This window comes from Lagopus muta, chromosome 1, assembly GCF_023343835.1.
Source record: "Lagopus muta isolate bLagMut1 chromosome 1, bLagMut1 primary, whole genome shotgun sequence".
NCBI lineage: Eukaryota > Metazoa > Chordata > Aves > Galliformes > Phasianidae > Lagopus > Lagopus muta.
In genome coordinates this window covers 3,223,988-4,329,098 of record NC_064433.1, presented here as the reverse complement: position 1 = coordinate 4,329,098, position 1,105,111 = coordinate 3,223,988, and the positions used below count along the sequence as shown (strand labels likewise).

Below are 1,105,111 nucleotides of genomic sequence, written 5' to 3'. Positions count from 1 at the left end.
CTCTTGAACACTTCCATGGATGATGATTCCTGCACTGCCCTGGGCAACCTGTTCCAATACCTCATCACTCTCTGATAAGAAATTGTTTCTAATATTCAACCTATCTGTTTGTGCAATCCTCTGGGACTCAGCAATTGCTTAATCAAGTTGCTGGCTTTGACAGCCAATAAATTCTGTGCTTTATTAATACTTCACGTAGTTTTAGTTCCATGATTATACACTTCTAGTTGAGCATTTAATGTGTGAAGTGGGTATCTGGTGTCCCATTCTTCTGCCTAGAAGAACAAAGAACTGGAAATCTTTCATCTAAAAATCTGTACATCATAGCACAGAGTTAATGACTAAATGTGTCTGCAATCTGGTTTCCTCAGCTTCAGTCTGGAGCCTGGGTTACCCTTTCTCCTGATCTAAAAGGCACCAATATTTTCTTTAACTTCAGCAACTTCCTACAGGGTTTATTTAACTACTGGTATGGTGACAATGAAGAAGACCAGTCCTGTCTATGAGCACTGTGTGGAAAAATGGGGATGCAGATACGTGAAGGCAGAGCAACATCAAGGTTTATGTGTTTGTATGTCAACACAGAGAGATTCCTTGACACAACATGATCCATCACAGGTGAACTGTGCAGTGAAGCTCACCTGCCAGCTTGTGTCTTTCCCCCATCTCTGAACGTGCTGTCTGGAGGTATGCCAGGCAATTTAATTTGGTGAGCTCCCACCCAAAGAACAGCTGCTCATCTTGCTAAGCTGGCAAAAGTCAGAATCAAATATGTCTAATGCAAACAGGCACACCTGAGTAATTGCTTATCTCCATCTCCAACAGTATCCCTGGAAAAGTGACTTCCATGTTCCCCCTCAAAATCAGGAGATCATATTCCAGAGGTGGAAGAAGGGATAATGTAAGCAATTAATTAGGACCTCAGGCATAATATTCACATGCAAACCTAACAGCATCTGAACCATGATTAATAAAACACAGCTTGGTCTTATTAAGCTATGTGCCGTGTCCTTACGTGCACTTACTGGGAGCCTGAGTAGAACTGGCTTCTTCTAATCGTTTTAGGGAGGGCAATGTTTTCCCCACCTCATTCCCTCAAACAATTGGTTATCCCATGCCTATTCTGAACTTTTTCCTTTCACCAAACATGCCCAGGATAAGCTACTAACTGATGCTACAGTTCCTCACCTGTGCAATGGGAGAAGCAGAGTGAGGGCTAGAAACAAGCTGAATTCCAATCAGGAGACCAAGAGTGATAGCTGGTGGGTTCTGGACAGCTTTTCCCAAATGTGTCCTGGCTGTTTGCTCAGAGATTATTTCAAACTGGCAAACACCTCTAGGTATTTTTTGACTTGCTTTTATGGAAGTGACTTGTTTTTTTCTAAGTTTTCCAAAACAACAGGAAATTAACCTTTACGTATTATTGCAAATGCCTGTTTTGAGATCTGAGTACATGCTGGAGAGCTGCAAGTTCAGCCATGGATCTTGGTCAATGAAACTTGGAGAAGGGAGGCTTAGAAGCATCCCTAATGTTAGTAGTGAGGGTACAGAATGTCACAGTCCTGATTTTCACCCTACTCCTGTGCTCAGCTCTTCCATGTCTGAACTGGATAAGACAAAAAGAAGCTGAATACCAGCTGCAAATTGCTTCAATTGTTTCTCTGGTCTTCACAGAAGGTCTCAGAGAGAAGCACCGCCCTCTTGAGCGTAGTATGGTGTCAGCTTAAAGATGGTCATCCTGGGGTTATATTTTTTTCTTACCACTGTGCTATATGCATACCAATTTGCTAAAGAAGAGCTCCAAAGGCATTGGCACTGCCGTTCCTTCCTTTTAGCCCATCTCCAGCTCCCCTCATCCCTTCTGAATGGGGTCCATGTGCCTTCCTGCCCTCCAATTACACATAAGGGATTTTAAGGATATAAGGTTCACAGGTTATATGTTCTCAGAGGACATAGGCTTTCAGATAGGTACACATGTGTCTGTTCAGAAGAAACTCTAGAAGGAAAAACTTTTGGGTTCCAGTGATCCAATGGTGTGTTTACAGCTTCCGACAGGGCTGGGAGGACATTTTGGCATCAGGCTGGCAATATCATAGAATCATTAAGGTTGGAAAAGATGACTAAGATCATCCAGTCCAACCACCAACCCATCCCCACCATGCCCACTAACCACATCCCTCAGTGCCACATCTCCACGGTTACTGAGCACCTCCAGGGACTGTGATTCCACCACATCCCTGGGCAGGCTGTGCCAGTGCCCAACCATTCCTTTTGAGTAGAATTCTTTCCTAATATCCAACCTGAACTTCCCCTGGCACACCGTGAAGCCATTCTCTCTCATTCTTTTGCTGTTTCCTCGGAGAAGAAACTGACACCCCCCTCACTACCACCTCCTTTGAAGGAGATGTAGACCGCAATAAGACCTTCTCTGAGCCTCTTCTTCTTCAGACTGAACAATCCCAGTTCCCTCAGGCACTCCCCACAAGGTCTGTGCTCCAGAACCTTCACAGCTTCATTGCCCTTCTCTGGACACATCCTAGGACTTCAATGTCTCTGTTGTAGCGAGGGGCCCAGAACTAAGAAGAGTACTGAGATGTGGCCTCACCAAAGAAAGGTGCCAAGCCTGTGGTACCGAGCCACCCACTGGACATTCACCACATTGGGCTGGAGCTGAAGCAAAACAGCCTCAGTCTCTGATGGCCTAGAGCTGGAAAGTGAGAACACAATGGTTTGAATCTTGAAAGGACTGCGTGTGAAAGAAAAGAGAGGAAAACTGGGTCTGCTGGAGCTGAGAAACTACCAAGGAGACAATGAGAGAGAGGGATGAAAGCACAGCTCTGGGGCACGATGTGCCAAGATAAGGTGCCAGGCCAACACCATGCTGACAGCTTTCCCGGGCTGCCTGCAGCCTGGTGGGGAGGCAGCAGGCGGGGTGCCAAGGTGAGGGTGCGGAGGGAGCCCTGCCCTGTGCTGAGAAACCAGGCCCTGGGGCTGCTTTCACCAATGAGACAGAGATCTTGGCAACAAGAAGGAGGAAGTGTTGCTGCTGCCATGGGCTAAGTGAGGTGAGGCTCAGCCCATCTCATGGCTGCCCTCACGCTGTGCTTCGCCTGTACCTCCCTCAGCACCCTACTGCCTGTTCTCTTCAGTAGAGGCTGAAGGGGAAGGGGGAACATAAAAATCCCTTCAGAGAGGGTGAAAATGTACAGTTGTACCCCTCCTGGGCAAACCTTCAAGTATGCACTTGGATCACGCTCCCAAAAGGGTGGGCAGAAGAATGCTTTTATATACTAACTGTGGCATAAGTCACTCAGGGCTGCCCAACATAATGGTGAATAGCATAAGGAGACACACAGAGGCTCTTTCAGCTGCCACCAGCAGCTGAAAAGAGTGCCCTGCTGGTCCCTGAGGCACCAGCACCTCAGGCAGCAGCCATCTTGTGTCCTGCCCCAGCAAAAGAAACGCACTTCACAGAGGGCCACTGCAGGGTTGGGGTGCTGCTGACACTGAAATCATAGAGTTGTTAAGGTTGGAAAAAGACTTCTAAGATCATCTAGTCCAACTATCAACTCATCCCCACCATGCTCACTAAATCACGTTCCTCGCTGCCCTATTTCCATGTTTTTTGAACACCTCCAGGGACGGTGACCCCACCACTTCCCTGGGCAGCCTGTTCCTATGCCTTACCAAGTCCCCCAACCCTGAATCCAAGCTGCCCATCCCTGTATCTCCATGCAGCATTCCCTTGGCAAGTTCTTCCTTTTGACTCCAGGCTGCTTGGGAGGACCTCCTCGGCTGTCCTCCTGGTTGGGGTGACATGAGGACATGTGGCTGCAGCTCAGGGACCCCCAGCTCTGATCCCCTCTGTCTGTCTACCCATAGGAGGTGAGAAGGGGGCTGTGGGCAGCACTGAGAAGGGCACGAGGACTGTGCCTGTAATCCCAGGCTGAGGGGAAGTGACTGCAGGATAGAAAACCCTGGCAGCCTGAGAAACTCTGAGTGGAAAAGGGGCTGGTCCCAAGCTGGGAAGGAGGAGAAGAGGGTGGATCGTCTCGCCTCCTGTCAGCCTGCTCACAGCCTGTCCGCAGCACAAGCAGCAGTGGAGGCAGTGAGGCTTTCCTCCTACCTGCTGCCCCTCCACCATGATCCTTTGGCTATGGCTCTGCTGCTGCTTCCCTGCTGCTGTAGGGCAGCCCGACTCGGAGCTGATGGCAAGGTACCTGGAGGAAAAGCTGATGGCAGACTACAGCGTTGCGGAGCAAGTAGGTGTTACGACAGTTGTTATTTGGGGACATCTGGTGGCTTGTGCCCCGTTAATTGGTGTGGATTAATTGAAAGTAGCCAGCTGGAGAACTCTTGGATTGGTGTGTGTCCAGGGCTGTCAGGTGAACAAACTGCCTGGATAGCCCCTGTGGTGAGAGAGAGCTGACAGTAAGAAAAATGCGCTGAATTTGTCACTCATTTGCAGTCACTTTCTTCAGGGTTTGGCATTAACATGCACAGCAGGCTGGTAAAAGTGAATTTCTTGCATCTCTCTGTGCAGCATGCCTCTCTGCTGTCCCCATGGCTGAGAGCTCAGGTGGTTCTTTGAGGTAAAGCCCCAGCACACTCCTGTGCTGCCAAGGGTTGTGGTCTTAGTGCCTCTGGAGAGCTAGCATCCCGATAGCTGTGTTAAACAGTGTGTGCTGCAGGGACAAGAGAGTTAATGCAGTCCCCTGGCCTTGCGCCAGTCTGAGTAATTCAGAGTATTTCAGGCCTGGAGGAAGGCTTTTCTGCCCTGTCCTCTGGTCTCAGTTTTACCGTACTTGATTTTTAACTGAAGCTGGATGAAAGGAACTTCCATGTATTTCAGCTAGTAAAATGCCTCTTGACTAGGGGAGAAAAAAAATAAATTCTGCAAGTGATGACTGTTGTATTGTGCCATTGTGCAGCTTAGATTTTCTGGAAAAATGGGCCTGAAAGGGCAATGAACTTTTTGCACATTAGGAATGACATTGCAATAGTAGTTTAGAGGCTGCGGTTTAAAAGACTGAATGCTAAACCTGTGCTCACATCCTTCAGGTCTATAGTGGATATCATGGGTGACTTTACTTAAGTTACCTAAATACCCAGTTACCTTAACTTGATGAGATCTGAGAGGCTCTGTAATATCTAAGACCTGTAGATGTGATGCAGGATCTACGAATCCTGATGGATGCCAAGGGGGATACTCTACAGTGCCATAGGCAGCACTAGATGTCTGTATTTGGCATCTTCTGTCACACATAGGAAGACTCAAACTTTTCATACGTATCTGTACCTGTTTTAGAGTTAGTCATTCCTCCCATACTAGCATGGGAAGAATCACTCTACAAGTGTTCATCTCTCTGCTCTGGGAGGTCCTTAGCAACTTTTTTGCCAATCCTGTTTACTGCAGACATATATTTCTTGTTGGGGAATTTAGCAACAATCCAGGACTGTCTTGCACACCAAGCTGTACAAGTGGTAAACCATCTTCAACACTGTCCTGCTAGTTGAATGGTATCTGGGAGCACTCATTCATCTGCTTATGGGGAGAACTGTTAGGGGACTAGGGCAGATGACAAGAGGCTCTTTATCACCATTACACTAGATGCAGTTCTGGTCAGGTCTTCAGTGGTTGTTATTTGCTACTGCCCAGCTTATTCTTTGTATGCCATGCTAAGGTGTCAGGAGCAATGGAATCAGTACTAGCAGTTGTTGGGCTTTAGAGTGCTTCAGAAGGCTTTAAAGATAAAAATCGGTGGAAAGTTGGAAATTGTTCTATTAGATGATGTTAGTGAAGTAGGATGTTTTAAAAATACTCCGATGGACTGATTGGTGTCATAAACCCTGCAGCAGTGCTTTGGTAGTAGTCATAAAGTCCTAACAAGCAGAATTTACTTTTACTGACCAATATCTACCAGTTATTCTCAAGACTTCAGAAGCTATCTTTCTGAGAGAATCACGTCATCCTCTCCTCTCCTCTCCTCTCCTCTCCTCTCCTCTCCTCTCCTCTCCTCTCCTCTCCTCTCCTCTCCTCTCCTCTCCTCTCCTCTCCTCTCCTCTCCTCTCCTCTCCTCTCCTCTCCTCTCCTCTCCTCTCCTCCCCTCTCCTCTCCTCTCCTCTCCTCTCCTCTCCTCTCCTCTCCTCTCCTCTCCTCTCCTCTCCTCTCCTCTCCTCTCCTCTCCTCTCCTCTCCTCTCCTCTCCTCTCCTCTCCTCTCCTCTCCTCTCCTTTCCTCTCCTCTCCTCTCCTTTCCTCTCCTCTCCTCTCCTCTCCTCTCCTCTCCTCTCCTCTCCTCTCCTCTCCTCTCCTCTCCTCTCCTCTCCTCTCCTCTCCTCTCCTCTCCTCTCCTCTCCTCTCTTTTGAGAATTTCCTGAGAGAAATGCTTTTCCTAGGTTCTAATTTTACAAGATGTTGGCTAAAATAAAGATGAAAAATAGGATTCTAACAGAGAAAACATTTAATTTCTCCACTAGGCATTTCTGAGCTTCGCAATGCATGAATAAAGAGAAAAAAATTATATATTTGGCAAGGGGTGACTTTGTTTTCAGTGTAAATCAAGAGAAAGGGCAAATCAGGTAAAAAATTATCATTGCATTCCTCTGTTCTCTAGAGTTTCACCAACATTTTAGAAAGTCACTTGGCTTCCCTCATTGTTCCTCACTGACAAGAGACTTCTACTATGTATTGAGGAGGGATTGGATTTGGACATGTTAAGCCAAGACTTACATGTATGTGGAAAAAAGTCAGAGGAGTTGTAGTGAAGGGTGATGAAATGAGTAGGACTGCGTTGTCATAGGTGAAATACTTTGTCTAATAATAAAATTCAAGTAAGGACGAGGAATGGGCTTTGACTTTTATTTGATGATTTAATTGGGCTCAAAATGACATTTAATAAGCAAATGAAACTAGTGCAGGGCTCAGTTTGTCCTGCTCTAGTCTGATCAATTGCTAGGCCTCCAGAGGTCCTAAGGCAGAAAGGATTGAAGTAAGGATGCCCAACACTGGGTTGATAGATGTGTTTCACCTATGAAGTTATTTCATCTGATCTATGGTTAACTTCCAGCTTTCCCTTCCTAACAGAGACTAGGAGATGGGGGCTGGGAAAATTCTAACAAAAAAATTGCATTTGTAGCATCCAACATAAAAATAGATGGACATTATTTTCCTGGGAAACCATTTAGAAGAGTTCATCATGCATTGCACACCATGCCACTGGAAAAACAGTAGTATAGAGCCTTTGTGTAACTCCATAGGGAGCTGTCAGAGAACATGCTTGAGGATGAAGACGCAGCACGGACAGCCACTGCTGATGTCCTTGCCTTCAAGTAGAGACATTCTGGACAGGTAGCATTTGTAAAATACACAACACTTTCTCATTCATGAGAGCTGCATTCCTGAGCTTTGATGAATGGGTATGCTAATAGAGAAGAGATTTAGGTTTTGGTTTAAACCTAAGGAACATTTGAACCTGGCCATTGTGTTCAGCCAGAAAAGCTCACATCTGGATTTAAACAAATGACAAGCTTTCCAAGGCTCCATTAACTCCTTTAATTCTTTGCAGGTTGTACGGCGTGTCCCAAGACAGACCAGATTTTTGCAGAGGCTGGTATGTATCACCCTGTCTTTTACTTCATGAGAATTACACTTGCTCTGAGCATCTATATGTATGTGCATCCCTGTGCCCAAGAGTAAACTGTATCAGTCAGTGATGGTAGGGGTGTGATTCTGGGGAAAAAAAATCTTAATTTTGAGTCATCCAACAGGTACAAGTTCTTCTAACTCTTCCCAATCCATCTTCTCAGCCACAGATTTGGGTAGTATCCAGTGCTATCATCATCAACCATGCAATGAACGTGAATGAGACTGATGAAATCTCATTGAATTTCAAGAGAAAAAGAGAGTTCATTTTGAAATTTGAAGATCTGTTGTTCTCTGTTTATACAGAAGCCAGAATTTATTGAAGAAAGAGAGCAAAGAAGCCAGTATCTTCCTTTTGGTGGGGGAATCTAAGCTTTAAGATGTACAGAAAATTTGTCAGATCTGGCTATGTTGCTGCACTGAGATTTGCATGGCTTAGATAAGAATATGGCTAAAGCCAGTGATATCGCTATTCATGGCCAGTTATTTTCCTGGTTTCTTTTCTCTGGAAAAGAACAGGAAGAACTCATTTCACACACTGAACAGCCATCAGTAGATTCTGGCTCCTTTGATCTTTGACACTTGAATCAGCACCCTAAGGGAGAGCAATCCTCAATCTTATTACTAGTTTACAATTTCTAATCTGACATGCAGTCAGTATATTTTGATGAAAGCAACTGATAGAGGCAAAAATGTGGAGTGAATTTCATTTATCTTCAGCTCTTTTCTGTCTTTCCAAAGATTTCTTATAAACAAACACAAAATAATATGTTTGGCAGAAAATTTTCAGCTCCCACTTCATCATAATAACTGGGACATCTTCAAAAAGCCTCCAGCCAACCTTTATTGTAGCAAAGTGTTAATCCACTGCCTTGGCACTCCCTGGCTTTATTTTTAATAGGAATAATAAATCACAGCAATAATAATATTAAACAAATGGTTTGTTTTGTTTTGTTTCTCCTTTGTGCTGTCTCTCTTCTTCTGAAGACCTTAATAAAAAGTGGGGAAAACAAGCAGGCGTTTGTGCAGCTGTAAGTCAGAGAATCAAGCACTGACGGATTGTGTAAAGGCTCCAGGGAACATGCGAGAATCACAGACTGGAACTTGGGCTGCCCGCCAAGCCCGACCTAGCAACCTGTTTTGAAACCGCCTCTGCCCCCAGCATTTATATTTTCTATACACAAGAAATGGCAGATCCCTTCCAGGGCCGTAAGGCTCTTTCATCCCCAGTTGTATATGATGCCCTGGCACAGTGTTTGCTTTCTCCAGCAGCAACATCTACCCGCCACAAGGAGGAAGAAGTGCTGAATGTATTTATTTTCCGTTTGTTTTTGCCATTTGACTGTGAATATATTAGAACTGGAGCTTGTTTCAAGGGATGCAGAGTTTAGCAGAGATCAGTTGAAACTAGTAGATAATAGACTTGGTAGAAAACATCTAAAGGATGTGGTTCTTCATATAAAACAGAATCATAGAATTGTTCAGGTTGGAAAAGCCCTAAGATCATCTAGTCCAACCATCTACCTGCCACCACTATTGCCTACTAAACCATGTCCCTAAGAACAACATCTTCACATTTCCTGAACATCTTCAGGAATGATGTTTATAAAATGCCACACTGGGTATAGGAATTCCTCCAGCCACTAATTAGAGGAATCTGAGAGAAAGTTCTTGAGCTTTAGTACCAGGTTGGCCAGATCTTAACACTCTTCTCTGAGCATGTACTATTGATCCCTGCCAGTGGCAGGCTACGTTCTTGTTTTGACAAGTCAAGATCTGCCACTGCAAAACCAGTCTGTATCTCAGCTATTTGCTGTTGAGCTTTCAGCCTGGTTTGCACCCACAGATTGTGATGAAATGCAGAAAATGAGAGTGAATGCAGGACTTTTGGATCTAAGGAATTCGCTGCATTTTCAGGTTCTCTCTTTCGCTTCTGCAAATCCTTTTTAACACCTGATAGGCCACAGGCAGTTGATGGTACAAAAGAGTGAATGGAACATCATCTCATTAGATCTTGAAATGTGCCTGCAACATCACTCCAGATTAAAACTCCCCATCCTCTCCACTTTCAGCAGATAGAAACTGAAAATTCATGCCTATGTGTGCAGGAAAATCCTAAGAACATGCTGCCCCATATTTTGGGAATATTGTTCCAGTCACCACCAACTGACTAAAAGCCCCTTGTGGCCTAAGGGTGGACATCTACATTAAGTAGATATATTCTAGTCTAGATATGTCTCATTGAGCTGTCTACAATTAGTGAACCAGCTCACACTGTAAATGAGTTTTTGCCATTGTGCTCCATGGGAGCTGAACCTGTGCTGAGGAGGATGTACATGGAGACAGAACAAATCAGATATTCTCCAGCTGTTAAAGACTTCTCTTGTGATTAGGTCCATTTCAGACATATCCAAGCCTTGAAAGTGTAGGCAGATGAGGCCTTATTTCCAGCTGTTGATAGTTTCATCTTTGTTTCTAGTGGATTCTCATCCTTTCATTTGCCTGGAAGCCACTAGCCCAGCAGCTTTATTAGCTGGATGCTCATTTATTGCTATTCTGATGCCATCAGCTACCACAGAATATTTTCTTTTTCATACTTATTCATACAACAATTGATCCCTTTGTTAAGCCATTTGGGAAAATTGTTTTTATTGGGAGAAAAAGGCTGGTAGTGCAGCTGAAGAACATGTTTGTGTTTTCACAAGTCTCAGGGGGCTATGATTTTTTAGTAGCCTCAGTAGGAATAAATTCTTGATGTACTTGGTTTAGCAAAATTGCTCTTTATTTGCAACATATTTTACTGTTTAGCTCCCTTCTGCTTTTGAAGTTTCAGACTTCAATGGTTTAAAGCAGCAAATAGATTATTTTCTAACGGGCTACTTACAGTTAAACACACTGAAGTCTTCTAGGATGAAAACTGTTGAGTTCCATGGAGACGTTGCTGTCAAAAATCATCTTAGACTGAAGAAATGCTCCAACCCCAGACACATTCCCATGCAGCAGAAATTGGCTTCCAGCTTCCATTGCTACATCATGTGTCATTCTCTGAAATTTCTGCTACTTCTTTGCTGGAAGAAATCCAATATGGGCTAAAAGGCTTAAAATATTTTGTTTGAGATGTCACTGTGTCAGTGTTTCTTATTAAGTCTCTTCCACCCATTGGCTGAGACCTCCAGCATTGATTCTCAGCAGAGGAGGACTCAACTCACTCCAGTGACAGCAGTTTTTCTGTTTACAAAACTTACGGATCTGACTGTGTCAGTTTTAAGATGCTGCTCCATGCGCAGTGATCTCAGTCTTTCAAGAAATCTTACATCTGCTCTTGTGACATCAGTTCTGGACCCTATGGGGAGATATTTTGGGCTTCTCTTCCAGGCCAAAATGGGCTAATCCTCACTGTCTCGAATAGTCAGAGTTGAAGAGTGCGACTTAGGATACAGATGGATTTTATCAGTGTATTTCACAACACAGATGCTGGCAAAATCAGAGCTCTTGTGCTGCCCAGACCCTTCCTGAGAATTGGAGAATGACTGTAGCTTTTTGACCTTGTGTACAAACAAAGACACTGCCATGTCTTTTTAAGTTTAACTTTTGCATCTCACCTGATATTTTGGAGGCAATCCTCACCTTGCTTGCTGTGTTCCTCACAGGGAGTCAAAGACTCACTGTAAAAGGGTTCATTCTTTGAGAATATTAAATATTAAACCCACTGTAAAATTGAAGGGGAGAGTTACCTAACTCACTGTTAATGGGTAACCTTTGATATCTACAGGAAACTAGGCCTCGGATGTCTGAATTCTCAGTGAAATCCACAATCATTTCTCGCTATGCTTTCACCACGGTGTCCTGTACAATGGTGAACAGTGGATCCGAGGCACGAGAAGCCGTGTTTGAGATGCAGATCCCAGCTGCAGCTTTCATCTCCAACTTTACCATGTACGTAAGTAGTTCTGACAGCTAGGTGAATGTTTTTTCCATCTCACAAACAGGTCTCTGAGATTTTAAACACTGGCTAGCCTGCAGTTGGACTGTATCAATGCTTTTTTGCATTTAGAATAGTTGCACTTGGAAAATACACCCATGGTATACTTCATCCAAGAATATCATGGCTTCACAGCACAGAACAAATGCTTGGAGGACAGGATACTAAGATTCAAGCCCTCATTGTACATGTGGAAGAGCATTCTTCTATTTCCCATGTGAGTGCACTTTAATAAATTCCTTCTCCTCTTTCTCAGATTTGGACCAGAACAACTCTTCTAACCTTTCCAATTAAAATTTCAGCAACACTAGCACAGCATATTTATGTCTCCTAACTGTGGTGCCTCAAAAGCTTCTTATTTTTCTACGTTTTCACAATCTCAATGGAGGACAAGGGTCAAATCACAAAATCATAGAATCATAGAATCACAGAATCACTCAGGTTGGAAAATACCTTAAAGATCATTGAGTCCAACCACAACCTAGCCATAATACTCTAACAACCCTCTGCTAAATCACATCTCTGAGCACCACAACAATCAAAACAGAAGACAGGCTGACCTGTTGCTGGAGGTGCTAGTCATTCTCTGGGTAGCAGGGCAGGCAAAGGGCAATCAACACACACTCAACTAACTCACTAAGGAATAAATGAGGCACTTGGTTTTAAAATGTGTTTAGTTTGGTCATGCTAAGATTCCTCCCTATGGGTAGAAATTACTGCCACAACTTTGTCCCTCGCTATAGCAGATGAGGGGTAAGCTTTTTTTAGGAAAACTTCTTCTTGGGTTGAGTAGAAGGAAAATTAGCCTTTTGCCATTGCCCATCCAGGTCTGTAACTCATTCCCAGAGAGATGTATTTTTGTCAGCAAAGCAGCTACTTGAGAGAAGCAATTCTGAATATCGCCACATGCACTGACACAGATGGTGGATCTGGGACCATACACGAAACAGTGCTTGTTGGGAGTCTGGCAATTGCTTTGCTTTCAGGCTAATGTCTTTGTGCTCTGAAGATTACATTTTATACTGGCATTTAAGAGGAGTTAAGTTCTGGGGTAAAAATGTGCTCTTCCAGCGAAAGCAACCAGGGCACTTCTGAGTCAGCTTCTATCCCACTGATCTGAGTGAACTCAATAAGAGTTGTGCTACTAACTGTCCACATGTGCACAGTCCATGTGCCCTTCTGCAGAGAGTTGCACAGAGAGCTGCATGCTGTTTGTAGGTGCGGATCAGTCATGCTGACATCTCTGATCTCTCTAGGAGCATTGGCAACAAGACTTACTATGGGGAGGTCACAGGGAAAGAAAAGAAGCACAGCAACGATGACAAAGCAAAGACGAAGAAACCTCCAAGTCCTGTGAACGGAAGGCAAGTGTCATGCATTCAACTATGTTCTGAGAAGTAATGTACTCTCCTCCCATATTTATTTCTGGTTGCTTTGGTATACACATGTATGGATCTGTAGGAAGAGGAAGGAGCTGAACAAAACATTGTCTTCACTGCCTAGTGTCAATCCCATGCTCCAAGTAACCTAGCTGTGTGCGTGACCTTTTCTGGCTCTGTTACACAACTTTTTCACTTCCAAGGAGGTCCAGGATGTCGAACTGATATACTTGAGAGGAAAAGAAATCTTGTTACCTCCTGAATAACTGGCAGTAAAATTAAGACACACTGCGCTTCAGTAAGTTACAACTTCAAGACTGCAAAGATATTCAGTAGCAGAACCACAGGTACCCTTTTGCAGTCTTGTCTATTTGCCCTGTTCTCAGTGCTTGACCATGTGTAGTCTTTTTTTGCCACATGCTGTCAGAAAGTCCCATCTCTTTAACAATCTGAAATCCTATGTTCATCTGAAGGCACTTTCAGTTCTGCAGGCTATTCTCCTCCTATAATTTGACAAATGCCCAGGTTCTCCTATATAACTTTCAAAGAATTGCAAGTCTGAATGGATTTTTCTGCTTTAGAAAATCCTGCATGACTCTTTGTTGCCTGTGATAGTAAAGCTACTCCAATATGAAACACATGATCAAGAACACATAACTAGACCATTACTTCTCATATTAGAAAAATGATGAACTGTACAGAGGGAGAAATCTGACAGAGATCTGAACTCGTGTGAAAAGAGAATAGGTATCTTTATTTTCTGCCTTTCATAGAAAATCTAGAGAGAAAAAGAATAATTATGTGTCAAGTTCTAAACAGACAAAATAATGTGTTCTTCCTATAAATCATGTTTCTTGCCACTAAGAATTATGGATGTCAAGCTCACTGTGGATTCAAAATGTGACTAGTCTGGTAAAAAAAAAGTCACAAGCTTTTAACAAAGGACAGTCTCTCAGGATCCAGACATAAAAGGGAACCTGTCACACTGTAGTCACTTGGAAGAGAAGAGCCCTTTCAGAGAGGTGTCCAGAGATGGAAATGTCTTTGTGGTCCTGTTTTTCCCTTCTGAGTATGTAGTGATAAACAGCTAATAATAGGGAAGAGAAAATAATTTGTACTTTGCTTAAGGTACCGCAGTGAGTCACTGAGGCAAAGGAAAGAATTAAATATGGGTCTTACAAATCCTTGTGTTTAGAAACCAAAAGGTAGTCTTTCTTCTGGTCCTGCTCTATGCTATATATGCTTGACATATTCCTCTTTTCTTCCAGAGAGAATGGCTATGAGACATTCAAAGCTTCAGTTTTCATTCCTCGGAAGATGCAAGCCAACTTCCTACTGCATTATGAAGAGCTCTTGCAAAGGCGATTGGGAAAATATGAGTATACGGTCAGCATCCGGCCCCAGCAGCTGGTGGGGAGGTTACGAGTGGAGGTGAACATTCTGGAGAACTCAGGTATCATTTCACTGGAAGTGCCTCCCCTTCGAAACAGCAAGCATAAAGGCAATGGAAAAGCTGAAGGTAAGGTGAGATTTTGTGATCCATGATTTTGTTATTCGTGACATCCTAATAATTTCTTAGGAACTGGATTGGAACTGTTGGGAGTTCTCTGGGACATTCTTGAATAACTGCATAGACTTGGTTTTCATTCATTTACCTTCTGCTCCAAATGAGTCAATAAACAAAACCCCAACATTGTATTAAAGCCTCATTGCCCAGGATCAAGGCTACTGTCACAAAATAAAGGAAACAAAGATAACATGGAAAATAAACACTAGGAATTCATTAGGTGTGAGTTACTCTGAAAAATTCCAGCTATAACTAATTTTTAGAATACTTATTTTAAAATTATTATTATTAATAATAATTTTATTATTATTATTATTATTATTTTCCTTTATGAACACTTACAGTAGTCACTGTATGGCAGGTACACTGCACCCAGGGGTGGCTGCACTTATGTGATAAGCAAGTCTCCAAACACTGTGGGCTGTCAGCAATTTCTGTTTAGAGACCTTTTTCACTCACTGGCAGGGCAAACTCCAGTTTCAAGAAAGTTGGTGTAGCGAATATGACAGGAAAACGTTTTCAGGATTATCAACTCTGTGAAGCTGGATGGTGGGAATTCAGTCTTAGTGCAAAGGCTGATGGCATTTGTCATAATTTCTAGAGACAACTGTCTGCGTGGTGTCTGTGCATAAGCTCATAAGAACTTTGAAGGTTATTAGGCTGATCCCATTCAATTCAATACGGCTGTTTTCTATTGTCTTTAGAAGCTTGGAACTGGGCCTTCAGGCCTTGTGCTCAGTATTTGAGCAGCTTCTTCTCTGGCTCTACATCTACTGGGAACTGCTTAGTTGAAGTGAATTGTTTTTTCCATCCACCCATGCCAAGGCAAGGATCGGAAATCCTGCTTTTTAGAACATGGGAAATTCCATGAGGAAAAACCACTTTCCAAGTGTCTACTTTTATCCCAGCCATCCTTGGACTTGTCCAAACATCAAGCATAAATTAACGATTTTTAGTGTAAACTAACAGCGAGAAGCACAGGATACTGTGACTGATACATGTTGGCAAAAAAGAAATGGTAAAGTTAAAAGGGTGAGTCTGACGTGGAAGCAGGATGTAGAAGCTTGTGAGACTTGACCTTCGTTACTCTAGCTGACATAATACCAGTGAAATCAGTGAAGCTGTTTGTGAAGTGTCTGTGTCTGTCAAGTGAAGACTGTGATCAGGGAGTTAAACTGATCACTCAGTCTGGTACTACTGATTTCATCCAAATAGCACTGAAATAAGTGCTTAGACAATGCTCTCAGAAATGTAGTTTGAATTTCGGGTACTCCTGTGTGGAGCCAGGAGTTGGACTTGATGCCCCTTATGGATCCCTTCCAGCTTGGGATATTCTATTATTCTATGACTCTACAAAGTCAATGGCCCTGCTGACTTGAACTAACCTCAGGTCAAGCCACATACAGCTAATTAGTCTCCCTGCTACACATTCATGCACTGTGTAGTAAGCGTGCTCTGTACCTCATCAGGAGGACAGGAATCCTTTTCCTCCTATCAGGGACTATCACAGTGCATTGTGGCATATGGTTTCCTGCAAAACATCTGCCACTGATCAGTGTTGGAGGTGGAGCAGAGCAGACACACGGTTGGTCTAGTACAGTGTGGAAATTCTTGTGTAAATGCTATACAGGGAAAAATCCTGTAACCTGCTCTCCAAATGACAATCTGTTAGCACTGATAATTCTTGGCACTGTGTCTGAGATTCAAAACAATACTTTTAAAATGGACCCAAGCTCTATGATTCTAAAATCCACCCTATCTAGCAAAATGTAGATAAATAGATGTGACATTACAGTGGGTGAAGCAACTGAAATTCACATTCCTTTGCTTAATCCTTATTTAGAATTGCTGCTACAAACTCTTTCTATTTTCAATGAGTATATACAATTTGTGGAATATGTTTTCTGAGGTGAAATCACTGCTGTGGAAGTTATTGAAGTGCTAAACATGCTTTTGGGGTCCACTATTAGCAGGCAGGAGTGTGTTATGTGTCTTTTAGACCAAGGCTTCATTGGTACTCAGGTGACCAATGCTCTGATGAATATGTAAAGTTAAGAAAATCAGTTGGGTTTGTAGAGCTCCTTTCTGATCTGAAGGAAAATGAGGAAATAAGGACTAATGGGCAGAAAAAAAAAAAAAAAAAAACCCACAAAAAAAAGAAAAATAAATCAAAAAGACTTGACAGAGGATCTCAGAAGGTTCTCATACAGGTCTCGGAGAACAACTAGTTTCAAATAGGAGAGATTTATTGTGTGTGACCTTTTCTGACCAACAAGATCAACCACAGTTGGAATAGACAATAGGAACTTCCTGCTTCCTGAATGTAAGTGGGAATCACAAAAATACTCCCAGAGAGAGCAAGTTCAAGGCACTTTGAAATCCATCATACTCCAATCTATTTTCATCTCTTTACCTTGATCCAGAAAGCAAATCATCTGAGCCATTAGTCTCTGCAAAGCCTTCTTGCTCATAGGACATCCAAAGACCCAAGACCATTAGTAAAACTAATGTGAAAAAAAACCTTTAGGTGCTCCAAAGTTGAGAAATGGCTGATCTGTACTTTGTGGACCAATTGTCCTACATTTGTTGTGCTTTTCTACGTGCTGTCAGTAGATCCAACACCCCATGCAGGAAGCTTAATTGAAAAAAAGTTTTCTGTTTAATGTTCATTCACAATTTGCACTTTTGACCCTAGCCAAACTGCTAATATCCATACAGTCTGTGACAAATAGAAGAGAAAACCTTAAGACTTACTGGCAGAAGATGCCCCTTGATGTGACAGAGTGACTGACACTTTTTTGACATTTAAGGGCATAGCACAGAAATTGTAGCAGTTGACACAGAATAGTTCATTTCTGCCCATTTTTAGTTGGGCAACAGATACAAAGATACAAAGATTGGACTTGATTCCAAATTTTCCAGGTATTCTTGCAACGTCAGCTGTGCTTTGGTCTAGGAAAGCACTCTGTACATCCTCTCTGAATATGGAATAGAGACAAAGTGATAACAGGATACTTCTTTTGTCAATGACTTCTTCACACACAGCTTCATCTGGGAGTTGTATTTTTCCCAAAGGAAGATAACAGACACGTGAGTTTTGGAAAGTAATCCTTTGGCTTGTGCAGGTGTTTGCTTCTGTTACATACAAAGCCCAAAACAGGAGATGCTGAGGTCAGTGATGCTGGACATTTCTGGTGACCTCAGAGTGAAGCCATTTTCTGGATGGTGTCCCACTCAGCATGTTCAGGGCTGACTGTTCTCATCCTTTTCCTCCAGAGCAGTGATTTGAGAACTAGCCATCGTCTCGGGTAGGGAGACACCATGTTGTTTGAAAATGACTCTATTTCTCTTTAAAGTCAGTTGGACTAGATTATCATAGAAATCTTTTCCAACTTAATCATTGTACAGTTCTATGAAGGATCTAGATTGCAGGAAGGTTTTTATTTCTTATCACAGCTGTTTGAAAGCTACCACTTGTTAGCAGAGGATGAACTTTGCATTTGAGTTCTATTCATCATTCTGCCAATTTCCAAAATAATTTGGGCTTAACTTTTCATCATGTGGAGACTGTATTCTCACATGAAAAAATGCTTTTACTTGCTTAGCTTACTTAGCTGAATTTGGTGGAAAATTTATCTGAAGACTATTAATTACCTCAACACGAGCATGGGTCAGCGTAGGTCTCTGGAGCTCATCCATGCTTTGAACTCTGCAATATTTCATAGATTTACCCCTCCCAGTCACTTATCTGAAAAGAATTTGGCCTGTAAACAGGGGAGAGTAATTGTGATTCAGATACTAAGTGCTGTCTAAAAGAGAAAGCTGGGGGATGACATAGTAGTTGTATTCAAAGACATACAAGGCTGCTCCAAGCAGAAAAGAAATACTATTCTTACTATGCCAACAAAAGACAAAAAAAACCCACAAGTTTGTGATACAGAAATAAAAATGTAAATTTGACATTGAAAATATCTTCCTAAGAGTGAAAAGTTGAGGTTCTAGCAAGGGCTGGTAAGGGCAGGTATTGAGCTTTCATTACTGGAGGTCTGTAGTATTTCCAGATAACGTGATAAAAGTAAATAGGAAGAAATTGGGACTGGGAGAATGGAATGGATTAAATAGCCTGTATTCCAAAGCTGATTTCTATTGTTCTATTCCAGAATGGGAAAAAAAAAAAAAACCAACAAAAAACAACCAAAACATTTTGGATCTTTTTTAATCAGTCCATATATAGAGATATATCCCAGAGATAAGAAAAGAGTGATGGTCAAGATGGTAAAATGGTGGGAGATGCTTCCCCAGATATTCCTGTCACTGTGTGAGGCAGCCTTGGCAAGCTCCTCTCTGAATGTTCCTAAAGACCTGTCTGTGTTAGAAGGAATGACACTTCTCACCTTCACACACAGTGTTTTGAGAGTAGTTGAGGAAAGCAGTGTGATCCACATAATCCCATCTAGATTCCATTGTGCTTTACAAACCTGGATACATATGATAATGGCCATTTAAAAGATGAGGAAGTGTAGAGCACAGAGCTAGTTTCATATGGTCAAAGAACACAGAAATGCTGGAACAGTAACTCATATTGTCATAATATGCTGTTGAGCACAGCATAGTATGCTCAACCCACCAACATACATATGGCAGGGAAACACAGAAGTGAAGTCCAAAGGTCACAGCCTGGTAAAAGGAAAGAACTTCTGTTTTCAGTCTGAGACTGCTTTTCACTAATCCTGATGTGGTCAGGCAACCCAACCAGTGGCAATGCTTGCTTTTCAGTTATTGAGAAGTAATGTGAAACCCTCAAATAAATAAGAAAATGTAAATGAATAGTTAAGTCATTTTTATGAATTCTGGACATGTCCTGCACTCTGTCACTTAAATGGGACTTTGGAAGACAGGCTGAAAATCCAGGAAGGCCAACACAAGCAAACTGGATGCACTGTGTGTTACAAACATATTACATACATTGCTTCATTAGATGAGAGGGCAGCTACAATAATAAAACCAAATCCAGGAAGATAAAATCATACAGAGCTAGTGATTTATGAATTTTCTCTGTCTGGAGAAATCTGAACTGCACACAGACTGTAGAGTAAATGTCAAAGTTCTGGGCAGTCACAACATAAGCCTCCTTTAAGATCTGACAATTGTGTCCTGAACTGATTTACATGCCTTAGGTGAGAAAACTCAGTTACTGTTGGGATGTGTGAATTAGAAGTGGCTTAGTCAGAGAAGCCATAGAATCATATGATCATAGAATGATTTGGGTTGGAAGGGACCTTTAAGATCATCCAGTTCCAACCCCCCTGCTACAGGCAGGGACACCTCCCTCTAGACCAGGTTGCTCAAAGTCCCACCCAGCCTGGCCTTGAGTGCTTCCAGGGAGGGGGCATCCACAACCTCACTGGGCAACCTGTTCCAGTGTCTCACCACTCTCACAGTAAAGAATTTCTTTCTAATATTTAGTCTAAATCTATCCTCATGATGCAGAAATAATTGCTGGCTTTACTGAAGCCATGCAGCTTCCTTTTGTCAAGATGAGTTTTTTCCAAATCGTAGTCCTCCAACTATTTTTGTGTCTTAAGAGGAAATCCCTTCCTGCCCAAGTAGTATGCTCTTGTATGCTCCCAAACAGACTCACAAGACAGCTATAAAACAAAAGCCAAATGAAGGTGGAAAAGAAGTCTTAGAGTGCTATTCATTTATGACTTTTAATTTCATATCTTTGCCTGGAGAAGTCTAGATTATACATAACGCTTTAGGGTAAACAACACAGCTTTAGCTAACCACAAGAACCCTGTTCTTGTCATTTCTATAAACTTCAACCAGTGAGAAGTCAGGAGAGTTGTGTAACTACTTCATGCCTCCATTTTCCCACTAGTTAAATGGACATGATCATATGTATCCGATTTTTTAAATCGCTGTGGGATCTGGATGCGAGGTGGATGATGTTCAGTCTTGCATACAGCTGTCATGTTGTGTTCTTCTAATGCTGCTCAAGGCACTTTAAAAAGGTGGAGAAGTGCCACTACTCATTACAATGACAGTATTATAGGAACCCCTGGAGAGGAATACTGGATACAGAACTTAAAGATACACTTAGTAGGTTTGTGCATAGCAAAAAGACAGGAAGGACCACCCAAAGAGGCAGCAAAGAATCTTCATATCACTGTAGAAAATGATACTGTCTTTCTCTGAGATGCCCTCTGAAAGGCATGTCTGTCTCCATTGACCCTGGGAGGGCTCTAAGATATAAGCTTGAGCTATATCTCTGGGATGCAGTTTGCATGACTGCACTAGTTGTTGGATCAGTAAGTCAGACTGAAATTACAGTGACTATACTCTCAGCTCTTTGCTGAACATAAAGAGATCCAAGGTGACTTGCTCAGATGCAGACATGACACAGACACTTATAATCAGCCATATCAATCCCACCTCAGAAGTTTATAGAATATCTGAACAAGTCACCTCAAGATCTCTTTATAATCTGTCGAGACAAATCTGCAGTATGATTCATGTCCTAGAAGAAATGTTTGAATAAGTCAAATGAATCATATATTGCCTGGAAGGAGCTCAGGTATAGGATCTGCATGCTAAATGCACTGAGTTGGTTGGTATTAAGATCTGTACGTGTCTGAAGCTGGATTTGTATTATTCACAGGAAGTGATTAGAAGTCATACAGAGAATATCTGGCCTTTGAGTTCAGTGACTTCCAGAAAGCAGTGAGCATAGGAATACTGGATAAACATTTCTATCCCTGATAACATGGCAATCTTGGGGTAGGGGTTATTAAGTTCTTATTTTATCATTGGTAAGATGAATCTTTAATCTTAGCACATAACTAGTGCTAGTAGACCTAACTTCATGGTAATACACTGTGTGTGGTGCTTAGACATATGTAAGAAAATAGGAAAAACTTGTAATACTGTGGTTTTATCTCAACAGGTGATGTCTCTCCTCCTCCTTCTACTGTGATTGGACAAACCAAAACCTTAGCTAAAGTTACATTCAGTCCCAATGTTGTCGAGCAAACCAAGATTGCCCGAAATGGCATCCTGGGAGACTTCATAGTCAGATACGATGTCAACCGGGAGCTGAGTGTCGGAGATGTTCAGGTACTTCACATGGCTGATCTTTTCCATCTTATTAGCTATGCCTGAGAAGGCTTGACTGCCTTGCACACTCTGTATATCCTAGCAAATGTTTTCCAAGTGAAGGCTTGAAAAAACTGTCCAAAATAAAGTAAGTTTGCAACCACAAGATAGACTTAAAAGAAAGGACATGCTTCACTGAGTTTCTGTTTTGTATTTGCTTTTCAATATATAGACTGCATGCATCTGGATATAGGGCCAGGTACCCACATGCATGTGGTGATTCTGATCCCTGGGTATACATGTTATATCCCTACTACATTTGGAAGAAAACCACTGTCCACCATGCAAGGAGATGCAGAGACTTCAGTAGGCCCCCCACTGTGAATGAACGGAGGACAAGAATCAAGAGGGAAATTGAAGGGAGCTCATCCACCAATGTAGACACACAGATTGAAAGCAAGATCAGGTGTGCTCATCCAGTAATGATGTGTCTGGGATACTGAATCACAATCTTCCCTTCATTCCTAAATTCATTTTTCTTCTACAGATTCTTAATGGGTATTTTGTACACTACTTTGCACCCATGGATCTACCTCCCTTACCAAAGAACGTTGTCTTTGTCCTTGACAGCAGTGCATCCATGGTGGGGACAAAACTAAAGCAGGTGAGTCCTTGCATGTGTTATAGACTGGTTGACTTTAAGGTTGCAGAGAACTTGTTTCAGGCTTCATCTTAGCAGGATTCTTCATTACTCTGCATAAAAGGTCAGTGCTGTCAAAACTGAACAGATAAGATTGTACTGGGCAGTTCTATCCTGTTCATTTTGAAGAGAGGCAGATTAGGGAGAATTCTCAGAAAAGTGCATTCAGCAAACCATTGTGTCCATCTTAGCAGAGAGAATACAATTCTGTCTTTACATTACAAAACTCTTGGAAAAACGGTGTATGACTCGATGAGTTCTTCTGAAAGAAAAGTCAGTTTGCCCTGTTTGAGAATCTGATTCTTTCACTGCAAATCTCAGACATTTTCCCAGGACACAGATATTGACATGAATCAACATATCAAACTGAAGGCCATATTACCAGTGCTGGAAACTAGCTCCAGTCCACAGATCCAACTAGTTGGCTTGGAAGGAGTACTGTGTCTGGGGGAATATAGTCTTTTTCTCAACATGATATTATCAGTACAAACTAGAATCATAGAATCATAAAATCCCTAATGTTCAAAATCACTAAGATCAAACCTAATCAAACCATCAACCCATCAGATCTAATCTAATTGGAATCTGAAACACTTAAATCTGGAACAAAAAATATAGTGTTACAGAAGTTATAGGTACACCTGTCTGGATTCTGTGGTTCTGTGACTATGTAAGGTTGTTAGGTTATTTAGTTCCTAAATGCTTAATAGATTAAATTAGAAAAAAATATATATTTAAATGCTTTAAATATTTTAAATCTTAATAAATCTTTCATCTGTAGTTTCTAGCATTCCTGTTACCAGTCAGTCATCAGAATTCTTATAACACAAAATAAATTCTTGCATTTCAGCAAAGAATTTAAGTGACAAAGAAGCAGAGAGAAATCAATACTTCAATTCTGGTCTGACAGATACATCTCATCTCTGTACTCACACTTCAGACATAAGCCAAGCTTACATCTTATAAATGTGCAAAAGCCCTGGTAGAGGTAGTTCCTTTCCACTTCCTTTCCGCTTGAAGACTTGCTCCACAGTTATGAGATATGGAAATGTTGAGTGGCTTCTTTCTGTTGAAAGGCCCACATCTTTGCCTTCTACTTTGTTATCTACTAATGACAGTGGAAACTGTCACTTCTCACATACATTAAGGTGTCTAAAGTTGCTCGAGGAGATGTTTAGATTACTTATTAGGAAGAATTTCTTCACAGAGAGAGTAGTCAAGCAGGCTGCCAAGGGAAATAGTGGAGTCCTCATGCCTGGAAGTATTTAAGAGATGTGTGGACGGGGCATAAAAGACATGGTTTAGTGATAGGACTTGGCAGGTCAGGTTGATGGTTGGAATTAATAATCTTGAAGGTCTATTCCAAACTAAATGATTCCATGATTCTATGATACTAAGACACCAGTATAAGGCAGTTGCAGCATGCATGGATGACATGTTATAACCCCACTAGAACGACTGAAGTCTAATGGCGTAGACTTATGTCAGATTCAGTTAAGGAGCTCTAATTAGTCCACTCAGGCTTCTTTGTCACCTGCCTAGAACATGGAATGATAGGAGAAATAAGGAAATTGGGGTTATTTGAAAGTGTTGTGGTTTTTGTTTGTTTGTTTGTTTGTTTTTTCCGTTGGCCACTAACACTAATCTAAATGTCCTTCATGGACACAAATGATGGTAATTCCCTGGCAGTTTTCTGTCTTTGATCAAGGACATTGTGGGTGTTTATGCCTTTCTATTTCTGCTAAAATCTTTACCATCTGGTTTCAACGGTGGTCATAAATCTTCATTTAGAAGCTGTAGCTTCTATCAAATTAAATTATCTCCACTTTAAGCTAAAATGACTTTTATGGCTCCTAATTACTTTCCCCAGTGCCTGAAGTAGCAGAGAGCTGTTAACAAACACACCTAGCACTGTACTGAAGCAGGTCTTGAATGAAGATGCCTTTGAATCACTACAAATTCCTCTGGACAGAACCTGGTTTTTGGTTTTCTGTTATCCTGCTGAAAAATGTCAAGCCTTCCCTTGCTGAATAAACAGATATTACCCAAATGCACCCAGCTCTGCATGCTGTAAGCAGTCAGGAGTACAGCACTGAACCATGGAGATTAGGACTCTGAAGGGCTTGGTGCTGGGGTGAGCTGAACAAAGTTGTTCCTTGGGTCAGCAGATTAACCCTGTACTATGAAAACTTTTATTTTCCTCCTGAGCTAATTAGCTTTTCTTTTCATATACTTACTAGAAACAGCATGACCAGGGATTAACCCTTGAAGGCCTGCTTCATAGCCTAGCTAGCTTCTACTGCTAAAATTACATAAATCTCAGGCTAATTAAGTGGAAATAAATGCCTCCTAAGCCCAAAGCAAGAGATGTATCTAGCCAGGTCTTTTGTCAAGGGTGTATTCAACTTTGTGCCTGTTGCCTCAGTTACACTCTTTTAATGGAGAACTATGGGTAAGTTATCTAGGAGTGCTATGTTCAGTAAACATTTATCTTCCTCTGATTTTAACTGCTCCAAAACCCAAAACTTCACTGAGTTATGGCCTGAATCATAAACAGACAATCAAAGAAAACAAAGCAAACAAAACCTAAACAAATACTCCAACTCAAACTGCAGATTAGCTAAGGAATACTCAAGATCTGGGAGTGACTGAACAATAGGTCTCTTTTGGTAAACCAGTCACAGCCATGATTTCTGTTTGCTCAGTGGCCTTTTTACCCAATTGTTGCTATCAAGATGTTTGTTATATTATCGACATGTTCCCTGGTGGCAAGATACATCTGAGCAGAGGAAATGCCTCCTTTTCTCTCAGACTCCTGCAGCTGTGGTGGTAATCCGTGGTAGAGTACAGAGCGCTGGGAATTCCTGTGGGATGGTGTTCCCTCATTTCTGTCTGCTGAGTCACATGCATGATCAGCTAAAAATACACTGGGCTCTTGTAAAGAGAAGTTGTTCAGGTCAGCTATGGTAACTGTCGCAAAGTTTTTAGGGCTGGAAAAGCATGGGTGAGAAACATCAGCTTTGCACTCTTATACACTCAGGATACTGTAATCTTCAGCTATCTCCCTTCATAACATTGACAGCAACATGACTCAAATGGGGTCAGTATTTCATGCTTCCTACAGTTCTACAAACAAAATTACTTTCATTTTTCATCTCCCAAGCCTTTCTAGTTCCTATGTGATCTTTTATGTGTTTGCACCATCCTTTTATTTCTCAGATATTTCATCCTTTGAAGCAACAAGGCATCCAGACCTAGTTGCAAACACACATAGTGGGACTGGTTGATCACCTTAAATGAAGACATTGAGACTCCTGAGACATCCCCCTCATATCATAGAATCATAGAATCATGGAGACATAGAATCATAGAGTCATAGAATGGCCTGGGTTGAAAAGGACCACAATGATCATCTACTTTCAACCCCCCTGCTATGTGCAGGGTCGCTAACCACCATACCAGACTGCCCAGAGCCACATCCAGCCTGGACTTGAATGCCACCACGGATGGGGCATCCACAACCTCCTTGGGCAACCTGTTCCAGTGCATCACCACCCCGTGTGAAAAACTTCCTTCTAATATCTAACCTAAACGTCCCCTGTCTCAGTTTAAAACCATTCCCCCCTGTCCTATCACTATCCACTCCTTGTAAACAGCTGTTCCCTTTCCTGTTTATATGCTCCCTTCAAGTACTGGAAGGCTGCAATGAAGTCTCCCCGGTGCCTTCTCTTCTCCAAGCTAAACAAGCCCAGTTCCCTCAACCTTTCCATAGGAGAGGTGCTCCAGCCCTCTGATCATCTTAGTGGCCCTCCTCTGGACCTGCTCCAAGAGCTCCATATCCTTCCTGTACTGGGAGCCCTGGGCCTGGAAGCAGTACTCCAGATGGGGCCTCACAAGAGCTGAGCTGGTTTTCACAGCCCCTGAGCTGGTAATGCCTAGTGAATTCAGCTGTGTTACAGCTCCTCTACTGAGAATCTGTGACTTCATGACACTCACCTTATAGCACTGGTAAGGACATGAAGTTCAGGAAGAGAAAACCCTTGAATATGATGATGAAAAAAATGTTAATGTGTTCAAGACTGAATGTCATTATTGTTACCCCACTGAAAAGGAAAACAGAATTAGAATCATAGAATAAAATCACAGAATTGCTCAGGTTGTAGAAGACCTCAAAGATCACTGTGTCCAACCACAACCTAACCATACTACCCTAACTGTAACAACCCTCCACTAAATCATGTCCCTGAGCACCACATCCAAATGGTTTTTAACACATCCAGGGATGGTGACTCAACCACCTCCCTGGGGAGCCTATTCCAGTGCTTAACAACCCGTTTGGTAAAGAAGTGTTTCCTGATATCCAACCTAAACTTACCCTGGCACAACTTGAGTCCATTTCCCCTCGTCCTGTCACCTACCACCAGTGAGAAGAGACCAATCCCATTCTTGCTGTAAGCACCTTTCAGATATTGGAAGAGAGCAATAAAGTCTCCCCTCAGCCTCCTTTTCCCAAGACTAAGCAGCTCCAGTTCCTTCAGTCTCTCCTCATAGGGCATATTCCTCAAGCCCTCCACCAGTCTTGTTGCTCTTCTTTGGATCTGCTCCAACACCTCAATGTCCTTTCTGTGCTGAGGTGCCCAAAACTGAAAGCAGTACTTGAGGTGAGGCCTCACCAATGCTGAATACAGGGGCAGGATTACTTCCCTAGTTTTGGTTACCACACTATTCCTGATACAAGCAACGATGCCATTGGCATCCTGTTTCTGTCCTCAAGATCTTCATTCCTTCCTTTGCAGAGAGGAAGTAAGCTCTGTGTGGAATAGTTGCTTATAACACGAGTCAGAAGAGCCTGGGGAACAGGTGGTATCTGCAGGTTTCATCAGGAAGCAAAATGGTTTTATCCTTTGAACAATCTGACCTAATTTTTATGGGCACCATTTGTTTTAGAGCTTTTGTTTGTTTGCTTGCTTGTTTTGTTCTAGAGGACATTTCACTTTTCTAATGGTATAATTAGGAGAAAGATGGGCCAGACATGTGTTCACTACATTGTGACTGACATGATTATCCTCAGCTTCAGACAGCATGGTGAGAAAGGACTTACCAGCCTGAGTTCCAGAGCTACACATCAGGCATGTTCTAAGCTATGAATGTGCCCACAAGAGGATGGGTTTGCAGATGTTTTGCAGACTTGGTAAAATGAAGCTGTTTGAACCATGGCTTAATTTCACCTTATTTTTCCCACAGGCAACAAATGCCCACACACTTAGTTGAGCAGTTGGCTACATCACAAGCCTGGCAGCTTGTCAGTGGTAGTGTGCCAGGCTGTAACTCTCTTTGAGGTTAATTGTGCTAGGAGGAACTCAACTGAAACTGGGACCTGCTGTGTGTTTGCAGCTGCTTCAGTTTATTTGCTTGCATCCAACCAAGGAACACTGTTGGCACCCCTGATTCATGACCCACACCATGTGAGCTGCTTTGGAGCCCTAAATGCCTTCTGTGCCTCTGACTCAACACCCAGGCTCTCTCTGAGCAGTTTCAGGGTGTAAAGAGAGCAGACAAGCACCTCAACGCCTAATATTCTCACTTCAGGCTCTACTTATTTCTGCTGGTTGCTGCAGAGGTGGCTGTGAGCCTGTTGACTACTAGTCCAAATAATGGCTGCTGTCCAGGAGAACAACCTTAAACCACCAGGGAACTCTGGAAAAAATGCTAATCCTAATTAAAACCTTTAGTGATTCTAAAGCTCTGCAAAGAGAAAAGATTTGTCAGCTTTCCCACTTCCATTAGAAAGTAACTATCTGAGTTAACACAGAGGAACTTTATGCACTGTATCCAGCACAGACTAAATTGATGCAGCTGCCACTTACTCAGGAATGTACAACAGCAGTGTTATCTCACTCCTCTCTTTAGATGTGGATATGTATTTTGACAACCACTACACTAAATAGGTTGTCAGCTCCACATAGCCCTTGACTCCCCAGCTTCCAAAAATGTGCAAACACTTGTCATGCTACAGAATAATCTACTTTTCCAAAACTCTAAAATTTATAAATAGTGACAGGGTCACAGAAAGAAACAAGCAAGCTTCAGAGAAAGATGTCCTCAGATATATTCATGATTGAAAACATCATTTTCTGGTCTTAGAACTAACAGCTGATTTGCTCCACATTGAGGCAGCAGAAGTAGGGACAGCATTTTCTAAGAAAACCTCAGCCCACCTGTAAAAAGTAAGTCCTTGAATTGGGTTCAGAGCAAATAGGAAGCAAAGGCAAGTGCAGAGTTTGACATGGAGGTGCTGCTATGGCTTGACCTGAAACCCTGTGAAGACAGTGAGAGTTCTCCAAAAGGTTTCCACAGAGCCTTTGCTGAATTCATCAAAGAATAGGCCAAACCCACCAAAGTGACCCCACACAGCCCAGTGGCCACCAGGCAAATCTATATAGCAAGCCAGGGGGAAAATCAAGCTGGGAAATTAGTCTATGAGTCAAGATCAATGGGGTCCATGACCAGGCACAAGAGTAGCTGTGACAGAGCAAGAGACAGGTACCTGAGGCTCAGACTAGGACTGAAAGCCCAGGCTGGAGCCACCTGGCCCATGGATAGAACCCCCAAAGGAGGCTGATCAGGACCATGGCCTGGCATACACATGCTGTGAAGCTCTAGATCTCTTTTTCACAGTCTTTTCAGGCCAGAACTGTGTTTTCTGTTAGCTGGAGCAATACATGCGAGTCAGAGCTGGCATCTATTCATGTTTTCATCATAAATTTGCTGTTTGAAGTTAGGTGGGTTATCTTCCTTGCCTCTGCTTGTCTCCTTGCAGAATTTTGTATAGACTGGGCTTATGGCTGTACAAGAGCCTCAGAGTCTAAAAGACATTAGATCTTGGCCAAGAGCTATTAGTCCAACATTGCTTGCAGTAACACTGCTATTTCCAAGTTAATACCCCTTCACCTTATTACGGGGTACATACTGTAGGCATTGCCCAACTGGGACAATTTGTCTCAAACTGTAAAGAACAGTCAAGGCTCTGAATTAACTGCCTGGGATATTCTGGGGAAGCCTGCAATAAGGAGGTCTTCCTTATGCTACTGTATTAAGAAGTACTACAGTCGTCAAGCAGTATTCATAGGCAGATTCTGATTCAGGAGGTGGGTGCTACAATCTGTGTTATATAAAGAGAGAGCTTTTGTTTGGATAGTTACTACCTGATGTAGTGACTTGATACTCTTTGATGTATCTGCTCTTTTCTCAGCTCTTCAGAGTTTTGGGCAAAGATTTGGCCTGAAGTCAAGTCTGTTGCAGTGGCTTGGGATGGAGGTGGGCAGAGGAAGGGCTGGAAACAGAGATTTTCAGGACTTAGGAGAGTGGGGAGATGGAGCTGCTGAGATTTGGAAATGGAAAAGTGAGAGAGCAAGTGATGATGGACTGTGAGGGCTGTATGGCACATTCTCAGGTGGGAACAGGCTAATTTACTATTTTTATAACAACTGTTTAGTGCTTTTACATTGTTCAGTGTTGACTCTCAGCAAAAGTACAGAGATTGTTCCAACCAACCACTCTCCAAGCAATCACTGTCATTTGAGATGAAAATGAGCAAGTTGCATTACAAAATAAGAAGTTTCCAGCTGAAGAAAAAAGGGCAAACTCTATAAGTGGTTGCAGAGTTAGGATCTCTTTGGAGGAATAACTTCATCTTTGTGGAAGTACAGCATTCCCTTTCATGGATAAATGAAAGGTAGCAGCTAATTGTTGCAGAAACACAGGGCCTGTGCTGTTGTCAACCTCTACTTGGACATACAGTTCTTCCCAGCACAGCTAATCTCTGTGACAGGGGCAGAGAATGGAAGTCCCAAGTTCTTGAAACGATTTTAATGCACTAATTCCATCTTCTGAGGACAGAGGCAGAGGGAGAGGCGTCCAACTGTATTGAGGGCATGGGGTACTGTCCCCTTGGCATTGACCTTTTTGCTTCTGGCTCCATGGAGATTGCTTGTCAAGCTGATGGGGGAGTGTTTGAGTGTCCAACTGCAGCATTACATGATGTGACACTACTTAAAATGAGCTAAATGCAAAACAAGACTGTGGACTTCATACACTGCTGTGTCAGTCTGGCTGGCTGTCTGGGTACCCCCATTGCTTCCCATGGAATTTTTTCAGCACGGTACTGTGGGGCAGCCTTCAAACATTTCTCATTGATTAATTTTACAGGAACATATACTGCTCCAGAGGTAATCCATACTGCATTGTTGATAAGGGCTTGAAGTAATAATGCATGGTAGTGATAGGAGCTCGCCTCCTTAAATCTTTGTACAGACATTTATTTATATCCTCAACACTGCTGCCAGGTTGCAAAGACTTAGCAACTGGTCTGCCTTCCGTATGCATGAAACCCCAATTGCTGAGAAATCAGATCATCTTGCAGTTTTTCATGTATTTATCCTCACCATGCTATTGGGTGCTGGAGAAATGCAGAACCTCCAAATGATAGCTAAATTTGTCCACACCCTAGAGCTCAGTTCCCACTGAACAGGAATTTACTACTTCAGTACTTTAAGCAGAAGTTCTGCAATATGATTTCCTCGATAGAATAGGCAGTAGAGACAGTTCCTGCTAATGATGGAGAAATTCTTTTGCAGAGAGAAACTGCTGTGCACCTTTTCTATGGCCAGACAGGGGGTCAGCATCATTCAGTTGATTTGCAAGGGATCTACGATGATTTGGGGTGAGAGACTGGTACATACACTAGAGACAGTCATTTATTGTCCAGAGCTCTATAACCAAACTCCCTCTCTTTACATGCTAGCATCAGCATAAAACAAAATGCTTGTTGTCTAGAATTGTGAAGGAGTTTTCCTTGGTTACGCCGTCAATGTCTGCCAGGAAGAAAGCACAAAGATACATTGTTGGGGAGGGGGTGAGACTAAGTCCCTGAACTGTAGGACACTCCCTGCAGAGGAAGAAAGGGCAGATTGTCCCCCCCTATGAGGGGTACAGAGGAGGGCAAAATAATCCGATGATACACTTCTGGGTTAAAACCCATTTTTGGTTCAAAAATCCTTGTTGCTGAGAACTGGAACATGGTTTGCAATATGTAGGCAGAAAGAAAATGGGCCATAGAGGAAAGAAATCATCCTAAGAAGTGGCATCAAACCTCAGTAGGAATGACACTGCCAAAATGACTTTGCTCACTCGGCAAATCAGCTCCTCCCTGTAAAATGGCAGTGGTGCTCCCACTGCCTTCCCCTTGGCTACTGGGATCGCAGACAGGATCCCAGACTGTATGTAGCAGTACCTTCTCTGGCCTCAACAGTACTACTTCAGACGTATCTTGAATGCTGGCCTTTCCTGACCTCGCATGAATCTCACGTGAATCTCTCCGATAGATCATGGGCAAATGGATCAGGTATTTGTTTTAGAAACATCTTGGAAAAGCCACCACTGGAGCTTGTCATCGGCTGCCTGTTCATGTTTGGAAAGGGAACATTATGAACCAAAGCATGAAGGATGCTGGGGAGGGGAAGACCAGATCTGTTTTCTTTCCCTGTGCTTCCTTACTGTGCATTGCCAAACAACATATTTACTTGTACTTTTCTCCTCCTCACTGTAGGAGATCTGGTTTCTGAGCCCTACTCTCATCTGTTGCACTCTGAGACAATTTACTGGGCAGAGCTGTGGCTTTCTAAATCCCTTTATGCTTATGTCTTGTGCCATATCTTTCTTGTCAAATACGGCCTCTCTCAGGAGATCCGGAAGGACAACATAAAGGTTATGATGCACCCAGATCCCAAAGTAATGGGTAGATAGGCCTCAGAAGTAGCTAGGTAGTTGCTTTTTCTTTAGCTAAATACAGGATACTACTGTCAAATCTTGTATTCTACTTTTCTTTCAATACATGGTTGCAGATCATAGAGACATAAAATCATTAAGGTTGAAAAAGACCACTAAAATCATCAAGTCCAACCATCAACCTATCCCCACCATACCTACTAACCATGTCCCTCAGTGCCACATCTGTCCTCTTCTTGAACACATCCAGGTGTGGTGACTGCACCACCTTCCTGGGCAGCCTGTGCCAGTGCCTCTCTGCTCCTTCTGTGAAAAATTATTTCCTAATATCCAACCTGAACCTCCCCTGGCACAACTTGAGGCTCTTCCTGTCACTTATCTGGGAGAAGAGGCCAACCCCCACCTCACCACAACCTCCTTTCAGGGAGCTGTAGAGAACATTAAGGTCTCCCTCGAGCCTCCTCTTCTCCAGACTGAGCAATCTGTTTCCTCAGCCACTCCCCATAAGATTCATGCTCCAGACCCTTCACAGCTTCATTGCTCTTCTGTGAACACACACCAGAGCCTCAGTTAATGCCTTCCTCTCTGCTGTCTATGTTCTTCAACCTCCTTGATCTCAAGCCCATGTGGTTCCCTAGAGCTGGCTGGAAATCTGGAAAAGGGCAATCACTGGTTCTGATGTTGCATTGTCGTGCCACTGTGAGGACAGATGCCAGCTGTGTTTGGGCATGCAGGGCATAACTGAGTGTTGCCAAGTGATCTCGGAGGCAGTGGCTTGGTGGGTGCTAAGAACAGCTTTCTCTGTCTGGAAGTCATTTCCAAAAGGGTCTGAGTTAGTGCTGTGCCAGAGACACCCATTATTTGTACAGACTTGGACTCAGCAAGGACTGAAAGTCTTTTGATTTTTATGAGCTGGCATGAGACTTTGCATAGGGGATGCAGGACTGGGATGGAACACTTACAAATGCTCCTAGGCAATGGAAAATTTAAATATGTGGGCCTGGGACATGCATTATAATGAGGTGCTTGAACTGTGTGCTTGCTCCATTGCAGAGCCAGTGTCTGTCAATGCTGTGGCATCAAACAACTATACATTGTCTCCCTTTGAACTGCAAGTTTCCAGGGTAGCCAGACTTCACCCTCACCCTGCTCCTCAAACAACCAACGGACTGTGGTAGAAATGTCACCAAGGCTCAGATTCCTCCTAAAAGGTGCCCAGATGGTCTGACATCATCCCAGATGTCTCTGAGGCTGCTCTTTATCCCAAAAAAGGGCTGAGGGCGTTCAGCTGCCCCAATGGAGCGTGTCTTTTCCCATACTTTGTTCTACCATTGTTTAGCTAAGTGGAGCTGGCTTCAGGGGCTAGACAGAAAGGTAACAAGTGGCAGCTGAACTGGAGTGTAGCTCAGGGAGTTCTCTACTCTGCTGATGTTGAGAGTAATAGAATCAGAAGCGCTTGAGTTGGAAGGAATCTTTAAAGGTCATGTAGTCCAGCTCCCCTGCACCGAACAGGCATGCCTACAGCTCGATCAAGTTGCTCAGAGGCTCATTCAGCCTGACTTTGGATGTCTCCAGGAAAGGGGCATTTACCACATCTCTGGGCTACCTGTGACGGTCCTGAGTCATCTCAGCCCCAAACACTCTCTTACCCATAGCAAGAATGAACTAGAAGAGGAGTAGCTGCATTGCATGCCCAATTATCAGAATGATCTTCAAGGCAAGGATGGTGGCTGGGAGCTGGCTCATCTCTGACCTCATATGCTTGAGAGGACATTACCTACACATACAATGCATAAGTGCAAACCCATATTCAGGTTCTCATCATTTCTGAAGCACAGACTAACTGTGATCATTTTCCAGCGACTCACTGTCACCCAACCTTACACCATCATTTTTTCTGGTCCAGCTCTGGACCAGATATAGCCCTGGAGATGGCTATTTCAAGCCCAAGGTTCCAGCTGTATTAACAGATCACTCAGCATCATCATTTCTTGACTCAAATGCACTGGTATGGCAGTTCAGTCTCCACCTCCCTGCTCAGTTTCATCTATGCTAATTGGGGGCTTGGGAGGAGAGGAATAAGAGGAAACTCTCCTTTTTAAATACTGTTTCAAAACATGTTGCTGATAGCTACAAACAATTCCCAGTTGGCCAAAAGTGATTTTTTTTTTTTCCAGCTGGTCAGTATTGCTATTTTCTGTCACTCATTAATTCCTGCTCCGTCCTCCACATAAATATACATGTAGCCAGGCAAACGCTTTGGGAGAAGTGTTATGCTTTACAGCACCTGGTACAAAAATGTTGGACTCTTAAACTGGACCTCCCCATTGTGAGTGGGCTGGATCTATGCTCAGCTTATCCCCAAAATGAGATCAGCATCATCTGCTCAGCTGTAGGGGAATGATCTGACCCTCACCAGGGAAGAAACAGTTAATTTTCTGCCTCACAGAAGAGTGTCTTCGGAATGCATTTCAGTGCAGTGACTCACTGGGGCCAGGCGGGAGTAGAAGTGCAAAGACCCCATCCACCGAGCAGCTTGGGAATCCCACTTCTTGGCTGCTCAGAAACAGGAGAGATTCCAGCTGTGGCCATACAAGGCCAGAACAAGAAACCTGCTGCTTTGTCCAGAGTGAAGTCGCTGCCAAGCACTCCTTGCACGAAGAGCTCTAAATCCTCTCTTGGAGGCTGAGGAGACTGGAGCAAAGGGCTGAGCCTCTAGAGCACTCAGTCATTGCGATGTATTTAAAGATTTCAAGCAATTTTACCAAGAAATTCTCTCTGTTGAAAGTTTGATTTGCCTGCCAGCTCCTGAACTGCATCCAGCCCTCCAGAAGGAAGTCACGTCTCTCTTGCAGTGCATTAATGGAAGCGAAGCCATAATGAGATTTCAGGATAAATCTGGAGACTCATACCTAAAGGTGTTCAGGGCCACATTGGTTCAGGCCCTGGGCAGCCTGATCTGGGGGGTGACAACCCTATCCACAGCAGAGGCTTGGAGCTTGATAATCTTTAAGGTCCCTTCCAAGCCAAGCCATTCCATGATTCTATGATTCTATGATCCTTATGGGCTGGGAGGAGAGATGGAAGCAAACAGCATGAGGCAGGCAATTCAGAGCACTTTGGGAAAGATGGAGAACCAGTTCAGCTCCTTTTAGCTCCATGGTGCTCAGAACTGGACAGGATTAGGTCTTGAGGTAAGTTTCATCTTCTCTATAGCTGCACTGCCTCTTGGATGCAGTGCTGGTGGACAGGCACTTCCAGATAGTGACTCAGCCCATGCTAAAACCTATCCAAAACAGATGGGATGAATTACTCTCTGGAGGTATCTCTCTCTGCCTTAGAGAGGGATTAGATGATGTGCCCAGCTTTCTGATGACCAAGTTGGGAACATTGAATCCCACCCTTCATTTTTACTGAGGATGAGGTAACAGCTACATGAGAATGAACCATTTGGCCTCATTCATATTCTCCTTGCTTTGAAGCAAAACCATGTGCATAAACACTTGTACATATATGTTTGTGTATATATGCCTACTTATATTACATGAAATCAAATAGTTACAGAAGTTACAGAAACAAATGCTCAAGATGCCAGAATCTGGGTTGCCTGTTTGTCTGCATTAATGGACGTTAGAATGTTTTGCTGGTAAAAACTGGCTCAAATTCCATGGAAACAGCTTAACTACCACCAAAAAAAACAACAAAAAAAAAAACAACAAAAAAAAAGTATTGAAAAGGAGAGAGAGTATGAAAGGAGAGAGAGATGGTCCCAGCCCCACATTTGGATCCTGTGTGAGGATGTGGAGGAGAAATACTGCATTTTCTAGGAAAATCTGTTTCAGTTCAGCAGTTCTAGCTTGGGTGATGTGCACACACAGGCTGCACTGCTGCTCTGCATTGTTTCTGCCTTTCTTCAGCCTGATTGCAGACAAGAATGTCAAAAGGAATTTCTGTGCATGCTGGAGGTGAGATGCAGTCTCTCAGTGACAAGGCCAGAGCAAGATTATTTTCCTCTTGGTTTGTTCTCGGGGGGGAAAAGCAGAGCTTTTTGGGCCCAGTAAAACCCTCTGAGGAAAGTGCAATTTGACAGATTTGAAAACAACCAACAAAAGGCTTTTTGAAACGGGAAATATCAAGTGATGTTAGTTATAATCAGAGCTACAGTATGGCTAATGAGATTTGTGGGGTTTCATACTAAATTATTCCTTCTAGGTCTGTTTCCCTCCCCAGTCCACACTGTGAAGTTGTATGCGGGGAGCTGTTGTGGTCGCATTTTTTCCCCGTCCTGTCCAAGCTTTTCCTCAGCAGAAGTTGAGATGAAGACCTGATCATACCTATGTAGGATAGAATCTTCTCCATTTTTACTTTCTTCTTACCTTGTTTCCAGTTTTTGAGGGACAGATGAATAGATCACAGTCATTATAATGTAATAAACACAAATGTCCTTTTCTCCACTGTGTGATGGCTGCTTTGCCCTTTTATGCATAAGTGAGAGATGAGTTTGGCTACTGGGAGGATGAATCCTGCAATCCCTAGAGGGAAAAAAGCATACATGGAGGACAGAAGCAGGCAGTGAGGAATCCAGACCTGGCTCCAAAATGCTGGAAGCTAAGGGAAATATTTCCTTGAACTTCAGATGGACCTCAGGCTGGAAGCCAAGTCACCAGTTTGGAGGATTAGAGATTCCTCTGTTGTGGGTAATTTGTTTGCAGTTGCATCATCAGCTTCCATGCAGAATCCAGAGGGATACTGATGGCACAGCCTGATCAGTTCCTTGAGAACTTCTCCAAACTGTCTTTGCATAGCAACATCAGGCCTAGAAACATCTGGTTTCCAGCAATACTGATTATCCTTTCTATTAATTCTGGACAAATCCTTCATTTTTCTGATAGGCATGAGAGAAACCTTTAAATGCCAATGGGTCCACCATATTATTCCTCACAGAGCTTTCCTTGGAATTTCAAAGACTTAGTGATGGCCAAAAATGGGCAGAGCTGAGAAGCTGCTGATCCCTCTGCTTACAGTTGTTGCCTCGCTCCTCTCGTGTGTTTTGCATATAAATGCAGGGTATGTTTGAAAAGACAGGGAGCATCTTCTCTCAGCTGGTCTTAACAAGCTGAAGTTTGTCTCCATGTGGGCACAGGATAATACACCAAAGTTGGTCATACTGGGAAGGATGAACACATCTGCACTCTTCCTATTGGCTAATCCACCGTGGTCTGTCATTTCTATCACACAAGAACCTTAACTTCTTCCACTATGAACTCAGCTCAATACCAGCTTTGCTCTATCTGAATGCCTATATTTGCATGGGATGACAAATAGCAGAACTATATAATGCTGGTATATTGCTGTAAAAACAATATGCCTGAGACGAATCCAACTAGCAGGTAGAATCAGCAATAATTAGTCAGGATGCATTTGTTTTTCTTATTCATTTGAATGTATTTGCTTATGCATTTGCTAATTTCTAAAACTATTCACTGGAGTGTATACAAGCCAATCAGTATCCTAATTATGAACAAGGCATTTGCATCCTTGATATATATAGAGGTGTTTCAACTTTTAAGTAACCCTTTTAGCCATATGTTTCTTACAACTTAATTCAAGTCTAGAGGGCTTTAGAAGATCTCTAGCAGTCTTTTGGTATTACTTAATATTATTCAATATTCATTATTCCAGAGGTCATGTTTTCATGAGCCAACAGTAACACAGAAACATCTGTAAGCTTAAGCACTGATTCTTGCCTGCCAGAGCACTGGCCATTAACCTGCTGATCTTCTTTCTCTTCTCTTTTCAGACCAAAGAAGCTCTCTTCACAATCCTCCAGGACCTAAGGCCTGAAGACCACTTCAATATCATTGGCTTTTCCAACCGAATAAAGGTCTGGCAGCAGGATCGGCTGGTGCCAGTTACCCCAAATAATATAAGAGATGCCAAAAAGTACATTCATAACATGTCACCTACTGGAGGTAGGAATGAGATTAATTTTGATATTCAGAATTCAGTGGCCTTGTAGCATGTAGTAGTAAAAAAAAAATATTAGTATTTATTCATGGGACAAGGGAGCCTCTTCCCTGCCTTCGCTCAGGGTTAGGTGGCAGAAGGATATGTGTTCTGTACAAGCTTATATGATGGGCAGCTGTCCCCAGAGCTCGTTATAAGACCTGATAATAATTCTTAAAAACAAATTGTGCCCATTCTCTCAAATGTGGAAGAGAGAAAACTCGCAACATCTTTTCTTAAGGGCACAGGAAAAAGAAAACATATTGCCATCAAGGACATACAGGACTGGTACTCGTACAGTTTCTGAAAACCTGTATGTAAGTAGGCACATGATTCTACCTGATATGCGAACCCCAAGGAGTAGCCAATCTGGCCTATCAGATTACCTTCTGCAGGAGATAGTTCCTTACCTAGTATTTTCTCCTTCTTGTCTCTCTATGTTCTAACAAACAGTAAGGAGTAGCCCTAATAACATTCAAGAAGTTTTTGTCCCTTTTTGCTTGTGCCTTCCTGTCAGGAGTGGAGAGAAGAGAACAGAAAGGCTCAGTGATGGCGGAATGCAGGCATGATTTTGAATTAGAATCAGTGGTCTCCTCAGCCTATGGACAGCAGTATTAAAAAAAAACAAAACAAACAAATAAAGAACATACAAAAAAACCTAAACAAACCAAAAAATGAAAGGTTGAGGGAGCTGAGCTTGTTCATCTTGGAGAATAGAAGACTCCAGGGAGATCTCATTGTGCCCTTCCAATACATGAAAGGAACTTACAAGCAGAAAGAAGACCAACTTTTCATACAGTCTAATAGTGATAGACGAGGGGGAATGGTTTTAAACTAAAGGAGGAGAGATTTAGATTAGATACTAGGAGGAAATATTTTATTCAGACAGTGGTAAGGCACTGGCACAGGCTGCCAGGAGAAGCTGTGGGTGCCCCATCTCTGCAGGTGCTCAAGGCCAAGTTGGATGGGGTCCTTGGCAGCCTGGGCTGTTGGGTGGCAACGCTGTCCAGGGCAGGGAGGTTGGAACTAGATGATCTTTAAGTTCCGCTCCAACCCAAGCCACGTTAAGTTTCTGTGAAACATACCAAGGTTTATAATCAAGAATACTTCGGCAGCTGTGCCCATCCTGGCTGAGGACTCTGCAGGTAGACAAAGAGATGCAAATTGCTCTTCCTGCAAAGGACCACAGCTGGCTGAAGGTCGAACAGGGTCTTCCTATACTTGCCCTTGAACAGTGACCACTCCTAGCAAAGGAAACACTCTGATGGATAAACAGAAAACAGGATGGTTGGCCACACTGTTTGTATTAAGAGGGAAAGAGTTTAGGAAGTGCTCAAGGGACCTGCCCAGTTAAACAATTGCCAATAGTGGAACTAAATTCAGAGTACAAAGCTTTCTACTACTGAAATGCCAAAGTGCAGGGGCAGCTGAGTTTGCCCGTGAACCTAACAGAGAACAAAAGCAAAAGGAAATGATTAACTCCAAGGTTCAACAGGAATGTGCAGCGATAGTCCACTGCAGGCCAGCAATACTTCGGTTTTGGCTAACTCTGCATTTTCCTTATAAATATGCTTATGGCTTGAATATCTTCCTGTGAACATGAATGCACTTTGGCTCACAGATCAAAGACACAAAACGTGTACTGTGCTTACACTGCTGTCATACTCACACGCCAGAGAAGTAGAAACAGTACAGTGGCACACTATTTGTGCATATGGCAAAATGCAGTCCTCTGTAGCTCTGTGGTTGCCTTTGAAATAAAACTCTTTCTTTTTTTCTGAACATGCATTAGGCTCAAATTCTTTTCACAGCTATTCTTCTACTGTACCTGTACATTCTCATATATTTTCTCTCCTCAGGCACCTCCATTTATCATAGGAAATGGTTTGGTGAAAATATACTCCTTGACTAACAAAGCCATTTCTCTTCTCTTTAAACTTTGAGGATCACTCACATTTGAGTTGTACTGACCACTTGTTTTGCATTTCCATTTGAAGGGTTATTCTGTCTCTCCAAATCCTGTGCCCTGCAGATAAAGTGGGCAGAACTTGTTTTCCTAGTTCAGATACCATCTAAGAGAGACCCATAATTAAGTTTAACTATTTTTTGTATGCACTGGCAGGGCATGGTATGTACTATGCCTCTGGTTACCAGGGCTGATTGATCGTTGTACACTGAGACACCCAAGGATTCAACAATTTCACATAATAAGCTGCAACTTGTAAATTAATTTATAAGAGTATAAGCAGTTAACCCAAAGTGGTGCTAGCAGAGTGGAGCTGAGTTAAAGAGCTAGAGCAACCTCATGCAGAGAAAAAGAGCATCCTGATGAATAGAGGTGCTCCTATTCTGCTAAAGGGAGAATAGGGAAGTGATTTGCAATGTCCTTAGAATGTGAAATGAGCTAATCTTTTTGGTGCCTTCTTAGGGACTAATATTAACAGTGCTCTCCAGACGGGTGCAAAGCTGTTAAATGATTACATTGCTCAGAACAACATCGATGCCAGAAGCGTCTCTCTGATCATCTTCCTCACGGATGGGAGGCCCACTGTTGGGGAAACACAGTCATCCAAAATCCTCAGCAATACCAAGGATGCCATCCGTGATAAATTCTGCCTCTTCACCATTGGCATTGGCAATGATGTGGACTACAAGCTGCTGGAGAGGATGGCACTGGAGAACTGTGGCATGATGAGGCATTTCCAGGAGGATGAGGATGCAGCCAACCACCTGAAAGGGTTTGTTCTGTTTTATCTGTCCTTCATGATGATCCAAGGGATGGAACACCTCCCCTACGAGGACAGGCTGAGAGCTGGGGCGGTTCAGCCTGGACAGGAGAGAGTTCTGGGGCAAGCTGAGAGCAGCCTTCCAGCATCTAAAGGGAGGCTACAGGAAAGAAAAGGACAGACTCTTTAGCAGTGTCTGCTGAGACAGGACAAGGGGAGATGGTTTCAAATTAAAGGAGAGGAGATTCAGATTGGATATAAAGTAGTTTTTTTATGATAGGGTGGTGAGGCAGTGGAATAGTTTGACAAGAGAGATGGTTGATGCCTCGTCCCTGGAGACATCTAAGATCAGGCTGCACCAGGCTCTGAGCAGTCTGATCTAGCTGTAGGTGTCCCTGTTCAGTGCAGGGGAGTTGGACTAGATGACCTTTAAAGGTCCCTTCGAACGCAAATGATTCTATGACTCATTGATATCTGCATCATTTTTTAGGGCCATTCTGGGAGGGAAATCCTCTAAGGAGACATAGCAAGATACAGGAATTTGTCTGAGGCTCAATTCTGGGTGAAAGATGCAGAGTATACTTAGAAATTGAGATTGCAAGTTTCTTTCTATCCAGAAATTGTTTTTTTCCTAGCAGAAACTCTGAGGTGTACTGGAGCTTCCTAGCCCCATAGAATGTTCCCTTTATTTAGAACACTCCTTTAGACATGTAGACCTGGAGAGACAGAAGACAAGTGTCATCTCTCCTCAGATGGATAGAAGGAGAAAAGGAAGCACTGATCACTTTACACTAACAACATAAACAGCACAGAGAGGCTTAGGAATGAAGATACCAATTTGGTGTGGAAAATTATTTCTTTATATTTTAAAAAGCTAACCTCATGCCCAAACTCCAGAATATATTTCTTTGAAAGAAAAAAATGTAAGGGTCATTCTTGATGTGATCATGTAGTCATTTCTTACCCTCATTTTTCTTTGTGACTCTAACTCCTGACAGGTTTCTTGTAATCCTCAACATTTAGTAGTACTAAAGATCATGTTTCTCTTGTGCCATCAGTTGTAGTCCAAGGGAAGACCCTAGTGGGGAATTGCACAAAGGTACCGTGGCTTTTTCTTAAACATCAGGCAACACAGACCCATCTGCCACTCCACCCATGTCATTTGCTTCTCCAAACATGTATTTTGGATAGCAAGTGGCATTCCCTGGCAAATGAAGGATCTGCTGATTGACTGGGCTACAGAAACTCGGCATAGCAAGTACTTGTTCAAACACCTCCATCTGATAAACTGCTTACTGTTTATCAACAGTATGTGATGGTAAAGCCATTTGGTACCAAATTTATAAGAAAAAGTAGAATTATTTACTGGAGGCCAATTCAAATCACTGGTGGAGGGGAAATCGACGTGGGTAACATAGATGTGGGTAACATTTCTGATTTGTGCGCTCTGATTTTTGTGGCTTGTATTTTCATGCAGATACTTCCTTGTGCTATATTATCAGACAGGTTGTATCCTTCACTCCACCATTTTTTTAATACTCTAGGAGCTATTGCACGGCATGTTTTAAGATTTAATTCAGTCATGTTTTAAAGCATGTCAAGGTTTCTACAGTGAAGACACTGTGTGTTCAGAGAGACTTTAAAAGAAAGCCAGCTGATTCAGGCTTTGGGTTTCTTTTGAGAGAGAATAAAATATAAAGTGGAACTCAGCCTCCCAACAATCTGTATGAGCAGATGTGAAAAAAAAAAAGCTAAACTAAACTAAAGGGCTGAAGCCAGCTCCTTGTTTGTTTACAAAATCAGGCTGAAATGATTTGCCAAGAGATATAGAGGCTAGCATTTAAATAGGAAATTGAGCATTCCTGGAGCAGCCTGGGAAGATCCATCAAAAGCATACTGCTGCAGGAAAAACACAGTACTGTAAATCTGGGCCTTGACCCCTTGTAAAAGCTTTCTGGCCTGTACAACAGAGAGTATTCTTAGAAGCGGGGTAGGACACATTAAAAAAGCATTATAGGATTAAACTCTCTGGTTCCATGGAGGCTATTGCTTGCTCCAAAAGAAAGTTAACAATAAGGTAGCACTGATTTCCAGGCCTCCTTTATTTAGTGTTTAAAATTCCTATAGTCCTTTGAAACATTCTTGATTTTTATTTTCCTTTGGCTTCCCAGAAGATGACAGACTCTTTAGCAGGGTTTGTGGTGATAGAACAAGGGGAAATGGTTTCAAGCTTAAAGAGGGTAGATTTAAGTTGGATACAAGGAAAAAGTCTTTTACAGTGAGGGTTGAGGCATTGGAACAGGTTGCTCAGAGATGAGTTGATGCTGTGTTCCTGAAGACTTTCAAGGTGAGGCTGGATCAGGCCCTGGGCAACCTGATCCAGCTGTGATGTCCCTGTTCATTGCAGGGGAGTTGGACTGGATGACCTTTAAAGGTCCCTTCCAACTGCAAGGATTCTATGATTCTACGATAGTATTCCTGTTTATCCCACATCAATCATCCCAAACTGTAGTAACTAGGACTCTTTCCAGAAATGCAGGAGTTTTGGTTCAGATACTCTACAGCTTTGGGGGATTAGCATCTGCGTCTTATAATTTCTGGTTCTGGAATAACACACATAATATAACCACTAGAAAGTTACAGACAACAGCATGTTTTCTGTGTATGCTTTGAAACAAATGTGGGACTTTCTGTGAGTCTGAGAAACCAAGAATTATTTTTAATAAGCATATGTAAGTGGACAGAGGTATCTCCTTGCAAAGCTCTTGAATTTTAGAGGAAGTTAGGTGACTGCCAGATCATGCTGGGATGCTTCTGAACAAAATGCAGTAAGTCTGCTTAGATGTCTGCTCAACACTGAAAACTAAAAAAGGGTAGAGAATAACTTTGGCTGAAAGGCACCTGTGGAAGTAATGTAACCCAGGCTCCTGCTCAGGAACTAATTTCAAATTTAGGTGAGGTTTCTTGAGGCCTTGTCTATCAAGTTTTGAAAACCTCCAAAGTTACAGACTCCCCTGCCTCTGGGAGCCCAGTGACACAGGTGACTGTAAAATTTGGGGTCTGGTAGATCTAACTGTTCCTGAAAGAATGGGAGATGTGTTAGTCTGACTGTAAGTGCAAGAGCGTATGCATACAGTCGCATGCAGTACTTGCAGTGAAAAATGTATCTTTATTTCAGATTCTATGATGAGATAGGAACACCCCTCCTCTCTGACATCCGTATTGATTACCCTGAAGACAATGTGGAGCAAGTCACTCAGAACTTCTTCCCCAACTACTTCAATGGCTCTGAAATTATAATAGCTGGCAAACTCATCAACCGCACCTCAGATAGCCTCCATGTGGAGGTGACTGCTAGCAACTCCAAGAAGTACATCCTCCTCAAAACAGATGTGGCTATTGACTTGCCAAGCACGAATGACATCAGAGCTGTCCCTGGTCTGGAAGATGGCAGAGCTGATCAAAATTACATTGAGAGGGCATGGAGTTACCTCACCATCAAGGAACTGCTAAACTCTCGGCTAAAGAGTAATGACAATCAGGAGAAAGAATATTTAACAGAGAAAGCGAAGTCAATGGCCCTGGCTTACAATTTTGTGACTCCCTTCACCTATCTGAAGATGAGAGAGGCTGGGCTCCATTCAGAACCACCTCACGAGGAGCTTATCAGCCCTTCTACTGATGGCATTGGTGAAAAGTTGCAGAGCTTGCAAGGACACAAGGCACCACCAGGTACGAGGTGAAAATAATCATGTGCTGGTAAGAGGTTTTTATTCACGTGGTTAATCTCTCATGGCTGACTTTGGTAACAGGGATGATCCAGACAATGAACTGAAGAGTGGTAAACAGAAAACTGGGGTTTTCATATCGATTTTGTTAATTGTGTGCTGGACAACATTGAGCAAGACCTTATAGACACAACTCACCTCATGAAAGCACATACTGCTTTTTAGAAGCTACAAAAGAAAATCTGGTGTTCTGAATGAAGCTTGAAGTAGCTACAGGAATATGTTCCATAATTTCTTTGAGTAAATGTTTGGGAGCATTAGTATACTATGGCTTTTTCTGCTGCTCAGTAACAGCCTTCTCTTCTCACTCTTAGGTATACGCAGACATCAAGATAAGCAAAGAATTAAAATCTCCAAAACTTCAGGTTAGTGCCAATTTTCCTGATCTTTGTAATGCACAATAACAGCAGCTGATTTATAGAGAATTCAATTGCATGGCACCACGGTGTAACCATTCCAATAAAATCAGCCAAAACCCAATTTACTATACTGCAGAGTAGAGAGGAAAATGAAAACAAAAACAAAAAACAAAGGGCATAAGAAATGAGGATAAGTGTTGGGAAACACAGCAGGGTAGTTCATCGACAGTATTTGATCCTTGTGTTTGCAAATACTGTAAATTAGTGAACGGGAAGAGTGTTCTCACTCTGTAACAGAACTGGTCAAAAAATGTTAGATATTTGCAACCTAATACTGTTGAAACATAACAATATTGTTGGAGAATTAAAAACAAGAAAATTCTATAGTGTTCTACTATTTTCCTGTTGCTTCTGTAGCTCTACTTAACATTCTTGTCATAATTAAATGCTGGAGAATAAGCCCAGATCAATAATTTAGACTTGAATTTCACTGGAAAAGATCAAATTTACCTTATAAAGTAAGGTTTTGACTTGTCTTACAACCACACCTATTTGGTACTTTATGGCCAGTAAAGGATTTAAAAAAAAAATACAGTCATGGGATTGTTTAAAATCTGTTATCAATAGCTCCAATATGATCTTGGCCAGGAAGGTTCAGTGGGACATGTGCCCACACAGCGATCTTTGGTTAGAAGATATATTTATATATGCTGTCAGGGATGTTGCCCATGAACAGACTATGAAAAACAGGAATATTAGACACTTGCATGGTAAATCCCATATGAAATAGTATTTCAGGCAGAAAACACCCAAATTTTCTCCTGGGCTACTTTGGGTTTCAATTTTTCATTGAAAACACAATGCCTTCTGTGAGAAAAACAAAACAATCTTTGTGAAAAACAAAGCAAAGCTTGGTGCTTCCTGGCAAAATGTCTAAAAACAATAAACAATCAGGCCTTAGGAAAAAAAAGAAAAAACAGTGAAAAATACTCTTTGAAAAGCAATTTTGTTACATTCTTAAACTCTGGAATTTTGTGTATGTCTCTCACATCTGTCTCCATTCCATGTCTTCCCAGCGGATGGAGACCCTCACTTTGTCATCGATTTTCCCTCCAGCAAGTTCTCTGTCTGCTTCAATATTGATGGAGAACCAGGAGACATTCTTCGACTGGTCTCTGACCATAAGGAATCTGGTGAGCAGTTAAGGAAGTTGAGGTCTTCACTGACTAGAAGCAAGGGAGTGGCAGTCACGTACAAAGGCTGAGTGTGCCTTTCAAGTGTGTGTGCTGCTTCATTCCAGCTAGACTGGAGAGCTCAGGTCCTGCTGACGAGAGTCCAGTATGGGCTGGGAGTTGTACTTGAGCAGAATTGGAACAAGCAGAGGAGGCACAGCTGAGTAAACAGCCACGCTGAGAGATCCCACAGGGGATTCACCCATTTGGTTCGGAGGTGATGCATTTCTTTGGTAGCACAGCTTCACTAGCGCTCTAGTTGCAAGGTCACAACATAAAAGTGAGAGATTTAGCAGCATAGATTCATCAAGATTCCTTGTGTATTCGAACTTCACTCTCTACTTACAGCATTGATTGATTGCTCCAGGACAGAGCAAAGTATTCAAACGTGTTAACCAAGCAGTGAGGCTTTTTCACTGAAGTCATGATAGCCTTGAGAAAACCCCCACAATTCAGGATCTATTTTGCACAAGCCAGTCTGATAACCAGAGGCCCAAACTGTGGTCTGATCTGATCTGGAATTCTAAGCAGGGCAACTAATAAGCAGATTATGTCCTAAGCAGGAAAATGGTGGGAGGCAGGGGGTGTCAAAACCGGAGATAACTCACACACTTGTTTTACAAAGAAGATAAACAACTGCAACAATTATTATTAAAGTCACAAGAATTATTTTCTGTGGTCAACTCTCCATGTTTCACATGCATTCATGCCTGCCTTGGTAAATAAAATCCAGACCCTGGCAGTGTTTCCCTGCATTTCTTACAGTGACTACGTATGTGTTGCTACTTGTGCGACTCCATGGCTGAAATGCAGAATGAGTTTAAGGAAAGCAGACTGTAAAACTAGCCTGTTAAGTCTATGAAGATGGAAACTATAAAATCCCTTATGAATGGTGAGGGTAGAGAAATTTCACTTGTGTGTTGATGTCTTGGGTCTAGATTGGATTTGCCACAAGCTTCCTCCCTTACTGTCCCCTGAGAGAGAGTTGGACTAGATGACCTTTAATGGTCCCTTTCAATGATTCCACAATTCTGTATAGTAGCTGTGCAAAGACCTGTGGGAAATAAGCCACTTTTTACAGGCAGGAAGTCACAAAGGTAATTAAAGTTATTGGGAATCTTGCTGTGGACCTGAAGGCTTCAGGTGGCTCAGTGGGATCTGCACTTGAAAGTGTTTCTTTTGGGTCAAATGTGAGGGAAGCTGAAAGGACACTGCTGGTAAAACTGAAAATAATTCAATCAGAGTGCAGGGTCAGGGTATTCCTCTGCAGCCACACAAAGTGAGCCTGGATTTCTTACGCTGATACCTGAAAAGGTTTAGCACATCACACTGTTGTGGTTCAGGCTATTTCCTCTATGGGTCTTACATCATCTTTAAAGCTGTGGCTGAGGTAGTAGAAATTACTTTGCAGCTAGCCAGGTTATATCTCTTCTTAAGAATCAAGTAATGAGGAACACGGTCTCAAAATGTGAACTGCCATGAGATCCTCTGGTGCAGCAACTTTTGGATACTTTCAGGTCCTGTTCCTGGAAGAAGTTCAGTCTGTATGCCAGCTGGTGATTTGAGGAAAAACAGGCCTGCCAGCAGCTTGCCTTACTTCTCTAGGATCTGTGTTTGCCCTATGTTTGCCCAAATCTTAGCAACAAATAAATAGTTTAGTTAAATCATACCATGGCTGGTGGAGTTATAGTAGTCAGCAAGGTAAATATTTCTCTTATATAGCCCAAAAAACCCCATGTAAGTGTACTGATTATAAGTTGTCCTGACGTTGGATAGAGCTTAGGAAGTGGCTGTGCCAAGAAGCAATTGATTCTATCCTGGGTATTATGTACACATGGTCGGGACTAAAGAGGCTAAAGCCATTTGCCTCCAGAGCAAGCCAGTGTTTCCTAGCTTGGATAAATTTAGATACTCTACGTAAGTTTATCAGTTTGTAACACACTGGTAGAACTGTTTTGAATACTGATTAGTAAAATAATTCAAGCATGAGGTGGTAAATCTGCATGTAGTTGGTTGCAAAGCTCGTATCTTTGAGACAATAGACCTGTTCTTGGTTCCAGTCTTCACTTACTGGTTCTATTCCTGCAAGGTGTAACTGTGAATGGACAATTAATTGGAGCTCCTGCACCACCCAATGGCCACAAGAAACATCGGACTTACTTCAACACAATCACTATCCTCAGCAATAAGCCAGAGAGATCTTACCTGGAGATCACACCCACCAGAATTATCCTGGATGATGGAGAACGACTTATTCTGTCCTGTGACCGGAATGCTGTTGTGAGGAGCAGCAGCCTAGAGGTGTCCATCTCTGCCAATTCCAACATCACTGTGACAATTCGAGACACAATCAGCTTTGTCATCCTCATCCACCGCTACAAGAAGCCAGCCCCGTATCAGAAGGATCACCTGGGGTTCTACATCTCCAACAGTAAAGGTCTCTCTTCTGACTCCCACGGGTTACTGGGTAAGTAACGGGTTCTCAGGTTTGGAGCTGTAAACCATGGAAAAATTATCCTTCCAAACAGTTTCGAAGGACAGAGACAGGAGGTGATGAAAAGGGTACGTGGAGGTGAAGTTACCAGGTGTAACTTCTGCTTCCTTTTGTAAATGACTTCTGTTGCCAGCATTCCCAACTCCTCTCCCATCTTGCTTTGTATGAGCTCTCTCTCACTATCCGAGCTACGTCTGTGCCTGTGTTACCCATTACCACTATTTTAATGATTGTTTAATGCAGCTGTCATTTGAATGCACATACTAGAAGCTCACAAAGATAAATAATACAGAGAGAGAATGCAAATATTTCACAAGAACCCCTAATAAGGCATCAATAAAATGTTCTCCAATAACAGTCCTAAATTAGAATAGATCAGCAGCTACGTGCTCTCAGGATGTAACAGAATTGGGTCCGACCCTCTCTAAGCAGAAAGGAGAGTCAGCTGAGGTCTTGCAGATCCCAAAAGAGACTTCTGGTCACAGAGCTAGTGCATTGCCAGAGATCATTGGCTTACAGCCTTCAAATTCTGTACTTCCATACATATGAAGGTCTGTCTTAGTAGGAATGAGTTGTTTACATTTGAGCCTGATTGAGATTAAGAAACATTAGTATTTCTTGTTACCCTTTTCTTTCAATTTTTTTTAATATGAACCATCCCCACATTCGGAGAGCAGCTGGGCTTTAGGAAGGTTCAGAGAACGTCTGAACAGTTAGGCTCTTTTGGATGACAAGAAGTGATGTTTATGGACATACACATATACAGAACTAAGGCTGAAGCCAGTTTCCATGACGTTCAGGCATTCTCAGGCTGAGCAGGAGATGATCCTTCAAGTTTGGAGTTTTGGATTCAGGCCCTTTGCATCTGCCTAAAAGAGATTAAGAGGTTTAGAGAGGAGAACTTGGTGTTATAGGCCTAGACAGTCTTTCCACTTGCTGATAGGCTTTGGGCTATCATCCTCTAGTAACCATGGCCTACAGAGGGGAACTTACTACCTACTAGCAGATCAAGAAGCTCTTTAGCTCAGTCAGTGGACAAGAAATAAGGTCTTATTCTAATCTCTGTCTTCACAAGTTTTATTAAAGTATCTCAGGACCTAGACTCGTCCTGCTATTGCAGAGAAGCTGTAAACAACTCTGCACTCTGAGAACCCTCAAAATATAACCTATTTAACAAATTACTTATACGTAGGCACAAAGCAACCATTAAAGTGATGTGTTTTATATTGTGTTGCAGGTCAGTTCTTGAGCCATGAAGTTAAACTTCTTCGGGAATCTTTAAACATAAATCAACAGCAAGTTGGCCAAAACCAAACCGAAGCATTACAGCCAAACCTTACAAACACTCTGAAAGTGAAGGGCCGGCTTGTTCCTGTTGTGTGGAAGCAAAGGAGGATCTACAATGGCCAGCAGCAAGTTGACTGCTGGTTTGCCAAAAACAACGCAGACAAACTGATTGATGGCAGCTATAAAGACTATTTGGCTTCTCATCCTTTTGACACTGGGACCAGCCCTGGGACGAGAAACAGCCTTTAAGACTGATCATAGCAATGCATTGCAGCAGCATGTGTGACAGCGGGTCCCTTCTGAAGCCTCTAGAGATAGGCAATTTATGAATATTTCTATACTTTTTGGTGCCAAAGAAACCAAGTCTTGTTGCCCTTGGAAATCCACTGTCTCTAATTCATGCTACATGAACAGGGTTCATCAAATTCCTGAAGACAAGGAGGTGGGAGGAAAGGATTGAGGATACAGTTAAAGTTGTGATTGGTGTTCTCCTAGTGGGTCAGGAGGGAGAAAGGGGCTGGCAGTCCTATAAATGCAGAGAGCTGCCTGCCTTAAATCCATTCAGGGATCTGTGCAATAACCCCAGGGTCTGTGAGTCACCCATGAAAGGCGTGAATCATACATCACAGTGCCTATCTAGGGAGGCAACCTTGGGTGAAAATACTTTGCAAGGAAGTGACGTGGAGTACATGCTCCAGCCATGGTCCCTGGGAAGAGAAGAGGGAGAGGAGAGATGGGTGGATACTCATCTGCAGAGAGCCATTAGCATCAAAAAGGTAAGAAAGAAATAAAAACTTTAAGGCCACAACAAGGTATTGATTTCTTGGCTGCTGGGATAGGGTCTGGATTTGCCACTAAACATGCTGCGCCCTGAATACTACAGACTCTTAATATAGTGGTGAAAACCCTTATAGAGCTTATTGCTGTCTTAGAGCACAGGCTGCATGCATAAAAGCACCTGTGGTCCTCTGCAGAAATAGGATCGGTGCCAGCAGTCATTCCTCAAGCTGTCCCATTTAAATGACATTATAAATGTCGTGATTTCATCCTGATTCGTTACTCCCTCAGAGAGGAGCAAAGTTCCATGGTGAGCTTCCAGCAAACCTCCCATTTCCTTGAGCAGAGCATTTCTGCTTTGCAGAGATTTAAATTTGCTGAAACATAATGAACATGCACTCTCCATAGCTTGTGAACCTACAAGAAGTGTCTCAATTTTGACTTTAGACTGGACAGTTGTAGCTGCTTTTCTAATCAGAGAAGTATTTATTTATTCCAAATCTTCAAAAAATTTCATCCCAGTTTCCCTGGCTGCTTCTCCTTCCTTGCCCTGCAGGAATTTGTACACAGCAGGAATTTGGCAGCAGAAGCTTTTGCCAGCCACCCCCACTGCAGGTGGTTCTGCTCTGCAAAGAAACCTCCAAACCCAAACAGCAAAGCTGTGGTCTATTTTAAAATGAGGCACCACTGAATAATGCTATACATCAGCCACAGGGGAGTTTGCTGGTAGAGAACTTGGCCAAAGAGGACTCTGACAACCACAAAGTCCAAGTCTTTGCGGCCAAATTGAACTCCTGCATGCTCTGCCTCTTCTAGAGAAAGGAAGGCGGGTAGATAATGGAAGCATCTCCAGAGCTAAATGATATCCATGTGTGAGCAGAAAAATAAGAAGTTGCCAGAGGCATACAGAAATAGGTTCAATTTTGACTAATTTTTTGCATATTTAAGAACAAAGTCATACTGCTGCTGTCAGAACTCCAGCTGCTGGAGTTGGGTTGGGTGGAGTTGTTTTCTAGTTGCTTGATCATTGAGTTAGCACTGCAGCAGCAGAACAGGTAGTGAGCACGGTTGCTTTTTTTACACTGTATTCTATGGGGAGAGGGAAACAGCCCAGTGCAACCAACTAGAACTGTGCTCTGCAAGGTCCTTCCAGAGAGCTTGGCCAGTGCAAAACATCTGCCAAGGCTCATGATTTTGTCTCCATGTTTTTTCCAAACTACTGCTTTGAGCCTGGCTATCTTGGAAAACAGCTCTCCCGCAAGGAGAAGCAAAGGCAAGACCTTTGGCAGTTCTGATCACACAATAACTAAAGAGACTTCACAGTATGCTCACAAGACAGGAATAAAAGGAGAGTCTGTGAGGTTGACTTTTCTACCCAAGAAGACAGTAGGAACATCACCTCATCCATTGCAAAGTAACATCCCGCTCCTCTAGCACAGGATGAGGGTAGTGACAGAAAACTTCTAGATGGTGGGTGTCCTCGTGCAGTCTTCACAGTAATATTTTCACTCTCCCCCCACATTTTGCTGTTGAAGTGTATTGCTAGTGGGAGCTGTTTGGTTAGCTCTCATCTCTCCTGTACATAGGTATGTATATGCAGACACATGTATTGCTAACGCTTCAGGTGCATCATTGGTCCTCCTCCCTAGCCAAGAAAACATATTTCTTTCAGGGTCTGAAAAGAATAATGATCAAGTCCAGCTGCCCAACCATGTGAAGCACCTGGAGCAATGTACTCAAGTTCTCCTTAAGGTTCCAGTTATCCATTTCACAATAAACATTTTACAGTGAACGCTACCATGAAGTTCTCATTTACCAAAGATGAAATGCACTTTGAAGCTAAGGGTAGGTATGCTTCACGCTCCTGGACAAACTTATGCTACCAAATGACTGAAAGAACCACTCTGAAGTTAAGAGAGTTCATGTTCTTGCTGGTCCAAGATCACTGGACAAAAGCAGGTTGTGGACTAAAAACTTCATGATTCAACTTCCATGGAATCATGAGTTGGAAGGGACCTCCATAAAGGCCATTTAATCCAACTCCCCTCCAATAAGCAGGGATACCTACAGCTCAATCAGATTGCCCAGAGCCTGACCCAGCCTAACCTTGAACATCTCCGGGCAACCTGTTCCAATAGCTAAAAAAAGGGGTGTTAATGCTTTTCCTCCCTCAGGATTGTCCAGGCTTCATCTTTACACCCCTTTTTGATAACCCAGAGATGCCCCAGGTAAAACATTGTGCTAAGTGCATGACAAGCACACATCTGTTCTCATCTTCACGAGCGTCACAGAACACTTTGCATCAATGTGGTTTATGATCACAAACTGCTCAGATACAAAGGCTGAGCAATCACACCAGAGCACGGTGGAAGTGACTGTTTTCAGTATCTCCAGTGGAGGAGACTCTCCCACCTCTCTTGGCAGCCTGTTCTGAGGCTCTGTCCCCCTCAAAGTAAGAAGGTTTTTTCCTAGTGATTATGATGGCCCACTGTGAACCACCTCACCCAGCACTGAGCACCACCAGGTTTATTCCCCAACTGAGATCACATCACTCACCTTCCATTTTAGAACAAGGACTGTACTTTTGCATAGTATCACATTACGCAGCTTACAGCAAGAAGAAAACTGAAATACCATTTCACCTAGGCAAGTCTCTAACAGGAAGCTGTTTTCAACTCTTTTTACTCAATATCTTTAGCAGCACAGGGGTTGCTTCAGCCCTCACCAGCAGAGGACTCCTCAACTTCTGCTTGTTTGGCAACGAGTGATGTCATGAAGCAGTATAAATGAGCTGTTCAGAGAGCTGTGTGTCATTTGTTCCAACGGCCATTTGGCATGCCAGCACAAGTAGGATTTTGACCGTTAAATAAAGAACAAACAAAAAGGGACTTAACTTCTAGAAATACATCATAGGGCTACACAGCTGCAAGTGTAGCCAAGCATGTCCAGTTCACTCAGAGGCATACAAGACTTATTTGCATCTAACACTTCTGAACTGCTTTGAAGTTGGAAAGAACAGCTACCCGAGGAAATTCACATCCTCTCAGCTTTGTTTTTGAAGGACTAGAGCCCTCTAAAGTCAGAAAATCCAAACCCTTTATTTACATGCCCGATTAAGGAACAATTTTTCTATGAAAACACAAGGGAGAGAAGACCCACAAAAAACCAACCCCACCCAAAAAAACATCAAAACAACTCCTGCCCAACACTTCTTGAGACTTCTACAGTATGCGAAGCTTGCCTAGGTCTACCTGCTCAGACCCGAACCAGACCATGTTCTGTTGGACTCTGAGTTTCAGCACAGCTGTCTGCAAGCACATTAAGCAGCTGTTCTCTCCTCTAAGAGCTGCAGAATGTTTTGCATTTTTGCTGTTTGTAGATTATCAGAGCCTGTTAACAAGAAAGAATAGGAACTTCTAACCTATAACAGAAGATGCCAGGATCTGGGATGACCCAACAGCTCAACCCCTTCCTTTTGGCAGGGCTAGTGTCTCACAAAACAAGGCACTGCAAAATAATTCACATATGAAGCAGTTTTGAGTCAAATATTTATTGCAATCCTTATAAAACAGTAAAAAAAAAAAAAAAAAAAAAAAAAGCATCAGATCCACTGAGACAATCTTCCCAATTCAAGGCATTTAAATATATAATCACAAACCAGTTCTGTAGAGCATCTGTGCATATAAAAGTGTTACAGTTCAGACAGTATAGGATTTTTCTATAAAAAGAAGAGAACTTTTTGATTTCAGTCTCTAGCCTGACAAAGTTACACCCAGCTGGCCAGCCAGAGGAAGCACACATCCTTACCCTAACCTCAACATGCCTGCAATGTGCCTATGGTAGGGTTGGGTAGATAAAGCAGATACTGCTTAGATACAGGCTGCACGGACACCATCCCAAAGAGATAACTGCAGAAGGAGAGGTGTACATGAGGCAGGGCTCCACAGATCCCCAGGGATCAGCTGCATTCTGCATCCTTCCTCAGCCAGCTCAGGAATCACAGTACTGCTTCCTTCCTCCACCTCCCTTGTCTCAGTGCTGTCAGATGACCACGTGGTAGCTGGGCTGCTTCATCTTCTGGTTTGTTCCCTGGAGTCCTGAGATATCCTGGTCACTTTCAGACTGGTCAAAATCCATGTCCGGAGAGAGCAGCACCTGGTGAGGAGAACAGACAGATGCTCATGGAATCAGAGTCCTCAATCAGATGGCAGCTGGAATTTTGTTCTCTCATCTTAATACCACAGGCACTATCCCCTAGCAAGGGACCGCTAGAGGGGTCAAGCACATAAAAGGATCTACTGCCAATGGGGTTAGATCTTGCAGAGCAGGGAGGTCTTAAGGTCACCTTGACCATTCCGAAGACAGCCAGGAACATATGGACCCAAACACAGATGCTTTGGTACCCGCAAAGCCCTCTTGGGAGTGGAACAGGCAGCTGAAAGCTCTGTTCACCAGGGGACAGGATTCGCAAACATTCACATTAAGGCCAGGCTGCAGCCTCTGAGGAGATGCACAAAAACTAGGCCACAATTTGCAAACAGCTGTAACAAAGAGACATTTTCCCAGGCCCCCAGCTGCTTGTGATCTCTAAAGCTCAGACAGGGAAACAAGCAGCTCAGGGTTGCTTTAGCCACAGTCAGCAGGCTCAGAATTGCTGAGCTAGCCTGGCACCTTCTTATTTCTACCCAGCAGAGACTGAACTGTAGAAGCCAGAACAGAGCATCGACACCTCCCACCAGTAGCTCCCTTGATAAGAACACTTTGCTGCACAACCACAAGGCTGCCCGTTGCCTCCAGAACACCTATGCTTTCAGCTGCTAACCTCAGACTTGAAGCTATCAAGAGGCAGTTCTGAGCTAAGTGGCTGCCACCGGCCCGGAGCATTCGCTCGATGCAGACAGAACCATCCTGATGGGACATCCTCCAGCCATATCATCTGGAAGAGGAAAAAGGCTAAATTTTACTCAGGCTATGGCTGCACAGCCCCGCAGAAGAGCTGCAACCTAATGCCAGCCAGCAGGCTGGACTGACAAACTGTTTGCATGGGTAGTATTCTATGATTCTATTTACAGCTTGACAGATTGTTTGTTCAACCCCATCTGACTCCTTTAAAGCTCAGCTTTGAGCAAAAGCAGCCCTACTGTCTTTAGCCCCAGCAGTAGCAAGATCTCAGCACAGATGATGTGCAGTCACTCCAGCACCAGCTAGGAGCCAAGGGTTTCTGCTCAGCAGTGATCCCCCACATCAGTAGCACGACCAAGTCTTTGACACTCAGGGTCTAACTCTATGCTATAGATGGGCACAAGTTTAGCAGCACAGCTGAGGGCTTTCAGTTCTTTTTCTCTAGATGACTGATGTCAGAAGTCACTCCCCTCTCCTCCGTTTGCCTCACAACACCCAGTCAGCATCATTAGTTTATGGCCAATAAGGGGAAAAAGAGCCAATAAGCACTCTCCCCTATGCCAAATGAAAAAGAAAAGCAGCAGCTTCACCCAGCTAAGACTTCCCACTCAAGTCTCAGCCCCATCTGACCCTAAATTCACAGAACCATAAAGGCTGGAAAAGCAACTAAGATCCTCTAGTCCAATCATCAACCCATCCCTACCATGTCCATTAAAACCTCAGTACCATACCTACCTTTTTTTTCCCCCCAACACCTCCAGAGATGGTGACTCCACCACCTCCCTGGGCAGCCTGTTCCAGTGCCTCATCAATTTGTGATGCAACTGGAACCACTGAACTGTGAAGCCTTGTGTCCATCCCACAAAACCCTTCCACCTCCAAGACACCAGTTACAGAACAGCTGATAAGCTTTCAGCCCAACAGGCCCACATCAGCTCAACTAGACCCAGAGCCCAGCATTCCTTGGTGAAAACACCACAACCAGAGCAGGAGTACAGCCTTATTCATGGCCATCTCCAGACACAGTTGTGAATGAACATATCCTCCACTTGTTTATTTAAGACAGCATCACCAAGCCAGTCACCACAGCAACAAAGCAACTAAACAGGAAAAACAAACTGCAATGAGTCAATGACTTCAAAGAAGCCGAACAGCCACAGAACAAGACATTCTCCCCACTCTCACACACACTCCATCTGATTTTGTTATCCTCACAGCAGCACATCAGATACTCAAAGGATAGCAATAGATCAGATTAAGATCTCATTCCCCTCCATCCCCTTAAGTTAACCTACACAACCCCATTCCTTTTTTTGTTCTAGACATCACAGGAAAGTTTCCATCTCTTCCCCTCCATCCCCTTAAGTTAACCTACACAACCCCATTCCTTTTTTTGTTCTAGACATCACAGGAAAGTTTCCATCTCTTCCAAGTGAAGATTTCCTGTTTGGCATATAAATATTATGATGCTGGAGGACCTGAAAAAAATGGGTGATTAATTACACATGGCATTATATAAAAAAAAAAAAAAATCACTGAACTCTGACAGGCTGCACCAGGTCATCTTTGGAGTCTAATGAACCGATTATTTAGGTGGGTTTCATGCTGTAAACTCAGACCTTCTCACAGCCAGCCATGGCTGACATAGAAAGGGCTGTGCATCCAGACCCCTTTGGGCTGCTATCTGCCTGCTCTAGAGCTCATACAAAGCCACTCAAGCCAACAGTCCTCCAGTAACCCTTCCATAGCTCCATGGTGAGCTTCATCATGAGAAAGCACCTTACTGCTATGAGAGCCATGGTACAGGCCCTCATTTTTTTGCCCAGACAGAATTGTTTGGGATGTTTCAGCATAGCTTGGTCAAGGCACTTCCTCTACAGATGTTTCCAGGTCAAAATCACAACAGATCAGTGGTACAGCTGGAAATGGACCGTAGCTTCCCAGTCTCAGGACAATGTGCTGCTGTTCCACTCAGTCCCTAAATACTTCACACATTCCTCCCCACGCCAGGAAGAATGAGTTGAAAACAGAGAAGCTCAAGGGCTATTTCCATGCAAGACATGGAATTTTGTCTGAAACTACCAGTTACATGTAGAGACAGGAACCATCCTACCTTCCTCCCACATCTGAGTTCAGGTGAGTTCCCATACCTCAGTAGGACTGACAGGTGGGACAGTCTCCTACCAGAGACCATACCTATCTTCATTCAACTTTCCCCTAATGAGCAGGCACTCCATTTCACCTTGAGCTATTAAAAAAGATCAGCTCAGCTAACCAATTAGCAAGTCAAACTTGCTCTTGGAGTGCTCTTCAACTCTTAAAGCAAGCAGTAGAGGTATCACCATTCACCATCGCCTTCAATCTAGCAAATTTGCCAGAAGTTATAATCCCTATGGAAGGGATTAGAATTGGTGCTGAACTCCATGAGAACCAAAGGCAGGTCCGTGTAGTACGTTAGCTTTCCTCTCAACCTTAAACTAACCTCCAGTTTCTCTGCAAATACTTTGAGAAGTACCACTGTTATTAGACCAAACGTTGCTGTAATTTGCTTCTGAAAGTGCAAGCCTTCAAAGAGAGGAGAAAAGAAGTAGAAGCTCACTTATTCCCTGAGGAAAAACTAAAACAAGTCCAAAAAGATCAAATACAACATTATTAAAACTGACTTGTTTTCCTAAGTGATGAAAACAAAGAAACCACTGATAAGATCTGAAGTTTATCAACACTTACAAGAACAAGGGAAAAGAGACACAGGTCAAGGGCAGGACACAAGCAAAGCAGAAATCAGGGCCAAGCAGATGAATGCACTTCCCTACCCTGAATAGCACCAGATTCAGACAGACACTCTGAAGTTCCCTATCCATCCCACACAAAGGCAGAAATGGACTGAACATTTACCAAGGTAGGACACGTGTGACAGAGGGAAGATTTAAGGCTGACTTGGAAGCAAGAGTGAAATTCTTCTGCGCCAAAACTGAAAAGCAGAGTTTCAATATGAAAAAGAAAATAAATCACAGAACTGCAGGGGTTGGAAAGGACCTCAAGAGATTGAATTTAACTCTCCTGCCAAAGCAGGTTCCCTACAATAGGTCTCAAAGGTAGGCATCCAGACCTTGAGTATCTCCATAGAAGGAGACTCCACAACCTCTCTGGGCAGCCTGAGCCAGTGCTCCATCACCCGTACTATGAAGAAGTTCTTCTGCACCTTAACATGGAACATCCTACGTTCAAATTTCAAGCCATCACTCCTTGTCCTATTCCTAAGCATCACAGCAGTTTCATTATAAACAAGAGCCCAGTGGCACATCAATGGCTCACAGAAGAGCTTTGAAACCCAGGAGATGGGCATTTATTTGGTTTGCATTACAGCTGTGGAGTCAGCAAACAACATCAGTGGCAGAATAGCTAGGTTTCCTCTTATTGCTCATCTGAACTGCCAAGGACAAAACCAACATCTCATAGAATCATTAAGTTTGGAAAAGATCACTAAGCTCATCTAGTCCAACCATCAACCCATCCCCACCATGCCTGCTAAATCACGTCCCTCAGTGCCTTATCTACTCTCTTCCTGAACACCTCCAGGGACAGTGACTCCTCTACCTTGGTGGGCAGCCTGTTCCAATGCACTACTACTCTGAAAGTAAGTTTTCCCTAATATCCAACCTGTTGTTATTGCTGCTATCCCTATAGTAAGTGCTGAGTATAGTTTTTTAGCAGGTTAACTTCAGACCACTCCTTTCCTTCCTCCCCCTTCTTTTCCAGAGAAACTGCAAGTTCAAGTGAAAATAATGACACTACTGGTGAGATAGGCAGAGGGCTGAAATTCAAGAAGGCAGCATGATGGGGAGCTGTTGGCGCCTGCTGCTAGACAGTGCTGATGAACCCTGATAAACCACAGGACACATTAGCCCCAGCCAGCCCTGCCCTGTACAGAGATGCTTCTCAGCTCTCTCTCTCCTCCTGTCTAGGTAGGCAGCAGGGAGGGAAGAATAACCTGTTCACATGGAGAAAGCTTAACCAAAACAAGCCCTAAAAACCCTCATTATCTGATTTTGAGCCTAAATCCCAGCTGACCCAGCTGCAGCACTCAACCATCCAACACTGTATGTAATAGCATAAAATTAAAAAGTGACAAAGCAGGAGTCTACTTCAAGGCCCGATGCCAAGAAGCAGAATTGGGAAAAAAAGATCACTCATGTCTGACTCTCCTTTTAATTAACATCCTTCCCTACCCAAATTATTTGTATAGTGCTGGAGACACAGGAGCTTCTCTGAGCAGTCTCTACAGACAGTTCCAGGTACAAACCTATCACCTTAGTATCTAAACTGTGGTGATGGATCAGACAGTTTCAAGGCGGACAGACAGACTGCACACAGATTTCAGAGCAAGTTCTCATGAGAAAAGGAGCCAAATACTTGGTGGATATGAAAAGGACACTGACAGAAAGATTCAGCCTGCAGAAGTCCATATCCACCACATGAAGCGCCCTACCTAGGTGAAGCTATCAGAAGAAGCTTTCCAGCTTGCAGAGATTAACAGGTATCTTCTTTTTAGGTTATCCAAAAACTGAGCTAGAGGGCATAGAACACTTGTCCCCTCCAATGCAGTGAGGGAGGAGACGACTCCATCTTTATGGAGATCCAGTAACTTCAACACCATCTGTGTGTCTACAGCAGCCTGAAGCTTATGATAACGTCTGTGAGGTTAAGTGACCCAAGCTTAGGTTGCAACAGGTTGGAAAAGAGCTTGTAGCATCTGAGTTGCTGTCTAGTCAAAACAAGAGCAAGGAGGCAGCATAATATTAGCTGAATTTAAACCTCAGGAACACTCCAGCACATCTAATCAGTAAAGCAGATATTCACCATCAGTTTTACATTTTGAGTGGAGCTAGATTGGAGGCCTGCCCAGTAAGCACCACTGTAGAACACATCAAGCAACCAGGACTGTGCTATAACCAGGGCACAGTGTCTATCTAGAGTTAGTTCAGCTTTATGTCCTAGGCAGCAGCCCTTAGCTTCAGTGTACAACTATTAAGACATCTTGGTACTGCTCAGCTCCTCTTCCCTCTCCAGATCAATACAGATTTCTTCAGGATGCCCCACAGCTCAGGAAACTCCCTGGGAAATATTGCTCACGTGTTCTCAGTAACCTAGCCAAGCCACAGCTGTTTATCTGAATGTTGGGCCAAGAAGAATGATTCATTTGTCTCACTCGCTTGCATCTGCCTGCCCTTCCTGCCTCCTGAACCCTCAGGCCATCAAGAACACCTCTGAACACCACTACCTATGCATACAGTGCAGTATTGATAGTACTAATGAGCATGATGGCCAGTTACAAGAACGGAGTTACTCTGTAAAATACCTCTTGCTTTCTCAGTGTTATTTCTGTCCGTCCTAAATCCCTCAGCTATTCCAGGAGCCAGCCTATGACTGCCAGAAGTGATTTAACCTTAACTCTTGCCAGTGAGCTGCAGGATACAATCACAGCGTCTCCTGATACCTGGAGTCAGGCACTCAGCATTCAAACAAGGGCTGGGAGCCAAGGGGAAGGAAAGGAATTCGACCCAGTGAATCAGGTTGTGGCTTCTGCAAGAAATCTGATGGGAAACTCAGGCAGTACCTGCCTGGCAGTCCATGTGTCATTAACTACAGGAACAAAGCCTGCTGATACTGGAGCATTCCACTCCCACCCCAGTCTCCTTAACTTCAGTAGTCAGGCTCAGATGATGCAAAGCACAGCATTCTGCAGCTACAAGACCATTATTAGATTGAATAATTCAAAATACTGACAAAAAACCAGGATTCCTAGCTGGGCCTTGTGCTTCCCCTCCCCCCCCCCCCCCCACGCCCCCCAAAAAAGGAGACTAATTGCAGCCAGAAAAGCAAGATTTGAGCCAAGATCAACTAAAATTACTAATAGCAAAGTTGATAGTACTAAGGCAGATCTGCCCACCAGCTTCAGCCTGCCACTCTTGTGATCCCCCTCCTCAAGATGCTGTCAACCTAGAGAGCAGTATTTCAGCTCTACTTTATAGATTGTGATACTACATCAAATCCTCCCAGGGACCCTCTGTGACCTCAGCTATAAGCATCAGAAGTTATTTGGACTTCCAAGGTCACCCCCATATTCATCAAACATCAGTCCAGGTGCAACATGATGGCACACTGCATAGTTCTGGTAAAACAAAAGCCATACCCAAGTGCACAATTTGGTCTTTGACTTAGAACATCTTTGGTCTTACCCGAGATTCCTCACTCCTCCTAGCTTGTGGGGTCTCTGTGGATCCATTGATGTTCAACATATCCTTCTGCTTGTGTTTCCTCATGATCAAGCTGTCCACAACCCAGAACATAACGGCCTTGGGGAGAAAGGAGATTCATGAATAGACTGCAGAGACCAAAATATAAAGTCATGCAAGCTGAGCTACTTCTTTCTTCACTTTTTGGATCCGCCAAACCTCCATCTTCCAGCAGCCCAATATCCAAATTAATCCTGTGTTAAGTGTATCTGTTAGGGTGGATGAGACAAGTTGCTAAGGTCTCTCCCTCACAAATTCTGAGGATTCCCTTTTCACTGGAGACCAAGTGAAAACAGATCACAACAGACCAAGTTTCTTCCAGAATGAATCACTGAGCCAACGGCATCCCATATTCATTCACTTGTTCTGCCTGCATCAGCCACTTTAAGAACCAGAATTTCAAGCAAGTGCACCATGGGGTGAGGTTGGGAAGAGAGGTTGGAATAGCACAGGCAGGTAAACCCATCGTTGCCAACACTCTATCTATTGTAAGTATAAAAGTTCACCCCTTTTTCAGTGAGATCTCAATGCTAAGATCTTTTTCTCACTTGCCATATCAGGGTAGTAATTGATCTGTTAGTAAAACTCTGCATAGAATCCAGAAAACCAGAAAACAGCTTTTGCTAAACTAAGTTTGCAATATGAGTTTGAATATCAGTAGTTTTGGGTAGTCCGAACTAATCTAGACAGATGGCTGATACAGAATAAGTTACTTTATAGTATCTTTAATTTAGAACTGCTGCTCCTCAGCCCCCATCACTGCATTCATTGCAAGAGCTTTAGCACTTCTGCTCATGTTCCCACGACTGCTTGCAAATTTAAGTCTCAGTGACATCACAGCTTTAAATGATGCAGATGGACAAAAACCATGTCTGGCAGAAGGTCTACTGCTGACAATACCCAACACCTGTCAAAAGGACCCAAGCCTCTTGTTTTAACAGTGCTTTCTACCCATGTTACACTGCAAAACAAACAAACAAAAAAAAGCACAGCACATTGTCAAACCAGTGCCCTCATACCAAATACATGTCACTACACTTGCAGAGAGATCTGCCGTGCTCTTCAATGGGACTTATGTACTCCTGGGACAACCAGATCATGACTCTAATGGGAAACTAGCCTGTATTTCTGCTGAAAGCATGCTTTTTTGGCCACTCTGTAGCCTTGGTGAATATAAGCAAGAAATAGTATTGTTTTTTTCTCTTCAAGGTTGGAGTACAAATAAGACATTTGAGACATTTGCAGCTTTGTGCTGTCTGTAGGGACTCTTTACTTGGCATATACACAGGATACAAAGTTGTTTTTTCATTCCTCAGCTACAGTACACTTAAAAAAAAAAAGCTTCCTTGATCAAGGACAGCTTTCTTGTGATAGATCACAGTAAGAGGACTTATTTGCCCTGAAAGTCCACTGAATTATCTTGTCTTTTACACCTCTCTTCTCATACACCCTTTCTCCACTTTTATTCGCAATTGAAAGCACAGCAAGTTCCCACTGAAAAGCCATTCCTATAAGAACTTCAACAGGCTTTGGAGCACCTTTGTTCCTTCCACATTGCTGTTTAGACACAGCTCCCAGCTGATGTGTTTCAACTGTCCTCAAAAAAGTAAACAATCAGCCATACAGCAGCTTGGACAAGGGAGTGGGGGTTAGGAGCAGAGCCCTTGGTAGGCAGCAGATACAGATTTGTGCTTGTAGCAAAGATCTTTGCTTCCACTCCCCTTAACCTTCCATCCACTTTGATTACTCAAGGCTGCCAAGCCACGTCCTGTACGTTCTTCCCATTGGAAAGGACCCATTTCCAAACCACCCCATTTTGTACTTGCCATGGCATCACTTACATTTACAATAAAAGGCACAACTAGCATGACCAGGATGAGCTCCAACTGGGGGTTTGGGATGTAACTCAGGAGGATCTGCTGAAGCTGCAGAGAAGAAAAAGCATTTAGAAGCATTACTCAAATAGCTGTTTGCTGCAAACAGGATGCATTCTTAAGCTATGTCCTATCTAGGGCCCTGCATACCTTGCTTTAGCAGAGCTCTTTGAGATGGCTTAGGCTATTTCTTTAGCCCAGCTGCCAAGTGTTTTGTTTTCAGCAATAAAATGAGTGAAGACAGACTTTAACTACCTGCGACAACAGCTGGTAGGACTGTTCTTGGCTTCTTGAGCCTATCTGCAAAATACAGCCAACGTATTTGCACAGCCATGTGCCAGATCAATACTCACAGCCAAGTCAGAGCACTGTAGGCTTCTACATTTGAAAGAGAAGCTCTAACCAGGAACAGATAAATGCTCCCAGACTGCTGCAAGTAACACTGCAATTAGGTCACATCAGCCCTTTTGGGTACAAGGCACCAAGTGCAAATGCACTCAGTACTAGGATGGCCCCTTAATTCCTTAAATAGCTTTTGTACCAGTGAATTACCCACAATGCCTACCTTCCTCCATAAAAACAGCTACAATTCCCAAAAGAACGTATGTATTTTAATTAAAAACAACCCCAACAAACTAATGTCCCCCTACTTACCATACAAAAGCATAAGGAGAAGGGTAGGGCAGTACTCTATAGGGGTCAATTTGGAACAATCTAACAGTTTCCCTAGTTTAGGCACAAGACCACAAGTGTATTGACTTGACAAGATAATGTGGAAACCCCCTGGCAGAACTGAAGTAGCTCAGCCACCAATCAGCCCAGCCCATTTTATTCTTCTGAGAGCAGAAAACTGAAGAAAAATCATATTCCACTAGTTCTTGACAAGCAGGAGAACATATCACAAGCCAAGCTGTTACGAAAGTCATGTTTCCTCAGACTTCAGTAATAGCTAATTATCACAGAGAGCTATCAACAACTCAAAAGGATTAAAGACCTATGATGATGTGGACCATTAACAGGGCAAAAATGACAAGAAAAAAAACACAACAGCTGTAGCTAGGAAAATAAAAAACAGCTTAGGAGCCTACCTTTGTCCAACCAGGGATCAGCAGGACAAGGCTAATCAGGATCTTCTCCACAGCCATAATCAGCAGGTAGAGGATACACTGGCCAATCCAAGCAGCAGCTTGCGGAGGGTCACCTGGAAGAAGAGCACAGTTCATAGACTCAGGACAAGACAGCCTTGCAGGTAAATGACCTCAGGCTTGACATGTGTCCTACAATGCTCACGTTCACCTTATGCATATGGGGAGAGAGACAGCCCAGGCTCTGCCCAATGCTTATCCAGCAGCCCTCATATACTCAAGAACCACTGAAAGCTGAAAGAAACATTCCCAGCAACTTCAAGGAGATTAGCTAAACAGATGGATCTTGGTTTGGGAAACATTCTCCTCCTCTTGGGGAGAGCCCTGAATGTACAGAGCCTTACGGATGCATCTTTTCCTCCTCCTTCAGCTACCAACAGGCATTGCAGGTATCCAGCCTATGGTACTGAGCTGTTTTGAGCTAAATAAATACAAGGATAAGGGGAAGAAACCCTGTTTGTACAAAGTGGCCAGTACCCCATCTGAAAGCACAGATCACTGTATACCTTCATATAGAGAGTAAGCTTGTGTGTATGGACTCTGTTTAGTGGGCACAGTGGTGATGGGCTGACACTTGGACTAGATAATCTTAGCAGTCTTTTTCAACCTTAGTGATTCTAGAATTCTAAGCTGCTGAGAATCCTGAGCTTTCAAATGGCTCCTTACAAGCAAGCATTGCTTTTGGAACATTAGTAGCTTGGTTTGCCCCTCTTGCCAAGGTACCACAGACTTCATTTCTCTTCATCTTAGCAAACCTAGAGTATTCTATAAAGAAAAGTTTCACCCCATCACCATTTTTTCCTCCCCATTATTTCTATGGAATAATAAGCTCATAGGAACACTTCACAAAAAACCTGTTCCATATGGACCAGAGTTTCAGACTGATAATCTTTCCTGAATTAAAATCCACTCCAACCCCCCAAACAAAGCACTGCACAACAGATCCTTTTCTACACCTCCAAGCTACTCCCCTGCCAAATCTTACCTGCCTAATTTCCAAAAGTTTCTGGTCACTGATTTCAATGTAAGACAAAAGCTTTCAGTCCTCAACTAAATTATGCTTTTGCTGATTGAGTGAACAAATGGTTATGTGACACTGAGCAAGAGACAGTGGCTCCATCCCCCTAGGTTTTACAGCAACCCACTAAAAAAAAAATAAAAATCAATGCTAATTAAATATGAATGCTTCCAATGAAGTACTTACCAAGTAATAATAAAAAAGCATATTTGTATTGCTAGCAGTGATAATGGCACTGTATCTATTACATGTGCTTGCTTCAGCCATCTGAAAGTACCCTCCCGGCAAGTTATCATTTTCCCAGGTCATCAGAATACCTTGGGCCTGCAGAACTGAGCTGCTGTATCTGGCTTAGGAAAAAATGCAGCACTTCCTCTTACCATCCAAAGATAAAGATAATTGCTGGCAGACTTTACTTCCAGAGGAATTGGGCCAGAACTTGGAATTGCATTTGTGCAAGATGTTCAAGCTGCTTTTGGATGGCAACAGACAGGGAGCTCTGCCCAGCTTTTCTCTGCACGGTGCTGCTGAGACACAGCAAGGGAAGCCCACACAAGTAGTTTGCAAACATCAATCCAAATCATCATGCATACCTTTGGTCACAGAAACCAGCAGCACGGGCCAGGATTTACTAAGAGCTGCTATCTGACCAAGTCCAGCGCTGGGAGAATCTGCTTAGCAGGGAGTGCAAAAACAGGTCTGCGTGCATGTTTGTCCTTCCTGTTATTTGTTAGCAATGTACCAAAATATTTGCAAAGCCACTGCTAAGAACAGAGGCATCCAGCTTGTCTCTCTATGCCAGAGAGCTCCATGTGATCACCTTGCATTCCAGCTTTGTAACTGCCCAAGCCACAACTGAAGAGGGGAGAGAAGGAAGTGGAAGCTGTGGTTTCAAGATGCTGAGAGCCAGACCAGCAGGAACTACATGGAGAAGGAGCTGGGAAGTTACATGCAAATGCAACCAGCACTGAGGATTTTGGAAAGCACACATCTGCACTCCCTGGCAGGCAGCAGCTGGATGGGTGGTCTGTGCAGCATCGTTGGCAGTCTGCAGTTAAAGGCTGGGGTCAAAGAGGTTTTACTGCTCCTGGAGCCTCTCCTGATAAGTTCTGGTATCTACTCTTCTTCAGCACTGGCTGAGCCTAGTGGGGCTTTTTGCCTGACATCCCCAGACCAACCAATCCTTTCATAAGCCCTTAGGCTACCATCATCTATCAGAGCACACACAGACACAACAGGAAAACAAACATACCCATGGTCTCCCTCCTGAACTCTTTGCCTTTTGCTCCGTGTCATCAGCTGTTGTGGTCAATCCCCCATGGGGAAACAGGGGCTGACAGCACAGCTTTGCACGTCAGCTGTCCCACAGTGGTAGCAGTGACACCTGCAGCACACTTCTCTCCGATGTTTCAGCCCTCTCCAAAAGCATCAGCAAGCTGGAGATACCTCCAAAATGCCTGCTCCCTCACACCCTTTTGGCAGTAGGTCACTACCATTCATTATCACAAGCAGCTATAGATCTTACTTCTGCATACTGTGCACCTAACAGCCCTAACCCTCCATCATTCAGATAAGCTTTGGCTAACATGGCTGAGATGTACACAGTAAGAGAAACAATCTGCTGCCTAATCCAGCATGGGGCAGATTCACCCCTATCTTTAATGCTTTCCTCACCTAAATCATTCCTCCCTCACTCTCAGTCTTAAAGAAACCCTTCTTTTTCCTTACTACCCACCAGACCTCACCTTGTCAGAGGTGCCTCCACCTCTGGAGCATCAAATATCCAGCTTCTCACTCTGATCCTTCCTGCATCACCTAAAGCAGCAGCTGCATATCTCTTCTGCAGTAAGAGTTTCCAATAGCCCAGATTAAACAACAGAAGGATTTGCAAAGAGACCTGCAGACCTATGGGTCAGATGTGGCCATCGGCTCTATCACCTTCAGCAGCCTCAAGTTGCTACTGTCTTGGAACCTTGTTCTCCTCTTAAGACTCCAAGCTTTGTTTTCAGAACATGGGATGTTTCTGTACAGGAATGCATCCCAAACCACAGAATTACATGCCTTTACTGCCATTACCTAGCAGAAAGATCACAGGGTGTCTGCGCAGTTATTCTCCAGCATCCAGGTATCCCAGTGACACAAGGGTGCTCATTTAGATGCTGGCTTCCTACAGCCAGCATTGGGTTAGATGGCGGGGATGGGGAAAGTCAGGCCAGGAGTATCCTTAGATGCCACTTAATGTCTTCAGTGAGCCAAGCACTGCCCAGAAATCCCTCAGTCCATGGATGTGAGAGATTCTCCTGATATGGTGGTGATGGGTTGACAGCTGGACTAGATGATCTTAGATTCATTATGGTTGGAAAGACCACTATGATTTTGTATCAGGTGTTTCCACTAGCAGATTTGGGTGAGTGCCTCCAAAGCTGTTTCTGCCATACAGGATAGCCAATCAACAAAACCTAGTTTGCTCCTTGGAGGCAGAAACCAATTCAATGCCCTCCCTCTGCTGCAAGCAAAACTTCCCTTTCTATGTAAGGAACAGAACAGGCACAAAAGATCTCTGCAGATGTGCTACAGAAAGCCACATCATGCTCCCTCTGAGTGGCTCCCTGCACCAAGGACAAATCTTTGCCCTGCAAGTCCTAGTGGAAAGGATGCACGCTTTGCATTTTGACCATTCTCCTCCAGCACCCTATCCCACCATCAGCATCACCCCTTTAAAACAGACCTAGGATCCCCAGTGCCTGCAGCAACCTCACAGACACAGCTCATGTTCTGCTTGTGTGTGGGAGCCCAACTGCTTACAGAGCAAAAGCAGCACTCCTTGAGGTATTTGACATGTTACCATACAACAGGATTAATTTTAATCCAAGCTGTCTAATGTACCAAGCTGTCAAGGTCCACGTGTTAGTGCCAGACAGCTTTATTTGTAGGCTTCCAGGGACTATACATGTACTGAGCAGGTGGGAAAATATTTAACCATAGCCAGGGCAGAGAGTTCAGGGAGGCTGAGGAAAAGTGAGCGTTTGAAAATACTGGAAGTTGTATTGGGTTAGATGGTGGGGATGGGGAAAGTCGATAGGAACTCAGTGAAGAATATTTAAATTGTACCTCCAGGACAAAAGTATCTGTGTAATTCTCGATGCTATGTAAAGAAAGCAAGAAATATTGGTAAAGCATCTGAATTGCATGCTAAGGACAAAACAGTCCCCTAGGTTAGAGCTATTTTCAGCAGTATTTCCTCAGTCATTAGCAGCCAGCTCCCTTGGCTGCTTCGGTTCATGGGAATATTTACTATGGAAATTTTGTAGGCCACCGCAGCAGGGCCAAAAGCAGCCTACACAGGTCCTCAGTTAAACTCAGCAGCTGGCACAAAGCACATTCTGCTGTAACTGAGTTTGACCAGTGGAGTTCAACAGACCATTAAACAGACTTCAGAGGGCTCCAAGCAAAGCGCCTTTCCATTTCTGGACAGCAAATGAACACAAGGCATCAAACAGAACAGTTAGCAAACACAGCCATGCTCCTATATAAGCCTGCCTCCCTGAATAACTTTTCAAGCCAAGATATCCACTTCTTCTCACCATTTCATGATGCTGCTCTTCAGCATTTGACTCACTCACTGCAAAAATGCCTTAATATGAGTTGACAGAGTTTGTTTCCTTAAAGTATTATTTTAGAAGTACTTCAGTATTTGAGTTGGTACACACACAGAGCAGGGATGCTGCAGCCATCAAGAGGTTTCCCCCCAGCAAGCTTCTTATAGCCACAAGAACTGGGAAGAGGCTGAAGGACTTGAAGTTTGGAGGCTGAAGTTTATCAACCACCATTTTTCAAAACCTACTTGAACCAGCATGAAGAGTGAACTTTGCTAGTCTTCATTCTCAGGAGCCAAGCACCTCCAGAAGAGCCAGCAGCCTTTCCAAATTTACCTTCCTATGCTTAAAGACAATCCAAAGAGCTTCTGGGCAAAGATGGAGGAACATAAAGGTATAGGAACTTTTGACTCTCCACTAGCTAAAAACAGGTCACTTCTGGCCTCAGCAGCCTCTGGCTAAGACACAAGAGACTGATCTCAGAATGGGTGTCTCCCACTTTTTTTTGGAAATATGAGAATAATCTATTTTAAACAGCCAGTTCTGGACAGCTGGTTGCCTGAGAGAACAGCGTAGGTTCTGTCTGCATCATGGATTTGGTGTTTATGTGGTATACTGCCCACCTTCCTCTGCAGAACAGCAGGAGAAACTTTTCCTCTTTAGGATAACTGAAGAAAACAATGCAAGTCTGGTACATCAATCAGTCCAGAAACTGAATCTGAAGCTTGTATTAAACTGTGGAGAGTTTGCCAGCATCTTCCAAATCACTCTGGAGGTTACTTGACAGCAGAGATGAGGATAGAGTTCTTAGCTCTGCAGCAAGATTTCATTTGACGTGCCATTTGACTACCATTTGACTTTTCCATCACAGTGGTTCTGGCCAAGAATGGTGCTGGGTGGATGAGATTTAATCACCAGTTCAAAAACTAAATTCAAACAGCAGCAGAAACATTTTTGTTAACAAAATCAAGATTTCCTTGGAGGAGCAAGTTGTTTCCCTCCTCAAAGGTTGGCTTAGTCTACAGAAACTTCAGCTCAAGAAGTTCATTACTGCTCTGCAAGGCTAAAGCTGTCAATATGCATTAACATTTTCTTGCTTCCATTCAGCTGCAGACGTGGCATGTGTAGCAGTGCTCTGGGATGACTGCAGTTGGGCTTTGAGTACTCACTGCTCATAAAGTGAAAATGCACCAATGCCTGAACCAGGAATATTTATTCCTCTGCTGCCTCATTTGAATGACTTTAGAACACTGCAGCCTTTAAAACTACTCTCAGCTTTAGCCACAAGTCACCTCACAAACCCAACCACCCCCTCCACCTTGTGCTGAAACCTATTCAGGCAGGTGTAGCACTCCCTCTCTTATGCACCAAAGAAGTCTCAGCTAAAACTCAGAATTCAGTGTTGTCTCCACACTAATTCCACTTTGGTCTAAGTTTCACCCGCTTCAAAGAATACAGAGGAACGTCACTACCCTTAGAATAGACTTAATGACATAAAGACTTAAAGTTATTCGTGTGAATGTGTACTTCCTAAATAAGACTAACACAAAATAGCCTAATGGGTTAACTCCTGCCTTCACTGCAGAGAAGCAGAGAAGCACTGCTCTCCTCCTGAAGAGAAGTGCTACCCTCTAGTGGGACTTTTGGAGAAAGGCTTTTCTTGAAACAGGAACCAAAGCAGAGGCTGACAAGCTTATGTGCACTTTTAAGAGGTTTTTTTTTTTTTTTAAATGAAAAAATTACGTTTTAAAACTTAATTTGGGGAAAACATGTCACTTGATAACCCAGTTTTGTTGGTCTGTCGATGCCTACCATAGCTCAAGACAACTGAAAGAACATTTCAAGAAGCGGCTGGAGGAAGTCAATAACAAAACCCCCACAACAGAGCCCTACAGAAAACCACTATGACATCCAAACACCATAATCTGTCATATCGTCATCGTGGGATCATATACCTCAGGACATGTTCAACCTTTTATCACCAATCTTCTGTGCCCAAGCATGACTAACACAACAGCAGTTACCACAACGTAGTGATGCCCCCAAAATATAACATAATTAACATTCAGGGGAGGTTCAGGTTGGATAACAGGAAAAATTTCTTCTCGGGAAGAGTGGTGAGGCATTAGAACAGGTTCCCTGGGGATGTGGTGGAATCACCACCCCTGGGTGTGTTCAGGAGAAGGGCAGATGTGGCACTAAGGGCATGGCAGGGATGGGTTGATAATTGGACTAGATGATCTTAGTGTTTCTTTTCCCCCCCCAGCCTTAATGATTCAGTAGTGCTGATTATTGACAGATAACAGAAGTAGAAGTTCATGTGTAATAGAATAGAAGTTCATGTTTTTCTCCTTAGCCAGCCATTTTCTTCTTTCACAGAGGAGAAAAAACAAGTCACCTTTGTGCAGAGCTGTAGACACGTACCATATTCTCCAAAGACAAGATATGTGTACTTCTGACGCTGCACAGCCCAGGAGACCACCTTCACACCAAGCCAAATCAGCAGCATCCCCAGCGTGGCATCGAGGATGAAATTAATAAGGTAGCTAGGAACAGAGGAAAAGATCTCTTTGTGAGGCTTCCAAATGCAAATTCAAGTTGTATGTGTTCAAGTCTATATGACACAAGCTTCACTATGTATCTTCAAAATATGGAAATCTATCAAAAACTATGATTTTCAAATCCTTACTTAGTGGTCCAAGCTTTCCTTCCTTGCCAACATTACTGAATTTACCAATAGCCTTACCAGCTTAAGAGCCTGATCAGCAGTGGAAGGAGGCTCCACCATCTCCCTGGCACCACTCATTTATTCACACAGCATTAAATACTACTTGAGTTACTGTAGCTTAGGGTTTACTCCCTAAAAAAGAGAGGGTTCTATTTACAACACCTTTTGTTCTTAAATTAAAACCAAAGTTTCATAGAAGCATAACTACACAGGTACAGTGGCCTTAAATTACACCAGTGGAGACTCAAGTTGGATATTAGGAAAAGTTTACTCTCAGAAAGAGTGATGAGGTATTGGCACAGGCTGCCCAGGGAGGCAGTGGAGTTCACCATCCTTAGAGGTGTTCAACAAAAGAGTAGATATGGTACTGAGAGATATGGTTTAGTAGGTATGGAGGTAACAGGTTGGCAATTGGATTAAATGATCTCAGTGGTCTTTCCAATGTTAATGATTCTAAACATTTTCAGAATTCTATACCAGAAAACTGAAACTTGTTGGACAACATAAGTGTTCCACAGGAAAGGCTAAAACTCACTTCTGTAGAGCAGGTGTAAAATGCTATATGAGCAGGGAAGCAAAGCAAGAGGCAGAAGAATTTAGGAGAGGTAACAATCCCTGGCTCAACAGCAGACACTCTGGGGTTCTGGAAAGCCTCCAGTTTGGGGTTTCTGCTGCAGGTCCAGCAGCAAAATCCATCCCCATCAGGAGATTCAGGCCTGATGAACTTGCTCTGCAACTTTGGAGGTTTAAGCCTCACTGGAAAGTGTGCGAGAGACAGGAGATCTGCAGGAGCCTTCTTGGGATTGCAAAGTTCAATCTCTAATCCAGGGCTCAGTATTTTAATGAGCCTCACAGAAAAATCTCTCATATGTTTTTGGCCAATTTTGTGCTATTGGAATCTTGTCCTGCAGCGATAGGTCAGATACTTCTACAGTGTGAAAACACCACCAAGCACAGGAACAAATGTTTCCTTTCCCTAGCTTGATATCACTTCTGAATAAAGATATTGGAAAAAAACAAAAAAAAAAACCAATCTGCTTTTGATGTCTACTTAAAGAAAAGGCATTAAGATTCCCCAAACTAGCTTCTTAGAGTTCCCAGAGCACTCCCAATAAAACAGGGGACTCTAGCAGTTTATACTGGGCAGGATGCATAGCGTAAGAGCAGCAGAACCGAAGGGCATGATTTTAGAGCTCTGCCCAGTTCAGTATTCAAGGCAGGCAGACCAGGAAAATGGCAAGCACGTTAGGAGAAACTGAAGGGCACAGCATAAGCATAAACGGGGTTGTTTTCAAACAACATCAGTTTAAAAGCAATCATGAATCATTTTAGAGGTTACATTTAGTCCCAGCCAAACTTGTGGCTGTTTAAAGAAACACTGAAGTGCAGCATTCTAACATAAACAAAGGAGATAGGCCAGGAAGTTTTGAGCAGCATTTTGGAGTTCAAAGGGGATACATAAAAATCAACTTTACCTAGTTCTGAAATGAATTGTAGCTGCAAATTGTCTGGTCTGGATTACTCCAGATACATTTCTGTTAAATTCCAAGCCTAATTTACATAGCCTCAAAATAGGACAACATGAATGCATGTGGTAGGTAAAACTGAAGTTCCAAGAAAAACATCCTTTTTCTTGGAGCTTTTTTATCCAGGCTGGATAAGGGCCTTCAACCACACTGAGCAAAGCATACTTCTCTAGTATCCATCCAGTACTTTAAATAGCCAGCCATATATGGTGGAAACCAAACATTCTCCGGTTGGTTTCCTCCCTCTTTTTCAAGATGTGGGATGTGAATGGAAGTGCCTTTGGTACTTACAGAGAGCAAGGGTCCTCCTCAGTGAGATCAGACAGAAAAATATTGGCAAAGTGGATGAAGAGGGCACCAATTGCTTGCTTGGAGGTATCATAAAACCTGGAAAGAAAAAAGCAAGATCTGTTTCCTAGAGCATCAGCAGAGGTCAGCCAAAGGCTGGGCATAGGCCCATTTTCCTTTAAGAAGCATTTCTGATACCCAAGAAGGGAAGTCCATTCATTTCCAAATTACTTTAAGGGAAGAACCAAAGCCAGGGGACAGAGGCTTTTCTTTGCTAACACTGGCAAGCCAGCCTGGCCGTACATATGATTCTTCAACCTATCAGATGTAATTATCTGTTTAATTGAATTTAAGACCAAAACTTGACCTGGTCTGAAAGACAGCCCATGTGCAGCTGTGTTAGCAGATCTGAGAGGACCATAACCTCTTGGATCAACCACTTTCAGTGAAACCAAGCTTTCTTAGAGGAGCTAGGGAGGGAATTTACTTCTAGGGAGTACCAGCTGCTTTAGGAAATTTGTCTTGGGAAGTAGCAGCAGAGCATTTTATTTAAAGACTAAATACCAATAGAATAGTCACAGAGCCATGAAGATTGTTGGTAGAAGAAATACTGGAGGTACATGGGCTTTTTAACATCCAAATTTAAAATCTTACCATATCCTCCAGGGACGCCTCTCTTCTTTTGGTTCTTTAAATCGTTTTACTGCAAAGAAAATTAAAGATTATGTTAACCATCAGGGCTGAATAGATGTGTATTTCCATTCCCTATCAAGTGGCCAGAGGGAAGCTGGGGAGGTTTCATCACTATCTGCCAGCCCTGATAATTCTTCCAGGCAAATCAGAATTATGGTAGTGATATTCAAACCATGTACCCCAGTAGTCCATCATGCTTTTGGACTCCAGAGGCACAGTAAAGCCATCACCTCTTTGCAGCTCACAGGAACAGCAGTCAGTAAGCACCCCTACCATAAAGGTGCCAGGACCAAACTGCAAACAGATAAGGCTCCAAGCTCATGCCAACAAACTGGAGACACTATTAGAACACTGATTTATTACACGTTTTGCATGTTCACTGGCTGTGTCTGGGATGTGGTTTCTGTACCACCAACCACGAGATATTAAGAGATACACGAATACTTTAAATGAAGTCCCTCTGCATATAGATTAGTTCAGTCTCTGCAGACACTCCAGTCCTCCATTCCAGGACCCTCCAGAGCTCTCTATCACAGTTACTACTTGCAGATAATTACTACTTGCAGATAACACTAAGTTTGTTTTTCATTTTTAAACTCTGTTCTGCTCACAGTGTTCTGAGCATTGCAGAAGCATCTCCAAGGGTCCCACGTTGCTTGTTCCACAGATTTATGTTCTCCCTGGATTCAGGTGGCTTTTATGTGCCCAAATAGGAGCTGCTAATAGCTTCCTAGTGCTATCGTGCACACAGAAGTTGTTTTTACTGCTTTGCTGTCAATCCAACTAGGAATTTGTTTTACAGAGCTCCACCTACCTGGCCAAGTCTTCTTCCCTTAAACCTAAGATATCAGTGCCCTGCAACAAGGAGACCTGGGAGAGATTTTCCTCACTATATTTTTCCCCCAACCTAATTAATAAAAGGGCATTCAGTAGCATCATTTTGCTTTGTGAGATAGCTGCTAGCATCTACATCCAAGTCTAGAGGCTCTGCAATTACAGCTGCTGCCTCAAAACCCCATGTAAACGGGGAATTGACCTTTCACAATCAGTTCCTGGAAGACTACCAGCTTGAACAGGATTCAGAGTTAAAACTACTGATCTGTGACTTCTTTTTTCGGAGGCAAAAAGAAACTAATTCAATGCTACTCCTGACGCTCCATCCTAGGACATGAGCACAGCAGCTGCTTGATGGTGCCATCTAGGGGAACCTAGAGCCTGAAAGCTACAGAACACACAAGTATGAATCAGCGTATAGCCTCCCCAGACAAGCTATCTCAAGGGTATGCATTAGAAGCATGAGTCCCTACGCCCTTCATCACCGCCCAGATTTGCCCAGTACTGAGCAGGTCATTGTGATGAGTGCTCTAAAAGGCTGCTGAAGCCCAAACAGACCACCAGCTATCTACTTTATCATCACCAAGTCTTCGCTCCTGGAGCTCTGTAGCTTACTCTGTCACTTCAAGAGTTAACCAAACACCAGAACAAACACATATTTGGTATCCAGCTCTAGATTACACTTCTTCACAGACCCATTAACTGAAAGATCAACCAACAGAGCAACAAGCTCAGTAAAGGCTGGGAAGAAAAAAATTAATACACTAGCTGGAAGCAGCTACTCCCAATAAACTGCTCTTTTCTGTCTTGCATCTATACAGTAATTAAATGATGCACTGGGTGAGTCTCACTGTACTCGAGTACTCAGCCTGCCAACTGGAGCCCAACCATCTGCCCCAAGAAACAGTTCTGGGCTGCTTTCCCAGGGAAATTCCTGCCTGATCCAGCCTGAAAAGATCTAGGAATTCCCCTGCTTGGATGCTCAATTAAGTGGAACTTTGTACCTTTTACTGGCACAATGACAAGGTGACACATGGAAAGAAAAAAGTCCTTCAACTCTAGGACTTCAGGCACATCTAAACAAGCACTTACATCTCACTTTCCACAATAAATAAATAAAAAATAAATCCATGGACTAACAAAGCTGAGAGGCCAGAATTCTTTAAGCTGAAACTAACAAACTTGGAGCAAAGAGTACAAAAACTTCCCTATGGCATAGAATGGCTCTACAGGCCACCAAGCTGACCACCAGCCGAATCACAAGAGCATCAGGGATGATTTTTACTGTTGTCCTAATGAGAAGTGACATACATGTATCCACAGCCACACAGGCTAGAAATAGTAATTCAGTGTGATAAGATGACAAGAGGTAAGAAGTTAATGGCGTGGTGCCTTGTTGAACATGGCTTGTCATGCCTCATTAGATTTAAGAGAATTATCTGGGTCTGTGCAATTATCAGAGACAGTAAAACTGTTGTATTAAAGATAAAAGCTAGTATTATAGAGAAATAATTAACTGCTTAATAGGGCATTAACTGCACAGAGCTGCATCAGGCTGTCTCTGAATTAAGCCAGAAAGCCAGCCAAGATCACCGGAGCTTGAACAGGCAGCAGAGTGGTTCAGTGGCCATGACCCAGAGGTTAAGGGTGAGTTCAAATCCACGTAAAAATGGCTCCAGGTCTCTGAAATGTCAAGAAACTGATAAAACTCCTCTCCTCCACGTCTCCCTGCAGGGGATCTGAGCCAGGGCATGCACAGATCCCTGGGCGGATACTCAAGCTCAGCTGGCTTGGGAAACAGCTCAAGTCTCTTCTTGCTCTTCTCAAAGGAAATCTCTATTCACTGAGGCCACTCAGCTTTCCATCAGCTGTAGGCATGGATCTGCAACCATGGCTCTGGCAAATCTTGATAGCGGACTGATCTACCACAGGACAAGCTGTGCTTGCAAATGCATGGTAATGAAAACAGAAATTGTGATCTGAATTTTAGCACCTGTAACCTATTAAGATTGTTTAGCGCAAGAGGCCAGGCTGGACCAGGATATTCTGAATATTCTGAAGTTGCTCAGGTACAGATTTCCCTGTTCACTGTAGAGGAGCTGGACTGGGTGGTCTGCCTTTTAATGTCCCTTCCAACTCAAATGATTCTATGTCTCTAGGTGCACAAGACAGAAGGGAGAAAATCCCCAACCATCTGAAGACAATACTAAATCAAGAACTCCCCATGCTCACAGCTAAAGATCTGTGTAATAGAGCTAAATGGAGGAAGATGAAGACTGCTTGTGCAGGCTCTTTCTGTGTGACTTGCCCCTTCACTGATAGGTATTTCAACCACATTCCTAGTGATGTCTTCTAAGTTTCAATTGAATGGTAAAGTGAGAGGATGTCAGCTGTGAAATCGCTCACTGGAGAAACATTTCCTTCAGAGAGGCTTCAAAGACAATCCTCTAGAGCAGGAAGCCTCACACCTAACTCTGAAGATGCTCCAAGGAACTCAGCCACACTGTGGTAGAGTTCAATCCATACGGACAAAAACATCCCAGGAAAAGACAGGTTGGAAATGAACAAACACATATATCCCATTAAAGAGATCAAGCTGATAATCTCAGGTGTCAGCCTGAATTGGTGTCCTTACAAGTTAACACTAATTCCTACTTGGCTCCAGTTACAGCAGACAAAAAGCCCTGAAGTTCAGCAGAAGGGAAGGAACATGAACGGCAACTTGAGAGAAATGCCTTTTGCTCATGGCCAAGAAAGGGCAAGGCAGGAAACGAAATGCTCCCAAACCCTTCCTCTTCAGTCAAGACAATGAAGATCACAGACACTTTAAATTTGTTGAGGATCTCCAGACTAGGATGAATTTGGCCATCTGAATAGAAACCCATGTAAAAAAAGAAAAAAAAAAGAATATATCCACTTGGCAGAAGAGTACTTATAGATCTGCAAGGAGTCAGAAAATGACAAGGTATGACCTCAGTGAGATCCAGCCCCCCTCCCTTTTAATTTTTTCCCAACTTTTGTTTTGCAGGGTAACAGAAAGTGTATGTTTGTGGTGTTTTCCAGATGCAGTGAGATGGAAACAGCTTTGTCTGCCCTAGATATGTATAGCTCCTTGGAGTTATGGAACTCCAGCTGTACTGCCCTACAGCCTACTTTTGTAGTAATTAATTTCCAAATTATAATTAATACTTGCATAACTCCAGATTCTCTTCCATTGTTCCTCACATCTTGCCCATGCAGTGGAGCAGTTCCTTATGCAGCATCTTCTCAGCACCCCCACTGATGATGCACTGCGTTCAGACATCAGTGCACATGTACATTTGCCTGTTATTCTTCATGGAAATAAACCCCTGATTTAGGCAGAATTAGCTAGAATAGCAGCAAAACAGATTAGCAAAACAGACTCCTAAGTAAAATTTCTGTAAAACCATGGGGAAGCTTATTTCCCCAGTAGAAATGCCCTACTATGAAATCAGGAAGATTATTTTTGTAATAAGAAATTCAGAAACCACCTGATTTCTGGCCTTACTGAATAGGATTCAGAGCTACTGTCCTATGGAGGAAATGCTCTTCCTCTGCCACCCTCCACTTTATTTATAGTGAGTAGGGTCTCCAGTAACACATTTCAACCTATTTTGCAGGACACACCCTTTCTCAGGCTTTTTCTAAGCCCCAGACAGGAAGAAAGCAACATGCAGAGACCAAAGCTGTGGAGGCTACACTATTTTTAGCGTGAGCTCACAGCAACTCAGACTGGAGACACAATGGGAGGAAGCAGCAGTCACTGCTCACAGGCAGCAGCCAGCACACTGCCAGCAAGACAGAAAAGCTCAGAACACCACCACCTCAACACAGAGCAGTGCTCAGCAGCACATCTATCATTAGTTTGAGGAGGAGGACACTACAAACCTGTATTCTTGCACTTGCACGATACACGTTTGGAGCTTCCTTCCCAAACACTGCTGTATCAAGACTTCAAAAATGTACATCTTTAACAAAACAGGCTAAATACTCTATATACAACAAAGGGCAAACATGCTCTGGATTATCTCTGAGTCTGGAAGACCTGAGGCAGCAGGGAAATACAAAATGGCACCAGCTCCTACTGAATGTATCTGGATATTGCCAGGCTACTTTGCAGTATCTTCTAGAGGAGAAAAGCTTCTCTTGGCACAGAGTGCTCCAAATTGCAGGAGAAATGTGTATCAGTAGCAGGTTCAGGCACTCAAAGCAGCAGACTTCTGCAAAACCTCCAAATCCTGCACAATGCCACATACCAGAGCTTTTAGATTTATGCAAATAAACCTTACAGAAAGGAATAATTCCACTGTTTCCAAAGCAAAATTACTTGAGTACCTTTCCTCTCCAGGATCTTTTGGCCATCTATTCCCACTCCTCATCCAAATCCAGTTACCCACAAGCCCACCGCAAGACAGGCTTTGAAACTCTCAAAGCAACAGTATCAGCCCATCACCCACCTTGCTCAGCTAAAGCATCCTACTAGCAGGGAACGTGAATTGCTCAGGTAAAGGTCATGCAGTATTCAGTTTCAAGCTCCACCTCATGCAATTAGTGTAGTACCCATGTCTTATTTCTACACAAATTTTTATGTCTGCCATTACAGCATGGGTGTCCGACCTTTCAGCTTGCTTGCTTCACACTGAGTGAAGAGGAATTGCCTCAGGTCACATAAGTATGGTTACTGTATATAAGTAACAAAGCTTCTACTTTTATATGGTCATTAAAACAAAGCTTGACACATACATAAGCCTTCAAGTACCAAGTGATCATAAACCACTTTGTGATGAAACCATTAGTCATATGCACTTAATGAGAATAGGCTCCATTTGACCAGGAGGTGTTGGAGACCTGGACTGGGCTCTAAGTGAAAGGTTGTTCTAACTCCATCTGGGAAAGGCAACAGAGGCTCTACACACAACACATCTCCAGATTCCAGATCAGTGCCTTGGAATATAAAGCATACCCATGTTTGAAGCATAGATCTTAAAGCCAATACATGATGTAATTAAGAGAACATCTAACAAATGAAGTTACGCAATTGAGGTTTTTTTTTCCAAACATGAAGTTTGTCAGTTCTCTCACAAATGCCAAATAATAAACCAACTGGAAATTTAACAGACTCCTCCCTAAAGGCTTATTTTCTCCACCCTTTGAAATGACAAAATTCCCCTGTAAACCTACTTGCACAAGAGTTAAGAATCACCTATAATATCAATCATCCACCAGATGCAGCAGAACTCATCCAACAATGCATGAGGTGCTTCACAGCCCATAGGTTTCACATAACTTCTGGCAGCTCAAGCTTTGCCTGGTTGTTTCTCAGCCTAACCAACCCATTTGTTCCTCCAGCAAGCAGGAACATCCTCAGCTTTTATTCCTCCCAATCATCATTTAGCATACAGTTTTCACCACTTGGTTTAGCAGCTCAGAAGGTGACATCCAAGAGGAGGTCAACATAATCAACAACTCAGATTCAAAAGCTCCATAGAAAGCTGTGCTTTGCTTAATGAAGCACATTAAATGCCACATGGTCCTTCCAGCTTACAAAGCACAACGCATGTTTTCAAGCTCAGCCAGTTTTCACATGTATTGAAGCGGAAGGAAAGAAGTCATAGGAGTCCTGCCATATGTAGCTTCTTGCTTAACTTGCAAACCTACATGCAGACCCAAACTACCAGAGTCACAGCCCTGTGCTTCACACCTCTTCCAGGCTGTAAATCTTTGTGGTTTTATTTTTCCCCACAAGAGAGAGTGGTAAAGTCCCTATTTCAGTATAATGAATCAAATCAAACACAGCCATGTTCCCATGTTAAAGGAAGCAAAGTCAGCATAGCCCATCCCAGGCATGGCAGTGTAGTACTCTCATGCCCTGGACAGCTTTATTAAAATCAACAGAATGCAAGTCTGCACAGATCCAGTGATCTATCATTTAGTTCTCTTTCCTGATGTACACGCACACTTCAACCCACTTTTTTTCCTAGATCTACTCAGCGTAAAAGCTGGAACACCACATGGGAAGCATGTAAGATAGTTCTGAAGCACAGAACAGTGCAGCAACCTAAAGCATGTGCAGCAACAGATTTGAGTTGCAATAGGGCAGAACCCTTCTGAGTTAAGTTCTATTCCTTCCACCTACCCCTCAGTATAAGGAAATCCAAGCCCTTCCACACAGAGGATTGTGAGCCACTCGCACAGACTGCCCAGAGAAGCTGTGGATGTCCCATGCCTGGAAGTGACCGTGGACAGATTGGATGAGGCCCTGGGCAGCCCAATCCGGTGGGTGACAACCCTGCCCAAGGCAGAGTTGTCCAAGTTGGAACGAGATGATCTTTGGGATCCCATCCAACCCAAGCCATTCTATGATTTTACCAATATTTCCTTCCACAGCTGAGAGCTACTGTTTGTTTTTATGGTCGAGCTGCTATTCCACAGTCCTACCTCAGGACCAACCACTTGAGCCAAACCACAAAACACTGCCATAGCACAGATGCTCCTAAGCCTCATTCAAGAGCTCAGAAGGCTGCTTAAAAAGCTTTAGGAGGAGAGGTAAACAGAAAAGAAATGTTTTTAAATGACTCCCCAGATCTGTTTCACTTGCCCCCTGTTAATCTAAAAGGAAAAACATGACTAAGATACCTATTCAAGACTCTGTCTTCTCTTTCTAAGGGATTTGGTGTCCACGTGACAAGTTCCAGCAACCCTCACATCACATGCAGCAACTGCAAAATTCACTCAAAAGCTACGCATTGACAACTACTTCAGATGGGATTGCTGAATTATCCACATCACAGCTTCCCCAAGGACAAGTTCTTGCCCAGGAAGCTAGATTGCCAACCACAGCTGTAAGGAAAAAAGAGGCAGCAGAACCAAGTGTTCACAACTTAATTCTCTTAGCAAGTGTCCTTCTGGAAGGAGCAGGCAGCTGGGAAGGATCACATCTGATTCTCATTTGATTACTAAATTAGAGCAAGCCCTGCACAACACTGCAGAGGAGCTTGACTACAGCCTTAAAGACAGGATAGAGTCGTTTAGAGTATTTGTAAGCTCCAACAAATACTTTCCTCAGTGCTGTGATAGTGGTGATCCTAACCATAGAATGGCTTGGGTTGGAAGTGAGCTTAAAGACCATCCAGTTTCAACCCCCTGCCACGCATAGGGTCACCAACCACCAGATCAGACTGCCCAGGATCCCATCCAACCTGGCCTTGAGCCCTTTGAAGGATGAGCACACACAGCTTCTCTGAGTAACCCATGCTGGTGCCTGACCACTTTCCAAATAACGAATTTCTTCCTAACATCTAGCCTGAGTTTCTCCTCTTTCCATTTAAAGCCATTCCCTGTTGTCCTGTCACTACCAGGCCATATAAAAAGTTGCTCCCCCTCCTGCTCATAAGCTCCCTTCAAGCACTGCAAGGACACAGCAATGTTTCCCTAGAGCTTTCTCTTCTCCAAGTTAAACCATATTAGGCTGGGCATCATCTACCTGTGGATCCTGCTTACACCACATGGAGGACCCATTTAAAACACAGAGTGGAGCAGTGGGGAGCAATCACTCCCTTCATCCTATAACGAAGCACTATTTCTTCCTCATGAACCTTTGATCTAAAGGGCTTTCTAATACCCTTTGCAAGAGGTGAAATTGGCCTCAAAGAACATAGTGGGTTGTTCTACTAAAACTTCACACTCCATGTCACAGATCCACATCGAATCACTAAGGCCATCTATTCCAATCACCCACCCATCCCCACCATGCCCACTAAACCATGTCCCTCAGTGCCACAGCTCCATGTTTCCTGCACACCTCCAGGGATGGTGACTCCACCACCTCTCTGGGCAGCCTGTTTGAGTGCATTACCACTTTCCCTGAGATTTGCATATTCTTTTTCAGGCTTCCTGTAGCCCCAAGTGAAAGAAACATGAAGTCACAAACTCTTCTTATAACAACATAAAAATATCCATCCTGCTGTAGACCATGCTCTTGCGAGCACATTCCATGGCTAAGCACCTGCAAAGCCTTATCCAACACCACATCAGCATTAGTTTGATTTCCCCTACATACACTGTTTGCAAACCACCACTATCCAGGTACTGCAGCCTTTTCTTCCCCAGGAGGCTTCTTTCAGCTGAATAGGCCACTCCCAAAAGAAGCCTTAAAGCATGTTATATCCTAACAAAATCTTTGTTAAACCAATTACAGCTACAGTGGGCTAAAGAGGCTGCACACAGCCAGCCCTAACAGAAAACCTGAGAGTATGCAAAGGAGGTGTAGATAAAGAACACCTGATGGGAATTAGGGGCAGCCAGGGGATGATCTACCATCAGGAGTCTAGGGCTGGAAACCTATTCACATCTAGGGGTTCATCTTCAGCCACTGAGCAGGTTCACAAGGAAACCACTCAAGAAGAGCTTTTGGATTTTTCCCTAATTAACCAAGAGCATGCTCAGCTGCTCTTCATATCCTTGGACATGAGCATCCTCATTCTCCAGCTGAGGTCCCTGGGTTCATTCAGCCTAGAACAGGAAGCTGAGGGGAGGCCTCACGGTTGCCCACAGCTCCTCACGGGGAGCAGAGGGGCAGCACTGAGCTCTGCTCTCCGTGACAGCAACAGGGCCTGAGGGAACAGCATGGAGCTGTGTCAGGGAAGGGGCAGGGGGAGTTAGGAAAAGCTTTGCATCAGAGGGCAGTCGGCATGGAACAGGCTGCCCAGGGCAGTGGGCACGGCACTGAGCTGCCCGTGCGGTCCTGTGTGAAGCCAGGAGTTGGACTTGATGGGTCCCTTCCAACTCAGGAAGTTCTGCAAGACTATATTAGTTCTTGCATCAGGGGGAGAACAACATTCTTAGCTACTGCTGGCAAATAATTGAGCCCATGCTTTCATCTGTGGGAGTATTTTGATAATTAATACCCTTTATTTCACAAGGTATCCCCTGTGGTTTATGGGTCAATTAACACATAGCCTCCCCCACTACAGGAACAGAAAGAAAAAAAAAAAAAACACAACAGAAACAACAAAGTAGGCTGCTCTTACAGTTAATGTTCAGTGAAATACAGGCCGTGAAGTGTTGCAATGTCATTACTCCCACTGGAAAAAGCTATCAGCTGCCACAGGAAGAACTTGTTGCAGCTTTCACAAGCTGACCGGCATTAAACACTGGAGTCCAGGCAGCACAGAGATTCAAGACATGTGGCTTCTCAACTCAACTGGAAGCTTTAATTACTGCAGGCTTTTAAAAAAAGGAGAACAGATTGAGGCTTCTGTTAGATCACTTAACCCCAAGGAGAAGCACCCACGGTGCTCCAAGCACTGCACAGCTGGGGCAGAGCAGCAATGATTTTTTCAAGTCTTGCAGCATCAGTGCCCTCACCTCTTCTCACTGCTTTCTCTTATTACCATCCCTCCCCAGCAAACAGCACTCAACCCAAAAAACGTTTTAAGGGAAAGTTAAGCAAAACAACATCACAGTGCAATTAGAGGAGCTATTATTCTAACCAAGCAGCACCGTACCTGATGCCCATCCTATTTTTTGTCACATTCTTCCTGCCTACACCGTTGGCTTCCACCCTTCATTAAAATTTTCTAAGCCACTGAGCTCGCACATCAGAGCCGCGACTCCGCGGTGCCTCATTACCATCAGATAAAGGCTCGGAACAACAGTTTTACGAGAGAGCATCTGGCGCCCTAACTGCCGGCTGCGAGCTGCTGCCATCCCTTCTCCTACAGGTCTGGAGAAAAAAAAAAAAATAATCATTAAAAGCAACGTGAAGCTCCAAGCAGTGCCGGCAAACGGGCTGCGATACCCAACTAGAAGGGTTATCTGGCAGAATAGTTTGAGTTGTTAAGGAATATCCGCTTCCAACCCCCCAGCTGCAGCCTAACGGTAAGTCGCCGAACCCCCGTGCAGCTCGGCCTCGAGCACCTCCAGGGACGGAGCATCCACAACTTCTCCGGGCTGCCCGTGCCGGTGCCTCGCCACTCTCTAAGCAAAGAGCTTCCCCCGAAACCTCGCCCTAATAACAGCCCGGAGGTACGGAGGTACTCACACATTAGCGTGCAGAAGGCGCACAGTGCCAGCAATGCCTGCAGCAGCACTCCGAAGCGGCCCAGCAGCGCTCCGCTGCTGCAGCCTTGAGTCGGACGGGACGCGGCCATGACCGGGCGGAGCGCAGCGCAGCGAGGAACGGAACACGACCGCCCCGCTGCCTACAAAGCGGCTCCGCGCCCCCGCCCCTCTGCCGGCGGCCACACCCGGGGGTGGGATGGGGAGGGACGCGGGTGAGCGTGGGAATGGGAGTGGTGATGGGGATAAGGATGGAGATGGGCATAGGGATCGGTACCGGAATAGTACTGAGTGTGAATGTGGGTGTGGAATGGATTTAGGGTTGGGAATGGGAAGGGCTCGAGGGATGTCCAGTAGGGGTGGGGCTGGAGGGGACTTGGTGGTGGCTGGGGTGCCGGGATAGAAAATTTATGCTTGTGTCTTGGCAGAATCTAGAGTGTTGGGATGGGGAAGATGGGTAGATGTCCCAGTAGAAGTTGAGGTATCAGATATTGGGGGTTCCACTAGGGCTTGGGGTGCCAGGATGGGGAATATGGATTGTGGTCCTTGGGGGCTTAGGGTGCTGGGATGGGAGGGCATCCCAGTGAGAATTGTAGTGCTGGGTTGTGGCAGTCCTGGCAGGGTTTAAGGTGCTGGCATGGGGAGTTTGGACTTGGGTCCCGTTGAGGTCTGAAGTGCCAGGTTGAGGGGTTCTTGGTGGGGTTTGAGAGACTAAGATGGAGTGAGTTGTTTGGGGAATGCTGTTAGGGATCAGGGTGCCAGGCTGGAGGAGGTCCTGGTAGGGTTTGGGGTGCCAGGATAGGGAATGGTACAGGTATCCCTTTGGGGATTGAGGTTGGAGGGTCCCGGTGAAGTTTGTGGTGCAGTGATGGGGAGTTTGGGCTGCAGTCCCAGTGGGGTTTGGGGTGCTGAGCTGGGGATTCTGTTGAGGATGGGGAGTGCCAAACTGGGGACATCCCAGGAGAGCTTGATGTGCTGAGATGGGGAGAGTGAATGAGGGTCCTGATGGGTTTGGAGGTACAGGGATGGAAAGGACATGGAGCATTCTTGAGGCTTTTTGGGTGCCAAGTCAGGGAGGAAGGTGGGGGTCCCAGGAGGAATCAGGGGGGATTCTATCTGTGACAGAATGATCAGGGTCTACCGATGGGGTCAGTATCTTAAACTGCTGCCTCAAACTTGCTGCTCTGCCTAATACCATTCCCCTCCCCCTCCACAGCCTCCTCCCCAGAGGGCAGGTTTCATTTTCTATTTCTTTTCAGTACACTTATCTTCTGAGAGAACTGAGGTCATGCGGCTGAGTTTTCCTCCTTGACTTCAAGACACAGGAACTTGCATTCAGCTACAAAACCAAGCGGACTGCAAATCTCATCATATGACTCCAAGCAATAGCCTTAAAGTCAGTGGTAAACATTACAAGGCACTAAAGAAAATCATGGGAACTGTTCCTCATCTGAGTCCACACATCTCCTGGTACCAACGTGATGAAATAGCCCCTGCCAGAAATAGTCCCTCCTTTTTTCAAGGGGGGACCAAACTGTGGACTGGCAGATGCTCAAGTCACCAGCTTTAATCATGATTTAATCATGAGTTCAGTCAGCAAGCTGGAAGCTAGTTCTTGCTAAGTCATTTTCAGCTGATTTCATGTGTGCAACATAGTTTCATAAAAAGATTAATTCCTTTAGATTGGTGGATCTGTTTGTGTCTTGCAATCAGTTGCCTTTATATTAAATTCTAAATGAAATATTACGGCTGATATTATTACATAAGCCAGCTGAACACCTTGCTAGCATCTATAAAGCAATGTGTATCTTAACACAGATTTACTTTGGCTCCAACATTTTACTTTTTCTCACATTTCCTCAGCAGCTTTTGAAGAACCATTTCCAAGAACTGGTTGCTGGATGACCATTTTTCACCTGGGAATTGCCTCAGGCTCTTTTTGCCCAAGTATTACACACTCAAGACATTTGAACTAGATGGATATTTCTTAAAATTTCATCTTCTATGGATATCCTGCAAATTATTCATCAAAGACAGTATTTGGGATGCATCAGCAGACTGTGTGTGTGTGTACAAAGGAAGGCTTTCCCAAGGCTCCCTCTCGCCAGTTGTGCATTCTGCACTCCTGCCAGCCAGCAGTGATGGTTTCTCCCCGCTGCTCCACTCAGCAATGGAAAGTTATCTGAAGCCTTATTTTCAAATGCTGAAACTTTTACAAGAGAGCCCAGTATGTGTGAAAACACACAGGCTATAAAAGGGATGAAGAGAAAAATCCTGATTTCACCCCTTCCTGCCCCTCATTGCAGAGAGGGGCAGCAATCCCTTAGTGGTTATTTGTACTTGACACTTTACTGTGAAACCACAGCCTTGGTTTACCAAAAGCATGATTTGCACTTCAAAATACTTGGACTTTTAAAACCTGTGCAAATAGCTCTTAAGGCTTGGCTGCGTTGGTGGTAGAGTCTGTGGGCTCTGACTCCTAAATTCTGTTACATTATTATGGCAACTAAGATGTCCCACAGCTGTCCCCATACCTTTTGCCCCCCAAGGATTTCTATCTCTCTACAGAGGTAAAGAGGTGCAGGAACCCATTTGAATCTGGAAAGGGAGAGGAAAAGGTAGAGGGAGAGCGATTGGGAGAGGGAGGGGGAAAGGATCACTTGTTTTTCCCAAAGCCTTGGTTGGATAAAAGTCTGGAGAGGTCTGTCTTTGTGATCTTACAGAAATATGGATGATGGTTGTATACTTACAATCAAAAAAGCCAAGACACTCCAGTAGTTTCAGGTAGTAAGGGATGCAAAAAGCAATCCTGGCAATTTTGTGCATGTGAAAGGAAGGATGGAGTAAATCTCTGAATTCTCAGAGGGAAAAAAATCAAATACTGGAAACCACAGAAAATACTTACTATATTTTTTTTCTCTTTAAAGAAGGATTAGCCAGGCCGCACTGGCAAGTAAAATTGGTTTATGAAGAGTAGAGCAGAGACAGAACAGGACAAGAATGTGTCAGAAGATGAGATGAGGTAAATCTGAGGTATGCCAGAGCCTGAAGAAACCTGTGCAGGAGGAGCTATGAAGTGAGGCCAGGGCAGCTGACCTAAACCCATACTGTAGGGTGTTATACTCAGCAGTAAAAATGAGGAAAGAGGAAGAAGGGGGGCTGTCGTAATAAAAATGTTAATTCTGCTAAACAATTGTTACTTGCATTGAAACCTTGTTCTCCAAGACATAGCTGCCCATCAGAGTGAAAACACCACAGCAAGGAAGAACATTTCCTTGCTCAATGAAAACCAACCTTGATGAAGGAAGTGACAATTGGAATATCAAAGAAATGCTGGTGCAGGCTGCCCAGAGAAGTTTCCCCTGGAGGTGTTCAAAGCCAGGTTGGATGGGGCCCTGGGCAGCCTGCCCTGGTATGTAATCTAGTGGTTGGCAACTCTACTCATGGCAGGGGGGGTTGGAACTAGATGATCTTTGAGGTCCCTTCCAACCCAAACTATTCTATGACTCTGCCAGGGCATCTTCCATGCCATTTCCATGCTACATGAGCATAACACGTGGACTGAGCACATTTACACTCACAGCAGTGATGAGCAGCATCAACAAAAGGAGAACTTAGCAGCATGGATCAGTTAAGTGTTATGGACTGCCAGATTTCAAGATACATAAAATAAGTGCATGGTGTTGAACTAAATTAAGGTCTTTATTATTATTGTTATTATTTTCTGTTTCTCAGTGATCCTGCTCTATTTTACCCTATGCTTACTGAGAACCCATTCATTTTTTTCTTGACTTTGGGCTCTTACCTGTATGGGAACTGCTGAGTCACGGCCTGAACCTCTGATTGATCACCTGAGGTGAGCCATGAGTCAGCCAGAGGAGCACAGGTGAAGGCAATTCAGCTGTGCTGCCGAAAGGGGTGGAGCCTGGCTGCACCCCTCTTAGACCTATTTAAGAGCTGGCTACCAGTGGGGAAGGATCTCATCTGTTGATCCCTCCTTCTGGTGTTTTGTGGTGAGCCCAGTGTAAGGGTAAGCCTTCCATTTGTTCTCTGTTGTTATCATAGTCCACTTCGCCTAACTCTCTTATTTATTTTGTGATTGTAGCATCTTGATATCCATCAATTATACATTTCCATCTATCATCTCTTGAAAAAGGTTCTTCATATTCCTTGAAGACAGTGTTGGGTTTTTTTTCCTCTGCTTGAAAATGCAAGTAAACTCTTTTGTTACAAAACAAACAAACGAAAAAAAGGGTGTCTTGGAGCACTAGGAGTTTTCCAGCCCATTGCAATGCCTACTGGCGACTGTCACCTTGTCTCATGCACAGCTGGCCAAAATGCTCAGTGTGCAACGTGGCACTGGATAACGCCACAGTCATCACTGTGTTTGGGCTCCAATTCCCAAACACTTCAGGGCAAGGCTGTGTGTTGCAAGGCTTCCTCAATTCAAGGGCACGGAGCTCGGAGCCCTGGGGAGCTGCTGGCTCAGGATCAGGTGGGATACTTGGTTCTGGGCCAAGAGCTCCATCTGATTTGCATCTGCTTCTCCTTGCCCTGAGCTGAGAAGGAAATTTGAGTGCAGGAAATAGTGTTCGTTTCCATATCCCATGCCTCTTTTATGTATTTATTTTCTTTTTTTTTTTTTTTTTTTTTTTTAGGTCTGTTACATTTTTGAAAAGTTGCCATGGCCTTGGATGCCTTTACAGCAGTGCTGTACAATCACTGGTTGAAAAAGCCAAGCTTTGCTTTGTAGCAGCTGCTGTTGGGTGGGATCCGTCTCACTTATCTTTAGTTGAGATGTCTTTTGTCTCCTGTTATAGTCAGTGGAGGAAAATAGCCTGTTGGAGGACACATTCCTCTGATCTAGTCTGGTCATCTCTGAGATGAAATGAGTCCTCTCCGTCTCTAGCTGTAGGTGTCCCTGTTCACTGCAGGGGAATGGACCAAATGAAGATCAAATAGTCAAATTCCTCTGCAATGAACACGACATCTACATGAACAGAGACTTGCATAGGTCCCTTCCAACTCAAATGATTCTATGATTTTATGATTCTATGATGACAAGCATTCAGTGGCAGTCCTGTGCATCAGAAAAGTCATGTGAACATGTCTGCTAATTTTTACAGCAACACAACATGGGTTTCTTCCACTGACTTGCCCCTTAAGGCGTTTTGTATCCCCAAGTCCCCAGTGTAATGCAGAGGATAAGGAATGTCTGCAGACAGATACTGTGACATGAGTGGGAGGAGGATGCAGAGATCTGCCCTTTTCAGGATGACACGTACATTTTTTATTTGAATTTATTTCTCATCTGATAGAGGAATTATTTCTGAAAACAAGAGCCCTTGAGAAAATTTTCTTCAACTGATGCTTCAAACAGGTTTCATTCATACTGCCATCAGAATGGATCTCTGCTGATTAAAGAGTAACTGGTCCTTATTCTTGCCAAATTATCCCCCCCTTTTTTTTTTTTTCCTTTTTAATTGTTTTTAAAAGATCTGTCATATTTAACATTCACTTCTAGGTTATGTTCACAAGCAAGTGGCCAGCACCAATTTTAGAAACAACCAAGACTTTGTATTGCTTAATTAATTAATTAATTTTATTAATTATTATTATTTTTATTAAATAATAATAATAAATTAATTAATTATTATTAACTCTGAGGAGCTGTTGTCAGGGTAATAACTTTATATTTTTAGTAAGCACCTTAGCTATGTTATCATGAGATGTTCAGTTTCCAGCTCTGAATGAATGGGAACAACCTTATACCTTACAGGGCCTGTGCTATTATTTGCATGCTGTGTTTGGCTTGGAGCTGGGGCTCTCAGACAGCGTTTGCTCAGCTCATATCTGGCCACGTGAGCCAGTGAGGCAGGCAGGTAAGGCTTCCAGGGCTGTGTCAGGCTGTGTGGATGTGCAGGAAGAGGCATGTCTCAGCCTCCCTTCCTCTCTCCTCCCCCTTAGAACACCTGAGCTGTGCAAATCAGTCCATTAGTGAACATCTTCATCCTGCAAGGCCATTCCTTCTTCTGCAGTATGAGGCAAATGTAAAGGAACCTCCTGTAGGTCCCACTATCCCTACAGAAATGGTCATCCTACATCAGGATGTAGGATGATCAAGAATCCCTCTTGACATCCTATATCACCCTACATCCCTACAGGGATGATGGTTATACGTCACCCTGGATTCCTGCAGTGCCCACAGATTTCACTGATGATATGGTGGCTCATTTTTACCAGTGCAAGAAATTAGAGGCCAGACCCTGCTCTCTAGTCATGCAAAGAGTTCAACAGCTGAAAAATCACTTTCCTACTCTGTTGGTAGAGTAAAAAGCCCATCCCAGACCAATTAGTTCACAGACTGTTTGTGGAACTCCATCCTGACTGGAGAATGATTTGATGATTAAGAGAGGACAGAAACTCCTGTTTTAGTGACTGGCTTTGCTACAGTCTTGGTACATTATCTTGGGAGTTCTGCAAGTAATTCGTAGAATTATGGAATCAGTAAGATTGGAAAAGACCACTAAGATCATTTAGTCCCACCATCAACCCATCACCACCATGCCCACTGAACAATGTCCCTAAATTACCAATGTGATGGGGTGTGCCTTTAATTCAGACCATTTTGCTGATTATGTGTATAAAAAAGCTTCTAAAACACAGTGCAACTGATGAGGGTGGTGAAGTGCAGAGAGGCTGGGATTTTTTGAATTGACTTTACCACTGAAATGAGAGGGGACAGCCAAAGATTGCCTATCTGGAGAACTAGTAACTACATAAGCATAGCCAGAGGCTGTGCTTTGGATTTCCTGGGAGTGTTCCTTTCAGTGGGATATTGGCAACACTGCAGCACATACAAAACTCTACGATAGTGAGGCCGTGACTGCTGGGGCAAGAGGAGAAAGCAATGGGGAAATTCAGGGAAAACAGCTAGAAGGCACTAAGGAGTTATCCTTTATGGAAGCAACAAGATCAGCTGCCTCTACGCCAGTGCATGCAGCCTGGGAAACAAACAGAAGGAACTAGAAGCTACTGTGCTGCTTGAAAGCTATGATTTAGTTGTCATCACCAAAACCTTTTGGGATGATTCCCACAACTGGAGTGTGGCTATCAATGGCTACAAGATGTTCAGAAGGAACAGGCAAGGAAGGAGGAGTGGGGGTGTTCCTGTCTACATCAGGAAAGGAATAAAATGCGAAGTTATCCCACAGTCATGAGCAAGTCAAGAGCCAATGGGTAACAATTAGAGACTGAGTCAGCAAAGGGAGCCTTGTGATCGTTGTCTACTACAGGCCACCAGATCAGTGACACCCTGTCAATGAGGCTTTCACCCTCCAGCTATGTGAGATTTTGGGATTGCAAGTGCTCATCCTGCTGGGGGACTTTATATCATAGAATCATAGAATGGCTTGGGTTGGAAGAGACCTCGGGTCATCAAGCTCCAATCCCCCTGCTGCAGGCAAGTCTGCCAACCTCCATATCTAATGCTGGACTTCAACCACCATCTGCTGGAAAAGTAGCACAGTGAGCTGGAGGCAATCCAAGAGGCTCCTGGAATGCACTGAGGATAACTTCCTGAGTCAAGTAACTGACGGCCCCACCAAAGGGAATGCAGTACTGGACCTGTTGCTCACCAATGCAAATGAACTGATTGGTGATATCAAGATTGGAGGCTTTCTGGCCTGTAGTGACCATGCTATGGTTGAGTTCATGCTCCAGAGGGACACAAGAAAGATGAAGAGTAAAATTAAGAAACTAAACTTTAGGAAAGCTGACTTCCAGCTCTCCAGAGAATTAGTCAACAAAACGTCCTGGGACTGTCCTCATGGGCAAGGGTGCAGAGCAGAGCTGGTAGATCTTTCAGGGGGGTTTCTTTAGGGCGCAAGAGCTTTCCATCCTGAGGTGAAGCAAGTCAGGAAAGGAAGGCAAGAGACTAGCATGGCTGAACTGGGACCTGGTGGTCAAGCTGAAGAGCAAGGAGAAAATGCACAGACAGTGGAAACAGGGACAGGTACTGTGGAAAGACTGTAAGGAAGCTGCTAGGCTGTGGAGGGATGGGGTCAGGCCAATGCTCAGCTTGAACTGAACTTTGACTAGGGATGCCAAAAAGAACAAGAAAAGCTTCTACAGGTACCTTAACCAGAAAAGAAAAGTCCAGAAGGCTGTACCCTCCCCTAGTGAGTGACACAAGCAGGCTGGTAACAACAGACAAGGAAAAGGCTGAGGTAATTTTGTTATTTTTTTACTATGGTCTTCCCTGATAACTTCTCACCACACAGCCCCCAGACATTTTGTTTGTTAGGAGGAGATCAGGGAAGCAAGGTCCCTTCCAGTTTAAGTGAAGATCAGGTTCATGACCACCTAAGAAGCCTGAAAATCCACAAGTCTACAATGGATGATGTCTGCTGATGAGATGCATCCCAGAGTCCTGAGGAAATTGGCTGATGCAGTTGCCAAGCCACTCTCTATGATATTTGAAAAGTTTGTGTCAATCAGGTGATGTCCCTGGTGACTGGAAAAAAGGAAACATCATATCCACTTTTAAAAAGAGTAAAAAGGAAGATCCTGGGAACTACTGACCTGTCAGTCTCTGCTCTGTGCCAGGGAAGATCATGGAAAAGATCCTCCTGGAAGCAATGCTAAGACACATAGAAGGCAGGGAGGTTATATGGGAGAACCAGACTGAATTCACCAAGGGCAAATCCTGCTTGATCGACCTAGTAGCCTTCTATGACACCTTCTATGCAGGTGTCACGGTGTCACTGCATCAGTGGACAGGGGAGAGTCACTGATGTCATCAATCTGGACTTCAATAAGACCTTCGACACGTGTCCCTCCTCTGAACACGCTCCAACAGGTCCACATGTGTTCTGTACTGAGGACTCCACATCTGGGTGCAGTACTCCAGGTGAGGCATACCAGCACAAAGAAGTGCGTTAAGGACTCCAAATTTGCTTTTCTGAGAAATCTCTTCCTTGAAAATGAAACTTTATTCTTAGACAGTAAAAGAAAAGTTGAAGTACAACTTCAGCTTACTCTCTGTATTTCTGCATAGGGCTGAACTTCGGGAGCACATTATGTGCAGATTTGTGGCTTGGACACATGCTGTGTAAGAACAGTATGGCCATATCCAACTGCCTCCAGGCTCGAGAGAAGATTTGAATTTTTGGCCATTGTGGCCTGGGAAGAATGCCCGAGGTCTGAATTGAAACAGTGGATTTAGCTTTGCAACAAGAATCCTTTTCCAGGAATAATGCTGATTAAGAGGTACTTGCTGATGTTTCTTATACCTTTCCCCTTTGGGAAGTCCTGACCAGACAAAAAAAGGGGTGAAGAAAAAAAAGAATAAAATACAATTTCATTCTTTACAGTTCTTCTGTCTCCCTGACAGGTCTGAGATTTCCCCAGAGGAAATTAAGTCTTTTTCTCTTCATGACAGCGGTTTTGGATGAGCCCTTTCAGATTTTTTGCTGGGTGTGAGAGCCTGATTTCTGGGTAACTATGAGAAAAAGATCAGTTTGGAAATGGGGACTTAACCAACTGACAAAATGTTAAATATTCACAAAAATCATGTAGCATGAATCAGAGACAACCTTAATTATTTTTTTCCCTGAGTTCTATAACTCACTGAGTCTTGAAATAAAATGCTAATTTGCCAAAACCTGGCAAATATGCACCACTTTCAAGCCTTTCTTCAATTAGCACTTGAAAACCACACATTCCTTCACAAGCCATCCTTGATGTTTTATAAATGTTATCGTTAAGATATTTCTACTTCCTTTAGTGAATTTTTTACAGCTTCAGTAAAGATATTATTTCAGTTCAGGCTGCAGACTCTCATCCTAAGAAGAGACCTCAGTTACCTCTCATAGGATATTTCTAAAACAACAAATGCTACCTCACTTTAAGCTAATAGCCTGCAAGAAGGCTCCATCTGTATTTACAGTGCAATCTTAGCTGCAGAAGTATGGGTTAGGAGCATGGTATAAGTGTACGTATACAGCAAATCTTTCAGAAGAAGGCTTGATCCCCTTGCTGGGTTTCACCCTTTGGATTAGTGGGGGTGCTTCCTTCCAGGAAAACACTCAAGCGTGCAGGAAGTGAGGTGGTCATGGTCTTGGGATTGAAAATCATAGAATCATATAATCATTAAGGTTGGAAAATACCACTAAGGTCATCTAGTCCAACTGCCAACCCATGCCTATGACTTTTCCAGACCATGTCCCTCAGAGTCCTATCTACCCTTTTTTTGAAAACCTCCAGGGATGGTGACTCCACCACATCCCTGGGCAGTCAGTTCCAGGCTAATGCAATAAGCACTGCAACTTAGGAATCAGGAAGAAGCCTGACTTCAGCCTGGAAACATCCATGAAATCTACTCCATGCTAACTTCCGGGGTTTCTTCCCATGGATTGCTAAAAACCCATCAATTCTCTCAGAAGTTGTGTATGTTACACCCCTGCCCCATCTCTGATGAGAAACACGCATACACATTCTGAAGAGTAAAAATTACATGTGGGGACAGACACATTCTTGGTAGCCATAAGAGAAGCACAAAGGAGTCCATAATGGTCATATTAGAAGTGAAGTGAGTGGGAGGAACAGATACAATAAGAATTGCATTACATTTCTTAGAACCTTTATGAGTCCCAGGCCAGTAAAACAACATCCAACATCCAACAAATGAACTTTAGTTCTGTACACTATAAGACAAATGCTGCAAAAGACAGAAGAATGGGTTCACCCATGTCATGGTTTTACGATTTCTGTTATCAGTATTCCACATCATGATATCATGTAGTGCACTGGGAGTTAGAGAATTAACACCCCAGTCCCATGGATTGTTATCCGTTCCAGGGTACTTTTCACAGAAAAGAAGAACTACTCTCAGAAGACTTCACTGTCCCGTTTCTATTTTCTGTTCAGAGGGAAAGATAAAACTGCTTGGGAGACACAAGACTCCCTTCAAGCACTGCAAGGACACAGAAATATTTCCGTAGAGCTTTCATTACTCCAAGCTAAACCACAATAAGCTGGGCATCATCTACGTGTGGATCCCACTTACACCACATGGAGGACCCATTTAAAACGCAGAGCAGAGCAGTGGGGAGCAATCACTCCCTTCATCCTACAATGAAGCACTATTTCTTCCTCGTGAACCTTTGATCTAAAGGGCTTTCTAATAAAAATGGCCAGAAGGGCACTGCAGTGAAGAAGCACCAAAGGAAGAGAACTTTCAGCTGAGCTTATCTGCAGTCACGAAAGCTCAAGCTGTGCTGGAAGGAACGTGCTTGGGCAGTCCGCAGTTCATAAACAATCAATCTGGGGGTTTTCTTTCTCTTGTTTCAAGTAAGCTTTGTACTGAATCACCTATGTGTCTGCAAGTGTGAAAGACTTTTACTTTGTAGCTAAGGTATGATGCACACCATTAATGCTTTCCCTACTGCACGCAGCACAGAAGTAGATTGGAGGAGCCGTGCTCTTGGGACAAACACTGAAGATAAGACGCTCAGCTCATGGCAACGGTACTACGGCAGAGATGGTTGCCACAGAATCACAGGAAAGCTTGGTGTGGAGGCAACCTTACAAGCTGAACTAGATCCAACCGCTTGCTACAATATAAGGTTAGAATAGGACGCCATCCATCAGGGGCTTGAATGCCTCCAGGATGGAGCATCCACAGCTTCTCTGGGCAATCAAAGATGCACAAGTTTGGAGCTCATTGAGCTCTTACAGCAGAAGAGGCTGTGACTCCTGGGCATCAGGTATACTGCTCTTGACCAGCTTAAGCTCCCCGAAAAGCTGACTGATGTCAAAGGTGGCTTTCTGAGCTCTCCCAAGTTTTGTCTCCTTGTCCCCTGAATTTAGCATCCGGAGTGAACACAAGGATCTTCTCAGCTGTCTAACAGGACCCCCAGTGCTCAGCTAGGTAAGCAGAGTTCACAAACCAGGCTCTGATTCTCAGTCCCTGCCGCACATGGATGCAAAGCTATTGGAAATGCATGGCAGCTGCCCAGAGAAGCTTTATCCCAAGGCAGTCAGGGTTTTGGTGTTTTTTTCCTCTTTTTTGTTTCCTTTTGTTTCCTTGCATTTCAGTTTTTAGAGATGGAAGACAAAATACGTACAGGAGCAGGGGCAGCCCAGCAGCAGCTATAGAAAAGTGTGCAAACTCATCCCCTTCTACAGCCCTGCTCTTGCTTCCCATGACTGCCGGAAATACTTTCCGGGGTTTGTTGCAGGCTGTATTTTAAAGCTTTGATTTCTTGTTCTGTGTGACTATTTTTTTAACCTTGCCAGTGAAAATCTTTACAGGGAGGGCTGCCCTGTACTTGGACAAAGGAAGATAAAAGAAAAAAAACAAATTTTCCAGTGGGAAGAGTATTATTCCAAAGCATACGTCGTGATAACAAAATGTTGGTTGTGCTGAGAATTTGGTGACAAATCAAAGCTGGCAAAATGCAGTGACCCAATGGGGAGCTACGCTGTAGTAGCAGTTAGCAAAAGAAGGTGATGGATGAAGAATGAGAGATTCAAAGTTCATAAGTTCACACATCCACACATTGCCGCTAAAGAGGCTGCAGTACAGAATCACAGAACATGAGGGGTTGGAAGGGAACTCTGGTGACCATTGTGTCCACCCCCCTGCCAGGGCAGTCTCAGCAGCCTGCACAGGTAGGCATCCAGACGGGTCATCCCCACCATGCCAACCAAACCGTGTCCCTCAGTGCTGCACCTTCATGTTTCCTGCATGCCTCCAGGGACGCTGACCCCTCTGCCTCCCTGGGCAATTCCAGTGCATTTCCACTCACAAACCTCTGAGTAAAACATTTCCTCTAAGAGTTAATCTAATCTCCTTTTTCAGATTAAAACTGTTCCACCTTGTCCTGTGCCTATCAAACCACATAGAAAGTCACCCACCACACTCGCTAGATACCAAATATGCTGTTGACTTGCAAATGTTGACTAGATTCTCTAGAAACCGAGACTGGACTCAGACAAGAAATGCTAATGTGACTCCAGGGCTGCAGCCTTGGCCAAGGGACAGCTCTGCTCCTGGCTCTGGCCGGGGGAGCAGTTTGCTAGCAGGTTGAGGGAGGACATAATTCCTGAGGCCTGCCAGAGCCTCTGCTCTCTTGCCTGGGGACCCAGGCCCACAGCCCCAGTGAGGCGGTGGCCGTGATGTCACAGTGGGTGTCACAGGGCGGCCATTGTGACGCGTGAAGCTTGGAGCAGAGCAAAGGCTGCCGGGCTCAGGCCGAGCACCAGTGCGGCCTGGTGAGGCGCGGAGAGAGCAGGGACTCTCACAGTGCTCACTGTTGACGCACATCATGTCCGATAGGAAGAGGAAGGCCTCCAGCTCGGAGGAACCAGGTGAGATCAAAGCATCCCTGAGCACAGCTCCTGCCAACAGGAGTGCTGAGGGTCTGCCTGCGGACGGGAGGTGAGGAAGGGACAGGCAGGGACTCCGCAACTGCTGCAAGGCAGGGCCCCTCTGCTCTTTGGCACGTGGGTTCCAGCTTGGGCTGTGATTGCCTGCGGGCACTATTGGGCCTGCCGTGGCCCCTTCCAATCCACCACCTCCAGCCAGCATGGCAGGCACAGAGCAGGACCCTGGGGACAGCCCTCAGGGACACCTGGCCCCACCAGGTGCTCACATTTGTTCTCTCCTCTGCAGTGTGTGTGCTGTGTCGCCGAGTGGATGTTGACCCAAACATCTGCGGGGACACACTTTCTGCAAGTGGGATTTACGTCCATAAGTTCTGCTTGGTGAGTTCCCCCATGGGCTCCTTCCAGATTCCTGCCAGGGCTGCTCACTTCCATTCTGTCCTAATGGTATCCTGCTCTTTTCAGACCTTTGCCAACATCGTTCCTCATGGGATGAGAATTGAGGATGTCCCCCCTGCTGTCATCACACGTGCAGTCAAGCAGGCAAACCAGAAGGTGAGGACCTGAGTGGAGCGAGGTGTTTTGTGCCAGGACTGGTTCGTACCATCTTAGTGTGGACCCAAAGAGAGCAGTCGTGGCCCTTCCAAACAGCTCCAGAACAAAGTCCTGCCGTAGGAGATGAGCCCTGTCTACCAGGCATCTTTGTAGAGTGTGACCCAGCAGTGCCCACATCCTGTGTCTTGCCCAGAGGTGTGGGGCTAGCCACAGAGGCCCTGAGCCTGCCGCTGATGGTTCAGTTCTTCTCTTTCTTTCCAGCAATGCTTTGTTTGTGGCGAGAGGGGGGCTGCCATCAGCTGCGCAGAGAGCGGTTGTGAACGAAGCTTCCATCTGCCCTGCGCCATGGATGGGGAATGTGTCACCCAGTACTTCAATCAACACAGGTAAGGGCTGTCAGCAGTAGGCAAGCCAGTGAGAAACCCACAGTGACACCTGCCAGCAGGCTGCCAGAGCCAGAGCCAAGGCATGGGACTGCTTCCTGGTCCTCTGCCCTCCTCGCAGCACTTCTCACCGTGCCTATCCCTTTTTCCATCTTCCCCCAGGTCCTACTGCTGGGAACACCGCCCTTCACAGGAAATTGAGGAAGCTCCTGCAGAAGGCACCAACTGCCTCATCTGCTTTGAGCCTGTGGGGGATACCTTGTCCTACCACACCATGCTGTGCTCAGCATGCACGCATGCCTGGTTCCACCGGGGCTGTATCCAGGTAGGAGCCCTCTCCTCACCCTGCAGGCACGCTTGGCGCCCATCTGCACAAGGCCCTGCTCACGCTCACCCTGCTTGTGCTTCTCCTGCAGCAACTGGCCTTGAATGCTGGCGCTTTGAGCTTCCAGTGCCCCAACTGTCGAAACATCGAGCGGTTTTTCAGACAAATGATCATCCATGGGATCCACATCCCACTCAGGTTGGTGTCCTTCTGCACAGTTCTGCTGACATTAAGGCTGCGGTGCTAGGCCTGCCCAGGCTGTCTCATGAGCATGTGCCCCAGCTTCACGGAGAAGCGAGAAATGGAGTTGGGGCGGATGTGTTGGGATAACCTTGGAACTTATGCTGGGGACAGTGGAGGATCATCACTTTCTCTCCCTTCTCCGGCAGACCACCATCATGGGAGGCCAATAATGCGTATGCATCGCTGCAAGAGAGGCACAGGCGCTGCGATGTCAGCAACTGCCTTAACCCAGGAGGAAGGGAGCAGGTGGAGACACGGGGGTGAGTTACCTCAGCAGTTCTCTTGGGCACTACAGAGGATCTCAGCCTCAGCACAGCCTGGGGGTTTTCCCCTGACTGAGCACTGAAGACTGAGCACCAGAGATGCGCTGGGCACTCCCTGGCTTGGCTCCTCCCTTTGTGCTCACAGGCACAACCCCTTTTGCTTCCCCAGGCCCTGGCAGCTGCTCCTCTGCAGTTCCTGTGCTGCTGAAGGCACTCACCGGCGCTGCTCCTCCGTGATATACAACACAAACAGCTGGGAGTGCGACGGCTGTGCTGGCGTGGGCACCGGTAAGATGCAGTCACATGTCCCTGGAATGGCTCCAGGCAAGGGCTGGCAGGCTGGCATGGGGAGCTCAGGGCGGCCTTGCCTGAGTCTCTGTGCTCCATGAGGGAGGGATAAGAGCCTGTCCCAGCTTGGGGCTGCAGGTTCATCCTGCTGACTTTCCTGCCTTCCTTACAGCCTCCAGCACAAACACGGAGCTCGCTGGCCCCAGCAGTGCCAGCCAGGAGGGACTGAGGCCATCCCACAGCTCCTCAGTGCCTGACAATGTCAACACCGGATCCACCAGCCAGGCAGCAGTGGGCCCGTCACACAGTTCCCAGCTGCCTGAGCACAGTGGCCCACCCAGTGAGCCCGAGTCGGACCTCTACCCGCAAGAGGATCAGGATTCCTCTGGGCAGCACCGAGGGCGCCAAAGAAGCAGACGGACGCCAGCCCCAGGTGCTGAGAGCAGCTTGCAGACCTCCACCAGATGGAGGGCGTCAGGGTCCGGCACAGAGTCCCCAGCAGCTGCTCCCACTGAGCGTCCCAGGCGGCGGCGGTCTGGCCGGACGCGAAGCCGCTCCCCGTTACACCATCGGGCCTCTAGTCCACAAAGCCGGCCCAGAGGACAACGTGGCCGCAGGCAGATGCCCTCGAGGGAGTCCTCGCTGCCTGAAGACAGGCAACAGCCCAGACAGCAAGGACGGTCCCGCACACGAAGCCATCTCCCAGCGAGTCATTGGGCTTCAAATTCCCACAGCCGGCCCTGAAGAGACCATGAGCAGGAGCCATTCCAAACAGCGAGACACTTCCGAGCCCATCTTCGGAACAAACATCACCACAGCCAGCATCAAAGATCTGCGTAGGAGAAGCTGTGTTCCATTCCCAACTGCTGGCTCTGGTCCCCAGCAGCCAACACCAATAAAGCTGGGTGACCTCATGCTCATTTGTCGGCTTCATTTGTTGCTGCTTTTCCTGAGGTGGGCAGAGGTAGAGACCTCAACCACAGGGTTCCTTCCTCCCCCTGGCCTTCCCAGACCTTCCTCCACGTGGGCCAATGCAGGCTGTGCTGGGATCTGCCCCATGTGTGGGGAGACAGAGTGTACAAAATCCTCATGGACAATCGCTGCTCTGGCAGGGGCAGCCCAGCTCTGGGGTTGTATCTGGGCTTGGGGGTGCCACCATGATCAGGGTTCATGTCAGCCTTGAGGCTGCTTCCAGCTGCCTCAGAGCTTGGGTTTTCCTCCTGCATGTGGGCAGTGCTATCAGGTCTGAGGGCTGGTTCTGTACAGCATCAGTCACTCATAGACGCAAGACTGGAGAGCTGGGCTGAAGCCAATGGGATGAGTTTCAACAAGGCCAAATGCCGGGTCCTGCACTTCGGCTACAGCAACCCCAGGCAACGCTACAGGCTTGGGGCGGTGTGGCTGGAGGACTGCGTAGAGGAAATGGACCTGGGGGTATTGATTGATGCTCGGCTGAACATGAGCCGACATTGTGTCCAGGTGGCCAAGAAGGCCAATGGCATCCTGGCTTGCATCAGAAACAGTGTTGCAAGCAGGAGCAGAGAGGTGATTGTTCCCCTATATTCAGCACTAGTGAGGCCACACCTCGAGTACTGTGTCCAGTTTTGGGCCCCTCACTGCAAGAAAGATATTGAGGCCCTGGAATGTGTTCAAAGGAGGGCGACAAAGCTGGTGAGGGGTCTGGAGCACAGGCCATATGAGGAGAGGCTGAAGGAGCTGGGAATGTTCAGCCTGGAGAAGAGGAGGCTCAGGGGAGACCTCATTGCTCTCTATAACTTCCTGAAGGGAGGTTGTAGTGAGCTGGGGGTCGGCCTTTTCTCTCGTGTCATTAGTGATAGGACCAGAGGGCATGGCTTCGAGCTACGGCAGGGGAGATTCAGGCTGGACATGAGGAAGTATTACTTTTCAAAAAGGGTGGTCAGGCACTGGAATGGACTGCCCAGGGAGGTGGTGGAGTCACCGACCCTGGGGGTGTTCAAGGAAAGGCTGGATGTTGTGTTGAGGGACATGGTTTAGTGGGAGCTATTGGGAATAGGTGAACGGTTGGACCGGATGATCTTTTAGGTCTTTTCCAACCTTGGTGATTCTATGATTCTATGACTAATAAAATGGCTGCAAAAGTCGTTTTGTTTAGTAAGGAAAGGAACTGCTAAGGTGGAGATGGAAGAAGGGGATGAGAACAAAGCCAGGCTGCTATGAGAAATCTGTGCGAATGAAGCAGGAAGAAGTGCAGGGAGATTTAGGGAGCTCCCGCTGTCCCACCGCACAGTGGAAGCCCCGCGTCTCTCTGAGGTGCTTTCATTGGAGCTGGAAGTGATGGCGGCCAAACCCCAAGGTACAAAGGCTGTTCTCAGGGAGCACAGTTCTCAGTAGTGTGGGTGAGCAGAGCTGGGCAAAATGTGGTCCTAGGTATCAGGTATACTGCTCTTGACCTGCTTAAGATCTCTGAAAAGCTGACTGATATAGCTGGTTTCCTAAACTGTCTTGAATTTTGTGTCTTTGTCCCTTGAATTTAGCTTCTGGAATTAACACCAAGATCTCTAAGTTTTCTAACAGGAAGCCCAGTGCTCAGCTAAGTTAGGATTGGCTCTGATTATTGCTAGCCAGGTACTGATTTTCTGATCCTGTGTTTGATCCCTGGGGTGGCTGTACAAATGTTGTGTTTAGGAACTCATCTGACACATGGATAATTGAAGCTGAAAGTTGTCAGTTGATAAATGAGGTCTTATTTCCTGAATGTGTCATTTAGTAAATGTGATTAAGTGTGCATGCTTATTCACACCTGTGGAAAGATGTCCATAAATGTTTCATAATATATTTAAGAATCTTTCATAAGGCATTTTTTTCCCATAGATATTTCAGATGGGAAATTCTGACTATGCTTTAGCAATGCTCCACAGTGGATTACAGCATGAAGTCTTGTGTGCCATCACAAGAGAAAACTTCACCACATAGGCACTGCAGAGACTCGGTTGGATTCTTACTGGGAATCAGCAAGGAGGTGCTGAGCAGCTACCTTTAGCTTGTTGCCTAGAGTGCATTCCCAGGCAATGACATTCGTGCCTCTGCCATGAAATTCCTCTTGCGTGAGTCGTATCTAGAAGTCCTTGGGGTCAAGGAACACGAGGTGCCTGTTTATCCATAATTGCCTTAAGGACAGCCTATATCAACCACTTAGATGCAGAAGGGCAGGCTGCTACAGTGAATTTGGGTGTGAACTTGTGGATGAGACAGTCCTTATTAGTCAGAAAGTCTCTGCATTATCAGAGAGCATTATTTCTGACTAGAACAGGTGTTAACAGTCTCTCTTCATTTCAGCCTGCGGGCTCATTTTATTCTGTTTTCAGGGAACATATTACATCAATTATATAGTTTCTATATAACGTAGTATAATATAGTGCACGTCTGTATCAGACTGTAGTGTAGACAGGAGTGTGAGTTGGGAACCCATACCAAACCAAAGAAGTGAAACAGAGAGTGGTGGCTGAAGGATGTAGGGCATGAAAAAGGGAAGAGAAGTGACAGCAGTGGGGAGTCCCATAAGGAGATCAGGGTGGCTTTCCCAGGGAAGCCAGCACAGCCACATTCCATAAAGGTACAAAGTGGGTTTGTCTCTCATATGAGTGGGTATTTCCTCTCTGTAAACAAAGAGCATACTGTGCGCTTGCTGCATCTGTGCTAAACATACAAGAAAATATTTCAGTTTTCTTTTTTATTCATCAGAATGCTATTGGCTAAGGCAAAAATAATTTTAACAATCATTTATTTCTTCAGAAAATGTGGGAGTGCTTGTCCTTGTTTCTGGCCGTTCCCATCCATCCCTTTATTGGGCAGTATAAACATATATTTTTCTAGCGAGGTCTGTTTAGTGGCATGCAGTAAAAATTGATTTATTGCTCATTTTCTTCGTATTGTTGTTCAGTTGCTGCAGCACTTGATACCACTTGCAGTGGATGTAACCTCTTGGTAACCACTGTGCACCACTATGTGACAATTCTTTTTGGAGAGAATGCTCTTCCTCCAAGCTTTCATTACACCATGTGCCTTTCTCATGAAATTCTTATAATCCCTTTGGGCTCTTCTTGGAGAAAAACTCCCCATGGACACACATTTAGGGCATGGTTTAAAAAGACTGAAAGCAGTGTAGATCCAATACAGAGAAACTGATACATACAGGAATTAATTTTATCATGTGAGTCATGACCCTATGGAGGAACTTCTGCTCCCAAGACTTAGTTTTTGTTTGAATTTAGGAAGCTTCTCACATTTTCTGTGTTTCTTGCATTTAAGATGCTTCTCACCTGAGGGTCAAAACCAAGGGATCTGAAGAGTATTATTTTTCCAGGGAACAGGTTTCCTTGCATGGAGGCAGGGAATACTCAGATGTTGAAGCTATGAAGTCTCAGGCACATACATAACATTTGCTATGTACCCAGGAGTGAATAATCCTTCCAGCCAACTCCCCTACAGTGATTTTCTCCACTGATTGTAAAGGGGATTGATACTTCAAAGGCAGATATCTAAGTATATCCTAGTTCATACAGATTAATATAGCCTAAAACATTTTCCAGATTTCTTTTAAGGAACCTTTAGTGTCTCAATAATTTTAAAAATCATATTTACCGTTACATTATTTAGGATTCTCTTGGGAAAACAGTATCCTACTACAATGTTATTTGGCTTCGATCTCCTATCTCTTGTCACACTTAACAAAGTGCTGTAGGAAAGAACACTACTGTATTGCTTTCATGTTCTCCATCATCTCTGATACAGCTGGTTGTTCTAAAGCCTCATACATAATATATATCATGTCTTAAAGAGCCCTGTAAACAACTGTACAAATGTAGAGGTTTTTGAACTCTACTAGCCTTCAGCTACTGGCTAGAAAAAGGCATTTAAGAAGATTAGCATTAAAACTACCAGGTGAAATGAAAAATGAGGAGGCAGAATGATCCAGCAATGAGTTATTGGGCTGTGACCAGTCACATGGCAAAGTCATCTCTCTGTGCCTTAAACCTGCAAGTGCTGATGCTAATCTTTTTTTGAAATTGTACTGTAAAGGTGTGGTTTGCCCTCACAATGGCCACCTTTCTAAGAACTTTCCAAGCAGTCCAAGGGAAATACTACTCCTTTCCCACTAGGTATAAATTTGCACAGTCTCCTTTGAAAATTACAAGTTTGCTGCACAAACACCTTTGAATGACTTTGCATGTCTTTCCAGTCATCATAGTGTATTCTGCCTTTTGCTCTAGCAGAATGCTCCAAAACAATTGGAGGAGTATCTGCCAGGAGGTGGGGTCCTATCTGTAGATAGAAAGTATTCCTTGTGGATTTTTTTTAAATGTTTGTGCTGAAAATCAAGTTCATTTTAAAGCCTGTCATGTAGAAAAGAAAATTAATTATCTACCTCTCTTCTTTGTGCTGTCATGTTGATCAGGTTGCTCTGTGTCTCCATGGATATAGCTCACCTATCTCATCATGCTGCTTGACTGAGCACAAGTCATAGAATCATAGAATTATAGAATATCCCTAGTTGGAAGGGACTCAGAAGCATCACTGAGTCCAAATCCTGGCTTCACAAAAGGCCAGCCAAAACCCAATCCCTCTGAGAGCACTGTGCAGAGGCTTTTTGAACTCTGGCAGCTTGGGGATGTGACCACTGTCCTGGGGAGCCTGTTCTGTGCCTACCACTCTCTGGTGAAGAATATCTTCCTGCTGTTCAACCTGAACCTTCCCTAGTCATTTCATAGGAACAGAAGAGCATAAGAGTCATTTGTCCAGACTCAGAAGGAGACTGACAGTGCAGACTGACCTGCTCATAGAATCACAGAATGACTTGGTTGGAAGTGACCTCAAAGGTCATCCAGTTCCAGCTCTCTTGCTGTGGACAGGATTGCCAACCACTAATTCAGGCAACTAGATCAGGTAGGCCAGGATCCCATCCCATCCAATTTGGCCTTGAACAACCCAACAACCTCTCTCCCTCTCTGTCTGCTCTGTCTTACTGTCCAGAAGGTTTTCCTAGTGTCATGCTAAAAAAAACCCCTTTCTCCATTGGTTTTAAATGTGTGAAACTTGTTGCTTATCACATAATTATGCTTTGATTAACCTTGCTAAAAGACATCATTAAAAATCCTGGTAAAGTTAGTAGGTATACTTCTTGTAAAGCCAAATGGGAGCCAAGAGCAATGTCAATAAAGACTGCATGGTGCTGATGAAGGAATCACAGAATCACCAAGATTGGAAAAGACCTTCAAGATCATCCACTCCAGCCATCCACCTATCAGCAATAGTTCCCACTAAACCATGTCCCTCAACACAAAATCCAAACGTTCCTTGAACACCTCCAGGCTCGGTGACTCCACCACCTCCCTGGGCAGCCCATTCCACTGCCTGACCATTCTTTCAGAAAAGTACTGTTTCCTAACACCCAGCTTAAATCTCCCCTGCCGTAGCTTGAAGTCATTCCCTCTAGTTCTGTCACTGTTACACGAGAGAAGAGGCCGACCCCCAGCTCACTACAACCTCCCTTCAGGTAGTTGTAGAGAGCAATGAGGTCTCCCCTGAGCCTCCTCTTCTCCAGGCTGAACATTCCCAGCTCCTTCAGCCTCTCCTCATAAGACCTGTGCCCCAGACCCCTCACCAGCTTTGTCACCCTTCTTTGAACCCGCTCCAGAGCCTCAATGTCTTTCTTGCAGTGAGGGGCCCAAAACTGGACACAGTACTCGAGGTGCGGCCTCACCAGAGCTGAGTACAGGGGGACAATCACTGCCCTGTTCCTGCTGGCAGCACTGTTTCTGATGTAAGCCAGGATGCCATTGGCCTTCTTGGCCACCTGGGCACACTGTTGGCTCATGTTCAGCTGAGCATCAGTCAATACCCCCAGGTCCATTTCTTCTACTTAGTCTTCCAGTCACTCTGTCCCAAGCCTGTAGTGTTGCCTGGGGCTGTTGCGGCCGAAGTGCAGGATCTGGCATTTGGCCTTGTGGAACCTCATCCCATTGGCTTCAGCCCAGATCCCTCTGTATGGTCTCGCTACGCCCAGGCAGATCCACACTTCCAGCCAACTTGGTGTCATCTGCAAACTTACTGAAGGTGCACTCAGTGCCCTCATCGAGGTCATCATTAAGATATTGAAGAGGACAGGCCCCAGCACCAACCCCTGGGGAACACCACTCGTGAGCAATCGCTAGCTGGATTTAGCTCCATTCACCACCACTCTCTGGACCTGGCCTTCCAACCAGTTCCTTACCCAGCCATGGGCTGCCAGCTTCTGCCGGAGAATACTGTGGGAGACAGTGTCAAAGGCTTTGCTGAAGTCTAGCTAGACTACATCAGCAGCCTTTCCCTCGTCTACCAGGTGGGTCACAAGATCATAGAAGGAGATCAGGTTGGTCAAGCAGGACCTGCCCTTCGTGAACCCATGCTGGCTAGGCCTGATCCCCTGGTTGTTCCGCACATGCCACGTGATCTCCCTCAAGACAATCCACTCCATAGCCTTCCCTGGCACCAAGGTGAGGCTAACAGGCCTGTAGTTCCCCAGATCCTCCTTACAATAGCTGGAAGTAGATGGGAGTCACGTTGGCAAACTCCAGTCTTCTTGGACCTCAGCAGTCAACAGTACATATCAGCTGATAGATAATGGCGAGCAGCTCTGTTATCACCTCTGCCAGTTCCCTCAGCACTCTTGGGTGAATCCCATCTGTCCCCATGCACTTGTGACAGTCCAGCTGGAGCAGTAGGTCTCTGTGTCCTCCCAAATCGCAGGGGGTTCAGTCCGCACCCCAGCCAAGATTACCAGGTCAGAGAGTGGAGTTCCCTGAGGATACCTGGTCTGACAGGTAGTACAGACGTAAAGAAGGCATTCAGAACCTCTGCTTTTCCTTATCCTCAGTGGTCACATCCCAGCCTCATCCAGTAAAGAATGAAGATTCTCCTTAGTCCTCCTCTTACCACTGATGTTTTTGTATCTTGTTCCTTTTTACCCCAGCAGCCAGGTTGAGTTCAAGCTGGGGAAATTGCAATGCACCCAAATAAACCCTTCAAATGCCAGGAAACAGCACAACCCAATTATATGACAGTGACCTTACATTTGGCAGTTTAAGAAGGCACTATTACATGAGCTTTCATCCCTGACATTTCCAACTTCCCACTTCTCAAATAGAAGATGTTCACTCCTGTCTTGTCCTGTTGGCATCTCTCCCAGCATCCCCCTTTGCCACAGTTTCTGCTTTCACTTTGTGTTTGTGCTAACATGTTAAGCTGTTGATTTTTTTTTTTTTTTTTTGTGGATCCTGAAGAATTAGGATATTTCATAAGCAGTAGCACAATTAATTATGGACTATGTTCATTATTTGTTTACTGAAAGACCCAATGCTTCTCAGCTGACACTCCTCTTGATGGGACAGGGTTATATCCTTTTATTTGCAAGGAGGCAAATTAAAGGACTCTGAGACAAGCACTAAGATTTGTCAGACTAAAACCTCTTTTTTAGAATATGCAATTATAGATGCAAACATGAATAGAGAAGATGTTTGTGCTGTGTAAAGAGATGTGTTCCTTTAGAGAAAACCTTTTCACAGCACTAAAACCTACTTTTTTCTTGAAAGAACTTCCACATCTGTACCTCACATCTATAATGAGAGGTGGTCAAAAAGTGGGGATGGAGAAGAAGTTTTTCGTATTAATGCTTTTGGTAGTGGACCTTTCCTGCAAATGACCCCAAAAGACCGCTCCAGTGCTGGTGAAATCTTCACTGTATATTATATACCTTTCTAGTGTCATCTGATATAAGGAGAGATCTCCAGCCTCCAGGTGAAATCATGTACATCTAACTTATGGCTGGCCTCTTCCCAGGGCTGCTGGTCATATTGGTATTTGATATTGGTATTTGATATTGGTATTTGACTGTGGTCTACTCTGGGATTCACATGGTATTTCTTTGGTGCTAAGATAATAATTAATTTTCAGAAAACAATGTCTGAAATGTCTGAAAATACAGAGTGTTTGTAGCACAATCTTTCCATAGAGTACTGGCAGAGTATTCTAAGGACACTTGTGGCATGGATCGTGATGGAGTAGACTTAGAGGACTGTGAAGGACAGGGGGGAGAGAAATGTATAGCCTACAAAGGGAAATCCTTCAAGTGACCCATGAACTCACCAGGTTTCATCTCATAGGAAAATGGTTGGTTCAATCTGAAAGAAAACCCAGGAGGGAATTAATATTTATGATGGGTAGCTGATCACAGAGTGATGGGAATAAGCCTTGCAGGTAGCTTATTTCACAGTTCAGCTGAACACACTGAAAAGCAGGGCTAGCATGGATGCCAGAAGTTGCTTGTGTACTGTTCCTTGGCTTTGAGGCAGGATTTAGGAGATGGCCTACATTTGGAGCTAAAGTTGTATCTACAGTGGAGTTTTGAGGTTGTTAAAGTTATTTCTGGTGGCCAGGATGCCTTTTTTTTTTTTTTTTTTTTGGAATCATAGAATGGTTCATGTTGGAAAAAAAATAATCTAATCCAATAATCAACCAGTCACCACCATACCCACTAAACCATGGCCCTGAGTGTCACATATGCTCTTTACTTGAACATCTCCAGGGATGGTGACTCTACTACTTCTCTTGGCAGCTGTTCCAATGTTTCACCACTCTTTCTGAGAAGAATTTTTTCCCTAACATCCAGCCTGACCCCCCTTTGGCACAACTTGTGGCCATTCCCTCTCATCCTATCGCTGTTACCTGGGAAGAGGGACCAACTCCTCACTACAACTTCAGGCTTGAATTTTTCAGTTTTGGCTGCAGCTTTGTGGCAGAAGTAGGACTTGAGGCTTTTGCAGGATTTCAACGTAAATGTGAATTTCAAATAGACAAGATGCTGCTACTTGAACAAATTGTTTGCTTGTGCAAGATTGGAGTAACATCACAAGATGTGTCCAGGATAGCCTTATTAATTAAGAGTTAGAAAATGGAGAAAAGAGTATCAAAATCATAATAAAAGTTGGGATTTTGGAGATCTTGCTGTAAATATCCTCTACTATGTTTGTCATCAAAGCTGTATCCATGTGGTTCGATTCCCCAACAGTCCATAGAGCTCAGAGCACCATGAAAGGGAAGTCCCAAGCTGTCAACTCAGCGTAGGGACTTGCAGAGGAGCCCTATGGAGCACTGGGCTGGATGCCACCCATTCTGCTGTGCATCTCCTAGCTTCAAATGAGGAGAAAGCATCTCATTCAACAGGGATGTATTTTATTTTACGTTAAAAGTAAAAATATATCTAATGCAGTTGTGGGCCTAACAGGGTGAAGATGACTGCAGAGCTTGAACGAAGAAGAACATAGCACTGGTGGTTTTCAGCCATGAATCTCAAGGCAATGTATGAAGTCAGAGCACTATTTCTATATAATAGAGATGGAGAAAAGGAGACATTGAGACCATCTCTTGTCAAAAAGACCAGAAAATCTACTTTTTGAGATAGAACTCCCTTTGAAAAGCTTTCACAAGAAATCTCCTTTTTATTTATTAACCAACAGCCATACCTTGCACAACAGAATCCTAATAAGAAAAGTATTCATACATCTTCTCTCCCGATCCCTGGACTGAGTACTTAGTTCCAAGCTCATTATGACCTTAAATATGTTACCTATTACTTTTAATAGCATATTGTAGACTCCCCTGCTTGTATGCATTCTTATTAAATGTGCTTAGCAACCTGGCAGTGAAGAAATAGAAGTGTCAGCTTCTTCAAATTAAAATAAAAAATCAATTATGCTCTTAGGGGCAGATGGAGATTAAGCTGGATACTATGTACACTTACCCGTCTGTGGAAACTGATGCCTTTATGAGCAATTAGTGGCATTTTATACTTAATCTTTCTCTTTAATACAGAAGGATCTGTTAAAACAATGAGAGCCATTGACATGCCTGCTTCACAGTCAGCGTCAGAGAGATGCTTCTAAATGTATCATTTTCAACTTACTGTTGCAGATCGAAAACATCACTAGCACACACCTTCAGTGTTATTTTAGGGGTGGCAGCAAACAGAGACTGGAAAGAGGGAAGAGAACACCAGCTGTGTAATTGCAAAATGAATTTTTGTTACACTTGAGTGTGATTTCTGACATAATGCTCTGAATGCTTTGTCCTCTCCTCCAGGTTTTGTCCAGCTCGTTGAAAACTGGACAAGGGAGGTGCTCACTGGAAAAACTTCAGCATGAAACATGTCATGAGTGGGACCCTAATCACAACTGGAAAGTTCATAAACTTGATTTGGTACTAAAACTGAGCGCACAGAGCTAGGACACCTCATGCACTGTGATACAGAATGCGCTCAGCTTGCAGCAAAGGCTCTGATCCCCACTGTGGTACAGCAGAAATGATGAGAAATGCAGATGTGAGGTAGAATTTAGCTTTGTTTATAGGCCATAAGCTCCTGGTCATGCTTGTCAATCAGAGAATTTGGCCTCAGTTTTCCCAGAGTCACTTACCAACACCATGTCTTGGAGGTTAAACACACTGTGAGGTGTTTTCTTGCTATGTAAATAATGAATCTGTTATAAATGGTACAAATGAGCAAGACCTTGGTGTGGGAGTGGATCTCTTCTGCAGTGCAAGTATGATCAATAAGACATAGTTATGAACCTCAGTATTGAACCTCAGTGCTGTGATTTATTGGATATAACATGTGCTTCCTTTTCATTTACTGCTGAGGTGGAAGAGCTGTTGTTCAGCACATTTTCTAAGCACTTTTGAGCTGCAGACATGATGCACTGGCTCAGCTTTTCCAGTTAATGTTAAAACCAGTCTTTGTCCCTCTGCTGAACAGCCACAACCCCTACACAGCAATACAAAAATAAATAAAATTCAGCCAGTAAGCTGCAAGGAAGGCTGCTTTTGCTTTGAAGTAGAGACTAGATGTGTAGTTTTGCAACCACCACAGACAGGGCTGATGCTGTCAATGAAGTGAAGAAAAGTGATGGGAGATGTAAACCACATTCTTTCCTGTTCCAAGGAGAACATATTACAAATTCCCAGCCAGGAATCTCATTGTAGCTCATGGTGTCTGAGACTTCTGCTGTGAAGCATAAAGAGACAGTTTAAATTTTGGATTAACCACTTTTATGCTAATCTCTTCCTTAGATGATGCCAGGTTTGGTGATCTGAAGTGATTTCACTTTCCTTCAAAGCATCCTATGTTCAGCAGTAAATCAGGAGAAAAAGGTGTCTGCAAAATGCGTTTGAAATGTAGTATTATTCTCCAGAAGATGGCACTGCGAAACTAGGCTTAGAGCATCCCGGCGTCAGCTAACAGGGATCACTTCTCCGAATTGAAGCCAATGAATGAAATGGAGACAAAGGTGTAGGTAAGACATAGCAATCCCCGACACAACATTGACATCAGCTGGCATGAAGTGACAGCCTTGAGATGCCTTCTGCTCGTGAAGAGATAGAGCGTATGGTGGGTTGGAAGCTGTAAAACTTAAATCTGAAGGCATGGAGGGGAGGAAATCACAGAATCATAGAATGGCTTAGATCGGAAGAGACCTTAGGAACCATCCAGTTCCAACCCCCAACAGAGAGCTGCTCCATCATGAACCCAACAGCAGTCCTGCAGAAAGGTGATATCTATGGCAGAAGATGCAGCTGCTGATGAGGATGGGCTGAACAGATGTGGATCTCCACTGACCAAGATCCTGCTGGGCAGTCTCCATGCTTCATAGAATCATAGAATCATTAAAGTTCAAAAAGACCACTAAGACCATCTAGTCCAACAGCTCAGGTTTGACACCGCTAATCATCCCCAATTATTTCATCACTGGGGGCTACACATCTTTGCCCTTCCTCACTGTGACTCAATAGCAGCATTCCAAAGCAGTCCACCACCTCCCTAAACTCCTCCAGACACAAACCTGGCTACTGCTAAATAACTTCTGCCCTATATGATGGCGTATATCACAACTGAACTTCTAAAGCTGGAGATTTTCTATTTTATGTGGTATCACACTCCACAATTTGTACCACCTACCAGACTAATGCACTGATTTATAGTATCATAGAATCATTAAGGTTGGAAAAAAATCACTCAAATCATCTAGTCCAACCATTATGTTTGTGAAAAGCCTACACACTGTGCACAATACATGCATCATCTCAGCATTCTGTTAAGATTGTGGGACAGTCCAAGTCCTTCAGGCACCTGGTGAAATCAGGGACAGGAAAGGATGCCAAGATGCACATCCCTCTATAAATTCTACTGATTTATAAAATCAGTATAAATCCTGCTCTCTTCCAGGGCACTTAGCTTTCCCAAAGAGAGAAATTGGGAGTGCTAATGCCATAACATTTGTATGCCCATGTTCTAGTATCTGTTTTTGTAGGGGAGTCTCTTTACATCCCCACCTGTCCCCTAAAGCCTAGACCTGCTAAAGATTCCAGATTTGGAAGTGGATGCATTTTTCTTGTATTGATAACCTATTCTGGAACTCAGAAACCACTGATTCCTAATCTAGAACAATGAGATTGTGAATTCCACTGGGTTGTACATGTTTCTCTTCTTCAGCTATGGACAACGTGGAGTGTGAATATTCTGGGGAGGTGAATATCAGAAATGAGCAGTTGGATGATAATCATAATTTGAGTACTCGGTGCTCAGGTAAATCTTTTATCAATCCTATTTACATTAAAGCATTTTTCTTAAAAACATAAAAAGTAAAAAAATATTGAGAAACTTCTTTTCTCAACTTGAAATACAAGTTTTGGTGGTAAGTGGCTGCCAACAGGTGTGACACTGCAGCATCAACAGCAGCAAAATGTATGTAACTTAATAATTGAAGGTATACCCCTGAGAACACAGTACTACAGAGACTAAAACTGCAGCTAAGCTTGGTATGATTTTTCACCAGGGATTAAACCTATTTTAAATCTTGGGATACTTGGGATCACAGAATCATGGAGTACGAGGCTGGGACAACTCAGTATTTCTCTGAGAAGTTTCTCTTTCCCAGTAATTCTCTAAAAGGTAGAACTAAAATGAAATCAGAGATTGCTGTACTTCATGTCCACTAAACAAATTTGTATTCCCAGCTATGAGCAAGACCCAACGTCTCAGCAACCAGCAGGAGTCGTTACAGCCATCTACAGATGAGACCTGACATTTGTATCTATAAGTTTTACAGAAACAGCCCCTTGGAAAAAAAAATTGGAGTGATTTTCTCCCTCAGCCTTCATTTTATTTTAGACAGCTTCCACCGAGCTAATTTAGATAATAAATTCCTTGCACAAGGATAATGCTTTCTTTTACATCTCTACATACATGGCCAAACATGCTGTCAGCTGCTCAGAAATGGTCTCTAAGTGAAAATAAGAGAGGGCCAAGAGGGAGGAAGAAACTCCAGGGAGATCAGAGGAACAAAAGAGCCTTTAAATGAGATGTAGTGGTTGCCCCACTCTTGGAGACATGCAGGATCAGGCTGGATGGGATTCTGAGCAACCTGATGTAACTGGAGGTGTCCCTGTTCATTGCAGGGGAGATGGACCAGATGACCTTTAAAGGGCTCCTTCCAACTCAAACAATTCTATGATTCTGTGACTCTAAATGGGTATGAAAATGAAGCACACATTCCAGCTCCCTTCCTTCTAATGGAAGGGAGCTGGAAAAGAACTTCATGCAGTGAGAACTGCTGGTTTGTCCCTAGCTTGGGTGACAGCAGTGTCAGAACATGGCATGACCTTAGCCACACTGAAATATGCCACAGTGAAAGAAGCCTCAGGGTAACCTAATTTAGAGCAGGTTAAAAGGAGCAAGAACACAGGTATCATGTTTGCAGGGCATCTTCCACTCACAAATATGTTGAAAATATGAAATGTCACCGTGCTGAAAATGTCAACCACTTCCACGATCATCTGGAGAAATAGGACTTCAGTGCTTTCCTGGCATCTGTTGGAGTTTTCGTCTTATCTTGAAGCTTTGACAGCATTTCCTTTCTATTTTGAACCAACCTGAAAGCCTGAAAAATATGAATTGCTTGAAGTGTTTGTTTCACAGTAACTCTGCTGGAGCAAGAGGAGCCAAACCATGACCTTTTGGAGATGGACCAGAAATGGCAAGAAGGTGGTGAAGAAACGCACAGTCTGAAGCATTTGTTCTTTTCTCCATGAATGTATCCCCTTCATCTCTATTGCCTCACTTGTTCTGAGGCACAAACACATCATGGTGTGCTGGTGTACCTATGAGAGGTGTGAGAAAAAGGGTATGGAATGGTGAAAGGGAAAGGAGATGGATTGATGGAGGAGGAAGGGGATGGGGAGCCTCAGCATTGAGTTCTGGGCAAGGATAGGTGAAAGGATGATGGTGATTGCAAAGGGACAGAGGAGAGCTGGGGTTAACTATGGGAAAAGTGGATGCCCCATCCCTGGAGGCATTGAAGGCCAGGCTGGATGTGGCTCTGGGCAGCCTGGTCTGGTGGTTGGCGACCCTGCACATAGCAGGGGGTTGAAGCTAGATGATCATTGTGGTCCTTTTCAACCCAGGCCATTCTATGACTCTACAATTCCAAATCACCGCCACCTCTCTGACATGTCCTCACCATGTGAGGGTGTCAGAACACCCTCACTGCAGAAAGAACAAAGCCCAGAAGCAAGGAAACCCCTTCCTTCTGCTCGCCTGCTGAATGCGTACACTGAATCCAGGAAATGCTCCAAAGGTGTCCTGCATCCTCAGCCTCATATCAGGAATGCTGCGGGGAAAAGGGTTACAAACAGTCCAAAAATCCCCAGCAAATGAGCATTGCTCAGCTTTTAGGCAGGGCTGCCAGGCAGGTAGTAAAATTCCTGCAAAACACATCAGCTGCTGAGCAAACTTGTGTAGGGGAAGCTCTGGAGCTGGCTGGGTACCACCAACTGGGGCATCCCAAATAATGCAGAGGAGGGTTTTAATTCCCCCTGGGGATTTTTCAAGCACCCCACAGGGAAGCGAAACCAACCGGTGCGAGGGACACGGGGCGGTTTCCAGCGCTGCGTCAGGGACGATTTCAGCAGCCTGAAAGAAAGCAAAGCAAAGAAAAAAGCCTAAATTCTAAAAAAATCCGCAATGTGGCTAAAGGCGCAAACACCCCCCTCACCAGAGCATCCGCACGACGCGATACAGCCGTTCATCCCCTGCAGGCACTAAAGGAAAAATAAAAGAGAATGATCTGAGATGCAAACGATAGCGGGAAAGTTGTGCGTGTGCTGCGCGCTGGGAGGGTACGCACCAGTTGATTTCGCATCTTGTCTTGTTCCTCGCTTGCTCTAGTGTTGTTTCGTGCCTTTTTTTTCTTTCCAACAATGGGGAATAACCAGGTAATACGGCAATACAAGAGCCAGGGGGTGCCAGGACAGGGGCTGAAGGAGCCGCGGTGCTTTTTCCCCTATCGCTGTATCCCCATGCTCCCCGAAAGTTTCTTTGCCACACAAAATCAGCCACCAAACCCAAGCGAAAAGATTGCGGGGAGGAGCGGGGAGGGAAAAATCAGAGCAGATTTCCCTCTACGCTGAAGGCTCCGATGGCTTTTCGGCATTTTCTCGCTCAAAATTGCGCGCACGGAGAGACCGCGCTGCCCCGCACCGCTGCCCCGGCGGCACCGCACTGACGCTGACTGCCATAGGGGGAGGATGCGCGGATTTATTTTTAAGTTCTATTTTCTTTTGTTTTTTTTTTTTTTGAAACTGCTGAAAAAGGTCACTGAAGGAGTTGGCTGCTAAAAAAAAAAAAAAAAAAAAAAAAAGCCCTAAAAAGAGCGGCAGGCATGCGCACTGCGCGGATGCCATATTGGAATGAGTCTGCCGCGGGTGCGGGCGGAGGGACGGGTCGGCTCCGCGCAGCGGAAAAAAAAATAACTAAAAAAATAAATCCCAAACTTGCTCAGGTAAGCGCCGCACCCTGCGGCTCCCTTGTGGTCTCCCTGCTGGCATTTTTCTTTATTTTATTTATTATTATTTTTGTGGGGGAGGAGGAGGAGGGAGCCGCTTCTTATCCAAGGTTTATTAATTTTTTTTTTTTTTTTTTGAGGAAAAAAAAAAAAAAAGCGGAGGGGAGATGGCAGCGGGGCTGGGAATTGTGCTCGCGGTGGAGTTGTTGTGAAGTGTTTGCGGGGCCGCTGGAGCGCAGCCCCGGCCGTGCCGCTCGGTACCTGCGCTCGGGGCTGCGGCTGCCGCTCCCCGCCGCCGTCCTTCCGCGGCTCCGCGAGCGCGATTTACCGCGGGCGTGCGGAGCTTTCTTTCTTTCTTTCTTTTCTTTTTTTTTTTTTTCCTTTTCTTTTTCTTTTTTTTTTTTCCTTGTCTTGCTGTAGATGCGCTCAGTTTTTTCTCTTTCTTCTTCTTCTTTTTTTTTTTTTCCTTTCTTTTTCCTTTCTTTTGCTTTTCCTCTCTCTCGTTTTGTTTTTCCTCTTTAAACTACCATCTGTCTTCATGGTGCTTCCCTGCTACGTTCTCACGCGACCTCCTTTTACATTCACTAGGCTGATGATTGCATGCCTCGGAAAGAGTTATTTTGGGTGTGCGAGTGCCTTTCTTCTGAATCTGCAAAAGGGGGGGGGGGGGGGGGGGGGGGAGGGAGAGAGAACCAAGCTGCCTCAAATAACGGGGAAGAAAGAAAAGAAAGAAAAGAAAGCAATCGGCTGTGCCAAAACGTGCAGCCCTGATCGCTACATATTTCCCCGTAGCGCTCCCGAACTGCGGTAAATGAATATTTATAAAGCTTGTCGGCTCAACATGGCGGATTAAGGTGTCTTTTAAAAGCTGAAAATAAACATTTTGGGGGGGTTGGGGGGGTGAAGGAGAGAAGCGAGGTGCCACACGTCTGGTTCAACTCTCTTTTGTTGCTCGGAGAGGTGCGCTGGAGAATTCAATGCGGAGGCAGAGGGATGGGCTCCGTCCTCGGGTCTCCCCCCCCCCCCCTCCGCAGGACTTAGGGGTGGGAAAAGTACGGGGGTTTGTGTGTGCTGGGAGGAAACCACGAGAAGGAGCACCCAGACTTCGGAGCGTGGCCGGTTTGCTTTCGGATGCCAAAATTGCAGAAATGCCATGAAAGAGGGAGGGAAAAAAGAAAATGCCGAGAGATGTAGCGATGATTTATTTTGCATTAGCAGTAGACATGTCGTGGGATGAGATGTCCTGGTGGAGCTGTCAAACCTTTCCTAGACAATCAACGGGGGTGTGCTTCTTTCCCCCTCTGCTATTGTGCAAAAATGCTCAGAAATTGCTGTGCACTGAAATTTGGGCTGACAAGTAAGTGTTGCAGCGAGCATCTCTTCTACAGAAAGACCCTAAAAAGCCCGCAGTGATGGAGGGGAGGCGAATCGCAGCTTTTGCAAAGCAAAACGAGAGTTGGCGAGGAGTTTGCAGGGAGTTGTTTGTGCCCTTTCCTCTGCCTTTTGCAAAAGCATTTTTCAGGGGAGCGGAGGAGTGAGGCTGACTCGGGAGAAACTTCCTTGTTCCAGTGCAGGGAGTGTTTTACTGCTGCTCAGGGATTGCTGTTTCGTCGCTGCAAGATGTTCACTTTGGAACATCGATGTTTTGCAGCTGTGGGAGGTGATGGGAAGCTCCAGCATCTCAGTGCCCAGGCAGGGGTGGAGGAACAGGGAAGACCCAGGGAGGAAGATGCCCTTGCACCTTTTGGGGATGTTCTTCAGAAACCCATCATGCTGGAGAGTGGAGGTGGTGTTTGCCCACCTTATTGTGCAGGTTGAGTTTTTGGCTTCCCACAGGGCTCTGCTCCATCTCCCATCCCATTTTCCCCCTCTTTCCAGCCTCCATTCCCTGCCTGGACCAGGTTGCGCTGCTCAGGGAAGCACTGAGCTCATAGGGCAGGGATGGCAAAGGGGAAGAGGAGGGAGAAAGATTGTTACCTGTTATCAAACTGAAAATATCTTTCATATAGGCAGAGGGACTGAGGTTGCAAAATCCAGGAGCACTGGTGGAGTAGTGGGATTTTCTGTGCGGTGGGAAGGGATGGAGCCATTGCAAAATGGAAAGCAGTTCTTTCATCTTCCTTCTCTGCTCTCCCCATCCCCATGGGCACTGCTTTTTGGGTGAGATGACTCAGCTCTATCCTGGGGTGTTGCTGGATTCAATCCCCTCCTCCCTCCCCCCCCCCCCCCCCCCCCCCCCTTTTTTTTTTAATGTATTTGCATTGCAGGATTCTGCTTATAAAAGGAAAAGAAACAAAACTAAAGAAAAAACAGCTTAAAATGGCATTTCCCTTTGCAAACTGCACTTTCTGAGGGGAACACTTTGCTTTGCATAGCATTGCTCTGGTGCAGCCTGCACCCCATCTGTGTTGGTGTACAACCTCCACTCTCAGCTCCTTGCCAGGGCAGTGGATAAGGGAGGTTTGCTCCTTGGGTTTAGGACCGTAGATCAGGGGAGCAAGGATGCAAGTGGCTTCCCCCCCACCTTTTTTTTCCCATCTACAACAGATTATGGAAGGAAGGAAGGAAGGAAGGAAGGGAGGAAAATAGTCTCACAACTCTAATAACTTCAGTGCTTATAAGGGATTAGATCCCGATAACTCCTCTGATAAGATGGAGGCTCAGTGTAATCTGTTACTAAGAGAAAAATCTAAAAGCTATTTGAATAGATACAGCAAAAAGCCATCAGGCAACTAGTAGATTGTAAGTCATGAGGAAATACATCTTTGCTGATTTTAGGGAACAGAATAGTAGATGCATTATAAGCAAGCTGAGAAAACACAGATATTCAACAGATGTTCTAAAGGATTCTGCAGAGGTGGAGTGTAACACAGCTGTAAGACCATCTGTAGAAGGCAGTACGTAGCTGTGATTATAAGTGATAATTGGCTGGACAGACAGCTGATGTTTTAATGCAGCATTTATTAAAACTTTATGCTGGTATTACTGGAAATAGAATAAATATTGCAAGTGTCAACTGTTTAGTCTATGGATACTTCTCCCTGCTGGGCTTGTGCTATTCCAAGTGCGCTTCTGAGCCACTCAGTACACATATGTATTTTGAGTCACTTTTTCAGGTCACTGCAGCCATAGCATAATAGGAGAGTGCAGCAGGGGGTGTGTGTGGTGGTATGCTGATGGCAGAGAAGGTGCTGTCTTGTTTATTCAGGGGCTTTTTGCTGGCTAAATTCATGTTGATGTGGGAAGAGGGGATCTCAGGTGGTGCTGGTGGCTGAAGGATTTGGCTGGTGTCTGCTTGTGTCCGAGTGACAAAGGAAAGCATTTGAGAAAGCAGTAGGAATTGAGGCACATAGCTAGAATGTAGAGAAGGAGCTGGAAGTGCATTTCTGAAGCTGCACAGAGAATCATAGAACCATTAAGGTTGGAAAAGACCGCAAGGGTCATCTAGTCCACCATCAACCCATCACCGCCGTGCCCACTGAACCATGTCCCTCAGTGCCACATCTGCCCTCTTCGTGAGAAAATGATGTGAGAACCAGGGGGGCACATTTCAGATCACCTGAGGCCGATGGAGATGTTGGAGTCTTCTATTACTGTGTGTGTGAACAGTGCAGACGGTGTCATCACTCAGTGCTGAAAACGGAGCACTGCTGCTGTTATTAACAGTTACGCTATTTGCAATATAGCAGAGGAAGAGTGGTCAGAAGCTGGAATGGGCTGCCCAGGGAGATGGTAGAGTCACTGTCCCTGAAACATTGAGCATTCAAGAAACATTTGGACGTGGTTTTGTGAGGGAATGCTGGTGGTAGCTGGACGGTTGGACCGGATGATCTTGGTGATGCTACGATTTGATGAAACACTGAGTTTGTTTTATTGCTGTAACGTACTGGTCCTTGGAAGCAGTTATTTTGGGATTAGAGTGGCTGACGGTACCTTGTCAGTATTTGAATCTCATTGTTTCAAATGTTCTGTTGATCTTTGCATGATAGTCATCTCTGATGAAATCGCTTCAATCCATCCAACAGGTTTTCTGCCAGAAGATTTATATTAGATTTGTTTTCTGTATGTTATGTATCACTCTTACCGGGATTAAAAATGCTTGGGTTGTAGTGCAGAGGGTTGAAGTGATGCGAGCAGGAGACTATCTGACATTTAAAAACTCACAAAAAAGTTTATTTTGAGATTGGCCTCTTGCAAACAAAGCATTCTAGAGAAGGTTTGGAGAGCGTGTTCACAGTTACTCCGCTTTTATGAATCAGAAGCGTTTGTTCTAAAATTAAGTAGCAATAAAAAGGCACACAAAAATCCCCAAACGAAGCGGTTCTTGACAACTGATCAAGAGATTGTTCTGAGTAGGTGTGAAGCTTAAAAAAAAGCTATGTGCAGAACCTGTGCTATTTTTACTTGCATTCATGATTCTTGCCTTCATGATTAATGCTCTTAACATCACTGGGCAGCTACCATGAGGAACTTCTAATTGCTTGGGCCAAGTCCTGAGATCCAGTTCGAATAAGAATTAAGGAAAAGGTTTGTGTTTATTCCTCTTTTCTTGGAGAAGAGGGCTGCAGTTAGCCAGTGTAAGTGTGACTTGCAGGGCTCTAGGTTATAATGTGTGGTGGAATTTGGTTCTGGATAGATTTTGGCAGGGGCTGCTGGCTGCCCTCCGGTCCCCTGGGGGAAAGGAAGGAGGTGTCAAGAGATGTTTGTGAGGGATGCAGCTTATTTTTTGGCAGATCCTCCCAGCTGATGAAGCTTCTTTCTGGATGTTGAATGTTGAGAAGGGCGTAAACACCTGTAGGACCAAAACCAAGCACTGGTCAGCTCTGCAGTGTAAATGAACAAAGCAGGATCTGACCTAAAGTGTCATTTTTACTATGTGGTGTTAGAGTCAGATGGTGGATGTTTCTTGGATTCCAGTTTTTGTCGCAGTTTTCTTTGGAAAATGGCTCTGACTGCTGTGTGGCACTGCAGTATAAAGGCAGAACTCACTGCCCTCAGTGATGGGAGTTTGGGCTGGTGGGAGATTTGAGTTTGGCCCTAAATTAAGTCCATAAATCAACATGTTATGTGACTCTGGTGACGTGGCTGATCCACAGATCCTTTGTGAAGGTCTGAGTGGTGCCAAATGAGAAATTCTGATATGATAAACAGCTGTAAGCACTCAAGTTGCCCATCTAAAAGGCTTCCTTATTTCAAGCAAGAAGGTAGAAGGGGCATTGCAGACAGCTGACTGTATTCTTCCCTGCAGATTTTTTTTTTTTTTTTCCTGTTGTGAAGGTTAGATATTAGGAGGAAGTTTTTCACACACAGTGGTGACACACTGGAACGGGTTGCTCAAGGAGGTTGTGGGTGCCCCATCCCTGGAGGCATTCAAGGCCGGGTTGATGTGGCTCTGGGCAGCCTGGTCTGGTGGTTGGTGACCCTGCACATAGCAGGGCTTTGAAACTAAATGATCTTTGAGGTCCTTTTCAACCTAGGACATTTTATGATTCTATGAAAGGACGCTGGGGGTATCAACTGTCTTCTTCAGGGCACTTATTCAGCTTTATCTTAAAACAGGCCATGCTCCCAAAGCCACTAGTTTTCACTGGGTCTTTAGCATGTGTGGAAACGCACACCATAGGAGGACCAAATTAATGAGTCAGGGAGATGATGAAAACTCCCTAGCAGGTGACAGAGCAGCTCAAAGTGACAAAGGCGAGTACGTGGTGACCTCCCTCTCCTTGCCCTGGCACCTTATGCTGACATTATGATCCATGCAAAGAAAGTATAAAATATCAGTGCTCTGGCAGGAAGGAATTTTGCTTCTGCTTGGAATGAGCATAAATAATGTAAGCCCAGTGCAGGGGAAAGGCATATGCTCAACTTTCTGGCTGTTGGCAGCAGTGCAGTGGGATGGTTTGAGGACAGATCCTGTCATCAACACCTGAAGTTGGGGTGATCCCCACCAGAGTCTAATGCGGAATAATTCCATCTCAGAAAGACTGGTGAGGCATTGGCACAGGGTGCCCAGGGAGGTGGTGAAGTCAGTGTCCCTGGAAGTGTTCGAGAACAGGGTAGTTGTGATGCTGAGGGATGTGGTTTAGTGGGTGTGGTGGGGATGGGTTAATGGTTAGACTGGATGATCTGAGTGGTCTTTTCCAACTCTAATGATTCTGTGATAATTTTACAAGTTTGGTTTAGTCTTTGCGGAAGTCCATGGCAGGGGTTTGCTTTAAGTCTTCTCTGTATCTTTAGCTGCACTTGAGTGTAGGGTAGCTAAGAGTGCGATGAGTACCTAAGCCAGACATTGGTGTGCTTGCCTGTCACTTTTTTTTTCTTGCCTAATGCTGCAGGGCTTTTCATTGTAAACAACTTACTTGCTCTAATTAGGTTTATTTTACTTTCTGCTGCCTTATCTCACTGCCATTTATCTTTGCGTGTCTCCTGGATTCTGTTATGTGCCGGGTGGAGGGATGAGAAAATTGCTTTGTGAAACAGGTCTTCGTCTGTTGCCTTGAAAGCATGAGGCATTTGGCACCAGGGCAAGTAGGAAGGAGTGCAGTGACCTGCTGAGTTACAGAGGGAAGTCACCTCCTCGCGTAATCCCTTTCCACACAGTCATAGAATCATTAAGGTTGGGAAAGATGACTTAAGATCACCTAGTCCAACCATCGACTCACCTCCACCGTGCCTACTAAACCATGACTCTCATTGCCACATCTCCCCTTTTCTTGAGCACGTCCAGGGGTGGTAGCTTTGCACCAGGTGTCTTCAGAGCTTAGCCTCCACCCTTTTTCCCCTTCAGGATGGTTGACCAGACCAGATGATTCCGTTCTCTGTTTTTTGGCTTGTTTTCCCTCCAGAGGGAAAAGTTTATTTTCTGTGGTGCTAGACAGGTGATAAATCTATAAAGAAACATGCTCAAGTTCAAGAGCAGAAGGATTGACCCTATTGAGTGGTTGGAGTGGAAGGGACCTACAGGGCTTGTGCAAACCATCTTTTACCCAGGGACAGGGGTTAGCTGTACTGGGATGTTCTTCTGGACAGGTATCATCCTGGCCCCTCCAGACAGAGATGTTTTGTGCCCTTCCTGCATTCATTGGATTCATTATTAGTGATTTTCTTCCTGGTACCCTCCTGCAGTTTAAATCCAAATCTTCCCATTCTATCCGCCAAAAAATGTGGAAAACAGATTATTTTCATTCTCATTTTCAACTTTTTTTTTTTTTTTTTTTAAATGTATTTGAATATTGTGAACGCTTTTTGCTTCTCTGGGTTAGTTAGAGTTTGTTTCTTCCACTCCAGAATACATCCGCACTGATACAGCACTGTTCAAAACAGTGAGCTGCCCCTAATAAAGTCCTGTGGGGTATTCAGTATGAAGGAGAAATTGTCACTTCATATAAATGAAAACATTTGGTGAGGGAACCCCTCAAATAAGTAAAGGGACAGGAATTTGGAAGAAGTGATCCTTAAAAGGATTCCAACTGGTACTTTGTCTGAGAAGGGAGACAGGCTCTTTCTCTGGGAGGTGAAAGCTGTTCCTTGATGTGTTCAATAGCCTTTCTGAACGAGCCTCCGTTTGCATTGTGCAGATGCTCAGGGGGTGTAAATATTGTGGCAGGCTGCCACTATCCATCCTTCATGAAGTGTGGTTTCATTTGGGAACCTCTGCCTGAAGGAGCAGCCTTTCTTCTCTGCCACAGCTTTAGTCCTGAGCATCCTCATGTTAAAGGAGTTGGGTGATGGGCAGCACTGCCTGTCAGCTAGCTTTTTGGGGAAGCTGAAGACTGAATGTACTGTCTTGTGTTGCCTACGTGCTTTTGGGGGATGGTCTCTGAGCATTGAAAAAGGTCACCTGCATTGTTTAAAGCAAAGACTGGAGATTGGGACTTTTAGACCTGAGAGAAAATGCTGTTGACTTGACCTGAGTTGTAAGAATTGGAGGTTGTGTGTTGTGATTTGCAGTGGGGTTACCAGGAGTCTAGCATTTGCTGAGGCTGGGATGCTCTGGGATGTACCTATCTCCACACTAAAGGCAATGATGGCAACCAGAAGAGCCACAGGAGTGTTCAAACAGACACCCAATGAGGAGTGAATCCCGAAGAGGGAAGTGATGCTTTGGAGAAGAATCTTTTAGGGCAGGAGTTGATTCCTGTATGCTTTGACTGTTCAGTGATGCCTGATTGTGTATTGTGACCCGTGGGTGAGAAGATGCCTCGATGAATCACCTGAGTGGGGAGAGCCTAATTCAAGATGAGTTTTGAAGTGTCTGGACTGAGAGGCTCAGCACCAAATGCTGCAGTTTCTTGATGGCTGGTCTGGTCTCAGTTCTTGTTCAAACTAGTTTTCTTGATTGCTTTGCAGTGGGTTTTTCCACTCGTAGCGTGCAAAAAGCTTGAAGGCTGGAAAGGCTGCATGAAGTCATAGGATCATTTGAGTTGAAAGGGACTCTTAAAGGTCATCTAGTCCAACTCCTCTGCAGTGAACAGGAACACCTACAGCTCAGTCAGTTTACTCAGAGCTCCATCCAGCTTGATCTTGAATGTCCCCAGGAATTGGACATCTACCATCTCTTTGGGCAACCTGTTCCTTTCGTCGCCCTGTTGTAGGAAAAACATCTTCCTTATATCCAATCTAAATCTCCTGTGTTAGTTTGAAACCATTTCTTCTTGTCCTATCACAATAGACTCTGCTGAAGAGTCTAAAATGACACACGATGGTGGTTAGCTTTGAGAGGTCATTCACTAGCAGTTATTTTGGATCTCCCCTATATTCCACTTCAGTCAACTCAAATGGGAAAAGAGATGCAGATTCCTTACATCCTGATGTACCTAGGGGTGAAGCCAGTGTTACTGAACATTGGAGGAGGCAGGAGCCAGATCCATGGGAAAACAGTGGTATTTGTACTTTTCTACCTTTCAGGCCTCCACAGTACACTGACATAATTGATGCACATAAATTATCCAGATAGGGAACTTCAAGGATATAGGGTTTTTTTGTGTTTTTTTTTTTTTTTGCATCCTCTGTTCTGATAGCTTGCCTTTTTAGTATGTCAGTCCCTATTAATTAACCTTGTTTTGGAGGAAGTTCAATTTTTAAGGAGACACTCCAAGGGATGATCCTGGGGTGCTGGATTTGTGTGTGCATGGGGTCCCTCTCCCTGCAGGAGCTTATTCCAAAGGAAAGAAAAAGAAGGAGGAGTGTACAGGAGATGAGAACTGTAGAATGATGTGACAAAGCCAACGCAGGCAGTTACTCAAAGAGCCAATATTGATAGAGATGACAAGGCAGCATGTTTGAGATAATGATGCAGCTAAGACTGACAGCTGTGGGAAGAAGCAAATAAAAGAGATTCTTTTCTTTTATATTGGCTGCCTTTTTCTGCCTGTGAGTTAGAAGTCTGGATGTGAATTAAGTACCAGGGGAATGGGAGCTGCGTGGGGAAAGCATCAGACCGGTTTGAACCACCAAATGAACAAGGGATCTGAAAGCAGGGGATTTTTTCTTCCTTCTTTCAATTGCATTTCATAATCAATTTCTTTTTGCTGCTGCTCCATTGTAGTGTCACCTTCAGTGGTTTTTGCTGCTTTTTCCCATTCCCTAGTTGACAGGCTGGCCACGTGGCTCGTGGTCCTTAATTTGAGATGCACAGACATACAGAAATGAGGGAATTGCACTGTATGTTGCTTGTTTAGTGTTGTTGATGCAGGCCAGTCAGCATGCTGCTGTTAACAATATGGCTGGAGACTTTGTTTGAAGTGTTAATTAGCAGCAATTAGTAGGGTATTAGTTTCTCCCTTCTTATGTCAGCTTTCTTTGCTAGTTAGTTGTATCAACAGGAGGCTCAGTTATCTGAAAGCTTATGTTTGCATAGGAGTTTTGTCAACTTGTTGCGTTGTGTTGGGAAGATACTTAAGTGCTTTCCTACCATAAATTGTGAAGTAGATATTCCAAATATAAGAAGACATGTAGCTCAAAACAGAGTTGTCCATAGCTGAAACAGCAAACCTGAGATCATAGAATCACCAAAGTTGGAAAAGGTCAACAAGATCATCCAGTCCAACCATCCACCTATCGCCAGTAGCTCTCACTAAATCATATCCCAGCACAGCATCTAGACGTTCCCTGAACACCTCCAGGGTTGGTGACTCCACCACCTCCCTGGGCAGCCCATTCCAGCTCCTGATCACTCTTTTGGAAAAGTAGTATTTCCTAACATCCAGCCTCAGTCTCCCCTGGGACAACCTGAGGCCGTTCCCTCTTGTCCTAGTTACACGAGAGCAGAGGCTGACCCTCAGCTCACTGCAACCTGCAGGTGGTGCGTTTCTCCCTTTCAGTCTAAGTGGACTTGAGCTCAGTCCCAGATGTGGCTGTTGGCAGGTTCATGCTGATTTTCTCATCTATTTCCCATTTCTGACAGGCAATTCCCAGTCTCAGGGGAATGGGCCCTTCTTGTGGATCTGATGGCAGATCTGGGGTTTAGCTGCATAAGAAATGGCATTGTTTGAATGGACATCTTCAGCTTCCTATCAGTTTGTGACTTTACCCAGTCAGCATCGTGGGAACATTACAAAGTTTAACTAAGATACCAAGTAGCTTATCTTTCCTCTCAGTGTTTGTATTGTTGCCCCTGAGTTTTGTTTAAAATGATAAATTGTTGTGCTTAAATTGATTTCTCTCTGTTCTTTAAAATTCTTTTTCAGTAGATCCAGATTACCATTCATTGCTGTTTGATCTTAGACAGAAATGAAAACAGCTAAATCTCCCCAAAACTTAGCTTCAGCTGACACTTCCACTTCTCTCACATTGAAGAAGCTTGACGTAAAATCCTGATGCTTAGCCAATTAATTATTAATGGTGTTTATTGAAGTATTCTCTACTGAAAGATAAGTGTGTTTTTGACTTACAATAGACTGATTGCTTCTAGTTTCATGGTTAATTGAAAGTTAATATACACTGAGGATGAGTGATACATATGTTATTAGGTTATCTGCACTTTAAGTACTCATAGTATATAATATACTTAATTCGTTAGCAAGTCTCGCATCAACGAAGAATAAAGATGAAGTGGTTAGTGTCCATTGCAGTGAGGAAGTGATCACTATTATTTATTGTGTGTTCCAAGAATACTGAGCACTTTGCAAATATACTGCACTGAATCAATTTACAATCTCCTCTTTGGAGAAAAAAAAAAAATAATAATAATAATTAAAAAGTAGGTATATATTTACTTTGTTAGAAGGTTCTTTGGGAGTGAGGAACACAAACCACTGGTGGAGGTCTAACTTTGCTCAAACCATCTTCTGCTGAGTGCTGTACCACCTTCCAGGGTCATGTGCTTCTACCAGCGATGCTTTGTGAAGTGTGCATGGTTTTAGCATAGCTTAATTGCCACCACAACAGTGCTGTTGTGATTGCTCCAGCATACAGTCCTATCATGACTCAGTGAATGGAAATCACCCTTATGCTTTATGTGTTCTTTATCTTTTTCAGTTCCTTCTGTACCTTCTCATGTGTCTGTTTTTCCCTCAAGTTTCGTTGGAACAACCTTAAAAACTGAGGATGAAAAATCTATGACAAAGCACTCTCCCTCTTTCTATTTTATGACCACTGTATTTGGTCTTCCTGAATATCTTCCTGAGTAGTAAAAGTCGAAAAAAATCCCATAATATTTTTACACTCTTATTACCTCCTGCTTTGCATGGACTCTGGCAGTAAGAGTATTATTATTTCCTACTTTTAGTCATGCTTCTTGCAGAGCATTTGGTGTTGATGCTGCCAGCAGAGTCCTCTCTGACATCTGAGTCTTGGAGGCATCCACTGATAAGCAGGACCAGTCCTCTGTATCCTATGTTCTGGACACACGCCTTCCTCACCATCTGTCTTCACTGCAGCATCTCTAGTATGACTAGCTGGTTCCCTCTGTGCCTGTAAGCCGAGCTCTTAGTTTCTCTTTTGCAGTCCTCCCTTGACACCTTGCAATTCATCGTCACCGTGAGTTTTACTGAAAAGTTCACTTTTTTTAAAATCTACTTTTAAATGTGTATCTCTGGGTATTGCTTGTCCGATGGCTTACTCTGGCTAGAGATACAGTTCTCAATCTCATGTCTGATTCAAGATCTAGTCAGTCTTGTGTTCCCTTTCTCACACATTTTGTGGTTTTATTATGCTGCTTTTGAAACAGTTTTAAAGCAGAAGAGTCTCCTCTGCCATCACAACCCGATCTACACCTGACTTAATGTTTTCTACTCTAGGTGGCACTAAATGGCGCAGTTACCTTAAATTTGCCTTCAGAAAGCAGTTGCAGCACTATTGTATTTCACTATCTACGTTATAAATGCTTAACTTCATTTTCTAGAGGTTCTTCCAGTCTCTCCTAAGTATTCTCCTTTAGAAACCTGGAAAATATTTCTGAAATGAGGTATTTCGATTGCTAACACTGTGTGAGTTACGTTGGAAGTCAAAGACTGGACTTGGAAGGTGACTGAGTTGGCCTTTCTTTGATGCCTTTCTTTGTCAAGGATTGTGTCACCTTTGTTTCGGCGACCCTGACTGATGGAGACTGCCACAGCCCATTCAGTTAACTACAGGATTGTGCATCTCTATCAGTTGTTCTCATTTCTCAGCTGGTAACACAGGGCTCTGGTCTGAACTTTGGGATGTGGATTCTTTGTGTTGAATATTGTGGATGTTATTACCACATTGTCATCTCTCTGTTGTTATTATTGTGATACAATCTAGTATGAAATAATATTGACATAAAGTGTAATATCTTATGATAGCATTGCCACTTAGAGGTGATATCCTCTGTTGTGTTCTTTCTTCCAAAAGTGGCTTCACTTTGGAAGAGAGAGCAAGGTTAAAGAGCTGTGATCAAATACTATAACGTGAAACCTACAAGAAGTGGCTGAGTGTTGGCATAAGCACAACAAATCACTCATTTTTTTCTTTTTCATTTAGTTTGTGCCCTAGGAACTCTCTGCTGCAGGATGAATTAGGAAAGGAAGGACTCTTTCTCTGAACCATGGACGCAAGAGCATCTTTCATCACTACCATGCAAGAGAGCCAGCATCTATCCCCAGAGAAGGGGCAGGGACTGGCCAATGGTGATGGGGAGCAATTTGATTCAGGTGAGCTCTCCTTTTCTCTTGTAGGTTTCCTACATGTCACAGCCTTCCAGATGACTGCTTTAGGGAAGGTGGCAGCTGTTTACTGGGTGGCGTTAGGGTTGGATGCCTTGATGGCCATTTTTTGAGTCTTGTGGATTGGGGAAGGGTGTGTGTCCCATATTGTGGAGCACCCAGGTGGATCCGTAATTGATAAGTTGGGGAAATTTTGACTTCTGGAGCTTTTCTAAGGTATGTTCTAACTACTTTAAATGAAAAGCAGTGGAAAACCTTTCCCAGGGCATCATATTGTGTTCTTCCTGTCCACCCACACACTCTGTATTTTATTTTACTCTCTTTTGATTAAAGAAAGGAAATGAATGTTCAGAAATTACGGTATTTCTCCTTTGTTTTGACCTTTATATTTGTTCCTTCAGATTATTATTTTTTGTATTATTTCAGATGAGAGGGCATCACAAATGTTATCCCAGCCAGCAGAGAGCTGGTTGCATGTTGTCCTTGTGCACATGAGTATGACTGCTCTGAGATGGGCACTGAATGATATGGATTTGCTGGGTAAAATTAGCTCAGTAACTTCACCCTTATTCCGTGTTTATTCAGGAAAGCTCAGCTGAGGAACTTGTGAAGCACAAAGCTGAGCCACCTGTCAGTTACTCTGTACAAAATGTTTCATTTTTGCCTTGTGGTAATGATGTTGTTGCTAATGTGCTTTAATGCTTTTCCAGAAATCTTGTGCATTTCTGTAACAGCAGTTCTTCATCAAAGGATCCTGAGGTGTAATGGCAAATGAAAGTCTACTCTTGCATGCAAGCATTCTAAAGGGCTGCCTGAAGTCTGCTTCCATAGAAGTAGGCCGTCTCACCAGGGGTGAATCACTGATCCAACTTCAAAAATGCAGTGGTAACAGTGTTGGGGTGAATGCTTGAAAACAGCTTGCTTTGGCTTCAGCGTCCTTTGCTTTGACTTCTATGTTCTTTGCATCTGTTCTCTCAGATGGTGCTGTGTTGTGCTGGAAGGTGTCCCTGCCTGTGTCAGGTGACTGAGCTAGATCTTTAAGGTGCCTTTCAACCCAAACAATTCTATGATTCCATGTTGTGTTAAAGTCATTTGCAAAGCTTTATCATTGGTCCACTTCTTACTGTTTCCCACTGAGCACCCCAGAAATTGTGTGTGTTAAGAAACTTCGATTCATCCCACCTAAAGGAAGTGGGAAACTTTTATGTTCCCTTAGTTAAAAACATAATAGTTATCCTGGGCTCTGCTGTAGATGTGAAAAAGCTTCTCTTTCATAGGGTTTCGCATAGAGAGCTAAGGATCATCTAGAGTTAACCAGCTGAATATGGAACTGTAATGCCTTAAGACACTTGGAAAAAAAAGTCATCATAGAATATCCCGAGTTGGAAGAGACTCATAAGGATCATACAGTCCAACTCCTGGCTCCAGCTCAAGTTCTGTATCTGAAAATGTTGTCCAAATGCTTCTAGAACTCTGGCAGCTTGTGGCCGTGCCCACTGCCCTAGGGAGCTTGTTCCAGGCCTCAAATCACCCTATCAATGAAGAACCTTTCCCAGACACTCAACCTGACCCTTCCATCACACAGTTCCATGCTGCTGTCACCATTAAAGAGACTTGTAGCTCTATAAAACAAGTCATCCCATTTTAACATCAGCACTGGGTTGTCTTTGAGTTGAAAAATCACCTGGCTGGAATAGAGAGGGACATCAGGATCCTGATTGACTGTGTTAGGTGGATCCTTATCTTGAGATGGCATTTCCAGAGTGGGAAGCCTTATCTAGACACTGCTGGATCCATTTATGTCTATGAGAGAGCTGTAGGAGCCTCTGGGATAAGGTGCAGGTGATCAGTTGTAGCCATTGGGTTTGAAACAACAGAAACCGGCCTGTGGACCCTAAATGTCTTTGAGAATATGTGACTTGGTGACTCTCCCAAGGCTGTGCAGGAGGCTTGTTGATCAGGATTTCCCCTTTACCCCAAGCCCTCCCCTGTGTGTTAATCCTAAATCATTTTGCCTTTCAGTTCTTTGTGAGTGAACAAAGTCATGAATATATTTATATGCCTGTAAATAAGATAGCTTAGCAATTTCCACAAATACTGTAATTTCCAAAGATGTTCTCCTTCAGGTAAGCCTGGGAAAAATCTAAGCTTCTGTAGCCACAGGTTTTGGGTCTTTTATCTCATCCTGCGAGGCTGATAACATCTGGAATAGTTGCATTTTTATAGTGTCAATGCATGAAGGACTGCAGAGCACTTTAAAGCCATTCAGGGGCTCAGAGATAATGACTTGTTGATTTTATTTGCCATCCTAGACTTGTTTATACATCACCGTATTGTAGGCTAGCCAGCCTTGACTCTTTCATTAAAAAAGAGCACTGAGCCTAAGCACCAATAATTGGAAAGGGAGCTGATATGTAAAGTAGGCCTAATGCCAAATTTGTCATCTCACAGGGAGCTCTGCAAAACGCTGGCACCTGGGGCTCTGTGTCTCTCCAGCAGAGCCAGGACTTTGTTGTGGGAGTGTGTGGCTTGAGGACTGACAAACAGATTGCCTTTAGGATCATCGCTTCCTGAGTGGGCACAGTTGTCTTTGTATGTTCAGAGAGACTTTGCCTTTTGATTGGGGACCAGCAGATACTCAAGGAAGGCTGGCAAAGGGTATCCTGTGTTCCTCATCAGTGGGGGTTTTGCAATGGGCAAGAAGATTTGTGTGCAGTCCAACTACTGTACTTGTGGATGTAAGTAGGAGTGTACCCCCTGACTCTGGGTCGCCCTGAGTCTGCACACGATGTCCCCTTGCCAGGTTTTCTAGAAGGGAACAGAATCCATTTAAAAACAGATTTGGAAGCTTACATTCGCTTCACTATCTTTGGTGATAAAATGAAGCAAAATAAAACACTGATGCCATGATAAATGAGTACTCCAACATTATTTTTACAGACCTTGTAAAAGTAATTTCCTGATAAAGTCTGCAGATAAAACACCATAGAGGAGTCAGACTATTGATGTGTCAGAGAGAAATGAATTGACTGGGAAGGAAAGCTGTAGCTCACGCTGCTGTGGAAAGAATACTTGTAACGCTTTCCCCTGGCCTCTTGGACTTCCCTATTTGGCTTTAGAAAGGAGAGATCAGGGTCGTTATTAAAACAAGTGCTTTTGGGAGTTCTGTTGGACTGCATGTGAATGAATCTGTTGGCAAGGCTGTGGGAACAGTGTGACTGGTGGCTGTGGGTTGGCACATAGCAGAGTAGGTCGTGGGCAATAATACATTAGGAAGGAGAGGAGGGCTTGCTGCATCTGTAACTAGCATCTTTAATGCTAACGTAATTAACTTAGTGTTGCCACATCCTGTCTCTCTGGAGATACTGCTCCTTGCATGGATGGTATGTACTGAACTGCTTAAAAGCCCTTCTACCACTCCATGGAAATTAGGTTGCCTGCAGAGATGGTGGATTCCCCGTCCTTGGACACATTCACGGTCAGGCTGGATGGGGCTCTGAGCACCCAGATCTAGCTGTGGATGTCCCTGTTCATTGCAGGGAAGTTGGACAGATGGCCTTTAATGTCCCTTCCAACTCAAATGATTCTTTGATATTACTCCTTCCCATAAGAATGCTGAGGAAGGATGAAGAGAAGGAGAAACGTGCATGGACTAACCATGAAAGCTGGAGCAAGAAAAAGGAATGACAGCTGAGAAGATACAGAGAGCACTGTGGGCTGAGAGAAGTGTCTCATGCTTTGAAACAGAAATAGCTGAGCAGAGGGGAAAGACGTGGGGGTATGTTCGGGTGGAGATGACCTTGGGGTTGTTGAGTAGCCCATCCCAGCACCAGAAGCACAAGCAGGTAATAGAATGGGAGACAACCAGGCAGAGGGGTGTGCCTTTAGCTTTTTGCCTCTTGCTTTTCACATCAGAAGTTACTGGCTTATAGTAGGACTGTGATTGATGGTGCCTGGGATAGAAAGTTGCTTAAACATAGGAGTAATTGTAAGTCTGATGGATAGCCATATCTGCCCATATACTCATGAACTTGCATACATTTAAAAAAAAATTAATAACCCTTGAAATCTCTGAACCTGACTCCTCTAAAAAATAACTCCAGGCGGTTGCTGATTTTGAGATTGAAGTTTTCCCTGATCATCAAAGTTGCTTGCTTGCATGATATAGCTAAGTCTTAGCAATTTGTGCACAAAGTTCTTACTTTTGGCTAAGCTGTCCTTGTCTTTCAGCCAAGAATGAGCAAAGTCCTCATTTTGTGCCTGGAGTTCTTTTTGGTAGCCAGGAGGCAGCCGTCTTCAAGCCACCTTGCCACTTTACATGGGAGTAAGAGTTGATTTACATCTCCATATTTAATTGAGTTGGTGGTATGGAGCCAGACGTTAGGCTTGATGCAGCGGTTTGCAGTGTTTAATGGTGATGACAGCTCAGTGCTGCTCTTTGAACTCCCAGACAAATCTTTACCCTCTTCCAACTCTGTCTCAAAAACCCTCCTCTGAGACTTTTTTTTTTCCCCTTCACATACATATGTCTGCAAATAAAGCCTATTTCTTCCCCTTTTAATGATGAGAGATTCCCATTACACAGTATAATTTTCTAGTCTTGAATACTGGAGACCTGTAGCAACAATTTCAATAAATTAACCCTGCCATTTTCTTCATAAAACTATCTGGGGAGGCTCCTTAATTCAGTTTGTCATGAGTCACTTTAATTACATCATGACCACACTGATAAATGTGTGTGCAGGTAAGGGTCTCTTGTAGTTTTCCTTGATAAATGCTTATTGCAAACAGCTCATTGCTAGACTGTAAATATTTTTGCTCTGGGGATGTAACTGAGTTTGTGAGATTGCCTGGGAACAAAATGAAAACAATCAGATGTGGCTGATTTTCTGTAAGTGAAAGACAGTTTGTTCTTAATTATTGCTCTGTGTGTTTCAGCGATGGTTTCAGGCCTCAACTCTGCTCTGCTCAGTGGGGATATATTAAAAAAAAAAAAGAAAAAAGAGTAATGTCAACTCCTTCCCTATGGGGAAAGAAGGATTGTGAGGGGGCATTGGTGTGAGTGGGGAAGGGTGATGCAGAGCCTCAAATCTGATATGGGGCAAGGATAAATGCAGGCAACGAGAATGCAGCAGTGGCCTGGGGATTTGGAAAAGCAGCTTTGGTGCTGGTGGAAGGATTCCATTGGGGTTCTTGGGTGTTGGAGGGCAGAGGAAGGCTGAGCAGGGAGAAATAGAATAGCAGAGCTGAAACTGTGTCTCCTCAGCCCCAAGGGCTGGGTTGCTTGTTTTTCATGCTGCTCAGCCAACAAGAACAGCATCCATTGTTATCACCAGTACACTGTTGCAATTAGCAGTCTGGGGGAACCCAAGGCTGGGACATGGGAATGGCCACTGTATCCCTGTGATAGCGGGCTGACAACCAACTCTTGTAGCACAGTCCCTGTTGCAGTATAATGAGTTTGTTCCCCTGTTGTGATGATTGCAGGGTCAATTTTGGTCTCACAGTGTTGGCTGATAAAGTCCCAAAATCTGCTGAAAGTGTTTTAAGAGCCAGTCAAGCTGGCTAAGAACAGATCTTCAAGGAGGCTTTTTCTCTCACATTGATGTTTGTATCAGTTGCTATTTTTCCCCTGAACTGTTTGATACAGCTTTTGCCTTCTTTGGCTGCATTTTGGGCTGTTTTCCTTTCTTTCTACTACTTTTTTTTTTTTCTTGTTTTCCTTTTGAACAGATGAGGGCTCCAGCATTGAGGATGCAGACTTCAACTGGGATGAGTTCCTGGAGGAAACAGGAGCCAGTGCTGCTCCCCACACCTCCTTCAAACATGTATGTGCATTGTCTACCTTGCTAGTATTGAATGTGTTCCCTCTTATGGTGTTCCTGACCAACTGAAATGGAATCTGTCTGTTCTGTGGGGAGTTTGGCCTTCTGTGGCAATGTGTGTGAAAATAAGATGAAGTACTTCCTGCTGTCCATGCAGCTCCAGGCCCTCTTGCTGCTGTTAGGTGACATCAGCTCTGTGCACTCAGAGTACAGTGTCTATGCCACTGGGTTCAGATATCATCTATGAGGTTTCATTCTGCTCTCCTCACATACTCATCTTTTTTTTTTTTTTTTTTCCTTCTTAATTTGTTGGTATCCTTTCCAACTTGTAGAGATTCATCTCACCAGAGCATCTTATTTCTCTGAAGGTGCTCTCTCAGTGCATGATTTGCTGACTAGCAGGGTTGCTCACCACCAGAGCCCATCATGGTCCCTAGGAATCCATCAACCCCCTTCCTAAACATCCTGCCTCAGCAATGTGGGAACCAAACAGTGGGGTTGGTGATAACTTTCCTAGATGCTATGTTATATGCAGATGTTAGAGAGTCCTATATGTGTCACATTAGTTAGGACATGGTGGCTCCAGCCCACGTTAGCAGTAGTATACAGAGCCTCTGAAATTCTGAATGATGGAGAAGATCGGAGAATGCTTTGAGGAGGGATCCTGTCAAGGAGCAGAGCCTGTCAAGGATATTGTATGGACCCATTTTTCCATCTGCAAACAGTTGTTTAATGTCTTTTATTTGGCCCACGTGTGTGCTGTCCATAGTCTGCCTTTACACGAGGACTTGAGATGGAGCTTAAACTAGTGCACAGATTCTTCATCATCATCAAAGACGTACACGTATGGTGTAATCGATATATTTTTCCAGGTCCTTGTTTTCAGTCAGCTGAAGAATTGTTCTTTCAGATGCTATGATGCATTTACCTGTATCAAGCTATGCCCAATCATGGTGGTTCTCTGTCCTCAACTGTGAGTCATGTGCAGATGATTCTGTTCATCCCCTGACCCGGCCCATCAGCTGCAGGTAGCAGCTACATCTGGTAATAGGACTCACCAGCCCCTTTTCTCTCATCTTCATTCACCTGACCTGAATGCTCTGGATGATGTGAATATCTCAATCAGGAAGAGAAGTGTTTCACATGTGATGCTCTCATTTGCCTTCCATTGAGTCTGGTTGCTGACAGAAATCCTTGGGAACATATAGTTGTACCGCAGTGAAGGGAAAGTTTCCTGAAGAATTTGTTGCTGCTTTGAGATAAGTCTCTATTTGGATAGCTGCCTTCATGCCATCAAACCACCTTTGCCTCCAGATGGTTTCTTGATTTGTTTTAAGGAGATAAAGAGCAGTAGTGATGAAAAATCTGTCTCTACAACTGGATAAAATAAATAATACCAGCCTCCGTTACCTATTCTATGCATGTAGATAGAGTATTGCAAGATGAAGGATCCTAATTTTCTGTACTGGAGAACTACAGTACAGTGGTAAAATTTTGTTGGAGTTTATCCTTGGCCCAGTAGCTGTCTGGAAAGAACATCTTGTCCCAGGGTGTTAACTCTGGTTCTTGTCTCAAATAGAGGATCCTGCTGGGAGCTGTGTGCTTCACAAAGTCCTTCTATTCCCCCTCTTCATGATTTTCATTTAAAGTCTCTTGCCTCAAGTGTTCCACTTTGGTCTTTATTCATGGTGAGAGCAAGAACAGAAGCTACAAATGATCATGTATCCTGGATTATTCATGAGGACCCTTAGCATCACAAAAGCCAAGATCCTATTTTAGGACTAAACTAGTAAACGTTGTGGTTTTTCCTCCATCTTAAATGATCTCCAGAGGTCTCTTCCAATCTCTGTTAGTCACAGTCCCAGCATTGATGCTGATGGAAGTGCCTGCATATCTGAAAGTATGTGGAGTGTTGTAATCTGCAAATAACATATGCCTTTGGCTGGACACTGCTCACATTGTAAGCTGGAGTGGGATAAGGGGAACAGGGCATACCCAAGGAGCTCTGTTTTTTCCCAGCAACTTGGCATTGTGAAGTTGGCCACATAGACCATGATATATCACAGCGAGCAGAGGAGGTGTTTTATTGCTTCTCTGTAAGCGAGAACTAAATCAGAGACAACCTTAAACCAGATTTCAAAATCTCTCTGGCTTCAGTAGGACACAAAGTACATGGAAACCTTTAAGAATCTCTCCTTAAAATTACATGGGGAGTCATGGCTGCATTTTGGATGGTAATCTGAAGACAAAGCTGTACTATGAATGGGCTGGCATTCACCTCTTGTGTATCAGCAGTACCTGGAGACATCCCGCTGGCCCTTGGGAGATGTGTTATGATGTGTCTGCAACAGTCTCTGCAGTGTCCTAGAAGAGCATGGCATCTCCAGTGTCCTTGAACAAGTTGCTTGTGACTTTCTGAGATAAAAACAAGTGACTCCTCCATCAGATTGCAGAACAGTGACCCAAGGCCTTTATTTCTCTCTGCCATGTATCCTACACCGTCTTTATGAGAATACCAGGAGAGCAAATTGGGTATGCCTTAAAATTCTGCTTGTGGATATGGTGGAAATACTCTCGTTGGTCTGCTTGGTACAATATTCATCCTTCGGTGCTTTACAAGCCTCAAGAGGTGTACAAGTATTGTTGTATGACCAATTGTAATAGCTGGGCCTAACTCCCAGAGTGCCTTCCTGTTCTACCTTGCATGTGTCCTGGGATTTGCCTGATGGAGCTGTGTGAAGGGCAGTTACACCACCTTTCTCCTGGGCATTGTTGAGATTTATGAAGCTCAGATGGCTACAGTCCCTCTCAGATTTAGTTCACCTGAGTTTATCACAGCTGATGGATCCCTTTGGAGTACATGGGACCTTGTATGATGGGGATGTACTAGTGAAGTAGGAATGGTCCTGCACAGGCAGGTTGTGAGGAAGGTGGTTGGTATTAATAGCAGAATATTTTGGGTTGGAAGGGATGTTAAGTGTCATCCAGTTCCAACCCCTGCCATGGGTTGGTTGCCGTCCACAATGCCCCATCCAATCTGGTCTTGAATGCCTCCAGGGATGGGGCATCTATAGCTTCTGTGAGGAACCTGTTCTAGTGCCTTATCACACTCTAAGTAAAGTATTTCTTCCTAACATCTGAAGTAAATCTCCCTCCTTTTAGCTTAAGTCTGTACCTCCTTGTATTATTGCTATTAAGGAGCATGGTCAGCTAACGTCTTACTCCTGATCATCTCTTTAATGGCTTGCTTAGTTAAATGGGGAGCCTCCCTGTAAAGAAGGAAAAGTAACACTATGCCTTTCTCATTTTGTAAGGTTGAAATCAGCCTCCAAAGCAGTTTTCAGCCAGGGATGAAATTGGAAGTGGCCAACAAGAGTAATCCAGACACATACTGGGTGGCTACAATCATCACAACCTGCGGACAACTCTTACTGCTTCGTTACTGTGGCTATGGGGATGACCGGAGGGCAGATTTTTGGTGTGATGTAATGACAGCAGACCTTCACCCTGTTGGCTGGTGTACGCAGAACAACAAGGTCCTGATGCCTCCAGATGGTAAGTTACACGTGTTTTGCTGGAGTCATGCCCTAGTCTTGGTCTGACTGTTAATCTCTAGGCTTTCAGTTGGTACGGAATGAATACTCCAGATGCTCAGCTGATGTCGAGTGGTGCAGTTTCACTGAAGTTGTTGTGTAACAGCTTAGAGTCAGGTTTCTGTAGATCTATGGGTTATTCAGTTTGCCTCCAGGAAAGGCATTTTGACCTAGGTCTTAAGAACAAAAGCTTATGGATGAGGCTGTCTTAAGGAAATGCTGAATTGCCAGCCCGTGAGTTCCAGTGAGGGGAAGCAAGTTGTTTCACACTTTTCGAAAGAAAGGACCGAATTTAGAGTGAGAAAAGAGTAAACAAAATCTGATCTTGATTACACTTTAACAAATTTAACTTGGCTGTGTATTCAGATGCTTTGCTCTCCATTGTCAGACTTCTGCAGCTTTTAATTCCAAAAGTAGACCCACATGAATAAAGATGGGAAAATCTGATCATTATAGGTTAGGGTATGTCCCAGTCCTCAGCTCTTGGGTGTGCCAAAGCGGAATGTGAGAACTGTAGATTTATGGCACTTGGAATAGCTTTTTAATAACATGTTTGTTCCTCAATTGATTCTGAGTGTGTAAGGAAAATGCTTGATTTTTGTTGGTTTTTTTTTTGTTTGTTTGTTTTTGTTGGTGTTCTTTTTTTCTGTCATTATACAGGAACAGAACAGCTGTGCATCCTTACCTCTGCGTAGCTCCAGGCAGAGGCACACTTGTCACGTGTATTCCCTCTATATATTCAGTTTTGGGTCGTGGGAAGAAGAGATGAATGCTTGGCCTCCAGCACATGGATGTGTTTGAGAAAAGTCTCATTTAAGAACTCATTCTTTTGTTCATGTGGCTGCTGAAGAAGCGGATGTGCTTTTTGTGTGCCATGCATGACTTCTGGTGTAGATGTTGCCTTGCTTCCCACTAAACTGGATCGTAGATACAGTCTTTGAAACAGCAGAAATGGTCTCATTCTTGCCTTGTCTATGCTGAACACTAGAGTTAAACAGTGATGTTTTTGTTCTGGTCTGACTGTCTTTAGAACAACGGAGGATTGATTGCTTAAAAAAGTCTTAAAGACAAATATGGCTGAGAAATCTGTTGGCTTAGGAATAATACATCAAGCTGATGTGAGAAGGGTTATTTTTTTTTTCTTATTTTATTGGTCTCTTAAACTATCTTTTATTATGTGGATTATAATCAATGTTACTGGAAAAGGTGTACAGTGCCATAAACTAAATCTCAAAATGCCAGGTTCAAGGGGTGAAAGATTTCGTCGACTGGTGTAATAGAAAATAATGATTGTTTTATAGCTGGAGGCAACTGCTTTTCATGAAAATGTTGCTGGAATCTGCTCTTTTTTTGTGGTTACTTCACGTAAGCTGTCTTGCTTGAGTGAATGCAAATGTGCAATGCATTTTTTCTTCTCTGTCCAGGTGATATGGTTGTATGCCAAACTCTTATGTCTGGGCAACTGTAGGTACTGTTTTATTGGACATGTGGTTGTTTTTTGTTTGGTTGGTTTTTTATTTCCTTTCTCTGTTGTAAGATTTAAGTGTTTAAAAGGTTGAGTTGTATTTTGGAATGAGACATCTAAAATGCCCAGGAGCATTTGAGCCTTTGGAACTTCTCTTCGTTGAAAAGAGAGAGGTCCTAAATGCATTTATAAACCACAGAACTATTCTGGGGGTTGATCTGAGGTGTTCAGCCCACGATCAGGGTGGGATTTTAAGAGGTGGTTGCTCCCATGAGGGCACTGCAAGGAAGAGGTTGGGTTTTCAGGAGTGCTGTAGGAAGAACTTGGCTCTGATGAGCTTTTGAAAGCAGTGAGTAGTGCCCTCATTGTATGCAAATATCTGAAGTTCGTCCTGTGTTTAATTGTTTTCTCAGTCTGGATGAGCTGAACTTCACAGTGGTCCTAAGAGTTTCATCTGGTGAAACCTGCAGGATCAAACCTTGTATTGGTACATAGTAAACTGTTCTCTGTGAACTCCAAGGAGATTTTTTGCCATTTTAGCTTTGCACACTATTTTGTTGTCAAGCGCTCTGTGGAAAGGAAAGCCCGCTCCAAGTTGCATGGATTCATTTTCTAAGGGCCTGATTCTGCACGTATGGATCACAGTGAGGATATCTGCTGGCAAGATCTGCTGGCAAACAGCATGGCCAGTTATCTGTCATTAAGATTCGTTCCCTGTCAGGAACTGAGGGCTCTGTTTAAAAAGCAGATCTGCTAAGGACTGGCTTAGTGGGCAGAATACCAGCAGTGGGACAATGCTTTGTTTCTGCTTAGTAATCAGATAGGACTGATTGGCTCTACTCTTGCAAATGTGATCCCAGGCAATGCTGTACAGAGTGATAGGATGAAGAATATCATTAAATGAAAGAGAGATGAAAAACGGGGCTGGTTCTGTTTACCAAATCAATAGAGCTTGATTTAATGTTCAGCACATACAGAGATTTTAAGGGGCAGCTGCCAAATACTTATTGCTTATGATCCCAATAGAAGGAAGTCATTTAGTTTACAGACTGTTGCATTATTATTTACTGGGTTAGTTTTGCATCGTGGTGCCTGCAAGTATAATGTCAAGTCATGTCATGTCTTCCCCTGACGTTGTGGTGCACTGCTCTGGACTGAGGGCCAAATGCTCCAGTTTGCAGTAAGTTGTATTGACATATGAAAGGATGGTGTGAGTGTGTGTCTGCCCATAATCTTTACCCTCTGCCACCCTCTTCCCTTCAGGAAATCAGAGGAGTAAAATTGTAGTTACTTCAAGCTTTGCCATTAATTATATTTTCCTCATTACAAATCGGTGTGTAATTTGAATTGCAAACTCAAATATCCTGGCAGAATAGATCTGTTTACCATTCAAAGCAAAATGAAAATTATTTAAATTAGTTAATATAGAACTCATTTGAATGAATTGAATGTTTATTCATGAACTAGCTGAGGCAAGTGTGAAGCTGTCCGTATGGTCTCTAGCTTTGGCACTGATCAGCTCTGAAGTCACGTCCTGGGACAGAGATTTCTTCTTTATTGCATATTAACTGTGGTGTAGACCAATGGATAGCTTCTGCCTGATTGAGCTGAGTATGAAATTTACATCCTTTCTGCCAGGGCCCCCCAGCAACTGTAAAATTCATATGGGGAAGTAGTTCGTAAGGAGAGGTGCTTCAGAGTTCATCGACAGTGGCTGGGATGGAGCAACAGAATGGCATTTAGCTTTTGTGCTGTAGTTGTGGGATGTAACATAGGCCTTCCATTCTTTGGTTAAATCTGCCCTATTATATTGCCGTGCATGAAGGCAGGGATAGCCTTCATCACCTCATATACCTCACCAAATGCTATCCTCCTCAGCACAAAGCTGTAGTGGTTGTTCTTCAGCGTCTTTCATCCTGTAAGATCTCTTACTCATAAAGCATTAAAAATTTAAGTCTAACTTAACTTTGCCATAGTTGTGTTTCCCTTAACTGTGAAAGGAAAATAGGTTTCTCGCCTCCTTTAGCCTGTTTTTTCCATGTGCTGTTTTCCTTTGTTGATGACAGTTGGGTTCATGAGCACATTTACCATCATGTAGAGGAGCAGCGTGGAGAACCTGACAAAGATAGTAGCTAAATTATGCATTGTGAAACACGCACGGAGCAGGCACGTCTTTTGATTGACACTTGGGTGGTTTTGTACAGATTGCAGGTTTACAGCTGAGCCAACAGAGCTGAATCTCTCCTGGCACTGTCTTAAGGCATTCTGTGATGCACTAGAGATGCTGGACAACAAGATGATTGTGTCACCTGTGATTGTGGCAGTGCTTTTGCTTCAGTGTTATTGACAGATGGAAATTCAAATAAAACATTTCTGAGAGTGGATTTGTATGGTGATCTTGAGTCTGCTCTCACTGTAAACCAGGAGGAGGAAGAGGCTGGAGATCTAAAGGAATAGAGGAACACAGTGGGGAGACAACCAGGTCTGTGCTCTGGTTTTACCATAAGCCACTACAGATGGGAAACGTCAAAACACTGTCCGGCCATGGATTTGGTGATCACAGTGATCATTATACTGTGAGTATGTGTAGGAAAGCAGCCTTTGTAGAATCATTAAGGTTGGAAAAGACCGCTAAGATCATCCAGTTCAACCATCAACCCACCCCCACCATACCCACTAACCACGTCCCTCAGTGCCAAATCTCCAATTTCTTAAACACCTCCATGGCTGGTGACTCCACCACCTCCCTGCACAGCCTCACCACTGTGCCAATGCCTCACCACTCCTCCTGAGAATAAATTTTTCCTAATGTCCAATGTGAATCTCCTCTCCTGCAACTTAAGGCCTTTCCTTTCATCCTATCACTGTTAATCTGGGAGAAGAGGCTGGCCCCCACCTCATCACAACTTCCTTTCAGGTAGTGTAACCAGAATTAAAGCTCCGAAGCCTGATCCTAGGATGTAATGAATCCCTCTTGCAAGGTGCTGAGCTTGGCAGGTAAAATATGCCACTAAGAGTGTTGAGTATAAAGCATTTTGCCCATCCAGGCTTTCTGTGAAAGCAACCATCACTAAATGGTTCACTCAGATTCTGAAGTAGTGGGTAGAGTGTGGGTGAAAAAAATAGATAAAAACTTGTGCCACGGTAAACTAGGCTGCCATTCAAATCATAGAATGCCTTGGGTTGGAAGGGACCTGAAAGATCATCCTGTTCTGACTCCCCCACTGCTGGCAGGGTTAATGACAATTGTATTCCCATCTAGATTGGCATTTCTCTGACATGTAGTCTGTGATTTTTGTTAGAGAGTGGATATAAATGCTAGAACAGAGGCGAGGTCTGCACTATAGTGTAAAAGAATGGAATTGAAGCAATATATGGTGCAGGGTGTGGGGATAAGAACAGCAAGGGGGAATGGTGAGGAAAGAAAAGAAGAGCAAGCTTTGAGCAGTCATTTTGGATTTGGGATTCGGGATGAATGTCATTCAAGAAGCCCTGGGAGTGCAGAAGGCTTTTCTTGGAGCAGTGCTGCGGGTGGTGATGATGAATCCCAGTCCTTTGCCTTTTAACTCCATTCTCAGACATCACGTATATGTGGAAAGCTTGACCATGGTGTTCTTCAGGTGCCACTGAGATGACATTCCTGAAAATAGGTGAGGGCCTCCAGAGCTCCAGAGAGAAAAGGTGATTATGAGTGGTTTTTTTGGTTGTTCTTTTCTTTTTGTTGTTTTGTTTTGTTCTGTTTCTTTCTTTTTTTAACAGAAGCCAAGTTTCCCCTGATAATCTCAGAGGAAAGAGAACTTAAACTATGCCTGCAGCTCAGCGATTATAATGCAGGTAGAAGGATCAGATGGGCAAGATGAACTTCTTTTATCTTTGTGAGGAGTTGGCTTACCTTCTCTGAATGATCTGAGATAAATTTGCTTTTCAGCTGGTATAATTGAGAGTAGATCTGGCCCTGCTTTAGCTCTTTTACAGAAGGCTCACCTGAAATATTATTTCCTAAGAGCTCGAGGCTGGGGAAGATCAGTAGGCATTCACTGAGCTTATGCTATTTTACATCAGCTAAGAACTGGGCCCTTGAGCCAAGTAAAATGAAACTCGGAAATCTTCTTTGGCAGGTTGTTCTGTGAAGGACCGTGGATGTTTCTAAAGTAGTATATAGATATTTTTTTTTAAATCTTTTTTTGCTTAATCCTTATCCTATTATTCCATCAAAGCCAAATTTAGACTAACCTAGTGTAAATAAATTGCAGGATTTCTTTATTTTAAACACTGCAGATGACTCTTAGTGCAGTGTTTTATGTATGTTTTTCAAGTCAACTTCACAGAGTATTAATTATGCAGGAGTGACGTTAGCATAAATAACTAGTCAGCAAATAAATGTCAATTAAATATTCTATTAGCATAGTAGGCAGTTTTATGCACTGCCATAGAACATTTAGCAGATTATGCTTAACGAGCATATAAAAAATAGCATTGTTTTTTTTTTTTCCTTTACTCTCCTAATGATGGCAGAAGGGAGGAGAGGATGAAAGGCAAATGTAATGCTGTCTCTGGCTGAAGATTTGGGTTGAACTTTGCCCTGGTGGGAGTGCATCAGTTGACAACATTGCCTTTTGGGTCTTCGAGCAGCTGGAGATCACTGGAGCACATCCTGGGTTCAGCATCTCCCCCTCGCCCTGTGGGGTCCCTTCATTCTCTTTCCTGAGAAGAAAAGATTACATTACAGCGCCCATGGGAGATTTTCCTTCCTTCCCTTGATGTGACTCAGATGTCCGAGGTTTGGAAATTCGAAAGTTGGCCCATTTCCTGCACAGTGTCAGGATGGTGCTTTCATGATCGTGGAAGTGGCCTTTTTGCTACTTTTGCTTTTTGTGTGGAAATGCAGGTCTTTTGTAAAATAGAATTGGCTTTAGTTACTTTCAGAAGACTTCATGTTGCCAAATGAAGCCTTTCTGGGGGTAAACTGAGAGTAATATTCCCCCGTCTGTCTTTTGGGAACACAAGCAAACATTGAGTTACTGTGCAAATATGGTGTAGCGTGGCCAGTGGGAAAGGCCTTGCAAATTGTTTGAGTTATACATTTCATCAGATGCATTGCTTCTGAGCATCTCCTGCTCCTCTGGGCTCAGACATCCTATTTTTTTTTCCTGTGTAATCTGATTTTCTTTTTAGTATGTCTTTTTGGGTCAAGAGGTATAGTTGAAGAGAACCTTGCATGGAGAGCCTTGTGTAGACAGGGTGTTAGTTGGCTTGTAAGGTGGTCTTGCGAGTAACTGCCTTGTCCTGGTATTACTGTCATGAGACTCTGACAAAGAAACACTGAAGGGAATTGAGGTGTGTACTGCTCTGGCCTTAGTTCTGGGTTGTGTCCATAAGTCAGGTGCTTTGGGAATGCAGTAGTAGAGGTCCTTAAGGAAGGTACCCATCATGAGGCGTCCAGCCTTCACCCTGGCTCCGCAATGACCCTGTGGTTTAGGTATGTGTAGGTAGGAACTCTGGCCCTGCTGTTGATCAGGTGTTTGAAAAACTCAAGCCATGGGGGATGGTTTAGGTTTCCAGCCAAAAAGCTGAAGTTGGTACATTAAGGAGGCTCTGTTTTGCTAAAGGCAAGAAAAGAGCAAACTACAGTCAAAACATAATTTTTCAGCAAGAAGCTTCTTCAGCAGAAATATTTCTAGCTGGCCTGGCTTCTAGGGACAACACCATCTTATGTTGTATCTATATTTATTTATTCTCACAAATTATAAATACATTAAACAAAATGGGAGCAGCCCTGACTGGGCAGCCTATGGACCGATGGGGAAAAGTTGCACATATGGCTGCTAGAACTGCGCAGTGCACACAGTACCTGTTCCACATTTTGAGGTGCTTTTTTTTTTTTTTTTCCCAATTGTTTTTTTTCCAAATATGAGGAAAATAAGCTTGGTCCACACCTGCACTAAGTATCAGTACAATTTCTTAAGTGATAGATTGATTGATGCAAAGTATCATTGCGCTGTCCTAGTGCATATTCTGTAAAGTACTTTCATTTGTACTTCTAAATTTATCCTATCATTATTCTTTGACTGGACTGAACTGTATGACTGGTGGAACTGTAGTAAGATGGTATCTTTAGCTGTGGAACTTTGTGATGAGGATACTATAGTTCTGTTTATTTTACTGTGTTACTCCCAACTTGGAGCATGGATTTAATCTGCAGGTTGGCTGGCATCCAAGGAAGGGTTCAAGAAGGGGTTCTGCTAATGAAGTGAGGCTTTCTAACAGTGACTTAGACACGATGAAAAATGAATGTACTTTCTGATGTCTGTTCCTTGCTTGGGTGGACCATCTGTCCTGGGACTCTCAGGGTCTGGGAGAAAAAAAAAGAAATACCTTTTTCAGTGTCCTTATGGTTGATGGAAAACAAATGGTGTTTTTTGTCAGTACTTTCTGCCTGACACTAGTGGGTTTGTCAGGCAATTCCTGCACAGATTTGTTTGTTTCCTTGGTAATTTCCTACTCAACCTATCACCTGTATGATGCTGAGCTGTGCAGGCTTCACCCCTCCTTGCATCGCAAACTGTGCATGCCTCACATTGGAGGGGAGTTTGCATGCACATCTCTCCTAGCTGTCCTGGCTTTTGTTTTCACTTATTACTGAGTTAGAATTGTTTGAGTTGGAAGGGACCCTTAAAAGGTCATCTGACCCAACTCCCCTGCACCAAACAAGAACATCTACAGCTTGATCAGGTGCTCAGAGTGCTGTCCAGCCTGATCTTAAATATCTCCAGGAACAGGGCATGCACCATATCTTTGGGCAACCTGTTCCAGTGCCTCACTGCTTTTATGGTAATAAATAAATAAATAAATAAAATCTTCTTCCTTACATTCAATTTAAATCTCCTCACTTTTAGTTTGAAACAATTTCCCCCTGTCCTATCACAGCAGACCCTGCTAAAGAGTCTGACCCCATCTTTCTCATAAGCCCCCTTTAGATGCTTCATTCATAGTGCCTGCATTCATAAATGAATGCCATTGCTATTTTCACAGCAGGAACATGGTAAAGCAGCAGTGTGGTTTGCAGCATGTATGCAGTGATGATCCCTTTTGGACGGCTTGGGAGAGGCTGAATTATTTTAACTGCAACTGTCCAGTTACAATTAAAGAATCAGTACCTTGTGTACAAGCAGCAGCAGAGCTGTGGATCGCGCTTACTGCAGACTGAAAGCCGAATCTCTTTATAAACAGTCTGGAGGGGGATGGAGATGGAGGGGAAAGAAAAGCAGTGATTTTTGTGGACTTCGACAAGTTTTAAATGTATTCTGAGTGAAACTGATAGTGTGGAGCTTTATGAAAGATTTAATGAATAAATATTTCATACCCGCATGGTAGTTCTTCAGTAACTCATGCTGCTGGTGAAAAGCAATAAAGAAAGAACCTCCTTCAGGGGTTGTTTGGGCTTTCAAATTAAACTAATTCAATCAACTTTTTCAGTCAAGCTTGATATTAGTTCATTTCTGTACATGGATCTGCTTGTTTTCTCCTGATACCTGTTTTCCTATTTGGAAGGTGTTTGAATATCAAAGAATGTCTCCTTTCATCCTGCCACTATGGTGTGTGTTTGGGTTTTCAAGGCAACAGCACAGCCTGATTTTTCTCCCTGTCCTCCAGGTTGAGGAATCAGCCATCCTCCACAACTATGGCCATTCAACCACAGGTTGTAGAATCAGAATTGTTTGAGTTGGAAGGGGCCCTTAAAGGCCTCCTCCAACTCCCCTTCAATGAACAGGGCATCGACAGCTATATCAGGTTGCTCAGAGCCTGGTCCAGCCTGAGGTACCCTTGTGAAGTTTTTGTTATCCAGCAGGGAAATCACCTGCACTTGGTGGTCAGTTCTGAATGTGAGTGGATGTCATTTGGGTTTTGGAAGCCATTAACATCCAGTTTATTACTTGTGCTATACAAAAATGCTCAGGAGCCTGGCCCCATGGGGGCAGCAAGGCTTGCATGCATCTGCACTGGCTTTGTTGCTGTACAGATTTATGCAGGGAGGTTGAAGTCCATCTCTAGCTCTAGCTGTTGGCAGAACTGGGACATGGGCATGCTGGAGCCATTGCTTAATGGTTAACTGTCATGACAAGGAGAGCAGGTTACGTGTGTTAGCACTGCGTTCCATGTCTTTGCAATGCTTTTTAGGAAAAAATCATGGAGACCTGATTTTTTTTGTTGAGAAGAGCAGGGCTGTAGCTGAGGGGATCATGCAAGTAAGACACAGTAGGGAGGTAAAAGCAAGTGTGCTTGGAAGAGTGGAGCTCACTTCGTAAAGGCATCCATGGACAGTGCTGCTCAGTGAGCTGAGGATGTGCTCAAACTTGGACCTCATACACCTTCATGTGGGGTGGTGGATTTTTTTAGATTTTATTAGGTACAGGTGCATAGAGTGAGATACTTCTCAGCTTTTTTTCCCCTAGAAAAGAATACAAATGCATTATGTTGTCTATTCCTACTAATTGGGGACCACATTTATTTTTAGTGGGTATCTCCTTGGAGCTAGATGGAGTAGATTCCCATGAAGTTTGTGCCACATTGTGGGTGTTATAGGATCATAGGGTGGTTTGAGTTGGAAGGGACCTTAAAGATGACCAATTTCAAACCCCTTGCTTTGGTTTCTGTATGCTAGACCAGGTTGCTCAGGGCCCCATTCCATCTGGCCTTGAATGCCTCTAGGGGTGGGACATCCACAAGTGCTCTGGGCAACCTGTTCCAGTGAACAGTGGTAGTAACAAAAACAAAAAAAAACAAAAGAAAGAAAGAGGCTTTGGTTGTCCAAACCCACATAGACTTGTATTTTTTTTTTCAATATTGTCTAGGGAACTTGTTTGGTTACATTTATCTATTTCAAAATCCAAGCCCTTTGCACAGCACAAAGCTTCAACTTTTGCTAAGATTGGTGACTTCCTACAGTAGTGCTGCAATAATAGACTGATTTATCTGAAAGTGTTGGCAGAACCAAATTCTGTTGTGCCTCCTGACTTCTTGCAAGGAAAACAGATTTCTGTGGGACTCAAACTCCATTCAGGATGCTCAGAGAGAGAGATCAAGATGAGTAGCTGAGATCCTGTGGCTTTTCCTCCGCTGCTCACAATTCTGATCACAGTCTATGAGATAAAGCTGCAGCCAGTGCTGTGACAAAACCATTGGTTCTGGACCTGGTACTTAATGCAGGTAGTGCTGGAGGAACAAAGATAGGGGAGGAAGAGAGTAATTGCAGAATGAATCAGGGACTGTGAATGAGTGTATTTCTAAGGAAGTTTATTGAAGGGAAAGCTGACATCAGGCTTCTGTGTGAATACAGATTTCCTGAGTGACCTTGCTTTTTAACAGTGGGTAAAACAAGCTGAATGTTTGGAAGGTACTTTTGAGACGTTTCAGGGAAGATCTCCCATTGATTGGTCCAAAAAACCCAAGCAAAAAACAGTAAAACAAACCAAAAAAACTTCCATCCATTGCATAGAACAGTAAAATCCTCCTCTCATGACATTTATATGCCAAAGGATTGAAGGATGTAAATTGTTTTATGACTAAGGTCCTGATGAGGCTCCTAAATAAAAATTTGGTTGAGGAGACAGTTTTAGGAGCACTGGGCCTTTATGTTGAAGCCATCATTTGACATCATCCAACTGTTTGTTGCAAACTGTACAACTACAGAAGAAAACGTTGAATGGCTGGGAATCTGCTGCCAAACATCCCTGCTTATAGATGTGATGAGTTATCACTGAAGGAACTGAAATGTCTGTATTGAAGAAATGAAGTGTGTGCCTCTGAGATGTGTGCCTCACTCGTAGGCTCTGATGTGTAGCTCTGCATGCCTTGAATATCCATCAGTGTCTATTTTGGGTTATCTTCTACTGTCATGCATCTTTCTGCATGGGCTATCAGACTGTGGAGCTAGAAAGCCCCAAAACCATTAAAAAAATCAAGAGATTGACCCAGAAAAAACAACACAGGATGCAAAGCACATGACACAGTCAACTGAATGTCCAGCTGAAAGCATTTTTATAGAGTCATCTTTAAAAATGGCAATTGAAAGACTTTAAGTGGCTACTCTGGGTAATTGTGCCTAATTTCCCTTCCCCAGTCTCCTGCAATTTCCCCCAGAGGAATTATGGGGTGGAAACATCATCTCAGACTAAGCAGGACTAAGTGTAGATAGTTAACGTGTTGATGTAAGATGTAAAACATCAACAGGCTTAAATAGCTACCCTTGGAGATGTCTGTGAAGACTTAAAAGCAAGCAAACAAACCAAAACAAGCAAATTAAAAACTATAATTTATAGTCCAAGCATGGCACAGCCTTTTGTCCTTTGTATCAGAGAAGGAGGTGACTTTCTGCACACTGCTGTAGGAGCAGGGAAGGGTAAATAGGACAAGGGATTTGAGCCGTAGCACACTTAAGTGAGCGAGCACATTTCCTTCAATGGATCTTTTTGATCAGGTTGAAGGTTAATTTATGTCTGCTAGAACTGAGAAGACTTCAGGGGTTTTCTGTATGATCATTTAGGGCAAGGACAAACCAACGTATCCAGTGTCACATCTTCAGCAGAGCATCCCTTCATATGCTCCGCTAATGCTGTCATTGAGTTTGCTTATAAGGAACATGCATATAGCAAGCTTGGGAAGCTGCTAGGAGCAGATGTGAGCACCAGCATGATCCCAAACCAGCTGTGACTTGCATGTAATTTTTCTCTCATTGCACATGATAATGTGGGCTCCCAGTCAACACGGAAGGGGCTTTCTTCTTGAAGCAGACCATATGCTCCTGCATCCTGTGCAGGTAGCTGTTAAGTGCTGCAGAGATTTAAGTGATGGTCCTATAAAATATTTTTCTGATGGGGAATTTAAGAGCATTTCATCAAACCCAGAATCCAGTTTCTGGGTCAGTTCTGTTGCTATTACATGATACTGGAAAGCTCTTTTTCAGAATTCCCGTCTTTTTTTCTGTCTGTGTTCTCCTTCCTGTTTCATTTTGATCACAAAAGAATAATAATAATAATAATTAAAAAAAAAAAAGCCAAAATGAAACAAGTACATTGGCCTCAGGATGTGCTAACACACTTTCTGATTGATGGTTTATTTTGTGATGTGAAGCAGAGAATCTGCCTCCTGTGTTTGTATTGAAGAAAAAAAAACAAACCCACACTTTTTTTCTCTGCACTGTCACTTTTGGGAATGTTTGAAGAAATGTGGGAAATACAGTGTTTTAGGGTTATGGCATAAAAATGCTGGCACTTTCCAGCATGCTGGAGTTGATAGAGAAAATGGATCCAGAGAAAGCTTTGCTGAACTCAGGAAGCTGTTCTGCTGTGCACTGTGTATTGTGCCAGGAGAGGTTCAGGTTATTAATATATAATCAGATATTAAGAAAAGTTTATTCTCCAGAAGAGCGGTGAGGTATTCACACAAGCTGCACAGGGAGGTGGTGGAGTCACCATTCGGAGGAGTTTGAGAAATGTGGAGATGTGGCATTGAGGGACATGGTTAGTGGGCATGGTGGGGATGGGTTGACAGGTGGCTGAGGTGATCTGAGTGGTTTTTCCAACCTTAATGATTCTGTGATTTGCAGAAAACTGCAAGCAAGTCCTTAAATTCATTCTAGCGCCTCCTTGTTTTCTGTTTCTACCTTGTAGCACTGTTCCTTGCTGATTTGAACACAGCATCACCAGCCTCCTGCATGAGTCCAGAAAATTTTTATTCAAGGTTTTGCTCTGCTTCTTGTCTCTGATGTGTTCATTGGGTTGTGGTCCAGGCTGCAAACAGTCTTTAAGGGAAGGTACAATTTGAAGACTGCTAGTCTGTGGCCATCCAGTCAGGGATATGTTTCACCTGTCTGTAGCCTCAGCACCTGGTAATCTCAGACAGCATGAGTCTAGATACTTAAATTTCAGGTAAATATTGTAGATTTTTTTTTTTTTGTATCTAAAGATAGGTGTAGGGTGAGACAAATTGAGGTTTGTAACATCTAAAGGCAGAAAGGCTAAGTAAGAAACAGTCTTTTGGCTATTTTCCTGCTTTCATGCATTTCTTGTGAATTTGGTAAGAGAGAAGTAAATTCAGCAGTCTCCTCATAGTCTATTGCTGTAACCAGTAAACAAAGCTTTTTTTTTTTTAAGGGATGTTTCTCACTTAAGATAATCAAGGCATCTCTCTTTTTTTGTTTGTTTCTGTTTTTGTTTTAACCAATACAATCACTGAATCACGGGGGTTGGAAGGGACCTCAAGAGATCATCGAGTCCAACCCCTCTGCTAAAGCAGGTTCCCTGCAGTAGGTCACACAGGTAGGTGTCCTGATGGGTCTTGAATGTCTTCATAGAAGGAGACTTCACAATCTCTCTGGGCAGCAATGCATATAGTGAACTGCAAATGTTATCTCTGTTAATTCCCATCTTTCTGTAGCAAATTGGAAATGAGAAAAAAAAATAAATGTAGAATAGATTTTTTGGACATGGGGGTCTGTGTATATATGTGCTTCTGTGTTTTGATGCCTTCTTCATAGTGGATATTTGCTGTAGGCTGTTGGTGTTGCTGGAGAAGAAGAGGTGATCATGCACCACACTGATTTGTTTTTTATTTAAGAACATTGTACTGCTGTAAATTTGTTTCATTTTACAGAGCTGTCTCCAAAGAATAGCCTTCAGAACGCAGCTGCAGGACTAGGGAGTGAGAAAAGGCACTTAGTACATGAGATAATTGGGCAGAGTTTGAAGGCGTAAGGTCAGAGCCTTGGGTGCAATATTTACATTGCAATGTCATCCACTTACAGAATGACCCATAACTTTCAGGTTACCCGTTTGAGACTGGAGTATAAGATCCTGAAGGGACAGGACAGGATGTAAAAATGCCTCGTGTTCACTTGCAAAGACAAGTCAAGGAGGTAGTATTTACCATCTAGAACAGGTGGCCCCCAAATCTCCCTTCCTCCACAAGCTTCACTTTCTAACATCAGAGTGAACTTGTGTAATTATGTGAGAGTCCCATTATAACTTGTAGTACTGATGACATGGTCCACTGCATGCCTCATGGTGGACAGAGATGCTAACTGGGTGTGAAGCAAGCTGATGACTTCATGGCTGTTGGTTCCGGATCTAACTTGGTTGGGGATGAATCCAAAAACTACAACAGTTAGCTTTGTGAATTAATGTTTCTTCTCTTTCCTTGTTCTTCTTCTGGAATGAATGCACAGAAAGAATACAAAGTTCTGTATGCATGCTTAATCAGTGTTGATGGGCAAGCAACAGGAATGTTGTTCTCCCCAGTGACTGCTGGAACTTAGAAATCCGGACTTTAGAAATTATCTGTGCAAAGATGACTTCACGTCCTACTTCTCACTCAGATAAAGCTTAGAAGAAACGAACAGCTGAGCATCTGCTTTGGGCCACTTGTGTGCACCGTTGTTAAGGTGCTGATTTTGCCTGGAAAACAGAGTTCTTATCTTTTTTTTTTTTTTTTTTTTTTTTAATCTCTGTGGGATAAAAATGGATTTCAAAATTACAATCAACATACCAGGTTCCCCATGACCCTGGATGCTCCCAAACTCCTGATTTGACAAAGCATTCATTAAGACTCCTAGGTCTGAAGATTGGGAGTTGGAGCTCTCATCTTGCATGAAACATCTCTTCTGTGCATTGAGCACAGCACTTAATGCAAGCAGAGGAAAAAGTAATCAAGGAACGCGTGTGGAGGCTTGGGGTTAAGTGGCAAGAATCATGGAGTTTGGATGCTTATTTTCACAGTGAGCTGTCACCCTAATGGACATTGATACTAATGATGAGGAACCCCCATGGTTATATGGTTTGTTCAGAGCTTTCAAATTCTGGGCTTTGCCTGGCTTTCAAAAATGCTTCGCAGCAGCTCTATCTGTGTATATACACGTATGAGACCATTTAAGTGAGCCATTCCTGGTTAATTTCTAAATGAGATTAGTTACCTTCTACCCGGAATTGAATTGAGCAGAGAGCAGTGTTACTGCTGTGCATAAAAAGGGCACAAAGGCACTGTTTAGATAAGAGCAAAGGCAAGAAATTTTGCAGAAGCCTGTGTAACTTTTGTGGTCATAAAGCAGGTTTCCTCCTAATTATTACATAGGTATTCAAAAGGTAAAACATTCTTCTTCTAATCTGTTGGGTCCTGTGGCAAAATCAGAATAATCAGCCTTTGTACCTGCAGATACAAGAGAACAGGTAAGTGACCCAAATTAAAATGTTCCTCTGAAGGAACTTCGGTGTTCCCAAGGAAGTTGCCAGGCAGCTGCCTTTCCTGATTTGTGGCAGTGTAATGGAGCTGTTTCTGTTGTTTGGTGCCTAACCTAGATGACAAGGTTTCAGAACAGCATTCCAGATGAAGTTAATGTAAAAATACTATAAAAATAAGTTTACTCACTGCAAATGAGTGAAAAAGCTGAATCATTGAATACCAACCTATTGATGCTGGATGGCAGTAGTTCCCATTTTCCCAAGGGAGAGCCATGCTGCTTCCCAGTGGTCTTTGGTAGTGCATTGCTATTCATGTGAAGTCATGTTACAGAGAAGGGCTGTTGCTGTTCATTGCAGGGGAGCTGGACTAGATGACCTTTAGGGATCCCTTCCAAATCAAATGGTCCTATGATTTTAGTACAAACAGAATTGATGAATTGACAGAAATTTATTTCTGTCCTTAATGTACTTAATCTCATTGGAATTGATGGATAATGCCACTTTCAGAGAGCAGAGCCACTTCTCATTATCAACATGCTCCTCCTTTTTATTCCTTTTTTTTTTTTTTTAATTTTATTTTAAGCAATCCAGAGCAAGGGGGATATTGACTTTTTAAGTAAGGGAGAGTAATTAATCACAGTACTTAGAGTAGATCATTTACTTGCTTGCATGCAGGATGGGTAGCTGAGACCATTCAGTCAATCAAGGCAAGCTGTACAGGTTAATGACACAAGGGTGACCATGTTGTTGTTGGGATTTATTAGGCAAGTCTTCTGATCTTGAACACTGTAAGCAGAAAGCCATCACTGTTGGTTCTGAAGAAGAATGTTTGTAGTGTTGTATTTGAAGTTGAGGCAACTGAGCTTGCTGCATGGAAATGCCTCAGCAGTGGCTGGCGGCAACCCTTCTGCCAGCTTTTTCTTAGAATTAAGGTTGGAAAAGACCACTAAGACCATCTAGTCTACCATCAACCCATCCCCACCATGTCCACTAACCCATGTCCTTCAGTGCAATGTCTACCTTTTTCTTGAATGCCTCCAGAAATGGTGACTCCACCGTCTCCTGCATGGCAAAACCACAGTGTGCTGAACAGCACATTTCTGAGGCTGCAGTGAGTAAATGGAATGATTTCTGTAAGATCTTGGTGTCATTCAGAAAAATAACTTCAGAGTGATAGCATTCACTTGCCCCATCTGCGCATGCACACTTTTCTCCTGTAGCATCCTACATCCACTTCTTCTCCCTCTGATAGTTCCCACAGCTGAATTGGGCACATAGCACAGACCAGAGCGAGCTACAAAAATGAGCAGCAACTCCCAAGCCACCCGTTGCTTTTTTTTATTGTTATAAAGAGAATAGTTAATTAAGGATTAGAGAAACCCAACGGGAATGCTATGTCTGTGAAGGACTGAAATATGATGTTACGAATTAAAGTCTTCTGTGAAGAATGAGATGTTTTTTTTCCGTAAGATTTTTCTTGCTTTGACTAACAGAGTGCAAGTGGATCATTTCTGGATGCCTTGAATGGTAGCAAGAAAGATAGCCGTTGCAGTGTACTGAAATTCAGTATAACTGCGTGGTAAGGGTGAGAGTGTAAAGCACATGAAATGTTCATGCCTTTCTTCATTTTTACTTCTTTTTCTAATTGAAGAATGCTCTTGCATGCAGAATTGTGTAAACAAAGGTTAAAGTCTGCACGTTGACCTCTTCTTGGGTCAAAATCATAAAAAGTGCAGCGTGGATATTAGAAATGGGAATTGTGTAGTTTTCAGTAGCGTGAAAAATGGAGCTTGCCAGAGGTTTGGGAGAGAATTAGAAAGTGAATACAAAATATTGTCACCACATGAAATAGCTCACGCAGTCTAAACAAGGAAGATTAATTTGAAATGTATACCTTTTCAAAGTTTTATTTTTAAAGGGTGATTAGATAACTGAGAGCTGTAAGAGCTAGGAGATCAATCGGTAGCTTAAACCATCATCCTTCAGCAGTGCACAAGAGTGACTCATTCCATTGTAGTTATCACCCTTTCATCCATGGGCCTGCTATGAATGCGTATGAATGGGACCATGATGTACTGCTGATTCCAGGAATGTATTTTGAACATGTGTGTTGTTTGATACAGTTGCTTGTAGCTTCCTTTTTTTCCATGAAAATCCCCTATGTAATATTTTCTTTGAAGGCTTTCGTTTTTTGAGACAGGTGTCTAGAAGGAGGTGTCTGAGCTCTGAAGTTTTTATCCCTTGAAATGTAAGGCTGCATCATTAAGAAATGAGATCAACAGCTTTTCATGTGTGGTTTCTTTTTTCTTTTCGGGCCCTGCAGTTTCATCATTTTGTGATTTGATTCAAACCACAGAACTCTGCCGTTGGGAGAACAGTAGATTGTTTAAAGCTTTAAATGAGAAAGCTTTTTGAAGGCATCTCCAGCCACATTTGATTTTTTCCAGGGAGCCCACGAAGGAACAAAAAATGGAAAATGTCACAAAACCACTACTAGCTTTTGAAATTTTACTTTATTTCAGAGGGAGCCTTGTGCTGGGCTTTGTAGGATACAGCTGAGGATGTTGCTTACCATGAAGGACTTGGAGATGGGTCAGGAAGAGTAGACACAACCTGAGCCTTTTGCTTGGAGGCACAGGAAGATGCTTGGGCAGGGCAACCATCCCCACCCATTTCCACCTCCAGTTTGGTTCTCAGGGATGTGTAGTTCAGCAAGCTGACTGAAAATGTTAGGATTCAGCTGTTTTCTGTCAAAATACTGTTTTATCAAAATGATAATATTTTGTAGGAACGTGTCAGTTTTGACAAATTGTTTTGATGGGTGAAGTCTAAACAAATTGTTTGAGTGTTCTATGTTGTTTTGATATAATGACATCTCATTTTGACTCTATCATTTAGACCTTTGTAACGTGCTTACAACTTCTGTGTTCAGACCTTTATAAAAAAATAAATATTTCATCAAATATATTACAGTAATTTTTAAAATATCAAGATGACAAGTTTCTTTTTTCTTTCTTTTTTGCAGCGTGCTCTTTTTTGAAAACTGCAGTTCTGTATTATCTATGTGTAAACTTTTGAATGTCTTGAAATACTTGTTTGAGAAATTTACTGTTCATGAAATGCTGATGTTTTAGCTGGCTTTGTACTGGGGTGATAAGAATTGCCTGGTTCTTGTCTGATTATAGTTCCTCTTGTTAACCAGTTTTTTTCATTCAATTCCTCAGAAGGATGTAAATTTTTAATGATAGTTACCACAATGACAGTGGTGTCACTTAGCAGATTTATCCTGAAGATTTAAAACCATTCTATAAAGCTGTTTAAGACTCTCTTCCTTCTTCAGAAAACTGAAACTCAGATGTTTAGATGTTAATGGGGACCAGTGGGGATTCTCTAGGGGAGATATTGACACGCTGCTTGTGATTCTGGGTAAGGAAAATAAAAATAATGCACAAATTTTATTTATTTATTTACTTAATTGTTGTTGTATAAAGATTTTTTTCTTAGTTAGAACAAAACATAAGCATAATTTGATGCTACTACTTGTCTTGTACCATGTTACTGGTGGCAGAAGCCCAGGTCCTCTCAGGTAGGTTGGTAGGTTTTCTCTTTACTTCCATGTACCTACTCAACGTGTAGGTTTGGCATAAGTATTTACCTTGTTCCTTAACATATAGAATTGCTGATTCAGATTTGAACGTGTCTTTGGCCCATTATTCCAGCATCTTACCCAGTGCTGTGGGTCCTCTGCCATTTACTGGCTACCATGTTTGTAGGAATGGTCAAGGTGCAGGTGTACTGAATGCGAAAATTATTTTGAAGTAATGACATTCTGTATTCTCAGTGATCCCTGGTTAGTGGAAGCACACTGCTTCTGCTTCTTATGTCTTCCCTTGGAGCTGAGAAGAGTAAAAATGTCCATGGGATGTGTAAAGGTTGTTGGAGAGCTAGCTTATATTGGTGGTGTAATCCAGCGAGGTATTTGTTCAACAATGTGTCAATTCAAATTCTTGCTCCTGCCAGTCTTTCTGATTTCAGTTTTGTTTTTTTTTTTCCCCCATGTTCTGCAGTGCTTTGTTCTTAGAGGAAAAGAAAAAAAAAGAAAAAAAGAAAAAAAGAAAAAAAAAAAAAAGGAAAGTAGAAAATGAAGATTTTGTATGATCCCGTGACTGTAGGAGAAGTGGCTTTATGAAAAAGAGCAACTATTACAGACTAGACAAAATCCCTAGAGTTGGTAATGCGATAACAGTATCTCATACACATTGTATGGAGTGCCTATGGCTCAGTGCTTTCATGGGACTGTAAATGTTCTTTTAATCTCTTATTTCTCTAGAGAGACAGATAAATCTGAACCCATTATACACTGTGGCTATAGCAGGGCACAGACATTACGTGCTTGAATGAGCAGAGGATGGAAGCAGCCGTCTTGGTTCTCGGGTGCATGGTTAGCACAATTATGGGGAAGGTGGTGATGCAGGGTTTGCAGTGCTGTGCACTTTTTGCCCTCTGTTTGTGTGGCTTTTGAGGTCAACATGCACAATACAAAGGGAAGGGGCCATTTTTGAGCTGCTAATAGTGAAAAACGGGGAGAATCTAGTGCTTGGCATGTGGTCCTGAATGTCCTTTGCACATTAAGTAATGAGCGTGTTGCAGCAGTGTTGAGGTTGGCTTTTGGGTTGGCGACCTACAGTCATTTGGTCAGGAAAATGAGATGAATGAGTAAAAGTGAGAAAATGGCAGGGAGCTGAAAGGTGAGGAGAGGAATGGACATAAGAAATGAGGTTGGGGACAAGATGAATCAAGCAGGGAACGCAATGGAATGAATGATTGATGGGAAGAATATTTGTTGGATATTGGGTGCAGTCCTTTTTTTATGGAGTTCAGTCCCGAGGAAGGGAGCTTGGTTTTATAACCTGTACTGTTGCTTCATCACAAATAAATAGAATCTTAATGTGGAAGGGTCCTTCTTCTTTCTAATTTAAGAATCTTCTGTAATACAGACCAAACTAGAAGCTGGTCTCTTAAATGAGTATTTTTCATTGAGGGAGGCAGGATGGTTTTGTATTTGTCTCCAGCGTGCTACAGAGACTGAAGCAGAGCAGGAATATGCCTCAGCCAAGCAGTGTGCAGATCTGGCCTTGATTTTGGGGCTGCATTGCTTTAAGGCATGTGGTTCTGTATCTTTTTGATTGCAGGAAGATGTTTTTTAAAGCCTTTGGCTTTGGAACCACAGAGATGTGAAAGCATCCACCCGCACACCCATGCTGGCTCCAAGATGAACTGGGCCCAACCCAAAGGGAGCAGGCACATCTGCGTGCACAAGATGCTGTTCCGAAGAGGGTTGTGATGTCACCTCCTAAACCTGGAAAGAACAGCAGTTAGGAGAGCACTGTCGTTTTTGGAATGTCACTTGGTATCATGCTTGCCTGGCATTTGGGCTGTACTGTGTCTGACATCATGCAAACTCTTGAGCTTTTCCCATGACAAGAGCATTGCCTGGCTCCTCTCTGATGTATATTGTTTAATCTTTCAGTTTAGCCCATGCTGAAGCCTTTGCATCAGTGGGAACACTAAGTCAAGTCTTTTTTCTGCTATCCTCTCTCTGCTTCTTTTGAATCATTTCCCTAGTGATACATTTGATGGCACTTGGTCCCTGGGGCCTCAGACCATTGCACAGCTTCATCTTCCTTGTTTCTCTTCTCAAACAACCCCACACAGGACCGTGGGACTGGCACTAAGATGGGTCTGTTTCTCGTAGTATTATTGGAACTCTTGGTCAATCTCTGTCCTCATAGAGCACCAAAGCCTTAAGCTCTGTGGACTACCCAGTTGTGACTATTACGTGTGCCTTAATCAAGGAAGCTATTGCTGCTTAGACTATCACTTCCAAAGTTACCCCAATACAATTAAGATATCTCAAATGTTTTCTTGTCATTGGGCGTATTGGGTTTCCTGTGGTGATGTGGACAGCAGTCACTTTCCAAGGTGCCATCATGACAAACGAGCTGTGCCTTGTGAGGGGGAGGGATGGATGTGCAAAGAGTACTCATCTCTGCTTGGAAGGAATTTAATTCACTGATAAAATCCTTACAGATTCATGGTCTCCTCTGATTGCAAAAATGTTTAAACCCATATCATCCACATAGAAGTACCAAAGACTTTATAACAACTATGAGGATTTCTGGTCAACTTTCGAGTCTGCACAGCTCTGTAAGAACCAGAGTGGAATGAATTAGCATGAGGACAACTGCGCAGTTATAAATTGCTGCAATTTCAGCAACCGTGTTGTTCTTTGTGGCTTTTGGTGTTGGTACAACAGCTTGCCTCTCTGCATGAAATGAATCCATTTGAAGGTATTTAATGATGAGGTTTCTTTTGCTTTATTTAATTTGTTTTTCCCTCTCCTCAGAAGGTCCTCCAAAGAGGTCTTCTTGGAAGATGGATCCATTGAAAAGAAGAGAAAATACAGATGTCTGAGCCCAGTGGACCACTCCTGACTATTTTTATAAAAAAGGAAAAAAATATTTTTGCCTCGGGCAGCCTGATCTGGTGATTGGGTAACCCTGTCCATGGCAGGGGGCTGGAGCTCAATGATCTTTAAGATCCCTTCCAACCTAAATCATTCTATGGTCCTTTGTCCCATCCACCATCCTGTCTCACCAACTGGCCAGCTAGCTGAAGATAGGCTCTAAAAGCAGAGTTCTTCCAGCACATCTGCAGTAGGAGAGATTTTGTTGGGTATTTTTCCTATAGCTAATAAGCTGAAGTGTGAATTAGCAATTTAAAATCAGTGCTCCAGTTGACAGGTGCTGGGATAGATGCACCAGAGAAGCACCATTGTTTCCTGAGATGGATGCTCAGGGTGGGCACCCGTGCATTATACTGCCAGCTATTCTCATTTACCCTGTAGATTTTGTTTGTTTGAATATTCTTGTTTAACATTTTGCTTGCTCCTCAAAGGCTTTTGCAGAACTCATGATGATTCAGATTCACTTCATTACTACTAGATATTAGTATTTGCATTGTAGTGATTTTCACTGCAGAACTGAGAATCCTGATCATGCTCTACAGGCACAGAAAATATGTGCAGAGCCCTCTTTCTGAAACTTCCAGTGCAGTCTGTTAGTCTGTTCTTTTTACATTTATTTGCAATGCAAAAGAAGATTAAAATGAAGCAAAGCACTGCACACTGGTTCTGCAACCACTTAGAAACTGGGGGTAGCATGTTTTTCAGCTGAGTCTGTTTTGTCTGAATACACAGATCATCTTGTTGCTTTCGAACTTCAGAAACCTGTAATTGAGATTCAAAGGTTGATAGGGTCCCCATTTTATTTAGGCCTCCAAAAGCTGTGAGGTTCAAGTCTTAGAGAGGACAAAGTGTTTCTCTCAGAGGTGTTGGCAGGCAGCAAGATCTGTGAATCCGACATTGCTGAGACATCTCGAATTGGGCATCTGGAAAATGGAGGCTTCTGAAATCTGCTGTCAACTTTTAAAATGCTGACTATTTTTCTTCCCTTCTGCCAGCTTTGAAACTTTGAACTGAAGTTGCAGGGTTTTTTTTTTAATTTTTTTTTTTACTTTTTTTATCACGTTTGCCATGCCTTAGTAATGATGCTCTGGCATTAAAAATTCGGCTGACAACTTTGTGGGCAGGAGCCAAAATGAAGTTCAGTTTTGCACCCTTCTCTGATGCACCCAGTGCATTTTGCATAAGTCTGAATGAAGAACTCCAGTCCCATTCATTATGGCAATTACTGTTTTCTCACTGATGCCAACATTAAGCTTGTTTATTGTTGTAATTTAGGTGAACAGGAACTGATGAGGTGTGTGCAGTGTGAGTGTTGAGAGTGAAAGCACCATGTAAAAACCATTTGTTCTCAGGCTATTCCTTCATCTTAGATAATATAAAGGTAAAAAAATCTCCTGGAAATCGTACAGAATTGGTGCTGCAAAAGATTTAGAGCAGTTCCAGACTGGCTTAATTGTTATTTTGTAGATGCTTGTGACCAGCACGTTAAAGTTTGCTGACTTTAAATATATCTAAATGCACATATAAATACGTGGTTTGAGTTACATTAGGAGAACTGGCTTTTGGGGAAGGAGCACAGTTCAGTAAGTAAGATTTGCTGGGCATGGATTCTACCATTTGCCATAGCCAGCTGTGTGGATTGCATAAGGTATTTAGGCTATGATTTGAATCTTAGACTAAATTCAGGTGTGCCAAATACCCAAACAAGAAACATGCTCAAGCATGAAGCATTTTTTCTCCTTTTGTGGCAATATCATGTAAATGAAGGTGATGTCTGTAGGAGCCTTGCAAGGATCAGTGTGAGTATTGCCAGCCTTGGTGTGTGCTGGATTATAATTGAATCTCATTCTCATTTCGAGGTCTCTGGAATGTGTTTGTGGAAGGGAATAGCTACTTTTTGGGGGATATTTGCTGCTAGACAGCTTGGGGTTGTGTTTTACTTCTCTCCCAAAGGCAGTGAGTATTTGCTAGGTGCTCACGGATTGAATACCACCGATGAACACCTGTGTGCTGGGTGCACATCTGCAGAATGGTACCGAGCTTCATCAGCTCGGTATGAGATCTCAGCTCAGGTTCATGCCCGGGCTGTGATCCATGTGATCTAAAGGAGCAATTTTTGTGGGAGTGTTGGGGCTTCCTGAGGAGTTGAGTTACTTGAAGCACTCCTGTACCTGCTCATACTTCACGTGGAGTCCGTAACCTCAGACTGTGTGTTGCTGGAGCATTGACATCTTTGAGAAGAGCTGAGAAGTCACTGTATTTAACTGTTCAGGAATCTTGTCCTGATTTGTGTGCAGGGTGCTTTAATTGGGTTGCTCTTGCTTGACTAACACAGCATTTCTCTAAAGTGTTAAGCAAGGACTCAAGTTTTTCCTGAGCAAAATGCAAGGGCTGCTGTAATGTAATTATTTTGGAGCTGTGCAGGTTGATGTACAGCCCTTCCTGGTCTCCCCTATGGAATAGCAGTCTTTAAACCAGTTGTTTGTTCAGAACTAATATCATAATTTTCAAATGGTTGTGATTTTTCCCTTCTGTTGCTGTAGGTATGATTAACATATCTATATCACTGTTACTTGTATAAACATGTAGATAAGTTTTTAGGGGGGAAATCAAAATGTTTTTGATGTAATTTAATTCCCATTTATAGACAGGTGGAATTAAAATCTGATCGCTGGGTTTGCAAATGTACAATGTATTCAAAGAGATGTCTGAATCTCTGAAGCTGAGATTTGCTGAATTGCTTTTGAGTATTCAATGTTCCACTGATTTCAACAATAATTGACCCAAAATCTGAATCCAGATCTAAACCAGAGGCAGCATTTGTATGTTTTTAGTTAAATCTTATGTAACTCTGTTGACACAGATCCTGAAGTAGCACACTTACAGCATTTAGCTGAAAAATGACTGAAAATATTTTTAAAATGAAATAGAAGTTCGTGGTCAATAATTTAAGGCTTCTTACAAGTGTGTGGACTCGATGACTAATGTACAGTAATCTCAGGCTTGAGTTTTCTGCTTTCAGGGGGAAAGAGCCTATCAAGGCCTGTCAAGGAACTGAAAAGTTTGAGCAGTTTTTTTTTCTCTCAGATCACCATTGAAAAAAAAAAAAGAGACATTATAAAGCATTTCTAAGCCTACATGGGAAGCAGGAAACTAGTATATAGTCATAGTAGTTACACAAGCTGTGGCCATTTTGGATTGGGAGACTTGGAGATGCTAAGACACACCGTAGTAAATCCCTGTTGCTGCAGCAGAGCACGACCTTCCCACATTTTAGAGGTATAACCACATGGCTGTGTCTGGGTTGCTCAAGCAGCTTGGACAATGAACCATCCTTTTACCTGATCAGGATTGCAACTGTACCTGAAACTTCACAGCTGATAAGTCTCTGTAGATGATAAGTCTCTCTCACATGTATACAAAAAGTCCATTGCAGTCTTCTTCTCTGAGTGTTTCTTTTCTTCCCTCATCCTTTGCAGCAATCAAAGAGAAATATGTGGACTGGACAGAGTTTCTTATCCATGATCTGACTGGCGCCCGGACTGCACCTGCAAATTTACTGGAAGGCGTATGTATTAGATTGCAGTTTCTCTCTGATACTGTCTTGTGGTGTGCATGCTGCACCAGTGCTTGTGCTCCCCGTGTGTAGGGCTGTGCGCTTGCAATATCTGTGTGTCCAACAGCTGTGCAAAAGTTAGGAGCGACGTTGCCTTGATTCTGCTGGCTCTGCTTCTGACTGAGTTGTGGGGTATTTTATTTGCCTTCAGGTTGAAAGGTGCTTAGAAATTTGGGTATTCATATACCAAGAGGTGAAGGAGAATGCCCACAGATTGGAGATGGGTGTTGGCAGGTTGATGGAGAGCACTGTCAGATTTATGTGTATATAGAATTATATTAATATTCCAAGGCTGGAAAAGAGTTCCAGGATCATCCAGTCCAACCATCCATGTAGGGATAGCTCCCTGAAAGACAGCAGTCAGGTTTAGCAGGGAAGTTGAGTGTGGTGGGCTCGCTCATTGATGACTGGATAAGAAAAAGGAGCTGTTGTGTCAGATGCATCCATTTAGCAAAGAAGCTGGTTTGTGTAGCATGTTTGCAAGGAGATGTGCTCCTGGGACATGCTTGAGATCTTAGTATTTCACAGCTTCAGCTTCCGATGGGGGAGCAGGGCTCATCCTACTTTCCATTGGGAAGGCAGCCATCTCTGGTGCATGCCAGTGCTATTAGGAACTTCTCTGTTCCCATCCAAGGTCAGGTTGGAGGGGGCTTTTTATAACCTGATTGAGCTGTAGGTGCTCCTGCAGTTGGACCTCCCTGCAGAGAGTTGGGATAGATGGCCCTCAAGAGTCCCTTCCAACTCAATTCTGTGATTCTAGAGGCAGCAAAAATAGGAGGTCCCAGGCAGAAATGCAGAGAGAAGTCACTGCCTTGACTTGAAACAGTTTCTCACCCTCTTCTGGTGTTGTATGTGATATATGTGCTTAGTGCTGTCTGTGTCATGCAATGTATGTTACCCCCCTGTCGACAGATTTGCTGTTTGTGAGTGCTGCAGATTGTTCTTATACCGTTAAATCAATATGCAGTGATAAATTTTTTTTAACATGCTAGCTATGCATATAAAGAGCTCTTGAATTATGGTAAATGTTAATATTTCAAGCAAGCCAATTATTAATCTTAGCCATTGAGTTGTCAGGAGTAAGCGACAGCCCTTTGGCTTAGAATTTAGCACACAAATCTGGGAAGCGATATTCACATTTTTGTGGCCAGGGTTTTGTAGTAATAAGGTAAATCATTACACCACCGTTTGATGTTAAAGAATGTTTTGTTGGAATGAAGCAGTGTGCGAGAGAAAAAAAAAAAGAAAAAAGAATTTAAGTAGATTTCTATTACATTATTACATTTTGAGAGTGCATTTTTCCATGAAATAATATTTGAAGAGGTTGTGCAGGTGTAGAGGAGTTGCTTGTAATGGTGAATACATTATTTTGAGAAATATCTGATAATCATAGGTCTGGTTAAACATGTGATAAGGTTTTAGTCAATTTAAATATTTTTTTTTTTCTTACCAAATTCTCATTTTGATGCCTGTATTTTTGGCTTAAAGGAGGTGTAGTCAAATTTGGGTATGCTTCAAAATTTGAATATTTTTATAAGTCAATACAAGAGAGATTTTTTGTGAAGGAAAATAAGGCTTATTCCTCCTTTTATTTTTTTTCTAGCCACCCATAGAAGGAACTGACCTGGGCTGACACTGATTTGCAGAATTAATATGAAAAAAAAAAAAAAAAAAATGTGAAAGGTACATATTGTTGAATTACAAAGAAGTGGAACAATCACACGAGAAGAAAGATTGTGCTTTTTTTTTTCATATATTTTGCCTGTGCTTAACATTTCCTTTGAGGAGCAATGCTTGCAACTTGTGGAGTGATTGTTAGTGCTGTTCTTAAAATTCTAGAAGTGAGAAATTGAGTAAGAATTGGAACTTGCTTTAAAAAAAATGGAAAGAAAAATAAAAAGCTCTAACCCTAACATTTGCAAGAAAAAGCCTGACAACTCAGAGTTGCTCACAATCACAAAAGAAAATCACTGAGCCCCAGAGGTATTGTTCTGAAAAATACCACACATTTGTTTTAATGCCTGTGGTTGGCAACTTCGAAGGTGTAAAGTTAAACACATACGAACGGTTGCAAAACCACCATAGATATTTCCATCCATGACAGTGGGAATAATTTGCTCTACATTCTGGTAGGAGCAAGGCAAATTGTTTTGATGGGAAAGATCAGTGCCCAGAAGGCAATTTCAGTGTCATGCCCAAAGTAGTTAGCTTTTAGATAAACAGCAGGGTCTGATCCTGTGGTTGGTTCCTATCAGCTGCTATCAATGAGAATTTGGTTTGAAATCTTTCAGTATAACTGAGCTCTGCATTGTTCAGGAGCTTCCCAAGTGGATATGCCTTAAGGGCTGTTTCACCTCTGACTATTCTTTTGTTGTTGTTGTTGTTGATGATGTCGGTTTAGAAATTAGCACAACTGTTGTTTTCTGTTTTACTTCTGAATTTGCACTTGGAAGACATTGGGTAAAATAGAAGAAGAACAGACTGTTTGCTGATCGCTTGGATGATGGTGTGAAAAACAAAAATAATCTTCTGCTGTCATCTGTTTCCTTGAGAAGTCTTCAAATAAAGTTTAAAATAAGGAGTTTTGCTTCTATTCAAACAGCCTCTGCGAGGAAAAAACCCTGTAGACCTCATTACAGTTGATTCCTTAATAGAGCTGCAGGATTCCCAGAATCCCTTTCAGTACTGGATAGTTAGTGTGGTTGAAAATGTTGGAGGAAGATTACGCCTTCGCTATGTGGGATTGGAGGAGACTGAATCCTATGACCAGTGGTTGTTTTACTTGGATTGCAGACTTCGACCAGTCGGTTGGTGTCAAGAGAATAAATACAGAATGGACCCACCTGCAGGTAAAAAAACCAAAACAAACAAAAAACAAAAAACCAAACAACCTTGTAAAAATGCTGTTCTCTTTTGTGATGTTTTTTATGATCGTGATATGTTTTAAGATTCTTGTGCAACCCATTTCTTTTCCAGCATTCACATTGCTTGGTCAGCAGGTTTTAACTGGAACACAAATTGTGAGCAAGAGCCGTCTGATTTGGGCTCAAAGTAGTGGGTCAGGTAAACTGTATTAAATGTATTTAATAAACCGAGCTTGGTGTTGCTCTCTCCTCCAAGGAAACTGTGTGCAGTAAGAGTAGCTTTGTGTATCAAGAAGCAGAGCTGATAGAAGTGGTCCAAGGATGTGCCTACTTGCCCGTCCCCTTGCAGTAGTGTTTTGGTGTCCAGGTCTTCTTGGTCTTTCTCTAGGCATCCTAGTGTAGGACTCACTAGAATTCTATTTACTGTTCTCCAAATCAAAATTTAGGTGACATCTCTCAGCATATTTTATGCTCCGTTTGCTCTCCCTTCACCCAAGCACCTCTTGCCAATCTGTTTTCTATGGCCATGCTCTTGGATAGCAGTGTACTTCCATGGAATTTCTTTGGGCTGGAGAAAGTGTTCTGGGATATTTATGGTCCCTTCATTGTAGGTCTTTCTCATCCAGATGTAACTTGGCTATTCAGGATCTAAGTAAGACCTGCCTTGTGTGTAACCAACTCAGAAGATGGCACAGCAGGCCTACACCACATTTTCCTGTGTAGATGGGCAGATTGTCCAGGTCCGTGCTTCATTCTTCTTGTGCAATAGATGAAGTTTTTCCATGGGAATTAACGATGGAAGAAAGATGGCTCTCCTTGGGATGAATGTTCCTGAGGTGACTTTTATCCCTTGAACTTTATTTAGAGAAGTTACTATGATATGTGCTGTTTTACAAATCTGCATGGGTCTTGGGTCTAACTTGGGGTCTTGAATGCTTTTTGGAAGTGTGTGTTTTCCTTCTCAGAGAGGTGGGAATCGATATTCTCCATCACTTCTAAATTAGATGTGAATGCTGGAGGGCATGAATATCACTCACTCAGTTATTTCCCAGAGCATCTGTGTTACACAGAAACACCTTTTCATTGACCATCTCTGAAACCTCTTGGCCTGTATAGGTTTGGTTAATCAATACAGAAGTGGCCTAAACTGCATTTGTACTTCTTTGTCCATTCCATCTTCCTTTTCCTTTTATCTGTTTGTGTTTCCTTCTATACTCCCTTCAATTTTTTTCTTCCAATTGTCTTATCTTTAAAACTGTTATTGGACTCGATTTGATGAAATTATGTATTTTTCTCCTCCCCTCTCCTAGACTTAACTGCTTTTTACATTTCTTTCATGTCTTCATTTAGAATCTCTTTCCCCTCCTTGGCATTTCTCTGGCTATTCCCCTTTTAGTGAGCACTGTTACTGAGTTTGGGGATATATATCTTCTTGCTGACATTGACTTAAAAAAAAATTACACATCCTAGGATGTTGTCTTGCTGGAGTTTGTTGAGAAAAGACCCTTTGGGTGCGAGTCTTTCCATTTTCTTTTTGAGTCCTGACCTCCTGAAGTCTTACCCCAGGGATCTTTCTTTGACCCATCCTTGCCCTTCTGAGTTCTGCATTCCAGGGAGTAACCAGTCATGGTTATGTCCATGGGATATATGGGAATCTGATAGATCTTGAGAGGCAGGAATGCTGGTTGTTCAACTTCTGACATCACGGATAAAATTGGCCATTTGATGCCCACTACCATCAGCATATTCATAAACTACAGTGGATGAATAATGCTTGTTATGAGACTTGAGGTATAGCAGGCAGACAGGAAGCAGTAGTGAGTTGTCAGAATGAGGTGCTGGGCAGCGGAGAGCTCTGAAGAAACTTAAGGGTGAAGATACTAAATGATAGTCTGTCACAGGATGTGATTTCCTGAGGATGCCAGACCAGGAGATTGTGCCAGGGATTTGTCCCTACCTGCTTCCCTCCTTTCTGCTGACTTCTGTTGTAAATGAGATTTAGTTGGGGAAAGATCTTTGGTGTCACTGGTATATACTGTCTTAGGAAAGAGAAGATTTGTGGGTAGTATGTTGGGTTTTTTACATGTTAGTTCAGATTCATTTGGCATTGTATGGGCATTGAAATGATGCTTCAGCATCATCTGTTGCTTTTTCTTTATGATCGGTGGAGAGAAGAGGATGTCTAAATCATTCTGTCATAGGCCAGATGAAGTGACATCTTCATAAGCCTGTTTTCTTCCACTCAGAGGGTTGAGAGGAATGAACACAGAGCTGGTTTCTAACTGAGAGGACTGCTTGACTGATAAAAGGAGCAACCTTAGACTCTTTATAAAAGCTACTGTGAATATCCTCTGAAGAGATGCTGAGAACTTCCAAACCAGGCTGTGTGCCTAATTGGTATCAAAAGAGGATGTTCAGTTGCACATCTTCTCTGCAGGTTATTACAGTGTTTTACCAACCCCTGACTTGGAAGCTGTTTATGCACCATTAGCTTTATTTCCCAACGTGTCTGGGTTGTGGTTTTGCTATGCTGATCTGCCTCTGGCACCTGGCAAGTTGTCTGTCACACTGCACAGCAGTCTGAGGTTAGTCTTTCAAGATACAGGACATTCTCCTCTGAAGGAGATCCCATTGTTCTGAATGTCTACAGCATCTTGGGTGGAGAGGTCTCTTTCTTGAAGCCAACTGCAACCTTGCACCAACGTAAGGTATAAGAATGTGCAGAGAAAGTTCTTAGGAAATGGCATCCCTGCTGTGTTCACAACTGGGAACTTTTCAACAGCTTTATACGTCCTCTGTGGTAAAGAGAGTATAGCACTTCTTGCTTTTTCACTTGGATCTGAATCCAAGATAAGCCTCCTAGCTACCTCGAATTGGCAGAGGCAGCTTGACACAGGGTAGTCTTTGCCTCAACTGTTTATGCAGGAAGAGGTAGTCTCATTTTATGTTACTTTCTATTAAAAGACAAATTGGCAATGATTTTAATTCCTCACTCCTTGTTAACCTAAATACAGATTGACACAGTACACTTTGTTCAATTACCTGCAACACTATCACTTAAACAAAATACTTTATGCTCTTTTAACCATGCGATTTAGTGTCCATAAACTTGCCAGCATAAGCTAACTGCCACTGCCTGACGAAATGTCCATGTAATACTGCTTGCTGGTTATTGAAACAATTGAGTTTGTATTAATCTTTCAAGGCTTGTTGGCACCAAAGAAGTTGCTGCTTGTTTTCACTGCTGTTGCACAGAGTTACTCCCAAAGGCCACATTAGAATTGCAGAGTCACAAAATCATTAAGGTTGGAAAAGACCACTAAGATCATCTAGTCCAACCATCCCTCCCTCAGTGGGGGGACCTCAGTCCCTCAGTGCTACATCTGCCCTTTTCTTGAACACATTCAGGGATGGTAACTCCCCAGGCAGCCTGTTCCAGTGCCTCACCACTTTTTCTGAGCAGAAATTTTTCCAGATATCCAACCTAAACTTCCCCTGACACAACTTGAGGCCGTTCCCTCTCATCCTACAACTGGTTATCTGGGAGCCAAGGCCAACCCCCACCTCACCGCAGCCTCCTTTCAGGCAGTTGTAGAGGGTGATAAGGTCTCCCCTGAGCCTCCTCTTCTCCAGACTGAACAATCCCAGTTCCCTTAGCTGCTCACTGTAAGATTTATGCTCCAGACCTTTCACAGCATTGTTGCCCTTCTTTCTCTCCCATGTTCCACTGCCATTATGATGGCAAATGAAGTTCTGTTTTCATCCTGCTCTGTTTGGCAAGCGTCTGTGTGGGTTTTCTGAAACTCAGAATTTATATAGGTAGAAGCAGCAGGTTGGGGTGAAATCATGACTTATTGACTATTTCTGACTTTTTTTTTCTTTTTTGCATCATTTCAGCTGAAAAGGGAGAAACAAAGTGAATCATTTCCCTTCCTATATTTCAGCCATTCAAGACTCCTGCAAGTGGGTGAGGTATTGGAGCAGGCTGCCCAGTGAGGTGGTAGAGTCACCATCCCTGGAGGTTTTCAAGAAAGGAGCAGACGTGGCACTGAGTGGCACGGTCTAGAGTGGTCATGGACATGGGTTAATGGTTGGACTAGATGATCTTAGTGATCCTTCCAACCTCAACAATTCTGTGATTCTAAGTAAGGGGAAAACTGGTGCAGTAGGCACTATGAAATAGTGAACAGTTTGATGAAGAGCTCCTTTCTTAACTCTTGTGACCACCACGCATGCTGTAAACAAAGACTTGAAATGTATGTTCCCATTAATAACCAGACAGTTGAGGAATTCACACTGCAGCCCTGAAAGGTTAACCTTTCCCTTTAAGTGTGTTTAAATTCACGTGCATACCCGTGATGTCTGTCTGAAGTAGCAAAGCTTGATATAGTGGAAGTATAAATACATCCTCTTCCAGTGAGTGATTCTGCAAATCCTGTTTTGATAAGGTCTTAAATCTATTGAAATCAGAGCATAAAATTCTCTTGTACTGTCAGTGCTAGGTGACAGTGCCTGCCAATTCCTTTTTTTATATATGTTTCTTTTATTTCCTCCTTCAGAATTGTAAGATACCACAGTAAATCTTTGGTAGCTTGCAAATATATATGGTTCCTAGATGTACAAAATTTAAATGCAAATTAGACCAACTTGAACTGTGGTGGAAGTGAGTGAAGCCCTGCTGACAAAAGCAAATCTTTGCACTGCTCAGTCTTTATCAAAGTTCGAGTTTATTGTTAAGTAAATGTTCATTTCCATTTCAGTAATTGTTACTAGTCTCTCTACTTATCTTGTCTCTTGGAGACCTTGATATGAATGCTCTGCAGTAACTTGTTATGTATGGGATAGCAATATGTTTTCCAGGACAGAAGTAAATCCAATATAATGTTCTTTGTCATAGCATTGTTTCCTATGTTTTTTTTTTCCCTTTGGTGATTCATAGGCATTTTACTGCTCTGAACTGTAAACGACTTGCTAATATAATGATTTAATAATATTAAACCAATTTAAAGAAACCCATTGCCTAGAAGTGTAATGATTGCAATTCTTTAGTGTAAGTGTGAATTGATGTGATGCTCAGTCATGTACCAAAGATAGGTTTGTGTAGATACCAGCTGAAATGTTCTTTCCCACACCTTCCCTCCTGCAAAAAACTTCTGCAGTAGTGAATTTTCAATGAACAAAAGAATTGTTAAGGGTATTTCTGTTTTTGTTCAAATATAAATAATGTTAACCCGAGGCTTCTCAAACTGGAAAATATTTGGTATTTTTGTTATTTTCAAATAATGAGATAATATAGTTCTTTTTTCTTCAACAGAAAATGGAATGTGTGTATTTTCTTGGGTTTTACTCTAGGATATAGAACACATTTCTTCCCTAAATGTGCCTTTGCTCCTTGCTTTTGTTGAATTTATCCACACTGTACAGCTTGGGATATACATGCTGCTGATTACAATTGAACCTTCCATTTTTATGACACAGTAACTTAAGACTTTCAGAAGTCTTCAATTCCCAAACATTTACTTCTTGGGCTTGTATTTTTTTTTTTAATTGATTTTTGTGTTTTGTTGTTGTTGTTGTTGTTGTTATGATTGCTTTAGATATCTATTCTCTGAAGACAATATCTGAGTGGAAATGCGCCCTGGAAAAATCCCTAAATGATGCAGCAAATTTTCCTCTTCCAATGGAAGTATTCAAGGTAAAAAGTGTACATTTTCCTTCAGTTATTCGATAGAGTAAATTCTCAGCTACAAAACACTATTTTTCATCATAATCACCACCACCATTAGCTATGCATTTTTGCCAGTAATGAACAGCAGCCTGCATGCCACGTTCAGAAAAACTTGCACCAATGGACATAACCCACTGTTTCACAGTGTTTCATCACCCACCACCTCACTGTGCACACATCCACTGTTTGGTCTCCATAGATATTCAGCAAGGGTTGATGAATGTCAGTGGGTGCAGTTTTTCTGCGTAGAGGAGTTCAGTTCTACCCCTTTGCTTCATGTGCAGTTCCATGTCAGATGCCATTTTGTCAGACTGCCCCTCTGCTGCCATCTGTCACATGAAAACAAGATGTAACGAAGTTCTGGTTGGAAAGTTGAACCTCTGCTGCCATACTGCCGACATCCACTTCTGTTGTAATAGGCCAACTTAATAAAACAGGAGGCATTACTGTCAGAGCAGCCCTTCTATGTTGCTATCAAAGGTCATAAGTGGGATGTTTGTATAAAATGCAGTTTTGTGTGAACTCTGCTCTCAGACCTGATTTCTTGCTGTTACTGTTTTATAGATGATGTAGGGGTATGACCAACGCTGATTTCTCCAACATCAGCATTTCTCCAACACCATTTCTAACATCTTTAATTATGCAGACCTGACTTCTCACAGCCTGTGACAGCACAGTGCTATGATTATGAGAGTACTTGTAAACTCAGCTTTCTGTGAGCCCTGTGCTCAAATTTTCATCTCATTCAGAGCTGGTCCTCCTCCAGGGACCTGTAGTGGAAGTAGGAGATAATTTTCTCCTGTGTCTTTTTTTCTTCACTCAATCTGATTTTTAATAGTTAGAGATGTGCTTCAGCCCTGAGGCACCAGCTTTAATATCCCATCCAAATCCACACTGCTGTTCATCGTGGCTGCTCCAGATCATAATCCAGATTTCTAGCTGTGCCAGCCTTTTTAATGTTGCAGCCTTGCAGTGGTGTGCTGTAGCAGTGTGGGGGGATGAGTTGTAGCATAGTGCTGCACCACTGTCTCCAGTGGAGTGGACCAGGTCATAGAATAATGGAATCATTAAGGTTGGAAAAGACCACTAACATCATCAAGTCCAACCATCAAACCATTTTCATCATGCCCACTAACCGTGTCCCTCAGTGCCACATCTGCTCTTTTCTTGAACATCTCCAGGGCTGGTGACTCCACCACCTCCCTGGGCGGCCTGTGCCCGTGCTTCACCATTCCTAATGAGAAGAAATTTTTGCTAATATCCAACCTGAAATCCATCTGATAACCACCAGATCCTCCTACTCAACCACAGTGGTTACCACTGCTCCTGGCTCATCCAGTGTGGACACCTAGGTTCCTTCCCATTAGCAGCATGATATTGGGGCACCCCAAAACACCCATGTGATTGGGAGAAGGCACCCAGCATGCCGCATTCTGGCTCATCACAGGGACCTGGTGCCACCTAGTGAAAGCCCTGCTAGGCTGAGAGAAATATAGAAAATGTATGCATTGGCTTTTTTCACAGACAAGGGTTTGAGATGTCCCATAAAATCATAGAATTGCCCGGGTTGGAAAAGACCTTAAAGATCATTGAGTCCAAGCAAAGCCTAACCATACTGCCCTAACTCTAACAACCCTCCACTAAATCATGTCCCTGAGCATCGCATCCAAACGGTTTTTAACACATCCAGGGATGGTGACTCAACCACCTCCCTGGGGAGCCTATTCCAGCACTTAACAACCCTTTCTGTAAGAAGTGTTTCCTGATATCCAACCTAAACTTACCCTGGCACAACTTGAGTCCATTTCCCCTCGTCCTGTTACCTTAAAAAATAAAATCTCATGTTGTTGCAGGAGTGGTTTTGATTCTCTGCCACCTTTTTTTGTACAGTGCTTCAGTCCAGAAGCTATTAAACTTTGCAGTTTCAAGATGAAGAGCATATTGTATGGGGCAGGGATTAAACTGGGAAAGCCTAATGTGTAAATTTTATTCCTGCCTATATGAAAGAGCAAAGAATCTTTCTGATGAGGCTCATAAAGCATCCTTTTTTTTTCTTTAGTTTATAAGTAACAGCTGTTTTGCAGCCTTTTCTCAGCATGCTAGACTTATACCCACTTATTTTAATTATTGCATGACGGTCATAAATTTAAACTCAGCAAGTCCCAGTGGCCACACTGTGTGGTTAGAGCTTGCAAGGGTGTTCCTCTTAGACAATGCAGTGCCTTGGAATGCTTGAATGGCCCAAAAGGAGAAATTTTGGGGGCCATACATGACAAAAAGGCAGGATTAGGGCAATACAGCTTCTTTATTTGAACTGTGGAAGCCAAGCACAAGGATTCAGTGTCTGGTGTTGTTTGGGTCCCTGCCTGGTGATGAGGAGGCTGGAGGCTAAATGAATGGATGTCCTTTTTTTCTCTGCCTTTAGAAGGACTCAACCCCATCTTCTACCATTTGATCGAGGGGTAAAATACAAGAGATTGTCTGTGCTTGTGAGCATGCCTTCCTCTAATAGTGATTTAAATGTAAGTTAAGTAGAGGCTTTCTGTATGAGAATGTAGTTGTCTGATCTTTCAAGGCAAGCCAAAATTCACTCTTGGGAACTTCAGTAAGAATCTCACAAGAGCCCAGCAAAAAATGTTGAATCCAAAGGCTTTTTTTTTAATTCCTAGTACCAGCACAGAAATAATGTCTCTACAGGGTGCCAGGGGACTTGGTGCTGCTATAATTGTTGTCTTACATGAGGTATAAAACACAGAGTTTGGCAGCTTGCAACTGTTAAGATCTTGGTCTTCTGGAAAGCTGGAAATGTTTACTTTGGCAAACATGATAAACTGCCCAGTTGATAAACTGAGCAATTAATTTCTACATTTCCCTATAGAAATCCATACAGGTATGAACACTCCCTAGAGTGAACACACACACATTTGTTTGGCTTGATTGCAGATTAAATTGCTGTTGTTGTTTGAGATGTGCATGGTGGTGGGCAGTGTCAGGAATGCAGTGTCAAACTGGTCCCAGGTGGTAGTGCTGGAAAGTCAGGTCTGCACTTGTAGAATCATAGAATTGTTAAGGTTGGAAAAGACCACCAGGGTCCTGTAGTCCAACCATAACCATCTGTAGTGGGAAAAGTGGTTTCTGTTATGAATTTATGAGCCCAACATTACTGGTGGTGGTGGAGCAATTTGGTTTGGTGACAAAGGGTTGGGTTCTGCCTGGTAACTCATACGCCATGAATTTGAGCCTGTATTATCACTGCTCAGCAGCATAGCAGAACAGAACTTTTGTGTAGTGGTCTTCAGCGGGAAAACACTAAAATGTCTTGCAAAAACACAGCCCTGATGGTAGAATGGATTGGGTTGGAAGGGACTTCAGAGATCATCTAGTTCCAACCCCCTGTTGATGCAGGCAGGATTGCTGACCACTGAATCAGGCACTATATCAGATTGTCCAGCACCCCATCCATCCTGCCCGAATTATTCCCCTCTTTTGCATCCAAGGAATCAGAATTGTTAAGGTTGGTTAAATACGACTAAGATCATCTCGTCCAACTGTCAGCCCATCACCACCATGCCCACTAGATCATGGCACCATTAATGAGGCCTTATGAGCTGCTTACAAAAATCAGAGGGAAGGATGAGAGGAAGATCTTCCTTTTTTTTTTTTTTTTCTGGTGCTGTTTTACACTTGGCCATATGTTGAAAGCATTTGTAAAACACTTTAGGATCCTTTGAGAAGGAACGTGATATTCAACTGCTAGAAAATGTCACTGTTATATAGCTACTAAACATAGTGTTTTGCAAACTACACCTCCTGGAGAAAGTTTTTCTTTAAAAAGCTTTTTGCAACACATCCACTATATTGTCATTCTGTTCTTCTTAGAAAACAAATTGATTCTCAAAAAAAAAATAAATAAATGCAGACTGTTTTTTCAAGTGTGTTTAAATAGTTTGGGAGCTTAAATCCTTCCAGAAAGCCACAAGGAAACCCAAGGAAACCTGTCCTTTACAGTTTCTGCTCTGATTTTGAGATGCAACATTTGGCTGAATGCCTGCAATAAGCGATGGCTCAGAGCACACCTAAGAAAATGACCAAATCTTTGGGTATAAATAAAGGTGGCTGGATTTACTAAGGCCAGCTTTAAAGCTGTGTAACATCAGTGGTTCAGCAGTGCCATGCTGATGCTTTCTGAGAGGCAGCCTGGCATCAGGAAACCAAACTTAAGACACAGAACCTTTTAGCCCAAATATTTATTTCCCCCTGAACACACATTTGTAATTATTCTCTCTAGCTGAGGAACAACTGTTTCTCTTCTCTGGAACCAGCCCAGTGAGATCCTATTTCTAGATCATAGATCATAGAATCATTCAGGTTAGAAAATACCTTCAGGATCATCAGGTCCAGCCATTAACCTGACCAAGTCTCATCACTAGACCATAGCCATTAGTGATGTATCACACATCCCTTAAATACCTCTAGAGATGGGTTACCATCACCTCCCCTGGCAGACAGTGCCTAACAACCCTCTCTGTAATGAGATTCTTAACTGATATCTGAACTAAATCTCCCCTGGTACAACTTGTGACTCTACTAATTTGGAGTATTTGGGTGTTTCCTGTGATTTGTAATAATACCATTAATTGATGCTAAGATAAAAGGGATGGAAGGAATCTCCTATGGAGAATGATGAAGGGACCATCCATCAGTGAGTTCAGAGCTGCCTCCTAAAATTCAGTACTGGGTGCTTTTTTTGTTCCACAGTCAAAAATACAGTAAACAAATATTACAATAAATATTAAAAAGAACTTCTTTCTCTCCCAGATGTTTTTTTTTTTTCCACCAGCTGAAATGCGCTTTTAAAATATGAGATTAAATTGAAGTATTTATTTACGATTGTAACTTATTTTTTGAAGAAAAAGATAACATCTCTCAGAAGTTAATGCATTCTGTAGGTGTTTTAGTGTGTTTTCTTCCATTATTTGGTCATCTGGAGGAGTTTCAGTGTAAGGAAGAGAATCTCAAGGGCTACTTTTCTGCCCTTAAGCCTCTACCCAGACAGTTCTGATCTGAATAGATGCACAGCCTTGAAATCTAACAGGGTTTTTCTGTTGTCAACCCCTATAGTGGATAAGGACGTGCTGATACAGCAGGTTAAAGCATCCGTGCTTTTAATTTTGCATGGAAGCCAAACTCGAATGTTAGCAATCCCAGGCCTCTTCATGCACTGATGGCTTGGCTGGCCCTTGTTGTGCATGCTGTGCTTTAATAACCCGTGAGTCGCCATGCAATTTGCTGGCTGCCAGATTATTTATACTCCATCTGTTCTTTCCCATCCATAGCACTCGCCATCCCTTTTCCTTGGCTGCTTTTTACCTGGCTGGACTACATGCATGGCCTCCTGTCCCCTCCACTCTTCATCTGCCTTTTGACCCACTCCAGTCTCAGCTCATTAAAGCCATTTATCTTTATAAAACTTAATAACCATCATTAAGAGTATCCTGAAAACATCTTTACTTACATAACTGCCTTTACAGCTCTTGAAAGCAGGGATGTTTCCAATACTAAAGATGGAATCTGGTGGAAAGACCATATGAGAAAAGTCTTCACTTCTCTACAGCTCCCTCCTAATTTTGGGCATTGCAAAGGGGTGGGTAAGGCAAAGCGATCCATGAGGGTGTATGAAGTTAATCCAGAGACCCAGAGTTTGGTCTCACTGCGTGAATGTTAGGATGGGAAGAGAAATGCTAGAGAGAGTTCAAGCAAAGCAGATGGGCTGAGTAGGAAACAGCTCCATCACTCTGCTCTATTCCACATTCCTCTGGCTGCACGATTAGCATGTGTGGTTTTCTTTCTCCATTAGTATGACTAGAGGTCTCTCAGAATGGTGAAAGGTTAGGAAAAGGGCCCAATCCAATTCATATATGGCATTCAAGCTCTGTATGAGATAGCTTGTACCTGAAGTATCACAGAGTCGTAGAGGGGACCTTATTTACTCTTGCCTCCTATGCAGTAATCAGGGTTGCCACCCAACAGACAAGTTGCCCAAGGCTCCATCCAGACTGGACTTGGATGCCACAGCTTTTCCATGGCAGCGTTTTCTCCTTTACTGAAATGAGTCAGTGTGCTGGCCCGGGCTCCCTGCACCCTGTTCTAGCTATAGGTGTCCCTGTTCATTGCAGGGGAGTCGGACCAGGTGACTTTTCAGCATCCATTCCAACTCACACAATTCTGTGATTCTTGGACAACAGGTACTCCTAGTTAGGGGATGGGTGATACCCAAAAGCCATCTGTCCAATAATGCTTTTTGTTTTTTTTTTGAGAGAGAAAACAGTAGTCAGCTGTGATCTGTTTTCACTGCATAGAATTTGTTCGGATCTTCTCTCTTTTAACCAATTTCCATGGATTTTTCAGTAGTGAGATGTTACTGAGGGCAGAATCTGTCCAGGCACGTCTCTGTGAAACTCAGTCCCTCATCACAACCAAGGTAGTTATTTAGAAATGTGAGAAGAGGCACCAATGGCTTCATTTTGAGCACTTGGATTAGTGTTCCCACTTGTGAAATGAGAGCAATGTATGACACAGCAAGGATTCACTAGCAAACACTTGTGAAATGGGGTGGCAATCCTAGATACTGTAATTCTGCTGTGAGATAATAAAAAAAAAAGATGCGTTTTGCTTCTGCAATCCGTGCTTCCACCAGCCTGGCAAATCAAAGCCTGCAGTGTGTAGGAGGGGATCTTTACCCCGGTGCCATCTGCAGCAGGCCGAACCATACGAAGAAGGTGTGTTCAGATTTAGACCGGCTACTCTGCAATGTTGCTGTTTCTATGGTAACTGTTTTTATTCAACAAGAGAAGCTTAAAATCTGTTGGGCTAAATTTGATCCTAGGCAGAAGCATCTGCAGTGTTTAAGGGGCTCTTCGGTAGGTGCAGCTGTGATAGCTGGCTGCCATGCTCCTTGCTTCAGGGTCTCAGGACTTTCAAAGCCTCCTTCCCATCACCTTTTCCTCTTCATCCCACCTCACATCTCTACATTTTGGTCTCTCTGTGTTTCTGCACTCACATTTTGCTTGCAGATTTGCTTATGTTATGTCTTACAGGAGAATTTCTGTGTCCCTGCAGAGTGTGTCTTCAGGGAAAATTGCACAGCGTTTAGCAAGGAGAGCTGATGAATCACGACAAGACCGATTCCTCTGCAAATAATGCAGAGGATTGCAGTTGGGAGGGTTTCTTTCTTTATTTTTTTTTCTTTTTGCTCAATTGAAAACCAAATGCCAGATTCCTGTAGAGGCAATTTAACCACGGCTATTACTGTGCTTGTGACTGGTTACCACCTAAGAGCTTTGTGATTAAAATTAGGCTATCAGAAGCAGCCAGTGTCTGGGAGAATTAGGGAAAACACTGGCGGAAGCAATTTCTTTCAAAACAAAACTGAATTAAATAATTTGTTTCCAGTCATACCTGATGGAACCTACTTCTCCTCTGTCACTAGTAGGGTAAACCAGGAGAGATGTGATTGAAGGCAATATCATTTCACACAGTTGCAGCTGGTGAGGATTAAGGGAAGCTCAGGTCAAACATTTATTAATTGCTGTTAATGATCAGCCTCTCAACTTTGCAACTTCTCAGACTTAGTTCTGAGTTTCGTACAAAGCCGTAATCATGTAAGTGGTGTGCATGAACTATCCTGGACCTAAAGAACTCTGAGTTTTGGGGTATTTGAAAATCAGGGTTCAAATTAGAGCCTTTTCTGCTTATCTATACACTATGCATGCTTTTGGGTTTGAAATTAGATGACTCATTTTGTATGTTGAGGAGAGTGGGCTAAGAGTGAGCATTTCAGAACCTGGAAGAGATGCCCGTTTGGATTTGTAGACACAGCTAGAGCAACCGTCCATTGCATGGCTGCCCTAAATGCCATGGGCAAAAGCCATTTAGGTTAACTTAGTTAGGTCCCAGTACTACCTGCTTTGCCCAGTGGAGTGTAGAAAGGCTTGAGCAAAAGGGCAGATGACTATGATGATTTTGCAGTGTATCTTTCTGAGTTCAAGACCAGTGCTTAGAGGAAATTGGTGACTTTTTTAAGATTTAACTGTGTCACCCACACCTGTGCATTCTTAAAGACTGACCACATGCTTAAGTCTAAAAACTTCTAAGATAGCAAGAGTGAGGCTGACTTTAATTGCTTCTTGGGATTTGTAGTCAGAGTTGTGACAGCCTTGGCTTTGCCTGTGGGTTTGGGCTGCAAGTGGCAGACGTTCATTCAGTGGAGGGTTCTGCAGTTTTCCATTCATTACTTGTAAGCACCCTTGTGGGCTGTAATCCATCATGTTAGAGATTTTGACCCTTTGAATGAGTGAGCGTGGTTCTTGTACCACATTAATTCATTGTACGTTCCTCAGTATGATTTTCACTTTTCTGTAAGGGTTTTCTCAGCATCAGACTGGTTTTCTTGGCTGCTCTCCAGCAGGGAGGACTGGAAGGTTGTTTCTGTTGCCCACACAGAGCTTGTGAGCCTTGTGAGGCAGGCTCGTTGATGGTGTAAATGTGTGTGGCAGTGGAGCTGCTCCTGTGAAGCACTGAGTTGTAGAACCATTCAGGTTGAGAAAGACCACTAAGATCATCTAGTAAAACTGTCAGCCCATCCCCACATGCCAGCTAACTATGTCTCTCAGTGCCACATCTACCCTTTTCTTGAACACTTCCAGGGATGGTGACTCCATGCCCTCCCCAAGCACCTGTTCCAGTGCCTCACAACTCTTCCTGAGAATAAGCTCTTCCTAATATCCAACCTGAACCTCTCCTGGTGCAACTTGAAGCCATTCCCTCTTGTTTTGTCACAGTTACCTCAGAGCACCTCTCCACAACCTCCTTTCATTTTTTTATGGAGAGCAGTAAGGCTTCCCTGAGCCTCCTCTTCTCCAGACCAGACAATCCCAGTTTCCTCAGTTACTGCCCATAAGATTTGTGCTCCAGACTCTTCACAGCTTTGTTGCCCTTCTCTGTACACATCCAAGGGCTTCAAAGTCTCTGTTGTAGAGAGGGGCCCAAAACTGGACGCAGTGCTCGAGGTGCAGCCTCACCAGGAGCCAGCCAGCAGGAGCAGAGATCCACCACACACAAAGCTATAAAATGCTCCAAATGACTGTACAACTCCATTTGAAATCAAATTCAAACTCGCTTGGAATAGTGGCTGGAAATAAATGTCTGGTGACATCCTGATAGGTGGCTTTGAACGCTGTGTGCAGTGTGGAAAGGTTGGTTTCTGCCACCCAACAACATTTCAGGTGTTGCTTTTGCTGTGCAGCAGATTCTGGAGGGAGCGAAGGGAAAGCTTCAGCCCTTCAGTCCTCATCTTGCAGCTGCTTTTATTTAACAGGCGTCTTTCCTGTCAATGTGAATAACAGGAGCCAAGTGCAGTTCATTATCCAGTGTATCACTTTGAGTCTAATACTAATTAAAAGCTTTGCCTTCGCTTCTGTAGAACCTATTCTTAGGAATTATGTAAATTAATTAGAATTTTGAAGAAGAGCGTATGCCAAATCCTCAGCAATTCCCTGCTGGCTGAGGGGAATGGCATTGGGATCAGTTTTTTTTTTTCTTTTTGCAGCTGCAAAAATCTAAGGCTCTTAAAGTCAATTTTAATGCTTCACTTTTACAAATATGTGAAAGAGATCAAATATCCAGATCCTGACCATTTGCCATGGCGGTACAATATCAAGGCTTTTTCTCCATGAAAGCTTTTCCGTCTCAAAAATGACATTTAACACAGACAAGCTTTTTACTTCCACAGCCCTTCTCCAAACAAAAGTATGTTCCTGAGTCAAAGAGAATTTTCTCCCTCAAAAGGGAGACATACCGAAGATCCCATGGGTTCTCTGCAGGAGTTTACTCTTGCTATTAATTTAATGAGAAAGATGTTTACATGGTATGCTGAATGGGAAGGGAGATTTGATCCTGAGATACACAGCACATGGACAAAAAGTGATAGGCTTTTCAAGTAAAATAAACAATGTTAAATGTTGTTAGCTTTATGATTTTTCCCACTTGATTATTTTTTCCCTTTGAAAAAAGCCGTAGTAAAAAGGAGCCCAGCCAAAGAAACCGTCTCAAATGAAAATAAGAAGTAATACTGTTTTAAGTATTTTGATCTCAATCAACAAATCACATATGAAGTTGATGAAACTACTCGCATGTTTAAGGATAAACATGATTAAGTACTTTGGTAGATCTGGGCATATTATGTATTGAAGCCGGATGCGAGCGTGAATTGAATCCTGGATCTTTTGATGGGAAGATGCTGCAGTGTAAGCTTGCTTCCAGATGTATGATTTGCAAAGTTGCCTTTTCTTTACAACCTCACCCCAAGGATTGGGAGATGCTGGGTGTGGATCCTTGTGTAGGGAAGAGATATCCTACAGTCTAGATGCTGTCTGCCTTTGAAGGTTGGAAGTTCAGTTGGTGAGGCCTGATTTTTGCAGCCATTATCTTTTCCTAGTGGTAACAATGGCAATTTTGATAACCTTTCCTTAATGCAGTGCTTACACTGAGCAGCTTCACTGTACAAGGAGCCAAATTCAATTCCCTGAATCAAGCTCTTATTCAGCAAAACATTGTGAAACTGCCAGAAATCAGTCTCCTGGTTTGCTGGGACTTTGGTAATGTGGAAATAATTGCCAGCAACTGGAAGTACAGCTGATGCTGCACTGCAGGACACCCAAACTCCTGAATGTCTGCTCCTTCCTCAGCCATTAGTTCATCGTGGTGTTTTGGCCCATTATTGCTAAGTCTTCCTCAGTTTCCCCATTGGAATATACTTCCCTTGCTGTGAAACTGAAGACATTATGAAAGCTTTTTTGACTGCTTTTTGGTTCTCAAATAAAAGACACAGTAATGTCGCGAAGATAAGGTAAGGTGAAGACAACTATTCCTTTAGCTTTGATTGGAGCTAGTAAAAATCCTTATCTCTAATGGCACCGGGAACGTAAGATCCCAAAATAGAAGTCATTAAGTCTACAAGTGAGAACAGTTCTTAGGAAAGAAAGTGTAATGACATACAACTTCAGATCAATAGAAAATCATTTTAGAACAAGAATACAACATGTAGCAACGAATGTAGATGGGAGTGACATTGCTAGCCTCTTATTAGATACTAAGCTTTCTGCATATATTTTGGAGTTCAGTGTGTGTGTGCTTTAAATATAACAGCTCTTCTTTTTTGGTTGTGTTGGCTAACGCATGGGTCATTTAGACAACATTGGACTAAATGATGTAAATGTTGTTTTACATTGGTTCAGTGTGAAATAAAATTGTTACTTTGGTTGCTAGCCTGTATGCTAGTTAGACAAGGACATGAGGATGGGGTCATTTGATAGATGTAACACATTTGTGGCAAGTGAGGGAGTTGAACCTGTGTTGTTTCTGAGGTTAGGTGCTGCATCCTCCTAATCGCCCAAGGTTATTGCATGTAGACATGTTTGATCCTGGATGAAGGTATTGTGACAGGCATGTACCTGAACACAGCTGTGTATTTTTCCACTGACGGGTTCTCTCACTGCTCACCTTTTGGGTTCAAGTTCATTTTCCTGGGCCTTATTCCACCTTTATTCCCCCAGTTGGACAGAAGACCTTTCCATCTTATGGCACATGAAAACCAGCCCAGGTTTTTATTTGATGCTGTAGAGGAGCCCAACGTTCATTAGGACAAATCAGGGGCAATTAGGTCTGCTTCCACCCACTGCAAGCACAGGAGCATGCAGTCGGAGACAGTGGACAATCTGCTAATCACCTGGGTGACAGATCCATCTGAACACCTTTCAAATAGATTCTCCAATGTGTTGAGCCTTCCTTCGTGGCTGGTGCTGACACACCACCTATCCCTCTTCCCTATTCTTTCCCCCAGGACCATGCTGATTTGAGAAACCACTTTTTCACTGTGGGGATGAAGCTGGAGGCGGTGAATATGAGGGAACCGTTTCATATCTGTCCTGCATCAGTGACTAAGGTAGGGTCCCAAAAATGAATGAGGGCTGAAAAGATGTTTTAGAACCTCTTGACTGATTTCTACCACGTTTAGGAAAATATCCATGAATGTTCCCCTCTTCATCAGTTGTTTCTGTTGTACGAGCATCACTAGTTGACTTTGTGTGCACTTATCACTGGGTAACGCATGCACTCATCCTATGAATTTCATCTGCCAGTTTCATGCAGATAAAGGGAATCCCTTTTATCCCAGTCTTCTTTCCATGCCTACATATTTTTCCTGCACATCTGTGATTCTATCTGAAATGAACCAACTGGTTTGAGGGCATACTTGTGTGTCTTATCCACACCCTCAAAAGCAAGAGAAGGGAAGGCTGTAGGGTCTCCAGTACTGTCTACAGTCCTTGCCCAGCTATAAGCACACTGAATGACTCTGAACTGTGGTGCTTTCTCTTGCCTCAGTTTACCCATCTATGCCTTGATATCTTTGGTGGAAACACAGATGTAAAGCGTTAGGTGAGAGTGGGTTGTTTCAGATGCACTTTGATTCCAATTTGTTTCAGCTTTATATGTTTGCAGGTGTTACAGCAAATTTAACATCAGATTTTTTTCTTCTTTTTCATCTCTTAGGTTTTTAACAATCATTATTTGCAAGTGACCATTGATGACTTGAGATCTGAACCCAGCAAAATCTCAATGCTTTGCCATGCGGATTCCTTAGGGATCTTGCCAATACAGTGGTGCCTTAAAAATGGAGTCAATCTCACACCGCCCAAGGGTTTGTATTACTTCTCAATGGCTTGCAGCTTTTTTACTGCCTTTAAAACCATTCTGCTCTTTGCTGCAGAGCACCACACTAAGCATCTTCAGCCAGAGCATCTTTGTTGAGCCACCGAGGCTCATAACAGCCTGTGAACATCTCTGCAAATGTGTTGTTGATGGATTAATGTCTGTCTGAAGCAAACTGCACTGAGGCATAGGAAATTCCTGTAAAACACATCTCGGTGATGTTTTGTGGTGCAGATTGCTGAAGGAGCATTAAGAGTCATATTATGTTTGAGACAAACCAGGCAGCTTCGCTTATAGCATCCCCATTGGTACAACCCTGAGCTGCAGAGAACACGGAAATCTCAACATCTCCTGGATTCAGATTGTTTCTTACCAGTTAGCTCTCAGCTGCCTGCCCAGAAGCACATAGGCATTTTTACTTACCTGTCTCGAAAAAATCCCAGACGAGGGCAAATTGAGAGCAGTGCTCAGGTCAGAGCCAGGAGGAACAGCGTCCGACCGTGCTATTTCCCATCTCTGTAGCAGTGCAGTTAATTAACTGCAATTTCAGGCAACCACCTGCAGTGTGTTAGCAATATTTCTTCACTTGCAAAATGTGTTGGCTTTCTGGAATGTTAATTTTTTTTTATTCTGGTCAGGGTGTCAAACTTCTGCCAAAAAATGACATTGCTTGAGAGAAGAAATGCTTCACAAAAATATCCTGTGAAGTCGTGTACATGCATATTTGTCTTCATTTTGGAAGGAAATATGCTGCTGCTGGTCCCAAGGAAGTGAAGGGCTATTCCCTGCCAGATTTAAAGGCCTCTTATATTTATATAAGATATATACATATATATCTAGCATGTGCAGTTTGAAATTCCCACCAAAGTCTGGGAGCCCTCTATGTGCAGCTGCATATAGTGCTTCTGTGATTAATCTGTTGCTTTTACTGAAAGAAATTTACTCTGTGGATGTTTATCTTCCTCTTGCTTAAATCCAAGTGTAAAGATTGTGACTATGTAAGTGCTCAGTGGTCAGCATTTTGTTTTTTCCACCATGAGTTCCCATGCAGCTTCCCCCGGGCCACCTTATTAACTCAAATAGACCATAGACCAGGCGTTTCTTTATAAAGGGCCATGGCTTAATAGTTTCCACTCCATGCTGGTACAAAACTTGTTTTATGGGGCAAGCACATGCAAGCTCTATTTAAATGCCTGCATAATTAGAAGTATCTGTAGCATCCTTCCACCTGTCATTACAGATATTTTCAACTTGTCCTGGAAAGGCTAAGCAGCTAGCAGGTATCTGGTGTGATATTCAGTGCCTGGGGTCCACCTTGGTTCCTCAAAAGGGGCAGGAAGCCTTTGCTTTCTGCTGTCAGATCAGAAATCATGGACAGAAGCTATTAAAAGAGGTTTAAATCAAGTAGCAGATAGAGGCTTAAAATATATTGTGCTTCTTCCAGAGTATATGAGGGCTGCATGCCTAAACTGCATCTTAGGATCTTTTGGGTCAAAAAACTCCTCCAGCAGCAAACATGCACTTTGAGTCATGAAAGTGGTTAAACATTGGAATGATGTCTGAAAAAACAACCAGCAAGCAAAAAAGCACACCAAAAAATGCAGATGGAAAAAGAAATGCATCAGAACCACACTGAGGTCTTCTCTGACAAGAGTCACATCAGCTTGCAATAAAGAAGCAGTCAGGACTGACAGGAGAGGGCTGCAACATGCCTACAAGTGGGACCAGAAAGAAGGAGGGCATTCCCCCATTTCCAATCATAACTGCTCTGAGGTGTCCAGATTTGCTCCTTCTTTTAAATGTGCAGATTTGGCCATTCTCCTCCATGACTATATTGACAATATTTAGTGCTGCAAACATAGCTTTCCCTTTTGAAAGGCGAGAAATTCCCATGGAGAATCAGATGACGTGGGGAAAAATACATAAGTCCTTTTTGTCTTCATGGATAGTCTTTGCTGTATTCTAGTATTTTTTGGGGGGGGGAGGGGTTAAATAATGGTTGGCAGGGAGTTGTCTGATTTTACAATTAATTGATTTTATTTCATCAGAATAGTATTGCAAATTGGGATATTTGGGTTCAAAGTCCTTTATTTCTTTAATATCTCTTCTTTTGCCTTTTTGCCTGTCAAGCCTTTGTTGAAACCAAACATGCAGTAGATGAGTCATGAACAGGAGGTGCAAACATTTGCTGCTAGAAACAGAGAGCAATTTTTCCTGCGTGGTGCCAAAAATGAATACCCATTTACTGCTGCTGTATAAACATTGAACAAGCACTGTTTATATTTATTGGGTTTGGGTTTATTGACCACTTCCCTTTAGAGTAGTAGTTGTTCCTTTTCATGAACCGTTGAGGGGGAAAAATACCACAGTAGCACTCTTAAATACAAGGCTTACTAAAGAAATGCTGTTTCTAAACCTCCAATGCATTTGTATTGTTATATTTGACTCTGATTACACTGCTGGTTTTAACAGCTCTTCAATGCTGAGAGTCAAGACAGCAGACACAGTGAAGTTCTGTGTATTTGGGGAGCAGTAGGTAATTCATAGAACCATCATAGAGTGGTGTGGGTTGAAAAGGACCACAATGAGCATCGACTTTCAACCCCTCTGCTTTGTGCAGGGTCACCAACCACCAGACCAGGCTGCCCAGAGCCACATCCAGCCCAGCCTTGAATGCCTGCAGGGATGGGGCATCCACAACCTCCTTGGACAACCTGTTCCAATGTGTCACCACCCTCTGTGTGAAAAACTTCCTCTTAATAATCTAATCTAAACCTCCTCTGTCTTAGTTTAAAACCATTCCCCCTGTCTATCACTATCAGCCCATTTAAATGATTGTGCAGATTTGTGCAGGCTTTGACCATTATTACTAGGGTTGAGCTTTAGAGGATGACAATGTGTGAATATCATGTGCTAATGAGAGCATCTATTTACTTCTCATCATGAGGCTCCATGATGAGGTACACACAAGGCCAGGCTTGTTTGATGGCAGTTCTTGAGTATGGCCTTCTTTGAGCAATCCTTGTTGCGCTGCTGAAGTTCTGGTAAACTGCACTGCTGCCTTTCCAGGCTTTGTTCCCACAGAAGTCTACAAAGAACCTCACACCTTGAATAGTGCAGGGCCAAGCCAGCAGCTGGTTTTATGGTGACACGTGAGTCAGATTTTTATACCTCATTGAAACGTGCCTTTTCCATCCACTCTGCCAAGATTTTGCACAGCTCTAAATCAAGATTGAGGAGCTGTCCATGAGGGGTTTACATCAGAGACCTGAGAACATGCAAAGTGTGGGCAGGGTTTAGGGTCCCTGTGAGCAATGTACTCTGGCAGCTGAGACGTGCCCAGGTTTGTTTAATGCAGACATCTGCATTGTGGCTGCCTCCATGTGAGTTCATTACCAAAGCTGCTTCCAGAGTCAACGGAAAGCAAGTGAGACTTGTAGAGGGATTCTGCTCCTTCTGAAGGAGGGTGTGCAAATCACCTGTAGATCTTTCTCCATTGATGCTTCAGGGAAGCCAGCTCAAGGCGTCTACACTGCCAACACCTGTGTGCGATCAGATGGATCCCCTTCTGATGCAATGTGCACTTCGCCTCCTGTTTTCCATTTCATTTTCTGAAGCCTGAAAGTATCTGGCAAGGAAATAACAAGAGAGAAAAAAAAGTAGACAGAGAAGAAACAAGACAGTACTGTTGAAAAAATCAGTTGTTAATTTATGTAAAAAGATGCTAGGTATTTTTCATGTGAAAAATGAAGATTCTCTCAGTTATGGCCCTTTGTCACTTCTCTGTGCGTGTTTATTTCTAGCTTTGCAAACAGTATTATGTTTTGTTACTGCGTAAATGCCCTGCAGAGACATTTTAGGACCCTCTCTATCTTGCTCATTTGTGAGTGCAGCTGTTAAGAGTAGAGTTCGTTTTATCCTGGATACTTGCATCTTAGCAGGATGCTCAAGACTTCATGTTCAAAATGTTTGCTCTTTTTTGGATCTGGATGATGGATAAGTGATTCCACTCAGTGCGCCGTCCTTTCTTGCCTACAAAAAAATTCACAGTTTCCACTGTCACAAATGACTAATTCCCATCTGATCTTGACTGTCCCTTTTTGACTGCCAATGAAAAAGACATTAAGGGATGTTCTGTAAGATTGAGTCCAGTCTGAGATATCAGGCAGGGAGATTAAGGGGAGAATTTGTCCTTTAGATGACTCCTGAAACTTTCCAGTGAGAGTAGTTCTACAATAATGTTATTACAGCATCATCCCAGGGCTATGGATAGGGAATAGCACTCATTGGTATGAAGCACTGGGAAATCCTAAAAACCAGATTAAAATCAGTCAAGCAATGAAACCATACAGCCAAATAAAACCCTTTGCCCGAAGAGTTTATTGCTAGGTAAGAAATATAGAGGAGTAGGGGTTTGGATCTCTGTGATAGGACTGTTTGAGTGACCCCCCTATCAATCACTGCCTCTTCCATTTTTCCTTAGAACAAGAGGCTGAAAGGATTATCTGATTGAATCATAGAGTCATTAAGGTTGGAAAAAGGCCTCTAAGGTCATCTTGTCCAACTGTCCAGCTACCACCAATATGGCCCACTAAACCGTGTTCCTAAGTACCACATCATTCTAAAGCCTTTAGGAACTGGCAATTCTGTGTTCATTTTCCCATTCTGCTCCAGGTCTCTATATGACCTCGTGTGACATGCTTAGAGTGGGATTCAGCTTATGTTCTCTGAGCCATTGGAAAGTCATTCATGCAGAGTACAGCTGTTGCAGTGAAAAGAGAGATGAATTTATCTCATGGTACAAGGGAAGGGATGGATCAGCTTCTGGTTGTGCTGATTCTCTTTCTGATGACCCAGGAGTCCCAGTTGAAGTCCCAGTTTTTAGGTACTTAAAGAATGGAGAAAGAGGTCCATGAATCCACCCAGAAAATGGGGACAGTAGTGCTTCTAGGTAATTAAAGGTTTATTAAAGCCTGAGAGATGCTCACTGGAAAGGGAAAATGAGGAAAATATCTGTGTTTTATTACTTCACGGTGAAGATCCAGAGATTTCAAAGGGAAATGCAGAAGTTGTGTGAGTGAGTGCTGGAGAATTGCCAGCAGTGGTGACCTTGCATGCTGGCACTGCACATAGCGCTCATTTGGGATGGGATGCTGAGACACCACTGGTTGTCTGCTTGGGGCCCATTTGCACTCTCTCTGTGACAGTGGCTGATGACACTTTGTTTTGTTGTCCTGCAGGTTACTCTGGCCAGGACTTTGACTGGGCAGATTACCAGAAGCAATGTGGAGCGGAGGCAGCACCTCACCTGTGCTTTAGAAACGTAAGCTCTCTTTTTGCCTTTGCATTGCTCCTGTCAAGACCTGATTGCTTGCACAGAAAAGCTGCAAGCCTTTGGGAGCTTTCCCCAGACCAGCAAGAGTTTGTTTTAGGAAGGAAGCCAGAAAGATGTTACAGATTTCTGTTTCTGAAATAGAAAAAATATTATCTTACTCTTTTCCTCATTGAAATCAGTTGGATTTCTTGCTCTCCATCTCTCTCTGGTTTTGTACAGCACTTAGTCCAGGAGGGATCTGCACTGACCATTAAAAATAATTGTAATGCTATTAAAAAAATCCCATAAGCTGGGTTAAAAAAACCAGTCTCTTGATGTTCTACCTTGCCAATAGCCTCGTTTTCATGCTTCTATCAGCTGAGGCAAATTGAGATGGAATCATCAATTTCAACCGTAAAGATTGGAAAAGACCTGTAAGATCAGTCCAACTGCATATCTACCACCAATACTGCCCACTAAACCACGTCCCTAAGTACCACATCACCACATTTCTTGAACACCTCCAGAGACAGTGATTCCCCCACCTCCCTGCCAGCTCATTCCAGTGCCCAACCACTGTTTCAAAGAAGTTATTCCTAATATCCAAATTGAGGTCTTGTCAACAACTAAAACATTGAAAATTCAGTGGCATCTGAAGTGAACACAGGAGGATTTGCAGAAGAAAGCAGTGTTGTGAATTGTGGAAGCAGGTTCTTTGGGGAGCTGCATACTCCTTCGTTACTACTCAGCAGTCGTGAGACTGAATGTCTCATGTATTTAGAAAAAGCAGAATGAAGACAGTCCAGCAAGACTCCAGCTGTGTTATTGCATGGTTTCTTGGAGGTGTCAAGTGGATTTCCTCATCCGTGGCAGCCCAAGGGCAGCCTGGTCTGGAATAAACCATTGATTCTGTATTGGTGGATTTGAACACTTTTAGCAGAATTCAGAAGAGTGGTACCATCAACAGAGTTTTGCCCAAATCACAGTTCAGATTTCTTTACCCCATTTATTGTGCAAAACCCTGTGGAGTTCAAGCTGAGATTGCTGAAAGTGCAGAAGGAAATTGAGAAGTGCTGCATCGTACCTATGCAGTGGAACAACTGCTGCATTTCTTCCCTTGTGCAAGCACTCTTTATTTCCTTCTCTCTGTCAAGTAATGGATCTCAGCGCTGGCAGCCTTGAAAGCAGACTCTGTGTAATATTCTCCAAAGATTAAATCAGGTCTAAGTGCTGTTTATTTTAAGGAAACGTTAATCAGATGAACGCATGTCTGTTATTCTTTCAGTGTTGATAACAAAGTTCTCTGCAGAGAGCTGTAATCTTACTGTTGTCCAGTAAGTTCAGTTTGGTCCATTTGTTTCATGCCTATGAACAGCTCTTGAACAGAAACCTCTTTGCAGGCACATTTTCCACCTACTGGTGCTGGAAGTGGATATGCTGTAGCTGTTTCCCTAGGGGGGATGTTTAACAAGGAGAGTCAGTTATGAAATGGATTGACACGAACAAATGCTTAGTAAAATAAACTCCCAGCTAACTGTTTTGTCATTGATTCTGTATAAATTAGCCTCCAGCAATGAACTGCACTGAAAGGAGCCTGTGCGATGATAAATGATGTTTCTTTGTTAGGCAGTGTAGCAGGCATTTAAACAAACTCACCCTGCTTTTCTTTAGTGCTGGCCAGTTGCAGTTTTTACTGCAGAGTGAGGACTGGGACAGTCCAAGCAATGCTGGAGCTTAAGAGAGAAATGAAAGGGCACTGGAAGGGATGGAGGGCAAGGATGGAAATTAATGAAGAGTAGCTTGGGGAACCTCAGTCTGAAACAGGTTTCCAGGGCATTTTTTCTTACAGCAGTGGTACCTAAATGGTTGGAACTGCAGATTCTCTGGCTGCTGAAGTCTTCATTCAGTGGGGGCTGTTGCATTCTTGCAAGCTCATTACTTCAGCTTTTTATCATTTTTTTCATATTTGGAGAGATGACTACTCATTTGGGAACCATTGCAGCAACATCTAACCTGATTTTGCCTTTGTTGAGGAAGAGGGGGAGGACAGTGGGGACCTCAGATAACCCATGGAAGACTTTCTTTGGTGCTGTATATTTAAGCATACAGATTACTGCAGTGGCAGTGAGTATATCTGGCACCATCTATATCCACCAACCTCCTGCATTGGTTCCTGATTTGTCATTATCCCTGACTTTCCATGTGTGTGATCAGGGCATCTCCATTTTGAACCTGGATGCTTTCGGGTTCTTCACTTAGAGTGAAAAAAGCATGCTGAAGTTGTTCTTCCCAGCAGATAGTCTGTTTAAAGCCATGTTTCGTTGTTGGTCCTTGGCTCTTTCAGACATCCTTCAGTCGTGGTTTTACAAAGAACATGAAGCTGGAGGCAGTGAACCCTAGGAACCCTGCAGAGATATGTGTTGCTTCTATCACTTCAGTTAAAGGACGGTTAATGTGGCTTCACCTCGAAGGTATGTGCTACAAATGCTTCTTGTATTTTGTGTAGTTCACTCAAACCCTCTCAACTCTGTCCTTCATACTCTGTCCAGTGTTGCTTACTCTGGCTTTACCTGTTTACACATACTGACTAGTAGTTGTTTGAGAATTAACATCCCCTGATCCCTCCAGGAGAGAGCTTCCACCCTCCCAACCCATATGGATGTTATCAGGGATTTCTGTAATGATGGATCTCTGTCCTGCTTTGTTTATGTGACTGAGACTTCCACTCACATTTCCAATACACTCTTGTGGGATCACAGAATCACAGAATATCCTAAGTTGGAATTGACCCATAAGATTCATTGAGTCCAACTCTCAGCTTCACGCAGGATCAACAAAATATCTGACCATAAAGAGATTTTCTGTTCTCTTGCAGCCTCCTTCCTTCCTGCTCCTTTCACTCATTTTTGTCACCTGGATTCCTAAAACCTCAGCAACATGTGCTGCTCCTTACTGCAGCCATTTCCTGCTCACAGCCTTCTACTCTCTCTCTTCTGAGTCTGCAGAGAGTAATTCTGTATTATAGAGTTTAGAAAGCACGCAGGGATCTTTCTTAGTATTGTTTTAAGAACAGTGTTATTTCTAAAGAGTAGAAAGCCATAGTAATTGAAGTGTTCAGATGAGTGCTGTGATAAGCCATAAAGCTGCCGTATCCTTGTCACAACATATTTTAATTTTTACTCATCAAGCTAACATAGTGTTGTTAGAAGCTGCTGGCTTCATCTGCAGTCAATATAAGAACTTCATTTTCCGTATGAAATCAATGGTTATTGGGTCACCATCGGCTACAAATGCCATATGTTTCTTTTATTTCTTTTGGAGAACCATGAAAATACCAAAGGCAATTCACGTGGCCTATAGCTCATCACCAGGCTCTAAGATCTGTGCTTCTGAATGAATGCCTAAGGAAGATGTGCTGTTCCTTATGGTGCCAGCCAAAAAGGAAAATCGTGCTGTAGCCCTTAATGCAAGTTTATTTTGGCTTTTCCAGGGCAAAACAGCCAGGAAGATGTTAATGGAGTTACAAATCCTAGTCAAGCACATGATACTAAGAGAGGAGAGTACTACAGGGGCTGGGACAAGGGGTTCTTGCAGAGATCCCACTGGAGATGAAGTCTTGTGCCTGTTCTGCCTGTTCACCTCCTTTCCTATGCAAGATGCTGAACTCTCAGTGTTTTGGATCTGGGAAGATATAGGAAGCCAGACCGACCAGAACAGCTTAATCTTTGCCCGATACAGAATTACTTATTCCTTCAGTATGTTCATTGTAATTACCCAGAAGTATTTTAGTGTCTGACAATGTGCAGTGCAGTTTGTATGAGAGGAAAGGTCTGTGATCAAAGCCTGTAAAGTTGGTAATAACATTGACATGTAACTCAAAGTGCCTCATCTATGCTCGGAGCTTGCTCTAAAATATAACAAAGGCAGATGTGCTGTGGCCTTTAGCTCTGCAGAAGTAGCATTATATGGTAGACAAGGCTCTCCCAGCACCTCTGCGATAAATCCCTTTCTCAGAGATTTATACCTCAATTACTACCCGAAGAGAGATTCCTCCTGATCTAAAGCTTGGCAGGCAAAATCGCTTGTACTTTTCATGTCTTTCCTAAGCCCCATAGTTTGGGCTGTCTAAAATCTGAGGAGATCTTCCTTTTGTATTTCCAGCATGTAGCTTTGTCTCCTCTGCATTTGTCTCTAGTGTACAGTGCAGGTATAACTTCACATCTTTGCTTTTGATAGAGCTTTGTACAGTCACAGTTGCGGGGTTTTTTTGTTTGTTTGTTTTTAATCTGTACTAACTGGAACCAGTTGCCCAAAGCAGTTGTGGATCACCCATCCCTGGAGATGTTCGAGTCCAGATTGGATGGGGCCCTGAGCAGCCTGATCTGAGTGTCAGCCCTCAGCCCAGTGTGTGGAAGGGAACTGGATGATCTTTAAGGTCCCTTCTGAACCAAGCCATTCTATGATTCTGTGTTTCTGTGATAACTGATTGCCTTCAGACACAAGGTGGCTAAAGCTTATCTGTAGCCTGGTCTGGACACTTGAGAAATATTTTAGTTAAAGAGCTGAAATTAATGGATGTTTGCAATTCATGTCACTAATACTGATGTGGAATTTACACCCATGCAGTCCAGGATCCTGGCCCCATTTCACAACACCCACTCTTAAATCACAGAATCATAGAATGCCTCAGACTGAAAAGGACCTTAAAGATCATCCACTTCCCACCCCATAGCTGCCACCCACCAGTTCGTACTACCCAGAGCCCCGTCCAGCTTGGCCTTGAATGTCTCCAAGGACAGGACAAAATGGAGAGGTGCCTTCATTTTTTGGGTTTGGGAATCCATTGTATTTTTTTTTCAAGCTCTAATGATGGACTCAGCATTCACTAAACTTGCCCAGCATAGTAAACAAGGAGCGCTGTTTCTTGGGTCTTCAAATCAAGATGTCCCCCAAGACCAAAGAGAAAGCCACATGTTTCACACTGCTCCCTTCCCTTCTCTCTTTCTCTCTGTCTTTTACTCCTTTAATTTCTTAAAGGATGTTTCTTTGAGAGCTTGTAATAAAAAACCTGTGTGCATCTCCTTGCCTTACGGATATTCTTACAGATAGATGTTTTACACTTCCTTTATGTCTCAATGCCAGGAGTAGAATGATCTGTAGTAAAAGAAAAAGATGCAGAGGGCTGCAAAAATAAAAAGGCTTTGCTGCTGTTGAAATTCCTGTCTACAGTATACACAGCGTTAGCCTAAAACCAGGCATTAAAAACCCCACAAAACGCTGCTTGCAGAGTTGTAAAGTAAATGTGGCTTGGACGATGGCATCCTTTTTTCAGCTCCATTAATACACTATTGTTTCTAACTGGTTATTTATATTCTGGTAGCAGCAAGACTCCCAGCTGCCATAGGAGCCCATCACTGGAGACCTCGGGTCCCACCGTTTATCACGGGCACATCTGAAGCTTTCATTGTTGCCCTCAGAGTTTCACCGTTTGACAGTCCAAACTGCAGCCATAAAACAGGACGTAGTATTTAAGCAGTGTCGAGTTAGACGTGAGGGAACATTGCTTAATAAATCATGCTTTGTACAGTAGCAAAACTGTAAACTTCAGGGCAATCATTTAATGAGCAGCAGTATAGTTCCCCTGCAGACAAGAAGTAGTGCAGGGCTGATTTGAGGCTATGCACATCCCATCACTTTCTGCTACTTTATTACTCATCATCTGCATTGTTAATTTTTACGGGTTCATTTTAGATTTTAAAGCTGAAACTTGCTGGTGTGAATTTTTACAAGTGATAATGTACATTCTCTGCACAGAGCAGGAATTTAAGGAAAATTCTTTTGTTAACCACTTCTCCAGAGAGGTTTTCCATAACTTTCCCTTTGAATTTTCCAGAGTTGCTGCTCCATACAATAAGATCTGTAGTAGAAGATGGAAATTCTCACTCTATTTCCCGTCTTTCTGTTCTCTGCTTTTCCATTGAACCTCTCCAGTCTTGTGGACATCTCTTGGTGTGGGAAGATGGCAGCATAAAACACACCAAATGAAACTAATGAGTTTCAAACAAGCTGGTTTCTATTTACATGAATGAGTCCAAATGAAGCAATAAGATGTTGGAAGTGAAAGACAGGATTGCTGGTTGCCAAAGGGAAGATGCAGTGTGAGTGAGGCCAGAATAGCTGTGATCATGTCTTACAAGAATAGTGGTGCTGCAGGAGAACAGACATTATGCTTTTTTCTTGTTCTTCAAGGCACTGCAGCTGTTAAAAACAAAAAGTTCATGTCACATCTGTTGTTGTTTGTGAGCAAGAAGGTACATTTCATCTGTTTATTCGGTCAGAATAACGTGATAGAACAGTTGCAGTGATGAAAATATTGAATTTTCCCAGATCTTGTGAAATTCTAGTGGGGACCATTGATCTCTTGTTGTGTTTAGGGCTCAATCCGTTGCTTACTCATTTTGTTGGATTCAAACTGCGCAGTGACCATTTGTTATTTCCTGATGGAGGTAAGTGGTTGTCCAGGGAGTGCCAACTGCTGAGACCTCACACTGCAGCTTAGTTACTCATGGAAGCAACTAAGTATAAATACTCAGAGGAATACCATGAAAGTCATAGAACTATTACAGTTGGATGAGACACCTAAGGCCATCAAGTCCAACCATCAACTCATCCCCACCATGCCCACTAACCATGTCTCTCAGTGCCACATCTGCTCTGTTCTTGAAGATCTCCTGGGACAGTGGCTCTGTGACCTCCCTAGGTAGCCTGTTCCAACACCTCACCATTCTTTCCAAGAAGTTTTTCCTTATATCCAACCTGAACTTCTCCCTAGAAGATATCCATGCATCTGTGCAGACAGCAAGGGTTTTTATTTATTTATTTCTTATTTATTTATTTAAATGCTGTTCTGTTGTTCTTTTTTTTTTTTCTTTTTTTTTTTCTTCTTTTTTTATTTTCTCCTCGGTCACTATAAGCACTGTTTTTTTTCTTCCTTTGGGCTTTCACACAACCTCACGCAGTCAAGTGCTGCAGCTCAGTCTCGATGCCATTCCCATCACAAAGTTCATTTACTGTTTCAATTACACTACAGGCCGTTGATGAACTTTCATAAGTGGGATGGTCTCTGTAGTCATCTAGCTGAGCTCAGTCAAACACTGCTGCTTCAAGCAGAAGGCAGAGATGCTTTAACAGATGCAAAGATGAGGATGCTTGCAGGAGAAGCTTCTGATCCTGTGGTCTCTTTTATTAAGAGATTGCCTCATGCTGGCACTGGAGCTGTAGATCCTAGTGTGGATGTGGGAGAGCAGGAGGCATTTACTGATGAGGCTGTGCTAGTGCAGATGGACTTGAAATGGAATAATTAAATAGGATCTTGACTCAGGACCCAAAGTTGTTTCCAGAACACCTCAGAATCATTGAGAATATTTCCGGTTGGCTTTGAGTGAGATACATACAAACCAAGGCAGGCTAGGGTCTCCTGGAGGAGACATCATAACTGAAGTGGATGAAATTGGTTTTAGGTAGAAATTTTCTTTGGGAACTTGGAGTCAGTGTTATGACAAAGATCGTAGTGCATCTGTACTGCTCAGGACTTTCATACTGCCTGTCCCTTATTGGGTGATCAGCTCAAGTTTCATGTGCTGTGGGGAACATTGGGAGAATTCATGGTGTCTTAGACCTTTAAAAATGGTGGCTCATGGACAGAACTACACAGAAAAGCTTCAGGGGATCATTAGGAAGTAAAGGCTGATCACTTTACCTACAGTTATATTATAGCCACTGTGCATGCTTTTAGCAAGAACAAATATCAAACTGTCCTGCTGCTGCTTTGCATGTGCAACTCTACGTGAGAACCTGTGGGTCAATCAAGCAGTCTTGTTGGGGAAAGTCATGCATGCTTAACATCACATTTGAAGCTTTTGCCTGCTCCACTGCACACGCTTAGTGTGTTCTTATTTTTGGTTTTTGCTGGAATCACGTTGCACTGTAAATGCAGCAGCCATATCATTCCTGTCTTTGCAAAATTGAAGATGAAATGATTCCTGATTTTGATGCAAGTAAGCAGATTTATTTTCACATGTTCCATCATTTGCTTCCCTCAGTTCGTGATGAATGCTCGAATGGCTCTGAGCGCGTGTCTAAATGGTGTTATAAATTTGTGTTTATAGGTTTACAGATGCCCTCTCCAGAGTACATAGTTGATGTGGAGTCTATGGACATTTTCCCAGTTGGTTGGTGTGAAGCGAATGCTTATAACCTTACTCCACCACACAAAGCTGTCTGTAAGTGCATGGAATCCTCAAGCAGAACATATACTATATCCTATTATATCAACAGATTTATCAGGGAGTTTTTCTGATGTCTGTAATCCAGTTCTTAAAACTACTGACCTAGCTAGCAGACCAGTAACCAGGCTGTGAGCATACTGCAAAAAACAGTAATAAATCTAATTAGTGACCGGATGCCACAGCACTGCTGTTACAGGGTTTGTACTTGCCTGTGTGATCAATCTCTCTAAAAATGGGATTGTTTGCACTGGGAAAGGCCATTAGTGGTTTGGGATTGCACAGGGTGGCTTGTGGGTTTGCAGTGGGGTTGTCAGAGTGAAACAGCTGAGTTCAGTGAGGCAGTGGAATGAATCAGGGACACAGGACCTTGAATCAGGAAAAAATTGAGAACAACACCCGTAAAATACAGAACCTGAAGGGACATAAAGAGGTCATGTCTCCCCTAGACAGGATTTACTTTACCTAATGTGAGGAATGTTTGCTGGCCTCTTACAGCTGAGTTTCTGCACCTTCCTAGGATATCAGTTCTGTTGTTTCCCTTCCGTTATCAGTACAGGGCTTTTCCTAGCATCTAGCTTAAATCCCTCTTGGCACAATTAAGTCTTGCCCTACATCCAGAGCATACTAAGCTTGCTTTCTTTTTCATTCCCCCCATCTGAGGGTAGTTCATGAGCACTCAGTGGCTTGGTGTTGTTCTGTTCCTTGTAGTGACTGTTCAACCCTGATCTCAAGCCACCAGATGAAGAATTAGCCTTACTGTTTGTATTAATTAACATCTGAAAGGCAAATTCTAAAATGTGTCATTCTTTCGAAGAGTTAAATATGCTTAAGTTAAAAATCAAGCAGCCAGGGCCTAATTTGGGAGAACACTGCTATGGCAACATTATGCAGCCTTGTCGCAATTTATGGCTAAGGATAAATTATGCTGGAGGTAATCATGCTTGTAAAATGTAATCTTATCCATATGTGTTTCTGTATGGAAAAATATTTGTGTTTTTATTAATTTTTTTTTATGTTGATCCCATAAAACGCAATATTAGCATTCCAGAGGAAAGATTAAATGTATTATTACATCTTTAAAGCAGGTTTTAATGATGTAGTGACTTACTTAAAAATACCAAGAAAAGATGGCAATGGTAATTAAGTACCATTTCATTGTGTTAGGAGTCATTTTATAGTCAGTGCATTTTTATAGCTTTTTATGCATTATGGATGTATTTTATAGGACAAAAGAGTACAAAACTGTTCCTTCGTTTTTGCAGTGCGAAGGAAGAGAAGAATTGCTGTTGTGCAACCAGAAAAGAAGTAAGTTGCTATTATTTAAGGAGATATTTTTATAGTGATATATCAGGTCTTCCAGGGGAAGTAATACACAGCAGCTTAGGGACTTTGTCAGCCCCATTTGACACTGTTAAATACTCCAGATTTCTCTGTGACAGGTTACCATCCTCAGTGCCTGTTGAGAAAATACCTCATGACCTCTGCCCAGTTCCTCAGCCAGACACAACAGGTAAGGCTGCTTGGCACCAGCACGTCCTGATGTTAAGGATGAATTGCCTGTTGGAGGGGGACAGCCCTACAAAGGGAGAAAGCGTGTCATGTGTATGGGGAGATACAGACTCATCCTCAGGGGACGTATGACTCACAGAGTAGGGGCTCTGATGTAAGGGTTTCTCCTCTGCATGGAAATGCAGTACTTAGCTGGGCTTCCCTTGAAGGAAAAAGTACCCCAGTCCCCATAGTGTTGAAGGGTAGCTGAACAGTCCTTCTCCTGAATTTTGTCTCTGAGCTGATGCCATACCAAGTGAGAAGCAGCTAACATGTTCCCTTTCTGGCAAGCCATAATGGCGTTGCTCGTGTCCATCTGTGACATGAGTTATGATATAGCTTCAGGTCATGTCATGAATGAAGTCCATGAAGTCCTTCCTCAGTTCTTCATTCAGTCAAGCATGCAACCATATTGGGTGCTATTAAAAATGTAGTTTTTCCCATGTTGGACAAATTTGAGAAACAAAGGCTTCTCTGTCTTCTATCTTAGGGAAGACATTTTGTAGAATGGCCTGGGTTGGAGGGGAGCTCAAAGATCATCGTTCACTCTTTTCCCATTCTTCCCCTTCTAGGAGAAAGAAAGGCACTTGATTCATTGCACAAAAGTGGTGCAACATACACATCATTGCTACTTTCTTCTTGCAGGCACCATCAATGGGAGATACTGCTGCCCCCAGCTCTACATCAACCACCGCTGCTTCTCAGGTCCATATTTAAACAAAGGCAGAATAGCAGAGCTACCTCAGTCTGTCGGGCCTGGCAAGTGCGTGCTGGTCCTTAAAGAGGTATGAGCCAGCTATTTTGGGGGGAATTTTGAGGGGGAAACATGAATCATGGGTTGCTGGGCCTAGAATTTGATAAGAGATACCTAGAATTGTCTTAGAGCTCTGTGGCAGCTTCCATAGGTGGAATAGCTTCCAAGACAGCAAGCATGGAAGGGAAGATATGTATATGCATTGGGATTTGTAGGGGGAGAAGAGTTATTTTTGAAACATGGAGAGTTTTGCTGTTTGCTGTTGCAAGTTTCATCTATCTATGTCTTCTATGCAAGAGAGTATTCTGGACAAAGCTATGCCACAAGAGGATCTCTGTGACTGCACCCATCAGACTGTTTCTCCTGGCACAAGCCAGTAGATTTGTAATGGGTGAAAGTATTATTTGAGTGACCGTGGGCCAATGGGGCCCAAACTGTTGGGTTCCAAAGTGACCAGGACAGAAAGCCAAGCACAGGTGTGTGTGCTAAGCAGAAGCTGAATGCCGTGGAGTTAATCCTGCACACCAGGTGTGGCAGAGCACCAGCATCTATGTACTTCATCCCAAACAAATCAGTGCTTGCAATTGCAGAGCCAAATCTAGAGAGTTGAGTGCTTGCTGTTGACCTCAGACAAAAACTATCTTGTTTGAAAAAAAATACATAAAGATTTTTTGCACAGTTCTGTATACAGTCCATGTACAGCTGAGAGGCAAGGTGACTTCAGGTGGGAGAGGACAAGGTGGTTTTGTTGGATAAGTAGGGTGCCGTTGATGCCATGGTCAGTGGAATGGCCCAAGTTGGAAGAGACTCACAACGATTTTTGAGTCCAACTCCTGGCTCCACACAGGACTACAACAGTTTCAACTTGAGTTGGGTCTTCTAGAAATCCAGCTTTTCCAGCTTTCTGGTCTGTACCTTTATGAACCCTACCAATTGCTGATGCAGGGCCATACCTGAGCTCCCTCTGCATAGGGTGAAACAGCAGGGGAACTTTTAGGGCTCCATTTGTCTGACGCATTTGCAAGCCCCTCAGAGCTCAGCTCAGTGAGGTTGTTTGAAGTTGCCTAAAGTGAGATGGATTAAGTTCGAAATGTGAGATTCCTCTCAAATCACCCATGCTTCCTAAATGTGCTTCTTTTGGAATGTAGAGTGAGTCCTGTGTTCTTTAATAACCTGTACATACTGCTTTACATACAGTGACACTGCCAGTTGTTTCACATGTTTAAAAGCTGGGCCATGAAGAGAACCCCATAATTCAGCTGCCTGTGCAGGTGGATACTTGGATTTGAAAGAAGCAAATCAAAAACAGCCATCAGCAGAAAGCAGGATAAAGTGGTTGCGGTGCAAAAGTTGGCAGCTGCCAAATTGGAAAGTCAGTCTGCAGTGGCTTGCTGATGGGGAGCATTAGCAATCTGCTGCTGCTTGAAAAACAGGCAGTGAAAAAGCAACATGGGGGAAACATGAGGCATGCACAGTCAGTAGTTAAGCTAACTACTCTTCTCCTTCCTGGAATTTGGGTTTTTAAAACATACGTAGTGCAAAGCTTCTGTGAGGTCCTTCCCTCATGTCTCGTGCTTTGTTTGCCTATGTATTGTTGCATTGGCTGCCACCAGCTTCTCCAGATTCCTCAAGAATGGACCCTGTTATTCACCATGCAAACCAGCTGAAGTTTCCTACAGGAATCCAATTTTCCCTTGCTCCGACTCCTTGCAGGATTCTGTGCTGAAAGAGCAAAGAGCAGTGTCAGAAAGACACAGACATCTTGTTTTTGGAGCCATGAGTGACTTCCAAAGGAGCAGAGCCATGGCAATGGCCCAGTGTTTTGTAGCAGTATTTTGAAGATAAATCCAGGCTCGTAGATCCATGGGGACCATTCCCAAATCCTGGAAGGGCTGAAGAGAACACAATTCAGGGTTTAGCTGTGGAGGAAACACATGTTTCCTATCAGCTGCTGCTAAGATGCAAGACTTTATGCAGCTCAGAGAACCACGGGCAGTGGTAAGGATGGGTCCCCATTCCTCTGGCCCTTATTCAGTACCAAGTTTGGTGGCTCTGTCTCACATTATATCCACTGATGATGTAGCCCAGAGAATGCAAATTGCAAGCTGTTGTAAATTATGCACGAGCATAACTTGTCTGGAATAAATAAATTATACATGGGCTTTACTTTGGCAACACACAGGGGAAAGACAACCTGAAACAACAGTTACGAAGGAAGAACAGATTCAGCAGTTGTCTGATCACCCTGGTCTCTAGCTGTAGCTCTCTGCCTTTAGAGTTGTTCTAGTTAAAATTTAAACCTGTGCCAGTTGTGAGCAACTCCAGTGGGCAGCTGTCTCTATGATGGAGATGTTACCGTGTTTGGCACTGATGGGTTCATGCTGCTCCTCGGCTGTCTTTTACCCCAAAGTCTTGTCCCTTCCCTGCGTCTGTCTCTGATGCAGTGACACATTCTGCATCCAGCTCCGAACAAACTGGTGGTACCAGCCTGCATACTGCAGTGAAATATCTGATGGTCAGTACCACTTGGCTCTGGACTAAAGAAGGCTGGGAGGTAATTTTGTAGTGTGGAGTAGTGCGTCCCCTTCCAGATGAGTAGTCTGGGCCATTCTCAAAGGGATTTGGGGAGTGCAGTAGCATGAATATGCTTGTTTTTTTGCAGCACGTCTTCTCCAGCAAAAAAAGAATCCCCCAGTTTCTGTCCAGTTTGCTTTGCTCCAGTGTGTTGGGTGAAGAGGTTGTGAGCTCTGCAGTGAGGAAACTGAGGTACCTCCCAGAATTATCCTCCTCGAGCAAGATGTATGTGTAAAATTGTGAGAGCAATTACAGTTTATTTGGTGGTGTGATCAAAAATACTGGCTGCAGTTCTGCAGTTTGCTTGTGTGTATGCATCCTTCCATCCATGTAGAGCCTTAGGTGAGAAACAAAGAATTATTCTCATACCTGCTGCCAAACTTATTCTTAAAGCCAGGAGGTTCATTATTCCTGGTGCCAGCACAAGTCTCTGGTTTACTGTGGCTTCTTTCACCTCAAGGGGCAAGTGAGGATGATAACAACTGTTGCTTAACATCAGCTTCAGAGTTTATCTCATTCCTGAGATGCTTGTTTGGAAAAGAAGTTGAGATTTGGAGCCAAAAGACAGTGGAGATAGCAGCTATCAACAGCTGGGCTGGAAATTAGTGGCTGTATAGTAGCTAAGATATCTAAGAAATACTAGCTTTAAGTTAGATTAAAAGAAACACATTGTCAGCTAAAAGTTTCATTCTTGGGTCAGAATATCAGAAAGACTTAGCGGTTCTTTCATCTATGTCAGCAATTTAACCACTAAAACATTATAAAACGAGATGCCTTTTTAAGATTTAAGATGATCTATAACCCACCAAATCTTAAGGAAATATGCTGTAAAGATTAATTAGATTCTTTGTTTACTGCTGTTGCTATTTTAAGACACTTTGCTGTTTTCCTATCTAGATGAAAATAGACTTGCAGATATCATGACTGTTACTGTTTTCAACTGATGCAAGCAGGAAAAATGAGCCACTGTTTGTGAAGGAAAGCTATTGCATTCTGCAACTTGATTTTTTTTTTTTTGCAGCACAGCATGACTTCTTAGGAGAAATTTGCATAATTAAATCAAAATGCTCAGAAAACCATGTAGCTTGTACTGAGCCTTAGCTGTATAATTGAGCCATGTTGGTGGTGTTATCATTAGCGATCAGATCTTGTGCTAGGATGGCAGAAATCTGTCATAGTTCAGAAAGATATAAGCTGCATTTCTGCAAGCATTGGGTTCATTAGCGTTGTCCTCAAGAGTGCCTCATGGGCACAACTCACTGATAATGGATCTTCCAACTTGGATCTGGCTGTATTTTTGAAATTTCATAGGCTGTCATAAGCACATCAGCACTCATTTGCTACTCCTCGTGTGTAGCAAAAGCGCAGTTCTAGGTGCTTGATCAACTTAAAAATCCCAAATAGTTCTTCTTTCCTTCTTTGCCACACAGCTATGTCTTTATTTCAAGTAGAATAAAACAACTTTAGCTATTTCGTCTGAGGTTAGTGTGGGAGTTAGTGTCTCTCCTGTTAGTTAGGAGAAGTGGGATCACATCTTAGAGGAAGGAAACTGACTTTCTCCTCATAAGGATGATGGCCAACGGGCTCTTGAACAGGAGGAGAGGCTTAGTGCTGTTTTGTGATATCATCTCATGGTGCTGTTTCCTGAAAAGCTTCATCCAGGATTGGGATCATTAATGAAGAGGGGTTGAGTGATGAGTAATGTGAAAATCACAGCCAGTCCATGATGCAAAGAAAGGTGCTGAGTACCCAGTAGCAGCAGGCACTTCTAGATATCATTAGTAAAGGCACTTGTGCTCTTGGTGTGGGAAAGCTGAGAACTAAGATTCAGGTACTTACAAGATTTGGCAGAGACTTGAGATGTTGCTGTGTGATCGTGCTCACCAGTGTGGCTTCAGTCTGACTCTGAAAATTCAAAGAAAATTCAGCAGTAACAAAATAAAACTTGTTAGGTATACAGCAGCAAAGCTGGTGTTGTCTCATCCACCCTTCTGCTCCAAGGCACTGCTGGCTCTATCCAAACCATTCCTGATGGAGAGGGCTGAAAATAAATGGAAAAATCTCAGACTCTTCACACTCCAGCCAAAGGGAATTTGGTGAATCAGATTCAAATTTGACCCTTCTGACCTATGTGGAGGGACTTTCCATCTCCAGAGAGAACTGGAAATTGGTCTAGGTTTCGTTGCTGTTTTTGCTTTAATCCTAGTTCATTTCTCTGCAATAAATAAAGTGTTCTTGGATTATTTTTTTTTCTGGCTTTGTCTGTGTGTTTTTTCTTCCCAGTGTTTAATAGTGTGTAATATTAAGAAATAATATTATTAGAAAGTAACATATTCAACATGGTAGTGGACTCCTGTCACACTGTGAAGTGCCAGACTCAGTGACTTATTTGAGAGTAAAAGCTAAAGCTTTTTTTTAATTAAAAAAAAAAAAAACTTTTTTCTTGTCTTAAAGGGAAATGGCTGCTCTTATAAACACTCTTTTAAAAACTTCTTTTGAAGTTTACTGAGGGTTCTGTCGATGACAAGCCAATTCCTGGAGAAGTACTGGCATTGTGAGGCTGCAGTCAATGATGCTCAAGCAGTGCCAAGCAGTTATTTGCAAGGTTGGGTCTTCCTGATTTGCAGATCAGGACAAGACATCTGTTGAGTTATATATGAACATGGGAGCCAACCAAGGACTTTGTGGCTTTTGAAAACCTACCTTTGGCTTGTGTGCATTGGATATATGTGTTGGATGTCAGTGCTGTATCTGTATGGTGAGTAGCAGACAAGAAAAGATGTAGATGAGCAGCTGGATGGAGCCACTCGGAAGCTTTCATTTGTTCTCTTGGGAATTTTGGGTCGTGACAAGATAAAAACCATCTCAAAAGCTGTGTGTAAATCTGTATTTGTATGTGGAAGGTAAGGATGTGCTTTTGCCCTTCTTCGTAGAATGCTTTGAGATATACAGGTGATCAGAACTGCATAAGCCATTGGATGCTGTCATTACAGGCATTGTTTTTAATATCTCCAATTGCACTTTTTTTCCAGCAGATTTCCAACTATCTCTCCCATATCTCTCAATGATAAATCAAATTTTGCTGCTAGCAAATAATCTAGCCAGGCCACTCAAACCACTTCCATTTTATCTGGTACTATGCAACATCAAGTGAAACCCTCATTAGAAAATGTTCCACCCGACAAGATTTTCAAAAGCCATCAAATCATCATGGTTGCTGCATTGTTTAGTAAAAAATAAAAATAAACTAGTTGCTCCTTGCAATATAATGTAGTTAAATTGTCATTGCTGATGCAGCGTGTTCTTCGGTATGTTGGGGAAACTTAATGCTCATCATACTGAAATCATTTGAAGATGCCTGCAGCCCCTCAAGGAATTAAGAGCAGACATTAGGTAAAGAGCTAAATTATACCAAAACCAATCCAGACTCACTGTGGGATCATTCATTGACATACAGTGCAGAGTGTTCAAACACATGGTCTGGTGCTATTAAGAGATTTGTTTTTCTTGTACTTATCTCCTTAGGCCAAGTGTAGGCCATTAAAGCTTAGATTCTCTGTAGGAACTATTTTTATTCTCAAAAACTTTGGATTAAATGGATTAGCACATGTGTTTTATTGTACAGAGTGGACACACACTGGTTTTTAGGCTCACCTCCTGCCAACTCTTTTTATGTATACTTTATTAATATTCTGTTAGTACTGTCAGGGCATGCAGCACTCAGATTCTGAAGTACATTGCCAACCTTAAATGCATGAATTTCCCCTTTAGTGTTCATTATATAACAACACATGTGACATTGTCCTTGGCTGAGCCATCAGAGGTATTTTCATTTTCTTATTATGTTGAGCCCTGTGGGTGCAGGGAATGGAATCTTTTTTTGGGTGAGGTCTGTCTCAAGGCACAGCACCTGGGTTCATTTAATGGGACATCTCTGGGGTTAGCCAGCAGCATTTAAAGCAGTTGTGGCACAGTACTGAGGCATTGTCAACAATATACTTCTCATGTTGATTGAATCTGGGACCTCTTCTTGTTGCGTCTAGCTCTTGCCTTGTGCATCCTTGAGCCTACTAGGCATCTGTAAGCTTCTCCTCCTTATACAGCACCAGAGATCATATTTGTTGTTGTTGAGGACTGTTTTTAGATCCATCCATGTTGTTGATTTTATCTCACTAGGTTCTGAGCATGGTGATCAATGCAGCTTACAAGCCAGGGAGCGTTTTACGAGAACTGCAGCTGGTGGAAGATCCTCAGTGGAATTTCCAAGAAGAAACGCTCAAAGCAAAGTAAGTCTTCAGTGTGTGCCCTTTTGTTATGGGAGGCTTCAGAAATGGGGCTGGCTGGGAAAAGAAATAACTGTATTGTAAGAGTTTTTTAAATTATCATTTTGCTTCACTGAGTTGCTTGACTTGTTCCATAGCAACTTAACAAGTGAAATTTTCACCTGAATGGTTCAGTTCTATTGTCTTTCTCCAAGCAGCCATCAAATTTTGCAGAAATAGGACATATTTTTTCTGCAAAATCTTGACTTATACGATAAGGGGCTCCTATAAACTCAGCTATTACTAATTTCACTCAATCCCCAGCTTTTTAAATATAGTGGCATTACTACTTTTAATACAGAGCCTGTCACTCAAATGCAGAAAAACCTGGCAAGAGTTGATGGCACCAAAACGTGCAAACAAAATAGCAGGGACTTATTTTTAAGCCAGTGAGTTTCTGGGACAAAATATTAGCAGATCTGAGTTTCACATTATGGTTTAATGTCTTTTTGGAATGTATGCTTCAATTCTTGTCTAAATAATATTTAAGAAAATTTTGTATCTAGAAAATACTCGTGTTTTCCCTTCCTACTTCAAAATGTAACCATTTATGTATTCTTTATGTAGTGGGCACTGTATTTAGTATGCATCTCAATAATTAACTGTTCAACAGCAGGAAAAGCACGTTAGCTCTCTTCAGATACTTCCAAAAAGCAGTTCATCTCATTTTAAGGCAAACTCAGCAAATAGTTCCTTCTAGGTAGCAATCTGTTTCTAACCAAGCTTCATCACTTTGACTTTTTGAGTACTGATGCTAAATGGAGTGAATTTCACACTCTGTACTGAACTTGTACTCCTTTTTAATAAAAGCAATTTTATTTTGTGTATTTACAATGATTGGCATCAAATATGGAATTATTGATTGCTATTGTATTTGTTCTTTGGCCATGCAGACACTGCAGAAATCCCATATCTGCTCTTACTGAGGGAGAGAATTGAGAACCTTTTATCCTTCCTAGTCAGAAACTTTTTCTAAAGGAGAATTGCAATTAGAAATGAAAAGCTACCGTTTTCATTTGCTTCTCCCACTCATGTGGAAGGTCATGCTTTTGTGTTCATCGAACAAAGCTTTGTGGATTGGAATCCAAAAGTCGTATTTGTGCCTGCAGATTTCCATTAAAAAAACAGTGGACAATGATTTCACTGATTGCAGGATCCTGTCAAAAGACAGATAATGCACTGTAGCAGGTTCTAAGCAGCTGTGAAGTCAAGTCTTAGTGCCCCAACTTTACGTTCTGTCCTGTTTATGGGTAGCTTTTCTAGAAGCAGTGTTCAGAATATAACAATAATATAATTGTGGGGGTTTCTTATTTGAGTGTGAGTATCTGCCTTGTGCAAAAGCAGTGTTACGTAGTTTGTAACTTTTGCAACCTTTGTTTCTATCAGGAGACAGCCTGACAAACGTTTAATTTTCCAACAAGCACAGAGGTGTTTTGTCCTTAGTAGTCAGCTATAGTATAGTATAGCTATAGTAGTCAGCTACTGCCAATCCACTGAGATCCCAGGCAGTCTGTGGGCTCTGGGCATGCTTATACCAGGAAGACCAACCTAATCAGGAATATGTGGTCCGCCAGAGCTCATCACCCACCTGTTCCATATCAGCCATTTATCCTCCCTCATGTTACCTGGTGTGCTAACTATACTGTAGTGAGCACCTCCATCTCTTCTGCCTTCCCCCGTGGTATTTCCGCTCATCTTTTCAGGTAGCAGTCTCAGCTCTCAACAAGTCAAATAGCATTTTTCGACTTTATCAAGCCACAGAATGGATCTTCACAGACTCAGAGCTAGGACATCAAGTTTTGGTGTCACTTCTAAGCACTGAAAGATATTCAGTATTGCCTTGTTCTCTGCCTCCTGAGCTCTAATGGAACTGGAGAAAACTGTATGGGTGCATCTGTCTGGTTTCTGGAGTGGTGCTGGCTGATGAAACCAACTTGCCTGCAAGTAGCTGGGATACTTTTATTGATTGTCAGAAGATAGACTTACCCTACCTGAATACCCTTGGACTTCTCTTTTCCTTCCGGAGTTTACTTGAGCTGCTTCATCAAGAAGCCTGCTGGGGCTTTAATTGCATCTTGTGCAGAAGTGGGAAAGAAAACATGCTGATGAAATCAGATACCCTGGGATGTGCAAACTGCACATGACATGCTACATCAGGTATGACAGTCGGTTGTGCTCCAGAATCTTAAACAGAGCCCTATAACGAGCAAACGCCTGTCTACACAGACTTCCAGCTATGCTGGCTCCCAATGGTGTCTTGCTGCTAATGATGACAGCTCTACAGCCAGCTGCAGCATCTGTGCTGTAATGTGACATGTCATGTCACCTCCTTCCTTCTGATATAAACTGACAAGTCCTTAGATCTTGATAATGTTGTTGTTTGTTTGCAGCGATGGCTGCAGTAAAGAAGAGAGATGGTGAGGGAGGAGGATGGTGAGAAGGCATCATTTTTTCCCACTGACCCAAATGCTAAATTATTCAGTGCTGGGAAGGCATTATCTCAGTCCTAGTGCAAAGTGCATTTAGTTTACTCTGCTGTCACAAGTGACCAGTACAGAATCAATTATGCTAGCCTTGCAAAGAAGATAAACAATTTAGATTGTCCAAAGAGATGGGTCTGCAATGTGTGATGGCATTCACTTCCCATCAGCACTACTGGCTTTCTGTGAAAATAGTCGAACTTGATTTATTGGTGATGATGAGTTAGAAATGTCAAGCCTAATCCACTGAATTCCCATGAGGACAGACAGACAAAGATATGGACATTCAGCCCTTATGGTTTTGATGCTTACTTTCAGTGCCCTCATCTAGATTTGGCTTCCCAATTTTAAAAAGACATGAGGGCCTTTATGCTTTGTAAGAGCCTTTACTTATAAGAGCTGTAAGTGGAGTTGAATGGACTTACCCATTCTTTTAGGACTTAGTACACAAAAAATACCAGTCTATGTGAATTATCTGGGGTCTAATTTGAAGTCCAGTTGAACTGGACTTAGTCAAACTAAGAAAGATGGGTATTCCTGGACTACTTATTAAATGAAATTCTTAGACCTGCTCAAATCCACTAGCTGTAGTCTAGAAATATTGACCCCAAATCGCAGACACGGTGACTTATTTATGAAGCTGTATTTCCAATGAAGTCTTTACAACATGAACACTTTACAAAACTGCCTTTCACTTGTGTTGAGGTATTTGATGTTTTCTTTGCCTTGCTTTTGCCTTAACAGCTGTTAGGGGTTGTGCTTCAGCCTCTCAGGTCCCTATCACTCTTTGAAGGAGCGAAGGAGTGAAGCATTTATTAAACATGGAAGACAGAAATAACCTCGGGATGACATAAGCAAACTGAATGTAGTGAACTGCATGTAGCCAGATGGGATGCATCCAGTTCTGCTTGAGGGAACTTGCTTGATGTCATTGTAAGGCCACTCTGTCACGTTTGAAATTTCATATGATAAGGAAAGTTCCCTCATTTTTGGAAAAAAGGTAAACGTCAGATTCTTCCTCAAGATGGGCAAGAAGGAGAATCCAAGTAACTACAGGCTGGTCAGCATAACCTCAGTCTTTGGAAAGATTATTAAGCAACGTCCTCCTGGAAGCCATTTTCAGGAATATGCAGGACAAGAAAGTGACTGGGAAGAGCCAGTGTGGACTTAAAAAGGACAAGTTGCACCTCACGTGATGAGATGACTGCTTTGGTGGTTGCGGGAAAAGCAATGGAACTTATTTGTGTTTAATTTAGCAAGGATTTGACAGTCTCCCATAGTGTCCTTATAGCCAAGCTACGGAGATGTGAATTGGATGTGTGCCTGGTGGGTGGAAAACTGGCTGGACAGCTGATCCCAAAGGGTTGTGATCAGTGATATGAAGTCCAAGTGGCAGCCAGTTATTAATGGTTGTCCTCAAATGTTAGTACAAAGCTACAACTCTCATGATGTGATTTGTCTTCTGCGTCAGCTCTGCCACGTACTTCTTGAGGCGTTGCAAGGGTGAATTAGTGTAATCATTTGGCCTTTTGTGCCAATTACTGGAGATGGAATACACTACCAGCAGTGGAGTGACTTAAACCTTGTCATAATGAGGAAACTTACCAAGACATGTATTTTCAATAAGAATAATTTCAGTATCCTCTTCAAATCACATTTTCAATATTACAAAATATCACTGGGTGATCAGATAGCTCTGGAAGAAGAAACTACCACATTTCTGTTTTTTTTTCCCAGATTAGGAGAATTTGTAAAATCCCCATATTCAGAATACACTGAGTAGCTTTGGGGTGCCAGTTTTGATGAAAACTTTGGTGTTTTTTTCTCTGTGGCAGTTGCAGTGCTGCCTGAAGGCAGGGTCTCATTCCAACATTGTGAAATGGATGTTAGTTTCTGCTGCCGTCACGGTAAATTGCTTCAAGTAGATGAGATGGAGAGAGACTTTGGTTGTCTTCTGTGGGTAGCCAGTGTTCCTAGGGGATTTCTCATTTTTGGTGGACTTCGGCTTTTTAAAGCAAATTCTTGCAAAAGAAGAGATAGAAGTTTTTGATCCCTGAAAGCAATGGAAGCTTTTAGCCATTGAGTTATTCAAAATAGTCTCAAAAATTGTCAGAACTGTGGGCTGTTATCCTTGTGATGAAACCTTTGAAAATGAGGGTAGTCTCAATGCTCTTGCTGTTTGATGTGTCTTCAGCATGAGGCTTTTCACAATATCACACAATGGACCCCAGCTGGAGCTCTTAGAAGATAGTTTATTCTCATGAATCTCAAATTCCAAAAGAAGAATAAGTATGACACAGCCAGCAAATTGCTATTAGCTCAGTATTGTTGCTCATGGATCAACAAAGATCCTGAGAACATTTTTTCCTGAAAATAACTGCAGCCAAAATACTTTCTCCAAGTTTTGGGATCTGAAGGTGGGGCAGTGGGACAGGAAAGGGAGATTCATTTACCTGTAGCTGAAAAATCTTTTATAAAGACCAGTGACTTCCAAAAAACCTAAAAATATTATGCTTGACACAGCTGTTTTCCATGTCTGCAGTGCTGCCATGCTGTGCATGCAGTTCACTTAGTGCTTAAAAGTCTTAATGAAAGTGGGAGTCCTTGGATGAGAGCATCAATAGGAATATCAGCAGTAGGTGATTTTTTGAATGATACTAATGGAAAAGTTTTCTGATACCCAGAGGCACTCTTTCCACATAGCTGTCCTAAACCACTTTTGGTGGTGTTTGTGTTACAAATCTTTAGTATGAGGAAAATGGAAAATACTAGTAGAACCTGGTTTATGATTGAAAGAGGTGCTGCCAAGGCCAAAATCTTGTAAAAATATTTTACTATTGCCAGCACTAACATGTTGGATTATTGAGGCTGATGGGTGCAGTTATGTTAAGCTGCATTTTGCCGCCCGTTCTGTTAATTGCTGTGTGCATTGCATTCAGACCAGACTGTGAAATCAGACAGCTGTTCATTTGCCTAGTTTCATCTTTTTCTTTTACCAGGCTCTGTAGTACAATGAGTCTTTTCTGGATAGCCAAACACAATAGGAAGTACATGGTTAGAAGAAGTCAGCCATCCTTGAATAATGCCCATCAGGCAGCTCTCTTAGCTTGCAAGAAAGAAGATCAAGAAGCAATTTGATTACAGTGCATTTGCAGGGAAACAAAGCCAGATGCAGTCTTCTCATCCTAGTGGTGAAAGTCAGAACAAGGACAAATTAAAAGTAAGTTAAATCCACATGCTTCCATACACAAAATGAAACACAGGCTTATGGGTACAGATGCTCCTGCTGCCAGGATTCTTCCAGCATGAAGAGGAAGCTGGTGCTTTGCTGGAAGTGATGCTCTAGTTCAACCAAAGTTGTTGAGGGTTCAGGTGAATGTAACTGAAATTCCTAAGCCTGTCACTGGATTCAGATTCAGTGACCTAACAATCTAAGCTGGCCTTAAACTTAATGGCTCCTGGAGAAGTAATAAGGGCAGGAGTCTTTTCAATCATGTTGAAAATAAATAGAAAACATTTGTAGGTAGATATATTTAAATGTAGGTAGATATATTTAAATGCCAAAAGGTAGAGTGGAGACTACAACCTTCACTACATCCTAAAGACATTCTTTAAATAATTAAATAAATTTAATGGCATTTAAATACATCTACCTACAAGTAGATAACAAAGTCCAAAGAAGGACTTTGTTCTTTTTATATTATGTACTGCCAAACCTCCTTTAGCTAACCAGTGCTTTATAGGGAAGCTGGAATAACAGTGCTCTCTATCAGGAGGAAGAACTTTTTTCCATTTTATATCATCTATCTGCCAAGGTCTGTCAGGGTGCATGAAGGGTTGGCTAATAAAATAATTTATTCATGCATTCATTCCAGCATTGTCTCTATAGCTAGGGGTCCTTGTTTGAACACCAAATAGGCTGTCAGAGCCTGCTGCCTTGCAGAGATGCTATTTTAGATTCTGGAAGAGAGAGTTGTATTGAGGTGATAGTTTGGATCAAGTCTTCTGCAACATGAGGATGGCTGAGTTGAGCTGTTTTCAGACCCAAGTTTTATTTGACATAGTTTAATTAGCATGGTGGTGGTGGGTTGATGGTTGGACTAGATGATTTCAGTGGTCTTTTCCCACCTTTATGATTCTGTGATTGAGTACCCTGTATGACTTTGTATACCATGGGGTTGAACCTTCTTCCCATATCCCCGTGCTTCCAGAAAGGGTTGCTGGGAGGTAGAGCTGGAAGAGTTGGTTTCTCACTTACTTTGCACATCTCAATAGAAACTTCAGAGAGAGGGAATTGGGTCTGGGCATATGCTGTGTATTTTGATTCTCCAGCCACATCTTCTTTGCTTCTCCTTCTGTTCGCCTTTCATATTTGACTGTCAGGAGCTGCTCCCTTACTAGTGAGCTGTAGATCTTAGTACTTTCACAAATCCTTTGTCTTGTTTTTCCTGATGACTTCCAAACCAGTAATCTGTGTCTTTCACTCTGTCTCCCTCTTTCAGTTTTGTGTGTGTTACTTTTTTCTCTTCTAAACACATTAGTAATGCCTAAGCACCAGACGTTTGCATGATTGTCTCTTATGTTGCTCCTTAGGATGTGTAAGAGATGTTTTAAAAACCTTATCTCACAGTTTACAATAGCTCAGTGCTGCTGTTCAATAAATTGTGGGGATAATTAGTTTTTCAGAGTTCACATCTACAGTGTTTTACAGCAGGGATGTAACTGTATCTTTCTTAGCCATTTATCGCTCAGAAACACTTTGTGTAAAACAGTGGAATAAATGGTTTAGTACCACATGGATAACGAATTTCAGGCAAATGTTTCATTGCAGATTTCTGCTCTAAGCATTCCCTGTAGGAATCACTGGTTTTAGGGCCTGTTCTTGTAGCCCTATTAAACCACTCAGTAGACTCCTTATTAGTTCCTCAGGTTGTGTGCTACCCAGATCTCATAGCAGTGAAGTCATCTGGTCTCCATATGGCACGCAATCCCATTTCACCTTGATACTTCTGCATTGTGTATGTGTGCAGTGACTGAAGTTGGCACAACAACAGTGTGAGCGTGTTGTGGTATGGAGCATGAGGCGAGAACTGCTTTGAGAAAGGCAGCAATAGAGAAGACAAAAGGTAGAGTGGAGACTACAACCTTCACTACATCCTAAAGACAAAGTGGTAACCAGGAGGTTTTGCAAGGCATATAAGCTTATAAGCTTCTCTCAGGTCCATATGTGAGAAAGGTCACCTGTCTCTTCAGTACATTGTATCAGCTCAAAGGATGATATCCACACCAACTGGATATGAATTTTTTGTCTTGCCGTATCTCCAGTTTGCACATGCATTCCTTTCTAAACCATGTCCTTGCCTCAGCTTCTAGGATCATTCTACCCTTCTTTTCTATTTTCAAGCATTCCACGATCAGTCTACCCTACTTATTTTTCAAGTCAATCTGAAAGAGAGTCATGTAGGCAAACAGAACTATTCAGCCTGCCTGCCCACGAGACTCTCCCAAAAGGTGTTAGGGAATGTATCTCCCTAAAAGAGGGCAGAGTCTGCTGTGTAGCATCAAAAGACAACACTTGATTGGTAACATTGGATCTCCTTGTACTCATTTCTAGATACAGAGGGAAGACATACAGGGCGACTGTTAAGATTGTGCGAACGTCGGATCAGGTAGCAGATTTCTGCAGAAGAGTCTGTGCAAAGTTGGAGTGCTGTCCCAATTTGTTCAGTCCTGTGCTGGTGGCTGAAGTCTGCCCAGAGAACTGCTCCATTCATACTAAAACCAAGTACAGTGAGTATTGACTGGAAGGCTTGTTGCTAGCCAGGATTCAGGGCAGTGGGATGCTATGTGTGAGCTAGTTACGAAGAAAAAGAGTTGTGTGATACATTAGTATTGAGCGGGACTCACCTCTTGTAGTTAGAGTAGAGTAGGTACAGTACTTGTAGTTACTTGGTTCTGACCAAATCACTGCGAGCTTCCTTGTTATTCTCTACAAATAAATGGGCATCTCCAGAAAACAGTCCATTTCACTCCATCCAAATACATCTCTTTGAAACTCACTGCTCTTTGGAAGCTTTGACTTTTCTTTATATGTAAAGTTAATATAAGGAACATAAAAAGAAGTCCAAAATACTGAAAGTTAGAAAACAAAAGCAAAACATATTCCTTTGTGTGTCAAAGAAACATACATAATTCAGGTTACCTGGCCCTTTCCACCATCCACCGAAACCATTAGCAATTGAAAGTGTGTGTTAACTCATGCAGAAGGGCATTAGATCAAATCTGAAGCATGCTGTCCTCTCATTTCAAGTTGGTCTAAGTGCAGAGTGTGGGGTTAAATTTTGAACTCATCACTCATCACCAATAAAAATGTAAACATAAGAGTTGTATCACTTTGTGCTAGTCCACAATGGTATCTTTTATTTATACTGGACATTTTTTTTCCAAATCAGGGTATTTTAGAGTTCCTTGTAAAAGTGCACCTAGAGTGTAACACTGAATCAGTAGCAAAAAGCAAGCTGAAGCTCTCTTCTTTTGGTGGTTAAAGGTTTTAACAAGCATTTTGATTTCCTTCCTCCAGCTTATTATTATGGAAAGAGGAAAAAAATCATTAAGCCACCAATTGGGGAAAATAATAACATGAAAAGTGGGCATGTCAAGCCCACCAGACGCAGAAAAAGGCGGAAATCCATCTTTGTGCAGAAGAAAAGAAGGTCATCAGCTGTTGATCTGAATGCTGCAGGCTCTGCAGAGGTATGCATTACACTGGGAAAAATCAGCAGGTGCCCCCGGTGCTTTCCCCTCTGTCCTCATCTCCTTTTCAAGGGACTTCTCAGCAAACCCCATCACTTCTATCCCTCATTTTGAAACCCTCCTTACCACCTTCCTCATCTAACATTAAATTAATTACATTGGGACACTTTAGGGACTTTCGCCCTTGACCATTCTAGAATTAGAAGATTGTTTTTCTTTCCGCCTTCATAAGGTTTGGTAGCTATTGCACTGTCAAATACTGTATCTGTTTTCTTTTGCTTCCTTATAGCCCTGTGGGCGGACAGATGGGACTGTTTGGTGTTTGGTTCAGCATCTAAGATCTCAAAATATTCTAGTAAATAATAATAACTCTTGGGCATTATAGTTTCAAGGGCTTTTAATTTTTCATTAACCCTTTGTAGTATTTTTGGTTCAACACTGCTAACAGCATAAGTGTGAGAGGCCTTAGAAATCAAGTAAATAGTTTGTGTCCCAAATATGTGGTATCTGAGGCCTCAGTCTTTTCAGGATGTGGTGTGATACAGGATCCTGAATTTTTCAGTGATTTGTGTCCATCTGGAACCTGTAGCCATTGTGGTTAAATACCTTCTGTGTGAACCCTTTTCCAGGTGATTTTCTTGTGATAGTGATGACAAAACACATGTTTTTGTTCTGTTTCCTTTCCTCAGCTGAGCACCATTTATTGTTGCTTCATGCAGTGAGAAAGCAAACTGATTTGGTTAAATTCCCTCTAATTCATATGGTGGAGAGCAGCTTAAGCCACTGTCACTTGATGGCTTACATCTTCATGGCTCAGTCCTCCTTTAGATGGGGTTCAGGCTTATTTCCTTAAATTATACTGCCTAAAAGGAATTTAAACTGAAATAAACACATTTTGAGCTGAAATCAATCATTAACCAAGTTTTTCAGCCTTTCAACCAATATAACTGGTTTGGGCTAGAATTCAGCTAAAACCTATGCATATGCATTGGATGCATGCTCACACTTCATTCAAAACTAAGATATCAAAGCCATTTTGGCTACTTATGTATAAAGTTCAAGATACACAGTTTCCACCAGTTGATTTATATTTGCAAACTGTGTTACAGAAATCCCAAGAATTTAGTGTGGTTTCCTTTACCTGAAAATTTGTGCTGCTCTGTCAGTACTTAAATGTTGGGCTGAAAGCAGGCAATCTAAGAGAAGTCCTTTGTACTGAATTTTACAGAAATGCCAGCTGAGCAATAAGACCTATGCATTGGTACATCTAGATATTTTAAAAAGACACCAGCATTTCTTTCTGTTTAGTACCAGTGACACCCATGGCCATTTGAAGTAAGGTGAAATGTTGAAGTAAGGCAAAATTTTCAGTTCCCCTGGTTATTGCAGGGAAGTTGGAATAAATGTACTTCAAGGCTCCGTTCCAACTCAAATAATTCTATGATTCCATGATTCTTTGAAAGCCTATTTAAGATTTTGCTTCGTTTCAAGCAACCTGTGTTTCACTCTGTGCTTTAAGTATTTTCCATTTCCCCTTCTCATGCACATCTGCAGTGCCGTAAGGTTTGAGATGCCAACACAGCAGCGGAATGTTTCGTGCCAAATGAGTTATTACCATTGACCTTTTGTTAGAAACAAAAAAAGAACTTGTTCACTAGCTGTTTTTCAATTCTGTATTTTGTTATGAATCTAAATTGAAGGTTAATCGACTTGGCACTATAATGAAAATGAAATATTTGGTTAAAATAAATGTTACTCTAGGCCACCATGGAACACATGAGTGCAACTGTGGGAAGCGACTGAGGGAACTGGGATTGTTCAGTCTGGAGGAGGCTCAGGGGAGACCATATTGCTCTCTACAGCTGCCTGAAACGAGGTTGTAGTAAGGAGGAGGTTGGCTTCTTCTCACAGGAACTGATAGGATAAGAAGGAATGGCCTTAAATTGCAACAGAGGAGGTTTGGTTGGATATTAGGAAAAATTTCTTCTCAGAAAAAGTGATGAGGTATTGAAACAGGCTGCCCAATAAGGTGGTTGAGTCACCATCCTTGGAGGTGTTCAGGAAATGTGGAGATGTGGCACTGAGGGACGTGATTTAGTGTTGTGGTCATGATGGATTGATGGCTGGATGAGACGACCTTAGAGTTCTTTCCAGCCTTAGTGGTTCTGTGGTTCTATGACATGGGCCCTGCAGTTTAGCCTCGTGTCTTTTGATCTGCTGCTGTATCAATCTCTGAGCCCAGGTGCCCTTTTCCTGCTGGTCTTTGTGCAGGAGAGTGAAGAAGACGAGCCGGATGCAGTTGAGGATGAGACGGGAAGCGAGGAGACGAGCTCAGAGCTCCGTGATGATCAGACAGATACCTCCTCTGCTGAGGTCCCTTCTGCAAGGCCCCGCAGAGCAGTTACCTTGCGCAGCAGCACTGAGTCGGACAGACCTCCTCCTATGGAGAGGGCCCGGCGGAGCCGCCGGCCACAAGCCGTGTCTTGCAGTGAGGTGGAGAAGTCACCACAGCTCAAGGAAGTGAGTATGACCCCAGGCTACCGATATTTTCCCTGCACCGTCCTTCAGTGCCTAACCTTTCTCATCTGAGGAGGGCATCCCTACAGTGCAGCTGCATGGCTTCCCACACCATGTGGCTTTCTTTAAGGTAACTATTTTTTTGTAGGAAATTAAGCACGAAGAAGAAGAGAAGCTCATCCTGGACAGTAATCCCTTGGAGTGGACTGTGACTGATGTTGTGAGGTTTATTAAACTGACTGACTGTGCACCCCTTGCCAAAATATTTCAGGAGCAGGTAGAGATCTTTATGTAACTCTTCTTATGTCTGTGGTGCTTATTCACAGTAAAAATAAATAATAAATAAAGCAATGCATGTTGCTAGCCTTGGACCCAGGGCTTCCACAAAGAGCTTGTAAGCAAATTTCAAATCCCTTGAGGCCAAGCTATGGCAAACAGCTGGACAAGGCATGAGTACCCTCAGAAATTCAAGTCAAAGCCTTGTCAGATACTCAGAAAGCAGAAACCCGCTCTTCACCCCCTAGTCAGTGTCCTTGTCAAAAGCACAACGTTTACATCTTTCATACCAGTGGTTCTGTGGCAAGACCCACAGTACAATTCCAGTGTTGCAAAGGCACTCTGGTGTACCAACAGATAGTGGTTACTTGTTACACAGCTAGCCATCTCTCCCTAGCCCCCTTGAGTTCCACTTTGTTTTAAAATATTGGCCTGCAGAGTAGAAATTTCCCAACTGAACCCCAGATTGGCTGCATGAATTTTGATGCCAATACCTGGATGCTCCAAGTGTGTAGACACTTCCCATCTACATCCCTTGAAAGATCTGACAGGCAGGCCGTTTGGTGACCTAATCTTAGCAGATGCCGGACATCTCTGATTAAATAGATAAGTTTGGAGGAGTAGAAGCCAATGTTCTGCATCTGAAGTTAGTGAACATGTAAAATTTATATAGAACAGACATTCCGTGGCTAATAAGTAACAGCCTCTGGTAAAAGTGAAGGGCAGCTCTAGGAAATCATGGTTAGAAAGAAGCAAGTGTGGTTCATTAGTCCATAGCCCTTGGTTGTATGGCTAACTGCATATTTTATTATTTCTGATTCTTCACTGTGAATAGCTCTGTTCCAGATTACAATAGGTTTGATAGGAAGAAATTGAAGTGTGTGTAGAGCAAGGCTGAAACGCTCTCATAAGAAGATCCTGTAGTTGCTGCACTGCAGCATGCTACAACCATTTTTTAATCAGCCTGGAGTAACTCCAAGGTTTGAAAGCCAACCCTGTCCCTCCTGGGCCATAGAGTTTTATGGTAACCGTAATCAAACACAGATGACTGCAGATTTTCCTTGCTATTTGCTGTACCATTCAATTATACCATCAAGCTTTGGTGTAGGGAGGACCCGAGCAATGGTCAGTCCTGATCAAAGCAGCGTTTAAGGGGTCCAAATCCTCCCTCTGTTTAGCACTACCCAATCAGGGCTTTCCTGGGGAGTTCATGGTGCCTGTGAGTTACTATGCTTTTTCTGCATTTCCAATCTGATCTTCCCTAAGAGTTAAAAAGCAGTTTTGTAGCCAAGTCATCTGCTTCTTAGTCTATTAAAGAATAAACATAACTTGAGCACTTAATTAAAGAAGGATCAGAAAGCTAATAGAAATCCCTAATAAAATGTCTTCAGTCTGGGGTGCTAGTTTAGAGAGTTTGGTGCATGAGTGCACCTGAAGGAAGGACATGACCTCCAGAGGACCCTTCACTGTGAGATTCTGTGACGTTAGAGTTGGAAATCCAGGTCCATTCTTCTTGATTATTCAGCAGATTATGTTGAACAGGGCAGATCCTAGGTGGCTTGGGAGACTTGGCATGGGATAAGGCAGACATAAACCTGTGCTGAACAAAAGAGAGGAAGAAAAGGTCTTGTTTGGTGCTGTGAAGCTAACTTAAGTTTTTCTGTTCAGCACTGCAGCCTTGTTCTTGCTTCATTTCCTCAACCACAGAATGGAGTTTGTCTGATCTCTGTAGTCCTCTGCAGAGTTTCTTTAAAAGGTGATCTGCTAGACTTTCCTTATATGATGGATGAGAGCCTGTGAGGTCACAATAGATAACTTCTAAAGAAGTATCATGTATTCCAGAAAAAAGAGATGAGCTGCATTGAAGTGTGAGAATAGGGCAGAGAACAAAGTTGTCTTCAGTTTTGAGGGCAGATTTCCTTTCTTGTTTCTCAAAACATCTCTGCCTTCAAGAGTCCACAAACAAAACCATTATCACTGTTTTTCTTCCTCAGGACATTGATGGCCAAGCCCTTCTGTTGCTGACGCTGCCCACGGTGCAAGAATGCATGGAGCTGAAGCTTGGTCCAGCCATCAAACTGTGCCACCAGATCGAGCGAGTAAAAGTCGCGTTCTATGCACAATATGCCAACTGACTGCACTTCTCTCTTTCTTTCTGTTCACCTTCTCATTCCCTCTATTTTTTAACATCACAACTTGTTCACCTTTTTTTCCTCTTCCTCTTTTCTTAAAAAAACAAAAAACAAAAAACAAAAATCATGGAATTGGAAGCGCTGGGAATTAATCTGTAGGGGGAAAAAATAACACAACAAAAAATCTAGCAACAAATTGAACTAACTGTTGTAAAGCACAGCGCTGGTATCTCTCCTCATGAGCTTTGCCAGCATGTTTTGCTGCAGTGCAAGGCCAGCATGGATCAGATGGATTGTCGTCCTTTAAAGCAAAGCTACCTATGGCAGATACGTTTCCACGGTGAATAGTCAGACATTTTCAGTAATGATGGTTTGTCTTCGTCAATTTCTGGACATGAACAATCCTTTTAGTCAACTCTGACACACTTCTTTCATATTGAAATGGAAGTGAGAATTTGTAACATTACCTGGGCTTTACTGCAAATTTGATCTTAGTGATCATTAGGCTTTCTTTCACCTCCTCCCCAGTCATACAAAAGGAAGAAGTGTTATACCAGTCATATGCTGTTTGCTATTGAGTGAATTATAAAGCAGGACTCAACCCACTGTCTTTGAATGGTATCACACAAAGCTGCAGCCAATTGACAGACCTTAGGCATAATAATGTTTTCTGAGCAATGGTGGCCACAGTGAGCTGAATGTCTCACTGATGGGACCTGTGCAGTACTGCATTCATGTGAAGGACCATACATGAAAACCTCCAGTCAAGCCTATCCAGTTATATTTGGGTCACTAAACATAGGCCAGACGTTGCAACTCAAGGGGTGAAAAAAATAGGGGGAGGGGAGTCCAGATTTAATGGCAAGACTGTTCAGCACATGCTGATTTAACTTGCACCTTTGTCAGTCTGGTTACTAGGTGGGAATAAAAACCATCAATATTTTCAGGCTGTGTACACCGTGGTGCTTTAGTCCAACTGACACATCCAACCCAGTGCATCTTCTGTCAGTAATCTGTATAAAGCCCCAACTGTGTCCCAGTGGCAGACTGGCCAGTGAAACTGGGGCCTTGCTTCGTGCCAAGTAGGGTGAGCACCACAGGGAGTGAAGAAGTGGGACAGACATTTTGGGCTTGCCTCAATTGTGCATACAAGATGAGTATTTTCTACTTACTTTACAGGGATATATGGCCCTGTGAGTGCCACATGTTGACCTCAGCAGTGGTTGGTGGCATCACATTGGTGTAAAATTCTCTTGAAAGCAAGAACCAAACTGGTTCTTCAGACCAAGTCTGAATTTTGCTCTGACTTTAGGTGCAGGTGAATTCTTCCCTCAAAAAGTGAATGGGGTAGTTTGGGCTGATTTGATCAGAAACTACTGACTTCAGTAGACTTTTTTTCTACAAACTGGAAACAGACCCCAGTTCCCTGTTCTCAGGGAACACAGCCTAGAAATATAGTACAATCACATCACTGTGTTGTGATGCCAAAGCCTGCTCAACTATGACCTCTTCAAAAATAAATGTCATTTCTAACTCTGAATCTGAAGAGATTTCTTAGGGCCAATAACCCCATCTCAAACAGTTAACATATGGTGACAACAGACTTGGATCACATGGTCCTGCAGGCCTCATTGTGTTCAGGAGAAGCTACTGACCAACATCAGGCTATAGCTGATGCTTTCTCCTTCATCAGTTTCCTCCTTAAAATCTTTGGTTTAGAGGTGGAAAGCCTCAGAAATAGAGATTCTGAATTATGTCCAGATTTGGTCTGGGGCATGGATTAGGTAAGAAGTATGGCCATGCATTGTGAAGACATTCTAGTCCATCTTTAAGGGGGATTCCTGATTTGCCATTGGGGAGTGTGATGTGTGCAAGGTGGGCCAATTCCTGCCAGCTCATGAGACTTCACAGAAAATTTTCTTCTACTGAAGATCTTGTTCAAGTTTTAATTAAATGAAGGAGCACATAGTCATTGCTGTGCCAAAATGCTTCCTTTTGTTTCTAAGAAATCTAGGAATAGGGTTCCACAGTATTGCAGACATTCAAAAACTTGGCTTCAGACTGGATTTCCTTCTGAGAGTAGCACTGAACTCTGTCCACGCAATTAGTTTGATGAATTCTTTGGATTCCTCTAAATATGCCCTAAAAACATCGTACCGCTTTTCATCTCTGAAGACAAAAGGATTCCACCCAGCAAGAAGAGAGTAGAATCATAGCATCGTTAAGGTTGGAAAAGACCTCCAAGGTCATCTAGTCCAACCATTCAGCTACCCCAATATTCCCCACTAAACCATGTCCCTAAGTACCGCATCCATACATTTCTTGAACACCTCCATGGTGGGTGACTGCTTGACCTGCCTGGGCAACCTGTTCCAGAGCCCAACCAGTCATTTGAAGAAGAAATTCTTCCTAATATCCAACCTGAATGCTTCTCCCAGCTCCACACTGCTTCAGCCCAGTCACATATCTGCCAGCAGAGGATAGCCCCCAAAAGTTCAGTGTCACAACAACCAGCATGTAAGGATGTTTCAAAGAAAGAGAGTGACTGTTCACAAAACAGCATCCTAGCACCAGTCCTTTACTTACTGTGTCCACCTTCTGAGCATCCTTTGTTGCTATAATATTCCTTGGACTTTGTGGTTGCAGGGACTTGTTGAAGACATTTAATTCTTGTGGGGATACATTGGAAAAAAAAATCAGGCTTTTTCCATCAATTTAGTAACTATACATTTTCCAATGGCAGCTAACTGTTATGGAGGCTGGGCCAGGGAGCAGCCTGTTCTAGTGTTGGCCAGTCTGGGGATGGGTAGAGCATTGAGCCCATCATGTGGGAGTCTTCACTGATTTTTCAGGGAAGTTAAATTGTATTTTAAACTCACCTGATAAGCAAAGACAACAAAAAAAGTTTAATTTTGGCTCACACCAGCTCTTTTATTTCCTCAGGATTTTTGCTTCTCACCATTTGTCTTTCAGTCTAATGTTCTTCAGTGTCCTCTCAGTTATCTCTGTCTATCCTTTTGGAGAAGATGATAGCTTGAAATCTCGAGCCTAAAATTACCTTGCATTGAATGGGTGGTAGATGCTTTATTGTGTTGTTTTGTTGTTTTTTTTTTAAAGTATGCAGAATGGAAAGGAAAAGAGAATTGGGCTTCTGTTGTCTGTTGAATTGATTGCCCCTCAGAGAAGCTGGAGCCCTCTTAGTTTCTTAAACGTAGGAAGTGGGCTCCTCATGCTTTAATTTAACATTATATTCAGATTGTCACTCGAAGCTTGGGCAGCGATCAGAGAGAACTGCATACTCTTTCCTGCACTTCATTTCAATTCCTGAAAATTAGCCAGGGTTTGCAGTAATTTATTTCAAAAGAGCAGTCTTCCTAGGGTAAAATGGCACCTTTGCTAAGTAGAAGCACTTTTGCAAGATAGTCACCTGGAAGACCTGGGGAATCCACACTCTTTGACTGACTTAACCATCTCTGGATCAAGCCTTTCTGTATTCAGTCAGGTGATTTTAAATCTCCCATAGCTAATTCTAGATGCTCTTCAGCATTCAATTAAACCATCTGTTACTAAGCATTGCAATGTTAGCATTTATATGAAGGTAGCAGATCACAGAAGACCTGTGGAATAGAGATTGCTGTATTTATGTCTCTTCCCTCTTTTATTTCATTTTGTTCAGACCGATTTCCACCTGACACTTTTAACTAAATTGTCTTGTAATATGGTGACTTAGATTTTTTATTTTTTTTTGAACACTGGAGGTGTTTTTGGTTCTTCATAGATTCTGGGCCTAGTTCAGAGTTGGTGCAACTTAATAGATATACTGGTGACACTGATGAAGGCACATCTTCTCATTCTGAATTCGATACACAGGGCTGAAGTATATCACATTATCAGTTAAAATGATGAATTCATGGTTAACCAAGGCCATTACCGAGGGCTGAGGAGCAACCCCACGGTTGCTTTGGGCTTTTGGATGCTGAATTTCAGCACACTCACACTGACCACCTTTCTTCTACAAAAAGGGTGATCAGGCAGCTGTTGTTGATCTCTATTCAGGCATAGGACTAAAGATGGACATTTCCGAAGCTTTGTGCTCTGGAACGCAATGAGTAGGACGGTGTAGTACCTGCCCATCTCCATTTGGCTTCTTTTGAGCTAGATCAAGTTTAGAAGCGTACCTGCTTCCTTTCCATCAGCTTGTACAGAATCCAACCAGTCTGTAGTCCTACGCTGGTTTCTGAGGGTGGATTAAAGCAGTAACTTACAGGAATGTCTTATGACTCCCAGCTGGTAGACCTGCTTGCTTCCTGCTGTCATGGATGCTCCTCTCCCACCCCAAAGGAAGATGATCTCTTTGATTTCAGAGCTCTTCTTCCCTTTCCAGATTGAAAACACAGCTCCATCCACACCCCCTGTTCTTTCCTCAGTGCTAGAATGACTGCAGCTCTGAGAAGGGTTTCAAGGTCTCCAGCTCTGCCATGTTAGCCATATGCAATAGATCTCAAGAGTTTGGTTTTGCAGGATGCAGAAAACGCAGAAATGCAGTGTTGACTTACAAAATCAGGACAAGTGCTTACACACCCTGTCCTTGATGAAGCATCTCGCAGATTCGTGTCCTAGAAGAAATAGCCTGATCCACATTTACAGAGGTATTCAAATGTCTGATGGGATGTACAGAGTTTCTCAGTAAAAGATTCATAATGCCCAGTAAGATTTTTCACCTTGGCTAAACAGCTGATCTGCCTTAAACTGGAATGTTGCCATTCCTTGGCTTTAACTTGCAAGCTTTTGCAGCCCATAGATGTGGACTGAAGCAAACACCATCTCAGCTCTCCAAAGGCCAGCCAGACATCGAGTTGCCATAATCAATTGCTGATTGCCTGTGCCCTGATCATGTTGGGGCACAAAATTGATTTTGATGGAGCTGCAGTGTAACTGCAGTGCTTTTTAGAAGCTCAGTACCGTCACGGTATTTCAAATGATTTTTTGTTTTCTGCTGCACAGTGTCTGGAACAATAATGCAGCTCATACTGTTCCTCCTATTTCAAAATTCAAGTGCCAAAAGGGAAGAACGTGCTGCAACTGAACACCATTAAAACCAGCTTTATTACTTGTGGATAATTATGGTCTCAAGGGCTCCATTTTGGTGCTAGAATATGCCATGCTGTATTTTCCATTGCTTGGAATTACAAAGTTGATTCCTTTCTTCAGGAAATATTTTCTGTAATCAAAAACATCTTAAATATTAGGATTGTAGGATTGTGTTTATTTCTTGTTCTTTAATTCAGATACACTCAACACATTTGTTGAGTTTTGAATTCCCCTCCCTGCAGTCATGTGAGTTTTTGAGAAATTTTGTAAGGTATATATGTATATGTATATTTAAAAACTCTTTACAAATTGCAGTGCATGCCTATTTTTTCCCTTGAAAATATTTTCTCATATCAGCTGGCCTATGATTAAGGGAATTTGTTACTCAGGATTTAATCCAGAAGTGACCGAGGTTAGAAGTGTCCTCACATGTGTGGGCTTTGGGACAGGGTCTCCATCAAATTCTTTCACTTAGAAGTCAAAAAGTGTGCAGTGAATTAATACAAAATTTAAAATCCACCCTCCTCCAGCAGGCAGATATCCTGCTGAAATCTGCCAGACTTAATGAGAAGAGGGCTCATGTCTTTAGGTACTCATGAACTCCAAATGAAAGGAGCAGAAACATTTAATGTTCTCATTTATTATTTGGTACGATACTCCAGCAACAAGTGCAAATTATCTGATGTCTGCATTTAGAATATGAGTCAGTCATCAAAGAATGAGAGTTTTACAGCCCAGTAGTCCTTTAAATGTCATCTGTCCTGGAGGAGAAGAATAATTTTACAATGATTTGGTGCCATGCACTGGAATTCTCTTGCAGAAGACAGATGAACTGCACAAAAACATATTGGGTCATCATTTTAAGTATGCCCTTTTAATTGCTTTAGTCTTTCATGGGAAAAAGGTTTTCATGTTGCTGGTTTAAAACTCCCACTTTTGTAATGGCTCATGGCACAGCATACTAGCAGAATGCATTTGCGTCTGTTGTCACGTTATGTGTGAGTGTGGAGGTGTTTGTGGACAAGCAGATACTTCAGATAGGACAAGGAGATCTCCCTTCCTTGTACCTTGTTTTAATAGTGTCCTCTGTGGAACATGGAGGGCACGTGCTCCCCAGAACATTTCCCATGGAGGGAAATGTTTCCAGCAATGCTGTTGTTGCATGGCCATGTTGCCCAATTAGCCTAATGCAGCAAGATAATTGCAGCTTACCAACAGATATTCCTGACCTTGATATCTACCTAAGGTAGATGTAGGAGTAGGCAGGGAGGGTTTTCAGGGAAGAGAGGGTTGGAGTTCTGGGTTTGAGGGTCTTCTCATGTGAGGAAAGGGCAGCTGTGGTCTATCAGCATAAATTCCTCAAGACATCTCTGTCTTTCTCATAGTAAATAAAGATGCTCTGAGCCCTTGCAGGGGCCAGGTGTGAGGGAGGAAAAAAGCAGGCAGTATATTCACAGCTAGAAAGCTGGAAGTTTTCTTTCTTGTTTTGCTTATGGAGATGTAGGGATTTGGCTCTGAAGGGTGGATTGGAGGGCAGTAGGGAAGATCTGTCTTTCTTCCTTGTACTCAGCTCCTGTACATCTCCTGGTTTCTGGAGGCAACTTTCAGACTTCCAAGGGAAATGTCAGGGACTGAAACTTGAGCTCTCTCCCATAGAAATAGGTGATACTGCCTTAAGCTCAGGTGGTGGATCTACAAAATGCTGTTGCGTGTTATGATGTGAGAAGACAAAAATCAGCATTCCCAAGTCACCAATCTGCTTGTTGCTGCTCCAGCCTCACTGAAGTTTATGACCATTATATCTGCTTATAAATGCATACAGGGATATAATGTACAGGCAGGCATGTGATGTGGTCCAAAAGTGGTGAAAGATCTCAAATGCAGGCTTTGGAAGGTTGAGTTGAGTCTTCTCTTGTGCCAGGGTGAGGCAAGGCAAACACTCAGACCCATCTGACACTTAGGGAACAGCAGAAATGAGCTCAACAACCAGCAGACACAGTCCATTCGTGGTGATGCACGTTGGAAATCTTTGAATTGTTTTGCATTCCAGTTTGTATGGAAGATTTGATTCAAACAGTGTATATATAATCCCTTTGGTGTGTTACAAATATATATGTGTGTGTGTATATATATGTATATATGTGTGTGTGTGTGTATATATGTATGTGTATATATATATATACATATAAACCAATCAATGCTGGTGTTTTTACTTTTTAAAGTTCATGGGGCAAAGGGCATGTTGTTAGTTTGCTGTAAGATTCTATTCTGTATATATGTTTTCATGTAAATAAGTGAAAATCTATATTCAGAGTTATATTTTAATTTTTATTCGAAATGAAATAAATCCCCTTTTTACTTGAGCAATTGTAAGCTACGTTGTTAATAAAGTAACAATAAATCACATTTCTCTCAAGGTTGGTATTTTATTTCATTGGACAGTAAGGGTTGTGTCTTGGTGTATTTGATGTATTTGTTCTACATGAGGAGTTAAGGTGAGAAAAGTCTCTTGGCTTTGCTGCCAGTGGCTTTGTTTTGAGTGACCCCATGCACTTTCCGGGAAGGGACAGTCAGGACTTGTCCTTTGCAGAGTTGGACACTTAAAGGCACGTCTGGGGTCTCTAGAGAGAAGCACAGCAGCACGACTTCTGCCGGCCAAATTGAATTGCCCGAAGGAGATGCCTTTTGTCACTGCCTTTGGATGGGCTCTTCATTTAGGTGAACACCAAAGAGGATGAACGTAAGCCATGAGCCAGTTCCTGCAGATGGTCATAACCAGGTGTTGGCTGTGGTCCCTCAGAATGCCATGCTCTTGAAACAATATGGCATCCAGGCAGCACACTTCCCATCCAAGCAGAGGTGTGCCTCAACATACATGAGCTCTTCACTCCCCAGCCTTGACAAGTGTGTCGAATGTACTTTGACTTAATTCCTGCCCTTGATAAACCCATTGGCCTCCAGGAAGGCCCAGTGCAGCTTTGCTGGTTCATCTTTTCACACTGTAGCATTTGTTTGTAGAGGCTGGGTTTACGTACCTACTAATTCTCCCCAGTAGCAGAAGAACATGAAACAAGAAAAATGGTGGGTTGGTAAGGTAAAACTAGGGCAGCTTTTAAAGATGCTTTGGGAGAGCAACAGGGAGAAGGGTGGAAGAAGGGAGTAAAGGTAATACTATGAGCAACAGTCAAGGGAGTATGGAGTAAGAGAGGTGCTGATGGTGGCAGGACAAAACTTACAGCCAGGTCACAGCCCACAATGCAGAAATGCAGTAATCACAACTTCTTAAGCTGCACAGCAGTTCTTGAACATGGAAGCAGCCATCCTGTAGTGCTGGAAGAAAGCTATTTGATGGTCAAAAAGAACCATAGCATCACAGAATCATTAGGGTTGCAGGATACTACTGATGTCATCTAGTCCAACTGTCAATCCATCCCTACCATGCTCATGAATCATGTCTCTCAGTGCCACACCTGCACAGTTCTTGAACACTTCCAGGGACGGTGACTCCACGACCTCCATGCCTGTTCCAATGCCTGACCACTCTTTCTGAGAAGAAGTCTTTGCTAATATCCAACTTAAAGTGGGCATGCTTTGCAATATAAAACATTGTATTTCTTACATGTCTACATCTTACACTGTTGTATGCCTGGGAGGAAGTAAGCACAGGGCCTACAAAATTAGCTAACGAGGATTTAGATGGCCCTCATTTTGATGTTGCTCAGTCAATCCCATTCAGTTGTCTCTCATGGATGCAGCAAGAGGAAAGAAACAAAACGTCTCTGTGCATGGGCCACTATTTCTCTTAGCTCAGCAGAACTGACCATTCTTTTTCAGGCAAAAATAACAACCATGTACAAGGTTTGGGGTGATTTAGAAAGCAGTGAAACCACAGGAAATTTCTTTACGATGTCACCAAATCTTGAAATGAAAATCCTCCTGTGCAACTCATGATGATGCAGCAGTCACAGTCAGTTCTTAGAGAAGTACACCACCACAGATAATCAGAGAAGTGACCTGTCCAAAGAGTCTTAAAAATGAAGTACTGGGCAGTGAATAGTGACGTGTTTTGACTCACGACCTGCTAGATCACAGACGTCCTCACTGAAAGGTGATGTAGAGAATGAGAAGGATTTATACAAGGAAATAATTCTGAGCCAAATCAGACAGTGACATAAAACTAAAAGAGCAGAAGGTTGGATGTTTTATAATATTCTTCAGAATCCAGGGGTGAAAATAAATCCATATATCTTCCTGCAGCTTATTATACAGTCATTTAAAAGTAATGCAAAGGTCAGACCTCAGTTTTTACATTTCTGCCCCATCTTAGGGAAGACATGCTCAGAGCTCTGCAAAGAGCTAAGTTTTGAAAAATAGAAGGCAAAGTGATTTTAGTAAAACACTGGCAATATATTCCAACTGAGCTCCTGAAATTAATTTCCAACACATGAAACACAGTTGTCATATGTGGTTCCCTCAGGAAAAATATCTACCAGCCTTGCGTCTGACCTCATAGGCCAAGATGTTCAAGGCTGGCCTCCATTTTTAGTGTTGCAGTTTTTCATGTGCAATTAATTTGGGAAAGATACTTCCCCTGATTTGTGGAGAAGATCAAGCATTCAAGTAAGCAGCAGTGTGAACACCAATGCATAGTTACCTACCCCATGAAAAACACACAGAAAATCAGTTAAGTTGGATTTCCAGGTCTCTGAGGAAATACCATATTTCTTTTCATATATATACAGAATACAGAATTAATACAAAAATATAGGTAATTCTACTTAAGTCCCAGAATTTTTAGACAGGTTTTCAAGACTAATAATAATAATTAACAATATCCATATTGTTGCTGCTACTGCTAATGTTGTTAGTATTGTTATTGCTTTTTTTAATTTCAAGATTCACGCCTTTCAGTGAAATTTAATGACGATTCTCCCTCCCTCTGCAGCTACAATATTTACCTAAGCACGATACACCTCTTGCTACAGTCTGTACTCAATTATCATAAGTTGATTTTATAACTGCATCTCAGCTGAAGATGTAATTACACTGTCTTCTCTAATAAGTCATAAAATCTTAGAGAAAATAGTGCTGCAAGACACCTTGAGGTGTCAGCTTGACTGTTTCCCCTTCACAAGGCAGGAGCAATTAGAGAAATCTTACTTGTATCTGGCATTTGTTTAACTTGACCTCTGGATGGGTGTCAAAATAAGACCTCCAGCAACAAGCGAATCCCCAGCACTTCTACAGCATAAAAAAGAAGTGATGGCATTTGGATGATGAAGTGTAATATTCGCAGGCACAGCTACCACGTTGACGTTGGCGCTGAACGGCCATCTCGTTTTGAAAAGCTTAATAAGACTGGAGATTAATGTAGCAATTAATAAATGTAACAGTGGAAGATTCACAGTGAAGAGTGATTAAATTTCAAGCAAACAGCTATGATAATAATTTTCTTCACGAGTCCTTAGTTGGGGACATAGAGCATATGATCTGGCGGTTACAACAGATGATGTTACTGCAGGCAGCTTCCCTATGGCATCTAGTGATAGCATCATTGTGCTCGTCTCTGGATAAGTATCTTTTGGAATAAAGCTTCGTAATGCAAATCTCCCAGTTTGCACCTAGGCAATGGCTCTCAATGGCTCTCTTCTCAGCCATGCTGCATGAAGCAGAAGGGCAGATCTGAAGTTGCAAGGGCAGCTGCAAACAGTAGGGTTTGTCCAGCCATGCCTGAAGGTAGTTCAAGCAAGAGCTTCTAGCAACAAAAAACCATGAAGGGTCTTGATCAGCTGTTCATCTCAAATGTTTCTGAATCAACTGGACACTCTGCCATGCCACTTCAGGGCAATATCTGTGATGGATGTGGGATTGGCAATCCTTGAGCACGTATTTGTTCCAGAAATGATAATTCACTCTGTAGGCTAAAGAGAGAGCTGGGACGGAACCTTAGTTCCTGCAAGAGCTGCTAGCACTTTGTAAGCCTTCTCTGGATGAAAATGCCAAAGTAATGGACATTTATTCTGAGGAGAAAGAGAAGTAGGGGAGAAGAAAGCACTCAGGTCCAAATTCAACAGCAGGAACCTTGATTCCACTCACCACAAAACATAATACATATATTTCTTCTAATTTTATTCCTATGAGGTAGTGAAGTTTTCTCACTGTGTATGAATGTGTAGGCATCGTTTAAATTAATTTTCCCAAATGCCATTTTTTTTGCTCCATAAATGTACAAGTGGCTCTTGCTCTCACACTCCAAAGCAATACACCTGACAGCTTTATTTTACTGGGGCGTTGTTGAGGTCCTGCTGTTTTAGGTGCAGATTGCTCTCTTATACAACTGTACTTCCCCACACACAAGGGTAAAGGACCTCATTCTGGTCCTTCTGCTGACAACACATCAGAGAGTCCATAGGATCTTTTCATGTGTACCAGCAGGTTGAATAGAATGTACAACCTTTCTCAGGCAAGCGTGCACACAGAGAGAGTGCTAGGGAGATATTCTCTCCAAGGCAATTTGCATTATCTCCACCAACAGATGAGTACTTTTACAGGAGGTGAAAGTGTTACTACCACCCTTGCAGACTCATCATTGAGATGTGGAGAGCCTGCAGAAGTCAGAAGCTGTGTTTCCACTGCTGCAGGGTGAAATCACACATATTGCTGGGGAAGAGTGTGTTGGATGAGATCACCTCAAAATGCAATGCTCATCTCAGGTTGCATGTAAAAGTTACGTTTCAGTTAATAGTTGGAATGACCATCGAATATCTGAACTGTGGCACTGAGGGACGTGGTTAGTGGGCACAGTGGTGATGGGTTGATGGCTTGACTAGATGATCTTGGAGATCTTTTCCAATCTTAACGATTCTGTGATTCTGTGTTAATCTTTAAGGTTCTCAAGGCCAGGTTGGATGGGGGCCCTGAGCAGCCTGAGCTGGTGGGTGGCAAACCTGCCCATGAGCAGAAGTTGGAGCTCTAGGACCTTTAAGGACCTAAGCCATTCCATGATTCTATGAATTTAGGAGCTTGGAGCCAGCCCAGCTGTCTGGTGTCCCCTGGGATAAGCAATTGGAGGGGAAGAAGAGGCATGGAAAGTGGAGAAGAATCTGGAAATTTAACCACAATCTGCTGAATGCTGCATCCAATGTTAGGGGATACAATTTTCTGTTGTGATTCCTCTGAAACCCAATACAGCATGTTTCAAAGCTTTATGTCTCTTCTGGGAATGGAGCTGCTATTGCACAGGCATCTCAGAATTGTTCTGGGGGAGCTTTTTTTTTTCCTTTTTTCTTCTTCTTTTCTTCAAGTCCTTTAATAAGAAACAGCCTTCTGTTTCAATTTACAATTGTTAAGCTTCTGTGTCTATGTGTGTGTGCATGTCTCTGTGTGAGATTCTCCAGCCCATTGTGAAACACAAAGCAGAATATCAAGTCTTTGCATTTTCTTAGATCGTTTTTATCTGATATTGAATTAAGTAAAGGGCTTAATGTTCAAAGCGGTGTTTGGGGAGTTACTCACACAAGTTCTGTCATTGGTGTTAATGGGATTTGTGCAGATTGCTTAGAAGATGAGTCCCTTAACATACAATAGGAAAAGACATTCTAAATTGTAACTTATTTCAGACAAACGTATCTTTAATTTTTACTGATAAAGCATTATAGATGCGAAGACAAAGAAGCTTCTTCTGCTTTTTTGCTTTTTTTTTTTTTTTTAATATGTTAGCATTATTGACAGGCATGCAAAGGCTACTTTGGGTCAGATAATCCAACAGACACTTGCTGAATTTTTAGAAGCTGAGAGAGAGGGAGCTTAAAGTTTGTAATAATCATGAAATTTAATGGCATTTCAGAAGATACAGAGCTGGAAAGAAAAGGTTATAAACCACTTCCTAGACACTATTTTACACTGCAAACCCAAAACTAATGAAAATCTTGGGTTGTGAATAGGTCACCTCAGCCTGCAGCTTTATAGTAATCTCACAGTGATGACCACCCTGGATTTAAGATGTGATTAGGATCAGAAAAGAGCAGTCAAACATAAGCCTGGTTAATGGTATTTAATTTTAAGGTGATTGGGCAAAGAGTATCTCACCCAGCTCTAGACAAGGATGGAGATAATCACCCCAGGTGTCCAGGACATGAATAGGATGACTGATCCAGTGGAAAACCACGTTCTCTTGGAGCTAGAGGTGTCATTTTAGCATCTCTCATAGAGCAGTAGACACCTATGTTGAGGCAAGAGACTCAAGTCCATATGGATATCTGTTTAGACAATTCCACTAACTGTCCTAGATGCAATCATAGACATAGACATGCTTGTAAACAGATGGTGGCTTCCATTAACCTTAATGGGACATCCAAGTTCCACATCCCTTTTGTTCTGTCTCCGTAAGAATGCATGGAGTGATTATCACACAGCTCCAAACAGCTCCCCTAAGATTGATGAGCAGTTTAATGTCAGTTAGTTTTCTCACTGCTGAGCTTTCAGTGAATAGCTGTGGGCTGTTTCCTTCTTAGATCTTTGTAATCTCTATCTTTCATCCTCTGATCTGGATGAGAAAATTGACATAAGCTGTATAAAATACAGTCTTCAGAGTATTAATTGCCTGTTTCTAGAAGATTAATTAGAGAATACCTCTTGCGCTCATAGATCAGTATTAGCAAGACATAATATTATTCAACAGTACCTCTTCCTGAGTCACTCAGTCTGTGCTGGATATAGACAGCTGGTAGTTTCTGAGCACAGAAATGCAAAGAAGTTCAACTAGATCAGAGTTAGCATGAACTTTGGTCCATTGCTCACTTCTCATAGCTTCCTGCATATAGGTTCATGATCCATAGTAAACATGGGGTAATTAAATTTACTTGACCAACAAATAAAGTTCACATTGTTACCTCAGTGTTAGCACACTCTACTCAAACAAGTGGTCCTATCCTCCCCTGTGTCATAGAATCATAGAATCTTTAAGGTTGGGAAAGACCACTAAGCACATGCAGTCCAACCATCAACCCGTCCCTATCGTGCCCACTAACTCATGTCCCTTAGTGCCACATCTGCATAGTTATTGAACAGCCTCAGGGATGGTGACTCCACCACCTCCCTGGGCAGCCTGTGCCAATGCCTCACCACACTTTCAGAGAAGAAATTTTTCCTAATATTCAATCTGTGTCATGTCTTCTTTCTCACCTCTGCTGCCGTCATATTTTGGCAGTTGGAGAAGTCATCTGGCTGGAGACCACGCCACATTAAAAATCCACCTTATCTCTCAGCTGGCTCACTTTCCAGGCTATCTGCCTGGATGAATGAACATCAGTGAAGTGACCTTTGCCTCATTCTTTCCAAAAATCATAGGAAGTTCCTCAGCTCAGCCCTGTAACCAACTAATCACAAAATAAGCATGTAGTTATATCTGAGCAGCCAAAAAAATCAGAACACTGATATTTTGGAGGGGGTTTTCTGCAAGGCAGTAGAAAGTGTCTTTAGGTGACTCTGACACTACCAATTATGTCAAGAAGCTGCTTTATTAGTGACTTCTGCTTCTGATGATATCTATGCATATTCTGATGTGTGTACATACATTACAGATGTTTCGGAAATTGCCACCTGAGATATAACCATTCTTACCCAGTTACACTTGTGACCTTGAGATGTTGTTTTCCTTGGTAATTAATACTTTAATTCCTCACTTCCACCTACCTTTTCAGGGTGCCAATTTCCTCCCAAAAGGGTTCATCAGCATTTCCTAATTTCAGCTTTTCAGGAGTACTTACTTAGGGAAATTCTTTCCCTATTAAGAAAGCAAGCACCTCCAGAGAGCAGTTTATCCCACCTATTTAAGACATTTACACAGGACAGGATCAATTGTCTTCTTTAACAGGGAGAGACAGATGTCTCCAGAGGACAACTAACATAATCAATGTATCTAAATTTCAGAAAGCTGAAGTCAGAAGTCTCACCACAAGGGTGCTCTGGGGATAAAAATTGATTTAGTTGCCTGAGTTATTTATTTATTTCCACTGCATTCCCATCCCAAGTACTTCTCACATAACTATCAAACCTCAGGCCCTTTGAAATCAAGAATCACCATGGCAGACCAGTTTTGATGTACCCTTCTGCTTAATTCAGACTTGTTTTTACCTCAGGCTCTTCTAAAATTTGCTCATCGTTCATAGACAGCCTCATTGCTTTCAGTCCAGATGACCATCGCATCAAAGATTCCTGGAACAACTCTGAAAAGCAGCAGTTTGCCTCCCAGACTGCAAGTAGGATGTTTAGGTTAATGCCACTGTTAGGAGTACTTTTTTTCCTCCAGAGTCCCACTACCCAGTCCTGAAGACTTCAGTTAAAGGTTTCCTCTGTTCTCCCATTAGGATTCTGCTGCCCTTTTTTACCCACTCAGTTCCTCAGTCTCTTTGTGCTAAGCTCTGTAATTTGTTTTCTTAGCTTATGTCTATATGATCAAGATTCACGTATCCCAGATCTACTGCAGGAACTGCTCAGATAAATGCTGTCTGAGGGAAGTGCTCAGCCAAGCACAGAAGCACTCCTGCAAAGTTGGGTTCATCCCATAGAGCACTGCATTACTTCATAAACAACACAAAGAACAGAGTCACATCCCAAGCACATTAACCGTGAGCTCCACCTGTAAGAGACTGGACAGATTTAAGCTTGACAAGCAACCCTAGCTCCATGTTGCTCATTAAATGTATCTCCTTCCCTTACTCCTTTGTCTACTCTCGTTATCTGCTTTCCCTGTGGCATGACTTAATAGATTACTGTGTCCCAATTTCCTTGTTCTTCCCTATCTCATGCATCAAGACCAATTACATGCATATTTATATTATGCAGAAAAATACCTTGTGAGTTTTCAGAGGGAAGTGCCCAGCTGTGTCTTCAGGCATCTCCAAATACCTGTCCCTAAGGCAGTAAGAATTTACAGCAAGTAAAGGCAGGTACTTAGCTAAATGAAATAAAACCCCGAAAATGTAATTCCCAAGACAGAAACGGCAGGGCAGGGAAAGGGTAAGAGATTTTAATTGTCTCCCTTTTCCAGCAGGAAGCAAGCAGAAGGAATAATTGTTAATTGTTGCTAATTGTTAATTGCTGGCTACGCTCTCTGCACTGCTTTCATTAGGAGCCTAATGGAAACTTAGGAGAACTTGAATGGGTGTATTGCTGTCTGGCTCTGTAAATTCTCTTCCTCTCTTTCTCTGTATCAGAAAAGGAGGAAGTTCTCCATTGATTTTTGTTCAAAAAAATGCTTGGATTCTCTAGCCAGAGGAATTGTTGTGATCATTTTAATGGTTTTCAAATCAGAGTGAGTGTTTTGCTATTGTTTTGTCTCTTATTTGTACTGTTTCACTTGTGAGATAGACAGCTGTCCTCCAGAAGAGCATAATTCATGGTTTTCTTCAAAGAAGAGTCTTTTGCTGCCAGCACTAGGAAGCACACAAGAAGCGTGGCTCAAGAACCCTGCTTCCAGGCTATGAGAAAAGTATATTTGTCAGGTTATAGAATCATAGAATTGCTCAGTTTTTTACCTCATCCAGGCCTTGTTAGTTCATTCCCCTGCTAATCAAATCTGGAGGCACTGAACTGCATACAGGATGGGAGGACAGTGGGCCTGAGCTGTACTTCAGGAGCTGCCACTGTGTGTTTTTCAGACATTTTCCATCCCCCTGTCTGTGAAACGTACAAAGTACTGCTTACTGCACTCCAAAAATTCCATGAGTTACACAGTAGTAGATAACAAAATATTCTGACATACGAAAACACAGGATATGGATTTACCATAGACTTCACATTTGTATTTCACACGCTGTATTAATGTGGCCCTTCATGGTGACACGATATTTACCAAAAACTTCCAGGGATCAGACGTGAAATTGTATTTATTTTTCCAAGGCTGAAATCTATTAAGGTCAGTGTTTATCTGCAATAAAAAGGAACGGTGCTCAATGAATGGCAATGATAGGTTGTGGTTATAACAGTAGCCTTTCCTATGTTGAGCTAAAAAAAAAAAAAAGAAGATACCCTCTGAGATTTTTCTGGCATTGATTGAGTCAAACTGTCTTTTAAATAGTGTGAAAATTGACAGATTATAAATAATAGACTGAACAGTCACTGAAAACTGTACAATAATCTGGCACTGTGGAAATCACAGAAGTAGTATTTCCCCCTGAGTCAATGAAATATGCAAAGGAACAACAGTATAATACTGTCGGCTTTGTGTAATCCCCAGGAAGCTTGGGTTAGTAAGAGACTCCATCCCTGTTGTTTATTGCTTGGTTAATAAAAGATCCACCAAATTACTTTAATGGTGAAGGATGAAAAAACCCTCTCTGAAGTTCAATTGTTACACAAAGCTGCTCTATCAAATGCCCAAAATTGAATGATGCACTTGTAGTTTCTGATCAAGCTGAATCCTTATTGAAACACAAAAAATCAGTTGCCCTGAATTTGTACAGCTGCCATCAGCATTCGTTTGCCATAATGGATTTTCTTGGTGATCCATCAAACCCAGTTTTTTCCCCAACAGAAGCTAGCAAGCCATCTGAAGCAGAGGAAATCTGCTCCCAGAGCCATGTTCACCAGCTTGTGACTTGTCTCCTTTTTAAATCAAAACACACTGTCTTGTAAATGTGGAAGAAATCTGAATGGATATCAAATCCAGTGTTCTTACCCTTTTGGTAATGGGAATAAAATATAATTCCCTTCTTAAAGAGCACAAAATATTTTGTTAATTGATGTCTGTCGTAAAATGACAATGGTGTCATCTCTGTGCAGTGAGCAAGATTTGCTAGACAAACAGCAACAGCAAACTTGCCGAGCAGGCAGCTGTCTCTAAAACGTGACCGAATGAAGTGTGCCTTTTGTTTAACAGCTGCTTTTTCCAAGAGGTTGTGTTTGGTTTCAGTGCCCAAGCTGCACTCAGAATAATGGATTGTGGCAGTTTCCAAATACAGCAGAAAACGCCCTGAATTTGTTGGGGCTTCTGACTGAGAAGAGCACTTCAGCATTTACTTAATTTAAGGGTCTAAAGGACTGAACAACACACTTCTGTTCCTCTAATTAGAGATTATTCAAACCGTGCTTCAAAACAGCCTGGCACTGACCCAGCTGATCCCCCCTTAATTCAGTGCCAAAGGCAGGCTCCTATGGGTGAAGAAAAGAAGGCTCGGAGGAGACCTGAGAGTGGCCTTTCAATATCCAAAGGGGGAAACAAATGAAAGAAGGGGACAGCATCTTCAGGAAGATTTGTTGTGACAAGAGAACAGGAAATGGTTTAAACCTGAAAGAGGGGAGATTTAGATTAGATGTAACGAAGAAGTTTTTTACAGTAGGGGTGGTGGGGGCACTAGAACAGGTTGACCAGAGATGTGGTGGATGCCCCAGCCTCGGAGACATTCAAGATCAGGCTGGACAGGGCTCTGAGCAACCTGAAGAGCTGTAGTTCTGTAGTTGTCCCAGTTCAGTGTAGAGGAGTTGGACTAGAGGTCTCTTCCTACTGAAATGATTCTATGATTCTACGAAAAACTACCCATAACTCAGAAACATAACTCAGGGGGTTGTCTATGCTTAGAGCTAATAAGCTCTATATTCTGGGCTAAATTAGACAGAGGGCATTGGCAGGACTGAATGGGGAAGTAACACTGCATGCAGAAAAAGCTGAAATCACACCTGGAAGAGGAATTGAATAAAATGGTAGCACAGAATGAAGTTGCACTGTGAAATAACACTTGTTGCTGCAGAAGGAGATGATGTTGGCAGCTCAGGAGTGACCCACCTGAAAATTAAATGTGGTAGGGGTTTTACAGTGAGCTGAGACCAGGGGTTGGGCTGTGCTCCACATATTGCTGAGGGAAGGCAAGCTCCAGACAGCACCATAGGCAGATGGGCTCTGCAGCAATGGAGAGTAGCTGAGCTCCAGTGAGGTTTTCAGCAAGAGGATCTGATTCGTTCAGTTCTAATACAGGCTTGCTAGTCTCAAGGGAACTTGTAAGGAGACTTAGGTATTCTCAAGACGTTTTCAACAAATATGGGGTTCAAAAGTACCTGTTAGATTTTGTCCTTCAAAGTTTCATTGAAAAATTTATTTTTTCCTCAGTAGCTCTGCCTACAGTTCTCTCAAATACAGATGTTTCAGATGGAAAATCCCCTTCGCATGTGCTCCTTTTTAACAGTGAGCTCTTGCATTTCTTGTGCTTAGAAGCTTTCAATACTGGCTCTGAAACAGGTTTATCACCTTTCTTTCTCTTCTCTACAAGCTATACTTCCTTGTTAAATGTGACACAGTTACCACCAGATCAACAGGCTAGAACAAATACAACCCCCAGTGATGAGAGAGCAGTCCTTTCAGAGTGATCAATCCTTTATGGTGGCACGTGCCTAATGGCTATGTCTCTTTCGTTAGCTCTGGGCTTTTAATAACCATCCTCTTTGCCAAATGAGGGATGTGTTACTTTGGCCTCCTCTCCCTTTTTCTCCTCCCTTCTCTGCCTTGTCAACTGCATGCTAATTTATGTAATCAATTCATAGTGCTGCTTAATGAATAGCTTTGAAGTTGTTAGATTTGTCTGCTGGTAAAGGGGCTGATTGGTCAGCCTCTGAATCGCTTCTATTTTCTGAAGCTTGACAGTGTCAGCCAACATAATTGCTTTAGAAACACCCCTGGGAGACACTTGGGAAGTAGCTGCATACTCCCCCTTTATACTTGAGCGGAAGACAAAGTAGAACAATAATAATACTTGGCATTTTTGCCATATTTTACATCATTAAAACACTCCTCAAGCATTAACTAATTTTTGCAGTGTGCCAGAAAGGTGAATTGTTATTTCCGTTATACTGATGAGAGTTAGCAATGCATACAACAGGTCCCATGTTCCCTGGGTCTTGTAGGTGATAGATAACTTTACGCATAGGAAGACCAATGGAAAAGCCAGGTTCAAAATGGCCCTGCAATACTCAGCTCCTAAGGAAATCCCTGGGGAATGTGAACTCAAGGCCAGTGAATATTAGACAAAAAAAAAAGTATCAGAAATACCCATTAGGTGGTAAATAATAGAAAAACATTCAAAGACATGATGAGCGTTATTATTTGAGGATCCTGGAGACTTTCAAAGCAAGGCTGGATCAGGCCCTGGGCAACCTGGTTTAGCTCTGGATGTATCCATTCACTGCAGGGGAGTTGGACTGGATGATCTTTAAAGGTTCCTTCCAACTCTAAGGACTCTGATTCTATGGAGGTAAGAGCACAGGCAGTCACTTACATACAGCTCTTGTGTTTTGGGGCAGCACAATTTTTTATCTTGGCTGACAGCTCTGTGTATGCCTCCTTCTCATCATCCAAACACCCTTTAGTCTTCACATCTGAGTCCTGACCTCCTAACCATGGGCAGGGTGGTGTACAGCTGAGCCCAGCTTTCGTAAAGATGTGCAGATGGCATAAGAAAAGGCACTTGGGTGCCTGCAGAGCCATCCTACCAAAGTCTATGTAGATGAAGCCTGGACTAAACCACAACACATTGATTTAGCTGAGAGCTGGTAAGGAAAAGGTGAGCTTTTCCCTTCAGCTTCACTGTCTGTTGCCAACAGAGACAAGTACTACTTTAATTACTCTAGCATTCAAATGCAAACAGTTTTGCTGTACCTTATAATGTTTATTTAAGTGTTTCAGACTCTGCATCGGGCTGTGATGCAGGGTGCCCTCTGGCCACACCATTTCAGTAATCACTCTGGCATTCCAGACAGTGACTAATAGCAGAAATTGTTATCAATGTATTTGGCAAAATACTGCAAGCTAGAAATTGGATTTCCCCCCCTCCTGCATCCTCCTTCACTCGTTAATGAGCTACTTTTTCATGGTGCCAGTGTAAAGCTGTAAAGAAAGACGGGCAATTTATTTTCTGGGCTTGAGGCCCTTAGACACAGTAACATACAGTTATTTATTTGAATGCGTCATTCACATAAAATTACATGATGCTTTACAGGTACAGGAGGAAGACAAGTTTCCTTATCCTGGGGAACGGTAAGATGAGATGCTGATGAGATGCTGGAGCAAGACAAACACGAGACTGAAATGGGCAGGATGGTGACAGCTCCTTTTGTCACATGCCCTTTTAGACTTCAAGAAGATGTGGGTGGAAGGGTGTTTATTTCTCAAGAGGGGTATGTGAACTCCTTTAACAACACTGCAGAGATGAAGTCTTTTCAATTGAGTGATTTGTCCTTCCCTACTTCAGATTAGTTGCTGTGGTTGCTTCTGGATACTGTACACTAACATGTGCCTCAGAAGGCCTGCAACATGGTCTTGATTTTCATGTAGTCAGGGATGAAGACAAAGACAAATGGGTTCCATAGTGGGAGCAACTCAGACACAGCCTTTCTGTAGGCAGGGACAGTGATCCTAAGTGACTTTTTTTTCCTGTATCCCTTTCTTGTTATTTCCTGTAAAGGTACAGTGACAACATACCCATTTTTGAATCCATGAGGATGGAGACCAAAAGGAACATAGAATCATTAAGGTTGGAGAAGACCTCTAAGAGAGATCATCTAGTCCAACCATCATTCTACGACCAATACTGCCCACAAAACCATGTTCCTCAGTGCAACATCTGCCCTTTTTTGAACATCTCCAGAGAAGGTGAATCCTTCACCTCCCTGGGCAGCCTGTTCCAGAGCCCAACCACTCTTTCTGAGAAGATTTTTAAATATCCAACCTGAACCCCCCCTGGCACGACTTGAGGCTATTCCTTCTCATCCTATCCAGAAATGGAGACATGACCCAGATCATATAAGGGCAATGACTGCTTTTCCAGGAAAAGACTCCAGTACTAACCTACAGTGGAGGATTAACCTTTTTAAAGGGACACGTTGTGAATTTCACACTCTGATGGAGTATGAGGTGAAACCAGGATGGACAGGTGTCACACACAGTAGGGACAGCCTGTGTGGGCCCAGGATACTGTTGATCTTCCAGCCATTCAGCTCAAAAATCTGATCATGTCTCTTTACCAGACTTTTATAAGCCCCATCTTAGTGAAGAGAAATATCCCTTGCCTCACTTTTACATCTTATTCATGTCCTCGCTTTCTGGTTGTATGTATATTTATGAACAACTGTTTTCAAAGGTGAAGTACAGGAAGAGTGAAATTTCATCAAAAATCCCTGACAAATACCCTGAGAATTCACTAAGAACTGCAAACACTGCCTTCAAACCAGGGATAGATCATTAGTATCACAAAAACAAGGTCACATCTCTCTGTTTTTATGTTTTTGCTTTCTTTTTTGTTTTAATAAAAATATTAAAATATTAGAATATTTTATTACCTATATACATTAACTATACTATATCTTTTATGAGGGTTGCTCTCAAAGTTACGTTTCCTATTTTATGATGTTGGCCCACAACATCATAAGATGGCAGATATAGGTAGTATGGCAGTAGAGGTTGAACCTTTTCACCAATATCTCATTACATTTTGTTGCCCTGCGACTGATGGCAGCAGAAGGGCAGTCTGACAGAATGGTGTCTGACACAGAAGTGTGTATGAAGGAAAGGTGTGTCACTGAATTCCTTCATGTGGAAAAAATTGTACCTATTGACATTCATCAATACTTTCTGAATATTTATAGGGACTAAACAGCGGATGTGAGCACAGTGGTGGTGTGTGAGCATAGGTGGCATTTCAATAGTGGTGACAGCAACACCGGGTCATCTCTGCTGGTGCAGGCTTTTATGAGTGCAGTATGCAGGCTCCTATCCTTTGCTGATGAAAATACATAGCTAATGCTGGTAACTATGTTGAAAAATAGTGTTTTCTAACTGTGAATTTGCTCCATCAAACAGTGTACTGTGCTCATTTTATCTGTTGGTGTTTCCATGGAAATAAATAGGAGATATTACTTTTAGAGAGACATATATGTGCCCCAAAACAATTTTTCTTCATTCAGTGTGGCCCAGGCAAGCCAAAAGGTTGGACATCCGTGCTCTAGGGCCAGACCTTGCTTATCCCATGATCTCTAGCCCATGCTATCACAGGCACTCAGCATGGTAACATTTTGCTGTCCCTCCTACATTTTTCATCCACCCCCCATTTTAATGTCGAGAAGCTGGAGCAGGCTCTGAACACCTTGATTTAGTTGTAGATGTCCCTGTTCACTGCATGGGAGTTGGACTAGATGGCCTTTAGATGCCCCTTCCAACTCAAACAATTCTATCATCCTACAAAATTTAAACAAGAAAACCACCACCAGCAACTGAAAAGCTCTGCCTTTGCCATGACAGCATTTAAATTTCTTGTCTGAAGACCAAAGCAGTCCCTTCTTTAATATCTCTTGTAATTGCTGATGGTGTAGAGAGTAAAAGCTTGTGTTGACTGCTTTTCCCCGTTTCTCAAGAGAACTCCAAGGGACCATAATGCACTGCTATTATTTTGCAAGAAGCTCTTTTTGTGCATGTTTTATTTGACTTGATTTAGAAGAGGAAACTACAAGGTAATTGTCACCTCTTCTTCCATGCAGACATCACCTCTGAGCACAGAGAAGAGGTGCATGGTTCTGAGTGACAGGTTATTGCCCAGGTTGAGATATAGAGCCTTTTTGTTTTATTCTCCATCTAAATTAGTTACTGCAAAGAGATTTCCCTAGTGGAAAATTAGTTTCAATATTTATTTTCTACCTGACACTTTATTATTCTTTTATTGAGTGGAATGTGAGCCTTTTCTTTTAAAGTAGGTTTTTATGCAGAGCTTGCTATAACCCACTTGCACTGTTTTGGTTTATGTACTCATGAGAGATGCCTGTTAGAATTGTCTGCACAGAATGGATGAGGAACTTTTTGGTGACTGACCACCTGTCTACCCTTAAAAATAAATAAAATGTAAATATCCAATTCAGCTGAATGCAACTTGGAAATAATTTGCTATTTCTTTCATAGAAAAAAAAAAAGAGGGAGGGGGCTGTGTGGAAACCTAATCCAACACTGCTATGAATTTCCAAAAATGCTTAATTCGAAGTGTTTTGTTCATGATTTGTTCATTTAAAACTGAATAAAGCTTGACTGGGGCATCCGTTATCATGTGGGGAAGAGAACAGCTCAGTGTGAGTACACTCAGGTGTTAGAGATGTAGCTCACTGCTTCTCTCTGCCTGAGAGAACCTGAATCATGGATGTCAAGCCTTTGGGCTTCTCTGGGCTTTATAGAGTGAAGAGGAATCATTTTGGGCTGCCTATAAAATACGTAACATATTTAATAAGCATAAATAACAAAACTTCTATATTTTTAATATATCTCATTAAAACATAAAAAGAGGGCAACAAAAAACATAAAACTAGCAAGTTAGACATGTGAGATCTAAATGCTCAGTAGTGTTCATCTGTTTCTTCAATTTCCTGTCCTTGCATTTCTGTTTTGTATGAAATATTAAGACATTACTCAGAGAAGGGGTGGATACATTGCCTTGAGAACAGTGACTCCTGAGTCCCAAGGGATGGCATGCTCTCCAGGAACTCCCATACACAGACTCTTCCACCACCTACCTTTGCTTAGCATGGACATCCAATATTGCTGAAGTATCAGGATTTCTTTCCATGGTGACTTGTAACTCAGGGTAATGGTTTAGTAGAATCATATAATAGAATGATATAATAGAATCATTTGAGTTGGAAGGGAATATTAAATGCCATCGAGTCCTTCTCCCTTGCAATGAATAGGGGCAGCTGCAGCTCAGGTTGCTTAGAACCTTGTCCAGCCTGTCCTTGAATGTCTCCAGAGACCAGACATCCACCACCTCTCTGGGTAAACCTGTGTCATTTTTACATTTTCTACTCTTGAACAAACTGAAAGTTTACATGCATGGTATGGAACCAAGAAGAGAGAGCAGCACCCCTTCCCTGTTTCATTTGTCAGCCTTTTCCTTTAGGAGAGGATGAATGTCATTTCAAATCCCTTCAGATCAAGGTAACTGAGTCCAGGTCTACCACATCACTGCTGGATTACAAGAATATTGATTCCATTGTGTTTGCTTTGCAAAGGATTCAAGAGTGAAACCACCTTCCAGCTAAAATGGTTCAGCAAATTCCATCATCAGAAGCAGTTTTCAGTTTGCAGTTCATATCTCATTTTGCTTATTCTTTGGCTCTTGCAGGTAGTTCATCTTTCCTGATGAACTGAATGCTGGACTTTAGCTGACCTGCTGTTTACTTTCACTACTGTCCAGTTTGGGGCAAATTATTTCTTACTTAACTCACTTTTCCCACTTTCCAATAGTCATAACATTAATATAGCCATAGAACACTTGAAAATCTAAGTATCTAATCTATTCTTATGAATTTCAGTAACCGACCTACCTTGTCCCACCTTACTTTAGGCATTGACCTTTAGGCATTCACTACATTGAATATGGTGGAGACTGAACAACTCTAATGGCACTTTCCCTCAAAATGCATCAGTGCTAACCTAAGATATACTCGGTTGCAAATAGATTTCAGACATTTATAGGGTTATAGGAAAGATTTAGCAAGGAAATATTTATAATGGAGTTATCTCACAAAATGACTGGATGCAGGCTAATATAATATTACAGAGCATATCAGAGAGGCCTTTACATTAAGAATGTAAGCTATTTTTGTAATGGAAATACAAGAGTTTCTGCTGATGTTTTGGAATCTGAAATGTATTTTCCTCCTCTGTGGGCTGATTATTTTTTCTCACTTTGGTGTCTTACTTGCATCATTTCTACTTACATGATTTTATTGTGATATCTGGCTAATAAACAAAAATGTAGCCTACAGAAAAGTCTTGAATTATGTTCCCTTCAGTCAGACAATAAAATAGCCATCTCTCGAAAATTGTGTTTAAAAAAGATATTTGTAAATAGAATGTATTCTTTTGGTTTTACATCCAAAAGAGTGCGTAGTGCCATTTTTTTCACATGGTGTAATCTGACATCCGAATGGCTCCAGCAGTTTTTGTGAGCTGAAGGTCTGGTCAGGAGAACTCTTCCTTCCTACCACTTGTTCTGGAAGCACATAACAATATGTATCTACAGGGTGTTGGTTGGTTGTGGTGAGTTTTGTTGTTTATTTTTGTTTGATTCTTTTTGAGATGGTAGTGCAACATCTTTCAATATGCTCATCCCACTGTTTCTTTTCATTCAGTGATGTACTCATCCAGATTTAAGCAACCCATTCTGAAAGCAACATTAATTTGTAAGTTGTGATTAGTGAGTAATGCTGCTAAGTGGCCAATGGAAGAAGAAATAGTGGATTAGAACGTGTTATACAATTACAGTCACAAAACATTAATATATTTATCTACTGTAGACTTAGGAAAATAATGAAAGCAATATGATTTATCTACTTGCACATTTCTTACCTCTGATTACTTCTGTATAAACAATACACAGGAAAATGCGGGCAAATCGAAATAGTTTAAGAAACAGTCTTGCTAAACAAGCTACTTCAGAGACTTGTTATGAGAGAAAAGGTAGAACGGCCTGTATGGAGACCCCGGTGCATGAAGAAGACTGGAGAAATAACTTCATAGCTCAAGAGGAATTGGTTATGGAGGAGTTTGGTTGAATATGATAACCCTGCTTTTATTACCTGATCTTGCTGGAAAGTGGATTATATTCTAATACTGTCATGCACTAAAATGTAAAATGAGCATGCAGATGAAATGGCACCTACCTCAGAGATTTCAATTAATGTCAATGGAAGAAAACAAATACTTCCCAGGTGCAACCTTTTTTGAATGGTCAGTTGGGATGAAATGAGGTGTGCATAACATCTGTGCCTCCACTTATTCAGAAAAGAAGGTAAGTGATCGCTCCAGATGCAGATATCTCCATCATTGTTCATCCAGATAGTGGAAATGATTCAAATCCAGATTTCAAGAATGGGTGACATTTCAAGGAGAGAGGATAAGATGTACAAGGATAAGAAGAGACAGAAAAACTAAACTTGCAGTTTAACTGACATGCTCTTCTGGTAGAAACAGAGAAATGGTCAGTGCAGCTCTGTTACTTCAGCAGCCTGTTGTAGAATTTGCATACCTTGAGAGAAATGGGGTGGACTTGGCTCTGGATTCCTACACGTGAAGTTTGACTTCATCAACACCATCCTGCCCCTTTAACTCACTAGACAAATGTGGTCATTGTTCTGCAACTTGTGTGGTATTAACTGCTTGGAGAGACAGAATGTTGGGGTTCGAGTTAGATTTAGATAAATACAGACTAACCCAACATGTATTTTTATTTCACTTAAAGGTGTACTTTTGTTTCTGCCCAGGCATTGAAATGAGAAACTTCATGGTTTCATAATGACTCTGAGGGCTCCACAAAGAAGACACAGGTTATCTGAAGTGCAAGACCTGGGCAAAAGTTCATTCCAACTAAAATTTCATTCCAACCAATGTTGTCTGCAGACACTGTGCAGCCCATCTCAGTTCATCTTGTCCAGGTTATGCTATTTTGACTCATATCACACACTTAAGATCATTGTGACCACAGCTGTAATGTAATTCAATTTACTGCCAGTACTTGTCTGCTAATTTAATTCTGACAGTGTGTATCAGGGTAATAGCATTAATGGCGTCAAAGTTACACAAGCCTAATCAGAGTGTCTCTCTATCTGAGATAATGTACAAAAGATCTTGATCTCTTTTACTCAGTCCACTCTTAGAGAGAACAGAGAGGATGGGTCAACTCTACTAGGCTGGAGGCAAACAAACTGACATAAAAGATGGCTTTTCCTTCCTAACTCCCATTTTAGTCTGGGAGAATTTATATGTTATTAGAGAGAAAAATGAGTAGAGGACCCAAGCAACACTTTACACAGAAAGAGGAGCTGGAAACAAGAGATAGGAAGGCAGAAACAGAGGCTACATTATTCTAGACATACATGACACTGGGGAGTTATACATGTATTTCTGAAAAGACCAGCATGTTTTCCTCAAAGGTCTCAAATCAGCTGCCTACATGTAGGCATGTTGTGCCACTGAGATGCCAGGAATACCTTGCCCAGTGCTCCAGCATCTGTTACAGAAGGATAGATATAGCACTGGCAGCCAAGTTTAGGAGTTTGTGATAAAGAAGACTTGGGTAATTACATTTAGGTAACTGAATCAGACCTTTTGTGTCTGGAAAATCTAATGTCATCGTCTGCAGATACTGCGCAGCTGATGACCTTCTTGACAGATATAATATATGGCTGGATTCAATCCAGTGCTGTATCAAAAACATTTCACCTGAGATATCAATACTTTGAGGGATGTACACAATTCTGTCAGTTTTCATGCAATGCACTTAATTGCCTCAGATCCTTATATCTTGCCAGCCACTGCCGAGATTCAGGCTCATGACTCCCTTCTTTAATGAAAGGTCTTAGAGGTAAGAAAATGGATTATTTATCAAGATATCAATCTGGAAACTAGGCATTAAACTCAAAGCAAACAGAAAGAGTCTTCACATTAAGGGCCACTGTACTGGCTGCACTTGTAAATCTGCGACAATTCCAGAAAATTGGAATAGCTAATAGCTAATATAGCTAATAACCTGTAGAGCTGTGTTTCATTAACTATTTATATCCATAGCTAAGGAATTGATCTAATCACAGAAAATCTTAAATAATGATAAACAAATAGGCTTTTGGTTACCTGCTTTCAACCATCCAGTTACTTAAGTAAGTTTATCTGCATCGTGTCTGAAAAGCCTTTGGTGGTTCTGTCAGTATGGATGCTAACAGTAGTTGCATAAGGGACCAAACTATGCCAATGAGGCTGACAGTAAGATAACTCATGGCTTTCTTGTGTTACCTTTTCTCTTCCAGACCCAAGCCTCCAAGGCTGCAACATGCAGTTGCATCAGGTGACTTGCTTGTCTGTAAAAGTAATAATAATAATAAAATAATAATAATGAAATAATAATAAAATAATAATAATAATAAACTGTTTTCTACAGTTACGGATAGCATGGATCAATTTATATGATCAAATATGATCATCTTAGATGAATTCCACTTACACAGGGTATCTTGTAGCATTGGAGCTGTTCACCCTTAGCTCCCATTAAGACCACTGAAGACAAACAGATGTTTTTAGAACACCACTCATATGACTGACTTCAGACAATTGTTTTACAAAGAGATGAATCATACTCTACAAGTGTGGTTTTTTTTCCTCCACTAATTACAAAACCAGCCTAGACAACTAGTTTGGATGTAGATAGCAGCAAAATCTTTATGTGGACTGTGTGCACAGTCCAGGCTGACTACATATTCAATGCACTAACCTGAACAATTTTTTTCAGGTCAACACAATAATTCAAGAAATGTTACAAATATATAAATAAATATTATAAAATTTTCAAATACAGTGTTTTGAGAGCACACACTGATCATATACTCGTGGGATTTTTTAGTCTGTGTATATGCTTGAACTGCAGCAGCCAGTATTTTAGCACCAAGAATTGAATTGGTATCTATCTGCAAGACGAGATGTAGTTTAGCACAGCTTATTGAGCTTGCACTGTGATAGCAGCATAAAAATCGTATCTGCCTAAAGGTATATTCATGTATGTACTTATAAATGATGCAATCTTGCCTCTTTTATGGTGCAGCTACAGCATTTAATTCAAACATTGGTACCAAAGGAAAACCTCTTCCTGCTGAGTTAAACTAATACTGTGTAATTTAATTAACCAGTAGATATAAATATAGAACAGTGCAGTCTTGGACTGTAGAATTTTTGATACTAGCAGAAATAAACTCCTGATTCTTCAGTGTCTATTTGCTAACATTTTAATTAATAAGCTTATGAATAAGGCTCATTGAAACATGTTGTCCTCTGAGACTTTTCTGTTTAGTTTTAGTGTGGATTTGGATCTTTCCATTTAGCACCATGTGAAATCCCAAGTGGCCTCCATCAAAGGGACCTTCACTTAGAAGTAAGTTGCTGCATCTTCCCGAGCTCCCTTAGAAGCCAACTTACCAAACCATGGCATTAAGTAGGGTAATGATATTTAATTTCAGGATGTTAAGAAATTGACAGTTTCATATCTTTGGTGTACAAAGTTTGCTGGTAGTTCTAATTTTAAAAGTCTTTTGGAAGATACACAAAGCCCTTGAGGAAGGAATTCAATACATTTTTCTGCTGCTAACTGAAATGCCTGAGAACTTAAACATAAAGGGAAATCTTACATTAGAATAGGCCAACAAGATAGATGATACATTAAGAATTCATCCAGCTTATCAACAAAGAGATGAAAGATATGTAACAGGAGAAATCACTGTTGCAGACCACACTTCTGATGCCTCTAAACCTGAATCTGATATAGGAAATTCACTTTTTTTTTCTTTTTTTTTTTTTTTCCAGCAAAGTATTAGGATTGCTTCACTGGACAGTAGAATTGAGAAACTGTATTTCCCAGAAGCTTGAAGTTAGATATCAAGATGCAAAAGTCATAAGCCAAAGTTCTGAGTTCAATTCTCAGGTAGCTTAGTAGTATTTGTTTGATTTTAGACAAGTCAACATTTAAAATAAGAACATTCCTTCTGTATTGCTTTTATGTTCTGTTGGAAAATGACTCACCATGATTGCTCACTGGCAAATCGACCTATTTAACTGTAGAGAGGGCTTTTGTTACACCAAGACCACCACAGCAAACTTTATTTTGTCACTTTTCAGGTGCTCCTGAACATTATTGTTATAATATTAGGGATTGATCACATCCCTTAGTGAAGAGTTGTGGGACATGCACAAATGAAATGCAAGCTGATGCTGAAGCTCAAGAACAACCAAGCAGTGCAGCAAGATCTGACTGCAAGAGTTGTTCACTCCACAAATTACACATGCCTGCTCACCAATCTCAGACAAACCCAGAAAACACTTCAGCTATTCCTACAGTTCACACAGTGCCTTTTGGCAAGGAAAGAGTCTTTCTGACTTCACAGAGAAGAAATCAGCAGCTGAATGTCACACTTGATCATCCTCCTACTGGAAAACCTCCTGCTAGTGTTCACTTGTATGATGGAAGCTACAGGCTAAGTAAATCAACTTACCCACTTCTTATATGAGCAGCAAATTAGAGAAATAATTCCTAGTCTTAAAAAAGGAAAGAGTTATCAATATATCTGTCCCCTGTGTATCTCCCCTTATCTTCCTCTCCTAGCATTTCCCTCTCTCCCCCCGAAGTATTATCCATCTTGGCAAGAGGAATGACAAATGCTCACAAAAGAGAAAAGAGACTGCATCCCTGCTGCTAACTAGCAATCCTGTAGATCACACTAACTGAAGCCTTCATGTCTTATGAACGTAACACTGGGCACTACTCACAACAGAGACCATTCTGCTGCACGATGCAGTGGGCTCAGCTGCTTGTATTAATGATTCATGCTTTACCAACACAAAATGTATCATAATCATATGGGACCAGCATACAGCGGCGCTAGAGACATATTTGTCCAGCTAATAGTTTGACTTCATCTGAAATGTTTTCTTGGGTCACTGACCTATTAATTGTAGGTAGAGTGCAGGAGATAATATATAGCTAATAGACTGAGTCAGACTCCATTCTTTGCAGTTACCAGGCAACCTCCTCCAGCTCTGCTAATACTTCTTCTCTCTTCCCACTGCAAACTTAGCGATGGCAAGCATGTGTTCCAGAGAGCGTCGGAGGATAAGAGAGGAGGCAGATCATATTTAAGTTAGATGGCTTTTTACAAGCATTAAGCAATGCACTCCTGTAATAAACAACTATGCCAGAGCTAATACTCAATAAACAGTGTGCTTTATAAGCAATTAGGGACTCACACTGTGGAACAGTCATTTCAGTGGAATGAACAATACCACCCTAACAATGCTTAGCAAGATAAGTGACTTGTTAAAAGCATCATATTTCTCCTTTAAAAATCAATTAACATTTGGTGCTTTTTTTTTTTTTTTTTTTTTTTTTTGATCTATGAATTTCTGAATGTCTTATTCAAATGCGAATGAAGTCTAGGAGCTCATTCTATTCATTGGCTGCTGTTAACTTGCAAAATAAATGCATAAAATTATACAGGCAGTCAAGTTCAGTTGTTTTTCAGCCCAAGAGAGAGCTGAAGATGTTGAGATGAATCAGATGAACACTCTGGGTGAAGGAGAAGCCAAAGCACATTGTTAAGCCTTTTTCTCAGTGAGAACGAATACTTTTGTCCTGTCTAAATATCCACAAGATTTTTTTTTTCAGTTGGCCCAATCTAATGCAAACTTCATTTCTCTCTACTATCGATTTCCTATCAGCTCTTCATAAATGCCTTTCTTCTTCCCTAACAGTCTAATAAACTATTATTTCAAAGGCTGCATTCAAGAGATTTGTTAATCAAAACACAACCTCCACCTGTCTCTCTTCAAACTCTGGGCTGTGAAGGCTACAGACATTGTTGGAGGAAAATCAGCAACTGTTAACTGGGATCCTTCCCTTCACAGCCATAAACCCACTCAGGAAATACATACAAGAAAAGGGAGTGAATATTTTGGAAAGTGATAAAGAACATAACTGGACATCAGTGCAGGATTTCTGCTCATTGTTACAGTACATACAAGACATGCATTGGAATTGTCCTGTAAAACCAAAACGATTCATTTGTACTTTCACAGAATCACAGAATCACAGAATCACCCGGGTTGGAAGGGACCCCAAGGATCATGTAGTTCCAACCCCCCTGCCTAGCAGGGCCACCAAACACACACATTCAGATCAGGTTGCCCAGGACCCCGTCCAACCTGGCCTTAAACACGTCCAAGGACGGGGCATCCACAACCTCCCTGGGCAGCCCGTTCCAGGGCCTAACCACTCTCCTAGTAAAGAACTTCCCCCTAACATCTAACCTAAATCTTCCCTCCTTCAACTTAAAACCATTTCCCCTAGTCCTGCTGTTGTCAGCCCTTTTGAAGAGTTTACTCCCCTCCTGGGTGTAGGTTCCCTTCAGGTATTGATAGGCTGCAATGAGGTCACCCCGCAGCCTTCTCTTCTCCAGGCTGAACAAGCCCAACTCCCTCAGCCTGTCCTCATAGGGGAGGTGCTCCAGCCCCCTGATCATCTTAGTCGCCCTCCTCTGGACCCTTTCCAAAATCTCAATGTCTTTCTTGTACTGAGGGCTCCACACCTGGACACAGTACTCCAGATGGGGCCTCACAAGAGCCGTGTAGAGAGGGACAATCACCTCCCTGTCCCTGCTGGCCACCCCTCTCCTGATGGAGCCCAGGATCCCATTTGCCTTTTGAGCTGCCAGAGCGCACTGCTGGCTCATATTCAGTCTCTCGTCCATCAGGACCCCCAGGTCCTTCTCTGCCGAGCTGCTCTCAAGGACCACTCCTCCCAGCCTGTACAGGTGCCTGGGGTTCTTCCGGCCCAAATGCAAAACCTTGCACTTTGCCGTGTTGAACCTCATCAGGTTCACCCGAGCCCAGCCCTCCAGCCTGTCGAGGTCCCTCTGAATGGCATCCCTTCCTTCCACTGTATCAACCGCACCACTCAGCTTGGTGTCGTCAGCAAACTTGCTGAGGGTTTCCAAGGAAGGTAATTGCAAAAGAGATTGTAGAGACTTCAAAATCCTGCTGGACTGTGCTGATATCAAAGCTAAATGTTCGTTTAGACTACAGAGCCTCAGAGCTGTCACAAAAGCATATTGTTCTGTCACAAGTTGGATGCAAAAATGGAAAGTGAAGATTTTTAGTACCAGCCCTTAGAAATCGTGGTGTAACAGTGGCTGTTTGGAGAAGTTTCCAGGGGTCATGCTTGAATTAAAGGAGTCAGTACTTTTGTCTCTTTTACTAAGGAAATCTTCATTCTTCTTGGAAACAGATTAAAAATATAGTACTTTATCTGGCTAGAAGTCAAACAGTTTTATTCCCCCACTGCCAGCACTACAGAATCATCTGGCTTTTTTCTGCCTTCTCTAACTCCAGCCTGCCCAAGAGCAAGAGGAATGCAGCTGGTTACCATATCTCTGCTTGTCAAAGACAGTTTTCCATAATTCTTTTTAACAGGTAAATAATTATCCTTAAGACTGGAAAATGGTGCAATCCAAACAGGGTGCTGCAGTAGCTCCAGCTAAAGGCATGTGTGCCCTGAGTATCTGCATATGTGTCAAAGTATGTAGGTTGCTCTGAAAGTAATGCTTCCTATGATTTCCCTGGAATCTCAACAGATACAAAGAGCACAATAACACTATTTAGGAAATCAAATTCTCAGTTACAGTATGAGCCAGCAGTGTGTGTCCTGGTGGTCAAGAAAGCCAATGGCATCCAGGTTTGTATCAGAAATAGTATAGCCAGCAGGATCAGGCATGTGATCATCCCCCATTACTCAGCCCTGATGACACCACACTTAAAGTTCGGTGTTCAGTTTTGGACCCCTCACTACGAGAAAGGCATCAAGGCCCTGGAGCATGTCCAGAAAAGTACAGTGAAGCCGTGTAGGGTCTGGTACACAAGTCTTACGGCGAGCAGCTAAAGGAACTGGGATTGTTCAATCTGGAGGAGGCTCAGGAGAGACCTTATTACTCTTTACAACTACCTGAAAAGAGTTTGTGGCAAGGTTGAAGTCGGCCTCTTCCATCAAGTAACAGTGATAGAATGAGAGGGAATGGCCTAAAGTTCTGTCAGGGGAGGTTCAGGTTGGATATCAGGAAAAACTTCTTCCCAGAAAGAACAGTGAGGCATTGGAACAGGCTGCCAAAGAAGGTGGTTGAGTCACTGTCCCTGGAGGTGTTTAAGGAAAGGGTATATGTAGTACTTAGGGACATAATTTAGTGAGTAATATTGGTGGTAGATCGATAGTTAGAATACATGATTTAGAGGTCTTTTCCAACCTTAATGATTCTATGATTCCATATACACAGGATGAGATTCTACAAACTCTGTGTGTCTACTGGAGAGGAAGAGACATTTTTAGGGCAGGATGCACTGGGCATATCTTAGCTGTTGTCTTTAAGATATCAATCTAAAAAATTACCCAAAATGTGAGATCTCACTGACATCCTGATCTGGCAGAAGAGAGATGCTGTGACACGCTTACAAACCATAGAATCCTCAGAGATAGAAGGGAGCTTTAAAGGCTATCCAGCCCAAGTCCCCTGCAGTGAATAGGTACATCCACAGCTAGATCAGGTTGCCCAGAGCCTGATCCAGCCTTGCTTTGAAAGTCTTCAGGGACGGAGCATCAACCACGTCTCAGGGCAACCTGTTTCAGTGCCTCACCACCCTCACTGTGAAAGACTTATTTTTATTTCTAACCTAAATTTACCCTCTTTGAGCTTGAAGCCATTTCGCCTTGTTCTGTCACCACAGATCCTGCTAAAGAGTCTGTCCCCCTCTTTCCTGTAATGCCGCTTTAGGTACTGACAGGCCACTATCAGGTCATCTTGCAGCCTTCTCTTCTCCAGTCTGCACAGCCCCAGCTCTCTCAGCCTGTCCTCATAGGAGGGGTGTTCCATTCCATGAATCATTTCTGTGGCCCTTCTGTGGACATGTTCCAGCAGGTCCATGTCTCTCCTCTGCTAAAGACTCCATGTTTGGATGCAGTACTCCAGGTGAGACCTCACTAGCACAGAGCAGAGGGGCAGAATCACCTGCCTCAACCTGCTGGCCACGGTTCTTTTGATGCAGACCAGGATACAGTCGGCTTTTTGGGTTGTGAGGGGACACTGCTGGCTCACGTCCAGCTTCCCATCCACCATTACCACCATCCACCATTACTAGGTCTTTTTCAGCAGGGGTACACTCATCCCCCAGCTATTATTGGTAGTAGATATTGACTTGACCCAGATGCAACAGCTTGCATTTGGATTTATTGAACCTCATGAGGTTCTCCTGGCCCCACTGCTCAATTCTGTCTGGGCACCTCTGGAAGGCATCCTGTCCCTCAGGTGTGTTGATGAATGACAATCTGCTACTCACATTTAGCTTTGTAAAAACATGTCCTTGATTTTGATAGTGAAAAATGTTAATTCTAGTATGAATGTGACTGGTCAGAGATGAATCTGGAGAAAGTAAAATTTTAATGCTGATTCAGCTGAACTCAGTCCAACCTCATAACTATAAATTCCAAAAAAAAGAAAAGAGATAAAACTAATGCTCTAAAGCCAGGGTTCAAACTAACCTAATATTTTGGGTGAGCTTCCTTTTGAGAATAATCAGCTCGGCATTTATCCCAGATAACCCTGCAGCATTTAACAGAGAAAGATAATTATCATAGTTTTCCTACCTAGCATAAGCTTGCCACCTCTAAGATTCTTCGGTGTCCCCAGAACATAACTAATGAAAGTTAGCCTAGAGTTAATAGATGGAAATGTGCTTCTCAGGGTCTTCATATCCAGTATAAAGGATTTAAAGTGCCTGAAAACTGAAAAAGGATTTGAAACCCCTACTCTGAAATGGCTGGCAAGAAACATAGTCCCTGGGTTTGATTTGGATTCCAAGGGATTAAAGTAGGCTCCTTAGAGGTTCCTTACTTCTCCAGTGACCCCAGGGGAGCAGGCTGTGACTGTGTTTTTAATTTAAAGCCTTTGCTATCTGTCCAAATAATCCAACTTTTATGTATCTAGGCTGTTACAAAGATTCAACTTTCTTTTTAAATCACTAATTACCGGAGATGACAACAAAAGTGCTCCTTTCTGCATGTCTGGCACAATGTTTTCAACTCTGAGGAATATATTGCCATATCATACTACTTGGTGAGCCTCCAATTGCTGATATTATATCATCAGAATTACCTTCTCTTTCTCCCCTTGTTTCTCTCTCCTTTTTCTTCCTTCTTACAAGAAAAATCTAACAGCATTTTGCTAGAAAGAACAAAGCCTTGTATTTCATTATTTTTAAATCAGAATTTGTGAGCTCCTTGATTTCCTTTCAGTAACTAATTGAAAAATTTTTAAGCTTCTAGTCTTGCCAGGGTTAAGACTGGTAGAAGCCACCTCAGAGATAATTTCAGGCACAAGGTCTGAAAATCAGGTACAAGCTCATGTCATCCTTAATGTGTTTTATAATATGTTGCATGGAGAATATACTGCACTGTGGTTAGGAAGTACACAAATAGGACTGTATCTTTTTCATTCTGTGAACAATCACCATAACAGTAAAACACAGCAAACCTTGCTCTGTAATACAGCTTGATAAAAAGCTCTGCCAGGTGCCTCCAATTTTGAGCCAGCAATATATATCAACCCCTCATGAAGTCTGTTATGATACCTGGAAAGCCTACGCTAAGCAAAGCTGAAATGAATGATAAACAAAACAGAGCTCATTTTTCTCCAGTTGTGTTCACGTGTATGAGAGCTGTCAAGACAAGATGCACATTAGTACTTAACTGAGAATGACTTCAGAGAGCGTTCGTAAACCTCCATTAATAACTCCCTGACAGCCTGGCAGTGCCTGTCTTGGTATTTATCTAATAGCAGGCCACTATTACACTGTGACAAGTTCTATTCCTCCAGGGACCTCTGAAATACCTGTAGGATCTGGAAACGTTCAAGAAGGGGAAAGCGTACTACTTCTCCCTTCTCCAGTCTAATTAAATTTATTATCACACTTAATCCAGCATGAATAAGACCTTATTTATCATGACAGTTATAACTGCATATATGTTAGATCACCTCAATGATAGCTTCAGTGTAAAACTGTTTCCTGGTTGAAAACAAATGGCACAGCCTAAAAAACTCTTGATGTTGGATTCCATATCTTACATGAAGCTCTGTACACATGTTGCACACGATGTTGCTTACTCAGGCTATTGCTGTCCTCTGAAGCTATTCCAGCAGTCCTCAAGCTTCCCCCAGTGGGTTGAGAGCAGCTGCATATTCTCTAGGCATGAATAACAGCAGGAAGATCTCTGTAAGTCTCCTGCTGGTAGGTAATATGGACACACCTTGTGCTCCAAGGAATACTGATACTTCAACAGTATAGATATAAAACAGCTTCTAACATAATCCTCAGGGACTGTGGTCTGTTTCTTGGACAAATCCCAAACACAGTATAGATGGAGCCTATGTAGTGTTGGCAATCACTTCTCTTCCTGGGGACAGAGACCCCATCTGCAAAATATACAGTAGAAGCATACTGGCTTTGCAAAGCTTTAATTCTTCTCATGGTTCCAACACTCTTAATAGTGGTGTATTACAGCTCTGTAAAAATGTTTTTAGTTGTCAAGACGAACATTGGCTGTTAAAAAAAAAAAAGAAGGAGAGAGAGAGAGAAAGAGAGAAACCAGGAAATTCTGATAGTTCAGTTTGATTTCAGCTTCCTTCCCAAAGCAGAACAAGCAAACTGTTATGTAACAGAGTGAACAAGCTCAGCATACATCAGAAACATTGTGGTGTATCCAACAGCATGGACATGTCAGCCAGAGAATGGTCTGCAAGACAATAAAATTAATTCTCCTGCTTGTCCCACTTGGCATTCAGTGTCTGGTTTTGAAATCACCTTTCAAGTAAAATAGTTGGGCCAATGGGAGGATAGCAAGAAGAATGTAGTGATAGCAGTCATCACTGTGATACACGCAGTCTAGAAGAAAGATTAAACGATCTGGAGTTTCTTAGCCAAAAGAGAGAACAACAAGGGAATGCTTCAACAAAGCTGATGTAAAGGAGAGGCTAAGCTTTTCTTCACAAACTGTGGTCAAGAAATGATGGACTTAAATTTCAGCAAGAAGTAATTCATTGATCTGATTCTCCCACCAGTGGTTCAACATGGGAGAGAGAAGGATGAACAGCAAAGCTCGTATCCTGTCTCGTTTTAACAGGGCCACAAACTGGAATGTAGGAATTAGTGGCTACTAGATATATCTGTGCAACCTCTTCCGCAGCAACCAAAATTATACCACTCATCTTGGTGTCATCTGCAAACATGCTGAGGGTGCACTCAATTCTACTATCTATATCATTAATGCAGTTATTAAATAGTATTAGCTCCAGACTCCTTGAAAGACACCTCTTGTTATTGATTTCCATTTGGATACTGAGCAATTAATTGACTGTAACCCTTTGAATGTGGCTAACCAGCTGATTTCTGATCTACCTAATATGGTTCATCCACCAAATCTATTATACTATATAATATAGTATATTAAAAATATATACTTATATTTTATATACATATTAATTATATATTAGATAACAGCATAAATATTGAGTAATCAAATATCAGCTGTCTGTTCTTCCTCCTTTAAGAGCTCTCAGGCTTTCTTGAATGCCTTTCTTCAACATATCCTATTACTCCCTTTGAATCTCCCTCAGTTGGGGTTTAAGTGTCATGTTTCTCTGTATCTTCAAACTACTGAAGCTCATACTGCTGCACAGCTGCTAACATCACCAAACACATCTTCCAACAGAGTTTTTTTAAAGCTTAGAAAAGAGGCTAGGATCCTTAGCTAACCATAAGCAAAGTACTGATTATTTTACATTGCTTCCAAGAAAGTGAAAATACAGAACATCAGCTGAATCCAAAATGACTTTTTGTGGTCCATTGAAGGGGAAGGAGTCTTAGATCCCAGAGATTTAGCTTCAGGAGAAGGTCTGCTTCTGTCAGAATTTGAGACATTCTTTGATGTTAGTGATATGAAAGAAAGAAATACTTTCCTCAGGGACCAAGAAAAGAAAATAAATCCAGTCTTCAGCCTGACTTGCTTTTCACTTCTCCAGCTACAGTCTCCAGAATGCATTGCAATAAGTAAATCCTCATATATCATTGGTTTAATATGACAACTGTGATGCTTAATAAGGCTGGAAGAAACATCACTGTGACTCTATTTGAGCTTCCTAAACAATCAGTTATTGCTCAGAAGGTTACACCAATTTTTATAGCTCGGGAGTTGATTTGCAATTTGTATTCATCTTTCATTTTGACTAGGCCAACTGTGTGTTCTGTCTGCGCGATCAGCTCCGTAAAAATTCATTCCTATCCATAAAAATACAAGATTTCTAATAACGCCTCCCCTACGTTGTATGGGTGTATTTGTGTTTTTATTTAAAAGAGAAAGGCAGTTAAACTGGTAACTGGATTGCCTTTCTGTCCAGTTTTGCTCTGGACTCAATCCATCTACTTTAAATCTCCCCAGTCAGATTTTAACTGAATTGTTTCTATGATGAGATGGGAGAAATCTATCTTTGCACAATTTATGATTTCTGAATAACTGAAATTATTGCACATCAAATGTCTCTCTGTACAGAGTCACTCTGGGCATGCAGGGCCCCTGACGGATATGGCTCACACTGTCTGAAAAAAGATGGTAAAGAAACAAACGATGTAATAACATAATGCTTGCATTCTGGTTGAGCAATAGGCATGCTGCATAGATAAATCTGGGCCAAAGATACCAGTTCAACAACAACAACAACAACCAAAAAAAAAAAAAAAAAAGGATTTTGGGAAGTCTCAGTGAAAGGGCAAAAATGACAGTGTAAAGAATTAAGATGATAAAGCAGTTCTGGATAAAAGGAGAAACAAACAAACTTTTCTGTAGCAGACAGATACTGTTGTGCTGCAGGGCTAGCTGGGGAAGCTGACTTCCAATAGGAGAGAAGGAAAGAGGCTCCGTGACAGTAATGAGAAGTCATGTGGCTGTGCTTTGAAAGGATCTTGAATACCACAGAGAAACCTGGCAAAAACCCAGCACTCAAAAGTGAGGAGCCTGGAGGACCTGTGGTGGCTCTATCTTCCAGGTGAGTCTGGCCTGTAAATTACCTGGGATTCCTGTAACCTGGATAGCTTACCTAGAACAAGGGAAGGATAGGAAAATACAGACATAAGGAGGTGCAAATAGAGCAGCACACTGAATATCCAGGATAATGTGTGGCACTGGAGCTTAATTATTTACCATTATTAATGATCTGGGATATTTGACTGATGCTCATGAAGAATAGAGCCATGGAAACACCAGTTCGTTCAAGACACTGGGCTGTCTCCTTCTCAACACAGGTCACACTCATGTAGCAGAGGCAGCTGGAGGAAACATATGCAGCAGTAGTTCACTGTCCAGCATCCTGAGACAACCTCACCTTCATGACCAGTCTGAGAAAAAATGCATGAAAAAGAGCAGTCAAGGTGGGGCTGGTCATCAGGCACAGTGACGTTTAGCAAAGGGAGGCACAGAGAGGTAGCATTGCCCAAAAGCAGTTCAGGGAGAATGGCAAGGGCCCTACATGTGGGCATCTGGCTACTTCAGCACTAGCAGGATTTGGGTAGTAACTCTGTCTCTCACTGCATCCATCACTTTGAATTGATGGACCACATGATCTTAGTGGTCTTTTCCAACCTTGGTGATTCTATGATTCTATAATCTCCCTCCTTTCTCTTCCTCCCTTTCTCCTTATCTCTCTTTTCTCTCCTGCTGCCTTCTAAACAACCAGAAAGTCTAAAATACTTGTACTTGTGGGTGAGATTCATTTCATGAGTCTTGCATGTAACAATATTGATCAGATAATATGCAGATCGTTAAAACAAAGGAATTATCAATGAAATGTACTGGCTAAAGTGTAGATGTGTTGCTGTTCCCGGCTATTAGATTACAACAAATGGAAGATCTTTTAAAACATTTTCTAAACTGGCTCGCTTTTGTCAAGCATGATGATAGAACAGTTCAAATTTGTGTCTGCCAAGTTTTTTATCAGGTACCAAATGACATTTTAATTAAAGTGTTAGAAGGGTACAAAACCAGCCCTGCATGTAAAAGAAACAAAAAGGCAAATGTCTGGTCTCAGTCTGTGAAGACGAAACAGGAATTTGTCTTCAGGCCAGGGCACTTCCGAGGGAGTGCCATAGAGATCTGTGTTTGGACTTGCAGCCTTCAGTGTTCCTGCAGACAATGTCTGTGAAGCCTTCTGGAACCACATCAACACTGCCAGTTACATGTAAACAACAAGCCTTCATATCGTGTCTATCTCTTCTTGCTGATTATAGAGTGACCTAGAGGAGCAGCTTCAATAGTTGACCTATTCTGCTGTGAGGTGCCACAGAATTTGTGATAAGTAACTTTGGTTACTTGGTTACTTGGACGTTGGTAGCCTAGGGCATGAAAAACACCTGCAGCCCAAGGCAATTCAGAAGGGGGATAAGGAATCAGAGAAGGGGAACTTGTTCATGCAGAGAGATTTGGCTAACTCTGTGCCAATTAAAAGGTTTGATGCTGCCCATCTCAGTGATATCACTAAAGCAGTTGCTCCAGTTCAGCTGTGGATGTGACATCTGGAAGCCCCGTCTCTCTTCTCCTGATCTTGCAGAGAAAACTTTGCTTGTGATAAAGGCAGATGGTGGACAAATATGGACAACAGAGACAACAACTGGCATCACCAGTGGTAGCAGAGGCTCTCCCTAATGGGGCTTGGGTTTTGCACCAGAAACAGGTCTCTTGACCCGCACGCACACCTAAATGATTTTCTTCTTACTTGGCCTCTCCTCATATGAAATCATTTTTGTCTCACCACTGTATACAGTGAGTGTCTTAGTGTCTTTGCTGATCTTTATAGTGGTGGGCTCTTGTCTTGGCTGAGCCTTTCTCCTTGCCTCTTCATCCCCACATCTTGCTCTCAATCCATTCCCCACTGGTCCTCACAAAATGGTGTCCTTTCATTCGCATAAACATCCCACTGTGACAAGGCATCCATCTGAATAGTTCTCCAGATGGGGAGGCAGAGTAAGATCTATAGAAGGCTGGAAGACACGCTTCCAAGAAGGCCCTGAACTCAGTGGTCTCTCTCTCTCCAGTTTTCCCTACTGGCAGACATAAAGGTAAGAGACAGGAAAACGTTCAAGACAAAACTTCAAAATGGCCTTTTTAGATTTAGTAAAACAAGGCACTTTCAGAAATACTAACTTGAACAAATTTTGTGACTCACAAATGGATTTTCCAAATTGCCACTATCTCAGACACTGTCTGAGTTAATGTGATTTTACATGCCTGGGTCTTAATGCAACTTGAAAAAAAATCTCTGACTAGCCTCCATTCTGAGTAAAGGAATTTCTGAAGTTCATTCAACTTGTGCAGCTGCAGTCTGGATGAACTGGGACACCAATACCATTTTTTTTTTCTTGGAATTTGTATCTCAGAAGCCTGCCAAAGCCTCCAAGTTACAGATATATCTCCAGAAGGTGCTACAGGAATTAGTAGGTTATAAACCACAACTGGATCTGAGTTTTAGTTCTGCTTAGTACAAACCAAGAAATTGAGGTTTACTGCCTGTTTCCATAGAAATGAAGTTCATGATCACTCTTTGAAATGTTCTAGGGGAATCCACTTATATAAAACACTATGAAAAGTCAGGCATTATTATCATTATTATTGGTTTTGTTGTTGATATTATTATCGTAGAGATTGTGCAGTGCTTTAAACCATGAATAACTGTGGACAGTGGAAAAGCATATTTACCTCTATATTTCTCACTACTGTTTAACTGTGACACCAGAGGGAGGATGAATGCAATGAAAGATATGTACCAAACAGATGAAGAAAAATGACTTCTATCGCTGTGAAGCAACATGTTGGAACAAATATTGACAACTGCTGAAAAAGTGCCTTTGGCTACAAACAGCAGAGATGTAGTTACGTCCAGCTCCCAGTGCCTTTCTCAGCTGCGCTCACTCATAGTCCTGCCCCTTCATACTCTTAAGTTCATCAGAAGAACTTGACTAATGTGCGTGGGAAGAGCATGGAGGTGTATCATGGAGGTAAGATGGGGATATTCAGCATTTTTGTCTCAGCCTCAGCTGGGAAATGATACTAACACATCCAGTGTAGCAGAAAGAATATTAGCATTGCTAGCAGAGATTTGCTCCTAAGAAATAGGGAGCAGCTTCAGACAAGATATATCAAGAAATAAGAGATGATGTACTTCCACAGCATTTATTGCTATAAGGTGTACATACACCCCGTCCATTTTCATTAGCCACAGGATTTGTTGCAGTTGTCCCTATTGGAGGACAATGTTGTTGCTTTTGTCGTCATCATTTCCAATATATCGTGAGGAACCCCTGCTTGAAGCACAGTTTCTGGGCCCACATCAAGTGAAATACAAAAGCAATCTGCCCCTAATGCCAGCCCTAATCATGGGAGTTCTCCACCACTCTGCCATTTCCCAGTGTGGGTTACAAGGCTTGTATGGCCTCCAGGAGCACATCAGAAGTAGTCTTGAGATCATCCTTGTGTAAGCAACAAACACTTCCCAAGCAACTCCTTCCAGCTTGTGTCATTTCATATCACAGCACTTCTAATGAACAATCTTATTTCTGAGCAAAAGGAGGAGAGAAAGTAAGTGACACTCTGTTAGCACTGTTGCCTTCAAGGCTTGAGTATGAAATGGACTACACAGAATGGAAAATTGTGCATTCGTAGCACAGATACATGGCACAAATGTGCCAAGGTGAGTCTTCCATTGGGAACTTTGTCTCAGTACTCTGAGAAACGAGGCTTAAATTGAGTTTACTTCTAGTGAGGTGGGCACTGAGATGAGGACACAAATGTGACTGATGGGTTTTACGGAGAGATCTATGGGTCATTAAAATCATAAAATCAAGGAATCAAGATACGTAACATTACTGTGAATTGTACATAAAAATGGCACTTGGATGACTTAGATTAAAAAAGAGATACCTATTCTTGAAATAGTTTGTTGACACCTTACTGAAAAGTTTTTTATATCTCATTGACATCCTTACCTGGCAGAAGAGAGGTGCTGTGACTCTCTTAAGAATCACAGAATCATAGAATCCTCAGAATTAGAAGGGACCTTTAAAAGCTATCCAGTCCCAGTCCCCTGCATTGAACAGGTACATCCACAGCTAGATCAGGTTGCCCAGAGCCTGATCCAGCCTTGCCTTGAAAGTCTTCAGGGACGGAGCATCAACCACATTTTGGGGCAGCCTGTTCCAATGCCTCACCACCCTCACTGTAAAAGACTTATTTTTATTTCTAACCTAAATTTACCCTCTTTGAGCTTGAAGCCATTTCCCCTTTCTATAACCACAGATCCTGCTAAAGAGTCTGTCCCCTTCTTACCTGCAGCTTCCCATTAGATATTGAAAGGCCACTTACCTTCCATACTACAAGGGGTGCCTTGAAATCTCTAAATGAATATATAAGTAATCATAGAGTCATAGAATCATAGAAATGCAAGGTTGGAAATGATCTGCAAGATCATCCAGTCCAACTGCCCTCCCATTACTCCCAGAGGAGTAGTTCTTAACCTGCCTTTGCTCTATAGCGGAATTTAGGCATTACTGGACACCTGAATGCAGAGAAATCAAGAAGCTATAGAGATGATGGCTGAGCAGATAAACACTGGTATTCCTGAAAAAGGCTCTCAGTTTCAGTAGGTGTGGGCAGTAAGGTGAGATACAGGGAGTGCAGGGAGATGGCAATTGGATGATGCTAGATGCCAGTCTTCCAGGTAGATATATAAATGAATTGTCTTAAAAAGAAAAACTGGAAATAGTAATAATAAAAACAATAAAAGGGAGCTTTGTATTGTTTTAGTCTTATATTCTCCATATGATCATAAGTCTGGATTGTACTTCCAAAAGGGCATTTGAATCTGACTGGTAGCCTGTATACTTTAGGTTAGGATCTTCATGATTTTGTTGCATGATTTTTCCTGCTTAGTACACACTGGCTATGGAAGAAAAAATATTGCAGACCCAATAGGATAGGATCATGGGCCTGTCCAGGGATGATTTCAGCAGGCTTAGACTTTTGCCATCACATCAGCCTCAGCTTCATGAAGGGGATGGAAACAGTATCAATCTGGAAGAGCAAGGCTGCCTTAGTGTGGCTTCAGGGCTGCAGCCTTGGCTGAGGGTCAGTTTTGCTCCTGCCTCTGGCACAGGGAGCAGTGCCAGTAGGTTGAGGGAGGACATCCTTCTCCACTGCTGCATGGCAACACTGGGACCTCACTCTGAGATGCCTGCCAGAGCCAGCACCCTTCTGCCTGAGGGTGATGGGGGTGTGCCTTCTGCCCACACCCCCATCAGGCAGTGATCACGATGTCACAGGGGGTGGCAGGGAGCAGCCATTGTGAACCATGGGGCTGGGAGCAAAGCAAAGGCTGCCAGGCTCAGGCTGAGCATCAGTGCGGCCTGGTGAGGTGTGGAGAGGGCAGGAACTCTCCTAGTGCTTGCCGTTGTTACGCACTATGTCCAGTGGAAAGCGGAAGGCCCCCGACTCAGGGGAGCCAGGTGAGAGCGAAGTATTCCTGCTTTCAACTCCCACCACAAGGCAGAAGGGTTCTGGGGGTCTGCCTGAGGCTGAGAGAGGAGGAAAGGGCAGGCAGGGGCTCCCCAGCCACCATGGGGCAAGTTCTCTCTGCTCCCTGGCAGGGGTCCCAGCCCCTCCACCACCTCCAGCCATGTACCTCAGCCAGCATTGCAGGCACAGAGCAGGATCCTGGGAACAGCCCTCAGGGACGCACAAAGTGCTCACTGCTGCTCACATTTGCTCTTTCCTTTTCAGTGTGTGTGTGCTGTGTGGCCGGGCAGATGTCGACCCAGACATCTGTGGGCGCACGTTTGCCAAGAGTGGGATTTGTGTCCATGAGTTCTGCTTGGTGAGTTCCTCCAAGGGCTCTTTCCAGCTTCCTGCCACGGATACTCCTTTCCTTTCTGGCCTAGTGAAATCCTGCACTTTTCTCTCCTACAGATTTTTGCAACTGGCATTTATGGTGAAAGAACCCCATGGGAGGGAATTAGTTGGCTCCCTCTTCATGCTATCAGATGCACAGCCAAGTATGCAAATCAGAAGGTAAGGACCTGAACGGAGCAGGGAGTTCTGTGCTGGGAGAGGCTCACACCAGCTTAGTCTGGACCCAAAAAAAGAAATCACGGCCCTTCTGACCTACTCCAGGACAAAGTCCTGCCATATCAGATGAGTCTTGTCCATCAGGCAGGTCTGTAGAGTGTCACCCAGCAGTACCCGCATCCTGTGCTCTGCTCAGGGGTGTGGAGACAGCTGTGGAGTTCCTGATCCTGCCGCTGATGGTTCTGCCCTGCTCTTTCTTTCCAGCAATGCTTTGTTTGTGGGGAGAGGGGGGCCACCATCAGCTGCACAGAGTTAGGCTGTATGCAAAGCTTCCATCTACCCTGCGCCATGGACGGGGAGTGTGTCACCCAGTTCTTTGGGCAGCATAGGTAAAGGCTGTCAGCAGCAGCCAAGCCAAGGAGGAGTGCGCAGCAACACCTCCCAGCAGGCTGCCAGAGCCAGAGCCAAGGCCTGGGGCTGCCTCCTGGTCCTCTGCCCTTCTCACAGCGCTTCTCAGCATGTCCATCCCATCCATCTTCCCCCAGGTCCTTTTGCGGGGAGCACCGCCCTCTACAGGCATCAGAGGGAGCTCCGGCACAGGGCATCTACTGCATCATCTGCCTGGAGCCTGTGGGGGACAGCATATCCTACCATACTATGCTGTGCCCAGTGTGCAAGCAAGCCCGGTTCCACCGTGGCTGCATCCAGGTAGAAGACTTCCCCTCTCCCTGCAGGCATGGCTGGTGCTCAACAGCACCAGGCCCAGCTCATGCTCACGCTGCTTGTGCTTCTGCTGCAGAGATATGCCATGAGTGCTGGCATTATGCACTTTCAGTGCCCTGTCTGTGCTGAAAAGACACAATTCCATTTGGAAATGAACACCATGGGGCTCCAAATCCCAGTCAGGTTGGTGTCTTTCTGACTGACTCTGCACACTAAGGCTCCAGCACTGGGCCTGCCCAGGGACTGTCCCAGCAGACATGGCCATTTTCAGTCCTGAAACGTTGGCCTCAGCTTCATGGAGAAGTGGGAACAAGCTCAAGGTGGACAAGCAGATGCCTTACTCTGGAGGTGCTGGGGGCTCATCATTTTCCCTCCCTTCTCTGGCAGACCACCATCATGGGGAAACAACGCATCTGCATTGCTGCAAGGGAGGCACAGGCACTGTGATGCCAGTGAGTGCAATTACCCAGGAGGCAGGGAACAGGCAGAAGAGGGGTGAGTTACCTCAGCAGCCCTCTGGGACTCTGGGGGGGATCTTAGCCTTGCCACATTCCACGGGAGCATGAACTGAGCACCAGAGATGTGCCAAGCACTCCCTGGCTTGGCTCCTTTTGTCCTCACAGCCATAATCCTTCTGCTTCCCCAGGCCCTGGAAGCTGCTCCTCTGCTGCTCCTGTGCTGCACAAGGCACTCACCAGCACTGCTCCTTCTTGACCAGCAACATAGACATCTGGGAGTGTGAGAGCTGTGCTGGTGTGGGCACCGGTAAGAGGCATTCAGCTTGTGTTAATCAGCTGGGGCCAGTTGAGACCTGGCAGTGGGTGCTCAGGGCAGCCTTGCCAGAGTCTCTCTGCTCCAGGAGGGATGACAGCCTGATCCAGCTTGGGGCTTCAAGTTCATCCTGTTGACCTTCCTGTCTTCCCTTACAGCCTCCAGAAGTTCCCTGGAAGCTGCACACAGACAGCATCCCAGACCAGGTGGAAGGAGCCAACTACAAAATGACTTCCCAATCGAAGAGAGTGCCTCAGGTTCCCAGAGCAGACCCCAAAGATGCTGTGATAGCAGCTCTACATCAGCCCCATATGCTCCAGGCATCACCCTTGGCTCAGCCAGAGCAGCAACTTCGAGGACCTCGGGTGGTTCCCCACATAGACAACAGTCGAGGCAGCAAGGGCAGGCTCAGACACGAAGCCGCTCCCCAGTAAAAGATCAGGCCTCATATTCCCGAAGCCGGCCAAGAAGACGTGGTGGCAGAGGCTGTACATCAGCCCGAGGTACTCAGAGCAGCACTTGCCACTCAACCAGATCAGTGACATCAAGATCTTCAAGGGGTTCCCCACTGCCTGAGTACAGGAGGAGGTCCAGGCAGAGAGGGCAGTCCTGCACAAGAAGCCGTTCTCCAGTGAGATGCCGGGCTTCCAAATCCCAAAGCCGGTCCCAAAGAGGCCGCAGGAGAAGTTCCAGGCAGCAGGGACCAGCAAGGGCACGAAGGCGCTCCTGGCTCCAACATCGGAGCCAACATCCCTACAGCCGGTCCCAAAGACAGTAGTACAGGAGCAACTGTGTGCAAGTCCCACATGCTGGCTCTGGTCCCAAGCATCCAAGACAAGCTGGGAGATCTCTCATGCATTTGTCGGCTTTATTTTTCTCTGCTTGTCCTGGGATTGTCTTCTCCTCAACACCTTCCCAGACTTTCTTCTCTATGGCCCAGTCTAGGCTGAGCTGGGTTCCAGCCCTGGGCCCACCGGGGCAAAGCATCCAAAAACCCCATGGGCCAAGGCAACACTGATAAAGGCAGCCCAGTTCTGGGGGTGTTTCTGGTCTGAAGTTGTGGGCAGCTTTGGAACTGCTGCTAGATGTGGGGTGGGTCAGAGCTCAGGGTTTGTTCCTGAGTTTGGGCTGTGCTGTGAGGTTTGAGGGGTGATTTTAGTTTGGGAAAGCTGCCAAGCTGAAAGTGCCTGGAAGTGGGTAGATGTGGGGGGAGGAGTGGATGTTGTCTGCCTTGACTTCAGCAAGGCTTTTGACACTTTCTCCTACAACATCCTTGTAATGAAGGTTAGAAAGTGTGGGACATTGAGAACTGGTTGACTGGAAGAAGGAGCTCAGAAGGTTGTTATCAGCAGCACAGTCTACTTGGAGGCCTGTAAATAGAGCATTCCCCAAGGGTGAATGCTGGGTTCAGTCTTGTTGAACATCTTTAGCAATGACCTGGATGAAGGGAGAGAATGCCCCTTCAGCAAGTTTGCTGCTAACACAAAGCTGAAAGGAATGGCTAACATACTAGAAAGCCTGTGCTGCCATTCAGCAAGACCTTACAGGCTGAGAATTAGGCAAAGAGAAACCTGATCTGGTTGAACAACAGCAAATGTCTTGCACCTGGGAAGGAATAACTGCATGCATCAGTACAAGTTAGAGACTGATTTGCTGGAAAGCAGCTCTGCAGAGAAGAGCCTGAGTGTCCTGATGTACAACAAGTTGACCATGAGCCAACAGTGTGCACCTGTGGTCAAGAAAGCCAATGGTATTCTAGGTTGCATTCAAAAGAGCGTGGCCAGCAGGTCAAGGGATGTTCTTCTCCCCCTTTACTCTGCCCTGGTGAGGCCATCTCTAGAGTACTTTATCCAATTTTGGACTCTTCAGTTCAAGAAAGACAGAAAAGAGAATCCAGCAGAGGGCTACAAAGATGATAAGGGGTCTGGAGGAGCATCTCTCTTATGAGGAAAGGTTGAGAGACCTGGCACTGTTTAGCATGGAGAAGACTGAGTAGGGATCTTATCAGCTCCATCTCTCAAGATATTCAAAAGCTGCTAGCTACTCCAGGCAATCTGTTTTAACAGAGGACTATAACTAGAATATCCCCAGAGGTCTCTTCACTTTTTGTTCACATAAAAAATTGCTCTCCATTTTGTTTATAAGCTCCCTTTACATTCTGGAAGGCTGCATTGATGTTGCACTGAAGTCTTCTCAATGCTGAACTTCCTAACTCCCTCAGCCTATCTTGTAGGAAAGGTGTTCTTGTCTTCTGACCACCTTTTCAGCTCTTCTTTTCTGCAACAACTCCTTGTCTTTTTAGTGCTACAAGTCCCCAGATCTGGATGCAGTACTCCAGATTGGACCTTACAAAGAAGAAGGGGACTTCCCTTTCCCTTCCTTTCCCTGCTGGCTGTTTTGCAAGTCTTTCTCCAAAGCATCATTTTCTCTGATGATGAAAGAAAGTGTTTAAGTTGTGAAGAGGGGTTCTGAAGCTGTAATCTAGACAAGGTTTTCCAGCTATCCGTGTGGAAAGCCTGAAAGAATCATCCTTACTCTGACCAGGGTTTGTCCTCTGGAGCATTCCAAGAGAGATTTGACAAACTACTCACAATCTGCCTTCATGAGGCAATGAAATCACAGAAAATGCTATGTTCAAAGATGGTCTTGAAGACACACATTTGCAAAGCAGAAGTCTGTACATGACTTTTGCCTAGATTTAGCTGCCCAAATAAAGGGAATGACTGACAGCTGTGGTGTACATAGTTATTTAAACTATCTACAAGGAGATGGTAGATGTCACTCAGAATCTCGGGAATACCTGCACCATCATGGATCAGCAACTGGAGGCCAGGCAGGTTTCTCAAGGACAGCTCAGACAATCTTTTTGGATTGGTCAGAATACCTGACAGCAATGCATTCGGATGCATTTTAGAGTGTCTCAAGTCACTCAAGGTGCCAGTATGTGGGGAAGTGAATCTCACCTTCAAGCCCATAGCCGTGAGAGAAGCTCTGATACCCACTTCATGTGGACATACTTTTATGTGTAAATGCTGAAATCAAGGTGGCTGAAACCTCTTCTAGCATGTTTATTCTGTCCACCAGAAAATTTAATTATCTTGTATTGAGTCATGTTTGACTTGCACTAATTGTTAAGCTCTGAACCTACCCTGATCCTGGGATCAGTTTTTGTGTATAGGCATTAATGTCATGCAACAGAGTCCAGGAATGCCTGCATTGATTCCTATGTTGTTATCAGCAAACTGTATCACCTCCTAGGCAATAATACAGTGCAGGGGTATTCCGCTAATAAATGTCTATTCTTTCCTTGTGTATTGAAAAGGTTTAATTTGTTTCAGTATTCTTAGATTGACAGAGGAAAAGGATAATTCATCAGCAATGCATTTTTTTCACTCAATTTGTTCCTTGTTATTTTTAATGAGCTTTTGAAAGCAAGCAAAAACATCAAGAATAAATGAATTTCTGTATAAAAACAAAACAAAAAAATCCAACCTCAACAGCTGAAAACTAACAACTCTTAATAACAGAATAAATACACATTAAAGAAATGATCATCCTAAACAGTAGGAATGGAAAAAGTGAAAGGAAATTGGTTGCTTGTTTCATGAAAAGAACAATCCACTTACAGCAATAACAGCAAAGGCTTGGAAATGACAAAATTACCTCACCTCTGCTCAAGGCTTTGCTGTCTAATACTTGTAACACCTCTGCTAGTATTCCAGTAGGTATTTTGTGCTATTTTGCACAAGTTTGTAATTGCAGCCCTTACAAATGACATGATGATATTTCCAACAACTCCACAGAACTGCTTAAAAAGAGTTACGGGGTGATAATCAACCTTTCTGGGGCTCCAGGAATAAAACTGCTCCTGGCTTCAGTAGTCCCTTGAATTCATTTGATAATCAAGATGGCCACAAAATTTGAACAGAAGTCATTATGGCTTTTTCTATAGATTTTCAATTTTTAAAAGAAGCTCCAAGCAGCCTGAAGACATTGTCTAAACTTTATTCATTAGCATAAAACTAGACAGATGTAGCCAGTAGGAAGTTTTCACTGGTATCTGAAATGTTTCTGTTTCCAGTATCCTTTCTGAAGTTACTGCTTTTCAGATATCCACTGTTCCAATTCTGTATGATGTAGCCAGTTTTTCATGATGGAGTCAAATTATTTGGAAGCCAAAGCACCCCAAATCAGTAATAACTAAGTGTCAAAATAGAGACTTTGAAGTCATGACTAGCCTGGTAGGGTCTGTCTGACAAATCTGAACCAAGCAGTTACTGCTATACTGGTAGTATTGTCCATGTCTGTCCACATCTGGATATGGTACTCCAGGTGAGGTCTCACCAGAGTAGAGAGGCAGAATCACCTCCCTGCTAGCCATGATTCTTCTGATGCAGCCCAGGATCCAGTCGGCTTTCTGGGCTTCAAGCTCACATTGCTTGCTCCCATTCAGCTTACCATACACCAGTACCCCAGGTCTTTTTTGGAAGGACTGCTCTCTATCCTTACTTACATCAGCTTGTATGGATAGTGAGGATTGCCATGACCCAGGTGCAAGATGTTGCACATGAGTCTGATGAATCTCACCTGGTTCCACTGCTCAAGCCTGTCTAGGTCTGGATGGCATTCCATCCCTTGGGCATAGCTTGGTGGCATCAGTGAACTTGCTGAGGGTGTATTCAATTCCACTGTTGGTGTCACTGATGAAGATATTTAAGAGTATTGGTCCCAGCACTGATCCATAAGGAACACCATTCATCACAAATCTCTATCACCATAACCCTATGGATACGCTCTCATAGCCAGTTCCTCATCCATTGAACAGTCCATCTGTCAAATTAATATCTTCCAATTTGGAGAGAAGAATGGGGGATCATGTCAGAGGCTTGATGAAGTCCAGATAGGTGACATAAGTGGCTCTTCCCATGTCTACTGATACAGTTATATCACCATAAAAGGCCACAAGGTTGGTCAGGCAGGACATGCTCTTGGTGAAGCCCTCTGTGTGAATCACCTCCTTTTCTTCCTTAGCAAAGCTTCCAGGAGGATCTCCATGATCTTACTTGTTGGCATGCAAGTCCACACAGTGAATGGAGGAAGAATCTTTTTCAGCTATATTAAAGACTGATATTTAGTATATAAGAGCAGTTAGTCCATATGGAAATAAAAAGAATGTTGTTGATATTAATAATATTCTGCTGAGTGAATACAGGAATCTGAAACCATGCTAAAAAAAAAAAAAAAAAAAAACAACTGGAAAAATGCTATTTAATCCAGACCATGGCCAACATGATGAAAATGACTAGCTTTTAAAATCTAGTTCCATATTTAACCTAAACTAGTATTTTTGTTATAGTTATGGTGTAAAATTCCCTGATTTTACACCATAGGCAAGATGGTACAGAGAAGAATACCTAGTATGAAGTAATTGAGACATCCAATGGGGTTTTTATCACAATAGCATGATGCAGATAACAAAATGTATTACTGAGACTAGATGAGACTCATGAGGCTCAGCAACTGCCCTTCTCACTCGTGGAAGATGCATCGTATTATCATGTAATTACAGACAATTTTGCAGAGTCTTATTCCTCTGCTTATTAAAGCAAAGTAAAAGCTGCTTTAAAGTGGCAAAAAAAAAAAAAAAATTGTTTTTATCTTTTCAGCAGGTGTCATCTTTTGTCTGTCTTTTCTTTTCAAGAAAAGCGTAATTTGTAGGATCATAACAACACAGAAAATTACTGACTTAAAGAATTCTACTATAAATCAGTCCTAGTCTTTGGAAAGCCGAGGAAACAAAAGAAGAGCAGTTTTTGTACTCTCAATTGATTGTATATCTTTCCTAAATTCCTTGGAAAGAGCATTTCTCTCGTGCTGGTTCCAGAAGCCTGAATGTCCCCATTGCTTCAAAACTTGAGATCTGAAATCTTAACGTTAACTCTCTTTACCATTGTCCATTCAGTGGGAATAAATACAAAATATCACATGCATCGAGCCAGGGACCAGAACTCATCTCTAAGAGAGGGCTTCAACCACTACAGTTCTGTTACCTCTTCCTCACTCTTTTTGACTTGAGAATCAGTCCTTACTGTGCAGAAGGAATGGGTACAATCTTCTAGACAAAAGATCCTAATGCATCTCTAGAAGAGGAAGAAAATGGAATTTTATATCACTACATTTGAAAGAGAATCAGTCTCAGTTCTCTGTATCCAAGTTGTAACAGAAACAACAAACACAAAAAGCAACAACAAAGCTACCACTATCAACAAAACAAACGAACCAACCAAAACCAAATAAGAGATAATAACTGCAGCATTTTATACACATCTGAGTCCTGCTAACAGGGCTAAGTGTTCTCCAATGATTCTCCATCAGGATTTGTCATAATTGGACTCGATGAACTTTTCAACATTAATGAGTCTGTGATTCTCTGATTCTTTATTCTTTGTGCACTGCCCAGCTTGGACAGTCTAGAAATCTAAAAAGACAGCATTAAGTGCAGAAACCTTTAAATCAGAGGTAGATATTCTTGTTCAGGAGTTCAGGTGTGTTTGATGTCATGTTGCAGCTGGGCAGGTGTTTTAAGGGGAGGTTTCCACAGTTGGTCAGTGTCCAAGCTGGTGTTCTAATCCACATCTCTAGAACCCACCTAAAGGTTTTTATCCCTAAACCATGTTTGAGAGCTTCAGTAGTAATTGTACTTGTAAACAGTTTCTCCCCTATTCTCTCAGCTGCAAAATCCACTCCAGAATATCCACTGAGCATTGCCATTCATGCAGAATGTCTGTTATCTTCCACCTCAATAAATGCTGAAGGATCTCTTTATTTACAGTTTATGAAGCACTTGGGATTTTATGAGGATGATTGACACCACAAAAATGTACATTATAATTAATGTCAGTCAGGCTGGAATCAGTTCTATTGTCCCTTTCCTTTCCTTTCCTTTCCTTTCCTTTCCTTTCCTTTCCTTTCCTTTCCTTTCCTTTCCTTTCCTTTCCTTTCCTTTCCTTTCCTTTCCTTTCCTTTCCTTTCCTTTCCTTTCCTTTCCTTTCCTTTCCTTTCCTTTCCTTTCCTTTCCTTTCCTTTCCTTTCCTTTCCTTTCCTTTCCTTTCCTTTCCTTTCCTTTCCTTTCCTTTCCTTTCCTTTCCTTTCCTTTCCTTTCCTTTCCTTTCCTTTCCTTTCCTTTCCTTTCCTTTCCTTTCCTTTCCTTTCCTTTCCTGTCCTGTCCTGTCCTGTCCTGTCCTGTCCTGTCCTGTCCTGTCATTACATGTTACACGTATCTTTTATTTTTCCTTTGTTTTGCTTTCTATCACTTTTAAGATTTTTTCCTTACTGACACAGAGCTTTTTTCTGCCTGCCATTTCCAGTCAAAAAACTCTTCCATATATGTAGAAAGTTTTAAGAAAGCATTGTAGGAGTTTTGCAAAATATTTACAGTTTCTTTTCAGGCTGGTGATAATATGCTTCTTCTGGAAACAGCAAATATTAGACTGTATTTTTCTGCTGGTGTATAACCAACTGGCTGAATAGGTGGAGGAAGAGCAGAGGATATTGTGTAGCTTGACTTCAGTAAAGCATTTGACACCGTCTCCCACAACATTGTTATTATGAAAATTAGTGTGGGATAAATGAGCAGACAGTGAGGTGGATTGAGGGCTGATGTGCAGAGCTCAGAGGATTGTCATCAGTGGCACAGGGTCTGGTTGGTGGCCTGTGTTCCCACTGCTAGAGGCCGCATTTAGAATATTGTGTCCAGTTCTGGGCTCCCCATTTCAAGAAAGTCAGGGATCTCCTAGAAGGAGTCCAGCGGAGGGCCAAAAAGATGATAAAAATCCTGGAGCATCTCCCATATGAGGAAAGGGAATAACCTGGGCCTGTTGAATCTGGGGAGAGAAGACTGAGAAGGGATCTGATAAATGTTTATAAATATCTAAAAGGAGGTGGGAGGCAAATGGATGAGACCAGGCTCTTCCTGGTGGTGTGTAGCAATAGGACAAGGAGTAAAACTAAAAAAACTTGAACATAGGAAGTTCCATACTAATATGCAGAAGAACTTCTCGACAGTAAGAGTGACAGCAGGATGCCCAGAGAGGTTGTGGAGTCTCTTTCTGTGGTAATAATCATGACCCATCTGGATGCTTGCCTATGTGGCATATTGTAGGGTACCTTCTTTAGCGGGAGGGTTGGATTCGATGATTTCGACGATCTTTTGAGGTCCCTTCCAATGCCTGCAATTCTGTGATTCTGTAATTAGCATGTAATTAGCATGAGCAGGAAGCCTGCTTGAGGATGATGGGGGAAATATGAATATTTCTGTTTGAACTGTAGTTCCCATAAGACCATGTGCTGCTATGAGAAAACAAAGTTGAATTTGACATGATTCAAAACAAAACCTTTCTGCAAACCAAATGGAAAGGTTTTGATTTCAGGCATGCCAGAACATTTTCTTCAACTGAAAATGTCAAAAAGAGCATTTGACATCTGTTATGTTTTGACCTTTCCAAATTGAATTTCTTTGTCATTCCCTCATCCATACTGCAAAAAAAGAAAAACAAGTGTTTCTTTGTCCTGTTGCAGAGAAAAGCACAAAACAGAAATATCCAGAGACTTGGCCTTGGAGGGAAATTTTCAAGTTTCACTTTGCTCTTTATGAGAAAATTCAGTCTGAAAAAAGCCTAAAAAACATCTTAAAATACAGTGTCCCTTTCACTTTTGAATACCTGCAGGATTCGTAACACACTGAGCCAGCTGCATTGAGCAGAGCATGAGGCGATGAGCTCCAAGCATCATCCCAGGGCACTGCATCTGTTCTTGGGCACTCCAGAGCTTCCCTGTCTCCAAGCACATGAAGTACGTGATTGGAGACACTCAAGGTCAGGTTGGACAGGGTTCTTAGTGAACCTGATCCAGCTGTAGGTATTATTGTTCATTGCAGGGGAGTTGGTTATCTTCAAGGATCACAGAATCACAGAATGGCCAGGGGTGGAAGGTACCTCAAGACTCTTGAATCTCCAACCACCCTGCCACATGCAGGGCCACCAACCTCCCCATTTAATGCTAAACCAGGCTGCCCAGGCCCCATCCAGTCTGGCCTTGAACACCTCCAGCGATGGGGGCATGAGTGGTTGGTCCCTCCCAATTCAGCTGAATCTATGCAGAGGTGAATAACTCTGCTCCTACCCTATATGTCCCTGTAGCACCTGGATAGATTATGAATGTTACTGTGGTATTTTTGTTCTTCTCAGTCCTTTCCTTGCTGTTATCTTCTGTGACACACTGTCTAGTGTATTCTTTGTATATCAAGCACAAAATCGAGTAAATGTCCTCTGAGTTACTTTAATCTCAGCATCTTCATTATTTTCATGTCAGAAGTGTCTCGGCGTCGAAATTCAAGTTTGGGAGAGCTCACAGACATTTCTTTTCACTCGTAAGACACGAACCAACCAAGTGGCACAATTAAGCCACTCAGCATGATTCTAAAACAAAGACAAATGCTGCTGATGTTGTTTCATTGTTTAAAATAGACATTTTTTGGAGCATGAAATTCTTCGGATCAAACCTCGCAGCTCTTTTCTGTCTGATCCTTATATACTGATACATTCCCCCACATATCTCATAAACCTTTAAGAAGTTATCTCATTATGAATAATGCACACTAAATATAAAGCAGCTATTTCTGCGAGATATATAATAAAGCCCATTTCAAACAGCAATGAAGCCAAGCAGGGGTCTCAGTGCCCACTGGTTTTCTACTATATGCTCAAATAAGATAGTGGCACTTCCCACACATCATCAGGTTTAGTATAGTTGTTTAAGACCTTGAGCTGTAACTGTGTGTCTGGCAAACAGGAAAGAAACAACAGGGTTGTAATTGTTTGTTTCAGTGGCTGACTCATAAACCTGTCCCATATAGTAGGGCCATATAGGTGCCTATGGAAGGCAGAGATCTGAATAGTCCTTTGAAGAAACAACTGAATCAGTGATGGCTTGGGGAAAATCTTGAACTGAGTTGTCTTATGGGCTTTTTTACTCCAACAATATTTGGTATTCTCCACTCAAACTAAAACCCAGGAGAGGAGAGGTGTGGTCTGATGTCACTATTTCTGTTTTTTGAAATCAACCTGGAGAGGGCTGTTCTCTACTTGAAATGTGTTCTGTTCAGCAGTTTACTATCCTTAAAGAACTTGCAAGGAATGGTGATTCTTATTAAACAGCGGAAACAAAGCTGGAGCTCCAGTTATGTGGATGCTCTTTTTCTAGAGAAAACTTCTAATTTATAAATGAAATCTGGGTTTCAGTGATGACAAAGCCCACCCTTCCAGACTGTACCAGTACCAGTGATAACTGGTAAAATTGGCTTGAAATACAGAAAGTTAATTTGATGTCTGTAGCTAGATTTCTTTTGAATTTTATTCTGGAATTAGGTGGATCGAGAAAAATTGATATTAAGAGAGCCTTACCTAGGCTGATATCCCCTATTGTGTCTTGTGCTATGCATTCAGTTCCATGTAACAGGGTGGCTGGTGCCCATGGAAAAGTTCTCATGAATCAGAGCTTTTACTGTCAGGCCATGACATTGATTTCTAATAATTGAAGGTGATTTTATGTTAATTCTTTCCCTCTAACACTGATAGATTCCTTTTATTAAGTCAAGGAAAATGCATGGTACAACTAAAAAATATGGGCATCTTTTCACACACGATCACGCTTGCATAACAATTACAGAAATTTCTTCTTCAATATCGTGTGGTACTGTGTGACTGGGAAAGCTCCAGAAACTGCTGGTTCAGTGGTTCCTGTGAACCCATCACAGGCTCATAATTGAATAGACTCAGCCTTTTGAATATGGCCGCTGTGTTCAATTAATAATGTGAAAAAAATCAATTAAGTTTTCCCAATCCATTCCTGGAATATATATTACATGAAAGGGTTTTATCACCTGCACTGTTCATAATGCCCTGTTCTGGATGTAATTGAATGTCTAGATGGTTTCATCCCTGCTACCTAACTACTTGACATCTCCAAGGATGCATTATCACCCATTAAAGACCTATAAGAGAAAGCATGTGGATTCAACATAAGAACATATTCCAAAGTTTTATTAACTTTTATTGCCATTGCAAAAGTCCAGGGAGCCTAGATGATATGGTTATAGATAAAAGACTCAATTATTAAATGCAAAGGATAACTTGTAACTTTATACACAGAGAATTATATAGGAGATTAAAGCTCTTCTTCTAATATTCCTCTAGGGAAATTATTTGTGTCCATGTTTTTATGGAGCAGATTCCTTCTTCTTTAGTATTAAGACTTGCTGGACTCTGCAATTGGAGTGGACTCTGGTCCATAACGGGACTTTATATGTACAGGTTGACAAGAAAAGATGGCACAATGTCTTCATGGGTGAACAAATGTCTCCCAATAAAACTCTAACGTAGAAAATAAGTGTAAAAGAGGTGGAAACAGTGTCATACCAGGACAGCTAGGAGAAATAAAGGGGCATTATTTAGCTTACCAAGTCCCTACCATTCCTACATGCCCAAAAGACACTTAGAATTGAATATAGATAGGGATAGGAATAGAAACAAGAAGGACTTTTACAGGTGCATCTGCAGCAAAAGGAAGGCTAGAAAAAATGTAAGCTTACTGCTAAAGGGGCAGAGAACCTGGTGACATGGATCAGCATACTCAACACCTTCTTTATTTCAGTCTTTATTGGTAAGACCAGCAAGCCAAAATCCCAAGCCCTCAAAATAATTAAGGAAGTCTAGAGCAGAAAAAAATTATCCCCTATGGAGGAGGACCATGTCAGAGAACATTTCAATGGAATATACACAGATCCACAAGTCCTGAAGGGAGGCAGCAATGGGCACCAAGCAGGACAGTTGATTATCTTTGAAAGATCATCGTGAGTGGAACAGATTCCAAAGGACTAGAAGACATCAAATATCGCTCATCAGAGAGAAATGCAGAGTCCTGTACCTGAGAAGAAACAGCCTTACGGACCTCTACACTTGGAGGGTTGACTGGCTTGAAATCAACCTAGCAGAGAAGGATCAGGTGGTCTTGGGTTCATCAAGCTGAAAATAAACCAGGATTTCTCCTTGTGACACAAAATAAAAACAACAGCTTCCTTGACTGCATTAGGAAGTCCATTGACAGCAGGTTGATGGATATCATCGTTCTCTCCTCTGCAGCCCTGGTGAAGCCACATGTGGGACCATGTGCCCAGTTTTGGACTTCCCAGTACAATACACATGAACATACTGGAGGGAGTGAATCAAAGGGCCATGAAGATGAATAAAAGATTACAGCCTCTGTCATATGAGAGTCTGAGATAGCTGAGACTGTTCAGAAAGAACAGATGAAGCACATGAAATTGTTTAAACATAAGAAAAGCATTTTATTGTGTGGTTGAACACTGAAAAAGATTGTTCAGAGAAATTATGGAGTCTCCATCTTTAACACTCTACAGGACATGGCCTCGGGCAGATTTGTAATGGCTGCCCCTCCTCTGAACAGTGGAAGTAGACTAGATGATCTCTAGACTTTCCTTCCAAACTCAACAATTCAGCGATTGCAGTAAACCCAGAAGTCTGAGCTTATCCCAAATGGATTGAACTATTACCAAAACAGACCATCCTGTAGCATTGATAAAAGAGGCTTCCTGAAGCATGGAAAATTTCTCTTGAAATATTAACTCTCAGGGGATACAGAAAAAGAGGTTTGGTCATTTAAAATATCCTTACAGGAAATGGAGCAACAGTTAAGGGTTCTGCTGTGACCAGTTTTGCTGTGTGTTGCTGTTCTGCTTGCCTTCATCAAGCATCTGCTCTTGTGTGATTGCATTTTTATTCTTTTTCAAAAGGGCAGATGGTATTTTTTTCCTGTGTGCATAATTAAAAGAACACAAAACAAACTCATCTAAAGATACTAATTAATTCCTTTTCCTAATAGATTGCAGGCAGCCTATTAATATTATTCACTCCTGGGACTAGGAGTCTGTTAGCACAAGCTTCTTCCTCTTTCTGCTTTTCTTTCTCCCATGGTGATGCTGGTGAAGTGAACCACCACATTGCTATGCTACATAGTCATACTAAAGTAGCTGTAGCTAATCCTAGGGCTGATCTTGATGAGAAACTGACCATCCTTTATTTTTTAAATATTGTTCTACTTGGGCTCCTCCATCACCTTTTCTATCTTTGATAATCTTCATCGGAAAGGCCACAGTGCTGCTCAGGTCAGTTACTGGCTGGGTACTGGATTGTTCCTAGATTTATACACATTTATATCTATTATGAACTGGTTTTCTTGGAAAGGGTGTGACAAAGGGGGATAAATGTAATTGTTCTTCATACATATATATATATATATATTTAAAAAGGGGAGATCAAACATGCCTTTGGATGGCACCAAGTGATTGTCAGCTCTATTATAATTACCCAATTAGAGAGGTGATAATGAACACAGACTTGAAATGCTGGAGGGAGAAAAAGAGGGTGTCACTGGGTACTCAACTTTTGTTTTATCCTAAATCCTTATTGTAAAGGAATCATCTGTCAGGAAGTCTGCTGAGAAGTGAGCAGCTACTCACCGCAGAGCTGTGATCACAGAAACACGGTGGGAACAAAAACAGCAATGACAGATTCAGGTAAGGCAATTTACAGCCTCTAGAAACTCAGACAGCCCTTCAGGTTTTTTAGGAGCCTATCTGGCCTGAGAGCAAGGAGCTGTTGCCTTAGCTGGAGAGTTTAAATGGGAGTTGTGCTTTCTCCAGATAAAAAGGATTTCAGTGCTCAGAAATTGAATGCTAATTTTCAGAGTGCTGGACAGAAGTTAATACGTGAACTGTATGTTTAGATTTTGTCATAGCAGCTCTGCTGAAAAGGACCTGGAGTAGATAGTCATTAGTGCATCCTAGAAGTCTCTGGAGTTGATAACATACTTGTCTTTACTGGCACAAGCAGTGCCAGGAAGTCATGGGAAATTATCTCCCCTTTTTACTTTGTTTGGCCAAACCTAGAACACCGCTGGGTCCTAGAATCATAAAATGGCCTGGATTGAAAAGGACCTGAAAGATCATCTAGTTTCAACCCCCCTGCTATGTGCAGGGTCACCAACCAAGACACCGGGCTGCCCAGAGCCACATCCAGCCTGGCCTTGAATGTCTCCAGGGATGGGGTATCTACAACCTCCTTGGGCAACCTGTTCCAGTGTGTCAACACCCTCTAAGTGAAAAAAATTCCTCCTGATATCTAACCCAAACCTCCCCTGTTTCAGTTTAAAACCTATCACTATCAATCCATAAGCAGTCATTTTTTTTACATGGGTCCTAAAAACTTTCACAGATGGAGACATACAGCCTCCCTGGATCTGCATTTCAATATTTCACCTTCCTCACAGCAGGGAAAAAAAGTCCTTATAATGAGTCAGAGCTTCCATTGTTTTAATTTCTGTCCATTTCTTCATCCAAACACATTTCTCCATGTAAAACCTGCCTTGGTCATGATCCCCCTATAGGTACTGGAAAGTGGCAGAGAGATCTCTCCTGAAATCCCTTCCAGGTTGAACAAGACCAACTCCCTCAGCCTATCTGACCAGAACAACTGCTCCAACCCACACTCCCAACACTGGACTTGCTTCTAGTTTATCAGTGTCTTTCTTGTAGTTGGGGATCCAAATGGATGAGGACCTGAAAAATGTGGCCAGGTCTCATACTTGACTTTGGTTTGATCAAAGTTTGGACTAGTGACCTCCTGATGCGCCTTACAACTGAGTTACCTTACTGTACAATGAAGCCCTGTCAAATCACCCCTATTGTAGATAACATTCAAGCCCTCATTGCTGTGCCTATGCCATGTACAGTTTATGTGTGACCATGCCTTTCTCTCCTTTCTCCGGGTTCAGCATGCCAACAGGTTTGTGATGGGCTGCCCAAGGTTTTATCAGCTAGGATCCTACACTACAGCTGATGGGCTTGGCTTCCTTCAAGACCTATATGTATGCCTTGGAATGGTGCTTTCCCCAATCCAGAACTTGATATACTGGACATGCCCTTTGCCTAGGTTGATATGTGCTGCTTATGCTTTAGGAAAGCATATGCTTCTGAGACTTATGTCATGATACATAGATCAAATTAAGGGCACATAAAATTTCATGAGAAAATTAGTGTACATCCCTCTTACCAGCTCTCAGGATGCCCAGCTCTCACTTCAATATTCAATCAAGCTGAGTATTGCACCTCAACAGTAGTCATATCCTCATCTTCCTCTGGCTTGATTCTTCTGGAAGTATATTTCTTTGAGAATTGTCCACCTTTGGGACTACAAATTCTGTCAGTATTCAATGCTGGCTCAATAATGAGCATGGTTGTATTGGACTTCAGAGGTCTGCATGAACAGCCGGATAAATCAGGATCAAATCCTCTGTTCTGGGAGACAGAAAGGAAGGCATCTCATTAAATTATTTCAGCTCTTAATGCGTGCAAAAATGTATTTCTTTTCATATTGCTGGATTTCAGTCATGTTCAAAGACGACAAAATGAAAAAGATCAAATGATAAATCAAAACAAGAGTAACAAAAAAGCCTGAGGGATGCAGGGAGCTGACAACAGATGATCACAGAAGAAAGTGATCAAATTCTTGCTTACTCCAGAAAAGCTGGTCTTAACTAAGAATTATTTCCTACGTATGTGTGTAAATGACACAAACATTTTAGATTGATCATTTTTAGTATATATTGTATGACCAAAATATCAATATATTAGAATTCTAGACAATCTGTTCATCATTTTCAAGGTTGATTAGTACTAATATACATATATAAATATTTAAAAATTTGTTGAACAAGACAAAGACCCAGCAACTAACAAATCAATTTCTTATTAGGTTACACCAGAAAATAGAGTGTCCAGAAGTGTGTGCCATTTGTAAATATTAAGTGCATCAATCTTGGTTCCTTCAAACAATCAATTTCCTTGTGAAAGGAAGATAAATGTTTAAAATGAAAAAAGAAAAAAAAAAGGAAATAAACTCTGAAACCAGCAACAGCTTAATAAGCATAGTAGGCTAAAAGTAAATTGTTGTTCTATTGTCAAGAAAATAGCTATCTCAATTTTTCTTTTATTTGTTCTTTTTTTTTTTTTAAGGAGTTGTTGTTCTAGCTCATTATAATGACAACTAGTTTAAAAGTGTTAAGAGAAAAAGATAAATCACTACTGAAACATTTTTTGATGAGGGTTAGCTAATACATGGAGCCTTGCAACACTCACTGCAGTTATTTCCTAGATGATTGATTGGTTTGGGCTTTTTTTCTGATCTGCTGAGGGACTTTTTCCATTCTCATGAGGACAGTGGAAGAATTTCCTGTGAGGCGAGGAGGTGTCCTCTCTGGATACCCATGGAAGGAGGCAAAGCAGATATTATGGGGGATGCAGAGACTCCACAGGAGCATGCTGCCTTCTCTTCCTAAAATCAGTGTCTTATATTAGACGGAGCACTGCACAAAAATCTTGTTCTTTTCTCTAATTTGCAATGGCAGCTTGCATAACTAGATCTGGCATAGCTATCTACAGTATATAACTTCTTACCTAGCTATCAAAGTCCTGGCACCTGGAGACAGGTGGACATCTTGCGATTAAGCATAGAACAAAGGTATCTGAGCTATCTGTTACATCCTAAAGATAAGAAACGCTGTTTTATTGCCCACTTAATAATAATCTCACTGTTGGTTCTGAGTTATTAAGCTCTATCTCAGCCTAAGGACCAACTGGCTGACAAGGATGTGCTATCTCTAGCCATAGATCTATCTAAACTGCTATTACTCCTGGAACCTCTGCACCAAGCTATTGTGTAGGCATACAAAATCCTTAGGCCTGAGTTCTCTTTTATGCATGTGCCAGTCTGAGGTCCTCAAGTCAACAGCAATTTCTGGCTTAGAATCGTACTATCATTAGGGTTGGAAAAGACCACTGAGACCACAAAGTCTACCCATTTTAGCCCATCCTCACTTTGCCCACAAACCACAACCCTCAGTGCCACATATGCCCTTCTCTTGAACACCTCCATGGATGGTGATTCCACCACCCCCTGGTCTTGTGTCCTCATGGCTAGCTAAATGCTCAAGCTTGCTCTCTTTTATTTAGCAAGGCAGACCTCCTCCTTCTCCCTGTTTGGCTTGCTTTTCTTGTGGGAAGAAACCTTTCAGCTTTAACTGCAAACATACATTGAGTCTTCTTGAGGAGTTCTCAGTGAGGGTGAAGGAAAACATGTGCTCGAAGCCACCAGTGTAGCATATCTTCTAGTCTCCCATCTCCTCATTAAAAAGCTTTGATTTGATTTTAAAATTCTGCCACTCAGCTGTTCAACTGGGACTCTGATTTTCCTTCTGCCAGCGTGATGGAAATCAGACTCCTGGGTACTGGCAATAATGAATTAGTTAAGCCCAGATCCCCAGATAAATTTAGGCATGATATCTCTGAACTTGAAGAACTTTCAAGTAGCCATATCCACATCCTAGCATAATAACTACAGCACTACGTGTATTTTAAACACTGAAGAGAAGCAGCTGGGATCACAAGAAGAGAATTCACACTGAACATGTACCCACTTAAACACAAAAGAATAATCCTTACTTGCAATGGGAGCAAACGTGTCCACTCACATGAACATAAACACATATATAGCAGTGTTATTCAATGTGACATTTAATTTATTAAAAGAGTATACATTAAAAAGCTCATCTTACAGTAGGGTCTCAGGAAGGGTCACATGCTGTTGCTTGTCTTCAGTGAAGTAAATGAAATCATACATTACAGTTAATCAGCACCATCAGTTAAGAGCAGGTACATAGTGCTGCAGTGATGAATGACTTAATATAAGTGACATAGGTGTACTAATCCAGGGATAAATCCCTAACAGTATATCAGTGATTGCATCTGACTGCTAAAGCTGAATTATCTCTCAGCTGTGGCTCCTGCTGCTTTTGCCAGTTAAGTCTTAAAATTCTTGCTCTGGAAACCCCACAAAAACATGCAACTGCTGTGGAAGGATGTTTAAATTACAGCACTGTTGTCCCAAATATGGTTGGAGGTAATGTACAGAGTTAGATGACCAGAGCTCAGATAATGGGGGCAGAAATCAAGCAGGAGTGGAGGAAGGATCTGACAATCCATGATAAGTATGATTCCAAAGGAAGAGTGGTCCCAAGGTATGTTGTTGTCTTCTCTCTCTGTTCCTCCTTAGAATTTGGACACTTGCTCAAATTCGAACTTGCTTTGCTCTGTACTCTGTTATTCCATTGGCACAGCTTTTGAAACTAGCCCTTGTGATGATGAATGTGTGAAAGCAGCACATTTACATAACCTGAGGGATGAGGTCTTGGCTGTTCAGTGCATATCCTTTGGTTAAGTTGTGGTCTCCTCTCCTTCTTTTCTCCTCTTAGCCCAGCCAAGTGACACATGCCTTTTTAAGCCTTTCTTTGCACACCAATTGTAGATGCTAGATCATTTATATTCCTTGGAGCATTTCCATTTCATTAATGGATACTTGAAAGTTTACTTCTGTTCAGAACTCAGTGGAAGTCTTTCAAAAAATAAAACATCTAGGATTTGAAAAGCTAAGGATACTGAAAGTTGGGATAGGTGTTTTCCAGTAATCCAGAGTTCAGCCTGCACATGGCAACCAGACCACTGGGCAACCACGAGAAGAGCAGTTTGACAATAGGCTAGGCCATGATGACAGCCAGAGCACACACCTGTGCCCAAGTGTGTAAAGCATCTCATTTGGTGGTTTGTCAACAACTTGCATACCAAAGCAGCCAGCAGTGGAGGAGAAATGAGTGACCAAGTGAACAGAGGGTGGATGTGAGATCTCTGGCTTTTTCTAATGGTTCACACAGTGCAACAGCTGGTAACACAAGGATCAATGGCTGAGATGGAACCCACGTCCTTTCAGTAAGCAGCTATGAAAATTCCAACTTGGATACTTGCAGCTAAACTGCTTTTATGGCAATAATGTTACATTGGTTATGCTTTAGCTAGACAAATAGGTGCTCAGGATCCCCACCACAACTGCCTCCTTCCCAGGGAAACTTAGATACCCTGAGCATCTGCTGCATCCTTTTCATATGCTCCCCTGCAGCAGGAGCCTACCCTTTGTGGTCCCAGATTTCCTCCTCTGCCTTCACTACTTCATACCATTCTTCTTCAGCTGAATCTCGCTCATTATTTCCAGATGATATTCTTAACCTCTTTCCTTTCCTCTTTGTTATTTCTGTGTTCTGCCTGCTTCTCCTGTCAGTTTGGTTATTATCAGTACCTGTTATGTTCTTTATTATCAACAGAGACCAAATCTGCTATACTCCACAGTGCTGCCATCCCCAGTATATCTGCTTTTAACTCTACTTCTAGGTGACAAATATTGTCTTTTGTTTACAGCCCCACAGCCATGACAGTGCCTCCCTTAGTGTTGATCTGAATGAGTTTTGCTTCAAGTAAAATTTCCCAAGAGATGCTAGGAACTGCAACTGTAACTGTGCCAGTGCCTATTCATCCAGATGCACACTAAGCTGTAACAACCAGGGGTATTTTGTACTCTCTCCTGGGGAAGTGTCTGCTGCAGTGAAGCAAGCAGGGTTTGAGCTGAGCTTCAGATGGAACAAGAAAACCGTGCACTAATTAGTTAATTGGCCAAAGGATCTTGCATTATATTGGCTGTGTTTAGCTTATTCACTGGACCTGGTTTGTGGAAATATATATACATACGTGCTCTGCAGAGCTGTAGGCCTTGTAAATCCCAGTTTTGCCTCCACTTGTCCCAGCATTACACTGACAACAGGATGACTGATGCTACTTTGCACTCAGGAATATTACACAAGCGTAAAATCAGGAATGAGGTCTGACTCACGTCTTTCTTTCATGCTCTGCTATGCCTTCATTTTGCTGTTCCATGAAAGGAGAGCATGAATCACTGATTTACACAGGAGAAACATGAGCATCCCTTTTCTACATTAAAAAAAAAAAAAAACAAAAACAAAAACAAAAAACAAACCAAACCAAAACAAAACAAAAACATTTTTGAAGAGAGAAATCTGCACACATTCAAGAGTCTTGTGACTTGCCTCTGTATCCCAGCCCACCCAAATACTGCTTTGCAGTCACTTTGCACTACAGTGACTTCTCGCTCTGATATTCTGGCCAAGCACTGCTCCTTTGGTTTACTCCTTCCAGCACACACAGTTCCCATAATGAATGGTTAGGAGTTATTGAGGCATACTCAAATTGCTGTTGTTTAGCTTTAAACCTTCTGTGGAAAGAAAAAAAGAAATTCTTGGAATACAGCAAGAAAAACTTTGGGACTTTCCTAGCATTTCAGGTTTCCAGATTACTTCTGATAATGAGATGTGGAGGGACAGGGCTTCTGCAGTGTGAAACAGAATAAATCTCACAGGAATAAGGGCATGAGATTAGCCTGGCAGCATGAAGTTCATGATCCCAGATAGAATTTTCAAATAAAATGAATGACACGGCTGCCAAAGTCAGAAAGCTTTTGGGGATTGAGAAGGGTAGAAGGGAAGAATAAGGTGACTCCTAAAGATACAGGAGATATTAGCTTGGAGAATATTTGTACTTAGAGTACAGTTCACTCATCTGAAAAAATGTAGAGACAATTGTAGAAATTACCTGGGAAATAAAATATGTGTATGTAGGCATGGTGAGGCTGAGCATCTAAATTGATGTCAGAGAAATTGCTGCAGAAGAATAAGTGATGATTATAGCCACTCTTATTCCACAAACCTGCCAATATTGAGTCTCCCAAAAGCACAGCAATAATTTATCCCATTGAAAAATGTAAAGGACCAGATTTCTTCTGTGTATAATGACAGGAAGGGTCAGAGAAGCCTACAAACTGCTTTTCAGAATGGACTGGTTGCTGTAATTCTGCACACAAAATTCCGGTAGTATTTAATCAGAGCATGGGATCAGGAGAATTCTGTCTCATTTTATTTACATCAATTTTCATAAATGCCATTCAAACAGATGTTGTTAAACCTGAGCTTTTGTGTGCAGCAAAACCCAAGGATTTTCCCAGAATACTGCTTCATTCATTAAGTTCAGAGTCTTGTATTTGGAGACAAAGTCTTTCAAGAGTGACACACAATTAACACCTTTGAAAAATGGAGGTTTCTAAATACCCCACCTTGCAAATATCCCAGACATCCTTCTTTTTTTTTAATGTCTTCAAATGTAAAACATGCAGAAACGCTTGAAAAACTTTGCAAGAAAAGCTTAGGCACCTCGTTCCTACAGAAGCACATTTGATGTTGAGTGCCACTCCCCTTTTGCATTTGCCCACTTTATCCTTCCTAAATAGATTATAATGAGTGATTTTAATATTCTAGTCATGCAGATCTTCCCCCAAGATTTCAATAATGCCAACAAGGTCTAATGTATACTCATAAATGAGCTATTCCAATTCCAATTCTTGTTTATTACTCAGACTCCCAGCATTGGAGTATAGGCAATTAAAGAATTTCTTCTCTTCACATCCCTTGGTGCCTTGATTAATTTTGTTCTTGACATCTTAATTTTGTGCTAAATGAATGCTCATTCATTCCTCCCTTTCTGCTTTCCACTTTTCCTAACTTAACACTCTCCTGACTGCTCAGCTTGACACCTCAAAGACTTGTTTCTCTCCTGTGAAAACTGTGATCATCTCACCAAAGTAGGTCTTTTCAGTTCTTTAACACAAATATCTACCTCATTCTATTGAAATTTGCCAAGTTTTTTTGTTTGTTTATTTTCCTCTGCTTGTTGGAAATAAGATTTCTAGACAGAAGATCCACCACTGTTTTGCAGTATGCAGGAACACTTCATCCACCTCCATGCTGTGCCTCAACTCATAAAGAGTATGGCTTTTCTTCAGGTACATCACAAGCAGTGGGAGCCCTGGGCACCATAGCAAAGGATCATAGATTCAGTAAGGTTGAAAAGACTACCAAGATCATCTATTGCACCCACCAACCCCTCAAAGCCATATGCTTGTCCACCCTTGCAGTAATACATTGTGACACAGTTCGGATGAAAATATCGTACAATTTCTTTGTCTCTGGGAAAATTCATTTCATTCTAAATAGTGTCGTTGCCACAATTGGTGGGCTTCAAGGGATTAAATGTAGGCACATCAGAAGTAAATTTCTCCATCTCAACCTGTACAGTCAGAAGAGAGAGGTAAGGACTTCTAGGGATAAATTAATATGAAATAGGGTAGATAAATCATGTCTGGAAAATGCCCCTTGCTCTCTACAGGCAAAGATGAAGAGTTCAGCTGTAGTTTTCCGTAACTGAGACTCCTGGATCTTTTCTCCCATGATAAACCACCACAAACAGCATTTCAAGCCATTGTAGTTCTATTTGGGGATTTCTGCTGAATTATGTGAAGGTTCATGGATATGCATTCAGAAAGTGCATTATGTCAAATACCATTCAGAAACACAGGCAAAGGCAGCCCACTCTCTAGAGAATTTGTAATCTAAATGAAATCTTCTGTTCCTATCCCTTTCCTGGCCTGGTATAATGCAGAATATCTTCTAAAACATTTTAAACCCTTCCAGCTTTGCAGATTGTGACTGTTTCTCTGCCTGGCCACCTGAGATATAACTGTAGACATACTATACGTGAAGCATGCTAAGTTGAAAATACACTATATTTCACCACTGGTATGCAAACAGACACAGACATGTATTTGTGCCAAACTGTTGCTCTTACAGTTGCTTTCCAAGCAAAACACTTTAAGTTTTATTGATAGAAAATGTTTGGTGGGATGTTGATGTTAATAATCATGTAGGGAATAAGAAAAGACTAGCAGTGCAGGATGTGCCCTTAATGCTGCCTGGCTGCCCACTATCACTAGCTCAAATAAAAGGAGCGAACAAGTTAAGCAACAAGTTAATGCATACAGCAGAGAATATGTGTGTGAACTGCTGGAGTCTGGGTAGTGAAGGCTCTATAGAGGGATCTGAACAGGCTTGATAGCTGGACTGAGGTCAGTGGGATAAGGTTCAACTAGATCAAGTACCAGATATGGCACTTTGGCCATGGCAACCCCAGGCAATGCTACAAGCTTGAGACAGAGTGGCTGGAAGGTTGTGTAAAGGAAATGGACCTGGGTGTATTGGTCAACACCAAGAAGGCCAATGGCATCCTGGCTTATATCAGAAATAATGTTGCCAGCAGGTGCAGGGAAGTGATCATATCTCTGTACTCCGCTCTGGTGAGCCTCAAGTACTGTGTTCTGTTTTGGGCCCCTCACTGCAAGAAAGACATCAAGGCCCTGGAGCATATTTAGAGAAGGGCAGCAAAGGTGCTGACGGGTCTGGAGCACAAGTCTTGTGAGGAGTGGATGAGGGAACTGTCTGGAGAAGAGGAGGCTCAGGAGAGACCTTATCAGTTTCTACAGCTACCTGTAGCTGAAGATTCAGGTTGGTCATTAGAAAAAACTTCTCTACAAGGTCAGGTGCTGGAACTGACCGCTCAGAGAGGTCACCTGAGGGACATGGTTTAGTAGGACATACTAGTGATATTTGGATGGTTGGGCTGAATGATCTCGGAGGTCTTTTCCAATGTTGGTGATTCTGTTATTCCATCTACAAGTCTTCTGAACGCCCCCAAGGATGGTGACTCCACCACCTCCCCGGGCAGGATGTTCCAGTGCCTCACTGCTCTTTCTGTCAATAATTTTCTTCTTAATGTGCAACCTACAAGTTGTTTCAATCTGGAATCTGTCCTTTTTCTCTGAGAAGCACAGGACTACAGATGAGTCTATGGAGACTTGAGCCAGGCTTAGCTCATAATTTTTCTTACTCATGTTCATGGTGTTGGAGATGTTAGAAGAAAACTTACTTCCATGAGGTGGGATTCATCTCATCTAGCTTGTGGTGTGGGACTCATCTTGCAGATTAAGACCTCTACATTTCTGTGTCTCCATCTATGCTTTTGTGTGCAAGCTGTGTCTCCAAATGTAGATGTGGAACCACATCCAGTTGTCTAAGCATGGGGTTTAGTATTGGTTTTAGTGGTCTGATGTATCCTACTGACCTCCAGAAGCACTCAAAGAGGGCAAGTAAGACATTGCTAAACCCCAGCTGCATATCTTGATCCCATATCACAGAATCACAGAATCACAGAATCACCCGGGTTGGAAGGGACCCCAAGGATCATGTAGTTCCAACCCCCCTGCCTAGCAGGGCCACCAAACATACACATTCAGATCAGGTTGCCCAGGACCCCGTCCAACCTGGCCTTAAACACGTCCAAGGACGGGGCATCCACAACCTCCCTGGGCAGCCCGTTCCAGGGCCTAACCACTCTCCTAGTAAAGAACTTCCCCCTAACATCTAACCTAAATCTTCCCTCCTTCAACTTAAAACCATTTCCCCTAGTCCTGCTGTTATCAGCCCTTTTGAAGAGTTTACTCCCCTCCTGGGTGTAGGTTCCCTTCAGGTACTGATAGGCTGCAATGAGGTCACCACGCAGCCTTCTCTTCTCCAGGCTGAACAAGCCCAACTCCCTCAGCCTGTCCTCATAGGGGAGGTGCTCCAGCCCCCTGATCATCTTAGTCGCCCTCCTCTGGACCCTTTCCAAAATCTCAATGTCTTTCTTGTACTGAGGGCTCCACACCTGGACACAGTACTCCAGATGGGGCCTCACAAGAGCCGAGTAGAGAGGGACAATCACCTCCCTGTCCCTGCTGGCCACCCCTCTCCTGATGGAGCCCAGGATCCCATTTGCCTTTCGAGCTGCCAGAGCGCACTGCTGGCTCATATTCAGTCTCTCGTCCATCAGGACCCCCAGGTCCTTCTCTGCCGAGCTGCTCTCAAGGACCACTCCTCCCAGCCTGTACAGGTGCCTGGGGTTCTTCTGGCCCAAATGCAAAACCTTGCACTTTGCCGTGTTGAACCTCATCAGGTTCACCCGAGCCCAGCCCTCCAGCCTGTCGAGGTCCCTCTGAATGGCATCCCTTCCTTCCACCGTATCAACCGCACCACTCAGCTTGGTGTCGTCAGCAAACTTGCTGAGGGTGCACTCAATTCCCTCATCGATGTCATTAATAAAGATGTTAAAGAGCACCGGTCCCAAGACAGACCCTTGGGGGACACCACTTGTTACCGGCCTCCACCTGGACATAGAGCCATTGACCACCACCCTCTGTCTGCGGCCTTTCAACCAATTGCTTATCCATCGGGTCGTCCACCCATCAAATCCACTTCCCTCCAATTTGGAGATGAGGATGTGGTGGGGGACCATGTCAAAGGCCTTGCTCAGGTCCAGGTAAATGACATCGGTCGCCTTCCCTTCGTCCACCAATGCCGTCACTCCATCATAGAAGGCCACAAGATTAGTTAGGCATGACCTTCCTTTGGTGAAGCCGTGCTGGCTGTCTCGGATCACATGCTCATTCTTTATGTGACCGAGCATATGGGCACCTCTTATTCCCCACAGCATTTTAAATGGCACTTCACATACATGACTTACAGTTAAATTAAAACACAACTGTTTTCCTGGAAAATACCTCTTTTGTTTGCTCTTGTTCCCTGGTTTTCAAAAAAAAGGCAGCAATAGTTCTTTACTTTTCCTCTTATGTCTTGTTTTTCTCACCTGCATGGGAGGGAGAAGTGATGCTCCCAGTGTTCAGACCTCACCTGGGGGCTGATTCTGGCTGGATCTACAAAACACACTGTAATTTTAATTCCATAATGCATAACGTCTCCATTTGCATCTGTGTTCATGGAGGAATAAACTAGCGTCATGCTCACTGCAATGCTGTCACAACCTGGAGAGGTTCAGGTTGGATATTAAGAAATAATTATTTTCAGAAAGAGTGGTGAAGCATTGAAACAGGCTACCCTAAGAGGTGGAGTCACTGTCCCAGGTGTTGTTCAAGAAAAGGCAAAATGTGGCAGTGAGGGACATGGTCTGTGGGCATGGTGGGGATATGATAACAATTGGACTAGATGAGCTTAGAGGGCTTTTCCAAAATAACGATTCTAGTATTCTATTCTAACTAAGGAGATGTTGCAGTGAAACTCAATGAGGCCAGGAGAACTCAAACCTTTTTTAAACCACAGAATCACAGAATCATTGAATTTGGAAGTGACCTCAGGACATCATCTAGTCCAGCCTATCTGCTGGAGAATTTACCCTAGAGTAGGTCACACATGAAACTGAGTCCTGTCTTCACAAGTTAGAAATGCTTTAACAGTGTAGCAATGGAAACCACAAGACTGTGTACCTTAGAAATCTGTTAAAGTGATTAAATCAGACTATGCTGTATGGTATTAATTTAGAATTTCAATTAGTGCTTATAATTTGCCATCCTCTTAGTCCAAGTCATCTTCTCAAGCCAAAGCTGCCCTTTCCCTGCCTGTTTCCTTGAACAGTATGAAGATGGAAGCAATTTGTTAACATAATCTGATTTAATATGATGACTAATCATTCTCAGAAGAAAGTATGGATTGATTTTGTCGGACTGATTATATCTGAAGCATGACTGGGAAGGGGCTGGCTGCTCCAGCTAGCACGATCAATGCAGATTTGCAGGACCTGAGCTGGTCCCTGGCATTTCCAGGGTAGGTTCAAAATAACTTAACTTTATCAACTAAGTATAAGATGGCTGTGTATACTATGACAGCTTGAGTTTCTTCCTTCCAGGGGTGATTTCTGTTCATACTGGTGATATGAACAGGATATGATGAAGAAACAGCTGCTTATTTCTTTCATTTGAATGGAGTCTGCATTCCCTGAAACCCGCCCTCTCACTTGTTTTGGTATTCATGTGATAATTGAGGAGACCCTGCACCTAATTTGTTTTGTTTTATTCTTCTGGGAGAGTTGCTGACTTTGCAAAATTGTTCATCAAGAAACAGCTTCTTTATTATCATTTTTGGGGGTTCTACTTTTTTGGATTTTCATTACATCTTTGGCTCTTATCTTGATCACTGTCTATGGCTGACCCTATGTCCCACAGTGCAAAAAAGAAAGCTGGTGATGATGTCCACAGGGTCATTTTTCTGAACACCCTTCTCTCCTCTTTAGGCTGCACAATGGACACCACAACTTGTGTAAATATTGATATTCGCCAGGGACTTTCCTTTGCACCTTCATTCCACCTTGGAAAAGCTTGATGTTTTCCTTCTGAGTTTGCCTGGATATTTTCCTACCTCTTTTCTTTAATTCAGCCTTTCTTTGAAGCACCTATATGAAAACTCCTTTTGTAAAGGCTTTATTTTTTTTTTCTTGCTGAAAAAGTGAACTCCCTGCACAGAGATTCTGGGAAGTTTTCGATGTTCTTTTGCTGTGTGACACAAGAAGCTACAAGAGGAACATTATTTCTGCAAGGCAGCAAGTCATTGTATTGCTTCTTGTTTTGTCTCAATAGATGTTTTATTCTGTTAGTGATGCACTGGAATATCCTTGTACTAGTTCAGTAGCTCCTGCTTACCTTCCTTTTAGTCTGCTTTTCCTGCAGTCAGAACTGTCTTCGCCATGAGCAAATTTGTCAGCAACTGGCCCATTAATAATGACTTGTTAGGAAATAAAAATTAAGCAAGCACTAAGATTATTGCGGAGCATTTCCCATGACTTATTATCAAGAGTGATCGTGCAGACATCTTGTTGCATGGGGGAAAACTGCAGTTTGGTTGGAATTAACTCACAACAGCTGCTTTATTATTGTAATGTATTATTATTTATGTAGAGTGAAAGAATGTGAATAGCACTTGAGAATAACAGATCTATGCACAGAAGAGTTTACAGTGTAAGGGAGAGACAAAGCTGGAGCAGATGACAATAAGAAAGGTGTGAGACTTGTGTGGCTGCAATTCAGTCTGTAAACTTCAGCAGAGGTTTATTTCATTCATCTTCTTGTTCTTCTTTATTTAAGGCACATCTATAAGCAGTGTTAATCATCCAGGTGAAGAGTCAAGGGCTTTATCTTTAATAACATTTCAGTTTTTCTTGTTTAACTTTCTCCCTGTGGACCTAGTGCCCAGATCTGGCCAAGTTTCACTCGATTGAGGAGCAAAAGCAAGCAGATAAAAAAAGGTTAAGAGGGATTTATGCCAGAAGAACAGCAAGTACATTTTGATCAGGAAAGCATAATGGCTTAATGCAAGAGTGAATCTTAAATATTTTAAAATGCTGTTAAACTGTATGTCGATCTTTGCTCTAATGCCAATTTAGTCAAAGTTACAAAGCCTGGAAGATGCTAAACACACAAAAATAGATACACATTTTAAAGAATAAATAAGAGCAAACTGATCTGCAAAGGGAGAATACAGATGATAAATAGTCAGACTTCTGTCAATTGTAACTGAAAAGGATGAATGTTGACCCTGTCCAGAAAGATGCACGTGTGGTATGACTTTTTACTTTCCTAAAGAGCAGATAGGCCTTGGGCTGAAAGGGTTAAAATGCTATTATGTGGGATTGTGACACTCTTTTTGCTGGAGAGGGAATATAGAATCATAGAATCATTAAGGTTGGAAAAGACCACTCAGATAGTCTAGTTCAACCATCAACCCATCCCGACCATGCCCACTACCATGATCCTCAGTATCACATCTCCATGTTTCTTGAACACCTCCGGGGACAGTGACTCCACCACCTCCCTAGGCAGCCTGTGCCAATGCCTCATCACTCCTTCTGAGAAGAAATTTTTGCTGATGTCCAACCTGAACCACCCCTGGTAGAACTTGAAGATGATTTCTCTCATCCTATTTCTATTAGCTAGCGGAAGAGGCTGACTACAAAATCATTTCAGGCATCTGTAGAGAGAGATGATGATGTAGAGAGCCTCCAGGCTAAACAATCCCCATTTCCTCAGCCATCAAACTTGTGCCCCAGACTCTTCCCAGCTTCTTTCTTTGGACACACTTTCAAATCACCTCCTACTTCCCACCCCAGTACGTTCTTAGTATCACCCACTACCTCCAATCCCAATGCATTCACAGCACTATCCTACCAGTGGCAATCTGTACCCTGCCCCGCTGCTTTTAATTTTCTGAATGTGTTTCAGGATAACTTTTGCCCAGGGAAATGCTGTGGAATCAGCTATCAGGTGTATCTTGCCTTTCCCCAGCTTCTAAAAACACCTTAAATCTGCCAGGAACAAAATGGAATATGAAGAACCAATTTCAATTACAGTGTGTGAAGTGGTTTCCCAGCAACAGGAGTATTTAAAAGCAACAGAAATTAACATGCCTCAAAAAAAAAAAAAAAAAAAAAAAAAAAAAAAGAGCAATAGCAGTGGCTGCTGATTTTCACAGTGTAGTGTAATATTTTGTATTCATTAAAAAGTAATTTCTGAGTATTGCTTCTACCTGAAGGCACAACCCCAACTCAGCTTAAAATCACATTCTCATTTCTTCATTGAAAATGCTTAGAACTTTACAAAGACAGAGAGGGAAAAGAAGAGGATTGAAAGAAAAGACAGAATAGACTGGAAGCATAATTATTTGGAGCTAAGATATAACTACTCTCTCACAGGAATATCAAAATGAAGTTTCTCTCTTAAGGAATAATCCTTTTTCCTTTTGGATCCAGCTCCTGTTCTGAAACACACAAAGAAATATTCCAACCTTTTCCTTCTCCTTCCTATTTTGTCATCTCCACTGTACAAATATCCTTCCTTATTCTCTCTGGACACTACAGTATTTTCTCCAAAACCTCTTGCTTGGCAGATAAATCCAGGTGAATTTATGCTTTGTGAAATGGCTGCTCTAATAGAGAGTCAATAAATCCCAGACGTTGTGCTCCAACTCATGTAACACAGTTTTAAACGCAAGGAAATGAGGAACTGGTATTAGTAGAAACGGTAAGATCCATGGCATCTTAATAAGCTCAACTGTAAGAAGAAACTGGGACAGATGAGGGATTCCTGTATGCTCATTTGACCTTAAAGGATTTTTAGTATTTGAGACACTTATTTCCCCCAACACCTTATATCTAGCAACAAGTATTCATTCTCTTTGCACAGGTCTGGCAAAGGGAGAAATCAAGGGAAAAGTGTGATATATCCTACCTAACCTTAGACACCTACTGTGTACACATGCATACTAAGGGAAGTTCCACTCCAGAAATGATGCTGGGAATACAGGATACCAAAATTACTGCTCCTCTGAGGGCACAAGGAGTTAAAAGGCGCTGCATCAAGTAGGAAGACAGGCCCAGCAAGCCAGGTCTCTGGCAGTAGGAAAAGTCCATTAATCTGGTGAAAGAAAAGAGATTCTGACCAGAAACAGAAATGAAAACAAAACTCTTCAATGTCAGAAATTTGTTTCTCAATTCTTTTTATTCCTAAAAAAAAAAAAAAAAAAACTTTCTCAAAAAAAAAAAAAAAATCATCTTCCTCAGAAATACATTACAATTTTCAACCCAAATTGAATGATAGGAGAAATCCCATGCATTTGTATGCTTAATGCTATCCAAAAAGCAACATCGAAGACATCTGTTGCTTTGCACAAAAACAGCAGGACACAGATCACTTGCACTGCAAGCATTGCCCTGACAACATCAATCTTTGGCATTTTGGGATGTGAAAAGAACATTCTGGTTAATCTGCTTTGTCTGGGATGCTAGACATCCAGAAATCCTGGCCAAATGTTCATATTCTTTATTGGATGAGCAGCATTTCTAAGTGAATATGGGAAGATTTATCAAGGAAAGCTGTTGGAGAACAAGTGCAGTTAGGGGAGTGTGAGCAATAAATATTTTGTTCCTCTAAAGGTTGCTTATTGACTGATGAAGTGGTAGGGAGAAGCTGATTTATCTTTCTGCATCAATTCCAGTTGTAGAACAAAATCACTTTTCACATACTGCGTAAACTCACTGGCTTGTACCTCTTCAAATACAGATTTTTAAAGCAGTAACGCATTGCTCCAAGTATGAGGATCCAATAAGGATTTGAGCCTCTTGCCTACATATAACAGACCCGTAGCAATTTTTTTTGCTGGTTGAGGCACTTTTCTAGGGTTGATCAAGTTGAAAGGTAGGGTTGAAACATCTTTGTAGGGTTGGCCAAACAGAAGTCCCCAGTTTTAATGTGTACTTGTGCTTGGACTACCAGTCTAAATGAAAGTACAAATCTTGTCCCAAGCTTCCGCATTTATTATAGAAGTGACCTTGGAGAAGATGAAGTGGCAGCCAAAGAAGCTACAAAGCATAATGAAATTAGAGAGATAAAAGTGGATGTAGACAGCTGCCTTTTCCCTTCCCTGCAAAGAGCAGAGAGGAGACCCCGGGGAGACCTGTGAGCTCAGATTCTCTACAGGCAAACTGTCAGCAGAAAGCCACCAGGAGCAATGTATTTGCAATTTAAATAGATTGAATTCAAAGGTAAAGGGCATGAAGTATTGGTCAGCAATAAACTCATTCTGTAAGTTTCTTGAACTACTTGAAATGACTTCTGCCATTCCTTCATTCAAACTATTCTCTTAATGAGGTCAGTCCTCTACAAAACCACCCAAATACTAATGATTCATTTACTGTGGGTGGCAAAGATCCCTGTAAGACTTTCTGCTTTCTCAACCTTTCTTGCCTACTGTCTGTATCTCTCTGCATCCTCAGCAGTAATGAATTAGAGCAGCTTTCTGTTGTAATTAGCATTTATTCTCCATTGTCTCCCAGATCATCTCTGAAGCTACCTCTGTACTTCCAGACATTCAAGCTTGGAATTGAATTTTTGCTAAGATTTTCCATACAGAAGGAATACAAGGCATCTGAATTTTCATTGGCAGTTCTGTGAAGTTGGAGTTACTGGGGTGGTGAGGGACTCATCCTGGCCCTTGATACATTCATGGCTGTGGTGAGGGTCCATAAAAACTGAGAACCACGGCCACCAAGAAATGTTTACCCGGCATTATGACTTCTTCTCCCATATATATTTATCTATAGATTTAAATAGAGATTTCAAACTAGATGTATTAAAGTTGGCCATCATCTTCCACTGCTTTCGATATGATAGATACTGTTGTTATAGATGCAATGATTGCTGTAACCATTGGGCAGCTGAGACTTGTGGAGTAAGAAATAAGAACAATGCTGTAGAAGAGAAAGTGAAGAGTGGAGAAAAAAATCTGTTGAGAAGTGGAGGAAATAAATGGGAGGACTCTTCTGAATGATTATATTTACATTCGGCTATGTTTACCTATATATGCAATTGCTGAAAAATTTAAAAGTTCTGAGTACTCAATTTCTTCGGAGATGTTTTAAATAATAATTACTTTGGTAAGGAACACTTTAAGTATTTTCAGATAACAGCAGTGTGAGGCAGTTGTAATGTTTTCTTTGCAACCATTATTCTAGCAGTCAATGTGGAAAATATATATGTATACGTATATACACACATTTAAAAAATAGCAGTTTTTGTGAAGTTTCACTGAAAAAAATAAAGAGTATCAAAGTATACTGGTATACTACCAGTATGCACAAGTGGGATGATTTTCAGGCTGAAATTATCTCATGGACCCATTCATTGAAGAGTGGTTGCGGATGCCTCATTCTTACTTGTGTTCAGATGGAATTTCTTGAAGTCCAATTTGTGCCCATTGCCCCTTGTCCTGTTGCTGAGCACCACTGATAAAAGCCTGTCCTTTAGGTATTTGTAAGCAATGATAAGATCCCTTCTCAGTCTTCTCCAGGTTGAACAGTGCCAGATCTCTCAGCCTTTCTTCCAGGCCCCTCATCATCTTTGCAGCCTTATATTTTCTTGAACTGAGGAGCCCTGATCTGGACTCCTGAGGTGGCTTATCTAGGGCAGAGTAGAGTGGAAGAATCATCTCCCTCACCTTGCTGCCCATGCTCTTTTTAATGCACCTCAGCCTACAATTGGCCTTCTTGGCTGAAAAGACACAGCAGGCTCATGGTCAACCTGTTGTCTACCAGAACACACAGGTCCTTCTCTGCAGAGTTCCCCTCCTGCAGGTCAGCCCCTCACTTGCATTGAAGCATGCGTTTTAAGTTCTTTTGTCCTCATTCACCAAGTGATAAAGCTCCTCTGCACCTGTAGTGCCAAGAAGGATTTAAAAGTACTGCAAAGCTGTCTGAAAAAAAATAATAAATAAAACACATGCAACACTAAGACTAATGTTACTGCTGTTTGATCTTGCTGCTTGAGTGGGGAACTGGGAGAGTTTTGATCTCTTGAGGTGAGACAAATGTTTCTTATCAGGTGAGGTTGGCAGTGCAGGGGAGCAAACTGCACATTCGCTGCCTTAACTGGCTGACTAGAAGGTGCAGAGCTAAATACAGCTACGTCCACAGCCTCTGGCTTCATTAGTAAATTGCTACGTAATGAACCAGTAAACAGTGACTGTCTTATTTTCCTCCCTGGCCAATGACCTGTTAGTATCTCATCTATAGACTTTTTTGAGCAAAAAAGCTGATTTACAACACAGCCAACATAACAAGGAACAGCCTGATCCCTCTTGGATCAGCTCAAACCCTAAAGGTGAAGCTGAAAAAAAGCACAGTGCTGATTATGGAGAGAAGAGTTCAATCGTTTCATTAACCCTGATAATGTTCCAAACAAAGGCCTTAATGGTGCAATCAATAATTCAGTCTGTGATCAGTTTGTTAGTCAGCCTGAAACACTTTTCTTTTAATATGGAACTCCCAGGAGGACCATGAACTTTCACAAAAACTAATTTAGGGTGTGTGCAAAGCATGAATTCTGGGTTTTACTTTGCATCTTTCTGACAAACTCAGTCATTTAGATGCTATGTGATTTCTTCCAGGTGTACTCCATCCTCCTCCCATCTCGTATTTCTCAGCAAATTATTTGGGTATTCATTCCTGTCTTTAACACTTTTGCAGGAAAAGGAAATCTCTAAGATTTACCACACTAAAGATGATGGAAGATGATGGAAGATGATGGGCCCCCACATTCAGCTCTGGTGTTTTTTCAGAGACTTCTCTAAATTTTTTTGCCTCCACTTCAACTGCATAACATCATCCGTGGTGCTTTCAGATGGCTATCCCATCCCCAACCTGAGATCCCCTCCACAGAGCTCATTAGCTGAACTCAGATGCATGTCCCTTCAGTGCAGATTCCCATCTTCCTAGAAAACCCCATGCAGGTGTCTCCAATACAGGTCCTGACCCTTTGACACTACCAGGGTCCTCTGTCCCCCTTTATTCTTCCCTTCCTTCTCTCCTTCAGTGAAGATTTCTAGTGAGCTCAGAAACAGCTCCCAGATATCATCTTAGGTGCTATGGCACACTTGAGCTAAAATAAACAAATAAAATAAAAATAAATTAAACAAAAAAGGAAAAAGAAATCAAAAAGAAAAAGAAGAAAAAGGTCTCCGTGTCTAGCAGGCACAAAACATCTCTGCGCATATGGAAGACGTGTAGCCCAGAGGGGGCTGGGCGAAGGGAACTAACATGGCAGGATTTGGTACTTGTGCTGGATGCAAAACAGGTAAGTGATTTCTTTGTGGAGTTTCAGTTGTAAGAAATAGGGGCATTTCCTTTTTGCTTTGCTGGGTAGAGTTTTATCGTCTAGTTTTGACATTTATTAATTTTCCACTTATTAGGTTGCCTGAGATTTTCACTGAGTGGTATTTTGGTTTTTTTTTTTCTTTCCTTTCCATTATTATTTAAAAGATCAGGATGTGCAGAGTTTTCATTGTCAAATTAAACAAGCTGACTAAATATAGTCCCTAAAACAGGAGATTTTATCTGAGAAAATTAGATGAAATTATGCAGCTGACAGTTGTTCAAATGAGTCCTCTCAGCTGCAGTACAATAGCAAATGATATTCTTCATTCCCTTTACCTTTTCTTCATTATGTGTTGAAGGAAAGGAACAATAGGAAGGGGCTGTCCTGGCATTACGTTTATTCCACTGTGATAACTTCGCTGCACACAAGAAACAAAGCATTTGTTGTGAGCACAACACTTAACAGTGAGATTGCACCTTGGGTATAATGCAATCTGTGACCTGCTCCAGGTTGCAATGAATTGCTAAGTCAGCTAATTTCTTTTCCTCATCTTTCCATGGTAGATGAGCACTTGAAAAGTGACTGAAGACTATACTGATTTCTACCCAGATAGTGTGAAGTTAATCTACCTGAGCACTGGGGCAGCTCTTTAAAAGAAATGCTCTATTTTCCATGGCAGATATTTTATTGTAATGGGAAAAGCATGTTCAGCCTTGACTGTTGGCCATAGTTCTCACGTGGTTCATGATGAAAGAAACCACGGTACTTTTAGGAATAGCTGAATTACAGAGAACTGTGGGTGGTTGGCATGGAGGCTGAGTAGCACACCTGAAGGTAAAAAGTGATGTCTGGCATCCTATGAAGACCATCAGGCTTTTGGCTAAGAATCAACAAGTGTATGTAAATAAGCTTAAAATATGGTGTGGGGTGGTTCTGGCCTTGGAAAAGTCTCCAGTTGGAAAAGACTTCCAAAAACACCAAGTGCAACTGTAAGTCGTTCACCAACATGACCATTAAACCACGTTTCTAAATAGAATCATAGAATCATAGAATCACCAAGGCCAGAAAAGACCTCCAGGAACATCAAGTCCAACCATCAACTCACCACCACCATGTCCACTCACAGGACCATAGAACCACAAAGGCAGGAAAAAGCGTCCAAGGTCACCAAGTCCAACCTTCAACCCATCAAGCAGAGCAGGCATCCACTTGGAGCCCCTATATCCAAACACAACATACCTGTAACTGACGGGTGCTATTCAAGTAAGAGATATGGCCCAACTGTCAATGATGCAGTGAGAGTCCCTGTACAGGATGTAAAGCTTTAATATTCAAAGAAGCTTCAACCCTCCACATCTATGTGCCTAATTCTCTTTTGTCTTATTTTGCTCTATCAGTGTCTCATTTTTCAAAACATGTCAGGTTCTCAAAGCAAGGGACATGGTTCTGACTCCTCCCCAAGAGTATTAAGTGGCTCTCACACGAAAGAGAAGAGGGTTTAGCTGATTCCCAGCACTTTGCTTTTGTGGTTTGCCAAAATCCACAACAACCCAACCAAGAGGACTAGAACTGAACCCATTCAATGACCCCTACCTGAATTTAATAAAACGTGAAGTGTTTAGATGAGAAACAAGAATATCTGTACAATCCTCACAATGTTATCAGCTTAAATACACTTCATTCAAACTGAAAGAGTGATTTAGGTTTAGGTGAGATATGAGGAAAAAGTCCTTTAATGTGAGGATGGGGAGGCACAGGAACAGGTTGCTTAAAGATGTAGTGGATTCTCCATCCTTGAAGACTTTCAAGGCAAGTCTGAATCAGGCCCTGCGCAATCTGATCTAGCTGTGCATTTTATGGTTCACTGCAGGACTGGATGACCATTGGGGTCCCTTTGAATTCTAAGGATTCTATGATTCAGTGATTCGTAAGAGTGTCACAGCATCTCTCTTCTGCCAGATAAGGATGTCAATGAGATGTAAGAACTTCTTTTCAGTAAGGTGTCAACAAACTACTTCAGAAATAGGTATCTGTTTTTTAACTTAAATCATCCAAGTGCCATCTTTACATACAGTTCACATTAATGTTATGTATCTTGTTGCCTTGATTCTATGGTTCTATGACTCTAATGACCCATGGAACTCTCCACCAAATTCATCAGTCACATTTGTGTCCTCATCTCAGTGCCCATCTCACTAGAAGTAAACTCAATTTAAGCCTCATTTCTCAGAGTACTGAGACAAAGTTCCCAATGGAAGACTCACCTTGGCAAATCTGTGCCATGTATCTGTGCTCCAGATGCACAATTTTCCATTCTGAGTAGTCCATTTCATACTCAAGCCTTGAAGGCAACAGTGCTAACAGAGTATTACTTATTTTCTCTCCTCCTTTTGCTCAGAAATGACTATTAAGATTCTATGGATTCCCTGATTCTGTGATTCTGTGATCAGAGAGGTGATGCGGTGATGGAGTAAGGGAACGGTATCAAGCACTTTTCTTTTTCTCATTTCTCATTGAACACATTTAATTGTTTTCTTAACGGGAACTGGCAGAAAAATCTCAACATATTAATTAGGTTGTAATCCGAAGCTAAAAGGCATTTAAAAAGTGGGCTAGAAAACCTGGCTCTTAGTACCCAACACAGGGGCCCACAGGAGGAAAATATTTGATTAAGACAATTGTATCTAAATTACAGATAATATCCTACAAAACAATATGAAGAAATGCCCAGGGCGAAGGGTGCAGTAAACCAAGACTTCCAGATGAACCTCCAGAGCTACTGTTTAATATCTGTGGCAGAAATCTACTTGTAGCATGACGTAAGGATGTTTGTAGTGTGGCAGAAGGACATTTGTAGCCAGCAGGATGATGCCAACAGAAGTTTCCAATCCAAATCAGAGATGGTAAAATTGTGCAGAAGACTGAGAGGGGATCTGATAAATGTTTATAAATATCTAAAAGGAAGTGAGAGGCAAATGGATGAGATCAGGCTCTTCTTGGTGGTGTGTAGCAATAGGACAAGGAGTAATGGCCAAATCTTGAACACAGGAAGTTCTGTACTAACATGCAGAAGAACTTATTTAAGGTAAGGGTGACAGAGAACTGGAACAGGCTGCCCAGACAGGTTGTGGAATCTCTTTCTATGGAGGTAGTCATGACCCATCTGGACACATACTTGTGCAACCTATTTTAGGGTACCTGCTTCAGCAGGAGGATTGGACTCGACGACCTCTTGAGGTCCTTTCCAACTCCTGCAATTCTGTGACTGTGATTTCCACCTAAAGACCCTAAAGACCTCTTGCCAGGCATTCTACCAAGTTACATGTACTTTACAGGGCTACTAGGTACCTTGCTACCTTGAGGTAGTAAGGAAGCTTGACTTACCCAAGGACTTCCAACAGGCCTAGGACAAAGGAACACAGCTGAGATCTTTTGAGTTCATTCTAATGTTCTGGAGCTGACCTCTGAAGCTCAGCATACATGGACGATTTTGTCAAAGATCAAACTCTTCATTGCAAATCTGATGGGGGACATGTTGTGTGAGTGGTGAGACATGCTTATAGTCACAGAATCACAGAAACACCAAGGTTGGAAAAGACCTACAAGATATCCAGTCCAACCTTCCACCTATCACCAATAATTCTCACTAAACCATATCCCTCAACATGAAATCCAAACGTTCCTTGAACACTTCCAGGGTCGGTGACTCCACCGCCCCCCTGGACAGCCTATTCCAGTGAGTGACCATTCTTTCAGAAAAGAAAGAATTTCCTAACGTAGTATTTCATAATCATCATTTACCTGAAAACAAACTCATGTTAATACTTATCTTTGCTGTTCTAGCTCAGATTGCATTGGTTTTTGGATGGCGGGACTGATGATTTAAAGATGAAGCACACATACTCCTTTCTTGACCTCTGCTCTCCCATTCTACTTCCCCTCACCAGCTTGGAAATGGGCTCACAAACCCTTCTGAAGGCCACTTAGGGTAGTTTTGTCACTCCTTCATCATGCCAATCTCTTTACTGTTCCCACATTTATTCTTAGATGGCTGCTGAGTGTGTTTACATTAAATTTTGCTTTTATTCTTTCCCTCAGTGCTCAGTCAGGGTAGGAGAGAGTTCTAAGCAAAAGGCGCTTTGTAACAATACTACTGTTATTTTACTTGTGAACGTTTTCTCCTTTTGCTGGATTGGATTTCACTCCAGCTACATTTCTTTTGAGTCTGAAGGATTTTTTTTTTCCTCTCCTTGCTTTTCTTTTAGTTCTATGTTCTGTTTAAAAGCAAAGTCATCAATAATTTTAGATGAAACGCGTTTGCTGTAACTCTCCAGGATAACATGGTTTGAATGTTTTGATTGATTTACGTCTATAAAAAAACAAACTGCATCAGCCGTTTGTCTGTAGAAACCTTTATTTTCTTTAAAGGTATGAGCCCTGTGCCTCATTAGTCTCCCAAGCTTTCCTTTTGGTACCTGTTGTGTTTCACACATTTTTATAAGCTGTCTGCCTCTAATAAATGAAATTATACTTCAGCTGTAAAGTGTTCCCATAAGCAATCAAAGAAACGCTGCCTCATATTCTCTGAGAATAAGCACCATCAGTACCATTGTCACATCATCAAGATACAATAGAGGTTGGTTATTAGTTTTATGCTACTCTGACAGCTCTGGTGGTGCAACATCTCTTAAAAACCCCATTCTAGAGGAATCAGAGAATTGAAAATCAGCATTTGTCAGCCAAACACACTTGCTACTATGGTATTACACCTGATTATCAGACAGAAGGAAGGCTCGCTTCACTATAATCCCTAGAAGGTCAGAAGCTGAAATCAGATGAATTAAAAGTGAAAATCACATGCAGATTCATTATCATGACTTGAAAGTATCAGAATGAGTTACAGGATTGTGGCAGCATCTTCACAGGGCTCCTGAGAAAATCAGCTAAACCTCCTTTGGTATCCACAGGCAATTAGGAACTCATTTGCTTTCACTCTGCTTTCTTGCTTCAAAGAGAGACAACTGAAATGATTATGCTTTTCTTGGAGCATCTTCAGGTCAAATGAGAAGATGAATGCAGTAGTGCATGTGCTCTGGTCTATTCTTGCCTTACACCTATGATGTAATCCAGAGGAAAAAGATGAGCTAGCTCATGACATGCAGCATTATTCAGTTGCAGAAGAACGTAGGCTACCGGCTTCCCATTTTCCTAGCATTGTACTGGCACCCACTGATGACAACATTGAATTACTGAACTTTTTACACATCCCTCCCTCCCAGGTTCATGTCAACATTTGCTCACTACAGAAAAGACATTGAAGCCCTGGAGTATGCCTTAGGCAACAGAGCTGTGAAGGGTCTGGAGCATGAGTTTTATGGGAGCAACTGAGAGAAATAGGATTTTTCAGTTAAGAGAACAGAAGGCTCAGTGGAGATGTTATCACTCTCTACAGCTCCCTGAAAGGAGATTGTGATAAGGTGGGATTTGGATTCTGCTCCCAGGTAACTATGATAATATGAGAGGGAATGGCCTTTAGTTGCACCAGAGAAGGTTTAGATATTAAGAAAAATTGTTTCTCAGAAGTAGTGGTGAGGCATTGGAATAAGCTGCCAGAGGAAACGCTGGAATCACTGTCCCTAGAGCTGGTCAAGACAAGGGTAGATGTGGTACTGAGAGGCATCAGTGATGTGCTGATGGTTGGACTAGATGATCTTAGCGGTCTTTTCCAACCTGAATGATTCTATGATCTTATGATTCTAAGATTTGGTAGCAATATTTGGAATCTTGCAGTTTCAACCCCTTTTGTTTTCAATGCTTTTCCTGAGGTTGAACTATCCAGTGTCGTATTTATAGATCTAGCTTATGCCATTAGCTGTCTTGCAGTCACTGCAACCATGAGTGCCAAATAGCCATGAGAAACACTTTCCTGCTGAGAGAGTTTAGGGCACCACTGGGTGTGAGCCACACAAGATGAGAAAAGCCATAGAGCAGTGAGGGACAGAGCATGGGTATTGCTCATGGCAAGGCTAGGCACTGCACAAAATTAACACTTAAGAAACTTTTGTCCTAGCTTTAAATTCACTGCGGTTCAGTAATCCTTGTTTACATACAAATCTTTTTGCCTTTTTCTTTTTAAACTGGAGTGAAGCAGAAGGGCAGGCAGAAAGGAAATCAGCATTCATAACTCCTCGCTGCTTGCATGCACGCTGCATTACTAAAATTAACACTGTGTCTGGTTCAGTGGGATCAATGCTGTAGTCAGATTATTTAGTAATTAAAACATAGACATATCTAGGAGGCAAAAAAAAATGAAATCCCACAAACTTCAATATGCCATGTTATAACCCACTCTTGGAAAGCAGCAAATGCTTGTGTTTATTTACAGGCACATATATATTTGGAGAGAGAAAGCAAATAGCAAATCCTTTATTGCCTCTCCACCCCACCCCAGCTATTTACAAACACACAAGCAAAATTCTATTTAGAAACCAGTGACTGCGTTCATTGTTCCAGAACACATAATAGCAAAGGGAAGCAGGAACTGCTTTAGTGAAGCAGTAATTGTTTAAGTTGCCCAAATGGGAGGGCAACAGATAATTTGGGAGCAGCAGCAGATAATTTTTGCCATCTAAAGGCTGCAGAGACCCAAAAAACACGAATCCTCTGCTGATCTACTGTAGTATTTCTGATATCATAGAATCAAAGAATGACTTAGATTGGAAGGGACTTTGAAGATCATCTAGTGCCATCTCCTGTCATAGGCTGGTTGTCACCCATCAGACCAGGCTGTCCACCCATCCAGCCTGACCTTGAACACCTCCGGACATGGGGCATCCACAGCTTCTCTGGGCAGCCTGTGCCAGAGTCTTACTGCCCTCTGAGTACAGGTTATGATACATTATCAGGACATTGGGTTTAGCCACAGCTCCTAACACATGGGCTAGATTATCCTGACTTATGAAACAAAATTCACATTGATTTTAAAGAGTCTGAATTGGCTTTCTGTGGGCCACGTGTCACTCAGATACAGAGCTCCCACTGTGCTTGAGTAAATTGTCCCAGGCAGGGATATTTTCTGGATTCTTCTATGATGGTGAAGGAAAATGCTTAGGGTAATCAGCTTCATTAAGCAGGTGCCCATTGTGTTCTCCTGCACAGACTGTGACCAACTAGGATGGGGTATAGAAGCCATGTAGAATGGTCAAAGTAGCATTTACTACAGCGGCTTGGTCAGGAGCAGTTATAGACATCTAATGTGGTATCCCTAATCAGGAGCCCCTGGGGTAGCAGGGAGTTAAACCTCCAGTCCTGTGTGTAGGCATCAGTACTGGCCAATTTTCCTCAACATAACAGTCAAAGGCCGTTTATTACAGTGATTCCCAGAAAGACATATTCTCCCATAGGTCTGAAACACACCAACCTCATGAGGATATGTCGGATGTCTCAAGGTCACCTCAAGTGACAACAAATGCCTTTGTTGGCCAATTAATTTGAGCTCCCATCTAATATTCCTATTTACACCTTATTTTGTTTTCCACGTACCAGTGGAAATGGCTCCAGCTTCAAGGAGCTGCTCTGGTTAAAGCTATTCCTGTATTTTGGTTCCATGGAGTTATTCAGGGTTTCCTGTACAAAGGAGAACCATTAGAACACATAGCTTGTACTGACCCATTCCCCCAGCAAAACAATTAAAATAATAGAAAAGAATCATGAAAGGGCAACATTATTTTAAAAACACTGCACAAGCTCTGATATAAAATGGCACTGGGAGAGGACTTGTTGAGAATTATTAGTGTCTCATTTTAATTTTCAATAAAAACAGGGAAAGAATGAGTGTTTACAAGCAGAGCAGTCTGTTCTCCAGTCAAAATACTCTGTCAGATTATGCTCCAGGACCAAGCAATTAACAACGATCAAAGAGCATTTAGTTGTTAAAAAGTTAACGGGGATAAAAATATCACTATATTGATATTTTTGCTGCTTTTATTTTTCCTCTAGAAATATGACCATGATTTGATACTATTTGATACCTGTGGGCAGTGTTAGTGGTAGGTGGACAATTGGACTAGATGATCCTAGAGGCCTTTTCCAACATTAATGATTCTATGATTCTATTTGATGATATAATCCCCATTATTGCTAGGTTGCTTTTCTATGGCTTTTTTTTTTCTTTTTTTTTTTTTTCTTTTTTTGTCTAAAAGAAAAAGAAAAAGAAAAAAAGAAAAAGAGAAAAAGAAAAAGAGAAAAAGAAAGAGAAAGAAAAAGAGAAAGAAAAAGAGAAAAAAGAGAAAGAAAAAGAGAAAAAAAGAGAAAGAAAAAGTGAAAGAGAAAGAGAAAGAAAGAGAAAAAGAAAAAGAAAAAGAAAAAGAAAAAGAAAAAGAAAAAGAAAAAGAAAAAGAAAAAGAAAAAGAAAAAGAAAAAGAAAAAGAAAAAGAAAAAGAAAAAGAAAGAGTAAGTGAACTTCCTGAATTAATCCCTTTTTTTCCAAAGCCCATCTTTTATTTTAAAAAAGTCTCGACATATTTACAGATTGCACAAGGTGCTTAGTTCAATTACAGCAGGAAAAGGGTAATTCGGAGAACTAATTAAATATGCTGGTATGCAGATGGTTAATTGGATTAATAATTACCTTGCATATGTAAAAAGAGATTTTGTGTTTGCACAGGCAATTTTACCAGGATTCTCCTGGGAGTAAAAATAATCATGCTAATAAATGATTCTTTCAAACACTAAGAGAATTCTGTCTTGGTTGTGACTCAACTTTGAAAAAAGAATCTTTCTGCTTCCATCAGAAGGAAATTCAAAGAGAAAAACGATTTTTCTTTCTCTTTTACTGTGCGCTCACCTAGAGTCGCTCTAGGGAAGAGAGAAAAGCAAAGTGTGTTGTAATCTGTAGAAATCAGAGGACAATGGAAAAATCTGTTTTTAAGCATTTTTGGGGGGTGGGAACAAATTGCCATGGCAACTCTCTAAGCGGATATGTCTTCAAGGAAATCATGCTGTTCTCTTGAAAAGTGAGATGCATAATACAACAAGCACTTGAAAGTTATCTTTGAAAGGCATGTGTACAGGAAAATCAGAAATATTTTATAAATTCAAACTTATGAAACATTCATGCTGATTCACTAATGTTTCACACAGCAATTATTCTACCCAAAGGCAGAAACTGAATAACTTTGCCTTGTACATCTGCATTTTCCAGTGTGCTTTGTGGTTGGAATTATCTGGTCTATATCAGTCCTCTTCACTTGCTTTGCAAGCACTCCGAGAGAGCCCTTTGCCATCACTGTATAAGTTGCTACTAACTCAAATTTTCATTTACTCAGATCCTAAGAAATTTAATCCGTTTCTTGTAACACTTCTTTTTCTGATGACTGTTGTCAGTCAAAATTTTCTTACCAGCAACATCAGAGCAGTGAAACTGCAGAAAAAGGGATGACAAAAGGGAGAATTTCAGCTAAAAACTTTACTAGGAAAAGCTGCTCCTCCAATTTAAACCAAGTGGGTGGTTTGAGGCATTTTGTCATACTGAGGCTTATTTTTTACTCACAAAATTCTCCTCCTGGCAGAAAAAGTAAAGGTCTAAACTCAAGATCCCCTGCCCCTGTTAAGTACAAGAAGAGTTTTTTTTCTGGTTACAGGATATTTTTCCAAAGCCTCTGACCTGAAACAGTAAATAAAATAAATTAGAACAGTACAAATACAAAAATACCATGAACACTCATCTGCACCCTTGAGAGGGAGCTGCCTTGAAGCTAATTGCCTGGCTCAGTTGTTTCTTCCAGCTATTCCTTTTTTCCACAAGACTAGACTTTTTAAAATAATTTAACCCAGAAGGCTGCATGGACATACTTGTTTATATTTAAACAAGATGAACTATCTAGCTGTAGCCAAAATCAACATCCTACCTGTAAACATGTCAACCAGTTTAAAAGTATCACATTGAATTGACATGCTACATAAACAAGTCTTGTGGATAGTGTGGATGTTGTTGGCCTTTGGTTTTTGATTTAAGGCATAAGAATCATAGAGTGGCTTAGGTTGGAAGGGACCTTAAAGATCATCACATTCCAATCACTGCTGTGGGCTGATTGCCACCCTCCAGATCAGGCTGCCCAGGGCTCCATCCAGCCTGGCCTTGAATGCCTCCAGGTCTGGGGCATCCACAACCCCTCTGGGCAGCTGTGCCACTGCCTCACCAACTTCTAAGTAAAGAATTTCTTCCTAACATCTAACGTAAATCTATTCTCTCTGACTTTAAAGTCATTCCCCCTTGTCCTACCTATCCACTATTTGTTCATGTAAAAATTCAGACCTATTATTGTGTCAAGTCAGAGTACCAAACCGTGGAACAACTCACCAAGGTCTCCTTGGGGACCATCTCCATGAGACACTGTGGCACACTTCAGAGTGCTGAGATGGCGTCCACTGTGCCAAGTCATGGCAACAAGTTACAGCTTCAAATATTAGAAACAGCCTATGAACAGCTCATTGATTTTCCCTTCTAAATTGATCTGTTACCTTTCCAGGAGCAAGCAATGGGTCAATTGTATGTTCAATGGTTTTTCCTGGAAGGAGAATAATCATGACAGTAAAAAAAAATCACCACACTTGGCAGGTAGATCTTCCCACTTGGTAGAAAAGGTTGGTAATTGAAAGAGCTGGCTACAGAACATGGACACCTTTCATCTTGGCTAAGAGAGTGCTATCTCATCATTTTTTTTTATTTTTTTTTTTTTGAGGAACAAAGAAATATTTTGACAAAGTCTAGTACAAATGGGCCCTAAGGAGATAGTGAAGTAGAAATAATTATACTGCTGACGATAGGCACAAAGACTTTAATAGCTGTTAGGTATAATAATTGTTGTATCTCAGGAAATTCTAAAGTCAGAGCCAGATTTCATGGCTTGAAAAAGGGTTCAGAAAGAAAGCCGGAGGTTTGAAAATCCATTAGCCTTGGGGGAAGACTGGTCGTGATTCAGACTTGATGTCTGGAGTTCAATGTATATCTCACAGTGTATGTGATTCTCTGACTTCTTCAAAAGATCAGATGAAGTGATTGTAATAGCCTTCAAATCTATGAATCTTAGAAGACTGTGGAACTGGGCTATAGCAGAACCAAGCACCTCAGATTCTTTTACTCCCTTTACTCCCTTTAATTCCCCTTTATTAAGAGGTTAGACAAACTCTGATTATGGGTATCTCTCCATCCTACTTCTTCACTTGGAAGCCGTTGCTACAGATGCATACCAAACAAAAGCATGAAAGTTCAGAGATCCAAAGGAAGGCTCACATAGTTCATCAGAATCTGATGCTGGAAATCACAAATGCAAATTATACAATTACTCCAGTGTCAGGTTGTTGGGAACCACTGTGAAGGCCATGAGATTTGGTTTGACGTGGTTTGGTTGAGTTGGGTTGGGTTGAGTGCAAGGAGATAGGATAGATACAACTATGGATGCTGCCTTTGGTGGTCTGACAGTGTATGAGTCAAAGAAGTAATCAGTCTACCCATTATTCTGCACGTACATGGGAGGGTTAAGGTTGTTGCTTAATGCCATGGAATAGCATAACCAAACCTAGATCAGCACAGTCCACCTGCTCTCCATCCTTCTGCATCACAGGATATTTCACAAGCTAACACAAGACAACATCTTTCTAAGCAGATTTCAGTTGCTGTGGCCATGCCCTGAGCTGACCAGAAGCTGTGCAGCTGATCTAATGCAGCCTGCCTCACAGCAGAGTGTGTCATCTACATCACTGCTCTCAGAATGGGGCTGTCTTGAAAGCTGTGTGTCCTAACAAGGAATGACCTTAAACGTGCCTCTGTGCAGTGACTGCATGATACCAGTAAGATCCCTTGACTCTGAGATGGAATCATTATTTGCACATGTGTGTGAACAGCTTAGGGAAAGAGATGCTCTGGAAGCTCTGCCCTGTTCAGGTGGGCATTCATTTCCCTTCAGCTGGACCCAGTTTATTCTGTCTTCAGGAGTAACACCTCCATCAAAATTAATGGTTTTGTATTCAATTCAAGCAGGAGGGTATCAGCTCCAAGGGGCAACTTTCGGGTACTGGAAATGAGTTTATATGAGCAAGAGTCTTAACTCACTTGTGTTTTAGAAGAAGGAGATCAGGAAAATTCAGGAGGGTTAACACATCTATGAGAAAAATGAAAGAAAGGAAATAATTATTTCATAAATTAAAATGGTTGGGCTTTTTTTGTGTGTATGTACAGATTTACATGGCCAAAACACAGCTTTCATCTATGTACTAAAGAAGTCATGTAAATAATGTCTAGAATGTCTTCTGATACATCCATTTTTGGAGTTTTGTAGGAGAATAAGGACAGGATGACTCTGTCAGTAATCCTGGTACAGGCAAGACAGAGATAAAGAAGTTAAATGGCCAAAGAAGTTTTATAATTCAGTAACATTTCTTCTGATAAAGCAGTGTTTAATCTGACAGCCACAGGAATTGGAGTGTGACATAAGCATGAGGCCAGAAAATGTAAAATGAAGTAATCACTCTGAATAAGGAAAAGTTTTGAATAAAGCACAACGCTGGAAATGTTCATTATAGCATCAAATCCTGTTGGCCAATGACTGATTCCAGCTGTAAGCCATTAATTTGAATATTGTTGAGAGAGGTTGGGGCAAAGATGTTACAGCAGTGCCTACAGCACCACGAATATATGTTCTTGTTAGAGAATCCTGCCAGCAACCCTAACTGTTAGATCTGGTGTGACACATGAGAAATGACATTGCTAGCACATACGATTTCAAAGTGGAATTAGAAGAAAGATGAAAGGAGATGAACGGATTTTCTTGGGTCAATGTCATGAATGGGATCAAAATAGATCAAAATTTTTATTAAAAGTGTTTTGCATTAAAATGATGGCTATTGGAGGGAGGACACTGATATGGTCAGAGGAAAGACAATATCTTGCATGGAGAAAGTGAAAACCAGTGGGGTATTGACCCTACAGATATTTGAAAAGTAATAATTTCTTAGTAAATAAAAGAGACAAGTTCCTACATGCTGAACCCAATTCTCAGGAGTTTTCATCTTTATTCATGAAAGTACAATAGAAATATCCCCAAAACAATACCCTCCTGTTATCCCACAGATTAAAATGTCCCAGAAAGGTTTGTGGTGACTGATAGCTGAGCCCAGCTGCCTTCCTGGTAGTCAGGTAGGAATGCTGGCTGCCCTTTGCTCAGCTTTTCTGTCTGCAAGGAGAGGGTGCAAATCTGAAGAGGAAATAAATGATGGAGCAGCGCAAGAGGGTCTATAACACTCTGCAGTTAGTAGTGTCTTTTCATCATCATCAGAGAGATATGGAGCAGTGAGCCCCAGTGAGCAGCGATGTAAGAAAACACATGTAACCTCTCCAGCAGGGTTCTCCCAAGAGATACTCCAGTGGTTTTCAATTTTCATCCTGATTTGATATTTTCCCATCCCCTCCATACCCATGGAACCTTCTCCAGGGTATTGTCATCTTTCCTTTGTAGGTTATACAATGAGCTTAACAAACAAAGCAACTCTCCCTTCCCTCATACAACCTTTTACCATGGATGAGAGAACATCTGAGACAGCAGGACATCGTGTTAGCATGAGCATGTTGTTATCCTTATCCCACAGGGAACAAACTGAGACAGAGAGAAGAATGCAGTAAATTAATATAAAAAGGACAGGCTGACACAGTCTTTACAGCTGGATTTCTTTTACCTAATGTTAACCATCTGAAAGAATTTGGCTTTGTGCAGAGCTGTGGGCTCTTTCAATACTTTTTAGAGAGGGGTAATTTCAGAGGTAATTTATCACAGAACATGAGTTTCCTGAAGAAGCTCAACCAACCAACCAACAGTCTTGGCATGGACAAGATTCCACCTGTCAAATACGTCAAGAATAATCCCTTTTTTTTTTCTTTTTTTTTTTTCCTATGATGAAAAAACATTCATCAGCACCATTATTTCACTGCATGATCTCACCAAACTTGAAGAAGGGTTATTGTTGCTGGCCACAGGTGAGGAAATGGTTGGTCCATTGTGGAACCAGGAGTTGGGCTCAATGATCCTTATGGATCCCCTCAACTTGGGATATTCTATTATTTTTAATGTGTATAGTTTTTACAGAATAATTGAAAGTTATAAGGGGAGTGTAAGTATAAAATCATAGACAGGTCAGGATGGTAGAAACTGGCCAAAGCTGAAGTCAGTGCTGCTGTATCTTTTGCACACTTGGCTATTGAAGGCAACAACACATGGATCAGTTCATCTGAGTTGCTCACAGGGGAATATGCTCCCAGTGTTCAGGATGTTCGTACAGACCAAGACTCCAGTGCTTTGTGAGCGCTTGTGGTGTGACCAGACAGCTCCAGACAAGATATGGTGAAGGTGATCTGATCTTTCTCTTAGTACCAAACTTCCCAATGGCACAGGAAACCCAAAACTCCTGATGTCCAAATCCCAGCAGCTGGTATCCAAAACCCATCAGATGATGTCCAAATGCAGCAGCTGATACTTCAAATTATTTCTCATTCCCTATGGAGAAGCTAGCACTGCAGCTCACAGCAAACTCTGTGACTCTGTGACCATGCAGATAGGATGAGGAAGGCATGGCTGTGCATGTGTATGTATGCATGTTACCCTATTCCTGGACAAAATATGTCTCTGTGAATGTGATAACTATGCATAACTTCCCTGGGGATGCAGGGAAATTGCAAAGCCCCTTGCAATGGAAATCCCTCTCTAAATCCATCAGACTTTAGATCGAGGCTATTAGCCCTACAAACATCTCTTCCTTGCCTCTAAATAAACACATTTATCCTCATCTCAAAGTGAGACAGATTACAGTTTCTTTTTTTTTTAATTTACTTTCTCCATAGACAGGTAAAAAAGTGTTCCTCCTGAAGAAAGTGTGTTTCTCTCTATTCCCCATTAAGACTCTGAACCCACTGAGTTATTCAGAAGAAAGAACAAAAAATAAATATGGAGGAAGACTTTATACCCCTGATCTCAGCTGTTTTCCTTAGCAGAAGTTCATCTTTGAATATGATGTTATTGAACCTCCCTGTTTGATGACCCTTCTAATGCACCGCTATCAGGTAGTGCCATCTGCATTTGGGCAAATGTGCTCACTCGTCTGTTTACTCAGCATAAATTATCTTTATTTAAAGTTTAATGGAAGTTACATCTATTTGGGCATCTGTACTTAACAGATTACTGGCCACACTGGGCCGCCTGGTGTTTCTGCATGAACTTGCCAGCTGCAGCAAAATGATAAGAGCCCGACATATGTTAAGAGCCAGCAACAATCATAGGCAGGGAGTACAATTTTTTTATTATTATTTCTTTTTTCATTATTTCTCAACTGGCAGATAATAGTGGAATAAAAGAACCCACCCACTTCTCCCAAATGCCATCTCCATCCCCACGCATGTCTCTGCTGTCAATCCAAACATTTTCAGGAGCTCATTAAAAATATCCCCCTCCTTAACAGAGAATGAACTTTTTTGTGCATGTCATCAAATCCATGTACAGTTTGCTACCCTTTTCATGCGATTAAATGCTTCTCTTCCTAAGAAGAAAAGAGCCTGTTTAATCAGCATCTACAACTGATTTGGAAAGGTGCTGCCATCTATAGATAGATACGAGGATTTGCTAGCACAGTCGAGAAAAAAAGTTCAAGAGACAGCTAGATAATGGAGAGAAAAGAAAGGACAATTCAGACAGAGGACAGTTGCAGATGCCTAAGAAACTGTCCCACTACACTACACCATGGGGTCCATCGGTTCCTGCCTCTGCCAATGTCCATCTGTGCAGGATGCATGAGAAAACAGCAGGAGAAAAGGAGAGAGAAAGCTTCTTCCTGACTCCAAATTGCCAGAAGTTGGCTTATGCCTTAAGAAGATGAATGAGGGACCCTAGAAAACTATAATAAGTTTTATAATCTTAAATTAAAAAAAAATAAAAAATACCAGCCTTGGAATTAAGTGCACTTCAAGCCCTTCTGTTTTGACATCTTTGTGAGATGCTTGTAACAAAAACTCGTTACGAGTTTTGTTCTCATGAAAGCTGAGCAGAGTCCTTTTCTGTAAGACAAGCAGGAAAGGCTGCTGTTATTTCCCTCTCATCCTTCAACACACCCTTCACATCCTACTCTGGTTTAGACCAATGCCCAGCTGTACAACTCTTGCCATGAATACACAGGCAAAAAGGCCCACCCTAACTGTTGCACCTGTGTCTTATGCAATAAGAAAAAATCTGTGCTATGTCTCTATGAGAGAGTAAGGTCTTGAATAGCAGGGAGAGATACTCAGCTTGGATTGCCTCTGTTTGTGATACACTGTGATTTCTGCTATGTGAGACAAAAGGATATTTTTCCTTGAAGTGTAATGGTTAGAGTGTCTTATAGACGCTGAAGCTGTCTAAATAGTAAGCAAGTGTGTTTGAGTTAATCACATCTCGACTGATGGTGCTCTTGGTGGTCTTTCTGCCAGCACAGATGGGGAACAGGAACTTCAAATAAAGTGGACATTGAGTCACACTGGGAACATTCCCTGATCCTCTACTTTGGCACACAAAACATTCTATAGTACTCTCACAAGGTTTAGCCAAGATTTAATAAAATTTACCTGTAAGTTACAAGTATTTTCTTTCATGTTTTTTTGTTTTTGGTTTTTTTTTTTTCTGCCTTCCAAGGGGGTGATCAGGCTGTAAAACACAGCCAATGATCTTTGAATTCAGGATTTTGTTCTGCACTTGTTCTTAAATGTCTAATACTTATTATACAGCAATCTGAAAAAAAAAATGCAGCCACAGCAAGAACATTATTCAGGTTACAAAGCCAGGCAGTTAGAAGTTGGGAGAATGTATGGATGGAGAATGGCTACAGGCAAAAATCTTTCTCACTTCAATCTGAATTTGAAAAGAACACGGCACTAAAGAGTTGGACTTAAAAGCCTCTTTCACAACCTGTGTAGCATGCACAATGTACAACCCGATCTTCATGCCTGTTGTAAGTCATCATGATTTGTCAAAATGTTTTGCAGCCGTGCCTTTCAGAGAATCACACAATCATTTGTATTGTTTCAGTCGGAGGGGACCCTTACGGATCATCTAGTCCAACTCCCTGCACTGCACAGGGTCAACTACAACTCAGTCAGTTTGCTCACATCTCCATCTAGCCTGATCTTGGATGCTTCCAGGGACAGGGCATCCACCACCTGTCTGGGCAATCTGTACCAGTGCCTCACCACTCTTCTCCTAAAATACTTTTTCCCTCTAGACTACTGAATCTCAGCTTGTTTGTGATACTAACCCGATATCGCCTGTGCCAGCTCTATTGAAGCCTGCAGAACTGTTTGGTCTACACAGTCTCACAAAGCCATATCCTTTGTGTAACAGTGATTAGTTTAGCCCTTGTATCCTATGAAATGATGCTTTTAGTTAGACCTCAGTTCTAGGAAGAGTCTTGTAGAGCTATCAGGGATAAAAAAAGACAGTGAAGTTTGAAGGCATTCCTATGCCTTGCCTGGCACTGAGGAAGACCAAGTGCCAAGTAAAGTCTCAGCACTGACTTGACTGGGTGCAGTTGTAGCTGATGCCCCATCCTTGGGGACATTCAAGCCTGGGCTAGATAGGGCTCTGAGCAACCTGACAGAGTTGTAGCTGTCCCTGTTCATTGCAGGGAGGTTGGCCTAGATGATCTTTAAAGTTTCCCTCCAATTCAAATGATTTTATGATTCTATGAAACCTCCCACAATTTGCATTTATTCCAGAGCAGAATGTGAAATTTACCTTTCTTTACAGCAGAGTGCACTTCTGGCACGGTAGTGACTTGAATGTGATTGAACAAATTTTCCTACTAAGGAAAACTACTGAGTATTAAAAAAGATTTTTTATGAAAAGCTTCTTTACTCTTACTCTCAGTTTTCAGGGTTACTTTAATCCTTTCATACTTGACTAATTTCTCTCAGGATGAGATGATTAGTTGCTTATGTTTCCTAAACTCTTTGGTACAAATTTAGCCCTGGAGAAAACAACTGTCAGCTTGGATTTGTTGTGGGTATCTATTGGCCTTGATGATCAAATATTATTCAGGCCCCAAAGCTGCTCCTGTTTAAATGATGATCCACGAAGCTCCCTGGAAGCAGAACCAGGCTTGGGCTGGGTTTCTGAAAATAAATTCCCAAAATCTCATAGTAAAGCTTCATAATTACTGACCCCTACCAAAGTGGATTGAGTCTCAGGGAGAACTAGCAGCAATCTCCTACTTTGAAATATCTGGGCAGTCAAATACCTAGTTAGGATGGATTTAAATTGTCTGACATAAAAGCAGAAAAGACATCAAAGCAGAGCATGTCTACCAGAAGCAAAGACTATGCTTTTCCATTGTAAAACAGCTGAAACATAGAAACCTTTGCTGTTTTGGGCATCAAACCACTCTCTTACTGCATGTGAATCCTAATAGGATGTGGGCCATGAATGAAGATGAAGTAAGGTCTTTGGAGCTGCTGAAGAAAGCATGGACCAATGTGAAATGATGGAAGAAGCTTTGCTAATTTTATCAGGGCTAAAGGGCTCTTCTATGCTTGCACAACACTATGTAGAGTGGTAGGACTTAAGGGGATCGTAGAATCACAGAACTGGGTTGAAAAGGACCTCAAAGATCACCTAGTTCCAACCCCCTGCCATTGGCAGGGTTGCTAACCACCAGACCAGGCTGCACAGAGCCACATCCAGAATGGCCTTCAATGCCTCCAGAGATGGGGCATCCACAGCCTCTCTGAGCAGCCTGGATCATTCCCACCTCTTTCTTGGCTCTCCGGGGAATGTGTCTGATGCTCAGTCATGGAAAGACTGGCCTGAGAAGAAAAGATCAAGAAATCTGACCACCTTTCCTCGATTTCTTAAATGGAAGAAGAACATTTTCCATTGGACTCTCTTGATTCAAAATAGTTCATTGCAGCTCTTTCTTCCCTAACCTTTACGGAGATAAACAAATACAGATGAAGTGTGGTGGCTTCTTTTTTTCCTACCAACACAAAAAATTACTTCTATTTACTGTTACGATTTAGTTGCCATATGTTGTGTTCTCATCACATGGCTTTATGTAGAGCTAGGTATGTTTGCACCCTGACGGCTCTGTGTCTGTAAATACACATTTTTATTCTATGTTTTATTCTATGTTTTTATGTGGCAGTCTCATGTCAACAATCTTATTGTAGTAGAACTGGTGCAACGCAAGCACAGCCTGCCATTCTGCATAGGAAAATAGTAAACAGGGATAAAAAAATGTGTGTGTGTGAGAGACAGAGAGAGACAAAGAGATACAGAGGAAGAAAAAGGTGATGTATACACACACATGTACAGACATTGCCAGATTTCTTCTATCATTTACACTGCTATAAATCCAAGTTAACCTTGCTGAAATCGTGACAATGACTTGCGAGTAAAATAAGCAAATTCACAACTGTGTTGTAATGTAATTACAGTTTTGATTACTTAAATCACAGACACACACACCTTCTCCTTCCTCCCCTGCATACTCATTCCTGCTTAATTTCTGAGCATCGTGGGAATGAAAACTGTTACTTACTGATTATTATTCTTGGAACGTATCTTTGAGTTACAGGTATTGGGTGGTGAACTGGCTTGTTTTTATTGAGCCTTTGATGGAAATAATACATAATTAAGAAAAGGTCTGTAGTTTCTAGAGGGAATAGAAAGTCAGTAGGTCCACAATGAATTTGTTCAGAGTACCTGAACTGAAGATACAACCATTTGTTGGAGTCAGTTTCAGGTCTTGCATGTCGCATGGGGCAGACTGATTAATTACTGTCAACTCATTCCTGAGTGCTGGCCTTTTGGCAGATTCATTTATTGCAGCAGGAGGAACTATATGCAAAACAAGCATGATGCTTTGTTTCTAAACTAAATATAAGGGATTAAAACTAGCTGTGTATCTGAAATATGAAACAATTCTACTTCGGTTTTAATGCTTAGTGTAAATTAAAACTCATTCTGAAAGAGCTCTGAATGAAGATTTTATTTTTGTCATTACAAATTAAATGTTTTCTCATTTGAAAAAAAAAAAAAAAGAAGTGATCTCTTCCCCCAGCACTAAATCACACAGAGCTTATGAACTGAAGCAGAAAAATGCTGTACTTTGGAGCTACTGTGAAACAACTCTACAAATAAATCTGTGTGTTAAGCCAGGGATATTTGTCAGGGAGAAAACACTTTTGCTATCACTAAAAAGAACGTATTATTATCAGTTTAACACATTCAGAAGGCATGAGCTTCTAAGTTAAAGTGGTATTTTAAAAGTATTATACACTTTGTATTTACCATCTGCTTATTATCTTTTTTTTTTTTTTTTTTTTTTTTTTTTTTGCTTCTAATGTCTGTATTCTGTCTGTTCTTCTCTCAAATATGTAAGATATAAAATATTATGTTATAAAAGGTAAACTGGGACTCTTACACAATCAGATGTCTCCAGAGGACCTAAGTAATCAGATGAAATTACCCTTATATCACCATTAGAGTCACCCTACTACCCCATGAGACTTGCAACAACAACTCAGGAAATGACAGCAACAGTTTCTGGGCCATGGATTACAAGTCATCCAGTCTCTGAAACATGCCAAGGAGTTCACCACGCTGACTAGCACTGATTCTCACTGCTCCATATGAATGCAGTGATCTGTCACTCACAGGTAATTTAACTAACAGACTTGAAGGTGCCCTTTTGATGCACAATGGCTTTCCCCAGTCTTATATCTGGTGGTACCCTCCTCACACCATTTTTTGCTGTATTTATGTGTTTTGTAAGAGCCCTGTTCAATGGGTAGATGCCAGGACATGAATTCCTTCCTAGAGATGCAGTGCCAATCTGGGCACTGAGCAAAGAATTGGGGTTGGGAACACCATGGCCAATGGTGGGCATCATCTTTTGGAGCACAAGTCTTACGAGGAGCAGCTGAGGGAACTGGGATTGCTCAGACTGGAGAAAAGGAAGCTCAGGGAAGACCTTTGCGCTCTCTACAACTGCTTGAAAGGAGATTGGATTGAGATGAGTGTCCACTCTTTCTCCCAATGATAGCAGAAATGATGTATGTAGACATGACAAGAAGCCATTGGCTTAAATGCAGGAAGACTTTAGAAAAAGTTTAGAAAAGTAAAGAAAAAGACTTCAGAAAAACATGGGAACATATGGTGTCCTAGGGACAATCCTTATTGCTGGAGGATTTAAAACTGCTGAGATCAATGTTTGCCAGGATTGGTTTAAACGCAATGGATCTTAGGCAAGAATAGATTAAATGGCCTATTAAGGTTTGTCCTTGTCCTATTTTGCATAATTTGAATTTGTTTAATAAGTTCATTGTCCCACAAAGGCCAAAACACTTTAGTATGGGTAGATGATTTTCTTTACTCAAATTCGTTTATCTCAGAGGGTGCCTTACCAGCTATTAGGTAAAATGCATTAAGGTTCCAGCTTCACGTTACACTGTGAGTAATGAGGGGGTTAATTAAAGTTTTCAAAATATTTTCAGATTTTTGGAGAAGTGCCACATCCAGCAGGAAGGTATTATTGTGATGTCATGCTATAAATAAATGAGCACTCCAGTAAAACAACAAAATATAAGCTATAAAGAAGCAAAAGCATCAGAATCTTGACAGTGTAACAAATACTGAATTTGTTGACTCTTGAAAAAGGGAATAAAAATATTATAAACATATAAAAATGTCTACATCACTGCAAAGCACTAATTTATTGTCAGTAACCCCTTTGAGAAGGACTGCCAAACAATCCAGTGGTAGTGTAAATTATTCAGAGAACAACTCTTCAGGATATGGCAGGTCCTTACCTAGCTAATAGAAATATGGAATTTAAAAAGGAACAAAACAAATAAAAAAAACACACTGTCTGGTTATTTATTATACTTCTTGAAGATTAGAAGAAAAGTATTCACCCTAAAATGTTAACTTGATAAGGAGTCATTAGGCAGTTAACCTGTCATGTAAATAATGGATTGTTTCCCTTTATGTGGCTATTTCAGTTTAGTAGCTGTTTCCATTAGACAACAGACATATCCTCAGAGATCTGTGGGGATATACTTTTAATAACAGCGGGTGCCAATCACTCTCCTACTGATGACTTGGCCTTCATCTTTTTCTTTTTTCCAATTAGATTTTGATCCAGATTTTCTTTCTCCTTGTGACACAAAGGAGCCAGGATCTGTCCTGTGGGGACAGGTCCATCTCCCACGAGAAAGTCACCACGTAGCACTGAGCTGTGCCACGTTCTAGCAACTCTTTGAGCGAATAAAGCTGCAGTCATCAGCCCCAAGTGAACTACATGGTCCTCTGTACTGAGCATACAGTGACTGTTCATATTCATTTTCCTTGCCCCTGCCCAACAAAACGTATCTCCAGAGAATATTCAACAGCTCTGGAGGAAATTCCCGTTGTCCTTGATGGAGTTTTGGCTTTAATAAGATGTGTACATAGAGAAGATGTGCCTCAACCATCTGGTTAATAATAAGCCATTTGAATGGCAATTGCTTTTAGCCAGCAGCAAAGTGAAATAGTGTGGTAAACCTGATAGAAGTGATCTATCCAGCCACTAAGAATGGTATTTTAATGAATTAACTAATGCAGTTGAGAGATGCTTAGAAAATTAAAGTGTAAAGCAGCTGAATTATGAAACAAAACACATGTTAAACAGTGATTATCTGGTTCAGTGCACAGCCTGCTGTGAGCTCCAGGTCACACAGGATCTCCAAGATGTCACTCCAGCGTCTGAGCCATAAATTCCAGCCTCTGAAGCAGGGAAATGTCATCTTTTCTTCAAATGTACTCTGAGTGCATTTGGTTTTCCCTGCATCAGGAGTGTTTTCATTCAAACTTTGTAAATACAAAGGCAGCCTCAACAGAATCCTCAAACTGCCTTTTCCAGCTGCCAGGGCAAGGGCTACATGCCACATGCAACCTGAAAGAGTTGCTTGTACCCAAAACTACAGACTGCTTTTGTTCCCAGATATTAATGCATGGAATAAAGTACCGTGCACTGGCACAGGTTGCTCAGAGAAGTAGTGGATGTCCCATCCCTGGAGACACACAAGGTCAGGCTGGATGGGGCTCTGAGCAACCTGATTGAGCTGAGGGTGTACCTGTTCATTGCAGGGGAACTGGACTAGATGACCCATTAGTGTCCCTTCCAATTGAAATGATTCAAATGATTCAATGAGTCTATGATCGTAAGAACCTCCCCACTTGCAGAGAGCCCCACTACCCTCCCAGCTCCCCCTCAGCAGTGAAGCACCTGCTCTGGAATGACTGCAGACAACTTCTGCTTAAAAAAAATAATAAAAATAAAACTCCATAAGTCATTTAGAATCATACTGCTAAGCTTATTATAAGGCATTATGACAAATTATAACATGTAGTGATGCTTAATAACATGATATTTGTAACAAGATATTATCCCCACATATATATCACCGTGACTCTTGTTAGCTAGGTGCTATGTGAATAGGTAAGGATGATTGATTGGTTTGCTTTTTTTCCTCTTCAGATTATAAAGCACAGAAGCTTGGATTCAGAATATTAAACTATGCTATAAAATACATTATTAATATGTACAGCAACCCTCTTTTACAGCCTTATGCCAGTTTATTGCTACAATATCATTCTGAATGTGACATTAATAAAACTGATGTAGTAACACAGCCTCTAAATTGGTGGTTATTGGTAATGAGGGAGCAATTTCATAGTTGGATTTGTTGGCAAAACTGAGGGACCATTATTAGTCTGATGACTGACTAATTAGTAATTATTCAATATCTGGTTTGTGACCCAGCCCACTGTTTTTAGAGATATTCTCACAAATATGCAATTTTAAAGCTATTAACCAAAACAGAACAAAAATAACAAGCTGCCATGCAGTCTGAGCATAAATTTTAGATTCAAAAACAAATAGCAAGAACTCTTATCCCCAGTACCATAACCTGATGCTATAAAATTTCAGGGATGTCCATATACCTGATTACAAGGGAAGACACAACCTGGCATTTGCGAAAATGTCAGATGCGTCCCTCTGTTCCTGATCCTGTAAGGGCTGTGATCAGCTTTCTGTTCCTGAGAAGCAGGTTTACAGCACTTCATGCACTACATGGGGAAGGTAAAGCTGGGACCATCAGATACTTTGCCCTGAGAAGCTGGTAGCATCTGAGGAGTCCTCCATCCTAGTTCAGGATGCCATGTTTCAGGAACAGCAGGTTGATGAATCACAGAACGATTGAAGTTGGCAGAAACCTCTGGGTCCATCTGGTCCAACACTTGCTCAAGCAGGGACACCCAGAGCTGTGTCCAGGACCATGTCCAGGTGAGTCTGAAGATCTCCAAGGAGACTCCACAGCCTCTCTGGGCTCTGACAGAGTCAGTGCTCTGTCACAATAAAGAAGTGCTTCATGTTGTTCAGACGGTATCCCTTGTGTTCCAATTTGTCCTTGTTCCCTCTTGTCACCGAGAACCACAGAAAAGAGCCTGGCTCCATTGTCATGGCACCCTGTCTTCAGGTACTCATAGACTTTGATGAGATCCTCCTGACCCTCATCTTCTCCAGACTAAAATGTCCCAGCGCACTCAGCCCTTCCACATGAGAGGTGCTTCAGCTCCTTCATCATCATTGTGGCTCTCTGTTGAATCCTTTCCAGTTATGTCTATGTCACTAGTCAGGGTCTCTCCACTCCCAGCCCGACATGACTCAATAATGATGTTCCTCTTACCAAGCCATTGGTAGACCAGGAGCTTCTTTAACGTGCTCCATGTTTGTACTGAGCAACTGGCAAAAAAAAGGAAAGGAGAAGCTGATATCAAAAGGTAGTTGGTTTGCTCAAGATTTTTTTAATATAAAGATGAATTTTCTGGAGACTTAATTTACTAGATGAAGTTTTCTGAAAGAGTTGCAAATACAAGGACTTCATTTTCTGCTAGGAATTTTCACCCCAATACCAATAGATCCTAAAAAATCAGGGGAAATTTTTTCGGCTTCTTACATGAAACTTTCATCTCAAGTAGAATTCATTGTGATAAATCAGAAAAATATAATTATTGCCTCAATAACATTTACATTGCATTTATGAACAGGTCATATCATCTGCTTCTTATTGACTTTTTAAAGATATATTTTCAGCAGTGCTCCTTGTCCATAGCAGCAACAGCAATTTCTACAGCATCTGGACATCTTCCCAGGCTATTTGCTCTGCTAAACTGTAAATCATGTTTCTAAGTTACTAAATGCTATTAACTGAACTTCAATCTTGTTTTTTTTAATGGGAAGGCCTTATCTTGTCAAGACTGCTATGAATGAAATAGCAAAATGATATTAACCTAGAAACTTTTGAGATAACTTTGGAGTGCTTTGCCTAACAAAAAATACCAATGTTCTTTCCTTGATGTCACTGAAGGTATGATATCATGATGATTTTTTATCTGAAAAGTGTTTCTCTAAAATGTACTAAATCTTTATAAAGAGCAGCAGAATCAGGTGTGTTTTCCTAAGTGATTCACTCATCTCACTTATATGTCTGTGCCAAGCACTTCAGGTTGAAACATTCAAGGATAAAGGAGGAACTGCAGAAGTGCCACGTGATGTGGAGTGTATGTTGGTAGAGTTAAATACTATTTTTGCCACCAGCTCTCCATTCTGGCTTTTTTCACTATAGCACAGCCAGCATTTCACAGTCACAGATCTCAATACTGCCTCTAATACTAATACTAATACTAATACTGCCTCTGCTTCTAGCTGTTGTGAAGCCCTGATGGTTCCAGTCCCATCAAAAAATGAGAAGTCTCAATGGCAAAACAGCAAAAAATTACAAATATTTACAAGTTCCCATGCATACCTTTTATGGCTGAGATTTGCTGTGATTTTATTGAACTAAATCATCTCTGAAGATATGACCAGGATTAATGTTTATCTGAGATTCACACAGTGCACTTCATGTGTGGAGCATGATAACTAGTAATCTCAGGGCTACAATTTTTTGCTGAGGCTGGTGACAGGAGGTTTGACAGGAAGTCAAGATCAAACTAAGGCTCAGTAAAACTTTGAGAAGTTTTTTTGGGAGTGGATTTGATTATGACCGGTCACGCTAAAATGAAGATGGAAATTCAAAGGCTGAATTCATCCTGTGGTCAAGAGGCCACATGAGTATACTCTCATGTGACAGTCCAAAGGGGATTCTTGCAAAGTCCAATTCAGCTAGTAATTGATGGCTCCTTTCAAACCCATAACTCCATTGGCCTGGCAGAACAAGATAAGCAGCAAACACTGAGAATTATCACCTTGTTGGGAGTTGCTCTCGATCTTTTTCTTTTAATGCTATGTTTTTCCAGTCTGCTGTTCATTTAATTGCAGTCTGTTTGTTATATTTGCTGAAATATTGCAAATAAAGAAAATGGAATTAATGAAAGCATAGGTATTTTTCCAAGTATTACACACAGAAATCCAACTATTCTATCTTGTAATCAGTGGAGTTGAGACTAAAGAACAGGATGAATTATACTACACCAGTATTTACCATTGTTCATATGCCACACAATGCATGTGCACCCCAGGGTGCAGAAAGACTTCCCTCAATCCTGTGTTTAAGTCAGTTCATTTACATTTACACCTCTTCCACAAGGACCTTACAAATCCAGAGGAACAGAAGAGTCACAGTCCATTAACATTTCAAAGCATACTCATGGTCTAGTGCCCAGATATCCATCCCATGTGACAAAGGCACTCAGGTACAACAAATGAACAGCTACCAGAATTTACTGCCTTACCAAGACATTAAAAAAAACATCACGTTTTCTTTATAAAATCAAACCATTTCACATAATAGACTTTTTCCAGTGCTGTTACATCTTGCAGCAAACTGAGTTCCTTTCTCCCCATGTAGCCAAGGCTGTCAAGAAGTCCTTACCAAGACCAGCAAATATCACAGCATTCTCAAGATACATAATTATTCAATAAATCCCAAGTATTGGGATTGCTCACACACATTTGTGAAATCTTATCATAGAGTCACACTTTCAAAGAAAGGCTTAGGTTAGAATACACCTTGAAAGTCATCTATTTCCTACACCCTACTGTGGGCAGAGTATGGGCTGTCCAAGGTCCCATCCAACCTGGCTTTGAACACCTCCAGGGATGGGGCATCCACAGTTTAGAAAGGGAGATCTTATAAATCCTAGGAAAGGCAAAGTGTTTCCATAGATACAAGTGATATCATGCAGATGATAGCACACTCAGAAGTTTTCTGCACACTGCTGTTATTCTTGTCCTCTGTTCTGTATTGAAACCATTATCTTTAGCCCTTTTTGGCTCTCTGCAAAATGCATCTCAGACGTAGGTACAGGAGAGAAGAGGCCTCCAGCCAAACAGGCAGAAATGACAAGATTTAGAGCAGAATGTGTGTTTACTGAATTTCAAAGGGTTTCTGCATGAGCTGCAAACTCAGGAAAAGGTGTTACTATTACTGTGCACTGCTGTCAAAGGAAATAGTGCCTATTTTCAGGTTGTGTTCCGAAGACATTAACAGTTGCTGAGTTGTCAAAAAAGACCAAAGTGTAACCTCACAGGTTTTGAAATCTGAGATGAGAAAGACATAGAAGGAAGTTCAAAGTGATAAGACCCAACTGATTATATCTCACTATCTGGCAGAAGCAGAGTGATTCACACTGGTAATACCTATCTGTTGATGGAGCCAAAGACATGCGTGGTTGAAACTATGTAAGTTGTATTTTAAATCCTGTTTCATCTCCTTCAGTCATGCTTTCCTCTTTCCCATTACAACACTCCTCGTGTCAGCCCTTGCAAATAGATTAGACGGACATATGTCAGGAAGGAGGCAGTTAAATCTCACCCAGACTTGAGACATGGAAAGGAGCAAAAATCCTCTGAGTATTTCTCCAGCCTTGAGCCAGCAAAGTCCCTCGCAAATATTTAATTTGAAGCACATCACAAATTCAATATAGATTAACAGAAAACAATGGGAGTTTTAAGATCCAGAACCACCGATAACCAAAACCAGAGCAAACGTTGCTCTTGTAATGAGAGACCATTGGCTTGGAAACATGCAGAAGAGCCCACAAGAATTTTTCAATTACAGATCTGGTAGGTTTGCAACAACACAAATAATTCAGGTGGTTTTGTTGTTACTGTCATCGATCATTTTCATTACTCTTTAGATTCTTCAGTGGAATGGAAAAATGGGGAGTCTGATCACAGTGGTCTCGCCACTTCATTTTGTCTTTCTCCTGTTTTCCTTGTCTACACTTGTTAGTTGATCCTTGGCTTCAATTTGGATCAATTTTTAACTGGATCAGAAAGGAATGTGCTCCCTACAGAGCACTCCACCACTTCTACTTCCTTCTCCTTTACTCTCAGATGACACCCTTATTTCCCAAATATTCCAATTTTTTCAAGGAAATACCTATAGAGACAGCATTCTGATTATTTTATAGTAATGTACTGACTTGTTCTTCACCAGGGAGAGTGCAGCCAATGCCTGCCAGGCAATTATGTAAGAAAAATAAAAATAATTCTGGGAGAAATATTGAATTGGAATCAAACAATATATTCTTTTGAAGTCCATTGTAAAGAGGTGGTTTATGTCAGCTGAATATCAATGACATTTGATTCAACAAAATTGTGTTTTAACTTGCTGTTTTTGTTCTTATGTCATTGTTCATTTGTACCCTCTGAATAAGCGACCTCATTCCCAACTCTTTAACTGAAATGATCTTATTACTTGGTACACCTCAGAGTAAAGGTGAAAATGGCAATGACCGACTTAGTGCTTTATCACTTCATAGGCTTTGATTTACTGACTTACAGCAAACTTGAGATCTCATTCAGTGTTTTCCTTTTCCAACGTCTTGTACTGAACAGAGACAATATCTTTCCAACTCAGACAGAATAGTTTGCATTCGTCCAGGATAAAAATTATTCTGTAAAAAAGGAAGTGAGGAAACAGCTTTCCAGCAGAATGAAACATATCACAAAACCATATCACAAAGTGTAGTCAATGTTGCCTTAGGAAAGATGCGTGGTCTTTGTGGCCTCTTGACTTCTCCTCTAGGTGTGCTGCTTTCTGGTGCTTACAAAATGCAGATCACTGCACCCTGGGCAGAAATAAACAACCGCAGAACTGTAAATCAGCAGATGGTGCACTAGATAAATAAGAGAAAAACAATAAAGGATAAATAAATGACATGAAACAAATCTGGTCACAGTCGGACTACAGATTGTTAGCTTCAAACTCCAATAATTAAAATCAAATTTTATGTCCTGTTACTGGTACAATCATTTTGCCTTTCTAATCAGCACCATTATCTCTTCCCTGCCCTTTACAGCATAGCGTAGAGGACCTCAACACCACTTCTGTGAGATATTTCTTTATACACATAAAAGGAATGAAATTTCCACAGGAATTAACATTGAACATTTATGAAAATGTCAGCATCTTTGGAAGGATTTATTTCATGACTAGAGACCTGCAGCCTCCTCCTAACCTGTCTGGTTCAGCCATCTCTCTCTCTGCAGGGTAAATAAAACCCGTCAAGGCACAGCCAGTAGTCAGCTTAACAGCTTCACACCTAAGCTGCTTGCATCTTTTGACAGCCAAATTTCACTTTTGCAGCTCCTATTTCATGATGCTTATTTTATTCCTTGATACAGGCTTGGCCCAACTCACCAGAAAGAAATACCTTTCAAAAGTCAGTCAGTTTAGAAAATAAGAACCAAATGGAAGTTGCTCTGATAACAGTTCTCTAGATAACCCTAGAAAGGAATGCCAAAACTCTTTGGAGTAAAGAAATAAATCTGTTGATTATTCAGAAAGAAGGCGCCATGGAACTGGAGGGTGGAGTAGTCAAAAGGGCCAAGTACTTCTGCTTCTGAGAAGAAGGGCAGTCATTACATAGCATCTCAGACTTCACCTGTTTGTCAGTTAAGGGAGTTGTGATAATACTGTGCCATCTCATAGTGTTTGCAAAGTGAATAACTCTGAGTTGACACTCAGGAAATTTCTAACCGGAACAAAAGAGCAAGTCAACTCATGTACCCACAGCAGCCTCTCATAAATGCAAGGATGCCACACTGGTGGAGCAGGATGAGTGCAGAAAAGGCTAACATTCAGAAAACGTGCAACTTTGAAGTGATCACATGCTGGAAGAGAGAAAGAACAAAAGGACATTGCGTTCAGTAAATCACCAAAGAACAGTGAAACTCTGAAGGATGGTTCAGCATCTCTCAGAGAGGCACCACTGCATTCAAAAGATGCATCTCTGTGATGGGAGCTACAATGCAGACTATGGAGTTTGGCTGAACACTAAGACATGAATACAGGAAATAATTGAAAGGTTGAAAATGAAGCTTCAGGAAAGGAGTTAAAAATCCAAATTAGTCACTCCGGGCTATCTGCCTCATACCCTCTTGTATCACACTACTCTTAGGGCAATCTCATTGAACTCAGCAGAATGATTTAGGAGTAAAAGGACACACACACACACACACACACACACACACACACACACACAAAAAAAAAAAAAACGAGGATAAGAAAATTAGAATATGTATTTTGTTGAAGAGGCAAAAAGAAAAAGGAAAATTAAAAACAACAACAACAAAAAACACCAAAAATGAAAACAGCTTGGTGATTAAATGAACTGAAGGGAAATAAAGGGATTATGAAAAGGATAAAATGAACTGCTATCCAGTACAATATGCATCTTGCTAACAACACCTACTCATCGAAAAGTCACACTTTTTTTTTCCTGTGGCTTAGTACATTTCCCGCATAAAGTACAAGAGAGATTAATAAGCATAAAACATCAACATCTCATTCAATGAAGTGAATCAAAGTTGCTTCTCCACAATTAAATTTTACCTGAATACCACACTCCTGGATTTTGTGAGCAGAGGGAAGGAAAAGAGGGAAGGAGCAAAGTGAGGGATTTATATTCCATATCTTTAGGCAGTCACGGTGCTGACTACATCCCAGCTGTGTTGTCAATGGACAGAGGCAAACTCTTACGTAAATGTTATTCATGTAATCTATTTAATATCTGCATTAGGATGAGATAACTCACGTTATAGATGACTACAAAGAGAAACATGAATCATGTGGGCAGTGATACCTAGCTTTTGGACAGTTGGAATTAGGTGAGATGAAGTTCACATCTAGAATACAACATATCAGGTACACTTGTTTCTGAGACCATCATTGCTAAGCTTTTAGCTCATAGGGCCAGGTTTCATGCTGCTGCTGCCTTTACATGGCAGCGAGACTGTGTTTAAGGACAGTAAGGTTTCTGTAAGCCCAGTAAGGTTTCTGTAAGCCTTTGGCTTTTGTCAGAAAAGTAGTTGCGAATCATGGGACCTGATTCATCTCCATCACATCAGTAATCACATCCACCATGATCAGCATCCCATAGAATAAAGCTACAATCTCTTAGAGATAGATGTACTCACACCAAACATTGTGGTTTCAGTTAAACTTCTTATTCAGTATGAAATTTTTCTGTCTAGTGTGTGGATTTTCTACAGAAATGCCTCAATTTTCTAGAAGAATACAGTGCTTGCCTTAAGCCTCAGCGCTCTATTCATGTTTTAATCTATTCAGTATTTGGGGAAAGGGGAACAGGAGATTATTCTGTATCAAGCTGTTATGCCCTCCTTGTACTAATGTTGGGAATAAAATCTGTCCCGTGCTCTGATTCCCCCAAATCCTCATTTTTCATAAGGGAAAGGGGCTGCTGAATATAAGAGAAAATCATTGAATTCATTCCTGAAATTCACCAGTTCATCTAAAGGACTCTCCTTGAATGCTATACTTCCAGCCCTTTGGATTGGAAAGTAGGCAGTCAGTTCACCTGAACATATATTACACATTTGTCTTTAACCTTCTGAAAATTATTTCCTTGGATCAGGTTCTGAGCAATCTGATCGTGCAGCAGGTCTCCCTGTCCAGTGCAGGGGAGTTGGACTAGATGATCTTTATGATCCCTTCCAACACAACTGATTCTATGAAGATCAAATGAAGGGCATTTGCTTTTTTCCTTCTCTTCTTCCTTGCAGAAGATGGAATGAGCTGTGAACTGATCGTGGACTGAGAATGGATTGTCACTGACAGCTTTTAATCTCAATGTCCTAAGAGGGCTTAAATAAGATAGCAGTACTCTAATGGGAGCAACACAGCACATACATAGCTGGATCAGACAGCCTACCCAAAGCATGTTATATTGTAATTCTTCTTGACTTTTCTTTTAAGTCAGAAAAACTCCAAATTCTTTCAAAGCTTTAGTCCTTTTTTTTTTTTAATTTCTCCTTCTTGCCAGCTGCAGGTTATTCCTAAAAGAAAAGTGCCCCAAGAATGGATCTTACTGGTCTTCAAATCTCAAAATCTTCAAATAAACTATTTTCTCCTTGCTTTAAGTTATTTCTGAGCTCAAATCTGCCAGTACAACTATTTTAGTAAGCACTCCTTAATCTGATGCTATCAAGCAGGATGTTCAGATATGTACAGTGTCCAGCCATGGAATCAACTACTACTGATGGTGGTAGTCCAACTCCAGCACACGGGTCAGCTGATAATGTTGGTGATTGTCCTGCTTCTGGAAGGAGATAGGACTCATAAGTTTCTTTCCAACCACTATTTCTGTGACTGTAATCCTCTTATTAAAGAGATAAAGAAAATTTGTGCTACAACAGTAGATGAAGAAAAGAGAGAAAGGGCAGCAACAGTTGTGTGAGCAAATTGCAATTGACAATACAAAAAGTTTGAACTTGCTAAAGGAGTTTTGGAGATCAGTAACATCCATTCTAGTTCCAATACAGTCAGGGCAGTCTATCTCTGTGCCTCTGATAAATCCTTTTTGTCTTAGATAGAAATTGCCAGTTGACATTTTAGACAAAAGTCTTAGTGTTTAAAGTGTTTAGTGTTTATTGCTTCATGTTCCTTACTTGTATTTGAAATGTGAATGTGCACAAGTGGGCCAGGGAAACAAATAGGTCACATCCTTTTCCAGGACACACATGCACCCACCCAACATATTTGTCCAGCTCTCTGCAATAGTTACTTTGCTACCTGGGGGTTAATGAACTCCCAAGAACATCTTCAGATCAGAAGAAAGGCCAGGAAGCTTCACAGCACAGAGGAAGGTTGGCGAATGGCCCAGACAATTTGCATAAGAAGATAAAGTGGGAGTCCCTCAGGGAGAGCGGAGTGTTCAGAGTTTTTATGTGTTTGCACTGCTTCATGTGCAATAACAGTGAGGTGAGGAGGACCAGTTCTCCATTATGGATTTGATTGGTCCTCAGACATTTTTTAGAATCATAGAATTGATTGAACTTGAAAGGACCTTTAGAGGTCACCTAGTCCAACTCACCTGCACTGACACCTACAGCTAGTCCAGAACCAGACCACCATTCTCCCATGGAAACACTCCGTTCTGCAGGATGTTCTATCTCCTGAAATGGACTTTCACTCTTTTTTCATGCCATCTGGAAGTGTTTTGTTCATCATAACAAAGGAACGAAGGGACAGAAGCAATGCTGATTATTTATTTATTTATTTATTAATAAATGAAATGTTTCTTATCTTTGTGGACTGCTGACAAAACCTGTGTCACAAGAGGGTGCATGACAATAATTTCCCAGAAATAAATATGAATTGTTCCTCTCTTTTTGTGTGTGTTTAAATTGTTCAGAAGACCTGAAGTTTAATTAAGCTGTGGCTGCTCTTAAGCCCTGTGAATAGCTGCCTCGTAGCGTGCGTGTGATAACTGAGATCAGAAAGCAACAAGAGGGGAAAACACTCATGAAAATTGAAATCCTCTTCCCCTTATCACTGAACAGCCATCCAATTTTGCTCCAGGCACTGCAATTTTTTGTTTCTTACCTTGTGCTTTTCTGCTACAGTTGAATAGCATATACAGGGTGTTGATCTGCTAGCTTGAAATAAAATCGTGAAATGTGACTGATTTTTCTGTACAGAACTGTATCTAGAAATGAACACCCAGCTGTAAATACTCCTTCTGGAGTATGGAAGGAAGATGCTGAGTCCATTGGTGAAATCCCATGGAGTTTCACTTGGGAGAGTTTCTACCCATGGAGTTTTAGATACTGGAGCAGAAAGTACCCAAGGTGGATGCTGAGGTTTCAGATGATGCATGAACCTGTATCCCAGATACAAAATGATTGCAGAAGGTTGGAAATAGCACCTCAGCTTGGGTCTTTCAGGAGCCATGGCTCAAAAGGAGAGAAATGGACTGGAAACACCACTTTTGTTTTCAACAAAAGAGTAGATGTGGTGCTGAGGAACATGGTTTAGTGGGCATGGTGCAGATGGGTTTATGGTTGGAGTAGATGATGGACATCACCTAAAGTTGGTCTTTTCCAACCTTAACAATTCTGTGATTCTATGATTTTATGAAATCTTTACATGTCTGACTCTCAAGCAAAGACCAATGTGCTTGGGCTAACCAATTTGTATGCATGGTATAACTCAGTAGCATTCCCAGGATTTCCTCCCCTTTCTGTGCCACTAACTCAAGGGAAAGAGCAAGGCCATTCCATGTCAATAAGGCTTTGATGTTAGCAGCATATTGTTTACAGCAAGTGAGAGGCAAGGAAGATCCTTGCAGTTGATTGCAGTTTCTTCTCCATTCAAAAACCACAGAAGTGCCCATGAAGACATCATTGTAAAGTCAGTTTTGAGAATACATAATTCAGTGCCTTCAATTTGGCCCTCAAGGCAACTGTGGTATTTTATATAATGGATTTACTCATGAGGGGGAAATTAATTGCATCTTCCTCTCTGGTTGCTCAGAGCTACAACTTCATGTTCATGAGGCTAGCTCCCCTTAGGAGTCCTGCTTTTTGTCAGAACAATCTAAAATTGTCTCTATGTCATTTATTATTACAACAACAACTGAGCAGCCTATGTAAAATACAAAACGAGGCCCATTTAAAATGGTTATGCACTATTGCTTCTATGAACAGCATGTTTTAATGAAAGTGAAGAAAGAAATGACATCCATGATATATGCCTGTTGTAATTTTGGGATATTTGGCTATAGATGAAGAAGGCTCTGAGGAAGACAATTGTCTGGCAGTTGTGGACATATTGCAAATGGCATCCTTTTGCTTATGCATTCATGCTTTCATTTGGCCTTTGGGGCTTGTAGGGAAATTAAAATGGCAAAAGCAGAACGGAATGATTCAAATAACCCCTGCTGTCCAAGCTGTCATGTATCAGTAAAGCCACTCACCTAACAAAGGATTGTTAACATGAATATTTACCGGCGTCTATACAAAGAAACATTATCTTACCTGGTGGGAAAGCTCAGTGATATGAATGTCCATCAAAGATTAGAGGATCTAAAGTCTACTAAACAAAGGTAGATAGCTTCTAGAACATACAGGCAATATGTTATTGTGAATTTATTATGTATAATCATGTACATATTATATCATCATCTCAAATAAGAGGCCTTCATTACAGCTATGTTCTCTGAATGCTAAGTGCTGTACAAGTGCAGAAAGAGTGGAATTGGTCCATTCCTCAAACCTGTAATAGGTTGCTGCCTCTGATTTTCTGGGAGGTATTGAAATGCCATAAAATGTCCCCACGCAGCCTTTCACAGTGCAGAACCCATAAGGCAGACTGCATGCTGTTCAGTAAAAAACTGCACAAACAAATGTATAAAGAAATGATAAAATACTAAATTGGCACTGCCAGTGAATAAGAAAATCAGACAAAATGCGCAACAATCAGATAACAATCTGAACTCCAGAGCTTGCCTGCTTGATTGTAAAACAGTTCCTGTGGCAATTTAAAGTTCAGATAGATAAGTCTTATGGAAGCTGGAAAGGATAGCAGCTTACTGTAACAACAAAGAATTCCATTCTCACCAGGTGAGACATACTCTCCCATCATAAAATGCATTTACTCAGAAAGGCAGCACCAGTACAATAACAAGCTAAAAGGGGTTTCCTCTTTCTGCACACTCTCACATGGGACCAAGAATGATCATTGAGCCCAACTCCTTGCTCTGCACAGAGCCACATAAAAATCAGACCAAATGAAATGCCTGTGTAAAATGATGTAGTGACCTTTCAATAGTCCTTGATATAGTTACCTAGTTTATGGAAGTTGTCTAGGGTTGTCTATAGCCTAGCAAGATATCTAGGCCATTTCTTGGTCATTTTCCAACTTATACATTTCTTGTCTCTAAGATGACATGTGGGTGTCTGAGATGGGTAAGCCAGTGTCTCCTTGTGGCACACAAGGGACTGGTGTTGCATCCATGGAACACAAGAGGTTTGCTACTTCAGAGATAGTTTCTTTGGGCAAACCAACTCTCTCTGTACTCCCACTATAGAGTGCTCTAAATTCAGTGGTCCCACACTGGAAATCATGGGTTTATAGTGTCATAGAATCGTTTGAGTTGGAAGGGACCTTTGAAGGCCATCTAGTCCAACTTCCCTACACTGAACAGGGATATCTACACCTACATCTTGATTAGGTTGCTCAGAACCCCAACCAGCCTGACTTTGAATGTCTCCAGGGATGGAGCATCCACCACCTTTCTGGACAGCCTGTTCCTGTGCTTCACCATCCTTATTGTTAAAAACATTTTCTTACATGAAATCTACATTTACCTTCCCTCTTTTAGTTTGAAACCACTTCTCTTTGTCCTATCCCAGCAAACCCAATGGCATTTATTTCTTCCAGGAATTTTGAGCCTTTTAAGGGTTTCCCAGAAGGAAAAGCCAAGGAATAAAATGCCTTGAAAAAGTATATGGAAAAAGAAGAAAGCTCAGTTCCCTACCAAGCTGAACAGTGGAAGGGCTTTCATGAAACATTCATGCTCCCTTTGAATATTATATAAGAGCTGTTAGCGAATGATTCATATCATGTGTCATTTACCCACCAAGTGCACAGATTGTTTATAAATATGTTATAGTCTATCTTTAGAAATATAAACGACTGTAATTAAAGATTCCTGTTTTTAAAGCTGGTGAAGTCAGTTAACTGTGGCATAATGGTTACTGAACGCTGTTTTAAAATACCATCTGAAAAGCCTTTGCATATTCATGGGGCTGTTTCTTATACCTTCTTGTGGAGATTGCATTTTTTTTCTCCAGATATGATGTTGAAGAAGATCTTTAAGTGAAGGATATGGCTTAAAATGCAGGCTGTCTGGAGGGATGATCTTCAGTTTCTATCAATAACAGTGTACCATATCCTCTGTTGGTGCAAATTTGCTTACTTAAATCAATGTATGGCAATAACTGGAGGAATTCATCCTAACTTTCTTGTTCCCATTTGTGTTTTGGTATTTAGTGGTGTTATATACCATTTAGCAGATGTACCTTCTGCCTCAGGGAAGGCTGCATTTTTGGGGTGGTCCAACAGCTGCATATGAAGTACACTGTACCAGAACAGCTGAGTGCATCCAGGCCAAGTCATATTTTGTGCTGTCAGACTACCTGAGATCATCATACTTTGGCTTCCTTTGATGTCTGTCATTTCTTCAATGCTTAGAGCTATAATACTTTCACTTCAGGCAAAAACAAGCAGCAAAAACGTCCTTCTAGTTTAATCCTGTTTTCCTTTTCCTTTTAGAGACGTCAACAATATGAAGTTTTGATACATTCTCTCCCTCCTCCATCCCATGCATGTTGTTGGGCACATTCATACTTGCCACAGGTTTTCCTGTGACGTTGCCAGGCACATCCCTGGTTTCAGATGTGGGAGAAGATCTGCATGAGCTTGCTTCAGCCTCCTGTCTTCCATACTTGGATTCATCTGCTGCTAAACACTCAGAAGAGAAAATCTGAATGCAACAGGTTCCTGCAGAACGCTGATCCCCTGAACACCTGTGCTAGCTCATCTGGAGCTGTTGGTGGTTTCTGAAGTTAGGTTGTTTGCTTAGAAGTATTCAACACGCTTTCAAAAGGAGTTCTTAAGAAGTCCCATAGCCTGTGTCCACAACCATGCATGGGAACAGATGAAGTTTTTGCTTCTCCTAAATGAGGGGAATGCCTGGGAGATCAAAAGCAGGTGCTAAACTAGGAAGGTGAGAAGAGGAAACATGTCTCCAATAAAAGCTTATCTTGAAAGATATCTGTCTTTGTAAATATTTAGATGCTTTTGCTCTAGTCAGGTTTCTCTAAACATTTATTCTCTTGACCATCAGTGGAGCCATCTGGGAACAGACTGACAATTCAGAGATGGAGCTGTTGATCATAGAGTCATAGAATCACAGAGTCATAGAATCACAGAATCATAGAATCATAGCAACATAAAATGGCTTGGGTTGGAAGGGACCGCAAGGATCATCAAGTTACAATGCCCCTGACATGGGCAGAGCCATCAACCTCTAGATGTGGTAGTAGACCAGACTTCCCATCCAGCTTGGTCTTGAACACTTCCAGGGATGGGGCATCTACAACCTCTCTGGGCAGCCTGTTCCAGCACCTCGCCACTCTCATAGTAAAGAACTTCCTCCTGACATCCAATCTAAAGCTTCCCTCCTTGAGCTTAAAACCATTCCCCCTTGTTCTATCACTATCTACTTGAGTAAAAAGTTGACTCTCCTCCTGTTTATAACCCTCTTTTAAATACTGGAAGGCCGCAATGAGGTCTCCTTGCAGCTTTCTCATGTCCAGACTGAACAAGCCCAGCTCCCTCAACCTGTCTTTGTAGGAAGATCATCCAGCCTTCTGATGATCTTCGTGGCTCTCCTCTGGACCCTCTTCAACAGCTCCCTGTCTTTCTTGTATGGGGTATTACTGTGATTTAACTCCACCCAGTGTAACTACTTATCAATTTGGGGATACACTACGAGTCTCTTCATTGTCCAGCGCACAATTGAGCCATCTACAGAAAGGGGTTGTGTTTTATAGGATAATGAAAAATGTCCAGTTTTCCTAGTATTTTCCTCAGTACTTTTCTTTTATTGAGTACCTATCACTAGGATGAAGAATCTGCTTTGACAGTATTTACAGCCTAGCCAGAAGCAGAGGTTCAACCTCTTTAAACTGCCAGATGAGTTCTGCAGAGTTAGCAATTCAGAAAGGTGTAAAACTAAGCCAAATTCTAAGTCTTGATCCTTCCACAGCTCTGTTCATGTTTCCAGCTTAATGCCATAGCTGCTCTTAAAATTTTGAAATAGCACTGCACCAATACGGTCCTAAGGTCAAAAGCATGGAAAAATTTTATTCTTGGTGTTCTGTTTGTAGTTACTTTTAAATCTGACATTTTTAACTGCGGAAGCTGGAATTAGCTAGGCCTCTCCTCTGCTTTAGAGGTGCTTAAAAAGAGGTTTGAACAAAATTTCCTACTTTGTTTTCAAGAGGATGAAAAGAAAATTCACTGCTATTTTTTGTTTCTTTTTTTTTTTCCAAAGTGGTTTTGATTAGAAAGAAAAGCTGAAAGGTGACAGAGGAATGGCCCTGGAGAACTTAGTTTAGCACCAGCCTTCAAACTTTTACTGAGATCCCATGCACGGGGATCACCTTTGGAGGTGTGCTCCACTTCCATCCTTTTCCCCTGGATGATGCTCATTTTGTTTGAGGTCTAATATAAAGTAGACTTATCCTTATCTTGAAAAATGCCAAGTCTACTTGTTTCATTCTTCTGTCTGTCAAACGGAGAACTTCATCATGAATGGCGATGCTGCAAACCACTGGAAAAAAAAATGTAATGGGCAGTCACCTGCTCAGCTCTGTGTTATAGACACCAGTTTCCATTCCTCCTCTACAGTTCGCGGTGTCTGATTTCCAGCTTTCTCCATCTCCCTCCCATGGCTGAGCTTTCCTAAGAGCTCAAAGATGAGCAGTAGCTGTGTACATTCCCCAAGAGCATCCAAAAAGATCAAGGTGCCACCCAACAGCTCCTGTGCCTTAGACCTAGTGGCAGATTTATACAACCACTAAAAATTACTGTTTCAAGTCTTGATGGATCATGTAAGCCACATCTGTAGCTTCATGTAACAGCGTTTCTTTAGATTTGGGTTTGATTTGGTTTTCCTTTTCTTTAAAGAGAAGAGAAAAGAATAGAGAGCACTAGGTACAAGTCTGTTTTTAAGCATCTTTTTAGAGCACAAATATTAAACAGAAAGAAACCCAAGCAGCTGACAAAATTCCACTTGCCCATGTCTGATCTTATCTGTAAAAGACATACTATGAGAGCAAATTCCAGATTTAGGCCGAGACACACGAGAGTGTAAAAAGTAGGTTTAAGAGGAAAGAGAGAGGATGAGTGGTGCAAGACCTGGTTGTTGGGAAGCGTGACTGGTGACCAGGGAAGTATGCTTCATCTTTTTGCCCAACCTACAGTTTTTAAGAGTTTGCAAATTGAACTTAAGGAAGACAGTAATGTTTTCTGGCTTCCTCCAGCCCACAAGCCCAGCTACATCATCAGCCACATCCAGGGGAGGAAATACCCCAGTAGAATTTTCCTGCAGCCCATCTCAGCAGTCACGGCGCTTCTTCACGTGCCAGCCATCCCCTGTGGGCAGCCGAGGCCAAGGATGTGCGTGCAATGGCAATCAGTCAAAGAGGAGAGATTTCAATTTAATTTCATTGCAGCCTCTCACCCAAGCTGCTAACATTTGGGAAAGGCTTTTAATAAAATAGGACAAACGGTGATCTCATTTGCCGTAACTAACACTATCTTTACAGATGCACCATCTGATTCCAGGCACAGAAAAACAGAGGATTATTGGATTAATTCTAATCTCATAATTGATTCATTCTGGGTTTAGTCTGCTTGTAAAGCAAGATAAGATCTTAATATTGTGCATTCAGCACAACAACCACTTGCCTTTCAGAGCAGCCTCTAATTGCTGTGAGTGATTAGCTCAAACTGCATTCCCACTTTGGCACGGTCCCAAACTATGGGGAAATTTGGAGCAACATCCAGACTTCACAGCTGGCTCTTATCTAAAGAGGGATGCTGGCTATTTTCATGGCTGTTCAGCATTCAGGCAACGCCAAGCTCTAGGGCAGGTCACAAACACAAGTTTGATCAAAGCAAAAAATACAAGTCCCAGTGGATCTTGTAACTACGTAGCTGATTTTCCACAAGGAAAGGGGGAAAACATTGCTTGTTGTATTCTAATGGGGAAAAAAACCTCATATTCCATGCTAGTGATGGACCTGAAAGTAAGCTATGGGCATAGACAAAAAAAAATATTTATTGCTGTCAGGTTTAGAACCTGGACATATTTATTAGTGACCTAGGTATCAATGATGACATGGAAAGTGTGGAGGGACTCCTATTTCACCTATGCTACACACACTATCCACCTGAAAGCTTTTCATTCAACCAACTTAAGACTTCTCAGGAGAAGGATGAGTAAGATCAGGTGTCTAGATGCATCCCTGTGAGGTATTTCAGTGTTTATCGTCATACCGTTCTTCTCCTCCTGTTACTACTTGTCTTTCTATGTTTCCATTAATATTTTAAGCACTTTGAGAGAAAAAGATACATGCATCAGTCTGTGTTTCTACACTTACTACAATAAACACAGGCTATCATAGAATCATTAATGTTGGAAGAGACCACAAGAACTGTGATGCTAACAGACGGGAAATGTTCAAGTTGCCCATAGAGAATTTCTCTGTTATTTTCAATGCCATGCACTTTTTATGGAGTGATGTGTCCTGAATCCTCCAGTTAATAGAATGACATGGGAACCAACCTGACTTTTTGCCTGGACAAGCAGTGACCTCCCAGCTGAGAAGGGAAGACAAGATCTTAGGAACATAGTTCTAGGGGGAATTGATTAAGTGTGTAAGATAAGCAGGCAGAGTTCTTGAATGAGTTTCAGTAAGATTCACTTCAGGCTGTTATTTACTTCCTCTCACTAAGATGTTCTCTAAATTTGATGTCTGAATCTGTGAGCTGAATCACACCTCAAACTTCCGTAGCACAGCCAATGTACCCCAAAACCCAACATATCCTATTCTCTTTTCTCCCACAGGAATAGCTTCAGGAAATCACAGCACCTAAAGAGACTCCATTCTCTAGGACCTGTGGGACAGAAGAGGATAAAGAGAAAGCAAGGGGCTTCTCTGACAATAGGAACTCAATACCTGATTATCTTCCAGAGCTTATTCTTATGACTCTCATCCCAAAAACATCATCTTTTGTCAAGCTCATTTGTCCCATGCACAACTCTATCATCACTGAGGCTTCATAATCTAAGATTACCCCAGAATGTCTGCTAGGAAATAAAGAACACTGCCAAATCTCTGACCACTTCGTGGTTATGTCTGCATTGTTCTTGTGCCCCCTCCTCCCCTCCCCTTGTCTTTGCCTGGATCTCTCTGAGCTGAATTACATTTTTTCAGCTCACTTTGGCACCAAGCTTACCACCCCATGTTTTAATAAAATGACTCTGCCCCCTCCTCCCCTTCTTCAAACAGATTACTCCAGTATTTCAATTATAGCACTGGTAATTAGAAACCTTAGCAAATGAATAGCAGCTTCATTTAAATAGAGGCCAGAGGAATATAATCTCCCTCAGACATCCCCAACCATTTCAGTCTCTCCTGTGAAGCTGCTTGAGGCTAGCAAGAAGGCTATCAGCTGTTGTGAGACAGCTTTGAAAAGATGCTCATGGGTAGGGACCAGACAACTGGGGAATCTACTGCATCTCTGTGTCTGATTGCCAGCTATAGCAACCATGGCAAAACAGAGCAGTTGAAAGGGCAACACTGCTTCCCTACGGGCCTTGCATCCCCTTGGTTGGGCACTTCACATAGCTGGGAGAAAAGTTTTGAAGGCGTCCTTTTGTCTTGCTTTGTCTGAAAAATCAGGCACATAAACCGGAGGAAGTTGCCAATTTCCACAAAATTTTATTTGAACAAGACTCATAACAAAGAGGTGTGAGATGAGATCATCTCAAAAATTAATTTTTTCATTGTATTCGACCTGGTATTTTCTTAAAAAATATTTAGTGGATATCTATGCTAAAAAATTTAAAGCAATTGCAGACGGAATGGCATGTTTCAGTATTATTGAAATTAATTATTAAAATTAATTATTTTAATTTGACTCAAATTAGACTCTGGTTCCGATTTGCTGAAGAAAGGCATTAATATAGCACAAGTTTTGTAGAATCATTTGAGGTGAAAGGGATCATTAAAGCTCATCTAGTCCAACTGCCCTGCAATGAACAGGGACACCTGCAGGTAGATCAGGTTTCCTTGACTTCAAAAGAAAAGTTTCAGAGCTTTCTTGCAAGACAAAGACATTCCTACTCCCTTGGAAATTTCCATTCCCTGGGAATCTCTTCACTCAAAATCATATTGATCATTTTCACAGCTGAGAGCTCAATACAAAGTTTAAGTGCAACCTGCAGTGCTAATGTCCCTGGTGAGGAGAACCTGATTCTTCTCGGCCTTACTCTTAGTACTCCTCTACACTTATGCAGGATGGAGATGCATCCTTACTATTGGAAGGAGCAATGGGCTGTGGTCTGTGTTTCACTTGTACTAGCTCTTGTTCTGAAAGGACCTTACCAAATGAGGAGAAAGAAGGAAAATCAACCTGATTTTATCCAAGGCATAAATGCTGATTTCTAAGAATATCTGCCTTCGTAAATTGCTGATCTCCATGAAGCTGCAGGAGCACTGTCAGAAGCTGCAGGGCGGCTAATGAAGCCTAGTGGAGAGCTTCAGCCTGAGAAATTCTCTTCCTAGTTATGATGCAACTGTATAGACTGAATCTTATAATACTTCATTAGGAGCATTTGAATCATTTGAACCTTTAAAGCGACGCACTTGGAAACAGATTCATCCCTTTGAGCATCCACACAGAATGGATCCAATAAAGACTGTTTTCAAACAGCATGACTTTAACTGTTTGTCCATCCCCAGATATCTCATTAACACATCTGCAAAGTTTTGCCTCTATTGTCCTTTGATCAGGACAATTTTTATGAGTGTTTCTCCACAGAGTCTGAATATAAGCCAAGTAATAAACACTAAGCATGTGTGACTGCAATGAGTTGGCCATTTAGATGATGCTACTTCAGACAGAAAGGCGAGGGCAAAGATAGGAAATGCATCCCAGATGACAAATATTGGCAGAAACCTTGCATCTTGGACAATGAGTATTATCTTAGTGTTCCTAGCCGTGCAGTGAATAAAAAAGCTATGGGTACAATACTAAACCTTGATCTTCCAAAGACTTCTCCACTTGAATAACTGAATACACAAATACATTCCAATTGAGTACAAGTTATTCCATGATTATCTGCAGCTCTCAGCTAGCATCAGTCTTTTATGTAGCCGCATGTTTTGTCCTACATTAACTCACCATCTACACAGACAAGAAACACAAACAGAGAAGGCAGGGGAGGGAGACACAGCGATGCCTCAGATCATATAAAAAATCAGTGTCTGAGCTACTAGGTGTCCCACATGGGTAAAAACATGCTGGGAAGAGTTATTTCCAGGAGGGCACATTTGAATTACTAACATCTCTGCATATGAGCTCCATCTGGTATGTAGCATGCAATGTATGAGTGATTGTGTTCAGCTGATCTAATAACAGAATCATAGAATGACTTAGGTTAGAAGGAACCTCAAAGACCATCAAGTTCTAATGCTCTGCCACAGGCAGGGTTGCCAACCACTAAATCAGGCAATAGATCAGGCTGCCCAGGGCCCAATACAACCCAGTATTGAGCACCTCCAGGGATGATGCTTCAAGGTGATAACACCAAGGATTGTTACTTGGACAGGCTATGGACTTATCTGTCTCCTTCGTCTTGCTGACTTCAGTGCACACATCCCTGGAGTGAGGAGCTATCATTTAAGCAATATGCAAGCACAGAAGCTCTCAGATCCTCTGCAAAACCTCTCTAGCATCAAAAGCTTCAATTCAGATTGAAACTATCACTGTTTCACTGAAGCCAGGCTTCTGGTTCATTTTCAAACTGCAGGTGTGCAGGCATTAAGCGTATATGCATGCAGGAAGGAATGATTCAAAAGGTCTCTGTTGAATGAGTCACCAGCTGGGCTTAGTATCTATGCTAATTTCAAGATAAATTTGCATTTTTAGAGGCCAAGAGCATGGTTTTAAGGATAAATTTGTTAACTTGTAGGTTAGTCCAACATCCCCAAGAGCAGTGGGGATGCTCTATTGCTACTATGGGAGATGCAGTTGAGTGGGAGGAAGGCAAATTGAAGGATTAGTGTCATGAGCTGGCGTTGACATTGCTATTTTCAAATCCCTCATTAACTACAGAGAAGTTATGGATCCCAGGAAACTCACTTAGACTCATCCTCAGAGGTGTTCACTATCCAGCTCATGCAGAAAACAATGGGTATCGGGTGTAGGGATTTATTTGTCTTGTCTTTAAAGTTCTGGGTATCTTACCTAATTGGAGTTTCAGACTTCTGGAAGACATGCTTGCAATGTTAAAATGAATAGCCAGCATTTATGTAAGTTGCAGAGCTGACATGGATAAAAAGTCTTGGAAAACATGAGATAGCCAGGCAGCAGGATAGTGGAAAACATTACTGTAACAACTGCACAGAATAGTTCATAAAAAAGATCAAACTCATAATATCCAAAATGTTTTCAAAATCCCTTGTCAAATGATTCTACTGTTCTGAATTTAGAAAACATTCACTTTGGATTCAAATGGCATTATTTCTCTGTTGTAGTCAGAACAACATAACTAAGCCTTAGCAGAAATAGCATTTCCTGAAATGAAATGGTTTGGTAAGTTTTTACTGATCATTGTGACTGATGTGCAAGGTCCCCACAAAATATTTCCATTCATCACTGGCCACAGCTGGCAACAAAATTCTGAATCATGGAAACCCCGTATGAGGGAAAGTCCATTCACCCGTGTTTTACATATCTTTGTTGTTGATATTTCTTCTATGGCACATTGCTCAACAGTGACCAGAAAGTTAGAGGTTGGTTTCATATGTAAAGATAACTCCAATAGCTTTTCATTGCAATCAGTCTCTTTCTGTTAATGGCTTTATCTACCGAAGTCTGAAGACAGAATTCACGTACAGGGTAAAAGACAATTCTGGGGACCTCTTTAGCTGTTTAGTGATGTGCTATTGGAAATGACTACTGGCTTGGTAGTCATTCAAAGTCTCTGATGTCTAGTGAAAAAGATTTAAGATATTGATCCAGTTTTCAGTGGACAAATGTCATTGCCTCTGAATTACAGGCATCGTAGCCAGCCTATCTGCTAGATGTCCAGTACTGAGAACCATCATTTAGTGACTGTGGAAATGGATTTGCCACTGACACAGTTAGAGAAGAAGAATACTGAAGTGTATCCATCTTCAATGAGGATTTCAATAAGGTGTGTAGAATGATTAGAAAGAGCCACTTAGAGAACATATTCCAAGCACATTTATGGGCTTACACATGAATCTGAGTTATTTGGCAGACACAGAGAATAGCTTTAGTCTGACTAGCAGTATTTCCTTAACTGTGGGAAACTTAAATCCTCAACACAGGCTCATGTCATAAATAATAAGATTTCTCACCTCTCAAATACCATCATCAGTTAATCCTCACACATGTAAATATTAGCTCTTTTTCTCCATTTGAATATAAACCTTATAAGGAAAAAGAAAATAGCAAATTCACTTCCTCATGGCATCCAGCAAGAATAGTTACATGAATTATTAAATGACAGCATTCAAAACATTCCCTTTCTGGGAGCAAAGAGTTGTTAAGATGGATGTTCCCTATAAAGTACATTTTGAGGTGAAAAAGCAACTAATACCCATTTAGGCACTTATCCATCAACCCATTTATTATCCATCTGTTTAGTACTCTTCAGGTTTTTGAACTCAAGGTTAAATTGTAACTCCACTACAGATAATAGGGTTGAGCCATTAGTTTCTGTAGGATTAAAATTACATCCCTAGTGATTTTCCTGCAAGTTTACACAGCTTCCCAGAGATCAGCACTTAGTACAAATACAGGGGATTCATTCTGGGAATTAACATTCTAAGTTGTAAACAGCAGGATGGAAAAGCTGCTTCATTTGCCTTAATTTTTTCTCTGCTAGGAGGTGCATAGGTATTGTTGACATTGCAGTCATATATTACACACAGTTCTAGCATAACCTACATCATAAATCCTCCTCCTTTGCCATGTCACTTTGTATGACAGACGGGGGGGGGGGGGGTGCATATTTTGGGTGATTGCAGCAATAGAGATATATAACTCTACAACTGGAAAACCCCAAGGAATATTTGTCTTCTTTGACTGACATTTAACTTAAGAAAGAATAAGAATCTCAGTGTAAGGCCTTTGATGTCAACTACAATGTACCCCTTCACTTTTTAGACTATAGATAAGCTTCATTATGTTTTATCTACACACAGCTTATGAATCTCCTCCAGTGTGAGACTGCAGTCTTTCATTTCTCCCTGCAAATTTTGCACTAAAAAATTACACACGTGAGACAAAAATGTGCTGGAGTCTTCTTCTTGCATCAGACTGTGTCCAGAACAGTGGCAGAAAACCACAGCAAGAGATGTTGCAAGGTACAGTCATAGAATCATAAAGTAATTTAAGTTGGAAGGGGCCTTTAAAGATCATCTAGTTCAACTCCCCAGCAGTGAACAGGGACACCTATAGATAGATCAGGTTTCTCAGAGCCCTGTCCAGCCTGACCTTGAAGGCATCCAAGGATGGGGATACTGCCACTTCTCTGGGTAACCGGTGCTAATGTTTCATCACCCTCACTGTAAAAAACTTGAAGGGTAGGACCTCAGGATCTCTGAAAATTCCCATGTACATTCCAATATGCACAAGTTCTGAGGACAAGTCTTATCCAAGTTTGTCAGGGAGAATCTCAAAACAGTTTAGAGCCAAGGTCTTTAATTCATCTGGAAATGGAAATCCACCCCCAAACTTGCATCTTCCCAAGACAGCCTCGTTCCACCACATGCTGGTTTCTTACTTTCTCATCTTCTGCTTATGTCCTCACTGCCTCCTCAAAACAGGACCCCTCCTTCCATCCAGCTCTAGCATTTAGTCTAATTTCCCCTAAAGTAATGGTCCTGGCAGGTCAAGTTTCCTCACAGGGCACACTGTAGAGCATGGAGCTGCCCTCCTTCACACAAGCATCTCTTACTACATCTCCGATGCTCAATGGGAATGGCTCATTCATGAATTCTTTCATGGATATGCGAGCAAGGCACAGATCCCTGTGTAAGAGCACTACCTTTTGGGCAGTTGATGCTTGGTGAAATAATGGACAGTGATGGCTCAAGTGCATGAGATGGATTTCTTTGTATCTTCGATTATTCCTGTATATGGGTGCAAGTGTGCACACCTACAAAGACACACATGCAGGCTGCAGCAATAGGAGCCTCGTATTTATCTTCTCTCTAGGAATCTCTGGTCCCACAGACACTGAATAGTGACAATACCTCAATTACAACCATATTCAGATCTTCTAGGAGATCTAGGATCCTCCCTTTGAAGCCCTGGAGGAATGAAAATCAAATTTCAGAGGTGAAAACAAGCCTCAGCCAAAGGAATTCAAACAGGCAGCTGGAAAGTTTCACTTCACCTTTGTCCCTGCAGCTCCAGCAAGAGATCTGAGTGGGAGTTATTGCTCACACAGACTTCATTTCCTCACACAAATTAGATCAGTCTTTGGTGATCTATGATCCATCTCCCCAGTATAGGACAAATCATGGAGGAGTTGCTCTTCGTTGTACTTCCTAGATTTCAGTTGTCATTCCACAGCCTCTATTATTAGGCAATTATACTTCAGCCGTGTCATCACATATACTTTTATTTGAAAATATTCTCATTTCATTTCCATGGAATCTATAACTTGCTGTCAGAAAGGAAGAAAGACTTCAAGAACATTGTTCAGCCTAAAGGAACATTTCCAAGACTTTTATAGCATGCTACAGAGTACTTCATAGGAGTATAAGTAATTGACTTATTACACCAAGTTCAATGGTAGAGGCTGTAAAAATCATTAAAATCATTTTTACTTAAAAACTGGTTATTCTTAAGAAGTTTTTTTTTCACAAAAATGTTTAACCATTTCCATCCAAGAAGGCCATTTCAGCACTTTAAACTCATTTATAATATATGTAACTCACTCATAACTCAACTGTTTCACAACTAGAATGCTACTCCACTTTAATCAGCTTTTAGAACAAGTGTGATCAATAGTGTGATTTTAAAAGATGCAGGGCAATTTTTGGTCAAAAGACTTCTAGGACATGCAGTGACAGACACTTGTGAGCTGATTTGTTGTGGTTTCTGTATTTCTTATCCTTCTGAGAGTTAATTTTCTGCCTTAGGGACAGTATCATGTGGAGCCTGGCTGAAGCTTGGCTGTTTCTGAATTCGTTGGATAAACATTTTAAAGTCAGTGGCAAGATAAAAAGAATGATATTTTAACCAGTAATTAGGCTTTTTCTTAATGTTTGGTCATTTTATGAAGTTGCTCTTGGATTCAGCCAATGTCTCCTCTTAGCATAGCTGCGAAGATGAGTTGGTAGGAGTGTGGGGGTGGGAGTCAAAGGGCAGAAGAAGTTTAATAATCTTTTTCCCAAATTTGTTCTCACTAGCCAGAGGATTTTGCAGATAGTGGATGATAAATCCCTAGCAACACAAGCCCCTTACAGATGGTGTTAAATGGTTTTGAGAATATTTCAAAATCTGCCCTACTTTTCATTCCCCAAATGTTGTTCCCTCTCTGCTCTATTCTTTATACAAAATTTTCCTACACTGTCTCCCACATTCTCACTTGTGTTATAATTTATGCTTCCTTATGCTCCAAACCAGAGTCCAAATCATCAATTTAAAAGGAGAAACAACCTGCTGAATTTTAAAGCCAGTTCTCCTCCCATTGGGCTGGGTATCCAATGTGAAAGGAAGGAGAGTATACCAGACTAATCTGAATTTGCTTCCTATTCTCCAGAAAGGATTGTCTAGGTAGAGCATCACATATGAATTAAGTGAGAATTTGCAAACAGACACTTTCTGCAGAGAAATTAGATAATTCTCCTTTCACGTGGGTTTTAGTGAGTAAAGGCTTGATGCTGTCATAGAGTTTGGGGCAAAACAATATTATGTAAGGACATGGAAATATATGAGATTAAATACTGTTGGAGAAGTCATCTTTTAGGTATTACTTAAAAAACGGTGGTTCTTAGAGGTAGAGAAAATGTCCACATCAGTCCTCCAAATGGAACATTAATGAGTTATGTTTTCCTTTTCCGACACAAATGCTACTTCCTTGCAGACAGGACCCCAAGTCCTAAACTTTGAAATTGACTTTGCACTGATAAAAGAAGCAAACAAACAAAATGGGCACCTCTTGTTGGATTGGTATGAAACATCAAGACAGAACATGCCTTTTTCCAGAGAACGATTGTATTTTCCATGGTTTTATCAGTCCTCTTTAGTGAACTCCTCCTTAAGAAAAGGAAGATCAGAGTTTAATTACTGTCCTTTTGCTAGATGTTCTGCTATCTCCTCTATGGAGACGTTTTCCAAATGTAGTTCTCAGGGCAACTGCTTTGTCTTAATAGATCCTGTAGATGACAAAGGCAGATGTAACCCTTCGTTTAAGGCCCAAGTATGTGGCATTAAGAGAAGTCCCACAACCAAAACTACACTTTCAAGGGGATAAATCCATGTCAGAAGATAAAGTTCCATGAGAAAAAGTAAGGCAGTCTCATGTATCACCTCTGCCAAAGAAGAAAGCTTCACACAACCAGATTCTTCTGTTTTTCCATCTCTAGTTAAAATCTGATGTTGTGTATATTTTGCCAACTTATCAGATGATGCTGAGTGTCAGTGCAGGTTCTTAACTTGGCAGAAAATGGACATTTCCCTCCATCTCTCTTTCTCCCAAAAGAGAGGAAATGGTTTATTTTCCAGTGGTTCAGGAAGATGAACAGGATAGAACAGACCAATGAGCAGCAGCACTGATACAAAGGAACATAAGCAGAGCAAGAGGAGAGAAGTGGAAAGAACTGACAGCAGGAAAGAGAAAGAGAATGAATGTGAAAGACCCTGCCTTCTGATAGCAGCTCAGATATCCATGTAATCACATCAAAGGTGTGACCATGAAACACATGAATGTTTCTTTGTTCCTGCTTTTAATTTGTGGCTTACACTGTTCAGTTTGGAAATCAGTTTGCTGGAACCAGGAGCTTGCACTTTTAAGGTATGCATTTCTCAATATGGGTCTGGAAGAAAATAAGTTTGCAGGTACTTGCAGTGGACATCAGGTTTCAAGGATGTCAAGACATCCTTAAGTCTAAAATAATTGCCCTTTAGGAGGAAGATGCTGAATATTTATGGATCCCCAAAGAGAAAATGTTAAAGAGCTCACAGCTAACAGGATTTTAGTAGGATGCCTGGATTATACTCCTGCCTGTTTTCTAGCAAATGACTGAGAATGCTTACTGCATAATACAAATAAATAAAATGAATAAAAATACAAACTTGCTTTCAATGTATGGATTATATTATTTAATAGCTAATTAAAAGCCAGACCTAATGATTCTTTTCTAGATCAACAATCTGTTGGCCTGGGCAGAGGTGTATTTATATCCCACTGGAAATACCTGCCCACTGACTCCCTGAGTAGCCAGGGCTGAGAGCCTTGAATGAGAGGCAACCCGAGATGCTGGCACTCCTCCTGGATTTCAGTCATAGAATCATAGAATTGCTTTAATTGGAAGGGACCTTTAAAGGTCATCCAGTCCAACTCCCCTGCAATGAACAGGGACACCTACAGCTAGATCGGGTTGCTCAAAGCCCCATCCAGCCTGACTTTGACTGTCTCCAGGGACAGGACATTCACCACCAATCTGGGCAACCTCTTCAGTGCCTCACTACCCTTATTGTAAAAAAAAAAAGTTTCTTCCTTATATCCACTCTAAATCTCCCCTCTTTCAGTTCAAAACTGTTTCCCCTTGTCCTATCACAACAGACCCTGCTAAAGAGTCTGTCTCCTTCTTTCTTATAGCTCCCTCATCTGTTTTCCTGGTTTCAATAAACAGGACGTTATAAGGGATGTGAAATAAAGAGAAATACAATCTGCAAATCAACCCAGACCTCTAAAGTTGTCTGCAAGTACCCAGACACACAGAACTTCTGTTTCTAATGGAATGAATAGTTTACTCATTGGTGCTTCATCTCCTTTTTTTTTTTTTTCTCTCTGCACAGTAGTCCTTATAAAATTATAAATTTGCTTTGCAATACCTTGGTACCATTGCCTTTACCAGTGCAATCCCTCACACACGTAAATGCCATGGAGAGAAAGGGCAGCTCTGTACGCATCAAGATACCGTTATCTGGTTACCTTGGCAACACTGGGGAGGACTTAGGGTGACCACTGTGTTGTGGAAATCATTTTATTCAAGGACCACGAGAACACCATGAGGAATGTGCTAGAAATTTATTTTTCCTGATTTCATTGCACAGGATGTTGCAAGAGATGTGAAATAAAGAGGAAGAAGCAGGAAGAGAAAGGAAACCAGTGTGATCTAATTTGTAACACAATATTAGAGTCAGTGAAAGCCTTTTCTATAGTTACCAAACACTTGTCTGGAACATAATTTGCAGAAAGCAGCAGTTTTCAAGTTGCCAACTGCTAAATATTTTTTTTTTCTCTCTGTGGGGAATGAACTTATTTCCAGATTTGTTGTTTTGGGGAATATTTTCCTTGAAAAAGAGACATAACAACAACAACAAAGCCTATGTAGGGCTGTATCTGCCAACTCATAAGTTTTACCTGATAAACGGTAGAGCCTTGATTTTGAAATCAGAACAGCGACCAAAGATCAAAAAGCCAAAGTAGAAAATAAAATAATGAGAGATTATTGAGGAAGAAAGATGTGTTTTCTGATTCCCTGGTTCTGGAGCTGTTTCGTTTCTCCCCAGCCCCTCAGTGTTCTCCAGAGACAGAGAAACACACAGAATTGTTCTTGTTCTAAATGCTAATTGTAGACTTGTTACAAATATAAAAAAAAGGTTCCAGAATTATTTAAAAAAAAAAAAGACACAAAAAATTATCCTCCAGGTCCATGCACACCTCCAAGATAATTTTTAAAATAAACTCAAAGTCCTATTGAAGATGATAGCAACAGCAGTGCAAACATGTCCCAGTGTAGCTTTAAAATTATTCTGGGCTCAACCAACCTGCTGTAGTGAGATAATGGTGCTACTTTCCTAACTCAGTTTACGATAAAGAATATCATAGAATCACAGAATGGCCAGGGCTGGAAGGGACCTCAAGGATCATGAAGCTCCAGCCCCCCTGCCACATGCAGGGCCACCAACCTCCACATTTAATACCAGACCAGGCTGCCCAGTGCCCCATCAGTCTGGCCTTGAATACCTCCAAGGACGGGGCATCCACAACCTCTCTGGGCAGCCTGTTCCAGCACCTCTCCAATCTCTCTGTAAAGAATTTCCCCCTGACATCCAACTTAAATCTTCCCTCCCTCAACTTAAAACCATTTCCCCTTGTTCTGCCATTACCTACCATGGTAAAGAGTTGACTCACCTCCTATTTGTAGGCAACATTTAGGTACTGGGACTATATACTAAGTACTATGTACTGGTACTAGGTACTATAGACTGACAGTGACTTGTATGTACAGAACCATGGAGTTTAAATTAAGTTTGAAAACATCACCCAAAACAGCCCAGCATGAGTCATTCTGGTCTTTCTTTGAAAAGAACTGCAGATTTCACTTCTGTCAAAGAGGAACACAACTCTTTGATTACAGTAAACCAAATAGAGAATTGTAGTGCAAGTTAGAGCAATGGAGCCATGAATATGTTTTGGCTGGCAATTAGAGGATGGTTCCTACCCATTTAAGGAGTGACATCTCAGAGCAGACTTCATCTTCTTCAAGAAGGAAGTGAATACTATTATGAAAGAATTATAAATTTTGAGATATATATGTCCTTATATATATATATTATATATATATGTGTGTGTGAGATATATTTTCTGTATACTATCTCCAAGGTAGATGCCCCAGCCAGCCTCTACATCCTGGTATGGAAATAGGCTTCATTGCAGAGACCATAGAATCATAAAATTGTTTGCGCTGGAAAAGATCCTCAAAGGTCATCTAGTCCAACTCCTGTGCACTGAACAGGTATGTCTATAGCTAAATCAGATTACTTAGTCCTTCTCTTTGCTGCATGGAGGTTACTCTGTTCCTGTGCAGAGCTCCCAGATGGCTCAGGGCTAAGTAAGTCCTGATGTTAGTTTTGCATGTACACTCAAATAAGTAATTACATTTGGAGGACATAAAAAAGATCTCTTCAGTGACCTTCTTACTGCATGAGATCAAGGTCAGCACAAAAATCTTTGGGCCATCATGAGAAACTAATTTCACCTTTGCCTTGCAGTTTCTGCAAAACTGCCTATTACAGATACAGGGTCATATCCATACCATTTAGTCCAAAGGCAGTACTGTATTAAGTTCTCTTTTCTCTCAGACCAGCTGCCAGGTACACATCACAGATTATTTTGATGCAGTGGAAGAAGGATAGATGAAGCACAAGAATGCTATTGCCCTACCACATAGCTGTGTTTCTCAGAAAACAAACCACGAGAACATACAGTGTTGGGGGGAGGCAGAGGGAAAAAAAATAGTGTTTACAAGAGCCTGATGAGTTACACATTTGAGTGTGCACTTCATAAGTGCTTGGAGATAGACATAACTGAGCACTTATGCAAATGCCAGACATCATGTTTGAACAAAAGGTTACTCAGCAACATAACCTGAACCTTTTATTGCTAATGAAGCATTAACTTCTACCTCAACATGGCACCGTGAGGAATTCAGCTTTTTTATAGATCAGCACATGATTGAGTGATATAAAAATAGCAATATTCTGCATCTCCCTTCATCTGAAACAGAGGATTTTGTTTCTCTGGGGACTTTCTGTTTGTTTGCCTGTGGTTTTTGTGCTCATTTTTAACATGGAATTTCTAATGGACAGGGAAAAAAAAATAAAGTACATCTTGATTTTTGTTTGTTTCTTTCTATTATGAGATGAGACATTTGGAAAACAGTGATAACAAAAGATGCGGTTCTACTGAGCGAAAATGCTACTTAGCCCATCTTACATAGGCAAAGACTTAGGACATGGACAACTTTAGGCCTGCTTTTTGCACAGATGAGAATATTGTTTTAATAGTGACACAAATAAAAGTGTATATGGGCAAGAGACAGTCAGTTTCAGAGGACCCTCCACTGAAAGTCACAACCTCAGCCCTTCCATGGTCCCTGAGACTGTCCCTTGTGGTCTGAAGCTGTTACACAAAATCAAATTGAACATCACAGTTCTAATGTGCGTGCAATATGGAGAACCACAGAGAAAAAGAGTTTGAACTTCTTTTGGGGAAGGGTATCTAGTTCTGTTGCTGAAACACTCATTTGAGCAGAGATGGATTAAAACTAGAATCTCTCTAATTTAAAGGTCATTTTCACACTCATAATGTAAGGAAACTGACATAGGTGAAAGGGAAGCTGCCTATACTGCAGTACTGGTTTCCAGCTCCCTTCGAAATTGTGCTGAAAGTCAGACTTTTGGCATGAGGTCAAGCAGGAAGGGCAAAGAAGCAGCCACTTTATACATTTTAAATAGCTAAAACCCTATAATTGTCAGAGGTTTTCTTTTAAGTATCAGAGTGCAAAACTGATGTGAGCTCAAGGAACCACAGTCAAACAAGTTAGTGCAGGGATGTTCTGTCACCTTGTTGTGGAACCCAGGTTTGGACAGCATGGAAAGCCAAGGGAGGACTGTGGGTTTGGGGAAGACCTGGGATAGAGGAAACTGAAAGCACACACTTAATAGTGGTGAAGGGAAGAAAATATTTCCACCTTTGTTCATGGCCAAATATCTCCAAGTTTGGGTCTGTAAAAAAGAAAGGGCTAATCTCTCTGCATTAAGAGTGTTTAGCTTTCAGTTAAATAGCTGGTTCATTTTCTGAATGTGATTCTTTATCACATCTAAAAGGCACTCATTGCCCTTCTTAGAGAATAAATCCACTTAGCTTCAGAAGTAACATATTTATCTGCTAAAATAAAAGTCAGTTGCATGACTACACACAGGTAGATGTCCCAGTATGCTGCTAAAGCTAGATGGGTCCCAGCTCTAGGAGAGTGGTTATAGCTGGTGAAAGCACTTTTATTATGCCCGTTCTGGGAAATGGGACAGAAATGCTGAAGCGATGACAGTGCAGTGAATTTGGAGTCAGAAATGATGTTTCTATGGTGCAAAAACAAACACAGTATTTTTAACTGCAGATAAGTGCTATAAAGCCTTCAGAAAGAGATATTTTCAGAGCCTGAATGAACAGAATAGCCTAGAATCTGCTCTTGTGAATCAGTCCAGGTCCATCAGCCATGGAAATGTTCACTTCTCTTCTGAATCTGCTCATCACTTCTACCTTCACAGCCCATCACAGCAGTAAGGTCCAGCACCTAACACAGCACTAAAGTACTTTCATCTCCTAATAATCACCCCACTTTTAGTACAGCAGAACCAGCAAATGAAACTCCAGCTTTCACTTCATTCTCCACCTTCGTGACTTTGTGACTAACTAAATACTAATTTTCTAAGCTCTTGCAGACTTTTTAGTAGGTGTTTAATACATACTTTGCATATACGTTAGCCTTGTCTAGGGATAGCTCCCCACTAAGAATGTAAATTGTAAATTCTAATTGTAAATTGAGGATGAAGACTGTGATCCACCCTTGAGAAGTCAAATGTTTTTGTTGACAGTCAATGTAGAGAGTTAGACTGTGGCCATTCTTTTAGAGCAGTAGTAAAGATATTGCCACAAAAGTCACTCTCAGGAAATATTTAGCACTTGAGAAAGATCACAGCTTGTTTTCATCTTCTCAGCAAATAGATGAAACTTGCAAATATTCCTGTTGAGATAGAGCTGGGTTGGCAATTTCACAAATTGCCAATAACAGGAGTCCATGGCCTTGATCTGAATTTAGTTTGATAAAAAAATTAGACCTCCTTCAGCATTTTTGTATCTCATAGCGTTTGGGTAGATCCTTCTTCATATCAGTTCTGTATCAAGGTAACACCTTTAACTGCAATGGAGTTACTTGATTACTGTTGAGAAGTGATTTTGTTCACTTTGACCTCTTGCCATCATGTGCTTGTTGGAAGATGTCATTTCTCTAGATGTGACTTATGTCTTGATAACAGTTGTAAAAATTATAGTAAATATTAATCTTCGTTTTCAGCTAGAGACAGGCTGTGCAATGGCAACCTAGTTAAATTCTGCTTGTGGCACTGAGGGACATGGTTTAGTGGGCATGGTGGTGATGGCTTGACAGCTGGACTTGATTCTCTTAACGGTTTTTTCCAACCTTATTGATTCTATGATTCTATTATTTTATGAAACCTTTACTGTTTTCTTTGCCAAGCTGTTGTGCAACAAAGAGAGACAGATGATGTGGACACGGGAAAGAAAAACATCTTATGCTATTAAAAAATACTCAGCTGTTTCCAAGTTCTCACTCAAACTATGAGATTATTATTTTAAAATGTGATTGTTGGCCACTAAAAGTAAGTGCTAAGTACCTGAGCACCTTGCACTGAGTACCTGGAGTGGCAGCCAGAAGGACAATAAACCTGGAAATAAGTAAGCCTTGAAATTCTGCCTCCAGGCTTTCAAATCCCAAACACCACAAGACTCTTCCATACAAGAACTTGTGTGCGAGGGGAGGCAAGGAGTTCAATCCACACTTCAGACAGATGTACAAGCTGAGAAGCACAAAAATAACACTGAAAGTGTCTCTCTTGGTAAGCAGTGCCACTTGTAGAGGGCAAGCAGCAGAGCTGATTTCTGAGAAAAGCAGAGTGCCAGGTGTGAGCTCACACCTTATGAATTCTTAAGATTATCCACAGTGAGGCTGTTTGGTTTTTTTTCTCAATTCTGATTTCTTTCAATCTTTTCTTATGCCATGTTGTTGGAAAGAACTATTAAGAAAGGGCCAGAAGTACATGAAGTGGGCATTTAGGGCTGCTACCATGTTCCATTCTGGTAAATCCAATCAAGCCAGATCATGAGAAATAACTCTCTTGGCTTATGGCTTGAGAGACTTTGCCAGCTGATTTCCACTGTGCCACCTCTTGGGCTTTAGTTCCCAGAAGACAACATGAGAAGTAAGGCTGTGTTGTCAAGGTATTCTGCAATGTATTTCACCAGGAGACCATTTTTTCCTACCCACCCTTGAAAGCCAGGCTTCCTGGTGGTACTAAATTATTCCTTCTTATCCTCCCCGTCCTGCAGAGACAAAGCTGGTCAGCAGGAAAATGATTTAGCTCAATGTACCAAAAAGCCCTGGCAAAATTTTGTCCACTTGGCATTTTAATTTGAATTTTGGACTATGATCTGCCCTGCTTATATCAGGGATTTAGTAAAGTGAGGCTGGAAAGTAGTGATTTTTCCTCTCAATTGGTCTATCTATCAATGGATGATCTTATATTTGATGATGGTGATGTACCTAGTCAGTCTCAGTACAAAAGCTATCAGTGTGAATGTGAAATAATAGAATCATAGAATTGTTTGAGCTGGAAGGGATCCTTAAAGGTCATCTAGTCCAAATTCCCTGCAATTAATTTGATCTGCATTTAGAATTAAATTGCATCTAGAGTAAGCTTAGTTGGACCCTGTTTTGATCCATTCTGACAAATCCAATATACTACAGGAACTTTTATTGTACTTTACTTGGAACTTTATCACACGCTACATGTTATCTCCTCTTTTGAGTTGTTGTTCACAGTGTGCATTACTAAAGGTCTCATTCTGTCATGTGACCTATAGAACCTATAGCAAACATTTCCCAGAAGAACTTATTTCATACTGTGGATTTTATAGGGCATAACAAACTGAGAGCTAATGCCTCCCCACAGGAGCAAAACAGTCATGCTCAGAAGTCCAACCACAGATCCTTCTTAGCTCACAAGAAATCAATGCCTAATGCTTCTATGCCTTAAATTTACATACAGCAACACAGACATACACCTTAAAATTGCTCGTATGTACTTCGTCCATCTAACTAGACAGATATATGTAACATGCATTAATGCATGTGTCACACAAGTTCATTATATCATCTGTATTTGAGACTGTAGAAACATACTGACATGTGCAGGATAAATTATATATTATAATATATAATACATAATATAATATTATAATATATAATTATATATTCTATCTGTACATACATAGACGTGTAGTCAAACCTGTAGAAATTAGGGCTTTATTCTTTCTTTGTAACCTGATGCTATTGATTTTCTTGGACTTCATTGAGAAATGAGAGGCTAAGGAAAGTTTCAAGTCTCATTTGCAGTTTCCCATATTTTAGGCTTATAGGAAATTTCAACAACCCAGCTTGGCTTCCCTCTCAAAGCATGAGGGGGTAGAAATCACTTCTCATTGTGTGCAAAATCAATGGATGTTGACACCTAGGGAGATTTTCACTGGGTGTTCATTTAGCCTGTCATTTCTGAGTTTGCCCAATCAAAGACATTATTAGCAAAAATGGCATTGATTGTGTTAATATCTGTACGGCAGTATCTCTGAAGCTGAGTTCAGTAGAAAAGGACATGCTCCTCTCATGCAATTCTCTCTCCAAAAAGTCACACAGTATGGAGATTTTTTCTAAAAGAATTACAATTAAGATCTGTTTTCTTTAGGAAGCTTATCTGTTATATAAACGAGAGTAGTTTCTCATTTCTAGAGCATCCCAAGGTGAAGTTGACACAGTAAGACTCTGCAGGCTTAGCTAGTTGTGACATATTCACTCGATGTCACAGTGCCAAAAAAGACATCGAGGAGTTTCTTTGTCTTAAGAACTAGTTGAAAAATTCCTGTTGGCACAAGCTTCTCCCTCAGGAGTCTCTTCCAGGATGACACCCATGGTAGCTACATTATAGCAGCAACAGGGTCCAGAATTCTTTTGAAAAATATGTCTAAAGACATAGCTTCGACTCTCAATTTAAATAAGTCAACAGTCATCATGCAAACTTGTTAACTGTGCCCCAAACAGATGAAACTTCAAGTTTCTGATGTACTTACAACATTAAAGCTGATTAAACTTGTGAAATCTGATACACAGGAGAGCCTGGCAGCAGAACTGCAGCACTACTGTGACAATGTTCTCATGTAGAAAAGCACTGATAATATGTTCTGTAATACTGGAGTGAACAAAAGAATCTTAAAGCATTCAAATATTTTTTAACAAAATACTTCCAAGAAAAGTTTTCCCAAATCTGCAATCATTTCACTGCCTCTGAGACCTTAAATCCCCAATCTGGTGAAAACATGTTCCAAGGAGCAATGTTTTCCACTGAGATGGGAGTGCAAGAAAACTTGCCCCAAAAGACAGCTGGGTTTGATCTCAAGAAGCAAATGTCTTCTCTCACTGTCTTCATTCAGAGACCAAGTTCATGATCCTGATACTAGTAAGATAAGATTTTTATCAATATTTGTTAATCTTTGCATGGTCAGAAGATACTTGCTCATCAAAATTCTGGAATCTGGGATGCTGAAGGTCTGCCCTGTGAATGGCTGCTCCATTGATTCATTATATTTTAAGAACACTGCTGGGCCAGAAAGGTAGAAGTGAATTTCCGCTATTCCTGCAGTTGTTGCTGATTGACACCTGTCATTTGTCTGCACAAGCACATGGGACCATATTAGCAGCTTGGCTGGATGAACTTAAGCCACTGGGCTTTCACTTGATGTCCAGCAAAGCCTAAAGCTATGGAAGGTTTCCAAGTACACAACCTGAAAAGAGTGGATGTGCCAATCTGGTGCTTTGAAGTGTGAGAAAATACACCCATAGAGAACTTATCCCAACCATTTCAGGTACCAATAACAATGAAACCACCACAGCAGAAGCACTGAGACCAGTGGATACATGCTCACAGAAATTCCTTGGTAGCCCAGATGACAACTGTGACTCTGACACTGGTATGAGATTCATCACAACTCTCTTCTTGTATCACATCCCTCTTTTTGCAGTAAATGGATCATTTACTATGACGATTATAGAATAATAGGTCAGAAGTATAGCAGAGACCTCAAGATTTAGTCCATTTCCAGATTTCCTTTGTAATACTGAGCAAAATGTTTCATCTCCTATTCAGGAATGAATTAAACCCAAATCCATTCCTGACAGATGTTTGCCTAAGCCAAAAGCTGTACTGAGTTCTCCCTCCCTCCCCACTTTTCTTAATGTCTCACATGTTCAAGCTTCCCATAATTAAGGGAGTAGTTTATTGTTCTCACCCCATTCCCTCCTTTTTGTGAACTACTTTGTGTGGAACCTAACAGATACTTTTCAGCACAACTCTGCTCACATCCTTTTTCTTTCACTAGAATGTCTTTTTCTGAGCTAAGCCCTTCCTCCAGTGTTTACCCTGAGACCACATTTTTAAGACATCTGCTGGGCACTTCTCTGGCTGTTTCACATCATTCCTGAAACAGGATCAGCCAAAGTGGACTCAGTCCATAGCTGTGACTATTCCCTTATACAAGTGAGCAGCAGGGTCAGCTCAGGGGCCTTACAGAGGACACTCTTGTGGATGCAGCCAGAACAAAACAGAGCATCTTGAGTTGGAAGGAGCCCAGAAGGATCATGTGCAGGTCCTGGAAAACCTAATTCAGTCCTGCATGGTATTTTGCTTTCTCACAATATCATGAGACATGACCACAGAAGCATACAACAATTAAGGTTGGAGAAGATCTCTAAGATCATCCAGTCCAACCATCAACCCATCCCCAACATGCCCACTCATGACGTCCCTCACTGCCACATCTCCACGGCTCTTGAATGCCTCCAGGGACGGTGACTCCACACATCCCTGGGTAGCCTGTGCCAATGCCTCACCATATTTTCTGAGGAGATCTGATAAGCATGTCAAGATCAGGATATGACAAAATACATGTCTTCTCTCTGTTAATCAGATTCCCACTGCAACAAGGATGTTGAGTGCCAATTCAGTGTCTGACACTCCAATTTGACACACTGAAATTAACATCTTCCAGCGTATTCAGGTTTGTTCCTGATCTGTGATGTTCAGGAGTGCTCTGGGTGCTTCCTTCCATCTGTAAACCCAGTGTGAAAACCTCCATCCTTGAGATAATAATACACTCTCTTGACCCCTGTGGGAGTTAGCAGAGCTCTGCAGCAGCTGTGCAAACTGGGAGCTCCTAGAGCAATTTGCAGTACGTGTGGAGTTATGAGCTGAGCTCAAGGAAGCCCTTTGAATGCCCCAGGGCTGATAACTCAGTATGTTCTAAAACTAACATTTCTTACCATTTCAGTGACTATGGCTGCTGATTTCACCTCATTCTTTTCCACCTGACAGTTCCAGCAGTTCACTGCTGGAATCCATTGATTTGTTTAATCTCTTTTATTATATCTCTTATCTTCTGTTATCTAAAATACAAGAAAGACTTGTTCTGCTAATTGCTTGTTGATTATTTAATTGGTATTTAATACCGGAGCACCAATGTCATCTCTTTGCTTCTGAATGCACTGGGTCATACATTCCACCTGTTTCCAAATTCTTGTGGCTTAAATAATCCTTCAAGCAGAAAACTCTGGGTAGTAACCAGGGTAACTATAGTAACTACACCTTTCTGATGCAGCAGAGAAATGTCTCTAAACAATTGTCCACAGTAACAAAAAATAAAAGTCGAGATGATAATAATGTGAAGCTAGTAAATTTGAACAGTCTATTAAAAAAACAAAAACAAAACTTTAAAAAGGAATCAAACTACATAAAAAAGTTTGGGAAGATAAATAAGCCAATGTGTTTATTCACAGCTGCCACAAGCTAATGGATAGAGATGCTAACAGGAATAATAGAATCACAGATTCATAAAATGGCTTGGATTGAAAAAGACCTTAAATATCATTGAGTTCCAACCCTCTGTCATGAACAGGATTGCCACCCAACAGATTAACCTGCCCAGGATTCCCATCCAACCTGGCCCTAAACGTCTCCAGGAATGGGCCATCCACAGCTTCTCTAGGCAACGTGTTCCAGTGTTTCACCACCCTCTGAATAAATATTTTTTTTATTTTTCCAAAATCTAACCTGACTTCCCCTTCTTTTCATTTCAAGCCACTCCCCCTTGTCCAATCAGGAAGGTCTGTCTGTAGGCTAAATAAAACCCGCTTCAGGAAAAAGTAGACGGCATCTAATATCAGCATTATTTGATACTTTCTCTATGTTTTATGATGATCATTATGGTTAAATTTTTACTGTCCTATGTTTTATTCATTTACCACTGTCACTGCCTAATGCAGTAGAAAAGATATACATATCAAGCAATATCTAGGAAGTAGAAAAACAAAAAAGCAAGAAAGTAAGTTAGACCCAGAAGTATTTATTTTGCAATTTTTTACCCAGCTCAAGAGATTTCAATTAAAAAGGCACAATGAATACTTACTCTATCAGTGTAAAACAATTTCTTGTCTTGTTTAATCTAGCTAAACCTCTCAATTTCAGAGATAAATAAAAAAATACAATTGAAGAAAAATCTCCAATATGAAAATGGCAAACTGAAATGGCAGAAATGGACTAACCATTTTGTCAAATGCAGGAAACCATTAATTACCTCAAATTACCTCCCCCGCTCCATTCAGACTGGAAAGTGTTGGTTATGACGTTTGTCATTATGTTGACTGAGTTTGCTTGAGCTTTGTTGGCATTCAAATCATTAGTTATCTGCTACATATAAAAAACACAAATGCCAATTTTATTGGATATTTGTGTGCTTTAAACAATACCCCAGTAGCTGTTTCACTTACTCTTTTATGTCTTTATATCATAGAATCACAGAATCATTTGAATTGGAAGAGACCTTTAAAGGCCATCTGGTCCAACTCCCCTGCAATGAACAGGAACACCTACACACAGTTCAGGTTGCTCAGAGCTCCATCCAGTCTGACCTTGAGTGTCTCAAAGGATGGGGAATCCACCACATCTCTAGGCAAGTTATATCAAACTAAGATCACTTTCCCACTTGTTATGCAAACCCAAAACGAGATAAGAGACCAGGACAGATCAAGAACAATCCATGAGAAGACAGAATTTCGAGGGATATGGATGGGGGTTCTATGGAGTCAGCTGATGGCAACCATGGTCAGTGGTGTGAGGATGAATTGTAGCTTTTCTTAGTGTTTCTTAGCAACATTTTATATACGAAGGGCATTATCCCAAAAAGGATCCCCAAGGTGCTTTGCCAAGGCTTAGCAATGCTTGAAGAAGACACACTTAGCAGAAAAGAGAAATCAATTGGAGATGTATGAAAGGATCTGCAAAGAGAAAGGATTGCATCTCTGTCAGCTTTAATTTACTCTGCCTGTGCTAGACTTGAACATTTCACTGAAACTACATCTTACTTTTCTAGCAAGTAAAATGGACAAGGGTTGATTTCTGGCTCTCAGGACAAACAGCATGGCACATGAGCTCTTTTTTCTTCAGTTCCCAGAAAGGTTGATCTGTTCTGTGCCATTCCGCCTGTTTCTGAGCACCAAAGTGAGCTAGCACAGGACCCCAGCAGTGCTGGAGCACCCAAATAATCATTCTGTCTGGCCTGAGCAAGCCCCTTTTATTTAAGTAGCCATGATGCATCCTGAGAGATACAGCATTGGGAACGTGATGGGTGCTGGGCCAATGCTTGTAATCATATTCTTCTCCTAAAACATTGCTCATACAAGAGCTGTTCTGAACATAACATTTCCTGTTTTATTATATTGGCCCACAACATCAGATGTTGGTGGTAGAACAGTGGAAGTTGAACCTCCCACCAATATTCCATTACATTTTGTTGCTGTGTGACAGATGGCAGCAGAGAGGCAGTCTGACAAAATGGTGTTGAAAAAAAGTATTTTGTAACTGAGAATTTATTCTATCAAATAGTGTAATTATACTCTTTGTATCTGTTGTGGTTTCCATGGAAATAAATAGGAGGCACTACTTTTGTAGCAACCTATATTCATCACCATGTGCTTGCTGTCTCCCATTTTCCTTAGTACATTTTCTATGCAAGAACTAAGGTCCATCTGAGGTCTTTCCTTTCCTTTCTACAGTTAAAAAAGAATAAGTTTATTCTCCCCAGTGGTGAGAATGCTTTGACATTACTCTCAGCAGTATCAGGACTGTGTATCCTGGATAATATGAAGGACAGCAATTTGGCTTTTCTGAGCTCTATTTAAATGATGAGTCTGGCCACAAATTTAAAGAGCAATTGTGTGGCAGCTTCCTTCATCCCAGACGTTGTTGCTGTCTCTGGTCTGGTTCCAATATGATGGCTGAGTGCCAGGAACATGGGAAAATGGATATTAGCATTGCTTTATAATGAGATTTTTCCTTCATAATGAAAATTAGGGACTATTCCGCAGCTCTGGTCCAAAATATTTTGGGTGAGTTCTGATCTCTGAGGTCCAGGTGGGAACCAAATTGAAGCCAGTCCATTCTACTCTGCCTTGTTTTCCTAATTAAACAAAGCTTGCTGCATATGACCAAAAGCTTCTGCATACTTTTTGTGAGGATGCAAATATCCTGAATCAGCATGGATCTCGAATTTATTCATTATCTCTGCGGTGAGAATCAGGGTCAGACACTCACCAGTCCAATCTCATCTATATGATCAGGAGAGGAGTGATGCTGGATTACCTTAACTGGAGCTACAAACATGCCGTGGAAGCAGGCAGCCTGTCATTTTGTGGAGAGAACTGACAGAAGGTGCATTTTAATATCTGATTTTACACCATTGCTCCTTGTTTAATCAGATCAGCACAAGCTGGGCCAATTGTACTGGCAAGGAAAAAAAAAAAAACAAAAAAAACCAAAAAGCACAGTATCCCTGAACAAACACGCTTGTTGAAGAGCAACTGAGCGTTTGGCAGATTATGTAATGTTGCAGTAAGTAACTGCATAGCTTAATGCTATGGTTTCCATGGAAACCATCCAAATGAAAGGTAAAGGAGTTTAGCATTCTTGGCACTGAGGAGCAAATCTCTTCACTGAGGCGTACGCTTGGGGGAGCAGGGATTTTCTCTGTCTCACTCAGCTTTGCAGTAGAGGCAACGTTTGGCAAGCTGGGGAGGAGAACTGGTTTGTAAGGTGTGGGTACTGTTCCCTGGCCAGGCTGCACAGGCACCTCACACACAGATCGAGCTGCTTGAATTTCACATACAGCACTGGAGCCAGAGACCAGTCCTGCTCACATGGAGTTGCAGTGTGACAGCGGAACGAGTGTTTTCCATAAAAACTTTTTTGCTAGTAAAAAAATCATCTACTCTTGCCTGATATGGGGAAGAAAAATAAACAACAACGAAGCAAGGAAGCTAGCAAGGGACACTGCAGAAGGAAAGGTTTGGGGCTATTTCTATTAGTTTTGAGAAAGGTTTACTCAGATTTACCTGCTCTTCTCCTGCAAGGAGGTTGTGGCGAGGTGGAGGTCAGCCTCTTCTGCTGGGTAATGGTGATAGGATGGGAGGGAATGATCTTCAGTCGTGCCAGGGGAGATTCAAGCTGGATATTAAGAAAAAATTGCTTCTCAGAAAGAGTAGTGAGGCACTGGCAAGGCTGCCCAAGGAAGTGGTGGAGTCACTGTCTCTGGAGGTGTTCAATAACAGCGGAGATGTGGCACTGAGGGGCATGGTTTAGTGGGCATGGTAGGATGGGTTGATGGTTAGACTAGATGATCTTTATGGCCTTTTCCAACTTTAACAATTCTATGATTCTTTTGCTGCAACTTAGTCCTGCAAAGCTCAGTGGTGTTAAAGCAAAGACTTCTGCTGATCTTGGTAAGTTGTGGATCTGAGGCCTTTCATGTGATGTGATGTGGTAGTACAGATCTGTGTCTATATTTAATGCCAGAGGTAGGTTTCAGAATGAGTTTAGGCAGGCCAAATTGATTGGACCTCCCATGGGTTAGCATTTAACATAGAGACTGGCAGATGGATGGGGAGGCTGTAACAAACTGACCCAACCTCACCACGCAACACAGGCAAGACCACCATCTGAGGTCCACTTTGTCTCTCTCTCCAGAGAACCACAGGATATGACCACGAACTACCTTATCACAAGGGCTTAGAATGGCTTGCTTAGAATGGCTTAGGTTTGAAGAGACCATAAAAATCACAGCCCCAGCCTCCCTGCCCTGGATTTATAGTAGAGGCAATGGGTAGGTGTGGTCTTCAGAACAAGCCTGGATCTGTATTTAGCTGGTGTAAATAGAGCTTCAACAAATCCACCTCTTCATTTGTGTACTATGAACAATGCAACATACTCAAAGAAGTATTCATTATTGTTCTAGCAACTACCCTCAGGATTGCATCAATACTAAGGCATGCCCTTATTTCAAAAAGCGGATGCAAACAATTTATAAGCAAAATGAGAGGAACAACCCATGATCAAGACAGATAAGGTTTTGTTAATGAGGAAAAGAGCTCCTTCTTTCTTGCAGAAGTCAACTTCCACTGCTTTTTTGCCTAAGTGATTATGACACACAGCTGTGATTTGCCTTGACACAGCTGAACTCCATGGTGATGCTGAGAGGCTAGTGATCTGTGATGATTTTCAAGTAGCCTGGATATTGCATGACTCTCAGATTTCAGGTGAAAATATGTATCTGGTTTCAGAGTTGCAAAGAAAAGCTGTAAAGCATGGCATGGATGAAATCAGAAGACAAATAAAGGTGGTTTGAAATGCCTCTTCTCTTTAAAATCATGTAAGTAGTTTATCAATCTCTTGAAGATGAGATTATTCTGTGATGCAGTTCTGCAACAGAAAACTGACTCAGGAAAATGAAAACTTTTGTGTGTTGTCCTGGGGACATTTCAAACATACCTCTAGTGTGCTTAGAACCTCAAAAAGGAAAAAGTTTTGCTTTATCAACTTATCTTGGGTATGTCAGTTGGAAAGCTTTTCTCTGTGGGATCTATACAAATTCTATGAGTCTTCAGAGGGTGATTAGGAACATATTTGCTGTGCTGCCGTTCTGAACACAGAAGCAAAGAAATTGAATAATGGAATCTTTAAGGTTGGAAAAAACTACTAAGATCATCTAGGCCAACCATCAACCCATCACCACTGCCTGTTAAACTGTATCCCATTCAAATGGGATCAGTACTGGCTATCATGCCAGGTAGCATGCTGTACCCCCTTCTGAACTGCTAGCAGCTTGCTCTCCTTTCTTAGGCAATCTCATGCTCTTAGCAACAAAGCTCCGTCCCCAAACCAAGTGCTTTTGTAGCACAGGTGGGATGGAGAGGGATCAGGAGTCCCTCTCAGGTGGTGATAGGGGTGGGAAGCGATAAATAGATAAAATAAATCATAGATCTTTCTAAGACTGAGTCTTAAGGGTTCACTTCTTCACTTCTAATTACTGTGTCTCTTCTCTGTGTGCATTCAGCTCATTTTCTTTCTCTGCCATGCTGTCACTAGAGGCTTGGGTCTGCAAGCAAGCTGACAGTTTAAAGAGTTGCTATAAAGCAACTTAGACATGGCAGTTGCCCACAAACTCTTTAAAACTCTAAAAAAAGAGGCAATATCTTGTGTTTACTTAATGGTAAATTTCTAAGTCAGAGAACAATATCTGTATTTCTTTTAGCTATTATGAAGCATCATACTCCTTTTTAGTTCCCTGCTCTGATGCATTTCTCTTAGAATTCAGCATGGGACTTCAGTGCCTAAAATCCTTTTGGCATCTGGGCTGTCATTAATATACTTACAGTTATTATTTGAAAAAGCTGAGAACACAAACTGAAACAGATGCAAGTGTTTTGACCCTAATTTGTATAATCAATCTACCAATCTGCCCCTATTGTAATCGTGATGACTGAGAAGTGCAAACATTTAATTCTGACATACATTTTCCTGCTCTGAGACAGCCTTGGAGATGTATTTTCTTCATCTGCAGACACATCCTCCTGCATCATTCAGCTTCTCATCTGCTGCCAGCTCCATTCTTGGCACTCTGCTGATGAGTTAAAGGTGTAAAATATGTGATCATGATCATATGATGACCTGAAATGCAGCAGTAGTGAGCAGAGATCAGTAAGTCCTACCAAGCACTAGCTGTGTCCTCCCCCAAAACAGAATGTATTGCTTATACTCTCTCCATCTGCTCTCTGCTTTATTATACTCTTTTCCTGGACTCTGCTTGAACCCACATCTCAAAGATAGATCAAGTTTTTGTTTTCACACTCTTCTTAAAGACTCAACAAAACAGCCAAAATGTAGTTTAAATCTGCAGAATTCCTGCCCTAGGAAAAACCTGCACATGTTATAGAGGGGGATCTTAAAAAGGATTTGCAATCTCTAGCAAGCTGATCTCAAGCAGATAGCTTCCTGTGCTAAGTTATGTCCAAAACAATTTCTAGAGATCATGATGGGATCCCTAAGGGACAAATCAGTTTGCTGTATATTAAAACCTAGGAGTGCTTCAGCAGGAACTTTTAGATCTGTATGGTCTTGTAGAAGAGACCAGCCCTTCACAAAGGACTGCGTTCATGAAAAACACTCTCTTTGCACTTCTTTAATTATCTCTTACTTATTGAATTTATTCCAATTTTGTTTTAAAAGCAGATGTCTTTCAGAAAAACAGTATTTTACATCAGCAACTGTTCTTGTTTCCTCATGATCAAGGTCAGCTGCATTGCTGTGAGTTGTCAAGTGCTGCTCTGCTTGAGCGTAAGTGAGCTGGGGGTTTATTTTTATCACCTCATATGTGTGGTTAATCAAACTTCCGCTTCCATTCCTGGTAAAACCAGCAAGTGTGGTGTTGGATGTCAGTAACAGAACTATTTCTAGGGGCTGGGCACTGACTTACATCTGCGTGTCAAGAACAGAAACTCCTTTCCTATTTGCATAGAAGACTGAGTTAATGGGAAAGTACACCTGATGGAAAGCTACTTACTCTCCATAACCATAGCGGTATACTTTGCTGCCAATGCAAAATGAACACCCAGAATGAATCTGCTTGGAGACTGGTGTCAGCTGGAGATGCCACCCACTGATACTGTTGAGCCATTGCTACTGGCTTCCTGCAAACCTTGCGGTAAGTCTGAAGCCTTCAGCAGATCAGGCTAGCACATCCCAGTGAGGCTTCAGTAATCAGAATCATTCACAGCATCATTAAGGTTGGAAAAGACCATTAAGATCATTTAGCCACAGAATCACAGGATTGCAGAGGTTGGAAGAGATCTCAGAAGATCAAGTCCAACCCCCTGCTAAAGCAGGTACCCTACAATAGGTTGCACAGGCAGGCATCCAGATGGGTTTTGAATATTTCCATAGGAAAAGACTCCACTACCTCTCCAAGTACTTCATCAGCCTTATTGTAAATGAATTCTTCTGCATGTAAGTACAAAATGCCCTATGTTCAAGTTTTAGGCCATTACTTCTTGTCCATTCACTACACACCACAGAGAACAGCCTGGCCTCATCTATGTGCCTCCCACCTCCTTTTAGATATTTACAGATGTTTATCAATTTGATAAGTCTTCTCAGTCTTCTCTTCCCCAGAATGAAAACAGACCGAGGTTACTCAGTCTTTCCTCATACAAGAGATGCTCCAGGCCATTTATTATCTTTATGGCTCTCCTTCAGACTCTTTCTAGGAGATCCCTATCTTTTTTGAAATGGGAAGCCCAGAACTGGAAATGATATTTTAAATGTGGCTTTACATGGGCAGAGTAGAGGGGCAGAATCACTTCCCTCAACCTGCTGGCTGCGCTCTTTTCAATGTAACCCCAGGATGCCATTGGCCTTCTTGGCTATTAGGGCACACTGTTGGATCATGGCCAACCTGTTGTCCACAAGAACACAAGTTCTTCTCTGTAGAGTTCATCCCCAGAAAGTCATCCCCAAAATTGTACTGATGCATGCTCTTATTACTCCTCAAGTGCAAGACCCTACACTTTCTCTTGTTATATGTCATCAGGTTCTTCTCTGTCCAACTCCCCAGTCTTGTTGACAGCCTTCTAGTGTGCCAGCCACTCCTCCCAGCTTTATATCATCAGCAGCTATCAATCCATTATTATCATGCCCACTAAAACTGCAACATGAAATTCTTCTCACAGCTTGTACCTAACTGTATAATCAATGGATATTAAGATGTTATAATCACAAGAGAGTTAGGCAAAATAGACTAGGATAATAAAGAGAATAAATGGAAGGCTTGCCTACAGAAAGCACCAGAAGAAAGGATCTCCAGAAGAGATCCTTCCCCACTGGTAGCCAGCTCTTAAATAGGTCTAGGAGGGGTGCAGCCAGGCTCCACCCCTTCCGGCAGCACAGGTGAATTGCCTTCACCTGTGCTCCTCTGGCTGACTCATGGCTTGCCTCAGGTGATCAGAGGTTCAGGCCATAACTCAGCAGTTCCCATACACTAACCTATGCAAGTTTTTTGTTGCAGGTGGATGTGGATGCTGTAATTTTTCATTGGTTCAGAAAGCAGCAGGACAAACTCACGGTAGGCACTGAGGGCAGTTAAATACAAAGACACTAGCTATGTCTTGCAATATAAGCAGCGATATGTGGTTCTATATCTTCCCCCTTCTCAAGTTCTGAGGAATTTGAGCAATTCCTCCAGCTGCTAGCCCATCACACCACTTCTGGTCTTCCTTCACCAATTGGCTAATGGTGATTGAGCACCTCTCAAAGACTTTGCTAAGATAGGACACAAGCACCAACAGGTGTCGTTCTGTATGTCTCTTCCACCTCCAACAGATTTCCATCTAGGAAATCCCAGAGGCCACAGACATTAATCACAGAGGTGAGTGTTTTTATGTGCCTACCTTGTGTGGCTTCACCCAACAACTTGCTTCTATGATGGGAGGTATCTTCTATGAAAAATTCAAAATTATGATAGATACTTTGCCTGAGAAAATTAAATCTCATGCTCACACAATCTCCATGGGATACATACTGCTGTTCTGAAACATTTTATTTCAGATATTAATGCTGGAGGTTTCTTTTGCCAGTGGCATTATTAAACAGCACAGGGAGAATTTTGCATCCAGAATCCACCTTAATATTGATGTGTTCATGTGAACAGATGTCTGCTTGCATCCTGCACAATGTGTTATCAGATTAGAGATTTTACAGTAACATCTTTAATTAGAATCACAATATTTTTCAGTACAAAAAGCCTCTTTCAGAGGTGTAAATCCCCTCTAGGCTGGGATCCTGACCTACCTCTCCAGTAGTGCCATCTACTGTAAACAAAAAACTCATCCATTCTGCTTTTCAGAAATTCATTTTCTTTTATTTCAAGACACCACTAGGCTCTTGGGCCAATCTTGTCTTGCCCAACATTGGGTAAAAAAAAAAAACAAAACTGCTGTATTGCAGAGCAAGGAATTCATTTGTGTGACCCCTAAGGGCTAGCAAGACCCTGAAAATCCCCATTTGTTGCATGAAGCCAACACCAGGTACGGGGTCCCAACACTGCAGGACAAGGACAGTAACAGTGCATTCTTCTTTCTTTGTGAAATTGTCCTGTCTGTAATCTATCCTAGATTTGAGTATCAAAAAGCTATTCCCCACCAGTTCAGCCCTTACACAATTCTCAGTTATCTTTCTTTGCCTATTTCCAAGGCACAGCCTCTGAAAGAAAATTTGGCAATGTAGATGATGGGGAAAATGTGTGGAGGACATCAACTAATGATATGTGGCATCAATTAATGCTGTGGAGGAAAGATGAGAGTGTATCTTAGTTTAAGAAGTCAATTTCCCCCCTCTCCACCAATTCCCCCCCCCCCCCTTGTTTTTTTTTGTTTGTTTGTTTTTTAATGGGGTGGGAGGGGGCTGGATTTTAAGAAGAAATCAGCTTTGATGTAGGTTTCTCAACACAGCCAATGTCCCTAAACCAAGGCTTCAGTGCCAGCCTCTGCCTGTCTCCACTGTCATGTCCATGCCCAATGTTCAGATATTTTGTACTGAGAGACATGGTTTAGTGGGGAAATATTGGTGGTAGGTAGTCAGTAGGACTAGATGACCTTGGAAGTTTTTTCCAACTTTGGTGATTTTTTGATTGTATGAATTGCCTTCCCACTTAATGCTTTCAGAGATGTTCAGATCCTCGTGGGGTTCTTTGCACAGGAACAAGGTACAACACTGTAATAACTCATCTACAAACTCTTGTTCATCCTACATCATGTCATTTGAAGATCTTTTTGTATCTTACACACTTCTGGTTTGTGCTGGCTGAGACATTTATCATTAATTTCTGCTACAACACATAGCACAAATGAATATAAGGAAAACAATGGAAATAAAAACTTATTTGAAAATGAAAATAAAGAATAACAAGAAAGGACTCTGAAATAAATTTCTGGATATATTCTACAAAATATCTTGACCAAACTAGATACCTGAATCATCTTGAGAGCTGCAGGCGTTATCTGAGGATTTACCACTCAAAGATTCCTTCAGTGAAAGACATTCAAAGCACTGCATGTTGTGTCTGCATGAAATTATAGTGATGTTCTTTGTGGGAAGAGCCTTGAGAAAGATTTGTATCCCGAAAGACCAAGCCATGTTTTAGAGATAAAAAGTTCTTCTATGAATGAGAAGGAGAAGAGCAGCTATGTCCATCAGTCAGAAGAGAGGCATCCTCCCCTAGGTTTACCACAAGAACGTTTTTGTGCCAGCCCATAAAGACCAAGAGCAAGGTCTGGTGGTTGACTGGGACTTCTAAACCCAACAATTGTTCTGAAAATCAACTAAAACGTCCTGATAATGGTGGGCTCTCTGTAAAGCACAGACCCACTCCCACCTGTCCTTAACATGTGACTGAAGTGGGAAGGAAGCACTTCTGGATTCTCTATTAACTAGAGACTAACACTGCCTGTCAAAATGAAGATAGTCAATAGGTCAAGCTTTATATACTCACAGTAGCTGAAAACAAACCTGTAGCTAGATGGAATTTTCTCAGGACCAGAACCTGATTTTGGCCAGCCAGCATTATGACCAGCAACACTCCATGATCCTGAATAGACTCATCCAGTTCTTCTGGCACCCAGAGCAAGGCACAGACAAAAGAAATGGCTCTGTGCAGAGTCAAGTGAGCATGAGGGGAACATCTGGGGAAGACTGAAGGCCTTACAAAAGCACATAATCTGATAGTGGGCTGAACTGGCACTGGAAAAAAAAACTTGCAGCATTTGTGTAGGTCAGCCTTGTGATAATGATTAATAGAGCAAGGTGGCATGGGCAGACCCAGCTTTCTTCTTAAGGTGTAGTTTATTTAAATAACATTTCTCCTCCTTTGATTATCACTTCAACCTGTACTTCATTTCCACCTTGGAAAATTGCCAAAGACTGTTTTTCCATTTTTTTGTTGCTTTTATTAGAAGTGCTGGGATGTGGTGCTTACTTTGGCTGAGTCCTTAGAAGAATGATATTTTGCCTCAAAGAACACTGGAGAGAGAAGGTTGGCTGTTTATTTGTTTTCTTTTTAATACAAAATCATTTCTTACCCTTTGCCTGTTGCAGCTCTGATAGCCCTGTTACAAATGTAGTGACACACTTCACGTATCCCAGGAAGAAAGCTCAGTTCACTTAGACTTTCAGAAATTGTTTGCTCTTCTGCCTAATACTTAAAATGCATTTGCAAAGGCTCTGCAATTACTGTTGACTTCACAGGTGCCAAAACAGCACTGTGTTTCAACTTCTTTCTATGTTCTATTCCTCAAGGAGAGGATAGGACTGTCCATAGTGACCAGCATCATTTCCTGTCATCCTGAGAGCAGAGCAAAACAGTAGTGTGTAATGGTTTCTCTCCTGGTGAGGTGCTGAGTGTCCTATCAGAAGAGTTGAATGGCTTCACCTCCCACCAAAGTCATGGCAAGGTGAAGCCCCTTTGCTGGATCAGCTCCCTCGTTTCCAAGGCAACTCTTCTTCATTGAGGTTTAATGGGAACATGAGGAGATCCATGAGGCCCTTTGAACAAGCAAGGGAATGGAGAGCTTACAGAAATGATAGTGCTTTTCAGGGGAAAAGGATGGGTGGCTGAAGTGGACGGACAATAAATTGTTTGACATTTTAATGGGTTAACATGATATTGCAGAAAATGACCTGAATAAAATGGCTCAATTCCCATGGAGAAAAAATAAAATAAATATGATATAATAGAGAAAGAAACCATAAAAGGCTGAAATGTGGGTTTATTCAAACTGCCTGAATGGAAGTGAAAAGAGCAAGCTACATCCCTTGTTATAGCCTCTTAGCAGCAGTTGGTCTCAAAACGAACGGGAAAAAGGAAGTGTTTGTGATAACCTGATACGGAGAAAAGCTGGTTAGGTAAGCTTCATAAAGCACACGGTATTCTTTTTGCACATTTATGTGTCCATCAATGCAACAAAAAAAACGAGGTACTTGTAGGAGATGTTACAACACAAGCAAAAGGTAGGTCTTGTTCTAACCTTAAGCACCATCATCTGCTAAGAGAAAAATGGAATTATTGCTTTTACCCAAAATGTCTCAGATTGTATTTATGCCATGCCAGTTGTTTTTGCACCATAGAATTTTCCAGGTTTACTGTAATATGAATAGACTTACCTTTTAAAAGTAAAGTATCTATTATGAAGTCCAAGACCAATCCATCCTGTGTAGGATTGATTTGCTTAACAAGAGAGCTAAGTAAATAAGAACTTCCAAAATACTTCCAAAAGAATTCTGATATTTTAAGGCTTTTCTTTTTGTAATTTGGATTTTAAAAAACCCTGAAAGTAGTTCATTAATTTTTTTCATTAGAAGGAAGTCTGAGCCTTTTGCATTTAGTATTAGCAAACATCTTATTTAAAGTCAGCATTGAATTAAAAATGTGTCTGTCCATTTTGCCTTTCCACAAGCTGTGGAAAGATCTGATTTTGCAAATTCTTTTTTGAAGGGAAAGATAGAGGGACATGTTTGTCAAATTGAAAAATTGACATGAAAAAAAAAAAAAAAAAAGAGTATTAATTTTTTTATCAATTCAGTGAGAAATATTGTAAGTTGAAATATTTTGTGTAAATGTTGGAGTATTTATAACAGTTTTTCTAACTCTTTCAAATAAGGTGCTGGCAATTTCAGACTTGAAAATTATTGTTTCATTACTGGAAAGGAAGGATAGTTGCTTTCAAAAATGCTGAAATGAAATGGTTCAACAGGTGAATCATTGAATCATAGAATCATCAAGATTGGAAAAGGCCTCCAAGATCATCTGGTCCAGCCATCCAGTTATCACCAGTAATTCCCACTAAACCACATCCCTCAGTGCAACATCTAAATATTTCCCAAACACATAGATGCTTTAGCTGGTGGAAAAAAAGGATGTTTTGACAGAAGCATATTCATGGATACCATCAAAAGTCAAAATAAACTTCAACAGTAGAATTAAGTTCCAATGGATGGAGCATTCGTTTAGCTCTGAAATAAAGAGAGGAGCTTCAATCGTGTTTGAGAAAGAAACATGAGATGATTTTAAAGGCAAATACAGACTCAGTCTGCTTGTAGTGATGTAAACCACATGCCATAGTGACCACTGCTAATTTTGCAGGGAACGGTAAATCTGTGCAACTTTGAAACCAGCTTATCTATCTATGGCTTCTGTCCAGGAGCCACTGCACAGGTTAAAGTCCCCAGTGCAGTCAGGGGGAAATAAGAGCCTGGAGAGACAAAGATACAGAAACAACTTTTCTATTGTTTTGGGTGACTCTTGTTCCACTTAGGCCCGATGAGACGTTAGCCTCCCTGTGTCACAGTTAGAGGACGGGGATTCTATATACCTGGAGGCTGATGCAGGTTTCAATGCCCTGTCATTCATCTTGAAGGTCAGGTTTTACACCGTGTTTTTAAGATGATATTTTGTATCATAGCATCATTTTTTGGAGTTCCAAAGAGAGTGTTCTGCTTTAACATAGTGGCTGTAGGGAGAGAAGTGACTTAACACTTACTCCTTCTAGTACAGTACTCAAGGTCACAATCTATGAAACATTTTGGCCTTGTCAGCACTTTTTGTTCATGCACCTTTATGTGTGACTTTAAAATGGTGTCTCCAACCATAAAGTTCTCCCAGTCTTTAATCTTATCAACTGTTGTCTTGAATGTTACAGTCAAGATCACTTGACTAATTCAGCTTACAAAGTACTACTGGGAAAGGCTATTTATGATAGTTCTATCAAGGACAACCAAATTAGCTGTAGCAAGCAGCCAGCCTGAAGAAGAAATAAAACAAGGGAGTGAGATAATTTGGAACAAAATGCAAAAGAAGCACAAATCATTTAATAAAGGTTTTCCCTGGAGGAAAGTTTCTGAGCAGCTGAACATCAGGACATCTGAAGGGAATCAGGTCAATTGTGTTTAGATGCAACATGTACATTTTTTTATTTTTTTAAATGATAATCATTTGTCAAACTTTATGGTCCATTCTTTCCTCAGTCTAACTGATGTTAGAGTTCAATTCATTAAAATACATTTTTGTCTTTAATAGACAGGAAGAGAAAATCATTTCAAGGAAAATCTTAAATATTTTCAAAGTAGAATGATGATGTCTAGGGACTAGGAAATAAAATGGAGTATAACTAGGAAGCAGAATACCACAAAGTATGACAAAACCAAACCAACACAAAACAAAAGAATCTGTAATTCTTGAGAGAGCTGCTGGTTTAGCCTGCTCTCTTGTACATAGGTTCTGCATCACACACTTAGCATTGCATTTATTGCACCCATAGATCTAAGCACAGGCACACATGCTTGTAGGCCAGAAGTCCAGAAGGACATAAGGTAGAGAGAACAAATACTATCCTCATTCCTTGACTACTTCTAGTGAAAACCTTATAGTGATCTATGAGTTCAAGAAAGAGATGATCTCCACACTCTATCAGAATTCTGCTCTCTATGTGTAAAGGAAATTGAACATTTCATGATATAGCCTACCCACAGTTGTAGACCTCAATAGATCTGGTTGCACATACACTGCTATCCCAGTGCCACAAGAAATGAAGTACTGTAGTTTGACATAGAGCAGAAAGAGGTCTACATTGCTGCTGGAGAAGCTGTCTCAACCCTTAGCCAATTACCTGTATGTGCTGGAATAATGTCCATGCACATATGTGTTGCAACAAGAGAAACGAGATTCATCTGCTGCAGTTTTGCTCCTTTTCTAGGCCACCAAGAGGCCTAGTGAGTGCCAGTGATTGTAGTTGATTCAAGAAGGCTCTGCTGACCATAAGTCAAGTGGATATTCATGGGAAGAGGTGACCTTCCTAAGCAGCTGTGGCTTCTTAAATGTGCAGACATGCCCACACACTCATACATACTGAAAAAGCTCAGTATGGTTTCATATTGGATATTAGGAAAAAATTTTTCTCAGAAAGAGTGATGAGGCATTGGCACAGGCTGCCCAGGGAGGTGGTGGTGTCATCATATCTGAAGGTGCTGTGGATGATCTGAAGGATGGCTGTGACAATGAGGGATATGGTGAATGGGCATGGTGAAGATGGATTAATGGTTGGACTAGGTGATTTTAGTGGTCTTATCCAAACTTAAAGATTCTGTTATTCGCTTGTCTGCTCTCAGAGTTCCACTGCTCAGGGACATGGTTTAGCAGTGCGTGTTAAAGTTAGGGTAGTATGGTTCGGTCGTGGTTGGACTCAATGATCTTTACAGTCTTTTTCAACCTGAGTGATCCTATGATTTTGTGTCCAAAGTGGCACTGGAGGTGAGTTTCTAAATGTTGTAAGGAATAAGAACTCTTTGGTGGAATTTGGTGCTGAAGGGAAGGTCTCAGAGGGAAGTAGAGAAAGCAAGCAGTCTCACTACAAAGACAGAGCCTCCTGTTATCCTCTTGCCTACTACACACATTGTTCGTGGGTTTTTTCTTTGAGGCCAATTTTTATTTCATGTCACAAAGAAGTGTTTATTGAAGAGAGCATGAATCCTTTGAACGTTTAATTAGTGATGAGAGGGGTACTCTCTTCTTTTCCCCCTGCTCAAAGACTCTCAATTCACATCTGGGTGTGCCAGCTTCCCCATGCACTTCTGGAGAATAAGGATGCCCTTGAGACCGTGAAATGAAACCAAAGCAATCTTGGCAGTCTCAGATCTGAACCCTCAGTAAGATGCTGAGAAACAGCAGTTTAGCTATGCTGATTTTTTTTAATTGTCAAAGCCCTCCATCCTTTGATCTTTGAAGGGCATGTTTATTCAACATTGTTCTTTGCAGCTATATTGCTTCTGGTTACAAATTGTGAGAGTCATGTTCAGTTTCAATGAAACAATAGGATTTAATTATTAGCAATCTTCAAAGACAAATGCAGGGCTCACAGCCTTCTCTGATTACAAGGTCAGAGCAGTAGATTAGTAACTGAGAAGCAACAGAGTCGAACAATCTTATTTACATTATTCTGGGGAGAAAATGTGCACTTCTTAATTTTAAATTCATTTTTTCTTCAAATTTTCTGTATTTCTAAAAAGAAAAAAGCAATCAGCATATAAATCAGGAGCTTGATTGGATTTCACTTCCTCAACCTTATTCAAGGTTGGCTGTCCTTATGAAATGAATACATTATTTTTCAGTGATAATTCAGGAGTAGATAGTAGACAATTCTATGGGCAGCTATTGTTAGGGCATCAAGAAAGTTGATCCAAATCATTCATTCCAGGCTCAAAAGATTAAAGATTAAAGGTAATTATCCATATCAGCAAAAAACATAAATTCTGCTAAACAGAAAGGTACTAAGTTAATCTACTCAGAAGACTAACTTAGTACAAAATCATGATAGGAATGGAATTGTCAGCCACATGAGTGAAGAATTCTCCATTACTGGAGGTTTTAAGGACAGTTAGGCAAATGGCTTTCAAGATCAGTTTTGGAAAAAACCTTGTTTCCACTGTAACTGTGTGGAAATGGATTTCTACAGTGAAACTTGACTTGAGATTCCTTAATAGAAAATAGCATTGCAAGTTATCACAGGCCAAGGAATAGCAGTTTCCACTGCTAATATGTGTAATTGTAGTTCCTAATCAGGCATATGCATCACTTCAAGCAAAAGACAAGCAAAGCTTATGGCACAGTGAGACCATTCAATTAATGTTAACTCATCTTAGGGATCAGTTCTCTGAAGAGATCTATGTCTTTTCTAGGCTATGTCTGTTATACAAACAGATTAGGTAAAAGCCTAACTTTTAGATAAGTAAAGAAAGTGAGATGAACTTAACCTTCAAATTGGTCAACTTTTTAAAATCATTCTTCTATTTTTTCACAGATAATCTGTAGGTATTATTGCTTTAGTTTTCCTTTTTTTCTCGTATCTCTTAACAAAATGAGTTGAAGACAATAAATGCGGGCACACAATACAAAATAAAGTCCCTTCTGAAAAAAAACAGAACTGCAAAAGACGTTCAGCTGGAAAATGAGGCTATTTTAGATTGATATTTAATTTAAATTGGTGTCATCTCTATGTAGTCATAGGTTCTGATATTAAGCAACAAGTGCAAATTCCTTTGACCACTGTGTTTCAGTATGGAGTGTGGTGACACTGGAAGTTGGAAGAGCTGATCATCCTCATTACAAGACCCAACAAGAGTTTTGGCCACTGATTCATAGATGTCATTCTAACCTGATTTTTTGTCACTGTGTAGCACTTGATGTTTCTTCACAAAGGAACGGCAAAGAGCAAGGCAAGATATTTTGGATAAACATGGAACAAAGTGTAATCAAAATAAGATCTATAGTCTCCTTGCAAAATCTGAATAGATCTATGCAAATTGTTTCAAAGGAGTTGCACCCAGAGCAAACATCACTGTCTGGAACTGGTGCCGCCTACTAAGGTGTAGAGAACTGCAAATGTGAGGTAATAGAAAGTGCTGAAGCGTGCAGTCAATCCAAGTAGTGATCTTACCAACTTCTACTTATCTCTGCGTGGAGGAGATATCTTGATTTATACAGTTTTTGTTTCTAACTGAGAGAAATAGAGAACTGAAGACTTGCTACACATCATAGAGGGATGTTTAGGGCAGAGTTGTGTTTACCCTGAAGGCTTCTGATGTCAGGTAAAATGCTTGCTTATCATGAGTGCAACAACTGATGTCTCTTCAGGTTTTCAGATGGGTAAGTGATTAGCTTAGCTGATCTGGGCTTAAATGCCTAATTTTCACCAAAATTATCACCTTTCTCAACTTCCTTTTACACCTCTGGAAATTCTTGGGCTTCTCTGTAGATCGTACTCACATAGCATATTGCTATGTGCTGGAATTAGTCCCACTGACCTAGTGGGCTAGAGGAAATCATGTTAAAGGAAATCACATAATTAAGACCCCAATCCACTGAGATTTCTTTACTCATTAACTGCCCAAAGCCTAATCCAGCATTTGACTTTATATTCCCAATGATAGCTTGAGTAAATCATGCCAGGGATTTTATTTTTAATATCAAGACTGTTCCCATATTCTGGAACTACAAACTTTTCATTTCTTTTACAAGGGGTGAACTCTTTAAATCAGAATTCATGGCTTTGTGCTGTAATTCTGTGACAAAAGGCAGAATAACACTTTCAGATAAGAAAAATCCCCAATCACATTAGTTGCTGTGAAATCACAGCTGGACGATGTTTGGGTTTTGCTTGGTCAGGCTTATTCTTTCTGTTTTGTCTTAGTGGACTTCTGTGATAAAAGTGTCTCTCATAATCCCAGTCCCCAAAGACATTATCATATTAAAGATTACAGCAATAAGCAGTGTGACTATTTCATGCAATTTTAATAGTTTTCCCACAACGGTTTTTGATGCAATTTGTTTTTGATGAGCCAGCTCTCTATTTGTTAGGGTGCTGAATCTCACGTGATGAATGTTTATTCTTAGTGGATTTGACCAAGATGCAGATCAACGTCCAGTTGTTGTCACAAGTTCACTGATTTGGTCTTGGACAGATCAACACATTCTATTTTTCTTTTAAGCACTCACGTTCCTAACTCCCATCATTTCAATGCCTCAAAACCACGTAAAATCTCATAGAATCATCATATTATTACTAAAATTGAAAAAAGCCTCTAAAATAATCTAATCCAACATTTCACCTACCACCAATATTGCTCACTGAACTATGTCCCTAAGTCCTACCCTTTCTTTAACACCTCCCGGGATGGTGACTGTGCCACCTACCCTGGGCAGTCTGTTCCAATACCTCACCACTCTTTCTCAGAAGAATTTTTCCTAATATCCATCCTGAACCTCCCCTGGCACAAAGTAAAGCCATTCCATCTAGTCCTATCACTATTACCCAGGAGAAGAGGCCAACCCTCACCTCGCCATGATCTTTTATCAGGCAATTGTAGAGGGTGATGAGGTTTTCCCTGAGCCTCCTCTTGTCCACACTGAGCAAACTCAGTTGCCTCAGCAGCTCCCCTTAAGGCTTCTGTTCCAGACCCCTCACCAGCTTCATTGCCCTTCTCCGGACACATTCCAGGGCCTTATAGAATCATAGAATCATAGAATCACAAGGTTGGAAACAACCTATAAGATAATCTAGGCCTTGATGTCTTTCCTGTAGTGAGGGACCCAAAAATTTGAGGTGCTGTCTCACCAGGGCTGAGTACAGAGAGAGAGTCACCTCCCTGCTCCTACTGGCTGAACTATTTCTGATACAAGTCAGGATGTCATTGGCCTTGTGGACCACCTGGACATATTGCTGGCTCATGTTCAGCCAGGGATTGACTGGCACACCTTCACACAGCTTTCCAGCCACTTTGCCCCAAGCCTGTAGCAACGCATGGGTTCATTGTAACCAAAGTGCAGGACCCAGCACTTTGTCTTGTTGAACTTCATCCCATTGGCCTCAGCGCATCTATCCAACTGTCCAGATCTATCCAAAGGGCCTTCCTACCCTCAGGCAGATTGACACTTCCTCCCAACTTGGTGTCATCTGCAATATTACTAAGACTGCATTCAATTCTCTCATCCAAATCATTTATAAAGATATTAAATAGGAGCAATTTGACTTTTTGGAAGCAGATTACCCTATCTAATTTTTAAGCATTTTCATAAGGTTCCTCTCCAATTCTGAAGCAAACAGCTATTTTCAGAGGGCAGTGCAAATTACCCAGGAGCTTCCTGTCTCCTTGACCTGTAGAAGTGCTTTGCAACCCAGACTTGCACCCTCAGTCCAATTTACAAAGTTAAATGGAAATAAAATGGAACTGTGTTCCTTAAATCATTTAGTCTTATTATAGATGTCTGAAACTGTGACGTACGAGTGGCTGCTTGCTCTTCTAGGCAGTGACAGGACACTGGAGGGTAATTCATTTCACCTTAGATACACACACCAGAATCTTTTTAGGCATCTGAAGGTAAACCAACAACAGATGATCAAAGAATCATAGAATGGCTTAGATTGGAAGGGACCTTAAAAATCACTGAGCTCCACTGGCTGGTTACCAACCACAAAATCAGGCTGCCCAGGTCCCCATTTAACATGACCTTGAACATATCCAGGGATGGGGCATCCACAGCTTCTCAGGGCAACCATAAATGATAAACACTTAAATTAGAATCATGCAAAGCAAGTTCATAGGCAAAATGCACTGCTATAGTTGGAAGTCATCAATCTAAGTCAGTGTAAGTAAAAATGTACAAAATTGCTTGTGCTGGAAAATGGGCAAAGTTACCAACAAATCAAAGCAGTAAGGCAGAGAGCAGCGACAAGTTGATGTGTGTATTTACAGGCTAAAGATAGTTGCTTTATTTGTACCCACTTAGAAAATAATGAGAAGCGTGGCTGAGAAACACTCTCTTGCTGAACTTTCAAACACAAAATAATGATTTTCATATTCATTGACAAGCTTCATTAACTGAAACTAGAGCATTATTTCTAAAACACTCCCATGTTCCACCATTCCTGGTACATTCTTTGTACGGAAACAAGGGGAGCAAACACATTTGAAATGCTTGTATCAGCACCTTGATGGGAAAAATACAAATTCAATTTCCCTAAGGACTGAACAACACTGCAAAAAAAAAAAAAAAAAAAACAAAAACAGAAATAGCAAACACTCTGTAAGAAGTGAATGAGGAGGAAGAAAGGACTATCCAGAGACAATCCTATGGGGGATGGACTTAGACCAACAGCAGGCAAAAACTGCAGAATCATAGAATTGTAGGGGTTCGAAGGGGCCTCTGGGGATCACCTAATTCAACCCCCCTGCCAAAGCAGATTCCCTACATTAAGCTGCAAATCTGATACAAGCTTCTTCTTAGTTGTAACAGTAAAATGTGTCTAATTACAGTCACTTTTTAGTGTATACATAAATATATATATATATATATAAATATAGATGGCCAGTTTATGCTATCCCAACATCATTTATTTAGGGCAGGTGTTAGAAAGAGACGCGATACCAACGCTGAGTGAATGTTTGCTGCCCTCCTGTGTACAACTGCAAAAAGACATCTGCGAAGACGTAAGAGCCCTGGCTTTTCTGTTTAGGATGTTCAGTTCCTGGGTCCGCAGCTGGTGTGGAGTATGTGATATGGATTTGCCCCACGAATTGAATCATCCAGGAGTTGACCAATAGTTCTTCTAATGGATCTGGGCCATTATTCTCCCACCATCTGCTTGTTGTGTCTTTTACCGGTATTATATTTAGATACCATTTGCTGCTTTGTGCATGCAGTGGGAAAAAGAGCTGGGAATGGGAGGCTGTTCCTTGATTGCACTCTGTGAGAGAGCAGTAACAAGATTTTGGGTTCCGAGCCAGTGCTGACAGCCTCCATTTTGGCCAAAGCTGCATTGTGGCTCACTGCATTTATTAACACTGGAGGAACGGACCATAAATTCAAACAGGAAACTGATACATCAAAGAAACCACCATCTAAGAGTGCCTTGGGCTCTCTATCACAGGAGAGATGCTTCTTAAAAACACCTGAAGTACACATTTTCAGCAATGGCTAAAGAGGAGTTCATTCTCCTTGCAGAATGTTCAGAACATTACTGACTCTCAACCAATGTCCATGAGATTCTTCTGTGATTTTGTTTACAACACACTCAGATATCACCAAAGATGCCCTCTCCTTGGAGACACTCAAGATCAGGCCAAGTGGTGCCCTGAGCACCTGATCAGGCTGTAGTTGGCCCTGTTCATTGCAGGGTGTTGGACTAAATGGCCTTTAAGGGTCTCTTACAACTCAAACGATTCTATGATTCTATGTTCTTTTCTGACTGTGAAATTACACAGAGCTGCATACTTACCTAAGTACAAATCAAAGTGTAGAGCCATGATAATTATTTGTCGTATTTATCTTAGTACTGTTTGGCATTAACACAACATCAGGAACACTATGACAGGGAAAATGCAAAAGCTAACTTTACGTATAACTTTTAGACTTCATTTAATTCACATTTCATATTCACTTCCAGTACTTATTCTGCACAATGATTATTAAATTTAAATGTAATTCTCACTGGCTATGCAAGTTACTTTTGTGAAGATTATAAAATCCTTTTGTGCTAAGCAAATATTAGAAAGAAATGTATTACTACACACTCACACACAAAAGAATAACTCTAAGCAGAAGGATATTGAAGCATAGCAACATGAAGTCACTATAAACTTACCAGATACCAAATGAATATTTCTGTATTGATATACTTGTAAATCATTGTAAGAAATTTCCTAGATATAGATATACCGTACCTACATTGTACCAAAATGGGAACAGGAGGGTAAACACAAAAAATATGTTCCATTACAGTATACAATGCAAATCTCTTCAGTCCACACTTCGTAGAGAATGAAACCTCTCCCTTTTGTTTACTGAACTTGTGGGGAATTTGTTTTATTCAAGCCAGCTTCTTTCTGCGAGGTTTCAGCTTTGGAAAGTGTGCAAATTTTGAAGTACTGATTCACAAGTCCTATCTTTGGGGTTGAACTCAATGATCTCTTGTGGTTCCCTCCAACCCCTGCAATTCTATGATTCTGTGATCTGGGGAGAGGGAGACCAAATATTGTTCTCAGTTGTGCCGTTCTCCTTGGCTCCAGCTGTCTGATTTCAATAGGAAATCTGGTCATACGGAAGTAATCAGGGAAAAAGAACTGCCCAGACCAAAGATTCAAAAGTCTCAAAATTACCTCATTAAGGATGATTGTTAAATAATTACTGAATCTGAGGACCTGGGCTTTCCTGCTTGTTTTTGGTTGGTTATGCTCAGTGCTAGGGATTCATCACAAATTTACCTAAAGAAAAAGAAAACTGAATCTGTATGGCTTTTGGATATTTTTTCACTGGTCTCCAAAGCCCTGAGTTTGAGGGTTTTCTTTTACAACATGATGGCAAAGACCTGTGAAATGCTAAAATCCGTTGGTTTGAATTTCCTTCACGAAAAAACACTCTGTGGAAGTAGCTAAGAACACAGCAATATGACATTGCAAAAATGTGTAGAGTTAAATAAATAATCAGGGATCTGAATAATGTTTCTCAGATAGGACTGAGCTCTAATGGCTCTGGCTGTTTTCTCATCGGGATTTTTGTAAGTTGCTGGGTAGAGAAATCAGATGACAAGGAGAAGCTTCCAGCTCCATCATATTTCACATTCAGCTGGGGAAGTTTGCAGGGTTCTGCTGGGGCACAGTTATGCCATTGACACTTTCTTGGCTGCATGTCCCTACAGAGGGAGGTAAAAAGAAAACAAGACTCCTGTGCCAAGCTTATTAGCAATCCTGTCACATCATATGGGCACCTCTGTAGAAGAGACATTGAGGATGACAGAGTGAGCAGAAGGACCTTGCCTACACTCCCCTGAGCCCCAGTATCCTATTGTCTTCAGCTTCTGCACTTACCCTGTCTCTCCACCAGGTACATAACATACCAGACAAGAGAGTTGATGGCTGCAAGTCTTCACATAAAAATCTCTTCTCTTCACTTCTCCAAAGAAGACTAAGAAAAGCATTAATCTTCAGTATGTACTAGGACTCCTAACACAGGTGACTGCTGACTGCAAACCAGCCCTATGAGCAGTCTTCTTGGAAAAACATCTGTAACAACTGCCAGCTGATGGACTGCTTTTGCTAGACAATGAATTCTGCTGGTAGTGATGTTCTAGTTGAGCCTCTGTTTGTAGCATGAGCAAAAAAAGTGGTCACACCACAGGCACACAAATAAATTAGCCTTTTCTGTAGAAGCCAGCTAAACAGTAATTGAGAGGCCTCGTGTCCTCAGAGGGCTCATTAGATTTTGGACTTGGAATTGTCTGCAGGTTGAAAAAGAATTGGAGATGCTCAGCAGATGGGTGGTAAGGGATGTGTTTGAGCTGCAGTCTTCTCTTTATGATCACAATTCTTCAGAAACTTCAATTTCACAAATCTTTATCTGATTTGCCAATTCTTTGTTTTATTATACATTAGGATCACAGACCCTGTTGGCCCTGTTCCTGCCCATGTAGGGAAAAACTTGGGATCTCTTGCCTTCAACTAGAAATCCGTTGACAGTTGATGTAATTTGGCATAAATGTAGGCTGCTGTTGAAAAGGGCCAGGGCACTCATTACTGCCACTCTTCCGTTCCTTTCCTTATTTCATCACTGCATAAAGCCATGAAGAATGGGAAAATTGGGACTGAGAGAGGCAATGTTCCAATGGTCATCTGCCATAGAGCATACAGAGAATTGGATAGAAGCTTGACCCTTTTTGGGTGATCATAGACTGTCAGGCTTCACCCTATATTCTGTGGTCTCTTCATTGTAGGCTCAGAGAAATTAAGAATTTTTCCCATGGATATGAAATACTGGGAGAAGAACAGATTCAGCAACCTTCCCTCTTAAAAGAAATGTGTCAGTCTGAGTAGGAAACACAGAAGAACATTTGGAGTGGTGAGAACAGCAAAAATTGAACTCACTCCCAGCCATAGGGAGAATTCAAATTACAACCATGAGAGGTGCAAGCCATCCAGATGGATTTTCTGCTCATGTCTACAAAAAAAGAAATGCATCAGCAAGATTTTATTGGATGTTTCTCTCTGCTTCTCAAAACTATATTCATTACACTACTTGCCATGCTTGCTCCCTGCTTTGTGAAGTGCTTTGTTCTTGGCTTTCTCTTCAAGGCACCAGTCTCCACTCTTCTGTTCAGAGGTGCTCAGCATGTCTGTATACAGCTTTAAATATATTACCAGCAGAATCTGCTTGTACTGAACAATACAAGAGAGTGAAGCATACCTGAAATTTCCAACTTGTTTTAGTGGGCAGTAGTGCTTTAATTTGAATTCTGCTTTGAGGGAACGTGTCCTTCTGCAAAACAACAATTCTGTAGTTGATGTGTAGACTTGCACAAGGAAAAAAATTAAAGCCTTGTTTTTATCATCTCAAGTATAGCAAGTCTGCTTTGGGAAATATCAGCAAATGAACTTTGGGGAATAAAATACTGTCTTCAATGTGCTAGCCCATGCAATGGAAACCAGGATTTTCATTGAGATATTAGTATTGATGGTAGGACTTGAGCCTCATCTTTCATTTGTCACAAAATTTGAGATAATTATGAATAGGACCGAGGGGAGTTGCATGAAGAATTTGTTAAATGGCTCAAAACGGTTGACATAGCAAAGGAAGCTATTTGGATCCCATAGGGATTAAATTCCATCTCTTTCTCTCCTGCCTACTCAGGAAGGAAACATCTCAGTTCTGTCTCCTTCTTTTGCCTATTCAGATAGAATAATCTTTGCTCCTCTCTCTCTCTTTCTCTTTATTTTTGGTTTGATTTTGGTTAGGTTGGGTTGGGTTGGATAGAATTCGGTTGGGATTTTTTGAATGTAGTTTAGAACCAACCATGTAAAGAAACTTTGGTCTTTTTCTATGAAAATCATCTTTAATCATGACAAAGGTTCTCAACACTTGAAGACTGGCATGGTATACCTACCTTTTACAGCAGTCTACTACATTGGGAGTGGAGCAAGGGATGATCCACTCATGGTAGGAGGAAGAGAGAAAGGCAATGACAAAAAGCCAGGATGAGCTTTGAAGAAACAGGGAAATGAGTGGCTGCTCTCTCTGCCCTTGCGTGATGGGCATGACTGTTGCTGGGAATGGCCAAACTTCATCAGTGGAACCAACGCAAAGATCCTGGCCTTGTAATCATCAGTGGCTATTCTTTTGTTTTCTTTGCCCCATACCCCAAACCCATTCTCTTAACATTTGTTACTTCCAGTTCCCTTTATTTTGATACAGTGGGAAGAAGGTGCATTGAGCTCTATCACATCCACTGGGAACATCCTTTGTGTGGAGGCAATTCTGACAAAATCAGGTCTATAGATGACCCATGAAAATAACTCCACATGTGTATTTTCTCAGGCTATTTCCTTCCTTTTTTTATTTCTTCACAGGGCTGAGTGAAAAAAAACAAAAAAACAAAAAAACCCCAGCTGAATAGGAGTTAGAGGGGGGTGATATATGCCACAGCTGATGGAAAGCAAATCCAGCAACTTCTCAGTAAATGCTTTTTCCTCCACACACAGCTCTTTCTCCCAACAACCAGTTGCAAATAGGTTTTATTGCCCAACGGCCAGATCAAGTAGACATTTAACAAACTGTAATTCTTCATCAAGCTTCAGATTTTTCACCCGGGAAATCTTCCTCCTTTTCACCCTCTCTTTTCTTTTCCTTTGTTAAAAGCAGGACATGACAGCCTGCAGGGTGATGTCTATTGTTACAAGTTGAAAGATCTAGCACACTCCGGAGTCTGAGAGAATGAATGAATTATTAACATCCTTCCCTACTGTTCCTGGTAATGTATGCAATGCTTGAAAAGGCTTTTCTTTTAGCTTAAAGAAGCACAGATATTAGCGGTTATTCAAAACAGCCTGGCAGACACTGTATTAATATTGCTTCACCAGGGCTTGCTGGGAGTGAACTTTGGATCTTTCTCGCTGAACAGAAGAAAGGCAGTAGTCTGGGAGAAGAAACAGCAGCTTTACAACAGCAACTAAACAGCTTGTCCCAGCAGCCATGGTAATTTGTTTGAGAGGAGGAAGAAGAGGAGGAAGACTACTGAGTTTTCAACCAGAAAGGCTTGCCTACTGCTATCTAAATTGTTTTGGATAACCAAGACAGTTAACTTGTAAACTGTTACCTGCAGATCATTTTGTGGCCAAAGAGGTAAGAAATATACTTAAATGATTCTTCTGTAGTATTTGCCCTATTCTCTGAATATAAGGAGGGACATTGTTGCAGTCTCTTCCTTTGTGGCATCTGGTAATAGATTTCAGTTGTGGCAGAGGAGTTCAGGTTGGATATTAGGAAATATTTCTTCTCAGATAAAGTAATGAGTTATTGAAACAGGCTGCCCAAGGAGGTGGTGGTAGAGTCATCACTCCTGGAGGTGTTCATGAGAAGGGCAGATATGGCACTGAGGGATGTGGCTTAGTGAGCATGGTGGGGTTGGGTTGATGGTTGGACTAGATGATGATACTGGTCTTTCCAACCTTAATTATTCTATAGTTCTATGATCTTTCTGCTTCATGTGCCCAGATACCTGCTAATGCATCTACCCCAAGTGTGGAGTTGTCCCTTGTGGTGGTCTTCTGCTGACCATCTCTGCTTGTCTTCCCAAACCAGTGAGACTACGTAGCACTATGTGTGAGCTATGTCCAACACACCAAGAGCAACTTCTAGCACATATTTTGAGATCATCATGTGACAACTGTCTCATACATTAAAAAAAAGAAAAATTGAGAAGGTTGTTTTGCCAGTTCAGCACAACAGTCCTGACCTGTCCCTAGATAAACAATGTGCCATGTGAAGAAGCATCTCGTGTTATTACTTGCTTCTGAATTACTATATAAATTAAAATAATAATAATAATAATAATAAAGATATCAATGAGGATCCATACAGGGATGATTACTCTGGTTAACAAAGTCTGATTTCTTATGACTTTGTCACTGGCCTCTCACACTCCACAATCACCCCAGCTTTTTGCACAATCCTCTGTAAAATCACTTAAATGTCTTTGCTCACTCTATGCTACTTTCCAGTTCTTCTAAGTCACAATATTGATTCTCTGAAATATTTATCTTTATGTCCACCAGCTATTTAGCTATAGACTGTGGAGAAGGAGTGTGTTGATGTGGGCATGCAACTGATAATCCAAAAGGCTTGGGTTTTTAGTGCTATCTGTTGGGTATTTTTTCCACATCTAACTATGAGTGCTTGCAGGGCTTGTGATGCTGCAATCCCATTGTTAAGCTTCAGTTCACCTGGCTGATGAGCTCATGTGTGAGCAGTGAAGGATGGATAGAAGATCTATGCTCAGACTGGTAGGATGTGCTCTCAATCGTATTTCTGAGTTGAATTCCTCTCATATGTGCGTTTGCAAAAGATACTGCCAGTTGATGTGCTGGACCATAAAATTCCATTCCTCAAACCTTTAGCAAGCCAAGTGGTGGAGAAAAATTTGGTTCCCCTTTTCTCGCACATGAGAAGCACTTAAACAGTTTTGTGAAGGAAGTGTCTGAGAGGAGGTAAGGAAAGAATAGTGGATCAGAAAAAAATCTCCCCAGGGTGTTTTTATTGCTGAAAACCAAGCAACACTGAACTATTTGTTTCCATGCTTTCAAATACAGCCAACTTTCAAAGCAAAGACAGAAAAACCCTCTGCTACAGCAGCTAAGTATCAACTTTGCAGGTGATTTCACCTTGATATCACCTTGAGCTCTGAAGTTTCCAGGATCCCATGAGGGCAATGCATCAGATTTAAGCTCTTGTGTTAGTGGAAGAAACATGATGATAGAATCATAGAATAATTTGAGTTGGAAGGGACCTTTAAAGATCATCTGGTCCAGTTCCCCTGCAATGAGCAGGAACATCTACAGCCTTGCTCCAGCCGGACAACAGCTGAGCAGGGGATTTATTGTGTCCACAGCTCCATGCACCGCAGACCAGACTGTCAGGCAGTGCTTTGTCTTCTCCCACAGCTTGACTGAAGGCATCCAGTGCATCCATCTGGATGGAAATAGGTCAGTATGAGCCTCAGCAAAACAAACTGGGCTTAGTCATGACCAAGCAGGGGACACCAATATAGCTACGTTTAAAAAGAGACAAAATGAATCCTGCTGCCTTCAACATTCATGGAAGCTCAGCTCCATTGTACGAAGCAGAACAACACTAGGTGGCACTGACTTCACGATGTGGAAGAGTTCAAAGGCACAAAGCTAGACAAAGCTGATGATGAAAGCAAGAACTTGGTAAACCTACTTTGGGGAGCCTTCATAGAATCACAGAGTCATTAAGGTTGGAAATACCACTAAGATCATCTAGTCCAACCACTGACCCATCCCCACCATGTCCACTAATCACGTCTCTCAGAGCCACATCTGCCCTTTTCTTGAACACCTCCAGGGACATTGACTCCATCACCTCCCTGGGCAGCCTGTTCCAATGCGCAACCACTCTTCTGGAGATGAAGTTTTTCCTAATATCTGACCTAACCTTCAACCCCCTTCAATGGGGGAGCTTCTGCACCATATAGACATTTAGATTCCCATCTTCACAGTAATGCCTTAAAGACATTAGAGCCGAGGAAAGGAAGTGTTTTCTTCATAAGTAGGACACGCAAAAAAATAAATAAATAAATAAATAAAAAATTGAGAGAACTCAGAGCTTTTGTTTTTCCAATCTGTCCACATTTGAATATTTGGTAAAGTCCCACAGATATTCCTCCTACATGCCATGTGTTGCTTAAATCTGATAATGCGCATGAGTACTTTGTGAATTAATGCCTCATCCCATCTACAGAAGTCAAATATCCTGAAGTCTTTTGGGGTTTTGCATCAATAACTTTGATGTTATCTCCTGAATGCAGCTTTCTTCCATATCATCATATTGTTGGATTAAATGACCTTAAAATGTCCCTTCCAACTCAAATGATTTTATGATTCAATTGTTTGAAAACTGCTGCTGAAGGCCATGGTAAAGCACTCTGTTGACCCCATTTCTTCAAGAGGACTCTTTCAGAGTGCATAAACATCATCTGCACTCAGGTGCTGCAGGTACAGATGTGATGAAGTAGATGAAGCTGAATGAGGTCAAAGTAAAGGTTTGTTTAGTCAAGACCTGTCTCCAGAAATGCATGAGATTCCACTTTGGACACTAAAATCTAAGTGCCTAAATGTGAAGCTGAATATCTCCCATGTTGTAGAGATGTCCATGCAGGCATTAGGTAGCTAAACTGATTTTCTAGATGAGTGATAGCTGGAGACCGTATGGAATGTGTCTAAAATGGTACTGGCCTTGTGTTGCCCATGTCATACATTTTAGGATGACTTTGAGTCATTCTTTAGGCTCTGCTGACTACCTGCACTGAACCTCCATTGACTATAGTGGACACTGAGCATCCATCAAGCTGATAGATTAGCATTTGTGCTCTAGATGCTTAACATACTGCATGGTACCAAAAAGATAGGTATTATCTCCTTTATCTCCTTTTACAACATTGATTTGATTTTCCAGTCCAAGTGATTTGATCTTATTTCATCAGGTTTTCTATGGGAAAAAAAAACAAGCAACAACAAAAAACAGTCTTCCCTAAAGCAAAAGAACTTCCTTTCTAGACACAGACACTATTCAATGCTGATGTGTGTTTTATGTCAAGCAGTAGAATTCTTGTGTGTCACTGTTTACACATCAGTGTAAAGTACAGGATTAGGCTATAAAATGAACGTGCTGATTTCAGTTCATTTGTCAACAGGAATAAATTACACCATATGTCAAGTAGTGGTAGAGCCTCGGTGCAGAGCATTAATGGAACTATCCATTAATAGATAGGTACCACAGCCAGAAGAGAGTAAACATTTGTTTCCTGATTGTAGTGCATGCTTCCAAAAAGCAACGGCTAGAAGTTATCAGAATAAATAGTGCTCGGAGTAAGAAATGTTAAAGGAAAACACAGAGACAAAATCCTGACTAATACGTTAATGGTGATTTCAGCTATTTATTTTTTACTGTAGGACGTGCAATCCTGGATCAGTCCAAGCTGACTACCCTATCAATCAATCCCTCCCTAATCCAGCCTTGAGCCACTGGCTCTTATCCATGGTCATATATACACTCCAGACTAGTTCTGACACACTTCTAATTAGGAGTTGATCAGACCCTTTCAGTACAAGGACTTTTCAACAGCTGTGAGCTACAGAGGGAAAAAACATAACTTATTTAGTGAAGTGGGGAACAATTAGTGAGGTAAATTTACTACCAAAAATATTCTTTGGAGGATGATTGGATATGAACATGAGCACTTACAGTTACTATAGATCAGGTTGCAAGTACTCATGTATTACTCACAATCTCCAGCTCCAAATGGACAGAACCACTAGGCCAAATGTTTCCTCTACTGTGCACTATTGTGAATGTACAATACTTCTACAACTAAAAGTTTAATAAAGTTGACCTGACTAGGTAAGTGATCTTACCTTATTTAATACACAAGTCCAAAATGTAGGTCTGGCTCAAGCTTCATGGATTCACTGGTGGATGGTTGTTCTAGATGATTTTAGTGGTCTATTTTAAAAAATAGGTAGCATTTAGAAATGTTTAATTTTTTTTTATTCTGAAAAGTAAGAGACTTCAGATTCTGATGGTAGAATTTTCTGATTTATGAAGTGCAGCGTACCAGATTTGAAGTACAGCTTTCCCCACAAAGTTTTCATTTTATTTGATGATCACTAATATTCCATAAGCTTGTTCATTTCATAATTGAATATATATGAATGCTAAGGGCCATCTTTAAACTTGTCACAGGCCTAGCCTGGAGCTCATGGATGCCTATCTCATGCTGTCAATTTTTGCTTCCACTCACTTCCACTCAAGAAAACATGGCAATGCATCAAGAAATTCATTTATGCTTTCTTGCCACAACATCTTTTTTTTTTTCCTCCATCAGTGAGTTCATGCAACAGAGTTGAGTATATGGAGAAAAATCAAGGAGGTTGTCTTAAATTAATAAACAAGCATTATTTTGGGAAACAAACTCTTCATGTAATGCTCACTTCAATTCCAAATTCCCCTGGGCACTCTGAGCAACTTTTTGTTTGGGAAAATCACTCAGCAACATTGCAAATACCACCACAGACAAAACAGAGGTGGTCTATATGAGGATAAAAAGAGATGTCCTTCACTGAATAATGTTACAAGAAACTGGATTCCTCTGTCGCAGGTGATGACTGAAACCACCAGCACCTTAGCTGTAGACCTGGATCCTCCACAAGTACTTTTGGTCTGAGGCTGGAGCTGCTCATACTGTTCACTCACAGCACCAAGCAATCCACATTCAACTTCAATAACAGCTGAAGCCAGGGCCCTCATGTCCACAGGAACCTCAGATAAATTGATCCCTGATGCTGCTTTCCTTTGCTTTTCTCTGTACTGTTGTAGCATCTCTTAGAATTCAGATGCTTCTATCTGACACGATCCTTTCATCTTTCAGCAGATGAGGTCCAGCTATTACAATCCTCTACATGTTGTGTAATTATTGTAACAGCTCCCTTAAGGCTCAAGTCATTATAACTGTCATTTGATCAGCTTTTTGTCACTGAGTCTTTTAAAGAAAAACTGCACCCTGCACACATATGGTAATTTATTTCCATAAACATGCAAATATCTCTCCTCAGTTTCTCAGTGACCTGATCTGATTTTGTGTTTCTTTTGCACATACTCATTTCTAATGAGTAACGGCCAGATGGATACGATGATCACCTGTCTGATCACGTTTTTATTCATAATTTGAGCTTATCAGCATATCCAGCATGAATATTTAACCCACACACCTGAATCGACATGAGTTCTTTAGAAATCTGCATGGGTTAACAATATATAGAACTTATTTGAATATTTCGTCACAGTAACATCTAACATATATAGGGTTAAAGTTAACAGCTTTCCTGGAAATTTTTCTCCCAATGAAAAATAAATCCCTCTTGTTCATTCCATGTTATTTCAATGGCCTTTTGCAGGATGCTTGTTAAATTCATCATCAACTTCAGGAAGCATCTAACTCTTTCAGCTTTGTTTATCAGCTCTGATGGAGCCACACTTGAAACATCTGGAAACAAAGCATACTTCATTCCCACACACAAGGCTTCCTCATGGTGAACTTGGCCCTTAGACTGCAGTTCCATCTGTGCTTGGTGACATGCCAGCATATCCACACTGCTCGTATGTGAGTACCATATGCTTCAGATGGGTCTGAGCCCAGGCTTGCAGATCCACAGTGCATACACAAGGGCAAGATGAAGGAGTTCAGAGGTTATCATTAGCCAGCCATGGAGATTAATCCCTATAAAAGTACCCATAACCCAAATAATAAGTAGTTTAGGGTAGCGATTCATCGAGCCATATAGAATGGGATGCATTTCTGTTATGAGATGGCTCTTCCATCACCATGAAAATAAGTTCTACCGGTTGCCATCCTGCAATAAAACATCTGTGCAGAATTGTTTTTCACTGGATTCTTTGTCTCATAGATGGCATCTGCCATGAAAATGAGTCTGCGTCACGTGACATTAAAAGAAGTCAGCATATCTGGTCATCCAAACATGGCCAACTGCAGAAATATCTGCTGGGTACAAATCAATAAAGTATTCATGGGTTATTTTCTATAGTCTTGAAGAGGTTCATATCATTAACTGAATCACAGAATGGCTTAAGCTGGAAGTAACCTTAAAGCCCATCCAGTCAGTTCCAAGACCTCCCGCTATGGGCAGGGCTGTCACCCACTAGATCAGACCGCCCAGGGCCCCATATGTTTCAGAAATGCAGATTTCTCTGACTTTATATTGGTAATAGATAACCTACTTTACTCAACATTAGGCACTTAAAAGCTGTGCAATATTCCCTAACCACTCTTTGGTCCTATTTTTTACAGAGGTGACCAGCTCATCAAAGATTTTACATTGCTCCAGGCTGCTGCCAAAAGTTTTTGCAAATTGGTTCATACTTATATCTGCACTCAATTTATTATTATCTGTAGGGGGACTGCTAGGTTACGGCTTGAGCTGATGACTGAACACCTGGTGATGGGGTGTGGCTGACCCAGGGAGCACAGGAAAATTGTTTGCACACGTGCTCCACAATGACCAGAAGGGATGGACCTAGGTGGAGTCCTTTGGGCTTACATAAGGGCCAGCCACAGAAAGGAGAGCATTTTTTTGGACCTAGGTTGCTCCCTGCATGCTGTGTATCTGGTAGGTGTGGTTCAACTTGTCTTTCTGTATGACTTTTGGCTTACCTACAAATACTGTGCCTGGTATTGCCAAGAATTTGTCAGAAGTTATTTTGCTTCTTCATATGCAAAATGCTCTCTGATTAAAAAGTCAGAAGAAAATCTCAAAAAGAGCAACAAGTAGCATTTGAATTTTCTGAGAAGCCAAGGCATTTGGCTGCTAGCTTATGGGCTGCTGAATTGGAGAATCACAGAATCGTTATGGTTGGGAAAGTGCCCTAAGATCATCTAGTCCAACTGTCAACCCACCTGCACCATATTCACTAAATTATGTCCCTCAGTGCCACATCTACCCTTTACTTCAATGTTTCCAGGGAGAGTGATTTCATGATGTCCCTGGGCAGCATATTCCAATGTCTCACTACTCTTTTGAGAAGGTGTTTTTCCTAGTGTCCAACCTGAAACAGGTGCCATTTCGCCCCACCGCCTCAGCAGTGCCAAGCAGAGCTGTGCTGTGTGATGCCCACAGACCAGGCTGAGCCTGGAAGTCTTGCATGGTGACCCATCTCCCGCCCTGTAAACATCACTGTTTCCCATAGGTCAATAACTTGTCAGGTCTAGCTTGCGTGATTTCATGATCTGTTCAGTTAAAGAACAAAAACTCTGTTTCCTGTAAAGGAACCATCTGTTGAGGCAAGATGTGATTATTTGTGCCCACTTCAAACGTAGTGTGCTCTGTCTTCCAGTTTTTGTTTCAGTGGCAGCAGTGCATATGGATGGAAATTATTTCTTTTAAAGTGTCAATTTTAGTCTTGTTGACATATTTAGGAGCAAATCTTGTCTGTGTATCAGGCATCTAGCCATTCCAAGCTCTATAAAGCAAACCTTATGGGTAAAATCTTTCCTTTCCTTTGTGTCCCAGATCATATGGTGTCACAGTAATGGAAACAAATACATGCAGTGACCTAAAAGGGGCCATTGAAAGATAAGAAGACATGCAAAGCTATAGCTGTAGCATTCAGCTAAATTTATTAGGACATATTCTCTGGTATATAAAGCAAGAAAGACACATAAAGACCCACCAACTTCTTATGTGCTAGGTCAGCGTGGAGAGGGTACATATGGGATAATCACAGGTCTACACAGAGCTGGAGGCTATGGACTGAGGTGGGAAGAATGTTCCTCTAAGTGTGGAAATAATTATGAAGAGAAAGTGGCTGTAAAAAGTGATTGTAGGTCAAAATGTGCTTATTTAACAGCACAGAGCAATTGTACTTAGCACACATTCATCAAGAAGTTGAATTTTGTGTACGGAAAGAAAAAAAAAAGAAAAATACTTTCCTTTTTATTGAAAACAAACTCTGATTTTTCAGGCAGTAGCTTTGTTCCTGTTGTCTATCTTTCTCCCCTGGAGAAGCAGGTCATGCAGTAGGAAAGGCTGCTGCTTAGTCTCTCTGCCTTGAGCAAGGAGAGACTCCTGAAACCCTTGAGGCAGAAGAGCTTGCAAGTCTGCACAGAATAAATAGCTGCATTTGGTTGTTACATTTTTCCACCTCAAACTGTTGGTGGGCTCAGCGGAGAACACAATGCCACAAGTCTGTGAAACAATTGTGTTTTTTTCTTCCGAGGTCTTGAATGCAAACGTTTGACACGTGTCTGGTTTCTTAACTACAGTGACAGCATCTTCTTCCTCAGGGCTCCATGGGGAGGCAGATGCTGGAGGGGTTCTCACTCTTATATAATTCTATCATTCTATGATTCTTACTTCCCCTCCCCTGACTCATTCACCATCAGAGGTTCTTGGGCAACAGGAATCATAGAATCATTAGAGTTGGAAGGAATCCTTAAAGACCTTCTGGTCCAACTCCCCTGCGACGATCAGGGATACCTACAGCTCGATGAGGTTGCTCAGAGCCCTGTCCAACCTGACCTTGAATGTCTTCAGGGACAGGGAATCCACCACCTCTCTGGGCAATCTCTTCCAGTGTCTCACCACTCTTCTCATAAACCAACCAACCAAACAAAAAAACCTAGAGTAAAAACCTCTTGAGCAGTTAGTCTGCTAGTCTTCCAGCCTCCTTTGGCATGTCTTGGAATCTTGATCCATGGAGGTTTTTAATTTTTCAGCCACAGTTACTACAAAACTCAGAGGATGTACATCTGGTCTCTAACCACCAGTTCCCATCTTCTTTCTCATGCCTTCACCCCATGGAAAGGTAATATAGATCAGAGAAGATTTCTGGGATCTGACAGGTGCTACTAAATCATTAAAATAGGGTAAGGAAAAACAAAACCAACAATAAAATAAAAATGTGTACCTGTACATCTTTTTTTTTTTTTTTTTCTTTCTACTTGCCACAGGAAATAGGCATCAAAAGGCTGTTCTGAGGCACCCAGACTGAAAGGTGAAACAGCACTGCTCTCATAACCAAAGCACATTGTGATTCATTATCTTTTGCTTTTCCTAGAAGGAAAATTGAAGATAATGGTACTTGTTTATGAGGAAATTGAAGAGGAACTTCCCTCTTGGAGGCCTGGAGGATTTCAAGCCTGTGTAAAACTCCATGATTTGGAGGCTCCTTGAGGTCTTGAGATCTGAGGAGATACAAATCCATTGCTCCAGAAATCTATGACAGGAACTGATCTGGTAGACTTAATCACCATGTGGGAAGATGTCCATAACTTCTTCTTGCCCCAGCAGTTGTTGGACCTCTGCACAGCATCCCATCTCAAATAGAAGAGAGAAGTAGTAGTTTAACTCCCTCTGGCTAGAAAAGAAGCACAGAGCATTTACTGCCTGGAGGGATTTCACAACCAAATCAGCTATGGGTATATCACATAACCAGATCCTGCAGACTCCTTGCACAAAGATGTCAGATATTTAGTTTGGCTCTGAAGTTAGAGAAATGGTAAGTGGTGACTGAAGCTGATGGGATGGGTAAGAGAAAGACAGAGGTACTCTGGCTGATGATCAGGAACTTGTAAGGAAGAAAATGAAAATTTGGATGGTTAGACGAACTTAGCAACTTGGGCAGAATTCAACTAAAAAACTACTTGAAAATAGAAAAATATTATGATACTGTATTTCTGCTTTTCCAAAGCAAAACAGTGGGACTTCAAGCACCCTGTCTCTTCTGAGAAATGGAGCTATGAGCATGAACAAACAGGGGGTTAAATACAGGGGAAATCAAAGAAACCACTGAACCTGGGGCTGAACAAAACACTTCAGACTGTGACCTCCTTTGGGTTACTTTGTTGATTTTCAGAGAATGTCCCTCAGTGTCATCCTCCTCTGAAATCCTCTCCTATTCTCACGTTTTTATTTTATTCTTCTGAGCCACTAAGACTAGAAATTAAATGGCTGCTCCCACTCTGTCCACACATCGTCTCAACTTGAGCTCCTTCTTCCTCACTGATGGGGCAGTCAGGATTGCATCCAAGCCTTGGTTCTCAGAGAGCACAGACAGGTGTAAGAGCCCTACAGTATCTTGATTGCTTGGGTGGAAGGAGTGGTGGTTGTTCATGGTTTTGTTGAGGTGCAGGGCCCAGAGTCCTGCTACTGAACATAGAATTACCACTGCAGGAAGTTTCTGAACAGCAAGTGTTGCTCTGACCTACTACTGGTTTGACTTGAACCCTTGTTCTGGTGCATCTTCTTTGAAGCATCTATGGATGTCCTGTGTTACTTCTTGACAGGCAGTGCTGTGATGAACTCCTCCAATTTCTGAAAAGTTCTGTGAAGGCTTGCATCCCACCTTGGTTAGATATCACTACAGAGTAATGCTCCAGTTGGTTATTCCAATGTCAGATTGTGGAGACATTGCCTCAAGTATGAGGTGATACACAGGTGTTCACCTCATCTAAAATTTCTATTCCACAGGGTTTATGAAGGCACATGCTACACTCCTCAAATCAAATAGCCTTCTGTATAAAAAACACAGTATCCTTGCACTACTACTTCGTAGTACCTGCCTGCATAGAATGTCTGAAACTGCAGGCAGGGATGGAAACATGAATTGTTACCAGTGCTAACGGCACTAGAAACCACTTGCTACATCCTGAGCAGCATCTTGGGGCTTAGAGATGTTAAGCTTGGGTGCAAATTCAGCCCTCTGTGCTCCGAGAGAACCTTCTCCCACTTCTGGTTAATGCATCCTAAGTAAGTTGTCAAGGGTTGATTCTAAATCTGTGATGTTTTCTGACCTTTTAGTTCCTGATTACCATCGCACTCTGATCTCCTATTAAGATATTTAGCTTCCTCACAAAGCAAGAATTTCTCTTCAATCTCAGACTGGTCATAAAGTCTTCTGTGTTTTCAGCTCCTTTTGATAATGGCTGTTATAAAGCATTGCTTTCATACAGCTAGTCTTGATGTGGAGTGCAGTACTCCTCCCATTCCTGCTGCACGCTTTCATAGTTAACTTCCTCTGCCTGAATTAGCTGAAAAACCTTAAAAGCATGAAGTGTTTACAGCCAGCTGTCATCAGAAATAGAGTGGCCTTCTGACCTTCTTGCCTTTTTGTGGTGATACAAAATGAAGTGGTGTCTCTGTTCTCCCTGAAGGTACAGTTCTATTAGGGTTTATAACCAGATTCATCTTTCATCTTCCAGACAGTGCTTTTTATTAGCTCAGCTCTTCATTCCCTTCATGCAGGGGTAAGGTAACCACAGCTACTTGATGTGTCATGCTGATGCCTGGTACCTTTCAGTGAACGTGATGTTGCCACATCTCTATACTCAACATAGGATACAAAGAATATTTTTTCAAAAATAATGCCTCCCACCGTGGGTGAAAAAAATGCATTGAAACCATTTGGTGTATTGATTGGTTTGTTACTATTCTGTGAAATGAGAGGCAATTGGATTTGTGTTCCTATGTATAAATACGTGTATGTAAGATTGTCACTAAATAATGTTTACAGCGGCTGTCAGTTGTCAGTCAATAAATCAAAGCCCAAAGGATTCTAAAAAGTTTGCAACGCTAAGGAGACAGCTTAATTCCTTAAGGCACCACCTAGTTTCTCAATCCCTGATTAATAAATCTTATATTTACAGGGATTTACCTTACACAAGTTGCCCCAGTGTTTTCTGAAGCTTCACATTCACTCAGGAATCTTAACAAAGCCTGATTTTCAGGGGGTGACACTCAGCGTTTCATGAAGTCGATATAATGAACTTTCCAACAGAGCATAAAAAGCCCAGGAGCACTTCCAAAGGATTGATGGAAGTCTTGTCCCAAGAGAACTGCTTGGATTCCCTTCTTCTTGGCTTGAATTTCTAGAGTTTCACTGGACGTGTTCAGCATGAATTAGTTTGACTACAGGTGAACATCTCTGAATTTAATGGCCTGTGCGTTTCCATGTGGCCTAAGCATTGGTGATCATGTCTATTAAATGTTCCTCCCTTTCTGAAACGGAAAAACACCCATTGTTTTAAGATAAAAAGAACCAATTACAATAAAAAACAATACAAAGAAGAATTATCAAGTTCTGTTTGTGAATGAATCATTTGCACAATTTAAAGGATTTTTCATTCACTGCCCCATTTCCCACTGCACTGTTGCAAATGCATATTTTAGTGAGTCCAAGGATTTTGAATTCAGGAGGAATTGCTCACAGGCTAAGCTTTGGCTAAGCTAGTCATATTTAACTTATTTCTTTTTCTACAAACAGACAGTCCACTAACACCTTGTGTTATCTATGGTGTTTTCTGGTCTATGACTCAGATGCATAATTTCCATTGAATGTAATGTGACTGAAACCCTTCATAGCCCACTGCACTGTTCTCGCCTACAGTAATTGCTCTTATTTGTGCTGTACAAAAATATTTACAGAAAAATACTAGGCTAGGTTCATTAGTGGAATAGGTCTTTGTTCAGAGAAATTAGAGTCATAGTAAAACAGGATCTCAAGAGACTGTCTCCTCCATGATCTATCCTAGGGTAGGATAGGCCCTACCTATTTCAGTTCTCTGCTACGTTGTCAAGCAACCATCAGAAATGTCATGTTTGTAGTCTGCCTTAAACTTCATGTTTCTTTAAGTTGTGCACTTCTGGATCTTGTCTACAAGAGCCAGCATCCAAAAAGTTCTAGTGAAGTTCCAAAGAATGTACACACACCCATATATGCGTACACACAGATGTAATTCTTGCTGTCTAAAAGCCAGATTCACGCACTAAAATTCTGTAATTATTTTCCTCTCTGTCATGGAAAAGATGAGTTATTCATTCACCCCGTGCTTGGGCCTGAATCTGCACTCCCCAAAGCTGGCACAATACTGCAGTAATTTAGTGTTTTATTTGGAGTTACACCAGCATGAAAATAGAGAAAAAAATAGAGCAGAGTAATGCTTCCCTAAGCATGAAACAGAAGTTTATTGTAGTTCTATTCATTCCCAGGCTTTTCAGCTGGGAACATAATTTTTTTTTTCTTTATTTCCTGTGGTGCAACATGAGACTGCTGTAAAAACTACCCTATTCTTTTGCAAGTTTTGCTTTGCAGCATCCAGAACCCCTGAAGCAGTCTCACAGAAAATGCATTCTTCAAAGTCTTCTCACAAGAGTGATTGATTTCTGGTGGGTTTTCAACTTCATTGTAAATTGTGAGATGGGAAATACAAACAACGTTGACTTAATCTTGTCACTTAAGGCATAAAAGATCAAATAAAAGTGAATGATTTGAGTTTGCTGTAAGCATCCAAGATCGATTTTATGGACTCATTGGGCCCATATCCTGCAGGATCTGGGAGCTATATCTATGTGACTCTTATGTAAACCCAGCTCTGATTTATCCAACCTGTTTGGACCCAATGCAGCTCATGGCAGCTCAATCTGCCAGCAGATACCCAGGGCAGTGCTCAATCAGAGCATTGGTTGTTGCATTAGGAATCCCAAGAATGGCCACTTTCACCTTCTTACAACTGCATCCCTTCATCATTTAAGGCTTTTCTAGTGTGGCTGAGCTGTACCTATGTTGTGAACCATATGCAGCAATAGGGGTGTCTCAGGCCTGACAAGTATCGCACAAACCTTTTCTGTGTAGCTGTAAGGACCCTCTCCAGCAATCCTATTTTGTAGGATTTATTGCTCTTGTGATTAGTTTAACATGTTTCATTCTTCTGCCTATTACTCAGCACAGTCCCCAAAGTCCACGGTTAAAATCAATCTCATCATCTCAAAACAAATGGACCAGTTGATATTAGTTGCAAAAGCAAAGTAGAAAGAGGAGTTGGAGTGTGGCCACATTCAGAGCTGCAATTCAAGCTGAAATGGTGGACAAAATTCAAACCTTTTGAATTTTCACATCTGGCAGTTGTTAATCCAAAGCCTGGTGCTCCTGGGGAGCTCACTACTGGGATGAGCATCTGACCCTGGCCAAGAGATGGGGAACTGCAGCCCTCCCACCTCATTTCAGTTCAAACACACACAGCAGGCACAGGAAATTGCTGCTCAAGAACACAAACCAAAACCTACACTGATCTTTAGTTTCATTTTCATCCCCAAAGGTGGATGATTCTCATTAGAAGTGTGAAAGGCAGAAAAGAAGGCATCACTGCAGGGGACTGAGATGGAAGGAGTCCTAGAGGTTATTCTCCCCATCCATCTTTCACAAGGCAGGATCAGCCCTATACAAGACTGCCTCAGTAAATGTTTTGTCTGAATTATTTTGAAAAGAAAAACACCCTTTTCCATGAGAGCTATGCCAACATATTGTTAGCCCTGACATTAATTAGCTTTTTCAATGTCTAAATGAACAATACAGGATGAAAAGTTGTTTTCTCAGTGAAAAAGTCTACAGATGTTTCTCTGTGAACATTCCCACAAAAAATTGCTACTACTTTTACTACTAGTAGACTAATAGCAATCTTTTACTAACCAAACAATCAAGTCAAACCATTGGTCAAAGTCATCAGTCTAACCACAGCCATCAGACTAACCTATCAATTAGGGTTTCCTGGAATACCCTATACAGCCAAAGAGAAAAACAGAGAGAGGCTACTGCCCTAATTAGAATTTCTAAGCTGAGGATCTCTTTCTTAAAGGTCAGTGATTTGAGAGGGGATTAGAAAGTACAACCAGCGTCTAACCCAGATAGATCCTCCTGAAATTTCAGGCCAAGATGTCTTGTTCTCAGCAGAAACAGAGAATTATGCGCCTTGTCTTTGTCACTACTACTGACATATTTGAAAGCTCTTGGTGTATCCTGTTTTGATTCTCATTTCTCTAGATCTAAACATCCCTAATTGCTTTCATCTTTTGCCATGGTCATGTTCTCTACACCCTGATCCTTGTTGCCATCTTCTAGGTCTCCTTCTCAAGAGATCTCAGAGACCAGCATCTCTGCAGTAAATGGGAAGATGACCTCTTGGTGGTCCAGCCTTTAAATACAGGCTTTTCAAGCTGCACTCAAGCAGCAGGCTTTCCATTTTAATGGAGTCTGTGCTCAATGGGACTTGTCCATTGTATTCAACCTGGTTGTGTTTTTACTATTTACACAACAAACGAAACTTCAGCTGAAAGTAGAAAAGTATTCCCTAATAATTTTGTTTCCTCCTCAGTTCCTTTTCCCTTCATCCCTGAAGCAGAGTTATAAAAATGCATGGTCACTCCTGGTCCCACGAAATCGGTGCTTTACACTGCTTCTGCATATTATAGCAAATTTTGCAGTGAAACTCACTGTTCAGCTGTGGGAAAGTGTGGTGAAACCAGAAGTATTCACTTTTAAAATGTTCACAGTTTGGACACGCAGTTCTAAACAGTTCCAGTGTCAGGAACCCGCTATTTCTTTTGAAGGTGTGAAGTGAAATGGGTAGAGCAAAGCTTGTTAACAAATCTTAAAATGGAAACTGTTATTGTGATGGGAGTCAATCTTCCCTTGAAAAATAAGTCCAGGGAAGTAGATTAAAAGCCAACCAAAATATACCATCTTGTCAATGGAAAGAATGCATTTTCCCAGCAATTTGTATTGACAAAGCTGTATTGGGGTAATTAGATTAGTAGTCAACAGCGCTGCAGATCTTTTAACCTTTCCTTGAGTTCCTCAGTTGTGTTTTTTTTCTCTCTTAAAAAATTGAAAACAGAAAGTTAGGGAAAGATACTAAATCTTGTAGGACTCCAGATAGCAACTGGAGAATAGGTGCTTTCTCACTCACAGAAAACCCTTCTCCAAAAACCGTTTTGAGCTCAACTTCCATTCTCATATTGGAACTGGCTGCCCAGGGAAGCGGTGCAGTCACTGTCCCTCAAGGTGCTCAAGAAAAGGGCAGATGTGGCACTGAGGGACACGATTGGTGGGGATGGGTCAATGGTTTGACTAGATGATCTTAGTGGTCTTTTTCAACCTTAACGAGTCTATAAATCTGTGATAACTTGGTCATTTTTTTTCTTCCCAAAACCTAACCATTGCTCAAGTAAAACCACCGCGTCTCTCTAAACCTTGTATTACTCATACCCTCAGAACGTCAGGGCTACAGCAACACTCCTATTAAAAAGTCAGTTGAATAATACATTAAGGAGAATTTCTTTGTATACATATCTTTCATGTCTTGTGTTTATTTGCAAAAAATAAAATGCAACAGATAATTTTGCTTTACAGCTCAAGACAAAAATGCAGAGGAGGATGACAGGGATGATCAAGAAGTGTGGAACAGCAGCCTGAGGAGTAACAAATAAATAAGCTCAGACCCATTTCCAGTCTGCAGAGGTGGCTGATAGAACGTGAGAAAGGTCTATGACACTTGTGTCTCTCTTCTAAATGGTTTTCAGTTGTTTGAAATCAAACTGGCAGACAGCAAGGATCATTCCCATTGCAATTCTCCTGTCTTTGCATATGTTGAAAAATGAAAGTGAGTAAGCTGAAAGGGTGGGCTGCTGCCTGCAGGCTTCATCTTCACCAGTACATCCTCATGCCACATTCTAAGGTTTAAAATACTGGCCCTCAGGTTCCTGCTAAGAGATATCATTCTAGTAGATAGGGGGTGGTAAAGAGAAACCCAACACAGCTTTTGTTAGACCTCAGAGAAATTTGCTCTGTGCTGCTGAAGGGAAGAAGACTCCAACTTTCCTGAGCTGGATGCTGTATCACCCACACTCTGCTGCTGTGCAACAACTTCAGGCTGTACCAGTTCCAGCTTTGCTTCATGGAACAGGTAGATGCAGGGGGTGGTTACTGAGAAGTAGTCCCAAAAACCCCTTTGACAGCTCTTGTCTGCTCTAGGTCTTGTCTTCTTGTCAACTCTCAGTCTGCCAGCATCTGGACAGCCTACAGTTTCCCCAGTCTAAAACAATTCCCCACCAACATCAAATACTTCATTTCTTTGAGGGGGAGTGAGGGCAGTCAGTGTTTTGGGGAGAGGGGGAAACCATCACTTGACTGGAATGTGGGAGGTGGCTATCATAAGAGATCACTGGTAGAAACTACCAGAGAAAGCACAAAAGAAGGTAGGATCTTATCACCACCAGACATGGTTAAGAGCATTTAAGAACACAGAATGGATCAACAGATTGTTTGTTCTCGCAGGAGGTTTGTGCAGCAGCACTTCAGTTTATATTTGAAAAATAAATCTTACTTCTCACTGCAAGTGGGAGAGGCATATTAACCCAAGCCTTATTCTGTACTTTCAATGAGCATTAGACAGTCTTTCAGTGGGGGAATATGTATGATTCCCTCACCACAGAAGGTCAACTCTGAAAACTCATGATGGCACAGTATCAGAGACTGAAGGCCAAATGTGCTGAGAAACACCTGAAGGGGAACTACCTGAAAGGAGGTTGTAGTGAGGTGGGGGTCAGCCTCTTTTCCCAGCATCGTGGTTTGACACTCAGGTAACAGTGAGGAGAACAAATGGCTTTAAGTTGCTCCAGGGGAGGTTCAGGTTGGATATTAGGAAAACATTATTCTCAAAAAGAGTGGTGAGGCATTGGCACAGGATGCCCAAGGAGGTGACGGAGTCCCTGTCCCTGGAGGTGTTCATGAACCATGGATGGAGATGTGGTAATGAGGGACATGGTTTAGTGGGCATGGAGAGATGGGTTAATAGTTGGACTAGACAATCTTAGCTGTCTTTTCCAATCTTAATTATTCTATGATTCTATTATTTCAAGAAGAACGTGGAACATGTTTTAATTTCCTTATTCATTTATGATTTTCAGGGGCTTGCTCATATCAACCATAAACTGACCAAATTCCCCTGGGAAAAAGCCAGGGCTTGTTTCATTTCTAAACATAAACACCTGGTGCCATCTGAGATATCCAATGTACCTGAGACACTCAGATAAAGTTAGCTGTACAGGATTCATGCCTTTCCAGACCTGTGACTAGAGTGTGATACTGTTATGCTCAGACACATCTAAAATGCCACTAGACACCTAAAACAGAGCGATTGCATGGCACCCTCCGAGTCCAAGCACCCTGCTACAAAATCAGCTCCATTTTCTGTAGAGAATGTGACATTTAAGTGCAATCCAGCAAGTGATAAGCCTGCAAATGCCGAGAGAAGTTAAAGAGCAGTCTGGCACTTCACAGCCAACCAGATAGTCCCCAGAATACCATATTTTACTAACTCTGATTTTAAGTTTTTCTTTAACAAATGTAGCATGTCTGAATATGGATTATCACAAAGATCAAGATGTTCAGATCTGAAAATACCTCATGGCAACTGTCTGCTTTAACCTTTACATTTTTTACATATTTTTTTCCTCATAATCATATTCTACCCACCATAGGATTTAAGCAGCAGAAGGCAATACTTCTATAAAGGATACTTTTTAGACAAAATATCTGCTCTAAAATGTAGCTGGGAATTATTAGAAGGTGTCCTGAAATAACTGTTCTTCATTAGACCCATGCTAATTCAGAATATCATAACATTTTGAAGCAAGAAAGTATGTGCAAATAACACGTGTTTCATAACCAGGAAATGGTCCCAAGTCTAAAAGCTTGAATCTGGATCTAGATCTTACATCATGCAAAGTGTCAGAAGCTCCAGGCTTGGGATCCTGCTGAATAAAACATCAGAAACAAATTAGCAGTAAGAAGAACAGCAGCACAGAAAGATCCCAGCATCCAAGGTCACTCACAAGCCTATCAGGTGTGGAGACACCAGCTAAATTCAGGCATCAGGAGGTGGTGACCATACACTAAGCCTACAGCAGATTCAAGAATTATGTGCAGATATTATGGTTACAGAACCATTCAGTGGGCCTTTGACCACATACAACCGGCATTTATCTGACAGCTGTTCATAATACTAGTCATATTTACCAGCAACAGTGCAGTACAGTGAGGAGATGTGGCATGTGGATAGTCACATCTTCACAGGAAAGTGTTTATCTGTAAAGTTGAGAGGACATTAAATCCCTCCCTTTTTTTCCTCTATTACCATGTGGGCAGAACAGATGTTCTTATCTTACATAGATTTGCATACCATAGATTTACACCAGCATGCATCTGCTTGTGAGAGATATTTATACCCAAAGGAAATAGTGCTTTGGGTTGTAGAAATGACAGCACATATTCAGAAGAAAAAAAAAAAAAAGTGAGTTAAACCTGTTGTAGCTGATGTCAGCTTGGAACCCGTGGAAAGCGTGGTTCAGTGTGCAGCTTAGTCTGCAAGAAAAGCATGGAATAGAAGAGGGTGGAAAGAAAGTTTTCAGAGGCTGAGAAGACATAATCTACAGCAAAAATTGTACTGAATTGGAGTAAATTAGCACTAAGAGAAATTCAGGGCAGACAAGTAGGAGCCCTGTTACTAGCAACTAAGGGAAAGAATAATAGGCCAAATGTGCAGCAATACATGCTCCAAAATTACCCCTCTCCAGCAATTCATATTTCCAGGGCTTCATAAGCCAGAATGGGTCTACTGGAATTTGATAATCCTCAAGGGATTTTTAGTTATAGATCATGGAATCACAGCATCATAGAACCATCAAGGTTGGAAAAGACCACTGAAATTATCTAGTCCAACTGTCAACCCATCACCACCATATCACTAAGCCGTGTCCCTCAGTGCCACATCTGCCCTTTTCTTGAACACCTCCAGGGACGGTGACTCCACCACCTCCTTGGATAGCCTGTGCCAATGCCTCACCACTCATTCCAAGAAGAAATTTTTCCTAATATCCAACATATTGCAAGGAGACATGAATGTGCATGTGTAATTGAAGCTGTGGGGATTTTTTTGTATAATTTGATGTCCCACTGTTCTTATACTTGGAAAGACTGGGCAATCCTCTCTTGCATGTTGTGTCCATGATATTTGATTTTTTCTGACTGCTGCGTGACAGGATAAGTAGTCAGAGGTTTCAGTTTCATTGTGAGGGATTTGGATTGAATATAAAAGAAAAGTTATCATTTTAGTGGTAAACACAATGAGATGTGAGATGTTGAAAATACCTTACAGAATCACAGAATCACAGAACGGCATGGGTTGGAAGGGACCTCAAGGATCAGATCAAGCTCAGTTTGAATATGTGTCAAGAAGGCAGGCAATCAGTGATAGTCATAGTGCAGACAATCCTACTCTGAAAGAGATATCCGTATTCAGTTAACTGAATTGCATTTTAAACTCACAGACTATTGACTAGAACCCCAGTGACAACCATGGAGCCTCAACAGCCTTCTCAGAGGAAAGTAACTGAAGTTAGAGGAATCCTTCTCTCTTGAGTCGATCAAGGCAAAGCAGAACTTCCATTGTTAGCAAAACTCCAGCAATCATTAGAAGATACTGAAAACCTGTGACAAAGATTTGAGCTTTCAAATACTTTATTTACCACTGTGCTTTTTGATGCTAAGCACATATAACACCAGTTCAATTCCCGTAGACTCTTCTGACTAAGTAAACAGTGTAATGAAGCTGCAAGCCAGTAGCTGTATGCTGTCTGGACATGGAATAAAAATGAAGCCACTGAACTGTGGTAGGAAAGAAGGCATCACCTAAGTTCCCCCTATGCTCAATGGAGCCCTGTAACAGATGCTTTCCTCTTCAACAGACTAATGCTGTGTTTCTGCTCACTAGGGTGCTTGCTCCCTCCTGTCCCAAACTGAAAAGAATTTGAGCAGCGAGCTTTCTGCCTCACCCATTGTCCTCAGCACCTTTTATCTGTGAGTTTTGTCCTTCAGACTTGGCCCTGAGCTTATGCAAGCCCTCAGAGTCCGTGAAAGGACAGACACTGACTTTAGGAGGACCTGACTTGCCCCAAATGACTTCCATGGTGACAGTGACTATAAAAGGACTTTGTCTTCCGAAGGCATCACCAGCTCAGCAAAGACACAACTATCCTCAGTACCAAGGACCTACCTAGATTCCCACATCCAAACAAGTAACCAGGCCCCTAAATTACAACCATATTATCATCCATTAAAATGAGTAGGAATATGAAACCTCAACAGGAGTTCAATGTCCAAGGTCCCTCATGGAGCTGATTCCTCAGTCAGTGCCACCACAATGGTTAATTTTGTCAGGAGGCTAATTTACCACTTTTCAATTCCTTCCAGGTACTTTCATTATCCTTACCTCTAATTAGCTAGGAAAGCTGAAATAAAACGTGAAGTGAATTATGGCTGCTCTTAAACCTATGTGCTGTAATAATGGCAATTAATTTGAACAGGCCATTTAAAGGCTATTGTATTGAGATCTACAAAAGCCCAATGGATATGCAAAAGCCTTTTATAACTTGGTACTATTTGCAATATGATCAATTAACTGCTAATTTAACAACAAAGTTCCCTTGCAGTGCCCCAGTTAGACATCATTACTGAACATTTTGCCATCTCTTACTGGATTAATGTGACTAATCAAACAACTTTCAGAGTGGAGTCAAGATCATGCCATGACACTTGAAAGGAGGTGTGAAAATCTCTTCATAAATTGTTTGAACTCAAAACCTACTTTGAAGAGGTTACTTTAAAGATCAGTAGCATTCTTCCACCATGTTTGGTTTTTTTCTTCTGTCTTGGGAGATCAAAACCAAAAAACTGTCCACAAATTCCAATAATAATTACTAGCAGAAACATTGGCTTTTTCATGCTCAGAGACAGCTCATTCGCTCAAAGTTGGCAAGGTGGTGGGTGAGAGTTTCACAACAAGGGTTTGTTCAAAAAATCCCCACCAAATTTTCTATCAGTGATGAAATCTGAATCGCTTAGCTTCACCCGTGCATCTAGTTAGAGGACATCTCTCCATACTGGTGCTCAACCTCACCTATAACTGGGAACTCCTGCTGGCCCTGTTCATACCCTACTGTACCCAATAGGGGTTCATAGAATCATAGAATGGTCTGGGATGAAAAGAACCATAATGATTATCAAGTTTCAACCTTCCTGCCATGGGCAGGGTCACCAATCACCAGACCAGGCTGCCCAGAGCCACATCCAGCCTGGCCTTGAATGCCTCCAGGGATGGGGCATCCACAACCTCCTTGGGAGCCTGTTCCAGTGCGTCACCACCCTCTGGGTGAAAAAATTCCTCCTAATATCCAATTTAAACCTCCCCTGTGTCAGTTTAAGACCATTCCCCCTTGTCCACCACCCTTGTAAACAGCCGTTCCCCCTCCTGTTTATAAGCTCCCTTCAAGTACTGGAAGGCTGCAATGAGTCTCCCCTCATTTCATCATAGAACGTCACGAGATTGGTCAGGCACAATCTGCCCTTGATGAAGCCATGCTGGCTGTCTTGGATCATCTCTTCATCTTGTCTGTGTCTCAACATGGTAACTGGGAGGATCTGCTCCATGATCTTTCCAGCACAGATGTGAGGCTCACAGGCCTGTAGTTCCCTGGCTCATCCTTTCTTCCTTAAAAATGGGAGTAATGTTTCTCTTTTTCCAGGCATCATGGATTTCAACCACCAGCCATGATTTTTCAAACATGAAGGAGAGCAGCTGAGCAGCCACATCAGCCATCTCTCTCAGAACCCTGGGATGAATTTCAGTTCAGCTGAAATTAATCATCTGACATTCGTGTAGACAAATTTCAGAGATAAATTTCATACAATTCACATAACCAGGCACACTGAGTTCCCAATACACAGTGAGGAGCTCATCACTAATGAAATACTAATTACTTTTAAAGAAAGGATCTCAACCTGCACAAAGTATTGCTATTTTCTATCTGCAGCAGTTGAGTATAAGCTCTACATCTGTGCATAAGTGAAAAAGCTCTTTTAGGGTGTTTAAGATTCCTCCTTGGAGTTGCACCAGGAACTGTTTGCGTGTCTAGTGACACTGCTGGCTATGCTGATGTTCAATCAAGTCCATTATAGCAAAGAATAAACCCAATTCAGTGTTCTTCTTCCCTAGAAAGCAGTAAACCAACAATGTATGGGAAACTAGATTAGAAAAACATAATTTGGCGACGCAGCAATAAATAATATTCTAGATATTCTCATGTCCTAAGTGATTTCTACCATGGTGCACAGTGTTCAGATTTGTATCCAGATAAGGTGATCACAGTGAAACTGAAACTCAGTATGATATCTAATTCTTACAAACATCAAGAATGTTGCCTGAATTATTGAAGTAGATGACACACATGGTAGAAGCTAACATGCCCACTATCATGTTTTCCAGTGACAGTCCAAGAATACCCTTACATACTGTCTGACTTACGTACTGCCCACCAGGAGGCAGTCATTAAATCTGTTTTGTTTGCAAGTGAAGACCTTGATTTTTCATTTCACTTGCCCTCTTGGTTGAGCCATAGTTGCTTTACTCAGTGGATCATAGAATACCCCAAGTTGGAAAGAACTTACAAGAGTTATCAAGTCCAAACCCTAGCTCCACACAATACCATCCAAGAATTAGATCCTGAGAACGTTGTTCAGGTCCTTCTTAAACTCTGGGAAGCTTAGTGCCATGACAACTTCCTTATGACCTTTCCCTACTCTTTTCTTTGTGTCGAATTGAGCATGTAGGGATTCAAAGTTAAAGCCATGCACACATACAAAGATGATCCCTTTGGCTATTTTGTCATCTCAGTTTTATCACTGAACTGCCTGGAAAAACTGACTGACCATCTGGCTGTGTCTTACTCCAGCAGGTTGGACAGAGCAAAACAGGTTGTCCATTTCTATTCTGCTTTGCATTCCGTGTGCTCACCACATAGGATGTCACTGCCTGAGGCCAGACTAACGTGGTCATATGTCACATAAATTAGAATAAAACCTACTTGCATACAAATAAGCACTTCCTGCCTTCTTTTCAGCTTCACACGTATTGTCACTCACTTCTTATTATAGTGCCCAGTGCCTGGCCACAAGTGATCGCTTCCCCTTTCCTCTCTGATGTTGCTCAGCATTGCTCAAATGCAGAAAACCAACCCTTCCCCAAATCAATTATATTTCAACAAAGTGGTCACATGGTTATTTGAGCAGGGGATGCAAATGCTTGATAATGGGCTCAGCAGAGCAGTCTGAGGATGAATAGGCAAATAGATCAGTGCAGTAATAAATATCCTGTGTTGATAATAAAACTTAAGACTGCAAGAGGAAGGTCAGACCCAGGCCATGGCTGGTAAGTGGACTGTAGCACCAGATAGATGCACAACTCCTCCAATATCTTGGTGACAGCCTCTTTGTGGTCAGATGGAGACTCAGTGATGTCTTCTGTCTTCTCCACAGCCCCACAATCCTCAGCAAGAACAACAAAAATCAAAATGGCATCAATTCTTTTTATGTGACAAACACATGGCCATGCAACATCAGCCAGGGCCAGCGCTGTAGTTTCCAAGTTTCTACCTTAACTGCTCCACTTATCCCAGATTATCTCCTCAAATACAGATATCCATCTTCCAAAAACTTGCCTAATTGCAAAGTCGAATCATAAAATCACTTGTAATGGAAGGAACTCTCGAAGATCATCTAGTCCAAATCCTGTGCATTAAACAGGGACAGTGGATGAGATTGCTCAGAGCCCCGTACATCCTGACCCTGAATGTCTTCACGAATGGAGGATCCACCACATCTCTGGACAACCTGTGCCAGCACCTCACCACCCTCATCATAAAAATCTGTTTCCTTATATCCAGTCTAAATCTCCCCTCTTTTAGTTTGAAACCATTTCTCCTTGTCCTATCATGACAGATCTTAGTAAAGAGTATGTCCCTTTCTTTGTTGTAGTCCCTCTTTGGATACCAAAAGGCTGCTCTCAGGTCTCCCCAGAACCTTCTCTTCTCCAGACTGAAGAGCTCCAGCTCTCTTAGCCCGTCCTCATGGAGGAGGTGTTCTATTTTGTGGCCCTCCTCAGGCTGTGCTCCATTGTCTCCTGAACAGGCACATGTATAAACACTCATACAGGCAGACAGGACACAAAACTGCTCTGTTACTGCATCATTCCTTTGTTATCTGGACATCTCTGTTTATATCTCTAAGCTGCTGACACTTCCTGTTTGCCCTGCTGACCAACTTCTTGGACACAGATGCAGAGGCCCAGGGGTACATCCTGCCTTGCCTGGGCTTGTTGTTTACATATGTCTGCTCTTTTGGTATCCTTCATAAATTATGTCCTTACTGTAGACCAGCATTTAGACATTTCTGCAGATTGCACATATGCACAGGTGTTTGAATGCATGAATACCTTTACTTTTGTTGTTTATATTCCTTCAAATTAACTCACTGCAGTTACAATTTTCAGTTTTCTAGCTTTTAGAAAACACACTTTTTTTTCCTCTTAAATTAAGATCTTAGCCTGCATTTGCATTACCTTCTTAGTAAACTCAAAGCACAAACCAGTTCATTTAACTTCTTGTTCCAACCTTCTTTCTCCTGCAGTCACGCTCCTTTCCCTAGAGACTCTGAAGCAATAATTCATTTCACTGAAACTGAGCTAAAAGCGTGAAAGCATTTTCATTGATCCAAATGTTTAAAATGATTCAAGGTGTGCCTATCATTGTTTAAATGGGCACAAGCGCCCTCAAATCAATGAATGAACTTTTTCTGATTTGCTAGGAGTTGTCACTCTAACAGTACCATCTCAACAAATAGTCTAAATTGGACTGGCATCTCTTCATTAAAGTAAAATTCTGCATGAATTTCAGAAGTCAAGATTAAAAGGCTAAAGGGAATATATTCTGATTTATAATTGCAGTTATTATTTAGCGTTCATCCTTCACTGGCATTTTAATGCATACCAAAGTGAAAAAATATCATGCTAAAACTTGTCCAGATCTATAGAGGTAACAGCTGCTGTCCAAAAGATATTAAGGATTGAATTCACAAAGAACTGGCAGGACAGAGGGCACGAGTAGAATGAAATAACAAAAGCAGCTTCATATTCTTCAGTGCTAAGTGTTTTGACATTACAAAGAATCAGGACCCTGAATACTGCATGGCCTTCCAGTCGCGATATTGAGCTGATTCCTCATTACTGACACATGCAGTGGCTTAAAAAATATCATGAATTATGAGTTTGTGCGGTGACATTTTTAAATGGGCGCTGACTTTTAGGGAAAACCCACAGTGAATAGAGAACAAGCCCCTGCATTTCCTTGGGTTGGTGTGTAGGACTTGAATTTCCTTTCTCAGACACGTGCAGTGACCTTTATGATCATTTTTAACGCCATGTGATTCCTCTGGTTCTTAAGCATTATCCATTTTGGGGCTTCAAGAGAATTAAATATTATTTGTTGCTAATAAACAGAGACCTGGATCGCCTCACCTGGAGAAGGACTCAGCAATTGAGAGCGTTCAGCAATTGCAGGAGAATATCTGTGCACAGATTAGTTGCTGGATTCAACTGCTACTTTGGAGATGCTCAGAGCAGCACCTTGATGCCTTACACAGCACTTGGTTTAAGTCCAAATCTGCAAGGCTGTACTGAAATATAAAACACAAATCCTATTTTTTATTACCTAAGTCCCACTTAAGCCCTCAGAATAGGCTTCAAGTACAGCTAGACTGCTGCATTTGCCTCCTATGTGGGAAAGATACAGTCATATAATTTCTGGGTGTGATTGAGCTTTTCCTTATATATCCTAGGGAGGTACAGTGGATATGCCCCTAAGGAAGCACGATGTGGGCACAGTGGTGATGAGTTGAGGGTTGGGCTAGGTTGTCTTAGCAATCTTTTACAAACTTAGTGATTCTAGGATTCAAAAGGAAATCACAGGCCTTGATAAACCACTTTGGATCAGACAGCAGAAAAGCAATTGTAGTTTTGCTCTTTCTGTCTTCTGTTCTTCCTTTCATTAGCAAGCACTACCAAGCAGGCTTTCAGCCATCTAATCCTTTGTAGGAACTCTCTCTAAGAAGTAAATGAATCTGTAGGTAAAAAGATTCATAAATAATCATGTCAGGAAAGCAAAGTGTTCAATGTGGCACTGAGAGACGCAATTTATTGGGTATGATGGTGATGGATTGACAGTTGGACTTCTGAGCTTAACGATTTTATGAAACCAACACCACCAGAGACAAAATAGCCCCAGCTGTTACTGTGATGATCTATTTTTAATAATAAGCAAATGCTCCGGAATTGGGTGGGTAGAATAAATGTGTAAAGCCCCTGAAGCATAACTAGGATAAACTCTAATGGAAAGGATGCTCCAGAGTTTTTTCACTCCTCAGCTCCTGAAGGCACCATTGTTTTTTCACTTCTGTAGCAACAAGGACAATCAATGAAGAAGACTGTGATCTAATGAACAGATATTGACTTCTTGGTACAATCAGTCAACACTTCCTCTCCCACATCTCTACTCTCACAGAGCAATTCCTTGAAATAGCTACAAGAGCTGGTTTCAGATGAGCTCAGGTATTTCTGCACTGAGCTACAAGGCAAGCAGCAGCCCTGACATCCTTAAAACTAACATCCTCTGTGTTAAGATCTACACAAAGCAAGCATCCTTAGAATGTGCTGCCCCAAATCACCACCACCTCAATAAGCATGCGCTATTCCTGTCCCCTCCATCACAGCCCTATCAACTTCTCACAGTTAGACAAGTTCCTGAAGGCCACCTGCAGCACTAATTTGCCCTTAATTTCTTTCTCATGTTCTCCTCTGGTGTTCTAACTTAAGTGTGGAGTTTTTGGTGCTACTCTCTACCCTGTCAGACCCCTTGAGCACATCATACACAAGGACCACAGAGAGGAATGTTTCTTATGGATTATTGGAATCCTCTTCAGTCATTCCTAGTCAAAAGCCATAGTGAACAGTGAGTACACCAAACCACAGCCATGAAATTCTTAGTGATCTCTTTCTTATTTCTTCCTTCATGAAAACCACATTTTTGCTCTTGCTAGTAGTGCTGCAGACACTTGACTATTTAAGAGGTTATTAACAAAAAGCATTGAATGTGTCCACGAATAGAAACACAGGATTATTATTGGCAAGTTCCTCCTACTAACTGATTCTATCTGAGATCTTGCTGCCATCTACCTCCAAGGATCTTTCTGCCCTGAGGGCAGTTGGTTTTCAAAGGGAGATTGACACCATAGGGTCTTGCTCTCTCCCATGCTGCATAGAATACAGCCCATCATGCCTGCTGTCACTGATGGAACAAGTACCCTGGATACTCAGTCTCCTCCAGTGAACAGAGGCCACTGTAAAAAAAATGAATAAATAAAAAAATAAAAAATCATCATTTTGAGATTTATGTGGACCTAATATAAAGGATGTGACAGCAGTTCCCTTAATCAGAGCCTGACTTGTTTCCATCAACCACCGCTGATGGTAAATGCGCTCACATTATACATTTTCACTGCACTGAGAAGAAAACGGTTTGACCTTTCACCTTAACCACTAAAAGAAAGCAAGCCAGCAAACCTTCTCCTCACCCAAAATATTCACCACAAAGAGGTCAGGTGTGCGATGTTTCTGCCAGCAGCCTCTGTTCACCCCAACTTACATTAATTGCAGTGGGGAAGACAGCTTTCTGGGAAATTTAGGAGTGTGTACACCACAGTGCTCAGCAGAATAACTCATCACTAGCCAAATTTCAACACCAGCTGCTGGCTTTCGTATTTTGAATAGGTCAATTCAAAAGAATTAGCAGGTCCACTCAGCAAGAGAAATGAGGAGTATTCAAGGAAATGAAACAAAGACTTCACAGATCATATTTGTCTCATATCTGCTCATGCATAGGTTACAGAAGTAAAAAATATGGAAAGGGCCATTTTGTTTTTTTCTTACTCCACATCAGCTATTTCCTTGTCTGATTCTTCACCATCTTGAACTACCTCTGATATTAATTAACATCATGCCTAGGAAAAGACTCTCCAATGGGACAAGTCTCTGTCTTCTTCCCTACCAGTCCTTATCCATCTGTTCTCTCCCCATGTCTTCCAGGCACAAAACACTTCCTGAGACAAGATGTTTGGGGTCTTATAAAGTTGGGATGTGTATCTGTGTATGTTCAAGCCACTCACTTGAAAAAATGTCTTTTAGACTCATATTTGGAAATAGGGTTTTGCTGTAATTTTGCATGAAACACAAACTCCCTAAGGACCAGGTCCTTTTCAGTCTTGAGATCGCTGCCAATGTAAGTAATTAGAGAAAGGGCAAAAAGAAAAGAGCTGGCAAAAAGAAAAGGGCATAGCTGAAAAGAGCTTCCCACCAGCTGGATGATGATCATAGAATCATAGAATCATAGGATCATAGAACAGCCTGGGTTGAAAAGGACCATAATGATCATCTAGTTTCAACCCCCTGCTACGTGCAGGTTTGCCAACTACCACACCAGGCTAATCTGATCTCTCCCCAGCAGTATGGGAGATCTTCATCCATGTCCTTCTCCAAATGAGAACAATTGTGCATTGGAAAATTCTCATTGAGAAGCAAAGTTATCAGGAAAAGCCTCTCAGCTGCTCATTGTTATGAGACAGCATTTGCTTAAGACCTAAATCTGTATTAAACACACAGTGTCTTATTTCTCTTTCAGATACACCATTTTATTCGAAAAAAAATGGAATTCATGACTGTCAACTGTAATTGCATAGTTAATACAAAAAGAACTTCTGGATTCCTGGAATCTGTAATGAGTCCAGGACCATTATTAGATGATATTATTAGTGGGCAAGAATCCTTACCTGCTGGGCTGCTGGAGCCCATCCATTTGAAGGAGATAACTATATTTCCAAGGAAAACATCTGTCCTCCTTGGCAGGCTTCATATCATCTTCCAGGTAGGATGCTTATTCCATATTTAATTCATGCTGTGCCTAAAATCTTGGAACAGACATCAGCCATAGGAGGACATCATGGAGTTACATTCCATGGTACATGGGATACATGGGTCCCTTCCAACTCAGGATATTCTATAGTTCTATGGCTCTATGATTCTGTGATTGAGCTGTCAGAAGCAAGGCACAAAACCCAGACTTCCAGATCTAAAAGTGGCAAAGCTTCTATGCTCGAAACAAAAAGTCCTGCACAGCAACAGCAGAAGACTGATCAGCCTCCCAGTTATCTTCTCTGCAGAATATTCTCTAGGGAGGTGTAAATTTCTAGGGTAAAACCAATGCAATTTACAAAGATAAAAGTGGGCGTACTTGAAATCCTACTCACTTCTTATTTTCTCTGACACGTCTGCATGTGGAGTTCTGCTAATTCTGCTTCATTTAAATGAGAGCTCTTTTAACTGGGAACACAATACAAAAGATATATAAATACATTGTTTGATTGTCCAGATAGGTTGTGAAGTCTCCATCCTCAGGGAAATTCAAAAGCCACATGGGCAACCAGTTCTAGGTGGCCCTGCTTGAGCACTGGTCTTGAACAAGATGATCTCCAGAGGTCATTTCCAACCTCAGCTATCCTGTGATTGTCATTTTGGAAATGACTGCTAGTGACTTCTGATTTCCACTTGCAATTACTTCATGTTATAAAAGGAGTTAGGAATGGCAGAACATATGTGCCAGCAGACCCATAAATTGCAAACTAGGAAGTTTGTCTCCAGGAGTGGACAACACTTAATGCCTAGGGAAGAGCACAGGACTATGTGCTTTCAGTGACACCCATTTCAGGGAGAATTAATAGGGATGATGCGTTTGTGCAGAAGCCAGTGAAAGGCTATTGCTTCCACACTAGCAATGGGAGAGTAATCTCTGAGAAAAGGGAACAGCTTTTGCTCCCAAATTACTTTATACTTCTAGCAGTTTCAAAGCACCACACCACTCCTGTAATGTAAACTGGAGCATGTGGTCCTGCATCATGAATCTCCTGGCTGGGAAGGTTTTCATATGCTCCTCCATCAAGCTTACCTCTACTGCATTGTTCCATGCTCTTCCTGTAGACATGCCCTGTGAAAGCAATTTCCATTAGAGGCAGAAGGTAACTCTTCTTGTTTCTTTTTTTATTTTTTTATTTCTTTTTATTTATTTATTTATTTATTTTTTCTTCCCAGTTTTAGTTTACTTGTTTTTCTTAAATTCAGACCACTTCACTATTGTGGCTCATAGCACTGCGATCAGTTGAGTCAGCAAAGTGAGGAAGCTGCAAGCTGGGGGGGCAGGACATGCGCAGGAGGAAGGCAGTGTGGGAACAAGCAAGTGAGGGCGAGCCCTTATAACACATCCTATGCATCTGCTTAAAATGTGTATTTCAAATGCTAGTAGTGCATGTGCACTGACAAACCATAATATCAACTCCAAGATAACTGAACAGGGACAAAGACAAAACTTTGAATCTTTACAAATTACAACAGAGCAACCTTCATGGGCATTGACTACATTCTCTTTCTACAGGGGCTGCTCCCCAAGGTTCCAGGGAGACCTCACTGTGGCCTTTCAGAACTCAAAGGGAAGAACTCTATAAACAGGAGGAGGAATGAATTTTTACATGGGTGGATAGTGATAGGACAAGGGGGAATGGTCTTAAACTGACACAGGGGAGATTTCAGTTAGATATTAGGAGGAACTTTTTCACCCAGAGGGTGGTGATGCACTGGAACAGGTTGTCCAACGAGGTTGTGGATGCCCTATCCCTGGAAGCGTTCAATGCCAGGCTGGATGTGGGCAGCCTGGTCTGGTGGTTGGCGACCCTGCACAAAGCAGGGGGGTTGGAACTGGATGATCATTGTGGTCCTTTTCAATCCAGGCCATTCTATAATTCAATGATTATTAATGCCTCCTATTTTATGATGTTGGCCTGCGACATCAGAGACGAATGTTGTCAATATGGCAGCAGAGGTTGAACCTTCCCACCAATATTCCATTCCATTTTGTTACCATCAAACAGATGGCATCAGAGGGGCAGACTGACAAAATGGCATCTGACACGGAAATGTATATGAAGCGAAAGTGTGTCATTGAATTCCTCTGTGCAGAAAATACTGCACTCATTCACATTCATTCATGCCTGCTGAGTGTTTATGGAGACCAAACAGTGAGCACAGTGGGGCCATGGGTGGTGCATTTCAGCAGTGGTGACAATGACAGTGGGTCACCTCTGCTGGTGCAGACTTTTATGAGCATGGCGTGCAGGCTCCTGTTCATCACTGTTGAAAATGCATAGCTAACGGTGGTGAGTGTGTTGAATAAAAGTGTTTTGTGGCTGAGAATTTGCTCTATTAAATAGTGTTAATGTACTTTTTGTATCTGGTAGGGAAAAAAAAAATAGGAGGCATTACTTTTGGAGCAAGCCTGTTTATATGTCTAGCTGGTCCTTGGTTTGAAAACAACAATTTTTGGAAACCAACACTGTAGATCCATGGATAATAATTATTATTTTTCTTTACAGCTTGTTGGGGATAATGCATATCTGCAATCAACACATGTGCAAGGAAGAAAAATCAGACTGTACCCAGCAGAAAGATTCTCCCATAATTGCCCAACCTCTTCTGGTGAAGAGCCTGGGATGTGTACTGTCACACAGCATTTTGCAAGAGGTTTGATTTGCTCACTGCATTTCCTGTCCTCTTCTGAGGAATTCAGGGAGCTCTCGGGCTGGAAATGTATGGCAGCAAGACGGGCAGATCTTGTTTGGGGTGTGCTGGACTGCACAGCAGAAGGGATGAAGTGGCCTCTCTGATCCTCTCCAAACCTGTTTCTTAGGACTGTGGCAAGAGACTGAAATGTGAACCTCATGCTAACGTGTAATGCACACCTTGAGCACAAATGGAAAACTTGAGGGAGGGGAAAAAAAATAGTTTTAGTATACTTTTCACACTGGAAATGACTTCACCTCCTATATTTTCTTCCTCTTTTTTTCTTTATTTTTTTTCTTTTTTCCCAGCATAGTACCTCATTAACAAAGTTTCAATGAATTCAAGGCAATGGAAAAGAGGAACAGTTTGCTCTCTTGCAGCAGTGATAAAATGCGTCGCCTAATTATTTTGTTTTCCCACATTTCCTTTAAATCAACAAAGAGCTTTAAATAAAAACCCTTACAAGCTAAACAACAGACACCAAATATTTTGAGAATGAAACTCATCAGAAAGGCCCATTCCCTGGGCAAAGCGCTCAATCAGTTTAATTTTTTTTTCTTACTGAAAATGTGGGTGGTTTTCAAATACAGGAAAGAAAACATGATGGCTTGTGGTGATACTTTCCACCAGAAAGATGCAGCTTTAAGGGCTTTTGGTTTCCAAATACCTACACCCACAGGAGTGGCCTTGTCTGTTGTAGAAGGCCATGCCTGATTAGTTGTACAAGTCAAATTAAATGGCAATAATAGCACACAGCAGTTGATGCGTGTTGCAGTGGAAGCTTTGTGTCAGCAGGGTAATTAATATGGCAGCTGTCTCCCAGACTGCAGCACTGTGGTTTTTAAATATGCAAAATGCTGCTGTGTAAAAGAAGGGAAAAAATCTGTTCTCTACATCCCTGGTGGATAGGGCAAGAAATAGACTTAAATCACATCAAAGATGTGAACTCAACTCTTTACAAGGGTAGATAATGGTAGAATAGGGCAGAACAAGGGGAAATGGTTTTAAGTTGAAGGAGGGAAGATTTAGGTTGGATGTCAGAGGGAAGTTCTTTACTATGAGAGCGGTGAGGTGCCAGAACAGGCTGCCCAGAGAGGTTGTGGATGTACTGTTCCTGGAGGTGTTCAAGGCCAGATTGGATGGGGCCCTGGGCAGCCTGGTCTGGTATTAAATGGGGAGGTTGGTGGCCCTTCATGTGGCAGGGGGGGTTGGAGCTTCATGATCCTTGAGGTCCCTTCCAACCCTGGCCATTCTGTGATTCTGTGATTCTGTGTGAAGGAAATTCTCTCTGGCACTGAAGGACAACTCCGGGCTATGCTGTCAGAGTCAGGAAGGACAAGATAGGGCAATGCAAGCCCATAGAAAGAGCATGTTGAATTTTTCTTGGAGCAGAGGATAGAAGATGTCCTACCAAGGACTTTATCCAGCTCTGAGATCTTGTTGCACGGCCAAATGTCTTGCTGGGAACTAAAGTCTTTTTCTGTCCCTATTTTAGAGATGGGTGGCCCAATGTATTGTGTAATGAATTTGTATTCATTGTATACAATGCCAATGTCACTCTTGTCTTCAGAAAGGTCAAGAAGGAAGATCCAGGTAATTACAGGCCAGTCAGCCTCACCTCTGTCCCTGGAAAGGTGATGGAACAGCTTGTGCTGGATGCCATCTCCAGACAACTGGAAGAGAAGGATGTTATCAGGAGTAGTCAGCATGGGTTCACCAGGGGGAGGTCGTGCTTGACCAACCTGGTAGCCTTGCAAGCTGTGCTGCCATTCAGCAAGACCTGGACAGGCTGGAGAGCTGGGCAGAAAAAAACCGGATGAGGTTCAACAAAAGCAAGTGTATAGTCTTGCATCTACAGAGGAATAATAGCATGCCCCAGTGTGGAGGGCAAAGTGGCCAGATTCTTTTCAGCAGTGTGGAGACAGGACAAGGGGAAATGGCCAGAAACTGCAGCATAGGAAGTTCCGCACAAATCTGTGCAAGAACTTCTTCAGGGTGAGGGTGGCGGAGTGCTGGAACAGGCTGCCCAGGGAGGTTGTGGAGTATCTCCTTCTCTGGAGATATTCAAGACCTGCCTGCACACCTACTTGTGCAACCTGATGTAGGGAGCCTGCTTTGGCAGGGGGGTTGGACTCAATGATCTCTGGAGGTCCCTTCCAACCCCTATGATTCTGTGATTCTGTGCTTCTGTGATTCTGTGCTTCTGTAGGATGAGGGGATTCCTGATGGTCTTCTCCAAAAGTGTTCACATTTCTGGGGTTTTCTTTCCTTCTTGTTGCTCCTCTGCCAGGTTCCCAGGCCAATTTGCAGTCTCTTGATCCACTTGTGAGCAAATCCCAGCATTGCACCTAATCTTCCACTGCAGGAGCAGGCCATAAGAATGGTGGAGTGGAGAAAGTTTCATCTCAAGTACATCTCAAGGAATGTACTGGGCAAAATTTATATCTCATATCCTCAAATACCAAAAGAGACGCACTGAATGAGTACTCTTCATCCTTAATGAGCACGTTTCATCCTCATTTCATCTAAATAACTGGTCTAATGTTGGGTCTGGAAGAGACACATCTCAAACACCCATGGCCAAGAACACAACATGATGGGATAAATGAAGAACCACAGAATCATTTGAATTGGAAGGGACCCATAAAGGTAATCTAGTCCAACTCCACTGTAGTGTACAGGGACACCCACAGCTAGATTAGGTTGCTCAGAGCCCCCATCCAGCCTGACCTTGAGTGTCTGCAGGTATGAGACATCCATCACCTCTCTGGGCAACCTGTGCCAGTGCCTCACCACCCTTATTGTAAAAAACTTTTTCCTTATATCATATCATAGAATCATAGAATGGCCTGGGTTGAAAGTGACCTCAAAGACATTCTAGTTTCAACCCCCCTTGCCAGGGGGATGGGGCATCCACAACCTCTCTGGGCAGTGTGTTCCAGCACATCACCACCCTCTAACTATCCAGCCTAAATCTTCCCTCTTTCAGTTTGAACTATTTCCCCTTGTGCTATCATGACAGATTCTGTTAAAGTCTGTCCCTTTCTTTATTGTAGACCCCTTTAGATACTCAAAGGCCACTCTCTCCAGGCTGCACAGCCCCAGCTCTCTCAGCCTGTCCTCATAGGGCAGTGTTCCATCCCTGGGATCATTTTGGTGGCCCTCTTCTGGACGCACGCCACCAGGTCCATGTCCCTTCTGTGCAGAAGACTCCACATCTGGACGCAGTGCTCCATCGGTGAGCAGCCCAGGAGGAGGCAAAGGGGTGGGGAGGCGGGTGGTACCGAGGAGGAGGAGGAAGAGGCAGCGAGGGCAGTTCCGGCAGCGGGGCGGGGGCGGCTGCGGCACAACGGAGGTGATCTGCTCTCAAGCCGTGCCAAGCCGATCTGAGCCGATCCGGGCTGAACCAGGCTGCTCGGAGCTGCGCCGATCCGATCAGCACGGAGCCGACATTCGCTGAGAGGACATCAGGTATGGGAGGCTGGGTGCTCCGGTTCCGGCCGAGACGCGGTGTCAGAGGGATGCTTGTTCTCAGCGTGCTGCTTCAGCTCTCAGTTCTCATTCTGTCGCAGGGTTTTAAAGCCGTCTTTTGCAAGTGTTTGTGGTTTCAGAATCACATTTTCCTGCCTTTAAAAAGTGTTGTTTTCTCCCTGGTGACATCGTGTGATACACAGAAGAGGGGAAAAAGAGAAAAACAATGAAAACTGATTATAACCAGAGTGTTATTCAACACCATGTAAACAAACTGGGGAAAAATAGGGGGGAAAATATTTTCCCCTGCTAGGTTCTTTGATGTATTTAGGTGTTTTGTGGCATCAGCAGTACATAGTAAGAGATAGAAGTTCAGTTTTACAACTGTTAATATATCTCATTATCTGAGTAAATAATTTTGGATCAAATGTGTAATATTCAACAGACCAACTCTGCTAAGTTTTAAAGCAGACTTGAGCAGTAAAGACTAGTGAGCCATCTCCATCCCTCCTCTGCTGCACAGTGTTGTGAGTTCTCCTGAAGAAGGGGGCTCAAAAGCTCAGCCTGACTGCCTGGCCTTGGTTCTGTTCCCTGCACGGATGCTGAATGATAATGAAGTTAAACTCTTGGGTGTAACCAGATCCTTTTTAATGAAACCTTGTAAAAGCGTTGCAGCTCACTTTCCAGCTGTACTTTTCCCTAGCCTCCAGTAATGCAATACTTTCAGGAACAGAAAGCTTTTTATGGACCCTTTTTAAAATTCTCACAAATGAAATAACAGTGGCAAAGAAAATGACTCCAGCAGCTGAAAGCCACTTAATTGAATCATGCTAATAGCAGGTTATTTAGTAAGGTTACCAGAGCAGGAAGAGAGAAAGTTTCACTGAACTTGCTATTAAAAAGAAAAAAAGAAATGTTGGGAAGGAAGAAGTAGAACTACGTGCGGTGAATAGAGCAATGTTCTGACTTTCATATTTTTAAACAGGCAAATCCTTGAGATACTGAGGTTGTCCTCCTCTCCTCTCCTCTCCTCTCCTCTCCTCTCCTCTCCTCTCCTCTCCTCTCCTCTCCTCTCCTCTCCTCTCCTCTCCTCTCCTCTCCTCTCCTCTCCTCTCCTCTTCTCTCCTCTCCTCTCCTTTTTATCCTTTCTTTTCTAGAAAAGGACTCCACATCCCAGCTGAGCCCATGCAGCATTTGGGGGTTTCCAGGAAATGCATGCTAGGAGTCCAATGGAAGGACCAAAAGGAGTACCTGCACCAAGGAGGTTCCTGTCCCCCTTGGTTGCAGTGGGACAGAGCTGCATTCAGCTGAAGGTGTCAGAGGGCCTCCTAAGGAAGCCTATTGCTGAACACAACACTTAAATCTGGATCTCAGGCCAGGCTTTGGGCCGTCACTTCTGTTACTTTTTTGGTGTCTAGGCTAATCATGAGACTTTGGTATCCACCAGTCCTCACTTTCTCTGAGCTCCTTAAGCCATGCTGCACTCATTGGTTTCCTCTCATGACTTTTTGGCCAACCCCTAGGGCACATGATGAATGAAGCAAGTCACATTTCTGAGCTGAAAGTCTGAGCACTTTAAGATGATGCCCCAGTTGCACAGACATAGGCAATGCAAAGCTTAGTAAGACTTTCTCGCCTGTTCTACACATCCATTGGGATTTTTTCCAAAGCCTTACCAGCAAGGATTTAGATCTTCCTCCTGAACCTCCATACTGCATCTCAGATCTCTCCTTCTGCTCAGACTGTTTGTAATTGCTTTGACATATTGGACAAAATTTTTCTTGTTTTTCTTTCTTTCTTTTTTTTTTTTTTCTTTTTTTTTTTTTTTTGCACAGCAAAGACTGAGATGAAGAGAGCATTGTTACAAAGCCAGGGCGGAGATAACTCTTTTTTTTCTTTCTGCCACAAGTGTGCTTCCTTTCAAAGAAAGTCATTTGGCTCTCAGCTTCTCACGGATGCACTGTGCACCTCAGCAGCACATCAGAGGTGCAGGGCCTCAAAAGAAAAGCTTAAGGGGAGAGACAAGGAAGGAGAGGTGGAAGGAAGGAAAGCCTCAGCAGCTTAGTTTCCCAGCATGGCAAGTTCTTATTTTTCCTCCTTTGGATCTTTTCCAGGTTAGTCTCTCTATATCCTTCAATTTTGTTGCAAACAAGGTGATGTGGTGAATATAACTTTTGACGGTAACTGTTTGGTTTCTTCTCTAATTATCTGGGTTTAATTACAAAGCTTAGCCAGCTCTGTAGCAGCCTGGAAAGGAGATGAAATATTAACTGGCTTCCGGGATTTTGTCAGAATAGCTGCTCTCTCAGAGCTGCACTTAGCTTCTTGCATGTATGTTCATGGATCTAAGTTTAAAAACTTAGCTGAAAAATCTCATTTTGCTTCCCATTTTACTGACCAAGATTTGCATAAGCAGAATGTTGGTCTTTGCCTAAACCTTCAAAAAATGATTACTGAAACAGAAAATGAAGCAAAAATCCATACAGTGATGTGAACCATCACTTGATGCTGCCTTCCTAGAGGTGTTCAAGGCCAGGTTGAATGGAGCCCTGTGCAACATGATCTAGTGCCTGATTTAGTGGTTGGCAGTCCTGCATAAGGCAGGGGCTTGGAACTTGATGCCCTTTGAGATCCCTTCCAACCAAAGCCATTCTATGACTTTATGAGTCTATGACTGAATTTATGATTCTACGAATATCCAAAACCTGCATTTGTAAAACTAGTCAATACCTCGATTCTGTGATCACAAGCACATACAGCTGAGAGTGGATGAACAGTTCCTTTGCAGAGCTACTCATGTGCCATCTCCAGTTCTCAGATGGAAATGAATCACATACATGATGACAACAGAAGACAGTCATTGGGTCTGCATCTGTTCTGCCATGTTATTCTCCATACTTCAAGCCTATGCTTGAATCCAAACCAGAGGGACGCCTAGTAGTAGGCATGACTGAAAGGAAGACATTGGCAATTACATAGTGATTTTTGTATTATTGCTTGTTTGTGTTCATTATGTTCATTGGATTTGTCAGGCCTAGAGGAGGTTTTTAATTTGTTATCACCTACCAGATTATATCCAGCAGTAGAGATACTTAATTAACTTTGATGATGTGTGGGGAATGAACCCAGGTTGCTTTTCAAATTAAGCACCGCTGTTTTAGCAGTGGATAATTTCTCCAGTTTGTAAAGTAACACCTTACAGCAACACCACTGCTTTGGAACAGCTTGCTGGGGTAGAATTGTGTCTTCCCATTTTGAGATATTTTTATTTCCAGCTATATGTAAAACTGCTTTCCTCCATCTACTCTTGGGGAAGAAATGCTAAATGGAAGAAGTATACAGTGGTAAAGGATGTATTCAGGGCCAGATGAAAGGGAAATTGTGTAGATTTCACAAAGCTGTGCCTTGTCTCTCTCACCCCATCAGCGAGGTGCTGTGTGGTGAAGATGTAGGGTTCACTTATCTCCAAAATGAATGTGTTGATATTCATCTGAGCTGTAAAGAGCTCTGAGATTTGCAGGTGATAAACTCCATGCAACATTTTCACAGTTTTTGTGAATGGTCTTTTCCATATCACATTTGACCTATTTGGGGATGCTTTTCAACCGCTGTATCTTTTAATTTGCATGGCTTTAATTAATAAGAAGTGTATTTCCATTTCCTTATCACTGTGAAGCACAAATGCCCTGCTTATCTTCAAAAGATACAACAATATAGTAAGAGCGTATGCATAGGAAATAACTAAAAGACCTAAAAACATGCAAATACAAAAAAAATTCCAATTGGTATATGACTGAGAATGGGGAAATTCTGCCCCATTCTGCCCAAGGCCCAGGGACTCTTCTATCAGGAGATGTCTCTACTTCTCCAGGAGCAGAGGAAAACTTTTTTTTGGAGAAATTGTGCATTTCCTTGCATAATTTTTGTGATTTATATTTCATTAGTACTGTCTGCTTGGATACCTGAGCTTAAAAAAAGCCCTGCATCTTATTTGCATTGATAATGAGCTAGAAAACAAGAAAACACAAATGTGTCAGATTTTTTTTGTAGAAAATATATATTTTACAAAAGTTATTGCTACACTGAAATCATCTCCTAGAGTAAATAAGGCAGTTACAATGGTGAAAAATTCAGATAGTTTTCATCCACGGTTGTGAGACAACAAACTGCTAAAGGAAAGAATTTGATACGGCATCACCTATAGAGATGATTGGAACATCCTACACTGGGTATTAAAGGCATTCATTTGAATGCAATGAGGCAATAACAAGATTTCTGTACTTAGCAGATCATAACTATCAACAAACATGACAGGAGAAGGGCCCTCTCCATAATTACTATTGCTCTGACCAGGAGCTGAGGATGCGATAGTGTACAGACGAATAAAAAAAAGTTATCCTGGTAAGTTTACAATGTGTATAGGAAAGAATTATAGCAGAAGTAACAAAAACATTACTGATTTGGAAGTAGAAATAGAGATAAGTTGATGTAAGGAAAAAGGAAGTCTTCCAAGTTTGTATTTATGGATAGGCCAGGGTTCTTCATGGCATAGTGACAAGCTCCCAAGTAAGATGTTAGCAGACCAGAGTCTAGATTGGAAGTTTCAGTGTTGCAATTTCAGTTATTTAGGGGTGACTGTACTTTTGCTTTTGGGACCAGAGGGACATGTGTGCCCATGCACTTCTGGTTCCAACAGTATTAGCTTCATTTCATACACTCAAACTGTTCAGCTTGTATTAACATGATCCAGCAGTGCGCTCTGGCAGCTCGAAAGGCAAATGGGATCCTGGGCTCCATCAGGAGAGGGGTGGTCAGCAGGGACAGGGAGGTGATTGTCCCTCTCTACTTGGCTCTTGTGAGGCCCCATCTGGAGTACTGTGTCCAGGTGTGGAGCCCTCAGTACAAGAAAGACATAGAGATTTTGGAAAGGGTCCAGAGGAGGGCGACTAAGATGATCAGGGGGCTGGAGCACCTCCCCTATGAGGACAGGCTGAGGGAGTTGGGCTTGTTCAGCCTGGAGAAGAGAAGGCTGCGGGGTGACCTCATTGCAGCCTATCGATACCTGAAGGGAACCTACACCCTGGAGGGGAGTAAACTCTTCAAAAGGGCTGACAATAGCAGGACTAGGGGAAATGGATCCAAGTTGAAGGAGGGAAGATTTAGGTTGGATGTTAGGGGGAAGTTCTTTACTAGGAGAGTGGTTAGGCCCTGGAACGGGCTGCCCAGGGAGGTTGTGGATGCCCCGTCCTTGGACGTGTTCAAGGCCAGGTTGGACGGGGTCCTGGGCAACCTGATCTAAATGTGTATGTTTGGTGGCCCTGCTAGGCAGGGGGGTTGGAACTACATGATCCTTGAGGTCCCTTCCAACCCGGGTGATTCTGTGATTCTGTATTTAGTAGGATCTTAATGACCTACAGTGGCCAGCCTTATAGTATATATGTCAGGGCAGAAAGAAGATAAACCCTTACTCCCAGGGGAGAATGTGGCCAGAAAGGCATAATGAAACTGATGCATTTGCTCCTGTGTAGCAAGACTGGGACCTCAGCTAGGAAAGTGAGAGAAATGGATCTTACTGGTTACCAGCTCCTCACTGATCTTCTGGGCCAGACGTTGTAGGCTAACATTTTTGTTAAACTTTCTTAACAATAAATGACAGCGAGGAAATATGAAACATACTGGATAAAATCTAGAAACATTTCCCAAAATAGGGAGAAAAATCAGATTTTTCCAACACCAAAGGTGACTCCTCATAACACTGAACCACAGATTCACTCTGCATTTGACTCACTGAAGCACACTTATTCAAGATCACTTCAACATGAAAAGTCTGGAATGAGGCATCAGTCTCTGAAATTATATTATGTGGCTTTCATTCACCTTATGCCAAGGAAAGAAGTGAACTTAAGTTTCTCACCATCAATAACAACTCCAAATTTGCAGTCTCTGTTTATTACAGCTCTTTTTATTTGGCTTTTACGTATACTTCAGAAGAAGTATATGCCTTCCTGCTAGTAATTTGAGAATCTGTAGATAGACAAGCTAAGAAGAAAATCTTACAGAACAGTGTCTATATTGGCTGAGATAGCTGACTTCAACGACAGGTGGAACTTCAGGTTTATAGTCAGGTCCTAATGTTTTATTCCCACTTGACTGCCTCAGGGTAGCTGCTCACTGAACAGGCTACACGATAGGTTTCCTGTCCAGCACACTGGCCAGTTTGAATCTCTTTCTGAACTGTTTGAGTACCATGTGCTATCTTTTTCCCCACTGAACATTTCTGGATGTCATATTCTTCCAAACAGTTGATGTGATACTGCTGTGCTGTAGTGACAGTGTCTGGCACAGGCTCTATCCCAGGAGGATTCATCTTACCTATTGAGCACATGAAATCAGAGAAAGTAGCTCCCTCTGAATAAGGAAATCATCACAAGGGTAGGCACTGACCCCCCTGGAAGAAGAATGAAAGGAAAATGGGGCAGGGGACATGATTCAATTCCTTATTGAACCCTCCACATTGTCAGGGAGAATTTTTTTTACTGAGTGGTCAGGTGTTGGAACAAGTTGCCCAGAGATGTTGTGGATGTCCCATCCCTGGAGGTGTTTAAGGCCAGTTTGGAGGGGGCCCTATGCATTCTGATCTAGTACTTGATCTAACCACTGGCAACCCTGCCTGTGGCAGGGTCACTGGAACTTGATGATCCTTGAGGTCCCTTCCAACCCAAGCCATTCTATGATTCTGTGAACACACAGACACAGCTCTATCTATAGGAATAGGGCCTTGCATGGAAACCTCTATTTCTTTCCTTGCATGAGGCATGTGAAAGAATCACAGAATTGTAGAGGCTGGAAGGGACCTCCAGAGATCATCAAGTCCAGCCCTCCTGCAAAGCAGGCCCCTACAGCAGGCTGCACACGTAGGTATCTAGGCAGGTGTTGACTATCTCCAGAGAAGAAAAATCCAGAGCCTCCCTGGGCAGTCTGTTCCAATGCCTCACTGCTCTTTCTGAGAATTTTTCCTAATATCCAAGCTGAGATCAAATAGAAGACTGTAGCAAACATAACCGAAACTGTAGCTCTAAATCAAACACAAGCACTATTCTGCCATCACATGTAGATAATTCACTCCAGAGAAAATACCCACCCAGGGCAGGAAGTGCAAGCAGGAAGTCCCCCTTATGTCACTGTACCAGATGTTTTCTGGAATAAAATAATAAACATAGCCCATCCCAGTAAGCATAAGGAATGTTTCACTATTATAAAAACACACGTGATCTGAGAAGATGTACTTAAGGCATTCGTTTCAGGAGCACAGGAATCAAGAGCAATATATTCTCAAAGCAAATTGTCTGTAGAACTTTTGTTACGTAGTTGTTTTGTGGAGTTATTCTGGTGTTCTGTGGGAGAAGAATCTCTTGAAGAAATGTACCCATAGCATTGGACTTGTAATAATGTTCTTCTTTAGTTTGGTAGATGTATGCATTGTCCTTGTTTATGTAGTAATTGAACACTTCAGTCCAAATTCTGTCCTCAGGAGCGACCAGGCAATAGCAGTAATCTCACTGTGATATTCATGTGTCTTTTTGACAGCGAAATTTAGCTAGTAACCTAAATAAACTGATCAGGTATGTGACTTGAATTCTGCTACTTTAATGAAGAAAAATATATGAGAAATGCTATTAGCAGGACTAGTTGCAAACACAAGTGTAAGGCTACAGTGACTTTATGAAGTTGGCAGACATTGCAGTTTTGCGCTGGCACAAGTATACTAATAATACATGCATAACTTCAATCTTGCTTCAAAAGTAAACTTATACTTGGATAATTTTCCACTTGGATTGAAGCCTTTAATTTTGAGGAGTCCTTTGATGTAACAGTTTGAATTTTCTGTGGAACTTCTTTGTGCTGGTGAGCTTGTAGTACACATCAGGACTGCGGTGAGGGAAGAATCCATCTGAGAGAAAAGAGCTGGCATTTTGAACTTGGTACACTGAGAAAATAAGGAGCAGCTGAGGCTTAGAGAGATTTGTTCTAGCTTGTGAATGGGATTTAGGCAAGGTTGTACCCTGCTTATCCATGGAAACAAGAGAGAAAAATGCCAATGCGGGAGTCGCTGTTATTTGTCTTGAATTGCTGTGCACATATTAAGAACTGAATTTAGCTAGATTTCCCCCTCCCACCATAGCTTTCTGCAACAGAGCTGTGACACTTGTTTTTTATGTTTTGATGTATAATACTGCTGAAATAGTAGAGAACATGCATCCTCTGGCTTCTGCTTTCAGCTCCCCCATCTCCTCCTCCCCTTCGTACAAGGGGAGGGTATTCGTTAGGGCAACTGTAGCCCATAAAACCCATAAATAAAGATATCAATGATTATTTTTTTTTTCACAGCCATTTACAAAAACATCAAGTAGATCTGGCCCTAAAATGGATCCCAACTTCTTGTTGGGACTGCTTGTTAAGGGCAAAGAGAAGAGGGAAGGGTAGCTCTAGTGCATCACAGGGTCAGTGGATGTACCCGTATTTATGTAGCCTATGTCACCATAAATTTCTACCTGAGGAATCACAGAACCATCAAATCATTAAGGTTGGAAAATGCCGTTAATATCATCCAATGGTCTACCTACCACCAACACTGCACACTAAAGCACATTGCTAGGCACCACATCTCCATGTTTCTTGAACACCTCCAGGGACAGACTCCACCACCTCCCTGGGCAGCCTGCTCCTTTGTTTGACCATTCATTCAGAGAAAAAGTTTTTCCTAATATCCACACTGAGACCAGGACCATGATACTGATGTGAGCCTAAGAGATTATTCCTTTTAGGAAATATCTACATTTCTTTTAAAAATTTCAGTGATACTGATAATGCAGTTCCTACCTGCACAACCTCTCTGAAAGATCTGGTTCTGCAGCCGTATGTATATTAAACAACAGCTATGCTTTCACCTCAGAAAAAGGGTTTATTTTACCTTTGGGACTGTGGGAAGGAAAGGGTGGTACCTGATTACTGCCTTTACCTCATCTTTTGTCATCTCTGGAGCAAAACATCTCCATGATTTTTCTGGAACTTTTCTGATCAGAGTAAAAGGGATCTCTTTTGAGTAAAGCAAACAATCACTGTTGTACCTTTGCAATTACTGCACTGGCTAATTTACTGTACAGAGGTGACATCACTTCTGAGCTAAACTCTTCTGAATTTTGAGAATGTACCAGGACTACCTCTGATTCTGCCCTTGGATATCCAAGTGCATAACTGAAATTTTTTCTGTCTGGTGAGATGTTGATGGTTTGATGGTTGGATTGGATGATCTTAGTGGTCTTTTTCAATGTTAAAGATTCTATGATTCTGTGTGTACTATCTTCTTTGCACTCTGCATGGCTCAACTTGTTTAGGAAACCTCTGCTGAGGTATGAATACTTCATGGTTCCTACTGATCATAGGCCACAGTGGTACCAAGATAAATAGTGTAGGATAGCTAATGTAAGACTGAATATTTGTTGGCTCTATGTGAGTTGCTGCACTACCTTCTGAGCTCACAAAACAATGTAATCCAATGTTAATTTGTGCTAACTACTAGGAAAAACATGAAGAGTCTGAAGGAGAAGGGAGGTGGTTTCTCTCTTCACATAGCATGAAGCCAAATCCATGAAATTTTGCTTTAGCAGCCAGGACATGTTTTATGGGAAAAAAAAAGAAAGAAAGAGAAATACAAAGAACACAATCCCTCTGATTTCAACTCTTTGGTCTAAAATGAATTTTGGCTGACCTTTGTATTGCATTCTTCCACCCACTGCATATTCCCAGTCAGAACACTGCATTCCCCCCAGTCAGGGAAATAAGTAAAGAAAGTTGCACAGAAAGAAACTGATGGATCAGCGATAAACAATGTGGGAAGATACAGAGAGAGATGGAAGGTCTCTTAGAAACAACCATGAGGTTCTGATGATGATGAAAGGACATCAGACTGTACATGGAAGAGAGCTTCCAGCCTAACTGGATTCAGAACTGCCTTGTAATATAGAAACAGTTTAAACTGGGCTCTGTTACTGTAAACTGGGCTCTGAAGAAGAGTGGATGTAACTCTGGGCAGCCTGGTCTGTTGGTTGGCAGCTCTGCCCACAGCAGGAGGGTTGAAACTAGATGATCTTTAAGGTCCTTTCCAACACAGGACATTCTATGAATAATGTGTCAAAGCTTCTATGAAAAGATCTCTGGAGTCCCAAGTCATTTAGAGTGGGAAAGGCACAGAGGTTGGTCTTGTAGTTGTCTTGACAAAAGAGGGCATAAATGTGACATCTACAGAAAAGAGTAATGAGATGGATGGAAACAAAGGACTCGGCATGATTTCAGTGAAACCATTGCGGCAGAGATTGATGGAGCAGAAAAGGAAGGCAGAAGCCGGGGAGCTGCCATGTAGGAGGTATTTCTGCTTTTAAGGTATTTAGCAGGGTAAACTTGAAAATACAAGGATGTGGAGAAGGCTGAATGGTTTGAAACACCCCTTCTGGTGCTAATTGCGAAGTGTGAGCTGTGTCGAGTGCTCAGGGGGGTAGTGCTCAAGTTGTTAGTGTGCCTGAATTTCCTAAATAAGTCTCCTAAATCCTTTGTGCCACACACTTGTAAGGTGTGGTTGTTTGACATAGATTCCATTTGCAGTCTGAGGTTCCTATGTGTCAAATTTGGCCATATTTTTGAGGAATATGTGGTAATACCAGGCACAGAGGTTGCTTCATTCCCACAGATGGCCAGAAAGATATGATAAAAATGATGTAGATATAGTCTGCCAGGAGGCAGAGGGATGAGCAAAACGCTCTTTTCCAGCCCAATATTTCCATGAATCTAGGTCCAAATGCATTTATAAGGTTTCCAGATTAAATAAAAATATTAAATGCCTCAACTGCTGAACAGGGTTAAGCCTAGGCATGAAACCACGCCTGCAGAAGGAACAATATTAATATGTCCCCTGATGGCCCTTCCCCTTCCTCTAAACTTTTTAAAGTTTTATTTTTATTTTAATGGAAAGAAAGAGAAAAAGAGCTGTAGGCTGACAGGAAGTTCATTTCAGAGCATTAGCGGCCGTGCTGGAGCAAGATGGTGAAGTATTTGAGGCAAACTCTAATTGTGTCATTTAAAAACACAAAGAGGTCTGTTAACTGGTGTCTCAAAACTGGTGTTTCTTACAGGAACTGCTGGGCAAACAAATGAGAGAGCGAAGAAAAGGAGATCTTGTGGCTATATCTCAGCTCAAGATATTTATTTCCTTCGTTACACTAACTAGCTCTGTGAAAGTGCATGGTTTGAAAAATTAGGCACTGTTGTTTCAAGTTTGGCCTGTAAGTCTTAGAAGATAATCAAAGCCTCAAAGATAATATGAATTTAGAACTAATTAAATAAATACAATGGGGATAATTATTTTTCAAGTGTTTCTTTGGAGTCTGTGTGACTCAAACATTGCAGAAATTGAGTGATGCTAGAAATGTAATTAATCAGAAGCTCCCTAGGAAAATAAGAAAGCAACACCAACAGCTTGCTTTTAATAACCTGCACCCAAAAGAAAAAATAATTCACAAAAAACCGAAAATATGTACCAAAGAGTAAAATGAATAGGTGTGTCTCTTTCCTGTGGGACAGGTGAGGGGAAAAGTTTGCTATGTTTCAAGAGCATATATGATAAATATTCACGAAAGCTGGAGTTACTCGGTTATGACCTAGCTCCAAAGACAGGAGGATATTCCCAACAGGGATTTGGCTTTTTCTTTTTGGCAAGTCTGCTCTGCTTCTCTTTCCTGTTAACAGAAATAACAAGGGTTTTAGCTTTTAAAATCTTGCCTCTCCAGAAAGAAAAAATCACACTGTCTCCTGGAGAGCAAAAGGTGTTTCTGAAAGAGACTGTTCTTTTGATGGAAGAATTTGAGTTCTTTTTAAAAAATAAAAGTAAAAAAATTAAAAGGCGATGCGGAGTGTCCCTCTCAACCCTCTTTCCAGTTTTAGTGTCACTTTCAGAGCAGTGAAAGCCAAGCAGGAAGTGTGGGGTCCCCACCCTGCTATATTTCATTGCTCTTTCAAGCTATCGTAGCTGCTAGGCATGAATACACTGCTCCTAGATTAAGCCCTAAGGTCTGGGTTCTTTTCACTGGCACCTGAACATCAGCAGTAGGACTTCTCTACTTCTCTGATTCTGAGCTTCTTTGGGGTAGATGTAGCGATTCTTGCTAGTGGGGAAATAATGATACCAGGATAGAGTCAGCCTAACTTATTTTAGATGTCTTTTCAGGGATAGCACAAAGTATGTGTAGTGCCTGATTTAGTGGTTAGCAACCCTGCCCATGGCAGGAGAGTTGGAACTAGATGATCTTTGAGGTCCCTTCCAACCCAAGACATTCTACCATTTTATGATGTCTCACAAGTACTTATACCTCTTTAATGGATAAGATGGAAGCTGGAGTGATGAACGTTGCAATTGTCTGCATATATTCATGTGGATGTAACAGAGAAGCCCAAGTTTCCCAGCCTATTTATCCCTACCAACATGCAGTTGCTGTATGACTTCCTACTATGGCATTCCTACTTCATGCATTTCCCTGCATACTGCAGATCCATGGGATTAGTCAGGCCAGGAAACGGATCCAGCTGCAAACTCATTTATCAAGTACAGAAAAAGAGAAGGGCCACTTTTAGATTAACCTGTTCCCTGGTCCCATACCCTACACAGATAGCTGACACAGTGTTAGTGGAAGTTTGAGAGCCTGCACTCCGAGATGGGTTGGAAAGCTGTACACAGCCTGCATTTAGGTGCATTTACGACAGTTGTTAAGTGGCAATGTGAGGATAACAAAGCACAAACTTCCTGTTTTTAAGGTCCATCTAGATAAGCTTGTTCTGCTTCAGGTATTGTAGATCCCATACTAGAATCTGTGGATGACTATTGGCATTACTAACATCCTCCTGTTTTGTGTGATTTCCCCAGAGGGATGAAAACCAACCTTTAAACAATTATAAATCTGTTCACCCATATTAACTCCACCTTAGCTAAATCACTTCTAAATCTGAAAATAGACCTGAGGCTCCTGTCTTGACTTGTGCACAACAAATGCAACAGGAGGAAACCACATGAGCTCAGCAGTGTCCAAACAGCCATTTCTGAATGCTATATATAGAGTAGTCACTGATACACTCAGCTTGCTCTAAATACAGCATCACAAGATGGCCCACAGACATTTAAAGGGAAATCCCCTATTCCCATGCCTACCATGGGCCCCAGAAAAATCTAGAAGCCTCATTTCTATATGGCAAATGCTTAACCTGGTTTTGCTATGTCTACAAACCATGGGGAAGGGTTATTCTGGAGAGCACCACCTCTATGCTGAAGTCAAGTAGTTCCTTGAAGTTTTGGGAGGCTTGTTTGTTGCCAGGAGTTTGCTAGTGTACCAAATCCATTAGAGACTGATTGCTTTGCCTTCCCTTACCTTCTCCCTCCACTACCTTTGTGACCCTGGCTGCAAATGGGGTAGCTGACTTTGAAAAGAGGGGAAATTCAACAGCTGCGCAAATTCCCCTCCCTTTCCTCCTCCTCCCCTAGCCTCCCACCATTGTAAAACAAAAGCATGAGAAGCTCTGAGTGCCGCCCAGAGAGTTTATGAACTTCTTTCTTTGCAAACAGGCTGTTTTTATCTTCATTGAAACAATGGGTGGTACAGGCACCCAAAAGAAAGGTCACTTGAAGGAGTTTGTTACCTTCTCAGGAGGAGTGATGGTGCACTGGCACAGGCTGCCCAGGGAGGTGGTGGAGTCACACCCTGGAGGTGTTGAAGAAAAGAGTAGATGTGGCACTGAGGGACATGGTTAGTGGGCATGGTGGGGATGGGTCGATGGTTGGACTAGATACTCTTACTGCTCTTTTCCAACCCTAATGATTCTACGCTTCTATATGCCTGTTCTTAGTTGTACATATGGGCTGTAGGACATCAGGAGGCAGGGGAGAGAAGCAGAAACCCTATCCATCTCTCTTAGCATCCAGTATTGTATCACTAATAAGGACAGTTCCTGAAAGTTGCAAGAAGGCTGTGAGGTATGTTGAGTTATGCTCATGTTCAGGTCTGCACCATCCATACAAACAGATGTTTGCAGGGTAAGGATTTGGTTGGAAGATGCCTGTCAGGAGCTGGGGGAAAGTTCATACCCTTCTTCTGTCATTCCTGATTTCTTTCTGTCTTGGGGAAACTGATCCTCAAATAATGAATTGATTTTGTATGCACAGCTGTGCCTCAAAAAGAGACGAAGTTAGGAGACTGACTTCTCAAATCTGGAGATATTAACTTTTCACTTCCAGTTGGTCCTCATTCAGTAATTTGCCATCTTTTTTCTGCATCATGTTTGCATCCATTTTCATTCAGTGAAACACGGAAGCATCAATTCAACAGGCAGTTGTCTTCAGTGCAGTTCTGCTGACTTCAAGCAGCAGCTCAGTTCTTCCTCTCTCCTTAACCACAACTGATTAAGGATACTAAGGACTTTATTACTTCCTAATATCATCCAGGAAAGATTTCCATATGTTGTGCTATTCACCAGGGTGCCAATGAAGGAGGGTATATGCTGAAAACTGAGTAAGCTGCATTTGTTTTTTTATAGGAGGAGAGGTTGCAGGTGGCCCTTTATTAAAGGATTCATTTCATCCTCAATACCTTACAGTAGTACCTTTCCACTGGGAAGTTAAGCAGACACTATCTATACCTATTGCAGCTGCTTCTTAGTGTTAAATTAAACTGTTGCTATTACAGTGAGCTGCTTCTGGAGCTGAGTGTGTTGTTCCTTAATTGTTTATGGCTGTGAATTTGAGCCAAGTAGCAGTTCCATAGTGGCAAATGTTGGAGAGATGATCTGGAAAACAGATGTTTGGGCCAAAGCCAAGGTGGTTTCAGGAAAGACAGAGAGAAGCAGGAAGCTGATTATTTGTCTGATTTATTAGACAGAGTGAAGAAATTACTCCAGGGCAGAGCACTCACACAAGGCTGGTACAACACTAAATTTTGGATTTAGACAGGTTTTAGCCAGCTTTTGCAAGGCTTATACAAGCAGCTGTTGGTTTCCTACAGCTAGCGCCGAGTGAGCCAAACCTACATGCTTTGCAGCTGGGAGGAAATGCTTGCCTGTTTCATGGTGGCTACCGAACATCTCATGTGGTAGCCTAGTTTGTGTGAAATCCTAACAAAAGTTTTGCAGATCTGATACAGTGCAGTGAAATTTTTGAAAGTTGTAACGGCTTGGGAAACATGATCAAAAATACATCTCTGCAATGGAAGTGTTACATGTGAACTGATTGTACCCAGTCAGCCCCTTTGCTCTCAAAGATGAGAAGGAGATTCAGCACATACAACAGAGGGATGTAAAATGAGTCCAGTTCACCATGGGGTGCTGGTTTCTCTCTGTTCTTTTGTCAAGAGTCCAGATAACTGTTTGCATGGAGACACCACTGCCATGGGCACCTAGGATTAAGTGAGATCTGTCCCACATATGGTTTCACAGAATTGCAGATTGTTTGAGACTGGAGCAGAGCTCTGGAGGTCATCGTGTCCAACTGCGGTGCTCAGGCAGGGCCTCCTGGACACTGTAGCCCAGGACTATGTCCAAACAATTTTTGAGTATCTCTAAGGTTGGAGGAGAAACCAGAATCTCTTCAGGAAACCTGCTCAAGAGGTGCTTAAGTGCAAAGCCAAAATGAAATATAGCACTAGGAAGCTGGGTTTCCAGCTTAGTTTTTCTTGGTTTTAAATATCACTATTTAGGGACCAGATCCACAGATTTGAACATGTACTATGTAGCACATCTAAACTTCAATTTTTGTAGCAATGCTATTAGTAGAACAATGTGTCTTCACAATTTTAACTACATAATAATGATAATATTCCTGTTATCAAGATTTTTTTCCTACCTAATTTGATCAAATTTCTGTGCTTCTGTCAATAAATGCAGAAATGTGTAAGTGTAGAGTCTTGCTCCTGGGAAAGAATAACTGCAAGTATCAGTACAGGTTGGGACACGACCTGCAGGAGAGGAATTCTGCGGAGAAGGACCTGGGGGTCCTGGTGGACGACAGGTCGGCCATGAGCCAGCAGTGTGCCCTCGTGGCCAAGGCCAATGGGATCCTGGGGTGCATTAGCAGGACTGTGGCCAGCAGATCAATGGAGGTGATCCTCTCCCTCTGCTATGCCCTGGTCGGGCACACCTGGAGTACTGTATCCAGTTCTGGGCTCCCCAGTACAAGAAGGACAGGGATCTTCTGGAGAGAGTCCAGCGCAGGGCCACAAGGATTATAAAGGGCCTGGAGCATCTCTCCTATGAGGAAAGGCTGTGTGACCTGAGTCTGTTCAGTCTTGAGCAAAGAAGACTGAGAGAGGATCTTATTGATGTTCATAAGTATCTTAAGTGTGGGAGGCTAAGGGACATGGACAACCTCTTTTCAGTGTGGACAGTGGGTAAGGGCAAGGGAAAACGGTCATAAAGTGGAGTACAGGAAGTTCTGGACCAATATGCGAAGGAAATTTGTCACAGTAAGGGTGATGGAGCACTGGAACTGGCTGCCCAGGGAGGTTATGGATTCTCCTCCTCTGGAGATATTCAAGACCCACCTGGAACCTACCTGTGCAGCCTGCTGTAGGGGCCTGCTTTGCAGGGGGATTGGACTTGATGATCACTGGAGGTCCCTTCCAGCCCCTACAGCTCTGTGATTCTGTGAAATTTCAGCCTTTATGCCATGGACTACTCGTAATGTCACTACTGTCACTACTGTGCGGTGTCACAAATGTCCCTCCTGTCAACAGTTTACGTTATGATGGGGAATACCTATAACCAAAAATCATAAAACCATGACATCTCCTTACAGAGCTACTTGTACTTGAATATCTAAATGCAAGTGTCTTCCAGAGAAAGTTCATGAGGCACTTGGATAAAATGTGTCTGCAAAACTCTTCAAAGAGATCACATAGGAAGGAGAGTCTTCATATGTTGTCAGTGCATGGATTGTCCTTATGTCAGGTAAAAAAAATTAGGGAACCACCAACAAAGCCTCCTCTTCTCAAATTGCTATCAGACAATAACTGCAGTTTGCTGCACGGGCACCTGTTTGCAAAAGTCTCACAAAGTGTGGCAGCCAGAGTGCTCAACACTTGTGATTATTCAGGACAGGATAGTTGATGGTTCAGTCCCAGTGCTAACTATAGCTGTTTGTCTTCGTTTCATAAAACAGGAAGAAGGAGAAAATCTCACCATATCCATGAGGCAAGTGGAAGAAAAACCTTCTGAGACTTGGCCATGTACTAACACAAAGTTCATAGAATCATAGAATCATCTGAGTTGGAAGGAACCTTTCGTGGTCGTTCAGTCCAACACGCCTTCGATGAACAGGGACATCTATGGCTAGGAAGTTGTTCTGAATTTCACTGTTGCCCTGGACTTTTGCACTGGTACTGATGGAAACTCGTCACTCCATGTTGCTGGGTAAGAGAGAAGGCACTCAAGGAAAAGACTACATCTTGTTTTCTCAAGTTTTCCTCTATCGTTGATGGTCCTCTTTCCTGTCTCCCTGAACAGAGAGTCAAAGATTTAAAGTCAGCCAAACTAGAAGAACTCTTACCCTCATTCTTACATACAAGAAAATCCTTTCCATGTTGTCAACAACTGTGATGACCAGAGAAGCCTCTCTAGCCAAAGACTGAATTTGTGTATCAGGAAATACCATTTACAGGTAAGAAAATGTCATTCCCAGCAATGAATGTAGATTGTCTGATATGTTATCATTGGGATGGAGCATTTTATATGTAAGAGGCTTGGGCTTGGGCTGCATCCCACCCCACATATTGTTCATTTTTTACTGTTGTAGTTGAACAAAGTATTTGGCAGGTAACAGCTGCTGGTAGTTTATTAAACTCCGGTGGTCCAAAGCTCAGACATCTACAGTGAAGTTCAAAATGTCTCTTGCACTCCAATGTCTGGAAGAGAAGCCAAGAATAATGTGCTTAGAAGTTTGCACAAAAGTTGGGTGGTAAATGCCAGTCCTTGGGTCCAGATGACACAAAGATGAGCACCATCTACAGCAGTTAGTAATTGCTGGATTCAATCAATTTTCTCAGTTGAAGCTCTCAAAGAGCCTGCAGAGAAGACGAACCCAAAGGCGTTGTGTTTCCTGGCATCTTGTTTTTTCATGTTTCTGTTTTCAGCTGCCTAAATCCTGAAATCCTTTTTTTGGCTCCACCCTCTACACAGTATGGTTCATACAAGCTGAATTTTCTCTTTATAGTTTCACTGATGAGTATGGGTCAGCACCCAGTCAGTTGGAAGCCTAAGATTATTTCCATGCTGTATATAAATAGTATGCAGTTATTTCACGGTTTCATGTTCAACTTCCAGGCTTCTGACAGCCTTATATTCCCAAAACCCCTTCTGTTCACATAGCTTACAACTTCATGAGCACATGACTCAACATAAATTACAACAAAGGTTGTCCCAGCCAAGAAAACCCTGATTTGGCTTCTGTGTATTGTTCTCATTTCTGACAGCTGATGTCGAGTCGCTAGTCCTCAGAGCTGCTATCGTGGGTCTTTCCAGGCTTGCGATGAGTTCAGCTCCGTAATTAAGCTGACAGCTACATTTCATTACACTGCACACATTCAGCAGCACTCGGTCAGTCCATCATCTCGTGGGACAGTGGAGGAAGTCAGAGAGCTTCAGCTGGGTGGATAACTAACGGCTGGTCTACTCCTGACTGGTGAAGATAAGAGGCTGGTTTAAAACCAAGGGAATTTTTAGACTCTTCCCAAATATTGCCTTGTCTTTTGTTTGACACAGGACTTGTCATGTCTCCCTTTCTGCGTATTGGTTTATCCAACTATGACAGTGGCCCTTACCTGCCATCACAAGGGGAGGTGATTAACCCTTACTGTGCTGTGATGGTTAAAGAAGCCGTGGAGTCAGGTAAGTGGGGAGGTGTTAAATGTGCACGTGAGCTTTTGTAGGAAACGTGTGCCTTACTGTGCCAATACTGGTGTGTGAGAAGCACGTGGTTGATATTTATAAGGGTTTATAAAGAGCTTTTTGTGGCTAAACATGAGGCAAGGTTGGACTTAGCACCGTGTGCAAGAAAATCTGATTTTAAGGTGGTGCTTAACAAAGTCTCTGTCTTCAATGTGAGATTTTTATCAACTGAGTTGCAAGTCCCAGTATGTGACACAGCTGATGAGCTGTGCTGTACTCAGTTTCACTTTTATACAAGCAGCTGTTGTTGTTTTGTCAGTTGAGACTTCAGGCAGATAAAATCTGGGTGTCCTAGAAATATCCTGGAAGAGCTGTCTTTGTTTATCACATTTTCTGAGGAACTGACAGATCCAACAACTTCCAACGTTAAGTAAAAGCTCTCAAACATCCCCAGGCTTTGCAGAGGGAGTTAATGTCTCTGTGTAATTGCTGTACTCTGTGAAATGTTTGAAGCTGAAACCTTATCCTAAGCTATTTTTTTCTGTCTGGATACACAGATTGTTACACACTTTTCATAATTGAGCAGTGCTGGTATGTCCTTTTCAGGAAAAGACTTCTTATATGTCTTATGCATGTCTTAGTCTTATGCATAGCATTAGTGAGAGGATGAGAAGTTCTTCACTTCTGCTTTTCAACAGCCATGGAGATCAAGACTTCAGTGTTAGGGATTTTCTTATGCTGGCCGTTATTTACATTAAATCTTTGATACATTCCTAACTTGACTTCTGTGATTCTTTTAAAAGTTAAATCAACTCAGAAATCTCTTTTTATTGTTTGAAAAACTCCGCATCTCAAACCTCAAGGGGGTGCTGAAATAGTTTAAAAAATAAACTTTAGACTTTTCAAACAATTCAGTATCTCACTGTTTTAAAAAAGTCAGCATTTGTAACACTGAACACTGGCTTTGTTGAAATTACACTTGCAATGATTTTGGAAGATGTGTCTGGTAAATTCAGAAGGAAAGAAAACGCTGCATGATAGAATGTCACTGAAGTCTCGCTTTTCACTGAAAATATGATCTATTTCAGCTCTGTGCTTGGTTTGGCTGTTTGCTTTAATGAGACCTTTGAAAGAGTCATAACTCAAACTGAAGCCTCTGCCAGTTCAAAAGTGAATAAGATCAATTTGGGCAGAAAAGACCTATATTTACTTGTCTTAGAGCTGAAAGTGCTTTCTGGCATCTAATGAAAAAAAATATGCAAACTAATGGATATAATTTCTGAGCTGTGGAGAACATTTAATAATAGTAGTAGTAATGAAAATAATAATAATACCCTACCAGTGAGAAATGAAAAAAAAAAAAAAGAAAAAGTACTTGGAAGGACTTTTTTTTCATTCGTGAGGATGAAATAAAGGAACAATGACGTCGTCCTATTAAAAGATTTCTGTTAGCTGAGGTGTAATTGCAATTTTCTGGCAGCTGCTCAGAGCACTCTGGTTCAGCCAGAGGTTTTGATTGCTAATCCTAATGGAATTGTTAAGGTTGGAAAAGACCACTAAGATCATCTAGTCCAAACGTTGACCCATCACCAGGATGCCCACTAAAGCATGTCATTCAGTGCCACTACTCATCACGTCAGTGATAGCAACAGGAACTTCCCAGGGTTAATTCATCTCAGTATCACCCGTAGGTGGTGTTGCTCTTAATTTGCTGCTGGTAGAAGGTGTCTGAATCATAGAATCACAGTATGGCTTATGCCGGGAGGAGCCTAAAGGATCATCGAGTTCCAACCCCCTGCCACAGGCATGGTTGCCAGCTGCTAGATCAAATACTAGATCAGATTGCCCACAGCCTCCTCCAGTCATGTTGATGTCTAAACTCATCTTAAGGTGACTAAGCCACAGTGAGTCCATGGTGGGACATGTCTCTCCTACTTCCAGCCTTCTACAAGGACATCAATTCCTGAACAAGTTGGCTACCCTTGCACTGTAGCCCAGGGGAGCAAACAGGGATTTTGGTGGTGGGATTCATCTCTTCTTAAGGAATACAGCTAGAATGGATCTGGTGAATCACACCTTGGAAACTCCCAGTGCTATCTGCTGACTTTGGGGACAGTTCAGTTTGCTCAGAGGTACATGTCTGATATACAGTGACATAAGCCCAGTGCTAAATGGCAGAAATTATCTCAACATGACCATCCTAAGGAGTTGATCTGTTAGGCTCAAAGAAGCAAAAGACAGTGAGGGTTGTCTCACAGGACAAATGAGAATAGAGCAGAGAATATCTGAAACAGCTGTCTCCCTTGTTTGTTGGGGTTTTTTTTGCTCACTGTTTACTCTCCAGTTCTCTGACTTCACAGCAAATCTGTGGCTCAACAGTGATGAAATTCAAAACATTTGTATTTTGATACTCTGATATGCAAATGCTTGGCAGAAGTGTCATACCCAGGGAACAGAAGTGTATCAGCTCCAAAGCTTGTACGACGTACAAACAACCCTGATACTGAGCCACGTTCTCTTCTATGTGGACAGTGAAACTCCACACCAAATGATTGCCACATAACAGAAAGGGCAGGACATGCCTATGTGCAGAGCTGGATACATAGAAAGAGCTGAATACATAGAATAGAATCACAGAATCATTAATATTGAAAAAGACCTGTAAGAGCATTTATTGTTAACTGCTCTCAGGTAATTGAGGTGTAGCATTTGAGGGTCTGTGCATTACAGCTGAACCTAATCACAAAGCACATCCAGCTTTGGTGAACGTTTTTCATTTTGCATTGCCATGAGACAGATGAAACACATAGCTGATTGTTGGTGGTGGGATACATCTGATTAGATGTGGGTATTTTATTGTATCATGGGATTTGTCTGATTAGATGTGGATATCTGCATGTGGAGTCCACATTTGGTATCCACTCAGTGGAGTTAATGCACTCAAGAACAGAAACTGTTTTTCTCTAAGGCAGATGCTTGTATTTGGGCAAATGAATACACTCTAACTCCATTGATTTATAGTGACTAAATTCCTTTCACTGGCTCTGAAGGCAGCCAATATTCAGAAAAAACAGATATAAACATACACACTGTAAACACCTTAAGTGAGATGAAACGCTTCCCAGGCTTCACTTCACACAGTAATTTCCTAAGATGCTCCAACATAATCCATCACCCTTCCTGCCTGGAGAAAGACCTTGAAATGGGTGGATAAAACAAATGTGTCTTAGGGACTATAGAATGATGGCCTTAGTGTGAATGAAAGCAAGCCCACTCAATCCAAACCACTTCTTGTTGACAGAAAATGGCCAAGTGTATGTGCAGAAGAAACCCACCATGTACCCACCTTGGAACAGCACTTTTGATGCCCACATCAACAACGGCAGGGTCATGCACATCGTTGTCAAGGATAAAAGTGCCGAAATGGTTTCAGAGACCACAGTGGAACTCAAGGTGCTGGCAGAGAGGTGCAAAAAGAGCAATGGGAAGACAGAAATATGGGTGAGCACTGTTATCTTCTCTTGCAGTGAGTGATGGGGAGCTGCTGTGGGGTGGGGGGAATGCCCTGTGTCTATATGTCAGACTGTCAACAACAGGGCAGAAGGAGACGGCTACCATCCAAGGAATAATGTTTTGAGCCTGCTTGCATTTGACTTGAAAGAAAAACTTCCGTGCGTATCAGCGAAAAGAGCACAGCACATTCATATTGTCTGCTGCTGTTATATTGAAACATGTGCTCTCTCTTAGCAAGGATTCTGTTTCACGTGAGCTGTGCCCACATATTACTTTTCACTTACCTAACTCACTCGGGAAAATTGGTAATTGAGTGGCTAAATGTGAATTATTCTAGGTGCTCTGGGGAAACAGCTTTAAAAATTTAATCTAATATCGAGGAACTGATTCACAGCTGCCTGAGTTCAGAATTATGGCAGAGGAACTCCTTCAAAATCACTGGAGTTATAGTGGAGTAAATTGGAAGTAACAGTCTTCATAAGAATGCTAACTGTAAGGTTGTATGCCCTGACAGTCCAAGCAAGAAAGCTGTTGATAAAAGTCTTTAGTGTGTTATCCTGTTGCCGTGTCATGAATAACAATAAAGTAGGAAGACATTTGGAGGTAAACTGATTTCCTGGAATTGTTTTTTGCTTTGTTTCTCCTGCTAGTTCTCAAGCTAAGCTGCTTAGGTTAAACACACAGCAGAAAAGTTAAAAATGCCTTGGCTACTTAAAAGACTTAGGGGCAAGATTTGATAGAGAATTGCACTTTTAACACGTATCTTGGAAAGAATTAAGATACTTAGGACTGAAACAGAAAACCGAAGTGTCCTGCTCAGGATCACTCCAACCCAAGGATTCAAAGATCTGAAAGGCTGTAGTTTGGTGAAGAAGAGTGGGGAGAAAATAACATCTTTCTTACTTTTCTGTGCAATGGCACTTCTTCATCTGTAAGGAGGAGAAGTAACACAGTTATGTCAGGAAGGCACTGTTGTGATTCTCAGGCTGAAGAAATCTTTGAAAGCTTTCCAGATGGGTGGATCCAGATTTAAAACAGGCAAATATGCATGAAGATTGGAATAGATGGGAATTTCTAGACTTAATAGGAAGACCCCAAAACACCTGAGAAAGTCTGTAGCATCACTCATACTGACTATAATGAATGTTGGAATTGGAGACCCAAGTTTCTAAAGATTTCAGCATTCTTTTAAGCACCTGTCTGATGATTCTGGGTTTTCAGAGCTTCTCTCACTTTCCCCTTGCATAATCCACAGGGAATAACAAAGTTGTCTCTGTATATGTGCTCGTCCTGATCTACTGTCTTAAAACTTGCCTGTTATTTCTGTGTTTTAGTCACATTAGTATTATCATACAGTTTTGATAAGAACTGATCTAACCTTGTCCCTCTACAATTGTTGCTACCTCTCCTTATTCTCCCATACCAGCATGAGCAACCAAGCAATTAGAATTCATTCATTAATTGCCATGGGAATTAGAGGTAGCTTGAGTCATATTAAGTAATTAGTTGCTTCTTCGAATAGCTCTATAATGATCACACTTGTCTTTTTTTCTTGTTTTTCACTTATCACAACCAGCTAGAACTGAAACCTCAGGGACGAATGCTGATGAATGCAAGATACTTCCTGGAAATCAGTGGCAAGTGATTTTGTTTGTTAATTGTTAGATGTGATTTCTGGTTATGCAGAGCATACATGCTGTATTCACTGTAAGCAATGATGGCTTTATTACTGATTTATTCATAGGAACTATCACTGTGTTTTGAAATGAACACTTCAGAAATGTAATTTCTGTTGTATGTTGGGGAGGAATTTTATTCCTCTGTGATTTGCAAGGCAAATTTCCAGCTGTTTTACCACTGAAATTGTATGTTTTCTCGTTATACAAAGTAGGAGTAGATATATAAGGAGCTGGTTCCCTTTGAAATCGTAATACATGTACAGATGCATAAAGTGTGTACTGTGGTGTGCATTCTAATGCAGTCATAAAGGATAGGGTACAACTTACAGTTGACAACACCTAAATAGACATGTAAGTTGTATGCCTAAAATCATGAGCAATCAAGGCAAAACAAGAACCAAGAGAGTGATTCATCTGATCAGATGCACGTGCCTGCTGTACAGTGAGCTGAGTCATTCATTCACTGGGCTCCACTGTCTGCACCAGCTAGATCTCCACAGACATGTAGAAGTGGCTTAGTCATCCTGCACAGAATGACACACATTTATTTAGATATCTTCACTGAGGACTGAGTCCCACCTGCTGAGTTCAGTGTCCATGCAAAAAGTGTTTTGTTTTGTTGAAGGAAATAGGTTGCAACCAAAATGATCAGTCATGTTCTCCTGTCTTTGATGCCAAAGTTCTTGCTGTCTTTCACAGATGTGAGATGAATCTGTGGGTTATAGACATATGGAAGGACCTTCCATTTCCATCCTACAACATCCTACAAAGCTTAGAAAACACAAGTTGTGTTTGTAATTAAAAAGAGCAGGATAACCACCAGATTGGGCAGGGGGCCAGTTTCCACAGAATATCTAGGTAACTTACTGTACAATACGCAATTAAATGGAGAAAGAAATTGAAATTGAGGTATTGTGTGTATATCTAGATTTGTAGATATGGGCATATGCATAAGTGCTCGTGTGTATACTCATGTGCAAGAGTTGGCTTGCTTTGCTTTGAGGAGTTTAAACATGAACTGCAAATAAAACATGTGAACATGGGAAACAGCAAAGCAACTGTTGGTAAGGAAAAATAATTTAGAAAAGAGTATCCTAAGAACATACATATACATATATATATATAAATGTTTCTTTAAAATATTAATTCCCATGAGTGAATCATCAGTTTCAGACATTTAGTATTTTTATCAGCTGCATTTTCTCAAAATGCCTGCTCTGGGCATTGTACCTTAACAAATCTTCTGTTTCCTTTCCTTAGATGCAAAGAACGTAGCCAACTGTGAGAATGAAGCCTTTTTCTCCTTGCATCAGCGCAGGGGAGCCATCAAACAGGCCAAAATCCATAATGTGAAGTGCCATGAGTTCACAGCCACTTTCTTTCCACAACCTACATTCTGCTCTGTCTGTCATGAATTTGTGTGGTAAGTCAAAATAGATCCATGCATTTTCCCCTTTTAACATGAGGGAGCAGCTCTGCTCCTTTGTTGAATATCTGTGCTCTTATTGTCAATAAGGGCAGCAGGACCTCAACCTTGGCATCATAAATGCAGGAATTATTGCATGATTTCCAGGATGTGGTTCAGAGTTGTAATTCCAAATGTGAAAATTCCCTTCATTTTTAGTATATTTTTTATAAATATTTTTGGCTTTGACCTAATGTGCAGGCATCTGTAATCAGCTTACTTTGCTATTTAGACGTTGCAAAATTTAGTAGGTGAATGTGTACTGGAAAGGGTGTGAAAACCACGGTTGCCAGCACTTAGAGAGAATGAAGATACTTAGATTAGAGAAACTCTCTGAAGACTGATAAAACACAAGACTGTTTTATTCCATTTCTTTCCTAAGTGTTACTCTCCTTTCTAATGTGGAAGCTTTAAGAAAACTCAGAATTAACCATTTCTGTCTTTATTTCAGGGGTCTGAATAAACAAGGCTACCAATGCAGGCGTAAGAATTTTTTTTTGTTGTTATCATCATTTACTTGATCCTTCCTTACGAGATTTTTGCATTAATGCCATAACACACTCGTTCTTTCAGAATGTAATGCTGCCATTCACAAGAAGTGCATTGATAAAGTAATAGCCAAGTGTACAGGATCAGCAGTAAATAGCAGAGAAACAATGGTATGTATTGCTACCTGGTTGCTTTTAAAACAACTGTCATTTAGATCTCTCCTACACATCTGTATAACTGCTTCAGCTGAAGTAAAGTATGTGACTGAACTACAAGTGATGTGATCTGATCTGCATCCTTTGGTTTTTGTATGCTCTGTGGTTCTATTAACTCCTATTTGTGATTTACTCAAATGCAGCCACTGAATAAGCAGACGTTGAATCAGGCCTGACATTTTCTTATGTATGAAGCATAACTCAGGGAGAGGTTATGGGCAAGAGGTGGAAAATTCCTTAGAGGAAATTCTTCACTATCCTGTGTTAGGCAGGATATCACAATGAATTTGTAGAGCAGTACTTTAATATCCCAGTATGTGTCACATGAGATTTTGAAACCATCTAGAGGAAGATCTAGCATCCCTATTATTAATTTATTTTTTCTTATATCAGTTTGTAATAAAGCTTCTTTTTGGTGGGCAAAAGCAAAACTTAAACTCTTGATAGGACCATTGCCCTCTTTCTCCTAACTGTGTTCTGCAGCTTTTTTTTTTTTTCCAGTTCCTAATACTTGTTCTCTTTCTACAGTCTTTAGAGATGAGAATCATCTCACCTGTCTTCTCATGTCTCTAGTGTAGGTAATCACATCTAGCTTTGTCCTCTACTTTAACTCTCTATATACAAAAAGAAAAAAAAAAACAAAACAGGCTTTTCCAGAGAGTGATTAATAAAAACAAATGTAGACATCTTTTTCAGGATGAGATTAATCATTTTGGGAAGCACTCTTGTTTTTCCACTGAGCACTAGGGGCATTGGGGTGAGTAGCTGAGGTGCAAACAGCTGTCTGATTGGATGAATCAAAACCAGGGATTAAACTACCCAGTCAAGAATAAAGTGGCAGTAAATTTTCCACATTCTGTGGTACAAATTTGAGGACTGTTGGCATTTCATGTAGAACTGAGGTGAACAGAAGTGATTCACCAGCATGGCTTTTCTGTTGCAGTTCCACAAGGAGAGGTTCAAGATTGACATGCCTCACCGCTTCAAAGTCTACAACTATAAGAGCCCAACGTTTTGTGATCACTGTGGCACGCTGCTCTGGGGCCTTGCACGGCAAGGACTGAAGTGTGATGGTGAGTTCCTGAGTTGAACATGGAAACAGGCTGTTGTCTTCAATCTAAAGAGCCAAATCTCATTTCTCTCTGAAATATGTTTGAGATGATAGTGGGGTGGTGAAGGAGCAGTCAAGAGGACCATCCTTGGAGGAGGATCTGTAGAAGGACATGTGGTCCACGAGGCTGAAGAGTCAGTTCTCAGAAGTACAAAAGAACAATTCAGTGTCTACTTCTCTTCACGTGGTTGGTCTCTACACTTGGCCAACAGCACTGCGTGTTCCTACCCTGCCTGATGCTGAACCCTTTACAGCTCAGCAGCCCTCTGTTGTCCTGACACCTCTGTTCTTTCTTTCAGCATGCTGCATGAATGTCCATCATAAGTGCCAGACAAAAGTAGCAAACCTTTGTGGAGTTAACCAGAAATTAATGGCAGAAGCTCTGGCATTGATAGGCAGCACTCAGCAGGTAAGTAAGCTATTGAGATCATAGAATCAGATGACTTGGAGAAGGGAAGATCAATTGCTCAATATTTAGCACAGTTCAAGAATTAAAGGCATTAAAGGGAACACTGTAGGTAGCAAGTTTTCATGAGTTCATGTGGCCTACCTCCAATATTAATGGAAGAGAAAGCCACTCAGAATTCATAGAATAATTCATAGAATGGTTTAGGTTGGAAGGGACCATAAAGGCCATCTAGTTCTAACACCCCTGCCATGGGCAGGGACACCTTCCAATAGATAATACTGTCCAAAGCCCCATCCAGCCCAGCCTTAAACACTTCCACAGATGGAGCATCCACTGTTTCTCTGGAAAACATGTTCCAGTTTCTCACCACCTTCACTGTAAAGAATTTCTTTCTAACATCTCATCTAAATTTACACTCTAGATCAGGATTCTTGGAGTGCCTCTTAGCACTTGAGTATCTTCAAACAGGGATAAAGTTTTTAGGTACCCCACCCATATTTTGGTTCCTCAGATATCCCAAGGCAACAACTTTATACACACAGCTGATGTTTTTCCATTTGTAACTTCCTGAGAGTGTATGTACCAGATTTAATTCTATATCCTCATCTTTGTGCAATAAGTAGAGTTGCCAAACTTCCAACTAGGGTTTTTTTCCTGCTTTTTCTTCTCTATTTTCTATCTGCTGGCTCTCTGCAGCTCCTTGCCCTGTACCTTTGAGTCACCACTGAGAGGTGAAGAAGGCATACACTATGTACTTTCCCTAAAATACCCCTTATTTCCAGAAGTTTAGATCATGGGAACTTCTGGAGGCATAGGTGGAGTTTTAGTATTTAAATAAACTTCAATGCTTTTCCATTTCCTGCTTCTGTTTCATCACTCCTGAATCCAGGCAAACTCTTATCCTCTACAGCACCAGAGGACAAGGAGTTTCTCAAAGTGACAGTCAGACAGTGTACAGGGATAAGCCTGCAGTACGTTCCAGCCTCCAGAGTTTTGCCAGGTTTCCATTCATGAAGAATTACTAGGAAGGAATATGTTAAAATGGCCTTTGTGTGGTTAGTTAGGGTCACAGACCACTCTGCAGAGTAAGGTATCTTTATATTAGCTTTACAAATACCTGTTAACACCCACACACAAGATGCTTTGATGAAGCTTGTGGTCATTAAACCCCTAAGCAATGGGTACAGAGATGCTCTTTTCATAAGCAAAGACCTCTTCTAGATCTTGGCTTCTATGACAGTCACACTCAAGAGGAAACTGTACAGGAACTCAGAACATAACATTTGGCTCAAAAGTCATTTGCTGTTTTCTGTCATCCAGGCTCGCTGTCAGCGTGATACTGAACAGATATCCAGGGATGGACCTCTTGAAATTGGGTTCCCGGTTCTAGTGAGGGAGGTGACACCTCTTCAGGCAGTGCCAGCATCCACAACAGGAAAAAAAGGTAATTTACCCTAGTGGTACAGTACAGCAGTCTTTATTAATCTTTTTACATAGTTAAGTGGAGGTGGCAAGGATAGAAAACGTATTAGCCAATGAATCTTTTATGTATCTTTCCCACTTAGAGCAAGATATCTATTTTCTCACCTCTGGGATCTGTAACTTCTCCCAGCCACATCACTCAGGCTAAGCAGAGACCCTAGACATCAAAGATTCCTTTCCTCCCTGTTAGTATTCACTTTCCCCAAGTCTTCTCCAGCCTTTAGTGATATGCCAACCATTTCTCATCCATCTAGTCCCTAAACTCTCATTGTGACCCAGTACTTCAGCACACCTCATACCTCCACCAGCAATAATGTGTTTATTCTTCTCCTGGGACTCATAAACCATAATATATGGGATATTTAAAGAGAAACCAACCTTGAAAGCGGAGGTTCAGAGTTCCTTTGATCGTTATGGCCAATTCTCTTTCTGATCTCAGATATTGAGGTAGGAGTTGATATCCAGTCCCTCTGTAAAACCACTGACAGATCTCCACTTTATTCACACAAAAATGATTAAGTTTTTGCAGCCCTATGTGCTACAGGAGCAGAGATTTTGCCTAAATCTCTGTAAATGAGTAACGGGGGACAAGCATTGATAAGCAGACGTTGGACAAAGCTACTGAGGGCTCAGTGACCTGGTAGGAAAACTGAAGTCCTGGAAAGACTCCTTGTTTGTCTGCTTTATGCTCACATCAGAGAACTCTGGATTTTAGGATCACAGATGTCACCGTCTTTCGTTAAACCTATGTGTCCCATACTGAAGTGAATTTCAGAAGTGCTCCACCTTCATGGTTTGTGGGGCACTGTTATGAAACTGTAACTTTTTTGCAGACTCCCACAAACTTTAAAATACACCTACCAGAAAGGGGAGGGAAAAAAAGAGAGGTACAATTGAATTAATACTTAAACCAAGTAAGGGCTGGAGCAGTAGATACTTAGCTCTAAACCTAACCGGAGATGGCCCCACCATCAATCTCCTCAGAGCAAAAAAACCCCAAACATCTATGTGTGGAGCTAATATCCTCAAACTACTCAGAAACCAACCCTAGCAAAATTCCAGATGGCTCTTGTTGAAGCAGAGCCATATTACACACCAGTGCTCTGGGTTTTATACCATACAGCACAAGCCTATCAAGCCTCAGAAGCTAATTTTTATAGGATCATAGAATCACCAAGGTTGGAAAACACTTCCAAGATCATCTAGTCCAGTCTTCCACCTACCACCAATATTTTCCCACTAAACCACATCCCTTAGTACAGCATTCAAATGTTTCTTGAACATTTTGTTCAAGATGATGATCATCTGCAGGGACAGTGACACAGCCACCTCCCTGGACAACCCATTCCAACACTAGACCATTCCTTCAGAGAAGGGATTTTTCCTAATATCCAACCTGAGATTTTGGTACTGTCTATTCCATTTGCCCCCTTAGAGAAAAATTAACAGTGCCCTCATCTATGTTCATTTTCTGCGGGCTACAAGTAGAACTGAATGAATCAGTGTGAACTAGTAAAGCCCAGATTATTCACATCTGGTTAACGTGTGAGTCTATCTGATGATTAGTGTTCTCATTCAGCAACTTAGGACAGCACAGCAAGTACAGCAACTACAGCAAGTACATGCATTTGAGTGAGTGGGATAAATCCAGTAAGGGACAAGAATTTCACAAACATCCAAGGAAATGAAGTATTGAAGAAACTGTTAATAATTCCTCTCCAGGACAGCTGGAATATTTCATTAAGTCTCCATAACCAGAGCATAGACCCAATGTGAAGATGCTGTCTCATTTGTTTCACACACTAGTTTTGCCAAGGATGTTGAAGGTCTCAGAAGAAATGGGATCCTATCATAACAGCAACGAGCAAGAAGGAATGAAGAACAAGGGCTGCCAGAAATGAAAGATTTGGTCATGTTTTGCTACCATGAAGCAGGACAGATGAAGGATTTCATGAAGTGGGAATAATGCTACTGAAGAAGATGGAGTTATGCTGGAATAAAATTTCTTCTGGAGAGAAAGCTGTATGCAAGCAGAGACAATCTACTCCCTTGATCTGTCCACCACATTTCCATATATCTGAAAAGACCTTTCTAGAACTATTCAAAATAGTGCATAAGAGTTCTGGGGATTTTCTCCTTACTTCCCAGGATTTATTTGAATGCTTTGATGTGTATTTCAGAGCCACAGGGCATCTCCTGGGAGACTCCAGTGGAGGGCACGACGAAGGGAGAGTCTCTAATAGAGACAGACCTGGGAGGAAAACAGCTCCTGGAGCAGCAAGAGGACCAAGTGCAATTAAAACTAACCATTGAAGATTTTGTCCTGCACAAGATGTTGGGAAAGGGCAGCTTTGGTAAGGTAAGCATTAAGAGGCTGAGATCTCTTTGCTGTTCCTCTTCATTCAGCAATGTCCATCAGATTGGCTTAGTCATCTTGGCAGGAGGCAGAATCTTTAGATGAAAAGGTGAGTGTGGATCACCTCCCTTCTCCAGAGCAGCAAGTCCAGCTGGGAATGCTAACTGCTTTTTCCCATCTCTGATCTGTGCTGGAGCATAAAGTAAATTTTACAACAGCCAAGAATTTGTGCTTCTGAAACAAGGGCCACCTGTTTTCAGTAGATTCATTAATCTTGATGAATGGTCAATTGTTCCTCCTTCATGCAGATGTCTCCTGGAAGTGGATTCATGTTATTCACTGCCAACACAGAACATGAAGTAATTTCAGAGGACCTCTCCATTGTGTTTTTGCAGTCAGTAGGGAGAATAATTGGGTATCACATTACTTAGATCTCAAACCTCTCCAAGGTGGAAACTGCCTGAAAGGAATCCTGCTTTTTGCTAAATGAGCTAGAGCAATTGCTGCAACCATATCTTAAACTGAGGAAATATCTGTTGTGTTGATTTTGCATATATGAAAGCACTTGGCATGTCTGCACTTTGTATGTGAAGCAGAGCTGAGACATGTGAGTCAAAACTAAGCCACAAAACTTCAAACTGCACAGCCCAGATGAGGGTTACTTAGGGGACTGTCAAGTTGAGAAGCCAAGAATCTGCATTACTCTGCCATGCATTATGTGGACATGGAGGGGAAGGACTAGTTTGTGCCTTTCTGTGGCAAACTTCTCCCACAAGTTTCCCATGCAGGTATCACTCCTGGTGCTGTCATTTATTTGGAGTGACATTCATTTGTCCACAGAGAGAACAAGATATGCAGATCTCCATGCTTGGAAGACTTCTCCACTTCTGCGTGGACCTAGGGAGACTGAGGGCCACAGGCACGAGGAATCTCCCCCTGCATCAAGTCTAACAATCCCCTACCTGTGTCTTGGAAGTCACACTTATATTGTGCTTTTTGATTTCCTTGGAAAAGCAATGCCCTGCACAGAACTGAGAGTTAAAAGGGTCCCTGCAGCATCAACACTGTTAGCATTTCTGGTCATTCACTGTAGAGACAGAAGGAGGCTCTAGGCTCTGTATAGTGCTACAGAGTGAAATAGAACAGTAGCCAAAAGGGTAAATAAAACCTTTGTCAGGGTCAAAATACATCTGAGCTAATTCAGCAAATAGTGTCTGGTAGTGAACTTCAAAGGGTTCTTTGATGAGTCATAGGTATTTATTCATGGGAATAAAAAATAGTAAAATTACTATGGGGAACGATGTTGATTGTCTGTCAACACAAAGATCACAACTGGCACTGCTTTCCAGCAGAGGTTGCTTTGCTTGATGGTCTCTAGAATTCAATTTTCTGCTGCTTTACGTCTGAGTTTCCCTACCCATAACAACAGAGGTCCTAAACTCCTTTGCAATGTGTTTTACTTTTCTCAGAGGAGTCCTGTAGAAGCACAGGGGACCTGGGCTGTCTGCTTACATGTCCTGCTGACAGGGAGGAAGGAGATGTCATCAGTCTAACTACTACTGGTGGACATCAGTTTATACCTATTGAGGATCTGGTGACATTTGCATTTCACATGCTGACAATGCAATATTCTGTGATTTGTTACTTTAAGTCAGAAAACAGGAAATGTGTTTCATGAGCATTTGCATAGTGTTGGTTTCTGTTGTCAGAAGTGCTCAGCTCTCTGACATGTCCTGTCCATATGAGCATGTAGCTCATGTTCTTGTAATTACCTGTTACTCATCTTTCCTCAGAGTTCAGCCTCGTAAAATTGTTCTGGATGTGGGGATCAAATTCAAAGTCTACACAGTCTTCATGACAGAATCAGAACTTAAACAGCAACTTCTTAAGGTCTACATTTATGAATTCCCCAGAGCCATTTTCCCATGCAAAACTTTCTGCTTGGTGCTGCATTTCAGCCCATCTTGCTCAGCTTCCATGGCTGTTGTTGCTAGCTCAGAGAGAAAAACGTTGGTTTTTCTGAGCAGCCATTTCCATTCTAGGTGTTCCTTGCTGAGCTGAAGAACACAGACCAGTATTTTGCTGTGAAAGCCCTGAAGAAGGATGTGGTCCTTATGGATGATGATGTTGAATGTACGATGGTGGAGAAGAGAGTCCTCTCTTTAGCTTGGGAGCACCCGTTCCTGACTCATGTCTTCTGTACATTTCAAACCAAGGTAAGACAAGGATCTGTTCACATTTCCTCCATAGACTGAGGGTACTTTACAGAGATCATACTCCAAACCAAAACTCAAGTCGCATTGAGTATATAAATCTGTCTGGCGATAAATGGCAGTGAACCACAAACTGATGGCATTCATGTTTTCACCCTTCAGGGACTAATTTTGAGGAGGACAGCAGGTCCTGGAAATTGATTCTTGCCTGAAGAGGGCAGGAATTAATCCCCTTTATTTTTTTAGATTTTACTGGCTTGGCTGCTGCTGACAGCCCTTACCTGCGTGGCCCATGGAACTGGGTGACACATTCCCCATCCACAGCGCAGGGCAGATGGAAATTTTATTCACAGCCGCTCTCTGCGCAGCTGAGTTTCCAGCCAGATTTCCATTTAAATGAGAGTACTGTAATTAAAAGGATCCAGCCAAAGAAATTGCACAAATTAGAGCAGAGATAAGTTATTTGAAAAGAAAAAGCACTGTGGTGCTGTTGTATTTTCTGTTTTTGTTGTTTCTTTTTAAATATCCGGCTCTTGGTTTTCTGCCAGAGATGCTTATGTTGGATTTTATAGATAAAAATCTTCATTCAAGTGTTAGAAATATAAGTCAAAAGAACTACCTCCCCCAAAATAAAATTTGTGATGGATACTAGACAACATAAGGAGGATACTCATAAACTTTTGCATAGCTTGGAGATAACTGACTACACATGTGTAATGAACAGAGAAAACGTTACATCATTCCATTTTATTTTATTCATGCATTTATACACAGAAGCTGACATTACTAAAACAGAAGTTTAAATTGGGAGCATAACTCATTGCACAGATAGACTCTTTCCAGAAAACAGGTACACTTACGTGCAGAAGGGATGTTCCATGATTTGCACTTGGGCTAAAGGCCATGGCCACCACTGATATGTGTGGTACATTCTGCTTCAAGCCAACTTGAGGAAATTGCCCTCCAGCTTTTTCATGGGTCTGGTGGTGAAGGCGGGAGGGGGATCAGTATGGTATACACCAAGAATCGGAAAGGAAACCTAAGTGCCATTTCTGCCATTTGTTCAATACGGAGATCTCCCCCATCCCTCTAAAGTACCAAGAGGAGAGTTTTCCACTACCCTTGTAAAGAAGCAAAGACTTGGCATTTTTTTCACATTTCTGTAGCATGTATGTACCCAATGATCATCAACAAATATGAGTAGGCTAGCAAGTGAAGTCCTGTGTTATTTATTGTAGCAGTTCCCAGGCTTGAAATCAAGCATGTGCTTGATTTCTCCCCACCTGGAGTACTGTGTCCAGGTGTGGAGCCCTCAGTACAAGAAGGACATTGAGATTTTGGAAAGGGTCCAGAGGAGGGCGACTAAGATGATCAGGGGGCTGGAGCACCTCCCCTATGAGGACAGGCTGAGGGAGTTGGGCTTGTTCAGCCTGGAGAAGAGAAGGCTGCGGGGTGACCTCATTGCAGCCTATCAATACCTGAAGGGAACCTACACCCAGGAGGGGAGTAAACTCTTCAAAAGGGCTGACAACAGCAGGACTAGGGGAAATGGTTTTAAGTTGAAGGAGGGAAGATTTAGGTTAGATGTTAGGGGGAAGTTCTTTACTAGGAGAGTGGTTAGGCCCTGGAACGGGCTGCCCAGGGAGGTTGTGGATGCCCCGTCCTTGGACGTGTTTAAGGCCAGGTTGGACGGGGTCCTGGGCAACCTGATCTGAATGTGTATGTTTGGTGGCCCTGCTAGGCAGGGGGGTTGGAACTACATGATCCTTGGGGTCCCTTCCAACCCGGGTGATTCTGTGATTCTGTGATTCTGTGATTCTGTGATTAGATATCTGGATTTGGCCAGTGTCTCTGGTAAGTCAAAAAGGCCAGAGCCATGTTCATCCATAAAAGCTGTGTGGGCATGCAGGTAACAGCAACTTGAGATCACTCCACTGAGTGAATGATGCATTGGTCTGGGGACCAGAGGAGATCTGAGATTTGCTTCTTTCTCTTCCATCAGCCCCCCAGGAATCTTGTCTATCTGTCCTTCCATTATACAAGCGCTGCAAAGTTACTTATCCCTTTTTAGTGATCCTTGAGTTCTACTGGTAAAAGCAATGGCACCAGCTGGTTATTATGTGGCTTCACAATGTTTGTTAATGCTGTTCATAGAAATTAAAGTAATGAGGATAAATACAGGCTTAGAGAACAAGGAGCACAAATTAGGAACTTGAAAGATAAGCTGCTTTCTACTGAAAACCCTGACACTAATATTTTCCTTCCTCTTTTTTATTTTCATCTTCTCCACCCCTAATATTTGTCTTATCTCATTCTCTAGGAAAATCTCTTTTTTGTGATGGAATATCTCAACGGAGGAGACCTCATGTTCCATATCCAGAGCTGTCATAAATTTGACCTTCCCAGAGCAACGTAAGATGTTATGATTACCTTTTGGCATGTGGTAGAAACAAAGGAGGAAGATGGGGACATTAGGGCTCTTAGTTTTCCAGTTCTACCACTGTCCTGTGATGGCAGCCCTGGGCACAACCTTTGACTTCTCTATGACTTACTTATTCTGCAAAGTTCTCTCAGCTGGCTTTTTAGCATGAAAACAGAACCACTCTCAATTCCCACTCTCTCCAAAATGAACAAAACAGATATGCAGGTCATCACCTCATCTCAGTGACAGACTTGGAGCTAGTCACTTCCTCTCCTTGTCTTTCCCCTCCCACAAAAGGCTTTTTAGAGCACATCCACGCAGTTCATTGCAGTCAGATGTGAACTTGCTTTGCATTCTTGGTCAACTAAGGAAGCTATTTCTGTCTGAAAGCATTACAGATGGTGCTACACCCTCGTCAGCATTGCGTCTGCCTGCAGTCTCATCCTTCAGCTTACAGATGAGAGGCTTCCTCACATCCTGTGACCTGGCTGTCATGCTTGTGCTAACCTCAGAATAGTCCCTCTGACATTTAAATAGTCCCTCAAACATCAAATAGTCCCTCAGTCCCAGAGCCAGGAGTTGGGTAGAAGCTGTGCCTTAGGCTGCTCTACTTTCTGAATTAGTCCACTTCACAGAGAGTAGCTCTTCGCCTGAGATATTACCTCTAAAGGTGTCTGCAAACAGCACTGAGCATGCCTGAAATCTTATTTAGATGAGGTTTGTTTTAAAGCAGCCTACAGGTGCCTGCTTTGAATTAAAAAAGCCCTGGGGTTGCTCTAGGATTGCATTGATTAAGTCCTTGAACAGTCCAAAATTGGAGGCTCTAGAAAAATGATTGTGCACCCAAACTTCACCCTGGCTTTGCCATCATCAAAGAAATCCCACAGAAACATTTTCAGCCATCTGTGAAACTAAACATCTTGTTCTTTACAACACGACTTCAGATGAGGTTCATGGTACAGTGATCAGAGGCATTATTGTTTGTTAGAAGTAATGGAATGCACTAGTTTTTCCTTCTAAGATTAGATTTAAAAAAATAATAATAGAAAAAACCTATTGAAAGTGCAAAAGGTAAATGTAGATTGAAAAAAAATGCACCAACTGATAATTAAAAATAAAGTAAGTAGGAGAATTAGATTAAATGAAAGGTGTTTTAATCCTTCTGTGAAGTAAATGATATTTCAAAAGTCAACACTGAAGCTGCTGTAGGAATTAAATTTTATTTAATAATTTAAAAAAATTGAAAAACTTCATTTAAATCTGTGTTCACTTTACTGGGCTCCTTATTTTTTACAAAACTATTTGAATGTTCATAATTAAGCCCTGAGGTCAATGCAGTAAAGATGTTTGAGCAAAGCCTTACAACAACACAAAGGAAATATGAGTTGGTGGTTACATTCCTTTCTGGGCAGAGCATTTTCATTCTGCAGTTTAGGCAGAAACTTGTTCAGAACAAAGATCTAAAACTCAAAAAGTTTCCACAGAAAGACCACCAAGTTGCTAGCTAGTTCACATCTTGGGTAAAACTTTGGAAACACGTCATTAATCTGGGCAATGAAGGGATCTGCTTGACAAGCTGAGGAATCTCTGTGTTGTTCCCAAGCCCAGATGTTCTCCAACCTGGTGCGCTTAAGGACACATCCACATAAACAATTGCACATCAAAAATTTACAGCTAGCCATACAATGTGGTTACCAAAGCCCTGAACATGACCACACATCAAATCCTTGCCATTTCCCAAAGTAGTTTCAATGGAAGATGGACTGCTAGCTATGTAGAATGGTTTTGGGAATCTCATATTGTCCTTCCTGAAGACTCCAGGCCTTCAGGGGCTTAGTGAAATTTTGGCTCCTGGGAAGGCAAACTTTCATCTTTTGGGGGTCTAGCTGAAAACAACTTTTGGGAAACATATATTCTGATTTGTTCTTTCTATCACACAGGTTTTATGCTGCTGAAATCATAAGTGGGCTGCAGTTTCTCCACTTAAAGGGCATAATATACAGGTAATTTTACTCCTTACTGTCTAATATGTTAAACTTCTGTGCTTTCCCTGGAAGTACTGATTGTAAGAGACTTTCTTGGGGATTTCTTTCAAAAATGACTGGCTGTTTTCTTTTGAAGAGGTAGTTCAGAAAAGGCAGAGTGGAGCCCTTCTTTGGAATTCATTCCTTTTCCAATTAACATTAAAGCATGATAATTGATTTATTTACTCCAAGTCATTCATATAGCACTCAGCATAAGCACTCAGCTTAAGCTTTCCATGTACTGAGATGGATAAGTTCAACCAAACCATGAGAAATTTGCAGTATCTGCTGTGCTGCTTGTTCACTTCTTAAGAGCTTGGAAGTTATGTGTGTTTTGATCTGACACACAAGGGTTGTGCTTGGAACCTATAAGAAAAGATGGGGACAAGATGGAAGCAAGAGGAACTGCAAAAATTGGGAAATGGTTGAAAGGAGAAACTGAATTTCTGGGGAGCTCTCTAACTTGTCTTCTTGGAAAAGGTTGCTTATTACACTATAAGTACACTTTATAAAAGCAGGAAGTAAATAGCTTGTCACAAGCAAATGAGAAAGATCACTGAATCAGTGATGTTTCCTGAAGCCAAAATGAGCTTATTTAAATGTTTGTTACATAGTGTGAACATTAGAAAGATGTAAAAGTGAGAGGCTTATTTACAATTCACTCTCTCATTAAAATCAAACTTTCATTCATATAAAATCTCGTTATTCATTATTAGCACTCATTGTGAGAGCTGTTTATTGACCCATGATGGCAGTTGCATAAACATGAGATCTGTTTCAATAGCAGTAAGCCAGGACGATTTCTAGAGTCTCAGCGGTTCCCGAACCACTGAGCTGTATCCATTGATTTTGCCCACACTTCTTACAAAAGTTGATCAGAAGTATTTGCAGGATGTTTTGGGTTCATGACAGGACTGATAACATTGACTTTTTGCATATCACTCATATTTTTATTTGAAACTGCTACTCCAATGGTCTGCCAGGTTCTGGGACCTGTCTTCCTGTGAAAGAAGAAAGATTGTGGGAGCCTGGAGCCTTATGCCGTGTTGGAAAGTGAGGGCAAAATGTTGGTTAGACATTAGGAAACACGTTGATATGAATAAGTAGCTCAGGAATCAGTGTGGCTTTGCTTTGGGTATCAGGCTTTGATAGAAAAAATTTGACTAGTCCTGCTTCGTTTGCCTTTTTTCACTGGAGACAATGAAAATAAGGTCTGCTGGGAACTTACATCAATCAGTATCTCGGTCAGAGCTAACTAAGCACTTAGGAAAACGGATAGAAATCATTTCTGAAACTACACAACTTGTGATGTAGTAAGAATAATGAAGCCAGCTGTTCTGTGTCCTGCACCCATGTCTGCAAATGTTGGCTTAAATTTTAATGAATGAGCAGAGGCAGTTTTGGCAGAAACTCCAATCTCTGAAGCCAATGAGTTCGAGACTCATCAAAATTGCAAAAGCAAACTGTAGGTGATGGACTTTTTGTTTTACTTCAAACTGCCAGATGAATAAAAGCAGTGCTGACAGGCAGAGATTGATCTCCATGATGTAACTAAAATAAGTCACTCCAGCTGGAAATTGTGACAACATGAACGTCTGCCACTGAAAGCAAATGTCTTGATTGTCTCTATATTTCTATTTGATTGATGACTCCTACTATTTCTTTGTCTGTTTTCTAGCAACAGCAAATAATTGCCCCATGACAACAGTTTGTTGTGTAGGCACTGCAAAGGAGTTTTGTAGAAGGAGGATGAAGAGCTATCTTTCCTGCATCTGTAGATAACCATCTCAGTAATACAGTGCATTAGAAGTGACCTTCTTTGAGAGAATCAAATAGTGTCATTCCTGATAAAAATAAAAATAAATTGAAAAACAGTGCAAAGTTAAAGTCTTCACTGGCAAATAGGTCTGTGTTTGGACAGGGAAAACGAGGAAGAAGGATATTGAAGTTCAATGGACAGCAGCTCCTCCTTCAACCCTCAGTCTCTCTTTGTAATTGCAGTACGTAGTACAGAGGAAGATAACAAATTGAAGGGTGTACACTGCTAAAACTGCATGGCTCTGTAACAGTTTAAAAATATGTGTTCCCTTCTTCTCCTCCATAGGGACTTGAAACTAGACAATGTTCTCTTGGACAGTGAAGGGCACATCAAAATTGCCGACTTTGGGATGTGTAAGGAGAATATGTTTGGAGATGCAAAGACAAGTACTTTCTGTGGGACTCCTGACTATATTGCTCCTGAGGTAGGTGTGGGGCTGAGAGATGTTGAAAATCCACCATGGGACAGAGAACTCACCTGAGTTCTCTGATGACTGTTGGTCAGTGGTGATAGAGGCTGCAAAATGCAATAGCCTACATTTGAATAGTCCCAGGCTAAAACTGCATTTCAGTTTAACTCTGCAAGCTGCACCCAGGTGAAGGAGACCCTAAAATTAGCAGTGATGTGGCTGTGTCCAGTCCTGAACGTGTTTGAGTTAACAAGGGCAGGGTAGAGCTCATAGGTTTTGTTAAGGCTGATCTCTACCCTCTTGACTTGGATATTTGTGCTATCTGTGAGGTACCGTTCTATGAGCCTGGCGCTTGCTTGGAGGCTATCTCCAGGTTGCATGCAGCATAGATGTACTAGAAAATGCTCTTTTCCTTCCCCATTTGATATCTGCTGATACATAGGTCACTCTGAAAGTAATGCCTACTATTTATTTCTATGCAAACTATGCAAACAGATTCAAAGAGCACAATAACACTATTTGATAGAACAAATTCTCAGCTACAAAACACTATTTTTTAATGTAGTCATCACCATTAGCAGTGTATTTTAACCAGCAATGTACAAGGGCCTGCATGCTGCACTCTTAAAAATCTGCACCAGCAGAGGTGACTCACTGTTTCACAGCTGCTGCGATGGCATCATGACTGAAAGGCATCACTAAGCACCTCACTGTGCTAACATCCACTATTAAGTCTTTTCTCATGTTCAGCAAGCATCAGTGAATATTAATAGGTGCAGTTTTTTCTTCACATAGGAGTTCAGTTCCACGACTTTGCTTCATATGCACTTCCATGTCAGATGCCGTTTGGTCAGACTGCCTCTCTGCTGCCATCTGTCACACAGCAACAAATTGTATCTAAATACTGGTAGGAAGATTCAACCTCTGCATGCACCTCTGATGTTATGAGTCAACATAATAAAATAGGAGATAGTACTTTCAGAGCAGCTCTCGTACATGATGTAGAAAAACTGAATTTGGCCTTCATCTGCCTATGTAGTAAATCCAGGTGGTCACAGACACTAGACTTCAGTTTGGACTAGATCCATCCAGAAAATAGGCTGCTCCCTTAAAGCAGTGAGTTCAAACAATTACAGATGTCACTGTGAAGAAATTTTGACTAATTAGGTGGCAAAATGAGGCCAAAGAAGACATTTTTCATCTCAGAGAAGAATCTAAGACTCATCCATGTGTCATGTCTGACATCACTCTGAAATCCATTTATTTCCCTTTCAGAATCCCATTTCATTATTTTAGTGTTTTCATGATGGATATCAGTGCTTTACAAATTGCTCTTAAAGCTTTTGGTTATTCTTTTTTTTTTTTTTTTTTTTTTTTTTCCTTTCTACTATAATTCATTGATCATTTACCCTCTACCAAGACCTCAGTTTTGATCTAAATTACTCCACTGCTGACTCAAGGACAAGTCTCTTCAATAACTGGATTTCTATTGCCTGAGAACAGGTGTAAATGTGCTCTGCCATCAAAATGAAATTGTCATTTATTTCATTTCAATATGCTTTCATTTTAAAAAGAAAATACATTTTTTTGATCCTAAAGGAGAGCTAAATGATAATCCATTACCTATGATTTTACTGCATGAAAGAGAGTGTCAGAAATACCTCATAAGTTTATTTCCATGCTATCATTTATTTTAGGGATCCAACAAGTGCATATAAAACATTTTACCCCCAAACTGAAAGCACTGCTAGAGTTTATGGATCAATTCTCCTGCCAGAGGTTCATAGAATCATGGAATCTTTAGAGTCGAAAGGGACTCTCAAAGGTCGTCTAGTCCAACTCCTCTGCAATGAACAGGGACACGGACAGCTGAATTTGGTTGTCCAGGACCTGATCCAGCCTTCTCTTGAAAGTCTCCACATCTCTGGGCAACCTGTTCCAGTGCCTCACCAACCTCCCTGTAAAAGATTTTTTCCTTATATCCAACCTAAATCTACCCTTCCAAAGCTTGAAGCCATTTCCCCTTGTCCTGTTACAACAGATCCTCCTAAAGAGTCTGTCCCATTCTTTCCAGCAGCTCCCCTTTAAATACTGACAGGCCACCATCAGGTCACCTCGCAGCCTTCTCTTCTCCAGGCTGAACAGCCCCAGCTCTTTCAGCCTGTCTTCATAGGAGGGGTATTTCATCCCTTGGATCATTTTGGTGTCCCTCTTCTGGACACGTTCCAACAGATATATGTCTCTCCTGTGCTGAGGACTCCACATCTGGATGCAGTACCAATTGGACCTATGGACTTCTTGTCAGTATCTCAGTGTGACTGCTAGCATTGTAATTTGTTACAGATCTAGCACTTTTCTGTAGCTGTGCAAATAAGAGGGCTTTGGGTCAATAGACGAGCAATCGTTTATCTTAAAAAATACTTGACCAAAAAGAAAAAGAATTAACCTGAAATTAAATTTCTGGACTTTACATTTCAGAGAAAACAAAACTAATAAATCTTTCTCTTAACCAGCTGAAATCAGTTAATTTAGTTTTCCAGACCCTTTATAATTTGAAAAGGCCTTATAAAAGAAATGTGTCTTTTCAGAGGGAAAGGTTTGGATGATTTTGTTTATAAACAGACCAAGGAAATGTGTTAGGGATACTTACTCCTTCCTTTTTTTTTTTTTCCACTCTGAGTGAAACATGTTGTTTATATTGTCTCATATTCAAATAGATACCTTTTTTTGTGATCATTTTTTGTGTTTATTCTTTCGGAATTATGGAGACAGGTATGTTAGTCATGAGCACTCTACATCAGCTTGGGTTTAGACATAAGATATTAAGGTCCTACTTTGCTAGATGCTACATGTACCTCAAGGGGGATATTCTCACCTAACATGAGAAAATCCATCAAAACATGAAGAATCAGGTGGCACCTTATAGCATTGTTGGAAAACAAGCATCTCAAGAAGCCAGTTCATCCCTTCCTACCACAGATGTGTAAGTTAGATAAATCAACGTTTTTCCTCCATTGACTCTAGAAAGACTCTGGAAAACTAGCTTAATAAAATACATACCCTTTAGGAAATCAAATGAATCCAGGTCCAACTGGCAAACACCTCTCTAAAGCACTTACAAGACATTCAGACAGGGTAATACAGTAGACTCAGACATGTCTACTGTACCTCAGAGCTAGAAGTAAAGATTCTCTCTCTAAATCACAACTTTCCAGTTATCAGCAAATTTATATGCACTGGTCTAGGTGATTGTTTTAACTGCTATTAAGCCATTTCCATGGTTTGCCATTGATACCTGCACTGCAGCTGTTCTATAGGAGATGGCAATGCAACCAGGTTGTGAGCATAAGATCATGGCTTATAATGAACTATTACCCTCCCCAGCTCCAAAATCCTGATAACAATTCCAGACATCATAGACTTCTTTAGAATATTTTTAGACGTTTCATTAGACATCTGTAATGTAATTACCTATATATCATAGAATCATAGAATGGTTTGGGTTTGAAGCAGCCTTTAAGATCATCTACTTCCAACTCCTTTCTATAGGCAAGGATACCTCCCACCAAACTAGGCTGCTCAAAGCCCCATCCAGCCTGGCTTTGAATATGAGCATGTTGTCTAGACTCCTTGATAACCAAAAGACAAAAACCAGGGTTGCATTTTACAGCAGGTGGATATTCAGTGTGATGCCTAAAATTTGCATAATTTTCTTATCTGCATAACCATTATCTAAAGGCTGGTGAGATTAATTCTCTGTCAGGGAAGTCTGAGAGGTTGGTGGTATCTGGGCAAGTTTGTAGGGGAAAACCGTGCCAAACTGATTAATAGGGGAGATCATTTCCCCAGCCAATCTGTCCTAGTCAATTTCTGATGAAACCAAAACCTCTTCGAAGAAGGATTTGGGATACCAGGGAAAACTCTGAGTTATGATTTCAGGATCCTCAGATGTTTTGTTCTGTGTGAAGCTAAAACGCATTTGAACTGACTAAAAGGGGTTGAACTAACATAGCCTGTGGTTTGTATTGCAGCAGCGTTGCATTTTTATGAAGGTTTTTGAGGCCACTGAGCATGTTAAACAGGCAGTTTGACCATGTTGAGTTCTTGACACGTTGAAACACTACGTTCTGTTGAAAACAAATATAAATATTTGAACAATATGGATTTTATATGGTTGCACAATGCAGATCTTGTTTGCGCAGGGACTGAAGGAGTTATTTGGGTCACTTATATAATTAAGAGTTAACTAGAAAACAAACTGTTACTCAGAGTGTCCATAGTGTGAAGTACTGTTCTGGCACACAGGTGTTGCTGTGATTAGGAGCTTCTTGAACTACAGCACCTGTCACACTGACAGGTGCTCTGGCTCATGCTTCAGGTAGGAAAAGTACCTCTGCTGTCACATTCAGAGCAAAGCAGCTGTTGAAGGATGAGAGCCTGGCCACATCTCTGAAGCTGAAATACTGACAACAGACATTATATGTCTGTCTCTGTCTTTGGGCAGATATTGCTGGGGCAGAAATACAATACCTCCGTTGACTGGTGGTCATTTGGTGTCCTCCTGTATGAGATGCTTATTGGCCAATCTCCTTTCCATGGCCAAGATGAAGAGGAGCTTTTCCAGTCTATCCGTATGGATAATCCATTCTACCCTCGCTGGCTTGACAAGGATGCAAAGGACATTTTGGTAAAGGTAAGAATTATCAGAGATCAGATGAAAGTCTTTTTGCCCCATGTTGTCTGGACTTTTTGCCCTTTTCTCCCACACAGTAATGTGTAGCATCCGTTGTGAGTGAAGCACTCTTCTGCTTCCTTCTAATGGCCATCCTTCTAGCCTGTTTGGTTCCCCATCACCAGTGCACTTCATGTTTCATTGCCTCATTCTCAGTACTATGCCAGGTAGCATTGTAGCCTTTCTGGCTTGGGATGGAAATTCGTCTTGAGTTAAGATAGATAAAAACTTAGTGACGTCATAATTAACCTAACAAATTACTTTCCCTCAGTCAGATTTTGGGCTGACTATGAACATTATTTAAGCTAAGGCCTCTTACCCCATGAATGAGCATGGTAAGAAAGCATGTACAAAGGGCTATATGATTCAGCTAATGTGAGTAAACTTGTTTATCACTAACTTTTGGTCACGTTTGACCCACAGTTCATACCTTTAATTTTGTACTTACAAAGTGACAGGGCAATGTACAGCATTCCACTGCAAAACAGTTGAGAATAAGAATTTGTTTTAGCTTCTGTTCTGTGAGTAGTGGGACTCAGTATAAAGTAATACTAATGAAAGCATTCAGAAAGCACTTGCTTCAGGAATTCATAGATATTCTGCACCTAAATTGAATTTTTTTTCTTCATTAGAAATGAGGGGTCAAATAAAGACTCAAATGATCCAAAGCTATGTGAGGTGAAAGCAATCCCATGTAGCTCAGATAATATTTACACAGATTATGTTTATATTTAAGCTGTAAGTATTTGCCTGATATAAAGAAATCATCTAGACAAAAGCTTTCAAGTGTGATATAGAGATTTCACCTATGTAGTTGTGTGCTTGTACTCTCAGACACATATGTTCTCATTACTGTAGCAAATTTGTCTTCTCTCTCTTACAAAGATAAAATATGACCTGGTCTTGGCCATCAGTTTTTGGCATGTTAAACTAAGAATCCAGACTGGTTATCCAATCAGAAATTTAGCAAGGTAGAAGAGTCTTCATGCTCTCATCAGTGTTGCTTGAGTTTAAAGTGTGAGATCCTATCTGATAGGATCCCAGTGAACATTCTGTTATTAATAAATACTAAATAGTAAGGCATTTATTTTTCTTCAAATTTTAGCTTTTTGTGAGAGAACCTGAGAGAAGACTAGGAGCAAGAGGGAATATCCGCCAGCATGCCTTTTTCAGAGAAATAAACTGGGAAGCTTTAGAAGAAAGAAGGATGGAGCCTCCTTTCAAACCAAGAGTGGTAAGGCTACATCTTCTTTCATTTCCCCAATTTCATGCCATTCTCTCCTAAATCATTCTTTCCCCAAATTTTTATACCCTCAAGAACATGCAAGCAATAAACCAAAGCCAGAACCAACAGTTCTGTTTTGATCTACTTCACTTAAGGATCAAAAGTTTTCAGACATGGGTCTGATCAAATAATCTAAACCAGATAATCTAAACAAGACAGCTCAAATCTTGTTTAGATTCATGGAGTCAGCATTGTAAAGGTGAATACGTTTTGACTTCATATTTCAACTAGCAGCTGAAGGCACCAAGGCTCTGAAAATGCCCTCAGATTTTCATGGTCATCTTCTAGAGTTCTATACATCCTACTTCTAGATATAAAAGTTGAAGGAGGACCTTGATCTTGGACAGTTGGAATGGAAAATGTTGACTCTTGCTCAAGCGTCCAAACGCTGATTAAATTGTGCAAAGGCTGTCTGTTGTGTACATCGGATATATATGTAGGGTAGATGGCTGAAACCATCTACAATTTTGATCTGCCATAGCCTCACTCATTGTACAGGAACTAGAGAATTATGAGCTATACCTACTTATTGGCTAGGATGCCTGCCTTTGTCATTGGTACTACTCCTTTCTGATGGCTAAAAGGAGCCCAGGCCTGACATGTACACAGTGGTCAGTTCAGTTAGAATAGAATCAGCCCTATTAATAACAGTAAAATAATTTACTTTGATCTGTGCATCAGACTTCTATTTTTCATTCTTTCACAAGCATTTTTTAATCAGTGGATCCAGTTTGCTGTCTTACGGTGTTGTAACATCTCTGCATGGCAGAATACATTGATCACAGGCTCAGTGCTTCTTATGTAAAATGTATTCCCATTACTACTGCAATAGGACAGTAATAAGAAAGTGATTAGCACTGATTGCTGGATATTAAAAGTTCAGGCAGTACTTCAATGCAGCCTGACAAGTTACTGTGCATTGTTTGGGCTCTAGTAGCTAACTATAGTGGAAGAAGGCAGAGACAAACACACTGTAGGTTCCTTGGTGAAACTTGAGTCTACAGGAATCAGCCTGATAGGGCCAGTAGCATTATAATGAACGTAAGAATATTAGTGATTTGACAGTGTTTTATTTTATCTTTTCTTGAAGAAATCTCCAAGTGACTGTAGCAACTTCGACAAGGAATTTCTAAGCGAAAAGCCCAGACTGTCTTGTGCTGACAGGGCACTGATTAACAGCATGGACCAAAATATGTTCCGCAACTTTTCTTTTGTGAACCCTAAAATGGAGAATATATTTTCCTGAGATCTGCCTTACTGATGGAATTCTCCATGCAATTTGAGTAGCATCTTGTCAATTGAAGACTGTGCATGGTTGTTTTTATCAAGAACCCACCAGAAAAACACATCAGCGAAACTTTGTACCATGCCTGAAGGCTTTCAGCTTGTTCCAGCCTGGATCAGATGCCAGCCTCACTTCACTAAGGATGAAGTCTCATCGTGGTATCTTTTGGCCTCTCTCCTCCATTTTCCCAGTTTTCTTGATGTTTCAAACATCTGAAGAGGAGGAGATGCCAAAACGTTTTCCTCTGTACTTGTACTCACAATCAATGGGTTTCTCCACAAGAAGCAGCAAGGACTGATGATGTTTTCAGTGCCTATTTCTGCAATTCTTATCTGTACCCAGCTCCTCATGAAAAATGAGAGTTGAGCTTAGGTCCTGAGGGCATCTGGGAAAGAGTTCAGGTTGGGTGCTTTTGCAACTTCCATTTGAACATGTGCAGAAATGAGCCTAAGTGCACAGGAATGATGAAGAAGCCAAATATCTCCCCTCAAGCCTAAGAAATAAACTTCACAGGTATTAGGATTCCTTTTTGTGCCACAAGGGATTAAGAAATTTTGTAGGTGCACTTTCCAGCATTTCTATATCTCAACTAATGGCTCAAACATAAAGGAAGAGCACTGTAATCACAAGTACCAAGATCAATATAGAAACCCAGTGGTTTTACTCTCAGTACTTGAGCAGAAAAGATGGGAGGTAACAGTCCAGAAGAAAACATTGATAATCCCTGTTCTAAAGCTTTAACTGTCCTCGGACATACCAGAATAATTGCAAAATATGGACTTGATTATCTGGAGTTTTTTCTGAAACTGAATCAGATATATGGAAGAGTTTTCCTCAAACCTTCCTTTAAGCATCATAAAATCAACTGCCAACGATTGCTGTATTTCGCTGGCATGTTAGTAATCAGTCCTTATAAAGGCTGATATACTTCCTGTCGCTGTAAATGGTGCCCCAACACTTTGACATGCATTGCAGACACAAACATCGCAGTGTGGGATGGCACACCAGTTGAGAGTGATTCTCTCCTTCAGTTCATAATATTTTACTGCATATTCTATCCTCTAGCAGGCTGTGAAATGTAGCTGGTCAGTAACAATCTCATTCCCTACCCATTCGTAACAGGATCTTTTAAAATAAAGTTGTGCTGTTTTCAGAAGTTGGAGAAAAGCAGAATCTGCCAACTACTGATTTTTACACCATTAAGTACTGTGTCAAAATTAATTCAAAGTCCAAACAGAAGATTCTTTAATAATTTAGACTTAAGTCACCCCAGCTTGCATTTGGCTCTAACTGGAATGGGTACATTTGGTGTTTTGTTGCATAAACAACTTCAACCCTTTTAGAAGATAAGTTCTAGAGGATGAATCATCTCAAAATCAGATTCTTTTTGGAGATGCCTTCCTGGCTTCACTAGAACAGACTGTTAACCTGGAGCTCCCAACAGGATGAATTCAGCCTTGCAGACTGTGCAGCCACTGCTGGGATATTGCTGGCAGCAACTGCAGGCACTGAATCCTGCAAGGCTGATAGTAAAAGGTGCCTAACATTGACAAAAAAGAAAAGCAAAACAGATTTCAGCCCTGTGGCTTTTTGAGAAATTCTTGTTTGTGCTGCATAATGTACAGGGGGATCTGTGCTTGCAGTTTGTGCAGTTGGTTTTCACGTTTAATTTGAATGGTTAAAGTGGATTTCTGAAATGCCAGTGCTGTTTGTACAGTTTAATAAAATGTTGTATACTGATGGAAAATGGGTGTGAAAGTGATTCAATGTGGAAAAAAACAGAGGTGCTATGAAAAGCTGTTAAAAAGTCTCTGTGCTTTCTGTGGGATGTTCAGACCGTAAATACACAAGGTCATCAGGCATTTGGGCAACTGTAACTCTTCCATGACTGCACGAGCAATTCAAAAGCCAAATGCACCCTGCATTTTCTGCTGATGCCACAAAATATATAGCATGGTCAATTTGTCCCTGTATGTGAATGTGTTTATTTCTACTGAAGAGCTCATAGCAATCATCAGTAACAGGTGAGCACCTAAACCAGGATTCCGTGCTGTGCAGAGGAATCCAAGAAGTAAAATGTCCCTTTTTGCTATCAGGAGGTGAGACAGCTGTAACCAGGATCTATAGACTTGCGGAGCCAGATGTGAGGAGATGGTCAGTGTTCGAGAGCAATGCTGGCCATCTTTAGGTTGGGTATTAGGAAAACATTATTCTCAGGGAGAGTGGTGAGACATTGACACAGGCTGCCCAGGGAGGTGGTGGGGTCATCGTTCCTGGAAGTGTTCAAGAAGGGCTGGATGTGGCACTGAGGAACATGGTTTAAGGGGCATGGCGAGGATGAGTTGATGATCTTAGAGGTCTTTTTCCAACCTTATGTTTTATGATTCCATGGTCTTCAACATCTCACCAGGGACTGATCAGCCAACTCGCTGGAGTGACTGACAGTCCACATGCTATGGGAAGAGTTTAGATAGCCTGACTCAGCCCAGATTCTGAATTTCTGTATTTAATGATAGTTGAGCAACACACTATTTTAAATGTCTCAGAGATTATGTTTTCTTGCAAGGGCACAGTGGTTTACACTTGGCAGCAATGCAGGGAGAGCCCAAGTACACAGCCTGAGGAAGGAAGGTGCTGAATCACCTCTTGTGGTGGAGTAACTGAAGAGCAGAAGGGTTTAACACCTCTCTGACCAGAGACAGGGTTTTCCACGCTCCAGCTGTAGTTCTTGTATAGCAAAAGCAGCCAAACATAAGAGTGACTTCTGAGGAAGTTGCATGTTTTGTTAACTGCTGGAGCAGATGCAGCGGTAAGCTTGCTGCAGGGCTTCTGATGCAAGCCACAGGAAAGAAGTGGCTGCTTCTCTCTGCAGAGCATCTTTTTTTTAAAAAAACAAGCCCACTAAGGTAGGGGGAGGGAGGCAGGAGGGATGGGTATGTGCCACCACACGTGCTGCATTTCTCACCAGGGCCACAGCCTGAAAACCTGCCCAACTGTGTCTGTGGTATGCAAGGAGAGATGTGGCAAGCAGTAAGTGTGTTCTTGTGGTGAGAGTGATCAAGAGATAGGAGCTGACATGGGCTGAAAGCCAAACACCCACACGGAAATGAACAGGAGCCCTAGCAGTCACAGAAATGTTCTTTTGCTTTGGCTTAATATGACACCTCCATAACTGTCCCTCTCCTCTCCCCTCTTCCCTTTCCACTTCCCTTTCCCCTATCCATTTCCTCTCTCCTCTCCTCTCCTCTCCTCTCCTCTCCTCTCCTCTCCTCTCCTCTCCTCTCCTCTCCTCTCCTCTCCTCTCCTCTCCTCTCCTCTCCTCTCCTCTCCTCTCCTCTCCTCTCCTCTCCTCTCCTCTCTTCTCTTTTCTCTTTTTTCTCTTTTCTTCTTCTCCAAATAATAGAATTGGCACAGTAGAGCTTGCCAGGTCTTGCCAAGTTTGATTATTCATTTGCTAGAAGTCCAGTACTGTGCCAAAACCCTGTGACCCTGTGGGGTCACAGCACTGATGTAGGAGCATGGTGCCTGCAAACATCAGATTCCAACTTCCAGAACCACCTGTTTAAACTGGAGCTTCAGGAGCTGCTTCACTGGACAGATACATAAATTCCTGCAGCTGGCTTTCATCAAACTACACCTAAGGCTAATAAATAGAACAGGAATGGAAGTCAAACCAATTGAGTCACAGGCTGGTTCACAGCTCCTATTTTGGGCTACCTGTCCCATTGGGAAGACTGAGCTCCATTCTGCATCCTATCAAGCCTTTTGATGCTCATGCTGAGGTGAAAGGCAGCTTTGCCCAGTGGTTCTAAAAGTGCCTGTGTCAGTACAGCTCCAAAAAGTGTGTACTTCAAGTAGGCATACTCTTCCCTTTACAACTGTATTTTCATAGAATCATAGAATCACCAAGGTTGGAAAAGACCTTCAAGATCATCCAGTCCAACCGTTCACCTATTCCCAGTAGCTCCCACTAAACCATGTCCCTCAACACAACATCCAGCCTTTCTTTGAACACCCCCAGGGTCAGTGATTCCACCACCTCCCTGGGCAGTCCATTCCAGTGCCTGACCACCCTTTCTGAAAAGTAATACTTCCTCATGTCCAGCCTGAATCTCCCCTGCCGTAGCTTGAAGCCATTCCCTCTGGTCCTATCACTAATGACACGAGAGAAGAGGCCGACCCCCAGCTCACTACAACCTCCCTTCAGGAAGTTGTAGAGACCTCATTGCTCTCTATAACTATAAAGAGCAATGAGGTCTCTCCTGAGCCTCCTCTTCTCCATTTTCATCTTATAAACTTAAAAACCAAGAGGTCACAGCTGCGATCTAAATTGCTCTCTCCCTCCAAGAGGTGCCAGATCAGCTAGTAAGATCATGATACGTACCCAAATTGTGCCTTGCGGTGTTGTGAAGCTACTGTAGGTCTCAGCGAAGACCACAGGAAGTTTTTCTACCTTTCCTGCTTACAAAAATGTTTTAACTTTGTTGTATCACAGCAACCAAGACAGGGTAGGCAAAGCTGGTGAAACAAGGAACTAATGTACTTCTGGCTCTTCTGTAACTGGAACTGGTTGCAAGGCAGTGGTTTTATACAGCTCAGCCACTGTACCTGAGTATGCGGGTACCTTGCCTACTGTTGTAACAGGCATGGTGGAATCCTTTATCATCTATGTCAACTAAATATTTATATATACAAGGATATAAAACAATAGGGAAATGAAAAGGAAATGGGAAAAAAGAGCAACAGCTTTGTGTTGTGAAGAAAGAAACAAGCACAGAAAAAGAAAACAGAGAAGAGAGGGATACAGGATGGTATAATTTGGATGGCATAATTTCTTGCCCCTTTCATTTCCCTTCGTTTGGTGTTTTCAACCACAACTGTACTGTTTTTCTTTCTACTTTTCAAAGCCATTAGTATCTTCCCAGAACTGTTTTTGTAGATGAAGCACAGGATTTCTGGAGATTTCAGAGTGTAGGAGAGTATGAGAATAGAACAGATGAACAGCTCTAATCTGTCCTCCTGGATGACACAGCTATATCTGCTCTTACATTTCCTTCAGAAATGAAAGTATTTCTGACACAAGCCTGGATTCAGATCTCAATTTAAACACGTGAATTCAGCTCTCTACAGCACAGAAATGCAGTTCATCTTTAGTCATGATTCTTCACCAAGACCCTCAGGTACTCTGCAGGACTTCCCTGCATCCCTCTAGTGAGCAAGGGTCTCTTTTGTTATCTGTGATGTATCTCCAAACCCTGTTACCCCAAAGCATCCTTGAGAGCAGTTGGACACCTCTATGTAAGCATGAGCACTGTGGAAGGTGGACTGGATCTGCACCCATTCAGTGGCTGCTCATGGGATGTTTGACAGCAGCAAAGTACTGAACCAGACTGACCTAAAGACTGGAAATGTCATCATGCTTTGTCCCTGTGAAGGAAGAACTTGCATCAAAAATGAGTCATAAGTGCACTGCAGTTGTTAGAGAAACTTCAGAAAGGAAATTCTCAATCATCATGGTTCTCGTTCATCCTCATTAAGGGGAACCAGAGGACACAATATCCCTGTTCCCATTGAGAAGGCTCTTCCCTTCTCCTGCACTAAAGTGCTGGTAACCACAAGGGAGGCACAAAGCTCAGCATTTATGGTCTTTTGAAACTGTCTTTAGTTTCAAACTCCTGAGCATTCAAGAACATTCCGTTTCGTTTTGAATCTGAATATATAAAATGTTAAAAATTCAAAGAAAAGTGCTGCTATAAATCTTAATCCACTTCCAAGAAGTTCTTGTAGAAACTCCTTGCAAACTCTTAACACCTCTTGAGATTTTCTCAAGAGGCCAACGAGGCCTAGCTGATCACTGACTGGGTTTAAGTTGGAGCAAAAATGTGAAATAACAACATTCAACACAGCTTTGCACTTAAATGTGACTGAGGACAAAGACAGTCTTGTGGTTAAGGTGCTATTGAGTCTCTGTAGACCTAGATTTGTTTCACAGTACTGCTATGTAAACCGCCTGGGACCTGATGTAATTTGTCTTTCAAAGTTTTAACTTTTCTTCCTCTGAATGGAAGTTTATACTCTATTGCTCTGAATTGTTCAGTTGACTTGGAATGGTGTTCAGGCTTAGCTAAGCAAAATTACCTAAGAGCCTGTTATCTTTTAAAATTTATTAACATTTATTTAGATGCATCCAAGTTAAGCTTCCTCTATTGTTAAAGAGTCTAAGAGTATAATTCATCACATTCTAAGGCAGACACCCTGAGTAGTCCACTGAACTTTCTCTTCTAGAAAGGGGACTGAGTCCTACTCTCTTTGTATTTGTGTATCACCTTCTGCATCACCTTGTGATTCAGTAGAGCCTCAATCTCTGACAAATACAGTATTGCCATTGTATAAAACTGCCCCAAATGGGTGTGAATGGTACTTACTTCTCCCAAGACTGGTGCTGAATGAATGTGCTGTGAGTAACATGGTACTGAAGTCTTTCTAGTGATGCTCTTGTTTGATAACTACATCTAGGAAAAACCAAGGAGCTGGTCCATCTCACTATCCACTTTCCTAGACTATTTGTCCATAAGGCTATATTGTGGACTGTGTTGAAAGCTTTGAATTCAAGGCACCGAGTGCTCTCCTCTTAAAGATCATCTGGTTGCAACCACTCTACCCTGCCAATGGCAGGGATGTTAGAACTAGGTGATCATTAAGGTCCCTTACAACTTAAGCCATACTGTGATTCTGTGATTCACTGAGCTAACCGTTTCTTCACAGAAGGCTTTCAGGCAGGTTGCTCAAGTACGATTACTGCTTTATAAATCCACACTGACTCTTCCTAATCAGCTTCTTGTCCTTAGAAATTTTGGAAATCACTTCCCAGAGGATTTTCTCCATCACCTTCTCAGAGACAGCAGTGATTTAGTCTTCCTTGGACTTGTGAAGATGGGAGTGATTTTTTTTTCTCTAGTCTGTACTCCATGTGAAAAGTAGGTGCGTGAGATAAAGCTTAAACACTTCAAAAGCAAGTAGCCCTTGCATCACAGAATCACAGAATCACAGAATTGTAGGGGTTGGAAGGGACCTCCAGAGATCATCGAGTCCAACCCCCCTGCCAAAGCAGGTTCCCTACAGCAGGTCGCACAGGTAGGCATCCAGGCAGGTCTTGAACATCTCCAGAGAAGGAGACTCCACCACCTCCCTGGGCAGCCTGTTCCAGTGCTCCATCACCTCACTGTAAAGAAGTTCTTGCGCACGTTTGTGCGGAACTTCCTATGCTGCAGTTTTCGGCCGTTTCCCCTTGTCCTGTCTCCACTCACCACTGAAAAGAGTCCGGCCTCGCCATTCTGCCCCCCACACCTTAGATATTTATAGACCTGGATCAGGTCCTCTCTCAGTCTTCTTTTCTCAAGGCTGAACAGACCCAGTTCACTCAGCCTTTCCTCATAGGAGAGATGCTCCAGGCCCTTCACCATCTTCGTGGCCCTCCGCTGGACTCTTTCCAAGAGATCCCTGTCTTTTTTGTACTGGGGAGCCCAGAACTGGACGCAGTACTCCAGATGAGGTCTTACCAGGGCAGAGTAGAGGGGGAGGATCACCTCCTTTGACCTTGCATGTTTGTCTATGTGTCTGGATATAGCTCAGTTGTAGCCTGCCTGCAACTTAAGTAAGAAAACCTTAGATACTAATCCACAGAAGTTCCCCGTAGTCCATGTTATAGAGAAGCTAAGTGGCTGTGAGTATTGAGTGATGCACTGTTCTTTTAAATAATCCAGGACCGCTCTCCAGTAGCACTCTTGTGTATGGTCAGTCAGTGTGAGATTTTTCATTAAAGCAACGATGTTACCTCCAAACCTCAAGTGGATTGAAATCCTGGATGAATAACAGATGGACCACTCAATGGATAAGGAAGTGGCTGGATAAAAAGGTTGTGGTCGATGGCTTGATGGCCAACTGGAGACTAGTGATGAGTAGTGTTCCACGGGGATCAGTATTGGGACTGGCACTAATTAACATCTCTGATGGTGACATGGACCAAGTGCACCCTCAGCAAGTCTGCCAGCAACACCAAGACTGGTGGTGTGGTCAACATGCTGGAGAAAAGGGATGCCATCCAGCAAGACCTTGACAGGTTTGAGAGTTAGGCCTGTGCAAACCTTATTAAGTTTAACAAGTCCAAGTGCAAGGCCCTGTACATGGTCAGGGAAATTCCAAGCACAAATGAAGTCTGGATAGAGACTGGATTGAGAGCAACCCTGAGGAGGAGGACTTGGGGGTGTTGATTGATGAGATTGTCTATGAAGCAGCAATGTGTTCTTGCAGCCCAGTGAGTTATTTGTACCCTATACTATACCCTGTACTATATCAAAAGCAGTGTAATCAGCAGGGTGAGGGAAGCAATTCTCCCCTTCTGCCCTCATGAGACCCCACCTGCAATGCTGCATTTAACTCTAAGCCCCCAATACAAGAAGGGCATGAATCTGTTAGAGTAGATTCAGAAAAGGCCATGAGGATGACCAGAGGGCTGGAGCACCTCTTCTGCTGAGACAGCTTGAGAAAGCTGGAGTTGTTCAGTCTGGAGAAAAGTAAGCTCTAGGAAGATCTCATTGCATCCTTCTAGTTCCTAAAAGGACCTACAGGAAAGCTGTACTTTTGATCAGGGAGTGTAGCTCTACACTCTCTAATGGATAATGGCCTTAAAATTAAATGATGGCAGATTTAGATTAGGTATAAGAAAAATTCATTACTGTGAGGGTGATGAGGCACTGGAACAGATTGCCCAGAGAGGCTGTTGAACCTCCGTCCCTAAAGGAGCTCAAGGCCAGGTTGGATGGGATATTCCCACCCAACTGGTAAATATTCCTGCCTACAGTGGAGGGATGAGAGGGGGGCTGGCGGTGTGGAATCCCTAAGGTCCTTTCCAATTCAAGCCATTCTGTGATTCTATGATTCTATGAAAGTCCAGCCAATAAATGGCAGTTGATGTACTGATTATAACATGATTATAGCACGATTATAACAATCACGTAGAAGAAAACATGTTGTTCAAGTGGAGAGAAAATAAAAATTAAGCACTGCATCCAATTTATGATGCGGGTCTTTATTTTAAAGGAAGCTCAACATAAAATATTCAGACATCAAAGAAAGAATCTCAGCTTTCACTTCAATATTCTTTTTTTATTATAGCTGTTAGCCTCCCAGTAGCAAAGGAAATGAGTTCTCTGGTAATCATTTCCATTTAATTTTCAGCTCCTTTCTGTTGATAGCATTGTGTATAACCTTTTTTTTTTAACAGCTACTTTAAATCGTGTACTTTGATATTCCATTCAGCTAGTAAGAAAAGAAAAATAAGTTCTAAAAAAACATTTTATCTCTGCTATACATGAACTCAGCAGGGTAATGTGATATCTCAGAGAGTATATTTATTTTAAATCATTGCTATTTTCCACCAGGGTGAAATTCTCAAGATTGCCTCCTTCCCTCATCCCCAAAATGTCATGGGGCCAAAGTAGTGGAGAAATAGGGACAAAATAGCAATGTTCTTTCAAAAGAAACAACAAAACATCCAGCAAATCAAGTCAATTCTGGTCATAGTAGGCATAATAAGAAGAGTAAAAAAACTAACAGAATAGAAAAGCGAAACACACTGTTATCATAAGGATAATAAATCCCATACCTCAGTGGCATTCGTGAGATAGTGAGGTAGGAGTCAGCAGTGGCACAAAGTGACTTTTCTTGAAAAAGATGATGTTGAAACTTAAAGGAGCATATTAGTTCTCCTGGAGGTCCAGTGACACTGGAATTCAGGTGGGAAAGTAAGCATTAGCTGTTTATTTGGGCTGATCTGCCGCCACATCAAATCATACACTGGCTTGTCTTTCTTTTGGAAAGGAAAGGAAGAAATAGAAATTGTCCACGAAAGGTGAGAGCAGATCTGACTGAAAGTCAGCCACATCTGGTCCAAAAACAGGGCTGGGACCTGCTACTACAAGCTGTCCCTTAAAATTTCAATTAAATGTCTTGATGGCAATCACCAACCATTTCAAACACTCGTGTGGACTAACTGCTTGAGGGAAACAGATGTGCCAACACCAGCCACTATTTTTAGCAGTAGCAACTGTCCTGAAACACCTCTCATCTCCAAATGAAAGGGTTTTGATTGACCAGTTGGGTGCTGTAAAGTGGCTTCTCAGCAACACAGGAGCATTTGGGAAAATAAAATCTCCTGCATCTGAAGTAAGCCAAAATTTAGGACCCAAACATAGCTGAGAAGGTGACTAGGAAAGTTCACGATATATGCTGGGACTGCAAAGGGCCACTGCAAGAGAAGAGATGGTGTCACTCTGTAACACAACATTTCTTCCTTGCCGTCACTGACCATTAAGGTTGGAAAGACCACAAAGATGGTCTAGTCCAACCATCAACCCATCCCCACTAACCACATCCCTCAGTGCCACATCTCCACATTTCTTGAAACCTCCAGGGATGGTGACTCCACCACCTCCCTGGTCAGCCTCTGCCAATGCCTCACCACTCCTGAGTAGAAATTTTTCCTAATATCCAACCCAAACCTCCCCTGGTACAACTTCAAGCCATTATCTCTTGTCCTGTCAACTCATCCTGATGCTCATTCCCCTCTTACCTTTCACTATACAGAAGGATCATTTCACTAGCAAAAATGGTTTCAGAATTTACCCTGTGCTAGAAAAAATTTTTCAAGGCAAAGTAAAAAAAAAAAAAAACAACCCAGGTGTCTCAGTAAATTAATTTTAAAGAAAATCATTGACAAAGTTTTCATGTTTATCAAAATATTATTTTTGTCAGGGATAACAATCATATTAATTTACTCCTAGGTACAGCATCTTCCTTCAGTGCTCTTAGAGGTGTCCTCAGCAAGTTCACATTTTGGGTTCAGAACTCTTAATGCCTGTCCAACTTCGAACATGGAGTTTTCATTCATGCCAATATCTTTCAGCTTCTTTTTCTCTCATTCACTCATTGAGTTTAAATTATTCTTTCCTTTTTACTTAGCGGAGAAGTGAAATTTGCTGATGTCAGGATCTCTGAACAGATGGGAAAGCAGTATTGATTATGCAGTCGAGAGTAGGACATAAATAGCTTGTTAAAAGTAAATAAAAATGGCTTAAATGCTGTGTACAAACCTTTATAAAACCCACTGAAGCAAATCAAATAATCCTTCCAGAAATCTATCTGAGTTTTTAACAAGGTGATGAAATTCAAGAGTCTTTTTCACTTACTGATGTTAGTGCTGATACAAGAGCTGATTGAATTAACAGTCTAGAACTGTCTGGATGAGCACATCTCCACCAAATGAGATGTTTGCAGCTGATGTGTGAAAGGGAAAAGGGAATTAATGAGGGAAAGAGCTGTGGGAGGACAGGGGCTGCAGAGCACAAGCCCATTCTGTTCAGAGCAGAGGGGGGAAATCTATTTTTTGTTAGAAATTCAGAGTCTGAGTCTGAGCACACTATGCTGTGCATGACACTCAGATTGGTGTCTAACGCCAATTAGTGTCAAAGGTCATTACACAGTAGGGTAAAACCACATACGAAATGTGTCCTTATTGATTTGGATTCAGCTTTATTATGTGTGCAGTCCTTCAGAACTGTGAGCATCGTGTAGTCTGTTCTCAAAATCCATCCATCCCTCAGCCCACTAAACTCACAGCACCTGCCTGCTCCTAATGGCTGTGCTAAGCAGAAATAATTCAGTATTTTAAACTACATTTTAGAATAATTAATATTTTACGGTTAGGCAATAAAGAGATTGGGAGAAATAAAATGATTTTGAGCTTGGGGTGCAATTGCTCCATCCGAACAACGAGATGATCCAGCAACACATCCGCATTTGCAGACACTCAAACAGGCACAAGGGGACACAGAACCATGCGGAGCGCTTCCATCCTATTGGCAGCTTTGGTCCTTTCCCCTAGATGCTGATCCTCTGAAGTTGCCTCCTCCTAAAGGACACTGCCTCCCTCAAGTGTTCATCGCTGCAGCTGCAGAAACATGCTGTCATCATACTGCCTTGAGACAGATACCCGAGCAGGGATTCAGACCATACAGATATCCCCTAATTGCAAAAGGACCTCAGCCCTCTGTCCTTTCTTCTTTCTCCTTTGTCCCGAGACCTGATTTTGATCCACAGTGCTATGGTTGGTCACTGTGATGTATCTCCATGCTTTCTGATGCAAGGAGCTGGGAGAAAACCCTCTCCTTTGCTCCCTCAACATTTTGAATGTTTTCAGTTTTTGCTTTCAGAGAAATTGAAATAAATGTGAAGAGAATTTGTTTTCAGAGTGGAGTATTCTGCTGATAATTCTTACAGAATCAAAGTGCTTTGGAAAAGTTCCCACTTAAAGAAAGAGTAAAAGAGATTCCCATTAGACTCTTCAAATAAATTTGTCCTTTCAATGAAGGGAAGAATTCCTGACTCTTCAGGACTTTCAGCAGTTGTCACAATTAGAAATATGGATCCATTCAGTAAAAGCAAAAGTGCCACATTCTGACAAGGGAAGGGAAGGGAAGGGAAGGGAAGGGAAGGGAAGGGAAGGGAAGGGAAGGGAAGGGAAGGGAAGGGAAGGGAAGGGAAGGGAAGGGAAGGGAAGGGAAGGGAAGGGAAGGGAAGGGAAGGGAAGGGAAGGGAAGGGAAGGGAAGGGAAGGGAAGGGAAGGGAAGGGAAGGGAAGGGAAGGGAAGGGAAGGGAAGGGAAAAGGGAGATAAGAAAGGGGAAATTGAAAAATCTATAAAAAAATTGGAATAATTTCACTTTTGACTGAACTTGCTGTGAAATGATAGTAACATGAAATGTTTCAGTCATTTTTGTTGAAATATTTGTGTAATAGGAAAGAAAGCCACAAGGACAGTCATAGCTATGTATGTCATCTATTGTCATTTTGGTGCACAAACATCTCCCCAAAACCACGGGTGCCTGTGAAAGGTAAAAGTCTGAGAACACAGTGATATTTCCTAGTTTTCTGCACTTCCATCTCCAAAGCATGAAGTAAAAAAGAATGGTCAACAGAAAAGAAAGAAAGAAAAAAAAGAAGTAGTTGTCATAATATAAAAACAATAGATCTTAACAAAGGTCAAATACTGCCCCAGCACTACATTTCTTTTCCTATGAAGTAGAGATGAGAAGTCCTCTTTAGAAAGATGCGGTAAGAATGGAGTTCTGACACTTTGTAGATGCTCAGCTAAGATGGTGATGAAAAGCACAGACCTCTAGATGAAAAGGAAAAATTGTTTAGGTCAAGGTACTCCCGTTTCACATCAAAAAAAAGGGAAGATCCCACAATAAAGAATTTCCCTTTCTAGCAGAAGGCAGCAGTGGTCTCATTACTCTTTCCTGGCTATTCGTTCCACATTTGTTGAATATTAAATCACACAGCAGCGGTGATAGCTGCGCTACTACTACAGCATCTGCCCTCTTTAAATGGAGGAGAAAAAAAAAAAAAACTTTTTTCTCTTTCTCTGTTGGCAAATTATCTGCAAAAAGCTCCGCATTGCTAGAATAATAAAAAGCTTTTACAGATGGCCACAAAAGCATTTGAAGCAAAAGCACTCTCATGAATATTTATCCTCACCGATTCTCCTGACAGCTTAACTTTCTGCAGACATTCCTATGAAGAGACACTCCGCCTGGAGGAAAAGCAAATAGAAAGGTTTTTGCACATAAACAGAAGAACACTTGCAGATTATTTATTTTGCATCACTGCCTAGAGATCTCACCCAGAAGAAAAGCCCTCTGGTGTTCAACTGTTTAGATGCACATAAGGAAAACTTACCTCCGAGGAGCTGAGTGTAAGTGCAGAAAGCAAATTACATGACACTATCCTCATTTTTCGGACAAGAAACTGATGTTCACCACAATGGAGAGATCCCAAGTAGATAGCAGGTAGCAAAATCACAGAATTAACCTCATCTATGAATTCCCATATTTTACGTGGTCTGATAGTGACAGGATAAGCAAGAACGGCTTTAAACTAAAATAGGGGAAATCTAGGTTAGACGTTGGCAAAAAATTATTTACTTGGGGGATGGTGAGGCACTGGCACAGGCTGACCAGAGAAGATGTGGGTGCCCCAGCCCTGGAGGTGCACAAGGCCAGGTTGGATGGGACCCTGGGCAGCTTGAGCTGATGTGGAGCAACCAGTCCTAAGAGGGGGGTTAGAATTGGATGGGTTTTAAGGCCCATTCCATCTCGAGCCATTCTAAGATACTATGAGTCTATGATTTTGTATTTACACACTGCTTAGATGCGGATACTTTATGTCTGTGAGTTAGGGACATTTTAGTGCATGAATTTTTGGTCTTACCCTCTTCCATAGTAGTATAATATTATGAATGGGACTAGTACTCTCATATCACAGTAAAGGCAAGAGCTGAATGAGAATGGACTATTTTGCTTCACCCTGCTCCATATATATTACATTTTTGAAACAAACAAGATCTATTTATTGATTTCCATATTAAATAGCATCTGAATGGCAGAGCACATCAGTGCAAGGCATAGAGGCTGGAGGTGCAGAGGCTGACGCATTCAGTTGGGACACTTATTCACATGGTCCTTTTACACTCTTTGAATCATTGCAGATTATGTCTGGTTGAAAAGAAACAGTATATTCTGTGGTGTTTAAAGATGTCATACTCATTACAGAGCTTTCGGAAACCAGTGAGTCAGCAGGAGGAGCACAATGCCAGTTCCAGCTATTAGGCAGTTGTTTAAAACAAAACAAAAAGAAACAAAGCAACAACAATAAAAAAAGCCTCTTGTGAATTCAACAGATGCAGTGAATTCCCTGCTTGGAAAGGGCTAACATTTACACTGAGGCAAGGGGCATTTTTATCAACACAAAAGTCACTCCAGTTCAACTATCCTCTCAAATGAATTATTCAGTATTTTCTTTTAATCTCATTAAATGTAGATGTGTGTAAGCAAATTCTGTCAAGCGAAAATCAAAGACAACCAAAAAGTATGTGCAGTGATGGAAAAGCAGCAGGACAGACACCCTGTGGATGCACCCAAGTTGACAGCCAGATTTTAACTCAGCCACAGAGAGACGTACATGAAGGCTCAAAGGATCACTTCTCTTGAACCACATCCCCTTTCACAACTCTCTTGCCTTTTTTTTTGCATGGTTTGCTCACTGCAGTGTGTTTCCAGCAAAGCTTAGTCAGTGAGTGAACCTCTGACCCACAAAACCTATCACTGAATTCTCCATATACTCAGAGCCTCACTTAAAAGCAGGATCAAAATCACACAATCCAGGAGGTATCCGATACAAAGGCAGATGTGGCACTGAGGGACATGGTTATTGGCCATGGTGGGGATGGGTTGATGGTTGGACTGGATGTTCTTAGTGGTCTTTTCCAATCTTAATGATTCTATGATTCTATGCCCAGCATCTGATCAGTTGAGACAGCTGATTAATCAAAATGCTGGGAAAGGAAAAAACAAAGAAACAACAAACAAACAAACAAACAAAAAAAAAAAGAGATCAGTATTTTCCATTTATGAATTGTCTGTGCCCAGACTCTTAACAGACAAAAACTTGTTTGACAGACAAAGTTACTCAAGGAATGCACTGTGCAGCCATTGCAGCCTTTTGATTTAGAACAGCTGTCTTCATTTTCACTTTATTAGCCTTGTTGCATGATGGTCTTGCTGTAAATCCTCCTTTCATCCACTGGCTCTGCAACTCTAACATCTTCTAGGCAGCCCTGTTTGGTCAAAGACTTGAAAAACTGATAGAAAGGAGCACTCAGGCATTCAGCACTCCCCTCACTACAGGAAAGATGTTGAGGTCCTGGAGCATGTCCAGAGAAGGGCAACAAAACTGGTGAGGAGGCTGGAGCACAAGTCTTATGAGGAGCAGCTGAGGGAGCTGGGATTGTTTAGTCTGGAGAAGAAGAGGCTCAGGGGAGACCTTATTGCACTCTACAACTTCCTGAAGGGAAGTGAAGAGGAGGAGTTTGGCCTCTTCTCCCAGGCAACAAGCAGGACAAGGGGTAATGGCTGCAAGTTGTACCGGAGAAGGTTTAGGTTGGACATAAGGAAGAACTGTTTCTCTCAGAGAGTGGTCAGGCACTGCAATGGCTGCCCAGAGAGGTGGTGGAGTCACCGTTCCTGGCAGCGTTCAAGAGGTGTCTGGATGATGTGCTGCATGATATGGTTTAGTGCTGGTGGTGGCAATGGTGATGAGGAGACGGTTGGACTGGATGATCTTATAGGTCATTTCCAACCTTGTGATTCTATGATTCTATGACTCCATTTACAGGAAAAATTATGTGTTGTATCTTCATGTACTGAATCCCCAGTATTCAGCTATTAAAACCTCATGGTTTTGCTTTCAGTCCTACCTGAGCACAGATACAATCCTGATCCTCAGCCCCATGTCCACTGTAAGTTACCCATAGTGTCCTGGTGGGTGGTGGATTGAAGCTTGGTACAAGCATACTTTTACCTATGGATATTCTCTCCTGAAGTTGTTCTCCTCAGACTTCAAGTTGAATGAAATAAAAAGCATATTAAACAAGCTAGAGTTGCAGATGTTCTCATTGGCAGTCTAAGCTTAATACTATTGGAAGTTTCAAGCAGCTCTGAAGTCTGATCATGCTGTTAACTTTTTATGAACTTTTAGAGATTTTGTGTGCCAAGAAATGTCCTCTTTTTCTCAGAACTCCTATTCCTTGCAACTACATCAGTTACTCATATGGCAATGAAACAGAAAACACAAAACACATTGCAAGTAGATCATCCTTGTGCATAGCTGAGTCAGATTCAAGAAGAAGAAAAAAACAGACGTTCAGAACTAAACAACTGCATGAAAGAAAACTCTCCAAGAAGCAGTTGGCTCATAAGCAGCCCCTTTCCAGTGCAATTTCAGAGAAAGCCTTCAGGGAGACTAATCTCAACCATATTTAGGGCTACTGTACTGGCTCTACAAGTTCCCTCCTTTTTACTTAGTCAAAGACAAATCCAGCAACGCCGTCTGTTGTCATATTATCCTCCTCAAACACTGTTAGGTCATGACAAAGGAAAGAATGGGCCAACAGACAGGGGCCAGGACTGCAGTGGTGGCTGATCTTTGCCCAGAATGCCAAATTAGATTTATTCTAGGATAGCATCATCATGATTCATCTTTTCCAAAGCCCTGTGAGTTCAACAAACCCATCTATTTTTAGGAAAAATGAGCTCCTTGCTCAGTGTGGTTACAACTTTGTTAGTTGCGATGTCCAAGTGGAGTAATTCAATGAGAAGGTAATACAAGTAATTAAAACGATGAGAGGAGGTGGCCAAGCCCAGCAGATCCCAGTGGCTGGGGAAATGCACCCACAAAAAGAAAAAAAATTGTCTCAATTTGTCCCTTTCATCCTGCACTCCTGTCACACCTTCCCAAGGAAACAAATCACATCTGCTTCCACAAGACTGCTGCTGTCTTCCTCACAAGGGCATGGAATATTTATTTTTCTTCTATTTAAAGAACTGTTTTTCTTCTCTATTAGGATGAATCTATGTGATGAAACTTTGGCAATCTGCTTTCAGCCCTTCCTAGCACAAATGTACAGCTAACATACAAGGCAGAGAAAAATAGGAAAATCATGGTTAGACATGTGACTTAAACCCATGCTGCCTTACAGGGACTCTAACTCCTGTTCAGGACAGAGCACTGATCCCAAACCTGACTTTAGTCACTTGGATAATTACATAGCTAAAGTCAAACATTGTAATGTAACTCTATGAGCATGATTATTGTACTCTCAGTGTGAAAGCACCGATAAGTGGGTAAGGCAACCTAAAATTCAGTTCTGACAGACTATCATCCTGTACAGTCAAGGTTAAAAGGAAAAAATAGCTGAAGTTCAGGTGTCTGAGCTGAATTTTGGAAGCAGTCCCTGCTAAAACATTCCTCAGATTCAATGGGATGGTTTTGCAGAAATGTTCAACAGACTGTGCGAATTGCAGCACACCCATTGGCTTACCACTCACATGCCATGCTAAAATCAATCTGAGCAAAGAAGGGACTTCAGTCTTTGTTTTTTTCCTCCTTTTCTGGCTAAATGAGACATACAGTCCAATTCCCTGATTGCTTCTCTTTTCATGTCTTTTGTCCTGTTCCATTCGCCTTCTTGGCCTATTACAACCAAAATGAATAGACAGAATGGATGCAACATAGTGTGTCTACTCATGGCACACTTTTGGTAAGGTTGCACACAAAGGTGGTGAAATCACCATCCTTGGAGGTGTTCAAGAAATGTGGAGATGTGGCACTGAGGGATATGGGCTACTGAGCATGGTGGGCATGGGTTGATGGTTGGACTAGACAATCTTAGAGGTCTTTTCCAACCTTAAAGATTCCATGATTGTATGACAAAGGCAGTAAGAGCTCAGCTGTTATGAGTGTTGCTTAGCAGCAACCATCTGACCAGTTAGCATATACGAGCTGGCAGGTCAACAAACTTATTTACATTGACTAATTATGCTTTATCTCTACTTCTGGATAATGTGAACCTTAAAGGTTCACAGAATACTGAAGAAGAGAGTTTTTTTGAAAGAACTTGATCCTTACCAAATTGCTGTAATGTGGAGAACAGTAGATACACAGAGAACACGTGACAAATAATCTCCTTGCATGGCTTTTCCCCTGTTTGGTTGTATTCTCGGCATCAGCAGATGGGGATTTTTCTTCAAATCCAAATCCAAGCTGATGGTCAGTTATCATTTAATTCTCTTGAATTCTCCTGTATTCTTCCAGAAGAAACACTTTCAAACAGTCACAAATTCAGGTTGATGGTAAATGTATGTCCTTGTGAGAATCACAGAATTATAGAACTGTTTGAATCGGAAGGAACCCTTAAAGGTCGTCTGCTCCAACTCCCCGGCAATTAACAGGGACTCCTCCAGCTCTATCAGGTGCTCAGAGCCCTGTACAGCCTGACTTCAAATGTCTCCAGGGACAGGGCTTCCACCACATCTCTGTGCAATCTGTTTCAGTGCCTCACCACTCTTATTGTAAAAATCTTTTTCCTTATATCCGGTCTAAATCCATAAGACTGTGAGCCCACCTGAGGTAGGTCCCAATGTTTTTTCTTCTTCCCTGATTGTTACACTTAGAACAAACTTCCAGCATGCATCATTTTATGCTTGCAAATTTGAAATCTCTTTTATAATGAATTACTCTCATTAGCCACTTGAGTGGTGCTTTCACCCAGCAAACTCATTTGCTAAAATGCACACAGAAGATAAATGGATATCGATTGTGATTGTGCCTCAAAATCAGAGGGAATATCTGTGGTACTTATTTGACTGTAATTGCTATGATGCAGTAAATCTATGAGGGTTTTATGCCTTGAATCATGATTCTTGTGTGCTGAAGGTGTCTGAGGTTGGTGTATGTATACACTTCACTTTCTATGGAAACTGAATCCAGTTAAAGTTGGGTTGAGCATGACAGAAAGTCATTTCTGTTTGAAATGCAGTTACTGACTTAAATAACATAATCTGGCAAACTTAGCTAATTTCCTGCTACTGAGAAACCATACCAATAACTGCCCTAACATCATTCCCTGCAGAAAAGCCTGAGCCTGGATGACTAAGGGTGACTGTTCCTCAGCTCAGCATTCTCCCAGGTCACCTCTGAGCTCAGGGGTAGCAGGATCTATTATATGTTGATGCTCTCCAATACAGAAAGGGCCACAATGGACTTTTTTATTCCCCTGGGCCTTCTCTGTGCTGTCTATGAAAGAGCTCTGAGGCTGGGGAATACTATGATTTATTTCTATTACAACTCTATTGAATAGAACCACATGCTCCCAGGCCATCAAACATTGCCTCCTCCTACTTCTCTCCAGCTGTTAATACCACAGGTGAGCATTACTCCAGGTGTCACAGTATGGGAAAAGGCTGAAGCCTCTCTCCTGCAAATTTAAAATGAAGCAGCTGGCCAGTGGTAAGACTTGTGATAAATGAGTGACACTGGGTAAGCTGGAAGCCATAACTTTGGGTTACATTACATTGCTCTAAGAGGGTCCCAGCTCCTTTCAGCATTCAGTGGTCAGATGAGTTCTTGTCTTTTAGCCCTTTCTATTCATCCTCCCCAGTTCAGTTTGACCATTGCCATAGCCTTACCTCAATGTCATTTCTACCCCCTTTATGTTTCTCCTTTACTCCCCATGATATCAAACACCTTCATGAACAGAAATTGTTTCCTTCCTGATAGATTGTCTTGATGGATATATTAGTTCAGACCAAGGCTTCAACCCTGAATTCTCTTACTGCAACGAAATACCTCCAATGACAACTTTACTTGTCCATGTTGTTCATTCTCTTACTTAAGAACTGGAATTAGACTTGACAATCCTTACAGGTCCCTTCCAACTGGTGGTATTCTACAATTCTATGAATTACTTGGTAGCAAAACTGCTTGGAAAAATATCAGCTGAAGAAGACAAAGATTTTAATTTTTTTAAAGATGTATAATCACAACCATCCACGCTAATAATCTAAATGAACAAGATCATGCTCCCACATCGTGTGATTACAGTGCATGTCATGGCTTTACCCTCTGAGCCTTCAAGCAAGTACTGAATCAGTCTAATCCTTGTTTCAAACCTTGGGCTTTAATCTCAAAATTTTCACAAACAGCACTTACCACACATGTATTTTGTGACCAGGAGCAATGGGAATCTGTCATTAATTCGAATCTAGTCAAGTATAATCTCTTGATTTTGCTTGTTTCTTTGTTTGTGGTTTTTTGTTTGTTGGCAGGTTGGTTGCTTTGGTTTGGTTGCAAATAACTAGTGTAGGTCTAGGTCAAAACCCAGGCACCTAGATAAGCACATGGTAGAAATTATGTAGAACAACATGTATCAAAACTGTTAGGAGAACTTTTTTCGTATATATGGCTTCATTGGGAAATATTTAATCTGACAGTGCTCTAGTTAAATGGCCAGTTGGTACCAGCTTGCTATTTCATGGGGATACTTTCCCAATGCAGAAGATCCTGGTATGTGACAATACTGAGCTGTGTTGTGGTCCTATCACACCACAACAGTAATGCTTTGGATGAACATAACCAAAAGAGCTTTGCACACTGAGACACCCAAAATATCACATGTTCCTTCCTTGAGATAAAGGTGAATCTCTGTCCTACCATTATCATTCCTATGATGTCCTTCGTTCTATCAGCCTGGTGATAAAAACATTTCAATCACATTGAGAACTTCTTTGGGCAAACTGATCAAATATTACACCCCAAGAAGATACTCACTCTCTTTGCTCCCTCCTGCTATGCTCCTGCTTATCTACACACTTCTAACATCTCAGTCATTCTTTTTATCTGGCAACTTTCTGTCACATAGATGTGTCTGCACCATGATTGGATGCATCAAAACTGAATCATGTTGGTGCTGCTCTGTGAATGAAAGAGATCTGATCCTTCCTATGAGGAATAAGGAGGCAGAAGAGGCAGAGTTCACCAATGTGTGGAAGGCGCTTAGAACATCTGTTCAAACACACAAATTTGAAATAATTGAAATTATTAATGAATGAATCTCATTTTATTGCATCAGTGACCTTTAGTAAAAGGGTTTGTTTGTTTGTTTGTTTTACAAAGTCTCTTTTAAAGCAGGCTGAAACTTCTGTAATTGTTCCAGGAGTTTTTTTCTGGGAGTGAATTACTAGTTAGATTCAGTAGCATGTGATAATCAGATCCAGATGTCATATAATCATAGAATAGTTTAAATTTGAATGGACCCTTAAAGATCTAAAGTCTAACCCCCCTACAGTGAACTTGATTCCAATAACACTAGATAATGCAAAGTTCCTGTACACCATCTACCTGGTGGGAAAAGCTCTCAGAAATCTTACTTTAAAGAGTAGATCTAACAGCTTGCTAGACCCTATATGGTAGGACTGACCACAAAGCTGGCTTAGCGTTTGCTAATACTTATTTCTCTCAGGAGAGCTGCCAAAGAGGTTGAAAATCCCTGTCTGTTCAGAGATGAAAATGGTCTCTATGTTCTCTCCAAAAGTGAACACAAGATGGTGCTGCCATCCACCAATAGATAGCTTAGAGTGTAGCTGTTTCTATTTCTCAGTGTGCTTAAAATAAGCCCATTTGGAATCCTTTGCTGATGAAGCTTGCCAAATAGTCTCTACAGGACAAGCCATAAGATCCCTTTGGCTCAAGACAAGCAAAGTTAAATTCATGTTGCTTGAGACCTGCAAGCAGAAATGCAGTGATGAATTTACCAAGGGATGAATTTACAAATCTCTCTCAGGAGAGGGGATGGGAGATTCTCCAGAGGACAGTAATCACCACAGGTATTTCCTATGATGAGACCCCAGGAGTCTGCACAGAAACTATACATCTATCTGCCCATTGCTCTTGCACAGGATTTCTTTGTGACAGTAAATTTTGCCTTCTCCATGTTAGGGACTCATACAAGACCTCAGAGACTCTTCACACAGCATGCAAAATCCATGGGAATGTAAATGCCTGGGAGATGTGTCCCTCTCTGCTGACTGCGATTCACACCAGCTAACAGATCCAGGAGGATCTTTTCCATGATCTTCCCTGGCACAGAGGTGAGACTGACAGGTCAGCAGTTCCCAGGGGCATCTTTTTTACTCTTCTTAAAAATGGATATGATGTTTCCTTTTTTCCAGTTGCCAGAGACTTCACCTGATTGCCACAACTTTTCACGTATCATAGAGAGTGGTGTGGCAACCACATCAGCCAGTTCCCTCAGGATTCTGGGATGCATTTCATTGGGAACCATAGACCTGTGGATGTTCAGACACCTCAGGTGGTCATCTTCAGGTCACCCTGATGGCAGTACAGCTAGGTGTCAGTGACACAGGAGATACAGGCAGTCACTTCTTGATATCACAAAACGGCTTTGGTTAGAAATAAACTTAAAGATCATCCAGTTCTGACCCCCTACTGGGGGCTGGTTGACACCCACCAGATCAGGTTGCCCAGAGTCACATCCAACCTGACCTTGAATGCCTCCAAGGATGGGGCATCCACAGCTTCTCTGGGAAGCATGTGTTGGTGCCTCACCACCTTCTGAGAAAAGATTCTCCTCCTAACATCTAATCAAAATTTCCCCTCTTTTAGTTTAAAGCCATTTTCATAGCAGTTCACAAGACTTTGGAGGTTAAAACACAGTAGGAAAGGGAAAGGACAAGAAATCAGAAAATTTACTTGCAAAACTTCATTTACCATTACTAGTTGTGAATTTATTTACTCAATTTTAGCTATTTGTTTTGTCATGCAAAACCACCTGGAGATTTAAAAAAATCTTTTAAAAATACTCTCTAAGAAGAGATGATGCTCTTTGTCACCCAGCTATGGCTTTTAGTTGCCTTATGACACAAGCAGGACAGCAAATTCAGACACAAAACCCCTTCACATCATCTATTTTCATTTCAACAAGAAACCAAACAATCCTTTGAAGTGTTTCTCATATGCAAATACAGAAATGAACCAGAACATCTTCATTGTAATTGAACCTGAACCAAACCAGTCTCCTCTCAGCCCCCACAAACTGCTTCGATGCCATTCCTAGAAGTCTTTGTTCCAGGTTCCATCCTACAAAGCAGAGACACGCATTAATAAACGTAATTTCTCCCCTGGAAGTGCATATAATTTTAGGCTAAGCTTTGAGGATTTCTTTCAACTTGACAGCATATCAAGTTAGTAGCTGAGTGGTTGGAGCTAAGTAAACCAAACGGTGGAAAATTGCAGTGTGGCTCAGATGCACTCTAATTCAGTGGGTGGACCTTGAATATGTTGGTCTAATCCTCACTTATCTTTAGATCACTGCTTGGCTATTCCTTCCCTGCAATTGTCTTGACTTCCAGCAATAGCCAACCCAATTTATTGTGTGGGTTTTTCTCCGTGTTGCTTGTTGGAGAGACCTGCTCCTTTTCAAGAGGCTGCACACAATTACCTGCTGTTTTTCCACTTTCACACAGCACCCTCCCTTCGGTCCACATTTCTGTGGCATCTTATAATTTTAAAATAAATATAGCTTGGGTGAGGGTGGGGTAGGAAGAGATTCTCACAGGCAGGCCACACAGCTGACTAGTTTTAAGCCCTGGTTAAACAGGTGAGCAGATTTTAGAAAAGAGAAAGTAGAGCAAAGTAAGCTACTGGGCTACAAATCACACCAACCTGTGTACAAGTCACACTAAGTCTGAGTGGATGAGAGAACATCTGTTTTCCAGGGCTACCTAATGGCATCACTTTAACTTGTCAGGGACAGAACAGAGGGAATAAAAGATGCTTTGAAAAACTCATTTCACTGCATTTGGGGTAAGGTCCAGGCACTGCAGGAAAACTGACACTGAAGGGTGAGATGTTCATGCAATACAGCGGTGCAAATAAGGCACTGTGTGTTTGAAACCCCATTCATGTGGCAAGTACGTGCCCAGACACCTGTGTCCCCATACACAAACTAATATTTGTTCTTGAAAAAAATAGAATAATAGAGTGATACAATCACTTGAGTTGGAAGGTACCTCAAAGGCCATCCAGTTCTAACCCCCCTGCCATGGCAGGGTTGCTAGCCATTAAATCAGGCACCAGATCACGTTTCCCAAAGTCCCATCCAACCTGGCCTTGATCACCTCCAGGGATGAGAGGTGAAAAGAGAAAAAATAGAAAAATAAAAACCCTTCCTTGTGAAGCAAGTGCAATACAAGACTGATAGGGTCAAGGCGAAGAGGGACAGGGCAGGAGTGGGATCCCAAAGAAGTGCCTGAATTTAAGATGAATTTAACAAGGTTGAAAGACAAAAACTGAGAAGAAATATGTGAGAAACTCTGAGTATGTTGTCCTCGTCTCACTGATTGTGAAGCAAACGGGTTGAAGCATATTTCCTTAAAGGTCAGCACCTCTGTTCTCCATTCCAAAAGGTCTCACATATTTGAGAATACTACCAGCAGCAAAATGATCCATCTTGTAAGTTCTCTTGATCCATAAAACTCCCGGAAAGGAGGTTGTAGCAGTTCCCAGGTAACAGTAATAGGACAAGAGGGAACAGACTTAAGTTACATTCAGGTTGGATGTTAGGGAAAATTTCTTCTCCCAAAGAGTGGTAATACATTGGCACAGGCTGCCCAGGGAGGTGGTGAAGTCACCATCTATAGGGGTGTTTAAGAAATGTGGAGATACGGCACTGGGGACCTAGTTTAGTGGGCATGGGGGTGAGAGGTTGAAGGCTGAATTAGATGATCTTAATCTTCTTTTCCAACTTTTATGATTCTATGAAGGAAGGCACAGGAAACTGACTTGGTGATGATAGGGATATTTTCTGGCCAGGACTGTGCTGAGAACTGCCAAACTCATTCATCAGCTATACAGATGGTAATAGCATTCGCCCGCCTGCAGCTTGGCAGGGGTTTGGAGCAGTGACCTAAAAGTTAAAGGCTCTTTGTTTATTACTAATCCCTGGAGCTATGCAGTCCCAAAGCCCTTCCTTTTCTGTGCAACACAAGACCAGCTTTCATAGCTGTACCCTGAGCCCAGTGATGTCAATAGAAAGACTGGCATTGTCTCTAGTAGCCAATGCACTGTCCCTGGATTCTGCAAAATTAGGCTGGCTTCTGCTTTTGTTACGATCAATACAAGTGTTAACCATTGACCCTAGCTGAATGTAACTGGGACCCTAGCATGTGTCCCTTAGAAGTCCCACTGATGCTGAAATCTGCAGACACTATTTTCTGCATATTTCAAAACATGCTAGATATAACCCTAGACCTCCAGCAGGTATTTAGTGTTTACTAAGTGCTTTTTATTCCCAGAAGACTTGAATTCTTCCAACCACTTCTGGATCGTATACTCATTCAAGTTGGACAGCAGGAAAAATTTCATCTCAGAACGAGTGGTGATGCATTGGCAAAGGCTGCCGAGGGAGGTGGTGGAGTCGCTGTCCCTGGAGATGTTCAAGAAAAGGGCAGATGTGGCACTGAGGGACATCATTAGTGGGCATGTTGTGCATGGCTTGGACTAGCTGATCTTAGACATCTTTTCCAATTTTAATGATTATGATTCATTTACTTGTTTCTGCATAACCTTTTTTCAAAACTTGCCTTGTTTTTCCTAGGAGCTGCTTCTTGTGTGACATGAAACCACAGTTGAGGTATAGGAACACTGACTGACAAAAGGAGCTGAAAAATGAGAAACTAGGCAAACAAGCATCAGCGTGTTGTTTTAAACCAGACAAGAACCTGTGTTAAAAGCAAAAGTCAATTTCTTGTTTTACATCCTTGAGCAAGATTTTTCTCCCCGACAGTTGAAAACTCCTGTATGCATCATTAATAACATCACCGGTATTAATTAGTCCTTGATAATGACTAGAATGGTAGCTGGCTTTCCTGGCCTAATGGATGTTTTCACAACCCATGTCCATCATGCTTTGCCCATTGCAAATTGTGCACGACCTACTACCTACTGCCTATGGTTTTTGCCCTTTTCCATACCCACATACATCTTTTTTCCCATCTCTGGATGTCTCCTGATCCTTCATTCAGAAACTAAGTCTCTTCAGAGAGAGGGACAGTCATGAAAGTCTGAGTCAAGCATCCCAGAAAGGAGGACAAATTGCTTTCTGGAGTTGTCTTCCTCTCCACACTGGCTACTAGCAAAGCCAAATCAATTATTTTACGTTGTCCTTTGCTTTCCAATGGCAAAAGAAAGAGGAAAATTAACCCACTGAAATCTAACTCATCCCAATGATCAAGACCAAGTCATGTCTCTTAATTTTCTTCTGCAAGGTTAAGCCACAGTGTTTTGGGCCAGATTTTCAAAGACTCTCTTGGGTATTGGTTAATTGTAGCAAGTAAAGTTGTTCTTTGTTGCACTGGATATCTGGACATCATCTTCCCTCAGAACCCCATTAGTATCATATATACTGGGGTCAGTTTGTGTGTGGCCTGTAGTGCAGTGAAGGTTTTATGCAGCATGTTGTGAAAAATCTGCTCTCTATTTTAGGCTTTTACTCTTTCCTTATCAGATGCTACTTAAATTAGAAGTTTGAATGAACAAAAATGCTGAAAAGAAAAGAATGTTTGCATACCATCAAAGTCCAGAAATGATTATTTTCACCTTAATTTTACATATTCACTCATTTTAAGCAACTGAGTTTTTTCTATGCTGAGATCGATGCATTAGCAAATGGTCCTAGAGCAGATGCTGATGGAGGACTGACATTTCCCTCTGAGGCAGTAGATGGAGCTGTATCATCAGTTATATTTCTATCCACCCCAGAGAGTCCAGAAGTTTGATGGTTCCACTGAGATTCAAGAACAGTGGTGGCCAACAGTCTTCTCCAGCAGTCGTTCACTGCGACAGCCAAGGCTCTTCATTAAATTTCAAGGATGCCTTGTATAATTGTCATTTATGCTGCTTTACTATCCTGCATCTTCAGTGCCAAATCTGCTCTCCTTTCTGCTGGTCCCTGAACTGTTCTAGCACTTCTCATTTCCCAGCTGATGAAATCCTGCAGACCTTTTTAGTTTATATGAGCTAAATCCTCCTCCAGAATCTGATCTTCTTTCATTTTAAGAACTCTGCAAATTGCTTCTGCCAATACTTCCAGACTTTCTACCTGCTAAGCTTTATGCATCCTCTCTCCAAAAGCAAAACAGATTTCATCTCTCTACGTTAGTAGAAGCCATAATTTTTAACATTACTTCCTTGAAGCAGCTCAAAATCAAAGCACTGTGCAAGCATAGCACCTTATTATTATTTGTTGGTGGGCAAATCATAAGAACCCATTTTAATTATACCAAGTTTATCACCACAAATGCACTAACAATGTTACCACAAGACTGAGCAGCTGCAACCCAGGATCAGTGAGTTACTGTGAAAGGCATCTGTGGAGCTGTGACCATCTCCACCTGTAGCTGGGTGGCTACTTCTAAATCCAGTTTATTCTAATCAGGGCTAAACGAGCTGTTCCTGGATAACAGAACCTGCCTAGGTTTGTGGTTTGAAACTTATGGCTGGACTTGCAGCATCTGTGAACTCCATTGGGGCTTTTACTCTACCTTAGGTTTTCATTTAGATTCTTTAGTGGGAACATTACTGTGTTGTCAGTCTCTGACCTATTTTCACTGGATTGCTCAGAATGAACTCTTCCACAGTCTTTACCTTCCTGTCAAGTTCAGTTTAAACTTGCTGCAACATCCCATATTTGTTGGGGTGGAAAAACACACAGGTCTGAAGGAGGACTAGGCAAGACTGCATGGTGGGAATTCCCTGCAGAATCAAGGTAAGCTGCTTGCTGTATATTAAACAGCTGGAGACAGTGACAGCAGAATGCTCAGCAGCCAGAAAATGAGAGGGTCTGGAAAAAAGTAAGATGATATATTTCAGAAATGAGGCTGTTCCCATGAACGTATTGGTGTCATCAGCCACTCAAAGTTCAGTAAAAAGTTAGATTTATGACAGCATTAGATGCCTTATCTCTGGTTTTATGTACATACATGCATAGATCTTTCCTGAGATGCCCCTAATTCATGAGTAGAGAGATGCTGGCAAAATGGATGGCCTTTTTTGAGTGCGTTTCTCATTCTTTCCTTATCCTTGCCAAGAATGCAGAGGCAAAATGATTGCTCCCTGGCAGTCTGCAAAGGAATCAAACATTTCCAGCTAAGAGACCTCCTGCTCAGAGTGGAGGTTTAGGATCCTCAAGAAGAGAGGAGCCAGGTTAGAAAGGGAAAGCATGTAATTTTTAAATCGCTCTACCCATCACCAATGGTTTTTCCCACCAAGAAAAATATGTCCCGTCTTTGTTCTCACACTCAGATAAGATCAAGGAGTTCAGGCAGAAGGGAGCCACTGACTAAAGCTATTGTAACTTATTCTGAAGCTCTCCAGTCTCAGGTGGGAGCTGTGTGAGAGCATCACAGGGGAATTAAGGCAGGTGGGGCACTGGGTTTGTTCTTGTTTATTGTTATTGTCTGAGCCTGATCCAGATACCAAGGGGTGGCTAAGAAGAACAAGATGTACCCTGTTCCCTTCCTGTATCTACCCACAGGCAATTTATTCTTAAGCTCAGCCATGGCCCCAGAGCAAAATAAATTCCAACAATGAGCTCCAGATGCCAGGTATGCTGCAATGGAGCAAAACTTCAGTGTAGAAATAGTTGATGACAAATGATTGACCAGAACTTGTCAATCTGTAGGGCTTGTACTATGGTTTACCATCAGGTTTAAGACAGTTTGTATATGGGAGAGCCTGAAGTGTGGCAGTTAGGACAGAAAGGTGGGTTTCTCCTTTGAGTTTCACGAACTTTGTGCCCACAAAGCTCCCTCTGACTGTGAATCATCTTTGAGGATCATAAGAAGGCCTGGGAGTTGGTCAGGACAGGACACAGTCTCATGTTCTTGATTTCACTTCAAATTTCCTGGACCCAATGGAAGCCTCACGTCCTACCAGGCAGCAAAGAGGTTTTTGTGGTAAAACTATCTGAAAATGACAGCTTGGCAGTGAAAGGCTCCCTGCTTAAACCTGAGGATGTTCAAAACATTTTTTTTTTTCCTCTTGGATTTGGAGTAAAAAGAAACAGATGAGAAGAATGAAGAAATTTATCACCAATTACCTAAACAGAAACATTAGGCTGGCAGGAAATGAAGTTGAGCCACTTGCCAGCACAATCTGAAGAGTGAGACAAGCATCTCTTAGTCTGTCTTCTGTAAGTTTTCCAAAATAATGCAGTAGAGATTTCTTGCTTTATAGAGACTGAGTCCTTCACACTGGAGTACCTTTTGATGGAGCTCAACAAACCAACCACCCACAGAGATCTTCTGTGTAGAAGACCATGGAGTTAAGTTTCTCTAGCAGGCAGTGAAGTCAACACTTCTGGCACACAGCTCATTCACTAGACATCTGTATTTAGAAAACTGAATAAAGCATCTAGACAACACAGTCAGTAGTTGGAGTGTCACATAACTCACTCCATGCCAGGCATCTACATACAGAATCATAGAATTGTTTGAGTTGGAAGGGACCTTTAAAGGTCACCTGGTCCAACTCTTCTGCCATGAACAGGGACACCTAAAGCTGTATTAGGTTGCTCAGAGCCCCATCAAGGCTGATTTTGCATGTCTGCAGGGATGGGGCATCCACCATCTCTCTGGGTAACCTGTTCCAGTGCCTCACTACATTTACTGTAAAGAAAACCTTTTTTTGTAAAAAGTTTTCTCTCTGATTAGCTGGTTCCCTGCCTGGACTCTATTAGCTATTTTAACAAAGTCTTCACTGGACTCCCAAATCACATGTCTATCCAGACACCTACACCTACATCATGGGTCTGTATCTGTAAGCTGATCCCTACACTGGCTTCCCAAGATGCAAGAAATAGCACAGTCCTGACCCCTGTGGGATCTGATACTCACAGAAAGGGAGAAGAAAAGGTAAATGGAAATTTCTCCTGCCTGAAAAATGTCCCTGGGATTTGCAGATCACTCAGTGCTTTTTCTGTGTACACAACAGGTGGGTTTTCATCACCACTGTGAAAATAGAAGATGTTTTTAAACCAGATTAGATTATCCACATGGTGGGTTGCATTACAGAATTCCAACACGACAACTCAAGAAACCAGAATTTCTCTTTCCTTGAAATGGCTGCACCTGGGAAAATATCAAGATATTTGTTATTTTATAGAAAAAATAACTCAGATATTATCTGGGGATTTGAAACTACTGATTTCCCAGGGGAGTTAAGTTGTCTACAAATGGGGGCTTGATTCCTATAAAGGCAGTGAGCAGAGGGCAGTTTCTCAAGGAATCCTGGAATGAAGAAAACTGTTCATACTGCTGTCACATCACATTGCTCCTCAGATCAGAGGAAAGAATCACAGAATCATAGAATCCTTGGAGTTGGAAAGGTCATCCATTCCAACTCCCTTGCAATGAACAGGGACATCCACAGCTAGATCAGGCTGCTCAGAGCCCCGTACAGCCTGAGTTTGAATGTCTCCAGGGGTGGGGCTTCCACCACCACTCAGGGCAATGCACTCCTATGCCCTCACCACACTCACTGTAAAAGACTTTTTGCTTATATTAGGCCTAAATTGACCTTCTTTAAGTTTGAAACCATTTCCCCTTGTCCTATCACCACAGACCCTGCTAAAGAGTCTGTCCTTTTCTCTCCCGTAGCTCCCTTTTAGATACCTAAAGGAGTACATGTCATTCATTTCATCCCTCTCTATCTTAGAGACCTGCCCTGCCTGACTTCACAACTTCAAGGACTTTTGTGGTCTACACTATAAAAAGAAAATTGCAGGCAGCAAGGTTTAACAAAATGTACATGTTGTAGCATAGCGAAGTACCACCCCATGGGCACCAGCTATTGAAAAGCAATTATTCTGCTTATCCGGTCTAACTCTGACCAAGTCTCCCACACCTCTTTCTCTGAAATTTGCTGACTCTACTGCAAGTGTATTCTGACTTTTCAATAATTGCCAACACAGTGCAGCATGCCTGGGTGCTGGCAGATAGGCTTTAGAGTAGGAGGGCATTGCTCCGCAAGCTTTTGCTTTGAGAAATTCCCCCAAAATTATCATCTTGGGCCCTATTCCCAAAACATGTCTAGACAGAGTAATTTAGGATAGGCCATTTTATAGCCTGCTGCCCTAAAAAATTAACTACTGCTGAATTGGTTATTATTTGTTTGTCAAAAGTATTGCAGTTACATCAAGGGAATTGGAGATCCCCCTCTCCCTGAATGCCATTCAGAAAAGAATCCAAGCATGGACACCCACACCCTGAGGAAAGAAGCAAGAGCAGAAAATGTGCAAAATGATTTATTTATTAAAGATCTTGGAACAATCACAGATACATGCAAGACAAAACCGTAATGTTTTCACCTGTATTTTCTCTACCCCAAGTTCAAGCATTTGCTTTCAGGGCAGGTGTTTGGCAAGAGGGAGAAGGGAAAAGTATGAGGATTGTTTAGGTCTTATGAATCCTTTGAACTTTCATACTTACAGGAAAACGAAGGCAGATATTTTGTGAAACTCAGGGGATCATGAATCGCTCCTCCCTGCAATTTAAGACGTTGTTTGTACAAGTGAGATGTCCTGATTGGTTTCCTTGACTTTGTAACTGAATGCGAGACTGTATTAGGCAAGCTATAATTATTCCTATTTGGAAACAATTTTCTCTTTTACTTTGAGGATTCTTTGGGGAATAAGAGTTAGCTCAAAACAGCATGGTTTGCCAATGCTAAATATAACAAAATCTTCCAAAAAGTTTAATTCTGTCCTAAGTCTGTATCATTGCAATGCTAATGAACTTTAAATTTGGCAGAAGATGATCTCTTCTTTTAACTTTCTGTGGGGTACCATGCTATGTCCAAACACTATTGCTTTAAATTGAAGCTCAGGGAGGATTTGGCATGACTGAACACTTCAGGATTTGACTCAATTTCAGAAGAATGACACCAGCTTCTCTGAAGTTGGAGAAACAAGCTTACAAACTGCAAATTTTGTAAATTTGACAAGAAAAATAAAGGGGTGAAAAATCTCAGACTGCCTGGAAATTCAACCAGAGTTCATGGAAGCATGATGACTTGCACAAATACACCCAGAGTACACAAACACCTGTATAAATCTATGGTGCCTTGAAACAGCAGCTGCTCAAGTGGCTTATCAGGTGAGACGCTTCTTTGGATCCAAGATTTTTTCTTCAGGATGAAGGTAAGCCCAGTTGCACCTTCAGGTGGTCTCCATAGTGCTTTCCCTACGGTGTGTTTCCATAGTACATGCAACATATACATACACAACCCTGCAGCCAGCCCTTGTATTTGGCCACTCTGCTCTTGGTGGCATGAGGGCAGTTTTCAAGGGAAAGCTATGGTAAATGGGAGCACTGGGAATGTCCGGAAGGTTAATAAGGTCATCTTAGATCAACCTCCTTCTGAAGTCACAGTTGTACCTATGGGCACTACACCTACAGGGAACGTCTACACCAAAGGACACAGACATTCCAAGGGAAGTTTTGCTACACCGTACAGACTGGGACAGGCACAGCACAGAGTGGACAAGGATATGACTTGTGATGGTCTGAGCCACAGTGACTTCAGGGAGGTACCCAGATGGCCATTTTGCTGCAGAGGTGCAGGAGCAAGGGCCATTGCCCACTCTCAATTCCCACCCTCCTGGGAAATGCAGATCTGTAGAGGCAATGTATGCTGACAAAGGCTTTTTAGCTGCTGAGATAATTCTGCAGTCTTTTTACAAGGATATAAACTAGGCCAACACAAGCACAGCTAGACAAGCTCAGTCTCTTGGGTTGGAACATGTTTTTTTTCATGCCTCTGTGAACATACCTGTTCTCACTAAATGGCTTTAGGCAGTTGGCCCTGTTGTTGTGGCTCACAGGGGCTCTTTTTCTCCTGGTTCAGATGGTTGCTTTCTGGGTCAAAGTCTGGCTGCAAGCATGGCCTGTGCCCCATTTCCCTCTCTTCTTTCTTGTGTGCAGAAAGGCTGTGATGCCCTGTCAACATGGTCCAGTCCTAGTGGTCTGTGGTTTAATCGGACCCAACAACTTGCACTGTGCAATTCTTTTTGATGGTTTCTCCTTCATTCCATCACATATATTGCTGCTGTATTAACTGGAGATGCCACAGCCAGAACTGTCAGAATGAATGGTGATTGCCTTCATCTCTAAATTGTCTTATGCCTGAGAGATGTTCACCATTGGGATTTGGGTGAAGCCTGCCTACAGGTGGGTGCTTGGATGGTCAAGGTTTTAGAGTTCAGTTCTTCCCTTTTTTTCCCATTTTCACATCAAATGATGCAAAACCAAACCCAATCCAGGACAAACTTTGGACTTTTCCCAGCACTACATATTGCAGACTGAGTGCCCCCTGCCAAGGGAAGACAAGGATGTCTCTGAGATGATGAGGTTCTCTATTGCAGGCAATAGTATCACATGTTGAACACAGCCCCCACCAGAACCAGCAGCAGAGGTAAAGCCCCAGTCCTCCAACTTTACTCCACTGCCTCTCCTGGAAAATCACAGCACTCTAGGCAATTTACTATTGCGAATCAATAGGATTTAACAGAGCCAAATACAACCCCAAAAGAAAGAGCTGATGCCGCTGTATCTTGTCAGCAGTGAATGGAAGCATGATCTGCCTTTGTTGGCATTTTCTGCTTTGTCTCTGACTAGCATTTGCATCTCCTAATTAAAGAAGTATGGGCAACTGTATAAATATATATATAGGATTGCATTAAAGCCCTGGGATCTATCTGACAGCCCAGCATGATACAGCAGCATTAGTGATGACTGTTGCATCGTTTCAAATGACCTCATTTGGAGTGGAATTACACTGAGCCCGTACATGTTCTAACCCAGACAGTTGCAGGCACATGAGTTTTAATAGAAATACACCTACTGACTTGCATTTGATTACCCTCTTCTTTATAAAGGCTGAGTGCTGCAAGTAGAGGTAATCTGTGCCTGCATGGTTAGGTATAAGTTATATTTTCCATCAGATAACATTCCTCAGTGGACTTTCATATTGAGAGTGTTGGGAGCTGGCAGATGTCAGGGAACTTTAATTTAGTCTCCTCAAACAACAGAACAAGGTTCTGCCATGCTAGACTCTCCTCTATGGAAGGCATTCTCAATCAGCTCCATGAGGTTTTGCATAGTATTTCTGTATCACCTGCTTCTAAGCCGCCAATGTGATTCCAGATTCATTTACACAGAGGTCACTTTGGTTTAGGGCAGTGTCAAGTGCAGGCTGGACAGGTTTTTCCACTGACGTCAAGAGTTGAACTTGGTCCAGAGGTGACTTTACAATCTCAAGCATCATCTTTCTACCCCCCTGATTGTGGACCCCTCTATTCACAAAGCAGTGTGACCTGTCACAGCTATTGCTCAACAGAATAACACAAAAGCAAGGGAAGATTTTGATTTCTTGGATACCTACAAAACTGTGTTACCTTCTTAAAGCATCAGTAAAGGTTACCACTAACCGTTCCCTTCCAGTTGCCAGTGTTTAAATATGTTTCTGAGTCTTAACAGCAGGAAGCAAGATGATAAGTTAGATTATCTAATCATTATCTCCTGTAAGAAGGGCAGCTGGGTCAGTACAACATTGCTTAGCATGACAGCCAGTATATAAATAGGATCAGTACTTACAGATCAGGAGGCTGCTGGTGACCCAGGGTAAAAGAATAACGTATAAATATTACTGAGTTGGAAAGGATCTCTGTGGATCATCAACTTCAACACACAATGATCCTGCTCAGAGCCCGGTGGTGATTCTTTGGAGAATCTATGCAGAAGGCTGAGCAGGGGCTCGTGTCCCAAAAGTCAATTAATGGCCTTATTGCATGCATCTAGGGATCACCAGGGACAGATGGGAGAGTGATGGAAATTTGCCAGCAGAGGATGGTGGATCTGCGCTCTCTGCTGCCATTGATTTCCCACGTGATGATGGAAATCAGCTTTTCCCTCCCCATGACCTAGAACAGATGCAGCACAGGACTGTCATGTGGATGCATTAGTTGATAAGACACCATCATCCCCAGGGCAGGAAAAAAGATGGATTGATGCAGCACTCAGGCTGTGCTGTGAAGGCAGGGACATCCCTGTGTGTCTGGAGGATTTTCTCTGCATTCATGCTGCAATACAACCCAAGTCAGTCTGTCTTGTAGGGCCCACAGCACCTTTCATGCAGCAAAGGGACTCCACTCAGCCACCAGAATTGCTAAAGGAGCTAAGAGACAAGGAACAAGGCACAGAATTCTCCCTGCCCAGGAGCAATGGACCTTCGCTGTCTAAGCTGAGAAAGGTTGGGAAATAAGGGTCAAAATGATCTCGATGACATCAAGAGTTAATTTTTCAGGTTGTATATTAAGAGAAACTTCTCTGAAGGAGTGGTTGGGCACTGGAGCAGATTGCCCAGGGTGGAGGCACTGTCTCTGGAGGTGTTCAGTAAAAGGGTAGATGTAGTACTTAGGGATGTGGTTTAGTGGGCAACATTGATGGCAGGTGGATGGTTGGACTAGAGGACCTTAGAGGTTGTTTCCAACCTTAATGATTCTACGAGAGGTGACTGAGGAGCCAAAGCAAGATCTCTCAGCCTGTCCCTTGTCTTCACAAGGCACTGTGCCTTGAGGGGCCAAGAACTATGTTTTCTGTTTTGAAACCCATCAGCACTTAGTGCATGTTATCACAGAGGGCTCCCGTGTATTCTGTGCATTTCCTGACAAACCTCTCTGCCTTTCCAGTGAACCACAGCCAATAAGAACAGCCCTAGCTTTTGATGGTGTTTTTCCATCCTTTACTTCCCCCTAAGAAAAAAAAAAAAGAAAAAATAAAATTATATAACCTAGCCATTTTTAGAAACAGAGTACCAGGGCTGCTCAGCAGATCAGTGTGATATTGATAGTTTCAGCTTTCGTGACTTCAGAAAGCCAAATTCTCTGCGAGCTGGGACAAGGCTGGAGCTGGAGGAAGGGGGAGAGGGCCGGAAGGGAGACTGAGAACAGAGCTTAAGGGGCACAGGCAACATTTTTCTGAGTTACAGCATGTGCCCTGGTGGAACAAAGGATGTGTTATCCTGTCTGCACGCTGTTTTTTGACCTGCGGTTGACTCAAGAAGCATTTGCATTCATAAATGCTTAAGCTGTACCCCCTGGGAGGTGAAGGAGGGAGAAGAAAGGGAAAGAGGGGGTTTATCAAATCTGAGATCGCTGCAGAACTTGGAAAACAATCTTTCTTCTCTCTTCCAACCCCACTGTAAGCCTGCCTACTTGTTTATTAGTCTTTGTAATGGACAGTGTTTGCCAAGACAGGTCCCCAGTCAGCGAGCTTGGGTTGGAAGAAACAGATTCCCAGGATCACTCCACTCCCCATCATACCCCAAGAAAAGTGACGAGTGTATGATTTAACTCTGGAAGACCTTACCCAGCACCTCTCATGCTGAAAGAAATGGTCCTGAGAAGGTTATACACCAAAAAGGACTCATCTCTTCATTTTCCTGCGTGTGAGTCTGGAGATGTGGGGAAGGAAAAATGAGGAAAGTAGGAGAAGGAAAGGAAGATTTGTGGGCAATTCTGGGGAGAAGAAGGAACATGAAGAGGAAGAAGAGGTGGACTGCAGGGAAAATCTAGCTCCAAAATTACTGAAATATAAAGGTGCAATCTGCCAGCAAGAGCTGAGTTGAAGTCTGTCATGCATTGAAGGAGAGTTGCAGAGTGACAGAGCAGATCACAGAACCTGGAAATTCAGGGGGTCAGAAAGAAAAAATCAGTTCAGGTAAACGTTGCTTATCAAAATACAAACTGACAGCAAAAGGCATCAGTGATGTCTCAACCTCCTCTTTGTTGAGACACACAATCCAAGGAGAAAAATCCACTCTTCCAGTGAGTTGTTCATCTGTCCTATCTTGAACTCCTAATTATACCTGAAAAGAGTGCTATTAGTGTTCAGGAAAATAGAACTATTGCTTACTTCTCAGCTTTGACACTTAATGTCAAAGTATGTATGAGCTATATTACAGAAATCAGCTAGAAAGGAGATGTTGTAAGTGGAGAAAGATGCCTAGAAGGTCATGAGTGACCTGAAGAATGTTAACAGCCGGTGACTGCTCACTGGTAGACCAGCTCTGATACTACTGCAGTAGAAACATGGTACTGAGATGGCATTTTGGCCTACCTTTGCACAATTATTCTTATGCTAGCTGTGATATGTGTTAAGCACATAATGTAGAGATTTTGATGCAGAAAATCTACCTGCTTTTACAGAGGGGAAGCGAAGGAGCTGTTGTAGAGATCCCTGGAAACCCCAACAGATTACTTCAAACCAGCCAAAGAGGAGTACATCAATTTAAAGAATTGATTTGGGAAAACGCAGATGAATCCAAGAGTAGTCAAAGCATGCTATTAAAAAGCAACCAGAAAGATTTAGGACATTTATTCACTATGCAAAACCAAGATCTTTAGAATCTTCCTGTTGTTATTGTGTGGAGTCCATCTCAGCCAAATTAGGGCAGTGAGCAAAAGATAGGAGGGTAGGAGGAAAACAGATGCTTTCCCTTCCATTTATGTGTTTCTCCAATAGGTTTAAGCCATCAGTGTATAACCTTTAGGCTTGCCTGGGCTGCACTGAGCAAAGAGGAATTGTTCTGGGCCACATAAATGCAGATCAGTCCAAAAGTAGTGCCTCCTCTACATTTCCATTGCTGCAGCAACAGATACAAAGAGCACAATAACACTGTTTGATAGAACAAATTCTCAGCTACAGAACACTGTTTTTAACACAGTCACCACCATTAGCTATGCATTTTTTTGCCAGCAATGAACAAGAGCCTGCATGCCATGCTTATAAATGTCTGTACCAGCAGAGGTGACCCACTGTTATTGCTGTCACTACTGAAAAGCACCACCCACTGCCTCACTGTGCTGCTACCCACTGCTTGGTCTCTACAAACATTCAGTAAGTGCTGATGAATGACAACAAGTGCAATTTTTTCCACACCGAGGGATTCAGTGACACAACTTTGTTTCACGTGCACTTCCATGTCAGACACTGTTTTGTCAGACTGCCCTTCTGCTGCCATCTGTAACACAGCAACAAAAAGTAATGGAATTTAAATGGGAAGGTTCAACTCCTACTGCCATACCATATGATGTCATGGGTCAACATCATGAAATAGGAGGCATTACATTTGGAGCAGACCTCATTAAATATATAATAAAAAGTAACAAAACTTATTTGAATTTTTAATGGTTTTTTGTCAAAACATATTGAAAAGAGAGCAACAAAACCATAAAATCTAGTGGCATATTCAACCTTGTGTTTGTGAAACCAGCAAGTCAGACTGGTTCAATGGCAGCCCCCGCAATTCTCAGTGAACTCTCAAGGTGCTCAGTAGAGACTTTTGATGAGATTTTACTCTTCCTTCATCCTTCAAAGTAGTTGTCTGGTAAAGAGACATGATCAGAGTATTGAGGAGATCTGCATGGAGCAGCTCAGAGGGGATTTTCTGCTGTCTCTTCCCAATGGTTCCCCCCATCTTTCTGGAGAGGTGATTTCCAGTCAGTGCAATAAATTATTCCAGTTACACATGGCATCAAAATCTCTTCATCTTGTTTCCCAGTCTTGGATAGGCTAAATATTTACACACAGCTCCCACTTCCACTTCAAGCAATGTCAATTCTGCTTAAAAACTCATTTATTGCTTTGAGAAGTGACTCAGATCTGGACTCATCATCCATTTTTTTTTGCTGCTGGTGGTTTAGGGTGATTTTTCTCCTTGTAAACAGATTGCACAACAAAATTTTGCTTGCACGGAAGCAAGTCATCAGCATGAGGTTTGGAAAAAAAAACTGGTTTATCACCACCTAAAGGTTCCCTCTCCTCAGTATTGCTTGCAGCTCTAGCTGAGGTGATGGGCTCTGCACAACACATTTCCCAGTGCTAGACCATGTGTAGGAAATGTGTAAGAGACACGGTCCTGTTACATTTGCAAGGCTGCTTATCAGACTTTGATCTGTACGAAGGGCACAATCCCTGCACCCCAAGGCAACCAACAGATTCCCCACGGAGTTGAATGGCACCTGAAGACGGGGACGGGACACGTTGCAAGCTTGGGGACAACCACTAGATGGGGACACGAGCACACAGGTCCATAGGGCTCCATCTGGACCCCAGGTGGTGACACATCAGCAGTCTTCTCAACTCCTTTGGCAGGGACAAGGCTTCTCCAGTGAAAAAGAGCCAACAGCTGTCTGCCAAGTCCAGCAGAGCCCAGCTATGCATGCATCCGTGACCACAGGGCTCACAGGACAAAGCTTGTCTTCATTACAGCTTTCAGGGGTCCATGAACATCAGTAGCAGACCCCATGTGGTTACTCCTTGAGATTATTAGCCACAGAGCTTTGCTTTTGAAATCTGCTCCAAATGACTGCTTTGCTCAATACTCCCAGCCAACCTAATATATCTCAAACTATAAAAGATGTCTGTCTGCTTATCTTGAGCCTTCCGCTCTTCACTACCATTGCTCGAGATAGCCTGGGAGCTTTCTGCTGTCTGACTCTTGGCAGGATGTCCCACAAATTGGGTCTGACTGCACTCAGAAGTGCTTCTTCTGAGCCCGGAAGGACCAAAGCATGTGAAAGCTCACACCCTCCCTTAACACATCTTCCATGCCCTGCTGGGGAACAAGTTCAAGAGGTTGCCAAATGTATCGGCCACAGAGCCCGAGCAATGGGCTCAATAATTCTGCAAAGCCACTGTGAACTGCATTTTGCACACACATGCATATATTCCCTGCTTCAAAAGGGAAGGGAGAGGGAACTGACCCCTTTCTGGGAATGCTAAGCCCTGTTTAGTGCTTCTGGTTTCACATAAAAAGATCTAAATAGCTTCTGCTAATGATGTGTCATCAGTTAAACAGAGGCAAGTTATACTAGGAAAGAAGCTTTGGCTGATGCGAAGTTCTGATGACAGATCTATAGAGAAGCTCCTTGAGAAGCATTATACTCATCCTGAGGGTTACAAAGAAGCCAGTGGAACTACAGTGGGGTCTGCTTGTCCTCCAGGAGCCCTTGTGTTGGTCTCCATAGGATCACAGAGTCATAGAATCATTAATGTAGGAAAAGACCACTTAGGTCATCCCTTCCAACTGTCAACTGATCACCACTATGCTGACTATATCATGTCCCAAAGTGTCATATCTGATAGAGTCATATAATCATGGCATCTATCTCCTCGCAGATAGACATATCCCATCATTTCTTATGCCCCAGCTGATTGAGATCAGCCCCGTGAGTTTTCCCTCCAATCTGAGACATGTGAATCCACATCACAGCCATTGAAACTCTCTGGAAATTTAATGACATATATAAAGAATGTATGTCACAGAGAACCTATCACAAGTCCACATCCCCTTTCATCCTCAGATATCTACCATGGTCTAGAAATATTTGATCTGGGATTTCAGAATTGCAATTCTGTCTATGTAGTTCCCAGCCTAACTCTTGGGAGCCATTGCCAGCTGAAGAAAAAGAGACTTTTTCAGATGATATTGTTTACCCCATGTGACTGAAGCTCCTTGTTCAGTGCTAGAAGAAAGTAGCTCATTGTGAAGCCTTTACCAGAAGCATGTGACCAAAATATCTTTCTCCTTTCTGTTCAGGCCCAGCTGCTCCTTTGCTGATAGAAGGGAAGTCCCTGCAAACAGAGAGCAAAGGAAACGACACACAGCTGAGCAGTTGTCTGTCTCCCATGAGTCAGCATGGAGAAGTTTTCCTCATTTCCTCTCCACCAGCCCAAAGCTGCTTAAAATTTTTTTTTGCTCATTTTGGGTGGATTTTCTGTGGGTTTTTTTTTTTCAACTCAACATTTTCTGGATTCTAACATCTGCCCTGACTTCTTCATTTATGCTTGTGCTGTCTTCATGTGCAAGCACTGATCAGGTCCAGGTCTTCTTAGCATCTGAATTTAGAAAGCAACCTGCTTTCAGCCCTGAGTGACAGAAGATCAAGAAGAAGGGAGACTTTATTGCTTATTGTAGGACTCCCTGAAAGGAGGTTGTAGAGAAGTGGGAGTCAGCCTCCACTCCCAGGTAACAGTGAGGGAATGGCCTCAAGGTGCACCAGGGAAGGTTCAGATTGGATATTAGGAAAAAAGGTATTCTCAAAAAAAGTGGTGGGGCATTGGAACAGGCTTCCTAGGGACATGGGGGAAACATCCCCAGAGGTGTTCAAGAAAAGGGTAGGTGTAGTACTGAAGGACATGGTTAATGAGCATAGTGGTGATGGGTTGATGATTGGACTAGATGATCTTAGTAGTCTTCTCTTTAATGATTCTATGATTTCTATCTGATTTTCTGATTCTAAGAGTCAGTTCTACAAGTTGGTTCATTTTACTTGGGGATGATGTTAGAAGCAACTTTTCCTGTGGAATCTTCTCTTGCTTAGAAATACCCTCTTTTCTTTCTCTTTCTTCTTTGTCTTGAGATACCATTTTTATGTCACAGTGGCTATGGCAGCAGACAATGGTTGCTTCTGCTGAAATCCTGTCTTCATTCCTCTCATAGAATCATAGAATGGTTTAGGTTTGAAGGGACCTTTAAGATCACCAAGCTCCAACCTCTTTGCAGTAGACAGGATTGCCAACCTTGGGATCAGGCCCCATCCAACCTGGCCTTGAACACCTCCAAAGAGGGGGCACCCACAACTTCTCTCAGCAGCCTGTGCCAGTGCTTCACACTCCTCTGAGTAAAGAATTTCTTTCTAACATCTAACCTAAATTTCCCCTCTTTTCATTTAAAGCCATTCCTCCTTGTCCTATCACTATTAGACCATGTAAAAAGTTGTTTTCCCTCCTGCTTACATGCTCCCTTCAAGTATTGGAAGTCCACAATGAATTCTGCTCAGAGCCTTCTCTCCTCCTAGTTAAACAAGCCCAACTCCCTCAACTTTTCATTAGAAGAGTTGCTCCAGGCCTCCAAGCATCCTCATAGCCTTCCTCCAGACCCACTCCAACAGCTCCACATCCTTCTTGTGTTGCGGGCCCCAAGCCATTCCTTTCTTGAAGGGATCCCAGAGCTTAGATCTGCATGCTTGGAAACCATTTTACCAATAGTTGGGCTAACCAGATTTTCTGCTGTAAGGTCAATGGAGAAAGACCTTCTAATTGATCTGAAGAGTTGCAGAGTGAGAGATTTATTCTACACACTTGTTTGCAGCAACAGGAGTGAAATAGGCTTGTTTGGCCAATGTTATCAGGATTTTCAGTCTCTTCTTTATATTCTGGCCAAAAAAGAAAAGGAAAAAAAAAAAAAGCTGATTCAACAGGCACGGGACCAAATATCAACGTGCAAAACAGCACATCTGCTGGCTGCAGTTCTGCCTTCTCTTCTTCTTCTGATTTCCTCTTTTACTGCACCCAACAAGTATATTTGAGAAAGTCATTTTTGCAATGAACTCTTCCTGGAGACCTGATCCTGAGCATTTTCACAGCCTCTCATTCCAAACCACTGAGAGGACAGGTAACACTGCCTGGAAACAAACTCAAACAAAGCTAGTATTTCTCAGGAAGTTTGGACTAAAGACAAAAATAGACAACAATGCCTTCTCTGAAGGTTTAAGCACTCAGAACTTTCGTATCACTTTATTTCCCTGGAAGAGAGGCTGCATCATGCAGGTCCTGAAATATCTTTCATTGGATCCATTTTGTGCTCCATCTCTAGTGACCTACTCTTGGCCCTTCTACTTGCAGATTTGTTGCTGTGTTAGTTTCCAGAATCATTCTGTGTGAGCCATCACAAGCTCATGGCAATTTTCCACTTGAAAACCTTCACCAGACATTTCTGGTAAAGTGTACGTGACTCAGACTTCAAGATGAGACTTTCAGACGTGTTTTTCATTGGATCAGTTCTCTTTCAGTCACATCTGCATACAGCAGGAATTAAATTTATTCTAAACAAGCTCAGGTACTTAGGATGGAAATCAGGTTGAAGATTGAGAATTCCACCAAGTCAGAGGGATTTGGGTAACTCATTCTCTTTAGGTGCTCTGAATAACAGTGAAAGCAAATGATAGCATAAAAGCAAAGCTAAGGATTTGTCAGTTGCTGATGATGTTCAGGATGAACTTGGAAAGTCATGGTGTTTCTACATGTCTCTGTTTCCCCATTTGCAAAATAAGTTTCCAGTTCCTCATCCTCTTGATTTCCAAAAATTTTTGAGATCGAGGGCTGAAAATATCAGATAAGATCTTGGTACCACTGTTATTTACCTGTACAACCAAGGAAACTGAATGTTGCAAAGATAACATTTGGCTTTAAGGCATTTCCTAAGCTCTACAGGAAAACTGTCTATGTGTGACACATTGTTAGCCATGTGAGGAAGGCAAACTGTGTGGCAAGAGGTTTATTTTTCTTTTTTTTACAAAAAATACACGTGTTTCCCCTAGACAGGCAAAAAAAAAAAAAAAAAAAAAAAAAAAGCTCAGACACTATTGCTACTGTTAGAGGAACACAGGAGTATATGAGAGTGTGGGAGGGAGAACGTGAATGCTGAGTTGTTCCATATTTATTGCAAAAGGTAATGAAATATTTCCATGCTCATTGTTTCATGAAAAAAAAAAAAACCACAGAAAATACTTAGAAATAGTTGACATCTTTTTTAAAATCTTCTGCAGCAGAAAAACATGCCTTGTGTATACATGACATTTTTGTCTTTGCCTCTCTCCCATGTTCCTACATAACCATGCATTTCCGCTGCCTTCTCATCCTCCCTTGTCGTCAGATGCCTGTGCCCTGCAACAAGATTTCTGCATGCACATAAGGTGATTTAAACTAATAGTGGGATTGTCCTCTGTCATCTGTGACATTTACAGCCACAGAAATGTGCCACAAGTTTTAATAGAAGGAAAGGGCAAGGATCTCATATTATAAAAAGGCAGAACTTTATGGGCTCATAGGAAAATTGTTCTCTGCTAATCCTGCTGAAAGTAAAACTGGTCTGGTGTAAAGCAGCCCAGCAATAATCTATTAATTGTTCATACTGACTTATTCCAGCATAGATTTTGGTCCAAATTCAATCACATCAGTGTTGCTGGACCTTTAGATAACAGATGCCAAACTGTCGTGTGTGAAATGTCTTCAGCTTCAAGTCTGAGGTTTAACTGAACCAAGAAAGATCAGCCTGAAGCTGGAACAAGTTAGAATACCAAATCTAATTTGAGATAGAGCAAGCAGTGAGGAAGATGACAGGGGATGCAATGTTCCTTGATGCATCTTCAGAAGGCTTTTCACGCCCATATGAATATTTGTCAGGTCAGACTGTAAATTAGATTCTGCTAAAAAAGCATCCACTCCTGGCTTCAGGCATCTGATAGAAAGGACCCCAGAAGTGTGATCGTTACATATACATCTTGTGAAATTGTCAGTGGATTTATTGAAAATTAGGCAACAACAGACAAATCACCCCTTTTCTGTGTGTTATCAGTCTGCAAGATGGGGAATAAAATTAACAAAATGCTGTATCAAAAGGCATTCATTTCATTAATACAAAAAAACATCATTACAGCCTGACGTTGTCAGGGAGCTTTACTGCAGCTACGAGCCAGCCACCATGAGTTACTTTTCACAGTCTGTTGGTGGACTGCAAAGGCAGAAGAGGGTTTTAGCCCACATTGCCCACGGCAGGTACTGCAGGGCGCAGACGAGACACTCAGGACTGTTGACTTTGCTGCAGACAGTCGGACTGGGGCAGACTCAGACAGCAACAAACCCTTTGTGAAAGCAGCTGGGAAACAGGAGCAAAGACACTCAGCATTCACCAGTTCCTGCTGAACGAATTTAACCCGTTCAGGATGCAGTCTGGTCCGACCTCAGCCTTCTCAGACAAAAAGGTTTCCTGATTTACACCCAGCTCCTGCTTTCTCTTTGCAAAGTCCTTAAATTCATTGACACTCCAGAAGCCAGGGGCTAGACTTTCAGCATGCACTCAAGGGATCAACCCAAAATGTAACCCCCATCTTAAGCTTATTCAGCATCACTTTAAAAACTCCCATGTGCAAGAGTGAGTTTTCCACTACCTTACATTGCTGAGAAACAGTCCTATGCCTCCATGCCTTGATGACAAGGAGCTGTCCTTAAGCTTTAAGGTCTTGTTGTTAACCCAGGGCATACAACATCTTGGAGAAGATGGAGGATAAGATCTGGCATTGCTTCTTTTCTCCATACCATAGTATTTTTTAAAACTGCAGTTCCAGCTGTGGGTCAGTGCTTCCATAACTCAGAAGGGTTGGAGAATCATAGAATCATACAATGGCCTGGACTGAAAAGGTCAGTAATGATCATCTAGTTTCAAGCCCCTCCTGTGTGCAGAAGACAGTAGGGAATAAAATCAGAGCTACTTTTAGGCTTGAAGCCCAGTTCCTTGGAACTCTGACTTCGAGCATGGTGCTATGAGTATAGATATTGACTCTTGAGAGGACAAAGCACAACAGGCTTTGTTCTGAACTGGGAAAGTCTGTTCATGTTGGCCCAGCTGATGGATGGACAGAAGGTGACATCTCAAACATATTCTGACTGTTCCATAGAACATCCTCAGGAAAAGAGCTGGAGCCTGCGTGAGGAGTGATAACACATTTGCGCCCATCTATTGCAAATGGTGCTATGTCCTTTCACAGCTTTATTTCACCAAGGGATTTTGGATCGTTGCAGCAAGTGGTGACCTATGGCCAGCCAGCATGCCAGGCAAAACCAACGGTGAAAGGTGGTGGAGATGGCCACTGCAATCACAGCTCGGGATGAGGTGCTGGAGGAACTGGAGGACAACCACAACATATCCATGCTCCTTGTTAACAACAAGGCATGTTTTCCTCATTTGTGGTGATAATTGCAGTCCTTGTGAAACATCCCAAGACCAACTTGTGCATAGGTTTTGGCTGGAGCTGTTGCCAGAGGCCTGGAATGTTCTCCCATCGTACTTGTGTTGGCTATAGTTTATCTCTTCCCTTTTATTATGTCTAAAATACCTCTTTCTGCCCCAGGACCACTAACATTGCATGTCATCCTGTATTCATTGTACACCCTCTGCTGAGGAAGATGCCAGTATTGCTGCATCTGCTGAAAAAAAAAAAAATGTACACAGTTTGCTCCAAAAGTAATGCGTCCTATTTATTTCCATGGAAACTACAACAGATACAAAGAACACAGTAAAGATTTGAAAGACCAAATTCTCAGCATGAAAATACTATTTTTCAACACAGTCACTACCATGAGCTGTGCATTTTCATTTTTGCCAGTGATGAGTCAAGGGTCCTGCATGCTGCATTAATAAAGGACTGCATGGCCATCTGGAACGTGGCTTGTCTTTCACATCACCATTGCTGAAATGCACTAGAATCATAGAATCATAGAATCATAGAATCACCAAGGTTGGAAAAGACCTTCAAGATCATCCAGTCCAACCGTTCACCTATTCCCAGTAGCTCCCACTAAACCATGTCCCTCAACACAACATCCAGCCTTTCCTTGAACACCCCCAGGCTCGGTGACTCCACCACCTCCCTGGGCAGTCCATTCCAGTGCCTGACCACCCTTTCTGAAAAGTAATACTTCCTAATGTCCAGCCTGAATCTCCCCTGCCGTAGCTTGAAGCCATTCCCTCTGGTCCTATCACTAATGACACGAGAGAAGAGGCCGACCCCCAGCTCACTACAACCTCCCTTCAGGAAGTTATAGAGAGCAATGAGGTCTCCCCTGAGCCTCCTCTTCTCCAGGCTGAACATTCCCAGCCCCTTCAGCCTCTCCTCATACGGCCTGTGTTCCAGACCCCTCACCAGCTTTGTTGCCCTCCTTTGAACACGTTCCAGGGCCTCAATATCTGTCTTGCAGTGAGGGGCCCAAAACTGGACACAGTACTCGAGGTGCGGCCTCACTAGTGCTGAGCATAGGGGAACAATCACCTCTCTGCTCCTGCTTGCAACGCTGTTTCTGATGCAAGCCAGGATGCCATTGGCCTTCTTGGCCACCTGGGCACACTGTTGGCTCATGTTCAGCCGAGCATCAATCAATACCCCCAGGTCCATTTCCTCTACGCAGTCCTCCAGCCACACCGCCCCAAGCCTGTAGCGTCACCTGGGGTTGTTGTAGCTGAAGTGCAGGACCCGGCATTTGGCCTTGTTGAAACTCATCCCATTATCTCCAGCCCAGTCTGCAGCCTGTCCAGATCCCTCTGTAGGGCCTCGCTACCCCCAGGCAGATCCACACTTCCAGCCAATTTGCTGTCATCTGCGAATTTACTGAGGGTGCACTCGATGCCCTCATCGAGGTCATCAATAAAGATATTGAAGAGGACAGGCCCCAGCACCGACCCCTGGGGAACACCACTCACAACCGGTCGCCAGCTGGATTTAACTCCATTCACCACCACTCTCTGTGCCCGGCCCTCCAGCCAGCTCCTCACCCAGCCAAGAGTGTACCCATCCAAGCCTCGGGCTGCCAGCTTCTGCAGGAGAATGCTGTGGGAGACAGTGTCAAAGGCTTTGCTGAAGTCTAGGTAGACCACATCAACACCCTTTCCCTCATCCACCAGATGCTGCCTCACTGTGCTCACATCCACTGTTTGGTCTCCATAAACATTCAGCAAGCGTCAATGAATGTCGAATGAATTGGTGCGATTTTTTCACATGAAAGAATTCATGACACATCTTAACTTCACACACACTTCCATGTCAGGCACCATTCTGTCAGACTGCCCCTCTGCTGCCATCTGTCACAAATCAACAAAACGTAACAGGATATCGGTGGGAAGGTTCAAATTCTACCGTAATATCTCCAGTATCTGCCTCTGATGTTCTGGGCCAACATCATAAAATAGGATAAAATCAGAGAGGTGGTGGCTGCCCCATCCTTGGAGACACTCAAGGTCAGGCTGGACTAGGTCCTGAGCACCTGATCTAGCTGTAGTGTCCCTGTCATTGCAGGGGAGTTGAGCAGGATGACTTTTTAAGTTTCCCTTCCAACTCAGGCAATGCTATGATGATTCTATGATGAAAGTCATCTTTTTACCCCCTTTTTAAGATGAGTGGATATGAAGAAGTATGCCTGCAGTCAGGATACTTAAAGTCAGTGAGCCAATCTTCTTCTGCCTGATACTGGTGCTTCAGTGTGGGGACAAGCTGTTTGTTTTCAGATTCCACATTCAAAGACATTGAATTACCAGATACTGGATTGGGGTTGGACTCGATGATCTCTGGAGGTCCCTTCCAACCCTACAATTCTGTGATTCTGTGATTCTGTAATCTTAGTGGTCTTTTCCAACCTTAATGATTCTATGATTGTAAGAACTACCAGGGCAGCTGCACACAAAAACACTTGGAGAGAGCTTTTCATTTGACTTGTTTACCTTTTCCACTTCCTTTCCAGTCAATTGGAAGACTTAACTTGCTGTCTGACAGCCACAGGAAGGTTTTGCTTAAATTCACTGGAATTAATTTGCCTGATCGGTATTAGCCAAGCAAATGGCCAGTGCATGAGGCTGCCAGTAATTTGGATATTTTTTGGCTCCGGAAGAGGTTAAATGAGGACAGTAAGCCTTGAGATTTGGCAGCCCCAAAGGGGAAGTCTGTCTCAGAGAGCACCGCCTGTTTTTCAACTGAAAGCGCATTTCCTCGGCTGCCTCTAAAAGGAAAGGTTAGACTTAATTTAAAGCGGAGCTTTAGTAGCCTGGAAAATAAAATTAGCAGAAAGAAAAGTGTTTCTCCTTTCTTCCCTTTCAAATGCCTTTTTATTTTTCTTTTCTTTCCTTTTCTTTCCTTTTTTTTTTTTTTTTTTAACTCCCATTGCCTTCTCTCTTGTCATTGAACTTCTCCCCATCTTTCCTTAACGGAGATTTATTTTTGAGTTGAAGCAAAGCCATCATCCAGAACTTCCACCCACTGAGCTTCCAGGGAAGCAATTCACCTCAATACCTCTTAAGCTTCCCAATTTTATTCACTCTTAGACTTGTTTCTTATGCACAAGAATCATGTCACAGAATCATAGAGTCACAAAATCATAGAATCATAGAGTCACAAAAAAGCCTGGGTTGAAAAGGACCTCAAAGATCATCTAGTTTCAACCCCCTGCTGTGGGCAAGGTCACCAGCCACCAGACTCAGCTGCCCAGAGTCACATCCAGAATGGCTGTTTCCACCTCATAAGGTAGTTGTGAAATAAAAAATAAAAAATAAAAAATAAAAAAATAAAAAAAAACACAACAAAACATGCAGGAAATGTAGCCTGTGGTAATTGGAAATGTGCCTGAGGTGAAGATAGGCAAGTGTTGACATGGGTAGTTAAAATTGTTATGTTTTGCTAAGGGAGTGAAAGGCAAAGAGGTTGATCTGTAACAAAACTTCATTCCTATGGCAAACAGTGGGACCTGAATCCAGCTGGAGTGGTCAGGGAAAGGGGAAAAACTGATGAGTGGAGAAAGGAGATCAGAACTCTCTTCTTGAACTTAAAACATCAAGTATTGCCAGATCCAGGACATCATGCAAGGTGTGGGTAAATCCGGCAGCCTCTGCTGGGACCAACACTGATCAAGATTATGGACTGAAGTATCATCAGTATCATTAGACACCCCACAGCACCAATGAGACCAGAAGAGGGTTTTTTAATGAATTTCTCAGTATAGAAAGGCTGACAGCAGAAATAAAATAGTACATACATGCACATACACATAAAGAGAGGCAAAAATCTTAAGAGTTAAAAAATTTTTCACCCCTCCTTATATAAATACACACAATTACTTGTTGATATGCTGTGTCTGTCACATTGCTGGCAGGTACAAATGAGGAGGATATCTTGCTGTTGTTAGTGTATATCGCTCAACCAACTACCAAATCTGACCTCAGATCAGGATGGATGTAATGCACTGCGACAGCTGGCCTTTGAGATCTGAACAAGCAATCCTCTCTGAATCCTATTAAGACAGTGCTTTTGCCACTCGACAGTGATTATTCATGGATGCAAAGGTTGGAGCCCAAGGGGGTCTCATCAGCCCGCCAGTGACTCAGCCCTGCTCTTCTGATCAAGCCGGGCCATGCTGTAGGAAAACATCTGGCTTGATTTAACATAGGAATTAGCAAATCGAGCATGAGGGGCTCTATCAGCATCCAAACTCCTTGTTCCTTTTGTCAATGCAATGGAACAACTGTATCCAGAGTGTGGGGTGTTTTACTTAAATAGGAAAAATGAATCACAGTTGCAAATGCCTGATATTTTCCTGGGATTACACTGAGTGTAAGGTATCTGCCTAAATAAAGTCACCTATAGAAAAGTAGTCCTCTAAATGTTCCTCCTTTCCAAACCATAAGTTTCATGCACAATCAGAATTATGTGGTTTAATGACTTGCAAGGGGGCACAGGGTTTGTTGGGATCACTGAAAGGTTGGAAATACACACAGGCAGGGAGCTGGACAGATCATTTTCAAGAACTGCCAAGTTGGGCTGCCATAGCTCTGCCACCCAGGGATGGTCCAGGCTGTCCTTTATTCCAGCCATTTCCTTGCCAAAACCAGCCTCCAAAACCATTGGCTTTCCAACGAAGATCCCTTGATCTGAGTAAGCACATGAATCACCTGGATACTGTGGGATGACTGGACAAAGGAGAGCACAGTTTTGTCCCTCTGCTTATTTTCTTCAAGGCAGTTTTTAGAGTCCAGAATACTTTCTCACTTCTGGGAAGTGGAAATTACTGGATTGGGGACCAGGAAATACCTTAAAAATATCTTTCTTGATCTCTCCATGCCTGTGAGCCTGGGAAGAAAGACAAAGAGGTTTCCTCTTCTAGGGCATAGGTTCAACTACCACCCCAGGGAGAGCTGACCCAAAGACCTTGCTGCAGTACTGAATATACAGAGTGCAATCATTTGGCTTCTGATATGCATGAAGGCCAGATTAGATTATCGTGATGCTCCTCTCTGACTCACAAATCTCTCTATGATTATTTAAAAACAGTGCTCCAAAGGGGTCCAGCGAGCCCATGCCTTGCCCTGCTGTCTGTTAATTACCTGCTCTGTCTTTCAGTGCTGTTGGGAAAAGACATGTCCAAGCTTGACTCACTTCACCTGCCATCTAGGAAATCATTTACAGTATTAGAACAGAAGCCATTGCCTTGCTTTGAACCAAGTTAGACACAGCATATTTCACAGAAATAAACAATTGCTATTTGACTGCATAGGAGTACCTTGACCTCACCATGCAACAATGCCAAGGGGAATTCATGTCTGTGACTGATGGAAGGAAATGAGTCACCCCTGAGAATCCCAGAGCAGGTGACTGCAGGCTGCAGGAGTGCCTTTCCAGACACATCTGCTCCTGGATATTTATTAACATTAGCTCCTGTTCTACATATACTGGGCCTGTCTTGGTCGTAGAATCATAAAAACAGTACGTTTGGAAAAGAGCTCTAAGATCATCTAGTCCAACCATCCACCTACCACCAATATTGTCCATTAAACCGTGTTCCCTATGTACCAAGTACTTGGTGGTTCAACCCAGGAACTTCAACCTGGGCAGTCTCAGGGCTGTTGCTGCACTTTTTAGGAAGATCTTCCAGATTTGTCAGAGGGTTGTGAAAGCATACCTCCAGAGTTTGTGTGATCACACTGTGCTATCAGCATGAGCTACACCAGAGAGACATAGAATGGAGGGGAAGAAGACTCAAAGCTTCCTGAGCACTGTCCATGCTTTCCTCATCTGTCTGCTGAATCTCATCTGAACCAGTTCAGTATTACTTTGTGTTCATCCCCTCCAGCTTCTTCCTGCAGCCTTTTCACTTGGAATCTCCTCTTCTTCTTCACCCTATGTTCAGTTTCCCATGGCTCTGTTCATCTGCAGGAGGTTGTTCTGCTGCTCCTGGTTGCTTTCCAAGTTGCAAGTGAAACTGAGGATCTGCTTTTCCTTCTGCATAAGCAGTCTTTCCTGACATTTCTCTGAAAATTTCATAAATTTCTCTTGAATACTCATATAATCAGGCATGTCTGAGCAAACCCATCACTCCATCAGCTCAGGGATTATGTACCCTTTCCCATCAGTTAGGTTCATGGAAAGTGCAGTTTTTGCATAACTGAAGATTTCCTTGATTTGTCCGTGGATTTGCTGTCCACATATACACAGAGTTTTACTTTTTCCCTTGAGTAAGATGAAAACAAACAACTTCATTTCTGGCAAAATAACTTGAATCTATTTGTTTTGTTTAGTTAAGCAGAAAAGAAGCTTTTCGCTTGGGTCGTGCTGACCTCATGCTCTGCCTATTTTCATTACACATGGAATTTGTAAAAATAGTTCCTGTACCTTGAACCATTTTCTTTCTTTTTTTTTTTTTTTAATTTTTTTTCAGCAACCTCACAATATGGACAACATTTTCCATTATACTCCTCGGACCTTCAATCCCACCAAGCTCACACTCATCCAGTGAGAGAAGTGAAGGCAGTGCTTGGCAAGGGAAGAAAGGAGCCTGAAACAATTAAACCAGAATACAGATAGCATCTGACAGCTAGAAAGAATCTGATTTCTTTTTTTTTTTAATGGAAAAATGACTCCCAAAAATGACATAAAAAAGAAAATAGAGAAAATTCATTAAATTCAGGACTTTGAAAATATTTACTTTGGACTAGAAGTACCAAGATAAGTTCTTTCCAGAGTCAAGCTTAAGGCGGGGGATAACTATTCTGGAAAATGCTAATATTTCATTCTGGTTTTGACTTATTTGTGAAGAAAACAACAGCATTTCTCCCAGTCTACGCTTGTTTCAACTGCAGCGCTGTAATGCAGCCCCACGTCCAGCATCCTTGGCACCTTCTGGGAGCTGAGCCAGCTGTATGTTTTACTGGAAACACATTTCTCCATGCTCAGGCTTTCTGGAGGTGGGCTTATGTCCCTGCAGAACAACAACAACAAAAAGGTGGGTTAAGAAAAGGACTGTAAAAAACATAGGAAGAAGATCTTTTCACAGCTCCCAAAGCCGAAAGAGGAAATGATGAGAAAATCTTTTTGTACAGAAGGGGAAGATATAAGGTGAAAATTATGTGCATAGCTGAACCAATGATGAATTCTCTTTTCAGGATCATATGAGAGGCATGAGTCACACGCTGCTCCTATCTCTACCTTGGAGGGACGAAGTGCAGCATCGCAGTTTGCAGTGCAGTCTACTGGAAATAATCCCTGCTGGACAAAAAGCTCTGTTGGAAGCAACTGCAACTTCCAAATGCCAGGATTTGGAAGCCTGCAAAGAATGACAGTCACAGGAATTGGTATTTGAACAGGAAAAAACAGTGCCAAGAGCTATATTTGGGCATGGTTATTGCCATGTTTGTTACTGTTATCACCACTGGAATTACAGTCCTGGTTGGAGACGGTGCCTGAGATCAGATCTCCTTTTAGCAAGGGTTGTCCACAAATATTGCAAGAGGCTGTTCCTTCTCCCCAGACAAAAATAAACGAAACTGTTAAAAAATATTCCTTTTTAACAACAAGAAGGTTGTACAGCCTAGCTGTATAAGCAAAGCTGGGCTCAGAGTATGCAGAAAAGCTGTGCCAAGCTCAGCTCGAATCATAGAATCATAGAATGGCCTGGGTTCAAAAGGACCTCAAAGATCATCTAGTTTCAACCCCCTGCCATGGACAGGGTTGCCAACCACCAGAGCAGGCAGCCCAGCCTGGTCATCTAAGGAGTGACTCCTCTTACTGAGTTTTATCTCCTAGCAGATAAAAGGAGGAAGAAATACTGTTATCTGCTCTGAAGCATAATGAGATAAAGTAACTTGCCCTCAAACCTTCAAGATCTCCTAAAACTCAGCTCTCCTTATTCAAAAAATCTAGCTTCTTCTAAATAGAAGTTCAGTGGGAGGAAGGACTGAATACAAAAGCCAGTGCCTGGGCTCCCTGATCCACAAGAAACCATTGGATTATCATCTCTTAAAATCAAGGCAAAACTCCTTAAGGTCACCTGCTTGACCTGATCTTCTGTGTCATTTTTTCTACACCACAGTTTCCCAGCAGGCTTCTCCATCTGCTGCTTCACAAGAACACATAAGTCTCCTAGGCCTGTGTTGCATCTGCCAGCCCCATGTAGAAAGACCACAAGTGACATCGGAAACTTCTGTTCAAACAACTGACCTTTCCCTATGCACAGACATCCCCATTTGAGAAGGACAACTGACTTCATGTTAAGGTCAGTGGAAACCTAGGGCTGTAGTAATTGGCATGCTTGGAGATGTCTGGAACCAGCTGAGATGCTTTTTGAGTATCTGGATTATCAGGACATCATGGACCTAGAAGACACTGGATCTTCAAGAGATGTTTTTCTCTCTGGGGTGGATGCTGGAGGCTGGGGAGGTATTGTTTAGCCTCACATGTGATACCAGGCAGCTCTGCTGGGAAACTGAATCATGTCCCTAACTTCTGAGGTAAATCCCAATTACCCAGTGTACAATTTCCTCATGGGTTTTTAAATATTTTACGTTCTTTCATACTTTGAGTTTTGCTAAATAATTGGGCTCATCTAATCTTGTGGCAGCTTTTTTTGGCAGCATCCCACCTGATTTTTCAAAGGAAAATATTTAACCTAAAAGGAAAACGTGGTACAGAGATGTGGCCTAAGATGCCTGTGGTCATCCCAAAGGCATAGCTGGAAACAAAACCCAGTTCTCTTTAGCATCAATCCAGGTCTCTAACCACGAGGTAAAACTATGCCTCCCAGCCTCTGATTCTCAGATCCAGGACAATATCTAGCAGAGTGCAGTGAAGGCTGAAGGCTGCCCTATTTCCCATTACCCTAAGTTGAAAAGCAGAGACGTTTCCAGCATTCATTTTGTCAAAGCCCAGCCTCATTTTTGAATGCATTGAGGGGCAGATGTCCATCTCAGAAATTGTTTGAGACCCTTAAGAAGAGCTTGGGGCACACGGCCATATTACATGTCTTTGATGCAAGAAGTCCCAGTTGCATTTGCTGCAATGCTCCAAAAACTTTAAACTTATCCCTTCCCATTCCCCCTCCTGGCTCCGTGCATTGATATTCTCCACCATCACACTGCACTGATGTGATTCTGTGAGCTGAATGTCAATTAGTGGGTAGGGGGTATGGTCCTCATACAGAAATCCAGTAGAAGCTGCCTGCCATTGAAGGGCAGTGAACAGATAAATGTGATTGTCTATGAGTGTGAAAACTAATGGAATGTGCTGTGATTCTATTGGAAGCAAGGTACCGCCAGTGGAAACAGGGCAGTACAAAAATGACTCTTGGCTGCTGCATGTAAATGTCTGGGAAAACTGAGTTGAATAAGGAAAGTAATTTAGCTAGGGGAAAAATAAAATAAAACAGGAGCTTTATTTTATTAAATTCCAGCTGTAGCTTGCTTTCTCTTTTTGAAAATTCATGGGATGCTTGAGAGGGGTTTGGGTTCCCAGTCTTCAAAGCTGAAGTTCAAGCCTCACGCACAGCAGTTCAGAGCAGCAGTTGCCTTTTCACATTGTGTTTCCAACCTGCTAAGCCATCCCTGGGGCCTTGAAAGCATGTTTGTAATGATTTTCTGACACAGTCTCTCAGCTTTAAGCTGGAGCAGCCACTTGTCAAAGGTGCTTCTCCTTGGGTGAAGGTGAGTCAGATTATACCCATAACGACCTGTGAGTAACTGAGTTTGAATGGAGGTCCCACAACTTGGTTTCTCTGTGGATCCAGCCCTTAAAACCTCACTGTACTGCCCTGATGACCTCAAAATCCAGTAGCAAGAGGTGTGCAGTGACAACTGACATGAACTCTGTCTGACCTATAGCATCAAATCCTAATGGCAGCTTTGTTGTCTTGCTGACCCTGTCTTGTATCTCTCAAGCCCATGTAGATGTCTTACATCTGGAGCAAGTTTAAGCAAGTGAATCAAAGTCCTGAATTGGGGTAAGATTATGGCCATCTCCAATATTAAATGTGGCGGGCATCTTCTCCTGCATGTTCCCAAAGAGGTATGTTATTCATTTGGCTTTGCACTCTTCATGATGGCTGTCAGAGATAGGAAAGCCCACTTTGCAGTCAGGGCAGGATGTGCTGCAAGCTTTATACTTCCCCAGACTCATCTCTGTTTCACTCTTCTGCATCCTCCAAGCACGAGATTTCAACTTCTCTGTACAGCAGGTCCTGTTTCACAGCCTTCCAACTACAGCCATTTCATAACATGTCTAACTGTCACGTTTATCATTTACATTTCAGCACAATACTTCAGAATCTTAGAGACCCATCCAATAGCAAGGATGACTCTCTGGTAAACGAGGATGGCATCAAACACAGACAGTGTTTTCTGTGCTGTGTCCTCCTTTGAAATTGTATTAGACTGGCAGGAAGGAAGTTTGTAATCGCAGTACTCAAACCACCCAGTCTTCTGTGGGGTCTGCTGTGCTGCCAGGAGTGTTTGAAACAAGAAACAAGTCAAATGAGGAAGCAACCACAGGACAAGTGGAGAGACCTCCTTGTTTTTCTGCCAAACCACTTCTCTCCTGCCCTTCCTTTCTGCTCTCACTAATAGTCTCCTTTACTTGCTGACTTCAGTTGCCCTTCCTTGACTCATCCACTGCCCACTGATCAGCTCTTCCAAGCAGACGCAAAAATCCCACTTCAGTTCTCTCTGCCTGGTAGAGTTGTATGGGGTCAAATTCATGAGCTCAACTGGTTTCTTCATTAACGTAGACATATCTAGTGCCATTTATCATAGAATCGTGGAATCATTAAGGTTGGAAAAGACCTCTAAGATCAAGTCCAACTCATCACTGCCATGACCATTCAAGACATTTTTTGACACCTGAAACATCTGGAAAGTACTTGTAGATGGCATACAGCCCCTGTAAAAAACCTGGAGAAGCACCTGCAAGCCACACAGGATGTAGAAGTTAAATTTGGATCAGTGCAGAACATCAGCACACAATCAGCTGTTGCTTGAAGGCCTGAAGGCTTGGTGTGCCCAGAGGAGAGGACATCTTTTCATGTTCTTCTCTCTACTTTTCCACAGAGCACAATTATAAGGGTGCCAATTTTAGTTTAAAGATCACATGATGAGAGAGATGCATATCATCTAGACTAAATAAAAACACTGCAGAGCCCCTTGAGGGTGTTTGATCCTCTTAGATGGCCAGGTGACCTCTTTGGTCAGTAAAGTCCTGGTTTCATTTTTCTACTGTGTAGTAATACATAGCATGCCACAGGCTTTGGCACTCTCAGATAACAACTAGAAATGCTGCTACTCTCTCCATGGCTTTTTTTTTTTTTCCTTCCTGTTAGGCCACAGTAATGAAAGATAAGATTGGAATTTCAGGGAGATCAAGCTATTAAAGCAATTGGAAGTCATGTGGCACTAATGCATCAAAGAACTCGATGCTGTTTAATTTATTGTTTAATCATTAACCATCTTAGGCCTCAGAGGAATTATACCACAAGAGCCTCTAATCCCAGTCTGGGGTGATTTTAAAATCATTTTCAATGTGCCAAATATAACAAAGAATCAAAGACAACTGGTTCTTCCTCTTGTTTTCACTGTGCTCCAAAATGAGCTAAAATGAGAGTTAGCCAAAAAAGGAAACTGCAAACACCTGAATTCTTTTTTTTTTTTTTAATCAAAGTTTGCATTTCCACATATGCTAATAATGCCAACCCTTCCTGCTTAATCCAGCATCAGAGACTTCCAGAGTCTACCAGAAACTCGCATGAGGTAGCAATAAGCATTGTAAGGGGTCAGAGAGAGTTTAAAAGATGACAAAAGGCAAGGACGTATGATATAAAGCAGTGCAAATGTATGGGACTAAACAGCGACGCCAGCGGGATGCAGCTGGATGCACTTCATGCCTTGTGGGAGGGCAGGCTCATTGTGCAGCTTTGGGTGTCCAGAAGGAGCCAGGCATGGAAGGGCTGCAGGAGGAGAGGGGATGGTGAGTGCAAAGTTACATGTCAAAGATGAGCACAGAATGAGTCATGCTACAAAAGGCTGCACCTGAAAGGAAGTGTAAACCAGGGACTTCCTCTTCCCTCAACCTGCAGAGCTACAAAAGAGGAGCAGAGACAGGAGAATGAAAATGCCCACTTCCTGCTCTGCAATCAGACGCAACCAGTGCTAGAACTAGAGCTGTGCAAAGGCACAGAATCCTTCCCTCCAGAAGCCTTCCATTTCCCCAGACAGGGCTGCAATTACAGGAGAAAAAAAAATAATAATTTAAAAAAAAAAAAAGAACAAATTAAATTTTGCTATGCTTCAGCACATGACGCCAAAAGCTTTGCATTGAAAAATAACTTTTGCTAGTGATGGCAATCTCAAGCCACAGACAAAGTTCCCACAGTGAAGTGAAACTTAAATGTCTTCACCAGCTCTGGCAAAAGCCTGCCAGCACTGCCAGAAGTCATCAGACAGACAGTTCCTCTTTCACTGATGCATGAGTGAAGTTTAATTCTCTTCTCGCCGGGTTCTCTGCTTCACTGTACAAAGTCCTTCATCGATGTAATCAAGCTCTCATGGGGAACCTAGTTTAAAACAGGAGAAAATATTTTTTAATCAACTTTTATTTAGTTTTTCAACATTTTATGTTCAGTTTTTCATGCCCAGGCTTAGCCCTGTGTGGTTCCAGACACGCCAACACATCACCTGGAGGCCAGAGAAAGCCAGTGCAGAGCAGTGGGTCCTCCTGGGTCTTTGGTTCCTCTTCACTGCTCCCCAAGAATATTCCTTATTTTCTGCTATCTAGAGAAGTTGTGCCCAGAGAGGCTGTGGGTGCCCCATCCCTGGAGGTGCTCAAGGCCAGGTTGAGGCCCTGGACATCCTGATCTGGTGGGTGGCAACCAGTCCATGGCAGGGGATTGAAGCTGGGTGATCTTTAAGGTCTTTTCCAACCTAAGCAATTCTATGAGTCTATGAAAATAAACTTCCACTAAGAAAGTGCGGGAAAACAAAGTAGTAAAGAAAACTGCTTAAAAAGGCAAAGACTACAAGAGGATGCCTAAATCCTAGCTTTAAAAGAATAATAATTGTTTCCAACTTATTTTCTTCATCTGCAGATACCTGCTGAACTCGAGCAGGATTCAAAACAATATTTGTCCACCCAAACCTGTGCGTCACACTAAGAGCACCCTCTCATCCCAACACCAAGCTGACACCAGCTGCCTTTAGAGCTGCTGAGAGTGCAAAGTCTTCACCATCATCCAGCCCTAATCCATAGATCAGGAGATTGGATCTGGTAGGAAAATTAACAGAGATCGAAGTGTATCCTGCTTCCCCCACAGAAGCACTTATTGCTTTTGCAATGAGCTGTGAAGAAGGACTCTTGTTTACATTCCAGGCTCCAGGGTCGTATTTGAGCACATCATCTCGCTCTTTGACATCATTAGGCAAGAAGCTCTGCCTTCATTTGTCAGCCGAGCTCAGTGCTGACATTTAACCCAAGACTACAGTCTGTTCCCAGCCTGCAGCTGGATCTCAATGCTTGTGGCTTCCTTCAGGAAGCTACTGCCAGCTTCCCATTCCTCTCACTTCAATATTTACTTTATTTACTTTATCTTTTGCCGACATTTCCTGGCTCTGTGATCCATATGACTCAGAGATTTCCCGGACCCCGACTCTGCAGTGATGTCAGCTCCAAAGGCTGAAGTTAATAAATACCACACGTTCGTGATGTCAAACTGTAATTATGAGGGAGGTGGCATGTTGTTGTTTCATTATTTTTTATGGCTGGCACATTGAGTTTCCCCTAACTCCATACTTGGACCTGAGCTGCAGCTATAGAACCTATAAAGCTTCTATACCATTTTAATGACTAGATGATAGAAAGTGAAACACTCTGCTTTATTTTGATCCTTTCAAGAGACAAGTGTGTATAAAGCTGTAAAACACCTGCTATAGACATAAGGCAAAAGTCCAGGGCTGCTTTGAGGTCGTGTGTCCCGAAGTCACCTTAGAGTGTGATTTCATCTCCATGAGACTTGGTGTATTAAAAAAAAAAAAAAGAAATAGTAGAGGTATTCAAGACATGCCTAGAATTTGCTGGCTCAAATAAATGTTAGCAACTGTATAAATACATCTGTTTTCCCTTGATGTTGTATGTTCACTTTTATATTTAAGAAGGAGCTGAAGCCAGCAGTGACACAGCATGCTGGTATCAAAGCTGTTTGAGTGGGTCTTGACACTTTGTGCTCAAGTTCTAAAATCCTCCATCCTCTTGCAGACAGCCATTTGTACTGAGGTTGACTTGTAATCACAGCTTTTCCATTGTTTGTCAAGATTTTATTTTCTAACCTCTCTGCAGAATTTTCATGTTATTGCCCTGAAATGTCAACATGGGGCCACCTGTAACTGCTTCACCTTTTGTTTTCCAGACAAGGCAATCACCCGCCTGTGGCTGGCATAGGGCCGTGACGCAGTCATGAGCTCTGGGGACTTTCCCCTTGGCTCTCAGCATCACTCATGCTGCACCACAGGTACTGGGCACTTCCACCTATAGAAGGTGAACTGTGCTACAATGAGAAGGCATGAGCCTATCAAAAACACAAGCAAGGCAATGTCCTCTGCGTCACTGCAGGAATCAACATGATTGCAGAGCAGTCTTGCTGCTGCAGGACTACACAAGGCTACAACAGGAGACTTTTAATATGGTTTATCAGCTGGTCATATGAATTTCAGCGAAGTGTTCCAGTCTACCTCATCCTTTTTTTTTTTTTTTTTTTTTTTTTTAATTTCATTTTTAGAAAATAAATCAGACTTCATAACATAGTCAAGATGTTATGAGAAACGCCCCTGAGTTCTGGTAAGGATATTTGTTTTTTCAGCCTGTATTTCTTTTTCTCTCTCCTTTTTTTTTCATTTTGGGCGTGTTTTTTAATCTTTTAATAACTCTGTCCAAAGTTATTTCTGCATGAAAATTACCACTCTGTCCACGAAAGGCAGAAATAATGCTCTGACCAGTGCAAAGGCCTGCTATTTCATCATTTTTATTCATTTTTAATAGAGGAGAACTGGGAATTGAGGGATTGAAGCAGGCAGGCTCAGGTGGAGAGTTCTTGCTCAGAAGCATTTATTTAGTGCAGGCAGATGTAATCCTGCTCTCTGCACTGATCTTTCTCGGTTCTCCTGCTTTATCCTCTCTGGTGCCTGGCATGGATAAGACCTCAACACCAGTTGCTCACGTCTCCAAGATTTTCTGCATTGCCTCCTTCTTGAAGTATGATGCTTTATGCTGGGATCCAGTGTGGAAGTTGAATTCAAAACATCCAATACCTACATATAGAACTGTTCATCTCCACTTTCCAAGCAGTTCAAGCCAAGGTGGAGGTACAGATGTGAACCACTTTCTCATCGATCTCATCCTTCCCCATATTGTTTATTTGTGTGTGTCTAGATCTCATAACCTCTATCTCCATTGTAAGGGGGATAGGAGACTGCAGAAGTGGCTTCTGGGCCTACCTAGTTTAAGGGCAATCATAGAATCATCAGATCATTAAGCTGGAAAAAGACCTCTAAGATCATCCAGTCCAACAGTCAATCCACCCCACCGAGCCCACTAAACCATGTCCCTCAGTGCCACATCTCATGTTTCTTGAAAACCTCCAGGGACGTTCTAATGCTCCAATGCAATGTTTCCACTGTGTTGTTCCAATATTTCTCCCCCCTCATTTCAGGGATGGCATTGAACTGACTCTCACCCCACTCTTGTGCTTATTTCATGCACTTTGGTCTGGAACCAGAAAGAGCAAACTCAAGAGTCATATTAATTTGCACAAAACAATGTTAAAACAACTGCACTGTGGCCTTCAAGCCCAGTATTATGGCTGACAGTGGTGACCTAAGGGAAAATATGACAAGATAAATATACTGTGACTTTTTTCCTGAACACTCTCCCAGTGAATTTGTCCAAACAATATTCAGATCCCTCAAAGCAACAGAACTGTGCCTGTGGCATATTTAGAGATGGAAAGTATGTCTCTTGCAGCAGAGAATGGAGATGCACAGCCTCGCTTTTCATCCCTTCTGCTTTTGAGAAGCTTAGTCAAAGAGGCTATGCATGCAGCATTTTGCAGGGGCAGGTGTGAAGGTCCTGGAGAAGCAGGATAGAAAGCCTGGCGAGCTACAGCTCTGCCATTTTTGTGGTCAGCTTTGAGTTATTTGGGGATGTCTACTGAGAACACTACTGTCAAATAAACAAGATTTTGCTTGAGCTGCATGATCTGGAGTTAACTGTATTAAAACCACTGAAATGTGAGAAGGGCAGGTTGAATCCAGCTGTGCTGGATAGGAATCTCTTTGCATGTTCAAATTCAGTCACATCTGTGTTGTATCTTCTCACAGGTCAATATTGGATTTTGCTGCTGGGTGTGCTGGTTATTTTAGTGTTTGGCTGCAAAAATCCCAGGAAGGAGGCTACAACATGGCTGTATCTCCCAGAAAGCTTGAGCTTTTAAAGATAACCACATCACTTTGGAATTTAGTAGGGGTGAAAAATCACAAGGAAGTGTGAAAAGGGATCATGTATAGTATAACATGATCAAATAATTGTTCTTTAAACATTAGAACTGCAAGGGGGAAAAAAAAACTTAAAATAACTGAAACTTTCCAGGCAATGGCAAGGTTTGGTTCAAACCTTCTACTCACACCACCTCACAGAAATAATCCTTCAGATGAACCATATTGAACAGCCAAGAACTCTGTGGACATCACAAAAGAGTCACTTGGAGATCTTCCTGAGCCCCAAGTTTAGCCAAGTCATGGAAACAAAACCTGTCTTGGCAATGATTTGGACCATGGAGACTCATCAGCATCTCTGTGGGCACTCCCCTTTTTCTGGAATAAGAAACATTGCATACAAGTACCAAGAAAAACTTGCTGTTTCTCATCTTACTGCTGAGGTTGGAAGGCTTTTCTCCTCAGGGAATCAGGAACCAGAGCCATCCACAAGACCACATTTCTCTTTGATATCTACCATTAGCATTGCAGGGATTGTGGTTCCTATTTAGTTTATTCATGTGCTTTCCTTCTCACACGGGGTCTTCTTTTATGCTTTTACTTAGGCAACAGCTCAAGGAATCCTTACTGGTCATGAATTCAATCTTTTTCTCAGTAACGAAAACTACTTATATTTTATTTCACCAGAAAATGAAAGTCTCAAGGACCCTCATATGTCCTCTGTCCAGGGAGAATGATTATCCCTATGGTATATCAGTCAAACCCATGTGGATGGATATCCAGGGAAACTCTTGCTCTTGCCACGTGTGTTTAAGCAACTGATTCTCACTCCTGGTGTCTCCTTTAGGGTAGGATGGATCTCTTTGTATGCACCATCGGCTCCATGGTTAGATTGATTACAAAGGGAGTTTGGACAACCAGCACTAAAACCTGCACATAGGTACATTGGTGTTGGCACCTTCCACTGATGTGAAACAGAAGTAATTACAACCCATTCCTGCACCATGTTCCTTTATATCCAGCAACCTGGAAAGATAGAACTAACAGAAACAGGACTCAACTGATCTGACATTATCATAGAATAAAAAACTTTCAACAAGTCTGACCCATTAACCCTAATCTCATAATTACTCTACTATTGATCAGGAAGTGTGCACTAATTAGCAGGGCATTCTAACAGAAACACACTATGAGCTGAATTACCAGCTCCTCCTAACTGTCCTTTTTGAGGTTGGAAGTTATCATCTCCTCATTCTGGGTGAAATAGTGAACAATAACATGAGAAAATGAGTCTCATTTTTGTCTTGCACCAGTTGCTCTTGTCAGCTGCTTAGTGACAACACAATCCCAGAAGCATTTACTTCACACAATGGTCTAAATGCCAGCCAAGGCAAGCCTAGAGTTGCTCTTTGTGGATGACACTAAATGAAAAGGAAAAGCTCATTGACTGATTTGCATTTACACTATCTCCTTTTCTTACTCAAAATGGCCTGTAGCGCTGGGATAGCCTGAGACAGACATGCAGAAATAACTTAGGAGAACCAGGCTGCAGGATCTATGTGGAATTCAAGTCTCACTTGCCTCCTCCAGTCTTTCTGTCTACTGGAAGCCCTAATGACCCAGTATTAGCTGGCTGATCTTTGAAGTGGTCTCCCATTAAAAGTGAAGTAGGGAGGAACATGGACTTCATCTGGGAATTTGCCCACCTGATGGGGATCTTTTGATGGCCTTAGGTAAAATGGGGTGAATAGTTTTGCAAGGCTGCATCTGCTCTACTCCCAGGGTTGTTCTCACCAAAATGAAAGGAGCTATTTGGAAAGAAAATCCTCCAACCTGAGTTCTTCTGGACCCAAGGCAAGGCAGGCTCATGAGAAGAGCATCCTGCTACCAATGTACAAGGTTCAAATAAGGCTTCTTGCAGCAGACACAACGTGTACAAGGCTCTCATAAAGATCTCTTCCCACGTGTCGGTTATCTCCAAGGAACGAGTTGTATCTCTGCCTGCTATCAGGAACTTTAGTCCCGTATTTCATAAAATGCAAGCAACTGGACCAATTCCAGAGCACCACGGGTTGAATGCAGAAGAGGAAATAATTTTGTACTTAGCAGCCAGTTACTTTTCATCTTAATCTGATAGTTCATTCACCACAGAAGAGGCTGGAACTGAACAATCTGATCTGTACATGCAAGGTCTTCTGCCTTGCTCAAGAGGGAGAGACAGAGGCAAATGGCTATTTAGATTCACATCACCATTCCCACTGAAAATTAAGTATTTCTACTCTTGCACTCTTATGAGCCTTTTGGTCAAGTGTCCAAGAAGGATTTACTGCAAGCAGGGAGTGCCTTTCTTCTTTCCCTGTTTCTATCTCCTAGGAATGTTACACTCACTGTTTTACCATGAGGCATGGCATTTTACAGTCACCTCTCATACCATCTCAGCTTCATAGAATCATAGAATCATTAAGGTTGGAAAAGACCACTAAGAGCATTTGTTCTAATAATCAACCCACCACCACCAGGCTCACTAAGCCTCATCCCTCAATGCCTCATCTACGCTTTCCTTAAACACCTCCAGGGATGGTGACTCCACCACCTCTCCGGGCAGTCTATGCCTAACCACTGAGAAGAAATTCATCTTCATATCCAACCTAGACCTCCCCTGGTATTTGAGGCCATTCCCTCTTGTTCTCCCACTGTTACCTGGGAGAAGAGGCCAACTCCCACCTCACCACAATCACCTTTCAGCGAGTGGTAGAGAGCTTCCTCACAAAGCACTGCACTCTCATAGTGCTTCCTACAGCACCCATTATGCAGAACTAGTCTGGAACAGCAGCTGGCACAGGGGTGACCCTGATCTCACACAAATGAATACATTTTGCAGAAATGCAGAAAATTTGTAACCTCTCTGCACCTGCTGGAAAGGACCCAGTGATGCCCGTTGCCACAGAAAGTTAATTTTTTCCCTTTTCATTAATTAATGTTGCACCAAAAGAAGTCTCTGTGTGATATGGGTGCACTTCATGGCTAAGAACATCCCTAAATTAGCACTCCAATAGTCCCTGAGCCCATGCAATAAGCTCCCGCCAAGGCAATAGGGATTGAACCTGTGCTCTACAACTGTGGGTCAGGACTGTGTGCATTCGGCCACTCACTTATCAAATGAAAAGTCAGTTTTGATTCTCATCATACCTTATTTTTTCCATACAAAGAGATTAATTTGCAAAGAATAGTGCTATTCTGCCTAGCGTCTTTGAGAACCTCTTGAAATTAAACTTCAGCCCTTTCATCCCAGGCTGACAGATAACCTACATGCTTCAAAACTCCATTTTCAGTTCTTGTGAATAACTTGTGACTGGAAATATTGACCAAGGCAGTTCAAAGTCCCCCCTCTAATTAGCAGCTCGGATCAAATTCCAGAGCTCTACACACATAGCGTGCAGCTCTGTTCTGCCCTGACCTTGAGATCCTGCTACTTCACATGCCTGGAAGGCAGAGTCTAAACTAGTAATAATGATATTCTTGCCTTTATACTCTCTTTCACCCAAGGACCTCAGTGTGATTTAGAAATATTGGAAGGCTCTGGCCAAGTTAAATATCACACCTCTCCCTGAATTGTTTTTATTCACTATTGTTTCAAGAGCCATGTTAGCATGTTCTAAATATCAACAACGGCTGAAAAAAACTGGAAACTCTATCAGATGATTTTGCACCGTGCTTGTGACTCATTTTTCTTGCCCATTCTTTTGGTGTGATTTGTTATAAAGCTGCAAGAGGCCACACCTTTGACTGTTAGATAAACAGAAACGACAAGTCCCTTCTGCTCTGACACTATTCTGAAGCCACAGTGAAAGAAACTTGGAAAACTGAGTCAGAGTCATGGTCTTCTGGCTCACTTATGGTTACATTTATGGTTCTTCACACATCAATTCGGAACTGAAAAGAACCTGCAAAAAATTTTAAAAAGTAAATAAATAAAGGAAACGAAAAAAGAAAAAAAAATGAAATAGTTGAAGCACAACTAATAGGAAAGAGTGAAGAGCAGGTATAAGAAGTCAACCTGTGGTAGATGAGAATGAGTCAACTGTGGGTAGCAGCCCTACCTATGGCAGAGGGGTCTTTACAGTCTCTTCCAAAGTATGCCGTCCACTCTATGATTCTATGAATCTGTCCCTTTTTCTCCACAAAGGAAATTTTAGCTGGTTTTAACTCATTGCTTGAAAATGTTTATATTCTTAGGTCTGAAAATCACCATGTCTCTGGAAAGGAGAGGACTGGAAGCTCCTCTCCTATGAAGAGAGGCTGAGAGAGCTGGGCTTGTTCAGCCTGGAGAAGATAAGGCTCCAGAGTGACCTCATTGTGGTCATTCAGTACTTAAGGAGAGATTATTAACAGGAGGGAAATCAACTTTTAAAACAGGTAGGTAGTGAGAGGAGAAGGGGGAATGGTTTTAGACTAAAAGAGGAGAGATCTAGATTAGATATCAGGGGAAATTTTTTCACTAAGAGGGTGGTAAGGTGCTGGAACAGGTTCCCTAGTGAAGATGTGGATGCCCCATCCCTGCAATTGTTCAAGGCAAGGTTGGGTGGGGTCCTGGGCTGAGCTGGTGGGGCTAACTGTCCAGAGCAAGGGGTCAGAACTAGATTATCTTTGATGTCCCTTCCAGCCCAACCCATTCAATGATTCTATGCTTCTATGAAGGCAGTCAGAACTGCAGTCTGACTAATTCAAACTGAGTTAAAGGGAAGCAACTTGGAGAAATGTCCTTAGGAAACTACACATGGGTAGAGTCAACATGATAGGCAATCTTAGTTCAGACCTGCAGACACATCAGGTGAACTTGATTCCTATGGTATTTTATGAAAAAAGTCTCGGTTGCCCAGAAAGATACAGTGTATAACATTACGTAGCTTTTAAAATCTCCATTTCTACATGTTTAGAATAGGAGAAAGTTGTCCAAGCATATTTTACCAGAGGTAGAATATTCCTTCTGCTCGTGCTGGTTGCTATAAGCCAAATACAAACTTGCTATCACAGGCCCCTCCAGAGCACAACATCAACGCCAAGACCACAAATGGAAGCCACAAGGAGGAAAATGATAAGCATCTTTGCATTTCCTGGCACTCAGCAAGGCTGTCTCAGCAAGGAATTCATTCCCTGCCTGAACTGCTCAGCAATATGCACACTGTTTTACATGTGAGTAATGTGAGCCATTGAGATGCTTAAGTGTCCTGGCCAAAGTCTTGGAGGAGTCGTGGCCACAGATTCAAAAACAGAGCTTGTATGTCTTGTCTCTAAATCATGCTGACTAAGCACTATGCGAAGTTTCTTGTCCCATCACCTCAGGTAGATTCCTTTGTGCTAAATCACTAGTAGTAAAAAGTCTATAACAATTAGAATAATTAACTCCTACATAACCATGTCGTGATGCACTTTGCAAAGATCTCCAAGAATCCCTTATCGCTGTTTTGCATCTGGCTCAGTTGAAGCACTGGAAAGTGAAATCATTCAGCCCCAGGCCTGTCCTTCTCAGTCCTAGGCATGTTTGATATCAGAGACACTCTAAGGTCAATATGAACCCTTGGATCTCAGCTCTCTGCTGTCCAAGGTGCAGGACTGCCAAAGGGAAGTGTAGACTTTGGCAACACCAGGACACCAAAAATGGGCAAGTTGTATTACATACCCACCAGCCAACCCAGGAAGGCTGCCTAATCTTAGTATTCATACCAATAGTAGAAGTGGTCAATGGAACTGTTCTTCAGTAGAGAGAGACAGTGTTTTGACTGGAGTTTCATTTCTGCAGAAAGCATGCTGCATTTTTAGTTCTTTTCCTTTCATTCTGTTTTGTTTTGGGGGAGGACACTTCAAATTTACCCAACCATCTGCAGCAGAAAGCTGATGTCTGATAACATCAGCGGGAGCTGAACAGAAGCATCTCTGTTGCATTTATGCTGGGCTGTGTTCTGATCCTTCGTTAATGGAAACCTCTTAATTAATATTAATCTGCCACTTTCGTTACAATACTAAAACATGCTGATCACATCCTTATCAGAAGAACATGCGAAAGTTCCTGAGGTTGTATTTAACTCACAGACCACCAGTGCTCCTATGTGCCCGTTGGTGGCACAAAGCAAAATTTTTAATGAGCTCAATCTCCAATTTTTACATTCTACTACCAAATCTCCTTTTCTTCAAGATTCAATTCTTCAAATACTAATTGCCTCTATTTTCCACTTTACAGAGGGTCTGACAGCATATATGGTCTAGTATTAGATATGAAGGTTGGCAGCCCTGCTTGTGGCAGGGGGGTTGGAACTTGATGATCCTTGAGGTCCCTTCCAACCCAAGTCATCCTATGGTTCTATGATTCTATGATATCAGACCTTGGTAAAGTCTCTTTGGTGTAGGAATGTGCTGAGATCTCTTCTAGATCTCTCAGCCAAAAATGTTATCTGAAGTCAAAGCCACCTGTAGGATTCAGTGCCCTGCTCAAGGAACAGAAGAGATATTCAAAGTTGAAAGTACACAATGCAACAAAAGCGTGATTTGGAGCCATCCCATACCCTCTCTCATTAACTTGAAATAATCTCAACCCCTAATATTCGTTTGACTACCCATAAAAATTAGATGAAACAAATGTGTCTTAGCTTCTTGGACACTGGCTAACACAGGAGCAAAAAATATTGCTGAAATAACTTTGGTTACTTATCTGTCTGGAAGACATGCTACTCCCTCAACAAGAGCAAGTTCTTCTGCAAGGAAGCTGAGGATAGGGATTTTACCTCTAATTGCATCAGGGACAGCCCAGGAGATATCCAAGTCCTACTCATTTCCTCTATGTTGTAAAACTTTTACTGCCCTACTGTAGATATACAGACAATGCTTCCTCATCATGTTTCACCTTTTCCCTTGCCTACAAGTGGACTGATGGGGCTGAAAGGTGCTGAAGCTTCTGCATGGCTCTTTGGATTCATTACAGAAGAGGCAAAGTAGGATTGATTTGACTGAGCTTCTGCAATTTATAAAGTTAATAACCTGGTTCTTGCAGAGAGAAAAGAGGACTGGAGGAGGAACGTAGCCTGCAGAGTGCTTCAGTATGATACCATCTCCCAACTGAGCTGTTTCTGCATCTGGCCATCAAAGCTCTTGTCATGTGGATGAAATCTTGAGAACATTTGAGATGATTTACTATTCTGCTCTACAAATTGGATATTTACAGGCCTGGGCTGAACATCTACATTCTTCTACCCAGAAGTAACACATTGGCCCAATTTCTGCGCTTAATACTATGCTATAAGTCCAGCCCAACTTCACAGATTTCAGCTGATTTACTTCAAGGTGACTGAGATTAGAACATGATGTAGGGAAATACGTTGCTTCAAACACAACTATCTTTTCACTTGTTGGTTTAACACCCCTGTGCTGCTTGATGAGGGGAATGCTTCAGATCTGATCTTAAACAAACCAATAAACCCAAAGCAATAACCACCCTGTCTGCTTCCCTCTGACCTTCACTGAAAGGCCTACTCAGCCTTCACCTCATAATTTTATGCTGACAGTGGGGAACATCCTAGAGCCAGAAGGAGATCAGAGAGAGCAGCAGCATATCTCCCTGTTATTACATTTGACCAGGCTTTTGCTCATTGCACTCCTCGAGTTATTTGCTTTTTCTTGCCTTTTCTATGAATTTGAAAGGCAAACAGCAGCACGTTTTGTTCCCAGACACTAACATACTTTAAAATTTGCACTCAACCCATAGGATTTGCAGGGCAACAGTCCTCATCACTATCACCATCGTCAGTGTCCTATAGAGACGGCAAGGCAGACATGGTTCCGCGTGGCAGTAGATGGCGCTGAAGACCTTGGAGCACACCAAGGAGCCTTGGATAACCCACACTCACCTTCCAGGGCCTGTCAAGGAGCCCTTTCCCCCCCCCCGAGAGACCACTACAGAGGGACCCAAGGAGTGAAATTTGGGCCACTAGGGCTCAGTGCAGAGCAGGCTAATCTTAGAGAAACTCTTAGTAGATGAAGGGTCACACACTGTGGATGAGAGTTACTGGCTCTAACAGGGAGTGTGAAAATGGCAGCAAACCATGCACCACAGAACAGCCCTCTTTCTGGGCAGGTGTAGTGCCTTCTCCAACGCTTTGCTACTCCTCCATTTTCAGAGTTCAGCATCGTTGCAGAGAGCTGATGGCCTTCTTTCTCTGATTGTAGTAATCTCCCCAGACGCAGTAACATTTATAGCTTCACAGGTGTGTCTCCAATTACAGAAGTGCTGCAAGTCAGCTCCAAGCCACCGTCTGTCACTGTTACCACGAGACTGCTGGGAACATGTGAGTACCTGTACCGTGAGATTTCAGGTCAGGAACCTTCATTCTTTCTCTTATCTGATAGAACATGTCGTATCTTATGTGTAGCTCAATGAATCTGAAAAAATATTACCTTGACCTCCCTGACTTCCTTGTCTGTTCTTCCTGGTTTCAGGGGAAAAGTAGAAGGAAGTAATTCCTTGGTCTTTTATGGAGCACAGAATGTACATACATTATATCCAGTAGATTGCTATAACTTATGGTGCATTGGCTTTGGGACTGCATGGGTTTTCTAGATAAGAAATGCAGATTTGTGTCATTCCAGTGATGGGTAGATGAGATACTCTACAGAGTTGACTGACCCCAGCTCCCTAGCCAGTCAGTGGAGTGAATGGTGTCAATGGCACAAGGCCATTCACATCACCTGCATCAAAAGTGAGGATCACATCTTCTCAGCAAGCCAGGTATCACCCAGCTTTTGTTTACACTGCAGTGGGGGCACTGAAGTATGTTGCAGGAGCTGCAATGGGAAATCTCAAATAAGGTTTGTGTCTTTTTAGTAAATTGCTGTCATAAAAACTACAAAAGCATTGATAAGGATAAAACATCTCCTTACTTATCTGTAGGTATAAGGGGCAGATAGAATTTTGCCAGAACAAAATGTTCACGCTGTGTTTAACACTTCTCTGAGTTATCAGTCCAAATTTCCTTCCTGAGTCTCGCAGGGCAATGGAGAATCATCCCAAGGGTCACTTCTGGATAAAGCCCCAGCTCCAAAAAGTTCTCCACTTGCATGAAAACTCTCCTCTCTTTTATATCCTTGAAGACTTTAAAAGAAAAAACATTTCCCTGGGGCCTATTCCCTAACCTCTGGCATCATTATTTGTCCCACCACAGGTTGTCATGGTTTAGTAGCTTATTGGGTAGTAATGGTGATAGAAGGACAGTTGGACTAGATGATCTTGTAGGTCCTTTCTGACCTTGTGATTCTATGATTCTGTGATTCTGTGATCATTTTAGATAGGAAATTAAATTTCTTACTGAACACTGTTGTCTAATCACCATAGTCAACATTGCAAACTAATTTGCCCCACTAATATTCTCCCCAGTTTCCATCAAGCTGGGACAGATCCAGAGGTGGCTGTGTCACGTGTCATGTGTGCTCACCATCAAGGAAAGCTTTTTTCCCAGGTGCCACACCTCCACATTTTCCCTGTGGCTTAATTCAATCTGTCTATGGATGAAACACATTAGTGGCCATGGAGTCAATCAGAAACTTTTCCTCTTGAGTCATACGAGGACATGGGTTTTTTTTCTTGGTAGCTATATCAGGATGATCAGGATAGATCAGGGTATCATAGTATCATTAAGGTTGGAAAAGACCACTAAGCTCATCCAGTCCACCCATCCCCACCATGCCCACTAACCCACATCCTTCAGTGCCACATCTCCCCTTTCCTTGAAACACCCCGAGGAATGGTGACTCCACCACCTCGCTGTGCAGCCTGTTCTGAAATCAATGAACACACCAGATTCATATTGACTCAGCCAAATAAACCCAGCATACAGTTTCTAATTAAATTGTTCTACTGATGTTTACTCTGACAGAGACATCCAATGCAGTGTTCTAACTTTGCCCCATTTTCATATAAGAGCATACTGATATTATATACATCTTTATATCGGCATGTTTGTAATGACACAGGCTGAGAAAAGATGTAGATGTGTGCATCATGTGCCATTTTTTCACTTCTGCAAATATCAGATTCATGCACTGCTAATGCCAAGGCATCCAGACTATCAAATCCAGCATTGTGTATTCATACGTAGGTGAACGTGGGTGGATAGAAATACGTGTATGCATAAATGCATATGCATACATGCGCACACATATACATATGTAAAAACTCGTGAGTACGTGAGGATAAATGAGTGATCCAGATGAGCACTTAGGTGGAAGTTCAGCTATCCAAGCAGAAACGTTCTTGTGCATCTGGACACCAAATTGCCAGATATCCCAGAGTGTTCATAACAACCTCACAGGCAGGAACTCCTTCCTGCCCTGCCTCAGTGGACAAAACTGTGCCTGGCTTCTTTGCAAAGGAAGGTGTCTGGCATGCTGCATGAATGTGAGTGTGTCCATGAGACAAAGAGAAACAAATATTTGAATGCTGAGTAGTGATGAACAAATAGTTGCCGGTGTTTATCCCACACCCCAGGGTGGAGCTGGCACTCAGGTTGATCAGGTGAGCCTTTCTCTTGTTTATTTTTGCAGTGATGTTGTTTTTTTCTCCATCTTTGCCAGCCCTCCAGTGGGGTTTGGTGGGGGAGGGAGGGTCAGAAGTGCTCTGTGACCACTAAGGGTGCTGGGGATGAGCTGATCAGGGAGAATTAATGAGCAGTGTGGGGAACGGGAAGGCATCTCTCTAAAATACTCACTAAATACAGTGAGTCAAACTCACCTCTGGGGAAGGTAGAATACAACCTGGAGCAGAGAAGAGGCGTTGATGAGGTACCATATGTGCGCTCAGTCACATCCACTGCTGTTTACTCAAGCTGGAAGGATGGGAGCAGGAGGAAAGCCTGATTTAGGTCACATCAGCTTTTCTCATTCCTGGAGCCAAAACATCCCTTGGGCAAGAGAAGGAGGAGATGATGAGCTGGTGCATTGCGTGGGTGATCAGATAGGACTTGATGCACAGTCCTGGACGATGCCATTTCTCCCAGCTCCAAGCAGAGGGTGGTTTCTGCATCTCTAAACATTTCTATTTTATTTTTTGTGGATCTCATAGTAGGTTGTTTTGGCTTACCTGACACATCATTTCCATAATCGTGCTGCTTTGTGTAACTGGGAACACTTGTTCTCACCATGGGTAAAACAAGCATTAGCTGGCACAGATCTCAGCAGATTATGAACTTCAAGGATGGGCATAGCTTGGTTCCCCATCTCCCTTCGCAATGCACAAGTTCTGGGCTCTGTACAAAACCTTCTTGGATTGAAGCTTGTAACCAAGCAATGAGAGAGTTATCCAATATATAACTGGCCATCAGTTAAATGTTTTGCCTAAGCCACACTGCGTGCACCGATTACTGGAAATGACTCTGCAACACGAGATTTTGTGCTCACAGCTTTGCTCTGCTCTTTCGTTTTGAGCAGCTGTGCTGTTCCCAGCAAAGATGCAACTCTCAGTCACTTCTTCCACTCACTGCACGTGAGCGAACTGCATTTACTGGCAGGGAGCTGTGACTACCCACAACTTAAACATTGACGTATGCAAAGCCTCCAGACTTTCTTAAGTAAGGGAGAAGTCAACCCTAAATGTTTTCTACAGGCTTCACTCTAAACAGATAGGTGAAATTCACTTGAAGTTGAACACATGGTCAAGAAGTTAAGATGGGGTAGCTGTCCCGTTGCCCTTGTGTTTTGTGGCTCCATCATCTGCCTAAATAGATGATATGAATTCTGCAGTTGTCTGCTGTCTAGAGATCCTGAAATGAAAGGTGTGACTGGTGTGAGGTGAGAGCACTTCTGCCCAGAGTGATGGTGACAGAGATTGATGAATGACGTGGGATCACTGCTTGGTCAAGATTACTTCATGCCAATTCTCAAGACTGCACAAATTGCCTTATCAGTCTATAACTTGGACCACAGGAGAGGAAGAGGGATGCTGGAAGGCAGGGAGGATGTTTTCACTTTGGGTTTCCTTCGGGAGATGCCTTGGGGATGTCTGAAAGCAGAATGTTCATCAGCCATGCAAGCAGGTATGTGACTTTTGCTAGAGGTTACAACAGGAATTTATCTCCAAGGTAAGGAGCTGTGAAATGTGCCTGGGATCCTGGAGATAAGAAATGAGACAAGTTGCCAGATCTGCTTCCAGACCTGTCCTGGATGGAAAGAAACCACCTAAAGGCTTTGGGCTCCAGCAGAGCTATAATGAATCCATTGTGCAGCCTGCATTCCTCTCTGACCTCCCAAGATGCTCAGCATTAGATGTGCCACTCCCAGACATAATAATAATAGAAATAGATGCAATGTTAATAGTAACTACAATAATAATAGTAATAATAGCAATAGTAAAATAAATAAATAAATGAGGGGCAGCACTGCTTGCCCACCTTCCTGCCTAACCAGAGCTGGTGAGCTGGTGGGGTAGAACCATCTTCTGCATCTGACTCAGAAGGCCAAGAAATGGTGGTTCCCCATTCCCCACACCTCTCACCGTCCACATGCAGTTGGAACACAGCTGTTGGGACTGACTTTTGCTCTGAGTGTTGGGACTTTCCCAGGGCCATGTGTGGCATGATCATGTGAATCACAGCCTGCTCTGCTCCTTACCCAGTGGCTCCCAGTCTCCTCCAGTCCAACTGTCATAGTGGTTGAGCAGAACTGCTGGTTTGCCAATATAAACACAGTCTAGCACATTCTTGCAGAAAACTTCAATTTTTGACTAAGCAATATTTTCAAACAGAAAGAAGCTCACCTGGAAGAACCCTTCCTGGCTTTCCCAGCTCTTCCAGCCCTGTTTAAAAGGAGATGACTTCTCTGAGCAGTCACAGCCCCTGCTACACTCCATTCCTGACCTAGTGAGCTCCTACAGATAGCACAACTACAGATAATCCCAGTCAGCATGAGAAACAAGCTCCTTGACAGCTTTATGACTAGTCCAATATGATTTCATTTGCTCTTTATGCATATTTGCTTTGGTTTTTTAATTAATTACTTGAAAGCAGATGCTACTGGATTTCCACCCTGGAATTGAGCTATTTTACACCAAATGCCTCAGTGTTGTGCTTTGTCTCACCCTGCCGCAAGCAGAGGTGATGATAACTGAGAGTGGCTTGGGAGCAGCTAATGGGATGCAAAGCATATCTGATCCAACAGAGGAGACAAGTCTGGATTCTGCAGTCACTCTTAGCCCTTAGTTTCCTTTGGTGCATTCATTCCTAGCAGCTGTTTATTCCTACAGAGATATCTTGACCTCTAGCATTTGTGTACTGGAGGATACACATGGATTTTGAGTAAGCATGGGTTCCCCACACAGCATCTTCCCACAAAACTGGACTCAGACCTCTTGGAACAATGGGTCCTGCAGGTATTTATCTAAAATCACCCATTCAAAACAATAGAGGAACGTAACAGCTTCTTCTGGATACTTCATCTAACGCTTATACATGGGCCAACACAGCCCCTTTTGAAGTAGATGGCCAATTTGCTTGTGACCATTAGCACTTTAAAAATTGACTTCCTGAGCAGTTTTTAATTATTAGTTGTTGCTTGCATTTCTTTTGGTGGTGACTGATTCATAACCTGTGAGAGTTGCACTCCTGTTATCGTCCTGTTATCATACAGTTGAGGAATGACCTGGACAGTGTGATTATGTGGGGTCCTACCTGCTCCTGGCAAACATCTGCAAAAACCCCAAAGCCAAGGCCAGGAAGTCCAATCCTCCCTCTCAGAATGGCACATAAACCCAATGGCACAACCCAGAGGGAAATATTATGCAATGCACTGCTTGTGCGGTCACTGGGAAATACCAGAGGGCTTCAGATTCCCGGGTTGCATGTATGCAGAAAGCAAAGAAACCCTCCCAAAGAAGCTGAGAAACTCACATTACAAGCTCAGAGTTATTGCAATAGCAATCATCCACCAAATCCCACGTGCATGCTGTCTCCCAGTGGCAGGCATGCAATCACCTAGCTTAGCTTAACCCTCCCATCACTGCTGAGTCAGCCTCTTCGCAGGCAAATCAGCTTCACAGCAATGACACAGAGCCTTCCAGGCTGTCTGACATCCTCACAGCCCCTAATCGCTGTGTCCTGTCCTTGCCAGCCCTCGGAGCAGTCATGCAGGGAGCAGCAGCTTTGCAAGGAGACAGCTCCATGCAATGGCGAGCAGCCATTTGCAGACACGTTCAGATCAGCTTAGCAGATAGGAGGGTAATTAATACCTTCACTAAAACCACTACAGACACACAGGTGGGCTTTCTGTTTGAACTTATCCTGCCAACCCTTTCAGCCTGTCTGGGTCAATGGTGGCCCTCTGTCTCTCATGGTTTCCAAGAGCATTGCAAGGAAAGATAGTGAGATGCCAAAGACACCCCTCTGAATCCTATCTGCATTCCTGAGCTCATACCTGCTTTCTGCCCAGTCTCCCAAGAGGGGCTGAAGGTGACCTGTTGTGTGGGCAAGGTGTGTGTCCATCCCTCTGTCAGATAAAGGCAGTAAACCCTGATTTCCTCTTCCTTGAGTGGTGAGGAGCAGTTCCCATTCTCTCATTAGTGGTGCTTTATCCCCGTAAGTTTATCTTGCATATTGTTTTCCAACAAAACAATGTTTTGTCAAAAATAGGCCAACAGTTTGGTCCCAATGCCATAGAATCATAGGATGTCTTGGTTTGGAAAGGACTGCAAAGACCATCTAGTTCCAATCTCCAGTTGTGGGCAGGGTTGCCAACAGGTAAGCACCACCAGATCAGGCTGCCCAGGGCCCTATCCAACCCAGCCTTGAACATCTTCAGAGATGGGGAATCCACAGGCACTCTGGAAATTCCAGTGCCTTACCACCCTCTGAGAAAAAATATTCCACCTAATATTGAACCTACATCTCCCTGTTTTTGGTTTAAAGTCATTCCCCAGGGTTAAAACCATTCCCCATGGATAGGGGACGACCAGAGTTGTTCTGCTTGGATTCCAGCTCACTGCAGCTGAGTGAGGGATGCTGGATGCTGCAGAGGGATCTTCATAGGACGTGCCACCCCTGCCACTCTGCCACCCTGCCAGGGGACAAGGATATGTCTCTTCATGACATGGAAACGAGCTCTGGGATTTTTGAAACATGTTGGTTTCCATCCCACTTGGATGGGAATATGTTTTTATTTTTATTTACGTTTGAAAGAGAAAACCTCTGGTGAACCAAAAGCCTTGGTGTTCAGCCAACTTCAACCATAAGTCTTGCAAAGCCTTTATTACAGCTCTCCTGATTTAATTCACTTTTTTTTTTTTTCCAGCCTCATCTCTCTCCAGTTTGCTGATTCTTACAAACGTTTCTATGAAATGTGTGCAGACCTACTTTTCTCACCTCTGTGCAACAGATTTAGTCAGGGGAAAATATGCCAGAAACAGCAGCTTAAAATTAGCCTCTGTGCAATGCCCGTGCTCAGGAATACTCACTGAAAGCCTGCATGCTGGTTTAGCAAGTCTGGGAAGGCATCCTAGTCATTATTACAAATTAATTACTGTGAATATTGGTGCATTATTATTTTATTATGCTTTATTTATACAGCAGCCAGTCCCTGCTGGGTAATTTGTAGCCAAATAAGAAAATGACTTCTCTAAGTAGCTTCTATGAGAGCTGGAGTCTGTCTGATCTGCTTATCCACACCGATGGGTTCTGTTGCAGTACAAGAACACCAGAATTGGTCAATAAAGAAGGTATTTGTTGTTTATTAAATAATACAAACAGGGCCTTTAGGTGCTGTTTGAGGAAGATAAGCTTGGGGGGTGCCTACATACCGTGTCAAGGCTGCAGAGCAAGAAGTGCTGCAAATGCCTAACAAATGCTAAAGGAACAGGGCAATTAAAAAGAGCGAGGATGTGTGGCAGGAGAGCACGTCTGCCTCTTGTCACAGCTGAATCAAGGCTGGGCAGAAGGAAGACTGGGTGAGTCAGGAGGCTGGCTGGTAGGGTGGCATCACCCACTGGTGACATTAATCCTGTCCGGAAGGTGAAGGAGCAGCCCTCGAACAGCCAGAGTAAGTCACAGTCCCTGCAGCATCACCAGAGGGAGAGACTGGAAGGAAATAAGCTATTAACATTTGTACCACTACCTTGAAAACTGGGTTGATGGTGTGATGTGCCTGCAAAGTCATTCTTGAGGACAGCGTGAAATTTTTCCCTTCTGTTCTTCCACTGGTGCCTGGAGTAATGGGTGGGTAGAAAAGGGCCAAGAACCAGAGAAATGCTTGGTGGCATTTGTTTCTCCATGCTGCCATATCATGGAATTCACTGCTCCCAAGGGAAGACATCAGTATTTTTAGGTACTTCTAAACCAATACAAGCCCTGCCAGCTAGCCAGCCTTCTCTCTACAAGAAACAGCATCTCTGCCCACAGGTTGGCATCCAGCTTTGGTGAAAGCATCCAGTGCAGTGCAGTGCTCTCCAGTCTGGTTTGGATGACATTTATCAAAATGCTGGGTTTTCATTCTGTTGATGCTGAGTCAGTTGTTTTGGTGAATAAAGGCAGCAAAAGACCAGATCCAGCTCTGGAAATACCTCCTCATAATGACCAAAATCACAGCTTAATTGTGGGGTTTAAGCTGCAGCTAGAAATATCTGGATTTGGGGCTGTGCTGGTTCTCAAGCCACCCTCCACAATGATAATTAGTTGTTAGGTCTTAATTACTGCTTCTCTCATAGCTCCAGTTCAGCTGTGCTTTCTGGTCACAACCTCTGCTGCCATCCACTCTTGTATAAGGCCAAAATTTTGCCAACTTGGATTTCAGTGCAAAGGCTGCTAAGATATCTGTTGCAGCAGTAGACATCTAACAATGTCTGACATGAGGTGTGGATGCAATACAAAGGACTGTGCCTTGTACTGGCGTAATAAGTAATTCACAATGCCTATATGATCTTGAACCTTAGCTCATCACAACCCCTTCAGGTCATGCTAGCTGAGGAACATTGTCAAGCCTCCTTAGATCAGACAAGAATGATCTCACCTTGCCAAAAGGTTGGCTGGCCAGCTGCATCACTTGGATTTGGTCTGCCTTGCCATCCAGGTCACCACTCTCAGCATCCCACTGGACATGCTCTTATCATGTTACAAATTAATTCCTCCATAGGATCATGGAAGATAACATTCAAGAAGACCTCTCAAGGCACTTACCTCATTGTTGGCTGGTTTTGGTCATCAAGAGGTGGTGATAGCTCATGAGGACAATGCTTCTGCTAATGCTGGATTACTAGGGAAGCTCTAGAATGACCCATTCGCCTCTGAAAAAGGGTGCAGCAGGGCATCTCCAAGGAATGGTGTAAACAGAAGCCAGCTTTGTGGCCACAGGCACTGAAGAAGAATTTCAGGGTGATAGCAATCATTTCAGTATCACTCTTACCACTGTTACTCTCTTTAGACTGTGCAATTTCTTTTAGCACTGCTGACAACTAGATCCAGTTTCAATTCTCTTTTTCTAACCTTTTTTTTTTTTTTTTTACCTAAAGAGAGGAAAAGCACATGCCTGGGGAAATGACACAACCCCTGTGACCCCACCATCTGAAAAAAAAAAAAAAAAAGAAGTATTTTAAAATGTTCATGTATTTACTCAGGATGTCACAAGGGGCTGTCACAAAGCATCTGTCACTGGAAGGCCAAAAGGGTTTCCAAGTATCTCTAATGTCTTCTTGCATAGGGTGGGATGTGGAGCTGAGAGGATGCTCTGCAGCTGCCAGGAGGGTGCTGTGCAAAATTAGATTTCTCCAGCTATACCAAGGGGCTTGGGAGCACCTGGGCAAGGGTGGCTGCTGCTGGTGGCACAGCTGGTGGCTGCTCCCTGTTTTCTCTTCTTTTCTCTGGATACATCCCTTTCTTACCTAACATTTAAATTCTGAGATGTTTTTTAAAAACACCCTATGTTTGTGGGATCTGAGAGTAGAGCAGAGCTTCAGTATTGTTGGTTTCCCTCTTACCAGAAGGACATAGGCTGGTGCAAAGCCATAGGATAAATAGCTGTGAGACCCCTTGATGGGCATTAATTGTAGGGCAGATAGAATAAGCCCTTCACTTTGCTGTACCTCCCTCCATCTGACCATCTTCCCCAAGTGGGGTTAGCACCAGGCACTGCCAATCCTGCTGGAAGGGGAGGCAGAGGGGATTGCTTTTCTTCTGTCCTTTGGGGGTTAAATAGGGGTTTCCTATTTAAGTTGTCAAGGAGAAAAAGCTCCTCCATCAGAGTCACAACCAAAGAGATTTACCAGGGGACCCTGAACCTGGGCATTCAAAGATGGGGGAGATCAAGAAGAGAAGGTTGGTATTGCCACCATCCCATCCCATCCCATCCCATCCCATCCCATCCCATCCCATCCCATCCCATCCCATCCCATCTTAGTCCAGCTCATCTCATCCCATCCTACCCAATCTCATTGTAGAAAAAGTGCACACCTGCATTTAGACACCTGGAGCTGTTGCAAACCAAGACAATCCCCATTAAAACACTCAAGCAGCAAGCAGTTCCCTTGCAAAGCAAGCACCCAACCCTGCAAAATACCCATTCCTTTTTATTCTTTATTTTTTTGCAGGGTAAAATGGAAACAAACCCCACAGCTCCCATGGTGCAGTGGCAGACATCCCCAGGCACAGGCAGGTGGACGGGTGCTGGCTGCACTTCATTCAGCACGCTGCATTGTAAAGGTTTGCCCACAGTTTACTTAATCCCTTGCACGTATCAGACACATTCCTGAGCCATCAATCAGAGCTGAGTCAGCCAGCATGACTGGTCTGTGCTTTTTTTTATAGCAATCACAAGTTCTCTTGGTTTGTTTGCTGGCAATGAGGTTGGATTTGCTTTTTTTATTTTCCTAACATAATGAAAACGGAACCCAGCGAAATGAGACGGAGTTGACCGTGAGCAGGAAATGTTCCCTGCTGTCAGGGGTAACCTTTAAATCCAGCCTGCCTCAAGGAACATCTGCCACGGTACAGAATGCATCATGCAGAAAAACAAAGAATTAAAAAAAAAAAAAAAACAAAAAAAAACAAATTAATAATAATGACAATAATTAAAAATAACAATAATAATAATAAAAAAAAATTAAAAAAAGAGATGTTGCTTGGATGACATTAACCTGTGACACACACACACCCCCCCTTAACATGACCAGATGGCACTACAAGTCCCTTCCTGTCCCTGCATGCAGAAAGAGAAGCAAAAGCATTTCCTTGCTGAACAGCCTTGACAGCGCTGCCCTGGGAGGTGAAAGCTGTTTCTAAGGTCTCCTTGCAAGGGTGAGGTTATTGTGGCTTCAAACAGCCATAACAGGGGATGCAGAAGCAGTGCTGCTGTTGTGTCTGTGCCCAGCCTCAGCCCAGCTCTGTATGGGGTGGATGCAAGGCCATGCTCCCTACCCTAAAACAAGGCAGGAATGTTTTGTCCTCACTCAGGTCAGGGAGGGTGGCAGGTTGCTAGATAGGCAAAACAAAGAAGGTGTTGTGGTTACCAACTTTCCTGGAGAGCGCGAGTCCTCCATGCCTCTGGGATGTTTGCAGGGTGAGCATCACCCCACAGCTCTCAGTGTCTGCATGCAAGCATAGAGAAATGCAGGTACAAACCCGTTTCAAAACCCTACAGAATGAGGACAAGAGAAGGCAGATGGCCCCTGAGCATCTCAAGCTCTGCTCCAAAAAGACTCCTCCTGCCCCAAAGCCCCAGGGAAGATCAGAGTGGCACTTGAAGTTGTCAACCAGCAGTAGCCAAATCCACACCTACAAGGTTTTTTTTTCTTTTTTTGCCTTCTCATTCCTATTTTGGGGCCACAACTGCCCAGAATCTGACAATTCAATTTGTGGCATCTACCATTTTCCAGCTGTGGGGCAAAGACAGCACAATCCCACAGAACAGCTCTGCTTTGACACAGCAGCACCAAAGCATCGTAAGGAGGTGTACCAGGTTTGAATAAATGGCTGCTCTCAAACAGAAACTGTCATATAGTCATTTAAGTTGGAAGTGACCCTTAAAGGTCATCTAGTTCAGCTCCCCTGCAATCAACAGGGACACCTACAGCTCAGTCAGGTTGCCCAGAGCTCCATCCAGCCTGACCTCAGGGACGGGGCAGCCACCACCTCTCTGAGCAACCTTGGATTCCTTTTACATTCATCTGGGATGTAGCAGGTACAGCAAGAAGAGTTCTTGCCATAAGTGCTTGTGAGCGCTCAGTTGGATGGATCACACCATCATTCCTACTACTGAGCTCTTCATGGACCTTCAAGAAACCTTCAAATTGCTGCCATGTGGTTAAAATGAAAGAGTTAAGCCATGGAAGCAGAAGGGCTTTTCTCAATTGATCTGCAGAAAATGCACTGTAGGGCTGAGGAGTCTACAAGGCACAGGAACAGAGTAATCCCCATATGTACACAGCAGGATTGCATGGGACACAGTCACCCTTGGGAACACCAAGCTTAAGTTAGAACATAGAACAGTTTAGGTTGAAGGAGACTTAAAAAAAAAAAATCAAGCACCAACCCCTGGCACGGGCTGGTTGCCACACACCAGATCAGGTTGCCCAGGGCCCTATCCAACCTGGCCTCCATGCTGTACCCAAGGGCACAGATTTAAAGCAAGGGAATAACCACATCAAGTCTGTATTTCAACAAGTTATTTTATTGGTCCAGCAACTGCAAAATATACAAATTACTGAAAGGCAGACCCTGTTTAAGCTGGCACAGCTTGATATCAGGCAATTATTCCAGATGTATATACAGAACAGTTAACAGCAGAAATACTGAAAAAAAAAAAAAAAAAAAACAAACCCAAGTAACTACCCTTCTCTCCAAGCTTTGCAGTATACATTAAATAAATAAACAGCACTTTGCTATTAAAAAAAAAAAATCATAAAAAAATAAATTCAAGTATCACACACACACAAAAAAAACCAACAGGAAAAACAAAGGAAACGGGGAAAAAAAAATGACTGGTGTGGTTCAACAAATCCATCTTCACACCTTCCCTCCCTTCATGGCTGCAGCATCATTGCCTGAGCTTTGGTTGTCCAGCCAAAACACAACGGAAAGCATGATGGAATGGGATGGAGATGACATCTGGCCACCCACTCCCTGCATGAGGACCACTTTGCTACTCATGGGCCAACTTCACCTCTTGAAGAAGGGAGGAAAAAAAAAAAAAAAAAGAAAAAAAAAGAAAAAGCCTACCAACTTCAAAATGTCATCTTTCTGTAGGACCAAGATTTCTATTTCCAGAGAAGAAATTAAATTTAAGGTTTGGGTTTATTGTTTTTCTTGCAGACTTTTATGTTAATGTATGTATGCATAGACACACACTCAAATACACACCAAACATCGTGTTTACAGGATTAATCACGGGCAGCCAGACAGCACGTTTGCATGTGCTGGCTTATCTTTGGGTAGCAGGAGGAGACAGATCAGCTCCCCAGGAAACGGGCTGAGAAGGCAGCAAAGTCACCTTCCCCCAATGTCTGTCCTTCTCAAAGGCAGAGAAACTAGAAGGGCTGACATCAACCGCACGCGCACAAGTCCGCGTTAATGCAGTTATTACAATTTCAAAAAAAAAAAAGGGGGGAAAATAAGTGTTTTTGTTTCATCTGTACAATATACACATATGGACACGCTCACACAGGGCACCACCAGGATGGTTGGATAGGGACCGCTGTAGTCCCTGAGCCTTCCCTGCTGTCGGTATTGCTCCGAGCCTATGCAATGTGGTTTTGTTGCATGGGACTGAAGCACTAGGCACTGTGGTTCACCTTTTTCTCACAGGACAAAGGGACCAACCCCCCCCCCCCCCCCCCCCCAGAAACCAAAATAAAATAGTAATTAGAAAAAAAAAACCAACACAACAATAGGAAAAAAAGAAAAATCAACGCTCTCCCCACAAACCTCTCCGCCCCCACCTGCAGGGATGTTGTTTCCTACCCAGGAGACAGGAGGAAGCCATAGAAAGGATTAAAGCAAAGGGCTGCCCATCTCCAACCCCTCCAGTGTTGGAGGAAGACCCTGATGACTTTGCTTCCTACCTCCACAGTTCAGCTGTGGAAGAAAGGAGAGGAGAAAAAAAAAAAAAAAGAAAGAAAAAAAAAAAAAAAAAAGGGAACGGAGAGATGCTGAATGCAGGAGGGGATTGGGGGAAAAACCACAGATTTTTGCACAACGCAGTAGTGGTTAATTGCTACGGTCAACTGCTGGCTCACAGTCTGCATCAAAAAGCTCTTATCTCCAACCTCCAAGAGTTGGCCAATGGAGCCCAAGCCAGGACTGTGTCCATTGCCCCCTGCACACACACACTCACCCCTTGGAAGCCACAGCAACTGCTTTTGCGCAGTACCAGCTTCCCAGCTTACAAAAAAAAAAAAAAAATTAAAAAACAAACAAACAAACATTGCCTGTATTCAAGCTTCCCCTTTTAAGAGGCACAAGTTTAAAAAAAAAATTATAGTCATGCTTCTGCCACAAATAAAGTGCAAAAACCAAGCGGTTTCTAAGTATAAACATATACCCACACACACACACACCTGTGTGCATGTATATATATATTAAAGAAAAAGAACAGCAACAAAAAATTCTCTTCTTGAGACTTCTCATCAACACCCTTCCTGCATTCTGGCCAAGACACCTGTGTGTCTGCAAAATGCACCCAGTGCAGCTGCCCACCTACGGCCTGCAGTGATGCACAGACCCAACCACCCATCTTCTCTTTCCTCCAATGCAGAGCATCCCCAGGAGCCAACGTCAGTGTGGTTCCCCTCAATATTACAAGCAGCTCATATAGCCAGCTTCACAGCAGCACACTGAACTTCTCTGCAACCCCCCCTTCAAGATGCATCAATTAACATGAGGGTTTTATTATTATTATTACTGGCTAAAACCAGCAGTTTTTATGTATCTCAATGAGCTGGGCTGTGCACATGGCAGGCTGTAGCTGGCGTGGGACTGCAGCACAGCATATTAAGGGCTTTCTTGCAAAAAAAAAAAAAAAAAAAAAAAAAATCAAAATTCCCCCTTTGTTCCCTCCCTCCCTTCGTGTCCCCATTACTCTGCTAACCCCGCACCATTCACATATATACACACACTCCACCCAAAGTCGGATGGGTACCATTAGTCTATACAAAAAGAGCTCAAAACCGCTTAGAAGGAAAAATTAGAACTTGGAAACTCCTGTGCGCTAGAAGCGCTTCCCAGCTTGCTACACACTAGCAGGACACCGGAGAGGAGAGCAAGGCTGCAGCCTGAAGACCTGGGAGCTCGTCTCCCTCCTCTCCATCGCTCTCCCACTTCTCTCCCCCCTCCAGCAGAGCAGTTTGCAGATGAACAGGCGTGGGTAGAAACAGCCGAGGGTCGACCTCACCACAAACGGAGGAGACCTGTTTTACAAGCAAGCTTCAGAAATGACGATGGGATGGGAGCTGGCGTCGCTGGTGGCCTCGCGACAGCACTAAGGGACTCACGACGGCTTCTGTGAGTTGTTCATGTTCTGAAACGAGAGGGGAAGGAGCACGGTTGGGGTCATGCTTGGAGCATCTTCAATTGCACACTGAGAAAGGGACGGGGGTACAACGCTACAACATGGGTCACCACTAAGAAAGCATCTATCTACCACAGAGGGAGAAGACGTTGTATACTCAAGGAGAGAGGTGAGGGAGACATGTTGACTTGCTGCCTAAGCCCCTCCTTTGAGCATCACCCATCCACAGGGCGGGAATCTGGCAAAGGTAGGCCTGAACTTTTCTTTGGTCCATGCAAGACAAGACGGCGGGACACTGTAGGAGCCCAGTTAAGCATCTCTCTTGCTTCCCTCAAGGGACGGCAGTGCCCCCACATCTGCTAGGTGGAAGTCATTCTTTGTCCATCCTCAGCAGTGCCCTGCTGCAGAACCACCTCCGGCCAGTGCAGTGACGGCCTGGAGGACCTGGCACCAGCCTGGAAACCAGCCACCATCAGTGGTGCAGCTGAAGCCAACATTCACCTGTAATTTCAAGGTATCTAGAATGGCTTCAAGCACAGCCCTGGTACCATCACAGTGTCAAGAAGAGACATCCACTAGTGCACAGCAAGCAGCAAGGACCACAAATCCAGGGACAACCAGCTGAACACTAGAAGGAACAGCTCCCAGAAAGTGATGACTATAGGAAAGCATCAGAGAAACTCAAGGAGCAATGACCACAACAAGGACATTTCTCACATCACAAAACTATACAAAAAAAGACCAGGTGGGAGGGGAGGGGACTAGGAAACAGCTAGGAAGGCTTCTCAACCTATTTTTAATCTTTTACAACCTAAACTGTCTCTTACAAGCACCAGGAACCATGGCCATGCTACAAGACAGCACTATTCTGCAGTAACTAAAGAGACAGGACAAGGGATAGGAAAAGCCACGTGCACCCACAGCTATTTACCTTGGAAATATTAGTAAAGAGAAAACTTTGAGAAAGTGACAAACAGGTCGTCTTTAAGCATGAAAAGTGAAAGGGGAGAAGAAGGGAAGGAAGAGGAGAAACTTTAAGTTGGGTTGTTGTTACAAAGTGTATTTTGGATCACAAACCAAGCAAAAGGAAAAGAAACCATCACATCAGTTCATCCCACAAACCCAAACCAGTCCAGGGGCACACAGCTATTATGTCCCTGGGCTCTCCAGGTATCCCCTGGATGCGGGGCGGGGGGAAGGGAGGTCAAGCCCCCATAGGGATGGTTGACACAGCAATGCTGCTGCTGTCAACCAACTCCAGCAGTGCAAACAAGGGAGGGAGGGAGGAAACCTCCTCCCCCTGACGCCATATGGGTTGTGGCGGGACACAGTGAGGGACTGGATGCACAAACAAAGTGAAGAGACAGAGGTGAAGGTCCCTCACAAACCAAACGCTTAGTGGCATCTTCTTGGTTCCCTCAAAAGCAAATCCTAAGTCCCACAGTAGTATGTGGAAGCAGACTCCCAGTATTGGAGAACTTTAGCTCACTGCATCCAGCCTACACATGGGATAGGAAGACATCATCACCTGTCCCAGAGCTCTTGGTGTAGCACAATCTGATGCTAACCTCCCAAATTCAAAAATCAGTGTGGTTTTTCTTTGTGTCCAGCATGCAATACTTTTTATTGTAACGTAGATGGGGAAAAAGGTAGATGGAAGGATATACAAAAAGAAAGTCACTCTCAAAGCAACCAGACCAGAAACTTCATCGAGGCAAGAGAAGGAGCACAGGCATGCACACTGTGGCGGGCAGCTCAATATTCACTCAGGAGCATCAGCGTGCTCTTCCCAACCCATCAACAAAGCCAAAATTTGACTTTTCTACCATCCATTTTGGGAAAATGGGAATAAATGTGAAGTCCACTAGCTGCTACACACAACCAAAGGCAGTTCATAACAACTCTTCCCATCTTGATCTCACAGAATGAACTGGGACAAGTATGGAGGTGGGCTGATTGCTCTATAAAGGACAGAGACAGGTAGGCATTGTCCCAGCTGAACTCCCACATCTCCCTAGTTTTTGAGAAGACATTTGAGAACTCCTTCTCTAATAACTGATGCTCTCTTTACTCAGTGAGGTAACATGAAATGAGTCCAAAGGCTTCAATTTATCCAGAACCCATATTGTCCCTATTATACAGTATTTTAATAGCACTGTTAAAACCTCAGTCAATCCTAAGTAATGCATTAAAGGCTCAAAGCATCTTGCCTATAGAGCTAGGTCAAGGCATCCTTCTGTCTAATATGCCCAAGACAAATGGGAAGATTAGTCCCAAAATTAACATCTGCAGAACTACAGACGTGGGATCATCCCACATTACATTTCAGAATTACGTTTCAGCTCCCACACAGGTGATAAAACCCTGCCGAAAGCTGAGGTCAGAACCTTATCTGGAAATCTTCAGTGGCATCGCTCAAGCATAACTCAAGAGTCCACAAGACAGGCAGACCATTTGGATCTATCACCTGTGAAGTGCTACCATGGAAAATTCAAAGAAAATCCAAGGGTATCTCCAACTACTCAATGAGAAAGCAGGAATTCAGACAGCATCCTGAATTAGTAATTTGTTCTGTTTCCCAACAGAATTTGGGCACTTAATCAAGATAGGATACTTAGGGGTTGGACAAAGCAGCATTCATAGCCTCCTCTTTGTAATTCTTAAGACGCACCCAATTCCCACCCCAACAAATATTCAGTCCAAGAAAACCATGCCTAGCAAGGTTTCACGGCAACAGAATAACCAGTGGGACAGTGAGAAACAGGGGAAGAGGGAGGGAAGAGAATAAGACGCAAGAAGGTACTTACAGGCATGCCTTTCCTAGTAAAGGCTGTAGAGAGACAGAGAGAAGGGAAAGAGAGGTGTCAGTAATGCTGCATGAGACAGGGCAGGGAACACGGAACACTTCCAGACCCTGAAGCCAGGACAGGGTTTGTTGCAAGACTTGAGCATCCCAAAGCAAAGCCCCAAAAGCCAAGAAACTGAGGAACTGACCCGCTCAGTGCTGTATGGGGTGGAAAGGTTCATGCAAAGAAATGAAGCAGAGCAGTTAACGGGGAGCCAGGGGACACATCACACTAATCCTGGCAAAGGAGGGATTGGGGACAACACAGACATGGCAAAGAAGGAGCAGACAAGACAAGATCCAACAAGCAGCACAATATGAGGCTCATGTACATATATGGCTGCTCCTCTGGTTCGAGCCATACTAAGGGATGGGGCTTTGATTTCTGGAAATCCTGTCCCAAGCAAGGGCTCTCCTTCTCCATCTTTTCAAGTGAGAGAAAGAAGAGATAACATACAAGCAACATAGCAGGGAAGGACCAGATTAGGTATTAGCAAACCCTTCTTCTCAGAAACAGTGGTGAGGTATTGGAACAGCCTGCCCAGGGAAGTGGTATAGTCACCATTCCTGTAGGGTTCCAAGAAAAGGGCAGATGTTTTACTGAGTGACATGGACAGAAACAGGTTCATGGTTGGACTAGCTGATCTTAGTGGTATTTCCAACTTTAATGATTCTATAAATCCCTCAGTCTCCACGCAGGGTTGCAGAAGGCAGCTAATGCACAGGGCATGGATGAACTCCCAAAATTGGCTTCTACTCAGTTTTGGCCCATTTTGCCTATTCCTCTGGGAATAGATAACTGCAGGCAGAAATGGGTACTGATGGTAATTTTCTCAGTGGAAGCTCAAGAATTGTGCTGTTGCAATGCCCAGGTCTACAGTGGAGCAAATGCACTGGGGGAGGAAGTAGGAATGAGACCTTTGGTTTTGCCTGCTTAGCCAACAGGCTCTCACATGGACATGGTTGTGGGGACTCTGTGCTGGATGATGCTGGCTTGACAAGGGGATAGACCAGCCCAACCCCAAGCATTCCACAATTCTGTGACACAGCAATGTCAGATGGGGGGACACAGAGTCAATTCCTAGATCAGCTGCTTGATTCAACCCACAGCACTGAGTTGATCAAAGACTGACAGCCACCTATCACTGGCTGCTCCCAAAAACCAACCTAACGTAGAGACTGGGAGAAGCGCAGACAGAGCATCTCAGAGCCAGCAGCACAGGATGCAACAAGTGCAAGCCGTTCTCAGCTTCAGGAGCGACAGGAGGAAGACGACAAACAAACAAACAAGAATGACAACCAAAAAAAAAAAACAAAACAAAAACCAAAAACAAAAAGTTCAACTAACTTGTCCCGGCAGCTGCGTGGGCACTTCCTGAGGAACACAGCCTGGCAAGGCGGAAGAAACAGCCACATGCTCCTCAAAGCTGTTGATGCGAGGCTTTTTGATGGGCTCTGGGCTTGCTAGAGGGGTAACGCTATTACGTCTCATGAGCGGGTTAGGTCCCTTCTTTGCTTCCTAAATTAGAGTGAGACAAAGAAAAAAAGTAAATAAAAATAAATTAAAAAAAAAAAAAAAATGAAAAGGGAAGAAGGCGACAGTTATAAAGAAAAAAAAAAAAAAAAAAAAGCAAGTTGTTTCTTTCCTTAAAGCAGCCTCTGCTTTTCCCCCCCACAATTGCTTTCGATGTTCAAAGGATTAGTTGGATGTAATGAAATGCTCTGGACGCCAAAAAAAGAGAAACTAACGCAAAATGATTGAGAACATAATATGATTTCCCAAGAAAGGGAGGGGAAAAAAAAAAAAAAAGAGCCCTGCACTCAGAAACAAGATAGAGTTTCTCCACACAAGCCTTCAATCACAAAAAAAGTAAAACGTGCATTACTACCAAGTATAGCAGTAACCAACAGCCACCACTTAGCACAACAGAGCGGTGCCCATCGCTCTGCTCCTCAAAGCTGGTCCCTCTGACTGTGAAAGCAAGAAGAGGAAAGACGAGCAAGCCTGAGTGGATAAGAAAGGATGGGGAAGTGGGACAGAGCAGCCAGCAAGGGTCAGCACAGCACCAAGCTCCAACTCAAGGCATGTGGGATGGATGGAGGGCAACACCCTTACAGCCAAGCAGAGGAACCCAAGCGCTTTACACATGCTTTGATCCATCCTAGCTGAGCCCCACAGCCACTCCTGGCAATGGTGATGCAAGGGCATCAATGGCCCTGATGCTATGGGAAGGTGACCAGCTTTTCCAATGTATCGAGGTCAAGGAGCAAAGAAACTATGTGGTCCACAAGGGGATGGATGAGACCATCCAAAACCCAGACAGGATCCATCACCACAAGCTGGAAAGGTTGGGACACAGGGCTCCCCTTGAGCAACCATCCAGCCCCACCACCAAGCTGGCACCCCCTTGCTTTGATGTCTCTTTGTTCTGGCCTCTGAGCTCCTGGTGGAGCACACAGACCTGACTTTATGGAGTTCTTTCCCTCCATGCAAGGGGTCTTCTCCCCTGGTAATCCACCATCCTGCATAACAGCTTTCTGGTAGCCTCATAGAGCCACCGGCACACCAGGAAAAATGACACAGGCAGATGCTGGCCAAGTTACCAAGCATGGGCTCTGCCAGCCAGCTGGGACACCAGGGAGAAGTCACCTTCTCTACCCATGGCTCTATTACGTATCGGGCAAGTGGATGAGCACAAAGGCAAAAGTCAGAGACTGGCTGACCTTTCCCTTGATCATCTTTAAACTAGGTAGCAGGCACATGCAAGAGTCTTCTTCCCTTGGAAAACCCTCAGTCAGCCACATCTATGCAGAGCAAGAACCCAACTGATGCTCCCAATTCTCCAGTGGCACTTTGAGCAGTCTCCCCAGTCATCCTCCATGCTGGGTTACCACAGGGGAAAGGAAGGAACACCCAAGGGATGGCTCAGAGGGAAAGCAGCACTTACCTCTGGCCGCTCCCTGTGAGTGTTCACAGCTTCAATATTCAGGGAGATGGATTCCACACGGCAGCCTGCATAAGGAAGCAGAGAGATACAGAGGCTGTCAGCAAACCCAACAGAAGGTATTACAAGGTGCTCCATTCCAGACCTCTGCCCATGTCCCAGAAGCTTGGATTTAGGAGGAGGTGCCAGTTGAACACCTCAGCACATCAATAAGTAACGTTCCCACTTACCATAAGCCACTGGGGTCAACTTCAGTACCGTGTGAAGAGGACATTTCAGGTAGGGCATTTCATCTGCGGAGAAACGCAAAGCAAGATTAACCCCACCTTCTCTAAAAACATCTTCTTCAGCACCTAAACCCACCCCATACCAAAGAAATGCATGCTCCAGGCCCTGCGTGGGCACAAGAACATCTCATCTCCTCCAAGCTACGTCCCCCCTCCAACAGGATCCACCTGCTGCCCAGGGACAGGGAGCTCACCTGCACTCTTGTCCAGGAAGTAAGCAAGGAGACAGCGCATGACAGCCTGGTGACAGATCACAAGGACATTCTCTTGTCTCTCCAGCTCCATGATGACTGGCTCCAGGCGCTGCACCAGATCTTGGTAGGACTGAAACAGAAGAGCAGGGAGGTGGGCATAGAGTCAAGAAGACAAGGACCTCACAAGAAACAATTATCAATGTCTTGGTCTAAGTATTGATTTCATGCTTCTATAAACCAACATGATTACTGATAAAAAAGATGAGCAAATTTAACAGTGCTTCAACTTGGCTACTCTACAACATAGCTACTAATCAGAGAAAGAAACAAACCATTTATGTCTCAATTACAGCCCTGAAGAATTTATTGAGGTAAGCTATAACTGCACAGAGGCTTTGAGATTACTGTCTCTGTTGTCTCAATTTTTTTTCCTTCTCTGTGGGTTTTTAAATTCTAAAGTATGAAGCACCCTGAAAATCTCTACGGTTTTAAAAGGTTTCATGAAAGGCTGTTTAGAGTCTATGTCAGTCACTCTCAAATACCCTCCTCTAGACTTGCTGTCATCAGACTAAATATTTATTGTTTCCAAGTATCTATGGACATGATTTTTTAATTTGGGACTAAATAAGTCAGTTCACAGCCAAAATTACCATCTAGGACTGACGTAAATTCCCACCTCCACATGTCACAACTTGAAAGCAGATAGTGTTCCTCAAGCCAGAGACAAACAGAGATATCAACATCAACCCACAGCAAGTGACGCAGAGAGCAGAGGATGAAATTACTACCTTAGAAATGAAACAAAGGGGAAAACCTGGGCAGTACAACACTGAGTGAATCTAATGGAGAGGATGGACTAGCAAAAAAAATGGTAACACTTGCTTTTCTTCTTCCTACTCTGGGTGTGAGGAAGAGCCATTAAAACAAGAAGGCCATATTCAAGTATGAGCCACGTCTCCAAAGGTCTCCTACCTCTCCAGAAGGGTAACGGTAGTAATATTTATCCTGATCACGTAAAGCAAATTCCTCTGGATGCTGGTCCCTGATTTCTTCATAAGTCATTTCTTCACACACACCCTGAAAGACGAGGATAGCCATGAGGTTACTGGCCATGCTAAAAAGAATTGGCCCACCTAACACACACTCCCTTCTCCAAGGCAACTAACTGTCTTTAATCTGCTGAGGGATCAGATATAGAGCAGTTTCATGAAAAAGACACCTTAATCTATTTATTCAAGCCAACATCTTGAACATCTTGTATAAGGTAGAGGTAAAACCACAAGCCAAAATTTGGGTGCCAGAGCAGGAAAAGTACACAATTCCCCATAGAAGGGAGAACTCCCTACTGGAGGTGAAACTTATGCAGGACTGAAAAAAAGCCAGCACTATCGTCTCCTACTGCAATTAAAGCTACTTACAGCATCTATTTCATTGAGGGCCTTCCACTGCTCATAGGGCAGCTGGAGAGCTTCTGCTGTTTGGATTGTTCTCTTTAGTTGGCTGGTCCAGACTTTGAGGTCCTTCAGGTTCTGCTCCTCAACAAATTTGTTCAGTGCCTGTGCAAACTGTAGGACAGAGAAGAGGTTGATTCCTGATCTAAGCGGGATCCCATTCAGCTTCCCAATGAGTTTTCCTCCCTGCTTCCCAGTAAGCATTCCCTTCTCCGGGTCCTGCTATGGAAGACAGAAGAGATGTATTGGCCTTCTGTTCTAAGGTGGGGGAACAACCTCACACATCTGTGATTCCCAAAAAGCTATAAAGGAGTATGAGAACAACAGAACAGAAGAAGAGAAAGCTGCAACCTTATGTAATCAAGGAACAGCAGCAACATCCAGGAAACCATGTCACAATGTGGACTCTCCTATAATGTGAAATATCCCACACCATCCTTAACCACAGCTCTGTTTATTTGTCAGAGAGTCAACTGATGTTTATGTAGTCCTTGACAAGTCACACCTTGAGTGAGTGAATCCATTTGGACTTCAAAATGGTAATGGAAAGCCAAAATAAATATTAGCCCTCCATGTACCAGCTCTCTTGACCAGTCCTTGAAGAAACAATTACTGAGTGAACAGAGCTCTTAACTATTACCTAAGAGGGTTTTTTGTGGCCATGCTTGAGCCAAAATTTGACAAGCCCTATAGATGGATCTTCAGATCATCCCAGCTGGCATTGAATACACACTCAATGCCCAACAGATGGCATCTCCTACAGCCAAATACCAGGGAAATGTTCCTCTCCTCCTTACCTTCTTGCCCCTGTTGGAGAGGCCTGAGTCACCTCCAATCTTCCCCTTGAGGTTGAACTCACTCTCACCGTGCCGACAAAGATAAATGGTGCGGGGCTGGACATGGATGTTCATTAGGTAGTAAACAATCCTGCTTTGGATGTGATCCTGAACCCTGTTGACCAGGAACCGCCGGCCAACATCGATGACTTTGATGAGAGAAAGCTCCCTGGGGAAAACACAGCAAGGATGAGTGGTGGGGCAGGTGTCAGTGGGAAAAGTAGAAAGGAAAACCGTCACTCCACAAAACAGCCTTGTAAGGTATCTCAGTCAATATAATCACTCAGCTAAAAGGATTTTCTGCAGGCTATTTTCAACAGGAAGTTGGTATGTCACAGCAATTCATGCAGGTCTAAGTGACACGAGTGTAATCAGCTTCCCTCCTTGCAGCAGTAAAGAGGATTAAGCCTAGCAAGAAGCACATCCCGCCTCGGGACAGCACTGAGCTGGACCAGAATTATCCACACAAAGCACATGGACATGTCTGTGAGCAGTGGAAAGGCTGAAAAGTTACTGACTGGCTGCCCACGTGGCCATGCAGGACAGCAAAGGGTGAGCAAGCCTTAGCTGTGTACCCTGGGTCAACCCTGAGCTTGTCTAAACAACCCCTTCTTTTAACTGGCACCATGACAAAAGCATCCCAGAAACACTCCAGCCCAACAGCCCATCCCTTTGTTTCATCTGTATTTAAGTCTGGAACTAGATAATCTTCAAGGTCTCTTCCAGTTCAAGATGTCTGTATTCCTATGAATATGGTCAAAACCAGTACACACTCCCTAACACCGGGCAGGAGAAAACAGCATTACATTTTCAAGGAAGAAGCATGATTTACAGCAAGCCTTGGCCACACACTATGCTAGCACAGTCACGTGTTTGAACACCAAGTGAAATACTGCTCCATACTTCATTACCCCGTTCCCAGGAAACAAAAGGCATTCAAAGACAGGCTCTTTATAAGGCAGGAAAGTTTCTTACCGGTCATAGTCATCAGGGTCAAGTGGCTGGTAGCTGGCCTGGTAACAATTGATTCTTTTCATGAAGTCCTCCATTGCATCGGTCGAATTACAGTCCCGGTAATCAGGACTGGACAGTTTTACTTCCTACAACAGGGGAGACAGCACACCAAAAGGAAAGGTTAGGAAGCAAGCAGAGAAGGCTGCTGCCCCACCTGGCAACTCACAGGGACTAAGTTCTGTCTAACTTGCTTTAATACGATGCCTTTCCTGGAGATTTGGGTTTGAGCAGAAGTGTTACACATCAGTTAACTTCCCAACCAATCCTGAAACCAATGGGATACCATCACAGGGCAGCAGCTCCAGCATGTACAAACGCCCCTAGACTGGTGCCTGTTGTGAAGCCAGTCCTGGGGGCAGGGCAAAGGCCCATGAAAACCCCCTCGTAGACTCTGGATATCCCGTGACACATTCTCAGACACTGTAAAACAACTTGCAAAAGGCAGGCTGGAGATAAGGCTGAAGCATAGCCCAAGGGAGGAAAGGACACTTCCATTGAAGTTAATCATGCCCAGGTAGGCCAATTAGCATTAACTCACCCTAGCCAAGCCTAACAGGCAAAAGCTCATTTCTGCTGAAGAGAAATCAAAGATCCAGTAGCTCCCAAAGGAGCTGATAAGCAATGTTTTATGTCACTCCCCCATTCAAAATGTCAGCTAGCAGCAGGAAGCCTCTAAGCTGAGTTGTTATTCCCCTCAAAACAGACCTTAATAGATACTGTGAAGCTGGATGTGGCTGAAGTCACCAAATCTAACTGGATTTAAACCACACCCACCAAGCAATCTGATGGGATACAAGCCCTTAGCCACACCTATCACTTCAAAAGGGAATTTGGGGTCACCAAGCTATTCTAAGTACTTTATACACCTCTCCTTGATACCCTTGGACATCATCAGAATTGCAAGAGCTCCCTTCTCATCCCAGGACAAATATATCATAAAAAGACAAAGAACTCCTAACCCTCAGCAGATTTTGGCAGGATGTCTTTTGAAAAGAAACCAATTGGACACAGGGGAAAAATTCTAAACAAGAGAAAACAAAAGCAAGTGGCTTTTACTCTTACCATGACATTGGTGGCAACAACATTGGGATCATTGCAGACAGATTCGATGAAGAACACCTGCAAAGCACAGCAAAGCTCAGCTAAAAGCCAGCAGCAAGGTTTAGAACATTCAGCCAGCTCTTGCTCAACCCAGACTTCCTCCCAGCTTCACCCAAGGAGCATTCCCTTCACCTCACTTCTATCCTTTCAATCCCCAGGACTCAGGACCAGGAAAGGTCTCCCATTCCAGCAGCAAAATCCCCCTTACAACAGAGCATCATGAGGACAACACATCAGTGATCAACTACACATAATGAATAATAAATAATGTAATGCGGTCTACACAATACAGGCAGCAGCAGAACACTACCAACCTTGAACCCATTTTCTTTGGCAAAATTTAGGATCATCCCTCTCCTCTCCCGTGTGGTATTTGTGGCATCAAAAACCTTTAAAAACAAAGACTCTGGTTAGCACAAGGATGCCTGGCTTCTCACTGAGCCCTTCTTCAATCTAAGTAATCTAAGTGGAACAGTGGATATTTTATAAAAGCTGAGCTCACTCTAGCCACACACTTTTCTCTCCCACTAAGGGCATTTTATAACATCCTTCCCCCATCTGCTTAATTTCAGGGAATGTTTAGGAACCTTCTCCCAGTCTCTGAGCATATGGCCCCTTTTCCTGCAGGTGACATTGCCCTGAGCTGCACAGGGCTCAGCACTTCCAGCATTAGTGCCAAGCACCACAGAGGGCATCTCTTACCGCAATCTGGCCAGCCTCCTCCGTCAGGTACAGCTTAACATCCCTCAGGGCAGCCAGAGCACACTGCCTGCAAAAGAGACCAGAGCCATGTATTTAAACATCAGTTAAAATTAAGTATTCTACACTTTGCAGATAGCTGAGCAATACCATGAAAGGATGCTTTGGATGATTTCCTGTCTGTACACTTTTGCGTGTTTCTTCTGCACAAGAAGAGCAGGGACTGAATGCCAGCACCACACCCTCCTCATTTCCTCAGAGCTTTCACTGCAGCCTCTTAACTTTTTATTTATTTATTTTAAATGATGCTCCACAACATGCTTATGCCAAACAGCACGCAGATCCCTGCTAAGCAGGTGAGTGAGGGAGGCCCCAAATCTACATTCTTCCCTCCCAGGTGACACCCTTGGCTTACTGAAAAACCAAGCTGCTCTGCAGCTTGCAAATGAAGAGGCAAAGAGCAAACACCACTGCAGAGCTCATGCCCTCCACCACTGAGCCTGCTGGTGATCTCAGAATACCAGTGATGTAGGGATGCACTGGCAATCTTGACCCACCGAGCCCCAACAGCTTCAATTTGTGCCTCTACAGCAGGGAAATTTCAAGATCCAGCCCAGCCCTTCCATCCATCACCCCAAAACCATAGAGTAACTCCACTGTGAGCTTCATAACTCATCTGGGACACCAACAGCAGGCAGGGCGCACGCTCACCTCCTGACTTTCATAGCCTCTTCGTTGTCGGGGCGAAAGAAGTCATAGGAGCTGTAATGCTTCACTGCCTCCCGGCGATACTCCCCCACATTGAAAACTGCAGGAGAAAGGTAAAAAATCATCAAAGCCAGGAGAACACATCAAATCAGCATGCAGCTCCCAGGAATACCACTTTTTAGCAACAGACTGAGAAAAGACATCTTTAGAGCAAAAGACTCTAAAAGGCTCATGGATATCTCTTTGTCCCATTTTTCTCATTCCTTTGAAACATCTCCCATCCCACGTGGGACAATGTCCCCCAGCAGTACCACTGAGGTCCAGCAGCACTTTCTGAGGACTGAAGCTGGTCCTTTTCCCAGCAGCCTGTGAACATCTCACCTTTTGTTGGGACACCAATCCAGTTGAGATAGCGAGTCAGCTTCTTAGAGATGTAAGTCTTCCCCCGGGCTGGGAGTCCAACCATCACTATCACAGTGGGAGAATTGGCAAGTTGTGGCCCACAGGCTATGAGAAAGAAGAGAAAACAAAACACAAGCAGCTGTTAATCCACCAGCTCATCTTCCTTGCTGCTGAGCCAGCCTCCTCCAGGTCCTTTTGAAGTTACAGGGAGACCAAAAAAGCCTCTGCACCATTTCCCCTGCATCTTCCACCCATAAGCCTCAGTGACCAAAACCTTGAGCAGGGAAATCCACCGACTCAGTTTCAGAATGGAATCTGCTGAATGAGCACATCAGAGCTGGAGCATATGGTGGATGGCTCTATGAGCGACGAGTGAGACCACTGCCCCAGTTAAGCCACACTGACCCAAATTCAGACCCAAAAGGACAAAGGAGTACATCTTGATGGCTGCGGAGGTACAGCTTGCAGGCATCTTGCAGGATCCTCTGTGCCTCTGTTTTCCCATGAAGGGGAACAAACACAACCCCTTATCCTTATGGTTGGCTGATCTTAGGAAATCCAGAGGACGGCCCTAATTTGATTGGAACCATCAGCATATAAAAGCAGATACGTGAGAATGATTTCTCTCTTTCTTCTAAACCTAAGCTGGTTACTTTTTGTTATAAAGAGAGTCCTGTATCAAACAGGTGCAAGTAAACCCAGAGTGATGACTGGAAAGTTAAAGATGACTCCAATTCAATAAAACTGCATGACCAAAACGCAGACAGAACGCTGACAAAGGTACCCAGGAGAGTCACTTTTCTCCATAAATCCTTTAGAAAGTAAATTCTGGGGCAATGGATTGGTCCGTAGGAAAGCACGCATGGCAGCATCTCACTGCCCTCCCACGGCACTAATGTTCACATGGCTCTACACATCAAGAGACCAAGGCAGCAAGCCAAGCGCTTTACAGGCAGGAAGGGAAGATCTTAACGATGCTTAATGGCATTTGGATTAGGCAGGCACCTTTCATACCACTCAGCATCACGTGCTGAGCCCTCCCGGCAAGGAGCAAGCCCCTCCAACGGGATTTCTCATCCACCCTTCAATCCTGGAAACCTCATGGGAAAGGAATGCGGGGAGTGAATGGCTGATGGCAGAGCCATAAAAATGTGCCTTAATTATGGGCTGTGAGCTGAGCTGCTCTCCTCGCTATGGGGCAGGTGGGATCTTGGGATGCAGCACAATTGGCAGCTGCCAGGGGATGGAGGCAGCGTGGAGGGATTGGTGTCGGGGATGGGCAAACAAACCAAGAGGTATGCAGAGAGTATGCGAAACATGTGGCATTTCCCTTCCAACAAACAAACAAAAAAAATCCTACAGCCAAATTAAAGCCACACGTTAAAATGCCAGAACTGCAGAGAGCCACTCATCATCTGCTTGGCTGCCTCAACAAAGCAGAAAGGAGATGAGAAAACTATCAAAAGGTGGGGTTTCTCCCTCTCCCCCACCCCCTTTAAGTATTCTGTGTTCCTCAGGACAGTGCACTGGGTCCCTTTGTGCAACCTGTCCCCTTGGGTGCCACGTTTCAAAAGCCCAGGGCAGCTCCCACTGATCTCAGTGGCAGGCACTGATTTTGCACACTGGGGTACCCAGGGGACTGCAGGCATCCCAAGGAAAAGGGCTTTTACTCTCTGAGTGTGAAAGTACAGAGAAAACATGTCTCATGTGCTCTAACAACTTGAGAGGGAAAGGAAAAGAATTACACCTGAATAGACCAGCTCCTCCTTTCTCTAGCTGCTAGCAGATACAAGATATCAAAGATATCAAGAGAGCTTGAGCAATTAAAATAAAGGTGCTTAACGAGGGACAGGGACAATGCTGGGTACTGGTTTGTGCCCCCTTTGGCTCCAAATAGAACTGAGGCAGTCACAGAGCTCCTGCCTGCATGGGGGCAACAAAACCAAAGAGAACAGCTGAAGGAATCTCTCCCCAGATCACTTTGCTATCAAATAGAAGACCCAGGTTCCTCCATACTGTGAAAAAGCACCTGGTTAGGAACCTAGAAACACTTCCCAAAGGTCAGTGGTGGACTCAGCACATGCACCTACTTAATCAGGAACTTGAGCCCAAATCCAGCAAAATCACAAAAGCCAGCCCTGAGCTCTAGGAAACTTTGCAGCAGGGATGAAACAGAACCTGTGTTTTGCTCCCAGTGCTTCACAAAGACCCAATTCATCATTCCTTTTCACCAGGCTGGAAAGCTATCAGGGTTTTCAATGCATATTCATTACTCATTACAGACAGCAGTCCAGGTAAGCCAAGGTCAGGGATGACTTTCAAAAGGCTCCAGCAGCGTATTTCATTGAATGGCTTTGGTCAGAAGGGACCTTAAGCCCACCCAGTTCCAAGCCTACTGCCATGGGCTGCTGCCACTCACCAGATCAGGGCCCCATCCAACCTAGCAATAAGAACCTGCATGGATGGAGCTCACACAACTTCTTTGGTCAACCCATCCCAGTGCCTCACAATCCTCTGAGCAAAGAATTTCTTCTGAACATCTGACCTAGTTTTAACAAAAAACGAAGAAATTTATTTCCCCTCATCCTGTCACTGTTAGATCATGCTCCCCCTCCTGCTTATAACTTTTTTTCCAGTACTGGAAGGCCACAACAAGGTCTCCCCAGAGCCTCCTCCAAGCTCAACAAGCCCAATTGCTCCAACCTATAAGAAAATATCACAGACCCTTGTGCCTGGGAGCTGCTGAGAGCTCACTGGAGTGCAGAAGGAAAAAGAATTAAAAAAAAAAAAAAAAAAAAAGAAAATTTTCCTCTGTAAATGGTTAAATAAAAAAGAGCCACCTCCCAAATCCATGCGCTTTTACTGCCTCTTTGTAGGCAACGCTCCCATGCGCCTCCCCCTCCCAAAAATCCCACTCCGCTTCTTCCATGCCACTCAGATTCCCTTTTTTTTTTTTTACCCAGCTTTTTTTTCCTATTCCATTCTTCTGACACCTCCAAGGGACGCGTTCCTACACCACACATCACCGCAAGGAGCCCACAGCACCCACACCCATGCAATCTCTCCGCGTCCCACATGCAGAGCCACGCGATGGACTGAGGCCCTCTGCCTTCTCTCCCCTCTGCATCCCCCTGCCCGGCCCCTTCCCAGCCCCTACGTGAGCGACGTGCAGCCGGACCCCCATTGAATGGATCGCAGTCAGAGGGCCGGATGAAGGCATCGCCGCATCCATTCGAGCTGCCATGAGGACGGGAACAATCGGGCCAATTATTCCATGCGCAGAGCATCCACTCGGCGGTTTCCCGTTGATGCTCTGCGAGTTCCTCCTGCTTTCCCCCCACCGCGACCGCAGCAGCCTCACATCGAGCCTTTGTGTCCCCGTTCTTTGTTACCGCCGAGGAATGGACGCTGCCTATGGGAAACCGCTGCTTCCAAAAGCCCAGTGGGGCTCTTTCCTTAGATCGCAATGAACGATGCCTAAGCGTGGCTCGTTTCCACCCCAAAAGAAAAATAATTAGAAGCCAAGTTCATAACGAACCGCTTAACATCTTACAGCACTAAGAAAACTCTGCCCTATCAGAAACCAGCAAAAAAAAAAAACCAACCAAAACAACTTAGGAATTTCTTTCAGAGGTGTCAGCCCTTGAGAAAAATCACATCACCGCACTCCAGCTGCAAAGCATTACACCACTCCCCACCCCCCCCCCCACACCACCAGTCCCACTAAAAGCAAAGCCCTGCAGCAATCCAGATGTTGCAGAGCTGCTGCCACAGATGTGCAAGGGCCACAGCATCCCTCACGGCACAGCCACGGGGCAACCGCCGTGCAAATGAATGCAGCTCACAATCTGTTGCTTTTGTTTTCCTTCAAACGGGCCAACTTTTCCAGCCAACCGAAAGGCAAAGCGGCTCAAAGAAAACCTCGAGAAAACCATCGGAAACACTGATTCACCCAACTGCTTCCATCCTCCTGCAGGGCTGCAAAGTGCCACCTCTTCTCTCTTCCCCCCCCCCCCCCCTTCCCCCTCCCTCCCGGCCCTATGGATTCCCACAGCCGCCCATTGGGAAATCCCACGGAGCTGCCCTAGCGGCAGCTGTCAGCTGAGGGCGAGCAAAGAGCCGTGCTCGCGATCCATGCCACAGAGGCACCCACGCGTTCGCTTTTAGTTATAAAAATAAATATTCTATTTTACTTTAAGCGCAGAGTTCACTTCCGAACAGCCACATCCATTCCGAGCTTCGGTGCAGGGCTCGGAAATGCTATTTTAAGCCCACCCCCAGTATCAATGCAGGACTTAAAAAGATTAACCTGCCTGCTCTCCTCTTACCCTCCTATCTCACCCTTAGCACAGCACGGAGATGAGCAAACCTCATTTTTCTAAACCCGCTGTTCTAACCTCCCCCCTACAAGCTTTGAATTCATTGCTATAGGCTCCGAGTTGATCACCAGTAATCCAAAGAAAAATCAAACCTCACACACGGAGTAGCGCAACCCGAAAATCCTGGCGGATTTAAACAGAGAGCCCATCTTAGCGACCTGCCCCGTAGCCTTATAATCCCATCGGCATTACGGGGCGGAGGAAGAAGGGAATGAGGCCACACGCATCTCGGAGCGCTGCGCCTTCCTCCAGCTGGGGCTGGAAATGAATCACGGGCCGGCGGAGAGCGGAGGCAGGGCTATATCGCATCGCATGGGTAGCAGATACAGCATAGCGCACGCCGCGTTGTATAGCACAGATGATAGAGACGCTACCACATGTGAATATAAAGGGGACGCGCCGATATCGCGAGGGCTCGCCTCAGCTTGCAGCATCGCGCAGGACGGATGAGGGGCTTCTCCCATCCCATCGCTGCGATGCTACGACCACCTCCCAAGACCCCCCTCCCCCCATCCCGTGCCCGTACTCACAGCGGCGGGGCAGCGCCGGGTGGTTGTCATTGGGCAGCCAGATCTTCTGGATGCGGCTCTGCGTCAGCTCCATGGGCATGGTTAAAACAAAGGTCTTTTTGCGCTGCTCCGCGGCCACCTTGGGGCGTTTGTATGGGATGGGAAGGGAGAAAAAATAAAAAAGGGAGAGGGGGAGGAAAAAAAAAAAAAGGAGGGGAAAAAGGTAAAATAAAAACGATCCGCTGCTCAGAGGGCGAAGGGTTGGGGGGTGCGGGCACTGCGCGGTCACCGCGTGCACAGGAGGAGGACGAAGTGCTGATCTTAACAGCAAAACGCAAAATAATAAGTACAATAAATTAAGAAGATCGGTTTTTCCCCTTCCGCTTTAAAGTCAAACCCTTCCAGCCGACAGCAGCAGCACGAAAGGGGTCGGAAGGAGCACCGAGCAGCAGCACCGCTTCTCTTCCTTCCTCGCACTGAAGCCGGCGAGGCTCCGGCGCCGCCTATTTGTAGCCCGGGGGGAACCGGCAGCGGCTCCCCGCCCCCGGGGGCGGAACGGGGGGGGGAGCGGCGATGCGCTGCTGCGGAGGGCGGAGCGGAGCGGAGCTGCCGCCTGGTGAGCGTCCCCAGCACTGCAGCGCGGACAAAGGCGGTGCCGCTGTGCCCCCCCGGCAGGCTTTGTTCGGGGCTGGGTGGGGTGCAGGTGGTGGGGAGGGATGGGAGAGGAGAGTGAAGGTGGGGGTGTCGGAAAGAAAGAGTGGAAGAGGGGCGTGAAGAGAGCGAAAGGAAAAATGTGGACGAGGAAAGTAAGCTGAAACGGAATGGCAGTAAGGCAAAGGAGAAAAAAAAAAAAAAAGCAGGACATAATGTGATGAAGCAGAAGTGAAATGTAAATAAATAAAGCAGAGATAAAGTGTAAAGATAAAGGCAGGAATTGAACTGAAAAGAAAAGGAGAAATAACGAGGTAACGAGGTAAAGCGGGACTCTAAAAAAGAAAGGTGAATGCAAAGGAAAAAAAGGCAAAAAAAAAAAAAAGCAGAGAATGGGGGTAAAAAAAGCAGAGAAATTGCACACAAGCACACACACACACACACAAAAAAAAAAAAAAAAAAAAAAAGGAAGAAAAAAATGAAAAAAAAGAAAAAATACAGAAAAAAATGAAATATGAAGAAAAATTACAGAAAAAAGAAGAAAAATGAAGAAAATTATACCAAAAAAAAAAAAAAGAAAAAGAAAAAGGAAGAAAATGAAAAAGCAGAAATAAAATGCAAAAAAAAAAAAAAAAAAAAAAAAAGGCAGGAATTAAATGTAAAGCAGAAATCAAATGCAAATAAAGAAGAATGCAAATAAATCAAGCGAAAGAAGAAAATGACGAAATGAAGCAGAAATAAAATGCAAATAAAGCAGAAATGAAAAGTAAAAGAAAAAAAAAAAGCCCTGAATAAATAAAAATTAAAACGTGAAATAGAGAAAAGCTAAAAAGAAGGGGGGGGGGGGGAAGACTGAAGCAGAAATTGAATTAAAAAAAAAATATTACAAAGCGAAACTGATGTGAAAGAAACGGGTTGCGAATAACGTAACGCGGAGCAGAAGGACGGGGCGCGTAAAGGCGCGCTGCCGTGCGCGCATCCCGCGCGGGGGGGGGCGGCGGCCGGCGGGGCTGAGGGCGCCGCACGTCGCTCACGTCGCACATGGCTGAGCCGGGCAGGGCCGCCTCCTCCCCCCGCGGGGATCCCCGCGCCGCTCCGCCTCTTCCCGCTCCGCTCCGCGCAGCGCTGCCGGCCCCGGAGTGAAGGAGAGAGGGGCGGTGCGCTCTGCGCTGGGTTCTTCACTACGCGATGCATCCCCGCGTCTTTACAGTCAACTTGCACGGCCGCGGGTTGACCTGTCCGCTTTAAGGAATGTCGTGTCAAGTTGTATTAGCAACTCGAAGAAATGTTCTTTCCCCCCTCCTCTCCACTCCAATAATTAAATATCCCCCCTTCGAGGGTATGCAGCCCCCGTGCAATGAGGGGGACCTAAGAGGGGTCCTGGGTGGCCAGTGTGTAAACCTGATGTATCTCGTGGCTGAAAATGCCACACGTCTGCTTGTATAGGTGTTAACAGTGCAAATATTGCATGGAGATCAAAATGCCAAGAAGTAGCATCTGGGGTTCTATCCTATTCTGGATATATATTCAGGTTGCCCAAGGAGGTTGTGGATGCCCCATCCCTGGAGGCATTCAAGGCCAGGCTGGATGTGGCTTTCAGCAGCCTGGTCTGGTGACCTGCACATAGCAGGGTGTTGAAATTGAATGATCATTGAGGTCCTTTTCAACTCAGACCATTCTATGATTCTATTGTATAAATGTATATATATATAATCCTCTCTGTATATTCTTCTCTATATAATGCTTTATGTTATTCTATATACCCATGATATTTTCATCCTCTCTATATATTCCTTTCTATATAATCCCCCATGTTATTCTGTATATACAAGATATTGTGCTATTTCCCTCCTCTCTATATATAATCCTCTATATTGTTCTATATATATAGTATTTGACATTATTATGTTTTCCTCCTCTAGAAGCAAACCTAGTGTATATTTTTGTAACAAACCCAGAAGGAATATATTTTTAGCTGCCTCCCTATATGGAACTAAGATGGATGGGGCAAAACAACGCACGGTGCCTCCCTCTGCTATGCAGGGTAAGTATATTCACAGGCAAAAAGAGGGGGGGGAGGAAAGCTGCTGTGAGGGAACTGGAGAGGATGCTGAGATTTGGGAAGGTATGAAGGTGGGGATGGCGGGGTGGCTTTTCACAGCTGATCCTAAAATCACTGCCCTGGGAACATTGAGAGGAGTGGGAGGAGAACAAACCTCCGCCTGAGCGAAAATCACCATCACTTCAAATTAGATCCACCTTGTAATTCTTGGCTAAAGACAGCCAGATAACTGGAGCGGAAAGCCAGACCATCCTTAAACTCCTAAATAAGTGGCCTGGTTTTTCAAAGGCATGAGCAGCCAGCTGCTGCCAGGGAGGTCAGCTGGAAGGAGCATCATTACTATTTATAAGGCAAGCTGATTTGAAAGGGTGGGGCAGCACGAGATGTGTGGGGAGGTGTAAAAAGGGAATGGCTTGAGATTTGCAGGTGCTGGATGCAATGGCCTTGAAGGGTCTACAGGGAGTGGGGGTGGAGGTGGGAGCATGAAATCCCAATTCCAGGAGAGCAAAACCTATGGTGATGATAGGTTGTTAGCATCTCTGCTGCCAAAGCCCAAACTCCTCCACTCCCTGCTTTGTGTCCCTGCTGATCAAGCAGCTCATCCCAACGTGATGTGACCCAAAATCAAAACCTCAAGTCCCCATCTCCTTAGGGATGGCAGCCAGCCACTCTGGCATTGCTCCCATGCCATCAAAATGCAGGGAACGGCAGCCCCAACTCTGACTAAGCTGTGATTCATCACCCTTTCCCTTTCTTTTTCTTTTATTTTCTTTTTTCCTTTAATGGAAGCTTGAAAGGAAAGTGTGAGAGCTATTCATGCCTACACTCAGTGCAGCACATCTATTTGTGATGTGGCATCGAGGCGATGGGGAGCAGTTTGTGTGATGCTCAGGAGGTCCGGGAAGACAGATGGAATCATACAGTCTTTAAGGCTGGAAAACACCACTAAGATCATCTCATCCAACCATCAAATGGAGTTACATCAGATGGAGATACCCATGAAATTGCAAGTCCCAATATCCAACCTGATCCTATGATTCTATTATTCTGCACGGTTAAAATTTGGAGATGGTGGGTCAGAGTTGGGCTGCCGTCACCCTAAGGATGCAGCTCTGTATGAGCTCGGCAGCAATTCCCAGCGCGGCCTCAGTTTACCAATCTGTGAATTGGGCACAGTTCTCTCTGATTGCAAAATTCAACCAGCAGCTGCCTAAAACATTGCCATTGCCCTAAAGACACCACATTGCAACAGAGAAAATTACTCATCTGGAATAGCAGAGGGCCATTTGTAAACAAGAGTTGCAAACAAGCTCTTTCGTTTCCAAAAAATGTCAGCAGGACCTTGGAGGAGCCAAGAAAATTGTGTTTGCAGTGTACTGGGGAAATGGGGGCTTTCATGAAGGTAGGGATCAAGAGGTTATGTCCCCCACTTGCTGCTGGCAGTGCTTTTTGGGGGGACCCTGCAAGCATTTGCAAAAGGCGAGCAGAGTGGAAGGGATTGCATTGGAACATTGCATGCTTGGGGCTGAGCTCCGGTCTCCCAGCCCCATGCAAACACCCAACGAACCCATTCCTCCGTCCAGGGACAGGCTGTCCACGTTTTAACCTATTGCACTCTTCAGTTGAACCTGGTGTGCTAAGGGAACGTCATCCTTCCCCAACAGTAAGCAATCTCCAAGCATTGAAATACACCAAGCAAATGCTCCGGGCTGCCCAGCGCACATCCGCTGCTGCAAGCAGTGGCTTTTCTTAAAATAGCTGCAAGCAGAGAAGGGAAAATAATTCAGATGGGTTCAGGCTTGAGGAGCAAGCACTAATATCGAGAGGGGGAAATCCCCACAGAGGAACAATGCATTGCCCAACCCCAGTGTACCAATACCATCTCGGTGCCGTGCTGGGAGCTGCTCTTACTTTGGAGCTGCAAAGACAGAATCATAGAATCATGGAATGGCTTAGGTTAGAAGGGACCTCAAGGATCTTGAAGCTCCAACCACCCTGCCACAGGCAGGGCCACCAACCTCCCCATTTAATATCAGACCAGGCTGCCCAGGGCCCATCCAACCTGGCCTTGAACACCTCCAGGTACAGGGCATCCACAGCCTCTCTGGGCAGCCTGTTCCAGCACCTTACCACTCTCATAGTAAAGAACTTCTCCCCGACATCCCTCCTTCAACTTAAAACCATTTAAAATGAAATACAGCTTTTAGCAGTGACCAAGCAACAAGTGCCAAAAAAAAAAGATAAATAAAAATCAGCTTTGTGCACGTGAGCTCTCTTGCAGCAATAGGTGCAGAAAAAAAAAAAAAAAAAAAAAAGAAAACTCACATGAGTGCCTTGCAGCAAAGTGATACGCCCTAAAGCTTTCTTTAAATGCTTTTTGGGGCTGTATTGAACAAGTGTTTCTGGTTGCTTCTGCTCAGCTCCTGCTCTGAGCCCTCTTGCGTGCAGTTGCCATTGCACTGGTTGTGATGCAGAAACTATTTCAGGACAGTAAATTCTGCCTGAAGTCAACCCTCCGTCGTGGAGGGCTTTTTTTGTTTTGTTTTCTTTTTTTCAGACAAAAGGATGAAGGTCCAAACCTAGTTAGCACCTGGTTTACAGCAAAGGGCTTTGCAAAGGGAGGACAGTAGAGCTGTGGATGGGGTGCTGGTGGTAACTGGGTTAAAGGCAGATAGTTTGGGAAATGGAAGTTGCAGACACATTGCCTTGATGAATGTTTAGGAAGGATGAGAGCCTGGTTTAAACCCAGTTCCCCAAGCTAGAAGCAAAATCGTCAGGGATCCTATTGTGAGGGGGGTGACAGGTCCCTTTGGAAGTCCCCATAGAGCCAGATGAGGGTGTGAGATGGACTGCAAAGGAGCCCTTCACCCCAATGTTCCTGTTTAAAATCTGAGGGATGACATTGCATTCATGGACCCATCTTGCCTAAACCAAAGAATCAGATACAACTGCATCTCTTCTTCCAAGCTACTATAATGTTTTTCCATGGAAAGCACCAGGAGGAGGTCCCTATGGCTCACCTATGAGAGCTCCCTGTGGGGCACTAACTGAGGTGAGAAAAGTTACAGTCTGAACCTCCCCTGTAATTCTCAAGAAAGAAAACTAAGTTGAACATAACATTCTGAACCTGCAATGTCTACCAGAGCAGGAACATTTCTCAACGCTGCCTGAAAGTCTGCTCAGAAATGGGTCCAAGAGGTTTGAGCAATGTCCTGTGAAAGTTCCTGACCTCACAAGGCAAGAGCAAAACAGATCTCACCCCATAAACTGCTACATCAGACAGATAACTGACTCCCTGGGCTGCAGAGACAGACACGGGGTTTTCAAATGGTTAGAGGGCAATTGCATGGCAAGCAGTTGGGAATATTCCAGTCTTGGGAATCTGATACTGTTTCTTCTTGGCATGAAATTTGTCTGCAGAACTTCAGGCTTGGTTCCAACAGAATGGGTCAAAGGGTGCAGATACACCAGAGCCAAACTCTAAGAGGTGGCAGTGCCACTGACTTCACAATATTTGTGTTAGCCTGGCACTGGGCTGCACCTCCTCCTCCCAGGGACTTCCTCCCAGTTATATCAAACCAACATCTCCCACTTTGTCCCCATGCTTTTTCCAATGGGAAATCCCTCACTGAAGCCCTGGAGTTGATTTAGTGTGTGATGCCACAAGATGGTACATCTGACTTCAGGTGACCTGGTCCCTTACCAAGATGCCACAGTCCCCTCAGACAAAGCATCCAGCACAAAATCCTGCTAGTTGGAAAGAAAAATGTTTACACTGTTATTGTATCCCAAGTGAGCCAGATCAGACAGCACCTGCCCTGCTGCCAGCATAACCCTGCCATATGCTGCCACAGTGGCATCAGCAGAAAGGGGATCACACCACATCCACACCTAATCCCAAGCGATAAAGCAAATCAAAGATCCAGCCATAACCCCACTCTTTTGGAGCAGGTTGTGTTAATTAGGAGCTTAGGAGTCGCCAGCCCAGTAGTGCATATGGGATGCAGCCCTCCAGGTGCATAGGGAACACCCTAGAGAGCAGCCCGTTCAACCCATTTAAAGTACAAGATGGTCACCCTCCGGAAATCACAGCCTCTCATTATCCTGTGGACTCTGCTATCGAATTATTTCTTAACATCTTATTTGCACCTGCCTTTCATTAAGAGCCTGGATCGTTATCTCATCGTTGCAGATTATTAAATCCAACAATGGCAAACGCTGTGGCCTTTCATTCTGGGACTGACTCACCTTGTGATGTAACAGGGACAACCTCAGCATCACCATGGCAACCGCCGGGCTTCTCAAAGAGTACTGATGTCATGAAGCCAGATGCTGGGGGATGGTGTGGAATCTCTCAAAGAAGTGGGAGAAACTTCAACACAGTCACAGAACTGCAAATATTGAAAGTTAGCCCCAGGGCAGCTGGGGTTAGGGAGATAAGAGGGAGGGGGTAAATCGAGTGGTTGCCGTTCCTGAAGCTTGAGGAGCTACTTATAGGCGCAGATTAATCGCAGCCTGGGTAAAAGGATATTCTTTTAATCTCTTCCATCAACCCCTGCTGATATCAGTATGGGTCCAGTGTTAGTTCTTTTATCAGTAGGTGATAAAACACCATTCTACTGATATAGCTTGGTTTGTTTACTACCAGGTACAGGAGGATCTGCTCCCATTGGAGCATGGCTTCTGCCCACACCCACCGTATTTGGGAAGGATTTATGTCATTTGGGTGGCTACAAGAATCTGGGTACCTTTGTCCATTTCTACCCCCCATGGAAAGAAACGGACGCTCCCAGAGCAATTCACTTGCCCTGTTGCGGATATTGGCTGTAAATCAGGCCAAACTGTGTCCTGGGGGTGTCTGCAGCCCGTGAGCATGGAGGTAGATATTAGTGCTGTCTACAGCCAAAGCTATCAGATGCAAAGCTTGGTGGGCTCCAGAATGAGGTGATCCAAAACACAATTCCTCATTCCTCAAGGCACAATTCACACAGGGAGTCAGGAAGAAGCTTTGATGAGGAGCTGCATTTCGAAACTGCGTACGTGCTGGTGATCTTTCCACACCCTTGTGAGCACATCTGCCATATCGACAACTCGCTCGTCCCTGCTTCCTTGCAGAGCTGGAGTGATACAGGTGATTGTTGCCCAACAGTGTCCCACATATCTTAGCTCCAAAAGCCACGATTGGGATCAGCACCACTGCTTGGGTTGAGCTGTTCCTTGGGTCAGCCTCCCTAAAGGTTCACCTCTCCGTTTGACTGATGGAAACCGCAGGCCATCAAGAAGCAAGGAGCTCTCAGTGTCCCACTTCTGCTTTTAAACCTGAGACCTACAGGGACTGCTTTTAGGACCTCTGTGAAAACCTGGGAGAGGGTATTGTCAATGGGTTGAAATTCAGACTAGGAAAATCCACAGCTACACTGAAAAAATGTCTAAGAACCAGCCAGCTGAAAGGCACTGTGAAATGGCAAAGATTTCTGAGTTCTCTGAGCCAACAGCAGAAATAATCAAGAGATGAAAGATTCTGGTTGAGGACGTGCTCTTCACACAATGGACATCCCAATTTTGATTTTTCCTTCATTGATATTTTCCAAACAGACACAAAAAATCTTTATCTGGAATTTTTAGATAGGCTGAAATAATATGGGGAGCTTGCTGCCAAACATATTTTCTCAAATATATTTATGTTTTTGTTTTTGTTTTTTTTCTCACAGTGACAAGCTGTTAACAAATGCTCAGGAAAAACTCAGATGGAAGCACATTGGCTACTCTATTGACCATGAGTTGTCTCTGCTAAATATGATGGAAAAGACTGGAAAATGCATTCTAACTACTTCAATGTTTCTGGTCACATTACCCATCAGAAACCCAGAGCAAAACTCCTTGCCTTAAGGAGGCTGCAATTCTACCTTCCTCCTCCTCAAAACCCAAGCAAATGAGTATAGGAGATATGTGTTTATCTCACATGTTCATCCATAACGTGTCAGTGAGCCCAGCACGTCTCCATTTGAGCCTTCAGAGACAGGAAGGTCAGAGCAAGAGTTTCACATTTCCCAGCCCGGCTGTTTACTCTGTTCAGGCGGCATTAAAACAACTGCTAGAGCATGGCCTGAGTCAACACAAGCTCCGACAGCCGCCCAGGCAGGCTCTCCTGCCAACTTCCCAATAAAGAAAGTGAGTGGTGCTCAGGCTGAAGGCATGACCTTCCTTTGCTTCCTGTCATGCTTTTGTCGCCTGGGCTTGCATAATCCAGGGCACCAAAGTGATGGGCCCTTGTGGATGCCCTGGATTATTGGACAGACCCTTGGGATGCACACTCTTGGGTCAGGCAGACTTTTGGGTCAGACGGGCTCTTGGGTTGCCCAGCCCATGCACTGAGTCAGTGGGAACCCCAGTTTCCTGCACCCACTGGGATGCTGACACGGATCATAGAGCATTTCCCACAGCTGTCAGCTGTGCAAGATAAAGATAAAGGTCATCGCTACTGAGGACCCCACCGGTGTGAGATGAAGGCAGCTAAAAAAACCTGAAAGCCCACCTCCATGCAGCCTACCAAACCCAGAAGACCATAGCTCCCTTGGTTGTGGAACACATGCTGGGTCACATGCGATAGCCTTCTGATGTAAAAATCTAGTCCTTTTGCATTCAGACAGACTCAAGTCATCGATGGAGAGGGGTGACTAAGTCCTGGCACTGGCGCACACCAGCCACATCCCACATTGCTTTGTTTTGTCTTGTTTGCTGTTAGCCACCGTGGCCATGGCACCAACCCAACCCCACGGCTGGCTGCAACCCGCAGCCCAAACCAGAAAAGGTAATTACAGATTTTCCAAAATTCGGCATTCAAACAGTAAATCCCTACCTAGGAAAGGCCAGTTTCCACCCACTGTCCTCTACCAAGGAGTTATGAAAAATGCTGTCATTGCAACAACACTTTGTTGAGCGCTTTTTAAAGTTTTATAAAATCACATTCAGATTCATAACGCTGATCTGTTTGACTTGGGTTGGTTTCTGAGCAGCTCAGCTGCTCCCAAAAATTACCAAAAAAAGAAAAAAGAAATACAGCAGCAATTAGAGGCAATTTCATGCTTAAGAGAATCAAAGACTTTGCAGACCGTGCTCCCCTGTGCACGTGTTATTCCCAGTTGCTGAGGTGGAAACCCATTGCCCACTTTTGGCAAAGAAACCTCAAAGAAACAAACAAACAAATCACTGCTGACAGGTGACTCTTCCGCCTCAACTCATCCTTCTCAGGGCACGGTTCTACAACACAGAGATTTCGGTGGCAAAGCTGCCTAAGAGTTCCTCTTCCCACCCCAAATCCTTGTCCTTAGCTGCCAGCTGCACCCAGCATTCCAGCTGGGAAATTGACATAGATTGAAAATAACTAACAGCTTTTTTTTTTTTTTTTTTTAATATTAGAAAGAATTTATTCTCAGAAAGAGTGGTGATGCACTGCTGTAGGCACAGGCTGCCCAGGGAAGTGGTGGAGTCAATGTCCCTGGAGGTTCAAGAAAAGGGCAGATGTGGCACTGAGGGACATGGTTAATGGCCATGGTGGGGATGGGTCAACTGTTGGACTGGATGATCTCAGTAGGTCTTTTCCAACCTTGATGTTTCTGTGATCCCTCAGTGCTGGAGCTCCCTTGGGCTGTTAGGGTCTCCTATTGGCATCAAGATTGGACGCTCGTCTGGCTCATGCCCTGTAAAGGGACAAGTTTCCCCTAAACAAATATATGTCGATGACTTAGGAGCTTTTATTCTCCACTCATGCAGCAGTGCCCATTTGTACTTCTAGGGGCAGGATAACTCAGTTTCCTGGGACTGCTTGCAAACAAACACCCTGTACTGCAGTTTCTCCCTGTTGTTTACCAAATGGTCCTCAAGCTTTCCTAGAATTCCCTCCTTGGCAGAAGAAACCCAAGCACCAGCAGTTGCTGTTCATGCTCCCGTCGCGTGCTGGCAGCCAGAGGGACTCGAGGTTGGGAAGCAGAGGCAGCATTTCCTCCCAGTGCACACGCGAGTGGGGCGTGCACAAGCCATGCAGCTCTGCAGGCTCACACGTGCTTGGGAGTGTTGCATTGGGCCGTCCCCCGCATGGCAGCGAGCTCTGCATGGCCAAAAAAAGAACGTGTAAACAAGTTTACCCTGCTGCCCTGCTAAAGTGCTCGCCCTGGGTCAGTTTGGGTAAGCCAGCTGCTAAGCGGAGTGCTTGGGGTTTTGGCTCAGGGAGGGGAATCAATCATTTTGGCTGGAAGGGTTTTGAGTGTTAACCTGAGCCCTGCTGCAACCCTGCCCAAAATCATGGTGCTGAGGGCAGTGCCCCCTTTTTTCAGCAAATTCATTGTCTATTCCCCATCTCCAAAGCAGCTTCATTCCTACCCAGGTCATTTTGCAAGAAGTTTGTCCATCTCACACTCTGCACCCTGATCTCAAATAATCCAGTCTGGGGCTGGATGAACAAAGCTTTCCCTGATATCCAGCCCAAACCTCTCCAGGTGGGGTTTTAACCTCTTGCTGCTACCCAAAAGGGCAAAAGTTTTGTGTCACACTGCTGTAAGCACAGAGCAGCGATGCACACCAGGACATCCCTGCCCTTGGACAGGGGACACAGTGTCGCATGCTCCAGCAGGGACAGGCTTGATGCAAAGAGTGCTGGATCTGTAGATAAGATAAGGTAAGATAAAGGATTTGGACTGCTGCCACACTGCTGTCGGAAAGGAGCTGGCAGCATGACTGCAAGCATTGCTAGGTGCATGTGATGCTGAGAAGCCAGGATTGCATGCATCTCCCAAAATTCACTGGAGATGTGCCAGGTTTCAGAGGAGGATTTCTCACCAGCTAGGTTGCCCTGTGTGTAACAATCACAATTTCCCTTTGGAGAAGCGGCATCTTAAAGGAAAAAAGGACTAGGAATTGTGGCTGAGAACCAAGCAGCTCATTGCAGGAGTGTACAACGCCAGGCTGCACCCATATGTGGCACGGAGATGGCACTCAGAGCAGTGCTCTCACCGGGATGGGATGCAGCCAGACCTATGCACAGCATTAACCCTGGAGCAGAGCCACCAGCAGAACCCCCACTGTTGTCTCATCAACCCCCCTGATGAAGCCCCACGTCACTGTGGGGCTGGGGACAGCCTGTCCAGGTACAGTAGCACTGCTGTGGGCACACACACAGTACAGTGTGCTGGACTCGCTGTCTCATGGTATCGAATTGCTGTCTTTGCAAGAAATAGCACAGGCTCGTTGCAGCTCTGTGTCTCTGCTCAGGTCCTGAAGATCTCCAAAGAGCAGCTAAAACCACAGCCACCAGCAGATTGCTGCGCCCTCCCGTGCCTCACTTTCCCCTGCCACAGGTCATATATCTGGTCATCCTGTCATCCTCAGATGAGGATTGACATGCTGGGGAAAAAGGAAAAAAAATCTCAGCATCCAAATATGAACCAATAGAATGATGTCCTTAGGGCAAAAAAAAAATAAAAATAAAAAAAAAAAAAAAAAAATCATGAAAAAGGAAGGAGGAAAAAAACTGATAGCGAGGTGGTGGAGTCACCATACCTGGAGGTGTTCAAGAAAAGGGCAGGTGTGGCACTGATGGACATGGTTGGTGGGCATGCTGGGCATGGGTTGATGATTGGCCTGGGTGATCTCAGAAGTCTTTTTCAACCTTAGTGATTCTATGATTCAGTTTCTACTTTTGGGAGGAGGTTGAATCAGGGAGAGCAATACCAAGGAGATGTTTCCTAACGGGGATTTGTGGGAAAGCACGAAGAGAATGGGTTTGTGCTCTGGGAAGGGGAAATCTTAGAGGGAGAAGCATGGGAAGAGCTTTCAGACTGGAAAAAAATAAAGGTGTTATGAAGAAAATCTAACCATTCTCAATAGTGAGGAAGATTAAAGGCAGGTATATGGTAAGTTGCCCAGCTTTAGAGGGAAAAATGGGGAAATGTTCTCATGGGAGGACAGGGAGTTGTTTGGAGCTTGATGATCCTTGATGTGCCTTCCAACCCAAGCCATTCTATGATTCCATGAGTCCCCTGGGGGAAAATATAAGAGAAACTGAAAATTGCTCATCCGGGGACCATCTGTGATGGCCTTTTCTTCAGCCTTCCTGCTGCTAAAACGTGTCTGTGTTTTAAAAAAAAGCCGGTAGCCCTACAGAGACCAAAGGCGGCTCTCGTGTGCGTGTGTGCACGCACGCAGCAGGCGAGCAGCAATCACGCCTTGCTGGCTGCTGGTTTTGAAATCCACCCACGTTCTTCTGCTAAAAGCCCGTGGTCATCTGATTTTATGTGAACACCTCCAGAGCTTTGCCTTCGCAAGAAGGGATCTCAGCAGGTTCCTGCCGCGGGCGAAGATGCGGGGATGAAACTGTGAGGCGGCTGCTGTGGCAGCGGGGAGAAGATGTAAAGGATCTGGGAATCAGACAGCCTTCAGAGGTTGTTTTTTCTTATGGCAAGATGGATTTTTGTCATAACTGAGGGTGTGTTAGGATGGGGTTAGGTTGATCTTTCCTTCCCAGGGTGACCACTGAGATTGGTCTTTTCTAGGTAGACTGGGCTTCCCATGCTGGTGGTGGCACAGGTAAAAAGCACTTAGGTTGTATTAACACCTGTTCATTGTAAATTAGGAAATATTTCTTCTCAGAAAGAGTGATAAAGCAATGGAGCAAGCTGCACAGGGAGGTGGTGGAGTCACTGTCCTTGAGGGTGTTCAGTAAGAGGGTAGATGTGGCACTGAGGGATACAGTTAGTAGGCATGGTGGGGATGGGTTGACAGTTGGAATAGATTATTTTAGAAGTATTTTCCAACCTTAATAATTCTATGATTTTATGATTCTAAATATAGCAGAGGACAGTCTTCCATCCATGCAGGAGGAAGGCAGGAGACCAGCAGCCCCAAGTAGCTTGGTCATTGCCTGGCCCTGGGAAGGCAGGCTGGAGGGATGGGTGCCTGCTCCCAGGCCAGGAGATAAAACAGTGCTATCAGGAGCTGTGTCTTTACCTGGTTTCACAGAACCACAGAATCACAGAATGGCCACGGTTGGAAGGGACCTCAAGGATCATGGATCTCCACCCCCCTTGCCACATGCAGGGCCACCAATCTCCCCATTTAATACTAGACCAGGCTAGCCAGGGCCCCATCCAGTGTGGTCTTAAACACCTCTAAGGATCCCATCCACAATCTCTCTGGGCAGCCTGTTCCAGCACCTCACTACTCTCATAGTAAAGAACTTCCTCCTGACATCCAACCTAAATCTTCCCTCCCTCAACTTAAAACCATAAAAAAAAATTTCCCCTTGTCCTGCTGTTATCTACCCTTTCAAAGAGTTGATTCCCCTCCTGTTTGTAGGAGGGGAATCAATTCCCAGACTTGGGAAGTCTGAGAGGCTGTAAAAACCCATCTCTCCCCAACAGCTGGTTTCTGTGAGCAGGGTCCCCAAAAGCACCCATAAGAATTCACAGCCTGTTGTAAGCCTCTTATCCCAATTTTGAGCAATTACAAGTGGGCTTTGCTGCTTGACTTGCCCTGGTGGTGCTCATTGCACAGCCCCATGAAAGCTGCACCAGCTCCAGTAGGAACACAACTGCTGGGCATGGTGCATCCTTCAACACATTAAAAGCTCTTAACAAATGCTAGAAAAAGCTAAGGAAAGTGTAATGTCACAGTGGAGAGATGATGCTCTTTGAGTGCTTTCTTGGAGAGCAGGGATATATTAGGATGGGTGTGATTTTGGGGACGAACACCTGTGCATTTGAGTTGTTTTGCCCAAGGGGCTGAAGTGAAACTAAGAGCCACAAGGCGCACACTCTGTTGAGAAGCACAGGCCATTGGGAAAGAGGGACACAAGGGAGTTTCCAGTCTTCCAGGAAAGGTGATTGATGAAAACAAGGTGACGCTTTAATTAAAGCACGAGTGAGTGAGTGAGGAAAGCTGGAGAAAGCTCGGCCACACATTTTCTCCCTGCCCTTTGAGTAGATGGCTTTGAGCAGGTGCCCACGTGGTCACAGACATCAAGACAGGCCCCACAGTGGAGGATGACACCCAAACCCCCCCAAGCAGCTCCTGACAACTGCTCTGCTTCTCTTCAGCTGTGTCACTAGGAGATGTAATTCATCTGTGCCCGTAAATTCCCCTTTGACACGAAGTGCTCAACACATGCACAGGACTGCCAGGAAAGCACAGAAGCAAGCAGCGGATGACGTGACCAGCAAGCACAGCAGCGTGTGCATTTGCAAGCCAGAGTGATGAAAGGTGACAAAATTAGCTGTGTAAGTACCAAATATCTGCAGAAAAGCACATCTCCACCCTTTGCTGTAATTAGTCTGGAGAATAGACAGGTTTGTGGCAGGTTGTGTTGTAATCTGAATACTTATATACAGGAGTTATGATTTCATAGAATCATAATCATAGAATGGCTTGGGTTGGAAGGGACCTTGAAACCCATCCAGTTTCAACCCCACTGCAGAGGGCTGGTTGCCACCATCTAGATAAGTTGCCCAGGGCCACATCCAACGTGACCTTGAATGCCATGATAAGACATCCACAATGTCTCAGAGCAACATATACCTATTGCACTACATGCAAGGATGCCCTCCATATTGCTTTCAGACTAAGGAGAGATGCTTAATTCAACTAGGGTGCAAAGACCACAAGGCACCACTTCCTTTCCCATCACCAGCCCAGCAAAGCTGAAGTTTCAGACACAGATCCCTCAGGAGCTCCCAAACTCCTGTGCATCCATCCTTCCTCTCCCACTTCTGCAAGCTGTCACTGCTGCTCCAGTCTATGCACGTGGTCCTGCTGCAGTGTGGTGCAGAATGGGGACATGCAGTGGCCACTCTGTGTACCATAAGGAATGCTCCATGGAGGACTTCCCCCAGACATACACAGCAACCCTGTCTGGAAATGGGACTTCTTCAAGCCTAGGGAGCAGACAGTGTGGAGGTTTATCATGTCTATGGAGTTGCAGCAGTGTTGCAAAGCTGCTGCTGACATCTCTGAGCAACCTTACCTAGCTGTAATGTCTCTTCATTGCAGGGTAGTTGGACTAGATGACTTTTAAAGCTCCCTTCCAACTCAAATGGTTCTATGGTTCTATGATTTAGGCAGCAGAGCCCCTTTCCAGGGACATGCTGTCCCCCATCACCTCTCTAAACCACAGCCCATGCCCATTCAAGCCCTCTTCTCCCATAGAATCACAGAAAGGCTTTGGCTGGAAGGGACCTTAAATACCATCAGCACTCAAGAAGTATGATTTTTGGTAGTACCAGAGAAGACCACTAATGCTCAACATCATCACCAGCCACTCCAGAATTTGTCCTCTCATAAATCAGCCCCAAGTCTTTATTCTTTCCCATTTCCCAGGTTTCCTCAACCTTTCTTCATCGGAGGGGTGCTCCAGCCCTCTCACCATCCTCATGGCCCTCTTCTGGATCACCTTCAACAGTTCTGCATCTTTCTTGTGCTAGGGGCTCCAGGCCTGGACACAATGTCAAACACTTTTTATTGTAGACCTTGCATCCATCAAGTCCTTTCATACTGGCTAATTTCTGGAGCCATACCCGTGGCAGCCCATTGGTACCAGCACCATGTGTTCAGTCTCTGCTCTCTGGCTTTCAATCTGATCTCCAGGCCCTTTCCAGTCTGTAGTACCACAGTAAATTTTTTTGTCCTTTGACAAATGTCCTACTCTCTGCCAAGATCCTGTTTGTTTATCACTTGCTCACTCCCAGCCTTCCTCCCATCATTTTTCCCTGGCATTTTTCAGGCCAGGTGAAGGCTGTTTTAGTTGAGAGCTCCCAAAACTCCCATCGGCAGAACTGCAGCATGGCCAGCATTTGTCGAGATAAGAAATGAGATTTTCTTCAGTGCTCCCAGCCGATGTGTAGTGTGTCAGAAATCAATTTCTTCTCTGAGCCCATTGCTTCTAACTGTCCTTGAGCATCCCTGCTAGAAATACCTTTCTTTATGATCTGAAACTGTCAAATGCCTTGAGGTTGGCTGAATGGCAACTGTACTGCAGGCATGAATCACAGATCCTGAGGTGATGCCACTGGCTGCAATGCCTGGAGAGAAAGGAAGCAGAACAGAGCCTACATGCGCAGGATTCAGCATGGATTTGTCAGGGAAACCCTGACAAATGCTAAAACTATATGACTGAGAAGCCAGGAAACTAGGGAGAAACATGCATTTTACTCCCAGGATACTCTGTTTCCACATGAAAACATGGCTGGAGGCCTCCAACATGAAAGCCCCAGTCTCCACACGCGTCAGGCTATTTGGGGTTTGTGGAGCCTCCAGGCAGAGCCTCCCCTGTGCAGCTGTCAGTTGCCCTGAGCAAACCCTGGAGTGAGGTGCTGCTCCCAGAAGTCTCCCAAAGGTTCAGCCTTCTTGCCAAGCTGGCTGGAGGCCCTATTTTCCCTTGGGAGGGTTGGCTTTACATCCTGACTTCAAACCCTCTGGGGCCACCACCTTCAGCTTTTCTAGTCTCAGCAAGTCTTACAGTCTTCATATGCAAGAAGAGTTCCTTGCTGGGGGGGGCTCTTTGGAATGGCTCATGAACAAAACACATCTGCAGTGCCCTCTGAGCTGTGTTGGACCTTCCCAAGGTCTTTTTGGAGGAGTTGCAAGTTGATGAGGGAGCTGCTGGCAGCTGCTCTGGCATTTCAAGGTTGACCTCGAGAAGAGGTTTGTAAAGGAGCTGTGAATGGGACAGAGACCAAGAGATGCAGAGCTGAATTCTCCATTGCAAGGTGACAAGGACATGCAGGGTAGTTGTGCCACAACAAAGCACCTTGGCCACACTTTGCTCCCTATTCTCACCAACCAGCATTTTTCATTTTCAAAGCCTGATGCATTCTGCTCTCCTCCCACTGCCTGCTGCCTGCGATCTCTCCTTCTGCTCTAAATGAATCCGTTTATCGCCTAAAATTAAACCAAGACACGCAGCCTGCTGTGCTGTCAGGATGCGAGGGTGTGAACCACATCACTTCTCATTAAGCCTTAAATGGCAACATCAATCTCTGCGCCTGAGATCACGGGCGCTGTGAACATGACTGTGGGCAAACTGCCTCACACCCCAAACATCCTTCCCACAGCAGGGAGAGGTGAGAAAACCCAATCCAGCCACCTCTTCCCAGTTTTCAGTCCATCCCTGCTGCTCTTTCACACCACACCAGCCTCAGTGTGCAGGATACCTGCAATGGTACCCCGTGCCCCTTCCCCAGCTGCACACTAGCAAGGAGACACTGCTCTGCTTCAGCAAAGAAGACGGGTTAGAGGCTGAGCAGCATCCTCTACTTATGTCCTTGCATGCCTTAATTTACCCCCACTTTTTTATCTCTTGGACAAGGCTTTTCCTCACCCAGTTTCTCCACCCAATAGAGCTCCTGGGACAAGAAGCCACCATGAGCGGATGCCAACCATGTCAACACCACCCTGATGTGAAGCAATGATAAGAAGAAGGTGACATGAAGGCCTCCATTTTTCAGCAGTTCAGGGAAGGATGGAAAGCTCCTCCACCCACCTGCAGGGCAGCAAACAAGTGCTATCAGGGCTGAGAATCATAGAATCATTAAGGTTGGAACAGACCGCTAAGATCATCTAGTCCAACCATCAGTCCATCACTACCATTCCCTCTAAGTCATATCCCTCCATGCCACACCTGCCCTCTTCTTGAACACCTCCAGGGATGATGACTCCATCACCTCTCTGGAGAGCCTGTTCCAATGCCTCAGCACTGCTCCTGGGAAGAATTTTTTCCTAATATGCAACCTGAGCTGGGTCCTCCTTGCCCCATGCTGCCAAGCTGGGTAACAGCATGAATGCTCTCCATGTAACAGAGTTACATAGGAAGAAGAGATTTGGGGGGATGAGAGAGCATGATAAGGGGCTGTGAGGTGGAATACCCCTCTCAGAAGCCTGTCTCCTCCCAGGATTCAGGCGGCGCAGTTCCTCCAGCTGAGCATCTCCCAAGGACAGACACAAATGCCTGCAGGTTGCCAGTTCTCAGCCTGCATCACCCCCAAAACCCCTCCAGCACCTCATACTCAGGCACAGAAAGCTCCTGCTAGCCTAACCCTCCTTCTCTCTTACACCACCCAGAGCAAATTTACCCCCAAAAGCAGAGAGAAACTAAAAACCCACAGCCAAGGGCACACAGTTCTGCAGTCCCCCCACATCAGCATCATAGCATCTCTGCGCCCTGGACACACAGCCAAGCTTGGTGCTCCCATCTTGCACCCCTAAAAAAGAGTCTATGGGACATCTCAACGCCTTCCCCAACCCCCCCCAACCCCATCTGGGCATGCTGCCCACCCCAAATCCCCAGTCTCTACCTTTGCGGAACGGCATGGGTGGGTGGGATGCAGGGCTGCGTTATCGGTGGTTGCCGATGTCCGGCTCTGTGTCTTAGTTTTATCTTCCTCCTTCCTCTCCTTTTTCTTTTTCTTCAGAAGGAAATGGACATATTTGGGCAAAGCCCAGCAGAAACCGGCGTCATTTGGGGGCAGGCGTTGCAGAAAGGAGGAAGTTCTTTGGATTTTGCAGCTCTTAACCCTTTGCATCCCAGAGATAGCAGGGCTGCCGAGCTGAGAGCAACAGAGCATCAATCTCATCTTTGTTTTGCAGTGCTATTGGGCCAAACTGAGAAAATGCTGCTTCTCCCAACACCAGGAACCCAGGCATTCTATTTAGCATCCTCTGGCCACCCTTGTACAAATAAGCTGGGCTGAGGCTCACTGGTGGTGCTCCCCAGGGCTCAGTACTGACTGAGTACAGGGCTGAGCTGCGATCTGAACCCAGGTTTTGAAGCACCATCATTGTGGTAACCATCCAACCTGCAGTTTGGATTGCAGCAGGAGGTGAAGGTGGAGTGTTAGTGGCTTGAAAGTCGTTCATTTTTACTACGGCTTCTGTACCACCCTCATTGGGGGTAGAAGACCTTCCTCAAAGAGGCTGTGGCAGTGGCATTGATTCTGCCCTGCTCTAGAAGGGATGGTGGCTGCATGTGGAGACATTCCCAAACCTCAACCTTGAGTGACAGAAGCATGGAAGATTTGGTAACATGGGGATGCTGAGCTTCCTGCCAGCATCTGGAACCTGTTAGTGCAGCTAGTTTCTGCCCCATCACCAGCCAATACAGCAGGAAACACTGAAGATGAGTCTCTGCACAGGCAGGTCATGCAGACAACCATTTTTTCATGGCAAATAGTCAGAAAACTATTATTACTAATTTTTTTTTTTTTTTAGGAGGGTCTTTCTTGACTCCATGCATGCCAACACCCACGTGCAGGAGGGACCCCCCAAGCACACCCAAGGCCAGGGTGCCATGACAGCCACCTGTCTTCTGTGGGATTTTCTAGCAGAAGCAGTCATTTTTTACAGTAAAGCTTTTTTTTTCTTCCATTTGTTGGATTGATTTCCACTGTTTACTGTACAGCAGCTCTGCTGATCCATCCCTAGCAAGCTTGGCTCAACATCAGTGCTGTACTCTGCTGAAATGAGTGCTGTTCCTTTAACTGACAATCTCTGGAAAACACAGAGACTTCTGTAGTTGTATTTCTTGGGATAAATGCTGATTATCAGTTCATCTCTGGAAGAATAACCCAAGAATGTGGTATAATCAGGTTTAGACCCAATTTTGAACTTGGGCACCACATTTATCAGAAGTCCGTGTTTGGATGCTTATGTCTGGATCTTTTGTCCATTATACCCTGCTCATGCTTGCATAGTCTGGAAAGTGCATAAATCCTCAGTTGTTTTTTGTTTTGCAACCTTGATCTTTCTCAGATGCTCCAAAAGCATCTCAGTTGGAACATCTCAGAGGTGACCAGGATCCATGTTAGAGGTTAAGATCCATGGGAGGACCTTGCTTCCATCAGGGAGTGAAAGAAGCTTTACCACCCCCTTTGCACATGGAGTGGTGCAAAGGGGGTGGCAAATAAGTAAAACACCTGGTTGATAATTGGGATTTGCTCCAGTTGCTGTATGTGTTGGGCCAGAAGGCTCCTGGACAGAACCGTGTCTCCGTGTGTCTATTCTGCTTTTCCATGTTTCCTCGTGGGCCATCTCTAGAAAGCAAATTGCATGTTCCAGCCAAGACCATCGTAGGAGTCAAAGCATCTTGTTGCCTCATTCTCTGTATTACATCCTACTGTTTTTCACCCACAGAAAGCACCTCGGGCATCTACGTGGTGCCAAGCAGTTTAAATAAACAGGAAAGTCTCCAAACATAGTCTGGGGATTTCTGGTACGCTAGGATTTTCATCCCTCACCCAATATTCATCATAAGAATGGCACAACATTGGGAATATTTAAAAAAAAATCTGGAAGATGATGTCAAGATGGGATTTAGATGGAATCAAAACAACATATGGCTTGGGTTGGGGAAGCAAGGATGGCTCTTCTCTTGGTGGAGCACAAACACCAGACTGCACGGGCAGAGAATGCAGCTTGGCATCACTCAGGCTTTTAGGAACAGGTTGGGCAAACATGCTGGGAGTGGTCCTAGCCAGCACTGATCCTGCCTCGGGGCTGAGGGATGGTGTAGATGGATTCTTGAGATCTTCCCAAGGCTTCCATGCTGGGAGAGACACCTACAGCAGCAGCGTTTGCCAGCACCTTTCCAGCCGTGGCCTGTAGGAAGCTGTCTCCAAAGGAAACAAAAGCATGATTTAATGGCTACTGAAATGTTGGTGGAGTTGTTCAGTTAAAATTAATTCAGTGAAGAGTTCTTTTACCTTAATACCAGGTTTTAAGCCCATGTTTGGCTGAGATGCTGACTGCAGCCAGGAAGGCAGTATTTGTGCAGAAAACGGTGGAGATACAGCCCAGACTCCTGACAGACTCCAGCTAAAAAACAAAACTACTCATTTTCATCAATATTTGCACATTTCAAGGGGCAGGGGAGATGGAGTGCTCTGCCATGCTAAGATTCTCAGCATTTCTGCATATACCTAAGGAAAGTGGAGAGACATTAACCTATACACGAGGAATGGATATTTCCATCAGTGATGGCCCAGCCAGGAAATCACTACTGAATTGACCTGCCTTTCCCATCAGCAGCATGGCAAGATGATGCACTGTCTGCAAGCCAGAGATGTCAGTGCTGTTCTTGGGCAGGAGCCATGCAGTCATTTCATGCTGAGAATCGGACACAAGGATCCACTTTGCAAAGAGGCTTGTGCACTATGAACAAAGAATAATGTGAACAGCTCATTTAAAATATTTATATCATCTAAAACTACTTGTGTGGCACAAACCCAAGAAAGACAAGGGTGCCTATAATAGCTGGCACTGAATGCATGATGTTATGCTTACATGATCAGTCAGGCTTGCATAATTCTATTTCTTCCTTTTGTAAGATGCTGAATTCCCTGGGCATAGGCTGTTAGCCCCTGGCCTCAACCCCTGCATTACACGGTGATTGAAGGTGTTGCTTCCCCAGACCTTATCCCCCTGCTCAGCTATTTTGCCACTGCTGCTCTCCTAAGCCAATCTTTCCTTGCTCCCAAGGTTGTACTTCAGTGACCAGCCACTGGCAAAGCTTTGTGTTGTTTATAGCCCCGAGCCTTCTGTTTTCAGTCTGCATCCTCACTTCCAAGGCTTTTTCCAACCATCCTGAGCTCCAGGTAGCAGAGACACCTGATACCAAGCTCTGTTTTGCAGCTGGTGATAACACAAGTTTGACGCTTCAGCCTTGAAAATGTAGCAGAAAGGAAAGTTGCAGAGAGGCGTATGGCTTCTTACTATGTCACCGACAGTAACAATAGCGTTTCAGCTGGGAGAGTAGATGGCACACAACCAGGTTGTCAAGAGTTTAAGGTGCAGCATAGGCTGGAAACAAGCAGCTCTTGGAGACTCTCCAGTCAGGCTCCACGTGCACTGCAACCTGACCTAGACAGATTATTTTTGCTAGCCTGGTATTAGGGCTGGCATCCTCATATCACAAAGATTAGGTGCGCTATAAAGGTGCCATGAGAAGATTGGATTAGAGTGATGCAGGTCAAAGACTTAGCTAAAGGTGCTCTTGGTCCCTTGCACAGCTCTGGGCCCCAGTCTCATGTTCTGCCTGCAGTAATTGGCTTTTGGGTTTGAGAAAGAAAGGCCCAAGAGCACTATAAGGAACTGGACAGTATTTCCCATGAGTGATCTGCATGCAGTAAGTACTGCAGCAGTACCACCCACTGCCAGAGACATACCTTAGTGGCTTTCCTGCAGATGCCTGCTCGAGCAGGTTCCTAAATGTGATCGTGCTCTTTCCATGCAAACCCAGCCTCACTTCTCCAGGGACATTTCCATTGATTTCCATGGCTTTGAACTGTTACAACACTCCTCCAGCACTGAAGGGAGAGCATCACACTGAGAGAAACACCTACATCCTTATTCTGATGCATCCAGGCTGACAATCTATTCCTTCTCACCAAGTCCCCCTGAAAGATGAATCCAGGCTCCATGCTTTTTCTTTCTGATTTTTTTTTTTTTTTTTTTTACAGATGTATGCATTGATTTTTATCAGTGCCAATGTCACAGTGCTCATAATACAAGAAATGATAACAACCTCGTTCTTCTTGTGTTTTTATTCAATGTTTCTTGAGCTTTGACTGAAAAGTGCTGGAGGAAAGACTATCAGGCTTTGTCCACAAATAAAGTAAACTGTTTCATAGAAATAAAACTAAGCAAAACACTTTGGCAAAGCAAAGTGACAAAGAAAATACATGAGTAGCACCGTGATAGATGGCCATATTTTCAGGACTTAATTTTTTTTTTCTTCCTTATTAATCCTTAATTCCTGACATCCTCTGAAGAGCTGAGCCTTTGCAGGTGAATGTGATGCTCCGGGGACTTCATTTGCAAAACCAGCTGTGTTGTGCTATGTGGTATGATATGCAGAGCTTTAACTGGTGCACTGTAGGTAGCTGGGCTGCATGTTCCTCTTTACGTTTACGTTTGAAGCAAATACCTGAATCCTGGTTTGAGTGCATTTCATTTCCATTTTCCTATCAAGGTCCTTATGTGCCTCATACACAGACAAAGAGGGAAGAGGAGCCACTGGGATCTATTCCAACTCACATCCTCTCCCAGTGAAGAGAATGCACCACTACAATTGCATAACTCCAGCGTTCTCCTGAAGTGCCTCAAACAACTCAAAACCCATCAATTTTTCCTTCCCATCCTCACAAGAGAATGCTGGAGGAGCAGAGGCTTGTTTTGCTAGAGTATCACTTGAGTTTTGGTTCACAGTTGCTATACAAGTTTTACAAGTTTGAAGCAGCAAAGTCCAAAAACATTACCCAGCTTTCTGCCCGCAGCAAGAGGTGGAGAGATCTGTGAGGAGCTGAAGACCTTTGCCTTGGCAGGACCATATGGATTCCTGAGCTGTCTCAGATGGAGGCAGGAGATCACACCTTAGAGACTGAAAGAATAAAAATAACAAAAAGGCTGTAAGATGGTAAGATGCTTAAAAACTGCTTTGGGAAAATCACATTCTTCCTACAGGAGAAAGAAGAGGTAGAAGAGAAGGGCTAGTTGTCTTCCTGTGAAATGCCTTGTTTTCTTTATCACTGAGGTTCTCTTGTGTTTTATCAGCCAGTGAAGCACATGCAAACTTCAAACACCGTTGCAAAGTCTCTGGCACCTGCTTTTATCTGGTTTATGTTGTAAACAAAATTTAGTACTGGAGATGCTACACTTGCTAGAAGATGTAGGGGAGCACCAGCCTTCATGCCTGCCAAAGCAGGGTCCTGCACAGGGAGCACAGCTGAAGGGGAGCACAGCTTCAGTCCCCCACCTATCAGGGTTAGGGTGCATTAATGCTGCATTGTGACCAGCAGCAGATGTACAGCTGAACTCTTGCATTCCTAAACTAACACAATAGGAACAGGGAACCAAGTCTTGTGCTTTGGGATTAACCTACTTACCGTTACTTAAGAAGAAACACTATAAATACTTGTGTGATGCAGAAACTGGAGAAAGAAGATAAGAGAGGAGAAATCTGCACAGGTGTGCATGCTATCCCTTCTCCAATTAACTGCTTTGTTTTCCTTGGGTCTCACCTGCTCTGATCTTCCTCAGTGCCCATTTCCCACCCCATGTCTGGCATACCCATGTCTCTCTCCTGAGGAATGAAGAAGTGGAAATGGTAGGTTTGTGCAACCTTCTCCAGCAGTTAGAAGCCCTGCAGACTTTCCATCTTCTCCTCCTTACCACTAATTTGGTTTGCAACTCAAGTAACACTAGACTTGTAGCAATAAAGAGCATGTAAAATCACCCTGCATATTGAAGGCATACAGCACATATACCTGCTGGCTTGTAGAAAGAGAAAGGCAGTCGTACCAATGTGAGCAGTCATTTCAAGAATGTTTCAGAGTTCATGGGTCCTTTGGTGAGGAGCAGAAAGGAGCAGCTTCCCATTTGTTGCTCCTGACACAAGGCATAAATACTGATGAGAAAGCATGGAGCTGCACAGGAGTTAAGGCTTCTATGCTCTGGAGCTGGCTAACATTATAAGCCAGTCAGCCAATTCTTGCAACATTGAAAAATTCTGCAGTTCTCAGAGGTAAAGTTTCATTTTCAAACTCACTGTGCAAATGCATAACAGGCACAGATATGAGACTTCCCTTGAGATTTGCCTCCTCTCTCACAGACCAGTCTTCACAGCACCTCAAAACATCCACATATGCATCTCATTCATTACTCCAAGCACCAGTGCTACCCCCCCTTCTCAGCTTCAGTTATTTCTCATGAGCACCACAGTAAGCCAGCATTCAGAAAAAGGAAGGGCATTGTGTCCTTCCAGGAGCTGCCTGCCCATCTTCAGCTGGGCTGTGCAGAAGTCCTGTAACAACCAGTGATCAGATGTTACTTGTGCTGTGCAAACAATATTCTGCAGAGACTGTTTTTCTAGGTTGTTTTGTTTTGTTTTTGGTTACAGCTGCAAGGGTCAGTCTGATTTTGTGTGTTGTGTCTCCTTTCTACTTACAGCAACGTGCTGTGAGGGAAAGAGAGAGATCGATCACGTCACCTATTTGTTCTGAGGTCCATGTGTTGAGCTAGAACCAAAATCTCAGTCTTTAGGAAAGTATGCTGGTGACATAAAGCTGGCTGCTGGAGTGACCAGAATAGCAGTAAGCAGTATTTCTAACAGAAGAAAATGGATGAAATACAACTAGGAGTAAGCAATTTGACCTGTTTACTCATGAAGTTGAATACTCAATACCTGCTCCTCATCAGTGCCTTCCTATTGATGGCTTTAGTCCAGTAACTCATCTCAAAGCCTTCCCATTTCTGAAGGTTCACGCAAGTTTTCCAAGGAGAGGGCAGCATGTGAGTCACAGAGGACAGGCCCTGAAGCAGTGAGAAAAACAACAACCATTCACATAACCCAAACTGCAATTAGAATGAAGTCTTCATAGAATCATAGAATGGCCTGGGTTGAAAAGGACCACAATGATCACCTAGTTTCAACCCCCCTGCTATGTGCAGAGTTGTCAACCACCAGACCAGGCTGCCCAGAGCCACATCCAGCCTGGCCTTGAATGCCTCCAGGGATGAAGCATCCACAACCTCGTTGGACAACCTGTTCCAGTGCGTCACCACCCTGAGTGAAAAACATCAGATTGCAAGAGAGAAGTCATTTAATGGAAGTCTTGCCTGTAGGACACATAAAGTTCTGAAGCTCAGAGTTATTCTCCAACTCATATTTGAAAAACCTCTCTTCCACAGTTCAGCACAGCAGAAAGACAAAGACATTGTCTCCTGGCTGACAGATCCAACATTTCACAAAAGCTCAGTTCTTTCCTCTAGCAAAGGGGAAAAGCCCCAGCTCAGATACAGACTGCCACCAAACAGGAGTCGGAGGTTGGCCAGTGGGTGGAAATAGAAGCAGTGGTACAACTCGTCACGGTGCCTGCATCTCCTGAAGGGTCTCCTCCTATATGCAAAAGCAGATTAAAAAACGTAGACACAGCCTGAAGAAACATGAGAGTTTTCAAAGTAGTTCCTAAGGGACTGTAAATTCTCATTTCTTTGCTGGCAGCAAATTAACAAACTGAGTGCAGTGCTAATGCAATCAAATCGCTATTCCTCTTCTAAGGACAAGTGTCATCACTTAAAGGTATGAATTCTTAAGAGTCCCATCATTATCACACAGCACTGCAGTTATTGGGACAGAGGGTGCTTGTAATCAACATGATTGGTTCTCTGCAATTGTAAGGAGCTCTTGATTTATTAGGGAAAGCAGCAAAATTACATTCAGGAAAATGTTATCAACACTAGATACGTCTGAAAGCAGCCCTCAGCTGTATGGATGCTCTTACTCTTTTCCAAAATTCTTTAGAGAATTTTCATTTATATCTAAGATTCTGGAGCAGCAAATTGTAGAAAAAAATTGCAGGTGTATGAGCAACAAGAAAATCATCAGCAGCATTCAGCATGATGTTGCCAAGGGAAAGTACGCTTGACCAACTAATTAACTTGTATGGTAAAGTGGCATAGTGGACAAGAGGAGAGCAGTGGACATTGTCTACCAGGACTTCAGGAAGGCCTTTGAAATCATCTTCCCTAGGATTCTCAGTGTGTCATTGATGGCTAAAGTTACGCTGGGCTGCATAAGGAGTGTGACCAGCAGGTGGTCACATGTGGTTTACTCAGAAGAGCCTCGAATACTGGGTCCAGTTCTGGACTCCCCAGTACAGTCCAGGATGGACATACTGGAGAGTATCCAATAAGGAACTGTGAAGATAAAGACTGAAATAGTTCTCCTATGAAGAAAGGCTGAAAGAGCTGGGACTGGTCAGCATAGAGAACAGAAGGCCCAGGGAGAATCGCATCACTGCCTACAAATACTTGAAGGGAATGCTGAAGGATGGGGATATGCTCTTGTCGGTGGTGCCCTGCTCTAGGACAAGAAGCAGTGAACACAAATCAGAGCACAGGGGATTCTTTGAACATCAGGAAGCACTTTCTATGCTGTATGGGTGACAAAGCACCCAGAATGGTTGTAGCCCCACCCCTTGCAGACCTTCGAAAGCTGCTTAGAGATGGTTCAGGGCACTCTGCTCTGGGAGTGCCCTATTTAAGCAGAGGTTGAACCAGACGGACCCAGAGGTCCCTGCCAACCTCAGTCACTCTACAATTCTGTGAAATTAAGGGCACTGAAGGACTTGCACTGATAGTCCAGTAACATTGATTTCCCATGAAATCCAGAAAAGAAATCTAAGCACTTCCTGGATCTTGGTGGCGTATCACTTTTCACTACCAACTCTATCTGGCCATGCCTCTTCATTGGTACATCTCAAACTGGGAAAAAGAAAAAGCAAATAATAATAAAAAAGAACCTATTTTAAGTGCTATATTCCTATTGCTGCATCTGCTGGCAGAAATGGAAGAAGCAATATTATTTTACCATCTAAAAAATGTAATTTGCAACACGAGGTAAGCTGCAACTTACCTGTGCGTGGATCAACACAGCATGGAAGCAGAATCACCTGTAGAATTAACAACTTCAAGCTGATTGAGCAGAATTGACAACTTCAAGCTGATTGAGCCGGACCTGAAATTTCAGCCTCTTGCTCCTGTGGTTGACATTCCTGTTGCTGCTGCATGGCTTATCTCAATTTCCTTCTCTATAAAATCAACTGCTTACTATTTTACTACATCACAGTTCTGTCTCACAGGAAAGAGCTTCAGAAGTACAAAGTGTATTATTTTGATGAATGATGGGTAATTAAGGAAAAAGGTCATTGTAAAGTCTGACTAAGTTTAAGGCTAAGAGCACTTACCATTTTCTGCCTTTAAATAAAAAGCAACTCCTCCAGGAGGAATTTTGGTTTTAGTTGCATAGTTGCAAATATATGGCTGAAGGGTATAATCTCAGCTCTGCAACCAACCTTTTGCATGACCTTGGGCAAGACACGTTTTAGCTGTCTCCCCCCTTCTTTGCACAGCTGTTTAGATAACATTTTGAGGCAACAACTCTCATCCTTCATATAATATTAGCACATCAAGCTTACATTTTGACAACAGTAATTTAAAACTTAACATTCCCTGTGAGCACAAGGCTCATCAGATTTCTTTAGTCTGACACTAAGTGGGCAAGTGATGAACTGACAGATGAAACTCAGCATAGGCTAAATACAGAACAGTGCACATAAGAAAATACAGTTGTAACCTATGTTCATAATGATGGGCTCTGAAATAGCTGTTACCACTCAGGAATGAAACCTGGAGGTTATAAACACTAAAAATGACAAAGGCATCAAGTCAATGCTTCCCTGCTTTTAAAATAACAATCACTGTTACAATTTAGAAAAGTAAAAAGGCAGCAAATGGTTCTGCCACGATGCAAATCCCTGTTCTTTAGACTTCAGGGTTGATAACACACTACGGACATCTTGTTCAGCTCCTGGCTGACATGTCCTAAATGTCCCTCTCAGCTTGCTGCTAGCATCAGGATGCTGCCAAATCTTCCTTAAGTAGGCATCTAATCTAGATTCTTGGAAGTAATGAACAGTTTGTGCTTAGCCTGAGAGGGGATTCAGTAATTCAGCACCTCAGAGAATCAAAGCCCTTACAAGGTAACACAGAATGAAAGTTTAACTTTAGGAAACCTGGACTGAAAAATATCAAACCTGTTCACTAAAGTAATATAACCAATACTGCACTGCCAATCAGGCAAATGTAACAGGCCACCATTCTATTAATTTTCTGTAATCATGATTTTCTAAGGCTTCACACAAAATGAAAAGTATTACTGCTCTAGATTACAGTTATGAAGCTATGTTTACAATATACCTTACAGAAAAAAAGGTTGGTGCCTAACTTCAAGTACAAAAAGACAAGGAAACAAGTGCAAGTAAAAGTTCATAGGTGTAACAGAACTCCAAGTGTTCTGGAGCTTTTTGACAGGGTGCTGACAAATGATGGAAGGAAAAAAGGATTCATAAGCAGGAAGAGCTGTCAGTGTTAAATGAAAGGGAATTTGAGAACCTAAAGTCAGTAATAACAGTTTCCAGAGGAGGTAGGAAGTAGAGAATTCAGAAACTACATTTTTTAAAGGCATGCAAGGACCAGTCTTATCTGACAAAGCCTGAGCCATCACATAAACATACATTAAGTGGAAGAATATGCATTTTCAAAAAAGAGAATACTTTTCTATTAACTACCTTAACTTACAAGTCACCTGTAAGACCTTAAACTAAGGACCATGATACGTTTGACCCTTTTCAGGCTTCCACGTCAGCCTCTGTGTCATTTCCTGCAGCAGCACCTAGAGGCCAACTGCTCACAAACCACACTCCAACATCACTAAACTCTGCTGCACCCAGCAAAATTACTTGCTACAAAGGAACGAAGCTTGAGGTGCAACTAAGGCAATGTACATCTGCTAACACCTCAGGAGGAGGTCAGCTGTCTTAGTGACCCCACGGTACAGATAAATACTTTTTACAGAATATTTGTGTCTCCCCTATGCAGATCACAAAACCAAAAAGCCCCTTTCTCTGTATTTACAGAGCTAAGTGTTAGGCCTTAAACACTGACGATGATCTTTATAACTAAAAGGCACAGAGGTTGCCAATAAAACAATTCTCAGCAAACAGAAGAAAAAGCCTGTACTCAGGAAACAGCTACTCATTCAGAACAGCAGTATTTGCTGAAATAAAAGCCAATTCCTATTTCAAGTTAAGTTCAGATCACAATAAATGGATTACCAGCAGGTACCTTTCCGCAGCATGACACACAAATTATTTAACTCTTGTAAGCAAATATATGCTAATTGCTGTTAGCATAATTTCTTCATTTTACTACATAGTAGAAAGGGCTTTCAAGCATATTGCTCAAGGTCAAAGAGAAAACTAATAACAGAGATAATAACAGAATCTGAATTCTGTTATGGCCCCAAGACCTGTGGTTTCAGCATTAGTCAGGCTGGTTCTTCACTTTTGCTGCAGTGAGGTTATCCTAATGGTGGATTACAGCCACTGCCAACAGTGGAAACGTGCCATAGAAGTGACCACCTTCTTGTGTAACAGGAGACAGTAAGGAAGCTGACACACAGTAGGTAAAATACAAGTTTTTTTAAAAAAAATTGCTTTCTCTTTTACAGGCAAATGTTTGTACAGAGGTTGTTGGAACACAAGCAGACAAAATAAGCGAGAAACAAGACGAAGGGTTTGTCATATGGATCTGCAGCCAAAACTTAATAAAAAGGCAATAACTGGAGATACTCACAGCACTGATCAACTACAGGTCTATATCCCCTCCCCCAGGTACATGTGTATAACAGGAAAAATACATCCAGCATCAGCTTTAGAACAGCTAAAATGCCATCAAAGCTCCCTTCCATTTTAATACCTACACAATTTTAGTGGCAATTGTAGATGCAACAGAGCACACAGACAACCACCATCACTGCACAGCCTTCTCTTGCCACCTCTGTCACATACTGATCCCAAACAAAAGGTGAACATGAAACCAGAGCAGAATGCTACATACTATTTTACATCAGACTGAAAAGAGCTGCAGTGTTTAGAAATTTAGTTTGTCATTTCATTTTTCTATGAGAATTTTCTTCCATTGCTTTCTTCTTCGGTATCAATCAATTAAAAAGTTAGTTACCTACATTAGAAGAATTGAGAATCTGATAGCTGGCCAGGTGAAAGAATGAGTTTCTCTCCATTCTATACACAGTATTTCAATAACTACCTGCAATCAGTTAACACTGGCTTTCTAGCAAAGACTGCCTGACAGCATAGAGCATCTGCTAACCGTCCACTCATTCTGATTCAAATGCTTAAGCTTTTTAATTTCCTTTCTCCTTTCAGTTCCCTCTATTAAACCTGTTTTCTTTGGACTTGGGAAGAAACACAAACTCACTCCTTGTTGCTTTAGTCTCCATTCTGGCATAGAAAATATTGTGCTGAAGTAAAAAAAAAACAACAAACAACAACAACAACAAAAAAACTACCTGCCAACTGCCCAACAACCCCAGATCACTCTGGTGTGCAGAGATGGAGGACTGACAAGCAAGAGAAATATCAGGAAAGAGAAGCATAATAGCACACAGTCCTTTTCCAGAGCTTCCCACTTACTGTGGACGCTGACCAGGAAACTGTGAAGAAGCACCAGAACAAGGAAAACAGGAATACAGACAAAGCATTTCCTCAGCAGTTGGTTTTCAAAATCATGAAGTCATGGATGAAAAGTTCAAAAAACCAAGGATTCCCAGAGCAATAAGCAGAATTGTGCAATTCAAAAACACACAGACGTGAATCTTAATTTCAAAGGGCTTTATATTACAAAAAATGAAGTCACAACGAATGCGAAAAATCCATTCAATGAGGCTTGTTTCCAGTCTGCTAGGAAAGCTACTTTCTCTTCTTTTTTCCCAGCCTACTGCTGAAAACACGATTGCCAAAACAGTGACACCTCGAGCTAGATTTTTAAAATCAAACTTGCTCTGCCAGATCCAGTACTCTGAACTTGTCCAGGTTGTAGAAACAAGCCTTCACCACTCGGCCGCCAAAGTATCTTCCATTTAGATCCACAACAGCTATAATTGCAACAAAAAACAGGTCAGCAAGCAGCAATTCAGTGACTAAAAATTTGAGTCTAATGAGTGAGACTTTGATCTCTTTGAGGTGAACACTGAAATTCATACGACACAGTTTAGTAACCTACCTTTAATTGCAGACTCAACCCGTTCAAACTCCAAAAATATTCTTACAGCTTCATCATCAGGGGCACCAGGAATCTGAAAGAAAACCCAAAAACAACAACAAAAAAAAACCAACCCAGCAGATCTGATTAGAATAGCAACAAAACCACTGTTCTACAAAGCGCTTTTTCGCAAAAGTAGAATGTAAAATTAAGCCAATATAATTCAATTCTCCAGTTGCCAAAGGGAGGTTGAAGACTGCTGAACTTGGGTTCTGCTTCTCTATGGAAACCTTTCAAATCAGCTAGGGTGAAAAGTTTCAGTAATCTAAACTTGTAAGCATCTCAAAGTAAAAGATTAATTTAGCAGGAGGAACTAAAAAAGGTTCCAAAAACACAACACTCAAGGACTTTGCTATTTCTGACATTCAGAGTTTGCACTTTACAAAAATTGGAAACATAGAATCACAACACAACAAAGGACCCTTTGAAATCCTCTAATCTATGCTGCTCCTTCACAGCAGCAGTGTGCCAGTCATGAAAGACAAGCGGCCAGTTCACTTTTGGAGTAGCCAGAACGGGAGAACGATTCTGTCTTACCTCAAAGATGACACATTTCCCAACCTTGCCATATTTTTCACATTCTTCCTTAGTTTCAACTTCCAGATCTTCATCCACCTCACCAGCACCCACCATATTCTGAAAGTTTAAACAATAAACCTAAGTTGTTGGATGCAGCCTGCATAAATAACAATGTAGATAAATCACAGATGCATGCAACTGTGACTATGAATAATTTAAGCTATTGTTTATCAGGTCAAGAATCATTTTGTCACATTCCAGAGCCCAGGCAGTTCCCTAATACTAAGACACTGTGACATGGTCGCTGCATAACCTAAACTAATGTTGATTTACAGTCACAAATTGTATCAAAGGAAAGCATACATTTGCTCCACAACACACAGAACACCACCTAGGTGCAGTTCAGAACTGTCCAAACTGCACAGAGTAACTGTAACAGGAATGCAGGTTTTAGCATTTAAATCAGTTGTGTATGGTGGAAATACCAAGACACAACTTACCCTTAGTAAGACCACTTTAGTTGGGCATTTCAGTATCTCAGTCAATGGATTAGAATCTGCTTTCTTGGTTGCATCTGCTAGGAAGAGAAAAAAAAGTTAATCATGGAATCATTTTAGACTAATGCTCATATGAAGGCTTTAATCAGCTTTTTACTGTTAGCAAACAGTGAAACAAAGGCCATTAAGTATAGTTTTGTACAGGTAGGAAGAGATCTTGTCGCTTCTTGGAAGGACAGTATGCACAAAAATCACTGCTACAAAGATCACAGACAACGTGCTATTTCCTTGAGGGAAATCATTCATGAGTTTAAAACTGCATCAGATCCTCTAAGAATTAAAAACCAGATCTCCTCACTTCCAACACTTGTGTTCAGGCAGAAGTGCTGTTCCAGTAAGTGGAGATGCAAACAACAGCAGGGAAATGAGGACATTATCTAACGCACATGATAGGGAAAAAAGCCAGCAGGAACACAGCACTGAAGTGAATACACAGATAGAAGGTTACAAACACTAAAGAAGGATGGCTAATAAGGGAGGATGAGCTAAAATAAAATAATTAATTGATCACTTTAAAAGAATGTTATAAAGGGAAGTTTCCACAAAAAAGAGCATGAGGCATTGTTCCAATTAAGCAGTATTTTCTGCTAGAACTAATAGCTAACAAAAATCCAGGAGCTTCCACTGAGCACAAACTATTATTTCCCACTATCATTTTCACAAATGTACTGGTGCAAGACAACATTACCTTTCTCTGTAGCATCTCCAACAATGATCTTGCCACCCCTCTTGCTAGTTTTCTCTACAGAGAGTGCTGTGCTCAGTCCTTGTTCGTGCTTTCCCAGCCCTTGGCCCTCTCTGAAACCATACTTCTGCATGATTTTATGAGCCACTGTCCCTCTGCAAAAAGGAAAGAAAAATTGGTTAGTAAAGGTTTCCTACAACAGTGTTGTCACTGCATTTCTCCAGAGTGTGCAAGTACTCAAAAGTTGCTCACACTTTTCCAAACACATTCAAGGTTCTAGTAGCAGAGCAAGTCACACATCATGCCAAGGTCCATTTAGTCCAGTTTCTGATCTCTGTCAGTGGCTGGTATCAAAAGCCTGAGAGAAAAGGTGGAACCTAATGTGGAACCATCTGCTTCCCACATTAGATCACATTATACTACCTACTGTTTTGAAGTGTGCATAAGGTCCAAATCACATAGTTTTGCCAGCACTTCCTATGACAAACCTGGATATTCTCAGTATTAACTGACACAGCTCTTCTTCCTGAATTTTCAAGAGCTTACTCAGGTAATAATCTCCAATCTATTAAAAATACCATCTTCATTGGCATTTATTTGGAGCACATACCTGGCTAAGCCAAGGCATGAAAGAAATGTCATGCTACAGTAATTCACACCACAGTAAATAATCTACACTAAGTCACCTCCATTCTACCAAGAGGCATTTAAGATTGCACAGAAAACACTGGATCAGTGACTACATGACATATACAAAGGCCTGGCTACATAATGCTTGAAAGCTGAAACATTAAGCCACAGGATAAACAGTAGTCAATTGTATAGACAAAATATTTTCTATAGCAGCACCTCCTTCAATGAAGTTCCCAGTGCAGTGCTAAATAGAGGAGGTAGCAATACCTCAATGTGTTCCCCAGTACTACTTCAGTTCCATGGTTTGTTGTTGTTGTTTGATTATTTTTTTTAAACACTGCCCAGAAAAATGATGTTTCTATTGAAAAATGGATTGAAAAAAAACTTCTCCAAAAATAAATGTAGTGTAACAGTGTAATAAACTACGCTTTTATGGCTGCATTTCGTCCTGCATCCAGTTTGGATCACATCAAATCTGCACTTCTGCAACACTCAGTATGACTGAGAAGAGAGCACACAGCTAACCATGACACCTTTCAAATGAGGTCTCGGGGCTATTTTTAACTATACATTTGACTTCACTTTGCCACCCACTGTAGAAACACAAGCATCACACACAACAAGGACGCCAGGCAGAAAAGTAAACGGACAGATTTGCAACCACAGCTGCTCCCACACTCGTGCAAATATGCTTTGAATGTCTGAAGAAACAAACTGCAGTTGAAATAGGCACATAACAAAATTAGGACAAGGCTGGAAAAGAAACCTAGTGGAACTGACAAGCCACCTTTGCTTTCCTGCAGACTACATTAGCTTGGATTGTACAACCCATAAACGCTTCATGCTGGAACGTGGCTTCAGAACTTGTCTTGAAAACACAGCTCTCTCAAATGCAGTTCTCTCATTCAAGTCAACCCATTGCTTTTTCTGTATCCTGTCAGTTCTGTCTACATGCACTCAGGCTAACCATATACACACAATGTGTTATTTACTTTACTGAAAACTATTTTAACTTTCCATTCCTGTCACCTTCTAATGCTTTTTTCCACTAAGTGTAAATATGTCAAACATTTACCCCATGTTAGCAAGGAATGAGTTGCTAGGTCCTGTGGGGCTACGAGGTCTGTCTGGCTCATCGTACACTGGAGGAGGAATGGCTGCTTTGGAAGATGGTGCCCGAGGTCTTGACTCATCTTCGTATGGGAACGATGCTACAGCTGAAGAAAAGAGACATTTGCTTTGTCACTAAAATATGCTGCATGTTACAAATGCTACAATACTATGCTTTCAATTTCAGCTCATTTAGAGAAAGATCTCTATCACAGAATCACAGGGTTGGAAGGGACCTCAAGGATCATGAATCTCACCTCCCCCCTGCCACAGGCAGGGCCACCAACCCTAGATACTAGACCAGGCTGCCCAGGGCCTCTACTTGCAAACTGTACCTTTTCTGCTTTATACAAAAACATCTTTCACATAAACCCAAACCAGAAGAACGTTTCCTATGCACACAGAGCTTTAACACCCCCTTATCTTCTTCCCCTTGCCCCAAGATTTAAACTTACAGTTATTCTGGATTTTTGTCATAGAACAAATCATGAGTTTACATACACATCATGCATGTGTAAGTCTGTAACACATTCATTAACTTCTTACTTATCAAGCTGAGAAAAACATTAAGCAGCCACCTGCACCACAGTGAGTCTATCCAGACAGGGGACAAACAAACCCAACGTTCCATTCATCAGAACACAATTGTGACATTATCTCAATACACACATCTTAGGCCTAAAGGACTGTAAAGAAAGCATACTGTACACTTACACAAAGGAGAAATCAGTCTTCCAAAAAAGAACCAGCACAACTCAAAATATTTATACAGATCTCTCTGATAATTTCTGAACTGACACAGCATGGGAAAGAGACACATATCATACAGATTAGATTAGATTACTATCTTCCACTGAGAAGTCAAACTGAAAAATGTAAAAAAAAAAAACAAAACAACCCCACAACAAAAAACCTACAGTACACTGAAGAAAACACACAGAACACACTTTTGAGTGTATTTAGGGCCTTTTAAACTGAATTTGTTTCAAATTATCTTATTGTGAACTACCGTTTATATCTTTCCCACTATGTCATACGTGAAGTTTGAGAACACTGATGAAGAAAAAGAAAATGCTATCTAGAATCAGAGCACCTCAAGTTCGAAAGGACTCACAAGGCTTTGAGTCCACCTCTCAGCTCCACCCAGGACCACCCAAAATACAAACCCTAGGTCTGAGGGCACTGTCCAAACACCTCTTGAACTCTGGCAGCTTGGTGCCACCCTCTGGTGCAAAGCTTTCCCTAACAGCCCCTGCCCCAGCTCCGTGCTGTTCCCTCTGGCCCTGCTGCTGTCACAGAGCTCAGCACTGGCCCCTCTGCCCCCAGTGCAGAGCTGTGGGCTGCCATGAGATGGACTGAACTGCTGCTGCACTTCTGCTACAGCGCTGTTTTCTGAGGTTTTGCCAGTCTAGCTTTGGGTATCAAGTAACCAGCAGCACAAAGATTTCTTTGTAAGCTCATCTCACAGAGCTCTCCCCTCAGGATATTTCTAACATTTCCAGCCTATATTTATTTTTCCTTGACTCTACTCAATCGCTCCTAATTATTTACTCAGGACAATTTCTGTTTCTAGTGTTTACACACTTCAAATGCTTTCACTATTGTATCACTCATTTACTCTGCCAACCTTCCATTATTTTATTTTAAATCTTCTTTCAAATAAAATCTGGAAAGTCCTTTACGTGCACAGCTTAATTATTTTTAAGGACATAAAACAACGAACAGCACATTGTGTCACTTAAAAACTTAATTAGACATACAAAAAGAGCCCCGAGCATTTTGTTCTTACAGCAAGAGTCTGCCACCTAGTGGAATACTGCGACCTTCAACCTGAGTTCATCGAGGACAACCCTTCTGCACGTGTAATTCTTCAACAGATATTATTTGCTTTATCTATTACTATTAAAATGGAAATAGGAACTTATCTTTTGCCTCTAAAGTAAGACCTTCAACGTTTCAGCTTTCACACAAAGATGAGAGCTGCTTAAGAGGATTTTTCTGAGTGTTCTTTGGTTATCCCTCAAAGATCTTAAAAGTTGCGTTTGCAGTGCCTGATTGCTTTAGAAAAGGGTCATTCATAAAGCACCTCTGAAAGCCGAGGGCAATGGAAGAATTCTCTCTTCATACCACTGAGGTTTTTCATCCACCTTTCTGCAACACCACTTCTTTTACACCACAAATGAATAACTGGACACATTTACAACAGAGCAGCCTGCTAAACCACTTCTACAGCCATACAGAAAGAATCCTTTAGCATAGAGACAGGAAACAGTATTATTATGGGTTCCCCACAGCCTCCCTGCAGTCAACAATAAACTAGGATAAGTAATCAGGCAAGAAACAATCACTTGAAAAGAATAGCAGGATGACTTCACTGAATAGAAAGCTGAGTGAGAATTAAGAAATACTACTGCTTTCAGAGAACAGGATTTTGTTGTACTTACGTTCTTTGTCCTTCTCAACCAGAGAAGTAGGTGGTGCAATTGCAGCTCCTCCCATACCTATGAGTAAAATGGAAGAGAACATGTTTGTGTCATTATGTTCTGCTGCTTGGAACAGCTGCACTGAGGTGTAACACAGCTGCTGGCTCCAAAAGTAGCAGCAAGAGTGTGAGTGATATGAATGAAAAGCACATCAAAGAAGATCACACTGCAGTCACGTGCTGCATGTTGTTTCCAGAGTCAATATATTGCACAGAATTTCAAAAGTAAAGGCTACAAGGGAAGCAAACCTTCAGTCCTAGAACAGTTCAATTAAGCCAATACTCTGCTCAAGTTTGACTACACTTACATAAGAGAATGGTACAAAGCCCCTTCCCTATTTTAATATGCAGCATTTTAAGGTAGCCATTGACTTCCAAGGCAGAGCCAATATTTTCCATGCCCATGTCAGAAATTTACTTTTCTAAAATAAATCAGACCTGAATTATTCACTCAAATTGTTGCTGTTGAGAAGAATGAAATTTCATTTGGTTTGTGCTAAGGTATCATCCCAGCACGTATTTTGCTAACTAGTTCTAAGAGCATTCAAATCACCAGCAATGGTAAGCACCAGTAGCGAAAGCTCAACAGTGATTCTCATGGCTTCATTTTATTCCACGCTTTCCCTCTCTCCTGGAATTCCACACCGTGCATAAAGGTAAAATAGGTATTGACAAACCAGTGGAAAGCCACAAATAATTGAGAATGCACCTCCTCCAAGGAAAAAAAAAAAAAACCTGTATTAAAATAGTGATAATGTAATAAAATACTGGGTTTACTCCAATGGCTCGAATGTTAACAGTATGCCTCTCAGCTAAGAGAAATACAAAATACATTAAACCAGGACTGTGACCGTATCCTCCTCCTCCCTGCATTTTTCTCCTATTAAGAAAATAAACAGCTCTCTTACTTCTTTTTCTTCTCTCCCTTTCATAATCTTCATCTTCATCAGAATCTGGATCTGGTCTTCTTGAAAACCCACTGGCTTCATGTCTGTCTTTACGTCTTCTAGGAGACACAGCAAGTTAGGATAAGAAACGATTCAAGTCTGCTTTAACTTACGATACTGCCTTTGCCATGTGAATTTAATGGCATTTGGCCAATCAGATTAGCATTTTATAAAGTGAAAGTAAACACCCTTTTAGGTTTTTTTTGTTGTTGTTGGTTTGCTTTTATCTTTTTTTTTTTGTAAAATAAAAAATGGATTCAAAACAAGATCATTTTCCACCTGCAAATCAATCAAGGATGAAGTATGGAAACGAAGAAGCCTATGAATAAGTGTAGCCCAAGCTGATGACACTCACTGACAGACTATAATGGGAGAGGTGCTGGATGCAAGCAATAGCAAGGTAGCAGAGACATGAATTAATCACCCTGCATTGAAGAGAAATTCAAATTTCAAATTCCTTTCAAATTCCCCACCAAAGGCTATCTGAAGCAATATTTAATCAGTCAGTGTTTAATGAAAAAAAAAATCCTCATGCTTAAACAGTGTAATTCCACAGACTTTATGATTCGTACTACGATGAAGCTGCTTATTAGTTTCACTTAGAATAAGCAAATGTAACCTTATTTCCTGGCTGGCAGATGTCTTACCACCTATTTCAACAGAACTTTGAATCTGCATTCAACCTTTAATAAGATTAAAGAGATTTCTTATTCCACAGAAAAAGCACTGAGCTACTTAAAGATTTCTTCTGGCCAGAAACAAAAGAGAAATAAATACAGAAAGTATGCTTCAACTGAATGCAGAACATGAAGTAACTGGCAACTATGGTTCATAAAGGCAGTGCTAGCTATGCCTTTAAAACTGGAATGAATTCATAGGTCAGTGTGAAGTACGTGAAAAGAGAAAAGATGATTTATCTCTGAGTGTTGAAAGCATTTCTGACGTCAGGTTACACTGACATGAAACACTTCAAAAATAATCTTATTTGCTAAACCTAAAGAAATTTCCTGACACTCTTCAGGGGGATAAAACCAAACAGACGTACATTTAACAGCCTATTCTTCACCTAACTGCCAATACGCCACACATTAATGCCTTACTTTTCTCTCTCTTCTATTTCCTTTTGCCTCTCCAGCTCACGCTGCCTCTGTCGTTCCTCTCTTTGCCGCTTCACCACTTTTTCATAATCATTTGGAAACATGGGATCATACTCATCTGCCAGAGGAATCAATACATCTCCTGCAGAAAAACCACTAGGCACGGGATCCTTGAAAGAGAAAAAGGAGAACAGGGATGTTTGTCAGCTGAGATCATAGAATCACAGTCCTGGGCAACCTGTTTCACGTGTCCCTGCTTGAGTAGAGCTGTTGGACCAGATGGCCTCCAAAGGTTCCTTCCAATCACAGCTGTATCACTGTGATAACCATTTGTATCATTACACAAGTCCAGTTCCAACACTGGTGCAATTACAATTACCTTCATTATTTACCTGACCAAATCACCATTTTGCAAAGTATTTTGAAGCTGTCCAGAAGAGATATGATAAGAACAATGTTCTATTTTAATTGTACATTCAACAGGATGCTTTCATGTTGTACAGAATCATAGAATCACTAGAATCACTCAGGTTGGAAAAGACCTTAAAGATCATTGAGTCCAACCTACCTGAGAGACCTAACCATACTACCCTAAAATTAGCATCACATAGAAATCTGTAAAAAGCTGAAATGCTCATTAATTTAAGAACCTGTGAGTTGAGATTCCAATTCTGGAAAACAATCGGTTCTTTTAGCACTCAGAAAGACCATTTAAAAATAAAATGCAGATGGCTGCCAAAGTATTCCAATTCAGAGACATCTGTTAGCAGATGGAGCCTATCTGCTTCTTGAGTTAATGGTTCTTACCTTTAACCCAGCTGCTACATGAGGCGGTGTGTCCACGATCTGTCTTTCATCAGAAGAACTCCCTCGCTTCAGGTCAATCACTGGAGCAAGTACTGTTGTCTGCTTGGTTCTCTGACTCTGAAAAATGGCCAAAACATAAAATGCCTAAAAAAGCTACAAAAACCATTTTCTGTCTTTTGTTTCCTTTCTATAAGATAACAAAATAGCACACTTTCCTCCTTCTAAGCAAGAGAGACTTTGCTTGTGCATGCACTAAAACACACAACTAAAATTCACAGATGAGTGAATGCTTTGCACCAGGATGAAAAGCACACATTAGAAGCTCAGGGGATCTCTTCAGATCAGGTTGAACCTAGCAGATTTTTTTCAAGAAGGGTCTTAAACCTGTTCTGAACACATGCTTTACCATCCAGTAAAACGTATCGATGTATATTTTCCATTTTTCAAACATGCTCTGTTCTATTACTGCTGTTCTATTTCATAGAATCACAGAATGGCTGGGTTGAAAAGCACCACAATGATCATTGAGTTTCAACCCCCTGCTATGTGCAGGGTCGCCAACCACCAGACCAGGCTGCCCAAAGCCACATCCAGCCTGGGCATTTGCACACATACAAAGAAAATACCTAACACAGCAGCCATTTCAAATTTCATTCCCACATATTGCTCCAACTAACAGCAAAATCCTGCTGTTGATTTTAGCAGCGTAAATCAGCATTAATTCAACTGAAAAACTGCCATGTCTCAGTAATCATTTCCTATCTGTACCAGTATTTAAGTAACCTCACTCTAGACCTTACAGATCACAACGAATGTACACATATCCTACATGAATCAAAGCAGAATAACAGTACTGTGTAAAGCCACGAAATGAAATACTGACACAATAAAAGAGCAGAAAACAGCTCTGTTGGAGTTTAAGCTCAAGGAATTGGCTTGCACTACTTCTCCCTTCCATGCACACGCACAGTTTCTCCAAGAATTTCTAATACACAATGATTTGTACTTTAGCACCTAAGGCCCTTCAAACAGAAAGCATAAATCGATGCAGATATATAAGTAATAACTCTATAAAGAATGACCAGAATAAGCAGCACTGACAACTTTCAAGAGCAGCACGATCTTTACTTACACTTTAAACGAGAAAAAAAATAATTAACCTCATTATTTTCAATGTTAAATGTGAAGATCAGCTTTTGGCTCAAGTAGTAACAAGATTTGAGGCTCACAGCAAACACCAATTCTTTGTTAATTTTCATCTTGCCATACTTCCTTGAACAGACCTGAAGGAAATGCATCTTTTGTGCCTCCCACCTGTTTTGTGAGGCCCCTTGCTAGAAACCCACAGACAACAGGACAAAATCACCTCAAATCTGTATTATAAGGTCATGAACTCTCAATGATCTGAGCATGAAAGAATATTTAACAACAGGAAGCAAAATTAGGAAGAGTCCATACCTTTGCTTGAGTCAAAGCTGCCTTCTTCACCTGCAGTTGAGACTGTAGTAGTTTGAAGTTTTTAGACCAGCCTTCTGTTTTGGAATCGCTGGTCTCAACTCCCAAGTCATCGTAAAGTGACATTTTTTCTTCAATTTAAAACTGGAAAACAACAACAAAAGGTAAATCAGATGATGTCACTATGCCCAGTGCCTAGCTGCTGCTATTTCGGGTATGTCTGGTCTTGTAGCCTTTAGATTTTAAATATCCTTTTTTTTTTTTTCCAAGCCAGAGAGAATTCCAAGCAATAACACTGCTGGTTTTTGGTTGTTTGTTTTTTTTTTGCTGCACAGTAGCAGACATACAGGACCTACAAGTAAGACTGTGCAAAAATAACCACCTTAAAGGCAATGAGTACTCTTCAAAGTTGATAGGTGTTAAAAACATCCTAACTTTACACTTCCAGCAGTATATATCAATAATTTCAAGTTCTGAAGTTGCACTGTAACCCAGACCAATATCTGGAGATTTACAATGAAATTCAACATCAAGTGCATCACAATCCTCAAAACTTCAAGATCCAGACAGAATTATTCTCTGTTGATGTTAAAATTGATACGCACAAACATATCAACACTTCATTCACCTGCTTAAATACTGCTACTTTTTTGCCTCTCTGCACATTCAAAAAGGGTATCTTACTGTAATTCTATTTGCCAGAGTATTTTCACAACACTTAAAGGCCTTGCAAATACACAGGCATACATTTATACAAAATCAGCAAAACAACATCAGCAGCAACGCAAAATGAAATATATCACCTTGTGTGTTACTTCATCTAGCATGAAAGGCAGAAGGAAAAATGTGAATATAAAGAGAAACCCACCACCTGTGGAACAACCTGTAAGGCCATTATTTAGTCTCGATGAGGCCTGGACTATAGTCTCTCCTGCCAAGAGCTTCAGTTTGTTAATTTACTGCAATATAACTGATGAACAGATTGCAGTGAAATTCTACAGATTCATCAGCAAGATCTTGCTTTCACAGATCTGACAGGGAACTCAGCATATCGGTGTTCTTTGCTAAAGATACATCTGAGATGCATTTAAACTTAGGGGAAAAGTCTCAGGTAGAGTTGACAGCAAGCCCCAAAGGGGTCACACTCAACAAAAATAAAAGGCAAACAAATGAGGTTTTATCTTGCAGTGGAATAGGAACAGCCAGGGCTTGGCAGAACAGAGTTCACTGCAAGATACTGGAGAAGACAGGATTATTGGGGGGTTATTGCACGTATGGGCACGAGGAACACCATACATACAGGAACACAGCACAAGGGAACAAGGGGTGGGCAGGGTGAGAACAAGGTTAGAATACGAATTCCTGACTGCCGCAGGGAAGTGCAGTCTGTGAATCACAGAATGGCTTGGGTTGGAAGGATCAAGTTCCAACCCCCTACCACAGGCAGGGCCACCACACAGAACTGGTATGAGACCAGGCTGCCTAAGGCCCCATCCAACCTGGCCTCGAACACCTCCAGGGATGGAGCATCCACAGCCTCTCTGGGCAGCCTGTTCCAGCACCTCACTGCTCTCTGTAAAGAAACTCCCCCAAACACCCAATCTAAACCTTCCCTTCCTCAGCTTAAAACCATTCCCCCTTGTTCTATCACTGTCTACACCAGTGAAGCAGGAGTTCTGCTACTCCGGGGCAGATAGCACACACCTGGGGTACGTTACTGGACAAGTATAAGTAGACAGGACTTTGCACATCCAATTTGAAGGGGATGGGCTGCAGCACACCGGGGACCGAGGCAGCAAACACAGAGCCTGTAACCAGCCACGCACAGCCTGCCCCGCAGGCGGGCAGAGGGCCGAGGCCGTGAGGCACACAGGCCGCGCAGCGGGGCTGAGGGGCCCGACCCCCCCCCCACGCTAGGCCTTCGCCCCTCTGAGAGGAGCAACCCGCGGCCGAGGACCCGCTCTTACTCCACCCACCTCTATGCCTTCCCTACCCGCACCCTCGGAACGCGGAGCGGGTTTCCCAAGCGGGGTGTGCCGGCCGAGGCCCGCCGCCCGCTGCTCACCCGTCACCGCGCCGCCGCCATGAGCCGGCCGCTGAGGCAGCCGGGAACGAGTCCCCCTCACGGCGACTGCGCCTGCGCGCTGCCGCCCGTTCCGCTCGGCCAATGGGGAGCCGACCGCACCGCGGCGGCGCCGCCGTTGTAGCGCCCCCTGGCGGCTGGAGGAGGGAGAAGCATCCCTCGCCTCGCAGAATGGCCAAGGTTGGAAGGGACCTCAAGGATCAGGAATCTCCAACCCCTCTGCCTCACGCAAGGCCACCAACCTCCACATTTAATACTAGACCAGGCTGCCCAGGGCCCCATCCAGTCTGGCCTTGAACACCTCCAGGGATGGACGAGGCATCCACAACCTCTCTGGGCAGCCTGTTCCAGCACCTCTCCACTCATAGTAAAGAATTTCTAATTGATGTCCAATCTAAATCTTTCCTCGCTCAACTTCAAACCATTATCCCTCGTCCTGCAGTTATCTACCCCTTCCAAAATTTGATTCCCCTCCTGTTTGTAGGCTCCCTTTAGGTACTGAAAGGCTGCAATGAGGTCACCCTGCAGCCTTCTTTTCTCTGGGCTGAACAAGCCCCGCTCACTCAGCCTGTCTTTGTAGGGGAGGTGCTCCAGTCCCCTGATGGTCTTCGTGGCTCTGCTCTGGCCCTCTCCACCACCTGTCCTTCCTGTACTGGGGGCTCCAGACCTGGACACAGTACTCCAGATGGGGCTTCACAAGAGCAGAGTAGAGGGGGACAGTCACCTCCCTGTCCCTGCTGGCCACCCCTCTGCTGATGGAGCCCAGGATACCATTTGCTTTCCAACTGCAAGAGCACACTGCTGGCTCATGTTCAGCTTTTCATCCATCAGGACCCCCAGGTCCTTCTCTGCAGGCTTCTCTGCCTCCATCTTCCCATCCCAGTTTCGCTCCAGCATACACCAGTACGGAGTGACCCCTCCAGAGACAACCTCAGTCCTGTCTCCTCCCATCGCTGTGGCCTCAGGGAGGCTGCTTTCTGATGCAGGAGGAGTCGCTGCCATTCCTGACATCCCTCTGCAACTGGAAGCCTGACAGTGGAGCCCACTCCCACCAACCGGAGTGTCCCCAGTGCAAAATCCTACAAAGACAGAAATGAAACGGTGTTTCTGGGGCTTCTGGCATGGTCAGGGCACTTGGTTAGGACTGCCCAGTGATGTTTTCTGGAAACAATCAAGCATGGAGTGACAGTCCCTGCAATTTCACAAGATGCCATTGACTCTTTTCGGAGCCACGCTGAAGTTTGAAGTGGAATTAGGAATTCGGTCGGCAGAGGGCAGGGCTGCATTCGTTCCCAGTGCGAGCTGCGTTTCCCCGTACGTGGTACCACATTTCTCCATCCTAATTTCTTAAAAGATCTGTGGTAGCTTACGGAGTGAATGATCTGTCTGAGTGGGCATTCAGCTCACCTCCAAACCTTCCACTCGTTATTCAGGGCCTTCATTTTGACTGTTGGCTTATAGCGGGCAAATGGATCTCCAGCCCATAAAAGACAGTTTCAAATGAGATGATCAGATGAGGTGAGATTTCTAAGAATTGCAGCCACTTGCACCACATGACAAAGTGGTGGAAATAGATAAACACGCAGCCCTGTCTGCAGAAGAAAGCAAAACACCAAAGCAAATATTGTCATTTCATCCTCAATATACTGTGTGCACTATCTATCTCTTTATTGATCAGAAAGGCCTTATCTCCAGTACTGCTTTCATCTGTGATACTGTGCAACCTATTTCCTTATGGTTAGATGAAAAAGTAATGCCAGAGAGTAAGGCTGCTGCTTTGAGAAGAGCTGTTTCCAAGTTCTGGACTCTTCCCCTGCTATTTCTGCTGTCCCCTGCTGAGCAAACCTTTCTAGGCAGTGCATTTCCAGATGGATCTATTTTAATAATAGCATTGAAAGTGAGAAAGAAAATGCTCTTCAGTTTATTTAACGCATCTCCCAAGCGTTTTTTTTTTTAGGATTTGGACTAGATGGCCTTCAGAGGTTCCTTCCAACTCTAAGGATTCTATGATTCTATGATTTAGGAGGAAGTTTTTCACTCAGACAGTAGTGACACACTGGAACAGGTTGTGCAAGGAGGTTGTGGATGCCCCATCCCTGGAGTCATTCAAGGCCAGGCTGGATTTGGCTCTGGGCAGCCTGGTGGTTGGCGACCCTGCACATAGCGGGGGGGTTTGAAACTAGATGATCATTGTAGTCCTTTTCAACCCAGGCCATTCTATGATTCTATGGTTCTATGTTTCTATGATTCTATGATTCTGTGATTTCCCCTTGCCCTAGAAGTGCCTGCATTTTTAAAGGAAGGAGATGATATGAAGCACATTTCTGTAGCTCTGTGAAAGAAAGAAAATCAGCAGGATACTCGAATGCTGATTTTACAGAGACAGAATCCCATTGAGAAAAGACTGGTATCCTATGTTAAAGGAAGGAATCCAATGGTTAATTGCATCAAAAGGTACTGAGAAGAATCACTGTAGATTGAAACACTGCACCGAAACAGCATAGCGCAATATCATAGCATGAAAGTCATCAGGAAGGGATTAGAATGTGCAAAGGTAGAAAATGCAATCATAGTGGGAAATTTCAATTCATGCTAGGCAGACTGGGAACAAGTCACAACAGGGAGGGTAACGATTGAATTATTAGACCTATAAATAACTGCCTACTAAAGCAATGAATCAGATAAATCGCTAGAGAAACAAGCCTTGGTTAAGTAAGTCTGGAAAGTGCGTCTAATGTGGATCAAAATGTATCTGTCCTTCTTTGCAGGAATACCCCCAATATACTTGTATGCACCTGCATAGGAGATGGGCAGATGACAAAATCCTTGTTAATTTCAGGAAAGCATGGAGCAACTGCAGGCAGGTAAAGGAATCTCAGCACGCTGCAAAGTGTAGAGGTCCCCACGTAGAGAGGTTACCGGTGGGAGCAAAAAGTGATGGAGAGACAGTGGAATCAGCCAGAAGCTGAAAGCACAAAGTTGCAGAAGGATGGCATAGAGCTGGCTGGGTGATGAGATGGCAGATGGGACCCAATGTTAATGAATGCAAAGCAATGCACGCAAGAGAAAATAGCACTGACAAAACACACACAGCGGCAGGCTCTAAATCAGCTGCTGCCTTTGAAGGGATGCTGCATTCATTGTGGATAATTTGCTAGAAATGCCAACTCAGTGCTCTGAGGGAGGCAAGAAAGCAAACAGGCTGCTGGAAATACTAAATAAAAGAAGAAGAAGAAGAAGAAAACATAATATAAATGCAGTACACATATGTACTTTGAACGGCCATCTGCACTCTTGGGCATCAATCACCCCTAAGAAGCAACAGCACAGTGTATAAACTTGAAGACATCAGATGTCATGGATAAGAGGCAGTTGGAGGGGACCCAGAAAGTATCCAACATCCAAAATAGTAAAAAAAAAAGGAAAAAAAAAAAAAAAAAGGAAATAGGGTGACCTTTTTTCACCCTGATGTGATCTCTAAGGGAGCGTGGATCTGTGTGCTGTGGGATGAGGGGAGGTCCTGGAGGAGGGGCTGATCTTTTACGTTGTTTATTAGGTATCCTCGAAGGACGTGAGCTGCTTGTATGCCGAAATGACATTAGAGGGCAGTGCGTCGCAAGCTTTGGGGTGTTCGTGTGGGTGCGGAGCACGAGGACAGCAGCAGGGCACAAAAACACCAGGGCTGCTCCGAGAGGGGTCCATCGGGTTCGCAAGGTGGGTGAAGCCCATGAGATGGAGCTGTGATTTTCAGCTGAGGGTTTCACTGCCAGCTGACCCCACTGCACGTTGTGCTGTTTGCTCAGGCAGAGCCTTCAATCCATTCTGCATATTTTGCTTATTTATTTCTTCCTTTAGGAAAGAACTGCTTGATTGTCACTGCCATCTTCCCAGTGGCATTCAGCATTGTCTGGATGGCAAAACGAAATATGAGGAGGGCATTGCCAGTAGGAATTTAATGCTGGCTCAGGAAGATCAGTTCAGGTTTGGGAAATCTCCAAGGAGGCATGACCTGAAAGAACTGAGAATAGTGATACAGAACACTTGACATATTCTTCCTTCTGCTGAGGGATCAGGTGAAAATACCTACAAAAGAACGAAGAAACTGTATATTTTGCTGTATATAAAATGACCCAAACTGCGGAAAAATGTTCACCTAATTTTTATTGGCTTCACATTTTTACCTAATTTCACATTTTGGCTCAGCTCCACCATGAGAATGAATAAGAAATATCCCGAAAGATAAATATTTCATCACAAATTAACGTGTCTGAAAGACTAATTTCAATGTTTTTTTATCACAACTATAGAAAGCTGTGTTGCTATTGGCACTGCGCAGTGAAGTGTTTCTGTTTGGCTGCTGATGGGGAAGAGTACAATAAATGACGACACGACCGTTTTGTTCTAGCATCGCTGTCTCGAGCTTGAAGAGCTCAGAAAACATGTTGAAAATACAACAGTGAAAATATTACACATGACCAGACTCAGTGCAGATGGGACGTCTGCCGTCATCGAAAGAAAAAAAAATGGTTGTGCTGCTCTGCTAAGGAAAGGTTTTGGATGGGAAGCTATTCAGAGCCCCCCATGTCAGCTATAAAGGGACTCTTGGTGCCAACGATGCAGCTTTCTTCTGTGCTTAAAATCCCACTGGAGGATCAAGAAAATTGGAGGCATTCCAGGAATGTTTGTTTTTGTGAAAATAAAAAGGAAAAAAAAAAAATATATATATATATATATATATATATAAAATATATATATAACCTTTGCTGAATTGTTCATCGCCTTTGAAATGAGAAGCTTTCAGAAAGATTTTGGAAGCCAGAGAAACAGAGCAGGAGGGTTTGGAAGAGAAGGAAGGAATTAGCTTTGCAAGCTGCTTGCCTCCCTTCCCAGCCATGACTGAGCATGCCTGCATTGAAAGCTTGCTCTTTGGTCTTACTGTCTTTCTTTTACTCTCCTCCTACAATTAGAGACAAACCTTGCCTGAACTGTTATATTTTTTTAAAAAAAATTTAAGAGCTTTCACTCCTTTTTAAAGGTCAAGCAATGTTAAGTACTACAGTGGAGATCCTTCACTATTAGACGTTTAGACTTGTCTCCAGATTTGAAGATCTTATGCCAGAAAAAGCCACTGTTTAAATTCAGTGAATCTCTTGCCATGTGAAAGTGCTGATTTCCTTCTAAAACCATCTAATTCCTTTGATTTTCCATCCTAAAATATTACACAAATATACTGCAGGTTCAATCAATAATGATACTAATTCATCTCCTTTTGTTTTGAGATTCTGACTGGAAACTGTTCGAAGCATTCTGGGCATCATATCTGCATATGAATGGATCTCAAGTTGAGTCCTCAAAAGGTGGAAGGAGTCTCAAACTTTAACATTCAACATCCATTGAAACACCTGCACAAAAGCTCCATCCACACCTACAGGTGCTGTTTCTTCTTTAACTACACTATCATTCTGGATTTGAGGTTAAATTCTTAGAAAAGTGGCCTGTTAATGAGTGATATGACATTGCCCTGGAAATGCATCTGTACTGATGATTTACATATAGGTAAGATTAGCCTTCTGCTTGCTGCAAGATTTGTATCAACTTCTTGTGAACAGTCATTTTTGGGCCAAAACAGATAAATCCAAGAATTTAAGGTTTAAAGAGAATACTCTGAAACCCCTGAAGACATCCATCGTGATTCTCTCTGTATAAACAGGATTACTTGGGGTTAATATCACATTGACGAGCACCAAGATGGTCATGGATTGTCACACATTGTCCAGAAAAGTTGTACAATCTCCATCCTTTGAGGTTTTCAAGACCCAACTGGATTAAATTCTAAAATCAAAGGGGTCTGTTAATAATCTTACATTAAACAGCAGATTTAATAGACACTCCATTGCAGTTTGAGTGATTCTATGCTTCTATGATTATTTCCTTGGCTTTTTCACTGGAATACTTCTCCAGGGAAGTGAGACCAAGAAGAGGACTTAGCATCTGAGCTTGCCCTGTATTACTTATCCTGTGCTCTGATCACTGAGAAAATGTGCAAAAGGATTCCCCCTCCTCCTCACTGCTTAGTTAATTAGAAATAGCTTGGGAATTGTAAAGCACACAAGTGGATTGTGGCACCTGCTGTGTTCTCTGAATAAGCCACTTGCTCAACCTCATGCCAGTGAATTTCCTACTGCCTGAATCCAGGTGACATCTTTGCCATAGAGGAGCACCGTGACAGATGTTCAGATCACTCCTCCAGGTCATTGGATAGATCTGGATATTTCCACTGAACCAAAATCTCACCTAGAATGTGCAAAGGATTTCCAGTTTTTAAACAGAAATTCAACTTCTTTCCCACATATACAGCCTGTTTGTTCTGGGACATGTTTTTGCTTATTTTTAATATGGCTCTTTCTTCCTGTGTGAAGGATGTGGTCTATCCTTGGCCCCAGTGTCCAAGTGAATAACGCTGATACTCTCAGTGGATTTTTGAAGCTAAGATGAAGCTGTTAAATTGAGAATCTGTTGAAACACAGCTGGTTTGGATCTGTCCTTGAGGACCTGGGGAGTCCTAGAGGACTTACATGCAAACCCTTCCAAATTGCCTCCACCATGGAAATTCTCTGTCCAAACAGGAACACATATACTAAAACATCCTCATCGTCAACACTGGGAATGGACCAGTCTGGTCTGAATGGCACTGCTTTAGGGTTTTGACCTACAGCAAGCTCCAGGCAGCATTTCCCAGCTGTTTAGCAGATATATCCCACACTCCCTTCAAAGTAGGACTGCCTATAGTGGATATATGGACATGTAAGATTTAGTAAGAAGCCTTATACAATTACAGCATATTTCATCTCATCCAATTGTAGTTGTCTAAAATTAAGATATCCAGTAAGTTTTCAAGCATGAGCTATGGACAGGAGACAAATAATCTCCAGGAGACATTCCATGAAGGAACACTTTCTACTTTTACTGGAACAGTTTCCATGTCCCATTTTATGTCCCAGCAGTTATTTTTGTTCATAGCAGTAATTTTGTAAAGAGGTTTGGGTGCCCTGGGGTTTCTGGTAACTCTACAATTCACAACGTACTGCTGTAATGAGGTACAAAGTGCTATGTGTTTATTCAGAGGATGTCAGCCCATGCAAGAGAGAAAAACTTGAATTCTCTATGTTATCAAATATCCTAATGACTGGAAATTAAGACATGCTTCATGGCAAGGGCAGACTATTCAGCATTTTAGGTGAGTTTTCTTGCTTCTTCCTTTGGAGATATCCTAGTTGTTGGAATGGATTACTGGACCTGATACTGATTTACGTTGATGGGGAATTTAGACGTACCTAGCAATTCCTGGTTTTCTTAAGAAATAGCATTGCAGCTAGAGATAGGATACCCTGAAGTCCTAATGATCTGGTCCCATGGCATCATGCATGGCAACATGAGGAAAATTGGATGTTGAACTTCCATCTTTCTGAAGGAAATATTCACCACGTTTCTTGTTTTTCTCCCTTTTTCCAGTGTATAGAAAACCAAGACCTTAGACATAAATGAACCATAGCCAGAAGTGAACATCTTCTATTCTTCTGTTCCTGAAAAACGAGGAAGACATCAGAAAAAAAAAAAAAAATACCCACTCTTTGGGTAAGAACCTTGTAAACAGCATTATCTCCACCGTCAGAGCAGACCACATGCGCGTAAAAGGATGTGTTATCAAAAATATCTATAATGGTGACCTTAAAACAGTACAAGAAGTGCTAATGAATTTCTTGTTATTTTAGAAAGGGACTTTCTTCTCTGTTGGTGCGGAGAGCTTCCTGAAGCAAAAACAAATGAAGCTCTTCTCTCTCTTTCTTTTTTTAAATTTAAGTTAGAAAACTTTTCAACTAAATTTCTTCATAGCTGTTTTCTAGCTATTCAGAATTAGAACTGCTCTGAACAAAGACTTCTACTGTACTGTCTTTGCTCAAAGACTACATGACACTAAACAGGATAACACAGAGACATCCCTGTACTTACAGTCACGATTTTTACTAAAAATGTGTTATTATCAACACTTTATTGATTTTCGGCAGTGCTTTCCCCAGGCCACATTCAGAGCTGGAGAGACCAAAATTAGTATGTGGCACTCTTAGCCATCTTTTCTGGGCTTATCTTTTGACACTCCTTTCAATGGGAAGCCATTCTCAATGAGCTTTCCCTTGCTTAGCTCATCTGTTTGCTCAGTTATTTGAGCCAGGGTGAGAAGGTACACAGAGCCGAAGCAAGTTATGTCTTTGCTACTTGCCCAGTTCCACCATGTTCTCTCCTCTCTCTCTGGAGTTCAACTAGCAAATCTCTAGGGCAGTTGTCCATTGAAGATAGCAGAAAATACTCCAAGTCTGAGCTCTGTCACTAGAAAGATTTGTATTTTTCTCAATAAAGTGAGAAAAAGTTCAGGTTCTGTGAGCTGATGACTGGACCAAGAACTGGAAAGGAAATCTTTCTATTTTAGTGTATTCATGCAAATGTAAATTCCACTTACGAGTGATGATACAGATATGCTCTTTTTGGAGGACATGGTATGAATACCACATAGCCAAGCAGGCAGATACCATCATTTCATTATGCTTTGTATTTTTGTATTGTCCTATATCTGTTCTTCCTGTGATATCTGACCTGCATGTACCTGACGTGGCATCTAGAGTACCTTCCTTTTCTAACTTTAAATAAGTTGGCAAAACACTCTGAATCAAGGAGTCTTCTCTGTGCTTTTTTTATTAGTCATATCAATTGTTTTGGGGTTTCCATTGTTCTCCATAAAAACAATCAATGATTTATTATTATAGATATATATATATATATTTAATGGTACATGCTATTTTTCCATCTGACCACTTGCTTTCTGTAAGTGTTGCTGTATCCTTTTGAAGCACGAAACCATCTGAGATGTGATGGGATGCTGCTGAGGAAAAGTGGTCTTCAGCAAAGTTTGCATATTTGTTATCCAGTTGGGAAATGCAGCTAGTTTTGAAGCTGTTTGCACGCACCGTTTCAGCTCGGAGTCCTGGAGCAAGGACCCTTATTCAGGACCAAATACTCTATGGTTACGGTGAGCTTTGTCCTGGTGCAGAGGAGAAAGTGTGAGGCTATTTGCCATGCATGAGCAAGTACTCTACAGCCTCCAAAGACAATCACCAGGCTGGCCCTTCCTTGGTCACATGAACAGGGTAATAGGTCTGGCTATAAAGTGTGCAAACTTTTATTTATGAAGGTCATACTTCCTCAGGGTAAGTGGAGTTTTGTTGACTTCACTGACTTTGTTTAGCAGTGTTTTAATACAGCAGTTTTAATACAGAGCTGTTTTGTTGTTTTTCTGTTTGTTTTTTTTTTTTGTTGTTGTTTTTTCAAGGAACAGCTACAGGGCATGAGATAAAAGCTGTGTTATGGAAATACCTCCCGCACTTCATTAACATGTATCTCATTCAGCTCCTCTCTAGATCACATTTCTCCTTCCTTGTCCTCCCAAGCCCCAGAAGGGCACTGACCATCAGAGGCCTGAACAGCACAACTACCAAGACATTTTTTACTACTAATTGCAGCAGATGGAGTTTGTTTGTGGCAACTGAAAGCCAAGAGTTAAGTGTTGGTGGGTATCCTCAGACCACGTGTGCTAATCCCACGGTAGCTGGCCCAACCCCATACCTTCTCCACTGCACAGATAGTGCTTGGTCCATGAAAACAATATTATGGTAACAGCAATAAAGTAAGGTCACAGAAATCTAACCCAAAAGAAAGGAAACCAGACTACTATTTAGTATTTCACACATAAGTGTCTCTTTTCAGACTTACAGCTCTGTTTACTAGCATCAGTTCTCCCTCATTAGCCAGAGCAACACTTAATTGCCTTGTTTTAGATCATCTTCGTCTACATGTCCTTGAATACGGGTGTCATTGCAGTATTTGAGAACAGCTAAATCTGCAGTATAAATACACTCCAAAGAGAAAACCCTGAAGCATCCACAGGAAAGGAGTGCTTTAAAATGATGTCCCCAGGCATGAGGTCTGACTTTTGCAGCATTTTCTCAACCTGGGTTACTCTGGCAATAATTTGAAGGATTACTCTTGATGCTGTAAGAAGAAGCTTGGGGATTCTTTGAAAGGACGTCATAAAAGAATGCTGGGACTCATTAGGAGCAAAAACAAAGGAATGACTCCTTAATATGCAATGAACAATAGGCCAGCTTTAATAATTTATGCTCGCAGAGGACCAAGTCATATCATTTTCTATTTCTTTAGCCATGCTGATGCAAAAAGTATCCTGGCCTTTCTACATTTACTCTACTTCCTTCCTCACCAATTTTCTCACTCTTACACTAACATTTCTTGGTTAGCAGTTAGATTTAGAAACCTCCAACTTAGCCTAGCTGAAAAACTTTTCTAAACATTTCCTACCTCTAGTATTAACATTTAAAAGTTCTTTTTTACATTTCTGTAAGGAATCCTCAATATCTGTGCAGTATGGATTTTTTCACTCTCAGGGAATAGGCACTGGATTAAGAATATCTAAGAACTGAAATGCAACCACTCACATTTATTTCTATGGTGTAGTATTTAACCCCAGTTTCTGGGACATCTGTAACAGCTTCCTATGAGATGTCAACTTCAGGGCTGACTCAACAAAATTCACACTGCTGAGATTAACTCTGCCTCAACTGAACTGCATCCTAAGGAGAAGCACTCACCCCACTTCTAAAACTGAAGAAGAATTAGAAAGCTGCCTTATGATGAGCAGTAGGAAGGTTTCTAATGGTGGTCTTCAACTATGGTAGGTTCTCTTATGGTTGTGCAGTGTGAGTGCCCAATGGTAGGATTGGAGTAGTATCACAGAGGTCGGACTCATCCCTCTGATTTCAGATGCCTAAAATATGGGGTATTTATGTCTGAGTTTATCATCTAGATCCTCTTTATTTTCAACGTGGAAAAACGGGTATTTAGAGGGCATGTTTCATCTGACCTATTTAAAACACTTTCTGAGATACAGTCATGCCCTAGTTGAGCCTACTTGTCTTAGTTGACAGTAAAGGGAGTCTAGACAGACAGCTTGGGTATAGACGTTTCCTCTGTGAGATTCTAAAAGTGTGGAGAGTTTCATCTTTGGTGTCTAGGGAGGAAAGCCTTCTTTTTCTTGGTTAGATAATGGCAGGTGTTGCATATCCAGTGTCCAAGACAGATATTACACAGAGTTTTGGTCTGATTTCTGCTTCAATAAACAACATCATTATGTTATACACATGTATAGACCCAATACGATCACAAACTCATGTAAAAAGGAAGGCTAAGCACTTTCTCTGGGCTAAAGAATTGTTGGTACAAAAATCAGTTGGTCTCTGAGACTGCCCAGAGAGGTAGGTTAGATCATAGAATCATAGAATGATAGATGGCAAATAACAGTAAATGATAATACAGAAGGACTTTCTCTGAGAAAAAAATTATAGGTTGAGAGTGCTGATTGTAGCTTGCTGTGTCCAGAAATGGAGGAGCATCCTTAACAGAGCCTAGAATCTACGTCTGGAAAAAAATTGAGGGGTCATTCACGCTGTGCCCAGGCAGAATCAGCTCCACCTCAGTCATTACCAACCATTACCAAGGTCTGTTACCTTGTCCCTTTCTTCCCCTTCTCCATCATCATTCTGCTCTCAGTCTCAAGTTATCCAGTCTTTCCTTCGAGATCATGTTTTCCAGACATTTTGTCATCCTCTTTGCCCTTTCCTCGTAGCTGTCTTCTGCTGGTTCATGCTTGCATAACATCCTATCCATGTCTTTATTGTCACAGCATCAAACAGAGAACTGCTTGCATGTTTTCTACATTTCAGAATTACATTTACATTTTTTAAATGCTTGATTTGATCTTTTTACACGCGAGCCCTAATTTGTTTTCAGAAGAAGAGCTACCTAATCATTGATGCAGCTGTTCAGTTTTGCAGGTAGGATGTTTTATTCTGTCTACACGTACTACTCACACCTGTTCTCTAATTTGCAGCCAGCTTGTCGGTTTGTTTTTTTTTTGTCCAGTGTATTGTGGTCATTTTTAATTCTCTTCCTGCCCTTTAATATATTCATGTGCTCTCCTGGCTTTGTACCTTCTGCAGATGCAGCAAATATTATCTATATTCATGGTCCAGATAACCTGAAAATAACTGAATAGGCGAAGACTCACGGTATAACTTGGGAAACACCTTTCACTACATCATTCTCTTCTGACATTTAATCAGTGCCATTCAGTATGCTCACCCATTTTTACACAACTTTTCCTATAAGCCAGAAGCTCAGCCTGACACCAAGTCTGAGGAGAAAGAAAAGTTTAAAAATTATGTCTCCTTCAGATCTGCTCATTAGATATTGTTTTATTTTAATAATAATGTGCTTGGTGTTGGATTCCTGCAAGGAAATGATAGAATGTATTTTGACTGTTGCTGCTCACTAATCTGATCATTTTAGAGAATACCACCAACAGCTAAAAAAAGTCAACAGAATGTCAGGTTCCATCGCTGGGAATGGGCTGGGAACAATGTTTTGCTGCCATCTAAAACCTTGGTGGGACCACATGTAGGGTGGCCTGTGCTATTGTGAACACTGCATCTCAAAAATGACTTTGTGGAATTGGAGAAAGTCCAGAGAAGGACAATGAAATGATCACAGGGATGGAACAGTCACCTTACAAAGAATGTCAGCACAGATCTGGGACTTGGACATGAAGAGAGGGAGAACATGGGGCTGATGAGTTAGGTTAACTGCATTATGGAGGTGAGAGTAAACGACCCACCAAATCCTACAGTAACAGAAGGGAAAAGACACGGTAGATCCATCTAAAACAAAAAAAATGGAAGCTGTTTTTTGGAATAGAATATTCCTTCAGTTTGCTGCCAGACAAGGTTTAGTGGAGGACAGTGGTACTGACAGACTCAAATGGGGATTACAGAGTTGATAGTTGTCCATAAATAGATCCAAAATCCATTAACAGAGATGCAGCCTGTAACTCATGTAACATCCATGGATGTTAGTGGAAAATGGCCTGATCCAGCTAGGTTGTGCTTATGTTTTATGTATGACACTGCATGAACCTTTTCAGTTTAGGACCTTGCACACACTGACCTGGGAGGGAAGAGGGTAGCTTTTTAAAAAATACTATTACTATTACTATTATTACTATTGTTATTATTATTATTTCACATGAAGGATCTTCAGGGACACTATGTGACCCTGGTCTCTTAGTCCTGGCCTGGTTTTACATAGGCAGCTTAAAGCTGTTTGTCCAACAGCAAGAATTTTGATGCAAAGAAGCATTCTGTGTTTCAGAAAAGCAGAATTTCCTATATCTCTGTGGATGTGAACAAAAGGCCCATATTCTCAACTTGTTGGCCGTGAGCCATAGTATAATAAATATTCATGGAGACAGCTATGGTGAGAAGTATTCAAAACACTGAGAAAGGAGAGATGTCGATTCTTGGATTTGCTCTGGAGGATGAAACCCTCCTGATACCAACTGACAGAGGCAGGAGCACATCAGGTTCCTTTCAATACTCATGTACACTCCAACTTTTGAAATGAAGCATAATGGGTTTGTAAAGGAGTGAGTTGTTGGATTTTATCCAGCTCTGAGTACCAGACCCCAGTGGTTCCCTTCAGTTTTATGGTCTTCATCACAGAGACTGGCATCAGTGAAATAAATGGTTAATGAGAGCATGACGAACAACGCCCAGGATGGTTGACAGGTGAGACTGTTCATAGTCAATAAATAATCAATTTAAGCTATCCCTTTTGAAGTTCAGTGTGGATTTTTGGGATGGATCCACATCACCCAGCCGTAGCCATGTAAGAGGCTCATGGTTGGTTTAAATTGGTTATGCTGGTTGAATAGTCTGCAGATGGGGGGATGGAGAGAAGTTTGGATGGGTGATTCATCATATAGATGTCAATGTCCAGAAGAGGTGAATCACCCTGTAATTGCACTTGTTGACTTTCTCCGCTGACTCAAGAAAGAACTTCAACAACTATCTGGACCATGCAGTTCTCTCTTGACTGTAACTGTGACCTTGTCAAATATGATTCACTTAAGGTACAAAAATTGTGTGCCACGTGTCAGCTCTTCCCCATTTTTGTTGGAGATAAAAAGTAGATTAAAAAAATTGGTCACCATAAGTAGGTCTTGGGGAAACATTTCCGATGATCATTTCTAACATGTGGCATAACCAGGATTTCCCCATGTTTTCACATTGATGGGTTGATGGTTGACTAGACGATCTTAGTGGTCCTTTCCAACCTTAATGATTCTGTAATGCTGCTTTGCAGCAGAGCTGGATGTTGTTGTGGAGGATAGGAAAGTCCTTTATGCCAAACATGTAATTTTTGTCATCTCTGTGAATACATTCCCACATTTGGCTTAATTCTGAAATTCTGAAAGCTGACAGCAGATGCTTTTTTTTAGATTCTTCCGTTCCTAAAGCTTCTTTCTACACTGAGCATCCTCCAGATTTAGAGAAAACTTTCATACCTCGAGGTGGTGGTAGAGCAAAAAATATTGTGTTTGTGTGTATCTTTTCCACTGCAGAAAAGATTTGGGCCAGAAAATAAGCGTGTCTGAAAGAAAGAAACTAGAGCTGATCTGTGGGGCAAAAGCCTGTTTTATCATGTCATTGTAATGACTTTTAATGAAAATACTAATCAGTAAGTAATCTGTAAAAGAAGCCAAAAGTGATTTAAGTGCAAAGACTATCTGAGCTGCAGCTGTTATAGGGTAGCACTGCTTCCCTATGCCTAGGGTGAGGTTCCCATATATTTCTTCCAAAGTAAAAAACAAAACAAACAGAAATAGCTTTTGGTTATTAACCACCCTCCCCATACATTCAAGGAAATATAAGAAACATACAGGTTAACAGCATTTAGTTAGCTATTCATGCACCCCATGTCCTGACAAGGACCATATGAAATGTTACTCCCTTCAACAGAAGGTTTAGGTAAGAATGAGTCACAGAGGAACTGTTGAATTAAAGAAATAAAGCACAGAGCTTGCTTATTCTAGTGAGTTCTATGGATATTTACCACTGTTTTAAAACAGACCATGTTGCAAAAACATCATAGCAGTTCTTTAAGCGGACTTGTCTTTGCTTACAACACCATAGGTTTTATTAAAAAACAGTGCCCAGCTGAAAACTTCATACTAATCTGTTTTATTTCAGATGCAGAAGTAAAGGAAATGTGTCTCCGGGAAGATCTTGATACAGGGCTCTGTGAATTTCTGCTTTTTCTCTGGTTTCTGAATGATTCTGCTGTTTTCCAACAGATAAAGCTGCATCAGGTGCAGGGTAGGTGAACTTAGAGCCTCCACTGATTAGAAGAACTTCAAACAGATTTTTAAGAGCATTTTTGAGGGATTTTAATTGGCCCTTGTTAAGCATAGACCTAAGAAAGGCTGGAACTGAGTCTGCATTCTGCTCTCTGACAACTCCTTCTCTGCATCTTGGAATCACAGAACCACTGAGGTTGGAAAAGAGCACTAAGCTCATCCAATCCAACTCTCAGCCCATCCCCAGTATGCCCACCACCCAATGTTCCTCAGTGCCACATCCACACACTTCTTGAACACCTCCAGGGACGGTGACTCCACCGCTCCCCTGGGCAGCCTTGCCAATGCTTTGCTGCTCTTTCTGATAATAATTTTTTCCTCACATCCAACCTGAACCTCCCCTGGCGCAACTGAAGGCCATTGCCTCTCATCTCTCTTGGTTTTGCGGCATTGTTTAAAATCAAAAATAGTTTGCAGCATCTTGCTTTGCCATCCCCATTTGTCTCTGAGACTGAGACCATCTGGTGGTCTCTTTTCCTCCCAGCCCTCTGCTGAAAGAGAGCACTTTCTGAGCAGCCAAACCCTGGAGACCATTTTGAGAACACTCAACTACCAGCATCTTCTTTTACCAACCCCACCTTCCTCAGTGCTCAAGAAACTCCTAGTTCTCTCCATCATTATCCAGGTTTCGTAGAAACAGAGAATCGTTTGAGTTGGAAAAGACCCTTAAAATCATCTGGCCCAACTCCCTTGCAATGAACAGGTTTCCACCACTTCTGAGTTTTTTCATCACTAACCCTTCTTTTCTTGTCACACATTTCTGTTACAAATCATCTAAATTATAACACCAATTGTAATTATTTTTCTTGTAAAAAAAGAATCTTGTGTTTTTTCCTGCATACACATCTTTCCTCTGCTCTTGCTGCCCTTCCCTTCCCCCCACCTTTCTGCACCCAGCTCTGCTTTAGGGCACCTGAATACCTTTTGCTGGCAGAAGCAGTGCTGTTTTTTTCCAGGAATCGCTCAGTACGCTGACCTATTTCACCAAGCTGACCTAACTAATTGCTCTCACAAGCAGCAACCGTTTTTCTGACCTTTAAAAAGCCTAAATGCTGAATTACGGGTCTTTCTCATGCAAAATGTGCTTGTAGTAATTAACCACCTGGGGTCACCGTTCCTTCCGTCTGACAGTACATAGCGTGCTCTTGCTTGGAGGAAAACTCACCATTTCTAATAAAATCTTAGTGATTACTATCCACCTATGCTGAGATTTGCTGCTTGAAAGTAAATGGTTGCATGGAAGTGCTCACAACTTACCTTCCAAAAAAGACTTTGGCTAGCAAGAGAAAAAAAAATGTAGCTAGTGAAGAATCTGCATCTGCTGCCCTTTTCTCAGGGTCTGCACTCATGTACTGACTGCTGGAATTTAGAATAGCTGGGGGATGCAAATTGGCACGAGGGGGCTGCAGGAATGGTTCCCACCTTCCAAATTCAGGTTGGATTTTAGGAAAAATTTATTCTCTGAAGGAGTGGTGAGGTCCTGGCACAGGCTGCCAGGGAGGTGGGGAAGTCACTGTCCCTGGAGATGTCTGAGAAAAGGGGAGATGTGGCACTGGAGGACATGGTTTAGTGATATGGTGGGTCAGTGTTGGAATAGGTGTCCTTGGTGGTTTCTTCCAGCCATAATGATTCTATGAAATAGCTATGAAAGTCAATAGTTCAACCAGGAAAGAAACAGAAGAAATCATTGGAAGTGAACTCCTCTACCCCCAAAGAGCAGATCATCAGTGTCTAGTAGAGGAAAGACAAGTTTTGAGAAAACTCTGGGATTTCTCTCAGTGCTATTCACTAAATACGTTTTCCTAACCCAGTTGACCCATATGCGGTTGCATATCTTTGAGCACCTTGGAAAAAGGTGATAAATTAGGACCTATGACTGTCAGACAGGTGTTCAAAGACCAAATCTCTCCAGGTCTTTCACTGGACTTTGGTATGAGTGCTTCCTATTATCCTCTTACATATGGGAAATAATTTGGTGAAAGCACCCTCACTACTAAAACAAAGCCAGTGAATACCTGTAAGCATGGAGTCCCTGGTGAACAGATGTAAGTAGTGCATCTTATGGTTGTATCCAAACCAGTGGGGGAAAAAAGAGAAAAAAAAGAAAAAAAAGAAGCAGTTAAAATCCATTTTTATATGGTCTATCTCTACTAATTCTCAAGATACTGATAATTATTTCTGTGGGAATGGCTGTAGAAAAACTACATGGAGATAAAGCGCAGTATTTCCTTCCTCATTTCCAATTTTCCATTTGTAGGAATCAGCTTTGCTGAAGCTGAAACCTAAACAATTTATGGACAACAGAAGCCATTCCCAAACCTGCCAACCTCATTCCTATAGGTAGGGGATCGTAGATAGGGGTCAAATGTCCTTCCTTCAGGAGTTCAGCTGCCTCAGAGAAGCTGCATGCTTCAAAATACAAATGAAGTGGGGCTTCACTATGAGCAGATAGACTTCCAAAAAGCCAAAGCAATATCCACTGGGACTTTTTACTCTATAGGCAGAGCACACAGTTTGTGTCTAATACTCACGCTCATACACCGGACAGCTATACTATGGTGATGATCCTTCTCAAATGCTTGTTCAGCCGCGTGTTTGGAGCTGAGAGGCTGCAGAAACCTGCTAATATTTTGCCCCTTCTACTGCCCTCAGCTGCAGGAACAGCTCTGGAGTCAGCAGCTCTGATGTGTCAAACCACTTCCTCCCCACGACGGCACGCACTGCGGCGCTGTGCATTAAGTTTGATTTCCTGGATAAAAGCTACTAATACTTGAAGAGGGAGCAGCCTTTAATCTCTCTGCAGAGCCAGTCAGTGAAACGACCGTTTGCTGACCGCAGAGTCCTTGCTAGTCCTTGGTAGTTCTAGGGCTAACCATGCAGTAGACAGCTTGTAGGGTCAGCCAACACAAACCCTTCGCTTCTCAGAAACTTCACCATCCTCGGCGTTACGGAGGAAAGATGTAAACAAGTCCCATGGAGCTCAAGCACCTTTTGATGTGGCTCTTGCTTGGATCCATCATGGGGACAAGGGCAGGTAAATGACTATTTCTGCTTTCTGGGGAGGGAAAATATGATTTGCATTTTCGTGGTGGCTGCTGGAGGATGTTCGCAACATCCTGACTCTTTTCAGGTAAGGAAAGATGTTAAGCACTAAGGAATTTTTATTCTAAGAAAATGAGAGGAATGGGTTTTGTGCCCACAAAGCATCAGTCAGAGACAATCTAGAGCAGCATGGGATACTTTTGTCTGAGTAATGTATGTATCCTCCAACCCACCTCTGGAACAGTGGGCAGATCAAAGCAACTTTGGGCTTTTCAGGCAGCTTCTGAATTTGTTTTTCCATTTTGTACATTAGGAAATATAAAAACAGACACTGAAATGTCGTTGCTTCTATAGATAAAATTGATAGCCCTGCTATTAGCTAAAATGTGCCATCCAAGTTTGCTATAGGTACTAAAGGTACCAAATGTCCTTTCAGCCACACCTCCCAAGCAGCAGAACCTTTAAAATATAAATGGAGACAGCTAATTCATTCAGCACAGTTTTATATGTGTATACATTACAAAACTGCTTATATTTGGCTTATTTACTGTGACAGTTGTGTGCACTAAGGAGTGGTCTGGTGATGTATCAGTGTGTTTGCTTTTAAGCTGCTTTATTCAGGGGGGATTAAACTTATATTCTCAGGATAAATGTGGTATTTCCTTCTGTATCTGATGGTGACATCTAGGTTCAGAGGTGTGAGCAGACACAGCCTAAAGGGTTTTGGATAAACTGATATTTTAACATGGATCTTCTCCAGCAGAGCTGTGTCTTTCACTAAGGTCAGGGCATCTCAAGGAAAGATTGAGATGCTTATATCCAAACAGCTCTACCCATTAATGCAGAAGTTCTTCAACAAATATTTCACCCTCAGCTGATTTCATTCTGTTTAAATAATTTTGACTGTAAAGGCTGAACCTTTTCCTATGCGGGGTATTTTGTTTGCCAAACGAAGTTCCACTGCCCACGGCAGCTGTTGAAGTGCTGCATGTGAGAGCATTGCAGTGAGACTTTCAGCCAGAGAAATGTAAATGGATGGGATCGCTTCTGGGATGAGTCAGGTCCCTGCATCTTGCTCTCTGTATTACTGTGCCCAGGAGACATTGTGAGACTTCTTGCTGACAAGTCTCGTTTATCAGAAATCTTTCTGGGTTTTGGAAAAAAAATGGTGAGGTGTTAAGTAGTTGCATTTTATGCAATTTCACATGTTCCAGTTCTTTGATGAATAAATAAATGCATAGCGTTGCATTCTTCGCTGTACCTCTAAGCTTCCCTCAGCTCCCTGTATTTATTTTGAATGTCTCTCCCAGTGCTCATACATAATAATTTATATAAATTCGTCTCTGCAAGTAACACAAATGGGTAGAAACACTGCCCTTTGTACCAGCTTAGGACTTTTTATTGTATAAATGCCTGAAGTACTGCAGTTGCAAGACCTGCCATATTTATTCTTTATGGGGTTCGACAAGGAGAGCGTTTATTCCTTATGGTGTTCAACAAGCAGACCTGGCATAAGCAAAGAAAAAGGAAAGAAGCTAGATCAACGTGGTCAAAAAAGAGCCATGTCTTCCTCATCCCAACACACACAATCCTGGTCATGTTATTTTGCCTTATTCTTTTCAGCTCTTCCCAATGTTTCAGGTTCAGTTCAGTAAACAGATCTTGCCATAGTTGTTGTTTGCAAGAGTTTCAGTAAAAAAAAAAAAAAAAAAAGAACCGTCGGGAATAAATATCATTGGGGGAAAAAGAAAATAAAATCTATTATTTCAAAGAACAGTTTCACTGATGGGTCTCAAAGTGTTTTGCAGAGGGCAAAGTTCTCTGACATTATATGGGGAAACCAAGGGTCGTTAATTTAAACTACACCTTAGTGCTGAAGAGGAAAAGAGAAATTCAGGTTTTCTCCTGAAGAACATCACTTTTACCTCACTTACCCTGCACAGCAGCAGTGCCTAGGAGCTGTAGGCATGGACAAGACACATGCTAGGTGAGGGTCAAATACAAGATAAAAGCTAGACTGTGCTCCTATGACCTTTCCATCTTGGTATTCATTTTACAGGAATACACTGAATATATTTGCAAGTCAAACCTGGAAGGGATTAAAACTCACAAAAGGAAGAATTTCATTCAGCTGAATTTCATTCACACAAGATGGGTACCAGATCTCAGTCATTTAAATGAGAGGAATTTCTTTCCCATTATACTTGCATATTAGCACTTGCTTCCATGGATTTGAAAGGCAGTGCAGAATAAATTAAAGTTGTCAACCACACACAAGTGCTTCTTTTAAGGTCAAATAGAGAGCAAATATGCTTATAGAACTTCCAGTTATAGTGATCCTCAGCAGCAAAGTGCCCATCATAGAGTTACAATCTAAAACTAATTTTTTAATTGTTAAAATTGTGATCCTGCTAAGAAAAAAAGAATATTGTGGAAAGAAAGCCTGCAGTATCTGCTTCTGAGATAGAGAGATCTCCTCCCTACATATGTCCCCATATGTCCTTCACTTCCAGTTTGCTATTAAGGGTCTTTTAGAACCTAAATGATGCCATGATTCTGTATGATTCTATGATTACCTTTTATTATGGTAAAAAAAATCCACTGTAGCTGCTACTGGAAAAAAACGACCTTTGACTCTGCTCACTATGTAGCATCACTTGCTCCCTGTAGTATCATGATTTTGGCCCCACTGTTTTATTTCCTGATGTCCAGCTGAGTACCTTTGTCTCTCCTGTTACATCAGCTGCATCTTCAAATCCAAGCTTTTGGATGTTAACTACCTGTGTTCTCCATCTCCAGAACTTATCTCAAATCTTGGAACAATTTCCCAACCTGGATTACTTACTCTTCTTTCCACCTCCTTCAGTGCTTCTCTAAAATCACATTTCCAAAGTCCTCTTATGACTTTCTTTGCTCAAATCCCTGTTCCTCATCCCAGCACTTTATCATCTGCTGCTTTTTCTTGATGTTCTCTCTTTTTAAAGTGCAAACATTCAGAAAAAGGATATATATTTTTCTTTAGTTGTCAAAATGTTCCATTCATCACAAGGTCAGAAAAAGCAATCAACGCTGACAGATAATTTCCATTCCACTCACGAGAATTCCAACAAAGATCTCAATGACCAGTTCTACACTAAGATCATAAGTCAAATCAAATGAGTTCCAAATTCCAAAAGTCAAGATTCCCACCAGGCCTTTTTTCAGTGTTGTCCAAGACTGGGACACTTGCTGATCATCCAGTTCAGTTATTATCAGAGAGGATATTTTCCATAGCCCTTCCAATCCAACAAAAGGAAAGGCTGAGAAAGTTCCAGCCAAAGGAGTCTGAATGTCCACCATTGCTTAAAAAGCCAAATTTCCTTCTCAGTGATGTGTAATTCCATTTAGAGGAAAATACTCAAGAGCCAAGTGTAACAGAAGCCACAGATTAATAAAAAAAAATGAGATAAATCTATTTAAAAACCAAATGCTACATACCAAAATGATGCTTTCACATAGAATACCTACAAAATCAGACTCTATGTTCTCCTATCATTTTGCATTCAGGATTTTCCTTTAAAGAAACGGAGCTCTGTGATTTTACCACAGAACCAAGAAGGCTGCATTTGAGCTGGTTTACCTACCATTCCCTCCCTTATGAAACATTCCCCCTCTTTCCTAACTTTCCCTCTTTCAAATCCACATTTGCAGTGCAAGTCCCCTGTCCAGTTCCTACCAGGTGTGAGATTTCAGCTTCCTTAACTTTAGCCATTTGCACCATTGGTGTCTCCATCAAGATGGATGAGTAGACCCCCTCCCTAGCCAGAGGAGATAAAGAGATACTTTTAGGGCACAGATCATCTACCAGATTGCATATAAGGGTGTGATGAGTCACCTTCTGCAAGTCCCTTTCTAGTGACTACAGAGGGATTTGAAATGTCTGCTGGGTGACACTCACTTTAAAAAAAAGGCATGAATCTATTTTAATGGAGATAAATATGTTTATGGAAGAAGGGAGACAGATCACTGAATCATAGAATCATTACAGAATGATAGAATCGTTTGATTTGGAAGGGACCCTTAAAGGTCATTTAGTCCAGCTCCTCTGCTGTCCATGTCCTGAACATGGACATCCACAGCTCGATCAGTTTGCTCAGAGCCCTATTCAGACTGGCCTTGGATGTCTCCAGGGATGGGGCAACCACCACCTCTCTGGGTTTCCTGCTCCAGTACCTCACCACCCTTATCATAAAACCTTCCTTATCTTGTAAAAATTCCTTCCTACTTTTAATCTCTCCTCTTAGTTTGAAACCATTTCCCCTTGTCCTAACACAACAGATCCTCCTTGGATCATTTCTGTGGCCCACTCCTGGATGCACTCCAAGAGGTCCATGACTCTCCTGAGCCAAGGACTCCCCATCTGAACGCAGTGCTGCATGGCAGGTCTCGTAGAGCAGAGCAGAGGGGCAGGATCAGGTCCCTTGCCCTGCTGGCCATGCTTCTTTTGTTTCAGTCTGGGACACAGTGGGCTTTCTGTTCTGAGAGGGCACGCTGCCAGCTCACGTCCAAGTTTCCATCTACCACTTACCCCCAAAATTATCAGTGAAGGAACACCTTGGTCACCAGAAGACACAACAAATAGCCTCTTCAGGCTATTCTGTCGGGAACTCACAGCAGTGGAGATTTAAGATTGAAATGAAATCAGTGCACTGTCTACACCATGTTAATTCCCAATGCAAACACTAACTGCAGAGTGCTCACCCACCTCTGCAGCTGATAGAGAAGCACCTGTAGGCATTGCATTGAAGAATGTGATTTAGATGCCTACTGTCCTCCAGAGATGCCTTCTCAGCTCCACTCCTTACAGAGGGAGATAAGAAAGCAGCTTCCTGAGGTTAAACTATGCTTCATATCTTATCCCTCCACGAGAGAAAGGTTTTTCCACTGTAACAAATTCCAGTCTTGTTTATGGAAATATTTAGATTAAGAACGCTTTCATCCTTTTTAACAAAGTGTTAATAGAGAAGTCCCCAGCTCATACTCCAACTTACTTTATGCTGTCTTTTCAATAGAAACATGTTCTAGAATAACACACTCAGCAGACATTCAATTCTCTATTCCTTAGAATAAAATAGGAACACAGAAATCCATCCCCTGCCCTGCAGGTTTGGTGTCTTTCCTATTGCTGTTTTCATCTGCAATGCATTTCTGTCATTTGAATTGCAGACTCGCTACAAACCAAGATGAATTCAATAATCTGTGTTTAATCTACAGTAAAGACAACCAAAATCTCACAGGCAAATTATTGTAAACATCAGGTCTGCAGCTCAGCACCACAGCTTCCATCTATTGCCAGCTTACAAATCCATATGGACTCACATGACATTAATCAGATGGGAAAGAAGCAAGCAGAGCTACAGCTACCTTGCTACTGGGCCCTTTGGGAAAAAGTTTTCAAGTTAGAAAAAGTTCATTACCATTTCAGTCCAGTTGCTGGTATCAATTCCTTCTGTTCACCCATATCAGTTTCGTCTTCATGAGGTATGCTCTATTTAGAGAGCACGGAGTTTCAGACAGCAAGAACCCCTTGGGCTGAATTAGCTTTTCAGGAACAGCTGGGGAAATCTCTTCATTTTGACATAGTTGGATTTCTTGGCATCTCTAGGGAAAGGCTCTCTTCATCTCTCTACTGGCAAGTGTTTGAACTGCCTGGCTTCGTCCCCTGCTCCTAGCCAGATCTTCAAACAGCCAGTTTCCTACTGATCCATTCCTATTGCCTTTGTATTTAGGGGAAAAATGTCCTATGTCTGCAGCTCGCTGTTTTAACTTTACATCAGAGTAATGTCAGCGCCGGTGACACGTCACGTGGCAGAGGAAATTCTGAGTTTAGGTTGCCATGGCATGACTCACTGCCTGTGTTTGACTAATCACTAAAAATACCTGCTAAGAATTTCCCCATTCACTTATTTGGGACGAAAGGTGCTGTTCTGATGCCTTGTCTAACACCACTTGGCCAACTCAGATATGGAAGAGAAAAACACAGGTGAGCTTCACAAAAACTGGTACTGAACAACTACTGCGAGCAAAGATTTCTATTGGGTCAATAATATATGTGACTGGGAAATCTCAGGGAAGACATACAAGCACTAAAGGAACTGATGTGGTTTAGCTAATGGTTTTCTTTCCTCTGAACCTACATAGGGGAGATTTAGACTGCATGTAAGAAAAAAAAGATCTAGCTGTAGATGTCCCTGTTCATTGCAGAGGAGTAGGGCTAGATGACCTTTAAAGGTCTTTTCCAACTCAAATGATTCTATGATTCTATGATGATGGCATTAAATGTCGAGGAGAGCCAAAAGCCTAACTTGTAGGAATAGAAAGTAGAGATAAAGTCAAGGAGATGAAGCTGTGAAAAACAGATCCACAGCGAGTAATTTATGGAATTTCTCAACTGGTCAGAGCACTGAAATAAAGATCTCCATCACTAGTGCCATGGGATCTCTGTGGCTATTCTATGTGTTATTGAAAAGCTCTTCAATCCTGCAGCATAGAGTAAGGTTTATCTTGCCTGATTTCTGGTTAAGGACCCAGTCTCACCCTAATGCCTGTATTCCTTGCTTAATTACTGAATTACAGTGATTTAATTGTTAGGTATGCATCAGTTACAGAAGGCAGTTAAGTTTCATTTAGCACAGGATGATAAACTTACAAAAGATTTGGCATGGTTTGTAGGCCAAAAAACAGGCACATCAAGGAATTCTGCCTAGCACTGGCCTCCGATAGCACCTGTAACATGTCTGAGAGTTTATATGGGTGCCTCAGATGCCTTAAGACATCTGAAATGGCACTGGGGAATCTTTCCCTAAGTTGGAATAGCAGGAACCCACCTATCTTATGGCAGAGATGACAAGCAGAGTTTGGAAGGCTTAACCTTAATTTTGGGGAGCACACCAAAAGATACTCTGCTTTTCATTTTACATTTCACAGGTATTGATCGTCTGAATTATAAGTCTCCATGCACTGCATGATCATATTGAAAAACTGTCCCAAAATTTCCAAGAATGCTGTAGGCACCAAAAATCATAGAATCATAGACTCATTAATGTTGGCAGAGACCAATAAGATCATCTAGTCCAAACATCAACCCATCACCACCACGTCCACTCAACCATGTCTCCCAGTGGCACATCTACCCTTACTCTGTTGATATGTGGAGAAATGAGGACTAGAATGGTTAGATAGTAGCTCTGAATGTTAAAATATGGCAGTTTTGGTGGGAAGGAGATGAAAATGGTGAGGGGTGATGAAGCTTGCAAGGGAAGGAAAGAGAGGAAAGTGATTATCAGGTTTGAAGTAGAAGGCAATGAGGGTAAACAGCAACTTTGAGGATGGAGATAGGAGCGGTGTGCTGAAGGAAAGCCAGGAGGCAAAATCCCAATGGGAGATTTGAAGGTGATGTGAGGACACTGAAACAAAGACCACTGTTACAGTGTCATGGAATCTTAGTGGTTTTAAAACTCATTATTGGCACGAATGTAGCCCCAGAGCTGCTGTGAAATTAGGCAGAAGTCAGAGGAAGAGAAGCTGGGCTGTGGAAAACTGGGCCACCAGAGGTTATGAGGTAGCTGTCTCCTGAGTGTGCTGATCTTTTATCAGATCTACATTTTCTTATCACGAGAACACAAACAAACTAACATTAATTGCCTCCTAGGTGAAAAATAGCAGAAAATTAAAATTGACCGTCCTTAAAAAATGTAAAAAGTCAGAAATCTAGTCACAGAGTAGACCTGCACTCCTATTTCTTAGTTGCCTCGCTTTTTTCCCATCTGTTGACTCTTCTATCACCCACACTGCAAGGATTTTGAGTCTTTTGGGGTCAAACCATCCAGTTTCCTTGGGCACTCTTGGAAGAGTGACTGGGGTGATGGTAGAGATGGTAGGCAATACAATCCAGATCTCTTCCTGACTCCTTCTTGGCACAGTTTTTCTACCCTATCCTGTGATGTCTAGTGCCATGAAACATTCTTGCATGCCTATATGCAACCACATACAGCCCCTACAGCTTTGGAGGATACTTACTGCACCTTGAAGAGAGTGTAAAGATATGAATTAGTTTGAGCCTATGAAGCTTCTAAATGTCAAAGCACTGGAAGTTCTTTTGGGTTTGGTGGCCAAATTATAGTTTCCAATCTTAGATGGACTTCACTGGGTGTATTGTCATGATCATGAATTACTATCACTATGTAATTTATATTCACATGAATTACTATCTACTGCCACAATTTCTGAAGTGCGAGATGGTAAGTTGGGCTTGTTTGGGTCAGGCATGGTGCCACTAACTGTCAGACACAGAAAATTTAGCATCCAAATATAAGACATTAGAAGTGCAGAAGTACTACGGATCAGCATGTCAGGAACCTACTTATTCTTGAAAGGCAGGTAAAAGCCCACTTAAAGAAAAGCACCCTCGAACACAGATAGAACACCTAGAGACAATGAAGAGGAATAATGGCAGTTGATGTCTTGGCACATCCATATTCATGCATGAGGACTGGTATAATAGTAAACCCGAAAGCTGATCAATTCTGTATCAAAAAAAAGGGAGAGGAGGTCAAACATGACAAGACCAATGGTTTTGAAAGGATATGATTGTTGGAAAGGAGAAGATTCTCAAAAATGAGAGCAGAAGAAATGTTTAGATGTGGTACTAAGGGACACGGTTTAGTGGGTTTATATTGGTAGTAGGCAAATGGTTGGACTGGATGATCTTGGAGGTCTTTTCCAACCTTGATGGTCCTATGATTCCATGGTTCAAAACACGTGATGTGACAGTAAAGAAGTGGAAGCCAACAGAGAGAAGCAAAGAGAAGCCCAGAATGGCCAAGGTAAGGCCTAGGAGAGTCATCTTTCTAAATTCTTTCTGGATCAGAAGGAATGTGGTTGTAAAAGCCAAAGAAGATACATCAGTAGTTTAGATGAGAAAAGGTGAGAATGTGAGTGATGTGGATGAAATGAAAAGTCTAGATAATAGGAATGTTGCATGAGATCCAGCTGAATCTTGTACCTTTTGATCCAAGAGCACAGCTCAACTGGAAACCAGGTATTGCTCGCTGCCACCCCTGTGCACCATTTATATGCAACCCTCATCTGATGCCTGCAACTTCAGAAGAAGCCTAAACTCATTTGATCATTGACTGAAACAACAGTTGCCCTTCATGATGAATAGGCTAGATGCTGTGGCTTTTCTTATGAAGAGACTAAAGAGTTGTAGGTTTGGGTACCTTGTGTTGAGATTCAGATCTGCAGCCTGCTTCAAAGAGGCGTTTGAAGTCTTGAGGGAAACATGCTTTTAGCTTATAGGGAAAGTGAGAGTACGTGCTCTCAACTTGCTGCTCATCTGATAACTCTTTAATTTTAATCACCCTGACAGTCTGTGGTAAACCATGTGGTTAACTATTTCGAGTGCCGTGTGCTTCACTTGAAGCCACAGTCTGATTTGGTTGTGAGGTGAGTTCTTTGATAACACAAAGACACGGGGGCATGAAAATAGTCCTTGTGTGGCTTGGCTGTTAAGCCATTCACAATGCTCTTCATTGTGGCCTTCTTTGAACTTAGTGACTTTTACCAAGTGCAGGATAATGAAAAGCAAAAAGGGCAGAAAATATCAAAGTGAGAAAATGATGAGTGGCTCTAACAGAGCTTTACAGGACTGGGCTTGGGGATTGCTGGCTGGTTTGCTATGGGCATGGCTTTGTTTCAAGGAGAAGTCACTTTAGGAAGTCAAGGGCAGATGCCAAATGAACAGCTATCAGGAATTCAAGGCCCTTTCAGAGTCTTTCTCGCTAGTTCCAAGGCTGAATTAATTATGGCTGTAGAAAATGTGAAGACAGTGATTAAACATTTTATTCATAATAGCTGTTACTATTATGCATAAGCTTAAGGGGCCACAGATCATGAACCCAAATATACCGAGTGCCTGCCCCGATGCACCCAGTATGTTTTATTTTCAGATTTCTCAGCCTTTAGACCTTAAAAAAATCATTAAGTAGTGCCTTTATTATATTCTGGGTCTGCAGCTCAACTTTCAAGTGCACTGAAAATGATCTCAATTCATTCCAACTGATTGAGAAGTATATTTAGTTGCAATTTGCTGATGACACAGCACTTAACATCCTTGTTTGGGGACAAGTTATATATAGGTTTGAAAACTAATTTCCTAGTAAGCTGCTTGTTGGTGTGCCCAGAGAGAACTGTCTACTCCGCTTTTGCAGATGACTGAAACTTTTAATAATTTCTTATTAAGTGTAGATAAATGCAAGTTTCATGTTACATCGTGGAGATTCCCAATGGAATTTTTCTGCACTTTGCACAAATCTGTTCTTGTAAAATCAATGGTAATGGCTAATTCCAATGTGAATAAAGATAGTTAATAACAGCAATATTTAAAAAATAATGTAAGTAATAAGTGTATTTTAAATCATGTAAAATAACTAATAATTTAATTAGAAAACCAAAGCCTCTTCTTGACCTGGAGACAATCAATCAAAGAAGCAAAACTTCTCCCATTGCTTTCACGCCATCCAGTTTCATCCCTTAGCCCTCCAACAATGGACCAATCCTCTGTTAGGAGGAAGAGGAGGAGGAGGAGGAAGCTGGATTTGCACACTGACTCAGCTGACTCTGGGTTTACTTCCAGACCAACCAGAGCTGCAGACAGACCTGGATGTCCGCAACACATGGTGCCATCACCTCATGATCATGCACCAGGCTGCACCTGGGTGACTTTCAAACCTCCCATGATGTCTTTCTACAGGAGTGCTGTCCTGTCGCAAGCAGCAGCTCCAGGAGATCTGTACATGGAAAGCTCTTTCTAAGAAAATTGATACAGGGGAGCCTTTGCCCATCTAACTTCAATGCCACAGCCCCATAGGATCCCAGACATAAACGCGGTAATGCAGAGCTCACTCTGGTTGACAACCTGAATTGTGTTTCACCCAGGTGATGTTCTTACCAAGCTGAATTTAATTTCCCTTAGCCAGCTCAGGTGAATATCTCCCAGACCCCTTCTTCTAACATCTATAACTTCAAACCTCTTACTGGGAGCAGAATTAAGCCCAGATACTTAACTGAGCACAGTCTGGCACTGATAGTTCAGAAAGATACTGGAAGCCTTTGGAGGCAGGTGCACAGGCTGTTCTAAATCATAGATTTTCTGATTGCAGAAAAATGCCCACCTCTTTCAACTACTGAATTTGCTGACGTGGCTGCTGACACATATCCACTGAAGACCAAACTGCGTTATGAGTGTGACAATGGCTACAGGAGAAGAAGTGGGAACTCCTTGACCATTCGGTGTTTGAAGGTATCAGGGACTGCTTCTTGGGTCCACGATGAACTTGTATGCATTGGTAAGCGATTACCAACTTTTTTGGCGCTTGTGGTGTTTTCCCAGAGTGAGTATGCAAGATGTAACAGGGCACTTTGGTAACAAATGATCTTTTGTGCTTGTCTTTGCAAATTAAAACTTCTAACAAGTCTGTTCTGTCTGTAAAAGCCTGACTGCTCAGGCTTAGCTCTGCTCTTTGTCCTGCTATCATGCAGTAAATATATCTTCTTCTCACAGATGAGAAATTTTTGTTCTCAAAGAATCACACAGCTAAGTTAAATTCTACACAAGAGCCAGCAAGAGAAACCCAGAGCCCAGCACCTCCGAAGCAAGTAAACAATTCAAGTAAGTTAGAGTCTAATCAGTACTGTAACACTTCTTCCATTCATTTCCATGGAAGCAGTATAGGAGTGATAATGAGCAATTTTTAATTATTTTGGTAGTCAGGGAGAATAAATTTGCTATAATACCTGTTTGTCTGAGCAAGTGAAAACATGCAAGTAAATGATTTCTTTAGATGTTCAAGAGGTAGGAAAGTTTGGTATATCTTACTTGCCTGTATTTTATATGAATACAAATCACGTTGTTTCTTCCTAGGTAACAGTGATAGGATGAGAGGTAATGGCCTTAAGTTGCAGCAGGGGAGATTCAGGTTGGACATTAGGAAAAATTTATCCTCAGAAAGAGTGGTGAGGCATTGGCACAAGCTACCCGGGGAGGTGGTGGAGGAAGTGTTAAGAAATGGGGAGATATGGCACTGAAGGGTATGGGTTAGTGGGCATGGTGGGCATGGGTTGATGTCTGGTCTGGATGAGAGCTTAGAGGTCTTTTCCAACCTCAATGATTCTATGATTCTATGCAAAACAAAAGCAGTAAATCAAACCTATCTGCCTAACAATGTGCTGCTTTGTGAATTCCCAGGTTTTTGTGGTATGCCCAAAACTGTCCTTCATGCCTCTCTGAGCGTACAACAAGTATATTCTGTGGGGCAAGTATTACGTTTCACATGCCCGACTGGCTACAATAAGCAGCTTCCTACCTCTGGCACCATCACGTGCGAGAATGTGACTGGAAGAATCAAGTGGATGCCCCTTGATAAGCCATGTACCAGTGGCAGCAGCCCTATAAACAAGCAGCTGTCACATCTTATTGAGGCAGGTAAGATTTTTCTTTGGCATCACAACAATGTCATGACCCGTTCACAGAGGGTCCACAGAAGGTCCTCTGCCAACACAGGAACAACCTAAGAAAAAACCTGCGTGGGGTTCAAGTTGGAGAGATCAGTGACCATAGGACTCTGACAGTGGTGGAAATGATGCTCATGGGAAGGACATAGTTACATCCCACTTGGTTTTGGGAGATTTCATACTAAAGAGGAAGAAGAACTTGGGAGCAGGTAGAGCCACTCTGTCACAGATTAAGATGAAAACAGTAGAATAAGCTTTTCTCTTTTCTCCTTGCTACTGACAGATGAGGCTATTGTAGCTTCAATTCAAACTCCAAAATTGTAACAGCATTTCTCATGATGAATAGTTTTAGATGAATTGTACAACAGAAAGACTTACTTATTCCCAGGTGAGTATAACAGAGCCCAGATGACTACCTCAGAAGCTACACCTATATAATGACAGGTGAGAGACATGGCCACGTAATGGGGCAGGGACATTTGGACAGGGTCCTTTGCCTGCAGAATGACCTCTGCCTCATTGCTGCTCTGTCTGTAGAAACAAATCATCTTACTGGGCACACTGGTTCAGCATTATACAAAGAATGTCATCCCTTTTTTATAGATCTGGATGTTTCCCTGTGATACGTAGTTAGCAGTGTTTCAAATATGGCAGTCACAAACTGTTCTTTGGTCTCTATTCCTCTTTCAGGTCATTTTCTTCCATTCATAATTACCCTTAATGCTGTCAGGATGAAGGAACTTCTCGCTACAGTGGAAACAATCCATCAACACGCCAGTCCTAGAACAGGATACAACCTCTTGAAAAGTCAGAGATTATAAATATTTGAAGCTTTAAAACTAGGACTACAAAAAACAAATGTCTGGATGGTGACATGGGCCATCTGGGCCTTTAAATTCTTTAATTCAACAGAACAATAATTTCATTTTCCTGCAAAAGTGCACTAGAGCCTGAGTAAGACCAGTCTTTTTTGTCAGTGCACTGAAAATGTATTCACCCTAAGGAACAGGCTGCCCAAGGAGGTGGTGAAGTCACCATTGCTGGAGGTGTTCAATAAAAGGATAGATATGGCACTGAGGAATATGGATTAGTGGGGATGGGTGGATGGCTGGACTGGATGACCTTAGTGGTCTTTTTCAAACTTAATGATTCCATGGTTTTATTTTTTTTTCCTTTGTTACTATGTAGTGCCTTTAGTGGAGCCTTATAGGGTCTCTCCTTTCTCTGCTTTCTCCTTAGCAGTGAACACAAACAATTTATCCACTCTTAAAAAAACCTCCCTTATTAGAAGGTAAAAAGCCTTCTAATACCTCATACTGATGTATGAGAGTTCAGAACTTCCTTTTTGCAGGATAAGGGAGAAATTCAGTGGATTTCTATCACTAGGAAGGATTTTGTTTCCATTTCTGGGGAAAAAGAGGTCCCATTTGAAGCCATATTTCCAAAGTCTTGTTTGGCACTTTGACAGTCATCCTTCCCAGTCTCGTGTGAAATACAGATCTTAGCTGGATCCTATTCCCTCCAAGCCACCTCATGCCCACCCTTGGCAGATACCAGATCAGCAGATATGTTGCTATCCAGGCTGGCAACATCCATCGATGGCCAGGAAGCAAACATGACAATTACTCAGTGTGCAGTGGCAGACCTGTCACACCTAACACAACTTTGCCCTCATTACTACCTCGATGCTGGGATGAGCTCTCTCCTCACCAGAAGAGCAAATCAATACAAAATCAAGATTTTCTCTCCCTTTGTATGTTCAACTCATCCATCCTTTTCCTCATCACTGATATGGCCAGTGACAAGTATGTCATTTTGTTAACTGGGCTCAGACTTCACCTCATCTTGTAGAGAATTACTTTGCCTTTAATTTGCTGTTCTATTGAAGAGATCCATCTCTGTTCTAAGAGCCAGTAAGTGTACTGCAAGACATACCTGTGCCCATGGATCAGATGAAAAGTCAGTAAAGAAAGTGTGCAGACTGTTTAAGCACTACAGCTTTTTACGAAGTGGTTTCCAAAGGCGTATAAGGGGTGTAAAGGAAAATAATCACCCAAAAATCTGTTTTTTAAATGAAGTAATTTTCAAATTCTTCCTCTGAAACTTTATGTGAATTCAGTGCATATCTTCCACTGAAGAAAGGGAGGAAAATGTAAATATTTAAATGATGTGTTTCTTACACATTTCCAAAGGGCTGAAAGAGGACGGGAAAATAAAATATTTGCTCACAGCTAAAACCGATGCATTTAGATCAGTCTGAAATGATTTTCTCCTCCCCCTTCCCCATCTCCCATTCAATCATTAGCTGCTAAAATAGAAATCAGCTCTTACTGTGCATATGCTCAAGACTTCGTACAAGGGCTCTTGATTCCAGCTGGAGTCTGCTGGCAGCCGTAGCGCACATAATAATGAAGAGGAATAATGTAGTGTGATAAAGGAAGGGAAGGAAGGATATTGCTAACTATGCCAGAGGATGCAACAACAGGATCTCCTGGTTATTTGGCCATGGTTGCTCTCTTGTCTCCCAGATCCCCTCTGGCTGGGTCTGTTTGTCCCCAGGAGCAAAGCAATGGGGCCATGTGGGGGGAATTATTGTCTCTGGGCATAGAGACAGGATAAGCTGCTCTTCTATTTCTCCCAGTTGGGGTAACTGCAGTAATCCCTATGGAGCACTGCAGATAACTCCAGGTGCTGATTTTGTGCTGATTCTGTATTTTTTTGCAGTCATTTTTTCCATTCTGCTTCTCCATTCTGCTGTCTTTTTGTGAGTCACCGAGCAGAGATGATAAACGGGAAGGAACCAGGAAAATGTGAAACCTAAAAAAATCCCTGGAAGAGCTCTCAGCCGGATCTGCCACCTCATTACTGCACTGCTTGGATTTCTGAATACCTTCTCTGGTATTAAATAAATGACCCCGGATTTTGGGTTGTCTGGTTCAGCTGTTAAATACTGGCAAAAGAAAAGGAGGAATCAGAGCTTCTGAAATCAAGAAGTGTGCATAAAACCACTTTGTCTCAGCCACTGTGGAACTGAGAGTGACAGTTCAAATAACGGGTGGAAAATGAATCCTGCGAGGAAATTAAGGTTAATTATGCAAATATGTTGGTTTCAGATAGATTGCGCAATCAGTCTTTTTCTATCTGGCTGATCTGTGGGAAGTCTGATGGAGCATCTGCCATCACCACCAAGTAATTCTTTGTCCTTCGTCCCCCTGATTTCTCAGACGTGCCACGACAACTTTGTACTGCAGGCTTATTTTAGTCTGGCCTCCTCCCTGCTTCTATTGCTACACTGAGATGTAACTTGTTCCTGTTCAGAGCCTCCTCCGCCAACGTAATCCAAAGTGTCCCTGTTTCACACTTGGAAGTTCTCCTTTTCTACTCTTTCTCTGCAAATGCTCATTCCAGTTTCTCCTTATGTTTTTTACTAATTACCAGTGGGCTCTGCCTCTCTGCTGAATGGGAATTTTTCTCTACAAGGCGGGAGGAATTATAGAATAGAGTCACAGAGTGATAGAATGGCTTGGGTTGGAAGGGACCTCAAAGATCGTCTAGATCTCACTACCCCCACCCAAGACATAGAAAATAACTTTGCGAAGCCACCAGCAATGTGTTTAGCAGTGCTTTCAGTCAGTATGTGATAGGATAAAGCCATAGGTAGTGTAGAAAATGCTTTGAAACTTGTTTTATTGAAGATGGTCTACTGTGGTGCAATCTGTGCTTGGACTGTTACGGGGCTTCTGAGAATATGATAGGTGAAAAATTTTCAAGAATAATCAGTATCTCCCTGACTCTGTGGTGGGACAGAGGGCTGAAATAACCAATACCAGATGAAGCAGTAACTGAGGTCCTAAGTGGTGTCTTTTGCAGAAATTACAGACTGATTGCTCAGCCTGCCCAGAGATCTCCCATCTCTAGAGACATTCAAGGTCAGTCTGGATGGGGATCTGAGTGACCCAATGTAGCTATAGGTGTCCGTTTGCTGCAGGGCAGTTGGACCAGATGACCTTTAAGAGTTCCTTCCAACCCGAATGATTCCATGATTCTATGACTCTAAGATTCTATAATTCTGTCACCTCTCCCAGTAAGCACAGACGAAACCATAGAAAACTCGACTCTTCCCTGTAGTAAAGTTTTTCCTACCCATGGTGATGACTTTCCAGGGAACTGTGGCACTGAGATTTAAGCTAGTGAAACCAACGCCATGCTACAGAACAACCAGTTTGCACTGGTGACTCCAAGACCAGCAGGACCAAATAAGCAGGAGGCCTGGACACTCAACATCCAATGTGAGAAGGTGGCACAAAATATCACAGCCTAATTCTTAGGACAGCAGGGTGACTTTTCATCTGCAGAGGACAGATGGAGGGAATGCACTCCATCACTGAGATGAGGGAAGAGTCCTGCCTGAAGCTGCCTCCCAGAAACACTTCTACAGTACAGCAATTATAGTACTCTGACATTACAACCTCATGTAAGTGACCAGGTGGACAAATGGACTGATCACCCAAGCACATTAGATGGTAGTACTGTCCCTACAGATCACACACCACTTTTTCTACAAAGAGATGCTGGAAGCCTGATTTCACCCAGGCCATGCTGTGCTATGCTATGCTATGTCATGCTATGCTATTCTATTCCATTCCGTTCCATCCCGTCTCATTCCATTCCATCCCATTCCATTCCAGTATTGCTCCAGAGCAGAGGAGGCACAAGATTAATTTGGCAGTTCCTTTTATACTTGCAGAGCATCAAAAAGCCTAGTGCAAAGGCATCTGAGGACAGATTAAAGCATGACTTCAGCATGTGCAGTATTTGATATATACCTACTTTATTGGGAATTTATGAGGTTTGAATAGACCTCTGCTTCTTCTTCATTCTGCCTGGTATGATAGAGTTCAACTGAGAAAATACAAACAAATATGAGACAAACAATGGGAAGGAACAAGTTCCTTAGAGGAACATATTTATCTCACCCTATTGCCTATATGTATATGTATGCCTATAGTTATTTATTTATGTCATATGTATCTACATACACATATACTGCACATATATACACATATGTATATGTAACTGTACATCTATATGTACGTAGTTGTACATATAGATATACACATGTGTGCCCATATGTAGACCAAATCCCTCAGTGTTTAAAGGCACTTGTTTCTCTTCACTGACTCTAAATGATGCCCAAATTGACCAGATTACCTGTAGATGCTTACATGTTATGTCAAGAACCAAACAGGATTAATCCCTTCTAATTCGGTGGGCATGACATGTTAGTTTGGTTTTCTATTTTGTAATAGAGTGCATGTCATTACTTCTATGAGTTGTATTCCTGTTGAGTTTTTCTCACTCCATAGCTTTGACATTTATACTTTCCATAGCTTTATTCCTGTTGGAACAGGACTGATTTGTAATATGTATCTTTATAAATACATGACAGTCTATTACACACTGCTATATTGTATGGGAGCAAACAGCAATCTGTATTTATGCAACAGATAATATCTTTTCAAACCTGCCAGCTGCTCTGAAGTGTGCAAGCAATGATACTGAGCTCTCCTGTTTCCTTTGTTTAATGCACATTAGTTACTGTTAACATAACTATGTTAAGCACTGCAATTAGGTGGGCATGACTTGTCCCACTCATGGCAGTTTACTGCAGAAAGCTAATATTTTACCTGCTTCTAGCACGTACATTTTTAGCCAGTTACACAGAAAATGAGTCATGTCACCCATTGCTCTGATGACTTATTCTACTTTCTCTAGCCAGGTTGCTTCATGGGCTCTCTCTCCATATTTTGTCTTTGTTTCTTGGCAATCAAGGGAGATATATTGCTGGCATGGTACCTGTAAGCCATACATACTGGAGAAATATTACAGAATTCAATTATCTTAGCTATTAATGTCTACAAAGGGTCAGAACTCAGGTGATGTCCAGCATGGGAGCTGCATATGTACTTCATCAGAAAGCCATAAGTCTCAGACAAGCTGTCCTTCACCTCCTGGTGGAGCTTGTTGGCCCTGTGGGGAAATGTTTGTATTGGAGGCTCGATCCTTCAGTGCGACACACAGAGGAAATCAATAGGGTGCAGCCTGGAAGCAAAATCCACCATTGAAGGAGGCTGTGGCCAAACCATCACTGTCTTGCTTTCTCCATAGCCTTTCTCCAATGCTTTCTCCATTTATTTCACATGAGGTGTGGTGTTTGATACTTTTATTTGGTAAACTTGATTTTCTCAGCATGGAATGATCAACAAACTGTAACAATAAATTATTCTGGGTGTTTGAATGCAGCTAGTCCTTCTTGTTATGTCTACCAACCACCACGATTCTCTGATTTTGTAATTCCGTGTGAGCTGAACTTTGAAAAATCCAAGATTTGTTTTCCATTACTCTGCTGGCAGCTGTGGAGCACATAATGAGGAGGAGGAATAATGTAGTGTGATAAAGGAAGGGAAGGAAGGATATTGCTAACTTTGCCAGAGGCTGCAGCATCAAGATCTCCTGGTTATTTGGCCATGGTTGCTCTCTTGTTTTGTCTTGTCTGTCTGTATTACTTTGAATGAGAAGTATGAAGAAATCGGGAACATGATATAAAGGTTTATTCTAGAGGTCTGTCTAAAGCTCACATCATGGGTGGACTGCTACACCTAACCTTTAAAATGCAGCAGGAAACTAAAAAGTTCTACACAGGAGGATCTCTGACAACACAGATAAGGTGAACAGTGAGTAGATTTGTACAGCCTAGAGGCAGTGAAGCTCCCCAACCCTCACACAGGAGTGAAAAAACATATACTTCTGTTTCGTATATATACTCAGGTGTCGGAAAACTTGGTTTTCCTGAAGTCTGTAGCAAAAAGTAATCTTGCACACTGCCATTGCATGTGCCTTCATGTAGATTATGATTTTACTAGATGATCTTAGAGGTCTTTTCCAACCATAATGATTCCATGATTCTATGTCTCAGTCTGAGTTTGTCCCATCACAGTGGAGAAAAGGGGAGTCCAGAGAGATTCAGCTATTAAATGCAGAAGTCCAACCAGGCTGAATGGTTTTCCAGACAGCATCAAAAAGATCCTCATCGACAATATGGGGTGCTCAGACAGGAGCTCAATGGAAACACCTACAGTGTGATCTGATTCCCTAAACAGAAAAATATGCCAGGGTCTGATACACTCAGTGTTGTCAGAGGCATCCACACAGGGATAGATGCCACAGCACAGGATCTATCAGAGGTTCTGCACTGACAGCTGGAAGCCAAGCAGCACAACTCAGCCCATCCTGCAGAATTACCCCCACATGTGGATGCCTACTTAAAGATGCCCAAGCAGTGAGCTGAGACCCAGACCCAGAAGTAACTGAGACTTTCAGAATATGTCATTCACCTCTCTAAAGGCACTGCTGAAAGCATCTGCTACCACCCAAAGACAAAATAATTTCTCAAGTTCAAATTCAAGCACGATTCTTTTGGCTGCAATGAGAAATGAAAACACAAGAGGTGGGGACGTCATGCACAGGTACCATTAGCAGCCAAAAATGGTCCATATCTCAGACAATTTAAAAGATGTAATCTGAGTGCAGGAAGGCAGTGAATAGTACAGGTCCGCCTCTCAGTCACACTCTTAACATTTCAGTTACCCACTCTTTTTACATTCATTTTTACTTCTATAGGAATAAATGTTTGTCAGGGCCAATATATGCTTGTCTAGGGACTATGAAAGCATATGAGCAAAGAACTCAGGACTCCAGCAACACCAGCTCCATCAGTCATTTCCAGGTCACTAATTCCCTATTTTCTCCATTGGTTTTTATGTAGAAGAAATTCAGGGAAGATATTTCCCAGATAGATTTTACTTTTAAAGCTGCAGCATTTTTATCCATGCTAAATATTATTCTGGAGAAGCTCCAATGATTTTGCCTCAACTATGGATAGGTCCATATGGGAGAAGGATGAAGTCTTTGGCTGCAGGGCAGAGTGGTACCACTACACAGAGCTCTACGAGCATTTCTGCATAAATGGTTTCACCCATTTGCAAGACCTGAAATTGAGTCTTCTATCTCGCCAACAGCCTACATCTTCCCTCACCTTCCTGACACCACTCCTTCAATCGCTTGGCTGCATACTTGAGTTGCAAACCAGCTGTGCAGTGCCCAAAAAAGTCCATCTGGGATGAGTGCTGCCAGAATAATGCTCAGAGCTTGGTGACCCTTGGAGATGCTCCTGAATAATGTCACTGTAGATGTCCCCAGAAAGCCTTCCACATCCTCAGGGAAGCAGGTCGCGGTGCTGCCACAAGCTGATGAGAATGTCACTTTCTTTTAGCATGTCTAGGGCAGGAGGAGGTATCAGAAACACCCTGCTTCAGCATTTCCAGGCTCAAACTTTCAGAATTTCCATTTAAAGGGGAATTTGGAAACTTCTGGGGTTTTGTTGTGATTCAGATTGAAACCACATTTTGAAATGACAAAATTTCCTGTGCACGGGTAGTCCTGTTTTCCAGCTCTCTTTGCTCAAAACCAAAGGTTTCTCTCTCTTTTTTTTTTATATTGTTTTTGTACTGTTGAAACTCCCCCAGTCCTTAAAAAAATATCTGTCCTAGTGCGGCAGATGAGGAAAACAGTAAAACTGAAAGTTGTTGTACTATCTGTTTCAGCTCTAGGACACAGTGCACAGTAAAATGAAAATAATTCTGTTTTCATTTCATGGATTGGAAACTTCATAAAGCAGTCTCAGTCCCAGTCCAGTGCTCCATGTATTCAGGAACCTGAAACAACTCCTGACAGTTTGAAATGTTAGGGCAGGAGACCTGAGTCCATATGGATCTACAAAGAAAGGGGGATATGAGTGGTGCCCCTAATTTTGTTCCCTAGAAATGTTCTCCTACCTTACTGAGCAAATACTGGTGCTATTTTTGCTCCCAGAATGGCTCTGGAGATGACAGGAGCAGATGTCCATGATGCCACTTGGGTGGGACCTGGCCGCATGTGCTCAGGTGCCCAGGTACCACTGGAGATAGCCTCGAGGTCCTGCCCCCATTGCTTCTATGCAGCCTTCAAAGAAGTGTGTCCTGGGTGAGTGATGAGATCTGGCAGGTTAATGAACCATGTGAAAGGGAAGGTGACACAGCTAATGGAACATTTCTGCAGTGAGCAATGGAGCATGTGGCAGAGATGCCAGAAGACTACGGACACAGGGTCAGCTCTGGAGTCACAACAGTCCAATAGCACTGGAGCTGAGCTGCTCAGGAGCTGAGAAATTCAGGGTCAAGCTGCTATCTTAGTAAGTGAGACAGATTGTATGTGCAGTTTGCACCATGATCATCTTGGTAGAGGACAGTTTATAGAAGAAGTAACCAAGCTGAGTGGAGCAGTTGACACGGTGGAAGGGAAGGATGCCGTTCAGAAGGACCTCAAAAGGTTGAATAGTGGGCTCGGGTGAACCTAATGAGGTTTAACATAGCAAAGTGCAAGGCTTTGCACTTGGGCCAGAGGAATCCCAGGTATCTACACAGACTGGAAGGAGCAGTCCCTGAGAGCAGCCCTGCAGAGAAGGACCTGGGGGTCCTGATGGATGAAAAACTGAACATGAGCCAGCAGTGTGCTCTTGCAGTTGGAAAGCAAATGGTATCCTGGGCTCCATCAGCAGAGGGGTGGCCAGCAGGGACAGGGAGGTGACTGTCCCCCTCTACTCTGCTCTTGTGAGGCCCCATCTGGAGTACTGCGTCCAGGTCTGGAGCCCCCAGTACAGGAAGGACAGGTGGTGGAGAGGGCCAGAGCAGAGCCACGAAGACCATCAGGGGACTGGAGCACCTCCCCTACAAAGACAGGCTGAGGGAGCGGGGCTTGTTCAGCCCGGAGAAAAGAAGGCTGCAGGGTGACCTCATTGTACCTAAAGGGAGCCTACAAACAGGAGGGGAACCATCTCTTGGAAAGGGTAGATAAGTGCAGGACAAGGGGAAATGGTTTGAAGTTGAGGGAGGGAAGATTTAGGTTGAATGTCAGGGGGAAGAGAGTGGAGAGGTGCTGGAACAGGCTGCCCAGAGAGGTGGTGGATGCCCCGTCCATCCCTGGAGGTGTTCAAGGCCAGACTGGATGGGGCCCTGGGCAGCCTGGTCTGGTATTAAACGTGGGGGTTGGTGGCCCTGTGTGAGGCAGGGAGGTTGGAGATTCCTGATCCTTGAGGTCCCTCCCAACCCTGGCCATTCTGTGATTCTGTGTTTCTGTGAAGTAGTGATAGTGTGATGATAGGTGTTATGGTATTTTCAGATTGGGTTTGGACAGCCTACCTCTGGCAAAGAAGCCTTACAAACTAAGGCATTACTAGAAGTGGAAATTTCAGTGGAAAGCAATTCTAGGATTTAACACTGGAGCAAATAATTTATATCATAAACAACTCAGGAACAAAATTATACAGCATATATTGAACTTTTATACCCACTGAATACATTTTACAACGGAAAAAAAAAATCAATCATATATAAATCTGCAGAAAAGGTTCAAAAGTAGGGCAGAGAATGAAGTTATCCCACTGCATTACAGAAATTTATCTTTAGTTGGTCAAAGTCTGCTGTATATCTGATCCCTAAGCCCAGCTGCTTGATACCTCTGCTCTTGCTCTCAAGGTACATGATCCAAAACCAAGCAAACAAAAATGTTCTAGTAAATTTACATAAGCATGGCCTTCATGTAAACTCAGGGTTAGGGAGTTTAGAGATTAGATGCAGGTTATCTCCTTCCTTATTTTACTTATTTACAGAGCTCAACAGAGCTGCGATGTTCTTCCCATGCTTACTAGCCTTCCTCCTTTCCACTTTCCTCTCTCTGTCTGCTCTTTGCCTTTGCCATTGGCTGTGTCAGGCAAGTCAGCCAGAGCAGGTTGTCCATTACAAGGTCCAGATGGATTTTGAGTATCTCCAAGGAGGAATCTGGATAATCCATGGATTATCTGAGCCAACCTTGCCTGGGAACTTTCCTGAGGAGGCAATGGGTAAATCAACAGCATGTTAACAGCAATGTTGAATGAAAGAGGGTAAGGAACCACAGTCTGTATGTGGGCATGGAGAAACAGGGAGGAACAAAAAGCAGTATGTCTCTAGTCTTAAGGACAAACTGATTCCTTACCCACAGACTGGTATCCAGACTGTCCCTCCAGAGCTTTCAGGGACTCATCCCAGAACCATCATTGCAAGGGTGGGCAGCAGAGTAGGAAAGCAAATGAGCCAGAGGCTCTACTGGCCTCTTCCTTTTATTTTCAAAGAAGAGGCTCTGAGTGCAACTGGAAAACCCCTAGAGAAGAAAGTAGGACAAATGCTGGTGGGTATGATAGGATACCTATGATGTGAAACAGGGCTTATTCCCTAGGACAGTCACTATCAAACAGATAAACCTGATCCCTCCCATAAAGGTGGGTCAACACCTCCTCCAGCTCCCCCAGCGTGAGGAGCTGTACCTCATTCTTGTCATTCTCAGCAATGACCCCCCAAGCCTCCCTGTGGCTTTCGTCCACCTCACAGCAAGCGCTCGACCAGATGTGGCTGGGCTTATTCACTCTGCCCTTGGCAATATAGTTGTTCCCAGGCACAGCACCCACCACGACGTAGGTTGTGTTACACCCCACCGTCCTCCTCATCATGGTTTGCTGCTCATAGTTGTTCCAGGCACCACCGTTGAGTTTCTCATCCTGGGCCACGATGTTGGTGAGGCTGAAGGTTGCCGTCCTGCTGCTGGAGTCAGAGTGATGTCCACTGGGGTTCAAATGGCCACGGTTCAAACCCGTCAGGTTCTTGTAATCCTGGAGGATAGCTTGGCTCTTGCCAATCTGCTCTGAAGTGACGTTGTAATATTTTGTGAGTGTCCATTCTCTTTCCATTGTTTTGGGATAACTCAGGCCCATCAGCTTGACAGGTAAAGAAGAAAAGGTGTTAGCACTGGGGATGGGAGTAGTGGAGCAGGTTTTCTGGAGCAAAAGTCTTTGAGTGCCGAGCACTCATTTTCTGCCATTTCAATGCAATGAAAACATGCTTATCACAGAGAAATCATAAAGCTGTCCCTCCTTGACAAGAGATTAAAATAAAACAAAGCTCAAAATATGACACCACTTCATTTGGCTTGTGACCTTCGAGACCCAGTCTGCAGCAGGAATGTGGATGGATACATGAGCTATGGATAAATTTTCAATTCTCCCAGGTCTGAGAGGTGACTTTGGAGAGACACAAGTGTGACACATCTGGTTCCCTTTCCTTTCATCTCCACATCCCACACCTGCCCAAGGCTCTCCTCAGTTCCTGCTGCCCCTGTTAATCACATCCAACCTTCATCACCACCTACATCTCATCACACTGTCACCAGTCCTGCTCATTGCTCCATTCAGACCCACTTCCACAAACAGCTCTCTGTATGTTTTTCATGCCTCTTTTAGTTTAATCTGTCAACACTCTATTGTTTTACAGGCTTGGGGAAAACAAGAGCACAGGCATTCCCTTTCAAGCTTAGGTCACTTAGGGAGTCCTTACAGGTGGATAGAATGGGAAGAGGATGAAGAGAAGAGCCACGGAGCCCACAGAAGTCCCAGAGGAGATGAGGAGAACGCTCACCTGGGGTTCCACCAGCCAGGTTTTGGGTCTTGTGCCAGATCCAGGTTGGTACAGGTAAGCAGAATACACGGGAATACGCCTGCTCCTGTCATACAAGGTGGCAAAATAATACTGATTCTTGTAACGCTGACAGATCCAGGCTGGGCTCTCTGGTTCCAGGGCTTCATTTGGGGGGGTTTCCCGGAAGAAAAACTGAGGGCATGAACTTTCAAAGAATGTCACCACCTCACCACGTCCCAGCCAGAGGCAGCTCAGTGAGATCTGCAGCAGCAGCAGCAGCAGCATCGCAGGGAGGACTTTGAGGGATGAGCTCTTGCTTACCTGGAGAGAAAATGCAGACAGACAACAAACTCAGAGAAAGCTCATCAAATCTAGACTCATTTTTGTTCACGGCTGATAGAGAAGGAGACTTTGAAAGGTCAAGGAAGAACAATTCATCTCTTATTGGATACTGAAAAAACAACAGCAGAATAAGGCTGAACTCTAAAATGGGTTTTGGAATCATAAAATCACAGAATCATTAAGGTTGGAAATGACCACTAAGCTCATCCAGTCCAACCATCAACCCATCCCCACTATGCCCACTAACCATGGCCCTCAGTGCTCCAACTGCCCTCAGCTGGATTCACATTCTGTTCCAACAGCTTGGATGCTGAGTTCAGCATTAGTCTTGTGAGGGATTTAGAGGGAAAATCGCAGTGGTGCTAAGCTCACCACATGTTCCTTGCCTCATTGAAGATCACACAGAAATGCACTTTTCTCTAACTTATCTGTGCTCACAGCAGAATTTAAATCAGACACATGATCCCAAATGGTCCACCTTGGAGTTCTGGCACTCAGACAGCTGTCACTGGGCAATGTGTGCTCTTCTTGCATTTTCAGGGTGTCCAACCCAAAATCACAAACTTACAGAGACACATGGACGAGGAGAAGGGATTGAGCAGATGGCAGCAGCAAGCACAAGGCATGATTCCTCTATTTAGCTGCTATAGCAGTACAGATAGTCATGGAATCATATAATCATTAAGAGTGGAAAAGACCTCTAAGATCATCTAGTCTTACCAATCACCTACCACCAGTACTGCCCACTCAACCACGGCCCTAAGTACCACATCTCCACATTTCTTGAGCACCTCCAGGCACGCTGACTCCACCACCTCCCTGGGCAGACTGTGCCAAAGCCCAACCACTCTTCTGGAGAAAAATATTGATGTGCTGATATATACTGATATATAATGCTACAGCTCTTCCTATGATTGTACAGAATTTCTACATGTTTCTAAATGTTTCAGAATTTCAGATCCATGTTTTCAGCTGTGCATGTTCTTATTCCTGTACAGTGAAAAGAGCGGACACGAGATTTTCTATTTCTGGTCCAGAAATAGATTGTATTTCATCCTTCTCAGGTGTTGACATGATTGTCAGCAGTCAGCAAGATCTTTCTGTTGGAGAAAACTGTTCCTAATTTCATTGTGGTGCAGGATGCTTTATCTTCTTTCAGCTGCACTGCAGGCTTTGGGATAGCAGTGATATTTCCATTTTCATTGCTAGATGTTCAAATGAGTGATTTTCAAATAATTAGCATATGAAATCAGGCTGGTAGGAAAAGCAGCTGGAGGGATTCACAGGAGAGGAAGGCATTATGGCCTCTAAAACACAAACCCCACATTTGTCTGGGGAGGTGTCTGAGCTGAGGACTGCTCTTGGCTTGGAAAATCTCCTTGCACACTGCTCTTTTGTATTCTTTTCTCTGACCCTCATGTATTGATTCCCATTGCATTTGGAATACTGAGACAGAGATATCCTTTATATGACACAAGACATAAAACCATAGAATCAGAGAATCACAGAATAGCTTGGGTTGGAAGGGTCCTTAAAAATCATCCAGTTCCACTCCCACTGCTGTGGGCAGTTACCCCACAGGCCCTTTATCAGGCCCTTTATCTTTTTAGTGTTGGATCAGGAACAGGATGAGAAGCAAGCTGAAAACTGAGGAGAGAAAACCACAAGAGGTGGTTCTGTCATGCCCTGGAGGGCTGAACCTCCTCAAGCAGAAAAGTTCCTTTTTTTGCACCACCCCCTCCACAAACTTACTACATACACATAATTTCATTTCAGATATGCAAAAACCAACCTACCGTGTGAAAGAGAAGCACACAAATAGGTTTATTCACGTGGTGCTGCTTGCAGCCCCAAAACTGTAGAGGATTTTCAAATGCCCCTGCTACAATCTGAAGTTGTGACTGTGGGTGATTTATATATAGTCTCCAGGCAGGGAAAGTTGGCCATAATACGTTTTTATTGGATTTCTCAACCAGGAGTTCAAGCTGGATCGTCAAGGGGTGGAGCCAGGATGTGTGTTGAAAATGGGTTTTTCCAGAGGTGCTTTGCAAGGTCATGGGTAGAGAAAGCTCCCTCCTTTATTCAAGAGTTTGGTGTGAATTTTCCAGGTGATTTGCCAGCTGAAACTCACAGGTTCATTATGCAAGGTGTTTTATGGCATTTCTGATTAACCTTGAACCGAGTCTCTGCTATGGCTGTAAGCCAAATTCTATTCATGGGGCAAAATAGTATCTTGAATATACCTTATCCTGAAGTTGCATACAAAATAGGGTACAAACTCCAAGTCTACTCCCAGCTGCTTGGTACAGACTGTGATTGGCCGGCAGTGATGCAAAGATCAATGATTTGCCAGAGAAGGCATCAAGGAGTACCTGTCTGCTTCAGCCACCCAAAACCTTCAGTGCATCTCATACAACCCTGGTCCACATCACTGAGATAATGCTAATGTTATGCTGCAGTCTCAATGGATATGAGTGGCTTGGCTGAAGGGATGCACCTTGTTCAACCCAGTTTGTGCTGTTTTTATTCCAGAGCACAAAATACCCTTGGAGCTTGTGACAATTCATAAGAAGCAGGTGACAACCCCCTGTTTGGGAACAAATTAATAACAATAATAAATGATACAGTGATGATGATAATATGATGGTGGTCATCATCACGTTGAATAATTAAAAAGGCAAATGGAACATGTTTTCCTACAGTTCAACATCTCAGTTCACCTTTAGTCATTTATCAGTGCCCAAGGCTTCTTCTCGCAAGCAGTTTCCCCAAAGTATCTCAGATCAGGTCCAACATTTTGGTGACAAGTTCCCAGCTTCCTCCAGTCTCTGCTGCCTCTAAGTACCTCTCCCACGTTCTCCAGATTTTTACTTCTGTATGCTTACACTTCTTTTCCAAGTCATTCCTTCTCCCCTTACCCTGTAATACAAAATGCTAAAGCTCTGAAAAGTATGTGCACACATAAAATCTAGTTTTCTCCTACGGGGATGGTTAGATCTCAGTAATTGCAGCATACCTTTTGCCTCCTGTATTTATTCCAAAGATCAAGGAAATGCTTTGAAATCATAGAATCATTAAGGTTGGAAAGACCACTAAGATCATCTAGTCCAACCATTAACCCATCAAATATGGGAGTCAATGGAGAAAGGAGCAAGGACTTACCTTGAAGCTGTGTCTCAGAAGCAGCAGCTGAACTGTCAGTTCCTTTTTCCCCCTTGAGAAATGGACATATGTTCACAGCCCTGCTGCAATACACACCTGCACCAATATAAATCTGCACCTTTTAATAACAAACAAAAAATTACACAAAGAAGAGAGACTTATGTTGTTGTTATCCTGGGGATATTTGCTCACATCTTCCTAGAAACAGGGGGCAACAATTGCTATTTGCTGTTTCCTCAGAATTTCTCCCAGGTTTACTAGAGAGCACCACGTGTCAGAAACAGATCGGCATTAGATAGCTGAGCCTGCTGATTTCTCTTTCTACTTCCTCATTTCCCATGGGGTGCACGGAGTTTCTATTCCCAGCAGACAGCCTCGGTGGCATTAGGCAGTACATCCTGTCTCTGAGTACACACAGATGTTCATGGGCTGCTCTTCTACAGCCTCTCAAAATACAGTTGATGGAGTCAGAGTACGCATTTTCCTTCACATAACTGTAATGGTTTTATAGCACGTTAATGACATTCTATATGTATTTTATTTATTTCTATTTTCTAGATATAGGATGACCATTTTCAAATTGTATCTCACTGGACAGGTCCTCTCCTATGCCTGCACCAATACATGAACTATGGGCACTTTCTTTTTCTATGTGGTGCTTATCAACTCCAAAGCCCACGCTCATGAAATCCAGATTGGTATCCAGATTGCCCCTTCCAGGGAATGAGCACACAGAGGGTTGCAAACCTCTCTGTCTGCTGCTTTACAAACCACTGATGAGCCCATGTCCAAACAGCATCCCAGTGTGCATACAGGAGGCTTGGTGGAGACAGGGTTTCTTCCATTAGCAGTGGATAAAAGGTTTGGAGAGAACACTCTCACCTGATTTCCAAGGGAATGAAAAGAGTTCACTCCTATGGTCTCCTGAAGGAAAGCTGTAGGAGAGCTGCTGTTTTCCCACATCACAAGTGAGTTGAAAATGGCATTAAAAATTGTTAACGATGATGATAACCAATAACCACCTGTTGTAACTATGATGTGTCAGAGTTTGAGACCTGGACCAGAAACATACTAAACAAAAGTCAGGGAGTCTAATGCTGTGTTAAAGCTCCTGGAAGTGCATCTTTACAGGATCACAGAATGGCTGAGGCTGTAAAGAACCTCTGGGTCCACTTGGTCAGCCTCAGGTAGGGCATTGAGAGCAGCGTGCAGCCTTGAGATATTGGAGCAAAGGGATTCTGGGACTCAAGTTGAGAACAGCATTTAATGGACATTTCTGAATAAGAATAGCAAGATGCTGAGCTTGGTGTCCCAGCAGTACTCACTGGGCTTCTGCTTTTAACATGGTGAAGTGAGAGGCTGTTATTAGTGTTTTGCTGCTCACAAGAGGTCACCGCACACAGAGAAACAAAGAACTAAACTGTGTTGGTTCTTTTTTTTCTGTTTGGTTTTGTTTTTCTTCAAAAAGGACTTATAACATCCACAGCTAAACAGGAAGTAAGCAAAGCAGATATCAGCTAGGTACTGAGTACAACCAGGACCCAGGTGTGATATCAAAAATGCTGTGCAAACATAGCTGAAGTTATCAAAATCCTGATGGTGAAATCCCGCCAGAGCAATTAGCAGCAAGTCTTGCATGACAAAAAGTTTTCCCACGTAGTTGGAATCAACAAAAGCTAATAAAGATCACCTTTAGGGGCAGACCAATGTAAAATTCTTATGTGGGCAATCTACACTTGTCAGAGAAGGAAAGTGAGTCCAGCTTAGCCATGAATGAGTGATCTGTGGGAATGAAACTGGACCCTTCCATAGGATGGAAGTGTGGCCTTGCCCATAGTTTTAATTAATCTGAAAAAAACCCTGCAGAATATATACATAAAGAAATAAAATGTCCTGTGCCTAAAATATAGGCAACAGTCAAGGACTGTTGAGTCCTTGAGAACAACTTATGAACCCCATGCTCAACTCCCAAAGACTGTTAGGTCATGCTTTTTCATTTTATTGATGTTTATAAAAATTGTGCTCTCCTGCTTCATTGCTGGCACCATTCTGTCTTTCAAGTCAGTGTAAGCAAAGGCTGCACAATGAAGGAGCTGTGCATTTTCTGGATGGAGTGGAGCTGTGAGTAATGTTGAACATCCCTCTACTGCAAGCCAGCTCCTATGTGGTCTGCCCTGCAAGACAAACCTTCATTTCTTCAGTGCTAGAGCTCAGAGATGGAAGAATCTTACTGAATCCTCCAGTCTTCTCTGAGTCACATGGGAGTTCAGATGTTTGTAGATTACATACTTCCAATAATCCCGCATCGTAGTCGAAAAGAAACAGGAAGGAGTGTTCAAGTCCAACCCTGTCATCTCCATTAGAATTTCCTCCTGACATTTACCTCCTTTCCCTTTCTAGCAGATATTAGACTGCTGCTGTAGCAGCCCAAATGAGGAGAGATATGCCTCTTGTGGCTGCAGGGCAGGAAGGAGAGGATTTGGAATCAGCAGAGTCAGAGGAGGGTACTATTTCCACTGCTGAAGAAGAAATGCCACCAAAGTCTTTTTTCACTTTTCTATCTCCATGAAAGAGGCAAACGAAGAGCCACAGAGCTGCAGTGTAGATCTTAAGGAAGGAATAAATCACAGCAGCAGAAGCCAATGGGCACAAGAAAACAAAATGCAAGGGAGATGGATTGATGACTGGACTAGAGGATCTTAGTGGTCATTTCCAACCTTAATGATTCTATGATTCTATAAAGCATGGTTCACATACATGATACAGGCTGTTCTGGACTGTTCTCCTTAAAGAGCAGCAAAGAAGAGGGTCTCAGGTGAGGGTCCTCAAAGGTTTGAGGTGCCCAGAGGAGACAGTTGGGCTTCTCTTCAACAGCATCCCAAAAGTCTCTCAAAGCAGCTCTGTAGTGCAACCTCCACTAAGGAGCATAGCTCATGCAAATAACACAACTCTTGTCCAGGGCCGTGGAAGAAGTGCCATGTTTATGGAGAAAAGTGGGCAGAGAGGTAAGGATGCAAGAGATATGAGGTTGCCTAATTCAGCACCAGAACAAGTGCCATATTTATAAACTACTGACTTAATAAACTATTGACCTATTTTCCTAGGGCTGTTCCTGCATTTTGAAGATAAACATGTCCCTGTAAGGATCAAGCAGTACTTTTAATGTATTACAGTTTAGCAGGAAAACCTTGGGCTTTTTGGGCACATTGGGCTACCCAGACTTGGATTACTTGAAGTAACTTTAGGTGTACAAACTCAGCCAGACTGTGTGCCATGGTCTGTGTGCATGCACAGCAGGTACAGCTCAGTGGCAGTGGGGTCTCATCTCAGTCACCAATCACTTTGCTACATACTCATTAGCAGAGAGCTGGTAGATTTGCCTGTGGTTACTTTCACTCTTTCAGTTTTTTTCAGCTTTGGAGACCAAAAATCGATCAGTTGTTTTCATTTTCTGATTCCTGAGCAGCAGCACGGGTTCTGCAGGGGACAGCTAAGCAAGCAGTCACCAAATTCCCAAGCTACAGATGCTCACCAGTTGGGTGCTGCTGGATAAAGAGATGGAAACAAGAAAGAAGCAGGCTCTTTGCCTGGGAGCAGAGGTAAAACACAGACTTCAAAAGTGATGCTGCAATATTGATGTAGAAGGAAAACAAGAATGCTCCTATCTATTTAATGGCACGTAGAAACGTTAAAATAATATTACACAAAACAGTAAAAGATATTAATCTTCAAAATATTTCCATATGAGAGATCTATCCTAACATGAAAACTAGCAGAGAACAGCTATGTCTTAATACCTTTTGCAGACGAGAAGTGATTGCTGAAGCAATCTCAGCTACGTCAGACCTATGGGATTCCCCACGGAAAAAAACTGGTTTGCTTGAAGTTCAAGAAACTCAGCTCTATGACTCAGGGTGAGGAAGGCTGTCCCCCTGTTGATTTCATGGTTCTGCATTAAGAAAGGCAAACAATGAATGGATGGGGAAATCCTGCCAGTGACCACAACACATTGGAGTCAGCAGGCTTGGGGCCCTGCTTCCTCCCGCTGTCTCCTTGCATGGCCCAGGTCATAAGAAACAGCACAAGAGAAGAGTAGACTGATCTGGGATCTATCATCTTCTGGGCCTCAGGAAACTCCTTTCTTCCATCTCTCCATATTGTTTCTCCCTCAAAGGGCTTGCCTCATTCAGTCTCCCAGCACAGCGGCTTCACTCTGCCCAAAATAATTAATCACAGCCTTCACTACAGCCTGTTGAGGTGATTAAAATTCAACAGCTGTCAAGTTTATCAAGCTTCAGGGAGCAAATGCCCTCACTTCCCTTCCAGCTAGGAGACTGTTCTGTTCCCCACTCCAGGCTTTGTTCACCTTTATGGGCAGCAGGTCACTCACCTCCAGCAAGGCATGAGCTCATCCAGGGAAAAGCTGTGCTCTGGTTTCGTGAACAGGTTTGTCCTTATAGAAACTAAATCACGCTGTGGTTTCATACAGATGTATTTTTAAGAGGCTGAAATGATCTTTTACTTACTAGAGTTTAATTAAATATACAATATTTAATTAAATAAACAAATGTGCGAAGGAACTTCTTTACAGTGAGGTGACGGAGCACTGGAACAGGCTGCCCAGGGAGGTGGTGGAGTCTCCTTCTCTGGAGATGCTCAAGACCTGCCTGGATGCCTACCTGTGTGACCTGCTGTAGGGAACCTGCTTTGGCAGGGGGTTGGACTCGATGATCTCTGGAGGTCCCTTCCAACCCCTACAATTCTGTGATTCTGTGAAATACTTAATACAGTCTGTTTATTAAACCTTTGAGTCGTCCTTCTGGAAGACACTATATTTTAAAGCCCAGATTTTAACATGTAGGTGGACTCCCAAGTCCTGTTGCCATGCAGCTGGATTGAAGCTGCTCTGAGACATGCCACAAAGAGCCCTGGGGCACACCTCTCAGGAGAGGCTGAGGGATTCAGCCTTGAAGGTGAAAGGTGGAAGAGGGAGCAGGTGAGGAAGGGGATGCTGATGGGCAGCCCAGCAGCTGCCTATAGCTACTTGAAAAGGCAGCTGCAAAGTTAATGATGTCGAACTCCTTGTGGTAGAGCCAGACACTGTTACAAGGGGCAGCTGCTCGGTGCAGGCTGAACAACAGGATAGAAAAAATTGCCTCTAGGAAGGTACTACAGCACTGGAACAGGTTGATGGGAAGTGATTAATGATGAAATGCAGAGGTGACTCAAGGCTCAGCTGGATGAAACCATGCTAAGCAGCCTAGAGCTGACAGTATTCAAGCACAAGTTGAATTAGAGACCTCCAGCTAATGTGTCCAACTAATATCTCTGTGATCCTGTGGTAGGCAGAGCTATCATTTGCTCCTACCCTTCCCCATCCTGACAAACGCATCTGGAAAATTATAGCAACGCAATACATGGCCAAAATTCCCTCATCTTGTATCTTCAGGGCTTTCTACAGCCCAAATGCCATAAATACATAACTAAATAGACACCACATACCTCAAAGAGCCAAGAGGAGGGCACATTTCCAGATACAGTGTTGAGAGTCCCCTAGGGGACAGATGAGGCTCCATCAGCTCATTTCCTCCCATGAGAGAATGATGATACCCCACAATCACTGCAGCCACTTGGTTCCTCTGGTAATCCTGCAAAATCACCTCTCCATGAGAACTGTGCTTCCGTCTCCTGGGAGCCCCAGGTTTGTCCTCTGTGCCATACACAAACTGTGTTACTGCTTATTAATTATGCCGAGGATAATTAGCAGTTGCGTCAACAAGATTTCCAGTTTGGTGGCTGGCTCACTCCGTATGGAAATTAGATTGTTGGTTGTGTGTGGAAATACGTCAGATCAAGCTCCAGTTCATTACTAATTAGAAACAGCAGTCCCTTGCTCAGGAGTTGTGCCTTGGGTTGTCCCTGCTGGACTTGGGATGCTCCATGGATGTGGCACAGCAAGAAGAGCCAGCTGTCCACAGTGGTCCTGATCTTCACTTCACCTCTGAAGATGTCAGCTCTCATTGCTCATTGCTCTCTGCCTCGAGGCACAAAGGATGTGATAATGCTGTGTGGTATGAGGGTGGCAGATCCTGCCACAGCGCCAGCATCATCTTCTGTTAAGAGATGGGAGCAGTGATCTGAAAAAAAGTCCTTGGAGATGCTGAAGCTGCCAAGTGAGATCTTGTTTCTGATCTTAATTATGTGTTCTGTCATTTTACATTTTTGTGACTTTCTTGCCATTACTCAAAATCCAGACTTTTAAATAAACAGATCATTCATAAATCTTGCTCAATGCTCACATCCATTGATTCCTATGTAACACTTAACTTACGGGAAGCTAATAAAACCAGTGGGCATTAAGTGCTAAAATGCAATTAGGAGGTTGGTTTCAGAACTTCATTCAGTGCACTTATCAACTTTAAGATAGGATCTATGTTTAACAGAGAATGAGCAAACAGCCTGCTATTCCACTGTGGGGCATGATGGTTTAGTTACAGCACACACAGAGCATGAGCTCGCTTAAGGTAGGTACCTGTGGTAGGAGGTCAGAGTAAGACTCCTTCATTTTGACTGCCTCTGACATAAGTTGTTGATGTTTTCCAGTTGCAATTCCTGGTTTGTGACTACAACATAGTTTGTGACTACATTTCATGTCCACAAAATCTGTTCACTACTGGCTGTTGCTTAAAATTTGAGCCCAGAATATAACCTGAGGACCAGTGGGAAGACAGAGTTCAGACAGAGTTCAGGGAGGCTCAGTGCTGCATCACAACATGTGGATGAAGAAACTAGATAGAGCTCAATCCTCACCAGGAACATTCCTCAATTATACTTAATTCACAACAAACTGGCCCTCAATGCCAAGCTAAGAGAGGCAAACAATTGCAATAACCATCACAACAGCTCACCCTGACAAAATGGCACAGACTCCCAGATTTGTTTTCAGACCTCTGTTGATTGCTGGACAGAAACTGTCTGGCTGAAGAGCTAGTCTTCATCATTGCAAGTAGAGTCAATAAAAGATTAATGCATGTTTCCTGAGCACAGCTCATAGCATCACAGAATCTTTTGAGTTGGAAGGGACCTTTAAAGGTCATCTAGCCCAACTCCCCTGCAATGGTGAATGTGGATACCCACAGCTCAGAGTGCTTAGAGCCCCATCCAGTCTGACCTTGGATATCTCCAGCTCATACCAGGCAGGTGGAATTGTACTGTGAAAATGCTTATTTGTCTCTGATGGCTACAAGGAAAAGCATGACAAGCTCTAATTTACACCTCTAAGGTTACATGAGATGAACCTCATCTTTATATATGTGACACCTATTTTTTATTACTTACCTAGCCAAAGTATAATAAAATATACAAAAGTTACCCTTTGCCAAAGTTGCTTCCTTATGGACAGACCTCAATGCAAACAGCCCCTCCTCATTAATTCTTATGACATTGGCATGCCAACACAACAGGAATTGCACAGGAACCAGGAAACAGGAAAGTCCTGGAGTGTTGCAAACTTTCCTCTAGGAGAACAGCATCTTTCCTGTGTCATCAGTAACAAGGATGTGACTTGAGAACAAAACAGGAAAATAATCTGTGTGGCAAAGAGGGAAGGATGCATGTTGTGCCACTTCAGGTTGAATATTAGGAAAAATTTAGTCTCAGAAAGAGTGGTCAAGCACTGGAACAGGCTGCCCAGGGAGGTGGAGGATTTGTCATCCCTGGAAGAGTTCAAGAAATGTGGAGATGTGGCTCTGAGGGATGTGTTTAGTGGGCATGGTGGGGTGGGTTGATGGTTGGACTACATGATCTTAGCGGTCTTTCCAACCTTAATGGTTTGTGATCCTATGCTGTTCAGTCTTCATTTTCCTAGATCTAACTGATGTGGTTTGAGAAGCCTGTAGAGATTTATTTTTCTTAGCTCTTGGCATGGTTGGCTGAGTTTAGAGTAGTGCTCTGCAGGTTACTCAAGTCCAAAATTGTTGTTAGCACCGGAAATCACCCAGCATGCAGGCGTGTTCATGATTGTCTAGCTGTAGGCTGGATGCAGATTTGAGGAGCTTGGGAAGTGAAGTCAGGAGCTGTTTGTGCAAGTGACTCATGCTGCTGCGCTGAGTTAGGCCTGCTGTTAGGCCACAAACATAGTGACTCAAGAGCCAGCTAATGCTCATGGCTGACTTTGTCCTTGTGATGCAGCCTTGCCTTGTAACACTCCCCTTTCAAACCAAATACATGGCCTCAGAGGGCTGAGCAGATCCCAAGATGATGCTCCCTTTTTGTCCAGGATATCTGCTTGAGGTACCACCTCTCTGGATGTGGTCTTTACCAAAAGGATGCATAAGAAAATCCTGTGTTTCGACTCCATGGATGCAGAATTCAATGTTTATTTTCGTTTTATGCATGCACAGAACAAGTTTACTATAAATACAAACCTGTGTCCATAATAGGCAAGTGGGGAAATTTGAAATGGGTATTTCCAAGAGTATGTCAACAAGATATGGTGAGTCACAAACTGCGGTAAGACAAACTCAGCATTTCCTTTGTTTTGTGGGTTTCTGCATTGACACAGCCTTGAAAGTGTTACACATGGGCAGCACCCATCTTTGCAAGAAGGAGAGAGGAATGGGAACACCAAAGGTTGACAGGTCTGCAGGTCTAACTTGACCAGGGTGAGAAAATGAGCCAGAACAGCAGGTAAATTCCTCAGTGGTAGATGAAGATTTTCCTCAAACATGAGCCCAGCAGGAAAATACATAAACCTGCAGGCAGCCAGACCAGACTTTACCTCACCTGGTTCTCTGATGCCTCTTCTGAGATGAAGCTGCTTCCTTAGAACACAAAATCCACAGCAAGGACTGAGTGCCAGGACCTGTATCTCAAATATGCCTGTATTGCAAATATGCCTGTAGGGCATATTTGCAAGGGCAGAGAATAGTTAATACAGCTGATTAAACTTTGGGTGGGAGAAGCCTGTGTCCGGACAGGCTACAATAGCATTTAACTTCCAGCCCACCAGACAGGTATAACAAGAGAATCTATGCTCCTGAAAAGCAGAAGTGTTTGCTGACACCAGAAAGGAAACCAGCTCAGCAAAACTGTGCTATGGAAGTTGCATCTAAAATCCAGACTGGCTGCCCGGAGGCAGATTTTATAATCTCATAATCACAGAATCATTAGGTTAGATTGGCCACTAAGATCATCCAGTCCAACCCATCCCTACCATGCCCATTAACCATGTCCCTCAGTGCCACAGCTGCCTTTTTCTTGAACACCTCCAGAGATGGTGACTTTACCATTTCCCTGGGTAGCCTGTTCCAACACTTCAACTTGAGGGTAATAAACTTGTGGATATTGTTCAGATATTTCTGCATCTTTAGCCTTGGGAGTTGAACCTTGTTGCCCTCTCTGGATCTCAGGGTCACCACAGTAGTAAAACATGGATTCACCAGCTGAGTATACAGTATTGCATCCAGGCAAAGGAAGAACAAATGCCACCACCAGCATCTGGGATTGATAAACCCTGTATCAGAAGGTTCCCAGCCTCACAGAAGAGTTATTGCAGGCAAAATGATGGGCTTGTTTGAATTGCACAATGTCAGCACTTGTAGATACTGTGAAGTCTGGTGATGCAAATGGCTTGGAGCATCTTGATCTAACACCGATGTCAGACTTGCTGTGAGTAGAATTTTGGACTGTCCAGAGCTCCATTTCAACCTCAGAGTTACCATGATAATCGTTTTTCTCCTTGCCTTGGTTTTGCAAGACATGAAGTTTAGTTTCAGTTATGGATGCTGACCCCACAGGAGCAATAAAAGAGGAGGCTGATGTTGAATTTACCAACTGCATCTCTTTTTTCCCCTCCTCTTTATATTCACTCGTTTATTCATCAATTCCATATCTGTTTGCAATGAAGTCTGTATTATAAAATTATGGCCACAGAGTGCTATACAGCTCCCAAATGAGGTGGGATGGAAGGAGTGAGCATGTCAAGTCCAATCTCAAATGGACTTGAGTAAGGACATCATGATAAAGCCTTACTGAGAACAAGACCAAAATACAGGAAAATGCAGGTGAATCTGGAACAATCAGAAAATACCTGCTTTAGAGCTCAGCTTTGACAGCTTGGTTTTTAAGACAGCTGCAGGACTAAATCACAGGAATCATCACAAAATGTACTGCCTGACGCTGGTTGGTTTTCTTGGTGGTAAGGTGGATTTCTGATAAATGCAGAGCTGTTACCATCAGCCCCCAAAGTGCATCCTGGGAGGTATGCCACAGGAAACACAATACTGAATGTGACTGTTCTTTCTGTACCATTTTTATACTGACTCCTAAATCTTCCCCACGGACACTGATGGATGCATTACTGGGAAAACATGTTGGGAGTAGTAGCACAAACTTGTCATCAAAATCCATGCATTCGTTTAAGGCAAACCTTTCAAAACATAATTTTACCAAGGATTAAAACAGGTAACACCCCTCTTTATTGTAACCTAGGGCAACAGCTCAGCCCAATTTATTCCATTACAGAGTTAATTTCTCCTGAACATCACTGGTGCCCTACAGCTATTTGGATATTATTTGTCAGTGCTTACAACATGAAGTCTTATGTTCATACAAGATTCTTCATCCGTGTGTCATGCTCTATGTTGAACTTCTATTTTGCTCTTGGAAACCACTCTAACATTCAGAAGAGCTAATAGAGGAATGCACTTAATGATATTACTTACTCTCAATCTGCTCCTTCATGCTCTGAATTACATTGTCATCCAGCATCCATTCAGGCAGCTCATCTAGGTAGCCTTTAAAAGGCTACATGTTGTTTATTCTCAGTCATCCAAACAAACTGGCCTGCAGGAACAATTTGTCCCCAGAGATGAGGAAAGAACATTTATGAATGGAGGGTAAAAACTGATAGCTTTCTGCTTTCTCCATCAACTACAAATTAACCTCCAGGTAGAAGATTATTTTCCATGCAAGTTACAAACATTGCAATCAGTATTTTAGGTTTCATTACGGCAATAAGGCTGGATATCATTATTGATAAGATCAGGGGGAAAGGCAATATAGAGGTTACTACCTTATCTGCCTCCTGCCCAGCCATGCTCAAGGAAATACACACACAGACTCCAGGCTTCCTTGTTTACTGACAATATTGTTGAACAGTCCAGGAGTTGGACTCAATGATCCTTATGGTTTCCTTCCAACTTGGGATATCCAATGATTTTAATAGAAGTCGTCTTGGAAGCCCAGCCACCCCACCGTCCCAACTACAAAGCTGACAGATCATCAACCGTCTGTATCAGCAACCAAACAGGGGGCAATTGGAATTCATTAATTAAAAAAAAAAAAAAAAGCAACTATTTTTAACAGTGTATTTCACTCCATGCCATCCAGGGCACTCCGAGGATGTCAGCACGAAGGAGGACATCCTGCCTGTGCATGCTCTGCACGATGCTCAGACACTGCACCACAGAAGGGGCTTTCCCCGGGAAGTGTGGTTTCTCTACACTGCATTGTAAGAGGGAAAGCAAGACTGGGAGGTTTTTTGGTCATCCTTTTAGGAGAAGCAAAGCTGTCCTGCTCAGTGTCAGCAGCCCCGGTGCAGGAAGTGGGCTGTTTGCAGTGTGTGCTAGATCTGTGCTATCGCATGTAGGAAGTGGTATAGCACTTCCCTGTACACAGCAGTTACCAACACCGCAGCACCTCGGTTTCAAGTTGGGGACCAGCAAACTCGGCAGTTTGAAACCTCACCCCAAAGCTGAAAAGTTCTTTATCTTTGAACTGAGCTAGAGAAGTCGGTGAGAGATGAACTGTAACTGGGGTTTCGCTGGCAAAACACAATGGTGTTTGCTGAATTGCAAATACAGGGGAAATGCTTTATGAGAAATATCAGACCTGGTTCTCCTTTGATTTGACTCCATTGTTCTGAAGAGCAGCCTCTTTATAGTTGCAGACTCCTAAATCCTCTGCCTTGGCCTCCCTACCTGGATATGACCAACACAAAACATTGAGAGCTTCTGAGTGAACCAAAGAGCATAGCAGTTGGACCTGGAAAGGACTCTCAGCCCATCACCGGCCTTCAGAAATATTCAGCATAGAGTATGCCATTCCTGGCAGCTGCCTGGCCCATCTCCTCATAACAATTTACTTAGTGTATATTTTACTTTACTTTACCCCACCACATGCCCGGGCAATGCATGTCTACCTGCATGACCTAACTGCATTGGCTGCCCTTACTGCTGGGATTTTTTCCTATTGTAAACTCTAAATATGCCTGCTGTGACAATTGCTGAGAAGTTGATTTAATGCTCAGTGCATCAACAAGTTGGATAGCTGGAAAAACTTCTTCTCTGAAAGGGTGGTTGAGTACTGGCACAGGCTGCCCAGGGAGTTGGAGGAGCCGCCATCCTTGGAGGTGTTCAAGAAATGTGGAGATGTGACACTGAGGGCTGTGGTTAGTGGGCATGATGGGGATGAGCTGATACTTGGATTGGATGATTTTAGAGGTCTTTTCCAACCTTAATGGTTCCATGATCCTATGATTCTAATTCATACAAGAGCAGTTAGTCATCTTTCCTGTGCCACAAGTTGCAATTCCAGACAACTCCACAGTTATATAATTGAAAATGCATCATAGAATCATAGAATGGCCTGGGTTGAAAAGGACCACAACGATCTTTTCAACCCCCTGCTATGTGCAGAGTTGCCAACCACCAGACCAGGCTGCCCAGAGCCACATCCAGCCTAGCCTTGAATGCCTCCAGGGATGGGGCATCCACAACCTCCTTGGGCAACCTGTTCCAGTGCGTCACCACTTGAAATATATTTCACCACTGAAAATATATTGTATATGAGACAGGAAACAGGGGAAATAATATGCAAATGCCCTTTTTTCTTTTAGGTCCCAGGCTCTGTTCCTTCTCTTCATTAATGATTTATTATTAATCATTATTCTTTAAAAAGTGTATTATTTGGAAGAGCTTTGCAACTCAGATTTGCAGTTGCTTGTAGCTGAACACAAGTTAGCCTGCGTGCTTAACTTCTTCCTCAGTTTTAAATAAATGACAATGAGATCACAAGAACAGAGTGCCCCAAAGTGAAGGAAAGAAGAATCATTACAGACAGAGCAAATCTCAGATTCTTCATTGACCTCAGCCTCAGGAGGTGGCACACAGAAAGTAAAACTAGGTCAGCTTCAAGAATATGAGCCTCAGAGAATACATGGAGCATGCTGAGACTAAATCAGAATGCCGAAATAATAAAACTAAACAGATCTGGGGCAATGGCAAATCCCTTCTTACGTGCACTGACCGTCATAATATGGCCAGAGGGATTTTTAACCTGCTGCAAAGCGCAGAGGGGAGGTTATGGATGGGTGACACCACAAAGCTGAAAGAACCCAGAAGCAGCAGATGCCTTCGGATTGCCTGGGTCCCAGGGAATTTTCTGGGATGTCCAAAAATAACCCTAGAAGTTATGTTGAGCAGCTTGAGCAGTATGGGAAGATGCTCTCAGGTAAAGAAAAGGAAAAAGTCATTATCTTTTAAGAAAGCCATAGACAAGGCCTTCAAAGAGGAGCTTTTAGAGAAGAAAGGCATAGATGGTATAAATGAAGATCGTGTGCCAAAGACCCAGACAATGGGAGAGAAAGCTTGCCTCCAATGCAGGGAGAACTCAGGAGTTATGTTTACACCCACACATATTTTTTCCCCCTTATGTGAACCTATTGAACAATGAGAATAATGAAAAGAGTGAATTAAATGAAGGTAGGCTCACACCTTGGATGTCCTGGCAAGATAGCATGCAAAACCCTTACTGCCTGAATTACGCATGACTCAAATTGGATAATGACACTGCAGTACACACTGAGCAGCACCTAAGTGTGACCAAACTCATGCATGTCTACTAAGATTCAGCATTCAATTTTGGAGAGGTTGCAAGAGATGGCAGTTCCTAGACAGCAGCATTTGCTGGACACCTCCTCAATGTGCACTCCATGCACTCCATGGTGATTAAGGCTCCCTGGAACAGGGATCAGCCCACATATGATGGAGGTACAGTTGAGAAGATGCTGAGATTTGAAGTTCAAAACCCCACAGAAGAGCAGAAAGGAGGGAACCACACAGCTCTGCAGGGGGTGAAGCATGTGAAAAGGAAACTACCGCATCTGCGTTAAGTGGTTTCTCGCTCAGAGTTGGGGGAAACGTATGGTTGCAAGTTGCTTTCTGGGCAAAGGGTGTTAGTCACATTCATGGAGTGCTGTCCCAGAGTTACTCTAGTGCCTGGGGCTAATCTGCTGCTGGTAGGATTTTCCCAGCTACCCCAGGATTTGGGCTGAGCCCCCACATCTGAAACAGGAATGGAAGAAAAGACTAATTTCTTTTCTGATTCCTGGAAAGCAAAAGGAAATTTATCTTCTATCCTAGAAATAGACACTGCCCACACACATCTTCTTGAGGGAAGGAAGCTCCTCTCCACATGACCCACAAAGTGTCCCGAGACAACGAGGATGAGGCGTGACTTGCAGCTATTCTCCTCAAAGCACCACCAATAGTTTATAGTGGGAACCCACAGTCACACAAATGAAACCTATCCTGGCAGAAGGGGTTTGTTACCAGGGGTTTGCTGTGGATGCCCCATCCCTGGAGGTGCTCAAGGCCAAGTTGGATGGGGTGCTGGGCAGTCTGATCTGGTGGGGGGCAACTCTGCCCACAGCACTGGGGTTAGAACTAGATGACCTTTAAGGTCTTTTCCAACCCAAGAAGTTCTATGATTCTGCTTCTGTGATTCTGGTTCTGTGACTCTGATTCTATGGTTTTACAGTACTATAACAGAGACATGGATGAGTGAACAACTGACATTACACCTCACTGTAACTCAGCAACCAGGGGAATTTTCAGTATATTTGTTCCACTGTGAAATGGGGGATGCTTCTCTGAAGAAGAAGATAGACTGACATCGTATGTGTCCTTCTAGGTAGTGACAAAGGTCTGAGATACTTGAGCTTACTCAGCAGGCTCACTTGTGCGTCTGGGAAGATGACATTGGGCAGAAAGTATTTTTCAATCCCTCTCAGCATTATCTCAGAAGGATTCAGACTCCGATTTCTTGACAGATTGTTGATGTTCAATGGCTAACACAGCTCCCAAGAGAAAATAATAGCCATGGCTGGGAAGAAGGGAGAGAATTTTCCCTCCAGGGTCCTAAGCCATGAAGAGCTTTAGTTATGCACAGGAAACTTGCTGACTGAGAGCGTGTTGGGTTATCAGCATGGCTGCTTACAATGAGAAAGTGAAAAGCAGAAGCTGAGAAGGTCACATAAACCATTTCTCACCCTCAAGAGTGAAAGGACAGCACATTCTCCAGTTTTACTGACATCCCTGTGCAGTCAGGGTGAGAGCAGTGTCTCAGTAAGCTGTTCAGATTTGCTCAGTGCTGTAATCACACAAACAGCCCCTGGAGATCGAGCCCAGCCATGTCCTGCCTGGTGTAGGATGGGGGCTGGAGGCTGCTCCAAATCCCTAATCCCTCTCAATGAAGATGTGCAAAGAAATTCAAGTGGGGAGATGAGGGGGAAAGTAGATGAAGACCCCCTGTTTCACGGAGGAGGATCAATCAGAAGGCATGTATGAACCCCACAGTTACCTGCACAAACGAATACTGCTTGAAAAAGCGACAACTGCAGCTCTTTATCTGGGGAAGAAAACAAACAAACAAGCAAAAAAAAATACAAAAAAACTGCTGGAATGACTTTCCTATCTTTTCCCCAGTGTAAAACTGATATCTGAGCAGACATGGTGTCAAAGTGGAGCTATCTAGCACTTTGTTAATCAGCACAGTTCTGGCTAAGTGATGTATCTCCGCATCCCTTCACATCTTCTCAACTTTGTTCAGCCCTGGTCAGCAGGAGGTGAGGGCAGGAACAAGACACAGGCATCCTGACAAAGCAGAAAATATAGAAAACCTTCATGTAGCTCTTGCAGCTGTCTGTAAAACAAACCTCATTTACATTTCATTGCTTGGATTAATGCATGCTCACATTTCAATTCAGAGCTGCTGCTGCAAGTCCGAGTCCTAGCAGCGAAACAAAACAGCAGAGCTGAACATGTGAAGGCAGGATGTGTAATTCTGCTGCTAAAAGGGAGCCCAGAAACATAATGTAAAAGGAAAAACAGAAAGTAAAAAAAAGAAAAAAGAAAAAGAGAGGAGAGGAGGGAAGGGGAGGGAAGGGAAGGGAAGGGAAGGGAAGGGAAGGGAAGGGAAGGGAAGGGAAGGGAAGGGAAGGGAAGGGAAGGGAAGGGAAGGGAAGGGAAGGGAAGGGAAGGGAAGGGAAGGGAAGGGAAGGGAAGGGAAGGGAAGACCACTGTCCAAGCACCCCTTGAACTCTGGTAGCTTGGGACTGTGCCCACTGCCCTGAGGAGCCTGTTCCATGCCCACCCCCTCTGGTGCAGAACCCTTCAGCCATGCAGCCTGGAGAAAGCTGCATGGGTGGGAATAAAGAAGGTGAGGATGAGGTGGTTTCAGTTCATGATTCTTCTGGACAAAACTGCAGCCTTTGGGCAGCCCTTGTGATCTGCCCCTCAGCACGGGAGTCTGCAGAACCAGTTATTTAATCTGTTCATTGTCAAAGAGCAAAAGGATTCAGACACCTCTTTCTGAAAAAAGAAAAAAGGAAAAAAAAAAAAGAAAAAAGAGAAACAAAAAAAGAAAAAAGAAAAAAAGAAAAAAGAGAAACAAAAAAAGAAAAAAAGAAAAAAGAAAAAAAGGAAAAAGAGAAAAGAGAAAAGAGAAAAGAGAAAAGAAAAAAAAGCACTTGTTTTTGCTGCAGGAAGTTCTCACTAAAGAAGACAAAACAAAGTTCCTTTAAAAACAAAGCCTTCATTAGCACTTCTTGTTCATCGCTTTAGATCACCATTGGAGCCATTTCACCATCTTATCCTTTTTTCTGTCTGTGAACTGGCCAGCTGCTGCTGCTGCATACAACAAAACTCTCCAGTTGCAAGGGCCTCAACTTCTCTGAAAATAATAATGATACATTTTGCCTCTTCTTTGTCTTCCTGAGGTTTTTTTTCTCAAACAGAATCTCCCTCCACACTCAAATTACTTCTGCAGGCAATAATTTTAAGCTGCTGAACTAACATTCTGACAACAACTAACACTTTACGTATTGATTCCAAAATACCAATGAGTGGCAGACAAACCAACCTATTTCCTCACCACGCCACGAACCTCTTTGCTGGTCCTATTCCTTCCCCTGCTCATAGTTTTACTGCTCTCCCAACTATCCCCTCTTTGTACAGTTACAAGTACTACCAGAAGGAACCAATTTGGGTGTAGTTGATGCAAACTCTTCACCGCAGCCTAAAGGTGCTTGGGATCTCTCTAAGCTCTTCCTACGTCTTCAGCCCAACAAGCACCAAGCCCCAGTCACAGCACTGCATGGTTCTGCTTCATCCCAACGAGCTGAGCAAACATTGGTAGTGTGGCTCTGACACTACAGAGCAAGAGAAAGAACAGGAGGTATAAAACTCCAAACCATTTTTTATACAAGAGCAGGACAGAATTAAGACATCTGTCAGTACAACACTTAATCCAGCAATATGGGCATGGTACATGGGAATAGTTTCATCTGTGTCTTCCCACAGAGTTGCCCTCAGATGCATCTTGCCCTGAGGCTTGCACAGCCCTGGGCAAACCTTCTGCCCCATCCCCTGGTAAGGAATCACTCCAATTTCCCACGAGTAAGATCCTCTAGAATCACCTTGCTAACAGAATTCCCTGAAGTCGAGAAAAACAGCACATTCACCTCTGTTCTGTCAGGTTGGCAGAGAGCTATTGCCTTGTGCTGGCCAAAGCAGCAAGCCCTGGCATTTCTGATCTGCACTACCTGCTAGGAGAGAATTGAGATGATTGAAGCTTGCAATGACATGGGCAGAGCTGTGGCAGCAAGATTTGTTATTGAACTAAACTCCTGGCAGCTGCTGGTGATTAGGTTGACTTTGCATCAAAAACCTCTTGGGAAGAGGAAAGGCAACTGGAAAATATTACAGGATACACTTATTTTGAAATGAAACAACAGTCTGGACCAGGCTCTGAGCAACCTGATCTAACTGTAGATGCCTTCACTGCAGGCATTGGGATAAATGACCTTTAAGGGTCCCTTTCAACTCAAAGGATTCTATGCCTCCCTGATTCTAGGAAACCATCCCAATCTGCAGCAGAAGAAAACTCAGCATTAAGTTTCCCCAGAGATGTGGATGGGCCAAAAGGTGGGCTGCATTCAAGCCAGACCCAAGGAAGAACTCAGTATCTCAGTGGAGACGAAGGAAGAGAAGGAAAATCCTCCACGTTTCCAGCATCCCACAGATTCACACCAAGGGTTATTACTTCCCAAAGACATCAGGCATCTCCTCTCAGAGCTAGTGGTGCCTAAAGACCTCACTCAACCGTAATGGCCAGGATCTCCCACCACTGGGAGTCACAGACTCATAAAATGCCACTGAAGGACATGTCCAGCATCATTTCAGCTGCACCATTTCCCCATGGCTTTCATCCATCACCCTTCACTGGAGCTCTGCCCAGTTCACAGTGAGAAACGTGACCCCTTTTCTTATCAAAAGGTGTCATAGCTGGGTGCTTCTGCTCTCTGTCACCACCACTGCCTGCCCTGGAGCAGTCACATTGATGCCAGAGCAGCTCTGTGCACACGGTTCTGCTTCCCTCTAGTGACAATGTGGGCTCACATCAGCACAGGATGATGGCAGAGCTCCATCTGGTGAAAGGACCGCTTTCCCCTATGATCTGGGGAGATGTGGCCTCGGGGTTGGAGCCCTCTCCGCGTGCACCAAGGACATGGGATGGAAGCATCTCCTTCCCCATTGAGATGTGCAGAGCTCCGCGTGGAACATTTTGTGTTCCCAAGTGTAATCTTCATTTCTTTGTCCATGTCCTCTTCCCATGTCTGTTCATGCATGTTGTTGAGATGTTCAATGTCCCTTGAGGAGGGTGATCCAGGAGGGAGGAGCTGAGCAGAGGATAGCTGGTGGAAGATGTAACCCTCCTCACACACAACGTATGACACCTCCACACAAAGAAGAGCATTTATTGACCATTTATGCTCATATTCCTCACCCGCTTTTCCTACAACTGCATCATGGAGGAGATGTAAGATGGGTTAAGATGAAGCAGAGAGTGAATTTGCCTCCAGCCTGGTGGTCTGAGCACTGTTGGGAGGAGGCATTCCCCAGTTCCTTCTTTTTTGGTAGAACACCCAAAACTCATTTCCAAGGCGTACTTCATTGCTTTTTAAGCAATGCACACCTCTCCTAGGTACCCAAGACCAGTAAGGTCCTATTAACAAACAACTCCACACCATACTTTCAGCAAGATGCAATCTCTGCAATGTCTCCCCATAAGATTCTTACCCTGAAGCTGCTGTGCACAACTCACTTTTCTAAAGAAACCTTTCTGTCCTCCATTTTTCTAGGCTATCCTCACTTCACATTATGCATTCACAGCTGTAGTATCAAGGCTCCTACTCAAGGAGATTTGAATATAATTTCTATCAATTTCTGCCTTCCTCCAAGGCTCTTCAGGAAAATGCCAACCATGATCCAAGCGTACACTGGCTTTGCTCCTGGTGCCTGCACTGTCAGGCCCTCACCATGGATTGCTCACAAGTGATTTATCTGCTTGCTTAGATCTGTTCCCTGCACATTTGTCCAGCAGGAGTCAACTACCTTTGGCCACATAACTGATCGTTTCTGTCTCCCCTGAATTTTCTGCCTCATCACAGCGCTGTTTTGGGAAAAGGGGCTTTGCAGGGAGGTGATTCACTGCTCTGTGGATTTTCCTGCATATTCAATCCCTTGGCTGCTCTGTCCTCTCCCTGTGTTGCTGCTTCCCTGATTCACCCATCCCTCAGAGCAAATGGATTCACTGCTGAGGTTTATTTTTGGCTTCCAGCTGTCGCTCTCCTCACAGCTGTGTGTCCCTCCCCTTCCCCTGATGCCATCTCTCTCCTCCAGATTTTCCTCCTGATGCTTCTCCTGACCACATCCCTCCATCCTCCTTCCCTACCTTCTCAGTGCAATGCTGACAATTTTCAGAAGCCCACCTGCACATATTTACATGCCAGTTAGCTCTCAGTAGCCCTTCCCCTTTTTATTTTCTCTCCTGAGTTCTCTGTTTGTTTCATGTTCGGAAGGGGTAAAAAGCCAGTAGCCAAGATTTAACAGATCTTTAAACCATTTAACAACTTTAACACTGTATGCATAAGGTTTTCAGAGTAGCTTTTGACCACCCTGCTCAGGAAACAACCCCAGCACATCTAAATGAGCTGATGTCTGCAAGGGGGTGAAATCAGTGCAGCTGCGGTGTTTGGGGGGGGAGGAAGGAGGAGGATTTCAGCAGCCTGATGTCAACAGCAGCTCCTACAGCCAAAATGTGGGTCTGAAAATCCCCAGTTCAGCTGTTATTCAATCCCAGAGGTATCTCAGTTTTGCAGATGCTGCTAATGTGACGGTGATGCTTGCCATGCTGAGGGCCATGCTGTGGGCAATGCTGGGGAACTAGTGAAACCTTCAACTCCTGACAAGTCGAGCCTTCCTGGATTCACAGATGCACGTGAAGTCTTCCCCCTTGTCTCAGCCAATGCGTTTAGGTAATGGGACACTCACCACAAAGCACAGCCTAAGAACCAATCCAGGACCAAGGTCTCCAGAGGAACCTGGGCACAGGACTTTTGACAATGGGCAGAGGTTGACTGCTCACCTGGCTAACACACAGAGCCTGGATTCCCCCCTCTGAGTGACGCTGTTTCCAGTCTTTTCTTGCTCCTGAGGCTCTTGTTTGAAATTGTTCCAATTTTCTAGCCTCCTTTCTGCAGTGCAGACTCCAGACCTGGGCACAGCATCCCTGTGTCTCTCACTACACACTCCACCTGTTCCAGCTGACTCTCACCTCTCTAAGGCACTTGCCCTTAGTTTGAGATTTGCCTGGGGCTCCAATGTAGATGACCTCTAATTCCAGGTGCTTTGGAGATTTTTCACTTCCCAGCCCCAGCATCCCAGTCTGTGCCACCGTGGAACTGGATGATCTTTAAGATCCCTTCCAACCCAAGTCTTTCTATGGCTCAGGATGTGGACACTCTGATAGTTTTGGCAAATCTCTGATAGGCATCATTTCCAAAAGCATGATTCTATTCTAGATTCATTCTACAGCCCTACAAAACACAGGTTTACCAATCTCCACATCACCCACAGCAATGAACTTTTTTTCCCATGTCACTCTTGTAACAGGCTCTCTTGTGATTTCAGATCCTTCCGAGGCTGCATTAGGAGCACAGAGTTGACCCAAGGGAACATTACTAAACATTCAGCATTCTGCAGGTAGATTTGTGCTAGGTTTAACACGGGCCATGGTGATATTTGCAGCCTTTCCATGGGTATATTATGCAGGGCTACGCTGAATATCCTTTGGAAGCCTTATTATGTAACAAAATATGCTCTCTCTTTCAGGATCTCATAAAAACAAACTCCATCACCTTAGTTCAACAGAAGCAGTTTGGCTTCTGTCAGACTCTGCCACACAAATTACATCACCTTCCACTTTACTTGAATTAGCTCTGCCAAAATTCTTGCACGGCTGGTTTTTCTCCACTAGGTTGCAGCATTAACTTTTCTTCTGTCGTTGTCAAGCCTAGAAAGCAGGCCCTTTTTCAATAGGTTACTCTGCCCCGACCCTCCCCTGTAACCTGCTGGCCCACAAAAGACACTGAAGCCCAGAAGAGGTAGATGAAGGACTACAACAATTTTCCCACCACACCCCTTCTTCCAGACAGCTCTTTCCCTCTGGTGCTGGCAGTGATGGCTGCTAAGTTGTTCCTGCCATTTTTCAGATTTATTCTCAATTTTTCATCATGATGGTTCAGAGATCTCATTATATTTAAGGTCACATCAAACGGGTGAAAGTCCACAGCAATACTAAGCATTTTAAGGTACATGTTATGTCACCACTGGGACAGTAATGGGAAGCTAACTGTGGTCTGCCATTGCTCGGCCACAAAGCCACTCATAGTTTGAAGTAGGGCTGGAGGATCATTGGAACCACTGTAAAAGTTCATGTGGACAGACTGGGCTGTAGAATGGTTTCTAGAAAAAACAACATGGGTGGTGTTTCCACCTCCTTCCCCTGGGCATCCTTAGAGCTCTGCCCTGCTCCTGTGTGTTTTCACTTGGCTGAAGGTGCCTGAAACAGGAGTCACAGCTGTGCTTTGAATACATGGTGGCACTTCCAGGCAGGGATGTGACATGTAAACCAGGCATCCAGGTACCATGCTCATGATGGGCACAAGGGGAGGGTAGGTGCTGAGGTACTGGCTCAGGCTGCCCAGAGAAGTTGTGGATACCCCATCTCTGGAAATGTTCAAGGCTTGATTGGATGTGGCTCTGACCTAATCTCATCTGGTGGATGGCAACCCTGCTCACAGCAGGACACTGGAACTGGATGATCTTTAAGATTCCTTCCTACCCAAGTCATTCTATGACTCAGGATGTGGGCACCCTGATAATTTTGGCAACTGATAGACACCATTCCCAAATACATGCCTCCAGGATGGACTTTGTGAGAAGAGAAAGGGAATGCTCAGATATGCTCAGAGCCAGAAGGTGTTGACTGCAAATGACAGATGCTCCACCTGCTGCTCTGTTTGCGGTGGAGATGAGCAGGGTTTGGAATGAAGGAGGAAATTTTTACTATGACCAAGGGCTACACATAGTGGGGAGAATCCAGGGGCAGCAGGGTGCAGATGAGATGGAGAGAATGGAGTGGAGGAGGGTAATTTCTTGAGATTAAAGCCAGGTAATTACAGGCTGCAATAGCTCTTCTGAAACCATAATTTCAGATGTGAATATGGGAGGATGGAAAGTGCTAGAGGTTTCCCAAGGGCTTCCACGTTTATCTGCGTGTTCTGGCTTCATCTATTTGCTTCTGGATGCTGAAAACATATGTGGCCAGTGTGGAGCATCCCACAGCTGCTTTGTGGGGCTCTGCCTGTGACAACCTCAATCCCACTGTAGGAAGCAGGGCTGTGCCGCACAGGAGAGGCAGTGGTGAGCTAATTCCTGGCTGTGAACATACCAAAGGTAGTTAGGGATCTGCAGCCAAACTCCATGCCTCAGTGCCAGAGCATAGCAAAAGGCAACAACTGCAAACTGGGGCGCAGAACACTCAGCTTGGACATAGGGATGGGCAAGGTGGTGATGCTCTGGGACAGACCCCTAGAACTGGTGCCCCTCTGATCCCAAGGGCTTTAGGATCCAGCAGGACTAAGTCATGGCTGACAGCGTGGCTGCAGTCCTGCTCTGAGATGGAAGTTGGATTTGAAATGTCCCTTTCACCCAGCATTTCTATGAAGGTTTGACTGCAATTAGCTGTTTTCCTGCTTCGGACCATCATCAAACTTCTTTTGTGTTGTCTCTGCAGATTAGGAGCTTCTGCCTTAGTGCTTATGGAACAATGACATTTCCAACAGAATAGCGATGCAGGACTCAAGGGTGAGGAGAAGCATAGGAATTCCCCATGACCATGAGGAAAGCCCAAAGGCTGGACAGATATATGCAAGGTCCTCCTCAAGCCATGCACTACTGCACGGTGACTCACCTTCCTTCCTACCCTAAGTCTCTCTCAACTGCCTCCCACTCAATACCACAGCTCAGAGCTCTTTTAAGGCCCCAGCTACATGGCCAGCAATGGTGTTTCATTCACTTCTCCTTACGTGTGGGATATATCCTATGCATGTTCACTAGCCACTGACTAACACAGCCAACAAACCCTCCTTGATGCCAGCCTGAAACATTACCTTCTCATTCACAGAATCATAACATGCTTCAGGTGGGAATGGACCTCAAGGATCACTAGGTTCCAATTCCCCTGCCCCATCCAACCTGACCATAAATACCTCCATGGATGGGCATCCACAACCTCTCTGGGCAACTTGTTCCAGCCTCACCACTCCCTCAGTAAAATACTTTTTCCTGACTAATCTATACCTCCCTTCCCTCCACACACTGCTGAAAAGAGTCTGGCCTCGCAGGGGGCAGAATGGTGAAGACGGACTCTTTTCAGTGGTGAATGGTGACAGGACAAGGGGAAACAGCCGGAAACTGCAGCATAGGAAGTTCTGCACAAATGTGCACAAGAACTTCTTTACAGTGAGGTGACGGAGCACTGGAACAGGCTGCTCAGGGAGGTGGTGGAGTCTCCTTCTCTGGAGATGTTCAAGACCTGCCTGAATGCCTACCTGTGCGACCTGCTGTAGGGAACCTGCTTTGGCAGGGGGTTGGACTCGATGATCTCTGGAGGTCCCTTCCAACCCCTACGATTCTGTGATTCTGCCCCCCACACCTTAGATATTTATAGACCTGGATCAGGTCCCCTCTCAGTCTTCTCTTCTCAAGGCTGAACAGACCCAGTTCACTCAGCCTTTCTTCATAGGGGAGATGCTCCAGGCCCCTCACCATCTTTGTGGCCCTCCGCTGGGCTCTTTCCAAGAGATCCCTGTCTTTTTTGTACTGGGGAGCCCAGAACTGGACGCAGTACTCCAGATGAGGTCTTACCAGGCCAGAGTAGAGGGGGAGGATCACCTCCCTCGACCTCCTGGCCACGCTCTTTTTAATGCACCCCAGGATGCCGTTGGCCCTCTTGGCCAGAAGGGCACACAGCTGGCTCATGGCCAACCTGTCGTCCACCAGGACACCCAGGTCCCTCTCTGCAGAGCTCCTCTCCAGCAGCTCATCCCCCAATAATGTCATTCCCCCTTTATCACAATCTACCCGTGTAAAAACTTGATTTCCCTCACATTTAAAAACTCCCTTTCAATATGGGATTGCCTTCTTCTGCCACCAGTCTTGGACGTCAACCTTCAACATGTGCCAAAGCCTGAGCCCAGAAAGTATTTTCAGACATGGGGCACAGAACGCAGTTATTAGAAGGCTGTCCAGAAAGAGAATGTCCAGAAAGTGGGCAGAAATAAAGGGATGATGCTCCTGGAGGTGCCCAGAACATAGCATGTCCCACTGTGGATGTGTATGGCTATGTCTGAACCCATTGTGCACTGCCTTTTCTCATCAAATGCTTCAAGGCTTAGAAGTGTCCCATGATGAGCTCTGGGCCTCATCCCCAAGATCCTCCTGGCATCTAACAAAATCCCACAAGTACAAGCTGCCCCCAGCACAATAAATATATGATGGGTCTGGCTAGCAGTACTGCTCACCTCAACTTCCCTGACTCCCCATCCTACTTGTGGGCCTGGCACCTCCTCTTCCATATGCAATCCTCCTCAGCTGCCTGTACTGACAGGGTGAAACTTTGGGCACCAAGTCCAATTGTGGAGGTAAAAAAGCAGCTTTTTCCTATTTTTCAGTCTCCTTGTGCTGTCCTCATTCTGCAGTAGGGTCCTTGGAAGTTGCAGAGGGTACGGAAGGTGAAGGGATCTCCTCATTGTCCCACAAGCTCACGTGTGCTTTGCTTTTAATGATGTCTTGCAGCTTTTTACCTGCAGTGACCTTTCCCTGACTCCTTGTTTACACTGCGGAATAAAGCAAGACTTACTGCACAGTTCAGCTGGAGCCTTTCAGCCAGTGATCAAAACACTCTAAGAGTAACGTTTGAATTTTAAAATCATAATCAGAGTGCCCGACTGGCAAAAGTTGGAAGAAGGCAATAAACGAAGCAGGGGGTTGGAAGAAAACAAAGAACAGCATGAGAGGAATCCATGTTTTCATCAGAGTCCTAAATATTTTGCACTGCCTGCCTCACATTCAGCATCCAAAATTAATAGATTGTTTGACCTTAATTTCTATGTGCTTTGACTCCTTGTTTGTGAAGTAGAAATAGTAACAGAGCCTTCAGAAAGGGCTGTCATCACAACAATTGCTTTGGCCAAGGCACTTGGACGCTGGCTGCAGGGATGAGCATGAAGAAGAAAAGAAGAACGTGGCCACTGATCACCATTGTGTGGCCAGAACACCTCCTGGGTGTGCAATTACGGCCTGCACCACACACAGGAGACAAGAGGAATGTTAAAAAGTCACATGAGTGGGATGCCCTATTTGTGGAGCCTTGCTCCTTTAAACACATGTGGGAGGGAAGACTGGTAAATCCTTGGACAGTTTCTCATCTTGGCTCGACTGGGCTGGACTTCAGGCTCAATCTGTTGTCTGGTCCCCTGTCATAGCTGCTGTTATAGTGATTCATCCATCTGGTTTTCTGGGAAGAGAAAATGAGCGAGGGAAATGCTTTTTTTTTTTTTTTTTTTTTTTTGGCTGAATTTCTTCTGCAATGACTGTGATTTTGCACCCACTGGAGTTGACGGGGGGAAGTTTTGCACATCACTTTTTGCTTTCTGGAGCAGATGGAGCAGTGCTGAGAAGCCTGTTCTCTGAAGCCAGACCACAACAGCGATGTTCTCAGCTGTGCTTCAAGAAGAAAAAGACTGTAACAAAACCCTCAGCAGATCCTAGGACCACATTCATTCCCTGGAATTCACTCTCCAGAAATGATGCCTGCTGACCAGTGGGAAGGAGACTTGGACAGAAATCCAGGTGGAAAATATTGGTGTGGGAGGTCTTCATGTTGGAACTGAATAGCTGCTCTCACGAAAGTTCTGATTAATTGTAGATTATGCACAGAAAAAAAATCCTATGAGATTTCACACTGGATGATATTTAATACTAGAACAGAAGAAGCCACAGCGCTTTTTTTTGTTGGTGTGCATGGTAAAGACACTGCTCCTTTGGCAGAGACAGTGAACTCATCCAGCTGGTAGCAGCAAGCATTCTGGGTTGGCTAAGTGGAGACACAGTGCTTAATAACAGTAGTTTAAACAAGCCAGCTTCAGGAGATCCTTTTTTCCTCCCCTTATTCCCATCTTTGTCCCAGCTTGGCCATGGGTCAGACTGGGGAAGTAGCAGTTTGGGTGGGAGCAACCATTCCTTCATTTAGAGACATTATTAATTCCTGCCAATTGGGTCACGTATCGAAGTTCAACTTTCCTACTGTATTAAAGTAAACCCGCCTGGGAGAAAGTCTTCTCTTCCCACCAGCTTCATATCCATTACCAGCCCTCCTATGAAAACCAGATTCTCCTTGAGCTCTCCAGCACAGAAAGAACCCACCTTGCTGCCTTAGCATCCTTCCTCTCTTGCCCCTTATTTTAGCCTTGACACCTTTTTCTCTGCCCCAGCAGCCTTCCCTTGGGTTTGCCCGTTCCATGATTTCACCCCAAGTGGGTGGTGAGCTCGCTTTCCCTACATGCAGCCTCTTCCCAGTGGCTCCTGGGCCAGCTGCCAGCTCCTCTCCACCCACAGCCTCTCTCACAGAAGTGAACCATGCAGCTCCTGCAACCTCCCGGTCTGAAGGAGACATTTCACATCTGGCTTGCTTGGGGAAGAGAAAGGGAAACCAGAGTGTCCTTTGATGTGACTACGGGCCCATCAGTATCCTTGGCTGGGTGGCCCTGCTGTGGCAGTGGGATCAGATGGACCCACTGATCCCTTCCAAACTCAGCCGGGATGTGATTTTATGAATCTAGCTTAGGAAATAGCTTTTCAGATTCAATACCAAATGGAACTTGGCCTTTTAAGCCTTCTCTAAACCACTTGAGATGTGGCTGTATCAGCCCTTGGTAAACAGCAGCACCAAACAGAAAATAATTCCAAGTGCTCAGAGTCTGTGGAACTCAACATCGCACTAAGAAGTGGATTTGATTCAGATTTTGAAACCTTTGTTAAACTGAACAGAGCGCAGGATGAGTGTTCAGTGTTCTCAGGTTCTTCCTCCAGGCTTCAATATGGTGTTCCGGGGCTTGAATAAGAATCTTCTGACTATTCCTTCTCCCCATGCTGTATCTGTGCTGCCAACCCAGTTCCGATTCCGATGATTTATTCACTTTGCCCAGAATGCAGCACATAAGCACTTCACTTTTTAACTTGCTTTACTCAAATATTTTCAGAGAACTGCTTCCTCAGATGCGTTTACATTTGGGAAATTAAAAGCTAAGCAACAGCTCCGCTAGGAACAAAAACATCATAAAAATTCCATGGTTGCCAGAAAACATCCCAATACAGTGACAAACATGGCGATGCTGTGGTACTGCTGATCATTCGTGGGATGGTGCACGTATCAACTATTCATGACCGTCTTAAAATGTCCAGGCTGATCTCAAGTAGAAAGCATTGGTTTTGGTTTTAAATCAGTATTTCACTCAGAAGTTCTCCAACTTAATTCTGATTTGCACACTGAAATCTGCAAATCTCCTTGCACTAAAACAAGGTATTTTCCTTAAGCTGTGACTTCAGTTCTCCTGCAGCGCGTGAAAAGCTGTTACACAACAGTGTATTTCACAGCCTGTCATTATTTGATAATCTGTTGTTGTTTTTGTGAATTTTCAGGTAAATTTAAGTCTTCCCAGATGTAATTTTGGGCAGGTCCTAATCTGCAAGGAGCAAGACACCTTTTGGTATGCAATCCTATCAATGCAAGGAATTTCTGGTAATGGCAAATTATACTGGAGGCCACTCATTCTTCTCATTTGTTCCGCAGTAAGGATGGGCAAGATTAAATAATGGTAATACCTAGCCAAGAAAATTCTGTGGTCCTCCAAAGGTTATTAAGAGATCAGGTAACCTGGCTGTGCTAATGGCTTTTACAACAGGTAACTTGCTTTAGATATCAGGCTGCATGGACTGGGACCCCAACTGTGAGACACGCAGGACCTGAACTTTGATTCCTTTGGAAAATAAGGCCTGAACACATCTGTCCTCTGCAGCAATCAGATGAACACTGCGACCACCAAATACTCAACTTCAACTCAAATTCTTTCAATTCCAAGGCTTACCTCTCCTTTTTATGACAGCGAATCATGAAATCCAAGGCTCATCTCAGCTTTTTATGCCAACAGATCATTACAAAACTCTCCTGCCACATGAAGAGAAACTGGCTTTATGGACCTGGAAGCACAAGTGAAAAACACCAGTGCTCAAGTTACCTTTTCCACAGTTTTGCCAGTTGCAGGAAAGAGTGCAGCCATAGATGTATAATGCATATCAACTCCTGGCCATGTGACTGATGCCAGCACAAGAGTTTTGGTTTTTATGACAGTGAGACTTTCCATGAGAATTATAATCTCTTAGGGAGGAATGGAAGCCCTCTGCTTAGAAGATGCAGGTGAATCTCTGGCAACAGGCTGGTTAATATAATGATGCAGGCTTTACACTGAAGGACTTGGGAGACAGGGTATAAAATGACAGTGCTCACAGCATTATAACCAAGGAATGAGCCAGGCCAACCACAACAGGGACAAACGTTCCTTAGCTGCCTTTCAGTCACCTCACAGATGTGTATAGCTACAGAGATTCCTCTCACATTCTCTTGAGGAAACCTGCATCCTCTCTTCCCTTTTCTTCTCCAAAGAGCGCATATATCAACACATGCAGCATAGGGAATAAACTGGAAGAACTAGCAATCAGTGTGCGTAATACAGGCCACCTGATAAGGAGGAGGAAGGTGATGGTCTGTGTGATTCTATGAGGCCTTCTACAAACAGCTGGAAGTAGCCTGATCAGAGGCATGAGATTTTATGGGGGACTTCAATCATCAGTATCTGCTGTAAAAGTAAAGCTGCCAGGCACAGCAAGAAGTAGGACTGCAACACTGGACTTCAGGAGAGCCAACTCTGAAATCCCGTAGGACCTACTTGGAGACATCCTACAGATTAGAGCACTGGAAGGTAAAGGGGCCCAAGAGTCGATTAACATTCAAGCAGAACTTTTTCCAAGCTCAAGTGCATTCTTACGAGTAAAAAATCAGGTAAAAGTAGCAGGAAACCTGCATGGATGAGTAAGTCAAAACTCAAATGGAAGAGGAAAGAGGATCTGACCAGAGATTCCCTAGGCAAACTCAACACACACAGATCTACGGGCATGGCCCGATGAGCACAGAGGGAGCTGACAGAAGTGACTGCTGAAACACTATTATCTATGAAAAGATATGGAGAAGTGCATGAAGACTGGAGGACAACCGATGTCACCCCAGTCTTCAGAAATGGCAGGAAGGATGAGCTGGGAAACTCTGGTTCGGTCAACCTCACTTTGAACCCTGGGAAGATGGTGGAACAATTTTACTTTGCAGATTATCTTCAAGCAAGTGAAAGAAATGAATGTGATCAAGAGTAGTCCTTATAAATTCCCCATGGGGAAACTGTGCTCAACCAACTGGGTAGCCCTTCATAAATGTCACGACTGCTGGCAGATCTTGTCTGCCTTGACTTCAGCAAGACTTCTGTCTAACTCCTACAACATCCTTGTAGGTAAGCTTAGTGTGGAACAAGCAAGCTAACAGGGAGGTGGATTGAGAACTGGATGAAAATCAGAGCTCAGAAGGTTCTGATAAGCAGCACAAAGTCTTGTTGGAAGCCTGCTAACCCTGTTGGAAGAATGCTAACAGCATTCCCCAAGGACTGGAACTGGATCTGGTCATGTTCAACATCTTCATACAATGATCTAGATGAAAGGAAAGAGTGCACCCTCAGAAAGCTTACTGATGATACAAAGCTGGGAGGAGCAGCTAACACATCAGAAGGCTGTGCTGGCATTCAGTAAGACCTGTACAGGCTGAGAACCGGGCAAAGAGGAACCTGATGAGGTTCAAGAAGACAAGTGTAGAGTCTTGCACCTGGGGAGGAATAACTGCATGCATCAGTACAAGGCAGAGACTGAACTGCTGGAAAGTAGTTCTGCAGAGAAGAACCTGAGTGTCCTGGTGTACAACAGGTTGCTCATGAGTTGCATTATGGGTTGCATTCAAAAGAGCATGGCCAGCAGGGCAAGGGATGTTCTCCTTCCCCTCTACTCTCTCTGAAGGAGGCCACCTCTAGACTGCTTTATCCAGCTCTGGACTCCTCAGTTCAAGAAAGACAGAGAAGAGAATCCAGCTGAGTGCTACAAAGATGGTAAGGGGTCTGGAGGAGCATCTCTCCTATGAGGGAGGAGTGACACCTCAGTCTAGACAAGACTGAGAGGGAATCTTATCAACATTTCTAAATATCTGAAGGGCAGATGTCAAAAGGATGCGGCCAGGCTCTTTTTGGTGGTACCAGATGACAGCATAAGGGGCAAAAGGCACAAACTGGAATACAAGAGTTCCGTACAAACATGGGGAAATCTTTATTTTGAGGGTAACAGAGCACTGGAACAGGCTGCCCAGAGAGGCTGTGCAGCAACTTCTGAGCAAACCACTGTATTTACTGGTGGTATCTAGTTATGTTCTTACACACCTGGTTAACAGCTGGGATAGAAGTGGGTAACTAATCCAGCTGTTATGCCTGGAACCACAAACCTCTGAACCTTCTCAGGGGAGAGATGCATCTTTGCATCTGGTGGGGAGCACTGGAGAGCAGAAGCCACATGTTAGATGAACTCTGGTAATAGCACACAAGCAACCAAGCACACAAGCCACCAAAAATTGCTTCATTATCCTCTCTGGACATGATTTACCAGAAAAGATATCTAGAAATTGTAACTCTATTTTTGCTAGTGTTACCAAAATGAGAATTTGCTCTCCTGGCATATTCAATTTGCTAAGCTTCAATACTGTGTTTTACAGCACAAGAAAACTCTGCCAACACAAACCTCTGCTGTTCCATACTTAGTAAACATCCTAGCTGGAATCACCCTGCAGCAAAACCCATGCTACCTGCATTTCTTCTGCTTGTATCCCTGAAGCCCATTACTACACTGGAAAAGTGCACTAAGGACATGACAACAGGTCAACACAGTTAAAATAACCTCAACACAGGTTATTTTAGCTATGAAATCTCAAGCTGCTTTGAAAGACTTGGGAGCAATTCATCAGAATATACAATTTTGTCTTATTTTCTACTCTTCCCTCTGACAAGCATTTTATGCCTGCATGCTTCATCAATTAATGCAAGGATTAGGCTGCTGAAAATTACTGATCTGACCATGAATTCATCTGTCACAGACACAAAATCCTTGTCCACCACCATCCCAAATTCTTACACAATGTTAGAAAGTTATTTCCTCCCTAAATCCCCAATGCATGATGGAGTTTACAGAGCTTCTCTATGCAAAATCCAGGTGTTAGAATTATGATGGAGGATAACAGAAGTCTAGAATCACAGAATCATAGAACAGTTTGGGTTGGAAGGGACCTTTAAGATCGTCTAATTCCAACCCCTTGCTATAAGCAGGGATACCTCCCTCTAGACCAAGTTGCTCCCAGCCCCATCCAGCCTGGCCTTGAATGCTTCCACAGAGGGAGCAAACAAAGTCAGCAAACAAAATTTGGTGCAATAGCAGTGATTGTCTCTCAGCGCTGTTTTTTGGCATGGTATCAGTTTTTACTCCATTTCAACATCACTCCAGAAAAGAAACCTCACAGACCATGAAGGAACCTCCTTGCACTTTACAACTGCAGCAGGGTACTCAAGGGTAGGATCATCACAGAATCACAGAACTGCTCAGGTTGGAAAAGACCTTAAAGATCATCAAGTCCGACCTCAACCTAAGCATACCACCCTAACTCTAACAACCCCCTGCTCAATCATGTCCCTGAGGAAATGGATGAATGGATGGAGGATGGAGCAAACTTGCAAGCAAGCAGTAGGGACACTGTGGGACCTGACAAACATTCTAAGATTGCTGCGGTCTTCATCAACACTGCTTTACATCTACATCTGGCTGCATGACAAGGAAACCTGTTCTCTAGTAGCAGCTTCACTTTCAAAAAGATCAAGTGCAGAGAGTAAGCAGAAACAAATCCATTGTATATTTTTCCTCTACTTCACAGTGAATTTTGTTTTCACTTAGCATCCTTCTTTCTTTCCTTCTCTTTTCTTTCTCTCTTTCTTTCTCTTTTCTTTCTCTCTTTCTTTCCCTGCAGCTGCAAGAAAGATCTAACAAGCAATAGGACGCAGTCTTCTAAGCACACAGGCACACTTGCAGCATTACTCACATCAGAAAAGCTTTTCAGGGAATCCAAGTACTTGGCAGCTTCCTTGTTTCTCACTATATGGTACAAACAGAGAAAATTACTACAGCTTAAAAACCTCTTACCTTTCAATAGAATTAATTAAATTTTGATAGTATCCTTGAGGCTTTTTTTTTTCCTGTGATCACTTATTATTAATTTGTAATTGATTCTCACCGTAAGATTAGTCTTTGTGATAGCAAGTTTCCTTTAAGTGTAAAAACTTCTTCATTTTCAGACCTCACCTTGGCAAGCACAGAGCAAGCCACTAAACTCTGAATACCTTTAAGTCCGTGCTGATGGACTTTGCACAAAAAATAATTTAAGCAAAGGTCTGTATGGGAGCTACTTCTGCGCTGAACAGACTCAAAACATACTGATTATTTGTAACCCACATTTCAGGGCTGCAGTATTTTTTTTTTCCTGTATAGCTTATAAGCTCTGTAAGAACATCTGCTAAACTCCCAAAACTATCTATGTAGGCACGTGTCAGCTCTTGGCATCACAGTGCAAAATATACTCCACTAGCTGTTCGACACCCTCGGAATTTTAATTGTTTTTATGGTAACTTGAGAGCTAACTAAACACAGCACTCACTACCCACTGCTGAGAGTTTAAACAAGACAAATCATGGCAGTGGATTTCACAAAAGGACTGAAGCAAGAGACCAGAAAGAGGCCGTGTACCTTCCACACTGAGCCTCTTCTGGATTGTGACGACTTGATGCCTTCTTAGTTAAACAAACAAACACAAGGGAAGGCAAAGGGTGAATGTATTGCTCCCAACAAGTTACCAGCTTATGAATGTTTCTGAATCCTCAACAGCTGCTCCACTTGTTTGCAGTCTACAGCTGCTATTTTGCAGTTTCCCCATAGAAAAGAACCAGGAAATGCAAGGTACTCCTGCTATAAGCAGTTAATCTAGGAAAACATCCCCTGCTAGAGGGATGCACTGCAGTCTGTGTTACTACCTCCCAGAGACTATGATATTCTGGTTGAGGAATGCTTTTCAGAAATTATCTTCACGGCTAATGAGCTCCTGCTGCAACTGAGGATATGACCCAGAGTCAGACTCTGCATCTCTGGCCAGTTCTGCTTCCCTGAAGAGCACAATTCTTGGAGAAAACTTCGATAAGTATCATCCTTGGGAAGATGACTCAGTTTTGTGGCTTATGCTGTTAGCAGTGTAAGAGTGGAGAAGGCAAAAAGCTCTTAGGTTAGCAATGAAATCTTGCACAAGATCTGTCTTTCAGAATGTCCAGAGTGCACTAACTGGAGACTGGAAAGGTTCCTGCTGCTGACTTTTTATTTCCTTATACCCCCTGGCTAGATCATTAAACCAACAGTGTTTTTCAGCATGTTTTTTCTTGATCTTGAGTCCACACTGATAATTCCCACTGGAAAAACAATCTCCCTTTATCTTCACGTTGAGCACTGTTTGACTTTCCAAAGCATTCTGAATATAATTTTTACAGTCCTTTTTTTTTCAGTCCTAGGTAACAACATTAAAAGATTCTCTTTGGAGTCTCTTGTATAAAATTCACAAGGAGCAATTCCCCAATCACTATAACCGATTTCAAATGGTGCTAGAAAATATTATTGACTCTGAACACCAAAAGAAATCAGTCATCCTCTAAAGGGGTTACTGAGATCTGCAAGGATGAAGAGTTAGGTACTAAACATTGGAGGATCCCCAAATATTTGAAAACATTCGTAGTTACCTCTGTGGCATTATTCCCTAGAAAAATTGTTGAAGCACTTCAGGCAAAGATTTAGAAGATGAAAACTTTCAAAATCTTTAGTTATATACTCCTTTGCAGTTGTACAGAGTAGCCTCAGTCAATGTGCTCTACCACGTTTGGTCCAATTCTCACAGATATTGATGCTCGTTATTTCCATCAACTACACCTATCACATTAAGCTACCAACTGCAACCTGAACACTGAAAAACCTAAGAAATAAATAAGCACATTCAAATCTACCAAACACACCACATGAAAATGCAAACATGCAGCAGCTGGATGTGGACAGCATCCAGCACTTTCAGTGCAATGTATGATACACACACTGTATGTAACAGGCACTTACAGAAGCAGTAAAGAACAAAAACCCAAAAAGGCATCCACGACGGGCAGAAAGCAGAGCAAATGAGGCTCCCTTCCTCATTTCTCGCCATAACGTAAGAATGCAATTCAACAGGGGCTGTTTTAACATCAATGTCTTCAATGCTGTGTTGCAATTCCATATTATGCTTTTCTGCAATGTTTATGTCTCGTAAGTCCTTCTCTGTTTCCAAGTTCTGGTTGACTGGTTGACCACCTACAAATACTATAAACATGCTCGTGGCCAGCACCATTACAACAGACTTTCTGCCTTTGAAATCACATACTGCACTGCTCTCCCAAGGGCTGTCTGAGCCATGCACTCTGAGGTCACAGCCTACTTAAGGAGTCTGTCCAGTGGCGAAGCTAAGTCTAGCAACAGAAGCACACAAAGATCTTGACCTTCTTTCTCCACCAGTGTTTCCAAGGATCCACTTCACTGATGAACACAGCAGGCATTCTTCCTCCAAGAACACTGATTTCAAATGGTGCTAGACAATAAATAGTTAAATCTAAACCACCATATGAAACCAGCTTCCTGAGGGAGCTTGTTTCTAGCCAAGACCATATTCCTGTAACAATAAATCAGAAGAGTATCTATCCATGGTGGTTTTTTCCATCTTTGTTTTTTCCTATTAAATAATCAATGCTTTTTTCTTACTTCCTGATTCTGCTTTGAGTCACCGAATGCTCATTTGTTTTCTATTAGAGCGCTACCAACAGAAACAGAACTGCTTACAGCACTATTACCCTGAAGAATGTTGTTAATCCAGATTACAACACGTACCAGGGCGTACCGAAGGAAGAAGGACCCTCATCCTACTTTCAGAACTGCCGTCGTCCTGGCACAGTGTCTGCCGAGGTCTCCCCACAGCACCGAGATCACCGAGGACGTCAGTAAGAGAAGCACTGCTGCAAACTCCCTCTAGTGACAGCAAAACACCATGCGAAATGCCTCCTGCTAAATGCTGAAACACATTATTTTTAGCAGCAGTAGCAGAAATAACAGCGTGTGAAACAGTCTATGTATCAGTCCCTGCATGCTGACTCGTCCCAAAGATGGACCAGTCCACCGTTTGTGGGTATTTGTAACGCTAGAGGTGTGTGCCCAAACCTAATGTGAGGGCTGCATTAATTAACTGCTCAGTGCTGGCACTTACCACCTGGTTCCACCACAATTTCTAGGAAGTCTGACACAAGGATTTTTCTTGGAACTCTATTACTCAAGTGTGTTTTAAACCATTTAATCTTTTCAAACAGATGTATTTTTTATAACCTGTCTTCAATGTCTCATTTCAGCTGGCAGAACAAACATACCCAAGTCGAGTCTACGAAATCAAGTCAAACAACTCCCAGTGTTTGCACAGATGAGGCACAGCCACGCTCACGGTGACATTCTGCGAAGCACTCCATAAGCACATCACAGAGCTTCAGCGAGAACAAATTACCCGAAGCAGCAGCAGCACAACAGCACAGCGTGTTCTGATGACAGAAGGCAACCGCTGTGCCCTGTGTGGCTGTAAAACAACACTGTTCTGGCGGGCGCAGGAAATGCTGATGCTTTAACGCTGTGGACAATTTCCTCAAGGCATGAAAAAGCCTCAAACTTTGCCCTGCTGCAGTATAATTCAAGAAGTTAAGGGCTGTACTTGTTCCCTTCTGCAGTGTCATACCTGCACATTCTGTGCCTGCTGCTGGCAGCTCTGTGCAAGCTGACTTCAGCTGATTACAAACATCACCCGAGATGAACCCATCTGCAGTCTCCTGAGGACAGCCAAGTAGTGTTAAAATTGTTCTCTTCAGGCAGCAGGAAATCATGTCAGAAATGTAATTAATTACATCTATTTCCATGTGTTAATTACCTCCAGAGGTGTGTAACTCTTCATTTACCACAGCGACAAGCTAAACAACTAGCTGAGCCTAGAAACTGAGCTTCTACATGGCTGAAGATGGAAGAGAGAAATGTGAAATGAGCATAGGCAGTTCCCAGGGAATATCTGTTGGCAGGACAGCTTAAGCACTCCCCTCCCAGAAAATCTTCAAGAGAAAATCCAACAAATTTGGCATCAATCTGTGAGACAAGGAGGCAGTAAGGCTTCACAACCGTTATCTTCCCTGATCAGAGGCAAGGCTGAACTGTTGCAGTGTGTGTCCATGCACAGTTACACGTGCCATGTACAAGGGATTTGCAGTTGAGGTTCAGCATGTGTGTATCTGCATTTATTGCTACTCCTACAACGGGTGCAGACCACAATGTCTCAGTATGACTAACCAAAGGACAGACTCTTCCACTGAACACATCTGTACTTTTGAAGAAAGTGTCTTTCAAAAAATGTAAGAACAATGTGCAGTTCCAGAGCACAGACAACGAGAAGCACTCCTGCATTAGGGCTGTAAACTGTTCTTCTAAACTGGAAGAACAAATGAACTACAGATAGAGAACTAAGCTACTTCTCCAAGACGCCTCCTAATTAGCTCCTTCAACTATCAGACCCTGCACATTTTTAATGAATCTTTAGATCTTGGACTTCTCTGTCCCTTCCACATTTGCTAGCAATAATTTCTTTGTTTAACTGGAGAGGAAGAAGAGGAGCAGAGGAGACAACACCTTCATGCTGATGATTCTACTTAGTAGAAAAGCAGGAACTTGGGAAATATAGAGAGCAAACTCAGCTCAGTTAACAGACTTACATAAAAACTGGAAATGGACAAGCTTCTTGTTTCATTGTTTCTGTAGTTACAAATTAACACCATTCTGTACCCTTCCAGAGGAAATAAAGCATCAGCAGTTTGATCTTCAATATTACAGAATTCACAAGGCCTTATCTGACATCAGTGAGATTACTTACACGAGTGAAGCTATGTCAGAGATTAAACCACTGCAAGTTTGGAGTTTTCTCTGGTTTTGTTTTGCTGCTGAATAATTCTAGTGACTTACGAGTGGTTTAGCTGCAGCCAAAGGCTTAGCAGGTCTTTCAGTGTATTGCTTCCTTTCCATGTTCTGCCATCACAGGAGCTGCCTAAGCGGATTTTGTTAAAGCTTTTATCTATGACAATTTTATGATCCATCCACGACAGGCTGCAAGACCGAGTCAGCCTGTAATTTGGAGACAATAGCCTTCAAGTGAGTTACGTCTGACAAATTGCTCAACTTACTGTAACTTCTCAAATTCCTTTTTTTAATAAAATGTGAAGCCAAGAGAAGATGACAGATTGATAACTTTGCAGAAAGCCTCTGTTAACAGAGCGGCTATAGCATGGGAAGCAGGAGTGTGAACTTCCTACTCAACACTTGGCCATGTATCTCACTTATGAGTTGCTGCAGATACCCCACGGCAATAAGACCAAGGAACCATAAAGGAATTGTTTGCCAGCTGAAAAAACAATTAATACTTACTGCAGTGAGGAAGGGAAGAACTGCCTACCAAGACAGTAATTGAGACTGTGAAGTCAGCTACAGATGTCTTTAAAGGGTTTTTTCCCCAGTAATTTTCAATGAGAACTTAAAGCACTGCTATTGGTGAAAAGCTGTTTCATCTTTTATTTTTCTGCACCATAAATCCCCCAGCGTTTTCACCACCAGACAAACGAATTCCAACTATCAAGAGAGCTCATCCGCTATGTAATTTGTCTTTTTTTGTTCCCTTCATAAAACAAGCAGGAGAAATGTTTCTAATTTGCAAGGCTGAATAAATACCTACTGTGTTTGCCAAGACTTTATTGACATCCACTGGCTGTCCACAAAGCTGACTTATTTCTCAGATAGATGGTTTATCTCAGGCAAAAAAAAAAAATAAATCCAAACAACACAAAACCCCAAGATATTAATCCTTAAAATCAAACAAACAAATGAACAGTTCAATAAATATTTCTACATCCAGTGAAACCCGTCCAACTGGGATACAGTACCAGAGCAGGTTTTTGCTGACAGCAAGACCACTTAACATTGGGACATCCTCCAGTGCTTGCTGTGCCTCTGATGCTGCAGTTCATGTCACCTCCAGTTGTACTGATGCAGCTGTCCTTGGGCCACGCTGTGAACAAAACCATTCACATGATTCTGATTCAAAGACAAAAAAAAAAAGCCTTTATTTGCATTTCTGTTCCTTACTAAGATATTTTCAGAGCCCTGGGTTTTCACATAGTGAGGAAAGAGATGGCATGGCATTGCTGCTGACCTGGAAATAAACGGATGGGAGTAGGCAGAAACTTATTAAGCTGGTGCTAGCTAGAGACATGAACTGTGGAATCACATCTTGGATAACATCAAATCCCATCTCCCTTGCTCAGCTGGTCACGAGAAACAGAGATGAGAGTTTCAGTCTGCAATGAAACACTTCTTGAACTTACAGACAAAAATCAATACATCAAACTTTGAGATTCTTACTGAAGTTTTACTAGGTCTTCATAAAATGCCCAGCTTTCACTCCTGGCCGCTGCCTGAACTTTTTTTTTTTGCTGAGTAATTTTGTTATCTTGGAACTGGCAACGTGAAAGAAACAACCTAAGCTTTTACAGCTGTGATTTAATGACTACAAGGTCTGTGCTGGCTTGACATAAACAGGTAACAAAAAAAACTGTTTAGTCACTTGGGGAAGGAAATTAATGACATGACAAATCATTACTGTTAAAATTTCCTACACTGATGACAATACTTTGCATACCTCGCTTTCCTTCCTGTCCTTTGTTTAGCACTAATGAAAAGATCTACCAAGCAAACAATTGGGGGTATTTCCTCTGGAATGGGCGAACAGCCCATGAATAAAGACCAGTATTACTAAGCAAACATCCATTTCATTTGTTCTGAGCGCACAATATGCTTATGTTTTTCATTTTTGAAGCTTCTCAAAGCCTCTAACAGGAAAGGTCTGATGGCTAATGCTGCAAAGCATTTACAAGTACCACCTGATACCAAGGAGGGACACAGATGTGCTATACCTTAGGAAAAAAACAGCTTCTACCACGTCCAATTGTCTTTTTTTCTGAACAATCCATTATGAATGAGAAAGGGTTGTCCTCAATCTGGAAAAAAAAATAAAATGCCAGAAGCTGTTTGTGTTGCTCTTGAAATAGACAATTGAAAATGTAACCTCATAATCATTCTTCTCTTCCTCCAGACTCCTCTACAGGCCTCGAGCCCTTTTCTCAAGGTCTGAACTTCGAGTGCTTTTACAGTCAAATCAATAGAACAGGCGACCAAAGTTTACTACTAAACTTAGAAAACAGACACTGTGTTCCCTGTCAAATGAGTCATTTTGGACTAGAGACCCAAAAATTACTGAATGACAGAAGTAAGATTTAACTGGTTCGTTTTACTTTGAGGCACTGAATCCCTGGCAGTGGCACAGCCCCATACTAGGGTAAATAATTCCTTGCAGAAGAAGGACCTGTAAATAGTAGGAGCCAGCAAATCACCTACTGAATGAAGCAACGCCCTTGCTATGCAAGTCTTTGAAACCCCTTCATGTTTATTTTTTGGGATTATTAGGGAAAAAGAAATCCTAAAAATACAAAAGCAAGCTTATCAAGCTGGGGAAAATACAGTGAGATGCTCATATGACAAAAACTATAGCATACGAATTATGCATCACAAAAATTACTGTAAAGAAACTGACTTCAATTCTTACAGGGGGAGAGAGATTTCTGTGCACTCAAATTCAAGCACAACCAGCACTCACTGCTCTGCAAGGAATGATCAGCAGATCTGTATGAACATTATCATCATGCTTCTTTTTGCAGTACTTGTGAGATTGTGAGGCAGAGAAAGTGAAACAGTCTGTCTAACTCCTTGGAATCTGCCATCCCCAAACTCAGAAAGAGCTAGTGAAACAATAAGGGAACAGGAGCAGCCAGGCTTCTGTCTCTCACTCCACTATTTCTGCCCTTGTTCCCATCCTGTGCCCATCACCACAGCAGCTGACTGTTCCTCTGTCAAACAGCAATCTTTGGGGCAGCACAGGGGCTGCAGACTTGTTTTCTTTGGAGGGCATCACGGCTTTCTGGACAGAAGCATCACATGCTGCACTTCAGAAATTGTACAGGAGGATCAACGACTAACTTAATTCCCTATTTTTATAAGGTGTGTTAGAAGTACATTATCACTCACAACAAAACCCACTGTTTCTTCCTGCTATCTTTTCACTCTACAAACATCATTTTCTTCATTCCCACTGCTGTTTTACATACGCTGTAGTTTCTTACTGGGAACAGGGAGGAAACCAATAATCACTACGAAAATAAAACAGCCCTTCAGTTTAAAATATTTCCTCTGACTTACATCTTTTGGAATCTGAAGAGCCATGATCTTATTTAGAAACCACCCCGGCAAAGTCTGTGTTACGTAAGATCCAAGGGAAGTGCTAATCCTAATGCTGAGCAGAAATGGCCCTGTCACGCAGCACTCAAAACCTACACCTCCTGTCTGGATTCTTACGCCTTGCACTGTACCACGTCCACTCATGCCTCTACAAAGGAGCTCTCCAAATGAGGCGCTCGTAACTTTTCCTCCCCTCTGCTTATCTTCAGTACTCGATTTTCTTACACTGCTACATAAATAATCTTGCCAACTTGCCTGTCAGAGAAAGAAAGGTGATCTGGAAATAATTCCTCTTAGGCATGACTCAAAAGTAACAATGAATACACACCAAAGTGTTTATTTCTCTGTATTTTTTCTGGTATCGCACTGACTTCAATTATGACTATTTCGAAAAGATTCTCTGATAACGGGAGGGCAAGTAAAATAAAACTAGCAGAAAGAAGAGAAGATAGCAAATAACAGAGATAAGAAATCAAATCAAACCCAAGTGTGATTATTTTTAATCCCAAATGCATTCCCGTACCTGATAAACAGGCTGCAGAAGATCTTCTAGCTGAAGATTCAAGTATTCCTGACCCCTCCCATGAGGAGTGACACTGCAAAAAACAGAAAAGCCAAACCAGAAATATTTTCAGAGCGAAACAAACCACCTTTGAATCTTTCTTCTGCTATGTTTAAGAAGTAAAGAAAGAAAAATTCATTTTTTAAAGATGCCTACTTCCTATGTACCGGGCTGCACAGGCAGAACCACAGTACATGCCAGATGTATTTGCCCACATATTTCTCAGCAGGAAACACATCCCATGTAGAGAATGTATTCCATCAACTTACTGGAAAGGGGATTATTTACCTTTCTGTTTGTACTCATTTACAAGTAGGCTTTCCATCAAAAACATGTTCTTTCTTTGGCACTGGGAAGGCACTCACAGAAGATCAGCACCTGGAATTCATTAAAGCATTTATTTAAATGTACATTTACATTTTCATTACAAAAGTATCTCCTTATAAAGGCAGAGGAAAAGTCGCGTGGCTATCACACATTGTTACCAGCTCCCTTTCATCTCAGATTACCACATTCTATTACAGATGAAAAAAGCAGTACACACAAATAGGAGCTGCTGACACTTCCCACCACTCCAGGAACCCCCCCTCTTTGACCGACAGAATAAACAGAACCACCCAGAGGTTTTCTGTACATGTATTTATGTATTTTAAAAAAACCTCATATGAGAAGTTATATCTATACATAACCTTTTCTGCACCTGTTATTGTAGATCAAGAAACGTGACCTTATTGAACAGTTTTTGGTCTGTTCTGAAGTAAGAGGGTCGACAGACGTACCTGAAGATTTTAGGGACAGATGACTGGCTCCTATGTTATGCTACAGACTGGAAAAGTCATAGAATCATAGAATGGCCTGGGTTGAAAAGGACCACAATGATCACCTAATTTCAACGTCCCTGCTGTGCACAGGGTCACCAACCACCAGACCAGGCTGCCCAGAGCCACATCCAGCCTGAGCCAGGAGATGAGAGCCATCTTCAACACACATGCAGCAGAGATGAAGGATTCCCCATCACCTGGCACTAGCATTGGCAGCACTGAAATTCCTACATCCCGTGGACCACAGGCAGCTTTGAGCATTTACTATTCCTCGTTCCTGAACCTCTTCATAATGCTCAGTTCATGCATTTGACTGCTGCTACAGGACAAAATACATCTCTAGGATAAAAACAGGCAATGTGCTTCAATAATGAACACTGATGCCATGCCACAGAAAATTACAGAGCTAATTATAGAATCACAGCATAAAGCTCAACATATTAAACAGAGCCAAACAAGAGATGTGAGAAAGTGCTGGATTTTGAAACCGATTTTGTTTTGCAGAGTATTCTTTGCTTTAACCTATTGCAGCTACTGAACAGCTATAGCTGTACTAGGAAAATACGTTCCCATCTGAAGAACAGAACATACATGTAGCTATTTTGCTGGAACTTGCTTTTCATAGAATCATAGCATCATTAAGGTTGGAAAATATTTCTAAGCTCATCCAGTCCAACCGTGAACCCATCCCCATCGTGCTCACTAAACCACGTAACTCAGTGCTGTGTTCCCCTTTTTCTTGAACACCCCCAGGGAAAGTGACTCTACCACCTCTGTGGGCAGCCTGTGCCAGTGCCTCACCACCCTTTTTGAGTTTTTCCTAACATCCAATCTTCTGATCCTATTAGTCCCCTCTCTGCATCCAGCTCCACATTTTGAAGCTACAAATAAGGTCAGCAAATTGTCTATTGAGCATCAAAACAAAGGAGGCTGATGTTCCTGGTCTTATTTTCTCTGGAACATGAGAAACTCAGGTTGAGCACATGATAAAGCTATTTCATTACAGAGATGTTAAGGTTCCCTATGGTTTCCAGGGAAGCACTGTAAAACTGCTGTAGCAGATCAGAGTCCTGATGATGGACCAACATACATCAATCTGAGAGTTTCATACAGATCAGAATCAAAGCAGTTTGTTTTCTGTTTCAGTGCCTGAGATAAGGAAGGGTAAAGAGAGATCAAAAGAAAAGAAAGCATAAGGAATAATCAGACAATAAAATCTCCCACGTAGGCAGATTACCAGCTTGATGGCCTATCTAATCCAGGCATCATAGGAAGGTACAACCTTAAAATTGAGGCTTTAAGGTACTTCTGCAGCATTTACAAGAAGGCCTGCATGAGAGAAAGCTCCTTTCTGTTGAAATGATACGGAGCTGCAGCTGACCACTATCAGTTCAGATGTGTGGAAGTCAGGGAAACATTTCAGGAGACAGATGAAATGATGCACACCCCTGTGCATCCACAACTTTACTGCAGCAGTAGCTAAACACGTGCTAACGAAGAAAACTTCCAAGACAGAAGATCAGACCTTCTGATGAATGCATTAAGAATATGATTAGCAGAGATCACAGAAATTAAGGACGCTGTGTCAAGATTAAAATTCAACCTGGACAATGTGTTGAACGTTTGCCCAGGGAAAAGAAGATGAGGATGAAGAATTAATGCTAAGAAAAAGTGACTACAGACTCTGAAGATTCAGATGGATTCAGGATACAGGAGCTAGCCTAGAAGTGGTCTTTAACAAATGGTTCAACACACCACTTGTAAAAATATGGCTACTAAGGAATAACGGTGACAAACCAAATCAAAACAATCCTGGTGACTTACTAAGAAGAGTTAGGTCTTCATTCAGCCCACATCTGAATCCTCCTATCTACAATAGAGAGATAATTAAATCAATTAATCAATGACTAAATGAGCTCACTTACTTCATGGCATGACTTTCATTTAGTCTGATCCGTCAACAGGCATCCTAATACCAATCTGTAATAATTTGCAAATTCAATTTAATTTCTTAGACGCGATGAGAAAAGGGGAATTGTCACAGAGAACAGAACTGCATTAAAGACACAGAACTCACTGAGTTAATGCACAACACAAATAGCAGTAAGCATCTGTCAGCAAGGCCCACTCCCTGCTCAGCAATGCTGACCATTCTGCATTCACTGTGCAGTGGTTAGAACAGGTTTGACACGACATATGCAGCTGCCAGCCCACAATGGTGTCCCCAAAGCACTGCCTTGCAGCTGGACTGAGTTTTCACGATGTATTCCCCTTTCAGCCCCTTGCAAATAATTTCATCAAGAGATTCCTTTTGCACAGAATTGCTTTGGATTTCTTTGTGGTTTTAATACTGGCCAAGTAAATTCATTCTAAATTATCCCCACAATTGTCTACTGTAGCAACTGTGAAGGTTAAAAGGATGTAACAGTTGAAGTGATGACTGGGGTAAGTAAGTATGTGCCATGTAACGTCAGCTGCAGAAAAGGACCTGGCAAAGTAAGATGTAAGAAAAAAAAGAGAAAAAAGGAGAAGGCAGTCTTCAGAAGGAAAACCTGATAGGGATAAGAATGTGGTACGCACATAGATCTGCATGCAAACTCCCAAGTGTAGAGCAGGTGACAAGAGGACAACTTGGCACAGTGCGGGGCTGTGCAACCAGACTGTGCAAAGTGCCCACATTCCATAGCAAATGCAGAGCAGCATCCTCCAGAGGCATGGTCTGCCTCAGCAACGCTGGCTGTTCTAGCAGCTTCCTTTCAGCATCGAGAGAAAACAGGGAAGGAGACACAATCAGCAGAGAAGGGAAATCAGGCGAACAATGATAACATTAGCAGACTATATTAAGCCCTCTTTAATGGTAAAATTAAGTTAGGTTTCTATCAGCAGCAAGCCAAAATTTTTTTTTGCTGGCGCAGAATACACGTGACTGGAGCATCAGGAAGCCCACAGTCTTTCTGCTTAACGGGTGACAGCACAGAGCAGCATGACATGACTGTCTGTGAAGATGGCTGCATGGCGAGCACCCCTCGCCACCAGGCTGGGTGCCAGACATGCAGCCTGTCACCATGCCACCAGCCAGCCCTCATCCCCCTGCTCACATTGCAGGTTAAGGGATGTAAAGGGAGAAACTGTGAGTTATGTGCCAGGCTTCTTTTTAATTCTGCCTAAATTTTGGCAGGATGGAGAACCTGGAGTGATCAAACTCAAGTAGTTGTTTGGGTGCCAATGTATGATCTTAGAGCCTGGTGTGACCTGCTGCTCATGATTAAAGGTGTCCCATTGGAGTGATTCTCATCTAGACTCAACTGCAACCCACATTTAGGTAAAAAAACAAAACAAAACAAACCATCAGCATGAGCATCAGGCAAGTCCCCTGGCAGAGCCTGGAACCCATCACTCAGGTTGGAAATTAGCAAAAATTTATCCTCAAAAAGCATGGTGAGGCACTAGCACAGGCTTCCTGGGAAGGTGGTGGAATCACCATCCCTGGGGGTGTTCAAGAGAAGGGGAAATATGGCACTGAGGGACATGGTTAGTGGGCATGGTGGGGATGGCCTTACTGTTACTCTAGATGATCTTAGAAGTCTTTTCCTCATTTCCAAATTAGATGACTGTATGGTACGAGAAAAGCAATGGTGACACAGAGCTCCTTCTCTATCAAGGCAATGAGGAGGCAGCAGTCTTGCTACAAGAGTTCCTATCTAAAAGCAGGGTGTGTTTTATACCATCATAGCCTCCTGCTGCACCCCCTGTCCAGCCCAAAATATGGAAGCGTTGGACATCTAGCGCAACACCACGACTCCTGAAGTGGCCACACTACTCCTGGCACCCTGACAACCCCTCTCAGAGCTCACCTGAGCACTCCTGTGCTTGCTGCCCACATGCACACATGACTGGATATACTGGTGCCCCAACTCTTGCTTAACACATCACAAACAAGGTTTCTTGGAAGTGCCTCCCTCTATCCTGATTGCTTTGTGTCCAAAATAGTGAGAACTACATCACACCCCCGCTATCCTCCTAAGTCCTGAAGTGTTCCCCAACAGCCATGGCTCAAAGTTCCCTTTCTGCTGTGGTGAAAACTGAGCAATTCTGTGATCCAGCACTTTTTCACAGCAGATGCAGGAAGTATTTCCTCATCCTGGCCCAGGCAGTGAGTTCCATAACCAAGAGCAAAAATCCAAGGACATAAAGCTCAGCATCTACATGCTTTTCAGAAAATTCAGAACCTTCTCAGTACTGCCTGTTTCAAAAGTGTGCATGCTGCATGTACACAGCTAATGATGTGAAGCTAAAAATACACCACTTCTGCTGTTACCTCTGTCTGTGTGAAACTGGTAATATTCTGGATGAAAGTTTGTGTATAGGAAAAGGAGTAAGTAGAAGAATCTTGGATGTAATTGCAAGGACAGTAACAAACAGAAAGCACAATGGATGCAAAATAGAAGCACAGACTGAAATAAATGGAGGAATGAACATGATTATGTCTGAGGTACGGTAATACATGACAAACTTGCAGCAGAACTGTTACAGTGTCTTGCTGACTCTATTGTTAATCACAGTATTGCACCTCAGACGTTCTATAGATTCCCCTTACAGCCAATGAACAATCAGCACTTTCTCCAAGAGAGGAGGCGTGCCCGGAGTTTGCTGGGGAACAGATCCAGTTGCATTTCCAGACTGAAGCAGTCTTCTGTTTACACTGAGCTGTAAAACATCCAACTGAAACAGCACTCATCCTGCTTTCAAGGACCGTAGAATCGTATTCGGTTTCCAGTTAAGATGAGGATAATGCGTATCCTGTACGGATGAGACAGGGTAGGTTGAAATAGCTAAAATAACTGAACTAAATATGCAAACTGCACTGTTAAAACCTATGGAATAACCTTTGCATACAAAGTCAGAAAAATGACAGACATAAACATGAACTATAGAACTGTAAAAACAAAGAGTTGTATAATGAAGATATAAAAACAGATGCTTTTTTGTTTTCTGTCAGTACACGTCCACAAGTTCGAGTTTCAGCATTCCTGACACATTGCCTTGTACTGTTGCCCTTGAGTAAGACAAGCTTTCCTCAAATCCCATCTCTTTAGCAGTTCTGCACCCCAGTACCAAACATTTATGGAGGTAAGGGAACGAAAAATAACGGATTTGCTACAATCCAATCAAGCTCTTTTCTTCACAGATCGATAGTAGTGCATTATGAAAGTGAGATGCTAAGCCTGCCTTCTGCACTACTAACTCCCCCCAGCACTTTCTGCTCTTTTAAACATCCTGCAGGGAAGATTTCCAACACTGAGTTGTGCCTAACTCCGCCTCTGACCCTTCCTGTCCGGGACTGAGCAATAGGCTTTGTCTCATTAATTCAGTGGTTTTTAGGAAACTACTTTTTCCTGCCAGTTTTGAAACCCAAAGGAATTTTCTAGATGCGCAGTGACAACTCATGAGTAATAGCTGCCCCATTAACTACCACGGAGTCATAAAACATAACAAAATAATTCAGCTTCCCAGTGTTTTTCCGATCGGCTTTCCCTTTCCAAGCCCTGTAGTGCTCACAAACATCCCAACTATCTAAGTGACGTCATTTATAGTCAGAATCCTTAAAAGAAACAACATGCCCAGGTTGCTCAATCCTTTGGTATTCTTGCCGCCATTTCTTTTTGCCCTAGGGCACTTTTAAGTTGTTTTCCCTTTTTATTTAAGTTTTGCCTACACGAAGCCTATGTGTCCCGTGCCCACGGTCAAAAAGCAATGTGGGGAGCTGTCAAGATGTGAAAGACGAGAATAAACCTGCTCTCCCACAGCTCTGTATCTGCCACCACAACATCCACGCTTGCTTTTTCTCCAGCACTTGAAAATATTCCTTGGTAGGGAAAAAGAGACTCTCTGTGTGAACTCAGGATACAGCTTTGCTCCTCATTCACCTCTGGGCAGTTCAGTGTTAAGAAATCTCCCTGCATCTCTTCTAGACAGGGTGACCCTGTTTCTGAATTGCCTTTAATAGAAGCAGCTCATCCATTCCCTTTCAGAATCTGGGAGTCAAAAAGAACAGTCCGATGATTCAAGAAATACCCTGTAAGCTACAATTTCTGCAACAGTTTGTGAGAATGAGGGACAAGACTCAACATCCTGCCTTTCAGTCCACTACGATGATCACCTTGTGCTGATACACACAGGTCCCCAACACGGTACCCACCATTTCAGAAACTACATCCTACCAGGTTCTGTCTGAATGCACCTTCAGCAGGCAGAGTACCTCACAGGATAACTCAGATTTGGAAAAAGCAGATAGAGCTGTAGATGTCCCTGTTCACTGCAGGGGAGTTGGACTAGATGGCCTTTAAAGTTCCCTTCCAACTCAAATGATTCTACCATTTTATGAAAGTGAAGATGAGAACAGTTCCACACCTTTTACAAAATGGAGATTAAGTAACATAAGATAACAAACTCAATTCTGTCTGGGAGATGAAAAAATTTAACAGTATTTCTATTTTGCATTTATTTTGACAAAACTGCAGAAGTCTTAACAAAATGTCACGATTCTGTGATTTCAGCATAAACCTTTGAGGTGCAGTTGTTAACCCCGTGCTACAGATGGCAAAAAGGAGGACAGAATCAAGTTGGTGTATGGTGACCAGAGCTCAGTGCTCTAACTGAAACATGTGTCCTTCTTCCTTCGGGAAAACTTCTGCTCCTGGTGCCCAAGTGAAATCTTGGATGCCACAGAATAAAAACCTTTTTAGCAACCCTAATGTCTCAAATTGCTGCAGACCTGGAACCTGTCTTATAACGAGCAGCAGAAAGCAAAGGAATGAGATGAAGTGGGCAATCCAGGCCGTGTTTCACAATGCTAAATTTAGGTAAGCAGTGATGATATCCAATGAATGTAACTCACTGAATTTACAGATTTCTCCAGGCCATTGTCAGAAAACTAAACAGTGGAACACTTATTTCTTTGCAGAGAGACCCGCTGGCACCTTGCTCTTTGTCTCCAAGTCAGTAGCTTTGGTACCGAGATCAGCAACTTTAAACGAACATCTGTGACAGAAAAGAAGCACAGTGATCAAAGTCAGCAAGAGTTTGCTTGAGCAATAACTGAGCAAAGATTCCAGCCCAGGAGTTCAGGAGACTCACTGATAATGATCTCACTTGGAGTTTGGTGCTAAAAGTCAACGGTTGTGAAAATTTGACTTTATGCATTGCTGCACAACGGGCAACAAAGATGGGATCAACTTGCCAGCTGAGCTTGTCATAGCTTTTTTATGAAAGAGTATGGAGGTATTGATGAGAAATGGGGATTTTCAGCAAGGCTGAGATATACAGCAGACAAAGAGGCAGACTGCGTTGGATTAACTGAAATGGATTTGTAAAGTTTCAGGTGTTTAGAGACTGCTCATGTAAGATGAAACAAAAAAACGGTGTATGAAATGAAGAACTCCGAAAGACAAAAGAAGCACTCCTGCTCATCCTTTTCCTAACGTAAGGTAACGTACAACGAACTAAAATTATGTTAATATTTAGCTACTTATAATACAATCCCAACTGAACACTGGTCTTAATGCACTGCGAGCAGCAATGTGAACAAACACAGAACTCCCACTGCCCTGCATGGTTTACAGCCTGGAGAGTGAGGGAATACTCAGCTTATTTGTAAGCACAGGTCAATGCTACAAGAACACCAGAGGCAAGATCTTCTAAGGCTTCACAAATCAGGCCTCTGGGTAAATAATGAAAAACATTCAACAGCATTAATTTGAGTGAAAAAACAAGGCACACGATTCCTCAAACCTTTGCAACCATCCTTTCACAAGAACTTCATAACCTCTCCCCAGATCTTTCATACTTGTTGCTGTTAGAGATGCTGTCAAGCAGACAGGCCGACCACACATCTAGAATCCTCTACTGTTCCTGTGCTCCTCTGACATAATTCAGCTCTGTCATTTAAGCTGAACATTTCAGAAACAAGAAAGCTACTGAAACTGAGTTTGGAAAGTGTTTCCAAAGCTGCAGGGACCATCAGGCCAGCTGACAGCTCCTCATTAAGAAAAGCAAAAAGAAACAAAAGAACAACATCTTTTCCAGGCGGTGAATGACACTAGCATGAGACCGACAACTTTTGGAATGAGGTCACCTCCGTTTCCCTTCAGAAATGAAGCTACCAAGTACAATTAACAATAATTAAAAACTCCTTTCACAAAAGGACACTATACTTTTATTATCTCTGTTGAAACCTAATCAAAAACATCACAATGGGCTTGTTGATTTTTTTTCCCTTTAAATCAAGGCTGACAGGAAAGAGAAAGAAACTGGCAATTAAAAACAGAAGCCCAATTTTCTTAGGTGCTGCAGTGTTTTGGCTCAAAATTTATGTTCTCCTCTACTCCCACAGAAGAACAATTCACTATTTACTACCACGATATGATAAAACACAACCAAAAATTCTAATTAAAAATAATTTAAAAAGCTTAATGGGGAAATATGTGATCTTGATAATCAAATTTGGAGGTTAGAATGTGATTGCCTTTAACGTCCTTTCCAACTCATGCCATTCTATGATGATTTGATGAATTTATATGGAAAATGTAAGCACTAAGTGTTATCACACTCGTAAGAGTTTACTGGCCCCAGGCCTAATGATGTTCTACATCAGATTCCAGATGCATTAAAAAATGCTGACGTTTCTTTGCATTCCAATTCACTATCACAAGTTCTGAGATGTTCACTGCAAAGATGTGAAAGTGTTTTTAACTTTTCCACTATTCCTTATTCATATTTGTTTCCTCTTACACGTGGATGAAATGTAACACAGGAAGCTCTCAGTAGAGACCCAGCAACACAGCAGCACCTGTAGAGCAGTACTGCTCCCCTCAGGATACTCAGAACTAAAATTATTTGCCTAATAGTACCTATGCCTCCTGTCATGGTCAGGTGCTGTACTTGGCCTGCAGCTAACATTCCACAACACTGGGATACTCCCAAAAAACTCATGATGTACCTGCCAGCCCCATGGGAACGTCCCATGAGGTGTCTCAGAAGCATCACTCATGTGCCAGCAACTGAACCCTGTACACTCGTAAACAGGTATGGGCACATGTACGAAGTTATTTTGTCTTTGTACCAGTGCCAAATGCCACCCACGTAGTCCGCTGCACATCCATAGTATAAAGAGAGCTAGAAAAAGGAATAAAGCCTTTAGAAGGCTTTTGACTGTGACTGTGGACACAAGAAGTTGCACCGTTCTTTATCAAGAAAGATATTTCGATGTTAAGGTCTCCACCTGCAGGCAGGCAAAATTGCCAGCTTGAATTCACCGAGCAGAGCTTTAAGGTGCAGATCAGACACTGGCAAGTGGCTTTGCCCAGAAAAGAGCCCTTACACTTCCAGAACACGATTCATTCTGAAAGATTTATTGCTGTAACCCCAAAGCGACCCTGTGCCACACAGTACAACGCTACGCACCTGAGCGCTGCCCACGGCCGTGGCAGGGGCTCTCAGGGCCATCCATCCTCCTGCCTGGAATGCTGCTGTCTCATCTGCTCGCACCAAGCCCACTGCAGAGATGGTGCTAAGGCTGGGGAAAGGGAAACGACAGGGTTAAGCAGCAAGCATGTAGGATATGGGTGAGGAGAAGACCACCTGCACACAAGCCACGTGCCGGTGGACAGGAGAGCTGCCAGCCAGCAGCCAAGAATAGCGGCAAGCAGGCAGATGGAAAGGAAACACATGCTCTTAAGCAAGAGGTCAAGGCAGTCTGAACTCATCAGCGCTTAAATACAGTCTTGCAGGGACTGAATGCTGCAAATCCCCACTGGTATCAAGGGGAAGGTGGAAGGCTGACGACCACACAGACCAAGGATGTTACGACAGGAGCAGATAATTCTGCTGCTGCTGTTTCACATACATATATTTACAGCTGAGCTGACTGTAAACAGGGAAGTCACGTGGCATCCGGATTGTCACGCAGTGACTTCCTTCGTGTCACGCAGCCTTAGAACACTGCCTTCAGCGTCTGTCAGACCAGAAGGCTCTGCAAAAATGGGAGCCTTTAAGCAACTCCTATCAACAACGCCCATCTCAGCCATCTTCCATGACTCAGGAATCTGTTTCTGGATGGCAGCGTCTATTTTCCGCTTTAGTTCCCAGCAGGGTATGTAACAGAAATGAATCTGAATGCTGACACAGGGAGTAGATTGATTGCAGTATTTTATTTTTTTGGACCCGGTCCCAATTTTAGTCTGATCTGGTTCTCAGATAGGAGGTTGTACATTGTCATGTACTTTGTAAAAGCAGTTGCTACACTGATCTGACAAGATATGCAAGGCTGTGCATCTGCGGCTCAGAAAGGCAGATCACTGCGCACAGCAGATGCATCAAATTTTCTCAGAATAATGAACTAGAGATTTACTGAAAGGAATATGGAAATAATTTTATGGGCTTCTTCCAAACACAGAGATATAAATACAGGTCAGATTTGCAGAGCATATTCATATAAGCACAGTTGTGTTTTAAAAGCAATTTTTAAAGAAAATATTTTATAATGTTACTAAGCCTGGGAGACAGCAGACCCAGCCAATTTTCTTGTACTATTATGCACACTACATTCTGGGAAAAAAAAATTAATTCAACTTTCAACCAATTATCCACATGACAGATGAAATTTTCCTATTTCCCAGTTTCCAGAAGGTGTCACCATGAGCTGGAATGAAGCACATAGGTGCTGTCTGCTGCTGAGCGCTTTGAAAACCTTATCATTTAGAGCTATATGCTCATAATGGCAATTCATTATGCAGTACATGTGAGCAACAGAAGCAAATGCATCTGAGACACACAAGCACACAACCACTGTCCTACCTATGGCAAAATCAGTTATTCAGAGTCCCTTATCCAACTTGTGCTTGCAGCATGTACAGCTGCTTTATTTTATCTTTTTGCCACAATACCTCAGTTACAGATTCCGAGACTGGAAAGGTTAATTTCCTCTTATTCCATATTATAGTTATTCCACTCCTTGACACAATTTTACTAACTTTATCCAAGTAAGAAGGTTGCCTTCTTATTATAAAGGGCTGTGTGACAGTTACTGTATGCACATTTTAATGGGTGTACCACTTAAGATACCATTTTTGACAGAATCTCAAACCTTGGGATGTAGCCATGATTTGGTCTGTTTGTGTGCCTTCAGATCAGATTCCTGATGCTTGCAGCATCTCCTGAGCCACCAGAGAATTGCCATCTCTTACTCCATGTTAGCTGCTAAGCATTTCTTCTAGTGAAAGAACTGTAAGTTTTCTTTTTAAACAGACAAATCCCTCTCTGACAAATGGACTGGTTCTACCGGACCAAGCAAGACAGAGAAATGGTGAAATCCTATGTCTGGCAATAAAAAATAAGCTGCTGTGAACAATCTTTCAGACCACAGCTGTAAACCTAAGAAGCCCACATTGCTGGAGTGTTCATGCATGAAACACAGCAACACATAACAGGGAGCTGTGAACCCTAATGCAGAGTGTGGCGGGTCTTCCAGGGAGAAAGCTCTACAAAGACATCATTATTACACACCCCTATTTTTAATATTAGGAAAATAAGATACCCCTTGCTAGTAGTTACAGTCTTGAAGCAGCAAACACAACTGGAACACATGACTGACCATAGGCAGAAAAAAAGAAGAAATTCAGAGCATCACAAGGGATGGGATGAGTGACTTTGTCTAATTTTTTTTTCTCAAAACCACCCTCCCTGTCCTCCTCCCATTTCAGCATTTTAAGCAGCTTCAGCCAGCTAAAAATATTCTTACTTCTTGTTTGAGCCGTCTGGCCATTTTCCTACAGACGCTATCTCAGCATTACAGTCAGTACAACTAACAGCATTAGTTACTTTCTTCATTCTCAGATCAAGTGTTCTCCTTCACTTTTTCCTGAACACTTCCCTTTAACAAACAGAAAAGGCCCAGTAATGAAAGTATCGAGATGATATCTTCTGAAATAAAATCTGTTTTACAACAGCAGGAAACGATTAAGATAATGCATAGACTTCAGGTAACCTATTCCAGTTTTGTGTTTAAGATGACAGCTTCAAAGGCTCAGAACTCTATGGGGCAGAAGTAAAGTCAAGTAAGCCAAGCCAAAGGGATGTAACAACGCACCTTTTCACCAGGTTGCTCTGAACATTCTCCGTAGCATCTAAAATACGCTGCTTCATCGTACAGTCCCACACCTTTAAGAAACTGTAAACTTCCTTCCCTGTAGCAGCTTCCTGCAACCGCCCCTTCAGGTAATAAAGGATTAGAATGATCAGAACCGCAGTGTTTATGAAACCTTTTTTCTGCAGCTCTTTCCTCAGTCTAAAAATGAAAGGAGCGGCTATGCTAGAAGAAAAAAAAAAAAAAAGAAAAGAAAAACAACATAATGAAAAGGAAGCACACACCCATATGGAAAAAAAATGGCAACAGACGAAGCATGCTTATTACAAACCCTTTGTAAGCTTGCCACTGCCAAAAAAACAAACAATTAATTAAGCAGAAAAGAAACTTTAAGGTTTTCTTTCCTATGTACTCTCAGAATCTTACGACAACCCGCGTTTCCAGAGGACACTTGCTGCTCTTACAGTTGTTGTGGTTACTTATAATATCAAACATAACAGCAAACAAGCTTCTCGTTAGGGCTGCGACTGTCAATATTTTAGCAGCCTCTAAGCAATCCCGCTGATGGCAGTAAGAGGGGGATTTTCACCCTAGCAATTCAATTCCTGCAGTTCCTAAAACACAAAGCACGCGTAAACACTACTGGGATTTGTGCTTATGTAAGTAATGCAAATGTGGGGCTTTGACAGATCTACAACCCAGCAGGCTTGCATTAAACATACCCACACATTCCTCTGCATCTTACTTTGCACAGTTACTACGGCATTTAAACATTAGCAAGAGATTTGAGTTCTTGTACCAGCACAGCATCTGCCTTAGTACAGCAAAATATTTCTGGATTTGACTCAGATAAAAAAGATTAAACAGACTACTGTAGGAGCTTGCGTGACTATACTTACAGCTTTGGAGGAGATTTAGATTGCAACAGGTGACGCTTAAGATGAAAAAAAGACTATGGCACAGCAACCTTGTTTGGTACAGCAGGCTGGGTGGTGTGCTAGGCCCTCATCTTGCTGTTAGAGCACTTATAAAGCAGAGCAGTCTTCCTCAAGAAGGAGGTTCAGCAAGGTGGAACTCTTTCCTTGCCTGGTTACTCGATGCAAAGACCTGCAGGGCCTGGTCTCCAGTAGGGTATTTCAATCCCACACAGTGTGTTAGTTATTCCTCAGCAAACACACACCTTTTTGGCAGCTAAGATAAAGATGTAACTTTCTGCAAGAGTCATTCAACCCTATTTGGTCTTCAAAAGGACTTGCTTTATTACAACAAATATTGAAAACATACCACACACAACCCAGTGTACCTTAACGGGACAGTACAGCAATTACCTTCAACAATAGCCTGACTGTATCTGACTAGAAAAGGTCACAGGTAGGGTTTAAACTCCGCCATGGTAAATTAAAACCAATTACTGATTAGACATAGTGAACTAATATACCAGATACAGGGGAAAAAAAAATCTAATTAAAGTTGTCAGTCACAGTTTGCTAATTATTTAAGAATATTTCATGTTATGCTCATTCAAATGAAATGTTTTCCTAGTGTGGGAAATTCTGCTAGGCTGATGTGTTGAACATCTGTAATTTGAGCACATCATGTTTGTACCTTCAATCTCAGCCTCTCCTTACAGTGAGGTTGAGAGCTAGGACTGCTTCCCTGAGGGAGAGGCAGCTCAGGGGAATCCCAGCACACCCCTGAGTACCTGAAGGGAGGGCACAGAGAGGATGGAGACAGGCTCTGCTCAGTGGTGGCTCACACAGGCCCAGAGGAACAGGCACTGGGCACCATTTGGAGCCCAAGAGGCTCCTTCTGGACACCAGGCAACACTGCTGTGCTGTGCGGATGACAAAGTCCAGGCACAGAGATCCAGAGGCTGTAGGGTTCCACAGGGACCTCGGAACCTGGCCAGACATAGGGCTGAGCACAGCTCTAGATTTCCCCCCTTGAGCAGGCTTTGGACCAATGGACACAGAGGCCCCTTCCCACCTCCACCATTCTGTGATTCTGTAATATTTGCCAGGTAGCTCTTTCCATCTACAGCTCTACCACCACAAACGGCAACGCCCCAGACAGACTAAAGCATATGCTGAGTTCACCTCGCTTCTCTTTCATTTAATTAAGAGTCAAAACCACCATCTACTAATGATCATCTCACATATTGTTGCATGAACATCAACAACTGACGAGTTGTCAGCTGCTCACCAGATGCACAGGCACACTAAGATTGAAGCAGTGGAGCTGGATACAGACTGTTGGAAAGCAAGAGAGGTCTTGGAGCTCTCCTTTCTACCTAAGCACACCATGATGCCCGCAAGCCTTGGGACATAGGTTTTGCCATTCCTTCAGGTATTGTTAGTCGGCCCATGAAATGGCTTCAACTTTTTTGCTACATACCTACCCATCAACTCACCCACTCCTCTTTCACTTGCCAGTCTAATCACTCGCCCACTCGCATTTTCTCTTACTCAATCACACTAAGCCATCCATTTACATGTTTCTCATTCATTTCCCCATTTGGTTACACAATCCAATCCCCAAATACCTTCAATCCACTCTCTAATAGTAATTTAACCTCTTATAATATTCCTGTCCTCACCTTTCGCTTCAACATCCCTAGCCTGTATGGAGCTTCTTAGGTGGTTTTAAGGAAAGCAAACAAAAAACTCCTCTCTGAAGTCTTGCAGTGCAATCCTCTCATCATTTGGGGCACTCTGAAATGAAAAAAACAGTTACGGTGCTTTAGAAAATGGAGGTCTGGGCTAAGGCACTGGGGTATGACCAGAGGAACTGTGGTTTGAGTCAGGACAGCATGGCCATGGGCCAGCTCACACCAACTGGTCTCTCTCCCACAGGGTGACACAGCAAGAACAATGCCCATTTGTCCTCCTTATGGTCAGGGAATGTTTGTTTTGGGGGGTGTTGATCAAGCTCTTTGTGGTTAAGACGTTGGAAATGTTCAAGCCAACCCTGCTTGGGCACCCAAAGCTTCTCATCGAAAAGACCAAGCGCTGAGAAACAAACAACAAACAAGCAACCTCCAGACCCCACCAAAACGAATGGAACTATGCAAGGAAACAACAGTTAGAAAGTGGTTTTGAGAAGAATAGAGAACAATGGAAAGTGTGTGTGGGGGGGGGGGGAATAAACATGCAGGCAACTACGATACAACTTCCAGTATTTCTGTCACTAATAGGAAAGTGTCACTTTATTCTTTCTCCCTGTGATGCATTACATGCATAAGCTCACTTCCTCAATGCCACAAAAGAATCACTTTATTTACACTGGCATACCACCCCTACACAAATCCATTTTCATTTCAGAGTAAAAGTGGCCTTTTCAGGTAACTTTAACAGATTCTCAGGTAACACCAGAATAGACCACCCTTATGTTATAATAAAATCAGCTTCTGAGAAATTATACTGTTAGCAACTTGATTTAAAAACAACAACAACAACAGCAACAACAACAACTAACTTTAATAATTAATTTTTTTTTCCCAAATCCTCAAGAACTGAAGGTGCAGCACTTGGGTAGGCGATGCTTTAATGTTCAAGAGCACATCATTCTGTTCTGCTCATACTTACAGGCTGTTAGCATCACAGAGCAGAGAATTACTAAAAGATGAGACCACAGACTTGAAATAATGTGATAAAACAAAGAAACGGAAAAATTTAGGCCAAATATCAGGCAAAGAAAAAATGTGCCATCAAGTTTTATGGAAAAGAGTTCCAGAGGGCCAAGTTCTTGGAGTTTCTCTAGCCATAAACCATAGAAGCAAAACTGCAGCAGAAAACATGTCCTGGCAAGACGACGGTCTGAATGATCTAATGCACTTTCCATCTCTTAACATCTATGACTGTGTGGCTCCGCAGGAGTGCTTAGCAGATGGCTGGCCAACTTCAGTACCAGCTCAATCGTCTGATAATAATCTGGTAATCAAAGTCTTCAATTGAAAGGATGCCCTCGCATCTGCATACTGCTGTTATATCACACCATGTTCATTCAGCGTTGAGAGTTGCACTGCCATCAGAGAGCCTGATGCAAATGGCAGTAATTAGAGATACGTACAGCTCTCCTAAATAGGCAAAACAGAATTTAGTAATTAAAGAGACAATCATCATCTTTCTTGCAAAATGTTCAGGGTCAACTTTTGACAGCAGATTTGATGATAACGAGTTCAACTTTGTCAACATTTACGCATGCAAATAATTTTACTCATACACGCAATGAAGCATTAGCATGACTTGATCTATTCCAAAGGGCATTTTGAATTATACTCCCTTGACTTTTGTGCTCAAAATACCAGATTGCTTCTCAGATCATGTGCTTTGCTGCTTTCAACTTATAAGGTGAACATACACACAGAAAGCTCAGAAACCTATACAGCATGAGCACAACTTTTGTGCTTAATGCGTAAGAAAACTAGATTGTAACAATAAAAAAACTCAGAATAAAGATTACTAGAAAAATACAGAACAAACAAAGAAACTCCAAAACAGAAGAGAAGGAAAAAAGGCATATGAAGAGATGATTCTTTACAACATGAATAACTGACTGTGTGTCTGCTAGGATCATAAATCCTTCGCATTGGAAGGGACTTTAAAGGTCATCTAGCCCAACTCCCCTGCAACAGAGACATGCACAGTCAAATCTGGTTGCCTAGGGCCTGATCCAGCCTCGCTTTCGAAGTGTCCTGGGATGGGGTAACAACCACTTAACTGGGCAACCTGTTCCTGTGCCTCACCACCCTCAACGTAGGAGATTTTTTCTTATATCCAACCTGAATCCTCTCTCGACCTTGAATCCATTCCCCTTTGTTTTATCACTACAATCCCTGCTGAAGAGCCCGTCTCCTTCTTTCCTGCAGCTCCCCTTCATATACTGACACAGGCTGCTATCAGGTCACCTCACAGCCTTCTCTCCTCCAGGCCGCTCAGCCACAGCTCCCTCAGCCTGTCCTCATGGAAGAGGAGTTCCATCCCTTGGATCATTCTGGTGTCCCTCCTCTGAATGCACTCCAACAGGTCCACATCTCTCCTGTACTGAGGACTGCACATCTGGATGCAATACTGCAGGCGAGGGCTCATCAGTGCATAGCAGAGGGGCAGGATCACCTCCCTTATACCAACCCCCTGAACCACCTCTGTCCTGAAAGCTTCTTTGGAGGAACTGGTTTGGTGTTTTGGGTTTTTTTTTTTTCCTGACCAAAATAAATTCTACCTTGACTCTGATTAGGATGTGGCATTATTTGTGAGATTATAGCCAAGGGCAAATTCTGTGAGGAGCACGAGCTCCAAGAAGAATTTGTGACACTTCTGGAAAAAAAACATTGTGAGTCTGCAGATTCTATGAGTCGCAGGATGCTTATAAATACTATTTCTATACTTCTTATTTACATTAATGACTAAAAGTTTTAGTACTGGATGGATCCCACCATACAAGAGTCGCACCAACCCCCCTCTCCAGCACTTAAGACTCTGAAGAGAAAATGGAAAGGACTACTGCTGTCACTGATACGGAAAAAAAGTAAAATAAACACTCTGTGTGCAGTGATGCTCAAGTGAAATAGAGACAGCTAAAATGCAGATGTCAACAGAAAACAAGGAATACCAAATATCAATACCTGCTTGATTTGGAGATCAAGGCTCCCTAAGCACCTGTAACTGACAAGGTCAGTGCTTAGCTCTTGCTTGAGGTCAACGTGGGAGGTAGGGTTTCCTGATCATGCCAAACACCACTTAATGCAGGTGTCATGAAAGGGACAATTCCACCTTCTCCTGTGCTTCTGACCACGAGTTGCTGCTACTTCCGCATGAGCAGCCATGCAGCTATGCATTGAATTACATCAGCTTGGACAGTCAAAACCTTATCTTCCCCCCAAAAAGGTAAGAAAAATCTGATTTCCAGTGAGATAAGCAATTGATCCAGCTCAATCAAAGCCACACAGTCACCAGCACTGACCATGGAAGAAGCCAGCCCTTAAATCTGACATGAGTCTGCACAGCTGTTCAACGTGTTCTATACCCTCAGGTCACAAGACAACACTGACTGCAGGGCATGCAGCTGTCCTGGTCATGGTCATCTAGAAACCTGTACAAAAAAAGATAATATTGTTGCCTTGGAAAAATAACCCAAAGGTGAGGCCTCACCTGGAAAGCTGGGCACTATTCCCTCTGCAGATCCCACTTCCTACAGAGCAGACTTCAGGCAGAGCTCGGGCTGAGGCCACCCTCTGTCCTCCCACTGGAGCTGTGCCAGCATAGGGAGGAATTCAGAATTCAGAAAGCCATAAAGAGAAAGCACTGCAGGGCAAATATCACTCCACGAGACTGAGACTCCCAGGAGAAGGGGCAGAACTCTATGCTGTGATCCCTTCTGCAGGAAATGCTCATGCCTAATGCACTGAAGATTAGATAAAATGTACACACAGCTCCTTTTATATTAAAGCTTGGAAAGATATAACCTATGAGCTATGTAAATACACTGAAGAGCCAAGTGAGAGCTCTGCCCTAACAGGAGAACAGCACATACCTACCTGTATTCTTGGAAATATTTTAATTTTTGGTGGATAAAACTAAATCAAAGAGCAAAGCTGAGATCTTCGCAGTTATGACTCACTTCTGCCAACCTCATGTTTTGGCAACAGAACTGCATATACAGGACCTGTTATAACAGGTCATATGAGAAGTTACAATAGCCGCTTAGGTCCTTAAAGATACAACTGTGGTGCACAAATTTTGATCAGAAGGGCAAAAAGCCTACCGGCTGCAATGTGCCAACAGCAGGCCAGGCTATCAAGAGATGTGTAAAAGAGGCCAAAAAGCAAGCAGAGCAGTGATTGCTGCACAGGTCTGTTCTGAAACTGCATGGATGCAAATGGCTTCCATTCATGCCTTGTGCTGCTGGTATGCATACATTTTTATTTGGCTTGATGGATTATTTTTGTTTGAATGTTGGATCACGATTCCAGCAGAACAATACCAGAGGAAGTGCTCTCCTCTGCCAGCCCTAATTTTGAGCTCACCATCCTGGAGGCAAACTTCAGCCACAAACTCTGCGTTTGGATTGCTGCAGGCCATGACAAACTTAGGAAACCACAATACAGTCGAAATAGCAAAGCCAACCATGCCTCTATACCTTGCCTGCAAACTTTCAGGTGGGAATTCCTCAGAAGTCAGCACAAATGAATGCTATCAAGAGACTGCATGCACCTAAAATGTCAAGCACTGGGGTGCTTCAGTGAAAGAAATCATACTACAGCAGAACCCATACTATGTGTATCCGATTTCAGCTTGTTTCAGTGTTCCCTTACATGCAATTTATGGCTTGAAAGACATGGCTTACGATAAAGGGCTTCCTGCAGCATCAGGTCTTCCACTTACTAATGTAATAAGCAGTTTTTTGCTTCAGAAGAAGCTCTGCTAAACCAACCTCTGTGTACTGCATTTTTTCAGTCAATATAACCACAGAAAGCGTGGGAGAAAAATAAAGCAATCTCTGCACCACTTATTTTAAATTCTACCTCTTCAATTTAGTGACATTTTAACAAGAAGGAAATAGAGATCCTGCAAACACACGTGCAAAAACAAGCAAAACAAAATCAGCAGCATTCGGAATACAAGATCATATTTGCCATTAATTTTGGGTGTGCACCATCCTCAGCAGTGAGCAGACAGTAAGGGCCCGCTCCCCAAAAGCAGAGGGTTTCAGAGAGCAGCAGTCCTCCTGTCGTACAGGTGGCTGCACAACAACCACCTGAGAATCTAAAATTGCTTCTCCTTAAAAGGGTCCTGCCTGTAATTTCTTAGTAAATGAAACCGCTCCAACGTGAAGCAGAGGAAATTTGATCTGCTGCTTCAATTTACGTTTAACAATTAACAGTTCAAGGGCTATAAACATCCACAACTTCCTTTCTCTCTATCTGAAGTGATAAGAAAACAGGGATTTCTTTTTTTTCTTTTAATATACAGTCCCTCCCGAGAGCACTTTGATAAGCTTATTGCTGAACAAACGCTTTCCAGAAGATACGCATTAATTCACAAAAACACTTGGCAGAAAACTACCTTCAAATATTTAATTCACGTAACGTTCCCTCTTATTTGTTTTAATTCAAGTGAAATATTTTCCCCCGCCTTTCCCTTTCACGGGCTTTTCACACCCACATAACAACCAAGTGACTCTTCCCTGACCCTGCCTCCCACTCCGTTCAGTACAACTGCTCACTAGAAACTCGCCACGCACGTAAGCTCCTCTCCCGCGGTCCAAAGGAAGCACTTAAGGAAAGGAAATCCAGCACAATGCTAAACCTGCCCTTCTGTCGTTTTTTGGTTTGTTTTTTTTTTTTCCTTTTTATTTAACCGCTGGGTTTATTCCCAGCTCTGCAGGGAGACGCTGTGCATGCTGCCACTGCAAAAAAGAGGGCAGAATATTTCCCGAGCGCCGTCCTACAACTCACGCCTCCGTAGGTTGGGAATGGCAAGACGTCCTCATGTCACCCACCCAGGACAGGAAAGCCACCACTCTGCACTCCTGGCGTTGGACTGTGAGCACACAGCATCAACACTGCGACTGCTGTCTGGAGGAGACGCGGCACCCAGCGAGATTAATTAAATAAGCACTATTCTGCTTTCCCTATCTTCTTATCATCTATGCATGCAGAACAATTTTCTGGAAAGCAAAGAGCTACAGTGTCACATACCAGAAAAACAGCTTCCTCTTTTGAAGGAAAGCACAGTGATAATGCTGATGAAGCCCTGAAGGTAAGTTAAACATCACTATCCTCATTTTATTGACAGGGTAATTAAGGAATAAATAACGACTTGCTCCAGAAGACCCTCCTCCAAACAAAACACCCCCAAAGCAGTGGTAGAGTCACAAGCAGATCCAGGGAGCACAACTTGCAGCCACAGCTCCAGCAGCCAACGTGATTCCCTCTAGCCAACAGTACATTAATCATTTTTTTGTTTAGTTGTCGTTTTTTTTTTTTAGAAACCACTAATTGATAGCCTTTTTACAGAAGATTTACAAAGCCACTTAAAATATCGTGATTTCTATTCTAGGAATATTTCAGGAAAAGTACCATTGGCTTTTACTGCATGGTAACACACATCTGATTTTCATACTAAACTCTAAATAAACCGAAGCTTTGTTTGTTCAGCAAAGACAACAGGAAAGCAGCGGAGCAGCAGGGGCTCGGGGATGCTGCGATCCCAAAGCTAGGGCATGGAGGGCTGGCCCATCTCTCTGCTCAGCACCAACACAGCACAGCTTTGTAGGTGGAAGCTGGGAGGGAAAAGCAATTTCAGATTGTATTTTGTCAACCCAATGGCCTAAGCTTGCCCCTTCATTTACAGATTCCTGCACTCCAGCAGATCAGCTAGCTTCTTCTGTGAGAGCTGCTCCCATGAAAAAAACCAACATACCTTGCCATGCTGACAGAGCTGGAAAGAGATTTCTTTCCATTACATTTAGTAAGATACCATCTGAGCACTAAAAATGAAAAGTATATAAACTTACCACTGCATTATCAGGAAAAGCATCAGAAATCAAGCTTAGGTGTTGCTGAGCAGTCAGCACCTCAGCTCCTTCCTGGCACAAAATCCATGCAGCATGCAGCAGGTACCAGAAGCACCTCTCCTGCGCTAGTCCTACCCGTATGCTCACAGATGTCTTCTGAATCTGCTACCAACAAAAGAAACCACAATAAGACCGTTTCCCTGATTCTTCATAACTGAGTCAGTAGGTCAACAATTCCTTCGGTTTAGGAGCCAAACCAATTCCCTTAAACACCCCCTGTTTTTTTCTCCCTGATGGAGAAGCCAACTGTCTGCTGCCAGTGGCAGCTCAGCTGCTCACAGAACAGAACCAAGCTCCAACAAACCAGCTTGCCCTGGCGCAGACGTTCATCCTGACACAGCTCCATTTTGTCTCTCACGTCTGGGAGAAGCCACGAGCAATTACTTACGTTTTCAAATCGAGCCACAGGCAGGGAAGTGCTCCGCGTGCACCTTGCGTGCTGCCGCCAGCTCCTGCAGCCCACATCCTCACTGCCCATGGCAGCACACGGTGGCACGAGGAAGGGAGCATCACCGAATGCCAGACCTGCTCCCGCTCCATCCTTCTCCACACCAACACAGAATATCCTGCCCGTGCCTCTCATGCGCTCAGCTCGAACAAAGAGAAAGCTCGGAAGCTGCTCTCCTTCTTCCCAATCCATGACTCAAATGTCTGGTTGAAATTGGTTTCGTAATAACCCTTTAGTACCACCTACTCACATCACCAAGTGCTTCTTTCAGCAAACGCGCAGGAAATCACCAACGAGTGCCAATGGAGCTACTATTCCAAGAACTCGCTCTTTCGGTTATTCCTCCATCATTTGGGAACCAAGACACTTTTACTTTCCCTATCACACCGGGTATTTTTTTTATAGAAGAGCCTTTAACTGCGATCCCATAAAATACTTGGTTGATAAATCACCAGCTGAAAACTCGCCCACTGTAAAGAAAAGAATTTCACAACACTCATTCCAGAAAACACAGTAACTCCTTTCTGGAAATAATTCACCGGACAAAAATCAAAAGGGCAGAATTAATGTTCGGAGACCGTTTGCATCCTGCACAGCAGACAAAGACGGTGCAGCGAGCCACGTGCCTCTGTGACTGTCACCAGCAGACCCCTGAATCACCCAACCACACGATGAGTCGCTGTGAATGGTTTCCTCTTCCTCTGCGCTCCCCCAGCGGGGCTCGGCGCTGCTGGAGGATCCTGAGCCTAATCCTGACTTTGATGGGGATTCCAAAACTCATCTCCTAAGGCTGCAGTCACCGCCGCAGACATCTGCTCCTCCTGCTTTGAGTCACCTGTCAGCAGTACAAAAGGAAATTGCTCAGCGGTGAGCACGTGGAAGCCCAGTGCTAAAGTGCAGAAATACAAAATACCGGAGCGCTCACATCACCCTCAAGGAAAAGTACTTGGTTCTGAAGCACTGATATTCAAAGAGGTGAAACTTGGTAATAATGAATAGACGCCAGCAAGCCTTACAGCTCAGCCTGCAGTGCCAGCGTCGTTGAGGCAGCAATGGAAGGGGGAACAAAATAAAAGAAGACATTTCACAAACACTGGACCTGCACTGTGCGTGACAAGAAAAATAATTGAAACAACTGAGAGAACTAATCTGTGGCTGCTTAGGAAGTTAACTCTTCGAAGGAAATGATTAAGTAAGAGAACAAAAGCCAAGTGTTATGTTTATCAAACAAGGAAACCTCACAAATGAGCATGCCTGCTCGTGGCAGTGGGACCACAGCACTGACAGACCGCACAGGAGCAGCTCCCACCACGCTACCATCCCTGAGGTTAGTAAGCAGCTCCTATCTCAAGGAAATACACTTTTTAAGAAATGCAAAGCATTGCTCTGCCAGAACGAAACGCTACAGGAAGGCATCCGCAACGTCCTGTGCCTTTATGAAATTCCCTTTATGCAATTCCTGCTCAGCATAAAACTCACTACGATTTCAGCAAGGAACCCTGGTTAAGCAGGACAGTATTTACAAATTCAGGCCAGAAACGCTCGCTTTTGTGTCGTTCCATCACAAATACAGCGCTCACAAATTCAGCCGTCCAAAACAAGACTCCAACTTTGCAAAAAACAAAACAAAACAAACAGGTGAGCAAAAAAGCAATTAGAGCACATCGCGCTTCGAATCTTCAGGAATTTGATAAAAGGAAATTCATACTAAAGATTTAATTGTCTAACCTGCTTCTGCATGCTGAAGGAGCCAGACCTGGTGCCTCTAGAGGGAGGGCGAGAGGCACTTCTTGTTCCTGTTTCATATTTGAGTTCTTCCCTGCGCGGGAGATGATCTAATTATTCAACACGTCAGTATATCGCTTCACCCCTTCTTGCACGTCTACTGACATTAACATATTTTAACAATTCAGCTCATTAGGAAGGAGGGGAGGCACTGAATAACAAACCGTCCTTACAAATCCACCACAAAGGCACGAGCCTTCCCGTGTTTTGTCCCACACCTAGCTCAAACTCTATGGGAGCACACGACAAATGATGCTGGATGCAAGCTGGCAACAAAGATCAGGCAACACAGCCCCTGTGCTGCTGGTCAGAATTACACATATTTGTTCAAAACATGAGCCCCATCCATGAGCTCTGGCCAGAGTAAGCAAGCTCTTGCCCCCTTAGGAAGCACAGACCTCCTGGAGCCCACCTTCCCATTGTATTCCCATTGTTCCCAAGCTCGGTGCTCAGCAGGGACTGCCAGGGAGAGGGGCTGTCACACCTCACCTAGAATTCGGCATAGGCAATGAAAGCAAGGGATCAGACCACACAAGGCTGCTGCTGACAGACTTGAAACGGATCTGAAACAATGCTGAAATCCAAATATAACATGCATGGCACCTGCATTTGCATGTGTGGGATGCTGAAGGATTCCAAGGCTTTTTATCAAATGTCCTTGTTACAGCAGAAGCAGAGAGTCACTGGATTCCCAGCTCCTTCTGCATGCAATGATTTCAGAGATGATGTTCTTCTCTTTCAGACCTCGCCTCGACCTACAACTACATCCACTCACGACTGGCTGAAGCAGACTTCACAGCATATACTAAACCTACCAGTTCATAGGAAAGTTCTTCAGCAAGTTTCTATATATCAACATTTTGTTTTCTATTACAACTATTTCTATGAGCCCATTCACAGTCGGCTCCTTTACTGCAATCGAACATGATGGATTTGGCAGCCAGCTAATGCTTATGTCAGGCCTTCAAGGAAGCAGAAAATTATTTCATATAAAATCAAGCCAGTATAGCAATGGAATTGTACTACTACATATTAAATATTATTAATAAGATACCTGCCTTGCAGTCAAATGCTACATCCCATTAGTATAGCCAAATAATTCCTGCCATAAAAGCTAACTCTTCTCAGTCAAAAGAATGATGATAGCTAAGAAGCACCTGCTTTTTTGATTTAAAAACACCACACTTCTTAATAAAAACAAACATGAAGAGGCAGGAAGAGTATATCTTTATGATTTGCATAAGTCTGATTTAACTTTGGTCAAAAATAAAAATAAAGACAACAATTTTCAAGTGTGTGACGTAAACTCCCCCAACTCAGGTGGTATTTTGTTCTGGTTTTTTTTTTTTTTTTTTTTTTTTTTTTTTTTTTTTTTTGTATCTTTGCTTTCATTTTATTGCTGGGTGTTTTCTTTTTGTTGGCAAGGTCATGTTTTTTTCCCAGACATTGTTTCCTTCCTCCTAACTCACCCCCTCTAGCAGCAGACATGACTTGGTCAGCCCAACGATGCACTTGTCTCAATCACAGCCCCAGCTGCCCCCATCATACTCAGGAGCTCAATGCCCTCTTCCTTCAGGAAGGAGCAGCAAGAGCACATGCCTGCAGGGACTTGGCCTGCAAACAAAAATGGAAGCTTGTGAATGATGTTTTATAATGGTTTTAGTAAGACACAGAGAACACGAGGGAGTTTGCTTCAGGAAAACAGCTCTGCTGCTTGGGGGCTGGGAGGAAAGCACTGCTCCCTGGAGCAGATGCAGTTGGTGTACACAGTGACACAGCCAACACGGCCAAAGTACCCACTGCACTATCAACAAATCAGTCTCACATGATGAAAACAGGCACTTTCCACAGAACTTCCTGGGTAGCACCGGGGTTTCTCTCTTCAGCTACATCCCATTTTGTACCACAATGCTGCAGCAGCGCAAGTACTAAACCAGATGCAAACTGAACTTCATCTTGTTTAAGGGCCTGTTCCCATGGGTTCCTGAGATGTGCAGGTGTGAATTTAAGGCCAGAAACACTGCTGACAGCGTGTGTGCACTGGGAACAGACTGGCCCAAGCACTCAGGTGTCGAGATGACTAAGGAGGCAGAGCCCAGCCTCATCTTTCTGAATGGTGCTTGCCACAGAGCAGCACTCCAATCTTCTTTGGAAGAGATTGCCAAAGAGATGCTGCTCAAGTCCAGCTTCGGTTTCTTTTAATCCTCTTCCTGCATTTTATCCAAGGTACCTAAGCAGATCTCAAGTTAGGACAGATGCACTTCCAGCACTTAATACTGGCACTTAATTTGGTTTTCTTCCCACTTGGCTCGCTTGGTATTTTTACACGTTTAACTTCTCTAATTCTTTCTACAAGCATCTTTCAGATTATCTTCAGTTCGCAGTTCCAGTGCTGGAAATCTTTTTTCACATTTGGTCTCACACACTTTCACGCAAGCACTGTGCACAAATGAGCTGCAGGAGCTGACAGGAGAGGCTCCATTCCAATACTGCAACTTCCAAAACGACAACTTGAGGAGTACGAAGAGAAGCAGAGAATTACTCTCCTGATTTACTCTGGTAGCTACAACAGATGGATCATATAATTCACTGCAAACAGCGTGCTTGCCGTAATAAAGGACACAATGACCTCTAGGTAAAAATCCTAGGAACAGCAAGCACACAAATTTCAACCTGCACAACTTTAATTCCGTGCCAGGGCTCAAGTTGAAGATAACTGTAAAGACAAACACTCTGGACAGATTAATTCAGACCATAATTCACTGCACACACGTGCCAAATCGTGGTGCAAACCTACTGCCTTTTAACACTCCTCACCGTAAGGCCTATTTTCGCTGATGAAGTAGGTTTTCAGAGTGATCTCTGAGTCTTCTGCAATTTGGCACAGCCTCCTTTAGCACAGAGAAAGTAGTTCAGGTTCAAGCTGCAGTGCAGAATGCCCTAGCATTGATCTGCAATGGCAAGGCTTCTCACAACAGAGCTCTGTTGGTGTTCTGTAACTATGCAGTGATTCATCACATCATTGCTGTTACCTCCCTTCTCCATCCTTGCTCCCCTCTCCCCTCACAAAGGTATTTCAACCCTAAGATTTATTTGGTTTGCAAAGGCTGCTCAGTTCCTCAGTGGGAAGGCAACACCAGCATAAAGTTTTCTTGGTATGAAGGTACAGACTTCCTGAGTGTACAAGTACTTTTTATATAATAAGACTACAAAATTCCTTGCTCCTTCTGATTAAGAAGTCCTCAAAGAGCTCAGTTCCACACACTCCAAATACTGATGGGTTGCAAGGACTATAAGTGTTCATCTCTGTCCAGAAGAAATGAATTTTTCAGAAGTAATGAATACAAGAGGGGCGAATTTGTGGAGTGCCCTTTATTTTAAGTGCTGTGTTTATACCACTAGATGGCACGTTTGAGGCTCCTGGCATCTGTAAAATGACAGTAGACTTCACTCTGCATCACCATGCTTATCCTGCTATTCTTGCTCTGGATGGAAAAGTACAGGTAAAATGATACCACGGCAGTTGAAGCAGCAAGATAGGTGGGTAACTACATGTAAAAAGGTGCACGAGAGGGCAATGCACACCAGTAAGCTGAGAGCAGGACTGCAGGAGCCCTGAGCTCCAACACCATGACCTCTGATCCCTGGAACAGTCTTAAGAAACCACTTCATGTCTTGGGAGAATGAACTTGTGGGTTTGGAGAGGGAAGATGGGAAAGGAGGGTCAGAGTTCAACCTTCTAAGACACGGTGCCTTGGTTCTCTGCTGTTCTCCGGCCCTGCAGGGCTCACATCGTGAGCTGGGACTCTGTGCAGAGCTGCAATTAGAAGGAATCAACATACACAACATGCTGGCTATCACAAGAATGTATTTATTATGACACGTGCATACTTTAAGACTTCCAAAATAACAAGTAGTTTTCCTGCCTGAAAATCCAAGTAGCTAATATTAATGAAATGCAAGTATTCCTACTATCTCAGAAAGACGGAGCAGACTGAGAGATCCCTAAGCACTCAAAAAGACACAAGAAGAGTTCACAACCTCTCCAACACATCACCAAAAGCATAAACTGATGGGACAGAGAGCTTACAGAGCACAATCTAACAGGAGAACATTTACCCATGCCACGGAGTTACACCTTCCCTCTGCAAGACCCAGCTTCTCCAGAAAACCAAGCACTCTGCATCCCATGGCGGTGGACCTAAGCGCTCCATATCAGATAAGCAAACACACAGCAGCCCACGACCCGCTGAGTCAGCTTCATGGGCAAGTCATCTCCTGTGCTGGATATGCTTTGGTGTGTGCCCAGCTGTGCCCTGGTACCAGCCTTGACATGGATGCCAGCATTTGGCAGCATCAGTTCCTTTAGGCTTCTTGCTTGTTCTTGCTGCCAGTTTAATTTCACTCAGCCCACTTTAGAAGTGCTTGAGCACAAGCATGTATCTGCCACAACCAACATTCCCTTGAAAAAGAACAAGTTAGTTCAGCACCACTGTAACGATTGTGGGCACACAGAGACCGTACTTGTCATGGCATTACACCCCACATGCCCCATGCAATTTCAATAAAAAGGGGATTAAAAAATTCACTATTATCGCTTCAACACTTGACTCAGTCCTTGGAACTGGCAATAATGTCAAGGGGAAAAAAAAAGTCAATTTAAATTTGAGCAGGAAAGAAAATTTGCTGATAAACCCCAAGGGCAACAGCAAAGAATACTTCTTGTCCAGATGGAGGAAGCAGCATCGCCTCATCCCATCCAATAAACAACAGCTCACCCTTAGTGCTGTGGCAAAATTAAAAATCCACTTTGTTTTCCTTCTCTATGTAGGATTTAGCTCTGTAAGGATGTCCCAGATTACACAGCTGATGTGCACCGAACTGCCCTCATTACCATCAGTATTAGGTAAGAGCCACCACGTGCCCATGAGGCAGCACAGGACAGCTGATGGAGCACCTGCCATCCCTTCCTTCCATCTAGGAGTTCTGCTCTTCCCTCATCCATCAGTTTTGCTCTTCCCTCATCCATCAGTTTGGTACTATTTGTGTATTTACATATTCATGCATCCTAGGCAAACTTCTCTCCACAAGCACTTCTGCTTTCATGTTTGCAGACTCTGCCAACACAGCCACACGCACCAGTAATCTCCTGCAGTAACAGCCCAGCAAGGCCTGTTTTAGACATACAAGCAATCCACAAAACTATGTCAAACATCATGATGCAATAGCTGCAGCTTGACCTCACCATTCCCCCTGGGCCTGCATTACGGGTACAGCTCCCATTCCTATGAGGACACAGCAATGTTTGTAAGCCAACAGTTTTGGGAGACTACAGTAATTTGAGCTCCATTTTCAAAGCCACTGAAAGCAACGGCTGTCCCAAAATGCAGGTTTCCACTGAACAGCACCAAATCTCTTCCCAGTATGCACCCACCATGTTTTGACGGCTTTGAAATGAGAACAGCAAGTGCTTTGATGGGTGGGCTCATTTCTCAGCATAATTACCAACCTCACCGCAAAAAACTTGGCAGTAGATAAAATGGCAGGTATTTATAAATTAAGATTGCAATCCTTGAAAATCTGTTTCACATTTTGTCTAAGCCAGTGAAACAGCCCAATACACTGTGTTCCAAGAGGAAGAGAGAAGCAGACTTGAAAACTGGGATTAATCTCACTTTGTGTCCGGGTTAGCCACAGGGACCTCCCTAACGGCCAGTGAAAAGAAACACTTCCAGAACATGATTCATCTGCCCTACTCCACACAGCTACCTTAGGGTGCTCTCCCTTATTAAAGGAAGCTGGGAACTTCACAGACCTGCCACATGAGTAACGAAGGAATCAATTTTCAAGTTCTGTTCTAAGCTACTGTAAGAGGTACCTTGAAAAATGAGAGCTTTTTGATAATGACTTACTGCGCAGATTCTTCTCCATCTCCTCCTAAGTGGAAAAATACAAGTGTGGTTTCTTACAGTTTTCATTTAACAACTACCCTGCTCAAATTTGCAAATGAAGCTCTGCAGCAGTTGCCTTGGGTATGAGAACTGAATGAAGAATTCAGGCCGACACGCAAAGGAAGCGATTGATCTATTTTCACTCTTATTGGGATTAATTGGAAAGTAAACACAGCCAGATAAAGAGCAGAAAGTAGATTTCATCATGCAATGTTCTCCTACTTTAATAAAAGGATGTTTGCTTATAAGGAAGGAAGAATAACCTCGTGGCTAAGGACATGATGTTCAAAGTGCACTACCAGCTCTGGACAACATTTCCTGCTTACCTCTGATGCCATCCAGACCCTGTGTGCTACCACAAACTTCAGTTTCTGGAGAGGAGATGGTCATGGAAGGAGGTTTTAGGAGCAAGACGAAATGGGCACTGCTGAAGAGGTTTCTCTACAGCACAGCATCGAGTGCTGAGTTCCTTCTGTACAGAAAAGCTGACTGCAGGGAGGAAGGACCCCAAGGACATTAAGGAGGATGTGACTATTACAGCACAGAGTTTAGGCTCATGACACTGCCCTTGTCCCTGCAGTGCTGCCTCACTTGAAATAACTTCTCTGGAAACTCCCCTGCCACGCAGCCTTGCTCTCTGCATTTGAAAGGTTAGCAGCAAGAGCCTCCTTAACTTCACAGCGAAGCCTACCTCCTTCCTCCCCAGCTGACAACCACGTGCACACAAATAGCCTTCTGAAGGAACCAGGAGGGGTAATTTCTGCAGAATTAATGTGAACACTTAACATGTGAGTGCCAGGAGCGCATCCCAAGGGCAGTGTTTGTGCACTGGCATAGGCTATGCCCCACTGAAATCTGCCTGAACCTCTGCTGAGAGCACGTCACACCTCCTGATCCCTTACTGTTTATAATGCATCTGGATCCTCACCTTGCAGAGGCAATCCTGTGTAACAGCACTGTTCCCCAAGCCAATACTGACCTTACGGCATCACAAAGAACTTTCAACTAAGGAGAGGGCTTTTAATTTCAGAGCCGATTCTGCATCAGCAGGAGAGACTTTGAAAATGTGTAAGTGATTCACGTCACTTCCAGTTCTCTTTAATTATTATCTCCCATCTACGTAAACAGACTAACTCCATTCACACCCATACTTGTAACCATATTATGGCACATACAGTTTTTCTTCTCTTAAATTGACTGTGCAGGATTGGCTGCTGGGAAAAGTCAACATCCTTGGTCAAAGAGCATCTAATAATTAATACACTTCATTTAGCTGCCACCAGTGATGTCACCAAGTGCAAAGTACAACAACAGAAGTGACAGCTGGGAAGGATGCAACTTTTCTGAAGTATTGCTTGAGCAACAGCCACAAAACCCCTCACTGTTTATCTGCCTGGGGAAGCACATGACATGCAAGCAGCTACCTATGCGTTGCTCAACACATGCTACGAGATGTCAGGCAAATTTATCACTGAAAGAGAACATCTCCAACAGACTGCAAGCTCAATCATGTAAATTTGGGTAAAGAGAATCCTATTAAAAAAAGCAAAATTAATTTTAAGTGTATCAGATGAAAGATTTTGTTTGTAAAGCCTACGCCAGAACAAAAATTCAAGCTACTTCGAAGACATTCAGGTCATTCAGACAATAATTTTAAGATGGCAACGAAAGACAGTCTGATGATCCGTGTATGGAAAGAGGAGCCAGAAGCTCTGAATCATTATAACAACAACTTAGCAGTTAATCACTGTAGATCTCCACTACTCCACAAAATGGATATGAATCGCTGGCACCAGACCGTGGCTCCTCTGCAGTAGGTTGGCATCATGCGGCTTCACGAGGAGACCTGCAGAGAACTAGGGTGCTTTCCAAACACCAGTCGGTAATTACAGTTCCTGTCCCTGTTTATCTACCTACCTGCAGCTCTCACTTAACATATCCCATGCTGCAGTCCTGTCCTGTCTCTTTTCCTTCTGCACAAAAGCAGGATGAAATGAAGTTTTCACTTAGTTCATCTGCAGCAAATATCCTTTTCAGAGAGTCAGAACTGCCTCAAGTAGCTGAACTTGACTTTCAGCATCCTCATGTACCTCGGTAGACTCATCAGCACCCACTGTATCTAAAAGCACTTTCATGCTTTTAAGAGTAACACAGTGTTCAGCTAAACCCATCTTTCCAGTCCCTATCTCTCTGTGCTTTGCTGTTCTTCTCAGTCCCACTTAAAGCCTTGAGTCTCTGTATTTCCTTCGCAAAAAAAAAAAAAAAAGACTAATGCTCCCAGAAAATAAGCAGTGTACTGAAATAATAAAACGAATGTCAAAGGTAGCATCAGGCTGCACATCACTAGAGCACTGGCTTTCTATCTGGCTCCCTCAGCAGTGCTAACCCGACTGAAACTGCTTCCTACAAAACGCGTCCCAATTCCACCTCTGCACAATGGCAACAGCCATTGGCACAGGGAAGAATGAAAACCTACAAGGCTGTCCACCTTTTATTTGAAATGCCTTGCTAGTAGTGACACAATGCTATCACTCTATTTCTGCAGCTACCCCATTATACCTGCACGCTTAGAAACATGACCATCTCCAACCAAAGGACAGGTACCCCTCAAGTTCATCCCCCAGACACTTTTGTTATCTACTAGAAGTCCTTCAGAAACCAACACAGAGTGCATTATAATGAAATCCATTTTTTACCAGCTACCACTGCAGTCAGTGTGAGATCAAACTTTACACTCTCTCAGCTACACCCCTCACTTCTATTTCACCCCATAGCTAAATCATACTAATCCAGAGTTTCTGACATCCTTTCTTTCCACTGCAATGATAGGTTGACATAAGGAGAAGAGAAATTACTTCACACACTGAGTCTCTACCAAAAGGAACAAGAAGTTCATTAAAACTGAAAAATGCACTATATTACAAAGGGCTAAATCATGCAGGAAAAATATTTTTATCTTGTAAATCTGGTTCAGATTTTCGTATAAAACTTTGTTCTCCTCTCCCCTGCGTTTTCTCTAACACAGAAGCTGCCTTGTAAATCTTTGTGTTGGAGATACTTGTCCCAGTAACGTAAACATCATATAACAAAGCTACAACAACTTCAAAGGAAGAGGCTGTTCATGGCAAAGCTGAAGAACATTTGCTGTCCCTCAGACAGATTTTTTACAAACTTACTCAAGCAAAATCTATTTTAAAACCATATTCTCCAGGTGTGCCTTCAAAGGGAAGCGAAGCTGCCTCTCCTTGACATTGAGCTGCAGAGAAAACCGTTTCCTGGTCAAGGTCAGGTTTTGTGCCAAGATGCTGCGTGGCCAAGTGGCAGTGCCAAGCAGTGCTGAGAACTTGCAGCAAGCAAGGGCTGATTTTAACAACCCAACTTCCCGCTTTTCAGAGGGATTATCTGCATTCTTCTTCATCCAAATCTGCTGGATACTTCCACAGTGTGTCACAGATTTACTTCCTTCAGTAAATGCAATCACATTCCTCCAAAGGCCTCAGCTGATACCCAGGAACTCTTCTCTCCCATCCTGCTGAACTTCGTTTGCTACATGAGAAATGCACTCCCACTTCTCTCAAGTTCGTAATTTGCATCACCTTATTTCCCTTTCAAGTATGAAGTACACTGAGCAAACATTACAGAACAAACCAAGATGGAAGGGACCTTGCAAGATCACCTTCCGTGGGATAAGGGAGCCCAAACAAGACTTGGCCATACTTGGGAGTACCCATGCTTCCTGAAGTCAGTCCATTACGTCTAAATAGAGATGCAGGAAATCAGAACATAATTATCAAGTTTTCATTTTATTGTTGTTCTTTCAGTTCTTAAAGGAAAATAAACATTCCTACAAACTAACATCCCAGAGGACCACATTCTGATGTCATGTGAACTACCGACATACCTAAAACACTTCATCTAGTGCAATTCTATCAGGAGATCTCTAGTGTTTCCAGCAAGACTATTCCTGTACAGCAGAATCCAAAACTGTTGGAAGGGCAACCTGGTGTGTTCTCCTGCTACCTCACCCTTGGTTTCATGAATCCTGTCCTCAAGGAGGGTCCAAGCGGGGGGTAAGGATGAAGATAGGACCATGCCTCTCAGCAACACTGTGGACTGAAACCTTGTTAAGGGGACTGCAAAGGAAGACATGGCCTAAGCAACTAGAGAAGTTACGTAGAGAATGGTGTAACACAGATGTGAAAGATGAGCTGTGGTCTGTCCTGAAGAGGGCAGTGACAGAAAGCAAGCCTGTCCTACAACCATGAGCCACAGAAAAGCATACAGCCTTGCCTAGGTACTTTCCTTCATTTTTTCAAATGGAAAAAAATAGCAATTAAAAAAATACGTGGAAGTATAAAATTTTCCAACCAGGTTCATTAATCATACCCACACATGTTGAAAGCAAACAGGCAGAACGCATGTCATGCTTCAAGCAGTCATTCAAACCACAGCAGTCTTACACGACCAGGCTCCCTCGAGCCTCAATGAGCTGCCTTCTGAGCTGTGACACGTCTCTGAAATGCAGCGTGGTAATGAAATAACTTGCAATTTAGTCTAAGGCACATTTGGCAAGTGGTGAAAATCCACACAGGGATGATTGGTTGAAGTACAAGTTCACTGTTGGTGCCTGCTCTTCACCTTTATCCTCTGCCACAATCACACTTGCTCCTGAGAAAGTAGTTACTACTTTCAACAAGAAGCTTGACTGAAAACCTCTTATTGCATTAATGAAGTCAATAGGCCTTTCATCAGCCAGAGGCTTTTTCCACTAAATAATCATAATTACTTACAAAAATTTGTTTATAGAAATGGACCAGTGACAGTCAAATCTACTCAGCCAGAGGTTGAACTACAGACCTCATAAGGTCCTTTCTGACCTAAATCCTATGATCCCAAAGTGAAAACAATCACATTTTATTAAATACGTGCAGGTTTATTCATGTTTTGGAGTCTCATGAAAAAATGAAAAATAAATATCTCTGCTGCCAGAAAGTAAACTGTTGGGTGGCAGCAGAAAAGGACCTAGCAACTTTCATTTACAGTGGCAATGCTTCAAATTTGTCTGAAGTTCTTTTCACCTTGGGATCTGGAAATTCCCTGAGCCCCACTCATTCCACTTCACAATACCATTTATGCTTGCTTGTAGATATGCAAATTCACTCTGGCACAGTCAGTATCTTTTATTTCCCCTTGACTTCCTCTTTGCAAAGGAGTAAGGATATGGAGAAAACACATGTCCAATCAAGGAAAGGCAACCCAAGAAGACCAGCGTCTTCTTTATTTACTATCCACATCTGAGTGTTAAAGTACGAGGGAAAATTTGACTAGACTTCCTTGCAACCACACCACTCTCACTGTACCCCTCAGAGATACAGCGCAGACTTCGGTTAACCCAAAATCTGTTTTCACCCAACTTCAATTTAGACTCTTCAGCCCACACAGTTAAACATGCACTGCAGTCATTTTTAGCAAGTTAACTCAATGAATCTGCTGTATGTCTTACAAAGCTGCCAGTGCTTTGAAAACTAGACCTCTTTAACACTTAGTCCACATGAAAGGAGAAAGGTCTAAGCTCTTTGGTTATGTCTTTCCTCCTCTGCCCAGCCACTTGATTCCCAGCAGGTTGGCCATCTCACTCGGGACTCTTTACCAATCCTCTGGTGTCAAATGCTGTCCACAGCACATAATGGTAACATGGTCCCAGCATGCAAGTATTCAAGAGGAAGATTCAGGACTCCAAAGTCATGCGTAGGGAAGAAAAGATGATCAATTAGGATCATAACACAGGTAAAGCACACTGCAAGAAAGGACAGGATTCCACTCTAGAAGGAATGTCAGCAAAATACATGTCATGAAATTCCCTTCCATTGCAAGTAGTGTATTTCAGACTACTCAGCAGCCACGAGAGAAGACTTGGGATGTATCCTGCAGTAGGAACTTCCACCTGGCTTCAGGCAAGATCTTTGCATCAAACATCAAGCAGAACATTCATATTCAGCCCAATCACAGAAGTCAGGACAGCACACACAACTGAAAGGTTCTGCTTATTTCCTGCCCTAAAGACCCACTGAGTGCTCTTTTCATTGTAAGAGGATTAGCAGCACATAAACAATTTATGTAAGGAGACTGACAATTTTATTGTGATGTGCCATTTAGCATTTCCAGAGGATCAGATTATAAAATTTTTTACTTAGTTTTCCATGAGTCACCCTCTGAATAACATGTTTTGATTTACCTAACAGCAAGAACTCTTGGTCGGAGGCAGTTTCACTGAATGTGGTCACCCCAGCCTATCGTCACTCTGCTGCTGGATGAAGATTCTGTACAGAAAAATGAAATTCTCTGCAGTGAACAATGGATTTTTCATTCTCACCTACTTTTGGTGAAGGAACATGGTGATGTTTACAATTATATTTATAATTATATGTTTAATAAAACAATCTGGCGATGTCTGGATCACAAGTGATTCTGAAAACAGAGCTTTGAGCTATCTCAGAAGAAAAGCCAGCCAAACTTCTGGACCATGAAGCAGGAGTTAGGAACTCCAACATAATACAACACAGTCAACTCTCAAATATGCCAGATAACAGGAAGCTGGGGTAACCTAGTTAATGAAAAACTATCAATAACAATACTATTCTTTACAAAGCCAACTCCTGGCATCTCTAGGTGGTTTTATTAGCTTGGACACAGCACTGCAAGGACGCACAGATCCAGCCTGGGTCCTGGAGCAACACGGTCATGTTCCTCTAACAGCATGTGAGCCTTGAGAGTTTGTGTGGAGCAGCTGACGTGTCTTTGCTCTGCATGGCTTCCAACATCAGGGCTTATTCCAGAGCAACTATCAGTGCTCTGGTATTTGGCCCCAGCAGAGTCACGATTCGAATGCTCTGCTTACAGACACCAGTCCCCTTCAGCTCCAACAGCACTATTCCTGGTGCATCAGGACAAGGACATTCTTGGAGTACCAGCTTCAGATCATGAAACAGTGACTGAGGCTGAAACTAACTCAAAGAAATAATTCTTCCAACAACTTTGAAAAAGCATGGGGAAAGAACTGGAGGGAAAATAAAAGCAGATGTGAGCAGAGCTATAGCCAGTGCAGAAGGAAGAAGCTGCTTTTTCCTCCTCACTCAACCAGCATGCCTCAAGGACCACAGGTTTCAGCAATCAGTACCTAACTGCATGTATGTCAAACGCTGGCAATCCTAAAGCAACCGGTACCCATCCTCCTACAGGCACTATATGCAGGTAGAATTTCCACCCATTTCAAGTTTCTCCCATGAGAAGCCCTGTTCCAAACATCCAACAACCCGCACAGCATCAGGCTGCTCAGGGAGAATAAAGCAAGACAAAACTAAGGCTGCTGACAAAGGTGGAATACACAAGAACATAGCCATGCTAAAAGACGACCGACATGGGTGGAAAGTCAGTAAACAAAACAAAAAAATAAAATGCAGATGGTATGCAGCTAAAGCAAACTGTATGGTTCAGTGCATACCTAGCAGGCCAAGAAGGAAGGGAAATTCCTTCCCAGGGTTTACGTGAACAATGAGTTTCCCTGAAAACTCCAGGAGGCCGTTCCCAGCTCCTCTGCTGGCACCGTCACTAGGAAAAGCAAATGCTGGAAAGGTTGTTTCAGTTCATTACTGACCTCAGTGCAAATCGTAGTACCGGTGAACTCCAGCACAGATCAATGTGACCTCTTGCTTCAGTGGTATTGTTGTTACAACGCGTACAGCACGCAGTGCTCCTTTTTACAAGAAAACACAGCCATCTGTGTGCCACTGTATGTTCCAGCGGTCACACAGCTCCGATCAAACCCAGCTCAGCGTGCTGCAGGCTCAATTCCACGCACAGGAGACCAGCCAAACCCTCCTCATGTTTAACATAAAGAGAGGAGATGACACAATGTGCGATTGGAGGTAAAGGGGGAACTCCTGAAAACAACCACCTATGTGTAATAGAGAAGGAAGAAATAAATAAAAATCAGCGTATGCTTCAGCCAATGCTACAAATTAGATGTGAATGAAGACAGACAATTCGGGGTGTGTCTGTCACCCAATTTGCTGGAAGGCCTTTGGCAGCTGGGTGTGCAAACAAATCAAAATGCCTCCGAAATATTCCATTAAAAAATATGCCCCCAAATCCATCAGGAAACTCTAAAAACAATCTTCTAAAAGCCATGGCATGAAACACCAGAACATCTAATGGCTATTTGCAAAAAAGCTGTGGCTCTTCTGCTCTATTGTTTCTGTTGCATTAAAATGTCAGTAATGGTTAAAATGTGAAAAATAGGAAAGTCTCACCAATTCAAACCAAACCACAAACCACTTTGTAAGATCATGGAATTCTACAAGTTAACAGACAAATGAACAAACATGCACACCAATAAAACTGCACATGAACAAACATGCCAGCTTCTATTTATTCTCATTCACTCTGTTCTACAGTTTAGGAAAAAAGGCCGTAGCAGTTTTATTAAAGTTGGAGGAAAATTTTAGAAGTTTCAATAAAGAATTCAAAATAGTTTTCTTTTTCAAAATGGCTTTGATTCAAATGGAATGGAGGAATTTATCAAAGCATTTCAGAACCTGAAAATACAGAAGAATATAACAAACATGAAGTCACATGATCAAAAATGCTCTCCAAACACAAATTCCTACATTCAGCCTTTTGGTAATGCTTTGTGCTGTGGTTAGAGTTGAAAGAAAGGACAAAAGAGAGGTAGGCTCTTTATTTGCGTGTACATGCAATTCCTTATTGCAAAGTTTTAGTTCAGATATAAAAGCTGGTCTGAAGCACTGGCACACATTTTCACAGAAGTTTCCGTCTCATGTTTTCATATGGGTTTAGAATTGCTAAACAATTCTGGATCCTGTGAATAATTCCAAACACTAACCTACTTTTGCTGACAGCAGAACTGAGATGCACTGATACGCACCAGGCATGACCTAGCAAGAAATGGAGGAAGACTGGAGCAGGAATCTCCATCTGCTCTACTCATGTCCACTTTTTGCCATGCAGGAAGGTCAAGCTCACTCCTCCTCACATGGAAATCGATGGTGAATATACATTTAAAAAATAATTCACCAACTTATCACCTATTAAACAATAAAATAAAGGAGAGACAATGTGACCATACAAACCCACAGTACAATGAATCACTCCTTAGCTTAGTCACATGCAGAAAATACACATTAATGCATTTACAACTTTCAACCGAAGAAGCTTAAACCTAAGAAGTTATTTGTTAATTCCAGAGAAATACTCATTAAAAGAGATCATACACACACATATACATATATATATATACCTACATACACACACATGTATATACACACACAGACGTATACATATAAAGTTCATTACTGAGCAGGAGTTCAATGATGGCAAATTCATCTTGGGTTACACACTCAGTGTCAAAGTCCTACAGACACTGGACAGCTGGCTGCTCAGTTAGCTAAATCTTGTCTGTTAGTGTAACTGCAGAACTTAAGAAAACAGGGCAATGCATGATCACATGGTTTTAATTAAATACAGATAATACCTATTTTACCCTAACTATCTTACCCTATCTTGCCTTCCTGCTCTTCAACCAGCATCGTTTTAGGCTCCAACCTGCATGCAACTCAAAGGAAGCAACTGAGGCTACGGAAGACAGTTTGCCTTTAGCTCTAATTAATCATGCACTGCTTACCAAACCTTTGCCATCACTCAGAAGAACTCCTCGCTGCAGCAATTCAATTCTCACAGACTGTTTTCATACAACACAGGTAATAAATGAATTAGGTTTCATTCACGGAGCGCGAATAAAGCCGAGAGGAGTAGGTATGACTAATCTTCATTTTCCAGATGGGAAACCCACTGCGCGGAAGAATGCAGCGCTGTGCTCAAGATCACAAGCATAGAACTGCAATTTCACCTTACAGGTTTTGATATAAATTTCCCTGTTCAACGCAGTTGTCTGCTCTTTGTGAAAGTACTGACGAGCGAACACCACAGCTCTCAGCACTCGAGAAAAATCTGCATTTTCAGAAGCAAGCTGACTTATATTTCTGCCATAAAAGCTAACAAATATTAGAAGCCACGTTTACAAACGTTAATAAACTTCTAATAACACTTTTTAAGCCAGGACATACAACCAGAGTGTGTTTCCCAGTGTCCCTTGGAAGCTGGCCCGTAAGGGCCGTGGCTTCCCCCTGCAGATACGTGGTGCACTCACACAAACTGCACCAACACCCACCCAGCAGCACCCAGGACGGCTGCAGGGCTGGCAGCCTGATGCTGGGATAAACACCTTGCAAGAAACGACTGAAAAAAATGGAGAAATACACCAAACAGAGGCTTTCTGGAGCAGTTCCAGAAATGACTATCTGAAGTAACCTTAGCAAAATCTAAAGGATTTCCGTTTGTCCTTCCTTCCTCCCCTCACGCAAAAACCTTGCAAAGGCGTTAAGAAGCATCAAGTTACCCTGCAGTGTTTAGGAGACATTCTTCATGCTCCCACTTCAGACGCCAGCCAAGGAAAATGATCTGTTGGGCACTCACACGCCGCACGGCTCCGAGCCCCAGCAACCTGCACTCACAGAGAGGGGCCAGGAGCACACTTGGTGTGTCACCACAGAGATCCTCTCTGCATTAAGTGCTGCCAATCCTGCATTTTCAGTTTGCACCGGATTAACAATAAAAGTATCGGGAAGTCCTACACTTCCAAAATAGCTTACTAAAAATACCTCGTTACTTCAGAGAAAACAGCAACAAGAACTTGCTCATCAGTTTACAGGAACATACATTCCCAGCACAAAAAGTGCTGGCAATACCAACAGCACAGAGAGATGTTCATTTAGGTACAGGTCGATGATTAAAACAAAAACTTGCTATACTGAATTCTGGCTGCAGATTTGCTGATGCCTGCTGGAACAGCTCTGCAACCCTCTGCAGAGAAAGCTGCGATTCTCACTTGCATAGCCTGCATCTGAAACTAAAGCCCCATTTTTCTACACACTAAAAAGTTACTGGAACTTACTGGGATTGACAGAAATACGCCTATCAGTCGGCTCTACAGCTGTGTGAACACACTTAAAGTAGTTGCAACAACAGAATGATAAAAATATAAAAAGCTTGTCCGATAAAAGTGAAGCACTACGAGAAAGAAAGAGACTCAAAGATTACCTCTGTTCTTGCTGAGGGATACGTAGTCAGAACAAGACAAACTGCATGCTTCGAGCCGTTAATAAAAAGAAGAGCAAGCGAATGAATAGCTTTCAGAAGAATCCAAATAGTTTTTGTTTCCCTGCTGCAGTTTCACCACTCCCACTGGGTAATTTCTACGTTCGCTTTATAACGAAAGCAAGTACAGGTCAAATTAAGAAAGGGAGGAGACCAAAAAACTCCACTGTATTAGCCTAAGTTAGTCACTCCTGCCATCTCCTTCTCAAATAGGGGAAGCAGGGCTGCTGTGACAGAAGGGGACTTAGAGGGGGTATTCTGCTGAGGCTTATAAACCAGAAGCTCGGTTCATCTGCATTTTATATGATCTGACTGGTAAAAGCAGGAAGCAAGAAAACCTTTCAAGCGCATGATTTATGGAAACGTATCACGTGGCTATCTTAGAACATAAAGGGCCAAACTCAGCTTTCATTTACACCAACTAACTTTCATGAAAGTCCACTACCTTCAATCCAAAACAAAACAAGTTTTAGAATCAGAATTAGTTCACACTTCTCAAATGCAACAACTGCTCCAGCAAAGATCTCCTCAACACAGAATTTCTCCACTGGCCAAGCACCACAGGATCAAGGCAGAATAGCTTCAAACACAGTTCTGCCACCCTGTCTCCGATCACTTCGCCCCCAAACAAGCCAGCTACCTGCAGCTCCTGTATGCTTTCATATTCCTAATGTACTCCTAACTCCTTTAAAATCTACCTAGGTACTTGAAAGGCAGGACAATCCAAAAGTGCGCTGGGAATGCTCTCCTATTTCACAGAATGTGAATGTTACGGACACGTACACGCTATTATTTAAGGAACAAAATACAACCAGGGAACATCCAGCAAGCTCGGGAATTTTTTGTTCAAGTGAGAATAAGCAGCATTAAAATACTCTGGTTTTTGTTCTATCACATCTACATTTCCATAAACAGCTGATGGATGGCATGAGCCATAGGCCTGTGCTGGTTTGTTTTTCTTCCCTACCTCATGTATGGAATTCTGTACTAAGAGAGGAAAGTGTGAGAGGTGTAAGAAAACTGAAGAGAAACACTCATTAGGATACTAGCTGAGTGCTGGGGAAAAATGTAAAGGAACAAAGGGGTAACAAACTGAGAATAAAATTACAGAAGAAAACAAGACAGGGAAATAGAACCACCCTACTGAAGGTGGGGTTTTTGTCAGAAGCATTGCTGCCCCTCCAGCAAGCTGCTCAGATGGCACAAGGTTAAAAGCACTGGGGAAAACCTGAATCATCTGACACAGAAATGGAAAAAAGGAGTAAAAAGGCCTTGTGGTAGAGGCTCGCTTTTAATAAGATGACCTCTTAAGCACTGAAGGACTCAATACCCTCTTGACAAACACTCGCTAAAACACATACATTACATGCACAGATGGGGAAACCATAATGAAAATTCACTTTACCAGGCTGGGGTCAGAAATATCATCTCTGTTTTACACTAGGTAGTAACAAACCATGAATCAACAGGGTGAATTTCATACATAAATCTGTGCGATATTATCAAGTATTTCAGTAGACTTACTTTGCAAGTTATAAGTGACAGATCCAACTACTATGCTGGAATTTAATAACTAATAAAATGTTAAAACAAAGCAATTATTACAGAATTCTGTCTAACTCAGCAGTCTAACAAGAATTTCCTCTAAAGAGCTGAGAGAGAATGCATGTAGCTGATAATACAGCTGATGTGTATATCGTGCTGTCCTATAAGTGTCTCTGTTTAAGAAACCCTGAGCAAAAAGAACTTAGTGCTCATTTATAAACTTGTCTTCACTGGAGTACTCTGGCATCCCAACCATGGGCCATGGAGCAGCATTCCTATGTGCTCTATAGGATTTCTATAGCATCCCTATATACAAAATGCCTCCAGGGTGGCTGCATAGTGGTAATGCAGTCCTACACTAAGACTGATGGGCATTCAAGTGAGGAATTAGAAAAAGAGTAAAAAGAGCACAGAGTAAAACCTCAAGGACTGAACTCAGCAGCAGTTGTGAAGATATACTGAAGAGATGCTGTGCTGCTGAACACCAGGGCTGCAGACAGGACTGATGTCTGTTCAATGCTGTGCGCTCCCACTTGCAGCCAGCAGCACTTTGCTGCAGACACACTGAGCTGGGGTTGGGGACATCTCCCAAGATCCTGGTAGGACACGTGACAAACAAGCAGAGTAACCTACCACCTAATTCTGCACAAATAAACTAGTATTTGCAGCTCATTCTGAATGTCTGTGTCATAAAATTTTAGCAGAACTAGGAAAAAAAAAAAAAGCACTGAGTCCTAGTCTTCCTACACTTATAAAACATAATAGGTAACGGACACCCAAACAACTTAGACACTGTACAATGCTAACAACACAGCATTCTGAGATTTCACTTTGAAGAGCTGCTTGAGTTACAGGCAGAATTAAAAGCAGCCAGAGCCCAACAAGGGGTTGTGGGTATCAGGGAACCATCTATCTGGTGCCGCCAGCTCATCTGTGTACCACAAATAAGGAACAGCAAAGATGTTCTTTGAACTGCTACATTTGAATTCCATCATATACTTGTTGAGGGTCCTCCCCAAAAAAATGCGGAAGCAAAGCAAATCTAAAGCATTCTTTCTAGATTGATTACACACAAGAATAGGAAAACTAGACTCACGCCTGTCTTCCATTTCATTCAAGATGTAAGCCAGACAGGAGGTATTACTCACAATTCAGAGCACAATATTAGGATGTTGACCGTGGCCAGTCAAAGTCTGACGTGTAAGAATGGAGCCATCAAATTCATTTCCTGGTCAAGATTCACAATCAAAATGAGAGATTTCTCAAAGGGAGGGTGAAACATGGGAACAGAAAAGAAACAGAGCCTTGGAAGTTGACTGCGCCTCCAAGTTCAATTGTCATGTAATTCCTCCAGAGGAAAGGGAGTGTTTGTGCATGACACAGCCAGCCAAACATGCAGGAGTCACATCCTGCCAAAGGGCTGCAGCTCCAGCACATTTGACCTAAGTGGACAGCTTTATTGGATTGCCAGGAACACTACCCACCCTGCTGAAGATAGAGGGAACAAACAAAATAAAAATAAACTGATTTACTTAAAAAGAAGGCATTAGTAGGATACTGCTTTCTTGAGAGCACATTTAGAACCTCAACAGGCATCTCCAAGGATGCGTTTAATAGGTTTTTCCTCACAGTCACTTCAAAGCCCAGGGAGCACCCTCACATACTGCTATCATGCTGAAGACCAACCACAGTTCATCAGTATCATTAAGAACAAGCAAACCCCAGCAAGTGCACAAAAAGAAAAACCTTTCCACACCCTCCAGGCTGCAGATGGACTACTCACCATTTCCAGGGACTGAACTGCTGATCCTTTCACGTTCTCAATCATGGATGTCCACCCAGATCCCCTTGCCACACCAAGAGAACACTACAAGCTCAGTGTAATAATCCTTTTCTACATATAATTCAGTTTCAAACCCTACATCCATTACCGTGTCGTCAAATGCATCTAAGGATAGGTTTGACTCACTTTGCAAAATCTGACTCATGCCTCTTGAGTATGGAAAAAACCAGCTTGCAGTTAACTCCTGTAGGCTGCAACCTCCTGAATCTCAATGCACATTTATTTAATTAACAGCCACATTATCAGTCCTCCAGTTCCCTATGCGTCTTGAGTACTGGAAAAGAAGCTGGGAGAAAACAGTATGCACAGAGGGAGTTTAAATAGTTACCTTCTGCTGGGAGAGGAGTACCAGCCATGTTTTACTCTCCAAATCTAAAGGCAGGCAATCAGACTAAGGAATCAAGTCAATATTAGATGTTTGCTTAGCCAGTTCAGCTCCTGGATTCAAAGGCTAGGCTTTCCCTACTAAGCAAGTTCACAAGATTATACCTCCTTTGATTTCTATGGAACGACTTAACTATTGTGACTCTGGATGGGCTCTAGTGAAGTTACTCTATATGTACAAAAGAAGGCCCAAATCTGTACAAACTGATTACAGGATGGCAAAGTTCCCCTCTTTGTTCTTTTACTGGTGTTCTTGGTTGTTTTTGTGTTTCCCTCTGATGGGATTTACACATACAGCTTTCACACAGTGACTGTGCAAATACCGAAGTTCCAACAGCCAACAACAATAAAACACAAAATTGTCTGCATTTTCAGATGTATTTCCTTAGTAGCGAGATACATTTAAGACCAGTTCATTTGACATTATACAATTTGTAATGCCTGCATAAACAACAAATCCATCCTCAGGAATACTCAAAAGCCACTACATTAGTTTCTCCCAAGAACCAAAGCTGCACTCGTGTTTCCTCTGAAAGCAGCAACTGCTTCAGCAACTGAGTTATGACACTACTTGAAATTATTTACATTGAACTGCTGAAATGATGATTCAACGTAAGCTCACAACTTCAAAATGCAAAGAATCTCCTAAGGAAGGGAATTCATCTATTTTAAAAAAACTAAAAATACATTCAAGATGAGTTAGATCTGTCTTAAGTGCTAGACACCTGGGTCAGTCATGTCAGTGGATTTGAGGAATTTCAGATGTTACAAAAGTCCAGTAAATGCCAACATCATTTAGTAACGTAGCTGTATCTTAAGAATCTGATTCTAATGCTTCTTACCACTTCCACGCCCAAAGAGAGGAAGAGTCCTTAAAACACATCTCCTGGATACTGCTTGCAAACACACAGAACACTTGTTATCAGCCAAAAACCCTTTATCAGCACCCTTCTTACCTAGAGGGGGTTAGTGAGGACACAAAACTTTTCAGGAGCCAAATGGCAAACAGCCACAGTCACAAGCTGCAGTGAGGTGAATTCTGACTAGATACAAGGAAAAAATTGTTCAGTGTGAAAATGAGCAAACTCTGGAAAAGAGGCCAGAAAGGCTATCAACTCTCAGTTCTTGGGGATTTTCAATTAGTAAAAGCATTGAGCAGCTTCATTTAGCTTCATGCACAGCCTTGCTTTGCGCAGGAGGCTGACAACCTGGAAAGTCAAGTGCAATTTATTCACGTGTTTTAAAGAGACAACACAAACTGCTTCAAATACACGCACTGTGCTGCCAAGCTCTATCTGCAGGACTTTGTGAGATGAGAGAGCAGTCATGTCATGACAGAGCACGAGCTGTGTAGACGAGTGCACTTCCACACTGCTCTTCAGACCAAACAGGCCTCCGCTGAGCTAGGCTACCATTGACCACTCCTAACTCAGCACCTGACCCCACCATGGTGGAACTGTGTCCTGCAGGGCCTGGATTTCACCAGCATAAACTTACAAGAAAATAAGAAACACTCAAGAGAGATACAGAGAGGTGAGTTAGCAGACCTTATGCCTCCTATGTGAATACTGATATGCATCGAGAGATGTTTCATACCAGATCCTTCCACCTGGATTTTCTTGTGAGAAGGGAGCTCATATTTCTGTGGAAGCCTGTCTCTGACAACAACAAAAAACAGCCAACGATTTCCCAGAAATCACTAGTTAAAACAACTGCACAACATAACATCCCAACACAACCACCTTTACACTGCAAAGCATGCATCGCATGGAAATGTGCTGATTCCATCAAAATGCTCTTTGAAAGGCAACAAGTCTGTCCAACTTCCTGCCCGGCTGCCTGCCAGTCCTGGGGTGGCTAGTCCAAGCTCTCCAATTCAAAATACAAAAATGGAATACAAGAAGACTCCCACAGGATGGGAATTCTGCTTCCTGTAGCTCTCTAATTAAAATAAATTCCTTATAGGTGTGTATTTCAGGAAGGACAAGTATGGCTCTGGATTCAAACAGCAGGAATGGCTTCACAAAAGCAGAAAGTGGTCAGAAATTTTGTTGTTTGCACAGATATGCATTGCTAATATCACAGAAGGAAGAAGATGAGTGTTCTCTGTCCAAATATGTGTGAGGAAGACAACAGCAAGGAAATCCAGACAGCAATAGGACTAATCAGATAGAGAGAATCCTTGTCTCACTCTTCTGCAGTATGTATACATTTTCTCTATTTAGTTTTAAAAAGGGTAATTTCTATTCACACTGCATGGTTTTTAACACCCTACACCAAAGCACAGCAGTGCTCAGTATCCATCCTTCAGGAGTGTGCTCACTCTGTTTCTAGTAACAGAATGTAGGTGCCTGCCATGATATGGCTGCAGAAAGGCCAATGCAGCAGCACAGCACAAAAATTCCAAGGACTTTCAGTTTTTATGAGCTACTTCCTCAGCCCCACATCAGGGATTAATGCATTAATGATAAACCACAGCCTAACACTTGCTCAAATTCACTTCTTTTTTTTTCTGCAGCAGCAGAACATTAGCCAAAATGTTTCTGGCCGCACCGAAGTCGATACTTGCTGAGCCTCTTGACTGTCCACTACTGCAGCAGATCCTCTGGTCTGAGGATGTGGAGTTTAGAAACACTGATGTACTTGGCATCATCTGTTTGCATGGCAGAGCACAACTCAATCTGACAGAGTGCTGTCTGGTGATATAAACTGTATTTTCCTCCTCAGTAGCCTACAGGTAAGGCATTGGTCACCAATCTCCAGCTGGCTGAGGATAAGATTAGACAACACTAACATAAAGCAGCCTGCACAGGATTTTCAGGAACCCTTGCTTGCTACATAAAATGAGTAAGGAAATGCCTTGTGCCAGACCACATCCCCAGCAAAAATGGAGATGCTACATATCCGTTCATTTTCTTAATCTAAAGCTGATCACTGGATATTTGGAGTAGGTAAATCCTACCTTCAGCAGTTGCAACACATCAGTCAGTCACACAATTTGAGAAAAAAAAAACAGTCCAGTTATTCCTGTTTTGGGAAGGCTTGAATGAGGAGGAAAAGGGATTGTAATTAAGCTTAAAGTCTGCAATGATATCAATTCAAGATTTACACTGAAATGCTTTAACAAGAGCAATTAAAACAGTCACTGGTGACAGAAGAACTGAAGGAAACGACAAGGCAGAATCTCCAAGCTTATACAATAGATGAGGAATAGAACCAGGTTCCATGGCTTTCCCTATTGGCTTTTGCAAATACAGTGTTTCTAAAAAATCCTACTTTGCACTGCAGCCAACAGGTCTTCCATGCAGTTTAAAGCATCATCTCTGAGCTCCATCTCTGCAGAATTTTCCCTGATGTGGTATCACCTCACCAGTTACTTCCCCCTCTATACAAAGAATAAATGATTTAACAGCTTCAAATCAAAGAAAAGGGGAAAAAACTCTAAACTTGAATCTAATGGCAAATTACTGCTCATTTAGACACGAGCAACATTAAGACATGTATTTTAAAAGCCGTGTGAGGTATTTCAACTCTGATGTTACACTGATGGTAACAATAAACATCTAAACCTGTAAGAGCAATGGAAAATCTCTATGATTCATTTGCCACAGATAAACCCACCAAGATACACCATCTCCTCACTGCATGCTCTGTGCCACGTCCTGTCATAGGAAGGCTGGTTCCATACCAAGAAGACAACCTGGCTCTGATGACTTCATCTCTTCAAGAGCTTGCTGCCTCCAAAAGGGTCCTAAGGCAATTTTCCAGCCTGAACTGTCAGCTACCTTCTCTGGAGGACTGAACTAAGGAGAATGATATCCTGTGAAAGGGCAGGAGCCGTGACACCACAACAGCCTCAGTGACAGGGAAGGGGAAACATTTCTTCTACAGAAGATGAGACAGACCTCAGTCCCACAGGAGAGAGGCTGAACCAAATGGAAAGGAATGCATGTTCACCACTTCCTGTATCTGTAACAACCTGGTATTTTTACAAGACCCTTGTTTTTTCTTTTCCTGCAATGTTGTATCTCCCCCACCATTACCTCCATGCAAAACTCAGAGCCCAAAGCAAACAGAACTGTGTGATATAAATATGATCTTGAACTTGCAGTTTTATAGAATGCCAAATCAGTGATTTCAGAGCTCAAACCTAACAGGCTGCATCCCTTCAAGACTAAATTCTGGAGCAGCGATTCCTCTCCCTCCATCCTGTGACAGTGGAGAAGCACAGTGGAGAAGCACAGCACACGCAAGGCTCACCAACTTTAGTGGTTTTTCAAGTGAAAACAGGTTGTGACAACAATTTGTAGCAACTTCAGGGAAATCTTTTTCTAGCTAAGGGTCAAGGCTCTTAAACATATTTGGCAGGCTGTGGCCATATGTTAACAACTGTGTCAGTACTGTTCTTAATGTGAAGAAATAATATGATAGGCTGTATGAAACAGCTGTGAGTCATATATAGCCTTTTAGGATATAGAGGTTCCCAACCCTGAGCTATAGAAACCAACCTCAGTTAGGGGAAAATAAAACCTAAATTAAGTCAGATAATGATTTGTTAATCTCCGAGTTTCATGTTAAGAAAAAGTATTATCAATGCAAAAATAGTCAAATAAGACTTTTTTTTTTCAACCAGCACCTCCACAGAAAGAAGTTTAAAATTATCATCCTCTGCCTACTATTCATTCTTACCAACATCAAGAGATCAACATGGAGGCAGCCTGCAAAACCAGAAGTAACAGTGTGTTTAAGATGCTACATTCCTCCATTTCTCCCTGGGTGTTTGTCTGTGCACGTGCTTGCAAGAGACAGTTGAGGGAGGCATCAGTGAGCAACACTGCAAGTCAGATACCAAGCAGCTCTACCAACATACATTCTATTAGCTTGCAAAAGCAGAGAAAATAAACTTTTGCCTTAACTCCAGTTTTCCAATAAATGTCAAAACCAAGTGTATTTTATCTTGTTTATAAGGTGAGTCATTGCAAGAAAAACAGAAAAAGAAAATGGTGAAAAGGTTTTGCTACCAGGTGACTTCCCATTTCACACACCAGAAGTCTTCAGAAACCTGCAGGCTTTGAAGCATTAAACAGACTGATTTAACAGACAGAGGTGAGGAGAGCAGGAACACGTGCCATTTACCACTTAGCTTCATATGTATCTGCCAGATCTTCTTAATAAAGCAGCATAACATTCCAGGTTAGTACTTTTTTCTTTTTGTTTGTTTTGTATGCAGGGCAGGGAAGCGCAATTACAGAAAGCTCTGCTCAGTGCAGCAGATGAATTACTATGGAAAGGAAGGAGAGAAGCTGAGAGAAGCTAAGAGAACCCTGCTTCCTGCAGGCAGGGAATCCAAAACTGGTTAACGGCCCATCGTTCACACCAATGAAGTGCACTCAGCACTACACAGCTCCCACTCATGTGATATTGGAGCATAAAAATTTCCCAGTGTTAATGATGGTGCCTGAATGTTGTGTTTGAAGCCATTATACCACAGCCAACTCATAAAATGCAAATCTAGTAACTGGTCCTAGCTTGCTGCTCTATTTGTAAAGCACACATTAAACTTACAGGTACTTTCACATCTGACAAAAATTAAAAGTGCTCTTTTAAAAACACAGAGTGTTTTTATCTTTACAAGTCATCTAGAAGACTGCATTGTCAAATGAAGAGTTTCTTTCTGAATATTTACTGCCTGTGTTAATGGCTACTTGACACAGGTCCAATAGCACTGACCTCTTAGTGGTTTGTCTCCTCCTGTGTTGCATGCTAGTCAATCTCCTGAGAAGATGACAAATGCCTGACGAGGAAAATGGCTTTCCAGACCACTACTGGCAACGCTCTTCTCTGCAAGCCATCCTTGTCATTCACTATCCTCAGCTGCCAGAGAGAATGGCACAACATTCCATGAAATCTGTTTGCCTGCACACATGCAAGGAGTGGGCTTTCTCCTGATGCCTGCAGTCAGACTTCTGAAAAGGCAAGAGACTGATGTGCATGAAGTCTAAAGTAGGCATGGTCTCCTCACTTCACAACTGAAGATCACAACTAAGAGCCGTTCTCAAATGTACACAGGTTAGCTGAACTTGAGCTGCCAAGGCCTTCCCCATCACCCTGTCAATTTATTAGATCGCCCCAGGTCTTGACATAACCGACTAACAGTTCAAAAGAGAACCATGACAGCTAAGCCTCCTGCCAACTCTACAAGTGTGCATACACATACACTCAGGAAAAATGGTCCCCAGTCTTTTCTTACAGAAGTTATTAACAAGAATGAGAGTCAACACAAAACATAGCATTGTCAAAATGCTACAGTTTAAGGAATTTTTAAGCCCACCTTCAAGTGAAGAACTTGCTCCCTGTTGTGACTAACAGTAGCTACAAATACAAGAAAGGCTGTTTCACATTATTACAAAGAACAAACTTGAAACCATAAGGTTTACACTTTGCTGTAAAAGCACCTGATTAAAATGCTCTGATTATATGTAATTACAAATGCAAGGATCTTTTTTTCAAAACAAAGGTAAGAACAGATCTAATACACCTACTAAAAACCCTCAGGAAAGAGCAAAATCTTAGCCCCAAGTACCCTAAGGTACTTAATGATCAGGTACCCCAGACCCCAATTCTCAAGTACTTCTAAAGGAATCACTCACAGAAGAACCAGCCCCAGAACTTAACTGTTCTCCTCAGTGCTGAGCTACTTCAAGGACAATTCCAGTATCTGACATCCACTAAGAAAATATCAGAGAAACAGCAGTATTTCAGAAAGCTACAGATTTCAAGGTATTCTGTATTTCACAGTATAACCTGGTGTTTCCATCCAAAGAAGATCCTCCAGCTGTGCAGAATTTGGGCAAACACTCCTCTCCCTCGCCTTTGCACACATGATGCTCCCAATGAGCTACTTAATGGCCTGCCTTGGCACACCCAATAGACAGAACTTATTACGGGCCTCTTATCTGCTCCCAGTAACTAAGTGCTGATTTTAACAGTCTTCTCCAGCTGTCAGAAAGCCACAGAGATTATATAATGTTTGGCCACCCTCTGGAGACAAACAGAGCAGGCATAACAAAATTTATCACCGTTGCATGTCTGACAATTTATTAAATTGCAATCAACATCAATGACTTCAGCATTCATTTTGGATTTTTCCAACATACGAGCTTGCAGTTTCCAAATGATTCTCTGATGGCAAACCCAAATAAATTCAAGCTGACAGCACAACAGACCACATACTGAAGCAGCTCACTATTGATGGACTTCCCATACATCTTCAGAACCTAAAAGCTCCAAATGGCACTGACTGTAAGTAGATGTTAAGAACTATCCTGGATGAATCTTGTCTTAACGATGCTATCCTCTGTGTCAAAAAGCCTGCTGTTCCCACCACACCATCCACCAGCACTGTGTGCAAATGCTTCAGGAAATTAAGGAAGCCCCTAGCAATTTCATTACTAAACTAAGTATAAATTCCTATAAGTTTTTTTCTACTTTTTAAAATGAAGACCCGTTTCAATTCATACCACAACTTCGCCCGCCTTTATCCAGCTAGGCATTTCTTAACTTAGTTTAATATGGCACTCCAACAGAAAACTTACCATGAGCTACCAAGAGAAATCAGGACAGTAAGGAGCCAAACAGTGGTTCACCAGGGCCAACACAGATGACTGGTATTGACTGCAGTTTTCAGAATCCACGACACATTGCAGGGAAAAAAGAAGTGACCCGCTTAAGAACTTTTCCATTTTTAACTCCGAGCACTCAGGGAATGTGCTAAGGAAACAATCATCCCACTGAATCATTTCAAGAATTTTACAGCCAAGATGATTTATTACTGTAAAACAGGTCTTGGAAAGAAGAATATTTGAAGAGACTCAATAACTATTAAATCAGTGTGGAAAACATGACGCTGGAGGAATTGCATATGCCTGACACATGTTCTACCACTTTTTCTTTTAATCTTTCTTTTTCTTTTAAATAGAAAGTGCCTCTAAAAAGACAGCCTGTAGAACTGCCTACTCTCTTAGACAAAAAAGAGATAGTAAAATTACATTCACATGACTAATAGAAAAATAATGAAGAACCCACGAGACTGTTTGACAAATAGAAGGCATCAACAGTATCAAAATCTACACTTAAAAACATACTCATCCCTTACTGAAGAAGCTGAGATGCTTTTGCAGACAGGTCATTTGACTCAATACGCAGAAAACCTCATGCAATCTTTTAATGACCCACTTGTTAAGCCATCACGAAAACAAAATCAGAATAATACTAGGTTTATTACAACTGCTGTGTAGATGTTTTTATCACATAGCACATGGTCTGTTCAAGACAGTTAAAAGCACACATCCCTAGCATCTACTACAAACGAGTCTGAAAGATGAGTTGTAAGGCTTGCCATCTGAAACACCACCAAAAAATGTCTTCCTTCATTGACCAAAATGGAAGAAACTCCTGTGCTAAATTGCAAACACACACACAGTGCTCCAAATAAATGTTACCAATATATTCAAAAATATTAACCAATCTTAAACGAAGTTTTAAATTTTCCTTACACCAGTTGGTACTATGGAGAACTTTACCACATTTTTGTGACCTCCAAATCCTTTCTCACCCTTCTTGCATATCTGTAGGCTCCTCTGAACACTCAAGTTTTATCAGAAATGACTTAAGATGAAGTGTTTCCCCACAAACCTCTTCTCTTCACATTTTTTGGGCCATCGGGGCTCTAAGAAAAGCAATAATGAAATTGCAGGACACGATCCTGAGCAGTATCTTGACATAGAAATGAGAAACTATCTACTAAATGCATCTCACCCTTAGCCACAAGACTTGAAACCAGCTAACTCAAAACAGCTCTACAAAGCACGCGTACCTCGCTGACACAGTCAAAGAAAGAAGGAAAACTAACAGTCCTTTCAATTAAATTTATGTTCTACGTATATGATCACACTAAGTAGTCTTTTTTGACTGACTTACTTTTTGAATTGTCCCTGGATGCTTGTATGACAACTCTGCCATCATTTCTTCCTCTGAAATACAAGAAAAAAAGAAACACTGCTTTAAAAAAATTATTTGCTTGAAATGAAGTTTCTCATTATATTGTTAACTAATTCTAAAAGGTTACTGTTTGCTTTTTCTTAGTAATGGAAAAAAGTTGTGATGTACACCCAAATTTTTCCTGTTTGATAACCAGAACATTTCTGCTACATGAAACTGCTCTACCACGATGAACAGCAGAGTCTGCCTTGTGATATGTGCATAATGCCAAAGAACGTGGAGAATTCTCAACTCTATTTCAGAGTTGGCAAAAAAAATTCCTCCTAGCCACAGATAAACTGACAGAAAAACACAAAGCAGCATTTATTTGCTCAAGGACAGCAACACAGCATCACCACACACCCTACGGCTGTCCTCAGTCCTGCTTCCAACATTTGCTCCAGTAAGATGGGGATTTTTCTTTAGTTTTGGTCATACTTGCTAAACTCCAGTTTTAGGCACTCTAAAGCACATCGATGGCCATTGAACATAAACAGTTTGGCCACTCTGTCCTCCTCTGTGCTTCAGATTCACATCCGTAAAAAGGAAAATTATGTTGATACCTTACTGGGAATTCACTGAAGTCTGTAAAGCATTTTGAACCAATCAATCAAGAAAAACCTCAAACACATAAAAAGGAATCTAAATAGAATTATGAAAGTATTGTCCTTAAACAGAATGCTCTAATGATACATTCTGTTTAGCCACGTAATTAATAAACCTTTAGCAAAGCCAGCAGAAGAATTCCTCATTTCCTTTCCATACCAACTAGTGACCTGGAAGAACTAAAAACCACCATGAGGAACTGGTTATGTTCGAGACAATGGAATAACTAGCAACAGAGGGATCGACTGGAAAATGAAGTCAATGACATTATGTCATTCAAGGTTAGCACTGTTAGCCTGCAACGAGCAGTAACACGTAGGCACCAGTAAGGAGATGGAAAGAGAGGACAACGGATAAACAGCAGCTCTGTTAATCAGCAGGGGATGATGGAGGGACAAGTAAAAAGACCTATCAAGCTGCTTAACTTCCCTTCACAGAAATGGATGTGGAGAAGGTGCAGCAATCACCACAGTCATCTGAGTCTGTTAGCTCTCATTGTGTCATGCTGCTTTTCCCCAAGCCAATAAACGAAGTACAATCTTCAAAAACATACAGTAAAATCAAATGGAAAAAAACAAACATGAAACATAAAACTATCAGTGGTTCACAACAGAGACCATACACTGATCTTAGCACAAGGAATTCAGCCTTCAGCATCAGCAATAAATAAATGATAAATCAGTGCATTTAGAAGGGTGTCTCATAAGTTCATCAAGTAACTACGTGTGAGAAATGTTTTCAGAATCCTGCCTGAATCATCTGAAGTTCTAAACTCTCATTGTAAAAAATGCATGCCTCACTAGGAGGTATGAAATTCTCTGAGCCCTTTAAAAGGGACATCATGAAATATTAAGCTATTAAACTTAATGAAGCAACAATAGAGCTTTATGAAGAATGTTTTTCACTAATGACCTGGCCACTGGTTTTGTTACGCCTGTCTGTAAAACACACAGCCAATATTTGTGGTTTAAAAAACAAAACAAAACAAGAACAACAAAAAAGACATTTCTGGCCTTAAAATGTTGATGCGACAGGAAAAAAAAACCCAAAAAAATAAACACCAAGTACAATGAAATGTACAAAGTCAAACCACACAAGTACAGATTTCATCCTACTCCTCCCAGTTTTAAATAGACGGTCGTATTTTGGAGATGGGTGTGATTTTATCCAGCTATGCCTCCTCACAATTGGCAACTGCATTCCGTTCAGTGGCTTCTTATTCCAAATTCCAAACTCGAGTTGAAAATAGATCTCACAATAGAGTCCTACAGCTGAATATACTCTAGGGGAAAACTATTTCCTTTAATTTATTTCAAACTCATTTGCATGACAGTATGTCATTAGTATGTACCAAAAAATACCCTATGAACAGAGGAAGAACTCCATGCCCACAATTTAAGTTCGCATCTCACAGTGGGAATGAGCTTGTAATTTAAGCACAAACCTGCTGTGGTTGGATTTTGTTGTTGATCTTTTCTATCATTAGTGTTATTATCTAAGAAGAAAAACTGTCCACAGACAGCAACTACTCAGATATCACATGCTATCAACAGAAAACACCACAAACACCATTTCTTAGATACCCCAAGTCTTCTGAATAGCTAAAAAGAGCCACACGGACAACCTGGCACAGGTAAAAATAACTGGGTGTGCTACAACACCATGCAAACAGCTCAAGTACAAAGGGAGGTCATCCCCCCTCACCGATTAACGAGAAATAAAGGAGAAGAAAAGGAAACACACATTCAATTTGTCACTCCATCATCAACCTCGTTGTCCTGGAAACACGTTCTGCAAGAGAAGTGGTACCTAACTACTAAAAACATTTTCTACCACTACTTTTTCCCTCCTTTCTGCAGTGCTCTGTTTCATAAATAGCCAGCAACAAATATTTCTCATAAAACAGCATATAAAAATGCATCTCTTGCTCCTTGAAGAAAATTTATCGTTCCACTTGAGTATGTGGTACTTACAGGAATACCAGGTCTGCATGAAGCCTTTGGAAAGAATTCTAATTTTGCTGTTGTTAGAATGACCTACTAACTGAACCTTTCACTTTGGGAACATGCAGTACTGGTAAAAGGTAATTGCTGATTTTAGAGCACCACATTTTTTCATGAAAGCATGCTCCATTTTCACAGTAAAAAAAAAAAAAAAAACAACAAAAAACAACAAAAGAAAACAAAAAAATACAATGCTGCCAGAAGGGCCCAAACCCTGCTTCTAGGTGGGAAGAAGTCCAAACATACAGCGCGTGGAACCCTGGTCAAGAAAAATATTTGCTGCATGGTCTCCCCTTCCCTTGACACAGACTGCTCCCTGACCTACAATCAGCTTTTTCCTTCCATGCAACTTACCAGAAACACAGAACCAAGGACCCAGGTCTGACTGGGTCAACATAATCCATCCTCCCAAATACTCCATGAGTAGTGTTGCACCACAGAGTCATCGAGTACACCGAGTTGGAAGGGACCCATGTGGATCATCAAGTGGCATCCAAGATCCAAGTCCTATGGCTGAATGAAATCTAAATGCTCCCTCAGCTCCAGGCTGTGCCCACTGCTCTCTGGTGCAGAACCTTTCCCCAACCTGACCCCAACCTGATTCCAGCTGGTACGGTTGCCTGGTTTTATTTTACAATACAGAAAATTAATAAAAAGGTCTTGGGAGTCAGGCTCCCCACAAGACAAAAACATACTCCCTGATGTGCAACAGCCCAGCAGATACATCAGAAGAAACCTACGTTTAGGCTTTAGCCAGACAGGTCAGACTGACTTCACGCCTTGTGACAGCACCTCAGCACCAGCTCTCAAAGTATTTGGGCTGAGAATCCTCCTCCTACATCTGCAGATTACCACAAGTGCAGCAATGCAGCAAGTCAAACCATAAAAAAATCTGTATATATCTTGATTGCATACGTTAGGTTATAAGGTCAGTGTATGCATTCAACAGTGGGACAACCTTCCAACTTAAGTTCTGACAACGTGTTACTGCATTACTGTCCACAAATAATTAAAAAAAAAAATGTTAAGAGCAGAGTTTTGATGGCCTCCCATTTCCAAAAGAAAGCAGAGCAACCTAATGGACAAAGTGGGTATGGGGCTGGTAAAAGTGGTAGGCAAGCTTTCTCACCATAGAATGGTTTGAGTTGGAAGGCGCCTTTAAGACAGAATTCCGACCCCTGCTATAGCAGGGACACCTCTGACTAGACCAGGCTGCTCAAAGCCACCATCTGGCCTGGCCTTGAATGCTTCCAGGAAAGAAGTATTCTTAACCATATGCCTGCTGTCCCTCCCTCAGAAGTGGCCTCTGCATCACACTGATCTCTGGAAGATGCCCAAGTTCTGTGTCGAAGAGCACGAACTGATTGAGGATAAAATTGTGGTGTGCTGTCTGTTTTAAGTGATGAATTACCGTGTCTTGGTACCCAGAGCTGCCTGTGCCCTTGCTTTCTCAGTTTATAATGGTTCTTCTTTGGTACAGTTCTTTATGTTCTACTTCTAGAGAAGAAAACACATTTTCAACTTTCATATTAAACAAAAGCTGGTTTTAGAAATGCCACTTGTTTCAGATCTAAACTTTTAATTCCACATTCTTCTGTACATTAGTCTTGCTAGGCAGCCCAGCTGATACAACAGTTACATCACACCCAAGCAATAAGCTGGATCTGGCCTAACAGAACACAGAATCATTAAGGTTGGAAAAGACCACTGAGACCATCATGTAGTCCAACTCACCCTCACCATCCCCATTAACAACGTCCCTCAGTCCACACCAGGCCTTTCCCTGAACACCTCCAGGGATGGTGACTCCTCCACCTCGCTGGGCAGCCTGTGCCAATGCCTCGCCATTCTTCCTGAGAAGAAATGTTTCCTCACATCCAACCCAAACCTCCCCTGGCATGATTCAAAGCCGTTACCTCTCGTCCTATCAAACCACTGTAATAAATGTAATTATTTAAACAACTTCAAATTCTTACGTACAGAACTGTCTGTGTACTGAGTAAATTTTGCCTTTGATACTCTCAGTCACCCCACCCATGCATATTGTTTTCTAGTCAAATTCCAGAGCTTGTATTGCTCTTGAAGAGAAACACAATAATTCACTCCATTTTCAAACTGTCTGTTAATTACCAAAGTTATTTGGCAAGTCCAAAGGTGTTTAGATCCTTCAAAAGACCTACGAATAAATACAGTCAGGTTCACAACTACATTCAGTGCGATATCTACTGTTTATTATCAGTCTTTGGCAAGAAGGAGGCCTGCATTAATGCCACATATTACTCTTTTTGTACTTCAGATTTTATATTAAACCTACCTGATATGCCTGTATATAATTACTCAATTGTGTGTTCTTGTTTTAACTTCCAAATGACTTATTCAACACATTAAGGCAGATCTCTGCACTCCACTTCCCTTTTTATCTGGCATTTTCATTTCAGATGCTTTGTTAACTCTCAGGTGCCTCTATGCATTCTCTTATTGCCTTGACTACCTGTATGCTTCGTTGTAAAGTTATCTGAAATCTTAAGTAAGGATCTAATTTACAACCTAGAGCTGCTACTAATAAGCTACCACCACTAACAGACCCCAAAGCCTTCAGATCTCCACCTCTCACAACTTTGAGCTAAATGCTACACAGCGTTTCCCAGCAACATCTATCATACAAAAATAAGGATTCTTATCTGCTCAACTAAGGATCCAACTCTCCAGGCAGCATTTATTTCACAGTCTCAATACTCACCACAAATGTGTGATCAAGTGGGCAGTCAACGTATCTACAAATTCTGCCTTAACACGTCAAACATCCAAGGGGGTTGAGCATCTTATCCTCCATGCCACACACAATAAAACGCAACAGCAGAGACAGAGAGGAGGATGATATTTCAGAACTCCGTACGTGTAAATTTAACATTACGAAAACTGTGGTGCATAAAGGTTATCAGCAGTGTTTGCACATGGCACAAATGCTGAATTTTGTCAAACTATTTCCAGTAAAATGCATTCCTTTCCCCTTTCAGCAACGGAGATGATTTTGTGAACACAGATCTTGGTCCTCTGCACTCCATCATTTGAAACAGAACGTGTTTACCAGCCATCTTTTAAGAGTATTTAGACTCTTCCTGCTCTGAAACAAAAGCATGCCGCATCTCAGAACGGAATAACATTTACCCTTCCCCTCCAACCCCCTACTTTAGACAGAAATTCTGTGAAACAGCAAAGTAACCCTAATGCTTCTTAACAACCACTGCGCTGCAGCACAATGACAGAGAAAGGCTGGCTGTGATCTGAGAAGAGTTACTTTTTGAAGTCTAGCATCTGTAGGCATCTTCCAGTAGAGCTGAGTATGTTCTGGATAGGATAGGCACAGAACGATGCAAGGGCATTTCACCACTGCAGTGAAGAGCAGAGACAGGAAAAAAGGAAAAAGTGTATCAACAGGAGAGGGTATGGCTGTTTATGAAGGTGCATAGTGATAGGACAAAGGGGAAGGGTTTTAAACTAAGACAGGGGAGGTTTAGGTTAGATATTAGGAGGAAGTTTTTCCACACAGAGGGTGGTGACACACTGGAACAGGTTGCCCAAGGAGGTTGTGGATGCCCCATCCCTGAAGGCATTCAGGGCCAGGCTGGATGTGGCTCTGGGCAGCCTGGTCTGCTGGCTGGCAACCCTGTACATAGCAGGGGGGTTGAAACTGGATGATCATTGTGGTCCTTTTCAACCCAGGCCATTCTATGATTCTAAAAGTAAAGCTGTTCCACCTCCCATTTAATACAAAGCAGAACAAAAAAACAAACCCTCAACCTCTGTAGATTAATTTTACTCTCATCTAAAATCCTATAAAATACATAATAAAACTGACAATTTAAGACTAATCACTTGAGGTTATTTTTCATTTTACTCATTGTGATGTCCATTACCATAAGGATTTACACCAGTTTTTTCCACGCAAATGTTTCCAGTGAAGTCAGTGGGGATTCAACAAGGCCATGACCACAATATAAATAGAAATCAGAGAATAGTATTTCCATAAGAAACTGCTCAGGGTTATTGGATTAACAGGCATTTACAAGTGACTCACGCTGACACAGCCTATAGTAATCCAATCTATTTGTAATAAAAAATTTCAAGAGAAACCTTAAATTTAGGAAGTCACCCCTCTGGATTCTCACATGTCTGGTTTTATTACATGAAATCACATTAGCCACTCCCTCCAAATGCGAAGACAAATTAAGAGATGAATTTTAGTCATTCTTTTTATACCATCAGCGCAGGATGTTCTTGCAATACTAGCTGCCACACAGAGCAGGAAAAAGGAGCCCTGAGTGGAAATGCATGCAATTTCTGTGTCCCCCAGTCCTGAACACACACACTGCATCAAAAAGGACAAAGAATAAAGTCACTACATCTTTTCTTTTCACTACATCTTCCTTGATAAAATCAAAGCAGAACGCTGGATGCGTGACGGCAATCGTCACTGATTCCTTCAGTCTGCATACTGGTTTTGACTTCTAACTTTGCATTTCTTGAGGAGCATTACTTCTCCCTAGGGGATGAACTACGACTTAATAAATACTGAGGTGTTCTGTCACAGATAACTGAAGTATCAGTGCTTTACTGAAGTCCTGAAGGATGCATTCACAGCTATCACACCTCCCTGAAGAACAGGGTGGCAAGCAGGGAGGCTGCTGCTGTTATGTACCACATTGCCATAAATATTCCTTTGCAGCAAGTATTCAGCATTTGATACACTACCTCTTAGTACTGTAAAGAAAAACAGTCTAAATCATTACTCATTAGAAAGTTACAAATGTAAGTAAGGGCAATAATGGCCAAAGCATGCACTAGGGACATGGAATTTTGACTTATCTTTTATCATCAGTTACTGCAAATACTGTAAGGTAAGACACTTGAAAGTCATATCTCATCATCCTCAAAGCTAGAAACTGATCCATACAGTTCTACATCACTGAGCATACAGGTGGGAAAAACTCACATCTGTAAGAATCAGCTGCACATCAGTGAGGACAACAAAAGCTTTCCCCATACTGACTTCAAGGTTGCTGCAACAGTTGCTATTTAGAGAACAGGAGCTCTTTCCCATGCCATCTAGCTCAGTCAGATCAAAGACAACAGCATGTACCTAAGTGCATCATAAGCAAGAGGCTCATCTTCATCTTTTTATACACACTTCCTTGATGCATACACTCCCACTCAAACAATTTCCATTAATGGCTCCGGTACAATTCTAAAAAGCAGTGTGTCTTAGCCTTGGGCTAACTAACTTAGGGTGATGTATGTTGCAATTAAAAATCAGAGGGAAACCCATGAACTCTACTTGCACCACAACTCAAAATATACCCTCACGATGCCCCAACACAACGTAAGGGTTAAAAAACAAAAAACCTACCAGATTATGTTGTGACCATCTGAGGGCTTGTCTGAGGACACCAGAGTAAAGATCAGAAATCTAGCAGCCAAGATTTGCTGATCCTTGCGCTATGCATGGAACAATTTGCATGTACAGCTACATTCTCCTAGCTGGAAAGGTAACGGATGATCTGAGGATGCAGGAGAACAGCAAGTAAAATAGCAGGGCACAAAGGGACAATTCACGATACAGTCTGTCTGAACAATAAAGTTAAAATGCAATACGAAATGGGATTTCTTATGGGGTTTTTCTCTGTAGTTTTTTTTCTTCTTTTTACATGTAACCTCCCTACCCTTGTGCCTTTTTCATACTTGCTCTTCAAGAAATTTTAGTCTCCACCTTACAGTAAAATACTTGGAAAATTTTCAAATCCTTAGATTCTGTGCTAGCCCTAACTCATAATCATTCTGGCCTTGCAACCATGGTGTGAAATGTACTGAGCTAGACAGCTGGCAAGGGGTGGGTGTGAAGAGTGGGGGTGGTATTGGTTTTTTTATTATTATTATCTCACTTCTGGTGCTCAACCCTTCTGCCCTACAAAATCCACATTTGCAAATAGGAATGAAGACAGTTCTTCCACTTACAGCTATTTGGTTTGATTCTAAAAGCATCTGCACCTTTAACTGCAGTGAATGAATCCACTTCTCTTCAAATTTACTTTGGCGACTAAAATAGAAGTATTTCCAGACCGGAGCCCTGACCAAGATATAAAGTTACAATGCTCAAAAAATTGCTTTGTCCATGTGAGGCTCTGTCTCTGTAGTAATTTATACCTCCTAAAAACTCTTTAAAAAAAAAAAGATGCTGAGAAATGCTTTACAAGGAAACCTATAAACAAAAAAATTTCCCGAGTTCACAGTGCTGTCAGCAAACGAAGATTTCGCTGAAGTTCCATGAAATGATTGCTAATTTTTCAGGTGAATGCGTGGCAAGTTTTGACTGAAACCTTAAATCCTACTTCACCAGCATATTCAATGCCTCAATTTAGTACTCCACCTCTTATCACCAGTCATAACAGCAAGCTGCTTTGGCTCTGCAGGTTTCAGAACGCAGTCAAACCCAAAACTGAGCATAATTGTGGCTGACAGAACTCAGCCCTGGACTAAGAAGAGGGGAAAAGAAAAAGAAGTTGAGACAATCCACAAACCTACTTTGCTTTCAGTACACAAGTGGGCACTGGCCACAGCACCGTGCCAGGCCGAGACCTGTGCACACAGCCCCGTTTTACCCACTCACGTCACACGTTCTGAGTTGCCATCACGTGCTGAGCAAATTTACATAGCCTCCCTGCAAAGCACTGGAAGGTCAGCACACGAGGAAGGCTAACTTGCCCTCCATTTCTTGTGCAACCACTGGTCAATTATTATGTTTTCATAAACCTTTTACATAACAATGCTTTAAAGGTCACTATCCTCGCACACGTGACAAGAACTGTGCAAAGCAACACTGGGCTGATGTCTGGATTGTTTCCCAAACGTAACATGTTCAAAGGCACATGATATCACTATTTCAGCCTCTGTAATATTTTCTTTAGACAGTTCCAAATTGCCTCCATGAGAAAACATTATCTTGTGTACGTCCCATTGAAAAGATTAATCTGTTCAACACCTGATGATTCACTCACCCACATGTTGAAGTCCACATGAAGATGACTCACTCCGTCCACAAGAATAATCACCTGGGATATAAAGTCCCCTCATCTTTTCCAGAGCTGATAAACTGCCTTCTTATGCAAAGTAAGTGGATGATAGGCTTTCACATCACTGCACGTGTGACATGAACAGCCAGCGGTATCAAACTGGGCCCTGGCAATTTTATACTTGAATTTGCAGATGACAAGTGTGGCAGAGGAAACAACAGGGCTCTGCAGTGACCTCGTCATAGATGAAGGCAAGTTATTCCAATTCCACCAAATCCAAGTCACCCATGATTTCAAAGTCAAGGATACACGGTCAACCTCTTCTCAGTGGACTGTGGGTCAAGGCGAAGGAAAACATCCATGAAGTGGAGCACAGGAAGTTCCACACCAATATGAGAAGGGACTTCTTCACAGTGAGGGTGACGGGGCACTGGAAGTGGCTGCCCAGGGAGGTTGTGGATTCTCCTCTGGAGATACTCAAGACCCACCTGGATGCCTACCTGTGCAGCCTGCTGCAGGGAGCCTGCTTTGCAGGGGGGCTGGATGCAATGATCTCTGGAGGTCCCTTCCAACCCCTACAATTCTGTGATCAAAGAAGGAATACAGGCTGCTCCTCTGGAACGTGGACGTTTTCTGCCTAGGAAAAACTCCAAAGTGACTGAAGTGAATCATCTCCATGTGAAGTGCCAGCAAAGGGCAAAGGTGTACAGATGACACCATTTTTCAGTGATGATGAAACAAAATGAGTGCAATTCAACGCTAGGACTTCACATCCAGTTCTGACAGCCACCATGCAAAGATGCTGAAGTAGCAGCAACTGTTTGAAGAAAGATCTCAGGTAAGAGGCTGCAATACAGACCTCATGATGCCAGGTGAAAAGACCAAAGCCATTCTACTAATGAGAAGATGAGGATGTGACCCAGTTTTTCATAAACACCTTGTGAATATCACAACAAGCAACGCCTGCAGTTCTTGTAGAGAAAAGTACAGCAAGATACTATGGTAGGAAGCTGAAAAAGAACAGCTTTGAAGTAATTTGTCTTTTTATTTTCCCCGTACCATTGTTAAATACTTAGCATGGAAAAAACAGAAGATTTACCACTGTTTGGTGCATTAGGATTAGACAGCTTTCTTAAAGACACTCCAAGCCTCACTTTTTGGGAAAAACTCTCATTATCATACATTTGAGACCAAATTAATCTACAGGACTGTTACAGAGACACAAATCTGAAACTTCATTGCAAGCTTGATGTGAAATCATAAAGTTACCTTTGAAGCTGTTTCTATGCAATGCTTACTGCTGTGTGCCACCTAAAGATGAACTGTCCCTTCCTGACTTGAAAGTAGCACTTTAAGGACTAAGGGAACAACTACGTGCAAAAACACAGGTGGCAAAATACCCAATTCATTACTTTTTTCTCTAACTTCAAGAAGTAACATGGAAGCTGAGGTCAAGATAGGAAGTAAAGGAAATAAAGGAGAGAAACAAACAAAAAAAAAAATGGAGACTTAAGCTGTGCATTACTAAATTATGATGAAAATTTACATAAGAGGACATCAGCCACAAAACAATTAACAAATGAAAACACGAAGACATGCTTTCTGCTTTCATGATACAAGTCCCTCCTTCTATTCCCCCCATCATTCAAACATTTAATCACCATCCTTTAAGACTCTCCAAAACCTGAGGTTTTTTTTTTCCACTGAAGCTGAGATAATACCAGGAGGAATTAAGTGAACAGTACACAGTTCAATAATCATAGCATCTCCCAGGCTAGAAAAGACCCTCAAGACCATTGAGTCCAACCATCAACCAGACCAACAGAATTCCATCACTGAACCACGTCCCTTATTGCCGTGTCCACCTCTCTCCTGAACACCTCCAAGGATGGGGGCTCCAGTGCACCCTTGGGCAGCCCTTTCTAGTGTCTGGCCAACAAGATCCATCAAGAAACTCTTCCCAATATTCAATCTAAATTTCCCCTGGTACAACACGAGAGCATTCCCTCACACATTATTAACACGGTAAATAAGATATCATAGAAGATGCACTTTTAAAAGCACGTACTCTACCTACACAGCTGGCTGTGCCAGTGTGCAAAGAGCCCATCCGTATCACCTGATACGGGGTAAAGTACAAGAGGCAAAAGGAAAGAACGATCGCAAACACCCTGATAAATGAGCAACAGAAGAAATACTGCAGGAAAGGAAGGTCGTTATTGGACACTAACAAGAAAAATAATGGATGACAACTTTGAAATTAAGAAACAAGAGAATCAGAATCAAAACCAGGCACTGAACTGTATCCTACCCTTGATGTATACTGAAATATTCTAGAAACCGTGCTGTGAGCAGGCTGTCTAACAGCTCTGACTGAAGATGGAGAAGTTGACTTTCAGTTCCTGAAGAACATGTCCTGCAGGTATTCAAGGTTAAATATTTCTGACTATTTTCTATTTTATACCAGGCCTTACATTTTCAAACTCTGCTCTACAAGAACACCTGCACACAGTTCCATCTTCTCTGATACTCAGACAGTTCAGGAGTGGAGATCATTCCTGTTTTATTCCCCATTACTGCACTGCAATCACTACAGAGACATCTGAACCTACCCACCCCTTTACCTCCCGTAGGAAGAGAATTTACACAGTGCTAGACAAGGCATCAATTTTGTGTGCTTTCAATTCTGTAATTCAAATAAATTAGACAGAATAAAGCACAACTCACTCATTTTCACTCTTGAGTCATCCTGAATTTCTGGATTCATGTGTCAGACTATCTGCATGCTCTGAGGAAAGCATCAGAATACAGCAATTTCTTACCATATTCAAAATTATGAAATGCTCGTTTTCATTTCTGGAAGTGAAACTTCCAGGCCAGCAGCAGAAACAGGTCATCATTTCCATTTTGTGTTGAAAAAATTAATAAAGCCTCCCCACAGAATATGGTAGTTTTGAATAGTTAGATGGCCACACGAGATAAAAGCAGGCAGAGCCCCTTCTGGCTCGTCCAATTCGTAACTACAGATTTTGAAGAGAACAGAAAACAGTGTTGAGTGATGAGAGCAAGTCCCTTCACAGAGGCCTGTGCCATGGGCTACACATACAACACAACAGCTACATCCTGCAGCATGTGCTGAACCTAACAGATGAAATACTTATTAGTTCTGCTCCTGATGCCAGGAGGAGAATTCTTCACCTCCTTCTTATAATTCCATTTTATTCCACTTCAGTGCTCTGCCAGAACTCAAATGCATTGTTTTTATGTCATAACCATCAGTATCTCATTTAATCTACCAGGTTTGATTTTCACTCTTTCATGATACAATCTTAATTCTCAGAACACCACATCCCTTCTAGAAGCCCCAAACACCAGTATTTCTGGCAAAATTATTTCAGGAGAATTCAGCACGTTACTCAGCCTTGTAATTTCAGGACAAGGTGTGAATTGCTCAGCATTTTTCTTAAAACTCCTGTTAACAGAATTAAGAATTATCAGGCTACATAAGAACCTCAGATTTTTTAAGTCTCTGAGGCAGCACAGAGATCAGTGAAAACTACCTTTTTCTCCTATAACATAAAAAGGCACACAAAAAGAGCTCAAAACGTTCTTTTAAAAGTCTTACTAATTTAAATCAATTCTCCAAATACTAGCAGACTAATTGTGGTCTAACACTTATAGAACATTTACATTTAGAACCGTTCCATACATTCCTGTCAGGTCTTCTTTAACAAGGAAAAAAAGTGCTGTTTTATATCAGTTTTCCAGCCTTTTCAAGATTACAAGCATCTGATGTTATCATTAAAATAACTATCTTTGTTTTTAATACAGTGTATGAATTAAACTAAAACATTTCCATATGAGATCACTGCACCAGCCTCTATCAGATCAGCACGCAGCAAAACCAGCAGGAATACTTTCCTACCCATGAGAGCAACACACAGCACTTTCCATTTACTGCTTCAAGCTCGTCATGAATTCGTCCTGAAATGACCTCATGGAGAAACATAGCTGGGACATGTAATGTTTCTCTTTACCAAACGCCTACAACAAACAAAAAGGAGGCGTCTTAAATATCAGTTCACAGCTAATAAACCCAGGCACGGTCCACAACTTTTGGACCACACATGTGGACTTTGAAAGATGAGCATATACATCAAGAACTCTGAAGTCTACAGATCGATGTGAGCAAACCGTTACATCTGAGAGCTGCCCACAGCAGCTGGATGTCCAAATCCAGCATCCAAGCTTCCAGAGCTGCTTACAAAAGCTCACCTTTTACTCTCCTTGCTCACTGGGTACCAAACTCTGCACCAGGAACAAAGCCCACAGCTGCTCAGAAAAAACAACTGGACAAAGCAGTGTTAATACTGTGCATGGCCAGCAGTTGCAGTGACCACTCACCAAATACTTTCCCAGGCCAAAAGCCTCCCAACCATCTTGCACTGGCATGTGGTGCAACTAACTTCAGGTCTTCTGTAGAATTAATAAGGGCTCCAAAATGGATCCCCTCACTGAATTCAAATCTCTAACTGCACTTCTGTTGATGTATATTTTAACACAACCTGCGTGCTGGCATTATACCAGCATATGGTATACCAGCATACCACCTGTGTGTGTTTAATTTGGAAGAGCTTAAAATGAGAGAAGAAATGCCACTAGAAAAAAAAAAAAAGCTTATACAGAAAAGGGGTGGGTTTTTTTTGGTTAAATGGAGCTAGGTCACTCCAGATCAAACACGAAGATTCCTCTGCACAATTATCTTTAGATTGCTTTTCCATGGCAGAACACCAAGGAATTAGAAATGTGAAGGAAGCCAAAATTCTCTGTTTAGAACAACAATCACAAAAAGAAGAGCAAGTCCTGCTACTAGCTGTTTGAAATTACTTCTGCAAGAAGCAACCTTGGAAAAGTCTCCCTTTAGCTCTATGAAAATCAGACATCAGACGAGGCTCATCATGCAAGCCCTTCCTCACAACCCTGGGGATCAGATGGATCTCACCCTTCGCAGTGCTGGTCAGCTGAGAGGAAATACTGGAGCCCAGAAGAACCAGAGCTCTGCAGAACCTGTATTTGCATTACAAAATCTGAAAAGAAGTTATTGCAAACAAGACATAGGACATACTGCATCACTGGCAACAATACCTCTGCAGAATCTGAAATCCTTCATCAAGCATCCAAAGAGAAAGTACCAGAAATATCTTACTGAAATAATACTGGGATTCTGCTGAAGGTAAAATTGGACAATTTGAAAGAAACAAACTCCAAATAAACAAAAACCCCATTATTTGCTGACAGCTGAGAGGTCCTGAAGACTGTGCAGAGTTAACCTCTTTCTTCTCATACAGGCCTCAATCACAACAACAAATCCTTACCACTGATTTCTGTATAAGCAAGGACTATCTGCCCATTTCCTTTAGAACTGTAAGAAATACTCAGCAACAGAGCTGGAAGCTAACATATCCTAAAGAAATCGAAATACTGCCCCACAAATTCCATGTGAATCTTCTTTTCCAAACAGCTAATTCGATCCAAGAACTCTGTATCCTCTCATATGTGGAGCAGACAACTTCTCATGCGAGTATTCTCCAAGACCACAAAAATTTCATCTTAATTTTTCTTAATTCCTGGCAGGCATTCACTGAAAACACCCTTCATCTTATAAGGCCTGACACTATCCCTGAACTCATATCAAATCTACATTTATTTGATGGGAACAAAGTCACAGTGTGGTTGTGGGATCCTTCAGCTCTCCAGAAAGTACCATCCTTCCCCAAATTAAGTTAATGACATGGGACCAGTGAATGCTACCAAAGTGAACAACTGCTTTCAGCCCCATTCCAGACACCCCTCGGTGGGCATGTTCAACCTACATACAAACCAAGACCTGCTTTCATGCAGCTGAAATAAAACCCAGCAGCACGTTATGTAATCTACATAGTTTTTAGACCTGTCTGCATTCTGACAAAGCACAGACCTGAGGAAGCAGCAGACAGAAGAAAAGGGAACAGAAAAAGTTCAAGAACCCCAGCCCAAAAGCTGCTAAGGAGCCTGCATTTGCACACTTACACAGTATTGTCCATTCACCCACACAAATCTGAGCTTCAGCATGTACTCTCCTACTGCTTCAAGTAAAACAGCACGAAATTTCCAGCGACTCAGATCAGTCATTTGGATGAACGATCTCTAACTAATATGCTAAAACACTTTTTGGAAATAACTCAAAAGGTTTTTTTGGGGGGCAGTCTATGAATAACTCCAGAATGACACAAACTCATCTTAGAAACCTCAAGGACAGCTATATCACCGCTGTCTATACAGAACAACCAGAAAGTGGTAATACAGAAATTAAATCTCACCTTAGAGTGATTCAACTCACTCAATTTCATCAGTTGAAGACATACAGTTCTCATTCATTTATGCATTTTCTACAACTGCAGAACTGCATTGTTGTTACTTTACCCAGACCTCCCTGAGATCTTGCACCATGAATACAAAACAGGAATTACATGAAGTAGAAATACAAGCAGTACCTGACATCTCTAGCATATATACATTTGTACTTGCTCACTTTCAAGTACAACTCCATGAACCATACATCTCACATCCAAGCTGCCCCACTGTATTTTCAACAGTATGGTAAATGCCATTACAGTGATTTATCAGTTTACAGATCTCTACATTTTACCTTAAATTCTACTCTCCCTTTCTCTCTCAGGTCAGCCAGAAAGAGATAGTGTCATTTCACCAAAAGACACCATGAGCCTTCATTGCCCTGTGTCATGGGATAAAGCCAATTATCTTTTTAGAAGTTTGTAAGATGTCCTGTTTTGGATTTTATGAAAATAATAGGGATAACATAGCAATGCTAGACAGTATTTATACAGAGTCAAGGACTTCTCAGCTTCTCACACAGCCTCACGAGTAAGCAGCTGGGGGGTGCATCACAACAGCTGAATCAAACTAGTTAAAAGGATATTTCATACCATGTAGTAACCTGCTTGGCATTAAAAGCTGGGATGAAGGAGGAGGAAAAGGGATGTTCAGAGTGACGGCATTTGTCTTCCTAAGAAATGGTTATTTGTGATGAGCCCTGTTTCTCTGGAAGTAGCTGAACAACTGCCTGCTGGCAGGAAGGGGAGAGTAAATTCCTTGTTTCCCTTTGCTCACATTCAGAGTTTGTGCTTCACCCAGTAAACTCAACCCATGAGTCCTCACACTTCTACCTTTCCAATTCGCTCCCCCATCCCTCCTGAGAACAACAGCAAATGTCAGCATGGTGCTGAGTTTCATGTCCCAGTGCTCAAGATAGCAAAACTTCCTCAATCACCATGATGACTGATGACCACCCTCCAGTTCAAAGGAGCAAAATGGGATCCAATACACCTGATTCCAGATGTCTGCAATGGACTTACATGCATCCTGGGTATTCAGCACCCTGGTACAGCTGCTGTAGAGTGCCTGACCCAGCAGGGTCCAGTCACAACACACCTATCTGACCCCATGGAGATGCCTACAGCAGAATGAGCCAAACTGCTCTCTGAATTTGTAGCTGGAAACAGGATCCACAGAATCACAGGGGTTGGAATCACAGAATGGCCTGGGTTGAAAAGGATCACAATGATCACCCCGTTTCAACCCCCTGCTATGTGCAGGGTTGCTAACCACCAGACCAGGCTGCCCAGAGCCACATCCAGCCTGGCCCTGAATGCCTTCAGGGATGGGGCATCCACCCCTGGGCATCCTGTTCCAGTGAACTTCCAGTTGGAAGGGACTTCTTGGGATCATTCCTTGTTTAAGTTCAGTCTCCTGCTATGCTGGATGGTGTAACATGTGCTAAGAGGGCTAAAGACACAATCCCCCGAACCTCTTTTCAAGAGGTACTGTGTCACATTGACTAACTTGACTATCCCAGCACATGTGAAAGCTCACAAAGCTCAGATACCCTCCTCCTTCCAACACAAGTAAGCACAGTAAGGAAGGGGAGACACACAAGGGAGTCCAGCATGACGGAGGAGCTACATTAAGTCCCAACACACCATTCTTAGCCCAGTGCAGAAGACGAGCCAAGGTCCCATGAAGATAACTGACAGTTACCAGTGACTAATGCTGCTTCTTGAGATTCATGTGGCTTAATTGAAGGATTTCAGAGACATAAATTCCCAGTATTATCAATGTGATGTAAACACTACATTAAGAGACTGTTAATTACCACTTCTTCAAATAGCTCTTAAAACCCACAACAAAGCAGGACTTGATGCAATCTGCAAGATGCATACAGGATCTTGCTCAAAACACTCTCTGCCAAAGAGTGAACCTACTAGTGATTACAACATATTCAAGCTGCGTACTTGGAACAGCAGCATTCTCCACTTTTAGTTATGTAACTAAAAAGGGGAACACTCCAGAAATTTCCAGCATTACAGCCTGCCTTCACAGCACACAAAGAACCAGCATCATCTCAGGTCAGAAGACAACTTACGACAAAATCTAGCAGTAGCAATTAGCCAGGAACATGTGCATTTAGCTGAGATATGAGAACTGCCTAGTGATGTGCTGCAAGACAGAGAGCACACCTCACACAAATGAAGTCATTTAAAGAAGCTCTGATGAACTGTGCGTTGAGACACCACAAAAATTGCCTGCTTTGCTTTAGTACTGATGAAAACAGCCACAGTACAACAAGGAGAAAGGTCTCACTAACAGTTAATTAACACGTTAAGAACATGTCTGTTTCCACACACACACAGAAGGGACTCCTGTACAGATCTCTACTTAGATCTTTGTCATTTAATATGCAACCATAAATTACACTGAAAATTATTAAATGTGAGAACTCAAGTCTTCTGAAGAGAAAACACTGGGCAAGTCGAAGCGTTATTCTCAGTCCTTTTTTTCCAGCTCGTTGTTGCTGGACTAGGACAGAAAGAAGAAAATGAAATTCAAGTAGATAAATGCAAGGTCCAATATCTGGGAAAAAAAAAAAGAAAAGAAGTAACTACACACAGAAAGTGATGGGTTCTACATTAGTTTATTCTCATTAAGAAAAGCCTTGAAGTCTTTATAAATATGATAGCTTTATGAAAACATGGCTTTCACAAGGGTTGATGATAGCAGAACACAACAGGATTTCAGGAATAACTAGGCAGAGAACCGAGACAAAGTAAAGCAGCAGCAACTTGGTGCTGACTCATCTGCTCCATGTTTGTACCCTGAGCCCTGCACACTGCTTTGCTCCTCCCATCTTAGATACAGGGTGACAGCAGCATGCCAAGGATGAGAGTCAGAAACAGCCTCCACAAGAGGAAAGGTGATACTAAGGCAAGATTCCTCAGCCTGACAAAGAAATGGCTGAAGGCAAAGCATATGGGGTACGTGGAGATAACTGCCTGAGCGAGAGGCAAGGGCACTGCACAAACTGAGATGAGCTGTACACAAAACCAGTCTTCACAACTCTAAGACCTGAAGGAAGACAAGGGGGATTCATATTAGAGAATCACATGGAAGCTATGATGATGTTGTCACAGCCCAGGACTCCAGCAGGCTGCTGGACTCTGCCCTTGGAAGCAGGGCTGCATTCCCTCTTTCTGCACACTTCCTGAAGGTGCAGCTGCCCACTGATGCTCAGGAAAATGATTTCAGGCTATGTGTCCTATTTTGAGTCATTATGGGCACTCTTGTTTTCCTGTTACTGAAATAGGCAATTGCTCAAAAAAGAAAACAAGAACAACTAATAGTTCTGCTGCTAAGGTAACTTCCTACACTTAAATCACCTAAAACCACCGCACATTCAGTAATGCGAATATTCATTCAATTGCTGAACTTCCCTCCTTTAGCACAATTTTGTATGTGCTGCTAACACAGACTGCTGACGATACGCAGTTACTCAGGGTAGCTGAAACAGTAGATTAGTAGGAAAAACTAAAAACAAACAAACCACGAAGATGTACCTGACTGGACATTAAAACACATCAATGAGATTCAGTTGTGAAATTCAAAATATCTGTGAAAACAAGTTTGAAGTAGGTTATGTGGATAAAAAAAAAGATAATTCAACAGACTTTGAACTGAGTCCTAGAGAAGGCTGAGTCTATAAAATTATGATCATCGTGGAGAGAGTAAGCAGGGATCAGTCATTTACCTCCATTTCAGTACAAGAAATGGAATTCAGGTTTGAACAGATATGATCCTTCGTTTACTGTTGTCATGCTCATTAATCTGTTGAACCACAAAGTATTACACGTGCTAAAACTTCTTATGGCTTGAAGGAAAGATTAAACAAATTCAGTAGTCAAATCCTGTAAGCTCAGCAAGTTACCCAGCTCAGTCAATCCTTGCACCACACATGTCTGAAGACCAAAGAATGCACACAAGGAGAATCACGGGGCTTTGCTCTGTCCTGCACTCTGTATTTACTCAGTTATTTACACCACTGCTGGAAAAAAATGGAGCTCTGGATGGGTGCATGAGAACAGCTGCTCTTTAGTCTCATACTTACTACCTCTCCAAAAATCATTTTACCTTGCACAGGTAAAAACGTCCCAAACAGCTGACAGGTTTTCATCTCTTCCCATCCCACTGCAAATATGTTCACAATTTAAAGCTGTGTTCCATCCCCCCACTAAATACATAATTCTGAAGTCTTACACTGCCTTATATTGACACATCTGGAAAACTTCCTTCATACTTTTCTCCTCTCATCTCTGAGGAGCCAGAGAGGAAAGATATGGCCCTAAAAATCTTGAGATACAGGACTTTACGTAGAACCCTGATGACTGACGCTCCCAAAATCACTGCTGAACATCATTTCTACAACATCTTAATGAAATGCTTGATGTACTTGACCAGGCTGACATATCTTAAAATATCCAGTAGAGATGCAGAGATTAGCTGCCCCAGATAAAGCCTAGGCAAGAAGGTCAATTCCTTACTGGAGTTCCCATCCCAAGAAATGGAAGGTGTTTGCTGCCTAACCCTCCTTTCTCCCTATCACCTCTATGTTTTTACTGCTGACTTCTCTTGCCAGAAGGGAAAATTCCCTTTGAAAACCCCCAACCCAAAAAATACCTTCATCTCCCAGCAACAACACAAAAATGTTATCTTTCTAGGAAGCAGTACTACTTACATGACAAAAATCACCCTGTATTTTAGTCACCCTTCTAGACAACCCCACTCTAGCAGACTCCTTCAATACAGAATCACAGAATTGTAGGGGTTGGAAGGGACCTCCAGAGATCATCGAGTCCAACCCCCCTGCCAAAGCAGGTTCCCTACAGCAGGTCGCACAGGTAGGCATCCAGGCAGGTCTTGAACATCTCCAGAGAAGGAGACTCCACCACCTCCCTGGGCAGCCTGTTCCAGTGCTCCGTCACCTCACTGTAAAGAAGTTCTTGCGCATGTTTGTGCAGAACTTCCTATGCTCCAGTTTCTGGCCGTTTCCCCTTGTCCTGTCTCCACTCACCACTGAAAAGAGTCCAGCCTCGCCATTCTGCCCCCCACACCTTAGATATTTATAGACCTGGATCAGGTTCCCTCTCAGTCTCCTTTTCTCAAGGCTGAACAGACCCAGTTCACTCAGCCTTTCTCCATAGCAGAGATGCTCCAGGCCCTTCACCATCTTCGTGGCCCTCCGCTGGACTCTTTCCAAGAGATCCCTGTCTTTTTTGTACTGGGGAGCCCAGAACTGGACGCAGTACTCCAGATGAGGTCTTACCAGGGCAGAGTAGAGGGGGAGAATCACCTCCTTTGACCTGCTGGCCACGCTCTTTTTAATGCACCCCAGTAAGCCATTGGCCTTTTTGGCCACAAGGGCACACTGCTGGCTCATGGCCAACCTGTCGTCCACCAGGACACCCAGGTCCCTTTCCGCAGAGCTCCCCTCCAGCAGGTCATCCCCCTATACATCTGTATATCCCCCAATACAGCTGTACCAATAGCACAGAAACTGAAGGAGAGCTATAATTACCAGACAGATAATTAATAAGAGCTTTACTCTATCACTAATTCCCATTTCTTCTTTCAAAAGGAGCTAAAACTACCCCAACATGGAGACCAACATTTCTCTCCTTACAGAAAGAGTACAAAAAAAAGTTGTACTTGTTCTAGCTGCAAACAGCACTAATCCTTAATAGCGTGGGTTGCAGAAATGAACTCTATGTTGCCATCTATAATTGCCTAAAGAAATCAGAACTAGTGAACAAATCAATGCTTCTAAGTTTCTACTCCCTTTCCATAACATAAATTAATTCAGAGATAACAATCAGTAAAACAGAAGCTATATTCATAGATAAGAATTCAGTTCTGCCCAGCCACTCCATTTTCTTTAATACAGTCTAACTGCCTAAAATTTGTTTCTATTAAAATGAAAACATGCATGCTACACTAACAAACCCTCAAGTACTCTTGGTATTGAACCACCACGCTCGAAGTCTGGAAAAACTGCCAAGGTGAGACATCTCAGTTGGAAATAACTGGGTTGTATCAGTAATCAAGTTCACATCCACTAAAAATATTTCTGGATTAGGAATGAAACGTAGAGAAAGAAGTGTGCATATATGAAATTCACATACAAACACACCCAGAAGTATCAAACATCCAGGCTTAGTTATTGGACTAAATCAACAGTATGAGGCATGTGCCCCCAGAAGCTGTCATCCTTTCCAAAGGTGTAGGCTGAGCAGCTCCCTGAAGCTCCCTACCTGCTTTCCACCATCAGCTTCAACACCGCCTGGAAGTTTCACATTTCACGAGAGTCACCTCACCCACACTATTTGAGGGGAAAAAGAAAAACTGAGGCACTTGGATACAACAAAGATGCTTTCAAAAGGTGCCCAGGATGAAGCTCTTCTCCTCTGGGATTGTTGACTCACTTCAATCAGTTGCTACATAACCATCATGTATCAGTCTTACACACATACATCTGGACACTCTTGCACAAGTACACAAGCTACCTTTCAGGGTTACCCATGTTTCTTGGAAAGCAAAGGATTTGGATCCACATGTACATGCATGCACACAAACAATACCTTCCTCTATTGCACTGTATGTCAGCTTTACATTATATTCTCCATGCTTGCTGCAGATACTTCACCAGCATATTTTTTCATAGGGTAAAAGCAGTAGTTCTTCCTTAAAAAGAAAAGCCTCCCTCAGCTGTATATTGAGAAAACTGAACTGCCTGAAGCAGTATCTCAAAATAAACAATCTAATAGTTAAGCTGTGACAACAGTAAAACTAGAAATAAGTAGTAGGGTTTGAAATGACAGTCTCACTCAGACTGTACCTACAAACATTAGCTTCTGAGATTCTGTAACAGCTCTAAAAGGTAACAACTGACTAGATTAAATGGCCTTCTACATATATTCCATCAAATCTAAAAGCTGCCATCAAGCAATTTCTATTTCTTCTTGGACCCACCGTATCTAAAAAACAATGATCCTCTTGTGCTGTAAAAGGCATGGAATGTGAAATCCCATCCACATCCGAACAGAATCCCACAAACATTTTGGCAGTAAAAATTTATTATGTAAAGTCCAGATGGTATCCCAAATATTTCTGCTTTAAAATTTAGAATTTTTTTTTTCTTAAAATAAATGACACAAAAGCATCACACCCAAAACAAACTACACAAAAGCATTAAACTAGGTAACCAAACTTAACTGAGCAGTTATTTGGACTATGAGAAGAACGTGAAATGTGGCTTTCTTCATTTAACTTCATTGTCAGAAATGAACAATATTTTTCTATTCAAGTACGTCTGAATGACTGGCAGAGAAGGAAGATATAACAAGCAGATAGGTCCAGCAACATGCTATACTTCAATAATGATGTTTCCAGTTCTATCTAGAGCCTAGGAGCTCTCTATAAACTTCTGTAGCAATGTTTTAAACTTTCAGAGCTGAACTCAGCATTTTTGGGTTTTGTTATTCTAATAGAGCTCTTTTCCTTACCTTCTGGTCCACTATGACATTTCATCTCCTGCACCTGTCTTAGAAATGTTTTTAGCTTCACCAGAGCAGAACTGAACCCGATCATCAGTTAAATCAACTTAATCGCTGCACAAACTTTAATCAGCCATGAGATAAAGAAACAGCCTTGATCCTGCCATTTTGCTGTGAACTCACTCCTTTTATATCCACCACTCCACTGAACACCAAAGAAATCTCAGTGCACTTGGCATGAAGTCTCCACTTCCTATATTTATGCTTCCACTCATGTACACTCTGTTTCATGTACACTCTGTTTCAGTCCTTACCAGCTTAAAATCATCTATGAGTAAAGACAGCAAAATCCATAAAACAGTACATGCAAATGTTTTACTTATGTGATGCACTGTTCACCCACATTGCTCTTCCATTACCATTCTCCAAATTTTTTTTTTTTATTATTTAATATATTTGAACAGAAAATTCAACACTGAAGGATCTATGACCATTCTAAGTGAGCTCCGACTGGTCATAGTGGGATTGCTGCTCTTAGACAAACTTTCAGTAATTCCAGACAACAAACCAGTATTCTTTAACTGTGCTACCTGAACTGTGCTGGCAGAATCACATTCGAAACAGCTGAAAACGAAGTGCTCTCTCCAGGCAAGAATTCCGTGCATCTGGCACACCAACACTTCATCCTTTTTAATTATTCCACAGGTGGTTGCCTTGGAAACTGCTGAGTAGCTCTTGGATTTGAGGAATCCAGAATGAGAAAACGGCAAGCCTTTATCACCACAGCATTCACATCCATGGTGGTTACAGCAACAGAACAGTCGTGAAAACCTGAAAGAGATGGATAAAATGAGTGGAGTTCAGTTATATTGCTTTATGCTTTAAAAAACACAATTCAGTGGAAGTGAACAGTTAACAGTGGATGTAAACAAGGCTTCAGGGAAATACTGCTTATGTAGCTTTGCAGCACAGCATTTCACCTTTGGGAAGGTAGCACGAAGGAAGGAGCTCATGAGGTCAGCTTTCAAGATCAAGCTATTTGAGACATTCCTCTGCTTCAGTAGAGGTTTCCCTTAGCATCCATTCAAACTGCCTGAAACTCACTGCTATTGTTTTTCTTCAAATAAAAATAGAGTTAACTATAATAGATCCCACCGTGGATGCTGAATCATCCTACTCTGTATCATACAGCTAATTGGTCCAAACTTCATTTAGGCTTTAAAAACAGAAAAGTTCTGTTTGCTTAGAACACAGTTAAAACCCTAGCAAAGCATCAAATTCTGGGCACATATACACATGCACACACCACCCTGCAGAATCCAGAAATTGTACTTTCCATCACTGACCACATTTTGAGTTTTGATTATTCAGAATGAGTTTTCAATGTTTCCTAGTTTTCCATTAGCCAAAAACAAGAAGTAAATATCTAAAAATAGTTTCAGTAAAATTATCAATCATGCAAATGATCACCCTTGCACCCACAGACTGCCTCTGTTAATAGATCCATAGTGACAGTGAGGCCATCTCAAGGCCTCAGCTGACATGCAGTATTGCAAATTGCCTGCGGTGACCTCCAGTAACAGAGACATGGATGTGGGCTTCACCCCACCTTTCCCTGAAAAGTCCTAAGAGCATGTTTGTTAACTCTAGGCTAGGTAGTTTATACTACGAATCGCCTTCACCTGTGCTCCCAGGGCTGACTGGTTCCTTTCCCCAGGTGCTCAACCAATGGTTCAGGCCGTGACTCAACAATTCCCATATAAAGGCCAAGTGCAAGGTCCTACACGTGGGTTGGGGCAATCCCAAGCACAGATACAGGTTGGGTAGAGAATGGCTGAAAGCAGCCCTAAGGAGAAGGATTTGGGGTTGTTGGTTGACCAAAGACTGAATATGAGCCAGCAATGTGCACTTCCAGCCCAGATGGCCAACTGTATCATCCTAGATTGCCTCAAGAGAAGTGTGACCAGCAGAGTGAGGGAGGCGACTCTGCCCCTCTACTCTGCTCTTGTGGAACTCCACCTGGAGTACTGCATCCAGTTCCGGAGCCCCCGAGACAAGGAGAACACAAAGCTGTTGGAGTGGGTCCAGAAGAGAGCCACAAAGATGATCAGAGGGCTGGAGTACCTCCCATACAAGGACAGGCTGTGGGAGCTGGGGCTTTACAGCCTGGACCAGAGAAAGCTCTGGAGGTCCTTATAGTGGCTTTCCAGTACCTGAAGGGGGTCTAGAGGAAAACTGGGGAGGAACTTTTCATAAGGGCATTTAGCAACAGAGCAAAGGGAAAATGGCTTCACACTGGAAGAAGGGAGATTCAGACAAGCTATTACAAAGGATTAGTGTTAGTGAGATAGTGGAACAAGTTGCTCAGAGAGGCTGTGGATACCACCTACCTGGAGGTGTAAAAGGCCAGGCTGGATGGGGCTTTGAGCAACCTGGTCTGGTGGGAGACGTCCCTACCTATAGCAAAGATGTTGGAACTAGATGATCTAAAGGTCTCTTCAACCCAAACCATTCTGTCATTCTGCTGCTTATAGGGAGGACAGACCAATTTCTGCCACAAAATCAATTCTAAGAGTGCTAATCTGTTTTTCTTCTGAACAAGATCCACTGCATGACCAATTCCTCAGTTTTAGTCCTTTTCACCCACTTAGCAAGATGCCCCCACAGAACACAGCATGCAGTTCTCAACAGGTGCTAAACCCTCCCACTTTCATTTGCCTTACACTCAGAGCAGAAGACCAACATCTCAAACTTGCACTGCAAGGCCTGTTTTACCTTGACTTAAATCCTACAGTCTTCTAAAAACAGTTCTCAAAAAGATGAATTCTGAAGGCTTTGCCTGTAGCAGCTGACGGAGCTCATGTATCAACCCATGACATAAATCCATCCCATATAATAATGGTCTTGAAAGCTTTGTCTTTTTTTCCTCTAAAAACACATTTTGGAACCCTCTTCTCTACCCTATCTCCTGACAAGGTGCTCCTTAGAAATACGGAATGCCAGTTTTCCACCTACAGAAGTTTTCCTGTGATGCTGAAGACAGCAGCCAGAGCAGCACAAACAGGGAACCCTGATCCCAGCGCAGTTAGCAACAAGGCTAGCAGCATGGATAAAGGTAATTCAAATGCAATGCTGCATTAGGGTCTTCAAAGAAGAATCAAGGAGGGTCAGACTGCCAGAACCTAATGAACAGGATCTGATTCTCAATTCCCTTTTTCCTCTTTGGAAACTGAGTTTAGGTCATCAAGCAAAGCATGCTTGAGCTACTATCACGTCTACAAAGCAGGCTGTTTTGCTCTTGGTTTTATCCACAGCTCTACACTAAGTCCAGAAAAATCTGACCATCTTTTACTGTACACTCAACACCCATTTCTCTACTTACAGAACAATTTCAAGTCTGCAAGATTTGAAAAGCACAGCACTGTTAAGAACAGGCACACTGCTTGTACTTTTACCACCTCAAGTACACACAAAGCTTTTACTGGGTACAAGACTTTCTTTTAACTGCACGTTCTGAATGTTTTTAAAACGCACACATCACAGACCATACGTTCAGTACAAAGCAACAGCAGTGAGAGGGAGCCTTTCAGGTTTCTTTGAGAAATGAAGTTAAAGCTCCTAATGACTCCAGAAGTAGTTGAGTAAAATTGCAGTAATAATTCATCATTTAAGAGTCCCCAGTAGGAAACAACACAAACTGTTCGTTTCAACAATGCCTACTGATTAACTCCTCTTACATCATTTACCCTTACCCTAAACAGAGTCAAATGCTATTTTAGCAAGATGTGTGAAACCTGGATACCTTTGAGAAAGCTTGTCAGTTTCCATGTTCCTATTTGAAACACAACGAGAAACAGCAGCAATCTTCGGAAGAGTTTTATGGCTGCCCAGAAACCCCCTTCTCACATATTTCTGGGAAAAGACCCCACATTGTCATGAGAGTTATCTGCTCTTCAACATGGCATTTTTCAGGGCTTACCTCCAAGTGAAATGAAGTACAAAAGTAAATACAAAGGAATCTCTCCCAATTATACTGAAGTACAACTTCTAAATTAGAATGCAAAGCCTTCTTTAAACTATACCACACTAAGTGAGGACCACAACAGCACTGCCATTTTACACCAGACAACATGCATCTGCACAATGAATACAGAAATCTAATATGAGCAAGAGTCACCCACTGTCTTCAATAAAAGCCTTAATTGAGAGTTTTAAATGAGAAATACGGGAGTTTCCCCAATGAATTCACAGGTAGGCTGAAATTTCCACCCAAGAAAGTTTTTCTAAAGATTCAACAAGAATCAAAATAGGTACAAAGAGACTGATCAGAACAAGAGGCACCTCGTCTGGAATGCACACCACCACCTACCAGCCAGCAACCACACAACAAGGAATGAGCAGACAGCCAACAAGGCTGGGAGGCTTGTCAAGTAGAAGCTAAGAAAGCTGAACAAGTGGAGCAGCAGCAGAACATCCTTCAGACAACTGCATGTGGGCACCCTGGGAAGTTTTATTTAAGACAGAGCAATTCAGATAACAGCAGCCAAAAAGCCTGAGTTGCAGATATGCAGGCAAGCAGACTTCAAGTGAAGTGGCTTCCTCAACTCTCAAGCAGTGGTAGGACCTCCAGTGAACTGGGCTGTTAGGAGTCCCTGCGCAAGAAGGAAGGATAAAGAACAAAGTACTCTTGCTTTGTTTCTCAGTTGCAATGGATGTGAAAGGCAATCTGTGTCTGCTCAGAGAACCTGTGAAGTCAAATGCAGTAAAGTAACTCACAGGTTATCTAAAACCAAACGAAACACAAAAGGAAAAGACACTTGTAAGTCAAGCATTTAGAGTTAACTGCACAGAAGGGAGACGGATGGGGCTTTCAGCAACCTGGTCTAAAGGGAGCTGCCCCTGTCTATAGCAGGGAGTTGTAACTGGATGATCTTAAGGGTCTCTTCCAACTTAAACTGTACTGTGATTCTGTGATATGGTATCAGCATAGTGAACAGAGAGAATGCAAGAAATAGTGCCAGATGCTTCACTCACCAGCACTGTTGCCTAAACAGAGCTGGAACCTCTGGAGAAGAAAACATAGCATGCATTTTTATGCAACAACTTTCATTATAGTGAGAGTCACTGGTAAACATCAATACAAACACAAAACATGTTTAGACAATGCCAGAAGTCCATGCTTTCAGCAGTATCTGCAAGAGATTTTTTCCACATATAGAAACCAACATCACTATCTGTCACCCTAGAAGACTAGTACACAATGTGACTGTTTTCATTTTCAATAATCATGTGAAATCTATCCCCATTCAACCAGAAGCTGGCAAGATAAGAAATAAAACCCTGGTAATTGCAGGCCCATCAGTCTCACTTCATTTACTAGAGAAATTCTGAAGGTCGTTCTGTTGAGTTACTGAAAAATATATGAAAGACAAAGCAGTCATTGGTCACAGGCCATCAGGGAAGACCTCACTGCAAGCTACAGCTTCACCAAGAGGGTAATTGGGCACTGGATTATGCTCTGCAGGCAGTGCTCAAAGCACCAAGCTGTTGGAGTTCGAGGAACATCTGGACAATGCTCCCAGACACAGGGTTTGCGTTTTGAGTGCTCCTGACTGGAGCCAAGAGCTGAACTCAGAACTTCTTATGGGGCTCTTTCCAATTCAGGATATTCTGTGAATGTATGTGTAAGGGTGAACTGTACAGTTTTTTCCAGTCACAGTGCAAGGCCTGGAGCCATTCCACCATCCACTGAATAATTCTGCATTGCTGAGACTTGCTCCTGGGACCTTGCTCTTCAGAACTTCCTGTGCCAATCAATAAGGTGAGTCTGACTGCCATATCACTTCCCAGGTCTTTTAGCCATGCTTCAAAAAAAGAGCTGTGCTTCCACTTCTCCACTCAGTGGAACTTTACCAGACAACCACAACTTCTCAAACATGAAGGACAGTGGCTTAATAGATTCTCTCAGCAGCTCCCTCAGGACCCTCAGAGGCATCTCATCAGCTCTCACAGGCTCATTCCTCGGGCCACAGATGGAAACTCAACAATTATCACAACAAACGTCTCTTTCAGATTCATAAAGGTTGGTGATCTTCTATTAGTACGGTGCATGAAGAAATATTTGAAGTGAGAGCTGTCAGTGACACTAAGAAGAGATGCGAAGACTCAGCAGAGAGCCTGTAACTCTTTATATCTACTGTGAAGTTTGCCTGGTTCAGACGCAGCTCATCAGCTACAAGGCCTAGCCCAATACTGTGCCTTACAGCTTCCCATTACCTATTAACTATCCATTTATACCTTTAATACTGAGTTTATTTTTTGGAAGATTTATATATTCTTTTGTATTTACACAAAAATGTGTATTTTTCACATATTAAATACAGTTCTGACATACTGTGAATTTGCTCTTTCAATACGCTGAGATTGAGACCGATTTGCTCCACATGAAGCCCACAGAAAGACTGTCCAAAACCTTTTCTGTGTGTCACCACAACAGATATTAAAACTTATCAAAGCAATACTTGGACAACATTTGCTTCTAAACTGCTTTTTGCTACATAAACTGCTTTTTTTATTTCAGAGTTCTGACATATGCTGAAACAACAGATGTGGTTATTTTATGTATGGTTGCAAAGTCATGATGTTAAAGCCATGAGGACCAAGCCACAGATGCAGAAACAACAGGGGGAGCCACCATTGTAACTATTATTTCTAGCATGAAATGGCCAAGAACCAACAGCTGAAACTAACTGCAGCTTCACCATCTGCTATTGAAACAGCCACCAAAACAGGCAGCTAAACTCACTGGTAATTTTGCTTGCCACTTCTCATTGCTGACCGTTCATTCCTGCCCCTTTTCCAGCTGTGTTTGTTCACACAGCTCTGCTCTGAACCAGATCTCGGTACCAGCCCTGCACAAGACTGGTGTTGCTGCAGGTTCTGCAGTTGGTTCCCTGCACAGCTGTACAGAGACCAGGCCAGCACTAGAGGCCAGCACTGCAGCCATGCCAGCTGGCACCAAAGCAGGAAGTGACTGCTTGTTTCAGCAGCTCTGCCATTTTATGCCAGCTTAAAATTGCTGCAAAACTACAGCAAACTAGAAGCCAGACATACCCAGGTTAGAAATGCAAACAGTACAAAGAAGAAGAAAGCACAGAAAGCGAACACAAATCATTGAACCTTCATTTTTCAGGAACTTCAAAATAAGACGGCGTGCCTTTCTGAAGAAGTTTTTCAACAAATGCCTGCTCATTTTTTAGTCAATCACAAACTACGAAGCTCAAAGCAGGGTAACAGTCACACATAATGACCCACAACACCAGATGTCAGACTGACTGATTCAACAGATCCTTCCTTCCGCCTCACATCTTTGAATGCATGCCTGCCTCAGTTCTCTCCCTGGTTGGCAGATCTGCACGCCTTTAGCAGCTGGAAGCAACCGAGTCAAATTTAATGATATTCCTGTCTGAATACAGTTAGGGGTTGAACCTGATATCTTCATATAGGAGCAAGTTCTAACACTTGATCTTGAATTCATACCTTGTTACAAAGGAAGCAGCAGAGGTCCCACATGTTCCTGTTACTAAGCTAGCAGTGATGAGGGAGAAAGAGCTACGTTGTGCCAGAACCAGTTACCAACCTCCTCAAAACTCTCAGCTGTGAGCACACTGAGAGATAATTTTGCTTGCCACAAGCAGACAGCTTCAGTGAGTAAGAATCCTCATGTACAGCAGCAGTAAGTAGGAGGGTCAAATCAGAACTCTTGGCTTTCAGTTCAAGAGTACCTTCCTTCATGTTTTAGAGATACATGCAACTGCTGAGTTACCGAGATGACCTCATTTAAAACAATTTTGAAATAAGGAAGCTTTACATATCTAAACCTATATACTCTGTAAGGCCAAGAAAGATGGAAGACATGATAGAGGGCATGGCAATAAAGAGTGCTGCCTGCAGCCAAATGCCCATGTAATACTTCAGTCTCTCTCAGTCACAGCTATACTCACACACTACCTTGGGGAAAAAAAGAAAACAAAACACTCAGGGTACGTAGGAGTCTATTTCTAGTGCTGCCAACCTCCGCCAAAATTCTATTATTCATTTCAAAATAAAGATTACACTCACTGAAGCACAGGATAGTTACATTACACAGCAATACCTGCCAGGAAAGTAGAAATGGAGCAAGGAGGAACAGAGCAAGACATCAGCATTCTTTTACATTCTCTTCCCCTTGCTTCCTGTACAACCAGCTCCCTGAAGCAAAGTGGAATCAATCAGCACTAGTGGCTAATTGTACATTTAAATCCAACACAGAGACACAACATGGTTGAAGCAGCGAGGTCAGGGCAGGCAGCAGAGAGAAGGACTATCAATATACAGGATGTGAAAGAACTGTTGGAGGACAAAAGGTGGTCACCTATTACACTAAACTCATGTTTGGCATTACGTACTTTGAAAGCCAACAAGAATATACCGTAAATGAAGACGTCACACAAGCACCTCAACCAAGTGTCTTAACCATCAAGAGTCTTTAAAGGCCCTGTGCACACTGTACAAATTCACATCCTTTGCTCTACATTTGCTCTTTCAAGTGGTTCAGTTGTGAGACTTGAGACAAGCAGCAGAGCACAATGCTTGTACCTTACACTGGAGGTAAACCAGGACAGCACCAAAACCCACTGGTGTTCTCCTCCTTCTGTTCTTGGCACTGTTTGACAACAGTAGATCATAAAGCATTGAAAAGTTTTTCCTTTAGAATACAAAATAAGAAAAAACATTTTACTCATGGGCAATAATTACCCGGGATTACTAACCTGTAAAGGAAACACTGACACCAGCAACCAAAGGACAATGAGAAGAATTCTTCTACTGTTTAAGTTATGATGCTGACTGCACTTGTTGGGGCCAAGTGGAATTCTTCTCATGTAATAGGCTAATTCATCGAGGGCTGATTTAAACCAGACAACAACATAAACTGAACTATTCACAGCACAGGCTGATTTGGTTGTGTGATCAACAAAAGCTAAAACTAACTTGGGGATCAGAGTGCTGCTGCAACACCGTTGTTATTAGAGAATAAACACATAAGAGATCAGAGGCATACGTTAACCTCAAACCCAGTATAACACTGTTCAGGTACCAGCCACATAGTGAAAGGATTCCTGTTACATCAGTGCTGATGAATGGCAGTAATGATGGCAGTGCAAGAACTGTAAAGTCAATCAGCCTGTGTACTACCCTGTTCGTTGCCCAAAAATGCAAATGGTCAAAGATGGATGTACCTAAAAAAATAAGACAGACATTCTTACGGATTACAGTAATACCCTGACTTCGTTAGTCATAAAGAATTTGCCCTCTCAAATGACTGAAAATATATCAAATTCCTTCAGCCTTCCCTTTGCTGAATGATAATTACAGACCTGAATCAATTCCCTGAGAAAAAAAATAACATATCACTTCTAACCACAACTAAGGCATAAGAATTGCTAGATCTACTCTTGCAAATCCATGTCTGCTGACAATACAAAGCTGGGAGGAGTGGCTGACACACCTGAGCACTGTGCTGCCATTTAGCAAGACTGAACATACTAGAGAGTTGAGCAGAGAGGAGCCTGATGAACTTCAACAAGAACAAGCGTAGATTCCTACACCTGAGGAGGAATAACAGCACACATCAGTACAGGTCAGGGACTGACCTGCTGGAGAGGAGCTCTGCTGAGAAGGAGCTGGGCATCCTGCCCTTCTCAGGAAGGACAGGATCCTGTCCATGAGCCAGCAGTGCGGCCTTGTTGCCAAGGCCAATGGCACCCTGGGATGCATTCAGAAGAGCACGGCCAGCAGGGCGAGGGAGGGAATTCTCCCCCTCTACAAGATGATGAGGGGTCTGGAGCATCTCCCATACGTGGAAAGGCTGAGAGACCTGGGACTGTTCAGCCTGCAGAAGACAGAGAGGAGCCCATCACTGTTTAAACATACCTAAAGCACGGGAGTCAGATGGATGAGGTCAGGCTCTTTCCAGTGGCATGCAACCACGTTTGAGAAATTCTATGCAAAACCATGTTGTTAAATACTCAAAAAATTGTTTCAAATCAATTCAGTTCTCCTTTATGAGAAAACAGATCTCTTTGCATCCTTCGCAATTTCCAGCACAACTTGAAGATTCAGCCTGATGACTATTAATTTAAAAATCAGCAAAGTGAAATCCATGCTGAAAAATGCAGAGATAAAACTATTTTTGAAGGGAAGTACAAAAACTAAAAAATTTAAAAACCCACCATAGTAGTCATGACAACCCCATTCCGTTTCCTTCTGCTCGCCCATTTCATCAGGATGATACCGAAAATAATCCACAGTAATTAAACTATTGGCAAAAGAGACCTACTGGTGCAGAAAATAACTCTTAAAGAACCAACATAACCAAGAAGCAACTCAATCCTTGGGTGCAGCCAGAGCACTCCCCTAGCTCAAGCCTCACCAAACCAGAGAAGTGACACCAGTTCTGATGACAAATAGCTAACGAATCACACCTTGCACTGAAGAGCTGCATAGATTTGTTTTTCATTTCATTTGCTTACCATCTCAGATGTCTGAAGCACAAGGAGTAATCTGCTGCATGTTTTAATTAGAGACACAAGGCTTTAACCAAAAGAACAGTTATTCTACAAATCTCATCTGCTATGACTGGCTTAGAACTCTCTTTTAGCATGGCTAATTAAAAAGGTTCATCACAAGATCTAATGCCAATCCTTTTGGTATTCTTGTAAGTGTAATTTACTGAAAATCATGCACATTGCACCTCTGCTGCATACACTGTTACTATCACAAGTTACAGGCTTCTCCCAAAAATCTCTGCATCTTGACAGTTGAAAACCACAGTCCTTAACACTTTATTCTGCATGTATCCCACACAAATTGGTCTTGCTTGTTATACACATTTGTACAGAAAATTCTGCTAGCTTTCCTCTCCAGCAAGTATGGTTACATTTACAAAAAAGAAAGTGGGAATAATCCCAATTGCAGAGCATAGACAAGAGTTGTTTCTGGAGCTTTCCGATGGCCTCCATCTCTCTACTCACCCAACATAAAACTCAAGTAACTGAACAGGCAGCTAAAACTTACACCTTGGTGCAAGCATTAAAAGAGCAAGATCCTATCCAGTAACTTCAGCAGACATTTACAAATGTAATAAGAAAGCTTAGCTAGATACACGTTCACTTCACTAACACAATTCAACTTTTCTCTCTATTATTTCAACAGTGGACGGCACTTCCAGAGACGGCAGAATAATTTGGAAACATCAGGAATGCAGTCCCATAACTCAGCATCTCTTTAATCAATCCATACGAATAGTGTAAGACTAGCAGCTAACTGCAGTACAGAATTTGATTACAATAACAGAACAAAAGCTGTCAATATTATCTTTGAGATTTTAAAGACACGGCGATGAAGGCAGACACACAGACAGAATGCTATGTTTTTAGAGTTTAATGGAACAGATTTTTCTGGTCCAACACACTCTCCTGTTCAATTCACACAAACTGAGAGAAATCCAAGATGAACGCGCAGTAGAAAAACAAGAAGTGTGATAATATTTCTCCACTCTGCCCATTTTCTCTGCAAAAGCCTGTTTTAGCACGTATCCATTCCGAAAGACAGAAGACCCTGGATTCTACAGAACTCCACTGAAAAACACCATGACACACTGACAGAAATTGAGATTTCTCATGAAGCATCACAATCAAAGCCCGCTTATCACCCCGGATTGTATTTATCTCACTTCTGAACAATACAGGTGTCCTCATGTAAACCAGCTGTCTAGGTTACCCCATAAGTAATGGGGATCAAATGAAAGGCAGGATGGTCATCCTGAAGCATTCTAAGTTACAAAGCTTACCTATACAAGTAGGTAACCATATCCTGGAAGGAGCTCATCCAAAAGTTTACCCCTTCATTCTTTAACATTTTTTTTCTTGTAGCTCAAATATATTTATGTGATTACACACAAAAATATAACATGTTTGGGAAACACACAATGCTGTGAGAATGCAGTACCCCATACGACTCTTGTAAATATTTTATCACTTATATTCAAGTTCCTTCAATTTTACACAAAGTAACTCCAACTCCAGTGGTTTCTTACACAAAGAATCATAAACAATACGTTGCTGAATATTTGAGCCACAGAGACAAAGAAATCCCACCTACTAACCTTCATCTGCTATCTAGGAAGGGTCTGACTTCTCAACTGAGCTATCAAGTCTGATCTCAGCACACCCATTGAAACTTCATAGCCTGTCATTCCTGTTAGTGATATAACAGCTTCAAATATTCCACAGAAAAGAAAAATACCCCGAACTATTCCAGAAATAGCACACTTCTATTCCTGTTTTAGGTATATTTATGTCAGCCACCATCCTCTTCCAAGAAATCTCAAGACATCTTTTGAAACAGAGGCATAATTCCATTAAACTGTTGGCAGTACTGTGATTAAAAGCAAACTGCCAGAGCTTCACCATTAGTGGCCAACAGTTCTAAAAGACAACTCCTTGGTAAAGCTCTCTGTGGGAAAACAAGCGCTTGACTTTCACACCCAGAAGAGACTCACAGAATGGCTTGGGTTGGAAGGGACCTCAAGGATCATTAAGCTCCAACCCGCTCTGCTGCAGGCAGGGCTGCCTATTTTTACATCAAAACTGTGTTTAAAACTAACAATGACTGTGGAATATAAAGAACATTTTGACCCATAGGCACCCAATTCCCACGCATGCTTTTGTAACACACAGGGATGGAGCGCTCTGGTCATCCCTTTGTTCTCCCTCTTTTCCTCTACTGTTCCTACTTAAAACTGAGGAACATGACAGGATTGGTACAACTGCACTCAAGAGAATGGCACCAGCTAAAGCGAGTCAACATAAACAAGGCCCTAAAAATGGCTTCTGCAGATGCTGCGTACAAAACATCTACAGACACACACGCTTTGCACAAGTTGCTGAAGACAAATCACGTCGATAAAGGAAGACTTCCTACATGTCAGTTCAACCACTTTTCATCTTCAATAAACTACGCTTGGTAACAACATCACTCATTTCTCGTAAGACATTTAAAGACTAAGTACACAAATACCCTACTGCAAACCCAAAGACCAATGCATAACCTTTGATCTTCCTATCAGAACCGAACATCAGATTGACTCAAGTAAAGCCGGTGCCTACAGAAGAATATTTATTTCTTTTCTCCAACTCCAACCTGCTTAAGACTAGGCTGACAGCACAGACACTGTTTGGTACTGAAATTGGTTTCTGTTACAACAAACCTCTTTGGTCAAAGCACAACGATGTGCCAACAACTACACAATGCACAGCCCGTTGTCGTTACCCATCTCATCCCAGTTTTCATCATCCCAATGCAGTTACCATTTGTAACACCTAATACCAGAAACTCCATTTATTCTTAGAACCTTTGAGAAGATAGAATATGCCCTAGAAATTTGATCCGAACTGCACAGAACTGCTCTGCCTAATGGGGTTACAGTAACAGACACCAGCAGTAAGAGGGAAGCCACATCAAACCCTGCACCAGTCTGGTACCACAATCCAATTCAGTTCACCTTCACCACAGACACGATGCTGCTAACTGGCAATCCTCTGATGGAAAGAGTTTCCCAATAACGCTGCAAGCGTTCCCAGACTTCTACACAAAAGTACCAAAACTAACTGATTATTTATGGAAACGATACCATAAAAATCCCTTTATCTCTGAAGACAAAAAAATCGTTGTTTTTTTCCCTTGATCTTTCGATTAAAAAAGAATGCACACTGCACACTCCATCTATTCTCAGAAAAACCTGCAACTATTTCAGAGGAACATTCTGGTTTTGGCGGCCAGCTTGAGAAAAGCCAATACACACTGACCTGCTATTTCAGCGCCTCTCAGCCTACGCCTCATCTCAATGAAGAACGCTTTTCTCCAGTTCCTAATATTCTTTGGCTCCAACACCAAATGGAGAAGTCTGCTTCATACTTTATTTACTCTTTGCAACACCTCATCGGCTGCAAAGTGCAAGTCTAGCAGATCTGATGTAATAAGAGTCTAAAAGCTGCAAAAATTAGAATTTCACATCTGACTGCACTCCTAGTGATGAATGCATAGAGTATCCTAATGCGCTGCATTATAAAAACTAATACAGTACTACTGCCATCTGCATTGCTTCATAATAAAGAATGTGCCCACCAGCCTGGTTTCCTGCTTTAACCTCTTGCTCTCTTCTGCCTTCTCTGCCCTGACCCTTCTTCCAAGCCTGCATCAGTTGCCACTCTGTGAGCCTCTCAGCTGAAGTGATGTGACATTCTTCAGTTTGATGTTACTCACAAAACAGGATTTCTGTATTGATCTGTTCTGGTAACTCTCTTCAAATCTGAATGATTATCTGAAATGTAAATCCTTGAATGGGTTCCAAAAAACCCACGTTCAGTCAAAGGTTAAAAACTACTACGCTGTTAAACAAAAACCTAAACAAACAAAGCCATGTAATTCAGTGTAATGCAGCAAGCTATTTCCTTTCTAATTTGAAGGATGTGGAAAAAAAACAACTTGCTTTGCTACCAACATAATACTGCATTTTGAGAATACACACTGTTATGCTATAATTGCTCACTTTGTAAATACTCTGGGAGAATAAGAACTATACTGAAGAGTTAATTCATTCTAAAAGCAGCTCACCTCATTCAGTTAGCCCAATGCAACTCTTCAGGATACACCATTTTCACCCAACTTTTGGCAAAAAGCAGTACAGAACTTTTGAGCATTTTCAATTCATGAAGTCTTGCGGCCTGGTCCTCACTCTCCCCATTAAGATTAAATGGACCTTAAGTCTTTGCTCTGGTTAGATCAATCCGTAATAGGAGCCTGTAGCAGTTAGATCAATACAATGGGAAAGGCATTACAACAAAGGTGTGACAACAAAAAGACTGGCATGATAGAGAGGTGCTACAAAGGAAGGCAAGAAAATTGCTCACCCATATCAGAAGATTCTAGATTTGCAGGGGAAAGCTTCACCAAGAAGGGCTCCAGAAAAAGATCCTTCTTCAGTGGCAGTCAGCCCTTAAATGAGGTCTAAGAGAGGTGAAGCCAGGCTCCACCCCTTCCAGTCACAGCTGAATTGCCTTCACCTGTGCTCCCAGGGCTGACCGGCTCCTCTCCCCAGGTGCTCAATCAGTGGGTCACACTGAACTCAGCAGCTCCCATGCAGGGCCGCATCTCCACCTTCAAGGCCTAACATTTTGTTTCCAAAATTATAACCAGAACAAAAATGCTACAGATCTCTAATGAGGTAAGTAATATTATGCAGTTTCCACTTTTACTTCAATTGTTATTTAGGATATCCTGGATTAGTTTTAGAGCAGGATCTTTAAAACAGAAATCCTACAGACAGCATGAGAAGGCTGGACAGGTAAAACCAGATGTCAGCTGATGTGGAAGAGTTGCCTTGATGAACCTGTAATTCAATTCACATTATAAAGATGCACATGGTCCAGGGGGCTAAAGCCACAGATCTGCACGGTGCCCAGTCCTATCCACAGAGCCAGCACACGTAACAAATGGAAGCCAGCTGTGCTCCTGCTTTTTGACCATTAAGAGCCTGAAGCAGCACACCAGGATTTCGTGGTACAAAAGAAGACTGATTCCCACAATAAAATAATGAAGTCAACTAGCTGGGAGAGTAGAAATGGATGGACAAAAATATTGTTAGTAAGAAAATAGAACAAGCTCTGTTCAGAATCAAAGCAATACTTGAAGAACCACAAATGCATGAAAACAAATTATGATTAACACAGAATGAGCAAGAAGCAAACAGGTTTATTTAAGCACAAGTTTCAGTAAAGCATCCATGCAACAGTCCCAGACCTCAGTGTTCCAGCAGGCAGACAGAGTGCTTGTGTTGCTGAGCCTTACAAAACTCAGCAATAGAAACCAGCTGCAATACTGAGGAAAATGTCTCAAAGCAAATTAAGTACATGAATCCAGAGATGTGAAACTGTATTAATTCCATAAATAACACCTCTTTCTCAAAACTCTGTTCTGTTCTAACCAGACTTAGTGGGTCGTAACAATCCAGAACTACCTAAAACTGGGCTGTGCTCCTATTTGCAATACCAGGTATTATTCCAGAAGAGTCAGTTGGCGTATTTTCACTTTATGTAACAAAGCGACTCTTACAGAAGTCACAATGAATTTCATGCACTGGCAGCCTGCAAGATTATATTCTATGTAACTGTAGCACATTGTACTTATTAATAATCTGTCTTACTTTCTTTTTCTCTCCATCTGGTGTTATTTCCATGAATCTTTCACTAATTTTAAGTTTGAAACTATTTTTCATTTTCTCATGCCATTTTATTTAAAGCATATGCTTCAGTTATCATCTTTGTCTGCATGTGTGATATCAATAACGATCCTATACGGAAAGAGTCAGATTCTGAAATCCTTATTAGGTAACAGCTTGCCTCAGCAACACGGGCACTCTACAGACTATTACATCAGTGAGCCTCATTTCCATGTTCCTTATCCCAGCGCTGTACATCAGAATCTAAGTAAACATGCACAGACAACTAAAAGAAAAGCTATGTGCAAACACCGTGCGAGAGCACAAACAGGTTAAACGTTAGCTGAGACGACAAGAAACGCTGCGCCAAGTCCCAGCCAGTGCTCCATCTTACACAGCACCCTGCCCAGCAGAAGCACCCGTAACATAAAGAGGTGTTAGAAATTACTGCATAGACAACTGGACAATAACCAATAAAAAAAGCTCACTTCCACCTACATGTCATCAATTACTGCCTGGCATATGTGCACACGAAGCAGCATTCTGCTGATTCAATGACAAAGCACCGAGAGATTTCCAAATGTTCTCATACTCCTTTCTCTTCTGATACACAACTCCCTACTCTGAGTAAAACAATACCTGAAGCCACAAATTACAAGTTATTCAGCCACCTTTCCCCGTGTACTTTTCTGGATTTTATAAACTAGCATCAAACCAGTTAATACGAGGAGGTAAACAAGCAGCTCCTTGATGTCGTGGTCTGTGTGTCCTCCTAGTGATAGCTATCTGAAACTGCAGTGATGTGCTCTTCAGAGCCTTTCTGTTCAACTCTCAGTTTACTTCATTTTTTTCTTTATTGTTATGATTATTACAGCTCAGCATGACTGCAGCTCTTAATCCATATTATTACTCTTACCTAAGCAAAATCTCCACAAGTTCTACAAGTGCCTACGCAGTTAGGAACTCAGTGAAGTATTCCTAAGTAAAGATGTTAGTAAAGTAAAGATGGTTAGTAATTATTCCACACCAAATTTAAAACTGAGAAAATTTCAGAGAAGCATACAGATACTGAAGATCATTTTGCAAAGTACTTCAGGCCTTCTTGCTGTGTTTTAAGCAACACAGAAAACAAAGAATCTGATTCCAACCCAATTATCAGTTAATTCTATGTGCCCAACTATCATCCCCAAAACTATGCATTTTAAGTATCAAAAAAACAGGGTGTTCTCTCCAATCCAGAAATCAGTTAAGATTCTGGAATTCCAACTCCATTTCTACAAAGCAGATGTACACATGTTGGTGTGTATCACAACCTGAAGATTTAGGTCGCTTACACCAAACCCTCTTCTATCACAGGTCACTGCAGCTCATCCTCGTGGTCCTGAGTTTTTTCCCCAGTTGAGTGACTAGATCATATGCTGGACAGAGAATTGGTAAGAACTCATTCAATTAAACACTCCCAGATTCCCCTTACAGGTGAATGACAACAAAGAGGAATGCAACAAATCCTGAAGAGGTCCACCTGGAGCTGTTATCTAACAATCAGGCACGTCGTTTCAGTCTAACCACACTGGTAACTCCTATCTGTTATTTATTTCTCAGAACTGATCAAAATCATGCACGAATCTGACAGTGCAGTGATTGCACTGTGGTACCAGGACAGTAAATCAGCACCTCACATTAAGAGACACAAACTGAAACAACTAAGGTGAAGTTAAGAGTCTAATATAAACCAAAAGCACGCTCCCACAGTTCTCAATAACACCAGCACCTTCACATTAGGAGAGAAGTTTTTCAGTAATCAATTCCAGGATTAAGAACATACTGACACAGGCATTGCTTCCACTTCTCCACATCCATGAGAAAAGAGAGGGGAAAAGCATCAGCAGACACCAAACACGGTTATCTCAAGTCAACTTAAGTCTAGTTCTTCATCCAACAGCAACTGAAGCCACACAGAGCTGAGGTCTGAAGGGTATTTTTAGAAATCTGCAAACTGATTCTGGTGAGCAGACAGCGTTTGGGAGATGTGAGATTTATGGTGGACAAGCTATTGACAAGTGCTAATAACCGATGAAATTACCATGAAATGGACAGGAATATTGCCAACAGGCAGCAAGGCCTGATGGAGACGTGGAGAATGACTTTATTGCTGCGATAAAACTGCGTGCTGATTGGCAAAAAGAAAAAAAATTATTACAACTGTTTGTATATTTTAGAAGCATTTGTATTTTTAAGGCTCTCCCAATGCTATTACTTCTGTCAAGTTTAGAAGTCTCAGTATTATCTCTGATGGTCATTAAACAAAATACCTCATCTGAATTGAACAAGTATATAATTAGCCACAAAACCAACTGCTGTTTTTCCTGCACCTTCAAACTGACATGAGGTTCTCCTTTCCACAGCAGAAGCTCTGTATGTTCATACATTTTAAAACTTCAGATCACTTACAGACCAAAGCACTTGTTCACAGAGCTGTTCTAGGTTCTCTTTACTCTGCTAGTATAGCTATTAGCCTTGCTTAGCAAAGTGAAGAAAGTTAAACAGGTGACCCATACACTGTATTTTGTATTCCCTTTAAAAATTATACATGTTTTCAGTAACTTGGTTTGTTGGTTGAAAAACAGAATTCTTCTAAACTACCCTGGAATTCTAATTCTTCCTAGAGCTCTTCATCTTTACACACACACTTACCTGCCACAGCTCATTTTATATTGCTCTCTTTTGACTGTACTTCAACATTTTGAAATGCATGGACTTCATTGAATTTTTTTTTTTAAATCATAGAACATTATTGATTGTATCATCACAGAATAATAAAGCTTGGCTGCTCGCTTCCTTTCTCACACACACACATACATATATGCTTATCTCCTTTCATTGCCAAACCCTTGAAGTCTGATGAAATTTGGTTTCTTTAAAAACTAAGCATTCAGAAATTCACTGACTGTATGAGAACCCTAAAAGAAAAACTGCAAGTAATTTCAACCATAGCACTGCACAGAAGTAACTGCCCCTTAGACAATCAGAACTGAACATGAAGATAATGTGCTGAATAGTTCTGCTAGTTCAGGTTTAGCTTAAGTTAGATGTAATCTGATTATTTGCCTCTGTGTGACTCACAACTCTACTAACATTTGAGACTGTCAATACTGCTGCATGTCAGACTGCTTTAAGCTGTTCCTACTCTATCAGTGGTGATGGCTTTTTGCAACTATCTTTCTCTGCAGCACTCCAACACAGCTCGTGCCCTCCATCACAATGCACCCCGTTCTGCAATAAGCAATGGAGCAGAAGCAAAAGTAAGGAGACAGGAGACAGAAGAAGGAGAAGAGAAAACAAAACACAGCTGAGTTTTTCGAAGAAATACATTTTTAGATTTACCATGTAAAACAAAAGCTTTCAGGAAGTGGCTCATACAGGAAGCCAATGACCTCACAGCTTCTTATAAATAACACACTATCACAAAATGAAAGAGAGCAGTATTACTTGCTCCCTTTAACATTCACATTAATAGTTCAGTCAGTGCTTATCAGCTGTCAACAGCAAACTCCAGACAGAAGGAATCAGAATTTAGGAAGTTCAGAAAACACATCAATGCAATGTTTGTGTCACTTCAAGTAGTGAAGTGACCGTTAAATCTCTAGACTTCCTGATTTATTCTTTAATTCTGAATATTAAATGTCCATCGTTCAAAGCCCTAGCAGGAATAGGCACCCTTGATACCTAAACTAAACATGAAAGGTGTGTTCTCTAAAACCTGCCCTCATTCCTCCCCTTCCATTTCCTAAACTACCAGTCACCACTTCTTGGCCACCTTGTCAACAACATTGCAGCTCTTTTGATAAAAGTGCTGCTTCAATAGCATTTTTCTATATAGGCTCCCATCAAGGACATTACATAAAGTGAGTCTTGCCAGAGAAGATATCAGAAGGTATTTCAGCATGAACTACATTTGATAAGCTGACTGTATTTTATTTTCTGTATTGAACACTCAGTGTGAGCTTTTTTTCCCCAAGTCTTCTGAAGCCACCAGTACACACAGCTGTCCAGTTCTAAGCTGTCCAAGTTTTGTTACTGTTTAAAAAAGAAAACAGCAATCTGGATTAAGTGCAGTAGTTCAGCTATTTCAATATATACATTCTTTATGAAAAACATTCACACCACAACTCTGGTACAGCTTAAAAAAAGAACTCTTGAAAGCTTTTGGAGCACACGTGATCTGTACTTCAGTGCTTTAGCACCTTTCACTTTTATAACTACCTCAGTTTCTAAACCCTTCCATTCACCAGCCATCCAGCCTTCTCTCCCCATGATTTTATAAAATGAATGAACTTAAGTGCTACCACCTTTAAGGAGAGCTTTGCTTCCCCTTTCTAATTCACTGTTCCAATGACCGAAGAACCTTTTGGTATTTAACCCTTGTCTTAGCAGGGCTTACTGGTTCCACTTCAGTCACCTCCCCACTCCTTATGTTCTTCTTTAACACATTTATCCACACAACTGGATCAAAAGTACTCTCACTCAATTAGTACAGAAAGCAAAACAATATTACATCAACTACTTTACCACTGATTTAAGGAAATGAGCAGATTTTCTGTCTGGTTTCCTTCACTGAGTTCAGTAACTCAGAATGAGCTGAAATGCCTTCAGAAAAACTGGATCACACTGATTTTTATAAATCCACCAAGATGCTCTGAACATGTTTTAAATCCTGATAACTTTTTTTTTCCTCCTCCAAAACACCACTTTTCTGAAGACTTCTACACGTAACTGTTCTCTACTGATGGAGAGGTACAGACACTTAGAATTAAATACTAATCAGATCGGTTTAGGAATTAGTCTTGTTATGTTTTTTTCCTATTAGCAATCCTGGCATAAGATGAAGGAACATGGTGATGTCTGTCGATAAAACCACGTTACAGAAGGACAATCAGGATGCTGCCCAGAAAGAGCTGGATAACCTTAAGAACTTGAATAAAAGAAGAAATTCTATCACAGAAGATTCAACCATATTTCTGCCATAAACAGCTCTTCAATTCAGGAACCAGGTGGAAAAAGCTCAGCCCATTACAAAGTGACCATGGGTCATGAGACTGACCTACTGTGAGAGAAAGCAGGTGAGACCCAACTTAGAGCAGCAACTCATAGCTGGCTGGAGACTTTACCTGATTAGTGTGTGCCCTGTCTAATAAGAATGAAGACTCAAGCACCAACACAGAAGATCTTTTTGGTAGCAGAGATGGCAACAGAATGGTAACTATCGACCCCTCAAATGACAACACAGCACTTACAGAACAGAAGAGATCCATCGGAAGGCTTTGTGGGTTGTTTATTTTTTAATAAGAGACAGAGCTGTGTGATCCCCAGCAGCGGTCTTAAGACTACAAACTACAATTTCTCAGCCAAGATCAGTAACAGCAGCCAAAGGATTCAATCTAGACCACAAGGAGAAAAGAGCAAAGAAGAGCACCAGCATAAATGACAGATGGAGAGAATGTGGTCGCTTGTTCCTGCTGCTTCCCAGCAACAACGGAAGACTGCCTGCATGAGCTTTCACTGTTATTCTCTGCTCCATCGGTGGTTTGTGTTCAACTGTTCAACGGCAGCAATCAGCTGAACGAAGCACAGAAGCACCTGTAGACTCCATGCCGGCCTCAGCTGGGAAATGACACAACAGCAGCAGCTCCAAAATGAACGACAGGACCATGAAGTTTCTGAGGCAGGAAATGGAGGACGATTCACGCAGCGTCAGCTGTAGAGCAGCAGCTAACAATTGCACGATGATTAAGAATAGTTTCTTAACCCGTGTTTCTGCTTTGATGAGCTATTCCAAGTGCACTGCACATCAAAGCCCAGCACAGCAAGCTAACTCACCACAGACTTCAGGCGTTCTGGAGGATATTAAGAGATGCCAAGGGACACTGTGTCCCATGCTGCTGTAAGTGAGGCAGTAGGCAAACTAAGGTGCAAATCTTTCCCAGATCTGAGCCAAATATGCAGATCAGACACAGTTTAGGATGATCAAAAGAAAGGGGAAGGGGCGGGGCTGGAAATCAGCGCTTAGAGCATAGAGTAGAAGCTATGTTTGCTTACCTGACTGAATAAGCAATATAGTTCCTAGTCATAAAAGCACTGCAGGAATAAACATGAAGAATGAGGGCTGTGTAAGACAAAAGCTGCTATTACTTAAAAAAGAGGAAAAAAAAGGGTACGATGACAGCCTTAAAAACTTACGTCAGTAATTGCAAAAAAAGGTTCTACCCATCACAGCAACTTGGGTTTCAAGTCTTCCAGTTTAGTCAAAGAATTAAAAAACTGCACTTATGGAAAAGTTTCATTAGTTTAAAATTATAGCCATTAAAGTGCACCAGGCCTCATACACCAACTGACAAGGGTGAAAGCCTAGGAAGCCTTTTTTTTTTTTGGCACCAACATGCTTGCTACAAATTCCCAGTGATTCTGCAGTTACATCACAAATGCTGTCAGCATTACGTATCTTAGACCAGAAATTCAATATTTCAAAGCAATAATAATTATCAAGTACTGAAGAAGCAATAAATAAAATCGACCCAATTGAAAATTCTGTAATCTAAAGTGACCCCTCCAGCAATAAAAGCAGAACGGATAAAACTGAACCATGATCATTCATTAAAAGTCTTTTTGCTCCACCTTCTCCTAAGCAGGTATTTCCTGACTGTGACAAGAAACATCTTTGAGAAAACAGAAAACTACATTCAGTGGTGTATGAAAGAAAGGAAATGATCACCAGCTATTAATGTAGTACGTAAATAAGAGCGAGCATGCACTGACAACACTGCTTTTTTCTTTTAAATATGCAGAATCCCAACTATCAGTAATATCATTGCTACAGTACTGCACTCGTTTCCTCATTAAGGTCCACACCACTGCTCCTGAGTAAGTGAAGGCACCTCTAGAAGCCAACTCCCTACCACGTTATGTGCAGCTCTGAAGCCTAAATGTTAACATTCACACATGCTGTAGGGAAAAATAACCCCACTGTGGCCCTGACTTAAAGAAGTAATAATAAGACTGGTAGTTTTACAGGCATATAGCATAGAAAGATGTATTTGGAAACAAGCAGTCCTAGGGGGAATTTCTACACTGGTATTTGAGTCAAACTTGTATACTCCAAATCACGATCATTCAAGGGCAGAAGAAACCCTGCAAGAAGCATATTAACCATAAGAGCCATTAACCAATTAACTATAGTTACAAATGAACAGAAATGACTCACGTAAAAAGAAACAAATCATTTCCAGCATTTGAGCCAGAGGAGTGCTGGACCACATCACTTCATGGTAAAACACAAGAACGGATTTTTAAATATTTGAAGATATGCTCGTCAAAAGCCAGTGTTATCCCGGGCCAACAAATTAATCTTGTGATAGCACAGTGACATATCTTCTCATGAAATCTATATTTAAGATTCCAGATTTATTCCTGCACTAACTTCTGTACCGAAACCTCAAGCACTTGACATCTCTCAAATTAATCCCTACATCAATTCAACAGAATTCAGCAAGAGGCTGTATGCCTGCTGCTTCATTTAAACAGTCGATTCAAATACCAGCACTTGTAAGAAGAAGTAAATGAACACGTAACGTGACCAAATGCGAGAATCATGGAAGCTCCGAGCAAAACCTGAACGCAGAGGAACACAGGCTGGCAAAGTCAAGTGAAGTGGTTCAGGCACCACCGTCCTCACACAGCTGAGCAAGGGATGGGATGCCTTCCTGAGCTGATGTACTGCTCTCTTCCTAACCCTAAAAATGGATAATATATTACAATACAGTGACAGCGGGCTTCATCCCAAGAAGGAAGCTTCCACCCTGGAAGCACTGAAGGGCAGGCTGGATGGGGCTGTGAGCACCCTGCTCCACTGAGAGGTGCCCCTGCCTATAGCAGGAGATGGAGAAAGGTCCCTTCCAACCCAAACCATTCTATGATAACAAAGCTGTCTATGCTACAGTACAAGACGTGCAAAATAAATTAATGAAATAGCTTATAAAATTCTTATTATACATCCCTTAAGTTAGCTAAGTGCATGATAGTATGTACAAGGCACATGAATTAATAACCATCAGATCAGATACAGAAGAAATACATGAAAGGTTCAAATATGATTTTTATGTACAGAGTAAACACTTTTGTTTAACAACTCATATTGAAGTTCACTAAAAATAGAACCTCACCTGTTCTGGCCTCCCTGCACTGGTCATCCCTCTGCTCACAGCCTCTGATTTCTAATCACAGCCTGTGATTTCTAATCTTATTTAGTCTGGATTTTTGTGCCGCTATGCCTGAACATCTCTTTTCAGGAACAGCTGAGTTCAGGCAGTGCTCACTTGATGACTCCCTCACTGTGCCCTCCTTGCTGCCAACTCGATTTTACTGTATCAAACAAGCCCTACCAGCCACAGCCAACTTCCTCACTGGGACATCCCAAGCTAGTTCAAGCTGATCCCTTTTCCAGCAGTGCTGGCAGTCAACACTGGAACAACTCCTCTGCAGCCCCAACTTCTTATTTACAATGCTTACAGGAGATGAAGAACATAGCAGCAGAACTGCAAAATATAAGCAACTTGAATCCTGAGCTATCCACAGAGCTGGTTAACATAATGTAATACTTAAATATGCTCTTATAAACCACAGGAGAGCACAGATGATACTAGTAATACAAATACTACTTAACAGAATTCTTTAGAGGCCCAGAGCACAGAAGTAGAGGGGTCAGCTGAATACCAATTAGTTGAGAAAACATCTTTAGATCTTTACTCATTTTAAAGTGAGATAACGATGGTAGGAAAACAAGTTCTGAATTCAGTTCTATAAGAGACGTTACTGGAAAGTCTGTCTTAAAAGCAAGCACTCTACGAAGTTCCATTCATCTACTGCAAGCAGTGCAGATGAAGCCACTCATTTACAGAGAAGGCAAGTTAAGTGAGAAATGGGATATTCATTTATTTTTAAAAAAATTTAACGTTAAGAATCAAGAGTTGCAAGCCATAGGAGGATCTCCTTAAGCATCACTAAGAAGGTAAGATGAGTTTGCGTTCATCTTCATGTCTTCTGCCTCCTTACAGCAACAGACAAGAGCAGAAAACAGACACTACTGAAAGCATACATCACTGAATGCAGCTGAATGCTGTTGTAAGGCAAACTGAAGTGAGCACCACAGGGCCTCACATCACAGCAAGGACGGGGCAGGAGAATCCCAACGATGCCCTTCCTTGCTCAGTTTCTTACTCTTCTCTTTAAACTTCCAGAACCACAAAGGTAACGTAACACTCAGGAAACAGGCAAAGTCCGTTTTTGCTGCAAGAAAGGCAGAGAAACAACTGAAGAAAAAAAAAAAAAAGAATAGAATCATAAATACCACCTGCAGGAAGAAGATAGACTTATTCACCTTTCTTTTTGTTTTGTTTGCTTTCTGCCAGGCAGTAGCAGAATGAAGGCAGACACCAGCAGCAGCTACAAAGGAACAGACAGAAAAAACCTGAAGGGAATAGGAATCACCACCACTTCTTCTGAAATCCTCACGCGTTTCTGCCCTTGTTATTAAAAAGAACAATGAACTGTTAACGATATTGGCTAAGGTCTTTGCAAAGATTTATGATCACAAGTTAAAATGAAATAAACCATGCATAATCTACCCAAATAAACTGCGCAAAGAAGCCAGTAACATCAGAGGTATACAAATAATTAGACACAGCTACAGAAGAGGATGTATCTGCAAGTCTCAGGGAGGGCTTCCAGTTTAAACGGGTTGGAAAATATTCTCTGAAGTAGCAGAGTAAGAAAAAAGCTGTAGTCCCTGTCTATTAGAAATGTTACGTGCATCACAAACTTGTTCTTGAAAATAGACCTCGTACACTGCAGGTAAATACATTATTTTTGTGGTAATGGATTTTGTTACAAACTGCCAGAAGATGCAATCACTGCTTTAATCAGCCAACAGCGTGGGGAACAAAATTAAACCTGCTCATGATAATAGGAGTACTTTGTCATTTCTAAGGAAAACATGAACGGAAGGTACAAACACAGCGAGGTACATCCCACAGAGACTGTGACTAAACTGATACCAGAGGTGGCAAAATTGCATTTATATAATTTATCTGACCTAGGAACTATGAGAATAACACTACATGAACATTCTCAGAAGTAACTTTACCCACGGGAACACGAAGTTACAGGAAAAGACTAAAAAAAAAAAGTTTGGTTTTGAAACCAGTGGTCTTCAAACTACAGAGGCATGCAATACATCCTGAAGAGGGGAGAGGGCATGAAAAAAAATTGCTGGTCCAGAACAAAATAAAGGCCATGAAAGCAGTTAACTGCTATCCACAGATGCAGCATATGCAAAACACAAGGGAGAGACAGAGGTATTGACATTAACGGCCACTATTTGCACAACAAAAAAGAAAATGGATGCATGCCGATTGCCACTTAGAAACTTGTATTTACTGGGGAATTGAGTCTTATATTTCTAAGCACCAGTGATATCAAACACAGAACAGCCTTTTGAGAGGACCAGGGACAGTTTCAATTCGGAGCCTGAAAACTGAGTCGTAACACATGCCCATGTGCAATATGGGACTGAACCCAGTCATCCAGGCTGCTCCTCTTTTTCATGTATGTCCTTAGAGAGATCCTTCTGCCACCATAATGTTAAGGGCCCAGGCAAAGCAACCAAACACCCCTACCAACATTTTTTTTCTTCTGTATCACACTGTTTTGATTTCCAGTATCACTGCTTATAGGTGCCACTCATTACCAAAACAATACTTCTTTAAAATGACTGGAATTGGATCGGTTCAATTTACAATCCATGGTTAATCCTCCCTGATCATCATCTCTGACTTTTTCTTTCCAATGCTCTGCAAAGACTTCCTCATGAATGTCAGTAATTCTGTTAGAGAACAGAGGCTCTCACTGACGTAGGATAGCTGAACTCTGTCTTCATTATGTCCCTTTAACCTCATCACCACTCACACATGAAAACTCCAGTTTCTGGAGGAGAACAAAGCAAGAATTTTCCTAAGCTGCAAAATAATAATAAAAAGTGTACTATGCTATCCTATAGGCTTATCAAAACCAGCAGATATATTCCGTGCTAGTGAAACCACACACTAAGTCAGCCAGACCTCACTTCTGTAACACGCTGTACAAATGCTATTCAAAGCTAGGTGTCTTTTAAATTCAAAGCATTGATTTATTTGTCAGAGCTGTTCCATAGGTACCTCTGGATTAGCAAAACCTAACAGGGCTAACCACCTACACATTAAAACCACAGTATTATTTTTTTTTTTTCTTCTCTGGGAAGGGCACACGACTTTTTTAAGCTAACAGAGTTAGCTGTGGTTGTAGATGACAGTTTTTAGAGAACTAGCAGGTCCCATGACACTGGATCTGCCGTTCTGGCTTCTGTTTATACAGACAACTACAGGCTTCACTGAACAGATGCCCATGGACATAGGTAAGAAGGAAAGAATACCAACTAGCCGATCTGGCTCGAACCTGAACTGACAAGGAAGCCGAACGCCAAGTGAGGCGGGGAGCGTTGTCCCAGAGCCCCGCGGGCAGCTCGGGCCCACCAGGCAGCGCTGTGCTTCTGCTCTCCTCCGGCAGAGGGCAATGACACTCAAACAGCCCTGAGCTGCACTCAGAGGCTGCTCTGAAACGACGGGAGCAGTTCCGAACATCACTGACACCTGCCTTAAAACACAAGCATTATTTAACACTGCAGGATTTCAAAAGTTTCTGTTCGGTTTAGACATGGCTTACGTGTGTCTCTGCTATTCGTACGTCTTGTTGAGAAAAAAATACCAACTGCTTTTCACAGACTTGGAATCCTGTCCTCTATCAGCAGGATAAACAGAATCCAGATAGCTCCAGGAGCCTGGGCCACTGCCCTGAAGTCACAGAAGCCAGAATATGAAAGATACCCCAAGAGTTATGTACACTGATACATAGCAGACATTAACAGACTAACATATAAAGACAGGTCAAATAAATAGGAGGATTGAGGGGGAAAGACACTCCTAAAATAACACTGAGGACTCAGGACAGTACAACAGCTAAATCTAAAAGCAAACAGTGCTTTCAGTTTACAAAACACATGCAGATAGCAGCTAGCAATCTCCTTTTCTCCCCTCCTGCCAGAAGTAAACACCGTTGCTAGATGCAACTTCTCTGTCCCAAGAGACTTCACGGCTCCTCACGCTAGCTGGTAGCAAGAACTCTCCCACTGAATTCCCGTAATCAAGCAAAGATACGTTCAGCTTCAGACATCTGGATTAACTACCACCAAGCATCCAGCATCCCGTCAGGCAGAAACACCTGACAACGCTGATATAAATGGCAACCAAGAAAATATTTGCCTCCCAAACAGGTGAAAATTTCATCTCCCCTTCAGTTCTACTTTTTCTTGGCACAGTGCAGTTGATGAAGTCGGTATCTGCCTTCATTTTACAACTCTGCCATGCTTGCAGAAGCTCCGACAATAGCTGCCACGGATCTATTAAAGCTCTGTAAAGTGAGCATAATACAGTTATCATACAAATTAGCACACATTCTGGGCATTCCATACACAACGTTAACACAGAAATACAATGATCTTTTCTGAAAATGTATATAGTACCCAAATTGTACCAGAGCATAATTCAGAGGAAGAATTACCTCAGATTCAGGATATGCTTTTTAAAATAAACACCCTATCTTAGAGGACTTAGTCTGCATCTCCCGAAAAAAAGCCCTGTAGACAACATCCAACCCAAGCTAATAAGCACTATGAAGGAATGAGGATTCCTTCAGCCACAGCACTGCACAGGCAGCTCACAGCTTGCTTGGTGTCGGTGGGACACACAGGCAGAGCAGCACAGGCAGAGCAGCACGTTGCTGCATGCAAAGCACCACCAGGAGGGGGGCAGAACCACGGACATTTTGTGACAGTGGAGCAGGATGCTTTCCATGCTTCCCTCTCCCCATTTCTCCTCAGCTTTCCATCCAGGCAATTAACTGCTGTCTTGGACAGTCCATAACACCAAGAAAATAAGAAAACCTGCCAGTATTATTAGCACACTGACTTCTGACTTCATAAGCTTGCTGTTGAGACCCCTGTACGGTACTCCTGACATGTTAGTACCTTCTCAGTTTGGTGCCAAGGAGTAATAATTTGGAAGACAGAAGAAATACTACGCCTGCTTTAGCATGTTTTCATTTACCAGCTCTGCCTGCTTACTAAATAATCACATGGTTTTTGCTCTTCAGTAGGACCTTCAGTCTAACCAAGACTTACATTCGGAGAAGCACTAATAAAAATCATGGCTTACAGTGCTATAAATGCTCCTGAAACTATTTACTTCTCTATTTCTTTTGCTTATGCTTTAATAACAGATTTACAGCCCAGAAATTATTTCAAAAAAACAAAAACAAAAAAAAAAAACCAACAACATCAGCATAAACCATTAACGCTTCCTAACAGAATAATACCAAAAGTTCTCACATGAACTGTACAGTGGGATTCAGCTCACTGCAACACGGGGCTCAAGAGCAGCACCCCCTCCTCCCCCCCCACCGCCCCAATTATCCCACATGTTCAGACTGAAGCACTCAAACTACTGACAATGGCAAAACTTCTGCATCCAGATTGATTTCAACTAATCACAACCAGCATATACTACAACCATCCTTTTTTCTTGTCCTGCTAAATACATCACTTTCTGTCAGGAACTGAGGAAACTTTCAGCTCCAATGTTTTACTGCCACAATTCATATTTTTTCTGTGTTGCCGTCAGTCTTTCGGGGATTTTCAGGGATCTCCTGTTACGTCTGTGGAGAAGCAAATTCCTGGGGTCATTTAACACGTTCCTTCCTGAGCTCAGGACAGGTCACAAATACCCACAAACGAGGGCCATCTGCAAGTGTTAAGTTGCCAGATCAGGAAACTACGGAAGGATGAAATCTCTGACCTTGATAAGGGCGAAACTCAGAATACAAACAACTCCAGTTTGCAGCCCGGCTGTTAGGTAACCACGCAGCGCCTGCCGGCTGAGGTGCAGCACCCTGAAGGGCTCACGAAGGATGGTAAACCTTATGCTGTATTTAGCAAAGTCCAAAGCCAATAAAAAAAATACTATCTATGCATAAATTCACTGCAAACAGTCGCAACTCTGTTAATTCTTTCTCCAGAAAGTCCTGAGTCAGGACACAGAATTATCACGAAACTGACTCGGAAGAACTATCAGGGAAAGGTTTTGTGATTTTAATTTGTATTTCAGCATTCATGTTTGCAACTACTTTTATCCTTTATGTTGCAGCCTTTTTGAGCTCTTATTCTGGTGCTGCCATATAACTCGAGAAGCAGGATATTTATGAAATAGCACCATGTAAATACTGCATGATAGCTACAGCCAGTGATACTATAGACAGAGCAGCAAAAACATAATTCCATGCTTTCGTTGTTAATAAGGGGGGGCAGGGGGGGGTAAACGCGTGGTTACAGCAATGGAAAAAAAAAAAACAGCCCAGATTAAGGAGCTCCTCTCAATTTTAACCATGTAATAGGCAACAAGTAACATAAACAAACACTTGCTTTTAAAATAAGTTCCCAATTTCCCTTTTTATTAAAGCAGGAAAAAAAAAGACTTTCACTACTTCCTGCAGCAACATCAACGCAAACACTCATTTAGATAAATACTTCTCGAAGCCTTTTCTAAGCACACGCAAACAACAAAACACATCTTTTTGCTACTGAAATCTGGCACGAGATCCCACCGTGAAATACTGAGTACATGAAAGATAAATTGGTACTGTTTACACAGAAGTGAGAAGAACTGGCACAACACCTATTTTTCATAGGCTTTTTTTTCATATACATTATACTCGTCACCAAAACAGCTCAGTAGAACACCGTGTACAGCACACATTGTTCCCTGTCATGAACTGACAGCAATTGAAGAGAAGGTGAACTAAGTTACAAAATGAAATATTTTTTCTCCCAGCCGTCTGAGAAGATAAACGATCTTAGTTATATTAAAGAGAAATGGGATACGGGATCCAAAGCGCTCATTTTATGTTAACTGCGTGTCACCAACAAAAATAGAGAAAGCAATTTCCTGGGGCATCAATTCCACCAGCAATTCCACGTACACAAAAATCAGACACTGATGTGCTCTGCTCCTGTGCACCCTCAGATCCGTAACAAATCAACTGCTCCCTACCCAATTTCTATTTAAGGTAGATTTTTTTCCCCCCCTGAAGCAGGAAGATATAAAGACATGCAGATGTGCCCGCACAAATAAAGCTGATATTGCTTGGGCAAATAGATGTATTTCTGTGCCCAGCACCGTTTCATTTGACTCTCATAACCAACACAGAACACCAGCACTCCACAGCAAGCACCAAATATGGCTGATTACCATCCTTTCACCATTCGGCACAACCACCCTTTCTTGATATTTTAAGGTGAGATCCCCTCCTTTCTGAGGCAAGTTAATACCTGGAAAATCTCACTATTTCATATGCAGAAGATAGTGCTGGTAATGTTATGACAGAATGGAAGCATCATACTGAAGCATCATAAATCCCCAACACATTTAACAAGCTAGACCTGCATATACTGTGAAAAACTTTATCCTTCTATCCTCCTTCTCACATTCTGTTACAGAGCATTAAAGCCCCAACACCAATACTACTAACACAAGATTCAAGCACAACTCTGCTGCAGTTTTAAATGCTCAGGCACGCTCATCAACATTGGTTATAAAATCATCTCTCCCCAACCTATTCTTCCTCGTTCGTCTGCTGTTATTTAACTTTTTAAGGCTATTTAAGAATCGCCACGCTGTGCTTATGTAACTCTTCAAAATACATTAAATTCAACATTTTTTTTAAGCTCTATAGTAGCAAAACAGACAGCAGAACACCCAGCTACAGTTTGCTTTCCCACTCCTCCTCCGCTTACTCTAAACTAAAATATCTCCGTCATCTAGAAATAGTGGTCTTCCATTTTTTTCCAGGATTTTGAGAGATGCAGAAGCCTGAACTCCAAGCATTTGCCCACAGGCACAGATGCTTCTTACAGACCCCGTGCAAGCCGCCAGCAGACTCCTGGGGTCCTCTGCCTGCGAGCTGAAAGCCTCCGATCTAGAACTGCGTATCCTCTTACTTGCTGTTTCTTCTGCTATTTGAGAAGTTGCATTAAGACAGCATTACGTTCCTCAATGCCAACTCGCCTTTCCCTACGCAGCTTACCAGCGCTCTTCCAGAGCTTTCCATAAAATCCTAACTCCGGAACACCAGAACATCACTAACACACCTCGCTCGGCCCCAGAACCGAAGGCACTCTGCAGTAAAGTCTGTCCAACCTATAAATAGCGTTTATGCTCTGGAGGACGGCAGCAACCTCCGTTCCCCTGCTCACCAACCAGCGTGCCATAACAACACGGCCCGGGCAGACACACAGGACGGCACCGGGGGAGAGAAACCCACACAAAGCATAAACACGTTGAGTCCACCGGGCACGGCCGGTTCTAAAAGCCCTCCTGTCGGGAACCTCGCGCCGGGCTCTGTCACGGGGCAGGCAGACAGAGCCACTCACCGGGAAAAGGGCCCTCAGGAGGCGCGGCCCCAACGCCCGCTCCCCTCAGCTCCCGGGGCTCCCGGCCGCCTCTCTTCGACCCGGCCGCCCCACCGGCCCCGCTTCCCGCCTCAGGCCCCGCTCCTGTCACAGGCCCCGAGCCCGCCCTCCCCCGCCGCCGCCACGAACTCCCCGCGGCCGCCGTCGCCCCCGGAGCGGCTGGGGGCGGCGCGAGGCCGGGCCGCGTGACTGCCTGAGCCGGCGGCACGTGGCCCCGACCATAACAAACAGGCGGGTGGGCGGGGGCGGGCCGCGCTCGAGCCCTGCCAAGGGCGGGCGGGCTGAGCGAGGTGAGGGGGCGGGGGGGCGGAGAGGGAGGAGAAGGGAGGGGGGTGAAGAGCGGGAAGGGAGAAGAGACAGAACGGGGGGGGGGGGGGGAGAGCGGCGCGGTGATTGGCCCGCGGGGAGCGGTGGGCGTGGCCAGCCGGCCCGCCGCCGTGGTGCAGTGCTGAGGAGGCGCCAGGCGGGGGCTGCTGCCGCGCGTCGAGGGGTCGCGCGCGCTTCCCGCCCTCAGCGACGCCGCTCGCCCGCCCCGACGATGACCCCCCGAGCGCGGCCCGCCGGTACCGCGCCGCCTCGCAGCCCCTTCCCCGCTGCTCGACCCACCCCGTCATGCCCTCCAACCGACCCCCTCGTACTCCCAGGCGGCCCTGGGCCCCCAGGCTCTCCTCCCGGAGAGGCGATTGCCTCACAGCCACCTGCCCTCCCTCCACAAGCCAGTTGCGCCACGCAGGAAAAAACCGCTGCGGCTCTGCCCACAGCCCTCGTCCCCTCCCTCCGTCCCCTCCCAGCACAGCTGCTGCCTCGGGCACCCCCCGATCCCCTCCCTACATAACCATTCCTTCAGGTACCCCAAAACATCGCTCTTCGTCACCACAGGATCTCTTCAAACACCCCAAAACTCACTCGTCACCTCAGAGCGTAACTGTTCCCTCAGGCACCCCAACACGCCGCTCCTCATCACCTCCGCGTCCCCTCCCAACGCGGCCATTTCCTCGGGTCCCCCAAACCCATTTCCTCGACGCCTCAGTGTGCTCCCATCTCAGTGTAACCATTCTCTGTGGCACCCCCAAACGTGGCTCCTTCCAATCACTGCTGTTCCCTCCGGCACCCCAAACCCATCTCCTCAGCACAGCAGGGATTTCTCCGTCGCCTTTCAGCGTGACGATTCCCTTGGGCACCCCAATGCCACAATCTGCAATGCCACAGTGTCCCCTCTCAGCAAGGCTATCTGCTCAGGCACCCCAAACATGGCTCCTCCATAGCAGCATCCCCCTCAATCGCTGCTGCCCTCCTCAGGCACCCCAAAAATTACCCCCTTTCAGCACTACAGGGCTTTCCCCATCCCCTTACGTTGCAGTGATGCCCTCTGGCACCCCAAAACCTCACAACATCACCTTCCAGGTGCAGCCATTCCCCTCCAAGCACCCCAAAAGCCAGCTCTTCACTGCCACAGGGCTCCCTCCATCCCCCTTCAGCACAATCCCCCAAAACTCCACTCCTCGACCCCACACCATCCTTCTCTCCAGCACCCCCAAACCCTTGCTCCTCAAACAGTGCAGGCTTCCCTCCATCCCCTTTCAGCACAGCGGTCCCCCCGGCCACCCCAAAATCTCACTTCTCAACACCACAATATCACCTCCTGGCACGGCCATTCCCCTCGGGCACCCCAGAACTCCTCACCACCGCACTGCACGCTTCCAGCACCACCATTCCCTCAGACACCCCAAAAATCTCACTCCCTGACACCACAACGTCATCTCCCAGCACAGCCATTCCCCTCAGGCACCGCAAACCCTCACTCCTCAAACACCACAGGGCTTCCTCCATTCCCTTTCAGCTCGACGAGCCCCTCGGGCACCCCAAAACTTTGCTCCCCGACATCACAGCATCATCTCCCACCATCAGCCATTCCCCTCAGATATTCCAAAACTCCTCAGCATCGTCGTGCCCCCATTCCAGCACCTCAACCCCTCGCTCCACAACACAACGTCACCTCCCAGCACGGCCACGCACCCCACAAACGCACTTTCACCCCCTCAATCCCCCCCACGGAGCCCCACGCACCCACCTGTAGGACCGTGCCCTCGGCCGCCCACCGTCCCCGTCATGTGGCACCGCGGGGCGAGAGCTGCGTCAATTAATTAAGCGAGCGCTCCGCACCGGGGCTGGAGCATGCGAAGGGCTCGGGGAAGTGCTAAATATACTCGCTGCCAGCGAAACCGCCTGTGTCACAGGCCCGGGGCTGGCGAGGCAGCGGCGCTTTCCTCCCCGCCCCCCCCCTCCCCCCCCATCGGCCACATTTTGTTTTTGCCATACGCACTTCGAAACGCAGCCCGGCCCCCCCTTTTCTCCCCCCCCCCCCCTTCGCTCCGCCGCCCCCGAATCCGCGCTGCCGCTGTGGGGCTGCTGGTGGGGTTGGCTTTTCTCTGTGTTTATTTTAATTTTTGAAGGAGGTGTACATTTTCTTTTTTTTTTTTTTTTTTTTTTTTTTTTTTTTGTTCTTTTAAATCTTCACCGCGAGGAAAACAACACCGCGAACCCCTTCCCTCTTCCCAGCAACCCCTCTCCCCCCCCCCCGCGCAACCCCTCTCGGCGCCCACCCGCGACGCAGACACCGCGCACCTGCCGCGCCCGCAGAGTTTATCCCCTCCTTGAAGGCACCGCGCGGGATGGGGGACCCTACGCTAAACACCAACCCACAGGTCCTCCATCCATAGGGGGGAGAAAAAGGGGGGTCCGGGCCGAGCACTCGGGGCAGCGCCGCCAGGTGCGTGGGGCGGGGGGCAAGCAGAGGGGCGGGCGGGGTGCGATGGAGAGAGCCTGCCTCCCTCCTCCTCCTCCTTCTCCTCCTTCTTCCTCCTCCTCCCTCCCCCCGCCTCCTCCTCCTCCTCCTTCCCCTCTGCCTCCCCCCCCCCCCAGCGCCGCTTGTGTTTACCTCAAGTTTGAATTTTATCTGCGCAACATGAGCTGGAATGCGGACATCGAGGCGGGCACGGAGCTCCGCGGGGCTTTTTTTTTTTTTTTTTTTTTTTTTTTTTTCCCTTTCCACCCCCCCCCCCCCCCCCCCCTCCCTTTACGCGGAGCTCCGCCGCGCTAAACATGGCGGGGCCGCCTCTCCCGCACAGCCCCGCCGGGCCCCCCCCGCACACACACGCACACAGCGCAACCGGCGCGGCCGCCTCCGCGCAGCGCTGCGGCCCCGCTGCTCACTCACCTCCGCTCCGCGCCCCCACGGCCCGCTATGGAGCTCGCAGACAGGTGCAGGGCTGCGGGCCGGGGGAAGGGGGGGCCGCGTGCCCCCTCCGCGCTCCTTCTGCCCCGCGCTGCCCTAATGCTTCCCTCCCCACAATGTTGTTTCATTATATCATGTCCATCATGTGACACCCGCAGGCCTCTCGATGGAAACTTAAAGGGGACTTTCACGTGACGATGCCGGACCCGACGGCACCCCCGGGCCTCCCCCGCCCTCGGGGCTCCACCGCCCGCAGCCGCGATGCTGCCGGGGCCGCGCTCCCCGCACCGCGCGGGCTCCTCGAGCCCCAGCAACTCGCTTCCTTTTCCCTACCCTTATCATCCCTGTTTTTCCCCATTTCCCTACCCGTATCGCTACTATTTCCCCCCCCTTTCCCTATCATCACTATTTCCCCCTTTCTCCTATCCTTATCCCTCCTATTTTTCCCCATAGCATTACTATTTTCCCCTTATCCATACCCTTATCACTACTTTTTTTTCCCAAAAAAAACCTCACCATTGCTATTTTTTCCCCTACCCTTCTCACTACTATTTTTCCCCTTATCCGTACTAATTTTTTCCCCGTCGCTATTACTGCCGGTTATTTCATCCCTCCCCACTCCCCGCTTTGCTCTCAGCATCCCGCCCGCCTGGCACCTTGCGCAGCGCGGACGCAGCCTGCGGCTGCGGGATCCAGCGCGGCTCCGCTCGGCTGCGGCTCCGGTGCTGAAGTGGCAAAAACTTGTTTGTGCCAGCGAGGAGGCAGAGGATGCGAGCAGTGCCATTGCTGTGCTGGTGCACAGACTTGGTGCGTTGCTTGCAAGCGTGCTTTTAGATCTGCAGCTCAGCCGGCTGATGGAAAAACTATTTAGCGAGGAGCTAATCTGTAACAACATCAGCTTTCTAACACGGGGCAGCGTTGGAGATGTTTGTAGGGAGAGATGCTTTAAGGAGTGATGCCTGGTAGTACCCTAGCGCAATCCTGCACGCAAACAGACGTAACAAAAAAGGCAATAAGATGACATTTTCCACGCTTTGGGGAGACCCGGTCCCACGCACGCGGCGGGGGTCTCCCGGTGGAGCCCCGCTGGCGGCCGGCGCTGCAGAGGCTGCTGTTCTGCCTTCAGTGCTGAAGTGGCTTCGGCTCGAGCTGGTGCCCCAAGGGTGGTGGGAATGGGGCTAAAGCCCACCCGCTCCGCGCACCCATCTTCAGTCCGTTGCTCCACAGTGAGACTCCTGTGATGTCCGGGCGATAAGATGGTCTGCTGGTCCCTCGGGAGTTGCCCAAATTCGGCTCACAAATCCATGATGCTGCAGTGGTGTTTGCAGCTGAGTGTGAGGTTCAGGGGACTGGCTGGAGGGCTATGCATTTCGCAATTAAAATACCTCAAGAAGGTGGTTGGAACTGAAATGGGCTCCCTGGGACACTGGTAATGGTCCTAAGCTGCTGGGGTTCAAAAAGTGTCAGGACAACACTCTCCGCCGTATGGTCTGATTTTTGGGTGGTTCTGCATGGAGCCAGGAGTTGGACTCAATGATCCCTTATGAGTTCCTTCTAACTCGGGATATTCTAAGATTCTGTGATTCTAAAAGGAGAGTTGAGGATGCATTGCCACATTTGTTTCCTTACAGCCTTTCCTGAAAATCACAGCCCCTCAGTGATTCAAAGCATGACCCACAGCTCTGAGAACAGGGTTGGAATACAATTTATCCCATTTATTCAACATCTCATGGGGTTCTCTGGAAGGGACCATGTTTGCCACCTCAGGTTGACACCAGTGCCCATCAAGTGCCCCTGAGACATGGTGGCCCAGCCCTGGTATGGGAGCAGAGTTGCTTGGACAGGCCCTGTCCCAGTCCTTCCATTCTCCTGCTGGGATTTTTGGAGTTGGAATATTTTTGCTTAACCCCATTACATTCAGCGTGCCCACACAAGGAGCTGTATATTTAACTGATAAGTATTTCTGATACTTGATTTTATTAGTCATCAAGGTTGGAAGAGACCACTGAGATCATCCATCAACACATCCCCACCATGCCCACTAACCCCGACCCTCAGTGCCACATCTGCCCCTTACATGAACACCTCTAGGGGTGATGACTCCACCACCTCCCTGCGTAGCCCATTCCAATAATGCTTCCCTATATCCATTACAACTTGTATTTGCTCGTCTGCTCTTCCCTACCAAGTTTTGCACTGTTCTCTATCACTCTTTCTGCCATAATATCCAGGCTGTCCCACTACCATGGATTCTAGCTCCAGTATTCCTCCCTTTCCATTTCTTTGATGTTTATCTGCCTACTCCATTAAGCTTCTTTTTTATTCCCTCCTCAAGATTGTTCTTAAAGGAGAAAGAGGCTGGAACTGGGATACAAATTAGTCTCCTCGGAGCGCTGCCAGAACCAATCACTTTTACACTGCTGCTGCTGCTGCTGTTCTGCTGTGTCATGGGAAGAGAGTTACCTCGCCATGCAAACCCTTGCAGACATGGGGGCTGCAGCAGAGACCTCCAACCAAACTGCTCGCTGCGGAGCCCAGCCCTGCTTTGCAATGCTGAGCTTCACCCGGCGCAGGATTTTGGCTCAGAGAAGGCATCGCTCTCCTCCCCTGCTCTGATGGGAAGATTTGCAGGAGGCAGAGCAGCAGCAGCAGCCACAGCGTCATGCGGCTGTGTTTCATTTTGTCAAGCCCAGATGCTTTAGGTTACAGCTGAGTAGAAAAGTAAAAGGATGAATTTCTGTAAAAACTCACTTTTTCACCATGTTTGCTCTGAATTCTTATAACAAGGTCTTGGACTAAGAGAGCAAGGATTCTGCCTCTTCTTAAAAGCATTGCTTGTTATAAAATCTTTACAAGCTTGGCTCTGAGCTTATTTGCTTTAAAATCTTATTTTCGAAAATGTGTGGTTTAAATATAATTCTCTCTCTTTCTCCCAAGCCCATCTTCCTTGGAAAGGCCCAGAGGAGCCCAAGGCTGTGTCTGGCTGTGAATGAAAGAGGTCTGAATAAACGGTGGCGTGCACACACACGTGCATACACATGTGTGCATGCGGGATTTAAAGCATCCCGTTGAAGTGAACATATAGGAAAATCCGTCGGCATGTGATAGGCTTTAATATCTGCCTTGAAAGTAATCCCTAACTGATGGAGTCTGTCTGTGTGGTGGCAGATCCCAGGAGGCTCAGTAGCCGCGTGTTGTGCGCAGTTTTGTTAGAAGTAGCAAAAATAATCTCCTCGTTTATTGCTGGATTCATCTGTGAGTGTTTTCTCCACAGCTGCCTGGGAAATGTTCTTATAGTGAAAACAAGAAAACTTTTCTTGTTCAGATCCACAGGGTTTGTTTCATAGAACTGCAGCCCTGGTTTTCCACAGAAACATTAAAAAAAACACCTTACCGTGGGGCAGCAGCACAGGCAAAGCACTGGCAGGACTGGAGCTGGTGCCATTCCCTAGGGAAATACATTCAGGGCCCTGCAGAGTTCCTTCATTCCTTTGGCACAGATAAAAACCTCTGGGTTATATTAGAGATGGAGCTCCGGAGACGCTCCTTCTTACTGCGAATATTGTCTTTGCCTCTTCTTCGTTCATCTCAGCCACTGAAACTAGATCTTCTCGTTTCACTTCTCATTCTGATTTGTTTTAGTCTTTAGTTCCTACGTGTTAGAAAGTGTTGTTTCATTTAGATACTCAATAGAAGGGAAGGTCTGATTCCAAAAAGCAATTTGCAGTAATATATTTTCTTTGCTGCTCACATGAAAACATTGCTGCACGCACATATCTATATGTAAACAATGCTGACAGGCCCTCAAAACCAAAACCAAATTGTGAAATTGAGGCAAATAGCCCAGGGAACCTGAAATGTTCTGGTTTCTAAAACACTGGCTGCTGTCAAAAAAATAGAGTAAAATAAAGCTCTGTTTACATGAAGAGCACAGTGTTTGTTGATCAAGTTTCTAAGGTGATGTAGCAGGAAATACTGATCTTAGGAAAAATGACACGAACAAAGCATGAAACTATAATTCAGCAGCTATTTGTCAACTGATAACAGAAGAAAAAAAAAGAGATATTTAAAAAGCAGCAAGAGGTTTTCATTGAATTTTTTCTCTTCCGTACTGGCAAATACAAATGGAGCCTCTCACCTGCTCTGCTCCCATTTATAACTGTTTGTAAGCGCAGAGCTGAATCATTTATCAGAAGGGATGTTTCCGTCAGATGCAAATACCTGCACTAGCTGCTGTTTCTACATCGTGTCACAGGCGAGATGGATGCTTGAGCAAGGTTATAATGTACCTGCATTTCCTCCAGCTTGGTGCCAAGCTTGCTGAGTCATTTTCCCTGTTCCCATTCTGCAGTCGGCTGCTTGTTCACTTTTCCCTGTTATTTGTGTGGGTCGTGAGCCCAGCAACAGATGAGAACAGACGCATGTATTTCTTTGGGCTGCTTCCCTAAGGAAATAAGGGTTCTGCCGTGCTCTTTTTCTGTTTGTGGGTTTGTCCAAACCCCTCTCCCAAAACCATATGATCTTGAGAGAGAGCAGCTAATTCAAAGACAGTTCTATTCTTGCAGGTTGCATAAAAATCAGTACTCAGGTAGGAGGGCAAGACCCAGAAACCAAAGCGGAGCTTAACCATAGCACTTCAGGGCTTGCAGCTGCTTTCTGGCCATGCAAACTGCGCATCCCAGCCAATTAATTTATAAGGACTAATTGTATCTACACTGAGCAACAGCTCTGCCATACACTGCCTTGTCAGTGATGCTCTCAGCTGGTTTAGACTTGGGTAGAGCCAAGCTTGGTATGTCCTCATGGATGACAGGAATGATGCTGAGTTTCTACCTAGGTTGGAGCCCTGCAGATTGCTTAGCTGAGATGATGGTTTCAGATAGCCCTGTGCTGGGAGTGAATGCAGGATGATGGGCAGGACTAGGGCACAGAGTTAGGCCCATTCTTACCTGATTTAATTTGTAAGGCCCTTCTCTACCTCCTTGTTTGGACCTACTGCAGGACAGCCATACTAACACTGAGCACAAGATAGGCTCTCATCTCAATTGCCTTTAATTCAATGCAGCAAGCAATTTCAGCGCGACTGAAACTACAAGCTAAAAAAAGATGTGCCTTTATATGCATAAAATATATGTACAAATATGTGTGCCACCTGCCTTACTCCCCACTTGTTACTGCAACAGACAAAATGGCATCTGCTCCAGCCATACCACATTATCTGAATGGATGCTTGCTGGTGCTCTTTACAATGAAGGCGCTGATGGTTCTGCCAGGAGATGCTGCATATGAACCTCTTCCAAAAGGAAGACTTTTATGTATAAGTTAAGATTCTTCAACCATTGATGATCAATCTATAATCTATAGTACTTATAGTACTTAGGGACATGGTTTAGTGGGCAATATTGGTGGTAGGTGTATGGTTACACTAGATGATCTTAGAGCTTTTTTCCAACTGTAATGTTTCTATGATTCTGTATATGATCATAGTCTATGGAAGCAGCTTCTCTACCAGGAAGTACATTCATCGTATCTATTGCAGCTGCTAGACCACCGAACAAGATCAGGGGCATTTTCCTGGACAGTCTACAGCCATACCCATGGAGATCACCTCTGCCTTGAAGGGCTTACATAGCAAAAAGACAAAAGAGTGAGCAATATAACTCTCAGGTAGAGCAAACATGACCTTTTGCAAATGTCAAGTTAATACCATGATTTGGAAATGGAAGGGGTGCATGGGTCAACAGGGATAGGAAATGCTTGAGGCTGGAGTCGAGGTGAAGGAAAAGCCATAGCAGAGCTGTGTGGCATGAGATGGAAAGGAAGAACATACGGAGATTTGTATGGTCAATCAGCAGGTCCAGGCTGAACAACAGGGAGAAAATCCCTGATGACCCTTCCCACCGCTCACAGTACCACCAGCTAGCTCCTGCCTAATCTCTTGCCCAAACCTGCACAACCTGGATAGGCGAGATGAAGAAGGAAAGGGTCTGGCAGCATGCTTCCTGCTCTTTGCTGGTTCCACGCAGGTGGCTGGAGGTCTAATGACAACTCTGGTTTGGGGTTGTGTCTTGCTGTGGCTTTGCCTCCTGCAGCTGCCTTGGTTACAGCTGAACCTCAGGGCTGGAGCAAGCCGTAGTGCAGTGCTCTACATCCGGAGATGCACATAATTGAATATTAACAGCTTCAGGAGCTGCTGGGACTTAGGAAGTCACAATTCCTTCTCTACTGCTCCTCCATCTTACTGGGACGAGATTGTTGGAGGCTATTAATGGATGCAAGACATAATACACTTCCCTGACATTAGCTCCAGTTTGCAAACTGAGGCTTTAACCACATCTTACCTTATCTGATCATTTCCTTGTGTACTTTTCAGCAACATGTGAAGTGCATTCACCAGAGCCACACCAACATCCCTTAAGCGGCCGAGTAGTGCAGAGACAATACGAACATTGATGTTGCAATTTCTAATGAGTGAAGAGAGTCTTGTCTTTAAGACTTACCAAAATTTGCTGGATACAAGTTATTGAACTCTCTGTCCCTGTTTCATCCTCTTGAGAACAGGAATGATTCTCTTGCTGAATGCAGATGCTGTGAGCATCATACAAGATCCATGAAGTGATTTTTAAGTTGAAAAAATGAAGTATCATGCATTTGGTAGATATTCAAGGTGAAATGCAGCGATAAATTCATAGGTACTTGTGGTTATACTGGTCCATGCTATCAGGACCACTCCGTCATGACCAGGGCTCAGATGCTGTTCCTCCATAAGTGAAGACAAACATCATTCCCTCCCCAAACCATACAGCAAGCCTGCATCAAGAAGGTCAATCCACAATCGTGCTATTTGTGTGAAATGAACAAAGTGTTTCACAAAAACAAAATTGCCCGTAGTAATTTCTGTAATTTGCTGTTCATTCAGCATTTGGTCCAAGAGGGGGAAAGAAAACACCTTCAAAGTAGGAGAATGTTCCCCAAAATCATATGGGCTACAAGGCGCAACAGCTAATACTTCAAATTCCATCCTTATTTTTCTCTTTCTTTCACAATAAAATTCAAAATGTCCTTGATCTTGGCATATCATTTTCCTTCAGGTCCACCAGAAACATTTTTCCACAGTTCCTTTATTTTTCAAAAAGTCCTTCCTCAGTCTCCTTTTTTTCATTACTTGATGTACAATAGATTCTACCATGAGATTGTTTCTGATTTTGTTTGATTTCTCTCTTCCTTTATCTCCACCCAGAGACATCCAAGCACATTGTTTCGTAATCTTCCTAGAGTTCAGGGAAAGTATGTTCTTTCCAAGTGAGTTGTGAACTCCTTTCCTCTTTCTCCTCCTCAAATGTTCTTGAACAAGTGCTCTGAAAAAAATTATCCCTGTACTATTGCTTTACTTGCAAGTTAGGAGTTCCTTGTTAGAGAAAAATGAGAAACATTACGTTTCCTTGCCACGTGATGCATATTTTTACACAACAGCTTCACAATCCAGCACACACACTGATCTCTTTAGAACTTTTGCTCCATTCCTGTAGGTGTTCAAGCCAGGCTGGATGGGGCCCTGGGCAGACTGGTCTACTGTTAAATGTGGAGGTTGGTTGCCCTGCCTGCTGTGGGGGAGTTGAAGGCCCCTTCCAACCCAAGCCATCCTATGGTTCTGTGGTTCTGTGATTCCAAGAAGGACCACGGAGCCACATTCATCCACCTGCCACCAACACAATGTCTGTGTGAGATGCAGGAAAGGATTCTCTTCATTATGTTTGCATATGCAGTCACTGCTATCTAGAAAACAAAACTGGTGAAATTGTGCGCAGGGGAAAAGGATTTTGGTATTGGTTGGGGAAAACTCTGTGCTTATTTGGTGTCTTTCTGCCTTTCTGCTGTTGTTCGGTAATTCATTGACACCAACAAAACGTTTGAAGCCGTGCTAAAGTGAAAACACCAGACTTGCATCAATATTTCTGGATGGTCAGGGGACATGGAAGGCTTGGTACACCTAGAGAATGTAGTCATAGAAAGGGAGAGCTGAAAATGGATCGTAAATCCCCTTCTGTACCCTGAGCAGTATGAAACTATCTCTGCAAAAGGCTAATCCATGTCCAGAGCGGCTGATGTAGCAATTCATTTATACATTTGTATTTTAATTCAAAGAACTTCTCTTTGAATAAAAAGCTTTTAGTGTTAATTTGTGGATTTTTCTTCTTTCCCATATATCTAGCAACAATGTTCCTCACAGCAAATGGAACCAATTCCGTTCTGTTGGACGCAGAACAATTTTCAATTTGTTATAAATCTCCTCTGTCTTCTCCCGCAGTCTTTTCCTTTCTAGACATAGCAAAGAAAATTTGTCAGCCTGTCCTCCAGCTTTTCCATCTGTCAATAATCCCTGTTGCTTTCCTATTTGTCTACACCTCTTCTACTTTCTTCTAGTACAGCATCCATGCCCACACCCTGCATTCCAACCGAGCCTCATTAGAGTGGGATAATTGCTTCTCATTTTTCACCTATTACTCTCCTGTTCATACATCTCAGAATAAGATTTTTTCTTTTTTTTTCTTTTCCTGTAACAGCTATGAACTTCTCTATGTCTCATTCACACTCTTTTTCTTCTGAATGGTTTGCCATTGTCATCTGTGTGTTTTCTTACTGCTGTCTGTACTGAACCATTTCTGGTTGATTTTATACTATTTCCCAGGAACATTTTTGAACACATCCTCCAGAGTAATTATATATTCTTTATTCCATCATCCAAACAACTAATGAAAATATTAGTATTAAGTCCAAAAGTAAGCCCTATGGGAGCCCATTTGGAATGCCCTTTAAATTCAGAGGAAAGGAATTAGTAATTCTCGTATGATATAAAGCTTTTTCTCTCTTTTATGCCTTGAGATGACTTAGCAGAGATCATAGTTCCTGATCAGTTTATGGGAATGTGTTGTAGAAGGGTGCTGAAAGCCTTATTTATGGATATATCACATATACTCTTTCTCCCTAGTTCTATAAAACAGTTGTTTAGTTGAAAGATGGAAATTTAGATAGCTTTGACAACACTCATTTCTGACAAATTGAAGCTGGTTGATTGTGTACTTCTATTATCAGTCAAGTGCTTAATAACTAATTAACAGTTTAGTGTAATGTTTTTCTTCATTGCATGCTAAACTGACTGCTAGGTAATTCCCTTAGCTCCGCTCCCCTCTCTTCAAAGACAGGTGCTACGTTACCTTTCTTCCCTCCTGGAGTTTGGGGGATTCCGTTCTCCAGCATCTCTCCCAGATAGACTATTTGGGAATTGCTCTGGCCAGTGCCTGCAGTACTCTGGGGAAACTTCATCCACCCCTGCTGGCTGGAATTGGTCCATTTCTGTTGGGCTCCTTCAGATTGTCTCATTCAGTAAGCCAGTTCTGATAAATATCTCCTCGCCATCTTTATGGCTGCAGCATAAGAAATAATGATTGTTTCTGTCTCTCCTCTGTCTTTTATTCTCATCTCTTGTTTTCCATTAATTCAGTTACCAATAACTTCGGTTGCCTTCTTCTTATTCCTGATACCTTCACAGAGCCTTCTTTTGTCATCTTTTATATCCCTTACAAATTGAAACTCATTTTCTCCCTGATCTTTTTCATTTAAGTCTTCCATAGTTGTGCTATTCCTTCCCAGACACTTTTTACTAATCTTGTTTCCAGTCTTCATACAGCTTACTGCTCCTTCTCCCTTTTCCACTTTACTCACTCCTCCCTTTCTTCAGAGGGAGAAACTCTGAAGAAGTTAACCTTTGCATTCCTATTCTCAGCCAGCTCCTCATCACTCACAGTCTCGTCCATCTCTCCATCATCTTCTCCATCACCTGGATTTCATTGCCAGCCTCCTTCCAACATAGCTCAAAGCCCTCCCACTATGCTTGCAAGGCGCAGCCTAGCATCGCTCTTTGCAGAAAGTTCTTTTTCCAGGTAGCAAACCAATCTTTGCTCTTATCACAAATATAATTTGTCTTTTAAAGCCATCCAACTCTCCACTACACCAGTCCTTGCCTTGTCTTTCATTCCCAAACATTTCCCATTTCTCATCTCCTGCCTTCATTTTCCCAGTGCCTAAATGTAGAGTTTACCTAAAACTCTTTTTAAGGTGGCAGATTTATGTGATGTTCCTGTAAGCATCACAGAGGCTGCCTGCATGCTGAGGCACCCCTCTCCAGCTCGGTGGGAGGCCAAGCAGGCATTTAGAAAAGGCAATTAAAAGGTTTGAATGTTCTGTGCACTGAAACATCCCTTTCCTCTTGGAGATTTATAGCATCCAATACACAGATGGCATTGTTTTTCATCAAAAAATGTGTTGTTATCTCCTAGCAAATCAGACAACAAGCCCAGGCCCATATGAAATGTGCTAAACAAAGTTCCTATCTCTTTGGGTCACTGTTCTTCATAAAATGAGAGCGTCTTAAAACAAGGAAGAAGCTGAACCTGCAAGGTCACATTAGGACCAGACCCGCAGTTCCACCTGCATCCACCTACCTCTCATTTCTCGTTAACCATTCAGGGCTGATTCCTGTCCAAACTTCGCTGAGGCTTTCCACACTCACTAGAACTCTCCACTGAGCAGGTGCAAGGATGTAGGTATCCTTTAAGCCTCGTGAATATAGCTGTCAAGTTCCATGTCGGCAGAGAACAGTGAAAAAGAAGCAGCGCACCTCACCACAGGGGCTTACAGTGCTGAGCCTATGTAGAATGGTTGGTGGGACAAAAGATTTGAGGTCATTGGACTTGGTGATCTTTATGGGTCCCTTCCAACTTGGGATGTTCTGTGATTCTGGAGTTCATTGAAATGGCAGTGCTGGATTTTTCGTGGAGAGGCATAGTGATAGAAGAGGAGGCTGACACAAATTGCAGCAAAGTACATTACAACACTAAATATTAGGAGGAAAAAATTACCATGAAGGTGATCGAAAGGAACGCATCTTTCGGAATCTCCATCCTTGCAGCTGGTAAGTCTCTGACAGAAACTGGTGTCAACCCTGTTGAGGGGTCAGCTTGGAGACTTCTGGAGGTCTTTCCCTACCCAAATTGTAGGGTAAACTGTTCTGCGGTGTTGGGATTCTCTGCAGGTGAGGTTAGAAGAGTTCTCTGGAGGTCACCTGGTCCAACCTCCTTGCTCACTCAGGGACATCCCACAAAATGGGTTGGTTGTATGTGTAAACATTTGTGTGCAATTCAGAAGACTGTATTTGCCATAATAGCAAAATCTCAGGTAATTATGAATTCATTATCTAACACCAATCCTGAACAGTATCAAAGAAAATCTTATATAGAATATGATTAGGAATGAAATAAAGGATGCTAATGTGATTGATATGCCTGGGCAGTTTTATGGAAAGCCTGTCATGTCAAACAAATGGATGTTTTATTGAATGGGAATGAAAGTTTGTTTAATAAAGATAAGATTGCTATAAATTATTGAGATTTCTGTGAGTTAACAGTTCCTGAACACAATCCCAATTAAAGAAAAGCATATGAGAACTAATCTGGTGCACTAAATGGATTAAAAACTATTTCACCAACACATCTTATGATTTAATTTGAAATGCAATTATACTGCAGTTATTGAAGTTTACCGTTTATGTCTTTTGGACGCTGGATTTCTTGATGCCTTTAGGACTGACCCAGAGGAAGAGATGAAAGTCATCACTGGGAAACGTGCTGATGACATGAAAGTCAGTCACATCAGCTCCATGGTAGGAGGACTGTGGTGAAATAAGATGATCTAAATAAAACAAAGTGCAGCGTGGTGAAAACTGTAGATTGTGTTTGCAAGACAGAAGACAACATGGAATGACTAGAAGCCCAAATAATCAACTAAATGTGAGTGCCCTGAGAATAAGAGAATTATGCAGCAGCCTCAACTCATCTAATGATATTGAAAGTTTTTTTGTTTTTTTTTTTTTTTGCAGGAAAAAGAGTTAATGTTGTTCCTGAAAATGAAGAAGAGATTGATTTGCAACCAAGGATGTCATTCAAAGAGATGTTGCAAGGAGGTGCAGATTACCACCATGTGGGGATTTGCATCAGTGCAAGAATGGGGTGCTGCCTACATACCCTGCGACACCAGGAGCTGGGACACACATGCTGACACTGCAGGGACCCAGAACAGCAGGTAGAAGCAGAATGGAGCAAACTGCTGTGGCATGCTTCAGGTTTCTCTTCATCATCCCTTTTCCTCACTCGCCGTCATCAGCCACCAACCAGTGTGCTGGTGCGAGGGAGATTGCAACCTCCTTCAGCTGTCACATCCTGAATCTCTGCCAGACTTGTGTTGCAAGAACTTATGCCAGTGTTTTTAACCCAGAGTGTATTTTAGCCCTTAGTGTTCTCCATGACATAGAATAAACATTAGGGAGGAGATTCAGGCTTCAATGAGAAATGCTTTCCCATGATACGTTTTCATTTTGGCATGCGCACTGTTTATGATGAAAGGATCCTAAAATAATTGTATTAGATGAACCGTCTGTTCTTCTAGCTTTGAGGCCAGTACAGCATGACATTTCAGAGATAAAATGTTGTGGAACAGCCTCTGACTTATAGCCCAGTGGAACTTTTCCGAAGTCGTTCTTCTTTCTGCTTTTATTTGCTTGAGGTTTATAACCTCAAAACGTCAAGCTTGCATCACAACGTTGCCAAAAAATCATCCTGTGCATTAACTAAATCTTAAATTGTAAGCAAATTTAATTCTTCTGAAGGCTGATTCACAAGCAGTCTGCTCCCCAGTGTGGAAACTCCTCCCTCCAATTCAAAGGAATCCCAGGATCCACAAGAAATACTACATTTCCAGGAGAAGACTCTACGTGTCCTTAGGAGAACTTGTTTCTGCATACAAGCTCAAGTGAGTCTACAGGGCACTAAATCAAAGGAGACCAATGCCAGATCAGTTGCTGAGTAACTGATACTGATCATCATCACATCCTGACCAGCTGGATGAATGACAGCAACAATTTCTTGGGACAGCATCTGAAGTCTTCTCCATTTTCTTCCTGCGCAATTAACTCATGGCTGCCAACTTAACAAGGGAAAATTAATTTGTGTTGCAGATGGACTGCTTTGTATTGTGTCCTTTGGATGAAGGTATGTGATTATGAAAACTCTGAATCATTATTCACATCACTTGGATTACTGCAATTATCGAAAAGCAAAGAGTGTGCCTTGCCAAAAGCTTTGAGAGTCACAGGTGAAAAGGGCTATCCAAAAGCCACATCATTCCTGTTGGGCCATTCCTGGCTCCCCTGGGAAGCATTCCATTTCTGAAAACAGGAGGGGAAAAGGTTTGGAGGATCCTTGCTGGTGTTATCCTCTGCAAATTGTGCTTTACGGAAAGGTGTGGGATCCCAACATGCTGGTCTTGGTGGAGGGACATGGTGTACCTCGAAGGAGCTCAAAGCCACATCTCTACCTTCCCCATCCACTCAACAGCCCCTTCGGGCTGTCCCTAACAAGAGATATGGCATATGATGCACCTCGATGTAAAGATTCCCTTGATGTAACGTGTCTCTGTAGCTCCTTTTGCTACAGACTGTGACGACACAGAGCAAAAGCAGAGTGTCTTCCAGCACAGCTGTTTATGTTACACTTGGGAATAGTTGCTTCATAGCTGGAATTTCTGAAAGCCACAGAGGACAGTGATGAATGGAGAATGGTGGAAGCCTCAGCCTAAAACATGATTAGTCCTGCCCCCAAGAGCTTAGGACTGGCACTTCTGCCTGCACCTTAGTAAAGAAATGGGAGAAACCAAGTAAGGCGTTTTTGTTGGATCATTTATTTATTGTTCAGTGCAAAGCACAGGGTGTAACTATCACCAGCATTTTTGCCTATTGAGCTAGCTCCAGACATCACTGTGTTACTATTACAGCAAAACATATTAGCTAATCATGAATTTGCTTTTAGCCACAGTGACTGCATGGCTTTCCTGTTTTTATGCAATGCTGCAGGACATGAGACAGATCCCAGTCCCTAATTTCTCCAGGGTGGAGACCTGCTTACTGCAAACAGCCCCATAGTCTGGAGTGTGAGGCTGCACACAAGGGCATTGCTGGAGGTAGCTGGTGGAGCTGGCTGGGCTTGGTCTGATCCAATGACTGCTGGTTACTACATAGGGACAGGGCACGAGATCAAGAACTGCCCATACTGTTTAATTTTTAGCATGCTGCCTGCTGCAGCTCTGGCCAAGGCTAACAAATGCTCTCCTAAACAACGTCTGGGTACAGATCTGAGCTTGATGTTCCTGATGGGCAGCTTGACTATAATATCCCCATTTTGGAGAGTAAAATAGTTAGCCTGGTGGCCAGCTGAGCTCAAAGCCAGGGAACACAGCCAGTATGGCTGTCACTTGGTTGTACTTCTGAAGTCACTGCTGTCAATAAGCGTTACCCAGATGAACTCCAATCCTTTGATATGTCAGAGATTCTTAATGCAAAGATGGTGCATATTTCTTAGTGGCTTAGTACTTCCTACCTAATTTACCCTAGTACACGTGGAGATACATTAGCCCATCTTAATAATCTCTTGTTCTTTAATTCATCCTCTTCTTCCAGCATCACTTTCTTCTCTCATATGACTTCCCTAGGAAAGCAAAGGCTGCCAGCATGCAGAGAGAGGTACTAGAAACTGCTCAGTAGTTGGAATTGTCCCAAATCAGATCCCAGTGCGACATATACAGCATCAGTGAGCTGTGGCTGGGACAGCCCAGGGCACTTCTCAGGGATTCTTGATGTCATTCACTCAAGAACACCCAAAACGTCCTGTATCCACCTGGGTTAAGCATTGCAGGCACATGCTCTGAACATTTATCTACCTCTATATCTGTTACATGGAATTGGGCTCAGCCTTGGGTGCTCTGTGCCAAAGGACAGTGGTAGTGTCCAACCTGAGAAACCAGCTCCCCAGACATAAGGCCAACAGAGACAAGCAAGCTAAGCCGTACCCTAAATCCAAGAAAGACCAGTGCATGCACCTGTCCTGCATACAAAAAAAACCATGCTCTGCTCTGTACTGTTGAGGCCTTGCCTCAAGCACCGTGTGCAGAAGGACATAAAACTATTAGAGAGCATCCAAAGGCCCATGAAGATGGGGATAGCTGATCTTTGTGGGTCTCTTCTAACTTGAGGTATTCCATAATTTAGGATTCCTTGAAGCCCAAGCCACAGTGTGCTCCATGCTAGCAGAAGACCAAGACCTAAAGTTACAACAGCATCCCCAGCAGATAACAGCAGCACAGACAGCCTGTTCACACTGCTGGCTCTCCCTGTGGCTCTTGGGCCAGCTGCTTGCTCTTCAGGCAACTCTCAGCCACCCACAAAAGTTGGACATCCTTCAAGTCTACCACCAGCTTCCTGTTCTCCAGCCCATTCCCCATTACTCAGGGTAAAGCCACAGAAGAAGATGGAGCTACTCAACCCTTTCATGACCCATCTGGAAGGCAGCAGTGGAACAGCCTCAGTGGAGACATTACATAAACTTGCATCTTGTTGAGAATTTCTGTTTCGTTAATTTGGGGTAAACAAGCTTCCTCCAGCAAAATAAGCTGTCTTTGCATTATGCTGACTCTTTGCTGGGATAATAAAAAAAAGCACATGGCCTTTTGCTGACACCGTTATTCCAGCAAAATGTTTAAGAATGGGCTTAGCCTAATTCTTCAACAATATTCCCAGATTTATTATGTGCATTGAGCAAGCAAATAGCAAGTATTGCAGTGACAATCTCTGAGCTGGAAACAGACACAATGAAATAATTTCCCTTCTCTGCGAAATCCTAATTGCTCCTTTTACTCTCCAATGGGCTGCAAGATTGCCAGTTTCCTAAGAGCTTTCCGTACATGCATTAAAAACTTCCAACTGATTCTAGTGCCCATTCCTGTTTGCACTTTGAATTTTCTCAATATCCCGGTCGTATTAGATTTTGTAAGGTATAAACCCTACCATTTCAAAAGATTTTTTGTATTTCTAAACGTATTTCTTTCGAAATCTATGGATGTTTTATAAGATTTTCCTGTCATTTTACTAATTTTTTCGTACTATTGAGTTGTGTGTTTTAATGAAGACCAGGGCAGCTGACAGGCAGTCCGCTTACAAATGAAAATCAACTGCAATGTTAATGTTACATAATGCACCTTTATGGGAAAAGTCTCGTAGAAGTGGATAAGCAATGGAAGCAGTGGGAGTCGATTGAAATTTAACTTAGTTTTATAGAAGTTATTTTAAAAGGCTCTAGAGTTAAACAGAGAATAATTTAATTTTTATGCAGTTTTTAATAACCTCTAAAATTCTATTTCTGTGATTTAATAACATACAAAATTTGAACAGAAAGGTATAATTTTCTGCTGAATTCTTTAGGATCGTAAAATAGTTTTGTTTCCTAAAAATAATTTTATGCCCAAGAGAGCAATTTCTCCAAGTATGAGACTGCCTCCCTGAGTCTGCATTTCTGTGCACCATCCCCTGATTTCAGATCCTTCTGCTTGGATTTTCTTTCTAATATTTTATCTCTGTATTGTTGGGGGGGGGGGGAGGAAGAGAAAAAAAAAGAGAGATGTTGCCTAGCTGTTATTCAGTCAATAAACTTGATGTCTTTTTCTGTTTGCACAAATGTCTGCTTTTAGAAGTTTCATATCATGTCATAAATGCTACTTGTTTGAACAAGCAGGGATTTATTTATTGTGCTGAAAGGACTTTCTGTGCTCCGTGCCTCATTTGCAGCATTATTGCCGATTGATTTCTGCTCTACCTATTATTGACTTGCCAGCAATATTCTAAAGCAAGGTTGGGTCCATGTCAGAAAAAATTTGTTGCTTTACACACAGCCTTTTTTCAGCACTGCTCACTCAATATTGTTTCCCTTCCCAGCTACTGCTCCAGTAAACGAAAACAGCTAGCTGTTGTCTGAAATGAAGAATAATTGGAAACATCATGCCTGCTTCTTTCAGCACGAGGAACAATTCGGCCATTTAGGGCTCCTCTAACACTCCTGAACGCCCATCTTACTCAAAGCCTGGTGTCCATTATTCGGTCAGGAGGAATATTAAAACTTACAAACTCCTGGCAGCGCTGCACAAAGCGGCTGGCAGAGCACCACGAGCGGGATCGGAATTACCGCATGCAAAAAGCCGGTGGGCAGAGCTGCTGCATCTTACCTGAGTGCTTCCCGGCCGGGGAACTGCCTTGCAAACAGCAATTAGCGTCACCCTTAAAAAACAAATCCTCCGGGGAATGCTGGCTGAGATGTGACTCTGCGGGTTGCCTTTTGTTCACCGAGCTTATGCAGCTCCCAGACAACAGCCCCCGGGCTCGCAGCACCAGCTCCAGGATGCCAATCCAGCACGGGCACGGAACGGGGAACATCATCCGTGTTTCGTCCGAAGCCCTGAGGCTTGGAGAGGTTTGCTCTTGGGGCCCTGAAGGACGTGCGATGCCAAAGGTAGGGCTGGAAGAGATCCCACCGGTGTTGGATTGCAAACTCCTGCTCCAAATCCCGGAGTCGGTGCCTCTGGAGGGAAGATTTCAAGACCTTGCTAGCTGCTTACTCTAGCTAGAAATACAGGCACAGAAATCCTCTGCTTTAGACAGCAGTGGGGATGGAAACCTAGCACAAAGCTCACTTGTGTTTCCTCCTTCCCCAGCAGCTGCCTGTGACTCATCCCTTGGTGTCCCCTTAGAATCACAGAATTATAGAATCATTAAAGTTGAAAAAGAGCACTAAGATCATCTAGTCCAACCATCAGCCTACCATCATTATTGCCCTCTATACCATGTCCCTCAGTGCCACATCCATCCTTTCCTTGAACACCTGCAAGGACGGTGACTCCACCGCCTCCCAAGGCACCCTATTCCAATACCTCATCACTCTTCCAGAGAAGAAGTTTTTCCTAACATCCAACCTGAACCTCACCTGCTGCAACTTGAGGCCATTCCTTCCCATGCTATTGCTAGTTACCCAGGAGAAGAAGCTTTATGGCCCCTTTTGTTCTCCTTTTGTTCCTTTTGTCCCCATCCTCCTTTTGTTCTGTGACACCTTCTTAATTTTGACCACTCAATTCCAAGCTCGGAAATTTTTTTCTGAAGGCAAAAGTCTCTTCCTCAAGCCTTTATTTGCATTTCCCTTCACAAGGCTGGTGAAGGGTTTGGGGAATATGCCCTACGAGGAGCAATTGAAGGCACTGGGGCTGTTTAGCCCGGGGAAAAGGAGGCTGGGGGGAGACCTTATTGCTCTTTTCCAGTATCTGAAAGGTGCTTACAGAAAGAGCGGGATTGGTCTCTTCTCACTGGTGGTAGGTGATAGGACAAGAGGAAATAGCCTTATGTTGCACCAGGGTAAGTTTAGGTTGGATATCAGGAAACACTTCTTTACCAAAAGGGTTGTTAAGCACTGGAATAGGCTCCCCAGGGAGGTGGTTGAGTCACCATCCCTGGATGTGTTAAAAATCATTTGGATGTGGTGCTCAGGGACATGATTTAGTGGAGGGTTGTTAGAGTTAGGGCCGTATGGTTAGGTTGTGGTTGGACACAGTGATCTTTGAGGTCTTCTACAACCTGAGTATTTCTATGATTCTATGATTCTATGCTTCCAGCTCTCTACTACGGTCTCTGTCTTGCTGAGATGCTGCACTGCCAGTCCTCTTTCACCTAGGAAAAGCTAGAAATATCTTCTGCCTTCTCAGGGAGTCATGGGCACAACAGGCTGCTTGGATAGTGTTTCTTCTAGCTCATCCTGCTGAGAGGGTGCAGGACAACCTCAGCCCCCTTTGACATCAGGGGATTTTCAGCCCCAGGCCTCCATCTCGAGTTTCCATGGTTAACCACCTAGAAATGGGATGGACCTGTTCAGAGACAGCTCAGTTCAGCCTGCGAGCAGAGAGGATATGCATGGCTCTCCCAGAGAAGACCCCTCCAGCATGATCTGAGCCTGGTTTTGTTGCTTTCTCAAGGCTCAAAGCCTGAAGGCCAGGAAGGACACAGGGAAATAGTGATTTGCATGGACTAAGATCTAAGACCTAAATTGAGGATATTAGGAAAAACTTATTCTCAGAAGGAGTGAGGAGGCATTGGCACAGGCTGCCCAGGGAGGTGGTGGAGTCTCTGTCCCTGAAGGAACTCAAGAAAAGGGTGGATGTGGCACTGAGGGATATGGTTAGTGAGCATTAGGGGGATGATCTGGGGGTTGGACTAGGTAATCTTAGAGGTCTTTTCCAACCTTAATGATTCTGTGATTCGGTGATTCCATACATGAAGTTTATACCTTGCTTATGGACCTGGAAAGGTAAAGCAGCAGAATCCACACGTTGTCCAGAGAGTGGATGGGTGTGCAGATGAGCCCCAGCTTCAGAATGTCATAATGCTGGCATCACTTCCAGCCTAGTGTCCCCAGCATGTGGTCCCTACACTTAAGTTCCAGGCAGGAATGAGGAAAAATCAGAATCTCCAGGAAAAGCCATCACTGATTTCATTACTGATACTCATAGACGACAAGGTTTTTAGATACTGTAGCCATAGACAAGGCATGAATACAGACATAGAGGATGCCATCACCAAACTGAGATGCTGTTTGAAGGACTTTGAAGCTGATCATACAGCACAGATTGGAAGTGTACATCTACTTCCAGCCTTTACACCATAGGCACATATCCAGTCAATAAAGAAAATAATGTGGTTGTTTTGACCCTTTCAACAGACTAACCCTCTGCACCATGCAAGTATTGGTGAGTTAAACTGTACAGCAGTTCTATGTGTAAAACAGGTGCTTCTGTGACTTTTTTGTGGATAATACAGAAGGAAAAGTTGGAGACAGATGCATTGCCCAGCAGAGCCAGTATGGATTCTCAGGGGTGAGCTCCTGGCCCTACTGAAATGGATGGAAATCCTGCCATCAGCTTTACTGGGATTTCAGCCCAGGACTTTTGGATCCTTTTTGCACAGTTCCCTTGCTGTCTCTACATGATATACTGAAGCTGTAAGAGGCATCAAATTGCGTCATTATTTGGGCATCACATGAAAAAAGCCTTGTGCAATGGATCTCTTGTGCTACCAGAGTTTTTTGTGGGGTTTTTTTTTGCTATCTCATATGGCATTTCTCTGACTTAGTTCCAAAAGAATAACTGGCTGGCATGAAGACATTTGATATTATATCATATTATATTATATTAGTCCCTAGAAGTCCAAAGTAGTACCAGGAGAGCAGTAGGGTCCAGCTGGAAAACGTGTTATAGTTCATAAAAAACTATCCTTGCAGTGCAAAGGGTCAGTCCAAACTATCCAGTGATCTCCTCATTATTTAGCATGCTTAATAACTGAATTACATTGATGCACGGAGGCTGTCATCCTCCACTGTGCTGTATGGTGCCTCTGGTGAGACAACAGGCAATCTGCCTGCACAGGGCAGGGAGAAAATCCCCTTACCTTCCCCATGCAGGCTGTGGACAAGTTGCATCTGGGCAGCCACATGGCATGCCTGAAAAAACAAATCAATTCTGCCAAGAAGGAAAGATTTGGAAGAACAAGACCTTCTGCAGCCTATGGACAGAAGATTGGCTTCCTACCTCAGCTGTAAGATGCAGCTGTTTCCTGGGGATTGCTGCCCTGCTTGTTAAGGTTATCGCACCAAATGAAATCAACAGGGAATCTGGAGCATGCACCGTGGGCCAAGCATACAGATTTGGAAGTTGGACCAGATGATCCTTAAGGTCCCTTCCAATCCCCAAAAATGTGTGATTACACACTTCTATCTGCTGCTAGCCAATAGGCTGAACATAGCAAGGATGGAACGTGTTACCACTTGGCCTTTAAACTTCATGCCATGTTCTTCTTCAACTCCTGCTCCATAAGCTCTCCAACCTACTGAGCAGAAATGTCCTGTGAAGAAGAAACAAGCATAGTGTCACAGAATCATAGAATATCCTGAGTTGGATAGGAAGTTGCAAGGCACTCACAAGGATCATTGAGTCCAACTTTTGGATCCATACCACCCAAAAAGCAAACTCTATGTCTGAAAGCATTGTCCAAAGGGTCAGCATAATGCAAAGACAGCCTATTCTGTTAGAGGAAGCTTGTTTACCCCAAATTAACAAAACTGTAAAAGTCAACAAAAGGCAGGTTTATGTAACATCTCCACTGGGACTGTACCACTGCTGCCTTCCAGATGGGTCAGAAAAGGTTGAGCAGATCCTTCCCTGTCTGTGGCTTTTCCCTGAGCAACAGGGAACAGAGGGCAGGTTGAAGGATGCCCAACTTTAGTGGGTGGCTGAGAGGTACCAACAGAGATAGGAGCTCTTTAGCTCCTTGCAGGAAGTGCCAGCAGTGAGAACAGGTTGTCCATGCTAGGGACTGCTGTGGTATGGTTGTGCTTCCATGCTAGGCATCCCCTCTACCTCCTCTTCTCTGCGCCAAACAAACCAAGGGACCTCAGCTGCTCTTCATACAACTTGCCTTCCAGACCCTTCACCATCTTTGTAGCCCTTCTTTGGACGCTCTTTACAAGTCTATGTCTTTCTTATATTGTGGCATACAAACCTGCACAGTGCTCAAGGTGAGGGTGCATCAGCAGGTTATGGAAACCTGTCCACAGCTCTCCATTTTGAGCCACGAGGAGGCAAAATCCCACCTTATAACAGAGGCTTGGTGGTGCCAGCAACTTTTGAGTTATTCTGTTCTTTGTGTGGTGGATGAAGCCTATTGGAAGGCACTTTTGGAGGCAGAACAGCCCCAAGAGCTTCCTCCCTCCCCATCCTCATGCTGACTGGAGGTGGCACAGCTCATCCCTGCTGAGCTGAGCCATCACGAGCAGTCAGATAGTTGGCAGCGAAGACAGAGGCTGACAGCCCTGTGGGAGGCTGCAAAGTGATGTTACTGCCCCAACCATAGCCTGCAAACTCCAAAGTTTGCTGCTTGTGGGGTCAGCATCTTTCAGCCTGACTGAGTAGAGCAATACAGTGCCAAACAGATGCCAACATTAAAATGTCCCTGTCAGCCTCAGGTGAAAGGAACCAGTGGCACTTGGGGAAATATTATGAGGATATAGGAGCCAGAGCTGGTGCAAGAAAGATGTCCAAAACCTGAAATCACTGAGCAATCAGTAGATGAACACGAGCAACAAGTCAGGGAAGCAGATGGACTCATTCACACAAGATGCATCTTTCATGAGTCAGGTCCTTGTCAGAAGCGTGTGACCAGGAGCAGGAAATCACTAGAGAGCCCAAAGGGCTGGAACAAGTCCCAAAAGCGAGTGGTGCACAGTTGGCTCGGAGGAGGCACTTCTGGCTCTGCAGGGCTTGTCCAGCTGACACAGAGCTCTCCTTTGCGGGGAGACCGGCTTGGCAAGCTCCTGGTCTCAGCAGGCGTCTGGGGACTTCAAAGCAGCAGTCGTGCACGCGGCATGAGATCAGATGTTCAGACTTTTCCTTGATGACAAGCAATGCGTTTCACTGGTTTCCCTCCACATGCCCAGCAGAAGCACAGTGCCCACCCAGGAAGTTATCACATGGGGAAGTGGTAAAATAACTGGGTAAAAAACTGGCTGGCTGGGCCTGGGAAGTGGTGATGAATGGAGTTAAATCCAGCTGGTGACTGGTCACAAGTGGAGTTCCACAGGGGTTGGTATTGGGGCCTGCCCTGCTCAGTATCTTTATTGATGATCAGGATGAGGGCACTGAGTGCACCTTCAGTAGACTTACAGATGCCAACAAGTTGGGAGGAAGTGTCGATCTTCCCAAGAGTAGGAAGGCCCTACAGGGCAATCTGGACAGGCTGGATTGCTGAGCTGAGGCCAAAGGGATGAGCTTTAGTAAGACCAAGCAGCAGGTCCATGCAGAAGCCCTGCTTTTGAGCAATGGCAGATCAGTGGCAGATCAGATTTAAGTTTGTCTAGATTATGCTATCAGTCATCAGTTCTTGCTGTGACTCTTTTGTTACTCAAAGAGGCCAGGACTGCTCAACATCACGCTTCCTGTGGGAACACACAGAACGGAAGGCTCTGGGGAGATGGCACTGTGGCCTTTCAGTATCTAAAGGGAGCTTATAAAAAAGTGGAGAGTGATTTTTTGCATAGGCAGATAGTGATAGGACAAGAGGAACGATTTTAAACTAAAACGGGAGATTTAAATCAGATGTTAGGGAGATATTTTTCACTCAGGGTGGTGAGGCACAAGAAGAGGCTGCCCAGAGATGCTGTGGATGCTCCATGCCCAGGAGCAGGTTGGATACAGGCCTGTCCAGCCTGATGTGGTATTTGGCAGGGGGTTGGAGCCAGATGATCTAAAGTTCCCTTCCAACCCAAGACATTCCACGATTCCCTGGTTCTATGATGAGTGCAACCAGTCAACTCTCTACCTAGTTTAACACTGAAACAGCTAGAGCTTTCTGCATGTTCCTCTCCAGGGAGTATGCTCCTTCAGCAGACAGTGACTTTCTTCCTCTATAGATGGAGAGTTTTCCATTGCCTGTTGTTTGAATGAGCATAATTTGCATGGGGAGCCCAGATCAGAATATTTTCATCATCAGTCCAGCAAGGATTTTGCTTTTATTGTCTGCCAGTTCTTCTGATCCCTGTGAAACTTCACCTTCAAAATTGTGTTTGGTACAGAATTCCCAGCTGGGATGGACTCTGAGATCTGTCAGACAGACAGTTTCTAATCCATTTTAAAACATTTCTTTGATAATTTAGAGTGCCAGTTTTTCAATGAAAATGTATCACAAACAAGTGTGGAGAATGGGACATGACAACAAAAGTTTGAGCATATTGTAGAGCCATAATTCCCTCTACCATACAAATCTGTAATCTCACTCAGGAATGGTGGGCCAGGCTCATTTGAAAATACTGTTTTTCTATAAAATTCAACTTGACTGACGTTGATTGTATTCTTCTCATTTAATTCCATATGGAATTAATTGTACGTAGATATTTCCACTCTTTTGCATGGGACTGATATCATGCCTACAGTTACCTGTGCTGTTCTGTTTGCCTTTTTATCAACATGCTACCCTTTTCCTGGCCTTCAGGAGCTCCTCCATATACTAAGGTTTGCAATAAGTTTGATGCAAGCAGTCCAAAGTCCTATGGAAGCAGCTCTTAAGGGCCCCTTGATGTAGCTTTCCTAGATGACTGCTCTAAAAGTATTGGTCTGTAGTAGATACCCAATATCGTTCTACCAGATAAGATCCATCTCACCTGATGTTAGCTGCCAAGCAGTCAGGCATTGAGCATGAGCCAAGCATCAGCCTCCTCCTCTCTAGTCAATGGGGGGAAGCACTTTTAGAAAGCAACTCATCCATCTCTGGAGCGACCGAATCACCCTCCAGAAGAGCCGTCTCTCTCCATCAACTGCCTAGAAAGGCAAAAAAGCTAGCTGGATTGGGTACTGGTGCCTGATAGCTGGCTTTGACAAACAAATCTCACTTTAGGAAAACAGCAGGAATTCTGTTATCCTTATGATGCACATATGTTGAACTGGTTCCTTCTAGATGAAGGAAAGAAATGTGTACTAATGCTTCTGCCCCTTCTTCCCTTAATGTCTCCTCCCTGCAGCATTCCCATCTCCATCCACGGCATTTAATCTCGAAATTTCATCCCATTCCTTTCCACAGCTTTGGGAAACCGGTTCCTACTGTGCTGCCAGCTGCTGTTCTCCCCATCAGTGCCACTGTAGGTGATGTTCATGTGAACAGAACCAGCTTTTATTTGTCATAATGAGGCTTGAACCCATTGCCTAATATTAGAGGCAAGACTGCTCATGGCAGAAACAATCTCTAATTTTTAGAAAGCTAGCTGTTGGCTTTTTTTGGTGCTGGCTGCCTGAAACTAGTTGCATGCCTGACTCACACTGATGTTCCCCTTAACAACAGCTGTATTTTTTGGATCACATAATGAACATGGATTCACCAAAAAGCTCATTTTCCCCAGTTCTGTAACTCTGTGACCCATGTTGATTTTCAGATGCTACAAATACCTCCTCTTCAGCTTGATTACAGCCAGGTAAGGTGACTTGTTCATAAAACTGAGAGGTTTTAAAGGGTATTTGGGCCAACTTGTCTTAAGACCAAGCTCTAATCCCAATTTTGCCAATAACTCCTAGTGAAACCTTGAAACAAAACACTTTATCTCCCTCTGTCTCCCTCTCCCCCATAAGAAAAAAACACAAACGCTGCTTTACAAAAAGTTCTGAATTTCTTGGATGCAAGAATCTGCAGAAGTACGGACAGTTTCTGCTGCAGACTCATGCTCTTAAGAGCTGCTTTCAGCATGGAGAACATTCAGATCCACTTCTAAATAAGCTAGCTCACATGATTACCTCTGTAATGAGCTGGGACCAACAGAAAACACACTGTAACTACCAGAGTTCAGAAGATGTATTAGTACCAGAGCACTCTCAGAAGAACTGTGGAGTCAGATTTACAAATAAAGATAAGAGGTGGCCTGAAAAAAGCAGGCATCGAGTCCAAATCTGAATTCTCCTGGGACTCATATGTATTCATTTCTCCTCCTACTCCACTTTTTATGCCAAAGTAGATGAGCTGGCTACCACTAATGGCACCTTGCTGAATATTTCCCGTGCTGCAGCGCTGAGACTCGTTAAAGAAAATCACCTGTGCAATGGCATTACTTTGCACTTTCATACTGTACCTTAAAAGGGAATTCCAACGCTGTCTGTCAGCACAAATTGATGAAGCACCACAGCGTGCTCGCCCCACACTGCAAACCCACAGCAGAGTGAGGAGGTGAAAGCAGCCTCTGCTTCCTTGCTGCTAGGATCATAGAATCACAGAATGGTTGGGTTGGAAGGGAGCTCAAAGATCATCATTTGGTTCCAACCTTCCTGCCGTGGGCAGGGCTGCCTACCACTAGATCAAGTGCAAGATCAGGCAGCCCATGGCCCCATCCAGCCTGGCCTTGAACACCTCCAGAGATGAATCATCTAGGTTGGGAAGGACCTTGAAGATTGAGCCCAGCTATCAACCTAACCAACTGCATCCCATCACCAAGCCGCGATCCTCAATGCTTTTCTGTCTTCTTCCATGCCCCACATTTGCCCAGAAGTTCTCGGCAAAGAATCTGCACAGCTGGAGGGCACTCACTGGGGTTATAAAAGTGGGAGGAGCGGCGTGATCCCTCCCTGCCATTCCACCTTCCCTCCTCCCCTCCAGGATTCAGTGGGAGGGCTGTAAGCAGACGGTTCAGCAGCAAGGCAAGGGTTGAACAGCTCCATCTCAGGGAGGATACCTGAGTTTCCTCAGTTCTCACCAGACCTCATCAAGCATGTGGGCATGGAGCACAAGCAGTCTCCCTGCTACTGACCCTGTTGGGGCCAGCAGGCTCCTTCCCTCCCACCCAGAATCAGAGGAAATGCTTGTGCCTTTTGCAGGAAATGGTGCAGCTGAGCCAATCCTCCCCATCCCTCCCTTAAATTATTTAATGTCCTACAGGAGCAGATGACCCCCGCTAAGCAGACTGTCAGGAGAGCAGCAGTCTTTGATGCAGTAATTGGAAATTTCCATTCTTTGCTTGCAGCCTTGAAAAACAGAAGAGTCTAATAGACTGGGAAATCTCCATGCTGAGCTAGGAAATTTCCACAGTGGAAATTTTTAATATATTCTCTGGCTTTAAACCATGCAGGTTGATGAGGCTTTGGGGTTTGTGTCCCCTATTGTGTTTGGGGCTGTGGTTTGGTTTGTTTCTGTTTGTTTGTTTGCTTTGCAGTTTACTTAAAAGAATCAATGAATGGCTGTGAGAAGGGTTGGAAAATCAGCCAGACCAAAAATAGTGCATTTGCAGGAGAAAGATGTGCAGCAATCACGAGGCACCTGTAACACTCCTGGTCGTGTAGGAGCTAATGGGGATTTGTGTTTAACGAGATGATTCCTGCCAGTGATGTGGCAGAGGATGGCAATGAGAAGATCTGCAGCACAGCTTTGAAAGGATGGAGCTCTCGATGTTCCTTCCAAAAAATAGCCCAGCAGCCCAGAGGGTGAATTCTCCTTTGCCCACTCAACTACTTTGCCGACTGCACAAAAAGAAGGTAAATAGCACAGAAAGAGCACTTAAGAGGAATTTGTGAGCCTCTGGTCTGAGTGCCCATCAGTTCTCGCTGGTGCTTTGAACAGAGAGTTCTCAGGGACAGAAAATATAGGAGTGAGTTGTCAGCTGTGCTGTAAAAATTATGATGAGGAGCTCGTAGGAGCGAGGGTGGGAGGACAGCAAAGGAAACACATTGGAAGCAGAGCTACCGCCTTTCCTGCCGGTGCCACTGAGACGCTGCACAGCCGCTCGATGGCTTCTGCAAACCTGTGCAGCCTCCAAAGAGCTGCCAGAATTGAACCCAGCTCCCTGCCTGTGCCTCAGAGAGGGCTGCTTCTGCCAGTGCCAAGCATCAAAAAGCAGTGTGGCCTTTGTTTTCCAAAGTAACAACGAGCAAACAAAACACTGCCAAAATACAGATCCTTGGCTTTGAAAACCAGCTTTCATCTAATGGAAATGAATGCAGAAGCAGCCAGTCTTCACGGTTAGCTCCCATTGGACCAGGCTGCAGGTTGCAGGTTAATTAGAGCTAGACTCCATGAACCTTGTAGGTCCCTTCCAGCTCAGGATATTCTATGATTCTGTGACTACATAAGCAAAAATCAGGGACTTGTGGAGACAGAGCCACCGCAGCTTCCTTTTCTTTACCATACAGCTGCTCGTAAGTGGCAGGGATGGGGAAGTCAGGATCCCGTCTGATCCACATCAGGGACTCTGTCTAATTGCAGAGCTTGTTCCTGGTCCCAAAGACTGGGAACTGCACTGCAAAGACAACTTAACCTAGAAGCAATGAGGGCTTCTTGGCTGACTAGTTTCTAATGCCACAGTCGAGCTCTTCTCCCTTTGGCCCTATGTAACACTGTGCCATCAGGATGTAACACTGGATGCCCCAGCCACTCCTCGGTGTGCCAGTGCTCAACAGAGGCACTGGCTCAGGATGAACATTCAATGGCCCTGTTAGTTCATCATGCCCAGGGACATAAAAACATAAAATGAACTTGGGACACAGTAGAGAACTTCATCTCTCTTCCAGATGGAGCATCATGTTGTATTTTCGAGGAACAAAAATACCAAAGGATCATCTGACTGTGCTCATAGAGGGACTTTGAAAATAGGGGTAAGTCATTGCCAGGTGGCAGTGGGTAAGAAGAGGTAGGCCTGGTCCTTCTGAGTGCCAGCCCTTTTGCCATGGGGTCAACTCATGAGGGTGTCCTGAAGACTCTTTGGCATGCCCAAGACACCAACCCAAGTTCTTCCTAATGGGGAAAGAGCTAAACTACTGAGCATCTGCCTGGGACACATGGACTATAGATGACAAGATCAGAGCTAAATCCTCTTCTGCATTTGCAGTTAATGCAGAGAAGCATCTAAATCCTCTGCGGCTGTAGTTAATGCAGAGAAGCATCTACCTCTAGGGCACAATTTGTCTCCCCGGAAAGCAGACATCATACTTAACCGTAAGTAAAATCACTGAGCTTAGAGTCTGGCTCTACAACACAAGTGGGTGGATCCAAGCCTCGCAGACTACAGAAGTGGGTGACTTTGGCAAGACAGATGGCTTTTGTCACTGAAGTCTCGTATTCATTTATCTGTCCTTAAATCTGAGTCCATCTGCTGTCTCCTGTGTTGTGCACAGAAGATAGAAGAGGCCATTGAGGGTCAGTCCTTTTGCTTGGGCTCTGTACAGCACCTTGCACACCTGAGCCCTGCTTCATTCCTCCAGCCCCCAAAACATGGGAAGAATACAAACAATGCACTGTTTCCTTCTGCATTCAGTTGTTCACCCAAGATAGGAGCTTTAAACTAAGTTAATGGACTGCCCAGGGAGGTGGTGGAATCACCGACCCTGGGGGTGTTCAAGGAAAGGCTGGATGTTGCGTTGAGGGACATGGTTTAGTAGGAGCTATTGGGAATAGGTGAACGGTTGGACTGGGTGATCTTTTAGGTCTTTTCCAACCTTAGTGATTCTATGATTCTATGATTCTATGATAATAAATAAATAAGATGGCACTAAGCTTTGCTCATGATAGTGCTTTTTTTTTCCTCCTTTTTCTTTTTTTCGCAAGGGTTTCTTTATTATTTCCTCTTCATTATTTCCTGCTGCTGCCAAAGAGTCATTTGATTTGTTTCCTCCATCCTGGAGATGAGCCAAAGTCAGGAGGAGGTCTTCAAAATGAGAACTGTCTTTGAGCTGTCCAAAAATGCTGTCCTGGAGCCTGGCACGTGGCTCAGCTGCAATGCTGAGACAGAGGCAGGGGGCTTGCGTGCTCTGCAACTCAGTCTGACCTTAGAGCTCAGCCCATTGGCAGCCAGCTGAACCCAAAGATGTCTCCTATGGGATGAGACTCACACCCAAACTTCCCACACAAAATTCCTAGACTCATAGAATCACTTAGGTTTAGGAAAATACCTCTGATGTCATTGAGTCCAACAGTTAACCCAGCACCACCAAGTCTACCACTAAACCATGTCCCTAAGAGCCACATCTGCATGTCTTACAAATACCTCCATGGATAGGAACTGTACTGATTCTCTGGGCATTGTGTTCCAATGCTTCCCAACTCTTTCACTGAATACATTTTTCTTAATATCCAAACTAAATCTCCTCTGGCACCACCTGAAGCCACTTCCTCCTGTCCCATTGCTTGTTGCTTGGGTGAAGAGACCAACCCTCACCTCAGCACAAACCTCCTTCAAGGTAGATATAGAGAGCTGCGAGATCTCCCCCAGTCCTCCTTTTCTCTAGGGTAAATAACCCCAGTTCATTGCTGCTTTGCACACCCTACAGATGCAGAGGACGGGTGGTATATGTGATGGCATAGCAATCAGGCTGACTTTATCCTACTCCTGAGTGCTGTTAGTCCTGAAAAGGATTTATTGGGATGGGTTGTTTGATTTAGTATGCTGTGGAACTGCACTACGGATCACAAAATCAAAAAGTGATGAAAGACCTTCAGCAAAAATGTAGGCAAATGCCAGCAGCATTTTGCCCATATTTTTTTACATGTTCCAAGAGATTTGCTAGATTTGTGCTTGGGTGGGTGTGGTTTTTTAGCTCATTAAGAGTTTTACTGGTCTAGGTCAAGTTTTACAGGCATTTGGAAACTGTATGTCAAATTTACAACCAAAATGTTCACAGCTGAGGGATTTGCATTGAAGCTGAAGCTGTTTAAATAATCAGTCCATCACAGAGCAGACATACGCTCTGGTTGGGCAAAACACACCCATCCAAACAGGATCTGCCCCAGAACGGCGCCCGTGGCTGAGCTGTGCAGAACACCATCAAAAACTGATTTCTTCATACATTATTTCTGCATATAATCACGAGCATAACAAGGAGCTACATCTGCTGAAGAAGCCAATGCTCAAGACATTACCTCCCTGATCCCCTTATATTAGCACTTCTCCCAGCTTCTAGAAGACTGCTCGCATTATACAACCTATAGGATTTATTCCAGCCAGTTTCCTATGTGAATTTTTCCTGTTCTCTCTTTGTTTGGCTGCCCACGGGCTCAGGGCTTACACTTTTGAGCACTGAGCTTTAAGTTCATGTTTTATGTACAGGCCTCCTCATCTTCTCTCACAGCTTGTGAACCTGTTGGCCAACTTCAGCTGAATTTGATGGAGAGCTGCTAAGCTCAGAAGTGTGAAATTTCTGGAAATTTAATGAAAGGAGGCAGCCAGGGAAAGGGGAGCAGCAGGGAAGAGCGAGACTGCAGACTGATGGCAGCGCTATGGGAATCGATGTGGCCATGAGATCTTGCAAGGGCATCACCTGCAAGAAAAGCTTCACTCTCCTACCCTATGAGACTCTAGAGAACCCAGACACAAATTTCATCCTTTTTGGAGACCTCATCCATCGCTACAGGAACTGCTGGGTTTTTTTTTTTTAATTTGAAAGTTGTTGTTTTAAGAGTGTGGTGCAGCATCAGAAGGAAAATGCAGTGAGAGGCACCATTACCAGGCAGAGCAGAGCAGAAAGTGCTGCCTCCTGTTGTGATGCTCTGCAGTGCTGAACAGTGGAGAAAGAAAACACTAAACAGAAACAGGTTGTGACATTGGCCTGTGGCCTGAGCACAGGCCTGGGAGCTTGGAAATCCCAAGATCAAATCATGTCCCTGATAACAACTCCTTTTATTGCCTACAAGCACTTGGGCTTTTTGGCTGCCTTCGCTAAAAGAAAGGGAAATAATAGAGCCTGTCTCCCAGGATCATTCCTGTCCAGCACTATATAATCACTAGATGTGCACAGAGGATGAAATGTACCCCACAGTGAAATAAAAGGCACCAGCCATCACTCCTGAAGGCATTCAAAGCTTCTACCTACCTTTGACAGCTGCCATGCTACGGCAGAGATTGTTCTGCTCAGCCCCAGTCTCAGAATCCAAATTTAGATCTTGTCCTGTGACAGGAATCATTTACATGACAAAATCTGCCTTTTTCCAGATCTCACTCATTAAGTCCTTCCTCCCACACAGTGTAGCAGCATCACACTGGTGGAGTCTGGAACATGACAGGAAACCCACCATGGGGACAGCAGCAGGTCCATGAGCAGGATGGATGCTCTCACCGGGACACAGCTGGGTGCTCAGCACTTCAGGGGCACCCCCTGCAGCAAGGGGGTGAGGGCTCCTCGTTGTCCTGCAGTCCCACCATGGATCTTCTGGTGGGAATGGAGCTCAGAAGTGAGTGGAGAGTGCTGCCCTTGGGGCGTTATTATCAGGTGGGATATTAGGAAAAATTGCTTCTCTGAAAGAATGGTTGGGCATGGGAACAGGCTGCCTAGGGAGGTGGTGGAGTCACTGTTCCTGCAGGTGTTCAAGATGTGCTACTGAGGGACATGGTTTAGTGGGCAATACTGGTGGTGGATGGCTAGGCTAGGTAATCTTAGAGGTCTTTTCCAATCTTAATGATTCTATTATATAGTATTTTTAGGGCAGGCATGGAAGTTATTGCAGTGCTTTGTGATTGTAGGTGCCTGACTTAGAATGGGATCTTTGGCAGCTGCTGGGTCTCCACTGAGCATCTGGAGTGGAAAGACCCACTATGCAGCCATTGCTGTTCTCCAGTGGATGATCAAAGACCCTGCCCATGGCAGGGAGTTGGAACTAGATGATCTCTGAGGTCCCTTCCAACCCATGCCATTCTACAGTTCTACGATTCTATGTGATCACACAAATTAATATGAATGTGACTTTGGTGATGGCTTTAAGAAAAGCCACATACCCTTCAAGTCATTCTAGAAAAACCAGCTCCTTATGTATTCCTCCTGGGGTCATTCAGGGTATCTCTGTGTTACTTGCAGTATGATTTCAAAGCTTTCCTTACTGAATAGCTGCCGTCTTCCCAGCTGGGAAGGGATGACAGAGGAACTCCTTCCTCCCATAGGATGCTTTGTGGTACCCCCCACCTCAATAGCTCTCAGAAAAGCCAGACCTCACTTCAGATCTTTCATGCTGCAAAGATCCCTCTGCTGAGGCAACCAGCACCCTCCTAAAGCATAATTGCTGACTGCTCTGCATCTACACGGCTTGAATGGCACGTTCTGCATGCTGACACTCAGCTCCTTGGCAGGGAGCAGAGGGCTTGACATGTCACTGAGAACAGGCATGTGAGGATAGGGTGGCTGCAGTAAAATTTAAGAGGAAGGAAAGACATCACTGGGAGTTCCAAGTGCTACAGCTTGTTTGGCTCCAAAAAGTCTCAGTGAGATGAGTTGGTATCTGTTACCCACTGGTGGCAGGCTGCCATCCTTGCTAGATCTGGACATGATTCCACATTGCCCATATTCTTCCGGACAAAGGCAACATAGGCTGTGGGTGCAAGGAAGCAGCACCAGGAATCATTTGCCAGCGATGCAGTTGGAAGTGCTTTTGCTTGGGAAGCTGCTCCTCCTTCAGCTTCCACGCCCCAGGACATATCATCTTTCAGATGAGTCACAAACTCCATGCCCTCTAGCCCAGCATCAGCTTCAGGAATGACGCTTCTGTGCTTCACAAGGACACCGTGTTCATCCCCATTGCCTAGCCAGGCTGTGAGCTGGGGCTGTGCCCACATCTTCATCCATCCCTCCATTCGCTCCACGTGCACCATGCTGAGAGCCATGTGTAGTTGCACCATGGGGAGGGGGCACATGATGGCTAGCAGCAAAATGGAATCATAGCACCATGGAATATTCTGAGTTAAAGGGGGCCCACAAGGATCGAGTCCAACTCCTGGCTCCACACAGGACCACCGAAACCCCAAATCAAATGTCTGAGAGCATAGTCCAAATGTCTCTTGAACTCCAGCATCTCAAGGCCTTGATCTAGAGCAACCATCAACCCATCACCACCACGCGCATTAACCACATCCCTCAGTGCCACATCTCCACATTTCTTGAACACCTCCAGGGACAGTGACTCCCTCCCTCCCAGGGTGGCCTGTTCAAATATCTTGCCACTCTTTCTGAGAAGAAATTTTTCCCAATATCCCACCTGACCCTCCCCTGGCACAACTTAAGGCCATTCCCTCTTGTCCCATACACTGGATCCATCCCTCCCCCTAAAGACTCTGGCATGATAACCATGGGTTTGTGTGGACTCATGGCATATTTAACCTCTGGAACTTCTCTCCTGTCAACTGGCACCTATTTCAATGCAATCAGGTCTCCTCCGTTGTCACACAGAGCAGCACTTTGGGCAGCTGTTTGTGCTTCCATTAGCATGAAGCTCCTGCCAAAGGAAACCTAGTGTCCCAAACAGGGCACATTCATTTTACACTCAGGGACACTGCAGGAAAAAAGGTCATTCCACTTAGCTGTTTCTTCTGATTTCCACCACAGTGATCACAATTCAGGGTCTGTTTCTGTGTTGGATGCCAGTCGCATAACACTCTTAATCTTGGTAATTGTAGTTTATTGAGGTTCTTGGAAACTGGCAGAAATGGCTTTTGGAAGAATAAAAATAATAAAAAAAAATGAAAATCCCAAACTCCAAATCAGTGAGGAAATTCCCCCAGTGGATCGCAGCTGAAAACAAACATGTTTTTGTGCTTCCAGAAAACCAGCAAGACTAACGATGCCATTGTTTGTGTGAAGGGGATTTCCACATTTCAGGGAAAATCTTGGAAGCCATTACAGCAGCTGACCCCAGGAGAGCAGGAGATGTGAAGAAGCAGGTTAAAAATAATGGGATTTTTAAAAATGATAATATTGGGGTTACTTTTTTTCCTTTTTTTTTTCCTGTGCCTGCTTTCCGAACCTTTAGGAGGAATACTGCCTCACTTTCCCTATCAGATGAGCACCACCCCATTTTGCCCCTAATAAGAACTCCTTATCACAGAGCCACGTGATGCAAGAAATTCTTGCATCAAAGATGGCACGAAACATCACATTTTATAATAAAATTGTGCAAGTCAGCCATGCTAACGCCTACAAAGAGAAACAAATACGCAATCTGGGAGAAAACAAATGTGATTTTGTGAATCCTCGATAAGGATTGCCTTTGGAATGGGGCTGTGCATGAGGACAACTACACTTTTTGTTGGTTCTATATATTTGGAGGAAATGAGTTCATCCATGCTGTGTAGGACGTGACTCTCCATGCCCACCTCTGCCAATCTGCTAGTAAATGTCTCCCTGTTCTGCTCATGGGCTGCCAGGAGCTGGTTGTACCCCAAATGTAGCCCCACAAATGGGGCAGCGATCTCCATGAAGAGGTGGGGTCAAGGGGGAATGGATTAAAAGTAAAAGAAGGGAGATTTAAAATTAGACGTTAGAAATTGTTTATTCAGAGAGTGGCGAGGCACTGGAACAAGCTGCCCAGAGAAGCTGTTTGTGCCCCATCCCTGGAAGTTTCCAAGCCCAGGTTGGGTGGAACTTTAGGCAGCCCGATCTGATGGGTGGTGCTCCTGCTGATGGGCTTGGAAATAGATGAGCTTTAAGGTTCTTCCTAGCCCAAACCATTCTATAATTCTATGAACCCATATTTGCATGTGGGATAAATTATTGCTTTTCCAGTGTTCCCGTGTAACCTCCGTGGTGGTTACTTAGGATTCAGCTCTCCCAGCTGAAAGACCTCACAGAGACCCTCTATGTATTGTATCACCCTGAAAGGACCTGCAGACAGCACCAGGCTGATCTCATTAACTCTGAAGACCAGGAGGTCTAACAGCAACAACCCTGACACTGGTCTGGGACACAGAAGCCACACCAAATATAGTCTTGTTCTTGACAAACCCAAAGCTTTCTCCTTCCGTCCCCTCGATGGAAAGATTTATTCATTTTAAATACCTTGAGGCCATAGAATCATGAAATCATAGAAATATTTAGGTTGGAAAGGACACAGGATCATCTGGTCCAATCATCAACCTAACACTACTACCTCTAAGCCACATCCCTCAGTGCCACATCCACACATCTCTTAAATACTTACAAGGACAGGGACTCCACCATTGTCCTGAGCAGCCTGTTCCAATGCCTGAGCCCCCTTTCCATGAAGAAATTCCTTCTGATAGCCAATCTAAATCTACCCTGGTGCAACCTGAGGCTGTTTTCTACTTGAGGACATTTCCAGCTTGAGGCCAAAAGCTGTCCAAAGAGACACTTGCATTTCCTGAAGTCCTCAGAAGGCAGGGGAACTCAGGTGGGGTTGAAGGGGCTTGCTGTTTTGCAGGGCTCAACCCAAGGCCAAAAGCCATGCAGGGACAAAGCAAATGGGGGAAAAGTCCATTGGCCAAGGACAGTGCCATGGACAGTCAAAGAACAAGGAAAGACAGGAAGGAAGGAGGTGGAAGTCTCTGCCTTGGCTTGCTGGCTTTCGTCTGTACATAAGGATGCATGCAATCACCCTGAACACTGCAGTGAGCTATTCCAGCAGCAGTTGATTGCCCTGCCTGATACCATTTGGGAGATTACTATATACCATGCCAAGGCTGCCTGCCAGGAAAGCATGACTGAGAGGGTGATAAGGAGGGACCATTACAGCGAATGCAATGGCATCACTGTCGATGGGAATGTTAGCTCATCCCCTCTGAGCAAGCACTGCATGGTCACCTCGACATCAGAGTGGTGGCTTGGCATGGAGAGCAAAGATAAGATCACGCTATTCCTGCTGCTGTGACAAATATTTGTGTGTGATAGGATTGGTGCTTGGGACCTCACTGCAGGCTGGAAGCAATTAATGTGGTCGGTTTGAGGTTGGCAGCATGAAACTTCTGCCCTACCCTGGGCTGTATGGCATGTCTGGGGGTCCCAACACTTCTCTGGGTGTATCTGGCTGTACTGCTGTTGGTACTCGATAATGACAGACTGTGTTTACCTTCCTTTATCCTTAAGTTAATTTGCAGAAATTGTGTGAATAACAGAGGAGCTCACATCCAGGTACATTTGAGATAGAACACCCTCACTGGCCAAAGATGAGCAAGCACAAGGTAGGAAAAAACCCTGGCTTAAAAATATCCATGCAACTTGCAGTGATGCAGCTTGTGTGGGTGCACCCAGATAGCCTTTAATGACACCCTCACATGCTATTATTTGCAAAGAGCAGCTGCCTCGTTCAGTGCTCAGGATGTGCTGTGCTCTGTTAATGAGCAGCTAATCAGCATTCATCTGTTGCTGCTCTCTGTTGAACCTTACAAAACTGGATGATGGACCCAACACCCTACAGCAGCCCAGGGAGTACAGAGGGAGTCCTGCTCTGCCTCCAAGTGGAGGACGTTCAGTGCACTTTGAGTCCTTTGGGGGTTTCACTCCCTTCTTTTTGGGGTTTAGACTTCTGCTGTCATTTGAGAAATCACACCTGAGCACAGGCCAATCAAAGTTTGGAAAACAGCTTCAGATGAGCATGATCTTAATGATTCTATGATTCTATGACAATCCTACTCCAAAGCTCAAATCCATAGACATTTTCTGAAAAGGGAGTAAGAAACCTTATATTTCCCCACTGTTCTTAGAAATGACTGAATGATTTTGGCTGAAAGTTAAGCAGAAGTTTTACAAAACACTCCCTGTAGAATTTTTGCCTGATTTATTCAGTTTTCAACATTAAAAGAAAGTAATACATCATCCAATGGAACATCTTGGGTGATTTAATGACCTACCCTGAAGGGCTACCTAGAAGTTAAAAACCATACGTCTCCATCCCTCAATAACATTAACTGCTCCAAAGAAGAGAGCAGCTTACCTCAGTTTACTGGCAAAAGAGGAAACACTTCAAAGGATCTGATTTCCAGATTAGACTCAGGGATGTTCCCTTGTTTTTCCCCAAAAGCTCCTTTAAACAAAACAAAAACAAAAAAAACCAAACCATCAACGATATCAGAAAACCAACATTCAGCTTCTTTAAAGTCTCTGAAGAGTTCAAGAGATGAAAATAACTACAGAAATATCAGTAAATCATGACCAAAGTCTGATGTCCCATCCCTGGAGACACTCAGGTCAGGCTGAACGGGGCTCTGAGCAACCTGATCTAGCTGTAGGTGTCCCTGTTCATGGCAGGGGAGATGAAATATATGACCTATAAGGGTCCCTTCCAGCTCAAATGATTCTATGATTCCATGAAGGACAATGAGAAAAAAGTGAAATTAGAAATACCAGCTACAAACACAGAAATATTTTGTATCTTTGTGTGCTCCTTATGATCCTGCCATTGCAGGGTCTCAGCTCAAAGCATGATGTTTTCATTGATACATCAGCTAAGAAAATAAAATCTGAACAAAAAGGGCAGCTGATGTGTTACAGCTTGCCTGAAGGAAGACATTGGATCATACCACGTCATCAGTGACTCCAGAACTTCGTAATACAAACCATCATCATGAGAGCTCACTTCCCAGCACATCAGATGTAGTCCATGAGAGTCCTGCTCCCTTCTTCAACTCTTGTTCTGTGTGGTGTGGAAATGCAAACAGACATTGCTCTGACACAGAAGACATCTGAACCAAACTGAAAGATGCCAATAGAACATCTGCCAAAAAAAACCCCATCCTTTTTGTAATGCTCCACTGCTCAGGGGAGGTTGACCAATGTCATCTGCACCATGCTAGAGGCAGAAAACCAAGTCCTGGAGGATGTATAAGATATATTTAGGGCAAAACACAACTGAAGCTGTGAGCATTGCTCTCTGGTGAGCCAGGGTGGGAACGGTTCATGGGAATCTCTTTCTAATTTATGGTACCATCTCAACAGATTTTGGAACATTATTACTTGTACATAGGTTGCTCCGAAAGTAATGTCTCTATTATATAGATACAATCTAGACACAAAGAGCAGAAAACACTATTTGTCCCTGCCTATAGCAGAGAGGTTGGAATTACATGGTCCCTTCCAATCGAAACCATTCTATGACTCTATGATACAGCAAATTCTCAGCTATAAAACACTGTTTTTCAACATAGTCACCATTATCCATGCATTTTCATCAGTGATTAACAAGAATCCTCATGCCTGCACCACCCACCACCTCACTGTGCTGACATTCACTGTTTGGTCTCCATAAAAGTTCATCAGGAATCAATGAAAGTAAATGAGTGCCATTTTTTCCACATGGAGGAATTAAATTCCACGCCTTTGCTTCAAAAGCACTTCAGATGCTGTTCTATCAGACCATCCCTGCTGCCATCTGTCATGTGGCAACAAAATGTAATGGAATATTGGCAGGAAGTTCAACCTCTACAGCCATACGACCAACATCCAACTCTGATGTTGTGGGCCAACATAATAAAACAAGAGGCATTACTTTCAGAGCATCCCTCATAATAATACTTCCAATTTCAGCAATGAGAAGCTGCTGTAGAGATTAACTTGGTGCTGTCTCCCAAACTCAACAGGCAGATGACATCCCTCCAATGGCTGCCAAGCTTATGGACCTTTAAAGGACCAGGATATGTTTTTTAGCACGATTAGGGACACTTTGCAAAAGCTCAGGTCTCACAGAGTGGGCTGTGGAGTGTCTCAAGGAAGTACCTTTATAATTCACAAGAAACATAGATCATAGCATTATAAATGTCAGACACAATAAGGGATCTTGATTTGAATCACAGAATCATAGAATGACTTATGTTGGAAGGGATCTCAAAGACCATTGAGCTCCAACCCCCCTTCTGAGGGCAGGGTTGCCAACCACTCGATCAGGCACTAGATGAGATTGTCCAGGGCCTGATCCAACCTGGCCTAAAACACCTCCAGGGATGAGCTTGCTTCTAAAACAACAGACCAATCTCTAGATGCAACCGCATTTCTCCACAAGAGGGTCACTAAATAGAGCCGGTGGTGATGAGGATAACTGTAGATGTTTGCTGTTGACACCTAAAGCTGGGGCAGATGAATGCTGCTCCTTTGCCTAGGCTCTGGCCAACTCCCTCTGGGATGGAGGAAGGACATTGCTTTCTTATTGCGCAAAAGAAAAGGTCAACCATCGGGCTGCAGAGGATGCTGACCAACCGCGTCACCGCCTGGTGCTGCGCCAGGCTTTGCCCCTGCACTCTTTGCCAAAACTCAGCCGCCGCTGACTTGCAAAGACTGCCCAGAACGATTTTGTTTTGTTAACAGTCTGGACGCTGAACCTTGTCCTGCTTTAGCTGCAAAGACAGAACAGGAGTAAAGTCCTTCTTCCGGCGTGATTCCATTGCCTGGGGATCTCACCAAGAGTTGACCTTCACATGGTCACAGGGCCACCAGGGGTGATGGAGCAGTGGATCTGCTTGGAAAGCTGGCATCCCCATGCCATGGTGCTGGGCCTTCAGCGCCTGGGCTCAAGAACCCTGATGCATTGCTCAGGATCTGTGACCTTCACCGAGCTCTGCTCTGCGGACGCTGTGGCTCCCCATGGTTAGTCAGCACTACACCTGGAACACACGCTTGGATGCCTGGAGGCAAAAGCCGCCCAACTTGGTATCTGTTTCTCCTGGATTAAGACCAAGGCTCAAAATCTGGCAGCTGGACAAATCATGCAGAACGTCCAAGTGAATAGCTGCTCTGTTGAGGGAGCTGAAGAATGTATTTATCTCAGCTCAGAGCAGATCTCTCTAGGCAGGTGTTTGCTGGATGTGCCATAGAGCGATGTCCTTGATGGGCTTGCTGAGGAGGGCATGGGTATAATACAAGCTCTAACTTGACGTGAAATCTGGCTGTAATCATCCTGCATCCTACTGTGCTATTATATATCTCTAAGAGAAAGATGTTACTGAAGTGACTCACAGGTGCTCAAGGTATTTTGTGTAAGTTGTCAACATCATTTTTCTGCTGTTGTGGTTTAACCCGGCAGGCAGCTCAGCACAACACAGCCGTTCATTGCTCCCCAGTGGGAGGGAGAGAGAACTGGAAAAAAGATAAAAACTAATGGGTTGAGGTAATAGCAGTTTAATAGGGCAGAAAGTGAAGGAATAATAATAATAACTACGATAAAAGAATATACAAAATGAGTGACGTACAATGCCATTGCTCACCGCCTGCTGACTGATGTCCATCCAGTCCCCAAGCAGTAGCAGCCCTCCCCGCAGATTTGTTGTTCAGAATGATGCTGTATGGTATGGGATGTCCCTTTGATGTCAGCTGTCCTGGTTCTGTCCCCTTCCAGCTCCTTGTGCACCTCCAGCTCCTCGCTGGCCAGGCAGCGTGAGAATCTGAACGTCCTTGACTTCATGTAAGCACTGCTCAGCAACACTGAAACACTGGTGTGTTATCAAAATTATTCTCATCCTAAGTTCAAAACACAGCTCTCTGCCAGCTACAGGGGAGAAAATAAACTCTATCCCAGAAAAACTCAGGACATCTGCTGTGCCAGAATATGGTTGGTAAATTGTGTGAAGTCCACTGTAATTCAGGATCTGGTGGAAGGCAGAGTCATGCAGGGGATGGAGCAATGATTCAGACTTTTTGTACGTGTGGCATATTTGGGTGAACTCACACACCAGACAGCACCTTAAAATGCACTGCTGACATCACACCAGGCAATACTCAGCCTAGTCCAGAATTGTGGTTAACCCTGCATGTGATGGATTCCAAAACAGACAGGTTGCCAAGGCATTGTCTATCCTGGGCAAAGATCTGAGACAAGGCTGTGAATAGAGGCTGCAAAGTCAAGCAACATCATGGCTGTTGGGCCTACAGTCGGTCCTCCAAGACTACTAACGTGTCCTGGCACCCACTGTGAAAACAGGAAAGAGAAAAATGTCTCAAAAAAGGCCAAGCAGGTGTTGGTCTGACGAGGATTTCTTTGGGCTTAGCTCAACCCATGTTGCAGCCCCAATCCTCCTGCAGAGCTACGTGCCCTTGTGGTTTGTCTTCATAATGCACCAGGTTATTTTGTTTTCTATTCAAAGGATGGCCAAGGATGTAATACTATCTTCTGTGTATCCCTCCTTGCCACACAGTGTTCTAGCACTTACCTCACGTTGTTTGCCCATCTCCTAGGGGTGAATACAGTTTTTGATCCCACATCAATCGCATCCCACCCAGTGTCAATGCTATTCCATGGAAGTTACAGCTTCTAGTGCCAGGAAAGCTCAATTTTAATCTGGCTCAAGCACATGCCTGAGAGAGGGAAGATCTGATTTTTCTTAAAGTAGGAACAAACTTATTTCTTCCACCTGCTCCTGGTTGCTGAATTGTACCGATGCTCTGTGCCCATTTCTACCTTGCAAGCTGTGCCTAAGGACATTAGTCTGCCTTTGCCTCCGTTTCCCATGTGCAAAACAACTTCTGGCATTTTCCTGTCTCTGAAAGGCAGTATGAAGATAAGTACATTAAAAGACCAGATGTCGTTCAGGTTCTGGAGCACCAGGTCACAATGTTTTGAAGTCCATTAAAGCAAAATCTTTGCTCTGAAGGTAGAAATGGAAAAGATATAGCAGGTGACCCAGTCTGCTTCCCTGACAATGTGGAGTTTTTTGTGCATGTTTGCTGGTCCTCCATCTTGTCATCATGCTGCTGTGAGCAACTCCCAGCAGCTGACCAGGAGAAAATTTAAACTAAACATTCACTCCCTTCGTTTAACCCCTCTTATTATTTTATCCCCCATTTATCCCCCTAACTGTCCATTGCAAGGCTCATTTCTAAGCTAGTAACCAAGGATTTCTGGCAATCAGATCATGTCATGCTAAAGGGATGACGGTGCTAATGCTTCTGTTTGGCCTGGGAATATTTCCTGGGTAAATTTAATGGTCCCAGGTGCCTGTGCTGAGTCAGAATGAATTCATGGCACCTTTAGCTTGTGCAGAGTCCCCATCTTTCATCATAACATCTCTGCTGCTTGCATAGAGTTTGCATCCAGCACCAGGCGGAAGCTCCGAAACTCAGCCTGATCATTCTCATTTGCCTTCTCGTTTTATTTCCAGGCTGCATGCACCTAAACCCACCAGCTTTTCATGCTTTTAAAATGTCGTTTTATTCAAAGCATTCAGAAGGTGTTTTTTTGGTGTCCCTGGGGGTTTCTGGCTGAGGCAGCTGGGACGATGCTCTGCACATCACAGGCTGCTGCTGACTGTGCTGTGTTGCCTTTTGCGGAAGTTCCTTTGCTTTCATTTTACCTACGTGCATTTCAGCCTGATAGATGAAAGCAAACTGGGTAATTTTGTAGCTTTTCACCCTTCTAAAATTAATAAGTGCCTCAGCGCTGCCCTGGAATACATTCTCTCAAGATGCAATATAACATGCATGTGGGCTAAACTTTTCATTGCAAGGAAACCTTTCTCCAAGTCCCATCTACACATGTACTTCTGCCAGTTACTACTTTGTGTAAGTTCTGGCTGGGATTGCTACCAGAACAGCCAAATCACTGTGGGCTGCACTGGGATATATGTGATGGCAGAGGCATGCAGATGTTATGTGTTGGCTGAGCTCCTCCTCCTTCTTCTTAAATAGGGTAAAAGAAGCATGCTCTCTTCCAAAGGAATGGCTGACCCTTGTTGCTTTAATTTCAGTTCTCCTCCATCCTGATTTTGCGAAGGGTGCCTCGGGCTGAATGCAGATAGATTTGATGGCAGTCACAGGGCACAGGAACAGAGGTGCAGGGGTTTCAAGCCCACTATCACAGGGTGCACTTTAGGTCACAGGCTCAGTTCCCTTAATGGAGCCATGAACATCTCCAGAAGGGTTTTGGTGCAAGGAGCATCACTCTGTTCCTTAAGGTCCCTTCTAGCCATGCTTCTGTTTTGCAAGCATCTGTCTGGCATGGGATCATTTTATTTCTATCAAAATCATCTCACGGCAGGCTGGACTTGTATGTGCAGTCCTAGAAATGCTGGTGCTTTTATCACCAGAAAGCTTTATTTTGATTCACTCTCCTTCAGTAGTGCTTTTCAGAAAAATCCTTGGCGCTCTTAGACTATTAAAATGGCAATTATTTTAAAAAACAATTTGTCTTATCACCATTTTCTTTGAACTTGCTGATAATATAATGCATTTACCTCCATTCAGCCCCTCCATTTCCTCACTCCTCACAAGGCGTTGGTGACCACAGCTCGTGGCAATGAGCATCCAGCATCTGGGGCTGGATGAAACCATGGAGTCCTTTGAGCTGTTTTTTTTTTCTTTTTTCTGACACTATCAAGGCATCTTCAGTGGCCCAGTCAAAGTTTGCTCTCTTTCTCCATATGGAAGAACATTAAGTACAGAAGTTAGTCTGATTCTAGCAACTAGGCATCCACAAAGGAGCAAGACAGCAATGATGCTGCACTAAACCAGGACAAGACGATGTCCCCTGTCACACTGCTTGAGATCCTCTTGGTTCACATCCTATTCCCTGACTTTGGTCTGGCTTGATTATGCTCAGGATGAAGGATTTGCACGCACTTTCACAATTTATAGCCTGTACTGCAGGTCTCAGTTGAGAGCTCGCTGGTACGTGTAACTTTAACTGGTGGGAAAGTGTCAGGCAGAACTGATAATTGGTTAATTAATGCTTGCATGTTGGAGAGTTCAAAAGTACACAAATGCAGTCAAGTTTATATTTGCATGATGCATCCCTTGGAATAATCCCATTCCAGTGTTGCAATAAAGCTTGAGCAACTTCACCATGTTAGGTGCCAGATAATTTGCCTTGTCCCAGGGAGGCCAGTGACATGAGCACCTAAACATGGTGGAGAACAGAGCATCCAGCCTACTCTAGAACCTGCTTTTCTCTGATATTATGCCCAAGAGCTTATAAACTGCAGGGAGATCAAGGATGGATATGGAAGAGAAACAATTGATCTCTTTCTCCTCTACCAGCTTCTCCAGCTGATCACACTGCTTTGGTTTTCAGCCTTTTGCCTTATCGTGGGCTGGGGAGTCAACACTTGGCCATGGAAATTAAAGGCAGCTGGAGAAAATAATGGAATTATAGAACTATTTATGTTGGAAAAGACCTTCAAGATCATCAAGTCCAACCATCAGCCTGACCTACCAAGTCCCATCACCAAACAGTGTCTCTTAGAGCCACATCCACACATCTCTCGAATGCCTCCAAGGATGGGGATGCCACACTGCCCTAAGCAGCCATTCCAATCCTTGAGCAGTCTCTCTGAAGAAATTCTTCCTAATATCCAATCTAAGCCTCCTTTGGTGCAATTTGAGGCCATCTGCTCATGTCCTATCACTCATCACCCAAGAAAAGTGTTTGACACCTCACTGCTGCACTCTTCTGTCAGGCAGATCTAGAGTGATGTTCAGTCTTTTCCAGACTAAACAGCCCCAGTTCCTTCCACCACTCATCATAACTCTTGATTTCTAGTCCTTTTGCCAGCTTCATTGCTCTTCCCTGAACACACTTAAGCAACTCAATATCTTTCTTGCAGTGAGACTGAACGCATTTTGAGGTGCAGTCTGACCAGTGCCACGTATGAGGGGATGATCCTTTCCCTAGCACTGCTATTATATTACTTCTGATGCAGGCCAGGATGCCATTGACCTCCTTGCCCATTTAGGCATGCTGCTGAAAGAACAGCGCTGTAGAAGAGTCCAAGCATCCTGCCTGCTGCTCTGTCTTCTCCACATTCAGAAGCCAACATCCAGCTCCTTGGCAGGCACTCCAGTGCCAAGACCTGGCTGCTTATAAATGTGCTTGGAAGAGACCATGTAGGCAGGGAAAAATCATAGAATCATAGAATAGCTTGAGTTGGAAAGGACCTTAAAGACCATCTAGTTTCAACGCTCTGCTGTAGGCAAGCAAGTACATTGCATTCCATACAACTGTGAAGTACCGATTTTAAATATTTTCCTAGCACTGGTTCTTAAATGCTGTGCACAGCATAAAAATGCATCTGCAAAGAGCAGATCAGGCAGTTTCAATCCTTCAGTCCATACTTCACTTATGCCCCATCCCCGTGCCTGTGCTCTGCATACTAGTGGCACTGAGGGACATGGTTAGTGAGCATGGCGGGGATGGGTTGATGATTGGAGTAGATGATTGTAGAGGTCTTTTCCAAGCTGAATGATTCTATGATTCTCCCACCATCACCCATAAGCATCCAGTCCTGTAGAGCATCCCCAACCCATACAGAGCAAACTCTGGCTCAAACGTGAGTTATGAGACATTGCCTGCTCTCCTCTAGCATCCCCAAAAAGTCAACAGGGCCACTCCATCCACCTCTCCTTTTCCCAAGATCTCAGGGAGGAAAGGGTTGGCTTTTCAGTTTTGTTCAGCTGGAAACCTCCTGTCCAAGAGTGTTTAGGACGTAGTGTAGTTTGAAACAGCATGTGCTGCTGTGCCACGTCCTGGGGAAGCCGGGAACTGAGTTGCAGAGGTGGCCCCAGCCTCAGCTTCCTGCCGGAGGTGAAGGAAATAAAAGCACATCCAAAACACGAAGTCCCAAGGACACCAGCAAAACTGTCCCCATGTTTCTGCACTACAATAACCAGAAGGGAAAAAAGAGATCTCTTCCTCTGTTTTACCCAGCCCTGACCCAGGGATGCCTGAGGAGAGTTTTTAGGTATCCCAGGACAGCCAGCACTCCCAATGAACAGAGAGGCACTGCTCTTCTAGCCCCCATTTTCAGGAAGGTTTGGAGCAGTGTGTGTGCTTACCACAGTTTTTCTCTTCTTGGGGCACAGTGGTGACGATGCACGTGTTTGAAACAAGCTGATGCTTCCCCGCATTCTGGGGGGCTGACCATCCTCCGAAGCTGGTCCCAGCAGCACTGGCGTGGAGCAGAGGAAGAAGGCCAGGGCTGTATTGCTTAATTTCCAAGCAAACGGATAGATGTTTGACGCAGAAGAAGGGCTGCAGAAGCACTGTGGGCACAGCTGCCACATGCCGAAATGTCTGCTGGCATGGAAATGGCCACAGAGCCCTGCAGTGAAGGCCACTGAATTCCATCACGCAACCCCCCAGTACAAATCCTGGTGCAAGTCCAGAGCAAATCCGGGGTCACATTCAAACTCCCCACCCCTGCCAGCACTCAGCGTCACCTCCTCCTCAGCCCTCTGTGTCCCCTCCAGCCCTTGCAGAGAGTGTTTCTATTTTCCAGCCTAACCTTTGTCTGGCCGAGGCAGTGAGTCATCTCGCTCATTAGCTGAACTTTGAATATCTCTTTATCCGCTGGATCCCTTTCAAGCTTGTTCCCTGGCAGCGGAAGCACAGGCTTCTCCTTTCCTCTGCTCTGGATTGCTGCGTTGCTTTTGCAGCAGCATCTCCTCCCCTCCCACCTAGGGGATGCTAATAAAATCAGAGGGGAGCAGGGATTATTTTCAGCCCACGCACGCCTTCCCGTGCAGCATGGCTTAATGCCCAGGGGGCACTCGGTGCATTTAGCAAGCCCCAGGTTTCTGGCCAGCATTCAGCCCTCTCTTCAGCTCCATTGCAGCCACAGGTTGTGTTCACAAAGCTACGAGGATGCACTGCAGCCACTTGCAGAGCCAGATCCTGATTGCCAGCAGATGCCCATTGCCAACAGAGCCCTGAGCTGTGGCTGCCTTGCTGCCGCCTGCAGAGAACCTTAATCCTTTGTTAGTTTCCCTTTCTGCTTTTTCTCCATGCACAGACCTCCCAGGGAAAATAGCACAGGCAGGGGTTTGCCACGTGGGAATTTTGGCTCCTCTTCGGCTGCGTTGGGGAGAAACAGGGAAGGATCAAAGCACTTGTAAAAGGTTTTAATGGAGTGATGTAGAGGACCTCAAACCACTGCTTCTGATGTGCTTGGCTGCTATGGCATGGGTGAAGACTTGAATAACCTCTTGTCTGCTCAAAAGGCAAGCGGAGGATGCGGCTTTGGAAGGACAGGCCCGTTGTTCTCCCTCACAGGGTGGATGGCAGATGACTTTTCCTGGACAAGACATCACCTTCTTCCCTGTACCTGTTTCCTTTTTAGCCACAGCCACCGATTATTTTTTTCAGTCCTGTACTTTGTTGATCACCTGCCCAAATCACGTGACGAGAGCATCTCCTTCAGCATCTCATCGCTGCTGCGCCTGCTTGCATGCACACCGGTAATTTGTGCCTGTACGAGCACTTCCCCGCGAGGAACTGATGATTCACGGCCCCAGCCAAGGGAATCAATACCGCATGACTAAGGGAGTGCTGCAGAGGGCTGGGGATGAGCTGCTGCCTCCATGTCTTTGTCCTGAGTGGCAATTTGCTGATCGTCTTTACGAATTCATCATGAGGGTCTTCGCCAGGCTGTCAGCAATCCTTTTTATTTATTCATTTATTTGTTCGTTTATTCCTTTATTTTTTCACACACTGCCTTGTGCTATTTTGGGTCTTCCGCCTCGTGGCTTCTGAGACCAGAAGTTCATAGACACGTAGAATCATAGAATCATTACAGTTGGAAAGGACCTGTGAGATCATTTAGTCCGACTGTCAATCCCTCCCCGCCATGCTCACCAGCCATGTCCCTCAGTGCCACATCTGCCCTTGAACACTTCCAAGGACAGTGACACCACCACCTCCCTGGGCAGCCTGTGCCAATGCTTCCTGAGAAGAAATTTTTCCTCACATCCAACCTGAACCTCCCCTGGCAGAACGTAAGGCCTTTACCAAGTTGTGCCAGCCTATGAATTCTGAGGTAGTCCAATCAGCCCATGAATCCATGCTTGCCTTAAAAAAAGCCCAAACAGAAAGACGGAGATTATTAACCACTGCTACAGGGCCATGCGGGGATTGTTTGTCCAGAAAAATATTGTGGGGCAGAAGACTTCTTGAGGCTCATATCAACCTGCAAGCAAGCACTCAGAATCACACAATCACAGAAGGAAGGGACCTCAAGGATCACAAACCTCCAACTCCCCTGGGTGGAGATGGGCACTCGTGTGATTTAACACTGTTCTTCACTGCTTGTCCAGTTCAGTGCCCACAAAACCCTTTTATGAACAGTGTGTGAGTCTCAGGCTGCTAAAGGATTTCCCTAGCACCAACAGTGTCAAGCACCCCCACTTTTCATGGCTCCAGGAGTAGTTCTCCATTGGCTGTGCTGGACCTCAGCTGCTCCCCATACATTTTGTCCTCCAAATCCTTCCCCACCTCTGCAGCCCTCCTCCAAATGCTCTCTAATAGTTTTCTGTCCTTATGTTGTGGTGACCAAAGAGCACAGAATTCTTGAGGTGAGGCCACACCAGAACAGAGCAGAGCAGGGGGAAAAGGAAGACCAGGAAGGAAAAGGCACCTCCCTGCGCCCATGCCAGGAGGATGCAGCACATAATTCCTGGCCCAGAGGCTGTGGTTTCCTCAGAAACCCCAGAGGCTCAGTCTGACAGCTGTAATGGTGAGGAGATAAAACATCTCTCATCTGTCTTGCAGGGATCATGATCCTTGCAGTATCAAATGAGAAAAAGAGCTCTAGAGATGGATGAGTGAAGAAAGACCAAGAGATCTTTAGTTTATTGGTTCTGTCTCATTCTCTCTTCACTCCAGATGGTCCAAGCTACCCCCCCCCAAAAAAGTGTACTTCAACAGCCCAAAAGCACTGATTTCTGCTGCATCCCTTATGGGCTTAAACATCTCTGCTAATTTACCCCCACCTTACTACTAGTGTTATTTTTCTTATCTACATCAGCGGTGCATGGGGCTGCCTCCAGGGGGCAAGCCAGGATGTCCAAATTAGCTACAGAGAGGCTGTACAGGGGACTATGATAGCCTGGGAGCAGCAAGAGAACCCTGCCGAGACTGAATTTCACGGCTCCATTCAGCCTGACGGAGCCAGGGCACTAGAGGGTGCATGGAATGAAGGCATCCTGCTACCTGCGCATGTCCTGCTCTACTCCACCTCAGGTACACAAGCAAAATACCAACAGAGATGAAGCATGAAGCTCACATATATATGCGGGTTATGGTAGCTTTCAGGGCCTCCCCAAGGGCTCCATTCCACTGAGGATGGAGATGACACCGGTGAGGGTTCTACTTGGGGCTGCTCACCGCTGTGGTCAGGTCCTCAGCCCGATCTGCTTGTGAAGCTCCTCCTCCTCCTGGTAGGTTCCCAAATCCCAGTCAGATGACAGGGTTATTTACTGAGGCTGGCAGGAAGGAAAGGCCATAAATTCCCTGGATATAATGGCTGAGTCAGAGAAGGAGCCAGACGCGTCCAATTCTAGAGGCTTAAAGGGTGGGGACAGGCTTAGCTGGAGTTCTTGCTGTCCCCCTATCCCAGCAAGTCCCTTTGGGGCCAGTGTGGATGAGGAGGCACCTGATATAAGGCCTTGTGGCTCCTGGCCACTCCATAGCTGCTTTCCCTGGGCTTCCCCTGCCTTCCAGCCTGGGAGAGAGCAGTTTGCTTTGGTCTCCTGCCCTGTTTGGAGATACAGCTTGGTTGCGAGGACTTGCAGACTGTTTGCCCTTCCACCCTGGGAATCACTGGCTCTTTGGCAGGAAAGCAAATGGTTCAGCCTTTGGGGCAGAAAGACACAGTGTTATTCTCCCCAGAGTTTTTGCAACCCCTTGGAATTTTAAAGATCGCACGTTCCTAAAATTAGCCTCGACATACTGCAAAAGCAAAATCAACACATTTCATTAAAAAAAAAAAAGCCAAAAACGCCATAAGGAGACATTTGGATTCATTCACATGTATTTCTTTTTCCTCTGTTTGTTTGGTTGTTTGAGAGCAAATTCTCCAGCAGACTTCAAGCAACCACAAACCAAACCGGATAAATATTGTCTCTTTGGAAGGCTTCAGCCTGCTCCTTGCAGTGTACAGCCTCCATGGCTGACTCACACAGACCACGTCCAGTAACAGGATAGGTCTCCCTATCCTGTGAAACACCCATGGGTGACAGCTTCATTAACTGGCCTCACCCATGGTCTGGACTCACTTGGGAACACTTGCACCCTGCAAAGGAAAACATCTCAGGGGTGACATCTCAAAGAACAAGACCTTCTGAGAAGGACTTCCAGCGTGTCATGATGGAGGCTGCTATGATTTCCAATCTCCCTAGATCATTTTAGTTATTGCTCCACCTCCAGATCTTCCACCTCTCCCTCCACCCTTCATCCTCAGCAGATGCTGAGATAATAAACAGATGAAGTTCTCCCCTTCCCATTGTGGCTGCTCCCTCTGCGTAAGGTAATGCTGTTCCCATCACCAGCCTAATTTCCTTACACGTTGAGTTTTATCTGTGAGAGAAGATCAGAAGTTATCAAATCAGCCCCAGAAACAGCCTGTGTCCTTCTGGAACCATAAAATCATGGAATATCCTGAGTTGGAAGGGACCCACAAGGAATATGGAGTCCAAATCCTGGCTCCACACAGGACCACCCAAAATTGAAACCCTATGGCTGAGAGAGTTGCCCAAATGCTCCTTGAGCTCTGGAAGCTTGGGGCAGTGCCTACTGCCCCAAGGAGCCTGTTCCATGCCCACTGCCTTCTGAAGAACCTTTTCCTAACACTCAGCCTGACCCTCCAGACACAGCTGCATGATGTTCCCTCAGGCCAGCATGATGGGAGAAGACACAGACGCTCACAAGCTCTGTCCCTCCCTGCTCCCTTTCTCCTGATAGCGAGGAGAACCCAGGTCAACGCTCCAGAGACCTGATTTATTCTACTTAGAAAATTCACGGATGTTACTCAAGATTTCGTGGATGAGAGGTCTTGAGTAACAGCCATGAATCGCCCAAGTCGCACAAGGAGGAGGAGGTCAGGGAGCATTCCATGTGCCAGAGGAGCATGCTGGCAAGCACAGACCTGGGAGGTTAATCATGAAACCAGTTTAATCTGTATTAGCAGATAAGAGCACTGAAAGCCATGTGGAGAGGGGACATACGTCCAAATGCACACCGCTCCATCACTCGAGTGATTTCAAGTGATTTTCTTTGCATGGGGGGAAAGCGGGCAGGCAGCAAACCTGGAGATGGCGGCTGCAAGCACTGGGTGCACGTGTTTGCTCCAGAAACGTGTCTCTGAATATCACACAAGTTAACAAAGAGAAGGGTTGGACCTGTGGAAAGACCTATGGAAGATACCCAGAAGTACATTCAGAGAATTACAGAGAGACTGAGTGGGCTAGGTGGTGAGTAATGAAAACGGCACTCAGTGAGACGCGATTTTTCAGTGCATGAAATGGCTCTTCGTATCGGGTGGATATTTCCAGGTGTTTGGAACAGAAGTAGATCTAAACCACGGAAAACTCCTGATTACTTGCTAACCTGCTTCTAATTTACTGTCCTCTGTGAATTTCAATTCATACTGGTACTGTCCTCCCGGATCATCAGCAAGGATGTCAATGAAACTTGATCCTAACTCTTGTCCTACCGCAGTGGACACGCCTTGTTCAATGCAGCACACTCTTGTTTGGGATTAGTTACTGCATTTCAATGTGTTTTCACTTTGCACAAACTGTGCTTCAGACCAACTCATTTTTTTTATTCTAATTTCTTATTTCCTAAGACAAAGAAGCAGAATACATTAATCAAAACAAAAACACATGTTCATAAATGTGTGCTTCCTTCATCTTCTGGCTCTGTCATTCTCTAACATTATACCTCTTCCCTCCAAAAAAAAAAAAAAGAAGTTGGAAAAGAAGAAAACCTGGCTGTTTTCTGTGCCCATCATTCTTCAAGTCCAACTCTTGTCTCCTGGTAATTTTACTCAGCATCTGGCTTCTGCAGTTTCTCCCTGTTGACACTATTGTGTGGACAGAACCAAGCTCTAAACATTTCATCATGACTTTTTCTTAAATATTTGTTCTATGATATTTATAGGCTGGTGAGTGCCAGAATTATATTCCATCCTTTTCTGTTCTAAATCACCACCACATTTCCTTTCTTCTGCCTCTCAGGACCACATTGTCCAAAAATTTATAAAATAGCCACCTAAGGATCAAAATGTTCATTAACTAATCCTGCCATTAACAACTGAGGATGAATACCAGAGGATGTCTGCAGCCTACACAGATTGATTTCTTAAATCTAAAATTTCCCAAGAGCACGTTTTTGGGAACTAAGGGGACGGGATTTTGAGGAGGGCTATGAGTACGGGCCTCTTTTGTTTGCTCATAGTTTCATTTTCCTCCTTGTCTGCTTCCCAGCTACAATTTTGGCTGTAGGAGCCCTTCTTACACTTTTCCATGAAATGCAACTAATTTTGCTGCATGGCTCGCCAACCTCCTCAAAGCAATCCTGAACCGTCTCAAACTGCTCAAGCTTGGCTACCTTGGCTATTCTCTAGCCACAGGCAGATGTTCTTTCCACAGAGGGCTGTGTCAACTGGAAATGTCACCGTGCCCCAGCTACTCATTACTGGCCTTGGCTGGAAATGATGCTCTGTACCACACTGTCAATGGAGAGTTCACCCCAGTGAGCGATGTTGCTTTGTGCTGCAGGGGCTGGAGCAGCTGGAGGGTGGGGAGGAATGTCTGGAGGGGGGAGCATGTCCAGTGTCTGTGTCCAGTGGCACAGCTGGATCCAGGAGTGCACATCTGTCCGCGGCATCCCTGAGGAGCCTCTCGCGGTCCAGCCTTGGCCAGCATTTATGGCCACTTTCCTGACCTTCAGCCAGGGGTAGAGCCTTACTTGGGATTTTCCAGCCTCACTACTGCCTTTTACATGCCATTCTTGCTGTTCCTTCAAGCATAGATTTAAAAAACTCAAACTCCTGTTTTGCTTTCTAGCCCTTAGCAATCTTCTCCTGCTATGTGTCCAAGCTTTCCCATCCGTTTCCAATCTGTAAGGAGCAGGTTTAGGAAGGTCTTCCAAAGTGTAACTCATCACATGGGTGCATGAAGTGGACTCATGCACTAGGATGGGGTTCTGAGCTGGAAAGAAGCAGAGAGGGAGTGGAAGATTGGCCGGAGAAATATGAAAATCTCAGTGCAGCATTGAAAGATCAAGACAACACATGCCAGTAGTTTTTGAGAGGCTGGGGTGGTCCCTCAGCTCTACAGGATAAGCTATCCAGTGTTGATGCTATAACAAACGGTACCAATTAGGTTCCATGATGTCCAACGATGGGCTCCTTTTCAAAGCAATATGCCATCCACCGGCATCAAAGAACAGACAGCTCAAGCTCATGTGGCTGTAACCAGCTGTGATGGCTTCATCATCATCTGTACTTACTGTGCTCCAGGACACAAAAGAATCAGTCCTTTCCAAAGGCTTTGTCATCTCAGGCTGCCTCAAAGTGAGATGATGGTGAGGGCTGTTCCCAATGTAACAGTAGAAGGTGGGGGAACCAACAGAAAATGCCACAGAAATGATCTGAGGAATGGAACATCTCCCCTAAAAGAACAGGATGAGAGAGCTGGGGCTGTTCTGTGTGGAGAAGGCTCTGGATAGACCTGAGAGTGGCCTTTCAGCATCTAAAAGAGGGCTGCAAGAAAGAAAAGGACAGACTCTTTAGCAGAATCTGTTGTAATAGACAAAGGGAAATGGTTTCAAACTAAAAGAGGGGAGATTTAGATTGGACATAAGGATGAAGTGTTTTACAATAAGGGTGAGGCACCGGAACAGGTTGCCCAGAGATGTTGTTGATGTCTCATCCCTGGAGACTTTCAAGACAAGGCTGGATCAGGATCTAAGCAACCTATCTAGCTGTGGATGTTCCTGTTCATCACAGGGGAGCTGGAACAGATGACCTTTAAATGTCCCTTCTAACTCAAAGAAATCCAGGGTTCTATGACCCACACAATAGCTGGGAAAAAGAAAATATTTAGGCAGAACATTCCCCAGAAAAGCACTGCATTTTCATTCTATCTCCAAAGACTTTCCCCTGCTGCCCTGGGCAAGTCACTGAGTTTATCTGTGAGTCACAAATAATGCCACCTCAGTGGCATGAGGGCACAAAGCAGAAGATTGCTAAAACCACGCCATGTGCACCTGTTGATCCTGCCTCTTTTTAGCACCGTTCAGCAACATGTTCACAGTTGATGTTTATTTGGGAAGAATTACTTCACAGCAAAAGCTATCTGAGTGGTGTTTTGACATCTGTCTCTCCTCCAAGAGGTTTGCATCTGAGATGCAGATGTGCTGGGTACAACAGAGTGAATTGTCGAAGTGGGTTCAGACCGAGCACGTTTGATGCGTAGAGAACCTGATGTACAGCACTGGTATTCTCATAGCTGTGACTATTTCTACTGAAACTGCTGGTAAATTTTCACTGACTTGCACAGTACTGAATCAAGGCCCACAGATGGCACTGAGCAGGAAGATGATCGGTGATTTTGCAACACAAACCTAAGGTGGGTGGAAATTGGGGACTGCCTTGGTAGCACTTCAATGCTTTCTGAAGCTTTACCAGGAGGTGGAAACGTACCTGGCATTTTGCAGCTGTAAAATGGTCCTCCCAGCCACACACCGCACTTCCAGCTGCACAGATGCTACTTATCTTTGTGTTCTCCTGGAACAAAACCTCTCTTTATTTTTCTCACTTCCAAAATAAACTTCCTTTTCTGTACTCCCACAGAGAATCACCACTGGGAAGAAAAGCTGTGCAGAGTTTTCCATCCAGCAGATTGCCTCTCCACTCCTTCCACCCTGAGAATCTGAAAGCAGAGCAGGGCTACTGTTTACAGAAAAGCAGAGAGCATTTAGGAGCTGCCTTGTTTCTAAATACATCCATTTCTGATTGAAAGAAGCTGAGATAGTTACACTGAAAGAGCTAATTAAAATGTAAACAGCATTGCTTTTAATTGCTAGCACTAAAAATTGTCATTATTTATTTTATAAGTTGAGGTGAATAAGAATATGTGTTTAATTGCAAAAAGGAGGAGGAGGTAAATTTTAAACGTGCTTTGGAGATGCTGCAGGCTGAGCTCTGGCTGGTTGTTTCTATGAGAAAATGCAGTGTGTTATTTTTCTCTACAAGTCCTTCACTGTCACACAGTTCAATTTTTCTCTCTTTTAAAGCATCTGTTTGTTTGCTTGGCCTTTCTTTTTCAAAAACTTATTTTGTATCTTCTGCAATTCTCACTCATGGAGGAGTCTGGAAATCAGTCCAGAGCTTCATGATCAGTCATTACAGGATGTTTTTCTGTTCATGCTGGTAAATGGCTCGATTCTGCATTAATTAGTTAAAGATGTGAAGTGCCGACTAAGTGCTAAGTAATGTTACATAAGTGTAATGTATGGCAGACACACTGTGCCACAAAAAGCATAATAGTACTTTGCACTTAACTAGCACCTTTTAACCCAGGTTGGCAGAACTCTTCACTATCACTGCTGGAGGCTGTCAGCACCCTAACAAATGAGGTTATTATTTTAATATGCATTTACAGCTGAGAAAACTGAGGCAATGAACAGCTGAGTGCCTCGTGCCTTGGCAAGCCAGCAGCTGAGCAGTGCAGCAAAGCCAGGCATCGAGAGCCACCACCAGCCCTGGTGATGGACAATCATATCATAGAATCATAGAGTCACAGAATGGCTTGGGTTGAGTGGGATCTCAACGATCATCGTGTTCCAACCCTACTGCCACAGGCAGGGTTGCAAGCCGCTAGATCACGTATTAGATCAGATTGCCCAGGGCCCAATCCAACCTGGCCTTAAACACCTACAGGGACAGGGCATCCACAGCCTCTCTGGGCAGCCTGTTCCAGCATCTTATCATTCACTCAGTAAAAAAACTTCTCCCTGACATCTGAATCTCCCTTCCGTCAGTTTAGAACTGTTCCCCCTTGTCCTGTCGCTATCTACTCGTGTAAAAAGTTGATTTCCCTCGTGGTTGTAAACTCCATTTACATTTTGGAAGGCCACAATTTTCCTACAGCCTTCTCTTCTGCAGGCTGAACAAGACTCTCCAACACTCCAACAACTCTCCAACACTCTCCAACAGCTCCACATCCTTCCTGTGTTGGAGAGTCCAGATCTGGACACAATACTCAAGCTGGAGCCTCATGTGGGCAGAACAGAGTGGGACAATCACCTTCCTGTCCCTGCTGGCCACCTCTCTTCTGATAGAACCCAGGATACCACTGGCCTTCCAGGCTGCAAGCACACACTGCTGGCTCATGTTCATTATTTCATCCACCAGGACCCCTAAGCCCTTCACAGCAGGGGTAATCTCAAGGAGTTTTCCTCCCAGTTTGTATACATATCTGGGATTACTTTGACCCAACTGCAAAACCTTGCACTATGCTTTGTTAAACCTCATTAGTTTCACAAAGACTCACGTTCAGAGTTTATCAAGATCTCACTGGATGGCATCTCTTTCTGCTATATCAACTGCTCAGCTTGGTGTCATCAGCAAACTTGCTGAGGGCGCATTCAATCCCACCATCTACGTCATTGATAAAGATGTTAAAGAGTATTTATCCCAAGAAGGACCCCTGACAGGCACCATTCATTACAGGCTTCCATCTGGACATAGAGCCATTGACCACAGGTCTCTGATTATGACCTTCCATCCAATTCCTTATCCATCAAACAGCCCACCCTTCAAATCCGTCTCTCTCCAATTTAGACAGAAGGATATGGTGAAGAACCATGTCAAAGGCCTTGGACAAGTCCAGGTGGGTAACATCAGTTGCCTTCCCTTTGTCTATTGATTCTGTCACTTCATCATAGGAGGCCACCAGACTGATCGGGTGTGACCTTCTCTTGGTGAAACCATGATGGCTGTCTCAGATCACCCACTCTGCCCTCATAGAACAACTTGGGTTGGAAAGGACCTTTTGAGATCATTTTGTTTCAACCTCTCTGCTGTGGGCAGTTACCACCCACTGCATCAAACCTTGAACACTACCAGGGATGAGCATCCACAGCTTCTCTGGGCAGCCTGTTCCAGTGCATCACCAGCCTCTGAGTAAAGAATTCCTTCCTAACGTGCATGTCCCATAACCTGGAGGTCACATCCTGGGGCGAACCTGGGAGCAATGGAAAAAGGGAGGATATTTTGGATAGGCTCTGTATACACTGCAACTCAGCATTTGGAAGTGGGCTGAAACAAGTGGTCTGTGTTGCTCAGGAAGACTTCAGTAAGGATGTGGAAATAGCAAGGGATGGAGAACCCAATTCTTCCCTCTCCACGGCGAGCTGCTTGTTAGAAAGAGGAATTTCCTTTCCATGTGGCAGGCTTCTGCTTCCAACCATGTATGTTTGTAGGGTTCCTACACTGAAGAGGAAGCTGAAGGGAGACCTTGTGGCAGCCTACAGGAGCTCAGAGTTAGTGAAGGGTCAGGAGCTGAGCTCTGCTTTCCAGTAAAAGAGACAAAGCCTGAGGAAACAGCATGGAGTTGCATCAGGGGAAGGTCAGGCTGGGAGTTAAGAAAAGGTTCTTCACCAGAGGGAGGTAGGCATGGAACAGGATCCCCAGGGTGATGGTCATGGCACCAAGATGCTGGGGTTCAAGAAGCATATGGATGATGCTTTCAGACATAAGGTTTGAACTTGTTTAAACTTGTTTTTGTTTGTTTAGAATGACTGTTGACGAGGGTGGATAGTGATAGGACAAGGGGGAATGGTTTTAAAATAAAACAGGAGAGGTTCAGGTTAGATATTAGGAGGAAGTTTTTCACCCATAGGGTGGTGACACACTGGAACAGGTTGCCCAAGGAGGTTGTGGATGCCCCATCCCTGCAGGCATTCAAGGCCAGGCTGGATGTGGTTCTGGGCAGCCTGGTCCAGTGGTTGGCAACCTGCACACAGTAGGGGGTTTGAAATCAGATGATCATTGTGGTCCTTTTCAACCCAGGCTGTTCCCTGATTCTATGAACTTTGGATGGTCCTCTGTGGAGCTAGGAGTTGGACTCAATGATCCCTGTGGGTCCTTTCCAACTCAGAATATTCTCTGATTCCATGTTTGAAGAGCAAGAGGAAGAGCAGCTTCACCTCTCACTGCTGGCTTTACGTAATGTCCAGTGCCATGAATACGTACAGATCCAAGTGCATATTAACTCAAGGACTTTTCACCTGTCAAACCCAAGTGACCACAGAGCAAGCCAGAACAGCTGGGGCATAGTTTATAGAGTCATGGAATCATTCAGGTTGGAAAAGAGCTCCTAGATCATCTAGTCCAACCATTCACCCACCACCACCATTTCCTCATTACACCATGTCCAACATGGTGTACAACATCTAAATATTCCTGAATGCCTCCAGGGACTCAACCACCCTCTTAGGCAGCATGTTCCAGAGCTTGGCCACTCCTTTGGTTAAGCCATGACAGTTCATTGCTCATCTGGCTTTATGCCTCAGGTCACCATCCAGGAGCTAGAGCTTGTTATCTTGATGGGTTGCTCATCCAGACCCAGGCACGGTATCCTTGGAAGCCCTTGGGCTCAATGAGGGTAATTCCTGCTGCTCAGGCTTCCCTGCTCTGTCCCTTCTCTTACTGGTGAGTGAAGCTCTTGCAGCCTTTCCTTCCCTCTCCAAGGTATTTTTTTCTGCCCTTAAATTGTTTGATTTTTTTTTTTAGCTGCACCTTCTTTGGATTTTCAACATACTCTACAAATTTTGATTTCATACCATATTTGTATGTTTAACAAGAATAATTCCAAACTCCAAAAACAAACTGTGCCCTGACTGGCGTTACATAGCATTTGTGATAATTGGATTCTCAGAAAGCCAAGCACTTTCTGAGATTTAATGAGATTCAAACTTTAATTACCGTGTCCCTTTCTCAGGCATGCAGTAGAAGCAGGGAGAAAAATGACCATAATCAGGTCTTCAGCATGTTGCAAGAGGCGGTCTCGATGGATAGCACTTTGATCCCTTAATGAGGGGGCATTCTTGCCATGCACAGTTGGAAAGCCAGTTTCTCTTGCATCATGGCCTACATTTACATGCTTAGGATTTCAGCCACAAACCAATGCTCTCTCCTCTCAGAAGACTTCAGTGATAGAAAGCCAGCAGAGATGGCTCCTGGAACTACCACACTGCAGAAGAAGAGAGGGCGACAAGGACATACTGGGGGTTAGAGTAGACTTTAAGGTCTTGATGATGAATGATGACACACAGTGATCCCTGGACAGAGTCAAGTGGCCCTGCAGGACCAGTGTGAGCTTAAAGCCCCTCGCATGGCTATTCTCTTGCACACCACAAATACCAGGCAGATTTTGCCCGTAAGGCTTGATGACTCACTTGCTGGCTTTCTCACTTCCCCGCCTCCGTCCTGGAGGATGCGGTGTTTTGCTGAGTGTTATCTGCACTGTGGTTGGCGGAGGCAGATGAATGCAGCGGTTTTGTGTCTGCAGAAAGAAGGCTTCAAGAGAGGGATGGGGTCATTAACACTTCCACTTTATCCAGGAGGAAGATATCATATGGCCATCTGAGAGGACCTTTAAATTGCGATGTTCAGCGTGCGTGATGTTTAAATTCAAGCCAAATTAATTTTAGAAAAGTGCTGTGTTGAGACAGTGCATCAAATTCTTCACAAATGAGACGAAATATTGCCTCCACTGTATTCTCACAACCACTCATTTCATAGACTGATAAAAAATCTCTCCATCTTCATGTTTTTTATAGCCCTGTGGATAAACATTCATTATTCTTTCATCCTTTAGACAGTCAGAGATTTATGTCACGTCCTGCCTTTTCCTTCGCTGTATTTGGGACCAAAGTCAGTGTTGCCAGGTAAAAATTTCCATTGCTCTGCCTTCCATTTCCTGACCTCTTTCCCAAGAACCCGGCTATCTCCTTCGTTTTCCATGACTTATAAAAGGTCACCACTGTTGCTTCTTTTCCTCTTTCAACAATCTGGAGGACATGCTATTCTTGCTTAATACATCCAATCTTTTTTTTGGAATTATCTTTACTTCATCTTCAGCTGGTTTTGCTTTGCTGTGTACTCTAGATGCCTACACAAGGAGACGTGACTGCTTCTTGCAGGCAGCATGGGAAGCCAAGGTCTAAGCGGGCAGGAGCTGTGGGTGGCTTGAATCATTCTTGACATGACACCCATCCGAGCAGTATCTGTGAGCAGGCTTGGCACCTCCAGTCCACCCATGCCCAAGACCTCAATTGGTTCCTGATGTTACCCAGCCACTTTCTGAGCTGTGCATTTTGTGGCTACCCCCTTTGGCTTTGCCTAGATGATTTCAGGCAGAAGAGGTATACATCTGGCTCTCGTATTCCACAGATAGACCTGTCTCTCTAATACTTCCCAAGCTGGCATTTTTGCAAACCTTTCACCTCCCTGAAACTTCTCTGTAGTATCAATCAGTGTTTTGTTGTTATTCTTCATACCACCTTTCCTTTTCCCTTGCAAATCTGTCTTGACTCACATTTTTTGCTTGCTGTATTCTTTTCCAAGAAGTTAGTTATTTTTCTCCTTGGAGCTGCATATTCCTGGGAAGGGGCAGGGCTGCAAGCTGGCTGTTGTAAGTGCTCCAAAAGCACGCAGGAGAGTTGCGAACCATAAGCAAAGCCCTTGCTGGGCTACATGTAGGGTCGTATCCATATCTAGCATGCTCTTAGGCTCCTTCCATTTTGAGATTTGCAATGCTTCTTTTGACAAAGAAGGATCTTGCCCTCCTCCAACACACACTGAGCAAATCTGGACTGGGCAATTCGAGGTGCCCGTGCTGAAGGACATAATGACTTGGGTCACTCTCCTGTCCCTCTTCTCCTCTTTCTCAGCTATGTGGAGAGATTCCTGAGCCCCTCAGTCAGTCTATGCATGTGGCAGCAGGTTGGCAAAGTAGCAGGGATGGCACTCAGGCAGCCCACAAGCCTCTGAGCTCTGGCTGCCAAATCCACATGGATGACTGCTCATAAGCATGAATCTGTCTCAAGCCTTCAGCAGTCACAGGGCTTTTGTCTCCTTCCTCTTCCTAAGAAGCAGATTGCAAAATCACCAAGCCACAGAAACAAGCAGAATCTGAATAGGCTCATGAACCAGTCCATGCCCATATGCGGCTCCTGGGAAACAGCTTCCTATGGAGCAGGAGAAGCTGAGTGTGCTGAGAAGTGAAGCCACCTGCTGGGTATGTAGCTATCCTGTTTTCCCAGGGAACAGAAACGCTTCTCTACAACATGCTGAAAACTCCTGGATCTATGGGGAAAAAAAAAAGCCACCTCTCAACATCAGCAGTTGCATCTTTCTCCTGGATCCCCATGGCCCTTTTTTTCTAAGAGCATTAGCAACCTTGCCCTGTCTCAGCCTTCCCTACACCATTTCCCCCAGCCTGGCAGACCTCTAGCCCCAAAAGCATCTCTCCTTATTCCCATACACACAAACCCAGTGAAGAGAGCACAGGAACAGCTACAATGTCCCCTTCCTCTGTATCACTCTCAGCAAACAGCTGCAATCTCCCACTCTCTCATGGTAGACCTTAAGGTCAGGCTCTGGACAGGACCGATGAGACCCTTTGGGTGGATTTCCTGCTGGAGCAACATCTGGAGAAGAAAAATCAACTTGAGATCTCCTTAAATGCCCTGTCTTGACAGATGATGCTTATTCTTTCATCAAATATTGTTTTTTGGTTTGGAAAATTCATCTCTGTTCATGGAAGCAGTGAGTCCTGCTTATTTTCCACTTGACACTGAGCACTGAAGAGGGTCTTAAGTAGAACATCCAGCCATGGCTGGGAGGGTGATCTCGATAAATACGTACATCCTTCCCCAAGCCCTACCCTTCCCATAACTGCTGCCAGTGTTTCCACCTACTTAGTACAAATACAGGAACAGACACAACAGGAAGTGGTTCTCTAGGATAAAGCAGGCTTTTGAGGACTTCAGAAACTGAGACTGGGCACAAACTCTCCCTGGGGAGCACTGGGATGGGGCGGTGTTTGGCATGTGACTGTTTCATGGCGGGCGACTCACCACAGCAGCGTGTCTGCTGATTTTCATATCATCAGGAATGGCAAACAAAAGGTTGCTCTGCTTTCCCAAGGGTCAAACATTACTCCTGATGGAAAGCTCGCAAAGATGTAGGAATGCAAAGGGTGGAGAGGGTTGATTCCGCACCATCTCTGTTTCTTCCCTCTATCCTCCTGCCTGAAGAAACACCTGTGCAGGGTGCAGAGCTGCTGAGATGGTCTGCAGCTGGCTTACTGATACTGGGAAGAAGAAAAGGAAGCTAGCATCTTCTCCACGTGGCCTGCGGTTGGCCAGTTGACAGGAAACAGGGAAAGCCCAGCAACCTCCCTGGAAAAGACATCTTTTTTGCATAGATCAAAGCATAGGACTGTTTCCAGGGCAAGAAAATAAACAGAAAGTGTGAAAAATGTCAGCTCATTTAGAAAAGATGCAGAAGGAGGATATGCTTCTCTGGTGGGGCCAGAAAGCCAAGGAGTCAAGCTCACAGAGGTGGAACGGCAGATCACAGCAATGTTTCCAGGACTGCTCAGAGACAGAGATGAGAGTTTAATTATTCTCAGATACAACAGAAAGAGGTTAAAAACATTTGTTTGTGAATCCAGAGAATAATTAAGAGTGAGTCACAGAAAGTGTTGTTCCAGCTATGGTAAAAACAAGCCAGCGCTGAAGGGTCTGCTGGTCATTTGAAAGCATCGAGAGCTTCAGCCCAAGATTCCTTCCTTAACTGCACCACTTTTGGGCACTCGCTGTAAATTAAGCGGACTGGAGCACAAGGGAGCTAATGCAGTGCTCTGGAAGGCAAACTATTAAGCAAAGTGTCTCTCAGATGTTTAACTTCAAGGAGGCACAATTGAAATCTCATCAATTATGATCAACGGACATGAGAAGGGTTTAAAGTTCATCTGTAACGTAATTTGCAGAATAATAGAAATTAAAGATGCAAAATCTCTTTTAGGTTGAGTCTACTTCAGTCCCCAGGGAGAGCTAGATGGGTTTCTGTATCATGCTTCCCACAGTGCTGCATGCATGCAACAAATGCAACACAAGAAACTTTCCCCGATGCACTTTTATGACTCAGAGGATGTTGCTATTGAATAATTAAGCTTACAGACACGAGTCCTTTCTGTGCTGCCCCAGGCGTGTTCCCTGCCTTTGTCATCATTTTCAGTTTTCTCTTTCCAAAGCACACCAAGCTATTCTCATAGCTCTTCTCCTGGATTGCAAACAGCTTTCTGCTGTCCTTGGCATCCTCCTCCTTGAAACTTTTCACCCAAGTCCCCTGCCCTCAGCAATCAATGTGAACAATCAGCTTAAGGGAAGACCGTGACATTCCCGACTGAAAAACAAGATTGAGTTCTTCACTTCCCACTGTGTTGCTGACAGTAATACTACTTAGCACTCTTACCCTATGACGCATTACCCAAACATTAGCTAATTATCCTGCCTGACTCCTTAGAAAGTAGGCAATTAAGCAGTTAGCTCCACTCTCCAGATAGGGAAACCTGGGCAGAAAATGTGGTTAATAGGGGAAAGGCCAACCCTATGGTGTAGGGTGGTGAGTATCCCTGCTGACCAGAGTAGGGATGTCAAGGATGGTGCTTATCTTGCTTATCTCAGCTGCTTGCAATACTGCTGAGCTTCTTCTAGAGTGGGCATAAGAACAGCAACACCTTGGTACAGGGATTCATCCTCACCAAACCGTGTCCCATTGTGGTAGGCTGCCATCTTCTAGAAGAAGCATCCGAAGAGTCCACTTCCTCCATACTGCTGAAGGGAAGAAGACGATCCTGGTTGGTATGGGTGCCCTGAGCAGGCTGTGCAAGTCCTCTCCAAACCACAGACAGCAAAGTCGCTGAGATCAGTGCTCAAGAACTCCCGAATCCTGGAAGTACTCAGCTGGTGTCATTGCAGCTGACTTTGAGGAACATTTTGGAGCAGCCAATGCCAGAGCACCACAACCCCTATGTTGCAAAAAGCATGCTACAAACTCTGTCCCTCCACATAGCTGGGGACCTATTTTCCTTCAGCCATGAATTGTGGCTACGTTTGAAGGGACACAAAAGCTGAAAAAAACTATTTTTAATGCAGAGAGTAGATGTTTATCAGAGAGGTCTTTAAAATAAAGCAGAAGGAGTCCAAGCCTAATAACAAGAGCTCTAGCCATTCTGACTAACTACTCCATAAAACGTGTAATTACAGCACTATAGCAACAATTGAATTCCAAGGCACATTTTGCATCTGAAACACAGGACGGAGCATCCTCTCTGGGTGATTCAGAGCACTAATCACAATGCCCGAGCACTTCACTTGGAAGGAGGAGAAGCACGGAAGTGAAAGATGAGCAGAGTGCACTGGGTGTGCAAGCACGTCCCCGTGAAAGCACCGTGCACAGGATGCATGCACCTCCCAGGGGAAGAATAAGTATTTTTAGCTGGGATTATCTTGTCTGCTTCCTAAGAGCGCTCACTGCCTTTGTGGAGAGGAGCACAATGTTGGCTGCATCACACCAGAGTCGACAGCACAGCGGTGACATTTGAGAGGTGCCTTTTACTGAAGCTCACCAAGTGCGAGTGTTATTTGTGCCACCTAAGCAGCTTTTCCTGCCCTCAAGCGCCCTATTTCAGTTCGTGAAGGGCCAAGTGCACAAGGGCACCAAGATCCTCTTTCCCCAGTGCAGTTCAGAGCCACTCACATCCCCTTAAACGGCACTTCCTGGCTCACATACACTCTCCTCCATTGTCTGGGACATGTTTGCAGCTGGAGACTGATGAATGAAGCTGAGTTACTGACCTTGATGTAAAAAAAAAAAATAAAAAAAATCATCATAGAACTGTGTTTGTGCTTTGTAAAACAAGCCTTTTAAAGCTGGCATTTATGCAAAGAAAAATGCCAATATGCATATGGAAGCTCTGGTATTTAAGGCCCCTTTCAACCTTCCAGATTGCCAGTGAGCTTTCACTGATTCAAGCCTTTAACCAATGAACAGGTGCTCTAAGAGCTGGTGAAGAGTTCTCAGACAGGTATTTAAGTGAATGGGCTAGAGCAGATGCTTAGTTCAGAGTCTACACAACTAGACCTATTTTCTTATGCTGAAAGAAGTACTGTTTCTCTGTGTTATAAGGAGGTACAGATGGTCCCTTGCTCCAAATGGATGAGGGCAAGGGAAAAATTACGTAACCTGTCTTTGAGGCCTGCTCTCACCCCCCTTTCTATACAGAAATTCATTCAGGCTCTGCAGAAAATGCATTTCAAAACAGCTTCACCACTACTTTTCCTCATTCACGCTACCAAAATGAGATGATAATTAGTGAGGCCACTTCAGGGAATTTTTTGGAATTGCTCTGGTCCATAGGCTAATGGTGCTTTTCTTCAAAGTTCCTATGGGAGGTCTTGGAAGATACTCTCCAGTCAGAGAGTTGTGTAGGCAGGCAGGTTTATTTCCCCAACATGGAGCACTGAGTTAAAGCCAGGGCTTTGTTTTGCAGAGGGAGCTCACTTAGGTGAGCAAGCATTGCCAAAATCTGCTGTGACAACACCCAATCAGACCAGTGCTCTGATTCTGCTCAGAAAACAATAGGCACTTACACAACTACAACCCACTGGAGGTTTTTGACTTGCTGAGCAATGAGACCCCGAATGTTACAGCTCTGCCTCATGTCCTTGGCTCTGTCCTGCTTTGGAAGGAAACATGCTGTGACCTGCACTGCCAATGCTATTTCCTCTCACTTGTCTTTAAAGGTCTCTTTTTCCAACAGCTGATCGGCTCTGCAGCTCCGGAGAGTACGTGAGATCCGGCTGGCCCACGGTCTAGCTGGTATGGCTGTGTGCCATGTTGTTGTTTGTATTGCTTTCATTTTTTTGGCGTTACTTGGCTCTTCCAGGCAACTTGTTTTCATCCTGAACTATGTGCTCATTACATATCCAAACACCCACGCAGGTTTTGCATGAGGAAACTCGAAACACACACGCAGCAGAGGAGCAAATTTGCAAAGGGGGCAATGAGATATTTGTCTGAGGCAGACACAAACAATTGTCAGATCCCTGAGCTGTCCGTGGTTAGATTTCAGATCTACTGATGACAAGCGTGTTAACACTGTGTGTGCATCCTCCTGGCAGAGAAATGCAGGGACATCTCCTGTGGTCCACCTTCAACAACCCCAGCTACTGTTCCCGGCACACATCCAGGGACCTCCTAGCTGTGCCCCAAAAGCCAAAGGGACCCATTTTTGCTACTCTGCTCCCTTTCATGGCCCCATCTCCACTTCAGCCAACTGCTGCCTGCAGGGATCTACAAGTCCCCAGCCAGCTCAGGTCCTGCAGATGCCTAAAGGCACTGGAGGATTTCAGCAACGTCCCAGGAGACGGGGATAGGAACATGCCTGCTTGGCATGATGGTTGTGTCATAAGTGTCCTCTTTTTGGGTTGTTCCACAGAGCAGAGGGTCTGAGTGACTGCTAGAGGTGGTACAGGGCAGCATCAGTACCATTGGACCGCCCATTTGCCCAGAGCCAATGTTGTATTAACACAGTAAACTCACAGAGCTTAGCAGAGCAGGGCTCAGATACTCAAGTTTTCCGAGTCTCTCCCATTTTTACAGCCCCGCTGCTGCTGCAGTTGAGCTCCAACAGACGCAGTCAGCTCAGCTGGAGGCTTGCAGGCTGTCCAAATCTGCGGCACACCGCACTCCTCCCTGCCGTGCCAGGCCTGCTCTTAGCGTGGAAAAACCCTCTCCCAGCTACTGCCAGGATCTGTGCAGTGCTAGGGAAACTTCGTTTGTAGCTTGGGATTGCTTTGCTTTCTTGCATCCTTCCCTGCTTCCTGTGCTGCAGATGAATAAAGATTTTCCAGAGCTGTCAGTACTATGTATTTCACCAGCATTTGCTTCTTTAGGTCCAAATCATGCTAAAAATAAGCTGGCTTGGCATTCACATCTTGATTCAAGTGGTAACAGGACACCGGGCAGAGAAACTCCTGGGGCTATGTGCTCTGTGCAGCAGCGAGTAGCGAGCTGATGGCGTTCCCTCTGCCTCCTCCCTGCTGCCGGCATGGAGCTGGCACTCGCCGCTCGTTGCGATCTCCAAAATTTCATATTTAGAGGTTACAGTTTTATATGGCATCGCTCCTCTCTGGCTGCTTGTTAGTGAGGCTCCAAATGCCAAGGTAGAATATTTTCTCCTGGTGGAGGGAGTATATTATTAGCAAGATCCACAGTAAACTATTTCCTTTAATATTCTTGTGGTAAATCGCAGGGGGAAAAAAAAAAAAGAAAAAAATAACAAAAAAAACGGAGGCTTTGGGTAAGTGAAATTTTAAATGCCACATTAAGAACTCAAACTTCAAAAAACCTTGTTAGTGCAGCAGCAAAGGTAGAGCTATGGAATATGGTACCTCGCATGCAAGTTTTTGCTGTGCTGCTGCAGTAGAAGCACTATTCCCTCAGGTCTCAAAAAAGGGTCTTGAGACAAAGCACTTGCTGTTCCTCCTCATTTTTGAGATCCTCAGCTGACGTTCAGCCTCCAAGGCTGCTGCAAGAATGTTTCATCCTCAGCCAGATTTTGTTGCAGCACTCTCACTTGCTTTCCTAAAATAAATGGCGAAAAAAAAAAATCCTTGTGTTAATTTAATCTAGCCAGGCATTTTGCTGTCCTGTCTGATAACATCCCTCCAATCTGTCATTTCCAACTGACAGCTGTTTATTTGTTGTCGCCTTATTGGTGTTTTTCTTGTTATTTTAGTTCTGGTTTTGTCCCTGATCTTGAAATATCTCCTCTTAATTCTCAAGCATCCAAAAACCGCTCCAGGGATTCCTCAAGTCTTCCCTTCACTTTGGTGGGGGTTTTGGATGGAACAATTTTATTTCAACCAAAAAATCAAACTAACAAACAAACAAACCCCCATACAGTAACCTCAGTCAGAGAAACTATCAATAAATCTCCAATTTACACACTTGGAAATCACACGTGTGTTTGGGATTTCAGGTCCATTCATGTGGCAGGAAAAAACACTGAAAAACATCATGGCGTCAAACAGAGATCACAATGTGAGCATCCCTCTAAACCAGGGACTGCAGTGCAAACCTGAAGAGGTCTTAGCACTGCTGGAGAACCATTCAGCAGCACTGATAGCAATAGATGAAGTGATTAAATACATGTTATTCAGTAGAATTCAGAAGGAAAAAAAAAAAGAAAAAAGTTATTAAATATGACAGTGCACAAGGCATGGGAAACCACTCGGGCTCCTTCCCACAGTCTGGATCTCCAGGTAACCTTTCCATGGAGCATTCAGATGAGCTGTGGTATGGACCAGAAAAGAGACAATAAGCCAAGAAAAGAAGCGCAATAACCTCAATAATTATAGTACCTTCCACTGAATTTCCAGTTGCTTGCAAATTGTCGGTCAAGCATTAAATCTGGGTACCACTCCATTAGCTCATTTTTATTTCACTCATTACTAACTCTTGTTTATATATTTACAGTTATTTATGGTGACTTTGATTGCTCCAGTTCCTTTTTTGGAAAACAACAACAAAAGCATGTTGAAATTGACAGAACTGTCAAAACAAGCTGCTTCTGATACTTACAAAGTACAGAGCTATGTGGAGAAATACAAATAATAAAACAGACTAAGAGAAAAGAGCTGAGCTACTCACAACAGGGATCAGTGCAGGAGCTGGACGAAGTCACATCATGCTTGGGTTTTGCTTCAGCCCCTTCCCCACACAGCTCGTGGAGCATCCCCTTGACCCTACAATCCACTGCAGCCCTTCAGGGCATCCGCCTAAAGCCACTTGGGATGGATCCCCCAGTTTCTGTACAGCCTCGCAGACACAATCTATGTCCTATCCCCCCTGTACAGCCTTGCAGACACAAACTACGTCCTATCCCAGTCTCTACGGTGTCCACTACCCAATGCAACCCCACAGGGCTTCACAGTCCCACAGCCCCATAGGCATAGCCTCACACCACTACAACCCCAAATTACATCCCACTTCAGGTCCTACAACCCCAACGCTCCAGTACAGCCGCACAGGACATCTTCGTGCAGCTCACTACAGTCCTACAGGGCACCCAAAACAAACACAGCCCCCAAATTACACCCCCAGAGCCCAACGTGCCGCTCAAAGCTCCACAAACCCACCGCAGCCCCCCACCAAGCCACACCCTATAGCCCACCCACACAACCATGCAGCCATAAATTACACCCCACCCCAAGCCCTACAGCTCCTAATAACCCACTGCAGCCCTCACAGACGCACCACAACCCTCACGACCTATAAAGTCCCCCTCACACCACACCACACCACAGCCCAACTCGGGCTCCCCACGGCCCCTGCCCTGCCACCCGCGCGGTCCCTTTAAGAGCTCGGCCCCGCCCCTCCCGCGGTCGCTGCCGGGGCCGCGGCGGCCGCTGCTGACAACAAGATGGCGGCTGCGGGGCCGGTGGGCCCCGAGAGCCGGGTGCTGGGTTACACTTTGCATCGCTGGAGCAGCTTCTCCTCTACCTATCTGCCCGAGTGAGTCCGGGCTCGTGCTGGGCGTGCTGACAGGGCCTTGTGGGGGTGAGGGGAGGAGGCGGGAAGGATCGCGGAGTGAGTGTTTGGGCCTGGTTGGGAGGGTGAGGCGGGCTAGGCCTGGTGTAGGCCTGGTGTGGGGAGGGGGGGGGTGGATCTGAGGGGATGGGGGGCTTTTGAGGGTGAGGTGTGTGGTCAGAGGGTTTTGGGGAGGATGTCTGTGGGAGTGTGATGGTAAGAGTGTTTGTGTGGGGGCTGTGGGTGCAGGAGGGGGTTAAGTTTGAGGGCCTTAGAATGGAGGAGATGGTCGTTTTGGGGATGGGTCTGTGTTGATAGGGTGAGCGATTAGCTTTTCAGGGACTGTGTGTGTGGGAGAGGGTTAGAATTAGGGGATCGGGAATGGGGAAGATGGTCAGTGTGGGGGGGATGTGTGTTTGGAGGAGAGCGGTCACTTATGGGGGAGTGTGCCCTTGGGAGGGCGCAGGAGTTCTAAAGGCACTATATGGAAGGGATGCTGGCCCAGAGGTTCTGGGGGGGCTGCGTGTATGTGTGTGTGTGGGGGGGAGGTTTAGAGGTTCTGGGTGGGCTGCGTGTGGAGGTGGGGGTGGTCTTAAGTTCTTCTGGGCGACTGCGTGAGTGTGGGTGTGGTGGCCCAAAGATTTTGGGGGCAGAGGGGCTGTGTGTGTGGGGAGGGATGCTCATCAGCATTCAGGAGTTTTGTGTTTATGAGAATGAGGTGGTTAGTATTGGAGAGGCTGTGTGTGAAGGGGAATGGTGGTCTGAAGACTATATGGTGATGGTTCCTCAGCAGGTTTGGGGGGCTGTGTGGATGAGAATGTCAGTTTATTTGGGGGGAGTATGTGAGGAAGGATTTCCATAAGCCCATAGGTGTTGGGTTGATGCATCTGTGGGGAAGGAAATCAGATTTTGGGGGTTTGTGTCTGTGGGGAGGAGTACTCAATAAGGGGGGGCAGTTTGTGTGGCAGGGAGTGTTTATCATGCTTGAGGATGTCCGGGGGGATGAGGTTAATCTGAGGGAAAATGTTGGTCAGAAGTTTTGGGAGACTGTGTACGTGGGGAGAGATAGTCAGTAGGGTTTGTGGGGGCTGTGTGTGGGAGTGGTGCTCAGCATGTCTGGAGGGTGTTCTGTGGTCTGGAGGGGTGGTCAGCAGTTCAGGATTTTTAGGAGCAGGAGGTGATCAACAGGTTTAAAGGAGCTGTGTGCATGGTGGGGGATCAGCCAGGTGGGGAAAGGGGTGAGCACCTGCCCTGAGGGGTATGTTGGGAGGGGTTGATGTGCATGCAGGTCTGGTGAGATGCTGAACTTGTTTGGAGCAGGTAGGAGGGATGCATTGAGACACCAGTCTTTGGGGAGGCTGAGGGGAGCAGTCATCTGCTTTGGGTAAGGGAGGTGGCCTGGGAAGGAGATGCAACCTTTCCCCCCAGTTTTGGGCTCAGCGTCATGCAGTGGAGAGACTGGTCAGCAGGATGCAGAGGGAAGGATAAGTCAATTCCCCCTGCACAAACACTGTCCTGCAGGTTTGGGTCATGTCAGGTCCCTGTGGCAATGTGTTTCTTGGCAACCTGGCTTCCTTTCCTGCCCCTGACCCCTGAAATCCCTGTTGGCTGGCAATGTGGTAAACACTGTGCAATGATCACCTGTGATTTATGTGTGGTTTTGGGGGAAGGGGATCACCTGGTGCCAGCTTGTTTCGATTTTGTTTTAACTTTGAGCTCTGTGAGCAAGCAGTTGTGTTTTAGAGTAATCAGATTGTGCTGGAAGTGAAGTTTGTAATGAATGTAATGTGGTCTTGAATGTTTGTTCACCATTCTGTCATGTCAGCTCCAGTGCTGGAGGACAGTAAGGAATACTTTGTTTGAGCACCTCAGACATGCAGGCTTAGAGTTTTGTCTAATGATTGATGGCCCTGAATTTAACGATCTCTGATTAAAATAACTTTGTTAACCAGTTTTAACAAGAGATGATTGCTATATTTGTTAATTGTTAGTTTTTATGGATTATCTCCGCTTGCTAAAATGAGGTCAGACTTGAACAAAAGTTTCTCTGGCTAAACTTGCAGCAGTTGTGCCTTTAAGTATGTTTGCTTGCTTAGATATTAAGAAAAACTGGATTTTCACTGATTATTTTTTGTGATAACTAAGTAATCCATTTTTCCCTTAAAAGACTGTAAGGCATTTTTTTTCAGGTCCATGATTGTACTTGTTATAAATTGTTGGCCCCTGAGTGGAAGGGTGACAGTCCTTTATTGATCTCACTGATGCTATATAAAAAGGCAGTACTCTCTTTCTCCTTGATATTCCTTTCCAAGACTCCCATTAGGTTGGTTTTTTTTTTTTCTTTTGTTGCAGACTCTTGTTAGGAATTAATGTTCACGTGGCCTCTTCAGTGCTGCCCAAAGTCCTTAATGTCATTGCAATCTGTGATACAATTCTGTTTCCTTTGGTAGGGCTCGTGTTTTACAAATGCATGACCTTGCATTTGGCTGTTTTTTAAGAGAGCATTCAAGTGTCTTTATCATTTAAAATAGTTGAAAAGGCTTCTGAGCATTGTTCAGCAGTGGGGTTATGGACCTTGGTATGACGTGCACTGGTCCTTATGCTTGGGTGCTACCATCTCATCAGCACTGACAATATCAGGCTAAGGACTGTGGTGAAAATGGCCCTTAAGAAAGCTTGATTTTTGCTTGCTGTCTGTTGGTGTTTGATTCCCATGTTCTAGGAGGGAGTTTAAATGTGATCTCAAATGGAAAGAGAAAGCTCTGACCTGTGACTGAAGATAAGATTCTCATAAGGTGGAAGCTTACGAAGAAAATCATACAGGAGAGTGGATGTTTGGAGGTAGACTGAAGATGAAAAACATTAAAATTGATGGTAAAGGAACATAAAGTACTGTAGGAGAAATGTGCAGACAAAGCTGAAGATGGTCATCTTGTTTAACATGCGGATCAGAATTGTGCTGTTCAGGAAGGATATTGGGAGTTCTAGTTAGATCCTATTTGAAATAAGTTTGAAAGCATAGCTAAGAAGAAATCTCTTTAAACTTGAACTGGAAGAGTCTTCAGCCATAATCTGTGTAGGAATACTTCATAAAACATGTTGCTTATAATTGGGAGGATGCTTACTGCTGCTGTGGCATTGTGAGTAAAGTGCTTGTGGAGGGGAAACAAAGTAAATTACCCATGTTCCATGCTAACTAAGTATGATTTAAACATACTCTTTAAATAGTTGTATGTTTTCAAGTGCAAAAAACTGAAGGTATGAGATGAAAAGTTTTTGTCACCACTTCCCAGGGAAGAGCACTGTCTAGTGGCTTACACTGCCTCTGCTTATCAGATGCTGAACTGATACAGAAACCCGTCAGTACACTGAAAACACTTAACTGTTCTTTTTCATTTAAAAAGAAAAAGGAAAAAGTGATTTTCAGACTTTCTTATCCTATTTACATCAGGATCAGTGGTCTATTGGAAAATACCACTTTTCTTTAAGGTGCAGAAAGTTTATTTCAGTAAATAGTAACTTCATTTCTGTTGTGTTGGGGTACTGAGGGATTGGTTAGTGCTGAACCAAAGTTTGGCTGTGTTAGCAGTGCTGCATTCATTGTGCATTTGCAAAGACATTTCCAAATGTCAAATGATAATTGTGCTTCCCGAATCTGTGAAAGAATGGCTTTAATTTTGTATTTCAAGCTGCTGGAGTGTTTGTTGCTCTGTTGGAAAATCAATTTCCAGCAGCTACGCTGACCTGGAAATTTCTTCAGAACTCGGTGGGTAGAACTGAAAGAGTTGGTCTGGTGTCTTGTTCAGTTTGCATGTGGGAGCAAGCAAGTTGTGCCTTTGGGAAGAAAACTGGTTCAAGAGCAATTTTGTCCTTGAAATACCTGGTATTTCCAGAGACACTGGTCTTCAGCCTGTTGAAAATGTTCAACCTAGCAAGTTGGGTGAGACTTCCTCATCACACCCTTAGTCTCCTCCTTGCAGTTTGTCCTGAAAGGAGGGGTGCCATAGAATCATAGAATGGCCTGGATTGAAAAGGACCACAATGATCATCCAGTTTCAACCCCCTGCTGTGTGCAGGTTGCCAACCGCCAGACCAGGCTGCCCAGAGCCACATCCAGCCTGGCTTTGAATGCCTGCAGGGATCCAGGGGCATCCACAACCTCCTTGGGCAACCTGTTCCAGTGTGTCACCACCCTCTGTGTGAAGAGTTTCCTCCTCATATCTAACCTAAACCATGTTGGAGGGCTTCCCAGTGTTTCACTGAGGACCGGCCTGAGGGCTTCCCCATCACTGGCATCGATTACATGCAAACAGCACCAATGAGTACTGGAGGTAGTTTGGCATGGGCAGAGGGAGACCTGTGCTAGTTTCCCTTGTCCCTCCTCTGACTTTCTGCAGAAATTGATGAGCTCAGCTGCTTTTTTCTATTTTTTTTTTTTGGACAGGGACAATTTAAACCATGTATAGAAGGTAATATGAGCCCTATTCAATCAAAAGCTAATTCTTTGTTTTCTGAGAAAAGCACTTTATCCTGTTCTTTTTAGTACTGTTTTGTGTACTTGCTCTGCTTTAAGCTCCCTGTTATGGTGAATAAGGGGTGTGTATTACTGTGTCCTCCTCAATGGCAATTACATGCCCTTCTCTACTGTGAAGTGCCTTATTACTGTACCCTAGGACTGTGGTTGTATCAGATTCCTGACTCATGATGTGTGGTAGTTGGCAAATGTCCTCAGGTCCTTCTGGCACTTTTAAACTGGGATTTCAGCAGTATGGCTTCTAACAAGCATTTTTAACCTCTTTTTCTTTTACTGTTATGCAAGTTGTGTACCTGAGGAGGAAAGCTTCATGCCATTCCTGTTGCTCACATCTTCCTGTATGATACCTCTTCAGAAGCATCACATTCTTGTGCTATTAAGATTGTAAGTTTCTAAGCCAGTGATTAAATTTCATCAGCAGCCTCCTCCTAACTGGTAGTCACTTCTGCATTGCAACCCCCTGTTTTTTTTATTTTTTTTATTTATTTTTTTTTTTTTTTTGTTTGGTTGTTGTTGTTGTTACTTAGTGACAGGACAAGAGGATGTTAAGGAGGATAAGACAGGGGAGGTTTAGGTTAGATATTAGGAGGAATTTTTTCACACAGGGTGGTGAGGCACTGGAACAGGTTGCCCAAGGAGGTTGTGGATGCCCCATCCCTGCAGGCATTCAAAGCCAGGCTGGATGTGACTCTGTGCAGCCTGGTCTGGTGGTTGGTGACCCTGCACACAGCAGGGGGTTTGAAACTGGATGATCATTGTGGTCCTTTCCATCCCAGGCCATTCTATGATGTTATGATTTCAGTATGAACTTCAGTTATTGCAGTAATCCCAGTCTTTTCTAGCTTGACGGTGGCACTACATCAAGTGCTGAAGAGTGGATTTCTCTGTTGTTTCTTCTCTAAAAATCTTAGTGGAACAAGAAAGTTACAGCTGATTTGTTACAATATACTTAGAATAATCATTTTCTTTTTTTACCAACTTTCTGTTTTTCATCAAATCAGGCAAAGAAAAGTAAAAGATACTTGTGTAGTAAAGTTTAGGTGACTGGTAGCCCCTGAAGGTAAGAATACTTTTTAAGTAAGGGTATGACAATCACTGTCTGCTCAGTCTAACCAGCCATCTACTGCTATCTTGTCTTTATTCTGAAACAAAGGTGTACTGTACAAATTCAAGGTATTCCAGAGCATTAATAAGAAGTACTGAGAATGTGCATAGCAAACTTTTTGGGTGAAGTCTTTAAAGATTTCGAAACAAAACATCCAACCCTTCCTCTGAAAAAATTCTGGATTCCAACAACCCTGTTCCTTGTGATTTCTGTAACAAGAAAAAAACGTGTTCATGGCTAGTGAAACACGATTCAGAGTTCCTCCTGCCACATGAAACTGATGATTCAGAATCTGTATCTTTTAGGTTCATAAATCTTATAGATGCATCTAAGCCTTGAAGGATCTCACCTTTGAATTAAGGTCAGTCATGACTAACACAAAGGTTTGCTTTTCCTAATCTGCTGCTTGCCGAGCTGTTTCAGTAACTAGCTGAAGACTTCTGTTGAGGTCTCACCAGTTAAAAACTGCCTAAACTGCAGACAAGCAAAGCGTGCTGTAGAGCTTTTCTGGCAGGATGAACTGAGCTAATCATCCGTACAGTGGAAACTGTAATGATAGTGCTTGTTTCCCTGGTTTCTTAAATAACTTTGGCTGTGCAGCAGTGATGATTTCCACTTTAGCTGTAGGACCACAGCTTTTTTTTTTTTTTCCACAAGCCTGAGTCTTTTTTTTTCCCCCCAACTTAAATTGCCAGCTCTTATTTTCACTTCAGCATTCTAATTTAGCCAGTTCACTTTCTTGGTTCAGTCGCTTCATCTGCAGATATTGGAAGATGAACAGGCACACCTGCTTGCTGTCTGTAATTATGTGCTCGTGGTGTGTTTGCAATGTAGATCAATACGTCTCACATCTGCAAAGAGGAATGCGAGTGCTGACGAATGAAGTGAGCTGGCTGAATCTCTTCTCCTCAGTGATTCTGAGGATCCTGTTAAAAGTAGGATTTTTTCACTTGTTTCTGTGTTTTTTTCTGGATGTTTCTGAATTTCTTTTCCTAGTAGGCACTTCCTCACTTCTGTAGCCTAGAGTTTTTCTCTGGATGCTGAAATAGAGTGCTTTAAAGCTCAAATATATCTGTTGGAAATCACTGCCTACCGACTGCATTAAGCTTAAGTTGGTGAGAAGATGGAGTAGCAAGAGAGAGGTTGGGAGAGGTGAAAGAGTGGAGATGACTGCAAAACAAAGTTGTTCGTGCCTTACATCAGAAGTCTGTTACCTTGTTACAGAAGTTTGTTCCTGAGTGCAAACTCAAATGCTGTAGAATAAGAAGGAAGTTCTTTATGCCTCGGTGAAAATATAGCCATTATTTAGGAGGCTGGATGGTTTTGTTCCCTTGCAGAATGGTGAAGGTAAACTGTTAATTGTGATGTGATGAAGCTGGTGTTACCTGCTGTGCTTTGAAGTTCCGCCTCTTCTGGGATGGCATTTTTGGGGAACATTAAGAATGTAAAGTTTGTGTTGGAGGTATAAACTTCATCAGATTATGGATCATTTCTTCTGTGTATGGTTTTATATCCTGCAAGCTTAATGAAGGCTTTCTAGGTTGTGATTACTAATTACTCACTTAAAGAGTAAAATACTATTTCAAGCATGTTTTCCTTTGATAACTGTTGTTATTGCTGAGCCAGCATCTACATTCTGATTTTTTTTTTAATGGCAAAGAATATAGTTGCTTCTTCTGCACATTCATCTTTTTAGCAAATCAGTGTTAAAACGCACTGTTAGGTTTAATGCTACAATTGATTTTATGATGCAATGAAGACTTTTCTGTTGAGGTGAAGTGGTATATTCAGTCAGTAGTGATGTGAAGGTCACGTCTTTTCAACTTCCAGAACAAGCCAATTCTTCCTTTGTTTTAGTTGCATGTAAATAGAAACCTCCTAAAGGGAATGTATTATTTTCCTACAGCCTGCAGAATTCTATAGGAACAGTTTTTAAGTTTAACTGGGTCTGAATTGAATAATATAGCAGCTGCTGGGAGGAAAGGCGGTGGTGAAGATGTTCTGTGCTTTGCTACCTTAAGTAGTTACAGTTTTAGTTATTACTTAACACTCAGCATGGTATCTTTGAGAAATTATTTCTTGGATCAATTTTAAATCAAGAAGCATGGCTGTTGGAGTTGGGGATAGCAACCCGCGTGCCTGGATTTGAACTGCAAAAGCCAATGCTTCAATAAAGCTTGCTGCGATGTGGGTCCGTGTTCCAGTTCCTGGAAAATGGCACAATATTGGTAATGGTGCATTGGTTGTGATGGATTTTGTGTTCTCCTTGGAATGCACCAACTTTTCTCCTCAGTTTGGGTTTCCACTGCTGGGTTCTCAGTGCTGCTGCCGAGCTGCAGGAGGCAGTCTGTGGTGGAAGAAAATAAATTGGGATTCAGTTAATTGACCTCTGAGTAAGGAACTGCTGAATGAGCTCCCACCTCCTCTTCCTGACGGAGTGCTCTGGGCAACTTTCACTTTCTGTCTTCTAAAAACAAACACCCTGCCTTCTGCTACAGCTTTGGAGCCTGCCAAACCTGGAACTAGTGCTGCCTTGGGAACCTGTATGCTTTAGCATGAATTCATTTATATTGCTCCAAAATAAGGAATTATTCTGTAATGTAGCACTAGGGGCAAATGGTTCTGATTTGTAGCACGGTTCCCCAAATAACCAGTTCTTGACAGACTGATATTCCTTCATTTTCTTGGGCCAATGTTATGATTTTCTGATTTCCCTGAGTAGAGTTGCATGATTTGTGAGATAACCTTGATTTTGAAATGAAGCAAACGCAGGGAATGTGTTTCCACCTGGAATCAGGAGGAACTGCTTTTTTTTTTTTTTCTCAGAATTTAAGTTTAAAAAAAATAAGTTCAATTCTTGGCAGTAGTTTGGATATGAGGGGCTCAATCTCTTCTGTTGAACACAGTCTTCCTTAAATTCTTTTCCAGGCGTCGTTTTTTGGGTGAGCTTTTTACTGAGTGTGAAGTTACTGTGTTGATGAGTATTAAAGATGTGTTTATGGCACTGTGAATTTATATCTTTACGTGTAGTCAGTCTGTTTTATTGAATTCCTCCTTCGAGTGGAAATACGAAGCGCTGTGGCACGTAGGAGCATTGCTGCAATGCTGTGAAGTCATGGAAGATCTAAGCCTGCTACTTGGCCTGCGTAATGTTTTTCCATTTGTGCATTACTTAAGTAAAATCACTACCAAGAAGTTTGTGATCCTTCCAGAGTGCAGCATAGGGGATTCACTCAGAAGTGTGCTGGATGTGGCTTTCTGCTCATCTTGTGAAGGGTTTGTGGGGGGAATGTAGCATTACTGTGCTATGCTGCCAATAATAAGGAAGACATGGAAAGTGCATGTTTTATGCCTTTACTAGTAAATGCTGTTGAAATCTGTGTTCAAAGTAGAAGCCAAAATCCATTTTCTCAAGAAGTGAGTGTTTTGTTGGTTTTTTTTTTTTTAAATAAATTAAGAATGGAACTTTGTAGTAAATTGGCAGTGCCTGATGATGTCTTAAACTCCGACAAATTCTAGCTATGGTGTTTCATCTCTTGATCGCAGATTCAGTGAGCTGAAGGACGTAACCTCCTCATCTTTCCTTAATACCAGTGGGTAGAATTTATGCTATTCTTGGTATTTTTATCAAGCCTGGGATTTATTTCTGTTCTGGGAACCTCCAGGAATGTCACCTAGGTTGCATGCATGCAACGTTGCTTCCTCTAGAGTTTTATGGATTGCCTGAAAGGTTGGATTTCAAACATCCTTGAATATTAGATATGTAGAAATGAATTCTTAAGTATAAGAATACATCGTCCAGATACTCTTATGTGCGCTGATATCAGCTCACTAGTTGATCATTTGAAACTGCCTCTTTGTAAATAATTAATCATAGAATTAATTACAGACCTTAGGATCACAAAGTCCAACCATGAACCTCACCCTCCTGAGTCCCATCACTGTGCCATGTCCACATGTCTCCTAAGTACCTTCAGGGCTGGGGACTCCTCCAGTGCCCTGGCAGCCTGTTCAAATGCCCGGCCATCTTTTACATGAGGAATGGATCTCTTGCTGATTTCTGGTCTAAACCCTTTCTGGTGCAGTTTAGGGTTGTTTCTGAGCATCTGCAGTTATTATTTTTAATAGGCACTGTGTATGTGGGAAAATTCTGTTATTTAAGTAATCTATCACCATTTATTGATAGATTTAAAACCAAATCTAGCTGGGAGAGAGAACAAACCTTAAACTTTTATGCTTCAAGGTTCATCGTCACTTACTTTCATCAAAAGTATAATCTGTAAATGCTGGGAAGAATTAAGCTGGTAGTCACATGCGGTGTCTGAAGTCCCAGTGATTACCATTATATGTGAATAAGCCCGACTTTTGTTTTTCTCCCATTTGTTTTTCTGCTGTCCTGCGACTCACAGGATGAACCTGGAGCTGGGGCATCTTGCTGCTAAGGATTTGAGTTACTCATTGCTTGATGTAGTCAAAAGTTTCACCTGTGATTTTGGATTACTGAGTATCACTGGGATAGAAGTTGTTTATCAGCACTCTGATAACTCATTGGGAATTCACCACAATGCTGCAGTTTTAGTCACTATTGATAACATTTAATTCCTGGCATGTCAGGAAGAAGCACTGTCGAATCAGAAATGCTTTGTTTCAAGGAGGCTTGGTTGGACGTGGGGTGATGAGGAGTACGTTCTGTGTATGTGACAGTGTCATTTTGTATTTCTTTTTTAGTAAGAGCTTTGGGTTGGCAACATGTAAAGATGGCTTAAAAAAAAAAAAAAAAAAGGTAAACTAATAATTGAAAGATATGTTTGAGAAACTGATTTGAATGAAGTTATTTCTAGGCCTGAGCCAGGTGATGCCTGTTCTGTTGTCCAGTGCAGTCAACTGTGATCCAATGACCGCATTTCTGTAGGGTGATAGTTCTAAGTTAGTGGTTTTTATATGCTATACTTAGCTATTTATCTTTTGACAGAAGCAGATTTATACTGAGTTGGATGTGTTTGTGAAAAGGCTGCTGAGGAGATGGAAGCAAATTTGAGCATTAAATTGACAAATCTCACAACAATGCAGTACTTAAATGGAAGGTTTACGTGCATCATTACCTCCAGCATCTTTTGTCTCACTATGCAGGAGACCCTCCTGTGTGTGTTCCAACCAAGACATTTTCATGTTTTCATGTATTTATGCCATTTTAAGGAGTGAATTTAAACAACAGAAAGGAGAAAAACTTTATGATGAAATCTAGAAAGCTTTTTTTTTCTGAACCGCTTGCTGTAGGTGCGTATTGCTTTTTGAACATTGCAGCTAGGTACTTCGAAATCAGCATTAATTAGTGAGGTTCTGGGAGTTGGAGAGAGTCGTACAGAGAAAATATTATACTGGTCTTTATAGATGTAAAGGATGGGGTTTTGATGGACTTGTTTGTTTTTGGATGCGTGTGGTTTGTTTGTTTTTTTGTGCATTGCCCTCCCCCAGTTGGTTAAGTGTCTCTGCCACAGCTTTGTGCTGGCCTGTTTGGTGGTTCCCTATGTGTGCAATAGTTGAAATAGTTGGCCTACCTCATCTTAGTCCTCTGGGAAGTGGACTTTGAGGGGAATGAATCCATGTTTAAAGTTGCCTTTTTTAAGATGGTTCTAGGAAAAAAAAAATAAAAAAATAAAAAATTATGACATGGGCAGCCCTTAAAGGAGGTACTTTGTTGGCTTTCAGCGATGCTGTTTTCCTAGCACTGCATGTCCTTCTTGCTGTTTAATGGTGTGCTGCCTCAGTGGTTTTCTAGCAGAAAACTACGTCTGAGTTCCAAGTCCTCTTGGAGATATGTGCGTGCTCTTCTCTGCACAGCTGCTCTCTGAAGAGCAATTCTGAATGTGCCAAGCAGAGCTAATGTTTTGGATTTGTTTATTCTTATGGAATTGTTCCTAAAGTCATCGGTTTCTTTAATAGCAGCCTTTATGAAAATATTTAGGTTGAATGCAAATTGTATCAGCTGAAAACCCAAGATGCTGTATGTTTTGCTAAGTCATCTCGCTCTTCCCTTTTCACCCCCCTTCCTCAAAAGCTAAGAAAAACTCTCCCTTTGTGACTGTCAGAAACCACGGAGCTTTTTGCACAGAGGAGTCCTCTGGAAATACCAGGCATGGGGACATCTCTGTAATCTCAGTGGAGATCAACCAGCGGTTCGTACAGTGGACACAGCAGCATCTGGGTTGTTAAATGGAAAAGTTATCTACTTCCAGCACTTGCAAGAGCAGTCTCTGCATGGGTAATAAAAAGAAACTTCCATTTTGTTCTGCCAAGAGTGCTTTCTACGCGAAGCAGCCAGAACGATCTGCTTCTCTCACTTGGCAAAGGGAGTGCCTACAGTAAAAGCTGAGACGCAAATAGCTGTGAAGGAAGTTAGTTTGAAGACTTGAGGCTCACCAGTTCTGCTTTTGGATGTGTTCTTGCTGGTGGTGCAAATAAGGCTTTTGGGTGAAAGGTGAGAGCACCACAAAGCAGCTGAGGTACCGTGGCACTCATTTCGCTAGCAGCTTATAGGGGAGTGGTATTGAGAGTTCATGTCAGTGGGGACTCTTGGTCCAGCTGCTGTCAGCTTTTTTTCCTTTTGTGCTGGCAATAATGTTAAGCTGGAGAACGGTTGTGACTGAAAAAGTTATTTATGCTCCTCTTTTTTTTTTTTTTTTTTTTAAATTTTTTTATTTTTTTTATTAAAGCTGCTGGTGGAGGAAGGAGGAGGATCAAGCATGAGTGGATGGAACAGTCACTCTTGGCAGTATTGTAGATTTATGCTAGACCAGATCTTGTACCTACAGTTTATGATTATGAATTATCTCAGGCCATGTTTAATGAGTTCCTTTTTTTTTTTCCCCATAGGGAAAGCATGCTCTATGTTATTGGCATTTGTATTTGCAATTCCTTGAGCCACTACCTTTAATTTCATGTGAGAACTGTGTTGAAAGTCATCAAGTCAGTATAATTTTTATTTCAGAAGTTTCTCAGAGATTTTAATTTAGGTTCTGTGTCTGAGATCATAAAATCATAGAGTGGCCTGGGTTGAAAAGGACCACAATGATCATCCAGTTTCAACCCCCTGCTGTGTGCTGGGTCGCCAACCACCAGACCAGGCTGCCCAGAGCCACATCCAGCCTGGCCTTGAGTGCCTGCAGGGATGGGGCATCCACAGCCTCCTTGGGCAACCTGTTCCAGTGCCTCACCACCCCCAAGCAAAAAACTTCCTCCTCCTGTTTAAGATTTCAACAGTGTCTGCAGAAAAGGGCTTTGCATGGCAAGAGGCATCTGTCACTAGGAGATGTTTGTTTTTTACTGCCTCAGGACTGCTGGAATGCTTGAATTCCTCCAAGTTTCTGAGCCCATAAATTTTCCTAAACCACTATGGTAAATTAACTTTGTGCGGACTGAATTCTGTCCTCAACATTTGTTTAATTTCATTAAACTTATTAAACCACCTATGTATTTTTCAGCTTTTTTTTAATAACTCTTGGTGATAGTACTTTCCCTTTAAAATTTTGTTTTAGCATTAATTTTGTGGGAGCTACCCATTTCTTTCCTCTCTGCGCACGGATTTCTCTCGTCTCGTTGTACTGAATGAGCTCCTCATTGGCTGTGGCAAGCTGATCTTCGACCTGGAGAAGCAAACAAATCTACTTCTAAAAATACGGTCTTTGGGATTCGTCCCAGTTATAAAATGCCTCCTTCCAGCAGGGCATTATCTGACCATGTCACAGTGCCAATTCTTGCAAATGTTGCTCAATGCATGAAGGGCCTACCGTCTAATGTTTAAACAAATGTAATATCATTATAAATAATTTTTTTTCTCTAGGGTGAATTGTTTCTTGTGTGTAGTTAAAGCTTGCAAAGGAGAAAAGCAATACAGCATTAACTTTTTTTGGTCTGCCTTCGTGTGTCTCTTAAGTACGTATTACAGTACAAGATCCAAATCTTCAAAAGTAACTTTATCTGGTTATCAAAAGGTATTCAGACATGGCTAAATGTCATTTTGCCTTGCCCGTGACATGCCATAGGACACTGGGTATGAATCTTTGTTGTTTAGTGCTGACATAACTGCACGTCTGGCAACTTCTGTTAGAAATCTGTGTATCTTAACAGCGTCCAAAATCTTTCTCTGTTCAATTGATTTGTTTTTTCCCTGTTGTAATTAAGGAAGACAGTAGCTATGTTTTCTTCTGGAGTTGAGCCTCTTTTTGCTGCAAACTTGGAGTTCGCAGCTGAGTGAATAATTGTGCAGACTGATGCCTCAATCTTTCCTGTATTGATGGGTTAGAACAGGAGGGCAGTGTGTGGCTGTAAGCTGTTTAGATGCGTTTTCTGCACTGGGCATGCGTCCATAAATCAGCTGATGTTGCTGTGTTGCTAAATGACATGTTGTGATAGAAATGAACTATCGGGAGAGGGAGTTTGAATTTTGTTCCATGCCGTACAAAATCCTGATGTATCTTCTGTGGAGCCAGTAGGCAGCTACCTGCTCTTACGTGTTTGGAGGAGTCACCTAGTCTAGCTCCTTGCCGCGTCCCTCATGGTGCAGGACTGCTTGGGTATCACTGGTAGTGCATTGATTTTGGTCTGCCCGATGTGGAAAGAGTGAGTTAATTTGTCTGTTAATGCTCAACCTCCAACTTAACCTCTTTCCCTTCTGAGCTTTTATACCAGCGTTGTTTTCCTCCAACACAGCAGATGTAGATGGCATGAGCCTTTTGATGACTCTATCCTTTTCACATAAGTTTTATGAGTTGGTGAGATTGTTAGTTGTGCTTGCCCTGTCCAGCAGGTGCTGTCATTCCCTTCCCATGAGGAATGATGTAACTGTGTATTTTAACATATATGTTTTTGTTTTCAAACTCATCTGGGAGGTGAATTGAGGGATAGCCTTACTGTGCAGGAAAGATGAAGAGAGGTCCTTCATGAGGATTATGATTAAGAAATTGTTTCATGTTAGCCAACACATTATTCTGAATTTGTTAATTACTTAAATGCTGTACAGTCTCACACTGTATGAAATATTTAAGATATTATCTTGTTGGCTGAAGTATTGAACATGTGATTCTTGTGTGTTGTTCTAGATTTGTGGCTCATGAAAAATACGTGTTCAAATTTGGTGAGAGTTAGATGGTCGTCTTAGAATCATAGAATGGCCTGGGTTGAAAAGGACAACAATGATCATCATTTAGTTTCAACCCCCCTGTCATGTCCAGGGTGGATCTTCTATGCACCAGCAAAACTTACGTAGGTTAGCAGCCCACTCTCTCTGTTCCAGTATGGCACACCTAGTAAGGCAGAGATTTTTGACCTGCTGTCTTACTGCTTACCCTTTTTAAACCTCGTTGAAAAATTCTTGTCTCCTCCTATCTAGAGGTGAATGAGGCTTGGAGATGTATTTTAATAAGTCCTGTAAAAGAGAGTAGAATTTAAAAATTAAAATAAAAAAAAAAAAATAAATATAAATTCTACTTAGAGGAGAAGAACCTTAATCTCTGCTGAAAATTTTTGTTAGTTGCATGAGAATGTTATTGATCTGTGTGTTGGATGGCTCTTACCGGAGACGCAACTGCCATGTTTTGTTGTACTTAAATGACTTTTGGCTTTTCATTTTTAAGGAACATACTGGTGGACAAGCCCAATGATCAGTCCTCAAGGTGGTCTTCTGAAAGCAATTATCCTCCCCAGGTAAGCATCTGAAATTCTGCAGGTATACAGCTGTGTTATACTGCATAACATACAATTACATTTTTATTTTAAGCATAGGCTGCTACTGTTTATAATGATGGGCTTTATAAATTACCTACTCAGTTCATTAAAATGTAAATACCTCATGTACCATTGACATGCATTTCCAGCAATGTATTCGTGATCTTTCAAGGAATGTTTTCTGTAGGGCAAGAGTTCTGCATTTCAGCCTTGAAAATCACGGTCGTACTGGAAATAATGTAACCTTATGGTTAGATTAAGCTGCTAATGAGGCATGCGGGTCCCCCTTTGTCAGCGCTATTGGAAACTGCTGTAGACTGCTGGCCTTGAATCCTAGATCTAAGGAGCTTGTGTTTGTTTCCCTTAATAGCACATTAGAAATGTGGAATCTTTATAGATGTGAAAGTCACCTCGTCTGCCGATTAACCGCCTTATTAAAAAGAATTTGTATTGATTCTTAGCTTCTTGTTTGCCTTTTTATTATTAAGTTGTGTGATTAAATGGAAAAGTATACTAATGTGTTAACTTATGATTTTTCCTTCAATAATAGCATCGCAGATCTAGCATAAAGAGAGTGGTTACAGTGGTACTATTTGCTCAGCTTCTCCTGTATCTGTTACACTGGGTTTTTGAAGTCCCAAGTTCAAGCAGTGATGTGCAGCAGAGTATCTCTCATGCAAAGTTATTCTACTTACCTGTACATACAATAAGTACATGGAATTCGGATACTCCTTGTGAGTTAAGTCTCTGGGATTTTTCCTGTAGGTAAATCTTGCTGCTATGCTGTGAAGGTATATTGAAAATGTGTGCAACTGGCAGCTCCGTATCACAGTGGGGTCATGTCATCCAACTGAAAGGCTTTCATCCTAATTTTACTGATAGTATTATATACTGTTGTCTGTGAAAGTGTTTTCTGATAAGGAAGAGCTATGTTATCAATGCTGTTAGTGTTGTAAACTTGCTTCTGATGACTGATCTGCATCTACTGCTTGTTTCATTTTTTTTTTTTTAATATATCTTTTTTGTTAAACAGCATGGGAATTCCATCCATAGCTTGAAGCAGTTCTAATCTGTCTATTACATATTGATTGGAGGGTAATGGGTTTTGAGCATGTATTGCATCTCAAACTGTGCCATCCTTCACCTTGTTTTGTTCAGAAAGCATGTGGGTTTTTTTTTTTCTTTTTTTCTTTGAGCTCTCATGCATTCAGAAGATAAGGTTGGTTGTGGTGTAGCTTTAGACTGGGTTTTTCATGTAAGGTGTTCATAATTCTGCCATCTTGTTTTTGGGGTGATCCTGAATATTTTGTTCTGTTTTCAAACTGATTCTGAACTGGGAATTCGTTTCTTGTGGCTGGATGCTTTACAATATTCCCATTTGATGATTAAAGCTGACGAGCAGCAATACAAGTTCACAGAATCATTTGTGGTGAAAGAGACCTTTTAAAGGTCATCTGATGTAACTCCCCTGTGATGAACAGGGACACCTACAGGTAGATCAGGTTGCTCAGAGCCTAGTCTAGCCTGACCTTAAATGTGTTGAGGAATGGGATATCAGCCACCTCTCTGGGCAACCTGTTCCAAAGCTTCACTACTCTTGTCATAAAATGTTTTTTCCTTGTATTGCATCTAAATCTCCTCTCTTTTAGTTTAAAACCATTTCCTATCACAACATCCTGCTAAAGAGTCTGTCTCCTTCCTTCTCCTGGCCCTGTTCAGATACTGAAAGCTGTTCTCAGGTCTCCTTGGAACCTTCTCTGAGATCTGCAGCTCTTTCAGCCTGTTCTCATAGTGGAGGTGTTCCATCCCTTGGATCATTCTGGTGGCCCTCCTCTGGACACACTCCAGCAGATCTGTGTCTCTCCTGTGGTGAGGACTCCACATCTGGATGCAGTACTGTAGATGAGGTCTCTGCAGGGCAGAGTAGAGGGGCAGGATCACCTCCCTCACCCTGCTGGCCACGCTGGTTTTGATGCAGCCCAAGAATACAGTTGGCTTTCTGAGCTGTGAGGGCACATTGCTGGCTGATGTCCAGCTCTTCATCCACCAGCACCCCCCAGGTCCTTGGCTGTGCTCAAGCCTTTCATTCCCCCAGCTCGTGTTAATAGTCAGGGTTGCAGTGACTGAAGTTACATCAAGAATGTGGAATAAGCAGAGAATAATCAGAATCACTTCATCAAGTTCATGTGGTTTTTATTTGAGAGATTTTTCCATCAGTTTTACATGTATTGAGCACAGAATGAATGAAGATGTTATTGTACATCTTCTGCATCCAGCCCTGGAGAACTGGGCGTTGCCCTGCATGCTAAGCAAGTAATTTAAACCAAACATTTGACTGGAGAATTAAATATGTGTGTAGGAGGTATGCAGATAATGGCAACTGAGATTACTAAAACAGTGTCTCAGTTTTATTCTGTTTCCTTTGAAGACAAAAACGCAAAAAAAAAAAAAAAAACGCCCCAAAAAACAAAACACCTGTCTGCCCGAGTGGAAAAGACAGTCCCCTGGGATTCCTCTTGCTTGAATCTCTGCATGCAACAGCAAGAAAACAAAATGCTGTGCAGTTGTTTGTTTGTTCAGTGAGACCACTCCTGAGCACTGTGTAAGAGAGATGTCTTTGCAGTGTCTCCAATCTGTATTTTAGCTAACTCTCATGCTTCTTATCTAAGAGTTTAATGACGTGTTTAAAGCATATTTGCTGGTGTTAACATACCTGTTGTAATAACAACTTCAAAGGAGGATTGGGGAATTAATATTTGCAAAAGAGGCCTCTGCATGAAGTGTGTAGCTTCTACTATTGCACGTGAAGGAACTGTTCCAAGTTAAGGTCTCATACCCTATCAAAGAACTTCAGATTGGGTTATGTTCTGCTCAAAATAGATACTTCTCACACCTCCAACAGTGAAAGATTACCACATTTTGATGCAGGTAAAAGTTATAGACAGGATGTGTTTACTCATTCTCATAAACTGATGGAGTTCTAAAGGTAGAATCTTAGCTTGGAGAACTTCAGCTGAAACAGTAGTTAACCAATTAATAAGCATGGTGGGGAGAGAGAGGCTGAGGGAAATTGGTTGCTTTCTGACTATTTCATATTCCAGAAATAAAATGTGTCCACTTGATTTTTAATCTCCAAAATAGATGTTGAGCATCCTATGGCAAATGAAGTTATAAAGCATTTTATGGTTTTTGTCTTGGCATTTCTTCACTTACAAATTGGTTGCTTGTGCAGTGACACTGTTGTTAAAATATATGGGTGGCCATAATGGTATGGGACAGGAAATGCTGTAAAGCTTGGTAAAATACAGCTTTCCTCGTTTCAAACTTTATTAGCTGAAACAAGGGCTAAGACACAACGCGTGGACTAGTGCAGTTCAGGCTCACTGACACATGCTGGGGGGTATTTTAATAAGCTGCAACCCTAATTGCTGATTTGTCTCATCAGTGAGTCTCACCTTTGTGTAAGAGTTTACTAATTTGCCAGTGCTGAAAATATGAGTGAGTCCCTAAGCACTGAGTTATTCATTTCCCAGCTGAGTGAAAAAAAGCTCTACAGACACCTTTCTGTCAGAGCATTCCTCTTGCTAGGGTAAACATGAGTCAAAAGAACACATGTGAACTTCGGGGTTCATACAGTGCCTCAGAGCAGATCTGTACAGTGAGTGTGGTGAAGTGTGCACGAGAAGTTTATCAAGAAGGAAAGAAAGTGAAAGTGGAAGTATAAATATTTGAAATGCTGTTCTCTGGGTGTATATAATAGAGTCTAATTGTATGGGTGCGCTAGAGTTAAATCATTCTAGCAGCCATGAAAGCCAGGAATTATGAATGAATGCCAGTGAAAGGAAATACATATGACAGCTGTTTTTCTGTTTATTAAACTAGATATCTTTCTTGGGTCTTGAAATAGAATGACCCAGAAATTACATATTCAATAATAAACCTGTTATGTAGTAACCTATTCAGGCAGAAGAGGGCTGATAGTTCTATTTTTGAACTAGTTCTAGGCTTACATAGGAAGTGTGAAGCAGAAAGGCTGGTAGTGCTGAAGGCTGTGGCTCTGTTCTAAATGTGCATCCTGATGGTTCCAGTGATGGTATGGCTCAGGAGGCTGCATGCAGAACACTGAATTCCCCTCATGGCCTGATTAATAATGTGCAGAACAAAGGGACAGAATTAATTACAAAAACAATGGGTAAGTTTGTGTTATGGCCAGTGATCCTGTCAGGTATTTTCATTATTTTCTGCTTTTATTTTCAAATACAAATTAAGTTTCATTAGTCCCTAATAACAAGTGTGTGTAGTGCTGTATTGCAGCGGTTGACAAGCAGAAATGGTTCAAGAAAAAAATAAGTCAACATAGTACGATCTGAGTCTGTGAACAGGCATCTTGTGTAGTGCAGTTTGGAATCGGTTTCATTTGCTTTAATGCAGAGGTGCAGGATCTGAGCTGTTGGAGAGCACATGTAGAATGTTAGTGGCTTTCTCCAACAATTAGTTTCATTTTTGCATCTGAGAAGAGCGGTTTTCCACTCCTGAGTTGCATCCTACTGTAGATCATATCAGCAACTAATTTAAAACACATTTGTAGAGTTTGTACTCAGTCGTGTGATGCAGGAGCGTGCATGTGGTTGTCATCAAATGGTGGCCTGGACCAGAGCTTCAAAAAAGTTTGGAACTGATTGCAGCTCCCAGTGTGACAGGGTTGGATTTGTATTCTTGGGTGCACATAACTGGCTGTTGAGGTGCCATGCTCTGCTCTTTGTGCATCTTCACTTACTGACACGCTTACTTATGGAGCACAAGTTTTGCTCTTCTAATGCAATCTAGCATCTTGTTTGTAAGTGTGGTAGTTTGAAGCTTTCTGTGCAGCTACTCCATGTGGTGTCAGTATGCCATGCTTTTAATGAACAAATATTTAAGCTTGTAATTTGGATTGTTGGAATACTTCTGAATACTCCAGTTAAGTGCACTGATTCTGCTTATGGCAGTATGTCTGAAAAGTGTTATGTAACTATATTCGTGTATATATATATATGTGTGTGTGTGTGTCTGCCTGAAACCTCATAGACTTGTTCTCTACAGATGTCTTCTCTTCAGTTATTTTCATAACGTAATAGAAATGTAAGATCAAATCTGTCTTTGAAAGCTATAGAGGATAGTGTGCGACACTAAAATCCTGCTAACAGCCCAAGAACATCCCTGCTGCCACCTATTTGCAGTTCTTGAGGAGATGTGTGTGTGTAGATGTGTGTATATATGTGTATGTATATACACATACCTGTTCGAGTGTGTGAGATCTGTAGCATGTACTCACAGTGGCCTCTGTGTGTATATATCTTTGTATACATAAAAAATCTGCCTGTATTAAAAGCTGCATCTGTATTTTTGTGTTTTGTGTGTGTTTACACACGTGTATATTTTTATACAAGGGTGCTCTGAAAGTAATGCCTCCTATTTTATTAGGCTTGTGTGGCATGTAGGCTCTTGTTTGTTGCTGACAAAAATGCTTAGTGAATGGCGATGACTGCTGAAAAATAGTGTTTTGTAGCTGAGAATTTGCTCAATTGAATAGTGTTATTTTGCCCTTTGTGTCTCTTGTATTTCCCATGGGAAGGAATAAGAAGCATTACTTTCAGAGCAACCTGTGTATATAAAAACTACAAAAAGCATTGCTAGGTTCAGGTATTGGGCGCAGGTGTTGAGGAACACTTGGCTTCTGGTTCCCTACCAGTCTTCAGCTTTTGTGTTGGTGTCCTTTAATCTGTGTGTGACTCAGCAGGTGCTGGGATGTGTGGGAGCAGGAAGGAGGGCTGTCTGTAGCCTTCAGAAATAATTGCTGTCCATGTGGAGCAATTGCTGTTGTCTTACTCTGCTTTAGACATCTTTTGGAAAGGATTCGTCTGCATTCCTGGATTACTTTGTATTTTAGAGCACGAATCTGATAATGCAGGATGAAGTTTATGTCAAGCTTTTGCATATCTTGCAGAGCACCTGGGAAGGTATTCCTTCATGCTCCAAGCAGGAGGTTTGTGATTCCAGCAAGATTTAACAAATGCAGTTGCTGATGCTAGCAGTGCTGGTGTCACTTGTTCAGTTATGGGAGAAATCTGCAGGGAGGATCTGATGGTGGAGGAGCTCTTATTGTGTACTGTCTGTTCTGCACGGGAATTCTGGCAACTGGCTGTGCTGTGTATCAATACTGCCATGCTACAGGACTGTGCCCTTACTCATCCCTTCCTTCTTTCTGTCTTAAAAAATTTTGTTTTCTGGATAAAACTGCTTTTTGCCCCTAAGTTTGGAAATTACTTGGAGACAGAAGCTTAGCTTTCTGCTAGTTAGCTGAAATTATGTTCTGACATCCAGATGAGTGGCACAAAACTAAGCAGTTTTCATTTAAATACTTAACGGGGAAAAAATATGTTTGGAAAAGCACCAAAGCATTCTTCTGTCGCATCCGAGCACTGCTGATATAGACCTATTTTCTTCATTGCTGGAAACATCCTTGGCTGTAATTCCTCTCTATCCTTAAAAGGTACCCATCTGCATTATTCAAGATAACTGCTGCTTGTGGAGTATTTTCCTAAGCTTAAGCTCTTTGTGAGTCATAGGATCATTAAGCTGGAAAGGACCACTAAGATCATCTAGTCCAGCCATCTCCAGGAGCTCACCGTGCCTGCAGCTCACACTTCCTAGTTGGCCAAGCCAGCTCTCCTGTCTCCTTTGTAGTAAGAACCAATACTTGAGATCACCTGTATATCCTGATGCTCTCCAGAACAACATCACTGCTGCTCTTATGTTCAGAATTAATTGCTTTATAGAGCCATGGCAGGACAGAGATGAGATTCCCTAAAGAGATGGGAAAACCTTGTTCTGTTTCTCGCCCGAGACATGTCCTTCTAGGGTAAGATTGTCCCTCAAGATGGAGCTGCTTAGCACAAGCAGGGCAGTCTTTCCAGCACTTTGTGGAAAGTTGCTGCTTTCTGCTGGTAGGCAGTCGGAGCAGTCATGTGCATGCACACACCGCGTAGATAACCGTTGTTGAAAGACTTGAAATACGGCCTCGTGTGTGTTTTGGCAGTACTACTTTCTGGAAAAAGGCCACCGGCAGTGCCTGCAGGGGAGGTGTTCCACACCACCTTAGTTGTCTGCTTGAGAAGCATAGCCTTGATCATAAGGTTTTGTAACCAAATCCAGAGCAATGAGTAATTTTGATTCTGCTCTTAGTTTTAGTTTGTCTGCTGTGCTGCTTATTTCTGAGAAGTCAGACAAGAAAATTAAACATTGTTTTCAGGTATGAATCTCAATGTATTCTGTGAAGCAGGATGTCTCCGGAGTCCCTCCACTGTGACCTACTTTGTAGTGGAAGGTTAAATAAGCTTGGGGTGCTCAATGGTTCCAGATGAATGACGCAAAAATTCTGTGTACGCTTTTCAAATGGAAGAAATCTTTTGCTCCAGCAGTGCTGGGAAGCTGATAGCTGTGGTCTGAACGTAAATAATCTGCTGGCTTGATCCCTACACTGCTGGGGGATGTCTGTGTTAGGAGGAGCAAATGTTTACGTAGGAGAACACTTTCATCACTTCATGTGCAAGGCCCCTGTATTGTCAGTTAAGTGGTGAGGTTTTATTTGGGATGCCTAATAAGCAGTTGGCTCCTACATTAGCCACAAAATCAAGCTTAGTCTGTATTCAGTGGTTAAATAGTGTCAGCCTAGAGAGGAAAAGTATTTGATGTTCTCTTAGCATGTGGAACATACTGTATTTATCTAATTGTGCATTCAGTTTAGGTTTCATTTCAGGCTCTAGTGGGCGTCTGAGTCATCATTCTTGTTAGATCCGTCTTATTTGCTAGATTTTGGGAAGTCTTGCATCTAACTTGAAGGAATGTCTGTAAGCCTTGAATAGCAATGCTAGGAATAGGCACTTAAACTCAGTCTTTTTCCTGGATGAACTTTTAAAAAAGTAATATTCCTAAAAAGCCTTTGTTTTTTAGGAACTGAAAATAAGCAGGAATAATGGGGGGGGGCTCACCTTAATTTTTTGTTTTGTTAACAGAATATTTGAAGGCAGCCTTTGCTTTAATATTGAAATGCACTGTTATCTCTTCCACAGTATTTGATTCTGAAACTTGAAAGACCTGCCATAGTTCAGAGTATCACGTTTGGCAAATATGAAAAAACACATGTCTGCAATTTAAAGAAGTTTAAAGTCTTCGGTGGGATGAATGAGGAAAACATGACAGATCTCTTATCCAGGTAAGATGTGATTTCATCAGCTATGACAATCATAAAGGCTGGACCAAAATGCTCTTCCCCTTCACTGCCCAACAGATAGGTGGTTAACAGTGTAAAAGAGCTTTTGTTGTGATCCTGAAGTTAGCTGCCCTTGTTTATGGTCAGGTCAGAGAGCAACAAGCCCAACACTTGCTCCAGAAAACCTTTCTTATCTTGCTCTAACCACAGAATTTGTGGAGAATGTGCTCCTGGAGGCTTTAAAGACCTGAGAGCAAGAGGCAACATTGGATTTGTGATTTCCTTCTTCCTTGTGCCTGAGGCACAATATAAATGATTCCCCAGGTGTGGGAAACTTAAAGAAGCTTTTAAAAGCACAAGTAGCCTACCTATGTCAAGAGCCTCACTGCAGCTATAAGGATCTAAACCAGTCAGCTGCTCTGTCTAGCTTCAAATAAATAAATCAGATAAGCAAACAGAAAACTTTTTTTTTTTTTTTTTTTAGTTTGATTTCTAGTTATGCTGGTAAGGACTAATGAAAGAGCCTTTGGGCTGTTCAGGCCTTATTGTGAGCTTCTGGGAAATTGCTAATGTAAATTTGCAAGGGCCTTTTAAGGTCTCTTCTTTCAGAAAGGGGAATGATTTAAATATCTAGGAGCACAAGATGAGTAGCAAGAACTAATCTATTTTTGGAGGCCTACAGAAGGAAACTCCACCTCCAGGGAATGTGTTGGTGTACGTCATCTTTAGTCAAGTAAATTAGCCATGGAGAAACATGGGACATTCTTTGCAGGTGTCCTTCTAGCCACATTTCTCCCTGTCTGTCCCCCCTCTTTAGGTAGACCAGTCTTGCACTTTAGCTTTATTGCTGCTGGAATTTTCTAGGGTAGAAATTTTTAGTAGTGTAGTAGTTACTGATATCTAGTGTTGTTTCACTTGTACCAAAGTTTAATTAAAATCTGTATTTTGGGACCTGTAGCTACATCTTCAGTACAAATGAACCTATGATTTTTGATGTTATACTAAATAGTTTTTATAAAGTGTTGCTCATAAATGGATCACAAAAACACTTCAGCAGTGTGATAATTCTGGGAGTTGGGTTGTCTCCATCTCGAACAGAAAAGTGCAATTCAAATTGCTTGCTGAAGTCACAGGGTCACTAGTGCACGCAAGCAGCATTGATCTGCTGTCAGTTCCACCCCCAAAACCACTAACCAGTGCTGCCTCCCAGGGAGATAAGATGGTGGATAGCAGTCCAGGCATTGGTCCAGCATGCATACTTATGATTTATAGTAATATGAAACAAGCATCTCATTTCAGGCATGACCTAGATTGCATTTGTTAGCTAGTTCTAAAATACAAGGTAAGATTTAGTAACCGTATTTATTTTTTCCCACAGTGGCTTAAAGAATGATTATAACAAAGAAACATTCACCTTGAAGCATAAAATTGATGAGCAGATGTTCCCCTGTCGATTCATTAAGATAGGTAAATGCATTTTTTCGGCATTCTGAGTAGAAAATAATCTCTTAGTCTTGTGCCAGTCTTGGCACTTGTGACTCCATTGTACTAGGAAAAGCATCCAAAGTAGTTGTTCCATTTCATGATCTTTTAGGCTGGTTTGGAACACAGTGAAGTCCTGTTACTAAGAAATAATAGCTACATAACATAAATCCTAGGGACTGAAAGCAAAGTGCTGTAATTTTCAGAAATGCAGTTGTTGAGCCAACTAATTGCTGGAGAAGCTGCTTACTGTCCTACTATAAATTGCTATGTAGAGCTTAAAAAGACAATCATTAAGCTAAATACAAGTAAAAGTTCCTGTATTGACAGCTGTAGAACTTGGAAAAGTTTCTTTTTTTTTTTTCTCCCAAACTCGTTCAACATAAAGCAACAGCAGAAGCCTTTGTTTTGTTTTTGTCATCTTGCTACTCTAATCTTGAAGTCTCACTTCTGCCTAAAGATGCTGTCCAGGAGCAAGGAGGAGTTATACTATGTGATTTTTACAATAGTTTCTCTGGAGAAGCTTGCTAAAGGGGAGGGTATGTGTGCAAATGATGTCTTGTTACTGTGACTTTTGATGGGGGCAGGGCTGTTTTTTTTTTTTTTTTTTTTCTTGCTTCATACATGAGAGTGTCTTAGAGTTGCCATTATTTATACTGGTTGGATATAATGCATTAATTTAGAGCCTTTCACCTTTACATAGGTAAGCAGGTTTATCTTCCCCTTCCTACCTGCCAAGACAGTAAAAGCATTACTGCTTTTATGCTGTTGAAGGTGAAAGACCGAGGAGGTAGCTGCTGAAAAATGGAATGAGATCCTTATTGACTAACTTAGGAGCTCAAGAGTGTTTTCAAGTGTTACGTAGTTCCTTTGCCAGGACTTTGGTGATAGCTGCTCCCTTGGTGCCCTTTGCTGGTGCCTTCACAGCTTTCTGAATCACTTCTCACGTTGATCTGAGAAAGTGAAAGCATCAGTTTAGGAACTGAATGATCATTTGTATGCTGTAAATCAGAGTGTTTCCCATTTTTAGAAAAGTGGAGAAATTGGTTGGTTGGTTTTGTTTTGGGTTTTTTTGGCTACTTCTTTTGGAAGCATCTGACATCCACTTGGCTTTAGGAAACCTGAAGTGGAGTAAGGAAATAGTTTAAGGCTGACAATGTCACAAAAGTTAAATTGATTTTTAACACTTACTGAAGCTTTTGGACAGTGTTATAAATGCATATATATATATATATATATATATATATATATTTAATATATATATATATATATAATATATTATATATATATTATATATATATATTTATATTTATATATAAATTTATATATATTTATATATATATATTTATATAATATATATATATATATATATATATATATATATATAATATATATTATATATATAATTATATATATATTTAATGGCTTACAAACAGCAAATAGTTACCAGAGATCTAAAAGGGTGAATAGAACAAATCCTAGCTACTGCTCTGGATGTTTAAATCATATTCCTGCAGAATATATTCTACTTGAATGTTAAGAAGCATAGCACTGTACTGGAATTTGTTAGGAAAGTGAAGTGCTGATGAATTCTACTACCAAGACTCTGCTCTGACTGACATGAGTTACGTTAGAGGTGGCTTGTTTTGTTGAAATGGCTTCCTTGCATAGCAATAAGTATCCTGCGTTGCAAAAAGGCATGTTTCATTGTCACTTGCTCTCCAGTTATTGTTTGAGATTAATTTTCCTTTTTAGCTATATGAATATCCTTTCATTTCTTGAAGCATCTTCTGTGAAGAAATTCCTGTGCTAGCTCAAAAATTGAAATGATCTCTGGACTAACACCTATTAATTTCTAGTTGCTGCTAGCGTCATTTTCTTTATAAAGTTGGCTGTTTTTTCTACTGTGAAACAACTGTAAAATGATGTTACGAAATTCTGTTATTTTTCAGGTTCACAGTGTGAATATGTTTTCAGTTTGTTAGAGTTTCCAAGCTGCTAGCCAAAGTAACTCAAAATTCGAAATACCGTGCTGTGTTCCTTGTCACGCTGCCAGTAAACACAAGGCCAAAATCTGCCCTTTTGGACTTGTAGAGAAGGACACTTCAGAAGTTTTTGTTATCAGTGAAGCTTGCGTGTTTGGAGAAGGCGTTATTTAATTCAGCAGTCACTTGCATAAGGCATTTGCTTTATAATTCCGAAGATAGCCAGGTCTGTACACAGCTACCAACAGCACGACAGTGAGGGTCATTTATTTTTTTAGGGGGAAAGAGGAGAAATATGGCATGAGTGTATCTGTGAGATGCTGGAGAAGAACTTCCTAAAACTTCCGTTGCCCGTATTTCAGACTGGTAGGAAGCAGAAGAAATGAATTCCTTCTCAATTTGTGTCAAGAAGAGACATGTGCTTCTTCCAGTTTAATTAGTTCGACTTCAGTTCCTTAACACTGAAATGCCCAGCTGTGGGCTTCTGACCTACTTGACAAGTGATTTCTCTGTTTCATGTAGCACCTTGTTAAAGAGCTTAGGAAAGGGAAGGAAGATATTTATCTGGAAAAAATAGTGAGGAAGAAGCTTCTTAATATACGTGAACTTTCTGACTCTTTGTTTATTTTCCTTTTTTTGTGGTTTCTCCAGACAGATTTTTTTGCCCTTGAAAGCAGAAGGTGTTGTAAAGAATGATTGCTGTGAAAGAGTTGGAAGACGTGCAGGATGTCATTCTTATGCCAGTTTGTTACTAGCATGGGATTTACTAAACTGAGGTTTTTGTGCATTAGAAATGAGCAGTGCTTTCTTGACGGATGTTTCCTACATGAATTCTATAGACTACATCTGTACCTGCGTGTTTTAAACATACGTTGTTTGTGTGACTGCTGCGTGTGGATGAGACACAGAAATCAGACTGGGACATGTCATCTAAATGATTGTACTGCTTAGCATCTAATGTTTTCTGTAGTGTATAGGATGGCAATCTTTGTCAAGGCGTAACTTGCAATTATTGATAAATATCCCCTAAAATCGTTCTTGTGCAGATAAAAACCTGCTGAAGTGACCTAAATACATACCTTCTGCTTCTGTTAAAGAGGTATTGATTTTTATTTTATTACTATTTTTTCCTCTCTGCGGGGCTCCTCTCGCTGTGTGGTGATGGTTCAGCTGGTCTGAACAGTTGTTTGCATTTCAGGGTGGATTGCTGTAGTACACGCAGCCAAAAGAACCGAGCTGAGATAGCTTGATGGTAAAAATTGAAGAAATATTCTAATGTTAGGCTTCAGGTTCATCAGCTTTGGTGGAAACATTTTTCTATTTCAAAGGAGTATGTGTTTGTTTATATAGGAGGTGGAAAAAAGCAATATGGAAAAGAGAAGGCAGAATAAGTTGTGGTTCCTGCAAATACGTTGTGGGATAGGATCAGTAAGGCTGGGAAAGACCGCTGAGGTTATGTAGTCCAACCACTGACTCATCACCACAGTGCCCAGTAACCCGCAAGGTGGCCTCTTTGCCAGAAGTAGATTAGTCTGAAGTTCTGCTTTGTGTTGTTTCCTAATATTGTGGAGTAACTTAAACGATCAGACTTGGTTTTCTATGCCCATTTTATGCTAGGGAAGCATTCGTTCTGTGTTCCTTGTGCATTTTCACTTATGTGTCTTACTTAAAGTTTGAATACAGCGTGGAAGTCTTGTTGTTCGAATCAGTTTTTGTGGGGATCAGAACAGTGAGCAGGACTGCTGAAAGCGCTGAGTTAACTGAAGAGGGGTGTCAGTAAGCTGATTGTTTTGCATTTCTTTTGATTGATAGCTACATAGCATCCTTACGTACATTGCCGTTCTTATTTAGGACTGTAGTTGGCTACTGAGGTGGGAGGGTGAATTGTTGATTGTACCAGAAGAAGCTGATTTAAGTTCTGAGAGCTGCTAAATATAGAAATATAGAATATAGAATATAGAATATTTCTATATAGAATATAGAAATATAGAGGTGGACTCCTGGTTTTTCATATTTTTTTCCTGGAAGGAGGTGGCAAAGCTGTAATATTTAAGTTTGGTTTTTCACCTCGTTAACTCAACCTTAAGAAACCGGCCTCAAGCTCACCATTGGGAGATTCATGGTCTCAATCCATTTGAGGTGGTCTGTGGCTTGGTTCAGTGTTTCAGCTGAAGAAACCGGTGAACAGATTTTGATTCTTTATAGCTGAATGAATACCAAATTTAGCTTCAGTTTGGCCTGTGTGTTCAGTTCAGAGGACAAATAAGAGGTTTTACCCTATGGTAATCTGTCAGTCTATCATCTTAATATGAGGAATGCCTGGATTGTTCACTATCTCTAGCATTTGGAAGTTTGTTGCCCTCCCAGGCAACGTGAGAAAGCAATCACATAGTGACTGTCGATGCCTTCTTGTGTTTCTGTGCAGGGAGTGTAGTATCTTTTCATGTAGAACACACACCAGTTATTTCATCAGTTCTCATAGTCTCTCTGGTAACATCTTTGAGCTTACTGATATGTTTGAATTTAAAAGTAGTAAGGTTTTATGATATTAAGATAAAAACATCTGGCTTAGCTTTTTCTCTACACCAAAGAAGCTTATTGGGCAGAGTTTTTGTTGGGAATTGCTCTGAGATCCTCTCACTTGTGATGTTGAGCAATCAAGTGGAAATAAACTATTTGGGATGATTTTAAAATCATGAAGAATTATATACTCGGAGTATCTTAGAGTCTTTTCTAAAAATCTGTTCTCCTGATGACTGTTCCCAGAAGCTGTTTTAAGTCCTTAGCAGTAGGTTTGTAGAAACAGCTTTTAAAATTAAGAGTGCCATGCATTTGGACGTAGGCTCTGTGCCCAAATATATTGTGGAAAATAATGGATTTAACTTTGAGGTACGATTAAGCAACTAAGAATCTTTAACAGTAGCGACTTTAGAATGGATTTTGGGTTTCGCTTTCTCAGTGAATATGTCAGCATACCCCTAGTTCAAGCAGTTAGTAATCTCACGGTACTTCCTAGTGGTTTGAAAGACAACTAGCAATTACTCTGTGGGAGGGATAGTTTCTATGGAAGGAAGTAGTGGACTCTGTGCTGTTGCTGGTAATGAATCATTCATCTCTAAATGCTGTCTTTCCTGTTTATCAGTTATGGTCAAATAGAAAGGATGCGGGAAAGGAAACCACTTGATTTCACTGAAAGTTTAAGTGTTCACATAAAAACTTTTTGGGAGTTGGAATTGTTCTGAAGCAAAACCAACTCTTAATCAACAGGCTAAGTTTGATAGGTCAATGCAAGAAGGTAGATGTTACAGCAGAGTGGTAGAGGAGCCTTAAGTGAGACGCTGCAGTGTGTTTCACACTTAGTGTGCTTGTCCCGATACCCAAATAAAACAGTATTGGTTAAAAAAGCTGCATATGTTTAAGCTGTTTCTTTTGTGGGTTTTTTTTTTTTTTTTCAAAAGAAGAAAAATTAGATGCAGCTTTTAAATTGGAAACTGACAGTTTTTCCTCCCTCTGCCCTCCACAACTTACAGACGTTACTAATTTTGTAAAATTCAAAATACGTGAGCTTCTTGTCTTCACCGTTAGGGAGAATAATTGCTGCTGACAAAAGTAGAAATAAATGCACTGTGAGAAGCAAACAGCGTCTCTAGTGTCCATTCAAAGCTTTTTGCCTCCTAGTTGTTCAAAATGATAGCATTGTTGCTCTTTTACTTAAAGCAAGCTTCTGCTTTGTAATGATCTGTGTTAATGTTTAGCACAGGTTGCTTTAAATGACAGCTTTAACATGGTGTGATAATTTTGCCTAAACTTTCTTAAACTAAGACTTCTATAAAGTCATAAATACTGAATTTTATTTAACTTTCAGAAGTGTACTGTTTATGTAGTGCTATGTGTAGCCTGTTAGGACTTGTGTAATGTTTGGTATTTATGTGTCCTTTTTCTCCTTTTCCTTTCTTCTCCAGTTCCACTGTTATCCTGGGGACCTAGCTTCAATTTTAGTATCTGGTATGTTGAACTTAATGGCATTGATGATCCAGATGTGGTCCAACCGTGCCTCAACTGGTACAGCAAGGTAGGCCTGCATTTTAGGTGCCTGTTTGCTTGAGGATTTGTCATTTCAGAATCTCGTGAAGCTTCTCTTACTGGAATTATGTGACCTTTTCATTCCTTGAATATCGGCTTTTGAAACAACAAACACACATAGATAAAACTGAAACCATGTGGCTGACTTTGACTTTGAGTCTTTTTGTATCTGTAGCTTTTATAAAAGAAAACAGCAAAAACCTGCTAGGTAGCATCACAAGAAAAACTAAAAGGAATGTGGAGTCAAAAGGGGACAATGTGATTAAATTCATGTTTGCATTGGAAACGAAAGAAGTCATAAAGATTCCGCTTCTGTCTCTGCTTACCTTTTGATTAGTCTTTCTTTTACCATGCAGTTAAGCTCTTCTTCAGAGCTATATGTGAGTCTGGAGGCATCTGGGTTAACTATGTAGCTTTTGTTACACGGTATGGGTTTGTTTAAAGAGAATCCTCCTTAGTGTCTTAACTTGCTGCAGATCTTTGCACTTCTCATGTTTCCCTCCTAATATCTTCTGCTGAATATTCTGAAATTGAGGGAGCTGACACTGCTGGACTATGAGATGATTTATGCCATTTGTCACTTCGGACAGAAAGTTCAAGGGTTTCTAAATGTTATTTGTATAAGCTGTACGTAATTGGGTACAGCAAGTGTTCTGTGGGAGAATGAATTGAAAACCAGAATTTATTTTAGTGCTATTTTTACTGCATGTAAGTTCTCAGTAATACCGTGTGAATTTCGTGAATTGTTCCAGAAGAAATTCTTCCCAGTTGAATAAGACTGAGCAGCAGAGCGTCATATCTCTGCTTCCAAAATGAAGTCAAAAAGGGGAAGGCTGTTGATGGTAATATTCGGACTCCTTCCCCACTGTATGGTGCTGCCAGTTGAATTAGAGCTGGTAGTACGGCCACGAGGTTTCTTTACTAATTTGTAAATATTTGCAGCAACATCACAGGCTTCCTTCTGAAGGATTTCAGAGCAGTACTAATAGTCACAGGAGAAGCTGTAGCTGCTTTAATTGTAAAGTGTTATTTTGGTCATTAGGCTGCTAATTTCTCATGTTTGGTTAATAGAAGCTGCTGATGGTTTTCTGTGCTTCTTTCTCCTAACTCTGCGCATGGTGGTCTCTGGCATTTTTCACTAGTTGCAATTATGAGGTTATGATTTTTCGTTCAAATCTTTTTTTTTGGTCGAGAACAGTCTGATGTTGACATCCGTTTTGTTAGGTCTTATCCCATGGAATCTACACTTCTCATGGTCTGCATGTATGTAGTTACAGCTTCTTCAAGGAGTGCCAGCATTGTTCTTCTAAAGCTTAGAGCCCTAAAGCAACAAGACAGAGACTTAGTCATGACTGTTTGGATCAATTGCCAAATTTTTGGTGATCATTGTGTGTCAGTGTTCTCTTCTCCCACGGTCTGCTGTTACCAAAGCCATGTAGGAGGATATAAGCTGACCCTTATGTGGGGAAGGGCAGCAAAGTTATCTGTTTTTTCCATTTGAGGCAGTGCAGGTATTATCTTGCATATTCTTGAAAGTCTGAAGTATTTGGAAATCTAATAATTGTTCTCTATTGCCTGAGACATCAGACAAGGAGGTTCTCCATGAAGTTGCCCGTCCTTTTTGTACTGTGTGCTTCAACCAATAAAATCTTCCTTTTCCTAGGGGAATAGGATTAGATGTGACACATAATAACTGGAAGAAAAAAAAAAAAGTAGGCTTTCTCAGTTGGCTCTTCACTCCTTTTTCCTTATTGGTTAGCTCACCTGACAGCTTCCTGCAGGCCTTACCACGTCAGTTTTACTGAAGAGTAAGCATACTTTGGGATCTAAAAAGTAGCAGTTTATGGATGGCTTTCATTTTTGTTTTTCATAATGAACAATGTAAAATATTTTTAATTGTAACTGTATATTTCACAGCGTTAACATCTTAGTGTCATGCTCTAGTTACGTTTTTAACCAAAGTAATTATTTACAGATTCAGATCAAAGCCATTCTTTGATTTGTGATCTTTTTAAGCTTGCATGAAGCATGCAAAGAGGAGCCTTTCATATGCTTTTTAGACTCATTTTTTTGCGTAAGATATTTTTATACTTAGCTTCTGTAGTACTACTGTGGTGTCAATCAAGTACCAACTTCTGTATTAAATCAAGTGGCCAATTGCCAGTAGTCAATCCATGTTTCATAAGCCAGGCTTATTGATCATGAAATGCTCAGTAGCAGTACACAAAGTCTATACTTTTAGTCTAATGGCCAAGTTACAGGAGTTGAAGATGCAGAAGTTTGTTGTTGGAGACATACATCTGTCCTTTTGCTTGCTATCCCTTGGAGCGACAAATAATGTAGGGTGATGATGAATGCAAGTGAGCATTTGCTTAAAGTCAGTGTCTTAAGTATCTCTTTAAAAAAAAAAAAAGTAGATAAATCCAGCTGTGCTCCAAAGCTGTGTTTTAGTTTTAATACTCCTTTGTCAGTGGCCTTGGCCTTTCTCGTGTGGGCTGGGAACTGATTTTCTAAAAATGCATAGTTCTGCTTATTTGCAGCTGTATAATACTGATGGATTAAGAACTAAAAATACAGCACATGGCCGTGCTTCTTTTTAGCTGTGTTTCAGTTGTAGATTCTTGCTATAGAGCTGTTATTTCAGAAGCCCTAATTTGTTCTGAATGTTGGTGTAAGTTTCCAGGCTTTCAGAAAGATTCTGTTAATTTCAATTTCATACAAAGAACTTTGAGCAATGGCAGCAGTTTAAGAATAAAACCTCTTCTTTTATTCTGATCGCTCTTAGAGATGCTTAAGTTGGATTTGTTTTTTACCACACTAAATGATGTGTGTTAAAGATGAAAATCAAGAATTACATATTTTTTAATGCGTTAGAGCTTGGGTTTGAGGGATATACATAAAATAAGTCGTTCTGGATGTCTGAGCTACTTATAAACATACAAATCTGTGTCACGCATATTGTTAGCAGCTCTGAATATGCAGTGGATGAGTTGGTACGTTAACTGCGTGAGCTGTAGTTCTTAAATAGAATTTACTACTTCCTCGTATTTCTGTACCTTTATTTTTGATGCAGTGTGGGTTTCCCTAGCCTTTCTCACTCTCCCACAGTTGAGTGGGACACGGACAGCTTTGGCTAATCTGTAGTATGAAGGCAGGGGTTCCGCTTTAAGACTTGTGGGGAATATTTTGAAGGTAAAATTCTGGCATGCGTGTAAATGCTTGCAGTCGTTGATCTGAAATCCTTGCAAACTTGCAGGATTTGTGGTTAGCTGTCCGTTCTGCTTTTCCATTGCAGGAGCGGTGGTCATTACAAGTATTTATATTCTAATGTTTTTTTTCCTTCTGCTTCTAGAAAAGCTGTGACCTACTTACTCTTCTAAATTATTTTGTTACATAAGAGTCATACAATCAAATTATGTAACACTGATAGCGACGGCTTTTTCCTGCTCTGTATGCTGTGTAGGCCTGAAACAGCGGGACCGAGCAGATGGGGGGGAAGTGATGGTCACTTTGGACATCTGGGACACTGCAGTCTCTTCTCGTGCACCTATTAAATTGCATTCATGATATGAAGCTGTGTAATTTCTATACTGTTGAAAAGTAAATGTCTGTGCAGCTTCTAATGTCTGTGATGGTGTTCCTCATCATCTCATAAGCAAGTTACGTGCAGTGCGTAAGAACCCATCTCCAGACTGATTCATAGGTAGATGCCAACAGTTCTAGTAAAAACAAAATCTGCATGTCTCATAGATTTTCTTGTGTTCCAGTAGTACCGTGAACAGGAAGCCATTCGCCTTTGCCTAAAGCATTTTCGTCAGCACAACTACACTGAAGCTTTTGAGTCGCTGCAGAAGAAAACCAGGATTGCTCTGGAGCATCCTATGTTGACAGACCTGCATGACAAACTAGTGTTGAAGGGAGACTTCGATTCTTGTGAAGAACTGATAGAAAAAGCTGTGAATGGTAAGACTCAGAGGTGGGTGGGGATATTAAAAACGAAACAAAAAAACATTGAAGTGTTAGTGCTTTCAGTATGAATGTATGTAATAGGAGATCTGTCTGTTCCATGTGCTGTTTCACAGTGTGGTGTCCTATCAAGTTCTGGATTTTATATGCATGATGAAAGCCAAAAATTAATTGGAAGTGAAATAACTTATCACAACTACATTTGGAGCCTCTCTTTCCCTTGATGACAAATTGATGAATTTAAAATCAGTAAACATAGGTTCTTCATGCAAGTGGCTGGCAAACTGGAGGTGGACATAACTCCAGTCTACTTCTGATAGCTACAAGCATAGAAAAGCAGCAAGGGAAACAGACACGTAGAACTTGTGTTCTCAGTAATGATCTTTATCATGATTTCTGGTTAGGACTTACTAGTTGGTGGGTATTTCAGCAGAACTTCAGCTGTATTTGAGAATGCTTTCTTTGTGAAGAAAGTACTCCCTGGAGGATGTCTTAAGAGAAGTCATAATGATTGGAAGCAGAGGCTGTCTTCACTTACCGGTTTCTTTGTAACTACTATTAATTTTTTACTTGGAACCTTTCAACTTAGAAGCACTGTGTGTAAACAGCTTTCATCTCCTAAGATGGAGGAGATTTACTTTCTGTTGATAGAATGGGATACAAGAATTGAGCTTTTGCAGTGAAGTGTGTCTCCAAAGATCTGTGCAGTGGTTTTGGATTGCAATTTGATAAACAGAGGTACTCTTGCCTGTGGGTGTCGTGCTTTTTGACTATGTGCAATTGCTATTCATGGGAAACCTGCACTGGCATAAGAGATCCTTGTGTCTGTGGAGTTTGAGACTAAGTGGGCCAATGTAATGGGTGTCTGGCGCCAAAGGTTTGTGTTGGTGGTTTTGTTTTTGTTTTCTTTTAAATTCTGGGCAAATCAATCATTTTGAAATATCTCTTAGAATAAATAGCAGCATACATGATTGATCACCTCTTTCTTGGTAAAAGCACTGAAGTTGCAAGTGGTTCTTAGGATGTGATAGAAATGATAGATTTAAAATCAGCATCACAATGCTTTCATGAGGAAGCTGTTCAATAGAGCACAGTTTTAGGGAGTTTACTGCAACAGGCTGTCAAATGGCTTTCTGTGAGTTTTGACAGAAGACTTCTGAACTATATAAGCAGAACAGCTCGACTCTGCTGTGTGCTGAGCTCCCTGAGCAGCTGCAAGCATTGAGCCTGAGAAAAGCCTGTGTTCGTCCTTGTCCTCCTGAGATGTAGAAGTGTTGTTGGCTTGGAAGGGAGTGTAAACAGCTTCCTGCAATGTAGAGGCATTCTTCAACTGGCAGCTTTGTGCTGAATCTAAGACCATGTGAGAGTTGTAGGAGGAAAGAGCAGTGGAAGGGCTGTGTCTGGCTCTTGCTCTGGCGTTGCAGTGTTACTCCAAGAAGGGAATGTCAGAGGGAGCTTATGAGCCCACCAAACTGAGGCAGTGGGATGCTGTATGCTGATGATTATGATCATGCCAAGGGATCAGTCTGTTGCCTTGGCTGTGGCTTCATCTCATCAATGCTTAGAGGCTTTCCTCTTTCAATCTCATTGCAGACTGTAGTAGAAGCTACTTCTTGAATGGAATTTCACTAAAGATCTAGAATGTGCTGAATAAGGTCCCTCAAAAACTGACCTTTTTCCCCACAGGCACTAATGAATTGAATGTTTGTGGCTTTGTTTTGCCCTGTTGCATATTAATTCTTCTCACCACATAATGCGTAGCATACTGAATTTACTGCATCCAGCAGTTTTCCCCCGAGACTACAACTGAGGAGGTGCTTCTAGGCCTCCCCAGTATACTGAGAGCAAAATTGCTGTCTGTAGTGCTCAACTTTACCAGGTGTGGAAGTATGGACAAAAGACTTCCCTGGTAGAAAATTCCAAGTCTGGTATTGTACTGACAGATGGACAATTTGATGTGAATAATCCTCTTTCCCTTGTTCCTGTAATCGTGTCCCTTTTTAGAGGTTGGAGAACTTTGCATTTCTTAAGCAACCTAGAAAAATAGTGTGGTTTGTTTTATCACTCCTTTTTTTTGTTGTTTTGTTCCAGCAAGTACAGAAACAAATATTTATAGCAACACACTATGGGTAGCTTAGCAGGAGAGTCTCCAAGCAGCAGAGTGAAGTTTCCTTACTGTTTCTGAGGGACAGAATAATATGCATGGGTGTGTTTATATTTCTTCCTTTTAATCTAGCACCTGGCTAGTTGAAGTTAAATGTCAGTGTATGCATCTCCCATTGCTCTGTTGCTTATCCTTAATGATTTTGCTTGCCTTTCAATACATTAACCTGCCTTCCCCCTTCCCTTCTGCGTTTCTTTTTGCTGTCTTCAGCTTTTGTACCCATTTAAAGCTCCCAGCACCCTTCAGTATGAAGTGATATCTGTCTCAAGACACTGAGGCTGCATCCCATATTTTCTGTAAGCTGGCAGAACTTGAACTGGGTCAATCCCTGCTCAGGACAGTATGTGCCCTCGCCCCTTGCTTGGTGGCACTTGGTGCTCGTGTTGCCACGCGGTAAGCCAGGTCAGGGAACTGATTCAGCTACAGTGGGGGGACTTAAAAGGGCAGGAACTAAAAGCTTGAAACTGCTGCTGAAGGAGCTTGTCCATGGTTATATCAGTTGACTGTCATAAGGCAAGTAGCTGAACACACTTGGTATCTCGCAGCTGGGTCTTTCCCTTTCTAGCTAGGATGGGAATAGATGTTTTCAGTCTTCACCACTTTCTCCTACAGTATCAGCTCCCTGTGGTCCTCTGCAGTTATCTATCCTTGCTTTGTTCTCGATGTCTCTGAAGTGCTTCTGTTTGAAAAAGGCATGTTTGCACACAGCACCTCACTTTCTTGGTAGCTTGGTTGTGCAGTCTCCTAGCTTGCTACTGAAGGTATGGGTTTTGTAACTGAGCTCTCCACTGCATTTTCTTGTGAAATAGATGCAGATTAACTTCAGTTCTGTGTATGATGAGTTAGTGTAGTTGAAGTGTAGAGTTAATTGAGATACACAGATTCTTAAATTATCCCTGTTACGGAACAGTTTGCTCTTTGAACAGACTGGACATGAATATTTGAACTGCTGACCTCTTGCTGATCTGAGAGTTCGTAGCCTTAAAGGAACCAACAAAGTGCAGTGAGGTTGGCAGTGATACTGCTTGCTCCATGCAGCCTAAGGTTTGATTTGTAGGGGCTAATGTTTGCAGCGATAGGTGTTTAAAAAGTGAAATGTGATACATCTTTTGTAGGCTATTTCCATAGGCTTAGTCATGTAGAAAAAGAGTAGGTGGTCAAGAATTAGTGCTAGCAGAGCTAAACTCTCGTTCTTTTGCATTGCTAATGGTGAACGCTGTCTTCCACCTCACATCACCAGATGATTTCTTTTGAGAGCTCAGTGGCAGGCAGCCACACTTTTCCCGCAGATTCTTTTGACTTGTGCATTAGACTTAGAAAATGGGCAAATGGAAACTCTGGCAGCTGTCTGACTTCCGCTCAGAAATAAAAGGTTCCTTAAATCTCAGCTGGTTCACAGACTTGGTTCAAATGCTTCACATTTGGATTCATTCCTATAGCTTTCAACCAGCCTATACTGAAGAAAAAAAATCTGCTTAGTATTCCTACAGAGAGCATGAGGAGTGCAAATTACTTGGTGAACTGGTTGCAACTACTGGAGGCATAGAAGGCTGCTTGAAATGGATTGAAGATCTGCTAGGTCTGCTGCATATTAGTATTCCGGAGACTCATTTGTTCCTTCTGGCAAGTCTCCTATCTGTACGCAGTACACTGTCTGTCTGCTTACACATGGGCCCCATGCAATGAATAAGATGGTGATTTACAGCCTGAAGGCTCAAATGTCTCCCAAAACTTGGGTTGTACAGGAACACAGGAACATCTGTATTCTTCTGGAAGCTGTTGACAAACACCACTTAATTTTAGCTTCAAATACTTTGGAGTTCATGTTAGAGAAATTTTAGGCTGGTTTGCTGCTCTGTGTTATACTGGGGTAGATGGAGAGAAGCTTGCTAGGGATTCAAGGCCTATGGTAAGTAGATCACAGAATTGTGGAATCCTAGGGGTTGGAAGGAACCTCTGGAGCTAATCGGGTCCAACCCCCTTTACAGTAGGCTGCAGATGGTGTGGTATGATGTACAGTGGTATGATTTCTGTAGAAGCAGGTATCTTGTAGGAGAGCTAACATTGCATCCTGATTGTTTTCTCTTATTAAGAGGAAAGTAAGAGGATGTCATAGTTTTGAGGCTTGAAAATTCATGCTTTCTTGTTGCTTTCACATCTTAAAGAAATTACATGGTGGCTGGATTCTTGTCTGACATCATCTTTTTCTGCTTCAGATTTTGTTTGGAAGCATTTTCTGACTATAAAAACTTTGATTTTATTTTACAAAGAAAAACATCTGAAACTGTAGAACCCCCAACAAAACAAATCCCCAAACTCCAGGAGTCGTGGACAAAATGTTGCTTTGAAGTTTTTCATGCCATTAATAGTGAAGTGAGTAGATTTCACTGTTTCTAGCTAGATGTGCATGTTGCCTAAAATTAAGCTTAGTACAATTTTCACTTGTTTCTGATCAGCTTCACAAAGTTAAATATTTTGGTCTGTAGTGTTTGTTTTAATCTCTTCTGGGTAATGCGTAATTGATGGACAAAATAAAGCCTTCAGTTACCAGATGAAATGCACTGGGTTTAACTATTGTGAAGTTCATGTTACATCCAAAATGCGTCACAACTTGTTGCAAAGTGTTTGTAAATAGTACAAAATAAAAGTACCATCTTTGGCTGCAGTGCTACAGAGTAAACATGGACATTGAGATGAGAGACCGCAGGGCCTAAGGAAACTACTTCTTTTCAAGGTTTACACTTCACACTTTTTCTACAGTGAGCTTGAAATTTATTTTAAACTACTGATTCATTGGAAACAGCTGACAAACATAAGTAGGCCTGGATCTGATCTTCAGTGCCTTGCAGAAACTGTAGAGACTTTTTGGTCAGCAGCTCTATTCTGGCTAGAGACACAAGGAGTGTGCTAGAAGTCTGGCATCAGATACAGAATCCACCTAGAAATCCTTATTTCTTTTTTTTTTCTCCTCTTCTCCCTGTGGTGTCAGACAGGTGGTGATTCAGCTCCCAAAACAAGCTGCTTCTGGTTTGTGGTACAAGTAGAATGAATGTGGAACTGCTCCCAGCAGAAAGAAACATTTCTGGGAAGCGAGCTGGAGCATTTCCAAACCAGTGTCCCATGGAAGACAAGAAGCATTATTAAAAGAGGCTGAAAGCACAGTAGGGGAGAAGTATCATATCTTGACAAGTGCAGCCTGTGGGTGTTGAGCATGGGAGAGAGGTTAAATCACCCTTTCGGATCATATGTGGTGTAATTCATCCTCTTGAGCTATTTATGTCCAATTATCTATTGGCTGCCATAGGGATAAATACAGTTTTGTCTTTGGACTTAAAGACTGGAAAATGATAACCAGGAGGCTAAATTTCTATCTAGGCTCGTGTCTAGTAAAATCTGACTCAGTATGGAATTGCTTACAGTGCATACGTTTGTTCTGTTGGCTTTTCTGAGTCGGAATTCATGAAATCTCAAGCCTCTTGTGTTTTATTCCACCTTTATTAATGCTGAAGAAATCTGAGTAACAGTCCCAGTCTTAAAACTGAAACAAGCCATTCTACATATGCTGAGCAAACTTCTGACTTTCCTCAATTACCAAATACTAGGAGAGCTCATGTTCTTGACTGTAAGACAGGTAAGAGTAAAATCTGCCCTGCTTTAACAGAGTAGTAAGTCTGAAAAACTTGCAGAACAGAGTTGAAGAAAGTTGAAAGCAGTTTTGTGTTTTAAGACCAAATTCAGTACTTTTTAGGAACTCTTGAGTGCCTTTAGTTTTCCTATTAGGTGGTTTCTAAATAGAGTATTCATATTCTCCCAGGAAGTCCTTGCTGGCTTGAGTTTTAATTAAAACTGGATTTCAGTCATGACAAAGTACAGGATGCCAGGAAATGCTCTAAAATATCCTCTGAATGTTGTGTCACGCTCACCAAAGAGTCTTACCTTTTTTGTAACTAAATAGGTACATGGGCAGTAAAGAACGATCTTTTTTTTCCCTCTGTGCCCACCAAGGGATTTGTATAAATAAATGGAGGCATTCACAAATGTTACGTTCTTACCTCAAAGTCACAATTACTGGGGTTGGAAGAACTGAAAAGTGTTACATAGAACTTGGTAATTTCATTTTTCCTTTCACTGCTGAGGAATGTAAAAGTGATTCCTGAGCTAGTTGGCTAGGTCTGATTCTAGTGAAGAGCAAAGCTGTTAGGAACATGATGAAGGATTTCTGAACGCATCCTACCCTTGACCGAGCAGCCTATGTGCGATGTTCTGTTTATTATAAATATTATGTAAATCTGTCATTGGAATTCTGAGTCTGCTCCTGTTAGTAGTTATAGTACTAGCGGTGTAAAACTGGCTGTCTGAACTCATTTTATTTATTTATTTTTTTTTCCTAGTACTGTATAAATGGAGTACAAATGCTTGTAATAAATCTGTCTATAGATGGTGAGGTAATGGGTGGGATAGAAGCAGGTGGGTGTTAAGGGAAGCAGCGATCAGGAGACTGGCCACTAGCAGTCTAGTAGTTTGAGATGCATGCAGAAAGTTAGGGAGTTTTTCTTAATGAAGTCATTTGAAGACTGGTATAAGTTTCTCAGTGCTTGCTAAGCTCTTCTCTTCGGAAGAAGAGTTTAAAAAATTAAATATTTGTCTAGTAAACTCATGACACGTGTAGAACACAATTAGGATCTGACCTCTTGATGCGAAGCAAATTACGTCTGGTAAGTGTATAGAGGGAGAGAAGACTGCCCATGGAATGTGGCTAGAGTGCTGCAAGTTACCGCTTCTTACAGAAATGCTGCAGTTGGCATATCTGGCCAGTGACCTCATGTTTCTTCTGTTTATCTTCTTGTTTAAATCTCTGAGGAGAGTGTATGCTATTATTTTGTTTCTCATCCAATGCTTGGTTGTCCCCTGTTGTAGCTTTTAATCTGCTTTTCTTTTTCAGGTGAAAATCTAGAGATACTATCTGACCTAGTTTTGAATTAACATGTGTTAAAATGGTTGAATTTCATGTGCATTGGCAACTTCTCTTTTGATTAAGTAAGGGGGTGGGAATCTGTTCTTAACTAAATACATCACATTGGAGATTTACAGACAATTGGCATGACCTGGCAGGCAGACTTTGTAACTGTTCATTGATATAGTAATGAGTCCTCTTCTTATTGTAGTGCTTCCTCATTAAGTTCATTAGCAAGTTTAACTTATGTATGGAGAAACTATTTAAAATGAAGGCATCATAGAGTCATTAAGATCATCTAGTCGAACCATCAACTCATCACCACCATGCCCACTAAGCCATGTCCTTCAGTGTCTGCAAAGGACCAACAGAAAGCAGCTTCTGACTTTCTGGGGTGTGCATGGTATGACTCAAACACTTGCAGTGCAAGGTCATTGCCATGACAACATGTCAGAGTTGTTAGGGAGGTAGTGGAGCCCGTTGCATGACAGGATGGTCCTGCTTTGCTGACAAATGAGCATACCTTTTGGAAGAGTATACTGGATTGACTGCTTTAGTTTTTTGGTTTTTTTTTCTTTTGCTATAGTTGAAATATAAGCCTTTTATATAGCAGGAGTTTTGTTTTGCAGATGGCTTATTCAATCAGTATATCAGTCAACAAGAATACAAACCTCGCTGGGGACAGATTATCCCCAAAAGCTCCAAAGGTAAGGATTTTTCTAAAGCTATAGCCCTCATACTACTCGTTCTTTCATGCTCTTTTCTGGATGGAGAGCAAGACATTGATGCAAGAAGGCCTTTTGTAGGACAGCTGATCTGGAAAATGTTATCATCTGTGAAAAATTTGCTATTTGTCTGCAGATCAATGAAATGTAACCTAGTCTCTGGTTGAATAAGGAATGCTCCAAGAACACTAGCTGTCACTTCAAGGATAACTAATCATTTCACGAGTAAAACTCAGGCTATGTTACCTGTAGGATTCTGTTTAATGTGTGGAGTCATCTTAAAGGGAGATGTACTGCTAAGAGTGGCAAATAGCTGCATTATCTTAACGTGGAATATTTCAGACTTGAAGCGTATCTTTTGAAATCTTTATCTACTGTACAGTAAATCTAAACTTCAGAATCTACCCCCAAATATTGACTACAAAGGACAAAAATGACTGTTGTGCAGCAACTGCAGGATTCAAAGCGCCAGTCACCAAGCATGGAGCCCCATCCCTAAACTTCTTGGGGAAGGGTTATGTATGAATGTAAACAGACATATCTTCCAGTAGAATGTGGATTATCTTTCTAATATTGCTTCCCTGTCCTGAACAATTAAGAAATCTGAAGTGGCTGGAAAACTACTTTAATTGGACAGTTGGAATACCTTTATGTGAGAACAAATAATTGGTGCAAAGCTAACTGTTATATCCACACCATTAGCCCTTTGCTTCACTCCCTTGGGTACAGCGCTGTGTCGTTTGAGTAACTGTTCTCACTTGTCTGCCTTTAGGCAGCATTGGGTGAGAGATAAAGGGAGAGCAAAAGATTTTCAGTGTTCCCACTACTGGAAAGTTTCAAAGGTAGCTCAGGCCTCATTTGTGAGGACCCGCATGCTTCAGGAACTCTGTGGATCCTTTGGAAGGCTCCTAGAATTGCAGTAGAGTACTGTGTTCACTTCAGTTATTTATTGGAGCAGTCAGCAGATAATTGTACAGTTTTATTTTGAATTTTACAATGTGTGGAAGAATACTAACTGAAGGAAGTGTTAAAGTTCAAAAATGATGAGTTAAGTCACGCTGCTTTTGTATAGCACTTGAACTATATGCGAAGTTCTATCCTTTCTGTTTAAGGTCTTATAACAGATGGCATTCTTTCACTCCTCTTTTTTTTTTTAAAGGTGATGGGGAAGACAGCCGACCAGGGATGAGAGGAGGCCATCAGATGGTTATAGATGTTCAAACAGGTGAGTAGTTACTGATTTCTTTTCTCAAAGAATTTAGTTACCTAATGAGATTTTTCACACAAGTATTGCAAATGTATTCTTTTGAGAATGCCTTAATTTTAATTTTTGGAGAAAAATTGTACTTTTGAATAATTGCATTAAATCATCTACTTTCTTTGCCTGGAGCATATTCCAATTGCTTTTCCCACTTGCTTCTTCCCTGCTAATACCCTGTTGGGCCTCTAACTCCTCACTACTTCACTAAGAAGCCAAGAACAAGTGGTTTAAATAATTTCTGTCTGTCTTCCCCTTTTGAGCAGATGCTTATACAGGAGAAATTAGGGATGATTATTTCCCTTATCTCTCCTATATATCATCTGCTTTGGAATAGCACTTGAGGAATAAATCTGATGTGCTGGAGTATTCCTCATATTTTGGTTAGAGTGGCTTCTGACTTCTGCTATTTTTGTGGAGGAGGTTCCATTTCAATATAATTTATTTTATTTACTTTACTTTTTATGAAAACGCTTTCAATAGCAGTTTAAAAAAATGGTTCAACCTCTGTTTTGCAGAGCCCATAAAGAGAAGAAAGGAAGTTATAGGTAACAGTTTTGATGAACTCTGTACTCTATAATTTTCTGTAGCTATGTCTTCTGTTTAATCAGATTTCTGTAGTGCGTCATTCCTGACTGAAGTGACTGTTCACTTAAGCTTCCCTGCCTGCATCTTTGCTAAACAAATAATTTGTATGAGTAATGGAGCTTTTCTTAGGAAAGAAGAAACAAGATCAGGGTTGTCAGTAGCAGAGAGGAATAAAGGGTGGCAATGAGGGAGTTGGCAAAAAAAAAAACAAAAACTGCAGTAGCTGTCTGTCTTGTGGTCGTATTGAGAGGGATTGAAGCACGTGACAGGATAGTACCTTCAAGAGTAATTTGCTAAGTCATAGTGAACAAGCAAAAATGCAGAAGTCACTGCAGTCCTTGGCTGTTACTCAGTACGTAGTTTTTTGCTGCGGAGAAAGCACTCGAGTTATTTTGTATATGAGAGCAAACTTTTTTTGGTGGAAGATTCATTAGAATAAAATGCTGCTGGAGGGTAGCTGGTGTCAGCTCTACAAAAGAGGCTGTGAACGCTCCCTAGTGGTCTTAGTGAGTAAGTAGCAGTGTCTGTTTCACAAGCATGCTGAAGAAATGCCAAACAGTCTGGCAGTGACAGTCCTTTAGACCTGCTGAAAGCAATAGAATGATGGTAGCATGAGTCTTCGTTTCCATTTCTGTTGGTTCTTAAGTCTTATTAAGCATATCATCTCTGCATTTCACTTATCATCTGTATCAACAAAGCAGTATAAAGCACAGGTATTTTTTTCTCTTTTTTCTCCCCAGTTGCTTAAAACTGGTTGGAGAGCATCTACAGAGAAAGAGTCTCAAGGTGTGAGAAGTGGGTTCCTAAGTCATGTTAGTCCCTTTTTGATGCAGCTCTCCAGTGGTGGCAGAATATGCTCCTTCAGAAAGTTTTACTGTGGAGCATTTAGGAAGTTTGGGAAGTTGCCCTTACTTTTGCTTCCAGGCCCACTGAGGCTTGTAAAAGCTTGTATGTTTTTGAGATTAAAAGCTTTGCCATGTAATTTAGCTTACAAACAGGCCAGGGGAAGTTCTTGGTGCTGTTTGTATTCTTAAAACCAGCTGCTGCTGACTGCTTGAGTTTTCTTCTGAACATAGGTAGCATTTAGCGAGACTGTGGGAGTTTGGCCAGTTAGGTCAGGATGTGTTTTACAGGCTGGAATTGGTCTCCCTGGCCAGCCATGAGCAAATCAAGTATTAAGAGAAAAAGGAGCAGCAGCACACTTGCAGATGTCATCCATTCCTTACAAAAACACCAAAAACCAAGACCAGGCTTACATGAATCATGAGAATTTTATTACATAAAAGTAGCAAGTTTTGGAAGCAAACGTTAATCACTCATGCCCAGGTCTGCTGTAGCTGTGAATATAGCTGCAGCTGGTTCTGCTTTTTTGATTTAACCTCAGGGAAATATTAACCAGTTGCTACTGATTACAATAATATACATTTGTTTTTACTAAGTTTTGTATAACGTAGAGCCTGCCAGATGCATATATGTGTTAATGTCAGGATAGAGGAGATGAGGTGGTAAGCAGCTGAGCTAGATCTTGAGTTCTGATAGTGATTCAGTCTGCTGAGTCTCTCAGTTTCTACTGAGTTTCTACTCTTAGTTTCAGGTAGGGTATAGTCAGACTTGGTGCAGGCTGACTTCTAGCATGTTTTGTCTTCCAATTAGAATAGGCTGAAGGTAACTAAAAGAGCAATTATGGCATCTCTATTGGCATACGGTAACTTGTAGTGGTGTAGCTCACTTCTGTCTGATGTTTATGCGTTTAATACTTACTGCAGATGTCTTGGAATAAGTAGAGTGTTCTTTGTGCTTTGAAGAACTAATATAGCATATTGAAATGAGGATGCAGGCATTTTGGGGTGTAGAGCTTGCCTTCTACTTGAAAAATTTGGTAATAACTCTAACAGTTCTTCCAGACTTCTATTTGTATTAGTGCTCAGATGGAAATCATCTGGGTGGCAGAATTAGGAAGTTGTTCTTGGTGTGCTTATAGAGAAATATGAGGCACTCCTAGTTATAGTTGGAAACTGCTGTTGCACGTGTTAAGACTCTAGACTTCAAATGAAAACAGAAGGATTATGTTTCTGCTTCTTGTGTAAGGTACTTGTCTTACGTAGGTCTCTGTATGAGAGGCTAGAGAGTTTTCTGCTCCCTGTTCTGAGGAAGGAGAAGTGTTAGGCTAGTCAAAACTGGGGGCTTAGATTAAAAATACAAATAGAAGCATTCCCAGAACACCTAAAGTGCAAGTAACCCCAAAGCTGCACAAGGGCATTCTTTCTAAAGTGAGCTGAACATCAGCCATGAAAACCTTATATGATTTGTGTAGGTCCTGGTGAAATTTTCAAGCGTTGAAGTGCAGGCTTGTATATAATAATATTGCTTCCCAGATGCATTAAGTGCTGATAGAGTGATTGCCCAGTGCAGTTCCGAAGAGAGCAGGTAGGCATCTGTTCAGCACTCCTTTCTTGATTAACACAGCTTTAATTATGACCCCTCAGGACTTTCTGTAGTTCAGTTATGACATGTTTTGAAACAGCAACTCTGGAAAAAAGTGAGAACAGCTAAGCAGTGTGCCACATTCAGGTTTGAAACTTCTAATCTACGGTTTAGGGGAGTCCTGTGTTTCGGATGTCTGGCTTGTAATTCCCTGGGTAAGGTGGAGTTTTTTTGTCTGCCTTGACAGAGGAGGTACAGTTTTATGGCCTCTAGAACCATGTAACTTATTTTGGTAACAGAATGATGGAGGGTTTTTTAGGATTTGTAAAGAAAATGAACTAGTATTGAAGTTATTTGAATTAAACAACGCCTTGGTAATATATCCTAATTCTTTTCAAGATTCATCATTATTTCATTTAGATAAAGCCACCTTATGTTTTGTCTCAGTTGTGTCAGCTTTGTCTGTTTCTCCTAACTATGGCAACTGAAATGTATTATAAAGGAAAATATTAGTGAAATGATCTTTATCAGTGTTTCTGCTACCTCTGTTCAGTCTCTGAAGCAAAATTAATTTGTTATTTTGGGTGTATGTTACTTTGCTTTTCCTTTTGTGAGAAGGAATTATTTCATTCTGTTAGATAAGTGAAAAGAGATCTGTAGGTTGGAACAGTGGGCGATTCAAAACAGTGGGCACAGTATGCCATAGTATATGTAGAGATGATGGAACCATCTCAAAAGAAACACGGAGCTATGAGAAAGATGAAGCGAGAACAGCAAACATGGGGAAGGATGCTGTTTTGCCTGAGGAAAACATTGCTATCCATAAGATATTTTATTTAAAGACAGGACTTGTGTACAAGATGAAGAGATCTCTGAAACAAAACACAGATGGCTTCTAAGCTTTGAAATACAAACAGCTGCTGCATCCTGGAGGTTACTCAACTTCGTGGTGCTTTCACATTTGAGAAGATGACTTTGTGTGCATTGTATGCCTACCCAGACTAGCTACAGCCTGAAAAAATTGTAGCCAGCCACCATCTGCACTGAAGTGATTCAGAAACTGAATGGTGGACAAGAAAATTCAACATCTGTCTGTGTGTTTGAGCTCAGTGTGTTCCTTTACAAAGAACACGATGCAGCTTGCAGATAGCTCAAGAATGATATGGTTGCTGCAGGAGATGTGGAGAAAATAGGCGTTCATTTCGGGGGATAGGATGAAGAGCAGCGGACACATTGCAGCAAGAGCAGTTCTGATTAGCTACACAGGGGAAAAAAAGGCACAAAACCTATGAGAGATGATCCAGATATTATGAAGAATCAGTCCTTGTAGTTATTTAAAGCTCTACAAAACCTGCTTTGTTACTGAAATTTGCTCTGCTGTGAGGGGTTAGAAAGAAGACTGTGGCAGATTTCTAGTAGTCTTACATGCAAAAATATTTCACTAGTTAGTTAAGTTGGAGTGTGTTCATTGCCTTGATAAAACAGGGATTCTGCAGTAGGCCAAGCTTAATTTATCAGCCTTCCCTCAACAATCTTCCATTTTACATCCTGATAGGAAAACTTGCTGTGCCAGAATCCCATCAAAGATTTCATCGTGCAGTGAAGACAGAGTTAAGAGGAACTTGAAAAGCTGACTTTGTGAGCTTATCCAAGCCTAGACTGAAGCTCCTGCAGGGTTTTGGGGATTTAACAGGGACTGGAAAGGGATAATGTATGTACTCTTCTGAGAACAAGGAACTTGCAGAGGGGTTATCTGGACACATGTTAATTTTTTCAGTGTATGTTCTCGATACTTTGAGGAGTGTTCTGGCACCTTCTAGTCTTTTGGAGAGCAAAAAAAGAAAATAATTTAGACATTATGAAAACACTTTTGAATGAGCAGGCAGTTTAGAAATATTCATAGAACATATTTAGAAGTATTGAATTTTTGTTCAACAGTAAATGTGAAGGAGATAAGGATAAGATGCTGGAGGATGCATTTGATGTCCAAAATGTAACTAGTAAAAGCTTTGGGTAGATGTAACTGCTTTCATGTTTTCTTGTTGTCTTGCAGGTTGATTTGAAAAGTTCTTCCAGTCAGTCCCTAAAGCAGAACAGAATTCTGATTTAATAAAGCAATATTGATATTGCTGTGTGACATGCAGCTATGATGCAAGGAAGGAATTCCTTCCTCTGCCAGAGAACGATGTTCTTCCTGCCTGCATCTTGATTTCCCTAATGTTACTGAAGTAGAAATAATTATACCAATGTGAGACTGCTGTTTTCTCTTCAAGCTTCGCTCCAGCTGCCTGAAACCTTGTAGTCTGTTCCCTGTGTCTGATCTCCTCTTTGGTCATATACGGATGCATTGCTTAGATGTTGTGGCAATACCAAGGGATGCTGAAGTTGTACCTCTGGGTCTGTGTTAGTGAGTGCTTTCCTTGAAAAAGTAACCCTTCCCATGAGATCCCAACTGAAAAATAGACTGGAGGTTGTGATACCAGTTGTGAGAGTAGTTCAACTTCTGTTTTGAAAAAACAAATGCTACCCCTCCCCCCCTGCACTCCCAACTATTTTTTTCTTATCATTTGGGAGAACAATTGTGAACTTCAGAACTGTTGAAAAACGATTTTCCTGACATTACCACTTGCAGATGAATTTACATATTAAGGAATGTTTTTGCTACTTCTGTAATAAGATTAAAAATGATGGTCATTCTGGGTCTAGGTAGTGATAGAATCTTTCATCTGGACTACAGTTGTATATCAAGATAAAGAAGAAATTTGGTATACAGTTCATGTATGCTCATGTTATTGCTGTGCTCAAGGAATCCGGGAATGCTCACAGTTCACACCAATTGTACCCCTTTTTGGTCCTTATACACCACTTAGTTCTGTGAGCTGGATTTAGGCGAATTTTAAAATCTGAGTTTTCATCGAATTCATTCAGATTTGCTATTAAATTTCATCTGAGACAACAAAGTCTTTACAGGCAGGCATGACATTTTGGCAAGGCCCCAGTAGGATACTTAGCCAGTGCCAAATCTTTTATTTTTCTCAGCTATCAATGAAGCTGTTGTGGTAATGTGGGTTTTGTGAGCTGTGAGAATTTATGCGCACAAAGAGACCTGCTCTTAGCAGGGAACACTGGGAGCCCTGAGTCCAGGAGGAAGGGTAATTAAAGTTAATGAACCAGGGTAACCTTTCCATGGTGATGACCACTATCCTGATGGTAGGTAAGGGTCAGGGCCTATTCCCGTTTTATAATCACACTTTTAGCTCTGCTCTTTAATTGGTGTTGGATTAAAAATTGGCCGTTACCTTCATAATAGATCTGGCTTGTGGATTTTAAAGAAGTTTATAAAGCTCTGTGATTCTTCAGTGGCTCGTTCTTCTTGGACTTGGTTTTGTGTTGTATTAGTGTGGTCTGAAGATGAAATATTTTTAGAATTCAAGACCAGATAGCAGTGTCACTGTGATGGAAGTGACTTAATCGTCTGTTGGTGTCATAACAGAGACTTATTCCTTATATGCTTCCCATGTTGGAGGCTTCATTTAGTTTCATCAGCAAGTCTGATAAGCTTTTGAACTCGCTGTGCTTGGAGTGGTTGTGAATTTAAGGTAACATGCTGTAAGGATGAGGCTGGAATGCTGACTTAAACTGTTACTGCTCTTCTGACATGTTTTTGTGACATAGGATTGTCAGTGGTTTACGGGCTGGTTCGGCCCCGTTCTGTGACTGGCAGGGCGGAGGGATTTCGTGCCTCCAGAAAAAAGGAACAGGGGACCCCAAAATAATTAAAAACAGCGGCAACGATCTGAGGAGAAACAAACTAATTTACTAAATATAGTATTGGAATGCAAGATAACACACTATAATACAATATAATTCTGTTATATTGAATTAAAGCTAATCAAATATAATGAGAGAGAATATCCGAAAGATGGATAGGCCTCACCACAATGCTGAGGTGAGATGCGCAGCCCAGTTGAGCTGCAGGGAGAAGGGGGAGAACTGACGAAGAGTGGACGAAGAAGAGCCCATCAGGTGACCTTGCCAGGAGTTTAATCTCCTCTCTGTGACCGCAGATTCCCTTGGGGAATGCAGTTCTTCTTCTTGTTCAGGCAGGTACCCAGAACTTGAGCATTAACAGTTAAACTCCCAGTGCCCCACATGATGTTATGATGTGGAATACCGAAAATAAAAAATCACAAAACCATGACATAGGGTAAATTATATTATGCAAGCCATTTTCCTTGAAGAGGATTTCATAACTGAAGCAAGTCGTCTTTTATAAGAGATCAACTAAATAAAAGAGGTTTTCGGCTGCTGTCTCAAATCTTTGTAGACTGTAAGTTTTGCATCAAGCAGGGGACAAACAGATTTCATTCAAAAAGATTAATAATGATTGATGGCACTGGTGGACAAAGGGAAGGGAAGCTGATCATGTCTGCCTGGACTTGTGCAAGGCCTTTGACATAGTCCTGCATCTGTCTCTAGATTGGAGAGAATTGAAGGCTGGACAATTCAGTGGATAAAGTGTATTGTTGATGGTTGTAGTGCCAGGTGAAGGCTAGTTGTGAGCGCTATTCTCTAGAGGTCAGTCTTGGGACTGATGCTTTTCAACATCTTCATCAGTGACCCAGACCGAGTGCACCTCAGCATGTTTGCAGGTGACAACCTGCTGAGTGGTGCAGGTATTATTGACAAAATAAAAGGAAGGGATGCTGTCCAGAGGGACCTGTATAGGCTAGACCTACAGTCTGTTTATCACAGGTGTTTTTGAGGTATTTATGTGTTTAAAGGCATTCTTTTTTTTTTTTTTTTTTTTTTTTAAACAAAATTAACGTGTTCTTCCTTTATTTTATTAGAAACTGTTTACTTGTTTGGTGGCTGGGATGGAACTCAAGACCTGGCTGACTTCTGGGCATACAGTGTGAAGGAGAACCAGTGGACTTGTATATCCAGAGATACTGAGAAAGAGGCAAGTAGTACATTCATACTGTTAATACTATATGAATTATTGTAGAGAAAAATGCTGTATTTCTAAAGTGCTTCTATACATGAATAGTGTGCCAAAATTATGAACAAAAAAAAAAATCGAACTTTCAAGTTCAGAAGACTTTTGAAATAGGACTGGGAAAATGTGAAATGGATGTGAAATTCAAGTGTTAGCCGTTACTGGGAGAAAGGTTTATTTCCCAGGAGTAGACTGATCAGCCAAAAATCAGTTCAGTGAGTAAGACATAAGTTAAATAATGTGGTAAGATGGAACAAGGCTGCCAAATAAACATTTCAGACCTGATGCTGGTGTTGAGGCTCAGTAAATTTTTTTTTTTAGCTTCTATCAAAAATGTGAGTAGAAATAGACGACCAAGAGGTGAAAATACATAGAACAGAGAGTAACTGCTAGAGGTCATGCAATCCGAGGAGTTTTCATGGCATTCAAGTCATTTTCCTTGGCCTGTTTTGCTTGCTTTTTGATGTATGATACCTCTGAAATGAATGTAGATTGGGCTATAGGTGATAACAAAAAGAGAGTTCCAACCTTTGACTCATGTAATTCCCATGACATTTCACAGTATATATTAGAAATTTCCTGTGGTTATTGTGTTCAGAGTTCATTACTTGTTTGTCAGAGCATAACTGAAGTGAATTAATGCAGCGTTGTCTTGAAGGATTGAAAAGACTGAGATTCCAGCATTTTCTGATACCTAAATTCAGGAACTGATTTCCTCAAGTATTTACAAAAGTCACAGATGTATTTTTTTTCTCATTTGAATTTTTCTGGGTTCTTGTCACTAGCTTAATTTATGAACTTAAGAGTACTGCCTTTTTTTCCTGGCAAAGGTGTATAGAGGTTGCAATCGAGTAGGACAAACAGCCTTAGTGGAAAATCTCACAGTAAGGCTCTTTCCCTTTGCATCTGTGCTTCATGTACAGAGTTTTTAATGTTATTTAAAAAATGAGCAATAATGAAACTGATTGTGGTATTCTAGTATCTATCTTAACAGTGCTGTATAAAGGTTAAAAATTGTCCTTACGTTTTGTATCTTTGTGAGCTTTTTTCCTCATCACTGCTCGCAGCTCTGTACTTCTCATGGCTTCTCACGTGTTTAGCAATGCAGTGTTGAAACTGGATTTGGTCTTTCAGTGCTGTAGGGTCAGCTTGTGTAGCTGAAAAAAAAAAGAGTTCGTACTGTTCACCCAAAATGAAGTGGGATATGTGTGATGTAATGAGGAAATTGGGATTTAACTCTTTTATCAACTTATATCCAAAAGATAAAGCTAGACCATCTTCTCCTTCGGTCCAGAAAATAAAAAGCCAGTAATAGTGAAAGCAAACAATAATTTTAACTGCTGTCTGTTTCACTTTTTTTCTTGTTTTGTAGCTACCCAGTGTGTGTTATTTTGTCTAACTCAGGATGCAATGTAATAAGGCCTTCCTGTCAAGAAGGGTGACTGTTTTCTTCCTGCATGAACCAGTGTGGGTAGTTCTGGTGTTTCCTTAAGCAGTTCAGTTTCTGTGGTGGTTTTTCTTTTTTTTTTTTTTTCTTTTTTTTCTGGGATTCTTTCTTATCCAGTTGAGCTTCTGTAGAGCTTGGGAGGCCTGGCTGGGATGCAAGGCATGAAACGGTGCCAGAAACAGCGTATGTTTTCTGAGTTCCTCGTGCCTGACTCTAGCAGGGTAATGCTGGGCTGGGAATAAAAGAATATAGAAAAGAACAGCTGTGGAGGAGACAGATTTTGGAGGAAGTAAAATTAGATTGCAATGGCAGGTCAGGAAATTCAAGTGGAAGTTGGAGGGATTGTTGGCTGAGAAGAAGCAAGGTCAGGAAATCAAGAAAAGATGAAGGTTCAATTGAATGCATGGGGAACTTTGAAAAAGACACATACTTAATATGAGTGGAGAAGTATTTAGAAATGGAGTTCCAGAATGGCTTTATGTTTAGTTACAGTCTGACGTGAATGTCAGAAGACAACCTACAGAGGCATAGTTCAGGATTTTGATGACTTAAAGCAGTACATTGAATGGGCTGCCAGCACTTGCCAGCAGTGGTTGTTTTGTTATTGTTGTTTTTTTTTTCTATTGGAGTTCTGGATGAAACCTGATTTAGAAATGAAAAGGTCAATCTCAAACAGAGAAGTAAATTAAAAAACAAAGACTCCAGATGTTTCTCTAATAGGACCATCAACTATTCACAAACAACTTGCTGAAAGGAACTGTCTGTTGACATGGAATTTTTGAAAATGTTCTGGAGTCCAATTGAACTTTGTCTTGTTTTTGTGTTATATTGTGCTTGTTCCGCTTCTAGCTATTTTATCCCACTTAATTTGTGACGCTGGTTGAATTAGCCACTGAATATTTCAGCTTGGATAAAAGGAGAAGATGGTTGCATATTATCCAACATCATCTTAAGGGTAACACAGAGCAACTGTTCCAGAGTAAAGGTACTGAGAACTTCTGATGCAATGCCAGATTATCTTCATCCACTTGGCACTGCGGTACAAAGAATTTGTGGTGACCTTTTCAGTAAATGGCGTTGTTTCTGTTTTTCTAAGTTTGCCAGTGAATTAGAGAAAGGTCTCTTTGTCACCTTAAGTTGCACTTGTGTTCTTAACAGTTCAACTACCAATGCTAATTTTCCACAGTCCTCCTTATCTCAGGAAGAAATGCTTGCAGTGGTAGTGAAGTAACTGGTGGCCCATGTTCTTTAGAAGAAAAAAAAGGTATCGTGAACTAAAGTGCAGTGTTGTGTTGAGTTTCCAGAATATGTACCCTAGCAGCTGGTGGGCAGACTGAAATTGGAACTTCCCAACCATTCTTTCACTGTGTAGAGGCAGGAAGGTTCCTTCAGTCCTTGTGAAATGATCCTCGTTCATGATCGTGTCCTTGCGGAGGAATTGTACCATGACCTCTCAAATGGACCCACAACTTCTGTCTGCTCTGTGCAGTGCTTGAGTATTCAACAGCTTTCCAAATCGGTTGGCACAAGGCATGGCCAAAGCGTGTGAAGTCTAAGAGTCTTTAAGAACTTGTAACCTGAATCAAGTGGAATGTTCTAACAAATGTTGTCTCGGGTGTATTAGCAGTGGTAGATTAGTGGACCTTTCTAGGATTTGGGAATAGTTTTAAAATATCAAACTTTGTCATTTCTTGAGCATTTGATACTAGGCCAGCGTCAATTGATAGATGAACTTAATGTGAATGTTTTGGTATCTAATATTTGTAGTTTCCAAGCAGTAACTTTCTCCTAGGGTAACTTAGTGAAATGAAGTACAGAAGGACAGTTGAGGTGAATAGGCAGCCATAGGAAGGACTTCATTTGCAGTAGGTTGATAATTCTGTGGACTTACAGGATCAAAATGCTGAGGTATGTGTAGGCTCTGAATCAGAATCACAAGGTTGGGAATGACCTATAAGATCATCTAGTCCAACCGTCTTCTCATTACCACTGCTACCATGAGCTACTAAACCATATCTTGCAGCTCCTCATCCAGACACCTCCTGAACACTGCCAGGGACGGCGACTCCACCACCTCCCTGGGCAGCCATTGCAGTGCCTGACCACTCTCCGGGGAGAAAGTTTTTCCTCATGTCCAACCTAAACCTCCTCCGGTACAACTTGCAGCCATTTCCTTGGGTGCTGTTTGTTGCCTGGGAGAAGAGGCCAAATCCTCTTCACAGCCTCCCTTCAGGAGGTTGTAGAGTGCAGTAAGGTCTCCCCTGAGCCTCCTCTTCTCCAGACTAAACAATCCCAGCTCCCTCAGCTGCTCCTCGTAAGTCTTGTGCTCCAGACCCCTCACCAGTTGCGTTGCCCTTCTCTGGTCACGTTCCAGGGCCTCAATGTCATTCCTGTAGTGAGGGGCCCAAAAGTGAACACAGTAGTCGAGGTGTGGCCTCACCAGTGCTGAGTACAGGGGGATGATCACCTCCCTGCTCCTGCTGGCCGCGCTATTGCTAATGCAGGCCAGGATGCCGTTGGCCCTCTTGGCCACCTGGGCATGCTGTCGGCTCATGTTCAGCTGAGCATCAACCACCCAGGTCCCTTTCCCCTTCACAGTCATCCAGCCACTCATCCCCAAGCCTATAGTGCTGCATGGGGTTACTGTGGCCAAAGTGCAGGAGCCGGCACTTGGCCTTGTTGAACCTCATCCCATTCACCTCAGCCCAGTAATCCAGCTTATCTAGATCCCCCTGAAGGGCCTCCCTACCCTCAGGCAGATCGACACCACCTCCCAGCTTGGTATCATCTGCAGACTTACTGAGGGTGCACTCAATCCCCTCATCCTGGTCATCAGTAAAGGTATTAAACAAGATGGGCCCCAGTACCGACCCCTGGGGGATACCACTTGTAATGTGTTGCCAGCTGGACTTCACTCCATTCACCACAACCCGCTGGGCACGGCCATCTAGCCAGTTTCTTACCCAAGGGAGTGTATACCTGTCCAGACCACGGGCAGCCAGTTTCCCCAGAAGAAGCCTGTGAGAGACCGTGTCAAAGGCTTTGCTGAAGTCTAGGAAGACTACATCAACAGCCCTTCCCTCATCTACCAGACTGGTCACCCAGTCATAGAAGGAGATGAGGTTGGTCAAGCATGATCTGCCTTTCATGAACCCATGCTGGCTGGGTCTGATCCCCTGGACACCACGCATGTGCTGTGTGATCTCACCCAAGATGATTTGCTCCATTACTTTCCCTTGTACCAAGGCCAGGCTAACAGGCCTATAGTTCCCCGGATCCTCCTTACGGCCCTTCTTGAAGATGGGAGTCACATCAGCAAGCCTACAATCCTCTGGTACCTCTCCAGTTAACCACAAGTGCTGATAGATGGCCAAGAGCAGCTCGGCAATCACTCCTGCCAGCACCCTCAGCACTTGAGGGTGTAGCCTATCCAGTCCCATGGACTGGTGACAGTCCAGATGGAGGAGGAGCTCTCTGACTGTCTCCATCTGAATCGCTGGGGGCGTATCCTGAGTAGCATCCCAGACTTCTAGATCAAGGCATCAAATGCCCAGAGGATAACTGGTCTGGCTACTAAAGGCAACTGGGAAGCACTATATTTTGTATGTCTGTAGTATTCTTTTGCACTATTTTGGTACCTCCTGTAGACATCAGAAGAGATGCAAGATCTTCTTGGAAACAGTATTTTACTGTGCAAAGTGGTAGCTTCTGTTGTGCGTTTGTGTTGATTCATCATCACTGTGGCTTTATGCTCACATGTCAGCTCTGTGAAGGACATGGAAATTGTGTAGATGGATTAGGTTTAGGTGATGCTATTTCTCAAACTTCTAAGTGTTTCTTGACAGAAACTCTTCAGTAGCAGACAAGGTCTTCCCATGGGTTAATTGGTTAAGAGGATAAATTCTTTCTGACTAAAAAGGAAAGTGTAGGTCAACAAGTGTCTACTGGTAGTAGGTTCAAAATGGTCTAGAATATTGGCATATGGTAAGGTGACAATTTACTGCTAGCATTAAATACGTTTCCAGGCTACATAAAATGAAGGCTGACAAATGTAGAAAAATCCTGTGGTACTGAGAGCCAACCTGAACGTCACCTGCTATTGTATTTCCAGTTAATTTTTCTGTGTTGTATGGATGCATTTTCCCAAAACTTCCAATGTCATTGCAACAGAAGCATTATATTTGTTTGTGTTTGTGACACTTACATGATTCTTTTTTTTGTGAGGTGGGGTGATTTTCAAATATATAACCTTATTAGTGTAAAACTTCTGCTCTGTGCTATTTTTAAGAGTAGGAACTGAAAACGTCTCAAATATTGACCGCTTCCTGCAGATGATGATATGATTTGGAAGATGCTATCAGTAATTTGGAGATTTTTGTTTCATTTTGAATACAGTAATGTTTATGGAATTGAGATCTAATACACTGAATCTGCCATGTCTGAGTAGTTCTAGTTGTTAAAAGTTGCTCAGTTGTAAGAAATTCCTGGTACCACAAAAGCTCATAGGGAGAAAGCAGCTGTCCCCAAAAGCCTGCAGCAGAAACTTGGATCCTAAAGATGTAGCTCTGAGCCAACTTCTTAAATAGTGTAAATGCCTACAAGAGTAGGGACAAAGGCGGCACATTCTGAAGTGAACACAATGTAATGCATTCTGGGCAGGTCCTGAATATTACATGCTACTGTTTTATTTCCCCTTTCTGAAGTGTAATGGTTTAAAACTGTTCTGGACAGTATTTATTCTCCAAAATGTTAAAGAATTTCAGATAATTTTGACTAGTTTCTTCAGTGATATGTAGGCATCCTAAACAAAAATATCCTGTTGCGGAGTATCTTATTTTAGAAAATGTTTTCCACTTGTAAAAGTAACTTTTTCATTTATACTAGCTTGTGTGCTTAAGAGCTCTGTTCTCTTACTCTTGTGTATTTCTTTTAACTGAGATTTTAAAATAGAAAATACAATCTTTATTTTATAGAGCTCTGAGTCTTAAGTTATTCAGTTCCATTGTGAAGTGCCCATAGTTCTTGCTTCCAGCATGCAAAAAGTGCAGGAAAACCAGCCAAACTTCAGTTATTCCTAACACCAGATGTTTCAATGTGTACAGATCCCTTTTGGATATTGAAGCCAGTCTCATAGAGAAAGGAGTACTTAAATGAATGCATTATGCACGGTATTCTGAAGGCTGCAAAACTTTGGCAGTCCTGGAGCTTGCACGTGCCAGTCTTTGGATTATGCGTGGACTTGCTAAGCATCGTAAAGCCTTCAGCTGCAAAGGCTGCAGCCTGCAAAGTTAAGAACTGCTTTTATACCTTCAAGTAATATATCATGAATAGTTGATCTGTGGCATTTATGTTCTGTTGAAAATCACCGCATTGACTCTAGCTTACAATGGACGTGGACATACTGGCCTGATTCCCTTATCTGGAGTACAGATTCATTTTACTTTGACTTTGTTAGGAGTGTGTTGCACCATTCACTCCCTTGTGAATTACCTTTAAAGCAGTGTGCAGAGGCATGCTAGGGTGACTGTGCATAGATCTCAGGGAGGATGATGCCTTTTTGTACTGCTTGAAGTATTATGGGACTTTCAGGTAAGGATTTAATAAAGTGAAGAGTATTGGTATTTAAAAAAAGCTGATCTATGTACTTCCAGGTTTTACTGACAGAAAAACAGGCACCTGCAACACAACAGCAGGCTGGAATCCTTAGTACCCCATCTTCCCCCCCCTCACTGTGTGGGAAGAATGGCAGGAACAGAGAAGGTAGGGGTAGAAGGTGGGAGGAAAGTTTATTCTCTTGCCAGCAAGGTCAAAGTAGCTTCACACATGAATCAGCGTTGCCTTGGGAGTAGTCTCCTGTTTCAGCTAGTCTGTAAAAGGCTTCCGTTACATTAACACTCCTCAAGCTGTGCAAATACAGGAATCCTAAAATGCTTCCCCTGTGTTACCACAGTGGGTATTTCGTTAGTAACATAGACACATCCTTAATTAATTTGTTTGGATAGTTACATGTTTGAAATTCTGGTAAGTTTTTGTGGATCTTGCTGCTATTAATGGGTGTATTTCTGCCACTAGGCTCTGAAGACAGTTAAACTTTCTGGACAAACCCTGACTGAATGGATGTAGCACATTGCTATGTTCAGCTTTCAGACCCTGAAAGAGCTTAGTATGTTTAGTGGGAATTAATCCATGAATTTTCCAGGGCTTGCAAGTGCTGAGGGACCAAGGGATTTTATTCATGCTAGGATTAAGGAACTGCATTGCCTTTGTATTCTTTGTTATATCTTCTGTTTTTTCCTCTGACATCCCATGCAAATTACTGCAAAATTGAAGATGACTTGCTCCTGAAAGTGTCATGCAGCAAAGACTGTGTGCTACACTTTGTGGTAATTGATGCAATTCGTGCAGCTGGATAATCAAATTATGTTCTGAGAATAGCTGACGAGTGATATAAATAAAAATTTCACAAGCTACATCTTTTCTGATGTGTCACTTAGTTTCAAAGAAGATATGGCCATTTCCACGGTGCTATTTAACATAGTATTTCTGTTATATATAGATGTGTGTGTGTATTATATATTTTTCTTGGCATGTTGCTATGAAAGCTAACAGAAGAAGCCTATGTTGAACTCTACTTAGTATCTGAGAAGACAATCTCATAAGCCATGGGTTAGCCTGAGGGGAAAAGTTACACAGCCACTTCTGTAATGTTGTAACACCTCTAGGTCCAAACTATTCTTTTTCTTCTCCTTAAAGCTGTCATCACTTTCCAGGAAACATCTGAGAGCTTGTGGCTGTCCTGAATTGCTTAGATCAGTATGAAATTTTAAGTTTATCACCATCTTTTCAAAAACAATTAATAAAAAATATTTCTATCTCTGCTGTGCCCTCATGAAGGTTTCAAAACTGGATGTGTTTCACATCTTTGGTTAAACAACTCATAAATTACAAGTTTAACTATCTTCAGCCTACTGGCCTGCTGGTCTGTTTTAAGCCAAATAACTTGCATCTGCAGAACAATCTTTCTCTTAGCTGGATGACTTCTTTGCTAACCATTGTTATTGGTAATCAGAGGACAGCATGAACTTAGCAGTGCATTTGAACATGACCTCATTCAACATCCTGCAATTGTTCATGGGGTAGTTGAATTCGGCCCACGAAGGACATTGTCCTGAGGGCCCATATCTCAGAGCTGGTGACAGATTGTCTGTTATGTTTTGTCAGCACTACTGAAAGCAAAACTGAGCAGATGATGGGTAACAAACCAAGTTTGCTTGTTAAAATTTTTGAAGCTGCAGTTCTTGCTATTCAAATCTCATTGCTGTGAGTAGCACTAGTTTTGTGAGTAACTTGTTTGTTTTGTTAGAAGTAGCACAATATTAATGCCCTTTTGTTGCAAAGTTCTTTTGTGTGAGAGGATTGGTAAGCTGAATCAAGAAGACTGGATGATCTATTTTTGACTGTAAACTGATACCTAAGCAAGACCTTCATGTGTGCTCTTGCAGCCTGCTTCATATAAATGTAAGAACTGTTACCTGTGCTTTGTGCTTTTGAAGCTGTGGTGTTTTTTTTTTTTTCTTCCCTCTTTTCATTGTTCTGCTGCTTGCATAGGAACTCTCTTGATCTGGTTTATTGTAACATGATGTTCCACAGTGCTGAAAGGCCTTGATTATACCTAGATTTGAGAGCAAGCCAGGTGAGAACACACTGCTCAGACAAGGCCTGGGAATATGGCTTCTTGCATGTGCAGTGATGCACGTATCAGTATCTAAAGCTGTTTTGCACAGTAGGTAAGATTATGTGCACAGCTCTCAAAACGAGGATATTCGTGCTCTGGAAATTTTTGAGTCAGTTTAAAGGACTTATTTCTTCAAGTTGCATTAATTGCAGTTCATCAAAAGCCAATAGGTCATGAGCTAGTTCATTTATGTTATGAAAATACCCCGACATTAGTTGTTTCTGCAAGCAGGCCTGCTGGGAGGCTAATTTTTAACAGATAATTTGATGGGAGGAGAATATAAGCATCTGTTCATTTTCATAGCGGCATTCATGTGCTGCACTGCGTCTCCTCTTATCTGTGCAGTAATGAACCTGCACTGCTCTCTGAAGGGTGGAACAGGCAATCTGAGTAATTTCTTATGTAGGACCGAATGGGTTGACCTGCCCATGGGTCATCAAATCCTGGCCATTGTATCGTAAGGTTATGTATGTGAGCTTAAGCATTTGAGTTATAAGTTCATTGAACCATCTTTCACAAATAGAACGTGGGACCGTTCAATTTTACTTCCAAGCAAAGAAAGTCTCTTTAGAGAACATTAAGCTTGAGGGTGTGTAGTATCAACACTGAGTATCCCAAATGTGTACACGCTTCAGGAAAAAAAGCTTAATCCTGTTTAATTTTTTTTCTCACCCAAAGTGAGCAATATCGATGAATCAAAACTGTGTACTAAAAGCTGCCTCTGACTTTAATCTGCTCCATCATGTCATAGTCAAATTCCCAGAAAGGACTTTGCAACTAGATCTCTTTTGTTGCATTGCTATAGGAGGTTACACGTAAGCAGATTAAGCACAACTCAAATACTATGTCAACTGCCTGACCGAAGGATAGATTCTTTGTCTTAGCTGAAACTAGATATGTTAATAGCCTGGTATTTGCAAATACTTCTTAGCAACATTCTGATATCCAAGCCTAATGTTTATCATAAGACATTCTACTTGCATGACAAATGGTGTAGGTGCATGTCTTTCCAACACTGGCCTTGGGGGTTTTAAGGGTCGTGCTTCTTAGTCAGGTTCTGATCTGCTTAATAGATTTCCTGAAATATTTACTGGCAGAAGATATTTAACTCATGCACTCTCAGAGTATCTTCTTTATAGCTGGCATAGCAACTGTGAAAGTAAGTTATAATAGCCATTATATTTCCTAAATAGGAACAAGAGTATCTTAAGGCTAAACGAAAATGCAAGGCTGCTGACCTACTGTAGCTTCATATGCTGCTTTAAGCTTTTACCTAAGGCAAACTTGCAGAGTAATTGGATGAATTGTATGTATGTTGAGTATGCAGAATATGCATATATATATTATTTTTTTGAGCTACTCTTGTATTCTTTAAAACATTTGGAATCTTAGTTCAATCCCTTGTTGCATATACCCTCTGTGAAGTTCAAAGGTTATTTTGGCATCTAGTGATAGAGATGTCATGTCCTGGACATCAAATGACACACACAGCTCTGATTTTTGCCGTCATATTGGGTTAGATAGCTGGGATGCGAGAGGCTCTTACACCCTTTAAAAGCCCTTGCAGATGGCTCACATCTGTAGCATGTGCACACTGTGTGATTCAGCTCTTGTGGTCAGTTGGTAATTGTATGAGCATTAAAAGCAGGGCAGCAGCCTCCACTCACTTTATGTTTGGGGTTGATGTGCAGTACTGATGCCACATGTTACCATAAAAAGCACTGGATACATGCTTTTAATAGATTTCTGGCATCTTCAGTTATGAGAAACATGAAATGCTTTCTGTGAGCAACTAATATGAGATGGAGATTTTGTGTTGCTGTAGCTTCTCTTGCTGAATTTAGAAGTTATCTAAAGCAAATCACATCCTTATGAGCTGCTGCTTAGATTAAATGTCTTCGGAGTATGCATTACCTGAACACTTGCACTGATACAGTATTAACGATCGTAAAGGGCATAAAGATTTGATTGTGATTCTGTGGATGCCAAGATTCATATGCATTTCCTTTCATTTTCAAGATTATGTAGAACTTTATCTTTTGTTTTGGGATAATGCTGGTGAACGAGGAGGAAACAAATTATATTCTGAATCTGCTGAAATGCAATTTGAAACTGGGAAATGAGACCAATTAATCTCCGCAGTGGTGTGTAGGCAGGAGGGACTATTTGTTGTATGACAGCGTGCTCTCAGAATGGGAAACAAAGTAGGTTGTTTGTGTCTTTTTATGTCTTCGTCCCAGTTTGCTTTAGGACAAGAGCATTTACCTCATGACGCTTATTTTTGAACTTTATTCTGGAGACAATGTTCACATTCCATCCAGTCTTTTAAAGCACCAAGAAGGGAGAATTAGTCAGCTGTTCTTTGTTTTTATTTCCCTGACTCTTGAACAGGGTCCAGGCTTGCTCCTGAGGTTTTTCATCTGGATCAGTCTGAATAAAACAGAACTTCTTGCGACTGAAAACCCTTTATTTGCAAAAGGTTATGATCACCAAAAGAAGCCAAGCTCCCCAATTTCTTGTTTTGGAGGTGGGAAGTTGAACCAGCTTCATGGAGTTCTGTTCACGTTAAAGGAGGTTCGTAGGACACTTATTTAAAAGCAAAACAAAAAAGAAAGCTATCATGTTAGTGCCTTAAAGCATGCCAGGATTCTGTTGCTAAGATGATGCATGGCAATTCTGGCATAAATAGTTATTAAAGCAGACCCTACCCTAAGGAGTCCCAATCCTTTCTCTCCTGTATAGGAACAAATCAATTATTCTTAGGAGGCAGTGTTGTCTCTCGATGCTGTTGTGTTGCTTTTTGAAAACGTTTTGTGAGTTACTCCTAAGTGGGATAATTGCTTTCAGCATTTGCAAGTTAAATGAAGAAAGCTCTAATTAGATTTTATAAAGTGGCTTAGCATGTTGAGAAGGCTTTTCATAAAGTATACTGTGTATTCGCTTGGCGTTGCACAACTGAATTCTGTGAGGCACTGACAAAACTAAAAGATCCTGTTTGGCCTTGGTTTCTAGGTTTCTTCTAAGATCAAAACCTTGTCTTAGGTACTCCTAGCTATATGTACTCTATTCTTTTCCCTACATCCTTTGGGTCGTTTATTTCTATTCTAGAGTCTGGAGCAGTTGCAGTCAAGACTAAGCTGCTTGAGGACTGTATTGTGAAAGTAGGGAACAGAAGCTTGGTATTCTGCATCACTTGAAAATGGTGCCATGGCACACAGTGTTTGATCTGTCTTGATTGTTATTATGCTGTGCTAATTGTGCAGTGGTACTGGGTGGTAGAGAGCCACTTTATTCAGGTTAGTCTTAGCTCTGTGGGGGCTCTGGTTGAGTTGTACAGAAGCCAAAGTGCCCAAGTGCTTAAGCTTAGTAATCTTTAGTATTGCTTGGTGTCCTGTAGATCTGAAATGCGATACGCTAATGCTTTATTGTTGCCACCGCAGCATTGGCATGAACCGAGGAACTGGCCGAAGCAGCTTACCACATTGTTAGCCATCTGAATAAGAATTTAGCCTGGTCAAAAGCTTCTTTCATGTGTGGTTTCTGCAGTGTGCATGCCAGAAGCTTCATGGTGAGAACTGGAAAGTGTTCCCAAAGCCAGTGTTTATTCAGATCATTTGGGCACTGTTGCTTGATATGACTTACCAGAGCCTATTTTAACTGGCTGTGCTCTGTTTGGAGAGTAATGCCTCTGCTAACTCAGTTGATTGGTTCATAGAATTGTGGAATCATTAAGGTGGAAGAAAACCTTTAAGACCATCTAGTCCAACCATCGACTCATTGCCATGTCACTAAGTGCAACATCTACTGACGAAGCTTCATTTGCAAAAACATCTATCACATGTACTAGGAACCTCAGAGATAACAGTTCAGTGAAACTAGACCTACAGGAAGTACTGCTTAATGAAACGTCCCGCATTGATCTACAATCACTTGTTATTACCACAAGACCCAGTAAATGCAGGCTAGCTGGAATTTTCTTTGTCTTCTACTCTGTTCAGTAAGACTTGACTTTGCTTAATCTTCTCTTAGGTTTATCAGTGTGCAGGTGAAATTCTTTATTATCCCCAGATTTTTAGGAATGGTGGTTAGTGTGTTATGTGGACTAGCAAGTACCGAAATTAATACTTCATATGCTGTCAGTTTATTTTTGATGGTATGGTTCAGATTTTAATGAGACTGTAGAGATTTCTAGTGCAATGCACTCACCTCATTGATAGACATATAAATAGACATTAACTAATGGATTGTGGACCAGTCTACATTTAAGCAGGAGGAGAAAAAAGGGTTGTTCTGCTCTCTGTTTGATGTCTTTTACTATAGGTTGAAGAGAATCATGGCTATTACAGTCAGTTTTTTTCACTTATTACTTAATAACAGGGCAAATCCTTTGATACTCCTGGAATCAGTTCTTAATTGTTTGAAGTTGGTGGCTGGTTTCTCCATGACCAGTTGGGGTAGTGTGTTCTTTGTCTGAGCAATAGGCTCGCTATTGTAGCTGTGTGAAGGAGACTTTGCATTAACATTTATAATTGCCCACGGACTCTTGATTCATTTAACCACACGTGCCATGAAGTTTTAGTCATTTTTCAGTGTCTGCCCATATCTGTCTCTATAAATGGACTTTGTGTCTCCCACTGACGTATGTTCATGCTACAAGGGCTTTTTTAAGCAAAAGGATAGCCCTCTTATAAACCAATGTGTAATGGACTTATTTATTCCTATCAGTAATCCCGCAGCATACATGCTTGGTTCCACATGACTTCTTTGGTGGTAAAGAGGAATAACTTCAGTTTTCTTTGTGAAAAGATGATGAACTGGAGGAAACTTTCTGTGTGACAAGATACAATCCGTTCTATGGCAGGTTCTACAAGTTCAAGTCAAAGATAAAATTCTTGTGATAAAATAAATTATTATATATGTGATAAAATTCTTCTTTTCAGTGGTGAATGGTGACAGGACAAGGGGAAACGGCCAGAAACTGCAGCATAGGAAGTTCTGCACAAATGTGCGCAAGAACTTCTTTACAGTGAGGTGACGGAGCACTGGAACAGGCTGCCCAGGGAGGTGGTGGAGTCTCCTTCTCTGGAGATGTTCAAGACCTGCCTGGATGCCTACCTGTGCGACCTGGTGTAGGGAACCTGCTTTGGCAGGGGGTTGGACTCGATGATCTCTGGAGGTCCCTTCCAATCCCTACAATTCTGTGATTCTGTGAGCTTGAGGTGAGGTTTTTCTGCCTGCGGTCTGTAGATTAAATGGTCAAACTTAATGCCTTTAAAAAGTCATGCATGACTAATACACAGCTCTTATGTTTACGAACGATGCATTTTTCTTGAACTTGTTTTTTCTTGAACTTGTTTTTTCTTGAAGCTTGTTTTCTGTAGTACCTGTGCTGTTAACTCCTCTGGCTTAAAACTAGTGTTGCATATGCTGAGTGCCTGAGCCTCCTGCCCGTACTCAAATTTCATTTGAAGATGCATCTCTTCTACAGTGCAAAGCAGGTCAAGAAATTATTAAGTTTGGAGATTTATTCTTGAAAGTTCCTGAGACATTATTTAAGCAAATCTGATATTATCTACTGTAGCCCAGAAAGACCTGATAGTGCTGTGAGAGTGAGATATTTAAATCAGTGGGTTCATTTAAAAAGAAAATTGCAGTGACATGACAAATGGGAAGGGGTCAGAAAGGACTGATTTCAGACATGTGGGGCTTACTATTCCATCTAGTAGTAGCTGTGCCATGGCAACAGCATGCTCTTTTGCAGAGGAACAGTGGAACATCCTCCAGGGTCTTCCATAACAAGAGATGGACTTCTTCTATAGGGGGTTGTTTTCTTTTGAATCAGAGACAAGTTTTGTGAATATACGAATTGACGTCTCTCATGCAAAGAAATTATCTCGTGTGTTCTGAATAGGATTCTTTGGAATATGGTAATCTGTTTTTTCTGTGATCAAGATCAAGTATGTTGCTACCTTCTTTCACCTTCTTCCATGTGACCAAAGGCAATGAGTGAACTTCTGCTGTGTTTCAGGATTTCACGCTATTGTTTCATTTCTGTGAGAAAAGAAAATTTTCTTAATCACTATGCAGTAGCTAATTCTCAAATTTGTAATTATGGCTGACATGCTTCATATTTACCAGATATGAGCAATTTAGTTCACATCTTTGTATTGTTTAGTTAACTCGAACAGTAGTTTGCAGCAACTATTTTTTAGTGAAGAATTCTTTTTATCAAACTTAGTGAAGAATATTCCATCACTATACTTTGATTAGCTTTGTTTTCAGTGAAATGATACAATTAGATTTTTTTATTTTTTATTTTTTTAAGTAAGGTGGTATTTAGTAGCATGTGGAGCAAATTTTGTCATTTGGTATGGCATGGTTAGATTTCCTTAACTGTAAGACTTGTAATAAGTGGTAATTTATCATGCATCTTTTGAGTATTTGGTTAGTCTTTCTTTTTCTCTAGATTTTCTTTACGTTTTGTCTTTCATAGTTTGGTCATGTTTATGTGCATCTTACAGTTTTTAGTTGACAGTGGAAATTTTCCCACTTCTCTTGTTGCTTTCCAGGTTGCCTTTTCAGATTCCCAATACTGACCTTTGAAACTGTGGACATTTTCTATGTGATTTCTATTTCTTATCTTCCAGACTCTTGAGACTCTTCTCAAAGCTAGCTGCACGGCTTTGTTCTGTCATTCTCATTTTAATGCTTTCCAAAGCGCAAAGAAAGGTGAAATAAATACAGGATTTATCTGTAAGCATAATTACTTCTGTCTGATCTCTTGCAAATAAGGCTTTCCCCACCTTGATTTCTAGTATTTTGGAGTACAGCAACAGAACTTCTGTGCTTCAAGATGAGAATAGGAAGGCTTTCAAAACTCGGCTTAATTGAAGTAGTGGTAGACTGTCCAGTACTGCATAGTACTGTCTAAATGTCATTGAATAAATTACTCTGTGTTTTGAAGTTGAGCACTTTGGATGGATAAGTGCATGATAATTTGACAGTGTCTTTTCTCTGAAGACCATAACTCAGGGCAGTTTTGCTTACTGTAAGAAACATTCCTGTAGTTGGAGCTGGAATAACAGTATCTGTTTTGTGAAGGATGGAGTGCTTTTGTTGCCTTCGAAGACCCATTACAGGATATGGTTGCTTGTGGGAGTGTCTGGTTATGATCTGTTAGAAAACAGTCTATTAATAAAACAGAGCCTCGTGTAATAGAGCACGTCTTAATCTTTTATCTATGTAGTTATTTATAGGCTGTGACATCTTAATTTGCTCTCATGTACATTAGCTTCTGTTATTTTAAAGATCAAGTAGCTTTCACATGCCTCTGTGCATCAGTTCTGGAGGGAGTGGTCTGTTTCCTAAGGAATCTTACAAAAAGGCATTATGTTAGAAGTGTTATTGCTTGGTTTTGCTCGTGTTTTTCTAATACACTAAGAAGTTACAGAATGTCCTGTTATATTGATATATGTTAATTCTGTATTTGGCTGACACAAATTTTCCTGAGCATTCAAAGGATTTCTACTACCTGACAGTATTTATTTGTCCTGAATGGGTAGTGATCTATCTGGAGCAGTGTTAAATGTGCTTCATTTTTGTGGTTATTTTTTTTATTAGAATGGTCCCAGTGCCAGATCTTGTCACAAGATGTGCATTGATATTCAACGAAGACAGATCTACACGCTGGGTCGCTACCTGGATTCCTCTGTGAGGAACAGCAAATCTCTGAAAAGTGACTTCTATCGCTACGACATTGATACAAATACATGGATGCTACTGAGTGAAGACACTGCAGCTGATGGGGGTCCAAAGTTGGTGTTCGATCATCAGGTCAGCTACACTGATGTTTTAGCACAAGTTCCTATCTGTATACCTTTTTCTCAGTGTTTGTGAATTATGATTTCGCAATTTAGAATTGCTATACCAGATAACATTGCAATGATAGGGGAAGTTGTGATCTACACTCAGTTAATTTCTAATAGCATTGTTGTCTAAAGCTGTTGATTACTGGTATTCCAATAAAATTGAGTCAAATCATAAAAATATTTTTAAACTAATTCATTTTATTAAGACACGTTTTATTAAAGCTGAAAGCACAGTTCATCTGTTTTTAATCAGACTTGCTGAGCTGGGTTTGCAGATCAGCCTACTGAGTAGACATTGAGGTACAATTTGTGAAGCTGTGTGCTGCCTTCAGAAGAAAACTGTAAGCAAGACACTGAAATGAGGCCAACAGGATCAGGATTCTTAAAAAAATCGGTTATCTTTAATTTTGTGAAATGTTCTTGCTGTATAGAGATTGAAATCTTACAGGAGTAGCTACCAGTCTTTTAAAAAGCTGCACCTCTCCATATATTCAAATTACTCTATTTTTAATCGTGTTGTATATTCAATGGCTTTTGTGTCCTTGAAAAAGATATTTGGTTCTTAGCTGTTTTTATAAAACATGGCCAAGAGATAATACATCAGTATTTGTTTTTAAAGTGTCCCAAGAACTGGTGCTGTTTTGTAACCAAAGCTGTTGTCTGCCAGCAAGATATGCATTTTTGCTGACACTATAAATTAGATGTGTTGCCTGCAGAACAAAAGCCAATCAGTCTTTCCGTTCTATTAATAACAAACATCAGTATTCCAGGTGTTGAGCAAAAGCAAATGATCAGCTGGCAAGAGCTACTTTGGGTACCTTGTTTGCCTCCTTCTGAAATTTTCCTTTTTCCCTGCTATCTCCAAGGAAAGAATGTCCTCCCTGAATTCTTTCTCAGTCTACGGCTTTCTCTTCTCTCCCTCACTGTGTGCTGTGATACCAGATTTTGTTTAACCTTCACAAAAATGTGCTGCCTGGGAAAAGTTGTGTGTAGGCTTTTCTGAGTAGCATCTGTCTTGTTGTGTTCTTCTGTCTTTCTTTTCCCCTGGTGTTTTGTAGACATCTCCATTGCGCTGTGTCTGAGAACATCACCTGCAATCAGGGAGTTCTATTTGATTTGTACTGATGTATCTTGTGTGTGCCATAACTCGAATTCTGGCTTTGGGGATAAACTTACTGCAGACTCTTCAAGGATTCCTGGCCAGGTTACAGCTCTATTTTAGGTTGAAGTAGTGAAAGCAACAATAAATATGTGATTGAGATGGAAGCTGAGTAACAGATCACTGGTTGTTTTTTGGATCTGTAGGGTTGCGTTCAGTAAACTAGCAGTGACTTTGTTTACTTTTTGGCAAAATTGTCTATGGATTCTGGATAAAAAATTATATATTTTTTCCCTAAAATCAGCAATTAGGAGATGAGTGTAGCCCTTTTTGATCATTAAAATGTTAAGCTGACATTAGATTTGAGCTCTAAACTAAGGAGCTGTTTTCTGAGTTTAATACCTGTCAACCACGATGCCTGTGCTCTTGTCTGTTCACGAGACTTTGAGATGTGCAGAGTACTGTCTAACTTGCTAGATATCACTTGCAGGGGAGGGATGCATAATCATAAATCTGAGCACGTTCGGATCTTAATGTGCTTTCTTAAAAACTTCTCTTGTTCTTACAGATGTGCATGGATTCTGAAAAACACATGATATATACCTTTGGAGGCAGAATTTTGACCTGTAATGGCAGTGTGGACGACAGCAGAGCCAGCGAACCACAGTTCAGCGGATTGTTTGCTTTTGACTGCCAATGTCAGACATGGAAACTTCTGAGAGAGGATTCATGTAATGCTGGACCTGAGGATATCCAGTCCCGCATAGGACACTGTATGTTGTTCCATTCTGTAAGTATCCACACCACATCTTGATTCATGGTGTCTGACCTTAAAGAGAGCCTCTGGTTTTGATTGTCTTGCAGGCTCTTTAATCTTCCAAATGATGTGTTGTCTCACTTGATTTTTATGTTCAATGATGTTCTAATGCTGTTTTGTAAGTGCAGGTGGTATTAAGTGAAGTCTCAGGCAAAGTTTTCATGACTTAAAATGAATAAAAATTAAATAAAAGCAAGGTGAATTCTAAATGGGTTCTAATTAAATAATAGCATTGAACTGCGGTCCACTGGTTGAATTTACTCATAAGTATTTTCCTTTCAGAGTTAGTAAAGAATCTTAGAGTCTTCTGTAATTACATAAAGTATCTATTAGACCAGCAATGGTAAACTTGACTAGTGCAGGGCTTACCTGGTGTGCATTCAGAAGCACAGGGGCCCAGCTGCTGCCTGGTATCATGGTTAGCTGTTAAGTTTGGTTCAGATGGCATTATGGGCTTTTAATCCAGAGCCTGATGGGGAATGGCAGAATGCTTGATGATAGAGGTTGTGTTGCACTTTATTACTGGGTGGATAAATAGAAAATAAAAATCTTCTGTTACTTTTCCACTTGTGCTCATCAGCTGTTTAAGTGCAGGACATAAGATTTGCAGGATGAGGGTTGTAACGCATTGTATATGCACTGGACTACCTTTTTGTACAGATACCTTCAGTAGAATAACACAGTACAGAGGGGAATTGTGTCAACTGTGAAGCTTCCATAGGCAGATATGGTGTAATGGCAGTTCTGCACCGAGCTTAGTGGCAGCAAACAAGTTTTCAAAGTTTTGCCGATGTTGAATTTTGATTTGGGGATGAGAGAAGGAATGGAACTGGAATTAATATTGTGGCATCCGCACGTGTTCTGCAATGTACAGTTGAAAACTGACCAGTTTGAAAAGGTTTTCCCTTTCAAACGAAAGATCAGAAGTTTCATAATGATTGCTATGCTTTTAGAGCTTTTAATGACCCTCTAAAATTTGGTTTTATAAAAAAAGAAAATACTGCCACACAATTCTGCGTAGGTACCAGAGGATTTAAGTATATGTCCGTGGTAAACTGAAGAAGACAGATTTCAACAAGTAGAGTTGATGTCAATTTAGATACTTTGCTGTTTTCTCAATCTTTTGTAAGAAAAACAGTCTGCCTCTTATGGGCCTTCTACTTGATGAGCTTGAAAGAAGTGAGAAAGCTGGCTTTTCTGCATATTTGCCTGTTCTTAGTGTGTTGGTATCTGGATAGTTACTCTTAATTTCTTTGTTCCTGGTTTAAACTGTGAAATTATTATCTAGTAGGGTTGTTTTTGGACACTATATCACTTGGATTGGAGAAGACCACTAAGATCATCAACTCCAATCATCACTTAGTGCTGCCAAGTCTGCCACTAAGCAATGTGTCTCTTCATGCCATGTCTGCACATATCTGAAATACCTCCATGAATGGGAAGGTCCACCACTGCCCTGAGCAGCCTGTTATAATGCCTGACTACCCTTCCCATGAAGAAATTCTTCCTGATATCCAGTCTATATTTGCCCTGCTGCAACTTGAGGCTATTTCCTTGTGTACCTTGAGACTGCTCACTCTTCTGTATTGGACTTGAGAAGTGAATTGCCGTTTCAAAATTCTGACCTTACAGTTCGATTACAGCTCAAACAGCAGGGCTATAACCATTACTATGTGGAATTTGTCTAGTTACTCTGGAGTAGATACTCTGTTGGATCCAGGTTTATAGCCTTACTTAGGCTGAGAAAATAATGTCTTCTAAAATTGCATTTGTTTGGGGGTGGAGAAATGGGAAGCTCTCAGTGGTATAGCTCTTGAAACTGAAAATACGTGTATTCAAGAATGGAAAAGATTAAGAATGAAATCAAGAATTATATAGCTTTTACTAAGTCTGTGAATAATAAACTGTTGTGCATAATTCTGCGAATCTTTGTGGATATGGAAGTAATAGATGATTACCAAATTAAAAGCATGATTTTAAATTTAGAAGAAATATCTGTTACTCTTTCATTCATTAATGTTTCTGTGAAACAGAAATAAAGAACTTGGTTAAGGAATACCTTTTTCTTTCTTTCTAGAAAAATCGCTGCTTATACGTGTTTGGTGGCCAGAGATCAAAAACTTACTTGAATGATTTCTTCAGCTACGATGTAGACAGCGACCATGTGGATATCATATCAGATGGTACTAAGAAAGATTCAGGGATGGGTAAGAGTATGACTGCAAAGTAATGCCTTCACATTGGTGCGAATGAGAAATATATTGCTAAGTAGGTGAATGGCCAACTGCAGAGTCCTGTGGTATCAAGTTTGCATCCTTAACCAGCCCTGTGTTCCCAAGTGAACTCCACAGTATATAGGTTAAACTTATGCCAGCTCTTTTGTCCTTCTTGTCATTCGATATCTCCACCTTTTAGCACAATACAAATAATTGATGCATGAAACCATATACCCATCAAAAAAAAAAAAAACAACAAAAAAAACACAAAAAGACAAAAAAAAAAAAAAAGCAAAATTAAACACAGAACATTTTTGCAATTTCAGCAGAGATGAGAAAAAAACTTTAAAATAATTGTCTGTAGAAACAGGGAAGGAGAGAACAGCTTTTTAACTTCTACAAAGTGAAAGGTGCTGTGAAACAGTAATCATTAGCTTGCTTTGAGATGCAGAAAGGCAGGTAGGATGTCCGGAGAAATGGAGCAGAGGGGCAGAGGTTATTTTGCCTGATCAGAGCTGATGAGAAAATGAGGCTTCTGCTGCGTGTTGTGCTGATATACTTTCTCTGAATTGAGGAAGGGGAGCTAAATGTGGTAGCAGTATAGAGTAAAGCTTCAGTCCTGCTTGGTTCATGCCACCTGGCACTACATACAGAAGTCCTATATACCAGAATCCTCTAAAAACACCCAGAGGACATGGCCATATAGAATTGATTTTAAGCTTTTTCTCCTCAAACATGACGCAAAGGGAGAAGAATGGTCATTTTGGAAAAAAAGATTTCTGCTTGTATGAAGCACATTGTTTTCCTCTCTTGCTGATATCCTGATTTTTAACCTATGGCTTGGAAGTTGAAATTTACGTTGCACTGTTTACTATGATGAGAGAATTTATTAATGCTTCCGGTATTATGTGTAATGTAATAACAAGCTTGATCTTGTTTACTGTTCTTCCAGCAACCAAAATCCTAAGAAGCTGATTTTACCTTAAATCTAGGCTTCCCTCCTTATTTTGATCAGGCTTAATTTTACTGAACTTCTGAAGTGAATTATTGATAGTTATGAGTTTGTGTTTGCTCATTCAATTTAGATATGTCAGTGAGGGAGAAGAGAACCCAAACACTTATTCTCTGGAGTGATTTATTTACTTCATTGCTTCCAAGAAAGAAACAGCTTGTATTGTTGTCAGTCTTATTAAATAAGGTGCCTGCTTGTTGCCTGATGCTGCTGTGTACACAACCACAAACTGTGGTCCTTAGAGCTTTCAAAGTTTTGTATTGTTCTTTTTTTTTTTTCTTATGGCTTTACTAGCATTCTTCCATTTTGCTTTTTTAAAGCTGCATTTCTTAATAGCCAGAAGCTTTAAAATATGAGGCTGTGAACTATCTCCGATGTTAACTTCATATTTAGAGTTATTGAGCTTGTCTTGAAGCTAGTAAAGACGTTGAGCACCACTTCTCAGTGAATATATTATCTGCAGGGTTCAGTTACGCAAATGGGAATCAAGTATTTAACCTTCCTTCCCATTCCCACAGGTCCATAAGTGGTGAATGGTAGGCATGGTAAGAAATGAGTCATTGAAAATAATTCACAAGATTTTCAGTTCACTGTTCTTGCATGTGTGAAAAGTAAACAAACAGATTCCAGTGTTTCCTTCACTTTTGTAATAAAATGCTAAAATTCAGTATGTCTTAACAGGAGCAGAGCAAAATGCCTGATACATGCAGACAGTAAATATTGTGATAGCATTACTTTTGCCCCAAAAAAGCAAGTCTCTGTGTTCTTGTTAGGTGATGATATGTTGGTTTGATCTGCGTGAACTAAGTGATTCAGTGATTTGTTGCTGTGGAGTTTTATGCTGCTTAGTGTGATGAGTCAAGTTGAAGGTGCCTGACCTAAATGTTCCTATAAAGTCCCATGATTACATTTTGTTCCTGGCTCGCATATGGCATTCAGTGCTATTCTTAGTTGAGCTATTTTGATTTTTACTTTATTTAAAAACTGAATTGTACATTTGTTTAAAATTTTCAGTGCTGCAGTGAGAAGACTGGAAAAAAATTAATGTAGAAAAACTTGAAGGCATATCAGTAATATGAAGTGGATACCATATCAGAAAATTATGGTGATGTTTTGGTTTTGCTGCTATCTCATCTTGTGGATGAGTTGTTGATGCTGTTTAGTTATTCTTTACTCTTAGTTGTACTTTAAGCGTTGGTTGTGGAAAATCAGTTCCTTGTGTAGATAATGTGCTGAGATAAAGGACTGCAAGCTGTAGCAAATTTAGGCATACTTTATTTTATTTATTTGGAAAATACTAAAATTTGACCAAGGTACAGCTGCTGAAAGATTGGTTTGTAAATAGAGCTCTCCAGGATTTGCATACTGAAACTCTCTTGTTACTGAGTCTGCTTTGTGCATAGCTAAGTCTCACGACTCTTTTTGTCTTCCAGTTGCACTTGCCTCCTCTGCAGGGTGAGCACTGGTGCTTTCTCCACCTCAGTGCATCCAAAACACTAGTGCTTTCTCCCTATTGTCACAGGAGGGCACCAAAATAAAGTCATTCATATTGGTTATCTTTCTCCTGTGTGATAAGTGTTATGAGCAAGAGATTCATTAGGTCAGCTAGAGAAATGGTCAAAACGGGACTGAGGAAAGGAGATTTCAATCGTGATAATGAGTCTGATAAGAACAAAGGCAGTAGTGATGAAATTGGAGGACATATAGTGTGATTGAAGAGCAGAGCCTGTGATTGAAGAAGGGGCATGAATGTGCATGTTGGTGGATGAGCCCTTTTAGAGCAGTTAGAGACTTATTCATAGGGGGGAAAAAGAAAAACCAAAAATAACAAAAATATCACAAGCCATGCGTTTGTCTGAGGCATACATATGGATTAGAGATGTCACTGTTATCACATGTCTTTAAAAGTTTATATTGACAGCTTGCCTGACTTGCTCAGCACACAGCGTATGACTAATCGTGGGCAGTCATTTCAGGTCTAATGTAGCTGATGGGAGCACTTGTGGTCAAGGTTCCTGTGATAATCCTGTTTGGCCCTGACTCAGGTGGTGTGTCAGAGGGAGAATTTCCTGCTGCAGGAGAGGACAGATCGTTCTGTATCCACTCAGTAACTAACGAAATCAAACAAGAGCGAGCCCTGTGTGTTCTTGTATTTCCTTTTAATTGCGAAGTAGTACTTAAGGACAAACTGTCTATATGTATATATATTTTTAATTCCCTCAAGCTTTCCCAGCCCTGCTTGGGCAGCTGCTCATTGGATATAGGAAGTCAGGCGTGTTCCAGAGCTGAGTTTTCATGGATAAGGACCACGGACAGAGACGGCACTGCCCGATCTGGGAAACCTTCATGTAGAGCAAAACGCTGTTGGAAAAACATGAATCAAAATTAAAAGCGTAGTTTGGAGCCAGCTTGGACAATTGATGTGCATATCTCATTTTGATTGTCTGTTTGACACCTGACGTGTTTTGCCCTGTGTTCATTTTAAGGTCTGTCCCGCCAGTGGCCAGCGTATCTTTTAACATGGAAGTACTTTTTTGGTGATGTACGTTATCTTTTCTTCATTCTTGTGAGGTGCTTATCTGAACCAATCTAAAAACACTTGGTTTTGTCTTTGAAGGTGAGGAGACTTGGCAGTCAACAAATCTTAGGAGCTCTACAGTAAAGACTGAGCAGAATTCCATTTGAATTTGCTAAATGATTGGCTTTCTCCAAAATTTCTCATTCCTTGGGAGAGAGCTTATTCACTGAACATCAGGGTTGCTCATTTGTTATTTTTCTTGAATATATCAACCAAACAGTTCACATGGTCTCCTTGCTGCTCCCTGGCTGGCTTCCAAACACAGTCTCATCATGAAAAATCCAAGAGAATAATTATTATCTTGCTGTGTCAACAGCTGGCTTGAATACTATCTCTGTCACTTTGCTCCGTTAAAGTTCAGGAGGTGCTGCTTCAGCTCTATGAATTACAAGGAGGAATATGTAGCAACTTGCTGACATACTGCTTTTTTTTTTTTTTTCCCCTCAAATTTTTCTTTTAGGAATATGCTAGGTTCTGGTGAACAGCAGTAGTGTGATGTAGTTCTCTCTGCTCTTTTAATCATGGGGTATCATGAGGAGGAGGATGCTTGCAGCTTGCTTGTAGCAAGATTAGCGGTAGCAAGTTGTGAAGGAATTGTAATTTAGGTGGCACGAAAGTGCTGTATCAGTGAACTTGCTTCCCTTAGTGAATCCTTCAGAAGTGATTGGCAACTAGAGGTTCCATATTACATTTGCCAGTTCTGTGTGTTCAGAACATGTTTAAAAACTTGCTATAATTTCTTACCCAGTACGAGATGGGATTTAATTTCCAAACCTCTGTCTAGTATTATGAAATCCTCCTCTGTGTGAATTCCAGCTTATTGCTTGGCAAACTCTGCCTCTGTGTGAGAGCTCTGTTTTTCCTCTTGCTTAGATACTGGCAGCAGTCAACATTGTGCTCGAAACAACTGTAGCTGTTTGTACATGCAAGCCAAAAAATATTCAGCTTGCTGAAATGATCATGGTAATTTGAAAAAAAAAAAAAAAGTCTTTAAGTAGGGATTATAGTAGTAGGAACATATCTGTTGCATGATTAGGTGTCACTTTTCTAGAAGACTGAATTGACACTGTGCATGGTTACTCAGCATTTTAGCAGAGTTTTCTCAGGAATTACGTCGTTTGCTCTGAAAGTAAGAGTTCCTGCTTATTTCCATGGACACTACAGTAGATGCATAGAGCACAGTAACACTATCTGATGGAGCAAATTTTTGACTACAAAGCACGGTTTTTCAGCGTGGTCACTACCACCATTAGCTGTACATTTTCACTTGCACCCACTGTTTCACAGTTGCTATGACAGTCATTGCTGAGGCACACCACTCACTGTGCTTGTATTCACTGCTTGGTTTCCAGAAACATTTAGCAAGCATTGATGAATGTCAATGGATGCGATTTTTTTTTCATATGGAAGAATTCAGTGACACACCTTTGCTTCATACGCGCTTCCATGTCAGATGCCATTCTCTCAGCTGCCCCTCCACTGCCATCTGTTATGTGCCAACAAAGTGTAACAGTGTTTGCAGGAAGGTTCAACCTCTGCTGACTTACTGCCAACGTCATGGGCTGACATACTGAAAGAAGAGGTATTACTTTCAGAGCAGACCTCATATTGGTTTTTGAATACAGCCAGTTACGTAAACTTAAGGCCTGGTTAGCTGTTGAGTGTTTCAAATATGGAGGCTGTAAGCTTTTTGTTTTTACTAGATAAAACTAAAATGCCAAGTTTTGGAGAGAGGATTCAGATCCCTTGCTTTCAATTAGTTATTCTCTGTCTGTACTGGGATAATTAATGAGATTATGGGAAAAGGATGCAGTAGCACGTGAAAAATATTCACTTTCTTCTGGGCGTGCTTTTGATTTTGCATTCTGTTTAACAGTTTCTTTGCACAGCTTTTCCTCTTCAATCTGTGATGAATCTGTCATAGAAGCCAAGCTGATATCACTATGCAACGGGCCAGTATCGTGTTCAAAACAACCAGCCCTACATCCTCAGCTGCTGTTTTGTCCTTCAGGCTGTCTGCCTGCAGCTGATCTGAGTGATAGTGGGGCCTGAGAGGAACTCCAGACTGCATGAAATCAGTGGAGGTTTGCTCCAGAGCTGATTTACATCTACTTTTTGCAGGGAAGCACAAAAGTGAGGGATCTTTCGTGCAGCTCTTACTGCTTTATGTACTTCTTGGATCCAGTACATTGCAAATATTAGCTCTCAGAGTCCACTGGCGTTACTGTCTGATTCTCATCCCATGTTGTTTATGGCTTTTTACTGACTCTTAAAAATATATAATTACTATAATAATAAACAAACAAAAAAATTGCACCAACACCAAAAACAACAAAAAAGATCCTAAGCAATCTGTTACTGACATAAATTCAATTTAACATCTTGCATGCAAGATTTAATTTCCGTCCCAAAGTATGGTTTATTAGTTAAATATCACAAGGGTTTACAGCCGTTGTCCCTCTATAATATGCTGACCTCAATCATTTGAATTATGTCCAGTGCTGACTGCAAGCCGGCTGCGCTTGGAAGTGATGAAGCTCTCTTACCCCCTAGTGGCAGTGTTTGTCAGTCATGATGATTTTATGCAGCCCTTTGCTCTGTCAAGGATTGGAGTTTATAGGCAAGCATCTCTGATGTTCCTATTGTAAAATATCACAGCATCTGCCTCTTACTATGTGGTAGTTTGCCTTATTTCCCTTTTGTTTTACCTTCAGGGACTTGTTCACCAAATCTATCGTGCTTTTTTGTTTCTCAAGTTATATTGCACCTATCTTTCTCCTGTCTTCTGCAAAAGGCTAGCTGTCAGTTTCCTATGCCTTATGTGCTTTATCTACTTCAGTATGGTTTCTGCCCAATTACTTAGATCAGAGTTGATGCAAGTTGTTCCTCATCTTAAGTCCCTAGTAAATGCAGTTTATATATATATATTTTGAATATACATTTTTCTAGACTTTCTGTGTTCAATCTTAAGAATAGGCTAACATAAAACGCAGGGAGCTTGGAATTACTTGAATTTGGTTTTGATTGCAGTTACTGCATGTGAATCCTATTTTATTTCCAGGAGCTTTAAAAAAAAAAAAAAAAACAAAAAAAAAAAAACAGAGGAACTTCTCCCTCTTGCATGACATAAATAATAATTTCAGCTTCAGGAAAGATACAGAACACATTTAACGTTTCAGGAGGGATGAGGCTTCCGTAGACGAGTTTCATATGCTTTCTGTATCAGTGATAATATGCTAACCATATCCCTCATGATTATAATAATTTTCATTTCAGTGAGCCTAGGGTATTAATGCTCTGGAGATTTGCATGCTTTTTTTCTAGTAACCCGACATGGTCTTGAATGTTAAAAGCAGCAGATAGGGTTGCAAAGACATTTTCCATCTATATTAGCATTGCTGATCAAATTTAGTTGCTTCTCACCAGAAATATCTCACATACGCCTTGGATTTAATCCTTTTGGGTCAATGATTCAGTCCCTGTCAATGGAAGAACACATGCTATATGTGTATTTTTTGAAAATTAGTTTTTAATTGTGTTTTTTGGTATCAATTTTCTCATGGGGTGACTTTCACAGTACTCCTTAAACTGATTCAGAAATTTGCTCATGGTTTACCAATGAAACAAAGCGTAAAGTTGTTCTACATCTGGTGTTGTTCCCTGCCTTTCTTCTTTGCTCTGTACCCATTTGCTTACAGACTGGATGACTTTTCCTTTGAAATTTCATTGCAAAACAGAGGTCAAAGTAGGCAAGTTTATGGTGATGAGGGCTTGATAGTCTGCCTCTTGCTTTTCCATTAAAACAACAAACAAGGAATTGGTTAAGAGGGCTCTAAAAATGACTTAACAGTATGTATTTCAGTTCCTACTTACGTTTACATAAAAGGTAATTGTTTTTAAAAAATGTTTGCTTTTCAGTTTTGCTAAACATTTTGGTAACATTTTTCTGCCTAGAATTTTCAAATTGACATCTATTACTTTCTTAGTGTACCAGATGTAAACAGTAAGGTATGAGACGCAAGTCTATTAGAGAATGGTTTTACAAAACACTGTTTTCTGTGTTCTTGAAAAGCAATATTAAATGCTTATTAGCACAGGTCTTGTTTTCTAGGATGTGTGTGTAGTTAATTGCAGGGAAGAATTTGCAAAATACAAAAGTTCTGAGAATTTTTCATGCCAAAATCTTGATTGAAGTCCAGGAACCTTTACCAGCCTTTGTAAACTGACCCAGAAAGAGGAATGAGACAAACAGGATCTGTAAACAAAGATCACGTGTTCTTCACAAATACATTTTGGAAGGATGGTTGCCTAGGGAAACAGGAAATGGGAATTATACAACAAACAAAAAGGACTGCCAAACAAATTTGCTGACCTTTTTTTCAGGGAATTATGATGAAAACTGCTGGAATCCTCAGTATTTAAACGTATTTCTTAATCTGAAGGTGGAACAGAAGAGTAACTTAGCAATTATACCACAACCATACAGGAGATAAAGAAAGCTTCCTTGAATTATTTGTACTAAAGAAAACAATGCAGGGCTGTGAGCTGTGTGATCATAAGTTTATCATGATTTTTTTTTTTTTTTGAGCTTTCTAGCTCAATTAAATATTTGGGAATCAATGCTTCCTTTTACAGATGAGATAATGACAAAATCATCCCATTTTTATCTCACAAAGATCATCTAGCTCTGTTGCAGTGCAGTTTTATTCTCATTTTTGAGGGCAGCAGTTCTTTCAAACCTTGACTGTACTTTTCTCTAGGAAACAGCAGCTCTCAGAATGTTGTTTAACATGCTTCCAGGAATCATAAGTAAGAAAGAAATAAGAGAATTTGTACAGGACTTGTTTTTAGCGAAGAAGGAATCAACCTTTGGGTGATTTTTCTTCCTCTCATTTCTCTCATTTGACTTCGGAGGACTCATACGAGAAGCTGTCTAAACAGGAGCAACTTCCGCATGGCTCCTGTTTAGAGATGGTTCAGTTTTAAGCAGTGGTAAATAATGAGAACACTGGAAAATAGAAAGTATTGGGTTCACCCAGTCCAGATACTGGTTTTATATGAAAGTTGAAGAGGTGAAAGTATTTAAAAAACAGAAAATAGGGATAATAAATTGCAAGGTTAAACTGAAGATACTCTTCATCCTGAATACTAAGAAGGTAATTTAATGAAATCTTCTGCCTTTAGTGTGAATATTGGACTATCCCCGTATTCCCCTCTTTGAAGTTCATGGGGAGGGTAATACATTTATCCGGTGCTTAGATCCTTTCCTGTATATTATTTTTAGCCTTCAACTTCTTTTTCTTTTTTTCCTTTGTCAGTTCCAATGACAGGATTCACTCAAAGGGCTACCATTGATCCAGAACTGAATGAAATCCATGTCTTGTCCGGGCTCAGTAAAGATAAGGAGAAGCGGGAAGAGAATGTAAGGAATTCTTTCTGGATTTATGACATCGTGAGGAACAGCTGGTAAGTCAATTAAAGGGGAAAACTTCCAACTTTTACAATGATTTCTTTAGAAAGCAGTCCTTAACACAGTCATACTTCCCAAGTAACTCTATAATAATTTATAACTATGCACTGGCAATCTTGAAGCTCAGTTCCTTTTAGGCTTTCCCAGAGTATTTAGAAAGACTGTAGAAACAAGCCACTTGAAGGGAGGAAACGGTGTTCTTCTTTCGCTGGAGACAGGTGGGAGGTGGGTGGGGGAAAAAGTAAGCCCTTATATGAAGTTTTTCCTGTAGGAAATGTTCAAGGCAAAAAACATTCTTCTAATTCTCCACTGGACCCTCCCTTGACAGCTCTATTCCTTCTGGCCTTATCACTGTCACCAGTTCTTGTGAGGAGCTGTAGGTTATTATGAGGCCTTCCCTCAGCCTTTTCTGCTCTGGGCTGAAAAACCTTGGTTTTGGACCTCAGCTGCTCCTTGTACTTCTTGTCCTTTTTTTCCATCCTTATAGCTCTCCTTCAGATGCTTTCTAAGAGTTTTATGTCCTTCTTATATTGTGGCACCCAAACTGCACCCTGTGGTTGAGGTGAGAGACCATACAGTGGAGAACAGAGAAGGAGTATTCCTTCTCTCACCTGTCTGGAAGAGCTGGGTCTCATGCACCCCGGGGTATAGTTTCCAGGGAATGTCACTGACCAGATTCAACTTACCATCAACTAGAATTCCCAGTTCCATTTCCACAGGACTGCTCTCCAAGCCTCTTATCCTCAGTCTGTATAAATATCCAGAGTTGCCCCATCCTAGGTGGAGAATCTAGCACTTGCTGTTGTTAAACTTTATGTACTTGGCAATTGCCCTGTCCATTTTGTCAAGGTCTCTCTGTAGGACCTTCAGTTGGAAACAAAGCAAAACAAAAAAGTCTCTGTGGAGAGGAGAATAGTGATTGAAATAGTACTTTTGTTACAGTTTGTGGTCTAGATTTCCCTTATCTCTACTGTATCCAAAGTTCTATTCTATTAATCATACTTATTGTCATGCATTTTAGGTCTTGTGTCTATAAAAATGACCAAGCAGCCAAAGAAAATCCAGGTAAAAGTCTTCAGGAAGAAGAGCCCTGCCCAAGATTTGCCCATCAACTGGTTTATGATGAGTTGCACAAGGTATGAGAGTCTAAATACATAGACAGTGATTTTATTTTTGTTGCTCATCCATTGTAGTTGCTTCTTCAGAGATAGTACAATGAAAATACCTGTTTGTTTGGTGTTAACTGTTTGGATTACTTTGGTGGATAAGCTTCAGCTAACACATTAATGGTGTTTGGAAATGGGCTGTAGTTTTCCCTCTTGTGGATAGCTCCTACAAGCAATACAGACTTGTCAGACAGCAAGCTACTAGCTTCTCTTGTACTTGAGAGCACACGCAGCTTTATGCATTATCTTCAGGGGCTTGAGCTCAAAACTTCTTGGAGTTGTTTCTTTTAGTTTAACTGTTGAGTTCATCCTTCCAAGAACTCACAGACAATTAACATTTCAATAAGGAATGCTGGGAATGTCATTGTTTTCTTCTCTCTTGTTGGGATTTCTCTTTAGAGAACTGCTTGGCAGGGTGACATGAGATAAAACCCTGGTGGGAAGGGATGCTCAAGAAAGCTGGTCGTTATTCAAGGTCTGTCTCCTCCAAGTCCAGATACATTGCATTCCAAGAAAAAGGAAGGCAGGCAGGAATGCCAACAGGCCATCATATATCAACAAGGAGCCTCCTGGACTTAATTAAGCTCAAAAAGAAAATCTGTAGGAGTGCAAGCAGGACTGGGTTACCTGGGAGGACTACAAAGATGTTGGCAGAGCCAAGGATCGGGTTAGGAAAGCTGAAACCAGATACAATTGAATCTGGCCAGGAACATAAAGGGTAACAAGGAAAAAATTCTTCAGATACATCAGTGGTAAAAGGAAGGCCAGAGAAGATGCAGGCCCTCTCTGGAAGGATACTGGACACCTGGTCACAAGAGATATGGAGAAAGCTGAGGTACTCAGTGACTTCTTTGCCTCAGTCTTCACTAGCAAGGGCTCTAGCCATACCACCCAAAATGCCAAGGCAGTACTTAGAGAAGAAAGATTTGCCTACTGTAAGTGAAGATCAAGTTCAAGACTGTTGAAGAACTTGAAGGTGTGCAAGTCCACGGGACTTGATTAAAATCCATTCACAAGCTTTGAGGGTTCTGAAATGGATGAAGTTGCCAAACTACTGTCCATATTGGAAATGTCGTGGCCGCCTAGAGAAGTTCCCACTGACTGGAAAAGGGGAAACAAAAAGCCTATTTTCAAGAAGGGAATAAAAAAAAAATACAGGGGTCTACAGGAATCCACGACCTCCCTGGGCAGCCTGTTCCAGTGCTCCATCACCCTCGCTATGAAGATATTCCTATGCAAATCGGTGTGGGACTTGCCATGCTCCAGTTTTTTTTGCCATTTCCCCTTGTCCTGTCCCCAGAGAACACTGAAAAGAGGTTGGCCATTTCTCTTTGACTCTCGCACTTAAGATTCTTATAAACATTCATCAGATCCCCTGTGAGTTGTCTTTTCTCGAGGCAGAATGGACCCAGTTCGCTCAGCCTTTCCTCCTACGGAAGATGCTCCAGGCCCTTTATCACGTTTATGGCCCTCCACTGGACTCTCTCCAGGACATCCCTGTCTTTTTTGTACTGGGGAGCCCAGAACTGGATACAGTACTCCAGATGAGGCCTGACCAGGGCACAACAGAGGGGGAGGATCACCTCCATTGATCTGCTGGCCATGCTCCTTTTAATGCACCCCAGGATCCCATTGGCCTTGTAGTCCACCAGGGCACACTGCTGGCTCATGGCCAATCTGTCATCCACCAGGACCTCCAGGTCCCTTTCCACAGAGCTCCTCTCCAACAGGTCATTCCCCCAGCCTGTACTGATACTCATGGTTATTCCTTTCTAGTTGCAAGGGTCTGTACTTCCTTCTTCCTTTTGTTAAACCTCATCTGATTTATTGCTGCCCAGCTCTCCAGTCTGTCCGGATCTTGCTGAATGGCAGCACAGCCTTCAGGTATGTCAGCCACTCCTCCAGCTTTGTATTGTTGGCGTACTTACTGAGGGTGGACACTGGAGACCTGGTCAAGGTTGTCAGTGAAGATGTTGAACAAGACCAGACCCAACACTGACCTCTGGAGAACACTGCTAGTCTCCAACTAGGCTCTCTGCTGCTGATCACCACCCTGTGAGCCCTGCCAATCAGCGAGTTCTCAACCCACCTCACTGGAGTGGATGCAGAAATGGTCCATGATGATGATTAGAGGTCTGGAGCACTTCCCCTACAAGGACAGCTGAGAGAGCTGGGGCACTTCAGCCTGGAGAAGAGAAGGCTCCTGGGGGATGTAATAATGAAATAAATCCTTTCCAGTACCTGAAAAGGGGCCTTCTTCAGGAAAGTTGGGAAGGCACTTTTTAGAAGAGCATATAGCAACAGGACAAGGGAAAATGATTTTAAACTGGAAGAGGTAGATTTATACTAGATATTAGGAGGAAGTTCTTTACTGTGAGGGTGGTGAGACACTAGAACAGGTTGCCCAGTGAGGTTGTGGATGCCCCTCCCTGGAAGCACTCAAGGTCAGGCTGGATGGGGCTTTGAGCAACCTGGTCTGGTGAGAGATGTCCATTTCTGTAGCAGAGGAGTTGGAACTAGATGATCTTAAAGGTCCTTCCCAATCCACACCATTCTATGATTCTATGAAAATGTTTGAACTCAGCTCTGTTAAGAATCTGCTGTAACTGGTGCCTTTATTTCCTCTGCATGTCAGAAGCAAAAGTCATTCTTTAGCATTATCTGACTTTAAGGGACAAATACTGAGTTGTACTTAAAATTGTTCATAGTGTATACATGAGTGGTGAGCAGATTTAGAGCTTTGTGCATGTTAACGCAGACCTGAGGATTAGGTTACCATAACTTCATTAGCCTATGAATTTAAATCATGGTGACAAATTCACATCAACTTTCAGGGATGTGATTAAACTGTTTTTAAAATTGATTTATTTAGTGTGAAACAGCCTGAACTGGAAAATATAATTTGTTTATAATTCCATAGTACGCTATGGAATTTGGAAAAGCTTGTGGATGGAAGCAGAAGTTTAAGGGAGAATAGGTGCAGCTTCTGTATAGCAATGTTATTATTTGTCTTCACTGAGCATGTTAATGATAAATTATCAACACTGATCTACCCTTAATTGTTAATTTCCAATGTGTAAGGTATGAGATTGAGATTGATAGTAGAATTTTCTAAGTTATTGTGAAGGTTGCTAAATTGTGGCAGTTGCTCAGCATTATCTGAAGAGCTGTTTGATGTGCTTGTTTTGAAGAGTCTTATTTTTAGAAACCTCTGTTCAAATGACCTTTCTAAACTCCTCTCAATATAAATAAGGAGAGCCTACATCAGTAGGATGTAGAATACATTGTTTTGAGTGATTATTTTTAAAGCTGTGAGAATAAGTAGCCTATTAAACTTCTTGAACTTCAATATTTGAAGTCTCTTTGTCGTGGTTAGTATCAGCAGTTCAGAGCCTGAAATATGAAATGATGTGAAGGAGGAAAAAAAAAAGTGAAGAAATACAGTCCTTTTTGCTCTCTTTTTCCTCTCTCTGTCAATCCTTGCATTTCAAAGTTCTTGTATTCTGAAATCATCAGAAGATCTATTTGAGACTACTTCATTTGAGCTGCCTTCAACAAAAAATGAATTTTGCATACTGCATTCAGTATTTCCATGGTTGGTCTCTCTGGATTACTAGAACTCTTGAACATGATCAGTCCAGCAATGGATGTGACATCTGGTTCCAAATGAGATTTGTGTTTTCTTTTTCAGCTATTCCACTGTTCTTAGCATTACAATTTTTCTGAACTCTTAACATTATAGTTATGTCTTTATTTTAATTCCTCCTTTGTGCCCAGGCAGTGCATCAAACACCTTGCAGCTAGACTGATGTATTCAGGTGAAATATGTCTGTTCCAGAGACAATGGAAGTAAACCTGTCTTGCAGAGAAAAATAAGATCTTGGGAGCTTCCAGGACATGTAGGAACACAGGTCTGTTGTGTCATCTCCCAAGATTGTGCTGGACTGGGCTAGTTGTCACTTCATTTTGAGCATCTTTAGGACTTTCCCCCATTCCCTTTTCCGGGGGCCCTTGTGTTTGAAGAATACCGCAGTCTTCTCTGATTCAAGGAGAAGACTGCTTCTCCTTGAGCTGTACCTGAGTAGTACCTGAGCTGTACTGTCTTCAGTGCTGCGTCTTCATCAACAGTGCTTTGACTGGAGTTAAGAATATTAGTCCAGAAAGTTCATTTTTCTAAGTCTTACACATGATCGTAGGTATTTCTTATTTGAAGAGAGAGTCTGGTTGCTGGAGGAATCTTGATTTTATATATATATTTAGGTCTGCTTGACCTAAATAGAGAGAGGCTTTATTGAGGTACCTTAATTTTTCCTTGTCTTGTGACGGGGATAATTTAGTGTCTTTGAGGACAAGATTGGAAAAGAAGCTTACAATCAATCAGTTTGAATGTTGCTTGCTCTAATTTGAACAGAGCAACAAGAGTTGGATGAGATCCTCTTCTGCTCATATTATCTACTTGAAGATTTATCATGCTTATAAGTTTTTCCTAAAGAAAGAGATTCTCTGGTCTGTGGATGTCTTATTATCTTACATTTTAAGTGCCTTAAGATAACCTCATTTTCTAAGGGATAAATTAGGGTTAATAAAGCTCATAATAAGTTGGAGCAGCTCCTCCAAAAAAGAGTCATTGTCTAATGAATATATATAAACAGTTAAACTTCTTGATCTTCATCTATAGGTTCATTATTTATTTGGAGGAAATCCTGGCAAGTCCTGCTCTCCAAAGATGAGATTAGATGATTTCTGGTCTCTGAAGCTCTGTCGACCTTCAAAGGAATACCTGCTAAGACACTGCAAATACCTCATAAGGAAGCACAGGTACAGAAACAAAAGATGTTCTGCGGTTTTCTTTTCAAAAATCTCTTAAGTTTTAGCATCTTTAAAAATCTCTCTATCCTGTAAATAGTTGTTTCACTTCACTGATTATATGGCAATCTGCAAATTTCCTGTTTATTTTTGGTTAAGGAAAAATAGTTCAATATTAAAAGCTGTTAGGCAAATCTAAATGATAAAATTGTAATCATTTACTTCACTCTGTTTTTATGATGTTATTCTGAAGCTAAAATAAGTCTTGACTATCGTGTGGGGATTTGTGGAGAATTTTTAGATTTCCTCTTCACTCTGCTTCTCATCAACATGTGTACTGTCACCTCCCAAGGAAATAGAATATTTTTTTAAAGCAGTGTGCTAGGGGATAGTGGCAGCTCACAAGGCTGTTAATGAAATCTGGGGGCTGAATTCCTTTGCACGTCTGAGACTTACCTGTAGTGAGGTCATCAGTGTTTCTCTTTCAGAACCACTTGAAAGATCTCGCTTATGGGGAATTCATCTGCACTGTGATACTTGCACTCTGGATGTTTCAGAGCTACCTTTTGTTTGCTACTTAAGGAAACAGCTTTTCAAAATCAAGCTCGTGGTGTTGCCTTAAGCAATAAATTGTAACAGTTAAGGAGTCTTTTAAGGTTCAGCAAATCATTTGAAGCCAATAGATACAGCTTCTTTCTGCATTCTTGATGAGAATACTTTGATTCTGCCAAGAGTTGGAGGTCAAGGGTCAGTTCTTTTTTTTTTTTTTTTTTTTAAACTTCTGAGGTAGCAAAGCAAATTGCTGCAGTAGACTTTCTGGGTGAGGCCTTTTGCAGGTTAGCAATGCAATATTTGTGAATACCTACAAGAACAAATCAAAATCTTGCCAGTAATCTGGGAGATTTACTAGCCGCTGTGGTTGTATGCAAATACAGCTGTACTGCCTCCAGAAACAACTGTGTGTTACACGTTTTCACTTGATTAAGTTGCACTCAAAGAAAACATTGCTACATGTTGTCTGGCAGAAGCTTGGATTTTATGCACTGTGTTCCTGTTTCTTGGTGTATGTCAGGGAACTGAACGTACTAGCTGGGAATTGGGATGATAGATGCTTTGCTGGAGCTCTCTGGACTATGGCAATATCGTTTAAGACTATCTGTTTGACTAGTTGGAAGTAATAATGTTTAATTACCAAATTGTCATGTAAATCGGGTAACAGTCATAATCTTTCCTTTCTGAGACTTAAGCCCAGATCTTGAGAAGAATTGAAAATTTGAGTTACAGATGTCTATTGCTACCAGTCAGGTAGTTTGAAATCTATTCAGTATGACTTACAAATAAAAGGCCTTGTGTTCTTCTATGGCATTTGATATATGGCTGTTAAGTAAGTGAGAGCATCGTTTTTAAGGTTCTCATCACTGGAATCTAGAATTATCAGAGCTATTTTCATGGAAAGACTTGATAACTGTGTATTAGTGATTTAGAAGGCAACACTATAATACTGCACTCAGCAGATAGATGGTAGGAGGAAAATAGGTAATTCTAAACCTCTTCATTTCCAGATTTATTTACCCAATTCAGTACTCATCGAGAGGGCTGAGCCCATAGTCTTGTTCTGGCTGTATGTGTTTCTTCAGGAATTTGCAGCAGTTAATGTTTCCCCTTATTAAAAGAAAACGAGAAAATAATGGTGGTGATGCATGGCCAAATTTTACATTTCTGTGCTCTTTCCAAAGGTGGGATGTCAAGTCATTGAATCCGAGGATTTTTGTTCCCATTGTTCCTTCTTTTGTTGTCTGGCAGAAGCAGGGAGCATTCTTCATCTTTCATTTTAGGCTTCTGTTTAGTCAGGAATCTAAATATTCCTTACGCCCCTCCAAAAAAAACTCCATTTCTTATGTTTCAGTCTGCCTTAAAAGCACATACCCTAGTAAATGTGATGCTAAGCTGCCATTAATACTGTATTGTTTGGAAGTATTTGTCTAAAAGTTTTGTAGGCTTTGCTCTATGTAGAAATAGCTGTATTTAGTCCTGAAGAATGTAGTTGCACTTAGGTTTTCTATCTCTTTTTTGCAGGTTTGAAGAGAAAGCTCAGACTGATCCTCTTAGCGCACTGAAGTATCTACAGAATGACTTGTATGTAACTGTGGATCACTCAGACCCTGAGGAGACAAAAGAGGTAATGAACAATCTTTGTCTTAGTTATAAAGAAATATGAACTGTGCTTTCATGTTCTAGCACGGATCTTAAGTTTCTTAAATTTTGTTTATATTCAGTTTGAAAAGCTAAACTGGAACGTGATACTTCACTGTATTGTATTTTCTCCACACGAAAGATCATATTACTTTAGAAACAGGCATTTTACAACTATGTGTCCAGATAAAATAGGATTTCTGCTTATAATAGTGAAGACTAAGCCTTTGTTCTATTTCCAGTGTACTTGTGTGTATTTTGGGAACTTTAATTGAAATGTAAACTCTCTGAAATGTCATGAGTCTGGTTGGTTGCATGGTGGAGGGGGAATAAAAACACCTATTCACTTTACGTTTTGGCTTGTCAATATCAAATAGCTTGGGGGTAGAAAGAGCTTTCCTTCTACATCATATGAACTGCTGGAGGCAGATTGCACATATACATTGCTCACTAACCTTAAAACTCCTATTTCTTCAGCATTTTGAATATTATCTAGTAGACTTGTTCTTTGATTTGTTCTAGAAATTTGTTCCCATTTCCAATTTTGATTCCTTTACTGCAGTATGTATCACTTTACAAAATGAATTAAAGCAATAGTGTGAAGTATCAGATAAGTTTGGTTGACTTCACTCTCCTATTCATGTCTACATGGAACTTGAGGCAGCCAGCTTAGATGTACAAGCATTCAAACACTCCTGATGGTTAGATGAAGAAGTGGAGTCCTCAGTTCTTATCTTCATGCATTACTCACCATGGAAATAATTTGACAGCTCCTTTCATAAAATTCAAGTAGGAAAGTGGACTCTTGTTGCTCATTGCTGAGCCTCTGAATAAAGCCACTTAATCTGGTTTCAGCTCAAAAAAGTGATCTTTGTACAGGCACTTAAAGTTGTAGTTGGTGTGGAATCACTTTGCATGTGCATAGTATAAAAATGCAGGGTTAATAAAATGAAAAAATATTAACTACTGTTCGAATCTTGGAACTGATCAAATTTAATTGTTATAAATTCTGGCTAGGGTTCATAAACTTCTGGTCCAAATAAAATATAACTGCCGTGCCTGTAAGTTTTCTGTTAGGCGATTTCTCGCTGAAACTGTCCCATATCAAGTACTTTCATACATTTTTAAATCTATTTCTAGCAAAAGAAAGACAAAGAACAAATAGTCCTCATTTTCCTTAGCTAGAAAAGGAGATATTCCCCATATTTCATGGGGGCTCTGCCAATTATGCCTATTTTAAATGTGATAGCACTTTTACCTTCTTATTTGAATCTGTAATAGCCTAATAACATGAAATGACAATTCCATTGCTTGCTTTTCAAGTTCTCTGCCGTCTCTCTCTGCAGGACGTGAAATTGTCCTGTGCTCTTTACTTTCCCTTTCTGTCTGTAGCATATCCGTGTTCTAGAAGCCTCCTCATGTCTGTGAAAGCCATGTGTGTGTTTGGCCAACTTCTAAAGAGATCTTGCATCTGTTAGCCAGGTGTGCCGTTTTATTGCCTGAAGAGAATGTGCTTGTGGTAAGATCAGTGAGCGTCTTTCCTTCTAGTTCATGTAGGTATCTGCCACCAGTAGACTGTGTGTTGCATACATGTAAATATAAGGAATCCATTAATACTCTGTATCTTATATTCTCATTTCAGTGTGTAGAACTGAATTTGTCCACTCTAAGAATGAAGAATTTACCTAAATGCATGCACATCTGAGGTTCTGAAGAAAAGTAGTAGCTGTATATTGCAGAGCATAGTTAGAATAAAAAGTTTAAATAATAATAAAAGTTTGACAAGGCATGCTAGTATTCTGCTCATTAATGATGTTAGAATTATAAAATGACTTGAGTTGGAGGGGACCTTAAAGGATTATCAAGTTCCAGCTCCCTTGCTGCTTGCCCAGAGAGGTTATGGATTCCCCGTCCCTGGATGTGTTTAAGGCCAGGTTGGATGGGACTCTGTGCGATTTGGTCTAGTACAGCTGATCTAGTAGTTGGCAAGTGTGCCAGCAGCACCTCATCACTCTCAGTGTCAATCTTGCCCCTGACATCTCAGCTAAATCATTCTTCCTTCAGTTTAAAACTGTTCTTCCTTGTCCTATCACTATCTACCTGTGCAAAAAGTTGTTTTCCTTCCTGTTTTTAATCTCCCTTTAAATACTGGAAAGCCATAATGAGGTCTTCTGGCAGTCTTCTCTTCTAAGCATATAAGCTCAAGTAGAACAAGCCAAATAAGTGAATATATGTTGAACCCTTTCCTTTCTCTGCAGGCCTAGTGCCTGATCCAAGCAGAATTCAGTAGCTGTCATGTAGGTCTGCCAAATCAAGCGCGAACCTTTCAGCAGAATGAAAGCTTTGATTCCTGTGCTATCTGAAAATTATTTAACAAATTCCAGGAGGTTTTTTTTGTTGTTGTTTGTTTTGCAAATTTTGCTGGTCACAAAATTTTGCTTTGTAAAGCTTTTTACGCTGGAACAGATCTGCTGGGTCAGAGGCTTAGAGCCAGCCAGTGCCCTGGTAGTAACTGGGTGTATTTCCAGTTGACGTCAATTTACCTTCCGATTATCACATTGAGTTGGCTTTTTGCTCTGGCATTACATCTTCAGATAGCTCTTGTGCTTTCCAGAGGACTGACGCAGGCTTTTTGGATTCCATATCAAATTGCAAGCAGCAATTTGATTGTTTATTTCAGCACAGACACCTACGTACTCTGTCTTTATTTGTAGTTGAGAAATTCTTAATATTGAGAGCTGTGTATGTGATTGGTTTGTTCTGTGTGGACTACAACCAGTGAACACTGTAAGGCTTCTAAGTATGGCAGATTTTAAAGAAATTAGTTTCTCTTTTCTGTGTTGTTCTCCTTCTCTATAGGACTGCTCTTAATTTTGCAAAGGACCAAAATGAGTTTATCCTTGACTTTGTTACAGTTTTATAGACTGGTATGATATTACAAGCAGAATTTCACTTTAGGGTAAAGCTTACTTGTTTTATAATAGAATTGATTTTTTTCAAACTTCGTTAGGCAAGTCTCTTCAGCTGTTTTGAGTCAAATGCCAAAGAAAATAAACAGGCTGTTCTCAAAACTTACTTTGGCATTAGTAACCAATTTTGTTTAAAGCAGCATGAATGATTGACAGTAGGAACATACCTCAGATTTTCCTTCCTTTGTTGTGAATTTTAGCAATGTTCATGGGATGATAAATTTACTTCCATTTTTTTTATTACTACACTGTGAAGCTGTAGATGCCTGCTAGCAGGTAGGTATCTCATGGGTGCTTATTTTAATAGCCACAGGCTGTATGTCAACAACTATATTTCTGCTGTTGCCTGCAATTGCAGATCAAGTTCTCTTTAACTGTTCCTGCTTGAAATCACTTAAACTTCTTCAGCATTTTCAGATCAGTGAATCTTTTCTGTTTACTGGCTGTGATACTGTGTGCAAGGAGAGTAAATTTCCAGAGCACATGGAAGTCTATCTGTGCATCCTGGGTCATTAGGAGATGAAAGTTGGATAAAAGGCTCGCACTGGGAGTTCTTGACATTGGAAAAAAAAAAAAAAAAAAAAAGCCAGAATGAATGTTCTATTTCATATACAAATAAATGTGCATTTGGTGATAATTTTTTTCCTAAATTGAAGTTTTTTCCCTAATTTAAGCTTTTAAAGACAAGGGTGATTGAAACTGGAATTTAAAATGAATTCCAAGTGTTTTACTTGTATATCATGAAAAAATAGATGCTGCTAAAGCAGCATCAGGGAACACAGCCTTATGTGTTCAGCTGGACACTGGATTGATCAAAACCAAAACATCGCTGCTGCTTTACTTGCATCTGTAGAAGAAATGAAGAGGCTACCAAAAATTGACCAGTGCTGCCGCAAGAATCACAAAGTAATGCCCAAGTAAAACAAAACCGTTTATGACGATGAGACAGATTTGCCTAGTGTGAAGAAGAAACTTAAGCTTGCCAAAACATAGGTACCAAGTGCAAGTAAAAGCTGAAATCTGTTTTTCCTGGACTGTGGTAGGAGAAAACGAACAAGAACCTGGAGGCTAATTTGAGGCCAGACTAATTTGTAGCCTGGGGCTGGAGGCCCCTGTTCAAGGTTCCTTTATACTTTCCATTCTTGAGACATTTTCTTTAAAAAAAATTAGCCAGATAAAAGCCAGCAGAGCCCAAAAGTATTGCTTAGGTCTGCATTTGAGTGAAATTTCTGGGAAAATTTAAGCCCAAATAGGAAAAATAGTTCTAGGAAGGAGCTAAGAAAAGCACGCTTCTGTTCTTCACGTCCTGCTGTGATTCTTTGTAAAGCCTCAGGCTCTGAGTGCTGCAGGAACAGAGGTTTTGGAGCCAAGGAGAGTCTTTGAAATAAGTGTTCGACCCTCCCAGACTTCGGCTTGTGACAGCTCCATCCTCAAACAGCGCAGGCCTCTTGTTTCTTCTTTGTGCCTTTACTACAAGGCGCCATCCCAACAGAATCAGTCAAAGCTGAGAAACTGCTTTGTGCTGCGATCTGAGCACTCGGCGTGCAGACCTTCTGGAGGAGGAATTACATCGAGTATCCCAAACAGAACTACTGATCTTCCCTTTGCGCCGACAGTAGAGGCATGCAGCAGATACACTAAAACCTGTATGGCTTGTCACACAGCAGAACTGTTTTTTTGCTTTAGATAGAAACCTAGGTGAAATATGTAAAACTGATTAAAGAATGCTAATGCTGGAAACACGAAGAAGTTGGAAAGTACTGGAATTAATATTAATTATGCAGTCTTAATTAGGCTTTTCTCTGAAAGTGGTTGTGGAACCTTATGTTAGTTGTCTTAAATCCCTATTTCTGAGGAACCCTTGCATTAGTTTAGAAGGAGGATTGGATCTCAGAGAGAGAACTTAATTATGTAATGAAGTAAACTGTTGTGTTTTGCATGGAGGCTTAATTTGGAGTAGATTAAGCCATCATGGTGAAGGGATTGTCAGAAAAAAATGGGTGGTGGCACAATTAAAGCAGTTGGATGCTTCTGCTGGATAATTGAGTTCTGGTCGCGCCTCCGTAACGGAGCTGCTATGTGACTTTAAGCAAATCACTTTTTCTAGGTGGTCATTAATTGGCTCTTTCATTTTGGTACTAGATGGGAGGGATCTGATATGCAGTCTGTTGAGGGCTTTGCTCTTCAAGCTACAAATGAATTCAGTAAAAGCTGCTTAAAGCAAAATGTTTTTGGGGAAAAAAAGATGGTAGTTTCAAATTGGGCACCCAGAATGAAGCAAGATATGAAATACTATCTGGTAGGATATCAATTAACAGAAAAACTAATGCAGAAATTATTTTTTTTCATAGTGTGTTCAGAAGTATATGAAAAAAAAAGTTGCATTGGATATATGCTGTGAATGGTGTGTAAGAGAGGTGGTCTTCACTTAGCAGTAGCAATCGTATGCGTAGGGGAAAAAAATGGGAGTCCTTTGGGAGAACATTGTGTAGTTAGTTGGGATTTTAATGCAAATGTGGTGTGCCAGCATAAAGCTTCAGTGCTGTCCGTAATTGATGTTGGTAACATACCTGCTTGACTTTTCTATCATAAAGTACTTTTTAAATGTGAAATGATGCATAAAGTATCATTTTAAAGCAAAAGTAAACACAACTGTCAAGGTTAACTCTACTGCAGTGGCATCATCGAAGGAAAAAAGATACTCCTTTCCCCAGAGGCTAGAAAGGAGCTAATAGCAGCAGCAATTCGTCACTCAAAGTGCGTAAAGAGTAGAATACTTGGCAAAGGGTCTTTTCAACTGATTTTTGGTCTCAGTTCTGCAAGTTACTACCTGGATTGTGTTATTTGATCTCTAGGAACTGAATACCTGAGGCCCAGCCCCAGCTGGGGTTTACTTCTGTTTCTGGCTGAGTGGCTGTGGTCCCTGGGGAAGGAGGGGGAATCCCTCAAAGCATGTGGTGTCTGCATTGTCCTCAGAGCTGGCTTAGTGCGTCACCAGGCAGCTTGGCAGCAGGCCAGTAAGGCAGTTGTTTGTGAGAGGAAGATAGCTAGAACATGGCACTTTATATCAGAAGCACAATGGATTTGGCCTCTGGTTTTATTGGAACTTTTGGAGCTATTTAAACTGGGCCCGTGTTTACGGATGTTACTGGTGCAGGGCCAAGCAAGTCTTACAAGTTTCGATCACAGTGAAGTACACGTGCAGCAGTGCAGTTCCTTTGGATTCTGTGTGGTCTCTTAATCTCTTCCTGTGATAGCCTCCACAAAAATTTACAGGTTTATTCTGACACATTGCAGTCCTTACTTCAGACTGCTTTTTTCTTGATGGCAGATTGGATTTTGTTGAAGGTTTTTTTGTTGTTGTTCTTGCACTTAGTTGTAGGCTTACCTTTTCGTAAAGGCCTTCTACATTTGAGACTCATTGCTCTTTCATCCTTGGGCATTCTTCTGTAGAGGCTGTGCAACCCTGACTCTTTAAACTGTATTGACAGAGCTTGATTTTTAAACCACTTGATTTTTCTAGAACTTTCCCAATATGCTGCTAATTGATAGAGGGCGTTCAGAGTTTGCTGTATTGCAGATGAGAATTTACAAGCCTTAGAACAGCGGGAGTACTTGATTTACTTGAAGACCTGACTCCTTTTCATTCGTTTTCTGCTGTACTTGTTATTTTTGCAATGGGCTGACAATGATCTATTACAGCTTGCAAATGTATTTTTGCAGTTCTGTTTTGTATGACTGATTATTCCTAGGTTTGTTGATTTGCACTTGACCCTAGTGAATTGCATCGTTATAGCCTGGATGAAACAGAAAAACAATCTGAAGCATGACTGCTTCCATGCTGGCGGTATAAGCATGGCACGAGGCCTGTGGGCTGAATGAATGTGTCCTCTGCTTTCAGACCAGGCCCTGTTCCTCTTCTGTGATTCATGGTTCTGTTTTGATATCAAACCACTCATGACTACCTCCAGTTAAGTTACTTGGCCTATTATTCCCTGCTAGCTTAATCTCAGCAATTCCTCACTAATTTACCTTAAGTATCATATAAAAGCATTTGAAGTCCAATGAAAGACAAGATTAAAACAAAGAGTCCCATGTTCCGTCCCTATGGCCTGCTGCCTTTGTAGAAGAAATCAGCTTGATGTGATACAACTTATTGCTAAATCAGCATTGACTGCAACTTGTCACCTTCTACATTGTTCCACTTTTTTCTTTTTGAAATTAAACTGCTCAATATCTAATTTCTGGTGTTCTACCCTCTCCTTCCCTTTACATATTTTACCCTTCTTTCTTTGGGCTGTATCACCATACATAAAATAGAGAGGAGACAAAACATTGCAAGCCTTTAAGGGATTGGCTAGTTTTTTGAAGATACATGACAAAGCACTGAGCTTTGCTTCAACATGAGGAACTGAAAACAGCAGCTGGGGGCAGAGGAAGCTAATATTCACTGCCTGTTGTTAAGATATTAAGGGAGAATATGAATGTGTTACTTAATCTACTTTTACTCTTGATTCTGATATTCCCAAGCAAGGAACTTTTTTTAAACTTGAAAAGACCTTGCCTCAAACAAGCTTGTGATACGAGCTGTTCTTCAGAAAGGTTATCAAAATGTAAAGCTTTTGGTGTGTTAAAGCAGTTCACGCTGCACTGTACCAGTTACCCTTTCAATGCTGGTCTAACTCAGACCTCTACAAGAAAACATTTAATGTGTGCTGCTAAGCTGTGTTGTTCATGTGAGAGCATTGTCTGCTGTTACTTACGTGCATGTAACAGTAGTTTTAAGGATTGTGCAGAGAAAGCCAGCAACTCTAAAGCCACTGTTTGTTGTTGTTGTTTTGTCAATGCAGTTAACAGCATTTTTTTCTTTCTTCTTCCACCTCCTGTTTTGCAGTTTCAGCTTCTTGCCTCAGCATTATTTAAGTCTGGCTCGGATTTCACCACTCTTGGTGAGTATTGTGTATCAGAGGAATCGCATGGAGAATGTTCCCTCTCCTAAAGGTCATTACTGTTAGTTTCTTCTGTATGTTTTTTTTTTTCTTTCTTTTAATATCATGCTCTTATGAGTATCGTGAGCCTTCAGTTTGAAAATGCATAGGCATTTGAAAGAGTATAATGACCAGTGCTCAATGCCTTGAGCCCATATTTAAAACATCTGTCACCAGTGCTTTTAAATCCATGCCTCTGGGGATCATTTTGTGTCTCTTATTACATCTCATGCGTTACTGTTGCCCAAATAAACAGAAGCTTTGGTCAGGATCTTGTCATGTCACTTTGGAATCTCACAGCATGGCTACGGCGCTGTTTGCTGGGATAATTGCAATTCCTGGAGTAGTTTAGTTCATTGTGTTCTTTGCAAAATGAGTCTTTTGGGCAGGATGTCAAGAGTGAAGAAAGCAGTGGCATGTAGGTCTGAAAACAGGAGGTCTGAGCCAAAGCCATAATTTGTTTTGCTATTCTATCCAGTTAACATGCTTTAAACAGTTCAGATATTAATCCTGGGCAAGCTATAGGAAGACTGTTGGCATAATTTGTGTTCTTGTAACTTGTGTTGCCAGCCAGCTGCTGGGCTCTGGGAGTGGAGATCGTTTCAGTTTTGACAAACCATGTAAATCCCTATGGAAGAAATTGAGGGAAGGATAAGGCCTGCATTACCTGCCCTGCTGGATGAAGCATTGCTGACTTTGGGCAGTGCTACCTAGTTCATGCTGTTGTTTAAAATATGTTTTTTTAAGGGAAGTAAATGCTAGTTTTCAGGGGAGTGTTTTGATTTTGTTTTTCCCCTCCTAGTTTTCAGTGATCTGAAAGATGAGTTAGTTTTTTCCCACATTAACACCACTGTGTTCTACAATACAGTGCTGTATTCAGAGATTGTCTTTAAAGATTGGAGGACGCATGCATCAAATGGTGCTGCTAAAATAAAGCAACAACCAACCCCCCTTGGTTTGATTAACTTGGTTGACTTTGATTAACTGAAAAGTGAATTAAAAAACATTCCTTTGAGATACCAGTGGTTTAAGTAGTACAAAGCAGAGGAAATTGTTGTATGCCCACTCTATTGTTCTTGCTGTTGATGGTTTAAGTATGAGGATTTGGATAAACAATGCTGCTGGTAGAGTAAACCCTCCCCTGTCAGGAGGAGGCACTTCACAAAATGATTTTGCAGAGACCTCGTGCCAAGATGCAGGCTGGATCCGCAGTGCAGACCAGCAATTAAACAGCAGCTCTTAACTCGGGACTCCTACCATTAGTAGAGCTTGTCTCAAGAAAAACTATGAGCAGTGTGAGTACTGGTTCTGGCTAAGGCAGTCATGAGATAATGAGGGCCTGAGGGCAGAAGAAATGAGACACCAAATAAAAATAGCTACACGAATCCTATTTTCTGGGACATCAGAGCAGTCCCCTGAGGACTTTTGCTTCCCTGGTTTCTTCAGGACTGTCCTCAGACTTGACAGCCGTTTGCCTACTACCTCTTATGGCATTTTGATTTCGGTGTTGGCTTGGAGTGACATGAACTTGATGTGCTTACATGCATACAGTAGTGGGATGAGAAGCTGGCAGCTCTGTTAGTACGGTGCTGTAGATGTTAGCTGGGCTTTAGTCAGGGACAAAAATGCAGCAGATAATTAACTTCCATTTAGAATGAAAAGCCGGTTTATTCCACAGCTGAACTGAGCATTTAAAGTAGTAAGCACTGACTTGCTTTCCCTTTTTTTTCTTCCCTCAGGATTTTCAGATGTTGATCACACTTATGCGCAGAGAACTCAGCTGTTTGACACATTAGTCAACTTCTTTCCGGACAACATGACCCCTCCTAAAGGCAACCTGGTAGACCTCATCACGCTGTAACAGAGCGATCACTGGACACGTGGAAGAGGGGAAAAGCATCCATTTTCAGTATTTTAATTTTTTTTTACTGCATCGATTGACTGCTGGGATGAAGTAATATAGTAACCCCTAGGTGTTTGAAAGGGGTTTTATACTTGTATGGTGAATCCCTGAAGCTTTTCCCTTGGAGTAGGTTAATAAAAATGTAACTGACATACTTCTGACTAAATATATATATATTTTTTCTGACATTGAATTTTGAGTTAGCAAATGTAAGGAGAAAAGAGAGGGGAGGAGAAGAAAATAAAACCCCATCGTGCAGTGATCGCTTTTCCCTCTAGAGGAAAATTGAAATTTGTGGGCTGTCTGGAATTAAAGATGATAGGTTTTATTTTGGATTTCATGGGAAAAGGGGTGGTGGTTCTTTGCTCATTTGTTGCTAGTCATGATGTATTGCTTTGTCCTACAAGTCCATCCTCAGCAGCTGAATAACTTGGCAGCAAGGCACTGGCGTGTGTTGAGGTAATAGTAATATATGTGTCTTGAGTCTTGTAATCGCAGGGTGTCATGTGAAGGGAGCATGTGTTACAAATTGTCTGTCTTCTCTTTTGAGAACCTGACTGGCAGCAGTGTCTGATTGCATTTGATATCTAGTCTAAACCTAAATGCCTAACTTCCGTTCTCTGGAGTCTTCCACTTAGACCTGACAGTCATGGGGGAGCCTCAGAGAAACTGTCAGAAAACGGGAGTGCAGGGGTTGTCTGCATGGGCTCCTTTTCAGGGATTGCTCTGTTTCCAGTGCCATGCTCTCCTGATGGAAAAACTCTGCAGGTCCTCACAGCGCTCTGCAGGACTGGGTCTTCCACTCACACACCCAACCTCTGCAACCTGACTCCAGGTTGGGTGTAGGATTTCCGAAGCAGATTGTCTTCGTTTACATACACCTATGCTTCTGTGTGCATTTGTCAGTGTGTAAATGTAAAGAGGTTTGCTCCAAACAGCTTGTCTTCTGTTTGTGTAGTGCAGTTTCTTTACTTTTAAATGCATTTTAGACCTTACTCTGAATGTGAAGGAGGCCTTTTTAGCATAAACTCCTTTAAAAAGCAAGCTGATGCATATGTATAGAAAATATATTCTTCTTTGCTGAAAGTCTTCTTTTAAATAAGGTAAGGGCTTGGTGCTGCACTATGAAGTGGAATGAAGGATACTCATACTGAGCATTAGCAGCTTTTTTGCGTTCAGTGTCAGTAAGCATTCAATACAAAACTGGCTGTTGTAAATCGTATATGAACTGCAAAGCTTTATGTCCAGAAATGTTCGTGCCAGCAGGGTACCATTGCTGCACTCACTGCGGCTACACAGCTCCTGTTGAACTTGATGGAAGTCCTGTGTGTGTGTGCAAAGATGATTTGAGCTCTTGAAATAAAGAGTTAGTGAAGTGTCTTTTCCAGAGCTTGAGTGTCTGCTTGCTTTGATTGCATTGTATTGCATCTTTAATCATGTTCTTGAGCAACTTCCGTAGTTCTGGTATGTTAGAAATAAATTTTAAACCTCCATGCTGGTGATTAATCACCCAGAAAGGAACAGTGTGTTAGAGGTTGGGCTTTGCTGTGTCTTCAGGGAGGAGTATATAGATGCAGTGTTTTAAGTAACCTGTAACTTGAGACTGTTTAGAAATTGTATACTTCAGTGGTCAGCAAATCAGATGTCTGTGGAAGAATACGCAGTGCAGTAAATGAAATTTGATGAAATTGTTTCTTTGAAACATGGTATTTTTTTTTCCAGTGACATGGAAAGTTTTTAGGTGACTGCTAGGTTTTATGCTACGTTTGCAATCGCTTTGTTAACTACTTGAAGTAGAGCCTATGCCATAGGAACAGAGATACTGGAGGTGCTAATCTGGGTGAGTTTTGCTAACTGAGGCACTGTTTCCATTGAGATTGAACTGGACACATCTCACACAACCAGCTAAAATACTGCAACCCTGCAGTACTTTTCAGTCTCTGCGTAATCATGAACCCAAAACTAGATTGAGGAGCCGTGGTGAGTAGATGGTGGAAGTTCAGAAATGCTAAAGGCTGTGTGAACAGCGTTGCTGCTGAGCTGGTTTGTATTACAGAAATTCAGTCAAAACTCACTGTTCTCAGAGGTATGTGCAAATCCTGGCAGCCTAGCCCTCTTTCTGTAGCACAGAATAAATGAATTCCTTGTCTGAATTAGGCAAGCATTGTTTCTATAGGATGGACAATCCCAGCTAATGAGAGCACTTCAGGATGATCAAATATTGGTCTACCTTTATCCTGAGCCGATCGATTTCAGCTCATACCAGCACAGTTTGTGGATTCCAGCTGGTGATTAACCAGCAGAAACTATTTGCTCAGCTTCTGGGTATTTGTTGAGCAGCAGAGGCACCCTGTGGCCACAGATGTTAATCTACAGTGAGGGCTTCTTATGGCTTTGCCTAGGGTATTTCCTGGTTCTGTGTGCTTCTACTAAATGATTTCTTAGCATTGGTATATACTGCACTACCTTATTAAAAAAAAATAAAAAATTAGAATTTTGGAATGGGGAAGTATTTAAAAAAAAAAAAAAGACAGTTAAGGAGCAGGGAGAGTTTGAACATAATTACATGAAGATCTTCAAAGATACCGATTGTGTTCCAGGAAATGATAGGTGTGATCATTACAGAGATGCTGCAGTACAACAAGAAAAGAGACGCCTGAAAACTTTTTGCAGCACAGTGCATGCAACATCTCAAGTGTACATGAGCTATGGGAGAGTTTTTAAGCCTCCCCTGTACTGCATGCAGGCTGTAGCAGAGGCCAGTCACTTCTAGCATAAAGACACGCATGCTGTATTTGCCTTTATCATAGTGTGACTTTCTGCAATTTTTATACAGTCTTTACAGTAATTTATTTCTAAACTGTGTTAAGCTGTAACGTTATTTTGAGGATCACCAAATTGTTCTTTATGTGAAGTTACTGCTATGAAGCAATATGATTTCCTTGAGAAATAAAACCCTTCAGGTTTGATTTGCCCACTTAGATTAGGCAAAATTGAGTTTGTTCATGCTTGCATTATATAGCCCCTCATGGTGATCACAAGGCAGAAGTCCTTCAGATTTCTTCAACGTGACAAGAGAGCGCTGATATCATAACATGACTCAATCACGTTTTCATGTGTCAAGGGGCAGAAGGACTTGCTTAGGTGGTGGTGTTACCAATGAGGAGAGGACAGCCACCTCCTTGCCCTTCTATTAATTAGCATTGCTCCTGGGGTGATCTGAAAGCTGTTGCAAAGTGGTCGTTGAAATGAGCTGTGGTTTTTCTCTTCTGGCTCTTTCAAGGATGATGATTGTAATGTGTAAGCATTCCTTCCTTTTGCTGAGTATAATGAGGAAGGACAACTTTTGTGTCACAGAAGTTCTGTTTGCTCTTTCTCCTGGCACCATCCCATAGGTGTGGTTCACATAGTGATACTCAATCATGTGCATAAATGGGTTTTGGTTTTGCTTGCCCTGAATTGCTTTGGACACACACAGACTTGTTCTAGCTCAAGGGTCAAGAGGACTGATTTTTCAAAATAAGGGCATGACATTGCTAATTGATATGTGATGTCCTGGTTGGAAGGATTTTTCTCTCAGAAGTATTTGCCTTGTGCAATTGCAACTAGGCTGGAATTAGGGAGCTTTTCTGAAGAACACACTGCAGCTTATCTCTAAGAAGTCTGTACTAAAATAAGGATGGATAGGCTTAATTTAAATTGCTAAACTTTTTTGGTCATGAATTACACTAACAGAATCACAGAATGGCCCTAGTTGGAAGGGACCTAGCCTGAAAATTAAATGATGGAGAAGTGTCAGTAAATGACTCACACCCACCTATTTGCAGGAATGCAGATTCCTTTCAGAGGTATGGGGCTAGTGGCAAGAGGTCACAACAGTTTCATCTGTGTTCTTTCATGAGCAGCCACAAGTGTCAGGGTCTCCATTAGCTATTTCTTCTTCCAGAACAGACCCCTTCCAGGCATAGTGATTACCCTGGAAGAGTGTTTTCTGTGGGGTTTTGTGGAACAGCTGTTTTCTGAATCGTTTTCCTGATGTGTGCAAATTTTTAGAAGGGAGTTTCCGTTGTCACAGTGCTGTAGACCAATCTTGTCCTGCTGTGAAAACTTGCACTTGTGAATGCTGCAGGCTGTGAGCAATAAATTCAGAGCAGTACTCTGAAAAACTCGAATCATCTTTTTTTTTTTTTTTTTTTTTCTTAAGTTTGCTTTTACTGTAATAAAAGACACAACTGCACTTGTTTCAGATGCAGAAAGGTGGCAGGTAGCTGTAAAACTACAACTGTTCATCTCTTGGTGCCTTCTGTTTTTCAGGATTGAGAAGGACTTACCATAGAGCTATTGGACTTCAGTGCTCCTTCATCTCCGTACGTGTAGTGATTCTGTTGATGTAATGCTGTGCTGCTTTTGAGGAAAATGACAAAAAGTGTTACATATGCTTCTATCCAGAACCTTTATATTTAGAAGTGGAAAAATGTCTTGTGAAGCATTGATCCCTGCTGTGTGCTCTTTGAATTTTAGCTTATTAGTTATGGCTGGCTCCGAGTTAAAGAATCTTTGGCTGTTGTCAAGAGAAGCCCTGACAGCAAAACTAATTCATGTGCTTCTCTGGAAGTTCTTGAGCTGCTTTACAGCTGTAGTTGTCCCAGAAACAGAGGTAGACCCACTTTAAAACAAATAATTACCACTGTTCTGATCAGGAGAAAGAACATAAGAAACAGAACAGAACATTAACAAATGAGCTTGGCCATGCTGCTTCTGTGTGGAAATTTTGAGATGTCTTTTTTTGTGAAAGGGGGATTTAAGAGTAGCTACATGACTTGTTCTTGATACAGATTAATAGTAGTGCTTGAGCTGTAAATGTTGTTGAAATGCAAATGTACTGTTAGTGTATCTAAATGCCTTTGGGTATGGTAGATATGATCAGGATACCCCATCATGGGAAAGGCTATACTAGAAGTATTCAAGTTGTGGCAGCAATTTCAAGGCAAAATCACTGTTTTACTTAAAGGTTCCATTATAATGAGAACTTCAGTGGAAGAATTAAGTTTATTGTGCTGAAACCATTATAATAGTACATGGCTCAGTGCTTGGCTAAATTGATTCCACATGTTTTATTTGTAGGTAATGCATCTAAACCCAGCTTTAGCATGACTGTGCCAGCCAGCTAGTTACCTGCTTGTTGCCATTTGAAAGTGAGAATGAGAAATCATGATGGTTAATGTCAGCAGGTATGCTTTTGGCATTCTGGCAGAGGTCAAAGAACTCGATGGATTTCTGGGTTATCCATAAATGCCTTGGTTTTATATGTAAACCTCTGCAGACAGTAGTGGTTGTGTGTTTGTATATGATGCCAGCTGTATGTCTTGAGTCTAGAGGTCTGCAAGGCAGCATCTGCTGCAAGCATGGATCCTGAAGGTAACATTGCTGCTGTCTCCTTTGCTTTCATGTGTTTGAACTCCATTTGTCAATATGGTGAACTCCAAGTTCTTGCTGTGACCCAAATTGTGCCCTGCTTCTGAACATTTATAGCCACAGACTTGCAACATCTGTCAGTATATCACATTAGTACCTTGAAATCTGAATTTATACTTGGTAGAGACAAAGGTGTATGTTTGTCTCAGCCTCCAGCTGTTTGCTGTAAGGCAGCTCAGCCTTTACTGATGACCTGGAAAGTGTAAGTATTTGTGTGCTGTCAGAAATCGGTGTGTACAGCTCTAGTGTAGCATTGCAGTTTGTGTCTGAAAAAATTGTGGTGATTGAAGAGCTCTACCAGGTTAGGTTTTGGTTTTGCTACTACTCTGGAAGAAAAATATCTGAATCACAATGTTTTCTCCTAGAACTGCTGTGATAAATGCTTTCCTCCTGTCTGAGCCTTGTTTATTTTGCATAGCAGCTGGAGTGTGATAGCTGTTTGACATGAGGAGAAGATGGTAGTAGCAAGTTCATCTCAATAATTCTTCTAGGTTTCTAGCACTCGCTTCTGTAATCCCAAATCCCTAACCAGTGTAGACAGACAGCAAGTAGTTGGTGTCTGATTTATTTCCGTAGTGTAGGACAAAGAGACATGAGAAGTGGACTTGGGATGATGCCGTGATGATCATGTGATGTGCATTTCATGGAAAGCCTTGACTCTTAAGTAGCTCAAAATTAGAGCAGATTTTCTTTACTCAGTCTGGATTCTCAGGTTCTTTTTCAAGTAGGGGTGATGCAAGACCAGGTTCTTCTAGTCCTGGAGCTTCATCTTGGGCCTTGGCCCTCGGCCCTCTCTGTCTGTCACAGTCATCATAAAGATGAACACACAGGACATACCTTAAGGAAGATTTCCAGCCCCCTTTTTCAGTCTTGCCAACAATTGCAGAGAGGCCAATGAGGCTTGAACTAAAACGTACTGAAAGTTTTGCAGCACAATCAGGTCTCACAGACTTAAAGATTGTTAGAACCTAAAAATGCCCTGAGCTTTCTAACAAAAGCTGCTGGTGGAATTGAGGGAATGTTAGCTTACTTTTTAGTTAATATGATGGTGAGAAGACTAGACTAAAATGGTGACCCCAGTGGTTGCAGTCTTCTCAGCTTCCCAAAAGACCAGTGGACGTGTTTTTCATCCCAGCGATGAGAAAATACTCTGAATATCCTGACTTGGTAACTAGCTGCCTAAAGGACTGAATCATTTACATCATGTTTCACTAAATAGAAAAGTACTGCAACGCGTCAATAGAGTCTCTTCATTGAAGAAAACTGAATTTTTTTTTTTTTTTTTTTTTTTTTTTTTTTTAAGGCTTCAGGCCTTGAAAAATAAATCTCAACTCTTAGCAGAGGAAAGTGACTTTTATCAATATCTACTTCCTTAATTGCAAGTCAGAATTCTCAGAAAATAGTCACGTCTGAATATTGGCTGATCTTCATACCTGTCCATACACTGCAGTAATATGCAGTAGTCAAGTTGGATGGCTTGGTTCCCTTTGCTAAGCACTACAGAGGTCTCCCATGTTGATAAGAACTCCTATATTGATATGACTATTACATTTTTCTGAGGATAGTTGTGTTTATTTTCCCCTCTTGTCTGCCATGGCAATTGGAAAGGCACTCTTTACAGTGGAAGCCAAATATTTCCTTTCTTCCTCCTCATTCCTAACCTCTCTCCCTCCATTTGATGTTTTGATGTGCAAAACACCTCTCACTTCAGAAGCTTCAGTGTTGGGATGTGGAAAACAAAAGAAACCTTAGTTATTAGGAGTTGCTGCTGTCTAACAAAGCTGTGTTTTCTGTGTTGTCTTCTAGTATGCCCTCCCCACAGCAGGAAATGAGGGGATGCTGGGGAGACCTTCAGCCAGAGAAAAGAGCTTAATTGCACAAACATGTATGTTCTTGGGAGACTTGAGTCTTGCAGGTCCCAAACCTTGCATGCTGCCTTGCCTAGGGGCAGAAAATTACAGCCCTTTGGCTTATTCTCAGTTAATGGGAGACCACATTCCAGTCTTGGTAGTTAAATCCATCTTGTATGTTTAGATGTTGAGGTCAACATGCTGCATTTTAGAAGTATGAAGGAGTCTTGATAAACATGTTCCTGTTGAACTTTGTACTTTGAAAACACTGAAACGAACTACCTCTCTTAAATGCAATGATAGCATACGAGTGTGGAGTTGAACACAGCTAAGCTGGCTGAGCTCTCACTGTCACCTGGTCGGGGTGCATTTTCAAGCTGTTTTGTTAGTTGGTTGCCTCTCATTAGCACTATACAGTGTGGTGGTCTGTTTGTCTGGACTTTTGATGTTTGTTTTCTTGTCCTCTACACTCTGTGGTCCCCCCCAAAATGAATATCTTTATGTAGTGCTTGGATTTGTGAGCATCAACACCCTATCCAGAGTCTGACCTTTTTTTCTGTTTTGGCATCTGACCCAAAGCATTTGCATTCCTGCAGCACCCCCCCAGACTCTGCTGTCCCTCTGAATTCCCTTTTTACTGCAGCTGTGGTCTTGGGCACCTGACCTCAGGAGAGCTGAACTGGAGTGCAGCCCTGGGCTTGCAAGAGCATCCATGGGAGAGAACACTGAACTGCATGCATCTTTCAGTGAGCAACTCAAATACTGACTGGTCCTGCACTGAGCCCCCATTTACCGTGGTGGTCACAGGCATCATTCCTGGACTGTGGTCATTCCCCATCCCTGCCTTTTCTTTGCAGTTAAATGAATTATCTTTGTTCAGCCTGGAATGTTAATTTACTTCCTTGGCAAAAATCATCTTCGATTATTTCTGGGTTGATCTGAAAGCCCTGTGCTGTACATAAGTGGATGAGTGACATGAGGAATACCTACAAATGTAGTTATGATGTATGTAATGTACATAAGGAGAGAATGTATTTTGTTTTTTTTTTTTCTTAATAAAAATGCATATGCTAGCAAGAGTGTACATTTCAGATCTGTTTAACATCACTTATTTCTGAGGATGGAAAAACTGTGAACAGATTGAGCGGTGCAGATACTGTCGAATTGATGGTGTGTTCTGTCTGGACAGCAGGCACTGTTCCTGCTGGGTGAGCCTGCCCTGTCCTCTGTGCTGCAGAAAAGCTGAGAAAACATCCTGTTCTGTGCAAGCGATGATTAGCTGGATCTGTGCTCCATAAATCCGCTGTGTGCTGTCACTTGCAAGAACTTCTACTGGGGAGGAACACGGCGCTAGAACACAGATTGATGCAAATTGCTGACTCTCAGTACTTAAATCAAACCAAGTTCCCTTTTTTTTTTTCTTTTCTTTTTTCGTCCATCCAACCTGGAACAAAATGTTTTCTTTGGGTTGCAAGGAGGCAAATGGAAGTGTTGCACTGCCCACATTGCTGCTGCTTTGCCACCTTGGTTGCTCATGCATCTCTTGACCTTGGAGGGCTGTGTGGGTTGCACGCCACACATAGATCTGCAGTGCAGTGGTTAGTACTGACTGCTAAAACTGAACAGCCATAAGAAGAATAGTTGAGAAAAACAACAGAAACTTGTCGTCTTTTTTCTGTAGCTGGAAATACCCAGCAGTTTGCTTCCCTTGGAGTAGCCAATTTCTGCCCAATCCTCAGTTCAGACAGGGGTGGTTCTTTATGGACAGCCCAGTTTTGCCTTAGCCCGTGGCTGGAGCAGGGGGAATGGCACAGACTTGGCTGACTATGGCCTTATGGAGTCTTTTAGAGACACTTAAAAGCTTGCCCTCACCTCAATCAGCTTAGCATCCCACACCTATGGGTATCCACTTGTTTAATTAAGGGAATGTTTTCATCACTTCATACTTTCTTTAGCATGGCAGAAACAGAAACTCCTACAGGGCTGGATGTCTGAAGGTCTGTGCTTTTCTCCTTCCCTCCCCCAAAATTTTTACACGCTGTTGCCAACAGGACCATGCAGTGCCTATGCTGGGCTTCCAACCAAGCTCAGCCATGGTTATGCGTGTAACTGGTTATGGCTCTTGAGCACAAGCTCTGCTTCCCCACACAACACATCTTCCACTCAGCCAAGAAATCAATCTTTTACATACGAATGTTTATTGACAGAAATACATGATGCTTTCAAAATATATTTGTAGGAAAATGCAAGAATAATCTCTACGATCCAGTTTTCCTCATTAAATTCCAGTGTAAATCAGACTCCTGTCCCCATGAGAGATGCTGCTATACAGTACATGAGAGCTCTACAATATTTGCAAGGTTCAATGGATAGCTGCCTTGGGAAATAGGATCTCCTTCTGCAGCCCATTGTGGGTAATTATCTTCGGCTGTAGGCAAGTCACAGCATCAACCTGCTCGGTTGGGTCATGGCACTGTGAGTGGGAGATAAATGGTCCTAAAGTATTTACATGCTCCTTGTGAATCTGCAAATAGAAAAGTCTCTTGCAAGAACATCTGAACTGCTTACAAAAGTCTTACCAAATGGTAAGAGTAATAGTCCTTGTACAGCATATTGGGTGTTAAAGCTATTTCGGGGAAGGGAAGAGGAGTGAGGGGAAGGAGAGAGGGGCAGCGAGGAAATGCATGGGTAAATCCTTCTTTTTGGTCTAACAGTTATGGCTACAAGTCTATGAAGGGAAATATTAAGGCTGAAGATGCTGCATTTCCTACCCGATGTTTTTTTTTTTCTTTTTTTCTTTTTTTTCAAAAAGAATGTTATCAACATAAAAACTTTATTTTTCTTTTTTTCCCAAGGAAATAGTTCTTTAAATAGGGGAAGGAAAATCTACTATAAAATATTAGTGGTTTAAAAATATGGTGTCTGGAAAAATAAATAAATGTACAATTCCTATTCAAATATAAATCACTGTAAGCACTTGTTGAGCAGTTAATATCTCCACCGGTTTCTGCTCTGAAAGATTTAAGGTTGCTTGATCTCAAGCCTTTGTAGGGTTCTCTGGGAAAGTCTTTGGACCTGATTCATTAAAGCACTTTGGCATCTCTTCACTGGAAGGGGATCTTAGGCACGTACTGCTTTTATTTTATGCTAAGGACAGAAATATGAGTCCAAAGACCCATCCTGGACAGCTGGGAAGCAACACGCTTCCAAAAGCATTACAGCTAGAGTGGTTCCTTAAGGCTGAACCATGCTGCTGCCCATCCAAGACCTATTTGCCAACGTTAATATGATGCTGACATGCAGCAGCATGGGGTTATCCAAGCAGCTTCATCAGATGTTCTCCTGCTATATGCTGGGTTGCAATCCCCTACCAGACAGGCCTTTAGCTTTTTAAATCTCTTTTTTTTTTTAAACTCCCCCCCCCCCCCCCCCAAATTGCTTCCCCGTAGTGCAGTGCACAGATAAGTGAAGTGTGCGGAATACATTGCTAATGAATAGCAGTAATATTTACATACAAAAATAGTTAGGCTTGAACACTTTCAACTATGTCCTTCAGTGTGGGAGAGAAGGAAAATAGCTGGCCCATAGGAGAAGACGAATCTTCTTCCAGCTTCTGTCCTGGGGCTGAGCAAGCTGCTCTGACCATTCCATTTGTGAGCAACTCTGATGGACTAGAGCAGAGTTTTGCCAACGTTGTCATTTCTCCTCACCTCTTTATCTTTGTCCATCTTCTGGGACAGCCTTGGGAATGGCTCCTCCATTGCACTGACCTGGAGCTCCTCTGCCTCACCGGGACCACTGCGGATTTGCTGCACAGCACCTCAATGTCAGCATTTCTCCCTTCTTGAAGATCTTCAAACCCACCTGGATGTGATCCTGGGCAGAGCTCTGGGTGTCCCTGCTGATGCAGGGATTAGGGCAGATGGACCAAGAGGTTTGTTCCAACCTCAGCGTGCTGTGAAGATGCATGAGATCCAGGAGATGCCCTCACCCAAGGGAATTCAGGTCCCTTCCGCGCCAGACTGCCTGCTGTGAAACTTTCCTTCTAGAGCCACTGAGGAACTGTGGCAGGAAGGGGAAAACCACAAATAGCCTTAGTCCAGCCATTTTCTGCTCCTGTTTTTTTCCCCTTTGAAGATTTACCACAAAGGGAGACCTTGACAGGAGACCGAGGTTCAGTACAAGCCTTGCTGGAGGCTTCTTCACAGATCCCTGCTATTTTAAGTACTTCTGAAGAAGAAAACCTTGAGGATGAGGATGGAGATCACCAACCTCATGGAGAGGAAATGCCAAGGGCTGAATGGATGGAAAACTCTGACTGCAGCCAAGCTACCTGGCTCACACCTTTGCTGCTCTTGTATCGTTTCTGTAGTTAACACAAGAGAACATGACCACAGAATTCCCTGCCAGAACAAAACATCGCTGTGCACATCAGCATCCGCCTCAGGAGAAAACGGCTGTGCTGCATCACTACTCGAAGGTGATCAGATGCTTCTACAGGTAAATGAAACCATAGAACTGGTCTGTGTTACAGCTGGGTTCCTTTACAGCCAAAACCACCAACAGCATTCTTTGTCTTTGTCTCATTAAACACTTCCTTGGAGATACAAAATCAAGGAGTGACACCTTGTCCTCTCCCTCTCACTGGGAGATGCTGCACTGTTCCCTTCACCTCTCCTGGGCTGTAACCAGAACCTGCCCAGCCCTTTGTGGGGCTGATAAAGGCAGTGTGGGATTTGGCCTCAACACCCCCAGTCCAGCCATGCCTGCATGCATGCATTTGCTTATGCCACAAAATGTGGCCAGTGTGCATTTTTAAACAGCAGCTGGGTGAGGATGAAAAGTGGATAAGAAAGGAGGAAATGGAGTGTTCCAGCTCTTCCAGCTCAGTCCCTGGGTGTTTTGCGAGGGAGCTGTAGGGGAGGATGATGATTAAACAGCATGGGCCAGAGGATTTTTCTAGCTCTAACTGCCAGGTGCCACCTAGCTATCAGGAGCTGTGCTCCCTCTCCCATCCTGATTACTTTTCTTTTTACTTTTTGAGTCACTTGGAAGCTGGAGGATGCACTCAGATGGGGAATGGGAGGGGATACAGCATCCCTGCTGCTAGAAAGCCTCAAGCATCCCTGTTTGGAGACAGCAGAGCAGCAACGCCATCCCTGCTAGGATTGGCCCATCTGCTGGACAGGTCCCCAGGAGCACCCATGGGTGACAGAGCTGCTGGACTGGATGTGGCCACTGTGTTGTGTTGGTGATGTGCCATGGAGGTGTCTTCTCGTGTCCTTCCCTTCCGTCCTTCACCCCGTGTGGTGGCTGCAATTAGCTCACAAGGGGTTTTCTGGGGTTTGTTGGGAATTCTGCCTTCTTTTGGAATCATGTATGTGTATGGGAGGGTCACGTTTGTTTTGGTTTTTTTTTTAGGGAAAGGGATTAGGTGTTTCAGGGGGTTGTTTTTTGCCTTCTCAAATACTGCACCCTATAAATGCGTGTCCTCCTCTTCCTCTAGGTCCTCTTTCATGATGGTGTCAAGAGGAACGATCCAGCTGTCCCCCAACTCCCCGTTAAGGTTCACCTTCTTCTCCTGCATTTCAGAGCCCGTTTCCATCACCTCCAGTGTGGGGTTATCATGGTAGCCATTCTCCATTGTCTGTAGCTCCTCTGTCAGGCGCTGCTATGAGGAAAGAAAACCCAAAAACCCCAATAAGGAAGAGCCTTGGCTGTGCCATATGTGCAGCATTTATCACCTCCCAGCCTGATGAGGCTGCAACATGTATACATGAGAGAGACTCCATGCTGAGTTTGCGGCTGCAGTCAGCAAGATAGGAGCATGGAGCTGGATGGAAACAGAGACTGCTGATGGTGGAAAGAGGAAGGAGCAGCCAGAGATGTGCAGAAAACCTCTCAGTTGTCTGGTCATGGGGTTGTGTCCCCACAGCACCCCTTGGGAGGAGGCCGGCACCAGAGGCAGAGCATCCTTGGCTTGCCTCAACTCTGCATCCGTATTTCTGCCTCCCCAGCTCCCCCTCTGCACCCTTGTTTCTCTTTAACTGCTTGGTTTTTACTCTCCCCTTCAGCCCTTGGCAGCTCCCAGCTTGCAGATTCTGCTGGCCCATTTATTCCAGATCAGCATCAACTCCACGCCCTATCCTGGAGCTCCTGTTAGAAACCAGTTTCCATTCATCCATCCATATCCCAATGCACACTTGTGGCTGGGCCATCCCCACTCCTTGGGGAGTGCTGCATCAGGCAATGAATCACCCAGTGCTCAGAGCCATGCTATTCCTAGCTGCACCTCAGCCCCGCAGAGGCTCCCTTTTCATCTCCAGCGTGAGCAGCATCCCTACCTCATCCCAATGTTGCATTCACTGCAGCGACTCATTCCCACCCCACAGTGATTTATAGAGGAGCTGCACTCCTATGTTGTCCCTTTTCCTAGGGCTCTCTGTTTGCATTCCCGTGAAAATCCTCCTGGCTTTACAGTTGATTTATTTAACTGCTCCTAACAAATGCTGGGAGCTGGGTGTGGGAGGAAATCCTTGGAAGGGGGAGAAGGAAAAGGATGGAGCAGCGGAACCGCAGGGCTGGGAGCTAGCAGGCACTGCAGGAGGGGACGGCGGAGCCAGAGGGATGCTCAGAAGCACAGGGGTCACTGGAGCCCTCGAGGTGTGGGAGGGTGCTGGTACAGCCCCCCTGCTATAGAGGGATGCTGGGGCAGCTCTTTCTCCCCCCTGCGGCACGGCACGTGCAGCGAAGTGGCGGGGGGCTCCCAAGCTTTAGTAGGCTTTAGTCCTGTTAAAAGCTGCTGACCACCGCGGAGGGGGGAGAGCTGAAAGGGGGGAATGGACGCGGCGCCCGCCCGTCCGCTCCCTGCGTTTCATTGCACTCACATTAAAGATCAGGATGGCACGTCCATCATCAAACCCGGGGAGATCAGGGTGGATGTGCTGGTTATTTCCCAGGTGAAACAAGAGTGAGGGGTGGGAGGGGGTTTAATAAGGGGAAGGGAGAAAAATAAAAGGAAAAAAAAAAAAAACCAACAGAAAAAACAAAACAGAACAAAACTTTCAAGTCATTCTTGAAAAGAAGCAGGAGGAAAACAAACAAAAAGAGGAAGAAAACGTCCAAAACGCAAAATGGAGAAATGCTTTTGACTTCCTAAAGCACTTTTGTAATCGGTCAGAAAAAGATCTTTTCCCATGCTCTTAGCAAGAGGCCATCGATGTACCAAAGAAACTGCATGGCTTGCTTCAGTTTTGCTCCCTGTCTCTGGCCAGTGGCTGCTTGTAGCTGTCACTCTGCTCCATGTTACTTACAGACATGCATCCCAGTCACTTAAAATACACAATTTCTTTCTGCTCTATGAACACTATGGACCGAGAGCATCACGTTGCTGCCTGCTCCTCCAGGACTGCAGCACGTGGTGTCAATGCCCTTCTGATGTCCTCCCTGACTCCCAAAGGCATTTTTCATAGAATCATGTAGGCTGGAAAAGACCTTTGAGATCATCAACCTGACCTACCAAGTCCCATTGCTAAACCACATCCCTTTGTGCCACATTCATTTTTGTGATAAATATTTTGGGTATTTCTGGGGGGCGAAGAGGAAGAATGGATGGCTTTGAAGGTAGGATTTGGGCTGAGGAAGCCTTTTTCCTCAAAAGTACACTGTGACCCAAAGATGTTGCTCAGCTGGCCTGGAGGCAGCAAAGGATGGCTGCTGCTCCCTGCTGAACCCGTGCACCACCTGCCCCTCACTCTCCTGATTTGCACCGTGGCTGATGCTCTGTCAGCACCCCAAAAAGGCAACCGTTGCCCCTTTAAAGCATCTGCAGCACTCAGCATCACTACACTGTGATGCTTCACTGCAGCCCCTTGAGTGATACTCAAAGGTGGTGCCAGCACAGTGAGCCAGGATATCTCCACCAGCAGAGGTGAAGACCTGATGGTCTTCATCTTCTCTGGGATAAGGAGGTTTTGGGATGCTCAGCCCACCCAACTCCCACCATACCTGGCTCTTCTTTTGGGAGAAACGTTGGTGACAGCAGCCGTAGATGGCTGCGACGAGCAGCAGGGAGCCAGCCAGGGTGACAATGGTGATAATGAGAGGCGTGCTGAACTGATCCTTGATCTCCTCCTCCATCTCCTGGTTGAGGTAGGTGACGTTGGTGATGCCAAGCTGTCAGGGGAGGAGTGGGTCAGGCTCCAAGGAGGGCTCCCTGGATGGGAAGGATAGCCACCCCATGCCACCCTTCCGTGAGGACATCCCCTACGTTGATCCTGGGGACCTTCTTACCTTCTGTAACTCATTCCTCTTTTCTTTCAGCTCTTCAAAGACTGCTTCAGGGTCCAGAAGGCCTGGGGGAAGACACAAGTGGAGAGGGAAAAGGCTGTGGCACCAGCTCCTGCTCAATGGAAGAGGCAAACAGAACTGTGTGGGGATGGAGCCAAGCCTTCACGGCTCTCTAAAGCTATCCAAGGAGCTGGGACCTCTTTGGCCAGGGGACAGCCCTGATGACCAAAGCTGTTCCTGGAGATCTCTCCAAAGGAGCCATGGGACAAATGTCCAAGCTTGATCCAGTGAGAAGAGGCAACCCAAGGAAAGGTGACCCTCACCCAACCTCTGGTAGACCTCACTAGACCTCCATCTGGTATCACAACCATGTCCCCAACTCTCGTCCCACCCTATAGCCCTGGGCAGGACACGGGCCCATACTCACGATGCACAACGGCGTGCACAGCCCAGCGATGAGGATTGGAGGAGGCCAGTGTCACCGTGCACCTGTCCCTCTTGCTGTCGAATGCGTGCCGCCTGCCTGAGCAGAAGAACTCGAAGAAGGACTCATTGGCACTGGCATTCTTCCAGTCGTCCTGTGGTGACAACAGGGGGTTGGCACTGCTGCCCACACCCAGCACCCCAAAGCATCACATCCCTTCCCCAGGGTAGCTGGGGATCATAGTGTCATTGAGAAAGGGAAAGACCTTCAAGACCATCAAGTCCAACCATCAATTTGACTAAGAGAGTCCCATCAGAATATCACGTTCCTTAGTGCCACATCTACCTCCAAGAATGCCTGCTTTCCTGGGCAGACCCATCCCAGTGTGTGAGCGCTCTCCATGAAGAAAAATTCTTCCTAATGTCCAGTCTAAATCACCCTCCGTGGCACTACTTGAGATCCCAACATAGGATGCTGTGGCCACCCCCCTCCCTATCCGCTTGCTGCTGGCCTTCCCAGGGAACAGGAAAAGTTCAAAAGTTGTTTCTTTACAAAAAGCCGAGCTCTTGGCTGCTGTTCCTTTATGGGGCCCTTATCTGAGAGCCGCAGCTTTTGGTGTTCCAGGAATAGCAGGTCCCCAGGGGAAGTGGGGTGTGGAGGCTGAGGCTGCAACGGGAACGGGATGGGGCTGTCATGCCCTAAGGGCATCTGCAGCCTTCCCACCACCTGCATTTCTGCCCTTCAAGGATACCCCATAGTTCAGTTTTGCCTACAGAGGCAAGAGAAAGAATTTTGTTTGTGTACAAATAGGACCATCCCTGGAGAGGTGAGCCTGGGGAAGTGCTGGGAGAGATGAAGATGGAGAGGTAGATGGAGTCCACAGCCCCAGTGGGATGATCCTGAGGTTCTTTGCACCTGTTCAATGTCCTCCAACCGCTAGGAGCACAATAAAGTAGGTGTAAATGCTCAGCAGCCTGCATGCACAGATCCTGCACAGGAGCTGTACAATAGCATGCATAGCTTCTTGCATGTGTGAATGCATGGCTTCTTGCATGCATAGGTCATGCATGCACAGCTCCTGTAGGCGCTGTTGCTGCATGCACAGCTCCTACATGCACAAATCCTGTGTGCACAGGTCTGACAAGCAGAGAAACTGTATGAAAGATTCTGCATACACAGGCATTGCACGCATAGTTCCGACACATCCTGCATGCACAGGAGCTACATGCACAAGTCCTATATGCAGAGATCCTTTGTGTGTATGTCCAACACATGCAAGAACTGTGTGCACAGATCCTGCATGCAAATATCCTGCATGTGCAGGGACGCTGCATGCAGAGATTCTGCATGCATGCATCCTGCATGCAGCAATTATCCATGCACACCTTACTGGAACAAGCTTCCAAAAGGAGCAAGCCCCAACCATCCTGGGAACTGCAGCTGCCCCTCACCTGCCCTTTGGCTTTACAGGGGGAATAACTTCTCTCTTCCTGCACTGACCCAGCTGGAAACCCAGCAGCACTGGGAAAAAGCTGCAAGTGGCAGGATGAGGCAGCAGGAGAGGGAGAAGAGGACTAAGCTCACAGGGAGCGGTGTTTTGTGTCTCTCTGGACGCTGGGTTGTGCTCCTACACTACGCACACCCTGCAGTTCCCCATTCCCTACACTTTCTCTTTGGCACCAGCCTTAAAACCTTCTGCTGCCTCCCTGCAGCTGTATTCTCTGGGGCTTTTCTCCGTCTTTCCCCTGCACCTGAGCACCCTATCACTCCTCCCACCACCCGACACATCAAACATTTCCAATGCTCTTTTTTTTTATTTTTGAGCTGTGGGGGCTCAAACTCCTGCATTCCAAGGGCGACGAGCACCACACTACTGGATGTTAAACCCCTCCATAGGCTGACTGCGAGGGATTTGCCCTTTCCCAGCTCAGAGCATGGCAAGGGGCCATGGCAAGCCATAGGGATGCCCCAGCCCCACGCTCTCTCCATTCTGGAGCCGCTCGCATTCCTTGGCTGGAGTTGAGAGGCGCTGCCGAGCAGTGCAGATCCGGTTCCCACACTGGCAGGGACCTAAAACCAACATCCCTGAGTGAGGTAATGGCACTTGTGTCAATAAACCTGTCCCGACAGCTGGGGCATGACCTCACTTGGAGCCTCGGTGTCTTGGGGATTGTCCTGTTGTCCCCAGCCTGGAGGTGGAAGATAGATTTTGGGAGGTCGCACAGTGGCTTCTGTGTTCCCAGCACGCTCCAAATCTACTCACTGGGCACATCCCAGCTTGGGAATGTGATGGAGGAGTCTGTGACCTCTCTGCGAGGTTCCCATAGGGTTGTGTGGCTCAGCTGGAGCTGATCACCATTTCCAGGTCACCTCCAGCACTGTCACCTCCTACTCCATCTAATGGATTGAGATGAGGAACAGGGCACCCAAGCAGCCAACAAAAAGGCAGCTGCAGATTTTTTTTTACAGTAAGAGCAGTGAAGCACTGGAACAGGTTGCTCAGAGATATGGCAGATGTCCCATCCCTGGAGATATTCAGGGTCAGGCTGGATGAGGCTCTGAGCAGCCTGATCAAGCTGTAGGTATCCCTGTTCATTGCAGAGGATTTGGACAAGATGATCCTTAAGGATCACTTCCAATTCAAACAATTCTATGACACGAGCTGAACACTGGAAATATCACCTATGTAAAACAAGGCATGGAGCTAATGAGTCTCATTAGGAAACACACTAAGATCCTGCTGTCATGAAAGAAACAAGAAAGGGTAACAGGGAGTGTGGAGCAACCTGGACCAAAATGTTCAGCACCAGAAAAGCATCACCTGAAGAGGAAGGATGCTGGGAAGCAACCAAGCCATAAAAGACTTTCTGCTCAACTGCATGTACCAACTGTGTATCTGCTCCCCAGGGCAGAGGGCACGGCTCTGAGCTGCTGGAGCTCAAGGAGCATTTGGACAGTGCCTTCCAACATAGGGTTTGGATTTTGGGTGCTGCTGTGTGGAGCCAAGAATTGGACTCAGTGGTCAGTGTGGGTCTCTTCCAACTTGGAACATTCTATGATTCTACGATTATTTTGAGTTATTTCTGAATTCATTGCATCTGGAGAAACCACAGTGCAGCGCTGTGATTCCCAGCCTTCTGCCAGGGTCCCTCCTTTCCCCACTGCTGATGCCACAGGGGCACAGGGGAGGTCTGCAATGCCACCTTTGCTGCCAGGTGTGACATGGGCACATCCCCTAGCCCTGCATTGCCCTCACTTTGCCCAGCTCCTCATGGAGCCGAGCTTTCAGCACAGTGCACTCCCACTGCTGGCTCAATCTTACAGACCAGGATTTGAGCCATTTCTGGAACACTTCTCCTTATAGTGCACATTTTCCTGTTTTCCCACGGGCTGCAAAATGCAAAGGATTCTTTCACTTTGCTGTCAAGCTTTGGTTACAGATTCGTTTACTGAGCCTACAAAGCAGGGAAGCCAGATAGTGCCATTTCTGATATCTGCTCAGCTTGGGAGGCACAAAACGTAGCAGAGCTCTCATGAATTTGCTGAATGGGAAGTGGACGGGTGGGAGGTGTTTTGACAGCAGAGAAGGATGCTATAGGAGGATGCACTCTTGCAGTTCTTCAGCAGCTGTTTCAAGAGGCAATCAGCATTTAGCACCAGCACCATTTCTGATGGTTATTACACCCAGAGGAACCAAAGGAAAGCAGTGCGGCAGACTTGCTGGCTCACCAGCAAGCACATAGAATGCCAAGCTGTGATGTCCACTAACCCCACAGCTTACTGGTGCATCACCATAGAATCATTATGGTTAGAAAGACTAAGGTCAACCATCAACCCATCCCCCACCATGCCCACTAACCGTGCCCCTCAGTGCCACATCTGCCCTTTTCATGAACACCTCCAGGGACGGTGACTCCACCACCTCCCTGGGCAGCCTGTGCCAATGCCTCAGCACTCCTTCTGAGAAGTCAAGATCTGGCATCTGCTCTTGCTCTTTATCATAAAGCAAAAACTTCAATCTACTCAAAAATGCCATCTAATCATTCCATCTCATCCCATCTATTACAATAAACCTGTTGTTCCCACAAGGATACTTTTGCAGTATTCATCAGAAAAGCCAGCAGTAAATGTGGACAGCCTCCAGGATAAGGAGTCTTGGTGTCTGCTCTCGGATTGGGTTCGCCTTTCCCTCACCTTGGAACTACAGTTAACCACTTGCTGCTCCCACAGAGGGTTTGAAACAAATGAAAAGGAGCTTTTTGATTATCTTTGTATTTTCTGAGAGCTGATTTAGTATCAAAGAACCAATCAAGCCCCAGCATCCTGGCTGCTGTGCTTCCTAGTTGCTCTGCAGCTCAAGCCACCCTCAAATGCTTTGGGGTTTGGGGATGAACTTCAGGCCCCTCTGAAGTCAAAGGCAGAGCTTCCCCATTAGCTCTTGAGCGATGGTTTCACCTTCTAGAACTTCTCATTCTCTTCTCTGAGACTTGACTGATTGAGTTCCTCCCCTTGAACAAGACACGGACATCTGCTTTGGTCACGTCTCCCACTGAGAGATACTGCTGGGTGTAGGCTTGCATTTACCATTTTACATCCCCAAAGTGTTTGCATATTTTGAAGCAATTAGTGTCATCTCTGTAGGCTCACATGCTTAGAGAGCTGCAGGTTATAAGCTGATCTCTGTCAGCAGCCCCAGCTGCTTGCCCTGCAGAAGAAAACAAATGGAACCCATACTTACACAAGTTTTTGCTTCTCTCAGATTTATGATGGGCCACATCTCTTGTATCTGGTCTTCACAAATCACCTGGAAAGACAGAAGAAAAGCAACCGTCAGATCGCTGCTGTAGGCTGAAGGACAGTCCACCATTGAGACAACCGCAAGACAACTCAACCAAAGCTCTGATCTGCTTTATCAAAATAAGTCAGGCCCTCTATTCCTCCACTCAACCATTTCTGTGTGATACGAGTTCTCCTGGGTAACTCAAAGGGTTGCCTGGAGTATATTTGCTAATATGCTTCCCAAAGCAGGTTTAGCATTTGCAGTACAAACCGGGAATTAGCATGGACAGGAGGAAGATCCATGCATGTGAGCCATGACGCAGTTCCACCTTACAAATAATGAACATTTAAAGAACAAGACCCCTTTCCCTCCCCCCTGGCACTGGAATCTTTCATTATCCTGGCTTGCATTTTTAGGCTCCCCTGCCCTTCCCAAACCATTGCTTGGGAACCCATTTTCTGCTTTTATTTTCTATGTGGGATTTATGCTGAACTGTAGTCTTTGCTCTCTCATCATGTCCAAGTCCACCCCAAGGCAAATCCTGCCCTCCATTACACTTCTCTTCCCAAATTTCTGTTCTCCCCTATTCAGCACCCAGAGCTCCTTTCACCTCCACCTTCCATGTTTCTGGAAAGCTATGTGAAAGAAGGCTTTATCCATTCTTATTTTGCTACTTTCTATTTCCTAAGACAGATCTCTCTCTGAAATAGGCACATACAGTGAGATAAGCTGCAGTTTTACATCTGCATGCAATTCCAGCTAAAAATTAGTGTAATTTGGGGATAAAATGCAGCTCCCTGCTATGAGATTCCACCCAGAAAAGACTATTTGCACAGATGTGCCTTGCCAGCGCTCTCCAGGGAACAGCCTGATCATGCTCCCAACTCAACAGAGGCCATTCAGGAAGACTCAGTGCCCTTTTTAGCTTTGTTTTGGACATTAGGAAGTGCCCACCTTTCCGTAGGTCACATTACCTCATTTTGGAGAGACACATTCAGGTGTGGCTGGTCAGGCCTCTTGCTCTCCATCTGGTCTCCAAGGGTTGGTGCCTGTGGTGGTGCACTGGTGGGGCTCTGAGCAGTAGCTCCAGGTTTGTGTGTCACAGATCTGTCTCCTTGGCTTGTGTATGCTGGGTCTCCAATATACAGGGGAAAAAAAAAAAAGCAGACAGTCAATGAGACAGTAGAAAGGATACAGCTGACACAGCTCCATTGGTGAGATGCTGAACCCAGCTAACAGAGTTCAGTCTGTGGTGCTCTTGATTGCTACAGCATCTTACGATTTCTTCTGCAATGGGAACAGTGCATGGAAAACAGCAGCCTCTGACTTCCATGATCTGTTTAAGGATTTGCATCCTTCTTTTCTTAACTGATCCTTAAATAGTGACAAAGAGAATTAAAATGCTACATCCTGTTTACAGCCTCTCTGTTTTTGGGAGTCCTGCCTTTATTACAGCAAAGGTGTACACTTTTCTCCTTGCACACCTTCTGTAGGCTCTGAGAGTGGATTAATTTCAAAAATGTGTATTTATGATGCATTCTCCCACCTGATAGTGGAATGCAAAATTTCTTAATCTTTTCATGCTCACTGAGGCCAAATTTGAATCAATATAATTTCATAGTTCACCCTATAATGCAGAACCATTCTATGGAGCCTGAGAGGAAAGAATCAAAGAATCATGGAATCATAGAGTCATTAAGGTTGGAAAGACCAGTAAGGTCATGAAGACCAACCATCAACCCATCATGCTCACTAACCCATGCCTCTCAGTACCACATCTTCATGTTTCCCGAGCACCTCCATGGACAGTGACTCCATCACCTCCTTGGGCAGCCTGTGCCAATGCCCCACCACTCTTTCTGAGAATAAATTTTTCCTCATACCCAACCTGAGGTATTCTGTACGAAGACAGTCATTTCACCTATCCTAGCTGCTAAAACTCTTGAAACATGGCTTGGAAGTCAAAGAAGAAGGTGTTGCTTTGAGGCTATGACCCATTTGGTGATGTTGGCAACAAGGAGGATCTGGAGGGCTGAGGGAGATGGGTTTTTTTGAGTGGCAGGTAACTGGAAACTGGGTCAACTATATGTTCTCCAGAGGAGGATAATGAAGGGTTTCAGTGCCATCACAAGCTTCCATGTGCAGCCAGATGAGCTCAACTCACAATCCCACCGAAGTCTGAAAGCTTCACACTCCCACAGTGGGATTTCCTCCCCGTAAATGCTGCAGGACAAAATACCAAAGGGATGTTTGAAGTGTGCCTTGCCAAGACACTTGTGGACTAACATAACTCCATAAAGCTCTGGAGGTATAGAAAAAGCATACCAGTGGTGTTCAGCTGGATCCGAAACACCACATGGACGCTATTACAAAGTCAGCAGCCAAAACCCCCGCAGCAGCGATAAAAATCCTACCAACTGCTTGGAGTTCTTAGAGGTTACGGACTCAGAGTTTAACCACAAAATCTCCTAAGTCATCTAAAGCTTATTTTCTGTGCATGCCCACCGAGCTGTCAGCTGTATTAGGGATCTTTCGTGTTCAGCATTTGGGGTGCTGTCAACTCTACAATGTCACACTACTTCTGAACCCATCGCTCCCTTTTGCAGTCATTGGAGATCGAGTCACTGCAGTCCATCTGAAAGCGTTTCATCAGATGACCCTTGCCTTGAATTTTGCTGACTCAGTCTCTACTGATGGCAACAGGGACATAAACAACTGGTGGTCATGGAAACAGCTACGCTGGACAGTCCTAAAATTGGACAAGGCGTTAGTAACCCATAATGACAGGGGGGTGGATGGAGTACCCAAAGGAAAAGACCACCAAAGGGCTCCCCAACCCAAGAAATCACTGTTTTAATCTTCTGATACCTGCTTTAGGAGTTGTCACGGTGGTTGTGACTGTGGCCTTATTTGTGGTGCCAGATGGTGAAGACAGAGATGTTTTACTGCTGGTAGAGGACACGGATCCACTATGAGGGGTAAATTCACTTTTCTGGACTGGAGAAGTGGAAGAAGGGTGATGCTGGTTGGTAGCAGATGTAGTAGAAGGGACACTGTGGTCCTTGACTACAAGGCTGCTTGCTGAGACTCCAGAGCTTGACACAGTGCTATTCAACTGGTCCAAAGCAGGGCTTCCACTGCCTGCTATGTGTGGAGATGCTGAGACAGCAGGCGCTAAGCCTACTGGGGTGGATGAAAGGCTGGTCACTTGAGTGGAATTAGGACTTGCACTGGGTTTGGTGAGTAAGCTTCTTGAGTTGTCTGAAGGGCTCGTCTTCTGCTGTGTAGCACTGGAGATGGCAGCAGAGGCGGTTGTTGGGGCTGTGGAGCTGGCTGAAGAGCCGACCTGCTGAGATGCACTGGTTGATGCCACTGAGACAGGTGATGGGTCATCTGGTCTGTCTATGGTCTTGGTGGTTTGAGCTGAGCTGTGTGTCGATGCAGGAGTGGGTGGTGTGTTTTCCTGTGGGCTTGCAGTGCTGATCCTCTGGGTGGCGGTGGTTGGTGATGGTGGGATGGATGGTGCTGAAGAGCCATGTGGTTTGCTTGTGGCTGTCCCTTGAGCTGTGGTGGAGGACATTGCAGTGGTGGTAAATATGATTTCTGGTTTGCTTGCAGAGCTGCTCTCTTGCACCATGCTGGCGGTGACTACAGCAGTGGAGATCTGCTTCCTTTCTTCTGGGCTCACTGTGGTCATTTGTGTAGCAGAACCATTATCTTCAGAGCTGACACCTAGGCAAAAGCAGAAAGGCCAAGATGATAAACTTTGAATTAGGGACATTTCCCTTGGTTTCCACCCAAAACAGGTATTTTATATATCTGTGATTCTATGATTAGCAGAAACAAATGCTGATCAGAACCCACAGGTCATTAACTCAGTGCTTGTCTCGTGCCTTCTAAATTCTCGCTGAGTGCCACATTCTGATATCAATGCATCCAGTGGAAAACAGAGCAGAGGATGAGAAGGAAGAACTAGGAGATCCATGGAAAGCATATTTATTGTACTTGTTCTGAAAGAGTGAGTCAACACTAGGTAGATCTTGCAGTTGAACACAAAATGAATTTACTTGGAAAACAGCATAATTTTAATTTCAAGGATGTTCTCATCAGCTGTCCATTGCAAATATATCACCAAATTACAACTACTTGTTTGCTCAGCTTATTGGTTTTTTTACTGTTATAAAAAGCCTCAGTAACTCACATTTGTACATCCTGAAACATCACATAAAAATGCTACTTTCGTCATTACCTCATACTCTTTGAGGAAAGCTATGAAGAGCTTTTCTGAGAGCTGACATTACCTTGGTGGGTACAAAACTTGTTCTCTGTGCAAAGAGGGCTGTCCATGACACAGAATGAGATCTGCAGTTAATTTCTGAAGAGTAATGTAAATTCTAAAATTATGAAGGCGTTTCTGAGGGGCACACCCTGAAGGACAGCTTGCCTAACAGAAGACAAGTCTCCAACAGCAGCAACATCCTGCAACACTGAAACGTGGTATATTCACTATGAGACTGGATATAAAATTCAGGTCTGTTTTGCTGTTTGTAATCACAGCAGGAGCTCCATCAATTGCCACAGAGATAATCTTCCCCCATTGCACATGGAGCTGCCATTTCTGGGCACCCGCTCAATTTCACCCCAGGAAAGTCTCGACCAATTTTCCACCTTTCAGAAAATGCAGATTCCACTGAGTCACTTCATCAGTGCATCTGTCTGCAGTAAAAAGAAACCAACTGATTCTGGGGCGTTTCTTCCATTTGACAACAGTACAAAAGAGGGCTATTTTTTTCCCCCATGCCCCTCCTTGTATATTGTTCCCAACTGCCCAAAGCAGGAAACTTGCAAGGTTGGATGCTGCTCTCCAGAGACCTGCTTCGTTTCTCTGTGTTGGCATGTTGATAAGACATCTTCTCTTCCGTGGCCTGTTTATTGGCACTGGTTATGTGTCCGAGATCTGGTGGAAGCTCAAGTTTTTGAGATTCATACCACTGGGAAAATCTAATCTGAACGCACCCTGCCAAGCCAAGCCACCAGGAGCAGCCATTCTGAAAACACCTTTACGATTTAAGCTGAGCAAACCAGCAGTGTCAATTATCTTAGGAAAACCTGGGCTTGTAAGGAAACATTCCCACCACATTTGCAGGTAAAAAGCATTTACAGAGAGAAGTCATATTCCTTATTAGACTGACTATCATCTTCAGGAGAAAAAGAGCAAAGGAAGCAAAACACCACTGCTGGTTGGGGATTTTGAAAACATTATTCTCAGAAGGAATGGTGAAGCATTGGAAAAGGCTGATGAGAGTCACTCCATGTCATGGAGTCACCATCCCTGGAGGTGCTCAAGAGGTGTGGAGATGTGGCACTGAGGGACATGGTTAGTGTGCATGGTGGGAATGGGTTAATAGTCAGATTAGATGATCTTAGAGATCTTTTCCAACCCTTATAATTCTATGATTCTAAGCTGGAGATCAGGCAGAAAATGAATCTATCCCATAAATAAGGCTGTAAGAGGCTTTGATGACAAAGGGAAAAAAACACCCACACTCTAAAGATAAAATATAAAAGAGCAGTAAATAAAGAAAGGGTTGGAAGGAAGGTGGAGGAGATCTCCCACTAGCGCTACTTCCTTTTCATACCCATCCCTGTCCCAGAAGCAAATAGATGCTGGAAATCCCTTTGTGAAAGATCTCCCACTCCAAACTTGGCCTGAGAGTACCATTTCCATACTAACCTCCACACTAGCTCATCTGGGCTGCTGCCATATCTTCCACAGCTACAGATGAGTGAGACCCTCCTTCCACGGAGGATCCACGCTCATATTATCATAGAACCACAGAATCACTAAGATTGGAAAAGACCACTAAGATCATGTAGTCCAACCAACATTGCCCACTAACCGCATCCCCCAGTGCCACATCTGCCCTTTCCTTGAACACCTCCAGGGATGGGGACTCCACCACCTCCCAGGCAGCCTCTGCCAGTGCCCAACCACTCTTTCAGAGAAGATAATATTCAGCTTGAACCTCCCCTGAAACACCCCCACATCTGTCCTACAGATTTTTGGGTCTTCATCTGTCAGTGAAATTTACCTTTGCTCTCCTGTTGCATTAAATTAATTTGTTTTCTCACTGCAGTTACATATGGTGCCAGATGCTGCTGTGGTTCTTGGGCTGCAGAGCATTCTGCAGTTTTATTGCCCAGGGCTTAATACCTGCTGTTTGTCCAGGGACTCTGCTTCAAGTCCTTCAGAAGCCTAGCAAATATTAATCTCCAAGTAGAAATAAATACACAACAGGCAGCAAGAGCATGCAAGTCCACGAGGCACAGTTTTCCTTCCACATGCCTTGTATTCCTTTCAGACTTCTAAGCACTATTTCTTATCTCTTCCTCCTCACTCGTTCCAAATTTCTGTGTTGGACCTGGGGGTAATAAGTGGTAATAAGCCCATTTTCCTGAGCTAGTGGCCAGTGCTGCCTGATGACTCTGCAGAAAATCCTCAGCAGAAGAAATGAATAGGATTTGATTGAAATGTAAGAGAGAAAACCCCTGCAACCACGGGCTGACAGCAACAAAAGGCAGACAGGACGGGATTATGCTCAGCACCCCTTCAGCATGAAGATTGGTCACAAAAGATACAGTATGTCCTTCTGTGGAAAAAGAAGGATCCTTTCACGCCATGAGCCCCAGAGATAAAAGGATTTAATGCATGCTAAGAGAGAGAAAGAGAATGGAGGAGAAGTTCTCTGAGCTAGCACACCCCTGAACAGCATGGGATCCCACCCAGCAGCCTGGAGGAAAGTTCACTTGAGTTTCAGCCGGGGTCCTTCACCTTTGTTGTAAAGAAGGCAGAAGGAATCCTATCTGCCCATGACTTTCCTGGCTGCATTTTGATGGGGGAAAGATGATTATTTGATTTCACTTTTTTGGACCATCATCAATTCTTCATTTTAAGGAAAACTAGCAAAGCACAGCAGCTATGAGGTTGCATCTCTCCTCTTCTAAATGCCTCTGAAAAAAAAAACACCACAAAACCTTGCATTTCTGTGCTGGGCAATAGAAATCTACCTGATGTCTCCCCACTGGAGAAAAGTGCAAGCAATGTGCATGGTGGCCAAATGGCCTAGAGGAAATGAATACACTGTGAAAACATGATTTCATTTCCGGATATGCATCCCATGACTGTGTTGGTGATATGGTGTATTCATGACGGGGACAGCCCTGGAGGGAAGAGAACTTTCTGTTATTGCCAGCTGTGAAGCTCAGCTTGCTTGTCCCCAAGGGAGGCTGGAATCAGACCCCTGAATGCTTCTGGATGGTGTTGCTGTTGGAATGCTTGGTTAAGATGTGAAAAATCACTTAAAATATGAAGGGAAAAGTATGGTGGCTTTTGCCAATGCAACTCACTGCATGATCAATTGAGGGTGACAATTTTCATCTGTCGGAAACCATCACCAACCATGCCACAAAGTGATGCATAAGTGATCAGAACCATGTCACAGAAGATGGTATTTTTGCAAGGTGGGGAAAATCACAGAATCATAGCATCAAGGTTAGAAAAGACTTCCAAGATCATCAAGTCCAACCCATCATCCCCATGCCCACAAACCACATCCCTCAGTGCCACATCTGCCCCTTGCTTGAACACCCCCAGGGACGGTGACTCCACCACCTCCCTGGGCAGCCTTGCCAATACCTCACCACTCTTTCTGAGAAGAGCATTTTCCTCATATCCAAACTGAAGAAGCATGGAGGGAAGCAGCTTGTTTGGAAAGGCCACGAGTTGGAGCACAAAACAAAAAAGGAAACACATCCGTGCAAAACGCAAAGTGAAAGGACATGTCCTGTCCATCCAAAGCCACCACCTCTCCATGCAGCTCCTCTGGTTCATTTAATTCCCTTCGCAAGAGCTTCCCGCTTCCTATTTCAGGAACACCTCCCCCGCCTTGAACACCTTTTTGAAATGGCTCAGATTGGCTAAAAATCTATTAATAGTGAGAAAAGGAAGCCCGAAAGAATAACTTAGGAAATGGTGGGTGACACACCCCATGCCGGTGGGCTGAGCCCAGCTCAAAGCCTCGCTCCAGCCGGCTCCTGCTCCTCCCAAGGCGGGATGAGAAAGCTGCAGAGACCCACAATGGGGGAAGGGGAGGGGATATGAGCCAGGTTTTAGGAAGTTCCTATTTCCCTCTCCTTTTGCAGCTTTTTCAGATAAAATAGGGGCAACAGGTTGTGCCTGTCAAAGGGAGAGCTGGGGCTGAGGCTACAGGAGCGGTCATTGCCAGGGGACTGCATGGACCAAAGCCAGTGAGGATGCTCCTGATCAAGAGGGTTTTATCCCTGAAAAAATGCAGCCCTGTCTGAGCAGGAACAGCACACAGTCACTGCAGTGGACAGGAAATTTGTCACCTCCTTTTAAAACTGTGAGGGTGACCAGATTGGCAGAGTATCACAGTGTAGTTATTTATCCTGGAATTCAGCTGGGCTACCAGAGCCAGTGGTCATTTCGCTGGGATTTTTAATTTTGCTTGTTTAATGGCTCTTGGGCTCTTTAACTCTTTGTTTAGGGCAAGATGGGATCCAAACAGCATCACCCTTCCAAACTGCCAGCTGGGATTTTGGTGAGGGATACAGTAAGGATGCTGTTAGAGTTCGCATCACTTTACTCCTGGCAAAGGTATACCTTCAACATCATGAGATATCATGGAGATATTCAAGACCCATCTGGACACTCTCCTGTATGACCCACTGTAGGGAGCCTGTTTTGGTACGGGGACTGGACTTGATGATCCTCAGAAGTCCCTTGCAGCCCTTGCAACTCTGTGATTCTGTCATCAGAACAACAGACCTTCTTGAAGCTGGCACTGCCTGCCCGCTTTGCTGCTGATCTCACCATCAACACTGCAAAATGTTTTCAGCCAGGCCAAAGAGCAACTTGGCTTCCCAGGTGAGAAGATGAGGAAAGGTCCAAAAGCTGCTGCCAGAGCACTTTCAGACACTCATCTGTCAATCCAATTTGCTGATACATGGCTTTTTATCTTCTCCAAAATCCTGCCAGAAGAAAAATGGCTGCAGAACGTTCTTGACAGCATTGCATTTCAAAATATTAAAGACGAGACCTGATGGTTGAGTCTAATCAGCACTGCAGCATTGCTCAGGAAAGAAATGAGCATTGCTGGACTCTGGTTTAAAACCACCAGGCTTGTTTTCAGCAGGGAACCTCCTTGACTCTGCTGTGGGGAGGCTTTATTGATACGACCCTGCAATTTGGTGCAAATTAGCTCTTACATGTGAGTGACCACGAAATCAAGGCAATAATACTGACAAACCACCTTGGTTTTGGCCAAGAAATCCACCTGTGCCCTGAGGCATCTTTAGTGCCAGGATTGTGACACAGGCCCCTGAAATGCAGGTTCTGATGAACTGGCATTTTCTGATGAGAAATATGCCTCATTAACAAATTCCCCATCAGCTCTTTCTGTAAGTATTTCAGCCAGCTCAGCTTGTCTGCTGTTTCATTTGGAAGCATGACAAATATTAAAGATCATTCAAAGGCATGTCTCCCTGTTGGACACACTGCTCTTCCCCTGCAATCCCAGCCTCTCTCCTCTTCACTCCCTTGGCCTCTCTAAACACTGCATTTTGGGAGGCAGAAACGCATTCCTTTGCCACGCTAATTAATGACTGCGGACTGGTGGAGCAGAAGGATCTCAGCACTTCACAATCCTGTTTTCTCAAAAACATTCTCATTAAGTTCTCCTTCACATCACAATTGGTCCTCTCCTGAGTTTCCCTTTGAGGACTGGGTATTGTTGTGAAATTGGGATCAGACAGTGGCATCTTCCACCCAAGAGGATCCAACTGATCCATTCCAGGTAGTGCCATCAGTATGGTCACCTCCAGACACAGGCAACAGGGAGGACCAAGCTCCAGTTCAGCATGTCACGAATACACACGGCACATTTTATTTAGGAGTATGTCTTTGAATATCCAATTTAGGCCATGTGTCTCTACGACTCTTCTCACGGACAGGCTGTAGCTATCTAGGAAGTGAAGAGGAAAAAACAATCAAAAGCAGACAGGAAGACTACTGTGGAAAATGAAAAGCCTTCACACAAGGTTGCCAAGGAGGCAAACAGATACACAGACACACTCTACTCCCTGACATTATCACTGAGCTTGGAAACATCCTCTTTCCACTGGGGTTGCTGGGATTTGGAAGAGGATCTGCTCCATCTCCACACCTTTCCCGGGCTGCAAAACGAAATGGGGGCCCTTTGCAGCCCATGCAGAAATGCCTCATTGCTCAGGAAGCTGTAGTGGAGCTCCTGGAGCGGAAACACCGGGAGCAGAAGCCAAAAAAGCTGCGTGTCTCAGCCCAGGCGGATGCTCTGAAGCTCAGAGCCGTGTTCCTGCCCTTCTCATACCTCCTCTGTGCCATCAGAGTGGAGTCATCCTGTGATGGCCTTGTTTCTTTGAAGCAAGATTTGTGGCAGTGAGATGACCTCCTGTATCAAAGGAGCATCAGTCTCTTTCATGCAGAGCTCCACAGGAGAGTTTTCCACCTGCAGCCAGTGGCTGAAGGACATAAAGCCTGGTATATTTAGCTCTCTATTTCTGCAGAAGTCACCCAGGGCCTTTGGAAGAAACTCAAGGTTTACACTGAGTAATGGGATACAACAGTTGCTCTGCAGCAGGGTAGAACCCAGCTACCTTTAGCCCTGAACAGTGGCCATGAATCAAAATGACATTGAAAATAACAAAAATGCCATAAGATCACATAACCTTGTTATACAGAAAACATTTGGGATTCTTCTTGTGTAGTTTCTGAGCTTTAAGTCTCTAAGAAGCCCTTTCAGCTCTGGGTGGCCTCCCTACCCACAACAGGTTTGTAACCAGTTGATCTTTTAGGTGCCTTACAACCTAAGCAACTGGGTTTCCATTCTTTTGATTCTTTTGATTCCGTAAGTGCTAAAAAGTCTAATTATTGAAAAAAACCACAAACAAGATTAAAAGCCTAAACTTGTCTCAATTTGGATAGGCATTTGAGGTGTGCAGGGAGGACCAAGAGCCTGGATAAGACTACTAGGTTGGCAATGCTGACTTGACTCCTCTAGAAGAACACCCAACATCACAACTCTTTACAGTGAGGATTGAAGGCTGTGTGAGGATGGCAAGGGGACATTTTTATTCTTTGAAATAGAGAAGTTGATCCTCTCTGTGCTTTCTATCCCAGAAAACTGAATCATCCCTGCCTTGTTTTTCGTGGAAGACTACTACAGACAACTTCAGAGGGAGCCAGGACATGAACCAGTGAGATGGGAACTGATTTTCATTCAGCCTGATGGCTCATCTACACCAAAGTACTCAGGAAAATTAATCTAAAATTAAAAGAAGGCATGATTTCAGAGTGGATTAATCAAAGTGCACACAACCCACCAGGTGGCCACTCTTGTTCAGCTTTAAATCAACCTTCATTCCATTTAGCCAAAATGAAGTAGGTTAAATCAAATTAAAGTCTCCTTAGCCCTGAATGCCAAAATGCAGTTGGGGGGAAGGGAAGATGCAGTTTAAGAATGCTAATTTAGTAGAGATCTGGTGATGGTTTCCACAGAAGCAAGCCCCCAAACGTAATATTTGGCACTAATACCAACCAAACATCAGGGATGGGATGCACCTTCCTCTCCTGCTTCAATGTCAGCAGAGGTGGGTTTTCTTACCCTACTCATCGTCTTGCCTTCCTCTCCAGCTGGCTGGACTCATATTTGGGTTCATATTGAGCAAGATGAGTTAGGACTTGGCCCCACTATCCCGCTATCTGAAACTGTGCCAGCTGGCCAGCACTACTGAAGTGTTTTCTCAGGTAATGTCACTCAGGTGCCATGCATTGGCTATGTGTCTGGATTTGCTCAATGAGAGATGGAGGCCATGATGGTCTCCCAAAGTGATGAATGCTGCAGAAGTGAGAATATCAGCCTCTAGGAGAGGCTGGAGGCCCAGCACAGAGGAGGTCTGATCTGCAACCTTAAGGATGAGAACAGTGAAACTAGAGGAACAAGGAAATCTCACCACAAGCAGCCCCAATGTAAAGGAAATAAAGAGTATGTGGGTGATGGAGAGGTCAGTTTGTGCTGGCACATGGCACCACTGCAGCATCGCAAAGTGCTGTCTGCACTTCTATGCACCTCCCTTTCCCCTCCTCTCTAAGATTTACAGCAAGAATCCCCCTCCCAGGACAGCCTCTACTCCCTCCTAGTGGCTTCAAGCCTCTGGCAGAGCCTTGCTCAGGGCAGGACATGGAGGATGCTTGCTCACCCTGAGGGTGAAAATGGCCAGCGGAAGAGTGATGGGAGGCTGTGATAAGACCCACAGCCTCGCCCTTCTTTGTGTGCCCAGTGTTTCTGGTGAGTCATGCCATCAGCCCAAATTTATGCCCTCAGCTCTGCTGTGCTCCAACCAGCTTTATTTTTAACCTTTTCAGGGTCAACATGCAACACCCACCACCAAGCCAGGATGGACCCAAAGGTGATGACCTGGATCCATCTTTGGTCCATCGAGGCTTGAAGTTGGTAAAGGGTGCTGTGATGTGAAGTAGATGAAGATTATGCCAAGTGACGTAGGCAGCCACCTCCAGGAGGCACCAGTGATATCCTCACAGATCCCAGCTACTCTTGGTAAAAACATGTGATTCCTAGTGAAGCATTAGTTCTTCAATGCTTTCTGCTTTTGCTGCATTTTTTGACTGTGCTGGGGATTGGTTCCTACACAAACACTTCATGGAGTATCTTCAAACCTTCACCCACATTAAGGCTGCCACCGCACAGAATCATAGAATGACTTAGGTTGGAAGGGACCTCAAAGATCACCTAGTTCAACCCATGCCTCAGACCAGGCTGCAGACTGCTAGACCAAGCACTAGGTCAGGATGCCAAGGGTCCCATCCAGCCTGGCTGTGGGTCTCTCCCAGTGCTCTTTGTAGAGGAGCTGAGCTGGACATCAGGATCAGCCCCTCTGCTGTGTTCAATCCTCTCCATGACCTTGGCAAGCCAGGGTTACGGAACCAGCAGCCTGGAGATTTCCTGTTAGCGTCACAAGGAGGGCTCCACATTTCCTTGTGATCCTTTGTGTGTCCGTGCTATTTCAGGTCCCACCTTTTTTCTTCAGCTCCCACCCACAACTCCCTCTGGGTGGGGTCTTCCCGGATCATTTGGAGCTCCATGTATACACACGCATTACGTATGTCCATACATTTGAATAGCTGTGCATGCAAGTGGAGCCTTTGGGCAATGGCTGGACACGACGCCCTTGGCAGGAGGCTTGGGACTATTCTTTAAGTGGGGAGAGCCTAGGAAGGGAAGGACACATCTCACCCTCCCTCCTATTCAAAACTATTTAAAGACTGACTGGTACAGAGTTGCTTTCCCACCAAGTGGGCCCAGAGACGATGTGGCTTTAAAGCTGTGTAATCAGATCAACTTCTATTGTTGGCAAATTCGTAATTGCCTCATTATTTAACTATCCAGAAGCAATTGGTTTTATAGGGTAAAAAGAACATCCATTTCAGCTCCTTTACTTTTACTTTTTTTAATAAGTGTGTTGGGACTCAGTTTCTACTTGAAGAACTTTTGCTCTTCAAACTCAGCAGCTCCTGCTCTCCCCGTCCTTAACATAAAACACATGATCACAGGAATCAGTGATGAAAGATGCGAACAGGGAGAGATGACCTTTTTCAGTACTTTCCTGATGGAGGATTCTTCTGCACAGCATATTTGTTATGCAATTCTCTCTTTGCTGCTGTGGGCAGGAAAGCAGATGAGCCTTAACCATTTCCCCTCCGAGAGGAAGGATGCTCTTCTAAGAATGATGCACTGCTCATCCTTGCTCAGCCATAGCTCTCCAAAATTACCCTGGTGACATATTTAATCTATCCCTCCCACACTTTCCCCATCCCTACACACAAAACCATATGGATTTCATGTGGAGGAGCTGTCTTCACTTACAGGCCAGTCTAACACCTTGCTTACCAGGGCCCCAATCTTGGTTGGGTGCCACAGCAATACAAATAATTAATAATACTAATTCCCATGAGAGTCTATTACATTATAATTCAACTTCCTCCCAAACAATAGCTCCTCTTCCTTGCTTTGTGTGTTCTTCAAAAGAAGCGGCTGCTGTGCTTTAGGGCTGGGACAGCAGTCGAGGTAAACATACACCAAGCACTCCTGCTCAGCTGGGCCTGGGCAGCAAAAAAAGATAAATCTGATTTCAGACAATTGCATTGTGGACAGGAAAAAAAAAAATAAAATTGGGGCTTTAATGGAAATCGTAACCTGGCAGCACCAAACAGTATTTATTCTGAGAAGTCTCTTAGGGCGTTTTTATTTTATTTTATTATTATATCTACAGGATAATCTCACTCAGAATGGCAGTAAGAACAAGAAATGATGACAGCAGAAGTGCCCACTGATCTCAGGCATTCAAAACCTCTTTGTCTATGAAGCAGTGAAGGCTGCAGCCCCTGGTCCCAACACTGCAGTTGAGGGACGCTGAGATTTATGGCGGATGTGCAGATTGCTGGCACAGTGCTTGGACATTTCCCTGTTTATGTGTGGGTACTGTGCCTTTACCACCCAAAAAGTGCATAAAGGGAAAGATGAAAAGATGACTCATAAGCGAGTAGAAATATATCCTTTGTCTGCAGACAGTTCTGGGTTGAAGTTGGTCCGTCCACTGGGTGCATGGGCCAGGCAAATTGTCCTTCGTGGGGCATATGGGACATGGAAGCACCCCAGTGCCATGGATTGAGGTGCAATACCAAACTCAAAAGCAGGGACACCAAAATATTGTGTGTCCAACTAAAGCTGGATGGCAATACAGACTGGCCGTCCTAAAATGGTTTGAGCTGGTTCATGTTGGTGCAGAATGGGCTCTGGATGGAATGTCTTGATGGCCTTAGGTCCTTCTTTAAACATGTATCAGGCTCTGAAGCATATGGTGGCATATCTTTGAGATGGTTTGTCCGTTGCTAGGAAAAGGAATATAGGCTTACACAGCAAGTAGCAATGGTGGAGAAAGAAGGCAGCTCTCACTAATAAGCTGGCCAACTGTCCTGACTTGATGCTTATGAAAAACAATGCACATTCTGGTCAAGACAGAGCCTGCAACAGTTTTAATTAGTCAAATCAAATGTGGTTTTGTCATAGGAGATGAGACACAACCAGGACCAGCCAGCTGGGTTCTTGGCTGCTGAGTGACATTGTCTTTCCAGCCCAGTGACCTCATTGTTATGAGTCAATAGGGGAACAATGTTGTTCTCCCAGCAAGGAGTGGGATTCCTGTGTGGTTAGAGCCAAGCAGAAGAGCATGGGAAGTTGTAGGATGTCACTAGGTCGAGGATTCAGCATTTTGCACACAGTTCAAACAAGCTGTGGCATTACTGTATGCTGAAAAATACAAGTATGGCATGCAACAGGGGTCATATTCAGCTGCTCAAAAACTCAACATCTGTCTCTGGACCAGAAGGTCTAGGTAGTGGGTTTGAGCATGAATAGAATCAGTGGTTAGGAGAAGAAATACTACATGGCATCTTGCAGAAAGGAGAGCTCGCAGTACCCATACTCCTGGGGCTCTGAATGGAAAAAAATCTGCATCTGTGTTAGCTTTGGAGCTCAGGGCTTCAGTGACATCTCCCTGCCACCAAAATCCTTCTCCCTCCTGGCTGCAAAGTGGCATGGCCATGTCTGGCAGTCGTGCAGCAGTCAGGCATGACAGGGCAAGGGAAGGGAGCACAGGGAGTAAAGGAAGCAGGAAGGAAGAAGGAGCTGCACCCCCTCCCTGTTGTTAATCATCCTCCCCTTTTGCTTTACAGAAGCTGTCAGGTCTGCAAACACCATGCTGGTTCATTACCTCGAAGAGGGCAGAGCAGTGGGCAGAAAAGGAGGACTGGTGCTGGGCTTGATGATATTATCCAAATCACTCTGCTCCTGGAACTGCAGAGACCGGATCACTGCTTATAGCACAGCAGTGAAGCTCTGACAAATCAGTTTGGGTGTTTCTTTTAGAAAAGTGACCTAAAGTTATGATGGAGCGGCAGATGGGGAAAAAAAAAAGTGACTGCAGGTTGGGTCTTTGATGGGACCTGCAGAAAGCCACCAGAAGAATGATGGATGGGGCACTGAGCTGGGATTCCGTGGGTACTACTGGTTGTAATCCTGGGGAGCAGTAATGGGAAGAAAGAGGGACAGCAAATGCAGCGCATGCTGGGCATGTGGTACACCAGAAAAGGCTGCTGCTGTTTGAACAATTCTGTCTGCAAGTGATCACTGCCAATTCAAAGCAGTCTTGTTGCAAAAACTACTCTGTGAGACACAAGAAAACCAGCACATTCAATTACAGAAGGGCAGAAGAGACAACTGAAAATCCACACACAAACTTTAAGGAAAGCACCATCAGCTCCTCCAGATGTATCTGGTTATTGTTATCAGGGCAAAATAGCCTTTGACTTCAGTCAGGACAGCTCTCAGAAATCAGGCATTGGACATGCTGATCATGGAAGCAAGGGAGAGCTAAGGCTTCAAAAGCAAACAGTGACTTTTAGCAATGCTTGGTATTGACCGTTGTTATTATACAATTACTTAACTAGCAAGCCTGTCATCTGCTCTCCCAAATAGGAGAAGAACCATGCAGAATCAATGAATCCCCAAGACCATGAGATCATCAAGTTCAACACATCACCAAGACCATGCCCACAAAACCATGTCCCTAATAGAATCATCAAGGTAAGAAACGACCTCTAAGAAACGAAACTGGCTCACACCACACCAGCTGCAGCTGTACCCAAAAGGTGACATTTATTGCTATTAAACAAACACTTTAGTCTTCCCTCCCTGGAAGCATTCAAGGACAGGCTAGATGGGGCTTTGAGCAGCCTGGTCTACAGTGAGGTGTCCCTGCCTATAGCAAAGGGGTTGGAACTAGACGATCTGAAAGGTCCCTTCCAACCCAAACCATTCTATGATTCTATGAATTTACGTCATCAAGAAGAGCAAACCTTCTTTTCCCAGTCTCATAGGCTTCATGGTTTAGCTATGAGTTGAACAGGGCCAAGACAACTTGCAGACTTTGAACTTAGGGATATATAGTGAGGTCCAAGTGGCAGTGAGTTGCTATAATAAGCCATTCCCTGCCTTATGGGGGGAAAAATATGGGAAAAATATGTGAAATCAGGCACCTCATAATCACCTGTCCATCACAGAAAAGGATAGTCCTGTTGCACAAAACTGTGGCTGTTGCTAAGTATATTCTCCTGCCAGATCTGAGCAGAGGCAAGATCTTATTCCCTTGTTGCCTGCTGTGCTCACACCGAACCAAAATCCCTACATAAACGACTCAAGAGCTGCACCTTCCTCACCCCCCTCTTAGTCAGTAAAGATGGAAACAAAGCCCTGTCCTCTGAGCTGGATTAGCAGGAAACCTCCCGAAAAAGCCAGCTGGGCTGGGGGCAGCCCTCGGCGCTGCTGCCAGCAAGGAAAGCAGCTTACATCACTACAGATTGGAGCAGCCCCACAAAACACACTCGTGGGAAGACAAAGCGTAGAGCTACCACCGAATTCCTCCAGCTCAAACACAAACACCAAACTGCCAGCACTCCTTCGGCAGGGCTCTCCTAGGAGTACTTCTCACCAAGTTCACAAGCTACGCGTGAATTTGGTAGTTTACAAAATCTGTATCTTAGCTGAGGGCTTTCAGCCCATAGCAGCCCTGTTCCTGGGGCAGGATCCTGTGGGCGTTTGGAGGTTAGGGCTGGAAGCACCTCTGCGATCGCTATGCCAAAAAATCCTGTAGGCAATTAGAAAAGGAAGCTGGAAAAGCAGAGTGCAATCGCCCAGCATCAAAATTTTCCTTCCTCTTCTCATCAAAAACGCAGCAAGGCCCTCAGCAATCAGCCAGCTCAGAGCTTGGCATCTTCGAGTTGTGTCGAAAACGCAGCTCCTTGCATTCTTCTCCACTTTCTCCTTCATAAGCACCGTGATGCAGCTCTGCACACAGCCTGATGCCTATTGAGCTGCTCACTCTGTGCTCTGAGATGGAGCTTCTGTGCTTCTATCAGCAATGTGGATGAGCCGCTGTAATCTCTGTTTCTAATGGGATCAGTGGAATGACAGCCTTGCACCTTCAGGGGCTGGCTGTGCCACCAGAAACCCTTAAGATCCCCCAAAACTTTACCCTGCGCAGGTGTCAGCTACCCATGGCCAGACTTTACAGAGCACAGAAGAGCTGGATTTCATTTTTAAAATTTTTTTTTGTTTTAACAGAGAAATAGCTCTTTCCTTTCTCAGCTCAGATTTCTGCATTTCTCACCCCATTACTGGACCATACAAATTATATGACCCTCAGGAGACAACACACCCTGCTGCAACACAGCCTTAGATGCCTACCTTTCATTGACCACCAGTCCACCCTTCCTCTTGTGTCACTTCCTTGGCAGAAAGAACAGCTTTATTTTCTCCAAGTTAGCTGCCTTAAATTGCCCTCACCAGTTGAGGCCCTGACTGGGAGGAAAACCAACAAAGCAAATGTGGATACTGATGGATGGTAGGCTTTGTCTTCGATCACACAGCACACAGTGGTGGAAGTATTGGCCATCCTTGCCCTCAGTAGGTACCACCACCCAATCTGCTATCAGCCCTCTCCTTGTTGGAAAGCCCCGCAGAAAAAGCAGTTTAGTGAGATGGTATATTACAAGCTAGATTTTGAGAACTGCTCTGCATGACAGCACTTCGCTGTAGTATGGCTGTCCTGAGACACTGATACCCCCAATAGCCTATGAAGGATTTGGCCTGGAGAAGCACAAAGTGAGGGCTGCAAGATCCAGCCCAGGGCCTGAATGATCTTAGTGCATCCTTTGCCTTGAGCTGCCTCCAGCTGTGACACTTCAGGCAATTTTAGCAATCTTAACTGATGTATCTTGGCAGAGATGCCTCCATACAATGGAGTTGATACCCCAATAGCTGCAACAGATACATGCAGAACAGTGACGGCACGAGCAGCAACCACAATCATCTTGGTGGCAATGATCATGCTGAACAGCCTCCTAATGAAAACATCCTTTGAGAGCATCTTCCTATGGTAAGGAGCTCAAGACACTGCAATATCATATCATCAAATTGTTTTCCTTTCGTGTGTTTGTTGCCTTAAACATGATGTTTAATCATCAAGCCAACTGGAGAAAGTGTTCTCGTGTAGGATCATCAGAGAGATGGATCTAAATGGCCCAGCTGAGAGGTTCCAGGTTCCCCCAGGTTTCACACAGTTGTCTATTAATAGGGTTTTACTTCAGAAAAAAGAAAGGGGGTTGAACTTACTACTCCTTGTGCTTCCAAGATCCCCATGATGGCCATGCAGTGCGCATGGGTGGGAGCTCACCAGGATCTGCCAGGCTACACTGCTCTCCTGGACGCAAGAACTGCTCCAAGCTGCCGTTCCATGGGGAAGAAAGACCTGCACTGCCATGGGTCACTGTCCTGGCAAGGTGAGGTCAACTCCTATTTTTTGAAAGGATGATGTGAATAGCATCAAACAGGAAATGTATACATATACATTACAAACAATACACTGCGCTAAGTATAAAGGGAACATCCATGGCACTTGGTGATTTGGAATTTTTCAGCACTAAATGAGATGGGATTTGGATGCAACACAAAAACTGGTGAGCCAATTAAAGACAGTTAACCCTAATCCTAACCTTTTTTTTTTTTTTTTTTCTTTTTCCCTATTTTCCCTTTCTTTTTTTTTTCCAGTGCCCCAGCCTCTCTGCATATAATAGAAAGACTCATTCAGCAATTCCACCAATGGTTAATTTTAAACTGTGAAAGCAACTGGGAACTGGCAGCTGAAAAATAAAATAGCTTTCTCTCCTGTTTTAAACAGTAAAAGTGAGATTTAAGAGAACAACTCCTGTTTATTCACAACCCCCCAGGGACAAGAAACAATTCATTTCAGTCACTAACTCCATCTGAGATTGGCACTTGAGATTTGCTCAATACGTTTCTTAGTTTTTATCTTGAAAGCGTGTTGAAAAGTGTATGTGTTAGGTATCCAAGTCCTTGGTTGCCTGATGTATCTTAAAAGAATTTTAAATGCTGTTTCACATCTGTCAGTTTAACAGAAATTTCACTCATGAGTGAAGAGTGATTGCCTGCAATGAGCCCAAAGTTAGCGCCGTTCATCATTTCCTAGGGAGACCTGAAAGATGTACACATTAAAAATCAAAACAGAGTGGTGGCAGCTTATATAGCTGTTTAAACAAATATGTTCAAAGTGTGACTACCCAGTTAGAAAATACAGCTGAAAGGTAACAGCAGGCTGTAAATCTCCATGTTTTACAGTGAGCAACCAAGGGGAATCAACCTTGCGTAAGGGATATAGCTATGAATTGGAAATGAAAAGCATGATTAAAATGAAATCATTCCAATAAAGACGTTTTGCTTCCTTATTTTAAACCATGATTGAAATTCCTACTTTAAGCCACATCAATTTAAATCAAAGCACTTTGCAATAAAAGGAAGTTTTGAACCCTTTGTGAGGTTTTAATGAGAAAAAGCACGTTCCTGTATTGAATGTGGATAATGGGGATTCATTGGTACCTCAAGGACCTGTCTTAGAAGCCTACAAATTGCACAGAGTGAGAGTTTGGAGGGTTTCTTTTGTTTTTCAGCCGTCTGGGAAGAACTTATGTTCAATAGTAGGGTGTTGTAAGAAGCTCAGAATGCATCTTTTTTACGATACTTTACATGATTATCCAAGATGGGAAAATTTATCACCTGTACCAAAGAGGTCAGCATCTACATGTGAATTACCCGAGGCTCAGGCAAGTGCAACACTGATGATCTCGAGAGCCACTGGGCTATGCTGAGATTAACTTCTGCGTGCTTGAAAATTGAGGTCAAGAGGGTGATTTGCCTGCTGGCCTCACATCCAATCGGATGTCACGTCTCGTTTTGCTCATGGTTTGCCTCGGTTGCCTCTTAGCTTTGCCAGGAGCCCTACGGCAGGTGCAGGCTCATTCCATTTGTAGCACACTGCACTGCTGCAATCCAACCTTCCATTGCCATGGATGCTTTCGGTGTGCTTATAGCATTGCTTTAACTAGGCATCAAACCATGCGCATTTTGAAAGAGGCGCTGTCCTGCAAGAATATGAACACTGTCACAGTGTGCTGAGCCAGATCAGAGAACTTATCCATCTGAAAACACAGCATTATTAAAAAAAAAAAGAAAAAGAAAAAAAAAAAGAGCAAGGTGGGAGCTGTTTTGTGCATTTACTGCGAGTTATTATGTTCTCCATCTTGCCAAGAGAAATCTGTGGGAACAAACTGATGCAGGCTCTGAAACCAAATCAGGTCACCATCAGCTAGAGAGGGAGAACACGGCCAAAAGATTTCATGAAATAAAATGCTGGGTTGGAAGTGGTGCAATAGCAATCTCTATTGAAAAGGCTTAATAGTAGCTCACCTAGAACATGCTAGAAAACGTTCTTCTCTTGACTGTGCCTTAGGCATCTCTTCTGTTGGCTGATAAATTAGAAAGGACCAACAAGGACAGCTATAATTTGCAGAATCATAGAATCGTTTGAGTTGGAAGGGACCATTAAAAGCCATCTAGTCCAACTCCCCTGCAACTGGGGCACCCACCATCAATGTGGGCAACCTGTGCCAGTGCTTCACCACCCTTATTGGAGCAGGTTGCCAGATACAGGGGTATAACTGCTTATTTAGAATATGCATATATTTAACAACACTCCTCAGAAGCTCTGAACATACTTGCATGCTGCCAGTGACAATGCTAAGCCTCAGACACAATGAAGTGAGCATAAAAAATACATGCTTCATACCCATCAAACCTTTAACTTCACGCTGACCCTCTTTTACAAAACTAAGAGTCATAGAATCATAGAATCACCAAGGTTGGAAAAGACCTAAAAGATCATCCAGTCCAACCGTTTCACCTATTACCAAGAGCTCCCACTAAACCATGTCCCTCAACACAACACAACCTCCTGCAGTCAGCTGGGAGGGTGACTTTTTTAGATACAACCCATTCAATTATTTTTAAAATAACTGATTAAACGTTTTAAATCATCCCCATCAAGCCTATTCGGCTCCTCACTAAGAAAGCTACAGAAGAGCTGAGGAATGCAGCACATCTCTTGCTCGTGGGTCCACCTCAGCTCCTGGTACTGCTGCAACCACTTGCGATTATCCAGGGAAAAGCTGTATCAATACAGCTGATGCCAATTGGATACGTGCTGGGGAATGCAGTGCACCGCTTTGCCCACTCTGCCCTTTCTCACAGTCGAGGAACACAGTGCCGTGATAAGCAAGGTGTAACAGTCACCCTGAAAGCCATCCAGGCAGTTTCATTTAAACTTTGGACATTTTTTTTCCTCACTGTTTGTGGTGGAATTTCTTATCTCACCCTTCTGCCTTTAGACTCTGGGGGGGAATTAAAAAACAACGTGTTTGTTATCACGCTTCAAAGAAAGGACTTTTTCAAACACAGTTTCTCCAAAACCTGCAAGCCCTTTCAAATTCACTCTGCCAGAGTTAGAAATCTGGCATTCTCTCTTGGACTGTGTTTAGCAGAAACCACTTAGAATAAATGCCTGATAAGCGTGTCTCCTCCTTTCTTACAATAGCCAGCACGTAGATTTAATGTATCTTTAAGTACTACAGCTGAATAACTCTAAGCCAGTTTCTATCTCCTTCAGTTGGAATTACTAAAATCAATTAAGGCGGGGAGAGAAAAATTCAGCCTTTGTCATTAATAACTAAGGCCTTATGCTACCACTGCAAAATGACCTTCTCCTCTCTAACACCATGCACGTGTGCTGAAAGACCGAAGCTGCAATTTGCAATTCTTTGCAATTGAATTTGCAAAGAAAAAAAAAAAAAAACCTGCTGGATTAATCCAGCTTTTATTTTGGGTGCTAAGAATATGAAGCCAACCTCAGGGCAACATCTACAATGGGAGTAACTCAACAATAAAACATTAACTGTTCCATTTTGGAGATCTCCTTGCAAATCCCACCTGCCTGTTTCTAAGGCACACGTCCTGCACTCAGGTTCAAACACAGCCTTGATTTAAACCCAAAGACTGCTCTTCCCACCTGCCTTACAAGCTGCATGTCCTTATGGTGAGCTCCTGACCCACCAAGAACACATCTCCAAACCCACATTTTTGGACGTTTCTAAACAGATACTGTTAAGCAAGATCAGTATTTCTGAGGGCAGATCCTGGATGCTTTTGGTGTAACATAAACCCTGCAGGGCACCATCCATGGACATACAAATCTCTAGTGTCTAAATCATAGAATCATTACGGTTGGAAAAGACTACCAAGGTCATTCAGTCCAACCATCAACCCACGCCCACCATGCCCACTAACCATGTCCCTCAGTGCCACATCTGCCCTTTTCTTGAACACCGCTCTACCACCTCCCTGGGCAGCCTGTTCCAATGCCTCATCACTCTTTCTGAGAAGAAACTAATATCCAACCTGAACTCCCCTAGCACAACTTAAAGCCATTCCCTCTTGTTCTATTGCTGTTAACAGGGGGAAAAGGCCAACCCACACCTCGCCACAACCTCCTTTCATGTCACTGTAGACAACAGTAAGGTCTCCCCTGAGCCTCCTCTCTTCCAAGCTGGACAATCCCAATTCCCCTCTGCATATGACCTGTTTTCCAGAACATTCACAGTTACACTGCACTTTTTTCAGACTCACTCATCTCCTTACACACCTGAATCCTCTCCAGATGGTGGCCCCATCACTATGTTGAGCAGTGGTGCCTTGGACGAGCTACGTACAAGTTGAGCCGTGCTAAAAGCCACATCACAACGTGGGGAGCGCAGTGCATTCAGACACTGCCTTTTTGCAGCTGGTTTATTACGGATGCGTATCTAAAACCAGGTGCTGTACCATAGCTGAAGGCTCCTTCCCATTCATTTGCCCTTCTGCTCTATTCTGGGCATTGAGGCATCACGCTGAGTTAATTTTAATAAGTCTTTTGCATTCTCCCTGCCTCCTTGCAATACTTTGTCACCTAACTGTCACCAGCAGCACACACAACAGTAAGCACTCCTGGCCTGTGACCAAGAAAGCCACAACACGTGCATTATTTACGGGAAGCAATAGGTACTCGCTGCACGTGGAGCAGCATGTGCTGCAAAGACAGTGATTTGCAAAGCAGCCACATGTGGTGATGAGAAAACTTCAGCAAGAAAATCTGTGCTCTGATAAGCAAATGATCAGTGGAGAATAATGGTGCCTTAAGGGTCTGGAGCAACTTCACTTTATATCTTGAAGCACAGAGGTTTTTTTCACAATAGGGTTGAGGAGGCATCCTGGCATTTGCTGGTTGCCAATGGGCCTCAGCAATTTTCAAAGACCTGAGACTTGAGATTCTCTATGGCTCAAGCCCAGTATCCATGCAGCCCACCATGTAGCTCATGCCAAATATCCCACCTCAAAGCTCTGCACTACAAATAGTAGTATCAGGAATGCTACTACTGGCATTTTCCAGGACTCTCCAGAGCACTCATTATTTCTAGCACTATTTGCAATTCAAAACAGGCAGCTAACTTCAGGTGGGTTTAAACTCTAACATAATGTGGTTTGGGATATGGACTAGTCCCACTGCTTAGGCACCTCAAAACTGGAGCTGTGACATGAGGAGAGCACTTCTCTCCTGTCTCCTTCCATCTTTCTCAGGGACCTCCAGAGCAAAGCACAGCAAAGCTTCTGCCAAGCACTACAGCAGAAATATGTGCAATTAGAGCCATTTAAACTTGACGAAGCTCCCAAATAATGAAGAATTCAGCATGACAAAGCACCTCAGGGTATGGGACACCATCACACCACCACAGTTTAGGGGAAAAGAGCAATTTGGTCAAGCACCAACGGCACATAGAAAGGATTCTGCAGGGGGTTGGAACTACATCCACAAACACCAAGGCTGGTTGTCTCACAGGCTGCAATGCTGTCTCCCATCAAAGAATCCCAAGACAGGTTTCTATAGCACACAGCTCTGACATGGCTGTGCAACACCTGTGCAGAAAACAACAAACCATGCCCCAAATACTCCATGGTTTCAACCCCAACAGCTCCATCTTATGGGTGCTTAGCGCATTTTATGGCATGTGAGCTCATCCAAATACATTCAGCAGCAAGATGCACCCTGGTTTGTCCTCTGTGAAGCCAGGGGTTGGACTTGATGATCCTGATGGGTCCCTTACAACTCGGGATAGTCTATGATTCTATGAGCACAGGTGGCTGGAGAACAGCTGTGATGTTAAACACCTGGATTTAGTGGGAGGTGTCCTTTCCCATGGCAGGGGGCTCAAACTATGTGATCTTCAGAGTCCCTTTCAACCCAGACCGTTCTATGATTCTATGATTAACAGATGACTGTGTGCATCTTCTAGGATAACAATAATAACATAAGCAATATTTGCTGAAGAGCTCTCTGAAAGGCAGGGCATGCACTGCAACTCAGGAACAACATCTTTACGCAGAGATTGGCTGGTTATGGAAGGAGCTGTGCAGGCCATCAGTGCACACAAAGAGATTTTTGAGGAGGAAATTGGTAGGGGCATGAGAAAATACTCCAGAGAGCTTGTGAGATTACACATGCCTGCACACGGGGAATGGACCAAACAGGGCCACCTGGATTCCTATAGAGTTCAAGCCCTCCTGTGACGTTTAGGACTGAAAGTGAGGTGAATGCTTGGCTTGGTGTTCAGGAAAGGGTGTTTTGTGCCCCTGTGTGTGGGTTTGCACCAGGCTTGGTCCCAGCTGCCTGGATCATACGTGGAAGGAGCTACTGAAGGCACCATGGCTCTGGGTGCCATGGTAGATCTTCAGGGATAAGGCAAAGGGCCCACTTGGTGAAGGACTTGCAGCTGAGCAAGAAGGGGGCAAAATGCAATGCAGATGTGAGCAGGTGGGATGGATGCATCCTGTGTCTGAATCCTGATAGCAAATCTCTGCTCTAGAAAAGTGATGTAACACCCAGAATAACACAGGGGATACTGCACAGCCTGAGGGATCCTCACTGACTGGAATTTGGTTTCCAAATCCCACTGTCCCAAAACACTCCAGAGCTTGCTTGCACTGTGTTGGCATTCCTATGTCATCTGGAGGGTGCAAGTAGGGATGGAAGATGCAGGATTCAAAGGGAAATAATAACTGAAGTGCAACCCAAACCTCTCTGCAAATGCTGAGAGCAGATATTTGCAGCCAGTCTCCTGCCACCACCAACATGAGTGATCACCAGCCTCCTCATCACAAGCCTTTAAAGCAACTCTCTGGAATTAAATCAGTGTATTGCATGGCTCCAGCTCCTTTCATCCAGGGACCTTCAAGCGCTTTACCAACAAGCCTTTAATTAAGCCTCCTAAAACAGACCCATGGGGTATCATTACTGAATCTGTTTTGCCACCGGGGAATCAAAGGTATTGCGCTGCTAAAATGGCAACAGTTGGAAATGAGTTGCAAAAATCCCGTCAAAGTTCCTCCAGCAGAGACTGTATGAGAATACACGTTCTGCTTCAGTGCTGAATTTGAAACGCTTCAGTTAATGACTTTTTTCCTCCTGTTGGCACCCACCAATTTCCTGCTTCAGCCCATCTCAGCATTAGCATCCAATGAATCAGATGGATTTTAAGAATGCAGGTCTTTGACAGCTTGTCTTGGACAAACACGAGCTCCAAGCACCAGGGAACCAGAGCAGCTTTTGGGAATGAAGAAGGCTGTTTTGGCAGCAGCCCGGAGATGTGTTTGTTTAGAGCCAGACAAAGGGTAAGGGCTGCTCCTGCCCTTAGGGCAGGTTTGAGCTTGGGGCTCTTCTTAATCCTCTGAGGATAAAACATATCGTTTTACTCTTCCTGATGCAATTCTGCTATTGTGCCCCCAGTGGGACAGAAGATCTAATAAGTAGGAGGAATAAATAAAATACCCTGGGAGCACGCTATAACTCCGTAGGGCCCCTCACAAGCTGTCTGAATTTCAAGATGTTTTGTGCCCCATGTTTTACGTGCAGCATCTCTTGTGTGGAGTCGCTGTGCTTTGTCTGAGTGTGATTTTACTCTGATTTGTGGCAAAAGAGAAATAGGGGGGGGGATCTTTCGAAAATCAGCTGCAAACCTGGAAGCAGCATTCGTAGCGAAACAGCTGTACCTCAAAGAGCTGCTCTTAAGAACTAAATTCTGCTCTGCCCCAAACACAACCCTGTCACCTTCTTCCTCACGGCAATAGAAACCATCCCAAAACCCAGCTCCCTGCTCACTCACGAGTTTCACATCCAAATTAAACAGAAAACAAGCGCAAGTGGCATTGAGCTCCATCCCAGTTACTCCTTTAAGCCACAAAAAAAACTTCTGGTTTCATTTACAAACTCGACTTCTGTCCAATTTGGTGGAAAAAGAGGTGCACTACTTGAGTAATGCAGATGGTTACGATAGACAAGCACTGCTGGGACCAGCAGCAAGACCTGGCCAAGCAGTCATGCCCAAGTCCAAACACCCAGCTGCAAAGGAAGCCTATTTTGACCCCGAAGGAAGAAAATCCTGGTGCCAGCAACCAAGGAACAACATAAAAGCACCTCTAAGGAGCTTATTTCAAACCTTAGGAGCAGCAACTAATGGCAAGGAAATGCTGTTTTTTGAAGGATTTAATCAAATAATTTCCGAGAAATATGTAATAGGATCACTTGAGAGTGCTGTAGAAACAGGTCCCTCTATCTTCCCAGGGCACCATCCTGGAGCTGAAACCTGTTTTTGTCCCACTCTGCACTCCGTTCTGAAAAACAACACAAAACCTTCCAAGAAGCCAAATTCAGCCAAATTTTGGCCAGCGTCAGAAAAACTGCATTAACAACTCATGCTTTATGCCAATATTAATGAGGCTGAGCCCTTTTAACAGCAAGAGAATTTTCTTGCAAAGCCCACGTCAGCATCAGGAGGAGACGAGGACTTCCCACCTGCATGCCCACCACTACCAGATGCCACGAGGTGACACAGTAACACCCATGAGCAGCAGGACAATAAAACAGGGGCAGGCAGATTCCAGCCTGACCTCGGCCAGTAATTCCCCCTGCAGTTCAGACCCCAGGGCCCTCCCTTCTCTCTGCTTTTACCTCCAGAGAGATCCCGAGCTTTTGTTACCTTGAATCAAAGCCTGTGCAGCTCCCCGGAGGCTCCGCTGTTCGATGTGACCCAGAGCAAGATTTCACCTCCTCTTTTATTATTTTCCCCCATTTCTCTCTGAATCAAGAGATCCCCCAACTCTTCCCTGCCTTTATTCCCCTCGAAAACAATCCGTGCATTTCACTTCCCCGCTACTTGTCTGAGCAATTTAAGACCATCACTCTGACAAAACCATCCCTCCTACAGCCATTCTCACAGCACCCCAGACAGCATCCGCACCTCCGCTCCCCAACCTCCGCAATCCCTCCCAGCAAAGGGTCTCCACCACTCCACCTCCTTTACCCACCTCCAACACTGACTTTGCCATCTCCCCTCATCTTTTTCCCACCTCTCCACAAAGCAAAGGCACGGGCTCAATCCGGACAGCACCATGCACTCTGGATCTCTGCCACGATGCCTCCAACCTAAAGCCGAACCATGACTCCAACCCAAAGTCCAACCATGATGCCAACCCAACATCCAAGCCACGACACCAACCCAAACTCCGACCACAACTGGGGCTCCAAAATTGCTGCATGAGGCTCAGTGCTCCATGCTCTCTTTTCCATACCGCCGCTCCAGTGCCCCACTGAAGGGCTTTGTGAAGAAGCAGCGCGTTCAGCTCACAGCGTTGCATAAAGGAACGAGCACTGCGGCGTGCTGCCTTATAGATTCGCGCCCGAAGTTGAGCTGCCGGTTGGCAATTCGAATGGTTTCCTGCACTTAGTTTCTAAACGAGAGGCTGAATAAAGCCAGATTCACGCACACACCACCCCGAGTGCTTTTTTTTACACCTTTCTTCCCCAATTGCTTCCAACGAGTAAAGAAGAAAGCAGAGAGAGAGGATGCTGGATGTGCGCATCACCCAAAAAAAAACAACAGAAAAAAAAAAAAAAACAACAAACCAGCAAAGCGAAGGCAAAACAGCGAAGCGGCTCCGGGTGCCACTTACCGTGCAGCAGCAGCGGGAGCAGCGGCAGCAGCAGCGGTGCCCGCATGGTGCTCTGTGCGGCCGTCCCCGCTTCGGCTCCCTGCGCTCTCCCCGCCGGGCGCCCGCTGCCCTCCCCCGGCCTCGCACCCGCTGCCCCCTCCGCAGCCGGGGGAGGTGCGCAGCATCCCCGGCCCGCCCTCGCCTCCGCCCCCTCGGAACCGGGGCTGGGGTTGGAGGGGGGGGTTATGGATGTCAGTTGATACAAGGGGATTTGAAGATGGAATTTGGGTTTGTTGTCCGGGCGGAGTTTTGTGGAGGGGTTGGGATGCGTGGAGGGGATTTGGGGTGTTTGCCGCAAGGAGGGGTTGGAAGGATTTGGGTTTTTTTTTAGTAGGGTGGGAGTCTGGGGGGAATTTGGAGTTCCTGCTTGAGATAAGAGGTGATCTGGGGGTTAATTGAGATAAAATCTGGAGGAATTTGGGAGTGATTGGGTTATTCATTGAGATGAGGGGCATTCTGGGCTTTTATTGGGATGGGGGTCTGAGAGAGGATGTCTGGGTTTCCTCAATGCTATGGAAGGTGATATAGGGGTTATTTGGGGTAGAGTTTAGGGGGAATTGGATTTTCTACATGGGAATATATCTGGGGATTTTGTCTAAAGGGTGCTTGGGGAGATTTGGGGTTTTTACTGGGATGTGTGTTTGGGGTGGGATCTGGGCTGTTGTAAGGGATGATTTGGGGTTAGGGTAGATTTGGGGGTTTCTTAGGATGGAGTTTGGAGGGAGTTGGGTTTTCCATCTTCATGTGGATGTATTTGGGGTATTCATCAGGATGGAAGTTTGAGGGGTAGGCAGAGGATTTGGGATTCTCACCTACCCATCTACAGGTGGTGATTTGGGGGGTTCGTAGAACTTGAGGGTAGAGTTTGGGTTTTCATCAGGATAGGGGTTTGCAGGGATACTTAGTGGGTGGGATTGGGGGCATTCATCAGGATGAGAGCTATGAGAGCTTTGGGCAATTTGGGGTTTTTTACTGAGATTGGATTCTGGGAGAATGTCTGTGTTCCCCACCTGCCATAAGACATGGGCAATGGTTCTTTGGGGTAGAGTTTGGAGGGGGTTGGGCTTTCCATCTGGATGTGGGGGAACTTGGGGGATTGGGGATTTTTACTGGGATACAGTTTGGAGGGGAATTCGGGTCTTCCAACCCCCTGTAGGAGGCTAGATGGAGGGTTTGTGAAGCTTGGAGAGGAGGTTTGTGTTTTCATCAAACACACAAGAATGGAGGGCTGTGGGATTTGCCATTTTTATCAGGATGTGACTGGATTTGGGATTTTCACCTGCAAGAAGTTGAAGTGCTGATTTGAGGTTCTTATCTAGATGAGGATTTTAGGGAGGGATTTGCAATTCCCAGCTGCATGATGGAGATTTTGTTGTTTCAGCATGAAGGTTGGGTTTAGGGTTTTCATATGGATGGGGATTTATTTGGGATTTTCATTCTGAAATCAGGATTTTGGGAGTTAAATTTGGAGGAGGGAGTTGGAATGGATTTAAAATTTTCAACTGAATGGGAGTTTGGGGATTTTCATCTAGGTAGTTTGAGTTGGGATTCTTACCAGGACTGGAGACTGATTTGGGACTCTTACCCAGAGGGAGTTGGATTTGGGATTTTCTCTGTTCAGCTTTACTGCCTCCCTGCCCGTGTCCCCATGGTGCAAAATTCCCCTGTCCCCTCCTCTTCCCCTCCAGTGACATGTGGAGACTCTGGAACAAGAGATGGTGAAGGGAAGAGTCAACACTCCACCACTACAGTGTAACAAGGACTAAATTATTATCAGATTTTTGCACTTTTTGTGGCAAGAGGAAGGAGTACTGGCATTTTTTTTCACTCGTGTTCAGTCAAGGAGCAGCTAGGAGGAAGCTAAAAATAAGCTCAGAACTTTGCACCAAATCCTCCCCCTTGCACTGGCAGATCCAGCTGAACCATGAAAGTTCCCAGCCTGGACCCAGAGGTGATGAAAATAGCTCTCACTCCAAAATGGGCTCTCCAGATTTGGTACTTTTGATGTCTTCAGTTAAAAATTGACTTTCTTCTTGCAACCTTGCAACCTTGAGAATGCTTCAGGGGTGGCTTGGGTTAGCTCATTCAGCTCTGCTTTGTACCTGGAAGAGGCTCCTAGTTCTGATTTTGTCCACTGGGTGAGACTTCCCCTGTCCTTCCTCTGCTCTTGCTATGACTGCATTGCATACCTAAAAGCCATGAAACTAGAGTAGCAATAAATGAAAGATGATGTTGATGCACATTATCAATCTCGCCAATATGAGAGAGGCAGATCTTTCTCTGCCTGCAAAATATTTCTCTTTTTTAATAACAGATCACATTCCCCCCTACACGCTCTTTAATCAGCATATTTCCATGTTAGCTGCCAAGACGAGGCAGTCTAGGGAAAATCCTGAGCTGTATCGGGATAAAGTTGTCCCAAGGATGGAGAGGAAGAAAGTGATGCTGAGCTTCTGAAGCTCAGAGATGAAGTGGATGCACTGTCCTTGAAGACATTCAAGGTCAGGCTGGATTGGGCTCTGAACAACTTGTTCTTGCTGTAGGTGTTCATTGCAGGGGAGTTGGACTAGGTGATGTTTAAGGGTTCGTTCCAACTCAAACAATTATGATTCTGTGATTCTCACTTGTTTGCTGCACAGGCAGCAATAATACACTGAAAAAACACCCCCTGGGGCACATTGTTCTGGGGTAACTGGGAGACTGAGAGTGTTACAGAGTCTGATGGGTCTCCATTTTGAATGAATACAATGGCAAGAATATCAGGAGCAAAGCTCCCTTGGCAATAATTTAAAATGACTTCAGGAGCTGTAGGAAAGCAGAATGTTCTGAAAGCTTCTGGCTGCAGTAAGAGCTGGCACACTGAGATCTGCTTAAATGTCAGGCTGCCTTCAACAGCCGTTGCCTTCAACAGCCGTTGCACTTATGCTTATGGTCGTTCTGAGAGTTAAAGGAAAATAAATGGAACGGGTTGCCCAGAGAGGTTGTGGATGCCCTATCCCTGGAAGGGACAGGTTGGATGGGGCCCTGGGCAGCCTGGTGGTTGTCTAGTGGTTGATGGTGGGCAGTCTAGTGGTTGATGTAGTGGTTGGCAACCCTGCCCAGTGTGGGGGATTCAACTTCATGATATTTGAGGTCCCTTCCAACCCAAGCCATTCTATGATAAATCCATCTGGTTGGTCCCATCAGCAGATCTGAGCTTTGCAGTTCCTTTGGCTTTGTGCAGGAAGGAGGGAACCTCGCTCTCCGAGCATTTAATATGTCTAAATTGCTGATCTGGATGGTAGAATTCCTCTTGAATTATCAGAAGGCATCTTGCAACTTATGCTACAACAGCAGTATGAACTCTACTTCTTGGGAACTCCATGTAGAAACTCTGGGTTCAACCTCCTTTACAAAGAGGGTAATGGGAGGAGCTGTACTGTTTCCACTGGTTGGCAGCAGGATGCAGGCATCTGCTTGCAGCATCTCAGGTCTGCCTTTTGCCTTTGCTGTAAGGGATAATTACCAAGAGGGTGTCAGATCAAGGCTATGAATCATGAGCAGCTGTAGGAAAAAAGAAAGGGATATTCAGCACGACTCTTTCCAAAGCTAGATGTTTGTAAGAAGGTGCCTAGGGATCAGCTGGGAGAAAAAGTCAGAAAAAGACCTAATCTGTGGGCCTGAACACAGAGTGTCAGAAAATCATTGGTGCTTCACAGATACACAAAACCAGTCTCTCACAGTCAAATACATACAGCATTGCTAGGAGGGGCTTTATTGCAAGCCTCCCTGTTCCAGTGGTTATCCAAAATACCAGCATCCAGGAAATTGCATCAGAGATTTTAGTTTCAGTTCTGAACACAAAAGTATGCCTTGGAGTTGCAAAGAAACCTTTTGGGAAATAATCTGTATATTGGCCTGAGAAACAGCAACTGAAAAGATAACAATTTACCCTGATCTTTATTATTAAACATTCTCATGGACCTAACTCAGGTTTCTTGTCTTGAAGTTGATGTGATAATGCACACAGACTTATATACCTGGTTCCTAACAACCTCGTGTCCACTTAATCCCACTGTTAAAGCCGTTGATGATGATGAAATTACTGAGCGTCGGTGCCAGTGCTGACACCACTCCCCACTGATCTTCATCCTGACATTGAGCCATCATTGGGAAATTCACCATAAGATGCATTCATGGTCCTTCAGAATCTAGGAAAACCCCACTTATTCTGTCATTTAGGAATAAACTGGACAAAGGAGCAGAAAATGTAACACAGGAAATACTCTTGTGCTTCACAGTCCTGGAGTAAATGCACAGAGAGAGCTCACTGTTCTCTCGACCATGTAATTCCTTCTCAGCTGTCTTCAGATTTGCCGTAACATTTGACTGGCATCTCCAGGCATCCTTGCAATATTTACTTCTTTTCACAGAAAATAACCGAGGAAAGCCTATGCAGCATGAAAATCCTTAGGCTGAGATCCAGCTTAGGAACATTTAAGTTGCCAATAATCCAATTTTATTGAATGTCATCACCTATCTTCCTTGTGCGATGAGGCACAAAGTAAGAAGGTTTGGAATTCAAATTTGGGATTAAGATGGGAAGATGAACAGCAGCACACAGGGCTGATACCTCTGGTGTGAGAAGAAAAAAAAACACAACAAAACCATGAATAACAGCACTGGGTCTCCTGGGGATTAGATCACCTGTGGCTATTTCAGAAAGGAAAAAAAATACTGACTGTCCTCCCTCCAGCTAGAGGTGGTTTGATGCCTTCCTAACAGATAGCCTCCAGGTAGTGGGGCCAATAATGGAGTGAAGTTTGTAGCTATATCCAAATTGAGGGAAAGAAGATGTTCATGAGAAAAAAAAGAGAAAACAGAAGGAAAAAGTTTGTGGTGCACATGGCCAAGATACACCTTACCTTGGGAGCAAGAGTTGTGTTGAGGAAGTTAAGAACAATCTTGGAAACGCTTAGAGTGCCATCCATGGCTTCCCAACCTGTGTGTGAGAAGAAGTAAAAATACTCCTGTATTTAACATTTTAGACAAAGACTTCTACAGTCTGGCTTCTGCTTGCAGGTCTAAAATAACCTCCTGATCTCAGCTCTGATCCTATATTTAAGGATCAATAACACTTCTGATCCTCTACTGGACTTGACCACTCAGACAAGTATAATTGCTAATTCTCTTGATTTTATTTTTTAATGAGAAAGAAGTAAGTAATGGCATTTTCAGGGAGCTCTGACTCTCCAGATGCACATGTTCTAGAAGCTTGCTAGCAACCTCAACCACACGTGGGTTCATACATGTAGTCATATAGTTAGATTTGGATCCTGAGCAGGCACCCATGTTTGCGTGCCTGTAGAGCAGCTATAGACCAGTTGATGTTACACTGCAGGGTGTAAAATTGCACCCCACAGGCTCCATTTAGTCAGCTGAATCCTATTCCTCCTCCAAAGAGCCAGAAGAGCCATTCTTATCAGCCTGAAGGACACAAATGTACCAGGTCTGTTGAATCACCCTCTAAACCCCTAAACACTGTAATAAAACCCTATGTCTGAAAGTGGTGTCCAAATACTCCTTGAACTCCTGCAGCCTGGGACTGTGCCACTATCCTGGGAAGCCTGTTCCATGCCCTTCATTCTCTGATGCAGAATCTTTTCCTAATCCCCAAACTGACCTCCACTGATGCAGCTCCATGCCGTTCTCTCAGGCAGCGTACAGATGTGGAGCTGCAACATATAATGTTAATGGCAATTGCATGGTAGGTGCATGGAGGGGCAATGTGGAGAAGCAGAACTCTCCCATCAGAGCTAAGAAACATTCACATCTGTATCTCGAGGTTTCATACGCATCTGCCTTGCATCATTCTTCGTACAAATCTTCCATAATATTTTTATTATAAGAAAAGGCAGAGGGATGCAGAGAAGCCACAGAAAAAACAAACAGCCCACTGGGAGGGACAGGAAATCAGCTAGACACATTTTCCACTGCTAGAAATAGCCACTGGTGGAAACCTGTCAGTCTGCACCTCTTTTCTCAAGCCCAGAGAGAAGAGTTGTATGACTGCTGCCCCAAAGCCCCTCATTCAGCCTTCCCACACATCCTACGGAGGTCTGCGGGATAGTGGAGACCTCCAAAATAGAACTGTGCTGGATTTCTCTCTCTTACTGAATGATGGACCAGCTTTACTTCCTTCCAATTGGGATAGGGGAACTTCTTGGGAGCCCAAACCTCTAGGTGAGATTTACTCAGGATGGTCCTTCAGGCCATTGCATTATATGCAGCATGTACCTCCAACACAAATATCTTCCAGGCTTCCCACTTGGCTTTGCATATCTCTTCCCATAGGTTTTGCCACATTCTATTTGCTCTTTGAGAAAGACTTGCCCCAACAGCCTGGGAGTTAATAGGGCAGCAAGTGAAAGCCCCACACGCCAGATCATTGCTCAGGCTGCAGCCGCCTTGAGGAATTCACTATTTGTTTTATAGATAAAAGCTGCAACTTCCACACATTCTTCTTCAATTTCACTCTCCATTAACTGCATTGCGCTGTCATAACAAAGCCCATTGAATTATTAGAGATGAGGCAAATCATTTGGAGCCTGGAATGAGGAAAGAGATGGGGAACAGGTTGTTGTACGTGATTTTTCTTTATGGGCCTTCTCCATGAAATGTCCACTGATAACATGGAATGCCTAGGACTTGGTTAGGGCTTTGTGGAGGTTACTGAGTATTGCAATGAGTTAGGAGTCAGGGTGGGTGGGCTAGTGGCCAGGTTGGGTCAGATAGCCTTGGGAAAGTCCTATGTGTTGTCTTCTGGTCTCATTTTGGATTGTGAGCATTTCAGGGTATGTTCTACTTCCTCTTGTACTTTTTTGAGTATGATTGAAAAATAAAGTGTAAAAGGGGGGTTAAATGGAAACTTAATGTCTCAGAACCCCTCCACATCCTTCAATGCCAAGACAAAGAACCAGCTCTCCTCTCAGAAAGACAGCCAAGACCCAGCACCAGAAATGCTCTGTTCCCATTTAGATGAATGGTGCCCCCGGCCACTGTGGAAAATCCTGCTGCTCAACGTTGTCAAGAGGGATCCGTGGGAATATGACTATGGGTTTCCCTACAGATTTGAGAGCATGGGGTCAGGTTTTATTGAGTACAGTGCTCTATTAGAGGGGGAATGTGTCCTAGTTACAAGGGAAGGATTGGCATTTACTTCTGGTAGACTAACAGGAGAAAAATGCTTTTTACAGGGGGAATTCAGCTCTTTGTTTGGAACCCCAACTAGGTCAAAGGAATCACCTACACCAGCCAGATGAGGAGAATCTCACTCCTCTCAGTTCCAGTAGTGATGATAATTCAGTAATACCAGTAATTTTCTCATCCAATGCCTCAGTTTCCCAGTGTAAATTGCATCCCATATCTCAGCAAGATTATCAAGACAGTAATGGACTATTAGCAATGTGGACTGTGTCTGTGCAGCCTTAGCATTTATGGAGAGAATGTACTGTGGATATAATAAACGTTATTTCTAAGAACTGAAAATTTTTACAGAAAAACTCATTTGGTCGCCTTCTTTTGCTTTTATTTCATTTTATTTTGTTTTATATTTTACACGTAATCTGTATTCTGTATTTAAAAACAAGAATAAAACCAATCTGGAAGCTAATTGAAACACTGCCTCCCTTTTGTTTCCCTACTCCCATGTTTTAGTGAAGATTAATTTAAGGGGCATTCATCCATTTAGTGGAAATGAGTCATTCTCATCAGCAGTAATGGGACTTACAGAAGGGTATTGGTTTCACAAAGAATCTGCCTAAACCTAAGAAAAGTAAGTACAAATCGTAGCACATTTCACTTTTTTTGGCATCTTTAATGAACGGCACCACCAAACAGCTTTGGTGAGATATTCTGAGTTACCCCTTGGCATGGATCTTAACAGTAGCTGGTGACTACTGGCTAGGAAAGTGTCTTTCAGAGGCAGGAGAAGAAATTAAATCCATTTTTATATTAATGCAAAATTGCCAAAAGATTGTTAATGATGGGGAAACCAGCCCCATTTCCCTGCTGTACAAGTGCAGATGACACAGGAAAATTCATGCTTGCATCAAAAGTGTTCAGGACTAGGACAAGTCAGACAAGAGTTTTTAACTGCAATTGCATGAAGCTCGTACTGAAAGAGGAAGAGAAGATCAGGGCAGGACCCCAAAACTCATGCTTATCTTTGCCTTCAGTAGAATCCCAAATCCAATGTATCCTATGCTTACAGTAGGGTGGAAGAGGTGAGAAAAAAGACCAAACTCTTTATTTTTAGATTATCATAAGGTTGGGCTTGCTCAGTCCCACCAAAAGTGGCCACCGCCTCTGGGATTTCAACCCACTGGCACCAGAAAGACCTGCTTCGATGAGATCTATCATACATTCAAAGGGCTCCTCAAAGTCTTCCAGTGTGCTGGAAGTCACTGTTGATTCATCTTGAGCCACTTCCAAATCTAGCTCTCAGATGCTGGGAAATTGTTGCCAGGAGACCACCTTGTGTGCAAACTTCACCCATTTGAGACCAAGCCAGCATGGAGGGAGTCTGCCTACATCCTCACAGAAGCAAGAAGAAAAGGCCAAAGTCTTCTTTTAGCCAGAGATATTGGCAATGAAATGGGGCATACTAGAGGTAAGGAGCATTATTATTTGTTCTTGTGTTTTGCTTCGCTTTTGGAAAGCTCAAATGGATTCAAAGCTGTCTTTTGCTAAATGCCACGCAAACAAATGTTGGAGCTCACCTCTGTCCCAGCACAGGATAAAGGCAAGTCCTCTTGGCTGAGAGAAAGATGCTAATTAGGTACCTGGGGAGTTGGCATTTCGTGACTGTTCTCAGGCTCTGAAAGGGAGAATTAACAGCATTCACAACACTTCACCTTGTTATTTTTGCATCAGACACTACCCTGCCTTTTACAGCACACACCTCTAAGCGTTCTGCTGCTGTAAGAGGAGGAATTCAGTTTGCAGATCCAGGTTGTGCTTTTAGGGGAGTTGCTTTGTCCTAAAAATGTCAGTTTTTCATCTGTGGTTGAGAAGCCTGAAGGAGGGCGTTCTACATCCCCATTCTTTGCACCCATCATGTGTGCACCCACCCACTCCCAGCTATACAGTGTAAGAGACTGCAGGTCCACTAAGACAGTAAAGGGGGGAGAGTTAATGGTCAGGGTGAAGAGAAAAAGAAGAAAATGAACAAATAAGATTACAGATTCCCCAATAACCTGTGATCTCTCTTGTCCCAGATAGTATATGCACTGACCACCTGCAGCAGAGTCATTGCAGTTATATGAATCTAGCAACCTGAGAAGGTACACATCACATCTAACAAAGTCCTTTGCCCACTGTTGAAAGGCAACCGCTTCTGCAGCAGAACTTGGGGGTGGAGTGTAGTTCAATTTTTGGACATTCATCTAGATTGGCAGATGCCTCTCAGCACCCAGAGGATACACATGCCCTTTTAGAGCAATAGTGGGAATCCATGGGGAATTCTCTGGATTATCTTCTGAAGCAGGTGCTCTATTTATTGGAAGGACCAGAGGGACATCCCCTATTCCTGAAGGTGAATGATGTTGCCCTTTATGCACATTTTTACACATGAGAGAATTATTTTTATGAAGCAACCCATGCAATCCTGCATGCACACAACAGATCAGCAGATCTGAAGGCAATGCAGAGAGGGTTTTACAGGATTCAGATCTGTGCCAAGCACAAGGTGGGGCACAGCAAAGCAATGCTTCTTCTCCTACACTGGTTAAAATAGAAGTTTACCAAGGAGGCAGCTTCAATCTCTCCTTGCACTGAAGGGAATAGACCACAAAAAATTGTTGCTGGTGTGAAAACTGAAAGTCAAGGGAAAATCTCAGTTGAGGTCTATGTTTCATGCTGTTGATATTAACAATAAAAGGAAATTCCAGGAAGAGCAGGGGGCTGGGCTGGATTTGGTCCAACAACCTTGCCAGCTCTATAATAAACATGGTGGGAATACCCACTTCATGGGGAGCACTTTGCTGAAATTTCTGGGACCCGAGGAAGTTCACATAATGTCGCTGCATCCTGTATGTGAGTGAGCTATGGTCCACTTAAAGAACATCTGCAAAAGATGCAAAAGGACACAGAAAAAATTGGCCGCTCTGCAGCAGGTTGAGGGTGATCTATTCACCTGCTGACAAATGACAAATCCACTCAGAGAAAACCTGCAAGTGCTTCCCAAGAGGCTGACAGGCTTGCAAACAGCTGGAACTAAACTCGCCACCATCAGTGACCATGCTGGAGAGATCCCATGGCTCTGATGAGTGACTGGGCTCATGGATTTGGCAGCTGGGAAGAGAGGGGATGCTGTCTCTGCCCTGGCTGATTAACCCACCCTATCATCTGAACTAGGTCCCACACTTGCCAAGAGAAATCAATAGATCTCAGTCAAAGTGAAGATGTCTTAGTCAACACCCAACTGATAACTGCTGTGCATCCCTCTGTAAAGCCCCAGAATGTGGTTGCATGCTAAATTCCTTAGATATCTGGAGATATTTAGGATCCTGAGTCAACAAAGAAATTGTAAGTTCACTCTGTTTCTATATTTCTAAGGAACAAGGGGCTTGAGCATTGAGAAGACCACTGAATACCTCTGGTGAAGGCAGGGCTGCCCATCCATGTGTAGCAGCCACACTCATACTTTGGTTCACAAGGGCATGAAAGGCACTGCAGTACTGGGAAGAATCAGATAATGTTGCAAAAGCTTCCAACCCTTTGGGCTCAAAGATGTTGACAGTGAACTGAATTCCTATCTGGACTCCAGGAATCCCTTCAGTTAATGCACAGGGCTACATATGGACCAATGCAAACTGCCTAATACATTGTGGGGCAAAAAATTCTGAAACAAGAAATGTGAAAACAACTGCTGTTCTGGGAGAGTCTTCCCTACAGGAAAAGCCTTACCTCATTCAAAATAAATGAAGTCACAAGGTATATGCCATCCTTGATAAAGCACCTTTAATGATGCTTTTCCAGGTGACAGAAGAAGAGCTTGATGCTATAATATTACAGTCCAAAGAATAAGAAAAAGAAAACTACTTTCTCTTCTATGGTGGAAAACTGTTTGCCCCCTTCCAAGTCTGCTTTCTTTGTTTCTCTGATGTGTCTGCATGTGATGGTATCAGAGAACAGCATTTAGTCCTTCAAGGTGACAGTATATTGTCCTGGAAGACTAGGATGAAAGACAGTCTAAGAAACATTTAATTAATATCTGTTTCTCCAGATAGCAAAACAAAATATGGGAGGCCTGGACTCACCCTCAAACTTAGGTCAGCATGTTCCCAACTTAACTGCCACTGTTGAGAGCTTTACCTTGAATAAGTCAGAACCAGAGAACTAATTCCCAGTGATGACTAGCACAAGCTTATCTCTCTTACATATTTTGATGGACTGTGTCAGAATCTGAGAAATTTGCTTCTCTGTAGTACCAGGTGAGGTAAAACCAACAATTCCTGCTTGCTTGACATGGTGAATAATCACTAGAAATAATGACGAAGAAAATGGAAGCCTGAAACTCCCATTTGTTTCCACAGATTTTTCCCTCTTCAAGAGCACTGGTTTTGGCAAGAAACTTTGTCAACAAGAGGTATTCTCTGTGGATCTCAATGCACAGTGCTTGTGCATCTTCTAAGTACAGACAACCGAGGGGACAGCTAATCCTTCCAACCCAGTCAAAAAGAATAAAAGAATTGGTGAGGAAGAGGTATAGGAGATGGTGAGGAGCTCTCTTGCTCCTCGAGATGCTCTTGACAGGAGGAAATAGCACAAGCCAGCATGTATTCATGGATAAATGAACTTCTTCCTGCTTCAGTTTCTTGTCTGTCGTTGACCTTCTTGCTCTAGCCAAAAGCTGTGCTATTGACACAACACATTGTTCGTTCCATCCTCCCGTGCTTAAGAGCAACCACCCCTATATTTAGCACTCACTATTTTGCATTGTGCTGCAACAAGCACACGTCCTGCCAGGCACACCATGGGTGCTCCAAGGCGGGGCTCTATGATTTTGGGTGGACATTCCCTATTTTTAGCTATCAGATGGCGTGTGGATGTGTTGGTTCATCATAATTTTTTCCATGTGACAGATCTGGATGTAGTTTATAGCTCTCTATGATGCAAAGCCCCATGCATTTTCCCCCCAGGCATCAGGTGGATGGAGGAGGGGAAAAGGGCTGACAGCTGTGTTATGCATGAAAGCTGGGTAAAGGAAGAGACAAGATGAATCTCCCAGGAGGTGTTGTTTTGGAGAGAGTTTAGGGGAATATCTCAGTGCTTGAGTCTTGTGCTAGAGCATTCATCTTCTTATGGGATCATTTGGATTACTAGGAAGTATCTTGTGGGATGGTTGTTTCATGGCTAATAAGAAGATATAAGTTGATCATCAAGAGTGAAGCCATCTTGTCACTATGGTCTTTCTGGTCTCTTTTACTGGGATCTACTAAAAAAAAAAAAAAAAAGAGATGGCAAGTGGGTGAGATCCAATCTGATTGGACTGACCCAGCTCCAGAGAAGATTATCCCACCATGATTATTCATTAACTGCCATGGATTAATCAGAAGTCCAAAGCTAGGGAACAAAGAACAGGAATGGATGGCTTATTTTTCCAGTAGGGATGTGATGTGTTAGGTTCCAGCCTCTTTTGGGCTTGTTCAGATCAATCTTTTCTGGCAACAGGGTGAATAATGATGCCAGTAGTAATTTATGCAGCTCAGCATGAAGAACTGCAGAAGGATGTTCTAGTTTGGAGCAAGTAACTGGGAAATTGGGCAGCTCTCATTTGATATTGGAAAGTTTAAATGTAACTGCATATGGCAAAAAGCAGCTTGGAAATATGTGGGTCCCAATTAGCCATTAGACACCTTTGTATCAGTGGAAAAAGCAGAGTGAAATGTCATCACTGCACTCAACCGGAGTCAAAGAAAATAAATATAAGTTTAGAGGTTTGGGGTTTCTAAAAAAAAAAGCCTAACAACATTGGCACTGAGTAAATCTCTGGGGTGTTGACCTCTTGCATGATGTACACAATGCTGATCCCCTCACCTCGACTGGATACAATGGGACTGGAAAAGGTAAAAGCACCAGGAACAATCATAGGCCCCCAAACAACCTCTGTAAGCACTGCCTAGGGAATAGACTGGGACTGCATTGTCTGCAAAAGAGAAAGCAGAGCAGGAGAACAGTCTCTGGGCCACAACACCCGTAGCGATAGGGGTGGGAGGAGGCAGGAGCGTTCGCTCCTTCCCGTAATCTGGGAGCTGGGCGGCATCTCTCACCGAACAAAAGCCGGGCAGAGTGCAGGTGTGGCTCTCACTGCCTCAGGATGCTTTGGAAACCAAAAGAGTGAATAAGTAATAATAATTTTAAAGAGGATTTTTAGAAAAATCAGAAAAACATGGTGCTCTAGATAGCACCCTTGTGCTGGAGTTCCTGCGGTGTTCGTTTATCATTGCAATTCTCATGGTCTTCCCTAGGAATATTCCTGTCTGCCTACTCTCCCTCTTTAGCCACCTCTCATTAATTGTAGGGCACAACAGTGATCTAGACCCAGCTTTGCTTTTTGCTCATAGAATGATAGTATCATTTGAGTTGGAAGGGACCCTTAAATGTCATCTAGTCCAACTCCCCTGCAATCAACAGGGACACTTACAGCTCCATCAGATGCTTCGAAAGCCATCCACCCTGACTTTGGATGTCTCCAGGGACAGGACATCCATTTCCTCTCTGGGCAACCTGTTCCAGTGCCTCACAACTCTTATTAAAAAAAAAAAAATCTTCCTCATATCCATTCTAAACCTTCCCTCTTTTAGTTTGAAACCATTTCCCCTTCTCCTATAACAACAGACTCTGCTAAAGAGTCTATCCCCTTCTTTCTTATAGCCCTCCTTTAGATACTGAATGCTGCCATGCCTTGGGGAACGTGACAGTAGCTGGGATCTGACATTGAAATGAAGCAGTGTAGCATCATGTCAAGAAAAGGAGACAGGGGAGCCCTGACAGACAGTTATTTTGAAGTGAAGCCAGACAAAAACCTGAAGAGATTATGTCCCCAGGGTTGTAGGGAGAAGATCTGGACAGGCTTTTCCCATTGGGGATCAAAAGAAGTTGGTGTTATCAAGGAAGATGGCAGGCAGACTTCAGTCTGGAAAAAAAAAAAAACAAAAAAAAAACAAAAAAAAAAACTAACAAAAACAACCACCACACAACAAAGTGTAGAGATTTGGGGCTTTGTTTAGAAAGCGACTAGCAAAGAGAGTAAATAGGCTTTCAGTTCTCCTAGCACGATCCCTTCCCTGCTGGGGGGGTGCAGGAGTCTTTCTGCCCTTGCCCTCCCTGGCAGCTCTGCATCGCTCCCTTTCAGCTCAGCCCCCAGACACAAAGGCAGAAAAATGCCAGGAATTTCCCAGCACCCTCCCTAAAGCCACTTCCATCTCACTTTCTTCCCTTCACCACCTCCTCCGGCTGGGAAAGAGGAATACTAATAAGAAAGCAGGGATCTTCAATAGGCCCCTTGCCTGGTCACTTGGAGGGTGAAAGCTGAAAGGGCTGAACGTGACTAACCATAAGCAATGAGGCTTCTTCACATCCTTGCATGTCTTGTTGTTGCTGCTTTGTTGTGTTTTTCCTCCCCCAATTTCTCCCCCGTGCTGCTTAGCACTGAAAAATTCCTCTCGGCCCCTCGCTCTGTTTCTTAGAGTCAGGCTGCAGCTCTAACCGCTGCTGGGTGATTAGCATGTGAAGGGAGAGGGGAAAACAAAATCTGTATTGGTTACTGGTGGAGCAGGAGCAGCTGTCTGGATGGATACCGGCTTGTGTGTTATCCTCAACGCCGTTGATCTCTTCCATTGTGAATGTTTTCCTCTGAGAATAGGCCAAATGCTAAGAAAAGTCAGAAAGCAAAGTGGGGATGAAAGTCGGAGCAGGTGGACTGTTCTTCATGGGGGAATAAAAAACAGATCCTTATAATGTTTTATTATTTTTTTGGGGGGGGGGTAGAGCTTGGAGTGGGTGGAGGGGAGGACAGGGACTTCTGCTGTGCTGTGTTGAGGATGGACAGCAGGAATAAAAGGATAATTTGTAGAGCTGACCTCAGTGGGAGCAAGAGGCACAACACAGAGCCCTTTGATGCAACGAGACTGGGGGTGAAGGAGGTGGTTTGAGCTGAGAGGGGAGAATCATAGAATCATTTATGTTGGAAAAGGTGACTAGGATCATCTAGTCCAACCATCAGAAGATGCAGCTGCTGTTGCTTGGGTTATGTCCAAACTCTGTGCCCCGAATAGAGGGACTGCAGGGATAGTGGGGTAGAGAACCATCCTTTGAACTGTCCCCTAGGAGAGAAATCCAGTGGAAGATGCCAGCCTGGAAGGGGGACTGTGTCTATTTTGCTCAGCCTTTCCGAGTCCCATTGTAAGAAATGGCTTTGCTCAGCCCAGTGTGATGAGCAGCAGAAGGATGCCTAGCGCTGGTGGACAGGCAGACTCTCACTGCAGTAAATACAGCCTGAGGCTGGACACTGATTCCAAAGGGATGTGCCACTGGAATGGAAAACAGAATCTGTTTGTTATTTGTTATGAGGCTGTGATGGGAACGCCAGTGCCTCTGGGGTGGGTATTCCCTGCAAGCACCAGAGCTCAGCCCCTCCTCCCCTCGCTCCAGGTGTTTCCTTTTCTGAACTCGATAATGAAATCTATGAGCGTGAGCCAGTTTATATTTAGTTTCCATCCCTGCTGGCAGGGGTCTGCTGGTGCCTAACAGACAGCAGCAAAACACTAGTAGTGAGTGTTCACATCCTAAGGTTTACGTGCTGCTTCCTATGTGGTGAGAAGAGGTGGGGTGTGCAGAATGGGACAAGGAAGGACAAAGACAAACCTCTCATCGTGCCATTAACCTCTCATTTGAATCAACCCCCTCATGAGATCCAGACTCATGTTTTAGGACTTGTCTCTGGCTATGCAGACTAATCCCATATAATGTCTGGTATTTGTGACCTGTCTCTGCTCCCTTTGTGAAGAAGTTCTTAGCCGGTGCAGGTAATCCTCCACTTTCCACTCCTCTTGGTCCCAAGCTGATCACTGCTTTGGACTACACCTCCAGCCACCCACAGTGGGTATGATTCAGGTACCCAATCATGTATTTGTTGGACCATCTGGGTTGTCTCAGTGAGGTATCTGATATTTGTAAGCTATCTATATTCCAATTATCTTAGAACTCAGTTGGTACTACAGCTCCACGTTTGCGCAATTGAGTTGAGCCCTAGGGCTCTGTTAACAATCACAGAAGCTCACAAGAAGCCACGCAAATGCAGGTGTCTTCATTTTGTTATGAAAGGTGCCTGTGGCCAAGGGATCCACCTTGTGATGTGCATCACTTACATGGCTGTTCGTATACGACAGGACTCAAAGAATCGTGCCCTATTTTGGACAGGGTAAGAAAGACCATCTGCAATACACAAAATGACACTAAGTATTTCCTTTGTGACACCTGGAATTTTCCCCCAAATTCTACTCTAGTGCATAATCCTGCTTATTTTTGCTACTTTACAAAAGGCAATACTTGTGTGCCACAATAACCTGTTTTGGATAAGGTCAGAATATAACCTAGGCAGGCCAGTAGCATACTCTATATCAACCACTGAAGATGATGGCCTTGTTCCTGATGGTATTGTCTGCACATTCCCAGAGGTAATGTGGGAAGAGGATGATGCACGCCTTTTAGATTCTGGTAACTTATTCTCTCTTACAGTCTGCTTATTCTGGGAAGATGTGTAGGGTTGAAAACCACTGACTTAGAGAATACATAGCAAGAATTTTTTCTTCTGCATCACTGGGTAGCATGAATCTGCACTGAGCACCATTTGAAATCAAATCTTACAAAATCCCAGTTCTTGCCTGTGGAGCAGTTCTTGCCTGCTCCACAAGCAAGTTTGAGAAACTGAATTCCCAACACATGTAAAAACTCCGAACCTACTGTTTTCCCAAGACTTAGGCCCCAATGGCACTGAACTGTTTTTGGAAAACTGTTTCTAGGACATGCCGTGTTTCCAACTTCAGCCTATCAGCATCTTGTAGGATATTTTGAGCCCCAAAGCCAAGCAGGACAGAGAGTGAAAGCAACTTCTAAGAAGTGGATCCTTGCTCTTAGATAACTCTCTATCTTTTAGGACTGTCTCTGTACGTTTAATTAGAAACATCATTGAAATTAATGGACGTCAGACAAGAGGCTTTTGGTATTTCTAGAATACTTGTGACACTGAAAGTCATCTTGAGTGACGAAGATGAATTTACTGGAAATAGGGCTATGTTTCAAACCCTTCTAGAGGCAAGCTAATTCCTCACAGTTACAGTGACTTCTGTCATAGTGGATCTTAAAATAAAAGACTGATGGCTCAGGAAGTTTGACAGTACTGGCTAGGTCAGAATGAAATGTACTTCAAAAGTTATTCAGCACGTGTTTGGTGCAATGGTAACGTGATGCCTGTGTGCCTCTTCATTTGCCAAAAGAAGTACTATATGTTGCCATATTGATCTGTGTACTTGTATATCTGCAATAAGCTCATGTTAAAGGTTATGGTACTCCACTTAAATAATTAAATGGTACCACGTGGTTTTCATGGCCAAACAAAACTGTTGTAAGATCAGATTTGAATACTGATGTGTTTTCAAGCAAAACAACTATCTATAAACTCCAAAAGGCTCATCCAACAGCACTGGGAGTGTAATCAACTGAGGAGTTTGAGCAGCAAATCTCCTATCTCTGCCTGGAATTAGCTGTCCAACTTTGAGCTGATGCTTCACTAGTTGCACAGTGGAACTCCTAACATCATCTGACCCTCTGGAGATATCTTACAGATAGTTTCTCCTTCAGAAGTCTTGCTGTGTGCATGGAAATCCACTGACAGTCAGGCAACCTTGTGAGCCTGAAATGGTATACTCATACATAATATACTCGTACATAACTGCAGTAAAGCACTGGAACTGAGATATTTAATTTTATAGTAAGCTTAACGTATCCTTTATTGTTGTGAGTTCTCAGGGCCTTTGATTTTCCCCTTTATTCACAGCTAACAGCTCCTGTGTTACCATCTGTCCCGCAGCCCGCGAGCTGCATTGTTTGTCTGTGGGCTTGAGGGCAATGTATAATGCCAGCTGAGATGTATTTTTGGCAAGGGCAGTGACGTTTAAAGGAACATCGTTCTTTATGATTTCTATAGATACTTCCATTAAAAATAAACTTTTGTTTAACCGAGGCATTCACTATACTTTCACATCCTCTTGAGAGCTGGAAAACATAATGAAATGCTTTGTTAAATGAGGCCTTTGTTTTAGTGGATATTAGTGGATACAAGCTGCTTGAAAGAAACTTCAAACTGAAATGTAATCTCTGGAGTTTTCTTCTGGGATAAATTGAAAAGATGTTCTTTCTAATGTATGAGTACATTAAAATAAAAGAAACACTGAAATATCAACACTTTCACAAATTTTTATTAATGAAATCAAATAAAAATGTATGAGGAGAAAAATAATTTATATCCATTTATACGTCCCATGTTTGAAAGGACAATCTCTCGACAAACTCAGGCAGAGGCAGAAAGTAAGAATGAGTTTTAGATAGCCAATATGGCTGAAAAGTGAACTGAGGAGAGAGGTTTGGGGAAAGTTGCTGAAATAACTACAACAGCGTGGCAAATGGAGGCAAGTAAGTTCAAAGTTCAGAGGAATCAAGACATAACCTTTTTCAGACTCCTGTAACGTCCTCATGATTTGACACCCTGCCTTGAGGAAAACTTTAAGAGGGAAACACGGAGACATCTTCCTGCTGCCAAAGAGGTGAGTGAGATGAGGTCTTCCTGTATGGGTTCTCTTTTCTTGTTTTGGACACACAAAGAATGAGGGCCACAAAAAGGTGATGGGTGAAGGTAGGCTGCTATGATTCTATGGGATGAAGCATGTAAACTGATGGATTAACAGCACATAAATCTCTTGGGAGTTAAAAATAATGTGGTCAAGCTGTGCCGAAAATATGGACATGTATTTGGAATATCTAACAGTGGGAGTCTTGCAAGGAAAAATTGTAGTTTGCCATGGAGACAAGCTAAATAAGCAGAGCTTTCCTTCTGGGTTTGTTATGTGTTGTGCAATCCAGGTGAAACATGTGCCCTCTTGGCCTTCTCTTGCTTGTAAATTGAGAACAGTGAAGTTCAGTCTTGTGGTGAGTAGTTTGCTATCCCAGCTGCTGCCCTGGAGTTACAGAAGCACAAAGTGGGCAAATCTTTGAAATTGCCCTTCTAACAGACATAGGAACTGACAGACACCATGAGATCTGTCAGATGGAGAGGTTCTGGGGAAAGGGGTAAAACCTGGGTTCCATGGGATGGAAAACGTAAGAAGAAGGGGACAAAACTTGGTTAAAGGAAGAGTGAGGCAGTAGCCAATAGAGTGGACATTGGTCACCAAACTCAACCAATCTAAACATCTCTCATGCCTCCTCCCATGAGGACGGAAGAACAACACATCCATACTGGGGCAAGAAGTAAATCCTGCTGCTGCTTCACACCAAAGTTCCTTTGCAGGAGTGGGTGAAATAGATTTGGGAAGAAATATTTAAGCCTGGCTCCAGGAGCTGCTGTGCTGCCCTGATACAAGGGAGCTAGCTTTGTGCCAGTGGATGCAGGAAACTAAAAGGGTGTAATTCAGTATTGTGTTGTTCTTCCAAGCATTGTCACCAAGTGCTGCAATGACCTGCCCCTTTGCTGGAACAGGCTGTGAGCCACCAGATGAGGAAAGCTGAACCCAAGGGTCTTGGTATTTCATTGTGATTACTCATACGGCAATGATTACTCATTATCTCCTTACTAATGCATGAGGCAGGGATTGGATCTCCAGTGAGTGCAAAGGTGGATATTAAAAGCAACCAGAAGTCAGGTTCATAGCAAGCATCTTCACTTCATTTGCACAAAGGGAAAGCAAACAGGCACTGATGTTATACTTCTGGCAAATAGCACACTGCCTCTGTGTTTCTCCCTGAGAGCCCTACATCAGTCTAGGTAGTGGGGGAAAGTGCTTAAAGACTTTTATTTTTCCTAAATGGTTGACCATATCTGGTGCTGAAGACTCAACTTTTCCTTCACAAAGCATTCATATTTTAAAATTGCTCAGATACTATGTATGAATTCAGACTATTCTGCCTTCAAAAGATACTGAAGAAAACTTGACATGGGATCTGGAGGAGCAGGATATCTGTGATCAGTTTGGTCTCCCAGGATCTTCCAGCATTCAGATAAACGTACAATAAGCCTGCATTTTTGTCCCTTGTCTTTATAAAAGCTGACTTAGGCAAGTGGCAAAAGGGAACCTGTGGGTATTCAAAACCCTGACTGCTGGAGTCATGCCAATGAGCTGCCATTACCGTTTCAAGAAAGAAAGAAGATAAAGACACTGTTTTAGATGTTGTGGTAGCAGACTGAAAATGGATAAGGCTGTAGTTGTTACAGATTCCAACACTTTTGGGTGAAATCCTGAGGATTCTTTTGTGAAATCAAAAGAAAATAAAAAATAAAAATTAGCCCACCTTACGTTCCTTTGGAGTCCAGGTGAGGAGTCCAGATGAGTAATGATGACCTTATAGTTGGTACAACAGCAAAGAGAGATGGGGAGGTGAAGAGTTGGCTTCATGAAGCCAAACAGTTCTGCTGTAAGGTAGAAACAAACCTGTGATGGAGGTCATGCCTCAGAGGTGTGATCTGGCTCAGAGAAGTTCTCAAGGAGGTATGAAGGCCCTGTTCAGTTGATAAGCCTCAGATGTGCTTTGATGACCAGATAACTCAATGCACATATCTGAACAGAGGACTAATTGTACTTATTTCCTTCCATGCTACCAACCTACCTAGCTGTGAGGAAAGCAATCCTCCTCCTCTTTTTTTTTTTTTTTTAACAGCATACTATTTCTTCACAGATTTATAACTGTCTTGGATTTGCCTTCATAATCCTGATGCAAAGCCATCAGACCTGTGGAGTGAATTATTATCTTAATTGGGACACTCTGCTTGGCTCTGCTTCCACAAGCTGATTCCAGCTATGGCAAAAAGAGGAACACATGTTTGGGGAAAAAAATAAAAGCTGGAACAAATGGATTTGAAAGCCAGGCTGGTTCTCTCTATAGGGATGTCAATCTCCTTTTGGCACTGTCCTCTGTGGTGTTTTTCCAATCCACTTCAACTCTTTATTTGAAGGCTGAGACAACTCAAAGAGCAGTCACAGAGAAAATTTCATAATCCATCATCAGAGCACTGAGCCTCTTTCAGGGATGAGAGGCCTACTTTGACTTCTGTCTTTCTCTGGGTTGTATGGGACACCAAGCAGATATCATCAGACATAAGTGTGCTTATTCTAAATAGCATCAACGCAGAACAGAAGAAGAGGGTTGTGGCTTTGGTACATGTGTACATCACTTATCCGAGTCAACCTCTAATGAGTCTCTGAGGTTCTTGAATTCTCCTTCCAGTTGCTGAGTTTCAGTGGAAACTTCTTGGTTTCTTTGAGTTCTCTAGCTTTTGACTATAACTGTCTGTGACTATTGGACCTACGACATTTGTACATGGGGTTTGTAGAGCTCCTGTCAATGTTTTGTTACTAAAACACAACAACTTGTTCATTCTTACCTTTTAATCAATTAATAGTCCACAACAATATTATTCTTCGAATCCTTTCTGAAAGACTACTAAGAACTCTCCCATTTCTGTGACATTGTCTGGATTCAAATACAAGACACAACTGTCACCACTAAGTGGGTTTAATTCTGGATTGTTCCCACCTCCCAGGTTGTATTTGAATATAAGTGAAAAATAAATCAGGTGTTTGGCCTGTAACATTTAAAAAAGGCAATCCAAGATTTTCAAGACAAACCTGCCACGAGACTTTTATTAAATCTACACATTGTGTCTTTGTAGGTTAAGTGCAATGCAAAGAAAAGCTATCCAGCTATCTAGGACATGTGTGGACACCTAATTGCTCCAGTGGGAATCCTTCAGATGCAGGCACTGCAGAGGAATGCCATGGGAGGGAGGGAGCTGGAGAAATTACCTTCATGCCAAGGAGCTGAGTCAGTGTGGAGCTGAGATTCACTTACAGGAGGAACTGGTACATGGTGGAACTGTTTAAATATAAAATCCCATCCGTGTCAATGAAGTAGGAGAACATAAATTACGGGGAGTATAAGGAGGGGAGGGAAACTGGCACATGGCATGGCAGAGCACTGAAAGGCAGATTCCAATCTGAATGCAGACCAGAACCTCCTTGGGCTGAGCTTTCGGGTGCTGTAATAGGCAGCAGCATCAGGGCTAGGGGAAAGGAAGGAACTCAGCAGTGTGGAAAGAGAACAGATCAAAAATCTATCCTTGTTCTTGTTCAAACTGATCCATATTAGTGGCAGTAAACAGGAGCTCCAGATATGCTTCTCTGAGAGAGCATGAGATAGTCCTACCCTGTGTAGATGCAGAGCCAGATTCTGCATTTGGCTACATGACAAATCAGGAGCAAAGGCTGAGTTACACCAAAATCAGAATCTGGTCCTAAGCAAATGATGAGCAGCATGGACAGCAGCATCATTCCTTCCAACATCCTTTCAGCTCAGTTTTCCAGCCAGTGTATGTTTGTTATGTTAGGTTTTGGGCCTGCATCATGGGCCAGATGGCAACCTGTGGATGAGATGGTTGTACTAGATGATCTTAGAAGTCTTTTCCAACCTTAATGATTCCATGATTCTCTGAGAAGTCTTGCCTGCCATGGTGAGGAAAAGATTGCTGACCTCCACTCAGTAATATCAGTGCTGGATGGGTGGTTGGTAAAGCTGTCATAAAGGCAGCTCGGCTAACAACTTGCTGTCTGGGAAAAAGTTAATATTAACCAAGCATGGAGCCCTGCAAAACATTGAGAAAAACAGCTTTAACTCCAAAGCAAGTGGCTGATACTGTCATTAGGTATTCCTTAACTGTGTTCTATGGTATTGAGCAGAAAAGCTACCCTTAAAAGTGAGTGTGCCTGATTGAAAGCACTGCAATAAAAGGTTATAGATGCAGCCTCTTTTTACACCGCCACAAAACTGTGTAGTTCTATTTATATGGAAATCAGTACCCTGTGCTTTCTTTGCCTCAATATTTACTTGTAAGTTCTTTTCTTAAACCTCCTGCAGTTACCTGCCTTGTAGCAAGGATAAAGAGTAACTACCAAGAGCAGGAGAGAATCAAGTCAGGGAGCATGAAGGTAAGCTAATGTAAAAGTCCTTGAAACCAGAGGGAATCCATGGGAATGAGAGATGGCCAATGTCATTGCGAAGTTTATGAATAACCCTGGCAATGCCGGAAGTTTCATGATGGAAAAAGGCATCTCTTAGAATGTCCCAAATTGGAAGGGGCCCATAAGGATCATCCAGTCCAACTCCTGGCCCCTTGCACTTGGTTTCTGAATAAATCTCCATAAATTTTATTATGGAAATGAAATGTTACAGGGAACTTTGTGAACATGTGGTTTAGGATGATGCGGTTGATGTAGGGGAAATGGGAGAGTTCTTGGTAAAATCTTTCAACAAAGGATACAGAGAATGAAATTCTTGTGGGATGGATTACTAATTGATTAAGAGGTAAGGAACAACAAATTGCTGTTTTGATAGTGAAAAAAATTGACAGGTGAGACCTGCAGCAGTTTCCAGTGAGGGCTGTGTTCTTCAGTACACTCATAAATCATTTGGAAAAGATTGACAATAAAGAAGCAATAAAGCTCACTGATGATGCAGAATTATTAATGATAATTGTGACTAATATTCCATCAGAAAATGCAGGAGCATCTCAAGCTCTTGAGACAACACGCAACAAAGAGACAGGTGAAAATGTGTGTTAGTAAATGCAAAGTAAGGCAGCCCTAAAGGTTTATACACAGACATAGTCTCTGGGGTAGTTATTTCTTCTCAGAAAAGGGATCTTAGCATCAGAGTGGATAATGTCAGCTGAAAGCTCAAGAGAATTGAATATTAGGAATTACTGGAAGGGAACAGTGAGCAGAATAGAAAGCAACATCATGGAGCTACTTATATCTGCGGTGTATCCATACCTTTTGTATGTCACTGTTATAGTTTCTGTTCCAGAACCACATTAGGACTTACAATAGAGGAGGAATAGAGAAGGTGTACTCACTGTTATTCATAACACAGGAACTAGGAAGCACTGAGAAAAAATGACTACTGAGTCAGATGAGAAAACAAGAGAAAGGAAATATTTCATCACACATGCACGTATTAATGCAATTCCTTATCTCTGAGTCACCAGGGTGGGATTCATCTGACTGAGCTGTAAGAGTGGATTCATACACTTGAACTGTGCACCTTTCATGCTGGGGGCCATTTTGCAGCTGGAGACCAAGGCTCCAATTATGGTCAGTGGGACTACAGTGAGAGCTGGCAGGCATATGATTCATCTCATCCACGGTAGACATTTCTGTTAGCAGAGGATGCATCATGCCTTTTCATCCACTGACTGTATTGGTCAGCTCTTTAGTTTGTGCAAAAGGGGTCGAGCATTGCTAATTGTAGATTTGTGGATGTCAACCTTAAGATAGCTAAACCCCTCCAAATGCTGTACTGGTTTGGCAGCAGAATGGATTTGCCTGCAAACAGTGCTCTCATTGTGGCTTGGGATTGTCACTCTGAGAGGAGGATGAAAGGCAGGCTGAGTTCTCATTCCCCTGTGATTGCCATGATGACAGATTGTCCAACACCTCAGGTTGCTAGGAAAAAAATTCAACTTAAAACCATTTCTCTTTCTCCTTCCTTTCCTCAACTCCTTTATTCTTTCCCTTCCCTTCCCTTCCCTTCCCTTCCCTTCCCTTCCCTTCCCTTCCCTTCCCTTCCCTTCCCTTCCCTTCCCTTCCCTTCCCTTCCCTTCCCTTCCCTTCCCTTCCCTTCCCTTCCCTTCCCTTCCCTTCCCTTCCCTTCCCTTCCCTTCCCTTCCCTTCCCTTCCCTTCCCTTCCCTTCCCTTCCCTTCCCTTCCTTTTTCCAGTGGGATGAAGTTAAAGCACAACACACTCCATTCTGTCTGGTTTATGGTCAGATAAGAGCCACATTCTGACTCTGGACGGTTAAAAGGGAAGATAACTTGCTTCCATGGATGTGTCTAAGAAAAGGATAAATTATCTCTTTTGTGGGCTCTTTGTTGCTCATAGTCCAATTCAGAGCTGTATCTTTGGCACAGCATACACATACACAAACAGAATGAAATGCTGTTCATCACAACAGGACACTGCCTTTCTGACTGGAAGGTACTCACAGCAAATGTCAAGAGAAAATGGATGGAGATATGAAGTGCAGAAAAAGAGGGCCAGTGTTCTTCTACTGCTTTTGATATTGTTCATAGAAGGGGAGGTGAAAAATTATGCTAAAAGAACAGAAGTGTTAACGAGATAAGGAAATCTAGCAATTGGTAGCAATGCAACCCATCATATGACCCCAAGTATGTGCCTATGTGAATGCCCTGTGCCAGCCCTGCCAAATTCAGGAAAGACTCAGTAAGACTACACATTGAATTTGTTAATTACTACAGGTCGAATGATGGGTTGATGAGAGAAGTTTTACCCACTTATAATATCATAGCTTGCTATAGTTACCACTAGTTACCCTTCCTTGTTTTCCTTGTTTTTTGTTTGTTTGTTTGTTTGTTTTTAATAACTTTCTCAAAAAATAAAAACATTTCTGAACACAGGTCCTTCCCAGGGCTACTGGGAAGGATATGTCCCTATTAAAGCAGATGATTCACCCTAGTGAAAGGTCTTTGTCATCTAACTATGTCTTTGTTAGCCTCCAGTGTTCTTTTAACCAGTTCCTGACAAGAAGGTAGATAAGCATGAGGGTCAGTTTATGATAAGGACTTGAGACTTTGCTTCCCCATCATCTTTACCAAACAAATGGATTTGCTCTTACAAGAGCAGTTAAGACAGACATTTCTTTTTAAATGGAAATTATTTCAAACTGAAAAAATATTCTGTCTTGTTCTGCCTAGTGAGTGTTTCCAACAGTTGCATTGCAAGTGACTTGCAAGTTCTCCTATAGTCTTGGTATGTCAATCAGAAGTGGACCTTGTGGAGTTTCTCAACCTTTTCCTTGTGGCATGATTAATTCTACAGGCCCCTTAGAGAACAGAACTTCTGTCAATGAGCTCAAAGCACAGACAAATTGAACTAGTGTATTAAACACAAATACAGCAAAAGCTGGAATGAAAAGTCACCACTTCTTCAGAAGATGATCTTAATTGCTCAGTGGCCAGCAGGAGCAACATTCACACCATCAGAAGCAAAAGATTTTAGAAGAAAAATCAACACAGTGTGGCCTACTAACAATACAAAGTGGAGGTCCACTGGGATGTTTTATTCATCATCTTACTCGAGACACTGGGAACTAAGAGGCCTATGCTGTCCCTAGGAAGAATCTGGGCAATTTCTAAGAGTTTTCTGTATGGAGTTCCAGGAACCATGTGCTAGCTAGCCTGGCACAGATGCTTTTCAAGAATAGTCACTGAAAGCTTTGCCTACAGTGCCTACAGAACAGACTTTGCCTACACAGACAGAAATAAACTTTAACTTCTGGACACCTATATTCTCTCTATCAGCAACACCTACTGTTGTCCTCATGGCAGTTCAAATGTTCTCTTAAGAACAGAGTGGAGGAGTAGAGGTCACTCAGCTCTGGCCAGGTATGGTCTACTAAGAGTGCACACACCTTGAGTAAAAGGTTTTTATAGCAAGTAATAATTTCCCTGCTGAGCTCTTCTGTATTGCTATGAGCCACAAGGAGATATTTCACAGGGTACAATTCCAACCCTGAACTCACTTTCTCTGCTAGCTAAGCTGTTCAGCAGGGTACCATCCTCCATAAAGGCAAAGATATGGCATCTTGACAGATCATCTGGGTCAGCATTATGTTGTGAGTGAGGATGGAAGAAGCTGAGACATCCAGGTTCTGTCTGAGCTGTCTGTGACCAGACAGCTGCCTGCTTGCTCCAGGAAAAGATGCCAAGACAGGTTTAAATATCTTTGCATTTGCATGCATGGCTTCAGACTGCATGGGTATGACCTTAAGGTTTTTTACATCTTGGGAACTGCTGAGCTAAGCCCTTTCAGTGGCCCCAGTCCCTGGAATATCTATGTAACTGCCAAGGGAAATCAATAGAAATAGCCAAGTTGTGGAGCCAGACTTCTGTTCAAAATGTTTTTTGCCAATGGGACTTGAGGATGAAAGAGGCTCTAAGTATTGAATACGTCATGCCCATGATGAAAGAGCTGTCTTCAGAAGAGGCCACTTTATCAGTGCCCAACTCCATTTCCTCTGGGCATATGTTCTTTTACCAGTCCCTTTGATCAGAAAATGCCTGCCTGTGGACTCAGATATCTTCTGATCTGCATCGTCCCACCGGAAGAGGAGTTGTGATCCATAAGATGGAATTTGGTCTTTATGTATCAGGGATGGAAACCATTATTTCCTTGGAAAATGACAACTCTGCCTTCCAATTGGAAACGGACTGTCCCTGGCTTAAAAAGACTTACAGGATCTCTTATCAAATATCTTCAAAAGCTGTGAAAGGAAGACTGGGAAAAGCCAGCCAATTTCCTCTGTTTTTATATTAACTTTTTTGTATTTTTCAAGTTCTACTCTACAGTTGGCTTGAATTAATATGCAGCAAGGCTGGTTTTTGCTGTTTTAGTGCATGTGTACTTTATTTGATTCCCGGAGGTTGCCTCAGACTTGTTTTCTCAGAAAGGATTGAATTGTTTATTGATCTTTGCTATTGTTCAGCATTAGTGTGCTTGTCTGATGCAAGTTCTCATTTCTCGCTTTGCTGCTACTGAGGATTCAATTAAAAAAGAAAAAAAAAAAAGGCAAACCATTTATATTTCCTATATTGAAGCAAAACAACAGCACTGACTCAGAGTTGAACAAAAAATGAAAATGGTTCGGATATTACAGATTAAGGCTGGTGATGAAAGACAGAAGATACATAACTGTACTCATCCCTACACTGCATTGCAAAGAGGCTGCAGGATTATTGCCTCTTCACTGCACACTACAGCATTCTTCAACTCAGACTAGTTGTTTTGCTACATCTCTGTGCATCATTTTTTCTAAATCTACACTTCAGAGTGACAATGGAGATGTCTCAAACTGAGTGTATGCTATCTAATTCTCCAAGCTAAAGCTCTACACTGGAGGGGATAAAGCAGACTGGGCAGGATCAGGTTGTCCAGTGGAAGGAAGGAAGGAGCATGTAGCCACAACTCTTCTGTCCTCTGTTAAGATCACACCCTTCTTGGTAAGTCTTGGAGAAGAGGCTGTGTTGCTAACATAGTCCTTCTGACTCAATGACCATCTGAATCCAGGGGAAAGCTGAGCAGTGGAGGTCAGATGCTCTTGTCAGACTAATTAACATGGTGTTTTCCTATGAAAACATGAGTAGTTTCATAGTACTCCTATGTCCAGAGTAGTAGATAAATGACTCTGTGAGAAGATTATCAATCCCTGAAGAGTGCATATTTTGGGCATTGAGGTATGTGGATGAGGTGGAGGGTGGGATTCTTCTCTATAAGACATCGATGAGGCATATTGATCTGTACAGCAAGACCTGCCAGCCACATCAGGCTGTCTAGACACTGAAAGAGCAAAATAATAAATGAAACAACAAATCAGACAATTGGGAACGATTGAGCGAAGAGAAAAAAGGAAGAAGGGGGTTAAGAGAGAAATTCTACAAGTAGCATGTGAAACAATTGTTTTTTACCATGTATAAGTGCTTGAGTCTTCCTTTTCCTGATGATGATGTAGAGGGCTTTTCTCTCATCATAACTGTTTCTCCACAAGGGATAGCTTTCTATTTTTTAACAGCTTATCCTAATATAGGTTTCTATTCATGGAAGCTTCTTCAATCACAAGTAATCCGGAAGGGTTACTCCCTCTTAGGCTCTTCCTTTGCTTTTTGGGCCAACACCACCTACAACTACAATGTGAATGGCTTTGTAGTGATACCAGATCTATCAAAATGATGAAAAAAAAGGAGTGTTTCTAACTCCTTATCATCAGGCTCACCCCTCAGTCTTTCAAACAGTTTCTTCATCCACCATAACCTCTTCCTTTGATGCTTTTATAGTAGGATGCACTTTTTCCTTGGATTTTGTGCTACCTTCCATTTGAGGGATGAAAGAAAAGATCCAGACACGGAATTGAGGCTCAGAAACCCCAACTGCATATCCTCAGTCCAGTCTGATGGGCTAAACAGGCTGAGAGGCTGTAGAAGGGAATCTTATAAGAATGTATCTTTGAGTTTTACTTTCCAGCAAGCTGGCTGTCCTTGTCCCTACAGACAGGAACAGAAACATCTCTGAGAAGCCATAAACCTAAAGACAGCTCTGCTTCATCTGGCTGCTCACTCATGTACACACATACACATTCATATGCACAAACTCACAAACACACATACATTTGCACATAGTCTTCACTAGAACCACAACTTTTCAGATTTTCTCTTTGGAAATCAGAAGTTGTCTCCTGAAAACTTTAAGTTAAAGAATTCAGCTTTTTTTTTTTCTTTTTGGTTGAAAAACATCCCCCTCTCCCCAGTATCTCAGTAAAACAAACAAACAAAAAAACACATTGAAAAAAAAAATCACTACAACAAAACCTTTTCACCAATAAAACCACCGCAGCAACAAATCATTCTTCAAGAACCATCTACACATTTTCAAGGGAAACGTCACTTCACATTTTTGAACATTTTTGACAAAATTCTAGGAAAGAGAAAAAATCAACTCCTTGACTAGTATTATCCAAAGCTCAAAGCACAAGAGCTTGAAAGCCTACAGGAAACCTTCAGAGATAAAGGTCACCCAGACCTCCCATGCAGGGAATCAAGTTTCAAGTAAGTACAGGATTTATGGTGCTCTGCACTTTTGTAAGGATTAGGTAAATGCCTTTTCACTCTGCCCCACAGCCTACACTGTGCTCTGCAGACTACTGGTGTTTATATTCTGGTGTGATTTGCAAACTCCAAACCTAGATTGTATTTCTTGTGATTGGTATTGAGGGAACCATTTAAATTTCTTGGAAGAAACAAAACAAAGCAGAATAAAACACAAATGAAAAAATCCAACACCTGTAAAGGATGAACACAAGATCTGCTTATAGGTATCCCTGATTTGTCAGCCGTTACCAATTGTACCTGTGTAGTGGCTGATTTATTTGCTTTCCTTGCAGTCATTTCAAGGGCAGCTCTCTGATCTCCCGTGGTCTATCAGTAGCCTTCTCATACCTCAGACTGTGCAATGATGGTTTGAAATATCTGCTTTAACACAGCAACCTTCTGGTGTGGTGAAGCATGGCAGAAGAGCAGGTTCAGTAAGGGCTGCATGAGAGAAACCATAGAATCATTAAGGCAGGAAAAGATTGGTAACATCATCTAGTCCAGTGGTCAACTCATCCCTACCAAGCCCACTAACCACATCCCTCAGTGCCACATCTGCCCTTTTCTTGAACACCTCCAGGGATGGTGACTCCACCACTTCCCTGAGCAGCCTTGCCAATGCCTCACCACTCTTACCTAAGAAGAAATTTTTCCTAATATCCAGTGTGAACCTCCCCTGGTACAACTTAAGGCCATTTCTTCTCATTGCAGTAGGGAGTGGATTATGAGGCCCTGATGAAGTGTGGAGCTTATGGATAGTGAAGATACTCAGTACAGGGGATGAGAGCAAGTGATTGCTGGAAAAGTAGGGAATAGTGCTCTGCCTTACTAAAACATTTAAGGAGTGTTGCCTAGCTCACAATCCAGGAGGTTTTAGCTATATGTGAGCTGTGTAAGTGAACTCAAGCACACTGGAAGATTCTTGTATTGGGAAAAAGCTGCAACAAGAATGGGATATGGGCATTTTCACTATGGCCTCACACCATCCTCTGCTCTGTGCCTGTTCCGCAATATGTCAGATGAGCGAGGCTGCAGCTTGTCCTCCAGAGCTGCTAGTTGAGATCCTGGTTGTGATTTCCCCTCAATTTTTTTCTTATACTTTCCTTTTCCAAGGCTCCTGCAAATCACAAATATTCTCTGTTAGCCTTGACAAGCAAGCCTACTGGAATGGGAGATCCCAGTGATGACAGGGATGATTTCTGTGCCTTTGTACTTCCAGGACTCCACCCCCAACACTTTCTTAGTCACATCCAGGAGCAGCTGCACTTTGACCATTCTTTATTCTTTTCCTTCAGATTGTTCCCCTCTTCCTCTAGCTTCACCCCTTCCCAGGAAGGGCTGTTTGGCTTTGGTGGAGCAGCCTGACTCTCTGTAGGAGGAAAGCTGATAGAAGAATGACTGTAACAGATCTCAAGGGAGGGGACCGAGTGGGACAAACATATATAATAAATACTTTCTACCAGATATTCTCCAGCTTCCAGTTATTTTCAGTGGTATGTCTAGCTAGGAGCTCCCAAGGGATCTCTCAGTACTAATCTTCTAAGGTGTGAGATTAGTCATTCCAGGTAGAGATGCAATCTCTTAAGCATTCATAATTAATAATATTTATTTTTTCACTTCATTATAGGATGCTGGAAGGTAAATTCTCTTCATCACATGGGGGGAAAGGTTTAATTAGGGCTGACACCAGGAGAATGTCTGGGTGATACTTCTCAGAGATCTAAGCTGTGTTGACACGTGGTTCTTACAATTTCATCTTTAACCTCTATCCTCATGGAGCCAGCTGGGAGATGAGGCTGGAATCAACCTTTCCCTGATTTAGAACACCCACAGCTATCTGCTTATCTATTTAAAGGGAAGTTCTCTTAACTTTTTTTTTTTTTTTTTTTTTTTTAATTATAGTGATTTCATGCAGCTGTTGGTATCTCCCTCCTCCTCCTGTTAACACAAGATCCGTATGGAGGGTCTCTTTTCAAGAAGACAGCTGTATTTTCTCATTCTCTCAGTTAATGAGGGTGTGAGCTTCCACTACAAAAGATGTCAGAACTCTCAGTAGGTTCCAGGCTGAACAGCCATCTGAATAAGAGGTCTGTAAGGAAAACAAGCTTAGCAGCAAGGGTGTTCATAGTGGAGCCTTATTGGATGTTTCCAAATAGTAATAGTAGTTTATTACACCCAAAAAGATGGAACACCTACCTACCAGTTTATTATCCACATTGACTGTAGCTGTGATGTTGGTACTTCCAATCCCTGGAAGTAAGCATCTGAAACAGGAACTGGATCTAATCATCCCCATAGACTTGTGGTCAGTACCTGAGTATAAAACAAGCAAGATGAGTAGTAAAAACAGGCAAATAAACCTACATCACTGGCTTCTTTTTCCATTTTAAAATAATATAAGCTCTTCCAATTTTCTCCTGCAGTAGTGTTTGCAACAGTGCAGCACTTGACACTATATAGAGCAATTAAGACTTCGTATGATGGAGAACAGAGATAGCAGCAAGAAAAAAAGCAAACCCTTCAAGATTGTATATCCTTCGATAGCCTGTTGAAAGGGCAGGTACTGAAGCAATATCTGGACCATATTTTTAAACTCAAAATGCACCCTGATCTTAAGAACAAATTCATCTCGCATTGCCCTCTAGGGCAAGTGGGAGCAGAATGTGATCCATGTGCCCAGACAGCATCAAACTCTATGGCAATGCTCTATGAAAGCTCAGAATGGGGAAAGTGAGTTAGAAATCCCATTGATGATGTTTCCAGCAAATTCTGATGCAATACGGTAGTGTTTGCTGCTCTTCTTCATTCACAACTATTTTGTACGTGGTCCTTGGTTTTTATTTATATAGGTGAAGAAACAAGAATTCAAGGCCAGGCTGGATGTGTCTCTGGGGAGCTTGGTCTAGTGGTTAGTCAGCCTGCTCACAGCAGGATGGTTGAAACTAGATATTCTTTGAGGTCCTTTTCAACCCAGGCCTTTCTGTGATTCTATGATATTTACCCTGGAGTTCCTGACACTGTGTTCCTCTATCAGTGATTGCTCCAGGAGTTAGGACTCTGGTTTTGTGATATTCTCATGGACTCTGCTGATGTCCCTCTGCCCTTTTTTACTACTGTGGATGTGACTTTTGAGAGCAGTCTAGTTGGAACACTTCAGATGGATGCCTGCTTCTGAAAATTGTTCCCCTCATGAATAAAACAGGTGAGTTTTAGAAATATTCATGTTACTAGTGTCATTCCGTGCAGAAGCACTTGGCTGCTTCAGAAAAGGGGCTGCACTTTGAAGCTGAAAAGGTTTGGTTTTCTGCACAAGAATACAGAATGTTACAAGGAGAGTATTTTCTCCATGAAGACTCAGGTGGGAAGGTGAGCGGTGTTTGCATCTGGCTCTGCACCTGTCAGTCCTCTGCAAAGGCAGAGCTCTGTCAGTGAAAAAAGCTTTGCTGGTAAGGGAAGCACATTTCCTTAGGGAGCAAGCTCTTGGAGTGATTCTGTAGTGTTTATGGGTGGGTTGGCAAGCTCAGAGTCATGGTTTGTTGAGTACCTTGGAGTAAACTAGCACTGCAACTGTGCTGGTGGCAGAGAATCACTTGAACTACAACATTCCCTGGGGAGCACTGTGCAGTGTCAGGCTCAAGGCCTCTGTCATGCTCTACTAGGTGCAAAGGCTTTGAGCCGTGTAGCCTACAGGTATCCCTGCAACAGTGATTGAAGTGGATTAATCTGAGAAGAACTAGATGACCTTTGAGGTCCCTTCCAAACCAAGCCATTCTATGGCTCTATAATTCTATGCTGTTTGCTTGCAGGCCATTTTGAAAGATTCAGACCTGTTGTGCAGAACACTGTGGGACATGTGGAGCTGCTGTACCTGACATGTCAACTGTGCAGAAGGGCAGGAGCTGGATGCCCCTCTAGCAGGGATTCCATTGGCTAGATTGACAAGGGCCACCTCTTGGACAGATCACAGAATTATAGAATCATGGAATGGTTTGAGCTGAAGGTCGTCTAGTCCAACTCCCCTGCAATGAAGAGGGGTACCGACATCTAGGTCAGTTGCTCAGAGACTGGTTCAGCCTGACCTTGGATGTCCCTAAGGTCGGGGTGTCCACCACATCTCTGGGCAGATATTACCTCCTTACTTGCTCATTAGAAGTTTGTGGTCTTGTTCCTCTCCAAATCTGCCAAAATTAAGTAACACATGCATGTGCCATGTCCTCTTGGGGAAAAGTTACAGGAATGATTCTCATTATGTATATGTATATGTATGTGTATGTGTGTATGTGTGTGTGTGTATGTGTGTGTGTGTGTATGTGTGTATGTGTATGTGTGTATGTGTATGTGTGTGTGTGTATGTGTGTGTGTGTATGTGTGTGTGTGTATGGAAAGTCTCTTAAATTGTGCAATGGGAATAGTATCCAGTTCTTCTGAAACCTTTATTTTCTTTAAGGCTGGTACAAATATGATTACCCTTCTGCAGAGTGGTTTGGAAGATGAGAACTTCACTTTAACACAGAACTTGCTCAAGAGGAGATTACGTGACTGCAGACTCCTCCAGGTCTCCCTTTCTAATGCAATTGGTTTTCAAAAGCTCTCCTCCTCCTCACATGTCCTGTTGGGGTTAAACACCTCTGAGGAGGCTGAAGGGAGGAATGTTTTTAATCTCCTTGATTTATTAAAATCGTCCAAAGATAGCCAGCTGTAACAGATAAAACTGCTGCCCTCTGCACTTTAGAAAGATCCTCCCCAAACCTGTTCTGCACAGAAAGTATTGGCAGTGGCTTAGTGACCTCTGGGATGTGGTGGTACCTGCCTACCCATCAGTGGTCAAATGCAGCCCTGGCCAACTTTCAGCAGGGCTGCCTTCTGGCTCTCACGTTCTCCAATCTCTTTGCTCACAGAGATGCCATGGTTTCAGTGGGGTTAGGCACTGAACTTGCTGGGAAAACTGCTCCCAGAAGGGTTTCAAGTCTTAGGTGATAATGTCAAGAGGAAAGAAGGGAGAAGGTTCTGGCAAAGTGAGACAAGGCAGGGGAAGGATTTTCTCTGAAGGGATTTTGTTCTTTTAGTTTCACGTGCCTCAAAATCCTACAAAGGGCTGGAGAGGAAAGGATGTCTCAGGGAAGGACTAAGGCCTGGATTAAATCTCTGAATATTTCTGTCTTCTACCTTTTCCCACTGCTTCTTTGTAGACATGCTTAAATGATTGTATTTGTGTGTGTGCACTCAAATCTTCATGAAGATTTTTTTGTCTTTCAGTTCTCTGATACCATTAGCTTTTAATCATCACAGAACCATAGAATCACGCTTTGCATTTCCCTTCCCATTTGCACTCTTAGGACCGTCAGATGAGCTTTGGCCAGCACAATGCTGCAGAACTCTTCTTTCAAGCTTTCTATGGGATAAGCTGAAAGCAGCACCTGGATTCCTACTCCATACCTCCCCTGTGGGTAACAAATGTCCGTGTCAGGGCAGAGTGGAGATGTCTGCCCTCCAGGCCAAGCCAGGGCTCTGCAGGACGTGACAGCTTTGATTTGTGTCTGAGCAGGACTCAACAGAGACAAAAGACAGTTTCAAGAATAATGGAATGGACGTGGCAGGCAGAACCAGCAGTGCTCTTATCAGCTGGGGGAGGCAGAGCAGATCTGAGGAGTGGAACAGACCAGGTACCAGGAACCAGATCTTAGGGTTGCATTCCTTACATACATGAAATTTCCCGCAGTCCCCACTAAGTTCTCTTTGTAAATTGAAAATCTAAAATCTGCAAGAAAAAAAAAAAAAAAAAGAGCCTTACTGAAGAAAAAAAGTAATTAATTTCCTGTGCTTTATTAATCTATAAAGTAATATAATAAAAAGAAACCCTTATCCTAAGCTGAAGGAGCGTATTGTTTAAACCCCAAGAGAAGCAATGTTTAATTTAATTTCACAGGTAGATATTTTGCAGTCTCTCCAGGAGGAAACCCTTTCAGTACCACCATTCCAAGAATTTGACACAGTATAATTTATAATGCCACTGTCCCGAGAGGCCTCAGTGTATTGCACACATGTGGGCACCCACACACACCCAGAGGGAAATCTTCCTGTGAGCTTCTGATGTGAACTTCTAATGTTATTACACAAAAGGCAGCGGGCAAAGTGGAGAAGAGGAGAGGTGGAGGTGGCCAAGTCTTCAATGTGGGTCTGCAATGAGAGGAGAACGGGATTCCTGATGTCCCACTGCCCTATCCTAGCTCTTCTCTTAGCACCACAGTGTCCCAACATCTGATTTTTTATTTTTATTTTTTACATGAGTTAAGAGAGAAACAATTTCTAGAGGAATTCTGTTTTTTTTCCTCTCTTTTTACTGAGATTAAGCCTACACTGAAGGCATGTACTTTCTCTTGATGGCCTAACAGAACGGCACAACCACACTGATGTTGCACAACCTCTTCCCCTTCCTGATGCCACCAAAAGTCCTTGCTATACAGTAAGGGGGAACAGCTGGGTACCATTCATCTTGTTTTCAGCTTCTCAGTCTTGATGAAGGTTGTGGTGAATGCCAAGAAGGTTTACTTTGCATTAACAGAAAATACTGGTAGCCTCACAGGCAGCCCAAAACTATTGTCAAAGCCTCGAGGACTGTAGTGGGTCAGTCCTTTCTGGCAGCAGTTTAGCTTCCTTAACTCCCCTGGGGTCTGTTCTCGCCTTACTGATGAAGATATTTAAGAACATCTGTTCCAGGAGTCAGTAACTAGGACTGATGCTCTTTAATATCTTCATCAGTGTAACTGACAGTGGGATCAAGTGCACCCTCAGCAAGTTTGTGGGTGACACCAAGCTGAGTGGTGCAGTTGACATGCCTGAGGGGTGGGATACTATCCAGAAATACCTAGACAGGCTTGAGCAGTGGGCCCAGGTGAACCTCACAAGGTTCAATGAAGCCAAGTGCAAGGCCTTGCATCCTGGTTGTGGAAACCTTCACTATCAATACAAGCTGGAGGATATAAAGATGGAGCACAGCACTGCTGAAATAGACTTGGGGGTACTGGTGGATGGCATGCTTGATGTGAGCCAGCAATGTGCCCTTACAGCCCAGAAAGCCCAGAGAGTCATCCCTGGAGACATTCAAGGTCAGGCTGGTCGGGGCTCTGAGAGCCCTGACTTAGCTGTAAGTGTCCTTGTCCATTGCAGGGAGTTGGACTAGGTGACTTTTAAGGATCCCTTTGAACTCAAATGATTCTATGATTCTATTACTCTTAACCCAAAATGAGCAGAAGAGCTTTTTTCCTGTGGTACTCCCCCAGCCACCAGTCATACCTTCTATACATCACACAGAGAGAGATACGGACTTGCAGAACCGGTTCCATCTTCCTCTCTTACTGTCATTGCATTCCTTTCCCTCAGACACCCCACCAGCCAGCTCCAACAGGCTGGGATGAGCCATGATTTCCACCTCCTTTGCATATTAATGAAGATGGCTGATAAAGGAATAGACTATGGCACACCAGTGTGCCATTTATCTAAATCTAAATCTCACGTAGCTCCATGGAAAGGCTTGTTTCTCAGGGGCAAGCTGGAGACAAGACAGTGCCCTGCCCTGTTACACAGCTCTGTCATGTGCTCACAGAGCAGCCTTCACAGGAACTATGATACTGCTAATTTGGATCAGAAGAGATAGCTCCGCTCACATCAGTCACTCATCTGGAGAAGAGGGTGCCAAGGGACTGGGGCTTTACTCCTCAAGGGCATCCACTTAGCTCTGCTAATCCCTTTCCAGTTCAACAGCTGTCCCATGGCACTTTGCCACCTACAAGACTGTTGAGTGTGAAAGTTCCTTGCTTTGCAGCTAGCTTTGCAAAATCTACATTATTAGGATTGCAAAATTATTCCTGGTCCAAGATAAACAAAGAAACCCCAGCTCCCTGTGAGACCAGTCTCCTGAAGGCAGAGACTTGAGAAGGCAGATTAGAAAATAAAAGGAGAAATAAATATATATATCATGGCCAAACTATGACTAAGGCAAAGATAGGATAACGGCTTCCAGTTCTTTGAAGATCATAAACACCACTGTGTGAGAGCAGATACAGTTCAACGAGATGGATGAGGCTGAGCAGAGAAAAACTTTTGCTGTGGGTAAGCAGAAGATTTGAGGCCACTGTGGACGTTGTGCATTATCCAGAGAGAGGAGCAGGAGTCCTGTGGCTGCCATCCATTTAACATGGACAGGCTAAGCATAGGGAACGTGCCTGGATGGTGTGATGATGGCAAGCTGACCTAAAATCAGATGGGAGAAGACAGTGAAAGGCAGGGGTTATCCATCTCATTTTCATGTGGCTTTGCAAGAGCAAGAGGAGTGCAATAAATCCTCTCCGTGCATTCCTCTGACCATCCGTTATATGAAACGACATGGGATTGTATGTGCATATGGCTGTTCTTTAGCGCCTGAGGGTTTCTAAAGCACTGAAAATTGGCTGTGTACTCTGCCTGGCCTTCATGGAGACAAAATCACCATGGCCACTCTTCCCTGGTCCACCACCTTTGTGACACATTGATGTCTCTGCTACAAGATGGCTCTCATTCTCCTTGGTGATCTAGGGAAATCATCCATGCTGGTACAGCCATTTCAGACATCCTTTTGAGGTCTTGTGTCCCTCTCTTATTTTTCTTATGGTGTAATGTTGAATAGCAACCTGCTCTATGCTCACGTCCCACAGGCCTACCAGTCCATGCTCCAACCAAACTCCGAGAGACACTGCAGATATTGTGACGTATGTTTTTCTGGCTAAGATGGATTGGTTTTTATTCAACAGATCTACAGGGCTGAGAGACCAAGAAGAGTTACAAGACTCCAGATAAAGCACATCCATGTTTAAAAGAATCTGGTCTCATACACCTGAGGTATCTGAATGCCCAGGGTAGAACCGGTGCAGCCAGCCCTGGCAGAGGATCGGGCCTTGTAAAATAGTGTTTGCATTAAAAAAACAATACCAAAACTTCAATGAGTCCTTAATTAAAAAGCGCAGTGCCTCAGAACTAAAGGAGCACATTATATTTAAATTCTCTGGTGCTTTGCACCAAGAAATTATCCTCCTGTATGTAATATCTGGATGCCATCTCCTTCCAAGGGGGCAGATGTATACTTCTCAAGCAGTTCTGAGGCCAATGTGGCAACACATTTAAATAATGTGGTTAAAATAGGGCCACTAAGAGATCTTGTTTTTACTTTTCAGCCCTTCCAAATCAAACAAAGTGAATTTGACACAGGAAAAAAATCCAAACAAACCTCTAGGATTTCCATTCTTTAAAGAAAGTCACCTGGGAGCATCTGTAAAATCTCTGCCAGATTTGTGATCAGGCATCTAGGAGCAGTTTCACAGGTAGAATATTGCAGTGAAAATTGTTTCATTAAGAAATTCAATATAATAATATGGAAGAGAGAAGAATTGGTATTGCTACATCTTTCAAATTGATCATGAGTATGTGGGCTTTTTTTTTTTTTTTTTTGGAAAGTTTCAGTTGCTGCAGTAATTATTTGTTGTGGTGTTGCTGGAATTACCTTGCAGCTCAAGCCATTTAATTAAAGACAAAAACATAAAAATGTAACATCTTCACCATCAGAGGGCATGTAGATGTCCTGGACATGGTCTTTGCAGTCTCTTTAAAATAAGCAGTGGTGAAACTTAAATTAGGAGTAGAGAAGATGTTATTCTTGTTTTGAGGAGCATTGCAGATGGTGCATCTTCCAGCAACATAATAACAAAACTCAACCAAAGGATTTTCCAATGGCCATCAGTCTGGGCATAAACCTCCTTAATCTTACAGAAGAGCAAGAGTGAATTGTTCATAGGGAAGAAGAAATGTTGGAAAACCTTGTTGAAGAAGTTGGTCTTCGCACAGTCATCTTCATAATGACCACTATCACTACCACCTGAGGGCTATTCCTGATGGGAGCAAGAAGCAGAGCTACTACTACCCTTTCAGCAAGGCTTGAAGAGGGGTGGAGGTGAAATTCGGTGGAACACAGGATTGGTTTGACAGGCTGCCCAGAGAAGTTGTGGATGCCCCATCCCTTGAGGCATTCAAGGCCAGCTTAGATGGAATCCTGGGCAGCCAGATAGAGTGGCTGGCAACTCTGCTCATGGCAGGGGGTTGGAGCTCAATGATCTTTAAGGTCCCTTCCAACCCAAACCATTCTATTATTCTATATGGGTAGACCTCACTAGAGTAAATGTCCTGGAGACATCCAAAGCTACGCTGGATGGGGCTCTGAGCAACCTGGTCTAGTTGTAGATGTCCCTGCTCATTGCAGGGGAGTTGGACTAGATGATTTTTAAGGATCCCTTCCAACTCAAGTGATTCTACAATCTTATGATTCTATGAAACTGTGCTAAACAAGGGGCACTCTAGCTCTCAGCCTGGGGCAGGGAAAAACTGGAGACAGGGAAACTTTTTATCCTAATTTTTTCTTGTAGTATTGCAAGAACAGGGTTATGCACACTGGGAGAGCAAAAGCTGGGTCCACCTGAGCATCTGCTGCCAGACAAATCCTAGAGGAGTCATATCCTCTCCTAGATGCTGACAGGCTTGTCAATTAGGGGCTGTCTGTTGATGTGAAACAAAGGCAGCCTAGAATAGATCTTCTGTCACTGCAATAGTGTTAGAATTTTTTTTTTTTACTTCTTCAAACTTGGAAGAGAGCTGCAGCGATTGCCCTTCCTGAGAGCAGTTCTCTGTAATTCGGACAGCGTGGGAAAATCCTCTCAGCTACCCCAGAGAGACAAGGAGAAGATATCTGGGGGGGAGTATGTGGACCTCCCTTTACAGGAGGTCCTTGAGGGCAGGTTACACAAACATCTGTCAGCAGGGCCATGGCAGAGCTGATCCTGCCTGGGGGCACATAATGGAGTACGTGACCTTTTCAGGTCCCTTCCCACCCGCTGAGGATGTGAGTGGGGCTGGGAGGGGGGAGGGGAGATGTGGGATAAATCTTTTCTGTGCACTCCTCTGACCTGCAGCTATATGGAGCTGTGTGTGTGCATATGGCTGCAGATGCTATGGAAGCATCAACTAAAAATACCTAAAGGTCTTACAAACTCTTGTGACGTGAGCCTGGGCTGTGCTACATCACTGGGAACACCTGTAGCGGCCATATGAGAAACTTGTGCTGGTTTCATGAGATGGAAATTTCTTTTCATTGCAGATAGTGGTGATGGCAGTGAGCAGCATCAACTCCTTTTTGTAAGCAGCTCCCACACTGGAGTTAGCTGAGGACATTCCCTTGAATGGACGGCATCTGGGCTGTGCCTGTACCCTCATGGGGAAGGAATTTGGGGTGGAGCCTGGAGAAACAATCCCAGCTTCGCAGTGCTGATTAAAATGGCCGTTAGATTACAGCACCGGATCAGGTCAGATTAAACAATGAGGTCAGATGACGGAAAGGAGCCATCTGTGCATTGCAGTGGGCTGGGATCGCTCTGGGGACAGAGTGTGACCTGATGTCCCACAGCCTGCTGTTGTCCCCACAGCCACCACTTCCTCCTTATGGCATCAGGTACCACTTCTGCCTCCAATGACCCCCCTCCCACCATGCCTGGAAGGAAAAGAAAGTGCTGAAATGTTCTGAAAAGAAGCACTCTGTCCAAATCTAATCAGCTTCAGATAGGGAAATACCCCCTGCTGTGCAAGGAAAGGTCCTGTTCCTAATTCCCTGTCTCTGATTCCCCTTACCCCTTTGCGAGATGGGGACATCAGGAATGGTGGGATGAAGGCCTGGTGTCACCAGGATGGAGGTTCATTGTGCCCAAGGCATTTGGGGGTGGATAGGATGGCTTTTGGGAGGGTTTGGTATGCTATGTTCATAGCAGGGTTGGGAAGTATGCAGAATTGCAGAGGTGGGAAAAACGTCTTCTCCAGCAACTTAAATGCATCACTTATGTTTATCCACCTTCACCAGTCCTTATCTTTTGCTACCGTTGGGTTCTCCAGCTTCTGTGCCCCAAGAAGTGCTGCAGAGTGCTGACCGTGTGTAATGGCACTGTGGATGTCCCAGTGTCACTGTGATGTCTGCATGAGCAGGCAGATGTGACACAGAACCCATGGGGCAGAATTTGGTTGCCTGGCAGGATACCTAGTTAACCCAGGTGACACTAGTCATGTCTTTGTAAAAAACTTATTTCTCTCTAAATTTATTTTGGTATAAAAATGATCATTAATATTACATTATTTCTTTTTCACTTCTTTCCAGGATGGATTTAGGCAAACTCGGCAAGGAACTGTGGAGAGGCTCAGAGGCTGCGAATGCCGATATAGCACAACCATCCACTTCCTCCCCCATCCCCACTAATGTTGATTTCTAAATGTTAGTGACAGCTTAATTCTTTGAGTGTACAACTGGCAGTTTTCTTCTGTCACTAATCATAACGACACTGGGCTGCTGGCAAGAGCTGATAGAGTGAGGCAAGAGTTTCCCAAGAAGCATCACAGGGGTCCCAAATGCTTTGTATTAGCAAAGACAGTAAAAATGTTTTTCTAGAGGACAACCCTGCTTGCAGGGTGCTGGAGGGGTCGGTCAGGACTTTCCTTTAGTGATGACCACAGTACTCTCTGCGAACACTTTCTTCCCTCGAGTCAGCAAATAACCAGAGTTCAACAGGAACCATCCTCAGCCCCATCCCCCTGCCCCATTGGGCTTTCTCATTATCTGCAAGGGGAATGCGTGCTGCTCTTTGCAGCCCAGAGCTCAGTTGCTGTGGGGATTATCGACTAAGAGGTGGACTGGAAAAAGCCCTAATCTCTTTCCTGCCAAACTTTGTGCTTATCTACAAACCAAAAAGGCCATGTTGGGTTGTGTATTTCTTTCTTTTTTTTTTTTTTTTCTTTTTTCAAGACTTTGGTGATTTATGAGTTCCCAGAGTTACTGCTTTTTTTTTTCTTTCTTCATTTGCCACCTCTCTTGGCATGGAGAATGAGCCAGCTTCTCCTAAAAGGAGAACATTTCTCATGAGGTTGGTGTAGCTTCAATGAATCTTTGGGTCTAGAAATGACACAGAGGTGTTCTAGGTACTTCCTAAAGCAGCACAGCTCCATGGAGCCTTCTCCTTCCAGCACACCCTTGACCAGGGTGCCAGTATTGGGAAGAGAAAGAAATTGGCTGTAAGAGAAGAAGAAAGAGCATCCTATTTTCTTTTGCAGCAGGAGTCCAGGAACAAAAGAAACTTTGTCTCGCTTGAAATATAAGCATGAAAATGTTTGACTGTCTGTAGAATCATAGAATGGCTTGAGTTGGAAGAGACCTCCAAGATAATCTATTTCCATTCCCCCTCTCAGGCTGGTTTCCCCTCACCAGATCAGGCTGTCCAGGGCTCCATCCAACCCAACCTTCAACATCTACAAGAGTGTCCTTCAGAACGTGCAGGGATAAGAAGGTAGAGTTGAAAATATTCCACATCCCATGCCTTCCTGGTGAAACTGTCTTCTTGCACGTATTTCACTACTTCCATAGTGCAAGTATCATGATGGAATTTCGTTGGGGATTAAGCCAGCCCTGATGGAACTTCTCCACTCAGAGAATGGAGAAGATGAAGAAAGACCATGCATGCCCCTGATGCTAATCTCTCTGCCCTGATTCTTTGCAGAACTCTTATTTTTGTCTATCCCTCAGTTTTTGACACATGGCCTATAAGGGAGACCTTATGGACATTTTAAAGATTCCTTCTTGCTCCAGTGCTTAAAAACGTGCATGTTTACTTAGTTATTCTTCACTTTGGAGTGAAGCAGTTTGCCCTGGTGAGCATGTAATTGTGCTAGGCAGAAACATGAATGGAGTTATCTCAGCTGCTGGAAGAGCACAAGGGTAAGCGTATCTCCTATTGGAACAGGCTGCTGAGGGAGGTGGTGGAATCACCATCCCTGGAGGCGTTCAAGAAAAGGGTAGATGTGGCACTGAGAGATACAGTTAGTGGGCAATATTGGTGGTAGATCAGCAGTTGGGCTAGATGGTCTTAGAGATCTTTTCCAACCTTAATGATTCCATGACTCTGTGACCCATATGATGTGCCTTAGCTGTGCCTTTCGTTGCAAAATAAGAAAGCACTCCAAGGAGATGGCCTTCACTCTAATGTGAGATTTCCACCTGTGGATGGAGGACAGCATTTCAGTGGCACCAGCCAATGTCATCCTCTTGTGCAAGGGACTTAATGCTCTCGTGAGACCATCTTCAAGGTACTGCATATAAATGCAGCGTACATAGCAGCCCCAAAGCTTTCAATTGCACCATTATGTCAGACAAAGCATAAAGAAAGGGAAATAGTTGAAGAAAACTGAACAGAAGTTGTTGGAGATTATTATTCGGAGGTGGAAAAAGAAAACAGCTGGTTACAAGTACTCTCCGGTCAGCCTCTCTGCTTTCCAGCACATCTCTTCTCAGCATTTGTACTATATCCTGCTGTCCTTACCTCCCCCTTATAAACATCTTACAAGCACTGAATGCAGGAGAAAATCGCTGATGAGGCACCAACAGCTCACATTTTAAGAGGAAGGTGTAATCCGTAGGGTAGCTTAGTTTGAACTTTCTGGTGTCTTGCCTGACTGAACAACGTTCCCTCAGATCATCTGATGTTGCAGAGGCTTTGGGACACCTTCCATGACCTTCATGCTGCTCTTTTGAAAGGCTTTAGGTTCTGTTGTCCTCACATCAAAAAAAGCAGTGCATAGGATACTTACAGAAGGCTCCTGTGTCCTCTTTGTCAAGGGACTCTTCTCAAAGCACAGAGAGAAATTCCCATTGTGACACTGTAGGCTAAAAGCACTCCTCAGTAGTGTCTCAAACATGAAGAAACAGCACAAGAATGGGAAGAATATTAAAGAAGACATTTAGAAGCTGCACTGTTGGGAAGGCTGATGAATTCCCCCCCGTGTCCTTCATGCTGGCAATACCAATGACTTTGCAGTTTTTCCCTATGAATCTAACTTTATCTCCTCCCTGAGGGGGTAGACCTATTCCAACTCATGCAACCTAATCAATGTGACGTAGTTTCTGTGAGCACAGCAAGGCCTCAAGCGAGCTTCATAAAAGAGAAACAACAAAGATTTTTTGAAATACTGGCTGTCCAGAAACCCTCAAGGTATTCCCTCTGCCACAGCACTCATTCAGTTTTTTTATATTTCACAGAGCTTTTTTCTCCTAAAGGAAAACTCATTACAGTCATATTATCAGAATGATTTTCTTAAAGATCAATAGATGTGCTCCTGCACAAAAGCTAACACACAACTGCTGGTTGCTTGCAGGAGAGCTCATATTGGCTCATGGGAGACCTCACTGAAGCTTTCCAGTACTTGAAAGGAGCTTACAAGCAGAAGGGTGACTGACATTTTACATGGTCTGACAGTGATAGCACAAAGAGGAGTAGCTTTAAACTAAAAGAGGGGAAATATAGGATAGATATTCAGAAGAAATTCTTTACTTAGATGGTGGTGAGGCACTGGCATAGGCTGCCCAGAGAAGCTGTGGATGCACTATCTCTGCAGGCTATCAAAGCCAGGGCACTGGGCAGCCTGATCTAGTCGGTGGCAACAAGTCCACAAGAGGGAGATTGGAACTAGATGACCTTTGAGTTCCCTTCCAACCTAAGCCATTCTGTGACACTATATGATATAAAAGGGCATTTTCGAGCCTTCTCACTTGCAGAGAGAAGTTTATTGTCATAACACTGAAAATAGACTCCATATTTATGTCTGTGCCTGATAAATACCATTCCACTTAGATGATGTGTAGGTAAATCTCAAGGTGTCATCATTTGAGTATCAAATGAAGTGCCAACATCCAGCTCTCTGTCATTCAGCCTTCACTCCTGCCTAGGACACAGGATCATAGAATGGCTTAGGTTGGAAGAGACTTTAAAGATCATCTAGTTTCAACCTCTCTGCCTTGGGCTGGGTTGCCACCCACCAGACCAGGCTGCCCAGGGCCCCATCCAACCTGGCCTTGAGCACCTCCAGGGATGGGACACCCACAACAAAGCATGAAGGAAGAGAAACAGATAGAGAAAACTGGACATCACTCCACATTTTTGGCTTCTCAGGCTTTAACCTAGTTGAGCCTTGAGACAGCAGGTAGAAACGTTTTGCCTGCAATTCCTTCAGTCTGCATGATCTGTTCCTGGGGTGGCCTGACAATTAACTTCTTTTAAGCCATGCATCATTTTCCCTCAGCATGGTGCTGGGAAGTGATGAATATCACTACAATACATTGCCAGCTCTCCTTTTGTGTGTTTATCTGCCTATGGCGGTTGCCTGATGATTCGTTTCTTATTTGGATGGATCAGCACCACAATGAACCACACGGCAGTTATCTCTGGGTTTGCAGCAACTGGATGCACCCCTATTTCCCCCTCCTTTGTACCAATGAAGGAAAAAACACATCGTCCCCTGATCTACAAATTGCTCTGTCAGATAAAATGATTTTTATTCCAGCTCTTAATTTGCTTAATATGTTAAGTCTGGTGCCAGATTCGCTTCTGCTCTGATACTCAGCCAATTGCTCCTGCTCTAGCAAAGTGGGTGTAAATTGATAATCTTCTTGATTAACTTGCAGGGGCAGTCTGTAGGTTTGAGACACTGGGGAATCAAGCTTAAGGCTTGATTTTCTGCACAAATTCATCTCCTACACAGTGCCAGTGATACAGCTGGGACTATGATACAGCACAGCAAGTTGGGCTCCGTTCTTTTTAGAAAATATGCTGTGTATGGGTTACAGCAAGCATGGGGGGATGCTGCATGTTTTGGTAAATGGAGGCTTGGTTCATGGGAAAAAAGCCTCTCTCAAGAAGTGAAGGAGGATTTCTTCCAGAGACCAGTCACACATACGGAGCATTCCTTTTCATCACGTTCTTTAAAGCACCCCAGGGAGAAATTTGGGATCAGTCTTTAATGAACATTCAGGGAAATAAGTTTACTTAATGATGTCCATTTCTATTCCTCCTCTCCCTAGAGATACTGTCAGTATGGCATGCATCTTTGCTCAAGGCTGCCAGTTTAGACACATCAGAGTATAGCACTACTATGACCACTGAAAGGAGCCATTCTGACTCTCTATGCTCCATAAATGAAATTTTTTACCTCCACAGGAGTGTGTGTGTACAAATCAGGGAAAAGCACAGAAGAATGCTAACCAGAGCACATATATGATTCATCCCCTCCAGCAAGAAGTTCTCTCCCCATCCAGTGGTGACTGCATCAAACAGCATCTGATATATCTGCTGCAGACTCTGGGTAACAAAATCAGCTTTTATTTATCTGCTGTAAGTAGAATCATTGAACTGTTTGGGTTGGAGAAGCCCAGCTGCCCATCTAGCCCAACTGTCGATCTACCACCAATGCTGCCCACTAACTATGTCCCTCTGTGCCACATCTGCCCCTTTCTTGAACACTTCCAGGGATGGTGACACCACCACCGCAGTCTGTTCCAATGCATTACCACTGTTTTGGAGAGGAGAATTTCCCTAATATCCAACATGAACCTCCCCTAGTGCTACTTTGGGCCATTCTCTCTTGCCATAGGTAGTGGCTATGAGATACGGAAAGCTGTTTTGCTCCTGTTGGAGGTGAAATGCTCAGGAAGACAGCATTGCGCATTGCTCAGGAGCCATCACATTAATTACGTTTGCATTAACTGGGCACTTTCCATGCTCACTATCTGAGGTGTTGGGGATACTGTAAACATCCTCCTTAAGCAATATTCCTTTAGCCACAACCATTGCTTTTGGGAAATACACGTTGACATTTAATTGCTTTTATATATATGCGTGTGTATTGGAGGCATATTCATGCATCTTCTTTTGGAAACAAAACAAACAAACAAACAAAAACAACAACAAAAATCCAGCCAATATTACTAGCAAACTGAAGAGCCTTTTATCCGATATTTGGGAGACTGAAACAGGATTTCTAACGATGGAAAGTGGAAGAGGCTGCCCTCGCGTGGTGTTTAGATAAAATATCCCTTTCTAACAGCTGGCTTTCCCAAGATTAAGGGATTCCCAGGGAGAGAAACTCTGGAGGGAGTTCCCTGGGTCACATTTTTATTCAGACCAGAAGTACTGGGGATTGAAGAGATGAGTGAGAGGACATCCTTTTCCCAGATTTAACACAAATTCTCTCTAGGAAAAAAACACATTTCCAAGCTACTGTCTGTCAATACAAGGGAAGGAGAGGGAAGGGAAGGTAAAAGAGGAAGAGAAGAGAGGATGATGATGCAGAAGGACTTCTCATGGTGATGAAGGACTTTTCTTCTCCCCAGTTGCATTGCTAAGGACAGACTGTTCTCTTGAGAATAACCTCATGAAATTCATGGACAAAGTTCAGCCATGCGGCTGACACTACAGAAGCCCAGGTCAGACAGCAATCTGAGACATGTGTTGATCCCGAAGTGACCATCCATGTGGATACAATGCTAGCCCTTGGGCATGCTTCGCTGTCTTCACATCTGTTATTACCTCCAACCTTTATGCAAGTTGGATGGCAGAAAAAACGGGGCGCATACTGGGCTCAGACCTGCTTACAGGTGTCACAAGGCGGCTGAAGAGCTGTTCTGCTTCATCAACGAGCAGACACCATCTTTGTTAGTGCTCCAGATTCTCTCCCCAGAGACCCTCTCCCCCCCATCTCCATTAACAGACATCAAACTAGTCAGGTACTGCTGACAATACGACTGGAAAACCTTCTCTCCTCACTGTGAAAATGCTCATGGAATCCTCAAGCAGTGCCTTGGCAACATGCTTATCAAGACGAAGCAGCTTTTATTCATCTCCTTAGCAGACAAGGTGAAAAAAAGTGCATCAGCTAAAGTCATGGTCTGAGAGACCCCCCAACCCCCCACAGACCTGGTTGCATCTACTGGTCTGGCACTATCAGTCCATTAGAGGAGCTCCTCCACGGCTGAATTGAGGTCTATGTAGGCAGAAGAAAGAACTGATAGCAGACACCTGGTTCAACAGCTGAGAGCCAACTGAGCACGCATCAAAGCTGTGCCTATGAGTCAATCATCCCATTAATAGCGAGAGCACCTATAGTGTGGTAGTTGGCTTCGCGTCAGAATCTTCCCTTGAATAGGGAATCTTCATGTTATACCTGCACAGAAAACCTTTATAGTTTGATGTCAAGAGACTCCTTACTAATACAGATCCTTGGTAAGTGACTGAAAGTTTGTTTAAGCTTTGTTAGCTGAAACTCGTGAAGGTCTGATGGGAAGTGGTGGTGACCTGGAGCTCCAACTTTAAGAAACAGTTTGCTCTTTCATCTCCTTTTCTCTAGATCTTTCCTGAAATCTCTTCCAGGAAGACCTGTGCTGTACTTCTTCAGTTAGAAATCAGCAGAGTGAAGAGATCAGGCTCTGAGCAACTGATCTAGCTGTAGCTGTCCCTATTGATTGTGTTGGAGTTGGAATTGGTGACCTTTAAGCATCCCTTCCAACACAAACAATTCTATAGTATATTTTTTCTGCACTAGTTACCCAAGTATACTAGTAAAAGATATATTGTACTATCTTCATTTTACAGATGAGGGAAACCAAGGCATTGGCAAAAGACTTGCCCAAAGTCTGAAAAGAAAATGAATGAATGCTGAGGTGGCTGTTTAAAGGTGTAATGATTGAACTTTTATTTCTTTGTGTTGCTGAATTTGCTGTGTTCCTTTCTCTAAACATTAGGTGCAAAGCCCCAGCACAGGAGATTTTGTGAAGAAACACAATAGGAAAAATACAGATTAATTCCTCCTACTAGGAGAACCTAGGTTAGCAAACTTCCTAAGTAACTCAGCATAGCAAAACCCATGTCCCATTGTCTTGGGGCAGTTTTCTAAAAAGCCATCTGTTAGTGTGCTCTACATAGTTATGGCACCTGGGAATGTGGCTTAGTGGGCATAATGGTGATAGATTGATGGTTGGACTAGATGACCTTAGTGTTCTTTTCCAAACTTAATGATTCTATATGGACCCACAACCAATCTCTTGGTTCTACAGATATTCAGTCACATCATAGTGAAATTAAAAATGAGCAATGCTGCGGATGTAGTAATGTCTCAGCAATATGACAAACTCAAAATAATTCACCTCATTAAACACAGTGTTTCATGTGGGAGGTCTTTTCTGCTTCTACTTATCCAGTCCTAAAGAATTGACCCCACAGTCCACTGCCCCACATGCTGGGAGTCCAACTACTGTCAATGGAACATCACCTTTGTTTACTATGGAAGGTTTACACATCCATCCTTTACCTTGCACACTCTCCACATTTCAGATATTTTCCCTACTAACTATAAAATCTTAACTTAAAACTATTACTGGGAAAAG

General features: G+C 42.8%; 11 protein-coding genes and 4 long non-coding RNA genes across 39 annotated transcripts; 7 read left to right on the top strand and 8 right to left on the bottom strand.

Moving 5' to 3' along the window:
* Positions 1–4,041: 4,041 nt before the first annotated feature.
* ITIH5 (inter-alpha-trypsin inhibitor heavy chain 5) lies at positions 4,042–51,409 on the top strand. Its single transcript, XM_048933805.1, has 14 exons — positions 4,042–4,262; positions 7,567–7,611; positions 11,416–11,579; positions 12,882–12,989; positions 14,273–14,523; positions 21,518–21,687; positions 22,214–22,330; positions 37,953–38,124; positions 40,587–40,896; positions 44,063–44,616; positions 44,987–45,037; positions 46,108–46,224; positions 48,353–48,730; positions 49,995–51,409. The coding sequence occupies exons 1-14, from the start codon at positions 4,143–4,145 to the stop codon at positions 50,291–50,293; spliced, it is 2,856 nt and encodes a 951-aa protein (XP_048789762.1). The 5' UTR covers positions 4,042–4,142; the 3' UTR covers positions 50,294–51,409.
* A 2,931-nt stretch (positions 51,410–54,340) lies between these two features.
* LOC125688165 (store-operated calcium entry regulator STIMATE-like) lies at positions 54,341–85,992 on the bottom strand. 2 transcript variants are annotated; one of them, XM_048933830.1, is made up of 9 exons: positions 85,785–85,992; positions 74,849–74,897; positions 74,198–74,293; positions 72,077–72,198; positions 64,982–65,094; positions 63,861–63,944; positions 61,963–62,079; positions 55,644–55,757; positions 54,341–54,976 (listed from the first exon to the last, which is right to left on the bottom strand). In XM_048933830.1, exons 1-9 carry the CDS (start codon positions 85,891–85,893, stop codon positions 54,863–54,865), a joined length of 918 nt encoding a protein of 305 aa, XP_048789787.1. In that variant the 5' UTR covers positions 85,894–85,992; the 3' UTR covers positions 54,341–54,862. The 2 variants fall into 2 exon arrangements, with proteins under 2 accessions (XP_048789787.1, XP_048789789.1); XM_048933832.1 differs by lacking the exon at positions 55,644–55,757 and having other exon boundaries at positions 54,342–54,976; positions 85,785–85,991.
* Positions 85,993–89,794: 3,802 nt separating this feature from the next.
* Positions 89,795–95,480, top strand: LOC125688171 (uncharacterized). The gene is made up of 4 exons (XR_007374631.1): positions 89,795–89,831; positions 91,581–94,712; positions 94,860–95,071; positions 95,196–95,480. It is a non-coding gene; the product is annotated as an uncharacterized LOC125688171 (long non-coding RNA).
* A 3,652-nt stretch (positions 95,481–99,132) lies between these two features.
* Positions 99,133–100,960, top strand: LOC125686638 (PHD finger protein 7-like). Its single transcript, XM_048930843.1, has 7 exons — positions 99,133–99,175; positions 99,480–99,571; positions 99,656–99,745; positions 100,007–100,131; positions 100,291–100,453; positions 100,545–100,651; positions 100,843–100,960. Exons 1-7 carry the CDS (start codon positions 99,133–99,135, stop codon positions 100,958–100,960), a joined length of 738 nt encoding a protein of 245 aa, XP_048786800.1.
* Positions 100,961–118,053: 17,093 nt separating this feature from the next.
* Positions 118,054–232,341, top strand: SFMBT2 (Scm like with four mbt domains 2). 2 transcript variants are annotated; one of them, XM_048933807.1, is made up of 21 exons: positions 118,054–118,151; positions 131,100–131,269; positions 137,015–137,109; positions 140,421–140,661; positions 166,401–166,489; positions 169,140–169,386; positions 174,999–175,096; positions 187,029–187,130; positions 187,739–187,886; positions 193,138–193,220; positions 195,556–195,682; positions 201,380–201,493; positions 202,762–202,804; positions 202,939–203,009; positions 203,693–203,832; positions 210,552–210,661; positions 218,792–218,967; positions 219,758–219,930; positions 222,202–222,450; positions 222,596–222,724; positions 224,718–232,341. In XM_048933807.1, exons 2-21 carry the CDS (start codon positions 131,164–131,166, stop codon positions 224,856–224,858), a joined length of 2,682 nt encoding a protein of 893 aa, XP_048789764.1. In that variant the 5' UTR covers positions 118,054–118,151; positions 131,100–131,163; the 3' UTR covers positions 224,859–232,341. The 2 variants fall into 2 exon arrangements, with proteins under 2 accessions (XP_048789764.1, XP_048789765.1); XM_048933808.1 differs by lacking the exons at positions 118,054–118,151; positions 131,100–131,269; positions 137,015–137,109; positions 140,421–140,661 and having other exon boundaries at positions 166,402–166,489; positions 169,331–169,386.
* A 99,353-nt stretch (positions 232,342–331,694) lies between these two features.
* On the top strand, positions 331,695–1,011,487 carry MKLN1 (muskelin 1). 4 transcript variants are annotated; one of them, XM_048933810.1, is made up of 18 exons: positions 903,994–904,190; positions 919,477–919,546; positions 927,679–927,821; positions 929,197–929,285; positions 935,248–935,357; positions 939,139–939,331; positions 947,082–947,159; positions 948,337–948,402; positions 956,298–956,410; positions 973,249–973,461; positions 975,164–975,385; positions 977,490–977,595; positions 986,537–986,684; positions 987,710–987,824; positions 992,533–992,672; positions 994,737–994,839; positions 1,002,717–1,002,771; positions 1,004,550–1,011,487. In XM_048933810.1, exons 1-18 carry the CDS (start codon positions 904,099–904,101, stop codon positions 1,004,669–1,004,671), a joined length of 2,178 nt encoding a protein of 725 aa, XP_048789767.1. In that variant the 5' UTR covers positions 903,994–904,098; the 3' UTR covers positions 1,004,672–1,011,487. The 4 variants fall into 4 exon arrangements, with proteins under 4 accessions (XP_048789769.1, XP_048789768.1, XP_048789767.1 ...); XM_048933809.1 differs by having other exon boundaries at positions 977,490–977,619; XM_048933812.1 differs by lacking the exons at positions 903,994–904,190; positions 919,477–919,546; positions 927,679–927,821 and adding an exon at positions 331,695–331,698 and having other exon boundaries at positions 929,195–929,285; positions 977,490–977,619.
* On the top strand, positions 434,190–484,122 carry PRKCQ (protein kinase C theta). 2 transcript variants are annotated; one of them, XM_048933814.1, is made up of 21 exons: positions 434,190–434,340; positions 436,250–436,454; positions 451,586–451,836; positions 451,930–452,083; positions 453,184–453,309; positions 456,611–456,810; positions 458,399–458,459; positions 459,762–459,924; positions 460,418–460,449; positions 460,540–460,625; positions 461,614–461,743; positions 462,081–462,190; positions 463,511–463,634; positions 465,853–466,031; positions 468,071–468,244; positions 470,562–470,653; positions 472,604–472,666; positions 474,792–474,930; positions 479,420–479,608; positions 480,753–480,881; positions 482,023–484,122. In XM_048933814.1, the coding sequence occupies exons 5-21, from the start codon at positions 453,192–453,194 to the stop codon at positions 482,176–482,178; spliced, it is 2,145 nt and encodes a 714-aa protein (XP_048789771.1). In that variant the 5' UTR covers positions 434,190–434,340; positions 436,250–436,454; positions 451,586–451,836; positions 451,930–452,083; positions 453,184–453,191; the 3' UTR covers positions 482,179–484,122. The 2 variants fall into 2 exon arrangements, with proteins under 2 accessions (XP_048789771.1, XP_048789770.1); XM_048933813.1 differs by lacking the exon at positions 436,250–436,454.
* On the bottom strand, positions 540,392–562,633 carry LOC125688170 (uncharacterized). The gene is made up of 3 exons (XR_007374630.1): positions 562,390–562,633; positions 555,969–556,137; positions 540,392–541,269 (listed from the first exon to the last, which is right to left on the bottom strand). It is a non-coding gene; the product is annotated as an uncharacterized LOC125688170 (long non-coding RNA).
* PFKFB3 (6-phosphofructo-2-kinase/fructose-2,6-biphosphatase 3) lies at positions 568,241–605,521 on the bottom strand. 5 transcript variants are annotated; one of them, XM_048933815.1, is made up of 18 exons: positions 605,129–605,521; positions 586,100–586,217; positions 581,170–581,295; positions 580,792–580,888; positions 580,084–580,150; positions 579,696–579,770; positions 579,343–579,399; positions 578,242–578,366; positions 577,228–577,435; positions 576,398–576,544; positions 575,952–576,056; positions 574,980–575,109; positions 574,729–574,791; positions 574,502–574,566; positions 572,902–573,072; positions 571,516–571,538; positions 569,640–569,690; positions 568,242–568,717 (listed from the first exon to the last, which is right to left on the bottom strand). In XM_048933815.1, the coding sequence occupies exons 1-18, from the start codon at positions 605,405–605,407 to the stop codon at positions 568,711–568,713; spliced, it is 1,914 nt and encodes a 637-aa protein (XP_048789772.1). In that variant the 5' UTR covers positions 605,408–605,521; the 3' UTR covers positions 568,242–568,710. The 5 variants fall into 5 exon arrangements, with proteins under 5 accessions (XP_048789777.1, XP_048789772.1, XP_048789775.1 ...); XM_048933820.1 differs by lacking the exon at positions 586,100–586,217 and having other exon boundaries at positions 568,241–568,717; positions 605,129–605,249; XM_048933818.1 differs by lacking the exon at positions 569,640–569,690 and having other exon boundaries at positions 605,129–605,518.
* Positions 609,318–630,954, bottom strand: RBM17 (RNA binding motif protein 17). Of its 5 annotated transcripts, none has more exons than XM_048933825.1 (12): positions 630,778–630,925; positions 628,805–628,945; positions 627,347–627,463; positions 626,543–626,709; positions 625,404–625,498; positions 624,458–624,514; positions 621,979–622,120; positions 620,274–620,425; positions 619,529–619,605; positions 619,047–619,145; positions 618,471–618,543; positions 609,318–618,342 (listed from the first exon to the last, which is right to left on the bottom strand). In XM_048933825.1, exons 2-12 carry the CDS (start codon positions 628,925–628,927, stop codon positions 618,239–618,241), a joined length of 1,206 nt encoding a protein of 401 aa, XP_048789782.1. In that variant the 5' UTR covers positions 628,928–628,945; positions 630,778–630,925; the 3' UTR covers positions 609,318–618,238. The 5 variants fall into 5 exon arrangements, with proteins under 5 accessions (XP_048789782.1, XP_048789780.1, XP_048789779.1 ...); XM_048933823.1 differs by having other exon boundaries at positions 616,144–618,342; positions 625,404–625,501; positions 630,801–630,824; XM_048933822.1 differs by having other exon boundaries at positions 616,145–618,342; positions 625,404–625,501; positions 630,867–630,954.
* Positions 648,994–664,764, top strand: IL15RA (interleukin 15 receptor subunit alpha). Of its 2 annotated transcripts, none has more exons than XM_048933836.1 (5): positions 648,994–649,294; positions 660,504–660,689; positions 660,905–661,012; positions 661,589–661,825; positions 662,545–664,764. In XM_048933836.1, the coding sequence occupies exons 1-5, from the start codon at positions 649,234–649,236 to the stop codon at positions 662,673–662,675; spliced, it is 723 nt and encodes a 240-aa protein (XP_048789793.1). In that variant the 5' UTR covers positions 648,994–649,233; the 3' UTR covers positions 662,676–664,764. The 2 variants fall into 2 exon arrangements, with proteins under 2 accessions (XP_048789793.1, XP_048789794.1); XM_048933837.1 differs by having other exon boundaries at positions 648,999–649,294; positions 664,579–664,764.
* Positions 664,768–685,720, bottom strand: LOC125688164 (endonuclease domain-containing 1 protein-like). 2 transcript variants are annotated; one of them, XM_048933828.1, is made up of 3 exons: positions 676,595–677,921; positions 674,457–674,777; positions 664,768–673,759 (listed from the first exon to the last, which is right to left on the bottom strand). In XM_048933828.1, the coding sequence occupies exons 1-3, from the start codon at positions 676,853–676,855 to the stop codon at positions 673,214–673,216; spliced, it is 1,128 nt and encodes a 375-aa protein (XP_048789785.1). In that variant the 5' UTR covers positions 676,856–677,921; the 3' UTR covers positions 664,768–673,213. The 2 variants fall into 2 exon arrangements, with proteins under 2 accessions (XP_048789785.1, XP_048789786.1); XM_048933829.1 differs by lacking the exon at positions 676,595–677,921 and adding an exon at positions 677,961–685,720 and having other exon boundaries at positions 671,924–673,759.
* LOC125688168 (uncharacterized) lies at positions 714,251–831,294 on the bottom strand. Of its 3 annotated transcripts, XR_007374626.1 has the most exons (9): positions 813,378–831,294; positions 813,082–813,267; positions 798,957–799,197; positions 774,691–774,743; positions 730,268–730,379; positions 720,273–720,362; positions 719,946–720,018; positions 718,045–718,128; positions 714,252–717,140 (listed from the first exon to the last, which is right to left on the bottom strand). It is a non-coding gene; the product is annotated as an uncharacterized LOC125688168 (long non-coding RNA). The 3 variants fall into 3 exon arrangements; XR_007374625.1 differs by lacking the exon at positions 730,268–730,379 and having other exon boundaries at positions 714,253–717,140; positions 813,378–831,293; XR_007374627.1 differs by lacking the exons at positions 730,268–730,379; positions 813,082–813,267 and having other exon boundaries at positions 714,251–717,140; positions 813,378–831,292.
* LOC125688169 (uncharacterized) lies at positions 880,594–903,825 on the bottom strand. Of its 2 annotated transcripts, XR_007374629.1 has the most exons (4): positions 903,327–903,825; positions 902,066–902,258; positions 898,372–901,852; positions 880,594–895,907 (listed from the first exon to the last, which is right to left on the bottom strand). It is a non-coding gene; the product is annotated as an uncharacterized LOC125688169 (long non-coding RNA). The 2 variants fall into 2 exon arrangements; XR_007374628.1 differs by having other exon boundaries at positions 880,594–901,852; positions 903,327–903,820.
* A 2,726-nt stretch (positions 1,011,488–1,014,213) lies between the features above and the next one.
* On the bottom strand, positions 1,014,214–1,054,859 carry PODXL (podocalyxin like). 6 transcript variants are annotated; one of them, XM_048963794.1, is made up of 9 exons: positions 1,054,727–1,054,859; positions 1,028,400–1,029,263; positions 1,026,506–1,026,660; positions 1,025,490–1,025,555; positions 1,020,755–1,020,905; positions 1,020,331–1,020,392; positions 1,020,046–1,020,213; positions 1,018,926–1,018,982; positions 1,014,214–1,017,709 (listed from the first exon to the last, which is right to left on the bottom strand). In XM_048963794.1, the coding sequence occupies exons 1-9, from the start codon at positions 1,054,770–1,054,772 to the stop codon at positions 1,017,515–1,017,517; spliced, it is 1,764 nt and encodes a 587-aa protein (XP_048819751.1). In that variant the 5' UTR covers positions 1,054,773–1,054,859; the 3' UTR covers positions 1,014,214–1,017,514. The 6 variants fall into 6 exon arrangements, with proteins under 6 accessions (XP_048819751.1, XP_048819734.1, XP_048819742.1 ...); XM_048963777.1 differs by having other exon boundaries at positions 1,026,506–1,026,666; positions 1,054,727–1,054,858; XM_048963785.1 differs by having other exon boundaries at positions 1,014,214–1,017,706; positions 1,026,506–1,026,666; positions 1,054,727–1,054,857.
* Between the last annotated feature and the right edge of the window lie 50,252 nt (positions 1,054,860–1,105,111).

Bases quoted from the DNA above. Each gene is read 5' to 3' on its own strand.
- ITIH5 (XM_048933805.1), top strand. From the start codon at position 4,143: ATGATCCTTTGGCTATGGCTCTGCTGCTGCTTCCCTGCTGCTGTAGGG. The intron at 12,990-14,272 runs GCAAGTGTCATG...CTTTTCTTCCAG, and splicing joins CCAAGTCCTGTGAACGGAAG to AGAGAATGGCTATGAGACAT. The intron at 40,897-44,062 runs GTTTGTTCTGTT...TCTTTATTTCAG, and splicing joins GCAGCCAACCACCTGAAAGG to ATTCTATGATGAGATAGGAA.
- LOC125686638 (XM_048930843.1), top strand. From the start codon at position 99,133: ATGTCCGATAGGAAGAGGAAGGCCTCCAGCTCGGAGGAACCAG. The intron at 99,572-99,655 runs GTGAGTTCCCCC...TGCTCTTTTCAG, and splicing joins ACGTCCATAAGTTCTGCTTG to ACCTTTGCCAACATCGTTCC. The intron at 100,652-100,842 runs GTTGGTGTCCTT...CTTCTCCGGCAG, and splicing joins GGGATCCACATCCCACTCAG to ACCACCATCATGGGAGGCCA.
- IL15RA (XM_048933836.1), top strand. From the start codon at position 649,234: ATGGAGCTCAAGCACCTTTTGATGTGGCTCTTGCTTGGATCCATCATG. The intron at 661,013-661,588 runs GTAAGTTAGAGT...GTGAATTCCCAG, and splicing joins GAAGCAAGTAAACAATTCAA to GTTTTTGTGGTATGCCCAAA. The intron at 661,826-662,544 runs GTAAGATTTTTC...TTCCTCTTTCAG, and splicing joins GTCACATCTTATTGAGGCAG to GTCATTTTCTTCCATTCATA.
- PODXL (XM_048963777.1), bottom strand. From the start codon at position 1,054,772: ATGCGGGCACCGCTGCTGCTGCCGCTGCTCCCGCTGCTGCTGCACG. The intron at 1,029,264-1,054,726 runs GTAAGTGGCACC...GCTTTTGCCTAG, and splicing joins GCTCCCGCTGCTGCTGCACG to GTGTCAGCTCTGAAGATAAT. The intron at 1,026,667-1,028,399 runs GTATCAGAAGAT...TGTATATTGGAG, and splicing joins CGTGACAACTCCTAAAGCAG to ACCCAGCATACACAAGCCAA.
- PFKFB3 (XM_048933815.1), bottom strand. From the start codon at position 605,407: ATGAGATTGATGCTCTGTTGCTCTCAGCTCGGCAGCCCTGCTATCTCT. The intron at 586,218-605,128 runs GTAGAGACTGGG...AAACGCCCCAAG, and splicing joins ACCCATGCCGTTCCGCAAAG to GTGGCCGCGGAGCAGCGCAA. The intron at 579,771-580,083 runs GTAAGAGATGCC...TTGTTTTTAAAG, and splicing joins AGGAGGCTGGCCAGATTGCG to GTTTTTGATGCCACAAATAC.
- PRKCQ (XM_048933813.1), top strand. From the start codon at position 453,192: ATGTCTCCCTTTCTGCGTATTGGTTTATCCAACTATGACAGTGGCCCT. The intron at 460,626-461,613 runs GTATGTATTGCT...TTTCTGTTGCAG, and splicing joins TAAATAGCAGAGAAACAATG to TTCCACAAGGAGAGGTTCAA. The intron at 474,931-479,419 runs GTAGGTGTGGGG...GTCTTTGGGCAG, and splicing joins CTGACTATATTGCTCCTGAG to ATATTGCTGGGGCAGAAATA.
- SFMBT2 (XM_048933807.1), top strand. From the start codon at position 131,164: ATGGACGCAAGAGCATCTTTCATCACTACCATGCAAGAGAGCCAGCAT. The intron at 187,131-187,738 runs GTAGGGTCCCAA...TTCATCTCTTAG, and splicing joins GTCCTGCATCAGTGACTAAG to GTTTTTAACAATCATTATTT. The intron at 218,968-219,757 runs GTGAGTATTGAC...TCCTTCCTCCAG, and splicing joins TCATACTAAAACCAAGTACA to CTTATTATTATGGAAAGAGG.
- RBM17 (XM_048933822.1), bottom strand. From the start codon at position 628,927: ATGTCACTTTACGATGACTTGGGAGTTGAGACCAGCGATTCCAAAACA. The intron at 622,121-624,457 runs GTAAGTACAACA...TCTTTTCTTCAG, and splicing joins GGTTGAGAAGGACAAAGAAC to CTGTAGCATCGTTCCCATAC. The intron at 619,146-619,528 runs GTAAGTTGTGTC...TTAAACTTTCAG, and splicing joins CTAAAGTGGTCTTACTAAGG to AATATGGTGGGTGCTGGTGA.
- LOC125688164 (XM_048933828.1), bottom strand. From the start codon at position 676,855: ATGACCTTGCAAAGCACCTCTGGAAAAACCCATTTTCAACACACATCC. The intron at 674,778-676,594 runs GTAGGTTGGTTT...TTTTCTCTCCAG, and splicing joins GTGTGCTTCTCTTTCACACG to GTAAGCAAGAGCTCATCCCT. The intron at 673,760-674,456 runs GTGAGCGTTCTC...TTACCTGTCAAG, and splicing joins CCTGGCTGGTGGAACCCCAG to CTGATGGGCCTGAGTTATCC.
- MKLN1 (XM_048933809.1), top strand. From the start codon at position 904,099: ATGGCGGCTGCGGGGCCGGTGGGCCCCGAGAGCCGGGTGCTGGGTTAC. The intron at 986,685-987,709 runs GTAAGTCAATTA...CATGCATTTTAG, and splicing joins GACATCGTGAGGAACAGCTG to GTCTTGTGTCTATAAAAATG. The intron at 994,840-1,002,716 runs GTAATGAACAAT...CCTGTTTTGCAG, and splicing joins ACCCTGAGGAGACAAAAGAG to TTTCAGCTTCTTGCCTCAGC.
- LOC125688165 (XM_048933830.1), bottom strand. From the start codon at position 85,893: ATGGCCGCGTCCCGTCCGACTCAAGGCTGCAGCAGCGGAGCGCTGCTG. The intron at 74,294-74,848 runs GTAAGATTTTAA...TTTTCTTTCCAG, and splicing joins AGGCGTCCCTGGAGGATATG to GTTTTATGATACCTCCAAGC. The intron at 65,095-72,076 runs GTACGTGTCTAC...CTCTTCTTCCAG, and splicing joins TCTTGTCTTTGGAGAATATG to GTGACCCTCCGCAAGCTGCT.